This window comes from Apis florea, unplaced genomic scaffold, assembly GCF_048593485.1.
Source record: "Apis florea isolate Af1SG1 unplaced genomic scaffold, ASM4859348v1 contig_3158_pilon, whole genome shotgun sequence".
Classification (NCBI taxonomy): Eukaryota; Metazoa; Arthropoda; class Insecta; order Hymenoptera; family Apidae; genus Apis; species Apis florea.
This window is the reverse complement of record NW_028256713.1, coordinates 6,051,425-6,953,038: the sequence shown is the minus strand read 5'-3', so window position 1 is coordinate 6,953,038 and position 901,614 is coordinate 6,051,425. Positions and strand designations below refer to the sequence as shown.

The 901,614-nt window shown below is 29.8% G+C and overlaps 81 protein-coding genes, 25 long non-coding RNA genes and 2 other non-coding genes across 236 annotated transcripts in view; 55 read left to right on the top strand and 53 right to left on the bottom strand.

Moving 5' to 3' along the window:
• Nucleotides 1-36,791: 36,791 nt before the first annotated feature.
• LOC147657481 (uncharacterized) lies at nt 36,792-106,555 on the bottom strand. 2 transcript variants are annotated; one of them, XR_015292493.1, is made up of 3 exons: nt 106,334-106,555; nt 37,989-38,838; nt 36,792-37,914 (listed from the first exon to the last, which is right to left on the bottom strand). It is a non-coding gene; the product is annotated as an uncharacterized LOC147657481 (long non-coding RNA). The 2 variants fall into 2 exon arrangements; XR_015292492.1 differs by lacking the exon at nt 106,334-106,555 and adding an exon at nt 43,410-43,589.
• Nucleotides 47,407-49,278, top strand: LOC105736880 (uncharacterized). Its single transcript, XR_004225874.2, has 3 exons — nt 47,407-47,827; nt 47,902-48,364; nt 48,726-49,278. It is a non-coding gene; the product is annotated as an uncharacterized LOC105736880 (long non-coding RNA).
• LOC147657483 (uncharacterized) lies at nt 49,791-52,431 on the top strand. Of its 2 annotated transcripts, none has more exons than XR_015292461.1 (3): nt 49,791-50,509; nt 50,884-51,035; nt 51,256-52,431. It is a non-coding gene; the product is annotated as an uncharacterized LOC147657483 (long non-coding RNA). The 2 variants fall into 2 exon arrangements; XR_015292462.1 differs by having other exon boundaries at nt 50,371-50,509; nt 50,909-51,035; nt 51,256-51,972.
• LOC147657482 (uncharacterized) lies at nt 66,055-71,584 on the top strand. The gene is made up of 4 exons (XR_015292491.1): nt 66,055-66,667; nt 68,683-68,927; nt 69,422-69,815; nt 70,045-71,584. It is a non-coding gene; the product is annotated as an uncharacterized LOC147657482 (long non-coding RNA).
• A 1,316-nt stretch (nt 106,556-107,871) lies between the features above and the next one.
• mip40 (Myb-interacting protein 40) lies at nt 107,872-188,512 on the top strand. 4 transcript variants are annotated; one of them, XM_003698657.4, is made up of 8 exons: nt 107,902-108,328; nt 181,326-181,522; nt 186,644-186,722; nt 186,824-186,962; nt 187,035-187,253; nt 187,757-187,940; nt 188,045-188,193; nt 188,324-188,512. In XM_003698657.4, the coding sequence occupies exons 3-8, from the start codon at nt 186,644-186,646 to the stop codon at nt 188,343-188,345; spliced, it is 792 nt and encodes a 263-aa protein (XP_003698705.1). In that variant the 5' UTR covers nt 107,902-108,328; nt 181,326-181,522; the 3' UTR covers nt 188,346-188,512. The 4 variants fall into 4 exon arrangements, with proteins under 4 accessions (XP_086765927.1, XP_003698705.1, XP_086765928.1 ...); XM_086909801.1 differs by lacking the exon at nt 181,326-181,522 and having other exon boundaries at nt 107,872-108,328; XM_086909802.1 differs by lacking the exons at nt 107,902-108,328; nt 181,326-181,522 and adding an exon at nt 186,159-186,513.
• LOC147657480 (uncharacterized) lies at nt 180,200-182,012 on the bottom strand. The gene is made up of 3 exons (XR_015292494.1): nt 181,894-182,012; nt 180,568-180,932; nt 180,200-180,475 (listed from the first exon to the last, which is right to left on the bottom strand). It is a non-coding gene; the product is annotated as an uncharacterized LOC147657480 (long non-coding RNA).
• LOC116413873 (multiple inositol polyphosphate phosphatase 1) lies at nt 183,636-186,380 on the bottom strand. The gene is made up of 9 exons (XM_031919897.2): nt 186,159-186,380; nt 185,484-185,677; nt 185,090-185,400; nt 184,883-185,008; nt 184,669-184,813; nt 184,498-184,598; nt 184,310-184,419; nt 184,021-184,215; nt 183,636-183,933 (listed from the first exon to the last, which is right to left on the bottom strand). The coding sequence occupies exons 2-9, from the start codon at nt 185,653-185,655 to the stop codon at nt 183,765-183,767; spliced, it is 1,329 nt and encodes a 442-aa protein (XP_031775757.2). The 5' UTR covers nt 185,656-185,677; nt 186,159-186,380; the 3' UTR covers nt 183,636-183,764.
• Nucleotides 188,513-189,442: 930 nt separating the features above from the next.
• LOC100866868 (ankyrin repeat domain-containing protein 13D) lies at nt 189,443-194,856 on the bottom strand. 7 transcript variants are annotated; one of them, XM_086909783.1, is made up of 15 exons: nt 194,062-194,856; nt 193,150-193,285; nt 192,949-193,073; nt 192,683-192,728; nt 192,461-192,604; nt 192,252-192,323; nt 191,625-191,805; nt 191,324-191,549; nt 191,107-191,235; nt 190,853-191,003; nt 190,616-190,777; nt 190,371-190,474; nt 190,189-190,277; nt 189,901-190,002; nt 189,443-189,814 (listed from the first exon to the last, which is right to left on the bottom strand). In XM_086909783.1, the coding sequence occupies exons 1-15, from the start codon at nt 194,158-194,160 to the stop codon at nt 189,577-189,579; spliced, it is 2,004 nt and encodes a 667-aa protein (XP_086765909.1). In that variant the 5' UTR covers nt 194,161-194,856; the 3' UTR covers nt 189,443-189,576. The 7 variants fall into 7 exon arrangements, with proteins under 7 accessions (XP_086765909.1, XP_086765910.1, XP_031775756.2 ...); XM_086909784.1 differs by having other exon boundaries at nt 190,371-190,471; XM_031919896.2 differs by lacking the exon at nt 189,901-190,002.
• A 144-nt stretch (nt 194,857-195,000) lies between these two features.
• Nucleotides 195,001-199,716, top strand: ksr (kinase suppressor of ras). Its single transcript, XM_086909782.1, has 16 exons — nt 195,001-195,153; nt 195,609-195,752; nt 195,847-195,994; nt 196,113-196,376; nt 196,484-196,637; nt 196,749-196,930; nt 197,004-197,267; nt 197,358-197,497; nt 197,573-197,696; nt 197,771-197,979; nt 198,051-198,227; nt 198,506-198,691; nt 198,750-198,883; nt 198,979-199,116; nt 199,193-199,322; nt 199,431-199,716. The coding sequence occupies exons 1-16, from the start codon at nt 195,001-195,003 to the stop codon at nt 199,602-199,604; spliced, it is 2,721 nt and encodes a 906-aa protein (XP_086765908.1). The 3' UTR covers nt 199,605-199,716.
• Nucleotides 199,717-199,763: 47 nt separating this feature from the next.
• On the bottom strand, nt 199,764-202,509 carry LOC100867108 (lys-63-specific deubiquitinase BRCC36). Of its 4 annotated transcripts, XM_086909804.1 has the most exons (9): nt 202,370-202,509; nt 201,638-201,697; nt 201,297-201,421; nt 200,980-201,154; nt 200,689-200,893; nt 200,530-200,618; nt 200,359-200,463; nt 200,189-200,291; nt 199,764-200,115 (listed from the first exon to the last, which is right to left on the bottom strand). In XM_086909804.1, the coding sequence occupies exons 4-9, from the start codon at nt 201,091-201,093 to the stop codon at nt 199,973-199,975; spliced, it is 759 nt and encodes a 252-aa protein (XP_086765930.1). In that variant the 5' UTR covers nt 201,094-201,154; nt 201,297-201,421; nt 201,638-201,697; nt 202,370-202,509; the 3' UTR covers nt 199,764-199,972. The 4 variants fall into 4 exon arrangements, with proteins under 4 accessions (XP_086765930.1, XP_086765933.1, XP_086765931.1 ...); XM_086909807.1 differs by lacking the exon at nt 202,370-202,509 and having other exon boundaries at nt 200,980-201,030; nt 201,638-201,717; XM_086909805.1 differs by lacking the exons at nt 201,297-201,421; nt 201,638-201,697 and having other exon boundaries at nt 200,980-201,030; nt 202,370-202,410.
• On the top strand, nt 202,387-208,151 carry LOC100866402 (uncharacterized). 4 transcript variants are annotated; one of them, XM_086909781.1, is made up of 17 exons: nt 202,495-202,724; nt 202,981-203,246; nt 203,323-203,533; nt 203,614-203,930; nt 204,018-204,227; nt 204,283-204,462; nt 204,582-204,696; nt 204,767-204,957; nt 205,040-205,394; nt 205,498-205,612; nt 205,753-205,818; nt 206,185-206,287; nt 206,361-206,821; nt 206,896-207,088; nt 207,155-207,324; nt 207,411-207,477; nt 207,586-208,151. In XM_086909781.1, the coding sequence occupies exons 1-17, from the start codon at nt 202,656-202,658 to the stop codon at nt 207,608-207,610; spliced, it is 3,114 nt and encodes a 1,037-aa protein (XP_086765907.1). In that variant the 5' UTR covers nt 202,495-202,655; the 3' UTR covers nt 207,611-208,151. The 4 variants fall into 4 exon arrangements, with proteins under 4 accessions (XP_012349134.2, XP_086765906.1, XP_086765907.1 ...); XM_012493680.3 differs by lacking the exon at nt 205,753-205,818 and having other exon boundaries at nt 202,387-202,724; XM_086909780.1 differs by lacking the exon at nt 205,753-205,818 and having other exon boundaries at nt 202,391-202,724; nt 205,043-205,394.
• Nucleotides 208,152-208,258: 107 nt separating this feature from the next.
• LOC100866988 (F-box only protein 21) lies at nt 208,259-212,583 on the bottom strand. Of its 5 annotated transcripts, none has more exons than XM_086909790.1 (10): nt 212,453-212,583; nt 211,552-211,795; nt 210,867-211,139; nt 210,361-210,796; nt 210,141-210,271; nt 209,815-209,965; nt 209,523-209,738; nt 209,356-209,445; nt 209,023-209,251; nt 208,259-208,923 (listed from the first exon to the last, which is right to left on the bottom strand). In XM_086909790.1, the coding sequence occupies exons 2-10, from the start codon at nt 211,716-211,718 to the stop codon at nt 208,733-208,735; spliced, it is 1,884 nt and encodes a 627-aa protein (XP_086765916.1). In that variant the 5' UTR covers nt 211,719-211,795; nt 212,453-212,583; the 3' UTR covers nt 208,259-208,732. The 5 variants fall into 5 exon arrangements, with proteins under 5 accessions (XP_086765916.1, XP_086765917.1, XP_086765915.1 ...); XM_086909791.1 differs by having other exon boundaries at nt 211,904-212,576; XM_086909789.1 differs by having other exon boundaries at nt 211,552-211,732; nt 212,453-212,569.
• A 114-nt stretch (nt 212,584-212,697) lies between these two features.
• Nucleotides 212,698-217,132, bottom strand: Tektin-C (Tektin C). Of its 8 annotated transcripts, none has more exons than XM_086909793.1 (8): nt 216,953-217,132; nt 215,370-215,448; nt 214,908-215,116; nt 214,513-214,803; nt 213,939-214,211; nt 213,623-213,845; nt 213,223-213,441; nt 212,698-213,131 (listed from the first exon to the last, which is right to left on the bottom strand). In XM_086909793.1, exons 3-8 carry the CDS (start codon nt 214,991-214,993, stop codon nt 212,994-212,996), a joined length of 1,230 nt encoding a protein of 409 aa, XP_086765919.1. In that variant the 5' UTR covers nt 214,994-215,116; nt 215,370-215,448; nt 216,953-217,132; the 3' UTR covers nt 212,698-212,993. The 8 variants fall into 8 exon arrangements, with proteins under 8 accessions (XP_086765919.1, XP_086765925.1, XP_086765920.1 ...); XM_086909799.1 differs by having other exon boundaries at nt 214,908-215,065; XM_086909794.1 differs by lacking the exon at nt 215,370-215,448 and having other exon boundaries at nt 216,953-217,093.
• Nucleotides 217,133-217,313: 181 nt separating this feature from the next.
• On the top strand, nt 217,314-223,572 carry Bre1 (E3 ubiquitin-protein ligase Bre1). 2 transcript variants are annotated; one of them, XM_086909778.1, is made up of 16 exons: nt 217,314-217,576; nt 217,684-217,857; nt 218,392-218,578; nt 218,671-218,859; nt 219,073-219,194; nt 219,266-219,502; nt 219,615-219,740; nt 219,968-220,141; nt 220,211-220,468; nt 220,552-220,683; nt 220,774-221,042; nt 221,111-221,264; nt 221,358-221,471; nt 221,567-221,951; nt 222,077-222,171; nt 222,257-223,572. In XM_086909778.1, exons 2-16 carry the CDS (start codon nt 217,708-217,710, stop codon nt 222,536-222,538), a joined length of 2,874 nt encoding a protein of 957 aa, XP_086765904.1. In that variant the 5' UTR covers nt 217,314-217,576; nt 217,684-217,707; the 3' UTR covers nt 222,539-223,572. The 2 variants fall into 2 exon arrangements, with proteins under 2 accessions (XP_086765904.1, XP_086765903.1); XM_086909777.1 differs by having other exon boundaries at nt 221,549-221,951.
• Nucleotides 218,226-225,098, bottom strand: LOC147657479 (uncharacterized). Its single transcript, XR_015292488.1, has 2 exons — nt 224,987-225,098; nt 218,226-218,566 (listed from the first exon to the last, which is right to left on the bottom strand). It is a non-coding gene; the product is annotated as an uncharacterized LOC147657479 (long non-coding RNA).
• Nucleotides 225,099-228,617: 3,519 nt separating this feature from the next.
• Nucleotides 228,618-255,084, bottom strand: LOC100867222 (cholesterol transporter ABCA5). The gene is made up of 27 exons (XM_086909705.1): nt 254,814-255,084; nt 247,586-247,751; nt 245,774-246,065; nt 242,877-243,586; nt 242,097-242,218; nt 236,289-236,462; nt 236,036-236,217; nt 235,746-235,950; nt 235,588-235,663; nt 235,166-235,319; nt 234,851-235,037; nt 234,631-234,774; nt 234,405-234,555; nt 234,248-234,321; nt 233,721-234,173; nt 233,299-233,648; nt 232,811-233,217; nt 232,479-232,739; nt 232,108-232,375; nt 231,843-232,017; nt 231,337-231,673; nt 230,944-231,218; nt 230,720-230,866; nt 230,257-230,636; nt 229,914-230,121; nt 229,487-229,826; nt 228,618-229,408 (listed from the first exon to the last, which is right to left on the bottom strand). Exons 5-27 carry the CDS (start codon nt 242,187-242,189, stop codon nt 229,305-229,307), a joined length of 5,145 nt encoding a protein of 1,714 aa, XP_086765831.1. The 5' UTR covers nt 242,190-242,218; nt 242,877-243,586; nt 245,774-246,065; nt 247,586-247,751; nt 254,814-255,084; the 3' UTR covers nt 228,618-229,304.
• Nucleotides 237,124-239,659, top strand: LOC105736918 (tubulin polyglutamylase complex subunit 2). The gene is made up of 3 exons (XM_086909761.1): nt 237,124-237,308; nt 237,568-237,998; nt 238,832-239,659. The coding sequence occupies exons 2-3, from the start codon at nt 237,755-237,757 to the stop codon at nt 239,428-239,430; spliced, it is 843 nt and encodes a 280-aa protein (XP_086765887.1). The 5' UTR covers nt 237,124-237,308; nt 237,568-237,754; the 3' UTR covers nt 239,431-239,659.
• On the top strand, nt 240,081-241,121 carry LOC105736919 (uncharacterized). The gene is made up of 2 exons (XR_001112917.3): nt 240,081-240,248; nt 240,680-241,121. It is a non-coding gene; the product is annotated as an uncharacterized LOC105736919 (long non-coding RNA).
• A 2,472-nt stretch (nt 255,085-257,556) lies between the features above and the next one.
• Nucleotides 257,557-259,562, bottom strand: LOC147657478 (uncharacterized). The gene is made up of 4 exons (XR_015292486.1): nt 259,347-259,562; nt 258,206-258,331; nt 257,964-258,073; nt 257,557-257,822 (listed from the first exon to the last, which is right to left on the bottom strand). It is a non-coding gene; the product is annotated as an uncharacterized LOC147657478 (long non-coding RNA).
• Nucleotides 258,243-258,340, top strand: TRNAY-GUA (transfer RNA tyrosine (anticodon GUA)). The gene is made up of 2 exons: nt 258,243-258,279; nt 258,305-258,340. It is a non-coding gene; the product is annotated as a tRNA-Tyr (tRNA).
• Nucleotides 258,779-258,851, bottom strand: TRNAR-UCG (transfer RNA arginine (anticodon UCG)). Its single transcript has one exon. It is a non-coding gene; the product is annotated as a tRNA-Arg (tRNA).
• On the top strand, nt 259,408-261,313 carry LOC100867462 (COMM domain-containing protein 5). Its single transcript, XM_003698666.4, has 4 exons — nt 259,408-260,116; nt 260,227-260,419; nt 260,500-260,646; nt 260,771-261,313. Exons 1-4 carry the CDS (start codon nt 260,020-260,022, stop codon nt 260,952-260,954), a joined length of 621 nt encoding a protein of 206 aa, XP_003698714.1. The 5' UTR covers nt 259,408-260,019; the 3' UTR covers nt 260,955-261,313.
• Nucleotides 261,314-261,408: 95 nt separating this feature from the next.
• ND-30 (NADH:ubiquinone oxidoreductase core subunit S3) lies at nt 261,409-262,762 on the top strand. Its single transcript, XM_003698665.4, has 5 exons — nt 261,409-261,548; nt 261,624-261,689; nt 261,844-262,088; nt 262,151-262,396; nt 262,487-262,762. Exons 1-5 carry the CDS (start codon nt 261,485-261,487, stop codon nt 262,649-262,651), a joined length of 786 nt encoding a protein of 261 aa, XP_003698713.2. The 5' UTR covers nt 261,409-261,484; the 3' UTR covers nt 262,652-262,762.
• A 117-nt stretch (nt 262,763-262,879) lies between these two features.
• Nucleotides 262,880-270,457, bottom strand: hrm (solute carrier family 16 member hermes). Its single transcript, XM_003698669.3, has 5 exons — nt 269,565-270,457; nt 268,829-269,041; nt 268,633-268,759; nt 268,355-268,534; nt 262,880-264,843 (listed from the first exon to the last, which is right to left on the bottom strand). The coding sequence occupies exons 1-5, from the start codon at nt 269,707-269,709 to the stop codon at nt 263,634-263,636; spliced, it is 1,875 nt and encodes a 624-aa protein (XP_003698717.1). The 5' UTR covers nt 269,710-270,457; the 3' UTR covers nt 262,880-263,633.
• Nucleotides 270,458-273,108: 2,651 nt separating this feature from the next.
• IscU (Iron-sulfur cluster assembly enzyme) lies at nt 273,109-279,088 on the bottom strand. Of its 5 annotated transcripts, none has more exons than XM_003698671.3 (5): nt 278,972-279,088; nt 274,445-274,674; nt 273,875-274,099; nt 273,723-273,801; nt 273,109-273,436 (listed from the first exon to the last, which is right to left on the bottom strand). In XM_003698671.3, exons 2-5 carry the CDS (start codon nt 274,532-274,534, stop codon nt 273,333-273,335), a joined length of 498 nt encoding a protein of 165 aa, XP_003698719.1. In that variant the 5' UTR covers nt 274,535-274,674; nt 278,972-279,088; the 3' UTR covers nt 273,109-273,332. The 5 variants fall into 5 exon arrangements, with proteins under 5 accessions (XP_003698719.1, XP_086765895.1, XP_086765894.1 ...); XM_086909769.1 differs by lacking the exon at nt 278,972-279,088 and adding an exon at nt 278,591-278,949; XM_086909768.1 differs by lacking the exon at nt 278,972-279,088 and adding an exon at nt 276,609-276,748.
• Nucleotides 274,939-277,756, top strand: LOC147657477 (uncharacterized). Its single transcript, XM_086909730.1, has one exon. The coding sequence runs from the start codon at nt 275,115-275,117 to the stop codon at nt 277,221-277,223; it is 2,109 nt and encodes a 702-aa protein (XP_086765856.1). The 5' UTR covers nt 274,939-275,114; the 3' UTR covers nt 277,224-277,756.
• LOC100868556 (uncharacterized) lies at nt 279,071-281,059 on the top strand. The gene is made up of 3 exons (XM_003698674.4): nt 279,071-279,380; nt 279,824-280,012; nt 280,082-281,059. The coding sequence occupies exons 1-3, from the start codon at nt 279,330-279,332 to the stop codon at nt 280,310-280,312; spliced, it is 471 nt and encodes a 156-aa protein (XP_003698722.1). The 5' UTR covers nt 279,071-279,329; the 3' UTR covers nt 280,313-281,059.
• On the bottom strand, nt 280,718-284,744 carry Sln (monocarboxylic acid transporter silnoon). Of its 2 annotated transcripts, XM_086909731.1 has the most exons (7): nt 283,695-284,744; nt 283,174-283,317; nt 282,505-282,788; nt 281,870-282,396; nt 281,588-281,808; nt 281,080-281,397; nt 280,718-280,843 (listed from the first exon to the last, which is right to left on the bottom strand). In XM_086909731.1, the coding sequence occupies exons 1-6, from the start codon at nt 284,314-284,316 to the stop codon at nt 281,219-281,221; spliced, it is 1,977 nt and encodes a 658-aa protein (XP_086765857.1). In that variant the 5' UTR covers nt 284,317-284,744; the 3' UTR covers nt 280,718-280,843; nt 281,080-281,218. The 2 variants fall into 2 exon arrangements, with proteins under 2 accessions (XP_086765857.1, XP_012349300.1); XM_012493846.3 differs by having other exon boundaries at nt 281,870-282,788.
• Nucleotides 284,745-285,737: 993 nt separating this feature from the next.
• Nucleotides 285,738-293,650, top strand: Nmdar1 (glutamate ionotropic receptor NMDA type subunit 1). Of its 5 annotated transcripts, none has more exons than XM_086909720.1 (17): nt 285,738-285,905; nt 286,246-286,423; nt 286,736-286,987; nt 287,552-287,746; nt 287,833-287,933; nt 288,152-288,325; nt 288,986-289,099; nt 289,186-289,327; nt 289,722-289,938; nt 290,009-290,143; nt 290,281-290,435; nt 290,636-290,870; nt 291,094-291,242; nt 291,743-291,900; nt 291,982-292,154; nt 292,317-292,570; nt 293,217-293,650. In XM_086909720.1, exons 2-17 carry the CDS (start codon nt 286,262-286,264, stop codon nt 293,457-293,459), a joined length of 2,859 nt encoding a protein of 952 aa, XP_086765846.1. In that variant the 5' UTR covers nt 285,738-285,905; nt 286,246-286,261; the 3' UTR covers nt 293,460-293,650. The 5 variants fall into 5 exon arrangements, with proteins under 5 accessions (XP_086765846.1, XP_086765845.1, XP_086765847.1 ...); XM_086909719.1 differs by having other exon boundaries at nt 290,278-290,435; XM_086909721.1 differs by having other exon boundaries at nt 290,278-290,435; nt 292,653-293,650.
• Nucleotides 293,651-293,744: 94 nt separating this feature from the next.
• On the top strand, nt 293,745-296,978 carry Snx3 (sorting nexin 3). The gene is made up of 4 exons (XM_003698672.3): nt 293,745-294,636; nt 295,523-295,618; nt 295,827-295,951; nt 296,065-296,978. The coding sequence occupies exons 1-4, from the start codon at nt 294,472-294,474 to the stop codon at nt 296,168-296,170; spliced, it is 492 nt and encodes a 163-aa protein (XP_003698720.1). The 5' UTR covers nt 293,745-294,471; the 3' UTR covers nt 296,171-296,978.
• A 174-nt stretch (nt 296,979-297,152) lies between these two features.
• On the bottom strand, nt 297,153-299,943 carry LOC100868436 (uncharacterized). The gene is made up of 5 exons (XM_086909736.1): nt 299,742-299,943; nt 299,458-299,668; nt 299,101-299,283; nt 297,897-299,034; nt 297,153-297,822 (listed from the first exon to the last, which is right to left on the bottom strand). Exons 2-5 carry the CDS (start codon nt 299,656-299,658, stop codon nt 297,740-297,742), a joined length of 1,605 nt encoding a protein of 534 aa, XP_086765862.1. The 5' UTR covers nt 299,659-299,668; nt 299,742-299,943; the 3' UTR covers nt 297,153-297,739.
• Nucleotides 299,944-300,443: 500 nt separating this feature from the next.
• On the bottom strand, nt 300,444-302,718 carry koko (cyclin Q). Its single transcript, XM_003698670.4, has 6 exons — nt 302,072-302,718; nt 301,637-301,770; nt 301,462-301,559; nt 301,153-301,371; nt 300,821-301,051; nt 300,444-300,744 (listed from the first exon to the last, which is right to left on the bottom strand). The coding sequence occupies exons 1-6, from the start codon at nt 302,107-302,109 to the stop codon at nt 300,649-300,651; spliced, it is 816 nt and encodes a 271-aa protein (XP_003698718.1). The 5' UTR covers nt 302,110-302,718; the 3' UTR covers nt 300,444-300,648.
• Nucleotides 302,279-304,766, top strand: Amacr (Alpha-methylacyl-CoA racemase). Of its 5 annotated transcripts, none has more exons than XM_086909754.1 (6): nt 302,279-302,425; nt 303,072-303,166; nt 303,256-303,397; nt 303,472-303,615; nt 303,754-303,994; nt 304,080-304,766. In XM_086909754.1, the coding sequence occupies exons 2-6, from the start codon at nt 303,122-303,124 to the stop codon at nt 304,585-304,587; spliced, it is 1,080 nt and encodes a 359-aa protein (XP_086765880.1). In that variant the 5' UTR covers nt 302,279-302,425; nt 303,072-303,121; the 3' UTR covers nt 304,588-304,766. The 5 variants fall into 5 exon arrangements, with proteins under 5 accessions (XP_086765880.1, XP_086765879.1, XP_086765882.1 ...); XM_086909753.1 differs by having other exon boundaries at nt 302,323-302,526; XM_086909755.1 differs by lacking the exon at nt 302,279-302,425 and adding an exon at nt 302,818-302,989.
• A 1,048-nt stretch (nt 304,767-305,814) lies between these two features.
• Nucleotides 305,815-308,095, bottom strand: LOC100868064 (serine/threonine-protein phosphatase 2A activator). The gene is made up of 9 exons (XM_003698526.4): nt 307,809-308,095; nt 307,651-307,723; nt 307,504-307,589; nt 307,204-307,407; nt 306,926-307,143; nt 306,721-306,845; nt 306,538-306,638; nt 306,357-306,464; nt 305,815-306,255 (listed from the first exon to the last, which is right to left on the bottom strand). Exons 2-9 carry the CDS (start codon nt 307,676-307,678, stop codon nt 306,124-306,126), a joined length of 1,002 nt encoding a protein of 333 aa, XP_003698574.2. The 5' UTR covers nt 307,679-307,723; nt 307,809-308,095; the 3' UTR covers nt 305,815-306,123.
• Marcal1 (SWI/SNF-related matrix-associated actin-dependent regulator of chromatin subfamily A-like protein 1) lies at nt 307,946-311,716 on the top strand. The gene is made up of 12 exons (XM_086909729.1): nt 307,946-308,326; nt 308,449-308,868; nt 308,966-309,081; nt 309,151-309,260; nt 309,325-309,459; nt 309,524-309,701; nt 309,766-309,929; nt 310,004-310,168; nt 310,296-310,454; nt 310,545-310,652; nt 310,984-311,158; nt 311,245-311,716. The coding sequence occupies exons 2-12, from the start codon at nt 308,451-308,453 to the stop codon at nt 311,641-311,643; spliced, it is 2,127 nt and encodes a 708-aa protein (XP_086765855.1). The 5' UTR covers nt 307,946-308,326; nt 308,449-308,450; the 3' UTR covers nt 311,644-311,716.
• LOC147657476 (uncharacterized) lies at nt 309,478-312,554 on the bottom strand. The gene is made up of 2 exons (XR_015292484.1): nt 312,368-312,554; nt 309,478-309,880 (listed from the first exon to the last, which is right to left on the bottom strand). It is a non-coding gene; the product is annotated as an uncharacterized LOC147657476 (long non-coding RNA).
• Nucleotides 312,381-346,674, top strand: Miga (mitoguardin). Its single transcript, XM_003698528.4, has 10 exons — nt 312,381-312,570; nt 312,774-312,924; nt 313,079-313,222; nt 341,217-341,404; nt 342,110-342,247; nt 342,402-342,514; nt 342,589-342,757; nt 342,897-343,130; nt 343,194-343,522; nt 346,504-346,674. The coding sequence occupies exons 1-9, from the start codon at nt 312,478-312,480 to the stop codon at nt 343,509-343,511; spliced, it is 1,548 nt and encodes a 515-aa protein (XP_003698576.1). The 5' UTR covers nt 312,381-312,477; the 3' UTR covers nt 343,512-343,522; nt 346,504-346,674.
• Nucleotides 313,768-338,256, bottom strand: uzip (beta-pore-forming protein unzipped). The gene is made up of 5 exons (XM_031919982.2): nt 338,010-338,256; nt 318,981-319,176; nt 317,911-318,290; nt 316,681-317,021; nt 313,768-316,463 (listed from the first exon to the last, which is right to left on the bottom strand). Exons 2-5 carry the CDS (start codon nt 319,174-319,176, stop codon nt 315,950-315,952), a joined length of 1,431 nt encoding a protein of 476 aa, XP_031775842.2. The 5' UTR covers nt 338,010-338,256; the 3' UTR covers nt 313,768-315,949.
• LOC100869806 (putative ATP-dependent RNA helicase TDRD12) lies at nt 345,030-346,123 on the bottom strand. Its single transcript, XM_012493662.3, has 4 exons — nt 345,786-346,123; nt 345,576-345,700; nt 345,386-345,496; nt 345,030-345,234 (listed from the first exon to the last, which is right to left on the bottom strand). Exons 1-4 carry the CDS (start codon nt 345,926-345,928, stop codon nt 345,116-345,118), a joined length of 498 nt encoding a protein of 165 aa, XP_012349116.1. The 5' UTR covers nt 345,929-346,123; the 3' UTR covers nt 345,030-345,115.
• Nucleotides 346,526-347,685, top strand: Arpc5 (Actin-related protein 2/3 complex, subunit 5). The gene is made up of 3 exons (XM_012493664.3): nt 346,526-346,773; nt 346,855-346,927; nt 347,271-347,685. The coding sequence occupies exons 1-3, from the start codon at nt 346,613-346,615 to the stop codon at nt 347,508-347,510; spliced, it is 474 nt and encodes a 157-aa protein (XP_012349118.1). The 5' UTR covers nt 346,526-346,612; the 3' UTR covers nt 347,511-347,685.
• Nucleotides 347,686-349,518: 1,833 nt separating this feature from the next.
• Nucleotides 349,519-351,072, bottom strand: Ccm3 (programmed cell death protein 10 Ccm3). Its single transcript, XM_003698680.4, has 5 exons — nt 350,746-351,072; nt 350,368-350,545; nt 350,135-350,267; nt 349,874-350,038; nt 349,519-349,804 (listed from the first exon to the last, which is right to left on the bottom strand). Exons 1-5 carry the CDS (start codon nt 350,815-350,817, stop codon nt 349,720-349,722), a joined length of 633 nt encoding a protein of 210 aa, XP_003698728.1. The 5' UTR covers nt 350,818-351,072; the 3' UTR covers nt 349,519-349,719.
• A 234-nt stretch (nt 351,073-351,306) lies between these two features.
• fand (Pre-mRNA-splicing factor SYF1 fand) lies at nt 351,307-356,090 on the top strand. Of its 2 annotated transcripts, none has more exons than XM_012493659.3 (15): nt 351,307-351,448; nt 351,527-351,675; nt 351,789-352,110; nt 352,172-352,447; nt 352,543-352,684; nt 353,289-353,440; nt 353,521-353,741; nt 353,827-353,989; nt 354,065-354,178; nt 354,259-354,421; nt 354,505-354,614; nt 354,981-355,184; nt 355,267-355,480; nt 355,553-355,693; nt 355,838-356,090. In XM_012493659.3, exons 1-15 carry the CDS (start codon nt 351,407-351,409, stop codon nt 355,912-355,914), a joined length of 2,490 nt encoding a protein of 829 aa, XP_012349113.1. In that variant the 5' UTR covers nt 351,307-351,406; the 3' UTR covers nt 355,915-356,090. The 2 variants fall into 2 exon arrangements, with proteins under 2 accessions (XP_012349113.1, XP_003698726.1); XM_003698678.4 differs by having other exon boundaries at nt 352,172-352,471.
• Nucleotides 355,716-358,605, bottom strand: Fbxo42 (F-box protein 42). Its single transcript, XM_031919981.2, has 7 exons — nt 358,313-358,605; nt 357,869-358,212; nt 357,556-357,713; nt 357,344-357,474; nt 357,109-357,248; nt 356,906-357,042; nt 355,716-356,797 (listed from the first exon to the last, which is right to left on the bottom strand). Exons 1-7 carry the CDS (start codon nt 358,434-358,436, stop codon nt 356,251-356,253), a joined length of 1,581 nt encoding a protein of 526 aa, XP_031775841.2. The 5' UTR covers nt 358,437-358,605; the 3' UTR covers nt 355,716-356,250.
• Nucleotides 358,550-361,502, top strand: LOC100868435 (protein O-glucosyltransferase 2). 3 transcript variants are annotated; one of them, XM_086909739.1, is made up of 8 exons: nt 358,550-358,725; nt 359,196-359,415; nt 359,587-359,798; nt 359,870-360,081; nt 360,153-360,397; nt 360,510-360,747; nt 360,823-361,122; nt 361,240-361,502. In XM_086909739.1, exons 2-8 carry the CDS (start codon nt 359,252-359,254, stop codon nt 361,360-361,362), a joined length of 1,494 nt encoding a protein of 497 aa, XP_086765865.1. In that variant the 5' UTR covers nt 358,550-358,725; nt 359,196-359,251; the 3' UTR covers nt 361,363-361,502. The 3 variants fall into 3 exon arrangements, with proteins under 3 accessions (XP_086765865.1, XP_086765863.1, XP_086765864.1); XM_086909737.1 differs by lacking the exon at nt 358,550-358,725 and adding an exon at nt 358,806-358,906; XM_086909738.1 differs by lacking the exon at nt 358,550-358,725 and adding an exon at nt 358,952-359,111.
• Nucleotides 361,503-361,921: 419 nt separating this feature from the next.
• LOC100868555 (uncharacterized) lies at nt 361,922-365,944 on the bottom strand. 3 transcript variants are annotated; one of them, XM_086909734.1, is made up of 8 exons: nt 365,038-365,126; nt 364,712-364,952; nt 364,520-364,596; nt 364,361-364,442; nt 364,046-364,253; nt 363,916-363,960; nt 362,768-363,840; nt 361,922-362,661 (listed from the first exon to the last, which is right to left on the bottom strand). In XM_086909734.1, the coding sequence occupies exons 2-8, from the start codon at nt 364,769-364,771 to the stop codon at nt 362,455-362,457; spliced, it is 1,752 nt and encodes a 583-aa protein (XP_086765860.1). In that variant the 5' UTR covers nt 364,772-364,952; nt 365,038-365,126; the 3' UTR covers nt 361,922-362,454. The 3 variants fall into 3 exon arrangements, with proteins under 3 accessions (XP_086765860.1, XP_086765859.1, XP_086765858.1); XM_086909733.1 differs by lacking the exon at nt 365,038-365,126 and adding an exon at nt 365,790-365,944 and having other exon boundaries at nt 362,768-363,960; XM_086909732.1 differs by having other exon boundaries at nt 362,768-363,960.
• On the top strand, nt 365,117-367,556 carry Ccs (copper chaperone for superoxide dismutase). Of its 8 annotated transcripts, none has more exons than XM_086909767.1 (8): nt 365,117-365,379; nt 365,780-365,831; nt 365,899-366,084; nt 366,154-366,343; nt 366,403-366,469; nt 366,583-366,764; nt 366,883-367,010; nt 367,319-367,556. In XM_086909767.1, exons 3-8 carry the CDS (start codon nt 365,904-365,906, stop codon nt 367,327-367,329), a joined length of 759 nt encoding a protein of 252 aa, XP_086765893.1. In that variant the 5' UTR covers nt 365,117-365,379; nt 365,780-365,831; nt 365,899-365,903; the 3' UTR covers nt 367,330-367,556. The 8 variants fall into 8 exon arrangements, with proteins under 8 accessions (XP_086765893.1, XP_086765889.1, XP_086765891.1 ...); XM_086909763.1 differs by having other exon boundaries at nt 365,886-366,084; XM_086909765.1 differs by lacking the exon at nt 367,319-367,556 and having other exon boundaries at nt 365,124-365,379; nt 366,883-367,100.
• ast (single-strand DNA endonuclease protein asteroid) lies at nt 367,534-370,949 on the top strand. The gene has a single exon (XM_012493963.3). It carries the CDS (start codon nt 368,016-368,018, stop codon nt 370,365-370,367), a length of 2,352 nt encoding a protein of 783 aa, XP_012349417.3. The 5' UTR covers nt 367,534-368,015; the 3' UTR covers nt 370,368-370,949.
• On the bottom strand, nt 370,547-372,168 carry LOC147657475 (uncharacterized). 2 transcript variants are annotated; one of them, XM_086909774.1, is made up of 4 exons: nt 372,037-372,168; nt 371,652-371,772; nt 371,213-371,502; nt 370,547-371,081 (listed from the first exon to the last, which is right to left on the bottom strand). In XM_086909774.1, exons 2-4 carry the CDS (start codon nt 371,674-371,676, stop codon nt 370,968-370,970), a joined length of 429 nt encoding a protein of 142 aa, XP_086765900.1. In that variant the 5' UTR covers nt 371,677-371,772; nt 372,037-372,168; the 3' UTR covers nt 370,547-370,967. The 2 variants fall into 2 exon arrangements, with proteins under 2 accessions (XP_086765900.1, XP_086765899.1); XM_086909773.1 differs by lacking the exon at nt 372,037-372,168 and having other exon boundaries at nt 371,652-371,892.
• A 1,943-nt stretch (nt 372,169-374,111) lies between these two features.
• Orp8 (Oxysterol-binding protein-related protein 8) lies at nt 374,112-382,375 on the bottom strand. 5 transcript variants are annotated; one of them, XM_012493916.3, is made up of 18 exons: nt 382,235-382,375; nt 381,622-381,764; nt 381,075-381,116; nt 379,837-379,965; nt 378,648-378,703; nt 378,322-378,552; nt 378,104-378,248; nt 377,824-378,045; nt 376,993-377,147; nt 376,725-376,903; nt 376,476-376,653; nt 376,295-376,391; nt 375,972-376,168; nt 375,787-375,912; nt 375,445-375,693; nt 375,209-375,376; nt 374,864-375,033; nt 374,112-374,765 (listed from the first exon to the last, which is right to left on the bottom strand). In XM_012493916.3, the coding sequence occupies exons 2-18, from the start codon at nt 381,755-381,757 to the stop codon at nt 374,534-374,536; spliced, it is 2,712 nt and encodes a 903-aa protein (XP_012349370.1). In that variant the 5' UTR covers nt 381,758-381,764; nt 382,235-382,375; the 3' UTR covers nt 374,112-374,533. The 5 variants fall into 5 exon arrangements, with proteins under 5 accessions (XP_012349370.1, XP_086765850.1, XP_086765851.1 ...); XM_086909724.1 differs by having other exon boundaries at nt 374,394-374,780; XM_086909725.1 differs by lacking the exon at nt 381,075-381,116 and having other exon boundaries at nt 374,394-374,780.
• An 85-nt stretch (nt 382,376-382,460) lies between these two features.
• Nucleotides 382,461-385,526, top strand: Taf7 (TATA-box binding protein associated factor 7). 7 transcript variants are annotated; one of them, XM_086909741.1, is made up of 8 exons: nt 382,461-382,564; nt 383,645-383,735; nt 383,813-383,941; nt 384,024-384,104; nt 384,183-384,549; nt 384,632-384,988; nt 385,051-385,220; nt 385,279-385,526. In XM_086909741.1, the coding sequence occupies exons 1-8, from the start codon at nt 382,461-382,463 to the stop codon at nt 385,300-385,302; spliced, it is 1,323 nt and encodes a 440-aa protein (XP_086765867.1). In that variant the 3' UTR covers nt 385,303-385,526. The 7 variants fall into 7 exon arrangements, with proteins under 7 accessions (XP_086765867.1, XP_086765871.1, XP_086765873.1 ...); XM_086909745.1 differs by lacking the exon at nt 382,461-382,564 and adding an exon at nt 383,259-383,437 and having other exon boundaries at nt 383,562-383,735; XM_086909747.1 differs by lacking the exon at nt 382,461-382,564 and adding an exon at nt 383,371-383,437.
• Nucleotides 385,527-385,619: 93 nt separating this feature from the next.
• On the top strand, nt 385,620-389,820 carry LOC100870324 (small integral membrane protein 14). The gene is made up of 5 exons (XM_003698684.4): nt 385,620-385,871; nt 388,233-388,315; nt 388,969-389,023; nt 389,101-389,249; nt 389,347-389,820. The coding sequence occupies exons 2-5, from the start codon at nt 388,241-388,243 to the stop codon at nt 389,389-389,391; spliced, it is 324 nt and encodes a 107-aa protein (XP_003698732.1). The 5' UTR covers nt 385,620-385,871; nt 388,233-388,240; the 3' UTR covers nt 389,392-389,820.
• An 821-nt stretch (nt 389,821-390,641) lies between these two features.
• Nucleotides 390,642-395,346, bottom strand: LOC100868669 (zinc finger CCHC domain-containing protein 8 homolog). The gene is made up of 7 exons (XM_012493945.3): nt 394,920-395,346; nt 394,407-394,647; nt 393,942-394,249; nt 393,556-393,769; nt 393,288-393,471; nt 392,798-392,955; nt 390,642-392,690 (listed from the first exon to the last, which is right to left on the bottom strand). The coding sequence occupies exons 1-7, from the start codon at nt 395,183-395,185 to the stop codon at nt 392,262-392,264; spliced, it is 1,800 nt and encodes a 599-aa protein (XP_012349399.1). The 5' UTR covers nt 395,186-395,346; the 3' UTR covers nt 390,642-392,261.
• Nucleotides 395,336-397,165, top strand: LOC100868782 (MORN repeat-containing protein 3). Of its 2 annotated transcripts, none has more exons than XM_003698532.4 (4): nt 395,336-396,085; nt 396,242-396,534; nt 396,715-396,902; nt 396,972-397,165. In XM_003698532.4, the coding sequence occupies exons 1-4, from the start codon at nt 395,898-395,900 to the stop codon at nt 397,137-397,139; spliced, it is 837 nt and encodes a 278-aa protein (XP_003698580.3). In that variant the 5' UTR covers nt 395,336-395,897; the 3' UTR covers nt 397,140-397,165. The 2 variants fall into 2 exon arrangements, with proteins under 2 accessions (XP_003698580.3, XP_031775779.1); XM_031919919.2 differs by having other exon boundaries at nt 395,563-396,085; nt 396,242-396,417.
• A 319-nt stretch (nt 397,166-397,484) lies between these two features.
• LOC100870443 (calcium release-activated calcium channel protein 1) lies at nt 397,485-409,887 on the bottom strand. Of its 4 annotated transcripts, none has more exons than XM_086909757.1 (4): nt 409,745-409,887; nt 401,506-401,693; nt 398,947-399,075; nt 397,485-398,601 (listed from the first exon to the last, which is right to left on the bottom strand). In XM_086909757.1, the coding sequence occupies exons 1-4, from the start codon at nt 409,827-409,829 to the stop codon at nt 398,071-398,073; spliced, it is 933 nt and encodes a 310-aa protein (XP_086765883.1). In that variant the 5' UTR covers nt 409,830-409,887; the 3' UTR covers nt 397,485-398,070. The 4 variants fall into 4 exon arrangements, with proteins under 4 accessions (XP_086765883.1, XP_086765885.1, XP_086765884.1 ...); XM_086909759.1 differs by lacking the exon at nt 409,745-409,887 and adding an exon at nt 409,049-409,191; XM_086909758.1 differs by lacking the exon at nt 409,745-409,887 and adding an exon at nt 404,656-404,883.
• LOC147657474 (uncharacterized) lies at nt 399,006-400,150 on the top strand. Its single transcript, XR_015292487.1, has 2 exons — nt 399,006-399,271; nt 399,715-400,150. It is a non-coding gene; the product is annotated as an uncharacterized LOC147657474 (long non-coding RNA).
• A 73-nt stretch (nt 409,888-409,960) lies between the features above and the next one.
• On the top strand, nt 409,961-420,520 carry LOC100868900 (SEC14-like protein 2). Of its 3 annotated transcripts, none has more exons than XM_086909751.1 (12): nt 409,961-410,092; nt 411,268-411,359; nt 411,556-411,666; nt 414,541-414,610; nt 415,746-415,789; nt 418,204-418,321; nt 418,460-418,669; nt 419,012-419,092; nt 419,167-419,366; nt 419,643-419,779; nt 419,843-419,994; nt 420,064-420,520. In XM_086909751.1, the coding sequence occupies exons 3-12, from the start codon at nt 411,616-411,618 to the stop codon at nt 420,174-420,176; spliced, it is 1,176 nt and encodes a 391-aa protein (XP_086765877.1). In that variant the 5' UTR covers nt 409,961-410,092; nt 411,268-411,359; nt 411,556-411,615; the 3' UTR covers nt 420,177-420,520. The 3 variants fall into 3 exon arrangements, with proteins under 3 accessions (XP_086765877.1, XP_086765874.1, XP_086765875.1); XM_086909748.1 differs by having other exon boundaries at nt 409,961-410,363; XM_086909749.1 differs by having other exon boundaries at nt 409,974-410,358.
• LOC100870763 (thioredoxin domain-containing protein 17) lies at nt 420,195-421,886 on the bottom strand. The gene is made up of 3 exons (XM_003698688.4): nt 421,171-421,886; nt 420,840-420,921; nt 420,195-420,754 (listed from the first exon to the last, which is right to left on the bottom strand). The coding sequence occupies exons 1-3, from the start codon at nt 421,310-421,312 to the stop codon at nt 420,598-420,600; spliced, it is 381 nt and encodes a 126-aa protein (XP_003698736.1). The 5' UTR covers nt 421,313-421,886; the 3' UTR covers nt 420,195-420,597.
• LOC100870639 (ribosomal protein S6 kinase beta-1) lies at nt 421,864-425,715 on the top strand. Its single transcript, XM_003698687.4, has 12 exons — nt 421,864-422,270; nt 422,369-422,409; nt 422,493-422,667; nt 423,226-423,309; nt 423,638-423,771; nt 423,865-423,927; nt 424,042-424,170; nt 424,244-424,334; nt 424,424-424,540; nt 424,610-424,849; nt 424,963-425,114; nt 425,253-425,715. Exons 1-12 carry the CDS (start codon nt 422,184-422,186, stop codon nt 425,308-425,310), a joined length of 1,371 nt encoding a protein of 456 aa, XP_003698735.2. The 5' UTR covers nt 421,864-422,183; the 3' UTR covers nt 425,311-425,715.
• Nucleotides 425,716-428,417: 2,702 nt separating this feature from the next.
• Nucleotides 428,418-436,595, top strand: LOC100870963 (uncharacterized). 2 transcript variants are annotated; one of them, XM_031919918.2, is made up of 11 exons: nt 428,418-429,002; nt 429,339-429,603; nt 430,270-430,378; nt 432,504-432,633; nt 432,747-432,846; nt 433,496-433,721; nt 434,073-434,304; nt 434,416-434,534; nt 434,613-434,756; nt 435,000-435,128; nt 435,237-436,595. In XM_031919918.2, the coding sequence occupies exons 3-11, from the start codon at nt 430,331-430,333 to the stop codon at nt 435,465-435,467; spliced, it is 1,359 nt and encodes a 452-aa protein (XP_031775778.1). In that variant the 5' UTR covers nt 428,418-429,002; nt 429,339-429,603; nt 430,270-430,330; the 3' UTR covers nt 435,468-436,595. The 2 variants fall into 2 exon arrangements, with proteins under 2 accessions (XP_031775778.1, XP_012349153.1); XM_012493699.3 differs by lacking the exon at nt 428,418-429,002 and adding an exon at nt 431,290-431,827 and having other exon boundaries at nt 429,448-429,603.
• Nucleotides 436,596-438,508: 1,913 nt separating this feature from the next.
• Nucleotides 438,509-452,710, top strand: Duox (dual oxidase). 3 transcript variants are annotated; one of them, XM_086909706.1, is made up of 21 exons: nt 438,509-438,718; nt 438,785-439,045; nt 440,369-440,449; nt 441,482-441,639; nt 444,098-444,285; nt 445,560-445,764; nt 445,847-446,013; nt 446,516-446,752; nt 446,887-447,332; nt 447,510-447,711; nt 447,844-448,170; nt 448,614-448,838; nt 448,969-449,187; nt 449,563-449,766; nt 449,848-450,160; nt 450,235-450,609; nt 450,682-450,899; nt 451,007-451,468; nt 451,647-451,802; nt 451,873-452,001; nt 452,170-452,710. In XM_086909706.1, the coding sequence occupies exons 3-21, from the start codon at nt 440,409-440,411 to the stop codon at nt 452,296-452,298; spliced, it is 4,401 nt and encodes a 1,466-aa protein (XP_086765832.1). In that variant the 5' UTR covers nt 438,509-438,718; nt 438,785-439,045; nt 440,369-440,408; the 3' UTR covers nt 452,299-452,710. The 3 variants fall into 3 exon arrangements, with proteins under 3 accessions (XP_086765832.1, XP_031775773.2, XP_086765833.1); XM_031919913.2 differs by having other exon boundaries at nt 441,478-441,639; XM_086909707.1 differs by lacking the exon at nt 447,844-448,170 and having other exon boundaries at nt 441,478-441,639.
• Nucleotides 452,653-455,659, bottom strand: mol (dual oxidase maturation factor 1 mol). Its single transcript, XM_003698690.3, has 8 exons — nt 455,136-455,659; nt 454,771-455,027; nt 454,613-454,670; nt 454,391-454,525; nt 453,719-453,938; nt 453,401-453,612; nt 453,129-453,324; nt 452,653-453,023 (listed from the first exon to the last, which is right to left on the bottom strand). The coding sequence occupies exons 2-8, from the start codon at nt 454,933-454,935 to the stop codon at nt 452,846-452,848; spliced, it is 1,164 nt and encodes a 387-aa protein (XP_003698738.1). The 5' UTR covers nt 454,936-455,027; nt 455,136-455,659; the 3' UTR covers nt 452,653-452,845.
• Nucleotides 455,660-457,017: 1,358 nt separating this feature from the next.
• On the top strand, nt 457,018-474,963 carry LOC100869132 (smoothelin-like protein 1). Of its 12 annotated transcripts, none has more exons than XM_086909709.1 (10): nt 457,018-457,198; nt 457,252-457,481; nt 462,727-462,771; nt 463,968-464,201; nt 465,333-469,417; nt 469,509-470,137; nt 472,205-472,280; nt 473,147-473,289; nt 473,444-473,595; nt 473,939-474,963. In XM_086909709.1, the coding sequence occupies exons 2-5, from the start codon at nt 457,337-457,339 to the stop codon at nt 469,325-469,327; spliced, it is 4,419 nt and encodes a 1,472-aa protein (XP_086765835.1). In that variant the 5' UTR covers nt 457,018-457,198; nt 457,252-457,336; the 3' UTR covers nt 469,328-469,417; nt 469,509-470,137; nt 472,205-472,280; nt 473,147-473,289; nt 473,444-473,595; nt 473,939-474,963. The 12 variants fall into 12 exon arrangements, with proteins under 12 accessions (XP_086765835.1, XP_031775776.2, XP_086765834.1 ...); XM_031919916.2 differs by having other exon boundaries at nt 473,166-473,289; nt 473,939-474,511; XM_086909708.1 differs by having other exon boundaries at nt 465,333-470,137; nt 473,166-473,289; nt 473,939-474,511.
• Nucleotides 460,498-461,522, bottom strand: LOC147657473 (uncharacterized). Its single transcript, XR_015292485.1, has 2 exons — nt 461,247-461,522; nt 460,498-461,074 (listed from the first exon to the last, which is right to left on the bottom strand). It is a non-coding gene; the product is annotated as an uncharacterized LOC147657473 (long non-coding RNA).
• On the bottom strand, nt 464,707-468,994 carry LOC105736921 (uncharacterized). The gene is made up of 6 exons (XR_004225876.2): nt 468,858-468,994; nt 466,644-466,763; nt 466,463-466,586; nt 465,702-465,782; nt 465,259-465,636; nt 464,707-465,119 (listed from the first exon to the last, which is right to left on the bottom strand). It is a non-coding gene; the product is annotated as an uncharacterized LOC105736921 (long non-coding RNA).
• Nucleotides 474,602-477,116, bottom strand: geminin (geminin DNA replication inhibitor). Of its 3 annotated transcripts, none has more exons than XM_003698536.4 (5): nt 476,074-477,116; nt 475,535-475,653; nt 475,337-475,464; nt 475,073-475,245; nt 474,602-474,998 (listed from the first exon to the last, which is right to left on the bottom strand). In XM_003698536.4, the coding sequence occupies exons 1-5, from the start codon at nt 476,119-476,121 to the stop codon at nt 474,942-474,944; spliced, it is 525 nt and encodes a 174-aa protein (XP_003698584.1). In that variant the 5' UTR covers nt 476,122-477,116; the 3' UTR covers nt 474,602-474,941. The 3 variants fall into 3 exon arrangements, with proteins under 3 accessions (XP_003698584.1, XP_012349157.1, XP_012349156.1); XM_012493703.3 differs by having other exon boundaries at nt 475,535-475,620; nt 476,074-476,647; XM_012493702.3 differs by having other exon boundaries at nt 475,535-475,656; nt 476,074-476,368.
• Nucleotides 476,797-479,183, top strand: spt4 (Transcription elongation factor subunit spt4). The gene is made up of 5 exons (XM_003698693.4): nt 476,797-477,123; nt 477,197-477,303; nt 477,431-477,486; nt 478,201-478,330; nt 478,884-479,183. Exons 1-4 carry the CDS (start codon nt 477,055-477,057, stop codon nt 478,317-478,319), a joined length of 351 nt encoding a protein of 116 aa, XP_003698741.1. The 5' UTR covers nt 476,797-477,054; the 3' UTR covers nt 478,320-478,330; nt 478,884-479,183.
• Nucleotides 477,526-481,892, bottom strand: LOC100871324 (uncharacterized). The gene is made up of 6 exons (XM_003698692.4): nt 480,374-481,892; nt 479,912-480,284; nt 479,666-479,829; nt 479,446-479,587; nt 479,190-479,332; nt 477,526-479,109 (listed from the first exon to the last, which is right to left on the bottom strand). The coding sequence occupies exons 1-6, from the start codon at nt 481,514-481,516 to the stop codon at nt 478,891-478,893; spliced, it is 2,184 nt and encodes a 727-aa protein (XP_003698740.3). The 5' UTR covers nt 481,517-481,892; the 3' UTR covers nt 477,526-478,890.
• Nucleotides 481,893-483,055: 1,163 nt separating this feature from the next.
• Nucleotides 483,056-484,292, top strand: mago (mago, exon junction complex subunit). The gene is made up of 2 exons (XM_003698694.4): nt 483,056-483,673; nt 483,746-484,292. The coding sequence occupies exon 2, from the start codon at nt 483,773-483,775 to the stop codon at nt 484,211-484,213; it is 441 nt and encodes a 146-aa protein (XP_003698742.1). The 5' UTR covers nt 483,056-483,673; nt 483,746-483,772; the 3' UTR covers nt 484,214-484,292.
• Nucleotides 484,293-484,503: 211 nt separating this feature from the next.
• On the top strand, nt 484,504-486,287 carry LOC116415284 (uncharacterized). The gene is made up of 2 exons (XM_031919868.2): nt 484,504-484,643; nt 484,979-486,287. Exon 2 carries the CDS (start codon nt 484,986-484,988, stop codon nt 485,286-485,288), a length of 303 nt encoding a protein of 100 aa, XP_031775728.2. The 5' UTR covers nt 484,504-484,643; nt 484,979-484,985; the 3' UTR covers nt 485,289-486,287.
• A 1,081-nt stretch (nt 486,288-487,368) lies between these two features.
• LOC100871676 (lysophospholipase D GDPD1) lies at nt 487,369-489,963 on the bottom strand. Of its 3 annotated transcripts, none has more exons than XM_003698695.3 (7): nt 488,993-489,399; nt 488,865-488,907; nt 488,478-488,659; nt 488,189-488,409; nt 487,933-488,066; nt 487,748-487,865; nt 487,369-487,628 (listed from the first exon to the last, which is right to left on the bottom strand). In XM_003698695.3, exons 1-7 carry the CDS (start codon nt 489,114-489,116, stop codon nt 487,503-487,505), a joined length of 948 nt encoding a protein of 315 aa, XP_003698743.1. In that variant the 5' UTR covers nt 489,117-489,399; the 3' UTR covers nt 487,369-487,502. The 3 variants fall into 3 exon arrangements, with proteins under 3 accessions (XP_003698743.1, XP_012349381.1, XP_086765830.1); XM_012493927.3 differs by having other exon boundaries at nt 488,189-488,388; nt 488,993-489,128; XM_086909704.1 differs by lacking the exons at nt 488,865-488,907; nt 488,993-489,399 and adding an exon at nt 489,849-489,963.
• On the top strand, nt 489,939-494,836 carry Etl1 (SWI/SNF-related, matrix-associated actin-dependent regulator of chromatin, subfamily a, containing DEAD/H box 1). The gene is made up of 12 exons (XM_003698696.3): nt 489,939-490,074; nt 490,336-490,463; nt 490,652-490,833; nt 490,892-491,120; nt 491,733-492,066; nt 492,196-492,470; nt 492,546-492,683; nt 492,759-493,082; nt 493,179-493,480; nt 493,542-493,754; nt 493,833-493,939; nt 494,069-494,836. The coding sequence occupies exons 1-12, from the start codon at nt 489,969-489,971 to the stop codon at nt 494,221-494,223; spliced, it is 2,493 nt and encodes an 830-aa protein (XP_003698744.1). The 5' UTR covers nt 489,939-489,968; the 3' UTR covers nt 494,224-494,836.
• Nucleotides 494,837-497,396: 2,560 nt separating this feature from the next.
• Nucleotides 497,397-497,941, bottom strand: LOC147657472 (uncharacterized). The gene is made up of 2 exons (XR_015292479.1): nt 497,810-497,941; nt 497,397-497,720 (listed from the first exon to the last, which is right to left on the bottom strand). It is a non-coding gene; the product is annotated as an uncharacterized LOC147657472 (long non-coding RNA).
• Nucleotides 497,695-524,339, top strand: LOC100871993 (proton-coupled amino acid transporter-like protein acs). Its single transcript, XM_003698698.3, has 8 exons — nt 497,695-497,985; nt 510,769-510,818; nt 510,935-511,060; nt 511,891-512,163; nt 512,853-512,937; nt 521,076-521,348; nt 521,582-521,936; nt 522,840-524,339. The coding sequence occupies exons 1-8, from the start codon at nt 497,950-497,952 to the stop codon at nt 523,082-523,084; spliced, it is 1,443 nt and encodes a 480-aa protein (XP_003698746.1). The 5' UTR covers nt 497,695-497,949; the 3' UTR covers nt 523,085-524,339.
• Nucleotides 517,364-542,291, bottom strand: LOC116415361 (uncharacterized). Of its 2 annotated transcripts, XR_015292478.1 has the most exons (5): nt 542,099-542,270; nt 539,334-539,471; nt 537,608-537,742; nt 518,665-518,736; nt 517,364-517,750 (listed from the first exon to the last, which is right to left on the bottom strand). It is a non-coding gene; the product is annotated as an uncharacterized LOC116415361 (long non-coding RNA). The 2 variants fall into 2 exon arrangements; XR_015292477.1 differs by lacking the exon at nt 539,334-539,471 and having other exon boundaries at nt 542,099-542,291.
• LOC100869367 (proton-coupled amino acid transporter-like protein acs) lies at nt 525,699-540,706 on the top strand. 2 transcript variants are annotated; one of them, XM_086909703.1, is made up of 10 exons: nt 525,699-525,810; nt 531,060-531,148; nt 533,624-533,713; nt 533,964-534,080; nt 534,552-534,824; nt 536,150-536,234; nt 536,622-536,894; nt 538,389-538,567; nt 538,651-538,820; nt 539,336-540,706. In XM_086909703.1, exons 3-10 carry the CDS (start codon nt 533,652-533,654, stop codon nt 539,578-539,580), a joined length of 1,404 nt encoding a protein of 467 aa, XP_086765829.1. In that variant the 5' UTR covers nt 525,699-525,810; nt 531,060-531,148; nt 533,624-533,651; the 3' UTR covers nt 539,581-540,706. The 2 variants fall into 2 exon arrangements, with proteins under 2 accessions (XP_086765829.1, XP_086765828.1); XM_086909702.1 differs by lacking the exon at nt 525,699-525,810 and adding an exon at nt 528,570-528,685.
• Nucleotides 542,292-545,471: 3,180 nt separating the features above from the next.
• Lmx1a (LIM homeobox transcription factor 1 alpha) lies at nt 545,472-552,486 on the bottom strand. Its single transcript, XM_003698699.4, has 5 exons — nt 552,362-552,486; nt 550,060-550,479; nt 547,052-547,357; nt 546,214-546,312; nt 545,472-545,949 (listed from the first exon to the last, which is right to left on the bottom strand). Exons 1-5 carry the CDS (start codon nt 552,483-552,485, stop codon nt 545,690-545,692), a joined length of 1,209 nt encoding a protein of 402 aa, XP_003698747.2. The 5' UTR covers nt 552,486; the 3' UTR covers nt 545,472-545,689.
• Nucleotides 552,487-574,550: 22,064 nt separating this feature from the next.
• Nucleotides 574,551-584,815, bottom strand: BtbVII (BTB-protein-VII). 4 transcript variants are annotated; one of them, XM_086909673.1, is made up of 6 exons: nt 584,452-584,815; nt 583,559-583,912; nt 583,125-583,478; nt 582,808-582,937; nt 576,149-576,726; nt 574,551-576,060 (listed from the first exon to the last, which is right to left on the bottom strand). In XM_086909673.1, the coding sequence occupies exons 2-6, from the start codon at nt 583,868-583,870 to the stop codon at nt 575,806-575,808; spliced, it is 1,629 nt and encodes a 542-aa protein (XP_086765799.1). In that variant the 5' UTR covers nt 583,871-583,912; nt 584,452-584,815; the 3' UTR covers nt 574,551-575,805. The 4 variants fall into 4 exon arrangements, with proteins under 4 accessions (XP_086765799.1, XP_086765800.1, XP_086765801.1 ...); XM_086909674.1 differs by lacking the exon at nt 584,452-584,815 and adding an exon at nt 584,119-584,342; XM_086909675.1 differs by lacking the exons at nt 574,551-576,060; nt 576,149-576,726 and adding an exon at nt 579,868-581,114.
• Nucleotides 584,816-584,969: 154 nt separating this feature from the next.
• Nucleotides 584,970-591,555, bottom strand: LOC100872509 (beta-1,3-galactosyltransferase 5). 2 transcript variants are annotated; one of them, XM_031919932.2, is made up of 3 exons: nt 591,092-591,555; nt 587,788-588,381; nt 584,970-587,331 (listed from the first exon to the last, which is right to left on the bottom strand). In XM_031919932.2, exons 2-3 carry the CDS (start codon nt 588,341-588,343, stop codon nt 586,817-586,819), a joined length of 1,071 nt encoding a protein of 356 aa, XP_031775792.2. In that variant the 5' UTR covers nt 588,344-588,381; nt 591,092-591,555; the 3' UTR covers nt 584,970-586,816. The 2 variants fall into 2 exon arrangements, with proteins under 2 accessions (XP_031775792.2, XP_086765803.1); XM_086909677.1 differs by lacking the exon at nt 591,092-591,555 and adding an exon at nt 588,453-588,607.
• On the top strand, nt 588,587-591,862 carry LOC147657471 (uncharacterized). The gene is made up of 2 exons (XR_015292455.1): nt 588,587-588,997; nt 590,908-591,862. It is a non-coding gene; the product is annotated as an uncharacterized LOC147657471 (long non-coding RNA).
• A 621-nt stretch (nt 591,863-592,483) lies between these two features.
• On the top strand, nt 592,484-596,527 carry Sirt6 (sirtuin 6). The gene is made up of 7 exons (XM_003698700.4): nt 592,484-592,845; nt 592,948-593,075; nt 593,593-593,711; nt 593,792-593,915; nt 593,996-594,169; nt 594,538-594,661; nt 594,832-596,527. The coding sequence occupies exons 1-7, from the start codon at nt 592,780-592,782 to the stop codon at nt 595,318-595,320; spliced, it is 1,224 nt and encodes a 407-aa protein (XP_003698748.1). The 5' UTR covers nt 592,484-592,779; the 3' UTR covers nt 595,321-596,527.
• A 78-nt stretch (nt 596,528-596,605) lies between these two features.
• LOC100869607 (uncharacterized) lies at nt 596,606-656,912 on the bottom strand. Of its 5 annotated transcripts, none has more exons than XR_004225877.2 (7): nt 617,784-618,652; nt 604,743-604,816; nt 604,295-604,476; nt 600,125-604,214; nt 599,452-599,856; nt 599,308-599,378; nt 597,308-597,778 (listed from the first exon to the last, which is right to left on the bottom strand). XR_004225877.2 is itself a non-coding variant. In XM_031919928.2 (6 exons), exons 1-6 carry the CDS (start codon nt 656,778-656,780, stop codon nt 597,728-597,730), a joined length of 4,950 nt encoding a protein of 1,649 aa, XP_031775788.1. In that variant the 5' UTR covers nt 656,781-656,912; the 3' UTR covers nt 596,606-597,727. The 5 variants fall into 5 exon arrangements, 3 of the variants coding, with proteins under 3 accessions (XP_031775788.1, XP_012349248.1, XP_031775790.1); XR_015292439.1 differs by having other exon boundaries at nt 597,459-597,778; nt 599,452-599,852; XM_031919928.2 differs by lacking the exon at nt 617,784-618,652 and adding an exon at nt 656,777-656,912 and having other exon boundaries at nt 596,606-597,778; nt 599,308-599,856.
• Nucleotides 656,913-657,906: 994 nt separating this feature from the next.
• On the top strand, nt 657,907-660,332 carry LOC147657470 (uncharacterized). Of its 2 annotated transcripts, none has more exons than XR_015292443.1 (4): nt 657,907-658,222; nt 659,063-659,393; nt 659,746-659,917; nt 660,015-660,332. It is a non-coding gene; the product is annotated as an uncharacterized LOC147657470 (long non-coding RNA). The 2 variants fall into 2 exon arrangements; XR_015292442.1 differs by lacking the exon at nt 657,907-658,222 and adding an exon at nt 658,840-658,983.
• Nucleotides 658,687-723,725, bottom strand: LOC105736955 (uncharacterized). 2 transcript variants are annotated; one of them, XR_015292441.1, is made up of 8 exons: nt 723,288-723,725; nt 722,742-722,818; nt 719,492-719,693; nt 660,641-660,726; nt 660,474-660,532; nt 659,199-659,446; nt 659,054-659,127; nt 658,687-658,964 (listed from the first exon to the last, which is right to left on the bottom strand). It is a non-coding gene; the product is annotated as an uncharacterized LOC105736955 (long non-coding RNA). The 2 variants fall into 2 exon arrangements; XR_015292440.1 differs by lacking the exons at nt 658,687-658,964; nt 660,474-660,532; nt 660,641-660,726 and adding an exon at nt 722,349-722,510 and having other exon boundaries at nt 659,065-659,446.
• Nucleotides 676,244-678,212, top strand: LOC116415294 (uncharacterized). Its single transcript, XR_004225883.2, has 3 exons — nt 676,244-676,870; nt 676,953-677,055; nt 677,162-678,212. It is a non-coding gene; the product is annotated as an uncharacterized LOC116415294 (long non-coding RNA).
• LOC100869845 (dual specificity protein phosphatase CDC14C) lies at nt 719,838-724,616 on the top strand. The gene is made up of 10 exons (XM_003698541.4): nt 719,838-720,007; nt 720,097-720,513; nt 720,596-720,797; nt 720,955-721,202; nt 721,318-721,579; nt 721,741-721,870; nt 721,969-722,147; nt 722,378-722,490; nt 722,899-722,964; nt 724,158-724,616. Exons 2-10 carry the CDS (start codon nt 720,363-720,365, stop codon nt 724,364-724,366), a joined length of 1,560 nt encoding a protein of 519 aa, XP_003698589.3. The 5' UTR covers nt 719,838-720,007; nt 720,097-720,362; the 3' UTR covers nt 724,367-724,616.
• On the bottom strand, nt 724,529-729,355 carry LOC100872625 (PHAF1 protein CG7083). Of its 3 annotated transcripts, none has more exons than XM_003698702.4 (8): nt 729,064-729,355; nt 728,459-728,541; nt 728,137-728,364; nt 727,862-728,071; nt 727,641-727,790; nt 727,289-727,453; nt 727,037-727,213; nt 724,529-726,913 (listed from the first exon to the last, which is right to left on the bottom strand). In XM_003698702.4, the coding sequence occupies exons 1-8, from the start codon at nt 729,125-729,127 to the stop codon at nt 726,716-726,718; spliced, it is 1,275 nt and encodes a 424-aa protein (XP_003698750.2). In that variant the 5' UTR covers nt 729,128-729,355; the 3' UTR covers nt 724,529-726,715. The 3 variants fall into 3 exon arrangements, with proteins under 3 accessions (XP_003698750.2, XP_086765782.1, XP_086765783.1); XM_086909656.1 differs by lacking the exon at nt 729,064-729,355 and adding an exon at nt 728,836-728,891; XM_086909657.1 differs by lacking the exon at nt 727,289-727,453.
• A 4,289-nt stretch (nt 729,356-733,644) lies between these two features.
• On the bottom strand, nt 733,645-734,794 carry LOC147657469 (uncharacterized). Its single transcript, XR_015292438.1, has 2 exons — nt 734,070-734,794; nt 733,645-733,974 (listed from the first exon to the last, which is right to left on the bottom strand). It is a non-coding gene; the product is annotated as an uncharacterized LOC147657469 (long non-coding RNA).
• On the top strand, nt 734,432-740,540 carry LOC100872748 (phosphoenolpyruvate carboxykinase [GTP]). The gene is made up of 7 exons (XM_003698703.4): nt 734,432-735,110; nt 736,727-736,984; nt 737,333-737,517; nt 737,577-737,971; nt 738,242-738,589; nt 738,699-738,965; nt 739,185-740,540. Exons 1-7 carry the CDS (start codon nt 734,911-734,913, stop codon nt 739,641-739,643), a joined length of 2,112 nt encoding a protein of 703 aa, XP_003698751.4. The 5' UTR covers nt 734,432-734,910; the 3' UTR covers nt 739,644-740,540.
• A 2,219-nt stretch (nt 740,541-742,759) lies between these two features.
• On the bottom strand, nt 742,760-751,635 carry ca (RCC1 and BTB domain containing protein claret). 2 transcript variants are annotated; one of them, XM_086909655.1, is made up of 21 exons: nt 751,141-751,635; nt 750,083-750,536; nt 749,553-750,001; nt 749,297-749,475; nt 748,802-749,202; nt 748,466-748,643; nt 748,166-748,377; nt 747,899-748,080; nt 747,687-747,814; nt 747,481-747,612; nt 747,245-747,376; nt 747,041-747,167; nt 746,404-746,966; nt 745,935-746,303; nt 745,454-745,814; nt 744,886-745,214; nt 743,920-744,752; nt 743,710-743,843; nt 743,439-743,617; nt 743,074-743,340; nt 742,760-742,998 (listed from the first exon to the last, which is right to left on the bottom strand). In XM_086909655.1, exons 2-20 carry the CDS (start codon nt 750,505-750,507, stop codon nt 743,077-743,079), a joined length of 5,577 nt encoding a protein of 1,858 aa, XP_086765781.1. In that variant the 5' UTR covers nt 750,508-750,536; nt 751,141-751,635; the 3' UTR covers nt 742,760-742,998; nt 743,074-743,076. The 2 variants fall into 2 exon arrangements, with proteins under 2 accessions (XP_086765781.1, XP_003698590.2); XM_003698542.4 differs by lacking the exon at nt 742,760-742,998 and having other exon boundaries at nt 743,029-743,340.
• A 373-nt stretch (nt 751,636-752,008) lies between these two features.
• On the top strand, nt 752,009-756,473 carry LOC100872986 (U4/U6.U5 tri-snRNP-associated protein 1). 2 transcript variants are annotated; one of them, XR_015292428.1, is made up of 12 exons: nt 752,038-752,337; nt 752,695-753,140; nt 753,220-753,348; nt 753,415-753,834; nt 753,910-754,051; nt 754,166-754,440; nt 754,543-754,630; nt 754,722-754,920; nt 755,067-755,191; nt 755,765-755,951; nt 756,025-756,179; nt 756,258-756,473. XR_015292428.1 is itself a non-coding variant. In XM_003698705.4 (11 exons), exons 1-11 carry the CDS (start codon nt 752,175-752,177, stop codon nt 756,283-756,285), a joined length of 2,232 nt encoding a protein of 743 aa, XP_003698753.3. In that variant the 5' UTR covers nt 752,009-752,174; the 3' UTR covers nt 756,286-756,473. The 2 variants fall into 2 exon arrangements, 1 of the variants encoding a protein (XP_003698753.3); XM_003698705.4 differs by lacking the exon at nt 755,067-755,191 and having other exon boundaries at nt 752,009-752,337.
• Nucleotides 756,474-756,540: 67 nt separating this feature from the next.
• Nucleotides 756,541-784,797, bottom strand: plx (PTB_TBC1D1_like and TBC domain-containing protein plx). 3 transcript variants are annotated; one of them, XM_031920088.2, is made up of 15 exons: nt 784,505-784,797; nt 763,906-764,052; nt 763,383-763,565; nt 762,994-763,293; nt 762,716-762,920; nt 762,212-762,328; nt 761,906-762,122; nt 761,498-761,818; nt 761,081-761,364; nt 760,836-760,997; nt 760,431-760,747; nt 760,055-760,307; nt 759,843-759,961; nt 759,549-759,773; nt 756,541-759,461 (listed from the first exon to the last, which is right to left on the bottom strand). In XM_031920088.2, the coding sequence occupies exons 2-15, from the start codon at nt 764,029-764,031 to the stop codon at nt 758,544-758,546; spliced, it is 3,747 nt and encodes a 1,248-aa protein (XP_031775948.1). In that variant the 5' UTR covers nt 764,032-764,052; nt 784,505-784,797; the 3' UTR covers nt 756,541-758,543. The 3 variants fall into 3 exon arrangements, with proteins under 3 accessions (XP_031775948.1, XP_012349088.1, XP_003698752.1); XM_012493634.3 differs by lacking the exon at nt 784,505-784,797 and adding an exon at nt 782,666-782,799; XM_003698704.4 differs by lacking the exon at nt 784,505-784,797 and adding an exon at nt 771,669-771,812.
• Nucleotides 764,950-766,703, top strand: LOC116415354 (uncharacterized). Its single transcript, XR_015292508.1, has 3 exons — nt 764,950-765,581; nt 765,711-765,979; nt 766,351-766,703. It is a non-coding gene; the product is annotated as an uncharacterized LOC116415354 (long non-coding RNA).
• Nucleotides 781,109-781,978, top strand: LOC147657468 (uncharacterized). Its single transcript, XR_015292433.1, has 2 exons — nt 781,109-781,236; nt 781,323-781,978. It is a non-coding gene; the product is annotated as an uncharacterized LOC147657468 (long non-coding RNA).
• Nucleotides 784,798-785,128: 331 nt separating the features above from the next.
• On the bottom strand, nt 785,129-788,239 carry Elp3 (elongator complex protein 3). 3 transcript variants are annotated; one of them, XM_086909622.1, is made up of 10 exons: nt 788,032-788,050; nt 787,555-787,691; nt 787,156-787,397; nt 786,808-787,011; nt 786,459-786,712; nt 786,196-786,385; nt 785,906-786,123; nt 785,569-785,829; nt 785,322-785,503; nt 785,129-785,259 (listed from the first exon to the last, which is right to left on the bottom strand). In XM_086909622.1, exons 2-10 carry the CDS (start codon nt 787,571-787,573, stop codon nt 785,174-785,176), a joined length of 1,656 nt encoding a protein of 551 aa, XP_086765748.1. In that variant the 5' UTR covers nt 787,574-787,691; nt 788,032-788,050; the 3' UTR covers nt 785,129-785,173. The 3 variants fall into 3 exon arrangements, with proteins under 3 accessions (XP_086765748.1, XP_086765747.1, XP_086765750.1); XM_086909621.1 differs by lacking the exon at nt 788,032-788,050 and adding an exon at nt 787,755-787,894; XM_086909624.1 differs by lacking the exon at nt 787,555-787,691 and having other exon boundaries at nt 788,032-788,239.
• Nucleotides 788,240-788,729: 490 nt separating this feature from the next.
• On the bottom strand, nt 788,730-794,819 carry LOC100863081 (adenosine receptor A2b). The gene is made up of 4 exons (XM_003698706.4): nt 794,318-794,819; nt 791,318-791,529; nt 790,380-790,850; nt 788,730-790,091 (listed from the first exon to the last, which is right to left on the bottom strand). The coding sequence occupies exons 1-4, from the start codon at nt 794,748-794,750 to the stop codon at nt 789,702-789,704; spliced, it is 1,506 nt and encodes a 501-aa protein (XP_003698754.2). The 5' UTR covers nt 794,751-794,819; the 3' UTR covers nt 788,730-789,701.
• Nucleotides 790,715-795,148, top strand: LOC147657467 (uncharacterized). Its single transcript, XR_015292429.1, has 3 exons — nt 790,715-790,852; nt 793,640-794,662; nt 794,971-795,148. It is a non-coding gene; the product is annotated as an uncharacterized LOC147657467 (long non-coding RNA).
• Nucleotides 795,149-795,691: 543 nt separating this feature from the next.
• LOC116415353 (uncharacterized) lies at nt 795,692-803,374 on the top strand. 2 transcript variants are annotated; one of them, XR_015292430.1, is made up of 5 exons: nt 797,453-797,790; nt 798,601-798,812; nt 802,434-802,569; nt 803,152-803,235; nt 803,298-803,374. It is a non-coding gene; the product is annotated as an uncharacterized LOC116415353 (long non-coding RNA). The 2 variants fall into 2 exon arrangements; XR_004225969.2 differs by lacking the exons at nt 797,453-797,790; nt 798,601-798,812; nt 803,152-803,235; nt 803,298-803,374 and adding exons at nt 795,692-795,822; nt 795,908-796,095.
• On the bottom strand, nt 800,536-804,497 carry LOC100863197 (sphingomyelin phosphodiesterase 4). Of its 2 annotated transcripts, none has more exons than XM_086909619.1 (14): nt 804,372-804,497; nt 803,660-803,959; nt 803,476-803,578; nt 803,145-803,376; nt 802,819-803,041; nt 802,647-802,759; nt 802,409-802,567; nt 802,175-802,346; nt 801,912-802,100; nt 801,612-801,830; nt 801,447-801,542; nt 801,202-801,378; nt 800,879-801,108; nt 800,536-800,789 (listed from the first exon to the last, which is right to left on the bottom strand). In XM_086909619.1, exons 1-14 carry the CDS (start codon nt 804,396-804,398, stop codon nt 800,651-800,653), a joined length of 2,379 nt encoding a protein of 792 aa, XP_086765745.1. In that variant the 5' UTR covers nt 804,399-804,497; the 3' UTR covers nt 800,536-800,650. The 2 variants fall into 2 exon arrangements, with proteins under 2 accessions (XP_086765745.1, XP_012349090.1); XM_012493636.3 differs by having other exon boundaries at nt 802,819-803,029.
• Nucleotides 804,173-811,391, bottom strand: LOC100863314 (solute carrier family 23 member 1). 2 transcript variants are annotated; one of them, XM_003698708.4, is made up of 13 exons: nt 811,155-811,391; nt 809,405-809,521; nt 808,893-809,050; nt 807,151-807,356; nt 806,960-807,086; nt 806,674-806,794; nt 806,240-806,495; nt 805,932-806,060; nt 805,658-805,816; nt 805,500-805,579; nt 805,203-805,344; nt 804,964-805,096; nt 804,173-804,864 (listed from the first exon to the last, which is right to left on the bottom strand). In XM_003698708.4, the coding sequence occupies exons 1-13, from the start codon at nt 811,185-811,187 to the stop codon at nt 804,786-804,788; spliced, it is 1,740 nt and encodes a 579-aa protein (XP_003698756.1). In that variant the 5' UTR covers nt 811,188-811,391; the 3' UTR covers nt 804,173-804,785. The 2 variants fall into 2 exon arrangements, with proteins under 2 accessions (XP_003698756.1, XP_086765746.1); XM_086909620.1 differs by lacking the exon at nt 808,893-809,050 and having other exon boundaries at nt 811,155-811,297.
• On the top strand, nt 807,223-809,321 carry LOC147657466 (uncharacterized). Its single transcript, XR_015292431.1, has 3 exons — nt 807,223-807,351; nt 808,861-809,085; nt 809,227-809,321. It is a non-coding gene; the product is annotated as an uncharacterized LOC147657466 (long non-coding RNA).
• A 1,047-nt stretch (nt 811,392-812,438) lies between the features above and the next one.
• On the top strand, nt 812,439-816,410 carry LOC100870206 (uncharacterized). Its single transcript, XM_003698544.3, has 8 exons — nt 812,439-812,743; nt 812,966-813,132; nt 813,225-813,376; nt 813,506-813,883; nt 814,002-814,399; nt 814,473-814,622; nt 814,709-814,968; nt 815,039-816,410. The coding sequence occupies exons 1-8, from the start codon at nt 812,621-812,623 to the stop codon at nt 815,175-815,177; spliced, it is 1,767 nt and encodes a 588-aa protein (XP_003698592.1). The 5' UTR covers nt 812,439-812,620; the 3' UTR covers nt 815,178-816,410.
• A 4,245-nt stretch (nt 816,411-820,655) lies between these two features.
• Nucleotides 820,656-821,099, bottom strand: LOC147657465 (uncharacterized). Its single transcript, XR_015292432.1, has 2 exons — nt 820,964-821,099; nt 820,656-820,855 (listed from the first exon to the last, which is right to left on the bottom strand). It is a non-coding gene; the product is annotated as an uncharacterized LOC147657465 (long non-coding RNA).
• A 370-nt stretch (nt 821,100-821,469) lies between these two features.
• Nucleotides 821,470-824,457, bottom strand: rl (Mitogen-activated protein kinase rl). The gene is made up of 8 exons (XM_003698711.4): nt 824,079-824,457; nt 823,187-823,313; nt 823,012-823,122; nt 822,683-822,934; nt 822,427-822,594; nt 822,157-822,345; nt 821,949-822,081; nt 821,470-821,869 (listed from the first exon to the last, which is right to left on the bottom strand). Exons 1-7 carry the CDS (start codon nt 824,201-824,203, stop codon nt 821,956-821,958), a joined length of 1,098 nt encoding a protein of 365 aa, XP_003698759.3. The 5' UTR covers nt 824,204-824,457; the 3' UTR covers nt 821,470-821,869; nt 821,949-821,955.
• Nucleotides 824,181-825,546, top strand: Rpb11 (DNA-directed RNA polymerase II subunit RPB11). The gene is made up of 4 exons (XM_003698712.4): nt 824,181-824,839; nt 824,916-825,005; nt 825,092-825,266; nt 825,335-825,546. Exons 1-4 carry the CDS (start codon nt 824,787-824,789, stop codon nt 825,368-825,370), a joined length of 354 nt encoding a protein of 117 aa, XP_003698760.1. The 5' UTR covers nt 824,181-824,786; the 3' UTR covers nt 825,371-825,546.
• Nucleotides 825,547-826,125: 579 nt separating this feature from the next.
• CLIP-190 (Cytoplasmic linker protein 190) lies at nt 826,126-845,504 on the bottom strand. Of its 9 annotated transcripts, XM_086909609.1 has the most exons (22): nt 845,335-845,504; nt 844,133-844,274; nt 838,820-838,888; nt 837,533-837,685; nt 837,257-837,451; nt 835,959-836,160; nt 835,123-835,342; nt 833,908-833,952; nt 832,804-832,944; nt 832,561-832,725; nt 832,021-832,041; nt 831,032-831,212; nt 830,290-830,961; nt 830,108-830,226; nt 829,730-830,042; nt 829,507-829,658; nt 827,749-829,427; nt 827,593-827,683; nt 827,485-827,515; nt 827,204-827,378; nt 826,925-827,103; nt 826,126-826,628 (listed from the first exon to the last, which is right to left on the bottom strand). In XM_086909609.1, the coding sequence occupies exons 2-22, from the start codon at nt 844,242-844,244 to the stop codon at nt 826,582-826,584; spliced, it is 4,962 nt and encodes a 1,653-aa protein (XP_086765735.1). In that variant the 5' UTR covers nt 844,245-844,274; nt 845,335-845,504; the 3' UTR covers nt 826,126-826,581. The 9 variants fall into 9 exon arrangements, with proteins under 9 accessions (XP_086765735.1, XP_086765736.1, XP_086765737.1 ...); XM_086909610.1 differs by lacking the exon at nt 832,021-832,041; XM_086909611.1 differs by lacking the exon at nt 838,820-838,888.
• On the top strand, nt 845,468-851,443 carry Myd88 (myeloid differentiation primary response protein MyD88). Of its 4 annotated transcripts, XR_015292423.1 has the most exons (9): nt 846,508-846,995; nt 847,091-847,287; nt 847,350-847,445; nt 847,537-847,664; nt 847,723-847,888; nt 847,960-848,535; nt 850,634-850,676; nt 850,783-850,943; nt 851,032-851,443. XR_015292423.1 is itself a non-coding variant. In XM_086909616.1 (7 exons), the coding sequence occupies exons 3-7, from the start codon at nt 847,137-847,139 to the stop codon at nt 848,538-848,540; spliced, it is 1,122 nt and encodes a 373-aa protein (XP_086765742.1). In that variant the 5' UTR covers nt 845,468-845,727; nt 846,902-846,995; nt 847,091-847,136; the 3' UTR covers nt 848,541-848,810. The 4 variants fall into 4 exon arrangements, 3 of the variants coding, with proteins under 3 accessions (XP_086765742.1, XP_003698762.3, XP_086765741.1); XM_086909616.1 differs by lacking the exons at nt 850,634-850,676; nt 850,783-850,943; nt 851,032-851,443 and adding an exon at nt 845,468-845,727 and having other exon boundaries at nt 846,902-846,995; nt 847,960-848,810; XM_086909615.1 differs by lacking the exons at nt 850,634-850,676; nt 850,783-850,943; nt 851,032-851,443 and having other exon boundaries at nt 846,495-846,591; nt 846,902-846,995; nt 847,960-848,810.
• On the top strand, nt 848,689-851,443 carry LOC105736932 (uncharacterized). The gene is made up of 4 exons (XM_012493774.3): nt 848,689-849,656; nt 850,634-850,676; nt 850,783-850,943; nt 851,032-851,443. Exons 1-4 carry the CDS (start codon nt 849,631-849,633, stop codon nt 851,201-851,203), a joined length of 402 nt encoding a protein of 133 aa, XP_012349228.1. The 5' UTR covers nt 848,689-849,630; the 3' UTR covers nt 851,204-851,443.
• Nucleotides 851,229-901,614, bottom strand: part of Sarm (sterile alpha and armadillo motif) — a 118,568-nt gene continuing 68,182 nt past the window's right edge. For 3 of the 6 annotated variants that reach the window (XR_015292421.1, XR_015292419.1, XR_015292420.1), the window contains exons 2-11: nt 877,016-877,147; nt 872,834-873,054; nt 871,926-872,190; nt 870,819-870,986; nt 858,327-858,428; nt 854,629-856,629; nt 854,371-854,537; nt 854,027-854,236; nt 853,850-853,891; nt 851,229-853,442 (exon numbers count right to left, since the gene is read on the bottom strand). Coding sequence is in view for 1 of the 6 variants with exons in the window: in XM_012493764.3 (XP_012349218.3) it covers nt 854,059-854,236; nt 854,371-854,537; nt 854,629-856,629; nt 858,327-858,428; nt 870,819-870,986; nt 871,926-872,190; nt 872,834-873,054; nt 877,016-877,147; nt 890,209-890,307 (3,333 nt within the window). In the remaining 5 variants the exon portion in view is untranslated. Of the gene's footprint in view, nt 853,443-853,849; nt 853,892-854,026; nt 854,237-854,370; nt 854,538-854,628; nt 856,630-858,326; nt 858,429-870,818; nt 870,987-871,925; nt 872,191-872,833; nt 873,055-877,015; nt 877,148-878,367; nt 878,804-890,208; nt 892,500-901,614 lie in introns of those variants that run through there. The other 3 variants (XR_015292418.1, XR_015292422.1, XM_012493764.3) reach the window with 3 other exon arrangements.

Here is a 901,614-nt window from a genome sequence, read left to right as displayed (position 1 = left end):
TTTTTCACGTATCGCTCTCGTCAAAAACAGTATTCGTCGAAAGACCAATTACGTTTCAATGAAAATTCGTCCAATTCGAGTTCTAAAAAACTCGAGCTAATCACACGAATTCGAATCAACGATCCGCAAATGGATAGACGAAGGGATCTCGGCGGTTTCGCGTGACCGTCCTTCCTAATTCAACACACAGCCAACGGGACCATTTCTGTTCATCATCAGAGAAAGAGAGAGAGGGGAGGGGGTTTCCCCGTGGAACTTGGCGAAAGTAACAAGCGTGTTGTTCGGAACTATTCCGCCCCTTCGCCTAGAATTTACACTTCCACTGTTCCACGGCAGGGGGCAGAAGACATTCCCCGGAACAATGTTCCCCGAAATGTCCCCGTTCATCACCGGCTTCATCGATCTTCTTCCTCGAGCGAGACGCAGCTGAAGATAACAAGTGTATCACACAGGATCCCGAATTTCTCTTACACAGAATTCCATCCCCTTGATATCCACCATTCGCTGGGTAATCTTGGATCGAGAGACTTGGGGGAGCTCTTACTTCATACGAATCGATACATTCGATATTTTCTTCTCTTGCCGGGGATATTTTAAATTGGTTTAAATCTGGAAATTTAAAGTATCGCCGATCTTTACATTCGATGTAAAAAATATAATTCTTTTCTCTAATTCTGGTCATGATTAATTCGTTTCATGTTAATTTAAAAAAAAAAAAAAAAAAAAAAGATGATAAATCAATACAAGCTTTCCAAAAATGTTACTTTCGATTTAACCGAGAATTTTACGATTCTCTTATTGCCAATTAAATTTCACATAGTCGCAATTTGTTCGAAAATTTTCGAAAATTCGTTTCGTTTTATGTATATATATATATATTTTTTTTTCTTTTTTTTAATTAATTACGATACACATTTTCCTCGATGTTTAACTTTCATCCACGATTAATCCCGATTCCCGAACTTAAAATATTTCGATCGATAATATTTATATAATCCAAAGTTTCGACAAAGCAGAATTAAAATTATTGCAATATATATATATATACAAGATATACAAGATATGAAAGTTTTACACGAAACGGAATATCGTCTTTCGGAAGAATAATATTCGAATGCGTTTTCTTTTCTCGTTTATCTTTCGAAGCTCCGGTAGAAATACCGGCAACGCCGTTTTTCCATTCCCACCAGAAACATCTCGTTAAACAACGATGTTATCTAAGAGTTAACAGCTCCGTCTCCGGAGTAACAAGCGAAAGAAAATGTCTTAAGGTGTGCCTTAAGTAAGGAGCAACATCCAGAACCGCTTCTTCCACGGAATTTACACACAGTTTTTAGGCTAGTCCTTGCTCCAGGATATTTTTCGAGACCACGTTTACAAGCATCGTTGTTCATAAGATATGAGAATCGCAGCGAGGAGCGGGCAATTTTTTTGTACGAAGAATTTGGAAGATTGTTTCAAAGCGTCGAATTTAAAAACTTGTTTGTAAAAACCTTCTCTTTCTTTTTTAATAATAATAATTTTTAATAGATTCTGCTCAAACACAGAAATCAAGTTTATTCGAGTTTCACTTTTGTATCTTCAAATTTTTTTTTCTTCGAAATATCCAAGTTTCTTTCATTATCCCTTTTTTTCAATACTTCCGAAATAAATATTAAAAAAAAAAAATCATCGAATCGCTCAAAATCTTCCATCCCCAAAATCAAATAACAATTGTACGATAAAAATTCTCGAATAATCAAAAAAACCAAAGCGCAACAAACAAGACGCTCGATCCTTAAATTCCTCCTCCTGTTCGATTCCTTTTTCAATCGCACGTTTCGATCGTCAAAAATTTAAACCCGAAAAAATAAAAAAACTGCCAGAAGCGAAATTCGCGAAATTTCCGCCCGCGCAAGAGAAAACCGCGCGTGGAAACCGGTTTGAAAAACGCTCGAGAATCCAAGCTGAACCGCACAAAAGTTCCCTCTCGAATCGGCCAATTCGAAAAAACCGTCCCTTTTTCAAACCGCGCGTTTCACAAGCATCCTCGTAGTCATCGTCCAATTTTATCCACGTTTGGAAAGGCAGTCTGCGAAAAATCGCCACGGGAACGCGATCTCCATACCCTTGGAAATGGAGAGGGAGGGGGAGGTTATATATATATACATCGATGCTGGCAAAACAGTCGATAAATTCCAGAAATCCGGCGGATATATCTCGGATCCGCAGAAGGGATCCGCAGGCACGGCACTATACGGAAGGAGGGTGGAGGGGAGGCAGAAAGAGGGGTGTCAATGGGCGAGACTCTGAGCTTGCTTGTTCGTCGGCGGCACGTTTTGCCAATTTTAAATCGAAGAGATAGTTGAGATTGATTCAACGAAACGATAATTTATTAAAGAAAATTGATTAGAGAATTATTGGGGACGAAGAAGTTTAGAAATCGAAGTTCTTCTTCCAGTTTTGCGTGCAGATTGAGATTCGTATAGGAAGAATTAATGAAAATAATTAGAGAATTGTTGAAGACGAAGAGAAATTTGAAAAATTTATTAATTCATGTTCTACGAAAGAGGAAGAATCGAGACGTAATTATCATTGGAACTCGAAGTTCTTTTTCCAATTTTGTGTTCAGATTGAGATTCGTATAGGAAGAATTAGAGAAAATAATTAGAGAATTGTTGAAGACGAAGAGAAATTTGAAAAATTTATTAATTCATGTTCTACGAAAGAGGAAGAATCGAGACGTAATTATCATTGGAACTCGAAGTTCTTTTTCCAATTTTGTGTTCAGATTGAGATTCGTATAGAAAGAATTAAAGAAAATAATTAGAGAATTGGAGAATTTTGAAAATAAAATATTAATCCATGTTCTATGAACGTGGAAGAATCGAGACGTAATTATCATTGGAAGTCGAAGCTCTTTTTCCAATTTTGCGTTCAAATTGAAATTCGTACGACGATGCTTCAACGAAATGATAATTAATTAGAGAATTACTGGAGACGAAGAGTTTTCAAAAATATTAATCATTTGAATACTTCGATTTCCATCGCGTTGTTCATATCCTATAAAGGAAGATTCCAAGTCCAATTTCGCGGAGAAAAGGATACTTTTATTCGCGTATCGATTCGAATTGGACATTTTTCAAGAATGGCCGACGATCAGAAGATGTCGAGCTTGCGACGATTATTTATTTAGGGATGATATTCGGTCACGCCACAAGATATCGCGTGGAGAGAGGTTGGCACGCAAATGCCCGGCCCCGATTCGATCGAGCCTTCTCACCTCGGCTATAATCGCGTTAATTAATTGGCCTCCGGCTCACCTTGCAGGCTGCGGTCCGCGAGGCTACGTTGCGGTTTCACCACCGGTTGCCAATCTTGTCTCTCGCACGGAGGAGGCGCGATTGTTGCCCCAACCGCCACCGATCATCTCCTCGCGTGAAAGAGGAATTACCCTGTGTCATTGTGCCCTGATCGAGGACCTAATTTTCAAGGCAACGGGAGGAGCGTGATGGCCGGACCGTTTGCACACAGAATTCCAACGGCGCTATTATCGAACACCCGATCAAGGAAATCCCTTTCCTTCCATTCTTATGCTTATTTCATTTATCTTTAAATTCTTTCCTCCCAATTTAATTTCTCACGAGAAAATGTTGTAATAATATCGAAATGATTGAAATAACAAAATAAGAAGAGCAACGAGGTACAAGAAAAGGAAAAAAACAAAAGATTTAGAATCTTTAAATTCTTTCCTCCCGATTTATTTTCTCACGAGAAAACTCTCTAACTATAATAATAATAATACCGATTCCATCGAAATAATCGAAGTAACAAAATAAAAGAAAGAGGAGGAAGAAAAAGATTTAGAATCTTTAAATTCTTTCCTCCCGATTCATTTTCTCACGAGAAATCTCTAAATACAATAATATTGATTCCATCGAAATGAACAGAGTAACAAAATACGAAGAGCAACAAGGAAAGGAGAAAGAAAAAGATTTAGATTTTAGATTTTTCACCAACTATGACGAAATGATCGAAATAACGAAATAAGAAGAAGAGAGAAAGAAAGAAAGGAGGAAAAAAAAAAAAAAGAAAGAAAGGAACGACGATGGTCGTCAAGCGGTTTAATTATCCTGAATGGGGTGGGTGGCGAGCGCGCTTCATTAAAAGCGCGGCATTTAATTTAACCCGCTACTACACCTGCTCGCCGCAACCGAAACGGCCAATTAAGATTCCTAATTTCGCTGTTATCGGGCCGATCGTCCGTTCCGGATAGGATCGATCCAACAGGCGACACCTCGAGAGTCGTGGATACGTTTCGAGGGCGGCCAATAATACCCCGCGATCACAACGACGACACCGACACGCAAAATACCCCGACTAATTGTTAGTCGATTATTCCACTCCACTCCAATTCCCCCCCTCCCGATTTTCCTCGCTCGCGCGGCCTTTGAGCCGATCCAAACTTTAACAGAAGAGCTCTGCTCTCTCTCTCTCTCTCAAACGAGTGTTCAATCGTGCCACCAATGAACAAATGTCAAAATGGAAGATTAATTTAATCAGGGAATATCGTTTTAAAGATGGGAAGAATGTTTTTCGATCAATCAAAATAAAAGTGTTTCACGCAGAAATAAAAATCGAAAGCAGGAAGAGAAAAATTGGTGGGTTTACATTGCAAAACCTCAAAGGCAACATACGAGGATCCATCGACTTCTCCCTTAGTGGCGTCCTCGCTTGGGAACGGAGTTCCAAGTTCTGAAAGCCTCCTCCAACCCCTGTCTTAAGTGTTCCAGAGTTAAAAATAAACGCGGACGTATCCTCCGAGTCGAAACTTTTTATCGAATTCGATTGAAAGGCCAGCGGATAACAAGGGTACTTTTCTTTAATGGACGGGTTTATACCTCGAAATGATCGTCGATGACTTTGATTTTCTTTCGAAAAACGCGTTGACGACTGGATTTTGGAAAATAGTTTTTGTTAAAACTCTATTGCTCGATTTTATTTTACAAAGAATGATACAATCTTGGATTACTAATTCTCTATTTTCTACTTACAGAAATTCTAAATAAACGAGAAACTTGGCAAGATCCATCCTAATACTTCCTCATCTTTCAAAATATTTGAACTTTTAAATAATCCTCTTACAGGAAGCCCTATATACACACCCACATATATATATATATATATATTTCGCAAATATCTAGAATCACGTCTAATTTATTTCTCCCAAACAAGAAATAAGAACGCAAAGAAAATAATGATAAAAAAAAAAAGAAAATCTTCTTTTCCTTTATGCTTGAAAACGTCAGATATAATATTTCATCCGCTCTTGCTCGACTTTCAAGTCAAAATTAGAAAGCCCCGTGTGCATTCTCTTCAAACGTCTGATCTGCGTACAATCGTATCCAATTTATTACTAAAAAAAACTTCTCCCACGAATCAATTCCACAAAGGCACAAAATTTCGTAAAAAAAAAAAAAAAAAAAAAATCTTTCAATTATTATTACGCGTCGAAAATTCGTCGAGAAAAGACGACTTTTAATCAGAACGACTCTCGATCGATCAACGCACAGTTTTCGAACGTCGAATCGATAAATTAATAGGTGATCGAAACGTGTTGCCGTTTTTGTCACTTTGTTTGCCGCGTGATAACGGTGTCGAGTGTCCGTCGCCAGCGTCCGATTCCACGCCACGATATACACCAGGTATTGATTTAACAGGGGCCTGCGGACGCTTTGAACTACGACACCTGGTATTCCGCGCCAAACTGGAATCGGATCTCGCGTTGTTCTTTTCCTCCTCGATCAAACGATTGACGCGTTACACGCGTCGCTCGATCAACACGCGATTTTAAACGTTTTTCCAAAATATATATATATATCCGCGTTATTAATTTAACGAGTGCTCTGCTTTTCGAGACACCGGGTATACACTCGAGGATATATACGTATTTCAACTTATCAAGTTAAATTATGGAGAATGTAAAATGTAAATGATAATAATAATACATATTACTGGATCGTTTTTCAGATTAATTATAATTTCGTAATATAATTTTTCATTTTCTGTTTTTCACCTAATTTTTCCATCGCATCGAGACTATCGTTATACATTGGAATCGAGTTTAATGATACTTTATAAAAAAAAAAAACAATTCCCATTCCAACTTTTCGACATCCCCGCACCACTCTCAACTACTTACACTACTTAAATTTCGCAATTCAAATTCCATCCAACAATCGCGAAAACGACATTACATTTTTTTCTTCCTCCACCATTTTTAAAAGCCACCGTTGTTGCTGTCATCCGTGTTGCTGCTATCGTTTCGTCCCCAATCCACGCTCTTTCGTACATTCGTCAGGGATAAGATCTCGCATGGGATGGAATCCACGGATCGCGAAACTCGATCGAGAATTTCACGACCGCGCCGCGCCGCGTACAATACGCGATTAAACGACGACATTGGGAAATTTCGTTTACGCTCGCGGCTCATTCGCGCTTTGTTTTCGGCGAAGGTGAACCTTAACCGAGGGGAGAGGGAAAGTCGATTCGAATTCCTTTCCGCTCGATCCACGGCATTTTTAACACACCAACACCCACCCACCCACCCACCCACCCACACACACACACATACACACACACGCACGCACGCACGCACGCACACACACAGATTTTGATGGCTGGATTAAGCTTTTTTTCGCGGTGAAAAAAGTTTCGTTTTATATGTAATCCAATAATTTATTACTTTAACGTCTATGAGAACAATTCCAACAATTCTTCGAGAAGAAAAAACGTGGCGCAATAATATACGATTAGCTTATATACACGTCCCAAAGCATCTTCTCTCGGGCTTGAAAGCCTCAAAACCCTTGTTTCAGCCCGAGGAAGAAACAACAATTACTCGAATCGATCGTTAATGAAATTGATAAGTATCGGTCCTTCGGCCCCCCTCCTTTTTCCTCCTTTCTTCCGTTTCCCATTCTCTTGCGTCGATAAATAGGACACGGAACGCTGGTATTCGATATACAGCGGCGTGGAAAAGCGTATTCCATCTCTCGTGATGCGAAAGACGATGCGAGAACGCGTAATGGGACGCGAATGGAGGGGGTATCGATTTTTACGAACCGAGTTTTCTTTCGACCGTGGGTGGAGAATGCGTGGAATTTTTCGGGACGGTGTCCCTCGAAATGGGCCAGCGCTTTTTTTTTTTTTTGTTTAAAGGATTTCGAGATGGATCGAATAGCGAATATTAAGGTGGGATGGAAAAGGGAGGATGTTTGTCGATCGGTTTTGAATTGGAGGGTGAGGGTGCGATTATAGGATGTCGATGTTTGATCGACGTTTGTCGTTTCGATCAGAAGAGACGTCGAATTAATTCTTCAAGGAGATCAAAATTTTGTGATGGAAAAATTGTGTAACGCTGAAGTGAATAGATGATGGATAATCATTTTATAGAATTTTGATTATGATGTTAACAATTGAAATGTTGTGTTCAGTAGAATTTGAAATTGATAATGATAAAAAGTGGGTGGTGATGCCGATGATTGAATTGTTGGAAATTTTTGGAAATAATAAATTGAGAGAAATGAAGAAATTGTTAGATTGTTTGATTTAAAAAACGGGGGAGAGAAATTGAAAAATATTCGAATAGAATATTATACAATAATTGAAATGACAATGGTGGGATTAATGTGATCAAATATTGACGGAATTAGATTATTGATACAATATAATCATAATCATTGATATAATATAATCCTTAAAAATGGATAATAAATGGCGAACGATTGTGAAGCTGTAGTAAATTGTGCAAATTATTGGAATGGTTGTGTACATGACATTTATCCAAATTCTACGTAGAATTTCATTTTATTGCATCGAAGGCATGGACATTGAATTTACTTTCATCAGTTTCAAAATCGCAAATTAATTCCAGCTGGTAACATTCGAATTAACATTTTGAAATTTCATTCACGGAATTCGCGTCAATTTTGTTGAAAAATTTGTTGTTTCTATCCAAATTATCTGCCGGAAAAATTGCTACTGCTTTTGATAATATTAGTATTAATTTTTACACGATCGAAAATGTGCAATTTTGAACGCTTTGATCACCTATTTCCAATAAATTTTTTGATTTTGATTATATTTTTTTTAAATGTAACTTATACACATGATTACAATTATAATAATATTATGAAAATAATATGACACATATAATTGTACGTATTTCTTGCAATTTTTGAAACTTCTCAATTCCACTTTTATTACTCTCAAACATTCAAAACGTTTAAATGTTATCTTTAAAATCGAATTATTACTATTATTACTATCCGAAGAATCTCAAACACAAAAATTTCTAAAAAAAAAAAAAAAAAAAAAAAAAAACCTACTATTACTTAGAATCTCGAAGCAAAAATTCAAACGGAAAAATCGATTTCCTTTTCTACGCGATGGAAAAACTTTACAAACGTTTCCAAAAGATTACTCTAGACTTCACCATCCTAGACGGAATAAAAACTCGAGAAGCGCAAGAATTCATCTCTTTCTCTACTTTCAATTCGAACGAAAACAAGAAAGTTATTAAAAAAATATCCCCTCAAACAAAAAGAGATCGCTGGTAAATTCTCCAGGGGATGGCCGCCCTTTATCCCAGGCGACAGCTTGACAAACACTGATTACGGGGAACCGAGAAAGCGTCGAGATAAAGCACGGCATCGCCGATTTCCTTTATCAGCCTAAATTGCCCTCGTTATCGAAAACTATTTCCCGCCCAGGCTTATTTCAACCCCCATCGCGGTTCGTTATACAACAAGAGATATAAGAATTTTCAAATTTCTTGTCTTTTGCGATTTGATAATTCAATTTCGAAAAAAAAAAAAAAAGAACAAATTTTCTTTTCACGGACGGAGCGTTAAATAAATTTCGAAATTTCTGTCGAAATGCTCCCTTTCAGCGAACGGTTAACGATGCGTGTCGCGGAAAATTTTTAATTGGCATTTTTCGCTCGTTCATTCAGTGTAGTGAAATTTTTACTTTTTCTGGATTAAATTCATAGCCCTTATTTCAACTAACGATAATTCTAAAAGTGAGAGAAATAAAAAATATATCTCTGCCATCATCTTCTTCCGAAACTTTTAATTAACCGCGAAGATCTCAAGCGGAAAAATAAATCGATTTTGAAAATAAACGCAATCGAATGATAAAATAATAAAAACCTCCTTTCGATTCCTTCGAAAAGTGTTCATATCTCGTGGTTCGTCGCTAAATTCGTCCGTCCAGATACGTGTCTTTTCGAAAGAGCAAAAAAAAAAAAAAAAAAAAAAGAAAAGAAAAGAAAGAAAAGAAAAAAAAGGGGAGGAAGTGAAAACGCTTGTTTCCATTAAACGATTTGCCACCGATTCGCCTGGAGAAACGGAAACGCGGCTCGTTAACGCGGAGAGGAGAGGGGCTCCAGGCGGAAATCGGACGTTTAATTTGATTAATCGTCTCGAGGGCCTCGAGGTAAGCAGCCCAGGGCAACGCGCCACGCCCGCCAAGAATATTCTTCCGGGGTGAGGGCGTTTAATTAAATTAACGTTACCCAGCAGCTCGTAATTACACTCTTCAAGGGCTAATCGGTGTTCAATTAGAGGAATTGGAGAGGATTCTTGGCGGAGCTGAAAATACGAATGCGTGTTTTCGGATCGAGACACGATTCTTTACGAGATTCTTCCTTGTTTAATTGGATTATTTTTCCTTCCACGAACGAATCTTCGAGGATTCTAGTAAAAATCGGAAGAACGCAATCCTTCGCGATTTTTTCCAATTTCTTTTATAATTTTTTCATCTAAATATACTTAAGAAACAAATTTTATGCTTTGTTACAAAAACTCGGGATACAAACGTATCCCAAATTTTTCATCGATTTTCATCGAGAATTGTACGATTTATAATAAAAGATCTAATCAACATCGAAATCTCAAAGCGAAAATTCCAACAATTCGATTTCCTGTCCAAGCATATTTCTCTCGTAATAACAATGTAATTAGCACAAAGCGAGATAACGCGTTATCGCTTTGAGACACTCGAAGAGAAAGAAAAAAAAAAAAAATAATTTCACTCGCCTGCCCCGATCCCTCAATTAACTTTTTCCATCTATCCATCTTAGGATCTATCCGTGCAATTACCCTCGAGATCACGAAAACTTCTATCCCGCAGAATGGAGTTGGAGGGAGGAGAATCCGTGAAAAAGATTTCACGGATGCAAAGTTTCTGGCGATAAAACACCGCGAGAGAAAATAAGCTTCGGGAGAGAGGAGGGGTGGAAAATGGCAACGGTTCAATTTCAGGATCGTCGTTAATAAAGTTTTCTTTTCTTTTTTTTTTTGCCACCATCTCATCTCACGTTTACTCCCTTCTTCCTCTCTCCCTCCGACTTGAACTGTCACCAACTGTCCTTTATCACGTGATGTTCTGATGTCAACGATTGATCCTCCACTGAATTTCGATTTAAAAGTTAAACTCCAACTTTGTAATAATATCTTCTCTTCTTGTTCAAATAATTCCAACGATGTAATTTCATTAATTTTTAAAAAATCAATATCGAACAAGATTGATCGTCTGGTTGATCAACTGGTTTTAAAGAGGGGAAAAAATGTGTAAAAATTGAAGAGAGGAGATACGAACGAAAAGAGTTTGTCCTCCATCGAATGGAAGAAAAGTGCGGCTAATTATTATTTGAACTTCATCAAGACCGCCATACTTTCGAAAGAAGTTAATTGCCAGCCTTTCAAAGAAAGGGCAAATGGTGGAAAGAATTGTAATTACAGTCTTCCGGAATCGTATCGGAATTTCTGACTTTTCTCTCGCCGCAAAGCAATCCCTCCCTTCACGTTCGATTATTGTAACAAATAAATCCAACTGTTCGTACTTGATCGAAACCATCCGCACGCAGATTAACAAACTGAACTACGTTGAATGTCCGTTCAATTTAAGATACGTTTCCTCCGTTCTCAATTAGAGGAAGCACGGAGATACGCGAAAAGCATCATCCAAAAATAATAAAGAAATCGTGTCGTGCCTTCGAACACGAAGGCGAGGCGAGCACGTAGAAAATCCGTGGCTGAATATAGGGGGAAGTTGGGTGGGTGGAAAAATGATAACAGAGTCGAGATGGAGGGCAAGAAGGGGGCGGTCAAAGAGGAAACCGTGCGGAGAGTATTCGCAGCTACTACTATCGGCATCCAATAAAAGGTGGGTGGAACGAAGAGCGGCTGGAATTGGCCCAACGGTTTATATTTATAGATTGAAATCCTCCTTTCCTATCTCTTCCTTTTCTCCCTACAGTCTTGCGCGATTCTTGCACGATAAAGTTCAAAACCTTCTATTCCACAGCTTTTTTCTCGCGAGAGAACTTTCTCTGTTATACGCTCGGCGATGACTGATTGGTGTCCACGAATTCTCGTTTAAGTAATCTTCGAATGGTTGTACGTAAATATTATGCGTAATACATAACAAGCACGATTTGTAGTTTAGTCGTAACGAGGTATCGTGGAATGTCGAGAGAGGTATCAATGAGGCAAAAACAGATGTATACAAATATTGACATCGTTCCTTTTCCTCGTACAGGAATCGCAGAGGGAAAGAGAGAAGAGAAATTTTATTTTTAATACATTTTTTAAATCTCGAAAAATTTGCATAAAATCCCGTTTCATATCTTCCTTCCTTCGTTTTATATTTACATGTTACTTGTTGACTTAGCCCCTGTTTTGTTATTGACGTTCGCTCGTTACTCGAAAAATGTTTTCGCTACCGGATAAAAATAACATTTCCAACCGTTTCCCTTTCTGAACCATCAAATCTTCTCGATGTAACATTTTCTCGTATTTATACCGACATTCGAGAGACTTTCTTCGATGACGAACAAGACAATAATATTCGAAAATATCAAGTTTTAGGATAATAATATATTCTTTTCCTCTCTCTTCTTCCTTGTTGTTCGTTTAAATTAAACTCTTATTCGAAAACGTGCCCCCTTTCTCTCTCCTTTCACGATTCGAAATAGGGTAGTTTCGCTTTATATTAATTCGATGCATCGAGCTCGTGCAAAAGCTTTGCATTTCCCTTTATTCGATATCCTATCTTTTCCTTCTTCGTTTCCCTCGCCTTTTTATCGGTTCCTCGATACCGCCACCGGCTCTCGCTCGGGCCAAATGACGGACACTTGATTCACCCTATTATTTGTCCTCGAGAGGGTCCTCGAGATCTCGAAATTCACGAAATATCGAGGAGAGTGCCGAGAGACTTTCTCGAGTGGCCAACGTTAAATTCATATCGAGGCCGAGAGAGGGAGAAGATTTCCCCTCTTGTTTTATTTTTATTCGAAGCAAAACTTAGAGGAGGCTCGATTTTTCAATATACGAACTCGTTAATATTAAACAAAGGAAGTTTAATCGATCGTGTTTATTCGAATCAAATCTTTGATCGAACTATAAATATAAAAAATTATGATTCCCTTTTTAAAGGGAAAATATTATATAAATACGCGATGTCAAGAAACTTTTAAACGAAACACGAAACTCCACGATCCACTCTCATCGTAAAAAATTTTATTAAACCTTCTCTGCTGTTAAAAAGAAATACATCTTTATTCCACAGAATCAAAGAGCAAAAGAATCGTTCTTTATCGAAATTAAATCGAGGTTGAGAGATGATTTGTAATTACATTCTGAAAAAAAAAAAAAGAAGATGTTACAAGAAAATCTTTCAAACATCATTCTGAAATTCCCATATATATATATGGAGCGAAAATTCCTTCTGCGATATATTCAACAATTCTGCCAACAACACTCCGCCCCGGAATCGTTGGCGATTCACATTCAAAATTCCCTCCACATACTAACAACATCTTTTCCACGTCTTGAAACGTCCCTCCGATTCAACCTCTTCTTTTATACCCTCTTTTCACTCCGCCAACGTTTCACCGGTTTCCACCGGCACCGCTCATTTCGCCCTCTCGTTTTCTTGCACACCAGTGGCATCCACGCGAGTACACGACTCTGTGTATCATCTATGTGGCCAATGGATGGAGACAGAGCCGCCATCCATTCCGTTTGATCTCGCGACCGTGATATTTTTCCAGATTCCATCCTTTCAGTCCTTCATCGTTCATCTTGATTGAAACAAAAAGAAAGGAAGAACGATCTCATCCACCGAAATCGAAACTTTCGAGAGGTGGAAGGAATCGGTGGAAATTTCGTTCGAGAAAAGATGGGATAAAATTTTTTTCGGGGGTTAATTATTGGAGAGAAGGGTTTGATGTTGGTAGTGGTTAGCGAATTCCATTTCTCCTCTCTCGAAATATTATCATCGAGATAAAGAGTAATTAATCAGACTTAAAAATCTGAAAAAAGCGACTGAATTTTTCATTGATTGAAAATTTTATCCGTAAAAATTCTCAAACGATCCAGAAAAAGAAAAAACACAGGTCGCAAGCGAACTGCCGATGAATTAACTCTCCATCGAACAAACTCCCTTCGTTAATTCGATTCCAAGAATAAGCTTTCTAAAGGATTCGTCCCCAGGAAAACACGAATTTTGGCTGGCTCTCTGCATCGCAACACGAAATTAAGCCTTTAGCTACGGGCGACTTCTCCGTCGCATGTGCACAGCGTTCAAGAAAGTAGAGTTGCTTCGACAGTGTTTATTGAAAAAAAAATTGATGATAAAAACAAAATATGGGTGATATTTCCAAAGAAAGACACTCGCAATAACTCAAATCGCTCGCCATGTCGAATAATATATGGCATTTTGTGCAGAGTGATTATAGTCGCCCGTTGTATATCTCAGTGACATCTTATGCAGAGCGACTATAATCACTTGTAGTATCTCAGTAGAATCTTATGCAGACCAGAGTACCTCAATGGCATCTTATGCAGAGCAATTATAGTCGTCCGTAGTATCTCAATGGCATCTTATGCAGAGCAATTATAGTCGCCCGTAGTATCTCAGTGACATCTTATGCAGAGCGACTATAGTCACCTGTAGTATCTCAATGGCATCTTATGCAGAGCGACTATAATCACTTGTAGTATCTCAGTAGAATCTTATGCAGACCAGAGTACCTCAATGGCATCTTATGCAGAGTGATTATAGTCGCCCGTAGTATCTCAGTGACATCTTATGCAGAGCGACTATAGTCACCTGTAGTATCTCAATGGCATCTTATGCAGAGCGACTATAGTCACTTGTAGTATCTCAGTGGTATCTTATGCAGAGCGACCTATAGTCGCTCGTAGTATTTCAGTAGAATCTTATGTAGACCAAAGTATCTCAATGGCATCTTATGCAGAGTGATTATAGTCGCCCGTAGTATCTCAGTGACATCTTATGCAGAGCGATCATAGTCATTTGTAGGAATTTCAATGGCATCTTATGCAGAGCGACTATAATCACTTGTAGTATCTCAGTAGAATCTTATGCAGACCAGAGTACCTCAATGACATCTTATGGAGAATGACCTATAGTCGTACGTAGTATCTCAGTGACATCTTATGCAGAGCAACTATAGTCACTTGTAATATCTCAATGGCATCTTATGCAGAGTGATCTATAGTCGCCCGTAATATCTCAGTTGAATTTTGTGCAGAGCAATTATAGTCATCTGTAGTATCTTAATGGCATTTTATGTAGACACTATAGTCACTTGTAGTATCTCAGCGGTATCTTATGCAGAGCGACCTATAGTCGCCCGTAGTATTTCAGTAGAATCTTATGCAGACCAAAGTACCTCAATGGCATCTTATGCAGAGCGACTATAGTCGGTCGTAGTATCTCTGTGGCATCTTATGCAGAGCGACTATAATCGCTCGTAGTATTTCAGTAGAATCTTATGCAGACCAAAGTACCTCAATGGCATCTTATGCAGAGCGACTATAATCGGCCGTAGTATCTCTGTGGTATCTTATGCAGAGTGACTATAATCGCTCGTAGTATTTCAGTAGAATCTTATGCAGACCAAAGTCAATGGCATCGTATGCAGAGCAAATATAGTCTGTAGTATCTCAGTGGCAAGTTATGCAGAGTGATTATAGTCGGCCATAGTATCTCAGTAGAATCTTATGCAGACCAACTATAATCGTAGTATCTCAATGGCAACTTATGCAGAGCGACTATAGTAGTAGCGAAAGGGTTAAGGGAGGAAAACGGCGCGCAAAAAAGAATGGAATAATACAGGAAGAAGGAAGGTGTACACTTTGCCACTTTGGGAGATCGAGAAATAGGTGGATGGACGTTCGCAACGGACGTCTATCGAGAGGGAAAGAGGGACGAGAGAAATGGACAGTGGCGATAACCGCGATTCACCTCCGCTTCCAGAATTTTCGTTGATATCGAGGGCGAGAGGAGGTGGACCGGCTCAATGATAAATGCGATTACTAAATTTTATTGACTGTTCACGAGAACGTTGCTCGTGATCCACAATTTTTATCGTCTCGACCGTTTTTCGTTTCCTCGTTGCACGGGGCCAGGGAAGAGGGGAGGACACGTTTTTCTTTGATGGAGAAACGGAATTCCATTTCGAGGAGTGATGGAGGACGAAACGTTTTGGAAAGAGACGAGATGGAAAGCCTCCCCCTCCTCCTCTTCGTAGCGGGGCTATCTGAAATTCTATCTGGATTTAAGCTCTTGTAATTACATTTTTAACCCGTTAACCCGGGGTAATTTGTTAGGCTTTTGGCGAGATTTTTCGAGACACCGATTCGAAGATTAGCGGAGAGAATTTTTAATTCTATTTTAATTGTACTTGTAGTTACTTGGAAATCGTAAAACTTGGTTCTTTATAACAAAGAATGATATACGATTTACATCGGTTTAAAAATCGGTTAAAAAATAATATTTATAAATCATTAATATTCCGCATTTCTTTTTATTAAATAAAGCATGGCAAATATAAATAAGAAGAGTAGAAAAATTATAAAAACTGCATTACAAAAAATCTATCAACTTGCGTAAACCTTCCATACACGAATAATACCTAAGAAGTATTTTTCCCCATAAATACCCATTTAAACCTAATACAATCCTCTCCCGCACAAATGCTTCTCCCCGTAACAACGCGACAAACAGCATCCGTGTCTAACAAAATCTTCGAACAATTACAACCCGATTAATTAAATCGAAACTAAAATAATAAGCTCGACGCGCAGCTGTTTTTTAATTATCGGCGATAAATGGGCAAAAATAAGAGACAAAAAAAAGTGAGGTTGTATATATATATATATATACCTTTATCGTGGCAATTTGTCGACTCGAGTTGAATATCGACGGATTAAAAGAAGAGGGGGAGCTTTCGCCCCCTCTTTTTTTTTTTTTATTCCGAGACCGTTGCCAATTGTACGTTGCTCAAGGGTTGCGAGGGGACACCCGAGCAATTCCTGCGAAACATATTGTTTCCCTGTGAAAGCTGAGAAGGGGGAGGGATCACGGTTTATTTTTCCTCCCTGCAGAAGCCGTTTTAATGAACCGCGCTGCTCCGTGTTTTTTTCGCGGTGGATGCTCGTTGATGGATGCGTTCCTCCTCGATTATTATTTCGCGAATACGGTTGAACGTGATTCGGAGAAGAGAGAAATTGGAATTGTTTGGATACAGGGAGGAGGGTATTTGAACGGGGAGTAATTAATTCTTGGCGATTGCAGAATATATAGGTGTTGCGTTTAAGAAGAGATTTCTTCTCAAATTTAGAGAGAGATAATATTAATAATTATTTTCTAAAAGTTGTTTCGTTCCAAGAGGCACAATTTAAAAAATTAAATCTAATTAATTAGTGTAAAACTTCGTTTCGAGGAAACGTTTTTCCAGATTAATAACTTTTCAACGAACGAATGAAGGTAAAATCTTAAGCAATTAAATAGTGACGAGTACTTAAATATAATCATCAAGATCTTCTCGCAATATCGTATATGAATATCGACAATTTTTCTTCGACTTATCCCCCCTCCCCCCCCCCCCCCATTTTTCTTCTCCTTTATCAAAAAGCTTATATTCGTCTTCCTTTCATCGGACAGCCCCTCCCGTGTTTGTTTGCCGCTTAATGAACGCGAAATTGCCGTGCAAAACAAAAGCTCTTCCATCCCCTCTCTGTCTGGCATTCGTCATTTATTTATCCGTCGCTCATTGTTCGCCAGAAAAGAAGGAGAGAGAGAGAGAGAGAGAGAGCGAAGAGAGTAAAAGTCAATCCTTTGGTTTATTGTTTCTACTTCAGCTTGTAATTATTACTGAAAAATAAATATCTTCTTTATCCTTTTCTTTATCTTTCAACATTGAACGTAATTACTGCTATAAGATAAAAAGAAGAAAAAAAGAAAGAAACGCCCTTCTATTGGCTCTGAATATATATATATATATCGTCATTATCATTTCTGTCTTCGTTAATTCTTTCCCCGCTTTTATTATCCAGTTTCGCAGGGAATCCCTCTGGGAATCTTTTCGGCATTGTTAATCTCCTTTGTTCTTCGTTTTCGCGCCCTTTGTATAAATCGTGATATTTGCTTCTCCTCTGTCCCCCGAATTTAGAGCGAGATCGCTTTTCTTTTTTCAAAGAGAGAGAGAGAGAGAGAGAGAGATGCCTCATTTTCTGTTTTCACTCGAACAATTTTATATAATAATAATATTCACCTTCTAATTTCTCTCTACAGATAAACTATTCCATCCGCTTTTTCCCCCAATTTCGAAATCCGTCGTATGTACGATTCACGAAAGATCCGTCGGAGGAAAGGACAAGCCCAGATGATCGAGGGTTGGGAAAGCGTCGTAAATCATACGAGAGCACCCTTGTCCAAATAAATTAACCCCACTCGCGTCTTAACACCCCTATCTATCAACGATCCACGAGAACCGCCTCGTATCCGCGATAAACCATCCATCCTCGCGCGATATCCATTCACGTAGGCCCCGATTGTTTCGACTTTCGCGGAAATTACACGGGTCGGGGAGCAACGATTCCATCGGATGGGCAGAAATTGGGCCACAACGTGTCGGATGGAGACGGGTGGTTGGGGCAGGCAAATCTGGAAAACGGGCCACCGGGGAGGATTGGCCGATCATATCCTCGCCCCCGCTAATTTGCATTCGATCATTCGGCGTAATCAAATCGATTCCACCACGGCCTACTATTACCACGAGCTATTTCCGCTCGAAATATGAAAATGGGGGGGGATTACGCGTGATTGAGCGTAAATTCGGTTTCTTCGAAGATTCGTATCGATTCGATCCGAAGAATTAATGATTTATCGTGCGATTTTGATTGTCTGAAGAAGAGTTATGATACAGGAAGAAGCGAGAACGGGAGGAAGGAAAAGTTTTCTTCCTTCCAGCAAGTTTTTCCATTATTTAATCGCGAAACGAAATTGTTCACGCGTGCAGCACTGAGGTTTAACGAGTTATGGGCAGTGGAATAGCTTGATTCCGAAGGAATGACACGCGTCGGACCATATACAGTCCAATACTACTTGCACGGATTTGCTCGAGGCAACAGTTTACGGAAAAGGTAAATCGCTCGTTGCAATCAACGAATAACAGCGATTAAACGGACGATGCTCGGTTAATAATTTAAACTTTCGATTCTACAAGTTTTCGTTGTGTAGAAAAAAAAAATCTATTACAATTAACTCCAAATAATTCTTCTTCTTAATAAAAAAAACTCGAGAAATATATAAGAAGCAAAGAGCAGCATCACGATCGTCTTCTAACCAAAAGCGTTCAATATTCTCTCGCTACCCCTTTCCACCCCTTTGTTCTCCAAACTCTGCCCATTTTAGATCCAGAAATTACGAACCTCTCTTATCGAAATTGACTTTATCGATAAGCCTGCCTCGAAACACGAAAATAATTTACGAAGACCAGAAACGATCTCTCCCTCTCTGATTGATTTATGCACGCCTGTACTCCATTATCCCCGTTTCGATTTGGCTCGTCTCTTCATTATTTCTCGAGTTCATCGATGCGTTACTTAAAAAAAAAAAAAAAGGAAAAAGAAAGAGACGTGTTTCTATCGACTAATTTCGAAGAGGCGTGGAAAAAAAAAAAGAAAGAGCGGATGACGTCAATTGTAAGATCGACGAGAGGTAGATTCGTAGAACTAGGGACGGTTTGAAAGGCGTCCAGAATAGCTTATTGGGAGGAATAGATTCTCGGTTTGATGTGTTGCAGAAACGTAATGGTGGCGGGGGTGGAGAGGTATTCGGTATCAGGGAAAATGGACACGGTCCATTTTCGTAGCGTAAGAGGCACTGCGGAAGATTAATGGCGCGTTTGGTATCATAGAAAATGGATATGGAAGACTTGTAAAATTAATCTTCCACGATGGAGCGACCATCGAGCGGAAATAAATTTTAAAAGGCAACGTCTTGCGGCCAGGATCAATGATATATATTACTTTGTTGTTGAGGGGAACAGACGTGGCGGTACTTGGGAAATTAAATGAGTAGAGGGGGGAGGGCGAGGAGGAAGAAGATAATGGAACGTGTCTCTACTCTTTTAAGTAAATTAATATTCCAAGTGGAAGAATAATCGTGAAAGAAGAAATTTATTTGAAAAAAGATATCTCATCACGATGTCGAATTCACTTTTTTGCCCCTCTTTGATGAAAATGACACAAACGAAAGATCCCTATAATACGGAAAAATTGGATATTAAGAATTAATAATATCTCGAGTCGTCGAGAGACCCAATTTCCAAGATTTAATAAGTGATCTACCGTCCTATTTAATTGAATCGAAATCCTTGGATAAATAAAGTCCAATGTTTTTCCGATTATAAGGAACGTGGAATTTCTTCCCTCGTATTCGAGCGTTGAAAAATCCCCTAATCTAATCTGACTTCGTATAAAAGACAAATATTGGGATAAATCTCGACCGGGGATGTAACGGGGCGGTTATTCGGTTATACGGTTCGATGAGAGGGGGGGAAAAAAAAACCCTAGAATCAGATTCCATTATTGTGCCGCATAGTAAAATTTTCAATCATCGTACAATCTCATAAATCGTATTGCTTATTCGTGATAAGCAAAGTGTGAATGAGATTCGTCGTCGAATACAGTAATAATTGGTTAATGGAAACATAAAATTTCTACCGATATAAAAATCATTAGAAACCACGTACGACAAAGGTATTGCATTTCAACGTTGTGAAAAAGTGAGGTTAAGGATCGAAGCACGGGTAAATACTCTATACATCTAGGGAGAAAAACATAAATGTAAAGAATGTCTCCAATATCTGGTTTTCCACTTTGAAAAATTCCTCGTGGAGGAAATCGACGATACCACGAATCCAGAACATTTAGAGATCTATGTCCTTAAGCGATAATAAGAAAGACATATTCGTCGAATCACGGCCCGCGTGCATCCTCGTGTTCCAAGTTTACGAGATCTATTATCGTTTCTTACGATCTTGCTTGCTTCTATATTCGAAAGTGTGACACATCCTCGCGGCTCTTACGCCGATCTTTTTTGGTTTCTATCTTTTTCTTTTTATATATATATATATTTTTTATTTTTGTTTAAAATTATCCAGAAATAAATTTACGATTTTAAATAATTTCTCATTTAAAAAGTTTTATTCACTTTCTTCACGATAGTCCAATTTTGCACTGTTTTGTTACGTATCGTATAACGTGTCATTTCAAAGTATAATATAATCCATAACCGATGTTGTTTCGTACTTTTGTTACGTAAATTATGTTGCGGATTCTCAGAGAATAATTCCACGTTTAATATTTAAATTTGTTTCTGATATAAATTGGCATTGGGCATGTTTTTGTTTTTGTATTCGAGATGATGTTTTATTCATAAATACTACAGTGAATTTCTACAGTAGTTACACATTCAATTCTTTCGAGGTTAAAAATGAAAGATTAAAGTTCCAAAGTAATTTTTTTCTTTCATGGATATTATCACATAAATTTTCTTATTATTAATCTTATTTTGAAAATTGGACTCGACTTATCTTCTTAATCTAACTCAATTTGTATTTTCTAATTTTAATATCGTATCCATTGCCAAAAATGAGATAAATAAATAAACATTCTCCCAGGCTCCAGGAAATAATATAATTTCACGGTATAATAATTTCATTTCCTACGTTCTATTCTATTATTTAATCTTTTCTTTTCGTCGTTTCGATCTCTATATTTTCAATTTCTTTTTTTCCCTCTCTCTCTCTCTTCTTTTCACCCGTTTAAAAAAAAAAGAGTCTTTGATATTTTTATAGTTTTAGTATTTCCCTCTGACATTTTGCTATTTTTTTTATTGCTACAATATTTCACTATCCGTTTCCTCCTTTTTCCACAGCCATCCCAGTTTTTCGCTATTTCACTTTTTACCTTTTTTGATTTTCTCACGGTTTCACGTTCTTCTTCCGTCTCCTCTATTTTTCACTATCGCAATGTTTCATCCTTTCTCCCTATTTTCTTTTTTTTTTTTCTTTTTACATACCGCTTCGACTCTCCCTGTTTCTTTTTTGTCCCTTTAATAATCTATTAATATTCCGTCCTTTCCGCTCTCTCGTCCCTTTTTTCCCTTCCATTTCCATTTCTAATTTTCACCCATTCTTCTTTAATTCTCTATTTTGTGTTGTATTCTATCTAAAAGATATCCGTTCCACTAAATTTTTCTCTCATCCCTCCGCTTAAAATTTCCTTCCTTCCTTCTTTATCTCTTTTTATTATCCAATCTGTTTCCCATTTCTTTCTCCGAATCCCTATACTTTTCGTATCTTTAGAAATTCATATTCTTTTCCCCCTCCCCTTCTAACATCTCCTCTTCTCTAAAAAATATCCTTCACAATCATTTACTCTTTCTCAAACATTTTTCCATATTACTTTCCTCCCCCGTCCATTCCCATTTCCCCTATTGCCACTTCTTCCCAACTATTTCTTCGCCACTTCTCCCTCTCCCCCTCCAAAAAACTTCCATCTAGAAATTCCTTCCAGTTACACATACCGACACAGGTATGCAGTTCGAAGGAGCGAAAAGAAAATCGTGAAACAAGGAGAGAGAGAGAGAGAGGGCGTGCCACCTTCCCTCCGGGTTATCCGTGTTATCGCCAACTATTCGAAAGTTTTCTCTTCTTCGAGGAATAGGAGGGGGGGGAGAAAAAAAAAGGAAGAGGAAGCAAAGAATCCCGCGGGCAGGGATTTAAGATTCGAAAGGTATTTCATTACGCTTTCGTTGATCGATCGTCGTCCATGTCGTCCTTTTGCGGCGCTTTATTGAATCCGGATTGCAGATGTAAGTGGACCAAGTTGGTTGAAATTGTGGAAGGAGTTCCACAAGGGATACCCTTGGTTTTCGGAAACGGCGATATCCAGTCTTTCTTCCAGCGAGAAGATCGGTGAAATTGTTTGAGGACGGATTATGAATCGATCGGCCGACGATGGATGGATGGATGGAATTGAGACTGATTAAATTAAATCACGGTTGTCCCGAACGCAACATGGCGTTTGGGAACGTTTGGCACGGATGTCGATAAATGGCCTCGATCGATCGATCGATCGATGGGGAGCAGAGATATGGAATGGCGTGTGTCACGTGCCATTCGATTATTATAATTCTGTCGCGAATAATTTGTTCGTGGATATATATATTTTTTTTATGAAGAATTTTCGTCTATTTTCGTTGTATTTGTAGTGTTTTGTCAATTGGCAAGCGTGAATTTAATTAGATTTATGGGAAATTTATAAAAAGAATCCTTAAAAAATAGTACGAATGGAGTTTGAACGAAAATTACGACGGAAAAATATTATTGATTTTTAAATCGCGTTCGTAATTAATTAATATTAACCGACTTGTATGGACTACAAACGTGTACATTCCACTGAATTCCAATTAATTTCACAGAAAGAGAAATCGTTTCCCAGAAGATTAATAAGTATTTCCTTTTAATTACTAAAAAAAAAAAAAAAAAAACTATAAATACGTAATTTAATTTAAAAAAAATTAATATTTTCGACGAAGCGAAAAAAAAACGTGGAATACACACAATGCTATAATCATTCCAAAAATTCATATCGTACAATTCTACGTTCGGATCAATCTTATTCGCAAAATATTCGTACCAATCAAAGAAGATTAGATTAGAGAAGAGCTCATAGAGAGAGCTCGCGGTGGAGAAAATTCCATTATCTATCCCAATAAAAGCGACAAAGCGAAAAAAAATAACGAATAAAAAAAACCTGCAATATCCATTCGCAACGAAATCATCGAGATACGCTTCGAATTAAACTAAAAATGAAAGAGAAAACTTACACCTCGACCGATCGAATCGAATTAAAAATAGATATCCTGAAAGAAGGATCCTGAAAACAGATATTGAAATTCGTGTCGTTTCGATCGTTGGACCGAGATGGGGACCAAAAGGTACGATGTGCAAAAGTTGGCGTGGCACAGCGGCGATTGCCAAATCCTATAAATGAATCAACAAGTTGCGAATTCGATAGAAATTCGGGCGTCGAGATTGTCCAATCAGCAATACGCTACGTATCCAGATAAAAATAAACGATATCCAAGACCGGATCGCTCGATCGATAAGGAATTTAAATTCAATCCGGTTACCGATCGAGTCGGACCTCACTTTTCCGAAACTCTCTCCTCCCCCCCTCCCCTGTTTCGTTCATTCGTTGCGCGCGCTTATCCGCCATCTTTCAATTCTTCGAAAGAACAACTTTTTCCTTTTTTTTTTTTTATTATCTTCCCCGCTGTAACGCAGATTAATTTGAAAACAAATTTGTCGACGCGTGTCCCTGTTCCTCGTACGAGTGACGCCCATATTCGATATCTTTAATGGATATCCGATTAAATATATATATTTTTAATCGAAACTTATTTCCTCCCAATATTTATAAATAAAATACTACGATCTTTGTATCTTTGTATGAACACGAAAAGTAACTTCATTCATATCCAATCATAAAAAACGCAATAGAGAGAGAGAGAGAGAGAGAGAGAGAATTTCGAGGATCCAAACTGATTGTGAGCTAAAATTAAAAGAAAAAAAGAAAAGAGAGAGATATGCAAATAAAATATAAAACCAATCAGATTTCCAAGAAAATTAACGTATCTCCAAAATTAATTAATTAATAATTCCGAGCGGGGATATTCTCCTCTCCTTTCTCTTTTTTTCCCCCGTCTTTCTTTCTCTCTTTCTCGATGGAAACGGAGGCCGCAGCACGTGCGCGAAGGGTGAGAATATTCATAACGAAAGAGAACGTATGGCATTAATGGGCGGGGCCAAGAGGGGCGTTTTAAACGTTTCCGGCGCGAGGGAAAATTGCGATCCCGCGGAAATTACGAGCAGCCCCGGTTGATCGTTCGACGCGCGAAGGGCGAGATGGAAATCCGATTCCAGGCGCGTGGAGCCACGAGGGACGATTCTTTGGACGACGCTCGAAAGAGCGATAACTTTTGACTCGTGATGGAAAAAGAAAAAAAGGAAGAGAATTTTTTTTTACGGCGAACGAGCGAAAAATTCGTGGATTGATTCATTTGTTGCACGGTGAAATATTGATTCAGATTATTAATTGGATAGAAGAAGAGGAAAGCAACGTTCGATTACTTTTTCGAAATTTCGAATGAATCGAAAAGAAAAAAAGAAAAGAGGTCTTAAGATTTCAATTTCGAATCGAATCGAGAGAGAGAGAGAAAGAGAGAATTAATAAAAAGAAGGAAAAGGAAAGAGGAATTGAAAACGCAAGAGTGAAAAAAAAAAAAAAAATAAGGAGATGCGAGCTCATGCGTGTCGCGTTATCGTATTTAACGATGATTAAACAAGCTTCGAGCAGCAATTTCATCAATTTCGAACGAACGAGGGACCGTGTTGGTCACCGTGCGCAGGTGGATGACCGGAAGAAGGGGGTAGCCGCGTGGGTCGAGAACGCTGGAGACGATATTTCATCAGGAGAGGCACAGTGGTCGAATGGTTTTATTAAAAAGCGCGAGTTGGCGTTGTAGAAAAAGAAGGAAAAAAAAAAAAAAAAGCGGACGCTGGATTTATGCCCGAGAAAATCGGGAAAATTCGCGATCCACGGTTGGAGGGAATTCTCTGCCTTTTTTTCCCCCCCCTCGCGATTTCTTCTGCGACCGAAACTGCATTCATCTTTACTCCGCTGCAGGTTTTTGCCACGTTTCAACGAGATTTTTCGACGTCACGTGTCCTATGTTTAATGAGGCGTCGAAGGTAATTGGCTCATTAAACGTGCTCCGTTATTTTTATTTTATTTCAATTTTCCAATCGTTTTTATGATGCTAATTTTAATGATTTGTAGTTTTATGATCCTAACGTTTCTATTATTCTGGTGAGTTTCATTAGAAGAAGCGTCGAGAATTCTTTTATTTTCATGGACTGGAGGAGGAAATTGGGATTTAAAGCTTCCCGTTGGCAGGAAGAAAAGTTGCAACTTGGGTTACGATTTTATCATTCTAATAAACTCAACAAAATGTATTCCCGTTAATTTCACGTCTTCGTATTATATCGTATTATCTTGTTGACATCGATAAGAATTTATTAGAAGCTCGAACCATTCCCACTCGACACGCATATTTTCCACAGTCAACGAATAAATCATTCGACGAATCTTCGAATTGCGTAAAAAAAGGGGAACGACCGAAAATCGTATCCATCCGTGTCTTCGTCGGCGGGGCATCTAGGCGCGAAAAAGCGCGCGATCGGGCGGAGAAAACGGCTCGTTTCCGGCGAATCGAGCACGGGTCAACGATGATCAACGATTTCGAAGCGCGTTAAAAAGTAATGGAACATCGTGTTTCACCTCGGCGGTGGGGGTTGGTACGGGGGGCGCGGCCACCCTGTCAATAATTCATCCTTTCAATTTTCCGCGTTATCCGGTTAACGCCGCTCATCCCGTCTCGTGTTTCGCTCGAGTGTGTTGGCACAGTCGAGCAAACCCATCCAATAATTGTTCTCGATCGACCGCCATCGTTGCTAAGATGGCGCTAATTTTTACGAATTTCTTTCCTTTTTTTTTTTTTTCCATCATCTTTTGGAAAAGTTAGACGAGATCTTTATAAATTGTATTCAATTGTAATATATTTTATATCCGTTGAACATTCATATCACAAACACATTGAAATCCAACGTGAAGGCAATTAAGAAATTTTCACGTAATGAAAATATGAGAAGAAAATTAAAAATTTTGTCATCGAAAGCCACTCAAGAAATAGAGAGAAACGCAATTGAAGTCGCTGTTTATCTCGAACCATTGGCGAGATACGAGGTTTCGAAGTATTCATAGCGATTAAGACAGTGCAGAAATTATGGATGAACTCGTAACTTTTTTTCCTGGAAATGTGTATTACGTTCTTCTAGGAACCGTTTGTCTGCAGTTTGGGATAGGTCTAGGTGAGGCGAGCGAGAGATTCGAGCAACCGATAAGAAGATGGTTGAACGATTAAAAATTATCTTTCTCTTTACACGACGATATCTCGAGAAGCGGAAGTCGTATCGAGATAAATTAAAAAGCGTTTTAAAGAGCAAGGTTTCGCGCTTCTAATGATCTTTCATTCGTTGATTCGAAGTCATTATCTTCGAAGTTATAACGGTTTAAAGTTTTCTTAATTTTAATGTGAAATTTTAAGGTGTAAATTACTCGACAGATATAGTTACATCTAGAAGAATATTATTTACAACGATCTTCGTAATGATATATTAAAGATTAAAAAATTAGAAAGAAGAATTTGATTATTCTTTAAAAAATAATAATTTAGAATTACTTACAATTATTATGCTGTTCCGAAATGTATAGCCTCCTTAAGGAATTTTCTACTAATTTTATTAAGCTTCGGATTAATACGCATGGACAGTACCTGAAACAAAAAAAAAATATATTGTGTTAGTGTAAATTCAATGAAAAAGAAAATATCGATGGAATTAATACAGCGAGCAAAGTGCAATCGAGAAAATGTATTTTTTCGGGACAAAGAATTTCGACGAAATTTATAAATGATTCAACCAGCAATTTCGATTCGTAGAAACGAGAGGATACTAATTTGGCATTTCCGGCGCACGTGAACTCGATCGATTAATTAATTAATTAAGAGTGCCTGTCCTGCCAGCTCGAGCATACATTCGATAAATGGAACTAAGCTCCTCCTCAACCTTTATGTGGTTTAGATTATTCCCTCCTATCAAATTTTCTATCTCATGAGGAAATTAAAACAAATATTTTCTATCCACGTACACGCATATATCTCGAACAATTCACGAATACGTGAATATAATATACGTGAATATTCAAGAGAGGAAAATTTGATGTAATATATCGTAATTTTGTAATCCATAGAGATCAATCATGTGAAAAGTAATTCATGGTGATTCATCTTCGAATAATAATTATATATAAGTTCTATTAATTAATTCTACAGATTTATAAATTAAAAGATTTTATTATACGTTATATGTGTAACGTGAAAGCATTATTACACGATTATTTTTCTCGTGTTTTTTTTCTTTTTTTTTTTTCTTTTTTTCTTTTATACGCATGACAACACCATGTAACGAAACGAATTTCGATTCTCCGCCACAAAATATCAACAATGCGAACATATTTCAAACACGAACACGTTTCATCAGATCGTCGTCCGTCGTGATAAAGGTTGCAGATATTTCAATACAACGTTTTCTACCTTCGAATCATTTTTAGTTTACGTTTCAAAACTATATTAAAAAAAAAAAAAAAAAAAAAAAAGACATAAACAATTGTGCTATTCCCGTCTCTGTTCATTTCGTGAAATGTAACTTGTTTGAATTTCACGTCATAATGATTCGTGACTTTACAAACAATTTTCTTTTTTTTTTTATTACTCTATGATGGCTTGTTTTTTTAAAATATTTATTTATTCCTTTTTTTTTTTTTTTTTTTAATATTCGAAATATCTATCGCGGGGAGAAATAAGCGAGGAAAAAACCGATTCGTTATATTTTTTATTTTTTTTTCCCCCCCATCGATCCGGATGAGAGTAATTTGCAACGACGAGATTAAGCTACTTTGCAATTTTATCTGCCGGCCGATGCCGTTAATTCGACTTTATCAATAATATCGCGTTCCCAACATTTATTGCCACAATTGATCCGATTATCTTATAAATATTACGCCAAGTGTCGGTTTTAATACTTTTGTATGCGTGTATACTTAACGCAAATGTACGTGGTATTCTCCATCTTTGATGACGTGTCAAAGAAATTGAAAGCAATTCATTTTTCAAATGAACAGGTATAATAAATGCATATGCGAAGAGTAAAAGTATATGTGTGATGAGAAATCGCGAATATATTATTAAGTTTTAAGAGGATTATTGAAAATTCTGGATATTTATTTACGCATCTTGTTGTTACAAGCGATTTTAGATCACGTATTGGTCTCCATTCTTCTCTGTGTCACAGATATATCAAGTATATATCTTTTTGATTGTTCGAAAGACCAACAAGAAGTTGTTCGTTTCATTGGATTGCCCGCAACACGAAGAAATTTCTTTGCGCAAGTTTACAAGGGTGGAAGTTGGTGTTTACAATGCAACTTGTGTCTAATCTTGCCATGAGCTAACTTGTTTAACTTCGACGTAAAATTGTCAAATTGCACGAATACGTGACCTGAATGATTATTCACAGATATTTTTCAACGTTATCTCTTCATCGTGTAAGGATTAATCTCATCAAAGTTCTACTAAACTGCGTGAAGAGATACTCGTATGGATACGTTATATGAATATAATTAAAGATCGTTAAAACTCTTTTATGTCGATAAAATTAATAAAAAAAAAAAAAAAAAAAAAAAAAAAAGAGATCCTTTCTCCGTCTACCGAAGAAATGAAAAATTGATTCTGATCTTTCTTCAGAAAGGTATAAGAATCTTCAATTTTCAATCTTCAATTCAATTCACAATTATATTACAGAAGAATCTATGTCATCCTAAAATAAATTTACCAAAACTTTTCATTCTCCAATGATGATCAATTCGAAGAAAAGGCGCGAGAAGAATTATAGAAGAAAAAGAAAAAAAGGAAAACCAAAATAACATCAAAAAGATACAGATTTAGAGAGAATTAATGGCGGGCAAAGTTCACAAACGAATAAGGCTTCACGGCCCTGTAATAAATATCTCCAATTGCTCAAACGCAATGGGATTATCAAATATCATCGGGCTCTGTGCATTAATAAGCCGGCCATTTATCGTTCGCTAATTTTCTGTAATTAAATAATGGACAATACGCGGCCGTCGACAATAGAAAATCGCGTTTGCACGCAAAGCGTGTACATTGGCACAATGTACATCGGGTGTTCGACGAATTTTCTCTCGAATTATCCTTGCAAAATGTCATCCGACGAATCCTCCTCTGTCACGAGCCGCTCCGCCTTTATCCGCGTGAATTCCGCCGGTACACGGTAATCCAATTTATCGGGGATCGTGTATCGTGTGTTTGTTATTGTAAAAAAAAAAAAAAAAAAAAAAAAAGAAGGAAAAAAAAAAGGAAGAAAGAAATTGGGACAGGGGTTGTTGCAATAGGTGAAATGGTGATAACAGCGATGAATAAAGAGATAGAGTTTTATCTAATATTTGGAAGAGGAGGGAATATCGAAATTTTAATAATTTTTTATTTTTTCTAAGGGAGAATAATTATTTATGACGATGAAAATGAATGGAGGTTTCGTTTGGGAAAAGGGGGATATTGATGACCGATACACGATAAAATTTTGTAAAATTTTGTATTGATTCACGGTACCATTTTATTTTAAGGGAATGATTATATATTTTTACGTGAAGATTAATAAATGATAGGCGATAAAATATTGGAAAATATAAATTATAACTTATTATAAATTGGTGGGGAACATTTTGTAAAAACAGAAGGGAATTTAATTTTCGTGGAAAAATGTTTTAAAAATTTATTGCGGGAGTATTAAAATTCAAATGTAATCTCATTCAAAAAAAAAAAATGAAATCTCTCTAATGTTAAAACTGAAAATTATACATATCACAATTAAAACACGCGATATTTAAAATAAATATCGTCTATTTAAATTTTGAGAAATGGTCTCGTTCCAAACCGAACGAAAGAAACGATAAATTTTCCAACAAGCTCTAAAGCGAATTTGTGAAACAGGATCCATCGTGCACGCATTTTAGAAACCAGACGGGGTAGAAACAAGCTACGTTGTTCATTCCTACTTTTGCGTCTCATTCAGCATTTATGCGATCCCTGCTCAGGGTATTTTTCCCCGGGCGCTGAGACACCAGTAATTCAAGGGAACGCGGCCACACCGAAGAAGCTTTACTTCTCCACTACGAATTCCTCCCTTGGGAACTTGGTCGCCCGTGTGCACGCTTCTTCCTGCCTCTTTGTTTTCTCTTAGTGCTCCCTCCGCTTGCAAAACTCATCGCGAATTTCGTAGGATAAGGTTTAAAAGGGTTGTCTACATAAGAAGAAAATGGATATATCCTCTTTTTTCTTTTCCTCTTGTATTCTGCTTCTTTTGCCTATGCTTTTCTTTTCTTCTCTCTTTTCAATTTTAAAACTGATGATAGTTTGATTTTGAGTGTAATCGCGAAAAAGTTTTACCTTCGTATCTTACAAGGATAAAAATATACTTCGGTGCAGAGTAATAATAATGGATTATACGTGTATGAAAGAATTTTTCGAAGAGATGAAATTAATTAGAAATAAAGAATGAAGGAATGTTGGAATAAATATTTTATTAATTTTGTGAAGTAAAGTTGCCTTTATGTTATATATAAAGATACACGTTAATTCTTAATATTTGTTCAATTTTTAATATTTTCCATTATTCTATTTGAATGGATTTATCTTCAATAAAATTCTTCATTTATAAAGAATGCATATTCTAGTATACACACACACACACACACACATATATATATATATATCCATTTCTCACTACGCGACAGAATTTCCATTGCCTGTGGGATTTTTCTCAACCAATATATATTATGCAATTCTCGCTATCAAAATAATTTTAATTATTCCCAGACGCGCGATAAAATAATCTAATTATCGTTATTTTCAATCCGACCAACTTCGAATCTACTTTTATAATTCTAATTTAAAATATTAGTGATATAAATAGAAAAAGGATCATCTGTTCCATGAATTTAAAAAGCAATTTTCAATATTCAGGATCGTGACAATTGAATTGTTTCCTTTATTATCTTTGCCACTATAATGATGCCATTTAAAACGACGTTTCTGGATCATGGAAATTGGGTCACGATAATTGATAACCGAATATAACGAACGACCAGAAACAACGAGTTTTACCGAGTTATAAATTGAAATATCAGAAATTTTCTAGAAAAATTTCATTTGGAATGATTAAACCCTTTATTATTTCGTCTTTTATCAATATCGAATCATTCTATGACAAAGATTTTGCAAATATTTCTAGATAAATGAAAGAACATTGCGAAATACAATTGATGCACTATCTGCATTGATTTACATCTATATACTGATAGATAATAATAATAATAATAATAAGACATTATTTGAGGACAATATAATAATATAAGTTAGGTTAAGTTCTACAATTAATATTTGTCAATTTGTAATAAAAATATACTTATTTTTGAAAAAAAAAATTATGATAAATTATGATTTCTTATATTATTAAATATTATATATTAAAATAAAAATTGGTAAAAAGATAAGATTTTCGAATGATAATAAGTTATTATAGTTAAATTTTTTCACAAATCTATTATGTTCTTTTTCCACATAAGCTGAGATAATGTCAACTACATTAACTTATTTTCAGTTCAAATAGATTATTGCAAATGTTATTATGAAATCTTTTCAAAGATTTCATAATCTATTATAACTGTTTTTAATACATTATCAATATATTTCCAAAGAATTTTCATAATATTAAACATTTGTTCATAATTTATAATAATCAGTAATATTATCTTTTTCAATTCAAACAAATTATTTTAAACCTGATCTAAATTCAAAGATCTACTATATAACTCTTTTCATCTTAAAAAATTCTCCATAATATTCCATAGTCTCTGTATAATAGTCAAGAATAATATCTTTTTCAATCCAAATAAATACCCTAAATACATTCTGATCTACATTTATTAATCTTACAATCTATATATATTTATATATATCGATATATATATTATATATATCACTATAATTATATATATTTTCATCTTTAAAAATTTATAATCTAAGCACATTTTTATAAATCATTATTCATATTAATCCATATAAAGTTTTCAAATCTAAAGTCAAAATTTAACCTAAATCAAAACATTTCATTATAATTACACATATTTTTATCTTTAAATTATTCATCTTAAATTCAAATCTAACTAAAGTTAAAATTTAACCTAAATCTAAAGATCTCATTATAATTATACATATTTTTATCTTTAAAAATCCATAATATGTAAATACATTTTCATAACTCAGTATTCACACATTAATCTACAAGAATTTTTATCTAAGCAAATCTAACCTAAATCTAAACATCTCATAATCCATCAACTAAATTATCTTCATTTCATATATACATTCATATAAATACATTCTCATAACAAATCATTTATAATCAACACAATCCAATCTATATAGATAGACAAATCTGACCTAAATCTAAAAATTTTACAATCAACTATTATAACTACACATATTTTCATCTTAAAAAATTCTTCCTCTAACATCTCAAACATGTTTTTATAAACTATTTCACATTAATCTACAACACTATCTTTCTCAATCCAAAATCTAACCTAAATCCAAACATTTCATAATTCGCTATTACGAATAGTTAAAGTTTCATTTTCGAAAATTCTCCATAACATGCCAAATACTATTTACCTTCTTATAATCCTTTTATACAACGCTCATCTCAAAATTCCTTTCCAAACAGCCCATCCAGGTTCGCAAAACTGGATCTCATGGACCCCAATATCGTATACGTCTCTCGTCTCGGTGGAATTTCAACGATAACAGTTCTTGCAAGTTACATTGACGAAAGTGCCGACGAGAACGATTCTAATCTTAGACGGTTGTTCATGTGAAGCTTTTGCTCGCGAATAAGGAAACGTACGTGCCCACCACCGAGTCTCGTCTTTCTCGAGATCATACCTTCTTACGACCCCTTTCTCCATCGCGTTTACGATGTCCCGTTATATCGCTTCTGCGAATAGTCGATTATTAAATTTTCCTCTCGTTCCGGTATACACTTTGTAACCCTCGTTTAACGAAACACGGAAAAATCTACTTTTTATAACGAATTTAGTCGGCCATTGAAGATCGTGACTGTTTGGTCAATTTGAGGTTATAGGTCGATTTTTAAAAAGCGAACTAGTGCAATTTCGGTTACAACGGAATGAAAACGTAGCTTTAAATAGATATGTGGGAGTGAATAGAAAAAAAAAAGATAAATTTGATGGATTCTGTTATTTTATAATTTCGTATAATAGTTTTTATTAAGGATTCAATAGATTCTGATTTTAAAAAGTAAAATTATAGATTTGAAAGAACACAACAGATGGAAGAAAAAGAGATAAGAGATAGTATATATTAATTTAAAATTCTAGTGAATTTAAAATTTTGGTGAATAATTTAAGATGGTACGATTCTAGTGAATAAAATTGGTGCATACAATTTTGGATAGTTTTATCGAATCGAAAAAAAAAAACGAATTTATATAAATATGAACAATTAGATAAATCCATTTTTTCAATTAAATAAAAACAAACAACATTTCATTATATTTACACTATAAAAATTGATCGATACTTCAACTACACAAAATACAAAACAAATATCTGCTGAAATAAGATATAAAATCATAATTTAAATTCTGTCTTTAATTTTTTTTCCAATAATCAATTCATGTTATGAATAAGATAATTTATAAAATTAAATTATTATAAGAATCAAAAAACAATAAAAAAGAATATTAAAAACAAAATATATAAAGTAAAATAAAAATTGATTCTTTTCATCAAATTTAACACTTACACCATTAACAAAAAAAAAAAAAAAAATCTCCATTTTCCCATCGCCAACCAACGACTCCCTTAACAAGCACGCGATGTCCCATGGGAGTGATTTAGCTTTTACATTAACGATGCATTAACGAGGAACCAGAACGATGCCAAAATTTCTCTCCACCCTCCGTCGATTCCCCTCTAAATCAATTATGATAATTGGCCGGCAATAAATCGCTTATTACTCGAACAAATCGATGGAATGGGGGAGGAAAGATTTCCGGTCGCCCCATTTTAAATCGAGCGGAAAAATCGCAGAGCACGGTTCGTGAAATGAAAATCAGCGAAACAGGAACGAGCTGTGTTTTATTAATCTCAGCCCCGCTGTTGCGGCAATTAGAGGGATTCGACGATCAAACTGTTTTCAACCGCAAATTGTCTGGAAATAAATTGGCGAGGGGTGGCGGGATTGGGGAAACAGTGGAAGGATCGACAAAGTCTCTTCGATGGTTCTTCGTAATTTGATTTTAATATTATGTTAATTGAATTGTTAGAATTATATTCTTTGCACGAGATAATTGAATTCATAAGAAAATAGATGGTACGGATTATTTTATTGTGAGATAGTTTATCTTTTATCGATAGAATTGTTCCATTGGAAAATATTTGAGAATATATGTTAATAGTAATTATTAACTGTTTACGAATATGGATAAAAAAATAATTATTTTTTAATATTAATATTAATTATTTAATTCAATTACGAAACAAAAATAAAGTGCAAAACTAAGAAAATATGATTTAAGAAATTATATTAAAATTGTTTCATTGTTAATTCACATTCATTATTAATTTCAATTATTTACTATTATAAAACGACAATCGAAAATAATTTTTTTCCTCTAATTCTCTCTACCAAATTAATACCAAAGAAATTTTACTAACAACAAACCAACCCATCAAACAATCCATTACTCCAAATATGACGCAAACATAACGTTTTCTTCACAAAACCGTTTAAAATCCATCCCTCAATTATCCTCTGAACAATCGAACCTTTTTCTAACGAACAAAAAAAAAAAAAAGAAAGAAAAAAAAAGCTTCCCTACAACTAGAACACTTTTTCTCAACGCGAAACAAAAGCCACCCTCAAGCGTTTTTCGCTTTTACCTTTTTTTCCCGTCTTAACCCTCCACCTTCTTAGGTAGAAATTAAATTTTACATCTCACTCGTGTCCGCTTCTTCTCATCGACTTCTCGCTACTGTTGCCAGGCGTTAAAGGGAGAAATCCTCTCTCCATCGTCCCTCGGTATATTCGCGTTTCCTTTTCTTTTTATTCGAGAGAAAATTTTTCCGCAGGACCAGGCTTCTCCTCCGTTGGCGAGCCATTGAATTATGTATATGGAATAAATAAAAGTCGGATGAACAAAATTAGACGCAATACACGCGTCTTCGTACTTAAGGATAATTTGAATTTTCCCGCCCTTACGATACGTAGTCTTTATTTGAATTCGACGCGGCAATTCGAATTCGTGGTAATTGGTATATATTTTTAAATGGAAAAATTATTGAAAATACAGATCATAAATATATACAAAAAAAAAATTTGTTGAAAAATTGCTGAAATTAAAAAGTTATAAAATTAAATTATTAATAATATTAAATAATAAATTAATATTTAGGATTATTTAAATATAAATTGAAGATGATTAAAAAAAATGCATTGTGTTGAATTTTAGATGTCTCAAAGGTTTTAATAATTCAATCCTTAAACTCGACAAATTGGAGTTAAAAAATATTTCCTTCAGAAACATATTGTTTTCTTGAACTTTTCCAACGAATATTCTCTTTTGCTCTTTAAAGTATTAACATTTCGAAGAATTTATAGAATTAATTCCTATAAGGAGCAAATGTTAATTCTTTCAAAATAAAACAAATCACGTTAAATTTAAATTTTTATAGAAAAATGTTAGAAAATATTTACCAGAAACTTGCTTCACATTTTCAATTACATATTGTAGCTATTTTTATCGCGAAGAGATTTAAGATTAAAGAGATTATTATAAATTTTAGAAAAATATTAAGAAAAAAAGATCACGCGAGACGTTCGAGAAAACTCGAGGAGGAGATTTTCGTTTAAAACGAGCTTCGGTATAATCCTCGTTTCTCCAGGAAAATTTTCAACAGCCTCGCGTATCGAACTCACAGGCACGATGCTCCAGTTTCGAGAAATTCACGATATTGGTTCACCGTCTGTTCACCACGGGAGTTTTCAAATCGCGATATACCGTGTTTTCTGGCAATTTTCTGCTCGTTAACAGCAACCATTCTCGCCTCTCGCAATGTCGCGAATTTTCGAACGATCTTTCCATCGGTATCTTTTTCATCAAATGTTGTACATTGATCTATATATAATTTTATGATACAGTTTTTTTTTTTTAATGATTCGTACGTTTTTATGAAAATTTCTGTAAAATTTTATTGGATTATTTAATAAGTATGATCATTCTAAAAGTTTAATAGTAAAATACTATCCATCTGAATTTTTAATTGATGATAACATTAATTTCAAAGATTTTGTTTGAAGAAGTTTTATTTTATCAACATCTTTTATTTTTACTGTATTATTTTACTACATATTTTTTCTATAGATATATTATAGAAAAAATTTTTTGCAATTTGCAACTACTTGTTTTTTTTCTTTTTTATATCAAAGTTGCACAGTTTACTTGTTTAATTCTTCAGATGAATTTTATTTTAAAAGTTCGATAATAAACGATAAGCAAAATTACTTACAGAATGATCTAATATTCATAAATCAATTTTAATAAATTTTGAACGCAATAAAGCAAACATGTATTATTCAAAAGAATATAAAGATGCAACGAACGAGACGATATTTTCGAAGATGGTTGTTTTATGAGGTGATTCCAAGGGTTGTCGAGTATAGTAGTAACTGGCCATTTGAGAACGAAATATTCCATGCAAGAGGGTCCAAGGAATCTTGGATGTAAAGTGCACGCAGATCCTTTTAAATGGTCCCCATTTATCAATCCAATGACCAGTCATATTCTTCTTCTCTTTAAGCTTGAAGAAACCAGAGAGATATTGTTCACGATGAGTCTGAATTGTAACATAATTGGTTGTTGGTGAAGTACTTTCTATTGCAGAATACAAAATATTACGTCTTTTAAAAGTTTCTTTCATATTTCCACTATATACATTTTCGTTAAAATTTCCATGGCATTATTTTTACAGAATATCGAGATGGATCGTATAAATCACGTACAAATTATTATTATAATTTATCATTTATAAAATTGTATAAAATGTGATATTCTCTCTTTGAATTTTCTATTATTCTATTTTTACAAAATAAATTTTGATTTATTTATAAAATGTTCAAAATATATATTTCCAATATATATTTAAAGAAGAAAGAGATTTTAGATTTTTATATTCTATCATAGAAGTTGAACAAAATTTTCTTATCTTTTGTCAACACATATATTAACATTTTAATAAAGCCTTTATTAAGCCCCATTATTTAGAACTCAATATTTCATTGAGTTCTTTGGAGAATATAATAAAAAAGAGAGTGATAAATTTCAGTGGGAATTAGAGTAGCTTAGATATTATTTAGAGTTTCCACAGAGTGGGATTAGGTTTTAGTTGGGTGTGTGACCTCAACTGGATTAGAGTAGGTTAGGTTTGGATCAGGTGTGGATTAGAACTCAACTAAGTTAGATCTCAGGTAAGATCTGGCAAGGATTAATCCAGATTTCAGTTGAAAGCCTGCATTCGATCCAAGTGACGTTAAGTTACTAACTTTATCACACCTTGATTTATATTCCAAATTTTTAATTCAACAAAATTAAATCTTCGACATTACTACATCTTTCAATTTTCAACAATAAATCCAACATTTCTGTAAAATTCGAAATACTTTTTACAAATATATACCAAAGAATCAAAATGGCAAAATAAAAACTTTCTTTTTACCTTCTCAAACGTTACTCAATGCGATCAAAGAACAAAATCTCTTCTCACCCACCTTCCTCTCTTCCATTTTATCTCCTCGAACAAAGTCAAGTTTTCCACAAAATCCGCAAAAATATTAAATGATTTGCCAGAGGGTAGAAGAGTAGTCATGAAACCTTTAAAATTCAAAAGAGAGTGAAAAAAAAAAGGGGAGAGGGGCCGAAAAGCTTGAGCAAACGTTTTAAAAACACCTTGTACAGAGGCTTCCGAAGGGGCCCCTGTAAGCAAATAATCCAATCAGATTTTGTCGTCCAGTCTCATGGCCCTTCTCGAGGATTCTTTTATCGACTGAAAAGGGTTGAAGAAGGATGGAATTACTGGCGAGTCAATTGGAGCAAGCGAGAGGACCCCGTGTTTTTCCTCTATTCCAGCTTTCTATAGACTTCTTCGCGAGTCCTTCTGTGTATACACCCGCTGCCTTTCTTCCTTCCATTTCCGCCGTTTTCTTTCCCTCTTCTCTTTTTCTCCTCAACTCACGTCTTTTTTTTTCTTCCTCCTCTTCTCGACCTCCGTTTGTTCCCGATTCGATGCAACTTTCATCCTCCATTTTTCGCTGGTAAATCAGCAGAGCGTAATTTCCGGTGATTAATAATCTTCTTTCAGTTTGGTAGGGAGGAATTGCTCGATGACTATCGATACGCTCGATCATCCGTGAAGAAACGCTGCCACCGCCGCTGATTTTTTCCTCTTCGTAATATGATTTTCCATCCTCGCCCGAGATATTCGAGGGATTCGTGGGCTAATTCTTCTTTTGGATGGATTTGCTCGATATATCGTTTGACGATTACATTTTCCATATTAATATCTTCTTCTGCAATTAGAAAATTAAACAAGTTGAGCAAGTTAAATTTTCAGTTTAAATCCGCCATATTAAACCGATTTTAATCTCATTGTGCAAAAGAGGAAATTATAATGGTCATAAATGTACGAAACTGAGAAGCTGTTGCACGAAACTTTTTTAATAAAAGATAAAAAAAAATCGGTAATTTTACGTTGGATTAACCAAAAATCTTATAATCATGTGTAAAATAACTTTAAGAATTGAAAAGGACGAATATTAGATAAAAAAAAGAAATCCTATAATTTTTAATTATATTAATATATTTTTGTCTAATCTCATCACGATTGATTCCTCGATAATTAAAATAATTAAAATTATCCTTAAAAATATCAAATACCAACGGCACAATACAGTTATACCAAACAACAAATTTCTAAATAATTTATACAAGCAACGTCGAAGACGTGCGATTCGTGAATACCCTGAATCTGTTGGAAGCCTCTTTTTCCATCGTCAACTTGGAGGAGAGCAAGCGGCTGAGAAGCACGAAATCCGCGGTTGGAAACCGGAAGCGGGCCAGGGATTATTCAAAGCAAGAGAGCAAGAAACAACAGACAACACAGAGAGAGGGGCAATTTACATCTTCTTCGGGTGTTCTTCCAGTGATTAACTTGCTTGCCGCGCGGTTAAGTGACATAATTTCGAGAAAGCTTGGTGCTTGGTTAATTACGTTGAACGAACAAATTCCTCGTCCTTTTCGACCATTGTCGAATTCGTTTCTCTGTTCGTGTCGAGAAGGTAACACAGTCGCTGTGTGAAACTTTTGTCAACACGACATTACGTGATTCAATCATTTTCTGTAATCAATTATATAGTTTTGCAAGTGGTTTATGATTTGTCAAAGTTATTATTGTCACATGACATCCATTCCGTTTTAAGAATATGTATTACAGCAGACTATTCAATAATGTTGTATAAATAATTTAATATAATAATGATATTCAATATCATTATAGTATAATATAATATTTAATAGGCTAAATACTGCAACATAATATTTGTTGTGTGTAATGGTAATTATTATTTAATGTAATTTAATACTTGAGGTTAATTGAATACAAATTGAATTGCAAATTATACTATGATAAATTATACCTCAACATCCAACTGATGTGTTTTTCTTACACAAATTAATAAACTTGCAAATAAAAAGAAACAAAAACAAAGAAACTCCTTTAAAAAAATGAAATAAAAAATTACCAATAATATGGTTAAAAATGTTCCACATTTTTTCATAAACATTCTATACTTATTTCGTACTCTTTTTCATACTTATGAGTGCAAAATTCTTCAAAATAGCAGACAGAAATTATGAAGAAGAAAAAAAGTGGAAATTCCCTTGAATAGGATTAATTCGTGGAACGTAAAACCGCTTCTCGCTACATATTTCGTTTGTATCTCAACAAGGTAATCTCCGGTGAAAGTAGCGACTGAATGACAGATCTACGTCTTAAAATTTCATTGCAACTAGCTGAATCACAAGTGCTTTCACAGATTTCATTGCTTAACAAAATCCACCTATTTTTTTTCTCTTCTATGTATATATATATATATAACATCTGCAATTCGCTTGAAATAACTTCTTTCTCAAGCATTGCGGTCATACTTTCGAGAAATACATCGTAATTGAACTGTCTCAGCTCTTTACAACGGCAGTCTCTTCTTGTGTTCTCCAATGAGAGAAACTCACTCTCCTCTGTGTTCATTTAAACCGAGTATATATGTTTCGTAACCGAGAAATGAAAGAATTTCTTTAGGTTTTTTTTTACCTCTTCTTTTTTTTTTTAAACGTCAACGATAATTCATTTCTCCCTTTCAATTTTAAGATAAGGAGATATATTTTAAGAGAATGTCTTTTAAAATAGAATTGTACTTTCCTTTTTTTGTTTCTTAATATTTCACAAATTTCTCTAAAGATAGAAATTTGTTCCCTCTTTGTAAATTTCTTCACACTTTATTACTTACAATGAATATGTTAATTTTGTTTCTAAGAAGAACACTTTTTAAAAACTCCAGGTATAGGACGTGCTTCAAACACTTCTCTTTTTGTAATATTGCAACACTGTCAGGATGCAATGTGAATTCTTTTGGAAAGGTTATTTTCAAAGGATTTTATGAAAGATGAAGAAATCTGAGTCTTCTCCTCCTCTTCTTTCTCTTTTGTTTCCCTCCTTTCCTCGAGTAATTTCACATTGGAAGAGTTTTTATAGCATGCTTGTACATGCAAACTTTTCGTAGATATAATATCTGGTGCACGTAATGCTTGAATGCTTCTTTCATTCAATAATTAACGTATTTTTGCTGAATACATCCAGAAGGTTAATTCAATTTCAATTTAAACGGCTATTTATTTTTGTTTCTTTCCTTTTTATATTTCCTCCTGTAGATTAAAATGTAAAATTCATTAATTTTCATTAATATGTATAATATATTCAGTTCCTTCATACTAATAACTCCTTTCAAATTTTTCTATATATGAAAATTTATCGAATTACACATTTTCCTTTTTGCATGAAAGTATCGAGAATTTTACTTTTAATCTAATTAATTTCCATTATTAATTTTTTGCTTAATTTATTCATCGTTGTTGATTTAACGATACATTTATATACAGTACATATCCTAAATTTAATTTTACATTATTAACTTTAATTGTAATTTGCAGAAAAATTTTCTTCACCAAAAATTTGAAACGCTGATTACTTGTATCTAAAGTCTGACGTTTATTAGACCACAAGTACTTATGTATGTCCAATGTTATTTTTGACTACTTATAATACATTCATTTCATTGACACAATCCTAACAATAGTAACCTTATTTTTTTCTTCTTTTTTAAGTACTTATTCCATTTCTCTGTCACCTGTGTTAAACTTCAATATTTTCTATGCATTTGTTTATTTATAAGACATATGATTTATGAATAAAAAGAATATACTTTCCACTCTTCTATATTAGAAAGATACAATCCTAATAATAGTAAATTTATTTTTTTCTTCTTTTTTAGGTACTTATTCCATTTCTCTGTCGCCTGTGTTAAACTTCAATATTTTATATGAATTTCTTTATTTATAAGACATATGATTTATGGATAAAAGAATATATTTCTCATTCTTCTATATTAGAAAATAACGATTCACATTTCTCCACGATTAATAATCCACATCCTCGTTTCTTTCATGCTTTTATGCCAGCCCTTAACAATTACCTTAGATCCAACGTCCCGTAGATCAAGTCTATCTTTTGCACAATGGAACGTTTCCCACGTTTTACGGTTTCACCGCCCCGTTCTTCCAACGACACAGGCGAACGTCCCGCGTAAATTTTTGGATCACGTAACGCGATATAATACGTGCCAGAAATATCGATATCCACCATCGAAGCCCTTACTCGCGGGTACGCGTCATTAGGAAGGGGAGTCGTTCGCTCGTGCTATCAGTTTTCAACATCCGGACGATTATGCAAATGCGATAATTATTCGGGATTAAATCGAATTCTTAATCGTGACCGGAATACTGGGCCAATCGGTGAACAATATCGGGTTTGAAAATCAGGAGGCAGTTTTATAGCGTAATTGAAATTTTCACGTGTAAATTGCTTCAAATTACTATTTAATTTATGATCATATTTTAATGTAAGCTGTTTGTCAATAGATTATTTCATGATAAAAAAAAATGGATTAATTAATGTGAATGAAGAAGGGGCAGCAATACGAGGTATCCTTTTTGTTTTATAAATTTAGAAAAACAATAACCTTAAAAAGAAGAAAGTTCGATAATTAAATTCAGTTACATTTGATCAAAAATCAAAATTAACTAATTTTTTCCTATATATTTGAATCTAAAAAAGTACTAAAAACAATAAAATTTCTCAAAAAAAAAAAAAGTCGAATTCCAATAGCTTATAGCTTAATTCTAACAACGCTTGCACGCATACTCTGGAAAAAAAATTTCTTTAAAATCCACGCATCTCTAACAACAATCCCCTCGTAAATGTGCCCGATTTATTCGACTTGGGGCAAGAGCGAGCCGTCAAAAGTATCATTGCAGAGGGGCCGTAACACGGCCGGGTTCCGCTAAATCACTCGAGCCACGCCATTGTTGCATTGTTTCCGAGTGGCGAACAATACGGAACCTCGGCTCGTAATCGTTAGCCCCGCCGCGCGCGTTTATTAGCGCGAGAACGCGCGTCTATGGGGCAACTCGCGCGCGCATAATCCACGCATCATTCCGTCCCTCGCACAGTCGTATACACTCGATCACGCCACGTCGCGTTATATACCGTTACCCCGCCTGTTATTTCGTAACGGGCCATCGTTATTACCGCGAATACGGTCGTCGGTTATCCAGAGAATTGATTCGATACGGCGGTGGGGTGAAGAGTTTGTGGAGGTGGTTTTAGCGCGGTGTTGTCGGTTTTATCCGGCCGTGAAAAATACAAATTTGACAGGGCAGTTAGAGAGGTGTTTTTAGAGCTGGCGATTTTTGATTATCTGTGCGATTAATCGAGTGAATTATTGGAAAATTGTTATCCGTCCGTTACCTTTATTTCAATTTATTGGATATATAGATTTTCATTTTGATGGCCTCTGTGGTATCATATGATTCACATCGTGAATGTATAGCGCTTCGAGAAATATGTAATATTTTGGATTACTTTGGAAACGTCAAATATTTCTTAAGATATCGTTTCGATTGGGGGTTGATCTCCTTCGGTGATAATCTAAAAATAAAATTTGATCGTTAATATTATTATTCGTAATAATAGAAGAAATAATAATAATGATCAATTAATATCGTTTAATAATTAATAATGTTACTGTGAAAAACTTTAAAGATTTTGTATAAATCTTGAAATTTATTAGAATGCATCTTGCACACTCTACGCCTCGATTTTCCCATACAATTTATCAATAGAGGAAAAACAGCAGTTTATATTTGTTTAACATCGAATCTTCAAAGATTTATCGCCCGTTATAAAAGTTTGACAAATTGGATCAGAGCGAAAGCTCGATAGCACGTATGAAAGGACACATTTTGAACGAAATTGAAAAATATATTGCACAAATTGTAGGATTAAATTTGTCGCACGGTCGATTCGTTGAAATCTAGAGACAACGACAATATTGACAGATATTGTTGGAAACGTTACACGTGCTAGATTGGGATCGGAATTAATCGTGTTTTTTCCCTATATTATTGAATGCAGAGTATGGCCGGGTGAGCACGAGATTAAATTCTATCATACACTGTCACGTTCGATTACGCCGATTGCTACGAGTTATATTATATGAAAAACCCCGGAATTGGTGCCCCATTTTTCGGAAAATAAATCGCGATAAAATCATCGAGATTTGACTTCGAAAAGGAGTTTCGACTAATTTCATTAATATGCAACACGTTCTGAATAATGCATCAGCTTTTTATTAAATTTTCGAATAACGATTTTAAAAAAGGGATAGAAAAATACTAATTTAAAAAAAAACCATACAATTTTAATTCCAAAACGAGTTATTTTAAAAAGATTGATATGTTGATTTTTAAGAAATGTAGTAACCAAATTATTAAAATTTGACTTTTAGAAAATGCTTAGAAAATCAATATCTTAGATTCTAAAATTTTAAATAATGCATTCAATTTCATTGAAATTTTAAGATAAAAATTTAAAAATATATTTAAAAAAAATTGCTAGAGTTATCTTTCAGTTTATAAAACAAAATTTCTTAATTTTTCTTATTATTTCCACTAAGTCGAATGCATGAAACGTCCTTCAATGTCCATCGGTCCAAACTATCTAAACTAAACTCTCCAACTCCGTAGCCAAAACTCAAAATTCAAATACAAGTGAAGCCATAGAAACAATCGTATAACAAACCGGGAAACACTTTGAAACGCCGTAATTATCCTAATTTCTGACAAATTGAACGCATGAAACCTCCTTCAACATTGGTCAAATCGTCCAACCAACCCTCAAGTCCGAAACTTTCCAGCCGAAACTCAAAATTCAAACACACGTAGGAATTGTGCAAACAATCGTATAACAATTCAGGGAACACGTTTTCCTCTTCTAAAAATCTTTCTATTTACGATTTCTCCCACAAATTGAGAAATTCGCTGATAATTCCAATTGCACTCGCCACAACAATGCACAACAATGCGCCATTGGAAACTTACAAACAATAACGTGTAGACGAATCTCGTATGTATCGTTGCACACATTCATTCTGCTTTATTCCTCTTTATTCTTTGTGTCAAAGAACACGTATTGCGAAACGGTGAATGATCGATTCTTCTGAATCTTTTATGAGTCTGTACAATGTACAATGTACCTCTTGATCGAAATCTAAATAACAAATTATTTGTGATTAGTTATAGTTCGAATGTTTGCAAATAAATTGTAAAAAAATACATCATTAAATCAATAAATATATATAGGAACACTACGAAATATCATACTATGAAACACACAATACCATATCAATCATTTCATCTTATTCGAAACAAACGGTGTGTGATTCATAATATTCCACAACCCTAAAATGGATATGATAATTTCTTTATTACATATTCCATAATATACATAAGTTTCGTGTAAAAAATATGTAAAAGATGCACAGGATGCGTCGCATTATGAATACACTATTGCATTTCACTTTATTCCATACTATAAAAACACAATAAATTAATGTATATGATAATTATTATCGTAAACGATTAATAACGTTTCATAATTTAAAACTACATATAATATATGTAAGCAATTATATAATATATGTATATATACATATATAAATATATATATATATATATATATATAAGTATATACATGTAAAATATATAATTATATGTACAATAAATTACGTATTATAATAAATTATTATAAATTATATTTATATGTATTGAAAAATGAATAAAATGCGTCACACATTTTGTTCGATACTATCGTATACACTCATTCGATATTATCGTATATACTTGTTCGATACTATCGCAATACTATATTATTAATTTCATTCTATTTTATTTTTATTTTCTATTATAAACATATATCAATAAATTATTTCATATTGAATCTGAAAATTATTACCATTTATCAGTGTGTGATTCTTAATACTCTACTGAAAAACGCACAGATTCGACGAATATCCACCAGCAAATCACCCATTATGCATACGATATCCACTAAACTCAAACAATGCATTAGAATATCCGTTAGCCTAAGATGAACGCGCATCCCTCATTATGCACGGCAAAATGTACTTATCAAACGAATTAAGCCGCTCATCCCCTAATCGCACGTGTGGCTCACGTTTCCAAGCATTCTGTTCGGCCGCTACATGGTGGTTTAACCATTCCAACTTCATACACAGAGAGCCAACTCACGTGCCCCAAATCCTGAAACGCGAATTTCAGCCTATAGATAGCGTACATGTTCTCCAGAATAGTGTTTCAACTCTCCACCACCATCGCTGCGAGTATCGGCGCGAATCGTTTTCGGGCCCACCCGTAATAATTGGTCCTGCACACGGGTCGTTCATGCACTCGACGGCGGTTACGTTATGTAAATTCCACGATCATACGCCGCGATACAGCGGAATTAACGTGTACACGCGCCTGAGCAGCCGGCCGATGTAATGGCTTAAGCCGTTTACACGTCGTTGGACCGTGCGGATCTCTATGGGATGGGATGGTGTCCATCTCGGCCTCTCATCGTGTTCAATATATGCGAATGCGTTTAACAGAGTCGATGGTGAGCGTGCACATGTACGCGGATATTTCGTGAGAAATGGCGGCGTGTATACGAGTATATCTTCCTCTCCTCTGGACGCGGGAACGAGGAAGCTGGTGGATTTGCATTTTAGGGATTGGTTGTTGGTGGTTGTATCGTGCAGGTTAAGGTGGTTTTTGGGAAATTGAGTGGTTTGTTTGGAATTGGGTTAGTTGTTTGAGAGAACTGGATGCGTTGAAATACAGGTTTCGATTGGGGACAGGAGGTTTCGGGGACGGATGATAGAAAGTTGTGATATGGAACGAGATGTTATTTATTTTGTGTTTAGTTGATGATGGAATGGATAAAGTCAGATAAAAAATTATTTTAGCAACATAATGATTCATAATGCTGGCTATAAAGCACAAAGAATCTTTAAGAATCGTACTCTGATAAATTGTCTTTATAATATTTTTCTTTACTTATTATACTTCCAGCCAAAATTTTGAACGATTTAATCTTTTTTCACAACACATTCGAAGTCGCTCGTAATTTCAATGGAATATAATTTCAAAAATGATTTGATCTTATAATAGATTTATATACAATTCACTTATATACGTGAATCAATCGTATCGATAACCGTTATACTTGGATTCTTGTGTAATGGAAAATGTCAAAGGTAAAGGAATAGAAAGGATGTCGATAGATATGTCGATGATTTTCTTAGACAAAGAAGATAACTTGTAAGTAGAACAATCTAATTTTTCCAAGAATACATCTCGATAATAATACATCATATGAAAAGTATATATCCTATTTTTCAATCTAGGAAAAGAAGTATTTCCGAAATTTATCATCGAAAAAGTTATAATAATAATGATTTGCTATTCTTATTCAAATTTTTAAGTTTGATCTTTAAAATTACGTTATTTCTATATTTTAATCATATATCTTTACAAAACATTATTGAAGAAATAAAATATATGAAATGGAATTAAAAACAATAATTTTTTATCACATTTAAAGAAATCAAATTTCAGCAAGTTTTAAGTATTGTATATATTATAGAAACCTTTTAAAAATATCATAAATATCAAATCCATAAACGTTCAAACAAAAATATCAAATTCAGATTTCAACAGGTTACGGAAATAAAAACTCAAAGTAAAATCAACAAAAACAATAATTTTTTGCCATATTTCAAAATATCGAATTCATATTTCAACAGACTGAACGTTCCACTATATAAGGTAATCCTTATTCACTATTAGAACATACTAAACAAATCGAATATAAATTTTCTAAACTTCCTTTTAATCCACAGAAACCAAAGAGAAAAAATCGTCCATAATCCTCGTCTCCACAATTTCATCTCTCGAACAGGAAAACTAAAAAATCCGTGTTTCGTCGAGACCAACGTATAAAGGATCTTTTATATCCGGTATTACATCCGTCGTTTATGACGTAATACAGGGAACGAAACTGAGCAATCGAGGACATTCAGCCGAGCAATCTGCGGCCCGCATGCATACAGAAGTTGCTATGAAACCCCCAGAATCTAAGTTTCGTCAAGCAACATGCTTCCAGATAATATTCTCATCAGAGTAATAATTACCACGATTCCTACGTGTCGCGTTACCTAAATATTCCTATTAACAGAACTAATCTAGCCGCTCGACGCGGCCACGATTCATTTGTTTCTATCAAACTTCGACTCGTGCCGGAATTAACATTGAATCTACATACGAAAAGAAAATGATGTATTCCATCCCGAGTATTATACAAAGGTGATTATCCCTCTATTTATTCTATTTCATTCAATCGAAAAGAAATATAAAGAAAATTATTTGCAATAAATTCAAAATTAAACTTTTCATACATAAATATTGAATAGAGAATTTCAAAATATGAATTAATTTTTTCATCAATCCAAAATGGCGTTTAAATGGAATTTTGAGACTTAACATAAACATGATGAGAATTATTATTTTTAAAAGAATTCAAGCTTGATCTTCTCATTCAAAAAATAAACAAAATTCAAAATTAAATATATAATGAAACAGGATATGTTATCAGTTCTAAGAAGCGAGTTTCAATTATTGGATAGCATGGAGAATTTATACATATGCCGTTGCAAAATTTCTCCAGGTCATCGAGTATAGCTTTCTCGTCGAACTAAGGCCAGACAACTCGATGAAGATCTATAGGGAAACACGTGGCGCGCATTGAAGGAAAAGGAAGAGGAGAGGGAAGAGGAAACTCGTTTCGCGGACTGAAATTGCAGCCGAGAACCCCGTGGAAAGTTCTTGACAGAAAAAGATCGAGTTTCCAACTGTCTACGCGGCTCTACACCACCATCCCCGACGCGCCATCTGCAACGTATATAATCGTCCGCCGGAAGATAAGACGAATCTCTGCGTCACAGAGACGCTGCGCAACTTTTTCGCCGGACCAACTGCTGATTACAACCCCGGATACCAGACCACCCTCCGTTGCTCTGTTTTCCAAAAGAAAGGGAAGCAGAAGGCTTCTTCCGGTCAAGTTTCTTTGAGCTTTTGATTGTGAGAGTAGATGAGATAGTTGGAAGATTGATTTTAAAGGGATAATTAATTTTTCTTCTTATGAGAACTGAAACAATAGCTCATTGTATTAAAAGTAAAAAATATTTAACGAGTTACAATTATAATCAGGAAAAAATGTAGGTCACTGGAGCTTATTCATAATTTCTGCAATTTTTAAAACAAATATCTTGTAATAATTTAAAGTATCATTCAAAAGGGAAGAATTCCACTTTAAATTGATTACAATTTAAATAATTTCCATAAAGATCCGTCCAACGAAAATTCGAAGTAAAAACGTGGAGCACAATTATTATTCGACCGAAATGAAAATGATCAAGCAAGGGGGGCATCGATCACGTCAACGATTTCAATCATTTCGATTCCTCCGAGGAACATCCATTTCACGTAGTCATTTCGAACGTTTCTCAACCCTTTGCCGGGAATATCTCGTGACGGTTCCGACGAATGGCGTCGATAGATCGAATCCTCCGCAGGTCCCGGGAAATCGACGAATTCCACGAGTCTGCGATGCGAATTTCCGAATCCATGGCGAAAAAAGCGAGGGAGGGAAGGTTGAAGCTCGAAAAGTCGAGCTGTCGATCCGACGAATGGGACAGCTTTGCCTGGCAAATTTCGTATCTGAGAAATAAATGGGAACCGTAGCATAATCTCGTTCGCTTACGGAGCGACCCTTGCAAGACAGCCTTGAGGTATTGGAGACTTTTTTGCTTTCGGTCAGGATTTATACGGCAAGGAAGAGATTTTCCACGTGGCAGGGAAAGATAAGTGTTTTTCTTTTATTCCTCCTATTTTTTCTCTTTAATGGTGACTATTGATTTCAAGAGAAAATTATTGATACAAAGGATGGACCATCTTTGAAAATCTGCAAAATCTTGTTATGATCATCTGGATAAAATAATCATTAAATTTCTGAGAAGCAAAAGAATTGTTTTTCCACTTGTTTTTTTTTTTTTTTCATTTAAAAAAGTTGTTCCATCTTTGTTTTAAAAGACTATCTATATATAGAGAGAGAATGATTAAAATTTTCTGTAAAAAAAAAAAAAAAAAAAAAAAAACACTTTAATCTTGGTGATTAAAATCGATTGTCTTTCAGAAAATATGTGGGTTACGAAATGACGAGGATTGATGAAGTTGGTAATGCCTAAGCGCTATCGTAGAGAGATCATAGAGAGATCAAAGGGACGATAATCCCTCCAAGGAGATCATTTGAAGCTTATGCTTACGGCTCGAACCAGCGCACTGGCCACAATTTTCCCAAGGAATTTGCCAAAGACACTGTAAAGGATTCATAATCGTAGGTTAAAGTCTTTGAGGCTTTAACCCTCGTCGACGTGGATATTCAAACCAAACGTAATATTACAAGTCGGAACATCGACAATTTATGCTTTTATAATTCTGTGTGTATCTAATATAATCAATGAAATAAGAAAAAATTTTACTTATATATTATTCAAAGTAAGTTTTTGCATTGTGCTTCCTGTTAAATTTGTATACATCTAAGTTTAAATGCATAAATTTTCGCATTCTAATAACAACTTACGTCATTTTAATAATTAATTGAACTCCACTCGAGCTTTCATTGCTCGAATAATTACTCAACGTCACAATGCAATTATACAAATGATTTTATAATATTGTTACTTTGAAAGAAGGATATATATATATATATGTAGATTTATGTTATATATTAGTTTATGTTATATATTAGTAATGGTTTCTAACAGAGCCGTGTCTTGGCCACTATTACAGTGGAGGTCATATCAGGGGATGTTAGTGTCACGAGCTGAAGCTCTCATGAATATATCTCGACTATACCCAAGTGATTAGCCTATACCCGAAAAACTAGAACACTGGTTCCCAGTTTACAATTATGGAGGTAAATATCTGATAAGTAATTAGATCCTTCACTGTTAATATTTTATTGTAACTAGAATTCACTGTTTATCTTAAATATTTCATCGATATAAATGTCTTTTATTTTTAAATCCTAAACTATTTTCTGCTTAATAGCTCGATACGTATCGATTAAATATCCTCTATTCGACGAATCTCCTTTTAAAATAAATCAACAAATAACAATATCAATTTGTCACTAGGATCTTTTCGAGACGTCCTCTACACAACAGCCCCGGTAAAAGCGGCCACCGTTCAGATAAAGAAATAGCCACAAAAGCAAGGACGCCAATAAAATCCCCGCCGCGAAATCACGAATGAAGTGGCTCGTTTATTTTCCTCTCGATGCGAATCGAGAGGAGCTGGGTCAACAAGCGCGTGGTGGAAGGCGAGGAACGAAAGAGGAAGGAGAACGAAATCCGGATGAAGGTGGAGGAGAACGGTAGCCTCTCCGCACGCGATCCGCTTCCGCCTCGGCCTCTGTTCGCCGTGGAAAGCGGCTTAAAAAAAAAAAATGAAAACGCTTGATGCGGCCTCCTCAGGGGGAAAGGAGATCCCGGTTTCGAGAAACGAAACGTGTATTTTTCCACCCTCGATACGAGGAATCGATGATTCGATGGTGGAGAAGGGTTAGGGATGGATGTAATTGGGGTTAAAATCGAGCGGGGTGATTGCTCGAGGATTGATGGAAGAGGATGTTGAGAAAAATTTTTTAGGTTTTTTTTTAAAGGATGGAGTTTCTTTTTGAGAGAATTGTGAATTGTAATTTTAGTTGTGTTTAGGAATTTAAAAGATGGGAAAGAGTGTTATGATAAAAGATGATGTAGTTCTTTTTTGGGGAAGAAAGTTAAGAGAACAATTTTGAATAATGGATTAAATAAATATGTTAAAAGTATATCCTTTTATAATAATAATCCAAAGTTTTTTATCTTTGAGTTGTTCTCGTTTTTCAATTCTGTCAGATCAAAATATAAAAATAATTTCCTATTTTAATCATCAACCTACATAAATATTAGAAAAGAAACGAGTAAAAAATAAGAGTTCATCCATTATTGAACCAAATCAAATTTAATTCAATGAAATCAAGTTATATTTGGTTAAATCATGTCAGGTTTGATTTATTTATCATTTAATTAAGCAGCATTGCATCAGGTGTCTCCCAAGTGTGAATATTCTGCTGTACATATGTAAGAACATATTGATAAGGATTAATAGCATTTAATTGAATTAGACTACAACTAAATATGAAACACATATATATATATATATATATATATTGTGATATATGCATCTCAAAAATCATCAATTTTTTACTACTTAATTTTAGAAAAAATTTTGTCATAATTATAAAATTAATAAATATTTATTCTTTCCATAAACTATTTCTAATTCTACTTTTCTATTTTTTACTTTTTCTTCATCAAAAAAGACAGTAAATCAAAACTCCACTTACTAAAAAATTGTATCACATACAATTTCTAAAATTAAAAGAATAATTTCTGCTAAATTTACAATATAGAATCGACCAAATCTGTTCGAACCAACAAATCAACTTACCAAAATCGAATAAAGCACAAACTTTCGAATAAATCAACTTTGATTAAAATTCCATCGAACAATCTACAATTCTCCATAAATCAACAATCCTTTCAGAAACTTCTCTCGATCCTTCAAAAATCTCATCCCCAATCATCAAGAATACAAAAGCATCGACCCATTAATTTCCAAGACGAAATCGGATCAAAACGATCAGATCCTGTTTTTATCTAATCAAAATCGAACGTTCCAACGTTAAATTCGACTCAAGAGAGGGAGGAGGTTGAATTGTTGAACAGTGCAAATACCGAGATCGAGGATAAAAGGCAACGGATCGGGATAAGTGGAAAATTAACTGGAAAAGATCTGAAGAAATCGTGTACACGAAAGGGGCGAGTTTCGTCTGCGGTTTCGAGGCAACCAGTGTCAACGAAGCATCGAGGCGAGTGAAATGGGATTAAATCAAGCTTTTTTTTCTGAAATGAGAAAGCAAGAAGGAAGATCGAAATGAGACAGTTTCGAAAAAAAGTAGATTTCTACTAATGACGATGCCAGCGAGCCAACCTCTCGTAGAAACACGTGGAAAAATAGAAAAAGAATTCTTTGAATTCTTTGAGCTAAGAGTCTGTGTTAGCTTATTCGTGGTGGAATTAATTAAGCCGTAGTTTCGTTGGAATTATATGGGTAGCGTAGTTGCAGAGGAGTTGGAAATTTGGATTAGATAATAGAAACGAAGATGACATGCTTGAAAATAAATTGTTTCATGGGAAAAAATTGGAACACAAATTTATGCAAATATCGAACACTAAAAGAGAAATCTTACTATCGAATAGTTACTGTCAAATGCAATTATAAAATATCCAGGAAAACAGGTCTCCAAAGTTTTCATAAGAGTTAGAAAATTTCTAAAGCAGTTCCAAGGATTCTAATTAAAAAAGAAAAACTTTAATTATTACTCAGAACAACTCCTTCACACAAATTTAATTGTTATTAGAATTTAAAAAAAAAATCATTCAACTATCTTCTCAATTTACAGATTTATCTCTCCATAAAATATTAAGAATCTTGACCAAACCCATTCAATTCCTTCTAACCTTACTTTTTTCGGGATCTTCCATCGTTCTTACATCTTTACCACGTCTCCAGTTAGCTTTTCCATTCGACAAAAGTGGCTTGCGCGAGGCTGAATCTCTTCATCCTCTCTTTTGGCTCGTGTCTCCCTTTCACCGGTGAACCTCTGCACCCTGGTATTCCGTCACAGATGAGCCAGCACCGGAAGCCACTCGTGGAACCTCAATATCTTATCAGTGGTCTCCTCGTCCCAGAAAAGTACACGAGAAGCCACCACGTGAAACTCGGCTATAGTACATTTTCTCCCTTCTCCATCTCTTTCGTTTATTCATTTTTTCTCGTTTTTATTCTTATACTCCTTTTTTTTTTTTTTTATTTCTTTATTCCTATTTCGAAGAATATTTTCTAATCCCTTCTTTCCTCTATTTTCGAGGAATTTTCTTTTTCTCCTTTTCCTTTCCTCTTATTTTTTAAATTATCCTCGAGGCTTCTTCCACCCACTTTTCTTTTCTTTTTTTGGAGATATTCTTATCGTTTCCAGTTTATGTTCGACTTCGCCGCTCTCTTGAATTCGCCTCGCTTCCTTTTCCGTTATCACCACAACGCCACTTTTCACCCTCCTTTCGACCCCGTTCGACCAGCCTTTCCGTCACGTTCTCGTTTCATAGATCGTCGCTTAAACCCTTACCGTACGCGACACGTTTCCTCGATGAAACATTCCACCCCCGTATCCTCGATTCGATACGGAAAATATCCTTCGCTCGAATATTTTCGTTGCTGTGAGATTCTGAAAATTTTTATATATATTGTAGAATCGTTGAATAAAATATAATCGAATTAAAAGGTACTCGATATTTCGATGAAACTTTTTGAGGCTAATTTTTGACGCGACAAAATCGACTTATAATTTTGAGAAAAGAAAGAAGAATGAAATGAAATGTGAATATTCGGTCTTAGAGAACTTGTATTCCTTCGTTAATTTCTCTTCTTAAACCATCTTTCAACTATAAACACTTATAACGAGTGCAATTTTGCTACAAGTTCCATAGAACACACCGTAAATGAAAATAAATTATAACTTCAATCTACCATCTTCTATCACAACTAAAGTTTCATTGCTAAAATCATTCTTCTTCTACTTCGAAAGAAAACGAATCACTGAGACCGTGAGGCAAAAAACAACGAAAACAAAGGAAGGATCGAGAACGGACGCAATTCGGAAATAATTCCCCGACTTGCTAGCCGAGCGAAAAATTCTTTTGATTCTCGCACGAGAACCAATTCCGTGAAAGTGAAATTTTCGCGAGCTATTAACAAAGGTCGGGCTGCAAGGTCTCGTCCGAGCGACGTAACGTGCAATTTCGTTTCAGTCGCGGCACGAAATTCCTACGCGTCTCCCCGGCAAAGGGAAGAACGCGAGGGGGTCACGTATTTCCGGAATGCGGTGGGAAGACACAGGTTGAAGAGGAAGGGAATAGGAAGAAAGAAGAGCGGCGGCGCGCAACCGAGTTGAAAATAAACCGCATCCGAGAAAACTGCCGGCTTTCGAACTCGAGAGAGAACCCTTCTTTCCTTTAACCAACGTTTATCCATTTTTTTTCTCTTAATCGAAATCACATTGGAATGGAATCGAGAGATAAATATGTTGGAAGTAGGATGTTTCGAGTAATCTCGATGTGGAGTGGAATTTTTCTTTTCGGATAAGATCGAAAGATTTATTAATTCGTCTTTCCCTCTCCATCCAAGTGATCGAAAGTATTCAATTTTTGATTCGAGACCGCCATATTTGTCTTTTCCTCGAAGAACCTACGAATATCGTAAAACGAAAACTCCAGAATATTGATTGATCATCGTTGAAGATATAGAAAGTCTTTTCGATCCTGAAAATGAAAATATATTTTCCTCAAGGGCGAGGAAAAATCAATCCTTCGATCGATCGATTTCAGAGCTTTTCGATAGCCTCGATCGATCAATCGATTTCAGAGCTTTTCGATAGTCTCGATCGATCGATAAATTTCAGAGCTTTTCAATAAGCTCGATCGATCGATCGATAGATTTCAGAGCTTTTCGATAGTCTCGATCGATCGATTTCAGAGCTTTTCAATAAGCTCGATCGATCGATTTCAGAGCTTTTCGATAGCCTCGATCGATCGATTTCAGGGCTTTTCGATAGCTCGTCGGTCGATAAATTTCAGAACTTTTCGATAGCCTCGATCGATAGATTTCAGAGCTTTTCGATAGCCTCGATTGATAGATTTCAGAGCTTTTCGATAGCCTCGATCGATCGATTTCAGAGCTTTTCGATAGCCTCGATCGATCGATTTCAGAGCTTTTCGCTGGCCTCGATTGATCGATTTCAGAGCTTTTCAATAGCCTCGATCGATCGATTTCAGAGCTTTTCGATAGCCTCGATCGATCGTTAAGAAAGAGAAAGGGGGGGAAGGAGGAGAGGGATGGAAAGAGAAAAATCTGGGTGAAGAGAGATTCGCATCGCGGCGAATCGAGGAAATCCTTCGGAAATAAAGGCCGAGGTTCGCGCTCAGAAATTAATTCCCGGACTCATTAAAGTAATTAAAACGAGGGAGGAGGGAGGAGAAAGACAAGGAATAAAGGGAGAGGAGAGAGATGAGGGGGGGGGGGTGAATGAAGGAGGCTTCGAAAGTTGGGCGGAGAACGTTGGGCAGGAAAAGTGCAAGGCACACCTGAGCTGCTTTGATTAATCTGAATGTTTGAATTAAGAGGAAGGTGGGGGAGGGGGTGAAGGAGGGAGGGGGGATTACAAAGAGGGAAATTTAGTGTGTTGTTGGATATTTGATCCGCTTTGTGCATCCGCCTCCTCCTTTATTATCGACGGTTTGTTTCTCGTTTTGTGAATTTCGTTTGTCCATCGAGAGACTGTTGAACTCTCTCGTTCCAATTTTTCTTTTCGGATTATTTTTTTTTGGAGGGGGGGGGAGGGAGGAAGAGGGTAATTCAACGATGCGCAGCAAACACGTGCCATTTCGACACGGGTCGAAATCAAAAAGGTAAGGCAAATCTCTGTTCAAACTCTGTTCGATTGGTCGTGTTGATACAAATTTTATTTAAGGGATCGTTTGCGTCACCAAACTTTGTAGTATAATAATTTTTTCCTAAAAAAAAGTTTGTCGCTCGTTTAAAAGGATTAGCCTCGATTTCGATTAAAAAGAAAAAAAAAAGAGGAAGAAAGAACGAAGTTAATATTTTCATTAAGGTTTCTGAAAGAGCAATTTGCAACATTTCATTTGGACTAATGACCACTCTAATTGGGAACTACCGCTTTGAATGAATATTAAACTCGTTGGTGAAATAAATATTAAATATACAGGGTGGATTGTTACGTTACAGTCTCAATTATTTTCATTATTAACTGAATGTCGACTCGCTGCGATATTGTAATATTACGTAACAAAGAGCGTGTAAGATATTTAAAAAGAAAGAAAGAAAAAAAAGAATTGCTATGTTGCAAACAGAGTGCTGTTTTGTTAAACGAATTAAAAAAATTGAGAAGAAATACGGGTAAATTATCAGTTTGAATTTTACAAGCGAATTTTACGAGTGAACATTTTTGTTGAATTAAATTTTCTCGAATTACGAATCATCTGATTCGTTCGAGAAATTAAAAAACGATGAAAGAGAGATTTACGATTTTATTGTTCGTTTAATAAATTCGACATTCAACACGTAATTTATCAATTCGAATAATATTATTAGTTGGTAAATTATTGTGTAAAAGGATGCAAGATAATGAATAATAAATTGTATAGTATTGGCACGATGTATCAATTATTGACAAATTTTAATAATTACGGATACTTTGAAATTCGTATTCAAACAAAAGTTGGTAGAAAATAAATGGCAAATTTCGGCAATAAAAATTGATTCATCACGCGTACATACATACATACATTGGTCGGTCCACACGAAATCTCCATTTTTCCAAAGGATGAGAGGAGAAACCAATTTCATTCGGTCATACCTGAAAATAAATAATGAAGAGAATGATTAATAACGTTGAAAAGATAATTCATATTATACCTATTAAATTGTAGTTAAAATATTAATGAGTTATTATTATTACGATATTGCAATTTAAATATTGTTAAACAATTATTATCCCAATGAAAATTATTGAAAATAATTGTTAGGTTCTCGAAATTATAAAAATCTACCATAAAAGAGAAAAATTAAATCTCACACCTCGTTCCAAAGGTGATTTTTACACGTGATTTTTATTACATTTCCAATAAACTGCAAATATTAAGTAATTGAAAATTAATTATAAAAACTATTCTTACAATCTTCATCAATCTTTAAATGTTGCATCATTAAACAAGATAAAAATCAATCACGAAACATTTCACAATGATCAAAATTTCCAATACTCTTACTCCAAGCCAGAAAGAAATGCCAAATTAATAAAATTGAATATTTCACCAGCCCACCTGATTAACCTAAACGTTTCTCTTAAAATTCTTAACCAAAAATTTCTACTCACTAATAGCAATCTATTAAACACCAACGAATATCTACACCCCACGAAACCTATTCCATAAAGTTAAGCATCGAAACCGACAGAAAATTCGATACAAACAAGCAAGCCTTAACGCAGTCGAAGAGAGAGGGAAGGTCTGGAATGACCTCCAGGGCAATCTTAACATAATCTCCCTCCGGTTCCTTTTCCTTCGAGGGTGGCGAAACTGGGTCGCGAAACCCTGGGTCGAGTTAATAACGCGGAAGAAGAAGGTTGGCTCGCAAAGGGGCGGTCGGCCATCGGTTCGCCCGCCAAATTTGCATACTGCATCATGCACGCCGCTCTCAAAAGCGTAGCCACTTTTTCCCTCCCTTTTCACGCCTCGAACCTCCTCGTACTAGGGGAATTTTCCACTGGAATATATTATATAATTAAATAGGAAGAGTTAGCATACCCAGTTTCAGAGACAGGGTGTGCAAAATGTATTTTGACGATCAAACGCTTTTGGATGGTCTATGGCCTGTTTACCGATTCCTCTGAATCGAGAAACTCTATGTGTATACGTATATTCGTGCGAACTTGTTTGTATTCGGTGTGTGTATACGTGTATAGAGTTAGATTAAGTTTGACTATCGTATGCATAGCGGAAGCAGTTGCCGATTATTGCGAAACGAATGAGTGGATGAATCTAATTGATTGCTAATTTCCTCTCTCTCTCTCTAAAAACAATGTATGATGTTGAATGAAATCGTCTGTTTATCTCGCGAACAAGAATATACACAGCAAGCAAAATTACATTTCATTGAATTCCATTGATGGTCCAAGCAATCTAATCTATCTCATAAGTTTAACTTCTTTCTCAAACTTTCTTTTTCCAATGCAAACATTCATAATTTGACGATAAGCATAATTTTCGACTTTTTAAAATCAATCGTATAAAATAACGATCTTACGTGTTCACGTTCGTGCACAATGAAATATTTATCATAGAAGGCTATACACATACTTTTTATTCCTGCAAGAATACGCAGAAAATAAGAGAATACACGAACAAGAAGACAGGAAAATGAAGAACTCAGCAAAGAAAATGCACCAAATTCTCGATTACTCGAAACTGGGCCATACGACGAAGGAGGAGGAAGAAGAAGGATGAGGAGGAGGTAAAAATGCGAGCAGAAGATTTTCGTTAATATATCGCAGTCATCTCCATGCGGTTGGCAAAAGATACCAGACGCTTTCCACGACAATTTCAACCGGGATTACCATACACTCGCGACCAGCCATCGTTCGCGTGTACACTCCACGGTTACACTGCCACCGGCACTGTTCATTTTTCCTCCCCGGTGACTATCTTTATCACCCCCCGTGCGACGATGAATTACACGGTTGTACAGGGTAATTCCGTCGTTCAATCGTGCATTTTTGTTTTTCGGGATTATTAATTATCGTAAACGATTTCACAATTGAGAGACATGAAAACACGAAGATATTTTTACGAAATTAATAAATGTAATTTTGTTAATTTTCTCTGAGATTTCTATATGAAATAATTTTTGTTTGTAACAGTAATAATAATTAATAGTGAAATTTATTTTATACATTTTCATATAACTTTTTGCTAATTGTTCTTTCTAATCTTTTTAATAGAAGATAAAAATGTTATTCACTTTAGATCTCGTCTTTTCAATTATAGTAATTATAGTTGAAAAATTCTTTTCACGTGGCTTGAAGGAAAAAATTAAATATAAATAAAATGGAATTATTAAGAATAATAATAATAATAATAATAAATAAATAAATAAATATTGAAAAATTCTTTTTCCCTCGATCTATCACTATCAAATTTATTATATGCCTATATTTAGTCAGAGATAATACTGCACTACACTTCGATGCAGTCGAAATTGGCAATACTTTCAAGTGACAGAAAAGAAGAATCACCCCGTAGAGCGGGGAAGCAAGAGAACCAAGGGGCGAGATTTATTTGGACAGATTTAGCGATTTTTGCACTCAGTGGGGAAGGTTTACGATGTGTAACAGGGGTGAGGTTTATGGAATTTATGGAGGAAGAGAAATTAGTTTGCGGCCAGGAAGGATTGAGATGGAAAATTTTCCTAACTGCTCGTGCGAGTTAAAAGGTTGTTTAAATCGGTGTGTGCAGCATTAAGTAATGGAATAATCTCGGAGGGGAAAAGAACGAGAGAAAAAAAATATGTAATTCAAAGAAGAATTCGTAAAAATAATTCGTTGGAGGATTACATTTAAATAATTAAACGCAAGGTTAAAAAAAAAAAAAAAAAAAACAAAAGAAAAAAGAAAAGAAAGTGGAATTTACTTGGAGGATATTTTTACGTTTAATGGCTGAACTTTATGGTGTGCAACGAGAAAGTTTATGCAAAGGGGAGAAGAGAAATTGCAGTTCGCGATTACCGGGGATTGGAAAAGATCTCATAGGATTGAGTTAAATGTAAAATTTTATGGGATTAAGGTAAATTGATTTTTGACGTGTTCAGCATCTCTGCTTTAGTTAGAATCTTGAATTTCTTTCTTTTTTTTTTTAAATTTGTACAATAACGAGTATCACCATGCATCGAACGAAATTTTTTATCTCTGATATAAATTAGATAAATTTATGTAAACACGTGGAATAAAATATGCTCTTCTTTTCGCATAAATCGTACAAATCTCCAAAGTAATTTACGCATGATTTTCTCTTTCTCTCCCTCTCTTTCTCCTGAAGGATCTATTTCATATACATTTGGTACGTGTTTCAAACTTGATTATTAATTTAAAATTCAACAAATTTTTACGAATAATAATGGATGAATTAAATACACAAAATGAAATAAGAATCTCAAATATGCAAAGCTAAATATTTGTACATAATTCTATGTACAGTGTAAGAAAATATCAAAAAAAGAAAAGGAAAACAAAAATAGAAATATTTCACTGTAATATTATTCTATTACAAATACTTGTTATTTCTATCACATCCTGTTATTGAAAACATTTTGCATACGCCGAAATTACGAGCGTATATTTTCCTTGAATAAATATTATTCATCGATCTACGTTTCGTTTTATAAATAAGTCTGGTATTATCAACAAACGAGAGCTGTCCCTTGTTGTTCTCAATTTTTCTAATACGAGGAATCACGAAAATTAATTGGAAACGATTAAACGCGAGAAGAAATTAAGCACGATACGGTCAAAGGTCACTATTAATTATGATATCATAAGTTTCTGGGCTGAATCGCTGCATTCATGATTGTGATACGCTATTCAATTCTCCACTGAATGGGGACAGACAAGTTCCAGAAACTCTGATTAAAGTTTCAGCTTCTTGGGACTCGAGGGTATAAGTTTCTTTAAGCATATGAAGCTTGCCGTTCTCGAAAGTGACAATCAAACTCTGTGACATAGCTCGAGAGTTCATTCTCAGTGTGACACAAATAAACGATAACTTTGCCAACTTTGTATATAATTAATTGAAACGTTTAAAAAGTCGAAAGTTTTTTTTACATCCTATATGTATTAATTTTAATATTCGAACATTTAAAAATCGTAAAATTTCACTTTTCATCGAGAATTTTATTTCAAGTCGATTCAATTTCGAAAACACTTCGAAAATCGTTGAAATTCGATTTGACGTATGAGTGCATCATCGATTTAATGGCGTGTATAACATTGTCAAACTTTTATTTTCTTCCTCTTGAAAATTTTCACGCTCAATTTGATTTGAAAATATTATCGTTATTGCAAGTATGCATTCACTACACCCATAACGATTCTTGATCTCTCTGAAATGAAATAAACTTTTTAAAAACAAATTTTATATTTGTTATACACAAAAATAAGAGATCAACTTACTAGAAAATTTAACGTTGAGGGTGCAAAAATTGTTGTCTGTTCTCGCTCGCAAGGATCGTATTTTCGACGAGGAGAGGCCGCTTTTATCGGATGGCCTTCGGCACTTTAGATTACCGTGTGCTTCGGCAGTTTCCAAGATAGATAGGTTCGATGGAAACGTGGACTGACAACGAAACATTGCGCGCCGTGCAATCTCCGGATAGATAGAGACGCGCGATGCAAGAATCTCCATCCACCGCTTTTGAATTTCCCGCGCTCCGATACGCGCTCTTTTATCGCGGACACCGCGCGAATTTTAAACGAAATCGTCTCCTCCGCGCGAAAGATGATTTGATTCGAGGGTAGATATCTTAAGGATATCTTACCCGAATATTTAGATTTCTAAATAAACGTAAATAAGGATATGACTGGCACACAAGATTGGCTGTAATAAAAATTTTATTGCAAAATTAATTTGTTAGGACTATTACTTTATTGTTAATGTTAGAGAAATTAATATTTATATTAATTATTATATATATAAATTTTTTCGAACATTATAAAAAACTTCACGAAGTAAAATTCAATAATAAATATTATTTTAATATATCATTCTCGAATTATATAAAAAAGAAAAAAAAAAGAATGTCATCCGATCTTATTCAATTCTAAGAAAAAATTAAATTCTACCAACTATTCGAGTCTCGTACAATAATATAACTTACGTTTTTATAAAAATTCTTTACAAAAGAAAAAGAAGAAGAAACTTAGTTCAATAGATCATATCGTAATTTCAAACATACCGTTTTCTATCCTTCATTCGATCCGCCATGCTCAACGTATTATATTACAACCCGGCAAGCTTAAATTTCAAATATGAGCCGACCGATACCGAGAAATAATCGGTTGGGTGAACGTGGCACGGCAGGTTAAAAAGCGAGATCCCTATGCCGCGTTCTTGTCACGTTTTCGACTCATTGGATGGCTGGTGGTCGATAACGAGAAAGATTTCCGGCGAGGCAGAGGAACGGGTTGGCACGAGCACGGGTTACTCTGCCCACGAATTTCCGACTTTCCAAGCCGCTCGTTTTCTAAACCTTCTTTACGGTTGCCAGAGCTTCCTATTCCTCCATCTTTAAGAAATATTCGCGGTTAGATAGCCCAATAAAGGATCCACATTTTGAAACAGTAATTGTAAAGAGTTAGAAACTTGCAAGTCGAAGTAAGAAATTAATAAATTGAGATTCTAAAGATACTTTTGAATTGCACGGATGAGTTTAAATTGATGAGTATGTGATGAAAATGATCCTTCGTTCATCGTCAATTTTATAATAAATTCATGATAAGTTATATGATATGATTTAATATTTTGAAAAAGTCGAGTTAAATTTTCAATTTCTTAGATTTAGAATAATTAAATATCTGTTTATGGATTCTTTGCTTTTTCATACTGTATAATTTTTGTTGAAAATAAATTATTTTGTTAAAATTATAAGTATCAAAAATTGTAAAATTAAAAGATTTGTACAGATAAACTTTTCATGATTCTGCTTAATGAAAATTGAGCATTGAAAAATTGCTCAAATGATTAATTATATGTGGATAATATTTTTCTACGATATAATTATAAACAATACAGCAATTGTTTAAAAATCAATATTTTATTACGGAGAATTTAAATTTACTGAAAAAAAAGACAAAGGTATTATTCTATCTTAGAAGAAGAAAAAAATCAAAAAATTTTGTTTTCTTATGTCTTCATTCTTCAGTAAATTTATCCTAAATATACATGTAAAAATTTATTTAAAATTCGACATATCTTTGAGAAAAATTATAGAAGAAACATACACAAGATGAAATTTTGAAATTAAAAATATACAGATACGTATTGAGCGTTTCACTACATATCAAAATCCTTTACATTATCTCAAATAAATATATTCCTTCATCCCCGTATAATTAATTCCATGAAAATTTAAAATTAAATTCCCAAAAGTACTCGAGAAATCACACAAAACTCTCTCGAACTTCCAAAGAACAAAGAACAATAATAAGAAGACCTTAATTATTTACAACGAAACGTTGTTAAAACTCTCTCAAAGAGCGAGACCATGCTATATTTTCCCCTGAGATGTGACAAAAGAAACACTTTTGCAGAATATAACAAAGGCGAAGCACACCTTCTAACATCTCCAATTTATCTGATACACGTTCTTCATAACGTTGACAAAGGCGATTCCCACCTAACGTGATAGAATGGGAACAAGCATGTTCTCGTTCGGTGTACGAGATCTCCACGACCACGAAATCTTGGACTTCCTTTTCCGTTCCTCGTCCATCCCTTCGGCCAATCCCTCGTGATTTGAGGGAATGAGACGTTGGCGGTCTTCCAGGGACACCCTTGCGTCGTTAAAAGGATTCACGAGTCTTTGACCTGACAATAACAAGTTGGAGAAAGGTGAGGCAGTGATATGGAGGCGATCCAGTCTTGCACGATGTGAATAGATCACTTTACAAGGAGGTACAAATGGTAAGATTCGAAGATGAAACAATTCGAGTGACGATTCATCGTGGGAGGAAAGCGAGTATGATGTTAATGAGGATCTTGAATTGGGATTAAGCTGAGATGAAGATGGATGAGGAAGAGAATATGAAAGTTAGTGAAATATGAAAGATTGTAAAAAGAAAAGGTTTGATGTGATTATAGGTAAGGATTTAAGAATGGAACAGAATATTGTAAAAGTTGGTAAAATAGTGGAGGTTGTTTGAAATGGAAGTAAAATATAGTGATGCGAAATTGTAGATTATATAAATTTAGATATAAAGAATATTAAAGTGTAGATAGCAGAGTTGTTCCTTGAAAAGTAGAAAAGTTTAGAAAATAGTAGTACATAGAAAATCAAAAATAAAAAAATTTGAAGTGGTGTTGAAAAATTGTAGATTATAATAAGTTAGTGAAAAAAAATATTGAAATATTAAAATATAAAAGTATTGAAAAGATAGCAAAATAATCTTAATTAATTTGGATGGAAAGAAAATAAAAAAGACTTTGAAAAATTAAGAAAATAAATGTAGAGAAGAATTAATATAATGATGAAAAATTGTAAATTATAACAATAAAAATATTCCATATATTATAATAGTGTAAAAAGAGAGTGATTATTTGATTATTTTGAATGGAGAATAAAAAAAATTTAATTTAGTGTTTGAACACTTTGGATAGTAAGAATTTATTAGTGGTAATGAATATTCATGGCTAGATAAAAAACTGTCTTAGTTAAAAGAGGTTTTATATAGTGTTGGAGTACTTTAAATTCTATTTGTAAATGGAAATGAACACTCAGGGATATATAAAAAAGTAGTCTTGTATAGGTGGAAAGTAAAAAATAGTGGAGCACTTTGAATTCTATGGAGAAAAATATTCAAGATTATATGAAAGAATTCTTTAAGATAGAAAATGTTATATAATATATTGATATAGTATTTTGACATGAATATTACAAATTTAAATATAAAAAAAAAAATATTCAGCAATATACAGCAAAATGATCTTCTTGTTTATAAAATATAATATATAAATATATTTATATTTTATATTTTAATATAATTTTGGATTATATAATTTTGAATTCTACAAATTAAGATGGATTAGGAAATTAAGAAAAAGGTTATCTATATAAAAAGAGATGGTGTTAGAATAACTTATGAAAACTTATGAATTTAAAGATAATTCTGTAACAATATTTATGATTCTGTATATTTTAATTCTCTCGAATTTATATATGATAATTTCAAATAAATGGTTTTTAATGGTTTTCGAATATTATAATATTCGAATATTAATCGATAATTGTTATATTATAATAAATTCTGGAACGGAGAAAAAATGAAAAACGAAAAAAAGAAAAAATTTTAACTAAATTTGCGTTAAATTTACTTACTATCTCTAAAATCCTTAATATTTCTTTTCCAAAAATGATTAGAAAATTTTATAAATTTAAAAGCAATTCGTTGTAATTTTTACTGATTTATAATACCCTCTATCGGATTCTATAAGAACTAAGAGCAAGTAGCCATGATGGTTGCCACGATAGAAATTTATGTCTGTGAGTGAACTAGATATCCAAAGGATCTTTGAATTCTCTAGGGAATCTAGTGAACTAGGGATTGTTAACCAGTTTAACCGGTCTGTGAGTAAACTGCGGTGGATCTTTAATGATCCGAGTTCTCAGGGATCTATGATGCGTCTCACGAGTTTAGAGATAATTTGTGGTATCTTACGGCTCTGTAATGATCCCTGATGGGTTACGACTTACAGAGTAATATCTGTCACTGTGCCTCTTGACGATGCATCGTGAATTATACATACGTGTTCGTAAATCGATTACGATGCAATTAGCCTAGTTTTACGCGTTTAAAACGATTTATATAGTGTTCCAATGCGATTCGATTAATTTTGTAATATGTGAATAGTGTACAAGGTGTTCGTTGTTGAAACTGACGTCATATCAGACATATTAAAGTCGATTTTAGTTTAAAAAGAAATACCATTATGCCCTGTTTTCAATGCGTTTCGTACATATCTAATTTGAATGAATTCTCCATGCTTATTGGTTTGTGTGTGAATTCAATTACTCCGTGAATTCGTTGTGAAGAAATTTATCACGGTAATATTAACTTGAATCATTACGATCATACATTTATAATCGAACAAATTAATTAAATCGGTTTTTTATTTTCTTTTTTTTTTTTAATTCTTTCTTGAATAGCAGCGTAACCAGCCATGTTTGAATTATAATTGCTTGAAATTCGAGTTAACAAAGCGTTGGTATCATGGTACTCTCTGTGATATAAACGTTAATATAATATTAATATTACGGTACAATGTACATTACATTACAATTACATTATTCTATCTGTCATTTTCAATTCTTATTATGTCTTTATAAAATTAATGTAGATTTTGTACGATTTTGATAATTTAAACAATTCTTAATTAATATGTCAATGTAGATAAATCTATCGATATCGAAATTAATAAATATAAATCTGTAGTAAATATATCAATGTAACAAATGTAACTGAATTTGAAAAATCTTTTGAAAAGAAAATATTTAAATATTTTTTTAATTTTACGTAAAATAAAAATTTATGAACGTAAAGGTTAGGTTTTGCGAAGTAAAACATTCGAAACAATTCTTTCACAACATAATAATGTTCAAAGTTTTATGAAAATAAAATACTGTTTTGAATAAAAAAGAGATCTATAAACTCTACAAATATTAATTACTATCACTAATAAAGATAATCAATGATAATCATTCTTACAAAATCTCGATGCAATAAGCCAAAACAAACGAGGCGGCAGAGGCACGGGATAATAAGAAGCTCGAATACAATTTTCCATGAACAGCAGATGAGCTCTAGAAAACTTTTGAATCTTGTTCTTGTATCCGCTAAAAAAGTTCCATCGTTTCCATAGTATTAGACTTCATCTCCCACTCTCTCTCTATATCTACATCTGCATATGTATATCTATATATAAGATATATAGAGTAGTCCAATATTTTTGACCAATTTATTTTTAAATATACGGAAAAGACTTTATTTCTAAATAATAGAAGTTTATATAATTGTATTTAAAAATGTGTATCTTTATATATAATTAAAATTAGAAGAGAATATAGTTCTCTTGGATATAGTGCGAATATATGTATTAATTGAATTAAATTACAAAAAAATTTAACAAATAAATTTAATAAAATTTTATATATTAAATTCTGCTCTGTAATTTGTAAATATTTCATCGATCACTCTGTGCGCAATTTTTTTTTAAATAAAACTTTTCATTTATTTCATATTGTAATCTCAAAATATATTAGGATATCTTAAATTTACGAATATTTTTCAATTTTCATTAAAATTTTAATCAAAATATCAAATAATAGTCCTTTTTTCTTGCATAACGAGTATTGTCATTTCTCCATGACAAGTATACTCAAACATAGTTAACAGATAAAACACAATTAAAAGAGAGAGAGGGGGAGGGATCAGATTCCCAAGAGATTAAATTATATTTTAAATAAACAACAACCGAATGCAAATCTGTAACCTAGTTTCTTAAAACTGCTTGCCTCTTCCTTCCATAAAGTCTAGAAAAGCTTAAATACGCCGATCAAAGTCAATCCAAGTTTTCTCTCTCGAGATCGAAAGTTTCGAGTTGACGCCTTCCGATGTCCTAACCTAAAAGAAAAGTTACCCAGTTCCTCTTCTTTTTTTTTTTTTTTTTTTCCTTTACTTCCTTAGTAATTGCCTGTACCTATATACCTTTAGGATCTTTTGCCGGGATTCTTGAACAGAATATACCCAGATAAGATATTTTTGGCCCACAGCCAACCCCTGATTCTGTCCTCTAAAAATTCGGGAATAACTTCGTTATTCATGGAACAAAAATCTTCTTTTTCGCATAGATACAGGTACTCACTAGTTTCCACGTGTATACAGGGTGACTTGATAACATTGGTCACTCAACATCTCATAATTTTCATAATTTTCTTTCATATTTTTAAATACAGTGATGTTGGTGTTAATAAATATTAATAAATATAATTACGTTATTTTGGATATAATATTAAATAATTCTGATCTGAACAAGGGACAATAATTTTTATTTTTATTGCAGTATCCAGTATTTCTCTTCAATTCTTTCTCTCTTAATAAATGGACGAGTTCGTTTAAACTCGACGAAGCTAAAGAGAATTGAGGAGTTCCCTTCAAGATGTAGACGCTAACTTTAGGAGACACTCTTGAGTGACGTCTACGAAGCCAGATTAGTTCTAGTCAAGATACAAGAATACTTGATATCGCCTTACACGAGAAGAAAGAACTTTGCAGACAACAATGGCGCCGAATTAAGGATTCGATCAAGTATTTTCTTTCAATTCTATTCTACATTATACAATATTTATGGTGAAAAAGAGGTCGATAAAGAGAAAACGGTGTAGATGCTTTGTGCAAATCTTTTGAATTATTAGAAAGATAATTTTTGGAAAGAATATAAATTGAAAGCAATTTGAGTGATAATAAAAAGTGATATTGTCGTTTAACAGGTTGGCTTATAATACTGTTGTTCTATATCCTATGAAATTAACCCTCGAACGTATACTGTTTATCATTGAAAATTTCACTGATGTAATGCATATAATATATCATCGCTATTATGATGTTAAAAAGTTGAGTTAGTATTTAAATTGTTATAAAATTTGGAATTTTAAGAATTATTTCATTTATTCTTTTTCTTTGTATCTACAAAATAACATTATTTTAATTTCTATTTTATGTACCTTATCATATAGAGATTTATTTTTAATTTTTAAAAAAAGTATTTCAATTATTTAACGTGATGTATAAATATGTTATAGGTGTGTATTGTACGTATGCATTCTACATTCTCCATTTCTCAATTCTCTCTATTCCACACAAAAATCGATCAATCATCCCCAAGAGTGGTGGAAACTACACCATATCTAGGATACATCCACACCGATTCACCTAAAAATTCCGGCAGAGTCGGACGTAAATCTCCACGGAGGGCGCTATTAAAAATTTAGATCCAAACCTGAAGGACACAATTCTCGCCATCGTTTCCCGCAGCCACTACTGGAAAACTGGAACTGATTCTGTTGATTTATGCGGCTAATATAGCCATTAGAAGAGATTTATCACGTCGAAAGAGGCGCATGGTGAACGTATTAATATTTACGTTTCCACTGGCTTGATATCTAACATGGTCGTACACTCACGCCCAGCCCATAAGTAAGTATGTATGACACATACTGCTTTCGATGACACACCATGTGAATTATTAAAATGTAAAATGATTTTTATTCCTGAATTTCATTATGGATGTGCAAACTATTCTCGAAATTTTATTGTTATTTGAAAATTTGTTGGATATGCATAGAATTATTCAATTTGACAATAATACTTTTGTAATTCGCCCGTATTCATTTATATATTAATATTTTTTTGTTTTCTTTTATAGAAAGATCGATTGTACAGGCCAAAAGGAATATAAAGGACACAAAATACTCAAGATATAATACTCATTATCGCATTTAAATAAGGCAGATCTCTATTTAAATTCCACATTTCTAATTGCTTTGAATTTGAAAGAAAAAGCTATTGATATTTCTACACCAATGAAAATTTGATTTGAAAAGATGAAGATAATAATATTATTTTTAACACGATTAATATAGAAAAGTACAGAAAAGATTTAACATTCTGTACTACTAGAGAGAACTTCTTCATTTTGGAATTAACGTATTTAAACTTACGAGTAAAAATTGAAGAAATTATTAAAACTAGTAAATTATTTATTCGCACAATAATTCCTTTTTTTTTTGGTGATTCCATTACGATTAAAATAGTGTTCACATATCAACTATGAAGTGTACGAATACAAAAACACATCCTGTGGCAGGGCAAACATAGCTGGGGTCAAGTGGTGAAAACGAAGGGCGGGAATAGACGTGGAAAAGTAAGGAAAATAAACGAATGGAGGAGGAAAAAGGAGGACACAGAGAGGAATGAAGGATGCCTGCGGCCGCGTACGCTTTTTGCTTGCTGTCCTTTCGTAGAAAGGGAAAGTGCGGGGAGAGAGAAAGGGGGGGGAGGGGGAATCATCCCCTTTGTGTCCTGCGGGAATAAAAGACGGCCGCTTTCAGCGATCGTTAAATTCACCTGTCGACTATCGAGAAAACCGTGTTTTTTCATTGAAATTACACATCTTGATCTGAGAATATGATTTCTCTCAATCTCTTGACGTGAATGTCGAGGATTTTTTTAAAAAAAAAAAAAAAAAAAAAAATTTTTTCAGAAATTAGTTTCACAATATAATAAAATTGATTTTTAGTCGTTGGTATACAATATTTATATGATTTGATAATTTGATAAATGAAATATTCCTTGATTCCTGAGATTTCAAACAACAGATTTTATGGAGAAAACTTTTATAGGAAAAAGAAAAGCTTTTTATCGTGAATCGACGTGGTGAAACAATTTATGTATAGAAAAGAATATAAGGATATTATCGCAATACCGTATTTTCTGAGTTAATACATGTAATTATAATATTGGATTTCGCGTTCGAATAATAATTGATGTTGTTTTGCTTCTTATTATATGAATTGCTACTTTATTCGAAATAAAATTGGTATATAATTGATAATAAGCAAACATTTTCGAAAATACACACAATATGTATTTGAATAACTCGCGCGCGAATTAATGAGATAATGCATGTTAATGATACGCTGAATGAGGAGTTTCGAAACACACGACGATTAAAATTTTCTAAAAAGGCTCGAACATCTATACTTAATAGTCAACTTTAACAATATTATTCTTAGTAGTATTATTATTGAATAATTAATAATTTAAAAATATTGAAAAACTGTATTTATAAAAAGTAATTAGCAAATATTTACTAATATTACTATTTAAACTACATATCACATATATAATCAATAATAAATCTTCCCTAATTGTAATTTAAAAATATAAATTCATTCACTAAGTAAGATTTCTTTTTTAATAGACTTCCTATTCCCTATTTTATTTTATAACATCTAAATACATGAATTCACAAATACAGAATCCATTATCGTTCTTCAATCATTCATTATATCAATATATTTTCATTATAATCATTCCATTAATATCGAGGAATTCTCCGAGTCTATTAATCCTTTCCAATAGAGAAAAAAATTAAAATTTAAGAAAAGATTATTATTCTTTCTGAATAAATCTCTCCATCGTATCAGCCACGTGTAACGGCAATTTTTTAACCCAACAAAGCTAGGAACGGAGCATTATCGGATTCCAGGGCCGGATTCTTGAAGCCTCTCGAAATGCGCAACATTCACATTGGAGTGTCGATTCCATCCCAATCAACCAGCCTCGATTCAATCGACTGGCCCATCCATACCTTCCCTAGTTTTCATTTTTACCGCGCTTTTTACCCCTTTTTCACGGACGTCGGATCCCAATCACTCGAACCCTCATTAATTTTCATCCCATGTTTTCAGATTCAAATGAGTTCCCTCCTCGTGTTCTCCAACCAACACCAATTTCGCGATTCCTCGATTTTTATCACGTTTATCAATTATTATTATCGTTCATCATTATTCGTTCTTATGAAATTTATCACGACAGATCGTGATTAAGCGTGCATTTCTTGATTTTCGATTTACACTCGTTAAAAATAAAACAATATCAATCGAATTGAATGATTTTTTTAAAATCCCAAATGACGATGAATTGCTTCAGAATACGTAATAATAAATTTACCCTGCAACTCAATGTAACACCGTCGACGATTTTTCTCCATTTATCGAAATCGTGTTTCAAGAAGTGTCATCATTGCCGCATTCTTTCATAAAATCGAACGATTCGTCCTCGTGTAAAACCGTACATTTGTTTTCAATCGTGATTTCCCCACCGAATTCCCTCCTGTTCCCGTTCCGCGTCATTTATTTTTACCTTTCACGAATAAAAGCGAACTCGTTCACGGACACGGTTTGACGAGCATCGTATGAGACGTCGTATCGACGAGACCAGAGAGAGAGAGAGAGAGAGAAACAGATGATTCGAAAACGGGGTCGAGCGACACGAGAAAGGCATCGTCGATTAATTATTTAAGCTGGAGCATCGACGCCAATCCACCCAACCCCTTAAACCCCCAGCCTTTATCCAGGCTGACACTGCACCGACGTAACCCGCGATTCGTTTAATTAGGTTAATTTAATTAAATTTCATCCCACTCTAATTAGTTGCGCAACATCCTCGACCAACGGAGCAAAGGGACTCTCTCTCTCTCTCTCTCTAGCTCGCCATTGTGTTGCGCCTCGTGTAACGAACTCTTCTGCCCTTCTGGCGGGCAGAGACAAGAGAATATATAGGAGAAGGGGGGAGGAAGAGAAAGAAGAAAGGAAGAGGAGAACGTGGAATACACGAAAATATTGATCGATAATTATCGGCGTGTAATATCGGCCAGAATTATAAAATGAGTGTTACAATGAATTCCCGCTTCTTCTCTATCCAATTCGAATTTTGCAATTTTGGTAAGATAATTAATTTTGGGGCATCGTCTTATAGTGGATCAAGAATCAAATTTGTGGAAAGAAACAACTTATGTTTTAAACATAATACGATAAATTTGGAATAAAGGATGTGTAATTTTCCTAAGGAAAAATAAATGCTTATTTTCACACGGATAACAGTGTTATTCGAGTTATATATTTCATGAGAAATTATTAACCACCCTTTAAGCAAGGGTGGTCCTAAAACCGACAAAACTTTTCCACCAAAGGTTCGAAAAGATCCCAGGAGCGGGGATCATCGGGTCGTAATTATCGAAAGCTTCGATTCCCTGGCCACCCAGTTACGAGGGGGAGGAGTTGAGAGGTGGAGAATTTTATGCGACGGATCGTTCGCAGAATTTTTAAGAAGTCGTTCCACCCTTTATGTGCAACCCTCCCTCGGCGCAGAGGGAATGCACGGTGAATTTTACAGTTCAGCGGGGGGAGGGGTCGCTTCCGGCCCTCCCTCCACGCCACCGAGGCAAGGAAATTCGAGCTAATAAAAAGGCTACCTTACGATTCTAATTCCCCGCGTAAATACGGCGACTCGTGGATGCGCCATCAACTTGTTAAATTTTTCCATCCGGTGGAAAGAGAATGGAATTATTTTTGTTTATTCAATTCAATGGAAAAGTGTCTCGAGTATAATACGAGAATAATATCGACGATGATGAAAAATTATCCAAAGTTTGAAATTTAGCATTGAATAAATGGAGATTCGTTTCTTCTTGATTGAAATTTGATTGATTTTAATAATTGTGCACGATTAATTGCGAATTATGTATCGAGTATTAACCCTTTTATACCAACTACCCCTAAAGTCAAAAGAGAATCTGTGGAAAATATCCAGGGTCGATTAAAAAGTCGGTGGCAGCGTCTGCCTTTCATTGAGAACGATGACAAAAGGGTGGCAGAAAAGGTAAAGCGCGTCTGAGTGGTGGCTTGAAACCGGGGAATCCCGGCCCCTTTCGGGATAACTAAGTCTTCTCCTCGTCTTTCAGACAGCGCCACCCTTCCTGAATCCACGTCCCCTTCGTTTCCGACATCGCGTGCCCCTCGCCTGCCATCTCGAATAATCAGCCTATCCTATCCATCGACGTGAAATCGAGACGAAAAATCTCTCTCTCTTTCTCTCTCTTTTTTTTCTTATCCTTCCTTTTACTTTTATTTGCTAGCTTTGCTCTCCTTTCTCTCGTAATAATAATCAAAATATTCGATTTATATATATAATATTTTTCACTAGAAGTATAATTCACTATACTTAATTATTTTCACCAGTTTGTGATCAATTTAAAATTCAGATTCAAATCTTGAACTTTTCTAATGCATTTTATTATTTTATTTAATAAACGGGTTGATTCTGGAACGAAAAATCTAGTGGATTATTATTGTATTACACGATGAAATGTTCGTGCCTGTTAATAAAGAAACAACAGGGATTATTGTTAGTTTATGCGATGAACCTTGTTTTTTAATCCTTCGGTGAAAAGGGTGGCAAAGAAAGGATTCGTTCATCAGTTACGCCGCCGTTTGAACGTTCCATTAAAATAATTAACGATAATAAGTGAAGGAAAAATAAATACAGACGTGGCAGCATTAACGAGAGAGCCTCCAATTTTTATTTCATATTTCCCGCGAATAATTCATTATTCTCCCTTTCTCGAGGCAAGGGTGGAGAATGGAGATTCGATAGACCATTATTTTCTCCTTTGTCGCTGAATCAAAAGTCGAAGGGTTCGTATCGATGCTCGTCGATTGTCGCGGTTTTCGAGAATGGAAATATTTTAAAATATTTCCATTCTTCCCTCTTAAATAAATAAATTTAAATAAATTCCCTTTTTTAAAAGAGAACTTTACAGATCACATTAAATACTTTAAATGTTATCTATATATATTGGGGAGAAAATATATATTTTTGAATGAATCAACGATTAAACGTTCTTAAAAAACAATAAATAAAAGGATAAATAATAAACGAAATACGAGAAAGTATCGGAATGCGGCGTTAAATCTTGCCTTGTTATAAATATGTTAAAAGCAAACTGTATCCGCTATAAACAACGTTATCGATCCATTTTACATCGTTACACACCATCCTTGTTTCGTAACGTAACATCCATGTAAATCATCCTGCAATTGCTCCCAACGACTCGTTCCATTCGAATCGTTCGCAGGTGACGATTTTTTATCCCCGGTATAATGGCCGGTATAATTTTCAATTACTTCCGGGAAATTTGAACGATATTAATTTGAAAATTATCAAAAAGATCTACATAGAAAAAAAAAACGTGTTAATTAATCAGCATAATTCAAGAACTTTATCTTTGATCACAAACGTATCACAATAAAAATTAAAGATTCGAAAAAAGACAACAACAACAACTATCCCTCGACTGACCTTTCTTGCCCAACGAGTGAAATAAAATAAAATTCTCCTGTCTCTCTCTCTCTCTAAAATCTAGAACGATTCTCCTTCCCTCCACGGCGCATTACCGCCATTCATCTCGATCACCGATTGTTACGAACCTTTTAATCCTCTCGTTCTCATGTTCGCGCGCCGTTAATTTCGCACGCAATTCTCGTCCATAACCCCCGCGTGCGCTGGACGCGAAAGGGTCGTCGGTCGCATCCCATTGGAAAACGCTTCCTCATTGATTCCTCCTCCAGCCCCCCTCGTGTCGTGTCGCAATGCGCACCACTCCGTCCCCGTTAATATTTAATCGTTAATTTTATTCGACACGCGCGCGCGTGTTAAAAAAAGGGAGGGGGGGGGGGAAGGAGGGTTGACTGTCAGCGCATCAAAGGATACGATGTGATTTTTCTCCCCCTCCTCCTCCTCGAGATCGATGATTTCGTTTTTTCTTTTTTTCATTTCATTTCATTTACGTTCTCGAGGGAAACGGCGTTAATTTTTAACGACACCCTCGATGGGCATCCGTCACGGTGGAACGAAATTTCGTGGAAAAATCCACGCTGCTACTTGGACAAGTTCGATACTTGTCGCGGATTGGAAACGCGGCGGAAACTACGAAAAAATAGTGAAATAGTTTTCGAAATATACATTTTTCACTCGCCGTGATATTAATTAATCCGAATTAGCTTTCGAATCAATCACGATTACAGACGCAATCAGCAGATCGAAAGATGCCCCATTCCGTCCGATCGAACGTTATTTTTCTTCAAATGTACGAGAACGAGAAATTGGAACGAAAGTTACGTAGCGTTTCTTTCTCGACGAAGAAACGAAAAGATTATCTCTAAATTATTCTCCTCCACCAATGTTGCTCGTCTGAACATTTCGGGCGCGGTTCAAACTTTTTATTCGATCTCCTTTTTAATTTTCCATAACTGTTTTCGATTCCGTTCGTGGAAGGAGGAAGAGAAAAGAGCATCAATCGACCGAATTGCCTTCCGCGAATGGAAAGTGAGGGAGGTGATTCGTGATTCGTGGCGCAACTTGCAATTTTTATCCGTCCCCATCGTGTCTCCCCTCCCCTTTCCACGATTTAAAGCGTGTGTTCGCATCGTTAAGACCGGCGCGGATAACGACGTGTATCGCGCTCGCAACGAATATACCTTCCCTTCACCCTCCCCTCACCATTTTTAAAACGGTTGCCGGAAATTGCTCGTTATTAAAAGTTCCTCAACCTCTGTTGTCTCCGTCTTTTAATGCGGTCTGCAGGGGATGTGGAAGAATCCGTTGGAAGGATTCTTTCCATTTTCTCTCGAATTGATTAGAGCGATATCAGGAGGATAGATATGATTTCCGACTGAATTATAAAAATTCGAAAAGTGATTATTATGAATAAACTTTTACTTGTGATCGTCCCTCGGAAGTGCACGCATCGTTTCTATCCTGGTCACAATCGGAACTGAATCGAATCATTTGAAAAGATGGTAAAATAACAACGCTACTATCCACTCTTTCATACTTGATGAACATTAATTCGACAAAGCGTCTTGGAGAATAAGCTGAAAGATAAAACGAAGAATTAGGAAAAGATTAAAAAGATATCATCGAGAAACAAGAAGAAGATTCGTTCCCAACGATCTAATAATAATATTGCCCACGAAACGACACCGATCCCCGACCGCGAAGAGAAAGAAGAAAATGAGGGAGAGAAAGAAATAAGGGAGAAAGTAACGATTACACGATTTCTCCCCGGTGGAGGGCGGGGCGCCGCTCGTATTTTCGCACGCAACAGGAAGAATGAAACTGCTCGGGTTCCCCGCAAAAATGCTCGTTTCCGGGGTGGCGACTTATCGCCATTAGCCGACACTTCAACCGACGGTGCGCGCTTTTTCGTCGGTGCTTCGCAACGACCCCGCCAAGTCGAAAGGATTGCCGTTAATTCCGGCGAAAGAAGAGAGAAACGGGATCACCGCGGTTGCTAAGGAAGTAACAATTTTTCCTTGCCTATTTTTTTCTTTTTTTTCTTTCTTTCTTTCCTCGCGAAATTTCAATATCGTTGTTTCCCTCTGAAATTCAAATCGTTGGATTTAAATTCAACTTCTTCCTTTGCACTCGTATATTATATTTTAACGAGGTTCCATCGATTCCAACAAGCAATTTTTTTTCCTGGGAATGTATTGTTACTTCACTACGGTGAAAGAAATTTGAATAAATAATTTATTATTCTTTTATTTATTTATTTTATTTCATATATATATATACACGCATTTAAGCAGATATTAAGAGGAAACAAGAATGTAATGCTAAATACGTGTATTTACGAGTGCAAAGGATAAGCAAGTGATGGAAACAGTTGTACGACAATTGATGAGAATAATTTTATTTCTTATTTGTTATATTCGTGTAATTATTGAGTACTTACTCGACCATGTATCCTGAACAGACTCGAGATCGAGGAAAATCGAAACGCGATCGTCGTGGAAAAAGAAGTAGGAAATTATTATCGATAAGTTAAAGATTGAACGTATAATATTTTCCATCCTTTCGATCCTTTCGAATCCAAAATGGTTTGCTCACTGAAAGCAAACTTTACACACTGATGTCTCCCGCTTGTTAATTTGCGTTCTCCAGTTTGTTTATTTACATACGTCTCTCTCTCTCTCTCTCTCTCTCCCGTATCTTCTACCGTTGCTCGGTTTATACTTTCGTTTATTTACACTGGTTGGTTAATTTCGACGATAGTTTTCGACGAGAGAATATTTTTCGACGACAAAAGAACGGTTGTTGATCGGTTGTTGATAAGTTTGTAAAAGCTCGGGAGATAAAGGGTTTCCTTTGGGAAACCTAAGGGACAAGGTCTCGTTCAATTACCGCGGAAGTGCGCGCGTCAGCGTTGCTTCCGGCTACCACACTCCATTACACGCTCTCTCTTTCGTGCACAATGTATGTGTAATATCCCTGTTCCAAAAAATATTTCTTCCTTTTTCTCCGGAGAAGAAGACTCGAGATTTAAGACGGAATACACGATTCTCTTTAATGGCTCGTTTGAAAAGAAGACTTTTCCATCCCGTAACTCGTTGGAAAAAACGGAAAAAAAAAAAAAGAAAGGAGATTCAATGAAAATTTGTGAAAAGCTCGCCTCGTCCCTTTTTTCGTCTAAAATTTGCACGAGACGTAACAAAGAAACGCGTGGATCAAGCAGCTCGAATTTAGAGGAGGGATTTTTGTATAAAAAGCTTGCTGTCGGAATAAAAGCACATGTTTTTGGATAAATGTGCAAAAAAAGGTATTGTATAGAAAAGAGAAAAGAAGAATTATCCTTTTCGATAAATTGTATCGAATATAACATTAATTCCATTGGTGTACGAGTAAAGGGGTTGAGCAAAGTCCTTTCGACCGAGAAAAGAACTTTCTTACCCGGCTAATTTTTCATTCCTGATTAGTTTGGAACGGGGATTTAAGAGCGTGGTAGTCGGTCGTTTGTGAAAATGGCGGGGAGGGGGGTGCATGCAACAACCCTTGGGACGTGGAAAGTTATCAAGTGGCAAATACTGGAAAGATGGGAGCGAAGGAAAGTTGGAACGCTACGAACTCGTGAATGTTTCACGACGGGTGAAACGACGCTTCTCCACGTTTCTCCGTATAATTAATTTCACTTCGAATTTCGGGCAAGAAAGATTACAGAAGAGAAGAAGAATTTCGAGCAATCCGAGACAATTCAATTATCCCATTCGCAAAAAGAAAATTGGCACGTTTTGCCTCGAGGAAATTTTCAAACCCCCCTGTAATTACGAGAAATAATTCCATTTACGAAAATTATCCTTTATTGCCGATTTCTCCAACACTTCGATTCTTCATCCTGATACGCGGCCGTTTCTCCAAGATTAGAAATCTGGCTCTTAATTACCCTCCCACCCCCCCACGTTATACGAGAGCCAAACAGCACAAATCTTCCAAGCTTAAATCCTCTAAACGCTTTATCAGCTTAACAATCACGCAATCATTAGCAGTGAGTAGAAATAAGGGAGCAAACCTGCGTCTAATGGCAACCTTAATTGCCTCCGCGGTATATATATATATAAAGAGAAGAGAGAGAGAGAGAGAGAACGGTTGGAAATCCTGCAGCAAAATCCTCTAAACGCTTTATCAGCTTAAAAATCAGCATAAACTGTAATATCGCGTAGAAATAAGGGAGAAACAGAGACAGAGAGAGAGAGAGAGAGAGAGAGATAAATATAACGATAACTGTGATTACTATCGCGTGGCACGATCCGTCAACCGAAGAATCGTACGAAAAGGTACAAATTTTCTGTATAAAAATCCTCTGTTCAAATATATGATATTCAAATATTCGAAGACACAAGGAAACGAATTACTGTAGGCCTAGTAAAAATACCTTTTTAAATGCCTTTTCGCATTAAAACTAAATCCAATTATTAATTTTATAGTAATATCGCGAAAAGTTACACGAATTCATAGATAGAAAATCGTATTCTTAATTGGTTGATATTCGATCGATGGAAACAACGCTTTCTCTCTTAACGTTTCATCAGCAGGGAAAAAGGGAAAAACCGCACAACTTTGCGTGGCACGCAGAAATGGCGTGCAACAGGGTTGAAACGCAGCCCCCAATAAAGCAACGTCGGTGGAACGGAGTAATTTTATACCCTTTCGTCGGGCGGCATGAATACGCGCGTAAACGAAACGTGTCACGGTTTGCTGGCAGCTCGTTCACAATTGCCATTCGCAGCCGGGACGCAAATTTTATTTGTCAAATGTACAACACGTGAACGACGTGTCGCATGCCTGGCATAAACGTCACCACCTCCTCCTCCTTCCCTGGTATCGCTTACTTTTGCAAGCTTGCCACGCACCAATGGCTCCACGAGGAGGAGGGAGGATCGTGCAACTCCTCCCTCGAGTCGTTACGTCATTAGCGTCGTCAGCTCGTTTGCGTTTATAACATTAGACCGGGCCATTTTTCCGCCCAACTCCTCCCTTCAGACGATCGTCACGAGATCTTAAAAGCGTTTCCAAGCGACGGTTGAAGGAAGAAGAAGGAAGGCTTTATCGGTATTTTTTTCTTTTCTCAAGGCGAGGCGAAAAATTCTGATTCTGCGGGAAAGATGTGTCCATCTCGTTGGATGCTTTAGGATATTATTATATAAATTTGTTTAGCGTGGAAAAATATTTCGAAAACTTTTCTTTTTACTTCGTTTCGGGAATATTATATAAAATATTCTGATAATGTAACAAGTTTACATTACAGCACGTATCCTGAACGCAAGGAATATGGAACTGGTATTACGTGTAGCAAGTTATTATTAAGTTATGATATTTCGTACGTAAAGTAACTTGAATACAAAGTGATAGATAATTAGAGGAATACAGGAAGCGCAGAGCTGCAAGATTTATCGAAAGCTTCCAAGAAGCTTCCTTCCTACAGAATATTCTATCGTTAATGAAACATTGTCATTGGAAAATTTGAGAGATACCCGTCTAATTTAGTAAAAAAAAGAAAGAACAAATATAAAATTACGTCAAAACTGTCTACTCTAAACCAGTTACAAAAATACACACAAATCTACATATATATATATATATATATATATAGATTTCAATTTCTGAATACTAGAAATAAAAATTCAGATTAAATATCCAAACGAAAATAGATATTCTAATAGATATTTTCCAAAAAAATGACGCCTCTCCAGAAGCTTCGATATTTACCATCAATTATAAAACATCCTGGTCGCCCGGCAGCCTCTTCAACCCTCTCCTCCTCGATTCCATCGTCCTCCAGAAACGAGCCTCCAGAAAGGGAGGGGGGATGGAGATCACCTCTGACGTTGGCGAGGCAACCCACCACCACGCGCAGGCCCATCTCATCTGCGGTTCGTGTCTCGGTAAAGAGAGGTAATCGTGGTAAATTTAGGGAAAATCCGAGGAGGAGGACGCAGCATCGTCGATTCTCTCGTTACGTCATTAACGTCCCCCGACACAATGTGTCCCGAGTTCGTTACCGCGAGTGCGATCACTCGCGACACTCTCCTCTCCTACGACCTCGTTACGCCGCTGCACTCCCATTAGAGGGAAAATTGATAGTGACTATCTCTCTCTCTCTCTCTCTCTCTCCCTCTCTCCTTCTTCCTCTGCCAATCTCCAGTTTAAGTTTTACTAACCTACCAGCCAACCTAGTATCCCCTCTCCCTCTTTCCATCGTCCCTTTGTCCTCGTTTCGTCCTCGTCCCACTCTCGGTGTTTGTCCAGAGAGAGAGAGAGAGAGAGAGAGAGGGATGTATCCGAAAAATAGTTCCTAATTGAAAGAACGATCGAAAGAAAAATGTTACGTGAATCGAAGTTGGAGATATTGCATCGTGGCAAGTACGAGCGATTTTTAAATTTTGAAATACGGATTTCGAGAAAAATTTGGATCGGCGAATGAAGTTGTAATGTAAGGTAAGTAAACTCGTGTTTCTTCTTGCTTTTCGAATCCCTTGACCTATCATTATCGCTTTTGTCTCCCGGCCAGTTTTCCACCAAGTTTTTATCGCTTCTTACCCTTTGTTCTTATTTAACGAAACCTTGCCTCGCTTTTCTCCGCTTTCGCAGTTTTGTAACTGTGTTCCTTTAAGGCAGCACAGACCGTGCATCTGCCTTTTTTTTTACCATCCCTCCACCCATCGTGCAATCTTATCGCAGTCTCTAATTTTCCCTCTGCTCTAAATTCTTCCTTCTGCTGTTGTCTTTCGATCGTTTTTTTTTTTTTTTTCTTTCTGGATTTACAGCGGCGCGAGTTACTTTATCCGTTTACGAGTCTCTCTCTGTTCGATCCTCGTAAAAAACGAGGATTTTTTCTTTTTTTTACTCCACGGGTGGATTCGATCCATCCCCTTTTAGATCCCTTCGGATCATTGTCCCGAGAATATCTCCCCGCTCTTTTGTTTCCATTTCAGCCTTCCTGGTTTTATGTCTTCGTATTTTTTCTCCTCTCTTTTTACGAGTTTATTTCGTTTATTTGTTTTTCTCTCTCTTTCACTATTCTCATTTTTGTTCCCGGCTATTTTTATCCAGTTGTAGAACGAGTGCGATGTTAATTGATACCAGGGAAAATTTCAGGGAAACAAAAGTCGTAATTTTATTAGAAACGTAAGAGTGAATTCGGTCAAAAATGAAGATATTAATTTCTTTTCTTCATAAAAAGATCCTTTGCTAACATAATGATCTATCAAATTTTCCGATCCTTGAATCGATTCTAAACAAAATCATCGAAGTTTGACCAGAGAAAATTATCCACGATTCTCCTCTCAATAAGAGAATCCTCGTCATTTCCCCCTAAATCTTCTTCAACGTCGATTTCTTCATCCAATTCCTCTTGGACCGTTCGCCAAGTTCCAAAGGGAAATTAACGAAACGAAGGAACATCATTCGCCGTGAATCAAGCGAAAATCGAGTGAGCCGATATATCGAAGGAAATGGACCCTCTCTTTCGCCTCTGTCACGTGTGCTCGAGGAATTTCGACCGGGTCTCCTCCTCTGATAAATCGTCCTGCGGATAATTTATGAGAGGGGAAGAGAGAGAGAGAGAGAGTTATCGTCGACCTTCTTGCAGCCTGTTTACCACCCCGCGTTTGCTAAATCTTCCGCGATCAATTGTCCTCCCCTTCTTTTCTTTTTTTTCGCCGGTGAATTACACGTGGCCACGGCTTTCCTAAGTAATTTATTTCTCGCGTCGAACGTTTCCTTTCCTTTCCTTCCGAGTATGGAGAGGAGCAGTACCTCTTCGAAGAACCTGATGAAGTTTTAATGACGTTCTTTTTCTTTTTTTTTTTTTCCTTCTTCGCACGACTCGTGTCGCTAATACGAGTGAAATAAGAGGATTCGATCATCGAAATGCGCGTTTGAATTTATAGATTTTGGATTTTTTTTTTTTTTATTTTTCAAAGATGATGCTCGAACGATAATGAAGGCAGATATATCCCTCGATCGATAAGGTAACGTAAGTGTATTCGAAGGAGATATTAATTGAGAGGTTTACGTATGATTGTTCTTTTTTCTTTTTTTTTTTTTTTTCTTCTTTGCACGACTCGTGTCGCTAATACGAGTGGATTTACGAATCAAGGAATAAAAGGATTCGATCATCAAAGTGCGCGTTTGAATTTATAGATTTTGGATTTTTTTTTTTTTATTTTCAAGGATGATGCTCGAACGATAACGAAGGGAGATATATCCCTCGATCGATAACGTAACGTAAGTGTATTCAAAGGAGATATTAATTGTGAGGTTTTTGTATGATTGTTCTTTTTCCTTCTTTTTTAAGCTTCCATTACGCGCAATCGATTCGAGACGCGCGAAGGTTTCACGGTGGAAAATTAACGAGGGATGGCGTATCAAGGATAGAGACGATTATTGAAAGTGAATTAAGTCGTTTTAAGCAAGCCATTAGGGTTTGGCCGTGACGTAAGGTAAACCTCGAAGGAAAGAACGTGGAATGGCACTCAAAGGGCCCTCTCCTCTCGGAGGGGAAATTCATGGATAAAGTTTCCAATTTTCAAATTCACGGGCTGCTTTTACGGAGAGTGGATTAATTTTACTTTCATATCTGCAATTTTGATGTGTAAAACGGCCGCGAGAGAGCTGCACAGTGCGGGTCAAGTAAAAGTGATTTAAATATAGAAGACGCGAAAAGGGATATAACAGTCTGGTTAAAAGTGTTATATAAAAAAGTTATTAAATAAATTGAAGATCGTGTCGAGCAGATGAATAGTTTGTTCTATAAACGATTAATCGTTTTAGAAAAATACGATGTGGAAAAATAATAATAATCTAGATACGTTTAATTTAATTCGCGATTTGAAAATTTTTATCGTTTATTTAGAAGACGATCTTTGATTATTATTGCAAATCCAATTGGAATCCAATAATCCACGATTTACGGAAAATTCGAAACGAAATCGCTCCTCATTTGTTTACGATTGTTTTATCGTTGCGAAAAATTCACGAACCTTGAACCGATTATTCCGTGTTTCGTTTGTTACGAATGTTCCCCAAGGACGATGTAAAAATTGGGCAGCTCGACTATGATGCGCGATAATTGAAATAACTGCTCCGCTTGTTCCGCTCCAAATGAACGCGGATGCGGTTTCATTAAAACCAGCGAAATATACGGAATATCTAACGGGATACGTTATAGCGTGTACGAGGAGTGAGAATTTTGTAGAGATAATGCAATGAAATGTTATTAGAAGTGACTGTAAGTGATAACACGGGAGCGTGATAAATTACGATATATTTAAATAAATATAAATATCGCTCGTTATACGAAGAAATTGCATTATTATTAAATTACGAATTACGTATCATTCACACATTATTCCAAATAATTAACCATTCATTATATAACTGCTGTATAAATGAGCTTTAATCGTCATCGTAATTAACAATTTTATTACTTTAAAATTATCAAAACGATTAACGAAAATAATAAATTCCTTCGATCTGACCCTAACCTAACTAACTTATACTCGATACAGATTCATAAAAGAAGATTCGAATTTCACAAATTTGTGAAAAGATCGAGAACCATCGCCGAATCACTTCGTGCAAAATAATAAATTCCTCGGCATCGATCGAACTTAACCTAACCTATACTCGATATAGATATATTCATATTCGAATATATCACATTTAAAAAAAAAAAGATTCCAATTTCACAAATTTGTGAAAAGATCGACAGCTTCACCAAAATTGAAAAGCAGAATAATAAATTCCTCGGCATCGATCGAACTTAATCTAACTTATACTCGATATAGATATATTCATATTCGAATATACCACATTTAAAAAAAAAAAAAGATTCCAATTTCACAAATTTGTGAAAGGATCGAGAGCTTCACCAAAATTGAAAAGCAGAATAATAAATTCCTCGGCATCGATCCAACCTAACCTAACTTATACTCGATATAGATTTATAAAAAAAGATTCGAAATTCACAAATTTGTGAAAAGATCGAGAACCAAAATCACTCGATTCCAGGAAAGTTCAAAAGTGCAAAATAATAAATTCCTTCGATCAGACCTAACCTAACTAACTTATACTCGATACAGATTCATAAAAGAAGATTCGAATTTCACAAATTTGTGAAAAGATCGAGAGCTTCACCAAAATTGAAAAGCAGAATAACAAATTCCTCGGCATCGATATCCATCCAACCTAACCTAATCCCCTAACACCGAGATATCACATTCATAGACTCGAATATACGTTTATCCACGTGAAAAGAAAAAAAAAAAAAAAAAACTACTACTCGAACCCGAGGATTTGCATAATCCCGCATAAACGGGTATCCCCCCCCCCTCGCCGGAGGGGTTCAGCGACGTTAATTGTCATTCAAATTGCACGATCGAAAATGAAAGATACACTTCCTTTGTATCCAACCCTTGTTTCCTTCCACTTCCAAGGTTCTAGCTTCCAAGTGAAACAATTGAAAATTCCCGTCCTCGAAACGGGACGATTTATCAAAAGCTGGTCTCGCCCGAGCTATAATTCGCCTCGTCCTCAATAACGCGTAGCCGTTAATTGCCGTTTTAATTGCGGCCGCCCCAAGCCGCTTCTCGTAGCGGAAGCGGCCACGTTTTTTTTAAAGAAGCGGCGCGCCGCCACTCCGCCTCCTCCCCTTTGTCTCCGCTTCCTCCCGTCGACTCGAAACTCTATTTAATCTCGTTCCACCTCCGCCGTTTAATCTCGGCCGACCGTGATCATTGTATACCTTCTCCCTCCTCCCTGTTGCCGCCTTTAATTACATTGATTATCATCGTAATGGCCGCGAGGGCGAAGAATTCGCGACACCGGTTATTATTCCGTGAATCCCACGTATCATCCCTCGGTTTAAACCGAGACATGTATCCGTGTGTTCCGTTGCATATGTACAGATTACAGTCGAATATATATATACACGTAGAGAATGGGAGAGAATTGCAGGTCTGCGTATAACTTGTCCGAAACAAATAATTGAAATAATAATAATGGATGAAACGTTGATTGGAATTTTCTTCTCAATCTCGAATCCTTTCGAAACAAAGATTACGAATTTAATCTTCGCGATTTATACATATATTCGTTCGTTGTATCTTGAAAATTTGCACCGAGAGAGAAAAAAATCGCATCCATCCTCGACTATTTTCCCCCGGAAAAAAAATCTGGGCGACGAGACACTCGGAAAAAAAAAATCCACGTCCAATTAACCGCTCGTCGCCACCTCCAAAAATTCGTCGAAAGCGTGGACACCCTGTGTATCCGATAGCCGTATATAAATCCCGGCGTCGCGACACGACCGTGTCGCAAAGTCGGGCACGGTGAAAACGAACACGGCCCCTCTCTCCAAAAAACGAAGAATATGAACGAAAATACGTGGAGAGAGAGAGAGAGAGAGAGAAGAGCAAAGGGGATGAAAAAGGAAGATACGATTGTGTTAAAAGTTTGGACGATTAATTAATTACTGCTTTCTTTCTTTCTTTCTTTCTTACGTTTCTTTCTTACACCTCCATCCAGGCTGAATTCGACCCCGTTGTTTCGTCTTGGAGGGAAAAGTTGGTCTTGGAGAAATAGAGAAGAGATTTCGACGAATGAGAACGAGGGTTAGAGATTTGAGGGTTGGAAATTGTCCGTCTCGTAACGTTTATTTAGGGATGAATTACCCTTTTTCGTTTCTCGTTTAGCAAAGATTAGCTTCGTGTTGGGCGAGAAGGGAAGAAATTTTATTCGATGATTCGAGTGGAGAGAGCTCGTGGAGAAGAGATTTCGAAGGGAATGAATTTATTTCTTCTTTTTTTTTTTTCTGGAAGATTAGAGGGAGCATGGTTCGATTTAAATATACGCACGTAGAGAAGGAAAAGGAATTACTTATAATCTCAGAGTTAGCAACCAATCCCTTCGTTTCTTCGTCCTGTCTTTAAAGATTCAATTTGAAAGATTCAATCGGATTAGACTAAAACTCGAGTGATTCTCCATCCCCAACGAAATCACAGCCAACCCAGACTGGAGGTAGAAAATTTAAAAATCTCACTTAATTAAACGTCTAAAATCTAAATTTATGCACGTCGTACGTATTTAATAAGAGTCGAAAGAAAGAGAGGGAATAGGATGTTTCACTCGGGTTCGTGGCTAACGCGATAATCGTTCGAGAAGCAAGGCAAACATGGTCGCATCGCGATAACAATTGCTTCATCAATTTTCTAATTTGGTACGACTCCAACGACTAACTAACAAGGCAAAGGAGGGAAAGAGGACGAGAGAGAGAGAGAGAGAGAAAGACGAACGTTAACGAGGCTTGCAATAATCCAAACGAGACGAGAACAGAAGTTAAACTTGTTCCAGTCGCTTTCTCCCTCCCTCTCTCTCTGTTGGTCTCTCGAATCGTCAAGGCCTCCTCTCTCAAAATCATTCGGTTAACGAATCGCACGCTTCCATTCCATCGAAACGCCCCCGTTTACGGCCACCAGGAGGAAGAATCTTCGCTACGAATCGAAAAAATACTACACTCTCGACCTTCGACTAACTTGACGCTCAACTTCGACCAACCTCTTCTTCAGAGATGAACATTGAATGTTCCTAACAAGTTCTCTCCCCTTTTTAATTTCACGAGTTTCGAGTCTCTGTTCCTCTTCCTCTTCGTGTTGTTTCTTTCACTCTTCTCCTTTCTCTCGTTCCGTTTTCGTCTCGATTCTTAAGTTTTTTTTTATCGAGTGGAGAAGTAGTTGTGATGAGCTTGGAGACGATTTGTATTAATATTTTGGTCAAATTAGATGGATTGATTTTTTTTCTAGTATTCAGAAAGTATAATTAAATATTCTTATCAAAGTTTTCGAAAGTTTCTTGGAAGAATGGTGAAAGTATTCTGCTTTCTAAATTATAAATTCTTTCAAGCTCCATCTGCTTTTTATCTGCAACTTGTAATTAATGTTTCCAATTGAGACCAATTGGTTGTTGATCGACACGATGCAATTTGTATTTAATAGAGGAAGATTTAACGTGGTTTGGTGCGAGGCAATTTCGAAGGAGTTCGAAGAAGAAGGAAACGACTGAAAGGTAGGTAAGATTTTCACGTGTTGTTGAACGTTGATTACTATGTATCTTCTTGAATACAAAATATAAGTTGAGCAAAGTTCTCGTAGGTTTTTACTCTTCTTCCCCCTTTCTATTCGAAAAAAAATATGCAGATTTATTTACGCGAAGAAGAATAAGTTTCGCGAACAAGTTTTTAACGGAATTTCCTGGGAGAGGTTGTTAAACAGTGAGATGCATTTCATGAACTATGCAATTCGTTCTATCTTTCTCTTCTTCTTCTTTTTCATGTTTTTTTTTCTTCTTCTTCTTCTTCTTTTCGCGTTGTTAGTCGATCTTTTCCGTTTACATTTTCTTTTTAAAATGTATCAAGTTTAAAGAATTATATTTAAAGGAAAGAATCGATAAGGATATTTTAATAACTTTTGCTCGAAGAAACTTGTTTTATCTCGAATCTCTGGAGGGCAAAAAAAAAATTTCAGCGATCTTACGTTTGTTATTATATTCCGAAAACGAATCCACCACTATCAGAAGTGAAAAATAATAAAACGACATAACGAGAACTTGCAAATATAAAAAAATCTAACATTTATTAATAAACAAAAATTACATTCAGAGAGAGTTTTAGAAATTCTAAAAAAATCTAAAAAAAATCATCTATTTGAACAAAGTGAAATTAAAAACGTTCGTTATTAAATCTTCAAAATAGGAACAAAAAAGATATTACGTCCCTGTAGTATAATAAAAACGAGGAGTGAAGAAAAAAAAAATCGATATCCATCAAAGACCAACGAATATACATGTATTCGTGTAATTACTCTTTCATAAAAAAGAAGGGAAAAAACGCAATTAACTCTCACTGTAAAGAAAAAAAAAAAAAAAAAAAAAAGAAGAAAAAGAAAATACGAGATCAGTGTCAATATCCCTTTAACGCATCGAACGCATAAAAAGCGAAGAGAAATCGCCTTCTCGAGCCGAATATCCACCTTAATTTCGACCCGTTTTAATCAAGCATCGTTTCAATTCGTTCCCAACGCATAATCGAAAACGATAAATCCCAGGGAATCGTCGCGTCTCTTTTTCGCGACTGATTTTCAACGACGATCGAAGCTCGGAACAAATTTCACCCGTCGGACAATCGAGAAACTTTATTTCTCGTAATCTCGTAAACGAGAGACTCGTGGCGAATTTGGATTAGCAACGATGAGCAATTTTAATTTACAAAATTTAATTATCCTCCCAAGTAATCGTTTTTTTAAAAACGTTTTGGAATGGAATTCGTTGTCGTTTCCAACGAGGGGCAGTTAATTTCCATTCGAAACGTTATTTATTTATAAATGAACGCGTAAAAATGAAGATTGATTTTTTTCTTTTTCTTTTTTTTTCTTTTTTTTTTACTCGCTTCTCTTCCCTTTGTTTTATCGTTTAATTTGATTACGGACAAATATATTTTTCACGTTTTATTTTAGGTTTGATCATCTTCCCTTCACTGCTCTCGAAAAATTATTTATCCAATCCTGTGTTTTCGATTGCTGGATAAAATTCTTCTAAAAGGAGGAAATACTCTTGGAAGAAATTTACAATACTTGTTCCACACACCATAAACGATTGAAATAATTTCAAATGATTTCTTCTCGAGACAACTTTCTTCTGACGATGTTAAAATATAAAGATCGTATATCATAAAATCAAATAATCGATGAATCATCATTCTAGTATCGAGATCACACACACACATATGTGCACATAAATTCTCTTCAAATATTTACAAATTGATCGAGTTGAAAACAGTTCGCAAACAGTCAAAGCACTCCAACCGTTAAAACTCTTCCTCCCCTTTCATAATTGCACAAATTCCCTTGAAATATTTTCACCCTCGACACCCTGTGAAATTCTCTTTGAAATCCTAAAATGAACAATCACGATATCTTCACCAACGTATCCTCCTTTCCACAGCTTGCTTTCTTTTCGTCCAACCCCCCCATAAGAGAACGCCATAAACGAAGAGAGAAAGGGCCAGCCATTTCTCGTCCCAAGTTCTGCTTTTATCCCGCGCCTCTGTCCTCGAAAAAAAGGGAGGAGAGCAGTTTCCGAATCCTTCTCGATCTCGATCGAGTGCTAAACCGAGTCGAGCAGAGATGTTTATCGGTCAGGGCTGCGAAAAGGGGTGGTCGTCCCTTTCCACGAGGCGTCTTCGCGCTCCGATATTTACGTTCCTGAGGGGGAATATTCTCTCCCTTTATGCGGTCGCGTTTCTTCGGGATAAGAGGATTCCTCGAGCGGAACTCTTTCCATTTGTTTCCATCCCCCTCCTCGAAAGAACGTGGCGAACGTTTGCCAAGGATCGAGCGTGAATTTCCAAGCTTCAGGGATGACGTCGCCGCAACGATCGAAAGTTAACAATAGTTTGAATTTTTCCTTAAATGAGAAATTATGAATACATAGGAATTTGTTTGTATATCTACTGCGATAATAGGATATTTTCAATAAACTAACTGGTCCAACGATTCCATTTGTTTCCATCCTCTTCTCGAAAGAACGTTTATCAGGGATCGAGCGTGAATTTCCAAGTTTCAGAGACGATGATCGTCGCAACGATCGAAAGTTAAGAATAGCTTGAATTTTTGATTAAATTGAAAATGAATACATCGAATAGGAATTTGTTTATATATCTACGAACGATTCCATTTGTTTCCATCTCCTTCTCGAAAGAACGTTTATCAGGGATCGAGCGTGAATTTCCAAGTTTCAGAGACGATGATCGAAAGTTAAGAATAGTTTGAATTTTTGATTAAATGAGAAATTGAAAATGAATACATCGAATAGGAATTTGTATATATATATATCTACTGCGATAATGTTTTCAATGCTAACTGGTCGAACGATTGTGAGGAAGTGAAGACGTGAGAAAATTACTTACTGGAACGTTACCAACGTAAATATTTCCATTTCTTCGAACGTCGTAGGATTAGGAAGCAAAACGAGAATAAATTACGTATCCAACTGTATACATTTCTTATACACATCTTACATATTCGAATAATCATTAAACAATCGATCCTCTAATATAAATAATCGCCTATTTCGAAGGCTAAATTTCAAAGATTTTTACGACTCGAGACGAAAATTCAACTTGATAATTGACCTATCAAACTCGTGGATTAAACGGCGTTCCATTATCATCCTTTCGAGTCGCATTCCACAGCTAATAATAAACAGCCTAATATCGTTAGCGACGATCCCTGCATGCTTCCATATTACACGCGTTGACCGAATTTCACAGGCCGTGTACAGAGACCGCGATCAGCTTCAATATTTGCGTCGAGCGATCCGGCGCCGATTAATTAGCAAAATGTATATTTGTTCCCAAGTTAATGCAGCAAGATCGTTGGCATTGCTTACGTTGTTTCATTTAGGGGCGAAGCCCGATCGTGAACAAAGTTTATCGGGCCGCGTAATTGGCACATAAGACCGGTGAAACTTGGTAAACGATCTTTCCATTTTTACCCCAATCTTCAAAGCGGTGCAGATGAAAATTGTCCAAAACTTGCCTGCTTCGTTCAACAATTTTTCCAATTTTTCTCGAGCAAACGATAAAAATAATATGAAATTCTATATATCAGAAAAAAATATCATACTCTCGAATTTACTAAAGGTATATATAGAGATAAGGAGGGATATATTTGCGTTGACGAGAATGACGAAAATTTTCACCAACAGGGGGGGGGGGAAGGAATCCCTTTTAAAAGCAAATTCAAGCCGAGACCTCTCCTCGAGAGATCCCTATCAACCCTCCCCTTCGTCAACGTTTCTAAACGGAGGAATCTAGCCCGATGGGGGGAGAGGAAAGAGGGTGGAACCGAGTCGAAGAAAACAATCGTTGGAGTAAGTTTTAATAGAAAACCGGTTCCCCCGAAGTTCCCCGCGCCGGTGACACGTCATTAAAGAAAGAACATCTTTCTCCAAAGGCGGTCGCGAGAATTACTCTACCAAGACTCTAACGCGAGTCTCGTTCTCTTCGAATGGAATGGAAGAAGAAATAATAATAACAATAATAATAATAAGAAGAAGAAGAAGAAAGGGAGAGGAGGAGAGAAGAAAAGCGAATCGTCTCGGTGAATTGATTTCGATGGAACGAGGGAGGAGGAAGAATTATATACCTTTTCGAGAAAAAGGTCCATCCCTTCTGTCTGGAATTTTTTTTTTTAGAAAATTAGATTCCTGCCTCCGTTTCGAAGGCATCGTATTTCGTATTTTATTTTTCTCTTTTTTTATTTCTTCTCGTAGAGGGTTTGAGATGGCTAAGGGACGGCAGGCAGACAGGCAGGCAGGTTGAGAGGGTATGTACAGCATGTGCGCTATGGGGGCCGGAATTAATTCGAGGCTTTGATTTTGATCGCGGTGACTTTGAACGATGAATCGCTCTGGTTCACGAGATTGCGTGCGTTACTCGATCGTGAAGAAAATCTTCCTCCAGGTTAAAGAAGAGACTTATCGGTAAGCTGAATAGCAAATATCGAAGGAAATATATAAAAAGAGATAGAAGATAAACGATTCGTTAAAAGAAAGAATTTCTCCTACTCTTCCTTCGAAGTTCCGTTTTCGACATTCTTCGTTAAAACCGAATCCTTAGACACATTTAAATGGCCTCCCTCGTCTGGAACACTTCGAAACAACAAGCGAGCCCATACGAACGTTCCCCTCCACATCACGCCTCGTACCAACAACGCCAACAACAACAGTGCGAAAGGAGGGAGAGAGGGGAAAAAATATTCGAGAGGAAGTATATTTCCGCTCGTTGAACCGGAACGAGTCGAAAAGTTGTCTGGAACGCGACAAAAAGGGGCGGAGCCGAGACAAAGAAGGCCTTCTTCGCCAACTTTTCTTATCAATGCATCAACCCTCGCGATGCAATTATCCCCCTCCTCTCTCTCTCTCTCTCTCTGTCCACCTACTTTTTCGACTTTTCCCCTACCGGAGGAATGGAACCATCCAGAGAGAACAATAGATTCCCTCTCCTCCTCCTCCTCCTCGAAAACGTGTACACGTGAATACTAAATTTTAAAAGTAAGCCCGGCCCGAAATTTATGGCCGGGGTACAAGTTTACAATTACACGGAAGAACGGGGCGAAGGAGGAGGGGGGAATCCGCATCTTAATCCCCTTTTTATCTCTCCCCGCCACCCCCATCCGTTCCACTTCTTTCGTCCCCTCTTTTTGGCCGGTTATTCGCGACCTTTAGAGGAGGGGGGGGATTCGTCCCCTCCCTGCAACGGATGCCAAAAATCGGGATTACGAAGAGGAAATCTTTGGATTGTTCGTAAAACTATTTTTATTTTTTTGATAATTTTGTACGATGATTGTTATTGAGAGAAAGAGAGAGAGAGAGAGATTTACATTTTTTATGATATTTATGTTGAAATATTTCGTATTATTGGGTAATACTTTAGAATAGAAATTGTCATTTGAAACGTGAAAAGAGAATATGAGCATAAAAAATTATTTTAAAATTTTTGTAAGTATAAAAGATTAAATTTACTTGAATAGGAAAATAGCTCTTTGCATCCGTTTCTCTCGATGGGAATAAATTTCGGGCTAATTTCGACCGGTTTAAAAATAACGTTTCACGGTAAGCGGTACGTCATTTATTATTAATAAACAATCATTAAAAAAGAAAAAATACTTCTTGTCGAATGTTATCGAAAAGAAGTTATCGAACACACAAGATACGCAGAATAAGTTAAAATACATGTATATTTGAAGAAGATAAAATATTGAAATTGTTCCAAGATCTGAAATATACCTGTGAAAACTCTGAAATCGAATTATACGATAGAAAAAAAAAAAAAAAAAAAAAAACATACGCTTCCAAAAATAAAAACATTCCATAAAAATATAATTTCAAAAGTAAAAATTTCCCAAAATAATCGAAAAACAAATTACCCAAAAAAGCCTAAAATATTTTCCTCCCATAAATAAAATATTACAAAAATTTAGAATAAAATCCCAAAGAGTATTAAAATTTACTTTTACAAAATAAATGTTATAAATCGATCGAGGCAATCGACGTATAACATAAAACGTTGAATCCATCTAAAATATTGCAAAGCTCTATCGTTGAAAAGCAAGAAAAAAAAAAAATAGGGAGGGGAGGATAGCGCAACACGCACTTCAAACAACAATTTACAGAGCAATCAATTTCCCGGTTACCGGAAGCACGATGGATTTAACTAACGGAAATACGTATATAACGGCGCGCTTTAAACTCCGGATGGGATAGCAGAACGGCGGCAATGACACCGGAGGCAAGCTCTGGCAAGCTCTTGATACCGATTCCCAGACTGTTTCCATCATACTCTAAATTCCAAGTTTATACGTGCCGTCATTGGGCAACATCTGCGCGGACGCACGTGCCCGTCCAAATTTACTCTGCCCGTCTCTCCGCCATCCTTCGAATTACGCTGTTCTACACCGCGTCGGGATAACCTTATTACAATTGAAATTAGCCGAGCGAATTCGCCCACGGTTAACCTTAAATAATTAACGGGGATCTTTGTGTACCGCTTTGTGTACGTATCCATTGGATTAATGTATTGTTTCAGGAAAAAAATTTACTTGCCAAGGCGAGTAATTTTGCAATTGCTTTCTTTAATACGATCACGGATATTTATTTATTCCGTTTATGTGTTATCGTCCTTCGTTAGATTGGGTTGTGTTCAACGTCGAATGATCGATAAGAATAGAATAATTCGTAGCGTTAATTGGCCACGAAGAAATGATGAAAGAATGTGAGAGAATATTTAAAGAGCGGTGTTGTGCTACGAAGGATAAGACGATTTCGCGTAGTTGAACCGATTCCGCCTGATCTTGAAGGGGATTCTCGTGGTGTCTTTCGATTAAACGAGTTTAATTGCGATTAAAGGAGAGGAAGGGACGGTGACATCTCGACTCGGAGATTATTACCGTAAATCGAATTATAAAATTAAACGCAGCTTAAATATTACTCGTGCTGTTATTACTCCTGTTGTTATCTAATCGATTTAAACGCTACCCCGTCTCTCTTCGAGCCCCTCTCGTTATATAATCTCTTTATCTTATTTATTTTGATTTATTTGATACACGTAATTAGAGAATTAAAGTTTTATTCAAAAAAAAAAAAGAAAAGGTATTAAAGAGATTTAAAATATACGTTTTAATTAATGATTTGTAAATTTGTAGGAAAAAAGTTTTAATAGAGGAGAAGAAATAATAAAGGGAACAATTAATTTGTCCTTTGGACGAACGAAGCATTAATTCAAATGATCAAAAAAAATTTTTTAATCTGTATACGCTGTGAAAAGAAGCTTGTTTCTTTAACCTCGACCAAATCCCTCGAAATCTACATTTCGCTAAAAGCAAATGAAAAAATAAAAAAAAATAAAAACCTCCCCTTCCTAATCCTTGAAAACCTTGAAACGTGACCCGTTCCATTAACGGAATATTAAAATTTACTAAAATTCCCGTATCGTACGGAAGAAGAAGCTTTCGCAATGAGAGTAATTTCGATAAAATTTCGATTTCCAACGAGATCCAATGTAAAAAAAACCGCGTGCTAGTGCAAACAAAAAAAGTAAATAAATAAAAGGAAAAGACGTTCTCTCGATCGAGAGAAATCCAAAATACAAGAAGACTGCCTCTGTAAAAGGAATAATTAAATTTCACAAAGAAAAATTCTCGAAAAATACACTCGATAGAAAACAAACTCATTTCATCAACTTGAAATAAGCGTACAAAGGAGGCAGGCAGCGCGCAAAAAAGAAGAAAAATTTAAAAACATCCACAAAATGATTCCACGAATATAATTTCAAATTACAAACTTCAAAACATCTCTTCAACAAAAAAAAAAAAATTCCTTCAAAAACCTACTTAATCCTCGAAATACCTTAGACAACTTTACGATTAAAATAAAAAGAGACCACCGCCACTTTCATCGAAAAAAAAAACCTTCCCTTTAAATATCCATCTCCCTTCTCGAACGAAAGAAGAACGAACGAGAAAGAGAGAGAAAAAAAGAAGAAAAATTCAAAAACATCCACAAAATGACGAATGTAATTCTTCAACAAAAAAAAAAAAATTCCTTCAAAAACCTACTTAATCCTCGAAATACCTTTACGATTAAAATAAAAAGAGACCACTTTCATCGAAAAAAAAAAATCTTCCCTTTAAATATCCATCTCCCTTCTCGAACGAAAGAAGAACGAACGAACGAGAAAGGGAGAGAAAAAAAGAAAAGATTACCCCGAGCGTAAAAATCCAAAATCCAGCAGAGTCAACGATATTAATTCGAAGCGCGCGTGGCGGTTCAGGTAGTGTTTTTTGAACGGAGATAATATTGCCGATGCGGGACGAGATCGCGGTGGGGTAAATCAAATCGAAACCGAAAAACTCATATCGGTTTAATAAAGCGCCCCTGGACATTCCTCCCCCTGCGCTGATTACACGCCAATGGGGTTATTCACGAGCGCCGTTTCCTTTTTTTCCCCCCCTCCCTCTCTCTCTCTCTCTCTCTCACTGTTTTATTTCCACCCGAGTCGGTAACGGCGAAACGTGTACGGGGTCGCGATCGACGCGAAATTGGTCCGATGCCAGATCGAGCTTAAAGCTTTTCCACTGGCCGCTGCAAATAGTGGAGCATTGGATAGTTGGTCAGATATATATATATATATCTATATGTGTGTATATATTTGAAAAATCGCCGTCGCGTTTGAGAAAATATTTGCAGTTATTTCGGCCACGGAAGGAAAGAGCACGTGTGACGATACGTGTGTGTGTGCGTGTGTGTGTGTGTGTGTGGAGAAGGGCGTGCTTTGGCTTTCGATTTTTTTTTTTTTTCTCTTTTTCTAGTAGCTTCATGGCGCGAAAGAGAAGTGTATAAAATTAGGATAAAATTTTTAAATACGCGTAACATTTTAGGCGTCGAAAATGTTGATCTTGACATTTGGAGAAGAGAAACGTGAGTTGAGCGTGAGTGAGCGATTACGATTGAGCTTGGATTGGAACGTTGAAGCACCACGTTGAGGGGAAAAGTATAAATATGCGAAGTGGAAAGAATATGAGTTCCTGTTATTTGTCACGAACGAACGAAGTGAAAAGAAAGAAATTTCAATTGGATGATTAATCGAGATCATCGATTAGTGGAAGAGTCGTAGAGCATCGATCTGCGGAGAAAGATACATCGATGGAATAATGGAAACCTCTGTTCTCATTACACGGGAGAGACGTGTTTTCGTTTCGAATTCGTTCGGCTCGACCTCGTAAATTTCTAAGGGGCAAAAAAAAAAATAATTTCACGATTTCCTATCTGGCATCTGGGAAAGGGGAAAAAAAGAAAAGAAAAGGAAGCCAGTTTGCCGGGATTGGAAGCGATCCAGACTTTCCTATAAATATTACCAGCCCGTTGATCATATCTTGAAATGTTAATTTGAGGGAGAGATCGAATTTATTGGATTTCCCTTGACAAAGTTCTTTCCTTCGAACATGTAGACACCCTCGACGATAAAAAAGAGAAGTAAAGGAAATTTTTCCATTAAAGAAAGAAATGCAAATTTAACAAGTATAATTAGATTGAAGTATTCATATTGTAAAATATACATTCTTAAGCTAAATCTGTCTCGTTTTCATTGATCAAAATAAATAAATAAATCTACAACTTAAACTTTTTACAATAAAACATTTTGATAAGATAAGTATGAGATGTTATTAACAAAAATTAAAAAAATTAACGAAAGGAAAAATTCATAGAAAAAGCCGTTCGATTCTAATTGCTCGTTATATGAAATATTGGCCCAACTTGGTCACGTATTCCCGATAAAGGAGAAGGGTATGAAAAGGCGAGGGGGGAAAAAAATTTGTGTAAACCATGATAAGGGTAGGAAAGATGCCATTGTACGGGGAGGACAATTTCTTCGTGGAACAAGAATTCGCTTTCAAAATGCGAAAGAGTGTCCTCTCGAGCTCTTCGAATAGAGCAATATATATATATATATATTTCTTTTCAACCGATCTTAACGACGTATGAAAAGCCAGCGGGACAGATGTCTTTCGAAATCCTTTGTCGGAGATTTTAGAAAACATTGTGTACGAGACGTGTTCCAGACACCCTTATCCTTCGTTATCTTTTCCTTATCAAAGCAACTTTCGTGTTATAAATAATAATAATAAGTGTATCTATTCTTTTGATCTTCCAATAATGGAAACTGATTTCTTATCTCGTACATTCCGATTACCCGTTACGTAATCTATTATGCTACAAGATTTGCAAACCCGTTTCACGACAACGCATACCTTGCCTCTTAATCACCAGAAATTTCATCGTCGCTCTTCTAACCGCGATTTTAAGCATCTTGTTATTCGCCGTTTATGAAAGAGGAAATAGAATTTTAAAATCTACACTTTAAATCGTTCCATTTGTTATTGTTATATATGTTCTTTTTGTATCTCGAGAATTATTTTTTCCCCAAAATTCCACAGATAATTCACGAAAGATATTTTCCAGTCGAAGACACTTTCAAACACAATTTTCAATCTTTCCAATTTCACTAATTTGATAAACACATATTATACTCGTAAAGACACATACTTTTTACTAAAAAAAATTTCATTTTTCGCCCCTAATGTAACAAAAAACAAATCGCGCAAGAAAACACAAATCTATCCTCGACAAAATTTAAAAAGACCTCCCTCCCCTCCCCCTCCCCCCCTCGAATTCCAAACGTTCGCCACTTCCTGTTCGTCACGCCATCGCACGAGTTAATCATTGCTCCATACCAATCGCGACACGGGTGTCACGCGCAAAAGGAACAACACCGTTCCAATAATAGCGGCGTCTAAATAAACGTCACTCACGATCCAGCCACGATCGTCGAAAAAGCCGTGATCGATCGAGATGACAGAGAGAGAGAGAGAGAGAGAGAGAGAGAGAGAGAGAGAGAGAGAGAGAGACGCGTCAGTTTTCAGGACAAATCGCATTTCCGCCCAAAGCGTCCCCCTATTCGTTGACGATGGTCGATGAAAAAAGGATGGGGCAAAGGGAGTGGTGGGGGAGGGGGAAGAGAAAGAGAGAGAGAGAGAGAGAGAGAGAGAATCGATGTCTCTCACGGTGACGAGACGACGAGACTTCGCCTCTTTGATTCCAGAGGGGGGGCGGCGATGAAACAACTTTCACGCCGATTGCGTGAATCGCGATGGATGGAAGTGCATCCCCTTTCGTTTCTCTAATTTCAATCGAAGCGGGACCGAAGCGAAAGAACCGGATTCTACCTTCGAGAAACGGTTTAACGCTTTTTTCCTCTGGGGTACGATTACTCGTACAACTTGGGGCGTACACGAAGAAATTAGAAACCTGAGAGATAGAGGGGAGGGAGGGAGGGGATGGTTGCTATTTTGATTGCGAAGTTTGGAGGAGGGATTTAATTAGTCGAACGAGGGTTGCTTTATGAATTTTTTATCCTCTCCTCCCGAGAGAAAATGAAATTGTTCGTTGGCGTTCGAGAATTATTATTATTATTATTATTATTATTATCTGGATTGGTGGCTTGATCGGATACAAGTTGGGATTTAGTGCGGCTAATGGCTAATTTGAGGCGAGAGACGATCGAATATTTTCGAGGATCGTTAAGAATAGGTTTGCTGATGTTTAATGATAATGAATTTGTTTTTATAATTCCTCACGTTCGATATGATACAATATGATAATTTGTTCGGTATCGTTCCTATTTCTTTCTTTTCTTAGATAATTATTGTTATAGAGAATTTTAAAAAGAAAAGAAACGAACGTTTCATACGTTTGAAATTAAAGATATAAATAAATACGTTTGAAATAAATGTAAAATGTCGAGTGACGAAATCAAATTTTCGAAAACGTATTCGTAAATGAAATTGATTAATTGATCTGATTGATTAATCTACGTGCGAGGATAAATACAGAGTGAAATTTTTTTTTTTTTTTTTCAGAAAATTGAATTTGAAAAATTCGTCAAGCGAACGTGACTAAACTCTTGACCGGACATTTGAACACGTTCTCGAAAACTCAATTTCAGTTTACAACGATACAGCATCCCCCAACACAAAAAATTCACCCATCAGCCTAATTTCACAAAAATTCTTAAATTCCTGATCCACGTCGCAAAGATGAAAATTTCCATTCTCTTTAAAAAAAAAATCTACTTCAAAAATTAGCCACTAAATTTTTAAAAGATAAAAAATTCACTTCGAAAATTCAGTCAAACGTTAAACTTTAAAAAAAAAAAAAAAAAAAAAGAAGAAGAAGAAATTTCGCAAATCTCGTGAAAAAAAAAGAAATTAAAAACGAATCTGATAGATCCCTCCCGTTGGGAGGGCGAATTTTCCCAATAAAGTGCATCGAAAGCAACGATATTTGTATTCGTATGCGGGCCCAGTCCATATATCCGCCGTGTGGATATTATAAAATCGCGATGCCGCTCGGTCCACCGTGAAATCGTTTAATAAACGACGCCGGTGTATCGACGAATTTTGAAACCGGTCGTGCAATTTTTCACCATAACGAGAGATCAACAAGGCCGAGTTTCGCCAATTCTCCCTCCATACTTTTATCAAAGATGCACGAGATTGTGAGATGAAAATTTAAATTCGATGCAACGATCCTTGTTTGTGCATTTTATCCGAAAGGAAAGAAAGAACGAAGCAAAAAGAAAGAATGGTTTGTTCTATTTAAAACGAATGGATGGATGGATTCGTTCGAAAAAGTGTAAATTTGCCTTTCTCGAAATTTATTTAGGGGTGTTTTTCTTCATCTTTCGCGCCAGAAAGCGTCAACCCCTCTGGCTTTTCTCACTAAATATTTTCACCTCCGAGGTGAAATGTTTCCGCGACGTCATCTCGACCCTTTTATGATCGGATCGAAACTCGAAAATACTCTTGGCCGAGTGTCTTTTTTTAAAAGTTGCCTTTTACCTCGACAAAGAATAGAAATTCGTGGATAGAGAGAATGGAGAAGAATTATCGGATTCGCTCGTGTATTTATTTGATATCGATTCAAACATTTTTATATCGATCGAGATTGTACGTAATACGGATGATGATTTTAGAGAATTATGGATGAATATAAAGTGAATAGAAACTGAAACTACTTTATAAAATAACGTACAATGTGAATATGCGTTAAATTTGAAATTAACGGAGGAGATATTGAAATTGCTGTCGTAAAATAAATCATCGCTTTTAATAAATTAAAAGCTCGTGTACATTGAATTCTGTCTTCTATGTTTATCCTGTTTGATTTATGAATTGTAAACATCGTGCTATAATTTTGAACGATAATGTTGAAAATCGAAGGATTAAAACACGATCTATTTTCCTCTTATCTTCCTATTCTTCGAAACTTTAATAGATGCAACCATTTAATACACTTCCCTTCTTCTCGAGCGAAATCATTTTTGCTCGAATTTCGACCAATTTCGCTTAACACACCCGATTCGTAATAAATTGATAATGGAAAAATTAAACGAATCACGAATTAGCCGATCCTCCTCTCCGATATTCCTATTATCGGAGGATTCAACGGATAGCCAAAGATGACCAAGATGATTCTTAAGCCGGTGGATACGAACCACCTTCGATTCAATTAGAGACGAAGAAAGGGATCCTCGGTGACCCGGATATCTCGATTAATAAAACAACCCAGCACCGCGAACAAAAGGGTTCCCTCTCGACCACGTCCATCCGTTCTCTTCAATATGATCCTCGGTTACCCTTAATTTCGATCCCTGTGCATACCTGCTCCCTCTCGATTTCCGATCAGAAAAAAAGAAAACAACTCAACGATATAGAAAAGTGTGTGCATTAAAAGTCGCAAACAATGGTCTCGAAGTCTCAAAATCCAACCACCCGATCGAACACGTTCTTCTTCTTCTCCCCTATTTCTATAGATAAAGTTGAAAATAAAGGTTCGATTTTTGCATTGTATCGACTCGAGCGAAAAATATGTATTCCACGAGATTTAATTTCTTGGAATTAATAAACGAATTCTACGATGCATTACGATCGCGTGGGTAATAAAATTACGTATAAAGCGATTCATTTGTTTCTCGACTTTAGATATAAAATATTCTGTGGATAGCTTCTGTGAATTCAAAAGAAAAACAGGATAAGGGGAAGATAATTATTCGCGAGAAATAAATAAAATTATTAATAATCTTCTTAACATCGTAATATTATTTCGAATATTTTTCTCTTTTTAAAATTCACAATTCTTGATATTTGTTATATTTCCCACGAATTATTCTCCACTATTTCTCCAACCAAAAGTAGTTCGCCAAGAGTGCATGGTCCAAGTACCCTCGCCCAATTACCGTATCGCAACCAATATTAACTCTGACCTAATTACTTAAACATAAACAAATGCGTGCAAATTTAAACTCGATAAACAGCGGTTCGAGCCGAGAAAATTACGCATTTCGATATAAGGAGGAGGGGGAAAAAAACGACGATCGAAACTACTTAATTAACGCAATGGATTCCGCGTCGAAGAGGAAGAAAAAAGAAAGAAAGAAAAAAAGAGAGAAGAATTTTTGCAACGCGTGTAATTTGCACGAGACATGAGAAAAACTCGCATACTGGAATATTTAATTAAGGAGTAAAAAAGGGAGTAGCACTCGTGTTCAATTAACTGCGACTCTTTTGATCATTACTCGCATCTATTTCGAGACAAAACACATTGCGTATTATTTAAGATTGAAATATTTCGAATATACCTTGAAATATTAAAGATTTTTTCGTTTAGACCCGATTTTAAAAATCCTTAAAAAAAGACGTTTCGTTAAATTTCTTCTCTCTCTCTCGAAAAAAAAAAATAATAAAAGCATCGATCGATTCTCCCTTTTTCGGCAAAAGAAAATTTTCGACCGATAAATTGAATATAATAATTCCCCGTAATTGACTGTGACTATCGTTATTATAAATCGTATCAGATTTCCTTATCGCGATACTATTACTGTAAATTGCATTCTACAACCCCACCCCTCCCCCATTATCTCTGTATCACGCAAGCAGTAGTAATTATTAGTTTCTCCAGTTGCGGCGTATTAGCTATCGCTGTGAATTCACATCGATCGGCGCATAAATCTCACAAGTCCTCGCTTGATTATCCTATTCGAATACGAAATATGTTCTTTGACGTGTTTCAAGTAGTACGATATCGCTTCCCCACGTGTTTGCTGCACGTGCAAACCCTTTTCCCGACTATATAGACGAGCTCTATATAACGCGTCGAAATGTTATTCGTGGATACGTGCCCTTTCGTTATTGCTCGAGTTTATACTGTTTTAAACTCCATTTATACCTTACGCTTTAATATTATCAATTTCTGAAAAAAGTTGGAGTCGAGAGGGGAGATTTGGATTAAATTTCCAGAGAGAGGAAAGGTGTGTGAAAAATTTTTGCGAAAAATCTATTTACGAATTCTTGCATGATCGAAAAAATTGGAATGCGTACGTAATTTTTCTTTCTTTTTTTTTTTTTCTTTCTTTAAGAAGCAAGGAAAATCGTGCCAATTTCTAAAGAAAGGTAGAAAAAGAATTTAAAAGTTATTTTAAATATAAACGCAACGATGCATCTTTCGATTATGAAAAATCATCGCACAAATTTCAAATTCAATCTACACCCATTTCCAACATAATAAGATACTTATTTTTTTAATTTTAAAATAGAAAAAGATTGGAATCACGGTAAAAAAAATTCGTTCGAGAATGTATTAAAAAAAGCATCGTTTCATCAAGATTTCACGGTTTTCACCGCCAAATGGAAAAGATGGGCGTAGTCTCGTTTCGTATCGCGTAAATGGACAAATCGACTCTGAACCGGATGCAAATGCACGCGGGGAATCGTGCACCGAATACCGAAGGAGCTACTTCCGAGTTTGAGCAGTCACGGATCCCTTTGAACAGGGAAGGGTGGAATGAAAACAAAGGCGGCAGAGAGGCGAGGCGAGCTTATTCGAAAGGGAAATATTTGGACTGGAGCGCGTCTTCGCGGTGTTAACCTTGAAACGGGCGGGCTAAAGCGGAAGTCAGCGGCGTCTGCAGCTTCCGCCGAGGCGGAATTCGGCCGGCTCTTTTAAACCGAACCGCCGCAAACCCCGTCTCAGAGACGCCATTTTGTGTGTACCGTGGATCGCTCCAACGATCTTAGGTGAAATTACATCGCTCGAAATAGGCGAGTTCACGAAGCTTTGGAGAAGACTTCCGGTTAAGTCGATTTAAACTGGCTTCTGTGAGCAGATGCGTTTCGTACTGATTTATAAATGAGACGCCGCGAATAATGCGAGAGCGAGAGATGCTAGGAGATGTCTTTGCACGGTCGAGAAAGACTATAAGAAGTTTTTAAAATTCGTTATCCCTTTATTTCAAAATTTTTTTAACAAATTTTAATTGTGGAATAATCTGCATTATTTGGAAAATAATTATTATAGGTGTTGTATGTTAGAGCGGAGTGAAAGATGGGGATAAAATGTTTTTTCGATTCGTTTCTCACGACTTTTAACGAGAGCGAAAGTTACTTCAACTATTAAAATTTGAATTTGATCGATGAATTTATTAAAATATTGTCGATCGTATGTAAATTATTATTTTCGTTAATTTTATAAATGATTTTGGAATATATTTCGCAATGATTCGTCCAAAATAATTGCTGGAATTTTGTCTACTGTTTAATTAATGTTAATGTGTTACGTTCGATTTAAAAACAATTTTAAAATTTTAATTATTAAATTTTAAATAATACTTTCTAAATGGAACAAATAAAATAAAAATTTTTTTAAATTACTATAAAATTAGAAAAAAAGGAAGATAATTTTTTTATTCTGCAATAAAGGGGACGTAATTTTCTAAAAGTCACTAAAATATCGAACAAAAAGCAATGATTGCGTCTACGCGAACAACGCGAAGTTTAAAAGGGTCGATAGTTCGGGTGAAAAGCTTTTCGACCTAACCAAAATCGAAACGACGAGGGAAAAAAATCACGAAAGTGCATTCAGCCCGAGGATAACGCCGCTTTCATCGTAACCTGATAAACGACGCATTCACTTCTAACGCGATCTTCAAAACTAAAAGCAGAACGAACCACTCGACTCGGTGGTTGACAGAGATTGGAGCACTTGAGAAACATTCGTTTCCATTAACGTGTCCTAACGCATCACGATATCGTCCTAAAAACGATATTTTTATGTTCAAAAGCATTAAAATATGCATCACCACATATTTTATTCCTATAATAATATTTCGAGAAAAAATTGTCCGATTCAAATTTTCGCGCCTGAACGTGTAATAGAATAGGAAGCCATTTTACTTTTTTTTTCTTTTTGACGCATTTTATGGCCATTTGCTCAACTCTATATTATGTGATCGTACCATTCTATCGAACGCAATATCGATATAATATCGGTTGTTGAATCCACACACAAGCCATTTCGTTCTTTTTACAACGGCTGCCATGTTACGAGAAAGCGTTTCTCAATATCCTATCGGTTTTATCGTTTCAATTTTACCGCCTGACAACTAAGCGTCAATCAACGATATACGCTTAATGCACGAATATATTTTAACAGAATTACAACGATTTCGTTAAACGCGATTGATTTGTCTAATTCGATAGAGATGTCTGTATTCTTAATAATATCGATGAATATAATATGACGCTCACCTTATTGGATTAAGTCGATGAACAGTCACTCCATAATCTCTTTAGCCACGATGAATTTTGATCCTTACGAAACCCTTCCGGCAATTCGCTGCTTGTCCAATGATACAAAAACACAAGCACTGTAAACCGACGGTACAAACGACACGAGAAAGTTAAACGTCACGAAAAATTCGCACAAAGAGAACATAAACATACGGCTCGACGTCCGCGCGTGCACTGACTTCTGTTCGGTCGTAGTCCATCCACCTTGGAGTGTAGACTCGTCGCACGGTTGCCATGACGATGGGTCAACAGCACGCGTTGCGCGCGCAACGAAGATAGTTCCACTCCACGCTGAATGGTCGCAACAAGGATCGACGCGTCGATCGTGTCGTTTCTTGTATGTATTTTACGTTAAGTCTACGAGGTCAAAATTGTAACACGCGCGCGTGGAAAATTAATAACAACGCTTGTTAACTTGGAATATGCGACTGTATCCAAAGTACACTAAAAGTAGTGATTTATATGATTGGTTCGCGGACAAAAAATGAAACACGATATCTGATACGCGGAAATTAATAACTATCGAAGCCTACTACGTAGTTCGAACGACTGTGTGAAAAATCGATCATGCGATTGAACGCTGGTTATTTTAAGTTTTATTTTAAGTTCTAATAATATAATAGAATAAATTGAAGTAACGAGGTAACGTATTGCATGCAAACAAATATCCTATTTAGAATTCAATCATAATTCGGAGTGTCGAAAATGACTAGTGCAGTAGATGTCACGATCGTGTAGAAGTAAAAATGGCGGGATTTAATTGCTTTCTCGCGGTGTGTTTTGACAATTTCCGAATAACGTGACACGATTACGAAGTCAAAATTGTAACACGCACGCATGAAAAATTAATAACAACGCTTGTTAATTTGGAATATGCGACTGTGTTCACAGTGCACGATTGTCGTAAAAATAGTGATATATACGATTGGAGGACAAAAATGAAACACGATATCTGATACGCGGAAATTAATAACTATCGAAGCCTACTACGTAATTCGAACGACTGTGTGGAAAATCGACATACGATCGAACGATAGTTATTTTAAGTTTTATTTTAAGTTCTAATAATATAATAAAATAAATTGAAGTAACGAGGTAACGTGTTGCATGCAAACAAATATCATATTTAGAATTCAATCATAATTCGGAATGTCGAAAATGACTAGTCCAGTAGATGCATGATCGTGTAGAAGTAAAAATGGCGGGATTTAATCGCTTTCTTGCGGTCTGTTTCAACAATTTTCAAATAAAGTGATATGATTATGTAATCAAAATTGTAACATGCGCACGTGAAAAATTAATTAATATGCTTGTTAATTTGGAATATTCGATTGTGTTCAAAGTGCACGATTATATTGTTGTAAAAATAGTGATATATACGATTGGAGAATAAAAATGAAACACGATATCTGATACGCGGAAATTAATAACTATCGAAGCCTACTACGTAATTCGAACGATTGTGTGAAAAATTGACATGCGTTCGAACGGTAGTTATTTTAAGTTTTATTTTAAGTTCTAATAATATAATAGCATAAATTGAAGTAACGACATAACGTGTTACATGCAAACAAATATCGTATTTAAAATTCAATCATAATTCAGTGTCGAAAATGACTAGTGCAGTAGATGTCACAATCGTGTAGAAGAAGTAAAAATGGCGGGATTTAATCGTTTTCTCGCGGTGTGTTTCTACAATTTTCGAATAAAGTGATATGATTACCATACACGTCTAAAGTTAATAAAGTTGAAGAGTTAATAACGATAGTGGTGAAAAGGAACATCGAAGTCGAACTAGCTGATGCTGCAAGAAGGTATTCTGTGAATATATAAGCCAACGCGACAGGTTTTCTGTAATCAGCGTGTTCCGACGACGACAACTCCCTAACCTCCCATTCGCCCACGTTGGCAGATTCGCAAGTAACGCAAACACGTGAAGGGATGAATTATAAGGTAAGAGGCAGAGTTCACACGTTAGAAATTTAATCTTAACACGAATGAGATTTCTCGTGGTGCGGCTGAGAAATGACTTTCGTCTATGTTGGATGCTTTTTCATGTTTCGAAGTTAACCTAACGAAAATGTATTGCGACTTGGAAATATTTTCGCGTCGTTTTTTTAGTTGGAGATAAATAACTTTTCTTAAATCGTTTTAATTTATTTTTCACCGTACTTTTTTCTATTACTAATTATATGTATTAAATAATAATTATTAATGTAATTAATATTAAAACATTTCGTTGATATGTATCGAACAATACGAAAGCCATTTTGAACGTCGCAATTAACCGATGATGAAGTAAGTTTACTGTCGGAAGTGTGCATTTATATTTATTATTCCCTTGAGGGGGGTTAAGCATTCATATTGCTCTTTATATTGACCCTTTCTCGTTTGAAATTAACATTTCTACGAGCACATGGTATCTTCAAGGCGTACATAGGTCCGATATTATATTAATTAAATCTTGTTATTAATATTTATGGGTATGATTTGTAATTAGTTATGAATTTGTAGCTAATTAAAAGTTAAACTTCTTATTAAATATATAGAGACGTGGTTTTTAGCATTACAAAAATATCTAAATTTAAAACAACTATTTTAACTACTTACATACATATTCCAAATTTACATTGTAAATATTAAATTTACATTTTAAGTATATATTTACATTATAAGTATATACATTTATACTTTTATGTATATGTAATATAATATAAAGATAATATATATTATCCTAAATATTAATTAATGACAGTCCTAGCTTTAATATTTATTATAGCTGAATATGCATTAACGTTAATGGATGTAATCATTCAGTAGCTAACGCATCAAAGTAATTTTGATAATATTTAAAATTCGCAATATCTTTAGTATTAAACTATGAATTACATATTTTTTAAAAAAATAATTATTAAGAATTATTAAGAATTTGACGTCATTTCCAAGAACTGTTAAAATTCTTGGAAAAATTTTTCGAGTTACTTCCTATCAATTTATATTCTCCTGATACAAAATCGAATTTTCTTTTATTTAATCTCTTCTCCCATAAAATATATTCTATTTTTTAATCTATTAATATGAAATATAGAATAGTTAGGTTAGTTTAAGCCATGTTAGTGATAGAGATCAAGATAAAAAAAATCTTTTAATTTTTACACTTTTAAAAGAATACATTATTTTTTCTCTTCACTGAGTTTTCACTTTAATCATAAAATAAAATCTCGTGGGGAAAAAACTGTAATAAAATAGTCAAAATTAGAAAAAATGATTAAACAATTTTACCCTTTACGACGAATTTCGTGTTTTTCCCTGAAATCTATCCCGTCACCGATACAACTATAATCAAATACGGAACGAACAATAGCGAGAAGGGGCGCAAAGAGCACATTTTTTTACGGGGCTGTCGAAAAAATGCACTTGGACCGCGATGCATCATGACGACGAGGTGAAAAGTGGCTCGAAACATTTTACTGATTTTCACGTGTTACATAGTACGCGCACGTCGTTATGTAGTACCGATTCCCTCATTTTTTTTTCTTTTTCTCTCTCTCTCTCTCTCTTTTTTCTTTTTTTTTTTTTTTTTTTTATCCTTTCTCTCGTTTCGTCCGCGCGAATACACGCACAGAGACACGAGAGGACACGAAAAGAGATCGTAAATTTAAAGCACGTGTAGCGCCGTGTATTCAGTCAATGAATATCTAGACGACCATGTACGACTGTGTATCGCGACAAAAGGGAAATATCCTGATAAATGGAAAAATAATTTTTAATCGCGGGCCGCTTGTGTAATCCATTTCGTTGCGTAAAATTCGCTGTATTAACGGGGCGCAGGAATTATACGCCACCACGTATCGCCGGGCATTAAATTTTAATTGGGCCGTTGAATCGTCGAATTTCCTCTCCCTTCCCCGACTCCCTGGCCACGAAAATTCAAAAGCGGAGAAAATCGTGAAAAGGAGGCGGTGTTGGAGGGATCGCGGGCCGGCCCCTAGAAGGTGAAAGACAAAGAGGAGAGGTAAAAAAGAGTGGCCGGGAGGGAGAAAGCTCATAGGTAGCCGGCAGGGAAATTTACATTTTTAAATTGCATTTATTGCGAGCCGGCTATATAGCGGCGCGCCGAGTGGTTCGAGAGCGCTTACCGTGAATTAAAGCTGACTGATTCATCGATGGCTCGCCGCTCTTTTGAATAAACCACGCTTTACGTGGCCGAGCTTTGCATTCGGATTTCCCCTGTTATCCGTTTAATTGATTATTTCCACGGAATTTTTGCTACAAAATTCTGTGTATCAAGATGATTAGGATGGATACGAAGGGTTGATTGGGTTTTTCCATATTTTTCTTGCTGGTCAAACAAAATTACGATCTTCGAATTTATGGGAACATATGGTTATTATAGAATTACGAATTAATTCCTGGATTTACTTAATACTTACTCGAACTCTCAAATATTCATGATATAATATGTTCTTAATAGAATATTGTAATTGTATAGGTTAATTTATTTTTTATATTTCCTTTGTTATCTGATTATTTTCTTATCGAAATTTTCTATTTATCGAGATAATTAGGATGGATGTAGAGATAGAGAAAAATTTGAGGTAGCATCGTTGATGTTTAATTTAACGTTTTCCAATATTTCTCTATAGTTATCGATAATCGAATAATTGTCGGCTCTCGAATTATCGGTTCATATTTGAAAGATGTTATTATAGAGTTATGAGTAATTATTGGATTTACGATCCTTAGTAGAATATTACTGCTATATGGGAGTAATGAAACACAGTAGAATTCCGTTTATATGAAGCTGACAGAGGGGACGAGCAGATTTATATAACCAGGTTGTTCATATAAGTAGAAGTTCGTGTAATTCTCGTCGCGAGTTATGATTTTTCGTTCAATTAAGAGGAGTTAATGTTCATACGAGAGGATTTTATGAAACATTTTCTCTGAAACGCATAACGATGTATCATATATTACGAATTTAAAAATAATTTCGAAAGCGTGATAATTGCTCGATTCTTCCTGAATTAATTCTTAATTCTTCATTTTTTATTGATGAATTAAAAAATATAATTTTCAATTATATTTCATTATATTCGAGAATGAAATTTATTTTTTAAATAATTGCTACGAATGATAATTACGATTCTTTTTCTAAGGAATACATTAAGGATCTTTTCGAGATTGTAAAATCGCGTCCGATTAATTATTATCGAAGCAGATACAATCAAAAATATTATTGCAATATTATTAATTTATCCTGAAAATTTTATCTTCTAAAAAAAGATAAATTTTCTCTTTCGAAAAATTGCAGGAAAGAGAGAATCGCGGATAAAACGCGGTAAAAATTCTTTTAGATCCTCCTTTAGTGTTACAAAAGCTGTTAACACGATTCAACGTTCCTTTGAGTAAAATATTGACTTCGAGAATTCGACGTTTCTTTCAATAAAATATTAACTTCAGAAATTCGAAAAATTCCTCTTCAACAAAACATAAAACTTCCGGAATTACATTTTTATATCGTGTAAAATAGAATGAAATTTTCCTTGCGCGATATACTTCAGTTGCTCGACAATTCAGGAAAATTATTCGATAAAAAGAAAAAAAAATTCTCCCCATTTTTACAAATCCACGATTCAATGGAGGCCGCGATTCAATTTAATTAAGAAACCTCTGCTGTGTGGCCCTACTTTTTCCATCATTTTTCAAGGAACGTTCAATCTCATTCTCATCACGATGAAACTGCTAATGGTATCGCGATAATTAATTTCGTGGTGTACGACTTAGGCGGAAGACAGAAGAGAAACAGCCGAAAGTAACAAGCGCGGAAAATAAGAGAATTGTCTATGAATATATATATATTTTTTTTTTTTCCTTTTTTCATACCAAGTATTTTTCCACCACGAGGAGAATTTCTCTTCGTGTACTGGAAATCTTTTAAAAACGAGGCAACGAAGAATAACGCGAGACGGGATCCGCAGTTAGATTCCGGTAGTACGTCCGGTAGGAATTAATAAGAGGAACGAGGATGTAAATATGCGCAACTGTGAATACTCTGGAGAGACATAATTAATTCGAGTATCTCCTATTTCGATTCGATCTTCGAAACGAAGAGATTAAAATAGATAGGATATTAAACGTGTTTCGAGAACAAATTCTTATCTTTTGCGAATTTTTAAAACATAGTAAAATTTTGTTAAGATTTTCTAATGCTAGTTTAGTTTTTATGGGAGAAATATCTTATTCGAGAAATAATACTAGGAAAATAAAAACAAATAAGAAATAATAGTTTTATGAGAAATACGACGATCTTTATCTCATTGGTTACCAACCAAGATATAAAGAAGGAAACATTTTTATATTCGTAGAGTAAAGACAAATTATATGTCGGGATAAAATAAACAAGTATTAAAATAATTTATTACGCGATTAAATAAATACAAATAATAAAACCAATAAATTGACAATTTGCTTCAATAACGCTCAATCCTGGTTTAAAATCATTGGTGTAATTTATCGAGCGTAAAATTTAAAAAAAAAAAAAAAAGAAACAATCGTGTTTATTCGAAATTAATAAATATCTCGTATACACAATTATCGCGATGTCGATTATTAATAAAAATTATCATTGTTGATATAAATTCCATTCTACACCACTTACATAATGCATAATGACGAATTTTCGTTGAAACGCGGCACACAGCCATGAATTATTGCAAGATAATAATAATAAATTTCCACGTTGTTCTATTCTTTTCTATTCCCTCTCCCTTCCCTCCCCTTGTTTTTCTCTTTTTCCTCTCTCTCTCTCTCTTTCTCTCTTTTTGTGTGAAGAGTGCTTATACATTTTTCCTCCCGTGTATCAATGTGATATACGAGGGAACGAGGGCTTATAAATCCAGTTAAATCAGGGGAAAACGTATCGCGAGCTATGGAAACACATATTTGCCCGTAACGGAAGCACGTTCGCGCTCGAGGTTTATCGAAATACGAGTATGACAAAAGTAACACAAAACCCATTCAGAGTCAGCTTTTATATACCGCCTCGCGCGTCATTTGCATACGACTCTGCTACCTTCGACCTTTCCCAGATATTACTGACGCGAAATCCAGCCTTCTTGGCGAGGGAACGCATGAAAGTATCGCATATTAGAGCCACTGGTGGTAACTTTAATACCCCTTAAAATGGCGAAATGTACGAGAATTATAAAATATTTTTGATATTTGGTGGTGTAAGAAACCTTCTTATCCTTTTTTTTTTTTTTTTTCGTCGTTTCATATATTTTAAATAATATCTTAAATAAGAATCGATAAAAAATTCAGGGACCGTAAAAGTTTCTTTCGAACGGTTCTAAAGCGAGGGGAATAAAAGCGGTGAGAAATTTGCGTGAAATGTGGTTATTTCTTTTTCTTATAATCGTATATTAACTATATTATAGAAATTAATAATTGAAGATAACTCTGCATCTACCAAGCAAATAAATTAATTAATCATCTACTCGTTCTATTTTCGTCATATCAACATTGCAATTGTGTTACAGACGATTAATTACAATTATATGCATTAACCTATCGAGAAACTGGTGAAACAAATATATCGTCACTAAAGATACCCTTCAAATTAATTTCTTTATTTCCCTCCCAAACCATCCCATTCCGCGTCCCATTTACCGATCCATTTATCGATCAACCTCGCTCGATCGTCATAAAAGCGTCCAGAAACTCGAAAACCAGACATTCGAAAAAACTCTTCCCAAACTCTCGCCAACCGGTAATTCGAACCAACACTTGACCGGCTCTCGAACCTTACGCTTCCTTACCTCCCCCCCTCCATTCGGTCCCTCTAATCGTCCTGTCCTGTCGGTCGTCGTAGAGCTCCGCGTTATCGATCGAGCGGGCCTCTCGGTGGGAAAAAGCGACGAGATCCATCAAGCGTGGGAGGGGTTCGTTTTTACGAAATTGCGTCGCGCCCGATCGATCCTCGCGTGTGTTGGGCGGCAAGGGGAGTAACTTGTTCCGTGGACGACGACGCGTAAATTATGATTCGTCCGGGTTGAGCGTGAAAGAAAGAAAGAAAGGGTTGGAGCCGATGGAAGAGGAGAGCGTGCGTCGAGGGAGCGTCGAGGCAAGTCTCGTTAATGGGTGCAACCGGGGGCGTCGAACGAAGCCTCGGATTCGACGTGCGCGGAGCAAGCTTCCGCCCGTCTCGCGCGGATTTGCGTCAACTGTCGCGAGAATTTTATTTTTCGAGGGGAAAATCTTCCTTACTTGGGGGGGGAACATCGCCTTGTTTCCTGCCTTGCTTCTGTTTTTATCTTTCGGTTTACGCAATCGGTAGAACAAGAGAATGTTTTGCGATTGGTTCGAATGTTTGGGAGAAGAGTGTGAATCGAAAGAAAAATTTCGGGAAATTTTGTGGATAAAATTGATAAAGCGTTTGCAATGTGATTTTTAAATGTACAGATGGATTAGATCCAAACGAAAGAATATCAAATCGAAATAATACATCAACATAATTGACGCGTATCCCTCTCGCAAGTATCCTGCGCGAAACTCGACACGCTAATCCACGAGATTAAGTCACCAGGCAAGAGCCTCGAAATCCTTTCACGTTTCCACGTGAATTTCTCCAAGCTTTTGGGGAGAGCTTTCTTTCAACAAAATCGCATCATTTGCATTTTTCACGCATCGATCGGGAATCGATTCGCATTCACGAAATCGTTTGTATCGCCAATTTTAATTCGCCAATTCAAACGTGGATACGCGTCCTTTTCACACGATTATTATTGCACGTAATTTTACTTCTGCCTTTCGAGATCGAATCGTTAAAATTGATGGGGCACGGGAATTGCGGGAATTCGAAACCGAGGGATATTATCGGCGCATACGTGAAAATTTGACGATTCATATTTTCTTCGCCTCGTCCAACTCATCGATTTTTTTCTTTATTGACCTCTTCACTTTTAATGTCTACGATCGAACACGAGAATCCCCTCTTCTTTAAAATTAAAATATTCTCTACTGTGGCATACTTGAAAAAATTTTGTGAAATTATTGTTGTTGATAATGATTAAATAAAAATATTCTCCATTTCTTACTATATAACTGAAAGATAAATGTATTGAAATTGAAAATTATCAAAATACGTGTGATGAACACTTCAAAAGGGATCTATAATCAATTTAATCGTGAAATTTTTATTGAAAAAAATTAAATTATACAAATACACGTATATTTATCTTTCGATTGATAACAAGATGGAGAATAAGAGTAATAAAACAAGGTAGAAAGTTGCCACGGAGTGTAACGAACGTGGTCGAGAAATAGCACGTTTCAAAAGATACATTGTCGAATGTATCTGTCTCACAAATGACTGGTTCGGTCACAACGGTTGAGAAGAGATTGTCTCCGTGTTGCATTATGAAAAATGGCCGCAAGGTTTTTGAAATATAGTCGGAGCGAAGGTGTTGCACGAGAGATCCGTGTCATTGAAAATTCGTGGGGAAAATCGAGGACAACTTCTTCGATCCATTTCCCTTATCTTCCGAATGGGAAATCAAGATTTATGGCTTTGTATCGGCCGACTTGGTAGATGTTTGCCATTAGCTAAGGGAGGATCGATATTTTCTTTGAAGTCGAAGGGAATATTTCCCGTTTATATATGAAAATGAATCGGCGAGCATTAGCGCACGGATTGCTTCGTAAATTTCTTGTGTCGGGAATATAAACGTCGAAAAGTCGTGAAGTGAACGGTAACTCCCTCGCAAATTCTCATGCGAGACTCTTCTAGGAGTTCTTGTTATGATTGGAATAAAATACTTATATACGCTCGAGATATCGATCCGACAGTGGTCGACTTAAAAATTCATTTTAAAGTCGTTCGAAACTCGAAGATATATACATGTCACTCGATTCTCGAATAATATTATATACGCGAAGGGAAAATGGCTGCAGGTACTCGCAATTCGTACTGCGGATTGAATTATATATCTCGTTCTCGAAACTTTTATCCTCCACAAACAATCCATGGGCACGTTGTGCAAATCTTAATCATATATTCTTTTCTGTCGAATAATCGTTCTCACTCTCCTCATCATTAGCGATATAACTTATCGAATTGTTTTACTCCCGAACGAAAAAAAAATTCAAAGAGGAGAAAAAAAGCAAAGCATCTGGAAACGTTTTCATCCCGACGAGGACTCTCTCTTTTTCTCTGTGGAGTACAAGAGGGACGAACGGTTAAGAGACGACAACGGTTGCAGACAAAAAGGGTGAAGGGTGGCGAGGAAAGGACGACGAATGGGGAGGCGGCGTCGCGCTATTTAATCACGCGCACATTATGCAAGATTGGACGTGTCTCGAAAATTAATATCCGCCTCGAGTTAATGTTCGTATCTCGTAGTAAACACGAGAACAATTCGAGGAGGAATTCTTCGTCAATAATTTTGTTGCGCGATATATCTGTGTAATGTTTATTCTTCTTCGATTAGTTGAGAAGGAAATGGAATCGGATGATGAGCAATAGATAAAAATTTCGTTTCTAATTTTCTATTGTGTAGAAGTTTATGTTACGTCGAGGAGGAAGAAAGTATTGATAAAATATAAATTTATCGATAATTAGAATTATTTAAATGATAATGAAAATTTTTTCAAATCTATCCATTACGAAATGTATTCGTTCCATTGATCGGTATTTTCTGATCAGAATAAAAAAAAATAATTAAAACTGAATTAAAATTTTGCTCCGGATCTCTCGAGTTTCTAATAATAAAGTGGATAGATAACACGTTTCGAAGTTGAAGGAAGACGGTTGGGAACGGTGTATTTGCAGGAATTTCTTAATGAGACTCGCAATAATATACAAGACTCCAAGATTCTCTCTCCCCCTGTAATTCTCGCGATCCAACTTTTCTCCGAGTTTATCTGTTTCCACGAGCGAACCATTTATTACCAAGATATCGCCGTCCATACGATGCTTTGTAAGTTAATGTACCGAGAAAAATGTGCGCGATACGAGAAAATTTGCTTATCTTATCTTCGACTGTATTGTTGCATCGCTGCCTGAATATAATTTTCCGTCATTTCATTCGACGAAATTCAAAATTATCGAAAAATTAGATAACTTCTACCGCGCGAAAATTTATCAATAGTTTTTTTTTTTTTTTTTTTTTTTTTTCGAACACGAATACGATAAAACCTGATTTGCACAATTTCCTCTTCACGTATCATTAATTGCGCTAAGAGAACGATATTATACCTTCGTTTTCCAGAAATGTGAACTTGAATTATCGAAACTTTTCGAGCATCCCTATATTCTTCAGAAAATCCAGAAAATATGTTCGAACATCTTGAAATTCTCTTATAAAATATTCTTTAGACGCGATTCCAAAATTTTGTGAATGTACTCGAGCATTTTATATGATAAAGAAATTCTACCAAGACGAGAGACCTCGTTTCATCGATATCGATAGAGAAACCGCCGTGAAAATCGATGCCCAATCGTTATACACGCGGTTGTTTTCTCGTTAGAACATCGGCAAGCATCACGGTTGGAACGCGCGGAAATTGATAGTTTCGTACGAACGACAGCTTTCCACGAGTTGGAACGAGAATTCGTGCGTTTCTTTTCTCTCTCTCTCTCTTTTTTTTTTTTTAATTCCTTCCATTCGAAAAACTCTTGGACCCTCGGTTGAATCGATATGTCGATCGAAAAATCGGGAATAAATTTGACGAAGCGTAGGAGCGAAATTGAGGGGGAAGGAAAAAAGAAGAGGGAAAAATAATGATTACCGGTGGGGATGGACGCGAGTCCTCGGCAATTATTTCCTCGAAAAGAAGCAGCCGCTTTATTAAATCGCGCAATTTCTCATCTCTTGCCCCGTGTCCGTTCAACTTCCCTTCCTTGAACGAGCAACGATCCAACAGGGGATAGATAAATAGCGAGATAATGTCCGTGGAATGAGACAGCAAGGGTGGAATTAACGTTTCCCTTGGCCTATGATTTTTTATCCTCGCCCCCCTTCCATTTCTCTTTTCTTCCCTTCCTCCATCTTTCGACACATTTTTTCGTGATTGAGGATTTTACGTAGCATCGATTTTTGTCGATAGAATTATTAAAGAGATTTTTTTTTTTTTTTCTTTTTCTAATCTGTGACTGTACGATCTTCCGAGATCGTCTTTCGAGAATCCTTAAAACTTTTGATCGCTAAGCTAGCTGTAGTTGTTCGATTACGATACAGGGAAAAAGTTAAATTAACTTTATATTATAGATAAAATATTTAGAAAGAAAAATTCTTCCTCTTCGCGAGTTTGCATTGTTATATTTTTCATTTAACCGAAAAAGAAAAAGTGATGTTAAAAATTTCGCGTAATCTCTCGTTTAATTAACTGCACGAGAGGATATAAAATAACGCGACACACGCGGCGTAAGTGCGCACATCTCGAACCCCCGTGTCAATAAAGTTTCGTTTTACACGATAGAATGGCCTTCCATGAGGCTAGGTTTTCATCGTGGCTCGTGTTTCGCTTCCTTCGATACGCATCGGTGTCGATCATCGAAAATTCGAATAATTCTACCGGTTCGTTGTTATCCATGTATCCATTAATAATAATCGAGATTCCCGTCTCTTAATCGTTTCGACGAACGATCATCGTTCCATTTCGTTGCTTTCTCGTTTATTCGTCGTTATTCCAAACGTTAATGGAGTGACGAGTTGTTAATCCTTTAAGCAGTTATTGCACATATCGCGAGCGAAATCATCGTAAAACGATGTATCGTTTTATTCCATCTATATGCGGAGATAATATAATGTAACGTAATAATAAAGATGAAAACTTGATGATACTTTGTCGAATGTAGTAATAATACGGAACGTATATAAAAATATCATCGTTGTGGAATATTGTTGTACATATTAACTTATCGTGTTAAAACGAATCTGTATTTCCCGACTATTTTACACAATATTGTATTATAATGTAATCGAATGTGTTATTGTAATGTGATAGATGTAAAAGATTGTGTGGTAAAATTTTCCATCTTAATAATAGAAAAGATTATTTTCTTAATAACTAATATTATTTCGAATTATTAGAGAGCAATTTTGAAAAAGTTTCGAAAAAAAAAAAAACATTCGTAAGGAACCTATTGCAAATTGCACGCTATCGTCGCAATAAAAAATTTCCTCGATCTTGAGGCTCGAATTTGCCACGGCCACACCAAAAATAATTCACACTTTCGACTCCGCCGCACACGTCATTAATTTAATCCCCCGTATTCGCGCAAACACTCGTTCGAAATTTCATTAAAGTTTCCTCCAACGTCCCCGCACGTGCGCACGTTTGATAATTAAATCGTATCACGACGACGTTCGTTATTTGATAACATCTCTCGTAAATCCACGATTCCGCGCGGCGAGGGCGGTTAAGAAAGTCGGTCGAAAATCGTGAAATTTCCTTTGGGACCGCGCCGCACCTCCGAATTCGCCGACCGTCCCGTGCCAAAGTCGCGGCCAAAATAGAAACGTTTCAATCGTCGTCTCGAGCGGTTCTGTACAATAACAATCGGTTTATCCCTTCCACGGAGACGTTCGTCCCCGTTAATTCTTCAATATTCGACTCGTGACTAATCGTTCGAATTTGTTAACAATATAATATTAAAAATGTTTGTGAATAGAAAAGTACTTTTCTCCGTCGTGTAAATGATATTTAATTAACTTCGAGTCGTTTTTTTTATTTTAAAGGGAAATTTTAATAAAATAACTCTTTTTCTTTTTTTTACTCGAATATTATTTTAAAGAAAGTATGCTCGCGTTTCTCCTTCCTCTTTTTTTACTTAATATAAGAATAACGGGAGATAAAATTTTCAATTACAAAATATTTCGTGCTGCTATATCTACCTTAAAAAAAAAGAGAGAGAGAAAATTCCCAGGCAAGATTGTATTTGTAAAAAACACGAAACTTTGATTTTTATCCCCTCAAAGAGATTTCCTCGTCGAGTAAAAAAAAAGAAGAAAAAAAAAATTTCGCTTCTCGTGTAACTTATATACCACCGTGTATACCGTAAATTTTCATTAAAGCGCGTACACCAAAATTTGTTAATTAAACGATAATATGTATGCACAATTTACAAAAAAGAAAAAAACACGAAATATCACGCGTGAAAAGTCAGCGTGAAAAATTGAAATGAAAAATAACAAATGCCCCGATATAAAGCATCGTACATTCGAGTGAACGCCATTCGAGTTTTCGAAACGAGAAAGAAAGAAAGAAAGAAAGGAGCGAGTGAGCGAGAGAGAAGGCAGGCGTTCAGCATCCTATCCTCCCTCCCCCTCCTCCCCCTCCCCAATACAGAAATTCGTTATCCAGCGCCTCGCAAGGGATGGAGAGATCGACTGGCGAGGTCCAGGTGGGTGGAAAACCTTTTTAGGCGGGGTGTTTCGCATGAGAACGGTAACGGAACACGATTTACGGGTGGAAAATAGAGGCACGGGCGAAAAGCTTTTAGTCGTTGGTAGGTCGGCAAATATGTGACTAACCCGGAGCTCGGGGGTGCACGCGGCGGACCTCGCTTTCATCCACCTGTGTAATCGTCCTCCTCCCCTCGCCATTTCTCCCATCCACCACCGAAATCATCGTTCCTGTCGATCTCTCGAGGACTGTTGTCCTTGGTCCTCTCGAAGGTCGAGGCGAAATTGTTTCCCTCCCTGTAAATGTAAATGAAGTTGGAAAGTTTTCAACCACTCGTGAAGATGTAGAGAAGAGTCTTCGAAATTCTATTGTGGAATTCGAAGAATCTTAGAAACAATTCAACGAATCGCGTATCTAATTCGAAGAAATTATCCAGTCCTATCTAAGCAAGACTCTCCAAAGACTTGCTTAACACTAAACCTGCCACGGCGCGGTCAAATGACCGTTTTCGAAATTTCGTTTATCATATGACTTATCGACTTTTTCTATAACGTAGATACAACCCATGTTTTTCAATATATTCGCAACTTTCTATCTACTTTACGAATTCGATTAGCTAATAAAATCTCTTTCTATATTAAGATACAAATGTTTTTTTGCAGCGGTCATTTGACAGGAACAGGTATACAAGTACAGTTTAGCGTTAACAAACGTATCCTTCCATTCACCCTAAATTTCATCCATTCGTCGTCATGGAAATAATTTCCACAATTCTACAATTTCTTCGATCTACCATCGCCAATCGTCCATTACCTGGCAATCGACCGCGCGCTCGAGAAAGGCTCGGGAATTAATTGGAATCTCGTTCGCGAGGGAAATCGTTCGATTCCATCTTCCTCCTTTCCTTTTCTTTTCTTTCTTCCTTTCTTTCCTCCTCCACCATCGTCGAGGAGTGAATTTAAATTACCGTGGAGGGTAATGAAGCGAATTCTCCCCGCGACCGAATTCGTTCATCGGTAATTAGATCGGCGGACGATACGCGTTCGTTTCCACGAGGGATGCCCTCCCGTCTTTCGTTTTCGTAACTTCCAATTTCTCGATAATATCGTTCCCGGGATCGCGCGTGGAGCGAGCCCCTCCGCTTTCACCGCCTTCGAGATTAATATTCAGCCGAGTGAAATATAGCGAACTAGACGACAGAATTTTATTATTTTCCGGAACGATTACGTATTCGTAAAAGTACGTTAGATAAAGGGGATTTCTTTTCTTTTCTTCTTAATTTCTTCTTTTGAGAGAACGTTTCGTTGTTCGTTTTTTCGAGCGGTGATGAACTGATTAATCGATGGATGCAAGAATTTATGGGCGTTTGATTGTTTCTGTTGATTTGTTTAGTAACTTTTTTTTTAATCCTTTCGAGATAATACTTTTTTATCTTGAAAGGATCGATATTGTGATGTATTTTTTTTTTTTTTTAAGTAAGCAAGGATAAAAATTGTTGTCGCTACGCGTTCTACTTTTGTTTATTTTTTTTCTTGGGCTGTTTTAGATTAGTAAATTCTTGCCATTTTTGCATTTAAAAGCGATGGTTATTCGGGCGCTTCCTCTTAAATCCCTATAACTGAAGCAAAATAAAAGAGGATTGTATAAAACAGTCGATCGAATAAATATGACACAAAATATAAAGAATTATAGCCAGAAGATAGTAGAATGTGTGAAAAATTTATGCTTCGGTATTTTTCTATGGAACGAAAATAATTGCATCTATGTAATCATATTCAAATCCGTTAGTACAAATCCTGTTCGAAAAATTAAGAAAGATCGTATAAAATGTTCGTTCGAAAAGATCGCGTACAATAGATATAGTCAATAGATAATCATCCTTTATAGATTTTAATCCTAATTTATTATACAATACGTTCGATATCTCTTAATTAAAATATATCGCTGAATAATACCGTTCGAAGAACCTTCGTTCCACACTTTGTTCCACGATTTATCGAATATGAAAATACGATTTAATATGAAGAGGAGTTCCGTTCAAATACCACCATCGATTATTTGCATTTCGTTAGCTCCAAGTTTCTTCCGTTTGGATAAACAGAAACTTTTTTTACCTCTTTCTCCACCCACCCTTACGTATAGAAATTGTGTGTAATATAGAAAAACTTTTGGAAAAGATATTCGAAACTTGCACTCGATCGAGACCAATCTCGTGGCCGTTGTCTGAATATCGAGATCGAATATCTTTGCATCTTTGCATCGACTTTAAGAAAGTTCCAATATGGGAATTCATCGGTATAACGCTATTTCATTCGGCCGAACAATTCATCTTCGTTATATGCTCGATTGGAAGAGAAATAGTTTTTCTACGAGCTCTTTACTCGAAGACTTTTCCATCCACCTTCAAGAATCTGTAGAATGCGTTCTCGCACGCGTATTCGTGGATGGATGTTTAAAGAATTCCCTTGGAAAGGATTCTTCTTATTAAAATTCTTAAAATTAGATTTAACCACTTTCGGTGAATTTATTTTCCAAGGGAAGAGGAAGGAAATCGATATTATTGCACGGTAATTTGTAATTTATTTTTAATAACATTTGGCATTGCCGTCCAAATTGTTAAATTGATGAAGTAATTAAGAGAGAGAGAGAGATAGTTGAAAATTTTTGTTTATATAATGATCTAAAATTTGCCCACGAATTCTGGACATTTTTATCGATTCAAGGCGGAATTAAAATTATGAGAAAGAATTTTGTTATAAATTTATACGGAATAAAATTCTCAAAATTGATAAAACACGTTTACAAAAAACGGGTTCCCTTTTTATTATTAACAATTGTCCATATATTCAACTCCAAACCATCCGACGAACAAAAATAAATCTTATCCTGATTTTTCAAAGCGAGTACAATTTTCAAGATGAATCGAGTCCTCTCGGTTCGCTTTAACGGAATGAAAGATCGAAAGAGAACATGGCGCATTCATCGACCATATTAATCGATTCAATTCAATTTACCTTTGCAATCCGGTTCGCCGTCTCTCGTTTCTTTTTTTTTTTTCCCCCCAATTTTTCTATTTTTTTTTTTTCTTTTAGCTTCTATTTTATTTCATCCGTGTTACACATCCCCACACAGTAGAATTCGTTCACTGTGTAGACCTTTCAATCGGTTCGTTTCGATGCTCGATTTCCTCCGTGTTTCCGCGTCGAAATCGCGGATTAGCCCGTAGCCAACTGGTCAAAAATGAAGGAAGACGAAGAGGGCGAAAAAACCGACACCGAGACAAAACTCCGAGGAAAATCAGGCAAAAAAAAAAAAACGAAAGATCGTAGTAGATGGGGAGGGGAAAGGGAGAGGAAATAACGAGATATAAAAAAAAATAGAGGAAGGGTTGCGAGGAGTAAACCAGAGGGAAATTTCAAAGAGGCTAGCCGGGGGGAAAAGGTGAAAAGGGAGAGGTGTAGTGTAAAAAGGATGGACGCGAAGGGAAGGGAGGGATTGTGGAGAAACACGAAAAAGAGATTGGAGAGGTGGTTGGAGAACTGGTGAAATATAAAGATGGGTAATGAATGCTCCTCCACGCTTTTTGGCGCGAGGAAAGGAAACGTGTTTGTCCAATTTGTTGCGAACTCTCGACTTTCTTTTGATTGGTCGTATGAAAATTGGGGAATCTCGTTGGGTTGGGGAGGATAGGAAAACGCAGGTATAGGATAGTTTCGAAACTTGTTCACGAATATTACGTCGCATTGGCTCGATTCGTTCGTTTCAGTTAGGGCTGTTACTTTCATTTCGAGGGAAGAAGAGCGCACGGGGCCTCTCCCCATACGCTGAATTAAATCCTCGTACCTTCGCACAGTGGTGCTTCCAGTTGTTGCGCGTTTCAATTGTCGATCGTGGAAAAATATTAGAATACTCTATATCTCGATATTTAAAAAATCTCAAATCCCGCTTCCAACATCTTTGGGGAAAGGTTTTTTCGCGATTAGGTTATTTTTCACCAGAGACAGGAAAATAATAGCACATCTGTGAAAGTCGGAGGAAAATTCTGCTTTCGATAATCGGCGTCGAGTTTTGAGAAACCGGCGTGGAGAAACTGGTTCGAAGATCGAATCGAACTCGTTCGAGAACGTCCGCATTATCTACGACGGCGAAACTTTCTTATGGCTCGTTTCTCCTCGTCGACAATTTGCCGCTTCGCCGGGATCTCCTTCTGAAACTAAGTTCGGATGATCCTTGTCGAACGAGCAAGCTGTGGTTCTTCCGGTTATTGGGAATGGGGCAAGGATAACCGCTTGTCCGATTTTCAATTTCGCAGTTCGTTTCGTGGCCGATAACGTGAGAAACGACGGTGTTGAAATAGGCTGCAACGATCTTTATTTTTTTTTTTTTTTTTTAACTGAATTCTCTTGCAATTTATCATTATCTTTGTTATAACACGTATATAGTCTGATGTGAACTGTTCAGTTTTGAAGTGAAAAGTCTCTCGTACGATTAGAAACTTGATTTAAAGTATCTTCGAGCGGAACAAGTCGATAATTTCGGCGTCTAACTTAAACGATAATTGTTTAACGTTCAAGTTGGATAAAATATGTCGATCTTGTGAGTGATCAAAAAATCGATAATTTTAGCACTTGATTAAGATATATATATTATATAGCCCTTAACAACTTCTTAAGCTTCTCCAACGCCAGTTTTAGATAGAACGAGTCGATCGTGTATGCTCGTTTCGCAACGAAATCCTGGAAATTTTGTCGAGCGCGCGTGATAATTAATCCTTCCGGCTATATTTTATCATAATCGACGTGTTCATAGCGCCAAGGGAATATAGACGAACGAACAATGATCGGCAATCCGGAGAATAATTTCGGCCGTATTATCCAGTTTCAGGTCGAGATCGATCAATCCTGTTTAAAATGGCTGACGGTTATTATCCTAATTTCCAGCCAACCAAATTTGTTTACAAACCCTAAGCTCAATAATTTTCGAACGAAGCGACAAGTGTTTTTATACTTAAGAAATCGTTTAATCTTTCTCCACAGAATCAGAGAAATAGGGTAGCTATTGATCGATTAATTTTTATTTTTATTAACAGGAAACGAACGTCACTGTGTCCTGACTTTTTTATTAACAGAATCCATTCTTCCAAATGAGATCAGTATAAATAATAAATTCTCGAAACGTTACAAAATTCTACAATCCAAATATTCCAAATCTACTTAAAAGAAAATCACCATTTCGAATTCGTCAATTGCTCACTTTCTTTTAACAAATTGAATAAACTATCCCACCATATGTCCCTCCACAGTCCAAACGTAACATCCTGCATCGACCAGCATTACAACCAAAATTACAACAGCGATTCTTCCTTGCAACAAACAACTCTTCCTTAAAAGCTAAAAAAAAAAAAAATCGTAAAAAATCGCGACTCGATAACCCTTTGATCTCCCTTCCCTTCGAACAAAACCCTTTGACCCTTCCCCCCCCCCCCGCTCCCCCCAATTTACAGGAAGGAAAATAACGTTATAAAGGAAGGAAGGAAGGAAGGGAGGCGCTATACGCATTAACGAGCGCGATTATCCGTGGAGAATTACACGGGATCCATACATTCCCCCCCCCCCCCCCCCTCTTATCCCGTGGTAATCGTTTTCAGATAACGCGGAATACCCGGTGTAAGAGTTTACCCCGGTATTTGCATGGCCCTCGGGATCGAGGCCGCCCTATAAACATGCCCGCATCTCCTTTTCTTCCCGATAAATGCTGTGCCCCTCCAACAGACACACCCCTCCTCGGGGATCGAAAACTCATCCAAATAGAGCCGATCCTTAATTCCATCGTCTTCGTCCACTCGTGGAGAAGTCTTTCGATGGATAAAGTGAGGGGGGATTATCAGTGCCACGATACGTTCGTCTGTGGGGGTGTGGAAGAATTTTTATTTATCGAGGGGAATTGTAGATGGGGATTTTCTTTAAGATTTAAAATTAGGGAAGGGGTTGTTGCAGTTATTTATTGTGCGTTGTTATTTAATTAATCGTTCGGAATTATTCGCGTTACGTAAGTTGAAACTGGGGTCGTTTGAGCAGTGCGAGATTAAATAATAAGTTAGCTCAGTGGTTTAGTTTAAGTGGGCTTCAAGTGGAACGAGTCAATTATAATTGTTTCCATCGTAAAAAAAAAGTAGCTGGTTTGTGAATAAGAATAATAATTTTCGATTAATAATTTTTGCTGAAACTTCGATTTCACTTGTTCAAATGGAAGAAACCATATCTATCACGTTACTATTCGAACTACTAATTTAAATAATAAGTTAATTCAGTTTAATTTACATCTTTACATCTTTCTTCTCTTCGTAAAAAAAAAAAAAAAAAAAAAAAAAAGAATAAATCGATCGCGAATATTTTTCCAATAATTCTCTTCGATTAATAATTTTCCGTCTCTTTTCTTTCCCCCCCCCCACCTTCTCTTCGTGGAAAATTCGTATCTTCTTCTTCTTCTTCTTCTTCTTCTTCTATTTGCTCCGATTTTCGGCGCGGTTGCGCCAGATCTTTTCACTCGAGATCAGGGTCGCTTGTCGCATTTCCGGCGCATCCTCCGAGATTGAAAGCTGCTCCCTTTATGCATTTTCTCGAACAGCAACACGGGTATGGAAAAAGGGAAAAAAGACAATCGATGGAGAAAAAAATGAGGATGAAAAAGCGAGGGGGGGGATTGGAGTGTATCGTCGTTCACCACGTGGTTGGAGACCGATGCTCGATCGATGAATTCATCGGTGTGGAACGAGCCATAAGATTAAAATTAAAAATAAGACGAGAGGGGAAATTCATATCCGCGAGAGATGCATTTGGAAATTGTTCTTCCCCTGTTCTCCATTTATCTGCCTCGTTAATTATCCCCCCCTGTTGATATCTCTGCCATTCCATGAGTTCTCGTGCCTTCCTTTTCGTCTTTGTCCAATCCACTTTCGGTTCAGTTCGACTATTCGTTAATTCGAAAAAATTATTTACGTTTAAAGTATTATGATATTCTCCTCGCAACAAAGTGTTCGTGAATATTAAAAATTTGAAAGATAATTTCCATTTCCAAAATTACTACTTCGTTGTAATAATTATATAGATAAATATTACACAATCGAAGGGAACCAATCGTGTGAGGTGTTGCGTCGAGTTCCTCGAAACGAACCTTAAGCTTAATCCTTAAGCTTAAAGATATTTTTCGCAGGAGGAAAATATCGCTTTGTTTTAATATAATCCGTGACGGGAGGGGAAGGGGGATCATAAAAAGCCCGTGGAAACTGACGAAACGAACAAGTCCAACGGACAGTTACTTGGAAGAGATTTAATGGCCACTTGAATCCAGTTTGCAGCCCTTTCGCCCTCTCTCCATCTTCGAGTTTCTTCGAGGCGAAAAAAAAGAGAGGGAGGGAGAGAGAGAGAGAGAGAGAGAGAGAGAGAGAGAGAAACAGAAGGGAAAAAAGGAAAGAAAAGGAAATGAAGCAGAAGGAGAGAAGGGTGGGAATCGTGAAACGAAAGATCCAATTTACTCGTAATCGCGTCACCGCTTTCGGCTCGATTAATTTCTCGTTTCTCCTTTTATCCCCCTTATCTCCGCCCCCACCATCGAGACGACGATATCGTGTTATGCTTTTCTTTTTCACCGGTGCACACGTACCGAGGAGATCTCGTTGGGTCCCGTTGAAATCGACTGATCGAGACCAGAAAGTATATATCGTTTGCGATGTTTTTGCGGAAAAAGAAGAAAAGAAATTGAAATGCGTGGATCCAACTCGTGCAAATTAAGAAAGAGAATTGGGTTGTAATGTGAATTGATTATACATCCTATTAAAAACTGATCGAAAAAAAAAAAAAAAAAGATTATCATCAATAGACTATGAATATTTATACGCGCATGCGAATTAAAAAATATATCGTATCTCTGATGTTATGTTCGTAGAAATTTAATTTTAAGTAATAAATATTCACGGCATAAATAATCTTTACGTAATATCCTATATATATATTTATTTCTTATACAATTCCACCTTATAAAATATCCAAAAATTGGGAAAAATTCACAAGATGATTTCGAAAATGATAACATTCGATTTCTCGCCATTTTTTTTTTTTTTTTTTTTTTTTGCCCTTGTTTAACCCCGTCGAGATTGAAAGCTACTTCCATTATTTCGAAACGACTTGAATGGATCTTGGGGGGAAAATCTTTTCGCCGGGTCCATTGCTCGATCCCCGTGAAAGTAACCTTGTCAAACTCTGCCTTTGGATCGCCTTTTCATCCCCCGTTTTCTCGCTCCTCCTCCCCCTCCACTGTTTTTTTCCTCGCCGCCTCCATTCAATTCTCATTTCTCCAGTTTTTCTTTTTTTTTTTCTTTTTTTTTTTTTTTTTTTTTGGAACTAATTTCATAACTCTGTTTCCTTCTCTCTCTCTCTCTCTCTCTCTCTCTCTCTCTCTCTCTCTCTTTTATTTCTTCAGTTTCTCCCGGATTAAATTGCATTATTTTCCATCCACCCCTCCCCCTCCTCTCCATTCTCGTTTCATTCGCGACGAAAGAATTAATTTCTCGCGAAAATCTCGTAGTCTCGTCTTTTTAAACGTAGTATCGTGAAAGAAATTTCGGTACAATAGACGGTTCTCAAATCTTATCGGAGAAGTGCTATCCGTGGTTTCATTATACTTTCGCGTTAAGCACGCGAGAATTTTTAGTTTTCTCAGCGTTTGAAACTCGAAGAATTGAAATTATACCACTTGCTGGACAAATCGCAGATTTCAAACATTTCATTCGACATCTTTTTTTCTCGTTTTTCGACTTTTTGCGTTCGTATTGCGAATAAATTAGAATCTCACTTTAAATTTTTTTTTAAAACATTTGGCCTGGAAAATATTAACGAAGCTCTGATTATATAGTTTTTTTTATATTTTCTTATAATTACTCCCGATCATTTTACGCGTCGTTGCAGACGTCAATTAATATGTTAATATTAAAAAAAAAATATATATATGTCAATCAATGAATAATGAATAAAATAGAAGAAATTTTTCTTCCCAAGTTTATTATAACGGGTTCGCGAAATTCGTGGTTGATCGTAGATTTTAAAAGTAGATTTTAAAATAGTGAAATTGCTATATAAAGGTATGGAGCAAGTATATAGAGGTTCCACGAATTAAAAGACCTCGTCGTAATATAGGCCACAGCGTAAAATTTTACGATATTGCGTCTGTTTATCAGGAAGTTCGTTCTCTCTCTCTCTCTCTCTCTCTCTCTCTCTCTCTCTCTCTCTCTCTCTCTCTTACGAGTCATTCTCCATAATCGAAGAGAAAAGATATTATCACCTTTACGAGCATCTTCAAATTTATAGCAACAGTAGTCGACTAATTTCCTTTTATTTCTTACGAATACTTAATTATTCGTCCAATTCTTTTCCGATAAAATTTTCGTTATATTTTATTTTGTTCGTTCCTTTCTTCGATAAAATTTATTTTAAACCTCGAGTTATTTTCCACGAATTATTTTAATTATTTTAATCTTCCGAGTTTTATCTTCATTCGTATCGAATTTCTGCAACTTGTGAAATTTGCAAGATGCTTTCTTTCGATTATCTCATCTCAAATAGATGACACCTCCCTATTTCTTCTACCCTTCAATCATAATTCTGCTTATTCATAAAAGTTTCTCGATCTTACGATAATTCAACAGCTTCAAGCTTTTTGGATAAATTTATTTACTTATCGAATCTTCTTTATCGAACTATAATTTGACGATTTCCTCGAGATTCGAGCTATTTGATTATAATTAATAAAATTGAAATTTCATATAATGTGTGAGTCGATACAAAAGAAATGTTATAAAAATAAACATCTCTGATCTATCCTGACTGAAATTAAGAGATAGAGCATAGAACGATGGAAATCGTGCAGCCAGATGGATGAGCATCGAGTAAAATACCAGAAATCGTGGAGCGTGTAGGTCTGTTTTGAACGGGCAAAGAGCCCGATAAGACCCGAGGAAGGAAGGAAGTAGCTCGGCTTGTTTCCCATTGTTGCCAGCCACAAAGAATGTAAGTACGTCTCTTGCCTTTTCTTCTTGTTTCTTGTTGCCAGATAGTTGTCCGATCTAATACGGCCGAATTAGGAGCCCAGTCAACGATAGATCGATAACGATGTTGTTGAAAAATTCTTTCGCCAATGTTGGCCTCGAAAAGTTGAAAAGATTCACGGCGGATTCTTCGTAATTCGTGCGTTTTCTTCGGAAGTTGATTTCCTCGGATCACGTTTAATAATAAAACGTTGAAGACCTCGTATTAATTTAAAAGTTATAGTATCCTTAAGATAAGTTGGATCTTTATTTAATCGATCTTCGTCGAGATTAATTATGTCGATTAAGGAAGTAACGAGTAGCTGACGAAACGAAGGGAAAAAAAGTAAAGGAATAATGTTGCTTAATAAAATTGAGCACCTGTAAGGTAATTAGTTTATTATTACGTGTAAAGAGAATATTATAGATAAAATAAAAGGAGGGAAAAGGTAATCAGTTAATGCAAGTAGAATATTAATGCAATAATGGGCGTTAAGGAAAAGAGGATTGGATTATAAAGGAGTTCGCTAAAATGGTTATAATAAATCGTTGGTACGAAGAAAAATCCTCGTCAAAGTGAATGTATTCCTCCATAAGGGATCTTTGAACGATTAATCGTGATTGTAACATTCTATTAAAATTGGAAAAATTCCAAATCGCTATAACTCTAAAAATTAATAACTTCCTGTCAACGAATGAAAGATCGTTAGAAACGCGCAACTTTATCCTTTAAAACGCTTTTTGATTTATCTCGATACGACTTCCGGTTCCCGAGATATCGTCGTGCAAAGAAAAGGATAATTTTTAATCATTTACCTTAAACCCGATTAACCCTATTAAAATTACGAAAACTTTGAACAGCTGTAACTGCCAAGATAATTACTTCCGGTCAACGAGGCAACGATCGTTGGAAGCGCAGAACCTTGCCCTTCAAAACGCTTCCTCATTTATCTCGATGCGACTTCCGGTTCCCGAGATATCGTCGTGCAAAGAAAAGGATAATTTTTAATCATTTACCTTAAACCCGATTAACCCTATTAAAATTACGAAAACTTTGAACAGCTGTAACTCCCAAGATAATTACTTCCGGTCAACGAGGGAACGATCGTTGGAAGCGCAGAACCTTGCCCTTCAAAACGCTTCCTCATTTATCTCGATACGACTTCCGGTTCCCGAGATATCGTCGTGCAAAGAGAGAGGTAATTTCTGATCGTTTACCATCTCCGTCCTTGTTCGGTTATTCGGACCTCTCGCTCGCTCTTCGTCTCACTGACCTATCCCAAACTCGCAGCAAGCGACAATAGCGATTCCTGGAAAAAAATGTAGGTCAGTGGGTCGCGAAGCCGTTCGTAATTTTTACACCGTCCTAACCACTTTGAATCGTTATATCTCGGGAACCGATCGAGATATCGGGATAAATCAAAAAGTGGCTTGAACGGGACGATTTTCTCTATTTCCCAAGTATCCTTTGATGACGAAATTTTTAATTTCTCTTGCAATTTTTTTCACGTGAAAACTCAAGTTCCTTTTTTCATTGCTCGATCGCGACTTATTTACACGATTTATTTAGTTTTATCGTAATAAGTAAAGTATATAATCCCACGTTCGTATCAAATTTTTCTATCCATAAAAGTTAGCCTAAAATTATATACATATACATGTGTGTATATATATCTTTAATAATCTTTAATAAGAAATTATTAAATCTTTTAAAAGAAATTATAAAAATCTATTCCCAATTCAATTTCTACGCACGAGAACTCTGAACGTGATAACGTTTTCTATATTTTTCTTTAGTTTTCAATCCCTACTTCTATTATACTCCCACGCAAACTCCGCGCTCCACTATGAGAAAGGCTACACACTCGATGGTAGCCGAATTCTCCGGATAGTTGTTGACTCGTATCGAGCCACGGGCGGAAAAAAAATTCAATCAATTCCGCGGCAACTCAATCAACTTTCATGACAGAAGGTAAAGCCACTAAATTGATCGATATACGTATACATATATATCCCGCCTATACCACACGCGCCCGCACACACACACACACGTGCACGTATACATACACGAAATCTGTATCCGGTCTGGAGTCGAGGTTCGGAAATAATGCCGCGGAATAGATTTAAACAGCAAACCAGAACAGACTCTGTTACTGTACCGAAACGTATTTCACGGTAATTTCGAGGGAAAAACTGTGAACAAAAGGCCGGCCACGGCTGAAAAGCGGCCGTTATCGGCAGAACAATAGGAAATCCAGCTGAAAATCTTTATTATCGGGGCGCCGGGAATTGGTGGGTGTATATATACACTGGAGTGCAAAGGAGGAAAGGAAGGAAGAGGATGGAGTTTCGAGTTATACACGGGCCCTCCCTCTTCCAGAAAGGAACAGACGAATCGTTTACCCATCGAGCCTGTTTCCAAACGCGTCACTTGCTCGTACGAGCAAGTGAAAATTCGTTTTCACCGAGGAATGGACCGTTTTTCGGAACAGTAATTAATACGATAATATTACCTGTTATATCGATGTTTTCAGTAAAAGTTTTGCAGAAGAAATTCGATGTTTCTCGCAACGCAATTCGAACAGGAAAGAATCGCGAATATAAAGGTTCTTCTACCTTCTAATCCGACTCGGTAAACTCGAATGTTTCCATCGCGCGCTTTGTTGACATTTTTTCCAAAAGTTTCGCGACACGACTCGAGTAAATTCGACTAGTAAATAACATTTATACGCGTATATACCTTCTCTGAAATTAAAATCTGAATTTCGTTTGGAAGAGCGAGAATCTCTCGATCCAGTCTCTCGTTGGAAACGAATGGTGGCGAAAAGTGGTGATCGGAGCCGCAATCGCGAAACTTATCGAACGAGTCCGCGAAAAAGGGGGGTGAAAGGGCGCGTTGGGAACGAGGGCGGAATAACGACGTCAGCCCGAACTAGTTTCGAACTAGTTGGAGCGGATCGAGGATTGGCCGGCCTGTGTGAAAGACGGACGGCAGGTGCGTGGCCGGTTGATTGTCGAGGTGTGAAATCGGCGCGATTTCGAGCAGAAGAGGGGGGGGGAGGGAGGTTCGCCGGTTGAAATTTCGTAAAATTAGCCGAAACTGGGAAGGGAATTCGTGTGATCGATCCGCTTCCATTAATGCGGGGATCCAGTTTAAAGTTTGAAGGTGATGAGCGGGGGTGGAATATCGAAAGGGGTCACCGCTATATTCGATTAAAAACGATCTAAACAGCCATCTGATGGCAAGTTTGTATTAGAATTTTGATTAGATTTTATTTTATACCATTTTCGATTTTTTCCCATTATCGAGAAATTTGTATTATATTATATTTGTATTGTAAAGATCGTATTATATGTTATAAATTTGTACTCTGTGCACACGAAATCAATAGAATGAATCCTTAAAGATAGTTTAATTAATTATCGAATCTTCTGGCGTGTCTTCTCGAAACGAGATCTCGAGTTAATAATTTCGTTATACGTTGAATTTCGAAACTTAGCAACGCTTCGATAAAAGAAATTTAATATTTGAGACAATTCGAAGAAGAGGAAAGGAAAATTCGGTTTGTTTTGCAAGGCGTTACGTTTGTAAAGGCCGTTGAAGAAGAAATCGTAGGGGGCTGGGTTCAAAGCGGGCGTTGAAGCTTTTTGAAACGCAGTGGCACAAAGCTGTGTCCACCTTGTTTCGTGGTGGAGTTCTTTTAATGAAGAGGAAACTAATTAAAACGTCTGTGAAGACGGCCGCGTGCGTTGCGGAATAAACGAAAGTTCCTTTTGTTCTTCCCGCGCGGGAAACAAGGTTTCCGATGAAAGGGTACATCTTTTTTTTCGTTGTATGGGAGGTAAGATTTTCTATCAGATTTTCTACAAATCTTATTCTACAAATAATAAATATCCGTGAAACATTTATAATCATCAAAACTTTTCTAAACTTTCTTATAACTCGTCAAATACGAGGAAAGGAAACACACATATTTCCAATAAATAATAAAATAATTGCGCTATATTAAACGCGTCTTACTTAGATTGGAAACTATTTCCCTTTCTTTCAAATTTCCACGATTCTCGTAATTCGTCATAAATATCTCGACGTACGTGAAAAATTCACGATCGAAAACTTGAAACGTAATTACAATTTTTCAAACGGAATAAATAACGAAGTACCAATACTCGCGAAAAAAGCGCCACGCGCACGATTATCCCATCCCTCTCGATTCAGAGGCAAGCTTTTTCCGGGCTCGAAGGAGCGCACGAGCGAGGAGAGAGAGAGAGAGAGAGAGGATGGATGGATGGATGGACAGATAAGAGAGAGGGGAAATGTGGGTCAGGTGGAGGGCGGAAAATCGCCGGTTACGGCTCGGTTGGCGACCGACAGATATTAAAGGGGCGACGACCACCTCCGTCGTCCCAGAGTCTCTTAATGCCTCTTAATTAACGTCGACGAGAGGGCCGGCCGTGTGCATCCCTTTACCACCTTCCTTACCCACATTGCCGCCTCGCTAACAGGCTGCGGGAATTTCCGTGGTTGCCGGCGAAAGAACGACGACAACGCGATTTTCGAAAACTCGATCGTTCGATAACTCGAGCGATTCCAATTTTTCTAATTAACTTTTTTTCCTGTAACCAAGATTTCAGAAAATTTGTGTGTGTGTGTGTGGGGGGGGAGGAATAAAATGAGTTGAATAATTCGGTTTATCTCGTGCGAGTGATATTTTTTCGTTTTCGAATGGAATGATGACGATTGTTGAGATTCGAGATAAGAGAATCGAGGAAATTAAATATTGATCCGTTACGTTATTTTGGTTAATTTATCCATTTGTCAATAATATATTATTTACTTGGTTAAATATCGAATTAACGTACGAATTGATATTTGACGAGTGAAAGGGAGATTATTAAGCGAGTTTATTAAGATTATTATTAAACTTCTCTTTCCACCGTTCACTGTTTTATTACACAACACGCGCAACACGTTTCCATCCATATTCGTCAAAGCAGAGCAAGTTTCTTTGCAAAGATAAACGATAAACGCGATAAGATTATGGGACGGAGGAGATAATACACGGAGAGATGAAAAATAATGTTCGATATTCGAAACGAAATGGTCGGCGTTTTGTTCCACTGGCAATATGTGTACAGCTTTTATCGGATCAGATATAGAAATATCCGCGGGTATTAGAGAAGGGCGCGCGGAGAGGAGAATAAAAGGCGGGATTCCATCGAGAAAATATTAAACACCGAGGCGAGCGCAATTAAAGGTACACACCGATATCTCGATATTGGACTACATTCTTCCTTTATGGTAAAGATATTGCCGGGCACAAAGCTGCACCTCCATATTTCATTCGGCAATTAATCCAACCTCACGGTTCAATAAACTCAACGGGCAAATAAATCGCGAACAAAATTTTCCACCGAATAAACTCCCCCTCCCCCCGTTTAAAAATCACGACGAATGAAACTCGATGGGGAGGGGGAGGGAGAAAAACCTTCGAGGAATCCAAAGCCTTCGTTTCCAATCAAAAGTCGTCCGGGAGAAAATAAATTTTTGCGGGTATCGAAGTTGAAAATTTCCCTCCTTTAAACGTCCCTTAAAATTTCACATTAAATGATAAACTTTGCAAAAACTCGGTCACCGATTAAAACTCACGACGAATAAATTTCTTCGAACTGACGAATTTCGAGAATTGAGAAACCTTGCTTTCGACAAATATATTCCCTTCCAAAATCGAACTGCAACTTCCAACTAAAATTTCCAAAAGTCTCGTTCGTTTCTTCTCGCTCAAAAAAAAAAAAAAAAAAAAAAAAGGAAAAAATAAATCCTTAAGCAAACCCCTGTTTCCCTATTTCACGTCTAATTAAAAATCAGGAACAATTTTCTCTCCCTCTCTTCGCAACGAACTTCGAGAATTGGAGGGGGAAAAAAAAAAAAAAAATCTTTTCCAATTCCCTTCCCTTCGAAACGTGTACATTCCACGGTGAAATTTCCAAGTTTCAAGGATTCGTTCGCGAGATAATTTCTCGCGAGATCAAAATTAATTCGAAGAGAACAAGAAAGAAAGGAGGGGGAGAGTGAGAAAAATCAGAGGGGGGGGAAGGGAACGATCGAGGGTAAATCTACGCGAAGAACAATGGCGGGAAAAGTGGGGAGAAGTAGAGGAGGGAGGGGGGAATAAAGCGGAAAAACGCGGTCGTTCGCCGCAAGCTCAATTTCTACGTGGAATGCGCGCGATCCACTTTTCTACTTTATCGTTTGTTCGTTCGTTTGAAAGAGAGAGAGAGAGAGAGAGAGAGAGCTCGGCCGTTTAAACCCTGCCACGCGATCGACAAGGAAATTTCTGCACGAGTTCACTGGGATTATGTTGTCCTCCCCGTACCCGTAAATTGCCCCCGTTGTAGTTTAATAAATTTCTAAGGATCGCTCTCCCCCTCGAAACCGTCTCTCGCTCGCCTCTCGCTCCCTCGATTACACGGCTGTGTAATTTCTTTGATCGTGCTGTTACGCGCATCGTGATGATTTTATCCGTTTCTTGTTCGGCGCATACCCATCCCTACTTTCTTCGTTTCGACGAGAAATGAAAATTTTTAAAAAGAAGAAGAACAAGAAGAAGGATTTTTTTTTAAACTTCCCTTCCCGAAAAAAAAATCATCAACTCTTTCCACTACATTTTTCAAACTTCGTAACAATATATATATCAACATTACAATATATATATACTTTGCAACATATCCATAAAATCAACCGATACTTTGCGAATATTGCGTCGGTCGAATAACAACCCGCCGCAAAAGAAAAAAAAAAAAATAAATAAAACGAATGATTCTCGTGCGTGCAAACAATCATCCCCCCTCTCTGTCTCTCCCTCTCCCCTACACTCTTCTTCCCCGCCAACCCCTTAAGTTAGATCGTTCCATGTAATTTACATCGTGGAGGCGGAACAGGCGCGAAAGAGGATCGATTCGAGGGGGTTTGGAGCCGTGTAATACGGGACATCCGCGCGGAATTCACCGCAAGGATCGTGAAATCCTGTTAGGGCCGGCCGTTGGACGGCCATTTAACGAGACAGACGTCCCGCCCACGGATTAGAGGGTAGGAAACGACAGGACGTTTGACTCGGGGACAATCTATCGTCGGATAAAGGCGAAAGATAGGGGCGGTCGACGAGGCGAGGAGGAGGAGGAGGAGGAGGAGAAGGGACGTCTCTATCTATCGGAATCCACTTTGCCGGGACGGATGCCGGGGAATTTTGAATGTCCCGGGCAAGAAGCGGATCCTCCTCGCCCCTCGTATCGACAGGTCGAACTGTATTTATGGTCGGTGGACCGTCGTCGGCCTTCGAGCAGGAATCACAGACGTGGAGGGAGGAGGAGGAGGGGAATAGGGGATCCGATTCCCGGATTTATCTTTCGATTGTATTTGGTGAAATAACTGGTGGATTTTGTTCGTTTCTGCCCTTCTGTGAAAAGGGATATTATATCCGATTTTTTCTTTTTTTGGGGCGGGGTCATATACGTCGTTTCTCTCGTTATTGCTTTCGCAAGTGATTAGGTGAATTTGATAAATATTGTGTTTTATTCGTTATTTGTCAGTTTCTTCTTCTTCTTCTTCTTCTTTTTTTTCTTTTTTTTTGGTTATGGTGTCACGTTATCTATTATTTCAAAGTAAATTCGGATTTAGTTAGTTGTAATTATATGGATAAATTTATTATTACAATTTGTATCTTGAAATCTATTTACAAACGATGCCTCTTATGTTAGTGTTTGATTATTGAAATTATTAAATCGTAATTAACAGTCGTGAATGGGAAGACGATGTGCAAACGAATAAATAAATTTTCCACTCTTGGAAATAAATAAGTCAAAATGCAATATTACTTATCCTTTATATATATATATATATATATATATATATATATATATATATATATCCACGCGAGGATTAAAAAAAAGAATTTACCCTTCTTTCCAACAACCGTACCGATATGATCAATATCTCTCGCGGCAAATATTTTTTAATAAAATACTTGTTTTACACGGACATGCTTCAAGCACGCCAATGATGTGGACAAACACTGGCAATTGTAAACATTCATCGGCAGAACGGAACACGTCACCGACCGATGAACATCAAAATACTCCCTTTCTCTCTCTCTCTCTCTCTCTCTCGAATTCTGTGAACCCATCCTTTCCGCGCAATTTAATTACCCTGTAATTCGATAGGACTCGTATTTGGCCAGGAATCGGTGAAAACGATCGCTTGGTGATGCGAATTCTCGAAAGGGAGAGAGTCCTCAACGTCGAGCATTCGTGAACTTGGGCATCGAGGATTTTGGAGGATTTAGAGGGAGGGCTTGACTCCAATCGTGAACGGATGGACGATTGTGTCGACTTTGAACGTTAAGACGATCCTTCCTTCCTTTTCACTCTTCTCTTAATTCTTCGAAAGAACAGTTTTTAAATATCGATACGATGATGAATAATTTCTTTGTGATAATTTATATTCATGCGTTCTGAAAAAACGCTTCGTAATTTCCACGATACGATCATATTCTTCGTGTTTTCACAATTTTAACGAAATGTTTAAAATTGTCCTTTCAACTATTTTAACGATTTCCAAAAGTAATTAAATCGGTAATTAAACGTATTCATCCCTTTATCCCTCTTCTACGTACGATTTCTTCTCCAAGGTTCCCTTCGAGTCCGCATTAAAGGTGAAAATCTATCGATAACTGGAACAAACTACCCCTTCCCCAAAGGAACATCGTCATCCGCAAACGCTCCCCCCTCCCCTCCCTCTTCCATACCCATTTAAATTCAAATTCACCCACTTTCCCGCCACTTCTTCCTCCGCAAGAGACTACTAAATTCTCCATCTTCGAAAACTCGATTTCCACGAGTAGTAGAGACTCCGGTAGACCAGCGATTTGCATAATGCTGTTTAATCAACAAAATATCGATGCGGAAATCTATGGATATTCCGCCATGAATACAATGCTCAATTAACGTTATACAGAGGGACCCGCGTAAAATTGGCCTTCCTCCTCCTCCTCCTCCTCCTCCTCCCCCAAAGTTTAATATAATGGAAATCCTGTAAGACGGGGGCGGGGAGAAGGCGAGGAAGTTGCGGGGGCGGAATCAATTTCCCCTGGAGCCATCCAGCGTCAAATCGCTCGAACAAAGTTGAAATCACGCTGCAACAACACCGATAACGGGTGTTCCTGACGCGTGGCAACCTCTGTTTCCGGTCGTGGCCTTCCGCTCGCGAACTAAAGACCCGGTTATATACGTTATATGGTTTAACACGTGTTTAGAACGATCTCGAACGATTTTCCTTTGATTGATTAAATTGGATTTAAGTGATTTTCATCCGATGTTTGATTATAATTCTTTCCTTTTTTTTTTTAATGTGAAGTTTTGAGAGTGAGTTGTTTCAGCGACGATTGTTTTTCATTAGTGCAGAATTTGTTTACTTAACTTTTGGAACGGTGTTTGGAATTCAATGAAATCAATGAATACCATTATCTGTCGAACCTAACCTAATTTTCGGAGAAAATATATTTTCGGGAGAGGATCGTGTTTTTGGATAATAGATTAAATATTGGGAAACCGGATACAGTTTATTTGATACGATAATATTTGTGCTTGATGTTTCATGGATTCGAGTTGACGAGAAACTACTGAAATGTTGTTCTACCGAATAACAATGTTATTTAAATAAATCATCCTAACGTCTAATAAATAATAAGTGTGTATATATACATATATATATATATATATATTGAATTTTTAATTTCTTACGAATTTCAAGTAAAATTAGAATCTTTTGAAAAAATCAGTATCAACTTTCAAGCCTTAATCCTCTCCCTAAATAAATAGCGCGCAAACGAAGCAACGAAGCGATTCCCCCTTCCTCAATTATTTCAAACCCCAGGCAGAGGTCAGAATGTTTAAAAGGCAGGTTACCAATTAAAATCCACGTGTGCATCAAAAGAGGACGCACCTCCGTGTAAACGACAAAGTCGTTTGAGCGAACGATCCGCTAATTATTTCCAACGACAAAGTCGAAAAGCTTATACAGCGCGTAAGCTTGGCCAATTTTTCGATTTCGTTTCGTAAAGTCAAACTTGTCACCACCTATTATTTCGCCCTCCTAGACGCGCGCGCGTGTGTGGCGCGCGACGGGCGGAAAAATTTTCGCGAAAGAATATTTTTCTAACTGTCACCGTTGTTTACCCGCGCTACTCGTGCAAAAGCTCTGGCGGCACGAAACACTGAAATTTCGTTCGAATTTTATTTCGTTTCGAAAGATAAAACGGTGGAGGGAAGGGAGAGAGGGGGAGGGGGGGGGGTGTAGGTGTGTGTATCGGCCCCTCGTGTCGCGAGGAAAGAAACACAATAATGCCGAGAAGGGAGGAAATTCTACGCTCGAGGAGGAGGAAATTTATCGACGATGAAACGTGGTCTCTCGTATATTTTCTTCTCGTTTTTTCGTACGACGAGAAGGGGGAGGGAGCTCACTTACGAGGCTCACTCTCAGAAGAAGGAAATTGACGATTAATTTATTAAGAGATTATAAAGTTTCTGATTTTTGTCTGATTTCGTTTTTTTAAGATGATTTGTGATTTACAATTTAAAAAAAAGACGAGAGTAATATTGATACTTTAATCCTGTCAAGCGTTGATTCTTTACACCGATTTATTATCCAATTTGGATTTGAAATATTCATCGTGAAAATTATTGTAAGATGTTACGTATCGGGAAAAATAATTATTAAGGGATTTTTAAATGTATAATGTTTTTTTTTTTTTTTTTTTTTACAAATGCGTTGGAGAGGAAGATATAATTGCAAACCGTTTGAAAACCGTTTCGAAATTTGCGTCGAGTGAAACTGTGGAGTACAATAGGAAAGAGGATATAGTGGAAATATTCTTGTTGAGAATATGGGGGACGGACTCGTTCGATTCGTGGGGAGTACAATTCTGAGTTGTAATTGTTGATGGGCAGGTTGATTGTTTAGGAGGAGTGGTTCATTGAAATGGTTGAGGGTAGAATTTATTCAATGCGTAGAATGATGAGCGAAGTAAGTGGTTATCGATCACTACAGTGTATATTCTCTGAAAATATTCTGCGTTAAAGCAGAATAGAATTGGACGTTTTACGATCTACTTGCAAGCAACGAAATTTTACTTTTTTACCACAATTTCATCCACTTTAATAATAATAATAATTACATAAAACTTCACTTTTTCAACAGATAGATTTCGTAGTTATCCTCGATAAATTGAAATAAATACACGATTAAAATTTTTTTGTACACAAATAGTGATTAATCCACTCCAAATACAGCCACCAAATACAGATTGAATAATAACCAATGTAAATAATTGCAACGATCGTTATCTCTACGTTTAAAGAAAAACGAAATCCGTATCGATATTCGAAACCTTTCTTTTATAACCTTTCTTCCTGGTTTCGTTTCGAATAGAAGCAAATAAGGTGGAGATCCGTCCTCGAATCCTGTAATCCAAGCCTGACTTCCGGTTTAATTACCGTTGGCCGGTGGCTGTGTGTTCGTTTGTCCCGAGTGCAATTACATATCTCGTGTCAAAGGGGGAAAAAGGAAGAAGGGAAGAAGAGAATCGAGCATTTTCAACGTTGACGGTCGTCCTAGTTGGGAATTTTCCCCACGACTTGGTGGAGCTCGCGGCCGGAAACCGCCTCGGCCAACGGAGGAGAACATCACAGAAAGAAACTGTAATACGCTCGTTAGCATGGTCATCTAAATGCAAAAGTGCGCCGAGGAGAGGATGCTGCTTGTAACTGGTCGCCACTTTAATTTCATTCCTTCCTTCCGGGTCTCGGTCGGTAAATGATATCTTGCAGTCATTTTGGCAACCTTGGCCTGCAATTACTGCCGATTTCTTTCAATTCTTTTTTAAGCAAGTAACATTTTTCGAAATATCTTTCTCCATTTAATCGATTCTTTGCTTACAGACAGGCAATGATAATTTCAACGATAAATATCGATGATCCTTCTTGAAAAGGAATCTTAATTTTTTCAAAGAGTCGTGAATATTTTCTAATTTTGTGTAAAAAAAAAAAAAAAACGCTCGCGTATACAAGGAGATAAAATATCTTTTCGCTCGGTGTTTCAAAGATTATTTCGTTCTGAAACTCGATCGAATGGATCAATTAAGCGGGCAATGAAAATAATTTGTATAATTATCGAGCGTGTTGGCCGCGTGTGACGCTAAACAAAAACCTATTATAATATAGGCGGGCGAATTTGAATATCGACTTAGTAATTAATGCGACTGGAGCAATTATCGATGCTCATTTGGTTACAGGGGCTGATATTCGCGCTTAATGTATGTAGATCAAACGGGATCCCGCGTGATCATACAATGGTTCCGCTCCCAATAATGAATCTCTCGTATAATTTTCTGCTGGTAAAATAACAAAAGATATATCCGAGCAAACGAGCATTGTAATCAACATTGGTAAAACTTGGTTAATAAAAAGGTGGATGGAGAGATCGTTCCTTGCACGATCCGAGGAAATTTTAAATCTCTTTTGCAATTCGATTTGCCTTCGAAACAATTTTAATAACATATCATTCGCGTTCCATAAGTAAGTAAATATCATAATTAATATTAATCTATTTGACCAGAAATCTATGTAATACGTATTATTCAATCCATCTTTATAACAATAGATGTTCTATTTCAATTTTAATCGAAATTAGAAATATCGCATTGTCAATGTATCCAATAAATCAACATCGTTTCTGCAACAATTTCTATCTCGTTTATCGTATATTCTCGTCTATCATAGTGCCACCTATATATCATAACGCGTAATGTTAAATAATTCAAAGAGCTTGTTTCAATTACAAATTATAATTGACAAACATATACATCTTGCCTCCGCAAGTAACTTAAAACGTTTAATCACATCTCTATCACCTTATTCCCTATTTGCTTTATACTCAACTGCATTCCATCGTTCTTCATTTCGCATCCCCTCGTCAAAGAACGAAGGAGAGACGAGATCCGGTGAACGAGATTGCGCTAATTAGACCCTCGACTGGTGCTCTCAGAGTAGACAATAATTGTCACGAGAGATCCGTGGTTAAGGAAAAAAAAAAAAAAAAAAAAAAGAAAAAGTGGTGTCGTTTTGAAACTGCGGATCGCAACCACAAAACCGGATGCTAACAACGTTTCGACAAAACGCCGTTTCAAAAAATCGTGGACGCTTTTGTCCCTCGTTGCGTGGACAGCAACCAGTGTGGAAAACTTCAATTTTTTTTTTTTTTTTTTTTTTTTTTTTATATATCGGGCGAGCGATGTAATTTTCGATTGAAATTAAAATGCTTTCCGAGAAGAATCGGTTGATTCTCTTTACCATCGGAAAAATTGAAAATGGGAGAACAAAAGGGCGGAGAAAATATTTTTAAAAATCATCCATCTCTAACCGCGAATGTACTTTTCTCTCTCTCTCTCTCTCTTTCTCTCTTCGTTCTACTTATTCGTTGTAGCTCGAAACTACAACAATTTCACATTTTTCAGGGTGAAAAGGATTCTCGAAATTTTTAAGAGAAATTTCAGATAGAATTAAGAAGATCGAGAGGAAATCTAGTAGAACGGGACGATCGTGGCTTTTGGTCGGAATCGAACTCGTTATCGAATTCGAAAGGAGGATCGTAAAAAGAAGTAGTTTTTCAGGAGTCGTTATTATGATTATTTATCTATTTTAATATTAGCTACACGTAGTAATAAATAGAATTAATTCATCGTTTGAAAAAGTTACTAAAAATTTATCATAGTTTTATATATATTTTTGTGACAGATCCTTAATATTAATTCATTAATACGATTACACATCTTTAATATAATGGATATTTATGGACCTATCGCTGACAATTAATTACCTTCACCAGTATGAGTTCCATTAATTAAAATATATTCAACGAACCATTTCATTTCGTATTCGTGGTTATTTTCCATATGCTGGAGTGTTAATAATTAATTAAAAAGCATACAACACGTTATATTTACTTCATCCCGTACATCTTCATATGATTATAAGAAGACAAGTTCGATTATTCGAGTGTTATAAAAGATATCTCAAAAAAAAAAAAAAAAAAAAAAAAAAAAAGGAAAAGAAAATAAAAGAATATTGTCTCGCTTGGTATCGTGTTTTTTTTTTTTTTTTTTTTTTTAATCGTGGAAAAAGATCGGTTTATGGAGATGTGAATTTTAATTGCGCGTCGATGATGCGAACGATGTTAAAAAAAGAAAGAAAAAGGCAACATTCGAGCGTATCAGCATATTGAAACGCGACAATTAGCAACATCAGAAAGAAGAGAAGACCGTACAGACCGCGTGTGTTCTCGCATCGATGCATCCGATTGCGTTTTCAGATCGTTTCGTATCTGCAGATATTCGATATTATATTAAGTGATTGTGGATTTTATCGCTAATAACATCGTTTTATAATTTATTGCGAAAATTAACAAAACAACCGATGCATGCATATATATATATCTTCGATTCGCGGAGATTATTATAGAATTAAATATATTATTCTTCAATTTTCAATTCTCGATGTTCATTTTCAACGAAAAATAATTCTAACAATAGTACGTCATTTATAAATGCATTCGCGTTAAAATCGAACGCCGTTTCTTACTCGGATAAAGCGAAAATTATCTTTCATCTTTTTTTTTTTCCTTTTTGTCCTCCTTGATTTTCAATGAAATGTACAACAAAAGATGAATCCAAGAATCTAAGAAATGGATACAAGAATAAATTTCGTTCCCTTCCCTCAATCGTCCTCAAGCGTCCACCAATGAATTCTCAGAACCAATTTTCCAAAATCTCAAGTTTCACTCTCACACGATCATTGCGATAATTTTTCAACCCACACGAATTTCCAATCGTTTTCCTTTCAAAAGAAACGGCTACAGAATCGATCGATCCCTCCACGGCATCGATAATTTCTACAAACGATAATTAGCCAAACGAAAAAGTGCATCGATGCAACGCGAGATTATGCTCGTAAATAACGGCGTTCAACATTGGAGGAGGGAATCCTTTATTAATGGGGGAGGGGGGCGGTTGCATACGTTTTCAGATTCCGCGCTATTAAACGAGATTTCTCGCAATAATTATCGCGTATAATCCGGCTGGCCGAAGGTCGAGACCCTAATTAGCGCGAGTCCAACGTTTCTCATTTTCCGGCCAATCGGGCAAACGCAGTCGTGCCAACTTTAAAGCGAAACTGGACGCGATTCTCTCTCGTTAAAGGGATGCAAGCCGCGGCCCTCGTCATTGTCCACCAACCTAATCGACGCGTTCTCCAACCAATGGCTGCTCGTTTTCCTTCGGCAATTAAGAGAACTTTCGTCCCAGTCTCTCTCTCTCTCTCTCTCTCTCTCTCTCTCTCTCTCTCTCTCTCTCTCTCTCTCTCTCTCTCTCTCTCTCTCTCTCTCTCTCTCTTTCTGTTTACTTCAACGGTGTGCATGTAACGCAAGTTACTTACGTTGGCTGGATTTAACTTGTTGACCAGGCTAATTTGTGGCTTTTCTTCTAACGCTAATGAGAGAATAATTATTTTTTTTTCTCTCTTTTTATTCAACGTTTTGAGTTTATATGTATAATCGTAAAAGTTTGATGTGTTTTGAACATATGAGATAAGAAGAGATGGTTTCTTTTTTTAATGTTTCTGGATCAGGATGCTATTATTTTTCTTCTTTCTTTCTTATAATATTTGTATCATCGTTGTTGTCATCTTCTCGGATAAACATTGTAAAACACATCTGTGTAAAAAAAAAAAAAAATCGAAATCGAGATGCTTCAAAGTTTCTTCAATTCGGTATAATTCTCTGTTATATGTTCACATAATTTCCATTTATACGAACAAAGTTTTTAATAATATCCGTTTGTCCCGGCTGTTATCTTCTATTATCCAAACGTCGCGTTAATATACGAACGAATCTATAAATATATATATTTATTCAATCGATGTAAATGGAATTAAATTATTAGTATTTATCATTTCCGTTAACCCAAAGAGATATTATCATAATATAAAAAAAAAAAAAAAAAAAAAAACTTATCATTCGAATTTATTTTTCAAAATAATCCTTTGTTCACTTTACACTTTAACGAAATCTCGATATAAATTTACATCCTCGTTCAAATAATCGTAACTCATATTAAAAACTGAGATGATTCTCGAGGTCGAATCGAAGAGATTTAAAAAAAAAAGAAAGAAAGAAATCAGGAGGAGGATCCTCCTTCCCCTTGTGTAGTACGGTTTATCACGTGCTCAAAGAAGTAATTCTAAAGTTTTGATCCCGCCGGTCGAATTGCCTCGAAAATGAGGGAACGCTCGAGGACGTTAATTAGGGGTTGGAGGTGCACGCGAGCACTCGGCACGCCGATAATCGTACACCGAGAGGGGGGGTGTTACATCGATTTCGGTTTTTTAAAAGCCTCCCGGCTTCGTTAAAACTTCCCCGCCGGTCTCGTTTCCACAATAACCAACGGATAATCGTGGATGCCTGGAAACTCGAGGATATCTAATTAACAATCAACAGTGGCGGAAAAATATGTGTATCGAGGAGGAGGGAAGGAATAATTTTGTTATTTTTTTTTTTTTTTTTCTTTTTTTAGTTTCCCCCAAATCGTTATAATTCTGTTACTCGTTTCCATCGTCTGTGTGTATATATATATGTATGTGTGTGTGTGTGTGTTTTTATTTTTCTTTTTTCCTTCTGCTTCTCTTTTTTTCTTCTTCTTCTTCTTTTTGCAAACTAAACCTGTCGATTATTTTCACGTGGATTGAGAGGATTTCTACCAAACAGTGGCTCGCATAGCCGACAAAATATTCTCCTTGTAGAGAGAGGCTTTCTTTTTTTTATTCATTTTTCCTTTCTTTTTTTTTCTTTCTTTTCTTTCCTTTTTTTTTTTTTTTTTTTTTTTCGTCGTGACCAACCGACGACGAGTTAAAGCCAGCCAGACGATAGGTCATTAAAATGCAAAGCGAGGATCAAAGGATGGGATTGGATCTCCCCGTTAGGGGGACTGGCTGGTGATGCTGTTGCTGCTGCAGTAGCAGCAGCCTGAAAACTTTTTCTATACACGCGAATTCGAAATCGAACGTGCAAAGGTGACACGGTGGTTTAACTACAGGCGAACTTGTCCCTCTTTCAGAAATGGAAAAATCGTTTCTCCTCTCTTTTTTTTTTTCCCCCCTTTTTCTAATTACTTTTTTCTCTCTTTTTCTTTTTCTTTTTTTTTTTATCGCGCGTAATATCAATCTTTTCTGGATTCACTCTGCGAGACACGTTTCGATCCTCGAATCGTGTTACTTAACAAAGATACAATTCAATTTGGACAAAATACGATCGATCAAATTAAACGAATTATGAAATTATGAATCTTGAAAAATAGTAATTGTAGAAAATTTCAATCTTCTCGTTCCAATCTCGGAACCCTAATCCACTCGATGTACACGAAATACAAAATTTACAACACGAAATTTAAAAACGGTTGATATTGGACAGCCTTTTTTGCAGCCCTCGTCCAAAAAACGCTCACTAGGAAAATTCACTAGGAAAGAAGCTCCCCGTTAGAGAAACGAAATAAATAAAGCCCGACTAAATAAAGAAGAAGCTTGTATTTCGAAGGGAGGGGTATCGATGTCGGGTTGAAAATCCATCGGTTGAAAGCGTAGAAGCGGCTGTCGTTACTGGAGGGGAGGGTCCTCTCTTCCACGGTGCACCCTCGGGACGTATAGAAAATGGAGGGGGGGTGGGGAGGAGGAAGAAGGACGAAGGGGATGCCCACCTCTTCCTATTACCTCGAGTGACATCCAGGCTAATATCCTTCCACTTCCTGTCACTTCATCCCCGCTGTGTCTATTCCTTTCGAGGCTGGGATACTTTCTCTCTCTCTTTTTCTCTCTCGTTTGTGCGTCACGGTTTGTGTACGACCCTCCATCCCCCTGGGGAATATTCGAGGGACGACCGCCGCCACGTAGAAAAAGGATGTCGTCGCTTTTGCGAGCCGAACGAAAATTCCTCCTGGCGATTTTCGCCCACCCCTCGATGGACGACGATGGAAATACCGAGGTTAAATACCGGTGAGTATATATTATATCGGGGAGGGGAGATATCTTTATTTATAAGGTCGAGTAGATTTTTTTTTTTTTCAATCGAAGATTTGAGAAGATTTTGAATCTTGAATCGATCGATGAAGTAATAATTTTTTACCCTTGGTTTTCGGCGTGAAAATTCGATTCTCTTCCTTGGATTACGTTGGATGAGAAGGCTCGAGGAAATTTGAAATGTGAATTAGAAGGTAATTGATTATAACTGTTTTAATATAATATAAGAATAATCTTGCAGTATTATTAATTCTATGAACTTCAACTTTGGAATTATATATTTGTTATGTTTAATGCTTTCAATCTATATTCGTGGATACGTTATAACAATACGTTAGAGATATTAAAAAAAAAAAAAAAATCCTCCATTACAACTCGATCATAAATCTCGTTACACGGAGCTACTAAAATTTTCAGGATATTTTTATAACACTATCAAAGCCGTTTCAATCGAATCGACACGATTTTCGATCGTACCACCCGCGATACTATCGAAAATAGCGAATAGATAGAGAGAGAGAAAGGGGGGAGAGAGAGAAAAAAGGACGAGAGTTTCGCGATCCCCTCGTCTTTTCAATTACGAATTTACCAAAGGGTATATCAGCGAAACAAGCCTCCGCATTCAAATGTAAAATACACGCTACTGGTTGAAATTCGCGCGAATAGAGATAACGTGGAAATACGTTGGAAAATGGCGGATCAATATCCGGATTTACGCCGGATGGAAACTTTCGTCGGCGTGGAAAAATCATCGATGGGAAAAAATAGTCGGTAAATTTTCATTGGGAAAATTCCTTTCGTATATAAAACTCGTCCTATAAAACTCGGTGTATCGGTTTATTAATGAATTTTTGCAAATTGCGTGTTAGCAATTTATAGTAACTTTAAAACGAAGTGTTCGTTTAACAACGTTTCGAAAAGCTTGATTCGTTCAAATTTCATTTTGTCGAATGCGAAACGCCGAGTGCTGATTAACGAATTATTCCCTCCCTCCCCCCCTCCCCGCTTTGAATAATTAAATTCGAAAAACTCTAATTTATTAGTTTTCGTTTTAAAAAAAATGAAAAAAAAAAAAAGAAGAAGAAGAAGGAATAAATTTGTACGTACATGATGATTGAAAGTTATTACAAGTAAAAGAAAAAAATTAAACCTCGTGAAAGGCTCGATTTGTGTAATGATGTAATTAACTTTACTCGTAAAATACACGGGCAAAATTAAGTTGGTGTTAATGCCGTGGATAGAGATTGGATTTACGGATAAGGACGTGACTCCATCGCTATTTTTGAGATTAAGAATTTCCCACGTATTTTCTGTGTCAATATGCTCGTTCCTTTATACGCGGGAAAAAGTCCAAAATTTTAATCAAGAATCGCGGGGATCCTTTTCCTCGCGAATCTTGTTTGCTTTCTCTAAATTTAAAAAAAAAAAAAAAAAAGAAAAGAGGATGATATTATTTTAATTATACCACGAACGATCGACTTCTCTTTTTAATTTTCTTAAAAAACTTTACTTGAAGTGGTAATAGAATTTATAATTTAAATCTAAGAAATTTTAAATAATAAATACTTTTACACAATATTTAAATTCATAATTCATTCAACTCCATCGATTTCTAATTATCTCGAATTTTCTGTAGAACCAAAATTGTATATAAATCTCACTTTACCACAAAGCGAGGAAGAAAATATAGATGTATGGATAATTAATAGAAAAAAAAAAAAAGAAAAGATATGCAAAACATATGCATTTTCTGAATGTTAATTCGTAAAACGTCGACGGTTTCTGATTTCGTTCGCGGCAACGAACGAATATTCGTCGACGCTGACGTCCTTCCGGCCGCTTGCCGGAAGTTTGAACGTGGCCCGCCACCGTGCCTGAAAACTTGTGACTAACGAGATAATAATTTTGACACGTAAGGGAGGAAGCAAAGCGCGAGATACACGAAGTTACACGAGTCGAGTTATACGCGTTTCCGTACACACGTGTGTATTCACGCACATCCACTCCGTGTAGATGAAATTTCACTATAGTTGGAGGAAAGGGGGACACGCGTTAATTAGCTCGTGCGACGAAAATTTGTATCGCTCGGTTCTAAAATCCAATGCGTTCTCCATAATAAAATATTGCATCACCGTATCTGTTTTCTCTAATTTAATTATACTTTGAATTTTTTTTTTTTTTTTTTTTTTTTTTTTTCACTTTTTCACGTCGCATTAATTTTAATTCACTCGTCGTTGTTTTATATTTTTAACGAACGATGTAAAGAACGTAATGGATTTTTAATAATGGAAAAATCTTTGCACGATGTTACGTTATAGGACGAGAAAGTTTGATTAAATTTTTCGCACGATTTCGAACGAATAATAGAGCCCCCACCACTCCGGCGCTAAGGTTAAACGAACGCGCGCGACGCCAGTTTACTTTCGAAAGTCGTAAGGAGAGGTTGTGTTACGACGCTCGTAGTTTCGTTCAATTAATTACGTGTTCCTTCGATCGTTTTTTATACTTTTTACGTATTTTTTTATCGAATTAAATAATTTTGCGAACTCTTTCGTAGTATTGAAAAATTCCGAACGATAAATAAAATGGTGTATTATTTTTTTCGATATTTGCTTATATTTTTTTACTTTTTTTATTATTATTATTTTTTTTTTTTATTTAAATTATCGATTTTACTATTCGTTTTTCACGATAGCAGCGTCTCTTAATTCACTCTCGTGTATTTCGGCTCCCCTTTCCAACTTCTTTTCAATTTTGCACAACGATCGAAACTTTCTTTTTTTTTTACAAACGAACATATCAATCGAAAGAAAAATTTATTCGGAGATCGAATCAATTTTCGATTCGCGCGAAATAAGGATTGATTTTTTTTTTTTTTTTTTTCTCCTCCTTCGTTTATTCCATCGTCTCCGTTTGTATCGCGAATAGATAACACAGGGAAGAGTAGTTTGTCGTTGTTTCAGCGGGAAGTGACTATCGGTGTTGCTCTAATGCGGGGGGGGAGTAGAATGCGGATTCTATTTCTCGAGGCTGTAGACGATACGTAAACGTAACGAAGATCTTGCTTTCCTATACGTTGAATAAGATCAAGCGAGGAGAATTACGAGGCAAGTAATACGAAGTTGGTAAATGGGTAATCGATGTTCAAATCGATGCGGATTTCTTATATAGTTATAAAGAAGGGAGAGAAAGATTGTTAAAAAGAAATCCATTCACGATGATACGCGAATCCGTACTTAATTTTTATGTATTACGCTTTGGCATAAAAAAAGAAAGGAATAAACCAACATCGATTGTTAGGAATCTTTTTCTTTTCAACGAATAATCTTCGTTTGTTACACCATTACTCTCCTCGTTCTCGTTTTCATTTCGTAAAAAATAAACTCCCTCCCCTCTCCCTTTTTCGCCATTTATCCTTATCCCCGTCATCTCGTTGCAACGCGATTCGTCCCGTATCACAACACGTTGACGTCTCCCCTTCTCTTTTGTGCTAGAATCACAGCGTGTTCGTTCTCCTTTTTTATTTTTTATTTTTTAAGGACAACGTTCGTCGCCGGCAGACAGTGGTTGGAAAAATGATCCGCGGCTCTTTTGAAGCGTCGTCGTCCTACGGTAAATTGGAAACCGGTATTCAAGAGCTTTGAGTCACTCTGCTCGCGAATCAAAGTCTAACGAGAGAGAGAGAGAGAGAGAGAGAGAGAGAGAGTTACGTTCCTGCGCGACGTATTCCTGAAAGTCTTCGCTTTTTCCTCGTTTCACCAATCGTCGGACGTTCGTCTCTGCCTTGAAGGATAGATTTTAAATCATCTGCCGGGTTTAGAATTGCGTCAACGTTACGTACCATCATTAAGCTTTCGTTTTTTCATTATTTTAAATAAATTTATCGATTTTTAATCAGAGATGAAAAGAGAGGAAATAGAAATTCGTCACGAACAAGTGTATCCAATTAATTGAGACTTTATCAAAAGAAAAGGAAGGGAACGATTTGATTTTAATAATATTTCGCAAAAGATGAAAGGGAATGGAAAATCGATCGATCGATAATCGACACTGTTAAATCTTACGAGACTCTTTATTCAATTCGATGCACGATCAGCAAAGAAAGAAAGAAAGGAAGGGAGGGAGGGAAAGAAAAATTCCGTGGAAACGATTTCGAGTTGGGAATCAGTGGAGGAAAAAAGTAGATGAAAACGTTATATCGGGTGAGCTTGATCGACCGCCTATTTCCGCGTATTTCTCGAAGGCAAACGGGAGGAGGCAGAAAGGGATAAGTGAACCTCGCGTGCCGTACCAACTTTCCCTAGCTAGGCTAAGAACAAACTGGTTCTTGGGGAAGAGGAGGGAACGAAATCGAAGAAGAGGAGATTATCGGCGTTGGGTTTCGGTATTTTCGTTCTTTTATTGCCGTTTAAAAGTTCCTTGCCCTTTGATCGGCTTCGAATCGAAAAGCGCGATTGTTGGTCGCGTTGTCTGCTCGCTGGAAAAGTTTCTGGCAATCAAATTGGAATATCGAGTTTCGATATCGCGACTCGAATACCCGATTTCTATATCCGAAATTTGAAATTTTCTTCGAGAACATTCGAGGATATTTTGTTCCCAGAAAGATTAGCAAGTTTTTTCCCGTTTTTTTTTTTTGAAGTTGGCAAACATTCCTGGTAATATACGAGGAATGGAGAGTCTATATCGGAATCGTTCAAAAAATCGTCGAGTCTATTATCGGAACGGAAATATAATTTGAAAGAAACTCTTTTCTTCTTTCCAAGAAATAAAAGTTTTATTACGAATATAGAAAAATGATAACAAGGCTAGCCAAATATGGAAGCCATTTTTAATACCACGAATATTGAAGAACACTGAAAAAAATCGTTCGTATCGTCGTAATTACACAGAGAATCATTCGCGCAATAATTGATTTCAAATCGTAATTCTCGAAAAAGGAATGTCAGGAAATAAAATTGCTCAACTAGGGAATAATTGTCACTAGATAGATAAGGATGGCAAACGTGTATGATACGTTAAAATGCAGATGCTGAAAGAGGACGAAATACGGACGTCCTGATAAAATTTCTTCGAACGAATTGGAATAAATAAAACTCCGTGGAATCGACGTGTGGAACGTTGCCCGCTCGAACAAGTTCGAGATGTCCGTGGCTATTAACGGCACTACTCGCAGAGTAGAGCAGGAAATTGTCACGAGGAAGCGTTTTGCCACGGTCCCTTGAGTAGTCGAAACCGATTTTCACGCTTCGCGGAGCAATCGGCTAACGATTCGCGACCATATCCCGAAAGCTAATTCGTGCGGATACTCGCAACAGCTGTCCCCCCCTCCCCTATTTATACGTGTAGAAAGCACGTGTTTCCCCTCCAAACTATCTCTGACGTTGTTCGACCACTTTCCATCGATATATTTGTATTTATATTCCTCCCTTTTAACTGTGAAACGCTTTGCCTCTTCTCCCAGGGTTGCTACATGATATTGAAAAATTACAGAACGTGAGTCGAGATGTGGCTTGTTATTCCATGTAATTCGATAATTATTTCATTATGTGTTGTAACATCGTTTCAATTATTATGTGAAAATTTAAATGTTCGAAAATATCTCTGAAGAAACTACGATCGAAAGATTTAAAAATCTCGAAGAGATAATAAAAACTCGAATTTCTCCTTTCCTTATATATCGATCATACACCCTTCAACTATCCAAAGATTCTAGATAGCCAAATTCCCTGGAGACTCGCCCTTGCGTGTCGCAACAACTAGCCCAACAATCGAGCTACACCGAAACCAGTGTATATAACGAAATTAGCCTGTGCAACCCGTCGATCAAAGAAACATCCATCGTGGAAAGGCTGAAAACCATGATGGAAACGAAAGGAGGGGAGCTCGATTATCGATTACAAAGATGTCATCGATCGATAATCGAAAGCACGAAGCCCCACGATCGCCATGTCACTGTATGTGTGTGTGTGTGTGTGTGTGTGTGTATTGCCACGCGTCTCCATACTCTGCGCGTTGTAGCCGGTGTGTTTGTCCACGTGCTTCCGTGCAAGCACGATATTTGCCATAGGAAACCGCACAATGGCCCGTCACACCGCAGCTCGAGCATGGCGGACGTGACGTGTCCACTGTGCCAAATGCGAAATAAGCGATACGAAACTTACTTAAGATAGAAAGAGGCGAGGTTAGGTCTCTCCTCTTTTTCCTTCGAAGGCATTGTTTGTAAAAGGAATTGATGTGGGAAAATTTCGAGACTTTCGAAATGTTAAGTTACATATAGTTTAATATAAAAGTTAGATGTAGGGGAGCATCGTTGTTGCGTTCAACATGGAAAAATGTTTCGATTAATTAGATTAAAAGATTATTGTATTTATACGGTATAATATTTTCATTATACGATAATTTGATATCGATGAAATGTAGAATATGATTGATAAACGTTTTATTGAGTGATAAAAGATACGTGCAAATACTTTTTTTTTTTTTCTCCACAAACGATAAATCACGTTCACGTATAACTGAATTTATTAATTCGTATGTGATGGGATTATTCGAATACATCGTGTTGCTTGTCGTATGAAAATATCGATATGCGTAATAATACGAATGATTTATCGCAGTGTGTAAATACGAGTAGAATTTCTTTTTTTTTTTTTTTTTTTTTTTCCAATTACGAAATAGATTAAAAAGGAAGGAATATTAGATCGCATTATCGCAGCGTGATCCCTTTCCTTTTTTCAACGTTTGAAATAAACAACGGACTTTAAAACTTTCGTCATTTTGTTAATTCGATAATTCTATTATTAAGTAAACGAAGTTATATATTTATTTTCCGCTTATTTTCCGATTTCCATTAAATGATAAGAATAACGAGAGGGGAAGAAAAATTGTATCGATAGATTATACAATAGACTCGATAACAACGTGCGTGATTAATAATGGATATTTTTGATTTAACTTTGATTCGAACCGGGGATTGTTTCATTTTATTGGAAATTTATTTGGAACAATAGAATCTATGTATTACTTATGTATCTTGCGTATGGACGTGGTTTTATACGAGAAAGTTGTGCGGTATCGTTGGAACTCGTCCAGAATCGTATTTCATACGGAATCGAACCTCATATCCTAAACTGCCACTGAATTTCTCCCCTAAACAAGTGGCTCTCGCGTTTAATACAGTGGATCGTTCGCGCCCGCCATTCCAAAAATTTACTCGTTCGTGAAATATGCACTTATGTACGATGTACAACGAACCCTTGAAATCTATCGAGCGGAAAATTTCGATTACGTTTCCTGTATTATAAAATTGTAAAATTTGCCGCGAGATTTTAATAAGAAAGATCCATAAATAATTATCAACGGTGAGATATTATCGAATTAACGCGTGAAAAACGTGATTAAAGATTAATAGAATGTCGATTACGTAAGTAAGTAATCAAGAGGAAACGTTTTCGTTTATTCATTGAAAGTGGATAATTTAAAATATCGACAGAAGGAAGAAAGTTTTAAATTCATTTGTCGGTTAATTTTTACCTACAATCATTTACGTTTTTCTGGAGAAAGTATAATTAAAAGAGATGTAACTCGTTAATGAAAATATCGTTGTTCGCAATTCTTGTGTACGTTTTAATACATGAAATCACACGAATCGAATCAATTTACGTTGTTACTTTTCTCAAAATGTAATCAAAATTTAAATTAATGTAATTCCACAAATCTGTTTCATCGTCCCTTGTTTATTGTATTCCTTCTGAAAATAAATACACGTTCGTTATTTTACTCTAATTTATTTATTCTCCAATTTTTCAAAAATAAACTTCTCCCTTCGATCACCAATCAAAATAATCTTTCCAAGAAGAAGAATATATTTCATCCAATATTCATCGAGCATATTTAACTCGATTTTCTTTCGAACACTTTTCTCCCTAAATTTAAAGGATGCGACTTTTGTGTCGCATCGATGTTCAAACCCGCAGACGGATCGTTGTTAAAACAATTGCTCGACAACGTTTGCAACTGGTAAATAAATCCAGACATGGAGATAAAAATCATATTCGCGATTTCGTTATTGTGCGAATTTCGATGAAATCGAAGGGTTGAAATATTGCTGATCCCTTCGATAATTGGTGATATTTCGATGTGAAAAACTTAGACACGTGATATACATTTGAATTTTCTGTAATCGATTCACAAGATTTAATCCAATTTTTAAAAAGATACGAAACTACGTCGAAAATGAACAAATAAATAAATATTCCAATTAATCGTTTCGTTAATTAACTCCCTCGTGAAAGACGTTCGTAGATTGAATTTATTTATCATTCACAGGAACCTGATAGACTTTTCCACCGCGAATATCTCAACTCAACGAATAAACAATCCTCTATCTATAATAATAACGAACAAACTCGCTTCGCTTTGCATATCCAACAAACGAAACATCCAAATCACCTCTGAACCTTACTCTTCCTTTCCGAATCCGAATCTCGAGAGGACCAACAATTTTCTTTAAACCTCCCCCAGAATTAATCGCCACCGTAAATGGACGTCCATGATTGTTCCACAGCTCTCCTCTCCATCCTCTCGAAGGGACGAAGCGGGTTACGACGTTGGCCAGAATCGATTGATCCCTTGTCTTTGAACACGGCAGACAGACACTATTTGCCCGTCGCCCCAATCTGTGTATACGTAGAGTTAGCCCGAGCTTTGGCGGGTCAATGCGTCGAATTGCGCGCTATCGAGTTTCGGGGCGAGTACGCGCCGTTGCGACCGACAACCATCCCTCCTCTCGCCTATATCGCCTCGTAGAGAACCTCGTGGTATCATAAACTAAGAGGGGAGGGCGAGGTATTTGCGGGCAACAGTTCCATTTCCTTTCAACCTGAAGGGAGGATGTGTGTGGGTGTTCACCCTTGGCTCGCGTGTCGACGAAACTTTGGATTTATATCCCACGTCGAAAGGGATGCCCTCGGGCCTCGTGATGCCTCTCGGTGCGCGACACGGTCTCCATTCCGCGCGGTTCGCTTCGCTTTCTGGGTTTCGAGTTACGCGTTGTACAGCACAACATGGTATATGCAGAATCGTTCTGCTCTATCGGGGATCCTTAATAGCGGAAATTATTTCGTCGTCAGTTTCGTTCGAACACGATTTTTTGACGGGAAATTTTGTTTTCCCTTTACTTTTTGACGAATGATTGAATCGGAGGGGAAGAGTTTCTTCGGTGTAGGCAAATATAACGGCTTTGGTTTGATAAATACCGAGGATGACGATGGCCAACATTTCGCGGAAGCATAATCAATGCGTGCTCGATGAATAACTAACCGTTAATTGGGGATAGCTATGCGCAATCTTCTTACGGATCAGTCCGCCATATTTGCTCCAAACTCTAATTAAACTCGAATGATTATTCGTAGCTTTTATTTTTTCCAAACGTGCGTTCCAACGAACAGTATCGTCCTCTTCGAATAATCGTTTCGAGAGAAGGTTGGCAAAATAGGAAGAGGGGGAAACTAGCATTTCCGTTACTCGAAACGCCGCTCGAGATTAAAGTTCGAATTGAATTGGAACTACTTTGGATCGGCCCGAATCGGGGTCAATTAAGGATCAAGAGTAAGGAGACTTTCGTGCCACGAATATTTCCGTACATCGACTTGGACAAACTTTAAAAGAAGTCATCCCCCTTTTTTAAAAACAACTCGTCGTATGAAATTTCACGTGTACGATTCGAGTTTATCTTTTCTTAAAGAAGAAAAAGAAAGGGATTAACGAGACTTCTTTGGAGATCCATCCAATGATTCCCTCGTTCTCGAAGAAAAGAATCCTTCGCACGAAACGTGACGACACGATCTTGAGGAAAACAACCCCCTCCCTCGTCGAATCAAACCGTTCTGACGTTTGCATTAAGACGACCAGCAGCTTCTTCCCCGGGAACAATGCATGCTAATTACCAGCCGGCAATTATGATTCACCCTTGTCGTCGTCGTCGTCGTCGTCGTCGGAAGAAGAGGAGCGTAAGATGGAAGTTTGTTCGAGTGTAACGAGGGTTGTAGGGTTTGAAAAAAAAAGGGGGAGGGGAGGAAGTCGTAAAGATGGCGCAACTTCCGGCTCGATGAAAGAATTACAGGGAGAAGTACAAAGGGAGAAGACGTTGCTTGGTGGGGGTGTCGTTTGAGAAATTGGAAAGACCGAATGGCGAAATGCAGTTAAAGCTGGCTGCTGGCTGTTGCCCCGAATTTATCGCTTACCCTTTCCCCCATTGTTCGATAATTCTAGGATCCTTTATGCCAGTGTTTCTCAACTATGTTTCGATCTTTATCTTTAATCTTAACTATGTATAAACATATTATACTTTGTAAATTGTGTTTCCGTTGTATCGTGCGATGTGACGACACGATGTGTGGTGTAATAATAATTTCATCGTGAAATTACCTTTGTATCCGTCTTAAAAATATATATGTGCTTTTGTAAAATGTATTTTTACGTGTTGTTACGAGAAGGAAGGGCGAGTTATCTGGCTTCTTTGCAAAATTCTGATTCGTTTCTGAAAAGTAATTTTTACGAAGGAAAGGAATCGTGCTTATTTTCTAATTATTTCGTTTATTTGCGTTAAACATTGAAAATTTCTCGAGAGGCGTTGAATTTTCGCGCCTCTTGATTTTTCAATTTGAGGATGTATTAACAGGATATTGCAAATAATTGAATTCGTTCGAACAGCAAATTTACCAAGCTCGAGATCGACTCGCCGTTCATTCAAACTTGCAAGTTGACGAATACATTTATATTAGCGATACTATCGAGAGAGCTAGCATGTGTACAACCTTCCTCAACTTCGAAATTTCTGCTCGAAATAATTTCAGATTACGTTTAAATATAAATAACCCTGGACAAAAAGCCCGAAAAGAATAAACATGGAACAAAGAAAATACAAATGATCTTTTATATGTTTTCTCCTTTCTCGAATTCCTCGTAATCTCGTTCCTATTCCTTCATTTCTTACCAAATATATATTCCCAGGAAAGTAATGTTTCGTTCCAACCATTTTTCAATTAAAAAGAGAAATGATTTATCGATAAAGCATCACGGTTCATCAACAGTTTCCAAACTGTTCGTCCACGCGAAAATCTGTCGTCTTCTCTTAAAAAAAAAACCCTTCGAGATATGAACATAAAAATTTGTCTCCACGACACAAAAGACACGAGTATCTATCGATTCTATCGACTAACAGATAACTAATAATCACGCTTCTTAAACTCGATGTCCAACAGATCAAAAATCATCGCAATCATAATGCGGTTTTATTTCTCCTCCACTCCACATCCTCTTGGAAACTACTCACGAGCACCCACATATTTCTATACGTTATCACGAAGAAGAATGGAGATGGTTAGAGGGAGACAGCGTGAAGGGGAGGGGATGAATTCGTGGGTGTGCAGAAGGGATTTTAGCAAAGTCCGGCCATAAAGAGTAAATTACGACGATGTCGGCCCCGCTTCGCAGTTTTACGTGGGCCACCCTTGTTCTCTTCTCCTATTGTGCAACCCGTTGCTTACTCTCTGACGTTTCTGTCCACGAGGGGGTCAAACGAGGCCCGGGAATATCGTGCGAAATGCGAATTAGCTCTTTCCTTTCTATTTTTCACCCTTGATGGTTCCCTTTTTTATTTTTATTGCTGTTGTTATTATTCTCATAGTATTTATTGCAATACTTTCGAAACATTGATCATGGAGTAAACGTTTCGAATTCTCTTCGAAAGATTTTAATTTTTTTCTTCTTTTAACACACTTTTGGATGCTTTTGGATGGATGATGGATCACGTTAAAGTGTTAGTTTCATTATAAAATTTGATCAGTTCACTCAGTTCGAGTAAAAATAATAAATGAATTCGAGGAAACAATGTTGTTCGATAATTATTAATTGCTGTTGTAATCAGTCACAGAGACTAATTGTAAGATACTTGAGTAAAAGAGTGAAATTCGTGTAAGATTCGTAAGGAAATTTTAGAAAAATTGTTATTCAAGTGGTTAAAAATTACCGCAAACGCTTTCAGTGGTAATTTTCCGGCGCCAATTAGGGTTCGTGTTGAATAACATCGTGTATCCATTCAATTGGAACATTGTGCAGAAATGACAGACATCCGTGTGGGAACAAACCGCGGGTGTATAGGTAACCCGTGTAACAAAAGAGCTAACGATTATAATATCACCGTTGTAAATAATGAACAGTGGACAAACGCAAATCCCAGCATTGTGCCAGCGCTCGTGTACACGCGTTTAATCAGTGGACACGTTCGATAAAATTCGAATCAACGATCGCCCGTCTATTCTCCCATGAATTATAAAATTACACGCGGGATTGAATTATAAAGTATTGTTTCTATAAGGCCACCCGGTATATTATACAGCGAGTAACAACTCGTTAACTTTTTATAACACTGAAAAATGTTTTAGATAAAAATTGTACGGTTTCAGACAAGAAATATTACGATATTAATTTTTTCACAAGTTGTGTCGAGGACCGATGGAAGTTTTGTTATATTAAATTAAACTATATGTATCCTGATACATGTAGCCCCGGAATTCTCCATAAAAAAGTGTTAAACCATTTGTAACAAAAAATCAATAGTTTGAAAGTCATTAAAAGTTTCAATTAAAAGATATTTAAAAAATATTAATTATATTCTCAGATATAAGTTAAATTGTTATGTGAACATAATACTTTCTTATGAAGAATGGTGATATATATATATCAATTACACTATTAAATAATTTATGATTCTGTATAAAAAAATCGACATTGATATTCATAAATCATCGACGAGGTAACGTATAAAAAAATTAAGGATAACAAAATGTCCTCCTCTCGAAATCACCAAACGTTAATTCGAAACATTTTTTAATATTTCCAAAAACAAGCAAGATACATCGAATAATACTATCGGGACACCCGGTATTTTGCATTATGCAATTTATTATTAAAGACAATCGATATATTCCCAATAAGAGAAATACATTGGATTTTAAAAAAATTAAATAAATGATAAAAAACATAAATATGCAACAATTGAATATCTAAATTTACATAATTTATAAAAGAAAATGTTTTAAAGTTCTAAAAAAATGACAACAGTAAAAAAAATGGTAAAAAATTAAGTACGAGAACGATAAATATACGATAAATGTGTAAAAACTCCTTTTCAAATATGTTCTCTTTGTAGATGATCGAATTTTTGTCCGAAAGCTTCGTACGTTCGAAATTCATTCGGAAATTTCCAAGAATGTGACGTCAGTTCGAAGAAATATAGAAATTCTCGGAACTCGGCGTCATTTCCAAGAATTATAGAGATTCCGAGAACTCGACGTCATTTCCAAGAATTATAGAGATTCCGAGAACTCGACGTCATTTCTTGGAAAAGTTTCTCGATCGACCTCCTATCGTATCATGTTCTCCTAATACAAAGTACAATTTTTGGCCAAAGTTTCTTTTGTTCCAAACATTCGGAAAATTCCAAGTATTTGACGTCAATTCTAAGAAATATAGAAATTCTCGGAACTTGATATCATTTCCAAGAATTTTAGAGATTCCGAGAATTCGACGTCATTTCCAAGAATTATAGAGATTCCGAGAATTCGACGTCATTTCCAAGAATTATAGAGATTCCGAGAACTCGACGTCATTTCTTGGAAAAGTTTCTCGATCGACCTCCTGTCGTATCATGTTCTCCTAATACAAAGTCGAGATATTAGCCAAAGTTTTTTTCGTTCCAACCATTCGAAAAATTCCAAGAATTTGACGTCATTTCTAAGAACTTCAGAGATTCCGAGAACTCGACGTCATTTCCAAGAATTTTAGAGATTCCGAGAAGTTGACGTCATTTCTTGGAAAAGTTTCTCGATCGACCTCCTGTCGTATCATGTTCTCCTAATACAAAGTCGAGTTTTTGGACAAAAATTTTTCTTCCTTCAGGGAATTTCGATCGTCAATCTTTTTCCTTGAATATCTCTTTAATTCTTCATAATATCAAAAAATGTTTGGAATAAAAGTTGAATGGTTTCGAAAGGGCTACCTTCTGGTACTCGCAATTTTTTTATATGTGCACAGATAAAAACATTATCAACTTCGACCTTAGTTTTTTAAATGGCACCATATATATTTTAATGCACCAATATATGCATCATGGCATTCTCTATAAAAATGTATAGGGCCTTTTATAGTAAAAAACCATTAGTTTAGGAGATATTTAAATAAATTTATTTATCTTTTAAACTATCAGTTTTTCGTTATATATGGTTTAATACTTTTTTATAGAGAATGCTATGATACGTCAATTGATGTATTAAAAAACATATAGTTCTATTTAAAAAAACAATATTAACTTTTATAAATCCTTTACGCTTCCATATATAAAAAAATAGATAACAGAGAAATATACTTCATTCGAAACCACACAACTTTTATTCGAAACATTTTTTAATATTTCCAAAAACACACGAGATACATCGGATAATACTATTAGGACACCCGGTATTATGTACAGTGCAATCGGTCATTAAAAACAATCGATACATTCCCAGTAAAAGAAATACAGTGCTTGAATTTTAAAAAAATTTAAAAAATGATAAAAAACACATTAAAAATTGCAATATTCGTGATAAAAGATAAGTGTGCAGCAAATGAATATCTAAATTTATATAATTTGTAAAAGAAAAGGTTTTAAAGTTTTAAGAAAATGGCAACAGTAAAAAAAATGGTAAAAAATTAAGTACGAGAATGGTAAATATACGATAAATGAGTAAAAATTCCTTTTCAATTATGTTCTCCTTGTAGATGATCGAATTTTTATCCGAATGCTTCGTACGTTCGAAATTCATTTGGAAATTTCCAAGAATGTGACGTCAGTTCGAAGAAATATAGAAATTCTCGGAACTCGACGTCATTTCCAAGAGTTATAGAGATTCCGAGAACTCGACGTCATTTCTTGGAAAAGTTTCTCGATCGACCTCTTATCGTATCATGTTCTCCTAATACAAAGTCGAGATATTGGCCAAAGTTTCTTTTGTTCCAAACATTCGGAAAATTCCAAGAATTTGACGTCAATTCTAAGAAATATAGAAATTCTCGGAACTTGATATCATTTCCAAGAATTATAGAGATTCCGAGAATTCGACGTCATTTCCAAGAATTATAGAGATTCCGAGAACTCGACGTCATTTCCAAGAATTATAGAGATTCCGAGAATTCGACGTCATTTCTTGGAAAAGTTTCTCGATCGACCTCCTGTCGTATCATGTTCTCCTAATACAAAGTCGAGATATTGGCCAAAGTTTTTTTCGTTCCAACCATTCGAAAAATTCTAAGAATTTGACGTCATTTCTAAGAACTTCAGAGATTCCGAGAAGTCGACGTCATTTCCAAGAATTTTAGAGATTCCGAGAAGTTGACGTCATTTCTTGGAAAAGTTTCTCGATCGACCTCTTGTCCTATCATGTTCTCCTAATACAAAGTCGAGTTTTTGGACAAAAATTTTTCTTCCTTCAAGGAATTTCGATCGTCAATCTTTTTCCTTAAATATCTCTTTTATTCTTCATAATATCAAAAAATGCTTGGAATAAAAGTTGAATAGTTTCGAAAGGGCTACATTCTGGTGCTCGCAATTTTTTTATATGTGCACAGATAAAAACATTATCAACTTCGACCTTAGTTTTTTAAATGGCACCATATATATTTTAATGCACCAATATATGCATCATGGCATTCTCTATAAAAATGTATAGGACCATTTATTGTAAAAAACCATTAGTTTAGAAGATATTTAAATAAATTTATTTATCTTTTAAACTATCAGTTTTTCGTTATATATGGTTTAATACTTTTTTATAGAGAATGCTATGATACGTCAATTGATGTATTAAAAAACATATAGTTCTATTTAAAAAAACAATATTAACTTTTATAAATCCTTTACGCTTCCATATATAAAAAAATAGATAACAGAGAAATATACTTCATTCGAAACCACACAACTTTTATTCGAAACATTTTTTAATATTTCCAAAAACACACGAGATACATCGGATAATACTATTAGGACACCCGGTATTATGTACAGTGCAATCGGTCATTAAAAACAATCGATACATTCCCAGTAAAAGAAATACAGTGCTGGAATTTTAAAAAAATTTAAAAAATGATAAAAAACATTAAAAATGGCAATATTCGTGATAAAAGATAAGTGTGCAGCAAGTGAATATCTAAATTTATATAAATTGTGAATGAAAAGATTTTAAAGTTTTGAGAAAATGGCAACAGTAAAAAAAATGGTAAAAAATTAAGTACGAGAATGGTAAATATACGATAAATGAGTAAAAACTCCTTTTCAATTATGTTCTCCTTGTAGATGATCGAATTTTTATCCGAAAGCTTCGTACGTTCGAAATTCATTTGGAAATTTCCAAGAATGTGACGTCAGTTCGAAGAAATATAGAAATTCTCGGAACTTGGCGTCATTTCCAAGAATTATAGAGATTCCGAGAACTCGACGTCATTTCCAAGAATTATAAAGATTCCGAGAACTCGACGTCATTTCTTGGAAAAGTTTCTCGATCGACCTCCTATCGTATTATGTTCTCCTAATACAAAGTACAATTTTTGGCCAAAGTTTCTCTTGTTCCAAACATTCGGAAAATTCCAAGAATTTGACGTCAATTCTAAGAAATATAGAAATTCTCGGAACTTGATATCATTTCTAAGAACTTCAGAGATTCCGAGAACTCGACGTCATTTCCAAGAATTATAGAGATTCCGAGAATTCGACGTCATTTCCAAGAATTATAGAGATTCCGAGAACTCGACGTCATTTCCAAGAATTATAGAGATTCCGAGAACTCGACGTCATTTCTTGGAAAAGTTTCTCGATCGACCTCCTATCGTATCATGTTCTCCTAATACAAAGTACAATTTTTGGCCAAAGTTTCTCTTGTTCCAAACATTCGGAAAATTCCAAGAATTTGACGTCAATTCTAAGAAATATAGAAATTCTCGGAACTTGATATCATTTCTAAGAACTTCAGAGATTCCGAGAACTCGACGTCATTTCCAAGAATTATAGAGATTCCGAGAATTCGACGTCATTTCCAAGAATTATAGAGATTCCGAGAACTCGACGTCATTTCCAAGAATTATAGAGATTCCGAGAACTCGACGTCATTTCTTGGAAAAGTTTCTCGATCGACCTCCTATCGTATCATGTTCTCCTAATACAAAGTCGAGATATTAGCCAAAGTTTTTTTCGTTCCAATCATTCGAAAAATTCCAAGAATTTGACGTCATTTCTAAGAACTTCAGAGATTCCGAGAACTCGACGTCATTTCCAAGAATTTTAGAGATTCCGAGAAGTTGACGTCATTTCTTGGAAAAGTTTCTCGATCGACCTCCTATCGTATCATGTTCTCCTAATACAAAGTCGAGATATTGGCCAAAGTTTTTTTCGTTCCAACCATTCGAAAAATTCCAAGAATTTGACGTCATTTCTAAGAACTTCAGAGATTCCGAGAACTCGACGTCATTTCTAAGAATTATAGAGATTCCGAGAAGTTGACGTCATTTCTTGGAAAAGTTTCTCGATCGACCTCCTGTCGTATCATGTTCTCCTAATACAAAGTCGAGTTTTTGGTCAAAAATTTTTCTTCCTTCAGGGAATTTCGATCGTCAATCTTTTTCCTTAAATATCTCGTTTATTCTTCATAATATCAAAAAATGCTTGGAATAAAAGTTGAATGGTTTCGAAAGGGCTACCTTCTGGTGCTCGCAATTTTTTTATATGTGCACAGATAAAAACATTATCAACTTCGACCTTAGTTTTTTAAATGGCACCATATATATTTTAATGCACCAATATATGCATCATGGCATTCTCTATAAAAATGTATAGGACCATTTATAGTAAAAAACCATTAGTTTAGGAGATATTTAAATAAATTTATTTATCTTTTAAACTATCAGTTTTTCGTTATATATGGTTTAATACTTTTTTATAGAGAATGCTATGATACATCAATTGATGTATTAAAAAACATATAGTTCTATTTAAAAAAACAATATTAACTTTTATAAATCCTTTACGCTTCCATATATAAAAAAATAGATAACAGCGAAATATACTTCACTCGAAACCACACAACTTTTATTCGAAATATTTTTTAATATTTCCAAAAACAAGCGTGATACATCAAATAATATTATTGGAACAGCTGGTATAATATATTATGTAATCATTATTATCTGTTCAAAAATCTCTTAGGGGATCATTATGAATATGTAGCGATTAATAAGAAATTGAATAGCTTCATCATGCCCTTTATAATATTTTAGAATATTTTGTCCTTTATATATTCTTAAATTAATTTCAAGAGAATCCATAATACGCACAAAGGATTGCCTACAATTTTTCCCGGAGAAAATTATCCTCCCCCGATACACGTTTCCACGCGTAAGCGAGAGAATTTTTTTGCTCGAAAATAAAATCAAATGATAAAATGATAACGAAAATGAATTTTCCTGGGGACAACCGGTATCCCGGTAGATCGAACGGTTTTTAATTAAGGGCTGAGGAACAAAGCAAACGAACGAGACAACGTCCCCCAGAAGTTTCCGAAGGGGAAACGAGGAACGTACGATCGTCAAAGAGAACGAACGCTTCGATAATCCCGTGGACGTAATTAAATCGTAATTTACAGTTTCCAGATGAATCACTCTATACCCGCGCAATCTCTTGACATTATTCTTACGAATCTCGAATTTTATTTTCCACCCTGTATAATAATTCTCCTCTCCTCTCTTATCATACATCACGTCACCATTCTTTCGTCCGCTGTTCCCGAAATATAAACAATTTTCGCGTCGTCCTTTTTTTTTTTTTTTTTTTTCCGTTCCAATTCTCTCTCTTTTTTTTTTCTGTGGAAGGTTTTTCATTTTCATTTTTGGCATTTTTATAATGTCGAATCTCTCTCTCTCTCTCTCTCTCTCTCTCTCTCTCTCTCTCTCTCTCTCTTTTCCTCCATAAAAGTATCGTTTTCACGAATTCAAGCATATCGCGTAGCTTGATCCCGAGTGAGTTACCTCCACCACCTTTTATATAATATACTGTGCGCGCTCGGTTAAAACTGGAAACGACAGAAAAAAAAGAAAAACGTGGCGCATTTGCATAGTTACGCGAGACTCATGTGCGACCCACTTCTCCGATCGACACTCGGTTCACGCTTACGCGAATACCTTCTCTCGCCGCCACAAATTCGAGATTCGAATTTGACTTCGAATTTCAATCGATCGAAAATAAAAGAATTTGCGGAGAACGAGTGGAGGAAAAGATTTATTGGATTTTTTTTTTTTTGTTGAATTTCAGCATATAAATTATATCTGATTTATCATCGAATGAATGTTCGACTTAAATATTCGATTCAAATTTTTGCAAAATAAAATTAAAAAAATTGGGAAAATTTAGAATAATATTTGTTCGATGCTTAAAACTTAATGGAGTGTAATATTTATTTGAATAGAATGGAAATTAAAACGGTTTCCATTAAATTATCACGCTATGAGATGGAAATTGAAGATATCTGATGCTTGATATTTCGTTAACAAGTTGGAAATTAGCACGTTGCTTCTTTGATGTTATATCATAGAATGGAGATTAAAGCAATGTTTGTTCGACATTTCATTATGGGTGTGTAAAATAAAACCCGTCTTTTGTTCGATATCCCTTTATAAGGCGGAAATTACAGTGACTTTCGTTCGATATACACATATATAATCAATTTTCACACGATATCACGAAATCAATCAATCAAGAGAAAATATTCTCACATTAAACCCAAGATTGGGGGTTTAAAAATTTTCCCCTCTCTCCTATTTGAATTATCAGTTGAAAAATCTGGACGAAGAAATCAGCAAGAAATTCTTTCTTACCCGATTGCGTAATTCGAGGGGGGGGGAGAATAATTCCTATCCGGAATAGCGATGTAAAATTTAGAGGCTCGGCCAGATTGAAAAAAGGAGAAACGAAGGAATAGGAGGAGGAAAGGAATTACATCAAAGCCACTCCGCGTAAGAAATTCGATCCAGAATGGAATATGATTCTTCTTCCATCCCGATACTTTTTCTCGGCGAAATTCCCGAGGAATCGGGACGAATTTCTCCCTTCCCAGAAATTCTTCCTCCGTGATGGAGCCGGAAGCCACGTCCTCCTCGAAATCGCGTGGCGGATATGCAAATGCGGCCGCTTTCTGCTAATTCGTTTCGCGTACTCCACGCTCAAAATACGATTTCCCGGAAGTTGCGCAAACTTGTTATCCTTCATTTTATTCCGAGCAAGTTGCGGCTTCATCCTTTCTCCCTAAAACTCTTCACCCCCGATTGTTATATACAGAGATTGTTATATGCGAGATGTTAAACGCATTTCCTCCGCTCTAATTGCGATTAAGCAGTAAGAATTGTGGCCTGCGAATAGCAGCTCAGCTGATCAAAACTTTTCTTTTATCATCTTCTTCGTTTTTGTAACGATTTATGTACATACATATTTTAGAATTGCTTTCGATTTTTCGCAAAACACGACTCCAGTTTCGCGCGATTGTTGTATCGTTGACGGGCATTGTGATTGACATAATCTTTCGCGTGTGATTTAATGTGATCAGTGGAGTACTTCATGTAATTAATTTATATATATATATAGAAAATATTTTATATATAATTTTATATTTTTAATATTTCTATTTCCTCGAAATAGGTTCTAACCTTCAACGAAAGTATCGAATACTTGTCTAATTTCTAGATATCGAATTTTTGCGATGGTGTTAATATTGAAAATAAATCGAAACATTTTTTTTTCCCCACGATAAGAATTCGCGGTATTTAAGTGTGCAACGAGAAACGATAAGAGACGACGATGCACGGCTTATTTTGCATCGATTCGGGTCGAAAACATGGCGTCGTATCTTCCACGTAATGCTCACCCATGTTACTTACGAAAGAATCGGGTTCTTCTCGGGTGGAAAGGTCTCGAAATTCAACGAGCTACGTGTGTACGTTATCCCGGCTCTCCCGCTGGAAAATCGGCCAAATACACTCCGCCGAAATAAAAGAATAAAAATATGGGCTATACGAAGTTGTAAGAAAATACGTATAATATTTCTAAGGGTTGATGTTGATTTTTGTAAGAAATTTTGGTATCGAAGAGGAGTGAGAGGGAAACTGTTGAACGGTCGTTAATATTTATATAAATATAATCTTGCTCTAAAATCTCATCTTGGACAAATGTTTTCTATATTCCGCAGTAAAAATCCGGTCGAATTGGAATTAATTTAATCGCGATAATATTATTCCAATGTTAATGATAGATTGTAGAATGGTGAATTTATTCAACGTGAAAATTCAAATTCGTGGGTGATTTCGTCGGTGAAATGGGATTTTTAAAAATATCGAATCAACTCGATTTAATTATAATCGATGAAACTTTAAACCGAAATATCCGTACGTTTTTGATTAACGTCTCTTAAAAATATAATTGATCCCCCCTCAAACACCGTTTCATAATCGTTGAATTAATTTCCTATGTAAACCTCTCGCCTCCGTGTCCCGATATCGTTTGCCAAATAAACAAACGTTCGAATTGTTCAAACGTGGTATTACGAAATCGTGGTATTTTCATAAAGTTATATTCGAGCGCACGAATTGGCGTTTATTCGTTGCGAGCCGCGATAAAAGTTTTTTCAATTGTTTGTTTGCCGAAAGAAGGAGGGAGGGGGAGGGGGGAACGCAACACGGAAGAGAAAAAAAGAAGGAAAAATTAACGAAATGTGGTTCTTTTGTCGCAGGATTCGTAAAACATTCGACAACGTGTTCGGATAATCACGTTCGGATGTGTGTGATCTCTGATTGTGGTTTTTAATTATTTGTACTTTGTGCGGTGAAAAAAAAAACCAGGTTTATTTGAAAGTTCGATTGGAACTCTTTTTTTTACGTGGTACCATGTATAAAAAAAAAAAAAAAAAAAAAAGTGGCGAAACAATCGATTCGCAACAAAGCATAAAACTTGTGTTGAATTAAAGCAAACAATGGGAAAAGCAATTTAAAATATGGAATTGCGTTCGATAACAACTTTTTTTTTAGTCGATAAACTCGTAAAAAGAACAGGGGTAATGCGTCGAGGAAAATATATATTTTTTTTTTCAAAAATCGTGAAAATTTTATTCGCAAACTCAACTCAACGACAAACAAATTGCGATTGGTGGTAATGTCTTTTTCGTTAATCACTACGCTAAACCGAAAATCGAAAATCTCGAATTCATTCTCGATTCGACGCAGGACAAATTCTACAATAACATTTTCTACTGTTCTATTATAAATTTCCATTATATTTTCAAATTTCGAACAATCGTGTTCAACTACATCTTTTAAAAATCCAAACATCTCGTTCCGCGAATACAATCGAATAATTTATTGAACGATCGGCAAAGTGTCGCTAATAGCTCGTTCGCCGATGCAAATTACTGTTCTTGCATCGAATTACCGATCCGGTCAATAATTCAAATCCCGCCCAGATCTAAAACATCTCTCCTTTATTCTTTCCCCTCCGTTTTGCTTCGTAAATAATTCAATCGCATAGGCGACGAATAGATAAGAAACTCGTCGATTATTATTACTGCATTATTATTATATTATATTATTATTATTACTATCATGATAATCACACGATGAAAATGATCATTGTTCGTGGAAAGGGGATCGAACGACTTTCTTTCGAATTTCCACGGTGGTCCTCCCCACGGAACTTCGAAATAGCTTTTCCATCTCGAGGTGAGGAGGGATGGATTGCGACGCCAATGGGGGAAAAAATATCTGAAATTCATGAATCTATCGGCGACGAAACGTGTCGGTTTAAAATTCCAATCATATTCAAAATAAATAATCAAATATGCATTTCATCGATCCGTTCCCCATTTATTCGAATCCCGTCTCCGGATTTACGAAGTTTTAATTGAAAAAGACTTTGCCCGGGACGGAAAAAGTCTTATTGCCCCGTCCTTATTACCCTTTTCGATTAATTCACTTTTTATTATTACATCTGCCTGTAAGAATCATCATCGTGTCAAATGCTTCTTTCTTTTCTTCTTCTTCTTCTTCTTCTCGAGTTTTTCCATCGTCGGGTGTTGTTATTCTTTTTTGTTTAATCTCCGTGATCGCGCATATCCGATTCGCTGGAATTTTGAAAGCATGCAAAATTGAAGAGATCTTGTGCAACCATCCCTTTGTGTCGCGAAGGGCGCGACGCGACGCCTCAACGAACCCAAACGCAAAATAATCTCGCGTACAGCCACGATCAAAGCAGCCGAGCAACCACGAACAATACCTAGCCATCAACGCGAAAAAGCACGGATCTTTGTACAGGTATATGTATATATAATACGTAGTTACCGTGCACGATGTCAGGGCTCGTTAAGCATAGGAATTATCAGATAATTAATATGCAACCCCCGCCCTTCTCCTTCTCCCACATTGACGTCCCTTACGCAAGAACCTTCTCTATCCGCCCCGGTGAATCGAGTCAATAGATAATACAATTAACCGACAAGTGGATGGAGGTGGATGCCTTGGGCCGGGGTGCATCAACGCGCAGAATTAACGCGTGTGCACGTGCAGATGCACGCGCCCCTATAATAATCACGTCCACGTGTATCCCTGCACATCTGCCGGATCCGGTGTCAATCGTCTTTGGATATTTGGCAAGGTCGATGAATGGAGGGACACCCCAATTGAGGATTTGATTGAGGAGAGGTCGACAGGTGGACGCTTTGATCGATCGTTTTTTCCTTTCTTGTTTATTTGATATGGTATTGAGTGGTATATAATACTGAAATATCAGTGCAATGTGAGTTTAATAATATCGTTCGTAGTAGTATACACGTAGATGTAGTAAAAATGTAGTGAAATTAAATAAATTGATAATAGAATCAAGGATCGAAGAAATTTTGATTTTTTACGTAGTAAAAAAATTAAGGAGAAAGTACAAATTTTCGTCGTTAAAATACATTGAGATAATAGAGAAAGCTATCCCGTTGAAGCCACTTTTTGATTTATCCCGATATCTCGATCGGTTCCCGAGATATAACGATTTAAAGTATTCATAGCGGTTAAGCGGAAATTATGAATGAGTCCGCGACACAGTGACCCACATTTTTTCCTAGAATGCTGCTATGTTCTTCTAGGAATCGCGTCTGTCACTTGTCTGGAATTCGAGATAGGTCAGTGAGACGAGGAGCGAGCGAGAGGTTCGAATAACCGAACAAGGACGGAGATGGTAAACGATCAGAAATTACCTCTCTCTTTGCACGACGATATCTCGGGAACCGGAAGTCGTATCGAGATAAATGAGGAAGCGTTTTGAAGGGCAAGGTTCTGCGCTTCCAACGATCGTTTCCTCGTTGACCGGAAGTAATTATCTTGGGAGTTATAGCTGTTCAAAGTTTTCGTAATTTTAATAGGATTAATCGGGTTTAAGATGAATGATTAAAAATTATCTTTTTCTTTACACGGTGATATCTCGGAAACCGGAAGTCGTATCGAGATAAATCGAAAAGCATTTTGAAGGGCAAGATTCTGCGCTTCCAACGATCGTTCCCTCGTTGACCGGAAGTAATTATCTTGGGAGTTATAGCTGTTCAAAGTTTTCGTAATTTTAATAGGATGAATCGGGTTTAAGATGAATGATTAAAAATTATCTTTTTCTTTGCACGACGATATCTCGGAAACCGGAAGTCGTATCGAGATAAATCGAAAAGCATTTTGAAGGGTAAGGTTCTGCGCTTCTAACGATTCTTCCCTCGTTGACCGGAAGTAATTATCTTCGGAATTACAGCTGTTCAAAGTTTTTCTAATTTTAATAGGATTCGATAAAAATTTTTCGCTCGAAATTCAGTTCGTGTAAAATTTCATCGATCGAAAATTAGCTTTCGAAAGGGGTGTAGAGTAAAAAAGGAAAGACACGATCGTTGAATGGATACAGTCCTCTGGCCGAGGATTTAATGAAGAATTGTTCAGAGTTCGGGTTGGTTTTTTCAAGCACGCAATTAGAGTAATTGAGAGGTCTCGTTGTTGTTTCCGTTTCGCGGAACTTCGAATCCCCCATGGAAATGTTTGCTTTGCTTCAGTCCTAACGGGGGAAGGGGGGGGAGTTTAGAGTTACATAGCTTCTACATTTCTACGTGAAAACATTCAGTGTTTCGGCGAGCCGTAAAAAAATAACCGCTCGATCCCCTCTTTTGGTAAAATTTTAAGTTTCACGATTGTACGATATTGTTGATCGAAGCGTGACAAAAGATTTCAATATTGTTCAAATTTATTTATTTTCTTTACACCATATCAATTTTAGAAACCTCTTGATCAATTCGTTCTTATCATTGGCATCAACTTCTTCGCTATAACTTCCCCAATTCAAATCCTCCAACTTTCCTTCACGAAAGATTTTTAAATACAAAACAATCTCTAAATGAAAGAGATAACAAGCTCCTTTACAAAAAAAAAAAAAAAAAAAAAAAAGAAACTTCATACTTCTTCCATTAAAAAATTTCTCTCGACTTCGATCCGTTAAAAGGAAAATATATAAAAGAAATAACAAGCATCCATAAAGAAGAATATAAAATAATCGATACCTTTACAGCCTTTATTTATATCTAGATAAGATTCGATAAACTATTGTCCGTTTCAAACAAGTAGACTACGACTCTAAAGGATGTGCAAAAATTTAAAAACTCTTAATTTTTAAAGCCTCTAAAATAATAATAATAACAACCTCTCTCGTATAATTTCGTCACAGTTTATCGCGCAACCTCGTATTTTGTTCTCGTCCACGTAATATCGCAAACACATCCTGCAAAAAAAAAAAAATAATTTTATACCAAATTTTCAAAAACCCGTGTAAAAATATATTAGTTCCTTCTATACAATATGTGTATCTCTCGTAAGCAACTTCGATGCTTTTGACAATTTTCTATTCTTCCTTGCCCGCGTTTCGTTACATGAAAACGTATCAGAAAGAGAGAGAGAGAGAGAGAGAGAGAGAGAGAGAGAGAGAGAGAGCTCTCTCTTCTTCACCAACAATGTGCACGATGTATCGTATGATAGATGCTCCTCCTCGTGTTTAAGCGAGGGAATACGGAAACGTATGCCGGCCGAGTAAAGTATACCGTTTTATAGACGATTATTGATTTCTACGGTATCGAGAATAACCGTAAAAATGGATTTACGGGTGCCGCGACGATATAATGGCCGAGGGGGGTGGTTACGCGACGGGGTTAAATCGCGCGTTCCGCGCTATTCTCTGCACGACTCCGTTATATCTCGAAAAAAAATAAAAAGAACTCACGAAACACACTCGCACGCATATACATACGTGTGTGTATACGTGTATATTATATGCAGAGGCGTCCTTTTTGCTCCACCGAGTCGATCGAGTTCTATGAATGGCAGGGGGAGGGAGAGGGATCACGGAGATAGAGATTCTGGGGAAATGGGAAGAGGAAGTGACGAAAGGATGAATGTTGAACGAACAACCGATCGAGCCGATGATCGATGGTGTTATGTATTTTTTTTTTTTCTTTACGGTTATGGTGGATGAGAATTATTTGTGAATTTCTCGTATTCGATATTGTTTATCGCGCAAGTAAATTGTATTTATTGGTTTTGATCTTTTGACGTATCGGATTTCATTGAATCTTTCTCTTCGATTCAATAGATGGATTATTATCGAATAGGAGGAGAAAGAGAATCGTTTAATACTTCGATAGTTCATACAAAAATATTCAATTTTCTAATGGAAGTTTGTAAATCTTGATCGATTATTATTTTATCGAGAGTGTATGTTTGAAATTATAATTTTATCTGATTAGATTATTTGTAGAGTTCAAGTATATTTTAATAATTTTTGTTTCGAATAATTTACATGAAATTATATTTGAATCTTGTTTTGATTTTAATTTCGTGTAACTCTTTTTTCTTTTTTTTTTTCTCGATAATTCATTTAGCAGTTCGAATTCAATCAAGTTTTCTTGGACTCTGTTCATTGAACACTTCGTCAACGAGAAAAATAATGGTCCAAAGCGAAAACTCAAGTTGATTATGTATTCAGGGATACTCCCACTTCTTCCACGTTTTCCAGTAGTAGTAGTAGTTTCTAATTAAACGAATTCTCTTTCTCTTTGTTTTCTCCCCTTTCCTGTTTTATCGCCTGCAACGCGTCTCTTTTTCTTTAACCAACTTCCATCTTTGTGATAGAAAAATTTAAGATTTCGTTTTTTGGTTTCGGTTATTTGAAAAAGTTTTCAATAAAATTTGCAGTGGAATAACTCGGTGACATTTCTGCCAATGTATCGTTAATTCAACGCGTATTCACACTTGGTATGCGATTGTCGATGTGTTCTTTCCATGTGTATTCATCGGTGTGATCGTTTTGATATAAAAATTTTTAAATTTCGTTTAGCTTTATTTTCAATAAAATTTCCGTTTACACAGTAGTATAACTCGGTGATCGTTCTGACAAATTTTCATTAATTCCACACGTGTCATGTATTTCCATACAGTTGTTGCGTATTTTCCATACGTATTGTTGATTTATCTACTAATATTTTAATAAAATATTAAAAGTTTCGTTTAACTTTGTTTCTTTTTTTTTTTTTTTTTTTTTGAAAAGGTTATATACAATTCAATCATTGGAATAATTTTTTTATAATTCGAAAAGTATCTACAATTCTATGTATATGTATTTCTTTTTCTGGTGTATATGTGTGTGCATTTTTTACATTGAAATCATTTTCACGTTCGAAAAATTATTAAAAATTTAATTCAGCTACATTTTTTGAAAAAAAAAAAAAAAATTCCTCTCTTCTATTCAATATAACTCGATAATTATTCAGATGATTTTTCGTAATAAGATGACAGATATATATCCTCAATCTATAGGAATGATGATGAAAAAAAAGAAATTTCATTTGTTGTTTAAAAAAAAATTCTTCAACGAAGAATCTTTTTTTATTGTTATTAATAAGAAATTTTTGGTAAACAAAAATTCCTCAATCACTCGTCGACGTCGAATCAAAAACTTTTGAATTTTCGATGAAACGATGGGTCCTTTTTATTAAAAACATTCCTTTCGTTATCGAAATTTTTTTCTCATCTTTTATATAATCACGTTATTGAAAACGTTCTCTCCCGGAATTTTTAGCTGCATCGCAGATTTCTGGTTGCCTTCGTTTTTAGACCAACAGGCGAACAACAGAGTGTGAACGACGGTCTGAAAATAAATTATATTCTGAAAAATTTAATTAAAATGTCTATTATACGATATTTTTCATAACCGAGAGATCAACTATGTTCCATATTACTTTTATATATGCGTATACACGTACAACGAATTCTGAAAAGAATCTTGTTATAATTAACTTTTCTCGATTTAATTTTCCTTCCTTTCCTTGCTTCTCTATTATTTTTATACTTTTCCTTATTTTAATCGCGCGCGATATTCGTATAATTATATGTTTGATGGCTCGCATGTATTTGTACATTAAATAAATGGTCTGAAAATAAAATATCGATCTCGAAAATTATTCAATCAAAAATTGATACATTAATATCTATCTCGTGATTAAGATCTCTTAAGATCATTGTTTTATGCAAATAAAATAGATTAACTCCTTCGATAATTCAATTTTCTTCAATTTCTTTTATTCCTATGTTCTCGATGGTATTTTATTCGTTAGTTCCATAATATATTTCGCTAAAATTAGTATCTACTCGACACCACAGTAATCTTCCAATTCATCCGTATCATTTTCATTTGCTCCGTATCATTTTCATCATCTGCGAAATCCGCGAATAAAATCTGCTATCGATTAATCCTGTCGTTATTTAATTTTCCTCTTGTTACAATTTTCCTATTTATTTCGTTAAAAGTGGAAAAAGGGGGAAAAATTCAATTGGTTGACGCGCGTTTCGCTCTTTTTTAATAACCACATTCACTAATAAAATCGCCCAGTTGCCCAACTCTCAGCAACGAATTCAAATTTCAAACACGCACGATCCGATTATGATTAGTAAAAACGGTAAAAATAATAAAAATAGATCGATCTTCGTACGTTTGTTAAGGGGGATTAATCAAGTTTGCTCGAATGTAAGCAAATTTGCATACAATGTTCGTCGAAGACGTTCGAGGGAAGCTATCGACTCCTCAGATTCATAATGCATCGCACGTGCATCGAGTCAATCCGATTACACGGCTGAACGGAGTTAAACACGGCCCCGCGCCTAGGATGACGTTTACGCATGGTCGGCCCCCCACCTCCCCTTCCTCCCCGGCTTATGGGTATATTCTGTCTCGGCCGTATTCCTCTCCTCCTCCTTCGCCCCCTCTCCTTTCCTCTCCCTTGTTTCTTTCCGCTAATCCTCCAATCTGGTTAGTTACTCCGATACCCGTCCAATTTTTACCGATCGAGCCTGTAATACCTTGCCGATCGAGTAACTTGTTACCTAGGGAAATTGCGTTACTTGGGGAAATTTATGCATACCCCTTATTCGAGGCTCGGCATACTAAAAAAGTGTGGTTTATATTTATAAGGGAAGCCATATTATGGATCGATTTAAAAAAGAAAAATAATGCAAGAAGTTGCAGTTAAGTTGTAGTAGATGAAACGCGAGTTACGTTGGATTAGATTCTTGCCTCCTGTTTTCTTTATTATCTTATAACGAATATTTTGTAAAAGGCAAAGGCATCGATCGAAAGTATTAAGTAGAAGGTAAAGTTATTAATTAAATTGTAATTAAATTCGTAGATCAACAGTAATTCGAACAATGATCAATTTCAAGGATAACACGAAAAACGGTCTCGAGCATGATGCTTAAAAAAATATCCAGGTGTATATATGTGTATATACAATTCTCGAGTTGCATGAGAGGGTTAAGACACGCATGTAGAGGGATTCAACCACCGTCATTACATTTAATTATCGCAGGGACGGTTGCGTTTAACCATTAACAATGGCCGAGATGGTAGAATGCCAACGCAGTGTGAAAACGCAACCCGTCGTTTTCACGATTTCCGGCGTGATTTTCGCGGCGCTGCGATCGCTTTAATGATCTCTGACGGTGCGCCATTAACAAAGCGTTGTGAAGGGTCGCCTTCCTAGATGAACCAACGTTCCCTGATGGCACCTCGCTCCGTGACACGTCGTACACCAGACACCTTTTCAACGCACCGACCCTCCACAAATTCACCCTCTCGTTCTTATCACACGCGTACATTATGATTATGCACGGTGAAAGGAAGGTGTGCGTATGGTTTCCTCCACGTGTTGTGAAGTCGTTGGTCTTGTTCAGTCAACTTTGCTTAAAACAACGACTGGATGCTGATAACGATTCTCAATATCTATAATTTTTTGAACCACTATAACCTATCTTAATCGTGTAGCCATTATCGTCGAGAAAAAAAAAAATAATGTAACAATATTGGAACCTAAAATTTTTTAGGTCTCTTAACCTAACCTAACTTTGTGCGATTACTTGATCATTCACGAGAGACAAGTATATATTGAGAAACTTAGGAAGTCACGAATTATTCGTGCAACGCGTCAATATATCCAATAATCTTAAATTTAACAAAGAAGGGGGGCAGATGGAATTCTTCGCGGGAGGAACGACGTCGGTTAATGTAGAACGCGCGTCACGCTTTGATACAGCGAGTTTAGCAATGCGTCGCTCTGCAACGTAGCAACGTCGAACATTAAACTGCAGTGTGCGCGAGCCGGTTCATCCTGCCTCTAGTTTATCGTTGCAGGATTTCCTCCTTTCGTCGTTTGCCCGCCGCAGTCTAATGGGGAACATTTACTTCCAAGGGTTGAACCACCACCCCGACGTTCACCCATTTTCGTGGAGGATAAATTCCACGAGAGATCAATACGAATGTTGGCTTATTTAATTGTATCCTTGGTGCACGATGAACGTATGCAAGATGGACTAGTTGCAAAAGATGATTCCTTTCAAGGAAAATTATATTGGAAAATTAATACTTGGAAAAATTATAAGATGATTAGGAAATTAGTAGAATCGTTAAGAAATTCGTATATTCAATGTTTCGATATTTCCCACGATATTTAATTCCCCTTCTTATATGTGGTCCATCGATATTTATGATTATTCGTATCAATTAAGCGAGATCGTGTATCGCAAAGTTTAAGAGGAATCATATTGAATAAATGAAAAGCGGAGAAATAATTCTGATATAATATAATAATAATCGTACGTTGAATTCCATTATATTTCTTATTGTTTCCCCCAATGCTGTTTTCAGATACGTCTTTGTATCTCTCCTTCAAACATCTTCGCGCAAAGAGAAAATCTGCGAAAATCTGCAAAAATGTATCCCATTGAAAAATAACGTATAAACACATACGTAAATACACACGTGTAAACGCGAAACATTCGATACGTCAACACTTACCTATCGTTCAAGGCGAGCCTTCAGGCGACCCGGAAATATTCGCTCGAAAAATTCAACCGCAAACGCCCACCCACGACTTTCCCCGTTTAACAGGTAACTACCGAAGGGAACGGTCTGCTGCGTTCGAAGTGAATCTTTTAGCTTGTCGAATGCAAAATCGTCGCCAGACAGCTGCCCCTGGAGCTCCTTCCAATATATTTCATTCTTATCTACACTTCATCGTGAAGGTCTCTTTTTCCCTTACCTCCTCTAGGGATGGACTTTGACCGCCGCTATCTTTAATACCAGCTACTCCATTTATATATATGTATATATTATATGTGTATATATATACGGAGTTTCGTTTTAATCTCGCATGAAAATACCTGGAAAAAATACGAAAAATGTTAGATTACGGGATGTTTATTTGTTCAATTACAAGTATTTTTGTATATTTTGTTTTATGTTCCATGAATATATAGAGAGAACGAAATCATAACACGTATAGAATGTATCTTTTGATCTTCGAAATGTAAATTTAAATGTAGAAAAATCTGAAGATTGTGCATATAATTGCGCAACAAAATATCTGAAATAAATAAAAATGGAATCAAATTATTATTTATTATATCTCGTTCGTATAATTACTTGAAACGTTATTATATCCCGTGTCGTTTTTGAAATGAAGACCGTTAGATCGGTAAAATATCCAGTTAAAAAAAAAAAAAAAAAAAAAAAAAGCACCATGTATTATTCTAATATATAACAATGTCCAACAGCATAGGAATATTATCCTAGGAAATAAACGAAGAAAAAAGGATCAAGAGGAACGAGATAATTCCAACTTCCAGTATCCTCTTACAACCGACTTCCGTTTCTCCATGAAACCCGATCGACGCCGGCTACTTATAACACCGGAAAAACGCTAATCCCGAGACGGAGAGCATCCGGTTAACGAGGCAACGCTTGGCCAGAGGTAAATTGAAATTGGACGCAGTGATGCGAGTTGTTATATATAATCCAAGGAAACCAAGAAAAATGTTATAATTTTGTTGAATTATTGATTTTTGGAGAAAGATCAGTTTTATATATGGGCAGTATAATGATATGATACCATCTTGCCTTTATACTTTATCATCAAGATATCACTAGAATTAGAACGTGGCGTAAATTCGTAAATTGATACAAACAAGATTGAATAGAAAAGTATCCAATGGAAGAATGTATCGAAAAAATTGTAATATATATCCGTTTTTTCTTAATTTTTTCGTCAAAAAAATAGAAAAAAATAAAGTGTGTGGCAATTATAAATGAAGATATTTTAATGTATATAGAAATTCAACGCACCATCTATGATTTGCGACTGTCTCCTTCGGGCATTTCCGTTCAAAATAAATTGTTATTCCATTTCGAGAGTTCCTTCCTTCGAGAAGGACGCACCGCGCGTGAATCCGCGAATGTCGCAACAATATCGTTAATACATTCCAAAACTCTGATATCTCTCCTTTCGTCTCTCTCTCTCTCTCTCTCTCTCTCTCTCTCTCTCTAACTCGCTCGCTCGCTCACTCGCTCGCTCATTCACGCACTCACTCGCTCATTCACTCACTCCTCGCTCATTCACTCACTCACTCACTCACTCATGCACACACATACACGCACGCACACGCGCAAACATACACACATACACATCTAGTTCCACCATCTCGCTCCGACTATGTCCAACATTTAAATTTATGGCACGTCGCGCATTTATATGCCCACACCTTCCATAAATTTGACTTTACGCGCATGTAAGTGGCTCCACTTTTGTTCATAGATTCCTACGATTGTCAGATTTATACTCGCGTACGATTCGTGCCACGATTCGATGCCCGAGACACGATAAGGGCGGGCATCCGAAGTAGAAGGATACTGTCCTGTTATCGGGCAATAAAACTGCCGAATTGCCGAGTAATTATACTATGAGATATTGAGAATCTGCATATATAGGATTTTTGCTCGTTCTCTATTATTTATTGTATATTTTATTCGATTGATGTATCAGTAGTATGGAAAAACCTGGATTTTGGAAAATATATATTCAGATAAATATCGATAAACGTAATTAAATTTGACAAATCAATATATGATACAATAATATATCGATCCATTGATTAATTCAATATTATTTATTCAATTTACATATATCAAAATTAAAATTGAAAATTAACAAATATAGATAATGTCATTAATTTATTAAAATTATTAATTATATGGTATGTGTAAATAAAATCTATAATATAATATTACGTTGCATAATCAATTGTAATCAATACATCGTTATAGATTGAATTAATTTTTACATGCTATCCCAAATCAATATAACAAATATTTGAGTTTGTATACTGATTATAAATACTCCCTACTAATAGAAAATTTTTATTTTTAGAAATAGAAAAATTATATTGTATATAATGTAGAATAAGCAAGGAGATATTCGAATATCTTTATGATGTCAAACAAGGATAGTAGATAGTGGAAGAAGGATAGAGATAAGATAAAAATATGGAAATCAATGCCATCTTCAGAGTGTCGCAAATGAAACTAATGAAGAGAAAGAGAGAATAATAGAAGAAGGATAGAAATAAAATAAGAATTGAGAATCAACGCCATCTTTTGATCTCTAAAACAGACATTTCTTACCAAAAAAATACTCAAAAGATGGGGCTGATTTTCAATTCTTACTCTACTTTATCCTTTACTTTTTCCTAAAAAAAGATATTTTTATCATTCAATAAATAACACTATTGGTCAATTTTTAGTTACCCTCATTATTTGCTTATCTTATATTATTTTAATCTTAAAAATATTCAGAAATAACGCTAATTTCATAAGTTTTACTCTATCTTTATTTTTTATTCTCTTTGATTACGATTTTCATTTAACAATGTTAAAATTTCGATTTGGATTTATCAAGTTTTTGAAGAAAACAATTATAAGATTTTTTGACAAGACAATAATGAATATAAACAAATAAAAATACAATTTCATGCAATGAAATGCAATGAATTAATTTTTTTGTACAAAAAAATTTTTTTATAAAAAAAATAATCAATTCACTCATTTTATTTTGTATTGTTATTTTATATAATGAATCATATTGAATTAGTTTATATAATGAATTATAAAAACATGTAATAATATAATTTTTAAAATTAAAATCATAATTCTACATTATTTTATGATGATTCCATCATTGAACACATTCTTTCGAATTGACACTCCTCTTCTTGGTCAGGATAAAGTGCTTTCATAGTAGACAATGAACATGGTATATTTATAGGACATCCTGGTAAATATAATGGTCTTTCCTGATGCATAAAAAGAACACTGGAAATTCCAGAACAACTAAAATAAAAAAAATTACAATATTATATATAATTATAGTATTATAATTACTTAAATTATATATTAAAAATTTAAGTAAATAATTACTTATATAAAATGAATGCAATATTAGATGCGAAAGTATCAATAATCCCAGTTCTCCAAGCTCTGTCGTCAGCATATAACGAAAATAAATCGTGTGTTAAATGTTGATCATCTTTTGCAACTCCTAATAGAGTTAGCAACTTTAAAATAGTGCCTGAATGGGTAAAATATGCTGACACTAACAATTCTTCATCTGATCTATAAATTGAAAATAAAATTTTAATAATATATTTAATAATATATTTTAATAATATAATAAATATTTCAATTTTTGAAGAAAATTTATTCTTACGCAAAAAAGTTAAAAACATCTCTCAAAGCAGGACATGCTTGCTCATAAGATAATTTATAGCCATATCCATCATTCCAATAATATTCCAAATCATCAGCAAACTCAAGTATCTAATACAATATCAATTAATAGTTTAAGTTAACAAATTCAATAAATTTAATAAATTTAAATCAAATTTAAAAATATACCTTGAAGTCATATAATGAAAATACTTTACACCATGGTGATTCAAAGTTTTTATTCCATGCTGTTTCAAATCCACACATCAAATACATTAAATATATATTTTCTGAAATATTTTTTTTTTATGATATATTTTTTTTCATATTGTGAAATTAATTGCAATACATTCTGCATACCCTGATTAATTTGATAACCAATACGTGCAGAAACATCATCTACCATTTTCTTATAAATTTCACTTTTCAAAAATTTGTCTTTTTCTACGCGCGAGTTTGGATTTTTGTCAATTTCAGAACGCCAACGTTCGCAACGTTTATAAAACTAGAAACTTAAAAAATCATCATATAATAGAAGATCACATAATTATTAAATTACGTAATTGTAAATTACTCTTAATATAGGATCCTTATGTTCTGCTTTTGGATACTGAACTTGATGACTATTGTATCTTCCAAATAAACCAATAACAAAATTTTTAGCACTTTCTTCTGTGCGTTGAGTAGCAGTGTATTTGAACTAAAATTAATTCTTATTTAATTAAGAAAATGTATTAAAAATAAAAAAAATATATTATTATATATATATATTATTATTTACCTTATAAGTCTGATTATTATATATTTCTGGCATAAGATTAGGAAATCTGGATTGATATCTTTCTCCAATATCAATCATTTCATCTTCACCTTCTTCTGTTAATTTCATGATATCATCTTCGTTAAAACTAATTTTCCATTCTTTAAATAAAACTGCTTCCTCTTTTGTAAATTTTGTTTTGTTTTCTTTATAGTTATCTAGAATAATTTTTTTTAATTTTGGCAATTTTTCTATCATAGATGATGCATATTTTTTACCAGGATATCGTGTACCATGTCTTAAAAGCAACCATATTTTTTTTGAAATACAACCTATAATTTAATTTTGATAAAAGTTTGTTATTAATGGAATAAAAAAAAGAGTAATACTTTAATCTTATTCAATTAAATATTACCTGAATATTCAAGAGGAGAATCATTATAATTTGATATAAATCTATATGGTGTTTTTGTTCCTAGTTTACATCTATAATCTTTATTATGCAAAACACAATTATGTGTAAATGTGAATATTACATTTATTCCATTAATAATTAAAAATATTTGAATATTTAATAGCCACTGCATCTTTTTATTTGTTTTCAACAATCTAAAATATATAAAAATTATATTCAGTTTAAAATATTTAATATTATTGAAAAATTAAATTTCTACATGTTGAAAATTCTTTTTTTAAAAATTTACTTTAAAAAAACAATTAATTTATATAAATTTAAAATGATTATTTAAAATGATTTAATTTTCAAATTCTAAAAATTTGTACAACTATTCCTATTATTTCTTATTTATTTTTTTTAATATATATTTATATAAAACAATAAACTCAATTAAAATCATATAATTTCTACTTTTGTTGCAATGTAATTTTATAAATCTTTTTTAAAATTCAAACAAATTTAAATCGTGTTATAAAAACATAATATATGATATAACCAAACTAAAATAATAAAATAAAAATATAAGATATAATAAGAATAAAATTATAAAAATTTGAAAATTAAAATATATCAATGATATTATTAATATAAATATATCAACTATATTGAATTAACTGATAAAATATACTTTACCTCTGAAAAAGAAATCGAGTTCGTTAAATACATAAAATTACTGGAGGTCGTTTGATTTATGTTTTTATAATAAATATTTGTTCCTAATTAACATAATGTAACTTCTATTTGACAAAATTGAAAATAAAAAATAAAATTGAAGATATAATAAAAATTATTTAATTTTCATTGATATCAAACAAAATTATATATTGTATAAATTGTACTTAATATTCTAACCTCATTTTTTCAAATTCTTAATGATACATATAATATTAATAAACAAATAAATAAATGATATTTTATCTTTTTTTGGTAATAATAATTATACATAATTTTTATCTCTAAAAGAAATATGATTTATATTATTTAATAAGTAAGTTAAAATCAACGTGAAAGGTTTGTAATAAAAAAAAATATATGATACTATAAAAATTAAAAAAAATTATTATTAAATATTAAATATTAAAAATTTATATAAATATATTAATTTTTTTATAATTTAGATGGGAAAAAAAAGAAACAATCAACCACCACCTGTACCAATACCCGGTCGTGTAAAAGTAGAAATAAAAGATGAATTAGGTAACAAAAACTTGTTCATATTTCATAATATCATTAGTAATAATTAAAATATTACATTAATGTGTGCAATAATTAATAATAAAATATATTTTATTCTATAGGAGACAGTGATGTACTTGTTGCAAGAGATCGTTTGAAAGGAGCTCTCAGAGAGTTATTACAACATAGTGATACAGGATCATCAGCAGATTCAAGTGAAGAGAGTTCTACACAAGACTATAAACATCAAATAAAAAAAATGTAACCTTTTTAATGTGCATAATTTCTTTTATCTATTTATTATAAATCATTAAATAATGAATTTTTATGTAGTGATAACATATATAGAACAAAATCAATGGGTTTTCAACAACCACGTAAAGTAAGACGTCGTAGACAAGTACAAATGGATACTGCATTTCATCATACTTATGTAATGAAATTATTTGATAGAAGTGTTGATTTAGCACAATTTCAAGAAGATACACCACTTTATCCTATATGTAGAGCATGGATGGCAAATCAACCAAGAAATCCTAATCTTGTTCCGAAGTGAGTAATAAAAAACAATAATAATGAGTAATAAAAAACAATAATAAAAAAATTATAAATTATAAATTCAAATATTATTCATTTTTACATATATAATAGTTTTATTAATATTCAATTTTAATATTGTTTCATATGTGTTAATCATATGTGTTAAAATAATATATAAAAATTTTTGATTATCTTAATAAGTAATTCATTTTTATTATTATATTGCAAAATAGTTAAAAGTATAAAAGTTACAAATATAATCTAGTTTGAGCATTTAATTATATATGTTAAAGATAAATATTTATAATGAATTTTTTAAAAATTTTTTACATAATGTAAATTATTATGTTACTATATATATTTAATAGAAAAAATATATCAATACAAAATTAATGTTAATTTTAACATAATTATAAATATTAATTATTCATGACATGTTGTAGAAGAAATTATTTTAATGATTTATTATATATATTTTAAGATAAAAAAAATAGCAAAATACTTTTTTTGTTTAGAATACGTAGTCCGAGTCCAGAGATATTAAATGAAGTTAATATAAGCAATAATATATTAGATAGTAATGGAGAAGTTCGTGATGTTTATTATTTGCCACCTCCATTACCTTGTGAAGAAGCTATGCCTAGAAATCGTATACCCTCACCAATAATTAGAGAAAAAGAGGAATTGAATTTAGATTATGTAAGATGTTTATGTTGATAAATCTTCTTATTTTGTCTATTTTTATAAGATAATTTAACTAATACATCATAAATTCGTAAATATGTATACATAATATATTCCAGGACGGACAAACTCTAAAATCACGAGAAATGTTGTTAAGAGAACACAGAATACATTGGAATGCTGTGCGCAAAAAATGGTATCAACAAGCATATAAGAATGAACAACGTTTCACACAAAGTGCAAATATATTAAATACTATATTTAAGAGGTACATATTAAATATCTTCAAATTATTTAACGGATTATAAATAGATAAACACGAAAATATTTTTCAAATTTTTTTATACTGTGAAACGTAATTATAATTATAATTATAAAATTATTTTTTTTTCTTTCAGGGCACAATCAGAATTTGAATGAATTATTATCTGACAAATTAATTACTATCATCTATTAATAATAAATATAATTTCTGCTTATGTTATATAAATATTTTTTTTTCATACTTTTTCTACATATTTTATTTTGTACACGTACTTATACTTGTTATATACTACTTATAGAAATATACCTTTTTATCATATTAATAATATATTACAATTACATTTCATTATAACCAATTATTTCATTTATAAAAAAGATTCTATTTTAAGTAATAATTCAATTTTGAAATAGAAATTTTTACAGAATGATATGTAATTATTACATATATCTCTTGATAAACTATTGGTATACTGACAACAAATTAATTAATAATTGTTTTTTTCTTTTATTTCATACACTTAATTTGTACTAAACATTTCAACAAAATTATTTATCTACAATGCATAAACTGTAAGAAATAAATAATACATTTTTGTTATATCATTGCTATTTTTAATAAATTGAAATGCTACTTACAATTATTTTATCACGGGTATAAAAAGGAACTTGGAATAGTTTTAATTGCCTGAACATTAAGAGGCAGTTTTGTTAGTAGATTATTCGATAAAATATTAACTATATATCCCTAAATTTTGATACTAGAAATTTTTGAAAATTCGAATCTAATTATTAGGAAAAAGGATAAAACGGATAATCATTGAAGACTTGAGAATTACAAGCTTTTTATTTGAAATATTGACAGTCATAACTTACAATACTTTCAGTAAGAATTTATCTTTATTTAATATCATTTAATTCGAATATAATTTGGAAAGCCAGAAATATTCTGATCTTTCTGTTAGAGCAATTGTAATTTTCAAGACTTCTGAGTATTATGCATAGTATACCATGTATTCCTCCATACTCAATTTTTTAATTCATATAAAATGTAGCTAAGAAATAAATAACATAATTTAAATTATTTACTTTCATAGTTAATGTTATATTATCTCCACCGTTCGATTGTGTGTATATATATATATATACATATTTGTATGTGTATATGTATTCATAAACATATACATATACATATATATATATATATATAGTTATACATATTTTAACTATTTATATATATTATAACAAATGACTGTTGTAAACAACAGATTTATTTAATGCGTTTTATGAACTGTAGGAAATGATTTCGCGTTTAATAGCCATGCTTTTGGAAGATTTCACGTAGTCGTGGAAGTATAACTTAATCAAATTTGCTATGACTATTGCACATTCATTTGTCTGTGAGAGATAATTCCAACACTTGTCGAAACGTTTCTTCTTCTAATAATCGACGCTGTTCTTCTTCTAATTGTTGTAATTCCGAAAGTCTTAACGCCAATCTTAATTGTTCCGCTGTATCTTCGAGCGAATCACTGTTTTCTAAGTCATTTGTTTTATCCGTGTTATTTCGACCGCTCGCACATCCAGCAGTACTATCTTGACAAAGCGCCAAACTTGCCTGTATAGCTCTGTTTTACACATGAGAGAAGAAAGGATAAAAATTTACAATTACTTATTAAAAAAAAATTTCCTAATAATAATGTTCTATACGTACATTAATATGTACTTAAAAAATGTGTAATATATAAAAAAAAAATAAAATGTCAAAATAAATTGGATTTTTTTTTTTAATATCTGCTGCAATTCCTTGAATTTTCTGTAAAAATGTTTACATACGTATATATTGTTAATTTATTATGCATCTAATATTTATAGCAATCTATCACCCACCTTTCTGAATTTTAATTGTTGAGTAAGAACACATGCAAAATAAAATTTTAGAACTTTTAAAATAAAAGCAAAATATCTGAAATAATATTCGTATAAACGAATATTTTCATACCTTTGTAGCTGCCTTTCTTCTTCAGTAGTCATATTAGGCGTAGTAGGTCGTGATGGTTTCTGCGCTCTTAAGGCTTCCCATATATCAACCTTAATAAATAATATTAAATTATAAGAATTTGTTTTTATTAAGAAAATATTTTTTAATAAAATATAAAAATATAATAATTTTAAATATTCTACCTCATCACGTTCACTTCCAACTTCTAATAAACTTTGTTGAATAGCAAATTGTAATAGATCATCCTCTTCTTCCATACTAAATTGTGTCCGAACTTCAGTACCTGCTAAATAAATAATTACAATTATATATTAATATTGTGACAATAAAAAAGTTTTATCAAATGAATGCAGTGTATTTAAAAATAAAATAATAAAGATATAAATTATGAATACTTTTATTTAATTTGTATAAATATTAAACTTACCTAGTTTTACATATCCCATTGGCGCTTCAAAACAAATATCATCAACTAAACAAGTCATTCTATTAGTTTCTTGTAAATGTCCTACGTGAGGTACTTCTTGATCCATACCAAAAATATTCCCAAATGTTATCCTTGCATTTAATATATGAAATAAAGGAATTTCTGTAAAAAAAATTCGAATACTTAAAAATTATAATTTATACTAAAAAGAATAAATAAAAACAATTTAAAGCTAACCAATTTTAACAGGAAATCCAGCTGGTAGTTGCATTTGAATAAAGTCTTTTAGTTTTGCAAAATGTGAACTAGATATCGCCATAAGATCAACAATTGGCATAATTTGTTCTTGAAGACTTAATGGATACTGTTCACTAAGCCATAAAGTTGCCTATTGTTTTATATTTGATTATATTCATTATATATACAATAATATTATATATTTATTAATAAATTTAGATTTTTTTAGATTTGTTAATGTTTTATTATAATACCTTAAATTTTTGAATTTTTGTATTAACTTCTTTTGGTCTACCTATATCTCTTCCATTCAAATCAACATCTGGATCAAAATATTCTTCAGCTGTTATATTAGAAGGATTTCCAATATTATTATATTCTTCCTAAAAACAAATGATAAATGAATTTCATTGTTCGTGTTATTGCACATTATATATATATACAGAAAAATGTATAAGAAAAGAAAATTACACTAGTAGTTGCGCTATTACTGTTCTCTTGCTGCTGTTCAGCCATACCAAGAAATGATTGAAGAGGTGTACGAGGTGCACGAGCCCGTGCCTTATCAGGTTCAGATAAATGTTCTAATCGAGTTTTTGTTATTAATTCTACATTACATGCACTAAACACTTTACACTCATGTCCATTAACTACTTCACTTTTATCAGAGCGCCATCCCCATAAACCAGCTTTATTACTAATTAAACATAAATAATTATTAATAAATGTATATATAATAATACTAATAGGAATGATAAAGAAAAACAATTACCGTTCAAAACTAATTTTATCTGTATCTATATATGTAGTAACTATTGGATTTGTAAGTCGAGCTAGTACTCCTTCTTCAGAGGGTTCCATTAGTTGCATATCATCAATATCTACGAGTTTAATATGTTCGACATATACTTTTCTTGTTTTGTGATCTACTTCCATCATTGTTGCTCCATCATCTGTATAAATAAATTTTATTATTATTATTATTATTATTATTATTAAAAATATATATTTAAAAAGATTTATTCAAATAAAGTTTTCTACTTAAATTTAAAATTTCTTACTATTAATACTATTACAGCAATTTTAATCAAAACTTTTCAAATTTGTTACTATATTAAATTACTCATAAAAAACATACAGATATAAATAACATATTAATAATAATTATTTTTATTACAATATCTATATTACACTTACCATTTAAAGTTTCAAGTTTATTATATCAGCTTTTTAAAAAAATAATAAAAGTAATAAAATTACAAGAAAATTATAAGAAATAGAAATATACAAATAAATATATATATAAGAAATAGAAAATTTTTCTATTTTACAGAGATGTTTTATTATATTTTCTATGATTCTGCACATGACAATTTAATTTTAGAAGTAATTCTGTCACCTGACTCATGTCCAACCATACTGAACACATAACTCCGTTCACATCTAATTGCCACAGGTACATGTGATGCAGCTTGCATTTAATATATACAATTAAAGAATAAATAAAAAAACTCTACTATTAATATAAAAGAAAAAGACACAAAAAACCTGAAGATTAAAATAAATTTATATTAATGTTCATGCAAAGAATTATATTCAATTACTCACTTTGTCCCTTGAAAACATAACTACGATTTCCACGTTGCCATTTTGTATGATCAAATCCTAATAAAGTTGTATCAATTCGCACATTACTGCCTTGTTTATATACTTTATAAGTATCACTAGGACATATTCTAGAGGCAAGAGGAACTAATAATAAAAAAAAAATTAATTTAATTTAATATTTATAATTAAAGACAATGAAAAAGTTATAAAATCTATAATTACCCCAACTAGTAAATTCCCATTTCATTTCTACATAAAAATCAGGAGCCTGAAAATATATTTTTTTAATTTATAGATATCAAAATTTTTATTATTTTTAATGTTTCACAAATATTTTTGAACTTTTTGATTTATTATTTGTATTTTATATTATATTATTTAAAAGATAAAAAGAAAAATTCTATTCATGAACATTTGTTTAATGGAAATGTTAATTAAAAAATTTTCACAATTCTCATAAATATTTGTAGATATATAATTTAACTCACTTGTTTAAGTTTATGAAGCAATTCTGGAATACCAGCTACTCGATTACAATATCTTTGATAATCCCTATGTGCTAACACCATTTGTATTAATTCAGGATTTCCTGTACCAACTGCCTCTTGTACCACTACAATAATGATAAAATTAAAATTATAATATTAATTAATTTGATACTTTATTAAATAAAATTATATGATTAATACCAGTCCATCCTTGAGTATTTTCTGTATTAACATTAGCTTCATGTTGTAATAATATTCCAACAGATTCAATATGACTCAAAGTTACAGCTAACATCAATGGTGTTCTTCCTCTATTATCAAGTTTTTCAATATTATGCTATAAAAAATAAAATATTATTTTCTTAATACACAATAATATAAATAAAATATTATTAAAATATTTTAAATATATTTAAAAAACAAAATATAAGATTTAAATCTTAAGAAATATACATATGAATTAATATTAAAAAACATTTTCCTTTATTTTTTTTTCAATTATAAATGATATTAAATACTCATATTAATAATTAACATAGTAGTCCTTTTATAAACTTTATCAAATTCATCAATGATATATTAAATACATAATATCAAAAGTTACAAGTTGATGAACATTTATGGTTTCAAACTCATGCAAGGCTTCATTCATCAAATTCTGACAGTGTATCAAATAATTTTCTTAAATCAATAATAATAATATATAATTAATTTCAATAATTTAAAAATTAATAATGTATTTATTATATAATGCTATATTATCAAATATAATTGAAAAAAAAATTAAATTTATATTTTATACATTAACAATACACAAACAATTTTTTTTAATATCAATAAAGATATTTTTATCACGTATATATATATATATATATATATATATATATATCTTTCTTTATTGTAATTATGAACTACAATTATGTCTAACATAAAATATAAATTGTCATCTGTCACATATATGTACATTTTATAAAAAAAAAAAAAAACAATTGAATAGTTAATTCACATATTTTTATTGTCATCATTAGTTTAATCACAGATAATAATCGACACTTTTCTTTTTTTTTTTCCTTTTTTTCCTAATTTTTTTTTTTTTTTTTTTTTTTTACCAACCAGTTTTGTAGATAATTCCTCTTCGAGTTCTACATAATTGTTATTCCACACAAGCCAATGCAGCGGATAATTTTTTTGTATTGTGTCTATATTCACCATTTCTATAAAGTCTTGTTAATGTTAACATACAACACCAACAATTATTGTAAGTTCCACAACTTGAAGGCACAACATAAAATTTCGTCTAACAAATACATGACACTAAAAAGAATAAGCAACGAATGATTTTGATCATTCATTGAAACGACAAGAAAACTAGATAAGAAACCGCGATTATCATATTGAATGCACCAAGCCAACGAAAAAATGTTGCAAGTGGCGTTTATATATAGTTATATATGTAATTATATATAGTTATATATATAGTTATATATATATATATATATCAAATAAACGTTTCCAAACTAATATATTTTAGCTTTATTTTAAAACAGCCTTAAATACATTCAATTATATTTCTTATTCAGTGAAATAAAATTATTTTCTATTATAATACACATAATTAAAATAATAATAAGATTATGAATTAATTTCTCTATTAAAAACTTTTCAATACTAAAAGAAGAAAAATAATATATTTTAGAATGATAAATATGAAAAAAAAATATATAAAAAAAATATTAAATAGTAAATTTTGTAAATATTACATTAAATAAATTAAAAATACTATTGATAGAATAGAAAGATAATCAAGAAGAGCGATTTTGCGAACGCGAATATCGTTCAAATAAACGCACTGAGATCCTAGATTGTCGAGCACCGATTGACGTCACCGATAGGCGGCCAAAATGGTTGTCAATGTTGATAAGTGGTTTGGTTACACGAAGAGTCAGTAATAAAACCGTGACCGATAGGAGCCTCGGGCAAGCGAAATTATGCCTGTGAAATAGAAGTTAGTCTCATATAGAACGAAACAAGAGGCCGTCATCGTGATACGGGATGGCGGACGGTGAAGATGCTGAACAAGAAATCCGTCGAGCCTTAGATGTCGTTCAATCCATGATTGACATCTCTGCTGAACGACTCGAAGGCTTGAGGACCCAATGTTCAACTAGTGCAGAACTCACTCAACAGGAAATTCGAACGCTCGAGGTACCTTGAAGAGCGTGCAATTCTTTAGATCCTTTCCTATTTTTTCCTTTACTACCTTCAAATGATCGCCTTGACCTCGTGAAGGATTGCTTTGTGGTTGTCAACAAGTTGCAAATATATTTCTTTATTAATTTGAAATTTGTGTCTACGTACTTATAATTTATTTTCCTTGATATTTTAATATCTTTTTTTTATTTTTAAAATATTTATTTACTATTCTTTTAATATTTTAATAAAATTCAAAAGATTATAGTTTATATCATTGAATATAAAATATTCTTAAAATATTAGCAAAATTAGTTTGATTTTTCAAATAAATTTTTTGATGTTCCTAATGAGAAAAATATTTTTAATTTGTGATTTAAGTATCAATTAAGATACATTTTTAAATAATTATATAATAAAATAATTTAATTTGATGACAAAAAATAGATTGGACTTTTTATTTATTTTAGGGGAAACTTATTAAATTATATTCAAAGCAACTTGTAACCAAAGCCAAATTGGCTTTAGAAGAATCATTACCTCCAGAGATGAAACAATATCCATCTTTGCAGCAATGGTTAAGAGTAGTAGGTCTTACTCAAGAGTCTATTCAGGTATGAATAAATATGAGTTTCTTTATATTTTAATTATATTATATGAAATAATTATTAAAATTTTATATTTCTATATTTTTTTAATAAATTTTAGATGATCTGTTCAAAAGCTAATTCACTTGAAGCTCTTAAAGAAAAATCTGAGCATGAATTAGGTAGTATGTTGGGAGAAAATAATGTTAAACATGAAGAAGAACTACGTAGATTATGTAGAGCATTACGTAATCTTCGTCGATATATGGGTAATAATTTATTTGCAGTAATTGATATCATTATTATTGTAAAAATATATTCAAATATAACATATAACTTTATATATATTATACTATACTATATTATATACTATAATACTTTATTCAGATGTTCTCCTAAGAGGAGATATGGATAACAGTGATATGAATTTATATTGGGATTCTTGGGATAGACATCATTTACGTACAGGAGCATCTCCTAGGCCAGCAAGATCCCGTACAACAAGATGCTCTGTTCCTTCAGAAGACAGCATTCCATATCATAATAATAACAACAATCTTAACAGTGATATATTAGCACAAGCTTCTTCCATTACATCTTTATCTTCAACTAGTCCACCTTCCACTCCTCTTTTGCAAAGGCCAGGACGTGGTAAGTGATATATAAAAATATTTCCTATTTTTTTCTATAAATTTATTATTATAATCTGAAATAGTTATATTTAATATAATATATAAAATTTTACTTTTTCAAAACAGGAATTAAAGTTCCAACAACTCCTCCTCCTTATAAAAAACATCAAATAGGTTTACAGAATACAATATCACAACCAGAAGTGTTTCCTTTAACTAAGTCAAAATCTCATGAATCACAATTAGCAAACCGTCTTGAAAATGGAGATACAACTTCAAGGTAATAGTTTTTTTATTATATATATAATAATTAATTTTTATTATAATGATTTTTTTAAATAGAAAATTATCATTAGTATTAATATTAGATATTTTTTTATTATTTTCATAGTTGTGGAAATATGGACCCTGTCAGTTCTGTAGGACGAAGAAATCGTTTACCTACAGAAACAGGATCTTGCAGTAGTAATGCAGACATTACAGGGGAAAATCTTTTATTAAATAGTAATAGTCCTGTTAAGTCACCACCTTATTCTAGTGCAGAAAGTGATGATAACAGTTTTAAGGGAACAGGTAAATGTAATTATTTTAAAAATTTTATATTATCTCGTTATAAATATGAAAAATTTAATCACAATTTTAATAGTAACAAGTCTCCAAGTGCCAAAGTCACCACGTACTCCGACTGTAACCCGAGGAATGGGCCATATAATTGCTCACCGTTTTACCAAAACGTTTAAGATGATGACAACATGCGATTATTGCGATAAACAAATGTTTATAGGCACTGGTTTGAAATGTAAGGAATGTAAATATAAATGTCATCGAGATTGCGAATCCAAAGTACCACCATCTTGTGGCCTACCTCAAGAACTCTTTGATGAGTTTAAAAGAACTGTACAAGGTGACGGTATGTAAATAAAATTGTTTAAATCTAATTTTATTAGTTTATAATTTGCTTTTATAATGCTTTTAAAATATTAAAACTAAAATTTTTTAGGTATGGTAAATGTTTCTCCAATATTAAGCAAGCCTGTTATAACATCTCCTAATCATCATAATTCAAATTTATTAAGCTCTTTAAATCGAAGAGATCGAAAACGATCGCATCCACATTCTTCTATGAATATACCTTTTCAGGTATATTAATTACGATTCTAATTTTTTGTTTTTCACATTAAAAATTAAATGTACATAATTATATTGTTTTTTAAGAGCGCGGATTCTAGTTCAAATACCTCGAGCTGCAACAGCTCAACGCCTTCTAGTCCAGCTTTGCTACCTGCCAATACTAGCCAAACTCCACAAGCACCTGCCAAACAACAGTTTCATTTTCCAGGTAATCTTTTTATAGCATATTTTACTGTGATAAATGATATTGAAATTCATAATATTTTACTTTTAAATTTTTAGATGTTGTGCTCAATGAGAAAGGTGTTACATTAGAGACTCATCAACTCGAAGGTACAACTATGTCAAGTGATAGTGAAAGAACGGTGAGCGTTTCAGGATCTGGTAGTGTTAGCACAGATTCTGAACGAACACCTGTTAGAGTTGATTCACAAGATTCTCAAGTCTCTGATGGAGAACCAGGAGATAGTCGTTGGCCTCGACAAAATAGTGTATGTAATTTATATAATTTATGTTTACAATGTTATTTAAAATAAATATTTAAAATAATTTAATATTATAGTTATCTATGCGAGAATGGGACATTCCTTATGATGAATTAAAAATTGGAGAACCTATTGGTACTGGAAGATTTGGTACAGTGTATAGAGGTTACTGGCATGGTAATGTTGCTATTAAAGTCTTAAATATGGACTATTATTTAGATGATGACAAAATATTGGAAGCATTCAAATTGGAGGTATATATAAATAAATATATATTATAATATTTTATATAATTAATAGTATATTTAAAGATATAATGAATTATTTTCAAATTTGAATATATTTGAAATGTATATTTATAATATAATTTAATTATTTATTTATTTATTTTGCATATAAATATTTTTATTTTATAAATAATATTTTATAAATTATTATAATATAATGTAAATGTTGAAAAATATTGCATGAAATAATTTAAAATTATTTTATTGTTGAAATTGATTTGCATTCATATTATTTAAACTTATAGGTGGCTACATTCCGAAAAACTAGACACGAAAATCTAGTTTTATTCATGGGAGCTTGCATGAAACCTCCACGCTTGGCAATAGTGACTAGTATGAGTAAAGGAATGACTCTCTACACTCATATTCATTTACGTAAAGATAAATTTAATATAAATAAAACTACCGTCATCGCTCAACAGATTTCTCAGGTATATTTTTATATAACTTTCGATATTTTAATACATTTTAATGTGACTTTTTATTTAGGGAATGGGATATCTTCATGCTCGTGGTATAATTCATAAAGATCTCAAAAGTAAAAACATATTTTTAGAAAGCGGAAAAGTTGTAATTACGGATTTCGGTTTATTTAGTGTTACAAAACTTTGTTATGGAAATAGGTAAATATATTTTGTTTATTATATTATATTATATTTAGTTATATTTGATAAAATATAATTATGATTTTATATTTATTGGTTTTATTTATAAACAGAAAAGGAAATGCATTGAGTATACCACCTGGCTGGTTATGTTATTTAGCTCCTGAAATTGTTCGACGATTGAGACCGCAACAAAATCGAGATCAGGAAGAATTACCTTTTACTGAAGCTTCTGACATTTATGCATTCGGGTTAATATAAAAAAAATAATATAAAATATAATTTTAGAAATCACTTTTTTGTAAACTTATTAAAAAATTATTATAGAACTGTATGGTATGAGCTTTTATGTGGAGAATGGCCATTTAAAGGACAACCTCCTGAAGCAATCATATGGCAAGTTGGCAAAGGAATGAAACAAACTTTAGCTAATTTACAAGCTTCTCGTGATGTAAAGGTACAAAGTATAATAAAAAATTATTTTATATTTATTTTTTAACTTTTTACAAAATAATTTTAATTAATTATGATAATTTTTCTTATTAATTCCTTTACATATTTCTAGGACATCTTAATGCTTTGCTGGTCATACCACGCAGAAAATCGGCCCGATTTTGCAAAATTGTTAACTACAATTGCAAAATTGCAAAATTGTTTAGAAAAGTTGCCTCGCAAAAGGTTAGCACGTAGTCCTTCCCATCCTATACATCTTTCTCGTTCTGCAGAATCCGTGTTTTGAATACATTTAAGTCTATTTAAATACACTGTTGTTCTCGTAGTGTAAATATAGAACTGTGCAAATATTGCCAGATCTTTGTTCGTGAAAGATAAAATAAAAATAATCACTGAAAGTTTCATTCGTATATCCTTCATTTAGGTTAATAAAACATCATTAAAGTAAACATGAAAAAAAATTAATGAAGTTTTATTTCTTATATAATACTACAGTTTTTATGCAGAATATTGTTTCATTTTCTATAATAATAAATAATACGAAAACTAAACGGGAATTCATTATTATACAGTAAAAAAAAATTCAACTTAATGTACTTATACACACGAAAAAAAAAATAGAGAAACATTGTCTTTAATTACAACAAATTTTCATCAATTATATATTTTTTGTAGTTCTTGTAGCTGCCTTCGAAGATATGCAGCACGTAATTTATTTAAAGTTATCCTTTTCTTAAACATTAATACCAAAGGCTTAGTAATTATATCTGTTATATGAACTAATGTTCGTGTTCTCACTGTAATTAATAATTGAATTAATTTTTTGTTATATTAAATAAAACTTTCAAATATTAAAATAAATAAACTAACCAGCATTATTGTGTATGCTGGCAAGAATATCTTGTTGATCTTTATATGTTTCTGCCATCTCTTCTTCTTCTTGTACCAATAATTTTAACAAATTTGTCATTGTCTAAAAAATATATAGAAATTATAATTGAAATTTAATTACAGATAATTCTAATTATCTATGAACTTACTTTTAGACAAGTATTTGATATTATTGGTGTATGTATAATTTCTAATGGAATTTCTGTTAATTTCTCATTATGAGATTGAAAACAAATTAAAGAAATTTCTTGCTCCTATAAAATATTTCATTTAAAAAATTGAAAATATAATAATATTAAAATTATTTATTTATTGTTTACCTTAGATTCTTTACTTTCTGAAAATACTGAAAATATTAAACCTACAAAACCATGATCCATTGTCTGGTAATTTGTTTGAGTCCTAATATCTAAAGATAAATTTTTTAGATTAAAATGATGTTTTATAATTTGCTTTTACAAAAATATATATATACTGACCAAGATGTGATGGCCAAACTGTAATATGAGGATGAGAATGATACCATCCAAGAATACGTACAGGACGTTTTAATTCTTCACTTAAACGATCTGCTTCACCAACAGCTTTTAATAATTGTTCAGTTGAAATTTCTACTCTGTCTTTTTTTTTATCCAAATGTCTTAAAATAATGACTGCTACTATTCTTGCAACATTATCTTCTGTCTAACATAAATTATTAATAAAATAATACATGTTTTTTTATACATATAAAAAATTACATTAAACAATAAATATATTCAAAAACATACATCCCCAATTAATAATCCCATTACTTCAAATTTTTCTGTTGACAAGGCATGCTGCAAGCATACCATGTATACATCAGTCTGTAATTCTACCTTTGCTAATGTAAATGTAGCCATTATATAAATTTTAAATTCAAGTATAATTCAATGTTTGTAATATAAATGTAATTATTAGAACCTGTAATTATATTATTTAATAAATTTAAAGTATTAGTTTTCGTATCAAATAAAAAAAATATATTATCTTTACTTCTTGTTTTACTTAAAAATCTGAATTTTATATATATAATAATAAATAAGCGAAAAAAGATAAAAGTAACCTTTAATATTATGTGAACCAAATTTAGGATAAATGTAAAATCAATTGTTGTTCAGATTGTTCTTACACTTTTATTTTCAATTATTTGTTCAACAAATTCATGAAATAATGATTATTTTATTAATGCTAAAAATCATCAAAAGTTTAAAAATCATTAAAACGTATGAATTATGCATATGTGTGTGCGTGCATATGTGTGTGCGTGTGTGTGTGCGCGCGCGCGCGTGTGTACTTTTTATGAGTGGAAATACAAATTTGTTTAAATTGTTGTAATTTTTTTTATTGTATTTTTACGTATTATTATGCAAATTATATTTCATAAAATATAATATTCAAACCAACTTCATCATCAATTATGCACCAATGTACACTTATTATTGTAGATAAAATCCTCGTTTACATCTAGAATACAATATCATAATGATTTAATCAAGATAGGTGGCGTTAAAAGATTTTTTTTTAGTAAAAATCATATTTATTATACTTATATAAATAATAAATATATATATATCACAAATTTATAGATCATATATTTTAAAATCAAATAATATTTGATAAATATGTTTAAAAACTAAAAAAAAATAAAAAAACTATTTACAGAAATATTTTTAAACAACATGAAATTATTTTAGCTATTTAAATAAAGAAAATCTATAATAAAAATATATAAAAAAATATTTCATTTGTTAATTGAAACTTGCAATTCAATATAAATGTATCATTTATATATTTTATCTATTTTTTATTAAAAATTTTAATTTATTATTAATATAAAAATAACTATAAATTTTATTGATAAAAATATTTTTTTTTATTTTTTTTATAAATAGTTTATTTTTCTTTTAATATTGAATGTACGGATTGATATTTTTTCCAAAAATGATCAAATTTAAAAAAAAATATATTAAATATAAAAATAATCCTTGATATAAATCATATTATATATAATATATTATTATATATATTTTATGTATTGCATGCATAAAAAAATATAAAAAAATATTCAAATTTTATATTCGTTTAAACAATCCAAAAAGAAATTTAACAGAATTAGATGTTTCCTACACTGCTTACCATTAGACTTACAGATTACTTTACTTCATGGCGAATCAAGATTCATAACAATATCGAATTCTTCTTGACAAATTTTTAAAAGTACTTGAAAAGCATTTTGTGTATGTTGGATTAATTAATAAGCAACGATAATTAATGATGAATACATTTTGGAAATAACGTTTTGTTAAATCAGTTAAATAGTTAAATAATACCGCTCAAGATGAAATGTCGGAAATGTGCATAACTTTTAAAGCTAGTAATACATACAACGATCAATAACTCTTAATTAATTTTTCATTAATAAATGACTGACAGAATGGCTAGTAGAGAAACATCAATTAATTCAAAAAATTCGGATGATCATAGTGTAGAGGTTTGTAAATTTGCAATATAATGTTCTAAATTTTTGTAATTGTTTTTAACAATATTATACTTTAAGTTACATACTTTTTTTATTAAATGGAACTATAAAAATAATGAAATATAATATTTTAATTCAATATATCAAATTTAATATTTTACTTTATAATATTTTAAAAAAAATTATTAAATTACACCATAACTATTACAAATTTTTATTGATTGATTATTAGATTATATATATATATAAATTTAAATTTTTATTTTAGACATTAGCAGAAGTCTTCAGATGTTTTATTTGTATGGAAAAATTGACAGATGCACATCTTTGTCCTCATTGCAGTAAATTATGTTGCTACACATGTATCAGAAGATGGTTAACAGAACAACGTTCTCAATGTCCTCATTGTAGAGCTTCTTTACTTTTACATGAATTAGTAAATTGTAGATGGGTTGAAGAAGTAACACAACAACTTGACACACTTCAAGCTGTTGGTATTTCAAATTCTAGACACGATGATTCCAGTAGAGATAGGTATATTTTATTTATAATATAAAAATATTTAAACTTATGTTTATTTTAATTATTATTAATATGTCTTTTTAAACAGGTGTACTGTGCACCGTGAAAAACTGTCTGTTTATTGCTGGACTTGTCGTAGATGTATATGTCATCAGTGTGCTCTTTGGGGTGGCACCCATTCAGGACATACTTTTAAACCATTAGAAGAAGTTTATGAACAACATGTTACACAAATAAAAGCAGAAGTAGGTCAATTAAAAAGAAGATTGATGGAGTTAATAAGCCTTGTTCAAGAAGTAGTATGTGTGAATTTTAAATAGAATATTAAATATTTTAAGGAAAATCAAAATATTATTTTATATCTGATTTTTCACATTAGGAACGAAATGTAGAATCTGTAAGAGCTGCAAAAGATGAAAGAGTTAGAGAAATCAGAAATGCAGTAGAATTAATGATAGCACGTTTAGATTCTCAGTTAAAAGCTAAATTATTAACATTAATGAGTCAGAAAAACTCTTTGACACTAGAAACAGAACAACTGGAAGCATTATTGCAAGAAGTAGAGCATCAATTGCACACTTGTACTCGTTCTGAACTTATAATTAAAAGTGCAGATCTTTCGCGAATGATACATCAAGTACGGAAGAAACCAATGACTAGTTTTGTTACTGCTCCTGTTCCAGCAGATTTTCATAGGTATTTTCAATATATATTTAGTTACAAAAAAAGTATCCCATAATTTTATATCTCTTTATATAATTATATTTCTTATAATTATTTTAGCGAAATTGTTCCGGGATATGATAGCGCTACATTTGCAATGCAAAATTTTACACAATTACAATTAAAAGCAGATCCAGTATATTCTGCACCTTTACATGTTAATGGATTATGCTGGAGATTAAAAGTATATCCTGATGGAAACGGTGTTGTACGCGGGAATTATTTATCTGTTTTTCTAGAACTGAGCGCTGGTTTGCCAGAAACGTCGAAGTATGTAGAAATAATTTCATTTTTAATCATTTTATTCAAAAATAATTCTTTTCAGATATGAATATAGAGTAGAAATGATTCACCAAGGATCTCGTGATACAAGTAAGAATATTGTTCGAGAATTTGCTTCTGATTTCGAAATTGGTGAATGCTGGGGATACAATAGATTTTTCAGATTAGATTTGCTTGCAACTGAAGGATATTTAAATACCGAATTGGATACTCTTATATTGCGGTTTGTTTTATTTTCATTGATGTGTAATAATAATATCATATAATAAATTCATATAATAATATATATAAATCTATAATAATAATAATAATATTTAAGTATAATATAAAAATAAATAATAGGTTTCAAGTACGTCCACCAACATTTTATCAGCGTTGCAGAGATCAACAATGGTATATCAGTCAATTACTTACAGTTCAAAATCAATATGCCACTCAAATTAATGAATTAAAAGAGGTAATATACGAATTTAAAATATTTAATTATATATTATATTCATATATAAATTATATCATTTTTTTTATAGAGACTAGCAATTGAAATATCACGAAATGCTATGGCAGCAACTCGAGTACCTAGTGGAGCAACTTTATGTGGATCTACATCAAATGTGACACCTATGATTATGCAACAACAATCACAAACTGCTGGTGATTCGTTACTTAACTCCAATTCTACTCGTTCAGGTGAAACATATCAAAATAGCACATCCACAAGGTACATTAATTTTTTTTTTCAAAATGATATTTTTAGAAAAAAAAAAAAATATTTTACATTTCAAATCTTATGTAATTTTTAGTAGATCAATACAAAATGTACTTCCTGGTGGAAGTAATAGTGATGTTTTATCTGGAGATCAATTAATGCCTATGTGTGAATTAGGAGAACCTTCAAATATGCGTCCTCTTGGTTCTTCTTCGACGTTATCTTCTATTTCATCGAAAACAAGTTTAAAACAGCACAGAGTAAATAATTTAAGTGTCGTTGAAGCTGAACCACCTAATATGCATAGTACAAATGATAGTTCTGTGGGAGATTGTCCAGCTACAAGTGCTCATTCTCCACCTCCTTCATATTCTTCACCAACAGTTAATCAACAACAACTTAATCAACAATTGAATCTTTTGTCTAGTAGCAGCAGTAGCGATAGTGGAGTAAGATATTTAAATAAATTAAAATCAATATAATTAAATATATTCATGTTGGATTTTAATTTTGATTGATTTATTTAGTACTGATAATTTATGTTTATTACAGGAATTAAGTGAACATGATATATATTTGGATGAATGCGAGCATAACGAACCACATCTAACACTTCTGGATGACAATTCTAATGATGAAAATGATGTAGATGATGAAACAATGTCAGGTATGACATAAATCTTTTATTATTATTTTATTAAATGTAATAATTTATAATATTAAATTATTCAAGCAAGTTATATAAATTCCTTTTTATATATTATTTTATTATATAACATAATATAATGCAATAATATACTGAATTAGGTACAAGTTCAAACAGAGGTTCTATAGATAATGTGCAGAGACAACGAGAAAACAAGTTAGATAAAGGTGTTGAAAATGAAAAGCCTACGAATGAGAAACCAGATGAAGATTTTATGAAAGAAAATCCTACTTCCCATACTCCTAATCATTTTCAAGCAGTTTTATAAGAAATTATCTGTCTTTTTTCAAATTAATCTCCGTCCTTTTATGTTTCATTTTATAACGAAAAATAAATATTCTTATATATGTACTATGATATTCAAGTTGACAGAAATTGATCTTAATTTACTTATATTGCTCGTGTTATTTTACATGAAATAATTTTTATAAATATCGTACATTTTGAGTTATTTATAATATTTTTTAGTTACAGTATAATTAATATATTTATTAATTAATAAAAATATATTTGTGATATTGTCGTATTTGCAGGAGAAAACGATGTAGAAGTTGCCGAATCATTATCAGCATGGATTCAGAATAAACAATGTACAAAACAACAGAATAATCGAGAAAATACAGGAGATATTTGGAGGTATATTATTGAAAATAAAATTTTACTATAATTATAATTTATAAAATTAATAATTTAATTTTATTATAAATAGATTAGGAGGTACTGATAGTTTGGAAGATGAGATTATGTTGCAGTTATTTGAAATGCAAGATCGAAATTCTGCTTGGACTTCATTATGTTTTAATCAACCTGTAGATGATACTTGTAATTCAAGAACATCTTTAACGACTTTACAACATCATAATTCCAATCCTTTACAACCAGAACATGATTCAACATGTAATGAACAATTTACTGACAAACGTTCCACCTGTCCTTCACATCTCTGTCAACCTCAAATAATATGTAGTGGTAGATCAAAATTAAGTCAATTATCCAATATTTGTCAGCAAGAAATTTCTGGATTAATAGCTTGTGGAAGTCAAACAAGATCTGAACCTGCAACTCGTTCAAATTCAATAGACTGTGAAAAGGAACTTCCAAAGATATCTATGATTAATAAAGTTAATCACGAAATAGAAATATCTAGATCTAATTTGATAGTGCCAAATGGTAAGTAAAATTAAAAATTTATATATATATATATATATAAATTCATATATATCACATAAAGTATACTTTTTCAGTAGTACTGGATAGTAATAAAATAGTATCAAAACATTTATTATCACGACGACAATCTTCGCCATCATCGTCCACTAATATTAGTATTATAAATAATGAAAATAGCAAAATATTTGAATTTGAACAATTGTTGGAAACTATTCAATTGTCTCCGATATCTCAAAAAGATACTGCCAATTGTTTTAATAAATTAAGGTATCAATTTTTTCTAATTATTTAAAAAAAATGTATACATTTTTAATATTTAAAAATTATTTATAGGAAAAATATTCCATTAGAAGGAAAATCTAATGGTTGCGTCACTGCCACTATAAAATCTACTGCACTTTCTTTAGGACATGATGTTCCATTATCGTCCACAAGCAGCACAGATACTATTCCAAGTTCCAATAATTACAGTTGGGCACCTGCATTATATCAACATAAACACGGTAAAATTATTTTTATAGATGTAATATAATAAATATAATAAAATATAATAAAAGCCATAAATCATTAAAATAATTTTTTATTCTAGGTCAGAAAAATATTTTAGAGGCTACTGCATCATCTAATGATACTTCCAATAAATGCACAGCAGAAAAGTAAATACAATTTCTTATTTCATTAATGAAATATCTATATAATTTTATAATTTTATATATAAATATAAAAATATTTAAAAATATAAAATTATATTATTATTATTACAGATCATTAGAAGAAACTAATTCGTGAAATTAAATTTGAGCTGTATCTGACATCTTTAACGCTATAAATATTCTGTGATTTTTTTTATTTACATATATACAATGTGTTAATTAATATTGTTAAAGCAATAAGTAGTAAGAATTAGAGACTTAATATTTGAATATTCTAATAATAGTGGTAAGTGTAATATTTTATTAAAAATGATATTTTTTGTAACAAGTACTAAATATTGTAAAAAAATATTGCACGTTTATTTTATGATTATATCAATACTGCTTAACTCTTAATTGGACATCAGTATTACAACATTGATTTTTTTCAATTTAAAAAATATATAAAAAAAAAATATTATGTATATAAAATATATTTAATTCTAAGTAAACTTATATTCAATTATTAATATATTGTATAATATGAAAATACTCAATATGTTTATCTCTGCAATTGGTTATGGTATTACAAATATTATAAGAACAAATTTTATATTATTTTTATGTGATTGCTTGTGAATATACATAAAGCGAGCACAGCCCATGACAGTAAAATAAAATAAAGAACATTAAATATATATTATTTACTATTGTATCTACTATATACTATTAAATCTTATTATAAGTACATAAATTAACTTTTAATAATAATGCGTCATTCTAGTGGAATAAAAATATAAATTAATTACTGTTTGCAGTTCAGGCTTTGGCGTTTATTACATTTGCATGACATTTATATAATAAAAAATATCATTAAAACATAAATCATTTCTCACTCTTATTATACATATATTCATACACACCTATTATCACATATAAATCGGGTTAGAAACCAGAAGATATTTATCTGAGCTGCCAACAGTATTTTAAATAATAGAAAATTATATGTGATACACAATTTATACAAATTTTACATTTCATTTCATGTATCATTTGTTATTTTTTATAATTTTTTTTAAACAAATATTTATTAAAAATTGTTTTAAAAAATTCAATGATGAACTATCACAAATAAAAAAAATTTTTTTTTAATTTTCTTTTATGAAAATATTTTTTTAAATATTATTTCTTTTAATATTATGCGCGGGATATATAATAAGGAAAAAATAACTATTTTATCATACTATTATCTTGTATTCCAATTAAGGAATATAAATTGTTAAGTAGTATTATATGTTATTCCATTTTGCATATATTCAACAATTAATTCGTTGCAAACTTTTTCATCTTCTGGATATTCTTTTGCTTTTTCTTCATTTGGTATATAATGTGCACCACTGAACTTATAAAAATATCTGCCAATTGCATGATGATTTATCCATTCTGGATTAGGAGCCAATAATAAATTTTCTAATAATAAATTAAAAATATTTAAAAATATTTTGTTTTTTTTTATAAATAAAAACAATGTCATATATAAATAAAAAACAAGGTAATAAATAATTTTACCTTGAGCTGCATATTGACATGAGCCATCATCTACAAATATTTTATAAAATGGTTGATCTGCACCTTCTTCTAATCCATCTACGTTCATTTCGTTCATCCATTCTGTAGATGCCATACAACGGACATCCCATCCTGTTATTACACATAAATATCCATATATTTTGTGTTTCATTATTAATCCTATTGCATATTTTACACTTGGAATTCTTTTCTTTGGTTTTATTTCTTCCTGAATAAAATATAAGAAATAAATGTAAATTATAAATTTTTATGTAAAATTTATTATAAAATTAAAATAAACTTTCATTATTTAAAAATTTTAACAAGCAGTACCTTAGGTTGTAATCTTTTTTGACATTTTTGGAGCGTTTTAAAAGTCTGTGAAATCATATTTGCTTGTCCTCTTGACATTAACTCCAAATCCTATAAATTTTAATAAGACTTTGATACAAAAATAAATTTAATCCTTCATATCGTATATTATCAATTTTATAAAATACCTTTTGCATATTTTCTAATATTTTCACCAATTCAGTCAAATCCATATGTTGTGACATATATATTCGTCCTAATTGTAAAACTGTGTTCGTGTCATTGGGTTGTATCATATATCGAAGTTCAAGTGCAGAACGTAATCTTGCAGTTCTATGAGTACCATTTATATGAGTATGTTGTCTAGCAGCTATTTCTAAATTATTTGCCATTCTTGTTACTACCTATTAAAAATTATTCCTATTATAAATTGAAAGAATAGTATATAACAATGAATTTTAATTCAAAGAAACTATCAACCTCTATAGCAGTTGCTTCTTCATGAACATTATATTTTTCTATTGGACATCTTGAAACACCTCCAATTCTAGGACAATTTTTTTTAGTTAAAAATTGACCACCATTGAAGACATCAATATAATAATTTTCAGTGTCTTTAAATTCTGGTGCACTACAATGAAACATACAAATATTTAAATTTAATTAAATTAATGAAATTTGATATCATATAATTATTAACAATTAAGATTCTATTCTATAAGGATTTTTGTTTTTAGCAAAAACTTAAAATACATATATTACAAATATTCATTATCTATGAATCATAATAATAATTGAAAACTTACTATGTTTCTTTCCATCGTAATAAAAAATGAGATGGAAAACTAACAGGCTCACAGCGTATACCAAGTCTTCGAGCAACACTTTCAAATACTATTGCTAAAGTTATAGGAATTCCGCGTCTACGTTCTAAAACCTAATAACAAAATTTTATATATATTCAAAAATAATATTTAAAATAATTCGTTATTTTTTTATTTTTTATAATGTTTATTCATAACTTACGCGATCTATGAACGAATTTTCTGATGAATAATACATTTCACTATTTCCATAGAATCCTAATTTTTCAAATAATACTTTACATAATGCATCTGTTACTTGTCTTGTTTCTGAAATATTCCACTGATTGTCATCAATAATATTATTTTTCCAAAAGATAAATCTCTCAATTGGAATTGAAAATATAGAATGATTTGGATGTTGTTCTCTGAGTAACTCTTTTGTTTGTTCTGCAATATTATCTAATATTGATGATATTGTCGGATATGATACATGTCTTTCTGGTTGACTCCATTGTGCTACAATAGTTGCACCACGTTCTAAAGTTTGTTGTTTTGATGGTAAAGATATAAATTTTTGCCATTCATCTTTCAAATGAGTTTGTTTTAAATATCGAACAACTTTGAGAGCATAATATCTATGTGTTAAATTGCTTACTCTAAAAATATTAATATTATTTAATAATAATAAATTCTAAGAAAAAATATCTTTGTTATCGATATACTTACATAGCAGGACATTTAATTAATGTTATAAGTTCATCTATTAGAAAATAATAAGCTAAAGGATGAGCACCTTCTTTTGGACAAAATAATGAATCAAATTCTTTAAATTCAGAATTGGATAATTCTTGTTTTTTATGATGTTTATTAGACATAGAAGATAAAAGACAAAGTAATTTGGTTCTACTATTCAAACTAGTTTTTACTTCTTCTTTCCAGTTTATCATTTGATGCTCTAATTCTTTACTTGTCTGATATACTTCTTTTAAAAGTGGCCATCTATTATTAAAAAAAAATTAAATTAAATTAGATCAAATAAAAGTACTTGTATAATTTATAAAATATAATTGTAAAATTATTAATTTAATTTTATTTAAGATTTTACAGATTTTGTATCTTGTTATAATTAAGAAGAATAATTTTTGTTAAATTTTGTTAAAATAATCTGTATTTATAATGTTATGTGTTTAAATAAATATAACTTATAAGTTTATTTTTCAAACTAAAATAGCAATTTATATTTCATTTATTCTGTCTAATATAAATAAAAAATTCAGCTTTGATTTAAAATTCCATTACAAATTTCGTAATAAAAATAAATAAAAAAACAATCATTTTTCAACTTAAGTGTATATATAATCTGTTTGATTTTTTATTATAATAATTTCTCAATATTCAAATTGACAAATACCTTTGAAAAAATTTAGTCTTCCAAAGTTTATTATTTTCGTTGACAATTTTGTACAAACTTTTACACGTTGAACTAAAATTAATGACATCCGAAAAGTCAAGTAATTTATCTTCCAAAATATACACGATTATCTCTCCAGGTAACGAGATTATTGCGTCACTTGCCATGCTTGTTACTTTGCCTTACAATATTTGGCTAACTTTATTTCTTTCGTTCAAAAATTCGTAAGATATTTTTACATTTTCTAATAGCATAATAACAATTTCAACTTTAAAAATCCATGCAATCGAGTTATATATATGTAAAATTATATTTTACGAGTTACTTCGACCGCCATTATGATTTTACTCACAATTCATCCAATGAGAAGAGTTTCTTGTTCTTCATGATGACGTCATATATGTCTTGCTTATGTTACCATTTTTACCGACATCTGAATAATTTTATTTAATTGCTTAGATTTTTTAAATTTTGAGTTAAATTTATATTATAATGAGTTTATCTAAAAAATTTTTTGTTTTATTCATTCTACAGTATAGATAATTATTATATTAATTTGTAGCTATTAATATTACTAGATATCGGTAAAAATGGTAGTATAAATAAGACATATATCAGAAGACTATAAATTTTTCTCATTGAATTATTAAACTGTTAATCTGAAATCACTATGACGATCGAAATAATATAAAATATCTATAAAACATCGTAATTTTCACATTTAATTCATTTGATATAATTTTTAATTTCAGATTCTTAAAATTAAAATTTTTGAATTTTACTTGACAAATGTCAGAAAATATAAATATATATCACAAATTTTTGGTTCAAAAAAATAAATAATTCAGCAATTAAACTGATCCTCTATATATAAAATATTATATAAAATTGAGCGAAACACATTTTATATATATATTTGTCATTCCACTGCCTCAAAATCAAGAACTTTTGTCAGGAATACTTAAATTAACACTTTTAGAAAAATACGCGGTTGACCAGGAAAACCGCACTGAAATATTGCTTCTAGATAGATAAAACACTACTACAAAAATAATAGCAATACTCAGCTTGACAACCAGTTAGTATTGTATGAATCATAAGTATTAGCCAATAGGAATAAAATTCTCTTCTAAACTAAACACAAACTTCCAATAGTAGCATTTTATTGAAGCACAATCTACAAACTAATGAAAAGTATATGTATATATTACATATATCATAAATACTTATCTGTTTGAGATTAATACAAAATATAATTTCAAATATTATATTAAATTATATAATGTCTTTGTTTCTAATGATATATTTAATTAATTTTTTTTTCTATATACGAAAATTGTAATAATCTAAATTTTTATGTTTTTAATTTGCATAAAAAATACTGTTATTATTTTTTATATTTTATTATATAAAAATTTTAATGATTCAATATTTGAATTAATTTAATATACATGGTAGAACATACTCTGACGAAGAGTCATACAATCGACTTCATCAATTTTTAATGTATTTGTTTTAATATTAATATCTTCTTCAATCTGAATTTGTGTTTTCAGTAAATAACGCAATGATGCTTGAGCCTAAAAAAATAAATATAATTATTACTATATATTATATATAAAATTAAATTAAAATAAACATAATAAATTATAAAAAATGTAAAATATAGACCTCAAACATAGTTGCTTGTAATTTAGACATAACATCGCGTAAATCATATACTTCTTTTACAAGATTATTTTCGACTAAATCTCGAGTAAGTTCTAATCCTGGTCTTTGACAACGATTACCAAGTCTCGTATGAGCCAAAGCTAAGAAACATTCCTTTTCTGCAATTGATTTTTCTATACGCGTAATATTCTCTTTCATTTCTTCTGCTTGTCGCATTATCTACACATATATTATATATATACATATTTTAATATCTTTTTTATTAAACATTTTTTTTGTTGATTTATATTCGAATTAATAAATATATTATAATATTTATTAATGTTATTCATATTCATATTTATATAATGTTATTTTTATAATTTTTAATTAAAAATCTATAATTATACTATGCACACACCTCAGAATGCTGTAATTCTAATTTCGTTTTTGCTTCCTTGGTTTCTTCGATGCGGCGTCTGAAAGCTTCATTAGTAGCATTTTTTTGTTCATTTAGATCATCAATTGCTTGTTTTATAATTGTATCGATATAACAGCGCAAAGTTATAGCACAATTTACTTCTTTCGAAGCTATCATGATATTGTTATTAGTTTGTATTTCCCATTCATTCAATTCGATAGTTCTTAATGAATAAAAATAAATTAAAATAAATTTTAATAAATCAAATGAATTTAAGAAATTAAGATGAATAAAAAACTTAAAAAGTAATACTTACGAAGGATCAAGTCGTGAAGTGCCATGATAAATGCTTAAATTTAAACTAGTTTCTTTTAACGTTAAATTATGTTTGTCAATACGTAAATTATTTTCTTTATCCTCAAGTTCATGATCCATATAATAAAGTGTCGCTTTTAATCGACGTATTTGTTCCTGAGTTTGTTCTAAAGTTCGAACTAATAAATTTTCAACACCCCTAATTACTTCGCATTCTTTTATCAATTCTTTTTCAACGTCATCATGAACCAAATCAATTCCTAATCTTTGTTCTCTATAGTTAAAATAATAAAAATACTACTTATTAAATTTTGTGGTTCAATTTTTATAAGAAATTTAAAATATTTTAGTAGTTAAGATATAAGTTATATTTTTAATCGAATTAAGAAAATCATATTATTTGATCTATTTATTTGAAAATCTATTTAAATTAATAAAACTAGACTTTTCTTTAAGTTTCACATGCAAATCACCAATTATATTAATTTATGATATTTTCAATGTTTTGAATGATTTTGAAAAATATTTGCTGGATAATTATTTATTGTTTCTTTTTTCTATTTATTAAATCTTACCTAAAAACAAGACACTTTTCGCAAATAATAAGAGCACTTTTCCTTATGGATGATAAAGCATCCATAATACGTTCCTTATATATCGATAAAGTATCAATTTCAAGGATAACTTCTTTTCTTATACGTAATAATTCCTTTTTACGAAATTCTATATCTCCAATTTTTTCTTTAAGTCTATGATCTGTTTCTTCTTTATTATTTTTTATTGTTTCAGAACTCAATTCACAAATACGTTGAGATTCATTAAGTAATCGATCTGCTAATTCTTGTTGCGCTTCTGAACATCGATACCTAATAAATACTTTTTATGTTATATTATTTTATCTTTTATTATTATTTAAAACTTAGTTGAAAGAAAAGACGCGATATTATTGTTTATTATTAAATATTCATACCTATGACGATTATTTAGATGCCACTGATATAAAGTAAACTTCAATGGAGGTGGAGGAACTAATTCAAGTGGACGATTGTTTAGCATTTTATTTTTCAATTTCGAAAACACGTACGAAGAAATAACGTTTTGTTAAAGCAACGGGTTCACAGGTTTGATCTATATATGAAGAATCAGTTCAAGTTTCTATAGAAACGTTTAACGTTTAACCTATAAATTAATTTTTTATTTAATTTATTTATAAAGAAATTATATATTAAATATTATATTGTAATATAAACACATTATTTTTACATGAAATAATGTACTTCTTATTAATATTTTTATTAAATAAACTATTTCTTAATTTATATGAACAAAAAATTATTTAAATACCAACTATAAACAAGATATAGAATATATCTTCATTTTATAAAACTTCGCATTCCATGTTTTTAATTATCCTTAAATTGAATTATCTTACCATTTTTATGTTATACGTGATGTTATCGGTTCAATATAAGCGAAATTTCGAAAGCTTATCATATCCAATTTGACTGAAACTTTGAAGATAGCTTTATTTTGTATGAAAACGATATTTAGAAAAAAGATTTTTAGCGATTCAAAAATCCAAAATATTGCATATATGTTTTATCATTTAATATTATTTTCAATATTACCGACAAAACATAGAATTATAACAGAATTCAACTCAAATAAATTAATTTAAATTTATCTTTATTAAATTTCTGTATATATATATTTTATATCATCTAATAGTTGATAAAATAAATCTTCTTTGATTTTTATCTTATATCATAAATATTCACATATAAAATCAATTCATAATATGTCTATAGAGAATCCTTCGGATTTATGCGAAAATGAAATATAAAACAATTCTGCGATAGAAATTATGACTGAAATTACAATGATAAATATTAAATATAATGCTGATATTGTTATTATTATAATTTCGATCATTATAATTTCGAATGCACATAAAAAATAGAAAACATAGAAATTTTAAATAGAGTATAGTATAAATATTTTGAATGTTAATAATCTAAATCATAATTCTTAGAAGAATTTTAAAAAGTTCTTATAGAGACATGTACACAATCAATTTATTTTAATTAATGTTGTAATTTTATGTTGTACTATATTGATAATGAAGAAATGTTAAAATGTTTTTCGCAAAATTTGGATCTCTTTTGAATCGCTAAAAATCTATATTGTTTTTAAAATGAAATAATTTATAAAATTTCAATTAAATCATGATAAATTTTCAGAAGTAACCGAAAATTTCACTTTAAAAAATAGATATATAATAAAATATAATATAATATATATCTGTTTATTATTAATAGTAATAGTTATGTAGTATAAATTATAATTAATAATTATATATACATATAATACATATATATACATATATATTACAAAACAAAAATTATATATATAAAAAAGTAATATTATAATTTATATTTTAAAAATATTATTAAATGAAGATGAAATGAAACTTTTTGTATTATTAAAATATAAGTTTTTTTTTCAAAAATGATAGTAAATTAATAGAAATATATTATCATTATGCAAAATTATGATTCTTTGTACATATTCCATTGGTGTATTCACTAGAAGAATTAAAAATCTGGAATCAGAATTTATGATTCAAAGTTTTCAGATAGGTTAGGTTTCAATATAGATATTTTAATATTTCTATTAATTATAATCTACAGTTAGAAATGATTTTTGAATTAATTCCTTATTATTTTAATTTTATTTTTAATCTTATTCGTATGATAATTAACTAAAAATAAAAGAAATATAATAAAGATTGTATCCTCTATATATCTATTCTATTAAAAAATAGAATTAACAATCTAGAATTATACATATAGAAACAGAATTATCAATAAATTTATAATTTTAAAATCTATAAAATGAATTATTATAAATTGAATGCATAATTATATTTTCGATTAAAATGTTTTAAGGAAATGGTAATATATAAGTAATGATTCTTAAATGAAATATCTGATTTTAAAATAAATCTGCACTTACACATTAATTTTCAATGTTTTTATTTTACTTTTCTTTTAATTGATATGATAACAAGATGATGTTATCTATCTTTCTTAATTTATTTAATTTACATCAGATGGATATACAATATAGTTAAAAATCTAAATATAAATGATAACTATGTTTCTTATCTATTTAATCTTTATAATCATGGTGAATGATGTTTTCACTTTATTTTTTGATTTGCCGCGTATGCAACGCTATGATATAATGGCGGCTTCCGTTATAAGCATATATGTAGAGTTGGAAAAAAAGCATTCGAAAGGAATGTGAATTTGATTGGTTATTTCTGATAGAACTAATACAATCATATAAATAGGTACGCATATTGGCCGAAAGTATCACATTCACAAAGACGATCATATAACACCGCGTGTCGATGAGCAAAAGAGGGGAGGATTCCCCTTACCCCTATATCTCCCCATGAAACTTCTTTCTAACTCTGCATAGTACTTTTTGTCGACCGTTTTCATAAAAATGTAAAAATCTGTCGAGAAAACAATCTTTTCGACAGGTTTTAGATATCTAAAAATGACATAGTGATATCGAAACTTTAAGATATTTGTGGAGAGGATCGCTGGTGGTATTAGTATACGTTACGAGGTACGGATTCTTTTGATCAATAACAAAATTTCAAAGACTGTAAGCAATAAATTAGATACAAAGTGTTTGTTTTTCATTTTCTAATTTTTGTATACTTGAATTTTCAGAAAGGGAAAAACGCTTGCAGCAAAATGTCAAAGCGACCTGCAGAAAGTGGGGATTCGGGTTCCCAGCCACCTATTAAAAAAGTTCAATTCGAACCGATTTTAATCGGACCTATTTCAACTCTTGAAGAAATGGATATGAAAGTTTTACAGTTTCAAAATAAAAAATTGGCCCAGGTTAGTTGTCAAATATACATTTATAGAAATATGTATGAATTTGCAATATTTGAAAAATATTTTATTATAAATAAGATTACATTTTAATATATCAATCTTTATAATAAAACAATTGTCATTTTTTACAACTAATATTATTATTATTATGATAATTCATTATAAATGTAGATGTCATATAAAAGTATTATTTATTATTAATAATATAAAAAATTAATTTATTATGTAAGTATATAATATTATTCCATATTTGTTTAATTGTTAACATACATATTGGATCGAAAAGATATAATAGATATTATTTAGATAAGATTATTATTATTATTTTATATATTTTAATATTAAATATTAAATTACAACATTTTGATTGATTATGTTTTTTAATTATTATATATTTATTATTTTGATTTTAATTATTTATTTACAATAAGTAATGATTAATTTTCTGATTGATTATTTTTTTTATATCCTCTCTTAATCAAAATATAAAATTATATTCATAGTTTCCTTTTATATTATATTATTTTGATCTTCTAGAGATTAGAACAGCGTCATAGAGTAGAAGCTGAATTAAGAGAACGAATTCAACAATTGGAAATACGGCAAATGCAAGATGATGCAGTGCTTAATGTTGTTAATCGTTATTGGAATCAATTAAATGAAGATATACGTATATTACTTCAAAGATTTGATGCTGAAACAGCTGATGAATCTGAAAATAAAAGTAAAAAAAACTATATATATATAATAATTGCATTTATTAAATCTCTAGATTTTTATAATTTATAATAAATGTTATAATAAATATAATTATAGATGAAAGTGAAGCTACAACATCATTTCTCATGCAGCTTTCTTCATGGGATAAAGAAGAATTAAATGATAAATTAGCAAATCGTGTTCAAGTATCTAAACGTGCTGTTTCTAAAGTTGTACAGGCATTTGATCGTCTTTCTCAAAGAAATGAAAAAATTACTCTTGCACTTAAAGGAGAATTTGATGGAGGTATTTTATTGAAATATATTTTAAAATAAAAAAATATTTTTAAAAAATATATAATAAAATATTATATATAAAAATAAAACCATATATATATAAATAAAATATTTTTATATATATAAAAAATATATATAAAAATGTATAATAATATATATATAAATATAAATTTATAATTATATATTATAATATAAATTATGAAAAATTATTATTTATATCTAGAAGAAGCACCTAATATTGATGAAGTAGTGCGTAGAGCAAATGCTGAAATACAAATGGAAAATAGGAATCTTCAAGCAATAAATATACAACTTCATGAAAAATATCACACTATTTCATTAAAGGTAAAATAATGTTATATTTATTTTAATAAGTAATATTTAAATTATGTATTAATAAGTATATTTTTTTACAGATGTCAGAATTACAAGATACCATAACAGCAAAAGATACATTTGCTTTAGAACTTTGTAACCAAGTAGAAGATCTTCAGTATGAATTGAATAAAGTGCGAGCTCGTAATGATAAATTAGAACATCATCTTGGAGAAGCAATTGAGAAATTAAAAGCATTTCAACAAATACATGGTACAGATGAAAAAGGAAGTAACAAACCAAATACTTTAGTTGCATCAAGTGTCTCACAAACGAAGGTATAATATATAATAATAATAATAATATTACAATAAATAATTATTATATTTTATTACATGGTGATTTTTTGTTAAAATCATTATATGTTTAATTCTATTTTGTTTTTTATAGCTCGAAGATTTACAAAGAGAATTGGAAGAAACCAGAGAGTTAGCTAATAATAGGTTGCAAGAACTGGATAAATTACATCAACAACATCGCGATGCGTTGAAAGAAGTAGAAGAATTAAAAATGGATGTGAGTTCTTTGGTTTTTGTTTATATTTTTATGATATCCAATATAGAATGTAAATTAATGTCATGTGCAATAAATACTTATATTGTCTTTGCTTTTGCTGATTTCTTGTGTTTTACTTTTTTATATTAATAGATAAAATATAATGTAAAAAAAAAGTTCAAGTATTATTGTATAGTTCATATATCATATATAAGTTCAAGTATTTGAAAAATATTTTATATTTGCAGATACGACAACTTCCAGAATCAGTAATTGTTGAAACAACAGAATATAAATGTTTACAATCACAATTTTCTGTATTATATAATGAATCAATGCAATTAAAAACGCAATTAGATGATGCTCGTCAGCAATTGCAATCTAGCAAGAACGCTCATTTACGTCATATTGAAATGATGGAGGTAAATATACTTTTTTTTTTTTTTTTTCATAAAATTATCAGAATTATATAAATTCATTAATATCTTTAGAGCGAGGAATTAATGGCACAAAAAAAATTACGTGGAGAATGCATACAATTGGAAGATGTTCTAGCTCAATTAAGAAAAGAATATGAAATGTTAAGAATAGAATTTGAACAAAATTTAGCAGCAAATGAGCAAACAGGACCGATAAATCGAGAAATGAGACATTTGATCACATCTTTGCAGAATCATAATCAACAACTTAAAGGCGAGGTTCATCGTTATAAACGAAAGTATAAAGAAGCTTCATCAGAAATACCAAAAGTATGCATTAATATTATATTTAAAAAAAAAAAAAATAGATTAACAAAATAAAAGTATTTACAGTTGATATACGTTTATTGTAGTTAAAGAAAGAAATTGAAGAATTAACGACAAAATTGGGTCAACAAACATCTCAAGAAAATAAAGAAGGCAATAATTCAGACGGCAGTGGAAAAGAAGAAGATGCATCAAATTCTCTTCCAGGTTCAACACAGGTAAAATAAATTATTTTAACATATTTTTTTCATATTGAATCTGATATTTTTCATATTATAAAAATAATTCTTTAAACTTTTGTAATTTAGATAAAGGAGGAGAGTGGAGTTTCAATAAAAAGAGAATCTGGAGAAGAAGAAATAGAAACTATTGAAGTTGGAGAAGGAGAAGGAAATAAGGGTACTCCAGATTCCTTAACTTTAACATCTCCAACCTTAAAAAAAGAGAAAGATATTAAACGTGAAAAAGATATAAAGAAAGAAACTATAAAAACTGAACACCGCGATCCTGCTCATCGTGCCAAAGATACGAAAGTAGCAGAATCGGAGCTTGTTAGAGATTTGAAAGCACAACTTAAGTATGTCGTGTATTATTTTCAATATAATTTATATTTATTTATTATTTACTTGATCATTTTAATTACAGGAAAGCTGTTAATGAAATGAAAGAAATGAAATTATTGTTGGATATGTATAAAGGTGTTGGAAAGGAACAAAGAGATAAAGTGCAACTAATGGCAGCTGAACGGAAAACAAGAGCAGAATTAGATGAATTACGTCAACAATTAAAAAAAATTCAAGTACTTTTAATTTACATTAAATTATAATTTAAAATCTTATATTTCTTAAAAATTTTATCAATAAATTTTTTTTTTTTTTTTTTTTTTTTATAGGAAAGTAAAAGAGAAGAACGTAAGAAATTAGCAGATGAAGATGCACAAATAAAGATTAAAAAATTAGAAGAGCAAGCATACACCCTCCAGCGTCAAGTTGCTTCTCAAAAGCAGGTAACTTTATATATTTGATAAATTCTATAAAACACAAGTCTTATTTAAAACTATGAACTATTGGTAATGCTAAACAGAATTGTGTGTGGTTTCAGGAAGAAGAGGCTCTTTTGAATGAAATGGAAGTAACTGGACAAGCTTTTGAAGATATGCAAGAACAGAATTCTAGATTGATTCAACAATTACGTGAAAAGGATGATGCGAATTTTAAACTTATGACAGAGAGGATAAAAAGTAATCAATTACATAAATTGGCTAGAGAGGAGAAAGACGTTTTGAAAGAACAAGTTTCTACTTTAACAACGCAAGTTGAAGCTGCTAATGTTGTTGTTCGTAAATTAGAAGAAAAAGAACGTCTTTTACAAAATTCACTTGCAACTGTTGAAAAGGAATTAGCTTTGAGACAACAAGCAATGGAAATGCATAAGCGGAAAGCTATTGAAAGTGCTCAATCTGCAGCTGATTTAAAACTTCATCTCGGTAAGAGATTTATTTAAAGATATTTATATTTGTATTTGTAATATTATATATATTTAATTAATAATTATAATATTTAGAAAAATATTAATTGTCTTATTTAGAAAAATATTAATTGTCTTATTTAGAAAAATATCATTCCCAAATGAAAGAAGCACAACAAGTTGTAGCTGAAAAAACGAGTTCTTTAGAAGCAGAAGCATACAAAACAAAAAGATTACAAGTAAAATTAATTCTTATATTATTATAAAAAATTTTATAAGTTAATTAAAGTTATTTTAACTATTCTCATAAATATTTCATTACAGGAAGAAATAGCTCAATTAAGACGTAAAGTTGAAAGAATGAAGAAGATAGAACTTGCAGAAACATTGGATGAAGTAATGGCTGAGGAACTTCGAGAGTATAAAGAAACTCTTACTTGTCCATCTTGTAAAGTTAAGCGTAAAGATGCTGTTTTAACAAAATGTTTTCACGTATTTTGTTGGGATTGTTTACGTACGCGATATGAGACTAGACAACGTAAATGTCCAAAATGTAATTGCGCTTTTGGAGCTAACGATTATCATCGTCTATATCTCTCCACATGAAGAAGAAAAATTTAAATTATTAAAATTCATATTAATGTCTCTTAATTCAATTGTGTAAATTTTTCTTACTATTATGATGTGCATTTTTTTCTTATACTTTCTATTTATTCTCGTGATCATTGGTAAATGAAAAATACAATTGCACGTCTTGTGAAAAAAGAAAACTGAAAAGAAACAAATGTAAAAAATTGTTATTATTTAGTCGAATGTAATATAAAAAAAAAAAATACTGCATTTTTTAATCATTTTGTGGTAATTTTTTTGAACTAATTATAATTTTTTCATAAATTTTGATCTCATGTAAAGTAAAATTTTGTAAGAAATGTTTTTTTTTTATAGTAAAACAATGAGAATACTAGAATACTGAAATGTATTATAATTTTAGATTTAAAATTCAATTTGATTTCCATTTATGGAAATTGAATAAATTTGAATTAATAATTGGATTGAATTTTAAGAATGATTTGAAATGGAATATTGTAATATATTATAAATAGACGCTTAAAGTATATAATTTCACAAAAAAATGAAGACATTTATTTTTTAATTGTTCTTTTATGAACAATTATATTTAAAATATATTGAGAAAATTTCAGTTTTAAAAATCACTTGATACTATCTTTTTTCCTGATTAATTGAACTATTAACGAAGTAAAAATATAATTTATTATATCGAAATTATAATATATATAATTATATGAAATATATAACTGAAAAGTAAAAAAAAAAAGAAAAAATGCTTAATTTTAAGAATTTTATTTCTTAAATTGAATTTTATATTTTGCCTAATATAATGTCATTTTTTTTATTTTTGTTAATAAATATTTTAATTCAAAAAATAAGAAAATATGAAAATATTGTTATATACATGTATACATGATGTGTTACTATAAACATAAGTGCTAAATCAAGAAAACAAATCTTAATGTAAAAATAAAATGATAATCATCATTTAATGATGTAATTTATAATATTTTGTAACAAAGCCAAAAGATATGTATCAATGATTTAAAGAATATATCTTTTAAATCATATTTTTAATGATTTATAATAATTAATTATACCATTTTTTAAAGAAATTAACAAATGTATCAAGTTACATAGTAAAAAATATTTCCTGAAATACATAAGAATCTATTCTTATCTTAATTTAATATATCTTAATTTTAATTTAATTGTAATTAAAATTTTTTTTTCATGATAGCAATATACAATTTTCCTTGTTTATATATTAATAGGATTAATAAATATTTAATTCTATTAATATTTGATATCTGTAACTAAATATATATAATTACATTAATCATTTTTAAGGAATTAAATTATTATATTTTCATAAATTCTTATGATTAAGATTTTATTATGTTGTTATAATAAACAAAAGTTATATTATTGCATTTATATAAGATTATCATAATAAATTAGATTAACATTACAAATTACATAATAATATTTTACAATATTTTTAATGACATGAAAAAATAATAAATTAATATAATTCTATTAATAATCTATAAATATTTTTATCTGAACATAAATTATAAATTTAGGAACTGTTTTGAAGAAAATAAAATATTGAAAATAAAGAAGAATTATTATAATTAAATTGTATATATTTTTAAGTAATTTCTATGTTTATGAATTATATATTTTTTAAATAACTTCTTGATAAATAAAATTAAAAATTAAATTTTTTAAAAAAGCTTAAGTTGACTGAAATATCTGATAAAACTATTGTGTTAATAGAGTGTTAATATATTTATAAGACATCTTGTCTAAAAACCAGAACACACAAATATAAAAATATTGATTGAGCAAGCAAAAGTTTATAAGCAATTAAAGTTTTTATTATAAAAATGAAATGGAAAGAGAATAAAATCACATTATTTCTATTATTTTTATTACACTGTTATCACATTTTATTTTTGCTCATTTTATCTAAATGTAAATTTAAAATGCTTATAATTTAATTCATATATTTCAATTGACATTTTTGTATACCAATTTTTATGTTTGTTTTGATTTTTAAAATTGATCTAAAGATATCCTACAAATTTTAATATTAATATTATTATTTAATTATTAATATTATTACTTTAAATGAAAACATTAAAAATGTGCAGTATTGAGAACTTTATAAATATTTGAATGAGATATATAAGAATATTTTAAATTGAATTTACTTATATGTTATATTCACATTAACAAGTATTTTATTAATTATAAGACCCATAAAAAATAAGCTATTTATAAATAACATTTTATCTATAATTTTGTAAATTATCTTATATACATATATTTATTGCAATATAACAATAAATTTAATATTATAAATTTATTTATCTGAAGCGAGAGACTTAATGTCTTTTTACAGAATTAATTATTATCATTATTGTTGGCAATCATTAATAAATAAATAATCTAAATATCTTATTAAAAAAGACTCACTATTATTAAAAGATAATCGGAAATCCTTTGATATCTTGCATTTTATGAATTATATAACGAACATTTTTTATATGCAATTTTCTTTTTGAATAAAAAGCATATACTATATAAATACTTACACATACTAACTGTACATATATATATATATACATAAAAACATGAAAATATTAATGAAGGACAAATATATATTTCGTACTAATTATTTTATAATAGAATTTGTGCTAGCTATAAGTAATAATTAAAATGCTTTTTTTTAGTAAAATGTAAAATATTATTAATTTATGTATAAAATATAAAATTTTTTTTAAATTAAATTAAAACCAATTATAATTTAATGAAAGTTACTAAGTATTTTAAATTGTATAAAAAGATTATATAAATTTATTTTTTTTATTTAAAAATTTTTAGTTGAAATAATTATTGTATAAATTAATACAATGAATAATACCAATAATTAAGCTAATTATATCTTAATACAATATTTTTTTCATAATTTCTAATATTTTTCAATATTATTACAATTTAATAGTTATATGAAAAGTGCTTTGCTTTTAAGTAAATAATTTTCAAAAATCTTATAATTGAAAACATAAAAAATTTATTTTATGTAGATATACAAATAATTCAAATTTAAAAAGAAAATAAATAAAATCAAAAAATTTGAAAATCAGAAACCATAACATTGTATTTGAAATAATTATATTCAAATATTTGTGCTCAGAAACAAACAATTATGTTAGTTTATACAAAACTTTCTAATTAATAATCGAAAAAATTTGTAACATTTTATTATTTATATTTTACGAAAATGAAAGTTTTGAAAAGAAATTATAGTTATCTCTATATTCTGTTAAATAGCATATAACACTACAAATCAAATACTACTTAAATCAAATGCATATCATTATAAGTTACTTTAAAATTATATATTAAACAACAATGGATTAATTTGAAAAACAAGAAGCTCTTCGCAATTGTACATACATTTCTTATTTTTTTTATTATTTTAAATTTCTAATTTTAAAAAACATGAAATGCTTGAAAAAGGACACTTCGTAAATGTTTAACTGATTTCTTTTTATTGGTGAAAAAGCTTCCATTTAACCAATTGATTACAGTTATTTTACATAACAAATATGTAATTCCGCAAAGTCAACCGTTCATCGATAGGGTGTATATTTGACGTGTAGTTTTTATTGATGATAATCGCATTTTTTTAAATAATTGTACCTATATATGAGTCTCTTTCTCTCTTAATGTCTTTGAGTGTAAGTGCGTCTAAAAGCACGAAATCCTTATCAGATGACCGGTCGCGCGCGCCAGTGCATGAGTGCATACATGCATGTGTGATTATGTATGTGATCGCGTATTCGTGTGAATGTGTGAATTTTTTCTATTTTTTCAATTAAATGAAAGATGGCTTAACAATAGTTTATAAATATCTCGATACGAATATATGTATATATTATTCCTACAAAATCATATATACCAATGAAAATCGATTTTATAATCGATTTACAAATGAAGTTTGATTATGAAAAAATGTTTATGGCTTCTTGTATTTCTATATATTTTAATAGTTAGATTGTAAAAAATAATGTATGGTACAAAAAATTTTAGCTGGTAATGATAAAAAATATTCAAATAAAGTTGAAGAAAAACTTCAAATTAATATTATGAGATAATATTGATATAAATATTTTTAAAATAAATTGAAAGATTTGCAGTAAAAGAGATGATTATATTAATTATTAATTCTATATTTTTATGTTAATTTTCTAATTTTCTAATATAACTATTTTTCTTATTATTATAAAGAAATTTTTTCTTTTTAAAAATAAAAATTAATTTTTATAGTTTGTGATAATAAAAATTCATATAAAAATTATTGTGAATTATTTATATAAAAGAGAGTTTCTCATTTTAAATTAAAAGTTTTATTTATGAACATATTGAATAGTTTGCAAATTTATATAATTTAGTTTAATTCTGAGAAAATTCAAATACTAATCTCTCACTGCAAATTCTCTAATTATATAAATATAAATTCATATGTATATTAATATATATAATACATTATATGTGTATATACATATATATCGATCGATATAAAAACTCGACAAATATGAACGAGTTACCAACAGGAAAAGCCAAAAAATGGCGATTAATGTGAGCAGAGAAGATATCATGTACAACTACAAACAAACAAAAAAAATAAAATTACTTGTGAATACAAGATATATCTACTTCTTAATACAGCACAACAGTATCTTTAGGAATGTTTATAATATTCCTATCTTGTAATTGTGATATATTTAAAACATAATCGTGTTTTTAAAAAATGACATACACATATGTATATGTTATATTTTATATAAATATATAAATATGCATATATTTATATATTCATATACATAATTTTCATAAAATTATTTGCAGTTTTCCTTTTCTTCGTAATTTCATAATTGACTAAATTTTATATTGATGTGATATTAGCTAGAACGAGAATTGTGCGTACACAATCCCTTATAAATGCGCGAACGCACAGTAGCGCATGTATAATTTTTCATTTTACATTTCCTACTATATTCTTCTTATAACGAGTTTTATTTACAAAAATCAATATCCCCTTACAATGAAATTTTTATTTTTGACTACCTATGCACTATAATCTATAAAATATTTCGTTCAGTCCGCCAAACAGTATCTTTATTTCTTCCGTTCGATTTTTTGGAATTTTTATTACGGAAGATCGAGTGTACGCACATAAATATTAAAAAAAATTTTTTCCAATAGGAAAACTTGACCATATATTTTTTTTTCAACTTTTCTTTTTATCCTTTCAATAGATTTCATTTGTAATGCATAAAGCTTACTTGAAATCGGATTATATAAAACAAGATACCTAGCTTTGTCTAATCCTACTATTAGTCTACTTTTAAAATGGGTTTAATTTAATAATTTTACATAAAATATGCGTGTAATAAAAAATTATTGTTTTTTTTATTTTCATTTGCTTAGTTCAACTCGTTTTAATCAGACTATTTCATTTATTTAAAATTGCAATAGAATTAAAGCATTTTTCGGAAAAATAAAAATCTTAAAAGATAAAAAATTTAATTATAACATAGAAAAAAAATTAAAGATATTTATAAATAATTTTACGACAATAAAATTCTTTTAAAATTATTAAATTATTTATATGGATTATCAAATATTATTTGCAATATATTTTTATCATATTCAAGTTGTCCTATTAAATTTCGATTGCCTCTACCACAAAAGTCTCGTATTAAATTATTATCATCTTACGTGCTATTGAGGCAAGATTAACAACCTATGATTTGTTTTTTGTTATTCAAAAGATTTCAGAAAAGATGATAAGCAAATTGGAGAAGTACATATTCATAAATATGTAATACATATTATCTTATATGCACAAATTAAACCGCCCATTATGTTCTGTATATAATATCTTTTCTAAATAATGATATAATTTCTTTCAACAATATTCGAAATAATTGCGAGCAATAATAAATATTAATAAATGAATATATAAATATTCCTATGTTTATTAATATCGATAAGTAATTCATTGAATTCAGGATATTTAAAAAGAATTTAATATTGATTCTTGGATCTGTATCTTTTTGCTGTTAATCATGTTTAATATTATTCTTATAATAATGATAATAACGTTCCAATTCCACAGCAATATTATTTATGAGACCTATTTATAATATTCATAGGAATCGAATAATAAACTATATTACAATGTAATTTAAAAATTATGAATATTACTATTTAAATAGTATTAGTATTTTTGATGATAATCGAATAAATCGTTCACAGTTTCCACATTACACGATTTTCTATTTACAGCTCAATTAATTTTTATACATGCATCCATTTATCTCACGATAATTATCTCCAGGAAGTCACTTTTAATTCTGACAAACGCAACAATATATCGACACAAAAAAAATATCTAATATTTTTAATGATTAGGTCGATCAAATGTATAACGTAAAAATACGTTTTCTTTCATTCACAGAGTTGTCAGGTTAAAATAGAGTTTACCTTCAAAGTCTGCGTTCAAAGATATAAAGTTCTTTTGTAATTATTAGAATATTCTGGATATTTAGAATGCAGAAATTGTTTAACTTCGTTCTCAATAATATTTATATGAGAACATTAAAGAACAAATCACTTCTTCCAATATGAATAATTTTTTTACACTTTTTGCACAAATTGAGCAGTTCCATGAGTATTTCACTATACAACACGTGAGAATAAACACATTCATTTGTGTAAGTTATCATTCTCCCAAGTTAGATTCATCATAGTGAGAAAATTTAAGAAAAACTTGTTCCAAAGTAGTTTGGCTGAAACTGTATTCTTCAATATCCAATTCAAGCTTGGCTAAAATTCGAAATATCAATTAAATTATTAAATTAATAAAAATTTTTAATGATTTTTAATTATTTACTTGATGTTTACCTTTCTCCAATTGCATAAAACACTCGGCCAGCGAGTTAACTGCATGTTGAGGTACAGCAAAAACTAATCTGTCGGCAAAACTTTCTTCTAAAGTTGCATCTGGAAAAAGACTGGAAACAAATTCCTTCAAACTTGTAATTCTATCACCGGAAGGTGTGGTAGGTGTACAATCACCGCCCAAAAGTTTCATTTCAAGAGTATAGCCTGCACCATATAAATTCTTCAGATGTTGAGTAGAACCAATACACCTTAACTCTCCTTTTACCATTATACCCACTCTGGAACAGAGAGCATCAGCTTCTTCCATTGAATGAGTAGTTAAAATTGCACCTCTACCACCCTGTTGTATAATAAATTTATTCATAAAAAAATTATCATCAACAATCATATATTTAAAAAGATTAAAAGTTTTAACAGAAAAACAAACCTGAAAACTAGCAAGAATTGTATCCCATAAAAATCTCTTAGATCTAGGATCCATTCCTGCACTAGGTTCATCCATTAAAACAACTTTTGGACCTCCAATCATTGCCATAGCAAAACTAAGTTTTCTTCTAGTTCCACCTGAACATTCTTGAGTTTGTTTATCGGCATGTTCATGAATTTGTAAACCAGTAAGGTATAAATCTACAATTCTGAAATATAAAATTTTATTTTACAATAATTTTTTAATTAAATATATATTCTAAGAATTTTATAATTATTAAAATAATTTGAATTCAATATTATCCGAAATATTCGATTTCTGTCAATATTATTCTTATTATCACCTGTCAATATCTCCCCACGGTACACCACGAATCGCAGCATAACATTCTAAATGTTCCCTAACAGTAATATTCTTCCATTGAGCATCATGTTGGGGACAATATCCCATTTGTTTAAAAGCTTCCGTTATATTGGAATTAATATTATGACCACCAATTTGTACCCTTCCTCGAGTAGCCGCTTCTTCTGCTATGATAATTTTCATTGTTGTTGTTTTGCCAGCACCATTATGACCAAGTAATCCAAATACTTCTCCTGGTTCAACTGCTAATGATAGATTTCTTACAGCAACTTTTCGTTGTATTTGACTAGCTTCTTCATCTTGTTTTGAACAGCAACTGCATGATCCTGATTCCTTTTGTCGATACTCTTTTCTTAAATTCTAATAGACATGTAAATTTAATTATATATATATAAAATTGATATACATAAATTAAAAATAAAATATGTAATAAAAAATAATACCTGTACTAAAACTACAGGTGGTTCTTGAACAGATGAAGAAGTAATAAGATTAAAAACTTTCTGCCTTTCAATTTTAACATCTCCATCTTCGTGTTCTCCAATGTCAGAATTTTCCATTATTTCTTCACCGATCGAACCACCATTACGCTATGAAGATAAAAGAAACTTTTATTTTATACTTTAAATATGTATTTAATTTTTTAATCTATTATATCAATACTAACCAAAAAATGCTTCAATATATCGCCAATATTACCACCACTTTTTTTAATATCCAATAATAAAAGCACGAAAAACCACATTGGACAGTGTAGAAGCACACCAAAGGCCATTAAAGTGATTTCCGTGGTTAAATAATCGGACATAGTTAGATGATGGCAAGCAGCGTTAATTGAACACATTATATGTACTCTTTCTACATAATATACTGCAGCATATGGTATGTATAATGTATTTAATAAAGAAAAAATTACGTGTAAAACGAATGCTGCCGTCCCACCTAAAAAATTTATTAATAAGTTGATATTAATTTATAAATATAATTGTTAATAAAAATTGGAAATTACATTTAAATAAATGAATTTTTAATAAATAATAATTTTTGGAATATAACTTACTAAGACCTAGCATATCAAGAGTTGTGACTAGTATAAACGGTATAAGTCCAAAGAACGTAGCAATATTGGGCAAAATGCTTTGAGCTGAATCCATCTTGTCAAAAATATAACTCAAACATGTCGAAAATAGAATGGATGATGGACAATAAAGCATTAGAAGACCACCTAAGGTGATGAGTGCTGGTATTTCTTGAAGCGAAGGCACATCAAAGACAAATATGATGCCAAGGATACATAAACTTATGAATGTCATCAGGCCGATAAGTACAATAAAATATGTTAGGAAGTACATAGAAAATGACAAACCGTTGACACGAAGCTGATTCTTTGCTTTTATCTAAAAATATGAAAAATATTGTAAAGAATATTGTTTTATAATATATAATATTATTAATTATTTATATAATAATTATATTATAATATTTAAATAAATAATATAAATATCTAAAATAAGAAAATAAATAATATATTATTTTAAAAATATGATTAATAAAAAAAAATCTTACTTCACGATCATAAACCATATCTACAACTAAGGTTATTGGTAACAATATAAAATGCATTCCAATAAATAGAGCAGAACTCGCTGTGCCAATATTAAATTCTTGTGGCTGAGAAGTTTGTTGAAAAGGATGCGTTTTAACTTCAATACGTGTTAGATTATCTTTATCTGAGATCAACCTAATTAGAAGAAAATAAATAAATTTTATATATACAATTTTATATACAATTATTTAAATTTGCGATATATTATTGAACTATTAATTATACCTATAATAGGTGTTTGATAACAAGTTTATCAAGATTGGTAGAGAATGTTGCATAGTATCGTTATATGCGATAATCAAATTGATTTTAGATAGACTGTATTCATTGATATTGAAAGCGGCAACGTGTGGTGCGATTTTTAACAAATTTGCAAAATTTCCGTGGTACTCTTTAATATATTTTACATCTTGACCTATTCCATCGATTAAGTCTGTGATATCATGGTCGGTACTATTTGTGTACAAAATTTTTGTCTGATTTCCGTAAGTATCTGTAAAAACAAAAACAAAAACAAAAACAAAAAAAAAAAACAAAAAAAAATGTTCAATCCAGATAAAAATTATTTGTTAAGATACAATTATTTCAAAATATACCGTTATTCAATTTAAGAGACTGCATTTTAACTTCAACTGTTTGAATGCTATGTAAATGAAGGCCAAGAACTATCAGAAAAAGAGGCGCAACGATAGTGAAATACAATAACTGAATGTTCCTAAAAAGCCTGAGTATTCTTAGGCGAAGCATAGCATATAAGATTTGAATGAAATTAGGCCGAATTTTTATGGGGTCTAATCCGAGGCCGAGAACTGGAGGGTTTCTATCATTATGAACACCATCCGGTAAATCTCCTGCCTCTACAGTAATAAAAATGAAATTAATACATTATAATCTTTTTAATATTTTGAAAGTGTTAAATTGAATATACCTTTTGCTTGACCATCACTCTGGACAGTAACACCTTCATTTTGCAAGCTTTGATAAGAAGTGCTTTTTGATTGTAATGATAAGGATCTACTTAATGCACGATTGCGTACCATTTTTTTTGATAAATTATCCATCGTATATTCAGGACCTTCGTCCTTTTCTAAATGTAAGAATACTTCCTCTAGAGTAGTCATCGATACCCCGTAGCTACTAATACCCAATCTACTTGATCGAGTTTTAATTTCATGTTCTATAGCTGAAAAAAGTGGTGCAAAGCTTTCTACTGAATTATGAGGTAAAATAAAACTCAGTTCACGGCCATGACGTCTCGCTTTTTCTGCTTTTGAAACATGAGACATTACCAATCTAGTAATAGCGTGTTCTCTTGCATTTCCTTCAAGTACTAACCTGTAAAAAATCAACAAATATATTTTTATTAATTATATTGTATCATATCATTCTTCATTTTTTAATAAATATCGGACATACGTTAAATGATATCCAATGCCAAATTTATTTTTTAAGAATAAAGAACTACCGCAGCATCTTAGTTTTCCTTTACTAATAACTGCTTTTCTATCTGCTAGTATATCCGCTTCATCCATAAAATGAGTCGTCAGTAAAATCACTTTTCCGTGACGTCTAGATTGTAAAAAAGACCACATCTGTCTTCTGGAGTAGGGATCAACTCCAGCTGTAGGTTCATCCAGAATAATAATTTTCGGATCACCGATAATGGCGATACCTACGGATAATTTCCTTTTCAGTCCCCCGCTTAAATATTTTGCAAAAGTATCTGCCTTCTCAGTTAAATCGATATCTTTTAAAGTTTTATTCACCTAAAAATAATCAAATATAACAATTTGTTATTCATAATTTATAAAAAAAATTTTTATATAACTTCATGTTACCTCGTGTTCAATCATCGATCGTGGAATACCACGTACAGCGGCAAAAAATTCAAGATGTTCGCGAGGTGTGAGAAGATCAAAAAGAATATCATGTTGTGGACAAACGCCGGTCATACTTCTGATCATCTGCATATCATTAGAATCCCGAACATCGTAACCAAAAATCAAGGCAGTGCCAGCGGTAGGTGCAGTCAAACCAGTTAATATATTAAAAAGACTAGTTTTGCCAGCTCCATTGTGTCCAAGTATCGCTGTGATTTGGCCTTCATAAATCGTTAAATTAATACCATTTACAGCTTTAATTTCTGGTTTACGACATTTTTGATAGGATTTGTAAAGATCAACTATTCTAATTGCTTCACGACCTTTCATTTCACGAACTACTGGTTCAACATCGCGATTAGTTTCTTCACCAGGAATAAAAGAATTCGATTCACCATTTGATGATGGTACCTATAAATACAATTTTAAATATATTTTTTTTTTATTTTCATATTCATTTCTTTATTATTATTAATAAAATTCACCCGTGGAGCTTTTCTTTGACACCAAAATTCAGGCGTGAAGCAAAACCAAGGAGTTCTTTTTGTTCCGTATTCACCTTAATTATATATTTAATATTTAATTATTCGTTATTAATAACTTAATGGACATAATAATAAAGTATACTTTTAAAAAACATACTTGGTATAACACAATCAAAATAGTAAGCTAAGCAAGCATAGAGAATTATGTCTAATGTCATCATAATAAGACTTCCTCCAAATGGTATACCAGGACCTGACCAAAGATTGTCAAAATTAACTCCTTCTCCTTGTAAATCTAATACAAGCGCCTATAAAAAAATACAAACATTTTTCTATAGAATATTTCTTTTTTCGTGAAAATATTATTTTCCTCTAATACAAACCTTATCCATAGCTAAAGCAACTCCTGTTGGACTAAGAAGAGAAACCAACCAAAATGGTACAGAACTAGAATCGTTCACAAAGACTTGAATAAAGTACATCAAGCTCATTATTGTGACTGCAAAATTGCCAAGTACACCGGCAGTCTAATAAAAATAGTTAAGATTAATTTACTATAGTAATAATACGATAATAGTATAATAATATCAATAAAATATTTACTCGTGACTTATCGAAGAAGGGTGTTATCATAAAAGCGAGCATGATTATAGAGAAACTATATAGTACTACTAAAAGAAATATTGGTAAAAAGTGTGTGTGCTGAAACATTTGTAGTGTAAAAAGTAATATTACTCCGACGGCAGAAAGTAACAAGACAAAAACGCTATAGATAATGAACCATGATAACCTGAAATAAAAATGTTAATTTTAATTAGTTTTTAAAAATTTTCATTTTTTAATTTATTAATATTATTAATATTTTATATATTACTAACATTTCAATGTGAATTTTATAAATAATATTTATTTACTTACCAGAAAATCGAATCTTTTAGGCCCATTATCTTCATTCCTTCCTTAATCTTTTTTTCTTTTTCACCGACTATCAAGATCAGAAGATAAGTAACAAATTGTGAAATGGCCAGGACCATAAAAAGTGGTATAACAACTCTAAAGGCCAACATCCAGTCTAAATAAAAAATATTCTTAGAAAAAAAACAACATTAAAAAAACAAAAAAAAAAAACAAAAATAAAAAAACTAAAAAAAGCAAAAAGTTTAAATATAAATTTAATTTATAAACTATAATTTATTTTTATAAATTTTAATTTATATAATTACTATAATTATATAATTTAAAAAATTCAGTAATTTTTAATCAATAGATTTTTAATCAATTTTTAATTAATAGAAAGATGAAAAAATTATTTTAAAACATTCCTAATTTAAAACTTTTACCTGCGGTGAAAGCTTCTTTAGGAAACATTTCTAATTTAATATCCGGTATAGTTATATCTGTATTCCTCGTATCTAACTGAAAATTATTAATATAGAGATTTAAATCAGTATAAAATATTTTTTTATTATGAATTAATCTATTATATCAAGAAACATACTCTTATCTTTGTAATATCCATTATCATTTGTAACGCCAAGAAACCTGAGTGCAAATAATTATTCGCAGGACATGATCCACCAGTTTCTATCGACAATACACCACCTAACCAATGGCTTGTATCTTTCCGACAAGTAACTGGGGCAGAATACAATTCAGTCGGCGAAGGTGGATTCGTATATGATGGATTTGTTCTTATCTCATATCTAATGTAAATTAGATATTGCATTTAAATTTCTTAATTTTAGCTATTGCAATTGATTATTTCAATTAAATATTATTAAATATTACAAGAGATGTTGAGATATAGGTTGAGAATCTTCGAAGATTACTGCTAGGGGAACGCTGTATGGATCTCTCCAATATGCTGCTTGCAAATCATCCTTCGTATCAAATACCACGAAATTTAAAGGAAGCTTGCCAGGATAATCCCACATTGATAACCACAGAGCATTCATTGAATTTAAAAAGGCCTAAAATAGGAATATTATAGAAAATGATCATTGAGAATACAGATAAAATTGTTAATAACAAGAACATGTACCAAAGTTTCTGTTGAATTTGGAACAACAGCTATCGTATTGTTCTTGTAGCCATTGAATGTCTCGAATATACCACCTTCTTGTCTTTGTGTTGTCATTGCGGGATAGTTTGGATTCGGTGGTAATACTTTCACCACGATTAACACACCTAGAGTGCAAAGAGGGAGGAAAATCTCCTGTGAACAATAAAACAAAACAACATAAGAAAGAACATAAAGGAAAAAATATTATAAATCAAAATTAAAATTTTAACATTTTTTAAAGTTATTTTTATATATAATATTCTATGTTTAATTTAGTTTAATTATGCTTAATTTAATTATAAAATCACATGATTTATTTATTATAATACAAATTTTAATTAATACATTTCAAATAAATGAAGTAAATAAATAAATTTAGATTTATTTCAAAAACATTATTACTTTCACTTTTAATAAAAATATTTGAAAAATAATTTATGATAATATAATAAATTGTTCAAAGTAAAAAGAGATTAAAAAAAATTAAATATAGAAAAAAAGAAAAATATATAGAACAAAGATATTTTTAATTCTAGAATCAAACAAGTTTTTTATTCGACTCTCAACCGTCATCAGCAGCTGTTCTTTTATATATATCTAGTTAAATAATGGATATGTTAAATATGTTGTTCATGATGATTGAATATAGGAGAGAAAGTGCATAGTAGTTTCTGAAAGGAACCTCCCTCGTGCGTGTATAATAATTATTTCACCTGTACCCTCTCCCACACTTATCGTGCAATGTAAACCTGCGCAAGCGTTCGATACAACTCTTGTTGGTTCGTTTGAATATGAGAAAAGTGGATATACTAGTAGTTCGCTTTCGTATTCCGTCACCATGACGATCAACAACGGACCAAACCAGTCCGATTCATTAGCACGATTATTCTTGATTTTACAATCGTTTACAAGCAATTTAAAATTTCCTTGTTGTAAATCAAAATTTCTTATTCATAAAAGAATTTATACATAAAAAAAATTAATTAAAAAAGAAAAAAAGTAAATAATAGTGTATATTGTAATAGATTGGGAAAAAAAAATAATATCAAAAGATAATTGGTTTTGAAGAATTTAAAAAATTATATTGATTAGAAAATAAAAATTCTTCTAACAATAACGAAACGTAGTTTTTCAAGAAATCATTTGGATTGAAAATTTCGAAGTTTTCTCTTTACTGATAAAATAATTCAATTTTAGTGCAATTTAACAGTTCGTTCTTCTCGACGCATAATCAAAAATCTTTATTATATAATTTCAGATACTTCGTTCTGAATTTTTTAAAAATAAAAAATGTTTATCATTTGAAAGAATGATTTTTAATTGTTAAATATTGAGATTGGTACAATATTTAATTAATAAAGATTTAATAAAGATTCGAAATATCTTTGAAAATCGTTTTTTGTGGGAAAATTGATGAATGAATATTAAAAAAAAAAATACACTCGATGTCTTTCTTCGTCGATATCGTAACAGAGGATTCTTTTTACGAGAATCTTACATTAGGTGTGGTCAAGATTCTCGAAAGTTTTCCATACGTAAAAAATGTACGAGTCGATCGTAGAAACGGATGTGAAACTACGGTCATTAATAGCTGGGAGCAACGCCATTGTTGTACACTCCCGGAAGATGTTAAGAACTTTTATGCCTCGATCGATGGCTTCCTGCTTCAGTGGAATCTCGAGATAGCAGGTAAAATCTCTTCTAAACTTATCCACGCATTTCGATAATCCTCTTTGTCGGCTTTCATCCATGATTATTGTTTGATCCCGTGCGTTATTAATGATTTATTTGATATCTCTATTTCCGACTCTTCAATAGCATCATAATTTCAATTTCTATTTTCTATTATAGTCTTTCTATGTTTTTTGTAATATAATTCTTCCTTTATAATTCTACGATTTGAATAAAAATAATTTTTATAATTAAAAATAATTTTAAATATTAATTAATTTTCTGAAAATATATTAATATTAGAATTATCAAATTACAATAGAAGTTTTAGATTCTTTGTTTTTTGAATTTATTAAGAAAATAAAAATTTAGTGAAAATATTAATTTTCATTAAGATAAAATTTTGATTATATACACATATCTATCTAATTTCATAATAAAATTTTATTTAATATTTATTTATGTATATATTATATATAATGAGATATATATTAAAACTTCATAATTCTAATATTATAAGTATATTAAGTTGATGATATTGTTTTAAAATTTTAAATAAAAATAATCTTTTTTTTTTATTTTTTCTGAGAAAGATAAAATAGAATTAAAATAATTATCTTTATAAAAAAATACGTAGATATCAATTAAATAATTAATAATTTAATGTATTATATTAATAATACATAATAATATTATATAGTATTTAATCATATGTATCAATTATCTCATATGAAAATTATAATTAAATTACATATTTTATATCAAACTAAAACAATATAATATCATTATTAATTGTTATTAATTTTGAAAATTGATAATATCTTTACAAAAGATTTATCTATTTTATACAGGTGAAGAATTTTCTATAGGATGCATGGAAATTGGCACCTTTTCCTCTTTAAAACGCTATACAAACAATTCTAAAAATCATCAAACAGATGCTACTAAGAAAGAATCTTACAATGACATCCATAAATCAGACAATGAAACCATTTGCGGTAGTTCTACCGATCTTGAGAATGCAATTTCACTTCATTTGCAGGAAAATGATTACAAAATGTTTGAAATAGCAAGATGCTTTCCAGAAAGTGAAATTGCCAAGATCTATTTGGTATATCGTATAAAACCGGAAGTGGAGTCGCCAACAATCTGGCTACATCGAGAGAATACTAATAAATGGTATCGCTTAGCAGAAAATTTCACTGTATACTTTCGTATGATGCTTGTTCATTTGGGTTTGCCATTGTGGCAATGTTGCGTGGCTGGTTTGTCTCTTCCAGCATGGGTACAACAAGTCTATTTTTTAATTGGTCCTCATTTACTTCCTTCTACCGTTGAACCGATGGAGACTATTTCTACTTCCATGTGGAACAATGGACCTACAAATATTATCGATCCAGCTATTTTTAAAGGAAGAGAAGGAAAACAAAAAAGTTCAAAAAAGAAGTAATTTTTATAACATTATGGTTTCATTCTTCTTAATATATGATTGATAAGATTCAAGAGCAGATAAAATTAATGTTTTTAAATTAGTAGAATGTACATCTACATTTATGTACGTAAAAGTAAATTATAAAATTATAAAAGTAAATAATATTTTTTTCATGAAAATATTTTTTGTTGGATATATCGTTGTTATGATATCATAATAATAAAATTTCATTAAAGCATTAATAAAACATGTATTAATACATTTTAATATATTGATAAAATTTTCTAAAATTTTCTTGTGATTCAATATCTCTATTCACAATTTTTCCAGAAATTATTTTCAGAATACATTTCTAATATCTGCCATTATTTAAAAACTATTCATATTTTCCTCCAAATGTCAATCATTAAAAATAAAATGTACTGTTGAAATCGACCAATGTACTATGAAATCATCAAACAGTAAAGCTAAATGAGTGAATTTATTTTGAGAACTCGAGATCATACTATGCTCCAATATATTCACATTGTCCTTGGTCAATTGTATCAAAGAAGAAACAAAGAGAACACTGTGTTCCATTTCTAATCTATTTTTCAAGATCAATGGAAAAATAATAATAAGACAAATTAAAAAATTTTATTTTTTCCTTCTTTTCTCCTCTCTTCTAGACCCTTCCACGACGACCCTTGGCCCAGTTGGCACAAAGCTAACGTAAAAACACCCAATGAATTGGCAATACGCCTTCCCCCGTTGGCAGACGTGAATGTCCACGGAACGTAGTCACTTCGTCGCCGTTCATGGAAACTATCTGCGCATCTTTCTCTTCATTGTAACTGGTGAATTTGGATTGCAGCTTTACTGGCACCCAACATACACATTTTTTTTTTCTTTTTTTTTTGTATTCCCTCTTTTTTTGATTCTTGCATATTCGATTTATTCTCTATTTTTATTCTATAGTAGATTGACTTATATATCCAATTCACCAATTTGTTCATATGTAAATTTCTTCTCAATGAAATGGTTTTTAATAGTAATTGTTTTCAAAAAACTTTTAATGATAAAGAATTGATAATTCCAAGTATCGATTAATGATTAGTTTTTTATTTTGGAAAGCAAAAATTATTTTTTTCCTTTTATTTCTCTATTCATATCAACATAAAATCTTTGAAAAGAAATTTTATATAATAAAAATAAGAAAAATTGATAATTAAATTATTTAAAATATCTAAAATAAATGACAACGTATAGAATATAATCTGTCCCACAGATTGCAGAATTCACTTGCCAAGATGCCAGAAACGCCACAAATATTGACACTAGCGCCAATAAAATAAATACTTGTTATATAAAGAATTTTTATGAACAAAAATTTCTTAACAACAATGATCAGGTAAGATTAATAATCATTTTATTATATATCTATTTCGTGTTATTATATAGATCTTTTTTTAGTTATCTATTTTAACATCAATAATCATCATGTAAATTTTCATTACTTAAATAAAAACAATATACTTCATGATATCATATAAGTATGTGGTCACATTCTTTTATACAATTCAATTCAATTGTTATAGCATCTTATTACCAAACAGATAAGCAATTATTATTTTTTATCTTTCAGATAAAATATAATGAAAAATTCTAGAATTTCTTTCCTTATAAGCAGATTAAGTTTCATTTAGAGAATTAATAAATATTAAGTGTCCGTACTCTTCTTTCTTCAATTTTTAATTGATGTTTTATTATTGAATCTTTTTTCTTTAGTAATCTTCTTTCATATAAAATATGTTATTGTTCAAATATTATTTTGTTACACTGTTCATCAAAACTTTTGCTTCGATTTGTTAAGATAAAGGGCAGATCGAAGAGAAGAGAGAAAAGGCGAGCCTAAATATAGCTCGTTAAAGGTAGAGAAAATCGATTTATACATAAAATAAGTATTCGTATCTATACTTAGTTCTGGCCTCCTAACACGAACTACCACTCGATTAAGACTTCTCGTTCCATAAAATGGTAATATAAAAATTCTATAATAATAATTCAAGTGTATACTTGAACCTCTGCGTGATAGTCTGAGTCAGATTTCTCATTCCTTGACAATCGGTGAAACATAATCGCATAGTTCCTTCTTAACGCAATGTATGCTGACACATTCAATACAAACTTGAAAGATTCTACTGGAACCTTGAAACCAGATCAAACAACTATACGGTGTTATTTAATTATACAAAATTAGTAGTTTTTATAAATTATTCACAATTTTGTTGTTTCTCTTCTTTAAGTATATACTTGATTAAAGTTCTATTATATGTATATTATTGATGATTCATAACATGTGGAAATTCAATAAGATCAAACAGATATAACTTAAATATTCCACAGGTAAACAGGATCTCATATTTCATATTCATTCGATTAAAATTTCGTGATTGATAATCAAAATAATATATAGAATTTAATAAAAATTTGAAAAATAAATTAATAAACTAAACATTTCAGAATTAAATTGGTGTAGTATAAAATAGAAGAAGAAGAAATATTTTGTCAAAAATTGTAAAACAGTTTTAGGAAAAAATATTATAAGTTTTTTTTAGTTTCAAGTTCATGTTAATTATAACGGATGTTATAATTAATCTTGTTAAATCAATTTTGGAGTGTTAATTGCTTTATAATTAACATACCGCCGTCGTCTTCCGTTTCTCACGCTTTTTCAAGAGAAGATTCCTCACGAGCATTGCTCGCAGTTGAGACAAGTAGACCCCGCACGTACCCATTTTGCGAGATGTACTCGTCTTTGTAATTTCTGCAACATAAACGGAAGCAAGATAAATTTTTTTTTTATAAAACAGAACATGGAATTTAAATTAATGTAATATATTGATTCAAGTGTGCTTTTTATCAAACTGGCAAATGTATTTAATGAATTTAATGATAAAATAAAATACTTAATGATTAGTATTATACATGTTTGTTTAAAAATGTATAGTTTGCAGAATTTTTTTTAGAAAAATATTAAATTATTAACTGATTAAAAAATATAATATTTTTATATTTTAACAAGATTATCTTCCCATCTTCCTAGAACCAATCATTTTGTCTTTATCAAATCAGATAATCATCTATCATTTTTATTATTTTTTATTAATCTAATTACATTCAAATTCTACAAGCAATTCCATCCAAATCTTTGAAAACTTTTACTTTCTGTCGACTTTACTATCCTATTATAATTTCCATTTCACTGAGCATTCCCTATTAAAGACCTCTTCAACCTCAAATCTATTCGATTTCCTGATCCAATCAGATATTTTAAATCTAATATTCTCTTCACCAATCACCCTAAATCGAATCCGATTAGAATGCAAACTTTTTTTCATGCTCGATCATTAAGTTATGGATATTTCTAATTATTATTGTGCGAGAAGTTGGCCATTATATTTAAAAGTAAAAAATGTACTCACTTATAATTTTGATGATGACAAATCAACAACACATAACAGTATTAATTTTAAAACTCTTATTATAAGTCTATAATAATATATTTTAAAATTAATATCGGTTTTTCTAAAACTTTGTTCAATTACATTATGATTTGTATTTGCTATGATAATTTCCTGATGTGTTCTATTCTTATGATTTTCTTAACCAAATTTTTACTTTTGCTTCGTACTTCAATGTATCTCGTTTTTTTTCGATAAACATGCTCCTCTATAAATAGATTTACGTTATGAGAGTTTCGATTAGCAATAAAAATTTATGAACGTTATATTTGTAATCGTACGAGAGGCCTACAATCAATCAAACTCAAATTCCTTCCGCTTGTCAATTTCTCATCGCTGAAACAGTAGGGCTTTCCTAAATTTCAGATTCGTATGGATCTATATTTCGCGGTATCGGGTGAACCAATCGCGGGAAAAGATTCTTATTGATTAACATCCAGCTATGCCGATGATTGGCCCCGGCCGTGACGAAGGTTTTTGCTTCGACGTTTGGACTTTTTGTTGGAAAGTCACGGGCCTAGTAACGTCTGCTTGCCATGTAAATACATAGATACAGCAGTGATGTGGTCGATAATTCGTCGTTTGCACTATTTAAGCATTCGCGCGTGTAAGAGCGAGCAATATGCCATCGAATATGTCAAGGTCTTCGTATATAGTTCCTCTATAGTAACCTATGAAAAAAAAAATAATTTATTAGTGGATAGGTAGATGGTAGAAGTAAGAGTTGAGACCAGAATAACAATGGAATTGAAAAGAAGAGAAGATGTGGATAGAATATACGATAGTGGGAGATGTAAATGTGAACACATGATCTTTTTGATGATTATTGTCAAATGATTTTATAAAGAATCAATTTGAATGAACTTGATTGAATTTGAATCAATAATGGAAATTATATTTTTATTATGCTAATAATATTTATACTTATTAATATTAAAAAAATTCTACTATTGTTCTATTATAATGTTAAAGACATTTATAAATAAAATATGATTTTATTATAAATAATATTATAAATAAATATGATTTAACATTGCTGTAAATATTGAAAAATTTAGAAAATAATTCCTTTTCAAAAAAAAAATCAAATTTGATGATACAATTAAGTTTTATACAAAGACAATAGGAAAAATGAAGTAATTCGAAAGATCATGATAATTAATGTACGATGATAACCAACGATGCAAATAGTTGATAAGAAATTCAACGTGCATTCTTTTCTCTATCATGGCATCAATAGACGATTGTTGCATAACACTGACTTCATTCTACGTGCAAGTTGAATTTCCGGTCATATCAGAAATTGCAGCTGGAAACTTCTTTGTCGGAAAATAAGTAGAAATTCTTTAATCTCATCATTTAGATGTAGATCTGGAGATTTAAGAGAAATAAATTGGTGAAAAAATTTTGGATGACTTTTATTCGATCCGTGCCAATATTGATCAAGTTGATGTTATTTTTTAAGCAATATCATTGTAACTTTCAGATGGTTTAATTGGAATAATGTATTGGTTCTTGGAATAATGTATTCCACGCTTATTGTTAATAATTATAAATTGATAAAATTAAGAATACATATTGTGCATTGTATTATTATTTATATTATACACTAGTATAAAAAGTTTTGTTATTTTTATAACGCATGATTTTCTCACTTAAATTTTTTTTTGTACTATTTCTTTTTGTTGAAATTTATAATATATAAAAAATATATGCTATAATATAATAAAAAAAAGTACAAATTAAGTTAAAAATTAATGCCAACTGATTTCAATTAAAATTTCAATCTTTTCTAGAACAATTTGTTTTTCTTAACAATTCTATGATTCACGTTTCATGCTATGAAACACGAATAGCTAGTCGACGATTAGTTGATTATCATCTATCAAGTAACTATACACGTTAGACGTTTATATCTACAAACGAAGTACGAATGTGCGATTCATAGGAATCGAATTGTAAAAGACACAGTACTTGGCAATAAAACCAATAACAAAGCGTTTATAAACTAATTTAACCGATGGCCAACGGTGTTTTATCGAAACGATAAATTTATCTTATCTTAACCTTTGCGAAAATCGATATTCCCTTTCTTTACACTTGTTTGCGCAACAAAAGACGTATTTTTTCATAAGCGAACATTACTGCAATATTAGTAGCAATTTTTGCATAACTTTTCAAACATTATTTTAAAATATTTTAATTCTTCTTTTATTTATTTTTTTTTGTTGGGAAAAATGTGAAATGAACAATTAATTTTGTTAGCTTTTTCTTTTTATATTTTTTGGTTTTATTTGAGCTAAATAATTGGATAACTATTAATCTTTCTTAATTAGATTATCTTCTTTTTAAAATATAAAGATCTAAAAATAATTACTCAAATAAAATCGTTAAATAAATTATCAAAATTATTTACTTTCCATTAATTTCTAAATAAAATATTTTATAATTTTTATAATACATTTTACTGAAAGCATCAAAAATTAAATATCGTTATCGGATTATTCTTCGCTTAATATATAAAAATCCAAAATCCTATTTTGAAAATTTCAAAGGAAAAAAAGAACCATGCTCATTGACAGCATTCAATATCGATAAATAAAAAAAAAAAATAATAAAAAAAAATAAAAAATAAAAAAACGAGGTCGTTCGATATTTTCCATCAACACGAGAGAAAAAAGAAGGAGGATAGAAAAATAACAAAGAGAAGAAAACCTCAATCTTACCTATTCGATTGGCCCAGCAAATGAAAAACCAAACAAACAAACAAACAAAGAATAAAGAGAAAAATAAAAAATAAATAAATAAATAAAAATGAAAAAGATACCAATTTGCTTTATTGCAAACGTGAAACTTACGTGAATCACGTGCTGCTCGGCAGTTGTATCGAAAGGGGCGACTCTAATCGACCGTGCCCTCTCCCTGATCGAAATTGGCAGCGTAGCCAGTGTAGGCAGAGGTAGCAGTGCCGTGGCCGTTTCTATTGTACCCGATTCCGATCGATCGTGATTCGCGAACGGACGTACTACAAGCTGCGACAACGGCATCTCGATGAACGACGATGGTACGATCGCTGCATCGCCGGTGCGCGTTTGTAGAGCCGCTGCTCCTAGCCATCCTCGTTTCCGATTATCCAAGACTTTTCACACGCTGCAATTCATCAAACACACAGGTTTTTATAGAGCATCAATAGAGGAAAACACGTAAATCGTGTTAAGGAGGAATCAATCCGGTGGAGGATTATTAAGCTAAAAGCTTTAATCCTATATATTGGATATATAAATTGACGACACATAATAGCGGACAAAAATTCAACCCTTCGCGATAAAATACATGCCGAGATATAATGAGATTGTAAATGAAACTATCGAAAAATAGTATCAATTGATATTTGAGAGATCCAATTAAGAGTTTTGCATTTTGTTTTAGGTTTTTATATTGGGAAAAAGATGATGACTGATAACGATGTTTCATGAATTTAGAATGAGAGATTTTAATAGAAATGTAAATTTTTGATTCTTATATATATATATAAAAAAAAAAATGTGTTTACTTTTCACTGATTTCTTTTTCTTGAACATGGTGTACACTATTTTGTTTTATCAATATTATAGTATATTTACGGACTATTTTGTCTATTTTTTAATATTTTAGCTTCAAAACTTATGAAAGCATTCTAAACTACTTGTTAAATATTTCTATTTCATTATCCAAAGAATTAAATTAATTGTGAAAGTTAATAACAATCGACGAAGTAATTCATCTTAATATATTTTCTAATCAGGATTAATAAAATAATTTCTTATCTAAATGAATTCTAAGATGTTAACATAGTTATCTTCTTAATAGGTTATCATAATATATGATATGTAGATACTAAACAATTAACAATTTGTAATCTTATTTAATGTCTTACTCACATATACATATACACATGATACACGTATATGTAAATTTACTATACTTATGTCTGACTTTAATTTATACATTGAATGCTGTAGATTGTCAAGAAATCTGATTGAATCAGAGCAGTTTCAAGAAATCAGTATTCTTCATTAGCTATAAGATTATTTTATAATTTTTTTTTTTTTTTTTACTTTATACAATTTTTTTAATAACATCGCGTCAAACGGTTTCAAAATTTTAATTTGAATATTTGCAAATATAATTTATATATCATATCATATTTAAAACTTGAACTACTTCACTATATTTCTTTCATGATAATGTTGACGTATGTATAATGTTTGGGCAATAATTATCGTATGTTGGATTCTTAATCAAAATAAGTTTCCGTTTAGAACAGGTTTCCGTTATACCAATCAACATATTTAATTTCATTATTATATTTATATTATTGATTATTATAATTTCATCATTTAATAATATTATTTGTTCAACAATTTTAGATAATGATCATGCACATTATCAATGATATTATTCCTAAGAAATGATGAAATATTATATATAAATAAATACATTAATTGTATACTTATAAAAAAAATAAATTTGTAAAATATATAAAACAACAAATATATAAAACATATAAAAGTCGATTAATGAAGAATGAAGAATTTTTTTTGGTAAACTATAAATTTCTTTATAAAAATAATAATGAAAAAAATAAATAAATCATTGATACTTAAGGTATTTAACAATAAAATACTCACATTTGGCCAGAATAAAATTAATCCAGTCCTCAGTCGTCGAAAGCAATTCGATGAGAAAGCAGATTGAGGACCAGGATGGCGATTTTTGGGATGGACTCTTAGCCTTTCTGGCTTGCTCCATCCATCTGGACTAAGTTCAATTGGAAAAAAGCGGTTTGCCCTTCATCTACAAACAAATAATAACGAAAAACATTCTTTTATTTATTCGTTATAAGCCAAATTGAAAAATAAAGAAGCTTTGTTTCACATTGAAAGATTTAACTCATGGAAGGAAAACTAATTTCGCAAGAAATTGAACTTTGAAACATCGTGCAACAAGACAAAGAAGAGATACGATGAAATAAGCTAATAAAAAGAACAAAGTTTCAATTTTTTATTAAGATAATTACAAAATATCTCAGTAAGAAAAATACTTCATCGATCTCTTGCATAGATATTTTAATAGGATAAACGATTTAATATTGCTTTATCTAAGGATATTACGTCACGCGATTATTCTTACTTGTATATATGTTTAATAGTAGAAACATTAAACAAGCAAAAATTCTGTTTAGATGATGTCACATTTTATTGAGAAAGCATTACAAATAATGACACTTAGTGAGATCATTGATAGATCATGAGAATAATATTAGATATTATAATTGTTCATTTTAAGTTATTAGTTTTATTAAATTTTTAATAAATCTGTTTTATGTTCGATTTTTAAAATAATATGATTATTGAATTTTTTAAAATTAATCTTTGTGTTTCTAAAAATATTTTGTATTGAAACTTCTTGAAAAAACTTTTTTATATTTTTAAAAAATTATATACATTACTTAATATATAAATATTATAAAAATATATTTTTTAATATTTTTATTAAATAAAAATATTATAACATCAATATAAAAATTGGAGTATATATGCATAGGATAAAATTTAAATTCCAAAAAATTCTTTTTATTAAATCCTAGGGATAATCTCGATTTCATTTTTTAAAATTTGGAATGTTTTATTTAAAATTCATTAATATTCGATAAGTTTTATTATATTGATATTAAATATAAATCATATAAAAGCACTTATATAAAATTCTCTTTTTCTATGTAAAATATAATTAAAAAAAAAAAAAAAGAATAGACATCGTATATGTTTTCAACAAAATTATTAGCAACGAAACACGCGACATTTCCTTCGTCCCTGAAACTTAATTCATTCTGTAGAATTGTACGGAAACGCAAGACCCTAATTGTCTTGATCATATTATATCTCCAGCAAACCATATTTTATCAAGAATTCTCCTGGAATCCTTTCTCGACGAATTCCTTCGATATATAAAAAAAAAATTTAAGAAAGAAAGTAAAAATTGTTTTATAAATTATAAAATAATAATAATATTTATAACAAATATATATAATAATAGTATTTATTAATACTTAGAAATAATATTTATTACAGAAATTATTAATTTCTTACCAAGTTATCAATTCTTATAGGTTAATGCATTAAGAATTTAATAAAATTCTTTTTCTAATATATCTATATTGTTTCATTTCTTTGAGATTTCATTTTCTTTCTTTAATTATTTTCTTTTTCTTCATTGATTCTTATATTATCAAATTAATAATAATGATTTATATTGATTGCGTTCGTTATAATTTTCTATATAAGAAAAAAAATAATTAGAAAATTAAAAATAAAAGAAATTAAAAATTTAATTATATAAAAAATATTAAATAGAAGAAAATTATATGAATTGTTTAGAAAATTATATTATATAAAGAAAAATAAGCAAATAAAAAATTACATAATTTATATTATTATTCAAATATTGTATCAATTTAAAACATATAAAATTTCAATTAAGATTTATTTTTAAAACCAAATTGTTATAATATTCCGTATCACTATCCTATTTAAAGGAACTTTGAATTCTTGTTGAAGTCTCTTAAGTATTCCTTACACACAAACTATGCATCCTCATTCACATAATAAGCGAAACACACAACAGATGGACGTGGATATAAATAGTTATAATTCAAGTATAAATACTGAGTATGCGGTCGAGTTTTCTTCGATCAAACCTCGTGGCACGTTCCATTATTCATTCGATTCATGCAACATAGTAATACCATAAACAACCAAGGTTTTCTGATAAAAATGCAAATCCGACAAAATTCTGTCCTTTAATCCATGCTATGTGAGATCAACTTCTTCGCGATCCAGTAAACGAAGATGCGGAAGAATTTATGAATTTCAAGTGAATTTTTCGATTACTTCCTCAAAGAAATATTGTCCTGTTAATAAAAGAAGATTTTACAAAATATTTTTAGAAGTGTTGTATTTATATATAAAGATACAATTAATATTTAAAACATATGTTGAAAAAAAAAGCTAAAAACTAAAATCTAAAAAATGTTAATTATATTTAATGAATTTAAAATTTTTTTTTCGATAAAAATTTTATATTTTAGAATCGAAAAGTTTATTAAATGATTTAACATTGGAATAAAGATAATTATTGCATTATTTATCGTGCATAATACGTTTTCTATTGTGAATATTTATAATTCTGAATTGAAATTGTAATCAAATGATAATAGAATATATGTAAATCTAGATTACTAAACAATCGACATTCATGAATAAGAAGTTAGATAAGTGTTGTTTTTATATATTAATTAAATCTTAAGTTACTTGAGCTTAAGTAATAAGATTCGATTTGTTGGTTAAATAATTTGTAACAAAGGATTATATGAATCAATCATCACAGTCAATCATATTATATGAATAAATCTTGTGTTAAATGATCGATTAATTTCAATCATTTCAAATTAATTCAATTTAATTTAGAATTATTTAATCCTTAAATGTAATGTATTAATTCTAAATTTATTTATCTAAATCGTGTAAAAGATAAAAAAAAATAATTTTAATTTTCTATTGCAAGATTTTTTAAAAAAATTATACTGAATTATTTTCTTTAAAAATCAATTTAATACAATATTACGAATAAACAAAATAAAAAATATTATTTTTTGTTCATTTAAAAATATCAATATAAATATCCAATCAAATTATTATTGTAAATCATAAATCATTCTCCGAATTTATTCAAAATCTTAAATCAATTTCAATTTTCTCTAAAAATACGAGCCATTCGATTACTGTTTTTTTAGAAATCTAATAAGTTATCCAATACAGATAATAAATCCGTGTCGTTGTATTTTAATTTGGCTGTTCACTTTGAGAAATGCACGATGGGAAGATCTCCCCCTAATCGTGTAATTTTGCATCGGAGGGCACGACGCGATACTCTTTTTTAACGAAGTGGATTTCCCGCGCGTATCCTACCGGATGTAGACACTTGTCGGTGTATAAATAATAAATACGAAATGCACGGGAGACTCTGGCTAGACACGCAGGGTCTTCACCCCACGACATCGAGGGTTGTCGAGGTAAGGAACATGCCAGACAAACCGACGCCGCGTCGTAACGACGATATTACTGACCAATGATGGATACGAAACGACAGTAATTTTTCGAATTACGTGCCAATATAATATATTACGATTATTAATTATAATTATAATTATAATTAGGTTAATGATATTTTAAATAAATTTTATATAAAATTCGCATGATATAATTTCGAGTTTGATGTTTTGCTTAAAATTTTGAAATTTTTAAAATTTATATCTTTTGTAAGATTTTTTATTTATATCTGAATCAATCAATAAAGCTATTAATATTAAATTAAAGAAATTAAGTTAATAAGTTTGGTATCTTTAATCTTTAATTTATTTCTAAGTTAATATCTTTTTTTAATTAAATTAACATTTTATAAATTTTCAAAAAAGTATATCATAAAATATAATATAAACCATATTAAACCTATAAATATAGCATAAACCTATACATATAACATTATTTGACTAATTTTTGTTATTTTTAGTATTATTTATTATCAAATTTGTTGTTAATAAAAATTAAAGAATTATTTTTTTTTTTATTAATGTTTTTCTACTAATTTTTCTACTAAAAAGATTAGAAAAAAAAAATTAGAAGAAAAACAAAAAATAAAATCTTCGTTAAATTAAACATATAATTATGTTTGCATTGTTATTAATTAATTATATACAAAATGATTCAATAGATTAAATTAATATTTTTTATTAGGATTGATGTAAAAAAAAAAGAACAAATTTGTCTAAAAAACAAATATGATGTAAGAAAAATTTATTTTTTTTCAATTCAAAAAGATTTTCTATGATATTATTAATTCTATATTTTTTAAATAATGATATTATGATTCTTATTGAATAATTCTGAAAAGACTTAAAATAATTCTTTAAAACTTCTTTCTATTTCATTTTTTTTTATCCAAAACAAGATCTAGCAGATCTAATACTAATGACTATATAAAATATAATAAATAATATAATAAATATAATAATAATAAAAACAGAGTCTAATGAATTACCTTTATTATAATTGTTTTAACGTATTAAGTTCTTAGGTTGTTATTTTAAATGATATTACCAAATATAACTGAATTAGATTAAAAGCTAAATAATGATTATCAGATTTAAAAGTCCTCTTTAATTTCTCAAGATATAAATTCGTAATATATGAAAAAAAAAAAGAGGTTTAATACAACAAAACAAAGAATACAAAAACCCAATACATAAACGTATAAACGTCTCGAAGCACTACAAAGACCTTAGAAGATTACTTGTTGCAATTGCAGTTATACACATATCCAGGATTTAATCGTATCTGACGAAAGTCACGTAAGCAGTAGACATTATTCTTTGCAAAAGAACATCTTGTTATTCTCACAATAGAAGAGTAATAATTAATATTAATTATTATATCAGAAATGTCATTAAACATTTAAATGAATTAATTGAACTTTGATATAGATTTATAATCTATTTTGTAAAGCATATGGATTGATTTTTCATAGGAAACATTGAAATATAATTTCATTTTATATTAAGATAAAAATTTATTATATTATAAAATCAAAAAAACTATATTTAATATTTTATTAAAAAATTTTTCTTTATTAAAAAATAATTCAAAAATGAAAAATTTTTTTCTAGTTCTATTCCTAAAAAAATTTTTTTATTCAATTCAAACGATTGAGATATTACAAAAGTTATTGGGTTTGATGCAAAATAATTTTTTACCGCGTAATTATACATCTATTTTCGTTGTTTTCAATGAAAAAATAAGGAAAGATTGCATATATGATTGCAATAATATTATGTTATTTATGTGCACTTATTGTGATTATAATATAAAATTATAATATAAAATTTAAATGCAGAAAAAAGTATATCAATTTCAACTACAAAAAATCAAATCTTGTTATAAAAATTTAAAAATATTAATTAAAATAATAAGATAGAAAATACATTTTTGTTTCATTAATTGAAGATTTAATCAGCATGAGATCATTTTCATCACTGTTTTATAGATGCAGATTCATTAATTCAATTTATGTCATCTCATATATTTGTTGAAAATAACAACTTTTTCCGAAAAATATAAAAAATGCATTTCTTTAAAATATTAATATTTAATTTAAAAAAAATTAAATTTTATTTCATAATTAATGATCTTATAATATGATACTTAATGATACTTAATTTCATATCTCACTTACCGATGAATAAAACTTAGAGATGAAAAAGCACAATTCTTTGAAAGAAAGTCTCAATTTGTTAAAAATAAAGATCGTTTTCGGAAAATTTAATTATGGACTATTAAATGCTTATTAATTCGAGTCATAATATTTCGACAATCCCACTACAATTTCTGCATTTATTTCTTTACTATAATAATCCTTACGAAATTCATAAAAAATATAATTATCATCAGTCTTTCACTATTACTTCGTTAGTCATCACATTATCTATGATTCATAAAAATTTAATGGTTATAATATCGATTTAGAAAATATAATAAAAATACCAGAATCTTATTATATAATATAAATATATACATATAATTATGATTGTACAATTTTTATATTTTATCTTGTCATTTTTTTCACTTTCGTCTTCGTCCTTTTTATTAAACGCATGAGAGAGAGAGAGAGAGAGAGAGAGAGAGAGAGAGAGAGAACGTCAAGTTGGGTCTATCGACCGGAGGAGAATCAGAGGGCGGAAGAGGGTCAGAGACGCGGAACTTCACTAGAACGAAAATTCCGTCCAATTATTGTTCGTATAATCCGCATATAATGTCGATACACAATATCATTTATGCACGAAGTATCTCGTTAGATGAGACGCGTCATCTTTGTTCAAAACGGTCAATGGTTTCTAATTCATTTAGGGCGCATTTAAAGCGATTATTACTTTTACACTGGTACGTAGAGGTCGCTATACGTCATCCTCATAATAATAATGCCCTCGATCGTTTTCTAAAATAACATTTTATTAAACTATTTTCTTTTTGTAATAAATTATATTTATCCAAAAAGTCAATTTTCATTTATAAATCAATTATAGATTGACTTAATTCTGAAAAATAATACGAAAATTTATCTTTGCAATATATATAAAGCACAATGGCTGAAATTGATCTACCATGAAGTCTCATTTTTCGTATGAATTACTCAAACTTCGTATTCTCAATATTTTATGAATCAAAAATAAAATTTATGATAGATATATTTTTCAATTATATAAGAAACAAATTTATAATCTAATTATATTTTCTAATTTTTTTCTGATGAATCAATTTATAATAACGTCATTGATATAATACTATACTGAAACGTGTTTCGATGAAAAGTTCATGTTCCTCTGGTTGCAAGACATGTTGAAACGGTCAGTTACCAGAAATACACTCGCGAGTATGAACGAATATGAACAAAATGTAAGATGCAACTAAATGGAATGAATGAAAAAAAAATAGATAAAATAACAAGAACGAATAGAAAATACCAAAAAAAATATATATTAATTTAAAAGGAAGATAATATAAAATATAATAAATCAAATACGGACAAAAAAGAATTAATAAAAATTAAGAAAAAATATTCATTCTATCCCTGTTATCTATCTTCTCTCTCATTCGATCGTAACACACGTTCGTTCTCTCTTTCTCTCTTTCTCTCCCTCTCTCACAGCTCCCGCTTCACTCTTCATGAAAATCGATTCGTTACCGGCCTAGACAGCAGTCCACATCGAACGATTCAAAATTGTATTTTTTTGCATTAAAACGTTACCTTATTACTCGTCGTATTAATTGGCGACCATCGAATTTGAAATTTTCCACGAATAGAAGTTACAAAATCTCATCGACCGGCATAATTAGTTTTCGCTTGCTATCATTGTATTACAGATATAAACTTTGCGACACACTCAAAAAACGAGTCTCGCGAGAGACACAAAAGTAAACGATGTCACGATTAAAACTGTTGAGAGTATAAAGAAATAAAAGAAAGTCACGATTAAACACACCCTCAATGCACACCTGTCGGCCGACGACGCCAGACTGCGCGAGAGCGCCACCTTTCTCGCCTGTTCCATTCCATCCCCGCCACCCTTCGTAACGCTTTATATTCGCTATCTTCCTCTTTCCTTACACCGTTATTGTTCATTCTATTCCTCTTTTTTCTGTTATTTTTTTATTTTATCGCATTCTTTTCATTTTATAATATTTTATTTTCTATAATAAATTCAATTCATATTTATATATCATATTTATTTAATGAATCTTTGTTTCTATTTCATTTTATTACTTTCTGTTTCTATTATATTTTATCATATCAAATATCCTATTTTTATATTATTTTTTTCTATATTTCTATTCTATATGTATCTATATTTGTTTGCTTAGTGTATCTTTTTTATTCTCTTATTTTTATTCTAATCTTTTCACGTCATGCAAACTATCTCTCTTTATCATTTTTATTTCTTTTTTTTTTCTGCTTCAACTCTGCTAGTCTACAAATTCTGCTTCAATCTACGCAGTCGTGCAATTCGAGACCGCCATCATAAATAAGAACTATCTTTTTAATATTTCTTGTCTTTTTAATTTTTTTATTTTTTCATTATTCACTTTCAGTATTTAGAAATAAGAATTTGGAATGTATTTATTTATCTTCTTCTAAAATAATGCAATATATTTATTTATTGATATTAATTGATAGATGATGACATGCCTTTTATTCTTTTACTATTATTATCAAAAGAAATATATGAGATATTTAGAGATAATATTAAATAAAAATAATATCTATTCGATCTTTAAAATATAAGCTTATAATGTGAAAATCCAAATTAGTAAAATAAGTAATAAAAAAAATTAAGTTTATTTTAAAATATTATGACGATATACAATTTTTTATGATTTTTAATTTCATATTTTTTTATCACATACATCTTTATTATATAATCTAATATTCGTTTATATATACTAATTTTTTATATATATACTATATTATTTTATATATACTAAATTTAAAATTAATTGTTCTATATACAATTATAAATTTTTAAATATGAACAATTTTTATGTAGGAATTTATAACTTTTTATATAATAACGAGATGGCGCTGATGGTTACAAAAAGGGTAAAGAGAATATCGATATATCGATAAAAATTATTGTTTAATGCAGGAAAAAATGTGTATTCAGCACATGTTCTCACGGTTTTATACCATATGTTACTTTCATATACATTACTTATATATGCGATTATATTTAAGTAAATTCGAATTTATAATTAGATTCGCAAATTTGCAATTAAAATAATTATATAAAAATATATAATTATATAAGCTTATTAAGGACTAATATTAAAATTTTATTATATGTTAAAAACACCTGTTTTGAAAAATAAATTGTAAAGACAGAGATCTTGGAATTTTTCAATATTCCTAATTTCTTTTGAACTCGCTTGAATTTTGATATCGCTCAATTATATTAAATGAATTTCCAGCTTTTATCGGAGCAATAACAAATATATATTTACTTCCAAGAAATACGATGTCTACTATATTATTGATACATTCTCCTTATAGTTTTCTATGATTAAGAATTCCTTATAACAGTACTTAAACAAGTGTCTTTAATTTTTATACATATCTTTCACCATATTATAATGCTCCTAATAATTATTCATTAATATTATACAAAAGAATAAATTATATAAATTTTAGAAAATAAAAATATTACATTCATAAAATATTTATCAACAAAAATAAATATTTTATAAAACGTATTTCAATTATTTATAAAAAAAAATTCTTATTCTTTTATATGAATGAAAATTTTATAAAAGTATATATATATATATAAGTTTTTTTATAAGAGAAATTAAAAACCATTGAAAAGCTGAAGATTAAAATGTAACATTCTTGATAATATGCTATATTATTTGAATGAATGAAATAAAATCGAAAGAAAGAATCATTTAAACAACTGACCACTAGGTGTGGTCTTGTCAAGGTAGATTCACTATGTACTGATTAGAAAAACGGCACACCCAAAAAAATTTTGTCGTTAAAAAATAAGTATTAAATCGATATTTATTCTAAAAAAATATTTAGAATTAAATATTTTTAATTGTATAAAAACTTTGATTAAAATTTTAAATTAGCATTAAATTAATATCTAGCTACAATAACTTTAATTTTATGACTATTTTTAATAATATGAAAACAATATCGAGTAGATTATCATATATTATCGCTTGTTAGGTAAATAGCAATTTGCTAATTACTAGTAATTAAATTGATATTCATTTATACTTATCGAACACTATTTAATCGAAAAAGATTTTAATCTTCTTAGATTAAAAAAATATTTAATAATATATATATAGTAATAATGTATATATAATATGATAATTTAGATAATTGATTTTTAAAACGAGAAATTTTGATTAAATAATATATTAAAATTTATGATTTACATCAAATAATATTAAAAATAATAAATATTTTATAATAAATAAAATATTCGTAAAAATAAAATTTATTAAATTTATTTTTATAAAAATTTAAGATTTTTTATAAAAATGACATAACCTACAATTTCTAATTTATTGATTTTATTAACACAATTATTAAAATTTCATGATATTTATTATTATGTTGAATAATATGAAGTTTCCAATAACTTTCATAAAAAAATAGCTTCAACCTTTGTATTCGTAATAATGTCAGGACATGCGAAAACCATTTCATTCATTTTTTGCGTCACATTGACTCTTCTATCTATCTCTTTTTCTATCAAATCAAATGTTTCGAGGTCACGTTATGAAATGTTTGTTATCAAAAAACTTAAAATTAGTTTGATTAATAAAAAATAAAAAATAAATTTAATATTAATTTTTGATAAAAATGTATATTATAAATATTGTAAATTACCTTTTTTTCTTATTATTTTCTACATTAAGTTATTTATAATTTCTACTAAAAATAGTTAAAATATTTTAAGTTTCTAATTGGTTTTATAAAATTAAATTCCACATCTAATTCTGTAAAATTTAAAAATAATAAAAATAAATGTAGAACTAGAAATAATATATAATTATAAATATAGAATATATGTAAATAATTTAAAAGTAAATTAAATTACTCTTTAAATCTATGTATTTATACTAATTAACCTTATTTTGTTCTCAGTTTCGATCTTCAAACATAAAACCTTCGATAGCTCAGTTGGTAGAGCGGTGGACTGTAGTTGGATTCTTTAAAAATTCTCAGATATCCATAGGTCGCTGGTTCAAATCCGGCTCGAAGGAAATATTTTTTCATTTTTTTTATAAATTTATATAAAGATATAATAAGGATTTAATAAAACTAAATATTATCTTTTACTTATTATTGTTAATTAATAATAAAATAATAATTTTGTAACTACATAATTATAAATTGTAAAGAAATTAATATAAAGTATAATATAAGTATAATATAAAGTATATTAAAATCTAAATGAAAGATTAGAATTTTTAATTTTTTTTTGTATTTAGATTCTAATTTTTATAAAAAGATATAATTATTTATTTATTAAATAAACTCATTTCTAATAATAAACAATTTTTTGATTAGTGTTGCTCAATTAATTTTTTTAGAATATGTGTACCAATAATATATATATAAATAAAAACATTACTTTAATAAATATAATACATTGATTTTTTAATATAAAAATTTTGATTAAAAAAAAAATTATTTGATAACGACCGTGACAGGACTCGAACCTGCAATCTTCGGATCCGAAGTCCGACGCCTTATCCATTAGGCCACACGGTCAGATGTACCACATCATAGAAATAATTTTTATTAAAGATTTTTATATTATTTATTATTTTATAATATTTAACAATATGTATCTTTTTTATGAACATAATATAAATGAAGTTAAAAACTAATAATATATTTTTTATTTCTTAATATATTCCGATAATAATTTTATTGTAAAATTAGTTTTCTTAAAGTCTAGAAAACTATATTATCGATATTTAAAAGATCGATGTCTTATTATTTAAATATAATTATTCAACTAATTTAAATAAAAATATATCATTTGCTATTCAGAAAGCAAAAGAGAGGTATGTATAAAATGGGATTAAACATTAATTAAATATTCTATTCTATATATAAATTATATTTTTAAAACTATCAATTTTAATAGAATGTTAAAAATTAGAATAAATGTTTAAAATAAAATATTTGCTCGCATAATTTATCTACAGCTAATTATGAAAATACAAAATGCAATATTTATATAATTCTTCTTTGACAAACCTCATTTCTACTATTTATCCATATAGTCACAGTTCTCAAAGAATTTATTCATTTCTGGCTTCTAGCTCATCATTTCTGTATTTTGTTATTTAAAAGTCAAAATTATATGAATTTGATTTCAAATTTAAATAAATAATAGGAGAAGAACAGAGGTTAAAAATTATAAAATCAGCGTTATTTTCAAAATGTCATAGATAAAACAAATGTAAAAAAGGAAAAGAATAGAAATAGAATAAGAAATAACTATTGGTGCTATCTCTTGAATGCTTAAGGCATTTTTTCAAAGATAATGTAAGATAAAGTAAGAATTGAAAATTAATGCCATCTCTTGATTTCTAAACATATTTCTCTAAAAATATTTATATTTATAATAAAATACTAATTTATCATTTATTATTTTACATTATAATATGATTTGATAATAATAAAATTTTTTTTATTATTCATATTTTATGTGTTTTGATATCTTCAAAATTTTTTAAAAATATTTATATTTTTATTGTATTTTCGATCCACAAGATGGCATTAACTGAAAACAAATCAAAACAACAATCAATTTAGATAGAACAGTATTATTTTATTATCACTATTTTCAAATTTCAAAATAAAGATTAATTTATTTAATTTTTTCAATTCATTGTTTTTTATAAAAAAAAAATTTCAGAATTAAAAAATGACAACTTTCCAAACTCAACTTTTTTATGCTTTAGGAAATAAAACAAAAATTCTTTCAGAATTAAAAAAGGTATTTGTTCGACCTTTAATTCAAAGTAAGTTTAGTTTAATATTATAATAATGTTTTTGTATGCATATGTATACTTTATTATCATATTCTAAATACTTTGTCTTTTGAAAAATAATTGCAATTTATTATTTGTAGTAGCTGTAAAAACAATAAATCAAGAGTACATAGAAGAAGGCATATTAGATAGAATAAGTCAAAAATATAATGTATCAGAAGAAATTGTAGATGAATATTATTCAATTATTTTTACAATATTAAAGATTCATTTAGGTACATTATCACAAAATGTCAAACTTACAGAATTTAAACAAATATTAGAAGAATTGAAGTATGTATTTTATAAATATTATATGTTATTTCATTATTTTTAATTTTATTATAATAAAAATATATAATATTATTTCTCAGATTATCACCAGAATGCATTGATGATCTTTCTATAGTTGTATATGGTCAAAAACGGTCAGAATTAATATCAGGATTAATACAGAAAACAAAATTTTATCCACATTTAATATCTTGTAAGTGGCGCATAGATATTACTATTTCTTCGAGGTAATTTCATATTTTTATTAAATTTTGATATTTGTAATGTAATAAATATATAATGTAACTTGGAAAATATTTTTTATTAATATTTAAGAAATATTTATATACTTATTAGTTTGAATCTTTTTAGTGTGTTAAATAGAGTCTTAGAACCATATATTATTATGGAATGGACATTTAATAATGGAAAGCGTCAAATATTTGAATTATCTTTGCCAAAGTTTCATCAATTAAGACATGCTATAGCAACTATACTTGTAGAAATGCAAAAAGTTGAAAAACAATGTGCTGCAAAAAATATTATTTGTAGTTGATAGTAATATAAATTTTATTACTGTTACTTTTTTTTATTTTTATTTTATATAGTATTGAATTAGAAATAACTAAAAAAATATAAAAAAAATATAAAAATTATTCTTTTTAATAAATAAGTATAGAATAGAATTATTATTATTATTAATTATAAATTAATAACTATAAATTATTATTATTATAAAATTATTAAATTATATATTTTTTTCTTATTTTTTAATTTTAAAAAATTTATAATTTTATTTATATATTATGTATATTATATTTATAATATAAATTTAAAAAAATAATATTTCATATTAAAAATTTATATTCTTTACATTATTATTTTTTACATAAAAATAAAAAGATAATTTTAATATGCTAGCATCCTTTTATTAATATTTAAAATAAATATATATTGCAAAATGTATCGTATATGTATTTAAAATGTATAATAGTACATAGTTATATATGTACATACTAACCTAATATTATATATCTATATGGAATGAGTGAATCTGTTTGAAGAGAATCGAAGTTTTTCACAAAAATGTCATCTTTATTAAAAAATTATTGGAAACTCATGAGAAATCTTCCTGTTACAAGTCCAAAATGTAAAAAGTTTATTTAATAATTTTTTAATCTTTCATATTTTATATTATGTAATAAATTATAAACTGAATTAATAGGTTATCCAAAACTTGTTCCTTTGACAAGAATGAATACTACAGAAACTGAAAAAACAGAAACGCGACGTATGTAAGATTATAATTCATTATATATCTAGTAATTTAATTTTTAATAAATAATTGTAATATATTTATTATAATTCTCTTTTAATATTTAAAGTAATCTTTATACTTATATATATATTTATACACTATAATTTATACTATGCTTTTTTAATAGCAACAATACGTAAGATTCAAACTGATCTGGAAACTATAAAAGATTTGGGTTTATATATTGCTACATGTTTACCAAAATATGTGCAAAAAACTCAGATTGCTGCTGGTGACGAACTTGAAATATTAGTATGTCCAGAAGGAATTATTCCAACATTAAAGTTTTTAAAATTACATCAAAATACTCAATATACTTCATTATCAGATATGACTGCAATGGATGTTCCTTCAAGGCAATATAGATTTGAGGTAAATTATTATTTGAAAAATTTTATATAATAAATATTGTTCTATGATGTTTTGATTTTTAGATTATTTATAATCTACTTTCTCTAACTTTTAACAAACGTATTAGAGTAAAAACATACACAGATGAATTAACACCTATACCATCAGCAGAACCAATTTTTGATGCTGCTAATTGGTATGAACGAGAAATATGGGATATGTTTGGTATATTATTTATGGGACATACAGATCTTCGTAGAATTCTTACAGATTATGGTTTTGAAGGACATCCATTAAGAAAAGATTTTCCTCTCAGTGGTTTTGTAGAGGTAATTTTATAATTTTTATCTTTTTTAATTATACAATATTTTTAATTAATAATATAAATATATATAATATAAAAAATATATTATGATTAGGTACGCTATGATGATGAATTAAAGAGAGTTGTATGTGAACCATTAGAATTAGCACAAGAATTTCGTAAATTTGAATTATCTGCTCCATGGGAACAATTCCCAAATTTTCGAAGTATACCTCCATCTGATGAAAATAAAGAAAATTCAGCTAAAGATAAAAATTAAATTATACTGTCACTGTATATTAAACATAAATTGAGAAAATATTTACATTAATATTTATTTAGTGATATTATTATGTATTCAAGAAAATAAATATAAAATATAAAAACGAAATTTTTTATAATTTGTTTATTGATCCTAATAGAATGAACAATTTATTTTTTTTTAATTATTTATCTTAATTTGACTTTATATATTATTTTTTTTATAAATTATTTCAAGTGAAACATATAAATTTTATATTATTATTTATTTTATATATTGTATAATATAAATGTAATTTATTAATTACAAAGTGCTTATATCCTAATTTTAAGGCATATTTTCCAGTGAATTGTAAACAAATCGAATTAATAACAAAATTGACTGATCCTATCTTTAATATTTATATGTATATAACAATAAGAATTACTGTGTATTCATTCTTTTCATAAAAGATGTGTACAAATACTTAATTTTTGTATTTTACAATTGTACATATATTAAGAACATTTTATATGTAAATTATATTATTGCATCTTTCATTTTTTTTATTTAATTACAATAGCACCAGTAATTAGTACATTTCTTAACTAAGTACTTAGATAAATATACTCATATAATTTTATTTAGTACTAACAAGAACTTACTTTCACAGAATAAATTTTTTTTCAAAGTGTAAGGCAAAATACTTCCAATTTACCAAAAAAGAGTACTTTTGTGTTTTTAAAAATATACTTTTTAATAATTATTTTCTTATTAATTCTTTTGAAAATGTGCGTGTAGATTATATATATATATATACATAAGGTCATCACAGTGCCAGTGGTTTATAAGTACATACATAACATTTGTTCTAACATCACAGTATTTCATAACATGTTTGTTATCATATGTGTATATACGTATATGCATAATCGCGATACACATTAGAAAAAATTTTATAATGACCATATAGTTAAGCTCTTGTTTATCTTGAAAGGTTCAATTTCAACTAATAGATAAATTATAATTTTTCAATTGAATTCTCTTTCTCCATAATTTTTTGTCGTTTTCTAATAAATGGAACAAAACCCCATAATGAAGCACCTACCACTAAAACAATTCCTAAGATACTAAAGATTGGGCCATAACTGCCGATTTGTTCATATATAATACCGCAAATAGGAGGACCAATTAGCTGTATGATTCCATTTACAAATAATGAAATACCATAAGATGAAGTTAATTTTTCGGTTCCTAGCATATCTGCCATTATAACTGCGGTGATACCGACATAAATACCAGAGGCTAAACCAAAAATACCACAATAAACTGATAATAAAGTGTAACTTGTAACTATAGGAAGAAGGGCCAATGAGATTCCTGAAATGAACAAACCACCAACAAAATACCAATGCTTTGGCATGATCGAGACATCAGAAAGAGCAGAGCCTCCAATACGTCCTATCAAATCTAATACAGATACAGTTGAAAGAAGAAGGGAAGACATATTTTTATCGAAACCTAATGAGATCGCATATGCTGGTAATAGAATGACGAAGTTTGTATAACTGACGGCATTCGTGGAATTTGAGATTAAAATTACCAAATAAATAGGATCCCGCAATAAACTAAAGTCAAAGAATTTGTTCTTCTTTTCTTTTACTTCGTTCTTGTTCGTTTCTTCAGTACCTTTCCTTGCGAATGTGCTTGATATCGCGTTTAAAGTTAATGTAGATGCCCGTTCCGGATGTAAAGCAGAAAGTGTACTTCCATGATACGGTGTGCTGATATAATTAAAAGATGACATGCTGGGTGATTGAAAGGGCGATTTCTGACGTTTCGATAGCTTGCCAGAATCTGCAGCACGTTCCGGAACTGCATGTAGTGCCGGTGTACTATGCATCTGACCCGTTATCTCTCGTCCCATTGGCATACTAATTTTTCTTGTTCGACCTTGAACAGGTGTATTCTTGTAATATTCTAACGCAACACTGGACGCGCTCTTTGGTACTATAGGCGCGGCTTTTTCATTTGTGTTCGAAGAAGAAACAACATGATTTGATTGTTTCTCATCTTCGGGACTAGTTATTGTGACCGAAGCGGCTTCCAAGTCGACATTGTTCGATTTGTTCGACGATGATGCTGGTACCATGTGTCTTTCCACCGGTTCGTATAAAAGAGCACTCGCCCATACATTCAAAGTGACAGCACCCATTATTAATACCGCACCTCTGTAAAAAAGTAAAATGAGTTTTAGCGCTTTTTGTTTGATCCAACAATAAGATTAACTATAGCTTACAATATCGTCATCAGGCAATATTCCACGGCTGTTGAGAAAAAAATGTCACTTCATTAGATCAATTATATATTCGTTAGATTTGTTATTAGATCAATTATATTAATATTTCCCAAATATATTTTTTATATTAATATTTAATATAATTAACCAATTAAAATTTGTTTGATAATATAGATATATAACTTAAATTATATTGTTAGTCAATAATTAAAATATAATCACATTTAATTGTTAATTTAATTAATCATGATTATGTAAGTATGGAATGGAATAGGAAATGTTTAAAAATTTTTTATGAATATTTTCTAAAAAATAAAAAAATAAAAAAATAAAAAGGATTTTTCTATATAATGATTTATGATGCACTGAAATAAGAATAATTCGAAATATTATAGATATAAGCGTTTTTGAAAACGCTTTATTATTACATTTATTGCATGTTTTTAATTATTTTAATTTTTAATTATAATTAATTTATATTAATAAAATATATTATTTTATATTATATAAATAAATTATAAAAAATACAAAAATTAATATTATCAAGTATATACAATATCTAAATATAATTTGCTAATCTTCTTAAGAAATTCACTTATTATAATCTTTGGTAATCAATAGATACCAATAACATGTAATAGATCTTAACTTTTAATTAATTATTAATATAATTTTAATACCAGATTAAATTTTGTATATTATCATTGAATATCAGAGATAAAGTGTTATATATTTTAAAATATATAAGCTTATTTATTAGTCAAGTTTCTTTTTTAAATAACATTCTTAATTAAAAATTTATATATTATGTTTCATAATCTATACTTCTTTTTTAGTTAGAACTGACTATAATATATACAATTCATGCGTCAATCTGAAACAATTTTTTATATCTATTGAAAATTAAATTAATAACATAGATAAAATTAATTAAACTAACACGTAATAAAAAAATAAATATATAATTTAAACAAACATTTCATTTTACTTTAAAAAATATTTTTTCAATAAGTCATCAATCTTTTCAAAACAGAAAAAAAAACTATAAAAAAGCAAAATATTTGATATTCTTTTCTCATTTTTAAAATAAATCAGAATGAAATTTATATTGTTAATGTGTGTTTCAGATTGCGTATACAGTATTCTGTATGAAAGAAATTCATCTTCTTCGAAATAGCATTTTGTCCTTTTCTTCTTCCATGGAAAACATTTTTCTGCAACAAAAGAAAAAATAAAAAGAACATTTAGATTAATAGAAATTAGGCCAGCTTATATCTATTATAAATACTTATATGTTATATATGCATATACGTATATATATATGTAATAGCATTTATAAGATATAAAAAATATGATTACATCTTGAAGTTCATGATATTCCATATTTGCATTCGTCAAAGATTAGAATTTTTATTTCAATAGATGTATTTAAATCATAATCAATTCGATTAATGTTCTTGTAGCATAATATATGAATTTTCGACAACGTGTGCTGTCTCGAATCACTGCAAAATAAAACTATAAAAAAATAAAGAAATACTGATATAAAAAATAAAAAAACACGAAATATATATTAGAATTGACTTATATTAGTTAATTTGTACTTAATTTATACTAAATTCGGAAAAACATACATTGGTTAATTTATACTTTGATTTTTCAATAAAAAATATACTTCAATAAAAAAAAATAATTACTTATTGTTCACATTCAATTGATAATATATTAGCGACATAAAAATGAAAATAAATTTGCTATATTTAATTTATAGAATAAAAATATTGCATGATATTAAAAAAAGATAAAAATACTTTCTTTAAAATTGACAAATTTTTTTACTATACTATCACAATTACTATAACAATATGAAATACATAAAAAGGAAAGTTATCTTAATTCCATTTTTATGACTCATTAACTCTAAACACGTGAGTATCACGCGATTGCCATTTATAATGCGCACACTAAAAATGTGCAAGCACTTTCAACGTCAAACCGTACGTTTCCGCAGTTCTCGCACGGACGTGATTATTACATATGCATATACAACGAAAGACATGCACGTGTAATTATATTCGCGGTTGTTTAATAGATATTTCTTCCTTCTTCCTTCTATTTTCAATCTAGCGATTCGTTTTGAAAAAGATAAAAAAAAATATATTATTTTCTTATATGTATATATACATATATTTCAAACAAGACAAATTACATTTTGTATACTAATGATGATACTTTAATTCTAATACTTAATTGTAAAGAGATAATTGATAATGAAATAATTGATAAAGAGACTGTATCATTTGCACTGATGATTAAATATAAAGCGAATCGCATTTCATTAAAGATCACATCCTAGATATTTAATTATTATCCAATCAAGGATCTTATTTTTATCATCATGGAAAAAAATCGTCATAATAGGTTGATGATACTGGTCCAGACTATTTCGTCCTTTTCTATCGAAGTTCAATGTCGTTGAGTCTAATTCAAAATTAAGCGTTAAAATTACGCGTAATAAAAATTTAATAGCAATAAGATAGAAAACATAATAGACATAATTTTACCATTAAAGAATATAACATAAAACAAAAACGTATATACAATACGAAATAAATTCTTACCTAAACCATATCAGATGAGTTAAGTGCCATTTTCACATGCAGGCTTCAGGGTTAGTATATAGAATATTTCTGCGCCTTTTAAAATTAAAAGAAACGTTAACTTTCCGCGAAATCTAATATTTTTTTTGACAGTCAATAATTATTTTTATACGTATGTGTACATTACCGTATCGAATAGTTAATACTCATTATCTTTAATAACAATATCTTTGAAAAAACAGCTATAGATATTGTAAATTTCGCAGAGATACAATAATGAAGTATACATAAATGCACGCGCGTGGTTGGTCTGACATGCATGATCGTTATCATCACATTTAATTAGTTTTAATAATGATATATAAATACTCACCAATAATAATCTTCACAAAATATATAAAAACTTTCTATGACACTTTATGTATGAATCTTCATAAGAATAAGAAGATGCACATAATAATACACAAACTTCTCGTATTTTTTTTTTGTGATACTGATTGTGTCACAAATTACATAAGTTGGATAAATTAAGCTCACAAATCACAGGTACATTCAATTTTGTCAAAAATAAAACGAATGTATGTAAAATATATTTTAATTAATTATATTATTTAATCAATTAATTTCAAAATATTATTAATAAATTAGATATAGCTGAATAAATTTAATAAATTAAATACTGTTAAATAAACGTTTTATCAAAATAAAATAATTCAAATTTTAATTTTATTATCTACTTTTATCTAGATTCTTTGATTTAATTTTTGACAATCATAAAATAAATTTTTATCAAAATAATAAAGCCATACCTGTTATTTTTTTATAAGTATAAAAAAAACCTACCTGTAACCATATTCTCGTAGAAGAATTCCTAAGATGGGTGGTAGAAATATTGAACCTAATGCACTGCCAGATATACAAAGTCCATTTGCAAGTCCACGTAATCTTACGAAGTATGAAGTTACTATATATACAGTTGGAGGAAAAGCTAAGCCTGCTCCTGTTCCTACCAAGACACCATAACTAAAAAAAAATTAAACGAATAATTAAATTACACATGAATATTAAAAATATAATATATTTATTGTATTTTTAATTATTAATAGTGTATTAATAATTACCTAATACACAAAAAGGCTACAGAATTTGCAAAATAACTTAACATCATTCCTGCAGCAGCAAATGTACCACCTAATAAAGTTACTGTTCGATAAGAATATTTAACTGATAATATGCTGGAAAGTGGACCTATAAAAAAATTAAGTTTTTTATTTTTCATTTAAAATTTTTAAAAATAGTTTTATTTTAATATCTTACCAAGTGAACTATAGAGAAAATAACATAAAGCTGGAATCCAAGCAGCTGCAGCAGGTGATGCATCAAAAACTTCAAGAAATTCAACAAATAAAACTCCAAAAGATTTCACTGTTCCAGGAATAAGTAGATTCACCATAACAGATGCTAACAGTATTAGCCATCCCCATCCTCCATCTGGTGGGACTAAATCTTCTTCAACAGTTATACATTTAACTAAAAAGAAATAAGCTATTATAATAATTTTTCATTGTTATTTATAATATACTATTATATATACTATTTTATTGCTTTATTTTATATGCTATTTCATTGATTTATTAAATTTGCATTAACTATTTTAGTATATTTTATAAAAAAAATTGATCAATATTAAATATTGTAATTTCATTAATTCAAAAAACTTTTTTTCAATATCATAAGTTCAATATCATATTCATCATATTTTTTAAATTTAAAATAAGATATTAAAAAAGATATTGCGAAATATTAGTGACTTTATGTTATTTTACTATATCTTTATAATTAATATTTATCATAAACATTTTAAGTTTTTATGATTATTGTACAATAGAATACAGAAAGAAATAATATAAAATGCTTTAGAAAATTATCGTGGATCTATTTATATTACATTTTCCCTGTCTTATATTAATTTAAAATTAGTGGCCAGTTTTAGTGATTTTTTTAAAAAAATAAAAAAAAAATTAAAATATAACTCACAATATAAATAATTTACCTTGTTTATTGGTCCCATTGAAATTATTTTTTTTTTCATTCTCGGAGTGCTGCGATACGAGTCTATAGTTTCCTTTCTTGTTTTTGTTTGCACCGAATTTGATGTTGATTCCATTGTCTTGATCTTGGACTCGTTGCATTGTCATCGACCTTTTCTTTTCTTTTCACACTAGCGCACGCGCGCATATACACATGTATAATGTATCTTTGTAATTAAACAAAGAAATGAAACTGAATCACTGAAAAAAAAATCTAAACCACTGTGTATACTACGGCGTGTCGGCACACGAATACTAATTAAAATGCCACAATATAACAAAAAAATAGAAACTAAGAAAGTGAAAGGGAAATAATGAAGCTGGCAATGCACTGGATTACACGAATGGAATATATTGTGATCTATAGTTGCATCAGCATCAATGTTCACAAACTGCAGGATCAGCAGTCGTGTCCTCTTCTTCGATTGCTTCGGACTTCATCAATTTTAATCTGATGTTGATAGTCACACCTATATCATAGCTCTTTCTATATCTCTGATAAGATGAACCTCGTGAAGCGGTCATAGACCCCAATCGTATGAACAATTTTCTTCGAAAAAGAGAAAAATATCTACGATTCAAGTGATTCGACGTCACTAATAGCGATCCGCAATGCGTCGATATTGTGAATAATTTCACTGGTGTTATAGCTCCACCCGTAACTTTTACTTTCGATACTTTAACAAATTGCATAGAGCACGTAAACAATGGCATGTATATGAAAATTCTTATATATGATTCACTGTCATTCTATGGAAAAAATTTCCTTCGTTTCAATTTTACATCACAGAATTCGTACTAAAACAACTCGTCCGCTACAGAAACGACGAACGACTGAGTGATCAGCTGTGTCGCTGTCTCACGCAGCGCAGGTTACCACCACTTCATCCTCTCTCCCACCACATTCATATCCTCCCATTTCAATCTTTCCTTCGATGATTAGTCGATTCTTCTCCTACTCTTTTTAAATGATATACTATTTTTTTTCTTTCTGATTCACTTTTTTTTACTATTCTTCTTTTCTCCTATCGAAAACTTCTTTCTTTCTCTGTTATACTTTCTATAAGTCAGATCCGAGAATATATCATAAAAAATAAGAGAATGGAAAATTTACGATGTAGTATAATAGCATAATCAAGAATCGCGCAGAATGTATCAAATGAAGGATTTTTTTATCTTCGTGATGCAAACATCGTGTGAATTTAATGTTTGTCGCGTGCGACCGCGTTCCACTTATAGTGAAATCGAGATAGGAAAAACAAGCTTAAAACATCGATTCGAAGTTTTCGTATCAAATCGCTATCATGAAAAATCATTTACAATCTCACCTTTTAATTAATCGCAGAAAAATAAATTTTTAAATTCATTAGCAAATTTACTCACCTTTTCAAAAATCATTAATTGATGATATTCTGCATAAAATAATGAACTAATTTATCGATATTTTTACAATATATAATACACATTGTAAATTTATAATATTATATTAATAATATAATAATAATAAACGTGTTAATTTAATTTTTTTCTAAATAATAATTTTTTAATTTTTTTAAATAAAATTTATTTTTTTTTAAATTATTTGTCCAATGTATTTAAAACAATGTTGAGAATAGTACATTTCTCTTGTAATGACATTATTTGGTTTCGTAGAAAAGCAAGATTCTATCGTTTCAGTCATATCGCAAATTAGTAGCATTATGTGTTTGTTAGAGAAACCATTGTGCGTACATTTGATGATGATTGTTCAAAGAATTAGATCGAAATATTTATGATAACACGAATATAATCCTCTCAATGAACACTAATTATATTAATCTTTGAAAAATTAAAATATTAAAAACATTAAAATATTTTTATGTTAATTTTAAAAATTTATAATTTATATAATAATATTTTTAATTTATTACATTTCTCATTAGTTAATTTATTTTTAAAATAAAAATAATGTTTTTATGTGAGAAGAAAAATATGTAAATATTATTGAATCAAATTAATTTTTTTTTTAAATAATTTTTCTAAATAATGTAATAAAATTTTTTTTAATCAATCTGGATGCTCTATTTTTTTCAAGTACATAAAGGTACACACTTCATTTTTATCATATTTTTATATACATAGAATATTCCAGATAGTATATGTATATTGATATTTTGATATATCCATCATACAACGTAGATTTATATTAAATCTATAAAATTCTGATAAGCATGTCGAAACATCTCGAAAATATATATTATGTTTCTTATATGTACACGTATAATTACATTATATTATATAATTATATATTTTATAATATGTATGCATATATAATGCATTATTATAAATTACAATTGTTTTTTATTATTGATTTTATTTAATGTAATAAAATCGATCGATTAATTAGTAAAATAACAGAAAAAATGATAGATATTTAATTTTCAAAATCAAAAAGCAATTTCTTAATCAAAAAGCTCCTAAATAATTATGAAAAAGTATAAGCAATGTAATTACGAATTAACGAACTAATTGTTCTTTGCGAATTAACTTGAAATGCACAATTGGCACTAACTACATATGACTCAGTTTATATTTATTCTTATTAAGCATCAATTGACGTTCTGATGATAGTTATGAGGAATGTACAAGTTACCGATCCAACTCAACTTTTTAAATTCATTTTAATTGTTTGAATCGAAATTCTCTCTTATTCTAGGAAATTATTCGCTATGAAAGTATGTAATTCCACTATGAATAAAGATACAGAAATGTGAGTAAATATTTAATCGGATATCACGATTATGAGGAAATCTAAATGCTTTCATGTTATATTTCTTGTTCTATGTTAATATTATGTATAAATGAAATTATTTTTAATAGGATATCTTCAACAGGATTGAATCATTAAAAATTTTAATTAATGAATTTATTCACTAAAAAAATATGATGTGAATAATATATTTATTTTTTTTCACATATAATATTGCATGAAATGATTGAATTTTTAACTTTGTCTATCATATATTTATTAAATTAAACATAAGAATGAAATTGATAAAACATATCTATTCTTATCCGCTTCTTTCTTCATCGATTACGTTATTATATCGTTGTTGATGACATAATAAAGTCGTATAAAAACAAGTACAAATAGAAATGTTTCTGTCAACAACTTAAATTGCCATTAAAATAATTCATTTATAATTTACATTTGTGTCAATAAAAATGTTGATCACAATGACATATTGCTTTATTGTTTATTGTTTTATACTATTTTAATAAATTTTGGCTGTGATCTGAAACGCTTCCCGTTGATTATGTTATAATTGTCATAACTTTAATTTTTGAAATTTAAAAATTAATTATTTTAGAACAAAATTATAAATTTAATACAAAGATGAAATTGATATTTCATGAAATAATTTAATAAAAATGATATAATAACTTAACTATGATAATAAATGATAACTTGATTAAAAATAGTATTGATACTTATTAATTAAGCTTATTAATTGAAAAAAGCTTTAATTGTTTAATTAAATATATTTATTTTCTTTTTTTGAAAAATGAAAGAATATATGTAAGTGCTACATTAAATTTTATATATAATTTAATATACACTTTTTCATTCTAATCACAACACATAATTTATGAATATTATTATATGTAAAAATTAGTGAACAAAAAACAAAAAATAAGATATATAATTCTAATATCTTTTACTATCATTTGTTGAAATATATCATGAAGAATCATGTTTCATTTCTATTCTTATTATTATCATTACTTTTCAATTTTTGTTTCTGTTTTATATTATAATCTGACAAAGCAGCCTTAATTGCATCTTCTGCGAGCACTATAATATATGAAAGAAAGAAAATAAATAGTGTATCTTTAATCAATATTAAATATATTCAATATTCAATATATATAGTTAATATTGAGTAATAAATTCTTCTTCAATATAAATACTTTAAATTTTAAATACTTAACTACTTTTGTACTTAAATACTTTCAAATTTATATTATATGATATAAATTATTATATATTATATTTCTTAAAAAAAATTTTTATAAAATTTTTCTATTCATATTTTACAGCTTATGAAAAAGATACTTAAATAATAATAAATATTACTTACTTGAACAATGTAACTTGACAGGTGGTAAACACAACTCTTTAGCAATATCACCATTCTTAAGAGCCAATGCTTCATCAATCTATAATAAATTATAGTAATTCTTTTCTTTTGTTCTATATAAAAAAAATTCATGAGCATATAATATTACTTACAGTTTTTCCTTTAACCCATTCTGTGGCTAAGGAACTTGAAGCAATAGCAGAACCACAACCAAAAGTTTTAAATTTAGCATCAATAATCTTTCCTTTCTCATTAATCTTAACTTGAAGTTTCATTACATCTCCACAGGCTGGTGCTCCTACGATACCTGTACCAACCTGGGAATCATTTTTATCCAAAGAACCTACATTTCTTGGATTTTCATAGTGATCTATCACCTAGAAAATAATTAAATATTATAATATAAAAAAAAGAAATAACTTTCATATTTTATTTCAAAATGATTTGTAAACAATTTTTAATTAATATAGTGAAATAATAATAATCTTGTTATATCATCAATAATAATAACCTAAAACTTTTTACAGAACTAATATAAAATATTAACTATTATATTTGGAAAAATTTATTTTTTAAAGTAAAATCAATCACGATTATATGTTAAGGTCAAACTTTATGTATATATATGTATATATATATACTAATAATAGATCCAATATTGATTGTTTAAAATAACGCAATATATTTGTCAAAATTATCAACATGAAATAATAAACACTTACATTTGGATGATAAAATACAGCTGGAACACTTCGAGATATTAATTTCGAAGTTTTGTTAAGTCCTGAAGACAATGATTGCAGTAAAGACATTGTGTTTATTTTTGAGTTAACATTGAGTAACTTGAAGCAATCTCTTCTTTATGCATAACACTTCACTAAGCAATCGATATTGCCTTGAAGTATATAATTTAAATGTTGGTAATATTCAAAAGTGGTAATCTTGCTTTAATCTGGGAATAAATAATAATATGAGAGGATTTGTTATTACTTTTTTATAAAATTAAAAAATCAGATTATTCTTTTCAATTAATTTATTTTTTTAATAATAATAATAATAAAGTTAACATTATATAATAAATATTTGTAATTAGCTAATTTTAATATTAAAAATCATTGCAATTTGTTTATATATGAAATCAATATTATATTCTATATTAAATGAAATTTTAGAAGTAATGTTTTAAATAATGAATTATCCATAACTATATATATGTGCGCGCGCACGCGCGTGTGTGTGTATGTATGTATATATATAACACTACATTATTTTCTTATTTTATAAAAAAGTTAAAGAATATTACAAAAAAGCTATTCCATAATCACAATTATAATTATATAAATTATAACATAAAATATAACTATGATTTCGTAATATTGTTAATATTTTTAAATGAATGAAAATGAAAAGTTTGAATTGCTAATGTGTCCAGATAGTAATTTTAATATCTATACTGGTTGGACTCAAGAATGGATATCTTCAAAAAGACTTCAAAAAGATAAACATCTTGATATACAAGAGATAGTACGTGGACCATTTTCTTCACCAAAATTATTAAAAACTCGTCCATTTATAGTGTTTTCGTCTTGTCCACAACAAAATGGAAAGATAAAAAAAAATTATTGCAATATACGTCGAGGTATACCTGATACTTGGAAAGAATATCTAGCATGTAAAGGTTTTTGTAATACAATAGAGAAATATATATTGCAAAAAAATTTAATATCTTCCTGTGTCAGATATTTTGCTACTGATAAAATATGGACTGATACAGGTTTACATTTTACACAAGGAATTCCTGATCCATGGAAATGTAAGGCTCTGACAACAACTCAATGCATTAAATATCCACGAACACAATATTCTCGCGCCAAAAACATTTGTTCTACTCGAATGGCAAATATATATGACGGAGACGATGAAGCAGAAATAGAACTCAATGAACAGTTTAATAAAGATCATATTGACAATAAAAAAGATTCTCTTCAAGAAGAACAAAATAAATCAAATCCGCCAATTTCAAACAAAGAATTTAAAATATTAAAAAATAATATAGAAGAAGAAGTTAAAAGAGAAGAAAAAAAAAATACTAATCAGTTAGTCTTAGATAAGAATTCAAAATTAGTATCTAATCAGAAAAAACATAGAGAAAAAATAAAAATTGAAAATACTAAATTTAATAAAACTATTCTTAAACCTCAAGAAATCATATCTAATAAAAATAAAAAAAAAAATTCAAAAATTCAAACAAAACGTAATGAAAATAAAAATATTAAAATAAATATTGATGAAAAACAATTTTCCTCAAAAATACATTCAAATAATTTAAAAATTAAAACAAATAACAAAAAAGAAGTTCAAACTAATCCAACAAGAGTTGCAAATGAAGCTGTGCAAACTAATACAATTCAAAAAGAAAAAACTAAGCAAGTACAAGAGTCGTTTTTTGTAAATCAAGGAAACCCTAATACTGTTTGTTGCAATTGTATATTACAAAATTATATACTTTCAAGTATGAAATATTTTTCTAATTTTGCAAACATATTAAAAGGCATAAATCTATCAAATCACGTATTATGTCAAGATTGTGAAAATATTTATTGCAGAAATAATTCCAAAAGATTAATTTCCGCTGTGAAAGAGTTAGAATTTTGTACTCCAGATCCAGAAAAATATTCAAAGCAGAAAAAAATTTATAATTGGACCAAATTAAAACTGTGTACTTGCATGCAAAAAGCTAAAAAACAATTCGAGAAACGAAATAAATTAGAAAAATGTATGAAAACAAAAAATTCAATTATTTCTAAACAAAATCTAAAATTGATATGTCATCATTGCGATAGTCCTTACTTAAAAATCATAAAAATTAATAATGCAAACACTTACGATCGAAAAACATATTCATGTGTTTGTAAAAAAACTTTGAATGCATCGAAGAACGAACAAAATAAAACTAAAGATTATACTTTACAACATTCAATTGCAAAAAGAAGAAATCGAGATTCCAAGAAATGTTATACGTGCAATGAAAATAATAAGAATGACCTTGAATGGACGTCACATTTGATGACTACTGAATGTGTAAAAGATAGGATAAAAATATGTGATCATAGATTTCCGAAAAAAAATAATTGCGATAATAATATTTTAAAATTAGAAATTCCAGAAATTAGAATTAACAAAGAAGAAGATATTCGAAATTGTTCTCAGATATATGATGGTAATATGATATATGAAAATATAATCAAAATGCAAAAAATGCAAAAAAATCTTCAATGTAATCAATTGTTTATCGATAATGAAAAAAGTGAAAAAAAATGCAGAAAAAAAATATTGAAAGATAAATGTTTTAATGTTATAAATACTGCGACTAATACTAATGAAGAAATTAAAGTTCAATTTTCAAAACAAATTCAGTGTTCGAAAATCGACAAAACCTTATATTCTATAACAGATAGTGGAGAATATGCAGATATATCTGATAATATATCTGGAATTTAATGTCAAAATCAAATGTCAGTAACTTCAATAATAAATACAATGATTAATATAATTTCAATATTGAGACAATTTAAGAGAAAAAAATTTAAAATCATAATAAATTATAAATCATCGGAAAAAATCATATCAGATTTTGGATCTTATGATTTTGAATTTTAGAAATCAAAAACAAAATCAGACATGACATCTAAATTAATTGTGCAATAATATTTCTTGTTTTATGTTCAATAAATGATAAAGATGATGATTATGAATAATTAAATATTGATTTTGAATAATTAATTAGCACAAGAAAATCAAAGGATTGAAATACAAATAAAATATATAATATAAAAAAATATAACAAAAAATATGTGAAACTGTTTTCACGTAAGATAATATAATTAGGTTAATAACAAATAACTGAGAAATGACTATAAATGTAAAAGAAAAATTAAATTGATTATATTCTCTTAATTAACATATAAATAATTTCTTAAAACAACTTTTGTTAACATCAATAATAAAATATTCATAAATTTTTAAATCTGAAAGAATATCTTGTTTATATATTATTTTTCATTTATATTGAAAATTATTAAATGAATATAGTTATTAAAACTTATAAAATATTAATTATGAATTATAATAATTAATATTAAATTATACATTAATATAATAAATGATTTAAATAAAATTTCAAAAGAATTATTTATGTATAAAATAAATATATCAAATTATCATTTATTTAATCAAACGAGATTAAAATATCATTGTAATTGTATATTTTTTAATATTATAGAATAAAATAGAAAAATATTTAAAAGATACTTAACAGAATAAATATAAAAGATAAGAAAATTAATTTAGGAAATTGTCTATTTTTTATTTTATTTTCTATAAAAAAAAATTATTCAAACAATATATATTATATTAAGTAAAAAGATTATTGCTAATTTAGTTGAAAATTTGCAAAGATAATAAAGTTAAGTCGAAAAGAATACTTTTGATAAAAATAATATATCCTATATAAAAAACAATTTAATTTAATTTATTATTTGTTTAATTTATTACTTTATTATTCTTGATTTTCATAAACACAATATAAAATTCAAATTAACTAAGAATATTCTTTTATTATTCAATTCAATGAATATAACAAAAACTACATATTTGTTATAATGTAATAAAAATAGATTTTTAAAAATTGGCGTGTTTTTTGATATTAAAATTTAAAATATTTGAAATATTTAAAAAAACATGTAAGATATTTAAGATATAATGGCTCTTAAAATAATATCAAGAAATTTTAACCTAATTTAGTTATAAGATATATTAAAGTTAGTTGTCTTCACGTAATAATGTTTTAAATTAAAGAACCAACTTACTTGAGAAATCAAAAAATTAGAATTGAAATTCTTTTAAGAATGGTAAGATATATTTAAGATATTTATTAGAAAAATTACAATTTAAGATAATTTAAATTAAATTTTTTCTAGTAATATATATGTAGATATAAAAATCTATCGATTTACTTAATGTTAAAATAATAAAACTTCATTTGATGTTAAATGCTAATAAATTAAATTATTTGGTGATTGTAATTATTAAAAATATATTTATTATAATTTTCAATATTTATTTATCGTTTCATTTATTAGAAAATACAATAACATTTATATTTAAAAAATAAAGAAAAACTATAATTAAATGGAAAATTTTATAGTTTATAAAATCATAAATCATCATTTGTTATTAGTGTTACAAACCTTATATGTAATATTTAATTAAAATAAAAATACAAAAACATCTTTACATTAAAACTAAATTACACGATTGGTCCATTCTCTTAATTGACTTTTACTGCCATCTATCAATGGGATTACAAAATATTTTATATTGTGTTTCTTTTATATATCACGGCTGTCATTACTTATTAGAGTAATGCTAAGAGCAACAAAAAAATATTTAATGTTGTAGTGAATGCTCTTAAAATGCACCCTCATCGATATAAAAGTTATTTTTGTGCTGTGATGTCATTATTTGACAATATACTTTAACGTTATAAATTCCTAGTCATATTTAAATTGTAAATAACCTAATCTTAATTAAATATTTTTTCATAATATGGCAAAGACTAAAACAATTAGTAAAGGTTGTCCTAAATGTGAACAACAGGTAATTATATTATGGTTATTTATTTTATATTTATATGATATACTTTATATTAATTTTATTTTTAATATTTTATAGCTTTATTTAATTATATTAATTGCATTAAATTTTTTTGAATAAGTTTGGAAAAATTCAACAAAGAGAAAATAAAGTCATATTTTATGAATCATAAATTTTCCTATTATCAAAATATATTATCTTTAAAATTAAATATAATTGATTAATTGATTAATTGAATAATTGATTAATTTATGATTTCTTTAAATGTAAGCTTTGAATAATTATATTAATTTTTAATAATAAATATATACAAGAAATTATTAGATCTCTATTTAGAATATAAATAAATTATATATATTATTTATACACTTCATAATATATTTTTATATTATATTATATTTATTATTTTATATTTTTTCTTATATTAATTACATTTATTTATCAAGGTTCCTGTAGCCTGCAAAGCATGTCCATGTGGACATTCATTTTTCAATGCAAGACGAAATTCAATAAAAAGTCCTCCTAGTCCTGATAATGGGGTAATGAAAACAAGACGAACTAATCGAATCAAACGTGAAAAACCAAATTATTATGATGCTTTAGAATATGATAAACAGTCAAAAAAGAGTGCTAAAGTAAGATATTATTTATTTAATTATATAAGTATATATTAGAATGACTATACAAAACTTTAATCATCATAGATTAGAAAAACAACAGATGCTGCTAGTGATATAGATTGCAGACAATTAAATAAAAAAAAGAAACGAAAGGGAAAAGGTAAAGGAAAAAGTGGAAGTAGTAATGGAATAGGAGATGATGATGATGAAATGGAAGGAATTAATAGTTTATCACCAGAAAAACAGCTTACATGTTCTTTAATATTACAAGAATTAAATAACAAAATGAGAGTTGTGGCTTGGAAACCAACATAATTTTTCTTCATTGTGACATATTTCTTACTCTAAGAAATACTAGTATTCAGTTTTAGTAGAACATAATCATTTTATATAGGTATTGAATTGTATTTGAAATACTATCTATTATGCAATCTGAAAGATTAAGATAGTATTATATAATGTTATGCAAATTGATAGCATTAATTTATATAAATTATATATAATTTTTATTAACAGAAATATATATATGTATATAAGATATACGTAATGTATATAATATATATATAATATATATTATAGATAGATTTATTAATAAAATTATATATAATTTGTGATAAAAGATATATATTTTTTTTTATCGCCATTTTGAGATTTTTAAAGTTTTTTGAATATTAATTTGAATGTTGAATTATCTTCTAAAGTAGAAAAAATAATATTACATTAATGAAAAGAATACAATTTTTATTAAAGATCACTGTGTTTAATTACATCTGTTTGTATGAAAAATATGTATTTCCTACTAAGATTATTTCTTTCATCGCAGGATCTGCCGCAATTCTTCATTCTCTACAAATAATCATAATGTAACATGTAAATATGATGTACATAATGTTAATGTGATATATAAGACAAATTACAAATATAAATCAATTTTTTTTAAAGTAATTCTTTATATCGTGTATATATGTATATGTATAAGAATGTTTATTCTTCATTTTTACTTTGAATGTAAATGAAAATGTCATTTACCAATAAAATAAGAGAGATGTGCATTTATAAAAACTTACAAAAATTACCCTTACCTGCCGCAAACGAGGTATTTTATGTAAACGTTTCGAATACACTGAACCAATTAATACATCATAGTGGAATAATTGTAGCGACAAATGTGGTGATTTATTAGATTTCTATTACACATTCAATCACATTCGCAAAATATCTTTATTTTTTTGCAATCGCTTCTCCTTGACAATTACTGTTCTTGACATTATTAACAGTCATCTTCGATGAATTTGATACTTCGTTAAAAATCAGAAGTAGAGGTAGACCTCCCATAACCATGCATGTGCCCATGCATAGAAAACATACGGAGTAACTTCCGGTTACATCGCGTAGGTATCCTGAAATCATATTTGAATATTAATATTATTGTCGTTGTTTACATAGTTAAAACAATATCTCGTAAATTAATAACGAATAAACATCTTTATCTTTATTATATTTATTTATAATCAATATTGAATATACTTTAAATTTATTGTAATAAGATAATATCGTTATTGTAATAAATTTATTGTAATAAGATAATACCTGCTAAAGGCGGAATAGAAATTGCTCCGACGCTCTGGAACATCCTAACAAGACCGTAAGTAGAAGATATTTTATCAGTTCCGTATTGGTCTGCAAGAAGGACGGGAACCAAAAGAAACCAACAGCCCAAGCATAATCCGTACATGCCTACGGAACATGCCAGCACATAGAAAGAATGGGCCATTGGAATTGCCAGTACTGCTACACCAGCACCCACAACACTATTAAAAATAAACAGAATATTTTTATTATAATAATAAAAAAGAAAAATTTTTATAATACCTTCCGATATATCCTTTCCGTCGATCGAAAAGCTTTAAATCTGAAAGCCATCCAAGTCCTAATCTTCCACATAAATCAAGCGCGGCGGAAATAGCTACCAGATACCCAGCTTCTGACTTCGTATAACCAGCAGCATGCACATATGCCGGAAGATAATAGAGCATGTATGGACTTCCAGTCGACATCAGACTAACGGAAAAGCACATCATGATGAATTGAGGATTTTTCAATAGAGATAAATCGATATATTGTGTTATCCTCTGCATTAATGTTTTCTTTTCCTCCGGCAGTTGTGCTTCGTTTTGAGGAATTGAAGTTCGCTCTGGACATACCACCGTAATCGACGACTTTAGTGATCTTAACGATGACCTGGCCTTGTACACACACGTGGAATCGGTCGACAAATCTTCGACACTGTGCAATATACTTGAACTACGTATTTTCGAGATTGGTTTCATCTGGAGGCCTTCACCCATCACGTCCTTCTCTTCGTCGCTGTCTGTCAGTTCGACCGCCACCACACTATTCTGATGAAATAATTCGTTCAACAGATTATGCTTTGCAGTCGAGTCATTAGCGAATATTAAATCTAACTTTTGTTGTTTTGCTGACTCTAATTCCTTTGTATATTCGACCTTTTCCTCTTTCTCTGGTATCTTCAAATCTTCCGGCGCGTAGTTGTTCTCTAAAGGCCGATATAGAGTTGCACTCACGCACACGTGCAACATGCAACCACCAAGTAGGAGAATGGTACCGTGAAAACCAAAATTATCCACTAGAATCTTGATTAGAAGTGGAAATACGAAACTACCAGCTGCTGTACCAGATACACATATACCATTTGCTAGAGCACGATGCTTGTCGAAATATTGAGAAACGAGGATAATACCTGGTGTTGTCGAGAGACCACCACCAATTCCTAAAATTGTTATATTCATAATAAATAATATTCTAAAAATATTTATGTTCAAATATTCATAATTTAAATATTATTAAAATATATTATTATATAATTATAAATATACATATATATCTTTTTCTTATTCTATTGAATCTGCAGTTTGTTACGTAATCGAATGACGTAAGTTAATAGGTGTATGTATAACTAGAGAGACATAGTGATATTATAGATACATAAAAGTGTTCCAATGATGATTTAAATGATTTTAGGGAAAATAAAGGATTATCATCAATCAGTACACTTATGATACGATGTTTTATAACATCACTATCTTTTCAATTGATTATAAATGGAAATATATGATTAAAGAATTTGATAATAATTAATTGTTAATCTTACAAACCTGTCAAAACACCGAATGTAAAAAAGAGATGTATCAAGCTCGTGGCAAAATAACTTATTGTTAATCCTAAAGCGCAAAACAATCCACCGACGAAAACGACAGCTCGACAGCTGTATTTCTGACACAACATACTCGTCACTGGAGCTGTATTTGAAATATCCGTATGTTAATTTTCAAAATATGAATATAATACATGAATATAATACAATATATTATGCTATTGTTATATCAAAAACTATCTATTCTTTTAAAAAATCTTCATTTAATAAATTTTTTATTAATCTAAATATTTATCATATATATATATATAATTCATCAATGTATTTATCAATATATTACAAATATATTTCCAAAAGTTTGTAAAGATTTATTTTTATTATTTTCATATCACTATTTGTAAAAATATAATATTCTTTTGAAATAATGATCATTGAAAATTATCTAATAGTAATAAAGTTATTATCATGAGAAATATTAGAAAAGAATTTTAAGAATCAACTTATACCTAAAAAATTACTTACCAAGTGCGAGACAAAGACAAGATAAAATAGCTGGTATCCAAGAAGCGACAGACGCTGAGGAATCCTTAAACGTTTCCATCACCTCAACATATAACACTCCATAAGATTTCATAAGTCCAGTCACCCAAAACTGAACGAAAAACGCTCCGAATACGATAATCCAACCGTAACCACCATCTAATGGAACGTATGTAATATTTCTTGATTTTTTTTTCGTTTCGTTTTTTTTAGGTTTTTTCTTTTTCGTATTAGAGTTTTTAGTTGATCGAAGTTCTCGAGATTTGGCAATCAACGGCCTGGCCGTGAGACTTGATATAGTCAAGAGATTGTCGTTATCTTCGTCCTCTATCGTCTCTGGACTTTGAAGATGCGGTGGCACAACTGGCGTTGAGGTTGCTGTCGCCTGGACGGCTAAAGAGGCTGGTCTCTTAGGCGATGGCACACCTGTACTCAAATCGAAGACGGGCGCTGAATGTATAGATAAAAGGGACCCCAATTGATTTTGTTGATTCATATTTTCGTCGATGACAGTCGTGCCGACCATCTCCTGCGACGCTGTCGTCGGTGCGACAGCGTCACGTTCGACCGAATCCTGCAGGCACCATTCTCGTGGTAACGACATATTTCTGTAACTTCGCGAGGGGGACCGTAATACATTGGAGTTATGTTACTTTTCTTCCCCTTCGTTTGCTTTAGCTGGCAAACTGTTTTCTTTCACTTATTATACTACTTTCTTCTATTTTTCTTCTTTTTTTCAAAAACGGAACTTTTATTTCACTAACGTTTCTATATTTCTATTTATGTATTCCTCACTACGTTTTCTATATTTTTCTCTATCCGTCTTATTAAATGTCAATCAAAATGCTCTATTTTTGCGTCGTTACTCTTCGTTCAAATCTGTAAGCTTCTTAGTATAGTTACGCGCACTTATCAGCATCGGTCCACCCGATTTGATTTTCTTGTTATCTATACTTTCTCGATTTCCTTCCCACCATTTGCACGTTCTCCAAAGTTCTCCTGACTCGGTCTAAGGGTGCTTGGTAAATAACCAAAATGAAAAGGGTGCGCACGCAGAGGAGGTCGCCACCGAATGGAAACTTACGGGATCGATATGTGGCCACAACTGACGCACTGGCATTTCACGGTGTAATCACCACCACGTGGCTTGGAAACAATGCAGAGCCTATCGGTTTATTGTCCTGCTAGTCGACCTACTTTTCCTTTTCTTGGTTTCCAACTTGTAATTCCATTCAGTAGATTTCCACCCTATAATTTTTGCGGAATGACCTTCAATTCATCCAAATCGCGGATATATCCTTTATTTTTTTGCAGCTTCAATTATTCCGAACATCTCACGAAAAAGAGATTGTCGATATTAATCGTTAAAAAAATATTGATTCGAAAGAGATGTTATAATGAGTTAGGATGATCTTTTAAATTTTGCTAACTATTTTTCCTCCTCTTCTTTTATATCAAAGACTGAAAAAAAGAAAGACTATGTTAGAACTGAATTGTTGTTCAATTTTACATATTATTTTTTTAAATTGTTTTACATTTATATATATCAAGAAAAAAAATTTGTATTATTTCTCATTCATTCTTTACTTTTTCAATTTAATAAAATTTTTGTTAGCTTAATATCACAATAAGAAATCAATATAATGTAAATAATATGAAAATAAAAATGAAAATAAAAAGTTAAATTAAACAATTTTTACTAAAAATTAAAAAAAATAAAATTTCAGAATATTTAAGAATAAGATTTACAAATATATGCAGTGAATTTTTATATTTATTATTAATCAAGTTCATAATAATGAATAAACTTGAAAGATTATGTAAATGTAAATTATAAATAAATGTAAATTTGAATCAAATCGATTGATTTTAAAAATAAAAAATAAGTAATAAAATTAAAATAAGGAAGAAAATGTATGAAAAAGATTGAAAAGAAATTGAAAGATCGACTGGAAAATGGGAAAACATCCTAATATTATAATAGTGGGGACGAAGTCTGTGCGCAGCATCCGAATGGATCAATGAATCTCCAACTTCTGTCTCTCAGATCTACCTTTGCGCTCATCATTAACACTGGATCTGTTCATCGTGTATTTAGATTTAGAAGGGCGTGAACGGTTAACAAATGAATCATCAGTTAATCTATACGTCCCCAAATATTACGTGAACAATCGAGAAGTCTGCACAGATCCGGTACGTTCAGATTTGATCTTTAACAAAATGTTTTTGAAGTTATTTCAAAAGAATATGTAATTAGAATTTATATTCATAAAAATAATTTTTTTTTGTTATCAAATTTATTATAATATGTTGATATAATTAATTATATAATTAATTTTAATTATAATTATATAATATTATATAATTTAATATATACTCATATAATATAATTATATTAACGTATATTTATAATTATATGTAATTATTAAAATGTGATATAATTTTCATGATTCATTACATATATATATAATTTTATATAGTTTTTTTTGTTTATACTTTAATTAATAAATAAAATTCATTTCTATATTTGTAGGTCAATTTTTGTAATAATGAAATACGAAAATATTGCATTATTCATTTCTTTGATTATTTTGAACGATGAAATATATAATATCATTGCGAATCAACAATTAAACAATCCCACCTTGTTTATGATTGGCGGTGTTTTCTCCAATAATAAGAGTAAAAAATGTTTCGAGCAAACATTAAACGTAAGTAATATGAAAAAAAAAATCTTAAAATTTTCTTAAACTAAATCAAATAATTTAAAATATTTATTGATTTCATTTTGATATTTTATTAAAATTTAAATCAACTTGATTAAATTTTTATAGTTTTTTAATATAATTTCCCCTTTATGATCCAAAATAATTGAGTTTAAATTCAACATGAGATTTAATTACTTTATCTAATGAAACACCAAATATGATCACAAATCTATATACGAAATCTATATCTATATGGAAATGAAAATTTCTAAGTATTTAATCATCATTAATTCCTCGTTTTCTCTGGTTTTCCAGGAATTAAACTTCAACTTAAACTACGTTAATAAAGGAGTGACTTATAAGCACACAATAATTGAAATGGATTCCAATCCAATTAAAACAGCTTTAAGCGTATGCAAGTCTTTGATAGAAAGACAAGTGTATGCGGTAGTGGTATCTCATCCCCTTACAGGAGATCTGTCACCAGCCGCTGTTTCTTACACAAGTGGATTTTATCACATACCCGTTATAGGTATATCTTCGAGGGATTCAGCATTCTCTGACAAAGTGAGTCAATTAGCAGATTTGATAAAGATTTTTATTCTATGAAAATCAATAAAAATATTTGTTAAGAATAGTGAAAATATAAGAAAATATTGTAATTATTGTAATTATGAAAAATTAAATGATGATATATAAATATAATTTCTTTAAAAAAAATATATAATTAAAATTTCTATATTATATTAAAACATGCTTAATATATAATTCGAGCATTTTTTTACGATATGTATAATATTGATTTTAATATAATTAAACATTATATATGTTTAATTATAAACATTATATATATAATACAAATATATATGAAGTAATATAAAAATAGATTTTGTGAAAAATTATTTTTTAACATAATATGTTTAGATGTCTCTTAAATTTCACCAGCATGTTCTATGCAAATAAGATTACTTATAATGGTATTATACTTTAGTATTATATTATCGATATTATTATGTGTTACGTTAAATATCTATATAGCATGCATGAAATATATTCGAAACAACAATGATCCTGGATAATATTCCAAATCAATAAAATCGAAAATAAATTTAAAATATTTTATTCTTTTAGAATATTCACGTTTCCTTCTTAAGGACAGTACCACCATACTCACATCAAACAGATGTTTGGGTTGAACTATTGAAACATTTCAATTATATGAAAGTAATCTTCATTCATAGTTCGGACACAGATGGTCGTGCATTACTTGGAAGATTTCAGACAACTTCTCAAAATTTGGAAGATGATGTTGAAATTAAGGTTCAAGTACGTATAAAATTATTAAATTATATCCATCTAAAATAGAAATAGTTTTTAATAAAAATTTTATGAATTATTAAATTATTTAAAAGGTAGAGTCTGTGATTGAATTCGAACCTGGTTTAGATAGCTTCACACAACAGTTGATAGAGATGAAAAACGCACAAGCTAGAGTTTATCTTTTATATGCTTCGTAAGTATTAATTATTTAAAATTTACATGATATTAATTTAGAAAGAAGGAAAAATAAGATTTATAAATTATTTAAAATAATTATAATAAATATAATAATTAATATTATATTATCATATGACACAAAATAATCTTATAAACCTTTATCAACAAATATATTGTTCTTTAATCTGTTTTAAATTGGTAATTATTAAAAAAAATTCGTTTATTTTTTAATAGAAAAATGGATGCAAGTGTTATCTTTCAAGACGCTGCGGCGATGAACATGACCGGTGCAGGATATGTTTGGATTGTAACAGAGCAAGCCTTAGATGCATCGAATGCACCGGAAGGTCTTCTTGGCTTGAAATTAATTAATGCGGAGAATGAGACGGCTCACATCAAAGATAGTCTGTCAGTTCATTTCTAATCATATATAGACATTCACGCATGTATATTACGTTCGTAGTTTCGTGTATTACTACTGAAAAGAGTTTTTCTCCCCAAAAAACAGAAGAATACATGCATGGAAAGGCTTAAAATAAATTAATAGATATCTTATAATATTTTATAAAAAAAAAACAAAAAAGGAAAATATTTTCTTCATTCCTTTAAATTTCTTTTGATTTGTACAATTGCATGCAATGCACAAGAAACAATGCATCTTGATTTCACAGCAATCTACAATTGATTTCAGATCACTGGATTACATACTCTCTTAGCACATCCTTCCAATGGATATTTCATTCAGCAAACGCTGAATATGCTTTGAACATATGTGTGCACAAGTAACGTTGCTCTGTCCCTCTGTGTGAAATAATCTATAACAATTTCAGATACATATAATTAGTAGTTAACGAACATTCGATTGGGTAATATAAGAATAGTCTCGAATGTTCATGAAAATTATTTTTATTATTATTATTATTTAATTTGAAAAATTAATTATATTATTATATAGTTTAAAAATTATTCAAATAAAGGGAATAATTAATATTTTAAATTTTATTATTTTGAATTGGGCAAATTTTATGAATTTGATTTTTATAATTTAACATATTATATATATTTCAGGAGAGTGCTTACATCTGCTTTACAAGAGATGAACAAGTCAAAATCAATCACAGAGCCGCCAAAGAATTGTGGAGATTCCGGCTCCATATGGGAAACTGGCAAAAATCTGTTTGAGTATGGTTTATTTCTATCATTTTCTTTTTCAATTTTTTAACATGAATTAACTAATATTATATGATGACAATTTCATTCTATTTTAGATTCATTCGCAAACAGGAATTATCAGGTTTCACTGGCAAAGTAGCGTTTGATGATAATGGAGATCGTATTTTTGCGGAATATGATATAATTAATATTCAAGAGAATGGTGATCAGGTCTCCGTTGGACGATATTTTTATCCAGTGAGATTAAAAAAAAAATAAATATAATAAAATAATAAAAATATAATTTTTTTTATACTTGTAATTATTTCTTTTATGATTATTTTTTTTAGATAATTATTTAGATATTAATTTATTATTAATATATTATTAATTATTTAAAAAATGAATAATATTTTTCTTTACGAATTACTTATCACAATTTTTAATATAAGAAGTAAATATTTATCTATTTTAATATTATTATAATATTAAAATATTATAATATTATTATTTAATTTGATAAATTCATACATACACACAATCTAATTTATAATTTAATATCTAATTTAATATTTTAAAATATTAAAATCTAAATATTTTGTGAATATATCTTTTTGCTTCTTTAGTATTGATATTCAGTATCATATCGTAGAATGGTACTGAAAAAATGACATTAAGCGTCAACGAATCCAATATAACATGGCCTGGCCGATTGCAAACTAAACCCGAGGGTTTCATGATTCCTACCCATCTCAAAGTGCTCACTATTGAAGAAAAACCATTTGTCTACGTTCGTGAAATCGCATTCAGTGAATCATGTCTTCCAGAAGAGATTCTATGTCCTCATTTTAATGTCACCGATGGTGAAAGTAAGAATACTAAATATCACAATATATAATGTATCTTTTTCATTATTAACATTAATTCAAATATTTTCAGCTACAAAAACATTTTGTTGCAAAGGATACTGCATGGATTTATTGAAAGAGTTATCAAAGACTATTAATTTTACCTACAGTTTGGCTTTATCTCCCGATGGACAATTTGGCAACTATATAATCAAAAACAATTCAGGTGCGAATAAAATTATGATAAAACAATTGTAGAGAGATATAAAATATAAGACATACAAGATTTCACTTTTTTGAAAATAAATTTTAACGTGAAAAAATGATATATATATTTAATTCATGAGTACCTTTTTTTAGTAGGAGGAAAAAAGGAATGGACTGGACTTATCGGAGAATTGGTGAATGAAAGAGCAGATATGATTGTTGCTCCTTTAACAATTAATCCAGAACGTGCAGAGTTCATCGAATTTAGCAAACCATTTAAATATCAAGGCATCACCATTCTTGAAAAGAAGGTATATTTTTTAATAACTAATTTCAAATTAATTATTTTTAAATTAAAGTTTAAGATTAAAATTAATTTTAAATTAAAAAATAATTAAAGAATAGTTTAACATTATATTTCATAATAATAATTATTTGAATAAATAATTAATATTATATTGAATAATAAAAAGACTATAAAATATAATATTGAAAAAATATTTATCTTTAGCCATCAAGATCATCAACTTTGGTGTCGTTTTTACAACCATTTAGTAATACTCTGTGGATATTGGTAATGGTATCGGTGCACGTAGTGGCTCTAGTTTTGTACCTCCTCGACCGGTTTTCGCCTTTCGGGAGGTTCAAGCTAGCAAACACTGACGGTACCGAAGAGGATGCCCTGAATCTATCTAGCGCTGTCTGGTTCGCTTGGGGAGTTCTTCTTAACAGTGGAATCGGAGAAGGTTTGTTATTTCCTTTATAAGAAAACCTATTTAGAAAAAAAAAGAATTTATGTATGATTCAATATTATAGAATATATTTATAACTATGTATTATTTTTATTAAAGCTAATTAAAATATTATTAAATTGATTTTAAGCATTGAGTTGCGTAAAAATAATTTCTATAAATGAGTATGATTTTATCAGTATTAAAAGTAAATAATAAATATAAAACTATTTAATAGGTACTCCACGGAGTTTTTCTGCTCGAGTGTTGGGCATGGTATGGGCAGGTTTTGCGATGATTATCGTTGCTTCTTATACTGCCAATTTAGCTGCATTTCTTGTGTTGGAACGACCAAAAACGAAATTAACTGGTATCAACGATGCTCGAGTAAGAATAAAATTAATAAAATCAAAATTGATATTAATTTTTTTAAATGCTAATACAATTAACATGTCCAAATCGTTCCATGACAATATTTAATATTCAACCTATATTGCTTTAAATTGACATAAATCTTTGACATTTGAAAGAAAAATATTAAAAATAATAAAAAGAATTCTACAATTTATTTTAATAACAATGTTCATATTAAATATAATAATGTTATAATATATATGCATTTATTGTATATATTTTGTATGTGTTTTTTCATTTATAATATATTTTTTATTAACATTTATAATTTTAAATTCTTTATTGAATCATTTTTATAATATTTTATATATATATATATACATATATATATATATATATATTTATCGATTATCACTATTGCTATTTTTGCTACTGTATTAAATAATTAAATATTGTATTAAAAATTAAATAATGATTTTAGTCAAAGTAACGAATTACATTATCTGCGAAATATCACATGCATATATTTATAGCTTAGAAATACCATGGAGAATCTTACATGTGCCACGGTAAAAGGTTCTGCTGTAGACATGTATTTCCGTCGCCAAGTCGAATTATCCAATATGTATCGTACAATGGAAGCGAACAATTACGATACTGCCGAAGAAGCTATTAGAGATATAAAAATTGGGTAAAAAAAAAAAAAATTCTGATTACTATAAAATATCAATTCTAAAAGAATATAATTCTTAAGAATTATATTATGCTTTAGGAAACTTATGGCTTTTATCTGGGATAGTTCTCGATTAGAATTCGAAGCTGCTCAAGATTGTGAATTAGTAACTGCTGGAGAATTATTTGGTCGTTCTGGTTACGGAATTGGTTTGCAAAAAGGTTCTTTATGGGCAGATGCAGTAACTCTTGCTATTTTAGACTTCCATGAAAGTAAGAATTAATATAAATTATTACCTAAAATAATTAAAAATTTAGTATACAAAAATTATCATATATTAAAGTTAATAAAAAGTTAATAAAAAGAAATATTAATTAATAATTATTATTTTAATTATTACAATAATTATTATTAAATATATAATATATTTTTAGGTGGCTTTATGGAGAGTCTCGACAATCATTGGATTCTCCGAAGTAATGTACAACAATGTGAACAACTGGAAAAAGCTCCCAATACTTTGGGCCTAAAAAATATGGCCGGAGTGTTTATAGTGGTCGGTGTTGGAATTATTGGTGGTATCGGACTAATTATTATTGAAGTAGCATATAAAAAGCATCAGATTCGTAAGCAAAAGAAGATGGAATTAGCAAGACATGCAGCCGATAAATGGAGAGGTGCAATTGAGGTAAAGAAAGATTTGAATATACTAAATTTTTGGCAGAAACCGATTTTCTTCTGTTCGATATCTTTCGTTCTCTTTTTCTCAGAATTCTATGTTTATTAGTAAATTGCAAGCAGCCAGGACAAATTAGGGGAGCAACGAAGGAAATTCTAACAGATCTCAGTAACAAAAAAGAATATGATCATCAAACGAACATTATAGATCAAAGCACAAATATTCATCGCTTTGCAAGCTTTAATAATAAAAATAAATTATATAGTCAATGCAATGAGATTCAACTTTTAATGAAGGTGTAAGCTACGATGAAAAAAGAATAATTATCGTATTCTACACCAAAATTGCTTCTTTTATGTTGCATCATACAGTTGGCTTCTTTATATTGATAATAATATTACCTTTTTAGTCTTTCTTTTAAAAAATAGATACAAAAATTGAAAGAAAATTTCTACATTTTAATATGTTACTGCAAAAAGTTATTATTATCATAGAAACGCAAAATATCATTATTTATAATTAATTTTCAATATTTTTTATATATTGCAATATAAATACAATAGTATTAGTTAAAGCAATGAAATGAATGCAATTGTTTAAGATATTTAATACTTGTATCTAGTTCAATTTTTTGATTTTTGATTTTAAAATGCAGAAACGGAAAACTTTGCGGGCTTCGATAGCTGCTCAACGAAGGATTCAAAGTAATGGCCTTAATGATCCTACAACTGTGAGTTTAGCAGTCGATACGGTAGCTAGATCAAACGTGACTCCACGAAGTCCTGGTCGAGCGTGGCCAGGAGATAGTGATATCCGTCAACGTCCTATTCCTCGTTCAGATGATATCAGATTATCGCCAGCTGCATATACAGCAAACGTCTCACATCTCATCGTGTAAACAAACTAATTTTTATCTTAATTTATTAATTATTTGTATATCATAAAATATCAAAATATGTCATTATCTGAAAAATTTATTAGATGACACATATATAACTGTGTTAAGAGTAATAAGATTTGTTTTATACAATAATAAAAATCATTGTTTTAATATGATGTTTTGATGCTCAATAAATATACTTTAATTAATATCATAACTTATTTTAATTGATATAATAAATTTTATTAATTTCCATATTCAATAATTATTGAAAAAATATTTAATAATACTTAATATATATACTTCTTACCATATTTTATCACTTAATATTTTATCATTTTGAACAATAAACCATAATTAAATATGTATTATTATATAATTTCATAATTGTATATACATATCGGATTTTTCAAATTATATGTATCTATACACAAAAATGATCATTCTAATTATTTTTATAGTTATGTGATGGATTTTTTTAAAAATATATTATATTCTAAAATGCCTTTACCTTATTTTATTATTGTTTATTAATTATATATATAATTGAAAGCATTGATATATATCTATATATCAATTTTTAAATATTTTTAAAACATTTATTTCATATAATGTATAATAGCTAGAGTCAATGTATAACTTTCGATTAATACATTTATATAATATCTATAATAGCTATCACATATTATTAGAATATTTAATTATATTTATTTAACGTAATTTTACAATATTATATTATTATTATCAATGAAAGATGATTGTATTAAAATTTAATCAATTAAAATATAAAATTTGATAAAAACAGTTCTTAATAATATTATTTTATAGATGACATAGTACATGTATTTTATTTAATTTGTAAGTTTCCTCTCTATCTCCATTCTCTTATATCATAACCACAGACATAACACATGAGAATAAATTGTGTCAAGTTTCTTACCGCTGTCATTTGACGAACTTTCATTATCCAGTGTATCGAATTTGTTTTTAGGTGATATTTATACTGTTTAATTAATTTACAGTTAAAGGTATGGCGGATACGACAGTGGACGCTACACGTCGTTTAAATGTTAAAAAACAGACTCTGGATGACGCTTATGCAGCACCTGCAAATTTTCTCGAAATTGATGTGATTAATCCAATCACACACGGCGTCGGCAAAAAACGATACACTGATTATGAAGTTCGTATGAGGGTAAGTGATAGATCCTTTTTATTTTAAACTTGTTTTTATCTAATATTATAAATTTGTATATTTTGGGTATTTTTCTATTCTAAATGTCAGTTTTCCTTTTGCCGCTTAAATGCAACATAAGACTATATATTATCAATATATATAAATTCTATTGTATTTTTACGTAATATAATAAAATATTTAATTAATTGATTCTTATTCATTAATATAATAAATAAATAAAAATAAATTACTTATATATATAATTCATCATTTTTTGTAAAAAAAAATTAGCATTGTATTCAATATATATATATATATATATATTGTAATATATATATGTAGTACAATTTTGTTATATTAGATAATTTACAAAAGTTTACAAAAATAAAATTTAAATGTTTTTAAATATTTAAAATTTAAATATTTTCATTTCATATATAATAATTATGGCATTAATGAAAGGAGTAATTTTATTGTAGATATTAACCAAATCTATCATGGGCAGTGTCTGCTATCTTACTTTTAATGATAATTTGGATAGATATAAAAAAAATATTGAAGTTATTATAAACCTTAGATTAATGTCTATGGATGATCTTAAAAAATTAAAGCAACAGTTCTTTATATAAAATAATTTTTGTATAAATTATTTACAATATAATATTATTTATAATATTATAATATTTTATAATATATTATAAAATATATAATTATTTAAATTAATTTAAAATAATATTAATTATATATTGTATACTGTATTAATATTAATAATATAAATATTTTATTGTTTTAAGATAAAATTAATTATAAATTATACATTTTTATATTATATTTTAAATGCTATTATAAATAATATATAATATAATATATAAATAAATTATGAAAAAATAAATTTTCATTTCAGACAAATCTTCCAGTTTTTAAAGTAAAAGATTCCACAGTAAGAAGAAGATATAGTGATTTTGAATGGTTAAGAACTGAATTAGAAAGAGATAGCAAGGTCAGTTAATAAAATATTTTTAGTTAATAAAAAAATTTAGAAAATTAAATTAATTTTTTTAAAAATATATATTTAATATTGAATAAAAATATATAATAATATTAAATATATATTTAATATTGGCAACATTAACTCATTATACTAAAATTTTTCTATCAAAAATATCAGTATTACAAATAAATAAAAAATATTTGTTATAAACATATAGATAGTAGTGCCTCCATTACCAGGAAAGGCTTGGAAACGTCAAATGCCATTTCGAGGCGATGATGGTATTTTTGAAGAAGATTTTATTGAAGATCGAAGAAAAGGTTTAGAAGCTTTTGTTAATAAGTGAGCATATTAAAATATGTTAACATAATATAATTAATTAAAATATATAACTATTTTTTTCAATTTTAATATAAAAAAATTGTTGAAATTAAATAAAATTTATAATATTTCAGAATAGCAGGACATCCATTAGCACAAAATGAACGATGTTTACATATGTTTCTACAAGAACCTGTAATAGACAAGAATTACGTACCTGGAAAAATACGTAATACATAAGTTACAATAATTCTTATTTCAAGTATATTTTTCTCCCCACCTTCAATATATATGTAAAGTTATATTTGATTATTTTAAAATTTTAAATTTACAATTTATTAAGATCCCTCTATATCTATGCAATATTTAATCGAGCTTTCTATACTGTGATGTTGGACTGAAACTTGTTTCTTAAGATCATTGTGTTTCAAACACAATGACAAAATATTTGGAGGGATTTTATTATTGAATATCATTATCAGTTAGAAAAAAAGATTAATAAAGTTTTTATTTTTTTTTTTAATAATATAGCTATATCAGCTTCTATAAAAAATTTATAAATTTACACTTATATATCAGTTTCAGAAATTGCAGAATAATGTTGTATACAACAGTTCAATTAATATATAAATATATGATTGAAATATGGATTTCAAAATATGGCTTGAAAAATAAAATATTAAGACAAAAAGTATTTATTTACAAGTTATTCAATAGAAAGTATAATAAAAATTTAATCTTTTTTAATAACTTTATCACTGTTTTTTGTATACAGATAATATCAATGTAATAAAATAAATTAAATTAAATATCTAATATTTTATTATGCTGTGTTTTTTTGAATAACTTGTAAATAGCATAAGTTTATTTGTAAACAGAATTATTACAAATAAGTAAATAAGATAAAATAATTTAAAAATAGAGATGAATCTCTAAAAAATTGTTTATAATTTAATATTCTTTGCATAAGAAAAAACTGTTAAAAATTTAATATTTACTAAATTTAATCTTTGTTTATTAATGATAAAATATATATATAATTAAGGTATTTTGAATTTCTTTGTTATGCTCCTTATTTTATTTTGAAAGATACATTATTGCTTTATGGAATGAAAGTAAAATCAATAATTTATATATTATGTTTTCATTTTTGTAACTTACATTAAGAAGAACACTTTTTAAACATTTATATTTATCAAGGGGACTATGTACAGGGCATAGATTAAACTATTTTACATTATTTTATTTAAGTTACAATTAATATTGCAAAAAAACATTTTAAATATATTTCATTAATTTAATATAAATATATTTACGTATATATATACAGATGCACACATAACATTGCATACCAACAGAAATATTATATATCAATATAAATAATAAGGAACATAAGAATAATTAAGACTGTTTTAAATATTTATTTTTACGAAATTAATATTCAAAAAAAGTTTTAATTTTAATTTATTTTAAAAATAAACTATATATTATTTTAAAAAAATTTATGTGAAAATTTTCATTAAAAATTCAATATTATTGAACTATAATACTTTCTTTTAAATTAAAAAAAGTTCCTGTAACAATCCTGAATTATTTTTTTTTTTTTATATTGCATTCTAAACTTAATTTATAATAATTTATGATATTATATTTATTCTTCTTTTTTTATAATAAAACATATAATTTTGCTTTTAATTTAATCTCAAGCTTAAAACTTTTATTTGAATAAATGCAATATTAATAATTGAATTATATGAAACATTTTATGAGATTTTTTCGACCTAACAGATTAAATTACACAATGTATATTTATAAATATACATCTTGTTTAGTTCTAATAAATTTTTTATTTTTGAAGTATGTTTCTATATATTTGCTCACACAGTCTTGTTCTAAAAAATAAAAAAAATGTATTATATTAAATAATATTTTTAATAGTTTGTTAAGAAATTTAATATTTACTAACCAGGAAATGTATTTTCAATAATAAGCATATCAGCTACATGCTTTGCAACTATTTTAAATAACTGCCTATCTTTAATTCTTCGTTTTTTATAGAATGGCATCAAATGTTTTACAATCCATGGTGCTATTCTTTCTTTACATGCAGTTAAATGTTCTTCTATACAAATAGGTGAATCTGGCATCATTTCTTCGTCATCAGTTTCTCCAAATAATTCAATGAATTTTTCTTTAACTCTACCATGTTTTCTATAATCTTTTAAAGATAATTCTGTCATTTTTGCCTTTAATTTAGATACTTGATATACACGTTCAACAAACCAAATACTGTTTATTCTACGTTTATGTTTATTTTCTATTGTTTCATTTTCAACTGGTAATTTATTAGTTTGTCTGGTTTTCATTTCTTTATAGTAACTAAAACTATACTTTCCTGTATTTGTATTTAATGTCTTTATATTAGTATTTTTAACAGAATTAATTTTTATATTATTTTCAGGCATATTAATAGAGCCATTTGAATTATGTGGAAGAAGAGCATTAATTTCCTTATCCATATTAGCTTTAGTAACACCTGAATGTTTTTCAATTAATGTCATAAGATCACTACTATCGTCACTATCGCAAAACATGTCTTCCATGTGTTGTAAAAGTGAATCCTGTGAATTTTCATCATCATTTTGAATATTAGATTGGTTTGGAATTTGAGAATTAGAATTATTTTTTATATAATTAAAAATATTGCTATCTTCTTTCATTGTCTCTTCATCTACTATCATTTTTTTTATTTCTTCATCTGATTTGATATTGAATTTATTTTGTATTTTATCATGGAAATGAGTAGAATTTATAGTAGGTGAAGTTGTATTATTGCAAATAGTTAATTGAGAAGATATATCATAATCTTCACTTTCATTATTCATGTCATCTTCTTCTTTATATTTCGGTGTTTCTTTATGTAAGGATAATTCTTCACAATTAGATGTAATACATATACTTTGTATATTATCTGCTCTTTCTAATTCTGCCCATGTATTAATTGTTTGAACCCCAATGTCTACTTTAGTTGATGGGGTTTCTAAAAATATTATTAATTTTTTATAAGCTTTTTTTTCTGATGTATGTGATTTTACATCTGAAATCTATAAATCTTAATTTCAATTATTAATCAATTTATTATATTAAAATACATCAATAAATAAACTTACTAATTTTAACATATTTTGTCTATATAAAGTAGCTTCTAAAGATGATCGCACTGCAAGCAATTCCATTTCATTTGCACATTTTTTTAATTGACTACTTGGAATATCTTCATTTTTCTCTTTATAGCAAAGAATATAATTAGTGAGTAAACATTTATGAAGATATGAAAAATATACAGCACGAACCTGTAATAAAAATTAAAATATTAAATTTAATATTTTAACATTTTATAAATATGTCGATATTTAATTAATTATAAATTATAATAAAACTATTAATTAAATGTATAAAAATAACTAAATATTTATTTAGATTTTAATATTTTGAAATATTTATTGTATTTTATACAAGAAACATGCCGTAGTAGTTAATCGAAGAAATTCATCATTTAGATCGGTAGGAATGTGAAATTTATTCGCCGAAAGTGAAGGTATTGATATTGATAGAAGATCATTAATATCCTCGAGACTTGTATTATCATCATCAGTATCTTCAAATTTTTCTTGTCCTCGTTTCAACGTGAATGGTAAAGATTTATCAATTTGATTTATCGTTGTCATATTCAATACTCTGTAATTAAAAATTTATAGAATTATTATTTCAAATTTTTCACGGATATCTCATATATTTCGTAAATATTCACCACACAATAATATCTTGTTCAACATTCTTATGAATCAAACATCCATTTGTTATTTCGTAAAATGAATGTAGTAGCTATTAAATTTTTATATCAATATTATAATTCGGAGAAATTAAATATTCTTTTTGTTATCAAACAAAAATATTATTTATATCTACACTTATTTGACTCCACAATTGTAATTTATATTAAGTAAGTAACTAACTTCACACATATCAAAACTTTATATGTATAAAATGATTTTTGTATAATTTATGATAATCAAAAAATTTAAATAATTAATAATTATTTAAATATAAAAAAATTTTTTTTCTATATTCTAGAATATTGAAAAATTTTTTTAATTAGTAAGTTGAATAGATTATTTATTTAATTATAATAATAATCACAATTTGATATATAATTGAATATTGTTTAAATTTGAAATATATCAAAATTAAATTTAAATAAATATATCAATATTATAAAATGTGAAAACGATTTGTTATTGAAAGTTTTACATACTTCTAATACAATTGCATTGCATTTTTAAATAAATATTTTTCAAATATTTCAAATATAAGTTTATATGATAAAATTAATATTCCAATTTTTATATTAAAAAATATATTTTTATAAGAATATTAATTTATATTATAATAATTATAAATAATAATCACAATTATCAAGTTCATATAATGGTAAATTAAAATACACAAGTTATTTTTTTATAATTTTTTTATATTACAAATTTTATTATTCTTTAATTTAAAAATAATATTAATGGTATAGAAAAATACAAAACACAAAATCGGAAAAATTTGTTTTAATGATCCTAATTTATATTTGTACTCTTTCAATACCAATTTTTATGAGAATGTTGGATTTATGTTTATATATGATGAAATTGAAATAGTATTGAAATATTTTAATTGTCTCTAGTTTCTGGTTCTTCATCATATGCTCCCATAACTTTTTCCATTATTTCCCAAAGTTTATCTCTTGTTAAATCTTTACAGAAAACCTGAAAAAAATTACAGTTTGCTTTATACTTTTAAATGTTTTTTGATTTTTATAAATTTGAAGACTATTTTAATTACATTAAACCAAGGTTGCTGATCACATTCGTCCATTAATGGAACTACTACACCATAAATTTGTAATGACAAATTAATACAAGCAATTGCTATTAAATTTGGTGGATAATCAAGTATAGCTGGAGAATGATGAAAATCTTGCAGAAGTGCCATACTGGTTTTTGCAACTGGATATTTAGACCATTCTTCTTCTCCAAACCATGCTTGCAAAGACCGTAAATAATGTAACATGTACTAAAATTATATTTTTTTATTTATTAATTATTCATTATTTTTTATATTTAATTTATATAAATTAAATATAAATTAAAAACATATATATGATTAATATTTACTTTATGTGGATGTATTGGAGTTACTTGAAATTTGAGCATACGCATGATTAAAAGTTCTGCTTGAACTATTGCATCTCTCATACTCCAATATTGATCTCCCAATTCTAAGGGTTGTGATCCTCTATGTAATGTGCTATAAGATACATTCATTACATCTCTTATTTTTAAATTATCATCTTTCACTTTTCCAGCTAAATAAAGGCATGTTGCAGCAATTAACTAAAAGATATATATATATATCTATATAAATGTCAATTATAAAAAATATATATTATACATTTTAATTAATATTATAAATGTGTAATTTACATAATTATCATAACCTCCTGGAACAGCTTCTTTTATAAATCTATGATATAATGTTGCAGCTGTAGCAATAGTCAATGGATGAGCTTCTAATTTTAAACCTATAATTTTATAAAATCACTTTTCATAAATATAGTCTTTTTGAAATACATTTTTTATCATCATTTTTAAAACCTACCACATTCAAATATAAATCTTGAAATTGTGAAACTATCACTATTTTTTGTGTAATCAATTGTAATACTTTTCTGCAAAGTATTTCTTTTCTCTCGTTGCATAGCTAATACATCAATAACATCTTTCATTTTGGAACTATACAAAATTCGAAAAAAAAGTTTATTTTAAACAATATATTTTTATTAATTAATCTGTTACAGATATATTATATGATTAATTATAATTAAATATGAAAAATATATATGAAATTATTAAAAATACTATAAAAATTTAATTTAAGCATAAAATTTATTTAATATATTATTGAATTCTTTGAATATAAAATAAGAATGAAAATTATAAAATATAAGAATTGCATAGAAATTACGATTCAGCATACTTTTAACTTAAATTTAAATGGAGATTTATTTTAAACAATTAAATTATATATAATTACCTTAAGGTTTCAGTACTTGTAGGTTCCGTCGGATTCATTTTGATGATATTTTAATTGAATTTGTTTATAATGAAAACAATTTGTTCTATTACAGGTTATAATATTTATTTACCGTACACTGCGTATCAAAATTACCAACGGACAATTAGATTGCCACAAAAATTCCTTCTTAAGAGAATGTGACTATTCTCACTCTTATATCTCACTTCACATTATGTGATGTAATCTTCACTTTCATTTGTCAACAATCTATAATATGATAATGTTATTATAAATTCATTAACTAATTTTTTCTTAATACAATAACTCTATTTATTTTTTTATTTTCTACATTAATAGCTGATCAATATGCTGGTAACTCTGATTATCAATATGTACTTGTTTCCATTGGAGATTTTAATACCAATATTTGAATAATTAAATATTTTATTTTTTTAATAAAATTAATTCAATGTGTATGGCTAAACTTTATTTTAATACATCAAAAATTGATAATTTTTTTTTTTGTTTTTCGAATAATTTTTGGCGAAGAATCTAAAAATATTAATTTTAAATTTAAGAATTCACTAGTTCAAAAATTATTTATTTGTAAAATTGATGTTTTTTAAAGATATATATTGCATATTGATTTCGCTCATTGGGCAAATCAATATAATGTCTTGATAAAATATTAAATTTTAATATAATCATTAACATAATTTAACATCACTAAATAAGTTAAACACGAATAATTTTTGACTTAATAGATTTTTAAACTTAAAATTAACATTTTTGAATTCTATTTATTTATTAAAAGCTATTAAATCCAAAAAAAAATTAATAATTTTTGATGTTTTAATATATCATATACATTTGCTATAAAAATTTCTTTTTTAGTATTTTTTTTTATTATTGAATATGTTTAATATTAATGCAATTGTATGTAAATATTCTTCTATATAATTTTCATTCTGTGTTGATTCTTATAATTTTTATCATTATATAAATATGCCTTTAAAAGGTATAAAAGTATTAGAATTAGCTGGAATTGCTCCAGGCCCTTTTTGTGGAATGATATTAAATGAATTTGGTGCATCTGTAATTAAAGTAGATAAGGTATTATTAATATATGACTTTTTTTCAATTGAAATAAATTAACATTTGTTTTTTGTAGTTTAGTGTTTGTAGCATAGTGTTTTTTGCAGATTGATGGATTTTATAATACCATTGATGTTCTAAGTCATGGAAAAAGATCAATTGCATTAAATTTAAAAACTTCTCAAGGTCTTGATATATTTAAAAGACTAAGTAATCAAAGTGATGTGATTATAGATCCTTATAGAGCTGGTTTAGTATTTTTTAACAAATTTTTATTGTTATGTAAATATAATAAATCATAATATAATAAAATTATTTAATAGGAATAATGGAAAAATTAAAACTTGGACCAAAAGAACTTATGGAAACAAATAAGAGATTAATATATGTTAGATTAACAGGATTTGGTCAAAATGGACCTTATGCTAATATGGCTGGACATGATATTAACTTTTTAGGTTTATCTGGTAATTTACTAATAACATATTATTACATATTATTGTATATTTATATATATTTTATATATATTATACATATATATTTAGTTATTTTATTTCAAATATTTAATATTATAAGAATTTTAAAGTATTTCTAATAATATTCAGGTTTATTATCATTATTTGGACGATACAATCAAAAACCAACACCACCAGCTAATCTAACTGATTTTACTGGTGCATTGATTGGTGTTTTTGGTATAATGCTAGCATTATTTGAACGTAGTAAAAGTAATATTGGTCAAATAATTGATGCGTCAATGGTAGATGGATCAGCATACATAGGTAGTTGGATGTATAGATCTCAAAATATATTTGGTTTATGGGGAAATCCCCGTGGTAAAAATATGTAAGAATTTTTAAACTAAATTATTATTTATTTTATTCTCTAGTTTTATAAAAATAGATAATTAAATAATTTCTTATAAATATAGATTAGATTCTGGAGCACATTTTTATGATACATATGAAACAAAAGATAAACAATATATATGTGTTGGAGCAATTGAATCTAAATTTTATGAGATATTTTTAGAAAAACTTGGTATTTCTTCTGATGAAATACCACAATTTGATAAATTTGAAAAAAATCGTGAAAAATTAGAAAAAATATTCAAACAAAAAACTCAAGCAGAATGGTGTGCCATATTTGATGGCACAGATGCTTGTGTAACACCAGTTTTGAATTTAAAAAATGTTGCATTACATGCACATAATAAAGAAAGAAATACATTTAAGATTGAAGATGATGGTTCAGTTACTCCAAATCCTGCTCCTCGTTTATCTCGTACACCTGGTATATCCAAAAAATATCAAAAGATTCCTGAATTGGGTGAGCATACTATAGAAATTCTTAATGAATTAAATTTTAAACATGAAGAAATTACTAATTTTATAGCAAATGGAATTGTTAATCAAAAAATGAAACGTTCTTCGCTTTAAGCGTGTATTTCATTTTTATTGAAATTTATATATCTTTATTAAAATATGTAAAATTATATAAAGATATGCCTATACTAGATACTATAATAGATAATCATTTATAGATAAATAATGAGAATAAAAAGTAACATATATATTTTTTAATTTATATATAGAATATATTATCTGTGATTTATATATATGATTGTGTAACATTTTTTCATTGTTAAAAGATATATGTGAACTATTTATAGATAATGTCTATTAGTATAATCAAATCCTAATATGATTGTACATGTATGTATAAAAAATATTTTGTTTTATTACTGTTGAAACATTTTATATTTTTGTATTTTATTACAAATATAAATATATATTTTTTAAATTATTATTCTTATATATTATATTATAAATTTAATATAGCAAATTATTGTATTTTAAATTTAATATTTTTTTTTGTTTAAGTACATGTTTACCATGATCAATTGAATTTTTAAAAAAATCCATTATAAGTGGTTATTTATTTGTTTATTATAATTCCTGAAACATTTTCTACAATATAAATTATTGCTACATCATTGATTTCATTCCATGACTAATAGGATCAACATAATGTATTACCAAAAATAAATCTCGGTTTTTTTTAGATATTTAATCCAATGCTCGAGAACTTAACTGATATTTAAAATTATCTAGCCTCTTTAATCTATTGTAGTATTAAAATCTATATAACATTTAATTCATCTTCTATCTTTCGTTCGATTTATTTCTATGATAGAGAATTCTTTAAATTTAATATTTTTATTCAAATTTTGATATAATTTAGCTAATTTTTTAACTATTAAAAATCTGTAATTCTCTTTTTAATTACAAAAATTTTTAAAATGTTTTATATTTTGTCTTTGTCATTGGTAATTTCATGAAGAATTATTTGATTAACTTATTATTAATTTATTAGATCTTTCAGAATTTGTAGAATATAATATTTTTTAAAAAAATGTATAAATATATATCTTGGATATTTTATTTTTTATGTAAAACAAATATTTTAATATTCAGCAAACAATTTGCATGTTTATATATTATATATAAGAGAACAATATTGACAAAATTTTTCATGTAAGAAAGAATACATATTTGTATATATAAATAAATTATACAACTGATTAAGTGTAAAAATCTATTAAATATTTAATATAATATTGAAATAATCTTCCTAACAATATGTCTAAATATATTATGAATCACTTTTTATAATATATAAATTTTATTTACAATAAATTATTATTACAATGTCTGTTTATGTAGTACATTGCTAATTAATGCCATTTTTTTGCAATTTAAATTTTTCATATAAATTTTTTACATAAATATTTTAAAATTAAAATTTATATAAAATATATTTTATTATTTAATGATAAATATCTACATAATAAAATTATTTATAATAATATACTTGAAATTTAATTTAATTTATTAATTATATAATTGAAATATAAAATTTTATTATAAATATCAAATGTTTGCTACAAACTACATTAACAAATATGAAGCATATTATTGAATTGGAGATGGTTGTACAGGCTCATCTCGACGAGAATCCTTTTTAACAGAGGGAATAGACACAGATTTTATTGACAATAAAGAACCAAATAAAACATGTTGAATAACAGGAAATTTCGCCAGAACCTAATATTCAAAATATAAAATTTTTTAAATATTTAAAGATTATATTTAAATTTTTAAATTATTTATTATAAATTATATAAATTATTAACAATAATATTTACCTCAACTCTATACATTTTAATAAGACCACTATTTACTTTAACCCATGTAGATACTGCACTTACATTCCATAATTGATTTGAATGTTCAGCAAATGGGCCTGTTTTTACCTAAAATGATTTCAAAATTTAAAAAAAAATTGAACTATTATATACATGCATATATACATGCATATATACAAACCTTTGAAATAAATTCAATGCAACCAAGAAACATATATTGCTTGCTATATGTTTGAACAATATCTGGTTCAACAAAATGACGAGGTTCTATACGAGGATGTCCTAAAATATTTATTTCATGTATGTTTATGTATATATGTATATATTATTTTAAATATATTATTATAATAAAAACTGAAAATACCAATTAATTGAGCACTTCCCCATATAAAAGGAACAAATTGATAGTCATCTAGACTCCATACACCATGACTACCTGCTGGTTCCATCCGATAAGTTAATTGTAATCTACGTACTAATTCCAGATATCTTTAAAAAATATAAATTTTTTTTTTAATTTTAGGAATTATATAAAATATTGACTTTAAATTAAATAAAAAATAAATTACCTATTAAATATTTTTATAACTACTGCAACTTTATCATCTTGTGTAAAAGCACCAATTTTGAACATACAACATAAAAACATTAAAAATGCCATTTCATGTCCTGTGCCATAATCTATACGTGTTGCATTCCCAAAGCCTTCATATAAATATTGAACTATTTCTGGAACAGCTCTATGTAATTTTTGTGGCAATACTTTTTGTAATTCTGTTATTCCATTCTGAAATATTGTTAATTAATAAATTTTGAAGATTCTTATATAAAAATATATCATATTTACCTGTTGTAATCTTTCATGCCATATTCTAAATGATTTATTTCCAAAACGTTGAGGCTGTTCAGTGGGAGGTATCTGTGTTATCCATTGATCAAATTCATTAAGCATTTTAACAACATTTCCTATTGCAGGACTTTGTGAGCATTCAACATCTAAAGTTTTTCCTTGAACTGATTCATTCAAAGCCAATATAAATCCCAAATATTCCTACAAAAGAATTCTTATATTTTTTTCATGTATTTGAAGATACCTAAAAATATTTTATAATTTTATGAATTAAAAAAAAGTTATAAAAATTCTTACAAAATATGCTTCAGATTTTTCCCACATTTTCATATGAGCCGGTGTTTTAATCGATTTTTGTGGAACAACAAATTCATGATCATCAGCTAAAATATAATAAAAAATAATTATTTGAATTCATTAATTGCAATTTTGTAAAATACATACGAGATATTGGTAACTTTGATGTTGACATATTTATTGTAGAACTTGACTATCATATATTGAAAATAAATTCGGACTATGAAAAAAAAGAGACAGATGTACTTAAATCATATATACATATATATAAAATATTATAAAACATTTGAATTATGTACAAATACCAGTGTTAAAAAGCTGAATTGTTTTAAATATTAACACAGTTTTATTCGAAAATATACAAATTTAACTTAAACTGTTAAAATTGTACAAGAAATATGTTTAAAAATGTTTTTAAAAATTTGATTTCTCATCATATCAAAATTTCATAAAGGAAAAATTAAAATGCAACAATATATCATTTATGAGCATTAAAATTAAATTTTTAAGATTGTTCATATACTGTCTTATATACAAATTTATTACTAAAACTAAAACCAATCATAATATGTTCAAAAGTTACTGGAAATATAACTATCAAGAAGTTACTGGAAATATAATGATTGAGAATTGATTGAAATTTTTCCCTAGATAGTAAAATAGTATCATTCAAATTAAATCGAAACGTTTAAACAATTATCAATAAAATAAGTTATTAAGTTAATTTACAAAATAGAAGAAAATGAAAAAGTTATACATTATTATATATTTTATAAAATCATATTGACTTTTCAAATCACATTGATACAAGATTTACAGAAAAGTATATATATATTTATTATAATTATTTATTATAATTAAATTTATTATAATTATAATACAAATTTTGTATTATAATTATAATATAAAAATTATACTTATTTAATAACATTTTAAAAATTATAGGCATGAATTATTCTCAAGAAGAAATAGAAAAAAAACGTTTATTAGCTATACAACGTAAAAAACAAGCTCAATTAAAAAACAGTTCATTTAATTCTATAAATATAGGAAATAATATTTCTTCTAATGATAGTATTTTAATTAAAAATAAGTCAAATGATAACACAAAAATTTTGGGACATGGTCAATCAAAATATATTAATTTCAAAACAAAATTTGGAAGTAATTCTGAGAAAAATAATGTAAAAGTTAATAAACAAAAAGAACGTTTTAATCCTATATCAACCCAAAATTTTTTTGGTCAAAAATCTTCTATTACAGGAAAATGTTATATGATAAGTGATACAAGATTTATATTAGAAATTTCATCATATTTTCCTCCACTTATTGAAATATTAAAAACAATTTCAAGCAGATTATATGGTAATATAAAATATATATTTGATATAATTTTATTAGTTAATAATTTAAGATTTAAAATAAAAATAATAATATTTATAAAATATGGTACATATTTTAGATATGAAAACTAAAAATTGGAGTTTTCATTTGAAAGATTATGAAGCACTAATGGAAAAAATTATTAATTTCAAATCTGATGTACAAATTATAGGATTACCAAAAATAGTTCTTCAGGTACATTGAAATATATGTTGTATAATATATATATATATATTGAATTTATATATTTTAAATGTTTTTTAGATATTTAGGAAAAATGATACTTCAATGAATGCAATTGAAAATATTGATCTATCAGATATTGATCCTAAGTTATTAGAAAATATAATGCCATTTCAACGAGAAGGAATATGGTATATGATTTATGTAGTTTAACAAATTTTTTAAACCAAATAATATTAAATTTGTTGTTTTTAGTTATGGAATATCTAAAGGAGGTCGTTGTATGATTGCTGATGATATGGGTTTAGGAAAAACTATTCAAGCATTAGGCATTGCACATTATTTCAGAAAGAATTGGCCTCTTCTTATAATTGTACCTTCTTCAATGAGGTTTGACAATGAAAAATATTATAAATATATATATTTTATTATAATCATAATTTATTAAATATAGGTACCAGTGGGCAGAAGCAATATGTACATTTTTGCCATCTGTACCTACACATTACATTTATCAATTTGCAAATACAAAAGATATTATTGATGATAGTAAAATTGTTATTACAACATATGATCTCTTAGTACGAGCTGTGGACACATTTCAATGCAAAATTTTTGGTTTTGTTATTTTGGTATGTTATAAATATCTTGTATACACATAGTAATATTTTATTGAAATAGAAATTTATATATTAGGATGAATCTCATGTTTTAAAAAGTTCAAAAACTGCAAGATTTAAGGCTGCACAGTGTATAGTTTTGCAAGCACGTCATGTTGTTTTGCTCTCAGGAACACCTGTGTTATCAAGACCTATAGAATTGTATTCTCAAATAAATCTTATAATGCCAAATTTTATGGGGTATATTTTTATATATAATTTATAAATAAATGTGTATAAATAAATGCACAGATAAAAAGAAATTATATTTATAGATATCACGAATACGGAACTCGATATTGCGCAGGAGAAAAAACTTCATTTGGGTGGGATTTTACAGGATCATCAAATATGCAAGAATTACACTTATTATTAAAACGCACTTGTATAATTCGAAGATTAAAAAATGATATCCTAAATCAATTACCAATAAAAAAAAGGTAAGAAGTTAATAATATATTATATTAATTTAATATTATATAATAATATTAATATTAATTTCTTAAAGTTACATAAAAATTTATATCTTAATAAATATAAATGTTTATTTTATCAAATGAATTTTAGGGAAATTATTTTATTAAATCCAGATTTAATAAAAATTGGTAAAGAAATGTTAGAAATATCTAAAAAGCTAAAAGGAAAAATTTTAAATAATTTAGAAAAACATAATACTCTTTTGCAATATTATAATGAATCCAGTGTTGCTAAACAAAAGGCTATATGGTAAGTAATATTATTATAAATATAATAATATATTATTTAATAAATATCTTTTTGAATTAATAATATTTGTAAATGGTTATAATGTTTCAGTGATTATGTTTCAAAATTATTTATAAATAAACAAAAATGCATTATATTTGCTCATCATCATAATATTCTGAATGCTATTTGTGACGTTGTGGAATCCATGAATATAAAGTAATTAATTATATTGATTATATTGTTACCTTTATGCTAAAGACATAAATAATTTTTCTATTAAATAAGAATATAGATAATAAAAAATATTATATAAATATAATATTGAAGTTAAAACTTCAATTCACAATGATTTGACAAATGACAAAAGTATTTTATAGTCAAATTGGCATTGAAAATTATTTTATTTTTATTTTATTTTTAATATTTAAATTATGAACTTCTATAAATTGTTAAATTGCACATTTATGTCTTTAGTATAAAGAATATGATATATAGTATTATAGAAAGATAAAATTTTTATTTATTTGCAAAATTGTATATGTTCTAGATACATTAGAATTGATGGGAAAATGAATTCTGAACGTAGAAAATATGAAATTGATAAATTTCAAAACAATGATTCTTATATTGCAGCGGTATTATCAATTACTGCAGCAAATGCTGGAATTACACTTACAGCAGCACAACTCGTAATTTTTGCAGAATTGTTTTGGAATCCTGGAGTATTTATTGTTTATATTATTTTTGAAATTGTTATTATAATTATATAAAATTAAAAATTAAGTTTATTTAAAATATTTCATTATAGATTTTATGTCAAGCAGAAGATAGAGTACATAGAATTGGTCAATACAAAGATGTTATTATTCAATATTTAGTTGCAAAACATACAGTAGATGATTATTTATGGCCTTTAATTCAGAAAAAAATGAACGTATTGAACGAAGTTGGGCTGGATCAAGATTTTTCTTTGAAAGATATTGATTATACTACACAAGCATTAAATTCAAAACAAAAAACTTTAAATTTTTTCATTAATAATGAACAATATAAACATGAAGCTGATAAAAAAATAGTACAAAATAATGAAAATACAACAAAAAATATTATATTACAAAGTCAATCTTTTACTACAGAAGAATTTAAAGAATTACTTGATATGAATGAAGAAGACTTTGACTTCTGTGATTGGGACAATATGGAATGAAAAAGAATTATTATAACTTTATAATAATATGTGTATGAATTTGTATTTAAATAATAAAAATTATTTTTTAATATTTTTTTTATAATCATTACAATTATTACTAAAGTTTTCGCAATAAAAAAATGCGTATTTCAGTAATTTTTCATAAAACTTTAATTGCAAATTAAAAATGTGAAGTTCTAGATATTGTAAAATGAAAAATATAATATACATTATCTTATTTTTTATATTAAAAATTATAATTATAAATAAAAATATTAAGATTATAATTTTAAAATATAATTCTATATGATTATAACTATATAGATATAGTTATGTATTTATAAAGATTATAATTCTAACATGATAAAATTGTGTTGAAATTGATATATCATATTTTGTTTCTAATATGGTGTCAAGAGTAAATATAGACAAAAAAAAGTAAATAATAAAAAAAAAATAAAAATAAAATAAAAATTAGTACTATCTATAAATGATAAAATATATGTAAACAAGGAAAATAAATAATGGAAAAAGAATAGGAAGAGATAGGAAAAATTGACTGCCAGCGCTATCTCTTTAATACCAAAAACATTTCATTCAAAGACAAGGATAAGATAGAGTGAAATTAAGAATTAAGTGCCATCTTTGAATGTATTTAGAAAGATATTTTTTGGAATAAAATAACGTTTACTTATACACATCTTATATGAATATAGTAATAGGTTATACTTTGAATATTTACCGCACAAACGAATGCTTTCAATGCAGTGTTTTTTCTGAAACTAATGTTTGTTCGTTGATTAAAGTCGTGTGTGAATCTTAATTTGTATTTATTTATAACAAATATTTGCAATGTCCATTTTTAATGCGCAACAGTTTTTAGGTGCATTGTATAAACGTTATATAATTTCACTGCCATCAATAAATTTATCTAGAACTCAAAAAGCAAGTATCTTATTTTGAGGTTAGAATAAATATATTTACATTCAATAATTTCGTTACATTACATAATATTTAAAAAATTATATTCTTTTTATTATATTATTTTTCATAATAATCTAAAAAATATTTGTATTCTTATTCCGTATGATATTACTTCGTAATAAAATAATTAATAATATTTTAATATCTTATTTCTCTTTTTATAGATTTTTATTATTTGTCTTACGGGAGGATCATTACTATTGGGAGGATTAGCACAATTTTTAAAAAGACGAAGAAGACATCCTCTACCTTCTTCAAGAAGACCTTTAAGAGAATTAAAACAAAGATACACTGCTGCAAAAAGTTCTAATTTTGGTAATCTAAACTATAAAATATGTAATTATATAAAATATAAACTTATAAATGGATATTTAATAATTGTGATTAATAAATATAAAATTCTATAATATTAAAATATTATAAAATATTATAAAATAAAATTGCATAATGTTTTTTTCTATATATATAGATGCATTATCACAAGCATCATGGGCAAGAAAAAGTGAGGCTAGTAGCAGAAGTCATATAAGTGATCGAGTATCACTTATATCTTCTGTTCCAGGAGGTCCAGATGGTGATGTAAGACTTACTCCACAACAATATGGAGTTCTTGGTAAGTCATTTTTACATTTAGCTTGTATAATATATTCTTCTAGTCATATTTTATTTAAATATATTTTTATTATATATTCTTATATTTTTTATAATTTCTAAAAGATTTCTTAAAAATATTTAATATTTTTATTATTATTTTTATTATTATTATATTAATGTCATTCTATTATTATTAATATTTAAAAATGATATATAAAAAAATTATAAATTCAATTTTTTTTTATATAAAAATTGGAAAGTAAAATAATGTAAAAAATATTTATTAGTTTTTTTTATTGAGATATTTTATGATATACAGGAAATAGAAGTATATATATTATTATTAAAGATAAAAATAACATAATATAGAATACATATAATTTTTTTAACATCCAAAATTATCCTGAGAGAGAGAGAGAGAGAGAGAGAGAGAGAGAGAGAGAGAGAGAGAGAGAGAGAGAGAGAGAGAATGCATTTATATTTACATGAATTACATAACATAATAATTTATAAATGATATACCTATGATACAGTTGAGGATAGTTGTGGATATGGTTAAATGCATTTTTTTTATATTGGAATTTTTATTAACATTTTCTCAGAGGCGTACAGAAATGTGAAGAAGCAACAAAAAAAAAAGCGATATTTTTTATTTCAAATACACAGATATCTTATTATCTTTTATTTCTTTCTTTTCAAGATAAAATTAATTATATTTTGATACTATATTATTGATTTACTTTGGGCCATATCCAATGCATCATTTTATTCACAATAAGAAAATATTATTGAATATTAAATATCATTATTTTACTTTATCTTTTATCTATTTTTTTCTTGTGCTTTTTTTTAAACACATAACATTCTAAAATTTACATGACCCAATCTCGCAACAAATTATTGCTTTCTATTATAATTAACAAATTGTTTAACAGAATATGTCATATCTTTTTATATCTACATAAATCTACATAAATTTTTCACTGAATATATCACAATATTGTGATTAGGCTTATTTTTTATACATATTATTAGAAAATTATGGACATTTTGTTTTTATTCAAATTAAATGATTTCGCGTTACTTTTTTCATTGGTGCATATAATATAATAAAATATGAATAATTCATACAATGTTATTTACCGCTCTTAACTATAAATGATTAAATAAATTCATAACAGTTACTCCTAATAAGAAGAAATATAGAAATTGCGTTATATACATACCAATGTATTAAGAAAATATCGAAAATACGTAACGAACGTATGATAAATACTATTTTATTTTCCAAATTTTCAACTTAAAACCAAGTTCTATTAAATGTAGTTATTAAATAAATTCATATTTCTCATTTTCTTATCAAACAAATGTACTTTACAAGTTATTAACATATCTATACAAATTAAAATACTGCATTCATTTGCCATTACAATTTCCATTAATAATTATTTTTTAGGAATCTGCAAGCCCTATCACTTTACATGAGACAGATGGGTACACAAAATATTGTATTATTTTTATTGTATTCAAAACAAATCATTTCAAATAATTATAGAAATATTAATAGTTTCTTTTTAATTCTTTGATATTATTTGAAAATTTACATATATTATTCATTCTCAAATAGTGTGCACTTTATTATTATTGTTATTATTATTTTTATTATTATTATTATTATTATTATTACGTAGCAAATCCTACTATTTTTTTTTTGTTTTATCTAAGGGTCTTTCAAAGCTTTACATCAGTCGATAAATAATACTAAAATAGCGTTGGAAAAATACCACGTACCCATCCACCTGAACTCTACATATTCTTATTTGCTACACTTTTATAAATCTTACAATTTTCTAAAATTATACTGCACTCTCAAAAATATATATCGTAACTGCATTAATTCGCGAATCTTTGTTTCTCCATATTCTTATTCTCTTTTATTCTTCTTCAATTTCCATTCGTTTACTCATCATTAAAAGCTTCCTTTAGAAGCTATACACTATTTTTATATACATGTATAGTTGTCCGAAATAATACCTGTGGTAATTCTAAACTCTTTTTGAACACGTCTCTCTCAAAAAAAAGGATATCATTCTTTTCTTTTTTATTCTTTTTTCCATCCAAAGCTTTTCTTCAAAATTTTTCCCAGAGAAGATTCTAGAATGTACACTTTGCGAAGGCATAAAATAGTTTAACTGGAAAATCGATTCACAGCAAGATTAGTTTAAAGACGGAATGTCATTAGTTTACATTCATCAAGTTAATTCAACAATATAGAGGTAAATGTTAACGATCCATAGTTGTTAACATATCCATATATATGTTGGCTGCGATCGCTTGTACTTAACATTCGTCATGAGACTAGCTCATCGTTATGATATTCTTCGCTATCCTAAATGTGTATATATATATATATATATTTTTTATGTATATATATATTAAATATGAAGTATTTTTTATTCATCTTTGAAAGGCAAGCACTATGTCAGCTCTGACACGGCATTCTGACTGATCAGCAATTTATAACAAAGGAGCTTTTTTTTTTATTTCATATCCACACTCGCTATATGTATGAAATTACAGCAATATTTCGGTGTGATTTGTTCTTCTATTTTTTTCTTTTTTATGCTATTTTTTTTCCTTTTTTTTGTGTGTATTTTCTTTTATAATCTCTGGACAATGTTTTTCTCTACGAATATATTACTATTGCAACTTAAATAATTAAAATATTTTTAAAGTTATAATTATTTCACGTAATTCTATGGACGATAATTATTAACGAAATTATAAACATCCCTAAATTTATTCTAAACAGAGATGTTCCAGAATGCATCGTTTCTACTTTATTTTTCAATGACAACGGTCCACCGTCGTCACTTTGCATATTAGATATATCCGATTTTTTCGGTGGTATGATCATGTTCTCATCGTGATCTTCGTTATCATCTATATTATGATCACGATGAATATCTTTATTCATATTTTGAGAAATTGTGGTAGTAGTAGTAGTGCTCGGTTCCGTTGTTGGTGGCGCGGTGGTTGTAGGAACTAAACTGTAATTTCCAAGGAAATAGATAGATCCAAATTCGGGTTTTACATCATATATTGTTTGTTCGCTGCGTATACCGTTTATCACACGAGATTTTGTCTCTCCATCTTCGTAATGCGAAATTAAGGTTCCAGAATAGGGTACTTCCATATCGATACAATAACCCTTTAGAGTAACGTTTATTCCTGTACCGGGTTCGAGGATTATTTCTACCCTGTTTTAAATAAATATTAATACATTAAATGAATATAATATAAATTATATTTATATAATGATAATAATTAAAGATATCCTTATGACGTAAAATAATTTTTTGAATCAAATAAAGTATTATTTAAGAGCTGTCAATAATTAGTTGTATAAAAAAATTATTTATTATTTCTCATATACTTTAATTGATTTATTTTGAATGATGAACAGAAAATACTCACGTGTATGCATCAGTACGAGTACTAGTTTCCTTTATGCCCCACATTATTTGTGGCAAAGTCGTTTCATTCATCAATATAATTGATGTGTTTAGGCCTTTTAGAATGGCGTGACCTTGACCCCAGTACATAGAATAATTATACGTATAAGTGAAAGCTTTTGCCATTTTCGCAGCTTCCGGCCCATTATTGACGATCGTCGCGTTATCAAATATACAAGGATTACTTGACATTTTGGTCACTCGTTTTTTAGGCCAACTTAATTTAACCATCGTCAAATTATAATAGATAGGTTCCGTTTCGACCAGAACGTCACCACTCTTTGCGATTCCTTCTGTACCATCCTAATGGAAAAAATATAATGTTTTTTTAATCATTTTTTATTAAAAAATAAATATAAATATATATAGTTCAATTATTTGAATTTTTATTTTATAATATATACAATATTGAAATGCAATTCATTTTAAAATAATATTAACTCTCTAACTAAAACAACAAATTTCTTTTAATTTAAAATAAATATATTAATCAATTACGTGACCGATAAATGAAATCAGTTCACTCGTCCATCATTTACATGCAAGATTACCCTTCAACCATATTTTCCTGCTCTACTCTTCATCCTATGTCAATCCTTTCCTGTTTTATGTATTGAATAAATGTTTCAGTTTTAACGTATAAAACGTATAATAAAAATATATACAAATTAACAAACAAAAATTTTGAAATTGCTATTGCAGTTCGAATATAAATCACTGCTACTCGGATCGCAAAGGGTTTAATTCACCGCAAATCTTAAAACCCGGTTGCAATACCCCGTTTTCATCCAATCTCTGGCTGAAAACCAACCCGTAAACGCTTCTCAACCGCAACTTCACATCTGAAAAGGGACACCTTCCCTCTCCTGTTTCTCGTTTCAATCCCCTCTCCATTAACAAATCTCGATTACAGACATTGCAATTTCCACCATTCCAAGCAAGCATCGTATCCAAAAGAGGAGGCTAACCCCCACTAACCAACCCTCAGTCTGTTTTTATTCCATGATACGAATGGCTTAATCCCTCTTACCACTTTACAAACACTAAACTCAAGCATTGCAATCTCAACAACAAACATCCTTCTTCCGAAAAAAGAAAGAAAGAAAGAGAAAAAGAAAGAGAGAGAGAGAGAAAGAGAGAGAATACCATGTGTTCCATGTTGCGGTGCATAAACCGCGTAGCAATTACTTACATCTTTCACGTAGCTGATACTCTCTAGAATGTTGTCGTTGGTAGTCAAGGTGCCGATATAATGGGTATATCTCACTGCCGATGTGTTCTTGGGGGTTCCGGCTAGGTGCCGGGCGACGAACATCTTCTCCGTGGCTACAGCTCCCAACGGAGTGGGTTTGTATTTGTCCAAGTACTCCCAGTTGATGCGTGCTGCATTGTTCACGTTCTCGAGCAAGTCGTATTTATCATACGACTGCACGGTACCGTGCATCGTCACGGTGCATCGTTGCTCGTCACCCCTTTGGGCACCAGCCACCCAGACAGTCGTGTGCAATACTCTGCATACGTACAGAGGTACTCTTTTTTCTGATTTGTCTGCTTGATTGTTGAACGAGTCGTCTGCGGAAAGAAAGAAAGAAAGAAAAGAAAAAAAATAAATGTCGACGGATTTTTATCGAAAGAGACGGGAACTCTGGATATTTTTATCCAACCAAGGGGGGGGGGGGATGGAGGAGATGAGAATTGTATATTCAAGATATTGTCAAGAGAGAATAAACCGTCTGGGCCAGATGTATAGGCGAGAAAAGTTAATTCATGGACTCTTTTGAAGATGTTGCTTCGAGGCGATGCTTAGCGGTAATTAGTGGGAACGGGAAATTAACGCGAGCTTGTGCAACCGTGTCCGTTTTCCGGGTGTAAATGTTGCGCTCCTGGTATACATTACCATTCACAAGTGGTGGAACTTGCTTGATTTTGATTTAAGGATATCTTAATTGATGAGATTGTCATGAACGGTGATAAATATTTGTTTATAATAAAATATTATAGCTTTTAAACACAAGTTTCTTCGAACTTACATTTCTTTTAAATATTTCGAAAGGATTTTTTTTTTTTTTCAATTTCTATTATAAAATCTGAAGGATAAAGATATTAAAAAACAAGAATGTTTAATCAAATTTGAATAAATAATTGATTAAAGTTTTAAAAGATTTATGATAATTATATGATAAATTAATTTATTTTAATGCATTTTATATTTCAATGCTTTTTCATAACAAAAATTATGTTTTCTCCCCTAATTCGACATACCTTCCGGTTTTTCGATCTCGAAACCACCAATAACTATTTCCTTGGAGCGATCATAATGGGTGCGGGGCAGCCAGTTCAGGGTGGTCGAAGTGATCAATTGGTACTTTGACAGGATGTGCACGCTGTTGTCTGCATTCGTCAGCAATAGAAGAACACCGAATAGTCCCACAGCGAGGAAGACCCTTTGCCAAGACATCTGCAATTTTAACGTTTTGCCATTGTGAATGAGAAGAAAGAAAAAAAAGAAAAAGAAAAAAAAAAAGAAAAGAGAAGAAGTAAAAATGAAGAGAGTAATTTTTTGTGCGAATTCGCAAAATCCACATGCCGCAAGTTGAAGAGTGTGTTCATATCTAATCCAGGAAAGGGTTGAACACATGGTGAACGAAGGAGACGAGCTCTAATGAGATCGTTATTATGATACAGCAAGCTAATTTAGAGGTAATTTGAGATAATAAGGCTCAGCTTGCACCGTAGAAAAAAAATATCAGCAAATTTAACATCGTATGCGTTATTAGCTTTTTTAACCTGTGTATATTGTCAGTGAATTGAAGCTTCATCGTTTTCTTCGAGGATATTCTTAACATTGCGTGGAATTAATTTTTATTCGGATAGTTTTGGGGATTTGCAAAAGTAAAGTTTGTAACAATATTTAAAATATTCTAAAAATAAGAATATTTTTAGATAAACGAAGATTTTTCATTCTATTGATTTGCATAATTGGTAATATTTCTGTCTTAGAGAGAATATTAAGTAAAGGGTAAAATTCTTGAGAATTGCTCTAATTTCTTCATTTTATTATCATTTGCCATACTTTAAGGCAATGTATATTTCTTCCTTTTTCTTATCGCTATTTTTCTTTTTTCAACTGAACATAATTGTTTTCTGAACAAAGCGATCTATCATCATTTGCTTTTTTTTTTATGTAATGCATGGTGTTCTCAAAAATCAGTCAAGTTTCCAATTTTTAAATACAATGTTACGCAACGTTTCAACGTTCTGACGTGTTTTATGGCGACCTTAACTTTTGTAACAGTAATACCTTGCCTCTTTGCGATTATGTTTCTGCTTACAGAGCGTATCTTTAACACAGCTCGCGTATAACTGGATCTCCTACTTCGCCTCGTGTGTTTTCGCTTCAGTTAATGGCAAGAAAACGAAACGAACACGCGAATATTTCTAAAGTGTCCTGTGATCGAGCCAAAATATTTTCTCATTGCCATATTGTATTCGTGGTCAATTCTTTTTATTTTATCAATTTCCTGTTTTTGAATTCTTACATATTCATATACATATTATTCATGGAGAACATTTCTTTGGAAGCTCTCAGTTTAAGGATTGAAACTTCATTTTGTAACAATTTTGTTACAAAAAGTTAATAATATCGATAGAAATTTAAAAAAAATTCAAGAATTTACAATAAAATGTTTCAAATTCTCTCTGAAAAATGGTAACAGTTTTAAATTCTTTGAGGAAAAATTAAAAACATCAAACAACAGTCTTAGAAGGAAATAGAATATAATAAGATTTTCAGTTGTAAAAAGATAATAATATATACATAGATTTTTAATAAATTTTTAGTTATTTAAAATTTTTAAATAAATTAAGAATATCCATAAAACTTAAGAAGGAAAAAAAAATTATAATTTTATAATAAAATATTTAATTGTAAAAAAGCAAACAACAGATTAAAATTTATAGTATACTTTATATATATAAATATATTGTTGGAAAAACGAATCTTGAATATTTTTCTTCGGTCAGTGGAAATTTTACCTTCAAGCTATACTGCATGGAACATGTTAATATATGATTTCCTGTGTTTTTTAAGACTCTTTTTATAAGGATATTTTATATTTAACAGTTTCTAGATAATATTATATAATTGGACGATCCAAAGTTATTATGTTAATAATAGATAAACGTTGAAAAAGAAGAGATTTTTCTTGAAATCAGTCCACAATAATTTGGAGCACTTGATTTTTTATTTTTCGATAGACTCTATCTCACTGTTAGATTTATAAATTTAAAACATATTCAAATTACATTAATATTGAATATTAAAATATTAAAATTTTAAAACTTGTCCGAATTCTTTGCGATTTTATAAAATAATTGATCAATAATTTATTTTGAATAAATATAACGAAGAAGATCATTTTTTCTCGTCTTATAAAAGAAATTATAATTTTTGTCTGTCAAAATTTTCTATAAACTTTATCGATCATGCTCATCACGCATTCACAGTCAATGATGTAACGGAAGTCACAGCTTTATCCATCATTAACGGAGATTCATAAAATGATATAATATCGAGTTGGGAAAAAAAAAAAAAAAAAAAAAAAAGAAAGGTTCGGTCGTAAAAATGTTAGTCTGGAAGGAAGCATGAACGCACTAGTTTCCTTTCAAGGTGTACCTGGTACATATATATCTTCAATATACATAGAAGTTACTGTAACGGTTCCGTGGCATATCCGTTTACGTGATAATACACTTATTTTATAACGCTCGTGCCCCACTGCGTACAATTCTTTGCTTTTTCATTTTAGAATCTCGCTTGACTGACTTCTAATGTTATCTGTGAACATGGACTAGTTTAGTAAATCTTACTAACTTTTTTTTATGCGATATTTAATATTATTTTATTGCGGCCAATTTAATACGAAATGGGAAAATTCTAACATGATTATGAGGGAAGTTTAGAGAAATTTTATTTTTTAAAGGATTTAATTAAATGTTTGATAAGTAAATTAATTTTTTTTTAAAACTATTTGAGCTATTCGTCTTCTGGGTTATTGATCTGTTGACCCGTGACTCATATTTTCGAGTCATAGAGAACAGTTAGGTTGTGTTATTTAATTTTATTAATCATTATAACTTTTCCTTATAAAATATACGTAGAATTATATTATTTAAATATATATTATTTTGATTAAATAATTATGAATATTTAAATTTTTAATTATACATTAAAATAAAAATAAAATCGAAATTATTTTGATACGATATTAATAGTAAAGTAGATTAAAGAAATAAGAGAATTTTAAATATTTTTTTCAAACGATTTATATTATATATATTTAAAAAAAAAAAATCAGCAAGTACGTATAGACTTGAAAGACTTGGTTGTCGATTTTTGGGATAACTCCAAATTGTAAGGAGGGCTGTTCCATAATCTAGTTTGGCGAGTAAAATAGATTAGGGTTCACAAAGAGAGGTGGATGCTCTTTGTTCCATTGCGTAAAAAGCTGAACAAAAGCGTGACGTTGTAGCTAGAGGGAACAAAAGAGCATCTGTGTTTTTCGTTCCAAGTGATCCTGAATCGCGACTGGGATCAATTTCATTTAAGAAATGATGCAATTTTATGCGGCAAAGTGCTCGGCATTTAAACACTCAATTTAAAGATCTTGCATTCACTTTGAAATAAAGAATTCAAATCGAATCTTTTTAAACTTTTGTTTTAAACAAATATTTCGAAACATTCGTTCAATTATAATTATAAATTTGATCCATTTAGAAAAAATTTATACTATATATTTATATTACATTATATTTATTATATTTATATTATATTTATTATTATATTTATATTATATATTGATTTTCAAATCATGATATATATTTCCATTTATATGAAGTTCGTTTATCTTGCGATGACAAAAAAAAGAGTTATAATTGTATGTTTTTTTTTTATAAAAATTACTTTAGAACTTATCAAGTTTCAAAAGAATTAATTTATTTGAGCAAACTACAATTACGTAAATTAATTTCAAAGATGGAAATTTCCAAATACACTATCCGATAATTAAATTCTATTCTCATGAATCCTGAAACTTCGTTAATCCTTTTAAATTGATCCTAGACACGTGATTCTTCGATTCATTTAATTATATGATTTGTACATATATACAATATCTTATTTTCAACTTTATCTTATTTTATTTCATCTTATTTTTTTCTTATTGACATTTTAGTTATATCGCAAATTCAATGAAATCTCATTAATCGTTAACAATATCGATAGTTACAATTTTAACCCGCGCTATGGATTAAAAATCACGTGGTATCATGTTCCATCCTGTTTGCTTAAAATATTCTATTTAACATTTCCCAAAATATGTTGCATGTGTTTGAAGTTTCACTTTTTTTTTACCTTTTTAAGCAAAGTTAGAAAGTTTGAAACGAACTTTGTAAAGGAACAAGGCACAAAGAAAATGATAAAAGACCTATCGACTACTAAAGATGGCAGTATTTTATTTCGTATTTGTATTGATGTGATCGTAGGTAGGTAGCGTGGAATACCCTATACTATATCCTTGTTTACCCATAGTTTAACAAAACGTTTCCGTTCTGCTCCACGATTCCCGCGGATGCATCGGCATTGTTGGTGCTTTCGATCGAACGATCGAAAAAGGGCTCTCTGACCTGGTGGATATATCGCTTATTGTGCGTTCCTACGTGGAACGCTAGACCCGGTGATGGTCGGTCGAGCATGTTGAACGACCAAGCAATAAAATTCCCCACCTTGTTCTCCCTAAATCGAAATGAGAATACCTATTGACTCAAAAGAAATCGTTTTTCGTATAAATTGATCGTATTGAATTAAGGTTATGATCGTTAAATCGATATTTCCTGTTTTTTTTTTTTTTTTTTTTTTTTCCAATTTTTCAATTATTCTGTGACTCATTTCTATGCAATCTGTCTGTATGTAATGAGTTTTTATAGAGATAATAGTCAAGAGATAATAATTTTCTTTTTATTTTCAATAAGTATTTTAAATTCAATAATGTGTAAAAAAAGATTGTTGGGTTTCCCTAATTAATATCAGAAATGTTGGTTTTTATTTTATTTTCTGATTAATTATATTTATACAGAAATAATTTGCTAATATTGTATTATGATTTTTATCAGTAATCCATTGTATATATTTATAATTCAAAAATATTCAATATTATTCTGCGATCCTTTATTAACCATGCTTTAATTAACGCATGTTTTCATTTTTTTCATTATTTTATAAATTTACAGTAAGTATTTAAAAGATTGATTATTGATATTAAAATTATTTTGCCATTTTGTTTTCTATTTTTCTTTCTGTCTTTTCTTTTTAATTTGTCTTAATAATTTTTAAAAATGTATAATCTTAGATTATTAATCTTAATTCGAATTCTTAGATTTCGATACATTATGGATCAGCTGTGAGAATTTCCCGTCGTTCTATTTCCAGTTGTTCGATCAGCCGAGCGGTTTTATTGAACGACCAGTCGCTCGTGATTTAATTAGCCTCGAAAACGAGGTATCTTCTGTCGAATCTCTAGCTGCATCTCCATTTATATTCCAAAATGGAAGTATGTCCTACATAGATGTGATTTTATAAAACATCAAAACGAGATCGTTGCTGGATTATTATCGAAGTATTCCAACATCGAATAAAATGTGGAATAATTTAAAGATTAAATTTGATACCTAAATACCGTATTCTGAATTTGCATGCCCCAAATTCATCAAATATCGAATTATGTATCCTCGAAACTAGGAGGATCGTTAATAATGAAAAATGAAGAAAAGAATCATCAAAATAACAGAAACAATATACATTTTTTTTTACTATTTTACGTCATATGCTTTTATTTAAAAAAAAATCCGTGTATAGAATATTTTAATAATATTAAATTATCACATTAAACAAAAGAAAGAATTTAAAATCATTTGAAAATTGGCCGGAATAATTATTTTTAAACACGAAAAAAATAAAAGGATTTTCTGCCATAAAAGAAAGAAACAAATCAGAAACAAAAAAAAAAAAAATACGAAATATTTGATCGTGACATTGGAGAGATACCAAGTCTAGCTTATCATCGTTCGACCGAAAATAATAGGATAAAGAGGTGGTGTCCACATAGTAGGTGGCCTGTCAACAAGTTACTTTGCAACCAGTTTTACCGATAATGCGAAGCGCCAACCTCGATAATGTTTCGAATACAAGTTAAAGAGCTTCCATAATAACCGTTTTACCCGTTTTTTTTTTCCCCCTTCTTCTGTTCGAAACCAAGGAAATTTATATTCATGAAACGTTATTCCATCTGCTCGTTTCACGTAAATAGCCTATTACGTGTATGCATGGAGAATTATTACCCTTTCCCCCTTTTTCTGTCGCGTAAGTCTTGTCTAGATTTCACCATGAGGATCACGGTCCATTGTGGAATTCTGGTTACATCATTTTCCGGCTTCCGTGCGATTCACACCGAGGGAGAGTAAATTGCCGATTTAATCGTTGCGTTTCCTTTCGAAATCGCTTGGCACGTTCAACGATTCGGAATAACTACAGCTTTGAGGATACAGACATAAACGAGTTGGATGAAATTGCTTTTTACGTAGCTAGAAATGAATACTTTAATTCATAAGAGAGAAAACTTACGTGTACTTTGATACGATTAAATGGATCAGTGGAATTAGATTATTAAAATCGAATATTAATTCACCTTCGATAATAAGTTTAATCATCAAGAGATCGTTTATAGAGAAAATAAATTTAATCTACCAAAATTTGATCCATTCTACTTAAAAAAAGAAGAAAAAAAATACTTCGATCATTATTCTTTTGATCACAAAAATATCGAGCATCCTCTTTTCAACCCCTGCAAAATTCAATTTTCCCCAAAGTGACCATGAAAAACGGACATCGATTGCCATCGAAAGAGGAGGGGGAGGGGGAGGGGGAGGAGGGTGAGAGAGAGAGAGAGAGAGAGAGAGAGAGAGAGAGAGAGAGAGAGAGAGAGAGAGAGAGAGAGAGAGGAGCAGGTTTCTCTCGTTGCGGCTTTCATCAAGATAGATTGGTTGCGACCACGCGATTCGATATCAAATACACGATACATCAAAGGGATCGAGAGCCGCGAGTCGAGAGCAAACATAATGAAACGGAAAGAGAAAGGTGAGAGAAAGAGAGGAAACGAGAAAAAAAAAAAACTACTGCACCCTAGTCACGGATGATGCCTTCAAGGTGCAAGGATTGACAAGATTTACAGACAAGAGGGAAAGAGGCTATGTTGTTGCGCTATGTGTGCCGCATGCATTATTAACACGCCGACATCGTCCTTCGTGCAATTCGGTCGGGTTGGATTCGTATATTTCATTTGATACGACGCCGACCTACTGACCTTAACTGGTACGGAACTTTTATACGAGTCGAGCACATACCGGCACATAAAGTTTATTTAATTAAGATCATCAGAACCACCAGAAGGTGCATAAACGTCTGAGACGACGAGGAGGAGGAGACGTCGCAATGAGATTGTGATTATTTCTGCGAGCCTGCATGAAAATTTAAAGCGTCCTCCGTGATGATGCGTACGATGGTGCGTACGTGCAGTTAGGTATACTGTCCCAACTATGCGAAGAGAAAAGAAGTGTATGCATTTTGTATTTTTCTTTTTTTTGTAATTATTATTTTATAATGTAACGTGATTTATTATCTCAATTATTTTTATTATCTCAGTTATTAGTGAATCGATAGATATTGCATTACTACACTATGGATGCTGTATAATTTATAATGACTGCTCTTAAAAGAAAAAAAAAAAGGACATTGTAAACTGGAATGATAATTCAATACGTTTATATAACGTTAAAAGTATATCTCTTATTCGAGATGATTCTATTTTTAAAGAATTAATACTCGTTTGTTCAAGATCAATCGATGCAATATTATGACAACTATATATCCTTTATATAACGTAACTATAGAATATGTTAGAACGTAATTCGAGAATACATATCAAACTCTTTCTTTGTAATAATAAAAAAAAAATTCGAGAAATATGGATATTTTTTAGAGTTATCTCATTATGAAAGTGTTTATAATATATAAATAAAATTTGATTAACAATATAATTAAATTAAATTCTTTTAACATAATGAGAAATTGATTTGATACAATGTTTTCTAAAAAAAACTTTAATGAGAAGTTTTTATTCTCAACTAAAGTGCTCGATTACGTGATTGTACACATCAGTCAATTTGTAAATGTCTTCATCTTTCAAGAACATTTCTTTTTCATAATCGTACAAATCTAATTTGATTCGGTATTAAACATACCATGCCATAATAAATACGTACACTAATAAAACGCTTTTTCTTTGCATCTATCTTCATCATCAAGTGAAAACAAATATTCCATTTGAACAACTATTCAAGAGAAGCACAATCTACTACAAAGTTTTTCGTCCAATAGATGCCACTTTCTAAAGGAGTAACGAGAAGAGATACGATCTTCTGTTGGAACTATAAAAGGTCTTTGACCTTTCTTGGCACTAAACTCCAATGAGTTTCGAGGATTTCGACAAACTTCGACTACGGAATTCAAAACGATTCCACGGCAATTCCTAACATTTAATGTCAAATCTTATAAAGATTGTTCTAATTAAAGAAACCTTTCTCCCGATGATACGGATTAGAGGTAAAAAAAAAAAAAAAAAATGAAAATCACGGCGTGCATTTACGGTGAAACGTTACCGATGAAATTAGATAATTGACTTTCACGCTAAATTAGCTTTGAAGTGCCTTCGATCTCCTAGAGCTAGTAATTTTAGAGAAAGTCTGGCCATTCTCTGACCGTAGATTGCTCTTTCGTTCCTCGTCGAATACGGTTTTCGAGCCTCGTGGGAATAGTACACTTCGTCAGAATTTATTTTAAATCTTTCACCTTGTGATGGAATCACTGTGCAATATAAATCGTGATCGAAGCATGATAAAGAAAGACAGTATTTGTATTTGTTCACTAGAGATACGTTGTTTATCATCATTAGATGATCGAAAATGGTAAGTGAACACCGAGAGAAAATGTCACCTTAAAAAAAGATTAAGAAAAAATTTTTTAAAATTTACTTCTTTTTTTACATACTTTTTATATAATATTTTATTCGATTCATTTAATAATTTTCAATATTTAAAATTAATTTTTAATGGAAAAATTATCGTAAGAAATGTTACAAAGTGAAGGGCCACGTGTTATTTGCGCCTGTTCACTCTTTACAACCGTCCATTACCTACGTCAACTTGTATTCCAATTACCATTTAGTATCACGTGCCTACTTATGGCATCATTAAATTATGACACAATTTTTCGTTATTATCTCGATAGCACTCTTTTCTTTTTTCTTTTTTTTTTACACAGAATCATTCGTATCCACACCTATTTAATTTCATTCGTATTCATCTCCTTGTCACGAATTTTTAAAAAAAATTTTAAAAACCTCAAAGAGGATTATAAAAATGATACGAGTTCACCATCGCGTTTTAAAGAGATGGTAAAAGTAGATGTTTTAAAGTGAAATCAGCTAGATGCTTTAGGACGAGGTAAATTGGCATATACCGTGAACGAACACGATTCGAACATCGAAGGTCGAGTTTTAGAGGCCGGTAAAGGTGGACACTTGAAACCTTTGGTATATCGTAAAAGGAGCGGGCATTGGTCGATTGCGCATGAAAGGGACCAGTCTCGAGGGTACACATATGCACTGATAAATAGATTATCGTCCCCTGCACCGTCGCGAAAACCGATACAATCGAACGAAAGATATTCCGACTATTATTCGGAATGCAGTTATATTCTGATATTTGTACAATTTGATAACAATGTAGGTAAATAGTTTAGCCTGAGAAACATCGTCCAGATACGAGGATTTATCTAGAAATTGTATGAATATTCTTTGAATATATTATTTCGAAAGGAATTTTTCAATGAAATTTTCGTTTTTAAAAAAAAAATGTAATTAACATTAATTTCATTGCGTCGCTCGAAGGAATATTCTTACTTTGTCGATAAAAAATTATTCCCTTTCAACATCTGCCTTTCAACCGTCTGAACCACAATCATATATCTTTATTCAAGCAACATCTTGCGACCAAGTTCGCGAGTCTTGGATCACTTCAATTTCCCGGTTCCAAGTTCAAGTAAAATAATAATCAGATCCGATCTCCGTCGGATTTAATTCGATTCCATGATTGAAACGAAGTTAGCCTCGTTTTCAAGTTAGCCACGGTACGCTACAGTTCACAAAACTGGCCCGATTCGTGAAACGCATGGCCGCCCCTCGAATTTATATAATCCATGCGTAGATTAAATAATTCCTTTGCGTGAGAAAATCGTTCTATCGTGTCTGATAGAAAAATTGCTGAAAATTTTCCAGTGTCGACCGCATTTAATGGGCTACTTATTGCAATTGCACTAGTGTTGCGTTGTTTGATAACGCACTTCCTGCACCAGTATACCCAACATGTCTATATATATATGTTAAAGTAAATGTTATTAATCCAGTAAATACTAGCCACGTATTAATTTGACAAATATAATGATATGCATTCGCAAACGATATTGCGATATTATTTCACTTTTCCTTTTATATATATGTAAATGTTTTATACATGTATTACAAATTAGTTTTATAAAATGATCGGTGCAGGTTATTGAATGATGTAAAAGTGCGAATATGATGAACCATATTGATAAATGAACAATTAATTTGAGTAGAAATACAATGAGAAAAATTATTCTAAAATAACTTTCCCATAACTGGGCTAATCCTTATGAGCGAAGGAGTCGCACAGTCAAAAATGGAAAAAATAAACAAGGGTCACACACAGTTGGTATGTCAGGATGGTAGATAGGGCATGCCCTTGCCTTGGAATACGAAATGAGGAAGGTATCGACTTTCCACAGTCATGCTATCAGCGTTACCATGATAACACCCCCGCATGGCAATCCACGCCGGAGTGAAGAACACTTTACGGTTTTGCTTCTTAGCCACGTGCACACAGCGCGTTGCAATTCGTAGTTATTCCACTTTTTTCGTTCTACGTTGTCCAGGCATTGGTGTGAAGTAAAAGGAGAATGAAAGAGAGAAGGAGAGAAAAGAGAAAAGAAAGGAAGAAAGAAAAAGCCGCGACAAGCACTTCAGACTGTGGTAATGACGAGGAAGAAGTAAATTTTACCGGGTACAAAGCAAACATCACGAGGAGACACCTCAGATACACCCTACCGCGTCGTCAGTCGCGCACAATGGGACAAAAGAACTTCACTGCTTGCTGGTTCGTCACTGTTGTTTCCCTCAACTGGGATATATTGTGTACAAAATCCTGTTGAAGCGAGGATAATGACGATTTAGTGGAGTCAAGATTGTTGACTGACTGTTGAACTTTAATTAAGTTTAATTTTTTTTTTCTATGAGGGGACTTAAAATTTTGTAGAATTTAAAGAGAAAAATCTTTTGTTTAAATTTAGACGAGCACAATTTGTCTCATGATATTATTCGTATAATATCATGTTTTTATTTGTAAGAATTCATGTATGCTCGATTCGAAAAATGACTCGTTATGGTTAATTTTCAATTTCAGAAAAACTCGATTAAAGTTAATGGCAGGAAACTAACGACATTGTTGAATTTTTAGCACAATTCCGTTTATCTAAATCGTTAGAATAAAAAACAATTTCATGGAGTCAGCATAATTTTCATTCAAATAAGAGTTTATCTTCAGATAATTAAATTCAGAAGTTAATTAATAAGTGAATTAATAAATCCATATTAATTAATTAATAATTATTTTGTAGTTTTTTATTATCTTTGTCTTCAATTATCTCTCTCTCTCTATATATCCTTTTCGTTTGAAATCAAGCTTTCTTTAATGATCACCATGAATCATCATGAATGACCTACGTGACACAAGAATTACATAGAATAGAATTAAATTCAATTACACGAGAACTCGTAAGAATCGAGAAAAATTTTTACAACAAAGATCTAAAAAGTCGCAGAAATATCGATTAATCGGTTATTATCGTCCATTATTATCGACATCATAATCAAGATATCAGAAATGAATTTCAGAAAATTGACCCTGATGAGAACTTCCTGCTACTGGGCAATCGATAATACACTCCGGAGAAACGTGATTCATTGCGTGCCACGAATGCGTTAGCTTCCCCGTTTGAAATTCGTGAGAGTTTGGACATTATTCGATCATTTATAAACTATGATATTATTTTTATTACGAAAAATTATGGAAAAACAAAGTTTGCTCTTTTCGAGCAAAGAATTATTGATCGATGATATATGCAAATCAGTTAAACAATATATAAACAAGCAGAAGCATTACAACTTGTAATACCGGTTTTTTCTGAACCTTTAGTCAATGTGAACGTGATCATTCTGAATTTTTTCTCCCTTTTTTTTTTCTTTTATTGTGGAATTGCGTCACAACACAAGAATATTTTATCATCGTTAACAATTGGGTTCTCAACTTGTCGTGGAACAAGTCGTGGTAAAACGCTAACAACTTAAAGGTCATCTTGCTATAGTTATTTGCTATACTGATTCCATGAATCATAAACTTCCTTGACCCGAAAACTTCAACATTTTTATTTGTGGAATTTCTTTTATATTTCAATTCTGAATGTAAAAATTTTAAGTCATATTATTTATGAAAAATAAATACGAAATATTAAAACTGTTGAGAAACCTAAGGGTCAGATATTAATTATTTTAAATTAAATACTTTCACACGTTTGAAATTGATAATAAGACTTGTTAGCTTGATAATTTGTATATGTATACTCATCTATCCTCCAAATGCAATTACCAAATCGATGGAACATATAATATTATCGTCTACAGCAATCATTCAAACTATAAAAAGAAGAACATTCGAAATTATCCAATCGTTATTGGGTATGATTTTATAGTTATTGCCATGTTAATGTAGCAAACTGACTGGTGTGGAGTGATAAAAGTGACAGGACGATCTATAGAGATTTTTACATAAAGAGAAAATAATCTTTTTCAAACGTGATTGCATCATATTAACAGATTGCAAAATAATAAAATCTGGTTGTCGAAGAATCGAAATCGAGATTCTCCTCGTTTTCATATGAGGAATATCCTAGCGGCAAGGCTATCACAGTATCTATTTATCACTGTCAAGGGCACCTATGCAACCGGATCGTCTCTCTGCAGTCATTGTTAAACTCATTTCCGTCGCTCGATTGCCCATGAGTGCATTGAAAATTGAACCACCAGTTTATGACTAGCAAGATCCCCTCCTCTTATTATTGTCCATATTGATGTCACACTTGGAAGAAGATTATGTTGAAAGTAATCATACGTAAAATAATTTATTTTTAATTATTTTTGATTTAGAAAGAAGAATAACTTTCTCTAGTAAATCACTTGATGATAAAGATTTTGTTTGCTCCAAAAATATCTTTTGAAACTGGGCTAAGTCATTTGTAAGAGATGAATGAAAATTCCATTAAACTTTTCAAAATTAATCTTTTCATATTGTAGTCTGTGAGAAATTCAAACAAATCATCATTATTATGATAAACTTTACATTACTTTTTAAACATTGTTATATTTAATAAAATTATCGAAATGTATTGCGCACAAAAAAATTTGAAAATATATATTCTTTTGTGAAAAAAATTCTTTATGATGAAAAAAATAGTTAGTTTCTAAATTATATATCTCTCAATTACTTGTTATTGTATTATTGTATTATGAAAAGTATTAAATGATTTCAAGTGGTGTATCTTGTAGTCTGTTGTATATGCCTGCTTTGGAAGTGGAGAGGTGCTTCAAAGATTTCAGAACCACTTGTATGTGTACGTATATTTTTGTAATTTAACTATATATACATAAATGTGTTAATGCATTATTTCTATTTTCTTTAAAAAAGAATTGAGTTATTTGTGTCTGAAAATAATTAATTTGAAAAATATTATAGATCTTGAAGCTAGGATTCATTTCTTTAAAATATTCTGTACATGTATTGAAGATATTTACAATATAGATTGTATATTATTTAAATCTTATATATTTCCTTTTATCTTTTATTATTCTTAATTGTTTATAATATTTCTCTTTATTTATTTAAAATCGATGATATCTTTTTATTATGTGTTGAATTCATTTCATTGAATTTATCGTTCATTAGCTTTTATTTCTTTTCTCATGCAAATCCGTATGAATAATCGATTATGAACGAAGCTTCCTACTTAATTCCACGAGGTTTATTCAGACCGATTTGAAGGCAATCCTCGAGTCCTTCAGATCCAATTCAATGAATCCTCCACTTCAGTTTCGTTCCAAGAGATTGGAATCATATTCCTTGAACTCATCTAGCAAAGTTTCTAACACTTGATTTTCACGAACTTCCTTTACAATGTTACATTGTCTGTCTTCCTCTCATTAAACCAATGTGTCATCTCAAGGCAACGATCTTTCTGTCAAATTAAAGCTAATGAACTAGATTTCTGACTGTATCATACCTCATGCATATATCATCTCTCATACAATGCTGTAGAAGAAGTAATATTTATCAAATTTTTTATTTATTTTTTTTTCTTTTATTTATAATTAAACTTTTTATTTTAGTTCATTACTATTATTATTATATATATAAAAAATTTAAAATAAATATATATTTATATTGCATAAAATAAAATTAACAAAATTAATTTAAATTAAGAAAAGTCATTATTATAAGAAAGATACGAAATATCTAGTTTAATAACTATTTAAGTTAAAACAATAAGAATATCCAGAAGCCATATTATGGAAATTAAGTCACCTATCTTCACCCTATGAAATATATACGCGAAGCTATACGAAAAAAAGAGAAACCATAACCATTTTATCCTATAATTTTTATCCTATAAATAATTTTAATGAAACAATTTTAAAAATTCATTAAATATAAATGCACTAATTATTATTTTTTAACAATGATATAAACAATCAGTAAAAAATAACATCAATAATAAGAAATAAATCATTATTCACATTTACAAATATATAAAATCAGAAATATATATTTATATTTATTTAGGAAAATTTAAATCAAAATATAATTTTTTTTTTTTTTTTAAATTTGTAATATGTAAAGACTTTATTTTATATTTTTGATTCATAGAAATCATCCCTTTCATAAAAAAATCATCCCTTTCGTCTGTGTATTACACAGTCTTATATATTATTCTCAATTGAGAACATCACGTTCTCTGCAAATGAAAAATCACCTCATGATTCCCGGTCGATGATTCATCCCGGGTATATAACAACGTTAAAAAGAAAGCGACCGTTTAAAAACAAAACCGCTATGTTCGATTCGACTGGATGCAATCAGTTGAAAGTTTCCATTCAACAATTCCATTTCTCACAATTTCTCAGGATTCAAAATGGAATGATAATCTTCAAGTCGAAAAACTCGAAACAAACGGGATACGTTGCCCTCTATGAATAATTACAACTGTCATTGTCGCATTGTGCCTTATTTACACCGATCTTACGCCACTTTCATATTGCACCACGTTTCCAGGTACTCGAATTCCGACTCGTTCCATCGAATACGAAGCTCCCCCACACGCCCACGAGAAACGTTCTAATACCTTGATGACGTTCAATGAATCCAAACGGGTTCAACTGCGAGCTCCGACGAGGGAACTCGCGTTTATTCGAGAATAGAACTCGAAGAAGAAAACTAAGAGATATTGGAAGAATTCTATGAGGAAATTGTGAGAAGTCAAGTTTTTTTTGGATTTTAACGTGTTTGAAGTGGAAGTGTCTTTTCGAGTCTATTCCTCAAGAATTTTTACATAAAACAAAAATGCTAAGTCTTCGAAGAATTCCAATCAAATTTTACAAACAGAAAAATCTTTTGAGATTTTTATAAAAGGTGAAATTTTTCTAATTCAATATTTAATTTTTTAAATTTTTGAATAATGGAAATGTGGTACAAGTTTTATTTTTTTCTATTCGAAATTTTTTTTATAAAAAATACATTGCTTGAAAAAAAACAAAAGTTTAAAAAATTGAAAGGAGGTTTGAACTCTGAACTAAGAAAAAATATATTCGAGTATTTTGCACTCCTCTTTATTCTCAAAATACTTTTTTGAGTTTGAATTACGAAATATAGAATTTATGGATAATTTGAAAAATTTTTATATCACCACTATATATATTTCATTGGTATACTTCAGTGTTTCAACCTTTGACTTGGAGAAGAATGCGTTTCCGATGCGAGCAATTTCTAATTTGCCAGAAAAAAGAACATAACCTTAAACATTGGATCTCGAATTTATCAAGATATCTTAAAGATATCTGAAAGATCTTTTCAGCTGACGTGACTCGTATAATGTGACCTTCATCGTCTACTTTATGAAAGTAAAATCCTGAGTGGAGGGTACGTACACCTTTTACCCTTTTGCCTGCTTCACGATCTTCCAAATGCTTACTTTACAATAGTAGGAACATTAATGATACTTTTTCTTTTTACTATAATTAAATATTATGTAAGGACTAAACAATGAAATAAGACGTTAAATTTGCGTAAATTGAAATGTTAAAACTGAATTTTTATTGAAAAATGTAATAATTATTAAAATAATTTTTCATAATTTTTGATATTTTACATTAAATAAGAAAGAATTAGATAAATAAGAAACACGAAAGAAAAATTCTTATAGTCTAGAAGAAAGAGAATTCGTCATATTTTAATTTTCTTAAATTTTATAAAATTGAAATCTAAATAATAAAAATAAAAAATGAAAAAAATGAATATATAATAACAAAAAAAAATATAAATTAAATTTATTAAAATTTTCTTATTATAATTATACTGTTAGGAAATGAAATTCCAAGATGTAAATTGATTAAAAAAAAATCACAAATGAAATTTAAAATCAATTTTTTTGATGAATTGATACTATTTTCATTTAAATTGATGCTAGATTTTTCTTTTCATAATTTACAAATATTAAATGTAAATGTTACATGACAAAGCATAAGATAAAAAGAAAAATTTTCCAATTTGTATTTTTTATAAATACTTTCTCTCTTTGTTATCTACCGGCGCTAACTGAAAAAAAAGCAATGAAGGGTAAAGTATTCATGATGATGTGAACCAGATTATGAAAATCAGAGCGAGCCACGTAGGTTAAAAGCTCGTTGTGGTGAGCGATAATGATGTCACTTTTATTAGGCTCATCAGGGTCGAAGCATCCTCGACAGGGGATCTACTATTACCTAATAATCGACACGATCATATCATGTCTCTTGTTAGTTGTCTATAGCAAAATTTGCATTCACCCATCGACAATTGGCATGTGTCACGTGTCTTATGTAGTTTCCTCTTTGAATTGATTTTTAATAATATCACTAAAAGCTAATACAGTTGCATATGGTTCTTCAATCGATTAATCAATTTTTGAAGGTTTCAATTGTTTATTAATAATTTCGTTCTCTATTTTTCTTACTCTTCTTTCTTTTGTTTCAATCTTTCAGTTTAAAAAAAAAATGATGTATGAAATAATTGATATAATTACATAATTTGACCAATCCATTTATGAAAATTCTTTTCAGTTTATTAAATATTTTATCTCGAATCATATTTTTTTAATTTCTTTTCTTTTCAATCTTATTTAAATACTATGATTTTAAGATTATATATTATATTATAATTGTTAATATAGTTATAATTGTAATTGTTCTCTTCAGATAATCAATTCTTTAAGATACTGTCTGATTCCTTAATTTTTTATTTCTTGTTCATTTTTTGATTGTAAAATTTTTTTTTATATTAAGTATATATTAAATGAATGATATAAAAAATATACTGTAATTTATTTCAATTTAGATATTGTTGATTCATTGTCATAGGTGAAACTATGTAACTAAATCGCCATATTAGAATATCGGTTTATTTTATCATACTATTCTATTGTAATAAATTTATTTTTTTTTTCATGTATACTGATTCATACATTTATATCATTCTTATTTATTTTTATAATGTACAATTGCTATTTTGACAAAATTTCAATATATTTTCATATCATGAGAAAATTAATACTTTTGACAAAATTTTCAAACGGAATTCAACAATTGCATAAAAATATTTAATTATAAAAATAATATTAAATTCTTTACAATTAAATAAAAATAAAATGTACAATTATTAAAATTGATTGAATTATAACATAGCATTATATCTTATGTTTCATTTTCAGTTCTTCATTTTTATTCACTATTAAGTTTTGATTGTTTGATTTAAATTTAAACTAACATTTTTAACATATTTATTAATTTTTTAATTTTTATATTTGATCAATTCTAATTTTATTATATCTTTAATCCTTCATAAAGATTTAGATAAATTTCATTATCCTGAATGATGCCAAAATCTTTTATATTTTGCATGCAATGTATCTCGATTACGGTACATCACTCGTCCTATGCATCACGTTTAAGGCGTTTGTTGTACTTTAAGATTTAATAAAAACATGTACAGTTCGTATAGGACAAGATGTATGTAGTAAATACGCAAATATCACGGGTGCAGGAAGTGCGCGTGTGCTAGGGAAATTTCCAAGTTCACCAGCGCACCAGGCACCTCCATCGATCTGCCGGTACGCGATGCTATTGCTACATTTACGGCATTCACTTTTATTCAAGATTCAACGGGTACGAGGTATTGACCCCTGAACTTGACCTATATGAAGACATATCTGATCTTGAACAATTACAGAAACAGACAAGTTTTTCTTTTAAAAAGATACCGGGCATTTAATGTTCTTGGATGATTTTCATGATGTCGTTAATTTAATTGGAAACCACGCAATATTTTGAAATCTATAATATTTCACAATTTTTCTTACTACGGTCGATTAATTGTTTAGTCAAAAATCAAAAATTATTCTTATTTTTATACATTATTATTAATCTATTTTCTTATCTTAGAAAATATAATAATAAAATGTTTATGATATCTTTCACGTAAATCGTTAAATTTTATAATAGTAGCATCATTTGAATATTTTATTTTTCATTTTCCATTTTAAAATATAACATTTCGAAAGAACGATTGTAACGATTTAAAATGATAAAAAATTTTCTATAATACCATAATTCTTTCTTCAATGAAATTCGGTCAAGATCATTGATATTCAATAATCAGAATAGAGAAAGAAACAATAATACTTACTATTGCATTATCTTAATCCAAATAATGCGAGCGTCCAAATGGCATCAAAGAGATGGGGATTACGCGCTATGGCACTAGATCTTGTCCAGAAATTTATTCTGTGTCGTGTAACAGAAAGTATGTTACAAAATATTTCTCCAAGTACGTTTATAATTTTTCGCGTATGTCAATTATTCGTCGTAACAATCGTCGAAAAATACATAAGCACACTACACCCGCCAAGGAAGCGGTAAACCGAATAACTGACGCTAGCGCCGAGGACCCACGATGTGTCCCACCCTCCCTGCTTCCTCTGCGCGCTCACGATCTAATTCGATCTTCGTCTCTCTCGTGTTGCTTTCGCGTGTTCTCCCACTTTTCTTCGTATTCTCTCTCAAACCTACCTCGTCGTGGTGTTTCCAGCAGTGCACTACTAGCGCGCCGAACCGCGATGCCGCAACGCGTGCTTGGAGCACACTTTGAGACCGCGCGCGCCTCCCAGCTGCCGTATCGACCCCTCCCCATTGGATGACACATCCTCCAATAACGAACCTCGAAAAGGATTACGTCACTTTGGTATTATTGACGCCAACCATCCGGCAGCATCGCAGTGCTGGATTCTTCAGGGTGTACCTTTTCTCTAATAGGGGATGCAAGAATTCTCAAGGGGTAGTCAGTTACATGAAAGTTTTTTTCCATCTAAAACTCAGGGAATCTCTATCTTCGTTAAAAAAAGGATACTTGCACTTACTACAAGTTTGAATAGCATGGTTTGTACCATTTTCTAGGTTATCTTTCTTTTAACATACAAATTTTCAATTGACCGTTTATAAGAAATTCAAAAAATTAAAAAATTCAAATAAATAAAAAATTAATGTATATTTATTACAAATATTAAAATTTTTATATTTATGAATTATATTAAATTCAATATAAATATAAAAATATTAATTTCTTTTTCTAATTAATGTTATAATTTATATAAATTAATATACATATATATATAATATTTAAGATTTTCAATTTTACATAAAATTTGATTCATTTAAAATATTTTATATAAAAGTTATATACATTTCTTATATTTTTTAATAACAAATTTCATATTTTTAATAATAGAAACTACATAATTGCTTATATAGATACGTCACTGGTAAACACCCCAACTTTGCTCTTTGTATTTCTTTTCTTATAAGCGTTCCCTTCTCTAAAATTATGATAATTAAAATAAATTTTATTAAAAATAAATATTTAATTGAAGAAAAGTTCAAATACATTCATCTTTTATATAATATTTATTTATATTTAAATGTCACATAATTTTTTTATAATATAAATTTTGTTTAATACAGATATATTATGTAAGAGTCAGTAACAACTATCTCAAACTATTTATTTTATTTATATATATTATTTATTTATACGTATCTATGCTCATATCAGCATATTATACATATATTGATAAATTTAGTAGATAAATTTATTTTTGCGCAAATTAAAAGTAATAGATGCACCTTTAAGATACATGGATTCTTTTTAATTAATACGATGCGTGCTTAGTTTCCGTCTTGCAATGAATTTTGTGTAAGCATGCCGATTTATGAGTGATAAAACGTTGAATACGGCGAATGTCGTCACCGACTCGGAATTTAAATCCTGCGACACTGTGACAACGTTAAGTAGATGCTCTCAACCCTTTACTCTTTGCTGACTGGTTGACACACCGGCCAACAGGGTCTCTCATTTGTAAATCTTCTGTCGTTGCAAAATCAGTCGTTGAACTTACCTTTGCCTCTTGTGCGAATGCCAAGTACCGAAGTCGCGACATTCGTCTGAAGCTTCTTTCCGTCAAGATATTTCCTGGTTGACTGAAAAATGTACATTTTACTTATTTCCTTAATTCAAAGTAATATCATTTTCTTTCTTTTTTTTTTTTATTATATTTTTAAATTTGTAAAATTACATTTTACGAATTCTACAATTATTTTTTAATCAAAATTGCAATATATACATATATAATATATAATTATATTCAATAAAATAATCATATTCAAAAATATGAATCAAATAAAAAAAAAGACTAAAATTTTAGATCTGGTATTGTTATAAAATTAATATTCCTTCTATTTGAATAAATGCAGGAATTATGTGAAAAAGCTGATTATGATAAAATAGTTATCTCGTAGAAAGTTCTTAATTTCAGTATAAATAAAAACGAAGATTTTAAATTTTGCTTCACTTCTAACTTTAATTAAGAAAAAAAAGTATAAGATTTGTCTCTTTATTCGTTATGTCGATATGTCGTTTAAATACATTATATAAATTTAGTACATGAATTGAAAATGTGAACAAATTACAATTACCAAAAAAATACCAAAAAAATAAAAAATACTTATTTATATATTTGAAGATTTTTTTAAATTATTTTTTATTGACTTAAATATTTTACAATCAATTAGAGAATTATAAGTAAAAATGGTAATATTACAACATGTGTAAAAACTAATTAGTTTGTTTTCCAAATATTGTTGATGTACATATATTTTTTTAATGATTGTTTCTTATTACACAACATAAATTCATTTATTTTTTTTCTTAACACTTATTATACATTATAATCTATCTATAATTATAATTCTTAACACCTATTATCAATATAATTTTTTCAAAAATTTAAAGTAATAATAAGTAATAATAAATTTATAAATAAAAATTATAATTTTCAATGATTTATAAAATGATTTTGAAAAATTATCACAGAACACTTATCATATATGGGACTTATTATTAGTTAAAAAAAAAAGTACAAATATGTACAAATTCAAAATTGAAAACATTAGATATTATTTTGATGACTGATGATTAAAATCTTTATAATGCAATAAATATATAATACAATAACGCAATAAATATAATAATTTTTTTAAGAATATTATATTATATTTTTTATTCTTCTTTATCTTGATCTAAGTAAATAACAAACATAATATTAATAAATAAAATTTATTTATTCTTGAAAAAAATTTTATTAAATCTTTTTTTATTGTAAATAAGAATTTTATAAAAAATAAAACATGAAATAATAATCATGTAAATCTCTTTTATGTTGCTGTGTAAAAATGTTTCTCAGAATGAATTAAATAAATTCGAATTCATCATTTGCATTATATACGCTAAGGAGGAGAATGAAAATTGACAAATGTAAAACGATGTAACTTAATGATACAGGATTGGAGGCTCTGGAAAAAGCTCTCTATTGCTGGGAGGATGCTCTTACAGCGTTCAGCTCTTCACTCAATAATGGTACGCTCGCATTACCGTCTAAGGCGGATGCAGCATTTACGCACGATGTGCAAGAACTTCTCGATATGGGTTATCAAATTCAAAACCATGCAGAACTCTTATTTATCGACCAGGTAAACATATCAATATATATATTATTTTTTTTTTCTTTTAAATTACTTAACAGATTTTTATTATTTTTAAGAATATTATATCATTTAAAATGTAAGAAAAATAAAATATTAAATATAAAATAAAATATTTTATTATAAAATATTTTGGAATTATTTAATAATAATTTTTATTTTAATGCGTTATTAGAAATTATTTTAAAAATAAAAATAGTAAGTAATTTAATTTTGATTAATAATAAATAATTTCTCCGTTATTTAACTATTCTAAGATTTTAAAAATTTCTTCTATTTATTTGAAATCTTTTCTGTATCATTTTTATATTTATATATATTATATTTATATCCTCTCCGCTGTATTCTAACACTAATTGTTTTTTTACTGCATAAAAAAATGCAGAAATTAATCCAATTTAAATAATAACTGACCAGAGTAATTAGTGCAATGAGTTACTTGACCTAACAACAAGCAATAAAGAATTATTACATAGAAAGTTTATAGCTACTGTTATTTTAATCTAATCTATATAAAATATTATTACATGTATATATATATATATATCAATTGGAAATTTTGTTTGTATATATATAATATCTTTTTATATTTTTTATGTTATCTAAATATTAATATTGCATAAGCAATTTAAGAATAAGCTGTAAATTAGAAAAATAAATAATTTATTATAAACAATGTTTCAATTTTAACAGCATTCAGTATTGTTCCGAAATGAAGATGAGGAAAGTATAGATAGTCATAAACCTTCGAATATAGGTAGCCGAATATCCGGGAAGGATAAAGCAGATGCAGCATCTTCTCCAGAATCTTTCGAATCTGCACGTGATGGAGTAAGTAATTTTTTCAGATCTTTGAATAAAAATAAATAATAAAAAATTATTCTTAATATTAACTATAATGTATAAAATTATATAATAACTATAATGTATAAAAATTATTGATATTTATATTAATGTAGTATGTACATTAATACATATATTTTAGGTAGCAGATTTGCGGGAATTTGAAGAATTCTCTGAATTTTTTCCACATTTTGAAAAGCAAAAACTGTATCATGCTGCTCTTAAACAACACGAAGATAAAGGTATTCCATGCAGGTAAATAATTTTAAGATATATTTAAAAATTTATATTTAAATATATGAATTCATTATAACTTATATTTATTATAGACGATTACATACAGAACTGGTAAAATGCGGTTCAGACGTAGAATATTTAGCAAAAGTACATTGCTTACGACAAGCATATACGAAATTATTTACTGTATCTTCTGCTGCAGAGTGGATTGCAGATATAGGCCGACAAGTTATTAGTGATTTGATCATGTATGCAGACAGGGTACACAACATATATATAATATCATTATGTATAATATTATTTACTTCTATCTGAAAAGAATATAAATTTTAAGAATAGCTTAATTCGGATTTTAATAAATAATTTTTAGTAAATTTTAATGAAAAGTTTCTAATATTAGGATCCTAAGGATTATTTAATACACTATGAACGAATGTTAGAATTCTTACAAGAACAAAACAATCGTATTATTATGGAGGAGGAGCTAACTAACAGAGGTGTAAAATGTATAAATTTCTACGATGTTTTGATTGATTTTATTTTATTAGATGCCTTTGAAGAAGTTGAAAAACCACCATCATCAATTAAAGCTATTTTACAAAATAGATGGATATCTGCTAGTTTTCGCGAAACTGTAAGTAGAAAAATAAATTTATTTTTAATTTAATTTTTTATTTACTTTTATTTTACGTTTAAGGCAATTGGAACTGCAGTTTGGTCAGTGCTTGTTGGTAAAAGACAAATGTTAAAATATGATAAAGGATTTCTAGCCCATTTTTATTCAATTTCTGAACAAATTTCTCCAGTACTTGTGTGGGGTTTCTTAGGTCCAGAAGGAAGTTTACGTTCTACTTGTCATTATTTCAGAGATCAAGTAATAGAATTCCTTATAGATATATTTAATTTCTTTAAAGTAAGATATACTACTGTTGATAATCTCGCTGAAGATATACTCAAGGAAATGAAAATAAGAGTTGAAAATATAAATCAAAGACTTTCTTTAGAAGGCTGCTAATTGAATATAAAGTAGGTATATACTATATAGGTATAAATTAATATCAAATATATATATAAGATGTTGGTATATTTAATTGATATGATAATGATTTGACATAATTTCTATTATGTAATAGATTTAAAATTGTTGAAAATAATTTAAACTAGGCAGTAATTTTTATTCTTTTGAAATTTTTTATTCAAATATTCATATCAGTACAATTATATGAGCATTATAAAATTGATGTTATAAGAAAAGATTATTGATATATTTCATAATATAATAATCTCAGTGAAAATATTTTTAAAAAATTATTAAAAATATTCAGTTTGATATTCAGTATATATTTTTTTCATAATTTGCAATCATTTAATAAATATATTCAATAAAAAAATATATGAAATGTAAAAATAATTTTTTATATAATTTTATTACTTGTAATATATGTATATTTTTGTAGATATTAATTTCAATATATTACACATTTAGTACAAAATTTATAACAAGATGTTTGAATATAATTATTTTATAATGAAAGTGAATTTTAATATATTGTTATCATTTCAATATTTATATTAAAATTGTTTATATATATTAGCTTTAATTATATTATGATAAACTATTCATAATATTTAAAAATAACATAAAAAAATATTCTAATTACTTATATTTATATTTTATGAAATATCACAATTTGATAGTACCAAGATTCTAATGTGTTTTAAGGTATATTCAATTTTTATTAAAAAATTATTAAAGAATTTAATAATAATTTTATTTGACATTATAAATGAATTTATATTATCTTTTCTATGATAAAATTACATATACAATATTCTCTTAATAATCATCTAATTTATCAATCTAATTATAAAATCATAAAATTTACATACACATATAAATATTATTTAAAAAATAAAAAATTCATTATAAAAAATAAGAGCAATATTATTAGTAAAGACTATATGTTTCAATATTTTATTTTAGCAAACATTCCAATGTTTTGTATATAAAGAACATTATTTATTTTTTCATTCAATATTGAATCTCGTATTCTTTATTTACAAAATGAAAACTTGCTTAATGCACTATTTTGTTTTAATTTAAAGTCTTAATAAATTCTGACAATAAGTGCAACTACACGAATAATAGTTTATTTTAAAATTTGTATTAATATTATCATCATAATATTATGAATTTTTACATATGAATTTTATTTGGATAAAACTGATTATAAAATAGATTCAATATATTATATTTCTTTTTTTATTCCTATTTCTGTATTTATATCAGATGTTGTAACATATTAAAATCTTTATGTATGATTAATATAAAATTACTTGTAAAGTTGAAAATTAATTTAAAATAAATTTTGATAAATTGCAAGCAAAATTAAAATGATCAAATTTATGCAATTTATGTATATGTATTTTATCTTAAATTTTATATTATGTTATATAATTTTAATACAATAAATAATGAATGTATACAAAAATTTAAGTAAAAAAATTTAGTTTAGAAAGAAAAATACTAAAGTTATATTTTTTATTTTTATTTAAAAATATATTTGAATATTATAAATATTGCATTGATCAAATATGTTTATCATATATAGACATAGATTAAAGAAATAACATGTCCATTGTTTCATCATCAGATTCTTCTTCATCACTAGATGGTACATCTGGCATTATTTGAGTTATATTATGTCTACGTTTATACTCTGCAAAACTTTCTCTTTCTGTGATAAAATAATTTTTGTTAGATAATATGATAATTAATAGAAAAATATATATTAATTATAATATTTTTTCTTTCCACAAGCAAATATATGAATATAAATATAAACATAAATTATTTAATATTAATTACATTATATGTTTTATAATTACCTATGTTCTTTAAAGAATCAATAATCCAATCACGTTTATATATATGTGCTGAATCTACACTAATTAAAGGATTTCTTTCTTTTTCAATACATAATCTTAACCATTCTGTCCCTATCAATTTGATAAAAATTATAAATAAAAATGATAAAAACAATATAAAAAATATAAAATAAATAAATAGTTATTTTACATTTATGTGCCTTTATAAGTGTAATTTTAATTTCTCTTTCTAAGTTTATGTGAACTGTTTTTTCTGCTATTACAGTTCCAAAAAGATATAAATAAATATAATAATTTTTTGAATTTACTGTAGTGCTAAAAACAATATACAAAAATTCTTATATAATTTTAAAAATTTTGTAGTTTTTATTTTATACGAAAGATTAAATATTTAAAATACCTAAATAATAAATGATCATATTTTACTCGAAGAAAATATTCCTTTATATCTTGCAATAAAATACGTACGATTACTGTAGTATCTGTTTGATACCATATGATTTTTGGCGTAAAATATTTACTTACAAGTTTTGGACAATTCATAACTTAATTATTATTTTATAAAAAATATATTTATTATGTGTAAAATATCATACAAAAAATATAATATTACTTTATCTTCAATCTTTCACAAATACAAAATTAAGGAGCATATTCAAAATATAATATAAATGAAACTTGAACTAAACGAAAAATCATCTTACATACAAAAAATGTTATATTTTCATAAAAAAGAACATTTAATTTATTATTATTTTTCACATTTTAAACAATTAAATATAAAATAAATCTGAAAAATATATTAGATTAAACTTAGATCTAGATTATATCTTGCATATATACTTTTTTAATTTATTCGATTTAATATAAAAAATATTAATATAAAAATTAATATAAAAATTATAAAATTAAATAATAAAAAAAGAATAAATTATAAAAATATTTCATATTTCTGATTGGTAGAATTTTTTAATGCATTTAATCAAGAATATATTTCTTCATAATTTTATATTTATAATAAAATAATATAAATATATATAAGAAAATGTTTAATTATGAAAAATACTGAAAATAAATAACAAATTTCTTTATATTCATTTTATTTTTTGTTTAAAAAGAAAGACACACTATATAGATTACATACTTGAAGACCAATAAAGATTCATTTCACAACGTTAGTTGATAAACCGGGTATAATCACGATAAAACGTCAAACAGAAAGATAAAATGTCAAGAAACGATGGCAAAAAAGATTCATCAGCATCGACATTTCGAAAAATTGATGTTGATCAATATAGTGACAATAATTTCAGAGAAGAAGATGCTGATGGAGGCATAGGAGGACCTACAGGTCCAGATGAAAATGAAATTTTAACACTTCTTAGCCAATATCCTTTTTATTACTTTCAATAATTTTCTTTTAATATTTTTCATAATATTTTTCAATATTTTTCTTAATATTTATTTACGGGTAAGAATGCCGAAGCTTTAATATCAGTATTGAGATCTGCACCACTTGGATGCAAAAATCAACAAGTAAAGGTAACCTTAGTAATACGTCAATAATTGTTTAAAATATAAATTTTTAATAGAAAATTTTTTTCTGTATTTATTATTTTAAAGTGTACTTTAATAGTTTTAATGTATAATATATATATATAAAATAATTTAAATTCTTTAAATTATATAATGCTAATAAAAATATTTAATTCTATGTAATGCTATTCATAAAATATATTTAATGTAGTATTTAACAAAATAAAAATAAAAATGTATGTTGACTTTCTTTTATTTTTATAATCTTTATTTTATTAATATAATCATATATATTATAATTATATATTACATCATTTTTGCAAAAGCAAATATTAATTGAATGTTACAGGACAATGCTCGGAATTTAACACTAAAAGTTCTTCTAAGTATAAAATCTACTCAAATAGATGATTGTTTAACACAATTAGATCGTGATATGCTGGATGTTTTAATGAAATATATTTATCGGGGATTTGAAATTCCAACAGAAGGTAGCAGTAGTCATTTATTAACTTGGCACGAAAAGGTATATAATATCAGTGGTGTTGGCAGTATTGTTCGGGCATTTGCAGATAGCAAACGTGCTTGAAAAAGTTTGTACATTTTCCAATGATATTCATTATAATAACTGCTATTAATCCTTACTGTTACTCAGTGTCATTGTTAATACAATGAGGATGTAGATAGAGGATGTAGATTCCAAATGGAAAATATAACACATTGGTGTACATTTGTTATCAATAAAGTAATTTTTATTTCTTATATATTTGGAGAAATGTCTTTCTTATTTTAAATCTTCGGATTGATAAATTTTATTTTTCTTATTTAATAGAATATTTATTAGAATATTTTCATATACAAAACAATAGTGCAATATATTAGAAATTAAAATAACATATGTATATAAATATAATTGAACCTCAACTGTTGAATCCATACCTATTCTAAACAATCTATTAGATCCACTATATATTTTTATATATTATAATATATTTTATATATATTTTTGTATTTTTATTTTAGAAAACAATAAAGTTGATCAGATATTAGAGTTATTTTTTGAACATTTTGTAAATTTTGTAAAATAAGAAAATATAGAGAATATAAAGAAAGCGAATATAAATAATAGAAGAACAAAGATAGGATAAAAATTCAGAAATCAGCGCCATCTTTAGGATGCCATAGATAAAATAAATACAGACAAAAAACCAAAAAGAAAAATATAGAATTAAGTATTAGTCATCTGTTAAATATCAAAAATATTTTTTCAGAGACTAATAATTTACTTAAAGTAAAATAAGAATTGATTACCAGCATCATCTCTTAAATATAAAGACTTTTAAAAGTATTTAAGAATTCTTAACTCTTATTTTATTTTTATTTTTTTCTTATTATTTGCTCTCGGCTATATTAATTTCATAGCAAAGTATTAGTAATACGTAATATTCTTTTGTGTCATGAATCATTTAAGCCTTTTGTAACACGATAATGCGATATTATCAATTCAGTATAAAAAATAGTTATAGTTTTGAGTGATTAGAAATCACATTTAATTTTATATTAAAATTCATTGATATAAAAAATTAATATTCTTACATATAATTAATATATACTATGTTACATTAATATATATTATGTTATAATGTAATACAAATTAGTATATATTATACATGTATACTTTATGCAAAGAATCTATATATATTTCTATACATACTATATTAATTTTCCTACATAAGGAATTTATATGTATTTTTATATGTATTTTATATATAAATAATTATAATTTATCTATATGTAAGAGATCCATATATTTTTTATATATAAATTTATATCTTTATATTTCATATATATATTTTATATGTAGTTTTATATTTTTTGTTATTTTTTTACATATAATCACATTTATAATATATATTTTTGTATTTATTAGATATCAAATATTTCTTTTTTCTATTCCTAAAAGTATGATGTTTAAAAAAAAATAAATGTAAAAGATACATATAAAACAAAACATTATTTTTCATAATTAGAATTAAATAAATGAGTAAAATGAAAAAATTATAAATGATAGTTTCTATCAATATATTTTAAAGAATATGTAAAAAATAAGTATAAAATAAAGTAAATAAGAATTCCAAAAAAATTTAATATATCATTTCTTGCAGAATATTTTTATAATCATAAAATTATAAAATTTGATAAAATATTTTTATCAATTATATTACTATATATTGATAAATATTTTTATTAATTATATTACTATATCTTAAGAATCCAAGAAAAATTTCATGTCTTGTATCTTTTCTAATTATATTATATTCTGATATAAAATTTTAAATTTGGACAAAAAATTTTATTATTAAAAACATTATTCAATTTTATTAAAAAAAATATAATTTGAGAAAACAATATGAAATTTTTCTCTTTTCAAAAATAAAAATTTATCAAAATATATATTTATAATATATATGTGCATTTATAATTAGTATAATTAAGAACATTTTTAAATTCCTAATACATGTTACACATATATTTTAATATAACTTCTTTTAGAAATAATATTTATATATTTTAGTGGAATCTTATATATCTATGTATTCATTTATATATAATAATTTTATAACAATATACAATATATTTTAATATATATAAAATAATACTATACATGCTTTATATGAAATGATAATTAAATCTTATCAAATAACATAACAAAATGAGTAAAATTGGAATTGAATTGGTATTTTATAATAGTTTCAATTAATTTTATTATTGCAAAGATATTATTTAAATGAGCACATTTACTCACATTTGTCTTTTACTGTGAGCATTATCATATTTGTTTGATGTATCAAATATAATGCACTCACAAATACTGCATTTGCTCTGTAAAAAAAGATAATTGTAAAAATAGAACAACCAAGTAGAAGAAAATAAAAAATTAATAATGCTTACTGTCCTTCTTTAAAATATTCTTTTAATGTATTGCTAAATCTTTTACTATATTTAACAAATTCTCTTTTCCTTTGATCTAATGCTTGTTTTCCAGCAGAACCACGAATAAATGCAGTTACTTCATTCACTGCATCTAATAGTTTTTTTATTGCACTTGCAATTTCTCTAAAAAAGGATAAAAAAAATATATTAATCTTATATACATATATATTAAAATAAAAATGTTTAATATTATTGTAATATAGAATTTCAAAAACATACTTGATTGTTTCAAGAAAAGTCTTACGATCTGTTATTTCATCAGGAATTCTGCTAAGTATTCTTTTTAAGGAAGTTGATTTACGGTTTAATTCTTGAAAAGCATCTTCAGATCTTGTTGATTTATATTCTACAACTATAATTATAATGCATGAAATAATAAAATACTTATTAATTAAACATAATTTTTAATTAATTTAATTGTTTTTTTATTTTATTATGTATTATAATTATACCATCATAATCAGAAGCTGTTCCTTGTAATCTAAGAATACTTTCATTCATATCAAGATTAAGTTCTGCACGTCGTATTATACCAAGAATTAAATCATGTGTAATTCCTGGGTGAGAATTTTCAGCTTTTAATAAAGCTGTACGTAATGTTTGAGCAGCCAATACATTTTGCCTCTCTAACTACGTAATAATGGATTAAAAAAATAATATAATATGAGTTAGAAGTTAATATTTTTTAGAATATTAAAATAAACTTATATATTATATATATAATATAATTTATTTTTAAATATTTTTTAAAATAAAAATGCAAAAAAAAATTATTTTATACTTAAAATCTTATAATAATCTCAAAATTTTAAATAAAAAAATACCAATACCTTCATTAATATTGGTCTTAAAATGACAGGAAGGACCAGTGATGTAACTGGAGTCTCATCACCCATTGTCATCCTTTACAAAGTTTATTTATAAGTATAGTTCAAATGTAATTAATTTTCAATTAATTGAATGCAGCTAACTGATTCCTTAATTAGCTAGCCTAGCATAAATCGAATTGTTTACATTAAAAAATATCTATTTCAATCATATTTCTACTATGACAGCTGTCACGCTTAATAGTATCTTGTTCCAAAACGAGGTAAACAGGTTGTGCAACTTGAACTTATTTCAATATCTTTAAATAAATTTTCTTTAAATATATAATTGTTTTTTTTTACCAATTTTAATATTATAATAATTTTAAAATAAAGTGTTTTTAAAAATATAGTATTAAAAATTTTAAATATATCAAATATTTTATTATTTTATAATTTAAAAAATAGAATATTTCTTAGTATTTATAAATATAATTTATAAATATTTTTTTTAATAAATAAAAATATTTTCTATTAGATTTATGTACAGCACCAATAATTCTCAATCACTAATGATCAATGAAATAGCACCTTGATGTAGCGTGGTTGAAAAGAATTGTATCAAAATACACAGTACAAAAGTAACCTCAAAATATATCTCATATAATTATTAAAATTTTCAATAATGTTAGAACGCAAAGATCCAGAAGGAAATGTATATGTTTTCGTAAGTAATTTATTATAAATAATATCATTTTAATTTTTATAATATTATCTTTATCTTTTACGTAATTTTTTTAAATAGAATGAGGAAGATTTACCGTACGAAGAAGAAATTTTAAGAAATCCATATTCTGTAAAACATTGGCAACGTTATATAGATCACTTAAAAAGTACAAAAAGCAATAATTTAAATATTGTATATGAACGAGCATTGAAAGAACTTCCTGGAAGGTAGAATATAAAATTATATCTTTTTTGAGTTTCTTTTTATGAGATAAATTTTTATAAAATATTGTTTTACATTTTTATTTATTTTTATTTTTAATCAAATTTTTACTTGTTAGTTATAAATTATGGTACAATTATCTTCGTCAACGTGTCAATCAACTGAAAGGAAGATGCATAACTGATCTTCTTTATGAAGATGTAAATAATGCATTTGAACGTGCTTTAGTTTTCATGCATAAAATGCCTAGAATTTGGATGGATTATTGTACATTAATGACAGAACAATGTTATATTACACGTACTCGTCAAGTTTTTGATAGAGCACTTAGAGCTCTTCCTATTACACAACATCATCGTATATGGCCATTGTATATTGAATTTTTGAAAAAGCACAATGTATATGAAACTGCTGTCAGAGTTTTTAGACGATATTTAAAGGTAAAATAGAATATTCTTATTTCATATGATTTGTATTTGATGATATATAATATATTTATAGTTAGCTCCAGAAGATACAGAAGAATATATAGAATACTTGAGATCAATTGGAAGGCTCGATGAAGCAGCTGTAAAACTTGCACAAATTGTTAATCAAGATGATTTTATATCAAAGCATGGAAAATCTAATCATCAATTATGGAATGAATTGTGTGATTTAATATCAAAAAATCCTTCTAAAATAAAATCTCTTAATGTGGATGCTATTATTAGAGGTGGATTAAGACGTTATACTGATCAATTAGGTCCTTTATGGAATTCTTTAGCAGATTATTATGTTCGTAGTGGTTTATTTGAAAGGGTATTAAATCTTTTATTTATATTAAAATGTAATTTATTAAATTTATAATTATATAATTTTACTTCAAATAGGCGAGAGATATTTATGAAGAAGCAATACAAACAGTAACTACTGTTAGAGACTTTACTCAAGTATTTGATGCCTATGCACAATTTGAAGAACTTAGTCTTAGTAAGCGTATGGAAGAAGCTGCAAAAAATCCTACTGAAGATGGTATTAGAGATATATTTTTATTTTTAATATTCATATATTTTTTATTATATATATTGCAGTAGAAATATCAACTCAGTAAGTGTTATTTACTAGTCAGTGTATATATTAATTTGTGAAGTAAATATATTCTAAAATCCATTAAATATAAACTAACAAATGCAAACATTTTTATATCTAATTTAATAAAAATATACACAATAAAATTATATAATTGTGTGCATATGTTGCAATAGATATGTTGCATATATTTTTTGATTAATTTGCATAATATGTATAATGATATATTTATAATGATTATTCGAATAATATTAAGTAAAATAATAATTATTGCTAATATTATGAACTATCTATGGCTATCAAAAAAAATCTATCTTAACTAAGTAATTTTAAATATACTTAATAGATTTATTTTAAATTTATTTTAAATATATTGTTTAGTAAATATGTATTATTATTAAGAATTGTATTGAATTGATATTTTCACTAAACTGTTAACTATATATACACTATATAGTAAATATATGTATTTACTATGCTTTAAGTTTTTATTGCAATAAAAATATATATATAGTTTGTAATTTCATATTTTCTATCATATTTATAGATGATATTGATTTAGAATTGAGATTAGCACGCTTTGAACATTTAATGGAAAGACGTTTATTACTTTTGAATTCTGTATTACTCAGACAAAATCCTCATAATGTACAAGAATGGCATAAAAGAGTTAGACTTTATGAAGGACAACCACACGAAGTATAAAATATTTTTATTAAAATTTTCTACAGCAAAAAATATTTTGTAATTTTGCTATTATGATTATTAATTTTTTTTAGATTATTAATACATATACAGAAGCTGTACAAACTGTGCAACCACAATTAGCAGTAGGTAAATTACATACTTTGTGGGTTGAATTTGGTAAATTTTATGAAGAAAATAATCAAATAGCAGATGCTAGAGTAGTTTTTGAAAAAGCAACTCATGTTCCTTATACTAAAGTAGACGATCTCGCTTCTGTATGGTGTGAATGGGCAGAAATGGAAATTAGGCATGGGTATGGTATTTTTTTATAAAATAATTTTTTCTAAATATATCAACATTTTATATATAACATTAATATAATAATATATTTCATACAGAAATTATAAAGAAGCATTAAAACTTATGCATCGCGCGACAGCTATGCCATTCCGCAAAGTAGCTTATCATGACGAGACAGAAACGGTTCAAATGAGATTATACAAATCTCTAAAAGTTTGGTCTATGTATGCTGATTTAGAAGAAAGTTTTGGAACATTTAAAGTATATTATTTTATAAAATCATGTTTTTTAAATGTTATTTATAAAATTTTATAATTTTTAATATTTTTCTTACAGACATGCAAAGCTGTATATGACAAAATTATAGATCTAAAAATTGCAACACCACAAATCATTATTAATTATGGTCTCTTTTTGGAAGAAAATAAATATTTTGAAGAAGCTTTCAGAGTATATAATATTATGATATTAGAATATTATTGAAATTTAATCATTTCTTTCTTCATTAATAATTTAATTATTATTTTTAGGCTTATGAAAAAGGTATTGCACTCTTTAAATGGCCTAACGTTTATGATATATGGAATACATATCTTACAAAATTTTTAAAGCGTTATGGTGGAACAAAATTAGAACGAACGCGAGATTTATTTGAACAATGTTTAGAATTTTGTCCACCAAAATATGCTAAAGGTATTTTCAAATAATATTTAATTATATCTTATTATATTATAAAAAATAATGTTTTCTTCTCTTATCTAATTTTTTTTTTGCAGCTTTATATTTACTGTATGCAAAATTAGAAGAGGAACATGGTTTAGCTAGACATGCAATGTCTGTATATGAACGAGCAACAAATGCTGTTCTTCCTGAAGAAAGATTTGAGGTAAAAAATATAACAATTTACATGTATTTAAATATATCAATTATATCATTAAGTACATGTAGTAAATTTCATCCTAAATGACTCCTGGATATTATTTGATTTAAAATAAAGATCATGTGATATCTGTAAAAGTTTCAGAAAAAATAATTTATAATTTTATTCACTATTACGTAGGTCATGTATACTTACATACATTTATGAATGTATATATTAAAAACATTTTGTAACATGTTATATGTATTCCTATATTTTAATATGTTATGTTTAATGTTCAAAACTAAGAATAAAAAATAAATAAAATATTCAATAAAAAATAATGTTTATATAAATCTATATTTAATAAAAATTTAATATGTATTTTTACAGATGTTCAATATATATATAAAAAAAGCAGCAGATATATACGGTGTACCAAAAACAAGACAGATATATGAAAAAGCTATTGAAGTACTTAATGAAGATAATACAAGAGAAATGTGTTTAAGATTTGCAGAAATGGAAACAAAATTAGGAGAAGTTGATAGAGCTCGGGCAATATATGCTCATTGCAGTCAAATTTGTGATCCAAGAGTATAAAATATTATTTAATTGAATGATAATAATAATATTGAAATTAATATTGTATTTATATATATTTTTATATTTTATTTAGGTAGCATCAAATTTTTGGCAAATATGGAAAGAATTTGAAGTAAGACATGGTAATGAAGATACTATGCGTGAAATGCTTCGAATTAAACGTAGTGTTCAAGCTATGTACAACACTCAAGTAAATATGATGTCTGCACAAATGTTGAATAATACATCGAATTCAATATCAGATGTACCAACAGATGCAATGCGTCTTTTGGATAGTAAAACACAGGGTACAGATTTTAATTTTATTATTGAAATAATATATATATTCGATTTTTAATAAATTTTAATAAATTTTATAGATAATATTACTACATATAAGGATAGTATTAAATTTGTTCGTGGTGTGACAGAAAAAGACGGTAAACCGGAATCTCAAGTAAATAATCCGGATGAAATAGATATTGATATTAATGATGTTAATGAAGGAGATATAGAAGAAGGTAATATAGAACATACAATATATAACACATTAAAATTTTTATTACTCTTTATCACGTGTAATATGTTTACAAATTGCTTTAAAGAACTTTAATTGCGACACATATATTTGATATTCTATTTTTTATATGTGTTTTTCGTTTCAGATATACCTATTGAAAAACAAACTATTCCGTCACAAGTGTTCAGTAGTTTAAAAACAACTGATGATGAAGATGATTAATATATAAATTATATCGTTTGGAAAATATGTAAATAATAAAACTTGCAATGAAATGATAAGATTTTATAATTGATATACATTGTTTGTACAACTATAATAATTATTTCTGATCAAAAAATTAACTTTTCTAGATGATTTTTTTTTTTGGCAAAAATAAAATTAATACTTTAAAATTATTTATCATAAAATTTTCTCACAAATTTTTAATAATATCACTTTTTTACTTTTCAGTTAAATTAATTTTTAGTAAATAATTTATAATAGAATCAAATCAAAGCTAACAGAATTAAACTATTCTTAATTAAACATAGATGTATTATTTGTTGCTACAAGATATTAAATAATATATCTTGGTGGGTTTATAAAATGGAGATCATTATAAACTTCAGGCTCATCCATGTCAGGATGATTTTGTATAGATGCTTGTTCTTTACCAATACCTCCAAATACTATTAATTCACCGCGACCAGCTACGAGCGAATAAAGTATTCTTTCATTGGGACCCGATTGATCATTATGTTTTAAAGGAATCCATGAAGCACTACATTCTTCGCATAAGACATTCGTAATGTCTAACACAAATATGGACAAAGTATTTTTTGTCTTTTTTGCAGATTTCGATTGTGCTCTTCGATTTCTAATACTCTCTTCCATTCTACGAAGAGATTCTAATTGTCGTTGTCGATGACTATTAATGTCATAACGCACTGGTTCATTACGAAAAGCCGTCATACTTAACATATTATCATAACATAATGTTAAATTTTTTGTAAAATTAGGAGGATGATGCGGAGGGCGTGGATTTTGTATAGATATTTCAGAGAACGATCCATGTCGTCCATTAATGTTTACATCTCTATCAATATGAGATACGCTTCCTTGTCTAAAAATAATTTATAATTAATAATAATAATAATTTATAAATTTAAAATTAACTTCACAAATATATAAGTAAAAAATAAGTATTAACAATAAACTTAAGTAACCAAACCTTCCATGTAATGGAGATGAATTATTTGTTCTCGTTGAAGATGCTGCTTGACAAGTGACCTTTTTGAGCGATATACTCATATCATTTGGCTTATTTTGACATTTATTAATGCTAAGAACAATAATATGATTTCCCACCTATCAAATAAAAAATATTTTGAATACAAAATAATATAAATTATATTATAATTAACAAATTATTACCTTACAAGCTTGGTGACACCAAATGCGTGTTGGAGCCCATTCTGTATTGTGCATATTTACTTTTTTCCATGTCCATATTGCACCTTCCATTTTTAGTAACCAGGCATCATTCATAGCAACATTAGGTCCAGTGCAGCCTCCTTTATATATTTATATTCATATTAATATATTAAAATATTTATAATAAAATCTAAAAAGTTTTTATAGTATTTTTAAATTATCTTAGAAGTCTTACCTAACACAAGAAGATGCTTGTCTCCAAGCTCTATTTGAGATTGACCATAACGTGGCTGTGGCTTTAAATTTGAAGTAGGTTGCTTATGCCAACTATATGAATCCAGATTCAAACACCATATGTCATTGGATCTGTCTCAAAATAGTATTGCATTGTTATTAAATTAAATTAGATAGTTTATTAAATGATATTCAACAACTTCGAGTATATACCTATATCCATTACATATACCACCAAAAACAATCATATAATTTTTATGAATTGAAGCAGAATGTGCTGAAGTGGGTGGAGGTGTTTCCAAGGTATTTATAGCAATCCATTTATTGGATTCTATAGAATATACATGTAATTCATTGAATAATTTTGATTGCTAAAAATATATATATAACAATAATATAAAATATTAAATATTTTCTTATATAATTAATTTTACTTATTCATTTATTTATATATTTTTTTATTTATTATTTTATTTATTATATTTTTATAATTTAAATATAATTATAATTTTTTAATCAAATATACCTGATGTACAGAATATAATGCTGGATGAGACCATCCTCCAAATAAAATAAAACTTTTTTTATAATATAACATAGTAGCACAAGCTTTAGGAGATGGATATGTTCCCATTGTGATTAATCTGATCCATTTTCGTGTATCCAAATCCAGTCTCCATAAATCATTGAATGTTGTACATGTTGCAGTACATCCACCAAACACATACATGGAATTTTCATATGTACAAGCAGAATGCGAATGTCTTTTTGCAATAGTAGGCATCCAATGCTTGGATGGCCATGGACTCCAAAGCAATGATCCATAAGCTACAGACTTATGAAAATGTGCTTTATTGTGTTGTATTACATCTATAATAAAAATAGAAGTTTTTTATTGACTTTTAAAAGTAAATTAACAATTAAAAGATAGATATAGATATATTTTTACAATAAACAAAATTTTACATACTTTTGGTAGCACGGAACCATCTTTTGGATACAAGTTTACATTCCTGAAGATTTTTATATGGTGGAATTAAACTTAAAATATATTCTAATACAACATCTGGTAAATCATCAATATTACACTCCATTCTGCATTAAATGCTTATTAAAAATGTTTTACTAATAAACTTTTATGTTATGTCTAATTTTTTAAATATTCAAGCCAAATTGAAAGTATTATTATCTCAAAGAATCGAAAATCATGTTTTTTTTTTTTTATTACTTTTTGACGATTCCGCAAATTAAAGAGATTCCCACCTGAAAATTAAGAGAATTTTCTATGCGACAAATTCGATACGCCCACATAGCATAATAGATATTTATGCTCCTATTATGCATTTTACTTAATTATTTTATAAATTACAAATTATATACAGGGTAAGTACTACCATTTTCATAAATAAAGATAACCTAAGAATGAAAATCATATGTATAACTGCGATACAATATAGATAGATAGATCTTTACATGTTGGCTATCATGAAGCAATACTTGTTTGACAGTAACTAAAATATATTCAAATCAAGTTAATTTCATTTTTTTGTCAATTTTTTAAAAGGTATTTCCCTTATGTATTCATATTTATTTATGAAAAAAATATTTTCATATAACATAACTGAAAAAAAGTTATAATTTCGATTAACTTCAGATTTTTGTTAATTATCTTTCGATTTCAAAAACACTATTGTTGTATAACCGACTTCTAATTTCAAGATAAATATATTTCTATATCAATTTTTTCTTATTTAATAAATATATTTAATGTAAGAATAATATACAAAATGCCATTTTAATTTTAAATTTTGTCAATAAATTTTTATATAAATAAATAAGAATTACATTTACAGCATTTCTGTGTATTTCGCATATCTATCAATCTTATCTATCATTATTCGAAATAAGAATGATATTTATATCGATCTTATTGTTGCTTATTTGTCAAGAAAGCAAAAATATTGAAATAAATCCATCAAAAACAATATTCTGGGGACCAGGATTGAAACCGGATAAAATAACAATGCGAGCAAGATATATTTTTTTACAATTTGTCGATTTAAAAGGAAAAAAGTATGTTTTTCATTTTTATTACATATATCTATATCTTAAAAAATATATAAATATATTATTAATTTGGCTAATTGAAATTAACTAGTTCAAGTTATATTTTTTTATATAATTATATTTCATTCAGAATTAATAATATATATATAATTTTTTATTAATTTAAGAATTTTTAAGTTTAACAGAATCACCTGGAAAAGATATAATATCTGTTTTTATACAAGGCCAAACTTCAATAGGATATACATGTCATGTATGGACACAAATTTTAGATTGTAAAGATGGAAGTTTTATTGTTAGATATAAATTACATAATACATGCTTCAATTTAAAATTAAAAATAAAAATGAAACATAATAATTTATCTATTTTATCAATAGAATTTAAAGGTATTAAATTTATTATAAGTTTTTTCATTAATTTTTGTGTGATATAATTAATTTAATGAAAATTTTTTTAGGGCCTATTTATGAAGAAGAATGTTATTGTCCAAATCCTTCTATTAATAATTGGTTAAATGATTTAGGCTGTTTAAAGAATTACAAACAAATACATAATGATCTTATTTCTTTCACAAATGTAAATTTTGATAAAATACGTAAAAGTATTATAAAAGCATATGATCGACCAGGAAGTGTTAGTTTATGTCACTATATAATTCAATCTAACAGAGTAAGTAATACTGCAACTTATAATTTGAAATTGATTTAAAATTATATTTGAATTAAACTGGATGAAATAAGATTTTTAGGGAATGTTATGGTCGATATGTAGGCTTCAAAATATTTATGGATTCTATTCTTTTATCTATTACTCGTAAAGTTTTATTGCCAGACATTGAATTCTTTGTAAATTTGGGAGATTGGCCACTTGTTCCAAAAGAGGGTAAAAATTATCCTATATTTTCTTGGTGTGGTTCTTTTGATACAAAAGACATTGTTATGCCAACCTATGATATCACAGAATCATCATTGGAAGCAATGGAAAGGTATAAATTTAATCATGTTTCAAATAAATAAATAGTTATTTTAATTCATATAATGTATTAAATATTTTTATAATTGCTAATATTATACATAAAATAATATTATATTTTACAGAGTAATGTTAGATATGTTATCTGTACAAGGTAGTACAGATACACCATGGAAAGAAAAAATAGAGAAAGTATTTTGGCGCGGTCGAGATTCCCGCAGAGAACGACTTGATTTAATTGATATTTCGAGAAAATATCCTGATTTGTTTAATGTTTCAATTACTAATTTCTTCTTCTTTAAAGATGAAAAGGATAAATATGGTCCTGGCCAAAGTCATGTATCTTTCTTTAATTTTTTTAAAGTAAGAATAAATAAACTCATATAACATATAATTTAATTTAAATTAAAAAATTCAAAAATATTAATATTTGTGCAGTACAAGTATCAATTAAATATAGATGGTACAGTAGCAGCATATCGATTTCCATACTTACTTGCTGGAGATTCTTTAGTATTAAAACAAGATTCAAAATACTATGAATTTTTTTACAATGATCTTATACCTGGAAAACATTATATATCTGTTAAAAGTGATTTATCAAATCTTATTGAAAGAATTATGTGGGCTAAAGAACATGACCAAGAAGCATTACAAATTGTTAAATCTGCTAGAAAATTTGCAAGAGATAATTTATTGCCACACAATGTATTATGCTATCATGTGGCTTTGTTTCATGTGAGAAATTTCTATTAAAACTATACAAATTCAACTTTATTTATTTTTTTTTAAATATATATATATTCTAATATATATATATATATATTAGAATAACATGTTTTTTTTATATTTCAGGAATGGAGTAAACGCTTAAAGAGTAAAATTGAAGTTTTACATAACATGGAAGAAGTGCTGCAACCGAAACATTCTTGTAAATGTTACAACGCCGATGTTACAAAAATTAAAGAGGAATTATAATATGTTAATTCAATGCTTAATAATATAATTTATATTTTATATTCGATTTTATGTGAATAATTACTTCATATTTTTGTAAGCTTTTTGTAAATATAACAGTATAGACAAATATTTGCAATAAATAAAAGAGAAAAAATAAATTTGATAAAATATTCATATTATTACAATATTAAAAGACTCTATTTTAAATTCTACAAATTTATTTGAAAATATGTTATTTTATAAAAATCTTTTCTATCTTTTAATTATCTAAATTTATTTAAATGATATATTATATTAATTAAACAAAAAAGAAATATTATACACAAAAATTGTATGAATAATAAAAAGTAATTATATGAAATTAAACAAAAATAATATATAATTAAAAATATATATATAAATTTTTTGCTATCAAAATGAGAATTCTTTTTCATGTATATAAAAATGATAAGAATTCTTCAAGAAAAAAATGAGAATTATATAGATTCAAAACTTTTTAATGATAATTAATTAAAAACTAAAACTAGATAAGTAAATAAAAAATTAATAATTCTAAAACAAATGTGTACAATGAAAATTGTAAATAGAAAGTACATATTGTACTATATTTCATACATTTTATCTTGATGTGATAGATATGATTACATTATTTTATACATACCAAAATTTTCAAATTACATACATTCCTAAGCAATATATTTTATATTTAAATACCAAAATTAAATAATAAAGATTAATAATTCTTCAAACTTATAATATAAATGTATGAAATTTTAAAAATTTAATGTTTAAAGTTTTTTGAAATTAAAATTCTTAAATATATAATTTGCAATATTTATACATTTTTTTCTGTATATTGAAATATATTTTATAATATTAAATCATATTTCATATCTTATTTGAAAAAATCGAAAGTATAATTTCGAATTATTAGAAACTTAATGAAATTTTAGCAGCACCTTTCCTTAGTAATATATATTTTCTATTGTTTCATTATATAACATTGGACGATATGCTATTAAGAATTAAATTAAAATTTTATATATCATTTGTTTTCAATTTGTAGTTAAATCATTTTTATATTAGAATGAATTTACATTAATGTATACTCTATTGTGGAGGTGGTTGATATCCATAACCTCCATATTGATTTGGTGGAGGAGGTCCTTGAGGACCTGGGGGAGGAGGCATATGTCCACCAGGTGGTCGTGGTGGATATTGAGGATATCCTTGCCCTGCTGGTGGTGGTGGATAACTTTGAGGATACTGTGGATGTCCATAATGTTGGCCAGCTTGAGGTGGATGAGGAGTATATACCTATAATTTAATATAATTTCTTTATTATATAAATTTCTGCTATATTTCTATTAATAAGAATTCAAAAATAATTAAATAATTTAATATTTTCAGCTTATTTTAATACCTGTGGCTGTCCTCCTGGTGTTGGTGGTACATATGTCTGTGTAGTAGCAGGACCATATCCAGGCTGCGGTTGTGGTCCTGGAGGTGGAGCAGGACCTTGAGGAGGTCCTGAAGGTGGTTGAAATCCACTAGGAGCAGGACTTTGAGATTGTTGTTGTTGAGATTGTGGTGGTGTCTGAGATTGTTGTTGAGACTGTTGTGGTTGATGTGGTGTCTGATGTGCAGGAGGTTGATGAGTTGATTGATGAGAGGGTTGATGTGGTGGTTGATGAGGGGCATGAGGAGGTTGATGTGGAGATTGATGTGGTGGCTGATGTGGTGGATGTGATGATGGATGAGGTGTTTGATGCACAGGATATCCAGATGGAGTAGGACCTGGAGGAGCATAATTTCCACCTTGTGAAGTAGGTGGTGGGGCACTATTTGGTGGATAAGTTTGAGTTGAAGCAGATGGTGTACTAGTTGGTTGACTACTCTGAGCATAGGTGTTTACTCCACTGGCAGAAGCAGTACTGAATGGTGGAGATGTAGAAGCTGGACCATATTGTGTTGCACCAGGACCAGGACTTGGTTGATTACCATAATTTGGTTGAGGACCAGTATTTTGTTGAGATCCAGCTTGAGGAGGTTGAGCACTAGATGTAGGAGGAGCTGGATAATTTTGAGGTGGAACATTATTTGCATATGCTTGTGATGAAGGAGGAGGATAATTTCCAGGTTGACCACCTCCATATGCATTTTGAGGTGGAGCTTGAGACGGAGGTTGTTGATAATTTGGTTGTGGACTAGGACTACCATATTGTCCTGGTTGTTGTTGCCCACTTGATGGAAAGTTTTGTTGAGAAGGATTAGAAGGAGGATAGCCTTGTTGATTTGGTGGTGGTGGTGGACCATATCCTGTAGGAGGTTGAGTTGTTCCTGGTGGTGGATATCCTGGTTGAGGACCATAACTATTCACAGTAGTTGGAGGACCATAATTAGGTTGTGTTGATGTGCTATATCCTTGTTGTTGAGAAGTATTTGGTGGCCCATATTGATTTGGTTGACCTGGAGTATATGCTGATCCTTGTGGTCCTTGATAATTAGAACCAGGATTTTGGTTAGCATACTGAGCAGGATAAGTTTGTTGAGAAGGTTGTTGAGGATAACCTTGAGGTCCTCTATATTGTTGTGGCCCAGGTGCAGCAGGTGGTCCTTTGAAATAATAGAATATTAAAATTAAAAAATAATATTTATAAGAATAAAAAAATTTTTTAAATATAATTATATTATAACATACTATTTATAGTAGGTCCTTGCCCAGGCATAACAGGACCACGATATCCTTGTGACATTGGTTGCCCTTGACTAAAGCTTGACATTGGTAATGTTGGTTGACTATTTGGGGGCATATCACCTGCAGGTCCACTTGATCCTGTAGGAGCATTAGGAAGACCTTGTGGATTCATCATACCATGTTGAGGACCATTAGGAATTCCTTGTGGAGGCTTATTAAAAAAGCAAAAATAATATTAATATACTTTTATTTTAAATATTTAATCACTTAATAATTAAATATTTAGAAATATTTTTAAATATTTAGAATATTTCTTACTGGTAATAATGCTTGTATATTTTGATTTGCATCAGCAATGGATGCCAAATATACTAAATTCCGATGTAACATTTGCTGATATCTAAAAAAAAAATCATAATGATTATATTAATATAATTTGGATATACTTTGAAATTAATTATAATTATGTATACTTACTGTATACATTCTTGAGGTTTTCCTTTATTCTGATATTCTTGTATTGTCTGTATTAGTTGACTATTTTCATCAAGCATCTATTATAAACAAATTATTTAATATACAATTTATATAAATATAAATTACATTAATTATACAGAATAAAAATGATATTTTAATATTTTATATTAATAATAATACGTAATTCACTACCTTTTGTATTTGAGCAGGATTCGGTGGTGGCCTGCCGCGTTGAGCAAAGGTCACGGACATTTTTAAATAGAATCAATCGTCGAAAGATCACAATAGATAATATAATAATTTATTGGTTTTTTTACTCTTTTTTATTTAACTTGTGGTTCCGTTACCTTTCTCTTTTGTATTACTATATTCATTTGAAACTTTTAGGCTTTGTACCAGTATTAGTTGTTCATTAATGTATCATATCTTTATCCTTAAAGCAGAGAAGCACTTTTAATGTAATTTTGTCTCAAAAATGCAAAAAATCACAATTTTATTTTATCAAAATTGATATTTACTGAAAAAATTCTAAATATAGCAAATTTTTGCTAACAATTGCTTTGTAAAATTTCTAGTTTTACAAATAAATTACGGTGGATGTCCATTTCTAAAATAGAAAGCTTGGGATAAGAGCGTACCAGTGGCAAATTCGTGAACTATTATGGCAAAATATACAGGATAATACAATATACAGGATAGGGCAATCTAATAAAATTAAAAATCTGTTACTTATTTGTATTAGTAAAAATTGTATAAAATATTAAATACAAAAGATTTTTAATAAAAATATAAAAAAATTGTATATTTGTCAATAAATAATAAATTTATAACTTATTCTTAAATAATTTAAATAATTAACGGTAAAAAATTTTTATTTTCATTATACAATAAAAATTTGTATTCTTATTATTACTTAAAAAATTTAAATATATTTTTTACATTTAATTTTATATTTTTAAATCTAAACATGCAAAAAACATTTTCTTTTTATTGTTGATATAATTTGAAATAATTTTTGTCTTTTATGTTTTAATAAAAATTTCTATTGAATTTTTTACATAAAAATGATTATATTCGTATATTTTATATTATATTATATTATATTTTATATTATATTATTACATCTATTTATCGATATGATTTGAAACACATATAACATGAAAGTTTTTTATGATTTTATCATATTACATTTTATCATATTACATTACGGAACACGTAACCTTAAACCGCTAAAGATTAATTTATCTTTTTTTATAACAGGAAAACTTACTTTTTGTTGATACTTTTGCTAATTAATATGACTACGACAAAGGTAAATTGTAGAAATACAGAAAAAATAAATGTTATTAAAATAGTACACTTTTAGATTGAATTTGCAGTAAACATGACTTGTCAAAAATGTGTTGATTTAATACGCGATACATTAACCAGTATAGATGGAATTGAAAATATTGACATATCATTAGAAAATAATAATGTTATTGTTGAAACAAATTTACCATATTCTATAATTCAAGAAAAAATTGAACAGTCTGGAAAAAAAGCTGTTTTAAAAGGATATGGAGGTAATATTTTACAATGTATTATATTTCATTTCTATAAAATAAAAAATTACATAATTTTTTATAATATAGATACTTCTAGTGCTGTTACAATGTTAGGAGGAAATTCAGGATATACTGTAAATAATAAAATAATGGGGGTAATAAGATTTGCACAAACTCCTGATGGTTGTCTTATAGATGGAACAATTGATGGTTTAACACCTGGTGAACATGGTATACACATTCATGAATGTGGTGATATTTCTCAAGGTTGTGATAGGTAAGCATATATATTTTAAGTTTCTTTTTTGTTTTAAATTTTTTATGTTATATTTTTAGTGTTGGAGAACATTTTAATCCAAATAATACAATACATGGTGGTCCTAAAGATGACATATTTAAACGAGTAAATATTATAATTTATAATTTATATATGCAAAAAAATTTAATATTATAATATAATTATAATATTACATTAATTATAATGAATTATTTTAAAATAAAAAAATATTATTACAGCATGTTGGAGATTTAGGAAATATAATGGTTAATGATTTTGGTAGAGCTACTTTTAGAATGATAGATAAAGTTATAGAAATAGCTGATATTATTGGAAGATCTTTAGTTATAACAGAAAAACCAGATGATTTGGGAAGAGGAACTAATCCAGAATCTAAAATAGATGGAAATAGTGGAAATAAGTAAATAATATGATTGATAAAATAATTGATAAAATAATTGATATACATATATTATATTATATATTATTATTAATATATATACATTATAATTTGTAATATTTATATTTATATATTTTAGATTGGCTTGTGGTATTATTGCTCGTTCATCTGGTTTATTTCAAAATACAAAAAAAATCTGTGCTTGTGATGGACTTACATTATGGGATGAAAGGGATAAAACTTTTATAAATGATTATTCTAAATCAAGTAACAATTGTATAATATTCTAAAGTTTTTCAATAATTTTTCAATAACTATATAGAATAATAATAAATATAGTCATATTTATAGATTTCACATGAGCTTTTATACAATATATTTTACAATATGCATGCATATTTTATGTTTATCTATTATCCTATAATGAATAATAATTTTCATCTGTTTATTATATAATAATTTTAAAATAATTAATTTGTATTTTTTTAAACTTTTGGCATTTTATTTTTTTATTATTTTTGTTTAATATTTTAAATTAACACTTAAAAATCTATATAAAATCTATCTTTTTTCAGCAAAATTATAAATAATACATAGAAAACCCAAAGAATGGATTTTATAAAATAAATCATTCCAATAAAATGTTTCTCATATAATGGAAAGAACATAAAAGCATAAAATTATATTTTTTATAATATATGAAACTTATATTAAGTTTTAATACTAATATTTTTCCTAAAATATTACATTTATAATTAATTTATAAAATAATTATATTTTCAATGTGTACATAAAAATAAAGATATAATATAATTTGTGTGTATTTATTATAATTAAATATTCTTGTTTTAAGATTTTTTTTCATGTAAAATTCATTTATTTTTTTCCCCAAATTTGTGTTATTTATATTATTTTCAATTTTAAAGCATTATAATATCATAAATTGTTTCATTTGCATTTATCAAGTCCATAAAATGCAATGACAAGTTATAAATGTAAATTTTAAATACATAATTCTTCATTTATTTACGTATAATTATAACAATATTTAAGGAAATTTAACAAAAATAGTAAACATTATATTTTAAATAAAAATATGATAATAATATATCCATAAATAATACAATTTTTCTTTTCATTTTTTCTTCTTTTTTTTTCTCAACATAACCTATGTTGCTAATAGAAAAACTTGCACATAATATGTAAAAAACATCTTTAATATTTTGCATACAATTTATAATTTTAAATTTAAAGAAAATAAAAAAATATATAATGGGAATTCCTGGCTTAACCACTTATATAAACAATCGTTCAGATCGTTATTTGGAATATTATGAATTACAAAATTCATATTTAGTAATTGATGGAAATAGTGTCTGTTGTTCAATATATAATTTATATGCAAAGTGTAATTGTGCATTTGGTGGTGATTATGATAATTATGCACAATGTATATCAAATTTCTTTGATGATTTATTAAAATGTAATGTGACACCTTTAGTTTTAATTGATGGCGGCAATGAAGATAAAAAATTTAAAACTACTATAAGAAGAACTAAAGAAAAAATTCGTATTGCATGCTCTTTTTGTCCACTCAGTCAAAAGAGAATGAAATTTTTTCCTTTATTAATACGAGAAGTTTTTAAGGAAATAATGACAGAAAAAAATATTCGACATGTACAATGTTTATTTGAAGCTGATAATCATATAGCAGCAGTAGCAAGAATCTTGAATTGTCCAGTACTTAGCTATGATTCAGATTTTTACATATATGGAACATTATACATACCATTTGACACATTAGATACTTATGTAATTAAAAGTTCAACTGGAAATTATTATGTGAAACGCTGCAAGATTTATAAAGTAGAAAATTTACTTAAATCTTTTAAAGGATTAGATCAATCAATGTTACCATTGGCTGCAATATTATTAGGTAATGATTATGTAAAACGAAATACTTTTAAGAACTTTTTTCGTCACTTGAAATTAAGAGGTGCATCAAGAAAAAAACATAATCATAGACAGTGTCGCATAGAAACAACTTTAGCCTGGTTAAGCAAATATACTTTAAACAAAGCTATCATTGAAATTTTAAGTAGATTAACTAAAACTGTACGGCAAAAAATATTAAATTTAATAGAGATTAACATAAATGGTTATACAAATGTATCTGCTGAAATACTTGTTCCTTTAGGTTTTCCAAAAGATTATATTACTCATACTAATATTCATTATTTGAATAGAACTTTCAAGTTTGATGGAGATGTTAACACATTGACATACATAGAAGAAATTTGTGAAGAAGAAGAAGAAGATAATGAAACAAGTGAAGAAGAAAATGAAGAAGAAAATGAAATTGAAATAATAAATACATTCAATGAATCTGAATCAATATTAAAAAAAAAAGCTATTAGCAATTTACCAGAATGGTTTATAAACGAATTTCTTATGGCTAGACTTCCAACATATTTTATAGATTTAATAATTAGACATTTATATATATGTTCTGTACAAATAGAAGATTATCGTTATCCTCCCAGTATTATAGCAAGTTCAAAAATTCTTAGTGTAATTTTTGGAATTCTGAAATCAGGAATGAACAATAAAATATGTTATATGAGATATATGACAAGAAATCAAAATAAAATTATGAACTGTAAATTGCAGAACACAAAGATCATATGTTATAAATTATATGGCACAGAAACTTTAGATATTTGTAAACTTCCTTCTTTATTCAATCTTAGAGAAATTTCTTTAGTTGTTCAAAAAGAGATTTTAGATAATACTTTAGGAATTACAAATATGGATTGTATATATGAACTTCCATCAGAATGGATGTTATATGTTGGATGTATAAAATATTGGATGCAACAACAAGACCATTCTATGTCTTATAAATGTTATTTATATTCTATATTTATTTCTATGTTGTTTAATATAATAGATTCTAAAATTGGAAGACACAGAGTTATGTACACTTTTCAAAATAAATACGGTCAAATAATTGCAAATATAAAACAAAAGAGAAAAGAAAATAATTTTAAACCAAGCAATATAATAAATGATTCAATTATTAAAGCTTATAATGAAATTGATTATGATGACTGTATATTAGCAGCATCATTTTTTATCACTCATTTTAATATGGACAAAAAATTATATATAAATCCAAAAAAATATAATAGAGCTACAGTACACATATTTGCAGAATTTCAGAATTGTTTAAAGCATACTATGAATTTAAATGCACTTTTGGGATATCCTTATCCACAAATTAAAATAGCAAATTTATTTAATGGTACTTTATTATATAATTTAAGTAATAATTTTAGAACACGCAATGATATTGAAGGATATATAAATGCTGTTCTTCAAATATCTCCAAGTCTTTTAAGATTACTTAATGTGTTTTTATTAAAAATTAAACCAATGTTTCCATATATGCTTCAGAATAAAATCAGTTTACTTAAAAAACAAAGAACAAAATCAAAATATTCAAAATTTGATAAAAACATTTCAGCTGAAAGTGATTCTGAATATTTTACCGCTGATGATGATTTATATGAATTATGTTATGATCCAAATAATCGTTTTTCTATGCTTAATCATTCATTATGATATCTATTCAGTATTCCGATTGCGGAAATCTTATTGCATATTTAGAAGTCAAATATTCAGGAAGAAAATCTTAAGCATTTCTATTTTTTTTATCATTTAATGTTTAAAGAAGTTTGACGTTAAATTAAAAAACATGTCAAATGAGAATGTGCAATTACAGTAATTAATCAATCACCAAGTGATTATCTTACTATGTTTATTAAAATCCATTTTATAAAATTAGATCTAAGAGCAGATATATTATCGCGTCCGAATAATAGTTATAATAGTTATAAGTAATTTTAATATTCGATATATTTCTTATGAATTGCATATTTTTATATATATTGTATAATTAGAAATATAAAATATTTCAGCATCATGTAAAATTACAAATGACACAATGAATTGATTATTTTATTTGTAATTATTATAATGAAAATTTAATAGTTCAAGAAAACAAAAGTACAGTCAAAAAAAAAAAACTATTACATTTTTAAAAAATCTTATAACATTATTGAATCATGGTCATATTATAATAAAATATTTATTTTTTAAATATAAACTAAAATTATTAATAAAGAAATTTATTTATATATAATATTTCATTTGAAATATTTTTTATTTACTATGATTGTCATTATTTTTGAAATATTTCATATTTTTGGTTCGTTTTTTTAATGTAGAATGATTTTTATTTTGATTTTTGGTTTGAGAAATATGGAACTTAGACCACTGAAAATATTAAAGTATTTTTAAAAATTAAAACATTATAAAACATAAACTATAATATAGTTATGTTTAAATAGTAAAATATACATAATATAAGTAAAATTTACAAAATGTCTAGTAATATTTATGATTACGTTTTTATATATTTCCCAAAATGCAGTAAATGCTGTTTTGAGTGTATTTGCTTCTTGTCTTAAAGTAGGTAAGTAATACGAATCTTCCCCATGTTTTAGTATTAATCCAACACGTACAGCACAATTTAACTTCTTTTTTAATTCTTCGTTAAATGTTTTTATATTACTTTTAACTGGATAGGAATGACGTAAATATTCACTAATAAGATTTGATGGAACATAAATTTTAAGTAGTTGAAGTCTTTTTACAGCTTCAATTATCATCTGCGGTGTTATTGAAATATGACTACCTAATCAATTTTTACATAAAATAATGTTTAACATAGATACAATTTAAAAATATATTTCATAGAAAAGATATGGAAAATATATAATTATAATTTATATATTTTGTATATATAAATATATAATATCATAAATATATAATTTTATATCTTACATAATTTATCGTTATTAAAATTCATTTTATATTTCCGGGTGAAATCCTTTTTTTTAATAATTTATTTTATTTGAACATATTATTTGATGGATTTCAAATAATTATAATTCTAAAATTGATTCTAAAATTTAAAAAATAGTAAAAATCAATTTTATTAGTTACATTTTCTTAAAACAGGTTATAATAAAAAACAAACGTTTTCAGTGCTTTTATAATTTGAAATCATGAATATTAAATAAATTATTAAATATTATTATAAATTATATAAATTATTATTATTATTGATTATAATATTATATAAATTATTAAATAAATTTTATAAATGCAAATTTCACATGTTTTATTTTTAAGTATATTCTTTATTTATTATTATATTATATATTACCTACACAATTCCAGTGATTCCATTAATATGAACAATTAAATCAAAATAATGCAATTATTCAAAAAGACATACATATGCATACATATATTAAAACCTGAAGTGGAATATATATTTTTTAATAATTATTTGTATGTGGCACTTTATACATACATACATATATATATATATATATATATATATATATATAACACACATACACACACACATATATATAAAAAGATCATATGTTTGAATTTATAATATAAGAATGTTAGATATTAAGATAATCATTCTTTCAATATTTCAATTTTTGTGTTTTGATAATCTTAATATTTAAAACATCAAATTATCATAAATTATTTAAATATAATTCAAATATTTCAATATTTGTAATTTTTTTTAACTTAAATTTAAATATGTTGTAATATAAAAATATCAGGTACTCTATGGAAAATATTTTACAATATGATAAATATTACAAAAAATAATTAATCAATATTAATATAATTTAACAAAATTTTTTTTTTGGTATTAAATTTTTATCCAGAGATATCAAAAAACACTTAATTTTAACAATGAATTTATAATAATAATATATGCAAAATTAAATAATAGAAATAGTACAAACAGGAAACAAGTATGAATTTTTGTGCAAAATAAATTAGAAAGATAAAACTATACTTAAATATTAATTTTTTTTTAAATATCCAATAAATAAATTTAAATTAGGAAGTTTAATAATTTATATATGAATTTATGTAAATAAAAAAATTAATTTAGCTAATTGCAGTATTTTAAAAAATTGTGAATGAATACTTTATAATTTTTATATAAAGATTTTTACATAAATAGAAATAAATAGAGATATATAATTAAGGAATGTTTCGTTCATTAAAAAAAAAAAACTTATCTAATGAAATTAGGCTTTAATAAATTGTATCAAATATGTGTCATCAGTAAAAAAATAGATGTTAATGTAAATATTATTAGAAATATTAAAAGAACAAATAATTTTTATCAAAAAGAATTTTATAAAGGATGATGTTAAAATTTTATATAATATATAGATTATATTAGCATTTATAAAAAGAATAGTTTTATACTAATAATAAATGCTTTATTATTTATAAAAACATTTTTCTATTATGTTTTATTAAATAATTAAATATAATATATAATGTCAATTAAAATGAGGGGACTATTTGGATACTAATTTTTCTTTTTTTACAGAAGAAAAAAAAGGAAAAAAATTAATTGTTATTTGAAAGTTTTATCTTGATATACTAATATAAAAAGTCAATTTAAAATCTACATAGAATTGATACAGAATTATTGATATATTTATTGTATATATTATCGATATTTAACTTGATATGACGTAGTTAACTTTGAAAATCATCCATTATAAATTGTTATATTAATAATATAATTATTATAATATTCAACATATACTTTTATTACTATATTTAATTAATTTTCAAAATAAACTTTGAAATATATCTCAAGAAATTTTAGTAATAAATTATAAAATACAATTTTATAAATATATTAATAAAATAATTATAAATATATTTATCAAATTGTATTATTATAAGTATATTTGTAAGTATATTTAGAAATTTAAATTATTAAACTATTATTAATGAAAATTACTTTAAATATAAAAACAGTTTCTATACAAATGCACCATAATTATCAATATAAAGATGATTCAAAATAAATTTACGATTTAAATTATTTATTAGTATTTTGGACGTATTCTTATTTTATACGCGAATAATTATTAAAATTTGATTTTTACTTTATAAGAAATTTATTTTTGTTAATACCAATAAAACTGATGACTATTTAATATTTTCAAGATACAATTTCTTGATAGCCACTATAAAATTGAATTTATATTTCTCTTGAAACTGCAATTAGCTTGCTTTGTTTTATATCGCAATAATTCCAAGATAATCAAATTCATAGTAATGTATACATTACGTTACTATATTTTTATAGTAATCTTATTATTATCATAAATATACTTTACTATTGAGCGCCTGCAATAAATACTACAACATTATTAGAATTTCTGAATAAATATATAATTATTTTCTTGTGCATTAGCACATAAAATATTATATATATAAGCTCAAAGAAATTCAATTCTTTTATCATGGTTAATTGTTGTGAAAAACAATTAATAAAGACTAAAAATATTACATTATTATATAAGTAATTACTAGAAAAGGCTAGATTTACATAATAAATGTATCATCAGTAATTAAAATAACAAAAGCTAAATAACATTGCACTGCGATTACTGAATATATATTTTTACATCTGTAATTTTTTTACTTTATTTTTTTAATGCACTAAAACAACTTTATTTTTCCACCAAAAATACTTTTGAATTAACTATTTTAAATTTCAAAATTCATTTCAAGATTTTTTTTACACAGAAGCTAATAATTCGAATTGAGATAAGATAAATAATATATACAATTTATACTACTATCTTATTAGCGTATTTTTAACCTCCACTAGGTTCATCGGTCCATATTTTTACAAAGTATTGTACAGAAAAAACTATTACAATAACAAGAATCGTATCTATGAAGCTTTTCAACATATTTATACTATGATATTGATCACCCTGTTCTCTTTGTCTTATAGCAAGTTGCTCTAATATATGTTGTATACGATTTAATTTATCACCATATTCTAACATTTGTCGTTCTAATTCTTTAATAACATCTATAATCCTGAAAATACAATATCTTCTTGGTTAAAATTTATTAGAAGTATATCAAATATTATTGTAATAAAAAATTGAAAAAATAAAAAGAATTAAATAATTTACCTTGCAGCAGAGCGTTTTCTTTTACCTATTGATTGACTAGAATCTGAATGTACCTCTGCAGAGGAACTTCCAGAATCATGAGCAGTTTCTGCTAAATTATTAGACAATTGTCTTTTAGAAGATTTTAATACAGAAAGTGATGAACGTGATTCAGCTTGAAGAAGTGGAACCTGTAACATAAAATATAATTTTATGAATATTTTATTTTGTATAAGAAAAAGAAAATAAGTGAAATGAATTCTTTGATATACAATTAAATAATTAGATGAACGATTTTAATGTTATTTATATTACACGTTAAATAGTAGTATGCAATTTATTTTATTAATTTTTATATCCTTATACCTGTGTTTGTGGTTCAGTAGAAACGATACTGCCAGTACGCATAATCGGTGTCTTGTGTCTAGTTTTTGTACGTACTATATAATCTTGTTCATATTGTACAACATCATTTCTAGGATCCCATGGTCGAACATCTGCATGTCGATAAACCCAATTACCAGTTATAATATCCTGTTGATATAAAAAAATGATACTTTTCAATAGGACTTCAATTAGTTATTTTTATTTATATATAATACCTGAACAAAGTGTTTAGGAACCCATTCCTGTCCTTTAAGTTTTCGTTCTTTAGCACGTTCTCTCTGAGCTTCTTCTAATTGAGTTTTTGCTTCAGTGGCAGCAATTTGATCGTCTCTATTGATTGCTTGTGTAACATCATACCATAATTTCTCACTTTCCCACAGACCTTGATGTTCTAGAGGTACAGTATATTTTTTTAATCTTCTTTTACGTACTTCTGGAGTGGGATTAAAGAATACATTTTCTTGCTGTAAAATTAGATAATATAATAATTGATTTATTATAATTAATAATTCATAGATAATAGATAATACAAAATTCCATTATCTGATTAAACATACTCCTGTTCTTTTATCAGTAATTAATATTTGACCATCCCAATAGCCTGATATAGTAGCAAGAGTTTCTTTGCCTAAACGTATTCCTCCTGTAACTTGATTCATTTGTTCTGCACCTCCAAGAAATGGCTATTGAATAAATGATTAATTAATTTTATTTATTATTTTAATGTTGTATTCCATATTACCTTAAGTTTAAATTCCAATTCAGTATGATAACCTGTTTTTTCGCAATTTATATGAATTTTTCCACCTAATTCCATTGATAATGTACCCATAAGAATTCCTTTACAATGAGCATAAGGTATTGTCATTGTATAATCTTCTCCTCTAGGTAACATTGTTAATATGGCAACACCATCTAGGACTGCTGATGTTGAATTTCCTGAGAAATAAAAAAAAAATATATATATATATATATTTATATATTTATATATTTATATATTTATATATAACAACTATATTTTAGAAACATCTTTTAGAAAAAAAAAAAAAATAAGAAAAAAATTACCGTAAAATTTAGATTTTGCAATAATTGTAGCACTAATAGTAAATCCATCTTGTCGATTAGTAACATAAAATCCTGATATAGGTGGATGATGAGAAAGCTATTAACATTAATATGTTTATAATAAATATATTATAATTATAAAAATGGCAATACATAAGTATAAATTAAATAATTACTATACCTGTTCAGCTATATAGAAAGTTCTTGAACCATTAGGATGCTGCCAATAGCAGCGAAAAGTTTCACCCAAAAGTGGATTATAAGGTTTCTTTAAACCTTGAGGTTTTTTATAAAATCCAGATAAATACCATTTAACAACGCCTTTCATACGTGTAAATGCATCATCTTCTACTACTGCTCTATAAGAACAAAAAACAAAGCTCATATATCATATTTTTATATTTCTTAAAATTTACAAATTTATACTTACTGAGACAATAAATCTGCATGGTAATAAGAATCGGCCAACTTTTCTAGAAACGAACGAGGTTCTAAAATAAAAGTCGGTAAGACGACTTTTGATAAATCCATGCCTGGTCGAACTTGTTTCATTAAGAACCATATTAAAGATTTTTGTTCTTCTTGTAATTCTGTAACTACCTCTCCAGCCTATATATTGAATGCAAATATAAAAATTTAAATAATCTTGATTATAAATATAATATATATAATATAATATAATATCATATAATTTTTACCGCTCCAAGAACTTCTTGTTCATTTGCAGCATATGGAGTTTCATTAATTGCTTCTTGCTGATCTTCCTTGGCGGATCCTTCAGATTCACTATCTGAAGCGCTAATCTCTACATCGGCTGCTACTCCATTTTCCGGTTGGCTAATATCGTCCAAATCTGTATGTAAGGAGTGCAGAGGATCTAGCATTACTACTGGGGTATCATACTCCAAAACATGTATAGAAGGAACAGTCATACGACGAATGCAAGATGGAATTGACTTAGAAGAAGAAGATTCGAAATGCGAATAAATATTTCCATCACCCAATGCATCAACAGAATTTGAAGATAAAATAATTTCTGTATTTGCAGTAAGAGTTGGAGATCTATCACGAAATTGTTTGTCCCAATATGCTACTGCATGGTACAACTGCTCAAACATTGGAGTTGATGAAGGACAAATGCTTTTATCATCATTTGTCATAGACGATATTGCAGGTTGAGGATATAACAAATGTTTTTGAGGTGTTGTAGGTGATCGAGGAGCATAGTTAGATAAGCATACTAGGTATCAAAAGCAAGTATTTTAGGTAATATGTCAGGAAAGGAATGATAACAATGATATAATTAATATCATTAATTTTCAAAAATAAACTTTAATCAAGTATTTTTCTGAATATTATTTTTCTATTAAAATTAATTATAATATATTAAATGCAAAAATCAATTATAACATAAATATAATAAAAAATTATTCCATATTTCATTAAACAAATTTTTTAAATTTTTATTTTTTTAACAAATGCTAATATTTTGTTTAATAATATATTTGTTTTATTATTTTTATACCTACCATGTTCATCAAAATGTTTTTCATAATCTGCTTCACTCCATTGAGTTTCATGAGTTGTTGTAGTATCATGTGGTAAAGTACGTGGCAATGCACTTGTTGAGCGTACTATTAAAGAAGAACAACGTAAAGATAATTCAAGTGCATCCAACCAACATTTACCAGCTGCCTGAGAAGGTGCTCTAAATATTAAGTAAGATGTAGGCAAAGGTTGTACAACAGCACCTATAAAAATAATTTAATAAAAATATATTTTTTAAGTTATAAAAAATTCTTTATTTACCAATAGCTTCTTTTTCTGGACCTCTTGGAGCCCATATTGATTGTTCCAAAGGATGAAACAATTTAAAACAAAATCCATCTTTTTTACTTGGGCGCTCTATTACTTGACATGTATTAAGTAAAACCGTTCCTACCCAATGATTGCTCTGTAATAATTATTTAATATAATTTTGAATGAAATAAATAAATATTTTAATTAAAAGCAATATAAATGAGCACTTTTGCTTTGGGGCTTTTATATAGCAGGAGTAAACCAGGCTTCAGAATACACCACAGTTTGGTCCAACTCTTTAATGTACCACGAACTTTAAGCCAATCGCTCATCACAATAACAGTTGGATCTTTAAAAGAACTTAGAAGTTCATCTGCAAATCTCTTTTTTTCCATTCGATAATTCTTTCTTTGAGCTTTATATGATTCTTTCCTTGTTAATTTACAAGAATCAAAGGACTAAAATAAAAAATTGTATATAAAAATATATAAATTTGTATAAAAATAAAATAATTTTATTTTAAATGTTTTAAAACAAATTAAATATTTTCTACCTTATCAGAAACATTATCTGTTTTTTGATTTGCTTCTCCCATTGATGTAGATAATCCTATAACAAATAAATTATACAAAATTGCATGATTAAACATTAATCAAGTATTGATATTATAAAAACATAAAAATATAATTATAATTACAAAATTTAATTTAATAAATAAATCTTAATATTTACAAGTAGTTATGAAAATATTAAATAGTCATTATTTATATCGCAGTATAGAATATAACTATATTGTTATGGTTTTAATATAAGTTATATGATTTCAAATAATGTATGTTATACATTATAATAATATTATGAATAACTATTAAATAAATAGATAAAAAAATAAGATTTTTATGAATATTGAATATTTATGAATATTTTCATATTAAAGTGTTTATAAAATGATTAAGATATACAGATAACAATATTTATTATAAATTAATAGATAAATGATTTTATGAATTTTAAACAATAATTTTAATATACTTTTTTTCATTTATAATTAATTAAAACCAAAAGCATTAGAAATAATCAAGCTCAAATCATTCACACAAAAAACTTGGCAAGTATTTTAATTTTAAGAAAATGTAAACTTATTGATTTATAAAAAAAAATTCCAAATTAAAAGATAATTAAATTTTTAAAATTAAAAAAAGAAATAGGATGCAATTCGTTTAATTAAAATAATTTTGTATAAATAAAATTATTTTATATAATAAATCTCAGTAACATAACGCATTATGCAGTTAGCATCTTTTCAAAATAGATTTTAATTCCAGGTTCTTTTTATCTGTATAAAAATATTTAATAAAAAATATTAATTGCATTTATTTTAATTATAAATTAAATAACATAAGACTTATAAACTATAAATTTATATATAATTATTATACAAAAATATTATTTACTTAAAATTTATATTCGTAGTAAAAATCTATTTAATATATATCATCTTTCAGCCAAAGATATATATAAAAATTACATTTCAGAGCTTATAAATCTGAATAATAAAATATGCATGATATATATAAAAAAAAAAAAAATATAAGCCAAACAGGAAATAAAAAATATGCAATTCATTATAGCTAATCAACTACTTGAATAAGTAAAAAATAGTATTAATTTACATAAGGAAAGCACCTGATAAAGTTTGAATTATTGTCCATTATGATATTAACATAGCTTTGTGTTTATACCTGGAGATAGTGGAGGTGCAGCAGTTGCAAAATTTACACTTGTTGATAGGGACTCTGTTGATGGAAGTTTAGGTAATGTTGCAGATTGAACTTGAACACTGCTTCGTCGAAGTTGTTGATCCACTGGTTCTATATATTTAGTTTTATGTTTTCAAACATAATTACTATTTATCAATATCTTTACAACTGTTTCAGAAAAATATATTTTTCAAATTTATTTAGATATCTATCTTTTAAAATCACAAACTCTTTAAATTTTTCAACTCTAAACTATTCAACAGCAAAAATTCTAAGATTAAATTACATCATATTGCATTCTAGTAAAGTATAAATTTAGTTTTTTGCAACACTAATTGTGAATTGCTAATAATGTTAATTTTCAAAGAGAAGATTTGTAAACATAATTATATACAATATAGCTCCAAGTTTTAATTTAATATATTAAATTGCAAAAGCAAAAAACAAATAAATATATACATCTATTAAGATATATAAAAATATAAATTTATTAGGAATATTTACATGCATAAAAAGAAACATATTTTTAAAATATATATTACATTGTATATATTTTGAATATTCATAAATATCTTTCTACTTAAAAACTTCTAAAAATTATAAAGCAGGAATAATTTAATAACAAATTTAAATATTAACATGCATCAATTTTATTACATAACATGTAATTATTCATGCATTAAAAATATTAAAATTATAAAAATTTATTCTAAAAAATAAAATTTACATACAATACTCCTTAAATAAACATATGAATAAATGTCCATATTATATAAAAAAGTATAATATACTAAAAAATAAAAAAAATGTGCTAACAGCATAAATGTATTATGTTAATCTGATACATTTAATAGCATAGCGTTTTAATAATTCTAATAATATAAGTTACTTTTTTGTTTAATGACAATATTAATGAAGATCATATTTAAATATTAAATGAAATCAATTTGTGTGTTATAAATTTTATTTATAATTTATTTGATAAGATGATGATATAAGAAGTTATTGGAAATGAGAAAATGCTAATAATAATATGTAATCTGAAAATAGAATATTATATATATATATATATATATATATATATATATATATATATATATATACACACACATATATACATAAAAATATCTGTGTGTATACACACATCTACTTATTCACTTCTGTAATTCTAATATCGAGGCTTGCTACTATATGCACACAATATATATTAATAAGCCTACCTAGCTTACTTGGTAATGTACCATATCCACTGTCATTAATACCTTTAAATAGTAGTTCACATAATATTTTATTTATTATTAAAATAATAAATAATCATTAAAATATAATATATAATTAATAAATATCAATATAACGTATAATATATAATAGATATAATATATATATATATAATATATAAATATCATAATATGTATATATAAATATATATAAGTTCATGTATTTCTTTATAAAAAAAATATAACAAATTAAAATTAAATATTAGAATAAACAATATATATATAAAGAAATTATTTATGAAATTTATTAATTTGTAACAAAGATTTTTTGCTTATTTTATATTTTTCCGATACAAATATATAATTTTCATATATATATTATATAATTATACGAATATAATTAAATTGATATCTATATTTAATCAATTATTATAATCAATTATTCACTAATAATATTTCTTTAAATTTTCATGATATATTTATTTTTAAGAATATAAGTCAATAAAAAAGTCAATTTAACATATAAAATTTAATTCAATATAATACTTACGATTACTCAATGATCTGCTTACATTTGGTGGTGTCATAGTTTTAAAAGATTCAGAAGTATTTCCAACAGACATAGAATGAGTTTCTGATTGTGATCGATGTTCACCTCCAGGTACCACAATTGGTTGGGAAATCATTATGAATCTGCATTAAGTAATATTTTTAACATACATAATTTTATAATAAAATATTAAAAAATAAATAGATAAAATAGATGGATATTTAAAAATATTAATATTTATAAGCTACACTAAAAATATAAAATAAATAAATATACATATATATATTATAATAAATAATAATCCTCAATTATTAATAATTGCTAAAATTAAAAAAATTATATAAAGCAATAAATAATTTATGTAATACAATGAATAATATATGTAATTATAAAATGCTATGTAATGATGGTTAAATGCCATTTTACTTTACATGATACAATTTTTTACAAATTAAGCGTAAAGAGATAATAACAATTAACTAAATAAAAATAACAAAAAAAGATATATGTAAAATATGTCATTCGTTATTTATATGATCAAAAGTATATAAATTTATTTTTAAAATAAATAATTAACTACAAATACATATTACGTAAAGTAATCATAACATACCTGATTTTGAACAATTGTTTGTCCAGTCAATACTTGTGTTATAATAATTTATTACACTTGGAAAAAAATGTTAGAGCACAAATAAAAAATAAAAATGTAAAATTTATATATATTCACTATTATATATAAAATTAAAATTATTGAATTTAATACATATATATATTTGCAAATTAAATAATTTTTTTATTGATGTAAGAACAAACATTCGAAGCAAAGAAAGAGATATATGTATATCGATGTCAGACTACGACGGCGCGAGCGCGAAGTCCGATGTTCCATTGATCACTTACTAATAACATATGGATCTGCCAAGTTACTCGCAATCAAAACGTACGACGCATAAATGTCGTAAATATATTTTCTGTTATTGATGTAAAACTAATGAAATATAAACATTTTAATGAATGAGAATTACTTGTCAGAATAATAAAATATATATTAAAATTATTAAATAATTATGCAAATTGATGCAATCCAATTAAATTCATTATTCAATTAATCAATGAAATATATAGAAAGAATAAAAATATTTATTAAACCATAGAATAGAAAAGTCATAGAAGAGTAAATATTTCTTATAAATCTTCTTAAATTCTTATAATACAATTTTGATGAACAACTTCAGATATTAATATAATATTTTGAAAATTATTAATAAGAATATGTAATATATAATTATTATCGATGAAAAAATAAAAAAATAAATATTACGTATTAAATGTTACACGTTTGATAATATAAATTAATTGATTGTATTAATTTTTTATTTATCGAAATTTATTAATATCCAAATTTATATCTTTATATTTTATTTTATGCAATTAAAATAAATAATATAGAAATAAATCTATATATTATATTTAAGTAATAAATTCAAACTTGAATAGAAATTTAAAAGAAATATTTAAATAATAAATTCAAATTTAACTTTCAAAATAAAAAAATATAATGGTTATCATTACGTCACAATGACGTAATCATTATCATAATAAATAAGAACATTTTTTTTTATTTTTTTGAAAATAATTTAATATATTAAATAATTTTTTTTGTTAAATATTTTTTTTAAATAATATAATCCACTTTTTTATTTATATTTAATTTTCTTTATATAATTATAAGATTATACATATATCGAAATATATATTTAATTTCATTGAACTTACCTATGTCTATGTTCATCTTATATTTATTTTAATAAAGGTAACTAGAAAAGCTATAAGTAGTATTTACTGAACTTGCAAGTGTAATTGGTAAAGGTTGTAATTATTATTTTGTATTATATTTTATTTAATATTTCTTATTTGATTTATTATTTCTATTGTAGAAAAATATTGTAGAAAAGCATAAATCTATATAAATATTTATAATTATTAAATATAAATATTCGATTAAATTATAATTTTAAAGAAATATGAATCGCCATCCAACTACGGACTATAAAAATCGTAGCGAGCCTCAAGTAGAATTGGAAAGTCAATTTATTTTGCGTTTACCACCGGTAAATTTATTGTTTTAATATATAACCTGAATTATTTAAAATTATGAATTGAATTAGAAATGATTTAATTTTTTAAGGAACCAGCAAGAGTTTTACGAGAAACATTACGCAATGGATTATCTTTAAAAGATAGATTAAGTATAAAATTGGAAAATGATATGCGTTATGGTGAGGTTAGATTTGATCATTGGCTTCTTCATGGAAAAGTAAGATATTTTTCTTATTTATATAAAAATAACATGCATATACATAAATATAATAATTTTAAAAAATATGTTATATCATTAGATTGTTGATTTACCAACAATTGTAGAATCTTTGAAAACTATTGATAACAAAAGTTTCTATAAAACTGCTGATATATGTCAGGTAAAAAATCAATTTTAATTTATTCATTTACTTATTAGTTCTATTCTATTTAGTTTCATTTTATTTGATTATTCGTAGATGTTAATTTGTAAAGAAGAAGATGATCATACTACTACAGATGAAGAATCTCCAGTTAGACAAAAAAAAAAAGATCCCAATAAAGTAGATAAAAAGTTTTTATGGCCACATGGTATAACTCCTCCTACTAAAAATGTTAGACGTAGGAGATTTAGAAAAACCTTAAAGAAGAAATATGTAGAAGCTCCAGAAATTGAGAAAGAAGTAAAACGTTTATTAAGAGTGGATAATGATGCAGTTAATGTTAAGTGGGAAGTAATATGTGAAGATGAAGATCAATCAAAACCAAGCAAAGTCTCATCATCTGGTACAGTGAAAACTAAAAGAGAAAGTATTAGTGGTAATACTTCTCAAAGTCTTGATGTTGGTAAGTGATGTAAAATGAAATATATAAATGATAAATTAATTAATGAATAAAATTATATAATAATAATATTTTTAATTTATAGCGGAACATGATATATTTGGTGAACCTGTAAGCGATAGTGAAGAAGATGATGAAGAAGGAAATATAAATGTAATGGAACTAGATGAGAACAGTCGCCTTTCTGCAGATAGTAGAGTATCAGACTCCAATTCAATGCAAGCTACATATTCTGAAAGGTCTAACAATAATACAGCAACAAGTAGTAATCTTGTTACAGAATTCAGTAAAGAAATGTTTCAAAATGATAATAATATAGAAACAGAAATAGAAAAATCAGAAGATACATCTCCATCAAAAATAGCTAAAGTTGAACAATTTCATTCAGAATATATTATTTCAGAAAATTTTACAGAATCTCCTTCTGCACCAGTAACAAAAGGTATAATTATATTTATATATGCATTATTTTTCTGGTAAATAATTCATATTTAAACATTATAGATTCATTACAAACACGTCTCGCAACTTTGCATGCGGAATTAGCTGAATTACGTCAAAGAAGACAACAACAAGAACTTGAAATAGCCAATATAGAAAATGTTAAGTTAAGACAAAGATTTCAAGAAATATTAGATAATTTACTAACTCAAGAAATGCAAAAAGTACAAGAGGTATGTATTATATATTTATATAATTTTGAATAATAATTATATCATCATAATGTTTCAGATTCAAGATTTAGAGTTAGGATAGTGTTGATATACCATGAAGTTCTTGCCAATGCAATTCTTTCTAATCAAATTTATGTATTGTATTTTTCTTATTTTTAATCTTTTTGTATAATATAATATATTTTATTATTTAAATATGATATTGTATACTATTCCTTATTATACATATTTTTAACATGTATGTATATAAAATGTATATAAAATATACAAAACATTAAATAAAATATAAATTTTTTTCACAATTAATCAGCTATTGCAGATTAACAAAACTATAATTAATATTTAAAAAAACATGATTTATTAAAAATTTCAAAGCATTTTATGTTATGCAATATATACATTTTAATATAGACAACCAATTGTCAAATTCCAAGTCGCCGTACAATGCATAACCATGAAATGCACCAATGAAAGTCCAGCTTGAGTATTCGACTACGACATTCAAGATACAACAGGACGACCGTAATGGCTGACTCTTATTGAATATAAATGCGTTATAGATTCTTATTTTGTTGTAGTGTCAAACACTAAAGTCCTGTAAACATAATTATTCTTATTTTATTGTCTTCCGTTTTCGTAAAAATATTAAGGGTGAGTAAAAATTTCTGCCATTAAACAATTTTTATTCGTTCCAACTGTCATTCATTTACTGTATTTTTCTTTTCATTTGGCGGTAATAACAATGAATTATGAGCTAGATGTCAATTGTTGCTTGATCTTTTTTGTTTTTTAATTATTATAATATGATTTTATTAATGAATTTTACAAACATATTCCAAGTATATTGTTTCGAATTTTAATTACTTTATCTAAACGTAACTTTTACAGAATGTTGAATTCTTTTTTATACTATTGTATTAATGTAATCTATCATTTTTGACTAGAATATTTCATTTTAAAATTTAATTATTGTATTTAAAAAAATCATTAAAAAATTTAATACAAAAAAAAATTGACATGAAAAAACTACATACATGAATACATACCACGTGTCATTTATCATTAAATTCTGAATTTAATACAGAATATATGCAAAATATATTATTTATGAGTCTGTGTTACTATTATAATATAATTTTGAATATATATTACAAATGGTTATTATTAAAATAAAAAAAAATTTGGATATTTTTATAAAATTATAATAAAAATATATTTTATGATATATCGCGTATATATTACAATAACATTTTTTTCTCATAATCGTTTTACGTTAAAAACATTTATTATAGAATAAAATTGTATAATAAAATTATATTATTATAATATTAAATATTAAATCAAATCTAATATTCGTTAATTTTAATAAAATACTAATAAATATTAAGAAATCTATAAATTATAAATATAGCTATAAATAGTTTACCAGTTATATAAAAAAATGTATCTAAAGTTTGGAAAAACTTGTAGTAACTTTGAATATATTTAAATAGTATATCCGATTTATGTTGATCGCCACGTCAGCCATATCTGAATGACAATTTCCGTATATTCTCTATTATTTCTATATGTACATAGATAATTTTTTTATTCAATTATATAATATTTTATAAAAAAATACATTATAGTTTTTAATAAAAATATGAATATTTAATTATAATAACATATAACAAAGTTACATATAAAATTACGATACATACAAAAATGTATAAGATTGTTAATTTTTGTGATATTTTTCAAAATAGTTTTGAATTATTCATATTATTATTTATTTTTATTTTTTTATAAATTTATTTCTTCTAAAATGTTCTCAGTATTATCAATATCATTATATTTAATATATATATACCTAACTCATTATAAAATTTATTTGAATAAATCCTTTTTTTTTATTTAATTTTTCTTCTTCTGTGTATATTATATATTCACAATTATATTTTTATATTCTTACAATTACAAATATTATAGACAAAAAAATAGAAACTTGTAGATATATATAGATAGAATATTATTGCAAATTTATTAGCGAAAGAAATATGATTCGTTTCTTATCGGTAAAGTTTAAAAGTTGAAAGCTATTATATTATCGATCTAATAATTTTAAGAAACGAGTCATAAATTTGTATTTAATATAAAACATATTAAATTTATTGTGACTGATCCATATATTAACAGTAATTGTGATGTAGCAACTTTAAATTTTTTTTTTATCTTAAATTTAAATCCTCTCACAGAAATTAGATTTTTCAGTTATAATTATTTTTATAATTATTTAACTTCTACGAAATATAATTTCTATAATATAAAATAAGTTTGTATTTTTAAGTTTGTTTCTATAATTTCTATCAAATTCTATGTATAATTATTAAATAAAAATTAATTATTTATATCTTAATCTATATTTATATATTTATTTTTCTCTTTCCTTCCCTCTTTTATAAAAAATAAAAATAAATAAAGTTAGAAAAAATAGTTGATTTCTTAATAATTTTAAAAATTTGTATTTCTTTATAATTATTTCTTACTTAAAAAAAGGGATATTTCTGTGATGGGATTTAAATTCAGAATAAAAAATTTGAAATTATATTCTATTTTCCATTACGTCATTTGTTGTTAAAATTGTTGCTAAAATTAAAATACTTATACATGTCAGATTCCATAATTTTTATAAACTTTATTTTATCTATAATTGATGAATTATGATTATAATTATAAATATTTGTTCTTGAAATCAAAAAATATTAAACTTGAGATTTTTTTATGAGTAACAATATGTGTGTGTGTACTTTTATAATTCCATACATTTTTAATAATTGTCTTGAACGAATTTTGATATTGATTTGTACTACATATACAATATATACATGTATTATGAATATAAATTATTTAAATCATTATTTAATTATTATGGTAACATACCCAATTATTAATAAAAATTAATTATTAATAAAATAATGTATGATTTTATTATAATGAACTAATATCATAATTATTTTTTGTATTTTTAAATAGATTTCGTGATGGCCGACGAAGGATTTGATCTATGTGAATGTATATGGAACCATGAATTTGCTATGCAACGCCTACTTTCTATTGTAAGTTGCCATGATTGAAATTTGCTTGTTTATTCAAGAAATTAAAATTCTTTATTAAAATTAACGTATATTTTCATTTTTAATATATGGAAATTATTTAATATTTTATTCATTTTAAAAATAATTGTTAAAGATATTTTATCACATTTTTAAAAATTTATAAATTATTAAAAAAATAATATTTCCTTTTATTTTTATTGTTACAATATATATTTTTATAATAACAAATTTTTAACAACAATGAATGCATTGTTTCGAAGTAATCGAAAATTATACAGATGAATAATATTTAATCTGTATAATTTAATATAAGATATTTTTCATATTTTTTATATAGTAGTAAAATTTTCATTCGATTGATAAAAATATGTCACAGTAAGCAACTTTTGGGAATTTATTTTACTTTACCAATTCTTTTGCAAGAGTTACGCAATCAAACAGATATGAATAAACATATAAAATATGGTAAGAGAATGAATATATATTCGATAATGATATATAATAGTTATAATTTTATTAAAGCATTAATTTTGTCTACATGTTTATTTTTTTTTATATTAAATATATTTTTAAACTAATTACAAAATATTTTTATTCATTTATAGAGTTCTATCAATTCTGCATAAATATTTCATATGCATTTATCATTTCAGTTGCGGCAAAGCCAAAATTACTGCACAGATAATGAATGTTTTGATATGTCACGATGTAAGCATTTTTTATATTTTATTATTGATATTAATTTTTTTTAATTTAATTAAAAATTTCTATTATGTATTTTTCAGTACCAGGACCACGCGATGTTCCATCGTGGAACTTAAATTTTTTCATGATTTTATTAATTATTGTATTTGCTGTTCTTATGTATGCTCTTAGACCACAGTCTCTTCGTCATTTAAACAATGATATTGCTAAAGATCGAAACAACGAACGCGTAAGTTCGTTAATACAAATTGATTTGATCAACTTGTATATATAACTTAATTCTTATCGATATAAAATATATTTTAATTTTCGTACAATTTTTTTAGGATTCGCATGACGATCCTCCAGTACCACCACCGACAATACAATAAAGAATGAAATGATAAATGTTTTTATGTAGATTTTTATAAAAAATCTACTGAATTTATAATAATAGAGGAAGTAAAAAAAAAAATTAATTAATTTGATTTATATATGATATCTCTATGAATATATTTAATCTAACCTAAAAAGAACTGTAATTTTTTTTTTCTAATAATTTGAAAATTATATTTATATATATTAACATTCGCATTCTTCGATTTTTATTTACTAATACTAACATCTGTCACATATCGAGACTGTGTAAAAGAAAAAAAATAATTATAATTCAATGAAAATATTTTCATCAAATATCTAATTGAATTGTTAATATTATTCTATAGACTGTTGGAAATTCATTTTTTAAAAACGCATAATTGTATAAATGATATTGAAATTGTGATTGTTAAAAAAAAAAATAAAAATTTTTTTATCATAAATAATTTTTTTTATAAGAATAACGTAAATTAATAACAAATTATTACATAAATAAATTATTAATAATATAAAATAACATAATCGTTAATAATTAATATAATTATTAATTTATGTTATTTTTATAATATGATTTTTTATCAAAATTCATTTGAATTTGTATTGCACAAAAAATAATTTCACAATTTTATAATTGAAATCATAATTTGATGAATTGAAATATTTACATATGATTTAAATTATTTAATAATTATTTTTCTTAAATAATTGTGAGTGTTGTACATTTGAATGATAACACTATTTATTTGAATGATAATAACACTACTAAAAATAACATTATTTTATATTTATTTTTATTTGCTTTTTTTTATAAAAAAAAATTTAATACGTTAAAATTTTATTTTTTAAAAAATATATCATTATTATTTTTCAATTAAATAATAATATGCATTGCTATTGAACTTCATATATGATGTTTAATTATAAAAAATAATTATAAATATATGTATGTTTTACTAAAAAAAAATATAAATATATAATTAAAGATATTTTATGGAATCGATATATTATTTTCTAATGATTTATTAAAAAATTAACATTATATTATAACATATGTTAAATATCAATAACATATAAAAAAAATAAACATATATATGTATATTAAAAATTTAAATTATTGACTTTATTAAAATGTAGAGTCTTGATAAATATTATTTTATTTTAATAATTTTCTTTTTTTCTCTATTTTATTTATTATATTATATAATTCTATTAAAAATAAACAAATTTTTTAGAGGGGAGATAAGAGATACACTTTAAATATATATATTGTTAAAATGCTTCTATTAATATCTTGTTATCATTATTACAAAAACACATTTTTTTCTTTATTTACATATATACATAGTTTTCCAAATTGATGAATTTATTTACTATTTATTTTCTACTTGGAAAACTAGAATGAAAATTTTAATATAAAAATTTTTTAATTAATAATTTTAATTTCATTTTCCATTTGTTTAAAACTTATTTGAGCAAAAAAAATTAATTGCTCAATTGCTTATTTATCAATAATATATTTGCTAATTATAATATGTATATGTGTAATTAAATGTTATATGGCATATGTGATATATATGTGAAAATTAATATCACATATATAACAAAAATAATTTTTCATTATTTAATTATATACATAAATGAACATAACATATTTTAGCCACAATCTAATATCATTATGTTATATGTGCACAAGTAAAATATTATAATATATAATATAATGTAAAACTCCTAAAATTAATATAATAATAATATAATGACCTACAGTGATAAGCAAAACGCATAATAGTAAAAATGTTATAAAAGAAAAAAATTATTTATACATTTATTACATATATATTATATGTATTAAGAGAAATATTTTAAATGCATATATAAAATTTATAAATTTAAGTACAATTAATATTTAAAAACAATTTTAAATACAATTTGAATTTATTACAAACCATTTTTATCATTTAAAAAATGATTATATTTTATTATGTACAAGAATTTTGCTTGTACTGATAAAAACATTTGTTAATTCTAAAATAAATTCGACTTATAAACAAAATTTATTGTAATTTATAGCAATGAGTATAATATTATAATAATATTTAAACTAATTGAAATAATTATAAAATAAAATTTGAAATCTTTTTGTTCAATATGAAATAGTTAATATTCATTTACAATATATTACGCGAGAAAATGTCATTAATTAATAGAAAAATAGTATATATTTGTACTTCTTTTATAAGTGAGGTATCATTAATTTTTTTTAAAAATTATGAATCTTTTTTTTATCTTTTCGACACAAGTAGGAAGACCAATTAAAAGGACGATTATTTTACATTGCATTTTCATAGTCCTTCTTCTTCATTAATAGATTTATGTCAGAAATATTCAATTGCAATATATTTATTATAATGATTAAAAAATGTTTAATTAAAATTGATATACTTATATTTTTTATTTATTTATTAGAACAAATTATTAAAAAAAAAAAACTTCAATCATTTAGATTAAAAGAAGAAATTTATAATTACCAATATATTAGATATTATATATTAGATATTTTCTGATCTTCTGAAAAATATGTAGATATGTAAATTAAAAAATAATAAAGAATAAACATATGATTTGTATATTTTTTTAATTTACAAAACACATGTTTTTACTGAAAAATTATATATAGTTTAGATTAATTATAATTAAAAATTTATTCTCTAACTAGAATTATAGTTATTCAATGAAATTTAGTGAGAAAAGAAAATATTTTTTTCTTTATATCTTAATAAGATATCTATAAATAAGATAGAATTATTGCTTATTTTTTAATGAAAAATTTATATTTATGAATTATGATATTTCTTTGATATTATGAAACCTAATTGAATATTTATGACTATTCTTGATTAAGTTTTGCCAATGTGTTTCTTACTTTTTGCAAAACTCCTGTCATTTGTTCATACTTACCTGTTGAATCCGGTAAGTTTTCGTAATTAATCACATTGCAAATATTCTTTGAAAATTTTTCAGATGATGGCAATTTATTATATGGAGATGTACTTTGTAACACAGGTGTGCCTAAGTCAATAGATTTCACACTTCCATGACTTGTATTTAATTCATTTTGACGAATATGATTTGATTCTGGAGTTGTTTCATTGCTGGATGGTAATGTATCAGATTTTGGAACTGAATTTGAAGAATTGCTTTTTAATGGAACATCTAAATTTGATTCTTGAAGTTCTACAAGTAATTGTTTTTTCATATTCTCCAATTCAAGTAATGATGGGGATTTCGTTCGCGAAGAAGGTGATATGTTATTTTCCTGTAATATTTTACATAAAATTTATCTTATTTTTTAGTATATTTTACAAAAATAACATATAGATATCTATTATAAAGATGATACATGTAACATTGTTTTATACATACTAATGGTTTAGAAAATTGTAATTCTTGAGAATGATAATCTAAATCTTCAGATATTATTTGTGATGCTGGTAATGGTGGTTCAGGTGGTTTCAGTGGGGATTCTGATGGTAATGGTGGCACAAATAATCCATTAGAAGGTATATATTCTACCACACTTTCTATTTAATAAAAAAAAAAATATTTTTATATTATATAGAATGTATTATTTGAAAGATCAATTCTGAAGATTAAAACAAATACAAAAATTGGTATACAAAAATGTCTATTAAAACTTATTTATTAAAATTAGTGTAATTAATGTAAATTTATAATAAATAATTTATAATAAATGATAAATGCACTTTAATTAAAATTTTTATATATTTTTGTGTTTGTTTTGTTTTTTAGAATTAATATTTCAAACATATTCCATGATATATTATATTAACATCATATATTTTAAATATTATTAATATGTAAATTTTAAAAGAACAAGATATATTTTCTATACCTTCTGTATCTTCAATTTCCATTTCACTAGGTTGTGGTGCTGGACTATCATTTGATACATTATTAATAGTCTTGAGTTTTTTCCTCTTATATCCATCATCTGCTTTCTTTCCTCTTAATTGTAATAACATTCTTTGCTTACTATTAATAGTTAACATCCTTGATATCCAATATTGTCCATCCTCCTATTATTTATAATTTATAATATAATTCGAGAAATTTAATTTTAAAAACATATTACATTGTATTATGAAATTTGTTTATCTTACATCGCGGGTTCCAGGTGGAGCTGGTACATTAAAACCAGGAAAATCATATATTTTTTTTATATCATACTGATCTCTATCACCTTCTTCAATAATAGATCCTGGTTCATCATTAGGATCTTCTACTGGAATACCATCAGAATTAAATAAAGACAAACCAGAATGTTGTAAACGTGCTTCCTCTAACCATCCTGGAGGATAACCAAGCATTCTCATTCTAGAAAAAATATTTTAATATAGAAAAATTATAAAAAACTCTTTTTTTAATTTTTATATTAAAAGTTATTTTATTTATATTTCTATTTTATATAAAATTAAATAAATTTATTTTTATATTTTTTTTATTTTTAAATATTATAATTTCATCAGAAATTAAGTATACTAATTACCTATATATATGTCTAGGTAATTCATTACTTCTTAAACCTAGTGCTCTACGTAAATTATTGCTTAATTGACCAGGAATTATATGACCAAATCTCTGATTATCTTCCAAATGATATCTAACAGTTCTCGTATTTTTCATATTGAAATTTTTTCTATTTATTTCTATATTAGCATAATTTCTTGGTTCTGGACAATCCCGTAAATTATGATTTTCCAAACAATTAAAACACATCATTCTTGAAGATGGACAATCAGTCTTTAATTTTATATCTGATTCTAATATTTCTTTATCAAATACATTTTCATATTTCTAAAATAATTATTAGTAATTATTATTAAAATATTAAAAACTTAGCAGCAATAAAATACTAACAAACATTTACTTGTTTGGAATAATAAATCTCATATATCACTAAATTAATTTAAATAATGAATATTAATAAAAAAATATTAATAAAAAAACAGACCTTCCCATAAGTTGGAATATCAAAATCATCTTTAAGTTTTGGTTGTTTATCTACAGTAAATAATGTATCACATATTATATCTTGACTATCTTCACTTTCTGTAGTAATTTCAATAGACTGACTTATAGAGTCAGTATCATTATCCCAAACTTCTAATGTTAAACCATTATCATTTTCTTGACATCTAATTTTGCAAGATTCTAATTCTTCTAGAAATTCTTTAATTTTTTTATTATATTGCCTAAAAATTTAATAAAGGAATAAAAATAAAAATTATTTCAGCAATAATTGAATAATTGTTTCAATATATGTATTAATTATACTCTAATTATACTCTATTTACAATCAAAATAATGTTTTTTTTATAGATGATTTTTTTTATCATATACAATAAAATATGTATATTTAATATACATATAGTTAAAATTATATACAAAATAGTTTATTCATTTTATGTGAAAATTTATAGTAAATTATATATAAAAATATTTTATAAATACTGTAGTTTCTTACCGTGAAATACTTTCATCTCGAAACATAACCTTCAAAAGAGGTTTTGATGTACTTGCGCTATCGCATGTTACTCTCATAGATGTATTCTTATTATTATCCACATAATCACTAATTATGTTCGTCTTCTTCGCATTGTTGTTCGATAATGAATTTTTTTCAACCGAATATTCACTTTGGTCATTGTCAGTAACATTGATGGCATCTTGGCTTGAGTCCAAATCAATCACCTCTTCGTCGGTATCTTCGATAGTAATCGTAGAATTCATGGAAATACTATCGACACTGGAACGAGAACATAGATGAAACAGTTATATAAATGTGTAATTTTATCGAACGAAAACTTTTTCCTCTTTCAAACTTTTGTCTTAAAAAAAATACGATACTCCAATCCTGTGAAGTTTCCCAAACGCAATAAAACTTAACTGTAGAGGCGCTCTAATTCGTGAATAAACATACGTAGAATAGTTTTTTTTTTAAATTTAATTGAAAACTATGATTAATTTAAATATTTCTTTAAATAATTTTATTATTAATATATTTTTTATTTAATAATTATTGATATTAGAAATACAAATTTTTAAATATATTTTAGACAACAATCAAAAATATTTGTATATTTTATTACATATATAATATTTTTAATAAAAAAAAATATATATTGCTCGTGTGTTTTAAAACTAAAAATTAATTATATTATATCATATATTTCTAAATTATAAAATATAAAAGTTTGATTGTTTTAATAGATGGCACTATCAGTGTATCAAATTTACATCAGTTAATTTTGGATGTAATAAAAATTTTGATAATTTGTATTCTTAAACTTGTATTAATGCATTAAATTTTTAGCTTTTTTTAGTTTATTTTCATCACATTGATATTAAGTGATATTTTAAAACGAACAATGAATCATAAAAGATAATCAAATATTAATCAATTTAACATTTAATATATTAAAAAATTGTTTTCAAAATTCAAATGAAATATTTGATAAATTTTATGATGGTTTTCTTAAAACATATTAAAACTTCATATACTCGACGTAAAATAGAAAATTCAAAAAGAAATGGTTTGCGACATACTATTTTCAGCCCCCGAAGTAAAAGTTATTATATAGGTGAATGGAAAAATGACATAAAAGAAGGTAGAGGTAGAGAAGTGAACAGGTATATTAATTATTGTGTTGATAAATATAATAATTATATAATTACTATAAATAAGACTAAAATTAATTAAAAATATTTATTATTATTATTTGTCTTTTATTATTTATTTTTTGGTTTTTGACATGCTTAAAAAGAATTTATTTTGAAATTTCATAGAGATGGTTGGATATACGATGGTAGTTGGCTTAATAATAAAAAACATGGTTGTGGTATTTTAAGCAAAATTTCAAAAGAAGATCATAAAATTCGCCGATATTATATTGGCGAATGGGTAGCTGGAGCAAAACAAGGATTTGGATATAATTGGTTCGAAGATGGTAGTTATTATGAAGGTGATTTTTGTCGAAATAAACGACATGGCTATGGTCGTATATGGTATTGTAATGGAGATTATTATGAGGGAGCTTGGAAAAATGATCTTTATCATGGTTTAGGAATATTCATTAAAGGTTTCTAAATTAATATCTGTTCTTTTTGTAGTTGATTTTTATCTTTTATAAAAATAATGTAAATATATAAATTAAAAAAATAACTTATCAAATAGAACAATGATTGTAATTTTAAAAAAATAGATATTCCTTACGTTATATCTTATTATAAAAATTAAATATTTAATATAATTTTTATAGATAATGGCAATAAATACGAAGGTCAATTTGTTAAAGGCAAGAAAGAAGGTTACGGCACATTTTATCATATAATTACTGGTCAAGAGCAGCATGGTTTTTGGATAAGCGATTTATTTATAAATGGCACTATGTTGGATGCAGATTTTCGACAATGTGCATCTCATCCGACGCCATATCCTATTCCACAAGTATAACGATTATAAATAAAGTTTCTATAATTTATATTCTTTATAATTTTTCTTGATTCAATTTTCTAGATTAAATTGATATCGCATATCAAGAATTCTCAAGATATTTCTGAAATCAAAGATCAAAAGAAAGAATTACCTTATACTGAAGGTTTGTGTAGAAAGATATCAAAGCGTATAATCGCAAATATATGTGTATCTAGAAATACATGTTCTTGTTTAAATTCTGTTTTATAAATAAATATATTTATTTTTTAAAATAATACATAATACAAATTAAATCGATATTATTTATATAATTTATTGTAGCAAAAGTACTTCAATTTTTGCATATTTTTTCTATCAACAAATATATATATATATATATATATATATATATAAATCATTTGTACGCAAAAAGTATGTACAATATAATTGCCACTTTTTCAGCGACGGCAGTAACTTGACAATCAAGTATAAATACAACAGAGACAATAAAACAGGAAATTATTTTGTCTCCGTGTAAAAGACTTGAAATGTCACTTGAGCATGGGACGTCTTATGAAATTATAAAATAATAAATTAAACGAACAAAATCGTAAAAACTGTGAATACCGGGAAGCATATTTTTAAAAATAACGAGATAATAAGTACATTCAACGCGAATTAGTCACGCATTGTCAACGAAAAATATAAACTTATATTAGCGATTGTTGCTTTTTGAGTTATAGCTAAAGAAACATATATGATAAATATTACTGCATACTGTTATTTTGATAGATTAAGTCGCTATGCGAAAAAAGGAATGTTTGGCTTTCATATGCACATTCTTTCATCAAAAATTATTTTTCAGTACGTGTAAAATTCATCACTATGTAGATAAATATGGGGAGGAATACATCATTGCTATTGAAAGAAATAGTTGTTTTCTTTCAAAGTTATTACGTTTTCAAGTATTAAATCTTTTCTTATGTGATTCAAAAATCACATTTAATGTAAATTTGTTATATATACAGTTATTCTTGATATTTTCCCTAATTTTTCGAATTAGTTTTTATCTTGCATTGTAATATATATAACATGTATAAGTTTATATTGCAGCCTGAGCAGATAATCAGAGATTCACAATCCTCCATTATGAGAGATTATCACATTTTAAAAGTAACACAAATCATATCTCATTATATATTCAAACTACGTGCGTTACACCAGCGATTTGTAACAAATTCACACCATTCCTACCCTCAACATCAGTTGATTCTATTTGTTCTTTAAGTAACTCTAATTCCCTTATACCAGATACTGTAACTTCATATTTGTGAGCTACTAAACTTCGATAAAAATGTATCGCGAATGCAAGAAAAATTATTAGTACTGGTATTAATACGATACAAGCGGACCAAGCGGCCACTTGTGAAAAGTCATAAAACTTCACCCAACAAAGTATAGCAATTTCTAGTAAGAATAGTAAAAGTCCTAGTAAAGTGGAAAATGCCCATGCTACTTCGATATACCAATGTAAACGTTCATGTGGTGATTCATGTACCAAACTTATACTATGTAGATTGCATACAGCTTCTATGTTTGGTAAGATACACGTTGATATCATTAGAGCTAACATATGAACCGCGACCAGCAAGGTAGTACATACGGCGAAGGCAATTAACATCTCTGAAGGTACTTTTGTATCGGAATTCAATTGTACTTCAACCATGGCAACCTGTACAGAAAATTTTATTTATTAATGTATACTAATATACAATATTTAATAATAAATATACAATAATGTCTGTGTAATAAAATGCGTTATATTATATAATATTTTCTATTATTATACATATATAATTATTTAATCTTTAAAATAAATTTTTTTTTTAATAAATTGATATTAATAACTTGAAAAATTCAATTATAAATTAAATATTAATAATAATATTATTATAATAATAATAATATAATAATATCATAATAAACTATGATAATCTAAAAATATTTTTAACTGTTATAAAAGAGAAATATTAAAATATTCATATATATATATATATATATATATATATATATATACCATAGCAAAACCGGAAAGTAGAGCAGACGTCTTGCTTGATGCTTTAAGTTTCGCTCGGCTGAGTTGTAATTTTCTCCAAGAGAGATAACCCGGCGTGTGAAGGCCATCTCCTGACTGTGACATCTTTGACTAGTTCATAAAGAGAAAAATAAGCAATATAGAGGAATTACATTAATATAAAGTTTGCAAAATAGAATTGAATGAAAGCAGATGATTGCACAATATACTTAATCGAAAACGATATACTAACTTGTCACTGTGCCTCAGGCATCTCGTGACAATTATACAATCTAATTGAAACTACTGATCTATATTATCGGGCAATGTAATATAATTAAATTAATTAACAGAACTATTTTTTAATATATTTATTAAGTCGCATTAAATAATTTTTTATATCTTATAGATATTTTATAGATTTTCACAAATAAGTTTATGAAATTATATTTAATTTCTCAATATAATATATTAATTTAATATTAGCCAATTAGAAACTCTGAATATATTGCATTGCTATTAATGTGCCAATTTTTATTAGTATATATGTATACATTTTCTTTTCCCTATAAATAAATAAAATTTAAACATTTTACATATTCAGCTAAAAGTATATGAGATATTATTAGACAAACTATATAAATTCATAAAAAACTTATGTGTATTAAAATGATTTATTTTTAAATTTGAATCACAATCATTAATTTACAAGTATAAATCCTAACATATTTTTGTCTTAAAACAGCAATCAATATATTCATATGATTTTAGATTTATGATATATGTTCGTATGGCAAAATCATTGTTGAAAATACATCGGAATAATTGCATATCCAGGGAACTTGGGAACCGGATAATTGGCGTTCAACTGTACAAGCACGTAAGAAATAAGACACGTACCGAAAGTAGATGGCAACGTTGGTGCCAATGGGAGAACTTGCCAAAAGTCCTGTGTAGGACAAAAACCCAACGGGTGCTGAACGAAACAAATAACAAGGAAAATTAATGAAAAGACATAAGAGAGAAAAAATTCAACTACTGATAAATTGATATATCTGCAAAATTTGGCAAGCGATAGAACGACAAAATATCATATTAAAAAAAAAGAAAAAAAATTTTAATTTCTAAACAATAATGTAAATATTTTAAAATTATTATAAAATTAATTTCTTTAATTAAAAAATAAATAAAAAAGAAAAAAAGAAAATATTCTCTTTTTACTTTATATAAATAATTAATTAACTTTTTTGATCATATAATTTTTGCTATATTTAAATCAGTATAATTATTTTAGATTATAGTTAATTTTGTACATAGGATATGCCATAAATCAATTTAAAATATATATTATTCCCGTATAATATACATCCGTAGATAGTATAAATATGATATTTTTTTACTTAGTATGAAACTATTAATATATTACCATGTGTTTGTGCTTTATGTAAGTTGAATTTGCGGACAAAGAATAATTGTTAACACGAGGATAATTATGCGGCCGATATGATTGCCGGATAAAGATTATGTTGTACTATTAACAGTGATAATAAGTAAGTAATATTTATAATTCATACAATTCTGATTGATTTTATCAGAGATTACTTTCAAGGTTTCCTTGAATATAAAATAATACATATTCAATTTTTTGTTTCTATCGACGAACATAATACAAGTTCTTTTCCGGGTACAATCATCGACGATTCGCATGAATCTCAATCTAGTTTCCTGATCATGAAATCATCAACGGAATGAATTTTAAATAATAATATAAAGAGAAAATAATTTATCAAATAAACAAGCAACAAGCAAATTGATCCTTGTTATTGAAGTTCAATTATAAAACAAAGAGATGTAAAAGATTTGATACACATTCTCATTTGAAAACCATAAAGTAATCATGATTGATTTAATATTTGAATTTTATGTTTATACGAAATTGTTCCAATTTTAATATCTGAAATTTTAAAATATATGTGATTAATTTAACTAATAATAATTTAAATAATAAATATTAAATAATTTTAATTAATAATGCAATTTTATCTATTAATTTTATTTTATTAAAATATACATTGTATAATTATATATACTTAATTATACTTCAGCATATTTTTTTTTTGTATTTTGTATTTTAAAATATATAAATATTATTGTCTCATAACAAAAATATTTATATATATTATATATGATAATTCATTCCGTATATTATATATAATATTAATGTTTTCTTGCCAAATAATTCTAAATCTTTTTTATAATATTATTTCCTGAATGTTATAAAATATATATACAATCTCTTTTATACCAAACTAGGATTATTAATATTTATATCTGTAGTATTAAAAGATAGATCAAAATAATCAAGCATTCATAATTATTTTAATAATCCAATAAAAAATAAATGAAATAACTGATCACTAATAGGAAACGCGAATATAAGAATGAGTATGATGTACGGCAAAAGAAAACAATAAGACAACAATATAATATATAGTGCGATATATGGAGAGATAAAAAGGAAACGAACTGTAAGATTAAAAAAACAAGGGGAGAACTACCAACCTGACACTCGTGGAACCGCTTATGGAAGCAGTGGCCGTCAATGTTGCGCAGATGTGTGCGCGCCACGTGTATCGGCAAATGCGAGGAGGGGAGTACCGCTCCGTCCTCCGCGCCAAACACTGAATTGCGTCCAGTGCTTGTCGACCATATGGACATTAGGCTCGGTTCTTGCGTAGCTCTGACAAACGCTAAAATAAAAAAAAAATTGTAATAATAAATTGTTCTAAATATTAAAATTGTTAAAATGAATAAATTTTCACTGCTTATATAGTATTAATTCACAAAATTTAAGTACTAGAAATTTTAACTTAAAATATTAACTTTTTTAAATAAGATTAATAAAATAATAGGATTTTATTTAAAAGCACATTTGCATTTAATTCCATTTTAAATATATTACGTTACGGATTATTATACATATGTAATAAAAATTAATACATGTATCCATTTGTTTTTTATTTATCGTATTATATTATGATCGCGTATCATTCAATAATGCAAAATACTGTGATTTTTTTGTTTGTTTCATCATTGCATATTCGTAAATAAAAAATTTGATCTACCGATACACGAAATTGTTAAGATAAGATGTCCATAGTCAAATAAACAAACAAAGAATAATGAAACATTCTTTATTCAAATAAATTTAATTGTATCATTTTTTTGATATAATGGTAAAAAAATTAGTTAATATCGATATTCATGCATAACTTTCGTATCAAATTTTGTCACGTACGATGAAATGATGTATTTACACTAATTAATGATTAGAAACAAGTAGATATGTGTATATTACTTTGAATGTAACTTTAATGCAATCAATGACATGGTTTTAAAAAGAGAAAGTAAAAGAAGAGAAAAATTGATCTCTCAATTTTTTCAAAGTTAATTTTATTTCTTAATCTAAAATAAATTGATTGTTTTGATTTTTTTAATATTTATAACTTCTTTTTATTTTATTATATGTAAAATATATAAAAAAATCATATGTACAAAATATATCTATACATCGTTTAGCTAATACTTTTAACACACTAATGCATAACTTTCATAAACAGTCAATTAACGCCTTAAAGGAGTAAATTTTTCATTTATATTCATTGATAGTGATAGTATCAAAAAAAAATTTAATAAAGATTTAAAACAAAGAAAATAGTGGATTTTATTTTAAAAAATTTTAAATTTTGATTTTTTATTATTTTTAATGGTCATTGATAGCAATGACAGCGCTGCACGCACAACGTTCGCTTTCATTTACATGCTATTATGCAAACGATATATTTCCTGCAACCTTTTCAACTTAAATGCCATCAAGGGGCAAATATTGAAATAAATGTATGCACAGAATTAACATTCTTTTCTTTACATATCATTTAATCATTTATATATATACATATTTGATATATAAATCAAAATGATTTATAATTTTTATATTTTTGTCCCGAGAGGTCATTGTATTCGATAAAATTGTCACAGATATTATATATAGTATTGCTAAAAATATATTGGTACTTAAAAAAATAAGTATTACTTTGATTAAAAATAGTTGTAGCTAAAATTATCTGTTGAAAATATATGTAGTGCAGTTGAAAGATTATCAATATTATCAATTGTAAAAATAAATATTATTGATAATAAATCTTTGAATACTGATAAATAATATCCATATTAAATATTTATAAATTATTTATACAAATATTACATATATTATTTTTTATATCATAATTTTTTAAATATTACAATAAAGATTCATTTCTAAATAAATATAAATTATAATAAATATAAATATAAATAAAAATTTGAAATTATATAAATAATACATGATTCATTTCAACATATATCTCCAATTTATTTTTTTCACATAGCTATTCTTGTTAATTTGACCTTGATTTTATGCTGCCAAAAAAAAAAATTGATGAAGATTGATCCAAGTTAAATATTATGAAAAAAAAAAAAGTATTTTTTCAATAAGCACTTCAACAATATTTTTTTTTTTTTTGAATTAAACATATTTGAAAGGTATATGAAAGAATGTTCCAATTCATAAATATATAATTCATTAAAAATTATCTTTTGATATTTATGAATTTTTATTTTAAATATATATATATATATATATATATATATATAAATTATTAGAAATAATTTTATACATAAAGGTTATTATAATATTATTTTATAAAATTAATAAATTATATTTGATATAAAAATATATTATTTAAATATATTACAACATACATTTTAAAAAAATAATTAAAAATTATAAATCTCAAATGTATATTTAGTGTGCTAAATATTTATTATATATTATAAATTTATAAAAATATAAATTTTTATTATATAGTACTTAAATTATTTATAATAATTTATTAGAATTAATTTTAATTATATGTTTACGTTTTAAATATAAAAACAAATAAATATTATACACCTAGAAATGATTCATATATTTCTATAAATATCTCATTACTAGATAATAAGAAAAAAAATTTTCCTTACAATCTTTTTTTACAAATGCTGATTCAAAACATTTCCATTAATCATTCGTAAAAAAAAGCCATAACGAATTATCTATGTTGTCATTGAGTTGCAACTAATATAGTTCAGAGATACGTGCCAATATCACTAAAAATACAGAGGACAGTAGAATGTGTAGAGAGCTTGTTGATACGACTTACATACCAAATTAAATCATGATTAAAATAGCTGAAAAAATCATTATTGATGAAAAATAATTAGTTTTGTTTGGTATACTCATATAGATATGTCACGTTATTATATACGAGGTCAACAAATTATCGAGTACTTAGCGCCAACATGTCTCTGCTACTTATGAATGCTATAAGATAATGAACACACACACACACATTGACAATTTGAATATGAAAAAAAAAAAATATTATTAAAAAAATTTTTATAAATACAATAATTATAGAAAAATAATATAAAAATTTTATAATATAATTTTTTTAAAAAATAAGAAGAATAACATTGATTTTTTAATATAATTTAAATTATAAATTAAATAAAAATAAATAAATAAAAATATAAAAAGAAAAAATTTCAGATAAAATCAAAACAATCATTCATTTTAATAATTATATATTTCAATAAAATAAAAGTATATCAAATAATTATAAATTCTATTACCATTTTGAGAGAAATTAAAGAAGTGTGTATATCAACGCGCGAACTCATAACAGAAATCAATTTTATGTACTTTTCACAAAAAAAAAAATATGAAAAATAAAAAACAAATAAAAATCTACTTAGAGAAAAAACACTAGCATTTAATTTAAACTTATATATTGAAAAATGAAAAATTTCGCAAACAACTAAATCACACCAAATGACAGCGACGAAAGACATCAGTATACTGAATAAGAACGCCGCGATATGGCATCGATGAACGTTAACGACTGATGTCGAAAAAAGCCGATAATTGTCGAACGTTTTTGGCGCGTAAATTAGAATACCAACAAATCTCACATACAAATAAACAATGCAAATTTGATATAAATATTGATTTTTTTAAATTTTATTATTATTCGTTTTATTAAATGAATAAATGAATGATAATTTATCAACTTATAAATAATAATATTTCTTGTGAAATATTTAAAGATTATAAATAATTCTAAAAAATCAAATAATTGCTATTCTAGACAGTAATTAAAATTAAAATAATTTTCTATATTAATAATTTCCTGTATATCTATTCTATTTAATATTTTAGTTGTATATTTTTATATAATTTAATTTCTATTAATTTCTTTTAATGTTTCAATCTTAAATACATTTTATAAATTTTAAAGACATTTAAAATCAAACAAAAAAGAATTATGAGTGTGCTCGTATACTGTAGATTGCAACATTTTCGTTTACATTTTCCTTGTACATCAAAGGATAGATAAAAATATAAATCAATGTTTGACTAATGTTAAATCAAATTTATCGTCTTTTTAATGACTTATAAACAGTTTTGGCATTTGCAATTTTGTAAATCCTGCGTATACTGAAATGTATTAAATCGATAATAAAGAAATATTATAAGATATAGTCACGTTTAAAAAATTCAAAATATATATAATATATATATATAATATATAAAGTTCACATAGAAGTGATAGATGCAAAAATTTTCATTACAATAAGATGAAATACAAAATAGTTAATAATTTTATTTTATGAGTTTTTCTTCATGGCAAACATTCAGAATGTAGTTCCAATAGAAAAAAAATTTCATTTTCAGTTCTATCGTTATTTATATTTAAAATCAGGCAATTTCTAACTTATCTATTATTATATTTGCTATTGATTGATCTATATTTAAAACTTGAAAATTCTTTTTAAGAAAACTATTTACTTATTTTAGTACACTTGCTTCATATTAAATGCCTGATTAATGAGATTATTAGTATATATATAGAAGATTATTTGTATTAGTAGAACAAGTTTATAAATGAATCATATTTTTTATGAATTTTATTCAGTTTAATTATGAAATGCATATGTACTATATTATTAATTATCAAAAAATTATAATCTATTACTATAAATAAATTTTTGTAGATTTTTCTGAATGAAGTAAGAAATCTTGATTTATTGTAATTTATAGCAAATTATTACTTTAACTGGAAACATATTTAAAATTTAGATATAAATTATGTCACATATGTCATAGAAAAAAATTTCTTATGAATTATAATATTTAAATTAAGAATTCAATAAGACAAATAAGAAAACGAGATATTTTTTTTAAAATGTTTCAATATTATAAATATTAGATATATTAATTAATCAACAAGTGTATAAAAAAAAGGTATAATGGACGTAAAGATTTGTAATAAATTGTTAAACTCATTACTTCGAGATATGTTTGTTCTAGAATTTCAATTAATAAAATCATTTGTTTGTTTGTCTTTATATTATAAAATTTTTGCGAAATCTCAATGGTATCACGGAGTTATTTATATTAAAATCATCCATAACATCTTAATTGAATAGAAGTTCTTATTATTGGAATTCACATGTACATAATAGCCGGATTCACAGTATCCTGTTATTATATACGTTGCTTTGTGTATATATTTTACAAGACACAAGAATAGAACAGATTTAAGATACTTTACTATTTTATTATTTTATTCAATATATATATATATTATATAAAAATTTCAAGTTATTTAAATTCACAATTAAATTAAAATAATTTATAATATTTAAAACTAGAATGTAAAAATATAAAAATAAAAAAAATTTCAGTAATTTAAATATGTGTTGCCAATATTTATCTCAATTTAAGTTTTATTTATATTTCCCCATTTTTTAATTTATTGTATATAAATATTTTCAATGAGCAAAAAAGGAAAAATAATTAAATTATCGAATTATTTACAAGAATCATGCTCAGGTTGTTGATGGGTTTCCATGTTAATAATTAGATTAATCTATGATTTCAATAATTTATGATTAATAGTTTTTCATAGAATTGTTTATCAAAAATACATATATAAACATAAAAGTGTTTATTCTACTTTAAGTGTGAAGAAGCTCTTTTCTCCTTACTTTTTTAAAACTTTAATATTTATACTCGCAATTCAAGTTTATTATGATCATTGATAAGCTGGTATCAGAAATGTGTACAATCTCACAATTTTGTTTTTGTTGGTTTAATAGTATCTACGCATGCTTTTATAATTATAATAATTTTATAATTCCACTGAAAACTAAAATATGGATTTATAATTCTTGATAGATGAACATAGAATATGGATAGAAATTGATTATATGTGAAACAACACTAACTATATCATTAAATTGCTTCGATAAATTGTCTTCAATTTAAATGACCAATATCTTCAATTTAGAAGAGATAGCTCTCTCTTGAAGTGGAAATGTAATACGGATACATTTTTCTACTTAATAAAACATGGAAAATCACGAAAACGGAAAAAATATGATAAAGAATGATAAAGAAAATTCAATATTCTTCGATTTTATTGTATGTACATAAACCGACCGCAATATGGCGTAGAGTGTTTCGTTCAAAGCTGAGAAAAAGATACCTGTTTGAGAATCAGATTTTCTTAACCTCTAATATTGCTTTTGAGTCAGTATCGCCCAACATATAATTTTTTCAAAACTATTTTCCACGAAAAAATATTTGGAATATTATATGTATATGTGATGCAGCGTGAAAATTATGTAGATTTAATAATTATTAACTTGCTGAAAATAGCTAAAACAATGTGAAAGATATAAACTAATGAATATCAATTTTATAATTTTATAAATTTTTATTTAATATTATTAAAGTATTGTGAAAATTATTTTTGTACTTGTAATGTTTTATTTTATATTATATATTTTTATTATACAATATTAGAATTTTAAATTAATTTTATTTATAAATATTTTCAAAAACCAAAAAGGAAGTCTTACTCAAATATTGAATGATAATTATCATAAATTGAATTATTATATATATGTTATATGTATGTATATGAGCAGATAATATTTATATATGTATTTTGGTTCTTTTAATTATATTTGTGAACTACTATATCTACTATTAGAAAAATAGATATCAATATTCAAATTTTAAAATATGTTATATTTTTATAATTTTATAATTTATATAAAATTTTATAATTTTTTTGTTCGTTATTAAATATATAAAAGAAAAAATAAACATTTATCTTTTTTCAATCAGAATAAGAACCACTATTCTTTTCTTCGAGATATAAACATAAATGTGTAATGGCTTCATTTTCTTTCTTAACTTGATTCTTTTAATAATATTTAAATACATATTAAATACATTACATTACATATTATTAAATACATATACATCTCTTAAGAAGGTAATAAATCTTAATAATTAAGAAGGTATAAAACTAATTTTTGATTTGATAAAATTTTTCTACAATGTTCAAAAAATAAGAAAACAAATATATAAAATTTATAATTTCTTTGCATAATAATATGTCATATTTGATATGAATTGGTATGACGAAAAAAATTGTCAAATTATGGGTCACATAAAAGTTAGATAAATTTAAGTGTAATTTATTTAATATTTTTAAAAATATAATATAGAATGTTTAAAATAACAAGTTGTGAATAGAATAAATTAATATCTTAATGAATAAATGATACATAAGCAAAGTAGATGACAAAAATTCAATATGAATTGAATGCAATAGAAAGTAAAATTTTAATATATTATATTTAATTTATAATAATGATTTTGTTTAAAATATTATTGTAATATTTAAAAAATTATAATTTTTATGAGGTTAGATTATAGATATCATAAAAATTACAGATATTATGAATAAAAAAAATAATAAAAGACGATATATGAATTATAATTCAAACTAGATTCGATAAATATCGTTTAAATTCGATATATTTAAATATTTTTTAACATAATTTTTTTTATTATGATTGTTTTAATAGAGATAATCAGAATGCAAATAATCAATATCTGCGGATTGGTATTGTATAAAATATAAAATAATTATAACAAATTACTTACTTGACAAGGTTCTGATAGCGATAGAATTTGTTTAACCTCGATATCGATGAATGTATTCTGTCGTATGATCTGTTTTCTTGTTGAAATTTATATCGGCACAAGACGCCGATAATGTATCGCTTAAAACAAAAGTGCATTCTTTGATGCAAGTTCAACCAAATAATTACAATTACATGAATCACTTTCTCGATGCTAATTAATCAGAATTAATGGATTTTAAAATTGATAATATTGAATTTATTCAACGAAAAATCACATAAAACATTCCATACTACTTATCATCCTACGCCATAATAAGGTGTACGAGAACGAGAAATCGATTGAGTTGAATGCCAGTGATTGTCAATATTTTCATCACAGATAATATAAGAATCTTTCTACAGATGGCATTAGTAGTACTTCGAAATGGCAATACAAAATTGAATATCAAATTTCCTTTCATCACTGACCCACAAATTACTTATAATAGTATTATAATAGTATATCTACATATTATATAAATAAACATATCCGTAAACCCAAAATTATCAAGGTTACCATGATCTAAATATGTAACAAAAACGCTAATCGATTAGCCAATTGATTAGTATATAATATAAATTTATTAAAACGGAGAATCAAAAGATTAAATTATCTAAAATAATCAGTTAATAATAATCATAGTTTTCAAACAATCTTATATCTGCAGTTACTCACAAATTCGCGCGCATTCAAAATGATTTAATCCAATACTGCATTTTTCCCAACATACGCTGTAATCTGCGGAGGAAGAAGAACTCATATCTCAACACGTTGTTAAATATTTCCAATTTAAAAATAATTGGAAAAACTTTTGATTGATTCTCTATTATAAACTTGGGCACGAACGAGGCAAGTGGTGGGGTATCCCGTAGCACGGTAGCGCCCCAGGCATCATGAATACAGCATAGAACAAAACGGTACCACTCTTCGAGTGTCAGTCAGCGCGCAATATTCATTTTTAGTAAGGAATTGACTCTTGAACTGGAGCGCGACGATCACAAGAGACACCTGTTGCGCCATAAAGTAAGCCTGTTACCGCGAAACACAAACGCAATAACGATGCATTATTCGAATGTGCTTGCGCGCCAAGTGACGACGTGACTTCTTTACGATTTAATAGACAAATAAAAGTTTTTCGAAGAAAAGTTATAAATTCGTTAATTTTTTTAATTTTTTTTTTTAAATAATTCAAAGTGCATTTTAAATAGTGATTACGAAATTGAACCAGTTAAAAGGAATTTATTTGATTGCAACATACATTTTGTACATTTATATGGAGAGAAATTGAAGTATGGTAATTATTGTATCGATTATATTAATTTTTTAAATAATATTTATTAAATAATGTTTTTTTATAATAATGATTTCTTTATGATTTATTTCGAATTTCATATCTCAATTTGATAATATTATATGATTATTATAATGTTATAATATGTATATGTAATATGTATTATATAATGTATTTCTTTATATTTCTTTATAATTCTTAATAATATTTCTTTATATTTCTTTATAATTCGATTGAACTTTATTGAATTAATATCGATCACTTATAAATGGATCAGGAATTGCAATTAAATGGATATTCATGTAATTTTTTTTAAAATTCTAGTTATTTAATCAGTACATTCTTTAATATATTTTTAAAAGATATAAGAAAAGGAATAAAATAAATCAATAAATTAATAGATATAACTTTTTTTTCCATAAAAAAGCATCATTCATTTAAATTATGTTTCATTTCTAATCTTTATATATATTTATATAAATATATATATTTGCATATTTATTATTTTATAAAAAAAATAAGAATTGATTTTATAATATTTATAATTTTGAAATGCAAAGTGAGTTTATTCCTATGTATAATAATAAATTGATTATCAATAATACATACTATGTCTATATTATATTAACTTTTTTATAATATATGATGAAAAAAATAAATATCAAGGATTTTATAAATTTTATATTATAAATTATTATGTACAATCTAATAAATTATATTATACCTATTAAAATTTATTGATTAAATGTATTTCATATTTGATATTTCAAAAATCTTAATAATAGAAGAATTATTTAATTATTTTCAAAGTTGCCTGTTTTTAATTTTTTATAATTTTATTATATTGTTAAAGAATAATAATAATTATTATATTTATATATGAGAATATTATTATTTATTATTTTAGCACAAATTAAAGATCAAGAAAAGAAAAATCTTGTATGACACAGCATAGTTTAAATTTACTATATTTGAATCAAGTATATCCGGAAAAATAAGGTTAGTATGATAATAAGGTTGATTTATATGTATTAATATATATCTGATTAAATATCTGTATAATCATACTAAACCCAACCAAATATTGTTGTTTATAATTAAATGTAAATTGTTTCGATATAATTTTGTATTTGAATGGATAATATAAATCAAACAATTATATAATATAATATAACAAACGTGTAACTAAATATAGGTATCAAGGATAAAGAAGAGTTGAAATAATAATTAAAAGGCAGATAAAAAAGAAACGAAGATGATGAAAATAGTGGGGTTGGAGGACAACCAACGATTTGCATTGATGAAAGTAAGTCAATGATTCGATTTTAAAAAACATGATACTAGAGGTCAATGATGATATGCAAAAAGTATTTAATATATCCGGTGAATTTTTTTTAAACATTATTGATATAACAAAAGATATAAATGTACGTTCACAATTGGTAAAAGTAAAACTTTCTAAAGAAAAAAGTTTAGAGAAGAGATATTTTTAGAGAATAACATTATTTTATTATTTATATTATTATAAAATAATTTCTCAAAACATTATCAATTTTTTTATTTTTTTATCTTTAAATTTTTTAATTTTTCTTTGAGATCTTATATCATGTTATCTAAATAGCAAAATGATTATTAATTTTAATTTCATATAATGATTTCCTTTTTTTTTTTTTTTAATTATACAATTACCAATTAATGATAACTACTATTATCATTCGCATTTTCTCAAAATACTGTTTAATTAATGAACTGTCATTACAGTTTATCTATTTATGATTATTCTATTATTGCTTCCTATTCTTTCAAAACTTTCATTCTATGTCACCAGAAACGGGCATGTTTTTTTATCATCGCTTTCGTCGTTCGAAAACGTGTTATTTGATGAATTTCACCCGAATGAAAACCTCTTTATCGCGCGATTTGGACCGTGCATTCCCATCCACATTTCTTTCGTCTATGGTCGCTGATTTCTTTTTTTGAGAGTCACTAAATCTATTCACACTTTAGACGATTTCAGATTCTCTCCTTGTAAAAGGTAATTCTTACTATACTTGTATTTCTCTAAACACAAATAGTTTTTTTATTCGAACACTACGATGATCGAAAGGAAACGGTATTTTGTGTAAAACGGCACTTTCTTTATTCTGTCGTTCTTTAGACATATACGTGATCTTATGTGATAAGGATTAGACAAATATATAAATCCGAAGTCTTTTTTTGCTCGTTACATAATTTACTTATATATAAATTTTATAAATCAGTTTCATCAAGTTTTCAAAAATTATGCTACATGATATAAGAATATAGTTAATATCACGTGTGCAGTAGAATTTCGTTGATTAATTAAGAACTATGATAATTTCCTGTTTATTTTACATTATTCTAAATAAGAAATTACACAAAATGTTTTTATAAAAAATTTTTTTTTATTGATTTTTTTCAAATTTTTTGTAGTATTTTGTAATAGTATTTTTGTTATTGAATATGTATTCTAGGTTTATATTTTTTATACGTATATATATATATATATATATATATATATATATATATATATATATATTAATCTTTTCTATAATTAAATATCAATATATGTTAAAAATATATAAATTATATATAAATATATAAATATGTTAATCATCTAAGAAATTTTTCCGATTTAAATTAATACAGATTAAATAATTTCAACTAATTTTGCACATTTTTTTGTAGAATGGAGTATCTCATAATTATTGTAATTGTAAAATGTACGAGTGATTGTATGTGATATTTATGAAGGATATAGTATGTATGACTTCCTGAATATTCAGAAAAAACTAGTAAAAACAGTATAGTTAACATAAAACAGAATAAATACATAGAGATCTTCATTATATGATCTCTTCACCTTTACATCTTTTTTTTTTCAGTAAGAAAATAATATAAAAATATTATGTGCATATTCTGATTATTCATAATGAGTATCATTATTATTTTTATTTTTACAAACTTCATTATAATTTTAATTTTTTTTTGTTTAATGTGATTGATAACTCGACTGCTAACATTTATGTATTTGTGATAAAATTAAAAATTTAAAAATAAATAATTAAAAAAAATATATCTAAAGTAAAGTTATAAAATTTAATAGATAAAATAAATCTCTATTTAGTTTTTATTTATATAGTTATTTTTACAAAAATATAAATTTATATATCTACAAATTATTATTAATAATTTGTAGATGATGAAATAAAATTTAATAAATAGAGTTTGTCCATCAAATTTAGAAGATATATTTCATATGTCAACCTTATAATTGTCATGATTTTTTAATTGCTATCTTTCTCAATATTCAAAATTTAATCAAGTATAATTTTAAGAAATTTAAAATAATTTTGTTTAAAAAATGAAAGAAAGAAAAAAATAAATTTTCATTACTAATTCGATACATGTCGGTATGTATTGGTAACTGGTATTTCGGTTATAGGTAACCGGAGTGGGTTGACCTGTAGAAAAGTCTATGTGAAAGTAAATACAAGTGGTTTTGTGAACAGTACAAAGCGAAATAATCGAAGATTTTTGTGCTGACCGTAAAATCATCATTGCATTTCTCTGAAAAACATTTTGCTTTCACTACAAATCGCGAATAAAAGACAAATAATATAATATACTAGTAGCAGATAAATCGTTTACAAATTGCGCATAGAAGCACAGATTCCAAGTTTTATTTTTTTATTATGTCAGATAATTACGGTGTACATAGTATATCGTAATCTGTTAGAAAAAGTATAATTTAGTTACATATTTTCTACAGTTCTTTTTTATTATAATTTATTAAAGTATACTTGTTCTAGTTTAATAATACATTACTATTTCAATTTTATTATTTATTACGTTTAAAATTTAGGATCATCATTGTACATTCGTTTTTCTCTTCTATAATTAAAAATTAATTACAGTTTCTTTCTTTGATTTAAAAAATACATAATAACGTATTATATTAATTATTGAATAAATAAATTGTAATGTTAATATGGTAATATGATAACAAACTATGAAGGATTAAAGAAAAATGAAAAATAATTTCTGTTGCGATAAGAATAAAATAATTTATTTTTAATTTAAATTCTAATTTTCATATACGAAATATAAATGAAAAAAAAATCATTCAATTATATATTTTAATGTATTCTGGCTTCAGTTTAGGAAGGCAGTTCAAGATGTAACACAACCGCATCATGACGATAACTTTCTACTACGTTGGCTTCGAGGTAAAAATTTTTGTAATTTATTGTAATTGTTTACATGATCTCTTAATATAACATGTATTAAATGAATAGCTTGAAAAAATTTAATCTGGAAAATCATCTTTGCTTCACAATCGCGCTTTTTATATTTTATATATTTAATTTTTATATTTTAATAAAAATAGTACGATAAATGTGTATGATAAATTTTTGTGATAATTATTGCTTTTATATATATGTATGTTTAAAGGCAATAAATATATATATTCATTTTTAGCGTTTTATTGAGATATTTTCCTTATTGATCGATTCAAAGTTAATGGTATGATTATTTCATTAAATTATTCAGTAGTTTTACTTAAAAATTTTTATTCGAATAAATTATGATTCAGTAAAAAAATTTTATTCCAATAATTTTTATAGTTAAATATAAAATAAAACTCTAGTTTAAGATTTTTATCCGAATTTAATAAATCACGACTGTTAAAAAAATTTTTTGGTGATAGTGAATTACTAAGAATTTTTTTATCTTCTTGATTATATGTCTTAATTGTTTTTTCAAACAAGATATAATCTTATTAAGCAAAATGTATATAATCTATATAAAATGTTAAAAAATTAATCTCTTTTTTTTTGAATATTATTAATAACACAGCTAAAATATTCATTAAATTTATATAAAATGTAAATGTTTTTTGATTTAAATTGAAAATAAAAACCTTGAAATCTTAATAAAATTGACTATTTCCTATTGGAATAATAATAATTTTATATTTTAAAATAAATCAAATTAAATTAATGCATTTTCATTAATAAAATTAAATAGATATTAAGTATAAGTAAAGTTAAATAAAAGAATAATAAAATCTTAAAAAGATATTTAAATATTTTGTATAATAAAAAAACTAATATCAGCGGATAAACACATTTTTAAATATTTCTAATATATATATATATGATGAAATATTGATCATGAAATTTAAAATAAAAATGAAAATATTATATTGATTTTGATATATTTTTTAATTTGTTATTTTAGATATTTTTAATTGAATTTAGATAAAGTTTACATAATTTTATTTTAAATGTTTATAATAAATATCTTTAAATTAAAAATATTTATAATAAATATCTTTAAATAAAAATACGTAATTTTCAGCAAGAAAATGGGATCCAATTGCTGCGGAAAAGATGCTGCGTGATGTAAGTTGTTTTTATATATACACATACATATATATATATATAATTACTAATGCAATCCATTTACATTCATTTTTCTTCTCTTTTTAAATTAGAAAAACTGTCCATCTTCGTAGAAACTGAATAATAAATAAACATTTCTGTTTCGAAAAAATTCTTTTGAAAGGGGGACAACTTCGTTCAAACTTACTCTGTACTTTCACATATTTCTTATGCATCTCATACTTATACTATATGAAATCATGCGATTAAACATTTGATTATTAAAATAATTAAACATCATTAAATTAATTTCAATATTTTATTACGTATAAGTTCATTAAATTTGTTTTATTTTTTAATTCCATTGTTATTTTATATTATTATATATATTATATAATAATATATATATATATTATATTTCATATTTATTTTTTCTAATAAAATGCAATATTTGCACATTGCCAATCGAATCAAATTCGAAAAAAATTTATCAAATGATATTTTTACTTGTTTAAAAAAATAATAAAATCTGAAAATGAAACTCTTTGTATCTGTCTAATATAAAAAGCAAAATTATGTAAGATATATAAATGATGCGAGAAGTATTATTTATGGAAAATATTTGAAAAATGGTAAATTAAATCTTTCTGAATGAATAATCTGTTTTTTTTAAATAAATTCTAATAAAACTCATAAATTTATTAACTCTTTGTTTAAAACATTGTGTATTTATTTAATATTTTCATTTAATAAAAACATGTTAATTTAAATATATTATTTCTTTGCTTGCAAAAGTAATAAGAATATATGCAAAATGAATAGTTTTTGTAATTTCATAATGTAATTTAAACAAAATTTAAATAAATAATTATTAATATAAGTAAATGAATACATAAAAATAAATCAAAATAAATATATATTTTTAATAAATTACAAATAGAAAAATCTAAAATTTATTTTACTCTTTTTTGATATTATTTTTCTAATATTATCAAATATAATTTTTAAAAAAATCATCAGATATCAAGTGAAAAAAATAAGGAACACTTTCGAACTTATATGCATACTTTTTTTATTGTTATCATTAATCTTATCTAAAAATTGAAATCTACTTTTTTAATTGTAATCTTATCTAGAAATTTAGATCTAGACATAATAACGATAAATTGTACATTCATACCATCGACTATTATAATTGAACAGTTATTCATATTTTACGTTTGATTTTGTGGTTCCAAATATAAACTTCAATTTTTTCATTTAAATTTAGCGACAAATTTAATAAAATATTTAATAAAATTTTGTAATAAAATTTAATAAAAACGTCTTTTTTATAAAAAATAAATTTTTTTTTTTACATTTTCTATCATTTCAGCTGATTAGCAACAGTAATTCTTTTTAGCAACAGAAATTTTTCTATTATATTCTCATGATTGCTCGATGTATATTTTTTATAATTATTTAATTAACGAATTAGATATGTATTTGTTTATATGATTGTTTCTAAAATAATATAAATTTATTAAACTTTAAAATATTTTAAAATATTATGAATTACATATAATTAAGGATTCTATATTCCTAATATTTTCTTATAATATGGATTTATATAATCACGAAAAAGTGCTGCAATAATTGTACAATAGAAAACGATTTATATTTAAAAATCTATTTATTTGATTTTACTAGTGCCTTTATTAAAACGTTAATTCATCAAAAAACATATCCATTATAACTACAACTAATAGATAAAAAAAGAGCGTAACAAATCTGTTTGTAATGTAAACAGCTATAATATTTTATATTCATATGTTGACCTTCTGTATATATTTCCTCTTATATTTATATTTTATACGTTCTATTATAAATTCCATTTAATAATTATAATGAAATGAAAAACAAATTATGAATGAAAGGTTTCATTTAATAAATAAATGATTACAGTTTTCTATTTTATTATTGTTAAATTGCAAAATAAGGAATTTAATACACGATTTAATGGTGTAATTTTATCCACATTATGTCATTATCGTTTTTTACAATTAAATAATATTTAAAAATCCGAAATGTTCTAAGTATACGAATATATTTTATTTTCTTCTTTCGAGTATTTAGAATTCCGGATATTGCAACATATTGATTGCAACTATATTCCCTTTCTCCTTTTCAAGAAAACTAGAAATCATATTTCTCAACTCTATTCGATTAATATTTTCAATTCTTTATTTAAAAGCATAAATTTAGAACCAAAAACGTTCTTTAGATTATACAGAATTTTTAAATTTCTCGAATTAATATTTTTTTTAGTTTTAATGATCTATGGAATCTCTTAACTTTATACCTTTTTAATTTCATTATTTATAACTTTCCAAAAAAATCAAAACATATCAAAAACAAATATCAACATTCTATAATTAATTTAAATAATTTTTCAGTCTATGGAATGGCGAAAACAATGGGAAGTTGACAAATTAACTAAATGGGATCCTCCTAAAATTTTGAAAGATTATCTACCTCATGGTTTATGTGGTTTTGACAAAGATGGGGCACCAGGCATGTATAAATCCTTTTTATTTATTAACTTTTGATATAACGAGATAAATATATTAAGTGTTTTTATCAAAAGCAAATTAAAGAAATGATTTTTAAAAATGTTATTAATTAATCTAAAAAATTCTTATATCTTTACAGTTATTGTTGTATATTTCGATGCGCTTGATCTTTATGGTATTTTGCACGTGGTTTCACGTATGGATATGATAAAAATGACAATAAAATGTCTTGAAGAATATTTAATGTTGTGTAGAGAGCAAATGTTAAAACATGGTCCTTTGGCTGGTCAGGTAGTTGTAATATTTGATATGCAGGGATTCAATTTGAGACAGTATCTTTGGAGACCAGGTAAAATTTATATACATCATGTAATCCATCAGACATTACATAAGTCTTTTATGGTACATTAATTTCATTTTTGAAAGTATTCTTATAAGAAATCTTTTTGATTATATGTATATTCATTCATTGATTCATTATATAACATTCATTATAAAAACAAAGTATTGACCAATGAAATTCTTATATAAAATGAAGTAATATTTTGTTTCCTAAATTTTTAAAATGATAGTTAATGATGTAATTCTTATTAAATTAAATTTTTTTTTCATATCATATATTTCGGTTATTTTTTTGTCAAAAAGACAAAATTTGAAGTTTGTATAATAGTTTAATAATTTTATTTTTCAGCTGGAGAAGTTGTAATTACTTTAATCCAAATGTATGAAGCTAATTACCCGGAGATTTTGAAAACCTGTTATATCATTAATGGTATATTTTATCGTACAATATATATATAATTATATAATATAATCAATGATTAATATAATTATACATTTTTATAGCTCCAAAAGTATTTGCTTTTGCGTTTTCGGTAGCGAAAAAGTTCATGAATGAATATACTCTGTCGAAGATTCAAATATTTAAAACAGATCCTTCTAAATGGCAGGCAGCAATATTCAGTAACATTTCAAAAGATCAAGTACCTGCTTTCTTTGGAGGTACTCTTAAAGATCCTGATAGCAATCCAAAACTTGGAACAAAGGTGAAGAAATGAAATAGAATTTACGTCATTTCTAAAATTTAAATAAACTTTTGATAACTATATAAAAATACAGTAGAATATTTATCAGAAATGATTTATTAGAACAAAATTTTAATTGATATTCGATAACTAAACTCTTACCGATTGAATTCATTTATTTAAATTTTATATACTATTTATATTAGAATAAGAAATTGTAAGGAAGAAAATCAATATTAATATTATATCAATTACATAATGCATACAATTTTTAATTAAAATTTCTGTTTATGTCAGATTTGTCTCGGTGGCAAGGTTCCTCAAGAAATGTATGTGACTAATGATAGTAAAGAGAACTTTACAACGGTCACGATTAAGAAAGGTGGAAAATTAGAACTTAATATAACAGCACTCGAGATGGGATCTTTATTAAGGTATAAACAAATTTATAAATGAATTATGAAAATTTCGTATTTATTAATTGTGGGTGATTATAGTTGGGAATTTCGAACCGAGAATCATGATATTAAATTTGGTATTGTAAAGAAAGATGATAATGGAATGCAAAAAGAAGTGATACCTATACGACGAGTAGCTGCTCATCAATTAGATGAAATTGGAATTCTGACTTGTGAAGTACCTTCTACATGTGAGTATACATTGCATTTTAATCATAAAAGTATCAAAAATATTTTATTTATAATTTTATCTATTTTAGATTCTATTATTTTTGATAACACTTATAGTATTATGAGAAATAAAAAAATACATTATTCCGTGAAAGTTATACCACCATCACAATCGCAAGAAATAATATCAGCAACTTTATAAATAAAAAATAATAATAAATATTTTTTGACAAATATATTCAAATATATAAATGTTATATATATAAAATATTATATAATATATTTTTATGTTACTTTTATTTTATTTTTTTTTAATTGTATTATATCTAATTGCAAATACTAAGAATTTAATGATATTTTTTATAGGTTTTATAGAGATGAATTTAAAAATAATTTATTTAGTTTTATATGTAAATTTATATGGATGTTAATTTTACGTTATAAAAAGTATTTTTATTTTATCTGTATTATAATTGTATTATTCTATAAAAAAATGTAGAAAATTTGACTACAATATATGTTAATAAAAATTAATATTGTAGGAAACTTCAAATTCATTCTTTATAGACTTACACAATTGCTCATTTTGGATACCCATATTTCATCATGCAGAATTGAACTATCTAATCATCATCATCAGCAAGTAACATTTCAATTAGATCAAGTTTTAAACATTGATTCCCTTCCAGACGTTTTTGTGTACCCCATTTTGCTAAAGTAGGTAGAACTTTTAATTTTGTAACAGAGTTTGCTCGAAATGGACAATTTAAATCTTTCCAACTAAAAGAATAAAAAATTTTAGAAATTAATTATTTTTCAAGGATAATGTTAATATGTCTTGTATATTAATGTATAAAATATTTACTATGGCCGATCTCCAACTTCAACTTCAATTAAATGTGCTGATATAGGAGCTATTTTAAATCCTTCTTCTATAAAAGGTTCAGCTATAACAAAGATATAATTTTTTTTATCTTCACATGTACATATTGTTCATTTATTTACAAGAATATTTTGAAATACTAAAATATATTTTAATTTTTATTATAATTATATAAAAATATGCATATAATAAATAGTTACTAATTTTAAATTATTTTATGCAAAAATGTGGTTACATACGAATTTATGTTATGTATGAAAATATATAATTTAGGTTATGTATGAAATAAATGACGACGGTCGAAAGATTGTACCTTCAACACAGTCTGGACACCAACTTTTGCCGTTAGGAAGTTTTTTTCCAGTATAAAGTATGTAAATTGATTCATTAGATTTAAAATTTTTCATAAATTCGAAAAAATTTTCGAATCCTTCAACGTGGTGACGTAAAACCATTTTCTATTATTTCTCTTTGAACAATAAGTACAATGATATTAAAATTTTACGATTTTTTTTTATTACATGATATATTAGTATGCAATAGTCTCTTATTAACTGTAAAAAGGTGACACCTATGCGAGATATTTTTAGTTGATATTAATCGAGGCGATAAGTAGTAGAATTTCTGATTAATTGAGTTGAATATAAAAATTTTAATTAATAAAATTAATTTAATATTGTAAGTAAAATATTATAATAAAATACAATTTACAAAAAGATTTTATTATATTTGAGATATATTTAAAATATTAATATTAATTAAGTATTTATTCAATAAATAACAGAATATTCTATATGATATATGATAATATTTATAAATAATATATATCATATATATTATTATTTTATTATATTATAATATGTAAATATCCACGTAATAAATATTTTAATTTCTATTTCATATGTTTAATATTCCAATAATGCATAACTTCAATAATATATACATATATATTGTCAATTTTTCTGATTAGTAAAATTGTAATATTTAAATATGCCGCGAAATATCATACCGAGAAAACTTGGCAATAGTGCGTAGAATTCCGTAGTTGTCAATTCCTTTTATATAGAACTTGAACATCATTATCCGATTGGTCGAACCATCCACCCTCCCACTCCGATAACATGACGATGACGAGATTCTACGGCCAATCGGAGTGTATGTAAGGCGAGGGTGTTTGGTATGCTCTAGGACAGGGCAGCTTGTTCGCAGTAATTCAAGGTTTTGACTGTGTAACAATATTGTGTTATCGTTATTTGTTATAAGAGAAATAATTCGTTTTTACAATAGCCGCGAAATCTTGTTGGATTTAAGTTAACTGCGCATAGAATGGCTGCAGTTTTTGATATTGAATTGCACGATGCAGACACAGTAAATAGGGACGAGTCTGATGATGATGTTATCGAGATTGGCGAGGTAATTCTTCATCCGCACACGAGCACTCCAGTTTCCTTATCGTCATTTTCATTTCACGTTCCATAACGTTGTTCCTATACGTTTTTCTTTTCACGTAGGAAGAATACGATGCGAATCCAAATGTGAATGAAATAACCGAGTAAGTAAGCTTTCCTTTCCGCTTGTATATATCTATCATGCCTGAAAATTTTCGTAATAATGACAATTTTCATGCTCTGCTAGCTCGGAAGGTGTCGAGACAGTTCCAATATCAGAACAAAATGTTAATCGCGGAAGGGAAAGAGCTGGACCACAGGATTTCGAGCTATGCAAAGTTATTGGAAAGGGTGGTTATGGCAAGGTTTTTCAAGTGCGTAAAATAACGGGTAATGACAGTGGCACGATCTTTGCGATGAAGGTAGGGAAATATTAGATTTATTCACTCATATGTAATTTATTAATATTTCACTATATGCGATGAGATAATATTTTTAATAATATATTGATTTTGTTTCGTAAAAAATTTTAATTGATTATTTTGTTCAGTATTATATAAGTTCTTTGTCTCCCTTTGTCTTCTATATGATTGTTCAAATGATTATTTTTTTCCTCTCTTTTATGTATATATTTAAATATGATTTAAATTAAAAATTTTAAAAATTGTTATGAATAATTAATTTTTTATTTCTGTATTTATGAATTTTATAAAAAAAATGTATAAATCTATTCATTATTTAGAAAACTTATTTATCAATGTAGATAATTTTTTAAATTCTCTGGAAAAAATTTTAATTTTATTATATTTAAGTATATAAAATAAATAATGTTTCATTTAATAAATTATGATAATGTTATTACATATGTATGTCTTTTTTTAGTTTAAAAAGATTATATTTATTTGTTTAATGTTATGCATTATATGTTTTTAATTATGTTTTCGATAAATTTATATTAAATGTACTTATCTAAAAAATAGGTCTTACGTAAGGCTTCAATTATAAGGAACCAGAAAGATACTGCACATACTAAGGCTGAAAGAAATATTTTAGAAGCTGTAAAGGTAGGTCAAATAAATGAATTTTAATTTAAGTAATTTTTATGATTATTTATCATTTAATTTTTAATATCAATTTGTTTTAATTAATAATAATGTAAAATAAAAATAACACTTATCAAAAATATATATCAAATTTTACTTATTTTCATTTGTTATAATTACACAACTTAATTTTAATAATTTTAAATTAATAATTCAATTAATAATTTTCTAAATTAAATTTTGTTAAATAATGTATATATTATATATTATATATTATAATATATAAAAATATATAATATATAATTATAATATATAAAAATTAAAATATGTATATGATTATATCTGGCAGCATCCTTTCATCGTAGACCTTATGTATGCTTTTCAAACTGGTGGAAAATTATATTTAATTCTGGAATATATGTGCGGTGGTGAATTATTTAGACATTTAAATGATGAAGGCATTTTTCTTGAAGAAACTGCTTGGTAAGAAAAACAACAATATGATAATTATTTCAATTGTAATCTATTGTATATATAAATGCTCTTCAAAACTATATGCAAATTTTATTTATATAGCTTCTATCTATCGGAAATAATATTGGCCCTTCAACATCTTCACTTACAAGGAATTATTTATAGGTATTTTAATCTAACTATATATATAAATTTAAATATATTCAAGTTCAAGATATATTATATAATATATATTATTATTTCAATGATTAATTATTTTTTTATTAATGAAATTTTTAGAGATTTAAAACCAGAAAATATCTTGTTAGATGCGGAGGGACATATAAAACTAACTGATTTTGGTTTATGCAAAGAACATATACAAGATGGCACTGTTACACACACATTCTGTGGTACTATAGAATATATGTAAGGAAATTTTTACAATTATAGAAAAAAATGTAATCAATTTTCATATTGATATTTTTTATTTTAATAAAAGGGCTCCAGAAATTTTAACAAGAAGTGGACATGGTAAAGCAGTAGACTGGTGGAGTCTTGGAACTTTAATGTATGATATGCTTACAGGTTCGGTAAGTATTATTCTATATAAGTATCAGATTGATGGATTAATGTTGTTAATTTAATTAAATTATCCGACTTATATATATTTAATTTCTAGCCACCATTTACATCTGATAATAGAAAGAAAACTATTGAAAAAATTTTACGTGGTAAATTAAATCTTCCACAATATTTAACACCTGATTCTCGAGATCTCATTCGAAAATTGTTGAAGGTTAATTTTTTAAATCATGAAAGATATATATTCTAAATTACATAATAATACAATTTTATATTTTTATAGAGACAAGTTGCACAAAGATTAGGATCTGGTCCGTCTGATGCGGAACAAATAAAAAATCATCAATTTTTCAAGCATATCAATTGGAATGATGTTATTTCCCGTAAATTAGAACCACCATTTAGACCAACATTAGCCAGCGAAGACGATGTATCACAATTTGATAAAAAATTTACGACATCTGCACCAATAGATTCTCCTGCAGAATACACATTAAGTGAATCTGCTAATAGAGTATTTCAAGTGTGTTTTTATATATTTTTTTTGTCAATTTTCTGTAAAATTTTATTTTAATACTTTATATAATTTTATTTTAATATTAAATATCTTATTTTTTTACTTTTACTTTTTTTTAGGGATTTACTTATGTAGCACCTAGTATACTTGAAGATATGTATTCGCAACCACGAGTAATAAATGCTAGAAGTCCACGTAGAGGCAATATGCGTGGTTTTTCTCCACGAACAACGCACTTTCATTTACATAATAATCATGTGCAAAATCATAGGTAAGTATATTTTGTATCAATTAATTATATTTCACAATATCATATTATATATTCTAATGTATAGCATCATAATTTATCTAATTTATAGTAATATGTTTAATTTTCATAATTGCATTCAATAATCGTGAAAATTTGTAGACATAATGGAGTTGGACATGGCAACGTAGAAGATACAGAAATGATCGAAATAGGCTAACTGCCACTTTTTCTTATAGTGAAAAAATGCTTAGCATTTCGGCCTAACTGCTAAATATCCATGACCAATCCTTGTGTCTCAGGGAGGGATTTTATAAGATATAGATGGAATAGCAAAAGGATAGGTCTAATATCCATTGCTTCATTGGATATTCAGCAGTTAAATTTAGCTAATTTTTTTTTTTAAATCAAGTTTAATTATGATAAAGGTACTAATTAAGATTATGCTTTAAGTGCAGCGACGCAGCAGTTATTTGGTAGCATATAATAAAAAAATATATATTTATGAGTAAAAAGAGCTCTCGCAACATAAATAATCAAGAGGGAAGTTTTATTTACTTATTTTTGTTGGTAACTATGTACTGAATATTATAAAAGATACATTATTCGCATACATTAGTCAAAATACTGCATATGTTTCATTAATTCATTAATATGTAATCACTTACTATGTTTTTTGTACATATGATCCACAGGTTGGTTGGATATTCGTATATATATATATATATACATATATATATATACATATATATATATACATATATATATATATACATATATATATATACATATATATATATACATATATATATATATATATATATATATATATATATATATATATATATATATATGTATTTCTATAGAAAAAGAGAATACACACAAACATCATTTAAACTAAGTGCGACAGACTGAAAAATTCCAGCACTTTTAGAGATTCATAAATTATATTGTTAATACACAGGTTCAACCATCTTGTAATTACTTGTATATTTAAAAGTCCGTACACGGCGCTTATAATAATATTGCAGTGTACACATGCTTAAGTGTAATTAATTCAAAGAAAAGAAAAAAATCAGAGAAAGAAAGAATAGATAAAAGACAAATAGATTTAAATAAGAAGACTTACAGCTGCCACAACCGCTCCGCCGCTCAAAATTCCATATCCGGTTGTTCATTTAAAAAATATTTTCAGCAGTAATAACGTTTCCATGGCAATAATATAAACAATAACACATCTGCACGATAGTCTTAGACAAAATGTTTATGTAATATTGCAACGGAATTGCATTTGTACAATTGAAAGTTCCTAAAGAAATGCAAGTTCAAAAAACTTTGCAATTTATATTCCAAACTTTAAACATACAAATAACATTTGTAGAAGTATTTGTTTATTTATTATAAGAAATTTAATATTAATTTAACCACTTGAATGCCTTAGCAAAAAGGGAAACAAACTTTTGTTCCAGTTTGATATAATTAACAAAAAAATTTAACATAAAAACAAGTTACCATGGTAACAATGTTACTGCAAAATGTTAACTTTCCACTATTACCAGAATATGTTTCGTATCTTAATGTTCGTGTTTACACGTTATTTAGTGTGACATATATCGCAATTTATTTAAATATCTATTTGTTACATAAATATTTATATATTATTGAAAACTAATATATATTAATTTCGATGTATACATGATACACTAGAAAAGATAAAAAAAAGTGTAAAAACTAAGTGTTTAGAGTGACTTGTTGGCCGCTCATCGCGTAATTTCAAACTACCCAAGTGTTCACAGGCCATATTAGTTGGCATTACAATTTTATCTATATTTACAGCGAATATATACACATGGTCGAAATGTTAAAAAATTTTCCCTACGATTTCGATATTACATTTCGACTATGCATACACGGAGACAAACGCATATAAATAAATAAATATATATATATATATCTATATATATATATATATATATTATATATATAATATATATTATATATTATATATAATATATATATATATTTATACATGATATATGATTATATTCGCGCAATTGTATTGTATTACAAAGCAAGCGTATATTTGAAGAAAATAATTTGTAAGCCACTTTTTCAGTACGTATTGGATGACGTATTTTCGATGTTGAAGCGAGAATCTGTCTACAGAGTTATTGGAATAGTGATGATCGTGTTTAATATTTATGGATTTTTCTATAGTAGAAAATATCAGGATACAATTGATAAACGATTTGATGTTTTGTTACATCGTTTTGTCGGATTTATAAAGTGAGGAATTAGCATTTAATTGATAATTGTAAAAAATCACAATTATGCAATTACAATTAATTATAATTATATAGTGATGTTAGTATATTATCATATCTCTATATATAATATTACAATAATTTTTTATGCATTTTTCGATAAAAAAGAATGTTATAGAATGTTTTGGAATGTATTAGGATATTTACAGGAAAAAAAAAACATTTCATTATTCATATAAGATAACTTGTAGGTAGATTCTACAAAATATGCTTTGCAACAACCGATCTTGGTGCTCGATACTCATTTGATTCAATTCTAAGCGGCCTGAATACCGTAATTAATTTTTATACTACAAAAAAATATTGTTTATTATAGCATGTATTTCATTTAAATTTTACGTATATTACATTTTTTCGTAGCGATTGGAAATGATTACGAGACCGAATTTAGTAGAAATTGAAGATTTATTTTTCATAATATTATTTTCAATATAATAATAATAATAATAATAATAATAGGAATAATAATAATAATAATAATAATAATAATAGGAATAATAAAGAAATGTGTTATGGTTATTCTCGAGGCACAAGATATATATTAATTAAGCGCTTAAAAAACAAGAAGAAAGAAGTATCATCAATGATGTGCAAATGAAACACTAGCCATTGGCCAAACCAAGTGATATGTGGTTTAATGCTTCCAATTAAAAAAAAATATAGATTCTTCAATTGACTTATTGCTACCATGATTTGTAATCCTCTAAATCATATTTACGAATAAATATAATGTTTTGTGACATATTTTTGTTATATATGTACCAATTTCTGTTCTTAAAAAAAATGAAAAATTGTTAGTATTTTGAATTTGGCGCCATTTGAATATTTCAAGAATAGTACTATTATATCATTAACTTTGCTATTATTTTATTATAATAATATTGCTACTATTAATTGCTCCTGTTAGTACTTAAATGAAATGCAATTATAGTATCTATTGTCAAGCTGAAAATATTGGCAAACAGCAGATTGCATTTAAAGGACGTTTAAACTACGCACAACGTGTGTCATACTAATGTCTGATTGTATGTATGTGTATGTGAGAATGGAGAACTAGCGTCATTCGCGTGGGTGCGACCGTGCGTGGTTAATATTTCATGGACGTTCAAATGAGTTGCAGATGATCCAGCTCAATCGTCATAATATGTGTACGCGTAAATGGCATCGCTTCGAGACATGTATTCTTCCGTTTTTGGCAAACCATGACGATTCGAAGGTGTGAATACGCGTCACACAAATGCACGTTAAAGATCGATGGTGCACATACGTCGCAATTTTAAGTGTTGAGCATTCGCATCGATGTTGGTCTCGAGAATCGATTGTTTTGAGTAAAGTTGTGTCAATCATCTTGAAATGTTTAAACTGTTGATTATGAAAATTTATGATCTTATTCGAGTGTGGATCTAGTATATATCTAAAGTTTTAATTTGAATTTCGTTAAATAAATTCGTATCGTAAAACAAAAAATATCATTTGAATTTAGTGTATGAAGTGCGAAATAAAGATTTTGATTTGGCGTACATATAAAGCATTGATTTCTATTCGAATAAAAGTTTATTATTCGAATAAAAGTTTATTTTAGTTAAAGGTTTGTGTTTTCTCTATACTTATGTATAAATTGATTATATATTAATTCTGTATGAATTTGATTACAATTCTAAAAAAAAAAAGAATTGAATGAAAATTTATTGAAAAAATATTTATTGCGCAGGAATACGATTTAGCAGTATTTTTTTCTTTTTCTTCTTCTAAAGAATCTGGCACTTTTAAATATTAAAATCTTTAATATTATTAAAAATTTGATATTATTTTTATTTACATATTATCGTTTTCTAGTTTTTTGTAAATTGTGTAAATATTTAAAATTTAGAAAATATTAGTAAACTTTAATTGCATCATAAATAAATTTAAAAATCATATTTAGGCTCATCATATAATTGCTGAGAAACAACGATGATTCATCATGATAATTTGAATACAAGTTCGCGGTCGTCTCGAATCGGTTGATCGAGTGCCAGCATCGAGACATCAGTGCCGCGGCTCACTTCCGGTCCTCTGCGCCGGTAAAACGAAATTCTAACGAACGAACGATTATCTCAAAATTTTTCAACGAATCTTTAATAGCTTGAAGGTGTTTTTCAAATTTGAAGTAATTTTAACAATTGTTCGTTACTTTACGATGTATACAGGTTAGTAAAAATTTATAATTAATTAAACTCAATTTACTAATTTTTATTAATTACATTATCGATGATAAATATTTATATTGAAGTCTATATTGAAAATAGATTTAGTTGAATATAAAATGAGAATTAGAAATTTAATGACTAAAAATATATATATATATTTTTTTTATACTTTTTATACATTGATTTTTTTATTTCAACAATAGATAGATAAAGTTTTTGTAATTATAATCGAAAATTAGTTGAAATAATTTTAATTTTTTATTAAATATAATATTAATATTTGAAGAGTTAAAAAAAATAATATTTATATTACAAGGAATGGATTATAATATAATGGATTATAATTTGAAAATTTGTATAATTGTATAATTCTATCTTTGAATAGCTTTTATACTAATAAGATATTAAAAAATTATTATTTTATTTTTAAAGTTTTTTAATGAAATATAAAATTATAGATTTTCAGTTGACTTCCTATAGATAAGATTTTTTTTAAACAAAAAGTCTTATCTATAGGAAGTCTTATTTTACATTTTTGGCATTTTTTTTATAAAAAGCCACCCATTTCCCAGATATAACAATCACAGAAATGTTTTGTATAATAGAGAATAAGTTATATAAATTATTATTATATCATTTTTAAAATATATTTGTTGAAATGTATAGTGTAATTGGTGCAGAATCGTTGATCTCTTCAACCATTGTAATCGAATAATTAGTCTTCAAGATGGTACGCTTTGCACGTTTGTCTCATGCAAAAGAAGAAGCAACAAAGGTAAGTTAATTAATGAAAACAGGAATAAAATAAAAATTAGATAAAACGAAGGACAATGTAGTATAAAAATGTTTTTTTTATCTAAGAATGGTAAATACATTTACAAGATATTGCATTAGTCATAGATATTTAAGACACAAACGGAGATGGAACTGAAGCCAAAATATATCGCGTATTTTTGATTCCTTTTGATAGATATTGATTAAAATTACATTAATTTTGAATTGAAAGAATCTTTATTACATTATAATTTTCAGAAAAAATAAAAGATTAAAATATAAAATATTGTTATTATGAAATATAAAACTATTACAATAAAAAATTGAAATGGAAATCTTGTTGTACTTCGATTCATCATTCTTCATTTTTTATTTTTCTTGATTGTTAATGATATTATTGTGGATTTTATCGATATTTGTATATCGATAAAAAATATATTATATTATAGTATATATAAATATTATATCTAAATATTATATCTATATCTATGATTAATATTTTCGCTAATTATCATTATTATCATTATTAATTTCTTTAATACTGTATATTATACATTAAAATAAGCGATGAATAATCTCTTTTAATCAACTATCGCGCAAGATACCACATATTTTATATCCATTTTGATAAAAAAATTCTAGTTGGCACCAATAGAGGGTAAGCTAATTCTAAGAAAATACTAACCGAGTTTAAATTCGTAAACTTTATGTATACAAACAATAAGAATTCCTAAATTTTTAAAATATTGACTATTTTAATTATCACGTCTCGAACATTATCTCATTATAATAGATTAATTTATTTAGATAAAGAAAGCGTAATTTTCTACATAAAGAAAAACGTAAATAAGATATTAAATACAATAAGTTTTTTTTATTAATTTTCATTAATTTTCACTCCTACTTCTTCAGTGCGATTTTTACTACATGTACTTCGAAGAGGTGATTGAACACGCGCTCAGAACCGAGTACCATCAAAGAGAAGCGTGGATGTTCGCGTTCGACAATTTTCGGATCCACCCTAAAAACGTGTTTCGTCGACACACAATCAAGGATGATTCTCGTCGGATATTTCAGTCCACTGTTAGCGCAGTGCAGCGCGCATTAATACGTATGTAAGCTCGTATCGTGTGGCTGTATATTCGTTGGTTCGTTTCGTTCGCTCGCTCGTGGCCGTGCCATCTATTATTAGTCGACAGTCATCAGAGTCGGCTGTATAACGCGCGGCCGAGCGACAACGCGGAAAAAGCTGGAAGAAAATTCGACGAGAAAACGCGAGAAACCCGCGAGATTTTTGTGCGGCACGTGCTGATTGATAGACAGTTCGTCATTACTGCTCGTATTGCCACCTTGCCGTTCCCGCTGTCACTGCCACCCTATCGCGACCAGGATTTCCATCCGACACTCTCTCGATGCCCTTGGAAATGATGATTTTCACACGCTTTCCACTGTGAGTCTCCCCTGTTTGTTTCGATACTGCGTCTTTCGCCCATCGAAACGCTAAGTAGTCTCTTTGTTGTGAGCACATTTTTTAACTATATTTTTTGAAAAATAGGGACTATTGTAAAACGTTTCTACGAGATAATCGAATTTACACTTCGAAAATCATATTTTTCCTTTTTCCCCACATTTGTTGTTATATTCCATAATTATTTATGTAGAAATTATATATATATATATAATAATATGCATACATGATACAATTAATATGTATATGGTATATAAAACACGATTCAGAAAATATTTATTACTTTTTATGTCTAATTCGTATATTAATTTGGTAACTTTTCAAGAATATTGTATGATGAATTTTATATTTATTTATATGAATTTTTTGAGTTGAATTTGCAAAAGATTTTTAAAATGAATTATTTTTATTTTTGAAAAAATCAATTGTCATTATTTAATCGCTTTTAATTTAATTTTTATGAAGGCTATAGATCGATACAGTAATACATACTTGAACATACGGTGAACAAGTTAGGAAAATTTTAATGTAAAGTACAGTTTGTCCTTCTATTATTAGTGAAATTAATTTAGAACAGTATATATAGATGTCTGTAAACAATCATTGATGCATTTTTGAACAGTGATTGCTTGAAATTAATTTGTTGTTAATCTTGCAGATGAGGGATGCAGTTCCACACAAAGGAAATAATAATAATAACAATAGTAGCAGTAATAACAATAACAACAATAATAATAACATAACTACGTTAAAAAGCAAGCCTTCCTTGGAAATTTATCGACCTCCAGGTTCATATTTTATACTCTTAATTTTTTGTTATAAGATTTTTAAATTTTATAATCCTTTTTTAAGATTTTCAAATAAATTTAATGAATATTTAAGAGTTGATATTATTTTTTAGGAGGAAGAACGGAAGGAACTACGGCGAATATTACTAATCCACGGCTAAACGTACATGCTAAGGAATTCACTATGAAGCAGAATGATTCGCATCCTTCTAAGTGAGTATAAACTACTTACGAAATAGTTGGAGACTGGTCGATATATTGAGAATACTTGGAAAAATGTTATTTGAAAAAAAGCATGATGTTCTTATAAAATATAAAGTTCTTATAAAAATGAAAGTATTATTTAAAAATTAGAAATTAAAATCTTGAAAATAAATTTTATTTTAATATAAAAAACAATAATATATTATTTGCTGTATTTTATATATAAAAAAAGAAATATGTGCTTTTTCATGTTTTAAGAAAAAAAATGTTTATTTCTATTTCTTATTTCTTATTTCTATATTTTTATATTTCTATTTAAGTATGACATATTTGAAACGAAGCATCTTTTTTTTAATGGAAGTAATTTTGAAACCATATTCATTTTTTAAAATAGCTTGCGTAATTAGGACCTTATAGATTAGTATTCAGATCAAGTGAAAAATAGTATAAGATTATGTCAGCATATTGCAATGATACTTTGATAATCGGTTCTTATAACTTTCTTTAATCCTTATAGCTTTAAAAGATCAAAAATATAAACAAATTAATATATGCAATATGATTTTTTATTAAAATGTACATATACTTAATAAAAAAAAAACATAATTTCAATAGGATGTTTTATTTTAATGATTGATATTTAATGATTTTGTTTCAGATCTCGGATAAATGCTTCAGAGCGATCTCCGTATTATTTGCAACATAGTAAATCAAGTGGAAATGTACATCGATATCTTTATGCTCAACAGCAACAACAAATACATACCCTTCAGCAACATCATCAGACATCACGTCATTCTCAGAGTAGTCATCATTCAACGGGCTCTGCTTTGCGACAGTCACATCCACTCGATACCTCGGCATCAAGTGGAAACATATTACATGTAATCATCGATTTTTTTTATAAAATAATATTAATTGTTTATTGATAGAACTTGAGAAGTAAGTTTAATTTAAAAAAAAAGAAAATACTATAATAATAAGAAAAATAACAAAAATTGAAGTATTATGAGAAATATAGAATATAAAATATAAAATATTAAATATATTTTTTAGTATTATTTTCTTATAAAAAAATAATTTTTATATAGATATAATTTATTATTATATTTTTGTTATTTAATGATATAATATTTAAATATTTAATTGCCTTTAAGATTGTAAAAAACCTTGAAATATAAACGTGCGTAGGATGAACGTGAAAGTATCGCTAAACACAACATGTTATGAAACAGGGTTCAGGTAGAGTCCACTTCAATGTAGATCAAAATGATGTCAAAGTGAACACAGCTAAACCTGGCAGACTTATAAAATCGTTATCCTTTGTCTCTACTTATGGATTAAAACGATCGAAAAGTTTGAATGCAGCTGATGTGTTGGCTGCAAAGGCGGTAAATATTTCAGACGCATCTGAACTCGGGAAATTCCCAACAGTGATTCAGGACACACTTCTAAGAGCTATCGAAGGTAATTATAAAAAATTAAAAGATATAATTTTTATATTTATTCTTATTCTTATTATAACATTTATATTTATTAATTGTAATTTAAATTTTTAATTTTTTCTTTTAAATTTAGATCCGAATTTATTGAATGCTCGAGCTTTAATGGAACTTGTACGACATATTTTGGAAAGAGTTGTCGAGAACCGGAAGTATGCTGAACCTGCAGCGAAAATTTGTATTACTATAATTGAGGTTGTTATAAAGTATTACACTATTAATTAAGATGAATTTCAAATTCATGATTACCACAGAATTTCTTTTTTAATGTAGAAAGAAAGTAAAGAAACTTTCTTGGAATCCTTGTTAAATACATGTCAACAATGGTATCAAGATCGAGTTAAAATACTCTATGACGGATCCAGTTATCATCGTTATTCCGCTTTCATGACATTCTTAAACGAGATGTATTGTCAGGTAGAATAAATTTTTTTTATCTTATAAATTAACTATTAATAAATTTTTGACTCAATCGGAAATCCATAATATAATTTAAGTGATCATTATGATTTTTAAATCATTTTATTTAAAATTATTTGAAATTATCATATTTAATAATATTAATTGCATCAAATCAATAAACTTTTTGCTATTTGTGAATCAAAATGATTGATTATAACTTATATTTATCCTCATCCATATGGATGATTTTGATTATAGCTGAAACGAAGACAACTTCAATTAAAGACACAACAGGAGGGTGTTCCTCCCGGACGTGTTCTTCTCACATTGCTTTGGAAATGTTGTCAAGATTGTTTACAACCTCCAGTTGTAAATTCTTTGGCCGAAGTAGGTTCAATACATATCAATACATAATTAAAATAATACAAAATAATCTCATTATTTAATATCTACATACAATGTTAAAAAAATAATTATTTTTTTCATGTGTTAAAGACTGACTGCTTGTTTTTCATCTTAACATGTATCGGCAAAGACTTGGATGCTGAATTACCAGCTCAATTGCAGCAATTACTTGGAAGTTTAAGAGATGCTTTTCTCGCGGAAGATACGATATTACCGTCAGTCAGAAAAACGCTTTTACAACTGATCGAACTTCATGCTGCTCATTGGCAACTTCCAGCACCGGCAGTTGTTTATTATTATCCTGGATCGACTTCGAAATGATGTTTCTACCTTTTCGATTTCTCCGTCCGTTCATTGATTTTCTGTGCTGATACGAATTTTTTAATCATTTTAAATTAATTAAGAGCTATATTTTTATCCACGCAATTATAAAGTGGAGTATTAAACGTGTAATAAACGGCTCCAAAAAGCAATAAGCTAAGCCGTTTGTGATGCGTTTTTGTGAAATTTTTTTTTTTAATTAATGCCTCGTAATGTAGTTGTAATGTAATATTGACGATTGATGCATCAATCGACAAAATACGAATAACCGTGATCTCGTTGCTACTACAAAGAATGACTGTGCCTTGTGCAATTCTGCAAGAAGTGATTTACGATGATTGCACTTCGTTGCGAGAAATGTCAATCTATGTTTGATTTTTTGCACGATTGATTATTTCATTCGTATAAATACTTGAACGTCTATAATCTATTAACATGATGATAGAATTCGTTTGTATTTTCTATGCTTTCAAATTAAAAATACTTCATTAGGAAGTTAATGGATTAAGAAATCAGAAACCAGTTAAAATTGATACATTATTTGTCCGAATTATCGTGTTAATTACCGCAAAATTTGAATTTTAAAGGACAAATAGATTTATGAAAAACCTTGAGAATTAAACATATATATATGTAATGAATGAATGATTTAACAGAACAGATATTTGCAAAAAGAAAAAAAAAATGTCATCATCAGAGAATCAAAAAAACATGAATAATCACGGATTATGAGATATTTTACTTCGAATTTTCCTCGGCTTTTTCCGTAAAAAAAAAAAAAAAAAAAAAACGATACTATAGTACACGAAACATCTTAAAAAAGATATAAGATAAAAAATAAACGAATCGAATGAGTAATATTACCGTCGAACGATTATATTATTATAAAAACGACCCTTATGTGGAACGATTTGAATGTTTGCAATAATTTATATGATTTTTTTCTTAAAAGTGTGGAATAAATGATGGGTAAAAAACTGATGTTAAACAACCTTTTGGTGTGTTCTGGATGCATTAAAATCTAGAGTCGAACCTTTTTTTTACATGTATGCAAACCATTCGAAAAAAGTAGTGAATGTGAATGTGATTTACAAATTAAATACAGGTACAAAAATTTTTTCGTTCTAAGACGTTTGCTTCTTGTTAATCATTTTTTATCCTTTGTACATTAATATTGGTTTTAATTTCAGATATCATTTTGTAGATAAATCAAAGACATGAATTTTTTTCTATGATTGCCTATAAAAACTGTTGCTAAATTGGCTATGTATTTATCATAACAGAAACGAAGAGCTTTTTGGAAGGGAGTAGTTAAGCAGAAAAGAACTTAATGTGACATATATTCTCAATAAGGAATATGTCTGATCTGCTTTTCGAAATGCAATCTCCTTTGCTGATTTGTGCCAAGGGCGATAAAAATCGCTTGGTAGATGGAGTGGAGATTTCTTTGCGAGTTGACTCATTATTCATATCTTTTTCTTTAAATATTTTATTTTATTTAAATATATTATTTTTATTAAAATTTTTAAAGATTTTATATTTAAAATCTATGGTACATTATTCAAAAATGAATATCATAAAAGTTATAAAATCTTATGATAAGTATAATGTTGAAACATATAATCTTATTTTACAGTTTTTCTGATTTTTTTAATTATATATGTGCTATAAAACAGGAAAAAAAACACATATTTGAGCAATTATTTTCATAAATAAATAAAGAACACAATATTATCAAGATAATATTATTCTTTTATTGATAAAAGATTATTGATAAAATGAAACAATTGTTATATTAGGTTTGATGTAACAAATATATATTTAATTTAATGTGTGAGTTTGCATTTAAAAATGCATTATTAACGAAACAGAATTTCATTTCAGGAATCCTTTAGGAATTTGAAATTTATAGGAAAATTCATAGAGATATAAAATTAATATTTTATAGCGTGCAAAAATCTTTGATCAGGTATTTTTAAAATTTATTTTTAATAATATAATCAATAAAATAAATAATAATAAATACATGTTTGATAAATCATTTTCATTTATTTAAATTGAAACATTAAATATACATCTAGTTATATTAATCACATTTAAAAAGCATAAAGCTTTGAGATGCAAATTGATATTTTATCCCCTTATATCAAAATTATATGGTATCAAATTCTGGTTATTTTTACTTAATATTTATTTTAAAAGAAATAATTAATTTTGTATAAACTTAAATAAGATTTTGAGATTCTTAGTTTATTACACGTTAACTATTACACGTTAGTATTTTCAAAATTATATTAATGTTCTAACTAACTTTAGATCATATGTTTTATAATCATAATGTATTGTTTCCTTTAGTATACCTCATCATCGAGCAATATACTCATGTCAAGGTCACGTGTATTGTCCTCCATACTTGTCCCACGTTTTACGTCCGGAATCAAAGAAGCAGAACACGAAATGCTTGTATTCCAACTGGTAAATTTCGTCGCTGCCAGGATGTTCTCTATTGCTATCCGTAGGAGAGACGTCCCGTCATCGACCTTGAAAACTCAGGTCAGAGAACCGAGAGAGGTTTCGCCTTGGGTAATCGGTGCCGCGGACTCGAAAACTAGGCCTGTGCCTGCGGTAGCGGTGACGTCGTCATCAGTACACATCGCGATGTACACGGTGAACGAATCATGGGAAGAGGTGAAGAGACGACGAGGACGAGAAGAGGAGAGTGGAGGAGTATAGAGGCGAATAAGAAGACAGAGCTGGTGAGCATTTGAAAGAAGAAGAAAGATAGAAAGAGATGAAGAGAAAGAGAAAGAAATACATGCATAATGTTAAATGGAGGGAAAGAGAAAGAAAGATAGCGCGTTCGCGGTAACGAAACAAATAGGCCGGCGACTTTCACCGCGTATCCAAGAACGGCTATACAACACACACAGGCAATAGGCCGAGCGCTCTTGGCCCAAACCACTTGAGTATGAGGTGTACCCTCGCTCACCGTTCTCGATATCCTCGCAGTGGGGGGAATCCTGCTCGAAGCCACCAGACACGAGGCATACCCTGAGAGTCAAAGCGAACGGACCTCGATTCTTTTTCTTTCATCCGTATATCGCACGTGTTGTCTCTGTTCTCCGTGATAGCCCGGTTACAGACACACGGTAGCATATCCACGACACGGAAAGTGTCATTTCGTCGCTCTCCTTTTTTCTCTTCTTTCGTTCCCTTCGTCAACAATTTTTTAAACGTTTGTCTTTGTCGCGGTGCGTGTCTCGTCTTATATGTCTTCCTTATAACTGTTCCTCTTTTACACGTTAGTATACTTACAGATCGTTCTACCAAAGCAGAAACATATTTCGCCAGGATATGCATTTCCTCGATAGAGTTTGAATCTAAAGCATTGGATAACAGTGATTGTTTAGTGTGCCAGAAGCGGGATCAAGTGGTGATAAACGAAAACATTAAAAGAAATGCACGGGTGCGTGTTGCCGATTCGTTGACGATGACACGACGACGACCACCGAGATCAGATTCAAACTGGATCTATTTGTTAATCTGGCTACTTTGGATCGTCCTGCCTATTAAGACCGGTACAATGCTCATGACTTTTACTTTATGTTTAGTGTACGCGTGCGATTCCGTTATATGCTCAAACAAGTTCAAGACGAAAGTGTACCTAAAAGTAAAAATATAGAGCAACGATGTTCCATCGGAAAGGTTTTCTTTAGTATCTTTTAATTGGAACAATGATATATTATTTTTTAATACTGACACGTTAGAAGTAGGTCTATTTGAAATGAAATAGAATTTTTTTGTATTTTCATAAAAATAGTTGATTTAGCTTTGAAACGAATATTCTTGATTGTCTAAAAATAATATATAAATCTAAATAGGAACAGAATTTTAAATTGAATATTAATTCTTACTCTTCTTTGTTGATACATGTAATAATTTTGAAAAAGGATGATATATTAGACTATTAGTTTATTATTATTAATTAAATTATATCCTGATTTTGATTACTGTTATATGAATAAGTATTTAATTTTCATAGTGAAAAGAATTTTTATTTAATTTTTGTCAAGCTCTATATAAAGAAAGTAATTAGTAAAGAAAATTAAAGGTAATTCTAATAATAATATTAATGAATATATTAATTCTTTTTTAGTTTTTATTAATTTATTAATTTTTCTAATCTTTTTTATAATTTTAAGAATTAAAGTGAATTTATGTTTCTAAAAAGTTTGAATATCGTATAAGAACTTACACATATTTTATCTAAATCCAAATCTTATTTTGAATTATAAAAATTAATTCAATATTATTTAGGAAATTAATCTTTTCAGCATTCTTTTATTTATTTTTGAAGTGATTTAAAATTTAATCTTTTCATTAAATAGTTTAAAAACTAATTGCACATTCATTTGTAATTAATAAATACGAAACTTCGTCGATCGTAAATTAGACGTTGATAACCGGATCTGTTTAAATATCTGAGCCCCGATCTCCTCTGTAGCTAAAGAATAATTTATGTGCATAGTTGTCTGTCTAAACGATTATCACGTGATATGTCTAAACTAACGAATCAATCAATCTTTTCAAAAATAGTAACAAAAAACAAACGAATAATTTCATTTTTTCTTTCTTAAAAATTTCACGATTCTAAGAAATAATTCATATTTCAATGGCATTTCAAACCATTACGATGATTTATTATACATTAAAAAATTTATATATTTATTTAATTAAAAATTTTCACTAATTATTAAATAACTGTCATAACAATTGAATTCTTTTATGATGTTCGATTTTAAAAAAAATCGTTCTCTATTAAAAATAATTGGTATTTTATTGATAAAAATTTATATTTTCTTGTTGATTATGATCATAAATAACGTTTTCTCATGTTGCAGGAGTAGTGCACAGTTATGCAGATAAACAGAGGTACGATGGATGGTACAACAATCTGGCTCATCCGGATTGGGGATCGATTGGCAAGTAGTTCAAATAGCATTGCTTCATTATTTTGTCAACGACAAGCACACGTGTGTTAATTTGTTTAATTTTATTAACTCTTTATAGCTCTGTTTAAGTTTGTTTTACTTAAAATGATGCATTTGTAATGCATTAAAAATTACTACAAAATTACTATATTATTACAATTTATTGTAATATTATTACAATTATTACAAAGATATAAATAGTAATTATCAATGATAGTGAATATTTGTCACAAATATTTTTTATTGATATTGTGATGCGACTCGAATTGCAATAGCGTGCAAAACCAATGCATAGAATGAAACGCGAAAAAAGTTACTGTTTTATTTCAATATAGATCGGTATAAAATAGCTAATAAAAATTTTAACAGAGAAAGAATATAATTAACTCTGTCGACAAAAATGTTATGATTTTTTAAACATAAAAATCATTTTGTTCCTCGATCATATCTACTATCAATGTCTATTTATTTATAATGTTTATTTATATATAAAAGCTCTATTTATTTAATATGAATTATAATAATAATTACATTTTAAAAATAAGATATATATATTTTTAAAATATAAATATATAAATAATAATAAATAATAAATGTAAATAATAAATAATAAAAATATATCGAAATGGATAAAAATTAATAATAATAAAATTTTGTTATGATTATCTAATATTAACTATATATTTTATGTGAAAAAAAATAATTATAAATTAATATTTTAAGATCCATTATTTTTTTCTATTTTATTTTCTATATATTTTTATAATTGGATTATTATAATTGATAATAAATCCAATTATTATAATTGGATTTTGAATATCCATTATTTTTTAAATTATATTGCACAATTTAATCCTTAACATGATATCGAGATGAAATCCTATCCTAATGCACATATAATAATAATAAAATGATAAGTAAATTATATTTATAATTTGATAGATAAAAACTTAACAAAATGTAATTTTAAATAAAAGTAATTTTAAGTAATAGACTTAACATGTTTCTTACATCCGTAGACAGCAGGCTGATACGAAAGATGCCAGCAGCTTATTCTGATGGAGTTTATATGATGGCTGGTCAGGATAGGCCGTCTCCAAGGAAGCTTAGTCAGCTTTTCATGCAGGGTGACGATGGTCTGCCATCTGTTAAAAATAGGACAGCACTATTTGCGTTCTTTGGTAAGAATTAAAGCTGGAAATTTTTTAAAAATAATTATGGGAGAAATGATACAAATAATATTGTTTCTAATTTTAAGTAATTATGAATAATTATGAGTAAAATTGAATTGAAAAGAAAAAATATATATACGCTTAAATATTAAAATAAATTAATATAATATTTTTAATAATTTGAAAAAATAAGAATATTTAGATGATTATGGATCTTAAATAACTTTTTTATATTTATTTCGTTTGGAGAAAATATACTTAAATTTTTATAGAATAATTATTATTTTTAATTATTATTATTCTATCACTTATTTAAATAGTATATTTAAATTTATAAATCATTCATATAAAGAAAAGTGATTTCTATTTTAAAAAACGTTTAATTCAATATTTATTTCATGCAAATATTAATCATATTGCACGATTTATTTAATTTTTATAAAGAGATTATAGGCAAAAATAGATGATGCAAACTATCTTTTGATAATTTCTTAAAAATATATTCTCCTTCTATTCTCATATATTGCAAAAAATCGACATAGTTTACATTAAAATATCATGTTAATAAAAATATTAATAAAAGTATCGATGATATAAAAAAATTAGCATTTGCAAACATTTAAAATGAGTCAGATAATAATAGAATATTATGTAAAATTATAAAGAAAAAAAATTGCCATGGCTGACGGTGCACCTATTCGAATATCCGTATTACATATTGCGCAAACTGTAACGTGTCTGAGTGTTGGAATAGCACCAGGTGCAAGGAACTTTTTGATCTACTTTTCACGCTAAAATATTCTGTAATAACGTATAGTGAAATTTGGCTCATGTTATTCAAACAAGAATATTATTAATTTAGTGGATAATTTATATAGGTATATTTTCTCCTAAAAGAAAAGAAGATAAATATAGGAAACGAGATCCATTTTTATTTATATTTGAAATATAAATGCATACTATATGATTATGGATGATTATGAAAATAAAAATTAATCTAAAAAATTGAAGATTAATTTTTAAAATTGTTATTTTTATTTCTGAATTTATCAAATTAAAATTAAATTTTATTGGAATTTTACAATAGATGCAAATAAATTTTAAAAAATGGCAATGATGTTTTAAGAAAAGTAGAAATATATTATTGATATATTTTTAAGAGAGAATTTTATTTCGATAAGATCTATTAGAAAAATTCATCATGCATACGTGCGCTTAAACAAATTTTGATTTTATTACTTTTCAATGGATTTACTATATCTACTTTATGATTTTATGCACGTTATTATTCTTGGCAACTTATAATCATCATTTTCCAGTTTATCAAACATTATGGCAAAATTAGAATTGAGTAGGCGGATACAATTTCTACATTGGAATATAATAATTGCAACAAAGATGTAAAATTGTAAATCAAGTTCTTTTTTCTAGAAACATATAATCAAATGATAGAAAATTGTTTTTCGAGTAATCGTTTTCTTGATTTATATAAAATTTTTTTGCTCAAATTTATCAAATATCAATATTTGCTCATCAATATTTAATAAATATTTGAGAGCTTAATTAATCCCTTAAATTATTAAGAGTTTATCTAAATCTAATTTAAATCTTGTTCAATATTATTCAGGTTTAGAATCAATGCAATATTCACATTTCTTTAAGATTAAAAAAATACTTTTAGAAATTAATCATAAAAATGTAAATTATAAATTATACATTCTTTTACGATGATTAACTCTTACTCATTGTTGAAACACGCGAATAGAACAAAAGAAAATGATTATCTAAAAAAGTAAACATATTAAATTAAATAAATAAATTTCAAGTTAAATTTATTGCACACAAATGATCAAGATTAATAAAATAATATTATAAAAATATATTATTTATATATAATATAAACGTGTTTCTGAATAGAAATCAACATTAATTTTGCCAATAGTAAAAATATTTTCATGCATGTAAAATCGTTCAAAAAATCATTTTTCAAAACGATTATGAATTTCAATTATCGATATATCTTATATTTATATTTATATGCCTATAAATAAATCAAAAGTATAAAGATAAAAATAAAATGAAAAAACGAGGATGTAAAATGTAAAATTCTCTGATAATTTGAAGTGAAACGTGGATAATCTCACGTATCCTCCTCTTTGCCCCGAAAATGTGGGGCACCAACAGGCGTTAAAATGAAATGAAAAAACATGGTGAGACTCGACAGGAAAAAGTATGGCCGATTCTCGAAAGAGGCGGAAAGTAAAAACTGGGCCAGTCCCCTGGATTCCATCCGCGTCGATTTTTTTTTTTTTATTTTTTATTGGCGATCAGTAGTGGTACGGAAGCGACCGGAGAAAAAGTAAATCCTTCGAGTAGAACCGGTCCCGGCGTTTGCAACTTCGCTTCCTTGAGAGCAATAAATACCTCGATCGGTGTTCATCGAATACCGCATACGGAATCGTTTCAGGGCAACTGGTCACGTCGGAGATAATCATGGCCAGCGAAAGTGGCTGCCCCATAGAGTACCATCGAATCGACGTGGATAAATGTGATCCGGTTTTCGACAAGGAGTGCCAAGGTAACAAGTACATTCCCTTCCGTCGGGCGGATTACGATCGACAAACCGGACGCAGCCCTAATAGCCCTCGTGAACAGGTAATTTCTTGCTTTCCCTGATCCGATTTATTCTCTTTTCGTTCCGGGAGATAATTTTATCCATGCGTTGATTTCGAATAATATTTGGGATAATTTGGGATCAGTTCGTTATAATTCGTTCTTTTTGATTTTAATTCGAAAATAATTTTATTATTTTTATTTATTTAGAGAGTAATAATTGGATGGAATTTGAATGGGCAATGGTGTTGTCTATTAAAAGACAGGCTTGTAGTATTTGGGGAATTTTTGGATACAAAGATGGTAAAGAATCTTGAATTTAATTTAAATTTGATTTGAATATTTTACTACAAATTGTGAAAGTTTTAAAGAAAGATCTTTACCTAGTATCTTTTTAAATAATAATAAAATTAAATGATACAATCTATTTTCATTTCGAATTGTATATTTTATTGTAGTTTTTCATGATTGTTAAATTTCTGAATTACTTCATAGAAATTCTTAGAAATACAGTAAAATGGAATTATTAAAGAAGAATGAAGAGTTAAGGATTTTATTAAAAAATTTACACGACCTGTTTCTGAAACAAGATGAGTTATTTTTAACGATCGGAGAAAGTAATGGTCATTAAGAGCTCTGTAAGCTGTTTCTTACCCTTTCTTTCAGCGTATCACGTAATTACTGACCAAAGCACGTCGAACATTTTTCACGAGAAAACATGTCACGTATATGCTTTTAGTACTATAAATAAATAAATAATATATTGTATAATATAATTCAATATAAATTCATAGAAACTTTTTCACTTCTAATATCAGAATTTCTACTCGTTTATTTTTATTATTAAACATAATTAAGGGAATGAAATTTAAACAGAGATTTCTTTTTTTATCTTCTTCATATTATAATAATTTGTACTTCTTACATATTTTATATATTTTTGCATATTACGCAAAATTTTCTTATCTTCTGTATTGTTTTAATATTTTCAACACTTTGGACCCCCATACTGGTCCCCCATAATCACGATAATTTCTTTTTCTGAAATCTTATTTTCGATATGTTTAAATCTTTCAACATTAAACAATATAATTTTATTTATATTACCTATTTAGATATTTTAAATAAATAAATCATGAAATAATTAAAACAAATCTTCTCTCTCCGCTCAAATTTCAATCGAATTTCACATATGTGAAAGCGAAATTACTTTCGAATCAATTATACGAGAGTAAACGAATATTATGAGTATCGAAAATCGTTCAAATACTGGGAAATAAATCGTGAAAAGTAGCTCTGAATACGTGAGGTTGCAGATAAACAAAGTGACGAGCTGGATCGACGGTAGCTTCGTTTATTCGAGCAGTGAAGCATGGGCGAATACTATGAGATCGTTTAAAAATGGAAGTCTCCTCATGGAACCAACCAGGAAATTCCCTGTAAGGAACACGATGCGTGCCCCACTTTTCAATCATGCTGTTCCACACGTTATGAGAATGCTCAGCCCGGAACGCCTTTATCGTGAGTTTCTCTCCTTTTATTTCTTTGCACGTGACAATTTTCGATAATTTTTTCACGATAAAAAAAAAAAAAAATGGTTCAGTTCTTGGAGATCCACGAACAAATCAACATCCTCCACTGTTGGCTCTCGGAATATTATTTTATCGGTGGCACAATGTGATTGCTGCTCGTATTCAACTGGAGAATCCGAGTATGTCCGATGAGGATATCTTTCAGAAAGCAAGACGTGTTGTTATAGGGACGCTTCAGGTAAAAATCAGGTTTATATCGATATCTTTTGAATTTTGTATTATTAGAATTAAAGCGAATTAAAGTAAGTTTTCATTCGTTTAAAAATTTATCATTAGTAGAAAGAAGTTTAAAATGATAAAATATTTAGGATTTTTTTACAATCATGTAGATTAATAATGAAATTCAATATCAGTAATAAATATATAAATATCTTTAATTTCAATAATATTAATTAATATTATTTAATTCAATTATAAATTCATCCTTCTTGCATACACCGTAAATTGTCATCCTGCCATTGTAATGCAAGTAATGTTATATTATTTCTTGTAACTGTATACCGGTTGATGTAACTCGATATACTAATTTTACTTCAAGAATTAATATAAACTCACAAACCGTAATCCTTTATGAAATCTTTGAATATCGTCTTTATACCATTTAAACATATTGTACATGTTATACAGAACATTCTTCTTTCTTTAATTTTGTTTTTTTGTTTTTTTTTTCTTAATTGCAGAATATCATTTTGTACGAGTATATTCCTATACTTTTGAACGAGGATCTGCCACCTTATACGGGATACAAGTCAGATCTTCATCCTGGTATCAGTCACATATTTCAAAGCGCAGCTTTCCGATTTGGGCATACTTTGATACCACCTGGATTGTACCGTCGAGATGAAAATTGCAAATACAGAAGAACAAATACCGATCAACCTGCGATTAGACTCTGTTCCACCTGGTGGGATTCTAATGTAATTATTAAAATATCATTTGAACTTATCTTTTATTTATTTATTGTTTGTTTAAACTTCAAAAAGATAATTATTTTGAAGAGAATAATCTAACTTAAACGTAATTATACATATGTATGTATACTTGTATTTAGGAAGTTTTAACTAATAGTACAATTGAAGAACTTCTCATGGGTATGACTTCGCAAATAGCAGAAAAAGAGGACAATCTTCTTGGCACTGATATTAGAAACAATTTATTTGGGCCTATGGAATTTTCAAGACGAGATTTAGGGGCTTTGAATATTATGCGAGGCAGAGACAACGGGCTTCCAGATTATAATACAGCCAGAGCACATTTCAACCTGCCTCGAAAGAAGACTTGGAACGAAATCAATCCAGAATTGTTTAATAAAAATCCTTCGTTGTTGCGAACGTTAGTCGAAATCCATTCGAATAATTTGAACAATATGGATGTTTATGTTGGCGGGATGTTGGAATCTAGTGCAGGTCCTGGAGAACTTTTTTCTACTGTGATAAAAGAGCAATTTCTTCGTTTGAGAGATTCTGATAGATTTTGGTTTGAAAATGAAGAGAATGGGTAAGTGGTTAAATTTGATACTAAAAGTAATAAAAATTAAATCAACATCCAATAATTTTGACTCGTATATAAAATTTAAAAGATATATGCGAATTATATAATATAAAATTTTGAAGTATGTAAAAATCTATCTATATATCTACTCCAAACATATTATAAATCTAAATTTCGTTTCAGAATTTTTACAAAAAGCGAGATAGCAGATATTCGCCGAGTTACTTTATGGGATGTGATAGTAAACGCGACAGGAATACCGGCGAACGCGATTCAAAGAAAAGTATTCACCTGGGAGGAAGGAGACCCCTGTCCCCAACCTTATCAACTAAATTCAACGATGTTAGAACCCTGCGTCCCATTACAACGTTACGACTACTTTGAGGTGATTAGTATTCCTTATACCATTCTTGTACATTATCTAATGCAACCACTATCTTCCTGCAATTTCACATTCCCCTCCTGTTTTACCTTATACGTAAAAGTCTTAAAGCTATGTGCATCCACTCCATTATAGGGAAGCGAGCTGGTGTACATATACGCCTGTGTTTTTCTCGGGTTTGTACCGATTCTTTGCGCCGGTGCCGGTTACGGCCTGGTCAAGCTTCAGAATCGGCGAAGAAGACGATTGAAAATTCTCCAAGAGGCGATACAAAAAAGAAACGATGGTAAGATCTGCGTGGACAAGATGATAGTGCGCGAATGGCTACACGCGAATCATCGTCGTTTGGTCAAGGTGAAATTTGGGCCGGAAGCGGCTCTGCACATCGTCGATCGCAAAGGCGAGAAACTGCGTACATTTGATTTCAACGACATTAACACAGTCACGATGGAAGAATCGCAGGTGATTGCGAAAAGCCAGCCTTCATTCTTTATTTATATGAAATTTCAAAGGAAAATCTAGACGAGAGATCTTATACGGAATTTCTTAATTGTATAACAAGTAAGGAAATACTAATACGTGGAAATTTTTCAAGACTGGTTTTATGGACGGTTCACCGAATTCAACGGGCCGGATTAATATACGAAGCCAGTGTAATTCCACGCTTTCGTGAATTTTCAAAATTCATGAAAATTGTAATTAATTAATGAAGCTACGCTAATTATTGTTAAAATAATTAATTATAATTATATTCTTATCTTATATTCAATCCCTGATAATTAATCATTGATGTCAATCAATGAATAATTTATCCTTGACCATAATGTATGATTATTAATTAAAAATTAGCATTAACTTGTGTTCCTCACAATCGTATCTACAATAATAATTATGCATTTATATAGGAGAATGAAAATGGTCATCGTAAGCCATTGGTTCTGTTGAGAATACCGCGAGACTACGACCTTGTCCTTGAACTGGATTCACTGGCCTCACGTAGAAAGTTCATTGCGAAACTGGAGGCATTTCTGGCGTCCCATAAGAAGCACTTCACACTGTCCCAAGTGAGCCGGGATATTATGCTTGCAAAAGCGGAAACGAAGGAACGCCGTCAGAAAAAATTGGAACAAGTATTATTATATTTTTTTTTTCTTTTCTTCCTTCTCTCGAATCAATTCCTATCTCGGGTTTTAATGGATGTAGTGTACCATTTCCTGCTTCACCTCTATGTATAATACCAGTTTTTTCCTTTCATGACAGTTCTTTAGGGAAGCTTATGCTTTGACGTTTGGTTTACGACCTGGTGAAAGGCGGCGACGATCCGAGGATAGCGACAGCGGTGAAGTCGTTACCGTGATGAGGACATCGCTTTCTAAAAGCGAATTTGCGAGTGCGCTTGGAATGCGTGCGGACGCGGTTTTCGTGAAGAAAATGTTTAATATCGTTGATAAAGATAGAGACGGTCGTATTTCGTTCCAGGTAATGAAAATTGAATATTTGAGAAATGATCTTTATCTGTAATTTTGTATCTTTTATATTCGTTAATCACTTACTAGTTTATTGTAACTAGTCTATCATTCGTATTGCAATATTTTGTATGAATTTTACATGAGAGTTTCTCCTACTTCCGGTAAATAGAGATTGGTAAACTTCTTCTATTCTTTTGAGGTTGAATATTTTAATAGTTTACGCGGATATTGTGCAAGATTGAAAAAGAAAATGATGAGAAAAATGAAAGTAAAAAAAAAATTAATGAAAACAGAAGAGAAAGAAATTGATTAAAAATGATTTTAAAAATTAGTAAAGGTATAAATAAAAGAATTAGTAAAAAATTAATACAAGATTATTTTTTAGGAATTTTTGGACACTGTTTTGCTATTCTCGCGAGGAAAAACTGAGGATAAATTGAGGATTATCTTCGATATGTGTGACAAAGATTGTAATGGTGTTATCGATAAGGAAGAATTATCAGAAATGCTTCGATCCTTGGTAGAAATTGCACGTACGACCAGTTTGTCAGACGATCATGTCACAGAATTAATCGATGGAATGTTCCAAGTAAACTTTCAGTTCTAAAATGGCATTGTTAAATTATCCGTATCCAAAGACATGATTACACTTCGTATCGATTTGTTTCAGGATGCCGGACTGGAGAGAAAGGATTACCTTACATATAACGATTTCAAGTTGATGATGAAAGAGTATAAAGGCGATTTCGTGGCAATCGGTCTCGATTGCAAAGGCGCGAAGCAAAATTTTCTCGACACATCAACAAACGTAGCTCGCATGACGAGTTTCCATATCGATCAACTTCCACCTGAGGACTCAAAGACTTGGGCTCAAAAACAGTGGGATGCCATTTCGACATTTCTCGAGGAAAATCGACAGAATATTTTTTATTTATTTGTTTTTTATGTCACAACCATTGCTTTGTTCGTTGAAAGATTTATATGTGAGTCTTCTTCATTATTTTACTCATCATTACGAAAGATCTTGATTACTGAAACTTGATTTTAAATGATTCAGATTACTCTTTCATGGCTGAACATACGGATTTGAGACATATTATGGGAGTGGGAATCGCCATAACTAGAGGATCTGCAGCAGCTTTGTCTTTTTGTTATAGTCTACTTCTTTTAACCATGTCTCGCAATCTTTTGACTAAACTTAAAGAATTTTCTATTCAACAGTATATTCCACTCGATTCACATATACAATTTCATAAAATTGCTGCATGCACTGCATTGTTCTTTTCTGTTTTGCATACCGTGGGACACATGGTTAATTTTTATCATGTGTCGACTCAACCATTAGCTCATCTTCGATGTTTGACCAGCGAACTTAGCTTCCCAAGTGACGCCCGATTAACCATTTCGTTTTGGCTTTTTAGAACTGTAACAGGTAGCTAATTGATTTTAATTATCTATTATAAAATTTCGTATAATTATTAAATTATTGTTCTTTTTAACGCAGGTTTGACTGGAATTTTATTATTTATCGTAATGACGATAATATTTGTTTTTGCTCATCCAACTATTCGCCAGAAAGCGTACAAATTTTTCTGGTCTACACATAGCTTATACGTAGTATTATATGCATTGTGTTTAATACACGGTTTGGCTCGTTTGACTGGTTCTCCACGATTTTGGATTTTCTTTGTTGGACCTGCTATTATTTATTCTCTAGATAAGGTAAATTGAATAATTATTTTTACATGTAATCGTCTTTCTTATTAATTATTTTCCTTTGAATTATTTTTTACCTATTACATATATTTTATTATTATATTATTCTTTAGGTAGTAAGTCTTCGTACTAAATATATGGCGCTGGACATTATCGAAACAGAATTACTTCCTTCCGATGTAATTAAAATCAAATTCTACAGACCGCCAAATTTGAAATATTTATCTGGTCAATGGGTTCGTCTTTCCTGTACCGCCTTTAGGTCGAACGAGTTTCATTCGTTCACTTTAACTTCCGCACCACATGAAAATTTTTTATCGTGTCATATTAAAGCACAAGGACCATGGACTTGGAAACTTCGTAATTATTTTGATCCCTGTAATTATAATCCAGAGGACGAACATCCAAAGATAAGAATAGAAGGACCGTTCGGTGGTGGTAATCAAGATTGGTATAAATTTGAGGTTGCTGTAATGGTTGGTGGTGGTATTGGTGTCACCCCCTACGCCTCCATGTTAAATGATCTCGTGTTTGGAACATCTACCAATAGATATTCTGGAGTAGCTTGTAAGAAGGTAATTAAAATTTAATATAAATTACTTAAAATTAAATTATAGTGTTATATTTTTTTTTATTATCATATGAAATTATACATGAAATATTCCAAATAAATTTTTAATAACAGATTAGAGTAGAAATTAAATATATTTTAATTATATTTTAATATCTTGTTTTCTTTCTCATTAAATTTAGGTTTATTTTTTGTGGATTTGTCCATCGCATAAACATTTTGAATGGTTCATCGACGTACTCAGAGATGTCGAAAGGAAAGATGTTACAGATGTGCTAGAAATTCATATATTTATTACACAATTTTTTCACAAGTTCGATTTACGTACAACTATGCTGGTAAGTTGTTGCGTGTGTATTTGTGATAATAGTTTTGAAATTATTGTACAATCACATTTTTTTGTTATAGTATATTTGTGAGAACCATTTTCAAAGATTATCTAAAAAAAGTATATTTACTGGGTTAAAAGCAATAAATCATTTTGGTCGACCCGATATGACTTCATTTCTAAAATTTGTTCAGAAGAAGCATAGTTATGTAAGTTCTATAATTGCTTAATTACTAAGTATAATTAAAATATTGAGATTTAAAATTATAAATTAAAATCTTAACTATATTAACGAATACATATTATTTAAATTTAATTTGAATTTAATTTAATTAAATTTGAATGTTTGAATAAATTAAGACATATATTACTTGCAGGTTAGTAAAATAGGAGTATTTAGTTGCGGGCCTCGACCATTGACAAAGAGCGTGATGTCATCCTGTGACGAAGTGAACAAAGGTCGTCGTTTACCCTATTTCATTCATCACTTCGAAAACTTTGGCTAGTCTGATCAATATCATTAATGAAAGAAAAATAGAAGAAGAAAAACGATGGATTCTATTGTGAATTTCATGCAATTCCATCAAGTGTACATATTTATGCGCGTACGCTTATTTATAACAAGTATTATATTTCTTATTTATAATTACAAAAAATGAAAGAATATTCCTTTGTTCAGTCACGTTTTGAAATGCCAGTGTGAATGCATTATTAATATCAATTTTGTTTCATTCTGACATTGATAATCAGAACTGATTAAATTGAGGAAGAGAATTCTTAGGAAGAATCATTAATTGTGGTTCTTAAAGCATCTCCCTTGAGTTTAGATATTTTTTTTAGATGTTTTTTAAACGATTAAATTTATTTAATTGTTTGCAATTTATTAAGAAAATTACAAGAAAATATTTTATTATAAAATCACTGTTTATTCCTTTCCTTTCTCTATAGGAGTTTTAGAGCTAAATTTATAGTTTTAAATGAACTAAAAACTTCTGAAATTTGAGGAATTTACTAACAATAAAAGAATAGTTATAAATAACAATTACAAAAAGATTAGCCATTGATAGTTCTACGAGAAGATGATGGAAATGGATAAGACCAATTATTTTTTGATGAATCGTTAGATTCATGATGAAATTCTGAAGATTCATGCGACGTATATCCCCGATTTATCACACCTTGTGTTTCCTCCTTAATATCATGTCTATTTTGCAGCTTTGACGATAATTGACTGAAATATAAATTTATTACATATAAATTTCATTCATTTAATAAATTTTAAAACATATTATTTTTATTGAATAAGACAATTGATGAAAAAAGAATAAAATAGAACCTTATTATACGATCACCAAATGAATCCTCTATTTTAGGTAGCCTGCGTCTGATATTCCTTGTGTCGAAACTTTCTTCTATAATAACATGTCTATCATACGGTGTATCATAATCAACTTCTAATATGGTGGAAAATTGATGAGGAAAAATCATGTCTATTGCTGTTATCACCACTCCAGCGAATAAACATCCGATACCTAAGGAAAAATTCACTTCCTGAAGATCCTATCCCATCAAATTTTATGATATACTTTAAAATATAAGAGAGCTAACCAGCTAGTAAAACAAGCCAATAATTCCATCCTAAATTAAAAGCAAGAATGGAACCGTCTACATGTGCTATCAGAGGCTCGCAAGGTAAAAGTGCCCAGTAAACTAAATTTGTGATTAACATACATATTCCTGTAAAGATCATTCCATAAGCGCCGTATCGCGGCACTACTATTAATAACAGATTCATCATGGCCCAAGAGGCAAAGGACGTCCTAAAAAAATGCAATTAGTCAATGTAAATAAAAAAGAAAGATACAGTCAGAATGAAAGAATGAATTAAGAATGACTCAATGCCAATGGTATTTCGTCGAGACATACCAGAGCATGAGCGATGCGTAGTAGCCAGCCTGCCTATACTTGCTTCCCCAGGAGAAACCTTCTTGGTGAAGACTAAAATATTCGGCTAGAGAAACGATAGGAAAAGGTGCTCCCTGATTCAAAGCTTGTTTAAAAGCGCTTGTCATCTCTCCTGTGCTTCTCCACCAGAATCTTTCATTGTACTCTACGTCGTCCATTGGATTTTCGCTACTTGGTAACACTATATAATGAAAATTAATTAAAATAATGGAAAAGAATAATTTATAATTTAATTCAAAGATTAAGCTAGATTTCTTTTTTGTTATTTTTTCAACATATTTTGGACACATGAAAATGAAATAATTAATATAATCCAAAAAAAAAAAAATATTTTGAATAATTTTAATTGATTATAGATGAATTATATATATTTGATTAAATATATTTAAAATTATTTCAACTGAAAATTAAACACATTATTTATAACATCTTTTTTAGTTTAAGAAATGATTTTGAACGAAATCAAAATCGTTTTGCTGTATTGCGTTTGAATATATACAAATCTATTTTAGAATAATTTATATACGTCATTCTTGATACTTTTTATAATCGAAAAAGAGACCTTGAACAATTGATTTTGGACGAACAGTAGACTATTACAATCGACTGAAAGGCTTGTTATAAGTGACTCACATCTATACGTGATGTTTATATGCATTAAACCAATATATCCGCCAATTTCAGCGGCGGTTTTCTGCCTTGAAAATGCACTGTACGTGCTGACGATAGTTGCGGAGCTCGTGTGCCAGGAGGATCCATACTGAGCAACTATAAACATGGAAAAAAAAGTCATGTATAGATAATTCAATGAAAAAAAAAAAAAAAAAAGAATCGTTTAATTGCGATCAAATAAACCTTGAATCGATGCTCCAACAAAAAGGCTCAAGGTCACCGTGAGGAACGTGCTAAAACGCTGTGAACGACACAAAAAAATTGTAATTAATTCCTAATTATATCTATCGATAACATAAAATAAATTTCAATAATAGAACGAAGAACAAAGAAATATTAACCTCTTTTCGTATCCCAGGAAATATGACTAAGAATGCGGTGAAAATGGTGCCGAAGACGACGAACACGATCACTAGAGGAACATCTCCCGTGACGGGTGTGCGATTGCTATAACTGTACAACGTGGGTCCACCATCGATTCGAAACGCGTCGAACCATCCCTTCATCTTCTCGATTCAATCTTTAACTTCTCTTCGATCCTGAGGGAACCGGCTAGTTCCGGTTCTCTTTGCAAACCATTTGGCATCAGTGGCTTTCCCTGAACATTCGACAAAACGCAATGAAAAAACGAATCCAGTTAAATACAGAACTCTAATATAAATTGAACAATGGTGCAGTCAAAGTTTTTTCAGAAGTATAGTTATACCTTAAGTCGCCTCTGGCTACCAATGTCCAAGGACGATTAATTGTGAAACCAAGGTACACACGAAACGAGCATCTGAGCCATCAACATGGAAGGCACGAAGGTAGCGCGAATACTAAGGCCCACAGTAGGTTAACGGGTCTTCGAAAGCGATCTCCAGTCATGGAGGGGACTGAGAGTTGGTTATTCAAGAGGGGAGTATGAAAGAGAAAGACGGGCAGGTGGGGCTGACTAAGGAATCGGCCGCCACCACCACTCGTTCCAAGGTGGCCCGAGGTGAAGAGGGACAAAAGGTATTCCCGATCAGCTGAGGTAGGAAAACGCGGCTCCGCGCTTTAAAGTGCATGTCTGACGCGTTTTATTTCGGCGGATCGGCGATCGATGATCCCGGATGACGACACGAGACGTGACACGTGAGCGTGGATCGCGAGGTATGCTCGATGGCACGCGGGAGACTTTGATGGCTGCACAAACAGTGACGTCGTTTAGCTCTCCGGAAACTTTTTCGTGTTTCATCACGTGTATACCTGAAATAAATCATAGTGAAAAGAAACCACGTTAAATCTTTTGTTTGTTGATCTAAGGTATGTTAAATGTTGGAATTTTTATCTATTTATATATCTCTAGAAACCTGTTAAAAAATGTTAAATTGAAAGATTCAACATTCATGGAAATATAAAAAAGTTCCACTTTTTGTAAATTGGAATAGAGAGCAAGTAAAGATTGCAAAATGTTTAGAATCATTAATAATGCGAATATTTATTAATATATTGTTCAAGATAAATTGTTTCAAGATAAAAAATATATTAATTTAATCTATTACTGAAACTAAAATTATATGTAATTATATTGCTTTTAAGAATAAAGAATTTAAGAAATAAGAATTTATTATTTATTAGAAATATTATATTTTTTTACAGGTTTTGCATTTTATGATATTCCATGCATATTATATATTTCATGCAAAGTATTATATTATATAATAGATAATTGAATTTCAGGACATCGAAGATTAGTTAAAAAAGATTATTAAAGTAAGATTTTGATGATCAGATGGAGCTATAAAATTAAAACAAAATTACCACGAATTCAGACTTATTCTACAAATCAATTAAATAATGCAGTTCATTTTAATTCAAGACAAGTGAATTATTTCAAAATTATAAAAAAGGAAATGAATAAGATGAATGACATAAATAGCATTGTAAGTATGTAATTGAATTTCAAAAGTAATTAAGATTATCCAGATTTAATTATTAAAGAAAATATTCCAAAATTACATGCACGTTATCTATGGAAGGTCAGTACCATTTAAACCATTAAACTCTTGAATCAGATTTGAATTTTACTTTGTATTCTATTTTAGATCCATCTTTTATAATTCAAACTGTTGCATTTATTAAGAGAATAATCCTGTTCAATAAAATTTATAAGCAATTATTATTGCCTGTTTAACTGTGGACATATTTATTGGATTGCCTATAATTCTTCTTATATCTATATAATTATTTATCTATAATGTAATTTTTAACAGGAAATATAACATTTTAAGCGAATCTTTCTTAAAAATCTTTCTCTGATTGTTTTCAGTTTCATATATTTTTCATATTATATTTCACTCCTACTCAATATAATTCAATCTTAAATGCATCTTAATTAAATGAGTACATTATTTTGATATATAATAACATTATTATATATTAATATTTTAATATAATAATAATTATTTAATAATCATCCAATTGAATCGCAGAAACTGGCAGAACCGACAAACTCTCCAACCGAACTCTCACCTGACTCACATCCTTCTATTCACAATAAAAGCAACCCACGGAATGCTGGTCAACAGAGTTACTGGAACGTAAAATCCCGGATACGAGCTACCGTTTTTCATTGATGCGGCCAGGTGTGCCGGTCGCACACGAGATGGTGAAGCATCGACTCCACAAAGGCGACCGTGTTTCAGAGGCGTGAGGACAGTGCCAAGAGGTGGACACGCGCGCGTATCCGTGTCCGGTACCGGAAGTAGCCGCGTATACCGCGATCACGACGTGCACGATAGCGAGGTATGCGTCCAGGCTGGTCCATAGTGCCGGCAATAACTCGGCTGCTATTTCAGGAGGTCTAATTCGAGCCGGGTGACGGTAAGCTTTTAACGGCAGCGCTGCTAGCATCATCCACCGTCGACAGTGCCACCACCACCTATGGCACCTCCACCACCACCAGCACCGCCGACGACGACGATAACCACCGGAACGAAGAGTCTGGTGGCAGAGAGGCTGTTCCTCGCGCAGTCTCCCGTGCGCGTAGGCCCCCAATACACCGACACTGCTCCTCTGACCCTTCAAGGTAAACCATATAATCTCTTTTGCCTTCTGATTGACCCGGTGCTGACGATGAGTGATGGCGATGTCGTTGCGATTTTCACCTTTCACGAGCAGTTCTCGTGTGTATGTTCGATGAACGTGCAATATCAAAAATGTACGTAGTTGTTAAACCGGTAAAAAGAAAAGTTTTTCACCGGTAAAAATTCGCAACGACACCATCGCATATTCGTTCGCAATGGGTCCGAATAATCGAACGCTTTTTGTGATTTTTCATCGATCTCTGCGGAATATCCGAGCTTCCTTCTCGTCCATGGTTTGAGACGTACATGTCGAGGAATAAAGAATGAACAGTAGAGAAAATAGTAAGGAAAGGGATGGAAGAGATCGTGATTTCGACAGAGAATTTAATTGGTTTAAAATAGAGCAAGAGTTTTAAAGCGGAAGAAGACCCGCCAAGAAAGAGGGACTCGTCATCGCATCGCAATCGATTCCCTTGTGTCGTGTGCTCTTGACGATTGAAACGCGTTTGGATTCATCGTTAACGCGTACGTTGCCAAAATCGGGCAGCTTTCGAGCAACAAACCGCCCGTTTGGCAGACGTCCACGAAGAGCAGACCGTGTGGCCGATCGCCTCGAATTTGATCGCTTGTAACAGGCAGTGGAAACGGAAGGTCGCGAGACACACGCGTATTTTGGTTAACCTATTAAGGATCAAGCAGTGAAATATTATGCTTAAATGTTGCATAAACGCAATGTTAATCGTAGAATCGAATATACTAATAATTAATATGTTGTTCTATCGAGATAATGGATTAATGGATATGGAATATCCTTTTTCAAATAAGATTTCATGTATTTTTACTTTTCTTTTTACATCATGTATTTAAAATAATTTCTAATGCTTCTATACATTTTTCTCAATGATTAATAGGTTGTTACTTCAAATTTAAAATTTAAAAATTTCTTTGAATGCTATCCTTAAAGTTTCTTTTAAAATGATTAATACTTGTGATCTTCTTCTTTTTTTTTTTCTTTGAAGTATTTCTAAGAATCTAAATTTATATGATAAACTTGTACATTTATGTTTGGTAAAGAAAAATGATTAATGATTATTTTTTTAAATAAAAGACGAATAACGATGAAAGAAAAAAATGAAACTATTTTATAAATGTCAAAAAATAGAATTCAAATTCAATAATGTAAAAAGATAGATAGATTGAGGAAAAGAGATTGCAAATCGAATTTAGAAATAGTAAATAGCAGATTAATTCAACTGGTTGGTCTTTAATGGGATAATAAATTTGCTAAAGCTCGAGGAAGGCCGATGAAGGTGCTTTCTCGAGGTGATATTGAGAGCCGTCTACCACGGTGAAACTTCTCCGAACTATTTATAAAGCAATACAGCCTCATGGTAGGACGCAGTTGCCTATCATGGTCGTCTCGCGTGCAAAGCAAACTGACCGGAACTTTCGCCCGCTTTCTCACCCTCGATAGCACCATCGTCTAACTACACGAGAAGAGTAAATGATGTTCGTTTCCTACGTTAGAGGATTCTTGCTGAATAACGTTCTTGCCTGAATGTCATTGACATCAGTTTTTCTTAACTTCTAGTATTAAGAATATATAAATGTGTATACGTGATGGAATGTGTTGGAAATAGGAGAGGATATATACTTCCTTTCATAAGTATTGAAATATTTATGAACGAATAAGGTAAACCTGCAAAATCAAATAAAATGATAAAGAATTTGCATGCGCTATAAATCATAAATTTGTATGTAGTTAAAAACTTTACAAGTAAAAAAAAAAATATCAAAATAATTATTTTTATACCAATAAGTCAAGTATTGCAAATTTTGAGAAAATAAATTGTATTATTTACTACTGTGACAAATGAACGATATGTATTAATTATATCTTGAATTTTTTTACTGATTAATCTAATATCTCCTGTAATCTGAGATCAACTATATCATTTTGTATAAAAATTCTCAAGTATCTTATTACTTATAATATAAATATAAATGTATGTTTCTCGTTGATTGAAAAACAATTGTTTTTGGTTAAGAAGTATATTTCTAAAAGCAGAAAAAATAAGTATTTAATAAATTATGTGAAAATTTTAAGAGCGATCAAAAATCATACGTTATGCGTAGATTTCTTGCTATTAACAAAATTAGATTTCTGAAGTTGGGTATCATCCAAAGATTCATTATTGCACTTAATAAATATTTCTTAAAAGCTTGAAACAAGTTTGAAACTTCAAAAATAAAATTGATTCATTGTAATTCTTTATTATTATTTACCTTTAACTCTTATAATTTCAAAATCCAGAAACTTAAAGAATTAAATGAGATTACTGAATCTCTCACAGATTTTTTTAAGATATATATATATATAGTTAAAAAAAGTATAGAAACATTTGAAACTATATTAAAATCAATATTTTTCAACATTAAAAATATTTAAAAAATATTTAAACGATTTGACACATAAGAGAAATTAATCAAAAATATTCAATTGTTGCAAAATTATCTCACTTGAAGTCCTAATACTTAACAATTTTTTTGTTATCCTTTCATTATTATGATCTACAATTATTCATAATTATTTACAATTATAGTCTACGATAATATACCTAACTATTTTTACTTTCATGAAGTTTATAAATAGTTTGTCACAAAAGCGCAGAAAGTATAGAAACTCGTTCGTTCCTCAAAATAATCTTTATGATCACGTTGTACGAATGTTTGTCGCTCTTTCCCTACCCTTTTCTTGCTATTCTAAGGCATTAACACGAATAACTTTGCCGAGTGACCAAAATGTTACCGAACGATTGGAATAATGCCGGAGAGACGTTTATAATATAACACACATGTGGATTTGTAGATTTTGCGTTGATCTTTTATGCGAAAGAAGTGAATGAGTAAACGTGTATTACGCAATACTCGCGGAAACATTTATTATGGTATAGCAACTGGAGGATGTTTGTTTAACTCGAGTTCTAAAAAGATTCGCAATTGACGATGATACGAGAATAAACGAAGACTAAAACATTTTTATTCCAATCGATTTTTCTATTCTACATGTATACGACTTAAAAGATGATGTATACAATAGATAATCGAATATAATTTGTATTAATGTGTACAAGTTTTGTGTACAAATATAATATTAAAAATATAATAATATTTTTTGTACTAAAAAAGTTTTACTTTAAATATGTTTTTAATAATATTCTAATTCAAATTTCAAGTGAGTAATAATGAAGATTTTATGATAATATATGTTGCTTCAGTTTATACATATATTATATATATTCATTTTTCTATTTATAATTTTGAATATATATAGTTATAAAAGAGAGATTATTTCTGATGTATCATAACTTTAAATATTATATTTCGTATTTGTGCATTAATCAAACACATTGTTCTTGAAATTTTGTTCTCTTACATTATATCTTATTTTCAATGTTATGTTTTATTAGATGACAGAATTGTTTTATAACTTCAATTTATTTTCCAATATACATGTTAATTTGAATTCCAGAAAAATAATTCATAATCATCATATTTGATGATTATATATTTTCAGTATCTATCATCAGAAATTCTAAAAATTTCGATGATAAAAAATAATTATTTTCTAAATGATTTATTTCCTAAATTTGTTTATTTGTTTATTTTTTTTTATTTTGCTTATTATTAACGTTAATAAATATTAACCAACTATAATATATATTTTAATATAATTGTATAAAAATGCTTAAAGTTAGAATACTTACATCTTGAAAATAATTGAATATTAACATTATTTTGTCAAAGGCACTCGTGGATTTTTAATATTTTCAAACAAAAATTTGTGAATTAATTAATTTTATTTAGTTTCACTGTCAATTCTAATATTAAATTAAACATTATTGCTATTATATCAGACTATTCCGTGCATCAAGAAACGAAACTATCGAATTATCGAATTAAAACTTTCGAAATATCGAAATAAAACTATCGAAATATCGAAATCGAGACATCTGAATAATTTGCGAGTCACGATTCCGAGTATCGATATATTGTATCGAGAGCATGGCGCGTAACTCGCATAGAATCGCAGCGAAGACTTCCTAATTTCCGTATGCGCGAAAACAGGTCAGTTATTTTCGCGCGAGGCTTGCCTCCGAAACAGCCGCCAACCTTCTCTGTGATCGAGAAATACACTGGCTAGACCTAGAGTCGGTCATTTAACATTCTGGATCTAGACGCGATCATATTTGGTTGTTTCGCGGAAACGCAAGATCAGAAATCCTGAAAACGTGCCGAACACTGTTAAATCGCATAGAATGATCATCGGCTGAAAGTGGCTCAATGTCGTGGTTAAATAAGAATTGAAACAAAAAGTGAAAAATTCTCTTTTTTTCTTGAAAGAGAAAAAATCGAGAAGAACGAGGTAATGTCTATATTTTTTTGAAGGATAGAGATAGATTAATATTATGGTTGAATAGGGATTGAAAAAAGTTGAGGAAGAAAAGTTAAGAAAATTTCTAAATATTGAAAAAGTAGTAAAGATTGAGATATTAGTAAAATTAGATATTTTTTTGATAAAGATTGTTATATTGTGTTATTATATAAGGATTAAAAAAAAAAGAAAATTTTATTGAAAATGAAGAGAATGAAATATTAATAACATTAAAAAATATGTATGATAAAAATATATAAATTAATTTTATAATATACATAGAAATTGCAAGATAAACGGAGTTTTCGTTTTGACTTAGAAAAACGACTTTTGACTTACTGAAACGAGAAAACTTGTTTGAATAAAAATAGATTGATGTTCTCAATATGAATTACTAGTAGCAGAATAGGAATTTATTTTTCAAATAAATAAAAATTATGGAAAAACGAAGTGACAAATAAATTAGAGGATTATATAAAAATAAATTAATATTGTTGAATAGAGATTATATTGAATAATATTGAAAAATCAAAGAAACAAATTTTTAAACAAAAATAGTTTAATCATTAGTGAAACTAAAAATTAAAAAATTATTTATTCTTAATTTCAAAGCGATTAAACCAATTAAATTCCGCTATTAATAAACGTGAAATGAAAAATAAAAAATAATATCTTTTTCGTAACAAATCGAAGAAATGATAAAAAAAGATTATTCGTTCGTGTTTATTATTTTTTTTATTTATTTCTATATTTTAATATAATCTTATAATATCGATAGCTTGCTATAGAATAATGTTTGATTTCGGTTCCAGGCGGCCGGTTGAAGATCCGGAAGATCAAAATGTCGGAGGCGGAAGGTGAGGTCTTCTTTACGAGCTGGTGTCACGATATTCTTTGAATATTTCTGCCCTAAGATTATTCGAATATCGTGTGATAGAATAATGAACGATACGTCGACAGGAACTCAGGGAAAAATGTACGATAATCGTGGCTTCTGAACGAATCTGAAAAGGCGTTCAAATGATTCCTTTCTTTTTCAAATATATAACATAATTAACGAAACACTATCTCTTATTTTCTTTCATTTCTAAATTCTGATTCTGACTACTTTTTACTTTATCACAATTAAAAGATGCTCTTTGCACGTCATCTCTTTACTAAAATAAAGTATTAAAAAAGAAAACAAAATTAAAATGGAATAAAATGCGTACATCTTCCTGTAATGTAACCATTGCTGTATTATCTACTATGTTACAAACATATTATATAAAGAAAGTAAAAATATTACTAAACAATATAATTGATAATTTATATCGATATTAAAAAAAATTAATCAATAAACAAAAAAGTTAATTAATTATTGGCATTTATCATCTAAATGCTTACATTTTGTAAAACATCACTTGAGTAATATTATTTGGAAGTTAATTAATATTAGAATTATCAAACTTGTCAAAATGAAAATTTATAATTACTGAAAATATACTAGTTTTGGTAAAATTTATTGATGTAGAAATTTCATTAATAAATGAACTAGATTATTGATGATACAAATAAAATTTCATAATTTATTCTTATTGAAAATCAATTAAAGAGAAACAATTAAATTAGGCTAAATGATCTGATTTGATTTCCAATATTTTGATATATATTAAAAGTGATAGTTCTAGTGTTAATTAATATATTTAATAGGATAATTCAAAAAATATTTGCTATTGCTAGTATTTCTCATGAATGGATGATTCAATTTGATTAAAGTGTTTATTAATATTTAATTTTTGAATTTCTATTCTTTCTTTTTAATAAATAATAAAATATATTCATTTTCATAAGAAATTAATAATATGACGACTCCGCTTAATTATTTATATCTATAATTTAAAACATTTTGAACTTATCAAAGTGTTTAAAATATTTCATTTACATTCTTTTGGAATTATTATTTTTGTGTTATTGACAAAGAAATTTCACTTTATAATGAATCACACTGACAGAATGTCATTTTATGTTCATTTCTGATATTTCCAGTTTAATATTTATGGAATCTTTTCAGATATTCAATCTGTCGTGGAGAACCATGATTTCCAGAGTATCATTGAGGGAGAAAGCAAAAGATCCAACTCTGTACATTATTTAAACACTCAAGAGAATATTTCAAAAGAAATTGTAAAAGAATATCCGGAAGAGGCTAAGGAGCAATTATACCAAGAGAAAAAGGAAAAAGAAATATTCGTGGAGAACGAGAGGAAATCGAACGAAGCGGAGAAGAAAGAGGGCACCCAAGCAGGTTCGTGACACATAGTAATTCAAGGGTAGATGGATCACCTGTTTCGAGTCGAATGTATTTAGCTCAACATTCAGCATCGTTAATTGTGCGTGAATTGAAATGCGAAGTGATTTGAAGAATCATTATATCTTCTATTTAATTTAGTCCATTGTTATTTAAGATTAAATTGCGATTTAATTTCATTAATTTCATTCATTTTAATTTTTCTTTTCTCTCTATGATTGTTATCAATGATTGTGACACAGAGACTGTTGAAAATGACTGACAATTTAATATAATAACTATTATAATATAAACTCTACTGAAATCTAGAATGATGTTAATTCATAATGATCACCGAATACACATTTCAAAAGATATTTTTAACGAATCGAAGATAATTTCAATAAGGGATTAAAAACCAATTCCATCAACGTTATGTATAAAATCTATCATTGTGTAATAACGAAGAAGAAGAGGTTGATCCATCTGGCTCCTTATCAAAAAACAAAAATTTAACTCCTTATACACAAGTATCTATTATCTATTATTATCGACTTATATGAATGATCACAAGAGAAACTAGAGAATATTTTAAAAAATATTTTGAAATTGTAAAATAACGAAATATACTGGATAGTATTCAGTTTGAATTAGCCGGCCCCATCCGGCACCGATCTCTTGTCTCGCGGCTTCGTTCACGATTCGTCAAGCCTCTCTCCTCTGGTGGGTAGTCGCGAGGCGTTGAACGAGCGACCGAAAATAAATCCTCGCGGAGAATCCCGTGGCTTTTAAATAAAGCGAGCGCGACTGCCGGTCAAGCCAAGCGGCTCCTCCTCGCGAAAACGCGTTTCAGGCGTTCCACGTTTCTTCTCTCTTCTCTTGCCATGTCTCGAACCAACACATGATTACTCTTCATGCATACAACTTTTAACTTCACTGTAAAGAGATTGAAACAAAAAAACGATAAAAAAAACAGAAAACACAAAGACAAAAAAAAAAAGATAGGAAAAAGATTAAAATAGGAAAAGAAAAACGAATCGACAAGCAAGAAAAATAAACTTCCTCTCGTGTGTACCTCATGTGCTGTCTCACAAGTTCTTCAGCTCGTCTGTTGGGTTCAACCCTTGCTTCGTGTCGTTTCTTTTTCAGCGGGTTCGAGCACGGGAACCGTGGACGACAAGGACAAAGGCATCTCGAGACTCGAAGAGAACGCGATTAGAAAAGAAGAGGCCACGAATACGTCGACCACAACAGGTACCACCATCGATGGACGGAACGCGCCAGTCGGTGAGTGGAATTCATTACCGCATCTGGTAGATCGTCTACGCGCAGCGCTCGAGCTTTCCCTAGGAAGTCGTCGCGACGATGAGCCACCAGCTGTGCTCGAGGATTCCGGCGTCGATTCTGAGGAGGATTTCCGGATGCGCAATTCGATGGACCAAGCGTTGGGCAACTGCAAAGAACCGGAATTAAAAAAGGATCTCAAGTTTCTGGAGGATTTGTTGTTATCGGACATACAAACCGCCCTGTCGCGTCTTCGCGAGACCTTGGAGAAGATTGATGTGGCTGCACTGGCTAAACACGGTGCTGCTTCCGATCCTACAAGTAAATTACAGTTGTTAAGACTGGTGTCGAGTTTATTGTCCAGACTACAAATGCCTGAGGAAAAAACTAAAGAGAAAATACCATCGGTGTTACCATCGACGTCCTTGAGCAGAAGACGAAGAGGAACCAGACATACAATAGGTGTTTCCACGGAGGAATTGGCTAAAGCTAGAAAGTGGTTAGAGGAAGAAAAGAATATCTTACCTTTGGAGGAAATTACGCCGGTTACTAAAGAGCAGAAGGAACAGAATGTGTCTGAGAATGGAGTTAATGTGATTAACATGATAGACAAGAAACCAGAAGAGATTCGTGACAAATGCACAAAGGACGCGATCAATCAACGTCAGTTGTTAGAGGATAAAAATAAGGAGATCAGAGACAATTGTGTGTTTCGAGGAATACAACAGGTGGATATTGCAGATAGTGAGAGTAATAGAGACTTAAATATGTATCAGACTCAATATCGAGTTAATAATTATCAAGAAAAAGAAAATAACGAAAATAATGTTGTTGAGGAAAGTGAGGAAAGAAGTCGCGTAAGTAAATTAGCGTCTGTGCTCAAACAACGTGCTGAATTATCGGCTTCAGGGGGTGGAAAATACGGTGGTGCTAACAAGTTCAGTGCAAAGAAGTCAAAGATCAAACGTGCAAATACTATTGATATTCCTAGTTACTTAAAGCTTCAAGCGGAAAGTCTTGGTCACGAGACTGCAGGTTGCGTTTCTTTGAGGAAACCAATTAACGTTGGAGATAAGACAACTTTCAACTCGGTCAATGTTATCGTGCCCACATTTCAACCTAAAACGGAAAATGATAGAAAATTTTTGGCCCTAATTAATAAGAACAACGAAGTACCATCAGTTGCCTCAGTAGTTCCATTTAAAACCATTGGGCAAACTATGGATATGTCATCGTTGACTAATGAAAATTGGAACAGTAGATTCTCTAATATCAAGACTGCCTTCGATAAACCATCTGCAACAGATGAAAGGGAAATTAAATCATCTTTAAAATTTCGTGCAAATAAAATGTTCCCGAATTCACCTCAAACACAAATTTATTCTAATACTAATCCAAATTATGGTCCTCGAATGACGAAGATGGATGCAACTACGGGTTTTAGACACGCACCATCTTCTCCTTTTCGTAAAATAGAAAAATCAGAATCTCCGTCAAATGTTCCATTGTCGTACCACTGGCCGAAAAATGTTCCAATGCCGACAAGCACATTGAAGGAAAAGGCTAGAATGATGTTCGATCGGGAAACCATACAGTCATTTTCAAAACCCTCTAGAAACTATTCGGAAAAATCTACTTTCTCTCGACCTCCATGGATCGAACATGAAAAGAACGAGAACAAATCCAATGGTACGGTCACAGAAAACGGTAAATTGGATTATCGATCATTTTGCAAGCAATTCGCTCCATTCGTTGGCAAAACTTCTTCCGTGGAATCAAAAAAACTGGAAGAACAACATCAACAAAAATTGATCCAACGGGATAAACTTCCTGGAATAGTAGACGGTAAGATTTCCTTTAAAGTAGTACCAGATAAACGTGTTCAAACCTATCAATATCCTTCGATGGAACATCGATTATCCAAGGAAAAGCTTGAAATCATAAAAAGTGGAAAAGAACATGAATATAATGAAGATAGTTTTGCTGATGCTATTCTAAGAGGCAGTTCATCTGTGGCTGTTCAAACTGGAATCGACGAAGATCATCAAGATGAAGAGAGATCGTTCAGAGTAGCGCCTAAAATTTCAAAAAGTCAAAATTTAATTTGTAGCAATGTTGCTGTGCAAACTTCCAGCGAATTGAATAAACCAGTAATATCAGTAAATGATATAGATAGTGGAAAACAGTGGACACCTTTGTGTTATGAACAGTCTGATTCTGATCAAACATCTGAAGATCGTCAAAGATTCGTTTTGGATCATAACCAAAATTACCACACTGTATCCAGTGATTCTGAGTTCAATGGTCCTGTAATGATCCCTGATGTACATCATGTTGTTAATGAACAAGATTTTAAGGAGATTGTGCCTTTTTTGGGAAATCAGAGTTATCAGAAATCAACTGAAAATCCGGTGAAGAATTATCAGACTGAAAATACGGATAATCAAGATTATTCTTCTTCTCTTATTTCTCCTATTTTGTCTAATTTGTCTGATTACAATCAATCAGATGAAATATTAAACGCACGAGAAGAATGCGAAAATCATCAGAAAACATCAGACTGGCCTGTAGAAAGTTCTAATTTTCCAAATGATCAAAATATTCAGAATCAGGATATCAGTCCGGAAATTGGAGTGATTACAAGGTATACATGTGCTATTGGAACGGTAGCATCATCGGTAGATAGTCCTGAACCTCGATCGGAGGAAATAGCAATGGATTCTAGAGCATCTTCATCTCCATCACCTTCACAATGGTCATGGACCAGATCCAGACCACCAACTAACGAGACTATTACCTCAGAAGATGAAATTCGTCGACATAATTTATTGCAACAGAGTTTAGTTCGTCGTCTGCAAAATGAAATTACTTCTCTAAATGATCAGCATCAAATTTCTAATTTTGGACAACATCCGATCCCTATTAATCAGAAAAGTCAATCTCCTAACTTAATTCAGGGTTACCAGCAAAAGTTTTCCAATCAATCGATGAATTTTGCGACAATTCATCAACAAAAAAATCATGACCAACCTATAAACGTATCTCAAAAGAGTATTCCTCTTCAACAATCAAATTTTAATAAATCCATACATACCATTCATCAAGAACAGACTTTCAATCAATCTGTAAACTTTGATCGATCCTCAGATTCTCAAAAACCAAATCGATTCATCAAATATCTAACACCTGTTCCTCAGAAGAAATCAGAGACATCTCGAGTACATTCACCAAGTCCAGTGATTGCGAATAGAGTGGGTGCTCTCAGGGAAGCCTATGAACAGACGCCGAACTTTCAAACAAAATCAATTCATAAAGAACGTTCGCCTATTCCAAATGGAATGGCTCCAAATGATTCTAGTGACGAATATTTAGTATCTTGTGCAACGAAACCTTCTAGATCCATAGTATTATCAAAATCAGAATCCTGGCATCAGTTGGCTATTTCTAATCGTTATCCTCGAACTTCTCGTGTAAATACACCAGCATCTTCATCTTCGTTTCCGAAACCACCAAAGCCAAGATCACCATCTTCTCAAAAATTGAGGTCTAAACAATTTGAAGCGTCCTCTATGGCAGATAGTGTAAAGAAAATGGAGGATAAGATTAGACAATATTTCGATCAGCCAAGTGACATTGTTGAAACAAAGGATACTATGAAACATAGAAGATCTCCTAGATTTGCATCTAAAGGAATGCTTGAATTATCTCGTAGTCGTACTATGCCTGGTTTGTCCGAAGAAAAATTACATGTTTTAATACCAACGCCTCAACAAGTGCCATTATTGAATGTGAATACTGCAGATGTTGACAAAGTGTTCGATGATTTGTTCGAAGAAGCCACGAGGACTGATAATCAGTAATTATTGACTGATTTGAATCATTGTATTCTTCGTTTATATAACATGGCTTGTATTCGAGAAATACAAGTTACCATATAGGATTTTTCTACGGTGAGATTTATTATTTTTTGGCCTAGCTAGAAGAACTGTTGTATCCCAAGGATTCTTGTTGTCGATAATTGTAATTGTCCTTCAATTCCAGAAGAGGTCTCTAGTATCGTGTTTAATCGAAACATTTCATCGATATAAGCAATTAGTTCGATTTACTTGTGACGCTATGGAGTGTCTTAAAAATTAACAAACAGAAAAAGACATCTATAAAAATGATATTATTACATTAATTTAGTAGAGATCAATTAATTAACAACGTTGTGATATAGAAAAGACAATGAAACTTTGAAAGTATCAAAAAAAAAGTGAAGTGAAAACAAAAAAAAGTAAATCTTAATAAATAGAAATAAAAAGAATAAAAAAGTCAGAGTAATTACACAATGAAATAGAAAAGGAGCTCAAAACAGTGGATCTGCGTGGATTTCGACAGAGAGGATCAGCTAATATTCGAAAGTCGTTCGTTGAGGAGATAAAACTGAATACTAAACTGATTATTGCTCGTGTATCAAGCGTTCTCTCACGGAGAAAGCTTCTTGTTTCATGCCGAAGAAACACCCTGCGTATGCTTTTCATTCTTGTTTGTTTTATATTTCTTTTTTCTTTTCTTCTCTTTTTTTATTCTTTTTTTAATAAGCCTCGAGTTGCGCTCTATGCGCGAACACGTTTTGTGGACGGACATTCAGAGTCGCTAGAAGGTCGTGCCAAAGCCCGAATAAAGCAGTGAGTCACAGCCCTTCTTTGTTGATCCTTTTTTGACGCGCAGTAGCGTGTAGCTTGCACCAGCCGAAATGTGCACGAAGTTTGAAGAGTAGCATATATTAGTACTATACATTATACATTTAGGTACTGTAAAATACAGTGGAGGACGCTGTCTGAGTATTCTAATCCAGTTTTATTTTGAAGAATTTTTGTTTTCTCTATTTATTTTCTTCGTTGAGTTAATAATCAATCAGTATCATTAAATTATTATTTTAATCGTTGTAATAAATTAATTCATTAATGATTAATAAATTAATGCATGAATCATTAAAGAATAATAGATAAAAATTTTGATTAAATTTTTTTTTGAGTTTTTTTTTAATAAATTTTTCTATGAAGCTTTTTTATTATATCTTTTTTTTACAAAATATTTTTTTTAATCTTATTTATTTAGAAAAAATAGTTGACATGATACATCTTAAAGTTTTTTAACAAAAAATTTATTTTCTTTTAAATTTATTTAATATATTACATTTAATTTATATGTAAATATTATATATAATTTATTTAATTTATACACTTAAAATAATTAGTATTAATATTATAAAAATTCAATTTCAGAAATTTAGATAACGTCCTCTCACCAAACAGGCAACAACACACACAATCTGAAATTGTTTGAAACTAACGAATCTAATTATAATATAATAAATAAAATGCATTAAAATTTATTCAAAAGGATCAAACTTAACTTCATGAATTAAAAAAAACGAAAGCTTGATAATCTTTATTAGCATAATTATTTATATATATTCAATGCTTGGATACTTGGCAAAAATGAATGATATAATATGTATTGATAATATATTGATTGCTATGTTAGCAATACAAAAAATGAAGGTGGATATACATGTACATATATAATATTAGTCATGTGATTGAAATTCATTTTATTAACAATTCACTCAGCTTATTTTTCAGCTCATTTACTAATCAAACTATAAAAATTAATTTTACAAAAATAAAATTACAAAAATAAATTACTTACAAAGATTACAATTTTATTAATGATAAACATAAAATATGAAACAAAAAAAAATTAAAAATTTATTTAAAAATCATACAATAATAAAATATTAACAATATTAACAATATTAACAATTAAAAGTTATCAAATAAAAATATTTAAAATAAAATTTTCAGGAAAAAAACTCTCTTATTGTATTTTTTATCAGGAACTTGTGATAAATAGCGAATGGCTTTTCGATTGACGTAAAAGCAATTCGTCCTCTATCGATATAAAAATAGCGCGCCTTGTACTTACACGTGCATTTATTTGGAGATTAACTAAACACAGAAGAAGAAAGAAAATCAGGAGATGCGCCAGCCAAGTTTCCAAGTTTTATTCGCAAAATTGATTCATCAGAATTAAGAATTAATTCATCAGAAGAATCATTTTTGATAATTTAATTTTTATAGTTTTGCGTTTCATCGAGAAAATACCATTATACTTATATGAACCATTACTTTCGTGTGTTTAATACATATGCATACACATATATGAATATAAATATTTATGTGAACGCGTATGTAAAACGCACGAATTGAACTATTGCACTTTATCTAAAAATTTTATTGCTAACGTTTCTCACATGAACACAGAAAGCACACACTTTAGATTAGGAATCTTTTAGTTTTAAATCTAGCTCCACGTATTTCTTGCTATTGGAGCGATTTCGTCATCGCCTCGTTGCGACTCGAATCACAAAATCAGAAACGAAAAACAATTTTTTAAATAATGATGTATTATAACAATATATTGTTATTTATTGATTATATTTAAAAGAAAAAAAGGAGACCTCTGATCGAGAAATGGCGACGAGGTTGAGAAACGAAAATTTTTTCTTAATTTTTGAATTTTTTGTTGAACTTTGCCAAATCCTTCTAATAATTCTCACATACGCAAAGATTTTTATTGACAAATTTTTAATTAGATATAGACAATTAACATTGATAAAATGAGTTTCAATGAAGTTTTGCGACGATGGTAATGCTTTCTTAATTTAAATAATTTTATTCGTTTTTCAGCTCGCAAGAAGCCGCTATCACCGTTTGCCAAGTTTCGTGAACTCGACAGACAAAATAGCGCCGCTTCGTCACCTAGGTAATTGAATAGCATTTATAAATGTTGTTTATTTATACAATAGGTATTTTCGCTTTTACTATTGGTGAAAGAATCGATATTATTAGACAATGAAAAAGTTTTTTCTATGGGATACTAAAAGAAACTATTTTAATAGTACTATTTCAAATAATAATACTATACATTTTTTAAATAACAAGAAAAGCATTACTATTAAAATAACTAATGATACTTATAATAGTATTAAAGTACTTAAAAATATTAAAATTATTAGAATTTAAAGTTTAAATTAAATTATAATAATTATATCGTTTAAATTAACCATTGTACTATTAGATTATAATATACAATATTTGTTATAATGTTAGAGTTATGTTAGAAAAAGGATCTTTTCTTTTTCTAAATTGTAAAATAAATATTCTTTTCTAAAAGTTTAAAGAAAATACCTCTTGCTGTTTAGTATCCTCTATAATCTTCTTAACAAAACGGTATCCTCTTTTTCTATTTCCTTCTAAGAACTACACTATTCATTCAGGTAATATAATGACCATTTGTTAGAGGCCATTTTCAAGTTTTATTTCATTTTATTTCATTCACAACGTACTTTTAACAATTGATAATTAAAAAGACTCACCAATAATTTTGTTTATGACTAGATATTCATCCTCATCATAAAGATTTTCTTAAATCCTTAAATAAGATTATTCCTTAAATTTAATTTCTATTTTAAATCATTCGAAAAAATAACGGTTATTTGTCTCCGACTATTTTTCTATAATCGCTATTATTAATATGTATGTATAAATATCATAAACATTATATTTATTAATAATTCTAATAATAAAGTTTATATTCATAAGCACTTTTTATCTTTTTGAAACTGACAGATTTTCCTTCTATATTTAGTCCTGTAAAGTCACCGGCAACAGAGTTTCGATTCAAATTTACCGAACCAGCAGTGCGGGACAACGCGGCACAAATAAAAGAGCGGCTACTGGCGTGGTGCCGTTCCAAAACCAAAGAATACGAGGTAAATCCGCTTTGCAAATGGAGCTTCTCGCGTTCATACACTTGCATATATGTTATTTACAGAAAGTTTCTGAAAGAAAAGAATGAAAGATAATTATGCATTGCTAGCATAAAATTGCGCGTCAATTATGGTATGATTATATTTTTTATTGCAGAATGTACAATTAGATAATTTCTCGACGAGCTGGAACAACGGATTGGCGTTTTGCGCTCTGCTTCATCACTTCAGACCAGACGCTTTCGACTTTTACTCGCTACGGCCGGAGAATCGCAGAATGAATTTTGAGTTGGCGTTTAAAAAAGCCGAGTAAGCTTATATAATAAATATTTTCTTATAATATATATATTTCTTCATTTTTCTTTTCAAAGCATTTTTTTTATAAATCTATAATATAGAATATATATAATAAAAAAAATATGATAAATCCCTAATTAAAATAATTAGGAAAAACATATGAAAGAAAAAGAAAGAATTACTATTAGATAAATAATTGTTCTGAATAATTAACTATGAATGTTATAATACAATTTAAGCTTAAATGTTTTATTTCTCAAAAAATCTCTAAAATTTTTTTTAAAATCCTTCTAATTTATAATTATTTAATAAAATTTTTATTTTTAAAATTGAATAATTGAGAATTTTTTCATAGTGAACTCGCCGGGATCGCACCACTACTTGATGTTGAAGATATGGTGATGATGCGTCGACCAGATTGGAAGTGTGTCTTTACCTATGTGCAGTCCATTTATCGCCGCTTTAAAGATGAAGATTAAGAATTGATTTTAACGCTTTTCAATAGCGTTTCCCAATGCACATTCGATTTTCAACCGCTTTACGATTCGTGGAGTGGACCTGCTATTCTTTTGAATAGATATCAAAAAATCTTATTCTTCGAATGAGGAAATAAATTTGGAGTAAAATTCTAGCAAAAGAACAGTGAAGAAATATTAAATAAAAAATATACTTTTGTATATTTTACATTTAATAACATTTTTATGCACGATTTTTATGATAGCCTTCTGATGATAATTTTTAATTATTTTCATTAAAAGATGTGATGCAAATAAAATGGCTTTCTTGAATATATGTATAATATTATATCTGATGCGTGAACAAATCATCAGTTATTCAAAATGAAATTTATATTATAATGTTGATGTTTTTAATGAAATTTAAAGTCTTTTACGCCAAAGATTTGTGAAATAAATACGTGATACTAACAGTTCGATTAATATTATTATTCTTGTAACAATGAAGTAATACAGATTATGAAATTTCAATTAGAAGGTACAAAAAAAATAATTTCAAAGAATATTAAAAAACCAGTTTATTAATTATAATCAAAAATATATTTATATTATATTAGTATTCTGAGTAAATACAACTATATTTGCAGTCATAGTCTTAATTAATTCAGTACATACATACAAATAACCATGAACAATTAAAAAGAAATAAAACTATATAAAAAAAATCTTGCATTTCTAGCTTATAAAAGCTTTATTTTAATTCAGATTATGCAATCTGTTAATATTTGTTATTAATAAATCTATTTATTATCCATCATATTTGGCCTCAAATTAAAAAACATTTAGTGTTTGAAGAAACAAGATGTTAAGGCACTAATTAGTATTTGATAGCATAATATTAAATTAAATGGTATCTTCTAGAGAATTATTTATATCATTTCTATCTTCTCCAATCATTTCCTACAAAATAAATTGTATTTAGTTATACAAAAATATTCTAAATGTTATAGATAAAAGATTGCTTATGATTATACCTGTAAAACTTCAACCAATGCTCTAGATTCATCTAACATTTCTTTATAAATGCGATTTTCTTCTTCTAACGTTTCAATGCGTTCAACCAATTCTCTGTTATCTTCTAAAGCATCTTCAAGCGCTATCCGTCGTCTTTCAGCTAATACTTCCCAATAATTTTCACTAGGACCAGCTAATGTAAATATGGAAAATTATCAAAATTAACAATTATATAAAATAATTTTTTTTTTTGTTTTTAACTTTTCTTTTTAACAAAAATATACCTTCAGATGTTAAATCTTCAACTTCAATTTTTATTTTTCCTCCTCTTGCAGTTTGTACAGCTTTATCTTTTAAAACTATTTTCTTACGTTTTGGCTTTTCATCAATTTTTGGTTTTTCTTTCACTTCACTAAATGAAATTTAATTTGATATAGTTACATTTAAATATGGAATGTAAAAAAATTATAGAATTTATTTACTTTTTTATTGTTTCCTTTGCTGGAAGAGCAGATCTAAGCATTCTCCTTCCACCACCAACTAAATTTTCTTTATCAGTTGCTGCTGGCTGCAAAACGTGCAAAGACTTTCTGACCTTATCCTGCTTCAATAAAGATAAAAATATATGATGTATGATAAAGCACATGCATTGTGTTGCTTGAATCATATATTATATGTTCATTAAAAATAATTGAATAATTAATAAAAAAAGATAATAATCTATGCATTATAAAAAATAAAAAAAATCATAATATATTTATATATTAAATTACATACAATTTTAAGCTTATTGATAAATTTAAAATGACAGTTAATTAACATTCAAAATTCGTAGAGAAATAAAAAATTTAACAAAATAAAATAATAGTTTTATAAATTAAAATATTTATATTACTCCAAAATAATAAAATTTCAGTATAATCAAATGCAATAATTTCATCTTTTATAAAAATTATTGGATAAAAATCTTTATTATTATATTATACTTTATCTCTTTATTATATATTTTTATTATACTAACCTCAGGAGTAACAGTTTTGGCGGCAGAAACCTTTGTGCCAGGTTTCATGATAATAGCCGTTAAAAACGCGAGTCAATAAAATAATTCAGGTTATTATTGAAACGCTGAACGTATGAACAAAATATTAAAATGATAGCTTAATACTTATATTTTCAAATTATAATTTTTAAAATAGATATAGTTCAAATAAAAAATAACCTTCATCCTGCGTTTATAACTGTACAATAAATCTCAATATATAGTGTACTATTTTCCCGCTTTGGGTCATTACTTACTGTCTTAAAAATGTTATTTTTATAACGCAATAATATTTTAAAATTAACGGATAGTTTTTATGATAATTAATATAAATATATAAATACAAAATTATTTTCATTCCCTGATTCTCAAAGAAACAGGGAAATTATTTTTTAAAATATTATTAAAATTTAATTAAATATCAGATTTTTATTAAAATACAAATATTAGATGTATTTATGAACACTCTAAAATATTGTAAATAAAATTAAAAAAAAATTTTTGAAAAAATTAATCAACATAATATATAGTTGTAAAAATTTTAATTTATTTATTTATTTTATCATAAATGAAAAATTGAAATTTGAAATAAAATAAATTGCCAGAGAATTTTCTTCTCGCCATTTTATATAATATGTATATAATATTATCAGGTAGATGGCGTTATTTATCGTGTTGTATTATCAAGATATACATTCTTTTACCAGTGCTAATGCTTTCTTCCTCCATGCCTGGTCTAAACCTTTATATTCTCATTTCTCATTTTTCTTATTTAGTTGATGTTCGTATCTCAGAGAAGATATATGTAAAATTTTAAGAAAATTTTATACACAACTCTATTCGTAGAATGTTATGTCATCTATAATATATTATTAATTGTTTGATAAAAATATTTTTTATCGAAAGATTAAACAAAAATTATTTTAAATTATAAAATTAAATAAATAACATAAAACATTAAATATGTCGATGGAAACAGTTCCGAAAGAGTTACGTGGATTAAGAGCTTGTTTAGTATGTTCTTTGGTTAAGGTATATATTTTTATATTTTTTATCATAATTTTTGTGTAAAATTAAATCATTAAAAAGTTTCATTTTATTATAGACATTTGATCAATTTGAATTTGATGGTTGCGATAATTGTGATGAATTTTTACGTATGAAAAATAACAAAGATAATGTTTTTGATTGTACCAGTTCTAATTTTGATGGGTAAGTCATTTAAATAATAAAAATTTTTATGTATTCTTATTAAATAATAAAATTTATATATTTTAATATATATAATAAATACATTTTTTTATTTTAAAATTTTAATAAAATTAATATTATTTTTTAGAATGATTGCAGCAATGAGTCCTGAGGATAGTTGGGTATGCAAATGGCAAAGAATAAGTAAGTAATAAATCTATATTTATACTTAATAAGTTAAGATTAAGCAAAAGAAATATTATTATTTTATTTTTGTACACTTTTACAAAATTATAAGTTACATTATTTTATAGTAAATCATATTCTAAACTGGTATTTTTTATGGTATTATTTTGACATTTTTTTATTTCATTAATGTTTCATCAAATTTTTAATATATTAATTTTTCTTTTTTATGTTCCAATAATCTGATTTGGCAGTGCAAATAACAATAATCTAAATCATGTTTTTATATTATATATAATCTATTGAAAGGCAGCACTTTGTACAAGATTTTAAGCCAATATTTCAATACAAAAGATGCAACTAATATAAAACAATTAAATATTAAATTGCAATATATATATATATATATTGCAATTTAATAAATTTCCTTGTATCTGAGATTCTTAATATTAAATATTATACATTTATACAGAATTTTCATTAATATATGATGTAATATATATAATTATTAAGGAACATGCTTATGTGCGTACATAAGATTTTAATTTTAATTTTTCATATTTTAATTTCATGTATATTTTGCAATAATTTTTTTTACATGTTATTTTTATGTTTTATAATTTTTTGCTTAATTTAACTTAAAACAAAATGAACAAAATGGATAGTTTCTTGTTCAAAATTATAAATATTTGCTATTAGAATTGAGATTCAATTTTGTTTTTTTTTTTTCAGATCGATTCTGTAAAGGTGTATATGCAATATCGGTATCAGGTCGATTGCCAGCAGGTGTTATAAGAGAGATGAAAAGCAGAGGAATAGTGTATAGACCGCGCGATACAAGTCAACGATAATTTCGAAAATTGTAAGATCACTACTATATTTTTTTTTTTTTAATATTATTTAATAGAATAATCTAATTACTTATCTCGTAATTTGCACTAAGAATTTTATAAGATCTTCACGAAAATATTATATTCGATTTGATTGATATGAACTTTTGTTCAGATTTTCAGAATTCTATTGAAATTCTTCCAATCTTTTTGACTATGTTTAAAATTTGTTCGCAATTCTTTTATTTTCTTTCTAATTCCAAAGATTATAATATATTAATATTTCTTCTAAATTTTTCGATATCTGTACAGATTTTTGAAAGGACTAGTTAATATGATTTTGAAAATGTTCGATTTTTAAAGAATATATACAATTCATTTTTTCTTATCATAAATTTTCCAGATTTTTTAAAATCGCGTTTATGTTAGATAATTTTTAAAAAATGTTAATGTTTGATTTTTTAATTATTAATAAAATACAAAGTTATTTCACTTTGATTTTCTATCAATCTTCATATAGTAAATTAATATGTGTACATTAAAAAATTTACGAACGCAAGTTTTTGTCTTTTTTCTCTAATACAGATTAATATCAAATATGATTACCTGGACATGTGTTCAAATGAGAATAGACGGGATGCCGCATCACGGGCAAATTACTATTTACACAATTAAGCCATAGATTTGCACAAGTAACGTGATAATTATTCTCGTTATATACTACTCTGCCGCTGGTAATAACCGTTAAACAAAGTGAGCAACAAATGGCTTCTCCTTGATGTAAAGGCCAAGCGGGCAATTCCGTAACGATCTGAAATTTATTATAAAAACATAATGTACAAATTTAAAACTTTAAATTAATAAAAATTAACAAATATAAGAATATCTTACTGGTATATTTGCATAAAATGGTTCCATTTCTGCCCAAATTCGATCAATGTCCATTAAAAGCTCATCAAAACCTATTATATTAATATCCATTTCTTTATATGAAAAATTAACTCGTCTACAAACAGCTGCGACTTCAGCTAAATCTGATTTAAAAAAAAAGTATTCAATAGTAGCATTCATTTTAAAATATTAAAAAAAAGTTAATAAATTCTTTGAAATTTCATTTTATTTAGTAAATTTTTACAATATTACTTACTGCAAAGAAAATTATATCCTTGTGCTGAATTTAAAACTTCATGCAATATAAGTTCTGAATTAATATTTGTAAATATATTTGCAGCTATTTGTAACAATAACACACAGCTTTCCATATATTGCTTCCATTCCCAATATTCTGACTATAAAGTTATATAAATTAAATCATTTTTTATATTATTTTTTTAGATATATTATATTAAAAATATAAGAAAATTAACCTGATGTGTAGTATCCATTATTTGTTCATCTTCTGTATTTGAAGGTAAGAAAGACTTAAGATCTAAACTAGGCACAGATCCTGATCGAGTTAATGCATTCGATGCACCATTCATAAATTCTATACTATTAATTGATATGGCATCTTCCTTCTGAAGAGCTTTTCCTTAAAATAAAATATAGATATTATATTATACTATTTATAATGTAAAAAACAACAGAATAAATAATTATGTAACATTAATTACCCATCTCTAAGGAGCGCTCTTCTATGTTATCCTCAAGCTTAAGATTGTCAAATGATTCAGAAATATCTGGCATAAAATTGAAATCTGCTGCATTTGCATTATTATTGTTAGTAGATTTAAACTCAAAATCAGTAAAAATATCAACAAAATTGTCAGTATCTAAAGCATTTATGGCAGGAGTATTAATAGGTTGTTCTGCAGATACAAATTCTCCAAATTCATCAGTTGATTGATTATTATAACTTGCGTTTGAATCTGATTCAATTGATATACTTGTTTCTTGAATCAATGCACGCAAGGCACTATATTTATCTTCAACAAGTTGGAGATTCATAAGATCCTGCTGAGTGGGTTCCAATGTTGCTGATTGAGCCTAATTATATATTTATAATTAAACTATGATAAATTTATATAAACTTTAAACTTTTAGTACAATTAATATAATTTACACAATAAAATTACCTTATCAATCCATTCTAACTTATTCAAAACATCTTTATCATTAGTTAAATGTTCAATTTCTGTATTTCTATAATCTTTTATATTTTCACTATGGTCCTTGGGCGGATCATTATTTCTTATCACTGTATCCTTAAGAATTACTGTTTTAGATTGATTTTTTATTGTACACTTAGGAAATAAATCTGATAAACAATCTAATGTTGACTGATCTTTGCTTTGAGATATTGTAGTTAATGGTACTGATGTAATACGTGTTTGAATAGTAGTAGTGCCATGAGCAGATTTAGCATTTATATTATTTTTTTTTGACTTTTCCATTGGTTTCTTAACACCTAAATTATGATTTGCAAGTCTACTTCCAATAGCTGAGCCTTGTTTAGTATCCCAAATGGAAATGTTAGGAATATTAGAGATTGGAGCACTTTGAAACTCAGAGAAGTCATCACACAAATCTGTTGTTGGTTTAGAATCTAATTGAAGACGAGAAGTTTGTTTTGTATCCCTTAATATATTATTGGTATCCCATACTGTAGTAGAAGAAACATAAGATTTATTATCAAAACATGAAATTTTTCCAGGTACATTGTTTGCCATTTGCACATTTAAATCTGAAGATATGATTGCTTGTTGTAATTTCATTTTTCCTTTAGCTTCTAAAGAATATTTTTCATCTGAGGCAATAAATCCAATTTCAGTATTATCTTGATCATTTTGAAATTTAGCTGCAGAATTCATTTGTGTTATAGGCTGCAGATTCATTAAACATTCTATATTTAAATATGGAGTAGGTGGAAATGGAAGTAAATGTAATATATCTAGATTATTAAATGTGTAAGAAGCTTGTGCTGCAGCAACAAGAGCAAGAACAATATATAATTCTTGCTCTGTGAGCTGTCCAGCATATTTTTGATTTGCCAAATTCCATATATGTCCAAGAACTTCTGTGGGGAGCTGACTAGTGAGCAATAAAGGAAAGACTTTGTTAGTATCAACCAATAGTTCGGTTTGTATTCCATTTGTTCTGACATTATCTTCCCGTACTGCTTCCCATACCATTTTATAGATTGGTGGTAAAGTAGTGGAATTAGTCCACAGCCAAGTTGGCAACTGATTCAGTCTTTTATCCATATGAGTTTTGTTCATTATCAATAAACAATGTTTAACCGAGTTTTTGCTATGACGAGTTTAAATTATGTGAACTCGTCGAGCAAAATAATTTCATCCTTTAGTTTATTACCCTGGTACATACATTAAAGTTGATATCATAAACATTTTACTCATTTATTCGATTTATTTAATATTTGCACATGTCACTAGTGTTACATTTCTTGTTGATAGTTTCCATTGCAAAAAATATACGAAGAATAATCCGATTTCTTGGTTATTATGATTTTTGATACAATCAAAATTATTAATTCGAGACAAAATGAGACAATTGCGTGGCAAATAACTTAATTCAGGTGTCACTGGATCACTACTGGACGATGTTCTGTTACAAAGGTAGATTCGCGACAAGTGTGATGAAGTTTATTTAAATTTCGAGCTTAAGATGCTTTACATTATACAAAATTTTGTAAAAATATTAATTTTTAACATCGCATTTTTAAAATATAAAATTAAAAATAATTTATTTTAATATTTTTTACATAAAACTGATGATTTATTAATATTTTATTATATATAATCGATATTTTTTATAGAACATAAGTTTTCTTAAATTTTTTTACCAAATTTTTAAAAATTAAAAAATCCTAAATTTATAAAATTTAACATAAACATTATTATAATTGATAAAATAATTATAAGGCTCATAAATTTAAAATTTTAAACAGTAATGAATGTGGAAACTAAATCATTTTATATAATGTCGCAATTACATATGAATCGCCTTAATAATCCTTAGAATAGATCTATCATTCAATATATTTTACATTACATATCATGTAATACGTAATATAACTTGTATTATATTTATATTATGTATTATATATATTTTTTATATATAAATTTGTATCTCTATGTTGCATATATATTTTAAATGTAGTTATTTATAATTTTTAAACTATATTTTTGTATTTTTATATATCGTATAAATATATATATGTGTATATTACATTTTTTGTGCATTTCTTAAAAATATAACATAAATAAATATATAAAAGATAAGTATAGAACAATAGAATTAAATAAATTGATGAAAAAATGACAAAGTTCCTGTTAATATATTAACATAAAGATAATAAAGATAATAATTAATTTATTACAGCTGTCATTTTTTAGAATTTCGAATTATTTTTTCAACAATTTTAATTCTAAAAATACTTATCTATTGAAAAATTAATTAAATTATGAAATTAATATCATCTTTAGAATATCATAAAAACATGAATAGAAAAGCAATTAATAAAGAAGAAAAAAGATAGGATAAGAATTAATTATTAGTATCATTTTTTGAGTACTAAAAATATTTTTCTAAAAAAAATTAAAAAATTCTACTGATTCTCAATTTCTATTTTATCTTATTCTACTTTAAAGAAATATTTTTAAAACTCAAAAGATGGTGTTAATAGTCAATTCTATCTATTTTTTCTATTTGTTTTTTTTATTTATATATTTCATCTACTCTAGGCGCTGATTTTATAATTTTTATTCTATTTTTATCTTTTTTTATATATTTGATTTCTTTTTTTATTGCTTTGTAAAATTTATATGTTTGTATATATTTTATATAATATATTTTTGTATTTTTATATAAGTTTTATATATAAATTATTCGATAATTGAAGAAGTTATATGTTTAAAAATATTAAAAATAAAATTAAATGTTGTTATTTTTTTATATAATTCATTTATTGAATTGAAACATGAGGACCAATATTATTTTGATTTAATTTCTTCGATTATCGAATGAATCTTTAGATTTTTTTTGTAAGAATTATTAAATAATAAAATATATTTATGGCCAATTCAAAATATTCAAAACTTAAAAATATGCTAAAAAAATGATAATATGATAGATAATTTAGAAGATAAAATTTACGATACAAAATCCCATAAAAATAGTAAATCTATTCTATATCTTGTTTGTTTTGTGGCTTGGCAACCATAATGCTATAACACTCACACTTACAGTTTAATGTACGATATATTTCCATTGTTTGAAAATATTTGTTTTACATTGCCATGTGTAACAATACAACACTGTTAAAAACTTATTAAAATTATTAAAGAATTGTGCTTACATCTTTATAGAACAAACAATAATATCAATCTATTGCACAAAAGGAAAAAAATATTAAGGTACATAAAATAACCTCTATAATTTATGTCGTTTTTAATATATTAAAATATAAATTGGAACTATCATTTTAGGTAAAATATCAATAAATTGTTGTCATAATGTCAACAGATTTTTATATACGCTATTATGTGGGTCATAAAGGAAAATTCGGTCATGAATTTCTCGAATTTGAATTTAGACCTGATGGTAAATTGCGATACGCAAATAATTCAAATTACAAAAATGATACAATGATTCGAAAAGAAGCATATGTTCATCAATGTGTGATGGAAGAATTGAAGAGAATTATTCAGGATTCTGAAATAATGCAAGAAGATGATTCTTTATGGCCACAACCAGACCGTGTTGGACGTCAAGAACTAGAAATAGTAATTGGTGATGAACATATATCATTTACTACTTCAAAAACTGGTTCATTATTAGATGTAAACCAATCACGGGATCCAGAAGGATTAAGATGTTTCTATTATCTTGTACAAGATTTGAAATGCTTAGTATTTTCTCTTATTGGACTTCATTTTAAAATAAAACCTATATAAATATACAATTATTATGTATTACAAATTTAAGTAATCTTAATTATTTCATATTAAAAAAATACATATGATTTATAATTAATTTTGTATTTTTATTTATCTTTATGATATTAAAATTTATTAAATAAAATATATGTTTTTATGTTGAGATAAGATTTATTTTAAGATTTTTTATGTTAAAATGTAAAAGTAATGAATCATAAAGTTAGTTGATTAATCATAATTTCATTTATCACACTTTTCATTGTTGTCTATAAATGTATGAATGAAACTGGCATCAATATGATTTTATTATTAAAATATTGATAAAAGATAAGAAGTGATTATAAATGATACAGTTTTATTATATTTGATAATATAGTAAAATAAATGTATGTTAATTAATGAAAATTAATTATTATGATCATTAATAATTAGTAAAAGAAAATCTCACGTAAGTATATGATTTGAGGTTATAATTTTCTAACCTATTAATTTATTATATAAAAGTAAAATTCAAAAATATTTAAAAATATATGTATTTTTTCATTTTACTTTTTTAATTCTAAGCTATACTTAAGTTGTATTTTAAAATCTTTATTATATTAAACTAAGATATATATATTTTTTTTTAATATTAAAATAAAACTTTAAATATATTTATATGATAAATTTTAATATTTTTTATTTTATATAAAAAATATATTTATAAATTTCATATAATTCTATATATTAAAAATATATATTATAATAAATATTATTTGTTGCTATAATTATTTTCTATTGTAGGAATAAAATGTCTTCACAAAATATTGAAGCAACTAATTCAAATCATAAATATTCAGATCGATTGAGTCAACGCACTGATACTGACTCAGTACACTCAAGATTTCGGTCAACAAAAATATATTGTGATATTTGCAATATGAATATGATTATTGAAAATCATTCTTTAATAGAAAAACATTTTAATAATTCTCATCCTTCTAAACAATTTTGTTGTTATTGTAAAGGCAAAGTATTTACTTATACACAAATGCCTAATGATTGTACTCAGAAACCAAAGTCTATATTATATCATAAATGTAATAAATCTTAAGTACAAATAGTAATTATAAATATTTAGGAAAAGAATACAAAAGAATTTTTTTATAGATATTTATATATTTAAATAAAATATATATTTCTTATAAAATTATTCTACATTAAATTGTGCAATACAAAACTGAATAAATAGTATAAACATGCAAATAGAAAAAAATTTTCGAAATTACATAAAGAATCAATAATAATAAGTATATATAAAAATATAACATAATAATAATTATTGATCGAAAGATATGACTTTTCCATTATTTTATATACAAATTATCAAATTATAAAATTTGAGTTTATAAGTATGTTACAATTTATTCCAAATATAAAAGTACAGATATTTATACATAATATAAATATTCTTTCTGTATAAGTTATAATTAAGAACTATTTGCAAACTATTTGTTTTTGAAATGATAATTAAGACAGTACAAAACTTAAAATATATTAATATATAATAACTTCTTATATTTTGTTTTTTTTTACTAGGCAATTTTTTTTATAATACTGATAGAAAGGAATATATTATTCAAGTAGTTTCTAAAATAAATTATAAGTTTTTAAATATAATAAGTTACTTTAAACTGCATAACATTTTTTCATTATAATCAGATAATAAATGATTTGTTATATTTTTTAATTAATTCTAATAACAATTACATATGATTATTTCAATATCTGCATATATACTGCGCAGAAATGAGAATGAATAGGATGGTACAGTACAATACATACAATTTTTTTACTCATTTAGCATGAATTTAACTTTGATAGTTCTAACTTTTTTTTAGTTCCTATTATAAGATTTTTTGTAAAATTTCAATTATATTAATAATTTAAATTGTAACAGTTTTAAAGTATTTTATTTGGTTTTTTCATTAAATGAAATTATATGATCTAACTTGAAATATTATGAATTTTCGAAAATTCATGTATCGTATCTTCGAGATTGAAAAAATGATATTATTATATTAATAAATCCAATATTTTTTTAACGATTTAATTTTTCGTTTTTCTATTTTGTATATTCAACATTCCATTTTTATATTGTATATATATCGATTCTTTCATTCTAATATCATATATCTGATTTTTAATTATCTTAAACAATTCTATATAAAGATATTTATAATCATTGATACATAATGGAATTTATTTTTTTATGCTATTTTAATTAGACAAATATATATTATTACAAAGTTATAAACAACAAAAATCTAAATTTAATTAATTATAAATTAAATTTGCAAATATTTTTTTTATTTTTCGTATTAAATTATTCAAAATTAGATATAGAAATATTCAAAATCTAAATTTTCTTAAAAATTTTATTAGTGGTATTAGAACAAAGATAACGATATATAAATTCTTGTATAACATGTATGATATATATTTTCTTAAAACTTTGAATTGCTTTTTTAATAATAAATATAAATTAAAAAAATAATTTTTTGGCAGAAATTATTCACAAATTTGTTAATAACATCTTTACTTACAAGATTTGTATCTGTATTGCAAAAAATTTTATATAAATAATAAAAATCTATGTGCGACATCAATAATTATATACTTACGACTTACTAACGACTTTGGATCTCAATTTGTTTGTTTTAGTAAAATGTATAAAATAATATTAATCATGCAATAAATGCGAATTAATATTTAAAGTTATATAAACACGAATTAACATTTAGTTAACATAATGATGTTTTACAATTAATTATATTAATATATGAAAATTTAAATTAATAATTATTTTATAAAAATATATTTACAGTTATTGAACTTTTTATTTCAAACATATCAAAATATCGAGTTTTTTGAATATGGCCGAAAGTTTTTGAAATTATTAACATATTTTTATCAACATCTATGAATATTTTTTGAATATTTTATATATTTTAAATAGTATAATAAAAATTATTTTATTATAGTAATCTTATTATGCAATTTTTAAAGTTTATTTTGCTTGTGCTATATGCAATTTTTTTTTAAATAAGCTATTAAAAGCTATTATAAGCTTAAAAAATAAGCTATTTTTACTTACTTAATTATTATTAATATGTGCATGGAATAAAAATATATTTTTCATAATTTATAGCATTTGTTTATCTAAAAATTCTACTTCTTTTGTAATATTTTATAATATTGGAAATAAATCAATGAATATTTTATGTACCTAATATCAATATCACTTGTATTCATTGCATTTAATATCTTATTCAATAGAAAAATTATTTAGAAATAATTTCAATTTTGTAGGATAATCTGTCATTACACCGGTAGCTCCAAGATCAAAAGCTTTCTTAAATTCTTCTTCTTTATTTAAGACCCAAAAATAAACCTATAAAAGTACATTTCAATATTTTAATATATTATAATTATATTTATATATTTTTTTAATTATTTTATATTTAAAATATTATTCTGATTTATTATTCAAAAACAACCAAGACAACTTACGTGTATACCACGAGCTCTTAAATGATTAAATAAGCACCGTCTTATTAGAAGTACATTAAGAGTTCTTACAATTACTTTTTCCAAAGGTAAATATGTTGGACTTGGATTTCCTTTACATCTGTAACAAAGCAATAAATGTTGAGTAATTTAAATAAATAAATTATCAAATAAAACATTCAAAGCACCTCAAATAAATAGAAGGTAGAAATATCTCCAAATGTGTTTCTTTTAAAGGTATAAATGGTAATAAACCAGTGTATAAGAAAACTATTAATAGAGTTACACGTCTCATAGAAAATAATAAATTTACATTAGGATTCTGTGGAAAAAAATAATTGAAATTAATATATATTATGATTTAATATAAGATAGAATATTATGACTTGGTATTTTAATCTATCTTAACTTCAATATATATACTTCAATATATATATTAATTACCGTTTTAAAACATTTCTGTGTTATTTCATCACTAAAATTTCCCCAAACAGTATATTCTTCTCGATTATATTCTTTAATTAAATTTGATACTTTTGTTATAAGTTCATCATTATTAACTTTAATGTCAATGTTAATTGGTATATTGGGAAATGCTTCAAATACTTCTTTCAATAATGCAAATCGTCTATCTTCTTCTTTTTCTGTGCCAACATATTCTACATCTATGAAACTATAGTTTCTAAATCATTTTATTCAAACATATATAATTTTAAAAATTATATAAATATACCTGGATCAAAATCTATTGGAAGACGTGGTTTTAGTAGAGGTAGATCTCTGTAATTCATTTCTGAAATACTTTTATTCGTACCTGTACTACGTAAAAGATTATGATCATGTGATACAACTACTTGTCCATCTTTTGTTAAATGACAATCTAATTCCAACATTTCTGTACCAACTGCCACAGCTCTGAAATAAAGAAGAAAATGTTTTAAAAATCATTATATGTAATTAAAAATATAAAAATAATCATTTAGAATAATACTTTAAATTATTCTATTTTTTTATTATTATTTTTATTATTAATTTATTATTATTTTATTTTAATTATCATTTTATTATATTTAATCATTATGTTAGTAATTATGCATAATAAGTAAAAGTTTAAATTAACCGTTTAAAAGCGTGCATTGTATTTTCGTATCCTTCACCTGCCCCTGAAAAATAATTTTTTTTGTTAAGAAATATATCTTTTATGTATGTAATATCAATTATTGAATCACTGAAAATTCGAAAACGTACCACCTCTGTGGCTGATATGATGGCACATAAATTTCACTTGTTTCTTTTTATGTAATAACGTTGGATATTTAAAAAGTATCATTGACGTTAACATATAACCTCCTACTAAAGTATACAACAACATCTTATATTTTTCTATTGTTTTTTATGCATATAACATATCGAAACATGCTGTTATTGTTTAAATGAGTTTTGACTAACATGAAGATAAATGTTTCAATTGACAGCTAGCAGAAGTTAAACAAAATTTTCATATGATTAACATACTGCATGACGTGCATAGTTACAATATAATTGACATAACAGTAAACGAATATTATAATTGCGAAATCTTTTGGATAAAATCGTATGAAAAATTTCCACATAATTTATTTAAAAAAAAATTATAATATTAAAAAAATATATATATAAGTACATATGTAAGTATATAAAATTATATTATTAATTCTCTTTATTTAATTTTATTATTTAAAAAATTTGGAAGAATAATTGAACAAGTCTTTATAATATAAATAAAATTTTTGATGTAATTATTGATTTTAATTATTAATCTTAATTATCAAATATTTATATTTTATTTTAAAAAAAAAATTGCATAAAAAAATATTACATGATTATATTATTATTCAAATGATTTGTAATTATAATAAATTTATTTCATTTATACATTAATTATTAATTAATTATACTTTGTATAATTAATAACTTCTCTCAAATAAAATAAATTTTAATATTCCTTTTTTATTTGATTTCTAAAATAAAAAATAATAAATGGCCATAGAAAAATTTATGTAAATCATTAAAAATTCAAAAATGAAATATACGAAATTATAAGAAAATAGATAACTATATTAACCTGTTGGACATCTATCTCTTTTCTTAGTTCGGAGCTTTTACGAATGCACCTGTCAAACAAGTTTAAAAGCTGCCTTCATAAAAATGTGTTTTCGCCAGCGTCTCTCATTCGTTTAACGAGATGTCGGATTCGAATTCGCCGAAAACAGATGCAAGCAGTTCAAGTCTTTCGGGAAACTTACGACAATTTCGATTTCAGAAGAAACAACTGAAACCGTCGAATATGTGTAAGAGTTTTTTTATTTTCGAATTTCAATTTTTAGGTCAATAAAACCGGTGTCCATTTCTTGTTGTGTTATTCAAGAATAATTTCTAATATGATTATTATGTTTTTTAAGTTTATGTCTTGTATTTAAAGTTAATAAAGTTAATAAAGAACATAAAAAAAAATACATTTGTCTTTTTTTAATTGTAGATGAAAAAAAATATTATTATTTATATAATTATTTTTCAATGAAATTATAAATAATCATAGTATTTTTGTTTAGCGGATGATGATAGTAATTTAATGGGATCTGAGATACAATTTCGACGTAAGGCAGTGAATATAATTGAAGATAGCGATAGTGATGCTGGTAGTACTAAAGAAACTAACTCTTTAGATTCTACAGAAAAGGTAACTATTGTTTGTAATTTCATTATTATAAAGTATATGCTTAATTAAAGTATTAATAATAATGAAATGTAATTAAATATAATTATATTTAACTTGATTTATTAAATAATATATATAAATGATATCTTTTATTTTAATAATGAATAATGGTATATTAAATAAGACATTATTTATTCATTATTATACAGGATATGCCTAATAATATAAATTGGAATAATGAAGAAGGTGATGAAATTTCCAGACATAGTCGGAAAAGAACCTTTAAAAATTCTTCAAGAATCAATAAGAAAAAAAGAAGAAAATTAAACACTGAAGAAGATATAGATATTGATTCAGATGAAGCAAGTTTTAAAGATAAAGTATTTGATAGGTATGTATCTGAAAGTTTGCATGTTTTAATTTTAGTATTTATTTCTTAATCTTTATAGTGATGAAGATTCAGATATTGAAATATCTAATGAGCTTACTGCTGATAAGAAAGCAGTCTTAGAATTTATGCAAAATGCTCTTACATCAGAGTTATTATTGATGTCTCAATGTTCTCAAAAAAAAGCAAATGCTATTATAGAAGCAAGGCCATTTGAAAATTGGATAGATATAGTTCAAAAGTTCCAAAACAATAAATATCTAGATACAGAGCTTTTGAATTCAGCACAGGTAAACAATTCAAGAAATTGTAATAGTTTTAATTTCCATTTAGATTGTATCATAGAATTTAAGCTAATAGTTATTATAATATATTGTTGGAAAAATTTTGTAGAGAGATTCAACAATGATAATTATAGTTATTGCAAATGTTCTATTTAGAAAATATAAGTTAAATTATGACATAATTAGAAAATATTTTTTTTACAAGAAGTATAACTTTTATATTTGCAATTATATATATTTAAAAATTGACAATCGGATTTGTGAGAAAGTTGATATGTATTAGCGAACCATTATAAGAGAAAATGATTAATTTAATTGAAATTAAACACTCGTAATATAGTTAGCAAATTTTCATATATTATTTCATTATATATATATTTTTTATTTTTTTTTTTAATAAGATCATTATGATATAACAAACTTATTTAATTATTTTTTCTATTATATATCATAAGAATCATATTATATCATATCAGTTGTTTCAATTTATATATCATGTAAATATTATATTATATTTAAAATCTATATTGAATTATGTTTTACCGCTGTTTATAATAATTAAAAAAATATATTTTGTATATTGTATATATATTAAATTCTTTTATTATAATAAAATAGGAATTATTAGCTACTAGACATGCAGTAGAAGCTCTTATGAAGAAATGTCTACGTTTGTCTACAAATATTGAAAGGGCTGTTGCTGCAGGAGCATCAGCTATTACAAAGCAACCAAAAGGATTATCACCAAATTTAAAATTAGCACCATATCAAATGGTTGGATTAAATTGGCTTGCTGTAATGCATGCACAAAATGTTAATGGTATACTTGCGGATGAGATGGGTTTAGGAAAAACAGTTCAAGTAATAGCTTTTCTTACATATTTAAAAGAAGCTGGTCTCAAAGGCGAGAAAGATGGACCACACTTAATTGTAGTTCCGAGTTCGACAATGGGTAAATAAATATTATAGATTTTTTTAATTTATATTATTTATATTATTATTTACATTATTATTAATTTTTTTATATTATTATTAATTTATTATTTATATTATTATTAATTTTTCGCTTTCATTTACATAGAAAATTGGAATAACGAATTAGAAAGATGGTCTCCTGATTTAAAAGTTGTACAATATTATGGTACTCAAGAAGAACGAAAAGAAATGAGATTTGGTTGGCGAAATGGTGATTTGGATGATGTGGATGTTTTATTAACTACGTATAATTTAATTAGTAGTACACCGGAAGAACGGAGATTATTTCGTGTCATGCCTCTCTATTATGTTGTTTTCGATGAAGCTCATATGTTAAAAAATATGGGTACTATCAGATATGAAAACCTTGTTAGGATTAATGTATGTATATTATATTACGTACACGTATGTTTTTAAAAAAATAAATAAAATTATATAATTCTGATTATTTCGTAGGCTAAACATCGAATTCTTCTAACGGGTACTCCTTTGCAAAATAATTTATTGGAATTGATGTCGCTTTTAATATTTGTGATGCCTTCACTATTTGCTGGTAAACAAGCTGATTTAAAAAGTTTATTTTCAAAGAATCCTGTAAGTATTAAATATAATAATAATATTTATATAAGATAGTTATATATTTACATAACATTGAATTTTACATATTAGAAATTACCATCAATTAAGAAAAATGCTGAACAGCCATTGTTTGAACAAGAACAAGTGAAAAATGCAAAACAAATCATGAGACCATTTGTGCTTCGCCGTTTGAAAGCTGAAGTTCTTAGAGATTTACCAGAAAAAAAAGAACGAATGATTAAATGTCCAATGATAGAAAAGCAACAAAAAATGTATACTAATTTAATTGCCGAATTTTCGGCCGAGGCTGATCAAAGCACAGAGGTTAACGGTATTGGAATGATGATGCAGTTAAGAAAATTGGCTAATCATCCGCTTTTAGTGCGAGATTATTACAACAAATCCAAGTTAAAAGTATATTCGTAATTTAAAAATAATAAAAATATTTTTTCACTTTATTACGAATAAATTTATAATATGAAATTTAAATCTTTTACAATTTTACATTAGGTAATATCGAATAGATTAGCAAAGGAACATTCATATAAGCAGAAAAATGCAGATTATGTATTTGAGGATTTACAATGGATGTCAGATTATCAAATAAATCAATTAACAAGAACATATAAGAGCATAGCTGGATTAGGTTTACCTCAAGAACTTATTCCTCAAGCTGGAAAGTTAAAAATATTGGACGAATTGTTACCAAAGTTGAAAGAAGAAGGACATCGAGTGTTAATTTTCAGTCAATTTACGATGATATTAGATATTTTAGAAGAATATTTAACAATTAGAGGACAAACGTACTTAAGGTCTGTTTTGAAGTTTTTATCATTTATATTTTTTATTACTTTTAATTTTTTATGAAAATAGATTAGATGGAAGTACACCAGTAACTGACAGACAATGTTTGATTAATCAATATATGGAAGACGAAAATATATTTATATTTTTACTATCTACAAAAGCTGGAGGCTTGGGGATCAATTTAACAGCTGCTGATACTGTTATAATACATGATATTGATTTTAATCCGTATAATGATAAGCAAGCGGAAGATCGCTGTCATAGAGTAGGTCAAAAAAGGTATGTTTTTAATTACTAGATAATATTAAAAAATAAATAAATAAATAAAACTCTAAAGATATTAAAATTTATTTTCAGACCAGTTAGCATAATTAGATTATTAAGTGAAGATACTATAGAAGAAGGCATGTATGAAATAGCTCAAGATAAATTACATCTTGAACAACAGATTACTGGTGATGAAGGTAAGTGTTATGAATTTTCTATTTTATAATGTAATATATATATATATATATATAATATATATATATATATTGCAATATATGTTAATGTAATTATATAATGTATTATTAATTGTAAATTATTATTTGTAGAAAATGAAAGTACAGATAAGAAGAGTGTGTTAAAGTTACTTAAGATGACATTAGGATTGGATCATAACAAATCGTTATCGCTATCTCCCGTGAAAAATGCAAGAACGAGTAATGGATTATTAAACAGCGAAGAAAATTGTAATATAGAATTTTGAAAGTGATAATTTATCTAAACATATTTTTTGCTAGCATTTTTATATGTATCCTTAATCTTTGTGATAAAGTTTAGTATCACAATTGCACTTTAAAGGATTAAACAAAAAAGGACGAAGAAAGAAAAAAGAAAAGAAGAAAATAAAAAAAAACTAATATAAATGTTGTCTTAAAGTTGCATTTTATATTTGATTATTAATTATCATATACGTGAAATTTTCTTGCTTTTTTTATTTAATCATTGCATACGTGAAATTTAAAAATGTGTGCACAAATTATTTAAATTATTTGTGAACTTAATTAATTTTGACATTTTGTACATCACTTATATATTTCATCATTTTTTAATTTATATTTTAGATTTATTCATATATTTTGTGTCCGATATCTACAGTACGTAATATTTAATGATATGTTTTTAGAAAATTTAAAACAATTATTAAGACTGCACAATATTTAATAATAACACAAAAATAATACAGAATGCCGAAGGAAAATGAACAAAAAGAAGAAATTCATATAAACGATGTCAAACTATTTGATATTACTATACACACATTCCTAAAGAAATAACTTGATCTTTGTACAAAATCATTAAAGATATTATACACCTTTTATCAGAATTAATTTATTATCTTATAAAATATACGGTTGTATATGATTGAATATTACGAAAAATTTAATAAATTTAAAAAATTAAATAAAGAATTTATAATTAAATAATAAGAATAATAAAACCTATTTTAGAAATTATGAATTTTTAAAATATTTAATAATTATACATATTTACTATTTAAATTACGTGAATAACATTATATAATTATCTGAAATTTAAATTGATATGATTTTGACCTGTTTTCTCCTCTATTTGTAAAAATTATCTAATTTAATTTATTTTGGTATAATTTTAAAAAAATAATAAGTTATATAAATATTATAATTTTTTTTAAAATTCATCATCATTTTTATCTTTCACATTATAGAAATAAATTTGAATTATTTATCTACTTTTATGTCTATTTATATGTAAATTATAAATTTTTTAATTTTTTTTTATCGAAAGATTGTTCATTACATTGTTAAATGAACGGAAAAAAAAATGATTAAACTATATATAAATGATTAAATTATTTGCATTACACATATTCCTGAACAAATAATTTCATCTTTGTATAAATTATATAATTAATTTTATATTTTTAATTTTATATTCTATAGATGAAAATTCAAATTTATAAATATATTTTAACAATTTTAAAAAACATTTTTAATAAGTTGATTTTCTTAATAATCTAATAACACATTTCAATGTGTTATTAAAATTGCATAACGATAAATTTTTTGAAATATTTTTCAAAATTTAAAAATATCATATTATTTATAATATAGTAATTAAATTTATAATATTTAAAATATTATTTTTCATTAGAAATAACGATTTGTTACACAAACATATACATACGATCTTCTACGTTTATCTGACACTTTTTAGTGTTGATAATCTATGACGTAAATTAAAAGCCGCAAGTTTCCCCGATCAGAATCTAAAGTGATAGAATTCGATAGAACTATTATCAAAAAATTTTAAAGAATAAAAACTTTCCTATAATATTACTTTGATAATATTTTATAATTGTTTATAGTTATAACTTTAATGAATCTATAGTCAGAAATCTATAGTCAAATAAAAAAGATGTGTAAAATATGTAATTATATTTGCAAGTAATTGTTTCGATTCATAAATTTATTATCAATATAACATTATAATTTTAATATTTTATTATAATGTATTGTTTTCTTTGGTCAAAAAAATTCATTGTTATCAAAGTACAAAAAAAGCATGTAAAAAAGTAAAAGTAGTAAGAAAAGTAAAAATTCAAAAATGAAAAACAAATAGAAAGATAAATGAAGAATAGAAAAAAAAATGAAAAACGAAATATACAAAGTATATAACAGGAAAGCAGTGTAAAGAGATCCCACGAGTTCCTAGTATTTTGAAACAGTTAAAAATAAAACATGCATCAAATTTGCAGCAGATTATTAATAAACATATTTGCCCTTTTTTATATCTAAATAGGGATATAAATAGGGATATATTGAAAGATAAATAGCATGACAAAAATTAATATTTTGTAGAATGAGTTTTTAAAAATTTTTTTTAGAAAATTATTATTGATCAAATTAATTTTGATTAAATTAATTTTTTATGTATTTATTATTGCATTGTAAAAATATTATCATAATATTTATTTTCAAAACAATGATATAAATGGGATAAAATAATTTTTTTTGATTCGATACAAAAATTTTAATAAAAACTAGAAAGAAAAAAATATATTATAAATATTCTCTGTAGAAATATTTGACTAGATGATAAAAATTAAAAAAAATGACAATCAGAATTTGGCAATCTTTTTATTCTCCTCTTTATTAGTTTGTTGTATTTATTCGGTTGACGAATATAGAAAATAATAATTTTATTTATATAGAAAATATGAATAAAAATAGCAATTAATATATTGATAATTTGTTATTTGTTAATTATTGAAAATTGCTAATCAATTAGAATAATTAAAGAGATGCTTTAAAATTCTTAAAATCCAGTTCAGAATGACGAATAATAATTTCGATAACCATTTCATCTCATGATAATATTCTTATCTCAGATGATCTATGAATAAATAAATTTTAGTCTTTTATTTATAAATTATTATGACAAATTATAACATGACCATATCTTTACGTATGAATATATATTTGGATTATAATTATTAATTGTTATTGTTTATTATTGAGTATTAAATTCTATTTTAATTAACTTATTATTAAATGAAAGTTATGATAATTTCCGATTCAGTTAATTAATATCAATGATTATAAGTAGATATTTATTCATTGCGCGCTGTAGAATTTTCATTATCAAGACAAATATCGAGTTCTCTATTAATCTTCCTATATCGAATTACATATTAATTTTTAATGCTATCAACGTTTACAGTAATAAAATTGATTGCGTTGTAATTGAGTACGATGTCGCATCACATTATATAGTCTTATCAATAATGTGATGCGACTAGAATAAGAATCAAAGGCAAATGATTAATGAGAAAGAAGCAAGAAAATTATAACACCATGTTTAAACGCTTTTCAAAGCAATATGTTTTAACGCTTTAAAGTTCTATCGTTTTATTACCGATTGAAAAATTGGCGGTAATGGCATTATTCTCGAAATATCAAAAATGACATCGTATTTATATATAGTGAAAATTTACGGAAGGCAAAGTGTTTCTGAGGTAAACCGACTCGTCTTACTTATTGTTAGATCGCGTGTCGAATAGACTTCGTAAGGTACTTGAGCCGCATCGTCGCTCGTCCGAATCATGCCGTGAGTGACCAGCAAACGAAATGGCAACGAGTACGGTGTGCCGTATGTGTGGTATGATGCTATATAAATAATACTTGGCGCGAACCCTGATCAGTCGAGTTGCGGCGGCCGTACCTGTCGCAACACAATAATGCATCGTACCATAACAAACTGAAACCGGTTGTCCTTTTTCGCATCTTTCGCTGCTTCGCGTTCTCATTTACCTTAACCTTGTTCCGTGCTTGCATCGTGTGGCTTACATATTTTTTTTCTTTTTGACACACCACTTTCAGGTGAATTCTTCATCTTTCTTTGTCCTTTTCCCCATCTCATTCTTCGGTGTGTACAGAAGTGACCTGCCAGGATGTCGCACGATAATTTGGGATTTACCTCGAGTACGGTAAGTGACATTGTATCTACGTATAACTTACTTTATTCCACTTGCTTCTGTTTATCTTTCTTGCACACGACATTTTTACATTTATTAATATTCTTTCCTTGTTTTCTACTGTGCATGGATCATTTGAATAAAATGATTGTTATCATTTAAATTACCTGTATAAATAAGAAATTGTTAGAATAGCAGTTAATCGTTAAACGAATTAATAATATTATTAATTTGATTCCTTTTTGATTTTGTGGTTTGTTTATAATATATTAATTAATGTCCAAATTAAGGAAATTGAACATATTCGTTATATATTAATAATATTATTTAAATTTAATTTGATCAATATTTAACTTCTATTTCAATATGAGAAATTTTCATTTCACTTTTATTTCAGTTGAGATTGTTTTCACAGATCAAACTGCTTGATATAGTATGATGTACTATGATCATAATAAGTGGCTCACTTCACGCTTATTTCTTTTCTTCGCTTTTCAATAAGATGAAATAATTTTATGAGACACATTAATAACAAAGTTAATAATCTATAAATATATTCATTGAATTAATAAAAAATAGTATAAAATTATAATATTTCACTTCAAATATTTTATCGTATAATTCTAAGAGTGAATATAATCGAATTTTTTTTAACTTATATCTCGAAATAATCGAATTAGAGAAACAATGACTCAGTCGATTATGATATTAAATCGAAAGATAGGTCAACGATTTTAATCGATAATGTCGGTTAATTGTTAATTTTTAGTTATATTCACGCGATTATTGCCAATTATTCGTGAATATTGTGGTGAATATGAAAAGAAAATTTGCGTCTGAATGAAAAATTCTTTTTATTAAAAGATAACATTAATTGAAGTTTTATATATATATATATTAAAGTGATGCCAATGTTCGCGATTTAAGGAAAATACATGATTTAAATCAAAACAAGTTTTTCAGTTATTCGATATCAAATTCGAAATTTCGATAGGTTTTTTTCTGTTGAGATTTGCACGATATTTGAACGTGAAATTTAATAGAAGTGAAGTGTTGTTGTTTGAACGGTCAGTGAAACTGCATGTCCTTCGTATTGAATCGTTATTACCGTGAGATTTTTGTTTCATTCTTTTTTTTTTTGAATTCCAACTTTTTTCTGTGATTTATTAGATTTGAGATTTTAAAAAGAAAAATAAAGTAATATCTGTCGGGTTTTAAGACAATGTGATATCTACTTGTTTGCAATGACAGTTGGTATTATTGCTAAGAAACCTTTGTTAGGTTACTTTCACCTCCTTTTTGCCTTCGCATCGTATGAAGTTTTAAGATTTTATTAAAATTATCGAATGAAATATTTTTCATTCTTTTTGAAATTCGTTTATTCATATTAAATCAATTTCTATGATTTAAGAATTTACCTTATCAAAATTAATCGTTAATTTATCATGACGATAAGTGAACATTCGGTAAAACAATCGTCTAAACAAAATTGTCATCACATTATTGTACGTACAAAAGAGTGAATAAGAATTTATGTTAAGAATCGATAATCTGTGTGCTTATATTGTGAATTTAGATATCAATGTAAGCAATTAAAATCATTGAAAGTTTATGATGATTGTAAGTCGTTTATGATATTTGAATTTAATTTGCTAAGGAATTCATGTTTTGATAACTGTAAATCTAGGTAATCCATATTTGATAACAAATAAAATATGAGTTATAAAATTTAAAAATATGAAAAAAACTCTCTCTCTCTCTCTCTCTCTCTCTCTCTCTCTCTTTCTAATTTGAAGTTGTAAAATATTGTAAGATAGAGAAATCGAAATATCGAAAGTTCGATATATCGAAGAATCAAAAGATCGCAATATGAAAAAATTGATAATTGATTTTAAAATCTTTTTATTAATAATCAATTTTAAAATTAAAATATCAAGTATTTGAACATTTGATCTTTATTTCAAAGTTGAATTTATTAAAATTTGAATCTTTGAATTATATTATTATATTATTTTTTAATAATAAAATTTTTCTTTGTTCAACAATTTGTTTTTTTGATTGAACATAACAATTATATACATATACAATGCATTATTTATTTTAGAATAATTGATTTTACTTTATAAAATAAAAAAAGAAAATATAATTCTCGTTCTAGAAATTTACTTAATATTTTTATCTGTAAAAAATAGAAGAGAAAAAAAATTATTGCTCTTAATAATGTTAACTGTGATATCAAATGTTTGTTACTTTGATTGCTCATCATTCTGACTGTTTACCTTCGTTTTATTTTCGTAGATCATATTACTTGATAATGATTCAAACGAAGTGGAACTTTTTTTAGGAAATACTATGATAATGGCAAAAATTAATAAATTTTCGAATCCAACTGATAATCGATCTATCGATTCAGTCACATATGTATTTTTGTAAATCTTATAAAATGTTAATATATGTGTTTTTTAATTTAATCGTGTTTTTTTTAAATGTAATAAATATAAATTACAGATAGTGATTTACTAAAGAAAAATTATATAATAATAATCATCGATAATGAAATGTTATTTAGCAAATTTGCATGTTCACCTTGAATCTCATAATTATCGTGATAATTATTTTTTTTGATACGATCAAAAGAGACACGGATTTTGATTAAATATTACAATTCATTTGATTGAATTGTATTTTGCATTTATAATTGAAGATTGATTTTTATAAGCGAAAGAATTAAAAGACTGTCCTTTGTTTTAATAGAAATAATTATAAAGAAATCAAATATGGTGATCTTATTTACAAATATTAATTACATGTATATTAATTAAATATTATTATAATAATATTTAATTTATACAATTTTATTAAATGTTAAATTAAATAATACGAATTAAATTAATAAATTTTATTCTGATTTACATTATATTATTGAATAAAAGAATTTTTTTGAGTGACTCTAGTTTCATGTCTATCTTCCACGTGTGATGGAATGATGGAAATAATAAACAATGTGTTTATCAATCCAGACCATATAAAAATCTTTGATAGTGAAGTACGATGTACAAAGTTATTCAAGTAGATAACATTGTAACTACATATACTATCTACGAGATATTCCAGATGATAAATTACATGGGACCCGGTATAAAATAAAGTTCACGTATCGCGAAATGCAGTGAAGTTATTTGAAGGTTTAATTTATTTTATTTCTCGATTGATTTAGTCATCGATCTGGATGTCGATTAATCGACTGCTAAGAATCGAACTATTGCATACACACGTGTATCTCTGGTATATCTACGGGGTATATTGTTAAAGATTTACACGATCGGAATATAAAAATATTCTACGTGATTCGAATGCAAAAATATTTCGCGATATTTTTTTTTTTTTTAAATAGATATTTTATGATTATCGATCATTGGAACGTACAGTAATAATTTTTATAGCATGGTTATCAATATTTGCAGGAATTCAATTTCTGATAATCGACGATTTCGTATTAGAGGAATGTATACATATGTATATGTATAAACCTAATATCAAAACTGTTTCAGATATTTAATTATAAATAATATATTTATACATGTAAAATTTTATCATTATATATACATATACAATTATTAATTTCAAAGAAAACTTTTCTTTTTTTTTTTTTTTTTTTTTCCTGATTTATTAATACAGTAGTACACTGCTGTTATTTATTGTCCATTAATAATTTTCTTGATATTACATTTATAGATTGATTTTCCTTTTCTTTTTGTCATTATTATTATTATTTTGTATTTTCAAAGGATATTTATGTTTATAGATTTTAAACAATAACAAAGAAAAAAATAGGTCATTCATAATAGAGTATGTCCTTGAGTTTCGAAATGTCCATAAATCACGCAGTTGGTAATCGAAGAATTTCGTGTAAATACGAAGAAATCGTACATGTATGATAAGAATTAAATTTTATGAGAACGATCTATCTGCACGCGCATGTTTTATTGGTATTATTAATTTTTCGCGTTATAACGTGTTAATAATCTTGAATATTTCGTTTAAATCATGTTACAAATACGATAAATTTGTCTTGTTATTTAGGATATATACGTATGTATATTAGAGTGTATATGTATTTGATCATTATGCGATTTTTGAAATATGTACGTCGTTTTCAGAGAGAGAGAAAGAAAGAGAGAGAAAGAGAGAAAGGAAAAATTATTTTAAAGGCAAATGTGTTGATTCTGTGATTAAGTAAATACATAGTTATTAGCGTGGGTAGTATATTATGTAGAAGATTAGTTATTAAGAAGGTGTTAGCGTAGCGTATCAAGTGGCATACTAAATAGAAGATTCCGTGTTATGTGTGTGTATGTATGACAGTATATGCGGTAGCATAATTATGCAATGGAATGTTAATGCAATCGAGAGTTCAATAAGAATTCGAAAAATTGGAACAATATCTGATCAATTGAAAAGTTCGTGGAATTTGAAAATTTTCAAAAATTTTCAAATTTGTATTTATGAAAAACTTTGAGAGTAGTTGTGAATGAAAATTTTAAATTTTCGAAATTTAAATAATTCCAGGATTTAAAAATTACGAACATTTTTTTCTAGGATCGCGAAAATTTGAAGGAAACAAGTGTTCGAAACTTTGGAAATTTATAAAAAAATTTGAAAAAAAAAAATACATTTTTAAATTATCCTCAAATATCGACGTTATTTTATTCTAAATAGTAGTTAATATATTCGTCGCGATAAATTCGTCGAAAAATATTTTATAATAAACAAATATCACTATCAGTTCATTTCAGTGAAATTTTATCATTTTATCATTTACAATCTATAAGATAAAAGTCATAAATTTCAAATATCCATACTATTTGAAATCACAAAAATGTTGAAATTATTAATAAAAGAACATGTGCGACTGGTTACATTTTTTTTTTTTTTTTTTTTTTAAGAAATAAAGCAATCGGTCGACTGATGACCAGAAAATAACTTTCTATCTAATCTGGCAAACAAGTTTTGCTGATGTACAGTAAAAATACAGTTGATTATTGGAAACGATAGCTTAGCATTTTTCTTGTAGTCGATAGTATTAGAAATAAATATAAATTATTTTATCCAATTCTAGATTGTATATTCCTTCGAATCGAATTTTTTTTACAAATATTGTTATGTGAAAAAAAAAAAGTAGCCCTCGAAAGTTTAATATTATTGTAAATTTCAAGGGATAGATAAAATTTTCTTAAACTTTCTTACAAAATTTTCGATTTAACAATATTCGTTCACTTTTTAAAAGAAAAGAATTGAAGAAACGTGTAAATGCTCATCGCGAACAATTAGAGTTCACGTAACTCCATTAATCTTCTGCTTAACCGGTCACTCTACTTAGCGATATCCCTAATAATCCACGAGTACCGAATAATTTACGATAAAATTTCCGTGTAACAACTTTGTGTTCCACTTTGAAAATCCAACGAAATGTTAAATGAAGTTGCGTAGAAAGGAAAAAAAAAAAAGAAAAAGAAGAAGAAAGAAAAAAATGATGATTCACTCGACACGTTTCAAATCGGTCCCGACTAACGACGTCCATTAGCGTACAAAGCTTTCTATTGCGAATAAATTAAACGCCTACGCCTCGTTTTTTTCAGAACAGAAAAAGAGGAAAGAGGTCTGTTTTTTTTTCTTTTTTTTTTTTGTTCTTTTTTCGTTTTGGACGAAAAGAAGCCGAAACGTAAAATTGTACGGAAGATCGTGATCTAACGAGACTTCCGGCCGACTCGTGTCATCGCGATTAGCCAGTGCTAAATTGCTGGATGTCCTCCTCTCGTATTTCTCGCTAATTTCCTTAAAACTGGCGTAATGTGTCAGTTTCAACGTCTTACGTATACCTCGACGACACCATTTTTCTGATGTTCACAGAGAGATAGGATTTGAAAGAGAGAAAGATATCGGATAATTCAATGAGATGCTTGAAGAAGAAGAAGAAGAAGGTCGAATTCGATTAATTCGTGATTAATTCGAAGGATAATGAATTCTTTTTCATTTGGAAGAGAAGAATTAATATCGTTGTAGATGTAATTGTCAAATTATGAACATATGTTTTTGATTTTTTGAAAATAATATTAACTCATGCGATTCTGTATATATATATATATATATTTTTTTTTTAGAGAGAGATTAAAACGACATCGATAGAGATTTTATTCATAATTTTATTCTAAATTTAAAAATTAAATATGAAATAATTTATGATGATGATTTAGACTTTGCATTTTATTCCATTCGATTTATTTCTGTTTTAAGACGTGAAACGTATTCTTTTATGTTGTAATTTAATTAAACAATTATTTTCGCATTCATATTTGTATTTTCTAATTTAAAATTTTTCAAATCTGGGTTCTGTTTGTTCTCTTACATCCTGTTTTCCAAGTAATTATCTTTTAAGTAATTATCGTATATGATCTTTGGCGCCTCTTCAATGATTTCTTGAATAGTTATTTAATCATCTTAGATTTCAATTCTTTTTATCTTTTAAAGTACGATCTTTATCGTGATCAATTTATCGGATCTAAATCTCCCAAGATTAATAATTTTTTCTAAATTCTCCTTATTAGATAACTATATTTGATAACTAGATTAATATTGTTTTAATTTTTCCTTAAAGTATCAATTTATAAACTCACTTTCCAGTCAGGCTTTGTTAAGAAATATATACTTAAAAGAAAAAACAATATCGAAAGTAATCCTATGGACAACAGGCTTAAGACTTAAATACGAAACTTTAGGCTGTTTGAACGAATTGGACAATGCTATATCATTGCAGCTTTCGACGACTTAAAGTGAAAAAGTATGAATTAAAAGCTTAAGCAAACCACTTACTGTTTCGAGATAATTGTCATCTGTCGAATGGAAAAATCGATCACTGTTTAATAAAATTTTTAACATTGGATATTATCATACGATTATCTATTTCTACTTGATTTCCAATCGAAGATGATGCCTACTCACGATCCAATTTATCTTGATTAGATATTACATTTAATTAGCGAATGTCAAAAATATTATCACGCAAAATCGATCTGATCGCGAAATTATGATAGATTTTAAAAGCGTGAAAAGCAATGGAATATTTCTTTTTTTATTTTTTTAAATAATAACGTGAGATGAGTTTATCACAGAAATTTTGTAATAATAATTTAATTTAATAAAGGGATATCTTAACCAACTTTTCTTTATAAACAATGGTACAACCATTGTTTATAAAGAAAATTATTAATTAAGATAAAATGTCGAATGATACTTGGATTGTAAAGACTTAAAGTTGATTAACACAAAAGTTACTTCTTTCCTTTCCTTTTTTTCTTAACTCGTTCGAGAAAAGATTCCTTTCTAAGGAAGGGAATCAATAAATTTATGACGTGAAAGTAAAATATTATTATAGCAATGCAGTTATATCTAAACACTAGCTTTTGACTGAAAAAGATTTATTTTAATTAATTCTTTTTATCTTAATTTTTTTTTTGATATTTTTAAAATTTCTTTAATTGCAGATTGAGAACGAAATTCTTTATATTGTTTAAAATGTTTTAAAAAACTGTTTTATATTGACGATTAAATAAATTACATATACGTAGATTTTAAAGAGTGGATATATGTAAATGAATGACCTATTTTGAGTTCATTTAATATTATTTATTATAAGATTAGCAATAATTATATATTTGTTTGGATTGGAAAAGAGATAAGATAATTTTATGTGGGGCAATTATTGGCGAACGGAGCCATTTTTGTTTTCCTTCGCATTTGAATATGATATTCAATTTAATTTATTTTATTCCTATTGATCAAATAAATTGTTGTTATTTATATCAATATATTTTAATTCATTATATATTAATCATATATAATAACTTTTACTTATTTTTAACATTCTATAACTTTTACTTCTATATTTATTTATTACGATGGTATCGAGGGTCGTCAGATTTTATTGAACTTTATGAAAAGTTAAACAGCCGTTGATATTTTGATTAAAATCATTAATGACAAGAAATCAGATATTTGTTAAAATACTTCATCGGATATGTAATACCACTTAATACATTTCTTATCAAAACAATAATGAATAACAATCTGTCAGACAAAAAAATATCTTATCGATGCATTGCACATTGTCATGCACAAATATGCGAATTGATCATATATCGTGACATCTTCGAAAATAAAAACATTTTGTTGTCGAACAATCTTTTTTAATTATATATCTTTTATACACGCTTCGAGATAAAAAAAAAATGGTCTTGAAAAGTCCAAGCAATATATATACGTTTATCGATTCAAAGGTTTTTTTTTTTTTTTTACGATTCGCAAGTTGCAAATTGCCGGATAATAAATACAATCTTTTCGATTTATTAATATTCAATTATTTTTTTATTTTTTTCTCTCTTTTTCTTTCCTTCAGATATTCGCGTAATTAACGCGTAATATCATTCATTGTCTTCTACGTTCACTAAACACAACGAATAAAATATTTGAAAAACATTTCTATTAAAGATAGGTCAATGAATAATTAATTCATTTATTGTCGATATGCGAATAATGATAACTCAATTCGTGCAACAGTCCGTGATTAACAGTTCTCAATAACGGCTCTACCGTCATTGAAAATTGTTAATTGACAATGCATAACACATGTTACGTCTTGGCTGAAATATTGACTCAACTAAGTTCATTCATTCTCGATGACTTATGATTGTTAATTAATATGTATATATATATATATATATTAATTTATTCAAATGTTAGTTGATACCTTGAAGAATATCCGGTTCGAATTCCTTCGCGACACTCGTTCTTCGTCACTTCTATTGTCATCATCGACGAACGATAGAATCAGCAGATTTATGTCAATCGTGTTGGAGTCTTTGTCTTCTTGAAAGTAGGATTGAACAGCTGCATAAATCAATTAATTTAATTGTTGTTGAGCATTTTTTCCCTTTAATTTTCAAACGTTTAAAATTCGTTTCGAATTAATTATGAACAATTTTAAATGATTAATTTCATAAATGTGTAAATTTATTCATATAAATTGATGAATGTTATTCTGAATAATTATCGATAAACGATAAACGATTATTATTATTATTTCGATTAGTCTTTAACGTAGAAGTTCAACGTTTAATAATTTTATAAACTATTTAACATGTGTGCAAATAATTTTTAACATATGCAAATGGTATGAGTCAAATGTTTTTCGATCTTTTGTCTACGTAAGTATATATACATATATATATATATAAAATATCAATTGGAACCTCTTACGTATAACTCATAATATTTTCTTTGTTAGCAAATCAGTGGATACATACATTCTTGGTCAGACACGTGTCCGGCTATCTGTTGCATCTCCAGTGATGCGACAATATCTTTTCTCAGGCAATCGAAGAATGTGTACGAAGTATAAAATTCTTCGTGTTATTAACCTCACTAAACAATTTCGAATCTCTTTAACGACAGGATAAGAGGAAAAATAATTATTTCTTTTCTCTTTTTAAATAAGCATATAAGCTGAAGTTAATTCTTTGTAAAAATGTACACAACAATAATGTTTTATTTTTATCGTTATATTAACGTTTGTGAAGGATTTTTCTGGAATTATACTTGAATTGGGAAGAGTGTAATCAACGTATAACATTATCTTTAATAACGTACATAATAATCCAAGCTTATTCCGCCAATAAAATTTCTCATAAAGAATTATGTAAAAATCTTTTTCAATTCTTCATTTCGACTCTTCTTTTACCATTACTTTAAAGATTAATGTTGCAATAAAAATAAGAAGTAAAAACAGTAAAAAAAAATAAACAGTAATAAAAATCTGAAGAAATATATGATTGAGAGGAACAAAGAAAAGAAAAGGGGATTAAGAAAGAAAAAAATTAAAATCTTAAAAAAATTGAAAGAAAGAAAAGACAAATGAATCGAAAGATAAATGAGTAAATCTTGAGAGATGGTAGTATAATTTATAATCTATTGTTCTTCGTAAACACATGAGGGATGCCTATTTACAAAAATGTGTCGTTCTTTATTTTCTTTATCTCACGAATGATAACGGACTGTGAAATCTTTACGATAGGCCCATCGATCGATCTAGGGAAAAATTCCATTAGGAAGGAATGGCGGCAAAAAAGATCGCCATTTAAAATATTTTATTTATAATATTATTTAAATTCGCAAGATATTCCTAATCTTTTTTGAATGTAAAAGCGAACAAAATTTACAATTTGTCAAGGATGATGGATATTATCTTCGATAATATTGTTAATATTTTTATTTATGACATCTACAACGAGGATATTAATATTTTTCGTAATAATATTATTTTGTAATAATTCATTTTTGCAGACTCTTTTTCTTGAAACACGATTCAATGACAATTTGTATAAAATAATTTTTTAAACGCCAAAATGTATTTTGCAAAATTGTTTTTTAACATTTCATTTTTTCCACAACATTTATTTGAAATTGGAAATAAATAATATAAATAATTCATAATTCTTACAATGTCTGAATTGTTAAAAACTCGTTAGTTAAATCATCCATTATTATCCTCATGATGATTGTATTTTTTATAAATGAAGTTTTCAATTATTTAAATTTTTGTTAGATGGAAGCATTTTGATTTTAAAAATACAAAGTAACATTTTAGAAATATTTGATAAATATAATAGAACAGCCGTTATATATAGTCTTATTATATAATGGTAAAAAGTAGAAAATATTGTACTGTTCATTTATAATTTGCATACTTAATATGCCCATTTTTTTTTTTTTTTTTATAACAATATTATATATTTGATACATAATCGAAATTTTTCTGTAAATATTAATATGTACAAGGTCACATCTCATCCATATATTTTCCTTTTTTTAAGAGAATACACAATGTGTATTAAAATATGAAATATGTTCTCTGTCTACTGCGCAAATACATTTTTTTCTTTTTTTTTTTTTTTTTTAAATAATCTACATTATTTAAACCTCTGACCAATGTACAAGGATTTAAAAGAAAAATACTGCTAGAAGTAGATCGTAGATTTCATAGCATAATCTAGTCTGAATGTGCGTGTTTGTTTGTTTTTTTCAACGTGAGAATTGAAGTTCAAGTAATGGAAAAATTATACGAATGTGGGAAAAATATTAACAATACAGTATATTTGATATTATGTAATAAGATAACGATACATTTGATATTACATGTTGATATTGAAGAACTTCTAGTACAATGATATTACTTCACAATTTGTTTTTCATCATTTTTCCCCCCTATTTTTCATATTTTCTTATCGTGTTCCCTCTCTTCCCTTCCCCCCCCCCCCCTTTTTTTTTCTATCTGGAATGTACATCGATATTGAAATAATATCTCGATCATCCATAATATCGGCTGTTTATCGACAGTCTGAGACGTTCGCACTAATTCTTTCTGAAATCTACTGTTGACTTTTCTAAGTGTAAATCCAACTAACATACTGAAACAAATATCTTTTTGGAATAACAATTTTAACGATAAATACATACGATAACAATTTATTTCACTTGTGTTACACGTGCTAATTAATTATATCAACGATGAATTATAATTTATGAATAGTGATAAGTTTTTTTTTTTTTTTTTTCTTTTTTTTAATTTTCACGTTATACCTGATAATACGATAATCCTAAAATATTCGTGCAAATATTTCTTCGAAATAACATATGTTTACACGTTTTTTTCAATTGGGATACAATTGGAATTTCTAATTTCTTAATTTAATTAAATCAAATTTAACATATCAATATTTTATCCCAATTTTATTATACCATTTGTTTCCAATATGTATAACGGAACGACGGAAATTTAATTCAATAAAGTTTTATTCTAGTATTCCTCCATAGTTCTTAATCTCATTTCAAACTCTTCTAAAAAGATAAAATATTCAATACATAGATTTTTCAACATACATAGATAAGACACATGCTTTGGACACAATTTCAGACGTGATTAAATCACTCGAGAAACATCCATCGACTTAGAACCGTTTAAAAGGTAAAAGATATAAGCTTGTATCTCGAGCGAAAATAAAATTTATTCGTCGTAAACGTCTACGATAATGTTTTTTACGAAAAAGAGAGAGAAAAAAAAAAAACGTGTATCCAACTCATCGTGTATTCGAGGAAAAACGTACTAAACATAAAGTTATGCCGATTGATATAGTTATGCCCGAGGAATATTAAAATCCGGCCATTTTATCACGTAATATAAAAGTCACGTTCACGTGGTTATCATCGTTTTGTGCGATCGTTATTCATCGCGATGGGCCGTGAATCGTACGAATCGACGAGGATTCCAAAGCGAAAAATGTATTTCGCATTGTGAACCCATCCATCACCTGCTGTACACTGTACTGCTGATTTTTATCGGATACAAACACCGCTTAATTTCCATCGGCGGTTTATTACATTGCGTATATTTCGCAATGGCCAGTTATGTAAATCGTCTCTATCTTGCAATCTATTTAGAATCGTGTACAGGAATTTTACGCGAGGAATTCATTATTTCTTGATAATCTTCAGAGAAGAATTCGTTATTTTTCAAGAGTTTGGGATTCGTGGAATATTTGCAAATTAATAATTGCAAATTACAGTGGTAGTTTTTTATTTAAGTAAGAGTTTGCAAATTAGAGAGGATTTTGTTCGAACTTTGAAAAATTATACTTTTACGAATATTTACTTTTGATCAGTGACAAAATTCCTTCCTTCTTCCAGGATACTTTGGATACCAAAAGGTGGTCGTCTTCTAGGAGCAATCAGAATGGGTACGTTCATCACGATTTCACAAATCGTCGAATATTTATATTTTTCTTCACATATCTTTTTCATTTTTTTTTTTTTTCCGTTCATCGATTGATCTATGATTTATTAATCGTTTCAGTTACGATCCAACCCACGACAAGTCCAATATCTACGTGTTGGAACTGGAGGAGAAGAAAAAGAGCGTGCAGGAGTACGAGGAGGATTATAATCCTTACGAGCACAGGATGGTCGCCCATCCAACCACGTAACTATCTATCTATTTAATTAACAACTTTCCTCGTTTCTTTACTCAATTAAACGAAACCATTCAATTCTTCGTATTTGAATAATAAAAAAAATACAGCTTTCTCTCGTTGCTGCAATTATCGCCTTCCTCACCTTTCCTTCTATCCTCGATATTTTTTTCATCCTTTTAAACTCAATCCTACTCGCATGGATCGAATAGATCGATCGTATAGATCAAAGTAAAAAAAAAATAAAAAAATAAAAAGAAAGAAAAAAAAATATCGAACAAATCGATATCGCTCGGATGCAATCGCGAGAATTTGCATAATGTTGAACGCCGCGCGCATTCGAAACGACGTTTCGCTTATTCCAACACCGTTTCTCCAGATACAAATTATCCGGTAATTCGTTACAACGATTAGTCACGAAGCGGAAGAATAAGATTACCTTGGAGGAAGCAGCAGAGTGGAAATGTTAAAGTTAAAAGGTTGATAGAGGTTTATGACGACGACTTATGATTTCTGAAAAATGATAATTACACGTCATCGCAAAAAATTTCGTTTAATTTCCATATATTAAATTTAAATCACAAATTCTTGCTTTCTTTTTTTTTTCATCATTACATATTCTTAGAGAAACATGGAAATATTCATAATTCGTTTCGTCGAATTAATTAATTACCTCTTCCTCGATCGAATCCCCCCCATCTTTTTCCCTCCTTCCTTCGCGAAAACCTTGCCCATCATCAAATTGAAATTAAATAAAGGATCGGTTAAATTCTAATAAACCCGGTCTCGCTTCAAAATTTTCAAAAATTAAAGAACCGGTTTGTCAAATCGATGATTTCAGGAGCTTCGAAACGTTGCTGCACCTGCTCAAAGGCAGCTTGGGAACCGGGATACTCGCGATGCCCAGGGCTTTTTACCACGCTGGCTACGGTGTTGGCACAGTCGCGACCATAATCATAGGTTTATTCTGTACTTATTGTATGCGGATACTGGTCAGCTCCGAATACGAGCTTTGCAAGAGGAAGAGGGTGGCTTCGTTGTCTTATCCGGCCACGGCGGAGGCTGCACTCGCTGTCGGCCCAACGCCATTCAGGCGATTCTCAAGGGCGTCCGTGTGAGTAGTTTTCAATCGTCATAATACGTCTTGTAAATACTCCTTGGGATATTTTTGAAATATTCCTTCAAGAGGAATAGAATCGAAAAAAGAGATCGATACCTTTTGGGATACAAAATTTAATGATTTAGCGAGAGATTCCAAATTTTTCCATCTTCTATTAACCTGTTAACTCGATGGATTTTTTTGTTGAAATTAAATGAAAAATCTGTTTTTTATTAATTACAATTTATTAACTCGAATCATTACCGCAAACGAAAATTTAGATTTCATTTAATAATTAAATATGTAATCAAGCTTGAGCTCGAGTCAATTCATGGTTAACAGGTTAAGGATCGATGAATTTTTGTAGTAGTAAAATTGTTATTGGTGCAATATATTTTTAGAGGAAGAGATATCGACGAGAACGATCGAGATTTTTTGAAATTTTTGAATATCTCGATTATTTATTCGCGTTTATCCTTAATTCATGATCATTATTATTATTATTATTATCAACACGAGAACGTGTTGAATCGTGTCAAGATCGCGATACGTAATAATAAGATAATAAAAAAAAAAAAAAGAAAAGAAAAATCTAAATGAACGGATTTGCGTGCAAATAAATGCTTAACGAGATTATCTCTACACAGCACAATAATAAAGTAATCTTGTTGAAATTTCAACCGAGAAAAATCGTTTGTTTGCAGTCACACGATAAACCTATTCCTTATGGTATATCAATTGGGAACTTGCTGCGTCTATACCGTATTCATCGCAACGAATTTGAAAATGGTTAGTACAATTATCAATTAATCGCACGTGAAATTCATCGTAGGATTAAAAAAAAAATAAACCATTCACGAAATCATTTTCATCGATTCTCCCCCCATCAAGCGATTACGATCATTAGAATTTGAACTTTTAAACAATTACTCGATAAAAGTAAAGATATATTCAACACTTTAAAATCGACTTGCGAATTTTTCTCTTTTTTTGATCCAATAAAGAAAAGATGTTAGAAATTGAACGATTGAACGAGAGAATGAAAATTTCAAAAGTTTTCGCAAGTAGAAATTTAATCAATTAATATTTCCGATTAAAAGAAGGGAAATTGTGAATCAACTTGTTAGTGAAATTTAATCAGGATTTAAAAAAAATCAAGTAGACCTTAATTAGATAAATCTATTGTAATTAGAATTTAACTAACATCGATTAATTCTAATCAGAGTACAGGTAATTCAAATCCAATTCTATACCTGATAAGATTTCATCTGAATTCAACTGAACACTAACCCACAATTAAACCTCATAAAGATTCGCTTCCACTCGACTACAAACTCGACTCGCTTTACCAAATAAGAATCACCTGAACCCGATAAAAATCTAGTTGCATCCAATAAAAGCTCGTCTCAAATTCCTCGCATCATCCTTTTTCGATCCACACAAGTGGAATCACGAAAATCCCTCTACTTCCAATTCGATAAACCTAATACAAATCTTCAATTTTTCCCAAGTGCAAAAATTCGAAGTGAAAATCGAAATCACGGTTAATAAAAATCCGCACAATTTATCCACGCAATTTAAAAAAAACCTGCTCAAAAACCGATGCAACCAATGACATCACCTATTTCGTTAGCCTCCGTTCTCCATCTTTCCCCCACTCCGAACAGAAATGACTCACGAGATTTCGCTACTCTTGTTACCCGCGCTGATCTAGCTTTTACCGCCAGGAATCCCGCTCTAAAGCGGCGCGACCAGACCGTAGTGGCACGAGCGTAGGCTGAGAGAAAAAGAGAGCATGTAGGTCAGGGAAACACGAGGAATGAACGATTAGACGCGTCGTCGTAAACGCCGGCCAGCCTCGAGTCAAGGTGATGAATACACGGTTTCAGGTTCGTTGACATTTTTATCATCGGACGATAAGGCAGGATGGGATTCTTTTTTTCATTTACAAGGAAGTGGCTCGTTTCGGTTATCGTCAAGAATCAGGAAGAGGCTTTCGAGGCTTCTGCACGTTGACCGTGAAATCAACTTAAAAGGTACTCTCGCTTCCTGTTGTTAAGTCTTCTAATTTTGATACAAGGACGTATGTTTCTTTGTTCTAACGTTTTTTCTTTTTTCTTTTTTTTTTGTTTTGTCAAGAAGGTTATTATTCCTGGTCTAGATGCGATAGTTTTTCTTCGAGATCAATGAAACGAGTTTTTAAGTATTTTTCGTGGGATTCGTGCGCGGAAAGAGAAATTTGGAAAGTTTTTTTTCCTAAAGAGGATCTCTCTCTCTTTTTTAAAGATATTTTCCAACAAATACCTCGAGCTTATTTTTTTTCTTTAACGCGGCATCGAGATCTCTCCAAGAATGCGATCGTTATATAACACGTTCCAATCATTCGCACAATTTACAAGTCTAATTTTCACGCAGAGTTACAACTTCTTCGTTCGTCGCGCGGCATTCGACTTTCGCGAATACACGAATAAAAAAAAATATATATATATATATATATATTTCTTTTTATGAATACGAATTACTCGATTGATTTGTTTCGAGCAACAAACAATCGTGTAATCACGTAAGATTTTATGCATACATCAAGGATCTTTGGTAATTAAAGTCGGAAGGATTTGTCATAAATTTGTGAAGAAGGTCGCCTCGGCTACTTTAGATTTCGTATCTGCGTCTGAGTAACCTCGTTCCATCCTTTCCATGGAAATTCCCCACACGTATGGGGACGAAATTTCAATCAGTTTGTTAATTGGTCGGGGTTCGTTAGCCCCGTTAGACGAGAATCTTTTCTCCAATTGTCACGATTCGCTCGCTTTTCTGTCTGGGAAAAAAGAAAATGCAAATGAATAGATCGAGAGATTGTTCAGAGAAACGAGAGCTTCTTTTTTTTCACCACTTTAAATGGTATGCACGTTTTGCAATTATTTGTTTCTAAACGTTATAACAATATTTTTAATTTGAATAACCATTTTAATATGCAACTCGTATTTTGAAATCACTATTTCATCGTAATAAATAAATATATATATATATATAGTCTATTGTATAGAACGCAACGTTATAAAAATGCCTAATACAAAAGACTGAATCTATTTTCGGTATCTAAGGAATAAGAAGTGAAAAAATAGAATAAGCGGTTACGTATTATCTTATTGCGTTTCGATTAAATGGAAAGTAGCGCGTATAGATCGCGTTTATTCCGCTTGCTCGCTCTCGAAAAAACAAACAGCGTTCATTATATCATCGTTCCGACAATTCGATTAAACTTCATATCAACCAACCTTAAAATCGCTTCCTCCCTTTATATCCAAATCCTCTATCCTCCGGAAAAACGATATTGATCGTTTCGAAAAAAAAAAAAAAAAAAAAAAATTAAACTATTACCTCCTCCCAACTATATATATATATATATATATATACATATATTTATCCCAAAAACATCCCAATTTCACTCGTATTTATATCACGATACCCAGCCACGAATATTTCGAAACATGGATACTTCACGATCGATACACTTCCCACCGATATACTGTTCCCACACAGAAAACCTTGCCGTCCTAACAATCCTTTCTCCGTGACTAAACGCACCGACTAAACAGAACCGGCCAGTTCAACAGGTGTTCCTTCACTCGAGAGAAAGAGAGAGAGAGGGGAAAAAAGAAATATAATTCGAAAGCTCACCGGTTCTCGGCCACGAAACGATGGTATCCAATACCGATCCAGACGGATTCTCTGCACGATCGAATTCGATTCGAAGAGTTTTGTGTGTTGTTGCCGCTCCACGTTTTCCAACTTACTTGCCGTAATAACGTGTGTCGTAACTAAACTATCCATTACAGCGCAGGAGGTCTGCTGCGTTCCATTGCACGGTGAAACGGGCGCGTACACACGCACACCTGCGCTCGCGACTATCCAGTTTCCAAACGGGTCGACACGGAGAATTTTGCTTGAAATAATCGGTCGACCGGTATTGCTCGCGGATATGCACGCGATTTGCGATTTCCTCCTGTTTGGGGGAGGAAGGAAGACGGAGCGGGGTGGAAAAAAAGTTTTGACGGGGGAATTTATCGGGTTTTTGACTCGATTTCTTTGTTTCCAATTCCAATTCGCGTGGATTATGTGATAAGTGGGTTTCGTTTCTTGTGAAATCGTTGATTTAAGAAATTTGTTTAATTGGCTCGATGGATGTTTGTTTGAATTCGATTTGGCATTTATCGAATATAAATTTTAATATTGATATTTCTGGATCAATTTTTGAGATGTTGTTGGGTGTATTTGATATCGGATGATGCTCGTTTGAGATTTTCATTTATATTTTTATTCGAAAAGGAAAATTTTGTAGAATATTGTTGGATTTGATTTAATATAACATTTTACTTTTACTTTTTATTATTGTTATTATTATATTTTTTTTTATTGTACAGAAAAATCGTATGAAAAAGTTTGCTTCCTTTCGATCTTATGATAAAGGTTTATTACATTTTTCTTTATATACGTATATTTCCTAGAAGAAAGTTTATAAACAACTATACCGATTCACCGATTTCAATTTAGATTTTTAGTTAATTTTAGAATCTCTTTCCAAAAAATTATATTTCTCGTTATTTTCACACAATTAATCTAATTTGAATTACTTACCGATATCTAATAGCGAAAACATCTGAAGCAAAGGATTGGACGTAACAATAATAATTCAATTTTTCAATCGATTAATTAAGATTCGTCATTCTGTAATTTGAGAAGATAAAAAAAAAAAAAAAAAGAAATAAAAAGAACTTCTAACGGAAGTTGTTAATTGGACAATCGATTGAATGTCGCATTACGATTTGTTGTATAACTCGAATAAACCGATCGAAATCGGTTTAATCCGGCTACGACAGGAAATAAAGTGTTGCTGTATCGGTTCGGGAAGTGGAAGATAATTTTTCCTGCAATGAAACATATCCCATTCGTGCGTGAGAAGTAAAATCGAACCGGTTTCGCTAATATCTGAATCGGGGAAACTATTCGGCTGGTTTTCAATATCAAAACCTAGTTTCAAAGAAGTCGAAAAGAAAACAGAGAACAGCGAAAGAAAAGTGAAAATAAAATAATTCAAGAAAACGTATAAACGTTTCTCGATACGCTAATCTATAACAAGTTATTAATCGTAATACAAACAACAAATTTTATCCCATTTAATCCAATTTTTCCAATCGCATATTAAAAACACGCATTTATTGAATCGCGTATTTTTTTTTTTATTTATTTATTTATTTGGTCGATATCAGGAAATATTATTCTTTATCATCGATATCGTCACACTTCTCGAAGTATAACCAACAAATACTTGTTATAACAATATCGTATACACACAATGTTATATAATCGTCGGGCAAAAAATGATTTCTTCGAAATAATGTAAACAAAATATAATCTCATTAATCCTGATGATTCCACAGATTTCCATTATCCAATTATACTTATCGATTCGAATTATTGCAGATTCTTGAAACATGCTCGACACCGTAATGTATACCAAAGTATTTATTTTTTTTTTCCTCCCATTCAACCATGCCCTTGCAAATCCGATTAAGGTATTCCTCCCTGTTGATCGTGCATCCTGAAACGAGACAGGAATTAGAATAACGAGACGCCACGGTCGCGCGAATAAAAGAGGCTCGACCAAAATGGCGCTGCCTCAAGGCGATCTACAAGTTAGAGGTGATAGCGTTTCCAATGTTTCCTTTTTCTTTTCGATTCGCTGTCAATGCGAACGACGACCACGTCGAGGATCTCTGTGTCTCTCCGAAGACTCTTTATATACATATGGGCGCATCGTTCTATATTTGGCACGATTAATAATCTTTCGATTCGTAACTTTCGTTTTTGTCAACTGGAGGCGTTTCGTCTCGTGTTATTTCGCGGTTGGAACGCGAGGCTTGCGAAATTTGTGCCGGGTAGAGAAAATGAGAATTCTTGAGTACGCTTACGTTTTACACGTGTCTCGCACGTGCGTATATCGTAATTGGCATACTCGTTAATGAATCATACGTGTTTGATCTCTCACAGTTTGGTATAATTTTTAGACGATGACGGTGATCGCTTATTCTCGGATCGCTGTTGCCGGCGAAAAATTTTATTCCTTTCCTTTTTTTCTTAATCTCTATCCATCCAAGCTCGATCTGACGATATAATCCCTCAAATTAATGTAATCCGAACAAATTGATTGTTCAACTGCTACTTCTATAATTGGCACAGTATGCATTACGCTCACTATATACATCAGTCTATTTTATGATACTATTACATATATCTTGCATAGTAATCTATTTATAGCGGAATGTTTGTTTTGGATATTATTATGCTTATACGTGGCGCTACGCTTTGACTTTTAATTAGTTTTAATTTGACAGATTGTTATTAAACTTGCTCCCCCATATTTTTTTTTTTTCTCCATTCTAACTTTTATTCCATTCTGCATGCAACTTCTTTTTCTTCTTAAATTAATAAAATAGAAAATTAGTATATACTTACTTCTTCTTAATGTATACCATCTATCAATCGATACAACTTAATATGCACAATGCAACTCCAATACAGTTTCATCTGTAACAAAGAAAAAATTAATGTATCGTGTTTTGATATATAAACAGATTGTTATATTTACATTATAAGCAACGATGCATATACGATTCAATAGCGGTAGAAGCTAACAGTATCTCTGTCTTTTCAAACTTAGCAAACGACATCGTGCTTATTTATTATTCCTTTCCTTCGTATTTACCGTAATCATTTAATACGAATGTTGCCGCCGTTCAATCGTGCCGTGTTGAACTTAGTAATACGAATGTTCGAGAAAATGGACAGTGACCGGTACCTTCACCATACCATTACCGCCATTACCGTTTACCCTGGCATTTACTGCAACAGTAGTGCACCACCACTACTAGGTTGCATCGTGTCATTATCGTTTCCATTCGTTAGAATTTCATTATTATACGCGTACGCGTAAACACACGTTTTTCGATAAAAGAACGAGAGTATCACGTTGTTCCGTCATCCGGGCCACGCGTAATTATCGTGATCCCAATAAAATCGTACAAAGCGATCCTATTTTAATATTTATAGTCCATTCAAAACGAAAACGTATGTATTTCTACGCGTTAAACTCGAGCGAGGGATTATAAATGGAATTTCTTCATTTCTTCTTCTTCTTCTTCTTCTTCTTCTTCTCAAGGATATGTATATGCAAATAGTCTGTGAAACGAGTTATAAATAAGGCGGTAGTGTTGAAAAATAGGTGGGTAAATGGATTTCCAATTTTTTCTCTTTCTTACATAAATTACGTTATCCGTTGTATTTTTAGGATCTCCTATTTTTGGGATTCGTCGTTTAGATCGATATAGAAAATATGGTAATAGAAATTTGGGCAATCGGTATATTTGATAAATGAACGTGTGAATATTTATAGAATTTTTTTTTTTTTATTTCATCATTCGAGTTTTTTGAGTTGAAAAAAATAATATAATAGGAAATATATATTCGATTTTTGATTTATAAATTGGAATCAAAAAAAAAAAAAAAAAAAAAGAAAGAAAAAAAAATTATCTAACATCTAGTTTATCATAATTTCTTTCCAAAAAATTCCACTAATCACTCGCACATTAATTTATCTCATTTCACTCATATCACAGAAATCATGGAATTCTTTCACTGATAAAAACTTTTATCCCACTTAGAATTTTATCGAACATGTTATCGTAACATTCCTTAGGATTAAATAAAATTTATTGATCTTTAAGATCACGTTGCAATTTTATAGAGACAATAATCAAAATAGGTAATCAAAAATAATAAAATTAAAATCGAGATAAGAGATTAATAAAACATTCCGTATAATATTTCATATCAATAATTAATGATTTTCTATCGCTAGAGAGATCAATTACGTTCGATCGATTAAAAACAAACAAATAAATTATCTGTCAAATGACAAACCGAAATTCCTTTGCCATATATTAGCTTCTTTTTATTTATAAAAAAAAATCAGAAACAAGTTGAGTTAAAAATTTAATGCTTGATGATCGACAAAAAAATTGTATCGATCCCTCTTTACCGGAAGTAGATACACGCCATTGGTTAACTTCTACTAAAAAGGGCCTTTTCATCGTCAAACGGATCCATTCTTGTATACCGACCAAGTCCGGTTACGTAATTACGTAAAATGCAGGTTTATATAAGGCAATCGTTCGAAAGAAACTCTTTCTCTAAGGAAAATTACGTTCAACCCGATGGTTCATGGCAAAAATGTGCTACAACCGTGCTCGTGTTGCGTCATGTTTTCATTACGTAAGGCGAAGGTTGTACGGTCGGTAAATGGTACGTGTTAAGAGCCGAGTCGTGGCTCATTTCCGGCCGCCCTTGAATTCAAAACGCGAGAAAACGGCCGATATCGATGACGATCGTCGACGTTCACGCTTTTGTCGTTGAAAAATTGTGCAGGTCGAGAAATAACGAGAGAATCGCGATGCACAGGTGAAAAGAATAGAAGGGAAGAAAGAAGGGAAAGGAAATGTTAGAAGGAGGTCGAGGTAAATTGAAGTATAAGTAAGTAAGTAAGTAAAGTAAAATAAAGGAAAATTGAGTGTAAGGGAAGGAAAGTTAAGTAAAGAAAGTTAAACAATAATAGGAATATCTTATGTACGAGATGTATAAATATTAATATTACTTCTGATAACATCAATCTAATTCTCACATGCATCCTCAATTTTTACATTACATTACATTTTTCACGTCAACATCCTTCATTTTACGTGTATAATTATTACACAGTATGAAAGAATATAAAAATTGTACGTGTATATTTTTGTTTCGTTTTTGGAATGCAAACTTCACTTTTAAGCAACTAAATAATGAATATTTCCTTCTTTTTTTTTTGGTTTCAGGCATTGAAAACATATGTTTCAGATATCGATCTCAGGCTGTACATGCTAGCAATCTTGCTGCCCCTGATCTTGGTCAATTGGATCAGAAATCTAAAGTTCTTGGCGCCGTGCTCCACGGTCGCTAATTTCATTACGTTCATCGGTTTTGGCATAATATTGTACTATATATTTAGGGAACCTTTATCGTTTGAAAATCGCGATGTGATCGGGAACGTCGAAAACTTTCCCCTTTACTTTGGCACTGTGCTCTTCGCTCTCGAGGCTATTGGCGTGGTGAGTGTTTATTTATATTTAATCAGATTTTGAAAGATCTTTCTTAAATTATAAATTTAACATTCAAAAATTAGAAATTTTAATTTTATTTATATATTTGGATACGTTGAAACATTTCAAAGTTTCTCTCTATATATTTTATATCGAATATTTCAAAATAAAAGAATAATGTAATAATTTTTAATTTTCCAAAATTTCCATCTCATTTTCAATCAAAATCCCCTGATTCACAGATCATGCCACTGGAGAACGAAATGAAGAAGCCAAAGGTGTTCATGAAGACTTTTGGCGTGTTGAACATAGGGATGGGCGTAATAGTTGCTCTTTACACAGGGATGGGTTTCTTCGGATACATTCGTTATGGCAGCGCCATCGAGGGTAGCATCACCTTCAGTTTGGGCAACCCTCTCGCCCTGGCGAATGCTGTTCAAATCTTGCTGGCCATAGCCATCTTTTTCACCCATCCTATCCAGTGCTACGTTGCGATCGACATCATTTGGAACGAGTATATCGCCCCAAATCTCGAGAAGAATTCGCACAAATTGTTGTGGGAATACGTCGTGAGGACCAGCCTCGTCCTTCTCACGTGTAAGTGAACGTCTGTAAGAGTCCTTCACCCGATCTGACGTCAATCCCGGCCAGGAATCGAGCCAACGGCTGCGTATTGATCGCACCATCGATTATATTTCTCGGCGTGTGTTGCTCAAGTATCGATTTTTTACTTCGAACACGTTTTTCCCTTCGATGCGTTTTTTCGCGTTAACGGTTGAATATCCTTTTCAAGGATGGAGGAAGCTGTTTTTTTTTATGATGGTAAAGAAACTTTTTTTTTTCTTTTAAAAGGAAGAAGTCGAAGAATTCTTCGGTTTTAAACGGACGAAGATATTTTATTCTTTTCGATTTTAACTATAGACGGGATTAATGAGGGTTAATTGAGGCTCCGGATAATCAGAGTTAAACGAAATATAAGTGTTATTGAATCTTGAGCTCTTCCTCCATGTAATTGGTGTAAAGGCTTATTTGCGTTTGATTCAAACTGGTTAAAACTAACTATTGTACAGATGTAACTGCTTCAGATTCTCCCTGACCCGGATCCCTTCTGACACCGAGTAATTATTCCCAAGACCTAATTGAATCTAACCGTACTTCGTTGAAAATCTTCTTTTGATAACTTTAACTTTAATAACGATTACCAAATTTACTAAATTTAATTGCTAATTAATTTATTTCACAAAATCGTCCAGAATAATTCCAAATTTTCAACGTTCTTAACGTGATAATAGTTAGAGGCACATTTTTATTTGCAAAAAAAAAAAAAAGAAAGAAAAAGTCAATGTGAATATCGATCAAAGATCTTCATCAATGCCATATCACACTTCCCTTTAATACACTTAAGAATTTGATCGAAAGAAAGATAGTTTAAAAAAAGAACTTATCCAACAGAGAGAGAGAAGAAAACGTTGGTTAAACCTGTTCTCCGTTTTCTTACAGTCCTGTTGGCCGTGGCGATCCCCCAATTGGACCTCTTCATATCGTTGTTCGGTGCTCTGTGCCTGTCCGGCCTGGGATTGGCGTTCCCCGCGATCATCCAGATCTGCACATTTTGGACGGTGTGCGACAGAACGGAGAGATCGATAATGGTCGCGAAGAACATGTCGTTGGTACTTTTCGGGATCCTCGGCCTGATAGTTGGCACCTACACCAGCCTTCGTGACATCATCAAGACCTTCTCATGAAGCGTGCACCTTGGAAGTGGTGTACTGAAAGGGTCGGTCGATGAGAGGGGAGAACGAGGCGTGTGGAGAGATGGGGCAGGCAAGAGAAGGAAAGGAGAAAGGAAAGGAGAAGAAGAGGAAGGGAGAGACAGAGAGAGAGAGAGAGAGGAAATGGAGGGATCGTTGGTGACGAGAAAATGTGATACAGTTTAAATCGAGAACTAGCGAGTTATCGGGCTGAGTTTGGAGATACATCTAAACCAGCCACCGTTTCGAATCTTATTATTTTATTTTCATCGATGGAGAACGTGCTTTCTCTCCTTCCGTTTAATTTAAAAGAAGAAGAAGAGGAAGAAGAAGAAGAAAAAAAATAATGATATATGCGTTGATCGCGTGATTAAGTAGTTGGAAGAAATAATAGTTCGTAAGTGGAAAAAGATAGGAAAAGGGCGACGCCTGGTGTGTCCGATTCGACGATACATTGTGTTCGAGATACGACTTATTGTAAAATATAAATATCGAGTAGTAGTATCAGTCCTGTGACAAAACTGTGCTCTTTTTTTTTTTTTTTTTCCCCTTAATCGTTCTCGTTATTACTAACCGTGGTCATGAAACTTCTTATTCGAAGACACACAGTGATATTTCGATCGGTCGGTTATAGAGATTTTATATATATATATATATGGATCGCGAGTAAAATTGTTGTGTTTATAACACGTGGGAGGCAGCTCGATAGATCTTCTTTTTTAACCCCTTAACGTATACGTGTGTATTAATTATGATGATCGACGGTCGGTAATTTGGCAAAAATTGATTAATTTTTGGCAATTACGATTTTGGGATAAATGCATCGCGTTGTAACACAAGTTGCACGTTTTGAAAAGTTGATATCTATCGTTCGAGCGATAGATTATCAAAGATCTGTTGCGGCATAACACGCGTTAGTTATTCCTCTGATAACTAAATTTGATGCAATATACATCGATATATTATTTTTATATATCATCTATCATCTCTCTCGTGATACACGATATGCATTGATTATTATTATTATTTGTTTGTTTGTTTTTTTTTTTTTTTTTTTTTTAAAAAAGAAACTAAAACTTCCCGTATTAATCTATAGTATTATAGCGTTGATACACGTCATACGCAATGATGATGGTTATCGTACGGCGATAATTGTGAAACGGATTAAATGGATGAAACATCATGTTGTCGAATCAATAGATTCTTGTACGTTAAGTGGTTATTAAAAGTGATTATTTAAACGATTAAACGATTAAAGTTGATGTGTTCCGACCGTTACAATTCTCATCTGAACGTAAGGATCGATGACTGAAAAATGAAATGTGTTCTTGTGACATTTTGAGAGAATCTCGGCATGCAACATCATTTCATTTTTTATTCGAGACTATCATTTTCTTCGAAGCGACGTTGTAAATTTGTAATAATAATAATAATAATAATAATAATAATAATAATAATGTGAGAAATATCATTCCGTCATGTGATTCTCTGTTGCGATGGCAAAGGATGCATGCCTGAAATTGTTTCCGAGGTATAATTGATCAATCGATTAACTGGGCGAAACAAGGAATGATATTTCCTTGGAATCTTTTTTTTTTTATACAGACGATACATGTATATAACTGAGAATACGGAGAATCAATTGTGGATCATACGAAATTTGAGATACGGACGATGATGTACAAAAAAAGAAAAAAGAAAAAAGAAAAAAAAAAAAAAGAAAGAAAAAAAAAAAGAAAAAGAGAAAGTTGTAATAATAAGGAATAATAATAATAATAATCGCGAAAGAACGAAATCTCTCGGTTTTTAAATATATTAATGTTATTAAATTATTTATTTGCGTATTAAGATAAAAATATTAATCTGGAACACGTTATTTACTTTTTTTTTTTCTCTCTTCTTTTTATATTGTATAACCGTAAGCAGGGTGCGTATTCGATATGCTTCCTAAACTGAATGAGGATCAATCGTCGAAGATTTAATAATATAATGAATTATAGTGAACGGATTTATAAAGAAAAGAAGAAAAACCCTCTACGTTTTTTTTTATCTACTTTACTTCAGAAGATATTTGTAGCCGTGAAATAAAATTTGTTGTGACAATCAAAAAATTTTTCTCGTACAGACAAGAAATTTCTTCATTTTCCAACTTCAAAAACTTCGCCTCAAATCGATCTCTCCTCATCCCAACTCCTTAACCTTCCTCCTCTCCATCTCTCCCCAACGAATTATCCCCTCTTTCCACCAATTTTAACTTTTTACTTCTTTTACACCGAATTATTCCAAATACCCTTCTTCGATAACAATACACGAACACTTTACGTCTTACATATAGTTACAAAAGCATAGTTGCAGCAACTGGAAGAGGGGAGGGGTGCTCGGGAGGGTGGTGGAGGGTGGCGGATTTCGACGCAGACGCCATGAGACGTCTTGCCACGGTCGTATGGATCGCTATCGGGGTAGCTGCCCCCGCATACTTCGAAACAACCCCGTTGCGGACAGTTCGCACGCGACCCCATGTCGATAAGAGGCCCGCCCGTGTGCGTGCGACCAGCACACGCGCCCTCGTGTTCCTGATCTCGTGCACGTCTTTTTCATCCCCTCAAAAAAAAAAAAAAAAAAAAAAAAAAAAGGAAACAACGTAAGTCCTCGCAAGGGGGAAGAAAATTCCTTTCTCGGCCGTGTTCTTTCACCGTTCGAGATGGTGCATCGTAGAAAGAGTGAGTTGAAGTCTAAACGTAAGATGTTTCGGCGTCGAATGAGGTTGGTGCGTGAGTAAAGTTGATTTTGAGTGATTTCGGTTGATTTGGGGGTGGACGTGATAAATCAGATTTTTTAAATTTATGATAGGATGGTTCGAGGCTAATTACGTGCGAAGTGAAGAAATCGGTATTGTTTGCTTGTATCGAATTAAAATCGAATAAATCGTAACTTTGAACTTGACGCGAATTGTAATTGTAGTTTTTTGAGAGTGGCGAAAGATATGCGTGAAAATTGGTAAAAGATTGTTAGTCGTAAAAAAATAAAAGAAGATGAGAATTAGAAACTGGTGATAAATCAAAAGAAATACTACAGGCATGGAAAAAACAAAATAGTTCAAGAGGTTTTTAATAACAGCACTTACAGAGTTATAAAGTTCGATTTCCACGATGAACATGGACTAATGTTATGGATCAATGTAAAGAATTAAAAACTGAATTGTGAATAGAAAATTGTGATTCGTACTGCATGATTCAAATGCAATTTCATTTTCATCAATAAGAATGTTTCCAGAAACGAATCTTAATGTGTCTCGAATGTGAGATTTATTTTTCGATTTATAATCAGACGTAGTTGATTATATAACGTGTGTAGCTATATAGAAAAAGGGTTGTCAATGGTGCAGAAGTGGTTCACATTCAGCACTTTCTCGTGCCGTTGAAAAGTGTGTGTATGATCGTTTCTTTTTATCTAGCCAATTGTGAGATCGGTCTTCTTTCTTCTTTCATATCTCAAGAGGGTGAACAGTAAGTGTTCTTGGAAACTTGTTATGTTCTAGTATTCTACTTAGTTAGACACATTAAAAAAAAAAAAAAAAAAAGGTAAATCTTTCTCTCGTATTTTTTAATCTTTACCTGTTTTAGGATATATATTTTAGAAGACGAAGAATCAAAGGGTTGTTTTATTACGAGTCTTAAAGTAATAAAAATTTCTATAAAATTTATTTACTTTACTTCTTTTTCCTTTTCACTATTTTTATTTAATCAAAATGTTAAAGCGAATATTTTAAATATTTTCTATACTTTTAACGCAACGTTTAAAATATTTGATAAATAAAAAAATTAATTATCACTTGCCTTGATTATCGCCTTTATAATATATTTCTATTTCACTCTATGAATAGAAATATGTATTTAACAGATCTCTTTTATAGAAATTTTTATTACCTTACTAAGAAACATCGATTGAGACAATAATTATTAATAATCCAAAGAGAGATCACAAAGACTAAGAGTCAAGTTAATACTCTTAGCATATACACACCCTTGACGATCGATATATTCTTTTCATGCATCGCGCTATGCCTGATTTATCGTTTGTCCACGCAAATATAATCGTGACAGTGACAGATTCATACATATAACAATACAACAATATATATCAAAGAAAATGAAACCTGCTATTTTTCTTTTTTTTTTTTTTTTTTATTCGAATCATCGACTTTTATTGATAATATCAATATCATCCTTACACGGTTATCTTTCACTTCATGTTTAAAATCATGAAATTTTAATAACTGCTATTATTAATTTCCATCATTAAGTCATAGCTGATTACAAGATTATCTAGATTACACTTAATCACAGGTTTCCATCCTGAGGAATATAATTTTATAATTCTTATATTTTTTTATATTTTAATGGATAGAGATCGTTGATATTCATTGACACGAAATGAAATATTTAATAAATGTTTAAACTATTATTATTAACTTGCATCAAGTTGAAATTATAGTATTTTGGATTAATTTAACTTTGAGTTATTAATTTAATTTGATAACAAATTATAAAAAATAGCTAGGAAATATTGAGATGTAAAGTGTCTTTCAACGGGCTCGTTACCTTTAATAAATGGCAATCTTTATAATTTCTGTTCGCATGATCGTGATCCCCTTTGTGGGTCAATCGATACGTTCTCTACCAAAGTTGACGGTTAATAGGTATTTATACGATTCTCATCGCCAAATCTGTGTCTTCTTTCATAAGCATCCTTGAAAATCCTCAAAGGATAAATCGTATTTCTTTTTTTTTTTTTTGACGAACGTTTTAATCGAAGTTAATTAATCTCACGTTTAACAAGATTGAATGATTAATCAAAAAGTGAAGGAATTCCAGAGTTTGAAAGTCAAAATTCAAAGTAGGTAGGAGCAAGTTGTCAAAGCTTGAATCTAGTTTCCAAACTCAATTTCAGTATCGCAAAAATCTCAAATTGGATCCCGAAATGGATCGATTCCACACCGAATTCAAATCTCTAAATTATCTAAACTTCATCCCACACCACGTTCAAAAATATTCCCCAACTTCATACCTCCAAATCGATCCAAACCTTCCCCAAACTTTCGACAAACATCACCTTAATTTCCACCAAATAATTTATTCGAACGACTCCAAACCTCAAACTTCACCTTGAATTCCAATTTCTTCCAGTTTCATTCTCCTCCATCTCAGAAAATACCTTTTCCTCTTTCATCTTATCACCGATTCTCCGATAAATCACAGACAAGCGAAATATTCTTTCAACCAAAAAAAGAAAGAAAGAAAGAAAGAAAGAAAGAAAATATTGTGTGAAAGCTGCCTGTTCCGGAGCAACGGGCGAACTGGCGCCCCATCCTCGTCGCATCTGAATCCCTTCTGCCCCCATGCCAGAGGCGTAGTTTCCAACTTGCGTGTCACGTGATGTCCAAGTCGCGGTTGGAAATTGAAATGTTCCGCGATTTACCAGTCGCTGGACATCCTCTGGCCCGTCCACATAAACGAGGATCCAACCTCGGTTATTATCTCGCGTTATATCCGACGCATTTTTTCGCTTTCCCTCGCTGCGGATGTGTCTCATCTGGTGAGTCTAGGACAGAATTCAATCGTATCCTCTTACATCCAAGTAATTTCTTCGTTCGTTGATTCGATCATTATATTATCTTCTCGCTTGTTCTACGGTGTGTAGATATCCTCCATCGTGGATATTCAAGATTGGGAAGAGTTGTGGAAGAAGAAGTTTGTTTCGAATTGGAAATGTTCTTGAATTTTACGTAATAATCGGCTGCGTGCTTTTTATTGATTTTTTTTTTTTGAAAAAGTTTGGGAAGTAAGTGAAATTTGTGTTTCATTATTGGATTAATTGTTGGTGCGATTAATCGGTGACTTACAATACGACTTATAAGTAGATTGATCCTCCAATCTGGAAGATGATTGTAATTTGTTTATTTTTATTGTAATTGAATTTTCACAACGAAGCGTAAACGATTTTGAGAGAAAAAATTCTCAATTTTCCGAAATTATTTCGAGAGTATTTGAAATTCTTCTTCTTTTTTCTTTTTCTCGGAGGTTTGATGAATTTTTTTAAATTCAATTAGAACGGATTGATTGATCGTATTGAAAATTAGGCACGAGGAATTAAACTAGTGATACACAAAGAGAGAGAGAGAGAGAAAAGCTCCGATGATGATATTAAATTGAGTCTTAAATAGAATGGTGTATCGGTAACATGGTACGATTACAGAGAATTAGAGTAGAATGTGTACGTGTACGAATATAGATTGTATTAGCACCCCAATAAAAACGCTATAAACGGTAATTGATGAAATATGAAATTGTATCGCGATTAAAGTTGTTGCAATTTTTATCTTAATTCACGATTGATAAAAAAAAAAAAAATGATTGTTAAAATTCTTCCGTTGCGTTAATAATCGTCTTTTGTAATATTTTTTAATGTTAATACGGCTGTTATCATTTATTTTCTATTTCTATATTCTATATTTCTATAATTCTCTTCAATTCTTAATTTGAAATTGCATTTAATCTGTATTATTTTAAAATTCACTATTAAAAATTGATTTATAATTCGATAAATTTTTCTTTAATCTTTATTTTATAATACGTGAGCGAAGAATTGTCGTTTCATTTATGAAAAAATGAAATTTCCATTTCACAAATGATTTAAAATATCTTTTGAAAATCTGTTCACTTTATTAATTTCATTTTAGCCGTAGATACGATTATTTTGAATCGATTATTCCGAGAAAGATAATCGGTAGTCGATACGATGTCACGCCAATTGGAATGAGCAAACGGTTCAACTATTGCATAACGGTTCCCTCATCAATCTTAATAACCCTTACTTTACTATATTTGCGACGAAAAATAGGGGTCATTCGATAGGAATCTCGTTAAAACTCGTGTCGCCGCTTCCAAAAATTATTCCATTCCCTCTTATTTTAATTAATTCATCTTCCATCGCTTCTCCCTTTCCTTTGTCGGCAATTGAAAAAAAATCATCCACACTTGTCCATTTAACAATCCATTCAAATTTCATTAGAAAATGTTCTTTTCTCCTGTAACGTTTCCAAGCAGACGCGAAATTCATCAAGATGAATCGATATCCTCGGGTGTAAAAATCACTTCAAATCGTTGCCCTTTTTTTATTTTTAATTTCAAGAATTTTTCAATTTCAAGCGAGGATAATGGATCATTCATCAGAAAATTGTTTCCACATCTAAAATTAGACGCGTAAATATATTCCAAGTGACATTGTTTCGATGGTGATCGAGCTCGTTCATGAGCCGTCATCACATGTTCCCCTAAAGCGTTCCGAGGAAGTAAGAATTAGGAGATCGATTACTATACTTAAGCTGCTTTGCACAGCATTTGATGCGAGGGCGTTGCTTAAGTAATCAAAGGTGACGCCATTTATCCCTCTCTCAATTGCTACTCGCAATTACCTATTTCGATTAATTCGATCCTAAAAAAATACGTATTTCTATGGAGGGAGAGAGGGAAAAAAAATATATATATATTTTTCCTCTTTTCTTTCTCCACGTAGACATTTTATATTATACACGTTTTTAAAATGGAAGAATATACGTTGCTCGAAATAAATATATTCAGAGATTTAGAGAATGGAACGAAATAGATGAAGATACATTATGCAAATATAGGACAAATAAATTTGTGATTTGAACAAATGCATAGATGGATGAAGATGATATTTTCTTAATTTGAACGAAGCGATTATAAAGATTTGGTTATCGAATGAATCACGATTTCATTTTCGTAAGCTGGAGGAAGTTTGAAACTTGACACTCGAGAAGGAAGTTTTAATAAGCGCTTAATCTGAACAACAAGTTACTTGCTGCATGTCGAATGATAATAATTCATATCTTAGAAAATTAAATTCAACTGTATCAAAAAATAGAATGAATTTTTTCTTTTCGCAGGAGAAATCAGCGACCACGAAAGGAAATCAACAAACGCAGTAGTCAGAATTTTTTAAGGAAAAAACGATCTTTATTCGTTGCGTGATAAGGTGAGCTAAAATTAATAATAAAATTGAAATTATACGATGTTTCTACTATTACAAATTTTGCAATTACGTCAAATTGGTTCTTAAAAATTAAGAATCCTTCGACACCTTTTTTTTAAATCAAAACTCATCGTTCCTTCAACGAAAACACACCGAAAACAACAGGATTCGAGCATTATAAAATAATCGTTGCATTGTCCGAGTTTGACACACGGACTCACAGTTGATTTGATAATCAACTAATCGCAACTGACAATTGGTATGTAAGATATGCTTTTCAATCGTGTTTAGAAAATTACGCTATCCAATCTGTACACATTGACAATTTAACGACCATAAGGAAGGATTTTATATATATTCTTTCTTCTTCCATCTTTTAATCGTCAATTTTTATCTATGCGCACGCGAAATAGATGATTGACAGTTAAATTCGGCGCTCGTTTAATCGTGTCAATGATGCTTATCACGAGGCAGAAAATATTTTTAGCTCGATGATTGGTCAACAATTTTATATCGATGTGGATTTCTTATCGATATTCATACTGTTAAATATTGGATTTTTATGCCAATACCGAAGTGATTGAAAAATGAAACGGATTAATTGATAAGGGGAAGAATTTAATTTTTAATCAATTAATCATTATTATTAAAAAGAAGGGGAGGAGGGAATAAAACCTCGAGTTTATTTGAGATAATTGCGGGAATGTAATAAATAATTGGAAAGTTTAAACTACAACATTGATTTATTTCACTCGTTACTTTTGATTTTTCTCAGTTTCCTTTATTAGATTTTGTAGGAGAAGAGAATCCTACTCTCGTCCGACTTTTAACCACACCGATCTTCACGCACGATCATTATTCAATCAAAGGGAAATCGCGCACTGGTTCAAGCATTCTAGCCTCTATTCTGTGCGCTTCATATGATAATTAGATAATGATTTCCTTATTTCTGCGTGCTTTCGCTTTTTCGAACGTGAATCGTGATTTCACGTCCAATAAAATGTAATTCCATCAACCCTCGATTATTTTTTCCACAAAAGTAGCCAAAAACTCACATCGTCTTAATCAATTCATTCCATATCCACGTCATCTTTCAGATGAAATTTCCAACACGTAAATCACCCCACGTGATAAAAATCTTTCTACATACTACACACTCATGAAGATAATAACGATAATAAAAAAAGAAAATAAATTTGATAAATTCCAATTACATTTTTCCACGTGGAGATCATTTAAAACTCCCAACGATCCGTCCAGTGATCTTTTTCGATAAGAAATGATCGAAATCGGGGGAAAAAGTTCAATGAACAAACTTGTCGAAATTTCGACAAAAACGATCAAGTAACGAGCGCAAGATCTTCGGTTCGATTCATGGATCAATTGGTAGGTTGGCAAACGATGAAGTGAAAACGTACGGTCGCTATGTATAACCTTCAGTAAGTTAACTACACATTTGACCTCAATGCAATAATTAAGAGCAATCAGTTCGCGAAAGAATGTGCTAAAGCTACACGCGTAGACACACGCGGATCCGAACAGATTCGCAATGATGAATTGCCATTTTTATCGTATCGCGTCGTATCGGATTGCTCCACATCCGCCAATTGATCAGGAGCCTTCCTCCACCGATATCTAGGTCGTGCCTTTGATCCTGATCCCGCTTCCAATATCATCTCTTCCGCGTACAGGATAACCCAATTCTTTCTTATTTCTTTTCTTTTTTCTTTTATATATATATATATATATTTTTTTTTCGACGGCATTAAACATGATAAAGAAGAGAGACGAAACAATTTGCAAAAGTTTGATTGATAAATTATACTACGGAAAATATATATCGAGAGTTTTCCAATCCAATAATTAATTAAATCTATCTGATAAATTTTTAATTAAAAGTACAAAAAAAGTTTTGACATAATAAAAATGGATCCAAGTTGATTTAACTTAATTAAAAAAAAAAAAAGAGTAGCGTTCAGCCCTGCACGTTTCTCACGGTGTTCCTTGCTTGCTTGCCTATCGTTCGATACGAATTACTTATAGATATAAGATGGAGAATGAGATGTGCATTCGTGGCTGGGAATTTTCCTATGTCTCGTTCGTGCTGAATGAGTCGCATTGAGTGTTACGCATGGGTTGATTGGAAGAGGGGAGGTAGCGAGTGAAGAAGAGTTGTTATAATGGTACTTATGTGACTCATGAAAGTATTTAACCCTCTATAAATGGATATATATATATATATATTCTTTTTCTTTTTTTTATAAAAATGAACAAATGTTTAATTCTTTAGTTGTTATTTCTTTCAATTGGAAATTATGAACAAATATAAACTGGTGACAATCGCGATAATATGATAAAATTCGTAAAATTAAAATTGAGATGTCACTTTTAATATATTTAAAAAAAAAATAATTTTTTTTTTTTTTATATAATTCGATGATTTGACTAAAGTTTTTTCTTTTTCCATGGAAAATACAGAAGCTCGAGAGATTAAGCAAGAAACAAAATGGAGAACGCGAAGGAGGAGACGATAAACATGCAGCTGATCGGTTCCGAAAGTCCGTACAAGTACGTCTGGTTTCGTTTATACCTCGAAAAGAATTTAAAACTGTCGTATTCTCATTTTCCAAGTTCATTATTCGTATATAAATATTTTTCCTTTTTCTTTCATTTATTTCAATTTTATTTTTTAATTGTTAAACCGATACCGAATTCAAACACGTGTATCACCACGATAGATGTATCACAATGTTTCAAAATTCGATATATATAAAAGCACGGGGATGTAGATTGCATTTGCAAATTGATGCGGTTGCAGAGTTAATAATGAAATCGCCGGAAGTGGTCTAAATGCATCGGAAGTCCCAATATCGCAGACCACAAACGTAGAAGACTACGATCCCCACAAACATCGAAATAGGCCAAATCCGACATCGTGAGTATTTTTTCTATAATTTAAACGAATTTCTGGCTCGAATAGTTGGATGTGGAAAAAAATAATTTCTTTCCTTTTTTTTTTTTTTTTTTAAGAGTCCACAGATATTCGCCACTTGTTTAAAATTTTTTCATCATATTTTTAAATATGCCTAAGAATGGAATGCAACTTCTCGTATATCTCGTATTATTTCCTGTAATCTCTATTATATAAGAATTGTATCACTTGCACACAACTCGAGCATAAATTTCATAAGCCATTTGGAGATAAGCCATTTTTATTCGAACACTGGTTTTCTCAGATACCCTCGAACAAATTTATTAAACCGCTCGAATCACTGAACTTCGAATCCAAAAGAATTATTACCAAAAACAACGTACCCTTCCTTAATCAATTTTAATTCAAAGAGATTAACAAATTTCAAACACTTTCTTTTTTCCCCTCCTTCTCTCCCTGTGCAAATCTTTGCAGGAACGCAGAGACTCTGATACATTTGTTAAAAGGAAGTTTGGGCACCGGTATCCTGGCGATGCCGAACGCGTTCCGCAACAGTGGCCTTGTGACCGGTGTAATAGCAACAGTGATCATAGGGGTGCTGTGCACCTATTGTTTGCACGTGTTAGTGAAAGCTCAGTACAAACTGTGTAAACGGTTAAGAGTTCCTATATTGAGTTATCCACTGAGCATGAAATACGCTCTCGAGGAAGGGCCCGGGTGTGTCCGATGGTTCGCACCCTATGCACCGTAAGTATACAAGTTGCGCCCCGTCTACATACAGACACTCATACATGCACCCACTTCATTCATTGATTCATAATGCTTGCCAACTTTTTTTTTTTTCTTCAACAGTTGTTCGTTTAACAAACCATTAGGAATTAAAAATATAGAGGGAAGAGATATACAATTGGAATTGATAAATGGATCGTCTTGCTTGAAAATTATATCTCGTTCTCGTTATTTTTTGTAGGAGAATTTTTTTTGAACTTGATTGCTCAGAGGGATAAAAATGTAAATGAATTTTTATGCGTAATATTGTAAATTGAGGTAGTTACTTGAGGTAGTTGATGGGGAAATTCGATATAATGTTACGATATTGGATTCTAATAAAATAAAAGAAAAAAAAATACTTTGTAACAATTTAATTGTTAAACTGTTTAACGAAAATGGGTTGGTTAGAAGTAGTTTCTGTGCACGTATTTTTTTTTTTTTTTTAAGATTAAATTTTATTATCGAATAATGTTAAAATATTGGGAAAAATTAAGATTTTATAGATACATTGGTGATATTTATTTTATTCCAGTGCGAAATTTTATATCGTGATTCTTTTGAATTTTCTTGAAGATTAGATAAAAACATTTTGTCCAACCTGATAAATAATTGTGAAACGTTTCTCGGTCGAAAATCGAAGAAATTAATTGGGGAGAGACGAGTAATCGTCGTCTGATTATAATCGACTGGTTCTACTTATTATAATAGTCTTAAGTAGTATTATTGTAGTTTTAAGTAGCATTGATTATCGAACAGTCGAAAACAGTTTGAACAGGATAAGTTAGCTGTATGCATTTTTTCTTAAAAATTGAATTTATATTATTAATACAGATTGCATAATGCAAAAATCTGTATACATGTACATAATATAGAATAATAAAATAATGTTTAATTATATCGATGACTTTATAAAAAGAAATTTGAAATAATTTTATTCTAAATTTCTTCGTTATAACAAACATAAGGATTAAGTATCATTTTTCACGTAATATAATAAATGACATTTCTATAACATCTTCTATAATAATATTACGATCTCATCGTCTGTGATTGTTATATGCATCTTTACTTTGATATTTCTTTCTAATAATGTAATACAGCGATAATTATTAACGATTAACATAAGAGAGAGAGAGAGAGAGAGAGAGAGAGAGAGAGAGAGAGAGAGAGAAAGAATATTCTTCCCTCATTCACAAAGATCGACCAAATTATCACACAAAGCACGCACAAAATCACTTCACCAAGCGGCCTCGACAATAATTTTTTCAATTGTTACATGAAAGTTGCTATTATATTTACAGAGGACTCGTAGACGGGTTCATGATTGTGTATCAATTGGGAATATGCTGCGTTTATATCGTATTTGTAGCGTCGAATATCAAGCAGGTAAATAGCAGGCGCCATAGATCAATTCTGTCGCCAAAAAAAAAAACAAAAAAAACAAAAAAAAAAATGGCGAAGAATCAATTTATAAATCTTTCTCGTAAAAAATAAAAGAAAAAAGAAAAAAAAAAGAAACCGAAACAAAATATCAATCATTTAGACTAAACAAGGACAACGGACATGTATCGAACATTAAAAAAGGAAGTATGAAAATAAAAAAAAAAAAATGTCCATAGTAATCGTCGTTAAAAAATATTATAAATAAAATTAATAAGAAAAAAAAAAAGGGAAAAAAAAATAACATGTTTAGAATAATTGTTCCAAATTTATTGATCGTTGGTATTTCTTTTTTTTTTTTTTTTTTTTGTTTTTCTGTTGTGTTAAATACAGGTAGCAGACCAGTATTGGGAACCATTGGACGTTAAAACCCACATGCTGATTTTATTGGTACCATTGATCTTGATCAATTACATTAGGAACCTCAAGTTACTCGCTCCATTCTCAACCCTCGCGAACGCAATCACATTTGTCGGATTGACGATGATTCTAGTTTACATGTTTAAGGATCTACCCACCCTTAATGAAAGAGAGATGTTTGGCACACTGAGAAATTTCTCTCTCTATTTCGGTACAACGTTATTCGCGTTGGAGGCTGTTGGCGTGGTAAGTTTAATCTCGTTCCTTCTTCTTTTCTATTTTCTCCTTGCTATTTTTCATTTTTATATAGTTTAAGTTTAAATACTTTGCTACTCGAACAGGCAACTATGATTTATAGAAACTACCAAGTCTATCGAAATGACCAGAAAATGACAGTTTCAATTTATATTAATAATACGATTACTAGTTTCATCTTGTATATTTGCAATTATTAAAAAACTGATATTTATCAAGACGGAAATCGTTTCAATCTCATTCATTCATTCGAAATAATTTCTAAGAATAGGTGAATCAAACAACAGAACGAATATATCGATCTAAACTATTTAAACCAATCCCCTCCAAATTTCGAGCATAATTAAAACAATTAATAAAATTATTTCTCTCGATTTCTCGTATCGTGAAAAAAAAAAGAAGAAGAAGAAGAAGAAAGAAACATCATTAAACGAAATAAATACGATTTGTTCTCGTCCATAGAAACGTACACGTGACCGAAAGAAACATCGACGGAATATTTCCAACTTCGAACACACGTACGCGCAATTTAGAACAATATATCGCATTAGTTTTTCAATTTTACCCTACGTACCCTCGATCGATCTATCATTTGGCCTCGTCGATCATTCCTTGTGACTGTTAGGCAGAAACGAGTTTGCCTGAGCTTAGAATAGATCGACGACGCCGCCGCATCGTTAATAAACAAATAAATGGCCACTTACGGAACAACTTTGAGATTGCGGTGATCAGATCGTGAATGCGTCAATGCAATCCCTGCTATTATTTCCCACAAGTTCTCAGCCTCTGCCAGTTCCAGTGATCCTCAAACTTTTCTTCATCCTCTGCACAACTGCATCCTGTACACATTGTTTTTAATTTAACGATTATGAAATTTGGAATTTAATTGAAAATTAAATGAAAAAAACTTTAGTCGAGAACATTTTTCTTTTTTTTTTTTTCAGAGTTTATATAATAACGATTTTTCAAGAATTTTTTCTGTTTTATATATATATATATATATATATATTTTGATAAAAAAAATATTCCCTTTCAAATATTAAAACTTGATAATTATTGTACGAGTAATAAAAATGTATAAGCTAATGAAATTTAGAAAATTTCTTCTAGATAACCTGGATATTTAAGTATTGAAATGAAATTGATCGTTTTAATTTTGCAGAATAACAAGGAATGAAATAGAATCAATTGTCGAATAATTCAGATTTAAGATACGTACAATTGCTATCTATGATAGATAAGAAAGCCAGTATTTATTACTTTAATAAAGAATCTTGTAGGTATATTAACAGCAATCTTGATTTCTATAATTATTTAAAAAAAAATGAAATAAACTATAAAATCCTAATAATTAATTAATTAATACAATATAATATATATATATTCATTGAATTTTCAAATCTTTAATTAACCATTTATCTTTTTCTATCCTACTCTATGAAAATTTAAATAAATATCGATTTAAATGCTATTCTTCCATTGCAGATTATCGCATTGGAGAACAATATGAAGACGCCACAATATTTTGGAGGATACTGTGGCGTATTGAACATAGGAATGACGGTTATAGTGGCCCTCTACATTATCATGGGATTCTTTGGTTACATAAAATATGGATCCAGTGCTGAGGGTAGCGTTACTTTTAATTTACCCTCCGAAGAAATGTAAGTGATATTTGTTGTGTGTATTTATTTTTGTTAAAAAAATATTGTTATCGAGGATCTAACTATTTGTTTTTGCATTACAGTATGGCACAAAGTATCAAAATAATGTTCGCAATCGCTATTTTTATCACGCATGCCCTTCAAGGATATGTTCCAGTCGATATTATTTGGAACACTTATCTGGATCAAAAGATACAGAAGAGAAAAATCTTCTGGGAATATGTTTGTCGAACTATCATCACTTTGAGCACGTGTAAGTTTCTTGATTGAACGTGTTTTTTAATATTACATTTGAAGTTAATAACACAGAGATTATGAAATATGATACAACCTCTTCATCTCTATATTATGCACTCTTTATTTCTTCTTTCACAATCCTATATATATATCTCTTCATTTATTACAATATCAATTGTAATTAAATTAACCATCACTGTCTTTGCACCAAGTCTCTTTCATCTCTTTTGATATTTTTCTACTTAATCCTCTTAACTATTCCTAAAAATTTACAATTCTACATCTCTTTCTTTTCTTGTAATTAAATTAGCCATCATCGTTTTCTCTTTCATTTCTTTCTTTTACCTCATTTTGCACAATATAAAATCTTCCTCTTGCAATCACATTGGCCATCACCATTCCCAAACAAGATCTCTTCATCCCTTCCATTTCTCCTTTCTTTATATCTCTCTATTTTACCTTTCTAAAAACGATTCTTTATTATATTCTTATAACAATCTTATGATATTCTTTAAAATCATCTTCTTACAGTCACATTGGCCATCACCATTCCTAGACTGGGTCTCTTCATCTCTTTATTCGGCGCCCTCTGCCTCTCCGCCCTTGGCATCGCGTTTCCAGCCATCATCGAGATCTGCGTCCTCTGGCCGGACCGTGACTTGGGACCCTGCATGATAATGCTCGTAAAAAATCTCCTGCTGATCATATTCGGTCTCCTGGGACTTGTGATCGGCACATACGTGAGCATGGTCGACATAATAAAGTCATTCAAGTGACTTCATCATTTCAAGTGAGGCCTTCGATCGATATCAATTCAAGAACGATCGAAGGAAGGCAGACAGATGGGGATGAGAGGAGAGCAGAAGGGTTAAATGAAAAAAAAAAAAAAAAGCAGTTTGGACACGCTTGTTCGAGTATCGAGGACGAGGCTTCGTCACAGTTTTATAGCTTAATGTGAGCGGCGCCTTTTTAGGTAGTCAGGTACCTCCAAAGCGGCTGGAAGTCTTTCTTTTAGTGGAAAATCGCGAGGGTGCATTCTGGAAATGCTTCTCGTTAGTGCACGTAGGCCGAGTTTAGATGTTTTATTAAGATGGAGAGTCGTGCAGTGTTGGATAAAAGAGAGAGGAAACACGATTAATGGAGAATTTAATTGCTTGGAGTTTGATTTTGCAAAGTGTTGGATAAATTTATTAATTTAATCGTTGCTGTTTGATAGTGGGTAATTAGGCTGTTAAGATAATAAGCGTTTATGATTCTTCTATTCAAATTTAATTCTAATCGTATTTTTAATGAAATTAATCATTCCTCCCTTTCGAATTAGAAATATTAGATCGAATATTGTCCATTAAGAATATTTCGCGTTTTTTCGCAAAGAGGAATGCCCTCGAACACGGTGCCTATATAAATGATTAAATGCCTAGCTCACCTTAGTCGCACTGCCTGAGAGTATTTTGAGAAGAACGAATTAAACGTTCTTCGAGTTGCTCCGTTTATTCGAAAGTATCTTAAATAAATAATAAAAGGCTAAGTAGACAACTCGTAAGATTAATATATATATATATATTGTAGAAAATTAAAATTAAGTCGAGCAATTTTATAAACTAAATCGAAAGGGAGGAATTATCACGAATTAACAAGATCCATTTATGAATTTCAAAAATTTTTTTACGATAAAATATTTGTTTGCATCGATGTAATTTTCAACATTAATTATAATGATGTTTTATTTTTAAATTTTTAAATGACGCCCAGCACTGGACACAGAATGCTCTTCGAAGAAAAAAAGAAACTAAAAAAAAAAATAAATAAATAAAAAAAAAGAATAAAAAAGAAGTGAAAGAAATATCGTGACAAAACGAAACCTGTGATCGAAGATTTTATAAAACGAATGTTGCATTTCTATCGAATTTGTTGATTATTGTTGAAAGAGTTTACAGATATATATATATGGACGTTAATTATTTTTCGAAAATGAAAAAAGAATATTTGCGAAGTCGTTCGAGAGTCTTTCTTTCGTTCTCGGTGATACGAGTACTTATGCTCATCTTACCGGATGTTCCTACATCCAGTGTGATTCAGATGTTGAAAAGGAAATTTATTTTTTTTTTTTTATCAATTTTGTGACAATTGGAAACGGTATCAAAATAAGAAAAAGAGAAAAATAAGAACTCGTAATTATAAAAGTAAAGAAAAATATGTATAGTCAATGACTATTATATTATATATTAAAGTAAAAAGAAATGTAATTTCGAACTAAGATATTATATAATCGTGACTATAGAGTAGAAGAAAGGCTGTACTGTCAAGAATTACATATGAATTATATTTTTAAGGAAAATCGTTTTTAAAATTTAAAATCACAGTTATAATGTTAGAAAATTTATATAATTATCTATTATAAAATCTAAACTAAAGAAATGCTTGTTAGAAAAAATATCATATAACTGTGATTATAAAGTAATCAGAAATTATGTTATCAGAATTAAAGATATCAATTATTAAAAGAACAGATTTATAGTCACGATTATAATGTTACAAATCTGATATAGATATCAACTATCCGATTTAAAAAATATTATTGTTAATGAATATAAGATAATATAGGATAGAGAACCGTTTTATAATCATCTATTATATATGCATAAGCTATAAACAAATAAAATAGGTAGCTAAACTTCTTTATTTACATTGAAATTTTGCACAAGAATGATTAATTTAAGACAGTTATAAGATATTTGTTTAACTATAGGTACTACTGTACCAAAAACATAGCATTTGTAATTGTACATATTCTAGTCTTTCTTGTCAAATTTCAATGTAAAATCCCTAAGAAAAATCCCTAAAAAAAAAGAATCAAAAGTTTGGCCACCTATTTCAATTGTATCCCGCATACCCTGAATCCGAGCCAAAGAAATTGCAAATTATAATCACCTTAAATAACTTTTTATCATAATAAGCAATTATTCCTCAAGCAATTAAAAAACAAAACTATTCATAACCAAATGAATATCTTATACAATTGTTAAACGGTACATAAAGAAATCATTATGAATTCTCGCGAATCATTATAACCTCTCAACGCCTGAATCATTCGTACGCCAGGACAGAAAAAAGCAACGACACAATAAGAGAAATAATAATAGTGATAATAAAAGAATGAAGGTCTAAGCTAAGACAACTGACGCCAGCAATAACAATCAGAGGCTCATCATCAATGCCTTATTTTGTATTCGTTCGCGGCTACGAATCAAGCAAGCTGAACCAGAGATCAAAGTTCAACATGGAATAACGTACCGTAAAAACGAGATGCACCGCTACTTCTGTATCATCGTCACTGCCGGGAACTCACTCGGATCATCATGCGAGTCACGATGCAATATACACGTACAAACTCACACAAATAAAATATGTAAATCAAAGATTGATCACAACCTCCGCGTCGAACGATTCGTGACACACGACTCCCGCGCTCGTACTTTGCGTTTGCGCGAGACCGAACGAAAAATCCCGACGCGATACGAATTTACCCGAATTCCTTCGTATTTATTCGCATTTTAACGGGGCTACGACGATCGCACAATCATTTTTTAATTAATTCAAATTTCGATATTTTCATTGATTTTTATTTGATTTGTTTCCAGTTACCGAAATTTAAAACTTCGCTTAGTGCTTTTTTTCTATTTTTTTTTTTTTTTGATTTTTCGTTAATTGGTGAAATTAGAGGTTATAATTAAAAATTTTATTGCTATAATTTGAAGTTTTTATAAACTACATCCAATAAGAATTATAATTTTGTTAACATTATAACTTTTTAAAAAATTGTATAATAAAAATAAATTCTTCATATGATAAAAATATAAGAGGTTATATCTTATGAAATTTATATTGTTTCAATAATAATTTTTTAATTTGTCAATTGTCTTAGAATAAAAAAAGTAAAAAAAAAAGAAATTAATTATAATATTTTTGAATATATTAATAATGTAATATGAATATATTAATGTATTGGATATCATTTATATTAGAAATTTCAAATTATGTCAATAATAATAATCATAAACCATAAAAGTTTAAAATTTTTGTAACAGAAATTAATGATTAAAATTGTTTTTTTAATTTTGCGGTTAAAGATCATATGCATATATTACGTAAAAAATTTTACTATTAAAAAATATTTAAAAAATATTACCATTAAAAAATTTCATTTCTTTTTTGATTTAATGATATTTTAACCTTCATTGCTTTGTAAAATATTTTACGGATAAATATTGTAATATTATTGTTAAAAAAATATCAGTTGAATATTAAAAAATATAGTGATATAATAATTGTATGTTGAAATGAGAATTATACATATGCTCGTTAGACATTAGACATGATGTTACTAATTTGAAGTCTTATTGGAAATTTTCAGATAAAAAATAAATCAAGAATTGTACTTATGGATTTCACAATTAATGGAAATATTGGTGCAATTAGATTCGCGATTACGGAGAGTGTATTTTTATTTGTTGACTGTGTCAATTTTTAAACCGGAAGCAATTGTCAAGTTTTGTATGTTTCTACAGATTTTTTTTAAAAGATCTGTATTTTGCTTATATGTTTTAAATCTGAATTTTTTATTTTATTTTTGGTCATATTTCTAATATAATAAACTCTCTATTCTTACCCGGCTTGTCCGATTTATTTCGAACCTTTCTCCTGTAATTGTTTAGTTATACAAGTAAGTATTCTTTTAAATGTATAATCTGAAAAATTGTTATATGCAATAAAATATTTTTTGCTTTGATTAAAAAATATATCTTTTGTATAGAATAAACTATAAATTACAAAAATAAATAATATTTTCTCATAAAAATGAAAAATTCTACATAACCTAAAATTTTCAAAAAAAATATTTAAACAAGAAAGAAAAAAAATTGTTGCTTTTAGATTTGTTTGTTAATAAATATATGAAATAAAATCTTAAGAAATTGAATAGCCCGGCCTGTATAAAGGTTAATTAAACATTTATTATTCAAACAGCGATTCGATTCGATATTCATTTCTCTCAAACATATTTATATATGACTAATAATTGTCATATTTCTTTAAACAATTTTTTTTAAATTCGATCGAGAGAATTATTAATATTATCGACATCGGTGTTTAGCGACACAACTCGTTATATAAAATATTGTAAAATGCTACATTTATACTTTTCTTCATTTTTTTTCTTCTTTTTATCGCTTTAATTATATCTAACGGTTATAATTAACGATTCTATCAATTTATTCATTAACGAACGAATAAACTTATAATCTAATATTTAATCGAGAAAAATTGATTTTTTAAATATCTCCTTATGGTATGTTTAAAAATAAAATAAAAAATGATAATAGGGTATAAAGTAATGATTGTTAAGATGTTTCTTTTTTATACAATGTATTGTAATTTTCACTAACTCGTATGGTTCTTAATAAATGCTTCTTGTCAAACCTAATAGCTCGGCTATTATTTTTTTCTTTTTAGATTGCAATGCTATGATTTAAAAATCCTTTCTGAATCGATTTTCACATAAATGTTTTTTCTCTTTTTTTCTTAAAGAATTAAGAAAATATAATAGTACTTTTATGATACTTTAAAAAAATTAAAGACAATAGCTAGATCTTTCATTCTAATAGTATAAAATTTTTTAAAAAAATTTTTAAAAATGAAAACTTATGAAAACTTTATTCCATAAATTGGTCAATTTATATATTGAAATTTTTCTTAATAGTCATTGATTTCTATTGAATTTCTATTTTTATTTTATTTTTTTTATTGAAAATTTGCACATTGCAAAATATGCCAACACAGAAGAATCTCGATTCAGAATCATGTTTGTTAACAATAATCTGGCAGAAATAAAATCGACGTTTAAATAGATGCATTTTATATGTAGAAACCGAGTACATCATCATCGTTTAATATTAAATCTAAACAATGATACATCTTAGGCTTGCATGTTTTTGCCTCTCGTTTTAATATCACGAGAATCATTTTAATTAAATGACATAGCATTGAAAATGATAATCGTGTAGCAATACTGATGAAAATCTATTGTACAACATTTTTTTCTTATCGATAAATAAATTACGTATGGTAAAATAAAATTGATATGATAATAAAATAAGTTAATGATACAAATTTAAGAATACTATCTCAAAATAAATGGAAATTTTTTAAATTCGATTTTAAAAAGGACAAAATTCTGGATCTTAAAAATTCAAAAAGTTTTTCAGAAATTTATGGAGTCATAAAATTAGAATCCAACAAAAATTAAGAAATAAAAATTAAAAATTTGATAATATATCAAAATAACAAATCAAGCAAATAAATACATATCACAGAATCAAGAAAAAATAAGAATTAAAATGTCTTGATAAATCAAAATTTATCTGACTAGATAAATAGAAATAAATTAAACAGAAAATAAAAAGAAAAAAAAATTTAAGCAATAAAATATTCTAATAACTAAACTTTTTTTTAAACTAAACTAAACTAATACTTGACTAGATAAAAAAAATAAATATTAGTTCATTATAAATTATATTTGTATTGATTTAATTTTTCTTTAAAAACTTATAATAAATAACTAAATATATCTATCTATTTTAAAATCTAAGAAAAATAAATCAAAAAAGAATGTTGTACAGTCTTTTTCATGCATTTTGAATTACAAACCAAAAGACAGGAAGTGTTGCAATTAATGACACATCGATTATGCGCAGGGACCAGCTACGCCGATGGGGTTAGGGTGAACCAGTCACAAGAAAAAGAGGAGAACATTATTTTCTTTTTTTCTTTCCCTTTTTTTTTCTCTTATTTCGCATTTTCTTGTGTTTCCCTCTTTTCTCTCAAAGATTACGCATGGTCACCACTAAAATAACTACTCTGCATCATAAACAGTTTGTCGATTGGATTATGAATCGCAGCGTGCAAACTCTGAGACAAGGAGGGTGCCTCGTGAGACGTCGGTCCATGGTGGGAGTGGCTGCTACTTTGATGACCACCCTCTTGGCCACCACCACTTTCGTTCTCACCTATGTCGAAGCCAGCTTCCGTGCCGTCTAACGACAAATCACTGCTGCAAAAACTCTCACCTGAATGGCCTGGATACGCGTCTGAAATTAAGAGTTGAGATTAGATGAAAAATAAAGAAAGTAATATAGATTTTTGAACTATTTGAACTATTTGGTTCTTTGAAAATTTTTGAAGAATTCTTTATATATTTTAATTAAATCTGAAAATGTATGCATATAATTTTAAAAAATTTAAAAGAATTTTGAATAGATAGAAATTAATGAAATAGACAAACATTAGAATTTGGAGAATTATCCCTGCAACATTAATGATTTAATGATTTTCTACAAGAAGAAGAGACTTACCGTCGGGCGAGTACGGGTTATTGGGGTTGAGCGGTTGAGTGGCTGAGGGGAAGCTAGAAGATTCCCCATCACGCATGTTCATGGCGTTCAAGTAATGACCTGCGAACGAGATCAAACGATTGGCATTGTACCAATAAACATTTATCGGGGCCCCATTAACCAGTCTTCGCAAAACGAAATTCGTCTAATTAAATATTTAAATCTAAAAGAATTTAAAAACGAAAGATCGTATTAGAAATTTGGAATATTCAAATAACAAAAAGGACAAAGTAAAAATTGGAAAAGAAAATTTAGTGAGCAATATAAATAATAATGTACAAAATGAATTGATAATTTTATTTAAAAAATTTATTTTTATATTTATAAATTTATACTTATAATTGAAACTGTTTGAAAATCTTCTTTATTAATGAAATATGAATAAAAATAGAGTAAAAGATATAAATAAAATAAAACAAAATAAATTAAATTATAAAAAAAATAGTGTTATTTAAAAAGATAAAGATATCTTGATACACAAAAAATATTTCATTTTTTTGTAATTAATTAAATTTTTAGAATTAAAATTTTTTTATATTCTTAAAATAATGATGATTAAGATGAAAATAAAATTATTAATCCATCTTACATTTTAAACATTCAATCTTTCACTAATAAATCTAATTTTATTATCAATTATTCATCAATATATTGTTCATAATATTCTTCCAAAATTTCAATTGATTTGCCTTTCTCATTCAAATCACTGCAAACAAATTTCCATCTAATTTCACAACAATGTTTACATGCAACAATGCTTCTAATAATAATAAATAATAATTAATATGAAAATTCTTACTGTGATCACTATGAGGACTTTCCGTCCGACGTTCCTCCTTTGGTTCTTTATCCGATCCAGGCTCAGTCTTCGCTTTCCTTTGTAACTTTTTCATTTTTGCCCGTTGGTTTTGAAACCATACTTGCACCACACGTACACTGAGACCTGTATCTTTCGCTAAAGCTTCGCGAACTTTTCGACAAGGTTTCGGCGATACTTCAAACGACGCTTTAAACTGACGTCTCTGCGCTGATGTGAGAATCGTCCGTGGTCGTTTGGGCCCCCGACGACCATCACGGGGTCTATTATCGTCCAATAAGTCATCGTCTGCAAATAATTTAATGTTAATTTTATTTTCTTGAATTTTAGTCAAATTTTATACTAATGTAATTTATTATTTTTATACTAATATAACTTTTTTTAATTTTATATTAATGTAAAAAAATATATAAATAATATAAATATAATTTAATTAATAAATTAAATAAATATAATTTAAAATGAATAAAGGAATTGTGAAAAAAGAAATGTTATTTACTAATGTTTTTGTAACATAAATAAGGTATAGAACAGAGTATATAGAAAATGAAAGAAGAATATTTATTGTTAAAATAAATAATTGTTAAAATAAATAAATAATTTAAAACGGAAAATAAAATTTGTAAAAAAAAAAACCTAAGAAAATTCAAATTAAAATATTTGAAATAATATTTGAATAAATGTAAATACAAAGAAAGCAAAGGAATCAATAATTAGAACATAATTTGAATTATAAATAAAAGCTGTAAAAAAGAATTTAAAAGTAATATTAATAAGAATAGACAAAAGATGATTCAAAAAAATTCAATAATTTCAAAAAATCGTGACTAACAAACTGCTCTTCCATCGATTTCACCATAAGTTTCCTTTAAACAATTAAATGCAATATTTAAGAAGAAATCAAGTTTCATTTACTTACGAAAAAATTATAAAAAATATTCAATCAGAGAAAACGCGAATGCTAATATTTTCATCTCATATATTTAGATTGGCGTTCTTTTTTTTCATCAATTATTTTTCCGTCCAATTTATGGAAGAATCGTTTCTAATTATTGCTTGGTTTAAGTAGTATTTACCTTGAAAAGAGACACAGCCTTGATTCGAAATTCCTGCAGGTTTTTACTTTGGATGTCTTTAGATTGTAGTAGTACAACCTGCGAACAATGCAACAAGGTATGTACAATACGTCTCGCACGTCGTTTCGTCGATTATTTCATCATTATCAATGTTTTTTTATTTCCAATTTTTCGTCTGTTTCAATTTTCCTTTAATTTTTCATTTTTATTTAAATATTTATTTCTAGAAAATAATTCTATCGATCGAATGTAAATACGCGCTTGGTCACGAAAAATTTTACGAACGAAACTTTGTAAAACCATCATTTTCGATCATAGGTTTGACAATTTTTCGTTTGATTGAAACAATGTCAATCTATATATTTTTTTCCTACAGAGAACCGCCAATCTCGATTTTATCGAAATCGATAATAAACAGAAATCGTGATAGTTGAGCAGTTTGCTATCGAATATTTCGATTTTACGAGAATACTGTATCGCATTACACCTATATAAATTCACGTACTATGTGTAATATCAAAACAGTTTAAAAGTTTATTTTATTTTGTAATATTTTAATAAAATAATAAACAGGAATATCTTTTATTAACTGAAGAAAATGAGAAAATAAGAGAATATATAGAAAATAACATGCAGGACTTAGAATAAAATAATCTTTAGCAAATTAAAAAATTCAATTTGATGTATTAATTCATTTTTTATAATCAATTATTAGAAAATTATTAATGTAATTATAATATAAATTAAAAATTGTATAATTTTATTAAAGTTAGATAATAAAAGATTTAAATGTACAGAAATAAGAAAAAGCAAGGAAACTAACCTTTTTTGAACAATCATGCTATATTTTTATCTTACGTCTTATTATGATTCTGTTATACTAAAAGATAATAACTAATATGTCTTTGTGCGAAATAGATTTTATATTATATTATTAATTTAATGAATACTTAATTTTGATCTAAACATAAAACAACAACAAAAAAAAAATAAAACGAATATTGATGAAATGAAAAATATTTTTACTAATTTCAATCAAAGGAGCAAAAGCGCCATCTATGTGAATTTCAATCCATTAAAATTAAAGAAAACTAAAAATATTAAAGAAATAAAAAATGATATTTATTATAATTTACAAAAATTAAAAAAAAACAGCTAGCTAAAATAACAAGAAATAGAAAATATCACGTATATTAATCTTAATTTAGTACAATATATTACAAAAATTATATTAAAGAAATAAAAGATTTCTAATACTTGTACCAACCTCGATCCAACAAATGTCAGTTATACCAATCTTAATTCTTAATAACATCACAAAAATCATACTGAATATAAAATTAAAATTGATTCTAGTTATAACTAAAAAGTAAAAAAAATAAAAATTATAAAAACACAAGACATCATGTATACCGATTATGACTAACTACAAAATGACTATAAAATACAGACATTATTAAATAAAAAAGTTAAATAAAAATATCATAATACACAGAAAGAAAATTCAACAAATATTGAAGATAGGAGACATAATAATATATATAAGTAAAGAATTTATTGGCTGTATAAATAAAGATCTATACAGTAAATAATAAGATTTTATTTCTGAACAGAAAAATTAATGCTAACATTGAAATTCTATTTGATTCGAATATTATAAAAAACTATAGGAAACGCAGAAGAAAGAACAAAAGACAATTAAATTATTATTTTTGCTTCCGATAGACGTCGCCTAATGACATCTCCTCAATAGTTTCTAATAGATGTCGCCATTGTTATATGTTACAACTACAAAATAAAATACAAACATTATTAAATAAAAAGGCTAGAAAATAAAAGCATCACAATAAAAAGAAAAGAAATTCAACAAAACATCATAAAATAGTAGACATAGAAGACATAATATCCACCAACCTTGAGGACTGTTCAGGTACAACTCATGCTCATAGTCCCTTCGGCAGATCGGTTGTCCCTGACGTAGGAAATAATGTGCGCCAGGGGGCAATGGCTGGCCGCACATGCAACACGCAAAACACTCCACGTGAAATACCGAACCCGGTGTCCTTAACACGAAATCCGAGCAGCTGATCTTCTCCATGCATCGTGCACACTTGACTCCAAAGATCCGCTCGTAGTCGGTCCGACAATAGAGTTTTAATTCGCGGATGAAACAAGAATGAATTAAAGGTGTTGCACACGCGGCGCATGACAGACATTCTTCGTGATAGTTTCTTCCAGCTACTTGCATCACATACTTGTCGACTATGGTGCGACCGCAACCAGCACAAATCGTCTCCAAGAGGCCTGATTCCGTCTTCACTGATACCGACGGCTCTGAAATCAGCAATTGAACTTTTTTTTATAATATTTTGGATAACATGTATTGAGGTTTGTCTTTTTTGTTTTTTAGACTTTTATCTATATTTTATTTTCTTTTTTTATTTAATTTAATTTGTTTTTATTTAGCTTTTTCTCTTTGATTTGATTTCACTTGATATGTTTATTTCTTTTTCTTTTTGGTTTATTTTTTGATCTTTATTTGATTTGAATTTATATAGGTTAGTTTAATTTGTTTTTATTTAACTTGAATTCGTATTATTTTGAATTATTATTATTTTTTTTTTTATCTAGGAAACGAAAACTTGTAATAGAAATAAACTAAAAATTTGAACTAATGACAGATTCGAAATTTTTGCTAAAAATTTATGAACTACTAACAATCTAAAATTAGATAAATTCGATATCCACAAAGTACTTATATTTATTTATTAACCTTCTGTAACATCATGTAAGTTGGACATTATTCATATGTCCATATGTTACAAGTTTACTTTATTTATAATACTTATCAATATGTTATCGCTTATTTTATTACTATACGATTACTAGCGGTAAATGTTTACATAAATTATTAGCATCTCGATTAGAAGCATAAAAATATTACTTATCTTAGATAACTAAATAAAATTTAAAAAAAAAAAAAAAAAGAAAAATTATGAACTTGCAAAAAGAACAAAAATTTAATTCTTACGTGTAAGTTTATAAATTAACTTTTTATTATTTCTATAATATGTGATTCAGAAAATATAAATAATAAATTTGAAATATGACAATATTTAATTAACGATTGATAGATCAATTATTTTGAAACTTTCTAAAAAACTCCAATATAAAAATTATTCCAATATCTCTCTTAAGTTAAGTAAATTTAATATGATATTTGTTTATTGAAAATATCAATATTTATCATGATATTTATTTATTAGAGATATCGATATTTATTATGATATTTATTTATTGCAGATATTGGTTGAAAATCACTTCATCTCTTTTTATATAAGTTTAATTAAATTAATCCTCAAAAGAATTTCTATTCCTTAATTTAATATTATATATAATCAATTCTACAAGAAATTGAACATGAATTTTTTTTCTGGGAATGTTTCATCGCAAAAGAAATAAATACGCATGAAGTTATGCCGAATGATATGGCTGTCAGACTGAGAAATGTGATAGCATTCTAGAGCAGAGTAATATTGCGAGTCTCATGAAATTTGTTCCGTCGCTTATCGATTGTCGATAGCGATAAAGCTGCACTGGAGGATAAAACACATAATAATTTTCTATTTACGTGGTTATTTTAATTTATACAAAGAGTTGTTTTAATTATAATATATTTCAATTATAAATAAGATATTAAAATAAACAAAATACTATATTCTCGGTAAGTAAGAAATAATTATACTATTATTATTATATATATTATTACATAATTATTAATTTATTAATGATTTTATTAGACAAAAATTGTTTATAGATAAATTTATGATATTTGTTATTTCGATATAATATAATATAACATGTTGACATAATTTTTATATCGAAATTTTTCACGAAAGATCAAACTTGATTTATTAATAATCCACTAGAGATTGTAATATATTTATCGTTATTGTATTTTCTGAATAATTATATTACAGTGATAGAAAAAATATTAGCAAATTAAAATATTCTAATAAACCATTTAAACATGGAAGATAGAAAAACAGCTAAAAAATAATCTATAATAAAATAATTATTAAAAATAATTATATTATTGCCATTTTGAATCGAAAAAATATGATTTTTCAGTGTGCCATAAAATTTTACTAATATATTTTTGCAAAAACGGTGAAAATATTAAAATCACTAATTTAAAAAAAATTATTGACTTTACCTGCATTGTTATTGTCATTTGCAGGACGAAATGGAATCGGGGGTGCAGCAGATCCCATAGTCGGTGGACCCGACTCACCCTGCCGGTTCAAGCTACCTGGTAGCGGAGGGTAGAATTCCAACATGGTTCCTTGTGCCCTCGAGCTTTCAATTTCTCAGTCTCCTCACCACTTTTTCACTACTTGCACTTCTCAACAATTTTTTCCTTTAATTCTCTCCTTTTCTTTTTCAATAATCTTTAAAGAATCAATCTCTGCGATTCCTCTCAGACCATCAAAAAGTTTCAAGTCATCAGAATTCACAAATATCAATGAAATAACAATCTATCCAAACCTTTATATCAACTTCCACGTCTAAACTTCCAAGTTTAAGCGTCTTTTTGGTTATCAAGATCCAAGTTCACAATTTCAATAATATAATAAGTATAACTTGTTTCATATATCTATATTCCACGTCTGTCCAAGTCTAAAAGTCTTTTTAGTCACCAAGATTTAAATTCACAATTTCAATAATACAAATGTAATTTATTTTGTAGATCTATACTTCGACTTCACGTCTGTCCAAGTGAATAAGCTTCTCTTCGGTCACCAAGATCCAAGTTAATAATTTCGAGGAAACAACAAGTATAATCTGTCTATAGATCTTCAATTTCACTGTTTGTCAAAAACGAAGCTCAAGACACAAATAGAAATCCGAGTTCACAAAATCGAGCGTCCTCGAGATCGAGTCATTCCTGATCGTTCAACCCTCTCCCGTCCTTCGACGCGGTGACAGGTCTCAAGAAAGGATCCCATGGTCAACTCGAGCCATCCTGACGGACTTCCAACCCCAGTGAAATTTCGATCCTCCGTTTGATACCATTCTGACGCGAACTTTGTCTCTTTTTGATTATTCTGTACCGCGAAGGGTTTTCGTTCTTGAGGTACTGGTACAGTTCTGGACGATACTGTGTCTAACCGTGACAGTTGATACGTGTCAGCGGCCCGAACTCTCAGGCTTTTTTGATGCCAGCCACCGCATCGACAGTGAAAATCATTCCCCACCCACCTGCGCCGCGAACGACGATCGACTAGAGGGTGAGAATCGAGGGCGGGACGATGAAGGCTCGCTAAGGGAGACTAAAGCTGCGATGTGATTGGTTTGAATTGGAACCGCCCCTCGATGGAAGGTTGTGGAGAGGGTGAGTTGGTAATCGCGGTGCTCAACTGGTTGCGCGATGTTTCCGGAGATCAATATCTCGCGACAGTGACGTATAATGTTGGTGAAGGACTTTGGGATTGTTACCTTGAATTTGGAATTGTTGAGGATTTGTTGGCCACGAATGCTTAGAATAAATTGATGAATTATGCAATGGAGTGATGATGATTTGTGATTTCATAGACTTGATATTTGCATACAAGTATGATGAAAGAATTAAATATGAATTATTTTGGATAAAGTCAGAATTAAATGGGTGAGCGAAGAATTTGAGATTACTTTGAATTTGAAATTGTTGAACATTTATTGATGAATGGTTATTGAGAATGTAGAAAAAAAGAGTTTGGTCGATATCGATTAAATATGCTCTAAAAAAGTTATAACAATATTTATATTGATAGAAATTTGAGAGAGATTTATAATTCGTTAAGTTTAAGAATATTTTAATCACTTATGTACATAAGTAATTAAATATATCATATCAGATTACGTTTGTAATTTTAATCTTCCAATCTCTTTTAATTTTGTAAATGTAATCTTTGATAGGAATAGCATTACAAATATGTACATGTGGATCACAAATTAAATCACAAGCTAAACATTTACGACTAATGGGAACGAGTGATGAGACGGATTAGGATATAAAATTGTGTTGCATCCCTATTCTGAAGTATTATTTTTCTAAGCATCTAATTGATTCTAATTTCATTAAATATATCTAACGAGTATCTGACATAATATTTATAAAGTATAAATTTCTCTTTTCGCTTTTTCACTTAAAAAAAAAAAGTAAAAATAACAACCAATGAAAAATCGTTAATAAGTACTTAAAAAAAATCACAAAAAAATTCCAAAAATTAAAACAACTATCCTCCTCCATAAAAAAAATACCAGAAACCAGACAAAATCGCCTTTCCATCCGTTCCATCGTTTATCAAAGATGGTCCAACGTTTCCGAGCAATTCGTCCCGCAAACGCCACCCCGAATAAGCGTATGCTCGGTGTCGTGTCCGTTCCACCCTCCTGGTTGATCGTCTCCTTGGTCGGTGCGCTCGCACGTGTTCCATCGTGAAATACTTTGCATCACCGTTTACCCGTCTCTCGTCTCGATGCCCCCCTCCTTTGTATAGGGGCCGCCGGTTTCATAGGCAACTAGGCGTATCATTCGCGTGGGGGAGAGGGGGCGCGCGGAGAGACAAAGAGGCCCCCACCGTATATAGGCTTTTATTTGGCAAACATCGACGATAGACGGGCCGCACAAAGGGAGGGCATTGTCGCGTATTTACGCGGACTGACAAACGGCCAAATACTCGATACGCTGCGCCTCCTCGTACTTTCAAAATACGGGGAACATCCTTCGGGTCTGGCGATATTGGCCGATATGGGTACACCATGGGAAATCGCCGTTCCTTGATTGCTGTTCTTCAAGAGGATTTGCTTTAATTTGTTTCCTCTTTTTTCCATTCTTTTCTTGGAAACTTGATTGAAAGATGATTTGTGGTTTTGTTCATTTTGAGAGAAGGAAGGTATCTTGAATTTTTTTGCAATTTTTCTCTTCTTCTTTTTCCTTTGCCGGTGGTTGCTCTGGAAAGATCTTTAATGGGTGGTGGTGTTCTTCATTTTGAAGGAGTAAAGGTATTATGAATACTTTTCTTTGTTTTCTCTTGGAAATCGTGGAAGATTGGTGATTTTTCATTTTGTGGAAGTGGAGATATTTCTTTTGAAATTGGTTTTTTCCTTCCTTTCTTTTCTGTTTCTCTGTAGTTTCTTGGGGAAACTATGGGATCTTGGAAAGTTGATGATTGGAACTATTCATTTTGAGAGAAGATAGATAGATTTCTCTTTGTTTGCTTTTTTGAGTTATACTCTGTTTTTGAAATAAATTAATTACTTCTTCCATCAATTATTGTTTAAAAAAAAAATAGAAGACTATTATTAAGACTATGATTCATTTCTAAAATAAATTTGAAAAATAAATTTTTGAATTAAGCATCAGATTTTTTACGAACGTTGAAGAGTATTATACAAAAGACTATTCATCCTGATCGAAGATCAGAAACAAAAGAAACCCTAGACTTTTTATTTACCAAATATGATTTCTAGAGTATGGACAATGAATCGGCAAACATCTCTCAATGTTCAATATGTCAATTCTTCGAGATACACATTCATCTAGCTTCCAGCTATTCTCAAGTTCGATTAACCAACTATAACAACTGTAATCTACAATTGAAATAATTACAGAAAAGCTGCAACAAATTAAAATTAACAAAACTCAATAAACTCACTATGTATTATATCAAAAAATAGAATAAAAGTAAAAAAAATTTCTAAAAAGAAATTAAATATATCACAATATCTAATACATGTCTACTAAGAAAAATATATTTGAAATATTTTTCTAGATAAAAAAAAAAAAAAAGACAATTTTCATAAAACATTCCCAGATAAGAAAGCAAAAAAATAATCTTTCTAAATAATATCCACGCATAAACGAGAAAAAAATCTTATGAATTGCACATCAAGAGAGAAAAATAAAAATCTCTTTTAAATTATCCTAAAACTAAAAATAATCTATCAATAATGGTATTAAAAAAAAAAAAAAAAAATTCTACGAGGAAAATCAGATCAAAAGGAAAAATATAATTGCAGTATCACCCAGTTAAAGAAGGGGGTGCATCCCCCGATGACAGTCGACATTTAGCACGGTCTTATCTCGGGCATAATAGAAATTAGGGAAACCTAGTGACCCTCGCGATTTCACGGCGTATAAAGGCACAAAAGTCGGTGTTCCGTTCCCCGGATGAAATATGGTTCCTTGCAGGTGCATCCACCCCATTTCCAACGCTCTCTCCCTCTCCTGTTCCGTCCTATTCACCGGCCATTGTTCAGGATATGTGACACTAACGCCATCCGTGTAATTATGCCGATACGGTTTCACCGTTGTTTCGTGACAGGGGGTCAAAGCATCCCCTAAACACCCTTTGGTCACGCATCGTGGGGGTGCTTTTGCATCATAACACGCGCCACGGATTTTTCCAGGTATAATCTTTAAACGGAGAAATTTTGTTAATTAAAGGATTTTAAAGTAGAAATAATTAAATTTAAAACAGTTTATGTGCAGAATTAAATTTAATTTTATACGGAACATTCATGATTTTGAAAATTTTAGGTTGTTGTTTGCCGATTGACTCGTCTCTAAAGGATTAAAATATGTAAAGAAAGAGATTGAAGGAGTATGAGTGAAAACTTGGAAAAAAGAAAAGTATGGAAAGTTAAATTTAATCTTATATGGACAGATTATTCATAATTTTGAAAATTTTAAGTACTATTTGATGATTCGTTTAAAGTATATAATTTTAGATTGGAAAAAAAAACAAGAAGGAAGTAATGCAAGTATATTTTCCAAAAAATAAAGTGCATAAAATTAAATGTAAGATTCTTACTTACCCAGAAAGTTAATCACTCGTGAGTTTTTTATACTTCTTTCACTTTTATGAATTATATAATTTATTAGCGTTTGTATTAATATTCTCATTAATGCAAATTAATAATAATATTATCATCAAGAAGAAAATCAATGAAATTTCCATTTTTCAAATTTCTTTAAAGATTAAAATAGGAAAACTCTTTGAATAATTATGCAACAAGAATTACCATATAATTGTATTTTGGTGCGCGTTTATTCAAAGTCGGACAACCAACCTCTAATCGTTCGCAACAAGTGCCTCTCAATCAATACTTTCAATTTCGGATAATTTTCCTAATAGTATGATTAATTTCAAAAAAAAATGGAGGGAAATATCGATTATCAACCATCCCTCGATCTTATAAATTCGCTTAATTTATAATCAATGATGGTAATTTCAAATACGGATCACCCTTCTCCATGCCGCAACCGGATCCAAGAATCTTCAACGAAGTATTACGCTGCAAGGGCACCCTTTTGTGCATGATCAAGGGGGGGCTGGGATGGCCACGTGCAGAAAACTTGTGAAAAGTTCATCGAGGGTGGTCCCCGATCTTTTTTTCTTCTTCTTTTTCACCCAACTACTTTTTTTCGATATATATATATTTTTAACAAAATTTATTGTACACGTTTTCACGTTCGTGTTTTATTAAACGAGAATGTTAAGCAGTTGGAAATTTCCATTTTATTGAATCGATAAGATCCATCTTCTTCTTTTAATTCAATCCCTTCTTATTAATATTATTCTACAATAACCATACATACATATATTTGCAATGTAAAGAAAAATTGGAAATAGTGGTTGTTTATGAGAAATTTAAATCATACTTAATTGATACGATATGATCTAAATCGTCCAAATTAAAAAAAAAAAAGGAAGAGAAGAAATTGAGAGAAAGGAAGTGAAAAGTAAAAATTCAAAGTGATACCTATATAAAACTATTCCAGTTTCAAGGAAACGAGGCACCCTCTGACGAGCAGAAAACGACCTATTCCAACCTGGCACGTGCTTGTTCCTTCCTCGCCACGGTCTTAGAGCGGCATTCCACGCTGGTCGGCCCCGGATAAAATGTAATAACGCGTCCTCTTCAGGGCTGGCGCGCACGAATCCATCTTTCGTTAACGAGGGTGGAGGCTCACGATTGCGTCCCAGGAATGCGTGATGACTACTTTGTCAGGAATGCGCCCATACGCGGGAGCAGCTGTGCTCTCGCAACAACCGGAGCTAAGAAACGTCCTTCTCCTCTTTTCTTTCTTTCCTCTCTTCTTTTAATGGAATATGTATCTGGTGGCGTGAATTATGCATTTAACGATTCGAAGTCAAGAAAAGTAGATCTCTTCTTTCTTCTCCTCTTCTTGTCTTCAATGGAGAGAGGAATGGAATCGTATTTCGTGAAGTGATTTATGCATTTAACGAGCAAAGATTTTTTTCTCGCCCTTCTTTCTCTCTTTTCTTTTGATGAAATTTTATCCCACGACGTGAATTACTTTTTAGGATTGTTTCGTGTTTGTTACGTTCGATATCTTCGAGTTTGAGGGAAGTTCATGAATGTTGAGTGTGTATGTCGTAATTTTGTGAGATTTGAATACGATTATTTAGAAAAATAGAAATTAAGTAAAAGATGTGGCAGATTTTAAAAGAGGAAACAGATTCAACTCAATTTCAAATTAAAAAGCAAACATTGAATGCATTCGTAGCGAGAAGGTAGCAAAATTTACATGAACAAAAGGCCTGAATCTCTGTGAATGAAAAAACCACAAAAATCACGGAACTCCTCAAACAATCTCTCAGTAACATCGAGCATCGCGCGCTAGTATAAAAAAATGATAAATCTCGCTTTGATTGAGGCCAGGTTTCAAAACTTCTGTCGGTTTTGTAATTTCCCGGCTCGCGAACCAATTAATCTTCAACCCTTTGAGCAACGGTGAAAACAATTTCGAAAAGTTTCCGAAAGCACGCGCTTTTTTCCCCCAATTTTTATACCTCCTCGCGTTGACGCCATCGCTCATCGATTGTGAGAGTATGTTCTCTCTGTTTGATGAAGTATTCTGGAAGATCTTAGTTTAGATAGAGAACAGAGAATCTTAAAAAAAAAAAAAAAATTTGAAAGAAAACTGCGTGATTTAGATGAGTTTTTTTTTTTTCAATTCATTTAAATATATCGCGATATTTATAGAATTCAAAATTTCCCGCCATTCAAGAAGATTTAATAGAAGAATCGTGATTCGATGATCGATTTGATATGAATAAAAAGAAGATGCATAATTTAGACGGGAAAAAAAAAGTTTTGATTTGGATAATCATTTATTGCCAGATTATTTCAAAGATTCGTGAAAAATCTTGGATCAAGTAGAAAAAACCTTCGATTAGGTAGGAGACGAGACTCTTGAACTCTTTAAATCAATTTTCAACGTCGTTCAATAACAGATTCAAGACAATTTTAGATTGATTATAAAAAATTTCGATTATATAGTGACGCCTATTTTTCTCAACAATTTTTATGACAACAGATAAATCGTTCGATAAAAGATTCAAAATAATTTAAAACTCACGTATGTAGATTCCGTACAGTTAGGATCACATCGTAATTTCCCTATTGTATACCAATAACTACTACGCGAATCAATCAATCTCCATTTCTTTGATCTAGGAACAAAGAAAAGAAGAAGAAAAGAAAAAAACACTTTCAAAAAGTTTTTTAAATTCACGCGCTTGTTTTTTCCAATTTTTCATGCCGGATATCACTGGGCGTCGATGCTCGCCAACCCTGAGGGCTTCCTGCCGTGCTCGACTTCCGACTCACCGGTCGATAAAAAAGGACACACCGCGCGGAAAAAGAGAGAGGCGGCGGGATACGGTTCCCCGAGTTTCACTCGATACTTTCATTCCCTTCCGTCTGTTCCTTCGCCGGCCGATTCTTTTGAGGAACGCGAGACTGGGTAACGTCGCTCATGCAGAAACTCGACGCGTACTTAGAATGCTTTCCAACGACGGAGGCGTTGGAGAAGACGATGGGAAGCGTAGAGAGAAATTTGAGCGGAAAAAGCGAGAAGGTTTTTCATCGCTCGATGGAACGTTCTTGGTGGGGATCTCTGCTCTCCTTGGGAAATTTTTTGTAATTGGCGTGGGAGTTGATCATTTTCCGATTCTCGAATCCTTCTTTTGATTTTGAAATTTTCAATATTAGGATATTTGTGAAGAGAGTTTGAAAGAATTTTGTAGTAGAAAAATCTTTTGTTTTAGAAGAAATAAAAATTCAATATTGATTAGAACAATGATAAAGATTATTATGCGTGCAATTTTTTTATGATTGTATTTTTTTGTATTAATAATAAATGATGTGAATTTGTTGGAAATCGAGAATGTTAATTTATGGTCGGTGATATTGCAGGTGAGGATATTGCTAGAAAGAAGAGAACGGAGGAAAAGATTCTGCAACGAATAAGATTTGAATGGCAAAGAGATAGGGATATATATTCATAGGGAATATGAATATTTAAATAGTGGCTTTTTTTTTTTATTATTCAAAAGGTGTTCATTTCCCGCTTGAATTCTTCATTTGAAAAATTCATGTTTCGAAATGCATTTATTAAAATTCTTAAATACTCTTCTACTCATAATCTATCTAAACGAAGATTTTATTATTCGAACCGACAAAACTCTTCGAATAACTCTTCGATTATATATTTAATCTCTTCATCCTTGATGCAACGATTAAAAAAAAAAAAATCGTCAAGATTCTTTACCGAAACCCATAATTTCTTTCATCTAAAACTCGTATCCTTTAAAAAGAAGAAACCAAAACCCAGCAAACGTACATAATAATTATTTGACCAAGAAAATTCTCTCTCTCGCTCGCTCCGCTAAATACTTCACGCCTACCATCATCGAACATGAACTAATTCGTCCATGCGATCTGTCGCATCGTAAAAAAGTAAACAAAAAAAAAAAAAAAAAATGAAGGGAGTCGAAGGCAGACGGGCTCGCGATATAGCCACTCGGCAAACAACCACCCTCTTCAACCCTCTCCAACTCCCCTCCGCTGGAGACTCTCCACCTCTCTCCCCCTTTTGGCCACCCCCCGCGAGGAGATTTTCGATTCTCGCGCGCGGTGGATTCATCGGCCGACTTCCGGCTATGGATGAAGGTGAAGCGTCAAATCGCGATTAACGGCGAGCGTGCAGCTTCAAAGGGCGATTTTCCACCCGCTTGACCCGAGACGACACGTGCCGCCTCGTGCGACCTTAGGAACGATCGCACCAACTTGTCTCTGTGCTGTTCTTTATGTTTTTTAGATTCGCATCTGGATTCATTGCCTGATCGTCTCGCGTTCTTTAATCATTTTCCGTGCAGTGAACGGAAGGGTTCGGGTGTAAAGAATTTTTGAAATCGGATAAATAGGAGTTGGAACATACAAAAGTTTTAAGCGTTTCCATACTCCAAGTATGGAAGAGTGAAGATATATACAAAGTAATTTAATTCAATTAGTTTAATTAAATACGCTTTCGCAGATATGTAATTGCATATTGATATAACGAATTAAAAAACGAATTAAAAATATTCTTGTAATATGGTATAATAAAAAATTCGCAAGTATATGTCGGATTAAATACAAACATGCCTCGTTAATTAAGAACACACGTATCTCTATTCAACTCTATTTTTTTTATTTAAGATCGTATCAATCTCTCTCTCTCTCTCTCTCTCGAAGATGAAAGAAACTTGAGAGAAAAAGAGATGTCTGACTTTTGATCGAGCCGATCCCTTTTGCACGGAGATCGTGCAAGTTTCTCATGGGCGTAGGAGCGCACGTGATGCGCCCTCGCCACGTGACCTCTGTCAATACGATACATTCGAGGCCCCTCCCCCATAATCGTTGAATAGGAAGAAATATCGCTATGAAATCTTCATAGGCTGCTCGCAAACGAGAGCAACTATTTGCAAAGTGACCGGCTTTTCGAAATTGCACGCGCTTGGAAAACAAGGGGGCGAGCAGGGGATCTGGGAAAACAGTTGCTCGGACAAATATCCAAAAATTTCTATCAATTTCTGTCAACGAAACGTGGAAACGTTGTGAATCTTCTATCTTTGAAGAAATCCGATAGATCTAGACTACTTTTCCTTTTTTAAATATCGTAACGATTGGCAAATTGTTATTTATAATGATTAATTAAGAATCATTGTTATTATATTTATCGTTGAATTCTTTTTACATCAAGACGAGTGCAACTTAGCACAAATAAAAATTCGTTTCATCTTCCCTTTTAGTTTCACCTTTTTGAAAGATTTCCATCCGAGGAATAAGGAACGTTCATAATTCAACGCCGAGTTGTAATCGAGACTTTTAACGAATTGAAAACAGTTGATCGGAATGGGGAGAAGAGGGGGAATGGCGCGTATCGGTGATGGAACACGGAGGACCGATCGGCATTTTCAAAGGGCAGGCCGATCAAACACAGGGCGAATAAATATTGTTCTTTGCCAAAATCACATGAGCACACGGCCGATTCATATCCGGGTGACGACGGCCGCGATGCAAACAGACCAGAAGCTACGTTCGCGCTGTTATTCCAATTGTTTTTCGTGCCCTGCCTACCTGCCCGTCCAATTTTCGCCTAACCAAATGTAACGGCGAAAAATTGATCTCCGTTTCTAGAAACGAAAAGCGTCTCCCCCGCCTCTCATCTTCCTCCCACTCTACTCTTCACGAGTACAAAAATTTTCCCTCTAACGGAAAGAAAAATGAAGAAACTGGAACCTTTCGTAGAAAAATCTAATTTTTTTTTTTTTTTTTTTTTACTTTCGACGAACGAAAAATCTCCTTCTCCTCGGAAGAAAAAAAGAAGAAGAAGAAGAAGAAGAAGAAGAAGCGATGGACGGCCATGTGTGAAAATCAAATATCGAGGGCGGCCAGCCTCGAACTTTATTCATAAATCGGAACGGTGAATGGTGGCGGTGTTTGCCGTGCCCAGATATTAACTGTATCTATGCAGTGTGCCCACTGGGCTCACGATATTATGACCGTTCTCGGCGAATAATTAGTAATCCCTGGCACGTGACGCGCACGTGACTGCGGCTCGGCACGAGCTACACCTTGGAGGGCGGTTTCGCTAGCTGGCAAAGGAGGGGGAGGTGGAGAGGGTCGAATATAGGAGATCTTCTTGGTCGCGTGCACGCTTTAAACGGCACGGTTTCCAGCAAGTAGAGCGGCCGTTCGATTAAGCCTCGATTGATTCGTTCGGATATAACTCGTCCATTCCCCTCCCCCTTGTTGTCGCGAGTTTCGAATTTTTTTGAATGCTGCTGGAAAAATTTAGGGTCCAAGGTAGGTTCCATAGGTTCGGGTGTGGAATTTGGAGAAAGGTGATCGATTCTGCGTTGTGGTGTGGAAAACATTTATGCGACATTTTTATCAAGTGTCGGTCGATAATTAATTCGAAAATCTCGAATACGGCTTACGATTCTGAAAGTAATCTATCCACTCTAAATATTAATTTATCGAATAATTATTATGACAGTGTATCAAATAAAATTGTATGATTTTTTTTTTTTTTTTATTTCAACAAGAATACTAATATCTATCGTATTCTTCGAGCTTAAAATCAATCCTTACTAAGGATAAATATATATAACAATTTCTAATCTAAATTATATAGTAAAGAATATTGTCAAAAAATTTACATACGTTATTCTTCTCTTACATCACTCGGTTCGAGTGAATCGGAGATCCAAAAAAAAAAAAAAAAAAAAAACTCCCTATGGCAGTTGCCATAAATTGCGTACGATCCCAGCAGGATCATCGAGACGCTAAAAATCGAAGGATCAACAGGCTTCTTCAGGGAGGACAACTCGGACAAATTACGAACGAATTCGCATGGTTGGTACTCACGGAAGTTCACCATCGACCACGGTGGAGCGCGAAACGAGAAGAGAAAAAGACGGGTGGTGGTGGATTTTTACGAGCAGGAGGGCCCACGAGCTGGAGAAAATTCCCTTTATCGTTTCAAATATTCCCAGGCGCACGAAGGGTGGCGAGCCGGTCATTAATTATTTATGTGCGGGAAGACGTAACGATCGAGACGCGTGTCGAGGCTTTTAGCGGCTACGGAGAGACCTTCTGGCCGAAAGGTCGCCACCTTTGCACCTTCCGATCCGCCCTAGGGAAAATCTGCGACGACTTTATTACTAGGGCCGTTCGCACGCTTAATGAACTTTCCAGCTTTGGAGCTTTATTATTATAATGATATTTCTTTCTTTTCTCTCGATATATTTCGCGTTTCAAATTTGAATTTAAATTCTCGATGCTTTTTTTGCTCTGTTTCCGTAACGAGTTCGTTGTCTCGATTTGATGAATTTTTGAATCACTCGAGTTATCATGACGGAATTTGGAATTTTTAAGGTATTTCAAGTTGTCGGTAGATAGATCGTTGTTTAATATCTTTGTTATAACAATTTGTTGATTTTTCTGAATTTGATAACAAATATATATATATATATAATTCGCTTCATTTTCTTGAGAAAATGATAACGATATAGAGTTTGGATATATTCAGTATAGATAAAGTATCATTCGTATGTTCGAGAATCGAATTTAATTAATAGTCGCATCGATATCTTGGATTTACATGAATCATGAACGATAACAGTGTGTGAACAGGTTTCTGTTCTCAGAAGATGAAAAACGCGAACGATTATATTCGTTATCGTTCAGAAAACATGAGCATATGTTTCATGGTCTTAGGATTGATATTTGTAAAATTAGCTACGAGAAAGAATCGAAAATTCTCAAAGTATATTTTTAAAAATCCTCATAGATTGAAAATTGATTAACAATCGAGCGACTACAACTTAATTTTTAACTCGCTTTCAACTCGCGATTGGAACGAATCGTTTATCACAATCTTTTGAAAATGATAATATGCAACTTTAAACTTATATTTTAAGAAATTACAAAATTCCTTTCTACTTACAAGAATAACAATAGCAAAAATTGAAATTTCTATCGTTATCAATTTTCTAATCGAAAAACTCAAACTTGTAGGAACAAATAATATTTTCAAAAATTATAAAACAATTTTAAAAACATCACGAGGCGATTTAACATAATACTTCGCAAAATGCAAAATTGAGAAATCAAAATTCGAGGAAAAAATCGATAAAAAAATGGAGGAAAATCCATCGCGGATCCCTACGCATGGAGCAACCCTAGCCTGGTACAAGGGATCAACATGAGCTTAACGGCAGGCGCCAATATACCTAGCCACCCTCCTCCACCCCACCGCCCACATACCACGACCAAGCCGTCAAGCTGTGGTATTAAACGGGGCATGCGTGAGGTCCACGGTGGTTGGTCACGTGTACCATTTCCAACCACCCTCCTCCATCCTCGCCACCCCCTGGCCAACCGTGCGCCTACATTCTTACGATTTCTAAGGAAGTGTTGCCCTCGCGATATCGCGCCACGGGACAATTAAATTAAAGCCGTGGGGGTGAATGTATGGAGACATGTATGGAGGGGGTGGTAATCATGATTCTCTATGGGGATGAAATTTTTTTTCGAGACTTTCGTTTCAGGCGTTACTTATTTATTTTTACTTTCTCGAGACAATATTGGAATATTTTCGAATATTTATTTGAAAATAATTATTAATCGAATACGAAGACGAAATTTCTATTTTTCGTGCAAACATTCGAGAACGTGTACGACGATAATTTGTTGACATGTTCGATTATTTATTTGCCATTGAAATTGAAAGATATCTCTGGACAAGAAGATGGGATATAAGAGGGAGAGATACAATTTGATCCACTCGTTGAGATAATTTTGATCGATATTGAAATTACTTCTTTCTATCCGCGAATTGAGAAAAAAAGAAACTTAAATATTGTTCCTTTCCTACAAATACGAGAAGATTTCGAGGGAATATTTAGAGATGGAAATTGAATTCTTTATGAGAATTTCACGTTTTGTTTTCCTTAAGTCGTTTTATTATATATATTTGGAATATATTCTGATCGGTCGATAAAAATATCAAAATTTCAAATTTCCTTTAAAAAAAAAAAAAAAAAAACAAAGAATTACTTTATAAAACTTCAAAATTATAACTATAAAATCTTAATTGCTAAACTTTCTCGAATACTTTCTAAAAGGAACGAATCTAGGCGTGCAAGATTTTTTCCATCGGAAAAAACTCCTCGTCTCCAATCGAATTCGTGAATATTCTGAAACGAATTCACAGATAATATCGAGATGGCGGATAATAAAAAATTCCTACGGATCTATTTGCGATCCTTTCAAGAAATGAATCAAATCGAAAGGGGAGGGATATTTCAAACGGTCCGCGATTAATTCCGCCGGAAAACGGTCCATTTTCTTCCATCGTAATTCCCCCTCCTCCCCCCTTTTCGAAACGTTTTTTCGCAATTAATATTTCATGTTTAATATTTCCTCGAATATTTTTATTTATTCTATTTAAATATGCGAATTCCGCCTCTATTATCTATGGATCCGTTAAATTTCGATACGTGGATCGAAACGCAATTAACGGGTGCAATTTTAAATGCGAAGAACACGTGGAATGTCGTCCAATTAAAAACAAATAATGGCTGTGAAAAAAAAAAAAAACGTCGTATGTGTTGTATAAAATTGTCAACGTTTCGCGTGTTATTACAAATTGTTATTATATATGAAAGATTGGAAATGAAACACAAGTGTGTTAAAAATATATATATATATGAAAACGAGGAAAAAATTCTCTCTTTCTATAATCATAGAAATTGATATAAATATCTTCGTTCGAAAAGTAAAGAAAGATAAAGAAGATACATTGTTTCTTTTGTTAATTTTAAAGAGAAATTAATCGTTCGTTTTAATATGAATCATCGAAAATCTTCGAGATTATCGTGTATTCTTTTTTTTTTTTTTTTTTAATCTCTCTGAAACAACTTTTGATCGTTTAAAAAAAAAAAGGAAAATAATTCTAACTTATAAAAGAAAAAAAAATAGAAATTTTAGAAAAAGGAAAAACTAATAAAAATCTATTACAATCGTCCGAAAAATTGTTTGAACTGATACACGAATAAATACTATTGCGCTATACAAAAAGTGATTATCTTATGTGTTATCTATAATTAATCATCGTAAAAGTTAAAGAGTAAATAAATTTCAAAATTTATTTTTTTGTCCTATATTCGGTTCGGAAATCTGTTCCCTTTTTTAATTTCACCAAGAAATTCACGCGTTATTTGCACAGCGGTAAAGCATCGAATAAACTGCGAGACATATCCTGGTTATTTAGAACGCGACATTGTACGGTGGAGGGAGAAGCTTTTTTCATCCCTTCGAGTGTTCTGTAAGATTTAATTAAAAATCGAGAAAATCGAAGCGCAAAAGACACGTGTCAAATTTTTCGCCGCGCATTTGTTTCAAATTTACAGAGAGTTTATATGGATCGAAAATTTGTTACATTTTCTTTTTTTTTTTTTTTTTGAAACGCATGCAGATTGAAATATATAAATATATAGCTTTAAATACGTAAATTGAATAATAATACAAGCACAGTTACATTGATTTTCAAATACATTGATAATCGCTATAGAAAATTTTTAAGATATATAATAATTAAATTCATATGTAAAAAATATCTAACCATGTCAAAAAATCGATAAAATGAAAAAGTGTTTTTAAATTTTGTAAATTACTTTTAAATAATAAAAAAAATAAAAATAAAAATAATATAATACAACGTTAATTAGAGATTCAAAATCTCTCTATTTAAAAATTATTACCTTTAAAAAAAAAAAAAAATAACTGAAACAAGAAGAAACATAACATAAAATAATTCAAACAAACTGGAGTTCGAGTTTCAAAATTAAAATGAAAATCAAAATTATCAAATCAACCATTCTTTCGCTTTCTTTTTCACACACATCAACGATCAATCGATCCTTTTTCCTCAAACATTCTCTCTATCTTTCAAATTTCTTACCTTTTCGATAAAAAAAAAAATAAATAAAAATAAAACACGCCGAGACAGACAGCGAAATCATAATGGCGAAAAACGATGGACCGGTCCTCGGTCTCTGTTCATGCTTGGCCTCTAAGCCGTGCTGTGTAGCATTGTATAAAGCGCAAGCCTCGTCCTGTAGTAGGAGCCTCCCTGCTCCTCCTCACCGCACTATTGACGGGAGTTTTAATAAAAGTACCCCCACCAGGAAAGCTAAACGTCGCAGTGGAAGGACCCGGTGAACGCAGAGCTAAGAAGATATTGGGTAAAGCAAAGATCGTAAGGACACTTATAGACATCGGGGCCCGGGCGAAATTTCGGAGCAGATTGAGACCACTGCCGTCACCACCCCCGCGCCGACTAGGATAATCGTAATTTTCTCCCTTAAAGGTAATGCTGGGCGAATATCCGAGGCGAATATTCGTGGATCGACCGTGTCTTGGATTTTGTTTGTACGAGGATCGATCGTGTTATCGTTGGATTTTTTTTTTTTATTCCATCTAGAAAAAGTTGAAGAGTTTGTGATGGTGTGAAGCGCAAAATTTCTCGAATAATTTCTGGATTCGCTGTGTGGATTTTTTGTTGATCGAAGATGCACGTGTTGATGATGCTATTAAGGTGTTGGTAATCTTCCATTTGGATGTAGCACTTTCTTTTCGAGGATGAATTTTTGAATCGGGTGTTTTTGCATTCGTTTGGCGATTTCTTTGGTGGCGCTGATGAAACATCTGTGTTAACATCACTTGCTTTCGGTTTCAAATTAAAGTTTAATTATTAGTGTAATGTATTTCAGATTGAATATACATATCATCATGCCTGATAATGCTTTTTATTGAAATTTGGTAGCGTACGTTGTTGTAGAAATATGAAACCTGAAGATTAAAAATTTAAATATTTTTTAGCGTAATTATTCCATTGTTAAAATGAAATTTTAATAAAAACTTGTATCATTTTACGAATTATACTTAAAACATCCACTCCACTCCACCTATTCCCCATCATTCCCAAATTTTTTCCCACTTTTTCTTCCACTTTCAACTTCTTCAAATTCAACGATCAACGCAAGATTCATCGAGCGATCGATACATGGATTCGCGATGGCGGCCGATGAGTGGCTGGCCGGCATTAGATCACGAGCGAGCGGGTATTGCTCAACGATTTGAGAAACGCAAATAGAAGTAACAGAGGGATTAAAACAGTTTGTGGTCAAACACAGAGAGGCCCTGCCTCTCTGAATAGTAGGAACGATGGATCCTTCTGGTTGCACGGGATCCACGAGGCTCGAGTTTCTATGGGATCGACGAGGCGTCATAATAGTCACGGGGTGTGTATTCAAAGGGCGATCTTGCCACCTTGTATTCTGTGGCATTAGACCGTGATCTAGAGGCCGATTCATGGATCGAAAATTAGTTTTGAACGATTTTGATAGAAAGTCTCTCCCGAACGAACCGACACTTTTTTTCATTACCAATGATTTTTAATACGATAAATACTTATTTAAATTTTCAGAAAATTTATCTCAAGCGAAAGTTGATAATTTAATTTATCCGTTCTGAGAAAACTTCAAAATCACCTTTAAAATTTCTAATTCTAGATTTGCACGAGGTTTGATTCAACGTTATGAGAGAGAGAGAGACGCGTTAAGTTCGAAGGGTTGATGAGCCTTGCCTGTTGCAAGAGGTAATCGGAAACAAGAACAAACTGAACTGTCGTTAGACGTCGACAAATAAAAAAGAGAGTACGGTTCATTTGAATTAAAAAGGACGATTAATAGGAGATCAGTCGGGGATTACATTGGAGCGAACCTGTAGGAAGGAAAAGAACAAACCGAAACACCTGTGATTAGTTTGCGGGGTTCGGAGGAACGGCACGGTTAATCGATAGTTAAGCAAACACGAGAACTTCGTGGCTAATAGTGTGTCAAATCTAGCGAGGGTAATCGGCGAAGCCCCGTCAGCTGTGTCCACAACGATACTTTTCAATCTTGCCTTTTAAACACCCCCAAAGCATTTGATTTATTGACTCGTAGATACCGTGAGACGAACCTCCATCGACTTTCTTCATCGTCCTCGTTTGCCTACTCTTTGTGCATCGCGTGTTGTTTAACTGCAATTTTTGAAAAGTGAAAATTTTAATCGATACAAAATAAATGGAACTTTATTTAATGGTTTAGCATCTCTTTACGGAATGTCATTTTGGAAAAGTGAAAGAAGAAGAATTATATCTTACATATCTTTGAATGAGCTGGAAAATATATTGGTTCTCGGAGAAAATTCGAATATTAAAATATCGAGTGAAATTTTCTAATGAAATTTATCACTAATAGGCCATTCTATACATCTGCAACAACAATATAAAATTTATTTATACTCTCCCCTAAATTAAATACTTAATAATAATAACCTTACTTAATTTAATTACTTAATTTAGATCCCCTCGTACACAATTTCTAATTAAAAAAATTTACGTAACAAAGAATTTCAAAGAAATTCTTTACCAAACGAACAGAAAACATTTCACAAATCCTCAAAATCGATTGATGACAGGTCCCACGATCTTTGATTAATTTTATCCATTATCCTGAAAAGTAAAAATAAAATTGTTCGAGCTGAATTATTCGAAAAAAAAAAAAATTACAGAAAATAATTATAAATATTAAGCAAATCCATTAGAAAGCCTCGCAAATTCTGTCCACCTCCCATCGGATGTTCGATGAGTTTTCGATTATCCTAAGAGAATAAAATTGGTCGTCATATAATCCCAGGATCAGAAATACGGAGAATAATAATTTGGCGCAGTTTGAGAACCGCGATGGGATAGGTTGAACGCGCATGTCAGCGTTGCAGGGGGGTGGAATACGAAGAGTATCGAGGGCGGAGCCGTTGGAAACGAGCCTCATGGCTACGTGTGCGCTCCCTGTCCCACCTCGAACGATAACCTTTAACCTTATCCCGTTAAGTTCGGCCCAACTTTCAGATTTCGAGCAAAGTTCACTCGACTCGAAGGTTTCGCTGATTAACAAACGCCCCCTCGAAGGCGTTTACATTCATCGCGGCTGTGAAATGCGGGCCATGCATCCCTCGAAGAAAATGGACATTGTTGGTGAGGTAGGTGAGTCTGGCACGATCTTTTCACCAGGGTTTAATAACGCGTGGAAGATGTTGTACGAAGGATAGAGGAAGAGTTGAACTCTGATCCAGATGGAATTGGTAGAACGATCTGTAATGAGGAAAAGGAACGAGATTGAAAGTTGGTTATAGTTTATTATTAGTAATGTTGAATAGAAAAAACTTTTGACGAGGTTTGTAACGAGTGGATGTAGGATGTGTCGAGTGGAGAGAGACGTAAAATTAGCATTGAATTGATAAGAAAGCATGGATATCTCTTTCTTTTTATCTTTAATTCTTTTTTTTTAGCTCTAACTAAACCCACCGACATTTCATGTATACCTATTCCTACCATGAGGTATGACCGTTGCAAAAAAACATTTGTATCTTAATATAGAAAGAGATTAATTGGATTCGTAAAGTAAACAATACAGAAAATTGTGAATATTGAAAACGGTCATTTGACCGCGCCGTTAAAAAATGCCTCCCTTCGTACAGACGAAGCAAATGAGAACAGGTTGAAAAACTGCTGTAAACCGAATAACAAATTGCCGATAACCGAGTCTAAACGCATCTCGACACGATAACATCTACAGATCCACCTACCGATCAAACTGCATAATGTGATTTAAACGTCACCCTAACGAGATCAGGCCGCCCCCGAAATCTCTCGTTGCGAAGGGTGCGGAACGATTAATCCGTGACTTCTCGTCCGTGGCGTGATATCCTTGCCTCGACGAGGCGAAACGGGACGACGAGGTTGGCCAGCTGTCGGCTGGGACAACGGCTGCACGTACAATATCGCCCGTGGCTTTTGGGGGGCTTTTCCCAAGATGACGGCCCTCTTCCGTCGTGTTACGCCGCGTTTAGGGGCGAGTCTCTCTCTCTCTCTCTCTCCTCCTGGCGTCAGCTTGCGAAGAAACGAACGGAGCTGACCATGGAAAAACTTTCCAGGAGGGTTATTGATGTATTTCCAAGGGACGAACGCTGTGGAAAGAGAGAGATCTGGATGAAAAATTCGATCTCGTCGCGTTTTGATCACCGCCGTCGATTTCTTCGATTCGAGTATTGGGACGAGTGAAGAAGAAGATAGGTAGATACATTATTTTAAAGGAATTAATTCCTCTCGACTCGAGAAGTTTTTAGGATGTTTTGGTATTTTATCGTCGTAATATCACCGTGCGATCTCGTGAAATCAAAATGTATCGAATTTTTGTATTATTATTATTATTGGGAATGGATGATTTGAAATTGAAGATTCTTGAATCTTACGTTCGTTCAAGCGATGTCTCATCGACAATTTGATTTTAATTGATCGGCTCAAAATCGGCGAGAAAGATAAATGAAACGAGCAACCTTTCAATAATTGTTAATGCGTGTTGGATCACAATTTTTTTTTTTTTATTTTTTTTATTTTAATTTACGAACTTATATCGCTAGATTTACATAAAATATACTTAATCGATACAACTGCGCATAATGTACTCGTCTTACCGAGAAAAATATATTGCACGGGCGCTACGTGCACGTATACATAAATCCTCTGACGTTTTATATATATATATATATATCTTTTACTGGTGCACGAGACAATCTTTGTGACTGCAGCGGGGGAAGGATCGCATCCTTTCGAAACAAAGCCAAGGCATACGTTTGCACGCACACGCGCGAAACATCTTCCACCTCTTCTCAACAAGCCAATAGATACTCGATGAAAAAAGATAATCCTCGAGAATTGGAAAAAGAATTATATTTCCTCAACGTTCCCTCCCAATGTATTTACAGTCTCTTTCTCAGAAACGAACGCTTCGTCGTCGCACCACTTCTCACATCGAATTCAAAATAATCATTTCCGGGTGGCGAATACAACGATGCACACGGACACACTCACACCCTCGTTTTAAATATGCCTCTCATACAAGTTACACCATTCGTTTTGTAACAAACATATCTGTATACGTATGTATGTGTGTATATATATATATCGTCTCTATACATATAATAAAACTTCTGCAAATAGCTGCAAAATATTTCATTTTCAAAGGGGTAAAGGTTCAAAGGTCAAAGACAATTTTTTTTTTTTTTTTTGCTCGTTCATAGAAAACTATAATCTTTTTTTTTTTTTGCTCTCTCGAATAATTTTTTTTTTCTTGTTTCGTTGCTCTCGTTCAAGCAACCAATCGACAATTCTTCCTTCTTTCAAAACTTCTTCCAATAAAAAAAAAAAAAAAAAAAATACACGTCGATCGAAAAAAACGAAGGTTCGTTGGAGATCCCTGATACAATAGTCCCAGACACGACTACTTTAATATCAAAATGATCAGATCCTTCTATTTCCACGATATATATATATATGAGAGAGAGAGAGTTCCTCGTGGAAATCGAGGAAAATATGTACAGTTAAGCCATCGAGTTATTTATAGGAGCGCGAAACAACTTGAACTTATATACTCTGCGTTATGATCACTTATTATTTCTCAAGCTCGATTCCTTCTTCGTGTTTCTAATTAATAGAAATCTTCCAATACCCTTGTCAAATGTCCCCTTTTCAATTTTGTTTAACGTACGGGATCATTCGATATTAATGTTCAATGATATTATTGTTATTTTGAAAGCACAAAATTGATTGATCGAGTATTTTAAAAGGTACAAAGCAATGATCTTGAGTAACCAATTGATCTCAAACAGATTATAGCTGTATTTCTGCAAAAAAAAAAAAAAAAAAAAAAAAGATACACAGGATGTTTCATACGTTTACAATCCTTCATTTGTCTCAAAAAGTTTTAAAAATTATAGTTTATTTATATGAAACAGCCTGTATAATTCTAAGAGAGGTATCTTCACATCTTTTTCATGAAAATCGACAATTTAACAAGCGTTGCTCTTGAAACACATGTCTTAGATTAATTACACGTGACAAGGTACAATTTACAATTCTGATTTAAGGTACAATTTACAATTATACCTTATACGTGTTTCTTTTTCATTTTTTTTTTTTTTTTTTTTTTTTTTTTTGCTAGACACAATTTCAATGGAACAGGACAGAATTGAGGAATCTTGTAGGATTATAAAAGAGAGGGGGAAAGGGTGGGTAAATACCTGGATATTCCTGGAGAAAAAGCGGGATACCGTGAGATTCTACCATCTTCGTTTCAATTCCAGCACGTAAAACCAGTCCTCATCGTCTTCTCGTGTTAATATTTGCGACGCTCGACATCCTCAAAGGAACATCCCTTGCTGTTTCCGCGTCTCGCAGGGACGTTCCCTTCAAACAAACTTTGTTTACTCCCTTAGGAAATTCTTGGATGCTTTTCGTGAAACGGGCAATACGATTTTTAATCAAGAAATCTTACCAGAGGTTACACAGTGGTTACATACAAGGTGGTGTAGACACTGACTTCTAAACGACATGTTTTTTTTTTCTTTTTTTTTCTTTTTATTATTAAATTTCTGTCCTTTGTTAAAAGAAAAATCTTCTTAAGAAAGATGATTAATAACTTTAATTAACCAGATAAGTTTTAAGTAATTTCTTGTGATTCCAGATTAAATTAATCTTGAATTAGAGAAAAACTAAATTTGAAGCTATTGGTTATTCCCATTGATTGTTTGAATTATCTGCGTTGAATATATTTATTAACAGTTCAAATTAAATTTTAATTTTCTTGTTGTATGATTAGCCAAGCTTAAGTTATTTCTACTGAATCAAACTAATAAATAAGTATTCTGATATATTTATATTTGTATTAAGTTAGATTCAAGTTTGTTAAAATTAATTGATGATCTTTTAGTCTGATTAAGCCTGAGTTTGATCCGAGTTAATGGTTTAATTAAGTGCATTATAGATTAAGTACTATTTCTACCTTTTAAGTAGAAAGACAACTTGTCTTTTTCTCGTCTATTTTTAATATGCAGCAAAATTTAGCAATAATTTTATATCATTCTATATAAAACTTTCACTGTTCACCTATATACGTTTGTTTCAAAATTGTTTAAAATCATTCAAGAAGAGAAGTTTCTTTCGGAAATTGTAATTCAAATATTTCAAATATTTGTGTTTGTAAACAAAAATTATTTTACAATTTAATATTAAAATTATCAACGCATATATTTTTATATTCGAAAAAGTTAAAAGTTAGAAATATATTCATTGTGTGAATGAATAATAAGAAACATATAATCAATTTCGATACAGCATATCGAATATAACATAAATTAATATTATTCTTTTACTTTTACTACTTAAAAGCCCGAATAAACTTCTAATTACAAACAAATTCGTGTCTCGTTAATTTAAAAATCTTCAACAGTATCATTCTACTAATATCTTTAGGAACTTTCATTTTCAATTCTTCTTTTTTCCATTCTTTTCAAAATATCATTCAGACGAACAACAACAATACAATGAAAGAAAACCATCGGTTCTCACGCTCGAAATATCTCTTAAAAAAACGATCCATTCCAACTTTCTTTCAAAACTTCTTTCGGGTTAATTTTATGGCATCGTGGGGAACCGAGTTGTATCCCTAGAGATACACTACAAAAATAATCGAGCCTGGACGAAAGGTCACAAAGGTTAGAATCGACGATTATCGATTCGATTCTTATGCCAGTTAAAACCACGTGGTGTCACGATTCAAAAACGAGTGATATATTTACAAAAACGCGTTAGACCGAACTCGTTTTCGGTAAAGGTTTCAACTTCAATTCTCGCCGCTCGTGATACTCTTGGAAACAGGGTACGATGCACAGGTTGTCCTGACACTGGGGGCAATGATACTTTGTTTTCCTACGAAGCGTCCTCCCTTGGGCGTCTATCGTGTTCCAACAATGATTACAGCGCAGTGCCGGCCCTGGACGCAATACTGGACAATGGCCGACACGTAGATCCCCCGTGTTATCGCGCGTCTCCCTGCTCGTTGTCTGTGAACAAGGCAGAAATTTCAATTTAAACAAAGTTAATCTTATTTTCTCTATTCTATCGGAATTCAAATTCCTTGGAATCCCTTACTTGCGGTGACGATGAACTCCGTCTAAGCTCCGTAGTTTTCACCCTCAGCCCCGACGTGGAGCCAGCTGTGGTGGTGCTATCGGTGGTCGAGGTAGTAGTGGTGGTAGTGGCAATTGGATCCTCCAGAATGTCCTCCTCCGTTTTGATGACAGGCGCCGGTTCCACCACGATCGAGGGGCTGGTCGTTCTTCTGGGGAACTCCGGATTCGAGTGTTGCCTGTGTATCCAATAATTTCCACTGCCTGATTGCTGCTGGGTGGGCAAGAGCGGGTGGGAATGTTGCTTCATCAGGTAGGACGGCTGAGGTACGGTCAACAGGTTCGTCGTGGTGGTCACTGTCAACAGGCTGGGCTGGTTCACCAGAATCGATTGCGGCGGCAACGGGGAAATTCTCGTTTCGTCCAAGCTTTTCGACGTTTGGGGCAAGCTGAGCGTTGGGGTCGTCACGTAAATGGGGGAGGAAACGATGTGCGGGGAGGACGCCTCGCTGTCAGGCGACAAGTGATTCGACTCCTTCTTGACGCGTGGCTGGCGCAGCAGACGATACCTCTTCGGACCTACCTGCTTCGCGTAAATAACTGAAACGGAAGAGGAGATCTTGTTAATTGTTAAAAATTGAAAATGGATTTATATATTTGAAATACTGTTTCTGTCAAACATTGTGCGCTTTATTTATTTGTATAAGGGTATATATGTTATAATTAAGTTAATTTTAATATAATTTGATTTTAACGATATGTGTGTATATTTTTTTTTTTTTTTTTTTTTAATATTTATTTACGCTATTTGGTATTTAAGTCATGACAATTTATCGATTGGGAAACGAATATTTTAATTTTATTTCTAAAAGAAAACTATATATTTAAAATATACGGGAGTAATTTATTTATAATTTAAAAGTAACTTGAAAAATGGATTTAAAAAATTTAATTAATTCAAATGTATTTCCATTACAAATAGTCCGATGTAAAATGCGCGAAAGAAATTATAATTGGAAATATGATAAAAAGAAATTTGAAGATTGATTTAAACAATTTCGAGCTATGTACGTGAAATTATTAATATTATCTTGGTAAAAATATAAAATTTTACCAAAAAAAAAAAAAAAAAAATGTGTTCCTCGTATATGCAAATGATAAAATCTAATAATTAATATGCGGGCACAGATAATTTCTGCTGAAATAGTTAGATCTTCTTCTTTGTAAATAAAGTTTTATTTTATATACAGAAAATTGCTACATAAATAAAAATCTAAAAAGACGGATATCTTACGTGAACAGAGTCGTGAGTCTGGTCAGAAACAAGTTTAATTTGTTCTTCCTTCATGTGATTTATTAAAGGCGTTATACAATAACACTGACACATCAAACTCGACCCTCTGCATATAAAATTCTGTACCGTGTAATTCTGTACTGTTAAACTAGTTCTTTTTCTTTATATCTTATAATTTTTTTTTTCCTTTTTTTTTTTTTTTACGAAATATCAATGTTTAAGATAGTGTACATTACGATCAATATTTCTTTAACATTCTATATTCATCTATCATTTTGTACAGACGTTCGAAAAAAAGAAAGAAGGAAATAAAAAATTGCTTAACACTCTCAATCTGTATGTTTCGTTAAAATAATAGCTCGATTGTTTTGCCAATAACAAGTTGAACAAGCGTTCTCTAAATAAAATTCAAAATATCAATGGATGATAAAAATTTCAAATAAAACTCGATAGTTATCGAATTACATTTTCACACATGTCTTAATTTCACATGTCTATTAATTGACATATTAATTATAATCATATAAAACAGGAACAAAGTTGCAATTGCGATATTTTCATTAGACAATGAGTTAAAATTTTCAATTCTACAATAATAAATGCAACTATGTAAAAATGAGAGATAATACTTGTTCGTATACGAATAAAAAAATAAATCAAATCATATAATAAATCGCTGTTAAAATCGATTTGCGCTTATTTAAATGCTAAACGAGAAGATATATTCATTTTAATACTAATTTCATAATGATGTATGTATATATTATATACATATGTATATAGAAATTTTGCGTTTCGATGAAATACTTATCGATCATTCTTGTTTTCTATTCTAACAAAAAATAAATTTATTATACAAGAAATATTGCAAAAAAAAAAAAAAAAAATGTTAGTCCTTTGAAAGATATTGCAAGATTATCATTGTAAAAAAGGATTGAAAAATCGGACTTCCATCGAGATTAATCAAAATTTTTGTTTACGAAGAATTTAGAAAATTCTTCAATCATTAATAATAATTGTTGTTGCATCGTATACGCCTATTTTTCAATACATGTATTACTTTATTGCATCTCTCTTATTCTTCTCTATATAATTTATATAATTTTATATTAATAAAAAAATCAACAAATTATTCAGGAAAAGATTTATTCCCTCGAATAATGCAATTAATTAGCACTTATAGGCTACAACATCTTAAATCGATCAAAACTATATATACATATATATATTACAAACAATATACATTAAAAATATATAAAGAAATATTAGATATATTAAAGAAAAAAATAATAATTGGCTATTAAACATTGTAAATTTGTAAATTCAATTGTCCGTTAATTATCAAAAGATAATTCGACAATTATATTACGAATGATAACCTGATTTTCGATAAAATGTCAGATTTAATATATCGTAGAAATAAAAGAAATTGCTTGAATTGTAATTTTTTAACTATGATGAACTGTTTCCATTCACTATTAAACTATTTTATATATATTAAAATTAAAATTCACTAATTGAATTTTTTTTTCATTCTCTTATATCTGTAAACTGATTTACAATGATGTTCATATTTTATGAAACAGCCTATATGATGGAATTTTTCAAGTGGAAAAATTATTGAAAATTTCAAACAAACTTTTTGAAACATATATTTTCGCGAAAGTTGCCGTATTCGTTAAAAAAAATATATCTTTACAAAATTTTTCTCACAGATATAATTATCTCAGATATCACATCTGTTATAAAAATGTTCTTTTTCCAACAATATCAAATTAATTGTAATACATGTATTGACATTGATGCATTGTATTTTTGTCATTCATTACTTTGTCATTCATAAATTAAGTAGTTAATTCTATAAAATGTGTTAACTGCGATGTATGTGTACGTGTGTTTTGTGTGTGTGTAAATATATATATATATATATATATATATAATTATTTTTGAATTACATTTCCTATCATTATTTTATTTACTAAAAAATTCGCGCGGTATGGTACAGACTAAAGTTGGTTAAATGTGAGATAGATTTATTATACGCCACATTTTTCCGCGAATAATGCACGTTACTCCACCAACTTTAGATTATATCGATATTCATCCAAAGTTAATATTTAGAACAATAAAAACGTTAAATTAAAAGATCTTCAATAATACGTCTATAAATATCTGAAATTACAAACAAGCAAATATAATAATGTCTTGATAACTGTCGCATAGCATATAATAACTTTACGACTGTTAATGAGACTTTATTATATTTATATGTGTTGAGTGTATGGCCGTTCACACTCTATCACATCGTATATAATTCGTAGATTTCAAATGATATCATTATAAACTAAAGGAACCTGTCCAAAAATTTATTCTACTTGCTGTCAGAACTGCTTCCAGTGTTGGACAATGCCATTAATAAAAATTTGTTGTCGTCCACTTTGAACTCGTTCACTCACAATTTAAATTTTAATTAATTCTAATAAATACTTCATAAAAAAATTTGTTAAAACAATCTTACTTTAATTCATTTAAGACAATGTCGATTTTGCTTCCACTTTTTTTTTTAAAGATAAAAAGAAAAAAATTATTTATATTTTTATAATAATCATTAAGAATGAGAAGTCAACGAGCTCCAGTAGTACAATAACTCCATTTTTCGTTATATACGTGTACTCTAATGTAAAAAATTTGTAGAGTATAAAGTATTGTGTACTAACTTTTCCATTTCATCGAAATCTTTATGTTAATCTATAAACTTTTTATAGTTACATACAAATTAGGCAAAGAAGATACCTAAAATCGTATGTTTTTTTTTTTTTTTTTCGTTTTATCATTTAACATTAGAATTTATGTCCACTTTCGATAAATATTGCCGATGTAATTTTTATTTCATAAAAGATCTACTTTTCAAGCTCGTCTATACAAGTTGTCATTGGTAGCATTGTATCATGACCAATGGCTCACATCGCATTGTAATTAACACCGTGTAAATTGATTGGCATTGTAGTGCTTGGTAATGCGTAATCCGTATGTCTGCTATCGATATAACCGCTTAACATCGTATGAGGACTATGAGTGGTCAGCATGGTATGCGTGCTATGGGTATTGTGTGTACTGTGTGGAGTAGTGGGGGGACCCATTGGCGTAGGACTCTGCGAATTAACCGGCTGCGCTGCCTGAGCTGGTGGCGGTGAGGAATTCACTTCTTGCTTAACTCTCGATTTCAAACTGGGTCGATTATTCGGATAACCGCGCTTTTTGTATTCCAACCAAAGTGTTCGATTATTTACACCGAACATCCTAGCCGCTTTACAGAAACCTATGCCACCGTATCGTACGGCGTCTAACGCCCTGATAAAGTTCTCATCTGCTTGTGGATTTGTCGATCGTTTTCTCTTTATTGCGGTTTGTGGACTGGCGCATGGGCTCTGGCAGTTACTCGGGCACTGTGTCGACGGTGAAGGGCCGCTCGACGATGTGTGCTGCAATGTCCCCCCGTGCGAGGAATTCGGATAATTCGTCAGGGCGCAACTGGAACCAGTTGTGCTGGTACCAGAATACTGATCGCTGATGGTCGAAGAAGCTGTTATTTCGGGCGTGGTAAAAGCTGATGATGCTTGAATCGACAGATTCGTTTGACACGAAGACAGAGCGAAACGTGGATATGTATGCTCCATAATAGTCCATTGCAATCCTGTGGAACAGACCGGTTCATACTTTGGTCAGAGCACAGGAATTATTTTGTTATTTGCTGTATATATGTTTTCATATTAGCGCAATGATAAAAATATACTAATTACACGTATATTATATATATTTATGAGATGTGTTTTGACTAGAAAAATGATACATTCCTATGATATAATAAAATTATGACAATAAAAATTTTAATATATATTTATATAAATATATTGAAACCTAATAGCGGTAATGTATTTGTATGATATAATAAACGAAAAGAACAATTCGGCAATAATTGGCTTAATCATAATAATTAAACTATAAAATTGAAAAAGATGTCTAATGAAATAAGTTGCTACTATGTGTGTAGAAAAAATGAAGATGCTAAGCTGTAAGCAGAAAAGAATTAAAAAAATACTTATAAAAATATCTATATGAAATTAATGATATATATATGGGAATATTAAGAACAGAATATTGTGGCATGGCACAGATACATTTTAAAGCACATTTGTCATTCATCTTTGGTATAAAAAAATGTGTACAAATTTATTACGTAAATTAAAGGACAGAGTAAGGCACACATACACACTCAACAATGTTTAAGGCCCGATTTTACTGTCCTCTAAAAGAACATTATACATTGTGTGCTATGTATCTGTGTACCATGGTGAATTTCATGAATGAAACTAACCTTATAGAAATTTGCACTACTAATTAATAACATTTTTTTTCCTCTCAATTTTCGCTCTATTTTCATGTCAAACGTCTGTTGATTTGTGCAGTACATTTAAACGCATCTGTGCCAGCATATAATGTAAATATTATTTATTCACATGCAATTTTAATACTCATTACGTTCGCTATAGATTGTGTTTTACTACTAAATAACTAAAGTATATGTGTGAAAAACAGATATATCATGCATATTTAAAATGAAATTATTGCCGCTTGTGCACAAATAAAGAACAGAATTAGCAAATATGTTTGATAAAAATCGAAACAGTATTCAAAATATAATATTTTTATATTTTTTATACAATCTATAGATTTTAATTATTAATCATAACCTTAATTTTAACATACACTTTTAATTAGATTAAATTTCGTTGAGAATAAATCAAATTTTTTTATTTATTTTTATATCCTTTAATAGCATACTACTGGACGAGTAGAATTCAAAAATATAAATTTTAGATAATCAATGTATCAGAATTTATGAATGTATTTAAGAATCTATATTACATATATTATATATATGGTTTAGACTATATTAGATTCGTTTATAATCCGTCGATCCGTATTTTTAAAAACATAAATTTTAATACATTGATATAATTTTAAACATAAAATTTATATTTTTGAATCTTATTTATCAGATATTAAAAGACACAGAAATGAATAAAAAAACATTTGATTCTTTAAATGAGATTTAGCTTTTAGTTAGAATTAATTGCGAATAGTATATATAAATGTTATATAAAAATGCTGTATATAAAAATATTGTTTAAAATTTAATATTAATTTCAATATCTTTTAAAATTACCGCTTATAAAAAGAATATAGATTTTAAATATTTTTTATTAAATATATTTAAGAATAGAAAGTTTTCTTCTTATATTATATATTTTTTATATTCATACATATAGTTGTATCAAATATACAAAAATAATTTCAAACTAATTGCATATGTTATAAAAACTTACCTTGATGTGCAGGAGGTTGTGAAGGAACTGAACTTTGGGCTACATTTCCTCCTGATTGTTGACTTACATCTTGTATCGAGCCATCACTTTGTGCTGGTGTTGCTGTTGAACTATTCTCCATATTACTCATCTAAAATTAATTAAATTATGATTTTATATCTTAATATTATATATAAACAATATAATAACATTATATATAATATATACATAAAAATAAATTTATTAATTATAAAATTTATTTATAATTAATTGTATACAATTATATTTTTTACATATATAAATATTCAACAAATAATATAACTATAAAATATACTTACAATTGATATTTGATCCTCATCAATGCTTCCTTGAGATTCAGTATTTGTATTAACAGGTCTTCTTATATTTTCATTATTTTCTTGTGAAACTATTAATGGTTCTGGTTTTACAATATTGGTAGCAACTAAAGTAATTTCATTTATTTCTTCTGGCTTATCACCAGATCCAGATGTTGACCCTGTTGATGATTTTCGTAATCTCTTTCTTCGAAAGGATGGTGACAATGGAGAAGGACTGGGTGAACAAGATTCTCCACGATCTCCTCCTCCAGGTTCACTACTACCACTTGGCCATTTTGTTAAAGAAGCATTGTGCATTTCTGCAAGCCCTTTTATTTTCAAACTCTCTGCAGTCTAAATAAAAAAATTATATTGCTATTCTTAGCTTTTTAAAAAATATAATAATTAACAAAATTAATATTTTGATATTGCACCTTTATAATAGATGATAATTGATCTTGTGATATATTTACTTCACCATAGTACATAAAATCAACTATGATTTTCAAATCTGAGAATTTTACATCCTTTAATATCACAATAGGGTGTTGACATGGATTCACAGTAAACAATGACTGAAAATATGTACTACATGCAGATAGAACAACTTTGTGTGCTTGAAGATGCCTGCCTTCAGCAGCTAATGTCACATCCACCAAAGTCTCATTATTTAACAAATTTGAAAACACCGAAATGAAATTTGGTTGATGATTGTTCCATCGTAAACAGAATTGCTGCATCGACATTGCAACAAATTGTTAAATTCTTTTCAAGCACTATAACCACACCTGTAAAATCATTAGTCACTTATTTGCCTATTAATATAAGTCTTTAATATCTTTAATATAAGTGAAATATCATGGAACATTATTAAAATACATTTCACAACATTTTCAAATAAATCATTTTAAATAAATTTCACATATATATGTACCGACACGAAGAAAGAGAAAACAGAAAACAAACAGTTTACAATAAATAAAATTATCAATACTCTGAAAATTCGTGACAATAATTGTAAATATCAAGTCATCATCGAAACGTATAATTTCTTTCGTACATCACAAAACTTTTGAAGGATTTACATTAAAAACACAATTTTTGCTATCGTCGTTGGAACATGATTAAACTCAAATAAAATATTTAATGACGATAAAAACTTGAAAAATTAAATTAACATCACAATCAAGCAAGTTGTCATACTATATATAAAAAAAAAAAACAAAAGAAGAACTGTCCAACAATACGGTTACAATCGCTTCACACAATAAATATAGATTTGCATGGTGAACATAACGAAAAAGGCAGGTAAAGCGGAATTGCTCACTTCGTTTGAAGAAGTATTCCTTGAAAATAATATCACTATTAACAAAACATCCACTGGATAACACGACGTATTTCGATGCGTTGTTTAAGTATTTATTAGGAAAAACAGATTTCACTCGGTGCTGCCATGGATTCGATGAAATTTTCCACAACAGACTGAGCGATGACGCTTGTGTAATTCACAAATGACGTCATAGGCGAAAAATTAAGATTCCACGTATGGCGCGCGGCAAACTCAATGAAAATAGTTTCAATGAATATATTGATATCGCAATAAATTTCTCATATAATTGACAAATATGAGATCTTATCAACGTGCGTCCTTAGAAAATCTAACTTGATCAATATAACGGCCGACTAAGAGTGACATCTATCGAGGATCTGTCAAGCACAACATTTTTTATATCTTTCGAAATATTTTTCTTTTCGTTTGAAAATCTTTTTATCTTTGAACAAGGAATATATACAAGATATATAAAAAGAATTGAAATTAGTGCTAGGGTCGTAGATAACGTAAAATTGAAACAATTCATGATTTATTGAAATTATTAATATTTTACTCCATCATTATGCAAACACATTTGATAATACATAATGGAAATGTTTTATTTTTCTATATAAGTGACAAAAAAATGGTGCTACAATTATTATAAATTAAATAAATAAGTAAAAATCGTTTATTTCATGTTAAACAAAAAAAAAAAAATTCTGCTAACTAATAGTCACCAACATTTTGTACGTATATCTATAAGTATACAGATTAATTCAAAATTTACAGATGTTCATTGAAGCAACAATTTGTGAAGTGAAGTGTATTAATTATCACCATTTAAAACACATATTTTCTCTTTTTCTATCTTTCTTTCTGTCGCTCGTCCTTCAGAGAAATTCGTGTGCTTCTTTTACAAATCGTATTCGTTGTATTTTAAATTAAAATAAAAAGAAAAAACAAAAAATTTGAGATTCAAATATATAATTACACTATACAGTATATGTATATACATATACTGTGAGGTATATTCATTGATGATAAATGTAATTGGTAGAAAGAAAGGTGCATTTACATGGATATTGCTTTTAATAGTTGTTTAAGGAACTTAAAATTGGAATTTTATCTGTAATGTCAAATCGATTCGTGGTACAAGAACAAGAATTTCCTTTTAACTTGCGAATGGACCCTTAATTTGGGGGTTGTACTCTTATTGCTATCTAATAATATTAATTTATATTGAAATTCTCATATAACAATTTGATATTATAAATTTTGATGTAATAGCATTATATTTATAAAATCTTTTTCTTCTATGAACTTGACCTCATTTAATCTCAGAATTATATTTGATTTTGTCATTTCGTTTTGTATTAATTGATTAGCAAAAGAAAATTTGTTCCTATATTATGTTAGTATGATATGCATCTTTTGATCATTTTTAAAATTTTTTTTTTAAGAGAGCTTAATAATACGCAAATTAGATACAAATATATATAAATAAATAAGAAGTATGGCGATTCTTTTCTATTTTCGCCATCGAGCACTTTCTTATTAATGGTGGACGAGTACTCGTTTTCTACAAATATATTTCCCATCTTGTTCTTACTATCCCGGCGTCTAAGGCACGGGTCTGCCAGAAGATTTTACTAATAAATCCTCTGGTAGTCCCAGGACGAATCTTTTTCTTTCCTTTTCTTCTCTTTCCTCCATTAATTTTTCTTTACAGCACCACAAGAATATAACTTATTGTGCGTTAATTATGATGCGTTATTTCAAATCGGATACGTTGTTAAGTATTCTATTAAAATATTATTCAAGTACATTAGAAACCATAATTAAAAAAAATAATGAAAATAAAAGTAAGTACTACATAGAATACAAACAATATCAACACTGGTATCATAATATCATTTTTATAATATCAATATAAAAGAAATTATTATGATAAAAAAATATAATATCGTAAAAAGATGTCCGATTCGATATTGGTAAAATCTCTTTTGCAATCCAGTATAATACTATAAAAATACTGTGCAAAAAAAATTGAATGTTTACCTCAAAAAAGAATTATATCTGCATGAAATTGAAATATGTGAAATAAGTGCATAAAATATCAAATATCACAAAAATGTTTTTGAATTAAATAAAAAGAATTTATGCATCTGCCTATTTTTTTTCTTCGAGATTTTTATATTTCTTGAGATGAAAAGAATTCTATTGCGATGATTGATTTTTAATCTTGTTTTTATTAAAGATTATTGAAGTTGAAAAAGAAATAAATATAACTCGCGATAAAATTTTTTTATCTAAAAAATGGACTTAAAAATAAAAACGATCACAGATGCATAAATTTGTTTCGGATATCCGAAATATTTCAATTTACTAGGCTTTCACTGCTAGGCCGTGGTTTAATGACCAGATTCTGTAAGGCTCTTATTTCGTTTTCTGTGAGATTTGGAGGTCCGAATAGAAACTCTCTATGAGAACTGGGATTAGATAGAAGATCTTGCATGTTCTCATTAGTTAGCATTAAATAATGCAGAGAAGTTTGAGTTAAATTTACTTTCCTAGCTAATGTCCCGGTAATATGAACATCATCTATCCAGAAGTATGGCTCTTTCTGCGCTTCACGATACAAAAGAAATACGCTATCAGGAGAGTACAATATAGCCCATCCTGCGCAATATGCAGGATAATGTCTACCAGGATATTCTTGAGGGGAGACTCTCCACTTAGATCGCCAAGATCTCTTCACGGTACCTGTGGGGTGGAGATCGCAAAGGATCAATCGTCTGGCTCCCCATGGTGATAGATCACGCGTCAAGAAATCCAACATGGCAGGTATATGAACAAAAACATCATCATCTAATTTTAATATATATTTGGCACCTGAAAAAGTAGATAGATCAAATATTTTTAAAAAAAACTTACACGAAAAGAGTTAAGGATTTTTTATAAAAATTTTTTTTTAACGTTATTAAAAAAGATTTATATATTATACTTAATAATTAATAAATTTAAATATATTCAATGATTTAAAATATGTTAACTAATGTTAATTTTTAATAATTAAAATTGAAAGAAAAAAAATAAAAAAAAAATAAAATTGACTATTCAGTAGAAAAAAATTTTTTGAACAATTAATAAAATAAGATTTATCTATAAAATTAATTACTTAATATTTTTTAAATAATTAATAACAAAATTTTGTTATTAATTTAAAAAGATTAATGTTATTATATATATATTAATATAATATATAAATAAATATATTATATAATGATAAAAATAAAAAATTTGTCAGTCTATTTCAAACATCTCGCATAGTACAAAAAACATGCTTACTTGGACAATGATACGTAGCCCATTTCAATGCCATCACATGCTTATAAGTCATGTTTCTGTAGGCATCGAGAAAGTTGCCTTGTATCAAATCTTTGTATTTTCTATTTTCCTCCTCCAACATCGTTTGGTATTCATCAGATGAGCCAACGAAGAAGAGGAGCGCCACATTTGACGATTGCTGGCCCCAGGTTTCCCTGACTACATTTCTCTTCACAAAATTCTCTGGAGCCGAGTGAACCAACATCAACAACAATAGATGTGTTCCGTTACATGGATCATTGTTGATCGTGAACCGAAAGTCTTTTATATCAATAAGAGTTGATTTGTCACCGAACGGAAGTTCGTGTAATAAGTATGGCTGCGGAGAGGGTGTCACGTTTCCGGGTAAGATTAATAGATATCCCGGTGCCGATACGCCACTGCTGTATGGCGTCGGTGAACCGGAATTGTCGATGTGAAGCCAGAAGGAGAAGCATCCAGTCAGTGCCAAAGCGACCACAAAAATCAGAGTGCAAGGCGACGTACCGGAGGCATGGAGTCGCCGCTTATCCAGCATACTAAAAAGTCCCTTACATCATACAAATCTGAGTCCGGCTAAAAAAATAAACATAAAAGATTAATCACTTATATTATATAATCAATTATATTTTATCTTAAATATTTACTTTTATATATGAATTAATATGGATTAATAGTTTATTTTGTATATTTTTAATATAGACAATTGTAAAAGAATCCGTTGTCGGTACTGAACTGGTTCAAATTATTTCGAACTTGTTTCGAGAACAACAGTTATTTCGTATCATTAGAAAACATGTGTGGCGCATCTGTTGCTATAAATACTATCTTTTATTTTGCTTATATATATTTTTAATAGATAACAATTTGTAAAATGTTATTGTGTGGATAGTGATAATATAAAATAACACAATTGATAAATTTTCAATTAATTATAATAATTATAATCAACTAATAAATTAAATTTGAATATCAATCCAGCAATTTTTCAATATCGCAATACGTTAACTTTTGAATTAGTTTACGTTCAGCTCTACAAAAGCATTATAAAGACAGTCGATTATCAATATTTCAACTATACCTTGAACTAATGTTAGACTTACGTTATTGGTATTATTCATTAATAAATAGTGAAACAATTTACAAGTTGCTAAAGACTTCAAGGAGATGAATAATAAATCTAACTGATAGTGTATGTCAAGTGAATTGTGAAAAATTTAAATATATATATATATATATATATATATAAACATTTTATCTTATTATTCTCATATTAATAGACAACCTTTAATCTTTAAATAAAAAATATGATAATATTCGTTACAAAAAATAATATTAAAATCGTATCAAAAATATAATTATATGAACTATACTACATTTGCATCATTGTTAAAACATTATAATAAAATCCTTAAACAATTTAGAAACATAAATGTTTCATTATGAATTTAATTTTGTTTAAAAGCTTCTAATATATTTTGAATTTAAAATAATTTAAAAAAAATATATTAATTAGAGTTTATTTCTTTAAATAATTTTTATTTAATGATAAATCTAAAAGTTTGAAAGTCAATTTTTAAAATATAATAATTTCCGAAGATATAGAATTTGTTTAAACAGATTAATTTCAAAGTAAACTCAAAAGGAATCTTTTTATATTTTTTATTGATGATAAAAGAAATTTCTATTTAAATTTTATTTATATCTGTTATCATTCATTCATTTATTATCATTTAATCTAACGATTAAAAAATAATATATATAATTTTTATATGATAAATAATACATGTAATCTTTATATAAAAATTAATTTTTGGTTTTATTTTTTAAGCTTTTTAATATTTTATCAATTTTCGAAATTGTTTTTTTGTTTGAATATGCTCCTTATCGGATTGTAATGCAGTAATAATCAAAACGATCATTTATCAAAAAATTCTTATCAAATACATATATCGGTTAGAAGATCGACGTGGCAGTATTCAACAGATCTCAAAGGCTAAAACATCATCTTATAGAGATTCTTTATTTTTTGTACTAAATTAGTGCATTTATTAAAAAAAGTGCTACTCAAAATAATTGTTTGATTTGTATCGCACGGACGTTATCGAAGAAAACATTGAACATAATATTTTTGAACAGTATATATATTTTTGGATTTCTTGGGAAGTATCTGGAAAGAAATATTTTATTTTATAATATAGTATAAAAAGATTAGCAATATTTTGTATTTTACTTTATACACATAATTGATATATTCATACGTAAAGATTTATGCAAGTTTTTGATTGTTAAAGTTAAAATTACTAAAATTAATTTTCTTTACTATACTATAAATGCTATTAAAAAATTTGTTAAATAATAAATGTCACTATAATGCATAAAAATGTTTATGTAAAAAAATATTTCACTAATTATAAATATTTCATAAATTATTAAAATTAATTTAATAATACATAATGTAAATGATTAATATTGAATGATTGATAACCTTTTAGTTAAGATTCTGATCACATTCAAATAGAATAAATTTATTATTTTGATTATAACAAATATATTATAGAATTAAAGTTAAATATATATTAATTAAAAAAATTTTAATTAAACACAAGAAAGAAAAATATTTATAATAAATACATATATATATGTAAAACATATATATTCCAATGCAATTTTTAGTTTATTATAAAATAAATTTAAGAAAAATATTTTGTAAAAAAAAATATTTTATCAAGTAGTACTAAATCTCGTATAGAAAGTATCTCGAAAAATTAACATTCTAGAACTTTCACTTTTGATATTCCCAAAACATTTGAAATTCGCATATACAAACACGCCTTATTTCCTAAACATGTACTTGGTTTTATTTCTTTGAAATAAAAATAAAATTACAAAGCTGATTGGTTGCTTTATTAATAAATCAGAAGAATTTATTACATATTCTCAAATCTCAACAGCTAGATGGATAATTAATGAAATGATATACATAATTCGTACATTAATTTAACAAATTTAAATATTTAAAATCTTTTAATTTTTTAAATTAATGTATTAAAATTTCTATTTATAATATAAATAATAATTATATATAATTATTTTTTTTAGAATATCAATTTACATATGAAACAAGAAAAATTTGTCATCATCTCTCAATCATATGTCAAGATTTTTATTAAAAAATGAAAATGAAAATATCATGCAAAGAAATCACAAAATACTGCAATTTGAGGAGTAAATAATATATATAGATAAAAAAAATATATAGAAAAAAGAAAAAAATTATACTTACAACTTACGTGTGGCAAAGAGCTATGAGGATTTCTAAGCATCTGTTTCGACAATGAAGATCTTGTCTTACACATTTGGCACAGTTAACATTTATGCCTCGATATTGTTGAAGCGAAGTATAATCACAGGAAATTTGAGGTTATGTTAGACAAATGGATTGTTAACTACAGATCGCATTTAGGCTGGTATATCACGGGCCAAGAAACGTAAATGCGTGTTTTCGAGAAAAGTCACGCGAACATCAACATAACATAGATATGTCGTGTTGTTCGGTAGCTCTGTTCCTTTTTTTCCTAACACCCTTCATTTTTCCCTTTTTCTCTATTTGTTTAATCGTACACTTTTCTACACAACTGATACAAATCGAATCATGTGTAGAAAAATGCGTTAAGAAGTAAAACGAAATGGCAAACTGTAACTGAAGGGCGAAGTCCGTTTGACCCATGAATGAAGGGTTAATATAGTGGTCTCACCCCATGATTGTCGTCTACTAGATACACCCTCTTTTGTCGGCGTTGTATACTGCATCTAAGGCGGAAAATTCAAAATTAAAACTTTATTTATTTTGATTTTATCGATATCATTTTTATATGTTTAAATTATATTGTTAAATTTTTTTATCCATTGTTTGCCAACAGAAAAAAAATCTTAATTAAAATAGAATATAAATATTAAAAAAAGTACAGTTAGAATTATAAATGTATAAAATTTTAAAATTTGTTGTATATCTTTATATTTTTGAAAATCTATAAATAAATATTATGAAATATTATATGATATTATATTTTTTGTTTTAGTTTTAATATTTTTTTAAATAACAAAAAAAACTATTTATAGAATAAATCGTATTATAATATTTTTTTCAATTTTTTCTAATTCAAATTTTTAAATACAAAATTTTTATTTAATTTTTTTATAAATATGATAAACTAAATTTTTAAAAATATAAAAAATTATATATAAAAATACTAAATTTTATATTTAATATAAAATTTTTATATATTTAAAATATTATTTCAAGATTGAATTAAATTTTTAAAAAATCCTATTTAAAATGTTATTTAATATAAATTTGAATTTTTATTAATATTTAAATTCATGAAATAGTATAGAAAAAAATATCTTAAGATGATGAATAAAAAAAAAATGCAAAGTACTTTTTTAAACTTTATTTGATAAATCGATAAAGACAGAAAAATGATAATGGAGAAATGAAAATGCGCGCTTTACAAACGATTATTTTGAATATTACCGCGAAATAAGTTTAATTATAAATAATAACTATAGGTGGCGCTGAATATTCGCGGCATGAATTGAATGGACGCGAGAAACTCAAGCGTCTGCAGCGCTATAGCCACCTCTCCCTGGGGCGCGTATTGCGCATGCGTTGCACGTTTATTATCTTCTTTCTGTTCAAGTGCCATTTCATTGCATGCAGTGCAGTCTATAAAACAGAATGCGTTCTCCGTGGATCTCGAGTTTCCTATCACTTATCGTCATTCGTAGCGTATAAACATAACAGCACGCGGTCATTAACTTACAAATTGTTTACGTGTCATTCGACACATGCGAATCTAGTAATATCGTGCACGAAATGCCAGTTTTCGAGCTATAAAAAACACGATCAGGCCATTGTTAGCGTCATAGACAGGTTTCGGGTCGAAATTTTCGAACGATCGCGCAAGCAAAATGTCATGCAGCTACGCGGACGGTCTTTCGCAGTACGAAAACAAAGGAGTGTTGGGTCTGGAAGAGGTAAAAAGCATTATTCCTGACCGTTCATTTGGCGGGAGTCAGCCATCCGCGACGATTTTTAATCGTTCGTCGCCTGATGTGTGAAATTTTTTTTTTTTACAGAGATACGACAGTATCGAGGCATTACGATTGAAATGTGGCCTTCTAGCCGATTGGATACAGGCTGCACGGCATGTCGTCGTTCACACCGGTGCCGGCATCAGTACTGCGGCGGGCATTCCGGATTTTCGGTGATTATCATTTGTAATTTTTCGCTCAAATCCCCACCCTACTTCTATCTACTTTCATCCCCTCCCCGACCACCCCGATCCTGCAATTGCGATCTGTTAGATATGTGTTCGAAAGCGCCACTGACCAATTCTTTTAAATTAATCGAGCGGGAATAACGGAGCCGCGAAGAAACGATTAAAATTCCTTTTGATAGACGCGTCCACCATTGTTGCGCGCGACAATGGTGACCGTGATCTATTCCAAAATGCTGATTAATATACAAAATTAAATAGGAATAATAAGATTTGTGAAAATTTTATTAAATAAATATATAAATTAGATGAAAATGGATAATTTAGAAAAAATATATATATTTTTTTTTATTTTTTAAAAATATAAATTAAAATATTTTAAATGAATAATTTAATTGAGTTTAATTATTATTTAATAAATACGTAATTCTATTTTTTTCATATTTATGTATATGTCACTATTATCTAAATTTTTTTAATTATTTATATGTATATGATTTCTTAGAGGTACAAATGGAGTATGGACATTAGAACAAAAAGGTTTGAAACCTACAATGAACATTTCCTTTGATGAAGCTATTCCTACAAAAACACATATGGCATTGAAAAAATTAGTAGATGCTAGTGAGTACAATTAAAATATTGAAATACAATTACATATAAAAGATTAATATAAAATTTTATGAAAATTATTTTTCCTTTAGAAAAAGTTAAATTTATTATAAGTCAGAACATTGATGGTTTGCATCTTCGATCTGGTGTACAAAGACAGTATCTTGCAGAATTACATGGAAATATGTTTACTGAACAATGTGATAAATGTGGAAGGTTGGTATTTTTTTTTATTAAAAATAAAATTTTACAATGATAAAATTATATTAATATTAAATTTTGTAATATTTATTCAGGCAATTTATTCGGAACTTCGCGACTAAGAGCGTAGGAAAAAAATCCCTTGATACTGTGTGTAGATCTGAACAAATTGGTGGTCGTCCATGCCGTGGACGAATGCATGACACGATTCTCGATTGGGAACACAACTTGCCTGACAGTGATCTGACATTATCTGATTTGCATTCTAGGTAAATTGATAAAAAACGCGATAAATTCTATTTTTTTTTTTTATACCGCAGCATATAACAAATTTAAAGCACGAGGCACGGTGCAAGAGTCTTAAAGCAGATGATAAAAATATTTTAATAAAGTAAATGCACATTATAATATATTTTAATGTTAAAAATTTGGTATTTTTTGCGAACAGATGAAAGGAAGAGTGCCTAACAGTTGTTGAGAGTTTAAGAATTACATATTAATAAGATTTGGAACGATTCGTTGATCGAAAATCCTATGTTGATATCTCAGGTTTTAGTTGACAATTATTTACGAAAGTTACTTTGTTCGATAATTTTATTATTATAAGAAATATTAAATAAAAAATATACATTTACAGTGTTGCGGATTTAAGTATATGTCTGGGAACGACACTTCAGATTATCCCGAGCGGTAATTTACCTCTATATACCAAAAAGTACGGAGGTCGACTTGTTATATGTAATCTACAACCTACAAAACATGTAAGAGAATTTTTTATATTTGAAAAAAAATTTTTAATTATGAATTTTTAATAAGAGATATTATTAATAATTTAATTTAAGGATATATTTTTATAAATTACTATTTTATGGTTAGTATATTTATTTATTTGTTAAATAACATAATTAAAAAACAAAGGATATTATTTTAGGATAAAAAGGCAGATTTAATTATTAATGGCAATGTTGATGAGATAATGATCAGCGTTATGAAAAAATTAGGGCTAGAAATTCCCGAATATGAAAGTACAATGGATCCTACACGTAATTCTGATACGACATCCAAGGAAATGGATTGGACGATACCAACAAGTAGAATAAAAGAAATGAATGTTTTGTATAAAAAAGTGTGTAAACCAATGAGAAGGAAACGAAAGACATTCATGTATGAAAGGGAGAGAACTGATACAAAGCGAGAAACAAAGACAAAGAAACAGGCGTTCATGATAAAACAAGATATAAAAACAGAAGATACAATGAACACAGCGAATCAAATTTGCAACAATGCTGTAGTTTCGGAAGATATAAGCAGTAACACGGTGAAAATTGAGGATGAGATAAAACATGTGGAACCATTTGAATTTACGACGAACAGTATGACTCAACCAGATCCTGGTTTAGAAGTGAACAACATACTGTAGCATGATTTCAGCAGGTGGTGATTCAGCGACGTAATACTCGTATTAATATTTTCTTTGTTAAATTTATTTACGAGTGCATATAGAATGGATGTTATCTGTATGTGAAGAATGTCTAAAAAAAAGTGCTATTGATTTGTTTATATGAAAATGATAAAAAAAAAAAGTAACAAAAAATAAGAATATAAGTTTATCAACCGATAAATCGCTTTAATTGTCAAGTCAAAAAGCGCTGCAATACATGTACATATGTGTAGTAGTACTTTCGTAATCGCTTCCATGTTCTGTCCGCTTTTTCATTACTCGTAGTTCTTAATCAGAGAAAGTCAGAGTTTCCAGTGATCTAATCATATTCTACTAACATACAAATATATGCATGCATAACCATGTTTTTCTCCATTATGATACATTAAATGTTAAGTACTTATGATGATTTATTTAGGATCATTTGTAAGATGTTGAACAGAGATTTTACAGAGAGTATGGTGTCGATCATGAAATGATCTTTCTTCAGATAGATCTTGAAATGATTATAAAGAGTACAGCTAAAATTACGTTCAAATGCGTTTAATTGATCTCTACATAGATATAATACTGTTCGTGTTTTCCAGAGAAAAAAATTAAACATGACCAAAAATCTTCCATACGGCTGTTTGTAATTTCACGAAGCGATTAACGGAAGATCCGCAGATGTTTTAATTGCATCGGAATAGTAAATACTCGTTGCTACTTTGAACGTTTAAGATTGAAATCTTTTAATAGAAAGCTCCATATGAGCGTTGGTGTTGTTTGATCGATCTAATAGTTAAGTGTCTCTTGTTAAACGCACATATGTTTGTATAATCGTGATAGAATGACTAAAAGCGTTTTGTAGGTAAACATTAAAACGGCTAACGGGACCGCGAAAATTACTCCCTCGACAATATGTCTCCTGAGCGAGTTAAGAAGCGGAAGTGTAAACATTTGAAAGAGAAAAAAAAAATACGGAAAAATGCAAGCGAGTCTTTCTTATATTGGCATTCGACGCTATTTTGTCGATAGAGTTTTATAGTAGAACGCAGATTAGTGAAATGTGTAATATTTATATGTACATAGTAATATATGCTTGATTGCTCCTAATAATTTATTACTTTAATTGATATTATTTACTGGACGTTACTATTAGTGAAATATTATAATATTCGACAGAAAATAAACTTGTGGAAAGGGCTGCTTCATGTGCTCATTATTTCCTACTCTATTTTTAAAAATAATTTAATCGAGTTATTATATAATGAAAAACAAATCATTATTTTTCTATTTTAATATAGTATATTCTTATTCATAATACAATATAATCATGTACACATACGCTACAATAATTATTATATTAACAATTCAAAAAAAAAGTTTACTTTAAAGATATCACTTTAAAGATTTTAATTAAAGATTTTTATTTTATTTTTTTAATAAATAAATCTTTTTCGTTTACTTATTTTATATATATATATATATTTTTTTTTTTTTTTTTTTTTTTTTTTTTTACGTAAAATTCAATTAATTGCGATACATATCGACGATAAAATATGTTAAATCTGAAACAGCGTTTCCTATTTCTTTCCCTTCAACTTGTATTTTGATGATTAAATGATTCATCTGGTACTTTTAATAATCTTTTTTTTTTATTCGTTATTTTTCAAAGAAGTTAAAATGAATTATTTGGAACTGAATGCTCAATATTCAGAACGTTAAAAAAACAAAAAATAATCTTTTTTTATAAAGTTGACGACTTTCCATCAGCAATTTTATGAAATTTATTATTTAAAAAATAATTCTTTTTTTATATTTATAATTTTTTAAATCTAACTATTTTTTTATGGAAACGCCAATTCAGAATAAAATTATTAGGGTGTCTTCCATTAATCTAATATTATCTTAATAAAAAAAAAAACATTTTTTTACTTTACTCTGATAAATATATCGTCGTCATTGAAATTGAACAAGAAAAATATACAAATTTTCACATATTTTTATCAATAACTTAAGTCTCCAGTACAATTATTAAGTTATATACCGTATTTACACACGTATGGTTTACATACAAACTGTATGTTTATATTTTTATATTATTTTATTTTTAACATAATAATTTTCTTTACTAATTTCTGTTAAAAGTTTACATTTTAATAAGAGAATTAATTCTTAACCTTAAAATTACATAAGGAAGTTACGCTGCTTTAGGCGAAAAATGGACTCATTGTCGGAGTTCGATACATCACAAATTCTTACATATCCATAGTTAAAAGTTCTTTGTATACGCATATAATTTATTTGAACTAACTTGCACAATACTTATATAACTTATAATCAAAAAAAGAATCTAGATATTATTGAAGGAACTTAAAACAAAACGGAAAACACCCCAAATTTTTTAAACTCTTCTTCTGGCGAGCACACGTCGATTTGTACGCAGCCGTTTTTGCTAAAAAAAAATAAATATAATGAGTTTTAAAAAGAGAGACTCAGAAGTAAGAAAGATTTAGAAATAGAAGGAAAAAAGAAGGAAAAATTACAAAGAAGAAGGTTAGAAAAGAAAGTATATACTTGTTGTATATACATAAAGTGTGTATTTGTGATGTAAAAGGGGATTATATGGTGAACGACCAAAAGTGAGAACAAAAAACTATAGGAAAGAATGTGGAAAGAATGTAGAAAAGAAAGGGATAAAAGTGCGGCGATTATTGCATTTTATCGATTGGTTCGACTCGCATTTCTGGCATCCATCCAAGGATCTGATTGCCGCGTTATGGTAAATTGAATCGAAACCGACTATTTGGTATAGTTGCAATTTTTTTTTTATTAGATATCATTTTTAAAGAGTTTAACGTAGGTTATGTATATACGCGAAACATAAACCTGCTAAAAACTTTAATTAAGCTATCTATATACAGTAATCTTTTATCCGAAGAAATAAAAATCGATTATCATATATTATATTTATATAATAATGATTAATTTTTTTTCTATATTATTTTATTATCGATCATATTTTTAACTAGCATGACATCTAACAGAAATGTAAATAAAATTTTATCGATCGACCCTCATCATTTTCGGATGAATGATAAATCGATATAAGAAAATCGAAATAAATCGAACATTCTTTATCAATTTTTTTCAATTGCTTCGATTTATATTTCGAGATATTTCTTCTTCAAAAATTACATTGGCAAAAAAATTTTCCTCGTTACAGTGTGATAAATCTCAGTTCTAAGTACTCACGTGATAATAAATACACGTATCATATAACTAATTTAATTCAATGTGTTAAATATATCTTTGGGTTTTTACGACTTGATCGATTAAAAAAAAATTATTATTCAAACGACTACTGATGGACGTATTGTTAATCTTCGTCCTTATATTAAAGTTTTATGTTTTTGAAGCGTATAACGCTGGCTTTTAAGACTTATTAGAAACGTGTGATTCACACGTGTCATATATATGTACATTAATATAAAGAGATACACAAATATCTGCGTTTCGTAGAAATATAAGAAAAAAAAAAAAAAAAAAAAGGCACTTAACCAATGGAAAAAAAGAAATATAACAATTCTATGATTGCTAGCATTATGTAAAAGTAAAAATGGGGCATCAAAAATTTTTAATTTTTTTTTTTTATTACGATATTAATGTTATTCAGCGAATAAAACGCAAAAATATAAATTTTGAAGGAGTCTATTGTTTCGAAAGTTATGCATATATAACACTAATTGTTTTAGATTCTAAAATCAATATAATATAAAACTAATCTGTCACAGGTTAAATACGTAATCTAACCTGTAAATTACGGATTAATTTTATATATTTCGAACCAATAAATCCCTTAAAATTAAAACTTGTATTTTTGCATTGCCATTATCAATTATAAAAAGATAATTAATTATTAAAAAAAAAAAAAAAATAAAAATTCTTGATGTCCCAAAGTAAAATTTAACCACGTTGGCTCACTCCTAATAATTTAGCGGCATCGTCAGCAGTTCCTTGCAGTACTCGGTCCATGAAATTTTTATCTCTTATTCCTAAAAGATTCGAAATTAAATCATTATCCATATTCTCGTTTGCTTCTGGATTCACATTTTGCGGAATACTAGCCAACTTTCCCGTGAGAGTAGTTAATTTCTCGTAGGGATTAAATCTCATCAGTCCACTTGGTGCAGCATCACCAGTAGCGACTGAAGCGACAGTAGGTAAAGAGATTCTATCCTGAATTAGGGAATTTCCGTTATTGGTTGCCAATAGAATTGGCTGTTGTTGCTGACTTCGCGGTGTAATTGTAGGTGGCTGTGTTGGAGAATTCTCTTCATCGCCACTGGTGCCAATATACATTGTCGAATCGATAGATTCGTGCTTTTTCCTGTGTCGGAGCATGCTATGCTTCAAGGTAAATCTTCTACAACAAATATCGCAGGAAAAAGGCCGTTCTCCAGTGTGAGTTCTCATATGACGACGAAGATCTTCTGCGGACCAGAATCGTCTTATGCAAAAGGCACAAACTACCTGGAAGGAATGAAGGACCTGACTAGAAAGAAATGAAGGCACAGACTGATCTGATAGAAATATTGGCTATTTTAATTGCTATTCGAACATTTGTTTAATCATATCATTTGCTAAAATATAATATATACCATTTGAAAATAGAAAATAGAATACATAGATATAGATACTTATATACGTATGTATATATTAATTGTTTCAAACTATTTTTCTATCAAATCAACTTATTTATATCTTATAAATATCATTTAAAAATTTAAAGAATCTTTACCTTCCTATTACTATAATCCGGAAAACGTCCTTTTTTCTCTTCACCATCGCTAGTTTGATGTAATGGCAATTGTTGGTGATCTTCCACTGTATCACCTATTTCCATGTCCAATGCTCCTTTGGCCATTAGCATTTCATAGGATCGCTTATGATTAATTTTAATGTGTTCTAAGCAATCCTGTCGTTCTGCAAAACCGCAATCACATAAATGACATTTAAACGGTACATCACCTGGCCCCGGTGATGATCTTGGCGACGCTTTTCTCGATCTGGGAATATCATTAGTCGATGGTGAAATATTCGATGTGGATTTAGGAATTCTCGGTATCGATGAAGTCTCTGTCCCTTCAGATATACTCGAAGATTGACTATCGTAATCAGTTTGTTCGTTATTTTGTTTTCGACACTCTTGAGGACTATTTTGAGGCTCGCTGGATGGAGTATCTGATCTCGGTTTTATTTTTCGTGCATGTTTAGTGGAACGATGCTTCTTTAAATTTCCTAAAGTAGAAAAAGTTGAACTAGGGCATTGATTGCACTTATACGGTCTTTCTGGAACATTTCTCATCGAGAATGAATTGTTATTGTTAATCATTGTTTGGGAATCGGGAGAAGAAGAATTTCTGATCCGACGTATTTTATTAGGATTAGCTTTATGCTTTCTTAACAGATGGCGATCACAATTTGATTTAGTGGTGAAAAGCAAGGAACAGTGAACACATTGGTACGGTTTTTGACCCGTATGGGTTAATATGTGCCTTCTGAGAGAAGAAGTCCAGGGAAATGGTCTTTCGCAATATGGACAAATTACTCGATTGGGGGCCATAGAATACGCGGATTTTTTCTTCTTCTTCTTCTTCTTTTTCTTTTTTTTCTTGGATGGATTGTTTATCGAGTTTGAAGAATTTATAGAATCGGATTTCTCATCGCTACCGGAATTATTGCAATCGCTATTAGACGCGGCCAAACCTTCCTCATCGCTTAAGTATTGCGGCTGAAATTGTTGGTATTGTTGGGAAGCGTTATCCAATAATTCTGACACGCTAGCCAAGTCAGTTACTCCATCTTCCATTTTTTCACTTTTTATTTCAATTTTTAATACTGTATTGGGGCATTTACTTTCCATTGACTTTTTCGTTTCAGACTTCTCCATCTTAGATTCTTTTTTTTTTTCATTAATGATCTTTTCGTCTTTTTCAATCTCGTTTGTTTCTCTCGAGTCGTGCATAGATTTTTTATCTTCTTCCTTCGTCGAGGAAGGGGGATCTGTAATCTCTAATTGATCTCTTAACAAACTTTTCTCCTTTTGATCTTGAGATTTGTCATCCTCTTTCTCTTGAGGATCCTCATCTATAATTAGTTCTTCCTCAGAATCATTTTCTTCCACTTTGTTCGTTTTCAACTGCTGCGCCAAAATTGCATATTTTACTTGATCTGAAATAGAATGCTTTGCGAATTCTGAACTCATCGATTGCTCATTGATTTTTGGCAAAATATTAAACGATTGGGTAACCTGAGAACTCTGTCCAAGATTTTGCAGCAACGTAGGATGGCTGGGGGGCCTCCCTCTGGTCGAGTGCCCTCCTCTAGGTCTCTGGCTCCAGTGTTGAGGGTGTTGCTGCTTAATATGTCTTTCCATGTTGCTTCTTAAGGTAAATCTCGCTGAGCAATGCTCACAGGTAAATGGTCTTTCAGTTCTATATCGTCGTTGCTTCTGCTTAGGCATTAACACTCCATTTTTAATCACCATTTTCACAGAATTCGAAGAGGCTAAATTATCCTGTTTCTCGCGATGTGTCAAACTTTTGTTAACCATCTTAGACGATATCAATTTGGCATATTCGCTTTGTTCGGTTATCGATTGGGAATTCATATCTCTGCTTTGGGAAAAGTTAGTAAATCCTGTGGCGCTGGGCATAGATGGCTCCACTAAACTGCCTCCACTGGTTAATTGAAGCCCCCGTACCAATTCCTTTTGCAATCTCTCCTTCATGCAATAATCTTGATTAAAAACGTGAGGATTAAACATATACGGTGGTAAAATTCCAGTGCCTGTTGGAAACGTACTGAAATTTCTATAAATGGCGTTGGCGTACAAAGCTTCCAAAGAAGCTGATTGGGAGCTACCTTGACCGGCTTTTAACAACGCCTCAGTCAATAATAACTGACTGGTGGCGTATAGCTCCTTTTCAGCTTTGTTAAATTTGTCACGGGATGCAAAATCGTTATTCTCTTTCTCCTTGGATTTTTTGCTAAGATCTAACACATCCATCGAGAGATCCAGTGGCCCGTCCTCGCCAGAATTCTCGCACACGGTTAAACCCTTTTTCAAATTTATTGGACTAGCTTGTACTCTTTGGTGTGAATCAGATTTGACATCATTGACTAGAGACGCGAGGTCGTCCGATGACCTCGAATCCAATTCATCGTCGAGTTTCGAATAATCGGGCGGCTTGGCGTCCTGGCTCGATTTCCCCTCATCGATATTCCGTTGGGTCAACTCTATAGCTTGATTAGGCCTGGGTGGAAACATTTCACTTTTCTCGAAATGATTCGTGTTGTGTGCCACAGACATGGCCGTGTTGTGCAGCTTCGCTTCTTCTATGATTCTAATTTCCGCTCGAACGTCTATAGGCACTGGTGGATAATGTATTTGCGCCTGATGATGAAACTCCTCGCGTTCCGTAGAATATATTAAGCTTTTCCTTACCTCCTCCTTTAAAACCCTTGGCGAACTTCTTTCCACGTTCTCATTAGTGGAATCCTCGTTAGGATGATAAATTAGAACGCTCTTAATATCCTCCCTGGTCAATTTCCCATGCCGATTTCGTACGTGGCGTTCACAGTTCGCCTTCGTCGTGAAAGCGTAATTGCATAAGGAACACTCGTACGGTCTGTCGCCGTTGTGAGATCTCAGGTGTCGTATTAAAGTCGCCTTGTCGGTGCTCGTATAGGGGCACATGTTGCAGGGATAAGGCATACCGGGCCCGACACCCATGTGCGCCCTGTTGTGACCCTTCAAAGCTCTCAAATTTGGAAATATCGCGGAGCAAAGTCTGCAAGGAAATTCCCCCTTCAATTTCATCTTTCTAAATTCTGCGGCAAACGCGTCTTGAGTCTCTTCCTCGTGATACTCCGAGGAATAAGTTCCCGACGAACCGGACGAGCTCACGCTGGGATTGAATTTAATATTACTTTCCGGCGTGCTGGCGTCTGATCGGGGGAAATTCTGGAGAATCGGGCCGGAAGTAACCGATATGATGCTCTGGATATCGGCCAAATCCTTCCCCTCCTTGGCTTCCGTTAAAGCGGCCTTATTTTGAAGATCTAAACCGGCAAAGAAATCGTCCCTCCTCGACTGGCTGTCGTCGCTCGTTCTTATTTGAGAATTCGTCGTCCCGCAATCGGTTTCGTGAGCGTCCAACGCGGATCTACAAGGGAACGCTCGTAAACATTTGGAGCATTGGAACTTGGCCACCTCGCCGGACGCCGGCCGATGCAACGATTGCTCGCACACAGCCCTTGCTATCGCTGGGAATTTATCCGACGAGAAATCGACGAATGTTAAATCGTTGAAACCAACCACCGAGTTTCTCAGGTTTCTCGCGGTGTTCCCTATCGAATGCTCGGCAAAATGGATCATGAAACGGTGGAGATTCAGAACACGATGGTTTTTGAACGACAAATTGCAGGTGTCGCATTTGGCGGGGAACTCCGGATGACATCTTTCCAAGTGCGCCTCCAAGAGGGCACTAGTCGCGAAGTCTTGCCTCCCGCACACTGGACAATTGTACGCGTTCTGATTATCGTCAGGCATCGATTTCATCTCGGTTCTCGAATTGTTCAAAAGTATCTTGTGCCTCTTCTGCCCCTCGTTGTCGCTCAAATAATCCGAACATTTCCTTTTCCCGGCCAACGTTGGACTCCTTTCCTCCTGGCCCTCGATAAAATCCGGCGAATTCCTCTTCGTGATCTCATTGTTGTTATACTCCTCGAGATGGCGCCTCTTGGATGATTTTTCAGAATCGCTGCTACCTTCAGAGTCCGTGCAACTGGGCGGCGATGAACTCCTGTGCGCCGTTCTCAAGTGCCTGTTTCGATTAGTGGTAAACTTTTACTCGTTTCACGGTTTTTAAATGAATCGTACACCAATGAATCAACTAATGCATACCTGTCCAGGGAACTGGTGGAGGTGAGCACTTTGTTGCAAATGCCGCAGCAGTAATCATCCTCTCCGCTGCAATCTGTACTGCGGGGTGAATTGTGCCCACGTAAATGATTTGTTAATTCCCTGGAGGTAGATAACACCGTTGGACAGGCGGGGCAAGGATGCGCGCTTTCTGGCAATTCAACCTGTAGCAAGAGGCATACTTGTCAGACGGATGACAGGATATATAGTAATAATGTGTAAGAAGAAGTAATGTAGAAGTATTGTATAGTTAAATGTAATAAGATATAATAAAATAATGAGAAGAATGTAAAAATTTTTAAGTTGTGTAAACACGATTCTTGGAAAGCGTTTATTAGCGTGTAGAAATTCCCAATTTTTCCAAGTAGCTTCATTAAAAAATTGTTAAATAAATTTACTGACTGCTAATTTAAGTCAAGCAAGAACGTACACTCGATGGTGAGGATGCAGCATCAGCTTGTGCTTCGTTTTCCTGTCCCTGATCTGAGCCACTCTTAACGGTCACTGAAATAAAAAAAAAAAAAAATGTAATTATTTTAAATATTCTATTAAAATCATTTTCATAAAAATTTGAATCATAAAAATAATCCTCCATAAATTTCCGTTCAGCTGAAATAATTAATTCCTCTCCAACGATAATTTTTCACATCCTGTGTCAAGATCCAAATGTTGAAGTATCAATTTTTATTCCTCGAAACAGAAGGATATTTCGCATATTTTATTTTACAAAAAAAAAAAAAAAGAAATTGTCATTGCATTTAAAAAGGCGATTAAAAATACCAGCAAGATACATTGCTAGTCGACCGGTCGATTTCACTTCGATCGATAATGACTTATTGTTTGTAAATTTTTTTAACTATAGCGACCGGTACCATGCGATACAATCGTGTCACAGAAATCCACACGGACCCGTGCCGTCTTCCGGAAGCTGATAGACGACCGCAAAAAAAAAAAAAAAAAAATGCCTCAAAGCTGGAACAATGACACTTATCAGTTACGAACCGCAATCGTCCTTATTTTTCGATCCTGGAGGCTACTGCTGGAGCACACTTCCGAGAACGATACGAAAACAGGTCGATAAATATTATTTTGTGTCAACTCTATAAGTATATTTAATTGAAATTGAAGTTAAAAATTTCGTGAAATATTTGCGCGATATTAGATTATGAATATTTCTAGAGAGAAAAGATTTATTCATTTTGTTTCTTTTGTATTGCTTTTGAGATAATTTACCGAATCGTAGAAATAATTTATTCCACGAGATTCGAAAAGATAATAATTCAATTATCCCCTTATTTTATCTCCTTTCAAATTTTCCTTAATAATTTTTAATCTTTAGACTTAATCGTTCTAGATCTTTTTATTTCTTTAAAACTCCATTTCAAGTTATCAACCACACACGTATCACGTATTAATCCTATCTTTGGACAATCAAAAAGAACGGATCTCTCGATCATAAATCATAAACAAAAACCAGCAACAATCATAACCGAAGATAGAAAACGACTTGCTTGAAAGAAGTATCTGCATACATTTTACGAGTATCTTGTTGTATTATATATAAAAAAAAAATGTCAATTACTTTCACGACGATATATCTATATAATAACAAACATATCGGAATATGAAGTATGACGAAACACGGCATTCGAGAGATTTGAAAAAAAAAAAAAATCTTTGTAGCGCAAACGTACGTGATCTCGCGCATTGTTCATCTTTATCTCATCGGTGAAGCGTTTTTTTCATCCGACAAGAAACGAGATTAAACGGTATTGACATTGCCGATTCGAGTTGTAACAGGAAGCAGACACAACATCTCGCTTCGTTATCGACGATCCAACGGTCAGTTGACCTTAAGATCGTCGTCGTCGAGAGAAGTTTTATCCGTTTCTCTCTCGTGTCCTTCCTTATGCGGATCGACAGAGATATCGTGCAATTGTTAATACGTACGCACACAGCGAAAGAAACTCTGTAATAGAAGAAGAAGAAGAAGAAGAAAATTACGATTAACAAACGTTGGAAGAAGAAGATAAATTCCTCGCACGAGGTAAAAGCTCTTTGATTAGAAAATTCTCCGCGTGTGAAAAATGTTTTAACCAAGAAACGAATCAAATTCTTCGAATCATGGGTGAATCTTTGAAAGCACGAACGACGATCGTCAATGAGAGAGAATTCGTTGGCACAACAAAGACAGAGTCGTTCGAGGCTTGAAAACGGCGAGCGGAGCGCAAACAGGTGCGATTAAAGCCGGTCTTATTCTCTGCCCACCAGGTGACTCGATTCGTGCGCATAAATCACGCGGACGAGAACGGGTTTTCGGCCGTTTAACTTCGACTTAACTTGCGGTTCGCGTCCGCGTTTAGCAGCCCGGTTCACGCTTAAGCGCGCGAATAAATTCGACACGAATGATGTACGATACTCGTTTTTCGCTTCGTGACGCAAAAGGTGTCACGTGTCCCTTTGCCTGGAGAAGTTTTGATGAAATAGCGCGGTGCAAGCGGTGGTCGCGAAGCGGAAAAGGTCGATGGCCGTTCATTTTATCGATCACCGCCGATGCAACGTTTTCGCTTCGATTTTTTTTACGATTAAATTTGAAATCTCGAGACACGGCTTTAACTCTCCCCCTATCAAATTTAAGGCGATTTAAACGCGTTGAATTTTAACATTCGAGTATAATTAAAAATGGGAATTTAATATAAGTTTAATATAACTTGGATTGATTTCGAGAGATTTTATTTATTTGAATTTCACTGGGTATTTGAAATATAATCTTAATTTGAGGTTGATAATATTTGGTAAAAACTTGAATTGGATATTAATGTGAGCATGAGTTTTTAATTTTTAACGAACAACAAATTTCAGCTATAGAGTTTGAAACGAGAATTTATTAATCGTATTTGAAATTGTAATTGATTCAACTAATAAATCTTAGGTTTTTTCTTTTCTGAAAAAATTCTTTAAAGACAAATAAAGTTCAAGATTATCTATCGATTATCTTGGCGCAAATTTCTTCATAGGATTTTTTCGCAGTGCAATAAATAAACATTTATCCAAGATAGATGAAAAGATTCATCTTCACGACGGTCTTACCTCAATTTCGAGAAATTTGCTTTTTGAAATCTTACAAACAAATTTTCGATTCAAAATTCGAAAAAATAATCGGAATAATTAAATTTAAATTTCGTTAAACTGACCATGGATCGTGATATCTGTTCAAAATTATTCTGCAACTTTAATTTCAAATTGTTTGAAATTAGAAAGATTTGAAAAATTTATTTTCAATCAAAGATCGAGAATTTGATACGAATATCGTGTACGGAAAGAATGGACTCGTGGTGAAATTCACCAGTGATTCCTCCTCGTCAGTGACATGTGGAAATCCAGCTGCTTTCCATTTCTAACCATCACCGATCGTGGTGGACACCAATGGTTACGGGGCTCCGTGAACCAAGAAAACCGATTTCTATTTTCTCTCTCTTTCTCTGCCTCTCAACTTCCACGTATCGATCGAAACAGCGCGAAAATTATTCTGCGATCCATCACAGATATATATATATATATATATATATATTAATCCTTTTAGAAAATCGAAATTTTCTCCTTTATTTATTTTTTAATAAGACGATGAATAATTATTTTTCATCCGTGTATTCTTTTCATTTAATTGAAATAATTCGAGTCGATGGAAATAAATAAATTCTTGGTCGCGATAGAAGATCGAGATACATTTACGAATCATAAACGTTTTCCGATTTCGAGCGGGGAAGATCGATATCGTTTCTTCTTTAGTCGCCGCGCTTCGATGAATGACAATATTTTTTCGATTACGTTCTCATTGTTGATTCAGCAGAGTTCAGAGAAACGTCCACCGTGGTTAGAAACGATGACAACGCTTCTACAATTATGTCGTACAGGAATTCTGCAAAGTTTCTTCGACTCGAGATTCGATTATTCTCAACGATTCAACGAAACAATTCTTCCTTTCCTCGAATAGTTTTCCATGGAAATTATATTGTTTCACGGTTTCGTTTAATCCTCGTCCTTTTTTTTTTCTTTTGTATCCGTTTTCACGTTTCAAATCGATCAAATTTAATATTATTTCGATATTTTTATTGACCACGGTTTTCGATTAATAAGAATTTGTTTTTATTGGTTTTAATCATTCTACGCGGAAGAAGGAGAAGTTGAACGCGCAGATTGAAAAGTGCTGACCGATTGAGAAACGGTGTTATTGCATCGATCAGTGGACGCGACCGGTTTAAACAAAATATTTAAATACATTCGATTGAAAATTTTGATCGGTAATTGATTCTCAGTCACGAAAAAAATTGCCTTATCTTCGATAATGCAATCCGAATCGAAACCGGAAAATATTTGGAACATTTTCAAATAAAAATATTTTTATACACAAATCCACGAAGAAAGATCGAATCAAGTTAAAACAAAACTGTATCGTCGAATTTCGACACGATCATCGATGTCGTGACAAAGAAAAATCTCGTATAAGATTCTAAAAAAAATGAAAAAAAGAAATAGAATCGACGACGTTCTTCATCTTAAAAATTTCGAAGAAAAAAAAAAAGAAATGGATGTTTGGAAGGAGACATCGAGGAGGGCCAAATGCCACGCCCTGTATCCGCAATGCACCCCCTGCGAGAGTTGGCGTCGTGGAAAAGGGAGCAGTGTCAGTCCATCGAGGGCGGACATGCGCACTTCCGCCAACCGGAGCCTCCTACGAATCATAGGATGCTGCGCTGAACCAATGGTGGGGGAGATGCCCGCCATTGGTCCCCTCTCATCTGCACGAGCTTTTATCTCGTCTCCCTCTCTTCCGCTCCACTAACTTCCCCCACCACTCCGTGCCTCCTCCTTCCCCCGTGTTTCTGCATCTCCTCTTTTTCCTTCACATTTACTCTGCCCATCTCGTTCTTTCCTTTTCGATTTTTCCAACCGATCTCCGATTTCCAATTGCCGTGGCGTTTTTTCTTCAATTTTTTTTTTTCTTTTCGATATTTTGTTGTTGAGAAAAGAGCGAAGAAATAGATAGACAGATAGATAGATAGATTGCTTTTAATATAATTTTTCCGGATCGGTATCGAAACTTGAACAATAAAAAAAAAAAAGCGCCATTTCACGTTGCCGTAAAATTTATCTAATTCTTCGATAATTCTATTTAGGATGAAATAATTAATTCTATCTTTTGTAAACACTGCTGATCAATAATATATTCTATCAGATTTTGTATATCGCTGAGATTAGATTTTAATTCGACGCTGGGTCCAAAGTTTCCATCGGGAATGTATTATTAAATAGAGAACCCGATAGAAGACTTAGCTTCAGAGTTGAAAGGCCGATCGATATCTTAATGTATCACAACTTATCACGCGCTTTTCGAAATTTTCGATTCTCTTCAATTTGGAAATTAATCTAGACGAGTTTACCTGTAATAAATATAGTTGATTAATTCTATGACGATCGATATCGCGATACGATGCAAGATCAACAACATCCTTATCATTAATTATACGAAGCTTATTACATCCGCACAAATTTACGATTTCTCTTTTTCCTTTTACCGATATATATCATCTTAAGCTGTCGTAACATGTACGATGATACGATCTCTATTCGACTCGACGTTATTTAAACTGTCTCTCTGTTTCCAAGTCGAGCGAGATTAAATTGCTCGATCAAAAAAAAAAAAAAAAAAAAAATATCCCGAATAAAGAATAATTACACAAGAAAGAATTACTATACAACACACGCAAGAAGATCAGGGTGGAGAAAAATTTAAGAAATTTTTCTTTTTTCTCAAGTTTCGATTTATATATTTCCCCGTTACTTGAAAATCAGATTTCTAATTTTAACGTACGCGCGAAAGAGGCGAGAAGAGGAAAAGAGAGCATGTGTCACCTAGGATACACAGGGTGGTAGGGTGTTACGGCTGGGTAAGTCCAAGGTTGTCAGGGCTACGACTCTCGAAACACACTAACCGACCGCCATCTTTGCTTCTCCTGCGTGGTACTGCGTGGGTGTATCCGAGCGTGGAGAGCGCGGTGGAGGGGAGGAGGGAGGGAAGAAGAGAGCGAGAGATAGGGGAAGAGAGAACCTGGACGACAACGCGACGACCGCTCGGCCGGGGAGACGAGAAAGAGGAGAAAATGGAAAATGGTGGAAGAGGGATGGGGGAAGATGAGAGCGTTGGAGACGTACGTATGTGTTAATAAGTTAATAAGTGTTAAAAATCTTTCGAGACGATTTCCTTTCCTTTTCTTTTCTTACGATAATAAATATTCGATATTGTTACGACGTATAAGAAATAATAATGGATTAATTTTGGAAAATGGATAGGTGATTTTAAAATTGACATTTGGGTATTCGATCATCAATCTAGAGATCGAAATAAATTTGAAGAACTTCGAGAAAGGGGAACGAAGAAACGAAAAATATTCCAAAGTTAAGAAAAGATGAATTAATTTTGGGATAGGTTTTGATTTGAAAAGAGAAAGAATTTTTTTAACCACGAAGACTCTTGTTACGATTATGTTTTAGATATATATATATATATAAGCCTCAAATTCGATCGAGCGCCATTGTCGTATTCGATCTACGACAACACGCGATTTCGAAACACGCGCCATTATCTCGCCGGAGCATGATCAGCTTTTCTCCGAAAACGATGATCTGTCCGTGTGTAAACACGAGGAATGACCTCTAGAGCACGGAAGCAAATAATATATCGGGCAATTTACCGTATTCTTCCTTTACCTCGATCCTCGAGAGGAAGGAAAAAAAAGTTTTCTATTCCGTTTGTTTGTTTCGTTTTCTTTGTTTCTATCGAAAGAAATTATTGTTAAAAAGCGTAGGATAGAATCCGTTTGAAGGAAAACATTAAAACGGAGTTCGAATTGTCGAATTTTGAAAGAACAAATGGAAGATTAAGGAAAAATTGGATATCGATTCACCAAGACAATAATCAAAATTATTGTAATCAAGTGAAACGAAAGGATAAATTGAGAAAAGATTCTACCTAAAGTTTACTTAAGTAATTATGAAATTATTAAATTTACTTATTTTTCATACCCATATTTATTCCTTATCTTTGTAGCATAATACTTTCTTTTTTATATATATATATATTTAACTAATAGTCGAGCAATAGATTTATTTTACGGTACTCGAAAGAAAATTGATGGCACATGAAAAGTAGACAAGTAATATACCTATGTAACTATAAACAGTCTCTTCCTGTGTGGCACTCTGTATTCCCTATGTTACCTGTGTTACGTGCATAACAAACATAAAACGCATCTCCACGTTTTATTACATTGATTATCGTCTAGTCGGAAAATTATGTTGTTTATATACAATCTAAAACGATCGAAAATGAAAATTATCGCATTACTTCTTTCTTTCTTTTTTTTTAACGAATAATACACATCGCTTAATTTCAAATTCATAATTGTAACCAAACACATAATAATCAACATGTATCAAATTTATTAACCACCATCACCAGTGGTGACCAGCCTGTACACCGATTTGCATTATTAAAAAAAAAAAAAAAATAAAACAAATAATATAAAACGATGGAAGAAAACATTTAACCTTAATGTTTCGATAGATTCTTAACAATCTTATCTTCAAATATCCGATATTATCATTCATTGAAACGTCACCGGTGAGTGATCAGTATAATTGATAAAAATTTCAATAAATCCATTGACGAATGGAATGGCTCGAATACCTTTCGTTCCAATAATAATTTCGAATATCACGTAGAAGGTAATGTTTCTTCTATTATCGAATCGGACAGAGTTTTACGAAGAGTTCTTCACTCGACCTCGAATTCGATCGGTCTTTATAACAAATAATTAACATTAATATACATACGAGAGATACAAGTGATAAGAGCGAGATTATTTCATAGTGGGAATGTTAAAACGAAGGAGGAAACACGTTTTCTCACGTTTTCAAAGATTTTCTTGGGAACAATCCATGGTGGATCCAAGCGTTGTAACGAACGCGTGAAAAATGAAAGGCAGCAACGTTCGTCGTTTCGCGCACGGATCGAACCGGAGGAAAATTGTTTTCTCAGGCCTGGCGAAACCAGAACGAATCGTTAATCGTGATATTCCCAAATTTCCACCCTCCACTATCCTTTCTTCCCCGTTTCGAGATATCCCCGTCCTCGATCTTTCACTGTTTTTCTTTCGATCTCGTCCTTTCTTTAACCCCCGATGTCCTCTCGAAGGACATCTGTTTTCTTTCAGAAAAATTCTGAAAATTTGTCAATATCAAGGATCTAATCTCAATTCGCAAAGAGTTAAAGAGATATTTTGCTTAATCCATCTCTTAAATGATAAATCTTAAATGTTTTTGGATGAAATTAATAGAGAATTTTTTTTTTGAGTGAATTGAATTGGTCAAAAGATTTATAAAAATATATACGTAATCTGATATTAATTTTATAGAATTTTCGCTATTCGTGATTTTCGAAAGATTTCGAAAATTGCCGTTTCATTAATCGCCTTGTCGACGATTTTTAAATTTATATTTATCGAGGATCGTGAATAATTCATACCCATAACTATTTATAAAACGTTCTACGAATTGAAAACGTTTCTCTCTCTCTCTCTCTCTCTCTCTCTCTCTCTCTCTCTCTCTCTCTCTCTCTCTCTCGAGAATGAATGAAATATTCAATTCGAAATAACGTCGATTAATCAAAATTATCCTCCTCGTGCGTATTAAAAAAAATTAAATTTAATTTTTAAATTTCCCACACGACGAGATTAGAAACGGAGGAAGGATAAATCGAACGATAAAATATTCTCTTTTCACGCTCCAAATGCACGCAAAAATAAAAATCTAAAGCGCGTTGAAAAGAAGGTTCGATTCGAGCTTAGGGTAAAGCTCGCTCGATAATTTAAACGTCCACGGATCACTTTGCCAATCCACGGCCTATCGCCACCACCCCCATCGCGATTCTCCTCCTGGTAACGATCCACACACGCAGTTGTAGTACGGTATGACGACCGCGTCTCTAGGTATATGCGGAAACACTCGGTTGGGCCACGTATACGAGGATTCTTTACGTGACATCCTTTGCCCGTGGCTCGCGCACGTTGGTCAATAGAAAACGTGGTCGAGAAAAGGTTTGCCGCTTTCATACCTGCTGCTTTATCTCATTGAGCCGATTCGAGAACAGGATTCGAGGATTTTTGCGAGTTGAATTTGGACGAGGGACGAATCTTGGAGGGAAGGAACGATATCCGACGGTTGATAGATTTGTTCTTAACTTTTTTTTTTTTTTTTTTGTTGTTATAAGAAAGAAGGGTATATTAGAAAGTAGCTAATGTTACGATTCGAATAATGCATTAACGTGGATGGGATAATTATCATTGATAAGATCGCGAGTATTTAAAGGAACAGTAATTTTTTTGGGAATGAAAATATCTTAAAATCTTGTCTTATTTAGAATTCTAAAATTCTAGCGAAAATATTTTGCGCTTTTTTACTTTCTATATTCCTTTCTTCATTTCAGAATGAATTCAATAATTATTTTCAATCGTTAGATAGGTAATTTTGGAGATTTCAATGCGAGGAAAGTTGGCGAATCGCCGATTAAGGAATTCGTCATCGAGGCTAATGTTAATTAGGAAGGGTTTGTATCGAGGGTGAGAAAAGGGAGCGGTTGACTTTCCACGCCACGCCCTGGATTCGTCAGCCCTCGAAAACGTGTTTTTCTCGCCTATTATACTCGACGAAACATTTCCAAACACCACCTGTGTTCGAAAATATATTTTGAATTTGATATATACATCTTGAAATGAAGATCGCGCTAATTTCGTTCGTGTTTATATTTTTTCGACGATTTTTTAAATATTCCCGTTTGTTGAATGACCTCTCCTCTCCTCTCCTCTCTCTCTCTCTTTCTCTCAGTGAAAAAAAAATTCAAGCAGAATATCGGTGATATTCGATCGAGATTAAACGAAAACAATGGTTCGTTATCGATACAATTAACAGTGTAGAATCTCTTTAACCGAAAGCCTTAAGTATGCTCTTTATGATCTCTTTGTGAATATATTTAAGTAATTACTTATGACGTGATCATCTCCGATGATTTCCCTTGATCATTTTATTATTTTTCCACGATATTGTCGTACACGCTTACAAAATTAAATTAATACAATTTTTTTAAAAGATAAAAATATTCCAAACTCTAATAAATTCTAAGAAGATTAAAAGAAAGAAAGAAAGAAAAGAGAAGAAAAAAGAAAAAATCAACAAATTACGGAAAGAATCATCGATTTATAGCTATAACATCGGCCGCCATTTTACCTTAACCGATACATTCAAATTTTTCGGGTGAACGACCACCACGACCTATTTCAGTTATTGAGAAACAAAGTGCAATAACCTCTTCTCCTCTACCTCTTCCTTTGCCTACCTCGAAAACTAATTCAAAATCTATTCAAATTTTTACTTCCTCCTCGAACCCAACTTCGAAACGATATATTTCAATCGCGATTCGATAACAAAAGAGAAAGAAAAATCGGGAAGAAAATAAAAAAGCATACACGTGTCTGTCTCCCTGCAAGATACTCCATTCCTCGAAGATCGTCAGTCCTTTCACGGGAGCGTTTCCAAAGATAATCCCCCCAGATAAGGGGAAAAATTCAGGTCCTTATCTATCGTACTTATTATCTCGAGTCGACTCATCCCCCTCTCCCTCTCTCTCTCTCTCTCTCTCTTTGCACGCGCATCGATATATAGATTAGAATTCAAACACGTCACCACGATGATCGCGAGATCGTCCGCGCCTTTTCTCTCTCTCTCTCTCTCTCTTCCTCTTCTCACCGTGTAAATCGCTATCGAGCGACGCCGAAAAAATCGATACGAGGGCTTCCTGGAAACTGAGCGGCTCGCTCGTTGGATAGGATAGTACGAGAGTTACGATTGCGTCATTGGGGACGGACGATCCGCGTAATCTCGTTATCTCGTAAGCTTTCGTGATTCCGCAGACGCGAATTTTTCTTAGCTTTTTTTTATTAGCTTTCAAGCAGGCGAGAAGAAAGTGAGAATTATTAGGGGAGGGTTAAACGAGTATCGGGAGCATGTTTTAATCCAGCGATTTCGATCCTTTTTTTCGAGTTTTGAGGTTATGTAAGGTTATTTCTTGAATTTTGATTGTGATTAATTCGATTCCCTTTTCTTTAGTTTAGAAGGATCTTTGTGCGAATTATGTTACGTTATTACGAGACGACGATTGGGAATTGTTGTGTGAGTTATGTAAGAGATCTTTTTAAATGATTGTTAGGATATTAATGACAAGTTGATTTTTTTCTTTTCGTCGCAGTTCGAATCGAATCAAGATAGTTGCGTTGACAAGATCGGAAATAAATTATTTCTTTTTTTTATTTTTTATTTTTTTTTTACGACAGAGGGAGAATAGTTATCTGAATTTTGACTCGAAGTTTGAAGTTTTTACAATTGGATCGATGAAAGATGATTCGATCGTTATGTAAGATTTGGAATTGTAGATTAATAGATGATACCTTTAACTGGTTTGAATTTTTGTTTTAATATTATTTACGATTGAAAATTATACAGGATTGCAAATTTCAAGGATGAAATTTCGAATCAAAACGTATTTTTGATCAAAAGTTACGTAAGATCGGAACGTGAAACAAATTCCAAGAAAATTTCTGTATTACAATCTTTTCAATCGATTGATTGCAAATGGCAAATTGAAATCTCTCTAACGGAGATACAATTATCTATGATTTCGGAAGAAGATAAAATACCGGAAATTACACCTATACATTTATATCACGCGTGCTACATTCTCTATAATTAAACGTAAATCCTATAAACCATCTTACGAGAACAGAAACAACTTCTAAATTAATTGTTACCCAAATTTTGGGATAAAAAATCAATCAAATTTCCAAAATCAATATAAATTTTGTCCAATTTCCCCGAGATTTTATTTCGAAACTAGAACTTAATTCCTATCTTAATTACTAAATCAAACATCGATCAATTTCTTGAGAAAACCAACGAACGCGTTCCCCTCGATCGTTTATCAATCATTTTCGTCGAAACGGAATCTCGCGTAACATTGACACGCGAATTTCAATGGAGAGAACGTGCGCCGCGTTCTTGAAACGAAAATCCCATTACACGCAGACTTAATGGAGACACCGATAGGCATCGATATTTTGTGTGTTAATCGGGGAAGAATAGAGAGAAATAGCGAGAAAGAGAAAGGGAGGGAGAGAGAGAAAGAGACGCGCAATACAACGGTCACGAACGATAATATCTTTCCTCCCTCCCTCCTCCTCCTCCTCTTTGTTGAAGCGCACACAACTCGGTTTGCTCATTAACCATGGATCGAATTTCGGTCGTTTCCTCGCATCCTGTTGCCTTTCAGCCTAAATAATTCCCAGGCCGCCGATAAATCGGTTTTAACACGGCGTCAGGTCGATCCGAAAAACAATGGGCTCCTCGTTTGAGTCCAGGCAGGCGAGAGGAGTGGAAGGAAGAAGGGAGGGAGGAAGGGAGGGAGAATCGTATGAAAATTCGTCTGGTAAAGTGTCGCGATGTGTTTCTTCTTTTTTCCTTTCTTCTCTCTCTCTCTCTCTCTCGAATTCTCGGAACCTTGGAAGAGAGAACGAAGATTGAAAATAAAACGTTTCCGGGATGACTTTTGATCTCTTTGAGGTGAAGGTTTTGGAATTTAGATGGCGGATCGAAGACAATGATGTGGTTAATTTGAAAGATCTTACGTTGATAATTATACGTTGTTTCTACGTAGTTTTAGAAACGAATGTGATACTTTTTTTTTTTTTTTTTTTCTTTTTTTCTTTGAAGGATTCGATTCGTATCGTTTGTCAGAAAAGATTGTGAACGATTGAACAAACGAAATTGAAAATTTGTGTCTATCTATTATTATATCGTGAACACGATGTGTTTTTGAACGTTTTAACAAAAGTTGAACGACTGTGAAATTTAAGCTTCTCTGAGTTTTCAAGAGAATATAAATAATTATTTAACAATTCTGGGGAAGATGCTGGGGATAAAATTATTTATCGATATTCTACGCGATGTTTAGATCCTACACGAGAATAATATGTTTACAATTTAATCTAATACATTTCACCTTTCATCTTTCTATTTAGAAATTTATTCAGAATTTTAAGATTTAAATCTGTAATTAAGAAGGGAGGATAGATACGATTATTAAGAGAAATCTTAATCGATCTGTGCAAAAATCCTTAAATTTTTTTTCAACGAACGAGATGTCGTTCTCTGTTACATCTTTTCGATATCTCGAATCAAAGAGAGAAAAAAAAAAAAAAAACTCAAGGAATCGAATGGCCCGACCAGAAATTCCTTATCGTCGGCCGTCGAGAAAGAGAGACAGGTTCATCACCTGACTGCAAAACAGGAAAAAGAATAGACGTACCTTTAGACGTAGAGAAATCCATGTTTTCCACTTAACGTCGTGGCCGATTCATGGAGTTGCAAGGCTGATCTCGATACTTAAAATCCAAATAAAATGGTGTGGGATGCACTTAATAAGCACACGAGATTGCTCTGCCATATAGAGCCACACTCGAATCAAAAAAAAAAAAAAATCTATATTTGTCACAATTTCTTCTCTCTTTTTCCCCTTTTTTATTCTTCTCTATTAAACTCGCGCGTCAACTTTTCAACTTAATATTAACTTAATATTAATTTAACGATTTACGTAATTAATAGAGAACTAAATTTAACATAGAACTAAATTACTATATAACTATATTTTAATATTTAAATTAATATTAGCACGATAATGAAAAAAATTCGAAATGGTCTCTTAACGCGAGTTTAACTTAAAAAAAAAAAAAAAGCACAGATAAATATGCGAGTGTTCTTATTGGCGTTTCGAACGTCTTATCGATTCTTCTGTAATTAATTTACATCGATCACAACACTTGATCTATAGTTTTTTCATCCGCCACCATAACTTGACAGTAACATCAGGCACTTTTATTTCGATCGACTCCTTTAATCCGTTCGGATGCATTGACTTGCACCCTGGAGAGAGACACATCCACGCGCCACCGAGGATCGCCAACGAATAAGGAATTCGGGAACGAGGCCGCTCTCAACACGTATAGTATATCACGGACACGGGCAAACTGATCACGATCAACCGTATTCACAGACTCTTTAAACTCGTGAATTTCGGAATAATGTCTCACGTTATACGAGAGTGGGATGTATGAACACAAGGTTTGCACGAGAACACGTCGTATCGGTTCGGTGTACTGCGACGAAATGACACTGCTTCTGAACTTGTGACTGACAATTTCTCAGCCTGCGCGCAAGAACATCACATCCCTCCTACCTGTCTCCCCACCTCTCTCCTCGCCTGAAGTTCGGCTTCATTCGCCCGCCCGAATCCCCACTCCACGCCGTTCTCCCACCACTCCTCACCGTATCTCTCTCGCTCTCGTCCCTCGCTCGTCTTTTCGGTACTTCTCTTCTCCATATTTTCTATCGTTCGCCCTTCTACCCATGCTTCTCTCGATCCCCTATTTTTTTTAACGCCAAATATCCACTATCTCACTGTAATATATATTTTTCTGTTATTCAATATCTTTCAACATCCGTCCTTATTATTAACTAAGAACGAAACGCGCATCTCTCTCTCTCTCCTCTCTCCAAACGATATACGTATCCATCTATCATCGCACAGTTTTTATTCTACATATTTCCTCTTCTCTAACAACTATATCGCACCGTTTCTCCATCCTTCTTCCACCCGTCGTCTCGTGACTCTTGCGGTCATCCCCACCACTGTGCACGACTCTCTCCCGCCCGGTCACGTAGCTCCGTTTCCTACGTGCGTTCTCCACCGAAGAGAAGCGTGGTGTACCCTCTCGTCTGCATCTCTTTCTCTCGTTACTCACGTATCTTTTCTCTTTCTACCCCTACCCCGATCGAGCGCAGTCCGAGTATCCTTATCCCGCCCCCGGTGCTTCCTTCTCTCGCCTCCTGTGATCGTTTTCTCGGCTCCTGTCTGCTGCCGGTTCCCCTCCCTCGCTATTCACCCTCATCTCCCCCCCACCATCTCGCCCCATCAGCCTTTCTCTTTCGCTCTGCCCACCCCCACCACTCCGCTCCGTACCTATGCCAACGCCGCCGCTGTCATCGGTACAGCGACGCGCGCACTCGTACTGCTACTCGTATTTTTTCCGCGTGAGAATGTGTGCGGATCGGGAGAGCGAACGCGCGCAGCCACCCACACGAAGGGGAGCTTCTCCGGACCATGCGATATGTGCACGCACGCGCGCGCGCGCCCGATTCTTCCCTCGTTCGAGCACCGTTCCTGTGCGGTGCAACGGGAATTACGTAAAGGGGGTGGTGGCGTGTTAACTCGATTCCACGCGTGCCTCTCCTTTGGATACTCGGGCGTGATTAGCATTGCCCTTCTTAAAATGTGTATTTCAAACTTGCCATGCATCTTTTTGCAAGATGGGAGGGACACTTTTTCTAGATGTTCTTTCTAACGGATCCAAAGTTTAGGGATTATTGTTCAGGATATTATTATAAGTCTAGGGTTTATAAGTAACGGAACTGAAAAATATAATAAAATATGGGGGAAGAAATAAGGTGGATTGGATAGACGGTCGATTTGATTTTCATGTAGATAGAATTGAAAGAATCTAACGAGTACTAAGAGGGATAATTTAGGAAAGGCAATAACGTAGAGTATATAATAATATAAAATAAATTCATTGGAAAATACTTTGGAAACAATTTTTGTAGTCGGTTTGAAATATATGAATAATATAGATTATACGTTGTTATTCTAGTAATTAGACTAATTATTCCAACCTTCTGGAAGCGTATTATCTTGAATTTTATACATCTTTCCACCATACCTATTTGTGATTAGCTTTATCTTGCATGAATCATCAAGAATAACCACTTAATTGTCTCTTTGGCCATTGGAAGAAAATTGAACTGTTTTTCGATTTTTATTTTTTTTTTTTTCTTCAAAAACAATTCTTTGCCATCGATTTCTTCCAACGTATACAAAAACATTGTAGAATAATTCTACCGTTTCAAAAGTAATCAAAAATAAAATAGGATTGAAAGTAACGAAACAACGAACTTTTCGAATCTAACGAATATCTTTGAATTTAGAAATAAAAATTTGAAATTTTTCAACCTTTAAAATTGTATCTCTTCCAAATTCGTTATATATATATTCGAGGCAAATGTAAAAAATTATCGAGAGTTGCAACATAATGCAACAGATGACCGAGCATTTAATTTTCGTTAGATAATGTATGCTTGAATTTGCGTCAACTAAGCTGAGAAAGAAAAAAAAAAAAATTAGAAGCAGGGGAAAAAACAGTGGAACGACGCCTCAACATACGCCATTTGCGATAACGATAGAAACCGGCCGCGAAAGTTCATCGCTTCCGTTTCGTCAAAAGTCCACTACTTACACAATAAATAACTTGGTAGAATGAATTCTAATGTGCAATCATTAGAGAGAAAGAGAGAGAGAGAGAGAGAGAGAGAGAAAATATATAACAATAATTATTATTGTTATAATGAATATTTTTCATTTTATTTTTTATATATAATGGAAATCTCATTTCCATTTTAATAATATCTTTAATTATAATAATATTTGAAATATAATTTCTTTTGCCTCGTTTGAAAAAATACAAAAAGAGACAAATTTAACGAAATATTTAAAAAATGTTTAAACAATTTATTTTATCTAACGAGAATAATCTTTCCAGTTTCATATTTCTACATGTTACACGAAAAATGATACATTTATCTTGGGATATAATTAATAATATTTTGTGTAACACTATTTTCATAACACGCAATGTGCCCATTTCAACCTACTTTTTCTTTCTAGTTTTTACATTTTTTTTTAATTATAAAAAAGTTTATAATTGCTAATGTTGGACACATGACATAAATGTCGGAGAATATAATAAAAGTCGCACTTACTTAAAGTTAGTCAACAAATTGTAAAAGTAAAATTATTTGCAAATATTCGCGTTATAAATACGAAAATGCGCACAAATATAATTTATTTTTTAAAATAAATCAAAAAAAAAAAAAAAAAAAAAAAAAGGAAAAAAGAAAGAAACGAAAAAGAAAGTTCAAACCATCTGCATATTAACAAAAAGTTATTATATATAAATGAATTCAAGAATTGTTTTGGAATTCTAAATCTGCTGATAGTCGTGAGAAAATCGTGAAATCGTAAAAGAATTGATCAAATATCATACGAGAATACTTAAACTTAAATCGTAGAATGTAAATCATGAAAATTAATGTATTTCATCATGAATTTTTAATAACGAAAAAAAAACTATTAACTAAATTTTCCATAAATAAAATTTGCATCTTTCTATTGTCATTTATCACGAGTGTAACGCAATATTATAAATTAAAAACTTCATTAATTTCAAAATTTCATTAATAAATAAACCAAAAAAAACATCTTTAAACATCGAAAATTTGTTATTTAAAAAGAAATTTAAAATGAACGAAAAAACTTTGTCAAAAAAAAAAAAAAACACAAATAAAACAACGATTCCAATAAATAAAAAACCTTTCTCTAAACACCTGAATATTTTTGTAGAAAAATAATCATAATAGAATAGCACGATGATTAAAAATATTCTTCCACGTAAGTAAATACATGCCTACGCCAATGCGTTTTATTATGGAAGGAACCATTTTTAACAAGTTCACTGGTGATTATAAAATATTGCCAACAGAGTGAAGGAAGAGGGATTAGTCGATAATTTTCTAATATAATGTCTCCTCGCGTTTATGAGAGTGTGACGTTCGAACAAAGTAAATGCAGAAATGCATTTCTGAGCAATAAAATTGAAGCAAACAATTTATGGTTGCACTCAGATATTGCTTATTTCCCAAACATTGTTCTGCACAATATCAAATGGAAGATTATCTCGAAAAATGCGAAGTTTCGTTGGGATGAGTACAATGGTACCCCCCAATTTCGAGCGATATAATCGGTTCTTCTTACTTGCTAACAATATTAGGACTAATAATTCTTTAAATGACTAATCTATAACTGTTATAGGTTTGACAATGTACGTAGATTTTACAAATTTAACAAATTTCTCTCTAAATTTTTATCTTAGAATAATTCCAACTGAAAATGTAACAAAGGAAAAGGGGTTTTTTTTTTATGGATTACTTTCTTGAATCACTTAAAGAATTAAATAAGAAAGATCATTTAGAAAGATATTAAAATACTTGGAAAAATACTTGTCTTTGTTCTTATTTTAAAAATCGTCGAAAGAATAAATCTTTCTTATAAGATTTTCTCATACACAGTGAGAACAATATCAAGATGGAAGATATACAGACATCTTTAGAGATGTAATAAATTTCAAAGATTCTCAAAGAAGTTCAAACAAAGGAAAAAAAATATTTATGTTACAGGGTATTATAATTTTCCTGGCCAAATTTTCAAGATATAATTTATTTGAAGCATTGGTATCTTTTCTATTTTTATATTTGAGAAGATTGATATATGTCATCTACTTTAAAATGTATCATTATCTTGAATAATTTTTGCCATAGATAATTTGTAAATAAATTTAGATAAAGTAACAGAATCATAGAGTAAGATATCTTAGTATTTGTAATTTCAAGTATTTGCAATAGTTATAATTTAAAAAAATTGAATATATATAAAAATACAAACGGATTGTATCATCGCTATTATTCATTATTATTACAAGTTATGTTTTTACAATATATTCTATCCGTAGAGAATTTTACAATCTATTCCTGAGGGTTTTGGTGGGTTAGAAGATTTATCATACCTTTTATAATGATGATATACTTGGAAATTTGTGTGTACATGTCACGTTTAAAATAAACTTTTTAAGGTCATCTTTATCTTTTTTATGTGTGTATTTAAAATATGTAACATATGTTAACATATTATGTGCTTATAAGATCAAAACAAGAAAAAAAAAAAAAATTATATTAATATCACAAATAATCTTTCAAAAGATTGGAAATTATATCTATATAACTTTCTAACTTTTTTTTTTTTAAAAAAATATTTTAAATAAATACACAATAACAACAAGTGTACCCCTTCATTTTTCGACAGAAAGAATAGAAAATAGAATAGAAAACAATAAGAAAGTTCTAGATGGTTACCGTTCTCAGTGAACGGTTCTGGCAATAAATTGCCATAAACATATACCTGAGAGCAATAAAAAGTCTGTTGGTCAAACAGACAGTTGGACCCGATAAAATAACAGCAGGACAACATTATGATTCTGGCTATTATTATCCTCGAAACATTAGGATACAGTTCGAAGGAAACAGCAAGAGGCTACTGTTTAAGGGGTAAGCATGCTAATATCGGATACCTGAGGCACATTGTCTGGCTTCGTTAGATTGAATAACAGTTATTCAGAAACAGAACGATTATTTGTACCAGTCATTCCTATTTTATACATAACAAACTATAAATATTATTTAACAAAAATTTTGTTCAATCTTGTTCATCGAATTGAGTTTTTAATTTTTTTTTATTCACTCTTTGGATTTATTTGGAGAAACTTTGTTCCAATCTTCCAATTGAATTCTTATTCAATCTTTGAACGATATTTGGATTCATTCTCAGATATTCCTATCCTTCCTGTACAAATCATATTCTACGTCTTTCAATACGCAGATACCACCAAATTTTTCTTCAATAATAATCGACCAAATAATAAAAAATTCAATACACCTTATTTAATCGATTAATATATAAACGATGCCTAAATAATAAACACAATTTATTATTCATTATTAATTTTTGTTGCTAATTTCATCGCGTTCCGATCGCGAAAGGCAAAGAGACTTTCAACTTCTCTCCATCCCCCTTTATCGAGGATAACCGTTCATCAGAACGGTCCCCTGTTTCGGGCGCAGCGTGAAAAGCTAACTGTCTCTTTTATAAATTGAAGGAATAAAATAATAAGATTCGAAGAGGGAACGTAAGCAGAGATTGGACCTTGATGTCCAGATGGTCCATCGCGCGTGATCCTTGGCGCGGAAAAAAAGGGGTGTAAAGAAGGTAAGCGACCCTCGTCATTATTATGAATATCTATCTGGCATCTTGCTGCACGTACCTGCCGGAAGTCAAATTAGATCCACGGACAAATCTTGCAGTTGACTTTCAACCGTTTCTCTTCTACCTGAAGTTATTAGAAACGGACGTTAACAACCCCTCTTTGTTCCTTGACCGGAAGTCAAAAACAATTGTCGGTGTTGTTGCAATCGATACGAAGTTTAACTCGAACGAAAATCGCGTATAACACGTCCAGAATTTATGGTGGACGAGCGGAGTTGGGAAGAGAAACGAGAGAAAAATCTTAACATTAAAACTGAAGAATTTTATTCATCGATATAAATGATCTTTTCAAGATCACTTTTTTTTTTTTTTACGACCGATTTTGTTTCAGTTTCAAAGGAATTTCATTTCAAGAGAATTTGGACAATTTCTCAATATGTATTGTCTCGAAATTTTCGTTGAAAAGATATTGAAATTTTTTACTCGAAACTCGAAAAGGTAATAAAATATAATAAAAAGGATTGGTTTCTGGAGAAGAGAGTTTTTGTATAAGTCGATGAAAAGCTTTTCTAATCCGCATTTGTCGTAGAAAGTTATAAAGTAATTATAATAAACGACTTGTGTGGCCAACAGATTATTGCCCAATGAAGCGTGCAATAACGTCATGAAAATCACGTTTTCCAGACCGAATTGATATCTAGAAATTATATTTCGGTGTATAAATTTCTGTTTCTCTTTTTATCTTGTTATCTGTTAAATATTGAACAACAAATAGACACAGAATAATTTGTGAAAAGATGCTGGATTGATTTATTTTGAAACTGGATCTATTTTATCTTTGGGAACTGTAGAAATTATAATTTTTAATACTCGTTAAATATTTGGAATAATTGGAAAAGAAGGAAATGTAAAAGGAAAACTTGAAATTCAAGAGAGAGTAGAAATTTAAAAAGATAGAAAATTCAAGAAGTAATAAATATGGAAAAATATCTTATTTATTTGGTTATAAACTAATTCTAAGAATATTATTTATAATATTATTAAATAAGTATTTCAAGAAATTTAAATAAATATTCAAAAGTGAATATGAAAAAATGCTGAAATGATTCAGCCATATTGAAACTGAATCTACCCTATCTTTGGAAATAATTGTAAAAATTGTAATTCTTAATGTTGGTTAAATGAGAATAAAGAATAATGAGAAAAGAAGAAACTGTAAAAGAGAGAGTAGAAATTTAAAAAGATAGAAAATTTAAGGAGTAATAAATATGGAAAAATATCGCTTGAGATTTATTTATTGGTTACAAACTAATCCTAAGAGTATTATTTATCGCATAAGTATTTCAAGAAATTTAAATAAATATTCAAAAGTATACGAAAAATCATGGGAAAGAATCATGAATAGAACATATCAATCTCTTTTCTTCTTTTTGGCAATATTACTTTCCTTTTAGGTTTATAATAAATCCTCTAATCCTGCCATTACACGTTCATTACCTAAAGGAACAGAAATTACTAATGAAGTGCATATTCATTATGCTTTATTATGGACCAAGGACGAATCTGTCTGAAATCCATAAATCTAAGGGAAATCTTCGAGATTAGCGAACAAGAGTCACCACCGATTGTTACGTGCAGGTAGGTTCAAGATTATGGTTTAAATATGTGCTTTTCCATTTTAAAACGGTTATCCTTCTATCCTTAAGCGGTTAATACTTCGATTGTTCACCGTCAACTTGAACGCGTCAGCTTTTGAAATTACTAGCAAATTATTTGTCTAATGGAGAAAGTAGCATTGGATACAACATCTCTGACGTTTATTATTATTTATTTGCATTTGCAAAACGGATAAAAATAAATTCTTTTATAATAAAATTCCATGTATAAGATCGATTAATCATTACTCCGTATAAATTATTACGATCTATCAATTGAAGATCTCTCTTTGTTAGAGATTCTTCTCCGTTTTTAATATTTAATTCATTCGATTGGAAGAAATAATGCATCAACATGAGACATCTACGACGAAGATATCTTGTTGCGTCTCTCAAAAAAGATAAATGAAGAAGCTTTGTATAAAAATATTATAAAATTTTGTTTCCGATTGCTAAGAAGAAAGGAACAAAGGAACAAGAAAGAATCCCAGTGAAAGTGAAATTCTCGTTTCAAATTATATACCAATAATTGAAGATGAAGAAGAAAATAAACGAGATTGAAAACAAACGAAAAATTTACGGAAGAAAATGAATATTAAAAAAAAAATATCCAAACAAAAATATCGAATCGAAGTAATTAATATTATAATCAACGTTGTACAACAATTACATTTAAAAAAAAAAAAAAAAGAAAGAGAAGCAAAATATGACAAATTCTTTTGAAAGTCCATTTTCAAGAGAGGCTAATTCCACAATTCTCCAGTTATCGTGGATATCGTGGTCGTGGATCGAGGAGAGGCGACATCGAGAGAGGAAGGTCGGCATCGACCACGGTTTCCGGGACGGAAACCTATCAACGCGACCGCGTCTCTCGTGGCAACGAGCGATGTATGTCGGTTCCCTACCCCTCTGATAAGCTGTTCCCACAGAAAAGTGTCCTGGAAACAGCGCAGTCGTGAACTGAGAGATGCTGCAACGTCAATAACTTTTCTCAGTTCGGTAAAGCTCGTAGCCATGGAGCTGATAAAAGCGACGACCGTGCGATTAGATCGCTCTTGTTTGCTCCTCCTCGCCCATGTTTGAACGATGATGTCATCGTTTGGTCCATCCGGTTTGGGATTAGGTCAAAGTCTCTGATAAAAATCGAACATCGTTCATCCGAGTCGAAATTGTATTGATAGGAGAAAAAAAAAAAAAAAAAAGGAGGGGAATTCTACTGAGTATTTGCTATTTGAGTAATTTTTACTTGGTTCGAGTTTAAAGTATCAGATAGAATATAGGGATTAGTGTAAACAAATATATGAATTACATGTATCTATTGTAATTAGTAAATTGTAGACTTGATATTTGATTATAAGTATAAAAAAATATCTATATTTGTATAATTATTTCTTTTTATTTTATTATATTTCAATTATATCCGTTACGCGTATTAATAATTCTTTTATTCCGTTTATAAAAAAGAAAGAAAAAAAAAATTGTCATGCGTCAATCGATATCGATTTTGTGAGTAAGCCTTTTATCGTTAATGATCAGGGCAGAATCTTTCGAGACCTCGAACGAGAAGACATTTTTCGTATTTGCCCGCCAGATAATGCTCTATCTCGATGCCAATATATCGATAGTATCGAGCATAGTCATATTCTTCCTATCAAATTCGTGGAATCATTATAATCACGATGTTCTTGATGTACATCGTGCAATACGATCTTCAAGAAGTTTTCTTTGTAAAAAAAAAAAAAAAAAAAAAAAAAGAAAAAGAAGAAAATGAAAATAAGTTTGTTTCTCTTTTAAGTTATCTTTTCTTGCAATCTGAGAATGCAAGATGAAACGTGACTTTTCAATCGATAAGAAATTTACGCGTTTGAAATGTTGAAAAAAATTACGTTATAAATATCTGTGATTTAATTCAGATAATTAGGGCTTATTCTATAGGATAAAGTTAAGATTAAGAGTAAAATGATATATGTTTTTTTCTAAACGAAATAAAGGAATTTATAAATATTATTTGAATTCAAATTATTTTGCACGTAATTAATATAATTGATTTCTTAATTGTGAATTAATTGTATATATTTTTATAAATTTTTCTTATTAAATGTTTTACTTCAATTTGAAGAAAATTTGGTAAGTATTATTAAAAGGCATAACCTCTCAACATAACCTCATTGTTAGTAAAGAATTTCCATAAAGAACAAAAGGTCCAATAATAAACCAGAAAAAGGAAAACGAAATGTATCAAATCATAATAGATAAAGGAATTAGAATTGAATAATCTGAAGAACAATCGACAAATTTTATTACCGAAAAGTTTTTATTCACGTAACATTCTTCTCTGCTCTCCTCTTTCCCCCGTAATGGGTCGTTTCAGTTTAAAACGCAAGAGACAACGGTACGAGACCCACTTACGTACTATGTATGTATCTGAGTACGTACGCACGTATGTTCGTTGTGGATACACGTGAATAAAAGTGTACATGGAGGAAAAGAAACGACGAAAGTTGCATACGAAAGGGATCCGACTAATCCACGTGGACGGCCGTGAGCGTATCAGTTCGACGCGAATGTAGGTTATCCGTTAGAATATGACCAGTAATTGGAACTGTCTGTACCGAGCATCTAAGATTTGAATGAAATAATCCCTCGTCGATAGAAAAGTTCACCGAGTGACTTTAGAATAATCGAAAGGGTAATGATCAAACAAAGTGACATAAAGAGGTTAGAACGATCGAAAGGACGATATTTAAAATTAGTGACACAACGTTATTGTAATTTTATTGCAACGAAAATGGTTCAGGAGCTTTATATTTTTAATAATACACGTTGCATATTACATTCACGAGCATTGTATCGTTAAAAGTATAATTCTGTTGAATCTATCTATATATATTGCTGTAAATTCGTAGTTACGAGTGATTATTACGAACGTTGATCGAATGAAATCTAGTATAAATAGGTTAAGATTCAGTGATGCGTTATTATTCTAATTTTACATCTAATTTTATATTTTATGTAAAGACGAGTGATTTGGGAGTTATATATTTTTAATAGTGGGAATGCATATTTATGTGTTTTGACATGCTGAATATAAAACTATGAAAACGATTAATCGAAACGCAAAATCGAGTGTACAAATAGGTTAAGGTTTAGCAATGTGATATTGTTGCAATTTTGTAGCGTGTTGTGTTTTGACGTAGAAATATAAATTTGCTAGATTATTATTTTTAATAATTCAACGTATATGATTGTGGAATTTTCCAAGATAGACACTGATGTGATCGATTATTACGATAAAGATGCAACGATCGAAAAGATAACTTGAGGCTGTGTTGAAACAAACGATGCTATATCATAGTGCAATGTTATTATGTATAATATGTAATGTTATTATGTATAATATGTAGCAAGATTATGTTTCTAATTATGTAACGCGATTATTCATTTATATAAATTCCACGAAAAATTATATAAAATATATAGTACAACGTTACTGTTCCGAAATCGTCGCATCATTCATCCGTTCATTGAGGTTATGATGGGTAAGTGATATCACTTTATTACAATTTAAAGGTTATACAATATTTATATGTATAATCTTTAAATCAAGTAAAATAATAAATTAATTTTCGTATTATTAAAAGAATTCAATAGATAATTGAACGTTAATTTTGAATTAAATTTGATTCAAGAATAAAACAGATGCAAATTTATATATTTTTTTTTTCATCATATTTTCTATTGATGTAATAATTTCACGACTAATAATCTTACATTTGGCGATTCGTATCTGAATGAAAATTTTATAACCATGACGTCAGAAAACAATTTGTATATGTGTGTGTGTGTGTGTACCGAACTACCTGTGCAGCAGACAGATGTCTGAACGGGTCGTGTAAATATAAGTACCTGTCTAGCCTCACCCTAGTAGTCGCCCTTTTACCTCGTCGCGTCATTATATGCTCATCAACCACCTTCCATGGGGTTGCGACTTTGTAACATGTGTGTCGTTAATGTACATTGTACACGCAAGACCCTTTGCTTTCCTTCGTCTCGTCACACATCGAATTTCCTACTTTCTTTCAATCATTGTCAGTCTTTTATCTCTTTTAATTATTCAATGCATCGAGAATTATTAACAATTATTTTTCATTTTATTTTATTTCACGATATATATATATATATTTTTTTTTATTAAAAGATTCCTTCGAATTTTTAGCATTGATTCACACGCATGCGCATTTCCTTTAGGAATGCTAACCTATACGTTTATCAATCATCGAATGAAACTTTTTAGCTTAATTTAAATAATTTTAAAAAAAGATAAAGATTTAAAAATTTCGAACTAAATTGATTTAACAATCCTTTAAAATAATTCTACTTTTAAACAATATCTAAAGAATTTTTCAAGATTAAATATAATTATTCAAATATTTTATTACATTTTTGGGATGAAAATTATGATAGTCATTATTGTGTGCCAGGGAAAAATTTTTATATTATAAAAAAAAAAAAAAAAATAGAAATCTATGATATGCATACTTATATTAGTTATCACATTTGAAATATTCTTTAAAAATAAATTTATCAATTAGGATCTATAAATTTTAGACCGAATCTAGCGAGAGATTCGAAGAAACACTACAAAGATTCTCTTTAACGAAGAGAGAATCGAAAGACCACGCGTCTTCACGTAGATGAGGAGCAGATTATAGATGGAGCTTTTTATGCTTCCCGTGTTTCCGAAGCCTCATTCATCTGTGAACGAAACGTTGCTTGAATTACGAATGAGAAACGGCCATTGGTCCGCTTCGTCTTCGTATATATTTTTATTCCATCGAAGCCGAGAGAGAAGATTCTTCTCCCGAGAAGCATAAGATCCGAGGATTATTTTTCAAGCTATTTTCGCAATAAATATTTCTCACTAAATACATTATACTACACGATTTGAAAGAAATACAACATTTTCTAAATTATAAAAAATTATAAATCTAACTTTCACTCAATTTTTTAACTTAAATTCACTGATTCCTCGTTGATTCTCTTGCTCGTAATACAGAATAAAAATATAGATGTGTAAAAATAGATTGTGCTTTTCTAGAAATGTAACCGATTATCTGTTCGATAGAATTTTAAACTCAAACCGACATCCACCATTGATTCAATCGTAATAAACAATATCTAACGATCGAAGATGGAAAATTTAAAATAGAAGATCGAGGTGTAAAATTGATGCGTGGCTCGTCCATCCAATGGTTCCAGAGGCCGAATTAGTTTCGTGACGGAAGCGTTTCGGACAGATGGTATGCACTGCTTTCTCCCGTATGGTTTCCCGTGCAACCACTCGCATGAATGGTTCCCTCGGAGGAGGAACAGGTAAGCGTTTCTGTCGCGCGCAGGTTTCCTCCTGATCCTTTCGCTCGTCCGATTTTCTTAATTACATCACGAATTATTTCGGTTGCAGCGTTAATGAATTTACAAGGATTAACACTCTTGTGAAATTTTACGAATATTTTTCTCTTCGATCGATCTGCAGGAGATCGTGATTATTTCGATTGGGTTAGGTCAGATAGTCATAGATCTCGAACGAAAAATTGAATTTCGAAGTAGAGGTACAATTTTCGCGAATAATTCTTCTCATTGGTTGGTCAAAATAGACTGAACTTTTTAAAGAAGGATAAGAGAATTTTCACGTCATCCGTAAAAAAAAAAAAAAAAAAAAGCGCAATATCTCTCAGATTTCTTGGTGTCAGAAATCGATCCAGGATCGGGGATTTCTGATCCAGGATGAAACCTCGAGCTGGCAAGAATTTCTCGCGTGGCTGGCTCGGAAGGAAGCTGCGAGTCGCGCGATCCTGTGACACGAAACTGTGCAAAACTTTACACACGCACGTACCGTAAAGAAGAAAAAAAGAAAAAATTCATTTTATATAAATTAATTCACAACATCAAAGCGAAATAACAATCCAAAAAAAAAAAAAAAAAGGAAAGGAACGAGAAAAAAGTCTGTCTAAACGTACACTACTTGTCTTCCATCTTGAAAAAAATAACAGGTTAATCGAGATTGCAGTAATGAAGATTCAGGTCTAATTATAAGATGCGCACACGTTCCACTTCGTGTAAAAAAAAAAAAGAAAAGAAGAAGAGGAGAAAGAATCTGAAGGTATCGTGTGGTAGGTCTGCCGCTGTATTTCGTGCATCCCGTATAATGGTCCCCGCCGGCCGGAAGTGAGCTACCTGTCTCCCACGTGTGTGATGCAGCCAGCCTCCCAACGTGATGCAACGCAACACGGGCTGAGGTCGCATGCGTGCACACAGCTGCACGGACAAAAGCCACGCACCGACTCTGCCCGTCTCACCACTGTCCCCTCTGTGTTTCTCGATGCAAGACGATGAAGAACGACGACGACGGCCAAGTGTCAAGCTTAGGGGGAGACGCGATGTTTGGAATAGTTTGACGAGAGGAATTACGAATGAGAATTGCGAGAATAATTCGAACGAAGGAGTCCATTATTTGAATATTTTTGGGCGGGAAAGTTGAAAGTTGCGTTCTTTTTATTTATATATAGTTGAACGAGAACAATCCAATTGGAATCGTCTATCGTCTTTTTTTTTTGTTTTCTGAAACTTGTGCAGAATTAATCATCGTGTAGTTGATCAGTGTTTGGCTTTTTGGAAGAACGATTCAGAGATTTCGTTTGAAGTTTGTTAGAAAGAAAGAAGTTACAATTTCGAGAGGAAGATTCGAAGATTCTCTGGAAATTTTTCCAGAATGGACGAACAAATCTGTGGACCACACTCGAAGAAGTTGGAAAGCACGTAGCTATCTCAGCCCGTTGGAACGGCGTACAATGGTCTCTGTCGACCGGAAGCGAGCTACCTGTCTCCCACGTGCAGCCTCCCGGCTGCGTTGCACGCTCTCTCGAGGAACATTAGTTTGTATTCATCGAATGGATATTTTCTTTTTTCCACTTGTTTTTTTATTGTTCGACCGAGAACATCTCGTATTATTCAACGGTGAGAACGCCTCGGTTAGTTCACGCCTCCGCGTGAAAACGGTTTTGCATCGGGGTATGGAAATTGTTGATCGAAACGATTGTGCTTGCAACTAGATCGTTTTCTTCGATTCCTCGCTGTTATCGATCAGAAATATTTATATCCCAAGCTATATTTATTATAATTATATCATAAATGTGTTGTTACTGATCGCACAGGTGATCGATTTTTAAACATTATTTGAAAATAGTAACGCGTTTATTGTAAATATTTTTATAAATCTTTTATAAATACAAGCGAATTTCAGAAGAACTTATCCATTTGTTTATCGCGTATTATTTAAAAATTCAAACTTTAGTTCACTTTAGCTTGCTCATCAATTGATCCTGTATTGAAAATTCCCTAGAATTCACTAAACCGCGTTACACGGCAGCCACTTACAGTTCTCCCTTTTTTCCTTCTTCTTCTTCTTCCAGCTCTTTTCTTTCCATCGAGCGAGCAAGTAAAACATAAGGAAATTTATTTCTATAGCGTTTCAGAACAGTTTCCTGTTAGAGGAACGCGATAATGCCCCTCCTCCTCCTCCTCCTCCTCAGAAAGATTTCCTATACCGATACTGTATAGGGTTATTTGATTGTTCGAACCGCTTATTATTAGATCTTTTTAACATGTTGGATAATTAATGATACCTGCGATTGATCGTTTGTTATTGTTCCCCTCGGCCGAGTATTGTTCAAGTTTGAGAGAAATAAAAGGTCTCTCATTAATCTCTCGTTAACGGCCCATGGGTAATAACAATAAAATCGCGCCAAGAAACGAAGGAATTCGTTCGTTCGAACAGCCTTTTTCCCTCCACCTGCTCATTTCCCCCTGTTATCGAATGCCTTTTCACCCATCTGTTTATCGTGGCCAATCAAAATTGTTCTCTATTGAGGAAGAAGAAGAAAAGAGAAAAAGAAAAAAATGTACATATCGCTTTCTTTTTCCCTCGATCGGGTTCCTTCCATCGAAAGGCGTAAAAAATTATTATTTTTTAATATTCTTATTTGACAAATTAAACGACAACAAGCAATTTTCGAAGAAAAAATTGTCAATCTTCGAGATACCATATACCACCAGGTATGTATCGTAGATTTATTACGATAGCAATAACTCGTTTTGATTACATCGTTGTTGATAAGAGATGAAAGAGAGTTCTCTACGATCCACGATGTTTGTAATTTATATATCATCACGTAAGCCCTAATATGATAATTACAAATATCACGTGTCACAAATCGAAAGCAAATTGAAGGAAAGAGTTTGATACAAGAGACAAGGTGGATAAACATTATCTATCTATATATATATATATTTTAATCAAATAATTATTTCGAATAAAAATAAAAGATCGTAAATCATAATATTCCCCTCATCAATCTTTATTAATCGATTTTAAACTTATATGAATTAAAAGTTAAATTCTCTCTTCGTCAATGACACAACGTTTGTTTTCATGGTAATATTTAAAAAAAAAAAAAAAAAAAAGCAAGAAATAACGGCGGAATAACGAAGGAAACTAAAACTCCCGGAAGATGAATCGCGACGTTTGTCGAGCAATCGTGGAAACGATGATAAACCGCGCGTGACAGGCTCAACAGTTCAGAAGTAATGTTATCGTGGCGTCGATAGCGACGATAAAAGCCACAAGTGTCACAGAATAAAGCTTACGTGCCCGAGTAAACAGAATCTTCGGTTCTGATCGGAGTTCACGATCGAGTCGAGAGGAGAGCCTTGAAAAAATTGTATTACAAACGTGTTTATCGATAGCGGTTGTTTTCGGGTTAGAAAAAAGAAATTACTTTATGAAATTTCAGAGACGACATTTTCTTTATACATACTTGCGAATATATTTTGGAGAATTTTTCTTTCCATCTGATCGAGTTGAAATTGACGAATTATATAAAACTAGAGATTTTAATTGATCGAAATTCGAGTATATATATATATATATATTAAGATCGTGTTTATAATATTTTCTTGGAAACTGATAGCGGATTATTTATTAATCTTGAGTAATCACGTACGACACACATTGTAAAGAGATTCTCTCCGATACCGTTGTTACCTAATTTCAAGAAAAATAACGGGGAATTATAGTGGTAATAATTTTGAAAATTTTCTATCCAAGCGATAAATTAATTTGCTTCGAATAATAAATTTAAAAGGAAAAGATTTAATAGAAGATAGATAAACAATATTTGGCGATATTTAATCGATACATCATATATATATATATATCGATAACTCGATGACATAAAGATTGTACAATCCTATTCGCAATACTATCACTTTATCATCTTATACAATAATTCTTTATAAATTTTTATCGAATACGAAAACTTTTCGTGTGCCTCGAGAGACAAGGTTTCAAGGTTTTTTTAAACGTTACATTTCTTTTTTAAATAATCAAGCATCGATATAACATCCAACTTTTCGAACTTGTTGAAGAGAGATCATTTGCATAATCTGAATAAAAAAGAAGAAAGAAAATTACCACTTTCGTCAAAACACCTTGGAATCCGCTGTATCCCCCGGATGAGGTCCCTCGACATCGCTTTGTTTGCACATCTGTGATCCGCTTGCCTTTCCAGCAAACAGTTTGTTCCAACTTTTTATCTTCCAACACAGTTCTTTTTTTCTTCTTCCTTTTTTATTTACGAATTACGATCTCTCTCTCTCTCTCTGGCCGTATTATCGCGACATAAGAGAAGAGATCGAGGCTGGTGGAACGTTATCGCGGATCTCCGGTGCTGATAGAGGCGGCTATGTTTCATCCTTTCGGCCAGATTTCGATCTCGATATCGATTATCTTGCCCGGCTTCGATAAGGATTGGAAGAGAAGAGGATCGATGGAATTTTTTTTCGCCTCCAATTTGCGCAACTCGTGGATTATTATTCGTTTCTTTTTCTATTTCGATCGTACACTAACTTCTCATCTCTTCTTATCTTTCTATACGAAAACAAGGACGCTCCCCTTCGAATCTTCGACAAACTTTAACTTGAAATTATTTTACAATTATTGGAAAAATATTTGCACGGTTATCCTTTTCCTTTCCAAAAATCGTGGATTCGAAATCATTTATCTCTTTGGTGAAGTAGTTTCACTTTTCCTTTCGTAAATTCGTAAATTTTTCCATCGAGTCAAGCAGGATTGCTCCATTTTCGTTTCCATTATCCATGACGAGATAAAAAAAAAAGAAGAAAAATTGTCCTGATTTCATCTCATTTTCGATAGTTTATCCTCTCCTCTGGCGAGTGATCGGTTTCGTTTATACGAAGGGGAACGGCCACATCCTCGCAGGAAAAAGACGCGTCGAAGATATATAGGAGAGTTACGAGTTTGTCGAGCGGATGACAAAGGCGTGTTCTTTTCGAAGATAATGCGCTACGTTCGTGTACACAGGTGGCGAGAGGAAAGCGCGCAGATGCTGTAATCGTCGCTTCGCCAGAGCAACGATCGTGATCGATGTAACAATCATTCCGTGTTAATGGATTTTTGTGTAACAATTTTCCTTTGAAAACGAACTCGACGTTTCGACGAATCATTGGAATTTTTCATTTTTCTGCTCAAAAAAAGGATGGAACAAGTTCCCAATTTTGGGCTGTGTGTTAAGCAACACAGGGTTAAGTATGAGATGATCCAATTATAGATCTAAGTTTGGAAACAAAGAGAAATCTCGAGAATAAAAATTAAATGAAATTCGATCGTTGCGAATTTAACTTTATAAAACCCGTTCGAAAGAGAGGGAAAGAGAGTAGGTTCGATATTGGAAAATTATAAATTAAAATTGCACACGCGCGATTAGTTAAAGAAACACCGATAAAAGAAAACTTGAAACACAGAATTTCCATTGCTCGCGAACAAGAAGCAGGTTGAATCAGAGGCCGATCCAAGCGGCCATTATAGGCTACAATCTTTCCTCGTAAACACCGACTGAAATCGTCCCATTCGGCCAAGTTGCAGAAGGAAATCTCGATAATTTGGTTGTCCGCTTCCTGTTCTGCTCGCCGTCCTTCTCCTCCTCCCCAGAGGAGGCCACTTTCGGACGTGGCATGACTAAACGCACAGCCTCGTGCACCAGACCGCGAAGATGTAATAATTCTTTGTGCCCGTGCGAGCTCGTGCTCCTTCTCCTCTCCAAACACGGTGGATCCCGCCTACTCTTGGCAGGATCCAATTCTTTTCTTCAAGATTCCAATCCAACTTTTCGCCAACTTTTCTGAACACGAGACGTTTCAACGTGGTAATCGCGTTAATTGGTCAATTAGTGGCTCGAAGTTGTATTCGATACGAGTGAAAGAAAGAAAGGGAAGAGGAATGGATTTTGTACAGATTTTCTGCTAATAAAAATTAATGTTATTGGATAATATCGTAACTTTCTACTCGATAATCGATAATCATTTTCTTCCTTCTTCTCTTCAAATTTCTCCTCGATTTTTAATTCTGCACGATTTTTCTCCTCGGAGGAGGAGGGAAACGCAGGCGAACGCAGCGGGATCGAACGGAAATATCCGTTGGAAAAACTCGAGGGGGTCTGGAGCGTGTTGTTGGCTGGTTTATTTGTATTTCGCGGTTAGATCGGGCTCGTTAGCCGTACGATCGCGCAGCCAGATAACCGAGTCTAATAGTTTTCTTCGTAGAAGGATGCACGCGAGCAAGAAACATCCGCAAATTTTTATCTTGGCCGTCCATTACCGTGACGACGACGCGCTATCGGACGATTCTCTCTGGAAAACTCTTCCCTCCGTTGCCCGATCATTTTCGTTATCGATCACTGGACTGTTCATCGTGTGTATAAATAGACCAAATCGTTTTACCTTCGTTCCAGAATATAAAGAAAAATGTGTTTTCCTTCCCTTTTCTTAATCTATTATTGCACCGTTTGTTATTAAATAAAAGAACAAAAAGAAAGTAAAATTGTATAATAGCGATCGTAACGGTTGGCTGCTTTTAAAATGGATAACATTACTTTTGGGAAAAAAAATTTCATGACAATTAAAAAATAACTTATCGCGTCGCGACAATTTTAAAAATCGTAATTTTTAGAAAGAGAAAAGGTGTATTGCGGAAGAATATTATTTTTATTATACGACGATATATAACATTCTCTAGATTATTATTTCTCTCTCGTCGAGAAAAGCTCGAGGAATACTCTTCTCCGTGTATTTCGATATATAAATAAACGAGAGGAAATTAGAATATTGACAGAATTTTGAGAGAGAGAGAGAGAGTATTTATTTAATATAACGAATAGATTGAGCGATTCGAAGGTACTTGATGATGAGTCTCGAGGGAAGAAGGAGAGGATGGAGAGAGGAGAGGAATTGAAAATTCGGGGTTCTTTATGGGCATTTGGGATGCAAGTCAGTGGCCGTTTGCAACGCCGGGGTCATCGAACGCGTAGGATTTCCTGGACAAACTTTCGTTCGTATGCGTTTCCTTCTTCCTCTCCCTCTCTCTGCAATATTTTTCTTTCTCTCTTCGCTGGTTGAAGAACACGTATAAGCGAATAATTCGATACACGAAAATGAGTTAGATTGGAAAATTATTTAAGTTAAATTGGGAAAAAAAGAAAAAAAGGATTCGATTAATTTCGATGGAATTAAAATATTTTGGGATCGATGAAACGTCGTTTTTTCGAAATTCGGTACGATCGAGAAAAATAATTTAACGACGAGATCCAGAAATCCATCGATAAGATATAAAAAGGAATTCCTGAAACGAGACTTCCAAGCGTTTCAGTTACCACTCACGTGGTAACAAAAGAGACAGCTAATCAACTCTTCTATTATACAAGATCCTCGTCTCGAAATACAAAACCATTAATGAGAAATCCTTGCAAAAGCGACGCGAGGAAATCGAAATTGATAGATAAGATATTAAAGGAATTCTTCGAACGTCGAGCCTTCTAAACGTCGATTTTATTCTCGACGTGGCGGTCAAACGAACACACGCGCGCGCACCGAAAATTTGTAAATTTTAGAAAATTAGAAATACAGAAGATATGCGTGATGATTGTTAATTTCTAAGAGTTCGTGGATTTTATTCGTGTGTTGTTTTCGTTAGATTTTCATTAGATGAGAATTATTAAATTCAAAAGAATTTTAGAATTGCGATGTAAGGTGCGGTGTCTTTAAAAAATATTTCTAAATCACAATTAACACTAGCGTCAAAGGAGAATCGATAATAATATTATAACATTTTTAATATTAGACGAAATGTTTAATCTTCTATCTTAACACCTCGGGAAGCGGGAAAATTCAAATCAGCTTAATTTCCGCTTGCTAATAAATCGATCGATCGATTACACTTTTTTACGCGCCAGAAAATAAAAACGAAAGAAAGAAACGACGTTGGACGAACGGCGAACAAAGTAGGACACGGATTTTAATATTTCTTCGTTATTATAATTTATCATATTCGACACAAATGATAAGATGCAAAATAATGCTTGCGTTTTAGTAGATTTAAATCCTAGTTTTTATGTATAATGTAAGATAGATTTAAAATTTAGATTAAATTAAATCAAAACCTCATCGATTTGGGCAACGATAAACAAGAACATAGATTTTAATCTCTTTACTACTAATACAATTTATTATTCTCGATGTAAAGATTGCCCAAAGTGTTCGTTAAAATTCAAAGCTCACGATTCGAAGAAGCGACAGAAAGGCAACGTCGAAGAAGACGCAAAATAAGGGGAATCGCGACGAATCTTCGGGGATCGTGATACGGCAGTTGAACACATCTCTCGTATCAAATGACGTCGATCTCGCGTTTCCTCTCGTCACTTTGCCTCGTCTTTCAGAGATGAATCCACGATGAATCCAAGGGCGGCGGCAGAGCGGCGGAATCGGAAGCGCTCGAATGGAATTCGCTTATGTTTTCGCACCGCGTGGAAAAAAAAAAAATCGATGAGATCGCGATACCGATGCGTTTTAGCTGGAAGACGGTTTACTCTTATTCCGCAGACTGGGCGGAATCAATACGGGAACACGACCCGTTCCAACCGCAAACGACCCCTCCTCCGAAACACACCGAACACGTCGATCATCCTTCATCATCTGAAATCCTTTTTCTGAAAAGTTTTTTTCAAATATTGCTTTCTCATCGTCGTGTCCTTTCGATTCTCACCTTTTCGAACAAACGAAGTTCTGGTGTTTCTTCTTCTTCTCTCGATAATTTAATCGAGCTGGTTTCAACTTCGTGTTGATATTACGGAGAATTGGTTTTTCTTTGCCGCTTCGAGTAGTTTCTTGTTTCACATCAATCAGAAGAAATCGATCGCTGTGAATTCTCTGTCCACTGCTTAATCTTATCTCGCTCGTTTCGCGCGAAAATAAACGAGAGAGAGAGAGAGAGAGAGAGAGAGAGAGAGAGAGAGAGAGAGAGAGAGAGAGAGAGAGAGAGAGAGAACGCCAAAAATATGGACGATATCGAAACGAATTTCTTCAAAGCCTCCATTTAAAAATTGCTTTCCCAAGTAGTACCGAAAATATGGTTACATCGTCATTCCGCGATTTTGAAACCCCGAGCGGATTTCCAAAGATTGGCGCCGATCTTCGGCCAATCGTATCTCTCGGCCGATGTGCCAATAAGAGGCGTCCCGTTTCTTCGCGCGGTTGTCACGCGAGACGAGCGTTTGCGCAACTTGGAAATAACTTTGGAACGATGCGCGATAAAGCGTGATAATTCAGCGTGTTCGTGCGTAGGCTCGCGGATTCCTCGCACACGTCGAAATGGAACAAAGAAAGTACGGCCGGAAATCGGAAACCGGCTCCAACGCTTCCGATCCTCCGCGTTTCGAATCGATCGGTGCGCTTCGAGTAAGCGAATTCCACCGTTGCCAACGAGATCCCTTCCATTTTCTTTCCTCAACTCGTTCGAAATAATATTTATCCCGTTTCTTCTTTAATTTTTTAATACAAAAATTACGTTCTAATACAGGACGAGAAATAATTCTAATTGTTAACAGTTCTATCATCCTCTCGATGTATATCCATACCTTTGAACATTCGATAGGAATTCGAGCTGTTCTACTTTTTTTTATTTCGATTTGAAAATTATCCCTCGTCCAGTGTGTCAAAAGTCGAGAATGCACGAAGAGAAATTCCAAAGTTAATTCGAATTATATTGTTTACATATAATTGGACGAGATCGTTGAATGGGTTTCGTCTTTTTTTCTTCTTTTTCTTTTTTTTCCTCTCTCAACGGGCGAGTAGATCCGCGATGTAGAATCTGTCGCGTAATGCGTGTCACACGTCGCTCGTGGAAAGCAACGGTGCCACGGGTGGTGGTGACGTATCGTCATTTTGTTATGCGCGGGGCGTCATTTCCTTCTTCCATCGTGAGCCACCTCGGGAGAGCCGGCACGGGGAAGAAGGAACATCGTCAATCGGGAGCAAGATTTGTAAGCACAGTTTCCGACTCGCGCAGACGATCGCGCGCCTTGAAACCTTAATGCGCTTCGATCGAGCCTTTATTTCTCTCTCTCCCCTCCCCCCTCTCCTTTTTTTCGAATCGAGTATTCCCGTCTTGGCATCTTAAGAAAGAAAAAAAAAAAAAAAAAAAGAGGAGGAGAAATCGCGTACGTCGCATCGAAATCTTTCTTACTTTTTTAAACCTCGACACTTTGACGCGCCTTAATTCGCGACGAGTTTTTTTTTTTAAAATATTCGAACAGTTGTAACTGCATCGCGCAACACGTCGTTTTTTTTTTTTCTTTTCCTACTCTTAATTATATTTTATATACTTGTTTTTTTTTTTCTACGTACTGAAAAGAAACTACTATCGATCTTTATCGTCCCATTACGTTGCAACGCTTACGTTGATTCTTCGTCGTGAAAAATTTCTAAAATTCGTAATAAGATGTAAGCAACGAAGGATAATTGAAAGTAAGCGTTAAAAAGCGTTAAAAGTGATAGATACAACATTTTCTCGATCGAGATTAATGGAGTATCGAATTATCATCTATCCATCTACTCTTTCTTCTCTCGCTTCGATCCTTCAAATTTTCTCCCACGAGCAAACGCGATCGAGCAAATAAAAGATTTGAAAGAGAGTGAAGCGATTTGGCGAGTGAAGAGAAATTTGAAAATTGATTGGAGAAACAAGGCAAGCAGACGCCACGCGATCATCGGCCATTACGTAACGCGTTACGCGTTAACTCGAGGGAAAAAGAGAATCGGTGGGGCATCGTCGGTTTGTTATGCGAGGGGCATCATTTCCTTCTCGTCGTCTCCGTGAGAAGAGGAGAGAAACGACGGAGAACGACGACTGGAGACGGAGGGAGGACAGCTGCAATTCACCTGGCCGTGCCATCGAACCTGCCCTCCTTTCGCTCCAACCTTCCACAACCTTTGATCTCTTTGATCAATCGTGTAAACACCGCGATCTCAATCAACGACCGCTTTCGCAACCAGTCGATCAATTTTCCCCAAATATAATTTCTCTTCCTCTCTCTTCGTTCAAAGTAGCCAATTTCGAATTACATTACATCGAATTTTACAAGGAATTTTCCGAAATCCAAGAGTGAATTCCAATTTCTCTCTTCTCTTTTTCAACCATCTTCGAGTCGATCAATTCTTCTCTCCCTCTCTCCATCCAAAATAGCCAATTTCGAATTACATTACACGAAATCGTCCTTCCCTTCCACCCTCGAAAATCCTGCTCCCCCGACGGTTGCACGGTCATCTACCATCACCGCGTTTTTTCCATCCACGATTTCCCCCCATCTTCGATTTGCCATGCACGGTGCGTCGTTTCCTTCTCCTCTCCGACGATCGCCACTCTCTTGGACGCAGGACACGAGAGGAGAACGAGCTGTCTCTTTCTCCCTCGAGGAGGAGAAGAAGCAAGAGCGGGAAACGCGACGAAATGTGTGTAAGCGCGAGTGCTTACGAAGGAGGGAGCGGCACGTGTTGGACGAGCCGGTGCCATTGGCCGGAACCTGCTTCGTCCCGAAAAAGGAGGAAAAGGGCGAGTGGAAAAAGATGAGGACCGGTCGAAAGTGCAACCGGAAAGAAGACGCTCGTGCCCGTTCTTCGACACTGGTTTTCACTTCTTTATATGTATACATAGGAAGCGTCTCTTCGTTCCCTTGTTAATTCTGAATATTTTTGTGACAAGTGGAAAGACGAGGACAAGTGCAACGATGCAGCTTTCCTTCTTGCCATTCCTTCACATCTGATTAATATCTCTCGATCATTCTCTAATAGTATTTTTAATCAATATTTAAAAGTACACGAAAACATAGGGAGCGTTTAATATCTCTTCGTTCTCTTATTGATTCTGAATGCTTTTTGACAAGTGCAACGATGCCATTCCTTCACATCTGATTAATATCTCTCGATCATTCTCTTATTAAATGTTCCTCTTGGAGGAGGTTAGTGTAGGATGGAACGATAAAATAGAGTATTTCTAATCAATATTTACACCTTTTTATACATAGGGAGCGTTTAATATACCTTCGTTCTCTTATTGATTCCCAATGTTTTTTGAAAAGGGCGAGTGCAACGATGCTTGTAGCGATTCTTTGACACTGGTTTCCTTCTCTCAGATTCGCTTCTTGCGTTTATATATATATATATATATATATATATATATATATATATATATATATATATATATATAGGGAGTAATATCTTTTCGTTCTTTTATCGATTGTCTAAATGTTTTTTGAAAAAAAAAAAAAGCTTCGTATGATTAATATCTCTCGATGATTCTCTTACTAAATGTTCCTCTTGAAGTAATAGGATGGAGCGATAAAAATATTTCCAACTTGAATTCGACGAATTTGAAATATTTAAAAGTGCACGGAAACAAACCCGAATCCTTTTTTTTTTAATTTTCCCAGAATACAATTTCTCACGGGCAAGATCCCTTATTTTGATACAATTTTAAGCGGCCTTGGATAAATTTCTCAGTGGACACGAATTCGATCGCTCGTGAGAAAGAAAGATATCGACCCTCCTCGCTTAAAAGCAAATCCTTTCGGGGAAGAAACGCACGTGTCGCGTTTTTATCTCTCTCCTTTGTGTAATCACGTAATAAGCTACCCGTTTTGCGGGTCAAGATCCCCGTGGCGTGGGACCACGGACGTTTAAAAAGCCGTTTTCTTGTCGCGGAACAAATTGGCCGGTTTTGAAACGCGGAGAGAAAGAGAGAAAGGGGGGAGGAAAGATCGTTTAAATCGAGTTTCTGGATTTTTCGTAAATTAGCGGGATTCTTGTAAATTAGATGAGATCCTTGTGGCAAGATTCTTGTGAATCGAGTGAATAGGTAAATGGGACCACTTGCGGTAATTTAAGTAACGGAATTTCTTTTCTCTCTCTCTCTCTTTTTCTTTCTTTCTTTCGTGAAGGAATCGAAAGAGTTTTGAAAGCTTTTGCTTTTTCTTTGGAAATTTGGAAAAGGAAAATTAATTTCCATTCCATCGAGTTAAAAGGAGCAGTTTGAAGAGAATTTGAGAGATTTTATTTAAAATTCGTGGAACGTGTGCCAATCTTAATTTTCAGCTGATTAATCAAAGTAAATGTAAGTAAAAATATTTTCCCCGTATGTCTATTATTTAGAATCAATTTTAATTACTATACTATTCGTTAATTCGACTGCGAATCGAATCAGTCGATAATCAGTTTCCTCGAATCTGAGCGGAATCCAGCAATCTGGACCGACAGCCGTGGGATTTTGTAGTTTTTCATCTGTTTGATGATGAACGCGCGAGGCAAATAAGATTATCCTGTTATCTGAACACGTTAACAGGAACGACAATGACACAACGTTTCCGAGTCGCGTAATAAGAAAACGAGATAAAGAGAGGCTTAACGTTGCCGCGTTATGACTCATTTTTTTTTTTTTTTCAATTGCGCAGGATTCCCCAGATTCTAAAGCAATCATCTAAAATTACGTCTTGCAATGCGAGGAGAGGAATAATCTTTTCCAGAGCTTTTCAAGAAAATCCTCGTCCCTCAATATTGTTTCCCAAATAATAACGCGGCACGAAGAATAACATTAAGAGGGGAATTCTTTTAGCAATTTTTCTAATACACTGGCTGCCTTCAAATGCGCAACGAAAATATCTTCGAGAGTAGAATAGAAATACGCATCAATATATATCGTTCAAGATCGATCGATTTAATTTAAATACGCCAATTTCTCGATTTTTCGTCGCACGTTTACCCGAGTCGAAAGAGTTTCATTTGAAAATAGGCGCGAAACAAAAATTATTCCATTTTTTTTGTTCTTATTGGAATCGAAGCGAGGAATCGTTGGCTTTCAACGCGGTTAAATCATCACGACTGGGCAGGATAAACGCGAGCGGAGAGAAAGAGAGAGTGGAATGATGAAATGCGCGAGCCGTGCGGATAAATCAGGCCGCCATGTTTTCTTTTCCGTGGCGGAAGGGAAGCCGAAAACGGCTTTTAATTTCCGCTCGAGCGAATATATCCTCGTCCCTTTCCACCAATTATACCGGAATAAAAAATATTTGAAACGAGTTTAAATATAAGCAAATTTAATCAAATTAGTATTAAGAATCGAATAATTCTTCCATCGTGGAATGAAAAATATATATCATTAATTCGATTAATTTTCGAAGCTATTCTCGTTAAAGTTCAGCTTTAAATCGAGAATAATGCATGGTAATTAAATAAATCTCGAGGTAGATTTTATCGGATGGACAAAGGATTGGACAAAGAAATCGTTTGGAAATGGCGAGACGCGGAAATGGTTCGCTTTCGATCATTTCCATCACGTCCGTTTTACTCTTTCTCCTCCGCGATTAAAAATCTTTTCGAAGCTCGTGATTTCTTGTTATCGCGCGATCGGCGGCGTAACGCGCCTTCACTGATTCCAATTCTTAACCAACGTAACTCGCGCACGCTTCCTCGTCTCGAGCGGAGGTTTTTCCTGGTTCCTCTCCAACGAGCCACCCTGCACCGTCGAATGGATTCCTCCTTTTTCCCAATCTAATCGTGAATCACGCGCGTGAAATCGGGACAAAATGGAATTTTTCTTCTTTTCTAATTTCTTGCAAGGAATCGGGCTGTTTACGATTAATAATTTCGTGTTTTCGTATTATCGCCAAAGTGTTAACGCGATCGAAGAATTAATAATATCGTTGAACGATATTGACAGGTACTTTCGAGTACTTGCTATTTTTTATTTGCAATACTTTTCGTATATCTACTTATACGTATTTCGTATCACAGATTATAAATTAATATAAGAATACTAAAAATAAAAATAAAATTAATCACGATACATGTTCGTTATTAAGAAGAATTCTTCGGATGATAATAGTGGATGAAAAATTCCACTATGGATACACACTTCTCTAATTCTCACGCAATTAAACGATTAAGCGATTTTCATCTATTTATGCGACTCGTCAATATAATATACGCATCCTTAAATATAAAAATATTAATAATTTTTTCGCGTATCATCACATTTCCCTCCTTATTCCATATCCTTAAAACCAGACCTGATGACAACGCAATTGTTAAATACAATTTTAACACGCGTATATACTCTCCATACCTCTGTCTCTATACGTATCGGTCGATAAAGCAGAGAGACGACACCTAACCCAAGACGAAACTCAGGTAGTGGGAGGGGACAGCGCTCCACCGTCGTCTGTCCTTGAACGATCGATCGATCTCCATCCAAGCTATATTATCCCCACAGGCCCGTTAAAAGCCCTACGACTCACGGGATTTTCTCGAGAATAATTCGAGAGAAACGGCCACAGCCCCTCGGCTAAGGATTACGAGAATCGTATCCGTGTTTCGTGTTTTACCACGGACGAAAAGAAAAAAGAAAAAACTACGGGCGTACACGTACGTACACGTAAGAGGAGCGTGTGTATATCTCGGCTGGCTGGCCGCCGGTTTCTCCCGCGCTAATTAGCAAAAGTTCGCCGTGCAATAAACGCGTCTAGTTTTTACGTAACCCTGGCTGGACAAACTCGGCGGATTCGAGCGGATTGCGAACGTATCCCGCGGAAATAAATCGCGATAGCCGCGGAAGGAGAAAGAGAGAGAGAGAGATAGTAGTGGGAGGGCGAGGAAGGGAGACAGATTACGTCTCCCAGCGTTTCTCGTAAAATCGCTTTAGAAAGACCAGACGTGCGACTAGATGGGTATCGCTGATTCTTTCTTCTTTTTTTTTTTTTTTTTTTTTAATTCGAGGAAATATTTTCATCTCTTTTAACAATACATTCCCTTGTTTGTTAATCGTATCATCGAGAAATTGTCATGCTCCATTCGAAATTATTTTATTATTAAAAATTCTATCGATCTATTCAAAATCTACTTCGTCTTAATTTTTCCAATACTTTAATTGATCACAGTTATCTATTGGATCGTGTCCACAGCCTCTCTCTCTCTCTCTCTTTCTCGCTGAATCGTGGTTGCCATGGGCTCTCCGTTCACTGACCATTTATGCTCGACTAATTTTAGTTGAAACCCACACACACGCGCGCGCGCAAGCAACTCTCGATCCCGCGGATCAGCCGGAGGAGGATCTCTCGCGGCGCGATTTCGAAAAGTCAACTTTCGAAAACCCGATTTGAATCGTTCGCCTCGCGAATCGAACGATTCCTCTGTGCAGAACGGAATTATTAAGCGACGGGCCACGCGATCCGAGAGTTCGGTTGTTTGGTAAACAAGAGGCGTCGCTTCGATCGAAGATCGGTGAAAATTGCGAATCGTTGCGAAAGGCGGAGGGGCTGCTCTTTTTTTTTTTTTTTTTTTCGCCGTTTCGAAAGGCGAGGCCGAGTTGGTGGGATGTTGCGCGATTTACTTCATCTTTTATTCGGATTCCTTTCTATTTCTATTTTATTCTATTTGATTCTATTTGATTTCTAGAGAGTAAAAGTGATGTACATATAATCGATATTTTTCTATACCGAATCACTGTTTGTCAATATCTTTGTCTAAATCTAATTATAAAAATTATACAGCACACGAAAGTTGTTACACCGATACGCACAAGTGTTTTTGCGTATATTCTGAGACTCTTTATAAATCGATACAATGTGTATACTCTCCAAAAATCATAAAGTCAATAATATCATCTGGAATTGGTGTTTAGAAATCGCGAGGAAATCGGTTGTACGTGAGAGATCCGCAAGATCTTCTTCCTGGATCTTTTCACCGAGTGAAGCTGGATCGTGAAAGCGGTTGACACGAGATAGTTTCATCGCGCTCGAGCACGGCAACGTCTATGTAAATAACGTTGTTAGAAGATTCTGAACGAGAGAAAGAGAAAGGGAGGAAGGGAGAAATAGGGGGAGAGAGAGAGAGAGAAGATAAATGATTGGACGTTGGATCGTTAGCGCGAGCGGCGCGGACAATGATAATTAAAAGTAATTAAGAACCGTGAAATGAATTTCGCAACTGCGCTTCTATTGCGGAAAGAAAGATGGTTACGAGGCGATCGAGCTATCCTCGAGCAGCGTTCCTTCACTTCTGAACGAGATACACGACTCTGCTTTTATCGAGAAACAAATTCGCCTTATTCGTATTATTGTTTACACGAATCGTATACGCGTATTTCGTCGAACTCCTTTCAAAATATTGACTCGCGCGAGTTGATATATTCGTGGAGAAGATCGGAAGGGAGAATGTATATCGCGCAATATTTCAACCGTCTGTTGGAAGAAGAAAATTTTTCGAATAATTGAAACGCGTTTACTCGACTCGATGTAAAGCGATTTAATGAACTATATCTTCCTTGTTGAAATACTTGGATAAGAAAGAGGCAAACGAAAAAAAAAAGCGCGTCTAGCATCCTCGATATCGAATTCGCGATCTCCACTTCCCCCTTTTTCCGCCCAACTTTCACCGATTTCATCTTGGCGAGCTTCTAAACCGATCGTCTATACCGACCGAGTCGTTATATATGCAATTCTTAGTTTTCGAAACAAAATTGCGTGATGAATCATACGAATTAGCACGTAGAATTTTTAACGCAGCTTCTCCGATGCATTTTAATGAAATTTAACGAGATAACGAAATCTCGTTTCATGTAAGATAATTGTATCCACGTGCTAAAATCTTTCAAGGTTTATTACAATTAGGAGGTAATCTTTTTTATCGACTGATTCCGTTATACGCTCGATCTTCCATTCGTTCAATTAACACTGCTTCGTTTATTAATTACATGTTTGACCAAACGAAACCTCTTAATTGTTATTTTCCTTGAAAGATATTCCTAATTTATATTTCATAATTTAACTAATCAATATATGGATCGAAATCTGATTTAATTATAAAAGATCAAATTCATTGTTCATATTTTTAAATAAATAAATTAGTAGTAATAATGCTATACTATGAAACATAATTTTTCCAATACTTCTCAATTATTATTTTCCTTGAAAGATACTCTTAATTTACATTTCATAATTTAACTAATCAATAGATATATGGATTGAAATCCGAGTGTATAGGTTTAATCTTTTTCAATTATAAAAGATCAAATTCATTGTAATATTTAAATCAGTAGTGGTAATGCTATTATAACGTTTAAGCTTTCTTTATAAATGATCTTTTCCCCCATTGCTCCGAAGAAATAAGTGGATGTAATACACAAATAAAGTAAAGAAGAAAACAGTTTGAAAATTCCTTCCATCCCTACGATTGATTTCACGTATGTAAGATTTTATCTAAGATTATATTTTTATGTATCTGACACGTATCAGATACACGAACACTTTCTGATTCACCAGAACCATCAGGTGGATCCGATGGAAAACGCGATAACTCTGGAAAGCGTATGGAAAATCGCTATAAGGAAGCGGTATTCTTTTTCCAGTTATTTTAATGGAAATTGAAAAAGGTTACGTAATGATCGTTAGAGAAGGCGATCGCTGTTCGTAGCGATGGTTTTTGCCGGTGAAATCTCAGGATTCGGAAGGAAAGAAAGTATCAATGATGGATTAAGAAGAAGATCGAGTTTTTTCTTTAAAAATGATTTATATTTAAATCTAACGGAATTAAGATTCTATTTACTTTTTTTATTCGAGAAATTTCTCGATTGTTGTGGATTTGTTAAAATTTGTACTCGATATTATCTACTTTATTATTTCTCGACAAAAATGAGAAATGCTTTCGATCTGTCGAGAATTATTTTTTAATTTTTTCTTCGAACAAAGAAGTTTTCGAACAAGTTGTAAATATTTGTCCTTTTATCATACGATGTTTGCATAGGATAAGATAGCTTTCGATAATTGATTGTAAATGTGTCAATTAGCATTTTCGAGGAGTGCAATTCGAGAAACGAAGGCATGTGTAAAACCCTGTAAAAGCCGTGTACAAGCCAGCTGCGACATTCCAATAACAGATACCTGAGAACCGAGGATTTTGAACAGGTTTTTGGTAGACCATGCTTGAAAAAAATATGAGACAGGATCGATTGCATTTCTCGATTAATTGAAGAGGAAACATGTGTTAACATGGATTATTTGTCAAGTGTCTGAAAAATAGTTGACAGTTTTAATAATGTATTTCGAAAGAAAAATTAAAACAATCATTTAGTCGTTCGTTTATCGCTCGTTTTAAATCAAATGTTCTTCTAACAGATCCTCTGAAATTTTCTTTTCTATTTTTTGGTTGTAAAATTAAAAAACACTTATTCTTTCTCTTTAAAAAAAAAAAAATCATAAGATTTCAAGATATTCTTTAATCTTTTAGGAAATATCGAGAAATTTTTCATTTCTATATTATATTTTTTTTTTCTTTTTTTTTAAAAAGAAGAATTAAACCAGCTCAAGATATTCGTTTCAAGATGAAAACGTTACGTTGACATACGAAAATGGGTCTGACTTGTTTCGTAACAGTGCACGCCCGGGGTTACTATGACACGCTCATCTTGGAGAAAAACTAGAGCTATTAAACGAGTCTTGCTACACCCAACGCCGTAAATCCCGTAAAATAAAGCTTAAAGTCTACCTGAACTTTATAACGTGCATCATTCCTTTTGTCTGGTTGAACTTCCAGTTTTAGGCGGAAACGTCGTTCGACTATAAAGAAACTTCATACCCATGGGATATCTCGTTGATGAAACCGTGAAAATGTCTGATCTTCTAAACAGATACGAGTAGTATCCGCGGTTACGTGACTACCGTACTGGTCACAGAGGTGTTCGTATTCAGAACGCGGCTCAAGACTCCCTTTGGACTCGAATTTTGAATCATTATTACTGTATTTTCCAATCTTTTTCAACTTCTCATCCAATTTCGTAGTATTTAAATAATCTATCACTCTCTCTTTTTGCAAACGATTCAAATAACTTGCGATATCTCGTATTTTATACATAATCAGGTGATTTAGAATAATTTTCTAATCTTTTCCCAGAAGTTGAGAACCTCTTTGCAACCAATTGCTCATTACAACCAGTGCTCTCATTCTAATTTAAACGAGATTTTATATATTTAATAATATATTTAAATAAAGAGCTATAATAATTATATGAATTTTATGCTTGACACGAAACTAAACACTGGATGGCAATCATCGTTCAAATGTAAATGCGATTCTAAAAGAAATTAATTTATCATAGAGAATATAACCTCTGAAATATATCGCGTAGAACATGAACCAATAGTCTTATTGTTACCAGAATAATGTAATAAGGAAAGATCTAAAAACACGTCGTAATACATCTTTCAATTTTGCCTCCGAATCTTCATTCGAAACATCGAACGACAATCGATTACTCAAATGTAAGATCCTAAAGGAAATTGTTAAAATTAACCTATCACGGAGAACATAACCTCTAAAATATACGCGCGAAGAACGAATCGAAGAAGTTCCGTAAACCAACACTACAGTTTTATTGTTATCAGAACTCGGGTGGAGTAAGGGGAAAGAAAAAAAAAAAGAAAAAAGAAAAAAGAAAAAAAGAAGAAATGCAACAGGAATCGGATATACGCGTGCAGACTCAACAGCTGAGTTATTCCAGCACGTGGCAACGGGACACTGTGTATCCGTGTGATGATCCATACACGCGTGTATCTCTGGCTTGTTAAGTGATAGCACATCGAAACGATACGGACATGGTGTACCACCAAGATACACCACGACGAAGGCGACAAGGATACGAGGTGTCCCATCTCGCGATTGTTCGCTTTATCGCGCGATCTACAGCTCGTGTATAGGATGTCTCTTCGAGACTGCTGATCTCACTAAACGAGGATTGTTGGAGGAAAAGAATAAAAATAGCATTGTTGTATGCCACGTAGACGTTGAACACGATTGACGATACTTTTACAATAAACGTGCAATAGGATATTTTCTTGGTTCGTTCCGTGAGAGCAATAGTTTTTGGAAAATTTCGTGATGAAATATCATTTTGGATTATTTTAATTTGTTGTGTCGAAAAATATTATATTTGATAAATTCTTGATATTACGTAAAAAGTGATTGACGTTATATTCGTATAAAAAAATATTTTATTTCGATATACTGACAATGGGATATATTTAATGTAAATTAGATAAATTTTGATTTGAATTGTTTCTTGTTTAAATATTAGACGATATATTTAAAAATAAAGAATGTAGATAGACTTCTTTAAATTCTTAATTAATTAGTAAATTTATTCGTCATTTACGATCATTATTTATCAATAATTCCTTGCTTCGTATCTTTTCGATCCACGAAAGATACGTATAATTCAGTCGAGTTAATACTATTTTACAATTGTAAATCAGCATGGAAGAATTTGCAGAGAGCAATGTTGAAAATCTAAAGATATTGTAGAAGGTGTTGAGTGACGTTTATGCAAACACGGCCGAACACCAAACGAGACGAATGATATTTGCGATAGGGTGGTAATGGTGATACGAGGGAGAGGAAAGAGGCAGAGGATCATGAATCGGTGGCACGTGTAATCTCTGTAACGCTACACTTCTATATTATCTGCACACTACCTGCATTTTATCCGCGTTACATCCTGTATATATGTTATTACATTCGTAAGAAGTATGTGTACACAGGATGTTCGTGATAGATCCGCGTTGGAAACAACGATGCGATTTAAAAGAATCGAGTTCTCGTCGAGTGCTTAGGATGAAATAAAACTCTCGGCCATATATACGGTTCATTATTGGATATCTTTTAATAACATTAAGCATTTTCCACGAATTTAATCTTTTTCGAAATTTAATTTTTAATTGCTGCCGATTTGTTGTCGAGAAATATATTAATTGTATATTAAACAATTGAAATATAACGATATTAATAAAAATTGAATAATATAATCGATATTAACATGTCAAATTCATTATTATCTATTTCTTTTTTGATATCATTAAAAATAGATTAACAAAAATTAATATTAATCTTTTGCAATGTGCGGTTATTTTCATAATGTATGAAGAAATTTAGAAAAAATAAAAATGTTTGCTTTTTCTAGTAAAAATTAATCTTTTATTTTCCTCATAGTAATCTAAGCAAATGACACACATTGCAAACAACAAAGACTCATTGGTAATATATACCACTGATAGGCAGTTTAAGTATAAGTTTCATTGAAATAAAATCATTGTCCAATCACACTGGAATATAAGAGTGCAAGAGATTAAACAAATTTTCTAAACAAACAAAAGAGCAAAAAATTTATTGAAAAGAGAATTAAAAAAATCTTAATTATAAGAAACAATGATTAATCGATTAAAAACATGTACAAATAAAGATTATTTTCTTACTGAAATTATGTTTCTAAAATGATATTGTTTACGGAATAATCTAACCTAACCTATACCAACCAATCAAAACAGGAAAAGAAAAGAAAGGAATGGATCATGAAATGCATCATGTTGACCAAAGAATAATCTAACCTAACCTATACCAACCAATCACAATAGGAAAAGAAAAGAAAGGAATGGATCATGAAATGCATCATGTTGACCAAAGAAGAGTCACCTAATTCTCGTCGAACTGTACGAAAACAAGGTTTCGCGTAATTGCATCAATTTCTAACCATCACCGGTATCAGTTCGTCTAACGGGACGGTTTTACACAATACCTTCTCGGAGGAGGGACGAGGAGACTCGAGAGGGTTAGGAAAAGCTGTTTCAGAATCACCGAGCACGTTGTTAATGCAGATTGGCCGATTGTGGGGCCGATGAATCACGTGCTTTCCGGGCTGCGTGTCCGCACGCATATCGAGCTACGCGTTGACAGAACGGGCCTCCGTGACTCATACCCAGATCCTGAATCTTTCTGTTCCAGCTGCAATTTGCACAAACGATCCGAGACAATGTTTGCCTACCGTTCCTTTCTTTCATTCTTACAGTTCGAAGCAATAATCATCCTTCTAACGATTTACGACAATGTTTTACAGGGAATCAAACTGTTTTCAAATTATTCGTGAAGATTTGAAAGGTTTCGAATCATTATGAATATGTATTGTTGAGCAGAAGTTTGCAATATTGATAATATATTTCATAAAATTGAAATATTTGCAAGAAAAAGTTAGGTTAAGTTAGAGAGATAATATTTGACGTATTAAAAACACTATTGATTGACTAATGTAATGTAAAATATACAATTTACAAAAATTTTCCCAATAATTATTTTAAAAAATCTAAATTTATTCAAATATTAATTAAAATATTAAAAATTAATATAAAAGAAAATATTCCTTACTTGATAGTAATCGATGTCTTTATTTTGCAGGTTATTTACGTTCATCACAGCAACAATTATTCTTTATACACTATAGACTTTTCTTTTTACGTAATTAATAGACGAAACATGTTACACATTTCTTGTTATAAACACGATATAACGAAAAAACAGATGTTTTTATTATGAACATGAAAATCACAAAATTTACGAACAATTTATCAACGAAGTAAGTACTATAATATTATAATCTTTTCTTATATATTAAAAAATCAAATACTAATTAATTAAATTTTTTATAATTAAAACACTAATTAAAACACTAAGACACTAATTAAACAGAATTAATAAATTCGAATTAATTAAAAAAATCATGGAAACGAAAGAAGCTTGAAGTACGAAACTATCGAAAGAAGCTTGAAGTATGAAACTATCGAAAGAAGCTTGAAGTACGAAAGTATCGAAAAAATCGACTTATCGATAATCTATCGAAACGTATCAAGAATCGAAGGATTGATTCGTCTAGTCGCTTGACAGCAACGGACAATCACGTAGTTTGAGAAAAGTTCGAAAAAGATTGTCAATTGATAATCTTCATATACACATGCTTATCAATAACATCTACTGTACTTTTTATACGATAAACAGTAAGTGGTATGAGTATATTATGAGTATATGGGGCATTGAATAGTTTGATATTTCTTTTTTTTTTTTATTTCCTTTCCTACCTTTACTCTTCCCACGTTTCATCTCTGTGATTATCAATAAAAATACGATCGAGAAATAAATATATCGATATATGAAATATTTGAATGTAAAACGAGCTCAGTTTTCAGTATCTTAAAGAAATTGTACGAAATTTTGTACGAAAATTGTACGAAGATTAATCAATAAATATTATTAATTTCGAAAAAATTATTAATTAATTGTCGAAATTTAGTTAATAAAATTATTTGTTGTTAATTCAAATTTATGCAAAAAAATTATTCCTTAATTAAATTTATAATATTATTCAACATAATATCAATTTAAAATTAATATTTTGAATATTAATAATAATTTTATTCATAAATACCGATTTTTATGAAAATTTTTTTCATCTAAAAATAATTCCTAGATTGAAATTATTGCAAATTTTTTATGAATAATATTCGTTTTCCATAAATATATTATTTTAAATATGCAGTTCTTTTTAAAAGTTAAATATATGATACATTCAAAACTTTGTAATAAAATATATTTTTTTTATAGATTCTTGACGAATATTTTTGATCGATCTTTAAGTAATCTGGCACAAGATAGACCTTGGCAATGATAGACCTTGTTGGATGTTATCTTTACTTGGAACCGAGCTGAGAAAACGCAGATAATTCAGAGTCTCGAGTATATATTGAGATTTCAAAATAATTTTGATGATATAATTCTAATCCCGAGTTTTATATTCGATCTATTCACACGAATAACAAATTTTATAAGATAAATGAAACTTTACAATTAAATTTTATAAATTATAAATTGTCCGATTGTTTCATTTCAATCATAAAATCAAAAGGAAAAAAGTTAACCTATAAATCGTAATTTCTCAATTCATTATTATCAGCCAATAAATTTTTATGCAACAAGCCTTTGACATATTCTTGCAAAAAACTATTCAATGCGATATGTTGTTGATTCTTAAAATCTCTTATCAAAGAAAATAATATTCTTATAGGATAAGGAATATCACTAACGTAACGTAACCTTTACGCGTTAAAATCAAACCTAAAGATTTTCTTCGATCTTTCAAAGAAGTTTCTAGAGTCACGAAATTTCTATATAAAACTTCGTAATCTCCAAAATTACAGAGGTGGCAACCCTGACGTAGGCATATAATATATGTTCATATATCATATAAACATACGTATTTACACACTCAAAGCATGGATCATCATATAGTTCGATAAATTGCGCAAAAATGTTAAAGCAAAACGAAATGAGAATATTACTCACCCATTGTATCGTCGATCGTCCAACGAAGCTAACCTTTCCGAGGCTGTACAGGTCAGAATCTCCGACGCCTCATACGCGCGATCGTTCTCTGTTTGCCAATCGAGTCAGCGGATTGATCGATAGTCGCAGTTACTCGAACGGAATCGATTCGCGTCTCTGCAACCAAAACAATGGTCGCGTCTCTCTCTCGACTTTACAATTATACTTCGCTCGCGTTGAAACGTAAAAATAAATAAAATGATTCACGCGTTACTTTTACTTTTGTGTTTATGAAACAATAATTTAGATAAATAAAGAAGAAAAATCATGGTGAAATGGTGATAGTGTGCAGAAGAAGGAAGAGGAAAATAAGTGGAACACTTTCTTACGTCGAATATATTCATTCGCGATTAAATTTAAAAATGAATATTCTCGAGTTATTTATATATTTACAAAGAAAAAATAATTCGAGTATAGAAAAAGGAAAAATTACGATGAAATAAGAGGAAAAAGCAAAAAAAGTAAAGGAACACTTATATTAAGTATAATCACTCGAATTAAACATAAAAATAGATAAAAATTACCACTTTATAGAAACATTATTCAGTCAGATAAAATTTAAAAGCTACGATAAAACGATAAAACGATAATGTACGATAGTACGCAGAGAAATGAAGAAGGAAATAAACGGAGAAACGTTCACTTATGCCAATTATACTCGTTCACGTTCGAAAATAGAAATAAATAAAAATAACGACGACGAATTATTCATGCGTCTAGAAAAGAATCTAATTCAGATTCAAACAAAGAGGAAAAATCAACCACGAAACGATAGGACAGTTGAAATATATATCAATCAGAATAATAATTCAAGCAATCTCCCATTCACCTCCGTTCACTCGTAATCAAAAAATGAAATGGAAAAATAAACAAGAAGAAAGAAAATAATAGATACTTACACGTTTGCAGAAAGTAAGAAATCGTTTGATTGAACGATGACGCAGAGGGAGGAAAGAGGGGGAATATACTGGTATAAGAGGGCCGTCGATTGTATTTCACCGTTATGTCAGACGCGAGAGAGCGAGGAACATTCCTGGACCGTGTCCAGAAGCGATCTGAATTCCTCGCCGAGGAAATTCCAACGAGGTTGTCATTCGACGATCTCAAGGTGAACACCAATGATCGGCGATGCGTCGCGTATGAATGAAAACTGTGGGTTCGACCTCCGTATGGAACCACCCTTCGCTCGTGCTCCAGTTAACGATCGGTGGGACGGGTCGATTCTTTTATTTCACGTATGGAAGGGTCGACCCTCTTTCCTCCTGTTTGACGCAACGGATATCTTTGAACTGGATTTCTTAAACGATTTCAACCTCACCGGTTGACTAGACACTTTCGAGGCAAAGGATAAGATATGAAGATAGATGGATGAGAGCAAAGGGTGGAAGATTGTGAGAAAAACGATTTGTGAGTAATTTTTCATATTATTGAATTGTTTTAATTAACATGATAAATTTAGAAGATTTATTATTAATGGATTTGTGCTTGAATCGCAGATATTCTTTATTGAAATTTTTATGTATGAATGAAACGAGATAATCTTGTATGCAAATAGTGGATTGTGATGCGTTTAAAAGGAAGGATGATTTTGAGATTATTGGCAGTGATATTGATTCGGTTTTGATTAATTTTAGTTATAATATGTGTGTTCACTGAGATTTTTATGCGTAAGAAAAAAAAATTGGAATAAAATAAAATGGTTGTATGAAGATAGGAAAGCAGAAGATATTATGCGGCAAAGAATGAAAGGTTTTGAAAAATATATACTTGTCATGAATGTATGAATGGAAGATAATGCTTGTAGATATCCACATTTTTTGAATTCATTCATTGAAATTTACCGAACAAGGATGAATAATTGAATAAGGCTCTACTTTTCTATTTTCATTTATTAAAAAAAAAAAAAAAAGAAAAATCATTCGAGTTAAGAGATCAATGAAGTGCTTGGAATTTAGATAAAATTAGATATATAGAAGTATATATAGTAGAATAAAAAAATGTAGATCCTATCTTCAATATTTATTTGATAATCGAAGATAGAGTCTCTGTGTATATTAAATAAAATGTTTCATACACATAATGAAAAGATCACCTCGATACCTGTACGCTTCAATCATAACGTGTACAATTATTACACCTCTGGACATTTCTGAAATTATAAAAATCAAGTAATCATTATTAGAAAGTAAATTTTAATTTTTATACGATGAAGAAGAAAGTAATATAATATTATACTACCTGTTACAGAATGGAGGATTTTTTAAACGGTAAAGGATGTAAACGATGAAGGAACAATATCCAGAGGAAAAGTTCTAGAAGAAATTTATTATTTATTTAGAACAAATCATAGTATTGATCATCGAATTAAATTATTAATATTAACATCGATATATTATAAATAGCGTATCGTTCCATTGGAAGTCGAATCCAGAATGTCGGTCACCGATAAAATCGAATAAAATTCATCGTACCTCTGCGAAACCTTGTTAAACATCTCATGACTACACACCTATATGTGAGTTTCATACAAACTGCTCGGTACGGATTAAGACGACGGAATATGCCTTCAATATCAATGGTATGTTATCGAATATTTTCTTAACTCTGAACTCAGTATCTTCCTTGGTAATCCTATAACAAAATTTAAATTATGTTACTTAATTTTAAAAATATGTCGCTTAAATTTTACTCCATAGATACTCTTTCCATTTATGTATATCCACATTTTACATATTTAACATATAATATAAATTATAAAATTAAACACTCTAAAAATCTATGTATAAGAATAGATCTCAAATTTTAATAGATTATTCTTTCCTTCCAGAAGACAAAAAATTATTTCTATAAAAAATTGACTAGGAAAGAATTTCTCTCTAATTTAAATTCTAGTGATTCATTCTTGAGCGTTTTTTCTTTTTGATTTTAAGGATTAATTAAAAAGAGATTATTCCCGTATCATCGAAATGGAAACGAAAATCCGTAGTATTTACTTTCTCCTGGCATTCTGGTTCGAGCGACGTTTATTTACACATTGGCGATAGTATTTCTAAGAATAGTGTAAATACACCGGTGGAGGTATATTATCACACGAGTACCAAGGTGATTCTGTTTTTCATGTAATTACAAGCAAGAGACAATTCGTGTTTCATTCTTATCGTTCCGTGTTTCAAGCTAGTCATTTCAACCGACCTTTCAGCTTAGACAATTTTGCAGTGAACGTCGTTGTTAATATAATGCCAAAGATAATGTAATAAAATGAAAAATTGACGTAGAAATGTTTTTAATGTTCGTTTCCACGTTCGGTGGAAATTATTTGTTGGATTTGGCAATTTTTAAAATTAAAATTAGAAAGTAAATATTTAAAATTCAATTTGGATTGAGTTAAGAGGGATTGGATATAAAGTGATAACGATCATCTTTAGGGGCTTACTTTGGACAAAAATAAATTATGTATAAAAAATGTAACATTGGATGGAATAAATTTTAAGATTGATATTTATTAGGAGAATTAAAAGTCTGGATTCGTTATTCTACTTTTGTTTTCAATAATAAAATTTTAACAGCAGTTATATAAATAAATAACGAACACGTTAAAATCTTTTGGATAAAATATGTAACAAAAATAGTATTCCAAATAAAATTGAAAAATACTCACAACAAGAATATTGGCTTCGTTAAAATTAAATAAATATATATAATCTTTGTAACATATATCTGTAAAAGAATCGGAGGGAAAGAGAATTAAAGAAAAATCACGTCTAATCACTTAATTAAATCAATACAAATATAAAAAGTAAGTATATAAGTGAAGTGAACCATTACCAGACCATTTTGCTACAAACTCATATCTATTTCATTCTATTTATCTTTACATACAATTTCCAGAAAACAGGTTTCCCTTGTCGAATCTAAAAAAAAAAAAAAAAATAGATAAAAATTAGAAAAAAGAAGAAAGAAAGAAAGAAAGAAGAGAAAGAAGAAAAAACAAACGAAAGCATTTTGCGCGTTGCTCGGATGCGTGATTTACGAAGTCGAAAGTAGACCGGCTCGCAATCGGTTGCGTTTGAGGAAAGCGATTCGAACCGAGCCATGTATTTCCTCGCGTGTAATTTTTCCTCGCGGCCGAAGGAAACCGGTCTTCTTTATCATCGCCACGATAAGTCCCTGCTTGCGCAACGATTATGCGCCAGAGAAACCGTGCTTCGTATGCAAAAAGCGTCCCCGTTCTCTTTCTTCTTCCTTTTTTTTTTTTTTTTTTTATTATTATTACGAATACGAAGATTCTTCTTCTCTTTCTCACTAAGATGAAAAAAGATTTCGAGACTTTTATGGAACGTGATAATACGTTGATTTATCAAATATCAGAGGAATATAATTTTTGGGAAGAATAATGAAATAATTCTGAATATTTTTTAGCTGGGTGATTAAAATTGAAGGAGAAGGGGGAGGAGGGGGAAATTGGAATCGAGAGGGAGATAGTTAAGATAAGAAGTGGCGTGAAAGTGATTCTGACAAGTGGTCGAGAGGCTGGACCATTCGAGAAGTGGGGAGATCTGAATCTGGATTGGTTGTGGTCCAAAGGCCAATAGGAGACGAGGGATCACGCTTGCGCAGCATCCGGAAATCTCTTCGGGCATTCGTCTCTGCAACAATTGAATATTTCGCGTTAAAATTAAAAAAAATTAAATATATATCGTAAATAATTCGAAAATAGCTTTGCTATATTGGAAACTTATACTGTTCGTGACCGATACTATTATAACAATATGAATTTCCATTGAATCCAATATTTCTATTTTAATTATATAATATATATATATATATATATTTAATAAAAAATAATAATAAAATTTCCTCTACATCTCTCAAATCTCATAAATATCTATCTTCTTACGTTTCTACCTTCGAACCAGCAAAACTCAGAAAATGATTCCTTCGAACATCTTCTTCAAAGAGTATAATCAAAAGTAAGAGCGGAAGAAAAAAGCTCGAAAATCTTGTCGAAAAATCTCGCATCTCTCCTCTCTCGAAGAAAAGGCGCAAGGAAAAGAAAAAGAAAAGAAAAGAAAAAAAGGGTGGTTCGGGAAGAAGGGAGAAACCGGAAACTTGGAAGAAAGGTTGACCAGGGCAAGATCCGAGGGTCATATACCTGCACGAGGGCAACGAGTCGTCCACTACCTGTTCGAGGAAGAGCGTGCGTGTGGAAAACCTGATTCTCTCCCCTCCCCCTTTCGATGATCCGAGGGGTGCAGGTCAGAAGAGACCCAGGGGTGAAACGTTGCGCAGGTACACGAACCCTTTTCTAAATTACAGCCCTTATTTCGCGCTTTCAACCCTTCCACTCGCTCGGATGTGGAAAAATAATGTTCGATAAAACAGAGAGCCTATCCTCGCTCCGATTGGAGGAAACGAGCGTGGAAAGGTGCGCACCGCGTTTGGAAACGGTTCCCCTCGAAGGTGGACAGCGGACGGCCACTGGAGAACCGTTGACGACGAGAAAAGAGAACGAGGGAAGAGAGTGATGTATGGGATCGGCGATGACACTCGGTTTTCTTGACGGAGCCGATTTCTTTGAGCCGATTAATTTGGAAGGGGGATACGAAATTGGGCGAACGACGAGAGTCCCTTTCCTCAGAAATATGGAAATATTGGAGTGGAAAAATAATCTCTTTCTAATCAGTAGCTGTTTATCCTTTATTTTGATACGTACAAATTTTCATTCGACAAAGGTGATCGTTATCGATCAATTTGAGAGGTTGGAATTGAAGTTTTAATTATTCTTTTAAATGAATTATGAGTTACGAAAGATTCTAATAAGTAATATAATTTTAACAAGAATCCCTAAGTAATCGTCCCGAGAGAATAAGTGTCGGAATAAAATTAAAGATTACGTTGAAAAAAAGAATTATACATCGATGATTATCGAAATATTTCTTTTCGGTTTTAGAAAAAAAAAAAAAAAAAAAAAAAAAAAAACATGATAATGAAAACCTATGATTGTCATAAAAAAAAAAAAAAAAAAAAAAAAAAGAACAACTCTGTCAAAGCGAAGTTTGTTGCAAAATCGGCATTAGTCACGCTGTAGTAAATAAATAAAGATAAAAAGTAACGGTTGCAAGAACGACGGATATACAACTTGCTCCAATAAAAATCTATCGATCCTCCTTTTCCGAAAGATTACGCGTTTTCATAAAAATCTTTATGTCCTGCAACAATTATTATGTTCAACATTTTTACCGCGTTACCGTGTTACGTTAATCTTTTTTTCCCTTTTCTCTCTCACTTCATTTTTTTTTTTTTTTTTTTTTTACGAAACAATCTCGTGATTTCTCGTTTCCTAGGACGCGAATTTTATACAATCGTTCTCGAGAATTGCGGATTCGACATCTTCTACGGCTAAAAAGCGATTTTTCGTCAAGTATATCTATTGAATAATGTAAAGAATACGATGACGTATAACCTTGTGATAAGAGGCGATAAACTGACGTGTCTGGTTAAATTTCAAGGCTTTGGTCGGAACACGTATAATTCTCGGAGAAAAATTCGCTCGACATTCCCCGATTAATCACTCTACCTGTAGCACCTGTCCAATGGATGTCCAATCAAATCAAAGAACGCTCAAATTTTTCAAAGTTGAATTTTTTCATGGTTTGATTCAACATCTTCACAACTCTTCGAGCGTTTTTTTTTTTTTCAACGTTAAAACGTTTTTCAGACTCCTCGAGCATTCACTTGTATCTTCCAAAAAAAAAAGAAAGAAAATTATCTTCGAAAATTCTAGGTAATGGCAGAAAATGGAGAAAAATTTCCAACGACTTCTTTCTACGATTTCAACCTCGTGTCCGTTGCTCCACATAAAATTAGACCACCCAAGCACCCCCCATAAAAGAACCCAACGGTCAGATATCCAACGATCGTTCGTCCAAAATATCAAACCGACCCACCATCGTCCAGTCGTCGAGGTGGAGGGGACAAACGTCCGTTGCTCCAGTTAACGAAATGGCTCTAGTTTTAAATAAAGGAGAAAAAAAAAAGAGAAAAGAAAAGAAAAGAAAAAGAAAAAGAGGGAGAAGAAAAATGAAAGACAACCGTTAACCGCTTTTTGTGCTTGTTGTAAGGTCAATACTTTGAAAGATATATTTCGTAGGATATATTTGAATTAATGGCCACATCAGATCTTTATTTCTCAATGCTATCTATGATGAATTGGCTTGATATCAAAATGCTTGAGATATTTTGTCAAGTTTTTAAAACAGAAGACAAAATTATTGAAATATTCTTTTTACAATAGATGTTAATTAGCTCGACAAAGCTACATTAATTAGAAGGAACATTAAATGTATAAATAGTTGTTATCTAAAATTATTAACTTGGGGCTATATTTACACTTAAACTTGTTTTTCTTTTTTCTTTTTCTTATATTTAGCGTGTATTCATTTTTTTATTTTTATCTATATATTTATTTGGAATATAAAAATAACACGATTTACATCTTCGTTATAATGCTGACGTGTGTGAAAAAAATTTAAAAAAAAAAAAAAAAAAAAAAAAAAAAACCTATAGAACAATGAATATGCGAAAAGATAGAAGAATGCAAATGATTCGTACGAAATATATACATAAACAAATTGTAATGTTAGAAAAAAAAAAAAAAGAAACAGATCTTCGTTTCAATTCCATTTCCATAATTTTCATAAAAATAACATATATACATTTGCATAAATACTCCAATATACAAACTCGAACTCCTTCCATCCTTCCTTCCACTTTATATCACTTTATCGTCCAAGAAAACTTTTTCCAAATATACAAGAATGAACATCCCTCTTCCGCTCGAATATTACGAAAGAGACAAATTCATATTTCAACTCGAAATGCGAGACGATTTTAACATCGAAGAGGACAAACGTTGGACGACACCTTGCATCCCTCAACCGTCTTTCACCGCCTTTCCCATCGTTCGTGGATAGCACACGTGAGCTGGACGTGAACGAACCTAATGTCTAACGGATTTCTTTTCGACCTGATTTAAATAGGTTCCTCGTCGTATCGCGTAAAACTAACAGGGTGTCCATCCAGGTAAAATTCGATGACCGATTCTTCTTTGGGAGGAGGAAGGAAGAAGGCCCGGAATCGCCTTCTCCAGGTAGCCAGTGATCCTGTCCACGGAGGTTTCATGGGAATTTGGGCCGACTGACCATTCGAAATTAGAATATCGGCGGAACCCTTCGGCCCTTCATACCTTTCCCTCTCTTTCTTTTTCCTCCATCCACGCACTCTGGAGGATGAAGGTAGAAGAGGTGGATGCGACCACGGTCCAGGGGATGTATGGGAAACTGGGGTGGTTTATCGGTGGAGAGAAGTGTGAGAAAAAGGGGTGGTAGCTTTGGCGGTAGCCTTGATAAGAATTGAGATATAGAATTTCGACGAGATGGAAGAATTGTAGCGTTTTTAGAGGAATGATTCCGAAATATCCTTGATATTTCTGGATTTTATTATCAGGAATATAGAAGCTAAGTACAGCTTGATAAGATATATTTTCTTCTTGATGGAAAGAGTAAAAGTTATCCAACAGATAATACGAAAGAACGAAATGAATTGAATTTTAATCAAAGTGTTCTACGATTTCTAAAATTAACTGTACTTGATAAGTGTGCAACTTAAATTTTCTTATTGATGAAAAGATGATGTGTGCTCTTGCAATAACAGATAATATAAAAGATATACGAATGAATTAAATTTTTTTAACGACAACTACTAACCTTAATGCTTCTGAATTACTCTCAGGAATACAGAAGGAAGATTTCTTCTCGAATTTTCTTCTTGAATGAGAAGAGTGTGTGTGTGGTCCAACGATAACAGATGATATAAAAGGATTAAACGAGTGAAAATAAAAATTCATTTCGCATTGTGTATTCTTTGTGAAATGGGGAAATATCTCTGAAGAGGAAACTATTCAGGCCACGTTAACAGGTCGTATCACGCTCGGGTATAGCAAGAATATCGTCGGTCGGTTTGAGCTTCCAGAACAACTGATACATCGCGATTAACATAAATTTACAGAGGGAACGTCCGGCCTGCATTGCCCTGGGACCGACTATCAGCGTGGTAACTGTCTGCTTTGCATACGGTTAATCCTTAAACCTTTATTTATTATCTATAAATTCCATTAATGTTCCATCGAGAGGAATTCTTGAATTATATAATAATTTATATTTAATTTTCCTACGCATTATCATGTGATGTATATATGAAGATTCTGTCAAAATTAATTTCTCTAGATCGATATCTATTCGATCGTTTATTACATACATTCTTTCTTTCTTGCGTTAATTTAAAATAATCTGGAATTTTGTTCGAAGACGGAGATTAAAGTTTTAATCGAGAAGAAAAATTATTTTCTCGATTGAATCGTCTGGTAATCATTTGATATCTAATATCTTTAGAAACTGTTTCTCAACAGACGATATTTTTCATTTTATTTAAGATAAAAGTTGTTTTAACAAATGATATTGAATCTTCTTCCTCATTCGTAAGATATAATCTCGTATAATCGTACAATTTTTAACAATTTCATCCAATTGTTCCAATTTATTGATAAACGAAAGTAGAAGGATTGGTAAAAAAAAAAAAAAAAAAAAAAAAAAAAGAATTCAACTTTTCCCCTCTGAAACACGATCCAGCAATTTGCATTCAATGAAAGCAATGGAAGATCGAGCGAAGGCAGAATAAGCAATCGAGTGACGTCCGGATGGCTATAATCAGTCAGAAGTTGGAGTATCCTCCTGACCCGAAGGATCAATGAATGATCGATATAAAGAGCGATCCATATTCATGGTGATTGGACGAGGCGAGGGCAGGGCGGAGGAAGAGGCGAGCGAAAGGTGGCGCAACGAGTCTGGGTTATTTGCGTGTAACGATGATGTTGCGGACGGGGTCGCGAGGTCGTTGCAAACAATCAGTGAATGAGTGTGTGTGTGGGAATTCGTGTCAAAAAAAAAAAAAAAAAAAAAAGATAGAAAGAAAGAACGATCGCGCTCGATTCATTTCGAAACGATTTCGAAAATTGTGAAAATCGGATGGTGTTGGATGCACTCGAAAGGATGAAGGCAGGTTTGTCTTTCGAGGATGATTTATTTTTTGGTTAAGAAAGTTTTTCCTATTATTCTCTGATCGAAGGAAATGTATATAGATTTGGACGATAATTTGGTTGGATAATTTTGGATATGATCGATCCCTCTCTCTCTCTCTTCTCTCTCTCTCTCACTTATAATTTTATGAATTTAAGAAAAGTTTGCATGGCCGAGGCTTATGAAAAATGGATTACTAAAATTGATAAAACGTGTTAACGGATGCGTTAGATACATTGTATTGAGAAAACTTGTGAGAAAAGTTCATCAATATATAATTTTCAACGGAAGTCATTTAAACTTGACATTGACGCATAGAAAACGGCAAACATTGTTCGAAACGTTGAAACATTTAACGCTGTTTTAGAGAGTAGAGTATATATTAACAATATAAATTGAATTAAAAACAAATGAAATAACAATTTCGTTTGCTCAACGATTTTTATTCAATCTTTTATTTTTTCTTTTTCATTTTTTTCTCTTTCCTTATTCGAGCCGTCACAAGTCCCGTTAATTTTTCGATATATTCCGTAATAATGGCTCGACACGTGACTTCATAGCATAGAATACTTATTTATTAGTCCATCATATATTTATATATTCCATTCTAAACTATCATTCCAACTCGTATATACATATTTTATATATATATATATATCGTTTACTTTTCAACAATCAACTCTAGTTAGGAGGATAATTCGCAAGCTTTTCTATCGTTGTTAATTGTATACCTAAGTTTGGTTAAGTGTCCCGTAATTGGCCACGATAACAATGACGTCAATGTCTCTTGTCTTCCTTCCTTTTCCCCCCCAAGCGAGTTTATTGCAGATACATTCTTAGAAAAACAGGAACCGAATAGTTCTATGCCGGCGATATGCACGGCTAATGCCGGTCATTGGTTATATTTGGCATATCTAGAGTTGGAAATGTGTGACTCATCGCCTCGTATCTGTGTGCTAAGGTAACGCACCTAACGATTCGCATGCTCCTGTTAAAAGTAAAATGGTAAAAAATACTGGAGGAGCACTGTCCCTTCGATTCTCCACCGAGAATGTTATTAATAATTTCCTGAGAAATCATTTCTCTTTCTGGATTAAAGAAATTGGAAATTTCGAATTTAAGAATTTCTTTCTTACTTTCCTACTTCTTCCGTTACATAAACTCTGTCCCTCGAAATAAATGTATTCCAACAGCCAAAAGCAAAACGTAAAAATTACTATATATATATATCTTCGTCGCATCTATACGTATACACCTACACCTATAAATTATATAATTCGCATAAATTTCAATAATTCGAATGATATATTTTATTGCTCCGTCGATAAGATGGCCAACCGTGGCCAGCAAAAGTGAAAATGAAAAAAAAAAAAAGAGAGAAAAAAAGCACCTAACCCAGTTTAAAAAACTACTAGCAGAAAAACGTTTTCTCAGGCAACGATTATTCGAAAATACGATTAATCGAAAAATCAACCTCCGGAATGATTCCGAGTAAAATGGTACGCTTCCTCCTGGAGCGATAATTCGAGGTGGTGCACGATAGATGATGGTTAGAGCCGTCTCCCTTTCTCTCTCTCTCTCTCTCTCTGTCTCGGCGGATAATCGTTAAAGCAGGTGTCCCCGACGAGCGTGGGAGAGAGGTGAGCGCCACCCAGCGCAACTCCCAACCCATTACTATAACGAACCGTCTCCATGGAGACCATTGGAGAAACACACGTGGGCTCGTGGAGAGAGAGAGCTCCCGTTTTTTCCCCCTTTCCTCCTCCACCTCGTCTCGCCTCTTTCTCGCCCGGTTTTCCCTCGCCGAGCGTTTTTCAGACCTCGCCCCACGCGGCCGGAATATCTCCACGTTTGTGAATTAAAGCGCCGAATGAGGCAGGCAACGGGTTGCCACGGGCAACCGGCCGGTTGCCATCGCGATACCGGGGCCACAACATAAAATCGCCACTTTGACGATTTGTTTCGGGCCATTGATGCCACATCGGAATCAATTTCACCCACCTTCTCCCACCACTCTCACCCCTTCGCTCCTCTTACATCCTCTTCCTTTCCTTCGTTGCTGCGAAGAGTGTCGTTGGCGAGATCGGATGGATTTTGTTGTTTAAATTTTTAATCATATTATTTTCCGCTCTTTTGATCCTTTTACGATTAATCTTCTTGTTGGTGATTTGATTTTGCACTTGCGACATATTTATGGGAATAATATTCGAGGGGAAAATAGGATAAATCCACGGTGGAAGGTTGGCCTCCTTCTCGCATGGAGACTGGACGTAATTCGGTTTAATGGCACCCTCGATGACGCCTTTTCTTGCAAGTTGTTGGAATGGGGCTAGCCTCGCGTTTCTTCTTCGTTCTTGTTTCTTTTCTTTCTAGGCCAGTGAACCGACGAAACGAATTAAAATCTATTTCTGCACCCTCGCGAATGTCTTTTTTCGAACGAAATATTTTTCCTTACGTAACAAGCCAACTTCTCCTTCTTGTATCACCTTTACCTATTCTTTGGACTATTCTCCCCCTCCTGTTACCAATTAAAAAAGAACCACTCGAGCATTTTGCCAAACCTCAAATCAATTTTTTTGTCGATCGTTCGTGCAATGGATATTTAGGCGTGCATTTAGGTTCATAACGGTGTTCAAGTTCAAGCTCGCACACGCCACACGCCGCCGTGGTTCCATTTGCTCGATAAAGTCGAAAACTACCCCGCGGTTGTGTGTGGCCAACTTTCTTTCGCGGTGTTTCCTTACGACACGCGTGGCCGGGAAAATTGAAATTAATTGAAATTAATGGGAACGCGAGTTAGCTGAGCGGCTCGATATTTGTGCAAGGTGCGAGGAGTATGTGCAGTATCATTTCTAGACGGGTTACTTTTTCCTCGAGGGATATAAATGTTTTGGGATTAAAAATTAACTTGCTTCCTAAACTCTGTTATTCTTCTCTTTAAGAGAAACGAAACGATATACGTAATAATAATATGTTTTTTCTCGTTGAACGGAATGGATTTGCAATTAAGTTAAAAAAGAAAAATGTCCACGAGTTTAAAGTTGTAACTGAGTTTAGTCAAACAGAATTGAGTAACTCGTTTTAATTCAAAAATTCCCTCCATAAAATTTCAACCATATTTTTACCTAAAAAAAACCTCGAAAATATTCTAAATTTATCGTTCGAAACGGGAAACGAAACAATATAATAATAATAATAATAGTAATAATATGTTTTTTCTTCTTAAACGTATTTGCAATGGTTTGCAAAAAAAAAAATAAATATCCACGAGTCTAAACTGTTGTAACTGAGTTTAGTACTTCTTGCGAGCAAAATTTCATTTAAATTTTATTCTCTCTCGAAATGTAACAATTCTAAAAAAAAAAAAAGAAATACCCGAAACATCGAAAAACCAGGAAAATATTCTAAATTTATCTCTGTTAAAAGATATAAATTGCATTGCAATACTCGTATCGAGAGGGAGGGATAATAAAAAAAAAAGAAAAAGAGAACTCGATAATAAAATAATAAATAATAAATAAAGAGATAAAAATTTATCGCGCAGCAGGACGAAAGGAGAGGAAGAAAATCGGGGAGAGACGTCGCGTCGAAACGGGCGCGCAAGCGAGCAGCCATATTTACATAACAATCGGGGATCACGTAACGACATTCGCGCGACGCGGTTCTCGGTTTCGCGTGCGCCTTTATTCGCCGACGTGTGCGCGACGTGGAAAGTCGTGTAGAACGGCTTCTGTTGCGCGATTGCTCCGTGTTTGCGGAACGATCGAAAGCGTGCCCACGCCGGAACTTCCGTCCAACGATCCAACGCGGATTAATTTGACCCGAGACTGTGTGATTATGACCAATCTTTAATGCTGCATCTCGAGAGATCGAATTTTTACAATGTCGAATCAAATGTGTATACAGTAATTTAAATTTCTCTCTTCTTCGAACGAATTAGATTAAAGTTTTTTAATTTAAATATAAAAATTATAAAGGAATAGGTATTTATTACGTTATTTGTTGAATTGAAGAGTCAATTTCAAGGGATATGTAAATTCGAATTTAAAGAATTCTAGAGGAAGATCGAGATTTGAGATTTGAGGTCCAAATTAAATAAGTTTTTTTAAGTTTTTTCGCTTCGGTATTCGAAAATATTGATTAATTATATTTAAATATAAACAGTTGGATTAAAATTGGTCGTTCAAAAGTTATTTTATATTATAATAAAAATAAAACATTAAACTTACGTTTCCATAAATTTTATTTCTATAATCAATGAAGCTCCTTTTTTCGAAAATTCTCCTTGAAAATATTATTTATTTCCTTCGGATTCCATCGACATTTTTTTCGAGATATCTTTTTTTATCTCTCTTATCTATTGGTATCTAAACGTATTCGTTTGACACTGAAAAAAAAAAAAAAAAAAAAAAAAAAAAGAACCGATATTTGTGATTATTTCAATATATTAAGGAAGCAGATAAAACGTTTCGCGTGCGCTGTTTATCAATATTATACTTATTAAATAGCATTACCCAACAATTTGTGCGAGCCAACTTTAACAGGTAGCTAAGTTCTTTCCTATGTTCCATATCCAGGATTATTAATAGTGCATTAAAAAAATATTGAAATAAATAAAATCTCTAAACCTTGAAAAAAAAAAAAAAAAAAGTATCGCCAATCACTACTCGCTTCGAACAATCTTCAAAATTTCTTTTGAAAAAATGAAAAAAATTCTCAAGATATACGATTATAAAACGAAATATACAATTATATTCGAGACATCGATATACGATCGTTTCGAAGACTCTTTTCAAAATTTTTAAAAAAAACTCGAGACAAGATTAAAAAGCATCCCCCCCAAATCCAAAATTTTCGATCGAAATTTATTCAGAGAGGCGGATAAAGGGTAAGCGAGAATGATCGAAAAAAAAAAAAAAAAAAAAAAAAAAGGAAAAAGAAAACTGGAGATCGCTGGAGGGGGAGGGGGAAGGCGGCACTCGAGTGAAAGTGCAAGGATAGACGCTCGTTAGAACTGGATACTGTTAGTTAACGTGGCCAATAAGATGCAGGGCCGCCGCTCATCAACCATTATTTATCGCGTGCAATTGCGAAAAATAGCTGCATCGATGCGCTTGGCTCCTCCGTATCTGCGTTTCAATTTCGTATTACGCAGCTCTATCGCTCTGTTTTGTGCGTTTCTATTAAAAAAAAAAAGAAAAACGATCCCGACTCCGTTCCGCTACTCGGAATCCGTGTGCAGCCTTACGCCCGATTTACACCAACGTACGAAAGAAGCGGTCGAGATCCTGTTTTTGATCGTGGTTTTTATCGATTCTTGGCAATAAAATTTTTTTAAATAAATAAATTACACTTGCATAACGCAAGTTTAAATCAAGATATAGATCAAGATGTCTGCTCGTTCAAATATCTCTTGTATTATTTTTATGGAAATGTATAACTTCTCTCAGAATTTCTTTTAGAGTTTCGAGACGTTCGGTAAGAGGATATATTTTAATTGTTAGAAGGGAAAGATTATTCATTGGAACAGGAGGTGTATATTTGTTGTTGTTCTAATTAGAAAGAATAGTAGATGGTTTACATATTATCACAATCGGAGGATTTATATTGGTAAACGTTCGTTTGTGAATCGGGCTTTACGATTATCAAAGATGCTTCCGTATTTTAGAAAATATTTAAGATTTATTCGTTCCTTAACTTCGAGGCTAAACATACGTTTATTTCTTCCATGCTTTCCAGAATTTCTTAAAATTGTGCCTATTTCTTTACGTACTTCCACTGAATTAATCCTTTTAAAAATAATAAACAAAATAAAATGTGTAATTTAAATTTATTGATAATGCAAATTGAACGCGATATTGTTGAGTGATCGTTATTTAAAAAAAAAATATGAATGCATGGATAATTGAATTGATTAATACGACGTTTCAATACAGAAGTAACAATCGTTTATCTTCAATCACGATTTTTTATACGCTTAAAAACTGGAAAGTAATACTTCTTCTTAAACACCGTTCATTTTCTTTTCATTATTGGAAATTAATTTTGTACGAATTTCTAAATTTTTTTTCTTTTTTTTTTCTTATAATTTCTTTAACAACAACAACAGCAACAACAACAACAACGTAGTCTCCAACGTTCGCGCTTGTGAACAAGAATAGTGGTGGAGGAGCGGCGAAGAAAAGACGCTCGTGATAACGATAAACGTATCAGCTCGTTCCCCTTTTTCCCTTTTGCTGCAAACAGCTTTCCATTGTCGGTTGATCGCATAATGCACGGCTTTCCATTTACCACATCTTTCAAAATATTCCGCAAAATATATAACTTTTCGTTTAAATTAAACCATTCTTTCATTCTTTGAAAATTCTTTAATCATCGATCAAACATCACAATTCTATCCATCGATCGAAACCTTTCTCTCGTACGATTCTCTTTTCAACGAAAGAAATGAAAATGGAAAAGAGAGGGAAAAGAAAAAGAAAGAAAGAAAAATTCACTTATCTACACTCAGGTCCGATCGTTAATATTAATGCATCTATTCTCGAGAATGACAAAGTAAGATAATGGAGTCGCTGAAATGTCCTCGAACCGGAGGAACCCTCTCGCGGAAACGAATCTATTCTATCGATTCTCTAATCCATGCAAATTCTATGCGAAACGAAGGCAAACATATTTGTCATCTTATCAATGATAATAAGTATGTGTCTGCTGTCTCGGTAATTGTCCCGAGCATGGAAATTTTCCTTGGACGTAACAAAAAAAAAAAAAAAAAAAAAAGAAAAGAAAAAAAAGAAAAATCATTTTTCTTTTTTTTATAACGAACCACGATTAACGAAATAAGAAAGTTCGTTAAAATGTAGACGGATGCGTAAAAACAATTTATCTGTAATTGTAATATAATTCCTTTTTTTTTTTTTTAAACAAGAAACAAGATTATGAATTATATTTGAAGGATATTTTGAAAGATGAAATTATTTGTTTCTATATATTATGTTTTCATATTTTGATGATTAATAATGGAAAAAAAGGATCGACGTCAATAATGATCGATTATCGATCATCTGTTTCCTACGCCCCTCGAGTCAATCGCGCATGTATCTTTCGATTGGGATGAAAAAGGGTCCGCCGGATTTCATCACCCTCGACCTCCCATGGCGCACATTGGACGGGATGGAAGCCTGCCCGACCAATGAACCAATTCAACGAAATTCTTCCCTTGCTGGGAAGAAGTAACAGGTGATTCGATGGCGGACAAATCGAGCCATCTTGCCGTTCCATTTCAAGCACAATCTTCTTTGAGTTCGCGATTGAATGAAAATGAAAATTAATTGTTAATTATGCTCGACTTCTCCGCTTCTTCTTTCGCGAAAAAATTGAAAAATTATTATTGGCGAAGAAGAAAAGAAAAAAAAAAGAAAAAAAAAAGAAAGGAAAGGAAAGGAATTCGAAAACTCGAAGAGAAACGAAAATTGTCGACGATCGAGTTTAAGATCGGTGGAAAAAAATCGATGGTCACGTTTTTTCGCAAATTGCGCAAAAAAAAAAAAAAAAAAAACGATAAAATGTCTTTCCTTAGCTCGCAATCAGTATCGAGCAATAAAGCGTCAAAGGAGTGATAGCCGCTAATAGACACGTTAACATCTTTATTCCATTCGTGGCACACCGTTTCCTAAAGCATTTTCACTTACGTTCTAATGTAAATTGACTTTAATAAGCTTTCGTTGCGCTGGTTTCTAAAACGGGATTATCGTATACGTAATATCGTGGAAAATAAGCGAAGAAATTGAATAAATCTAGGAATTTGCCAATCACGTTAACCAATGTAAAAAAAAAAAAAAATATACCTCATCCACGATCTTCTTCTCCAATTGTTGTAATTGAAGAAGACGTGTATATATAGTTGATAAAATATAAATTTTAATCAAAGACGAAACGCGTGTGTTGTTTTTGAACAATTGTTCCGAGGTATTTTTTGTGTTTTTTTTTTTTTTTTTATGAAATTATACAAAGACACACAAGTATGATGAGAAAGATTTTATTATATTTATAATGCTATTCCAATTTTCAAATCGATAACTCGTTTAGTTTGTCACCCGGGCTTGAATAAATTTACACAAAGATCATTTTTCCCGCGGACGTTCGCAACTGCGACGTCAATTTCCACCGATCGATAATCCATCAAAACGTTACGAATGTTAGTCCATTCAAGCATGAATTTTCTTTTTTCCTTACGTTGCCAATACATTTTTCGTATCAAATCATCATCAATCCAAAAAAGAAAAAAGAAAAAAAAATAACAGATCAAATCGATTAAATTGGAATCATCAACGAAGGCACATCTTGCAAATGAAATTTCATCCGAAATATCGAAGTTAATGTATTACTTCCTTCCACGATCCTTAAATTCTTAACATTTCCGTGTATACCTATTCTTTCAAATGACCGCTGGCAAAAAAACATTTGTATCTTAATATAGAAAGAGATTTTTGGATTCGTAAAGTAAACAATACAGGAAATTGTGAATATTGAAAAATGGGTTGTATCCACATTATAGAAAAAGTCAATAAGTCATATGGCGATACAGTAACTTTGTATACAAGAAATTCTAAACGAAATTTCAAGAAACGGTCGCGCCGTGGTAAAGGTTTAGCGTTAAATTCTTTTCTAAAATCCATCCTTCCTTTTCCAATACCTGTCCAAACGAAAGAAATGAAACGTAAGAGGAAGAGAAAACGAAACAGTATCACAATCTACCGCAATCTTCGATACGCGCTCTCTCTCAAAACAAAAACAAACGTCAACAACGAACTCGTGAAGTCGAACTCGTCCGAAATTGATCTCGACAACGATGCACTTTCCCTTTTGGTAAAAATTACCGGTCGGTAATTTTTCAACGCGCGACAAGTGGGATCCGCCAACGCGCTTGCACACGACGCGTGCACACGTATATGCACAGGTGGCCTTCCATTGGCCCGCTTCCCGGAGACATTTTCATCTGCGGTGAACAGCGAAGATCGTTGACCGTTACAGGGAGATACCGATTAAAAAGTGAACGAACGTGAGGAGGGAGGGAGAAGGACGGAGAGACGTGGAAGAGGCGAAGGAGGGAGGAGAGAGAGAGAGAGAGAGAGAGAGAGAGAGAGAGAGAGAGAGAAAGAGAAAGGTAACGCAACGTAATGGAAATGTGGATATGCGGTTGGCGCGTGCGCCTGCAGTAGGGCAGGGCAAGACGACAGCTGTTTCAGTCCTGAGGCAACATCAGTGTTGCACCTGCCTACTTGCTTGCTTGCTTGCTTGCCTGCCTGCTTGCCTGCCTGCTTGCTTGCTTGCTTGCTTCCTCGCTTGTCTGACTGCTTGCCCGCTTGCCTGCCTGCCCGCCTGCTAGCTCGCTCGCTTCCTTGCTACCTCGCTCGCCTGCTTGCCACATAACCTATAACCACTTCTAGCAGACTCTTCGTCTCTTATTAGGTTCACTGATCTCCTCCATTTCTTTCCTTCTCTTCTTCTTTGCTTTAATAGCGTTTGAAAAGAGGGAGATGTGGATGAGAGATTGTGCGGACGGATTGCTCTTTTTCTTTCTTTTTTCGAACGGTCCATGGATGGTGGTTTTTTTGGGTTTGAAGTTGCGGAGACTGAAGTGGTTTCTTGGATCGTGATCGAGGCAGGGAGGAAGAAAGAAGATACTCGATTGAGACACGATTTTGAAATTCAAGAATTCTTTAGGATTCTTTTCTTCGGTTATTCCTTTAAACGGAGATTTATAAGTGAAATTGCAAGACGTTTGAAGAGGTTTGTGGAATCTCTTTCTGCTCGAAATTAGGCTCGTGATCCTCCAATTATACCGCGGCTCATAGACCGTGTATAATTTGAAATAGCCGGCATGCTTCGGATACACGTTTCGGGCGTAATAAATTTCGTCCAGGTACAGTCTTTATGCAGTAAGACGGGCCTGGTAGCACGTGTTAAGAAGTTTAACGCTTTATTTTCGGTTGCTGTATGCATAGTTGGGTGACGCCTAATGTATCGGACGTATCGGCGCCCGCATAAGCAAGCGTGGCACGCGTCACGACGCCTCGTCGCCGATAAACAAGGCGCTGGAAACCAAAGGTAACGGGATTTAAAGACCTCTCTCTTCTTTCCCTCCCTCTTGCTCTCCTAACATTTCATTTTCCCTCAAATCTCAAGTATTTTATTTTGTTTTGTTTTATTTCAGAAGAATTTTTATATCCCTCTTCGAAAGATGAGATGTCTGTTCGCCGAGAGAAAATAAGCAAGGTTGTCGATGTCCGTCTTTGGCATTACCTGTTCCACTTTTTGGAACAGTTTTCATCTCACTTTGTTTAGAATTGGATTTATTTTTATTATTCGAATGAAATGAAATTTATGATCTGGTGCAAATTAATAATAATAATAATAATCTATAAAACTTTTTTGGTTTCAAAAAAGAAGAAAGATCAAAGTGTTTAAAAAGTAATGGTTTTCTTTAAGACCATGCTTGAATTAAACGAAATGCAAATTATTAATGATAATAATAATATTATCATGGAATGAAAAAGAAGGAAAGATTGGAATGGAAATTTGAACGATTGATCTGATTTCACAGCGTTCGAGTCTATGAAGGTATCGATCGTGCATATCGATCGATAGATCCCAATTCATGTGGCAATAAGAGTGGCGACTTAGAAGGCAATCGCTGTCACTGCAGGCCTACTTCATGACGGAAGTTTCTTGGCCAATCAATCCGTCGATTCTTGGTCAACAGGTCACTCGGATCAAATGGAAGAGAAAATTAATGTTGCTCACCAACATGGAATGGCCTCTGCTTTTCGTTTACTCCTCCGACGAATCATCCTTCGATTCGATTTAAAATACCAGAAATTGTATTCAAAATTACGTCACTTTTCCCCAATTTCTCTCTCCCCTCTTCTCTCAAACTTGAAATATTCCATCTAGCATTTTTCCATTCCCTTAATAATAAAGATAGATTAAAATTCTACGTGTCTATAAATTCAATAAATTTTAGGGAGTTTTAATTTCAAAGAAATTGATTTTTCATCTCTCTGAAAGGAAAAAAACAATAATTTCTACTTTCAACAAATCAACAACGAAATTGTCGGGCAAAATTCTTCGCTTCCCCTTAATCCAAAATCTACAGACGAGTTTATCGAATGGGAGAAGTTGTCGTCGTACTACTCGCGATCGAAGTCACGCTAAAAATCACGTTTAATTCGCACCTTCGTTGCTTATTAAATCCCGATCTAATCGCACAGATTACGATAACAAATTTTAAGTAAGAATTTTCTCGTATTATCGTCCAGATGTGTCGTACAGGCTTGGTGTTTAGACCTAACTATAACGGCTCTTTCTCCTTACAAAAAGCGAGCGATTCGTTCCTTTCGGATTCTGTCAACTGCGATTTTTAAAAGAGAAAAAATCCGGAAAATTTAAATGCGAAGGAATTTACTTTACAGGATAAATAGTTTATTGGAGAATATTTCTTATATTTTATAATTTAGAGGACGAGTGAGATTATAGAATAGGATTTTTCAAAATTTAAGGAAATGAATTTTAACACGATCGTTACGATATAAATAATTATACAATAATCCTTGAAAAATGATATAGGAAAAAAGGAATATTTTATCACGAATTCCATTCCAAAAGGAGGGCAACATCGCGTTGCAAAATCTTGATCATTCCATGCTTAATCAATTGGACTAATGAACTGTCTCGACTTGATAAATAACCACGCTAAATGTTTCAATGAGAGAATTTCGACAAAGATGACCGAGATGATCTAATGGTAATTGATTAAAAATTATACTTTTAATAGAAACATAAAGGAGAAAAAAAATTTGCGATCAATTAATCGTCCGATAATCAAGTCATTTTGAAAAGATAAATTGATTAAATTATCGTGAGGGAGTAATAACGTGAGTGAAAATAAGACAGGAATAGGAATAGAAGAAGAAAGAGAAAGAGAGAGAGAGAGAGAGAAGAAGTTTCCAATTTTTTTCTTTTTTTCCTCTTTTTCAAAAAGGTATAATTATTCTTTTTGCGAATGAACGAACGAAGCTGCGCCCACAACGAACAGGCGATGACAGATGTTGCAGCCGCATTAGATAATTAATCTGATGGGAGGGAGGGAAGGATACGCCGAATGACGGGGCGTGGAGGAACGATTATCGAGCTCGTTTAGTTTTATTAGATGCCTAACCTCTCCACTTCTTGCTGCCCTTTTTCACCCCCGTGATTTCTATCTGGTCTGGATCAACGGATATCTAAATCTATATATATATATAATAGTGAGACATAGAGATCCTGTGAAAGGTAAACTTTGCTTCTTTCCATTGTAAGAGTTGAAACGAGATGGAATCTCTTTGAAACAGAATTGATTTTCTTTTTCTTTTGTTGTTGTAAAATTTTATGCTCGATTCTTGTTTATGCTCGTTTTTAAGGAAAACAGATATATTGATATTGCTTGGACGATAATTGATGATCGAGGAAAAATTTGTCCAGGTCGAACGAAAAATTTATTTTTGTCCGATTGAAAGAAAAAATTTGGTGCCTCAATTCGCACCAAATTACCCAATATACTCCCCAAACTCGTCCAAACTCATTCCACTTTTGTTTCAGCAACAACGATTCCGCAAACTTCTTTCTGAGATCGATTCCAGGAAAGCCAATTAGAGGAAGAAGTCGGTGATCGATCAGCACGTGAAGAGGGTGAAAGTAAAAAGAAAAAAGGAAAGAGAGAGAGAGAGAGAGAGAGAGAGAAGATAAAGCCTGATTCAGATTAGTCAATTGGATCAATGTGAATTTATTATTGAAAATTTAACTTGAAAAAAACTTTTCGACTTTATATCACTTAAAATAATTTCAATTCAAGTAACGTGATTTTGAAAATAATGAATCTTCTTTGAAGTATAGTGAAAAAATATCTCATGCTTTCAATATTTTCAATTATCTGTGATGGGATATCTTTCAATTCATCTTAAAAGATCGAAATATATTACAACACACACCAAGTTGCATCACTAAATATCTAATTTATTTTTTTAGTTTTGCTTGTTTTGCGTCACTTTACGCGTTTAACCGTCGAGATAATCCTGTTATTATTGTGTGTTTTATTAAATTATAAAATTGTTCCTGCACAACTTTGGAATTATTTTTTTTTTTTTATTCTAAAAAGATTTGAAAAATAATGATTTAAAATATAAAACCTAAACCCGAAACACCACCGATACGATATCAGCAGACACGAAAATTGGAAATTACGTAAAGCAGCGAATTCCTTTCGAGTCAAGTAACAATAAGCTTCAATTTCCTTGGAAATTGAAACTCTGATAAAATAACGGTACGAATTACCATGGAATGTTTTTTAAATAAATTATTTAACGACAATTGACAAAAGTGGAAAAGACGCCTCGAGTTAACTAAATAACAGGCTCATAATAAAACTAAAGTATTAAATTACATAACTGAAAATACTGAAAAGATCTTTCCAATTAAATAGATAAGAAAACGGGTTTCAATTTATCCATTACAAAAATTTAAAAATAGATACACATATAAAAATAAATAAATGAAACACATGTGATTACGTTCAGAAAAAAATTCTTACGTGTTAATTAAATGGATCCAACACCTTGACCTTGAAAAATACTTATACAAATTCATCCCAATTCAATAATAAAAAAAAAAAAATCTCCAACTTAAACTCAGATTCAAATAACTCGACCAATCCCATACACGAGGCGTACGTAATAAAGGGAGAGAAACAGAGAAGAAAAGGACAGAGTCAAGTCCACCCACGCTTGATACAGGGGGAGAAGGATAAACAAGCGATCTCCCTCTCGACTCGAAAAAGTTCCTCGGCCGGTTTCACGGCTCCCCTATCCTCCCCTCCCTCCACTCGGTTCGACCGGGCTAAAAAGTGGAAGGGCCGTTTGGTAGCGTGGTGCCACGCACCCTGACATTATCTGCCCGGTTTATTATATAGGTACCTGGTGGCACGCGCCGGCCCCGGCAACAGCTGCTCTCGCGGCGAGCACCGGAGGTGGATGAATAAAGTGAGAGGCACACCTTGCTGCAGACGCGTGCCGCCAGCCTTCAAGATGTGAATACCGAGATCCTTCTTGTGTCTGGCCGTTGCCCTCCATCTCGAAGAGAGACAAATTTCGCTCAGGAAATATTCCGATCCAAATGACCATTTTACTCTTTTCACGAATCTTTGCTCGAAGAGTTGAGTTTTTCGTTCAAATCGAATCGTACGAAAATCGTTTATTTCTTATTTTTCAAGAGAAATTGATTATGGGGATAAATTTGGATTTTTCTGTGTGCGAATTTTAGTTCTCAGATTTCAATAGTTTGAGTTAATTTTGACGCCAGTTTTGATTTATCGTTTCCTTCGTATAGAGTTTATTAACGTGAGAAACCTTGTTATCTGTCTTGATTTATCTTCAAAGGTCCATTGTATCGAATCTTGATCTTTTTGTAACTCACATAGCAACGTATGTAATATTTCCTGTTGAGTTTAAAATTAAATTATCATCCTTATCCAAGTTTCTCCTCTCCAAGATCCAGAGAATCCTATACTTATTTCGAATACTCTTAGCATCGTTAAAATGTTAAAAATCAAAAAAAAAAAAAAAAACCACATCGAAATTTACGATTGGACCATCATCATTGGACCAAACCTAACCTCAAATCTCCACTACGAATCTCGTTATACGATATGGACTCAACTTGCAGCGAAACTAACCTAACCTCCTCTTAAGAATCTTCCACGAGAAACCTATATTTATTTCGAGTACTCATCGTTAAAAATGTTAAAACTGTACAAAAAGAAAAACCACATCGAAATTTACGATTATCATCATCGTTTGGCCAAACTTAACCTCAAAACCTTTACTGTAGATTATGGCTGGTGCGGTATGGACTCGGCCGTCCTTTAAACTCACGCACTTCGTGCGTGAAAGTAAAAGTGAAAAATTGCTTGAAAAATATCTGCGGACGTATCTGGGTTAAGAGGTAACGCCGTTGGACGAGGTAAGTTTCGTTGCTTTGTCGGTTTGTGTCTCGGTTCGAGGGATAAAAAAAAGTTTTATGCCAGGATCTTCATCCGAGATGGAGAGCATTGTTTGGCCCCGGGTAGCAGGTGCTACTACCCTTCATGCAACGGGATGAATGCCGCGACTTCTCTCGAACACACTCGCAAACACACAGGTCCCGCATCTGCAAGATGCTCGCCTCGATCCTCGCCTCTCCTCCATCGCTCTCACATCTCTTCAGAGCATTTTTAACGAGCGTGTTTATTGTCCTTTGTTTGATATTGCGTTTGCATAGGAAGAAATGGACGACAGTCCGCGAATTATCTTTTAATCGAATTTCAAAAATTTCAAAAGGAGGATAACAGGTTGAGAGAATTTTTATCTAATTAATATGATATCAGAGGTATTATTTTTTCTTAATCGAATTCCAAAAATTCATTCATCTTGGGAAGAAGAGATCGGTAGATTAATAATTTAATACGTTAAACAATTATTCTATCTTTATAGTTTATCTATCATACGTGCACATACACACACACGCACAAGGGAATTAAAAACACTTAAACGCATTAATATTAATACGAGATTAATCGAGAAGATTACTCGACATAGATCATCTAAGAACATAACCTAACTTAATCTAACCTAGTTAATTAAATGCCACTTTAAATCCTCCTTACCATACCGCGCTATTAAAAAGATCCTTTCCTTCGAACTCGATATATCTAACGAGAAAAAAGAAGAAGAAGAAGAAGAAGAACAATAAAGGAATATCGATCGACCTTTCGAACCGTGGCAATCGAGCCGCAAAACAACGAGATCTCGCGCCACGGAGATAAGATCTGATCTGCGACAGTGGCGCTACCTGGATCGTCCGTTTAAATTCATGGATGTCACCTGCTGCTGGTGGACGAAGGAAGGAGGCCAATGGCAGTGGCTTTTTATCCGTGCCGCGGCGATACGCGACACACAGATGCGTATCGACATCCGACGACAGGGTGCCTCGGTACCGCCTCGAATTTCCCTGAGAACCGTTCATCATCCACTCGTAATCACACGTTCTCGATCGTGATAATGTTGCACAATGTAGCCGCCGCCGGTCTAATTAAGACAATCATCTGTGACAAGTTTTAAAACGCACCGATCGTGGCGTTCTCCTTTTTTTAATGCTGATTATATATATATATATATATACGTCCCTTGATTTCGATAATTTTCGGACCCTTAAAGGGTGTGAACGATTATTACTCGAAGACCAGTGCCTCTCAATATTTTTCCATCCCTCGAATTTATTTTCAAATTGAATTCGAAGCAATTTAATTCAAGAAATTTGCCATTTTGTATACTTTCTTTTTTCTATATATGTTTGCAATACTCGCTATATATTTGTAACGAAGGGAAGAGAATTATTTGTATCTTCGATTGTATCGAAGGTTGAGAATCACTGTTTTAGAGTCGTAGAACGAAATTAGATAGATAGATGGTTTAGGTAAGAAAGAAGGCGTGAGCTACAAAATATTAATTAATTTTATCATTTCATCCTGACGCATTAATAAAGGGGCGAAATTTGAATTGAAGTTTATTTAAAAAAAAAACTGAAACTTTTTAATCTTCCAAGTAAATTCCAAGATTTAATTTAAAATCTTTCTTCCGTGAAAAATTGGGAGAAAGATCGTATTTAAATATTAGATAAATTGTATCTTGGCATACATACATACATACATACATACATACATACGTATGTACACGTTCGTACATCTTTGGGACCGACAATAACCTACTGATCGAAGGCAGCTGGACCTTCCTCGAGTCATCTGCTTGTGTAGCTCGCGATGCGATAACTATTCCCCCTTCTCGCCACGACTGCATTAATGGATATTTATTATCGTCATCGAAGGTGGGCAGCCAGAAGACAGCTGGAGAGGAGAGGCGATCAACGTTGGATGATGCGAAACAACGAGATAAATTCTTTCTAAAACTCATCTCGAGCTTTTTATTTCACAGCTATTCTAATCATCCTATTATTTTGAAACTTAAGAAGTAAGCGGCTTTTCTTTTCTCAACGATATACTCAATTCATTCCAATCCCAATTTCCTTTACTCTTTTCAAACGATCAATATTTTCCTTTCTGTCATTTTAAACGTTCGTTACAAATAAAAAAAAAAAAATATTTCAACAAGAATCGTCACACACACAAAAAAATATATATATATAAATCAAAAAGAAAGAAAGAAAAAATAATTATCAAAAACGTGTTATGCAACCGTGCACGATTTCGATTACCTCACATCGAGCAATTAATACACCTCTCTGCTGACCAGATAGAACGCAAATATTTGACGCAGCTAAAGTGTGCAATTCCATCCGGGGGTTTCTGTGTCGCTATGGTGGTTTCGGCACGCGCGTGCCACTCGGCCCACCGAACAGTGTGGGAAGAGTACACAGGCGCGCGCGTGTAAATATACACACGGAGAGAGAGAGAGAGAGAGAGAGAAGAGAAAAGGAAGAAGGAAGATAGGAGAGATGATGGTATTATGCGATCCGGAAAGGCGGGAAATGTTCATCGTGTTAATAATATCGGTGATCGGATAGGAAATTGTATAGGGATGTTTAACGAGGGGCGGTTGGAAAATGCCACGCTGTTAAAATGTCAGAACAGCATCCCTCCAATAGGATGTTACCCACTCTGGCGCCGACCTATTGTCGATGTATAGTTCATCAAGTTACTTTGTCACGGTTTCGAGTCATCTTATGGGGGATACCGAGGGGAGAACCGTGAGATAAAAAAGTAAAAAGAGAAAAGGCTTTCTCTTATTCTCACCCTCTTTTTTGCGGTGTTGATGAAGGATGGTTTCGCTTTCATTAAGCGAATTTATCTTTTCGCGATGATTCTTCTTGGAAAAATTGGAGTTTTTATTAATATTTCTTATTACGAGGTGGCTTGAGAGGATGAAGAAAAGTTGTCTTTCAACGGTTAATCTCTTGTTATTATAATAATTTTTACTTGGACAAATTTTTAAAGATCTTGTAGAATATCTTAGTGGTTAATTTTTTTTAGGGCGGGGGAAAAAAAAAGTCAATTAGAATATCACGACAGTTGTATCGTTTCTTCGAAGATGAAAGGCGGTGAAAATTTGTAGGGTTAACGAATGAAGAACGGATTGAGAAAAATAAAAGTTTTGAACCGAATGGCGGTTCTTTTATTCCGCTCGGTGAGAAACGTCGTTGCGTCGTTTGGACGGATGAAACTTAGAAATCTTTGTTTCCGAGCGCGTTCACGCAGCATTCTGTCACGGTTCGAAGATGTTTTTAAATTTTAAGAAAAGGCTCGGCGGCATTCGCAAGAATCGCCTTTGTTCTTTCTGCTACACCGCCGTACCGTGAAACGGCGGCTTTTCTCGATCACGAGACATCGATTATACAATATCAAAAACAGATTCCCTGCTCGATAAATTATATTTCCGATTTTCTTATTAACTTTTTAAAAAAAAAATTTTTATTATTTCTATTATTTATTCAATTCTTTGATTTATCAGAATTTAATTTCGATTATTTTTTAATCATTCAACTTTATTCGCGATTAGATATCTTAAGTTTTCTTTAATATCGTATTTATGAATTGGAAAAAATAAAATTAAATTGCCAAACATTTCTCTGTAATCTATTTTACGATATGAAAAAAAAAGCAAAAGAAAGATACGAGCTATTATAACGATATATCACAAAATTATCCTATTAAATTTATCAAAATTCTATAGAATTTATTTACATTTAGAATAATTTATAATATCCAAAAAGATATAAAATATTCAAATAAACGATACTCAAACGGTAAAACAGATATTTACTTCATACGTTTCGGCTTCTATTCTTTCTTGAAAATTTAAACTTGCACTCGCAATCTATTTGCTTACCAATAGGAATACGAATTTGCTTGCGCATTTATGAAAAACTCTTTGGAACGATAAAAAATCTGTACAACACGCGCGCGCAAAAAAAAAAAAAAAAGAAAAAGAAAAGAAAAAGACATGAAAAGAGCATCCAAAACAGGAAGGGAAGTTACATGTTACTCAAAAGGTAAAACAGATCTTCGGTTCGTTTCTCTACTTCGATCCATAAAGGAAAATTCGCACAAACATCGGTACTCGATCCACTTACGGCCAATACAAGATCAAAAACGTACCTAGACGCTTTCAAACGTGTTCCAGAACGAGGAGAGGACGGTCAGTCGAGCGGCGCACGGTCGAGTGTCGCATTCTTTTTTCCCCGCTTCTCTGCGGACGTGGCCACCCACACACGAATCGCGTCTCGTCTATCGAAAGGAGGCGCGTGCACCTATCGGCGTGCAAATGTGTCCACCGGTGGTCGATAACGGGCAGAGACGCCGCAGACTGTAGGATGTTCATCGGACACCGTATATCCTGTTATTCGGCCTACTACTACGGAACGATGGATCGCGTCGCGTGGAGAAGAGAGAAGAAAAAAAAAAGAGAAGAAAAAAAGAAGAAGAAAAAGAGAAGAGAACGATTGCGACGAGTCGAATATTTTTTCTTTTCTTTTTTTTTTTTTCTTTCGAGCGGACGAAGATTTCCGTGTCCCGTTGCACAAGGTACGTGCGCATCTTCGACGTGGTGCTCCGATTCGATCGGAATAAAAATGATCTTATCTGAGGTGAAACGACTCCTCGCCCGAGATCGGCGTAACGTTTCGCGCGATGTAAATAAATCGTCGCACGTGTCTCGACGATTAAACGCGAATATTAAATCATCCGCGTTCCCGAGAAACTTTTGAACGTAATGAATTCTTTTCGCGAATATTTTTCGAGAAATTTAATCTTAATCGTTTCTAGAATAGACTTGAGACGAGGAGAGTTACATAGTCCGTCTAAGAAAATTGGAAATGAATGGAAAACAATTTCTTTAGTAAAGTCTTGCAATCAGTTTCTGTTTTTTTAACGAAGCTGTACACGAAGTAATAATTCACAAGTAATAATCAATCATGGATTTATTTTAAGAACATGGATTTCTTATCCCGAAAAATTTTTTAGTCTCCTCAAGCCAAGTCTTACGAAAGAAAGATGTTTATCTCCCCGCGACGAGAATAGAAAATCGATGGAACGATAGATTTCGATATAAGATTTCTATTTGGTGGAAATTGTTTGCGGGAAGCGCGTGCCTTCGCGAAACTGGGAAAAGCCACGATGTCTCTCGCGTTTCGACTCGTGACCGGCACGACTCATTAGCGACATTCCACTACGCTGCCTGACTCATCGGCAATACCTTAGCCCCGGTACAACTCTGCATACCTGAGGACAAGAAGCTCATATTGTGATTTCGATCTCACGGCTATCGCCCATCTCCCTTTAATGCACTCGCAATAATCCTCCTTCCTTCGCTCTCTTTCCTCCCCTCCCTCCTCCCTGGAATTTCCCACCTCTTTCGATTCTTCTCTCGACTCGAAAACTCGATCGTTCCAATTAATTAAAATAGAAGGATCTTTGAAAATTGAAGAATTTTCAAAGAATTAACCACAAGTGGAACCATCTTGAAACGAGGAGCCGCGATTAAAGATGTACTGCGCGAATGAGTTGCACGAAAAATCATGCCAATGGCGGCCCAGAGGGAAGAGAAGAGAGGGTATTTTTTTTCTTTTTTTTTTTCTTTTCGACGTCTTATTACGAATCTCGGATGGAAGAACGTTGTCATGCAACGACGACGTTGCTCGTAATCATAGGAACGGAGAGCTCGCACGACTCCTCCATCGACATATACACGCACACACACACACACACATACATATATATATATAACACCTTGAATTCGCGTGTTCCACGGATCGTGGGAACTGGTGTAGTATCTTTCAAGAGCGTGGGCTGCCGGTGTTGGTGTTTATTCAACAGGCAGAACAATGCACAGGATTGTCGGCCTCCTCCCCCTCCCCCCGCCCTCGTTCCGCATTGCTGCGCCCAAGATCATCAGCAGCCGGCTCGCTACTGTTCTCTAAGTGTAGCTTTGTCACTTCGCGATGACTAACGTGTATGGACCTCGCCGTTCCTCCTCTCCTCCTCCTCCTCCTCCCTCCATCCTTTGATGGTTATTTAATGAAATCGTAAGCGTTCTCTTAGCGTGGTTACGTGATCCCTGGTGGAGACATCGGATTGTCTCTTGGACATATCTTGATTCCGGGCGGAGGACGAGCCTCCTCAAGGTTTTTATTTCTAAATTTAAAATTTAATTTCGTCCTCTCTCGTCTCGACTCGAGCGAATATTTCTATTGTCTCCGTTTGTTTTCCTTCACGAGGGATATTTTTCGAAAGATTTTTGTTTGAAAGAGGTAATGCATAGGAATTTTTTTTAGAAAAATTCAAAAACCCACCCGATCGAATCCCGAGATTAATAATTACCTTCGAATTAGAAAGTTTCTTAATAGTCAGCGGTAAGGAAGATGTAAGTAAAGATAGGTGAGATCGTAAAAAGATCTTGGGAAAAGTGCCGTAAAAGTTTATGAAATTTTCCATTAGGGAAATCTACCATACCCGTAAATTACTCCTTCCATTGTTATCAATATCTGTTATTTATCACGCAGCCCTATGGCTATGGAATAACAGGATCGTAAAGTTCCCTTGCATCTTTTATCGAACGAAAACATCTCTACGCTTTTCCAACGATCCCCTAACGACCCAATTAACGATTATTACGATTGATTACAAACTTTCTTCTAATCCTCGTTGCATCCTCGAACCATCATTTACGATCGTTCCTTTTCTATCTTCGATCTTCAACCTTCAACCTAATTCGCCTTCCTCTATCTCCTCGAATCATCCTCGACCCGATTACCCCATTTTCCTCCAACCAAAAGAACGAATCCTGAGTTCTAATTCCTCCAAAATCGAACGAGAAAAATTGCGAAGAACAGGATTCCAGGAGGCAAGCGAACAAAAAAGGAGCAATTCTCGCAAGAAATTTCCAGAAATTTAATTTCCCCTTCATCCTCGACTCGATTACCCCATTTTCCTCCAACCAAAAGAACGAATCCCTCCCTTCTGAGTTCTAATTCCTCCAAAATCGAAGGAGAAAAATTGCGAAGAGCAAGCGAACCAAAAAGGAGCAATTCTCGCAAGAAATTTTCAGAAATTTAATTTCTCCTTCAACGAGGCCTTTAAGGAGGAGATTCTGAGGGGCGCCAGTTACGCAAATTCGCTCTTACTCGGGCGGCCAACCTCGATTCGCGCTCGCATCATCTCGCGGCCGAACAATGGCGCCTGTTTTCGACCCGGCCGGCTCAATTTCTCTGCGTTCACCGTTAACGCAATTTCCACGAAAGGTGTGTACTCGAGGCACGGAAGACAGCTCGTGGAGCTGGCGAGGTCCCCGGTTATTGATCGGCTGCCTCGGCTCGGCTTGGCTTGCCTCGGCTCACAGGGCTGGTTGATTTTACTCCCGGCTCGAGGAGGAGGACCTGGATACTGGATGTGGTGTATGGATAATGGCTATACGGCTATATATACACGCCTGGGGGCTACACGTAAGCCAGTGCATGATAACGAATTCTGTTTCTGGAAAATTGTCTCCCTCTTTTCTTCTCGAATAGTATGTTTAATCAAGGTGTGAGAGTCGCTTGGATCGATTCGTGTTTTAATCAATTATGGATAATGATCGTCCAGCGATTATTATATATATATATATGAATTCTGAAGGATTCTCACGATTTCGAAGAATTCGACGATTTCTTCGTCGATCGTTTGTTTTTTCTTCTTTTTTTCAAATGCAACGAAGGATACGCGTGCGAGGATATCGATGTTTGGATTGGTTTTGTAAATTTGGCTGGTATTCGGTGGAGTTCCGCGGTGGCTTAAGCGCTCTTATTCTCTTAACGAAGATTAGGTGTCGTCTCGTAGGGTTTCGGCCGGTTCGGAAGCTGATACGTACCGATAGGTTTCGTTTGGGAAACGAGAACGATCGATGATCGTTCGAGAAGGACTTTGAATCGTCGTTTTCGACGAGCACGTTAATCAGGATTTCTCGGATGATGTGTACGGATTGATTTATTCATAAGTGGGATCGATGTAAGGACAGTGTAAAGACGAGGAAAGGTAAAATGAAAGATTTCTACATCGCGGTATAAATAATTTTTGGAAATTTTTGGAGCGAGCGGAACGAAGCTCTTGGATGGAGGGGGAGGGGGGGGGGGGAATAGAACATTTTCAAATTTTCTTTGTGATTCGAGTTTTCGTTAAAAGATTCGTTGAAAAAAAAGACACGAATTGTTATTCAATTGTTTTGTGCGAACGGAGGAAAATCCGAATGATAAATTTTTGTAAATTTATTTCGAAAAGGGAGTGGAAGAGGAAGCAGATGGTTATTATCGATGTTGAACGTATGGAGAAAACGAGGCGAGCAACGAGGGCTTGTGAACACGACAGCGAGGATCCAAGGTAGGTGGTTTCGTAGCCTGGCAACCTGGGCTAGTTCCAGCCGTAACCACACCCTCGATTGACCAATTTATTACTCATCTAACAACCTTTGGCTACTGTGCGCCGCGGTGTGTGATTCTGATGAGCCAGCACGGTCGATCCAGCTACCCTGGATCGTTGCAGCGTTTGCGCTTGGATAACCTACATTTCGATGCTCTCTCTCTTCCTCTCTCTCTCTCTCTCAATTATCGTCTGATAATCGGCTAACTGGCTGGATCGATACCACCTACGGTCGAATATCTCTCGTTGATCCGATTCTTAATTCAGAATCGATCGACTTTCCTTTCGAATTTTCATTTCGACAATTTGTAAACTTTAAAGAGGTTTTAAGAAAATTAATTCTATGATTAAAGCGTTTCGATTTATCCATATATTCGTCGAAAACTTTTTAAAAAAAATTTAAAAGAAAGGGAATTTTTTGATCTCGTCGCAGGAAAATTTTATAATCCTTTCCTCGTCTCGAGAAACCTTGGAGAAAGGTTAAAAAGAGAAAAAAAGAAGAGAGAATTTTCGAGAGATTCTCATCTCACGGTCGATAACGATCACAACACCCTCGACCCCTCCTCCTCTCGTCTTAAGGGCGATTCGTGATGCGGGCGAAGGTACGAATGCGAGAACTCGCGAGGAAGCCTTAATGATCGGTCGCTTCTTCCACGAACACCGGGGAATCTGATTGAAGGGGAGAAAGAGAGGCGTGGGTGGGCAGCGCGCGCTAAAGTCAGATCTCCAAGGTTTCATAGGTGTGTTGGCTACAAACGGTTGCTAGGCTACCGGCAGGGAGGCAACCGGTCAATACCTCGCCTCCGCTCACCTCCGCACGAGGTGAAACGTCACCGGTGGAGAGAGAGCTGCTCTCTCTCCACCTGTCCAAACCCACCCACCCCTTCCCGCCACCAGCAGCCAGCACCACGACGAGCGAAACGTCTCTCCCTCACGCCACCATCCCTGTTCCTCTCCTCCTCACGGCCGCTAACCTCATCTTCCTCCCTCCCCCCTTTTTCGATCGTATTTTTGGAATTTTTCTTCTTCTTTTTTTCTTTTTTTTCAATAGAAATTAGGAGGTTAAACTTTTAACCGATATTTTTCTTCCTTTGGTATTTGGTTTTTTTTTTTTTGTTTTTAGTAGATTTTTTAATAATGGAAAATGAGACGAGAATAGTAGAATTAAGTCGCGAGTCAATTTGAGATTTTAGGTTTTAGAATTTTTCGAAAGTTTGAAATGAAATTGCGAATACGGTTTTTTTTCTTCTTTCCCCCCGCGACTCTCGAGCGAAGATATAGAAAATGTAATGCAGTGACCATACGTGTTTCCAGAAGAAACGAGGCCGTGACTAAATGGAATTAATCCCATGATGCAACACGCGGAGGTTGACGCGGAAGTGGATAAGTAACTGTGTTGATCGAGTGGCGCGATGATCGAGCTCGTGTTAATTGGGTTTCGAGTGAGTTTTTGCGTATTTCGTAATCAAGATTTCGTATTAATTAGATTGTTATTATTGCGTTGTAAATATTTCTTTTCTCTCTTCCCTGAACAATTAATATTGATTATCCTGATATTATACACAATCAACGAGAAGACGATGTTATAAACTAATTATATTTTATTTTTAAGAAAAAAAAAAAATAATTCTTATTTCTCCAGTGATAGTAGTTTAAACCGTAGTTTGCTTACAACGGGTTGACAACAGAGTGCGTATTCATGACGTTAAATATAAAATTTTCTACGATACACGATAGGCTAAGTGATATATACGAAATATATAATAGAATAAAGCGTTCAAGATCAATGTCCGCGATAAGATCGCCTACTATTATGCAATTTTGTACTAATTATTACGTATACGAGTCTATCGAACAACATATCTCTCCGCATTTTAAACGCACGAACCTCTCTCTATATATACATATACATATATATACATGAATTTCGTGTCCACGCCTCGAGTTAACGCCACCTTTTCTGCTCGTCTTAATTTTACAACACGATTCTCGTATCATCGATAAAACTACTATTCTCTTATTATTCGTATATCATTCGATATCCAAAAATTAATCGATCTTTCTTCTTCAATCAATTTTCGTCTACTCACCATACGCAATCATGCTAAACCGAACGACCAACCAAACAACGTCATCCTCATCATCATCGATCTCTCTCTCTCTCTCTCTCTCTCTCTCTCTCTTTCCAACGTATCATCGTGTCCACGTGCGAACGAAACCGCAAGGAAAGGAACACGCACGCCCCAACCCAGCTAAACCATCCCGCAACAACTCCATCCTGCGAGTATCGTATCAAGCCGACCTTTCCGAGGAAGAAGAAGCCATCCGAGAAAAAGAAGAGAAGAACTAACCAACTTGTCCATCCCGTCGTTGTCGGGTGGAAAAATGGCGGAGGAAGCGCACAGGGGATGGATGGATGCACCGACGACCCGTGTTGGCGTGTTTGCGGAGGAGAGACAGAGAGGGGAGCACCCCTTCTGGTCCCTGGGGCTTCGAGGGGCGAGGGGAGGCACGGTTCCCGGAAATGGGTGGCTGGCTCGGCTCGGTCGCCACGAAAGGAACACGCGTGAACACGAGTACGCGGGAAGGGAGATATCGGCCGTTCCGTAGATAATTTTATTGCCCGGGCTGAGGGGAGGGGAGCTGTGCGCGATCGACCAACTCGACAACCACCGCCACTTCCGGCTTCCTCCCCCCCTCTTTCTGGGAGTGGAGTGAATTTTTTAAAACCGCTCGTCCTCTGAAGAATTTGGAATAGGTTCGCAAAGGTTCGAGGAATTATTTGCTGCGAAGAAAAGAAGAAATTCTCGGATTGATGAAACGTGTAACGAGAGGAGGAGCATAGGGAGGATTAATGGTACGTTGGTACTCGCTTTCACTTGGATCATTAGGATCTCTTCTTGACGTTAATTATTCATTTTAACGAGACGATCTTATCTTATCGTTCTTGTCTAGCGTTCATTCATATTTTGTGTGTATATATATATATATGTGTGTGTGTGTGTGTACCTGGATATTTTGGAATTGTATTGTACGTAATGTGTGTCTGCAAGGGATATTAGGAAGGGATCGAAATATAACTTTGAATACGTTCTTTGTGCGCAACGATCTTGACGATACGTTGTACGAAGATGTAGGTATAGCGATAGGGCACGTTCACTTTCGTATTTCGTGTCTGAGTGTCGTTTCTGGAATTCTGGTCGTCATTTTTAGATGCTCACAGTACAGTCGGGGTGGTGATCCAATGCGGTGGTCAAATTAGCCCGAATTAGCGAATTGTACAGGATCGAAATTTTCTCCTCTTCATTTATAATCCTGCCTTTTTTCAAATTTCTCTTCTCGCGCTTACTTTCCCCGACAGATTAGAAATCGTTGCCACTACTTCGACTGATAAATTTTTCTCTTACTTGTCCAACAACAGACACGAAACTGTTTCGTAGAAATCCGATAAATCATCCATAATCCTTAATCCTCGACCCTTTCCAATCTTTCTACAATTCTATCCACTCTGATCCCAAGGATCAGCAAGGATCAACAACAGGCGAAAATTGACGAATCTCAGAAAAACAAAAAACGATCCCATAACGAAGAGAAATTCGTAGAAAACCATCCAGTTTTTCCACGAATCGATCGGAATCCATATTCATTAGGTATGCGATGAGGTACACACACACGAGGCCCTCATCCACGGGGACTTGGTACCCGCAGGCGAGCCTCCTCCGTTTCAGCCGCGTGCACATCCTCGCCGCAGCCTCGTTGCTCACCTGCGTTCACCTGTCTTCCGCTCCTTACCCCGATACGTGGCCGAGCACGATCCACATTGCGGCCACCATTTTTAAACGCATCGACGTTTCCCAACAAGCGCGCTCCCACACCGATTAGAGACGCGGAGAACTCGGTTGCGACATCTGTGAGCGCGTTATGGGCTCGCGTATATGGAGATTTTTCTCGTTCAGCGCCAGACAATCGCCCGTTTCTTCATCTCTCGATAAAGCCTCTCCGTAAACGTGCAACCGATTCCCTCGAGAATGCGAGAGTTTGCGCGAAACTTTAAAAAGAGGGAAAGAAGGTTAAGAGAGGTTAATTCCACTCTCGACGATCGACGGATCCAACGGATGCTTTTTTCCATCGCTCGGATGCTTGCGATCGATGGCTAAAAGGATGGAATTACTAAATTTTTGCAAGGAAATAATAAAAATTCTTCGGGATGTATGCGTGTACGTTTGGTTGGAATAATGAATGCTATTCGGAGAGAGAGAGAAAAGGTAATTTGGTCTTATGATCGCATGCTGGGAATTATATTAGTTCTACGCTGTGTTTTTACCGCAGCCACACAGGGAACTTCTGCATTGCACTGTTCGGTAGCGACAGGGTTAAAATATGCACGCTGCGGGTAAAAGTTGCGCGTATTTTTTTCTTTTTTTCAAATAAATAATCTTCGAAGGTTTTGAAATTTAGAACCAGTTTTTTTTTTTTTGAAGAAAATCAATTGCTTTTAATAATTTTAGTATTTTATCAATAAAACCGAGGGATGAGAAATTGAAGAAACGAATGGAATGAATGTATGATTTACTAGTTAGACGCAAGCGAAGGAAAAAATAAAAGAAAGAAAAGTAAAAAGTAGAGCATAAAAAAGCTGTTACGTCGTTAAGCGGCTTACAGATGTCGAAACATGTTGCGATGCAGGCATCGAAGCGATAGGTTTAAGCCAATGGTTTGTTTACACGAAACCGAAACGTTATTTCCAAGTGTTGCACTGAATCACTGTTTTAAACCCATCGCTCGAATCGACGTCTGCATCGCAACATCTCTTTAAAATTGCATCTCTCTTTGTTATCAAAAAATGAGTACATATATAGATATATATATAGATATATATACACACTTGATGAATGCAATTGGCCTAAACAATTCAAAAAAAGATTTTTGAACACCGTTGTAATTGGAAAAATTTGTTAGCGATGGGTTTAAGTCAATGATTCGCACGAGGCTGAAACTTGTTCGGTATTGCGTGAACCATTCGCTTAAACCCATCACTCGAATCAATATCTGCATTGCAACATGTTGCAGCATCTCTGAACAGCCTTAAAAATATGCCTGCACTGTTACATCTAACTTATACCATCCAGAACTGCAATTTCAACAATGTACAGTCCGCACAAAAAAAACAGACGTGTGCACAGATAGGTTTAAATTAATGTCTTGATGCTAGAAAAGGCAAATTGCAGTGGTTGAACAAACAGAAATACAATACAAGTCCAATTAAGGATGGTTGGTTGGTTGGAAGTGCGCGAAGAGAAGTCCAGCGAAAAGAACGATGCGTGTAAAGTTGCATTGAATGTTAATTAATGAGAATTGCGATCGACTCGTGCGTGTACTCGAATGAAATCGAGAATATAGAAAGTAAACAAAAGAGCAAGAAGAATCGACTTGCTAGGAATTATGTCTTTCGAGTTCAATCCACCCGCCATGCTTCTTCGTGAACTTGTGCGAAAAACCGATTTCTCATAATTCATGCCCTTTGTTAAAACTCTTTGATTTTTATCATTTTGCAACTAATTTCTCCGTTTGGTAAGCGGAGAAGAATCGAACGAGGTTTGAAGCCTCTCCGATTTCTTCCAAATTTTTGAGATGAATTTTGGGAAAGAATAAAATTCTAACCTGACTTTCTTTTTACTAAATTCTTCAACATGGAGTTCCCAAAGTTAGACAAAATATTCATTGTTAATTAAATAATTGAAATTTTCAATAACTTTTGTTATCCCTCTTCCGCCAAAATTTGAATTACTCTTCTCCGTTGTTCCACCTTCGAACGAACTATTCTTTCAAAATTTTCAACATTCCATTTAATTGTTACCAAAAAATTTCAAATTTCAACTTGTTTGTCCTCCGCAACATTCGAGTTCCTTAAAAATTATTCCGTCCATCATCCAAGTTTAACCAGCCCTAACGAGCCTATAACTCAATCCAACTGTCAGGGTGAAGCACACACAGAGGTCAGGTGGACAGGGAGAGGGCGGGGAGCGAAGAGGGCAGGATTTCCATAGCAATCTCGAATCGCTTCTCAGTGAGGGCACGAATGCATTAAGGCAAGTCTGAGGAGAGTGGTTATCTTCTTCTCGCGGCTAGAATTAAGATCAAGATTAGGATTCCCACATCCGGAAGCGTTTCTTATAAAGTTTCCCTTTTCCTTCATCTTCCGCGGCCGCCTCTGGCTCGGCTCACGCACCCACCGTGCACCGTGTTTTCCTTTCATCTTGCACGCTTTACCATCACCATGCACCTGCGGATATTCGCCGCGGTGCACGATTAAAACGCGGTTAACGTTGCTCTGGAAATTGCACCGAGTTCCTCCTCCCTTCTTCTTTGTGTCTTTTTCCTCGGTGTTCTTCTTCGTTGGCGAACAGCAATTTTGATAAAATTTAACCATCATGGAATTAGAATCCTGTTGATTTTTTGGAGAAAGTAATAATGAAATCTCTTTCGAGAGTAAAAAATGAGAAAGTTTTCTTTAGGATCGTTCATTTAACACTTTTTTTTCCAACGAAATTTCCTTTGTAACTCAATTTCAAAAATAATCGTGGCCAGGTATTGATTATAAATTTCGAATACTATAGATTCCTTGCTTGAATTATAATAATAAAAATTGTGATAAAACTGTGATCTTCGACTGTATCCGTATAATAATTTATCCAACTCTTCAAAATCCTTCTCTCTTGATTCTCTTGGATATCGAAGGAACAAAAGAAGTAGCACAATGATGTTGGATTAAAAAAAAAAAAAAGAAAAAAGAAAAAAAAAGAGGCGATAAGGGAGTTGTGAAGAATATCAGGTGTTGAATATGTTGGACGCGGTGAGTAAGGCAGAAAAGTCTGTCGAGTGAGTCACGATGAGTGTCGATGGCTGAGTTCGCTCTTTCGATAGCGAAAGATGAATTTACGTGGATGGATGTTCGATCGCGAGCTTCTTATTGGTTCTTCGAGAAACATTCGATGATGGAAACGAGATGGAACGGTGTGCAAAACGTTTCTGATTCTTTATCTGCTCTTAGCTCGTTCGATAACGAGATAAGGCGAGAGGAGGAAAAAGAAATTACGTAACGGAGATTCTTTTTTCTCCAGTACGTAAAATAAGTTTTACTTCATTTATCTGATCTCGAGATAAATGATAAAAATCTGGAGAAGAAAAAAAGTTAAAAGAACTATACTCGAATCGAATTTTTATTTGAATTTCCAATTCCATCTTATTTCGTGTGAAATCGAAAATTATTGAACTTGTATTAAAGAATATTAAAAAAAAAAATATATATATATATATAATTAATTGTAGAAACACGTCCATTTTACAAAAAAAAAAAAAAAATGAATCGATTCGATAATTAAATCGAGGGAATTTTCATTAAATTTTTTGTCTGAAACTTATTCCATTTCTTCAAGCAAAACGTGCTGTTCTATGCATTTATATATCAAGAATATATCAAGTATGATTTTTCGTAATTTCATTTTCGAATCGGATCGATTATCGTGGAGGATAAGTATAATACCAATATAGGCAGTATAGTTTTCTTTCACGAGGAAAGATATCGGAGGATTAACACGCGACAACGCTGGCACAGCGCGGTGAATACATATCTTTCGTGCAGAAGTTATGCTTCTCGTTTATCAACTGCCTTTTGTGATACGCGATCTGCTATATTTGCAACGGTGTCATCGAAGCAAGTTGTCGCCGGTATAATACGAGAACGGTTCTGAGAAAACGGATGCGGCGCTAATATTTCCGAGCCACGTGTAACGCGCAATGCATTCGTTCGAAAAAATGCTGAATTCGCGCGAAAAATTTTCTCCTCGATTCGATCGATTATTTATTTATTTATTTTTTCCCTTTACAGAGGATTTTATTCGATATTTTTACCTTTGAAAATTTGAAGAACGTTTGATTGTTGATATGTGATAATATAAGTTTCAATCATATGAATTTCATACCGAGAATATAAAGAATATATATTTCTGTTTATAGAGAAAATATCAATGATTTATATGAATGTAAAAGAGAATTAAAAAGGTGAAGATAATTGAAGAAATGCAGATAGATGAATATAGTGCATTTGGTGCTTAAGTAGTTAATAGTCGCGTGGCGCTAGTATCGCATCATCGTCACATTATTAATTCTTAATTGAAAGAGAAATTATTCCACGCAAAACAAACGTAAACGCGTGATTTCGCGAGTGAAAAAAGAGAATTCCAGCAAAGTTCAAAATGTTACAGAATTATTTTTAAAAACTGTAATAATAGAAAAGAAAAATGTAACAATGAAATTTATCTCCTCTTAAAGATTGAAAGAAGAAGAAGAAGAAGAAGAAGATAATTATAATTGGAATATATATTCGAGAAAACTGTGTTACAAAAAAAATCGTTCGATCAATTTTGAACAAAGAATAAAAAAAGGAATGAATGGAAGCACAGTTTCGATTAAAATAATCCACATTTATTTGGTCGCACTTTTGGAGAAATGAACCGGTTGACCGTAATAAACGACGTCTATATAATTAGCATTCGTATCGTCCATAAATTCGCCGGCGCGTGACAACGTGTGAGCTTACAATGTGATCAATTTAATATGCACGATAACAGGACGTGAAACATTGCAAATTATTGCAAGTATTATTAAATTATTGATGAAAGTATAATGTTTGATACAAATACAAAGATGGACGAACTTTTTGTTCAGCATCTGTTTCTCATCTGTCTTGTAATTTTTTTTTTTCTCTTTTATCTTTTATTACCATAATTCTGGAGATAAGCGGGGAAACATTTGCTCAGCACATTTCACAGGACCTGGCTTTAATCGTTGATCATGTTATCTTTACGCCTAATTGGGCTCGATCAATCGAGTATTTTTTCGAATATTTCATTTTATATTACGTAACAATTGATATTTTACTTTCACTTTGTTGTTCAATTTATATTTATATATATATTATATTAAAAAACCGATTCATCACTATTGAATTAAAGAATCAGTCAAAACATCTCTCACTTTCAACAATACACAAGCCTTAAATATTAATGAATGTTAAAGGGTAAAATGTTCGAAGGATTAAAACGATCGTAATTAAAATATATTAATACAATAATCCACGATATAAGCATCCAACTTCACTCACCTCCGATTCGCGACTGACGAAATTTAATATTCCTTCCATGTGAACCCATTCACCTTACATAATATTAATATATATCATGCGCGCAGAAAAATAATCTACAGTCAGTCGCAAAAGTTTTCATCGCACGCGCACAAAACTTTAAATATTAAAAATATTCACATGCATCGACTTCATCGTCCTATTTCGAGAAATATATTTTCAAATTCCTCAATCTCACCCCCTTCTACTATCTTCCACCAAAATAAACTCTAGCAAAGTTTCATTCGTTCAAAAAAAAAATCGAAATTCTTTCCTTCTCTTTTTTTTAAAATAAATCTCCTTTACGAGATAGTCTTTCGCAAGAAAGGTTTTAAACAGAAGTTTACATTATCCATCCCTGAACAAGAGGCATCATAAGAGCACGCGCATTATATCGTGATACATCCGAACGAGCGTCGCGTGCGTGCTTCGTTCGCCAGGCCTTCGCACACATTCAAAGTGTGAAGCATAAAAAATGCATCGAAATAAAGGTATCCTGTTCTTCTTAACGCACGCGTAATTCTACGTGCGGATAATTAAGGGTATCACATCGGGGGGAGAGGATGAAGAAGGGAGAGAAAACCCTTCTTTTCGCGAAACACCCTCCGCTTCGAGAACGTTGGAGGAGGAGGAGGATGATGCGGTCATCGTTGCATTGCGAAAAAAGAAAAATTATCCCTTACCGGGGATAGAAACTTTTTCTTTCTCCTCTTCTTTCTTCTTCGTCAAACGTATAAACGAGCCGGTGGCTCGAGGCTGGCACGAATTAAAATGCATATGTATTCGATCGTTCTAGGCCGTCTGATACGGTCTCGAGATCGAATAAATAAGCATACCGCATTATGCGCGCTGGATGACCCTTGATTACTGACCTCCTCACCTCCCGTGTACCCGGCCACGCGTGAATTATTCATCGTCCCCGCGCGCATCCTCGAAAAAACTCATCAGAGAGGGCCGAAAACGGTCTTCTCGCGGTTTAATGAATAGCAGGGGACGCAGGAGAGGCGGCTGGTGCGTTTCCTTTACGATCATCGGAAACGGGGAATATACATGCGTCGCATTGTGTCCACCGTTGGAACATAAGTACTTACTTATATTCTCTCTGTTTTTCCTTTCTTTTTCTTTTTTTCGTTCGCTTCTTCCTTTGTTTTTCTTTTCTTCTTCTTTTCTTTTTGGAGTCGAGTTTGAAGAGTTTGGAGAGAGTAGGAAATTAATTTGGAAGAATTTTTTTGTTTTTCGAAGCGGAGGTTAATTAATAGGTGGTGATAAAAGGTAATTTGAGAAGAATCTTAGTGGAAGTTTGTTAACGTAGAGTAGTAGGTATATTTATGTTTTCAATTTTTTCTTAATTTGCGCATTTTATTGGGAAATTGATATACGAAAAATTTAAAGTAGAGGTTTGGATTCGTTGCACTTTTGTTTTTAATAAGAAATACTGGATGTAGAAAGAAATTTTTGTGAAACTGTCTATACGGAATTGTGCGCTTAAGAAATTAGCGAAGCCTCAAAGTTCGCATCGCAACTTTGTTGCAAATATTCTTTTTGTGCTTGTAAGACTTCCTTTCAATCTTGCACGAATCGTTTATCTTCTATTTAAAACTCAATTATTGCCATATTTTAACATACGATTTGCAATCATTGACACGTAATTATAAAGTCTCGATTTCCTTCGTTACGAGATTTAAAATTGTATAGTATAATCAATCGAGAAATGAAGAAGAGGAGAAAGGAGAAAAAAGATGACGAATAATCACGATCAAATTATAAATGCTCTGCTCTATGGTTAACATGTTAATTTATACATTAAACAATTTATGCATATAACAATTCGATAAGTAAATATATTCACACAAAAGTAATAAAATTTATATTATCTATTATTAGAAGATTACTAAACGCATGAGCATTGTTTATCGCGTGAATGAATTTACAAATTTAGAAATAGTAGATATTTTTAGATTTTGACAATAATTTTCTGATAAAATTTGTTAAAAAATTCGCTAGAAAAAAGAATGGCATTCCGTGTCATTTAAAAGAAATCTTTTACTTTTGAAGAGGAACGTTCGAACAACAATCAAACAAGTATTGATACATCTCTGAAAAAAATCAGGCTTCTTCTTCATCGCAAAAAAATCTAGGGAATTCGAACCACGCTTTTCTAACCTAACCATTTTAGAAAAAGTCCAGTGAAGAATCGACAAAGTTTCAAGATTCGAGGTACGTTAATTCAAAAAGAGAAGCTATATCGTTCTAATTGCGTTATTTAAAAAAAAGAAAAAGTCCAATGAAGAGGAATTCAAACGAAGAGTCGACAAAGTTTCAGACTCGAGGTACGTAAATTCAAATAGAGAAACCATATTATTCCAACCGTACTATTGCAGAGCGAATCTAGTGAGTTAGAGAGTCTAGGGAATTTTGGCGCGGGAACAAGGGCCGCAGATGCGTTTCCCGTCCAGATGTATCCACGTCCGTGGAGATACGCGCGCATTAGCCTGTACACAGGCTTGGAAACGGCGTGTGTAGGTCCACCTGAGCGAGCAGACGAGCGAGTGAGCACGGAGGAGAAGGTGTCTCACATGGGTGCCTCTGTTCCCTGCAACACGAGTCCCACAGATGGGGGAGACATCCGGGCAGCTGACGTTCAAATGAAACTGACTGACTGACTTCGGCTTAACCGACTCCACATCCTCCTTCGATTAAGGAGAACTACGTCCGGGAGAGAAACGTTGGAGAACGTTTGGAGGATGGAACGTTTATATATCCCGTCGAATTGTTTTCCCAAAGGGGGGAGAGAGAGAGAGAGAGGGAGAAAGAGAGGGTCTCTTCTTTATCGATCCCACGGATCCTCTTTGTCTCGAACGTTTCTTCGTTTCGAACGGAGGAAACTTCGAGCAAGTAACAAGTGGAAGATTCCTTTATTAAAAATTATTTCAATCCCGTAAGAGAATCGAGGCACGATCTCCGTTCTTTTTCGATCGATTTATGCATCGTTGGATTTTTATTTTTGTTGTTGTTAATTCTCTCCTCTTTCTTTTAACTTTATCTCGAACGTTTCTTCGAGTTTTCAACGAACTTTGAGAAATGTACAAACGATATATCTGTTCTGAGAAACTTTAGGTGGAAGAACGTGGAGAAGTTTCTTTGCTCAATTCGCGTTGATTAAATTTTGTTTTGTAAACAAAAAACATTATTTAGGGAATTTCGTTTCGTTTTTCCTTTGTTGTTTTTTACGGTTTTTACGAAAACGTTTTGGAAAAATAGAACTAGGTATATTTATAGCGGTATAGTAATTTTACTTTTTTAAAATTCTAATTGGCACGATAATGATAATTATAATTAGCATTATAATAGTTTTTAAGGAAATAGCCATTATTCTAATACGTCTTGTACATTGATAAAATAACATGTAAATACTTAATTATGTCTTTAAATAACTAAATAACTTTGTGGTTACACAACTTTTACGCATTATTTTATTGTTTGGCCCTGAATAGTTAATACGATAGCTAATAATCAGAAACTGAGATAATATAATAGTTGTACAAAATATAAACAAAAATTATAATATAATAAATACAATTAATTACCATCGAACGTGAGTATGACTCGAATTATACATATACATGTGTATATAAATTGATAATTAACAATGACTCCCAAGTCCTCTCTTTTTTCGAGAGGATCGAACAGATTGGATCTCGTATTTTTAATTAATGAAAGGATAAAGAGGAATTTAAACGTGTCAGGGCGTGAGAAGAACGTAGAAAGTGAATCGTGAGAAATAAGCGTGACGAATTATGGAAATATTACGGTTCTTCGTTACTTCTGTACGTGATACGTTATATACCATCTTCTCAATCCGCGTTTCCCCCTCTCCTCTTAACTCCTCTTCGAGATACACTTCGAGAAACGATAACGAAATAAAAAAATCTTGGAAATCTCGTTGATACAACGCGATCACATCTGTTGGAAAAGGATCTTTCATCGATTCTGCCGAAATACGCTCTGATATCAGCCCGATTCGATAAGATTGCGTGATATACGCAGCAGCATGCGAACGACTTTGTTTGGTATTAATTCAGTTATTACCGGTTATGCTGTCGCGAGGCATTAGTGAAAAATGATCGAGCATCGAGAGACGACCATCGAGTGTCTACGATAGATATCGTTATCTTGTTATTCGCTTTCGAATAATTGCGAATATTTTACCAAATATAATAATCCAAATTCTACAACCAAATTAAACATCATCCATACTCTCAAATATCCTTCTCCCAACTAACTTGAAACTAACCTCGAAATATCCTCGACCAAAGATTCGTAAGGATCATTTTTACAACAATCTTTCGACTACCAACCACCTCGAACATCTCCAAACATCATTCTTATCACCGTACACAGCATAACACATAATCCCTCAAGAACAAACCCAACCCAAATAATCGAAAACCTATTCTATAAACACTCAAATTCATAATTCAAAAGCCTTCGAGTCGAGATGATATCCCCCCCAAACGTTCACGTTGACCAATTCGAATCGTCGGTTCACAGGATACCGAGTAAGAAAAAACGAGATGGAGCGGGGCATTTGCGAACGGAGGAAGGCTGGAAAAGGGATAGAGCGAGAAGGCAAAAAGAGAGAGGGAGAAAAAGAAAAAGAAAAAAGAAGGAAGGGGGGGGGAAAGCGGAGGAGATAGCGCATATACTGCAGGGACGGGGAGAGGGGGAGTAGGCCGTGAAACGACGAGGAGGGCCGGACCAGGCTTCGATAAAGGGAGCAACGGAGGAGAAGAGAGACGGAGAGAGACGGAGCGAGAGGGAGATAGAGTGGCAGACACCGGGAGAGACAACTGGAGAACGAGGGAGAGGGAACGGATAAGAGGAAGCGTGGGCACTCAGGTGTGACTCTCCCGCGGGTTCTCCTGCCTCTCCTTGCCAGCAGCAACAGATACGCGGACCTTGGTCTCCCCGTGCACCTCCGGAAGTGCTCTTTATCTCTGTCGGTCTGTCCCCTCGCCCGTACCACCGTGCATGCGTGCGTGCGTGCGTGCACGCGCGCCCCCTCTCTCCTCCTCTCTCTATCTGCCCTTCCCCCGGCCGCCGTCGTCGCCGCCGCCGTCGTTGTGGCGTCGCACGGCTGCAACGGCTGCGTTTGTCCGCCTGATTTCGACCGAAATTTCGATCGCACGAACTTTCGTATCGACCAAACGTGGCTGGATGATCCCTGCGAGTATGTTTCTTTTTTCCTTTTTTTCGAGGGAAGGGTTGGTGGTTAAGGGGTTGGATTTGGATTTTTTGGGGAGGATTCGTGGGGCGACGATTCGTTTGCGTTGTTTCGTAACGGGAATGGAATTCGAACAGTTGCTCGAACGGTTTTATTTTATTTTATTTTGCTCGGATTATGTTCGTCGAGAATGGGAGGAATGGTCTTTTCACGATTTTTATTCCCTACGTTTATTGGTTTTTCGTCGAATTTTTGTGTGCAGAATTTTGAACATGATCGATATACGAATCATTTCTTTTTTGTTCGTTGCGATTTTCAAAGATCGATACGTATTCCAAAGGACGTAGAATGGTGTGTTAGTAACGTAGATAGATAGAGAAGGGAACGTGTGCTACCACCTGCTATACACACTGGCCTCTAACCGTTCGATTCCGCACGAAGCAATTTCCTTTCACAGTGCTGAAAAATGGGAATGTTAATTTTTCATCGAACGCCCGGGTAACTCATTCGTGTCCGTCGTTCGCCGCGGACGATCGAACGAATCCATTTCGAAAAACAAGGATTTCTACTTCCAATTACCTTTTCCCGGATTCCAAAGAAATAAAAAAAAAAAAAAAAGAAAAAGTAAAAATAAAATTACGTAACGAAATTTTCTCTCCCGCCTTTATCTTCGAATAATAATTCGATAAATAATCGACGAAACCGACAGACGTGGGGCCGAAAAAGGATGGAAAATATATCGGTTCGACGATGATGCACGACGTTGCTCCCAATGCACGTCGCGTCGCGACTCTCGGGCAAGAAGAAAACAGGCGCAAAGGGGACACGAAACTCGGTGAAATTCGCATTACGTATTACATAGCGATGAATCCGATTCGTCTTCGAAAGGTAACGAGCAGTGTGCAGGTGTGCGGCAACGAAATGATCGGCTGTTGCACGATTAGACGCATTTCCCGCATTTATTTACACGCAAGACTAACTAAGCCGACCCACCACAGTAAATGGTCGAAAGGAGGATTTTTCTTGGATTTCGCAACGGTGCCCGATTTCGATGCCCGATGTATCGTGTGTGTGGCGCGCGCGTGTGTGTGTGTGTGTGTGTGCGTGCGCGTATCGAGTTTCATCGCGAGAGAAATATTTTGATATTCTTCGCTCGTTTTAACGAGGATTGGCGTCTTTTTTTTTTTTAAGAAGAAGAAGAAGAAGAATTGTAAACAGTGAATGAACCGAAAATGGAAATCTTGATAGTTAGTTCGATTATCGGTAATTCAGAGAATGAAATAAGGGGTGTTGGGAAGAAAATGGAAATGGAATCGAAGAAATGGAAGAGTTACGGAGATGGAATAACACGACGGTCGGTCTGGTGGGGCTTAATCGGATGAAGAGACCGACAAACTGGACGTCCTCTTCAGCTTTAGAGGCATCGACGTATGCGACAGCTAATTTCGTTATTTAAGTCGTTATACATCACGCTCCAATGCTAGAAATTAAGTTTCTCGAAACTGAAATTCTCTTTTTTATGCCGATTCGAACAACTGATTCTTTCAAACGAAATTCTTTCAAACGAATTCTATCCGATCTGGTATAACAATGGATATTTTCTTGTCGAAATAAGGCAAGAATTTCTCCATATTTTTTTTAAAATATTATTAAATTAAAGTTAAAACATGTATATCGAATAATTATAAAAATTAAGGAATAGGGCTTCTATCGAATAAATTATAAAAAAAAATTCTCAACTCCTCAAGGAATATTAAACAATTCTATCTGCAAAGATAAAGAAAAGATACATAAGAGTTTCCAATCTTGCGTCTATTTTCCATCGTATATTTTTCCATTTGACTCTTCTCGAATTAGAAGAAGATCTCGCACCACTTTTCCTTCAAACTCAACGCGATATCTCAATCGGCAAACTCATAAGTATTCGATCGTTGCACGAGTTACGAACAGAAAGCATCGAAAGCGAATCTCTCTCTCGATCGTTATCTTTGGAAAGAAAATTTTTTCTTCCCCCTCGAAACTTTTCTTTTTCATCCTCTTTTCGTTTCTCGTATTTTTTGCCATTCCAGAGAGGAGAGAGGAAACAGAGGGAGGAGAACAGAGACGAGAAGAGATGGCAGAGAGGAGAAGCAATGCTAATTCCTAGGTCCGAGTTGGGAGACTCGGAGAGGTTTCCCACCTTTTACGGTTTCCCTCTTCTAGACGGCACGGCGGCCACTCGTCTGTCAACCGTTGGGGATGATAATGATTTCGTTTCCAACAATTCATCTCCGCTCGATTAACGAACGCCTACGTCAGGAATTTTCGAGGAATTGAGAAGTAATTGTTGATTACGCTTTTCAAAGATTGCTTCGAAATAAATAAATTCATATTTATGATAATCTTTGAGATTGGATTATTTATTTATTTTTTGTTTAGCAATCATTTGTTTATTGTTTACTATCATTTGTAACATCATTTGTTGTAGAATAGAAGATCGTAGGCAGAATTTTTACTTTAAATGAATCTAGCATTAGATTCGAAAGGATTTGGAAATTTTTTATTACAAAAAAATATCTAAACAAAATAAGAAATAATTAAATTTTCTCAATATATTAATATTCAAATAACATTTTTCTAGAAAGTAGTTTCATCTTAATAAACCAAAATTATAACCGATCGAATCCAAATTTATTATTGGCCTGATCATAATCTTTTCATCGATCATATTGATATATAAATTAAAAGAGAAGAACATGGAAAATTGTCGTTTGTTGTAATAATTTTAATTGAATTATACGGAGAAAAATTCTCGATTTTAGATCAAATTAATGTAAATAAGGATAAATGACAATTGGAAGAATGATTCTTTAATTACAACGAAATATGAAATATATATTTCCTTCTTCCATCCGTGCTTTTTACTCAAATTTTACACAAATCATCGATAACGCGAGTAACGCGAGAGCTGAACACGTTATCGGTCTTGTAACGCTAGGACGTAATATCAAACGAAATCGATGACGAGATAATGGACGCAGACAATATGACGTCGAGTGCTGAATATAAATCGTCCCCGAGCAAGAATGTCCGTGGATATACACTTTGTCCATAATTCTGTGGGACGATTTACGAATAAAACTGCAGGTTTTATTGAAACCACGCGACATCTGTCGGAGAACCAGCAAAATGGTGGATGGCTTGCCTGATAAATTCGTCGCTATACCATTTTTTTCTCTTTCTCTCTCTAATTTATATATAAATTGTAATCAATTTTTGGATCCAAATCCAAATTTTATTTAACGTTATTTTGCAAATTTTGTAAAAGAATGTTGGACGAAATGGAGGAAGGAATATGCTACTTTTTCTCAATTAAATAAAAAATGAAATATATGAAATTTATCACATCACCGATAAATCCTTTGCAATTGAAACTCGTCAATATTGTGTCATTTATCAATTTAATTAAACGATTGTCATTTTTTTTTTTTTTTATAAAAATATTCTCGAATCGATCGTTACAAAATTAAGATATGCTCTGTTACTAACAGTGCAATTCATAATTTTCTCCGTGCCTGTTTCTCGATCGAGAAATATATCATTTTATATAGTCTGATTAACGTCGCACCCATTATTGGCAACTCGCGAATTGCCATCTCGACTTGGTCTCTGGATAGCACAGTGGTTCTCCGCTATTGATTAGATCAGCCTCGAAATAATCACGTACAATTATCTTTAATCTACTTTCCATTGTAAACGCAAGGGGAAAAAATCTTTCTTAAAAATTCTGACACCTTGATGCAAATTTGATTTGACGAATCTAAAACCCTAGTCTCATTTTTTAGAAAAAAATTATTGATCACAAATCTTATCTATTTAAAAAGAATTTAAAATTCGTCTTTTTTGCAAAAATTTTCCAAAAAAAATCGTATCTACTCCGTGTTAAAAGCAAATTCGATCCCAAAATGGAAGATTTGTTCGGCGATGGAATTTAGTTAGAAAGCGGAGATCCCTGGGATCCAAGTCGAGAACCACTATCCGTTGTTTAGCAGTTGTCATTTCGCGGATGGTAGTCGCGAGTTACGATGGCAATACGGGAAATGCTACACTCATCCACCCTGGCCAGGCAGAACGACCGTTACATCGCTGTTCTCTCTTATGCGCCAATGGTCAGTCGTGGAAAAATAGAAAATCTTACCGGCGAATACCGGTAATTTTCATCAACCCATTATCCATTCTCCACGTCCGATTTCGTCTGATTTCCCTCTTTGGAGAGGCTGTGTAACGCTAATGTTAATTAGCCACCTTGTGCCTAAGGAAAGGAGAGCCTGGCCTAATTTTTGATTCTTCTTTTTTTTTTTTTTTTTAGTTTTATCACGCGTCGATTAAGGATTTGTCTGTACATAGATTGGATCGTTTTCGCAATTTTTCACACGAGATCGAATCCGCGAGATGAAGAAGAATTTTGGAAAGTTCTTGGAAAAGTGAAACAGTTGCTCCTTTCGAATTTCACAGATCGCTGGGAGAATCCGTGAAAGAGACATCAATGATCCGTGAAACCCAGTTTTGCGGTGATCCAAATAAAAGTAAGACGCGACGCTAAGAATCTTTCAACGATATATATATATATATACATCTAAATACGCTCTTCTTTTCTTTCGAAACTAACGAATTAATAAAATTCCGTGAATCTATCCTCGTTATCGAAACAAGTTACAACTCGTTACGAATTATTAAAAAGGATTTTAATTTTTCCTTTTCCCGGAACAAAATTCCAATTATTATTATTTCTCGCTTCCGTTTTCTATCCCCTCCATGCTCGAGTTCTTCGTTATCGCGCGTGCGAAAGAAAGAAAGAAAGAAAGAAAGAAAAAAAAAGGAAAGAAGAACGTCGCGTTATCTAAATGCACGTTACGCAGATATGTATTGAGTTCAAGAGATCACCGGATGGTTTAGAGGTTCGCCTGCCGCGTGATGACCGGAAGTTGGCGATACCGTAATGTTCGGGTATACCGGGCGAACCGGAAGCCGGGGCTCTCCACGTGTGCTACAGAGACGAAACGGAGGATCGTGGGAGGGGGGAGGGGCCGAGAAGGAGACCGATGGTCAGCAGTCGGTTGAGACTTTCTTAACGAACGACTCAATAAATCGATCACGTAAAAGAAACTTATGCGCAATGGTTCTCGAATATGTTACGATGAGTTATTATTATTATTATTATTAAAGGACACCTCCCACCTCCCCCCCCCCCTCTCCCTCGATTAATTTTCACGAGGATGATGCTCGATTTCGTAACACAACTCGTCAATTCAATTTGCTTTGTGCAATTGGGGGGAAATCTTGTGTCGTTTTTTAGAGAGAAGTTTTATTATTATTATTATTATTATTATATCGTCGGCTTGTCGATTGCTGATAAAGATTCTAATTATGTAATAGGATTACAGAAAGATTCGTGTTCCATTATGATTCGTGGAAATAAAAAGGAGACTATCCGGAGCTCCAGTTACTCTTCCATCAGTTACAAGTATATATCGATTCTATCAGGACTTTCACGACTTTCACAGTTAATCGCGTAGGAATAACTGCTACGACCAAATCGTAACACGATGATTTCTTCGAATTTTAAAGGGAAAAAAAGAAGATCAAGAAGAAATTTGCCGTATACGACACAATTTTCCCAAGAAAATTCAAACAACCTACAACTCTTCCAAACTTGCATTTTGCGACGAGAATCGATCGCAAGCTTTCCAATAACCGTATCCTCGATTTCTTCGATTTTTAAAGGGAAAAAAGAATCAAGAAGAAAATTCAAACAAGCTACAACTCTTCCAAACTTACATTTTGCGACGAGAATCGATCTCGAGCTTTCCAATAACCGTATCCTCGATTTCTTCGATTTTTAAAGGGAAAAAAGAATCAAGAAGAAAATTCAAACAAGCTACAACTCTTCCAAACTTACATTTTGCGACGAGAATCGATCGCAAGCTTTCCAATAACCGTATCCTCGATTTCTTCGATTTTTAAAGGGAAAAAAGAATCAAGAAGAAAATTCAAACAAGCTACAACTCTTCCAAACTTGCATTTTGCGACGAGAATCGATCTCGAGCTTTCCAATAACCGTATCCTCGATTTCTTCGATTTTTAAAGGGAAAAAAGAATCAAGAAGAAAATTCAAACAAGCTACAACTCTTTCAAACTTGCATTTTGCGACGAGAATCGATCGATCGGAGAAATAGAAACAGGGTTTCGAGGTTAGGTTCGCAAGCTTTCCAATCCTCCCCTCCCAATCTTCTCTGCCGCCGCATCTTCTCTGCGGATACCGATTCCAGCCGACGGATGGCTCGAAACAGGGGAGGTTTAAAATGGTTTTTTCCCGTATAAAAAAAGACACACTCCTCCCTCCCCCTCGTAATAATCGAGAAAGCTCGGTTATAAAAGCGTGGCGACGGTGCCGATGGTGGAAGCGGCGTCGTCGTCGTCGTCGTCGTCGTCGTCGTCGTCGTCGTCGTCGTCGGCGGCGGCGATCACGATCTCACCGCATCTAAAATCACCCGGCGGTCCTCGTGATTGTATTAATTCACTTGACAGAATACAGAATACGGGACGCAGAGTGTATACAGATGCGACCGGGTTGCCGGTGTTGGATGTGGTTGTATTGTCTTCTCGGCTCCTTTCTCGCATTAGCATAAGAATTCAGCGTGTACATGATCCGCGTATCAATCGGCGTCCCGGTGAATCAAGACTTAAATCTTGCACCATGATCACCCGGCCGACGCTCGAATGTTGAAATATCGTCATCAAACGATTGGAAACCAAGCGGGGATGGAGGGGCGGGGGGGAGGGAGGGGGCACCCAACCGTTCGCCCAACCGGTGATTCTCTGGAGAGCGGAGAGAAGGTTTCTGGGAAAGGGTTATATGGAGGCCCGCGTTGCGAAACGTGTCGGAGAAATTTGTCATTCAACTTTTTTTGTTTCTTCTTGCTCGTTCTTTTTCCGTGGTTTCTTCTTCTTCTTCTTCTTGGTTTTCGGAGTTCTCGAAGAGGAAGAGGGGAAAGGGGGAATCGTTGAATTTGAATCTCGTTTGAAGAAGTTGGTGGATTGAAGAAGAGAGTTTTTTTTTTTTTTTTATATAAAGGAAGATTGAAATTAATAGTTGATTTGATTTTTATATTATATTAGTGTCGTTAAGAGATATTTAACACGTTCTGTGTTACTAGAGTTTATAATATTTCAAAAAGAAAGAGGTGTATCTTCCTCTGAAGATATTAATTAATATTCTGGCTTTGTATCTATCAGCCGCGAGAAAGTTCAAGAGGTCGTAAAAATCGCAAGATGCTTTGTATCAGTTTCATTTCAGGAATTTCGTTTCGCCTTTTATCTTTTTCGAGGCGAAGGAGTCCCGATTTCTCAAATTTATATCGAGTCAGTTCCAGAATATTAAATCGAAAACCTTCTATGGTTCAGCTCGACCCGAATCGGGCACAATTATGAAGATAAATTCGAAAAACAGTCAGTCCAAACAGGACGATGAAGCTGCACGTTCGACGTCCTAACGGGAGAGCCGGTTAGAATCGCTAGAATAAATTGAAATCAACGTCCACTTCCTGACAACAAAATCCTTTCATCTCCTCTATCGATATCTTCGATATCTTTTCTATCAAATACTACAAATCGTATATAGATCTCGTTCAGTCAACTTCTATCTAATTTATTAATATTAATCTTTCATTCCAAATACTTCATAAAAATTCGTTGAGTCTAATACAAAAAAATAATGGAACGCGCAATATATCAACGCGCAATTTTACGCGAGCATCTGTCCGAGCATGGTGCAGATGACGCAGTTCTAAGCGGAATGGAATGGAGAGGTGGAACGGGGACGTTGGATCGATCGAAATGGTCTCAGGACGATGAAGGAGGAAAGCTGGGTTGTTTTCTCTTGCAACGAGGAAGATTGAAATGGCGGGAGAGCGGGCGCGGATGTGCAACACGGCCAACTGAAAGGATCGACGACGATCCATCCAGTGGCTCCAGTCCCAAGAACAGAAATTGTTACGTGCCCGCTCTGTCGCCGTGATCCGAATGCTCATGCGTATCGACCGCGGTCATCTAGCGACGAGAGGACAGACAAGAGAGTTCCGTGGCGTGGCTCGAGCGGAGAGCTTTCTTCGACGCGTGTGTACACACGCGCGTGTGCGTGCCCCCAGGTGAAACACACACGTACAGGGTGTCCCTGCACGCGATGCATGAAGCGACGCGCGGTGTAACGACGGTGTAAAAATGAACTATAAATCTAGAGTGATATATCCTCATTCTGGAAGAGCCACGTTTTATGGAAATTTAAGTTGAGAAGATCTTTGACTCCGTCACTTTTTTCGCGAAAAAATTGCGAAAAAAAGAGAGATCTATTTCATACTTTCTGCACTATGATAACAATTTCGTAATCAAGATCTCTCCCCGAAATCGAAATTCTTTTTCTCGAATTTTTAACTCTCTTTAACGCGAATATCCAAAGTTTGGAAATCGTTCGTCCAAACGTTAAATCCAACTCGATGCTTGAGAGGAATTGATAAAAAAAAATTCCTTCATTTTCTTTTTTCCTTCTTCTTTCGCGTATAATGATTGTCGATCATACGACTCGTTACAGGACACCGTGTATCCGTGCACACGGATACAAATACGGATTGTTATGCTGTGGTAGTTTGGCGGGACGATGAAATCCGTGCTGGTAGAGAGCGCGTGCACACGAACGAGCTCGTCAAAGGCGATTGTCCGTCCACGCGGAAGCAGAGCCACCGCTCGCGAGCATCTATCCCTCGATCGCCTCTCACTCGCAGAACACGTACACCTCGTGTCCCCGTACACGTTCCTCAGGCTCTTCTTGTATGCCGGTATTTTGGCGGCGGTGCGTGGATGTGCCAGTTACCTCCGCCCCGCGCCGCCTCTGCAACGTCCAAATTATCGAATAGGAGAGGCAGCAACGACGATGCTTTCGCGACGAACATTCCAAGGAGCGAGACACCTCGAACGATGACACGATGACTGGTGAAAAGTAGCTGCGTGTGATGCCTCTTCGTGTGCGTTATGGGCTGGGTTGGAGGCTGATTGTCTGGCGAGGATGGGTTGGACGATTCTTTTAGGCGAGTATTCTCGCGACGATGGAGGATTTAAGCATCGTTGAGCTTTCTAATTCGAGATTGGAGGTAAGGATTTGTTTTTTCTGGCAAAGATTTGACGATGCTTGGCAATTCTTGGTAGTAAGTATTCTTGCCACGGAGGGATTTAATATCGTTGAATTTTGAGTTTTTGTAGTTTGGGATGGATTGGAAGTTAGGTTAGGTTGAGTGGTTTAAAGATTGAAGAGTTCTTGATTCGTAAAATGCTTCGATATTTGCCGATTGTCTTGTTAATAATAATAATTTGTTTCAAATATTAAATTATTATTATCTTTTCGAGATATACATTTTTAATGCGAAATTATTACTTTATTATTGAATTAAATAATGATCCTCTCGATTAAATCGTAAACCGAGATCGAGTATATTACATCGATTCACCGTGCCTCGAATTGACCTACCTTTCTCGTCCAACTAAACTTCTAAAGCAAACGACAAAGCAGGAGACTTCAAAGGAAAAGCGATCGAGACGCAGAAGAAAAAAAAAAAAAAACATCTCCCTCCCATGACTCAAACGATTTCTAGCCGGCTAATTACGCTTCCAACTGGTATCGTACGGGATCTATTTTAAGCACAACGTATCTCGAGTAACGTTACGCGGGCTGGAAAAGGCCATTGAATACCGACAACTGGATTCCAATTTTGCGTTTGCAACGCGTGCAACGCTCACGTATACGGGTACAGTGTCTAATAAATAGTGAGATCACAAATTATCGACTAATGGTAACGATTGGTATTGCTTCTTTTCTAACCTGTATTTAAACCTCGAGTGGTTCAAATCGCAATAACATCGTATGACTCTTTTTTTAAGTTACGATCCTTTCTCGTAATATCCGATCAATTTAGCCTACATAAGCGAAAAGAAAAATTTAAAAAATACAATTTTCTCGTAACGGAATAGAGACACCACAATTAAAATAAAAATAGCCAATTGAAGATAGTCCCTTTTAAAATTACAAACTAGAATAACTACCGTCGAAATTTGTTCGATTTTTATCAAACGTCAATATTAAACATATTGCTATATAAAATAAAAAACGTTTCCAAGAGTAATTCAATTAATAACTAATACAAATTTCACGATATGAAATTTCTACTTGAATAATTGCTTAAATATTTCACCAGTGTATAAATCCACGAATAATACCTAATTTCACGAAGTTAGCACGATGATCCCATCCTTAATCATCCCGCAATTATCGCGCAAGGACAGTATTACGCGCAATACGTATTATACAGCTTGTTTTAATTCGATTGATCGGTGAACGAGTATGGAATAAGGTTTATGAATGCGGATGGCATTGTTGCCGTGGGTGGGTACACCGAATATGGCCGCGAGTTGGAAGATGAGTGTGGCCGATCGAGACGATGCCCGGCGAATAAGGACGTGACGTAGTTATATCCTCGCGTATAAGGAAAAGCGGATTCGCTGTTAATAGTCAATATGCATTAGAGAAACAATGAGCGGATCTTCGTGCCGCACACGACGACAGGCCGCGGGAGGATGTTGGCCGCGAGGCGATCCGCTCGCGGACACCTTCTGGAAATTTTTTTTACGATCGGGACGACTCATCGCGGTGTCCTTCGAGGGACCTTCTTCCTTTGAAACGTTTCGATCGGTCTACGTGGTGTCTTGTTTACGCAAACGCTTCAACCCTTTTCAAACCCGTTCGTTGCACGATTAAGCGTCGAAAAGTGCAAATAACGATGAGTTTTTGGCCCGATTTGTGGATCTAGGAACGAGATTTCAACGATTTTCGACCCTTTCCAATGATATCATTCGCGTTTGTTGCGCGACCAAGCCTCAGAAATTATAAGTAATGATGAATTTTCGATCGAATTCCCAATTTATAAACGTAATGCAAATTTAGGAACGACCTCAGAAATTAGAAATAACGATGAATTTTCGGTATAATTCTCGATTTGTAAATAAATAACGTGGGTTTAGAAACGAGATTTCAACCCTTTATTTCGTTTGCTGCACGATTTTCGGCCGAATCTTCGATTTATGAACGAGATTTCGATTCTTTCCAATGATATTATTCGTTTGTTACGCGATTGAAGCATCAGAAATTATAAATAACGATGAATTTTCGGTATAATTCTCGATTCGTAAATAAATAACGTGGGTTTAGGAACGAGATTTCAATCTTTTTCGAGAAATAATAATGGACGATGGACGTTTTCGATCATGTCTCAGAAATTGTAAGATGGATTTATAATAAGAATAAGAATTAATTAATTTTCAATGATTGATAATTGTATAGGTTTGTTATAGTAATTGATGAATATAATGTGAGTATTTAAGGATGAGGAGAGTTTAACTCTTTTCAGCGATATGATTAATTCGTTGCATCAATCACAGTAATTAATTTGTTATATAAAGTGATGTTCAATGGATTTATATCGAAGACTTTCGAGTATGCACTTGAAAGAGAGGAGATAGATTCGAGAACAAAACAGTATAGCATATACTTTCAATCATAATCAAATCTTAATCAAATACCAAAATTTTACGAAAATTTGCTCGTGTAAAAATTCCTATTATATTTCCTTTCTCCTAAAATTCTCGAGAATTCATAATTTCTGTATCAAACACACCCAATTATTTAAGACAATGACACATTAAATCTCGTTATCTAAGCGATTCGTATTACGTTCGCGGTAATTAATTCATTACAGATATATTCCTTAAATACTTTCAATCCCAAATTTCCCACTGAAATGACTTCCCTCGACACGCTCAAATCAACGGTAAAAAGGAATATAAAGATGGATAATAATTGGATGTCACGAAATTTCACACGACTCGAGTATTAATCAATTTTATAATCGTATTTTTTCTTAGAAAAAAAAAAAAAAAAAAAAAAAAGGAAAGAAAGAAAAACTGTTCGTTTACTAAAGAAGGAAAAATAGCAAATAATAATTATTGTAAAAATTATATTATTGATGTTTGTTCAAGATATTGGCCATCGATAACTGGTATCTTAATGTTACTTAGTGATATTATGACATCAATAATATGACATTAAAAATATGATTCATAAATGTAATGCAACGACAAGTGTGAAATAAAAGAAAAAAAAAAAAACAGACGCGCAACTATTTTTAATTTCCATAAATTTCGATATGTGATACATGTCCATTTTATTAAAACAAACGAACCATCACTTTTTTCCCTCCTACACAAAATTCTTACAAGATATTTTCTTATCTTATTCCAAGTTATTATCATCCAATTCTGATATGTATACAATAACAATTGTGCAATTTCATTTTAACCTAAACCTAAGAGAAGGGGAGCGAAAAAAAGTAAGGCAATAATTCGAGTAATTCACGCGTAATAATAATAATTTAAATCGGAACATTCTCATCTTCCTCTTACTCGCAAATATCTATAAAGGAAATAATCGCGTTTGATCGAGCATAAATTAAGATTTACAACAAAACAAGGCTCGACAAGGAAATTAAACGTTCGAGGGATTAATCTGAACAAGTGCAGTCGAATTCGTGTCGATTTCTTATCGTTTGTTTAATAACTCTTACACGTGTCGTTTTATCGCATCCGAAGATAAAGATTAACACCGAACTATATAACCAATGAAATAAAGAGAAGATATAATCAAGATAATAATCCTTAGTTGCCCCGTTGCGAGAAACAATTCCAGGAAGTTGTTGATGATCGAGAAGAGATAAAAAAGAAAAAGAAGAAAAAAGGTAGAAGAGGTACAGGAAGAGAGGTGCATCGGAACCTTGGAGGTGGAGGAAATAAAAGATGCGAGAGATGTCTCTTTGGTAGACAGAAAAAAAAAGAAGAAGAAGAAGAAGAAGGAAGGGAAGAGAGGAGATAATTGTCCGACGAGGGGGGCATTGAAACGGAATTATCGAGAGGGCGGAGAATCAAAGAGCGAGATGGAGTGAGGGGGAGAAGAGGGGGAGCGAGAAAAGCGAGCCGTGTATACAGAGAGAGAGAGAGAGAGAGAAAGGTACGAGAAAGGCTGAGTAGGGAGGAAGGGAGGGGGCAGATTTATCGGGGAGAAAGGGGAGAAAATGGAGAACCACGGATGGAGAGGAGACGATGGTTACGGAGAAATCGAAGAGATGAAGGGAGACGTTCCTGGTAGCGGTGGAGAAACGAAATTTGAAACGATAAATCGCGTGTGAGATAAGGACGGGACGAGAGGTGGCCGGTGTAAAAGCGTGAGAAACGGAATATATATGTATTCAAATATAAATAGATATAAAGGAATGTAGTTGGAAATAGTACGAGGAAGGAAAATGTATCTATGATCTATTTGACTTTAAAATAACATAATCAATAATATTAGCGAGTTAATAAATTCGATATAGAATGGAAAGATCTCTTAGAATTTTGATAAACTTCACATCTTCCTCAAGAGCTTTCGAAAATTTCACTAATAACAGTTACATCAATTGTGCAAGACTTGTGCAACATCTTTACATTAACTTCAAGTATCCCCCTTCGAAATGGAATTTGTTTCGCGCGAGTGTACGGAAAGAAAAATTTTTTTAACCAAAAAAAAAAAGAAATTGAAAGTGTGCATGCTCCGTTTGATGAAAAAAAAAAAAATAAAGGAAAAAAGAAAAAGAAACGATAATTCCAAAAATAGCACGGTCGGAGAAACTCTTACACAACAAGAGCACCTAAAAATACGACGTAGCGATAGAAAGCAATCGTTTCTCCGAATAAAGATGCAAAGGAATGAAAGATGACGAGAGGAGGAAGAAGCGTTGTTGGTGGTGAAAGAGAAGGCAGGGCAGGTATTTCGAATGCGTATCACGGATCGCTACGAAATCTCGGATTCTATTAACGGAGAAATTATAACGGATTGACGGACGCAGGGAATGGATGCAAAGACGGATGGACGGAGAGCCGCGAAAGATTTCTCTTGAATCGTAAATACCGATCAGTCGCTTTGCCGGTTAGGGCTCACGTTGCATTTTAAACCACTTCCCGGTGCATTCGCAAATTGTACCGGAGCAACGTGATGGACAAACGGGAGGAGATTGTGGTCGAGAGGTGGAGAAAAGAAGAGATTTTTACGAGGCAGTATTTTACGTGGAGGAAATACGGTTGAACATCGTCTCGATTTGGATGAAGAGCAATAAGAAAAGTCTCGTTTGAGATCAAAAGGAATTAATCAAGTAAGACCTTTTACTAGATAGAAAAATATATGTATGTGATGCAAATGGTTAGAATTGGAAAAATTGATGGTGGCTTACTGATGATCGAATTTTTCTCGACATTTCTAAATTTATTTTATATATGGGATTGAATTCACGTTCCTTTAAATGAATTTTTACATAATGATGGAATGATAAGTATTCTATGAGTTTCTTGATCCGTATGATGTATCGAGGCATGCATTTTAATTAAGCGTAAAGCAGTCGTAATTGAAGCTTAAAAGCAGAGAGAAAGAAAAAAATTGACTCACCATGTATAGCGTACGTTGATATTTCTATAACTTCTTTTTCTTTTTCTTCTTCTTCTTCTTCTTCTTCTTCTGTAATTTCTCTTCATCTCTCAGCAGAAAGAAAGAAAAAAATTGACTCACTACAGCGTGCGTTGATATTTCTATAACTTTTTCTTCTTCTTCTTCTGTAACTTCTTCCTCTAACTTCTCTTCATCTCTCATTCTGAAAATTATTAAAGAATCGTTAAAAATTAATTGTTGAAACATCGTCTAAAATGCAATGTATATTTTTAAAAGTATTATTATTTATTGGATTGCAAACACAATGTAAATTAATGATTTTACGAGATATTAATAATTTTTGTAGATGAAACGAATCTATTCGTTCGAATTCTATGACGGAAAAAAAAAAAAAAATTGAAGAACATTGAAGATTGACAGACGTCTCGCAAACATGAGATCAGTAATTTGGCGTGCCAAACAACGGTAAATTTAAGAACAAATTTTATTTTGTTAAAAAAATGAAAATTTTTTAAGGTTCGTAAATTATAAAATCATTAGCTATTAACTTCCAGATATTCCACTAAGAAATATAATCGATCATTCGATTTTTATATCTCCTTCAGGTTCAAAGAATCATGTGTTTGGTTAATTACAATTTTGTAATCAGATGCTATCTTTGACAATAATAAATTATCTTCGATACCATCACCAATTACTATTATTAAATGTCTATTTCAATGTTATATTGAATATAAATCATCGTTTTTTATCCAAGATATGATTGGGTTACTTTCAACAATTAAAGATCAATCACATGAAAATTTTAACAATAAGAATTCTGTCCTGATATACAAATAATTTTATGATTATTGGAGTAAAAGTTTGCTAAATGGTCGTTCTACGAACAAAGTTTATAGCAAATAATAGCGCGTACAAAAAGAACGCGCTTCGATATCCTTTCACGATGTACGAGCAGAAAAATGCTGTATACACAAAGAAAAATTCACATATTTACGACAATAAAAACTTCAATCCAGATGGTATTTATGAAAAAAAAAAAAAAAAAAAAAACAATTGTTGCAATTTTTTAAAATAAATTTTCTAACCTATTTTCTTCCCTAGATATCACTACAGTTTATAAACATCCGGATGTTACTTATATCTGCGAATATATAAAAGACAAATTTTATTTTGCAACGTTATCCAACGGTCGAAAAGAAGTGAAAAGCACATTTCATATCCACTTTTTTACAATCGATGACGAGCTAGTTTATAATAATTTCTATCATGACTTTGGTCCCTTAAATCTTGCTTGTTTATACAAGTAACAATTTTAAATATTTTTACACTTTTAGAATTTAATAATTATCCCCCCTTCTTCATAAGATTTTGTTTTTGATTCACAATATTTTTAATTTCTTAAAGATTATTCTTTATATATTTTTAAAAAAAATATATATATATATATATATTACTAACAGATATTGCTATAAGGTAAACAAAAAACTAGAGAGTCCAGGAAATGAGCACAGACAAATTGTGCACTATACTTCGCAACGAGAGCATAAAAGAGCAAATGCAGCGTATTTAGTCGCCTCTTTTGCAGTATTATACTTGAACAAGAGTCCAAGAGAAGCTTATAATACTCTTTTTATGGGAGGCGAAATTCCTATAAAACCGTTTCGAGATGCTTCTATGGGATCAGCCATTTATAGCATTCATTTGTTAGGTGATATAATTTAAATTTATATTAAAATCAAACTGAAATATTAATTTAATATTATTATTTGAATAATCGTATATAATTGTATAATTATATTATTTAATTATTTTAATAAAAATAGATTGCTTAAATGCGCTTAAGAAAGCAGCATCTTTTGGCTTCTTTAATTTTAACGATTTTGATGTGGTTGAATATGAAAAATACGAAGACATGAGAAATGGTGCTTTAAATTGGATGGTACCGCAAAAGTTTCTGGCTTTCGTTGGTCCAAGCACGGAACCAGGCACTCCCTATCATCCTCCTGAATGTTATATCGATTATTTTTTACAAAACGAAGTCACTGCTGTAGTTAGATTGAATAAGAAAGCGTACAATGCATCAAGGTAAAATCTATTTAAAGCTTTTTAATATCTTTAATTTCTAATAATAAATAATGCTAAGGAAATAATATTATTCTTTTGAATTCTTGGGAATTCTTAAATGATACTTTTATATAAATTTAATTAATTTGAAATATAGAACTGATATAATGTTTCAAAAATAGGTTCACCGAAGTAGGAATCACGCACTACGATATGTTCATGCCAGACGGCACGGTACCACCAAAAAGAATATTGAATGAATTTTTGAATTTAAGCGAAAACACTAGTGGACCTATCGCAGTTCATTGCAAAGTAACTTGTGAAACTTTAATTAATTTAAGTAATTTTATTTAAACTATTTATAATAATGTAACTATTTTTAATAATTTTTCTATTTATTTTTTACTCAGGCTGGACTGGGAAGAACAGGTTCATTAATTGCTGCATTCTTAATAAAACATTATAAAATGACAGCAAGAGAAGCTATTGCTTGGATAAGAATTTGCAGGCCTGGTTCCGTTATAGGACACCAGCAATCTTGGTTAGAAAATATTGAGAAAATTTTGTTGAATGCTGGTCATCAATATAAGTAATTCATATTTTCTCTATTTTATATATACATACATAAATAATATGAAATAAATTTTTTATTATACGCAAAAAAAGAAATTTAAAAAAAAGAAAACTCCTTTTTGTATTATTAATTTTCAAGAGAATAAAAAAAAATTTCATAATTATTGTGTACTATAATTGTTAATAATACAAGTAAGTTAAATAATATAATAAATACCTGATTTATGATAGTGTATTTTTTTGTAGATTGAAGTATTATGGTGATAGCGATATAATATTACACCATAAATATGGAATATATTCGATCGCGGAAAAGGCAGAAAGGAAAATAACATACACATCCGAAGGAGAAAATACAGGTAAGATTTTATATCTATTCCTAAAATCAATCAAATGAATTTATAAGAAAATAATGTTTAGAGAACAGTATATTTATAATACATATATATATATATATATATACTGTAATATATATATATATATATATATATATATATATATATATATATATATATATTATAGTATATATTACAGTATATATATTATAAAATTATATAAAAAGTATGTATAAGAATAATAAAATCATAAATTTTATTAAAAGTTTACTTACATATTTCCATATGTAAATATAATTCTCATTCCAATTCTTCTATTGAAAATGTTGAATTTTGGATTTAACAAGCTGATCTGAAAAAAAAAATGATTTAAGAAAAAAGATATATATATATATACTTTAAAATTTTTAATACATTTTTTTATTATTCTAGGATGTAATAAATATGACAATTCAACCAACGAAAAGAAGGGCAAAACAAAACTTACAAGAATTTTAGGTATTCATCCAATATTTTATAATTTTATTATTTTTATTCTTTTTAATTTGTAATATATGTATATATGTATATAATATATAATTAATTAAAATTTAATCATAATAAATAATTGACATAACATGCAATATAATTTTCAAAAAAGACATACTTTTTTAATTAAAAATAATATTTTCAACTCAATTTATCGTTATTATGACAAAATTTCAACAAATCATTGGAATGCAATTGTAGATGCATTGACCTTGAAATGCTACCACATAATATTTTGTTCTTTTTACGTTAAAAATGATATTGATTTATGTTATATATGCATATATACGAACCACAAACGAAGGATGATTGAAATTTTCATTCTGACGAAGTTCTATCTTCAATTTAAATACAAAACACAAAAAAAAAATCAAGAAAACGTCAATGCGTGCACAAAACAACAATCGCGCGCCGAAACTAATGTAGAAACTTGCGCGCGCATCTGATCTCGATCACGCACTAATCGATTATAATTTATTTTCGTATAAAAATTTTAATTTTATTAATAATCATTTATATTTTATTAATAATTATGCAAATTAATATATAATTTATTTTTATAAGTTATTAATAAAAAACATTTATATTTATATACGAAGATAAATATTATTATTTCTATTTATTAAATAATTGATATCTATCGATAGTAGTATATTAGATGCGTGCGCATCTAATATAATTAAAAATTCAGTATTGATTCAAAATTAATTTTAAATAAGATCACTTATAATAATGAATAATCCACAAATATAAAAGAAAAATGTTAGAACATATTTCATCAAATAATTTATAATTAATATTGTTTTTTTAATAGTTCAAGCTCGTTCATTTTCGTGCTAAATCTCGTATGTTCAAAAATCTTGCGCGCGCATCCATCTAATTTGTAATTTCTAACAGTTATTTTTAAACTAGTGTAGAGGCAATAGTGTTTTTTATTTTTGTGATTTTTGTATCGTTTATTGTTGTTAAATTAAATTTAAATCAAGTAAGTCATTATGAATAATGATAATTTCTATTATATTTATAAAAAATAAATCACAAATATAAAGGATAAAAAATAATTTTTAATTATAAATAATTAATCTACGTCATTAAATAAATTTTCGTTTTGTATTACGAGAATATCTATGATAAAATAATTTTCTATTTTTTTTTATTTAAAGGAAAATTGAGAAATTTCCGGGGATCGGATGATGCAGATCGAGTGTCACAAAAATTCAGAGTTACCGATTCATATAATATGACACAAGGAGATAGACTCAACGAAATCAAAATGAATAGATTCAAATCATCTCGAAATTCTGAATCACGGCAAAAGAATTATATCGCTTATGGATTAGATGCTTTAAAAAATGCGCGGCGAAGAAAATAAGTAAGTAATTAATATGAAAAAAGAAAAAGTAATTGTTATTTTGCGTTCAAACACGAAACGTTCATTTGTAATTATAATTAAGAATCTATCAATTCAAACATTATATGTATAATAATTTATATCAAAGTATATACATATAAGGATAAGTAAAGTCAAAACAAATTTCAGAGGAAAAATGATTTATAGAAAATCGTTTTACATAATTTTATAATCCATTCAATACAAAATGATTCGTTTTGTATAAACTAAATAGAGAGATTTCTTGAGAAGAATTATTAAAAATAATTATATAGAGAATATAATTTCTAAAAGAGTCTCATTGATATCTTTTTTTTTTTTATTTTTTCATATTTTTTTATTTTTTCTTTTTTCTCCAATTTATTATTGTATTATTTATAGATGTTTCAATGAAACTTATTTAGAAAATTCTATATATACTCTATATATTTAAAAATAATTTTCACGCAAAATAGTTAGATAAATAGTCGAATCGACAAAACAGGAGGTATTCCATCGAAATAGGTTTTTGAGAAACAAGAATAGCCATAAGTTTCTAAATTGTATATGACTTTGCCTCTCTCAAAGCTTTTTATATAATTATGCATCAATTAACACTTTTTTCGATAATATTATTTATTTTACTTTGCTTTTACTTTCAAATTGCGAATCTTGATATTGAGATCATATATTATTTTAAATTTAAATTAAAATATTAACTTTGTTGAATAAAGAAAACAGAAATTGATAAAAATTTATTAGAATTTTCAAAACCATAGATCACAAATTTCATTAATTCAGGTAAAATCAAGAAGAAAAATTGTTACATATCTGTGCAATCAAAAGTGTTAATTAAAGTAATCCATCGTTCATATTTCGCGTTTCATCTTGAACGCTTTTTGTTATTTATATTTTATGATTACTATTTCATTACATTACTATCAAAGTTTATATGATACATAAAACATATTCATTTATATACCCTATGATTAGCAGGAAACCGTTTGAAATAGGGTATATGATTGTGCAATTTAACATCAATGTGAAGTCAAATTCATAGAAAAGAATAAAGGAAAATCTTTCCTTCTGGAATTATAAGTTTTATGATAAATTCATGATTTCATATTACACGACTAAAAAGATTAAAGACTAATCCAATTCTGCGAGTACACTTATAATCACAAGTATTATTTAACACAAAATAGTATAAGAAAGTAATTAATTAAATATTTCTTATTTTTTTGTTTGTGTTAATGCAAAGAGTAATTTATTTTATTTTATCGCATTTTGAATTTTCATCACGTATCACAATGATTATAATTTGATAGATAAAAATGTAAAAAAACAGACCATGAATTTAATTTTTTCCATGATAAACACTGATAAACACTTTTTTTCGATATTCAATTTTTTATCATTTTGATAGATTTAATTCTGCACTGATTGAATGAACATGTCATTCTGTTTAACATTATGCCTATTAATTTGTATATCCAGAATATCGCTTTTGCGTTATCATTCTATTCGATTTTTCACGTGTTACAAAATTTTATTTTATGAAAATTAGATATCTTTTTTATTTGCACTAAGCACATTATTATATTTTATCATATTAGTCATTAGTGACATTATAATCATTATAGATTTCTCGTTAACTATCAAAATTCTTATTATTTTTGAAACTACTTTCCTTTTTTTCTTTTTTTTTTTATTATCGAGTTTAGACATTACATATTAATCGCTCGTACAATTTATAATTCATTTTTTTTTATTTTTTTTTTTAACTATATTTAAAACTTATAACCAAAAGATAAAAATGGTATATTAAATATGATATTATTGAATATTGCAGACACTTGTACCCCTTAGTTGATCGTCTTTTTGCTTTTTTCGTGTTTTTGTTTCTTTTTTTTTTTTTTTTTTTTGTTTTTGTTTTATTTAATTTCCTTGACTTTAGATATTTCAAGGAAAAAATGTAAAAGTTTATAAGCAATAATATATGATATTCAAGATGATATCGCTGATTTTCTGAGCTTTATATCGTCATTGCCTCCTTAGTAATCTTTTTTTTTTTCTTAATTTTACTTGAAATCTTTGCGGTTTCAATGTTGTTACATTAATGTTAAGAAAAAAAACTGCATCAGGATTTTGTAAATATTTGCACTCTTGTTAATTCTCTTTGCATTGTACAGTCTTTTTCAAAGTTGTTGATGTTATTATGCAATTTCTAACAGACTTAAAACTTGCCTATTTTTTTTTTTTTTTGTTTGTTTTGCAAAAAAACACCATTCCATCAATTGCTCTTTAAAGAGCGGTTTATAATGCACCATATTATTGTATAAATTATCAAGGTCACACCGCTCTGTATAACGTTACACTCGCAATATGTTGATTTGCCATAACTTCAACAATCGCATCGCGTATACCATAACAAAATGTGCAACCAAATGGGTTTGTTGTGTTCGTCGAGGAAGCACGGTTTAATACTACTGGCCGTGCACTAGCCTTCAATTGCTCACTTATTCTATCCCATTTCGTATAGGCAGTGATCTAAAGTAAACAATTTTATTATTAAATATTTAAATATTAAAACATTTATCAAAACAGTTATTGTTATTTCCATTTGTCAATATAGTTTGTTTAACAAATCTTATTTAAATATTTATATTATACCGTAACTGGAGAAGGGGAAACATCTATGAGTTTTCCCGATTCGGTGGAATTATTTTCTGGTGGAAGAGTTAAAGAAAACTCGCAGCGATGATACATGTTAAAATTATAATGCCCTGGATAATTCGTGTGTAATACAAACTTCTTAACGCATTGAGTTTTGGCATCAAATAAAACATCCTACGAGTGATAAAATATTTAAATATATTTTTTGGCTTGTTTTATCAGATCATTTACATTAAGAAAACTTTTTACCAATCCTAAAGTAAAATAATTATAGAAGAAATCCGACCGTCTTATTTTATCACGTTTATGTGCATGAGGACTATGAATACGCATTTTATCCTCGGCTTTGAAAAACACTCGAGACGGTGCTCCTAAAGCACTTAAAACATCTTCACAAGTGTCTCCAAATAACACCTATAATTATAGGTATAAAAAAAAAAAAAAAATAAAGAAAATTGTATTACAACGAATGTAAAAATCCTTTTAGTATTTCATTACTCATTTTATAAAACATTCAAGCACTCATAAAAAAAAAAAAGATTAAAGTACTATACTATAAAGATACAATATAAATAATATAAAATAAATTATAAAATATAACCTCTTTGGTTAAGCAGCGTTTTTTCGGTTCCAATAATACTCTTGTTACAGAACTACCTTCAGTGAAGAGATGTAATTTAAGACCTCGTGTACGCATTTTATCACGTATAACATCTGCTTTTTCTAAATACAAATTGTTATGATAGCAGACCTAACAAAATATAGTTATGTAGTATCAATCTTGTTTTTATATATGTTACAATACTAACAAAAAATAATTACGAGTGGTAAAGGTGGTGGTGGTGCTTTTAAATTGTGTTCATCACTTCCACCTCCAGCACCCATGTTACCCACATAAATAGCTGTTTTTGCTACAAGAGGAGAAGTTCCATTTGGAAATTGCAATGATCCTAATCCATGTGCATATCCAGGTTGGAACTTTGAGTCAATGGGGAAGTAAAATGATAATCCTCGAAAATTTAATACAAATACCTATAAAAGAAATTTTTGGTTCGGTAAATTTTGATTAAATAGAAGTATAAATGGAAATATCATACTTGTTTGTCACTATCATAAACACCAGGATGAGTTGCTCCAAAGGAATGCTCAATCTGTTCAATAGATGGCAAAACCTCTGGTGAATTGAATGGCAAACCACAGTATTTGAGTTTAACTAACTTCATATTATAAATCTCAATTATTTTGAGCCTTTGCACCACTGGATCGAATATAAGTCGAACTCCATCATGAGGTAAGTTTATTACTAAATCTACATCTAAAGGATTCTATAAATATATATATATATATATATATTAATTCCACATGAATGAAAAATATAATAATAACACTTTAATTAAGTTTCTATTAATATGTACTTACACTATCACTATAAAGTACTTGTACTCCCCTTATAATGCCCACTTGGGATTGTATTATTGATACAGATTGAGAAAAATGCATACCTGAAATAGTTATTCTTTTAAAAAAATGACTCTTCAGATTTCATCGCTTTGATTTTTTTAATTAATCTTATTTTTTCATATTAATTTCATCTATATACGCATTAATAATCATTTAACATAATTCCATGATTTTTATTAAATTTACATTTATTTTTAAAATAATATCTTATTCAAATATTAAGTTTTAATTAATTATCATTCTGTTAATTTATAATATGATTTTAGAATTTTAAACAATTAGTCTATACTTGTAAAAAATTATATAATAAGTAACAAAATATTCATAACAAGCACCATTTTCTTTGTTTACGTGCGATTGTCAAACGAGATGTTTACAAATAGAACGAAATAGTAAAGTGCGAATGCTGACATGACAGTAACATCAATAAGATCAATTAGACGCTGTAAGAATATTCTCTGATTGTCGATCATTTTACAAATTATTACGAATTAATTCGATCATCGTAAAATTATGCGTAATACGACTTAGCCGTGATACATCATTAGTGTTTCGTCACTTGCCTAAAATAAATTCCCACTGCTCGCAACCGAGGGATCTTTCGGGCACCACCTCGAGTTCCAACATTCTATCGATTCTATTGTTTCTGTTATTTTAAATTAAACTATAGGATGCACAACGCGTCTCCAAATATCATGAGAACTGCGTTGTTTCTTTGTCTACGTATCGCACTGTTACTAATCACCAGATAGCCATATTGCTTCCCAAACAATAAACCTCGACTCTCTACTCTCACGGCTGGCAAACTGTCACCGAACAGCTGATACGTACCGCGGAATACGTGAAATTAAATCAGACTATCGGCCGCGTACGGAAACATAATATTATGAGGAAACAGTTCGTTCCGTTCATTATAGATGTCGCATAATATGCCATTCTATCAATTACCGCGAATATTTGAATTTTAAAACTTATTCAATTTTAAATTGATGATTTACATAATATTTAATCACACTTTTAGTTTTTAATTTAATAAAAATATATAAAATATAAATTAGCGATAAACAAGAGATTTTTCATAGACGAAGAAATATCGATCTTGAAACAAATGTGCAATAAAATTCTCTTTATTATAAGATGTAAGAGTTAAAGACCATAGATAATAGAATCTTATCTTACATGCCGCAGGGTATTTTACGATTATAAACTTTCAATCTTATATTTAGAAATTTTTCCAAGAATAAATGTTTTAGATAAAATATTTTGTTAAAAATTATTCGATTTTTGTTTTATTTATAACGCATACTTATATCAATAGTTCATTAATTTATAAAAATTCTGAGATAAATAATATAAATAATATAAGTTTTATTAGTAAATAATTAAGATAAATTTATCGATCGTGTGAAATAAATCCGGAACGAGTCAAAACATACAAAGAATGTGAATCATAATAGTTAAGATTTCAACAAACCGATTATTGTGTCACAATCAGAATACATACTTTTGCTTTACAAAATCATTATTAGAGGATACATCGTACAGTCGTGCCTATTATGTTATGTAACCATTTATGATAACCATATCGTAAGCCACACAGTCGAGCCTCCAAATACGTCAATGCATCCGCAACTTTCCCTCTAATATGTATACATTTCACATTGTTCACATGTACATTTATGCAAATCGGATCAAAGTTATCAGAATTGAGAAAATAGAATAAAAAGAAGAAGAATGGAAGGAGGAGGAAATGTTAATAATCTCGAGGAAGTGTTTAGTATCAAAAAAACGATTGTAAATGTGAAATGTGAAATATTTCAGTTGTATCTTTAATCATGTTTTCTTTTCGTAGTTTAGATATTAGTAATTTTTGCCACGATATTAGTTATTTCTGTTTATGATTTTTCTCTTCTAGTTCACTTATTATATTTAGTATAGTGACTGATTTCACATTTTATTGTGCTTCATTTTTTCTTATTTTCACATTAATGTTACACATTAAATTTGAATTAATTATAATGAAATTTAAGTGAGGAAAAAGGAGATGCAAGGATCTAGGGAAAAAAATGGTGTCTTTAGAGAATACATTCGCTTTATTTTAATAGATCTCTCAATAGATCTCTTAATTAAGTATATAGAAATCAATTTATTACTTATTACTTTTGTTATGAAAAATTAAATACTTTTACTTTTTTTTTATTTAAAATTTTCTTCAATAACATTTTGAAGGAATTAAGATATAAAATTTGTCTTTGAATTTTAATGATTTTGCTCACAAACGAATATATTCGCAATACGTTTCCCAATAAATTTGGCACGCTTCTAATGATTTATACAATTTTAATTGAACGCAATCGCGCTCCATTTTTTCCATGCAATCACGAATTAATTCGAATCAATTGACACGATCGTTTGACACAACAAGATCCACGCTTCGCGAGAGGATCAGGTAAATACTTAAACAGACGTCACGCAGTCGAAATTTCCGATTTTTCTCGAAAAGAAAATTCGGTTCGATTGAGATAAAAAGGGATCAATCGAATCTATAGAATGCTGCAAGTGCAGGATTAAAACAAAAAACAACTAATAAAATCTGCATCATATTAACGAAAATATATTATACTAACATATTATACTATAATATTCTTGTTTCATATGTTTTCTTTTTATTATTAATGTATAAACATCGATAAATAATATTTCTAAGATTATTAAAACTTTTTTTTTTTTTCGATGAAATAATCATCGGCTAAAGTGGTAGAAAAGAAACAATAAAAAAAGATTCGATATCGTGCTCCTTATCTCTCTTTGTTCACGCGTCTGAAACTCCATCGATAAATAATATCATTCGGGTTTTTGCATATTAATTTCGAAAATATTTGTTTATCCAACGATACCGTTAAAGCTGTTTCATTGTCACGTTGCGTGCGTTGATATCTTTTCGATGCATCGAAGAATTATCGTATATTCGTTATTGTTCGCGCGTTATAAAATTTTTCTCGATAAAAAAAGAAACACCGTGAGCTTTGGAGTTCAAGATACATCACGAGCTTTAAAATGCAAAGGTCGTTATCTTTCTAGAAGCTGGAAAAGTGTTCGGTCATGATCCTTTTATCATTCTCGCTTGTTTTTTGTATTTTATTTCGTTCGTGCAGACACGCAAAAATCAAAGCAAATTAATCATTAATTAGTAGCAGTCTAATAGGCGAGGAAAAATATCGCTCTCTGATAAATTCGAACAATTTCCTTAAAATAAGACATCATAGTTATAATAAGATGAATCATAGTTGAATATCGTCTGTATCGTTTCCGATAAAATAACGACGAAGAAGACTCCTTTCCTTTCCATTTGCTCCAATGCAATATCTTTAATTTTTCGAAATTTTATTAAATTCAAATAGAAAATTACAACTCGATACAATTCGATCCTGATTCATTCCAAATCTGATTCAATTCAACTTATAACTATTCAGCATGATCCAATTTGATTCGATCTTGAGCTCAAGCTCTTTTCACAGATTCAATACAGATTATGCCCGATTCAACTGTTCCTCTCTCGAATGAACCGAAAGTTAGTTAACTCAACTGATCAAGTTAAGTTTTGAAACAAAAAAAAAAAAAAAAAAGAAAACGATACCAGCACGATCTGATTTATAAAACGAGATCGATTTAGCTCCGAGGGTGTCTCGTTTCGAAGAAAACGTCGGTCATAAAGAAAACGGGTCATAAAAGCAGGGAAGCCCAACATCCTAGAATTATATTCTTCGTTCCATCAAATTAATCAGAGCGGTATGATTAAAGGTAGATGGAATCCAAACAAAGTGCCAAGTTGTACTCGGTACAACAATAATGTTGTATGAAATGCGGGCAACGGACAGCTTGGATCAAAGTGCAACACATACGCATACATACGCGTACGCGTTTCCTTTCTCTCTGCAATCTCAACTCTCGACGGTGTCTTTTTTCTATCGTTCTAACGTTCGTAGTTTGATCGATTTCCTGTTTGTAATCGATACCTAACTAATTCATATTTCAATCAACTAATTCTATATCAACTTGGCGCACTTCATACGTTTATCAAATTACAATGATATCAATTATACGTAAATGTGCGCACATTTTAAATATTCTCTCTTTGGACTTTGTGCGACGAAAAATCTAGGAAATTGTAATAATATCAGATATACGTGTGTGTATATAGTTTTAATATAGGAGATATAAGTTTTGTTTTCATATTAATTAAATATACGTACGTGTGATAATTTTTAATCGTGTATAGCTTAAATCTAACAATATCGAATATGAAAATAAACGATCGCAATCTTTTCGATGCAATGTAAAGGCAGCTGTTTCGCTTTCCTTGCTCATTTTTTGATCTCGTTATAAGACGAATCATCTTGCTTCGCAGTTCACTGTCTGCTCCCCGATAATTTGTGAACCTTATATTCTTCGCGATAAAGGAAACGAATTCGATTAATCACGAAAAAAATGAGAATCAGAATTTTAATTCTTGAAATAGAATCGATAGAGAGTCGTGTGATGCCTTGTGGAGAACAATGGTTGAAACAGAAATAATTACGTTTCGTTTAATCTCAGATTCTCCTATGGATTCTTAATGACTTAAATGACTTATAACCAATAAAAAAAGATAATTGCCTCGCTGATAACGATCGAAGGACGCTGATATGGGAAGAGTAACGTTTTACATTTAATAACGAAATTTTACGAAAACGTAAAAGATTTTTTATCACTTAATATCTCTCTCTCTCTCTATCATTATAAAATTAAATCGATTTTTAAATTAATTACCGATTAATTAAATGTTGGACGCTGGAAATAAAATTATAAAGTTATAACGATAATATTTGGCGCATTGCGTAATTGTTAGTTGCAGAAAAAAAGTTTTCTGCCTTTCGTTATCTCGACAGAATTGATTCATTTGTTCAGTTTCTTATACTTTGAACTATATTGTCTCGTCGATTAGTTACGAGCATTACGATCCGCATCAATTTTCAAGCAAATTTTAATCATTCCTTGAACTGTTCGGATCGTTGAAATCTTGTTCGGAATTTAAATTGATTATAAGATCGAACAATTTATTGATCTTTATGAGATAGAAGATATATCGGTGGTATTTACATATCTTTTGATACGTTGATTGTTTATTGAAATTTGTTAATACATTTTTGCAATTTCAAAAGAATTTTTAGCCAAAGTTCATCAAGCATTTCGAGCTTCGTATATATTTATCGCGTACCTTTTCTTAAAAGTCTCAATTTTATTCAAACCTGCGATATTTAATCCAAACTTTCTCGATCGTTCAAATATTATTCCCCCAAATCGATCGAAATAGGTTTACTCGAACAATAAAATTTTCCGCATATTTCTTATTTTGATTAACAAATGACGCGTGGATGAAACAGCACCATTTTTCATTTCATCCTCTTAAGCACAGCATTCCTATCCAAGCAAACCTGAAAAGTAATTTTTAATTCTGATTAAAACTCTAAGAATTCTAAGAATTACAACACGCCAATTACAACACAAATGTAATAATAAATCGACTTACTTAAAACTCCTCCAACTTTAAATTTACATTTGCCAAGTACGCACGATATTACGACAACACACGTACGCACATACGTTCAATCCCTCCCCAATTTACGACCGCGTTATATCCCAGCACAATGCGTTCACCTTAACGTCGTCATTTTTCTTTCATTTCGAAACAAGTATTTGAATCCGGCCCAACCGCGCAATCCGCTCCTGATTAATTAAACGCGAGAGCTGGTCGCTCTCCTCGCGCGTGTCTCCTCGCGCCAGATAGAGGAAAGCGAAAGTGTTGGCGCAAAAATAGAAGAGCAAAACGGCGGGCGTTAAGGCGGCTCGTTTTCGACGTATAAAACGACCTCGTGCAACTCGATTTCGTTCGAACGCCCGATTAATCGGTGCGCCGCGATCACTTTTACTCCCGATCGACTCCACCGCGAGCTGCAGTTCGCCTCAAACCGTGTGATCGACCGTGTCATCCTTCTCCTCTTCCTTCTCCTCCTCCTCCTCCTCCTCCTCCTCTTCCTTTCAACCGTGCCAACCGTGCGTGTCGTCGACCGTTACCACTTCCTCGGCCGCAACGAATTCGCGCCACGCTACTCGAGATCTCGGAGGATCAGTCGATCACAACCCGTCGCTCCACAAATATTTCTTACGAGAATCGTGAGAAATATCGATCTCGCATCGTTCGAGAGAGGAGCCGCGAAACTGATCAAAAGTCCAGCGCCGATTCCATCCATCTCCCCACTTCGCGGCCAGCGGAAGTGCTTGGCGGCCAATCGACGGGGAGGAATCGCTTATAGGGCTCGCATCGGTATAATCCTTTTTCGATCGGATATAAAAGCGAGCGAACGAAGGACATGTCGGCGAGAGTCGATCCGGCACGGTGGTCGAAACTCGTGGCGAGGAGATTGGTCGCGAGACGATCCTCCACCTTCCCGTTCTCGGTGAGGAATCCTCGTTGGCCGAGACACGCAGGAAACAGGCAACGATTCGGGCCGATTTTGAGAACGTTCGAACCGACCGAGATGCCGCACGCGGTCCACGTATATTATCCGCAGTGAGTATAGCATTGTATTCTAGAGAATCACCTCGTTTTTCCTTCTCTCCCTCCGATTCGATCGGTTTCTCGTTTCGTGAACACGATGGTATTTCTTCTCAAATGGTAAATCTTTCTCAAAATTTAATTTAAGATGCTCTCAGGTTTATTATTTAAACGAATTTTTGATAAATTCGTTTCTTCCTCAAACTCGTTTTGAAAAATGATAAGCGGATAAAGTTGACGGAGAATATAAATTGAAGTATCGATGGTGTTATTTCCTGTTTATATTATTCAGATGTTATATCTTGATATTAGCTTTAACAGGAATTAATACAGATAGGGAAAATTGTGAAAAACACTTAGCCAGAACTTATTCATTTGACTCTATTTGACTGCCATTGCATAATCTCGTCGTAATTTCTAATGCAATCTTCGTTACGCAATTTATATATGCATTATTTGTTAATGACAGTTTTATATAGAACGAAACTTTTACGAACGGATTTAATGTATAACGCACGATCATTCACGATCAGTTAATGTAACAACCAAAATGATAGCTGTTTCAGCGGAAATATTATCAAATGCAATTTTATCCGTGCAACGGGGGATCCATCGACATTAACAACATCCTCGATTCACTTCGAGAAGTTTCACATTTCCAATTTTCAATTTTAAGTTTCAAATTTTATTCTTTCTTTGTTGCAAATATTCCTCCTAATCGAATATTTATATCCTACTCAAATAATTATTATTCGTTCTGATAACTGGCGAATCTTCTATAATACTTTCACCCAATCAATGGAAATAAGAATTCAGAGTTTCTTCTTTCTTTTCCTCCAATGAAAAGATATATATTCTACGATAACGATTGTGTTCATTGAAGCGTGAAAATTTTTGTAACAAAGTTGGAACATGTACTTATATTATATATTATGAAGACAACAGGTTTTCCCAGTAAAAGGAAAGGATACATTTTATCACAAGGTGGAATGGATGGAATATGCGAGATGATGAAAGTTGCGAGATATTTTTTCTCAATTTTATCAATGAAAAGTAAATGGATAAAAGTATCGGTTATTGAGTTTAAGTATAGAGATAATTTACCACTTTGTGAACGATACAAAAGTTCATTTTTTAAGCTTTCTCAAACATTGGAGTGAAAGCGAATCAATTATGCTTTTAACAAATCCTTTATAAAATTACTTATTACTTTGACATAATATCTATGATGAAAGTTTCAGAAATTAGGAATACATGTTCGTGAAAATAAATATTGCAATATTAGAGAAATAGAATATAAAATATATTACATAAATAATTAAGAGAAAAACACAAAACATTATATATAAAGAATATTTTAAACGTATAGAAATAAATTCAGATTTAAATATTGAAGAATATATGTGTGTAATATTAGAAAGTAATATAGCTTAAACGTTTATTTACAATTAAATTTACAGGAAAAAATATATTTAAGTTAAAATATTGGAAGACAAAAGTTCAATCATAAAGATAAACGTATTACAAATGGATTAAAAAAAAAAATTATTATATTAATTTTAAATATTACACTTATACACTTTAAGTATTACACTTATACACTTACAAATAAAATTTAATGTTATTTCCAGAGTCTCCACATTGGTCACTAATGTAGCGAAGAGTCCATCCTTCAACAATAATTATGAATATATAGGGAAGACACCTTTGTTGAACACACTATCGGAATGCCTCAGTCCAAAACTTCGTTCATACATAGAGGAATGTGCATCCCTTTGTTGTCCCAAAGATATCTATATTTGCGATGGAAGCGACATAGAATACGATCACCTGCTGAAACTCATGGAAAAGATTGGAACTGTATCACCCTTAACAAAATATGAAAATTGGTAGATGTATTTGAATAATAATTTCATAATTATTATGAAGTTTAATTCAATTATTAGAATTTTTAAAAAGAAGTATCTTTTTAAATCTAATTTTTAAATCTAATCTAAATTGTAAATAGAAAAATTTCAACAATTTCATATTATGAATTTTCACAAAATTGTTTTAAATAACATTTGTGTTATAAAAGCAAGTATAAAAATATGTTCAATCATTGAAGTAAAAAAATACTTATCAAGAAATGATTAACAAAGTATTTTTATTGTTCTCTTTTATGCAATAGTTTCGAAAATTTTAATTTCTTGAGTTATTTAAAATCTAAAATAAAATGTTCATATTTTTATTTTTAGTTGGCTTGCTAGGACGAATCCTGCAGACGTAGCACGAGTTGAGAAATGCACGTTTATCAGCACGGAACGTGAATCTGATACAATTCCCACTACACGCAAAAATGTTACTGGAGAATTGGGTAATTGGATTTCTCCAGCTGACATGGACAAAGCAATCCTTGAACGTTTTCCAGGATGTATGAAAGGTAATTTTAAAGAAATTTTAAAGATGAAAGAAACTAATGAGTTCATATTTGTAATACAGGTCGAACAATGTATGTCATTCCATTCAGTATGGGTCCAGTCGGTTCAACTCTTTCAAAAATTGGAATAGAGATTACAGATTCTCCATACGTTGTTTGTTCCATGAGAATAATGACCAGAATGGGTAGAAAAGTTCTAGAAACTCTTGAGAATGATAATTTTGTCAAATGTTTGCATTCTGTCGGCGTTCCAAAGATTGATTCAAAAATTAATGTTAATTGTTCCTGGCCCTGTGATCCAGAGAGAACGATCATTCTTCATAAACCAGCCAAAAATGAAATAGTCTCTTATGGGAGCGGTTACGGTGGAAATTCTTTACTCGGTAAAAAATGTTTTGCCTTGAGAATTGGTTCAACTATCGCCAGAAATGAAGGCTGGCTTGCGGAACACATGCTTGTATGTAACTAATCATTCACAATTATCCATTGAAAAGTTGAGAAACTCATATTCTTTTCTAATTGTATGTCTCCAAATATAGTCGCATCATTTGATTTCAATATTTATTATATTCCATTGATGATATATTAAACGTGCAAAGGAATATATTAAAATTAAATGATTTTTTTTTTTATTATATATATACTTCTATAAAAACTCATTATTTTCAATATTGGCGTTCAAGTACATCAGTTACCTAAAAGATTCTATATTAGTTATCTTTTATAGATATTGGCTATCACAAATCCAAAAGGTAAAAAGCGTTACATTACTGCTGCATTCCCTAGCGCGTGTGGCAAGACCAATCTGGCCATGATGAAGCCAACATTACCAGGATACAAAATCGAATGCGTAGGTGATGATATCGCTTGGATGAAATTCGATAAGGAAGGTAGACTTCGTGCCATAAACCCAGAATATGGATTCTTTGGTGTTGCACCTGGAACTAGCTTCGCCACTAATCCTAACGCCATGAAAACTATCTTTAAAAACACTATCTTCACCAATGTAGCCTCCACTAGTGACGGTGGAATCTTTTGGGAAGGATTGGAGAAAGAAATTAGTAATGATATTGAAGTAAGAGTTTCTTACTATATTTTATAATTTTTCTTCTTCAGAAATTAATGAAATCTCATTTATGGAATTAGTTGAATTATGGAATTAGTAAACAATGACATTTATATAGATTACCGATTGGCAAGGTAAGAAATGGACCAGAGAATCCAAATCGCTAGCAGCACATCCAAATTCTAGATTTTGTTCTCCGGCTGGACAGTGTCCTATTATCGATCCAGCTTGGGAGGATCCAAATGGTGTTCCCATAGATGCTATTCTTTTTGGAGGTCGAAGACCAGAAGGTGTTCCCCTCGTGTATGAAGCTAGAAATTGGCAACATGGTGTTTTCATTGGAGCTTCGATGAAATCTGAAACTACTGCTGCAGCAGAACATAAAGTAATAATATGAAAGATGTTAAGTAATAATTTAATAATAGTGAAAATCGTTAGAAAATCATTTCATAATGAATTATGAATGTTATGCAATTCTTTTTTTGAAACTAATTTGATTATTTAAAAAAATCATAAAAGAAAGATAAATATTTTTTGTAGTCATTTTTTATCTGATAATTTTATCTTTGGAAATTAAATGATTTATTCAATAATTATGAATTAGGGAAAGATAATCATGCACGATCCATTTGCTATGAGACCTTTCTTTGGCTACAATTTTGGACATTATCTCGATCATTGGCTAAGTATGACCAATGTGAAGAATGCCAAGCTACCAATTATATTCCACGTGAATTGGTTCAGAAAGGATGCGGATGGCAAGTATCTTTGGCCAGGATTCGGTGAGAATTCTCGCGTTTTGGATTGGATTTTTCGAAGAATCGAAGGCGAGGATATCGCTACAAATTCTGCTATAGGTCTATTACCAAAATTAGAATCGTTCAATTTGGAAAACTTAAAAACGAAAATAGATATGAAAGAGTTATTTAGATTACCGAAAAGCTTCTGGCAGGAGGAAGTTAAAGAGCTTAGAGAATACTTCGATGTACAAGTCGGTGATGATTTGCCTTCAATCATTCGTTCAGAGCTTGAGCTTCTTAGTTCTAACGTAGATCAACTTTAAAATAATATCATTTTTTATATTTTTAACATAACGTCAAATTTGATTAAAATTAATTTCTTTTTATCGAAACTAAGTGAAGAAAGATTAAAAGAATATGGATCAAATTATTAATATTCATATTGAATTCAGAGATTATAATTTAGCTAATTGTTAAATTTTTCCACTATATCGAAATGTAATATATTACGTTGATTTTTAATAGAACATCAAACTTAATCATCCACATTCATTAAAATATTTTCCGAATTCTTTTTTAATACCACTTTCATTATTAGAAAGTACTTATAATTTTATGATTATTTGGAATAGGTTTTTTTAGAGAATTCAATAAATATGCAAGTCAATATAGAATGAAATAATTTATCATTTAGGATAAAAAAAATATGTATTTTCAATATTTACATTTTAAATAAAAAATAACTAATAATGAATAAATATTTTTCATATTTTTTCAAGTAATTATTAATTATTAATTAGATAAATAAACACTAACATTGAAATACAGCAAATAGAGTTTAATAATTTTTATTTCAAATAAAAGATGGAAAATTCTTCTACTAATTGTATTTATTGACCTAATATTTTAATTATCTAAATAATATTTATGAAAGACTTCAAATATAAGACATTTAAAATTGTACATTTGGATATATATAGATATATTACAAAATTTTTACGATGATATACATATACAATTAAAGATTTAAGAACAATTTTATCATATCACTTAACATTTACATTAAGTTTAACGAAATAAACAAAAGAGAGCCAGATATATCTTATTAAAATTGTTTCGTAATTTCTTATTAAAATTTAAATATAACATTTTATCAATATACGATGTATATATGTATAACCAATATAATAAAAAATAAATATAACATAACTAAAAACAAATAATATATATTTTGTTTGAATAGATTAGATATTTTTTTTTTAACTTTGCTTACTACTATTTTAGTAGTATATAATATTATACCCGTATTTTAAGTATCGATAAATAAACTGAAAAAGACTCTATTAAGTTTAATGTGAATATAACATATTATGCATACATATATATCTTGAGATATATTATGCAATTTAAAAAGAATAACTAATAAGAAAAAATATCGCATGTATCAAATGTATATATTTTAAGAGAGAAGAATTTAGATATTATTCAATGCTAATTCTAAAATGGCTAATCTCTTTTTAAATTTTATATAAAAAGGACAGAAAAACTATTATTTCGAAAATCTAAAATAGATTATATATAAATTTTGTTTTATATTAGACTTAACAAATTAATAAAATACGCAATATTAGTGATTTAAAAAAATTAAATGAAGATAATTATAATTTTTTAATATAATTTTAATATAAATATTTTTATCATTTAAAATTTTTATCACTTCATTTAAAAAAAAATTTATAATTGTAATTCATATTTAATTATTATTTTATTAAGTTATTATTATTAAGTTTTTTAACTTATATTATTTTGTGCAAAAAATGAAAAACATATTATTTTATTTTGTGTCATTATAATTTTGCCTTCATTTAATTCACAATTTAATAATACAATTTCGATATATATGAATGGTAATATTCATTTAATTTCATATGCATTGATTAATTTCTAAAACCTTCTTTTAGAATTAATTTCTATTATTCTAATAAATTATAATGGAGTTCTCTGATATACATAAATACATTATTCTTTTGTTATTTTTCATTTCCATGCAATTCTACTTTAAAAATAGAACACAGCATATCTATACACCTGCTCCATTTAGAACCAACAGTTTCATGAATTATGTTCTATGTACAAATTTAATTCTGTTCTTCTACTTTATGAATACATTGATCATCTAATTAATCAGTTAAGAGGTCACAAAGAATCAGTTATCACTTTATTAATGAAATATTCTTTTCAATCTTTAAAATTAATTAATATACTTTAGTATATACTTTGAAGACTAGATCTTTCATCAGTTCTTAATATTTTGCACCAATTTTATAAGATTACACAAATAATATTTGTGTTATCTTCTTAATCTCTCTTTTTTTTTTATATATGTACTTTACAATATTACTATAACTACTATACAATTATATGTAGATGCACATTTAAGAATTAATTAACATTTGGTTAATAAATATATTAACGCTTTCGTGATTGCATTCCATAGTATTATTATACATTATTATCTAACGTTCTTTGTGAGCATTGATACATCTTTCATTCAATTCTAATATCTCTATCTTCTTGTTTAATTTCTTTCTTATTTAAAATTTTTTTTTAAAATTTAAAAAGGATATGAGTTTTAATAAAATCATAGCATAATATTACATAATATTATCGATCACGAAAATAAATATGGAATATGAAAATAAATTTCATATTTTATTATATATTTTGCTTATAATCTTTTATATATTAAGATTCAATATCTTAATTTTTTTGTTCAATTAAAAAATTAAAATTATAATAAGATGTAAAAAAAATATTCTCTATGATAAACAATTGATTTATAAAAATTTTAGCAATTTAGCATGAATGTAAATGAAAAATAATATCTCTCATATAATTAAATTAAAATTGCATATAAGTTAAAATTCATTAATAATCATATTACATCTAATATATTATATATATATATATATATATTACTCAAGAGAATTTATAATAACGTTTGCAAACTTTTCAATTTTAAAATTTATATAATCTGAGATAAAATTATTTCAAAATGAAGTATAAAAGAAAGAATTTTTAATTCATTATTTTTCTTGTTAAATTGTTGTATTTGTTTTTAAATATAGTGCTGACTAAATTTCTTAATATTTAATTGAAAGTGATGCATTTTTTTACAATTTTTTGAATCTTACGAATGTAAATACAGAATGAAAGTATGCACAATGCATAATATTATATATAATTATAATATTATTTGTTAGTTTATAATACATATTAGCAAAAAATATTTGAAATATCACTTTACAATAATTCATGAACACATAATATTTAATTTCAATGAATAGTTCAATTTCAATGTGCGTAATCAAATAATCTTCTGATATTTGATAAAACTTTTTAAATAATAAAAGTGCATTATAATCATGTCTATATAGAATTATCTATAGATAATTATATATAGATAATCTAAAAAATATGCTTTCAAAGATATAGAGAGCTTTATAGTATTTTATAATACTTATCTATAATGTAATAAAGATAAGTATTCTTACAAATTTAAACATATTGTTAATTCAATATATATTCACTATATTTCAGTGTTGTTTTAACATTTTAGATCATTAAAATTAATTTAAAAGTTTATTTTATATGTATTATTATAGAATCTTTTGAGATCTTAAAAGAAAAGTTGCATCATTATCACTCTTGTTTTTTTTTTTTTTTTGTTAAAATAAAATTTCAGGTACATACTTTTCATCCATTATACTTCTTCACTAATGTTTCCAACGCCCTGGGAATACATAAAGGACACAATATTTCTGGTTTAGTAGTTTGAGATAACATTTTTCCTAAGTACTGAGCTGTACATGGAAGAACTAACGATTCGGATGTCAATAATTCGGTTTCCATCATTGGAATTATTTCATTTTTATATGCAGATAATGGAAAATGATGTCCACACGTAAATATCATTGTATCTTCTTCAGTTTCGAGAAATCGATATACTTCATCCGGATCCTAATTTTAAATAAAAAAATTTTTATAAAAATGATTATTGATTTAAATGACGTAAATATATTTTTAAAAAAATAATATTTTATAAATATAAAATTTACCTTAATATGTACAAACGATTTAGAATCATGAATATTAGAAGATACAGTGCTTAGAACTCCTTCCATCATTTGCTTTGAAGTATTATTTCCACTTGAGCCTGGATATCCAGTCAATGGTGGACCAAATTGATCAGCCGTTAAAGAAGATAACAATTTAATCAATTCAGGCATAGGTTGATCTAAAAAATTTTTAATAACATAATATAAAAAATAATTTTTTATTCTATACATAATATTCTAAAAAAAAAAATAAATAAATAAAATTTCTTACCTTGATCTATATGATGTAGTAACATGGAACATATTTGAAAACAAAATTTAATAGAAAAATAATCAATTGCAATAAAGCTTTTGACTTTTGTATCATTTTTATTTATATCCAAATATTTTTCCATTATTTCTTGGCTATAAAAATATTTAATATTTTAATAATAAATTATATTATCTCAAAAAATATACTAAATACGTATAAAGAACTTACCAAAATAATAATAATCCAAGGGGATAAAAAATTGATTGAATGTGTTCTAAAAATATGTTTTCTATTGTTTGTATAACTAAATCATGTTCAATCCAAAAATCAAGTGCATCTTGTAATATTTTACATTTGATAATATCTGTTTCATTTTCCATTTCATTTAAAAAAAATTTAATCACTTTTATAGCTTCATTGGTTATATTATTTTGCCAAAATTGTGTAATTTTTTTTTCATTAAATGTTCCACTATTTTTAGGTAACTGATCCAATGTTTTTTTCATAGAGAAAATTTCTGATTTATCTTCAGTGAATTTTTCTATTTTTTCTTGTTTTCGTAATTGATTTTCTTTCAAAATAAGATTTTCCACCCATTCCTCCGAATCAGAACTAGCATCAGAATCAAAACTATCTTCAAAAATTCCTGTAGATGTATTTTCACATTTAACATCTTTGCATAATTCTTCTAATCCTCCTTGACAGTCAAATGTGTACAATTCTTGTTGAAGTAATTGAAGACTATTCAATGATTTGCTGGCAGGAATTTTCATTTTGTTTTTTGCGGCGCAATCCTTAACAGAATCAATCAGATTCTTCTCTACTTGTCTGTTGAAAAGTTCGGTATTTTTTCTAACATGTTTTAATGAAGATTTCTTTAAATCAGACTCTTCAGTAGATTTTTGTTCCATTTCTTCACATAAATTTTCAGATTTCACTTTTGAGCAAGATTGAAGACTCAATAAATGTAAAATTTTTAATTGATAAGAAAATGCTTCAGAAATATTATGTTGCAGTAGAGCAATTTTTGAGCAAGCTTGGTAATTTCCTAATTCAATACACTACAAATAAAAGTAAAGTTAAAGTTAATTAAAAAATAAACTATAAAAAATTTTATTTATTTATAGTTATAAATATATACTTTAATAAAGTTAATTTCTTCAAAAAAATTATGTAAAATAATAAAAAACAAACCTTCTCTATAATTTTCGAAGAATCATACAAACCAGAGAAATATTCTAATGCATAATGTAATGTCAACTCTCCTGGTGATTTTTCAATAACACTTAAAGGACAAATAGTACCTGCCAAAGAAGATATGTCATAACTTTGATAAGAAATGATGGGAGCGGGGATATTAGGAACTTGAGTAGGCACATCCAAAGCTACATGCGATGCGTGAGGAAGCCGTACAACTCGTTTTTTAATTAATACAAGTTTATCATCCGTATCACGCATATCTTTTGCAGGAAGTCGGCCTAATTGTGCTCTACTGTTATTACCCCAAGCTAAAACTGTACCTCCTGAAAGAGAATATAATAAAAAATGAAAATTTTATGTATAATAGAATCTGAAACTTATTTAATATAAAAGAAAATGATTTTAAACTAATTTAAAAATCTGTATTTACAAGCTTAATAAAATACTAGAATTTATATATTTAAATATTATATACTTAATGTTTATTTTAAATATAAAATTTATCTTTTAAAACTTTTTTAACATTTGTTATTGTATACTTATAAAACAATATATTAAATACCTGGTTGAATAGCAATTGTATAATCATATCCACAGTAAACTCCAACAGTTTTAATTATAGCGTTTATTTTTTCTCTAGATTCATTATTTTCCGATTTAATTTCATTGTGTACATTTCCGTTCTTCTCACTCGTAATATTTTTTATACTATCATCTATTTCTTGCTCTTCTCCTACACGTTTATAAGCATTATGCCTTGGAGGTACTTGTGCAAAAATCGAAACAGGATTATAACAAAGTGGAGTAGGAATCGGAACTTCTCTTCTACTACCATTGCCTATTTGTCCATCTAAATTCCTACCCCATGTATAAAGTGATCCATCTTTTGTTACAAGAGCATTATGATGACAACCAGTTGATATCTGTTATAATTAATAAATTACAATAAAAAATTTCAAGATTTAACGAAGATTTTAAAATAACAAAAATGATAATGACTTTATTTGTGAATTAATTAAAAAATGAAAATTTTTATAACTGACCTGTATGATATTTCCTTTAACTAAACTAGTATCTACAATAGTTGGTTTTAAATGAGTTTGAGTCTCTTCAAGTGATCCGACATTTACATTTCTTAAGCACACATTATCTAATTGTTTTCTTCGCGATTCTGTATTAATTCCACTTTTCGCTTGTGCATTTTTATTTTGTGCATCATTTTCTAAAACTTCTTCATTTGTATCATTCATATTTGTGGAATCTGCAACTTTTTCGAACTCATCAATATTTTCTAACTGTTTTATATCTCGTTGTTCCAATATTCGAGTCCGCTTTTGTGTTTGTGCTTGCAATCGAAGAACTTGAGGACTAGCACCCCAGATATATAACTTATTTGTACAACTAACTGCAAGCTAAACAAAATGATAATATTGACAATTATTGACATTATATAATTTATTTTTATTAATTTTTTTTAATATAATAAATGATTTTATAAAATTTTTTACTTACATTATGAAAATATCCAGTTGCAATAAGAATTATTCTTTCTGATAATGAAACTTTTATTGGCACTGAGCTTTTAATATTATTGCCCACACCTAATTGTCCAAAAATATTACAACCAAATGCATATATAATACCTTCTGTTGAAAGAGCCAATGTATGTGCATGACCGGCAGTAATAAAACGTATAACTATACCAAGTAAAGATGTAACTAATGTAGGAGTCATTTTTTTATCAGTATTACCATGACCTAATTGACCATGAACACCCCAACCCCATGTAAATACTCTTCCATCCGAAGTTAATGCAACAGAATGATATTGTCCAGCTACTGCATCAATAATAACTTCTTGAGCCAAAGAAGTAATCAATTCAGGAGTTGAGCATTGTAAAATTTTACCCAAACCCAATTGACCAAACTGACTTGATCCCCATGCATAAACGCCATTATTAGTTACTGCCAAAGTATGACAATGACCACAAGATACACTGAGAACCTCAATTTCCATTATCCAAAAGAAAGATATAACTTGAGGTGAACCATATCTTAATACAGATGGACCAGTACCTAATGATAATTAATGTAATGTAGAAGATAATTAAAAAATAGAAAAATATGTGTTTAATTATATATATATTCACCTAAACATCCTTGCACAGAACTTCCCCATGTATAAACATTTCCATTTCTGATAAGAGCAACATGAGAAAATCCTGCACACAATGGTCTTCTCTTGAAATCAGCACCAGAATTAGAATTGTTGTGATCCTATTTTAAATTACATAAATATATAATTATTTATTAAAACAAAACATTAAATAGCTTTTATCATATATAATAATTACCTTCTTAAGAGCTAATAAATCAATATTATATGTAGTAGATTCTTGATGTAAAATAGATTTTTTACAAATCAAAGTCAATAAAATTAGTAAAAAAGTTTCTATGATTTCTTCTATTAATGTATCAGCCTCATCCTATATGAAAAATAAAAATAAATATCAACTATGAATAATTAATAAATAATAATTATATATATGAATAATTAATTAATTAATTAATTAATAAAACATAAACTTACATTTTCCATGAGATCTATAGAATCACATTGACTAGATTGAGAACTATGCGAAGTAGCTCTATGACGTAATCGGCATCTTACTACTCTAGGTCTTATTACTGGATTCGTTGGATCGTATAGTGTTACTAATCTCTAAAAAATATTTATTATAATATAAAAACAAAATTATTTACATTATTGTATTATAAATATAATCTAAATCTTACTTGCAATACAAAAATTTGAGAATTTTGAAGATTATCAAGTATAAATGAAATGTGATTCCTAGCTAACTCAGGATATATTAACATTGCTTGCATTAGATTTGGTTCACTTATACATATTAATAAGCCATCTAAAATAAAATAAATATTTTATAAATATTTGTATAATTATTTCTTATTTTCCAATTTTTATAATTGTTATAATTATATATTACATGGTGTTGGTTGAAAATTGCTTATACTGAAATTATGTATTGTCCTCATAAGAATATCTAACATTTGTCCATAAAGACCTTTTTGTGTTGCTAAATGATGCAACACTTCCCATAAACACGTCTGTCCAGCGATGTTAACTGCTAATAACTCATCGTAAAAAGAATTTGTAGATAAAAAATATCTACAATTCAAATGATTTTTATTATATAATTTTCCTTAGAAAATTTATTAGTTATATCTAAAAAAAGTTTTAATTAAATGCTTACAAAAATTCTTTATATATAGCTTTGGACTTCTGAGATGAAATTCTAAGTGTCCGTTCAATAAAAGCTAAAACACATAAATTAGAAAGATGTATTCTTGGTGCAACAGGTAATTCACTAATAGCTGGAGAAGCTAAACAATGTGTTAGACAACGTAATAAATCTGCTGTATATCCAACAGATGCAAATTTTAACATGCTCTTCATTATTCTACACTGAAAAAAAAAAAATTATATAAAAATTAAAATATATCAATCTGTACTATTAGAAATTATATTATATATCTTTTTTATATTTACTTACTTTAGATAATTTATAACAAGCTACTGCACGTGGAAATTCTTTATTCATTAAAAGTATATCACCAGCTTGCTCTAATAATTGTTGTGCATTAATACCGAATATTATAGCTAATTTCGCTGCTTTTTCGAGTTCATTATTTTTTAATACTAATTCCATAAAAATTGATAATATTGATTTTCTATAAAACCAAAAAAAAAAAATAATTATTATAAATAATTATATTATTATTCATATATTATATACATAATTATTATTATATTAATAATTATTATATTATTATATATAATATAATTATTATATATTAAAGTAATAAAATATAATAAATATAATATTAACCTTAAAACAATTTTATATACAGAATGATTTGTTACAATTATACATGTATCCACATGAGGTAATTCAATTTTAATATCTTTTATTCCCTTTGGTAATGTATATTTATTTTTAATTTCTTCAGAAAGTATTGTTGGTGAATTATTTGTACAATCAATAGCTCTGTACACAGCACGTATTACTTCTTTACTATTTATTAAAGAAAAGTGACCAACAATGCACTCTGGATTAAATTTACCATTATCATTTCTACGAGTTTCAGATAATCTATCTGATATTACATACATTATACGTTGACTAACATCAGTAATAAAAAAAAATCGTTGAGTTAATAAAACATTTCTACATGATTCAAATACTTTATGTGCTGATAGAGGTACAGTAGTAAAATTAGGTCCATATACCTATAATTATAAAATTATTTTTATATTATATTTATTATTTCAATAAAAATTAATTATTTTTAATCAATAAGAATTAATTAATTAATTTCTATACCAATATTTGACTTGTAATAGAATGGTAACATGTATACAATTGATGTCCTTCCCTATCTAATTGAGACATTAGAAATACTTCTTTTGACATCACTTCTGGTGTTATTTGATTCTGATTTACTTCTGTAGAAGATTCAGAATTAATAGTTGTATTTTGAGTATTTCGATTATTTGTAATATCTGCAAAATAAATAAAATTTCATTAATAATCAACAATAAAGTTTGATTTCAACATCATATTATATAATATATATAACCATGATACTGCAAATTTTCTCCTAATGTCTGACTTTTTGTTTCTATTAACTTTTGTCTGAGTATTGCAAGTTTGTCCACAGATAATTGCTTGAGTCCTTGCAATCTAGATCTAGTAGAAGCAAATATTTTGGTATTATCATATATGTTATCATTTGTATGTAACGCATTATATGATTCTCCATTTTCCAAATGATGTAAACAACTATATGTACGCTGTTCTAAAAGTAATCTCCATTGTCTTCTGGATTGACTTGTTATCAGAAGAGATACAATGTCATTACTTTGGTCACGACAAATGTGTAGACTGATGATATTTCCCTTAATTTGTGTAACATTTGTTTGATGGCCAGTTTCAAGATTAATAAATATAATCTCTCCATATTCAGTTCCAATGATACCAATTTCAGCAGGTATTAATGTACTTTGCCACCATACTATTGCAGTAGGTCTAAAAATTTTAAATTATAAAAATAAAATAAAAAAAATATTAAATCATAAATGATTTCTATATATCAATTATGATATATACTTTGAATGAGATGATTGTGAACTAATAGAAGGAAAAGAAGTTATATCATCACTGGTCCATCTTTTATCTTTCTCACAATTTTCATCTACAAAGCACAGGGCAGGAATTATATATACAGATCCATCAACACTTGTAGATAACAACCATGATCCCATGGAATGAAAACATAAAGCTGAGATTTGTTTATGAGATCCTTGAAACCAAGGTATCCTTCTAATTATTGCAGTAGATGTTGAATTTTTTTTATAATATAAAAAAATTTCAGCATTTCCTGTTGTAAGTGCTAAAAATAATCTTTTTCCATATTCACATTGTGCACTATGTTGTATATTTGTTGCTTTAATTAAACATTGTAATTTAAATAGACTTTCTTCACTAAAATTTATCATTGGCTGAAAGCCTTCTGTGCCTATTTCTGCAATCATTATATTGAAAATGATAATTTTAATACTACCTGAAATATAAAATGATTTAAACAGATAAATTTTACCTGAAATTATCCATAAATTTAAAAAAAAATTTTATTAAAATATCATATATATAATATATATATATATATATATATATAAAAATACAAAAATATGTATTTACAATACTGATAATATAATTTATTTTCTCTTTTTATCAAATCCTAAATTTATAAAAAAAAAATTTTTATTAAAAATATCATATATTGTAAAAAAAAATACAAAAATGTATATTTATAATGCTTAAGTTAATATAATTTTTTCTCTCTTTTTATCAAATCTTAAATTTAAAATAAAAATTTATATATGTATATATATCAAATACCTAATGCATTAAAATCTACTTACAATATAAATTTAAAAAGTAAATAGATAGAAAAATTAATTATAAAATTCCACAAATTTAAGCATTTAAATCAATATAATTATTAATTTTAAATATATAATAAATTATTTATAACACGTAATCTAAACATGCAATATTTATATAACATGCAAAAATTTATATAACATTTATTATATTTCATTTACTATTACGATTGCAAGATATGTTAAACACACAAATCAAAAAGTTATTATGGGCTATTATACCTGTATTTATGCAATTGTAAAATAATACAATTGATGAGAAAATTTTGCCTATTAAGAAATTCTTTTTGCGCCAAAAAGAAATGATTGAAAAAGAAATCTAGAACAAATTTCACATTGCGCATTCCGTCGAAAACGTATTATTTTTTTCGCATATAAGATATTTTAAAAAACTGATTATTTACATCACATTTTTACAAAATTCTGCCGTCAAATTTCTAAACGTCAGAATATCAAGGTTAGATTGCATTATAATCAACAGTGCAGCCATTTGAAAAAATCAAAAACGCTAGTATATTATGTAAACTGACATTGATAATATTTGATATTGTAATTTTTTTCTAAATTATTCAATTAAAATTTAAGTAAATTTAATAGAAATTGTTAATATTTTGCTTAATTTTAGAAAATAATATTAAAAAGAATAATATCTATATATTTAAGTAATAATGAAATTGATAATTATGCACCATAGATTAAATATACAATAGATTTGCCATTCAATGCTCTAGAGATGCTGTTATTTCCCTAATTTTTATCATATTTTTTATTTTCTGTATTTATTTTTGCGCTTATTACAAATAAGATGTTAATAGAATATACTTTCATATGTGTTTTAATACTGCGTGTTTAATTTTACAATAAAAAATATTGATATAACTTTCTCAGTTTTCTAGAACTCAATGCAAAACAATCTCGCAAAATATACTATATTTTAATATAACGCGAGTTTATATATAAGCATTGTAATATCTTTATTGAATTTGAATAATTTTAAAAAATTCATATTCTTCTTAGTCAATGCTATTCATATACAAAATATTTTTTATAGGAAAACAATTCCTAATAATTTTCTACATAATTAAATGTTGGTAGTATTTGTATCATATTTCATATACTATTGTCATTTGAAGTACGCATCGAAAAATGGTGGATGATAGTAGGAATCGACAATTTAGTATTGAATATCTTAAATTTAAAGAGTTTTAAGTGAAACAATATATTATACATTTTACTTGTAACTCAAAACATTGAGAATGGGTTCAAATAAACGACATAAGACCGAGAAGAGCCGGGATACTAAGAAGAAGCGTCATCGTAGCCGTTCACGAAGTTATACGCCTGAACGTGAGAAATCGGAAAAACATAGGCATCACAAAAAGCATAGAAGGAAAGAACGCAAGGATTATGACAGCGATGGTTATTATCTGATTCATTCTTATTAAACTATACGAATATGTTGTACGATGGTTTTCTTAATATCGCGTATTTTATTATAAATTATATACCGCTTTGCAAATGTAATTGTTTATGAGCGGTTAGATAAGCTAAACTTTTAATTTATCTTCGTTGTTCCTCGTTCCTCATTCATCGTTTCGAAAGTAATATCGTGTTTTATCTGCGCAGAAATGTATTTATCGATTTCAAGTACAAGATTAAATAATTTGGAGGAAATCAAAGCAAATAATATATATACTTTGCATAGGTACATAAGCATTTACTATGATGAGCATACGATATTTAATATCAGTTAATACTGCGTTTATTTTATTTCAGTTGAAATAGTTAATGCACCTCCTCCACCAAAAATCTCTAAGTCTTCACATCCGTCAACACCTCCACCTCCTGAAATTTCTAAGCAGCATAGTCCTTCGCCAAGTAAAGGTGGAACACAAACTTCCTTATCTATTGAAGAAACTAATAAATTAAGAGCAAAATTAGGCTTAAAGCCATTAGAAATTGATAATGCTCCAAAAGATGATCCTAACAAAATTAAAGATGATTTGGGAGAATTTTATCATAAACCTGCTCCTGATGTTAATGAAAAATTAAAAACTCAGAAATTAAAGGAAAAAATTGGTACTCAAAAACAAAAGAGATTAATTGAGGCTAATTTAGCAAAAGTAAAAAGTTTAGGTGAATGTGATTCTGATGATGATACTAAAAATTGGGTTGATAAAAGCAGACGTTTAGAGGAAGAGAAGAAAAAAGCAGAAGAAAGGGTATTTTTAAAATGTTTTTATTTATACATTTAGTATAAATTTTTAATTAGTATTTTAATTTCTTCTCTTTTCACATAAGGCAAAAATGTTAGATCAATTAGATGAGGAATTTGGAATTGGAAATTTGGTTAAAGAAGAAATTCATGCTGCACGTAATTTGGCTTATACTGAAAAAAATTTAAAAGGCCTCAAAGTAGAACATAATATTGTAAGTATTTACATTTATATATAATTCTAAAATTTATAATAAATAAAATTGTTAAATAAATAATAGGATAAATTTGAAGAAGGCAAAACAGTCATCTTAACATTAAAAGATCAAGAAGTATTACAAGAAGGAGAAGATGTACTCGTTAACGTAAATATAACGGACGAGGAACGTTATCAACGCAATATTTTAAATAGATCTAAAAAGCCCGGTTATGATGCATACGATGACGATAATTTTGATGAGTTTGGTTTTCCAAAAAAAACAATTTTGGAAAAATATGATGAAGAAATTGAAGGAGAAAAAAAGGAAACTTTCACACTTGGAATTAATAATATTAAAGATGTTAAGCAAAATAAACTCGATTATGTTAAGCAACGTTTAGCGAATAAGCGGATAGAATCATTACATTTAGCAGAACCAAAATTAGCTAGCGAATATTATAATGAAGAAGAACTTGCGAAATTTAAAAAACCAAAGAAAAAGGTACTTCTTTGAAATATAATTTTAATGCCTTTTTTTGCATAAAATATAAATTAATATTTCATTATATTATTACAGGTTCGAAAGATTAGAAAAAAATTAAAAGCTGAGGATTTAATTCCTGAAGATAATGATTATCTTCGGGATCTTGGAAGTAGAAGAAGCAAACGAACAGATGATGTAAAAGATAATGATACTTTAGATATAGATGATTTAGAGGGTATTTATATTTTTATATAAATTATAATAGTTTTTTAATGTTTAATTTTCATAATTTTAATTATTTCATTGTTTAAAATTTTATAAATTCGTATCTTTTTATTCTAAAATCAAGCTCCTACTGAAGATCTTACTGGAATCAAATTGGAAGAAGATGATAAGGAATTGGAATTACAATTAGCATTGAAAAAAGCTCAACGATTAAAAGAATGGCAATCGTCAAGTATCGAAAAAGTTACAGAAACTATAAAACAAGAACCTGCAAGTTCAGAAGAAAATCAATCTGGAAATATTGTTCTTAATGCTACTGCAGAATTTTGTAGAACATTAGGAGATATTCCTACTTATGGTCTTGCTGGAAACAGAGAAGAGAATGGTCAGGAATTGATGGTATAAAATTTATTTTTATTTATTTATTTATTTTAATCTTACATATAATGTTATTTATATTTTTTCTTAATTTTTTTTTTAATAAAAACTATAATTTAATAGGACTTTGAAATGGATGGTGTTAAAGAAGAACCACCCGTGAACGAGGAAGAAGATGATGGTCGCGGTGCTTGGAATACCGTACATTTAGGTATCTCTCTCTTTAATATCTTTTTTTTTTCAGTGTTTTATTTATATACTTATTTATTTATATGTAAATATTTTTTATATTTTATAAATAGATGAAAGCACATCAGAACCTATAGCTATGGAAGCTGCGATTTTAGACGCAGAGCCTTCGCTTGGACATGGCGTTGGTGGAGCATTGAAACTAGCTATGAGCAAAGGTTATTTGCAAAAAGAGGACAGCAGTAGACCATCTGCATCTCGTTTTGCACACTTACAAGCTCAGAATTATTCGATAGAAGACAAAACTTATGGGTATGTATAGAACGTAACTATCGTTCAATAAAAGAAGCTTTCTTACATAGTTAAAAAAGAAACGAATGTAAAAAACATTCTTTTATTGAATGCATGAACCAAACGAATCTTGTTAGACGAGTCTCTAGTGAATTTCAAACTGTTAGTTAACAGTCATAAATAAGAGAGCTCAGATTTCGGTGCTCGGAAAATGGATGATCTACTACCGCAACAAGAGATTAACTACTTTGTCGGAGATGAAAGGCCTGAGAAGAGAGTAGGATTGATAGAGGTATGTTTATATTATGCGATTCTATTCCGAGCAAGATATGTATGGACGTTCTAGACAAGTTCACATATGAATTGAAATTGTATTAATTTAATGAATAAGAAAATTATATCTACTATATATACATCATTGACAGTAGAGATTTATATTATCATATTTTATATTTGCATGTTCAAATATGTAAAATTATTATAATAATCTTCAAAATATGAACTTTATGCATCTTCGTTTGAATTTTGATATTTATTGATATATGTTTTGCTAAATATATAATATATATATTATATATAATATATAAATATTATAATATATCTTTAAAAAAGATTATAATTAATAATAATTTAAAACAATATATTTATATATTTACATAATTAAATATAAAGAACATAACTTATTACGATAATTATATTGACTTGTTTAGATTCGTATTAATTTAATCGCATAATGTAATGTATCTTGGAAACTTAATAATTTTTCTGTTCGCGGTTAATTTCGAAACACCGAATTCCACGAGCTACTATCAATTTTTATATTTAAATAAAATTTAAAAATTATTTTTTATTTTTCTTCTTTTAGAGATGATGATAAATTTGGAAGAAGAGATCGTTTTAATGGTCCAACATCAGAATTTAAAGAAAAAGAAGGTTTCAAACCAAATGTTAAATTGGAATATATCGATGATGACGGCCACGTTTTAAGTGCAAAGGAAGCTTTTCGATATCTTTCACATAAATTCCATGGAAAAGGACCAGGAAAAAACAAGGTCGAAAATTTTCTATATTTTTCTCTTTCAATTCATAGAGAATAGGAATTAAACATAGTTTTATAATTTATAGGTCGAGAAACGAATGAAAAAAGCAGAACAAGAAGTTTTAATGAAGCGAATGTCTTCTACAGATACACCTCTAGGAACACTTAATTTATTACAAGCAAAGCAGAAAGAAACTCAATCTCCATATATAGTACTCAGTGGAAGCAAACAAATGCAAACGTAAAAAAATTTAATATTATTTCAATAAGTATCAAAAAATATTTTTTAACATGTTTTAATTAATTTTTTTTTTTTCAGGACTAGTATATCAAAGTCAAAACATTAAGTCAAAAAGCTTATTTCAATGAAAGTTGTATATAACATAGAAGCAAAAGAAATGTCTTATCGGTATACTTTTTCAAACAAATCAATAGATTAATCGTCGTAAAATGAATAATATTGCACATTTTTTCCTTTGATTTGTTAATCTACTTATATAATAATAAAACAATATTTGTGAGTTTATAAAGAAAATTAATTTTTGCGGGTTTTCCCTAATTTTCTGGATATTAATTTTTAATTATTATTTAAAAAATATCAATTTAGTAATATAATGATTTATTTTATATTTGAAGTTTTGTTATAAGGAAATATTACATTTTTTATCTTCACATATGATATGATTCAAATATTATATTACACAAAATTTCATAAGGCTTTATATTACAATTCAGATATGTTGAAGTAGTACATAAAATTTTTGACTATAGTTATCAGAGAAAATTACTTAAATTTTCTCAACATATATATATAAAATAGTATAAACTCATATCTTGTCACAGTTTTTTTGATAATGATATTCTATATATATTTAAAATATTTTTTTTTAATTCTTAATCAAATAAATTGACAGCTATCACAATAAAATTAAGTATTGGGAACAAACGATGTTCATAATTATATCTTATTAAAATAATACAATTTCTATATACTAACAGTAACATGTGCATAAAAGTTATAAATATTTTAACAATACAATTCATTTCTTAATTCTCAATCACAATTCACAATTAATTTCTACTTATCTATTCATACAAATCGCTATTCAAAAGATAAAAATTTTAATACTATAAAATATTTTAATCTTTCTAACAATTACTATACAATTTACTGAATATTTTATTTTTTATCTAATACAATTATGAGAGATTAAAAATATTTATCGGTTTGTTAAATAAAATTGTGATAAAATATAATGACAGCATGATCTCTATTATTGATTTCGAGTATTTTTATAATTATGTCTTAATTTTTCATGTTTAAAAAAAGATTCGTTTCCACAAGAATGTTAATTAATAACGATATTAGATATAATATGTATATATCCCTGATATCACAAGGCTTTCCTTTGTGCAAAAATAGTAATATACTAATTTCTCAAATCTTACATGGTGCACAATAATTATATAAATTACATCTTATAAATATATCCCGAAAGTGTACAATATAGTTACATCACTTGATTTTATTTCTTAAAAATTCTTGCTATTTATTATACATAATTTTTTTTTTCCTTTTTTCTTAAAAAGTTTGGCACGTCTTTCAACAGTTTATACAAAAGTAATAGGAATTCCTCCCAATGAAAAGAAATTTTAATATTTTTTAATTATGATTTTCTTATTAAGGCAGCGATATATCTTATTTTCTTAGTTAGAAATTTTTGAACAGCTTTAAAAGGCTATCAAAAATTGAAATTGAGTCACTATTAATCGTGAGAATTATTTTTGTTATTGAACAAAAATTTCATGCAATTATATTATTAATAAAAAATATATCATAAATCGAAATAATGTTTATTTCGTATTTACTTCTTAAACGAATTCCTATCAATTTTGTAATAACCACATATATATTTTGACGAATTTTTATTTTAATTTGAAAAAATTGATATCATATATAATTATATAGAATATCAAACAATAAATTATAATCCCCAATAAATTATAATTATTTATACTTCTATTATTTTGCAAAACTTAATATAAACTGTTTCTTGTGTTGTTTGTTATGTCATTTTGAATTCTAATTTCTCAATTGTGATTTATATATTTATATTATATTTATATAAGTATTTTTTTTTTATTCTTCTATAATCAAATATTTTTTGTTATTAACTTAGTTTTGTTCTAAATCTTTTGTATGTATATACATATATATGTTCTTATGAATAAATTCAATTATATTTCTGACAATTCGCCAAATTTTTATATATTATAAATTGACTTTATTATTTTTGTTTTGTTTCATTCTCTATCACATAGTATTAAATCACTGATATAAGTATTATATAAAGAGAATGCAAGTCTTAGCATATTTGACAATCTATTTTTTATAGACAATATTTTTCTTAAGAAATGAAACTTGATCATTATTGTATCAAAAACTATTTGTATATAAGAGAAAATAATGCATGTGAAATGTAGAGTAAAAGTAAAATATAAATTATGATACAATACAAGTTAATATTTAATTTTTTGGATAGATTTTTCTTAAGTTAGTTATCTTCCAAGGTATCTTTTTTGAGCGCAATATCATTAGCAATTGTTATCTATTTAATGTTTCCATATTCTGATTCTGAACATTCTTGTTTATGCCTTCTTCTTGATTACTTGGACTTGAAAGTCTTGCTGGTTTGATTGATTTTAATTTCGTTGTACCACCATATCTGAAATTCACATCACTACAAGTATCTAAAGGATGTATTGTTCCTGTTAAATTCGTTACATCATCATCAGTAGTAACTTCCAATTTAGTAATTGGTACTTTTTTAACAGATCCTAATTCGTATGCTGACTTTGATGACTTCAATTTCATTTTTGTGTTTAATGGTAACGAAACTGACTTCTCCAAGTTGACTTCTTGAATTTTCAAATTATTATCATTCTGCACGATATTTTGCTCTTCAACTGAATTTACTGTATCTGTGATTTGAATATCTATATTTACCGTTTTCGGATCATTTTCATCATTTCTAACATTTTGCTCGTTCGCATATTCGTTTCTAAGAGCAGCCAATTGTGCTCGTTGTTTCTGAATATGATTATGCGAATTCGAGAAGAATGAAGAAACTCTTTCAAGTTTTGTAGCCAAGTTTGGTTGACTTAATGTAGACTTTAAAGGATAAGGAGTATCCATTACATTATTTTTTAAGAAATTGTGAGATTCTCTACCTGTGGAGTTACTTTTAATCATTCCAATTTTATTATTATCCTCGATTACTTTTAGAGGATATGATCTACCGATTGTACTTCTTCGTTTCTCAGCTAAACTTAACTGAGCGATTATTCGACGAATCTCACCGGGAAATTCGATATCTGATCGAGTTTCAGATAATTGTTGAATAAACGCACCTAACGTGGCAACAGTCACTTCTAGACTACGATTTTGAGATTCTAGTTTAAGCAAAGTGGATTGTTGTACAGATCGTGCTGTTTCCAGACGATGTAAGTTACTCATAGTCATCTATAAATTAAACACATTTTTTAATTATAATTTTAGAAATATTAAATCTGCATTATATTAGATAAAAGTAATTTTAAAGAATCTTACTTCAAGTTGTTCATTAAGTTGTGTGACTTCTTGTGTAAGTTGCTTATTAAGTAACTTGAATTTCTCTAAACTTTCGATTTGCGGTTTTACCGACATCATTTCTTCCTGCAATACTTGATACTCTACTCTATACTCGTTTAATTGTTTTGTAATCTCTTGATCTGGATAAAATACACGTTTCATAACTCGATCTAGAATCTCTTTATCTACAGCTGATACACGTGTCTAAAATCAAAAGAAAGATTTAAAAGCGAAAAATCTTTATTATTGGAATTTAAATGTAAAAAATATTACTTTGAGATATTCCATAATTTCTTCAAAACTATCACACTTTAATAATTGATCCTGATGTTCCTGCAATAATGCCATCGATACTCGAAAAAGTACTTCAGTGCTTTCTAAGAAAAGTAAATCTATAAAAACAAATATATATGAAATAAATATTTGAAATCATAAATATAAATAATTATGCAATTAAAAAAATTAATTTTTCTTATTTAACTTACCAAAAACTCTAGTTACGAAACCAAGTGGAAATTGACTGGCAAATAAAGTTAACAACCATGGTGCAGCATATAAGGTAGGTGAAACTTCATGTTTATCAAAGTGATTATAAATTGGTGCTAACCTATCATGTAATAATCTGGATAATTGATACAGGTACAATTGTAATGCTGCCATGTCAGGAAGATATAATTTCCTTAAGCCCCTTCGAAACATTAAATGTCGCAAGAGAAAAAATGCCTGATCTTCTGACATCTATTAAAAGCAATATAAAGAAAAGCAAAATGACATTTAATAAATCACATTTTATAAAATAAATTTTATCGATAAAAATTAAATATTTGAATATGTAATAATTATAAAAATATTTCCACTTACATGTAAAAGAAGAACACCAGCTACAAAACTAAGACCTTGGCAATAACCAACCTCATGATCTAAAAGTGAATAAGCTTTTAATAAATTAAATAAAGCTAATTGTCCAGGACCCAAAGGAGAACTGAAATATGGATGATTTGGAAATGTTCGTCCTAAATCTATTAAAATTGCATGTTGTTGGGACGTAAGTTGTTTCAAAAGTAAATCATATGGCGTGTTATAATTAGGAAAATCACGTGTATCTATAGGTGGTTGCTTCAAACAAAATTGCTCGGCCAAAAATTGCCATACTTCTCCTCTTTTCCCTTTTGGTACACCTATATCAATATTATTATTATAATATTAATTTAAATTTCTAAAATATTACTTTCAAGTATTTTAAAAAATAAATTTTTGTCATCTTACCTTGCTTAATAGCTTGTAAAAGCATTTGATTATCACATTTCGTAGAAACTCTTGATTCTTTGCTTACAAGAAGATCCCATACTTCTACTAATTCACGAACGCAACTACTAAGCTCGTCATATTCCAATTTTATTCTTTTAACAGTCGCTTCTTCTTGACGAACTAAAATCACATATATTTTTGAACGATTACATAAAGAAGCACAATTTTTTATTATTAAAAATAAATATAAAATAGTATATTACCTCTAAGTCTTGCATTTTCCTTCTCCATTCTTATAAGTATTAATTGTTGATTGATAGCTTTTTTCCAAAGATCTCTTAATTCTTGTTTCGTTTTACGTATTGGCGGTGTCTGAGGTACTTTAATACCAATATTTTCTGTTTTATCATTTTCTTTTTCATGATCTTTATTAGGAGTTACAACTCGATTCAATATAGCTTGTCTCCATGAGCTATTTGACTGTACTGAGTTGTTTCCATCTGTCTCTGTTGGAGACATTTTTGGTGAATTTCCCACTTTTAAAAATCTATTCAAAAGTAATAAAAATAAAAAATAAAATAAAATCAATTGATTTTATAAATAAATTTTTACAAATATTTATTATTTATACTTTATTATTTATACTTTATATATACTAATATTGTAGAAATTAGACATACATGTCCATCATAGAACTCTTTGGTCCAGTATTCACAGTCAATTGTTGTTCAGGTGAAACCCTTAAAGATCTGGGTCTACTAGAATCCGGTGAAGTATCAATTATAGACGACTGTCGTGAATTATCAGGGCTTTGGCTACCGCTTTTATGTATCACAGTATTAAGATGGCTCAGATCTCTCAGATGCGAACCAATTCCAAGGTCGTCCCGCGAACCCTTTCTCTTCATGAGATTATCAAAACTATTTGTAAGCGAACGTTTTGCTTTTTTAAATATTGTGCTCCCAACGCCTACGCTTAAGTACTGATTAAGAAATTCACTCCTGCAATTATAAAAAAAAATTGTAATATAAATAAAATTTACATTTTTTAAAAACTTTTTATGCAAACTTTTCTTTTTTAAATTTTACCTATTCTCAGCTGTATCATGAACATGTCTAGCTTGTTTTGCTTCGCAATGGACTCGTAAAAGCCTTATTAAAAATTGATTTTGTTCGCGTAAAGTTGTTCCTGTGCCGCCAGCAGCTTCGGCGTTTTTATATTTGCTAACGACAATTTCTTGTTCATCTTCTGGTAGCATTTCCATCCGCGAAAAAATTATATTCTGAGTCCTCCTGTCATTTTGTCCTAAAACCATAAGTAAAAATATATATTTGTTATTTATTTTAATTTTATTATAAATTAAAAGAATACATTTAAATATATTTGTAAATTACCTTCGATTTCCTGGCATAACTTGCTATACCAATACATGGGGCAGTGTTCGCATGAAAACACGGAATATCGTTCTTTTCTTGGAACTTCGCATGTCCCAACAAACGCTTGTGATATTGCTAAAACAATTCGTGCAACCTTTTAAATTGTTTTGTTTAAAATTTTTTTTTAATGAACTGATATTTTAATGTTTTTTACATTGTGTTAAATCAAATGTACTTGATTAGAAACAATGGAACTTCTATATTTTTAGTCGAATATACAGGGTGTTCTATTAGTGATGGAATCTGCTTTACCAACGAAGTTGACACTGAAAAATGATAAAGAAATTACTTATCATGAAAATTACCAGTATCAAGCTTAATTTCTTACATTAATTACTAAAATATAAAGGAAAAAGAAAGAAAAAAAACGAATTATATATTAATATGAATTTTTTCCTTTGCTGTACCGGTATTATTTTATAAAGCAGATGCCATCAATAAATGACAAAAAATTCATCTTACCAGCCACAAGATCATCTGCAACGGATTCCGATTGACACTTAAATATATAGCCAATGAAAAAATCCATATTATTCTCTTTGCAAATAAAACCAAAATGCTCTGGATTTTTAATGCCTTGTACACAACTTGCCACATCTCTGAGTTGTTTATGAAGCAGTACCTGTTTTCTATCTGGACTGATTAATCTTAAATCATGTCGGCCTACCTGAAGTTTAAATTTATATTAAGATGCGTTTTAATACAAGTTTTAAATATCATAAATGGAATAAAGTTCAAACCTGGAAGAGCATCGTGCGATTATGTTCATCACTCCCTCGTGCAATGGAATCTCTCCTAGTATTCAATACGCTACCCGTGGAGGACGCTCGATTTCGCATAACTTCCGGTACTTGCATAGAATTATTGTTTGTAATATCTCGATTCTCTTCATCTTTTTCTGAGAAATTAGCGTTTTGCGGTTTTGGAAACGTTTCCACAGATCCAGTGAGTGTTGATGGTACACCAAGTGAGTTAACCACAGGTATGATACCACTTCCAGAAACATTTTCAATACTTCCAGTTTCGCTAGCACTGGATTCCTGAAACAAGAAAAATTTTTTCAATATTATACATATTATTTATTAATTATTTATTAATTAGAATTAAGAATTGGAAAATCAAGTTATACCGTGCTATTTCTTCTATTATTGGAAGACGTTAAAAGTGATTGTCGCTGATATTCGGCGAGAAAATTATTCGCCGATGATCTCGATTTTTCAAGACCGTGAACACGAAATCTTACTAATGCATCATCTATAAAAGTCTCCGATACCTTTGGATGTGATACTTTGATTTTTCCCACATAAAGCACCTGAAAATAAATATTTATCAATTTTAATTTTAAAATAAAATTATTATAAAAATTTATAAAATTTTTCTTTGAATTAAGGATTATAAATATTCTCTAATTTCTAAAGATCATTGTTTTATTTCATTTTCTTTATTATTTATTTGAGGTATTATTTAGTAATAGTAATTTAGTAATTTAATAAATAGTAATTTAGTAATAGTTATCAATAATAACAAAATTAATGATAATAATTAATATATATCTTATTATTATAAAACTTCTACTTTTATTACAAATTTTTTTTAATAAAAATTTTATATAATTTAAGTAGAAAAAGAAGAAAAATTAAAAAAAAAATCACCTCGAAAAAATGAGAAGAACTGGGAGATATATCAGCACCTAAGGACATCAGACTGGCTGCACTGCTTTGCGATCTTTGAGGCACATCCCTATTTTCAAATCGAGACGAGGCTGAGTGTTCCTTCATGTCTCTTAGGAATTGCTGAACCTGAAAATAAAGAATTATATTGAATTACAATCGTGCGATATATCATTATGGTATTTAAATTGCAATTTAATCCACAATAGATAATAATTATATTCATAATTAAAATCAATAATAATATTACAAAAATCATTTTATTTTAATTTTAAATTAAAAATTTATCTTTATAAATATTAATAATTAATTGAATGAAATAGAAAAATTTAAGAATTAAAAAAAGATCAAAAACTTTTTTAAATCATTTTCAACTTATTTACGAAGCTCATAAATTTAGAAAATTGTTCAATTATTGTATAATTTAATGCCACTTAATGCTTATATTGCCACTTATTGCCATATAAATACTAACGATATTTTGAAAAGGAAAATTTGTCCCAGAAATAATCCAGAATGTAGCATTAAGTGCATCATTAATATACAAAACTGATTTCGCAACAAAACGTGAACCAAACGTGGCTGATGACCGTGGACCAAAATAAATTCAACTTCAGACTATTCATCAATCAATGTTTTCTAGTCTTTTTCTTTTTCTTTTCTATATTTTTTTTTCTAATTTTCTCAAATTTCATTGAATTACGAATTCATTATTTAATATCTTTATTTTTATCTTTTATTATATTTATTTTTTAAATGTTATATTCATTTATTATATATAATATTAATCTTAATTTAAATAATTTGATATTCGTGATCACTAAGTTACTTCAAATAATAGAATTGAAATAATTCTATTTGGTTTTATATTCAAGTTAGAAAATAACTTTCTTAATTAAAAATCAGTTACAATATTTCATATTTTATTTTTATTTGTGCAGCAACTTGCATAGTGCTGCTACTACGTATTAAGGTAGAATTTCAAACTAAGATAAATTCTTCGTGCATCGACAAATGCTCATCCAAGCGTTAGCAGTAAGGCTATCTAAGAGTTAGGTTACATTGATTTTCATGAATAATCTCACGTGAGATACGCAAATTCTTTTTCCAAATTACAGTGAATGTAGAATAATATTAAATACGTGTATGTGAAACATAGAAGAAAAAAAAAAGAGATAAAAAAAAAATGAAAACAAAAGAGGACGTGAAGATAAACTTTATAATCATAAATGTTCGAAAATAGGGAAATATTGGAAATACTAATCATAAACATTTCCGATATTAGAGAATGAATAATTAACAAAATAAAACAATGAACAATTTATTATGCAAATCGCGATGTATCAAAAGTGATTAGCAAACAGAAATGCGTCGAATGGACTAATGAAATCGATTAGAAAACAATTTATATCAATGAAAAAAAAAAAGATTATCCTAACGGATATAGTTATCTCAACGGCCGTGAGTCTTCTCGTGCGACAGAGAATTTCACCAGTATAGTTGCTGACACAGAAAGCAGATTGGCATAAAGCAATGGGGCTTCCTTTATCCAATTACTAGACGAGCTTTCTTTTTTATCATCCGGCTGATTCTTTCTTCTCCTACAAAATATGTACTAATACTTGATACTCACTCAATTGTAATCTATACAAAACAATGTATGTATATTGAAACTAATAAGATAATATTTTATTAAATATAATTTTTCAATCTTATGAATGAAAGTTGAAAGAATGTTTAAAATGAATGAATATATAAATTTTACTCTTGTGTGATTATTTTATTAGATGTTTTTTTATCATAAATTATTTGGAAATGATAAGAAATAAATTATTTGAAAATGATAAGAAATAAATAATCATAAAAAAATTACAATAGATGATAAATATAAATCTAGTTACATGAAAAACTATCACAATTGGTAGAATCTATTGAATTGTGATTTATTAGGTCATAAGAAAACTATTATAACTTCTCTTCTTACTTCTCAACTCAATTATACTTAACAAGAAGATCCTTGAATTGGATATAAATAACTTATTTCCTGTCGTCATATGTAAGTATAGTAACTATACAATAAGAAATTTTGCAATATTATTTTCATCTATTAAATAAGTCTCTGAAAAAAAAAAGCCAAGACTATTAAATCTTCAATCATTTCTAATACGTAACTTTTCTTCAATGAATAATTTAAAATTTTAATATAGTCTATTAATCTAATATAATCTAAAGTTCTAATCTAAAATTTAATTTTCTATGTTTCTTATGTCTATTAACTACAAATACAAATAGAAGAATTATGAAATTTTCACTTATGAGATTTTTAAGTATTTATATATATATATATATTATATCTATTATATGTTTCTCTATCTTATATGTTGTTCAATTGATCATCATTAATCTCAAAATATATAAATACATCAGATCATCAGAATAAACATACGTCTACGTCATAACGCTGGTCGATTAAGCTTGTGGAAAATTGGATTGAATATCTTCAAGAGCGACCCATTGAACTATTTCATCGAGTTGCAGTTAAATCGAAACGAATATATTTCATAAATCTTGCTCCTAAATTAAAGATCGATAATATGATCGACAATCATAAGAAAAGAGACGGAGAAATCGTGTCTGTCCATTTTTCAACATGTTTTATGGCCAAGAAATAATGAGATTCAGTGTACACGCAAATCTCGCATCCGTGAATAAAATTATTATTGATGATGATATAGATATTTTTTCTTAATAATAAATATTATTTTTAAAAATTAAAAAAATTTAATTTATTATATTATTTTTAAATACTTCAAATAAATAATTAATATATTTTTTATTTTCAGGTTTGAATTTTAATATAAATTTTATATAATTATCAATTTCAAATCTTTCAAAATGATTTATATTAATTTATAAAGACATATTTCAAAAATTTATTTAATAAACTGATCTGATCGCTAATAACAAATATTCTTTGCATGTGTTCATTCATCATTATAATTTTATATTGTAATTATTTTAATTAAGATATGTGTTCGTAAGTATTAAAATAAGTGTATGAAATCGAAATATTAATTTTTTTCTTTTGTGATTTTTTTAATTACAGTTTTATTAACCAATATTGTCAATGATATATCATTAAGTAAATTTTCTTCAATACAAACAATCAAATAATTGATGGATAGATATGTAATGAAAATGTAATTGAAATTATGTCAATGGCAATAAATGACAATAAATATAGATTTATACAAGTGGAAAGTTCATTCAAAACAATCATTCTAATTAAAAAATTCTACAATATATAATGTAAGAAAACATATATTGTGTATATACTATAAATTATAACACATACATAAATTGCTATATATAATATCATATATTTTTATAAAAATAATCAAAATAATTTATTTTTTATTTATTATTTAATTAATTTATTTTTATATATTATATTAAATATATTAATTTTTATAATTTTAGAACTATATAAATACTTTCATCCTATGTACGTATATTCAGTGTGAAAAGAAACCAGAATTTTTATGCATGTGTTGATAATTAAATTCTAATTGCTGGAGTTCAGTTTTGATTTGATGCTGAAAAAAGAAAACTTGGATCGCATAAATAGCTATATACATAAGGTCTTTGATCCTAGTTGACACAGTTTCTATTGAAATGTAGAATACATCATGCGTGTCTACAAACATTTTTACTGATTAAAATGAGAATCATTGATGCTGAAACACCATTTAAACTTCATTTAAACTTTAAAATCGGAATACATTTATATTTTTAACAAGAGATTTTAGATATTTATGCAATTTAAACGATATAAAATTTATTAATATTTATTGATACATATAAAAAAGTGATAAAAATGATTTAAAATGTTATAATGATTAAAAAAAAATTGATTTTATTTCTGCGTATCAGTTTTTATTTATTAATTTATTCAATATTATTGAATTGAATATTGTTCAATTATTTGATAAATTAATAAATAACAACAAAACTTCATTTCTTATTTAAATAGTAATTGACGAAACAATGTTTTAGAAACATTATTCATCTAAAAATGTATAGCTGCCGCCAATGTGTCTAATTATATGCAGACAGCTTGTCTCTCTACCTAATCTGAATACTCAAGTTTTTAGTTTATATTATTTTAATGTTTTTATTCGTTTTAAAATTATAGTTAAACAAGCTTAATAATCAAATATATATTTTGCACCAAAATAAAATACAATACAATAAATGTTTATATCGATCTAATATTTAATATAAGAGCGTATCAAATATCAAATAAATGCAATTAAAATAAAAGAAAGATAAATTAATTCTTTTGAATATAAATTATTTTTAGCTAACAAGACATTTTTTATAAAACAACTATGAAAAGATAGTAACGTAAGGATGCATAGCATATTTGTTGCACGTACTTATATACTATGAAACAGCAATAAAGGGGAAAGAGAAAGAATGCAACGTATTTGCTACGTGACCAAATTAACATTAAGTCCGAAAGAAACAGCTATGTAAGTACTGTCAATCTAACAAGTAATGTGATTCTTATACGCAACAAACAAGCAAATTGTTATATCTTATTATTGATAGATATTTTGTTACAGAAACTACTATAATGACGAAATTAATTACTTTAACGCTTTAATAAATATGCTTTTTTTTTAGATTCGATTCATGGACAGAAAATTGATTCGTAACTATGCAAATCAATTGAAACGTCCATTTCTTCTTTTTTTATTATCGTATATTCTTGCGGTTGTCATCGAGAATTCGAAGAACCGCAGCGAATCGTGAAAGCAGACACTGGTACGTGATCGAAATGCCATAACTTTGGCACGAGATCCATGAATACCAGCAAAATTCGTGACGGAACTCGGATACGTTGGTCGAACGATTCCTTGTGCTTATCACGCATTTATGAAATTCTGGTTCTTACTGGATATACCTGGTCGTATATTTTCAATTAGCATGTTCTAATCCTGTATGCTTATTATTTGAAATGAAGATGTCTCCAATGATTTTTGCAAAGTACAATTTGTAGATGAATATGATCTATAAAATATTGAATTACAGAACGCAGGACATGGAATATGCAAAAGATGAAATATGAGATAGAAATTAGGAATATTAAGATTGTTTGAAAATTCATACAATTACATAAAATGCATTTTTATTGGATTTCATAATTCTAATTTCAAATCGTGATATTTTTTAAAAGAAAGATTATTTAGTTTCAAATACATATGCAAGTGCAAAATGAGACGTGAATGTTCAATAATACTCATAAGCAATAAAGATATATAATATTTATTTTCTGGTTAATGATGCAATCGGTCTTGCAAATTTTCAGTCATTTTTTCATTTTTTTAAACTTACCAACAAAGTTCTCACGATGTTCAATATTTCTCTATAGTATTCTAATATTTTTTTAATTTTGAAGTTAATTTATTTTTCAATATTTTTATAATAATTAAACTAAGTGACAATTAGAATTGCCTATTATTTAATGAAAAGATCTGAATAAAATAAAAATTTTTGAAACAAATTTAACATATCCATTATTTTTCATTGGTAATAATATATAATATAATAATATATTATTAAATATATAAATATATTATTAAATATATTGTTAAATGTTTAATATCTTGTGAAAAATATTTGAATGCTTTTTTGATATATTATTAATTGATTGCAAATATAATTTCTCTAATAAATAACTTCGACTAATTTTGCAAATAAATTTTATCTGATTATTATTTAAATAAATTCAGGAATTCCTAATTATCCTTAGAAATTCTATTTCTATTTTCTAACCGTCTTTTTATTATATAACTTACAAATAATCACATTTCTTAGTTTTACTAATTAATAAATATTTGATATTAATAACAATTCAATTGATTAATGTAGTTGGTTGTAAATTCAAATCTAATTATTTCAATATTCCATTTTTCTTTTAATAAATGGTAAATTATAAAAAATTCATATATAAGATAAATAATTTATTGTTCGAATAAAAAAATAGAAAAATAGAAAAATAACATGCATAATAATTAACAGGAATAAATCCTATCAAATAAAGTGCATTAACGTTGATACATTTTAGAACCTGAAAACGAATCAAAATCGTTAGTTTTTCAAAACATCTTTTAAAAGTGAATAGTCACGGTGAAAGGTTTCGAAATGGTCATAAAATAATTATGTCAAACTTGATTTAAACGCGTTTCACATTTTATGTAACTTTCATCGCTTTATACAAAGTAGAAGTCAGAATGCAATTATCTTATGCAAGATAGAAATATTCTTATTTCAAAAAACAAGGAGTTTCTGTGATATTTAAGAAATACATATTAGAAAAGGATTTAAAATGTATTTTCAGAGAAAAGCGATATTTTTTACCGAATAATCGGAACACAGAGGTACTGGCAAAGATTCTTATTCGTTCGTTCGTCGTTATAAATTTAGATCTACGATATACCGGGTTCCACGAATGTAAGCTTCATCAACGATGACTACGACAAACGGAAATGTATGTGTGTAAGAGAGAGAGAGAAGAAAACACTAATAAACTTTCTCTATATATGATTAAAAAATGAATAAATGATAAATTGATAAGAATGAATATTGATTATGAAATGAAAATAACATATATATATATAAAATAATATAAATAAAAAAAATATATATATATATTTATAATAAAATATTAGTATTGATTAACGACAATAATATGTAATATTGAATTCATAATATATATAATGTATCGATGAGAATCTTCAAAATAAATAAAAAAACGTATTCTCTTTTCAGGAATAAATTTTCATTTCATATTATTACTAAAATTTCACCAATCATATCAAAAATTTGAAGATGAAAATTTCATTATGATATACTTCATTTTATTGTTTTTATTTGATATTTGATAAAATTGACATATAATTTTATTTTCTATTGAAATTTTTTGTCTATTTTTTTTAGTTAAAATGATCTTTTTTAATAATTTTATTGTATAAAGATTGTATTAATTCAAGGATTATATCATAAATAGTGGATCATAAATCATGTTGGCATGCCTGTTGGGAAATAGAGCAAATGATGAGCCAAATGTCATGCGAGAAGTAACAAGAATTATCTTAGAAAACATGAAGATATAAAAAAAAAAGGCTAAAGAAAAAGAGAAAATTAAATATTTTATTTTTTTGACATTTTTATATCTTTTGACGTAAAAAATAAAATTTTTTACAATGAAATTATTCTATTCATAAACTGAGAAATATAAATTAAACTATAAATTTATTAACAGATTTTTCTCGATTTATTCAAAAATATAATCGATTTATTCATAAATATAATAAATTATCAATAAATATATGATAAATATATAATAAAATATTATATTCTGTGAAATCTATTCCCTATTTAATAATATGAAATGAAAAAAATAACTTCTTAATTCTTATGATATGTATCTTTCAAAAACATTTTAAATTCTCTTTTACAATAACTATTTCCTAAAATAATGTTTATTATCTAATATTAATTGTATATTTGATATCATTTCATTTTAAATGGAAATTAATTTTAACGATTCTCATCCTGTATTATTTTATTAGTTTATCAATAATACAAAAAAAAGAGAAGGAAAAAAAAACAAAAAATCCATTTGAATAATTTCGAAATAAAAAATTAGATTATGAATAGTTTCTTAATCTACTCACTGCAGATTTTTTGCCAATAGCGCTTGCATCGCTGTAGGATGTAACCTTCATGTAAGGACTGGAAACGGACATCGGTACAGTGATCATTTTTTCGTCTTTTATTTCTCCACTTTTCTTCCATTCGCCCACAAAAATCGAATGCGAATTTAATCGTCACGATAGATTATAATATATCACTCAAATAATCGAAATTTTGACACGTTTTCTCGATCACTTCTGATAACAAAACTTTTCTCAGAGATCAAGAAAATTCTTTTGATATGAAAAACAATGTTTCTTAAACGAATTTATTATTTTCTCATTCCACATTAATTACTAATTATCAGACATATTATAATCTTTCTAATTTATTATTAAAAACTTTATTCATTTATTTATGATGGTTCCTTGAATGCTTGAAATGAATGACAAGAACGATTTTAAAAATTTTTTCAAACAAAATTCACTATATTGATAACGAATAAGAAATGATTTTTCAACTGAATTTACAACTACTTTAAAGATTATTCATAATATTGAACAATTGCTATAATATATATTATCACGTTTAATCTCGAATTTTCCATAACAAATTTCATAATTTAATTACTTTTTTCAATATTCTTTTAATATTTTCACAGTAGATTGAAAAAATTTATTTATTTTTTTTTATAAAGTTCAATAATCCGAATTAAATTTATTAAAAAAGTGTTTATCATTTTATTTAATACAATTTGATATAGTTTTAATTTGGTCACCAAATGGATTTTCTGATATCATTTTCAAATATTCTATTCTAATTCGTTTGTTTTATTTAAAGTTACACACGGATATTTCTGAAAGAAATTTACGATGTAACTATCACAAGGCAAGCATGACACTGATTTAATCATGGATTAGCGTGCGAACTTTCTTAGTTCTATCGAAGCAACGTGTTTTTAGATCTCCAGACTTTTGCACACCTTTACCGACAGACGAACAAACATCGACTGAGCACGTTTCAGTACCTAAGGTTTAAAGGAATGAGTGGATCTTCCCTATTGGTTGTCGCATGTCTACAGGTAATGCTAATAGATTATAAAAAACTAAAAGCGATCATCATAATGGATGCCAAGATGGATATCATTTTATTACCAAACATTTGCTCTATTTTATTTATTCTTTACGTATACATTTCATTTCTTATATGTTTATTATTATCGCAAAATATTATAAAATAATTTATTAAGAACAAAAGATATGGATAATTTCATATATTTTCTAAAAATGATTTATATTTTTTTGATATATTTTCTATGAAATGATAATTTAAAAATTAATTGATATTTTTAAGAAAACAATTTTTCTATATATGAAATTTTAATGGGAACAGAAAAAAGATCAATTTAGAAGTTATTTAATATTTTAGAAATTGAAATTAGATTTAATTGTTAATTATATTTATATAACATAAAATCATAGAATAATTGAAAGACAAAAATGCAATTATAATTTCAGAAATTTTTTTTTTATTTTCTCTGTGAGAAGCAGTAGCTGATGTATGTAAATGATGTGTATATGTGAAAGATGTTTAATAATTCATTAATCTCGTATTATCATTGTAAGGTATCATTGTATGTTTGTTAAATCGAGAGTGAAATTATACGAGACAGTAATAATTATATCTATGACTCATTATTTTCTTTAAGAAAAAGAAGAATCAAATAATTACAAATTAAAAATATGCGTTAAATGCGTTATGACTTCATTTTTACATGGATTGTATTTCTATTTGGATTTCACTTTAATAAATTTATGTATCTTTCATTCATAACAATATACAATTTAATTATCAATTAAAGAATATTTAATGAATTCGTCATTCGATATCTTCTTGTTTTCGTATCAAATAATATATAATTTTCGATTACATTATATAAATTCTTTAATCTAAAATGTTTACAATGAAATTGGATAAAAATAAATAATTGATTTAAAAATTTTTTAATTAATTAGTTTCCAATTTTTTTGGAATATATTTTTTATTAATTAAAAAAAAATGAAAATATGAATATAATACATATTAAATAACAATCTCACTTATACTTAATATATTTGAAATTAAGTTCTTGATAAATATAACGTTATTTTTATCATGTTTAACAATAAATAATTATAATGCACAATTGATTTTAAATATAGAGGAGCAAGATTCTAAAAATAAAAAAATTCGAAACATGAAAACGTAAAACGTATAAATACTATGTGCCTTTTTAAAGTATTTATTTCAATTTTTTAGATAGATATTGCACGTGTTTGAATACTTACATTTTACGAGCTCACTATTCGTAAACAATATGATTTGCAAGTCAAATAAGACTCGTTCGATCGATGAAGTTTTTAAATCTTTAATATTATTCTGGAAAATTTGATTTATTTTCATGAACTATTTTAAATAAAAACTTTTATATTGTATTATTCGCATTGTATAAAATTTTTAACTCATCAATTTTCAAAAATTCTACAATAGAATTCTCTTTAGATATAATTATTATTTTTCTACGCACATTTTACTGGCATCATTTACAATTCAAATGACTCTCTTAGTACTTATTTGATTTCTAAACATATAGTTATGTATACCATCAGAAAAATCAGTAGTATCGTAGAATTTAATCTATCATCTATCATAAAAAAATAATATAAATAATATAAATATAAATAAATTAAAATAAAATGATTATTATTTACGATATGCAAAAGAGCATAAAATATTAACATGAATACTTTTACTATCTTGAATATCAGGAATGAAAATTGGCAAAAACATAAAATCTCACTGGTAAATACTTATTGTATATTTTTAGACACGTTTCTTCAAGTTATTTTAGTAACATACATTTTATTAATGCATTGATGTAGGAGGTAGATGTCAAAATTCCAAGCACTCTTTCTCACTCTGATCATTCAAATTGAATACGTGAATAATCTGTAATTTATAATGAATATGTAACATGAAAATATTATATTTATATATCTATTTATAATAAATATATATTATTATATATAAATAATATATTATTTTTATATTCTTATTAATTTCTATAATTTCTTTTCTATTAATATTTTTCATAATTATAAATAATGATTAAATAATGATAGTTTCAAGAATAATTTATATTTATATTTAATATTATGATTTCGATTCTTACTCTTACAATTTTTTTAGTAATGTTTATATATTAAAAAATTTTAGTTGCATCGTAATAAAATAAAAACTTAAACAAAAAAATAAATATTAATAAATAATAAAACTTGATGTTGATTAACAAAAAGATTTGTGACGGAAATTTTTCTTATTCTAACAATATTTACTTTCATTCGTAATTATTTATAAATTATCATGAATTTTTATAAAGAGAAATTTAAGACTATTAGAATACAATTATAAATACTATTTATAAATTACAACATTCTATTTTTCTTTGTGCAATCATCTATATAATTCTCTAACTTTTACTTTCTCCTCGATAGAAATTCTTCGCATAAATTAATAACTCAAAACGAAAGTTTCCATATTTTTCAAAATTTATTATTATAATTTATACAAAGACAAAACTTTTCTTTGAGTATGAAAATAATAAAAAGTATGATAGATGATATATTTGCCATCAGAAATTTTACTAAAAAAATTTACAATATGCAAATTTAACTAAAGATTGTAAGATAATTAAAAAATATTAAAAATAATGTTAACAATAATTAACAATAATAAAATTAATAATAATAGAAATCTAAATTATTCAAAATCTGATGAATTTTAATTTTTTTAAATGCTTCCAAATTTATTGTTGCAATTTTAACAACATACTCAACAATATTTTTATGTATTATTTTTCTAACTGTCTCATCTTTCACATAAAAAATCTAGAATACAAAATAATACAGAAAATTTAAATAATTATTCCAATATTGAGATTTGTAACTAAGGTTATATAATGTTAACCTCAAATATGAATGTCTACAATATACATATACATATTATACATTAAATGTAACTTAAAAATCCGATTCATATATTGCACTTTTTAGCTATTTTGTTCAAATGTACCAGTGTTAATGAAAAATAATAGATCAGTTGCACGAAGAAACCAGTTTACATGGTTGCGTCACAAATACTGAATAATCGTGTCGTTTGATGCAACAGCGATTTTCATTCCGAACAATCGCAATCGTAATTATTGCGAGTATCGATATATTTTTGTTCGCAGCAATTTCAAGGTTTTTCTCCTTTCTAATATTTCATTTTCACGATTAATAGAAAGGAACTTATTAAACATCAATTTAACATAGATCGTTTAAAAGTTACCAATTGCCATCCAATTAAATCAGCTCCTTAAGATCATTATTTAAAATTCTGAGAAACAAATATTTTTAAATGTAAAGAGGATTCAAGAAAACGGTACTTTAAATTTATAGGAAAAACGTGTAAAAAATAATCGAGATGTTGTTGTTTCTTTACAAAATTAAATTTTTATTCTTTTTTTATGTTAAAAATAAAACAAATAAATAGATAAAACAAATAAATATTAAAAATTTTAATTTTTTATAAGCAAACTATAGATTAAGTTTGTATCTCATTTTTTTATTATTCTAAATTTCTTAAATATCTAAAAAAATTTAATATTTATCAATGTTCTTAAAATAAATATTGCAGATTTTTTAAATAAAAATTTGAAAAAAAAATTCGATGATGAAATTTATAAAAATTAATATAAATAATAATTTATAAATTATATAACAGAAAAATGTTTTTATTTTCTTTAAAATAATTATTTTCTTATAAATTTAAAAGCCCATACATATTAAGAAAATTGTAGTAAATAGAATAAAATAAAAGGTAAGATAAATATGTTTCTGATAGATATATGTATACCAGTTTATGCAAGGTTTACCAATATGGTATAGAACAGTTTAGTTGGTAGTAGCCGTGGTAACAGTATCCGGAGTTACTCTGCCATTGGAATGCAATAAGAATACCAACGTGTGCCAATGAACCATGAAAGGTCCTTTCATTTCGTTGCCCTATTGTGATTGCATAATCATGATAATTGCGACAATCAGGATTTTATTTCATCGGACAACAATATGTGATTGTTATCTTCATATGTAACATTTATTTTTGTAAAGAAAAAAAAGGTATAATAGATATGTTAAAATGTTCAGAAAAAAATAAAAAATATTAATAAATAAATTAATATAATTACATGATTTGATCATTCTAAATTCTAAATTCTATTTATTCTAATGAAGTAAGATGATATATTCCAAATAATATGTATTTATATTTTAATTTCATTTTCCAAATAAATGATGCAATTCGTTTGAGCCAGAAAATTATATATGTATTTAACAAATTTAAAATTGACATTGAATCACTTTGAATTTAAAGACTTTTGCGAAGACTATCTCTTTTTTTTTTTAGCAGCTCATGTTAAAATAGAATATTTTAATTAACGATTTAATTTTATCAATTATTTCTGATCTCAATAAGTTATTTTATTATTAATTATTTAAAACAGTATTTTTATCAAATTATCATTCTACATAAAATAAACAAGTGTAAAATAGTTATGTGTATATATATATTATAATTAAAATTTATGCTTATTTTTCAATTGAATTTTTTAATCTTAATTGAATTTTAAACAAAGTTAGTTCATTAAATAAAGTCCACTAATCAAATTTTTATATTTTCTAATATATTTTAAATTAAAATAAATATGTAAAAAAAAAAAAAAGAAAAAAATATTTTGTTATGAATTTCAAATAATCTCAAAGCAAATGTGATTAAATTGTCAATGAAATATCATCGTCATTACAGCTTCTTCTTCTCGAGAATGCATTAGCCAAGAACAATATTCTAATAGTAATCTTAGTAATCTTAATGATCCCTTTTACTTCAATTTTAAATAATGTAACTTCTAGTCTGATAAGAGTATGTAATAACAAGAAAAAATTTTTTTAGTTTCTTTATATTCGTTTTAATCTGAATTTTCTTCGTAAACTTTTAGATATGATTAAAATTTATTTAACACTATGTAATTAAATAATTTTTTCTAAATTAAATTCAACTAGCAAATTAACAATTATATTTCAATTATCAATTATCAATTAAATATTTATGAAAAAATTAATTACAATTTAAACAATATCTTAAAAATAAAATAAAGAAATAAATAAGCTAATAATTAGATAATTTATCTTATTATAATATGATGATACGATAAAATTGTTATTCATTATTATTCTTATTCTTATTTATTTTTATTCTAATTTCCATACAATTTAACTATGTTAAAATATTATTTAAATAAAATAAATGAATCTAAATCTTCTTTGAAATTTTACATGACTATGATAATCATTCTATTATATTATCATTTTGAATAAAAAATATAATAAAATATTATGTATTTTCTTATTTTGTGTAATTTTTGAGCTAGTTCTTGTATAATTAACTCTTTTCAGTCATTTTTGCTATATTTATATATATATTTTATACTTTTTTGCAAGAGACATAACTTTACATTTCTCACTAAAACTTGTAGCTTTTTCTTTCTTTATATAAAATATTATAACCTGATTATAATTAAAAATAATATATTTCATTCATTAACTTCAATGAATTTTATCAAATCAAAAAATTTAAATTCAATTTAAATTCAAAGTTAAAAAATAATTACATTCACTTCAAATAAAAAAATTTAAATTTAAAAATTAATTTCATAATGATTTTATCGATAAATCAATAAGTACCAGACTGCTGCACAATAACCAAACATATTTTTCTTTTTTTTTCTACGACTTGTCCACGTGTTAAGATTGTCGGTGGTTGAGTATACGCCATTAGAAGACAGCACTTGACGGTACTTGGTCGGCTTCAAATGAGAACGTGACAAAAGAAAAGGGTTAATAATGTAGAAACAGAACTATACGTTGCGAAAAAAATATCGCAACAATCAAGTACGGTGAAAATAATGAAAGGAATGAACCGAAAAATCTGTGAACTTAATATTCTCGATCCGTTATCGGTGAATTAATATCGATTCTCCTAATCTATTGTCACATTCCAATTGAACATAATAATAATAATTTTATTGGATGTTTAGAAATATATCTACATTAATGAATATTTTGAAAAATAAATTTTTTAAATTTATTTATTAATTTATAACAAAACTTAATTTTTAAAAAAAAATTGGAATAGATATTGATTTTAATTACATAATATTTCAATTTTCAATTTTAGGAATTTAAGAAAAAAGAAAAAAAATCTTCCTGAAATATTTCGAAGAATTTGAATTCGAAATATAACAATAAAAAAACAATGATATATAATTGGTAATTTCAACTGTCTCCTCTTCTTACTATATGCAGAGTGCCGTAAGGGCCAGAAGTCAACTGCACAATTGACTACGTGATCGTATATTTCCAAGAAATATTCATTAAATATATTGTCCTTCGAGTTATGGAACAAATGTCAATTACTGTTTCAAATTAAAACAAAGAATTTTATTTATTCAATTCTAGTTAGTGACTATTTGATTAATTCGATGATAAAAAAATTTTAAATTTAAAAAAATATTATCATCAATATCTTTCTTGAAAATAAATCTTACAAATTGATTTTGTAAATGAAACCGAATTTTCCTATCAACATATTCATCTATTTATTTCCACCATATACCATAACCTTCAACTTGTATAATAAGAGTGAAGATGCCAATGTAAATCATTCAATACATCACATCCAATTACGTTCTATCAGACAAGAATTAAGAATGATTCAAATTGTCTTTGAAATTTTTGATTACTTTGAAATTTATTTCTTACACAGATTATTTATTTTTATAATTTTATTGATCATCATAATTCAGTTTCATTCGTCCATATCAAATTCACGAAATAGAAGAAAAAAATTTCTTTCATCTTTGCATTTTTAATATATCAATGTATTGGCTACATTTCAATCAAAGAATAAATAATGTTCGATAGTTTATGTTGTACACTGTTCAAACTTTTCGACTACGAAACACACCTCCGTCGAAAATAGAATCATATGTGCATAGGCGTGAGTGCATCGTGCGCATTACGTAACAAGTGCACGTGTACACTGAATGTCGATATGAGGGAAACGATCGAAATCTTAGTAGTTTGCGCATGCAGTCATTTTGGCACCTGCGAATATAACAATTTCTTGAATCATTTGAAAAAGCTTATGAGCTATTTAAAACAAAATTAAACAACATTATGAATAGATCAAGAGATTCAGACATTTTTTCATGACAAAATAATAAAAATAAAAATAAATGTTTAAGAATAAGAAGAAATTGTTATCTACATATATCAAATATAATTTTAAAGAAATATATAACATACATTAGTTTGAAATTCATTTTAAAAAATTTCATTTTTGCCAATCTTTCATAAAAAAAATCATCAAATATTTTTAAATGCTCTTTAAAAAAATGTGTATTAGTTAAATATTAAAATCATTTTTTTTTTTGCTCTGTTCTCGAAAATTAATACCAACGTAGTTTGGCTGCTTTTATTAAATAATTTTTTATAAGATACAAAGACTCTTCGGGTAAAGCAATTTATCGTCGTAGCTCTGTATACTATCCGCCAACGCGTAACTTATAACGATTAAAATATGTCACGCGAGATTACTCCTGCATGCTTGATTATGCTTTTTTGATCTCGTACAATGTTATTTCTGAAAATATTTTCATTTTGTCATATTTATCTTGTTATAAAACAGATGGTTCATTTCATTTTAATTATAACTATTTTTTATTCACTTATAATTGGTTATCAAGAAAAAACGAAAAAAAATATTTCTAATTGATAAGAGAATAGACAAATATATATTTTAAAAATTAAATTTTATATGAATTTAAAAATAAAATAAGATAAAAACCATAAATATATCTATTTATCATAATAATAATGTCGGTAACTTGATGAACTCTGTTACCGACGAATTTGTAATAATAATTTTCTTTGACGTCAACTTAGTCGACATTAGTAATATCTGTAAAAAAAAATCGTTAATGTATGTTATACACTTATACAAAATCGTCTAATACTATTAGAACGATTTTATGATAATCGTTAAAATATATGAAAAGTATTCTTTAAAAAATTCTAATGTCACGTAACTACGACATTATAGTTTACTATAATATCAACGATTCTATGCAAGAAATGCACATTATAAAGTCTCAATAACTTTGCACAATGTACAATCAACATAACGTTCCGATTTCGTCACAGAATCGCGTTTAGAGTATTGATACGTATCGATCTGTGTCGAGTAATTGGACAGCGTCCATCGATCTCTAGATTTACTTACAATCGATTCTTAATTCGTATCTTCTGAACGAGATGAAAATCGAACGATTAAATAGATATCGAAACACAATTATTTCTTACATATTTTTATTTGAATTGTTATATGTGTCTATAATATAGTAATATAACCTATCATTTTTAAAATTTTGGTTTTTATTATTATCATCGTAATATTAGATATGTCTTTATAAATGTAATTTGATATAAAAATAGATAATAAAAATTTTATATTTCATTCAATGTTAATAATAAATTTTCCTATCTTTTTAATTTTGAAAGGACGGTTATTACGACATTCACTAAACCGATGTAAACTGATTTCAAGATGGTGGCTTCTCACAAGCGTCATTCAAATTAATCCTCGATTAATTCAATCTAGATTCCTGTGGAACACAATATGACGCTTAAATGTAAATCTGTGAAGCTTAACAAGAAATTCATGGTCAACCAGAAATGTCCCACTTTCTAATATTTAACATATATTTTATCTGTAAACATGTAAGTAACATTCGTAAATACAACAATGTATGGTATATCATTTCGCTGGACAAAAATTTAAATTTAAAATTATTGCAATGATATTAAGTGAAAATCTTAAAAAAAATCTAAACCGAAATAAATGATGTGAATAAGCCTGATTAATCAAATAACTGAAAAATAATAAGTGAAAAGAAACGTTGCATTAATATTCAATTTAATAATATTAAAAATCTTAAATTATTATATCGATATATGTATATTATTAAATAACTTATGCAATAAGCAAAAATGGAAACTTCTTCTTATATAACAATTGACGGAAAAGAATAATTATTGTGTAGGTATATAACGGAAAGAAACAATTAATGTGTATGTATTAATGTATTATTTTATTTTCGTTTTCCTATTATTCGTGATGAAAACAGAAACACAAAATTAAATTATAATAATCACCATCTTTTGATATTTTTAGTTATTATGAGAGATTATGTCTGACTGTTAATATATTTCGACAACACAATGTTAACATATTTGATAACACGAGCAAACATATTCCTATTAATTGCCTTAGAATGTTCCATTTCGAAAATTATATGAATACATCGATCCCTTATCTGTCAGATACGTAGGTGTACGAACTTGATACGTAAAATCCTCCTAACGTAAGTTACTATGCATATAACGTATTATCTGTATAAATAATGGCATAATAATACAGGCGAATGTTTGCTTCGATATGTATTAAGTGCTTTTACCGATCAGTGTTTCAATATGATATGACGTATTGACGTAATAACTGTAACCAATACTTTATTATAAATTATATAAAGTTTCGGAATAATTAATTCCTAGTTAAAGTAAAAAAAATTTTCAATTGTTGATTATCTTTCTTAAAAAATTTAATTTAATTTTATTCAATTTAATTTATTTTTAATATACTTTCAAAAACATTTAAAAGAAATCAAAAAATAGTTCATTCAAAAGAATAGTTAGAAACATAAAATTATAATTGATTTTTATTAAATATTAATTTTTATTAAATATATTTTTAATATGAAGCAATTTTTTAATCAATTTTTATTATTCCTGTATTTATTATCTAAATGCTTTTATTTTACAATAAATCTTTACACCTGACTTACCTAAACTGTTATATAGTAGTTCGTCAGGTAATAGTGTTTCCTCAGGATCGTTAAATACCTACACGATACTTTCAACGAACTTTCGCGTCCTGGAATCACTTAATAAAAAAGATGCAACGCACAATCACAAAATCACAATCCGATAATTTCGCGAGGTTCGCGAATGGCTCTAATGCCATTCGTGCAACGGGAGCTAATGGTTGCGAGATGATACCCGAATGATCGTTAAGGACAAACTTAATAATAGTAGCCGGATATTTACTATAGATCTCTACTCGTCCAATTGGCCGATCAGAGATGAATTCATGACTGGCAGCCACTTTGTAAATATATGACGAGTATCGAGCCAAAATCATCATTTTGCGACCTGTATAAAAGATACACGATATATATAAATACTCATACAAATATAATAAACCTTATAAGTAAGTAAATATATATATTTTTGTATGTAATTATGTGGATGCAACACGCACAAGAAATTACACCGTTTACATGGATTTGATCTTATCATTTTTAATCGACAATTAAGATTATGCAATCTTCAAAATAATTTATCGTTTTAAATTTATTTTAAAATTATGATCGAATAATAATGAGAATATGAAATAGATGAAAACGTTATAATGTTGATACGAAGATAAATGAAAAAGTTTAAAAAATTCTTTAACATAACTCTCATCGATGAAAGTTAAATCTCCAAAATTAATTTTCTATTAATGTGATCATAGAAACATTTATGGAATGCATAATTTCAAAATTTTATTAATTTGAAGATATGAAATAATTCCTCAAAATAATTTTTATAAAGAGAATTTTTAGTGATATTATGTTATACTGATGACGTAAATGGAGTGTTATGACACTAGAGGTTGTCGAACTCGACGCATCACTTTCCATTTGTATGTTACTTAACATTAGAAAATTAAGTCTATAATTTTCATGAAAATACATGTTACAAAAATTAATGAGACAAAACTTCGAAAAGAAAATCTGTTATTTCTCATTTTCATTGATATTAGAATTAATTATTTATTAAATATCTCTATTCATTTTTTGCCATTGAGAGAAACAGCATTCAAGTTGTGAAATCGAATAGAAAGATTAAATATTGATAAACAATATCATAAATATCGAAAAAAAATAAAATAAATTACATCGTTTAAAATTTATAAGTATGTCAAATCGAATTTTAAGATTTTAGATTCCATAAATGAAAGATATAATCTTCATCTTTGATAAGATATTGCAAAACAAAAGAATTCTTCCAATGTGGAATTTTAATGATTTCAAGAAATACAATTGAATTGCTGATATTAAAAAATATTGTTGCAAGTAATTTTAACTATAAGCATAATTTATTGCTGTAAATTTAGAAAAGTTTTTATTGCATTAAGATTGATTGTTTCTTTCTTTACATATTGTCAAAATATTTTTATAATCTTTTAATCAGTAATTCATGAAGAACTGCTTTATACAAACAATGAACAATTTTTATGTATACAATACGAAAAAATTACAAAGAACACGATATTTATTATAATGCAGAAATATGTTTGTTTATATAACAGCATAATATAACATAGTGGCATAATAGCAAAACTTTACTATGATATGCAATTATTTAAATCATATTTTTTAACCAAACTTCTATAGATTTATATTTATTAAATATAATTCTCCTTTAAATGATATAAAATTTTAACACAAGAATAAGACTAAAAAATCCTTTTATTTATAAGTTGAATAACACAAAAGTATTAAAGAATAAATTTCATTCTTATATATGTTGTAAGACCTAACCTAAATTTTAAATCTGTGCTTATTATAATCACTTACCCCTTCGTGATTTGGCGCCAGGATAATTCACCGCTTTCTCGCTTTCGGGAATTGTCTGTCGTGATTCGACACAAATGTCCTCGTATCTAACGTTCACTAACCCACTCTTTGTATGACATTCTTGTTTCAACTCCGTGATCGTTAAAATATCGAAAAAACACGCAATAATTCGTTCCTGCCGAATTGCGCGTTCGCGATCGACTTATATTTGAAATAACATACATTACAACGTGAACCGTTCTTGAACATGAACGTTGACGACGTTCACTGATCGACACCGGTGTCACGAATGCGATTCGCTTTTGTTTACTCTCTCTTTATGCCGTCAGCAGGTGGCGCGCAAAGAAGGGGAATTTACAGTTATTTTTCTTTTATATAATATCAAAAGAAACGCTTTACAAATACAAAATATTTAGCATATTCGATTCTATTTTTTGATCAATTTTAAAATATATCATGAAATTTTATATAATAAATATTTAGAAAAATGATAAATTTATTATATTTTTATATATATAGATAATATCATAGATTTTATTATTATGTAATTTATAATAAAAATTAAATTAATCACTCAAAGTGATTAAATTACTAATTTGTTTCTTATTAAAAATCTAAAAAATATAATGTCTTATTATCTTTCTTTTTATTTTGTGAGAAGAATAATATTTATTTACAAGATACAAGCATTTTAGACATGTATGGACCATCAAGTTCGTATCCCATTTTTCGATAATAATTCCTTGTTCCAACACCTAAATAAAATCATATACATAATGCTTGTATAATATTTAAAATTAAATTGTTTAATTTTTACCTGATATAACAGAAATTTTATGAGATCCATGTTCCTCCTTTGCTATCCGTTCAGCTTCTTCCATTAATAACATTCCAAATCCTTGATGCTGAAACTTTGTAGGATCACGGGCATTTACTGGAACAACGCTACCATATACATGAAGTTCTCTCACTATTGAACATCTTTCTTTAAGTTCTGGCCTATAATACACGTTTTGTTAATATAACTTAATATTCGTTAAATAATTTTAATAATTTTAATTTACCTAAATGTTTCATTTGAACATTTTCTAAGTCTTAATAAACCAACTAAAATATCTTGAGTGGGATCTTCATAAGATAAAAATGTTTCCCATCCACTATTGGCAACATAATCACGGCGTATAAGTTCTACTTCATAAGGTTGTACTTTGTGGTGTATTTCTTGAATACCTACTTCCCGAGTTCTAACATCGCGACAATCAGTTCCTAAATCTTTCATTCTTGCTAGTGCCAATTCACGTAAATTTCCATGTTCCACGCCTGAGCTGCATGTTTTAAAATTAAATTTAATATATAACATATTATATACATAAAATATAAATACAATCTAGCTAATATTACCTAACTAAAGGCATAGGTATATCTCTCTGTACGCGATATACACGAGTCCAAGGCGGTATCAAAGACAATATTCGAGCAATAAGATCTACTAAAACACTTGGTGGATAGCTTTTATATCTTCCTGTTTTCCATAACTCATATAAACCTGTACCTCGTATAACTAACGTTGGATAAATTTTTAATCCATCTGCTCTGAAAGCAGGATTTTCAAAAAATTCCTAAAATATATATAATTTCATTAATAAGTTAAAAAAATGAAATATAATTCGTTATAAATAATTATAATTTACAATGAATTGATTAACATCTCTCTCAATATCAACATTTGGCAAGTCTGGCATCATATGCGCTATTACTTTGAAACCAGCATCTTTTGATAATTGAAAACTCTCGCATACTGCACGAACTGTATGTCCTCTATTAGTATCACGTGCTACATCTTCATATACAGATTGAACTCCAATTTCTAAACGAGTACACCTATTACGTTTTTTCAATAAATTTAAAAAAATAAAAATATATTTATGTATATAAATCATTATATTATACATACCCATATCGTAACATATCAGAAAGATGTTTTTTAAGACAATAATCGGGACGTGTTTCTATAGTAATACCGATACATTTTGTACGACTTCGTTCAGAAAATTTTACCGCTTCATCGACATTGCTACTTACATGACCAGACAGAGCATCATGTAAATTTCGGATAAAATAATCTCTGTAATCTTCTGGCAGAGACATAAAAGTACCTCCCATAACAATAAATTCAATTTTGTCTACATTATGTCCCAATTGTTTTAACTATAACAACATTTTAATCAATATTTAAATTAATTTAGAATGAAATAAATTAATATAAAATAATTTATATAGAAATATTTAACAAGTTTCTTTACCTGTTCTACACGATGCCTAGTTTGTAGAAATGGATTATATCTTGCACGAATAGCTCTCATAGATGTAGGTTCATAACCAGTATAAGATTGTGTAGAATATTCAAAATCAGAATCAGGTCCACCAGGACAATATACGCAAATATTTCCTGTCATATTAATATGAGGGCATCGATGAGGTTTGCACATTACAGCTACAACAGCTATCTATAAAAATCAAATTACTTAGTGAATATATTTTTTATTATTCAAAAGCATAATTTGCTTTTGAATATATATTAATAATTTTTGTTAGTGCAATTAGAATTTAATTAAAATTATTATATAAATTATAATAAAGAAAACACTAACTCCACTAGCAGTCCTAATAGGTTTTGCCTTTAATTTTGGTATTAATATACTTCTTGCATCAACAGGAACAGCTGCTATAATGTCAACCAATCTTGGTGAAGCTTCTAATCCATATTTAGAAGCAATTCGTGTTTTTAATTTATTTAAATCAATATCTCTGTTTTCTTCATGTGCTTTTAATAATTCTTGTATAATTTCTCCAATTGTCATAACCATACGTTCTTCTTTGCTTTGTTCAAATTCTAAAATTACAACATAAATAAAATTATAATATTATAATTAAATAAGTAAAATTATCTTTGTAAAAATAAAATAATGTATATTATAAAATAAATTTGTATTCTTTTAAAAAATTATTATAAGAACAGTATATTAATTTTTATAATATTATAATATTACCTTTTCTTTTTTTTACCATGATGTTTAATTATTTAAGATTACTAATAATGCAACTATTAATTCTTTTTGCGAAATATAAATGTTTATTTGAATAAAATTGATTTTAGGTTAACTTCGATGATATTAATAAATCTAACCTATTAAAATAGAATAACGAGTAATGAATAACCAATGCATTTTCTTGTTCAAATCTTTCTTACCATTTTAGTATCATTTTCGATATTATCGATTCAGCATTAAATAAGAATACAATACTAGTAATGACATCTATATATTTGATTGATAACTGACTGTACCTTAAATATAACTGATATGATAATAATTAAATCAAATGAATTTTGTTAAAATTTTTAATCAGTAAATTAAATAAAGATAATAAAGTTAATTAGATTTAATTAGATCAGCATTGTTTTTTCAGCATATAAATTTTGCAAAAAGTAAATATAAGAAGAATAACTAAAAATATTAGATTCTTACTTCCAGTGACCAGTTGAGGATCCGCGTTCTGATCGATTGAAATTATGTCTTGTGGTTGAACATTTTTTTTGTAAATTCACTCTGATGGTCAGGGATTTATCCTCAGTCCTTCTTGTCAGAATATAAGTCATTTTTCTGTCAGACTGCTGTGGTAACACTTTGTTGGTCACGATTGATGAATATCTATCCGGTGATTCTCATAAATCTACTAAAAATCTACTAATAAGTTATGATATGAAGATAATGATAGTAATTTGAGTTTTAGTTTTATTAAATTCTTCACTATTTTTTTCTTGAGTTTTTGCATTTCTTCTTGATTGACATTAGTTTTAAATATATTAAATATTTATCTGTTTATCGATATATAATATTTAAGTTTAAAGTTTGTTTTATTATTGTTCAAATGCTCAAGAGATGACGTTAATAATTAATTTTTAATATTCTTACCTTAGCATGCTTTTGAAAAGATATTTTTGATGCTTATTAAAGAAATAGCACTGACAAGGAATTCTTATTTTATATCTATCTTTTTTTTACTATTTATTATCCTTTAATTAAATCACATAATAAATTATATAAATTAAATAAATGGCCTGATTTTGACAATTATATTTTTCCATATATAATTATAATATTTCTTAGAATTCTTATCATTTAATTTTTAAAAATTGGATTAATATATTTCAACAGATAATATATTTCAATGGATAATCCGGTGGTTTTTATGACCATTTATTTTTGATTTATACTACATAAAATATGGAATAAACATTACATATGAGAATGATGTCTTTGTAAGTTTGAGTATCAATTCATTTATTTATATTAGTTTGAAATTCACATTTTTATTTTTAATACTTATTTCCATGCAAATTTTTAACATTATCTATAACATTATTTTTAATATCATTTCCATGCAAAATACATATTTATCCAATGTAATCTCTAGAGGTTTTATTTCTTATTATAAATAAGTATAAATATATTATGGATACACATATATTATATATACATATGCATATAATAAATTTTATAATTATTATTAACAATGCATAAATTATTTCAAAAATTTATTTTATTTAATTTTATTTTTGAAATAATATTATTTACAATTAATAAAAAAAATTTTCAAACATCTAAACTTATTTTCACATAAAAAAATAAATCTGCTACTATTTCAATAAATCTAATTCTCTTAGTTTTTTGTAGTTTTTTTTTGACAAAAATAATTTTGTATATAACCATTTCTTTCATCTAATACTGATTCTGATTTTCATAGTAGATTAACATGAAAATGATAAATATATAATCTTAAAATATAATTAGTCAAATATTCTATTTTAATAATTGAAAAATTTAATCTAATTCATATCTTTATATTTTATATCAAGCATTAACATCAGAATTTAAGATGTCATATACTGAATTGAAATTCTAACATCAAAAACTATATTATTTCTAGTAAACTTATATGATTATTAGAATATTATTTTTCAATTTCAATGATTTATTTATGATAAATAATAATTATCATACTGTTATTATTATTGAGAATAATTTACATTATCAATATTGAAATTGTTATCACCCACCGATTTTTAGATTGAATTGATTCAAGATCTGATCAATTTTAATAAATTTTTCAAGATCAAAAATATCGAAGAAATTCATCAACCTTTGTCTTTGTTTTCTGTTAATTCCTCATTCAGCTTTTTATGAACAGATTCCATATGATTTACATCCACTTCAATTACAAAAATGGATGCGGGTGGTGTTTCTTCAACGTGATCTATTTCCGCCGGAAGAAGCGGCATTAAAGGTTTATAAGTTTGCAATTCCATTGAAGTAATATGAGAGGATGATTTCGAAATATTTGAATCAATCCTGTTATTTCCAAATTTGTCACTTTCGTTTCGTTGAAATTCGTTGCTATTTTGACTCACATTATCACCTTCCTGTTTGTCACTCTGCGAAGAACTTGATGCATTTCCGGTTTCTTTATCTCGAATCGAAATATTTCGAGGTACGGATAACAATCCTTTCGATCTGACATCAGTTACCTATTATTAAAGTAATCGATAAAATAAAATCGATAAAATAAATCGATAAAATAAAATCGATTAAATAAAATATTTTTTGTAAAAAATAAAAGAATTTTTGCAATCAAATGATAATCTTATTTATTAAAACATTAAAAAATAATCGATTATTATATAGCATTAATAAAAAGAATGATTATATTATAAATTATTCAAATCAAATATTATCTCATTATATCTTCTTGAAAGCGCAACAATTTTTTATTCCTCAATTATTTTAATAATTCCAAAAAATTGAATAAATATTACCTGGCGCAATAAACTTGACGTTGGTCCTTTTGAAGATGATAGTCCACCAATTTTTCTATGGTATTGTCTTTGAGAACCAACTAAGGAACCACGGTCATGAATTACGCTAACCACACTAGATTTCATATCGTTATGTGGAAATAGAAGATTCCACATGAAGTTTTTAAGCGCTGCACGAAAGTCTTTCAGATGGTAAGCATAGAGTAATGGGTTACCCGCCGAGTTCAAATGCGACAGAATTATACAAAAATTCATAACAACATCGTTTACCCTACACCATGGACAGAACGCCATCACGCAGTTAATGGTATATAGTGGAATCCAGCAGATAATGAAAAAGATTACAATGCGTGACAGATTCTGTGTCGCTTTTACTTCACGCTTCCTGGCGGCGCCAAGTAAACGTAACATGGTTCCAGTTGTCTGATTTCCAGTACGTCGACCTGGATTCATCGTTACAATTTGTTGCAACTGTAAGAATATATTATTTATTATTATACTAATAATTAATATAATTGAATAAAAAAATTTTTAATAATTTTAATAATAGAATATATATGAAAATTTACTTGAAACGCAATATATTTTCTTTATTAATATGTATTAGAGAAAAAGAATAAATAAAGTAAAATAATAAATAGAATAGAATAATTCAAATATAAAATTTTAAAAATATTATGTGTGTATTAAAAAAAATATGAATTATATATTAATTACATTATCATCATTGTGAAGATTATTCGATTATGAAAAATTTTCGCAAGTTTAAAATATTTATATAAAATGATAATATATTTAATTAATGAAAGAAGATTAATTTCAAGGACTAATGAATAAGCTCTAATCTTCGATAATTTATTGTTATGTTTGCATCATATGTTAACATATATACACGCATATATTGTACCATATATATATTTGAAGTAAAAGTATCTGACCTGTTTTACGACTACTCGGTATATATGGGCGTAAAAGGCAGCAATTAATAGCGCGGGAAAGATGATCGTGGCGAAATACAAAAACACCAAGTAATCGTAATCCATCACTTCGGTAAAGATGCATTTCTCGTTGGATTTCTTGCCTGCATTCCACCCTAATAACGGTAGAAAACCGACTAGTGTGCCGGCGATCCAACATACGCAGATTATACCTGAAAAAACAAGATCATTAAATTATATACATTATTGTTTCCTTGTTATTTTAAAATATTATTTATTCTTGGAATTGATTTGGAATAAAAACCTACTATACTAAAATATTAATAATAAAATATTAATAATAGAAATATATGTTTTTTAAGTCAATTTCTTTATTAATACAATCTTTTTAATCTTTTTAAGGTTAGTTTTAAGTCAATTTCTTTTCATTGATATATGATCCTTTTTTTCATGCAAATTGTACTGAAAATATTTAAAATCCTCATTTTTATAGTTTTTACCGAAAAATTATATTATAATAATTTTGTATGCACAAGTAGAATATTTTGGACAAAAAATGGAATGATTTATAAGATTCTGGAGCAAAAGTATGAAAAGTCGGTCAAAGGATTCGATGATAGAGGTGCATGTTATCGATTGGAAAGCAATAACGCACCTTTTTCCTTCGTTGGAGAGATGGTATCAGTCAGTGAGCTCATAATTAAAATCACTCTCACCATAAACAGGCAGAACGCTTAAATTAATCATGGTTGGGCAATCCGGTAGTGAAATGAGAAATATCTAATTGGACCAGCGTAAATTATTCTTAAAAACAGACTTTAATAATATTTTTCTATCAATGCCTAATTACTATTTTCATTAACATTTTAAAATTTCGATTTGTTTTTTTTTTTTTTTTTTACGAATATAGTATTATCTCCATAGAAAAAAAATGCGATTTCCATCAATTTCGTCATAAAGATAAAAGAAAATCCTTTGGGAAATCGAACAGATGGCTATTTCAAGTGTATTTCATACTCTATGGAATATGTTAATATTATCGAAATGCAGGTGGAATTTTTTAAATCCCTATACTAATTATGTAATTAACACGTAAATTATTTATTGTGGAATCAATACATTATTATCTACTTTTATAAATTTATAAAAAAAAATGCTATATATAAAGACAGAATAATGATTTTTAAGTAATACTATTATAGATTTATGAAATATACTATATAAAAATTTTGTCCGAAAAATTTTATTTTTAAATTATGAATATTAATACAATTATCTCAATTTTGAGTTCAAAAAAAAATGATGATGTATTATGATTTGTTACTTGGCAAAAAGAATAATGGAATTTAATATTGATATTCAATAATTTCTTTCTTAAAAAAAGTTGTTTCTTTTTTATTATAAATTATTAATTAAGATTATAAAAGAATACTTATATAAAACTCAATTATAAAAAAGACATTCAAGAACAGGAATTATATTGACAATTCATTACACAAAATTCATTAAGTAATTAAAATATTCGATATAAATCCATTAATTAATTTTAAATTAAATTTCTTAAGAATATAATAAACTCCTATGTTATTAAAATATTTTATATAGTTTAATATACTCGTTACGTATTGGAAATGTATTTTGTTGTAGTTCATTGATTCAATTTCATGAAAAATTATAACATAATTTTTTTGAAAAAAGAAAGATAGAATAAACAAAAAATACACATTTGAATAAAAAAACTATTTCCATTTTGTATTTTTAACAAAATTATGGTTAAATTGAGATTAGAATTTGTAACAATGGCTTCTAAGAATACATCTGAACAATGTTGTCTAATCAGTACTGACACAAATTGATGTTCTGTATTCTAATATAATGGAACGTGATAGAAATTCCTTATCATATTACTTATTGTAACTGTTTATTAATATTATCTTGCAAAATTTCGTTGCACTTGAAGTATTTAACTTCATGCAAAGTTCAATGATTTGTAAATAATGTAAACTTTTTTTATAATTAAAATATAGTAAGTATACATATTTTTTAAAAAAACAGTATGTATATCTTTTATATTTACTATATATATAATTTTGAATTTTTTTGAAACGTATATATAATTAATTTAGTAATTAGTTTAATAATTTATATTTTTCCAGTTATTAATCATTTAAAAGAGAAAATTGTTTTTGTATAAACTGAAACACTTGATGTCGATGAGAAACAATATTTGAGATATATGGAGAATCGTGTAACAGGTGCTCTCATGCAAACAATTCCGCAAAATATAATTACGTGACTCGTCGCGATGTTATTTTATTGCAGCTCGATTAAACGGTTATGCGTGGCATGCAGAATGTTTCTAGGAAGAGGTGATTTTAATTGGATTATCGGATAGCATAACGACATTGACACGAGAAATAAGTTTGTCGTATTTGCTGTACACTTCTCCGAACTTTTTGCGGACTTGCTCAATTATTGACTCTTACTACTTGCGTGTTGGCGATTACATGATGATAAGTATTGTTTTCTTAAATCGTTTAACAAATTATTTTTTTTTCATTATTCTGAATTGTTATAATGCTTATATTTAAACAAAAAAAAACAAACAAACAACACAAAATAAAATATTTATCAAACAAAAATTTTATTTATAATTCTTCTAATTAATGAAATGTTTCAAGAAATTTTTTAATGTATTTCTCATATTTTATGTATCGTACTCATATATTAATTTAATATACTTCATGTATAATATATGAATATTATATATAATTCATATATACTTAATATATATCACTTTTTAATTGAAAGAATAAGAAATCTGAAACCAATAAATTTGACTTTCTTTTTAATAATGTTATGAAATTATAAAACTTAAATTTGAACTTTTTAACTTAAAAAATTATTTATTAAGATTAATTACGAAATAATTTTTAATTAAAATTCTAAAATCTAAATTATCTCATCAGTTTAAGTTCATCGCTCTTACTTATTTCTTACCTATGGCAGTTTTAGTTCGTACAGTGCGGGAATATCCCATGGGATGAAGTATTGCCCAGTAACGATCTACGGACACCGCCACTAGACAAAAGATACTGATCGTACAAAGAACAATCAATACAGAAACGGTGAACAAGCAAGCATGTAAATTCTTCGGTAAACCAATGCTAGCTAAAATAGCAAAAGGTATTGCGAACAATCCGACCAAAAGATCAGCTGTGGCCAGAGAGATGATGTAATAATTAGTTCGTCGACGAAGTTTTTTTTCTTTGCTGAAGACGATGATTACCAAACCGTTACCAAACACTGCACACACTGCCACCAAAATCTCGCAAACTGTATACGGTAAATTAAGTTCTGAATGAGTTGACGCATTTAGAGCTGTTATAGTCAAATTATTGGCCAACTCACTAATATTTGATGGAAATTCCATCACGATAAAATAATATTCTATAGACAATCGTCATTTATTTTTTATTCACTGATTCGAATGATTAATTCACTGATTCATTTATTTAATAATTATTAATTATTGAAAGTATATTAATTATATATACATATAGAGATTAATTTTTAATATTTTTATTCAATTTATGTTTCATAGTTTATATTAAATTCATGATAATTTGATATTCATTTATTCTTTCCCACAGATTTATATGTATAAAAAGATTCGTAAATGGAAAATGCAGAATCGCGTGACCAACGATTCTTACTTCATTTTTAATGGATTCTTTTAATTTCTGTGTAGAAGATATTTGATATACCACACGAGTTTGTATCATTTCCTTAAATAAATTCTATATTTTTAATAAAGAAAAATGGAATAAATCAAATGGTATGTCGCATATATTTAAGAAGAAAATTGATCATCGATATTTTTTTACTTTCCTAATACAAAGAATTTTTACAGAAATCATTAAATATTTAATGATCGTGTCAGTTAATCCAATGATAGTTAGCCATTATAGTAGATCCATCTTATTTTAAGAGAAAGATACTAGTATGTATAGAAAGACGGGAAAAGAAAGCTTCGCCATTTATTTATATGAACGTGCTATGGAAGCTAACAAATTTTATACCATTTTTCGGTCGACAAGCTTTCTGTTCATATCTCTGTTGTGCCATTCAAACGACATATCAATTCACTAGAAATATAATATATCTATTATAATTCTCTTATATATATATATATATATAATATATATATATATATATATATATATATATATATATATAATTTAATTATTATATATATATATAATCCACGAATTAAAATATATTTAAATTAAAAATCATATAAAATATCATATTTTATGAATTATATTTTTTTCATGTTTATTACATTTTTAAATAAAAATATTTCAAAATATTTAAGTGGAAGTCATGAAAAATTGTAGCATTCATTACATTAATAATTCTATTTCTCGATCTTCTTTCAAAATGACTACAAGTGGAAGTTATGTATAATACAGAACTTAAGTTGTGTCTATCTGTTGTGTTGTGTAAGTTTGTTCAATGAGCCTTCAATTCTCGTTATCTTTGTCCAGAATTAATAAAGCTTTTCAACTCGAGTAATTTCTTCCACAGGTAATTTAAGGTATCAGTGAGTAACTACGTTCTGTCAAAGAACAACAAATCGTCCATTGAGAAACAGGATGACCGGAAATCACGGGTTGCAAATGATCAAGTTCATTGAATAGAGTTCAACCACGTTTTGGTCGCATACTTGCAAAGCTTATCATACAACATCATCTTCCAACCATGTTCATCAGAAGGTAATTTTAGTTTCCGGTGATACGCGTGCTTTTGATTATATTTTTAGCCATATTGGATATTGAGGTCATCAACATCATAAATTCAAAAAATATTCCTTCATTTTTAAATATTGAACAGTTTCAAAGTTCTTATTATTGATTTTTTAATTACGCCTATTCTTTTATGTAAATTCAATGAATTCATTTCTTATCACTTCAATTGAAATTATGTAGAAAAAATAATTATGATGACTTGAATAATTTAATCAATTAAATTCGTTTTTATTTTTTTCTTTAAATCGAGTATAAATGTTATACAAACTAAATTCTATTTTTTATTTTTTTATGAATCTATTTTATAATAGAATATTTCTGAATATCCATTTTTTATTTTTATTTGTAAATCTTAATTTATATATAATATATATTTAATATATTTGAAGGCCAACATTTTTATCTCCAGTTTACAATAGTTTAATTCTATTGAAATGCATTACTTTTTAAACTCTTTTTAAAAATGCTTGTTTGTTTTTTAATATTTAATATTAAAAAATCCTCTATTTTCTATTTTACGATAGATATAATTAAAAAATAGTCTTTGAGAAGAAAAATAGATTAAAGTTTTGAACTTTATAATCATGCAAAAACTTTATTTTTAAAAAACTTAAAAATTAATAAAGATAAGATTAGCAATGATTACTTCAATCATTTTCTTACGTGATTATTTTGGTGATAAAAAGAATTATTGTTAACTTGTGATGTAATAAATTAAAATCATATAGAACATCAAGTTTATTTATAAAAGTACTAAACATTTAATTGAAAACATTTCTCAATATTTATTTTAAGCATGCAATAAATGTTATTTACAAATAAATTTTCATACTATAATTTTATAATTTTCATTATAATTTAAAAAAAAAATTTGATTTTATTTTAACTAGAAGAAAAGAGGTTAAGAATTTAAAATCCAATTCAAAATATCTAAAGTGGTATCAAAGAAAATAAAAGTCATCGTAAATATAAATATAATAAATAATAGTAAAGAGTATTTTAACATCATCATATTCGTTGATACTGTATTTCTAAACTTTTACGTTTATTTATAGAGGATTAACATATCACTTGCCTATCATCATTATAGCTTCTATATATAATATTTTAAATAAAATTTATTTAATATATTATTTTAAGATTTTTAAAACATAATTTTTGATTTTATTAATTTTTACGAAAGAATGTACTTAATTCATATTTTAAATAACAATCAAAATTTGGGGATTTCAATTATTCGAATATTTAAAAGAACACCGATTTGATTTCGTTCGATAGCCAATCAAAGTCACGCAGATCTTCACTGAACCAATCAACGTCAATCAATAACACCGCGCGCTTTTTCCGAGGCGTCATAAATCAATCAGTCATCGACGCTTATTATGTGATATGCTTTTCTAAAAATGCGAGTTAAATAAAAAAAATTAGGCGGTCATAAATAAAACGCATCCAGGGAACGCGACCGTCTTCTCAACCCCGTGGCGCGTAACTGAGTTTCTTCGTGATACACAGGGACATAGTGGCGGTGGAGGTGGAATAGACACAGTTAGAGGTTATGGCGGTAGTAGTAGACCAGAAAAGAAAATTGACAATTTTATTGTTAATGTTTCTGTGTTTCATCTAAGTTGATTGCATATCGAAATAAATTCTTTGAAAATGAAGGTAAAAATTAAAAAATTTGAAATATTGAATTATTATATCTTATTTATATTATAACAATTATATATATTTTCGTTATAATTCATATTGAATTTTCAATCTTATTAATTAAATTTTAAATTTTAATAGTATATCTGTATTAAATCTATATTGTTTGAAGCATTGATAAATATGTAATAAATATATATGTACTTTAAATTATCTTAAAATAATCTTATTTAATTAATTTTTGTTTAAAAAAGCTTTAATTTATAATTATTCAAATTATTGATTATATGCTGCGGTAGCATTTCTTCGTGAGCATTTTACGAGATTTGTAATTGGATAAGCGTGCTATAAGTGAGAATTCAATGACTTGTCTATATGTATAAGTGATAAAAGTCGATGCATATGAAATATACTATGTAGATGTAAGTATGTGAGGTAGTTAGTAAGTAATAAGTAGTACAAATTACTTTAGTATCCTCTCGACAAAATTAAGAGTTTTATTCCGTCTCTGGAACTTTTCATGATACTTTGAATTCTTCGGCATGAAAAAACTTTATATTTTTTTTCCCTTTTGTTAATGTGATCAAATGTTCAACTACAATTCGTATAATGAACGTTGCATTTTAAAAAAACTTGTATATATATTGTTACAAAATCATTGCGCAATTATTGAAAATATGAGTTAAATCTCATTAACTTAAAGAATATTTTTTAAATAGATTTTAATTACAAAAGGAATTTGTTTTATTGGGACAATATTATTACAATGACTATCGTATTTTTTTTTTGTTACTAAACATTTTATATGATGTTTCTTTTTCTTAGGAAAATTCGAAAAAGTAATCGATGTAATTAACTACACGCATGCGTGTACATAATAATGACGAAAATAGAAAACTCTATTTCTTTTTTAACACTTTATTTATAACACCATCTCTCTATTTATATCAGTACAAAAGTCTCTGGAAGTCATTTTATCTGAATCATCAGATTCTACGAGGAATTATCCATTTCATTTTTTAAACAAAATAAAAGAGGTATGATCATTTAAATATGATTATATATATTAAAATTAAAAAAAATACAATTATATTATATTAATTTTTTTTTTAATTCAATCATATATAATTAATTGAAAATATATACATATTTATAGAATATAAATCATCGAAATAAACTATTTATTCAATATTCTATTAATCGAATCAAAAGCGAGTATTTGTTATTCCATTCGACGTTAGATAGGATCGGATTACTACCAAGACTAACTAGACAAATGGATCTGCGCATTTTTCCTTCTCCTTTTCGCGCAAGGTGGTTATATTCCATATTTGTACGTGTATGCGTCGTAAGTTCGTTTGAAGTGAAAAATCGGATTTCTCTGCAAGTTTCTAGGAATTCAATTTTATAGCAAAATATATCTTTCGTGTTTGATTTTCTTTTATATAATAAAGTTGAAAAATAATATAGTTTTTCCAAGATATATACACTTTTTAATTTTTTCTTAAATTATTATTTTATTATTAAAAATTATATCATGTATACTACATGATACAGATAAATCGATACGAAAAAATTTTTAAATATAATAAATAATTTCAGTTTTATTCTTATTCTAATTTCTAATTAATGTATATAAAAGATGCATGATAAGTCATTGACATAAAAGGATTATTAATTGTGTCGCGAAACTGAATGAATCATGACTAGACAATAACACCAAGAATATAAATTTACATTAGCCTGAATACGTCACACTAGTGTGGATGATTACACATTCATACTACTAAATATTTAATAATTTAATGTGATTAAAAGTATATGAGAAACCAATAATATAAATATGAATTTTCTTATCAAGTAATAAAATTAAAAAAAAAATTAACGATTTTTTCTAATAAATTTTTTTATATCTTGAGAAACTTTTTAGTATCTTGCAATAGAATTACAATTAATTGGTTAATAAAATTCAATTGGCTTCATTGTATAGCACGTCTTACATATATTACATACTATATGTATGTAATGTAGTAGTTAATTTGGTATGATAACTCAGGTAGTTTCCAGGTAGGGGAACATAAAAAGTTGTTAGGATCTTGTGATGAATAGTGGAATCCAATTAAAAAGATATATAGTTTTTTTCATATGGTATATATTTAATATAAAATTTATTCAATATTTTATATTAAATATGTAATAATGTTATATATTAACATGATATAAATACATATTTGATTAAAGAATTATCTTAAATTTTTTTAATATATTTTAATAAATTTTTTAAATATATCTTTGTAAAAAAAAGAAAAAATCAATATGAGATGGAGAAAAATTATTAATTATATATATTTGTGTTTCTTTTATCTGAAACATTTCTGTTATACTCCAATATTAATTTTCCGAATCACAATATCAACGTTAACGAACTCCGTCGTATTTGTGCTAAGCTACATATGCTTTGATCGACAGAAATGATTAGTTATTTGTACGTGATATTGATTAAATAATAACTACTCTAGTGGCATTCATAGCCACTAGATTTGAAAAGTTATTTATCACTTCAATATCGTAAATTTTAATTACTTGTATTAATTTCTGCAAAATTTAAAATTTTAAATAATTTTTACAAATTGAATATATTTTTAAGTCTTAATCTTTACAAATGAATTATGTTTTTATGTTTTTCATATTATCTATATTTAAAAAAAGAAAAAACAAAAAACAATGATTTCCATATGTTTAAAGAAGCATATTTTTAAATATTTTTTTAATTATATTTAATATTACAAAAAATAATTTGTATACAATTTATATTTGGAATTACATATTAATGAATACATGTTAATTTTTATACAATATATCAATTTTAAGCTGATCAATTCATAGAAAATGATGTATTATTCGTTCTAAATGTGTTTCTGTTCGATTGAGTCCATGGTTCTAATATTGCTCGTATTATTATATATATGAACCATATAACAAAAACAAATCCAAGAAACATAAAGATTCCATAACTGTAAATAAATTGATATTATATGCTCTTAATATTAATTACCAAAATAACTAACATAGTATTAATAAAAAATATTAATTAAGAATATACTTTGTAAACCAAGTAATAAATGATCCAAGACTTATGGGTACAAGTAAGCTATAATTAGCTAGTGGTCGCAAACTCAATCGAGGTGGAATACGTTCCTCATATCCGCAGGAAAGTCCATTTTGCGTTCGTTTTGGCAATTTCACAATTTTTGTTGGTGGTTGTAATATTTGTCGATAAATGTTTCCGAAAAAACCACTTTCATGGTACATTCTAGTTATCTTGTGCCGATACTATTCAAAATACATGATTATAATTATAAAGATGTTTGAGTCAAAAATTAAAATAATATGATTTTTCTAATATATTATTGAAAAAATATTTACTTTTACGTTTATATATGTACAAAGTTTATAAAAATTCCTAACAAGTAATGCACATTCGTTACTTCGAATTGGTTGTAATTCTGGATCACCCATATATTCGATATATTGACATGTTTGTCTATCTTTTTGAATAGGTACAAATACACCTGGTTTACTTGTATCTAAACTAGAGTCCATCTAAAGAATTAATAAGTTAGAACTTTTCTACTAATAACAATTGACAAACAAACAATTTTTTTATTAACCTGTGATTGACTATGATAAAAAGATGTTGATAAAATACTTTCATGGTATTCTTCATCAGCTTCAATAGCTACCTGAGGAATGTCTTCTACTTTAATCTAAAAATTCTATTTATTAAAATCAAATCAAATTATTAAAATCTAAAAATATTTTTCATTTCTTATTACCTCGAAGATTTCAATTAATTGTTGTTGTGCATTTGCTAAATAAATAGGAACACGACGTCTTTCTTCTATACTAACATCATCTGAAGAATAATCCTCGCCATAAAAGAATTCCCATAATGCTAAAAAAAATCGTCTACTTTTTCGTTTTTTTTCTAATGCATCGATTAAACTAGTTGCTGTTAAATATGCTTGTTTAATTGTACTTAATAGACATACGACCTAAGAAAAAATTAAAAAATAATTAAATATCTCATATATATTATATATATATATATATATGTATATATACTTTATATTTACTTGTGATACAGTAGACATAGAAAACATTGGTACATATTGATAAGTTGGTCCTTCTAGTTCCGAAATTTGTTGTCGTACAATTGAAGCCCATTGATTTGTAGTTACACATCGATTTCTACTTAGTCCAACATCATCCATATGACTTTCTATTTCGCATATTATTTTTGCTAGATGTGGTTGTGAAAAAACCTATAAATATGATTTTTTTTTAAATTTCCTAAATAATAATATATAAGTCAAATATTTGAAAAAAATTAATGTACTTTTGTAACTCTGAATAACATTAATGCATTTTTTGGAGCTACAAGATCTGTTCTCATAAATCGTGGAAGTAATTGTTGGAATATTGCTGAATATGCTAATAAATTATGTGCAATAAAAGGCATCCATCTATTTGGATCATGTATCTTTCCTCTTTCTTCTTCTTCAGATTTACTATAAAAAAGTAAAATAATTTCTAATTGTAATTTATTAATAGATTTTTATTATATACTTACCCTTCTTTTGTGTATGTTATACTAGGAAAGTATCTCCATGGTTGAATAAAGCTTAACCATGCTTCAAGAATTAATCTAAAGGAACTATCTAGAGGCCAATGATGTATAGCTTTTCGAAGAAATGTATAGATTTTGCCTTGGACGGAAGGCAAAATAATTCTGTAAATAATATTTTTAACAAAACCTTGTGATATTAATATTTAATTATTGTTTAACTTTTTCTTTAATATTAATATACCGTTTAAGTTCATCCATTGCACTTTTGTCGCCTGTGGCACTATTTGCAAATTCATGCAAAGTCTTTATAAACGCTCGAACTAAACGTATATGTTCTCCAGAATGAATACTGTGCTGTAATTACAATTATATATAAATATATTTTATAAGAAAATTTTTATACATATACTTACTCGGCGCGGTACGGATGCAGGATATGATGTGCTTAAAGGTGAACATAATTTATCATCTTCTATGTATTCTACCCAAAAATCAAGAAATACTTGAACTACAGTTTCACTTCTCCAAACTTGTGGCAAACATTGTTGCTGCGGTACGGTTGATGTGGAAGTCGGAGATCCTGGCGATAATATCGATGTTCTCAAAAGTCGTGGTGTTTGCATTCTATAATAATTTCTAATTATAATTTTTCATTTACTGTTAAATAATTCTAAAATCATTATAATTTTATTTTTGTATTTTTTATTAATTTATTCATTGTTAAATATTTAAAAAATACCTTTTAGATTCAGGTGATTGTACAAGTTTTCGTTGAGGAGTTTTCCTGATGTATGGACTAATTATTGGCAAAACAGGGGAATTATCTCTAGGTAAAAAATGATATAAGTAACAATGTGCTAATTGAACATAAACAGTTTCCCAATTAATCCAGACATTTTCCTGCTGCTGTACTTGTAACCATGGATTTGTTAAATGATATGCAAAATGGAAAATGTAATATTCAAAGGGGTATGTATCATTGTTAAGGATTTATTTTATATGAATTTAAAAAAATAAATTTATTGAATTATTGAATTATTAAAATATTAAAGTATTAAATCAAAGGATACTCATATTTAGAGCAGATACACAACGTGTACTTTGATCATCTCTGATTTTGTCTAGATAAAATGGTGGTATTACTCCTTCCTCTAACATTAAACGTATTTTTGCCTAAAATGAAAAGAATATATGAAATTAAATTTTATTAATTTTTTTTAATTTTATTAATATACAAATCTATTTTTTACATACTGGTAAAAATGAAACTGGGAAGTTATATTTTAAATAACAATCTGGTAATAATTTATAACATAGTGAAAAGACAGGTCCTTGTGGATTAAGAAAATTACAAAGTGTTTCATATTCTTGAGCATTTTTCTTAAAAGTAATGCTATGTAAACCCCAACCAATATTGTCAGTAATCCCAAATAACGAATCTATTAATATTGAAAATACATGTTGTAATTCTGTTGTGCTTGATTCATCTATTAACATTGCTATTTCCTTGCATCTTTGCACCAATGGCATGTTTAAGTATCTTTGTAGTCTGATCTGCATATTAATTATATGAACTAAATTAGATAGTTGTGTAGAATAAAATAAAATTAAATTAAATTGTTAATTTAAATTAAAACATTTAATATAATTTTTCATTTAATATTCTACGTAAAAAAATCGAAATATATCTTATCTCTTATTGTTATTCTATTTACAATGTGCAATATATTTGTTTAATACAGTTTCATAAAAATAAAACATGTACAATATTTTATATATTAATTTATTTATAAAAAATGATACAGTTTAATTAATTACAAAACTAATTGCATTGTTTTAATAAATAAATATTTGTAAAGTCTCTTTAAAGAAGCCGGTTAACGAATTTTAGGTTAAGTATAGGTTATGTTTTCACAAAAAAATATATACATCTGATTAATAAAAATATGATACACGTGTGCAATACCGTAGCAACGTCTGAAGATGCAGCCATATTTGTATTTATTTGTGTTTTCACAAATTGCTAAAAGTAACATTTAAAAAAGTTTACTGACAATTTACTGACTAATTCACGCCATACACACAATTTTAGTAATAATGTTTACCACTACAAGAAATTTTTTCCTAGGAAAAAATAGAGAATTTCTTAATTTTAAAATATATTATTTATAGAAATCATAAAATTATAAATAAGAAATTATAAAATCAACTGCATTGCTTTTTTTTTTATATAAAAATTCTTTAATTTGTATCATTTCAATATCATTTTCTTTTACATTCTATTCAATCATTTGTAAAGTGATTCATTCAATATTCGCGTTATTGCTTTGTAAAATTCATACGATAATTAGCAATTCATTATCAAATAAAATTAAATTATTTATTGTTTTCTTTGACCACATGAATAAATTCCAGGTTTGTAAGTCGGTAAAAATGGCATGTAATGTGTCCATTTCCATCTAAAAAAAACATTGAAACTTGAAAAAATCAATTAAATATTTAAGTTTTAATAAAATATAGAAGTTCTAAAAAAAAGTATTATGAAAAAGAAAAAAGACCTTCGTAAAATATCCATTCCAAATGGAAAATCAAACGTATTGGATATATGCTCTTGATCCCCTTTTTCGTCTTTTGCAGTATTTAATTCCATTTCATTTGACCAAGCAATGAGTCCACGTTCCTCAGGTGTACCTTACGATTAGATAATTAATAGCAATAAATAAAAAAAACATGTTATTATTTTATAAGTAAAAACACATTAACATTTATATATGAAAAGTTTTTTTATGAATTATACCTGGTATAATATTATCTAATAAACATCCCACAACACCTCCAACTAAGATAGTTGTGCTAAATAATACTGTAACTACACTATCGAATATTTCGTTCCCAGTTTGTATTACTCCTGGATGATTGATCATCCATTTTGATAAAACCTGAAAATTTACAGAAATAATTTAATTATCTTTTTATATAAAATTAACTTAAAGTACTATTCAACTATTAATTGTGAATTTTTATTTTCTTTCTTTATTAATCGTATATTTTTTAAAAGTTAATGTGCTAAATATTTTATTAATAATTATTTTACCAGTGGGAAAAAAATGGAAAATCCAAGAATATATAAATTCCTTGCAGAATTTAAATTTACATATTGTAATGCAGAAAGACCTAAAACATATTATTCTTAATTTCTTTTTTAATTTTCCTTTTAAATTAATTTTATTTGAAAAATATATTATGATATACCGAAGGCGCAGATCATCCCAAACATTATACAAAATATTCCGCCGACTATGGGCTCAGGAATGATGATAAAAACAGCGCCAAATTTACTAATCAATCCTTGAAGGATCATTAATCCACACGCCCATTGAATAACTCTGCGACTGCCAACTTTCGTAACGCCTGATAATATATCATTTAAATAAGTTCCAGCTCAAAGTATTTTTATACTTATGAACGTTAAAAAAATATTATTCAATACATATAGACTACAATTCAAGAATATTATATAACTTACCAATAGTTCCTACATTTTCTCCAAACGTGTTTGTACCATTTCCACTTCCCCAAAGACCAGCTAACATTGTTCCAAGGCCTTCCATACCAATACCTCGATTAATAGCGTGAATTGGAGGAGGAGGAGCTCCTAAAAATAAAATTTTTTATATTTTATCATTATTTAAAAACTTCTAATTATTTAAAAATTTTTTTAATTTTTTAAATTAACAAATTTTTTATTTTATAATCAATTTAAAATTTGATATTTTTTATTATTTATTTTATTTATTATTTATTTATTATATTGATGTTATAATTGTTACATACCACACATTCTAGATGTTGTTGGATAGTAACTGATAGATTCCACTGTACATGCCAATACACCAGCTAACATGCCAAGTACACCAGATAAAGATACAGTGGGTGTACCCCATTGACCAGGATAAGGAAATCGGAACCATGGAGAATCATTGATAATCTTTAATTTACTATCTGCTCTGGCTGGATGACCAACTGGTAAAATATCCGTTACGGTTAAAATCGTGCAAATTATCCACATGACTATTATAGTTAACAGTACCTAAAATAGAAGAAAGTGAAAATAAAAGATGATATAAAATAGAAAAAACTAATATCATCGATATCAAAAATATAGATACAAATAAAATTTAAAAGAAAATTAAATAATAAAAAAAAGAAGTAATCAGGAATAAAAACTTGTGCCATTTTTATTAAGTTCATATTTATTATATAATTACCGGGAATAGTTTAAATAATTCAAACCACACGACTCTAATTCCTTGACCCTTACGGTACATTAATACCGGGAATGGCACATTAACAAGTATTTGAGAATACAATGTTAACATCAGTATTGTTCTGTAAAAGATTAATACACGAGAGGAAATATGTAAAAGTTTTTTGTGACAAGAACTAAATTTTATTAATTAAATTATTTGTTCAGAATTATTCAAATAAGGATAATTTAATTAAGAATTATCGGATATCATTTTTTTATAAAGAAAAAAAATAATATGCATTTACCCAGCTGCGATACCCCAATGTTTAGATGCAGCATCAGCTGCATTCTCAAAAAGGGATATTCCAACCAGGGAGACAGTTGGCACAATAGTCAATGGTGTAATAAATTTCAATAAATATCCAATAATACCTATTTCAAAAATTACATTAGAGAAGGAAGATTTAATGTTCAAATAATAATTTAAATACAATACCTCCAAATCCAACTATTACTTGAAACAAAGAGGATACAGCAATTGCTCCTGAAAGTTCTCTCATTCTGATTTGCCATATTTCTGTACGATTAGCAGAGGATAATTCATTTAAAATCTCTGGTGGCGGACACTTCCATTGTGGTAAACTTAAGATTGCAAGAGTTGGGACTAAAAAAGAAATGGTTCCTCCTTGAACAAGAGGTAATCTATAATAAAGAATAAAAAAAATAAATATTATTATTATGATTTATTAATTATTAAAGTATATAAATATTAAAGAAATGTTACAGAATAAAAATATAATAGTGAAAAATATATATAAATATAATATGTAAATACTAAAGTATTGCAGCATAAGAATAGATTGAAATATTCGAATTTAAAGAATGATTGCTTAAATGTTATATAAATATTAGATTTTTAGAATGTAAAAATACTAGAATAATAAAATAATTATAGTAAAATAATATCGAAAAATATTGAAACATTGAAATATAAAGTATACTATATTATTAATGTATTTAGAAACAATATAAAATTCTAAAATATCAAAAGAATTATGTAGAATTAATGAATATGTATCTCTATGACTTAAAAGTCAAATTATGATATGATATATATATTTACAATAAATAAAAAAATGATTTTTTTCAAATTAAGTAAATAAAATTCCGTCTTCATTTTAAGTCATGAAATTTGTAAGTAAAAACAGAACATTATTATTTCTCAGAAACTGTTAAATATCGTTAACGATCCGTAAATCTTTTTAAACAAGATAATTCTCGGCAATAAAACAACGAAAATTAGCATTAGAACTAGGCATAGACAAGTTATCAAGCATAAACATATAAATATCGATTACGAAGGTTTTCGTATCCAACCTTGATTCTTAAAATTCAAACACTTTACTCCATTTATAGGCGAATTATAAACTTTACAATTACATAATAATAATAGTTTGGTATGAAATATCGCAACTATTAGCATTCTGATAAGATAATTGTTAAAAATATAATTAAAAACTACTATAAACTAAATATATATAAATTAAAAATGTTATAAATTAAAAAAATAAAAATCATTTTGACTTAAATTAAAAAAAGAAAAAAATTATACAAAAAAATGGTACAAATTTTTTTGAAAAATTAGCAAAAAATCTGTCTCTCATTTTCTAAAATTTAATAAATTAAAAAAGCTTTAAAAATATCTTTATTTTTATTAATTTTCTTAGGATTATGAATCATCAAATCGATTAATCAAATTGATTAATAAATATTTCATTAAATGGATTCTGGCCTGTAATAGTTTCATGTACATTTGCAAGTGCTATAAGTTATTTTAATTTAAAATTTATAACAATAATATCTAATACATAGTAAACACATTTCTCAAAATTTTGTAATTATAATCTTGCTGGAAATATTTGTAATTTTGATCGTGAGACTAAGCTGGAATTAACTGTTATATGTTGCTCGAGATATATATAATTGCGTGAAGTTGAATTCATGGTGCCTATTAGTCTTATCAACTTAATATTTTAGAATAATGCGCAACAATTTTTTTAATATGAGTTTTTAAAATGCGTGAAAACACTTTTAACTCCTTTTATGAATAGAGAGAGTTATAAATTTATGAAAGAATCAATTTTATTGGAGTAATTAAAAAAAATGCGATAATGATAAAATTAAATATGAATTACACATTTTTCAGATTGGTAAAGAAAAACTTATTAATTTAATGACCTGCATCCTATGGTAGTTTGAAAAAAAGTGACAAGTCCTGTAACGAAGATCATAGTGGAGATGATGTAACTTCTCGCTGGATCATCCTCTGCCATACATAGAGCTGGTGTTAAAATGAAAGGAATCGAGACTATTGCACCTATCATAGTTAAATAATGCTGGAAAACATAATATAATTAATTTTAAAAGAAATGTTAGTAAGAATGATTTTAACAGAAAAAATAAATTAAAACCTGGAATGAAAAAATTTTATTCCATATTTTTTAATTTATTTTTTTCATGTAAAATCATTATCTGACTGATTATATTATTATCATTTGATGTATAATTATAGATATACGATTATAAGTATATTGATCAACATTATTAGATAGAAGTCGAATAATCAAGATTTTGTAAATAGTAAAATAAATAGAAGAATTAACCGTTCTTATGCTTATTGTGTTATTTCAAACATGTTTATCTGAAATATAAACGATCTGAAATATCACGATAAAAGTAAAGAAAAGTACCTGTAAAGCCATAAATAAGCAAAGATACCAGGGTGGGACATCATCAATGCCATAGGTGAGATTCGTATTTCTGTTGTTAGTTTTATTCGGCGGTGTTAATGTTGAATTTCCTATATTCTAAAACAATAATCATATATATATATATGATATCATTAGATATATATATATATTAAATGTCATATATAAAAATTATCTAAATTCATTTATAATCGTATATTAATTCTGAAAAAATTAAATTTAAACTCAAATTTTTATAAGAGATTTTTTATATTTTATCTTTAAATAGGAAGATTTTTAATGACAGTATAATTTTTTTTTAAAGGAAATGTTTTTTATTTAATAATAATTCTAAAATGAGAATATATAGCTGCTATACACAATAGAATATACATAAATTTATTTTAATAATAAGAAACTAGATTATATAATTACATAGTAAAATAAACCGAGCAAAGATATATCTCATCGTTCTCATTAAAATAATAATATATATCTAATGATATTATTCAACAATTATACTATATACTATATATTAAACAATTATATTAAAGGAAACTATCACTTATTGATTTTTAGAAAAATTTTTTATTTAATCTCAAAAAAAATTTTTTAAATTATTTTTAATAATTTTAACAATTACCATTTTATTAACTTCTAATATTTTAAATTCCACTAAATAATAAAACATTAAATTAATTTAGAATTAATTATTATTAATTAATTAGAACTAATAGCTTTTAGTACAATTTTATTTTGTAGAATTAATAGTTTACTTTGTTTTTTTTTTCAAAATATGCATATATCGCGATATTATTTTTGTAATTATACTATTTTACTATGAATTTAAAATGTTGCGTAAAATCTGATTAATAAAAATGGATTTTTATAGGATCTATTTTTTTTTACTGGTAAAACAGAAATAATCATTCGATCTTGAATCTAATCACAATTTATTAGATTCATGACGTAGTTAGTATGTATTTTTAATGAATCGATTAGAATGTTATTTTTTTTTAGCTACACGATTATTGAGGATCACAATCAAATTTACATTTTGACAGATGATATTCAATGTTTCTTATGTTTTTTAATCATATTTATTATATTTAATTAAATATATTATTTAAAATAAAATATCAATAAAGAAAAAAATTTTTTTTATTTAAGAATAATTAATATTTAAAACTTTTACATTGCATAACTTGAATATATTGAATTAAATTACTAATCTGAAAAGTATTGATTTTTTTTCACATAATAATATAAATATTATTTGGAGTATAAAAATCATAATATATTTTCCAAAATGTAAATTAAAAATATTTTTATCATATATGCATACACACACATGAGAATATTAATAGAATATTTTTATGACTAGACATTAAATATAAAATAATTTTATAATTTAAATTTATATCAATTTAAATATTGTTATGTCATCTATATATTATGAATATATTAAATTTTTATATTTTTATCTTTTTAGATAAATGGGATTTAATTCTAGATCTAAATATTAAACAATAAGTGAAAATTTATGTTAAACAAAAGCATATAATGTTATTGAAGAATAAATTATTATATTCCTCTAATTCAAGCGCAATCGTTAAATTATATTCAATTGCTCGATGTGATCAAAATCTTTCTATTATAGAAATTCCAAACAATTAAAAATTTATTAAAAAAAGAAAAAACAAAAAATTATTAAATATTTAATATTGTACACATTACTTTCTCAATCACTTACCACCTCGGTCATCTGCATTCCATTTTCAGACATTTTGAAGTTATACTGAAGTTTATGGATAAAATTAATTTTTTTTACATTAATCTCAATTGTAATCAAAAATCCAAAGATATGAAAAACTTCAAACGAATCGCAAAAAGAATAATGGAAACGCTTTTTCACTTGATATCGCGCGTCCACGTTAAACGTTAGCGACAAACTGTGTCAATAGATATGATCGCTCCTTAATTTATCGCTAAATGACTGCTTAGAAACCAAGTATTAGCTGGATTATTTTTATTTTGACGACGATGGCGATCAAAGAAATATGAATGGAAATTAACAAGTAGAGGCGCGACTAATTGACAATTAAAAATTTATAAAAAATATATCTATTGATAGAAAAACAATACAAAATATTATTCTAGGATAATTTTTTAAGCAAGTTATAGAATTCTATACCTTTTTTTTAAAATAATTCAATCTAAATAATGTTGTATTCGAAAATGATGTTAGGTTTTAATTTATAATTTATTATAGTAGATTATAATTATACAGTAACATATATAATAAATTATAAAATTAAATTGTTTTGAAATACACGTGTCAATTATGTGCATGCCAAGAAATCTCATTCATATAACTTTGTATTGATAAAAATAATATTATCTATAATTTGACTTAGGATTTAAACGAACGGATGATATGTAACTATCAATATTATTAAACAGATCAATTAATTAATTAAATATTAAATTTAAATTCATTAATTATTCGGTGGTTTTTTTTTAAACTTAGATCTTTTAGTTTAGTAAAAATATGAAGTATTTTTATTTAAATAAATCAATTTGAAATAAGCATTTGAAATTTATTCAAATATTTATTTTGATGTGCGATTTTTAGAAGCTATTACATACTAAATAGAAACTTAAATCTAAATTAATATTTTATAAATAGTAATATGACATGAATATTCTATCAGATCTTCAATTTTTTAAGATAGATCAACGATATAATCTATAAATAAGAACACACATTGTTTGTACAGATTTAGATATGGTTTTGATAAAGAACAATAAAATTTATATATTTTTTGATAGAAAATAATATTAATAAATTAATTTCTTCTTTGTTGTTTGTTAAACTTGTAATGAATATATTTACTATTTTTATTTAAGATTAAATTATTTCTAATAATTTTTATAATATTATCTAATAAATAACTAAAACATTTATAAAAAATATAAAACGTATAAAATGTTTGATTTTCCCGCCAAAAAGGTGGCGCTCATGTTATTGAAAATTATAGAATATATAACCTCAATATTTATATAGTCGAAGCTGTGTATCATAACCTATCGTATTATTTCTTCTTTGTGTTGTGCATCATAAATAGATAATTTAAAATTCATATTTCATGTGTCCTTTGAAATTTTTTGTAAAAGAAAATAAAAATTTTTATAAAAAGATATAGATAAATATATAAAATGGATGAACTAAGTGAGCCTATGGACGTGGAAATGCTTCCAATTATTGATGACAGCAAGATTGTTGATTCTGATCAAACGAATGTAAAGACATTTAATACGAACAATGTGCACGTATCAGAGGTAAATAAATAATCAATTTGTATAATTATACATTTGTATATGATATTACATTTTATTAATTTTCTTGTCATTATTTTGATTTTATATTTTGTAACATAACTTTGCTATTTGATTCATTTAAGTCTTAATTAAAAATTATTTTATTATTTTAAATTATAAAAATGTTACATTTATATTAAATTTTGAAATTAAAAATTAATACAATACATTTTATTTAAATAGGTACAGTTAGATAACCGTTATGAAAATCGTGGTGGTACTTTTATGACAGGCATAGATATATTTAGTAAAGAAGAAAAACTCAAAATGGAAGAGAGAGCTAAACGTTTTGGATTAACAGATAAAATAAAAAATAATCTATCAAATCAAGAACAAGATTTATATTCTAGGTGAAGATATTACATTATAAATATTAATTTCATAGATAATGTAATAATAGTTTGATAATCACGATATGTAACATAGATTCTTTTATATTTAGTATGGGCATTGTAGAAGATAGTGAAAATACAAAAAATATTAGACTGAATGTAATACATATGAGAGGAACTGAAGAAATGAGTACCAAAGATGTCTTTAAATATTTTGAAGATTATGCTCCAGCCTCAATTGAATGGATTAATGATGTTTCATGTAAGAATAATTTTACCTCATAAATTTTAATAATATAAGTATCAAAAGATTATATGAATTTTCATTTATCATTCGGAATATATTAAAAAATAATATAGACCAAATTTATTAATACATAACACATTGTAGGCAATGTGGTATGGTTAGACAATTTATCAGCTGCTAGAGCTATGTTAGGATTATCAAAAAGAATTATGGGTTTAGAGAAACAAAAAAGTACAAAAACACTTGATAATCCTGATGAAGAGAACAATGTAGCTAATGATGATTATACTGTTGAAATGGTCGAAGATAATGAAACTGTAAACACAAAGAGCATAGAGGAAGGCTATATAAGTATCAAAGATATTAATTGTCCATTACCACCTGGTTTATGGAGGAAGGGTATAGATTATCCTAAATCTAAAGCAATATTTCTTAGATTTGCTACTAGAGCAGATAAAAAGCAACCAAATGCAGAAAAAATGAGTGAATATTATAAAAAGTATGGAAATCCTAATTTTGGAGGTACTATTATTATAAAAATATTCTATTAAAATATTCTACAAATAAATAAACTTCTATGTAAATTCTATATAAATAATTAAATTTAATTCTATGTAAATAAATAAAATCTTCATTGTAGGTATTAAAGGAATTTTAACTGAGTCTCGAAAACGAATGTACAAACAAATTAGACAAAGTAAAAGAAGATTCAAAGAAGAGCCACAAGAAGATGTTAAAGATAAAAAACGTGTGAAAAATCCATGGGGTGCATTATCGGAAAGTTGGGGACTTAATGATGCTATAGAAAATGAATTTGGTACTAGAAACGAATCTAGAGATCAAGGACGTAGTGTGAAAGATAGATTAGGGATAAAATATTCCCAAAAAGAAATTACACACACTGAAGAACAACAAAGTACTTCAAGTAGTGATAGTGAAAATGAATGGTGTAAAAGAAGCAAAGTATTACGAATGCGTATGCACGCAGATGATGAAGAAAAAAAAATACACAAACGTCGTGCAAAACTTCGAGAACAAGTAAATTTAATTTTTAACTGAATGAACTTTTTATAACGATAGAATTTATTTAATCATTATAATATATTTACAGACAATGTTAAATAGCTTAAATAGAGGCAATGATTTACGATCGAGGCTCAGCAAGTCAAAAAAAGGAACGCAATTTCGTGATGCAATCCAAGTAGTTGTAACAAATACAAATGTAACAAAGACAAATTCATTAAAACTTAATGAATCAGAGGTAATAATTGTTAAAAAATTAATATTGAATTACAATTTAAAATAAAAAATAGAAATTTATGTACGAATTATATTTATATTGCATAGGAAGAAGATGGTGAAATTATAGAAGATAATGAAAGCCAGGAAAAAGAAGAGGGAGAATGGCAAGGATCTGATGAAGAGCGAGAAGAAGACGAAGATGAAGATTATAGTGATGAAGATAGTGACAAACCAGTAAAAGAAGTCCAAGGACCTAAAGGCAGTGTAATAAAAGTAGTTCAGCATAAACCTCGTGTTGCTTCTACAGTATGGGCGAGACTTAACAATGTAAAAAGCGAAGTTATTGATAAATCTATCAAAAATAGGTAAGAATTTAAAAATATAAATATTTTGTTTGTATGTATAATATTTAAAAATAACATATCAATTTTGAAGGCAATCAAGAATACGAGATCTCAGAAATACATTAAAAGGTGATCTTCGATCTCGAATCGGAAATCATACAAGAGGTCGTTCTCCTTTAAGGATAGAAGTGAAAAATGATAAATATACAGAAGGAAGTGAAACAGAATAATTATCGATTAGTCAAACAAATTTTCATAAAAAATGTGAAATGTGGTTGTGGTGTTCTGTTTCAGTGAAAAAGAATGGTATGGTGCAAATTTCCTAATTGATGTATAAAAAATAGAAAATGCACTCATTATACCGAATTTATTACTTCGTTTAATTGTATACTTTTATGTAAATTAAGATGTTCTAAAATCGCATGAAATCAAATTTTAATCATGAACATATTTATTTATATTAATAAAATATATATGAGAAGAAATTTTGTTGATATACAGACTTGAATCATAGAATATTAAATTTGAAATATCGTATTTTTAATTTTAATTGACTAAATATTTAATATTGATACACTTTTGACTGTGTAAGAATTAAAAGTTTTGTGTTTAAGCAAGAATTATTTTGAAAGAATATGTACTGGATACATATTTATCAATATAATTTTCCATAATTTTTTTTTATTTATATAATCCAATTATAAATGAATTATATATTGATCTTTTAATAATGATTAACGATGCTATTAATATACATATTGTACACATAATATATTCTAAATATATTCCTATTCTTAAAATGAAATAAAATACAAATAAACGGGTAATGAGTGCTTCGTGGATTGTATATAAATATTATCTAGTATAGATAATAACAAAAACAATTTTTCATTAACATATTGTATACTGAGAAATAGAATGTATTTTTAAATATTCGTTTGTATATTTGAAACTTTCACTGAGAATTGAATGTTTTGTAATTATAATTCGAAAAAAAATATTTTCGGATACTATTTAATTAATAGAGAGATAAATTTATACTTTATCATACAAAAAAATTCTACAAACGAATATTTAATCAATTGTACATCGAAACAATATAGTTTTATAGTTTTTTTCTCTTAAAAAATTTAATGGTTATATCAGTTTTAAATCAATAAAAAAAATAAAGAAAAATACTCAACTCGGTTGTAAATAAAAATTGTATAAGACTAATTTCCGTATATGTGAAGCATTTAAAATATTTTTCTTGCGTTTATTATGATGAATGAAATATTTTGACATCTGTGATTTCTTAAACATGTATAAAAAATTAAAAAAAAAAGGAATTAATATGTAATTTCATAAAATTCTTTTTAATTTTAACTAATAATAATGAAGTATTGTAAAATTTGTAATTTTTTGACAAGTATATTAAAACATACATAAAAACAAAAGAAAGAAAGAAAAAAAGAAAAAGTAAATCAATATCTATTTGAATTTAAAAAAAATAGGGATATGAATAATTATAACATCGATTCCGAATAATTGACCAATAAAGCCGCATTTATATTAGCACAATAATATTTTGAATAGTCATTTTAATATACAATAATCGATAATTATGATTTCAGTACATATATATGTATAATATATATATATATATATATATGTATATATATATATATATATATATATATATTATCATTTACACAAATAACAATTATTCGGAGAAATATTCGGCTGAATTCGAAAAAGATAAATAAAAAAAAAAAAAAGATTTATCGTTTGAAGAACACAGTGGATTATCGGAATATTCTTTTAGCTGCATTCATAAGTTTCTATCTGTTACTTTGATTCTCTACGTTAATTTAATTTCATTTTGTATTGTAAATATTTTAAATGATAAAAAATCTATTGTAGTTTATTAAAAAAAAAATATATTAAAGAATAAGAAAGTATTATTTTTAATTCGAGCATAAGATACTGAAATGATAGATTCTATAAATGCAGCTTGGAGGCACGAGGTAATTTAATGCATTAACAAACGAGATGTGATATTTTTGATACTATTAAATTACATAACAATTTTTTAACTATGTGTTTATCTAAAATCGTGTGTATATCGAAAACCATTTAATAACTACATCCATTAACTGTGATTTTAATATCTAATATTATATCTATATTTTTATATTATCATCAATATAAGATCTATTTTGTGAACTAGCTCTTATTAATTAATATTCATTTTTTTGTTTGCTCCAGAATCAGAAATATCAATCTCGTTTGCTAAAAGGTAATCGTGCAAGATATCGAGGATTCCTTTCTTCTATTCTACATAAAAATTGTTGATGTAATTTCTAATTAATTCTTTTTCCCTCTTTTAAACCAATCGATAAACGCTATTTTCGCTTTCTTCATTTTCTTTCGCATTTTTTATTCATTTTCTCTCTTTTTTTTTGTTCTTTTTGTTTTCTCATAAATGACGTATAACATTTAAAATCCATAGACGAAATATTTTTTTAATATTCGGATATATAAGATATGAATCGGCAACAACAACAAATACACGCAACGTTTAAGTATATTAGGCCTGATGATATTGATAATAATTCTATCAATATATATTAAACGCTACAATTTATCGTTGCTCGCATTCCACTTGCATTCAGTGTCTCTTTCTTCGCGATAATGGTGTTCCAATGTTATTAATCTTTTATTCTTTTTTTATTTTTTTTTTTTTTTAATAATTACACCAGCAATCGTTAAGAATATCCGACAACAAATTATATTTGATGGAAGATCTTTAACAATAATCAATTATTTTTAACGAAATTTGTACGTTTGCATAAGGTACGATACTTGATATAGGATCACAGCAAATGTACAATATTTCTTATGTTTATTAATTTTTTGTTTTAAACATCGGATCTCATATACCGTGAAGAGAATAGACGGGAACTTTGAAATTTTATGGAATTTAAATGCATCGCAACTTTTTTTAAATATATTTTTAATACTTGATTGATTTGATACTAATCTCGTCATTTTTACATTTACAAACGAATAGAAAGATTCAAAGATTTGTTTCATCCCTTAGATGAACTACATAATAAATTACATGATAAATAAGAAAATTTATAAGTTAATTTTTTATTGTTTTTTTAATTTTTTTATTTTTTTTATTTATTTTTTTTTTTTTTTTAATAATCCATGAACATTGTTTTCAAGTTCTGATTTGTAAATTTTTTTCTTTTGCTTTATTTTTTCTTTTTTTTTTTTGATTTTTTTTTGTTTTTCCATTTTTGAGTCAATTCTCACGCGTAAACGAGTTTGGAACACCGATATCGTCATTGTCAATTAGCCGACTCGTTATAATGTCTCCTCGGTCTCTCGAGGCAGCTCGTGAAAATTATTTGACAAATATCTCACGGTTTACTAATCATTCAACAGTCGCAACTATTTTAGAGACTCTAAATTAATGTCTTAAATACATACATAGATTAAATTACGAAATTCGGACACATAGCAATTATACACGCAGAAATATTCGGACATATAAACGTCGGATCGTTCAAAAATCAGCTTCATATATGCTCGAGGGACTTTTATTTAAGCTTCAAAGATAAAATTGAAATATATACGAAGAAGGAAAGATTATATTTATATATGAATCAGTTTTAATTTATATTTTTATGAGAAATTATGAATTAATGAAAGTTCAAAGAAATATTATTATTTTTTTTATAAATTTTTTTACCGATTTATTTTTAAAAATGTCGGTAAATATTTTATTTATTAATTTTATTTATTTGGAAATTTATTACACAACTTATTTATTAAGGAAAAAGCAGAGCGTAAAAATGTGAACAAGAGTTGAAAGCTTGTTACGAAATTATTTAAAATCTTTCTTCCTTGTAAATAAATTTGTGTTTAAAACACGCAGAGATACTGACAATTTTATGAATTCTAGATAAATCTGATAAGATAGTAAATTCATCATAAAACAAAATTAAATAAATTCCCAGTATCGGGCGCGTAAGCACGAACCGAAACGCTTCACATTGAGAATTTAATAAGTGCATGTACATATTTCAACGAGCGAGTGTCCTTTTCGATTTCTTATGCTCGCAAAAAAAAATACATGGAGGAATTTTTTCAATATAAAAAGCAATGCGCATATTGGTTAATTGCTAATTTCCATTGATGAAATCATCGTTTAAATATCCGAACGACGTCAACGATATAGTTATAATTACAAGGACATAAACCGTAAAGAAACGTCGCATTAAAACCTTCTCTTTAAGAAGATAATTAGATCTATAATATTTTTCTTCTGAAATGAATTTTCTTCTCTAATTTTCAAGAGAAATTTCTTCTTTAATCATAAAAGAATAGAATCATAAAAATAGAATTTTTTTTTTATCTTCTTAATCAATAATTTTAATCAATTATTATTATTTTCAATTTAAAAAATTACCATATCCTTACGAAAATTCAAAATCTCAAATGATGAAAGCCATTTATATATTATTAAAATTCTATTTTTTAAATTCCTCAAATATGCCTTTGATATTGCAAAATATACTAAATTCTTCTTTGATGAATTGTTATTTTTTACAAGATTCCGGATATAAGCAGCTACAAGGCTGAATCGATAATCCAATAAATCCTTCAATGCTCTGTAAAGCATAAAATATGCTGAGAAATAGAAAAGGACACTCATAGGATATAACATTATTCCTCTTTCTCTTTTTTTTTCAAATAGTTAAATTGCGAAAGAATGCTCGAAATTGAAAATAATGAATTGTTCTCGTTATTTCCTCTCAATTAATTTGTAATCTGAATGAATATATAATATGCTATAGACAAATATCATTAATGAAGAATTATTTTATTAGATGCATCGAAGAATGTGAGATCTGATAGTCAAATGAGGCAAATAAGTGCTTATATCGAATCGTTCATACTATATTTCTGCTACAGTAATTCTTCTATCGTTTTCATGTCTCATTCTCACTTACATTCTCTCTCTTTATCGCATTTATTAACAAGACTTTATCGTTCCATTTTCTCAATTATACGTCAAGACTTTGATTTTGAAGGATACTATTTCTTTTTTCTTTTTGCTTTGTTTTTTAAATATTTTAAATGTGTTCTCGTCACTTCGAATATCATCAGATTGTCATTGGGAATCGATGAAATATATTTATGTTTTATAGAAAAACAAATAATTCTTTTTTTAATATAATTTTTGAAAAAGAAAAAGAATGACGAATATATATATATATAATATATATATATATATATATATATATATATATATAAAATAGCTTGAGTTTTACTCGTACTTCGATATTATTCGAATCCATTCTTACATTATCACAATCGGATAAGGTTCTTGTTATTCACCTTCGATGAGACATTTGTATATTGTAAGTTGATTATTATTTTGACCATTCGTCGCGACATACTTCTTTCCAAAGATGTGTTATATTAACTACGGATATATATTATAATATAAAACAAAGATTTGCGAATATATGTCACATTTAGAGCGAAAAAGACGAATCGAAAAAAGAGCATTCATATTATTATTATAAGTTTAACTCATATAATGAATGTTTGAATCCAGATTCAATGAGTTGACTCTAGGAAGAAATCAATATAGTTACAACTAGCTTTTTTAAATTACAAAAGAAGCATAGAAAAAAACAAGATAATAATTAATAATAAGCAACCGTTCCTCGAGATATTTATTGATAATAAAGAAAATAAAGAAAAAAACAAAAGACGACACATTCTAACATATAAAAAGATTGGAAATGTAAAAAATAGATAAGTTCACAGATAATTACATTCAAAGACATCATACAGACACCATACACTCCATCGCACAAGAATGGCAGTATCAGTGTAATAATACCTGTAAATCGTGAAACAAGATGTAATTAAACAGTAGAAGAACTGGAAGCTGCATCAAATGCAATTAACTATGAACTAAACAGTTTTTGAGCATCTCGCTCTCTCTTACTTTTTCATTCTTCCATTTGTTCTTTCTCACATGTGCATGCATTCACTCATTATTTCATCTATCTTCTTTCGTTTTCTTTTGCTCATCTATAAGCTAAATCCAATAGAGGCAGAACAGAATTTCTGCGAGGTACATAACTACTATAAGAATGACATAATAATAATATTATTATTAAGAATAATAAAAATAATAATATTAATAAGGAAATTATCAGCAAATACTTCGTGAATTTAATGGCTCAAAATATACTGTATACTGTATACTGTGTGCATGTGCGTATATATGCACATGTTAGTTAAGGATAAGCACACAGTTTCTCTCGCATTCTCTCTTTTATATCTCTCACTCTCATTCTCCCTTCTCTTTTTCTCTACGCACGTTCATTTTATCGGTCGCCGTGTCACGTGGTTCAGAATATCTCACACGTTATACCGACCACGTCACTCGTTCGGCAATTAAATCACAGACAATGTGTATGATACGGTGATTAACAATAAATCGTCAACTAGCATTACCTATATATAATTCGGGATAAATAAAAGTTATTGTACAAATTAATATTATGCATTCAATTATAACAAAAAAGACACTGTATTTTTGTTTCTTTTTTCTCCGGTAAAGACATGCGAATGTACAAGTATATGCACGGACACTGCGGTTTATTTCTTTACCTCGTTCACCGCTCCATTCGTTCATTTTCACAAACTCGCCTGTGTATATGTTTGTAGCTCAACTTTAAGCCTTGTTCCGATAAAACACCTTCGTAAAAGTTTCGTTTTGTTCTATTTTATTTTTCTTTTTTTTTTTCTTTCTTGCTTTGATCGTAGACAACTATAAAAGTACACTTTCGTTACTCTGACATTATATTTTCGCTTCCTTTTTGGTTATTCTGCAAATTCACTGCAGCTGAAACATTATTAATTATTATAAATATAATATTGATAATTTTTTTAAATATTCAATATTGATAAAAAATAATAAATACCAGTAGACTACATAGCGTTTTCTTGATGATTCTTTTGGAATAATATAGTTTCTTCAAAGATATATTGTTTCAATACTTCTTTTGGAAGATCATCTAATTCCATGTCAAACTTAAATGGTTCTTCTGCAACCGGCTAAAAATTGAACATATTATAGAATTATTTTAAGTATTTGTCTAAATATTTAATGTCTAATAGTAGAAAGTATACTTCGTCAGCAGGATCATAATATTGCTCTAAATAAGGATGTGCTAGAGCATCCTCTACAACAATCCGTTTATTAGGATTAAATGTTAACATTTTATCTAACAAATCTAAAGCTCGCAAATCGGCATTTGGAAATAAACTTGTCCATGGAACCTTTGGTTTATATGGTAATGATTGAAGATAATTTCGTGCCTAAAATAATATTTTATAATTGTGTGTCAGATTAATATAATGATATTAAAAAAAAATTAAACATAAAAGAATGATTAATACTTTTTCGTTTATAATGCACTCAAGATCCTCAGGGGATGGTGATCCAAGGACTCCCAATATATGATTTAGTTGGTCTAAATAGTGTTTACCAGGAAATATTGCTCTTCTGGAAAGCATTTCTGCAAGAATGCAGCCAACTGACCAAATATCTATAGATTTAGTATAGCCCTATAAAAAAGATAATAAAATATAAAGTCTGTTATATTTATTTTAAACTAAAAATTCTATTTAGACTCAAATTCTATTATTCATTTACCTTGGAATTAAGCATTATTTCTGGAGCTCTATACCACCTTGTTGCTACATATTCAGTAAGAAAACCAGCATGATTATGCTCTGGATCAGCAACTCTAGCTAAACCAAAATCACAGATTTTAAGGTCACATGTGGTATTTAACAGCAAGTTGCTTGGTTTCAAATCTCTATGTAATACATTTGCAGAGTGAATATACTTTAATCCCCTTAATATTTGGTAAAGAAAATAACATATATGATCATTACTAATAGCCTGAAATTAATAAATGTGTTTTAAATATATTGATATTTTTTTTTATAATTTCACTTATTAATATTAACTATGCTAACCTGTGTTTTAAGAAGTTTATAGAGATCAGTTTCCATTAGACATTGAACAATATATACATCTTTCATTTGTTCTATAGTAGGTGCCCTTAATATATCTCTTATATCTATTATCTAAAAAAGGGAGTATAAAATAAATTTTACTAATTAGATTTAAATACTACTGATAATTACTTACATTTTCATGCTTAAACCTAGTCAAAATTTTTATTTCCCTTAATGTTCTCTGACTATATGTTTGATGTTCAAAGGGTGAAATTTTTTTAATAGCTACCTTTGTTTTTGTTACATTATCATAAGCAGATCTGTAAAAAAATTTCAAAATGCTTAAGATATTTAAAATTTTTTTCATTAAATTGTTTTATCATATGTTCAAAAAATAAATATAATAACATTATTAAAAAAAAATAATAAAATACTGTATATATATAAAATATATAAAATTTGTTTCTTAATCTAGAATCATAATAAGAAGTAATTCTATGGTATTTCTTTTTTTTATTTTTAAAATTTATTTTAAGTTTAAATATATCATATTCCAATAATATCTATTCAAGTATATTAAAAAAAATAAAATAAAATAAAAAATAAAACAATTAAAAAAAAAAGAAGAATTAATTTAAAATAATTAAAAAAAATTTTAACAAAAAAGATTAAAATTTTTCCTAAAAATTCGCCATTTTTTTGCAAAAATATTTATGAAATATATACGTGATCTCGTTAACAGTACAATGATAAGAACGATAAATGAGAGATAAGCGACGGGAACAAGGAAGTTATAATATTAACATACAAGTATGAATAGGGATTTGAAAGGGTGTGACAATCATGTTCAAAACTGGCGCCAAAAGAAAACAATACATAACGATGAATAATACTTCGCAACGGTTGTATGTAATATCCAGTCAAAAGTAAAATTTTTCGTATCATGAAATGAAAACATTATAATAAAATTAGTAATTCATTTAATGATCATGTTTTTGATTGTTTATCTTTCGGCCTGTCAGCTAGTCAATACGCGGTCGAATGTTCTCGGAAATAACAAAAAAAATTGACTCGAAGTCACTTACACGACCATTCCGTAGGCACCCTCACCCATGTACGACAAATTCGTATATCGTGGACCAACTTCGAACGTTTGTCCACGAACAACTTCACAATTTGGATTCACACTTGCAGAACCTTCACCCGCCATTTTGACAACTATTTTGCGGCTCCGGCGAAGTAAGACCAAATCTTGCTTCTTAGCCGACTGACCATGAACAATATCATGATTAGATAGACTTATGAAAAATTCACATATTATTTAACAATTATAAGGTATTAAAAACGATCTTTCCGCCCCCTTTTTTTTAATCTTATCATTATAAATTAAATTTTGATATCAAATTTTTTTTTATTACAAATATATCAAAATATTAAAAATTATTATTTTAAAACATTAAAAATAAAAGATTTAGAAATTACTTATTATTTTTATAATATCTTTTTTTATGAAAATTGATATATTATTAAGTTTTCTTTATAATTTTTATTATTGAATTTTATCGAATTAAATATTGATGTAAGATATGATATAAACAATATTGAGAAAAAGGACATTGCAGTTCTACTTCGAATTTCGAGTTTCTCATCTAAAGTAAAATAAACTAAGACTTAGTTTTAGCACTTGATTTATCATTGCTTTATTATTATTAAATTTGTAGCAATAATCATTTTTATCGACAAGAATTCTTAATAAACTTTCAACTTAACGTTAAATATATTACAAATATAATATGAATGCACCACCGACCTTTGAATCATTTCTTTTGTACGAAGGAGAAAAAAAGTATGTATTATAAATCGATTATTTACATTAAACATTTAATCAAAATGATATATATGTGATTTTTTGTTTCGTACAGAATTATTAAAGAACAAGACACAAAAGTTCCTAATGCTGCGATTTTTACTGTTAATAAAGAAGACCATACTCTTGGAAATATGATCCGCAAGTATGTACATCTTACAAAAATTCATGCAATATATTATATATATATACATATAAAGAGGAATGATAATCTCATTTATTATTTAATAGTCAGTTATTAAAGGATCCTCAAGTTTTGTTTGCTGGATATAAAGTTCCACACCCATTAGAACATAAATTTGTGATTAGAATTCAAACTACATCAGATTACACACCACACGAAGCATTTATGCATGCTATTACAGATTTAATAGCAGAGCTTTCTCTATTTGAAGAACGTTTTAAGGTAATTTATAAATGAAAAATATATTATAAAAATATTTTTATATTTATGTTATATAAAAAATATTTCAGGAAGCTATTAAAGAAAAAAAGGAAGGATTAGATTGAATTTCTTATTCCTTTTTTAAAATTAATTTTAGATATTAAAAAATCATGTAAATAAAATATTAATATGTATATCATTTTTGGATTACTACGAGACCTGATTTATTTTAATAAATAAATTGATATTAATTGATATTTATATATGTATGAATAAAAAAATAAAAGTAATTAAAAAATAATTTACTTAAATCTTTTGAAATTATAACCCACTTGATAATATAAACCCTGACAATAATATATATATGAACTATTAAATGAAGAATGACTTTAATCTTAAAGATAAAAAAACTATTTTGCTTATTAAGAAATGAAGCCATAATTATTTAATTTAAATAAGTTTGTAAAAAATACTAAAATCAGTCTCTTACAATTTTATTTTTTTAACTACAAAGTTTAATTTTCCTATAATTCTAATTTATTAAATATATGTTTTGAAATTAATGTAATGACTTTATCAACTCTGCATTTAAATTAAAAATTAAAAGGCAAGAAAATAATAAATTATAGTAGTATAATTTTACTGAAACAAGTTTTGTACAAAGATTAATAGCAAAAATGGAACAATAAATATTTATTTTTATATAAAAAGTACAAACACTTTTTCAGAAAAAATGTACTACCAAATTTTAATAATATAAGTGCTTAGAAATCATATGAGACTTGGATTAATTGATTCTAATCTTAATTAATGAATTTTTCAAAATTCAGAAGGAACTATTAAATGTATGACGCTTTTCAACTAAATAAATTATTACATATACAGATTCACATAAATATAATTAGTATGTACATAATTACATTCGACTTCATCCAAAGTATGCGTTTAATTTTTCGTTACGCATTTCATTGTTTCCATTCTATAATACAAATCAGCAATATATCATAAAATAACTTAATCTGGTTCACAATAGAAGTAATATAACTTTGTACTTTAACAATCACGTGGAAGCGCAACAAATATACACACAAAAACATTATGGTGAACATATATAGACTTTCAAACCATAAATTTAACATGGGAGCACAAATTTATCATGGAATTGTCAATATTTGGACAATTGATATGCATATTCCTATGCAGGAAGACATGCATATAACTATAGCTTTAAATTTTTTCATATAAAAATATACTCTGCAAAACTTTCAACAGGTATTTTTGGAATTAGGATTTTTGAAAAGCAATAAAATATATCTACAAATGATAACATATCCTATTAAAATGTTTCAGCATCATCGCAATCACGAGTATCATGTCCAAACACTGCAAAACAATTAAAACAATTATAAATAGAATTACAAAGATAGAAATTATAAAGAAACAATTAGAAAAATTGATGTGAAATATTTAAGAAATATACTTAATAAAAAACTTTGTATTAGTGTTTGTTTATAAAAAATATTTTTCCAAAATTTCACTAATATTTCTTAGAAACTTAAAAAAATGTTTAGAAGAGAACTTTACATATTTCTTCCTAGGAGAAAAAATATTATAATAAATTATTATAAATATAATAAAAAGAATTTCAATTTATATAATTCTAAGAAATGATTTCTTACTTTCACAATTTTCGCAGTACGGTCTTTCCATCGGTGCTTTTTTTGAAGACTTTACGACTTTTTCCGTATCTAGAAAGTCTTGAGCTTGACGTGGACAATCTTCCGTTTCATGTAAATCAAATTGATCACAAATATCACAGAACATACGTGGTGCAGCCATACGTTTCTCTAATGTTGTTCTTTAATCAAAATAATATTAAATTAATAATGATTAAATTAATATAATTATTATTATATTATTTACAAGATATATTTGGTGAAATATTAAATATAACGAACTTGGTATATTCGTCAGCTTCATTGGAAGGTATCCCCATTTCAAGAACTTCCACTTTACATAGTAAAGTTTCGTTTTTACGTTGCATATCAACTATTACAGAATTTAAGAAATCTATTTGACTTTTTGCTGTTTCATATTCTTCTTTTAATTTTAGAATATCAATATCCTTATCCACTGAAATCAATAATTTCATTTTATAATATATAATTATAAAAATAATATATATAATTAAAAAAAAAAAAAACGCAAAAAAAATTTATAGATTTAAAATAAATTTCACCTATATGTTGTTTCATATCACCTCCAGCTGCCTGCAATATAAATAACAATTTATTATATATAATATTTTTATAATAAACTTATGACAAAATAAAAATCAAAAACTTACATCATAACTATTTTTTATATTTTCGCGAGTTAATTTTAACTGATTTGCTGCTTCTGTCCATTTAGCTGTAATTTGTTTATTCTCTCTTTCCCTAAAATAATCAATATAAGTGTATAAAACATTAGGAATATTTAGAAATATTTATTTTTTACTTACAAATTACTTTGTACTTCTTTTAAATGTGTTGCTTCCATTGACATAAGATTTAATTTTTCTATCAAATTTTGAATATTTTTTTCAGTTTCTTTTTCTTTAGTTTTCATGATATTTGTAAGTATTTCAATTTTTTGTTCTTGTTCTTTAAATAATTTTTCAAAAGATTCTTTATTCTCAATTAGATTTTTATTTTCTTTAATCGCTTCACTTAATTTACTTTGCATAAATTTAACTTCTTCACTTTCTATCTGTTTATCCATCTTTAATTTTTCTGTTTGTGCATTTTCTAAAGCTTTAATTTGTGCTGTTAATTTATCAATAGTTATTTCTTTATTATTTAAATCATTAATTTGTTTCTCTATTATATCTTGAAAGAATTGTTGCTGTTTTTCTAATTCAGAATTTTTTTGCATTATAGATTCAAATTCAGCTTGTTTAGCTTTCATTTCACATTCTAAAGTATTTTGTAATTTCATTACAGATTCTTCTTTGGAACTTTTCAATTCTTTCATCATATGTTCTGTTTCCTGAAGTATATTATTTTTTACATCTAATTCTTTTTGTATAGTTTTTAACTGTGATTCTAAATCTTTTACATTTTCTTCTAATTTTGATTCTAAAATTTTTACATTATTTTCTAAAGAAATCTTTGTTTCAATAATATTAGATATTTCTTTTTCTTTCTCTAATAGAGCTTCCTCTATTTTTTTCATGTCGTTTACTTTATCCCTTTGTTCTTTTTGCATGGATATGAGAGTATCATTCAATTTAAAAAGTTGTGTTTCAAATTGTTCAGCTTCTTTTTTGGTTTCAACAAGAGCGTTTTCTTTGTCTTTAATTGTATGTGTAGCAGCAATTAATTTATCCTTTAATTCTTTCATTTCATTATGCATAATATCTAATGATGTTGTCAAATCTTTATCCGTAGCTTCCTTACTAATAACTAAACTTTCATTTGTTTTCTGTAACTCTTCATATTTCTTTTTTAATTCATGCAAATTAATATCTTTTTCTGTTATTAATAATTCTAATTTTGAGCGATTTGCTATTTCAACTTCTAGTTTGTCTGTTAATTCTTCAATCGTCCAACGATTAGCACTTTGATTTGCTTCTAATTTAGACTTTGTTTTTTGTAAAATCTTTGTTTCTTCTTGAGAAGTATTTAATTCCATTTTCAAGCCATTAATCTCTTTTTGAAGGGAAAATATCTCTTCTTTAAGTGAATTTTTTAAAGTTTCATATTGTTTTTGTAAATTAACCATTTCTTTTTTGTTATTTTCTAATTCATTTAAAAGATTTAATGATTCCTGCGATTTTTCTTTAAGCTGTTCTTTAATACAGTTATTTTCTTTTATTTGTTTTTCAAATTCTGTATTTTTTGTTTCAAATTTTTTTATTTTAATAGATAATTCTGTATTCAATTTTTTTTCTTTTTCTAATTCAGATTTATTATTCTCTATTTCTGAACATTGTATTTGAATCAAATCATTAGCTTTATTTAATTCTATTTCCATATTATTCAATTTTGATTCTAATGATTTGAGTAAGGTTTCATTTTTGAATGCTTTATCTTTAATTTCATCAAGTTCTTTTTCTTTTATTCGCAAATCTTCATTATATTTTATAAGTTGTTCTGATGAATCAGTGGAAGTACTTATTAGATTTGTTATATCAGCTTCCTAAACATACATAATAGAAATAAAATATACTTTACATTAAGAACTTGCATTTTTAAAACTTTAAATAGAATAAACTAACCAATTTTTCTTTTTGAGATGTAACTTGTGACAGTCTATTTTCTGAATTAGCAACTTGTTGATTTAATTTTTCTATATTATTTTCAAATTCTCGAAGCTTATTCTCTAGAACCGTTTTATTTTTTTCCGATAAAGTAAGTGCATCCTGTAATTCTGAAAACAAACAATAATTAATGTTAATTTAATAAAATATAAATATAATTTAATATCGTATTGTCTTTTACCTAAAGTCTTTTGTGTGAGATTTTTTATTTCTTCATCTTTATTTGCAAGAAGTGATTTCAATTCTAATACATCAATTTCTAATTTACTGAGTAATAAAGATTTTTGAGATATATAAGCATTTGCTTCTTCTATACATTTCACTTTTTCTTCAATTTGATTTTGATAACGTTTTGTTAATTCCTCTATTTCAGCTGCAGTTGTCGAACGAAGATCTAATAATTCTTTTTCTTTCACTTTTAATTCTTCACTTAATTTTTTTAATTGTGCAGAGGAATTGACTTCTGTAGCCATTAAAGAAGCAATATCATGCTCCTAATATAATAATAAATTTGAAATTAATAAACTTAATATTTACAAAGAAAAAAAAAAGTACTTACTAATTTTTGTTTTTCTTGGACTATTTTAAAATTGTCTTCAGTCTTTGATCGATATTCCTGTATCTGCTTAGAAAGCAAACTATTCTTTTCTTCCATTAATTTGAGTTTTTCATTTAGTTCTAAAAAAAAAATATTATAAATATTTTAATCTAGTATTTATATATTTCGTGTCGTTAATATACCTTCAAGTTTCTTTAATGCAGCGGATAATTCTTCATCTTTTTTCTTATTTATATCAACTTGTATAGATAGTTCTGTCAACAATTTTTCAGTTTCACATATTTTTTGATTAAGTTGTATAGATACTTCTTTAATTTTCAAATCTTTCATATTCAATTGCTCATTGAAAGATTCTGAAAGCTTGTTTATCTGATTTATATTTTCAGTCTTAAGATTCTCTAAAGTAATATTTTGTACTTCTAATTGTTTCTTTGATTCTAATTCTAATTCTTTTGTTTTTATTTTCAAAAGATTTTCTTTCTCTTCTATTATCTTTTGATATTTAAATATTAGTAATTCTTTTTCACTTGTACTTTCTTTTTTAATATTTTCTATTGTTTCTATAGCTTTATGCAACTGTTCTTTTAAAGAACTTGTACTATTTTCAAATTCCTTTTTCATATTTTCTATCAATATATTTTTTTCTTGTAAATCTTTTACCACACATTCTATTTCTTTTTTTAAATTAATCTCTGATTCTTTATGAATTGTATTTTCTTGCTGATTTTCATTCAATTTTAATTCTAATTCTTTTATTTGAGTTATGTATCGTTCCATAACTAATTTTTCCTCTTGCATTTCTTTTTCAAGATTATTCTTAGTTTCTTCTAAAATTTTATTGCGATTCTGTAAATCTAAATTAAATTCATAATTAAAATAAATTATATGAAATAATATTTAATAAAACATTCCTTTTTAAGATACCTTCAAATTGATTTTTTTCTTGAGCAGTAACATTGGAAACTTCATTGCGTAAACGTGATAATTCTTCTTCTGTTTCAAATAATTTTATACTGTCATGTTCAAGTTGAGCAACACGTTCTCTTTCTTCCAGTAATTGTTTTTCAAGATCTTTAATCCTGTTTTCATTTACAGTATTTACCACCTAATAATAAATGCACTTGTTTAATATTTTAATAAATTAATTTAAATATTAACTATCATAAAATCCATCAAGATATATGTTTTTTACTGATCAATTTAGGCAAGAAAGCAATAAAATACAAAAATCTCACTTTTCTTGTATGCCTCAATAAATGTAAGATATATTATTTGATTTTGCAGAATAACAATATACATTTGTGTGTAACATAATAGAATCAAAATAAATAATAAATAAAGGCAAATACACAATAAGTAGATAAATAAATAAATAAATAAATAAATAAATAAATAAATAAATATAAATAAATAAATTACATCGATAAATAAATTTTTCATATTATTAACTTAAATACTTATTACGTATTAATGATTGATGTAAAGCATAAATTTAGCATGAAAAAAGCAATGCTGAAAACAATTACGTTTGCAGTGCACCATAAAGCGTGTTAAACCCGCACCTTTTTAACAAATTTCAATAGCATAATAATTAAATTTATGCATTATATAAATACGATTTTTTTTAACTCTATTCTTTACTTTCTCTTTTCTTTTCTTATTTTTATATATCTTAATTATATAAGTATCAAATAATAATATCATCATTATAATTCTGATATTTAACATTAAAGAAAATTAAGAATTAAAGAAAGAGAGGAAGTACTACGACGTCATCGTTTTTGACAAAATTGCGATGAAATGCTAAACAATATGACTATAGTGACGACAATACAAGTATAAGCGGTGCAGAAAAACAGCGTCATCAACCCCTTGTCTGTCTCAAACGGCCAAGTGTCCCATCGGATACTCACACATTGTTCACTTCTTTCTTTCTGAAAATAAACGATAAGGTTTTTGCGTTAACCCATAGCCTAAATACAAATATTGTCATATACCTTATGAAATCTTTCATTTTTTATTTTTAGTGAATTGTTTTTTTAAAATATAAAAAGCATTGATCACTAATAATTTAAAAATAATTTATATTTTTTTTAAATTGAGCTGCATGTATATTGTAGCTTTACCCATCACCATTTATTATATATAAGCTCCTAATTCTAGAAAAAGCATATTAATCTAGATTCTAATTTTATATAATTCTTCATAGATTTAACAAACAAAGGGGGGCATATAATATTTTAGAACAGAAACGGAAATTTGATAAAATAAAGTGAAACAAGGACAAATATAAAAAAACAATATATTTTTTTTATTTCATTTTGCATTTTGTTAATTTGATTGATTTTTAAATTTCTTTTTCATTATATATTCATACTTACCTTATGTATTTTTTAAATAATTAATATTTTGACACATATCTTTTATGAAATAAAAATTATAAAAATGTATACCTGAATATCGTCCTTGTTAATTGACTCTTCTTCAAAACGAAATAGAAGGTCTTCACATTTTCTTTTTTCCTCTTCCAATTGCAAAACAAGTGCATTTTTCTCCTCGAGTAATTTTGAAAACGCAACCTCCGCTTCAGAAACTGTTTTTTGCATTTTTTCTCGATACTAAAATTAAAATTATTCTTTTAAAATATTACTATAGTATTAAATGAATTACATAAATGATACGTATAACGTTACAACCTGCTCATATTCTTTTACAATTGATATAAGTGATTGTTCTGCCTGATCTGCTTGATTTGCAGCTTTTGTAATTCGTTCACGTTCTAAATCTCTTTCCTTTCGAAGAATCTCAATTTCCTGTTCCTTTTCCTTTAATGTTTCCTAAAATGATGGAAATTCGTATAAGAAAAGAATTTATAAAAATTATTTTCAAAGATTATTTATTAAAAGAATTTATTATAAAAATTGTATTATTTCTTATGATTTCAATGAAAACAAATATTTAATTATTGTCATCAAAATGTGTGTATCATATATTATATATTTGTGTATTATATATTTATAAAATGTATGCTTATTCTTATTATATCATAATATGTATGATATATATGTTTTTATCTTACAATTAACAAATTTTTATCGTTGTTTTTTAACTCTTACGTTATTGGAAAACCAGTTCTCAATAAATAGGAGGAGAAAAGCATATAAATGCATATAAAGTTTTTCCAAAATAAAAATGCGTAGTGTTTTTGTGATACAAAATTTACAATTGGAGTATATGTAATTATCGCTATATCATCAACGATTAATACATTGAATATATTTTATTTTCAATATGAATTTCAAAAGCGTAATATCTAGAATTATTCATTATACACTTGCTTTGACGACATCTAATTAAATAAATGTGATTTGCATCATAAATAATAGTAAAATAAATTTTTTAACTTTTTATTGAAAACTTAAAATATTTTTTATCTATGAAAAAGAGAAAGACTTTATAAAAGAAATATCCATCTAGGTAAGAATCAAATTTCAAGGAGATTAAGAGGAATGGACGGATGATTTTATTAACATTACATACACTTTTTTAAACTACTTATTATCTACTGTACAACTAGTAACATACTAACAAATAAATTTATACTATCTACAATGATTAAATGAATCATTATGACAACTCTTCATTTTCAATTATATGTTTGAAATTATGCAAATATATAGATACAATGCATTCTTTAATCTATTTCTATAGTGTAGAATGAATGAAGTATACATATACGTATTACATTTCTATTTAAGGAATAATAATTAACCAAAATAAATGTTAGATCATAATCTCACCTGCAGGGTGATTCGTGCAGGTGTCGAAGTGCGCAAACCAGGCCTCTGGAATTTTGGATGCAACAAAAAACAAAAATATATCATGCAACAGCCATACAGTTAAATCGCAGAGAACTCCTTTTTTCCTATTCTTACTTACTTTCAATAAATAAATATTTAATATTAAATATTTTTTTTTTATTTTCGATAAAAAAATATATAAGACTCTGTGAAAAAAATACTGTACTATTACATATGACTGCTTTAAGCGTTCAATAAAGTCAAACAATGAGTCCAAGAATCAATATTAAATATTTCTTTGGATCATGAATTAAATTTTATCTAATATTTGACAATGTTATTAACAAGAACAGCAACAATAATAACAACTGCAAATCTATAACTATATTAAACTATCATAAATAACATCAACTGATATTAAACTAATAAGCTAACAACTCGCAGTTCCACTCGCAAACGCATTTCAAAGCAGTCTAACAAAAGAAACGATGCTTTATTCATACAAATTGAAAAAAATACATTCGTTTTACTCGAAACAACCAGAGAATCATTCTATGATCTCTTCTATAGAATCATATAATAGAATCATATAATTCTATTATGTATTCTATAAAAATAATATATAATATTCTAAATAAGGTATAAATTTAATATTAAAACAAAATATATTAACTTTCAAAATATTAAGATTGATTGCTCAGTTTGTTACAACAATTTTATCTTTCTTACAAAATAATAATTAAAATAAAATTATATATTACAAAATATAATTATATTTATATACATATATTATACAAAAAATTCAAGTTTTAGAATTTCATAACATTCAACAGAAAGCAAAATGTAACTTTTATAGTTATAAAAGGACATAATTCAATATTTTTGGTTATAAATATATTAATATTACACAATATACACTATAATCCATAAGTTTAGATATTTGGTGTATTAGGATATAAATAAATAAAAGAATATTATAATAACAAAAATAAAAAATATGATCGCTTACGCTAGAACAAAAATATAAATTAAACTTAACAAATTATGGATATTTATGGATGAAAGTGTATATTTAATTAATTTATCCTTTTAATCCTCTGACTGTTCGAGTAAAGACTAAAATCAAACAAAATAGATAGTCAGGAATCTGCGTTCTGGAGAGAAGATACAAGCTGCAGGCCATCATCCTCCTCATTCTGGTACCGTGAATCTTACCCTCGCGGCACTAACACCAGCTCTAGTGGCTGTACTGGTGGTGCTGACTATGCTTGAGACCGAGACCAATGACTCTCTGGAACCGGTCTTCCTCAGGGACGTGTTTAAGGCGGCGCCTGTCGGCCTGTGTACCATACATGATGACCTTTTGCTGGTTGGTGACCGGCTAACCTTGTGCGCGGGTGCGAACAGACCGTATTTGGGTCGACACTCGAAATACCTGAATGAATGCTAAACTAATTAGTAAAGTGAATGCAGGAAATAGAAGTTAAATAGATAAAATTTATTATATAAAATTAATGGAATTGCAAAGTCTAATTTGTTTTTTAAAAAAATGATAAAATGAGACAGAATAGATAGTGATAATAAATCTGAAGGTTGTCGTTGTTCTGCATTCAATCGAGATTATAAATATAGCTTTTAGCATGATCGAATCGCGTTAATTAATTCTACCTTGCAGAACTGTATAAGAAATCCGATTGAACAAAACATTTCTTCCCACGCTGCTGCTTTTTGATAGAGAAACGTGTGATTCTCTATTGTATAATCTGAACTGAACATTTCAACCGCTCGAAATAAAGATATCGAAGAAAAAATAATAAATTTCAAGTAGATAAACGAAATATTTTTAAGAGGTTAAATAATAAATAACTGAGAACAATAGAAAACCAATCGAACGAATAACAATAAAAAAGTTCGCATGTATTTAAATAATATAGTATCATCCAAAATGGAGGATATTTCACACGATAAAAAAAAAAAAGACGATCTTGAGTAACTTAAAATTTTCAGAGAGATATTATATCAGATTATAAATTTGAAATAACGATGCAGACCTTTTATCATTGACGGAACCATCATTTTTCCCAATCGGATCATCCAATTCCACTCCACACCATTCACCGGCTGCAAACTCTGTCGTGCCGTAATACTTGAGGACACCAGTTTTACTGCCTTGGCTGGATGATACTATTACCCTGTCACCTATTCTGAGATCCCTCTGGGACACCGTGGACGATAGACTCGTCATTGATGCGTCTGCGTGACGAGTTATAAATATTTTTCTTATAACGTGTGAATTTTTTGGAGAAAAAAAAAATGCATGCAAGAAACATTAAAGTAACGTTGTACAATATAATTTTGTTAAAAAAATCTATATGTATGTATGTATTGTAAGTAAATATTGATGATTATAAGTAAATTATTAATCCTCAACTGGAAGAAACGAGAAAAAAAGGGGTTTCTTGGTAAATGTAAGATTTATATTTAATAATTGTGCTTTAATATTAGAAATTTCTGAATATAGATATATCTGAACTATAAAGAATCTTAGTGAATCCATTTGGATATTTCTAGAACTTTAGTTTTAAGGTTGAATAATAAGAAATTTTTCTATGTTCCATTTTTGTTTTGTTTTTATAGAATATTTTATAGAATAATATTTAAGATGTAACTCTAATATCAGTTGAGGATTACTCCAAAAATGCACATTTAACTTAACAATTTTGACAATCAATGAAAAAAAAGTGAGGAAGCTATTCAATTTATTTATTAAACACATAAAACTTGATATATAGAAATTTAATAATATAAATAATAAACGTGAATAAATGTAGACTACAAGACAAGAAATGCAGAGATTGCAAAAGACAATAATACAATCGTTTCTTTCAAAGAGATTCAAAATACTGAATAAAAATATTAAACAGCCTACTACATATTAGACACAACAGTAATAAAAGTAGCCTACATAGTGCGATTTTAAAAGCTATACAGCGTGCAACTAGACATTCCATTCAAAGCGTAAACAATTTTACAGAGAATTTTGCAGAATTTCTCTTTACCTGATTTTCCATAAAACAATTTACCATAAAACAAGTGATACAATACACAATTTACAATTTACAATCCTACCATAATTATACTACCAATTTTTACCTTAAACCTACAAAATTCTCGAGCATCGAACATGATTCCTTTTTTATTCTACAATTCTACCAAAGAAGAAATTCAAAAAGGGTGAGATACATAAGAAGAACATATTCTTTCACATTCCCCTTGCACAATTCTCATTCCCAAACAAAAGTGCAAGCACACTACGGACGAGGAGAGTATCTCTTGCAGCGATCCTTACTCAGAGACGGAGACATGGACTTGCTGAGACTTCCTTTCGAGCTGTCAGGTGGCGAGGTGGGTGTTTTTTGTGTGAGTGAGGCCTCAGAGGTATCGGGCAACGGTGTCCTGGTCAGTCTGGTCAATCGTGAAAATATTCCACGTTTCGGTTCGCATTGGAAATATCGGCATCCGGCCACGGATCCGTCGTTTTTGCCTGAGGGATCCATTCCGTTCTGTTAATTTTCATCGAAGATGCGATTTCCTCTTCGTCAAGAATTAGAGAAGGCAGGCTTACCGATCGGTTCGTCAAGGACCACTCCAGCCCAGTCTCCAGGTGCAAATTGAGTTTCGCCGATATAGGCGATGGCGCCTGGTTTCGTGCCACCAACCCATACTCGATCTCCGATAATAAAGCTGTCCGTGTCCTCGGTAAGGACCACGCTGTTATCTGTCCAGGGCGGAATTATAAGTGTTTAATGGCATCATTTGAATTCTGTGCCTCTTTCGATGGAATTTTCTTTACTGAATTTCTCTTTTAATATTCCTTTCCTTCTTTTTTCATCGCGATAATTATTTGGAGAAGATGATATTGGGATATGATTGAATTGATCAAATTTTTCCTTTCATTTATTTCAGGAAGATGAATTGGGATAAGGGATTCTTGCAATATTCGTTAGTCGTAGAATTTTTGATTGAAGTGGCTTCAAGAAATTTCGTGAATCTGTGTACAATTTTATATTTCTCTTTTATATTTTGGAATTAAATATATATATATATATTTTGATGAATTGCTTAATATAGTGTTGAGAAAACTCTCTTATCCGGATGGAATAACTTAAACTCCTTTTATTTGTTCATTAATTTAAATTTTCTGTTGATCATTTGATGACATTTCAAGCGCATGTGCAACAATAAAAAGCTACGAGAAGATTCGCAAAAGAAGACGATGCAATCGAATACAATTATTGTTATCGTAGAGTGATGCGAGAGCCATCGCCCATTTTAAAGAAGATTAGTCATGTCTGAAAGAAACTGTGGTCATAGATGTGTTGATTGAAATACTTTGGAAATCACGTTTTTGGATGAATGCCAATATATAACAGCGAAACTACGTGATTCGTGTATTAATAAAAGAATTATGTGATTATAAAACGGAAACAATATAAAGCAAATTTTGTTTATATATTTCTACAACATGTACATTCAATCATTGTATATTCTCTTCCTAATTCCTTTCCTAAATAACATATTATTTTTACAATACAAATTTTGAATAATTAATTCTAAATTCTACATTATTAATTATTGAGTTCAAAATTAAAAAAAAAAGATCTAACAATTGACAATTTAATATGCAAACATGTGAGGTAGTCAGGTATCTTATTCTAAATTATAATTTAATATACATATACCTATATATTTTATATTACCTATTAATTATTTACATATTTAAATGTTAAAAAAAATAGGCGATAAACTTTACATCTCTCCGTTGAAATGTTCTAAGACACAATGCATAAATATAAAAAATAAATAAATTTAAAAATAATAAAAAAAAAAAAAAAAAGAAAAAAGCACCTACCTGATCCTCTGCGCAGGCCAGCTTCGCTTAATCGACGGCCATGCGTTTCCCAAAGATGATCCATTTGGCCTGTGATCATGCAAAACAATGCAAAACAATGCAAATCATACAAAACGAAAGCGTAATTTCACGGAGCAAACAAGCTTACCGCATTTTATTTTCAACCCTTGTTCAAGGATTGAACATCATAAAAAAATAAAAAAGAAATGAAAAAGAAAAAAAAAATTAAATGGATGCAGTGAACGTCACTGTAATATAGAAGATTCATATATTACGATCATGCGTTACGCACGATAAAACAAATAATAATAATAGGTTTTTTAATTGCAATTGGATGATACGTAATAAGAGAGGAAGTTTATTTCCTACGGGGCAAGTTATTAAGCAAAGGGTTATGTAAAACAGGGATCGCAACGAGGTGTGTTCAAATCGATAATTATGCCTATACGGATTTTATACTTAACCCTTTTATGATAATTAAGTGATATAATATAAATTCATATATATATACTTTAAATTATTAAATAAAATTATCAATTAAAATTATATTAAATTCGAAGAAAATATAGATGTAGAATCAATATAATAAATGTGATGATTAATAATGGAACTTTTATAAAATGTTAAATTATTTATAAAATAAAATTTGAGATGAACCAATCTCTTTCATAAAATATTACCATATTAAAATATTAAATATTAATATTTAATATTTATATAATATATATAAAATATTATTCTTAAACAATTTTTTTTCATATCATTTAATCTAAATTATTCAATTGACAAATAGAATTTCTTTTTTTCTATAATATCGTAGATTTCTCAATGATAATTCAATTAGAATGTAAGACGAATGTATTATCTCGAAGCTTGCAACTATCCTATGATAAAAACCAGAGAAAAATGTCACGATTCGCGATTTAATTAGCTATTCATGAGTGGTTGGTGGGCGAGCCAATGGTAGTAGGTCGTTTGCGTAGGTAGAATTCTCTGTTCGACGAGATCGATTCGCGATTAAAATGAAACGATAGAATATAAAATCGTGCATATAAAAAATATATAAAGATGCTTTTTTATCACAGGATATTTTAAATATATTTAAGATTTAAATAAATTATGCAATTTTTTGAATGATAATAAAAATTAAGTAGAGACAAAATGTTTAATTTGGATAATAAATAATGTATAGAAGTGAAAGAGTAATAATAGATTCATTGTTTATGATTTTTTAAGATTATTGTGAGTAATAAAAAAATAATGGGATGACTAATTGAGAAGATAAGTGAATAATATCAAAACAATGAAAAAATAATGAAAAAACAACGAAGAAGTATTATTTTTTCTCGAATAGATTGTAAAAAATAATACAAATAATTTATATTTGATAATAAAATTATTGTATAATAATAATAAAAATCCCAGAATGAATGTTAAATTCAAAGTTTTGATTTAAACTTTGATTTACTCATGTATTCTTATAAAATCAATCTTCAAATGCTAAAACGTAGTTCTACTGTCAAAACGCTATATAAAGATCGATGCATCATCGTCTAACGCATCAAATTGTTAGACATGAGTCACCTAAAAAAAAAAAAAAAAAAAAAAAGTATACTGAAGAAACAATGCAAGTCCAACGACCAATTGAATCCAGGTAAATCCTATATATAATGAACAACTATATAAACATACAGTAGGATTTCTTTTACTCTATTTCTAAAGATAAATATACTACACAAGAGAGTAGAGAGTACTAAAATAAACATTGTATTGTGTCAAATACCTTGACCGCGTAACACATGGTATACTTGGTAATAAGATACGTAGAGTAGTCATACAATCCAAGATACCTTGGTTCCGCACGAATGTGGATGATCCATATGTAAACAAGGTTAATGGTAATATCGATTCGATTACTATTGATATACTATAGTTGTCAGATAGCAATTTGTTCCTGGAATCTAATCTAATGAATATTTAATTGTAGTTCTCTGTTCCAGAATCATTTTTCAATCATGCTCAACAAATGATGTATCAAATTTTTCTTACTTTCTTGACAAATTGGAGAGTTTGATGATTTCAATTTTTTTAGAAATTAGAAATTAAACATTTCTAATGAGATTTATCTGGAAATTAAAACTATTAGAAAACTATTATTGAATTGAGAGAATTCAGATTTCTATTCTTATAGAAAAATTCTAATAATTCATTTCTTCAATGTCACTGAAACAATCTTGATTGAATTAATTTCCAAATTCTTTTATTCTTTCGATTTTATATTTTATAGTTTACTCGATATCATTTAATTTTTGAAATAACAAATTACACACTGAAAGTTATATTAAATTATTCATGTTAAAAACTTATATTAGAATTAATAATGAATTGAAAAGGAAGATTATAAAAAAATTTAAATATATGAAAATAAATCCTAAATAAATCTCTATATTCTAAATTCTTAATTAAAATAATTTATAATTAAGAATATTTCTAAAATTCTTATGAAAAATTATTCAACAAACATTTAAATTTAAATTTTTTCCAATAGATAAAGCAAAAATATAATTTTTCAACAAAAAAGAAATTTAATCTCTCTCAATAAATTTTATTTGTATTTTTTTTAATATTATTTTAAATAATGAAGTCATTTAAGAAAATATCAAGGATATAAAAAATTATATTTTGGATCTAAATGGTGTCTGACCATTAAATAATAATAAAAAAGATAATGAATGCAACATATTACATATTATATTAGTGGCGCTAATAAAAAAGTAAATCAAATTCGTGAATCAATCTGAAAACCAGTCGTTGTCGCTTTAAATATCAAAGAAAACGAACAATATTTTCAATTTCGTTCTCTATATCTAGCCGATGATGTCTTATTATTATTTGTGTCATGTGTTTGCATTATTTAGCCAATGAATTTTATAAATGTTGATTATCAAAAATCATAGAAAAAGAGCTTAACATCATACACAGATATTGATCTGAATAATCTTCATTGAAGTTAATTAAAATGAGAATAAATTCTTGATATGACCATGGATTATTTTAAATAAAAGAATGAAAGATTAACCGTTAACTTTTGCCTTATTAACATCTTTAATGAATTGCTATATTAGGAAATCATTAAAAAATTTCAATGAAAGATATATCAAATAAATAAAAAAATAAAATTTATAATAAATAACATTCACGATTCTCTTCAATAGTATTCTTATCAAATTCAATAGGAAAAATATTATAATAAAAATAAAATAATATAAAGTTATAAAAATAAAAGATCATAGTTTCTTTATGATCTTTTTTAACACAGAATTACGGATAATATTTCAATAATATGTTAATCTTGATATGTTAAGTATCAATATTTTAAAGTCATGGATCACTATGAATTTCCTTAATAATCAATATCAGATATCGAAAAATTGTATCCAGGTATGTGTTTCCATGTGGAATTGAAATCGATTGACATCGTTACCTTGAGCTTTTCTATCGTGTTGCGAAACTCGAGCCCGATCAGCAATACGTGCGCGATTGATCATGGGTGCAAGATAGACGCCGTGAAAATCTCTGCCCGAAATGGAAAGCATGGCAAGCACGTGGGAGGAAAGACGGAACGCACGGTTGGAAATTGAGCGTACAATAAACACATGCGAATTGCATAACGTAATGTGCGTCATACGACGATGACTGCACCGGCACTACACGCGTCGCGGTCTCTTCCTAGTCAACGAAGTCACTGGATGAACCAATAAGGCAAGATAGCTGCCCTCAATGCGAGACCAGGAGCTTTTGTACGCGGCTAGCATCTCTTTCCGCTCCGCGCGCCATGAATAATCGAATAGATTAATATGTAGATCTTGCGGCTATTCTAGAAGAAGATCAAGATTTATAAAATCTTTATAAAAAAAAGTATTGATGGAAAAAAGAATTCATACTTATATAGAATGTTGGAGAAATATTAAGGATTTAAAGTGATGATATTTAAGATAAATTGATAAATAGAAAAATCACCAGATTTTTAAAGAAATTATTTGATAGACTTTAAGTTTTATAAATAATGAATTATATGATATGTTTTTGTAAAGTAAGAAACAATAATATTTGATAATTGTATTGGGAATTCAAGAGAATCAAAGATACAATTGCTATATCAAAGTTAAATATCCATCATGAAAATAGAACCAGTATTTAATTTACTAATTTACTAAAATATAATTTTATAATAGTGAGGAAAAGAACTAAAATATGAATATAAAATGAAATAATAATATTTTTAAAATATACTTATATTTTTAAGAAATAATCAAATAACTTCAAATATGAAGGATGAACAACATACAAAACCTTAACAAAAATTAACTTCCAATAAATCCTAATAAAAAATTCAACAAGAAAATCCACCAATGCTTTAAAAAAAACATCATAACAGAAAACACAATCAATTTACTTGCAAAAAGCAGAAATGATACTGTGTATCATTCAACGATCCAGAGTTAGTAACAACAAAATAAGGATTCACTTTACCATTGCATCTGTAATTTCTTCAATGAAACAAAATGTTCACGGTAATCGATAACGATCGTAGATTTGTTAATGAGAAGTCGATATATTTACCAGATCGCTCGGACGAGATGCGTTGCGCTGAGAGGTGGAAGAACGACTCGCAAGAAGTTAGCGAGTTCGGGCTTGTAAAAGTATTCGTTCACGCTCGTCTCAGGGTCTCGTGGGCGTACTCATTTACGTGGTGTGGGGAATTAACGGATCCCAGCTTCATACTGCTGTAACCCTTTATTTGTATCGTTTCCTCGCTTGATGTATACATGGGCTAGGTATGAACCAAGCTCGATGATTTGTTAAATTCGTTTAAATTTTTTATAATTATTGTCAATGCAGATTATAAATATAAATATAAAATGATTCTTCTTCTTTTTTCATTTATAAATAATATTGTAAAAATAGAATAAAATAAAATATTTATATTTTAAATAATATAATGAAGTATATACTGTGATGATATAAATTTCAAATATATTTGTGTAATTGGATTATCTATATAATAACAACCTCAAATAAATTATTTTAACCAAACCACACGGCTGTGTATAGTTATGGCATTTTTTAAAATATTTAGAAATTCTTATCAAAAATTAAATGTTTTACATATAGCAGACAAAGAACATTAAACATACAAAATACATTAAAATTTAAGCTAAGGAAATAATATGTATGTAAATAAAATTATATAATTTTTTCAAGACATGCATATATAATATAATGTAATAAATAAATTTATTAAAGACTTACTCATTGATGGTCTTGGAGGTGATGGTGGAACTGCTGGTCTTGGTGGTAAATTGCTGCATGGTCGACCAATTTTTGATGGTGGTCTTATTCCAGATGGTTTTGGATCAGACATGTTTTACGTATGTAACAATATTATGTAACACTGAAATAAAAATAATGGATTAATAAAATTGAAAAAAAAATTCAAAAAATATAAATAAAATGAAAATTAAAAAATATAATCATATATTAATATTTTAATAGAATATTAGTGCAATGAAAATAATAGTATATATAAAACATCAAATACAATAAATTTTTTAATTTAAGATATATCATTTAATATTACAAAAAAAAGAATATAGCTGCAAAATATTAATTTTGTATTAAATATTCGAAATATTGAATTTATGAAAAAATCAAAGATAATTAATAAAGAAACTACAATGACACACTAATAATTGGTTCTAAAGCAATGTTTACATTCAGTACTCTAAGGTTAAATATATTTGTATTATTCAAAAGTAAAATGCGACAAAAAATTAAATATTTCTATTTCCGTTATTCTAAACGTAATATTGTGTTTATAAAAATATAATATTATCTTTTTGAATTCATTTCAAAATTTCCTACAATATGATAATAAAAAAAAATCTGATCTTATTTGAAATATTCAAGGTGACCTTGGTTTTGTTGTGGAAACAAATTATTTTCGAAATTTTTATTATTACCATTTGTTGTATATTCGATACCGATAAATTTTTGTTTAAAATTAGCAAATAGCCGAAAAATCGTTTATTACGTTAAATAGGACACTATATATATATATATAAACAGAATAATTTCAGTTATTAACATTAAAATAATTTTAAATTAACTTAATAAACAATCTTTAAATTTTACATTTGTATTTTATTTAATTTCTGTAAAAAAAAGTATATTATGTTAAAAATTCAAAAATTATAATTAAGAAATCGTTATATTATATTAATCAAAATCGACATTTAAATTGCGTATATAATTATAAAATATGCAATAATTATAATAAATGCTGACCCTTAAAAATAGACATACGAATATAACTATTATATTTTTATTCAAAAATAAAATATGTTAAAACATAAATTTTGTTTGAAAAAAATATTAAAATATTAAAAAAATGTCAAATGGAAAGTTAACCTCTTCGGAATCAATATTAATCATTAAAAATACAATCATCATACCTTATTTAATTGTGATATGATGAATTTACGTACAATTAATTAACATATTTTACAATATCACTATATTTATGAAGAAGCACTATAAAATATTCGCACAAATTCACACAGTGATCAACGGAAAAATGACAATTAGTGGCGCCAGAAGCGCCGTTACGGTCTACTTATGAATTAATTTAGAATTCTCTGTCAATTTTTCTTCGTATTTCAATATAACCACAAATAAGTTATAAAATAGATTTACTAACTTATAGAATTTTATTTCATGTTCTGAAATATTAGTAGCACAAAAAATCAGACTGTTTAGTATGCTCTACGACTTAGAATAGTGAATATAAAAATTATATTTAATTCATTATATTCAATTCAATCACAAAATTTGATAAAGTCAACAGAGTTAGTAAAGTTTAAAAAAATAAAAATAATTTTTTTAATACATTTTATATAGCATTCATTGTATTCATTATTGATTTTTTAATTGCGAAATAGATTCCTGTATGACTTAAATTATTCATGAATTAAAAATTACATTTATTACATTTTTTTATTATAACATAATATCAATTTGTGAACTTTTTTTATTAAAACTGAATTTATGTATACATATTGTATATTATATATGTGAATGTCAGTATAGATAAGAAAACATAAACGATTTTATGAAAATTTGATAAAAATAAAAATATTTCATTAAAATCATATAGAAATTGTAAATATTTCTCATTTTTTTTTTGACAACTTTCAATTGTTATTTTTATTATACAATGATTAACAATATGAAAAGAATAATATAAAATTGCATATAGGATAAGCAAAGAAAAATAAAATAAAATTAATTAAATATTTGAGTTATTTTTTACATAAATTTGAACATAAATATATAAATACAAACAAATGAGCAAATAGAGTAAAAAGGATAAAAATAGAGTAAAAATTCGGGAATTATCTCTGGAATATGTCAAATGAAAATGAGCAAAGATAACAAATAATAGAAAAAGATAGAAATAGAATAAGTATTTTAGCATCATTTTTTAAGTCAAAAATATCTTTTCAAAGATTGTTTTTTTTAGAAGCATTTAAAAAATGATGTTAATCCTCTTAAATTCTCTTACTTGAATATAAAACTTTAAATTTGCCGCAAGAAAATTCATTTGCATTTAATAGGAGTAGCATAATGTTGTGGCAACTCTGAGTCAAACCATTGATTGATCATTGAAATATGACGTTTCAAGAATTCTTAGAAATTGTGTCGAAATAAATGTATGAAGAATATTTTTAAAGTAAAATTAATATTAATAATAATTAAAAGAAAAATTAAAATATCATAGTATAATATAAGAAGTAATAGTGAATAATTTAAAATTAATTAATGAAGAACAATCACGTCAGAATGTCTTTACATGATATGTGATATCGTTATATAAATTCTGTTAAAAAATTCAATTTATTCTTTAATGTCAATATGAAAATCTCTTATTATTAAAACAAATCAATATTTGATAATTAAAATAATTAATATTAATATAAACATTTTGAGATTAAATAAAAATGACAATTGATTTATCAACAGTACCACTTGTTGCTTTATCTATCGAATCTACACAAGTTATTTCATCATTATTAAATTCGCCAAAAGTTATTCCTTGCGAAAATAAATTACCAAGGTAATTAATATTTGATTAATATAAATTTTTTTAAAAATTTTATCTCCATTAAGTTTTTAAGTAATCAATAACTTTTTATATTTTTAAATTTTTAGAGACTGGAGAGGTCTTGCTCATTTATGCGAATTAGGCGGAGAATTAATGCCCTTACTTATATCACATCCAGATCCAACTGCATATATTTTAACATATTGGAAAAAAAAACAAAAAAATATTACAATTAAGGATTTTCAAAATTTATTAGAAAAAATCGATAGATGGGATATTTTAGATGATACATTAAAGCTTTTTGGTTCGTAATTATAATATTATATATTCTACTTTAAATTTTTCTCTATCATATTTAAATTGCAGTAAGAGATGGTGAAAAATATTTAGAACAATCGCAAAAGTCTCAAACATCAGCTGAAAAAATTGAAAATGACAGTGAGATAGAAATTCTTACTGTAGGTAAGTTAAATATGACAGTACATAAATAAAGCAAGTAAAAATTATTACGTATATATATATATATATATATATATATTTTTTTTTTTAATAGATGATCTCTATAGAAAAGAGCAAGGATTATCGGAACAAAATTATGATGCATTTATATTATATGCTGATGAAGACATTAAATTTGCTAATGAAATGGTGGATAAACTTGAGAAAGAATATAATTTGAAGGTAAAAATTTAAAATTATTTTATATTATATATAAAAATATATAAAATATATTTTTTAGCTTTGTTTAAAAGATCAATTACTTGGTGGAATTACCTTTGAACATGAAGCAGTAATGAAATTAATATCAGAACGATGTAATAGGTTAATTGTTATTATATCACCAAATTTTCTTAAAAGTCCAGCAAATAAATTCTTTTTGAATTATGCTCAAGCATTGGGCATTGGTAAGTTTTAATACGTATTCCTTAAATAATATAATTTATGGTTTTAATTTTGTATGTAATTTTTGAATCAGGAAGTCAACAAAGAAAGATTATACCATGTTTATATGAAAGATGTCGATTACCACCTCAATTACAATTTATGGTCATATTAGATTATAATAAATTGGTTTCATATAATTTCTGGGGAAAATTAAGAGACTCTGTACAAGTATCAAATAAAATAAAAGAAAATCTAAATATTTTTCCCATAAAAAATGACAGCAATTTGAATGTGAATAATGAAAATGATAAAGATAAACAAAATACAAATAATGTAGAAAGAAAGATTGAAATAGAAAAGCTTGAAATACAAAATAAAAAACAAACGTTTAATATAAAGGGAAATTCAAACCAATTTGAATTTGTTAGTATAAATAATAATTCAAAGGATAATAATAAAAAACATAATCATTTTTTATTATGGTCTAAAATGTGGTCCAAAAAAAGAGAAAATAATAAAAAAGAAAATGCTTCAATTACAAAAACAGTTAGTTTACCATCTATTGAAACTTTGGATCCATTAAATTCATCAACAGAATTAATGGAAAAAAAGAGTAAAATAAGACTTATAGATAAATATAAAAATATAAAAAAGTGCAATTTATTAAGTTAGTATTTTTAAAATACTTATTAAGTTGTAAAGAAACATTTATTACTAATTGTTTTACTTTATAATTGAAGAAATAAAAATTGTAATAAAGTATATAAATTCATAATATAGATATAGTATGTATATAATAATGTATATATAAATAATATAAGATAGATTTATATTAAACATTTTTTTATCTAAGAAAAAGTTAAATCTTCATGATTCATTAATTAAGTGTAAATAAAATTAGGTTATCAAAATTTAAAGAAAATAAATAATGATATACTGAAATATTATTAATTTTCTTATAGATAAAAATGTAAATATATATTTTAAGAATATATAAATTATATATAAATTAAAATTAATTAAAATGAATCCTAATTGAAATTTCAGAAAAGGAAATCTAATTAAATAAATAAATAAAAATAAAACTTTTAAAGTAAATATTTACATGTATATTTTTATAAAAATAAACAATTAATATTAATATTAGTATTACTGTATGATTAAACTAATATTAATAAAATTTTACAAATTACTAATTACTAATGCTCATAAATTCTCTTGAACATTAATAAGTTTAATAATAAAACAAATGAAATTTTAGTAAATTTATATTTTAAATAAGTAAATTTTATAAATTATTCATGATTTAATATAAAATTATAAAAAAAAAGTTTATAATACACAACTTGTTAATATTATTAGTTGATAAATTATATTATAAGAGGGCTCTGACATCGAAAAACGTGATGATAGTTGTGCTTGTCTATTTACGCGAATAAGAATTTTCTTTATTTATTATTATTAAACATAATGTGAGTTGGTTACAGAAAATATAATATTGTATTAAGTAAATCTTTCCCACAGAGAGTTAAAATAGTGAAAATATTAAATTGATTTATATCACAGGACAACGATCGTTAAATGTTTTCTGTAATATAATTCCCGCCAAATTTTTTACATTGTGGCGCTATTAATTGACATTGTTTTTAATTTTGTTATGTTTTTTATAATCTAGTATCATGTTTCAAACAAATATTAACTATCATTAAAAATAAAAAAAGACTAAATATATGTTTTATAATTTAAATAAGAAATATTAAAAATGGTTCGTCGAAAAAGTAATCCGAGGTTAGTTGACATAAATTTATATGATTAATATTAAATAAATTAATATAACAAAATGATATATAAATTGATTATAATTATATATTCGATATTCGATAAATTTAATTCTCGAAAAAATTATTAACTTTTTAAATTATTTTGTTTAAATGTTTAAATTTTAAAAGATATATAAATATAAATATTTCACAAAATTAAAAGATCATTAAATAATTGCTTAAAAATTATTGATAAATTATTATTTCAAGGAAAATGCTGCAATAATTATTTTAGATTCATTTTGAAAAGTAATATTTCTATTGTGCGCCTCACAAGAAATCCCATGAAAGAAATACGAATTTGATTGGTTATTTCTAATAAAGTGAACAATTATATAAAATAGAAGTATCTCTTAAGTATCTTAAGTTTTTTATATTTAAAGTTTTTTATATTTGCATATTTACAAATATTATATAGCATTTTGTACTCGTGATTAAAGAAATAAAAAACGATATGTGAAATGATTTTCTTTGAAAATTTTATAAAATCAAATTCTCTAGGGAATTATTTATTCATTTTTTTCGAGATATTAACGACTATGAATTTTAGAATTAAAACAATTTAGAAATCGATAATTTTTTGGCAAAAATTTAATGATGCTTTAGTATATAGCATTAATATAAATATTATTATATAATTATGTGAAATATTTACAATTATGCATGTTTAACTGATACAGGATTGTATTCGGAATACGTTAGTTATTCGTTAAATTTTCTAGGAATTGAAATTCGTCATGGAATTCAAATTAAAAGTAACAAACATAAAATAGAAATCGAAAACATCGAAAATATTGAAATTGAAAAAAAAATTTAACGCAAATTTCAGAAATTGTTAGGGATAACTGTGTCAGTTAAACGTGTAAAAATTATGTAAGTTAAATGCATTACTAATTATATTTTTTTTGTATGAAATTTGTAAAAAATGTAGTTTTATTATTTTAGATCAATTGATGATCCACAAAAATCACCTAGCATAAAGTCTAGAGTAAGTGTATTTTTAAGAATCAATATAATTATTTAAATATTTTTAATATTTCAATATAAAATCGATTATATATATAAAATATTATTATTATTATATATTTTTTTAGCCAAATATATCAGCAAACAGACGAACACTTCGGACAGCGCGAGCTTTAAAAGAAATTCGATATTTAAGAAAAACTGTAAAATTAATTATACCAAAAGCTCCTTTTGCTCGTTTAGTTAGATATATTATTATAGATTTATTTCCTAATAGTGACGTAGACAGGTAAAATTTTAAATATCTAAATTTTAAATATAAATTTAATATGTTCTAAACTTTAAATATTCAACTCACTTTTATAATTCATATCTAGAATTCAAGCATCTGCACTTGAAGCACTGCAAGAAGCAGTTGAAGCATATATTGTTCAATTTTTTGAAGATTGCACGTTATTGTCACAACATGCAAAACGTGTAACTCTTCAAATTCAAGATGTAATTTTATTGCGTCGACTTAGAGGAAGGGATGATATTATAAATAGATAAAATAATTTTATTTTTAAATTCATCATTTGTATCATATAATTAATTGAACATTTATTTCATATATAATTAATATTATTAAAAAATTTTAACAATTTAATGTAACAAACAACAATTAATGTATAATATAAATATAAAAATTGCAATTTTTGCTTTATGAAATAATATTTTAAATAATATTTTATATTTGTAAAAATGGAATTTTTTAGTATCAATAAATTAAACTTGTATTGGTTTGTTCAATAAGATTTATTTTATAAGAAACAAACTTTTAATAAAATTCTTTTACTTTACGAAACTTTGGTAAAATATACATTTCTCAATTTTTAGATAGGTCTTTAAAATAATATACGTCGAAGCTTCGTAATTCATTTCATATAGATTTTGTTTGAACTTTCTATGTACGTATGTAAAATAACTTCAGTTAAAAGTGATACAGTAAAAACGATAAAATAATATCGTAACCAATTGTTACGTTTAAATTTCTTTTGTTATTTCGTGCGGGTTAGCTGCCATCACTGACGACATATGTCATAAGTGAAACACATTATGATAATCTAAAAAACCGACTAAAAAATAGTATTACAAATAGCAATGCTATCTATCTACGCATTTATATGTATAATCTATAATACAATTTGATAAGGAAATATAAAAGTTACCTGAAAAAACAGGTTACTTTTTCATGTTTGTATTACATCGAAAATATCTCGTACTTCTCTTTTTTTCGCATCTCTTTCTCTCACTTTCATTTTCATTCATTCACTCATTCATTTATTCATTTTCTCAATCCTGGATTTCTGAAGGCTTTTCTTTAGGCACAATATTAATTACATTTTTATGCTGCCTGTATTGTACAGAAGTAAGATTACGATAATTCGTAACTTCATTAGCAATATTTCATAATCATTTTTTTTATTTGCTATACATTTTTTAAGTATCATGTATATTCACAGTTAATAGGAAATTAATTTTAGAAAAATTTTATATTATTCTTTTCCTTTTTGTCCTTTTAAACATTTTAAATATGTACATTCATTACGATCATTATGAAATTAAAAAAAAAAAAGAGAGAGAGAAAAATATTGTTTATCGAGGCAAGTTTATAAATCTCGAAAACATTTAATACAGAATAGAAAAACAATTTTAAGCGAATATACATATACCACATTTGGTTGCAAGAAGTCGTATAGTTGGATTTACCAAGCTCGATCGACAACATATTTACTATAATTAATCAAATTGTAAAATTAAATAACAAGTCTTTATATTGCCATAATTTGAAGAAAGTTATTTCTTCATGAAAGACCGCACTTTATTTACGCATTTATCCATAAAATTTTTCTTTCGTTTCGGCTCGGCTCCTGTTGGAAGTGAAAGTAATGAACCTTCTTCTTGCGACTTAGATTTATATTCGTTTGATAAAATATTTTCGTCGGAATCTAATCCCGCACCACAGCTCTTCGCTTTAAGAAGTGTAGATTTATCATTTCCCGTTACCACCAATCGTTTTTTTAATTCTGCACTATCACAAGGATCGATATTTTCTGAGCTTGTCTGAGAGTCCTCTTTCTCATGTTCCATACTCGAAGTATCCACACTCACAAATCGATATGGTTTCGATGGTCGCATTAGTAAGTGTTCTTCTTTAATACTATTCTCTTCAGAACTTGATTTTTGAATTTCTTCTTGTTGAATAACAGTGACTGATTCTGATTTCGTTTCTGTTTTCAATCGTTGCCTAGGAACTGGTATTGGACTCTGATTCTCATTTGTTTTTTGATCATTAGATTCATTAGAATAAAGATTAACGATTGATCCTTCTACTTCATTCTGTATTTTTTGTGATACAATTTGAGAAAGATTATCTTCTATTTTAATACCAGAAAGTTTGTCTAAAGGCTTCAGAGATATTTTAGAATCAATTTTACTATCGTTACATAGCTTAGACGACTCTTCAGTCTTCATATCTGGCACTACACTATCTTCATCTAGTAAGCCATCTAAGCTTCTAGACCTTGGTCTCACTTGTGCTTCTGATTCTTTAACAGGCGAGACTGATTTTTTCTCATTTGGATCTAATAATTCTAATGAACGAGATCTAGTAGATGGAGAAGGAGGATATCGCGGAGGTCTTTGCGGCACTGGACTTCCTCCAGGATGTGTGTGAATGAACTTCAATCTCGGAGACGTAGGTGGTAAACCTATTAACCAACGGGACGGACTTGATGATTTTCTAAGCCTGCAATATAAATAAAAACAATAATAGATTCTAATCATGCAATTGAATAAATAAGCACAATTATTTTGATACAATTACAAGTACAACAATCATGCAAATTATCTGTTTTTTCATTATTTCAAGATAGATTATCATTTGTTTTTCATATTCATATTGACTTGTCTTTAAATAATTTTTTAAAAATATTATATAAATGTTGAAATGTTACAACATGAATAAGAAAATAATTGTTAAAAAATCACTTTTAGATTTAAATACATTTAAACCTATATTTCAAAATTACAAATAAATAATAAAAATTAAACTAATGATACAATAATGATATCAAATAAGCAAATAACATAAAGAGCAATTTGATAAGACACCAATTGAAACATAAATATAAAATTAAATTTCTTCCGACTGACCTAGACGTGATTGATTGTCTAAAGCGCGAGTGTTAATCCTGGCTGCATAGAAATAAAAAAAAAATACGTTATAAAGAATTATTATAATCTAAGATTTAGTAAGACTAAAATTTATTAAATTGAATAATTTTATTTAAAAATGTATTACTTAATGTATTACTTAAAAATAATAAATACCTGTTTGATATAGCTGTGGGCGGGCCCTCTAGTCAATCTCGTCCTCCTGTTGAATCTTTATCACTACCTCTGCTTTCATTACTGTGCATACGTTGGTAGTTTGGTGGTTGTCGAATGTTCGTATTACCCGGTGTATTTGGTTGTGTCACATCTTTAGGTGCAATGCTTCTTGGAATATCTGATCTGACTGGTATTTCTCCTCGCATAAACCTAAGAATTAAAAAAATTTTATTTTAAATTTATCTTTTATATGTAATTGTTACATGTAATATTACTTATGATATTAATGAAATTAGATATTTTTTTTAAGTTTTTTATGAATTATTATAAATTTGTATGATTACCTTTCAAGCTTGTCTACGCAAGCGTCTTGATAATCGTGAATCCATCGTACACCATTAAAGTGACAAACTGCTCGCATATCTTCAGGAAGTTCCTCAGGCTCTGGCCATTGAAAATTATCTATGATGGGAATTATATTACATTGCGATTGTAGAGCTGCTACAATTTCCTATAAACAGTATTAATGCTATATGAATTATTTGTTAACAATATTAATAATTTCTTTATATTTTCACAAAAATAAATCAATAAAAATTTACCCTATGAACCCAGTCTTTGCATTCGTTATCTTGTATACACCTTTCCAAAGCCTTGGGCGTTAGCACAAGGAGAAAGTGTTTTGCTTGTCTGATACTTTGCAATAAATTGTTATCGAATTTGCCAGCCTCTAGCCTTTCAACATCGATGAATACAGAGAAACCTCGCAATTGTAAGTGAACTTTTAATAAACTGGCCAATTGAGATCCATTTGATCTTCTATAACTAACAAATACATCTAAGGATTTATCTGGCGATTCGTCTTCCGATGAACCCAACTGATTGTGTTGCATATTTTTAATGGCATCCAATATCCTCAATCGATGAATACTGTTCGTAATGCCACATTCACTCAATAATTGGTCTTCAGATAAATTTCTTATAGAATCTTTATCAACACCAGCATTCAGCATACTATATGTGTAGATTGAAAATTCCTGACCAATAGATTGTAAGAAACTATTTAAATTCCCCGTGTCTCTACTGCTATAATCAGCCATCTTCTTCAAATTCTGCAATTCTCTAGTGAATCGTTTTCGCCTGATGCCATTTGCCAAACCAATATCTTCTTTGAGATTCTCTTCCGTTAGCTGCAGCAATAAATCACCATCAACTCTGCTTTCTACAAAGTTTTGAGCACATTCTGCGAATCCAATCTGTTTCACCCATTCTCGGACGTCCTCTGTGGACCAGAGAGGTACCTGTTGGCTAAGTTTATGGGGAATCTCTTCTCCAATTAAACGCAACGCCTGCGCCGCGTATTTGGACGCAATCGCATTAGGACAACTAGCTACTTTTTTTAACGGTTCGATGGCTCCTATTGCACGGAAGATTTCAGTCTTGCCCTGTTGTTTTTTGATTCCCGCTTCCATGCAGAAATGAAAGGCCGCCAGATTTCTAGCTTCTTCTCTCTTCGAGCTTAATACTGGTACAAGTCTTTCCAACCAATTTTTGCTCTGGCCATGTGCGTGCGCTAAATTTGATTTAGCAAACTCATAAGGATTATGCGAGGTGACGAATGGCTCGACTAAGTCCAAAGTACCAGATTTTAATACGGCAGCTTCAATCTCCTTATTAGCTACTAGTACAGCGATTGCTAGACAAGCATAATATTTGATATTATCATCATTGTGAAAAGCCAAAGGGAATAACCACATGGGTACTTTTCTCTTAATCATAGCTTCTTGATTTTCTGCACCTCCATAGAGAGAGAGATTGGCTAGAGCACCTGCACAATGTCTTAATGTCTCAATGTCATTTTTCCTGCATTCGAATAGAACAGCATCCAGACCACCTAATCTAATCACATCGCTACAGGTCCCTTCACTGTGTTTGAACAAATGTTCCAGAATTCCAGTACCTACTCTGGAATGGTCCACCGAGTTGGCGTTCTTCGTACACACGCAGGCGACGTTTACCACTTTTTCTAGACCATGTTCTACTACATGGGCCCTATTCTCCGTGGTCAGACATTGCTCTAGCAATCTAGCTGAGGAGAATTGTAACTCCTGATCGCTAGCCACGCAATTCGACATTAATAAGTCGAGACCACCTCTTGTTCTGAGAGTATTGCATAAAGTGTAACCTAATTCGTGGCCATATGTAGGCACTGCCCATGCTTTTCTAATTATTTCGTTCACTCTGTTTAGTAATAAAGGGGCTTTGTCATTTTTACAATCGTTAGCCTTCAAACGTTCTACGAAATTGTCCAAGAAATTGGAATACTTGGTGATAGCTCGATCGACATCTTGGGAATTTGATTTCGAACATAGAAGATCTAAATCGTCCAGAGGTAGCGAAAGGAGTTCATCCTCGGCTGGCCTCATGCCATTCATCAATTGATTTACTGCATTTGCTGCGCTGATCATTGACGATTTCGAAGTGACACCTTTGGATGCAATTGTGATGCTTGATTGGGAACTTGCTGAAGAAATATGTTTCTCGTGGTTGAAGATCCCGGTTGAAGTGACCGTTTGTCTTTGTTGTTGCGCTGCCATAGCTTTCTGAAAAAGGAAAGAAAAATTTCTCTCTTTAGAATATTTTTTTCAAAATATTATAAATATAATTTTCCACCAGTTTTCTTATAATTTAAAAAATTCATTTACATGATACTTTGAATTTGAAAGAGTCAAAAATATATTCTCTTTTTAAACTTTATTCATTTTGGTGTACAAGTTGGAATATAAGTCATGAACAATTAAATATTCTTTTATATTTTTGATTTATTTTGATATTTGTCAATAATATTCTGTTGTACGAGGTTTCCAAGTTTCTCAAATGTAACTAAGAAAGGATATCATCAATCTTTGCAGGAATTCTAGGTTGGCGTTGAAACGAGCTATAACTTGGCGTCATAGAGAATTATCACGCCTGTGTCACGTCCGCTCCTGGTATCTTTATTATTTTTGTATCGCTACGTAATGCGACGAACATGACAGAGCCTCATAGCAATCCAAAATCGAATGTGAATATTCCAAAATTTTCCATTAACCTTCTTACTCTGTAAGAGATTAACTAATGAAACACTAATAAACATATAATTTTCTATGCAATCAAACAGAAGTTTAGAATAAATCTTGAACTTCTCTTTAATTTATAATAATCAAAAATCATTGATAATTTAAAAGGGACAGTCTTATTGCAAAACTATCTATAAAATATCTTTAAATCAAAATATATAACTTCATTTAAACATTTTTTAAGTCGTTTAAATTAAATTGTAAGAAATTTAAACATAAAATAAGTTAAAAGATCTTTAAGATATCATATTTATTATATGAGAATTCAAAGAATCGACGAAAAATTATGCAGAAAGCGAATTTAATTTAAAATTAAATTTAAAAATGGTTCACAAGCAAAGTTCGAAAAAATATTTAAAGTTTTAAAATATTCCATTTCTAAGTAAATCGTACGCTTCCAAATTTCCAATCTTGAACAAGCCTTAAATACTTTTCCAAAATATTTATTTTTCCAATGGAATATACGAAAGGGATCGATTATAATTAAAACAAAAATGATGGCAAAAATAGAAGAAAACAGATACCATTCTAGAGTCGAGACTGCATTTCCGCAACATGATGGTTTCCGGCGTCTTTCGAGACACGATGGCGTGCTACCAAGCGGGAAATCGAGAAAGACTGAACATCGCCGGCAAGCTGGTCATCGTTTAAATCTGTAGTTCCTATTTTTCACGCTGTGGATCGCTCGTTCGTGTGTTATATCGAGTATAAATTTATGGAACTCGTCCGTAATCTACACATGTGCCAAACGAACGAGTATATGGCTGTTGAACAACCATAGGACTCTCGAATGTTTGGTGGCTGGCCAAACGTGAGTGGTTCTAACTCAATGGCGGCCATTTCGAATTTCGACATTGATTGTTATTCTGATAGTTGCCGTTTCTAGATATAGTGGGTTTTCAAAGAAAACTGTGAAATATTTATTCTGTGCGAATTTATTTTAGCATTTCTTGGAAGAGAGGAATTTTGAATTTCGATGCGAATTTTGTTTTGTGAATTATATATGGATTGATAATTTGGTTGCTGGAAATATCGATGAATGAGCGTTTTATATAGAACGAGGTGGCTACTACCGCCTCATAATCGTTTCTTATTATTAAAATCAGAATGCACAAAAATAGGATTTATGACGAAAAAAATAGGATGTAAATAAATATTTGACAATAATATTATTTTTTTACCTTCTCTGAACTGAAGGAATCACTCTGTAATTTCATCGTCGATGCAGCCATATTATTACTCTCTTGGTGCGATAAATCTCCAGCTTTTAGACTTCTCTGTTCCTGTAACAGATAAACGAAGTTTATTAATATTTTTACGAGGGCGGTTGAAATGCGAGTAAAATTTTATTTTATTATATTTTTCAACAATCTATATAAAGATAGCGTTTTAAAAATATTTCAACGAAGAAACTAACGTTTAAAAATATCTTCGATATTTTCAATTTCGTTTTAAATAAGAAAAGGAAGATATTTTAAGAATAACCTTGAAATGTTTTATCAGAAAAATAAAATAAATAATCTAAAATAAAAAATGATTTTAAAAATAAAAGTAAGCAAAAATATATTATCATTTATAAATATCCGAATTTTAATTCATTTATAATAATTATATACATAAATATTATTAAAATATAAAAAGAATAAAACTACTTTAATCATGGCGATAGAAAGTAATATTTGTTACTAAAAAAATTTAATTATAACTTAAACAATTCTAATTTAGTTATCAAAAATAAGCAATATTTCATCAATGGCGTATATATTCGCAGGAACTTAAAAATAGTATCAGGAAATAACATCAAAATAAAATCTGAATACTTCAAGTTCACGGTTTCAAATATTTCAAACGAATGGGAATCTTCAAACGATTTTGAATTTCGAAAATACAATACTAAAACGGTTTGATAAAGATTGCGAAAACTAACTAAGTTCCTATATTATTCTAAAAATATATTAAAATATATTAAACGAACTTCAAAGCGCTCGAGAATCTTTGAAGTACAATCTTCTAGAAAACCTTCGAGAAAATCAAACGATATTTATAAAATATATCATCGCGAAATAGCGAATTCTTTACAGACAAGGATATTTAAATTAGAAACGTATGTTGGAGGGAATTAGCTCGAATCTTTGTTCTAACTCTTTTACTGCATGAAATTTAATATTTATGAAAAAACTGAGATCAATGTTTTCTAATCTTTTTCAAGTTGCAATCTTGATAACATTCGATTAATATCTCGAATTATAATATTCAAATAATTTAAAAATTTTTCTTCTCTATATGAGATAAAGAAAATTTATATAAAAATGAATATGATTTTATTATCATGGAATAATTAAATCTTTTGAAATGAAAAAAATCAGTCAGGTGACAATATCTATTATTAGTTATCAACAGTATACTATTAATGAATTTCTTGAGCGTTAATAGAAATGAAAGGATTAATCATTGATGAGAATCGATTCTTTTTATTTAATACTTTTAATAATATTAATAAATTAATATTATTATTAATTAAATTATTGTGTAAAGAGATTTTTGTCTGATTAGTTAGTAATTTATTTTTTAAAGAAGTTTTATTATAACAAAATAAATAATTTTAGAAAAAGAATTCATATATTGAAAATTTTTTAATGTTGAAAGATTTCTAATATTAATTAAGATTTCTAATAATAAATTGAGAGAGTAAAAAAAACGATTCACAAGTATAATTCCAATGAAACTCGCTATCTTCTAGATTACTAATCACACTTCAGTGAAAATCAATACATAATCTCAAATATCAATTCGGATACACGTAAAACTTTTTTCATTCATTATTATTTCTAAATATTAATCCAATATACAAAATAGAAACACACAAAATAAAGTTAATTTCAATTTCACCTCAAATATATTACACACAAAAAAATTCTTCATTTAACAACACGCTAATCACAATTATTTCTACATTTCCATGAAGAAAAAGAAAAGTAAATGAAAAAACTCGATAAAACCAGAGAGTAAAATCTTTCACTCTCAATTTCCAAATTTCAATTATTTTCAACTTCTAAATCAAATTATGATAAAAATAATGACATCCTATTTTTTTTATCGGCAACATAAAATTTGCAATTAATCAATTACCAAATTTTTTATCAAAAGAAATGAAAAAAAATTCATGTTTCAAAAAAATACCGAAAATCAACGATGCCAGGCGAGGAAGTGACGCTCTGTACAACGCGGATCGACGCGGAAAACCTCGGAGAACGAGCTTTCACGACACAGTTCCATAACAATCTGTTTCGTCGAAAGCTCATCGGCCGCGGCTCGACCTCTCCACGACGCTTCTGACGTATTTCTCTAAATATAATCTCAGCGTCTCGTCACGGATCTGCATCATTTTCCGTGTTTCGTCCATCCCTGCCACCACCTTGCACGCGATTCCCCAGCCAAGCGTGTGCCCCACGTGGTAAACGCGATCGGCTTATCGTTTCTGACGGACTTTAGAGCGCGATTCGACAAAAAATCGCGAATAATTGCGATGATAGATCGCCAAGACGTTATTTTAGATTAATGTTTTGAAACATGTCTTTATTGAAACTATGCAGTATAATAGAATTTTCTTTTACCGATCGAGAATGAAAAGTTTATATAATATGTTATATATCGATAGAAGAATTTCCGTAATTATATTTAAAAAAAAAAAAAAATATTCTCAGAGCAATATTTAAATCAAAACGTTCATTCTTTCATGATGTAAAATCAGACATTTTCTAAAAAAATTGTGACGCAAGGATTGTTTCTTTTTTTTACGATCTAAAAAAAAAATGTCGTCGACGAGAACTTTGAATCGTTCGTGTGTTTAATAAATTTTCACATTCTTTTTTTTCTTTTTTTTTTTTTTTTTTTATTTCTCTATACCTTAGAATTCATCGAAGCCGATCATTCGAATCGATAATTTTTCGCGCCTTCTTCTGTTTGTAGAAGAAGCTCGAGTTACTCGACGAGTTGGAATAGAGACGCGCGAGTAAATAAATTTAACAAATTTTAATGTATTTTCAGCGGTTTTCAGATATTTCTACGATCATTTACGTCAGCGACACGCGACTTTCAAATAACCAGTTGAACGTAATTCGTGTGAAAATAAATTCTACTTGATGTGTCGAAAGATCTATCGATCCATCCTTTGAATTATTGAATGAAAATGAAATTCTATATTATATTTGAAATTAAGCGATGAAAAACGGATATTTGGCTATATGCCGATTTGGAAAGATGTGTGCAAGATGAATTAAAAAAAAAAAAAAAAAAAAGATATATTTAAATTATTTATATATTATCACACCAAATTAAATATTGTCTATATATGAAAGATAGGGTAACTTCATTAAATATTATCAGTATTTGTAAAGATTCTAAATGATATAAAAATTAGAACAAAACACTTAAAAACACAATAGGCACATGTATCGCGATAAACATTTATTGATAGACTGATATATATATATAATGATAATATGTTTAATATCTTAAAATAATGTTGGAATCATTTTAAATATATAATAAATCGTATACGAAATTCTCTTCTTCATTTTCAATCAAAAATTACGATCCACTTTAACTCTTATAATAAAATTACAAAAAAATTCAAAACAGGTAAGTTGAAAAAATTATTCTTTCGTTATCAAAATTTGTGGAAGTTTAGACACAGAAAAAAAAAATCATATTTAATATTAAACCCATATGAATTAAATTCATATTCCAATTCTCGAAAATTATAGAATCACTTACGTGCGATCGATCGAACTTTTTTCGATGTATCACACCACGATGCACTGGCCACGGTGCACTCATCTCGTCGAGGGTGCATACTATCTCCAAAGGCAACAAGACACGACTATTTTCTCCTCTTTAAATTCACCACTACTCCTCGATCGACGAATTCGAACTACATATACAACAATTTATATTTGAACAATCTGATTCAAATCGTTGAATCTTAATCGCTGAATCGATAAGATAAATCTCGATACCGTATTCACCGATAATACGATAATTTTTATTTTTCATTGGAAAATGGAAATAACAATAATAGTAATATCAAAGAATTCAAAGGAGAAATTGGAGCAAATATGGGAGAGACTGACCTAGTTAAAAGAAAGATTTCACAAAAAATACGATTTCGATAAAAAAAAAAAAATGAATAAATCACATTGTCTTGAATACTACACGTAAAACTATAACAGTGATTAATTTTTTTATTTAAAATTATAATGTATAATACAATATTAATTCTTTCAATATTTTAAAAGTTCTAATAGATATAATCGCAATTAAAATTAGAATATTTCTCGATTTATTTATTCAAACGATTCCATCTAAAAATTTTATTAACCTAATTGATAAAATTAGCTTCATTGATTCTCCATTAATTTTATTGGCCAGCCTCTCGGATAATTAATACAGTTATATCAAGACACTGAACATTATACACACACACACAAAAAAAAATAGAAATAAAAATAGTATTAATTTTTCACCAAAAATAATTACATAATATCAAAACATCGGAAATTTGGAATAATTGGGAAGAGATACAATTGAAGAGACACTGAGTGACCACACTAATCAACGAGATGTTCACAAGTGGCGCGCGTGAGTTTAACTTTCACAACCATTCCTCTGCGTCGTGGCCAGACATCTGGCGGCCTGTTTGATTTTTGGACGAGATTTCGTGGCGCTGTTTCTATTTTTTCACGACTAGAAATAACACGTCATTCGCACGTGAATTATCGTGAATTTTTGGATATCCGAACAACCGATGTTGCGACAATGTTTTGGGCGAATGCTTCTAGGGTGTGGATGAAGGATAACATAGCCAAAATTCTTGAATATAACGTCTCGAGCGTAAATTACGAAAATGATTTATTGCTAAGATTAATCTTTGAAGAGTTTAAGAAGCTTTAAAGATTTTTTGTCGAGATTTTCGTACATAGTGATTGAAAGACAAATCGATCGAAGAAAGAGATCGAAAAGAAGCGGATGGAAAGAATGGACGATGCATTTTTAATGAAAATTTATTGAAATATAAATAAATAGAAAGTTTAAGCATTTATTTTTAAGCTGGCAAATTATTTTAAGAACGATAATCTCGTAAGATGTGTAATTCAAATATAATATGAATTACAATTTTTTTAAAGAACAGATCTTAAAGATATCTTCTCTCTATTCTAAATTTGTAACCGACATTGTATGTTTAGCAACTTGTTGAAAGATGACGAAGATTTTATTACGATATCTCGTGCCAATAACGATGATTCCTTTGTTAACAGCTTATTAGCGTGTTTCGACAGATGTATTTATAAATAATTTAATTCGAGATTATTATCGTGTAATATTTTAACTATAAGTATCAGATATAAATTTTAAACGATCGAAATGTTGACACTGAAGAAATAAAAATTCCAGCAGACTGAAATAAAATTTTTAGATGGAAAAATTCGTAAATGCGAAATTTCTTTTTCTAACAATTTTTGTAGTACTTCTTTCAAAGGATTTAGGCTCATATAAAATTATTCTAATACTTTTTTATAAACGTTTATTATAAATCATGTATATTTATAAGATTTATAATTATATATATATATTTTTTTTTTGAGATAGTTAATAACAATCGACAAGACGAAATTTAATGTGTGATATTCTTTTATCAAACTTTAATAAAAAAAGTACTACGAATAATTATTTTTTTCTTTCAATAATATCTAACAAATTTCATTTAAAAATTATTAAATCATTCTCTCTAATCTGAACGAAAATATTATTTTTTTTTTTATTACAAAAACAAAATCATTTTTTCCATGAATGCATAAACATAAATATGGATGAGTAAAATAAAAAACTAAGGAAGGAAGCTTCTTACAAAAATTATTATTATGAATCACACGAATCAGATACACGATAATATACCATCAACTCTTTCTTTATAAATTTCTTTGAATTTTACCGATAACAATTATTATGACAGCATCAGTAATTCTTTTTATATTGTTATTCTTCTCTAATCATTTTATCGTAATCTTTTGTTTCTAGAAATATTTACTCGATTTTTAATCGCAATATTATCGAAGATTAACTTCAATATTACACTTCATCATTGAGATAATTCATTCTTGAAATAATTTCAAATAATATTACGGCTTTGTTATTAAATTATTAATAAAAAAAACATTGGCTAATCAATCGAAGAGAGATAAGTCGGTAGCGTTGGGTATGTGCAGCCAGTAAGCACGAACAAATCCAAACAAGATAGTCGGAGAAATTTTATTGAATATAACAAATTATATCGAATTGCATCTTATTCAGGAACAATGAATATAATAATTAATTGTTATAGAATTGATATAGAATGAATGGGAGAAGGAGCAAGGGAAGAGAAGTAGTATAAGTAGTATAAGTAATTTAATATAATTTTTTTTTTTTGATAAAAAAATATTTATTATATTTCGCAAACTTCGATATGTGATCATTGGATTTGTTCGTGCTCTATTGACATATACTCAACACAACCATCATGATTTCATTATTTTATCATGTGCTGTGATTGATTAATGTTTGATTAATTCTTTAACAAAGCCACGATGAAATTCCTTGTAAAGAAAAATATTTAAAATTATCTCAGAAATCTCCAATCTGATGTTTCCATATTACTTTGTACACGATGTAATCGTTTAATCAACGATGAAGGAAAATAAATTCCCTAGTTCGTGATGATGAGAAAGACCTTGAACGTGTTCTTGAGAAAAGCGAGAGAAGATGCTGGCACATTACCCGAGGTTCTCGTAGTCGAGCTCTATTTCGGTTTTGCGGAGATATCGGTGACATCTAACGCTTCGCGTTGGCAATGATTCCCGAAAATTTGGTCGAAATTTAAGGGACTGATTTCACTATTCGTCAGTGAATGAAGATGTGCATCATGGAATAGATATAAAAACACAATGTTACGCGACGAAGCAAATTTCGTTCGTGAACTCGAGGAGAACTTGACATGGTTGAGAAAAGAAATTTAAGAGGCGAGACATCTTGTTATTATTCTGATAACCGAAGAAAAATTTTTAAATTTTGACAGAGAAAAAGTTCACGATATTACAATAATTGATAGTTGACTTAAAGAAATGTTTTTTAAAAACTTCTTTTTGTAATATTCAAATAACTTGCGATCTCCTTTTCACTTATACAAAATTCCAAAAATGTAAGATTAATTATAATCAACTATTTAGTACTATTCATGTAAAATTTCCCATCTTCTCTATCATTTTTTCTCCTCTCCTTTATCAATTTTTCTTTTCTTTTCTTTTATTTATCCTTTTTCTCCTTTTGAATATTCAATTCATTTATCTTATATGAATAACAATTCGTTTATTCATTATTCCCGAATAAGATATAATTTTTTTTTTTTTTTTTGATAAAAAGTATTTATTATATTCAACAGATTTTCTTTGACATATGTTCTTTGAACTTGTTCGCGTTCGAGCGACAGCACATACCCAACACTACCGTTGCACATTTTTTATTAATAATTTACTAAAGCTGTAAAAAAAAGTTTTGCAAAAGAAAAAATTGCTTGAATTATCTCAGAAATCTTCAATTAACAGGTGTTTTTTGAGACTTAGATCCCAAAAAATAAAAAAACGTTAATAAAAAAATTTAAAAATGGATATTCAGTAGTTATCTATCATTATGATATTTCTGAAGAATATAATGTAATTATATTAACACAATCAACATAATACGAAAAATGGAAGCGTATTAAGTGAATATTGATTTTTGATAAGTACAAAAAATAATTGTAAAAAAGAAAATAAAGGATATGTGAAAAAATTTTTCATATTTCTCAGAAAAAAATTCATGCATCATAAATTCCCACGATACATGCATTCATATTAAATTCATATCAAATAAATATTTAAAAATCATTATTCATAATGATGCGTTTTATGAATTTTATAAGTTTCACAAATAAAACTTTTTCAAAATTAATCCTTTACTACTCAGTACTACTTTTTATCTTCATCTCAATCTTCTCTGCGCAATATTTCATCCCTCAATTCTCACCCTTAAATCTCGTTTCCTTTAATTTAACTTTGTTTTCTGTATACACAGAAATCCTAATAAATCTATTTTCCACTTTCAAAATAACTATTATGAGGCGGTAAAATCGTTTACTCGTTAAACAGCTCATATCGATCGCGCGTGATAAATTAGAAACGAACGATCGATCGCAAGGAAGAAGGTCGACGTATGTATTACGTAAATGTTTGCGGATACGCGTGTTTCGTTCGCAATCACGGAATTAAAAGAACGCTAAACTCGTGGCAATCGTTTGATTGTAGCTCGATCGTCCTCATCTTCCTCTATAATCGATTAATTAATCGGCCTCTAATTACAGAAGGCTACGAGTTTCGTCGTAAGAATAGTGAATGGATTCGTTCACGACACTTATCGCCCCACTCGAGGATGTGAAAAACCTCGATTATCGTTCGATGACTTTATAAGACTCTGGAGAAGCTTAAAATTTCTCTCGATAAAATTGCATTTATACAAAGCTTGTGCAATTGAAATTACAATAATCTTCTTCTTTGCTTAATGTGAATACTCGTAAATAAAAAAAAAAAAAAAATTTTTTTTTGCCACGAATAATATATTTGACAAGATTCTATTATCCTTCGAATGCACAAAGATGAGGTACATTTCATTTTTTTTGGCAAAGATTCCGACACGTGTTACAACTTCTCACCAGATGACACCACCATGGATTTTATTATTAATTATTTATTAATTATAGCTATCGATAAGCGCACTTAATACGACACAAATAAGGCGTAGTATTACATCACTGACACTTTTTTCACTGTTTTCCTTTAAACACATGTCAAAGAGCAATATTGAACACCGCTGATCAATATTTATTCAACAATATCAACACTGGGTTATCACACTTCCTCAATTCCCTAACGCATAGTCGCGACGCCGTGTTGCGATATTTTCCTTCAAAACAAGATTAGAGCAACAAAGAAAACGATCGATTCACTCTCGACTGCTCCTCCTCCACACAACATTTTATACCTTATATCGAGGCGGTTTTCTCGTACCATTTTCGAGGAGGAGGATTTCTGATCTCCGAAAGCGTCGTTCGCCATGATTCCTCGCCGCTCGGCCCCGTTTTTCGGCCTAAACACGGGGAAAAATCTCCGCGTTAAACTCGACAACGGTTGACCCATCGACACGCGCGAACCGCCCGCCAACAGCGCCAAGAACTAACTGGTTTGTCCTCGAGGGAACACCGATCGATCGCGATTCGACCGCATCCACCCCCGTCAAAAGGAGGTGTTCCATCCCCATGGAAACATCTCTGCGCGTGGGAGCAAGGATATGTCGAGATCGCAATGACAATATTTGAGATATTTGCGGTATAATAATAATTTCATTTCTCTTTGCTCATCTTTACAAATTTGAGAATATAATATAATACTTACTAAATATCGTTTAGACTTTTTCTTTTTGTTACGACAATCTTATTATTCGTATTGTTGTTGAAATTGTGGATATTTATCTTGGAAAATTGTGATAAATGTTTATTTATATGAAAGATGCTCGAAGTTCGGCTTAATTAGCTATTTTTTCTAAAGTGTTATAAAATAGAATTTAAAGTTACTAAGATTCGTTGTACGTTAATGAAATTAATATTTTCCGTATATTTCTATTTAAAATGTATTTCTTTTTTCTATTTTTTTTTTTTTTATTGTTTAGAAATAAAGAAATATCATAATTCGAGATCAAAAATTCAAGTTTTATTGCGTTAAAGAGAATTTGTAATTATTCGTTCAAATATCGAAGAACAAGATATTCGATGTTTTATTCATTTTTCTAATTCTTCCAGCTGATTTGTTGTGATTCATTCGATCGAAACCACATGCGTAATTTCTAAACACGTGCAACCAATGATTCATCGAGGATATACAAACGATATTTGGACGAGTTTGCCAACGCCTGCGATTGCTGTTGCCAATTTTTGCCATTATACCACCGTTTGATCGGTAATCAAACTTCCCTAGATTCGAATCTTTTGAATAATCAAGTTGCACAAGTCAAAATTTTTGAAGAATACGCTTTTAACGAGCATTCTCGACTTTTCGAGAAAGATTAAATATTTTCATTTCGAATATTACAATAATTTTAATACGGAAAATTAACGAGAAAGAAGTTAATCGATCGAGGAAACGTTTAAATTTATAGTTAACGGGTCAAGGTTCACTTAAGAACACGCCATTACGAAGAAATGGTTCACGCAGGCTAGGAAAATCCATTGTCCCGTGGTGAAACTTTAGACACGAAAGATAGACACGCGAAAGTTTCATTAAGTAAAAAGGTTAAACGATAAATTCAACCGTATATTTTGACACTCGTGTTTCGCGATACTAATTTAAAAAACTTTAAGAAGATCCTGAATGTGTTTCATTCTTATCAAAAACATATATATAAAATTACGATTCGAGGTAAAATTTCAACCTAACCTAATCTGTAATCTATAAACTTTGTAATCAATAATTCTGAACACAACAGAAGGGAAAAGGTAAAGAAATGAGGTATTTTTTAACAATGATAAATACAACGATAGTATAAAAATACATTTCGATGAAAAATTTCAAACCTAACCTAACTTTTTTCTTCGCGTAATTTACCCGGTTCAAAAAACCGTTCAATTCTTTAAAACAAGAAGAGAAGACGTGAAAAATCTCACGAAGGGGAAGAAAGCGAAGAAAAATACGCGAAAGAATTTCTTTTAAGGTTAAACATCGACGGATCCACGTAAGATGCAGGGAACAACATTGTGCGCTTTGTTGGCAGTCATTGGCTCGGTTTCAAAAATTCCCTAGATGACTCAAAGGCAACACAGCTTGGCGAAAAACAGTTAAATTTAGAACCTCGAGTCAGCGTAAATAGTCGGATATCCAGTGAAAACTGCCAGCGTAATCGACAATGTGATACTCGCGAGTTCGACGATTTTCACAGGGCAAATAACCTCGCATAATCCACAAATCTTGCATATATAATTTCAACATGTTCTAGAAACGTTTCTACGTTGAATATACAAAGTAAAATGTAAGATGTATAAAACCAGAATGTGTAACGATGGTACCACATCGTTGTATCAATTGAAGATAAGATATCAATGATTTTTGAAAATCAATCGTGCAATATTAATTGATCGAAAGAATTCTCTTCGATAGCTAGGTTTTCTCTTTATTTTTTTCTTCTTCAAATTTTAAATAACATCTGTTTCAATTCAATTTTGCTGATCATACGAGAGAGAAAAAAACTAGTTGTTCCATAATATCATCCATTCCTTTTATTTGTGTCCATAAAACATGTTGAATTAAAAAAAAAAAAAAAACCTAAAGAACTCAGGAAGAGAAAGACAAACAGTGAAAAATGCCATAAATTATTCCCATCTGTTGGTCACCGAGTATTCGAATATTTTAAGACCTCGATGCTTCGACAAACATCTTACAAAGCATACGACCAAATTTTTCGACAAATAAAATACCTGCATCTTATTACCTCTTAACCTCAAAAAAAAAAAAAAAAATCGTAAATACTTTAACTGTTTTCACCGATTTTTTTACAGGGGGAAAAATCTATTTTTCGACTCTGTTCCTTGTTCCTAATTTCGGCTCGTGATATCACGTGTGCCGAAATTTCAACGAAATAGTAGCAACGCTTCACTATTTCCGCGAACGTTGTAGATTTCAAGAGAGAGATTTTAGAGAATGTTTATACGACGATCACGTGAGAACAGTCGGCGTTCGAACGCGAGAGATCATCAGCAGGAGAAGCAAACGTGTCAACGACCTAAGAGGAGGCAAGTTCCTCTGCCTCGGCCAGTTTCGTGCCAAACTATTCGAGCTTAGGCCGCACCCAGAGCAACACGCCTTCCGGTAGATCCTTCCATCACCGGAACAAGCGAATACGTTCATTGTAATTGACTCTTTCAAAGATATCCATTCTTTTGTATTTTTTTTATAAAAAAAATCCCTTATTTCTTATTCTTTCTGCATTGACGACAAATGAATTACATTCTGTTCCAAATTTTAACGAAAGATTTAGTCTGGGATAAATAAATTTACATTTACAGTTCCAGACTCCGACTTGAATCGCGTAAATAAAACCACGTGGTTCCGAGTCTAAAGGAAACGAAACTTTCTTCTTCTTTTTCCACAGAAGAAAAATAATAAAAATTCATTCACTCCTCGAAAACAAGAAACACGATAAATCTAAATACAAAAATACAAATTGGAGAGAACATTTGAGAAACATCTCATGAACAATTAAAACCAAGAGATAAAATTCCGCGTTGAATTCTCGAGAGAGATTAAAATTCCAAGAGAGAAAACGTTGAAATCTTATTTCACGATTCCTTCTTCTTCTTCTTCTTCTTATTATTAAAAGACGCTAAAACCTTAAGGATAAATTAACCCCTGCGAATTCTTACGTCTCGTCGACTCTGCCCTCGGGTTTTCGCTTTCTGCGGGGGTCTTCTGATTTATCGCGACCTTGGCGGAAAGTTAAGAGGTTCTAACGTACGAGGATTCCGCGCGGGTATTCATCAAAACGTCAGAGGGACTCACCCTTGCAGCGGCGACGCTTTTCTCGGCGGAGACGCCATCGAGTTCGACGCGGGCTCTGGCCGCCGTCGCGGCGCTTTGCTCCTTGTACGAGACGTCGCCAGTTTGTAAAGCTCTCATCTCGGCGCTGTTCGCCGTCGCTTTCTCGGCGCTGAATCCGTCCGTGACGACCTGAAATTCAGAGAAGAGGGGTGGATTAAAAGAGAGACAATTATTCTGTCGAAGAGTGATGTCGAATGGATTGGGTAAAAGAAGATATTTTCAAATAAATTTCTGAAAGCTAGCCTCGATTGAAAAGGGGTCTATTAAATTTATTTCAAAAAACGTGATCGCGTATAATAGCAAAATAGAAAAATCTCGTTGACAAGCTAATCAACGTTAACTGCACGATGCGTGTTGTAATTGTACGAGGAAGGGTGGAAACAGCGACCTTGGCGTGACGGAAATCAAGTTAAAGATAGAATTGAAACGGAAAGTGTTGGGCCGTTGAGGGAGCTAGACAGCGAGATTCGATGCGAAAATAACCAGGTACAAAGTCTTTCTTGCTTGTATACTTGTAATGCAAATTCCCCTTTTTCGAATGAATTATCCGCGTGGAAGAATCTTTTTTCACGAATGAAAGAGGATGAAAAATTTCCATACGAAATTGAGACGGTTAATAAAAAGAAAAATATTTTAGGAGAATAACAACAACACGGCGATAGCACGTACAATGAACGTACATATTGCTGGCAGCTTGGCTAAGAGAAGACTTACTTAGAGATAGATTCCAAGTCCTTGACCTAGACTACTTAGAGGAAACCGCACCTCCGGCCAAATATTGCGCAGCTTCACGTCACCAAAACACGTCGAGCAAGAGCTCCAACTGACATCGATTATTTAACGCGCAATTTGGACCGGTTCGCTCGATTCCAAACTGATCCTTCATCCGCAAATTAACACGAATTGCGAGTCGTTTTCTATCTCGAGCGGAAGTGGAAACTTCGACAGATTTCTACGTTTCAATTTTCTCGATTCTTCCTGGATTCTTTACGAATCTATCATCCGAAGATTGGACAGATTCAGATAATATTGTTGCAGAGATCGGGACGAAGAAAGGGAAACGCTCACCTTGGTCTTGGACGCGCTTGTCATCTTCTTCTGCTCGAATTTCATCGTTTCCTGTCCAGCAGGAAGACTCGTCATATTCGAAATATTCGACATGCTGATCTGTGGGCTCATGCTGTGAAGATTGTTCAACGAGTTCAAGGAGGTCAATTGGGAGGGTGATCCTCCGGTCAGCGTGACCGCCCCTGTGGCTGGTGGCGGCGTATCCGGATCCGGAAACGTGACCAACGGCTCCGTCAAATCGGCTTCCTCCGATCCGTTCGTGTCCCTGTGGAAAAGAAAAAGCGATGGGGTGGAGGGAAAGAAAAATTTTAATTCGAGAGGAACGCGAGAGAAGCAACGTTTGTTGGAATAATCGGCGAGTTCGCTGATGATTACGAGATGGATTCAGAGGAAGATTCATCAATTCGTGAAATTTGATTACCGTGCAATTCGCTTATGTGCGAAATAGAAATGTAATCTCGAGCTGATTTACATTTCACAATTCTTTCGACAGTTCAGCAGTTTTTTAACCAGATACGAGGGTTTAAGATTCTTCTTGAACGTTCTAATCCGAGAAGAAATTGGTATTTCTAAATAGGATGAATCGCGTGGAACGTTTTTGTTGTGGAAAATATTCTTTTTTCCCCCCCTCTTCTTTTCTTTCCAATCGTTCAAATTTTAAAATAAGAATGCGTAGAGAGCGAAGAGTGGAAATGTTTACGTGAAAGGAAAATTCGTACTACAATTATCGAAAATATTTTCAATATTCCTAAATTTTTACGTGAAACCACAGAACAAAGAGTGTGTGTACGAGATGATAAAAATTGTTAAAACTAGATCATCCTGTATAATACGTTTCTGCGCGATAAATTCGATGCGAAGGATAAAGAAAAGAAGAAATAAAGATGATGATTCGGCGAAAGACTCACCTGTCCACGAGGTTTTCCATGCTGCTGCGCAGTCGTTGTGAAAAATTCGTTGAAATGTTGTTCTTCATCTCGGATATGCCGCGCTGAAGTTCTCTTAGGTCGCTCTTCATTGAGCTCGCTTTCATCTCACTCGACGAGGACGAGGTAAGAATCCTCTGCGAGGATTTGGTGGCCACCCTGCTCGAACTGCTGCTGCTCTGGCTCTGGTTCGTCGTCAGCATCTGCCGAGTCAAAAGTCGTTTACGTTCTATTTAAAATCCACGTGGGATGACTCATTCTCGCCTATTCGTCTCTTTACTCACTCTCTTTCTCTCGTTTTCTTTTCTCACTACCTTTCGTCACTCTAGTTTTTCACGTGAATCGTAATGATCGCTTTTCACCCATTTTTTCCCCCCTCCTTTTCGTCCTTTCCACTCAATTTTCGAATCAATTTTCGCGACGATTGTGCAACTTTGACCATCCGTTTTATTTTTTTTCTTTTTTTGGTTCAACTTCATTTACGAGATGATCCAATTAGAGTTGTGGAATTAAAAATGAAAAATTAAAATTTATCTTCTATATTTTAAGAGAAAAAGAGAAAGAGAGAGAGAGAAAGAGAGAGAGATTTGCAATACTTTAGAATAGAAATAGAAATTTTTCATTTTAAAAGATAGAATATATTTGCTAGAGATGAAGGACGCAAAGAAGAATTTCGAAAATTTTATGACGATTAGATTTTTTATGATACTATGAAAAATTTACGGGTATTATAAAAGTGGAAATGATAAATTAGCAAAGAAAAAAATAATAATATTATCAATTTTTCTATATATATATATTTCTTTAAACTTTTTTAAATTTAGTTTTTTAATTTAATTTAAAAAAAGAAATAGCAATCGAAATAACAAAAATATATTTATCAAATGCAATTTTTTAAATTTAAAACAATTACAGAGCAATAAAGTAAATGGTGAATTGTTCTGTCTACTTGTGATACACGTATATGAGGAATTGAAAGAAGAATTATCACTTCCAACGAAATCAAACATGAAATGAATTTCTTTGTTCTTGTAACGATGATCGATATATTTCAAACAAATGTCTTTATATTTATTTTGCAAATACTAGTAGTAGTAGTACAATAAAATTTTATAATAATAATATCCAATAGACATTTAAAATATTCTAAGCGAATTTTTTCTAAACAAAAATATGAATTCCAATTTAAGATCAATCGTAGCAAAGAAATTTAATTAAACGTAATTTGCGTAATATTTCGATCAACGTCCACTTAAAAATAAACCACTTCTGAAATTTGATCATCATCGAAGAAATTGTAAGGGAAAAATTAAGTAAGAAAATTTCGAGAGAAATACCATGTTCTAAAGAATATGAACAGTACTGGTCTGGTGAATGTCCAAAAATGTGACGACCAATCATGCCAAAAGACGCTTAAAACCGAGAAAAACATTCTGAAGTTATTGTAAAGTGGAAGAAACCTTGGAAAATATGGCCTCGAGACTCCCGGACCTGGAAGTTCGATATATGCTTGGCTTGGGTTAGGATAAAAAAAAATTCACGTGGGCGACAATTACGTAAAGTTGCAAGTATGCATGCTGATTATTCGAATTCGAACACTTGAGACGGAGTTTTGAGCGAAGACACGACGAGAAAGAATGATTTTGAACATTGAAGGAGGCATCACTTAAGTGATCGTAAGTAAGATGAGGATCTGAGGATCTCTGAATTTCAAATTCGTATTTCTTAATATTTTATTAGTGGTTTTCTATTGATTTTATTGCTACTAATTTATCTTCTTCTTCTTCTTTTTTTTTTTTTTTAGTTGAAATTAAACAGAGTTTTAAATGACGATAAAAAAAAATGTAGTTTGCTGATAGTAATTAATTAATTGATGAAATATTCATGGAAATATAAATTAAAAATTCAATTATTTCAATTTTCGAATTGAAATTTTGCGAAGCTAAGTTTAAATATCTGAATATTAAGTTTCGAAAATTTAAAAATAAATTTTCTATTTCAAAATTTAGTCTCATATCTGAATGAATTCTTGAAAGTGGACCATTAATTTCCAGTCATAGGCCCAATTTTAACCTGATCGTTTCACTGACTCAAAACCATCATTCTTAATCTCGAGCATCTGATACAATGAACATCAAAAATCTCAAAATAGTTACTTACTCATCATCAAATACAAATGCAATAATATTATTAAATTTTAACTAATATTAACTAATATCAATCGTATTATATTGTACGATTGATTTAAAATCATCGTTTTCGTGTCAAATTACAAGAAGATTTTTAAATTTTTGATAAAAAAAATCGAATATTTCCAGTATAATATTATCCAAAGAACACTGATAAACTAAATAAAAATTGTCGAACATGGAAAGTCGAGTTGATATAAAAATCCATGAAAGATGAATCGAGGCATAATTAAAATAATGTGGCGTTGATAAGATTATCAGTAGGCGGCTCTGAAACACGCGGTCCTTGTACCATTGCATAATCGTTTGTTTTCAGATCTTTAAATTAAAATCGAGCCATCAATTTCAATCGTATACTCTCTCGTGGCTAACATTTTTTTTTTCTTTTTTTCTTTCTTTTCTTTTTTTTTTTTTTTTTTTCATTTTAACATCTGCAAGAAAGAATACGTTATCAAATATATTTAACCTCAGTAATTTTTCTTCCTTCCTGAAACACTTGTTAAATATAGACTACATAAATATAGGATTTTCCTCATTTTCAATTCGGTTTTTCCTTCATTTGTTCTTCTTCCTTTGAAATATTTGCCAAGAATACATTGTCGAGAATAGTCACGTTTTACGTTAATATGCGATCAAAATTCAGGGTTCAACGTTTTCCACGTGTATCAACGAATGCCAAGATTTTGTTTATTGCAATCCTTATATATTAATTCTATTCTCAGGCAATTGTACTCGAGAGTGAGCACATAAATGCAAAACGAGAGTGCAAATAATGCAGTAATGCTTGTATAACTGCCGCAGCAGCATTGAGACTGGTCAGTTATTCTTGGGAAATAGGTATTTTGAGAATTATTTAATTAGTTTTCTCCATTTTCGTTCGCTTTTTCATACCAAATACGAACGATGAAAAAAAAAAAATATTCGTATTTTAGCGATCTATGTATCTATATCTTTTAGTTTCTAAAAATATATACACGTCTTAAAAACTGGATCTCCGGTTCCAGAATTGACACTGGTGTTTAATTTTATTTCGCGAATCGATATCGTAACGAAATTTGAAACTCGTGGGATGCGAAGGTATTTTTAACACGTACTTTTTCTAGACGAATGCAATTTCTCAGATTGGATATTTACCAAAATCACAAAATTTGGAGATACACGTGCAAAAGATTGACGTGTACTACTAAGCACCATTTAACGAAGTGTTTCGAGATAAGATGTTTTAAGAAATTATTACTGAATTTTATCCGAATAAAAATCTTCTTCGATAATGATCGAATCAATTTTGAAATAATGAAACGTGACAATCTCGGGGAATTAATAATATTTTTGATCGATCTTAATTTTAAATAAATTGATTCTATCATCATGATTTATCGAAAATAATTTCTCGTTGTTTTAGACGTTTCGAAGACGACAGATATTTCATTGTTTCAGATAACTAATTGTTTACAATAAAACAAATTTAATTTTTAATTTAATTTTTACCAATTTTCATCTAATCTTAATTTTGGAAACTCGCTCAGATCATCGCGAAATCGTGAAGTGTAATCGCGAAGTAAATCGTTTGTATTTTCGAATTTCCGTGTTCTGAAAATTGTGGGCGAAAAGCGTCGCGACGCTCAAGCTGTCGACTTTTTCGTAAGAATCTTTAAATAGAAAGTTCGATGACAGGTACAGTCACTTATTAAGTCATCCGTAGTCTTCGAATTACTTTTGGAACGAATTCCATTGAAAGACAGAGTTGCAGTGAAATTGAGTCGAAACTCATTCTTGGATCAGAATTCTGCCAACTTTTGGCAGGAGAAGGTGTGGATGATTGTCAATTTGATTTGTGCAGTGAAAAGTATTACGCGGGAAAATTGAATTTTATAATTAATAATAATTTAATTTTAAATAGATTAATTAATTTTTATATCTATTTCTGGGTTTAAAATTATTTTTTGATTATATATATATATAATTATAAATTTACCTGTGATGACGAAGTGACCTGTGGATGATGGGTAACATGGCTCCTTCCGGTCACCATGTTTTTCTTTTGAAAATTCTCCATGACAGTGTGCATGTCACCGTTTTCTCCTCCCTCCACTGGGAACTCCGACATCTGTAACAAAACGATCAAATTTCTATTAGAGTTGCAATTATTAACATTCAAGTTTATGTGATTTTTAATATATTTAAATTTAAAACGAATAAATATTGAAATTTTTAATTAATTTTGAAAATCTTGCAAAAATAAAAATTGACACTCTTCTAATAATAATAAAAAAATATAATATTAAATCTTTTCAAATTACATAACCTTATTAATTTATCAATTTTGATTCTACAAAATGTTCGATGACTACTTTTTCTTCTCTTATTAATCGTCATTATTTTTATTTAATGAATATAACAACAATATACTGCTTGATATATATAGAATGATATAATAACATATAATCTATGTTTTAAAGTTAAAATCCACTTAAATATTTATAAATTGATAAGAATAAATCAATATGTTGCACTAATTTATATAGATAATATCATTCGCTATGTAATAACCATATGCAAATGATAGAACCGCAAAACTCATTGCAATTGGAAATCAAGTAAATATGTAAATTGCTTTCAACATGCTCGTTAATAATTACATTCAACCAATTTCATCAGCTAATCAATTTATATACTTCGGAAGTAAGTAAGTATATATAATATATTAAAGGAAAATGAAATAACAGGCGAAAAGTATTAGAAAATACAATTTTATCCTTTGTATTCCGAGAAATAAAATCAATAAAGTATAATAAAAACAAGATGCGAATACGTTCTTTTCTCGGAATGAACTATTACGATGTAACGAAAAACTTACACGTTTGCTATTTTAAAATGGTTCGATCTTAAATCGTGTTAATTGTGAAAAAAGAAAAATAATCCATATCAAAAAAGCTTCGTGAAGCTTTTAATTTCACGTATGGTTCACAAGAATACTTGGCCGGTTCTGAGAAAAAGATACGCAAGATATGCGGGCCTCGCAACACGTCTGTTACGTAAATGAAACCTTGTGGTCAACGGAACCGAAGGAAACACGTTCACGTACCGCTCGCGTTCATGTGTCAATACATGCGTCTATATTGAATGTTCGTTTAAAAAGTTGTTATGGCAATGTAAACATAGTATACTCGCGTTTAGTGTGCACAGTTTAAACTTAAAGCATGCATGTATGTTACATAGACAAAGATATTCATACAAAGAGACATTTGAACGAGTTTTGAACGAATTTGAAATAAGAATGTAAAATTTAAAGAGGTACAGTGGCGCGCGAACGGTCGAAATACTAACCATTTGACAGTTCACAGAGGACACTTCCTCTTCCAACCTACTCCTTTTTATTATCTCCTGTTTCGCACCATGATGTCTCTACTATTTCGAGAACTTCGATCTACATACACTCGTAGCATCTTCTCGTGATTCCCAAATCTTAGCAAACATTCGTATCGCGTGAAACAATATTCGTACGATTTCACGTATCATCGTTAATCATCGCTTTCGGTCACGTTCATGAATGCCCTTTCATTTCAATCATGAATTACGCAACAATTTTTCATTCGATCGTTCACTTTTGTAACGTAAGATGCTACTTAATAATCGTGTTTGAGAATCAATAATAACACTCAACGCTCGACGAACAGTTTAATACGAATAATATTTGCCGGTTGACATAAAGGACACACACGTAACCGAATGATAAGCATCGTGCGATGGTCGGACTCGAACTGAGCATCCGTCTCGCGCTAATGGCGCGAGAGCTGCGATCACAACGCCGCCTCGGCGACCCCGCGAACTTATAAATTCCGCATAGCAAGCGCGCACGTGAGAAAAACTTTGAATTAAGAACGAAAATCAGATCATATATAGAGATTCTAGGAAAAGACGATTGTTGATTAACCAAGATATGTTTGATCATGCAAAATAAGTAAAATGATAAAAATAGAATATTGGTTTTTGATATCTGTAATTTGATCTTTAAAGAAGAAAATGCTATCTGAGAATATCTTCGCTATTCGTGATTACATTTAATATAGTTAAGAAATCTAATTAATAATTAAGTTTATGAATGTTTCATAAAAAATAAAGTTGGTTTTAGATGTTTCGATAATATTGAAAAAGAATTTGGATTATACGATGATTTTTACAAAATTTTTACAATATTATAACAACATAATTTCTCGTAATATTAAAGATCTATTTTTTAAAACGTCCATTTCTTCTGCATAAAACAGATGTCGCTATTTTACTATTTATAATCGTAATCATTTCAATTTATCGATTATATTTTATTTTTTTTTTTTTATCAAAGATAAAAGACGATACACAATGCCGGAAAAAAAGGCCACTTTTTGTTTTTCGTCATGCTACAACGACGAAAGACAAAAAGTATCGCGTTGTTCTGAGAATCAAGTTATCGATGTCCCAGTTTTGCATTCGCCCTCGTTTCAGGGGTGAGCAAATCCATTAATGGCATCTAAAAATCGATTAATTTTATGAGTTGGTTTCTACGAATCTCGATGTTAATTGGAATTCGAACTACGAAAAAAGAAAAAACTTAATTTATAAACATTTATGCTAAAGATATTAGGCTTCTCGATAAATAAGAATAACGAACTATGAACTATTGTATGTATAGGGTGTTTCATAAATAAAATTAAAAGCAATCTTTTTGGCAATTGGACTTCAAATAATTATCAAAATTAAAACATTGATTATTTTATCTAAATTTTTTTTTTTTTTTTTTTTTTTAAAACATAACTCGTACATTCACCATCATCTATTCTCAGCCTGTCTATAAAACAAACGTGCCTAAAGGCGATTCGTGACAGCTCTTAACTGATTTATGTTTAGAAGGAATGTTAATTCCTTTTTATCTGCTTCTGTTCCGAGCTTCAGAGTGAAGCACGTTTGAGAATTCAGGTCAGGATTTTCGACTGATCGTGATACTGAACGTGCCTTTGAATGAAGCTGGAAATTGTACCAACCAATCATTGTTCGGGGTAAGGATTAACAGCACACTCTTTCAAAACAATTTGGCTTTCCAGAGAAAGAAGAAATCTGATAGATTTCCTAATACAGATAGTTGTTTTCTTTCCAAATTTCTTTCGCTGGAATACAAAGAAGGGCCATAACTTACAATGTATAACGATACACTATTGAATAAACGTTAAAACATTTTAACTTTCTCGACGCACGGTTAAAAAGAAGATAAAAAAAAGTTTTTTCTCTCGTCACCAATAAAACGAATAAAATTTTTTACATTTTCGTACCACCTCTTCGACCGTAAAAGTCGAGTCGTAAAGCTACTTTTCGAGTTTTCAAATCCCATAAAGGCGACGAGGGCCCAATCGTGTCGAACACCGTACGACGATCTCGATCGATATTATCGTTATTAAGCTTACCAACCGAGATCCGGTCCCGTAAGTCATCTTCGATCCGCGCTATAAGAAACGATGAAGAAACAGGCAGAAGAAAAGGCAGAAGAGAGGGAGGGAAAAAAAAAAAAGAAAAAAGAAGAAGAAAAAAAAAAAGAAGAAGCAAGCAGCTGGGCGATGGAAAAGAGGGACACAAAGACTGGAATGCGGTCTAACGAGGTGAACGCAAGAAAACTCCGCCAACCAAGACATCGAGTGTCGGTGGAATTTTGGCGAGGAGTATACCGGGTGTCCTCGACACACGTGCAACGACTGGAAATCCAAGCGAGCACAGGAAAGGTAAAAGATTAAAAGAAAAAAAAAAAAGAAGAGAAGAAAGAGGTCGAAGAGAAGAGACAAGAGATAAAGAAGAAATAAAAAGATGGGAGCAAGAATACGCTCGATAAGGAGAGGGACGTTGGAAAAAAAGAGCAACAGATTAAATAAGGTGCGGCAGGGCCGTCTTGATAGGTCAGCGACCAAATAATATCCACCGTTTTCTTTCCCCTTAAGTATTCGTTACCAAAAGAAACGCCACTTATTGGCGCCGTTTGATTTATGGGCTAATAAATGGCGCCATAAACGTTCTTACCAATGATGATCACGATCGTTGATTTTCCCCCGCGATTAGGTTTTCTTGGCACGATTCTTACAGGTCATATTGTCCCATCGTCTGGCAATTTCTTCATTACGTCCACGTGCTCCAAGATAAAGATCGATGATGCATCGTTTTTGATTAATTTTTAAAACGGACAGGATTACGCTATTTCATTTTTTCCTTTCTTCTTTAAACGAGTATTCAACAATATAATTATTTTAAAATTGTCTAGATAATTGTCCCAGGTACATGTATCATCATTTAAAAACTTATGTATAACACCACACCGATAAGCATAATTATCTACAACGAGTGCGATTAGCAAAATGATTAATAATTTGTATGCTTACCCCTCCCCTCCCCCCCTCCTTTTGTATATAATCTCCATTCGACGTGACCAATCAAGACTTTTAATCGAACTTTTAATTAGAGAAGAAAGAAAGCTTGGAAAATTAATATATATTCATTTCGGATCCTCAAGGATTTTTCGTAACGATTAATGTAGTAGAGGAGACAATTTCTCTCTCCCGCTTCCGTGTGCCTTCGAGCGGGCAAGAGATTCTATCTATCGCATTGGCAGACAGCTGTAGGCGTGTTGCCTCTCGCCAGACACAAAGAGGCGATTCGGAGACGTCTCCTCGTGACACTGTCGTTGTATCAGTCGAATCGCGCATGCGTGTGTGTGTGTGTGTGTGTGTACGAGCCGGGTGTATGTACCGTGTTCATAATCCTTGACGAAGACGCCGCGCGTTTAAAGCCGGATTTCGAACGATACAAAGGCTCGAGAGAGAGTCGAGACTTCCTCCCACTGCGGTTCTCTTCGTTTTTTATTTATTATTGTCCCTCCTTATGTATTTCACGCGGGAAATTATCCAGAGGAAAAAAAAAAAAAAAAAAAAAAGGAAGGAAATTCGGAGGATCTCCTCTCATTGCGATTCATTTTTCTCTCTCTCTCTCTTTTTTTTACGTATATATATTTTGTGCACGAAATTCGACGATACGCAACACAAAGGTTGGGGGGGGGGGAGGAAGAAATGAATTATTTCTGAAGTTTAAGAGATGCTTGTTATATTGTATTTTAGATGAACATTTAAGATTCACGTGAAATTCTTTGTTCCTTTGTCCAGGATTTTGTAGTTTGCATCTTTAATGCTGCTTCTTTCTTTGTTCTCTTCAACGGTATTCTCAATTGCGTGAAAAGATTTAAATATTTTTTTTACTAAAAGATTCTATTAGTTTGAAAAAGACATTTATTATCTTTTAAAGAGACTGTATATATATGGCACTCTTTATCTTTGAAAAAAAAAAAAAAATGTATAATAAAAGTTTTAGAATTTAACTTAATCTTGATCGTAATATATTCGTTACAATCGTGATATTCTTAATAATCTTGAAAAAAGTAACTTGAAAAATTTATTTATAAAGAAATACTACTAATAAGCGAAGAAATTCGATCTTCATTTTTCAAAAAGATTTTAGAATAAAATAATTAATAGAGAAGAATAAATGAAAATATCGATCATACAGAAGTGTATATCATTGATTACATAATTTCATAAAATAAATTAAAAAAGGGATATTTCAACTTAATATTTTAACTTCGATTCACAAAATCATATTACATCTTCAATGCGATATCGATATTCGTAGGTAAATCAACACGTGTCTGAAAATTCGCTCTCCTTTGTAACACGTTTTCTTGAACTTTGTACCGTTTATTATTAATTTTATCTAATCGAATCTGTGACGCAAAAGCGACGCGAATTTTCCAATCCAATCCATTCGATCGGGAAGAGTTGGAAGGTGTTCACGATGCGGCTCGAACACGCTGTTGCTCGTTCGAACAAAGAAGTCCTCTGTGAGTTGCAAAGGAAACACGTTCCTCCGGTTCTACGCGCATAAAGGAGCCTCTCTAGCCGAGAGGAGGAATTCCTTGATGTCCACGTCGCGACAAGGGAGATATGATAAGATCTGGAGGAAACCAGGATGTTCCCGTTTCCATGATAACGGGCACATCGAATTTTTGTGAGCCGAGATTTTCTGAGTTTCCACGTGTTTTGAAAGAGGCGTGCAAAAATTTTTTAAAATTTCGAACGAAAAAAGAAACGGAAGAGCAATATTCATCGATGCTTGCTGAGTAAAATTAGAATACTTTATAGTATTTTCTTTTTTTTTTTTTTTTTTTGAAAACTGCAAAAAAATTGAAGAATTTTAGAGAAGAATTAAGAGAATCTCTAATTTAAATTTATTAAATTAAAATAAATTTCCAACCAAGGAAATTTGTAAAAATAATGGAATAATTAGAGATCTAGCAAAAAGGAAAAAAAAAAAAAAAAAAAAAGATATTCAAGCAGAAAGAACTTGTTAATTCACGAAATTGATAACAGTACCACGAATTACGTTCTACTAAGAATAACTGATTAATACTCGTTGCCACTAATCTTCTTAATCCGATAACTGATAATCGTTATCTGCGTCGATATACTATATTGAGACGAGGTCGCGTACAAATGTATAATTGTGATATAATTGAAATACTTAAACGGAAAAAACAACTTTCATTGTTAAATATATTTATTTAGATGTTAAGTAACATCGTATGATATGTGTAATAACCATGTCATCAAGAAAGGGGGGGGGGGAGGAAAGATAAAGAAAAGAATAAAAAGAATTGACGAATCTCGTTCGAACTTTCTTAATATACAAAGAAAGAATGTTTGTATGCTCTCCTTCTCAATTTAAATTGCGATTAATATGATGAATTGCCATTAGATAACATTGTAATCCAAATGTATATCGTTGTTAAAGAAGAAATGTATATATGCATTGAAAAATCAAGTGGCAATTAGCATAAAATTTACAATTTCGCAATTGAATCGTTATTTTATTTCGCGATCATTCGTGACTTTCACGTTGAGGAAACAATTAAAATTCTTTTGAATCGAATCAATGAGAATGGAATACGATTTTTCAGTTTACGATATTTTGAGAGACGGTCCACTTTCGATCTGGGAATCCCGATGATACTTTTAAGAGACCGGTTTATAAAACTTTCACGGTGCGCCACACACAACTTCGAAACGGTCCTTCAACTTTTGAACAATGAATCTAGAACGGATCAGAGAGAGAGAGAGAGAGTGAGAGAAAAGATGGAGGCGAGATGAAAGTGACGAATTGCCGGATGAGAAATTAATCGAAGCGGAGAATTATTTTGAAGGAAAGATGGATCGATCTCTGGGCCTTGTTTCGCACCTTATTTTCGGGTTGATCTTATATAATTTGCTCGGGTAAATACTCGAAGAACCGTTTCGACACCGTTCAACTTGTTGATTTACGAAATAAAATTCGTATACTTTTCAATTTTCAAAGACCCGAACGTAATTTAAAGCGCCTCAAAATTATATCGTTCCAAATAAAATCGACAAGTTTCTTTTTCAACTAACAAGCAATTGATCAAACGTGAAAATTCGTGAAATAAAATGTTCCAGAAGAATATTCTTAAACCAAGAATATGTACGTGAATTCGTATACTTTTCAATTTTCAAAGAAACATAATTTAAATCGCCTCAAAATTATATCGTTCCAAATAAAATCGACAAGTTTCTTTTTTTCAACTGACAAGCAATTGATCAAACGTGAAAATTCGTGAAGTAAAATGTTCCAGAAGAATATTCTTAAACCAAGAATATGTACGTGAATTCGTATACTTTTCAATTTTCAAAGAAACATAATTTAAATCGCCTCAAAATTATATCGTTCCAAATAAAATCGACAAGTTTCTTTTTTTCAACTGACAAGCAATTGATCAAACGTGAAAATTCGTGAAGTAAAATGTTCCAGAAGAATATTCTTAAACCAAGAATATGTACGTACCATATTCGTGTACGATTGTTTGGGTAGAAAGAGCGTAGTTTTTCGAGTCCCACCAACTAAATTGGGCAAAAAGTCAATCGTCTCGATTAAGACGTGGCCGATTGCGCAAAAAAATCGGCGATTATCGGTGGTGGCGGTGCACTTATATATCGAGCTCGTGGCATCCGGCCAGTGCATCTTATGTAAGAGAGGTTCATCAACAAGGAACGCGATGATTAAATCTCATTAGGGGATCGATTTGGCAACTGTGATTCGAAGGCTGTCCAAATTAATTGGTCACGCGAACGCTGGCTTCGAAGGTCGCCGGTGATCTATCCATCATGACCACGATCCATCGATCTTCGTAAATTTTGGTAATTCATCCGCCAGATAAATTTCCTCCTTGTTGTTGTTGTCTCGATCGACTTTGAAATTTAATTTCGGACATGTATCTTAAAATAGAGAATTGATTTTCTAGCTTTTCGAGTCTGATTCTCTTAAAATCTTCGCTTTAACCATTTTTTTTTTTTTTTTTTTTTAAAGAAACAAACAAGAACGCAAATTATAAATTTTAAATTATTATCGAAATCGAATCGAATTTCTTCGTTACGAGAAAAATTGTAACTCGAGAGAGAAATCACGTTTGAATAATTAATTATTCAAGAATAAGAATCGAAGGAAACAGGTATCGAGATGATTCACCGAGAGGAATCTGATAACTCGATGATAAAGTATCGATTACAGCAAAAATGAATCACGATGACACAATCGTGTGCCGAACAATCAATACCAAATGTTTATTCAACAAATTAAAGATTAAGGAAGAACAAGTTGTGCACACTTCTTTGCGTACCTCGATAAACATTTGTGAGTGGTAAATATCCGGGTATACAAATCCACGTCGAGATCTTCTATCGTCCAAATAAATAAATAAAAAAATAAAAAGAACAGCATTCAAAGATATGTGCATATGAAAAAAAAAAAAAATTATATAACACGATTCAAAATCGCAATACTTTTCGATCAATAAAAAAAAAAAAAAAAGGAAAAAAATCAATCCGATCCAATTACAATCGGCCCCGCCGCCGTTTTTCTCCGCGTTTTTAATCGTCGCTCGATCGATTACGCAAGATTCGATTCGAGTCTCGTTTTACCCGAACAATCGGGGAATTGGAGGAGGAGGGCACGCGAGCCGAGGCAACAGTTCCAAGAAACGGCGACACGGTAGCCAAGGAACCGGCACGAGACGAATCGCTACCGAGAAGCGGTCTGTTAACCCGTTTGCAACAGCTCGAACACGATTTGCGTCACCGTGTCGGAATAGTTGCGTGGAATGCGCGCCACGAAGAAGAAGCGGCGTCGAAACCTACTCCAAGAGGAACAACGCGTCGCTGTGACGAAACGTGTTTCGACTTTTTTATTTAATTTTTTTGGGCCCTTCGAAGATCTGCCAATCCTATATCACAGGATTTGTAATAAAAGTTAGGCAAAGTTATTTGGAAGTTATTTTATTTCGTGATTGATGGTGACGTTTGTCACCACGAATGTGAAGTATGATCGAAGTAAAAATTTTATTCGAGAGTTTTTAATGTAAACAGTCTTTGGAGATTTTTCATGGTTTAGATAGAATATATAATGATGTTATACCGATGGAAATACAAATATTTTTTAAAAGTCTTTAAGTCGTTTTTTTTCTTTCTTTCTTTCTTTTTATTTCTTCAAAGTAAATTATCAATTTTTGAATCTTATGTAAAAATCGTTACGCAATTGTATGTCTTAATGACAATGTAATTTTTTACGAGTCTGCAAATCATGTTTTTAATTTATAATTAATCTTTAAAGATACTTTATATACGATTATATAATTAAATATATGTGTCGTATCTTATGTAATGTTATTTCGTAAAAAAAAAAAAAAAAAAAAAGGAAAAAAAGAAAAAAAAATCGCACAGATCTCAGTCATTCCTCACTCGGTCAAGTTTATAACGTGTTGAAACAATGATTCACAACGATTCTTCGTATCCTATTATTTTCATTGAGTAATACGACATGGAGTATTTTCATGTTTACTCAGTATGTTAATAAACGTCAATATTATTGCACACGCTGTGTCATTCCCTTTACAACCTGTGCAGTCATTTTTTTTTTTCCCCCCCCCACTTTCACGTAGATTTAGTTAGAAATGAATGAATGAACCTTTGCTGAAAAGTGAAAGTGGATATTCTTGCATACACGAGCGTATTGAATCGTGAGTTTGCGAGACTGCGACTCGAATCTCCAACAAGATAAAATTCATTTTTCTTCCTCCACCATTATTTTAACGATTCGAAATGGTGAATTTTTCGATCGAAACTATTACTATCATCCCTTACTTTGCCGCGATCTCATCTTGTTTTTTGTTATTATGGATTATTTTATTATTTACTTCCACGTCATCAGTTCCCTAAAATCTCCCTAAGATCGATCGTTGCATCCCATCATCTCAATCTCCCCACATTTCATTCACCTTCGCTCGAGAAATCGAGCCATCATCCACTTGTCCTCGCGATCGTCGCTTTGCTATTCCGATCACAATCGGACACGAGCACGAATCAGAAGTCATCACAACAGTAAACAACGATTAGTCATCTTACGAACTTAGAAAACCTGACCTCTCTTCGCCGTTCCAACGGTAACTATATCCATACGCATAGATGTGCATACATGTGTACATACAAGGTGTCCTACAAAAGTAACTATTCAAAATTAACTGGAAAGAATCCGAGAATCAGAATCCTTTTGAAAAATCGTTTTTAAATCTTTATATATTTTCGAATCGATTTAAAAAAAAAAAAAACGAGCGAGTTTGATCGATTTTTAACGAATGAATTGCCGTTTAAAATATAATATGGTAAAAAAAAAAAAAGAAAAAGAAAAAGTGAAATTTTGTTTTGTTTTCGAGTGAGCGAGAAAAGAGAAATTGAAGAAATTGAAAAAAGTGTTATTAAAAAAAAAAAAAAAAAAAAATTGTTTTCTTTTACAACACCCTGTATACCAACGCGACAGATTCGAAGAAGAAACGCGTGTTAACAGTAATTCCCAGACAGCGAGGGGAGGACGATTATGTCTAGAATGAATACAGATATATGCGTACACGTGTGTGTGTGTGTGTGTGTGTGTGTATACGACTCGTACGCGTGTGACATCGCGTGTAGTTTTAGCGCAATGATGTCACGCTGTTGTAACGGATCGTGACGCGGTACTTTGATTGACCGATAGATGTTACAACCGCGAATCTCGTTTCTGACCTAAACGATGACGCATACGAGAGACGCTGTGACGTTTTGATTAGACACGATGCATCTTGCTCTTTCTCAGAGGTTCTCATCGGTTCACCATGGTAAAGTCCAACTCTCTTATCGATGATAACGATACTTGCAGATAAGACGATCGTATTCGATTATTATTCTCTCGTATTTTTTCGATTATTATAAGAGAGGAGGTTATGAAACAATCAAAATTTCCCTCCGTGGCGTCCATGTTTCTTTCGCGTAGTCACGTGACTGTATAAAGCAATACGATTGGATACAATTATTAAGAGAGAAAACATTTTGAAAGTTTCGAGTTAGGTTAGGAATTTAAGAACATCTCTTTGTAAATCAAATTTTCATTCCGTTGTGGAATGAATCTGCTTTGAATTCAATTGAAGGAAATGAAAAATTTCGAACGGTTACCAAGCTTGTTGTAGTTTGCGTTGAAGCAGGTAGAAATGGAGAACAGGTTGATACAATGAAAATCCTCTCTGTTTGTAGGTATAGATTGTTTGCTTCGAAGCAGGAAATATTGAATTTAGATAAGTTGACACGTCGTTTGTTGGCTTTAAATCTTTCTCAAGTATTACTGGCTTCGGCTGGAATAAAATTTGTGTGGGGCGATAAATTGCAACAGACATTGCGACACCTGTTCCAAGATGATTCAGTATTAGAAATGAGAAAGACATTCTCGTTATTTTATTTAAATTATCCGAAATAGAATATTCTCCGATTATATCGCAAAGAAGGTGTTCATAATTTTTAAAATTTTAAATTTGAATAAAAATATAAAGTGTAATTCTATCCGTGTGTAGAACAACACGAATTTAATTTTTACGCATTACTCATATTGGTACGATTAAAATCAAAGTGGTGCGATAAAAATAAATAAGTCTCGTTGAAATAAGTGGCATGATAAAAATAAATAAATATAGATACGCTCATATTTCATATTCAACAACAAAATAAGCGATACGATAAAAATAAACGAATACGTAACTTTGTATCTTATTAAAAATCGAAGTTCTTGACTCGGTCAAGAATATCTGCACAAATTTAAATTTAATCACTTGTACGACTTTTCTAATACTACGTTCATAAATTTCCCGAACAAATCGTTATTTTTTATTTATTTTTAAATCGCTAATCGATACGATTTTATCCAATACTCTTAACCATCTCATTCGCGAAACTAACAGAGCATTGTGAAACTTTTAAGCACTTTTCCAGAGAAATGACGTAATAATCATTGGCTCTTGTCAACGAACGACACCAATTAAAGCGTAAAAAAAAATACATACATATATATATATAAATGAAAAGGCAGAGAAGCGACAGAGGCAAACGAAGAATCGGTGAGTCACTTCGTCTTCAGCCGAGATTAATTTGTAAAATTTTGAATTCCCCCCTCCCTCAACACCTACTCAAATAGAATATGATGTCATTCGTACGCGTCAAACAGTCATCGCGAAAATATGCGTAATTACGCGAACGAGGGAACTTGTCACTTGTGATCTCGATAACGAGACGACGACGTCTCGTTTAATTGCTTCCTTGGTATCTCTAACTTTCCCTCGACTCGTATATAATACCCACTTGAATCAACACTGGTAGACAAGTTCCACCAGCAAAGTTGCATAAAATTGCGTATAGACGCAGAACAAGATAATATTTCCTTTTATTTTCCTTCGAAAATTATCGAACGTTTCGAACAACACGATTTGAACCGCGTGTTGAATCGTGCGAAGCTTCAATTGCGGTATCCAACGTTTTTTTTTTAATTTTAAAACTGGAGGAGAAGAAAATGAACGGATACAAGAATGTTTGGAAGGAGGTTGAATTTTTGATTGAGAAACGAGATGCTGTAACACGAAACGAAGAAAGGAACGTTCAATTTTCGAAGGGAAATGTTGAAGGATGAAGGAAAGAAAAGGAGAGAAAATAGAACAGAGATCGGGATAAGAATCAGCGTACTCACCGATTTGAGAAAGGCGCCCCTGCCCTTGTAGAGCAGGCTGCTGTGAGGCCTACTGCTCCCATGCTTGTGAAGCATGTTCAGTCCCCTGTCGACGCTCATTCATAAATCTATTTTGATCCACAGCCACCACAGAGCGAATCGTTTCGACGAAATTGATCGTTAGATTCTACTGCTAGTTTCCACTCGTCCCAATTTAATAATCTCTTGCTGCTTCCATCTAACCAAATCCTTGGGGGATTTTTTCCAACGAGACTTTTTTCACAGATCATAGGAGTACATTCAGATGCTTCTTTTGCTCGTTGCGATTACACTGCGAGACGAAGAGTTTATTAAAAATACCTTTTCTCCGATATGAATTTGTTCTTTAAACAATTTCTTTGATTTTCGATTAAGATCGAAGATCTTTCGATGTTTCGATTAAATTAGAATTGGAGGAAAATTGGAGGATGAACTCGTAAGGGGAGGGGGCATTGTTTTGATAACTTGTCGAAAACTTGCATCGAAAGATAACGATTTTGTTTGGGCAGGATCAAGGTAAACGGGTCGATCGATTCGATATATCCACGGTTCTCACAATAATTCTCTGGGGAACAGCTGTTCAAATAAAAGATGTTTTCTTCGAGTAAAATACTCGAGACGACGCTTGTGAACGGGTATGCGTTCGCAACTTCGTGTCGGAAATTTTATCATACGAATTTCACCGCGTTTGAAATATTTTGAAGTGCAATAATTGAAGGAAAGTGTGAAAATTGATTGAGAATCGATTCGATCGAAGATCTCATCCATGCTCGTTATTTAAAGATTTGGAAATAAATAGATTCGGAACAAACGCGGTGGATTTCGAAGAAACGAAATTACAGATAGAAATTTTTATCTCGCGCGATTAAAGCTTCTTTAATCGTTTTGATCGAGAAAGATCAAAGAATTTTTTTTTAAAGCTGCTATAAAACGAGATATTCTTTTTCATCAACCATCTAGATATTGAATTTCAAATTTAAAGATCGATAAAATTCTCCTTTTCATTGCAAACGCAACAGTTTTAGAATTTTTATATCCATTCCCTGTTTTCAATTTTCTAACTTATCGGAATCATAAAACTTAAATTTCATCAAATTCATCAAATCTCTCGGATTTCCAAGCAAAAAAAAAAAAAAAAAAAAATTTAAAAATTAAAAATAAAATTGTCATAATAATAATAATAATAATAGATGCAACGCAAGAAACAGAAAGATACTAAAAAAAAAAAAAAAAGAAAAAAAAAGGTTTATCAGCGAGGCTTTATCAGCGGCGATAATATCGGTCGTAAAAGAGATGGCGATAAGGAACGGCAAGGATTATTTTCGTCGCTCAACGGCCAATTTTGGGCGGCCGGTTTTTGTATATGCAACGAAGCCGCTCGCGACGAGAATCGTAACGTCCGCTTCCGGCCGGGGAAGTCACGTATCGGCCACGCCATCGTCTCGCGTGCGAGGTTAGGAATGCACGTGGCTTTTGTCTCCCAGCCGGCGTCGAGACGCGTCTCTTCTCCGTCGTGCATTTCTATGCAGCCGGCCATGCGGAAGTGGCGCACGCAACAAGCGTTACGCAACGAAAACTTGCGCGATCCACGAACGTTTCGACTCGTTCACGTGCCACCGACGCTTTCCAAACCCATCTCTCCCTTTCGAAGCTGGGAATAGGATCGGGCGGATTTTTTAATTCTTGAAATTATATCGGCTCGAGTCGAATTAAAAAGTATAACCGACGCGCGCTGTCATCGCTTCGAAAAAAAAAAAAAAAACGAGGAATCCGCGCCAAAACTCGGTACTCGACTTGGTAACTCGAGCTACTACGCGAGCCGCCATTTTAATCGCGACACCTCGTCGTCGAACGATCCCGATCCACCGTCGAAATCCAATTGTAAACCATATAATATAAAAATACCAATTAAAAAAAGGGGGGAAAAATCCTCGCACCTTCCCAATTGAAACGTTCGACGAGAAAAAAGAAAAATTTACACGTCCGTTGAGAGATGGAAAAAGATCTAGATCGAATTCACTTGGAATAAAAATAAAAACTTCGCAGCCGTATATATATCATTCAACAATGATCGGTCGGCCTCGGTTCACCGCGCACTACTGTCGACCGCCACGCTCCGTATATACCGTTTATATACACGCGCGTTAAGGTGATCGAACCGATACACCACGCTATTCGCACACCGTTCACCGAAGAAACGCGCCTTTGCTCGGTTCGCCTCCTCCGTGTTGCATCGAGTCGAGCAGCGTTCGATGACGAGCCGTGGACGGACTAACGCCTCGCTCGTGCCCTCGTTGCTACAAATACCCGTTATCATCGGTGCGCTCGTTATCACGAACAGAGGCGAGGTGAGTGAGTGAGAGAGGGAGAGAGAGGGAGAGAGAGAGAGGAATCAGCTGGTCCCGCGGATCGGTGGAGCACTTGTAGGGGGAGGGGAGAGGAGATAGCAGCAGTTTCCGAGGAATCGATGATTCATCGATCGCAGAGGAGGGGGGGAGACGGACGAGAGACTCGGTTCTCAGGGAAGGATGTAGTGCAACGGAGAGAGAGAGAGAGAGAGGATGATGGAGGGGAATCTTTTCGAGGAGAGATGCCTCGCCCCTGAATATTTGAGTAAGATGGAGGAGAAGTGATAAAAGAAGGAAGTTGGGTGATTTATTGGGGAATTTTTTCATTTTCTTCTTCCCCCTCGTTGCGATTATGTTTAATTTCTTATTCTTTCGTGAATATTTTGAAACGAATTGGTCGTTCGAAGGTATTAAATATAGGCTAATTAAATATTAAAATAAGGAAGTATTAGGAGAATTTTGGAAGAATTATTGGGGTGAAAGTGAAAGTTCAAGCTAAACTGTCTTATGGACCGTCCTTGTTGAATCGGGATTGTAAGAATTGAAATAATAGAACGATCTCGCCAAATGATCGATTCTTTAGCAATAAGCGAGTCTTTCCTATGCAACCTTAACACGTCCTTTCCACCCACGATGTCGCAACTGATGAATAATTAAGCAGTGTTCTCATTGAAGCATCAGAACGCGACTTGATTAACTCTTCCACGAACTCATAAACCGTCTCGATAAGGACCGATACCGACCTTATATGGAATCCTCATCGATCGTTCCATTGAATCCATATCCGCTTCAAAAATTCCACCTTTCTGTAGCGAGATCGTATATACCCTTCGCAGATCTCTTCTTAGATTACAATATTTATCAGCATTTCTCTTTTGAAAAAAGAGAGTCACGAAATTTTTTTACAGTTTCTCTCATTTAAATAGTTTACTGTTACTGCAAGACTGGAATCGAAATGTATCCAATTATCAAATGTCTAAAGACGTGTCTCAAAAACGTATACGTGAAATTTCTATTCTATTAGTTGATAATCTTCGTTATTAGATTACATTGTTGTTGTAAAGAATGATTTCCATTATTAAAATACTATTGCTGTCAATCTACTTCCTCTATCTCAAAAAAAAAAAAAAAACCGTATCAATTTCCTTACTTCTCCTTATCTACTTTACACAAAGTAGCTTCAAAAAATTTATTTACGAATATTTGCAAAAAGAGACTCGAGCAATCACTGCTTCAGATCTTGAATGGACATAATCCTCAAACAGTATCATTCTAAATTCTCCTTATTCACCTATTTTATACGCGTTAAAAAAAATATTTACGAATATTTGCAAAAAAGAACTCGATCACTGCTTCAGATCTTGAATGTACATCGACTCATAATCCTCAAAGTATTGCTATCATTCTCCGCCCACTTTATGCTCGAGGTTTAAAAAAAATTATTTACGAATTATTATTTGGAAGAAAGAGCTGGAATCACCGATTTATAGGGAGAATCGATGTTGAATGGAGAACGACTAATCGGTCCCATTCAGTTATCCGGCGCGGTTGGAGGGACGCGAGTCAATTCATTAGGCGGTGACGTAATCGTCGTGGCGAGTACTATGATCGAGCGAATTGTGTACGGTGCACAAGGGATGCACGGCGGCGTGCAGAGTTCGTGGCATCGCGGAATCTAATTGACATCCTTACCGCGAAACTCGAGGGTCAAACTTATTTGTCAAGTCGCCACACGATCCTTTACTCTTCTCCCCCCTCTTCACTTCTTATTTCTTTCTCCTTCGCGGCTCGAATAAAAGTTTAGCGAAACGGTCGATTACCGATCACGCAATTGAGATTTTTTTCTTTTTTATTTCGATGCGTCATACGTCGTGCAATAAAATTGCTCGTGATAAGGTTAATGTAACGAGAGTGTAGTTGATGGACATCTTTACGCCTTCTCGTTGAGTTAATGATCTTTTGATGAGATGATGCGTTTGACTTTTTTTTTTTTTTTTTTTTTTGTTATTGATACGATACGTGAAAGTACGTTTGGTTGGCGCGTACAGGAAATGTAAATATCAGTTAAGATATCTGTTATCAAAAAAGCAACAAAAATGTTAAGATTTAATTTTCCATCAAAACAACTTTTAATTTCTTATTATCGAGATGTTTGATATTGTTTGTTTTATGAAATATAATAATAGTAGAAAGGTAATAAGTAGTAAAATATTGAGAAACACGAAATCAATATTACAAGGAATATTCTGAGAATTCGATGGGTCATGATATTAAATTTTCTCGAGCGAATGATATAATAATTCGCAGAATTCTTACGTAACAGTTTCCCAACGGATTTCTTTGCATTTGAAAATGCTTCGCGCGAAACAACGTTCGTTTAACTGGCTCGAATGATTCATCTCTAACTATAGATGATTCGAACCAGCGGCGAACCGCGTTCACGATTAATATCTTCACTAATTTCGAGCATTTCACGGATTCGTTTTTGACCCGATTCCACGAAGGCGGAAACCTTTCGTAAGACGGCTACCTTGAACTTGAACTCAAGAAGGACGATTAGGTGTCACGAGTGGCGTAACTCGGGTGACTCACTTTCGAGTCAAGGATGTCACGACTCCCGAGCTCGTGTACCCGTTTAACCCGTTTTCGACCGTGTATTTAAATCGTTTCACGACAATCACGTTCGATCGAACGTCGACGATTTTCGGTATCGCGCCAATCTATATATTTTTCAAGTCGAAATCTTATTACTCCGATGATATTTTCGATGCTGGATTTATACAAATATAAGGAACAATTTTTCGACCTCGTGGTCATATAGAGATAGGAATATTTTCTATCAGAAATTTCCAGAAAAATGGTCAATAAATCTTTCGATCGAACATGCGAATCCACAAATCTTCACGATAAAGAAGAAAATTCCATGCTTCAAAATTACTCTCGATCGCTACTATCAAATTTTTAAATAAAATTCTTGCTACACCCAATCGATTACGGGAAAGAAGAAGAATATTTCTTCGATCCTCACTCCGATATTTTCTGACGCTGGTAAATAAATAAAGAAGAACTTTTCGCTCGAGCGAACATATTCTCTTATCGAATAAGACGAAAAAGAGAATGATTTCCGCATCCTTTATCCCTAATTTAACGGCGTTTCCCCGATTAATTGCGCGCGCAACATGGTTGCCCAATGAATTTCCACCGTGTTATTTGTCAAATAACGAATCGCGAGGGAGCAACGAGAGCGCGAAAGATCTCGATCGTAATGGCGTCGTAAATAACGCGTCCCCCGACCGAGCGAAGATTAAAAGGCCTCGAGATTAGAATATGTTGGAGAGTTCGATTGGGTCGGATGTTTCGCATAGCGGCCGGTGCGTCGAACCTTGCCCACCCCGTTCCAAAGATCCCGCGCCTCAGCCTTCCTCTCTATTAGGATGCCGGCCATACCTTGGGAGGAACACGCTCTATAAGAGGATACCCCCCTCCTCTTACACATAGCTTATCAAATCTAGTTACGCTCCACGGATTTCTACCCTTTCATTCGATTCTCGTCATCGCGGTTTATTTAGCAAGTTTGTTAAGCCGCCGGCCTTTTAATTATTATTAATTATCCCTTCTTTTCAGCAAGATATTCGCTCGAAGCGAAGATTTGAACTTTGTTTGGATGGAGGAATCTTTAAGGGGATGTGTGTGTGTGTGTGTGTGTATAAGATGTGAATGGATGGTTTTTATAAAATTTAGCAGAAAATATTCCAGATATGTATAATTGCAGGAAGATAATTTGTTAAAAACTTGCGAGCTTTTAAATTGATTCTCTATCTCTGAAATTCGAGTCAATAATTCGAACGATTCTAAAATGTAAGGCGAACTGGCAATTAAGATCATCGAGGGCCACTCAAACGATCGAATTAAAACGATCGAGCTCGAGAACAGATCTAAAGTACGTGTTTCTAGGTGCACGTTGCCTTCCTCGTGTCTAAATCGAGATGCACTTCAATCGAGCAGTCCCTGCAACTATACTTAATACACTTAACGAACGCACCAGCTACTATTTGTTTCAAGATTGCGATCGAGTTTCCGCTCGATTTTAGGAAATGATTCTCGTATCGAGTCAAAGACTCGCCTCGAAATTTCTCCGATCAAAAACGATGTCTCTAACCGATGAGTTTATCTTTCTTAATTAAATTTATTTAATACCTTAAAATTATTGTCAATAGTTCATTTGTTTCGATTTTAAAGATGGATCTTTCGATCATCGTCAAGCAAATCGCGATCGAACGATATCGATTGGCTGGTTGAACAATCCATCGATTATTTAGAGAAAAATTGGAGGATGAGGGGAAGGGAAATACGCACGTGTTTTCAAACGAGTTTAGAAAGCGACGTCGAAATGAAATTCGCCTAGACGCGGTAAGTCGTCGGGGAATTAGAAAGTCGTGACGCATCGCGGTTTCTTCCGAAACCGGAAGAAACGATAGCGAAGAAGCTCGCGTGACGAGCCCTTCCGGAAGTATAATCGATCGACTCTTATCCTCGATCTCGCTATCAATCGAATTTTCCAAGTCATTCTCCCCTCTACGTGCGGTTAAAGATAATTCATTTTATTAAATTTCGTTAAATACTGACTATATTTTACGAAAATAACTTAAATTTTTCATAAATATTTAATCACGTTATAAATCATATATATATATATCACCTGTATTCGTTATTAGATATTTATGCAAAATTGTATACAAAAATAAAATATCTATGCATTGTGTTATCTATTTTCCAGCCGCGTTCGTAAAAATTCGTTATTTTTACAATTAAATAATACAATTATACCGTATTATATTTTTGAACTACGTATACGTTTCGTGGACAAAACGAAACTTTATTAAAATCAAATTTCGTATCTCTATAAGAGAATGAATAAATCCGTCTCGCGACTATTAAGCTTGAACAAACAACACGTTTTAACGGCGCGATAAAATTATTCCACGCAAGATTTCAAGCACTTCTCGAGAAAGTCGGGCCACGTATCACGGCGTTTAAATTATTCCGAATTATATGGCCATTTCGATCGAGCGTGGCCGATGTTTTGGCGATATACACGCGAGCGGCGACAAATCGTCACGAAGCCTGTTTCCATTCGGGGCACGATCCGCATCGGTGAAACGAGCCTCGATCGTACGTGCCCCCCCTCGAATTCTTTCTCACGACACGACACGAGAGAGTAGCCAGCTATGATTCACGCCTTTTATCGAGCCACTTAAACGCGTGGTATTCTCCAGCCCCGATAACAACCGCGAAACGTGAACGGAAACGGGCAACACTTTTATCGTTTTCTAAAACTATTTATGGAGTCTTACGCGGAAACGCGGATCGGTCTCCTCGTCCACTTCCTCGATTCCTCAAACGTGTATCTTTGACAACGATTTCCAAGATCTTATCCTCGAGTTGTTTAAAATTTTGCTCGACAATTTCTGCTCTGACAGTTCTTTGTAAGCACGAAGTGATCGTCGAAGAAGGAAAAGAGAAATTTTGGTATTTAATTCAATCGAATAAAGAACGATATGTAAACGATTTAATTTTTTTTGCATCGAATGCGTATAACAATTAAAATTGTATTGTTTATAACGAGTTCTTGACGAGTTCTCGATTATGTTAAGAGATTATAATTGCATAAAATGTTTTACTATTTTATTTTAATTTAAATAATTTATTTTATCTAGAAGATAAAAGTATCAGAGTATTTTTAAATACAGAGGAAGTTGTAAAAGTAGTTGATAGGAAACGACAAATATTACGTAAATAAATTCTACTACTAAAGATTATCTACAAATGCCTCATTCATAAGTTCTTGTGAATGAAATCAATTTCGAACTCGAGGACTTTTTTACTTTAAAAATTCTTTTTTTCAATATTCTACTCAGAACTCAAATTCGTACGATGTGCTTTTGTTTCCAAATAATTTTCATTTCTGGTTCAAATGGAAATATCCTCGAATTTTATTCTCAAATTTACTTTACTACCTTTGATAAAAGTATTCTACAACTCGAAGATCAAATATTTCTTTAATTCTCTTCAATTTCGAACGTAGTAATCCACATACGAGAAATTTAAAATGCTAAAATTCTGTTCTTAAATAAAGTTTTCCAGAGATTCCATTTAATCGTGGCGAAGAATCTAATTTCGAAGAAGAAACTTTGAATTTTCAAGAACTTTCCTCCCAGACGTATCAATATTCCATTCTAATCTAAAAATAAAAAAAGCAAGCAAGGATGAACTGTGTCAAGATTGGAAGATTTTAAAAATAATATTGCACCATTGGAAGAGAGTAAATAGTCTCAAGAATTTCCCCACTCTACTCTAATCCAAACGTACAAATTCTTAGAGTAAACGAAGATGACTATCGCAACGTCGAAGAATCGAATTTTGAAGAGTGGAACAGGTGGTTATGGCACGATCCACACCGATGAATCATATAAGATGCGTGAGATTCTCCCGCAAGGGAGGAGATACGAGCACGACCAAAGTGATTCACCTTTTCCCGCCAGCTTATCACCATCTTTTAAAAATTCTTTCACGCGTATGACGTAATCAACACTCTCATCTATGGAAAATTGTTATCAAGGTTCAATGAGAAAAATCGAGCTGCCATTAGTCAGCCTGAGATCGAAGTGAGAACCATTTAGAAACATTTTACGGTATATTATCGGTGGTGTTACGATGTATTTGTGTAATTTCACGTTTCGATATAATTAAATTATTAAGGGTTTTCAAAATTAAAGATTTTGGATCGTCGTTTAATTTTTTCTTTATCAATTTTATAATGTACGATTACGAGGATTCGATTCCCCTATGATTAATTTCCGCTAGAGGAGAATACGTGACGTCACGTTATTCCCACTACGATTGCTGCATTAGAGGAATGTCACGTGACGCGATGCAACGCTTGGCTTTGGCGGACGCCTAGTCACGTGACTCTGCGAGAATTCATCATAGGGGAATATTTTCCTGTGAAAATTCACTATAGGGGCATTGAACTGTTTTTTAGAGAGGATGGATAATACTCTGCAAATAGATCCAATTGCTTAATATTTTATAAATTATTTACTACACTGTTAAATGTGTAAAAATACATTAATATATATTAAGGATCAATATTTTTAAAATGAAGAAATTATTTAGGAATTAAATGAAAATGATTGCCTTCCCGGAGGCATGAAAGGTTGTCCATTGTACTATTTGCAGCATTTGTACTGTAGGAAATTCAAATATTATCACATTATGATATTTTATAATTCTTTATGAATGAGATACACGTAACTAAACAATATATGTTCTATATGTTCCAGAAATTCAAAACTCAAATGTTGATATTAAATGCTTGGGTGAAATTTAATCGTCCAGACGGTGGTGTCCACCATTTCTTGAATTTCAATGCTACACTCTCAATGTATAATGTAAGATGCAAGGTTTGTATTAATATCCTTCACAATTTTCTCTTTCGTGCTACGATATTGAGAAAGTGAGAAAGAGTGGATTAAACGTTCTTTTGAAACGTAACAACAATACTACTTTGGAATATTAATTTTGCATTAATCCGTTTTTTCTTTTTCACATATATAAAATAAATACCTTCCATCAACAAATCGACTGAATTCAGCTAAGCAAATAATAACAATAAAAAGGATAAACTAATTTAGATACCTGTAGACCCCTGATTCCCTTGCATATTAATTTCTTCCATTGCTAATTTTTTTAACGCGACAAATTGGCGCGAAATTCTGAGAATAATTCCAACTCGTTGCGTATTTTTCCGCGTAAAGCGCGGCCACGAGCACGCGCAGCATGAACGAACGAGCCGGATGAATGGACGGGCTGTGAATCATTCGTGGAGGAAGTTCAAGGTCGTACGTTACGATACCGAGCCACGTGCTTCTGTATCGTATTGTGCGTGTTATCACAAACGCATAATGCAACACGCGGCCATTCAAAGTTCTTCCTTCGTTCACCGCGTTTCTTTACGTCCAAGACGATGTCGATGACCCATTACATATTGGGCTTCCTTGGATTCGTTAATTATTCGATAATTGATTTTTTTTTAGGAAGAGAGGAGGAAAGCATATATTGAGATTTGATGGTGTTTATGGAAGGGTTATTTGAAAAATAATCTCGTGAATATAATAATAATTAATTTGTGATATTATATCGATAAAATATATAGGAATGATGAAAGAAGAAAAGTAGCGCGTATGTTATTATGGTTTTATGGAGTGAAGTTTTGATAGTTTAAAAATTTTTTTCTTATTTAATATTAACCCTCAAAGATTCTCGTGAGCGAAACGTTACCTTTTGGAAACTTGAATGATAGAAACGTGTCTTACTTGATCCTAAAGAGGACACAACGAACTTACCCAAACTTACCCTATTTTGAAAAACCAAATTAATTTACAAATAAATTGCGAATTTACAATCAAATTATCATCAAGCACACAAAAAATTCAAATTGCTTCAAAGTATAATTCCGCGATTCAAACAGCAATTCCAATAAATTTTTCTTTAATAGTTAATCGATTAAGAAAAAGAGGAAGAAAAGAAACATACTCGAAACCTAATTACACGGTCCCGGCCGTGATAAACAGCCGAATTCTTTTCGTCGGATTCTTTTCTTCGCGCCTTCGTGATTCATATACATCGCGAGTCGAAGCGTCCCGAAAAATGGAGGATCAGGCGGAGGAAGAGGCGGCAAGAAATTCGGTTGAGTCACTCACTCCACGGTTGGCGCATCGAAACGCTAACTTCCCATACCGACCCTTTGGCGGATGAGTCACCGAGGAATTCCACACGTGCACCACGAGAGGAGAACACCCCTTTCTCACCTCTGGGTCAGTGGACATTACCGCGGTTTTGCCTCGAGCAGATCGTCTCGAACGACGACACGAGTTACATGTACGCGTTTCGTTTTTATTTGGAAAGGAACTTTGAAGATCTCTTTTCCTTCGTCAAAAAGAGGGAGAGGAAGTAATCTTTTCATCAGATCATTTGGCAG

Coding starts and splice junctions, on each gene's coding strand:
- mip40 (XM_086909801.1), top strand. Junction 186,723..186,823: donor AGAAATAAAAGATGAATTAG/GTAACAAAAACT, acceptor TTTATTCTATAG/GAGACAGTGATGTACTTGTT. Junction 186,963..187,034: donor AAACATCAAATAAAAAAAAT/GTAACCTTTTTA, acceptor ATTTTTATGTAG/TGATAACATATATAGAACAA.
- LOC116413873 (XM_031919897.2), bottom strand. CDS start 185,655: ATGCAGTGGCTATTAAATATTCAAATATTTTTAATTATTAATGGAATA. Junction 184,814..184,882: donor ATAAGGATCCTATATTAAGA/GTAATTTACAAT, acceptor TTAAGTTTCTAG/TTTTATAAACGTTGCGAACG. Junction 184,599..184,668: donor TGGTTATCAAATTAATCAGG/GTATGCAGAATG, acceptor AAAATATTTCAG/AAAATATATATTTAATGTAT.
- LOC100866868 (XM_086909783.1), bottom strand. CDS start 194,160: ATGGTGAATATAGACACAATACAAAAAAATTATCCGCTGCATTGGCTT. Junction 190,475..190,615: donor AATGGGATATGTAAAACTAG/GTAAGTTTAATA, acceptor TTATTTATTTAG/CAGGTACTGAAGTTCGGACA. Junction 190,003..190,188: donor GAAGAAAGGCAGCTACAAAG/GTATGAAAATAT, acceptor ACATTTTTACAG/AAAATTCAAGGAATTGCAGC.
- ksr (XM_086909782.1), top strand. CDS start 195,001: ATGGCGGACGGTGAAGATGCTGAACAAGAAATCCGTCGAGCCTTAGAT. Junction 195,753..195,846: donor TTACTCAAGAGTCTATTCAG/GTATGAATAAAT, acceptor AATAAATTTTAG/ATGATCTGTTCAAAAGCTAA. Junction 197,268..197,357: donor AAGAACTGTACAAGGTGACG/GTATGTAAATAA, acceptor AAAATTTTTTAG/GTATGGTAAATGTTTCTCCA.
- LOC100867108 (XM_086909804.1), bottom strand. CDS start 201,093: ATGGCTACATTTACATTAGCAAAGGTAGAATTACAGACTGATGTATAC. Junction 200,619..200,688: donor AGTTTGGCCATCACATCTTG/GTCAGTATATAT, acceptor ATTTATCTTTAG/ATATTAGGACTCAAACAAAT. Junction 200,292..200,358: donor TATCAAATACTTGTCTAAAA/GTAAGTTCATAG, acceptor TATATTTTTTAG/ACAATGACAAATTTGTTAAA.
- LOC100866402 (XM_086909781.1), top strand. CDS start 202,656: ATGACTGACAGAATGGCTAGTAGAGAAACATCAATTAATTCAAAAAAT. Junction 204,463..204,581: donor TTGGATACTCTTATATTGCG/GTTTGTTTTATT, acceptor AATAAATAATAG/GTTTCAAGTACGTCCACCAA. Junction 204,697..204,766: donor AAATTAATGAATTAAAAGAG/GTAATATACGAA, acceptor TTTTTTTTATAG/AGACTAGCAATTGAAATATC.
- LOC100866988 (XM_086909789.1), bottom strand. CDS start 212,474: ATGACAAATATATATATAAAAT. Junction 210,797..210,866: donor TTAATTAAATGTCCTGCTAT/GTAAGTATATCG, acceptor TAATATTTTTAG/AGTAAGCAATTTAACACATA. Junction 209,446..209,522: donor TATTAGAAAATATGCAAAAG/GTATTTTATAAA, acceptor TAAAATTTATAG/GATTTGGAGTTAATGTCAAG.
- Tektin-C (XM_086909793.1), bottom strand. CDS start 214,993: ATGCTAAACAATCGTCCACTTGAATTAGTTCCTCCACCTCCATTGAAG. Junction 214,804..214,907: donor CATCTAAATAATCGTCATAG/GTATGAATATTT, acceptor AGTATTTATTAG/GTATCGATGTTCAGAAGCGC. Junction 213,132..213,222: donor TACAAGCAACTATGTTTGAG/GTCTATATTTTA, acceptor TTATTTTTTTAG/GCTCAAGCATCATTGCGTTA.
- Bre1 (XM_086909777.1), top strand. CDS start 217,708: ATGTCAAAGCGACCTGCAGAAAGTGGGGATTCGGGTTCCCAGCCACCT. Junction 218,860..219,072: donor TAAAGGAGAATTTGATGGAG/GTATTTTATTGA, acceptor ATTTATATCTAG/AAGAAGCACCTAATATTGAT. Junction 222,172..222,256: donor ACAAAACAAAAAGATTACAA/GTAAAATTAATT, acceptor ATTTCATTACAG/GAAGAAATAGCTCAATTAAG.
- LOC105736918 (XM_086909761.1), top strand. CDS start 237,755: ATGTCTTTCTTCGTCGATATCGTAACAGAGGATTCTTTTTACGAGAAT. Junction 237,999..238,831: donor GTGGAATCTCGAGATAGCAG/GTAAAATCTCTT, acceptor TATTTTATACAG/GTGAAGAATTTTCTATAGGA.
- LOC100867222 (XM_086909705.1), bottom strand. CDS start 242,189: ATGGGTACGTGCGGGGTCTACTTGTCTCAACTGCGAGCAATGCTCGTG. Junction 235,038..235,165: donor CTAAAAGATTCGATTTTCTG/GTAAGTAAATAA, acceptor TTTTTATTTCAG/GTTATCATGGTTCATTATCT. Junction 229,409..229,486: donor TTTTATGCAATTGGAGAAAG/GTAAACATCAAG, acceptor TTCGAATTTTAG/CCAAGCTTGAATTGGATATT.
- LOC100867462 (XM_003698666.4), top strand. CDS start 260,020: ATGACAACTTTCCAAACTCAACTTTTTTATGCTTTAGGAAATAAAACA. Junction 260,117..260,226: donor TGTTCGACCTTTAATTCAAA/GTAAGTTTAGTT, acceptor TATTATTTGTAG/TAGCTGTAAAAACAATAAAT. Junction 260,647..260,770: donor GATATTACTATTTCTTCGAG/GTAATTTCATAT, acceptor GAATCTTTTTAG/TGTGTTAAATAGAGTCTTAG.
- ND-30 (XM_003698665.4), top strand. CDS start 261,485: ATGTCATCTTTATTAAAAAATTATTGGAAACTCATGAGAAATCTTCCT. Junction 261,549..261,623: donor TCCTGTTACAAGTCCAAAAT/GTAAAAAGTTTA, acceptor CTGAATTAATAG/GTTATCCAAAACTTGTTCCT. Junction 262,089..262,150: donor CAAGGCAATATAGATTTGAG/GTAAATTATTAT, acceptor TTTGATTTTTAG/ATTATTTATAATCTACTTTC.
- hrm (XM_003698669.3), bottom strand. CDS start 269,709: ATGACAATGCAACGAGTCCAAGATCAAGACAATGGAATCAACATCAAA. Junction 268,760..268,828: donor TTTTCTCTATAGTTCACTTG/GTAAGATATTAA, acceptor ATTTTTTTATAG/GTCCACTTTCCAGCATATTA. Junction 268,535..268,632: donor GTAGCCTTTTTGTGTATTAG/GTAATTATTAAT, acceptor ATTTTTTTTTAG/TTATGGTGTCTTGGTAGGAA.
- IscU (XM_003698671.3), bottom strand. CDS start 274,534: ATGTCTTTACTGCAATCATTGTCTTCAGGACTTAACAAAACTTCGAAA. Junction 273,802..273,874: donor AATGGGTTAAAGGAAAAACT/GTAAGTAATATT, acceptor AATTTATTATAG/ATTGATGAAGCATTGGCTCT. Junction 273,437..273,722: donor TGTCAAGTTACATTGTTCAA/GTAAGTAATATT, acceptor CATATATTATAG/TGCTCGCAGAAGATGCAATT.
- LOC147657477 (XM_086909730.1), top strand. CDS start 275,115: ATGAATGAAAATGAAAAGTTTGAATTGCTAATGTGTCCAGATAGTAAT.
- LOC100868556 (XM_003698674.4), top strand. CDS start 279,330: ATGGCAAAGACTAAAACAATTAGTAAAGGTTGTCCTAAATGTGAACAA. Junction 279,381..279,823: donor GTCCTAAATGTGAACAACAG/GTAATTATATTA, acceptor TTATTTATCAAG/GTTCCTGTAGCCTGCAAAGC. Junction 280,013..280,081: donor AGTCAAAAAAGAGTGCTAAA/GTAAGATATTAT, acceptor TAATCATCATAG/ATTAGAAAAACAACAGATGC.
- Sln (XM_012493846.3), bottom strand. CDS start 284,316: ATGTCGTTACCACGAGAATGGTGCCTGCAGGATTCGGTCGAACGTGAC. Junction 283,318..283,694: donor TTGTCTTTGTCTCGCACTTG/GTAAGTAATTTT, acceptor TTTCAAATACAG/CTCCAGTGACGAGTATGTTG. Junction 281,809..281,869: donor CGGAAAGGATATATCGGAAG/GTATTATAAAAA, acceptor TATTTTTAATAG/TGTTGTGGGTGCTGGTGTAG.
- Nmdar1 (XM_086909719.1), top strand. CDS start 286,262: ATGAAATACGAAAATATTGCATTATTCATTTCTTTGATTATTTTGAAC. Junction 290,144..290,277: donor TATAATCAAAAACAATTCAG/GTGCGAATAAAA, acceptor ACCTTTTTTTAG/TAGGAGGAAAAAAGGAATGG. Junction 291,901..291,981: donor ATTAGAGATATAAAAATTGG/GTAAAAAAAAAA, acceptor ATTATGCTTTAG/GAAACTTATGGCTTTTATCT.
- Snx3 (XM_003698672.3), top strand. CDS start 294,472: ATGGCGGATACGACAGTGGACGCTACACGTCGTTTAAATGTTAAAAAA. Junction 294,637..295,522: donor ATTATGAAGTTCGTATGAGG/GTAAGTGATAGA, acceptor TTTTCATTTCAG/ACAAATCTTCCAGTTTTTAA. Junction 295,619..295,826: donor AATTAGAAAGAGATAGCAAG/GTCAGTTAATAA, acceptor ATAAACATATAG/ATAGTAGTGCCTCCATTACC.
- LOC100868436 (XM_086909736.1), bottom strand. CDS start 299,658: ATGACAACGATAAATCAAATTGATAAATCTTTACCATTCACGTTGAAA. Junction 299,035..299,100: donor GACAAAATATGTTAAAATTA/GTAAGTTTATTT, acceptor TAAGATTTATAG/ATTTCAGATGTAAAATCACA. Junction 297,823..297,896: donor TATTGAAAATACATTTCCTG/GTTAGTAAATAT, acceptor TTTATTTTTTAG/AACAAGACTGTGTGAGCAAA.
- koko (XM_003698670.4), bottom strand. CDS start 302,109: ATGAATCCGACGGAACCTACAAGTACTGAAACCTTAAG. Junction 301,560..301,636: donor AAGATTTATATTTGAATGTG/GTAGGTTTTAAA, acceptor ATAAAATTATAG/GTTTAAAATTAGAAGCTCAT. Junction 301,372..301,461: donor CAGGAGGTTATGATAATTAT/GTAAATTACACA, acceptor TATATCTTTTAG/TTAATTGCTGCAACATGCCT.
- Amacr (XM_086909752.1), top strand. CDS start 303,059: ATGCCTTTAAAAGGTATAAAAGTATTAGAATTAGCTGGAATTGCTCCA. Junction 303,167..303,255: donor CTGTAATTAAAGTAGATAAG/GTATTATTAATA, acceptor TGTTTTTTGCAG/ATTGATGGATTTTATAATAC. Junction 303,398..303,471: donor TATAGATCCTTATAGAGCTG/GTTTAGTATTTT, acceptor ATTATTTAATAG/GAATAATGGAAAAATTAAAA.
- LOC100868064 (XM_003698526.4), bottom strand. CDS start 307,678: ATGTCAACATCAAAGTTACCAATATCTC. Junction 306,639..306,720: donor GGGAAGTGCTCAATTAATTG/GTATTTTCAGTT, acceptor TAAATATTTTAG/GACATCCTCGTATAGAACCT. Junction 306,256..306,356: donor TTAAAATGTATAGAGTTGAG/GTAAATATTATT, acceptor TTTGAATATTAG/GTTCTGGCGAAATTTCCTGT.
- Marcal1 (XM_086909729.1), top strand. CDS start 308,451: ATGAATTATTCTCAAGAAGAAATAGAAAAAAAACGTTTATTAGCTATA. Junction 308,869..308,965: donor AATTTCAAGCAGATTATATG/GTAATATAAAAT, acceptor TACATATTTTAG/ATATGAAAACTAAAAATTGG. Junction 309,261..309,324: donor TTTCAACGAGAAGGAATATG/GTATATGATTTA, acceptor TGTTGTTTTTAG/TTATGGAATATCTAAAGGAG.
- Miga (XM_003698528.4), top strand. CDS start 312,478: ATGTCCATTTTTAATGCGCAACAGTTTTTAGGTGCATTGTATAAACGT. Junction 312,571..312,773: donor ATTTATCTAGAACTCAAAAA/GCAAGTATCTTA, acceptor CTCTTTTTATAG/ATTTTTATTATTTGTCTTAC. Junction 312,925..313,078: donor TGCAAAAAGTTCTAATTTTG/GTAATCTAAACT, acceptor CTATATATATAG/ATGCATTATCACAAGCATCA.
- uzip (XM_031919982.2), bottom strand. CDS start 319,176: ATGTCTTGGCAAAGGGTCTTCCTCGCTGTGGGACTATTCGGTGTTCTT. Junction 317,022..317,910: donor GTATCAGCTACGTGAAAGAT/GTAAGTAATTGC, acceptor TTTTTCCATTAG/GATGGTACAGAAGGAATCGC. Junction 316,464..316,680: donor ACTCGTACTGATGCATACAC/GTGAGTATTTTC, acceptor TATTTAAAACAG/GGTAGAAATAATCCTCGAAC.
- LOC100869806 (XM_012493662.3), bottom strand. CDS start 345,928: ATGAATTGTCCAAAACTTGTAAGTAAATATTTTACGCCAAAAATCATA. Junction 345,701..345,785: donor TATGATCATTTATTATTTAG/GTATTTTAAATA, acceptor TATTGTTTTTAG/CACTACAGTAAATTCAAAAA. Junction 345,235..345,385: donor TGATTCTTTAAAGAACATAG/GTAATTATAAAA, acceptor ATTTTATCACAG/AAAGAGAAAGTTTTGCAGAG.
- Arpc5 (XM_012493664.3), top strand. CDS start 346,613: ATGTCAAGAAACGATGGCAAAAAAGATTCATCAGCATCGACATTTCGA. Junction 346,774..346,854: donor ATTTTAACACTTCTTAGCCA/ATATCCTTTTTA, acceptor ATATTTATTTAC/GGGTAAGAATGCCGAAGCTT. Junction 346,928..347,270: donor GCAAAAATCAACAAGTAAAG/GTAACCTTAGTA, acceptor TGAATGTTACAG/GACAATGCTCGGAATTTAAC.
- Ccm3 (XM_003698680.4), bottom strand. CDS start 350,817: ATGACAATGGGTGATGAGACTCCAGTTACATCACTGGTCCTTCCTGTC. Junction 350,268..350,367: donor AACAGCTTCTGATTATGATG/GTATAATTATAA, acceptor TTATAATTATAG/TTGTAGAATATAAATCAACA. Junction 350,039..350,134: donor ACTTTTCTTGAAACAATCAA/GTATGTTTTTGA, acceptor ATCCTTTTTTAG/AGAAATTGCAAGTGCAATAA.
- fand (XM_003698678.4), top strand. CDS start 351,407: ATGTTAGAACGCAAAGATCCAGAAGGAAATGTATATGTTTTC. Junction 352,472..352,542: donor GTAGTGGTTTATTTGAAAGG/GTATTAAATCTT, acceptor TACTTCAAATAG/GCGAGAGATATTTATGAAGA. Junction 353,990..354,064: donor AAAGTTTTGGAACATTTAAA/GTATATTATTTT, acceptor TTTTTCTTACAG/ACATGCAAAGCTGTATATGA.
- Fbxo42 (XM_031919981.2), bottom strand. CDS start 358,436: ATGGAGTGTAATATTGATGATTTACCAGATGTTGTATTAGAATATATT. Junction 357,714..357,868: donor CATTATATTCTGTACATCAG/GTATATTTGATT, acceptor ATATATTTTTAG/CAATCAAAATTATTCAATGA. Junction 357,475..357,555: donor GGTATATGTAATGGATATAG/GTATATACTCGA, acceptor ATTTTGAGACAG/ATCCAATGACATATGGTGTT.
- LOC100868435 (XM_086909739.1), top strand. CDS start 359,252: ATGATATTTATATCGATCTTATTGTTGCTTATTTGTCAAGAAAGCAAA. Junction 359,416..359,586: donor GTCGATTTAAAAGGAAAAAA/GTATGTTTTTCA, acceptor AGAATTTTTAAG/TTTAACAGAATCACCTGGAA. Junction 361,123..361,239: donor ATCATGTGGCTTTGTTTCAT/GTGAGAAATTTC, acceptor TTTATATTTCAG/GAATGGAGTAAACGCTTAAA.
- LOC100868555 (XM_086909733.1), bottom strand. CDS start 364,771: ATGTCCGTGACCTTTGCTCAACGCGGCAGGCCACCACCGAATCCTGCT. Junction 364,254..364,360: donor ATATACAAGCATTATTACCA/GTAAGAAATATT, acceptor TTTTTTAATAAG/CCTCCACAAGGAATTCCTAA. Junction 363,961..364,045: donor GCAAGGACCTACTATAAATA/GTATGTTATAAT, acceptor ATTATTTCAAAG/GACCACCTGCTGCACCTGGG.
- Ccs (XM_086909762.1), top strand. Junction 366,344..366,402: donor ATTTCTCAAGGTTGTGATAG/GTAAGCATATAT, acceptor TTATATTTTTAG/TGTTGGAGAACATTTTAATC. Junction 366,765..366,882: donor GATGGAAATAGTGGAAATAA/GTAAATAATATG, acceptor TATATATTTTAG/ATTGGCTTGTGGTATTATTG.
- ast (XM_012493963.3), top strand. CDS start 368,016: ATGGGAATTCCTGGCTTAACCACTTATATAAACAATCGTTCAGATCGT.
- LOC147657475 (XM_086909774.1), bottom strand. CDS start 371,676: ATGAATTTTAATAACGATAAATTAT. Junction 371,503..371,651: donor TTTTAATAACGATAAATTAT/GTAAGATATAAA, acceptor AAAATTGATTAG/GTAGTCATATTTCAATAACA. Junction 371,082..371,212: donor TTTGGGAAATATATAAAAAC/GTAATCATAAAT, acceptor TAATATTTTCAG/TGGTCTAAGTTCCATATTTC.
- Orp8 (XM_086909724.1), bottom strand. CDS start 381,757: ATGATTTCCCAACCAATTGTGGTACCTGGAGGTGAACATCGATCACAA. Junction 377,148..377,823: donor AAAACATTTTGATGAACATG/GTAGGTATAAAA, acceptor CCTTACATACAG/ATTTGGACGATATTAGCCAA. Junction 376,169..376,294: donor TGCAAAATCTAAATTTTACG/GTAATTTTTTTC, acceptor TTTATTTCTCAG/GAAATTCAACATCAGCAGTC.
- Taf7 (XM_086909741.1), top strand. CDS start 382,461: ATGTATATCGATGTCAGACTACGACGGCGCGAGCGCGAAGTCCGATGT. Junction 383,942..384,023: donor ATTGGCTTCTTCATGGAAAA/GTAAGATATTTT, acceptor TTATATCATTAG/ATTGTTGATTTACCAACAAT. Junction 384,989..385,050: donor TTCTGCACCAGTAACAAAAG/GTATAATTATAT, acceptor TAAACATTATAG/ATTCATTACAAACACGTCTC.
- LOC100870324 (XM_003698684.4), top strand. CDS start 388,241: ATGGCCGACGAAGGATTTGATCTATGTGAATGTATATGGAACCATGAA. Junction 388,316..388,968: donor TGCAACGCCTACTTTCTATT/GTAAGTTGCCAT, acceptor TTATCATTTCAG/TTGCGGCAAAGCCAAAATTA. Junction 389,024..389,100: donor ATGTTTTGATATGTCACGAT/GTAAGCATTTTT, acceptor TGTATTTTTCAG/TACCAGGACCACGCGATGTT.
- LOC100868669 (XM_012493945.3), bottom strand. CDS start 395,185: ATGAATTCTACGATTACTATCGAAGATACCGACGAAGAGGTGATTGAT. Junction 394,250..394,406: donor ATATTCCAACTTATGGGAAG/GTCTGTTTTTTT, acceptor TAATTATTTTAG/AAATATGAAAATGTATTTGA. Junction 393,472..393,555: donor CTCCACCTGGAACCCGCGAT/GTAAGATAAACA, acceptor TATAAATAATAG/GAGGATGGACAATATTGGAT.
- LOC100868782 (XM_003698532.4), top strand. CDS start 395,898: ATGAAATATTTGATAAATTTTATGATGGTTTTCTTAAAACATATTAAA. Junction 396,086..396,241: donor AGAGGTAGAGAAGTGAACAG/GTATATTAATTA, acceptor GAAATTTCATAG/AGATGGTTGGATATACGATG. Junction 396,535..396,714: donor TTTAGGAATATTCATTAAAG/GTTTCTAAATTA, acceptor TAATTTTTATAG/ATAATGGCAATAAATACGAA.
- LOC100870443 (XM_086909757.1), bottom strand. CDS start 409,829: ATGAGTTCTTCTTCCTCCGCAGATTACAGCGTATGTTGGGAAAAATGC. Junction 401,694..409,744: donor TTTTGAATGCGCGCGAATTT/GTGAGTAACTGC, acceptor TTTTTATTTTAG/CGTTTGTCAGAGCTACGCAA. Junction 398,602..398,946: donor TACTTTCCGGTTTTGCTATG/GTATATATATAT, acceptor TTTTCTGTACAG/GTTGCCATGGTTGAAGTACA.
- LOC100868900 (XM_086909751.1), top strand. CDS start 411,616: ATGATGAAAATAGTGGGGTTGGAGGACAACCAACGATTTGCATTGATG. Junction 419,780..419,842: donor GAGATGGGATCTTTATTAAG/GTATAAACAAAT, acceptor GGGTGATTATAG/TTGGGAATTTCGAACCGAGA. Junction 419,995..420,063: donor TTGTGAAGTACCTTCTACAT/GTGAGTATACAT, acceptor TATCTATTTTAG/ATTCTATTATTTTTGATAAC.
- LOC100870763 (XM_003698688.4), bottom strand. CDS start 421,312: ATGGTTTTACGTCACCACGTTGAAGGATTCGAAAATTTTTTCGAATTT. Junction 420,922..421,170: donor GTGTCCAGACTGTGTTGAAG/GTACAATCTTTC, acceptor TCTTTGTTATAG/CTGAACCTTTTATAGAAGAA. Junction 420,755..420,839: donor GAAGTTGGAGATCGGCCATA/GTAAATATTTTA, acceptor TTATTCTTTTAG/TTGGAAAGATTTAAATTGTC.
- LOC100870639 (XM_003698687.4), top strand. CDS start 422,184: ATGGCTGCAGTTTTTGATATTGAATTGCACGATGCAGACACAGTAAAT. Junction 424,335..424,423: donor ATGATATGCTTACAGGTTCG/GTAAGTATTATT, acceptor TTTAATTTCTAG/CCACCATTTACATCTGATAA. Junction 424,541..424,609: donor TCATTCGAAAATTGTTGAAG/GTTAATTTTTTA, acceptor ATATTTTTATAG/AGACAAGTTGCACAAAGATT.
- LOC100870963 (XM_031919918.2), top strand. CDS start 430,331: ATGGTACGCTTTGCACGTTTGTCTCATGCAAAAGAAGAAGCAACAAAG. Junction 430,379..432,503: donor CAAAAGAAGAAGCAACAAAG/GTAAGTTAATTA, acceptor TTAATCTTGCAG/ATGAGGGATGCAGTTCCACA. Junction 434,305..434,415: donor ACTTCTAAGAGCTATCGAAG/GTAATTATAAAA, acceptor TTTTAAATTTAG/ATCCGAATTTATTGAATGCT.
- Duox (XM_031919913.2), top strand. CDS start 438,958: ATGACACGACGACGACCACCGAGATCAGATTCAAACTGGATCTATTTG. Junction 446,014..446,515: donor TTGTTATAGGGACGCTTCAG/GTAAAAATCAGG, acceptor TCTTAATTGCAG/AATATCATTTTGTACGAGTA. Junction 452,002..452,169: donor TTCAGAAGAAGCATAGTTAT/GTAAGTTCTATA, acceptor TATTACTTGCAG/GTTAGTAAAATAGGAGTATT.
- mol (XM_003698690.3), bottom strand. CDS start 454,935: ATGAAGGGATGGTTCGACGCGTTTCGAATCGATGGTGGACCCACGTTG. Junction 454,526..454,612: donor TGTTGGAGCATCGATTCAAG/GTTTATTTGATC, acceptor CCATGTTTATAG/TTGCTCAGTATGGATCCTCC. Junction 453,325..453,400: donor TTGGCTTGTTTTACTAGCTG/GTTAGCTCTCTT, acceptor ATTTTTCCTTAG/GTATCGGATGTTTATTCGCT.
- LOC100869132 (XM_086909709.1), top strand. CDS start 457,337: ATGGCACCTCCACCACCACCAGCACCGCCGACGACGACGATAACCACC. Junction 457,482..462,726: donor TGCTCCTCTGACCCTTCAAG/GTAAACCATATA, acceptor TTTCGGTTCCAG/GCGGCCGGTTGAAGATCCGG. Junction 464,202..465,332: donor GAAAGAGGGCACCCAAGCAG/GTTCGTGACACA, acceptor TTTCTTTTTCAG/CGGGTTCGAGCACGGGAACC.
- geminin (XM_012493702.3), bottom strand. CDS start 476,121: ATGAAACCTGGCACAAAGGTTTCTGCCGCCAAAACTGTTACTCCTGAG. Junction 475,246..475,336: donor TGAAGATTTAACATCTGAAG/GTATATTTTTGT, acceptor TATTTACATTAG/CTGGTCCTAGTGAAAATTAT. Junction 474,999..475,072: donor CATTGGTTGAAGTTTTACAG/GTATAATCATAA, acceptor TTTATTTTGTAG/GAAATGATTGGAGAAGATAG.
- spt4 (XM_003698693.4), top strand. CDS start 477,055: ATGTCGATGGAAACAGTTCCGAAAGAGTTACGTGGATTAAGAGCTTGT. Junction 477,304..477,430: donor ACCAGTTCTAATTTTGATGG/GTAAGTCATTTA, acceptor ATTATTTTTTAG/AATGATTGCAGCAATGAGTC. Junction 477,487..478,200: donor ATGCAAATGGCAAAGAATAA/GTAAGTAATAAA, acceptor TTTTTTTTTCAG/ATCGATTCTGTAAAGGTGTA.
- LOC100871324 (XM_003698692.4), bottom strand. CDS start 481,516: ATGAACAAAACTCATATGGATAAAAGACTGAATCAGTTGCCAACTTGG. Junction 480,285..480,373: donor AGTTAGAATGGATTGATAAG/GTAATTTTATTG, acceptor ATATATAATTAG/GCTCAATCAGCAACATTGGA. Junction 479,588..479,665: donor TAATGGATACTACACATCAG/GTTAATTTTCTT, acceptor ATAACTTTATAG/TCAGAATATTGGGAATGGAA.
- mago (XM_003698694.4), top strand. CDS start 483,773: ATGTCAACAGATTTTTATATACGCTATTATGTGGGTCATAAAGGAAAA.
- LOC116415284 (XM_031919868.2), top strand. CDS start 484,986: ATGTCTTCACAAAATATTGAAGCAACTAATTCAAATCATAAATATTCA.
- LOC100871676 (XM_003698695.3), bottom strand. CDS start 489,116: ATGTTGTTGTATACTTTAGTAGGAGGTTATATGTTAACGTCAATGATA. Junction 487,866..487,932: donor CTACCTTCTATTTATTTGAG/GTGCTTTGAATG, acceptor GCTTTGTTACAG/ATGTAAAGGAAATCCAAGTC. Junction 487,629..487,747: donor TAAGAGCTCGTGGTATACAC/GTAAGTTGTCTT, acceptor GTACTTTTATAG/GTTTATTTTTGGGTCTTAAA.
- Etl1 (XM_003698696.3), top strand. CDS start 489,969: ATGTCGGATTCGAATTCGCCGAAAACAGATGCAAGCAGTTCAAGTCTT. Junction 490,075..490,335: donor ACTGAAACCGTCGAATATGT/GTAAGAGTTTTT, acceptor ATTTTTGTTTAG/CGGATGATGATAGTAATTTA. Junction 493,481..493,541: donor AGAGGACAAACGTACTTAAG/GTCTGTTTTGAA, acceptor TTATGAAAATAG/ATTAGATGGAAGTACACCAG.
- LOC100871993 (XM_003698698.3), top strand. CDS start 497,950: ATGTCGCACGATAATTTGGGATTTACCTCGAGTACG. Junction 497,986..510,768: donor TGGGATTTACCTCGAGTACG/GTAAGTGACATT, acceptor TCCTTCTTCCAG/GATACTTTGGATACCAAAAG. Junction 512,938..521,075: donor TCGCAACGAATTTGAAAATG/GTTAGTACAATT, acceptor TTTTGGTTTCAG/GCATTGAAAACATATGTTTC.
- LOC100869367 (XM_086909703.1), top strand. CDS start 533,652: ATGGAGAACGCGAAGGAGGAGACGATAAACATGCAGCTGATCGGTTCC. Junction 536,235..536,621: donor TAGCGTCGAATATCAAGCAG/GTAAATAGCAGG, acceptor TGTTAAATACAG/GTAGCAGACCAGTATTGGGA. Junction 538,568..538,650: donor AATTTACCCTCCGAAGAAAT/GTAAGTGATATT, acceptor TTTGCATTACAG/TATGGCACAAAGTATCAAAA.
- Lmx1a (XM_003698699.4), bottom strand. CDS start 552,485: ATGTTGGAATTCTACCCTCCGCTACCAGGTAGCTTGAACCGGCAGGGT. Junction 550,480..552,361: donor AAATGACAATAACAATGCAG/GTAAAGTCAATA, acceptor TGCTGATTTCAG/AGCCGTCGGTATCAGTGAAG. Junction 545,950..546,213: donor TAACCCGTACTCGCCCGACG/GTAAGTCTCTTC, acceptor TCTTAATTTCAG/ACGCGTATCCAGGCCATTCA.
- BtbVII (XM_086909673.1), bottom strand. CDS start 583,870: ATGTCGATGCAGCAATTCTGTTTACGATGGAACAATCATCAACCAAAT. Junction 582,938..583,124: donor ATGAGGATCAAATATCAATT/GTAAGTATATTT, acceptor AATTAATTTTAG/ATGAGTAATATGGAGAATAG. Junction 576,061..576,148: donor GGAGTTCATCGTCACCGCAA/GTAAGGGATTCC, acceptor CCTTGTTCACAG/ACAACGAGCAGGGAGACGCG.
- LOC100872509 (XM_031919932.2), bottom strand. CDS start 588,343: ATGCTGGATAAGCGGCGACTCCATGCCTCCGGTACGTCGCCTTGCACT. Junction 587,332..587,787: donor GGCTACGTATCATTGTCCAA/GTAAGCATGTTT, acceptor CTACTTTTTCAG/GTGCCAAATATATATTAAAA.
- Sirt6 (XM_003698700.4), top strand. CDS start 592,780: ATGTCATGCAGCTACGCGGACGGTCTTTCGCAGTACGAAAACAAAGGA. Junction 593,712..593,791: donor GAAAAAATTAGTAGATGCTA/GTGAGTACAATT, acceptor TTTTTCCTTTAG/AAAAAGTTAAATTTATTATA. Junction 594,662..594,831: donor ATCTACAACCTACAAAACAT/GTAAGAGAATTT, acceptor ATATTATTTTAG/GATAAAAAGGCAGATTTAAT.
- LOC100869607 (XM_012493794.3), bottom strand. CDS start 617,805: ATGGATTTCTCTACGTCTAAAG. Junction 604,215..604,294: donor TCCACCAGTTCCCTGGACAG/GTATGCATTAGT, acceptor TAATCGAAACAG/GCACTTGAGAACGGCGCACA. Junction 597,779..599,307: donor ATGCCGCTAAATTATTAGGA/GTGAGCCAACGT, acceptor ATTTTTTTTTAG/CAAAAACGGCTGCGTACAAA.
- LOC100869845 (XM_003698541.4), top strand. CDS start 720,363: ATGGTCGTTCTACGAACAAAGTTTATAGCAAATAATAGCGCGTACAAA. Junction 720,514..720,595: donor TAAAAACTTCAATCCAGATG/GTATTTATGAAA, acceptor TTTCTTCCCTAG/ATATCACTACAGTTTATAAA. Junction 721,203..721,317: donor TTATAGCATTCATTTGTTAG/GTGATATAATTT, acceptor TAATAAAAATAG/ATTGCTTAAATGCGCTTAAG.
- LOC100872625 (XM_003698702.4), bottom strand. CDS start 729,127: ATGTTGGAACTCGAGGTGGTGCCCGAAAGATCCCTCGGTTGCGAGCAG. Junction 728,365..728,458: donor AAGTACTTTATAGTGATAGT/GTAAGTACATAT, acceptor ATATATTTATAG/AATCCTTTAGATGTAGATTT. Junction 728,072..728,136: donor TTTATGATAGTGACAAACAA/GTATGATATTTC, acceptor TTTCTTTTATAG/GTATTTGTATTAAATTTTCG.
- LOC100872748 (XM_003698703.4), top strand. CDS start 734,911: ATGTCGGCGAGAGTCGATCCGGCACGGTGGTCGAAACTCGTGGCGAGG. Junction 735,111..736,726: donor GTCCACGTATATTATCCGCA/GTGAGTATAGCA, acceptor TGTTATTTCCAG/AGTCTCCACATTGGTCACTA. Junction 737,518..737,576: donor TTTTCCAGGATGTATGAAAG/GTAATTTTAAAG, acceptor TTTGTAATACAG/GTCGAACAATGTATGTCATT.
- ca (XM_086909655.1), bottom strand. CDS start 750,507: ATGATTGCAGAAATAGGCACAGAAGGCTTTCAGCCAATGATAAATTTT. Junction 745,815..745,934: donor TTAAAGGAAATATCATACAG/GTCAGTTATAAA, acceptor TAATTATAACAG/ATATCAACTGGTTGTCATCA. Junction 744,753..744,885: donor CTTCGAAAATTATAGAGAAG/GTTTGTTTTTTA, acceptor TTTTATTTGTAG/TGTATTGAATTAGGAAATTA.
- LOC100872986 (XM_003698705.4), top strand. CDS start 752,175: ATGGGTTCAAATAAACGACATAAGACCGAGAAGAGCCGGGATACTAAG. Junction 755,952..756,024: donor AAGGACCAGGAAAAAACAAG/GTCGAAAATTTT, acceptor TATAATTTATAG/GTCGAGAAACGAATGAAAAA. Junction 756,180..756,257: donor GGAAGCAAACAAATGCAAAC/GTAAAAAAATTT, acceptor TTTTTTTTTCAG/GACTAGTATATCAAAGTCAA.
- plx (XM_003698704.4), bottom strand. CDS start 771,755: ATGATCACTGTACCGATGTCCGTTTCCAGTCCTTACATGAAGGTTACA. Junction 762,329..762,715: donor TGCAGATGATCTTGTGGCTG/GTAAGATGAATT, acceptor GAATTGTTTTAG/CAATATCACAAGCGTTTGTT. Junction 759,962..760,054: donor TTTCGTAACTAGAGTTTTTG/GTAAGTTAAATA, acceptor TTGTTTTTATAG/ATTTACTTTTCTTAGAAAGC.
- Elp3 (XM_086909622.1), bottom strand. Junction 785,504..785,568: donor TGTTCAAATGAAACATTTAG/GTAAATTAAAAT, acceptor CGTGTATTATAG/GCCAGAACTTAAAGAAAGAT. Junction 785,260..785,321: donor TAAAATTTCTGTTATATCAG/GTAAAAATTAAA, acceptor GATTTTATTTAG/GTGTTGGAACAAGGAATTAT.
- LOC100863081 (XM_003698706.4), bottom strand. CDS start 794,750: ATGGAATTTCCATCAAATATTAGTGAGTTGGCCAATAATTTGACTATA. Junction 791,530..794,317: donor ACGAACTAAAACTGCCATAG/GTAAGAAATAAG, acceptor TTGTTTTTTCAG/GTATAATCTGCGTATGTTGG. Junction 790,092..790,379: donor CGTCAAGTTTATTGCGCCAG/GTAATATTTATT, acceptor CTTTAATAATAG/GTAACTGATGTCAGATCGAA.
- LOC100863197 (XM_086909619.1), bottom strand. CDS start 804,398: ATGGCTGCATCTTCAGACGTTGCTACG. Junction 803,579..803,659: donor TCCCAGTTTCATTTTTACCA/GTATGTAAAAAA, acceptor TTTTCATTTTAG/GCAAAAATACGTTTAATGTT. Junction 802,347..802,408: donor ATAACATACACAAAAGAAGG/GTAAGTATATAA, acceptor ACTTTTTTATAG/TAAATCTGAAGAAGAAGAAA.
- LOC100863314 (XM_003698708.4), bottom strand. CDS start 811,187: ATGTCTGAAAATGGAATGCAGATGACCGAGGTG. Junction 805,345..805,499: donor TTTCCATTTTTTTCCCACTG/GTAAAATAATTA, acceptor GTAAATTTTCAG/GTTTTATCAAAATGGATGAT. Junction 804,865..804,963: donor GGAATGGATATTTTACGAAG/GTCTTTTTTCTT, acceptor TGTTTTTTTTAG/ATGGAAATGGACACATTACA.
- LOC100870206 (XM_003698544.3), top strand. CDS start 812,621: ATGGATGAACTAAGTGAGCCTATGGACGTGGAAATGCTTCCAATTATT. Junction 813,133..813,224: donor GAACAAGATTTATATTCTAG/GTGAAGATATTA, acceptor TTTTATATTTAG/TATGGGCATTGTAGAAGATA. Junction 813,884..814,001: donor TGGAAATCCTAATTTTGGAG/GTACTATTATTA, acceptor TCTTCATTGTAG/GTATTAAAGGAATTTTAACT.
- rl (XM_003698711.4), bottom strand. CDS start 824,203: ATGGCGGGTGAAGGTTCTGCAAGTGTGAATCCAAATTGTGAAGTTGTT. Junction 823,123..823,186: donor CTAGGTTTAAGCATGAAAAT/GTAAGTAATTAT, acceptor TCCCTTTTTTAG/ATAATAGATATAAGAGATAT. Junction 822,082..822,156: donor ATTATGATCCTGCTGACGAA/GTATACTTTCTA, acceptor TTCAATTTTTAG/CCGGTTGCAGAAGAACCATT.
- Rpb11 (XM_003698712.4), top strand. CDS start 824,787: ATGAATGCACCACCGACCTTTGAATCATTTCTTTTGTACGAAGGAGAA. Junction 824,840..824,915: donor TTGTACGAAGGAGAAAAAAA/GTATGTATTATA, acceptor TGTTTCGTACAG/AATTATTAAAGAACAAGACA. Junction 825,006..825,091: donor CTTGGAAATATGATCCGCAA/GTATGTACATCT, acceptor ATTATTTAATAG/TCAGTTATTAAAGGATCCTC.
- CLIP-190 (XM_086909604.1), bottom strand. CDS start 842,505: ATGACGCACATTACGTTATGCAATTCGCATGTGTTTATTGTACGCTCA. Junction 836,161..837,256: donor GTCCATGTCTCCGTCTCTGA/GTAAGGATCGCT, acceptor CTCGTCACGCAG/ACGCATCAATGACGAGTCTA. Junction 832,945..833,907: donor CTGCACGAATCACCCTGCAG/GTGAGATTATGA, acceptor CCATCATTTTAG/GAAACATTAAAGGAAAAGGA.
- Myd88 (XM_003698714.4), top strand. CDS start 846,880: ATGACAATTGATTTATCAACAGTACCACTTGTTGCTTTATCTATCGAA. Junction 847,446..847,536: donor GATAGAAATTCTTACTGTAG/GTAAGTTAAATA, acceptor TTTTTTTAATAG/ATGATCTCTATAGAAAAGAG. Junction 847,665..847,722: donor AGAAAGAATATAATTTGAAG/GTAAAAATTTAA, acceptor TATATTTTTTAG/CTTTGTTTAAAAGATCAATT.
- LOC105736932 (XM_012493774.3), top strand. CDS start 849,631: ATGGTTCGTCGAAAAAGTAATCCGAG. Junction 849,657..850,633: donor CGTCGAAAAAGTAATCCGAG/GTTAGTTGACAT, acceptor TTATTATTTTAG/ATCAATTGATGATCCACAAA. Junction 850,677..850,782: donor CACCTAGCATAAAGTCTAGA/GTAAGTGTATTT, acceptor ATATTTTTTTAG/CCAAATATATCAGCAAACAG.